At 40.4% G+C, this 1,088,620-nt stretch overlaps 3 protein-coding genes, 4 long non-coding RNA genes, 1 other non-coding gene and 6 pseudogenes across 15 annotated transcripts; 9 read left to right on the top strand and 5 right to left on the bottom strand.

Moving 5' to 3' along the window:
- Positions 1-169,777: 169,777 nt before the first annotated feature.
- Positions 169,778-781,517, bottom strand: FARS2 (phenylalanyl-tRNA synthetase 2, mitochondrial). Of its 6 annotated transcripts, none has more exons than XM_077143769.1 (8): positions 781,241-781,517; positions 631,780-632,412; positions 584,463-584,622; positions 554,134-554,265; positions 436,725-436,885; positions 379,381-379,532; positions 235,341-235,407; positions 203,586-203,875 (listed from the first exon to the last, which is right to left on the bottom strand). In XM_077143769.1, exons 2-8 carry the CDS (start codon positions 632,389-632,391, stop codon positions 203,687-203,689), a joined length of 1,473 nt encoding a protein of 490 aa, XP_076999884.1. In that variant the 5' UTR covers positions 632,392-632,412; positions 781,241-781,517; the 3' UTR covers positions 203,586-203,686. The 6 variants fall into 6 exon arrangements, with proteins under 6 accessions (XP_076999888.1, XP_076999884.1, XP_076999885.1 ...); XM_077143770.1 differs by lacking the exon at positions 781,241-781,517 and adding an exon at positions 780,798-781,067; XM_077143768.1 differs by lacking the exon at positions 781,241-781,517 and adding an exon at positions 780,704-781,066.
- Positions 322,313-335,928, bottom strand: LOC143669167 (elongation factor 1-alpha 1 pseudogene; annotated as a pseudogene).
- TRNAR-UCU (transfer RNA arginine (anticodon UCU)) lies at positions 362,649-362,720 on the top strand. The gene has a single exon. It is a non-coding gene; the product is annotated as a tRNA-Arg (tRNA).
- On the top strand, positions 430,300-441,713 carry LOC143669175 (uncharacterized). Its single transcript, XR_013168763.1, has 2 exons — positions 430,300-430,820; positions 441,114-441,713. It is a non-coding gene; the product is annotated as an uncharacterized LOC143669175 (long non-coding RNA).
- On the top strand, positions 538,811-554,288 carry LOC143669176 (uncharacterized). The gene is made up of 2 exons (XR_013168764.1): positions 538,811-539,092; positions 554,169-554,288. It is a non-coding gene; the product is annotated as an uncharacterized LOC143669176 (long non-coding RNA).
- On the top strand, positions 599,904-601,491 carry LOC143669171 (importin subunit alpha-1 pseudogene; annotated as a pseudogene).
- Positions 625,450-627,280, top strand: LOC143668691 (zinc finger protein 382-like; annotated as a pseudogene).
- On the top strand, positions 765,473-771,726 carry LOC143669177 (uncharacterized). The gene is made up of 3 exons (XR_013168765.1): positions 765,473-765,681; positions 770,682-770,856; positions 771,422-771,726. It is a non-coding gene; the product is annotated as an uncharacterized LOC143669177 (long non-coding RNA).
- Positions 781,173-964,740, top strand: LYRM4 (LYR motif containing 4). Of its 3 annotated transcripts, XM_077143775.1 has the most exons (4): positions 781,173-781,844; positions 836,432-836,552; positions 904,635-904,747; positions 961,353-964,740. In XM_077143775.1, exons 1-3 carry the CDS (start codon positions 781,759-781,761, stop codon positions 904,734-904,736), a joined length of 309 nt encoding a protein of 102 aa, XP_076999890.1. In that variant the 5' UTR covers positions 781,173-781,758; the 3' UTR covers positions 904,737-904,747; positions 961,353-964,740. The 3 variants fall into 3 exon arrangements, with proteins under 3 accessions (XP_076999890.1, XP_076999891.1, XP_076999892.1); XM_077143776.1 differs by lacking the exon at positions 904,635-904,747; XM_077143777.1 differs by lacking the exons at positions 904,635-904,747; positions 961,353-964,740 and adding an exon at positions 887,061-890,014.
- On the bottom strand, positions 914,181-925,108 carry LOC143669174 (ribosomal protein uL24-like; annotated as a pseudogene).
- A 484-nt stretch (positions 964,741-965,224) lies between the features above and the next one.
- LOC143668800 (guanine nucleotide-binding protein G(I)/G(S)/G(O) subunit gamma-10 pseudogene) lies at positions 965,225-965,946 on the top strand (annotated as a pseudogene).
- A 3,969-nt stretch (positions 965,947-969,915) lies between these two features.
- Positions 969,916-974,010, bottom strand: LOC143668760 (macrophage scavenger receptor types I and II pseudogene; annotated as a pseudogene).
- An 8,450-nt stretch (positions 974,011-982,460) lies between these two features.
- Positions 982,461-991,137, bottom strand: PPP1R3G (protein phosphatase 1 regulatory subunit 3G). The gene has a single exon (XM_077144095.1). The coding sequence runs from the start codon at positions 990,351-990,353 to the stop codon at positions 989,271-989,273; it is 1,083 nt and encodes a 360-aa protein (XP_077000210.1). The 5' UTR covers positions 990,354-991,137; the 3' UTR covers positions 982,461-989,270.
- A 41,557-nt stretch (positions 991,138-1,032,694) lies between these two features.
- On the top strand, positions 1,032,695-1,053,135 carry LOC143668859 (uncharacterized). Its single transcript, XR_013168592.1, has 4 exons — positions 1,032,695-1,032,853; positions 1,050,021-1,050,429; positions 1,051,463-1,051,566; positions 1,053,065-1,053,135. It is a non-coding gene; the product is annotated as an uncharacterized LOC143668859 (long non-coding RNA).
- The last annotated feature ends 35,485 nt before the right edge of the window (positions 1,053,136-1,088,620 follow it).

Raw genomic sequence — 1,088,620 nt, 5'->3', positions numbered from 1 at the left:
ATTGGTGGATGAGCCGAGTGGGGCTCAGCCGCGGGCCCTCCCCCTCCCCCCACCCCAACCGCTCCCGCCGGGATATGGGCAGCTCACAGCACTGCATGCGCCAGCTCGCCCTCATCTCTTCGGGTTTGCCCTAGGCTGCAATCGCCTGGTCTGTCTGCAGTGGTGGGCGAGTGAGGCAAGGAGGCAGCAAAGTAAAAGAAAACCACGGCCGCCTAGAAAGAGCCGCAAAGAGGACAATTCATTTGTCCCCTTCGCCTAGTGAGAGTCTCCTACATTCTCCAACCAAGAGCGGTCAGGGAGGACACTGTCCCTCTCTTCTCCAGCTCCTGCACCTGTACTCTGCCTAACCTCTTATTATTATTTTTAGTTTTAGTTTAACTTACTCCTATCGAGCACTTACTACACACTAGGCATTGTGCTAAAGCATCACAAACACCTGCCTCATTGCCTGTGCACATATCTGTTGGAGATTTTATTATCCCCATTTTTAGAGATGAGGCAATTGAGCTTAGAGAGAGGTTGGTCATTGCCCAGATCACCCTGTATTTGGACTTATTTGGACGGAGGTTAGATTTGAGTGCTGTGCTTGACTTCAAAATCTGAGCTTTTACTGTTTTAGTGCCTCCATCCAAATTTTTAGGATACTCGTTTTAAAACATCAGATCACTTTGCCTTTTGTTCTCTAACACTTTTGAGCCAAACAAGAGATGGCACAAATTAAACAAAACAAAGCCAAACATAACAAGAAAAACTTCAAATCCCATGGTAGGTAGAATTATGCCCCCCCCCCCCCACCTCCCAAGGAGAAAGATGTGCATCTCCTAATCCCTGGAACCAGCAAATATGTTCTGTTGCATGGCAAAGGGGTATTAAGATCACATGTAGAATTAAAGTTGCTAATCATCTGACTTTAAGATAAGGAGATTTATCCTGATAATTTAATGGCCCAGTGTAATCACAGTGGAAGAGCGAAGAAGACATCCAAATGAGAAGGACTTGATCTGCATTTGCTGGTTTTGAAGATGGAGGAAGGGGCCATCACCCAAGGAATGTGGACAGCCTTAAGAAACTGGAAAAGGCAAGGAATCGAATTTTCTCCTTGAGTCTCCAGAAAGGAACATAGCCCAGCCCTTTTACCCCGGTGAGACCTCTGTTAAACTCCTGACCTGCAGACCAGTAAGGTAATAAATATATATTAAGTCACCAAGTGTGTGGGAATTTGTTATAACTCAAACAGAAAACTAATATAGATCTCTTAATTTGTACTGTTCTGATTTATCTGAGGGAATACCTTACAGATCTCCATATAGCTGAGGGCATTCTCCTGTAGATAAGCTGGGGCCTGCCAGGTGCTTCTCAGTGTGTGTGTGTGTGTGTGTGTGTGTGTGTGTGTGTGTGTGTGTGTATTTTGTGTGTATTGTCAGCTTCATTGCAGTCTGGCATAGGAATATATGTGAGAGAAAGTGTACACTAGGGAATAAGTTTCAAAGGCTAATCAAACCGAAAAAATAGTGTTGATGCTTTGTTGTATCTTGGCATGTGTGCTGGTTTGAAAGGAAGTATGCCCCCTAGAAAAGTCATGTTTTGGTCAAAATCCCATTTCATAAGGGTAGAATGGTCTCTGTTCAATATGTATGTTTGAAACTGTGATCGGGTCATCTCCCTGGATGATGTGATTTGGTCAAGAATGGTTGTTAAACTGGATTAGGGGACGACACGTCTCCACCCATTTGGGGGGGGTCTTGATTGGTTCATTGGAGTCCTATAAGACAGGAAGTATTTTGGAGAATGAGAGATTCAGAGAGAGCAGCACCACGAAGCACAGTCCACCAGCCAGTGACCTTTGGAGGTGAGGAAGGAGATTGCCTCCCAGGGAGCTTCATGAGACAGGAAGCCAAGAGACAAAGCTGGCAGATGACGCCATGTTCACCATGTGCCCTTCCAGCCAAGAGAGAAGCCCTGACTGTGTTCACCATGTGCCTTCTCACTTGAGAGAAACCCAGAACTTCATGGGCCTTCTTGAACCAAGGTATCTTTCCCTGGATGGATGTCTTAGATTGGACATTTCTATAGACTTGTTTTAACTGGGACATTTTCTCGGCCTTAGAACTGTAAACTAGCAACTCATTAAATTCCCTTTTAAAAGCCATTCCATTTCTGGTATATTGCATTCCAGCAGCTAGCAAACTAGAACAGCATGGAATATTTTTCATTATCAACCTCCTCCCCTCCTTTTTTTTTCCTCCTTTATCTGGAAGAGACTGTTTGTTTCCTTACCCTCAAGTAATTTAACAAACATGCAGGTGAGTTCTTTCGAACAATTACGTGTCTGCTCAAGTATGAAAAGATCATTGCTACAGTGATAGATGGTTTGATGATACTTCCATGAAATGTATCATCAGGTAGTTATTCTCTTGATAAATCACAGCAACTAATATAGCTACATAACTTCTCACCTGGTCAAATCATATGTTTCATTGATTTTTAATAGTGGTGGCACTTTGGAATTTGTACATTATCCTGAGAACAGAAGGAAATGAGTCCCATCTCTTTAGAAAGCCTAGAAGGAGTCACTTGCTACCAAAAAGGGAGGTAAGAGAAAGGCAGGAAAAAAAGGCAAAGCAAGACAGACCACCGGTGGCCATTGCCTTCCATATTGAGAGAGACTCCTTGAAAGAGTCCAAACCTGGTCAAGAGGTGAAGGACATGCTTGTTCATCTTGGGTTAATCAAGTTGCAATTTGCTTTGCTTACATTAAGGCACCACCATAGCAATTTCTTCTTGATTAAGAAAGAAGCAAGACTAAGCAAGCAAGTTCCTGGGTGATGCCAGCCTGGGATAATGAACTTAAGCCCGGCTGAGAGTGCTGCTGCAGATTCCTCTACTGGGGCAGCCTCAATCTTCCCATTTCCTCAAAGGGGTCAGCTGAGCTTTAGCAATTGACTGTGAAAAATTGCTCTGGAACTCTCCCTCACGATTTTCTGGTTGCCTCCTGCAGCTTTTGCCTGATGCTGGCTGAAGTGTGCTATCCCTTAGGCAGGGAGAGAAATCCTGAGCAAAAGTGGTTCATTTAATGCTGGCCAAACACAAATTCTTCAAAATAGGCAACTTTGAAGGGAATGAAGAGCATCAGAGCAGAGGGGAGGCACATTCAGATCTGAAGAGACAACAATCTTGGTCACATAGGTGCTATCTGGCGATCCTTCAGCTTTATCTCCCCTACTTTCGGCACAATTTTCCACTCCTTTGAGCAAGCTGAGGGGCAATCTGTATTTCCTCAATTGCTTTGTTTATAGAGTTTGTTGCTTGCATATTTTTTCTATTTCTGAATAGCCCTTGCACACTTTTACAGATGTTATAGAAAAAACGACCCAGTCTCTGCCCAAACTTTGTTTTCAGTCATTGCTGTGAATTTAAGCCCAAAATGTATTTGTATTTACTCACTGACATAGATATTCATAGTTACTGATTCTCTAAATAGACACATGCATGTACACTCACACACACTCACACACACCCAGCCTTGCAGACCTGACCTTAACCTTCTGATTTGCTCCTGGATCTTGCCATTTACCTTCTTCACTGACTTTTCCATCTTCTGCTTCATTCTTCACGTGCTCCTTTCCCTCAGCTTACAAACAAACATACTCAAGTCTCTTATAGCCTATTAGAAAACCCTCTTCCTGTGTCTATCCTGCTTTCCTTTCATTTCTGGCCCATTTCTCCATCCACCTTTTAGAACACATCAAGGAAAGCACTTAGTAAACATTGGAAGGGTACATGAATGCTTTTTTTCTCCTTACTTTCTTTGCTAGTACCCCCCTCACTGTCCAGGCTCAACCTTTCATGAGTCCTCTGATAGCCTAGTCAGAATTAATGGCTTGCTCCTCTGTTACCCCTTGTTGTTCCTAGTTTTGCATCACAGTTAGCTGTCTGCTCATCTGTTTTGTCTTTAAACCAAAAGGTCCTTGAGACCATGGTACTTTAATCCTCCAATATCCCACAATGTTTAGCACTGTGCTTGGCACAAATGTTTGTAAATAAAGAACACTTCCAGACCCTCTTGTCTCACAAATATATCATTGTACTTTCTAATGTTGAAAGAGAAAGGAAAGGTATTGCTGGTTCCAACCCTTCTCTGGACTGCTTCTGTTTTGCATCTTATCTCTGAAACTCCTCCTTGACTTCCTGGGCATGTATCCCTGTGTGATGGTTTGAAACTGTTTTGTACCGCAGAAAGCTGTGTTCTTTAATTCTCATTCAATGTTGCAGGATAGGATCTTTTTTACTGTTTCCATGGAGATGTGACCCACCTAATTGTGGGTGGTACCTCTTGATTATGTTGTTTTCCATGAAAAGGTGTCTCCACCCATTCAAAATGGGGTTACTTACTGGAGCTCTTTAGGAGGGAAACATTTTGGAAAATGCTTGAGTGCCCACACAGCCAGAGAACTTTGGAGGTGCAGAAAGTAAATATCCCTGCAGAAACCATTTGAAGAAGCCAGTAGAGCAAGCTAGCAGATGTAGCCATGTGCCTTCCCAGCTGAGAGAAAAACCCCGAACATGATTGACCCTTTCTTTGGAGTTAAGGTATTTTTTTCTGGATGCCTTAGTTTGGACATTTCTATGGCCTTAAAACTGTAAACTTGCTACTTAATAAATTTGTTTTTTAAAAGCTGATATATTGCATTCTGGCAGCCCTAGGAAACTAAAACACCCTGGGAGAATGGATGCCTAAAATCACTGGATGAGTACTATGGAGTACCATTCAGTAGTTTGAAGCAAAAGAACAGCTATGCACTTAGCAAATGTGGATAAAAGATTGGTGAATGAATGTTAGCTAACATTAGAGGTGGGGGAAAAAGAAGCAACTTCTCAATGTGGCCTTTTCACTTCTCCCAATTTACTCAACATTTCATTAGCTTGTAATATTTTTGCTTTCTCAGTGACACAGGGAAGCCTGGAAGATTCCTTCTCCTTCCTTCATTTCTTCCCCTTCATTCAAGGAACTCTTGAAATCTATAAATTTCCTGCCCTCCTTTTTGAGGAAGAGAATTTTCATGCCTCACTTTCACTCAGACTATGGGCTTACCACTTCATGTATACACAAGGACTATGTATATGGTAGCTAACTTCCAAAGACGGCACCCAGTAATTCTCATTTCCTAGGGTATGTTCACCTCATACAGTGAGTCAGGGCTGGCCATGACTGAAGTAATGATGCGTGATTTCCAAGGCTAGTTCATAAAATACATTGCAGCTTCTTCCTCGGTTTCCTGGATTATTTACTTTGAGGGAAGCCAGCTGTCATGCCATGAAGACACTTAAGCAGCTGTTTTAGTTTGTTAAAGCTGCCAGAATGCAATATATCAGAAATGGAATGTCTTTTAAAAAAGGAATTTGCTAAGTTACAAGTTTATAGTTCTAAGGCTGTGAAAATGTCCAAGCTATGGCACCAACAAGAGGTTACCTTCCCTCAAGAAAGGCTGATGCCATCTGGAACACCTCTCTCAGCTGGGAAGGCACATGGTTGACATTTGCTAATGTCTTTGCCTTTTGGACACCTCTGTCAGCTGTGAAGGCACATGACAATGTCTGCTAGCTTTCTCTACCGGCTTCTTCAAATGGCTTCCCCAGGGGAGTTTTCTTTCTGCAACTCCAAAGATCTCTGGCTATGTGGGGTCTGTCTTTTCCAAAATGGTTCCCTCTTAAAGGGAAGCAGACTCACCTTGAACGGGTGGAGACACATCTCCATGGAAACTACCTAATCAAAAGTCACCACCCACAATTGGGCAAGTCACATCTCCTTGGAAGTAATCAAAAAGATCCCACCCAAATACACTGAATTAAGATTAAAGGACATGGCTTTTTCGGGGTACACAACAGTTTCAAACCAGCACAGCAGCCTACATAGAAAGGAATTTAGGCCTTCCACCAATAGCGGGAGGTTGCCAGCCATGTGAGTGAGCCACCTTGTAAAGCATATCCTCTAGCTCTAGGCAAAACCTGAAGTGACTGCAGCTCCAGCTGATATCTGACTACAACTGCAGGGAGAGCCCGAGACACACCCACCCAGTCAAGTTGCTCTCAAATTACTGACTTACAGAAACCATGAGAGATAATAAATGGTTATTGTTGTTTAAGTCACTGAATTTCAGGGTGATTTGTTCTGCAGCAATAGATAACTGATAAAATGCATCTGGTATATATATTTTTTCACTTTATTCGTCAGACTCTGTCATTTGTCCACATGCAGTTTTAAAGGTTTTGCTTGTAAGATTAAAGAGAAATACACTTTATCTATTTAACACACTTTGTAGAGTGAATAACAAAACACTTTGAGTATCTAAATGCATTAAACAATAATTCCTGTAAACCATGATTCCGGTACCAGGAAGTGGTTTGGGAGATATCAGTGTTTCCAAACAAAAAAAACAGAAGTCAGTCTAGGCGTTTCAATAATAAGAGATTGGTCAAAATGTGTGAGAAAGACTGAAAGAGTATAAAAGGAGAGCAATGTTGCCCAATGTTTAGTAAGAAATTATTGCAAGTCCTAGATCTGAAGGAGCAAAAGGGAAAATGCTAGTACCCAGAGTACACGTGGCACTGCATGTGAGCCTGCTGTTGCATAGCTGCAAAGGCCACCAGAAGCTGGAGGGCAAAATCTTGTTTCAACTTTCCTCCCACCTTCCAATCTCCTGCCAAAGCCTCCCATAGGCAGAAACACACAGGGAAACAGCAGGTAAAGCAGTCTGTGAAACGTAGTTTGCAGGCTTCCTGCCCTGGCAATTGAGAGAAGCTACAGATGGGACAGCTGGGAAACTGCTAGACACATTCATCACCAGAAACAATATAACAGGCAGAGTGGAAATAAAGATGGAGTTACTGAATGGCACTCTATTCAAAATGAAATATCCAACACATGGTAGTCTTGTTTGGGGTGGGGGGGGGGTAATGCATGGTGCAGGAATCAAACCCAGGTCTCCCGCATAGAAAGCAAGCATTCTACCACTGAACCGGTAGTCTTTTGTGATTAGAGGAAGTCAGGGAAATCCTGATGTTCCCACATTCTTCTTCCTGGTTGTATTCCAGTAGCCTACAAAAAGGAGTCCACAGTAAGTTCAGACTTCTCCATTCTTCAGAAGAGCTGCCAAACCAAAGCCCCTTTTATGACCTGGGAAGAGCATCCTTAAAAAGAAGAGCTAACACACTCTGCACTTAATATGGGCTCTCTTCTAGCTCCTGTTAGGTTAACTCATTTACCCTTCACAACATCTCCATGAGGCTGGCACTATTGTGATCCCTGGTCTGTAGGTGAACAAGCTCAGTCCCAGAGAAGTCAAGTCACACAGATGGTGAGTTGCACAGCCAGGGTCCCCAAATCATGTCTGGCTTCAGAAATACTGAGTTCTACTCTACTGCCTCTTGTGCTTTCATCAACTGCCCCAGAATGTGTGAGCAATTTATCCCTGGTTGCACTTTTGTCAAACATATTAAAAGAGTAAAGCAATTTTTTTTTTAATTTAAAGACTAGAAGAGCACAGCTTATAGAAACCTAGCTCCTGAACTATGGGGCCAATTTTGACTCAGTTTGTCTAAATGTTCACTCTGCTATATTGCAATTCATTAACTTTTAGGAAGGTCATAGGTTACTGAATTATCTGGAACTCTTTCTTTCTGAGACTCTGGAAGAGTCTTCTTAGTCGGAAAATCTAAGAAAGTTAATAACCAGTACCCAGAGAGAGAGAGGATCAGAGAATAGATGAGCTATGCCATTGGGCAGTGATGAAAGGCCACATGGAACACTAAAACTGGAGGTGCTGGGTTTTCCTAGCAGCCTGTGCCCAGGCTGAAACTTGAAGTTGGTAATTGGCTTTCAACAGGCTTGTCTCGGTTCTTTCTTTTTGATAGAGAGGCAGAGAGGGAGAAAAGATCAGTTCTTTAGAAATTTCATTCCAATGTCTACGTCAACTTTACTTTTTATGTTCTTGGGATTTATCTGATTTTTTAAACAGCTGGTGATTTTTGCCATTTTGAAATAGTAAGTGATTTGCCATCATACCTTGAGAAAGACTAGGCTAAAGGGAGACAGTAGATAGGAGGGGTAGAGCACATTATGAAATAGTGCCAGATCCTTCTATCCATTACCTTTGCTTGGTGAAGATGCTGTTTAACTCTTTCAGAAAACACTTTGGCACCAGCTTTCAGGTTTTTAAGGCAGCAGAAGGAACCTATTAAAATGTATAGCTGCTCAACTAATTTAACTGCTAGACTTGCAGTACTTGGTTTCTACTGAGCCTAATCCTAGAAGTACTTGTACTTCTTCTGCACTGATGCATGCAGATAACTTGAGGAGGCTGGAGCATCCCCCATTCAGTCCAATAGTTGGTCACCAGACATTTTAAGTGACCCCATGTCTTGAGTTGGACAAGTTTGTACAAGGTTAGCCAAAATGGATCCAATTCTTATCTTCAAAGAGATACATATGAAACAGACAACACTGACGTGGATATATATATATATATAAAGGACAGCATAGCTGTGACTACAATATAAGGAGATGAGTTTCTACATATTTACGGGAGTAATTTTCACTGAATGTGGTCATTGCATGTACAGACTTGCATAAAACAAAGAACCAGGTTTCCTTTTGCTACAGTTCACCTCATTCATGGTCCGAGGAGAAAAATGGGGGTACCCCAAGGAAAAACAAAAATGATTGTAATTTTGTTGTCTATTTGCCTATGTATGGTGGGGGTGGAGAGATGAAGAATAGAAAACATGATAGTCTTTCTCCAAATAGATGTTTGCGTCTTTCTTTGCAAGTACAGAGCTCCTGCCAAGCAGGTCTCACCATTCATGTCTTGCACATCCAGCAGAGATCAACCATCTTCTCTTGCTTGCTCAAAGGGTGTACATTCTGTGAACTCCTCCCTCCAAACAGCCAAACCAGGGAGATGGAAACACCAAAGCTCACATAAATATATATATCCCAGAGTGACCTTTTTTAGTTTTGTCTGTCTCCCATTAGGGTCTTCTGATGGCAGAGCTGTCAACATGAAAAGAAAGAAGCTGGCACTGAGCCAAGGAACTCCATGAGCTGACGGATCCAGCAGTGGTTTCTGAGCAGATGCATCATTATGAAATAGGGTGAAAATTATTAAATCATGATGTATGTCTGTTCCAGAGAGTGGAAACAAAGAGAAAGAAGAACCCAGCAGGGTATGGTTCTTCATCACTTTTTCTATAATGTTTGTGTCTCTACTTGATTCATTATCTGCCTTATTCTCTGACCTCATCTCCTACCAGCACTTCCTCTGTGTCAGATGCCCCAAACTTTAGAGTCTTTTGTAAAGAAGTTTCCTTCCTATCATTTCATTCCACCCTAAAGGTCACTGCCTCAGAGATACCATTTCTCACCTCCCATTGTAAAGTAATAACCATCACCATCCTACTCCAACACCTCTGACAAACACTATCATATTGCCTGGTTTTGTTTTATTTGCAGCACTTAATATTTGCACAATTTAAATAAATCACCATTTAATGTTGTTGCACACACACACACCTGCAAACAAAGCTGTGTCCTAGACCTTGTATGAACAGACACTTCCTCTGTAGTTCTCTCTCTCCTCAAGTTCCTAAGCTGTCACCTCTTGACCTTTCCTTGACTCCTTACACCTCTACAGTTCAACACTCACATTTTATCTCTACCACTCAGCTCGTATCTTGGTCTGTCTTGGATTTAACAGTGAACAGTTCAATTTAACAACAAGTAGAGCACTGGGGACCATCCTCCACCTGCTGGATAGTAACAGACGGGTGATAGGGAGACTGGCCATGCCACTCAGTTAGTAGAGCTTGGTGCTTGGGTCTCACCACCATGAGAGTCCACCAATTGCACCCAGCCACCATCACCATCCCCAGAAATTGATGGTCCAGATAGCGCTCAGCCCAAATCCACCAATGACCCAAAGCCCATGTCCAGGTGTCATATGCACTAATGCAGAGAATAGTCAAGGATAATGTGGTGTTTGTATATTAATATTCACTTTCTGGGAAACCATACTATCTTAATAAATAACTCTGTTATTTTCCACAAACTTTATTCCATTGAGGGATCTCTTTTTCTTTGTAATATGTGAGAAACTGCTACTTTCCCAGAGAAAATCAAGCCTTGGTTCTTCGGAGTTGCCAATGGACGGAGAATTTCCATCTGAGGGATATTTCATCACCAGTCTTCTATTCCAGCACTGGTTTGAAAGGAACAGTAATTTAAAAAGAAGCTCTGTTAAAATTAAAGCACAAAAGAAGTTTCCATAGGCAAATACAATTGAGACATTCTGCTTTCTTATTCCCAGTCTTCACAGTCATAATGAATATTTGCACTTTAAAGGCTTCTAAAGGTCCAACATTAAAGAAACCAATTGCAACTTGTTTAGTCCATTACTACCTAAATGCATTTCACTGAAGAAATCCTATGGCCAAAGACATCCTTAAATACTTCTAGATTCTTTCAAAACCCCAATCTGAGGCTCAAAGACCAGCTAGACTTCCTCCTTCCTATTCATCTGGCTTAGCTAGAAAGTCCCCGCAGCCTGAAGAGACTCTTCCTCTTTGGGACAATCATGCCTTTCTGAGAAAAACCCACCTCTAAACACAGAACCACTCCACAAGGCCACCACGTCAGCATTCCGTCCAGAATAAGAGTCTCTCTCTCTTCAAGAGAGACACATAGCACATTAGTCAAGAGGTCTTTGTTGTACAACATGAAATTGGTACATCTAATTGTCCAGCTGAGGATTAGAAAGTGAGCTGATACAAACCACCTTTTATCATGGCCTGTAATCAGCTCATCAACCCATGACCACAAAAGTAAATGCAGCTGTAGAGTTCCATTGTAATCTGACTAAGAGTATTCCAGATTCTTGGCAAAACAGAGTAAGAAACAAAGTTTGTCTCTTGGGCAAGATCATTCCGTTTCACTCTCTTTCTAACTAAGGAGTTGACTTGGCCCAGTGGAAAGCACCTCTTCCTCCTCTAGTTCTCTTCCTCCCTTCTTCACCCAGAAAACCGAAGAGAGGAGGAAAATGAAGCCCCTGATGCAGGGCAAAGATTAGAGTAAGAGGAAGTGAGAACAGGAGGGAAAAGAAGCTTCCTAGGACTATTGAACAAGGTGTGTGGGAAGGTATGGGCTATGTGTTTCTAGAGTTGAAATTAGGAATGCTTTTTCCCATAGACCAGTGTTACTCAACCAGGGACACTTTTTAATGTTCACAACTGGGGGGTGGGTACTACTGGCACCTAGTAGACAGAGGTCAGGGATATTGCCAGACATCCTACAATATTCAGAATAGCCACCTTCTTCCTTCCTACTCCCACAACAGATATTCTGTCCGAAGTGCCAAAAGGGCTGAGTCTGAGGAACCCTGCCATAGGCCAATGGTGTTCTTGTCAATTTCACTGGTGGTTCCTAAACGACTCAGCCATAGTGGCTTAAGTAAGTTTTGAAGGTTGACTTTAATATCTTGCTAAAAATCTCTCTATGAGAGATGACCTCTCACATAGAGAGGTAGTTGACTTCTCACATAGCAGGTACCCATTATCCTGTTTGTTTCTTTCACAGCACTAATCATGAAGTAGAACAATCTGTTATTTGTTTAATGACTGTTCCCACTAAACTAGGATATAAGCTCCTAGAGCATTGCCTGACCCTAGGGTAAGAGCTTAAAAATATCTATTGAATGATTGAACCCAGGCAGTGCAGACCACCTGGTCGTTCTTATAAGCACAGTCCACTTTTTGTCTGTTTCCATATCTATAGCATTCAGCCCAGAGCTTTCATATAGAAGACACTTAATAACGAATTACTGAAAGAATTAGTGAATGAGAATGAATGAATGAGCAAACAGCATTAATGTCTCTGTGGCCCATTGGGAAAAGTGAATAAATACACATGCTGCTTTAGAGGATATTTGATAAGACATGGTGAAGTCTGAGGGTCTTGCTGCTCTCTCTCCTGCTTCTACTTGTTGGAACTTTCTCCTAGAGAGTCAGGTGAAGAGTATAGACTGAGTACTAAAGACAATGGTTCTTAGCAGAACTCCAAGTCCAAACAGGAAATGATTTCTCTCCCTTCCTGGTCATATTCAAAGAATATGTTGGCATTCTGCCATCACAGGATGCATACCTCATGAAGTATAAGTTAGTAATATAGGAATCTGATGATTCAATTGCCTTAAGAAGGGAATAAAAGGCCTTGTTACAGTTCTCTCATGCTATCTCTCTTCTATGGATAAAATGTTGGCTTTTAAGAGCTGTTAGGATTTTATAAACTTCCTTTCCAGAATGATGTATCAGTGTCAAGCATTATTACCATCCTGTAGTTCCCAAATTCCTCTCCTGTGGGCAGTAATTATGCTTTCTTTTTCTCCATGATAAACCTTGCATAATTAGCGAGTCTCCAGTTAAGGATTATCATCAACTCAGAGGTCCCAGCAAAGAGAGACCAACAACTTCAGGTTAGGAGACTAAAAGCAGAGAAATGAGACAGAGCCAGACTGCAGGGGTCTGAAGGAAATCCCAGAGGGCATCTAATTCCTATCTCCAGCTCCAGCAAGGATTGCATGAAAACACTGAAAGAGCAGTCTGCGGATGGTGTGTGTTTGCAGTGGCGAGAGGAAGAGGGGTCCATGGGTGTGGTGTGTGGGTGGGCATATGGGCACAAGTGTGGAGGAATGTCTGTTCTACCCCTAAAGATTTTGAGAATGGAAATACTCATCTATTTTGTGTGGTCACTGATTTATTAACATGGGGTTTTAGTCTTACCTTTATGGATTTTGCAATATGAATCTATAGCCATGTATCTCTACACCTTGATCTATGAAGGATGGAAGGGATGGGAAGGAAGAGGGTCTGCAGAAGCATGACTTGAACCTAAACTGGAACTCAGAATGGACATCCCAACAAAGCCCTCATTTCATTAAGGATTGACCCCAACCTCATTCTGAGAGCTAATGTGGGTAGTCGGGGTGTGAGGGGGTGTTGATTCTGAGGTCTTCAAAGTATGTCAGATCTATCTCCCAGCTCAAAATTCATTGAGACAAATTCTCAGTCTTTTGAGAACAGGAGCCCAATAAGTGAAAAACAAAAGAACATATATCCTCAATATTTTTTCACACTCAGCATAACTTAAGAATCATTCTAACAGAGCTAACAGAGCCAACCCAATAAATGACGGCCTTTCTCCTTCCTCTGTTTTTTGCATGGGCAGGTGCCAGTAATCAAACCCAGGTCTCCTGACAAGGCAGGTGAGAATTCTGCCCCTGAGCCGTCATTGCGTTGCCCCTTTCTCCTCATTTTGAAGCGAGGAACTACTGTGCTTTTAGTCTCACATGCTCCCCGCATGGAGTTCAGCAGATGCCTTCAAAGCACAGGCTTTTTCCTGAAGCAATGTGAAACACCTCCTGAAGCTGGCTGGAGACACTTTAAAGAGAGTTAGGAATATACTTATGTGTGCGTGCAGGTACGTGTCTGCACATATGTACATGTATGTGTATATCTGTGCAAATATATATCTATATATTTAGGTATGCATATATGTATATTCGTGTATATACAAAATAAGAGCATCAGTATAAGTTTAACAGAATGCCAAAAAAAAAAATTGTTTAAGTTAATGCTTGACAAAAGCCAAGGCCAAACTCTAACATCACCACCATCACAAAATGAGCTTCTGGGATACAAGAATAAATCAGAAATTTTACATTTTTAAAAATGTCACGAAAATTTCAATAATCAACTTCTGGTTGAACATTATTGTGGAGAACCAAAACTTTTCCCAGCATTATCAACTATAGATCACTCACTGGACCCCCCAATTTCACCTTTTGAGATTCAGGAGACCCTCACTTTGACCTATCAACACAGGAGCAAGCTAAATTTATGGCTAGCTCTGCTGGTACAGATTATCAGAGGTGGTCTTGTGACCACTACATTATTAAGATTTCCTTCTTCTCTAATATTAACTGACTAAGTCAAAGCATGACTCCTCAACTCTGTGATTTGCAGATGTGGTCACTGGTGATGATGCAATTTAAAACAATCCTGCAAGTTATAACTTTGTGCAATTTTGAAGAAGATAATTTCAGAATTGCAATTGCCCTGAATTACACTTTTATTTCTAATATTTATTGTCTCCATTTGCTACTTCGTGAATCACTTGAGAAAAAAATGTCATTACGCCTGGATCCAGGAAGGAGACAATGGAGGAGGTCCATACGCTCACTACAAGGGACTTTCTAAAAAACATTTTAATTCGAAATGCTTTCAAACTCCTAAGAATTATAAGGACAATGCAAAGAATCACCACATGCCCATCACCCCTAATTGTTCATGTTTTACCATACCACATTTGCTTTATTATCCTTTCAACAACTGTTTTTACTTTTCTGAATGGTTTGAGAACGTTGTAAATATCATGTCCTTTTATCCCGTCTTGTTTGCTGGAGATGCTATGACAAGTACCACACAACACGTTGGTTGGCTTAACAACAGGAATTCATTAGCTTATAGTTTGGAAGGCTAGAAGTCTGAAATCAAGGCGTCAGCAAGACCATGCCTTCTCCCCAAAGTTTGTAGCATTCTGGTGCTGGCCACAGTCCTTGGGGTTCCTTGTCTTGCCCCATATCACATGGTGATTGTGCCGGATTGAGACTGTTGTATACCCCAGGAAAGCCATGTCCTTTAATCTTCATTCAATATTGCTGGGTGGAACACTCTGACTGTTTCTGTGGAGATGTGGCCCACCCAATTGTGGGTGGCAACTTTTGATTAGATGGTTTCCATGGAGATACGTCTCTACACATTCAAGGTGGGGTTGCTTACTTGAGTCCTTTAAGAGGGAACCATTTTGGAAAACACTTTTGAGCCAGGAGAACCGTGAGAGCCAACATAGCCAGAGACCTTTGGAGATGAAGAAGGAAAATGCCCCCCAGGGGAGCTTCATGAAGCAAGAAACATGGAGAGAGTTAGCAGAGGTCGCCATATGTCCGTCCAGCTCAGAGAAAAACCCTGAACTTCATCAGCCTTTCTTAAGTGAAGGTAACTTCTTGTTGGTGCCTTGATTTGGGCGTTTTCACAGCCTTAGAACTGTAAACTTGCAACTTAATAAATTCCCTTTTTTAAAAGCCGTTCCAGCTCTGGTATATCACACTCCAGCAGCTTCCAAACTAAAACAGTGATCTTTCTCTCCTTTCATCTACTGTTCCTGTTTCCTCTGACTTCCAGCTTCTCCCTGTGTGGGCTTCTCTGACTTCTGGCTTCTAGTTTCTTCTTTTCATAAGTCATCCAGTAATATGGATTACCATCCACCCTGATTCAACTGGCCACAACTTAGCTAAAACTAATGTCTTCTAAAAAGTCCTATTTACAAGCGAGCTCACACAGACAAGACCATGGATTAAAACAATTATCTGTCATTGGGGTACAGAATTTAACCTACTACAACCCTTCAATACCCCAGTGTGAATTCTGAAAAACAAGCAAAGGGACATTCTCTTACATTATTAGAGCATCAATAGAAAATTTAGAAAATTTAACTTTGATACAATATTATTCTCAGCTACAAGCCCCTATTCTAAATTTTCAAATTGGCCCAATAATGTCTTTTGCAGCCATTTTTTCCCCTAAGGCAGGATCTGGTAAAGGATCATGCATCCCTTTTAGTAGTCACATCTCTTTAGCCTCTTTCCTCTGAAATATTTGATGAAAAGGTCTTCGGAGAAGGTATCAGGTAAGAAATATCTGCACTCACAAGGACATCAACTTGCAATTTGAAAGGTTTTAACAATTGTTATTGTACATGAAAGTAAGTGTTTTCATAAGAATCATTTACCCTTGCAATAATAAATATTCATTTATACATCAACTAAGTGAAATTTCAATGGAGAAGGATGCTTTTCACTGTTACATCTAGAATGCTTACCGATATTGAAAGTGACTAGTCAGATATTAACATAACCAAATGTTGCCTTATTCTTATTGCTGACATTGTTATGCTGATTACATGTGATAACCTAGGCCCTCACAAGATTATTGGTCACACACAAGGACAGGGAGCCCATAAATGACACAGAAGTGGTGTTCGATCATTTGGACTTCCATTAAGACTAAGGTTGTGCATCCACAAGTACATACCAGAGGTGCATTTATTGTGATGCTGTGGAAGTTAAAGCTGCGACCCCAGCTGGTGCTAGCTAGGAGGGACCCTAGAAATGTGTACTGTGCACCTCTCATGCCCCTCGCACATTCTCTCAGCTCATCCTTTGTTCCAGCAATGCTGTGGCAATGAACTTCACACAGGTGTAACCAGGCAGCACTTGCCTTGGCTGTACCACCTGCTCTTTCTGTCCCAGGGCTCCTCTGACTCTGAAGTCAGCTTGCAAGACTCTGAAGTCTGCACCCAGAACTCATACATGTGGAGTCTGGAAGAACGAGAGAGTTAAACTGTCTATGGCGCAGCACCTGACCAATGGAAGATGGTAATCAGGTGAGCAAATGCTTCCTTCTTCCTTTCCTCATGTAGACATTTCTGAGATGCATTCTACAAAGTTTCTCAAAAAGTCCCAGAAGGACTGAGATACATTTTCCCTCAAAGGTTTTTGAATTAAGGAATAATCCTTGCAGGGAACCAAGAAGGGAGAGCAAAAATGCCCCACAAAAGGAAAATATGATAGAACAGTTAAAAGACTTCCTGGAGCCTTCAACAAGGAACTCACATAGTCTTCTAATGGGAAGTGCATAAGGAGAGAATGGGAAACACAGGAGGTAATAAAAGGAAAAAAGAAGAAATTTTCCCTAGCTAGAGAAAAGTGTGAATTGTCATTTTGAAAGAGCCTACCCAGTGACTTTTCTAAAAAGAAGAAATCCAGTTCCCTACAATGGAAAGAGAGCCAAATTTTACATGACAACTCTGGCTACAAGACAGTGTGGGGATATTTCTATTTTAACCTACTTCCTTCCTGTTTAGAGCTATCTTTCCAATTTTCACTCTGATTGTTGTAAATGTCTTGAGCTACCTTAACCTCTACTTTCTCTAAGCACGACTCCATGACCACTTTCGTCTCGTCCCACTTGTTCTCTCTGGGCTTGGAATTTCTTTGGATTGTTTCTTCTCTTATGGGTATTTTGGGCTAGGGTTTTCTGTTCATGCCTTTTCACAATCTGATTCCATCTATTTTCTATATTGTTTCTTAGACTATCTCAATATATCTGGTCTTTTGAAAATAGTTTCATGTCACGTTTTCCTCTGTTGTTGTAAACTTACTTTTTTAAACTATGGTTCTGTTATCCGACAAAGGCAGTGTATTGTTTTGCCCAATGTCAATTCAATGACCAATTCCTGAGACACCAGGGTTTCAAAGAGAGAAAAAGTTTATTCCTAAGTACGTATTAGGAAATCAGATGGCCTTATCGGCCCAAAATCTGTCTCCTGAACTGCAGCAACTCTGATAGTTTTATTACAGAAAAAGATGGACATAGTTTACGGTAATGAGCATAATAGCCCCAGATGATATCATTAGAGGTGATATAGTTATTGAGTATGCACAGATGGATTATATGCTTAGTCACAGAATGAACGTATGTAAGAAAATGGCAGCCCTAATGTGATGATAAGCCTGATTTTTAGTATATATATAATGAGGTATAGGTGACTTGTAGGTTAAAGTCTAGGCTACTGCACATGTCAGGTGAGCTTTTTTTGGTTAGATCCAGTCTCACTTATCAAGATAACTTTGGGCTTGGGGTGGCTTGGTTCTGAGCTGACCTAAGACCCTTTAGTAATAACCATTAAAGGCTGTCTCTAGTGACTACAAGGCTCTAAAGTTAAAAAAAAAAAAAAAAAAAGGTTAGTCACAAAGTTTTTGCAATCACAGGGGCAGAAGATAAAGGCTATACAATCATTATCAGAGATCAAGTCAGCTGGATTACAATTTAGAGATTTCATGCATTTCCCTCTGTCTACTCCGATATACCAGAAAGCAAAAAGGAATATCTTTATAACAAGTCAGTAATCAAAATAATCTCTTATACCCTAATTTTTTGGTTATAGTTCTTTAAAATACTTGAACAAGTTAAAGATTCGAGGGAAGGCATTAGCGTGTACTCAGTTTGTCATCTTGACCCAATATAATTCATACACACACACACACACACACACACACACATACCTTTTATATATTTTTAATTTGTTACATATTATGGAAAAATTATATTTTGAAATGTACATAATAAAAATCACATTGTATGTGTTATTCTGTAGGGTTTTTTTTCCACTTGGCGTTAAAGTTTAAACACTGCCTATAGAAATACTTCACTGTGTTTTTCTCAAGTATAAAAGAGAAATAATACCATGAGTAAATTTAGCACATGACTAGAAATGAGGTACTAAAATTTATGATCTATTACTTATATTAAAAAAAGGGGAAGACTACATAGAAGATTATTCATACATATATAGTCTGTTTCTTTCTTTAATGTCAGATCTTGAAACATCTGAATCCCACACAATCAAACATTTGATCAGATTATCAATTTGTTGTTAATTTGTTAATTCCACTACTTTGAGGTTGAGCTATTTCAGTTTTCTTAATGGCCAAATTATCAACTGTGCAAGAATCCAGTGATATAAAGGCAGACATTTGTTCAGTTTGGAGTTTAAAAACAAATGCCTATGTCTATATTCACAATATGAAGTGAAAATGAAAGGAAGTTGTGTGCAAATTTTTGTTAACAAATGTTCTTAGAGAAAAGTCAGGATACAAGGACTGTATAAAAATGTGAATATCTAGGGAAATGAAATGGAAGGCTAGTGAAAAAACTCTTCCCTGGTCTCCTGAAGGTCTTTCTCTCCTTTGAAAAAAAAAAGGGAGGGGGAAGATTTATGATCTGGGCCCTTTCCAAAAGATGTAGCAGAAAGAAAATAAATGTATACAACAAAGAAAAAGAACTTACCTATTATAGTTGAAGATTCAAAAAAGAGTTCAAGAAATAAAATAATGGTTTTGATGCCATATGTAAAACTTAGAAGGGAAGGATAATAATGTTCTTTGAGAGCTCACTAAAATATAAAGATGTTCTCCAAGATGTCATAATAGCTGAAGCTCTTAAATATCAGAAGTGTAAGTCTACATACTTTATGAGGATATTGTCTTGGATTCACTAAGGAGCTTGCTCAAAATTCTAAAAAAAAAAAAATCTCAGCAGTCACCGCACCTAAATCAAAAGAACATGTTTGTGGTAGGCAGAATTATAGCCTCCTAAGATGCCCACCCCTAACCAGAGTCCTTTCCCTGCTGCAGTCAGGAGATCAGAGGAACGACAGAGGAGCAATTTGAAGCATGAGACGGATTCAACCTACCATTGCTGCCTTTGAAGATGAATAAAGAGTGTCATGAGCCTCTAGAAGCTTGTGGTGGTCTCTAGAAGCTGGGACTGGCCCTCAGCTGACAGTCGACAAGAAAAAGGGAACCTCAGTGCTACAACCACAAGGGACTGAATTCTGCCAATGACTTGAATGAGCAGTTTTCCCTTAGAGCCCCCAGAAAGAAATGCAGCCTGCTGAAAACTTGATATTAACTTTGATGAAATTATATAGAGAAAGACCTGGGGAACCTGCAGAGCCGCAAAACCTGTGCCCTACTTCTTCACTGAGCTCTTTCTTGAGTTGTCTTTGATACTTTTAAAATTTGAAATCCCCACCAAGGTGGCTAATCCAGATAGCCAATCAAACCCCTATTTCATTACATTTGAGCTAATATAAATAAAACCCATCTGCCCTAATCCACCCCTACAAGATGGACAAACCCTGTTGAATCAGTAAGTGTCAAGCTAACTTCCTTTTGATGGCTGTAAAAATCATTTGCCATCCTAGAAGATGGAAGCTTCTTCTGTTTTCACACGGGATCAGGTTTCCTCACTGCAGTAAAACTTTTGGTGTCCTGAATAAAATGCTGTAATCTGCAAACTTGATTACAGATTGACTAGCGAGTCTTAAATTGACTTCTGATCTACAGATGCATGAGATAATAATTTTGCATTGCTGAAGCTGCCAACTTTGCAGTAATTTGTCATGGTAGCATGAGAAAATGAACGTAACTTTTATCAGAAATTCTCTACCAAGTAGGCTCAGATAAAACTAAATCTTTGATTCTTGTAATTTCCACACACAGATTTGGAAGCCTTGAAGTAAAATACTTCATTTAGAAAGTGGAGAGATTTGATTGTGGGTCAATTCATGCCATTGCTGCTTTTTAAGAGTCATGAGTCAAAGGTTGAAGTTGAGAGTGATGATGGACCTGGTTTTGCATCTTACTAGGTCACAAGTAAGGATGTCCCTTCTTATTTGTGGGATCTTGTAATCATCTTTTGCCTGGATGTTCCTTCCTCAGAAGTGTCTGCATCTTGCTTTTCAAGTGGTTATTTTCCACTTCTTTGGATGGTAAGACTAAAATTTTAAATGGAAGCTCTACTGAAAATAGAATCCCTCTCAGTCCGAAGCTTGAATACATAGCGCTCCCTGAGTATTAGTGAATATTCCCCTGGGCTAAAATGTGTAACCATTTCACTTCTCTGTTGGAGGAAATGAAGAACACTGATTCCAAAAGATAGAATTTTATGTGTTTTTCTCTGCTGTTGATCTTTTCTTGTGTTCTTCCATGTTCTGACTGACTCAAACTAGGAGATATTAAGTTACCTAAGTTCAGCAATTGATAGCCATTCTTGAAAGTATTTTGAATGGCAAATTTGTTAGACATCATTTTGATAACCCCTGTTAAATTTAATGTTCCTTTTTTAAAAAAATCTATTCTTGTGCTGTGTGTGCAAAGCATTTTCTGTAGACAATGGTCAGTTGTACACGGTGACAAAAAAGATCTAGGACCATAGTTAAGTACATTAAGAATGTTTTGGTGTAATAAAGTATTTCCATGTCTCACCATATGGACTGACCATAGTTAAGTGAGCTTAGTTGAGGTTATTATCCTCTTCCTTCCTTCCTTCCTTATTTCCTTCCTTCTTTCATTCCTCCCTCCCTTCCAGTGTCACTCCCTCCCTGCCTCCCTTTCTTCTTTCTTTCCTTCCTTCCTGAAATAGGTATTGAGTTCCCACTCAATGCATATTATATCAGTACTAGAAATTCAATGATTAGCAAAGGGGCTTAGAATCTAAGAGGTCAATCAAGACATTAAATAGTAGTACCAATATATAAATGCACTGAAATAAGAGAGTTTAAGGAGAGTATATTATGGGGGACCTACAACCATTCTGGAGAGTCAAAAAAAGCTCCTTGAGGAAATAGCCCTTCAACTGAGATATGACAACTGAGTAGGAGCCAGTTTGTCCAGCTTATTCAAATACTCAGATCAGGGAGGGTATATGGAACATTTGAAGAACTAAGAGGGTTCTGGTTGCCAGAGAGTAAAGAAGGAGTACCTAGAGTGAAGCCCTGGAGGTAAGCAGGCAGGGTGCAAATCTACACGCTTTGCAGGCCATGTCAAGGATTTAGTTTTTTTATCCAAAATGCAAAGAGAAGACATTGAAGGGTTTTACATGGGGGTTGGGGGGGAAGGGAAATGGAGTCAGGTTTTGAGTTTTTAAAATATTGTTGTAGCTATAGAAAATAAATTAGTGAGGAGGCAAGGGAGGCAAGAATGGGTCATATGATAAATGTTGCGATTGAATGGAATGGAGCATGAGGGAGTGGGGAGTGTCAAGATTAACTCCAACACCTCTGAACTGGGCAATGGATGGAAGTGGGCCATTCAGAATAAAGGCCCAGGAGTGGAAAAGAAAGTGCAAGGTCAAATTTGGACATAATGAATTTGAAACTTCCAGGTGGAAATATTGAGAGGTAGCTGGACAGGATTCCAAGAAAAAGGAAAATATAAATTTGAGAATCATAAAATGGCAATTAGATCAATGAGTACAGATTACATGAACTGAAAAATGAAGAGGGTTTCAGGTAGATCAGTAGCTATATCTGCAACAAGCAGAAGGACAAGAAAAGTTTCTAGAGGATGGCATGTGGGAAATTTTTCTGGCCAGGCCTGAAAGTGGCACAGATCAATTGCATTCCATTCACATTCCTTTGGCCAGAACTCAGTCAGATGGACAAACCTACCTGAAAGAGTGGCTGGGAATGTAGTCTAGATGTTTGCTCAGAAAGAAGAAAAACTGGTTCTATGTGCAGCCAGTCCATCTCTGCCATAAAGGGCTTGCAGTAATCTAGGCATGACCTGATAGCAGCAAGAAGCAGAGTGTTAATAATGGAAGGATTAAGAAAGGGTCAAGTTTTGGATGTATTTTAATGGTCAGTCCAAAGGGATTTTCTGAAAGACCAGATGTGGATTGTGAAAAAAGAAAGAAGCTTCTGAGCATGGAAAGTCATCGACAGAGATGGAGAAGGCTGCCGGTAGGTAATGTTTCGGAGGAGAGATCCAGAGTTCAGTTTTCCAAATATAGAGTTCAAAATATTCCTTAGATTTCCAAGGAAGACACTGTGTAGGCAGGACACAAGGCTCAGGTGAACAGGTCTGGGCTGGAGAGGCAAAGTTGGGAGAATCAGTCTATGGAAAGATGTAAAGTTATGAGAATGCTGAAACAGGGAAAAGCTGAACCCTACTGCAATTTAACATTAAGAAGTTGGAGAGAGAGGAGCAACCTCAAAGGAAACTGAGAAGGAGTATCAAGCAAAGTAAAAGGAAATCCAGGAGAGTTTGGAGAACTTGAAGCCAAAAGTAGGTGCTTCAAAGAGGAAGAAATGATGAAGTGCTTCATATGTTGTTGGTGCATCAAAGAAGATGAAGCCTGGGAATTATTCTTGATATAATTATATGAAAATCACTGGTGTACTCAATGGGAATAGAATGCATTTAAGAAAAATGGGAGGAGAAGAACCATATACAGCAAGTGTAGATAAGTCTTTCAAAGAGTTTTTCTATGAATGGAGGCTAAGAACATTGGTGATAAAACCGGCAGGGAAGTGAGTGCAAGAAAAAGTATTTTTAAGGAAAGAAATAATGATGATTCATGCTTGTGTTTATGATGCCATAGAGAAGGAAACATTAATGATATAGAAAAAGAATTTCTGCTGCAATGTTCTTGAATATGCCAGAGGAGATATAATTTAGCACAAAATGGTAGGACTGGCTTTTAATAAGAGCATGGATAGTTAATCCAAGGTCATAGTGAATGGGCATGGCTCCCAGCCCAGCGGCCTCATTCCCTCACACCACTAAGTGGAGAGGACTCACTGCCTTGTCTTTTTTTTTTTCTTTGCATGGGCAGACACTGGGAATCAAAGCCATGCCTTGTCATTTTATGACAAGCTCTATACTCCTCCAGCCCCTATACTTCTTGTAAATCATAGCTAGATCCAGTGTTCTGCTTAGATTTAGGTTCAATATTTTTTGGCAAGAATGCGTTATAGATCATGCTGTGCATTTTTTTTTTTTACATGGGCTGGCACTAGGAATTGAATCCAGGTCTCCGGCATGGCAGGTGGGAACTCTGCCTACTGAGCCACCATGACCCACTCATGCTATGCATTTTGTATCGCATCAAACCAGGAGGTAGGCCGTGTCTGCCTGCTCCACTTGTAGTGCTGCTAAGACTGGTCCTTGGGTCCAGTTATATATGGACCTTGGGCTCAGATTCACTATAAAAGTCCACATCAACCTTTCCCTTCATGGTTTTAATAGCCATGGATGATCATTACCTAGATCCATTATATCCGTAAGGTTGCCAAATGGTGATTTTTCTAATTCTAACAATTGTCTTTTCTTCAAAGAACTTTTGTTCAACTACTTGGTTGCTCTCAAATAATTCAGGAAAAGTAGGATAAATGCTTTATCTTTTCCTTTATTCATCAATTTTCACAATAATGAATTGGTGGGCCCTGGCAGCTTCCAAAGGTAGTTAAGCTATGAGTTTTTGTTAGTTTGATTGCTTTTCCAGCAGATAGGGATGGATGCAGGTGATTATCACGAATTTATAAATTTTTATATATTTGAGGGGTTTTAATCCATTCCAGTCATCATTCCTTTGGATTCAAACTGTCCCACCTTTGGTCAGTGGGAACCCCTTCAAAGTGATGCCTGTGTCCTTTTGCCATGATCCCAGAGGTCTCTGATTGTTCTCTTGCTTTCTGGCTCCATTTGTCCTGGATCTGGAATCAGCCAGTTTTGGTGGGGAAAAATATTGAGACCACTATATGGGCACTTGTTGAGATTCTCTCAACTTGTTTTCTAGTTTCTGCTTGCCCCCTCAAAGTTGCACCATGAATAGCATTGGCAAATGAATCTTCCTGAAGCCCCATGGGTGTGTGTTTTCCCTAAGTTAATTGTCTTTCAATGAACTTCCACTGCCAATAGCAACAGGATACAAGCCTGGCACTCAAGACCTTCTCCTTGACCCTGCTCACTCTATCATTACATGAACACAAGAATACAGCCAAGCCTGTGTGCTGCTTACTGGAGACATCCATGCCCACTCTCACTGCATTGAGTGTCATCTTGGGGGTATAAGCCAGGGGCCATGCTAGAACATGTGGGTCCAACAGGCAGTGTGAGGAAACAGCTATCAAATGTATACCAGTGTTTTCTTTGTGTCAGCACCAGCATGGCTCCCATATCTGCCCTTGGTTAGCTGCGTGAGTTGAGCAACTCACCTCTCTGATGCAGGGTCCTCATTTATAACATTGAGATATAATAGCAAACTTGCAGTGTTGCTGTGAGGGTGAATAAGAAAACCCACATAAAGCACCTAGCCCAAGACATGCAGAAGACAATAAATAATAGTTTCCTGCCCTTCTTCTGATCACATACCCTCAGTTATATAATCAGATGGTTCAGAATCTAAAAATTCTGAGTCTTCCTAAAGTACCACTGCTATTTTTACCTGTCCTTTTGCAAAAGGTTACAGTCCTGTCCTGTTGCCGGGGAGAGGGCAGCCCTGAGTCACTTCCTCCCTCCCTGTGATGGTCCTTATGTGCTGAGCTGGACAGAGGCCAGGCTACTCACCTGGAGGCCACCCATGCCACAGTGTCTTGTGCCCATTGACATTCAGGAGGTTTTCATAAAACCGCAGGCTGTGCAGGAAACTGGGCTGACCTCCCACTTCCTGCATTGATCCTACGTCTTCACTTCCCTGTCATCCTTTTCCTGAGGTTGTTAAATGTTTCTCCCAATGTTAGCAGGTAGGTGCTATTAGAATTTGAAGCAGACATATTTGGATGTACACAAATGAATTGATGCTTCCTTTCAAAGACAAAAGTGAGTGTACAGTCGTGACTCACAAGCCTGACTACATATTGCAATAGCCGGGGTGACTTAAAGATACAGAAGCCAGGACCCCACCTCAGAGACTGTGATAGAACTGATGTTTGGTGTGTGGCTTCCCCAGTGATTCTAACATTCAATGAAAGTTGACAATAACTGCTACAGATAAACACTTAGGTTAATGTAGTCTCTCTGGAGGTCTCATTTGAGACAAAGTTTGAGGCCAGACAGAGGAGTCTCATCAGCTGGGAAATTACAAAGTAAAGGGTGCCTCTCTTTGGCTTCCAGGCCTCTTCTCTGTGCATTGGTTGCAGGTGAGGTAAAGATGGAAGCACTTTCCAGGTCACAGAAGACTTGTGGACCACACAAGGGAAACTGGGCTATCTCTTGCCAAAAGTCTTGTTGAAGGGTCTTCAGCAGATGGTCAATCTGATCAGATTTGCATTGTAAGAAATATTTCTCTAAGCACTGGGGAGAATGGATTGGTGTGGGGGTCCCAGCAAGGGACCAGTTGCCATGATAAGAACTGGAAACACAGCCAGAGTTAAGGTGGATGGCCAGGGTGTGAACAGCAAGGGAGGGGGTCTTTGCCTGTCTGTGCTGGCCCAGGACTCTGGCCCTGGTCATTCTGTGCCAAGCCTACCTGCCTGCTGTTTACCATTTGTATGCAGGCCTCAATGTTCTCACTGAGTTATCTCTTGATCATAATGACCAACATTTATTATGCCTTTGCCATCAACCAGGAATGTGACTAAGAACTTCTCATTTTTCCATTAAAAAAACAGGCTTCAGGAGGCAGACTTGCCAAGGTCACACAGCCAGTAGGAAGTGGAGCTGAGCACAAATCCTGGTTTCCAACTTTACCTTAAACTACCCATGTCTCCCACCTCCTACCTTGTATGTTCACAGGTCCCTCCTCCAGGCTGATGTCATCCCCTTTGGAACTGAGTCTCAGAACTTGCCCTAACCATGGGTTTCATTTAATTTTCCATCCTAGCCTAGTTTACATTATTTCAACTTATAACTTTGTTGTAACTAAAAAAAGAAAAATCCCTCTAATCCCTTAAGTTTCCCACAAGCTAAAATACCCCATAATCAGTATTGATAATGAACTCCCCCTGTATGAATAGATAGAAGTTCTTAGGTAAAACATTTGATGCAGGTTCCCAGCATCCTGAAGGTGGGGAGGGAGCTTATACTATAAGAACTTCTGTGTCAACTCTGTTTGAAAAGCCCACAGTAATTGGTACTGAACTACCTTCCTCTCAGGAAGTCTCTGTCAGTTGTTAACAGTGACCCTTTACTCCGTGTTACATATTTTGTCACGGTGAATAGCATTTCGTGAGTACTTATTATATGGCACTGCTATGTGTCTTACTTCGCCAGGGTTGCATGACAAATACACACAATGGGTTCGCTTAAAGAACAGGAATTTATTGTTTCATGACTTTGGAGGCTAGAAGTCCAACATCAAGGTATTGATTGGCAGGGCTCACTTTCTCCCAGTGTCTTTAGACTTCTGGCAATCCTCCACCACGTGACAATCTGTCTTTGATTATACCTGCTTCTCAGATTTCCACTGACTTCTGGTTTCTTCTGATTGACCTTGCCAAATTTCCTCTGCCTTGGAAGGACTCCAGTCCTATGCATTAAAGTCCATCTTATTTCACCTTGGCCTCATCTAAATAGGTTCTTCGAAGATCTTATTCACAAATGAGTGTCCACACCTTTAATAATATCTTCAAAGGTCCTATCTACAAATGGGTTCATACCCACAGGAACATGGACAAGACTTGAACATGTCTTTATGGAGAACATGGCTCAACTCCAAATACTGTCCTAAATACTTTACATCTGTATTGGTCTGGATTCTCCAGAGAAACAGAACCAGTGAAATTTATTATTTGTTATAGGAATTGGCCCAGACAACTGTGGAGATTGGCAAGTCCAAATTCCACAGGGCAGGCTGCAGGTTGAACACTCCAGTGACAGTGTCAATGAGTTCCCCAGGAAAATGTGGCTGGCCAAGGTAAAGATGAAAATTCTTCCTTCTGATTGCTAAAATCCTCAGTTCTCCCTTTAAGGCCTTCAACTGATTGGGTGAGACTTCTGTCATGGCTGAAGGCAGTCTTCTTTGTTGACTGTAGATGAAATCAGCCATAGATGCAATCAACCAACTGATAATTTAAATCCAAAAAATACCCTTACAGTAACAATCAGGCCAGTGCACACTTGACCAAACAACCGGGCACCATGATCTGGCTAAGTTGAAACATGAACTTAATCATCACACAATGATTATTTTGTTATGCCCAATTCACAGATGAGAAAACTGAAGCTCAGAGTGGTTCAGTAACTTGCCCAAGTTTCCAGTTGGTGTGTAGAAACCATCCTTAAAAGTAGGTCTGTCAAAGCCAAACCCTATGCTCTTAACCATTATCTGTTAAGTCAGGACTGTCAATAGTAAAATATTATAGCCTGTTTTGTATATTAATTTCTACCACCTTATGTATTGCACCATTTTCTCTGACTTCTGCTTTAAAAACATATACTGGAGTACTTTATCCTAAAGATAATAATATTTCCATGTAGCCCATCATGTGTAAAATGACAGCACTGGTGTGTTTCAAATAGATTTGCAGGGTCAGTGATGGTTGATCAGCAAAGGAGTTATGACTGGGGAATATTTCTTCTCAAGATCTCTGAGTCAGAATATGTTTCCTCAAGCCAAGTGGCATTGTAAGGATGTCAGTCATTGGGCAACCTGTGGTAGAGTCACTCTGCCTTTACCTTAGTGTGGGACATGGGGGAGGTGTTCTCTCTGGGCTTCTGTCTGCTCAAAAGTAGATGTCTTATAGCTCCAACATGCTCTGGTTCCCTTTGGGCAGTGGCTGGCAGTGCATTAGTGACCCTCTGAAGAGTCTTCTGACTCTATGATTTTACAGCTTCATTGTTGGACATGATGTTATCCTCTTTTTAAAACAGGAACCCATCTGTATTTTTTTGGAACCTATATTTCCCAGCCCATAACATTTATTTGCACCAACCTCTTGTTAATAAAAATGAAAAAGGCCATAGTGAATTCAATGAGGTGGTTCTGGAAAAATAAAATCGCCAGAATGCAGACATTTACAACCATGACATTATTAACCATCGGAGAACAGGGAAGCTGACCAGGGGACTTCCTATTAATCTGAAAAGCCAAGCCTCTTGGAGGACCCTGAGAATTCGGTCATGACCTGAGCCTCCTTCCGATGCTTTGCCAGTATCACCTGCTGGCAGCACTATTATCTCCCTGCAGTTGAGTGTGACTTAAAATTGGGGAATTCAAATCTTAGCAGCAACCTGAAAGAGCTCTTTGGTGATTCTTTTAGGAAAGTTAAGAATTCTTTGGTGATACGGATAATTTCCTCCATTTAGCCAATTTGGAAAGGAAGGTATAAAATCAGATTTTTGCATGCTATGTATTTTGAGGTGTGGCAGTTTTAAAATTTTGGCAATACAACTATGAACTCCCCTACTCAACTCGGGGTGCCCTGAGGATAAGAGTCATACACAATTTCACCAGATACAGGGTGGGAATTCAAAGCGGATTTGTTGAATGAATGAATGGTTAAACTCCAAAATCCAAATTTTTTAGCTTTTACTTTAGAAGAATCGCTGAATTTACTTGGGGCTACCTATAATGATCTCATTTATATTACTAACATGTTTCATATATCCTATAGATTCTTATATTACTGAAGGGGGTGAGATGAGAATATTTGTTTATGGTCATTGATGCCTTCCAGTAGGATTTATGATTCACATCAAATAATATATGAACACTGCAGTAAACCATACAGGAGAAATTTCAATGCCAGAAGAATTTTCCTCCTCTATTTATGTGGAACTGAGAGAAGAGCTTTTTGGGCTTACTACTAAGAAGAGTCTTGTGAAAACTGCGGTTTGATATTCTATTGGGTTCAGTTGAGCTATTACACTCAAAACAGAGGCAAAATATTCAAGTAAAACAATCCCTTAACTATGAGGAATGTGATTCTTGGGTTTAGATGAATCACTATAAAAATGGGTTTGCAAGCCCTTAACAAAATTTCAATATTAATGTAATTCCCTGGCGATTTTGAAAAAAATCATTTTCTGTCTTGGTCAAGATACAGTAGCTTATGGGAGTTTTTGGACAGGGTGAGTACATTTCTGAGTAAGTCATGTTAGGCAGAAGCATGGAGCAGTTGCTGTTTGGAAGTTTAAGTATGAGTAGAGGATGTGATGGGCATTGAGTAGTGCTGGATTTTCAGTACTCCTGTACTGCCCTTGTCAATCCAGCATCATCTTTGCCCCAGTCTGCATCATTTCCTGCATTGCCAGAGAGAAGTCTACAATTTTTTTTCTTGGTATGGGTCAGAGTTAGGAGTTTCTAGTGAAACACTGAAGAAAAGAACAGCTGGAGGTAATTTGCTGTGGCTGGGGTGGGGATGAGGGGAAGGCAGCTGAAATAATTTGCAGCAGCTGCCCTTGGCTTTTGATACCTTCCTGGAATCATCTCTTTGGTGTTCCAGGCAGCTGGAGTCTTGGGTAGCAGCTTCCCCATGATTTCTTCTGTTCCTGGTTTCCTGAGAGTTGACATGAATACCCCAGCCTGTCTTCAACAGTCATATGATTCCTTGGTTTGAGTCTTTTCTACTTGAAATGATTAGAATATCTTCTTTTTTTCCAGAACAAACTCACGTTTACCTTAGTAGATATGTTAGGAAAAGTGGGGTTTTCAGAAGTACTTTGTCCAACCTTACTTCTAGGTGAAATTGAGTTCCAGTCTTCTGGCCATCATGGGGTGAGTGGGGCTGTCCAGCTGCTAAGGGATCAACTGAAGTCCCACCCTGGGCAGACCTAAAGCTTGGAACCCAATGGGGTGAATGATGGAGAGCAGGAATGGGATCAGAGGGTTGAATTGGCAACAAGGAGAAGGGGAAGTCTTTGTAAGTTTGTCAGAAATAATAGTTAGTGGGGAGAGGGATTGTTTAAGAATCTCTGGGTGGGGAGGTTGGCTGTTAGGGGTGCTGGGTCAGTCCGAAAACAGAGTAATGACATTGCCATCTTTATGGGGAAATAGGATCATGCAGAAATTTAACTTGTTCTGAATGGATTAGAACTTTGATATCTACATATGTGCCAGTTTGAATCTGTTATGAACCCTAGAAAAAGCTAAGTTCTTTAATCCTCATTCAGTAATGCTGGGTGGGAATTTTTTTATTCTTTCCATGGAGATGTGACCTACCCAATTGTGGGTGGTAACTTTTGATTGGATGGTTTCCATGGAGGTGTGTCTCCACCCATTCAAGGTGGGGTTGCTTACTGGAGCCCTTTAAGCCATGAGAGCCCATGCAGCCAGAGACCTTTGGAGATGAAGAAGGAAAGTGCCCCCCAGGGGAGCTTCATGAAACAAGAAGCCTGAAGAGAAAACTAGCAGACATCACCATGTTCACCATGTGCCTTTCCAGTTGAGAGAAGTCCTGAACTTCATTGGCCTTTCTTGAGTGACGGTAACCTCTTTTTGGTGCCTTGATTTGGCACCACAGCCTTAGAACTGTAAACTTGCAACTCAATAGATTCCCCCTTTTTAAAAGCCATTCCAGTTCTGGTATATCACATTCCAGCAGCTTTCAAACTAGAACAGCATAATTAGAAATACTTTATAATTTGGGTGTGTAGAAAATTCAATTATTTGTCCCACTTCTTGAATCTGGGGTAGTAGTGCCATAACACTATGTTTTCCCATCATCTCAAGGTGGGTGGAGTGGACCTTCCTGCCCCTTGACTTTGGACTTGGTTGTGTGACTTGCTTCATCAATCAGATGTTACTGCAAACGTTGACACAAGGATATGCTTAAAATGCACTTATGGATTCGGGCTTTTTCTGTTGTGTGTCTGCCATCACTATGAGAAGAATATTCCCTCTATCGCCAATGTCTCTCCAGCCTGGGCCTCAGAATGTGGTACATAGAACAGAGATGCTGCCTCGTAAGTGATGAATAAATGACTATTGTTATTCTCTACTGCAATGTTGAGGTCGTTATGCAGCAAATTTGTGGCAATAGCAAATGATACAGATTGTATACACCATATCATAGATATAGTACTTTATGGAGTTTTTAAAGAATTTTCAAGGATAATTTCTACTACATTCAATTTTCACAATCAGTACACTGACTACATTGTTTTAATTTTTGTTAAAAAAATTTTATTGTGGTAACATATATACAATATCAAATTTCCCATTTTAGGCACTTTTAAGTATACACCTCACTGGTATTAGTTACATTCACAATGTTGTGCCATCGTCACCACTATCCATTACCCAAGCCTTTTAATCACCCCAAAAAGAAACTCTGAAAACACTAAGCCTGAGCTCTCCATTCCCACCCCACTCCACCCCCAGTAACATGGAATTTACTTTCTGTCTCTGTGAATTTGCTTACTTTAGGTGTTTCATACACAGGAAATAATACAATATTTGTTGTTTTGTGTCTGGCTTATTTCCTATAACGTGATGTCTGCAAGTTTCATCCATGTTGTCGTATATATCAGAACTCCATTCCTTTCTGTGATTGAATGATATTCCACTGTGTATATAGAACACATTTTGTTTATCCATTCATCTATTGATGGTCACTTAGATTGATTCCAGTTCTTGGCTATTGTAGATAATGCTCCTATGAACTTCAGTGAAAAAATACTTGCTCGAGTCCCAGCTTCCTTTTGGGTCTAGACCTACAAGTAAGATTACTGGGTCATATAGTAGTTCTACATCTAACTTTCCAAGGAACCACCAAACTATTTTCCACTGCAGTGACACCATTTTACATCCCCACCAAGAGTGTATGAGGCTTCCTATTTCTCTGCAACCTTACCAGCAGTTGTTATTTCCTGTTTTTAAAATACAGCCAATGCATTGAATTTAGACTCAAATTCAAGTGTAAGCTGAGCTTCTACCTTTCCTTTCACAATAACTTTTCCTCAATCTTGTTTCGTAAGTAAAAGTTGCATCAGTTTGTTCCAGAGGATGACTCTTCAATTTATGTGATTAATACTAATTCATACTGGAATTTATGTGGACAAAAAAAAATCTGCATTTGCAGATGCATAGATGTCTCTTTTTCCTTCTCAGCATTTGAAATTTTTATTTTATATCTATGTGTATAATTATTTTCATCTTCCATTTGGCTTCTCTAGTGAAATTCACACAGAGAAGTCTCGAAAAATGAACAACCTTAAAAATAAAGAGACCCAAACCAGCTAAAAAATAGAGACCATCAGTCATTCGGCACCATCTTCAAAATGTCGCACATCAGGGATAGTTAGATTTAGTTTAATTTGCTTCTTGAGTTGTTTACCAACATTGTAAGTAAGCCAGTGCAACGAGAAGGAAATTGTAGTTTTCTGCACGATAGGATAGGGCAACCCGTCTGAGGACTTTAGAGAATGGCCTGATGTGGACAGATGCCAAATGACTACTCCAGCCTTGGCCCAACCCCAACTCCTCTGGGGAAGACGTTTGGAATCTCACTGACCCCTGTGTGCCTTCGCCCACAGCTTCTAGACTTCGGGCAAGGAGCAATATTTTAGTGGCCCAATTTCTTCCCTGGCTTTTTTGCTTCCCAAGTTGAATGTCAATGGTAGATTATCCTGGCCTTAGCCTTTTTGAGATAAAACTCTCTTCTTTCTATGGGGTGTAGAGATGAAGGAGTATCACGGTTGCTATAGTTACAACTCCTTCTGTGTTCAGAATAGCAACACCTGGTAAGGAGGACCCTGTCCTTGGGAGCCTAGTGCTCCAAAACGCAATCTGGAATGGGGATTGAGAAGTTCCCCATACGAGTTTCTCACCCTCTAGGCAAGGAAGGAACAAGAGGCACCTCTGATGTGGCTTCCACAGGTATTCTTGTATCCCTTGACCCTGCTTCCCATTTTCTCTTGAGGTCTCGCATGGACCCAGCACGGTGTGGCCAAAAGCATGGGTTTCAGGGTCTGAGTCTCTGCCTCCACATTTATTAGCTGAGTAAATATGGGCAGGTTACTTGACTAATTTAAGCATGTTCATCTTCTTTGTAAAATGGGTTGTTGTTGTGAGATCTAATTCAGGTAATCTCTGCAGTAGGCTCAGCCTAGAACTTAGTGTTTAATAATCCTTAATTAGTGTTATTAATTACTATTATTAAATGAAGATGTCATGGGGCAAGCACTCCTAGGCAAAATGGGTGCTTTGAACACAATTTCAGCAAAGTGAATAATTTCTCTTCTACAACCTCTCCCTTACACCAGCCCCCAGAAGTTCTGGATACAGTGGCCAGGGTATGGGAGTGCGGTGTTTGGCATCTGGACCCCCTCAACTGGCTAAAGGACCCTATTCACCCTTGCCCAGACTAGTGGGTCACAGCCCACAGGAGTCACAGTTTCTCAGCAGCCCCATGGTTAGTGGAGCTGGATGCAAGCACCATAATATTACAAGCTCCTAACTCACCCCTGCAGGGCAGAATGGTGAGGCTAGATGGCTCCCCTAGTCTAGCAGAGCTGATTTTGATATCATATTTCGGATCTGTTGAAGCTGCCCCAAGCTCCACCAGGCTGCTCTCTTTCGTGGTTCAACACACACGTCTGTCACTGACTACATGTCATTTGAGGCTGCAGTGTGACAGGCAGGGCCATTGTCACCCAGGAGCTATGTGGTGGCACCTCCTCTGCAATGTGCCTCATCTGAAAAGCTTGTGCATGATGTGCCCTTCATGCATTTGATTCATTCGGCACTGGCCTCCCCTTTTTTCAGTTCCTGACATTGGGGTTGGACACAGAAGCGTCTACTCTACCATTCTTCTCTGAAGCACACTGTTTTGATGCTTCTCTGTTTCTTATAATAAGCGTTGAATGAACATAGTCTCAGTGGACAAATACCTCAAAGCTTGGTCTATGGAATTTCAGCACATACACCTTGGTCAACTTGGGGAAGACTAGCTCTGGCCTCCCTCACCCTTATCTCTAGTTTTTCAATTGAAGTTCAAATTGTAGTCATTCATCCCTCAATTAGAAATGGTGTGGCTGGGTTTTGTGGTAAATGTGAGGGTACATTTATGATAAAGGCTGAAGGACTTGGCAATCTCCTGGAGGGGCCACCAGTAAGTGACTAGCTATAATATAATACGATAAATACTGTGACGTGACAGTGGAATGGAAAAGAGGGTGGGAGGAGAAGGAAGTGCCAGTTCCTCCTCGCAGGTGTGGGATCCAGAGTCAGAAAGGATTACTCAGGAACTGATGCTTGAGAAGGTTCTAGAGAGAATTCTCCAGGAGAAGAAAGAGAGAGAGAGAGAGAGAGAAAGAAATTAGAGGCATAAGAGGTTTGGAGTGTGAACTCCAGAAGATGCTACACTGGGGCTGGTATGTAGGAGGCTGAAGAAGGAATAACAATTTGGAACTGGTGGCTCCCAAATAGGGATGAACTTTAAATATTAGAATAAGGAGTTTAGGGAGCCTAGAAACATTACCACTTTGAGAACTATTGCTCTGCACAGTAGCCTAAGGCACACCTGTAAAACCAGCCATTCGTCCCAATTTCAGATGACAGTAGAGGGCTGGGGAGAGGGAACAGGAGAAAAACTTTGGGAGGATCCCTTACTTCTAGATTGGGCTTTGTGTTGCCTTAGGTGAAGATCAAAGGTAAATGAAACCGGGAATAGGTCTTTTTTTTTTTTTTTGGAATAGAAACTCAATTGCTTATTTTTAAGGTAGGAAAAACTGATGTCAGAAAAGTGAACTGTCTTGCTCAGAATTGAAACTAAATTACATAATTTCCAGTCCAACCCAGCATATTCATTTGTAAAATGTTGGAAATAGAAGATAAAATGCCTCAGGGAGTCTCACTGTATAGTGGAAGAAACAGACAGAGATCCGTCAAGAAGTTAAATGAGGGCATAAAGTCTCCAAGTAGCCAATGACAGAGGCAAAACTTGATCTAAGAACTCCAAATCTTTAATCCAATTTCATCTAATTAACTATGCAAACTCACTTCCTCAGTGGGAAAAACTACTCACCACACTCATGTGCTACATGTGAGTGGTTGGTGGCGCCATCTTTGCTTATGAAAGCATCATTACCTAGAAGCTTTAAGAAGGTAGCAATCCCTCGATAGGTGCTATCTCATGTTCAGAGGACCCATTCTAAAACATTTACTGGAGACCTGGGTTTGAGAATTAGGACACTATAGGACATTTCCTGGCATTTAATTATCTTACATTGAGCATCCATATACTACTCTCTATGATAGTCCAAAGTTGAGGACCCCTGCAAACAGATCACCCCTCCTAAGGAGGAAGACCCACTCAAAGAGTCACCTTCTGGATCCCAAGCTGTACCCCTGGGATGTGTGGGCAGCCGGGAGGAACTCAGATCTTCCCAACTCTGCTGAGATGGACAGATTGACATCTGCCCCAGATGACCGAGATTTTCTTTTTCCACTGCAACTGAATTTACACCTCTTTTTTATCTTGTCCCTGTGTGAGTTTGGCTCTAGGGCTCTCAGTTCCTTTATGATGTGGCTTTAGAAATTGGGGGAAACCTTTGCTTTCACAGTATATTTAAATGACATCCCAGGGCTACATAGCATGCTCACCCATGCTTCAGAGGTATTTCCCCTATATGGCTTCCACAAACAAGCCCCATGGAACCCACAGCAGGGATCACTGAGAACCAGGGCTAGCCAACTCTCAAAGACAAAAAAAGGATTGAGACTGTGAAGGCTAAGAGAGTTGAGAGAAGCACATACCAGGGACTCATAAATTGCATCATTGCATAAATCAAATGTCACACTAGGAAAGCAATCAATTCATGTACTCTTCTGTTGCTTTATTCAACAAACATTTATGGGTAGTCTACTGGGTGCCAACATTGTGTTCATTGACATAACCCATTGACATAGGATTACTGCCCCTCATTAGAATCAAGCAAACTAAAACCTTATAATTCAGGGTAGAGAAGATCTTAAAAAACCAACCTTCCCAAATGTCAAACCTGGGGATTTGGATTGGCTCAACATCACTCAACCTCTCCACTGAATGGGCGGATTTGCCACTTCCCTTTGCTTGGGGACAGGAGGGTTGCCGCATGATGCCTCACTCCCATCTCTATAAGGAACAAGCAGGTCATCTCATTGGATACTTTAAATAGGGAAGCACTTCTGGAATTATTATGTTTTTTTGTTTTCTGTTTTTTTTAAATTTTTTGCGTGGGCAGGCACCACGAATTGAACCTGGGTCTCTGGCATATTATGTTGTTTTTTTAAATAAAATTTTTATTTTGAAATAATTTTAGATTTTCTGAAACATTGCAAAGATAATTCACAGAACTCCTATATAGACCTCACCCACTTTTCCCTAACGTTAACATCTTATATTGTGCATTGCATGTACATTGGAACATTGCATTAACTAAACACCAAACTTCATTCAGATGTCACTAGTTCCCCTAAATATGTGTTTTCTTCTTCTCCAGGATCTTATGTACATTGCATTTATCAGAATTATGTTTTAAGGCCCATGCACCCTAGCGGAGAATTACTGAAGGTAAATGAGACTATTGCTAAGTGCGTAGAGTTAGGACTAACAACTCCGAAAGATGAGTTCACAGCCCTCCCCCTTTGTTTAGCATCTGTACACACAGCTTAAAGAATGAACTTAGCAAAACAGCTATTTCTAAAAGAGGGTTTGCATTTATGTATTTTTTAAATTTGGAAAACACATTTCCTACTCTTGACTTTCTCTTCATTTAAAAACAGCAGCTAACTTTATTTTATTTTATTTTATTTTAGTGAATACACAGAGATACTCCCCCAGGACCAGAATTCCTGCTCTTTGGAGTTCTCTGAGTTCATCTTCCTTGAGGGGAGTGGCAAAAGGTTCTGTACTCAAACAAGTGTGAGAAATGTGGCCTGGTAAAAACTCACAGCTGTAGGACTAAAAATAAGCAGCCGGGTTTCTAGGTAAGAGCTTAATTCACTTCCACAAAATGTTGCTTAACACTTAGGTTAAACTAGGTTCTGAAATGGGATTAACCAGAAATGAAGATCCGGGGTAAGCTTCAGTACATGTATGCTCAAGGTGAGTGGAAGGGGTCTGGGGTACCTGAGGTCACCTGTGGCATATTTTTCAGGGATTGGAGCCTAGGTATACTTAAAAATTTTTAATCCTTTTCTATATTCACTCTCTGCCCCCCATATCTGTAACCTAGCTCACTGTTCCCCCTTCCCCCTTTTGTCGTAGACCGCCCATTTCCGTAGCTCACCACAAAACCGCAAGCCTTCCTGTTATGTACAGCTCTGTTCCTATACGTAATTTTCCGCGGCCCCTCTCAAGGCCTGCAGCCCTTCCTGTTATGCTTCCCCATTCCTAACTTCTGCCCTAAGCCTAGCAACTGTCCCCATGCGTGTGTGATTGGCTACCCTCCCCTGGAGCCCACGCCCTAACTCCACCCCTTCCCAAACTGTACTTAACCTGAAGCCCACCAAGCTTCAGGGTCCCTCTTAGATCTTGAACTCCGGAGCACTTAAGCTCTTGCTATGTAACAATAAAGAAGCTTTGTGCCACCGATTGGTTTTCGGCTCAAGTTCTTTGGGTCCCTCAACAGCTTGCTGCTGAGCTTCGGCCTCTGCCTTAGATCCCATCCCCGAGCTCGGACAATCCCCCATAGCAGTTGGAGAGTCGCTCCCAAGCGGTAGTCAAACGGCAGTCAAACGGCAGGACTACTGCAGTCACCTGCCAGAGGACAGGCTATGGATGGACACATCCACAAGGCTTTCCTTTTTCTTTGAATGAACTCGACTAATTTTCATTAGTGTTCTAGCAGACACTTTTTTTTAGCAGACTCACTTTGTCACTAATTCTTTTTTCCCCTCATTAACATATTTGCTTATTAATAGATGAGAAGTTTTTAAGGGGGAGGGCATAATGGTAGCCACCCATATTGCCCAATTACTTAATATTTTGACACACAATTCTTGCTAAATAGCACTTGCTATGGAGTTGATACATGCCAAGAATGAATGAAGTTGCACCAAACTTAAGAGAGCTGCTTAAGGAAACAGCTTGTGTTTTGTTGGCTGAAACCAGCGCATGGAAGAGGCAGAAAGTAGGGAGACTGGGAGAAGAAGGTTATTTGCTTCCCACAGATGTTACTAGACATGCAAATGTTGGGTACATCTCTTTCTCTCCTCCAGGAAATAACTTCTCCCTGCACACTTTTGTTTCTGGTTCACAAAACCTCTCTGAGGAAAGTATGATCCCAAGAAAACTTTCTTTAGAAGTTTTAACATCATCTTGCTTTTTTTTTTTTGGTATTAGATACTGATTTTAAGCTAAAGAAAGTTATGTAAATCACTAAGGAGCACATACTGTGATTTTTAATTAAAATCTTTAAACTATCTTAACGTTCCCTGTTAATAAGTGACATTTTGTGTTTAATTCGTAAAATGAATTATGAAATCATTTTTTAACAAATAAACTGCAAAATTACCTGTATTATGTTTTGTTGTTGGATAAATGTATATTCACATACATAAAAATTAACGATGAGTTAGAACATCAAAAAAATAAAAAATGGGGTGGGCAATGGTGGCTCAGTGGCAGAGTTTTCACCTGCTGTACCAGAGACCCGGGTTCTATTCCCGGTGCCTGCCCATGTTAAAAAAAAATTGTAAAATAGACAAAAGCAGGTTATTTATATAATTTCATAGTTCTGTTTCTTAATGAAAGAAAAGAGAAAATGTTATGGGTTACTATTTACAAGTGCTATAAACACATTCCAAATGAATAGTAGAGACCTGAAAGAATAGAATTAAGTTTTTGTGTGTTGGTTTGTCTGTCATGGCATCGAATAAAAACAGCTGGACATATTCTCAGCCAGTGGGGAGCGCATGTTTGGGGCAAGATGACTTAAAATACATTCTATATGGCATAGAGAATGTTCGCCGGGGGCTCCTACAAAGCGTCTCACAGAGAGGCAAACAATCCCCCTAAACAGCAGAAATAGATCGAGTTAGAAGACTGCCACTAACAAGGGGCATCTTGTATGTATTAGGATGGACTGAACTGGAAAAATACAAAAGCAATGATTTCAGATATGAGCTGAAAATTAAAAATCAATAAAACAGACGCACCAACTTGCCAAAGTTAACGTGCCACTGAGCTACATCCCACCTAGGGCATTCGGTGCTGCTCTTGAGTGATCAGCAGCAGAATTTATCTATTTCATGATGCATGTGATTCTCCTTTCCAGGACAGGGGAACCCAGCCAGATTCCAATAAATGAAAAGCCAAACTGGATAAAGTCATACCAGCTTTTTTTTCTCTTTTTAATATTGGTATTTGAGGTTCTTAGAGGCATCTAGATACGTTGTGAAGAATTTTGACCAGAAGAATACAACTTTAACCCAGGTGAAGATTCTCTTGAGATAAATTTACAGAATTAATATTTTTAGGATCGGTATTCATCTGTTGCATTTCTCCATTAGTTTCTTATGTTTTCTCACTAACCAATAGTCCATTGTGTGAATAATTGTCCAATATTTGACTAAAATCACAAACAAGTTAAATAGTGCATTGGTCCAAAATCCCAGAGCAGATAGATGTTCTAGCTGAGCAACAGAGAGCTGGCTTCAGGGACTGACTTCTCTGCTCTTTTCTAGACATCATGTGCTTACTTGATATGGCACCAGCTCTCTCAGGATTCCATTAAAAACGTATTTATGGGGTGGGGGTGTGTGTGCAAGGTTAGTTCAGTGGGAGAATTCTCGCCTGCCATGTGGGAGACGCAGGTTCAGTTCTTTATGGTATTTCCCCCAAACAACAAACAAAAAAGCAAGCAAACAAAAATTCAACAAATGGTGCTGCAATAATGGTATAGTAAGATGAAAAAAGAATGAAATGTGACCCCTACCATGCAACATATAAAAAATATTTATTTATTCAATTTATTTTTTAATAAGTAACACATTTGCATGTTCAAACACTGAAAAGTAAAATTGATACTGTGAAAAGTTTTCTTCTCACCCAATATCCCAGTTCCTCTCCCCATGGACAGCAGTTATAATTGTTTGATATCCTGTGAAAGATAAATATTATGCATATATAAGCAAATACATATATTTCCCTTTCACCTGCCATTTATACAAAAGTAGTATTTTAATCACACTCTTTGGAACTTTAATTTCTTTTACTTAACACTACACCTTGGAGATCAGTTCATATAAGTACAAAAAGACATGCTTCAAAAAGAGATTCTCCTGAATCCCTGTAAGTTATTCAATTGTACAGAAGTGCCATAAATTATTTAAACTCTTTCCTCTTGGTGGACATGGAAATTATTTCCAATCTCTGGCCATTGTAAATAAATGCTCCAATAGCGAATCACTTTGTACACAGTTCATTTCTCATATCACCATGTATATATGTGGGATAAATTCCTCGTACTGGAAATTGCTGATTCAATGAGTTCATGCATTTGACTTTTGAGAAATATTGCTAAATTGCCCTCATTTAGAGACTGTACAAATTTAGGCTCCAACCAGCAATATATGGTTTCAATTTTAAAGGCCAGATGTACTTAGAATTTTTAATTTGTTTATTTTCTAAAAAAGAAAGAGAAGCAGATGCTGTGACTATTTTGGATATCATAAACCCACTGGGACTGCTCTGCTGAGTGTTCAGCTGCAGTTAACCCAAGCCAGTCCTAGCTCAGCCACTCCTCGTGGGATGACTTTGGCCATGGCTCTTAATCTTTCTATGCCTCGGCTTCTTCTGAGAAGGGACACATCAGTGTGTTCCTGTTCCCTCTGGCTTCAGGTGGGTTCAGCCAGTTCAGTGCTCTTCTGACACTCAAGTGTCAGACCTACCCTTGTATCAAAGAACCAGGCGAACACAGATCAGGGCCCAGCATGGGCGATGATTAAGTCCAGGGAGGTACAAAGAATAAAAACATCAGCTAACAGGTGTGTAGTGCATTCTGTGAGCCGAGGAGTTTCTATATGTTAATTTATTTAACCCTCACACAACTCTAAGAGGTAACTATTATTATTACTTCCCTTTTATAGAAGACGAAGTTGAAGTTTGTCCAAGATTACTCAAACAGTAAGTGGCAGACTGGATTTGGGCCTGGAAAGTCTGACTCCTGGGTTGGCCTCTTTAAGAGAAGCAAAAGAATCAAAAAACACTATAGGTCTAGGAAGCAACTGCTTTGGACCCTGCTTGGGCAGGAACCCATCTCAGCACATGGGCTACTAGGAGGGGGTGACCCTAGAACCCTGGCAGGATGAAGAAGGGAGAGGTGGGTTGACAAACAGGTAGATTTGGACACACCTTCCTTACAGGTTTTGCATGAACCTGAGCTTTGCCCCATGGGTAAGGAACCTGTCTTCATAGTCCATACTAATGTAATTCCAGTTGTACATAGAAGCAAACACCAAGAACTCTAGCTTGTTTCATCTGCCAAGCATCTGAGAGGTGAAGAGATAGGTACAATTTACCCAGCCATGTATCTTATTACTTAGGTGGTTGCTCATTGTAGGTCTGCTGGATCACCCTGTCCTACTCTTACAGGGTCAGAGATGAAAGGGACTGACACAATGAGGAGCCGCCATTTTGGGTTTGCTAAAGCTGTTGGAAATGCAATATAACAGAAATGAAAGGCTTTTAAAAAGGGAATTTATTAAGTCAAAAGTTTACACTTTGAAGGTCATAAAAAATGTCCAAACTAAGGCATCCAGAGAAAAATACATTGACTCAAGAAAGGGCGAATTATGTTTGGGGTTTCTCTATCAGCTGGGAAGGTGGATGACGACATCTGCTAGCTTTCTCTCTTGGTTTCTTCTTTCAAAAGGCTTCCCCGGGGGCATTTTCCTTCTGCATCTCTCAAGGTCTCTTATTTGTGTCAGCTCTGAAGCTTTTTTTCTAAAATAGTTCCCTCTTACACAGCTCCAGAAAGCAACCCACCTTGAATGAGTGGAGACATGTCTCCATGGAAGCCACCTAATCAAAGGGTCCCATCCACAACTGGGTGGGCCACATCTTCAGGGAAACAACTTAATTGAAAAGATTCCACCCAACAATACTGAATGAGGATTAAAGAACATGGCTTTTCTGGGGTACACAACAGCTTCAAACCAGTACACCATTCATCCAGGTCTTTCAAGGAGTGTTTGATAACAGATCAAACAATCCAAAATGCTCATTCCCATTAGCTGATATCAAGATGACTTTAAAAATATGGGCAGGGAAGAGATAACAAGGCAAAGGTCTCACTAATCATTTGATTATTGCCATTATAAGCCAGTATAGACAGGAAGCAAAATTTACCAGCAAACACTTTTTATAGAATTTACTCCTCAAAGTAAATTTTTAAAAAAAGACACTGTCCAATTTACTTTTATGCAGAACTTCAGAAGAGTTGCTTAAATATTTGGCTAAAATTTTTGGTGACTCATCCAGGAGGGCAGCCCACTCGTGAAAAGACCCTACCATAGAAGCAAAAGGGACAATCTGCTGGGGAACAGGAGTTAGAGAAGAGAGACCAGCGGTGGGCCATGTCAGGGAAATGCATTATGGATGTTTTCCCTACATGAGCCTTCAACAAATCCATACCATGAACACAAAGTGTCAGCATGAGGATGTCTGCTAAATTGAGGGCATTGCATTTAATGCTGTTTGAGGAAAGGACATGTGTGTCTTTCTTTATCTTCATCTGTGGTAGATTGAATATGTACCCCATAAAAGATGTGTTCTTAACCCACATCCCTCAGAGGGTAAACCCATTGTAAATATGACCCTTTGAAGATGGATTATTAGTGAAGGTGTGGTCCAACTGAATCTGAGTGGGCCTTAATCTGCATAGCTGAAGTCCTTTATAAGCAGAGGAAATTTGGATACAGAGTCAGAGCAGGCCACCCAAGAAGAAGTCAAACGTCAGAGGAAACCAGAGGAGCAGACACAAAGAGAAAGATTACTATGTGACAGGTGGCTGTGACCCCAAAGGATCACGAGATAGCACCAGAACACTACAGACTTTCAGGAGAAAGCATTGCCTTGCTGATACCTTGATTTTGGACTTTGAGCTGTCCAAACCATGAGCCTGTTGGAAGCCAACCCATGGTATGGTATTTGTCATAGCATCCTGACAGACTCGACCCCATTGTTCATAGCCCAATACTCTGGAAAACCCAGAGACCAGAGGAGTGGGATGGGAAAGGTGTCCTGGAGTCAGACAATGAGCTCTCCCCATTCCAAGGTGAGAACACATCCTTACCCACTGAGAAGATCTTTATGTCAAAGCGTTACTGTTGCTGGGTTGAAGGAAATTGGAATTAGATTTGAGATTGGAGTTTTAAATTGGATGAAGTTTTTGGTAACAGAATTTTATTATGAAATTACAGAATCTACCCAATACATACATATGGAGTAGGAAACAAAGGTTCAGCATAGCTTAATTGGGCAAAAGTATTGAGAGAAAAAGAAAATCCATTTGTGTTTTCACCTTTCTGAGTTCAGATTAGGCCCATAGACATTGTGACACTCTTTCTGCAGCTTCAGAAGGAAGGTCCATGTGACTGAATCATAAGAGTAAGGATGGAAGGGTTGGTGAGAGGGGATGAGAGATGTTGGTGAGGTAAGCAGGAGACAGATCATAAAGGATTTTGTAGGCCACAAGAAAGCTGGTCACTATTCTAAAGAAAATGGGACATCATGGAAGAGTTTTAAAGCTGTGGGAAGGGGAACCAAGATGTGACATGGTTTCTGGGGTAGTTACTCTAGTTGCAATAATCTTGAAGGAGTCAAGAGTGGAGGCTGTTGCGTAATCTAAGCAAAAGACGATAGTGAACTACTAGCCCAGGGTTACTGGCAATGTAAACAAAGAGCATTGTAAAGAATTGAGATATATTAAGAATCAAAAGGCTATAAAAAATGGTTGGATGGGTGCTAAGACATATGAAACAAAGGGTTAGGGAGAGGTTTATGCCCAGGTTCTGAATGTATCTGATCTTCATTTGATGATGGCAGTAACACACCTAACAGTGGAGTCATTCCTTAACTTAGACCTTTGGAATGTTGTCCAATTCTCCCAGTTCTTAAAATATCTGCTACTCATAGTCCTGAGTGGAATGCTTAAATTGGCAGATAAACAAACCATTTGTAGGGACCAATCAAAAGGTAAAAGTTGAATTTGCTATGAGAAGGATTGGATCGTTTAGCTTCTGCTATGTTGGGTAACAAATCCCTCCCCAAACTCAGTTTCTTAAAAAGAGCATTTAATTATTTTCTTGAAGCTGTGAGTTGGCTAGGGAAACTTCTCCAGGCTGGGCTCAGCTGGACAGATTGCTTCAAATGCAGATCTAGCTGGGTTTGGTGGAAGCAGCTCTTTGGCCACATGTGCTCATTCTCAGCTGAAGCATCAGGCTGGAGAAAGTGTACTCATGGAGATGGCAGAACGAGGAGAGCAAACCCAACCAACCACACAAGTGCTTTTCAAGCTTATGATCACATCATGTCTCTTATGATTATATTGGCTAAAGCCGATCCCATGGCCAAGCCCAAAGTCAAGAACAGAGAGAGACTCTGCCCAAGCAGACGAGGGCAGACATTCTGTCACAGACAGAAATTGTGTGTGGCAATTTATGGATGATAATATGACCCACCACAGAGATATAATAGAAGGCTTTTCTCCCTGTAAGTTTCAAAATACAGGGTGTACTATGGGCTATGAAAGTAGATAGGGGAATAAACATATTACTGCAAGAAAATCAGTATAAAATGAGGCAATATTCAAACTCAGTAGAATCTGGAAAGAAATTCCATTCCCATTGAAAATTCCCATCATTTTATAAATTAGAAGTTGCAAGGTTTGCCTTAAAAGGTTAACTGTTTCTTCCTAGATGTTATGTCCAGAGTTGCAACAACTAGCTATCAGGTGTGCAGTGAAACCTTATTTATGATAATGTGAACTAAATGGTTAATCATGCAAATCGCAGAGAGAGCACATAAAATGCACAATTCAGTCATTTATGAATTCCTACCTGAGTCTAACTTCTGACGAAAATAACAGCATAAATATTTAACCTATTGCTGGGTGGAAGTGATTTTACATTCAGCTCCAACGATTATTAATCACTCTTCTAATATCATTCGGTTTTGACTTCCAAACTTAAGGTCAGTTAAGTTTCCATTCTCTCTTCTGGTATGGAATGCATTACTTCCAGTGCTTGCAGTAATGAAGCACTGAAGGCTGTGCAGATGTTTTCACATAATAGCCCTTGCCAGTGGCTTACAGTTTGCAATGTCTTTCTGTCTTCTATGTTAACCCCACCAATCTCTCTTTGGACAGCCTTAATGAGAGTTTTTTTTTATTTGGGACTGTGAGGTGCCATTCTCAAAGAGGGCCTTAGGACAATGGGTTTAAATGTGTGGCTGACATTTCAAAACAGGTGAGATTTCAAATAGAAATCCAGATTTGGGGCTTTTCTCGAAAAATCACAAGCTCCAGTCACTTGGGGCTTGCCCTTGTGTTTGTGATGATACTCGACCGGGGCAGAGCCATGCTACCCCTACAGGCTGGGCCCACACTCCCGCTCAGCCAGTCTATTACCACGTGCACATCTGGTTTGGCCCCCGGAGGCACTGAAGTGGCCACCCTGCCTTCCTTCCCTGGACCATCTTGGCATGAATGATGGCCTCTCTCAAATCCATGTAATTTTTCTCTGTGAACAGCCTCCTCTCTGTCCAGAGAAGTGAAATTGATCTGTCTCTCTCCTCCATCTCACCCATATATCCTCAAAGGTGAGAAGGCTGCTTTCCCATGTCAGCACAAAAGCCTGTGGTGGCTGTTTTTCAACCAGAAAAAAAAAAACACTTTCCTGGCAATCATCCACCCATCTCCCTGCCCATCCTTCCTTTGGTCTCTAAATCTCAGTTTGTTTCAAATTATTTTACACACAACACCAAAGTTTTTAAAGACTGTTCTCTGCCCCAGTGCCTCCGATTTACTGTTTCTTAAAGCGGAATGTTTTCTCTAGAAGATGTTTGGAAAACCACATTTGTTTTTTAAACAAATTAACACAATGATTTCTTTCCCACCTACTTCACAAACCCCACCCCCACCCCACCCCTGAAAAGTTCGAAAGAGGTCCCTATGAATAAGGAGGGGGTTAGGCACCCCTCCTTGTGACTCTTGCTGTTTTTTTCAAGCTATAAAATCCTTTAAGTCATCTTTTAATTAATTTTCCTAAATGTGCCAACTCTACCCAAGAATTTCAAGGTGGATTCAAGAACAACGATAAATATGAGAGTAGCACATCTCAGCTTCTAACTAAATTCTCTCTTAATCACAAAGTGAAAGACCAGATCAATATAATTTTAAGGGAAAATAAAACAGCAAAAGATTAGTATGCTGCCTTGCTTAGAAATCGAGGCAATATTTTTTTTCCTCTGAGTTGCCTTGCAAGAGAAGAATGCATGTGTGTTTGTCCATTGCTGCACCCCTCAAGGGAACCCTATAAGCAAACCAAGGACAATCCCCCAAATCCACTGAATCACACTAACTTGGAGACCCCAAGACTCTTCCCAGGCATAGGTACAATTTAAGCAGAATAGAATTAATCTAGCTGTTTAGATACATCTTGCACTCCAAATCGTCTATTTCTGGCTCTAGGCTTCATTATAAATGTCAGGACACAACATAGCTATGGTTAAAAAGGCACATTCATTCTAAGTCCCTCTTCCCAGACACTTGCTGTTTCTTGAATAAATTACCCTTTGGGATGAAATCTCTCCTCAGCTTAAAGGTAAATTGGTATGGAAAGTTTGATAAAATTCAGATTCTCTTTTCCTTACAGTGGGGTGCAATGTCAGTGTAAAGGAAATGGATGATGCCTTACATTAGAATCTTGAAGACAATTGTTGCCAAAGTCAGGATGGGGTCATCTGTCTGGTTGGTCTCAGAATTTCCAGTCTTGTTGTTGATTTTATTAGTGTAGTAATTGAGTTAAAAGCGCGATCTAGAGAGAGGAGCAAAAGAAAGAGGGGGAGACTGCCTCTGTTATACAGGCACATATGTATTCACTGTCTTCTTCCCCCATGAGGGCTGGGGGTTGTGCTCCTCCCATGACTTTCTCTTAATATATCTGAATTTCTTCTGCTTATAAACAACTCCAGTAATCTAGATTAAGATCCACCTTCATTCAGCTGAATGACAAGTTAACTTAAAATAACAATTTCAAAAAGTTCTATCTATAATGGGTTCACATCCACAGGAATGCAGAACAAGACAAATTGCCTGTCTAAATTGGGGTGCATAACTCAATCCAGTACAATCTCTTCTGTCCCATGAGTCAAAAACGCAGAGTGGGTAATTGGAGAGAGGTGACCTTCTGTGTAATTGCCTAGCTACTCAGCTGCCTTAAATGTTTTATTTTGGATAGCAATTCCTGAATTCTCTAAAATATAAAATTCAAGCAATTAGGAACTGTGATTGTGCCATATCAACCATGGAGAGTGCTTTGAATTAAGAAAGGTTTCTGGTGAAAATGCGAATGTTTGAAATCCAGGGCATATCTTACTCCTCCCCACTGAGGGATGAGTTCCAATAGCCTTTCCTTGACATCACCCCAGCTGCTCTGTGTGAAGGGCCTCCTTACTGCCCAAAGAGAAAAACTCTTCCTCTCACCCTGGAGGGTCTAATATCTTCCTTATTCTGTTTCCTACTTTTCTTGCATGTGTAGCTGAACAGTAAGTGCCTCTGACACATTTGAATAGACCTGTGTTAGGAATAAATCTCCAGGGCTTTTCAAAACCATCCATTGTACAAGCAAAAAGTTCTCTCTCTCACCCTGATAGAGTTTTCTAACTTTTTAATGAGGTATCAAGGTAGAAAATGGGGTGTACTTTGAGGCACCACACAAGTAAGGAACATCCAAGGATTTTTTTCCCTGCCCTTATTTATAGCCCAAATCGATCCTTTGGATCCCCAAGCCTTCTGTAAAAGTTGACTTATTAGATCTTGGCTTGGCAATCCTTACAGGATTTGGAGAAGGGAGACCCTGCTAACATCTGCCTTTCCAGTATAAAAACTAGTTTAAAAAATTCCATGGTTGATTTGAACTTAAACAATAGAACTGATCGCCTTACCCAAGGAGCAAAGAAAGGGATTAGATGGGCAAATACGTCCATAATGACACTAGAAGTCCTTTTTAAAACAGGCGTCATTTGAGCCATATGCTTGTGAAAAAGAGGGCATGAGATTGATGGATGCATTTAGATTCAGCTTACTTTAAAAACCTACATAGAATGATTCAAGGTAGAAAATAATTTGTGATTCTTTTTTCAGTGTAAGATACATGCCATTTTCTGCTTTAACATCAAGTTGTTAATTTCTGCAGCAAAAATGGCCTCCTCTGTAGGGGATACTAGAATTCCTAGGCTGCATTAATAAGGATATATATATATTGTTATCTTTCCCCAGTGGTTAGCCAGTGTCTAAGCCAAGGATGAAGCTCATTCAAAGAGGAAGGTCTCATAGTACGCCATAGCAACTCCAATCCAATTAGCACCAAGCACCCATGCTTCCATGCCAAGGGGCTGTGTCTCCCAGCTGCTATTGTTTCTGACTCCTCCACCACAGAATAGCTGCCCTTCTGAATCTGGTTTCCTCACTGACCCATACATCAGGCTCATTGGACAGCAATCTTTGCTTATGCTCCCAGAATACTGCTTTCTGCCAATACAGAAATACCTCGGAGGTTTTGAGTGTTAAGTTCCACATCACTGCCATAAAGAAAATATGCCATAATGTGAGTCACAATTCTCTTCCGTTTCCCAGTGCATATAAAAATTACATTTACACTATACTCTAGTCTATTAAGTGTGCAATAGAATTATGTCTAAAAAAACAATGTTCTTACCATCATTAAAAATATTTTGTTGCTAAAAAATGCTAACTATCACTGAGCCTTCAGGGAGCCCTAATCTTTTTGCTGGTGGAGGGTCTTGCCTTGATGTTGATGGCTGCTGACTGATTAAGATGGTGGTTGCTGCAATTTCTTAAAATAAGACAACAATGAAGTTTTCTATATTGATTGACTTGCTTTCAAGAAAGATTTCCTTATAGCATGTGATGTTGTTTGATAGCATTATACCCACAATAGAACATCTTTCGAAGTTGGAGTCAATCCTCTCAAACACTGCTATGGCTTTATCAATTAAGTTGATGTCATATTCTAAATCCTTTGCTATTATTTCAACAATGTTTATAACATCTTCACTAGGAGTAGATTCCATCTTAAGAAACCAATTTCTTTGCTCATCCCTAAGAAGCAAGTCCTCATTCGCTCAAGTTTTCTCATGAGGTTGTAGCAATTCAGTCACATAATCAAACTCTACTTCTAATTCTAGTTCTTTTGCTATTTCCACCCCATCTGCAGTTATTTCCTCCAATGAGGTCTTGAACCCCTCAAAGTCATCCATGATGGTTGGAATCAACTTCCAAACCACTGCAAATGTTGTGGTTATGATTCCCCCCATGAATCATAAATGTTCTTAATGGTATCTAGAATGGTGAATCCTTTCCAGTAGGTTTTCAGTTTAGTTTGCCCAGATCCATCATAAGAATTGCAGCTATTGCCTTATGAAATGCATTTCTTAAATAATAAGACTCGAATCAAAATTACTTCTTGATCTCTGAACTGCAGAATGGAGATTGTGCTAGCAGTCATGAAAACATGAATCCTGTACATCTCCATCAGAGCTCTTGAGTGACCAAGTGCATTGTCAATGACAGTACTATTTTGAAAGGAATCTTCTTTTCTGAGCAGTAGGTCTCAAGGTCTTAAAATATTCAAGAAACCATGTTGTAAACAAATGTGTTGTCACCCAGGTTTTGTTGTTCTGTTTAAAGATTTAGCATCATTCATAAAGGCCTTAGGATTTTCCAAATGATAAATTGAGTATTGGCTTCAACTTAAAGTCACAAGATGCATAAGACCTTAACAAGAGAGTCAGCCCATCCTTTGAAGTTTTGAAGCCAGGCACTGACTTCTCCTCTATAGCTATTAAAGTCTCAGGTGGTATCTTTTTCCTATAGAGGACTCTTTCATTTGCACTACAAATCTGTTGTTTAGTGTAGCCGCTTTCAATTATCTTAGCTTGATCTTCTGGATAACTTGCTGAAGCTTCTACATCAGCAGTTGCTACTTCACCTTGCACTCATATGTTATGGAGACAGCTTTCCTTAAACTTCATGAACCAACCACTGTTAGCTGTAAATTCTTCTTCTGCAGCTTCCTAACCTCTCTAAGCCTTCAAAGAATAGTTAGGGCCTTGCTTTCTGGATTAGGCTTTGGCTTAAAGAAGTGTTGTGGCTGGTTTGATCCTCTATCCAGACCACTCAAACTTTTTCCATATCACTAATAAGGTTGTTTTGCTTTCTTATCATTTGTGTGTCCACTGAAGTAGCACTTTTAATTTCCATCAAGTAGTTTTCTTTTGCATTCAGAACTTGTCCAACTGGTACAAGAGACCTAGATTTGGTCTGTCTAGTCATTCAATATGTCTTCCTCACTATGCTTAATCATTTCTAGCTTTTGACTTAAAATGAGAGGTGTGTGACTCTTCCTTTCATTTGAACACTTAGAGGCCACTGTAGGGTTATCAATTGGCCTAATCTCAATATTGATGCGTCTCAGGGAATAGGGAGGCCCCAGGAGAGGGAGAGAGACAGGGACACAGTTGATTGGTGGAACAGTCAGTACACACACCACATTCATCAATTACATTCACCATCTTATATGTGCACAATTCATGGCACCCTGAGCCAATTACAATAGCAACATCAAAGATTGCTGATCACTAATCACCATAACAGATGTAGTAATAATGACAAAGTTTGAAACAGTACATGAATTACCAAAATGTGACACAGAGACACAACAGGTAAAATTGTACTGATAGACTTGCTGAATGCAGGGTTGCCACAGATCTTCAATTTGTAAAAACTGCAATATTTGCAAAGTGCAATAAAATGAAATGCAATAATATGAGGCATGCCTGTACTGACTTGTATTCATCCTTGAAGACTGAGCTCAATTCTCCATCTTTCAGTCTTTCACAGACCTGCTCTAGTCCTTACTGAGCTTCCTCTTTTCTGTTAACCCTTGTCTTCCTTTGCCCTTCATCACCTATGGAGTGACTATTTGCTGAAAAAGAGCCACCCCAACTGGACTTTTAACCAAGTAACTGAGTGTACGTGGTCCCAGGCACAGCACACAAAGAGTCCCATATCACTTTACTTGTAAGCATAGGAGTTGGTGAGTTGAAGGGAATGGCCAACTCACCAGCATTGATGAATTGAATTGATACAATTCAATTATGGATTGAATTGTATCCCCTGAAAAGACATGTTTAAGTCCTAACTCCTGGTCCTGTGAATGTGAACTTATTTGTAAATAGGATCTTTGAAGATATCATTAGTTAAGATGAGACCAAAAACGGAAAGGGGGCAAGATGGTGGTGTAATGAAGCGTGGAATTAAGTTCATCCTCCAGAGCAGCTAGTAAATGGCCAGGAACGGTACAGAACAACTGCTGGGGGAATATCAGTGACCGGACACACAATGTACACCAGCCTGGACCAGGTGGAATGGCTGAGACTCCACACAGAACTTTAAGTCCCCTAAGCCACAGAGGCCGGCACACCTTCCCAACAGGTATGGCATGGTGATTCCCTGAGGGGAAAGGAAATAGATTTTACTAGTAGTAAGGGTTTAGTGCAACCAAGCTCCAATTGTGGAATTGATGAACAAATTCTGACTACTGAAAAACAGGCCCCAAGCACAGATAAGCCTGGAGTAAGCACTAAAGGAACCAAGAGTTTTTGCCCCAGCAGAGAGGGGATGGGGCTGAGAAAAAAACAGAGCTAGAGGCTTTTTGAGTTGGACAGCACAAAATAAGGGGAAAGGACTAGACCCCAAGAAAAGGGGGCACATAGAGCTGAGGGATACATAAAGCCACATACCAACTCAAGTTCTTGATTGGTGGACTCAAGGAGCAGGGCTCTGGCTCTGAAAAGGCTTTTTGCTTTATTTGTTTTGTTTTGTTTTTTACCCCTTATAGAAGCATTCTCAGGCTCCAGCACTGCCCCAGGCAATGGTAGAACTAAGGCATGTCTGAGAGACAAAGTAACTAATCAAGTAAAAAAGGTTAATTCCTTAAAGGTGCATCTTCCCCAAGAAAAGGGGGATGGGGCCCAGTTCAAGCGAAAGCCCCAGGGACTCGAAAACAGAAGCAATCAAAGCCTGCATGCAACTGCAGTCTCTGTCTCAACCAAGCCACTGGCAGGAAGAATCTGTTGAAATTAAAGATACTGCATCACTTTTCAGTGGTGGGAAGCCATCGGTAGGCAAGCATCACATGCTGGGCAGGATAGGAAAAGCATAGAGTCCAGAATCTTAATAGGAAAGTCTGACAACCTGCTGGGTCTTACCCTCAGGGAAAACTGACACTAGCTTAGAGATCCTCCTAAGACATGGGCCTGTCTGATTTGGAAAAATCTGACTGGGGTCAATAATATCATAGGAAACCCTCCACATAAAAAGAGGCTCCATACTTAGGTTCAGTCTTGATTTCAAACTGACAGGAGAATGCAGACTGTTCCACTTCACTGAAGTCTCAGCTTTGCTAGTAGCAGGACTGACACCAGATGTCAGATGTGCAGAACAAGATGGCAACAAAGAGCAAGTTCTAGAGGCAGCTGATATTTCAAGATCCACAGCAGCAAGAAATACTTCCTTGTGGTCCTCTCCAATGGATTTCTTTGCTTTCTGAACTTGGAAGAGATCATGGATGGAGTGTGACCCACTGGGAAAGAACTGCCTGAAAATGTAGAGCTGTGTTCCAGTAGCCATGTTTCTTGAAGATGGTTGTATAATGATATAGCTTTCACAATGTGACTGTGTGATTGTGAAAACCTTGTGTCTGATTCTCCTTCTATCTACCTTATGACAGACAAGCAAAACATATGGATTAAAAATAAATAATAAGGGAAACAAATGTTAAAATAAATTTAGTAGATTGAAATGCTAGTGATCAATGAAAGGGATATGGTGTGTATGAATTTTTTTCCGTTTTTCTTTTTATTTCTTTTTCTGAATTGATGCAAATGTTTTAAGAAATGACCATGATGATGATACAACTATGTGATGATATTGTGAGCTATTGATTATATATCAAGAATGGAATGATCATATGGTAAGAATATTTGTATATTGTTATGTTTAATAAATAAATAAATAAATTTTAAAAAGATAAAAAAAAAAGAAGCTCCACATAGGCAGGGCAAGAAACAGAAAAACAAGACTTGTAAAACTCTGATCTGTTAGAAAGAACCTATGCTAGAGGTCTACAATAATTTGAACTGAATTGTCAAAGAACAGATAGAGAACAAAGCCATCCAGCATGAAAACCCTAAGCAAAAGAGTGAAAGTAACCTCCAGAATAAACTAATTAAAGAAATCAAGAGCCTAGATGGCAGCAGAAAATAAGTTATACTAGGAAAATGGAAGATATGGCCCAATCAAAGGAACAAACCAACACTCCAAATGAGGTACAGGAATTAAAAGAACTAATTCAGGATATTTGAATGCACATGCAAAATCTCATCAAAAATCATATCAATGAGTTGAGCAAAAATATAAAAACATGGGGCAAATGTAAAGAAGAACTCAAAAGTTTGCAAAAACAAATCACAAAACTTATGGGAATGAAACGCATGATAGAAGAGATGAAAAAAACAATGGAAACCTACACCAATAGATTTGAAGAGACAGAAGAAAGGATTAATGAACTCTGAAATCTAATACACAAAAGAAAATACAGGGAAAAGTCTGGAAAAATATGAGTAGGATCTCAGGGAATTGAATGACAACATGAAGCACATGAATATGCATGTTGTCAGTGTCCCAGAAGGAAAAGAGAATGGAAAAGGAGCACAAAGACTAATGGAGGAAATAATCATTGAAAATTTCCCATCTCTTATGAAAGATATGAAATTACAGGTCCAAGAAGTGCAACATATGCCAAACAGAATAGATCCAAATAGACAGATTCCAAGACACTTACTAATCAGATTGTCAAATGTCAAAGACAAAGAAAATTTGAAAGCAGCAAGAGAAAACAATCCATCACATACAGGGAAATTTGCTAAGACCATGTGTGAATTTCTCAGCAGAAACCATGGAGACAAGGAGGCAGTGGTATGATATACTTAAGGTTCTGAAATAGAAAAATCTTCCAACCAAGAATTCTATACCCAGCAAAACCATCCTTCAAAAATGAGGGGGAGGGTGGATCACAGTGGCTCAGCAGGCAGAGTTCTCACCTGCCATGCTGGAGACCAGGGTTCAATTCCTGGTGCCTGTCCATACAAAAAAAAAATGAAAGAGGACGATTAAAATATTTTCAGACAAATGGCCACTGAGAGAATTTGTGACTATGAGATTGACTCTACAAGAAATACTTCAGGAAACAGTACAGGCAAATAGAAAATGACAGGGGAGAGAGGTCTGGAGAAAAGTGTAGAAAGGAAGACTATCATTAAAGGTAAAAAGTGAAAAAAAATTAAGTTTGACACATAAAATCCAAAAGACAAAATGGTAGAAGGAAGTATTCCCTTTATAGTAACAACATTAAATGTTAATTAATTAAACTCCCCAATCAAAAGACATAGACTGGAGGAATGGATTTAAAAGTAGAATCCATCATTATGCTGTCTACAGGAGACTCACTTTAGATGCAAGGACAAAAATAGGTTGAAAGTGAAAGGTTGGGAAAAGATATTTCATGCAAACAACAACCAGAAAAAAGAAATGGTAGCTATACCAGTATCTGGTAAATTAGATTTCAAATGTAAAATAACTAAAAGAGATAGGTCTCCTAAAAGAAGGGCACTATGTATTTTAAAAATGGTACAATTCAACAAGAAGACATAAGAATCATAAATATTTATTGCACTCACCTGGAGTGCTCCAAAATACATGAGGTGGTAGAATACTCACCTTTCATGCAGGAGACCTGGATTTGATTCCTGGACCATGCACTGCCCCCCTCCCCCCCAAAAAGAATAAAGAGCAAAAATCAAGATATTAACTGTTCACCTGGAGGAATTGGAGAAAGAACAGCAAATTAACCCCAAAGCAAACAAGAAAAAATAATGAAGATTCAAGCAGAAATAAATGAAATTGAGAGTATGAAAACCATAGAGAAAGTCAACAAAACCAGAAGTTGGTTCTCTGAGAAAATCAGAAAATTGATAGACCCTTAGCTAGGTTGACAAAAAAAAAAAAAGGAGAGAGAGAGGATGAAAATAAATAAAATCAGAAATGGAAGAGGAGGCATAACTACTGACCCTGGGGAGATAATAAATAATGAGAGGATACTATGAGCAATTACATGCCAACAAACTAGAAAATGTAGATGAAATGGACAGCTTCCTAGAAAGCATGATCAACCAACATTGACTCAAGAAAAATACCAATCACAAGTAAAGAGATTGAATCAGGGTGGTAGTTAGATTCAGTTGTCAACTTGGCCAGGTGAAGGCACATAGTTCTGTTGCTGTGGACATGAGCCAATGGTACATGAACCTCATCTGTTGTTCATTACATCTGCAGTTGACTAAGAAGTGTGCCTGCTGTAATGAATGATGTTTGATTTAATTGGCTGGTGCTTAAATGAGAGAGCTCAATGTAGCACAGCCCAAGCAGCTCAGCACACCTCATCTCAGCACTCACAGCTCAGCCCAGGCCCTTAGAGATAAAGAAAGAAATCATCCCAGAGAAAGTTGCTGGAACCCAGAGGCCTGAAGAGAAGGCCAGCAGAGATCACCCTGTGACTCCTTAAAAAAGAACCTTAGTTGAAAGTTAGCTGCCTTTCCTCTGAAGAACTAATGAAATAAATCCCCTTTTATTAAAAGTCAATCATCTCCCGTGTGTTGCATTCCTGCAGCTAGCAAACTAGAACAATCAGTCATCAAGAAACTCACAAAAAAGAAAAATCCAGGACCAGAGGCCTTCACATGTGAATTCTACCAAAAGAATTACTACCAAACATGCTCAAACACTTCAAAAAAACTGAAGAGGAGAAAAAGCTACCTAACTCATTCTATGAAGCCAAAGTCACTCTAATACGAAAACCAGACAAAGATACTTCAAGAAAAGATAATTACAGACCAATCTCTTTAATGAATGTAAATGGAAAAATCCTCAACAAAATACTTGCAAATCAAATCCTGCAGCACATTAAAAGAATTATACACTAACGGAGATTTATTCCAATTACGCAAGTCTGATTCAAAATAAGAAAATCAATTAATGTAATACACTGTATCAGTAATTCAAAGTGGGAAAACCATATGATCATTTTGATTGATGCACAAAAGGCATTTGAAAATTCAACATCCTTTCTTGTTGAAAGCACTTCAAAGCATAGGAATAGGAGGGAACTTCCTCAACAGGATAATGGATCTATGAAAACCTCACAGCTAACACCTTCCTCAAAGGGGAAAGATGGAAAACTTACCCTCTAAGATCAAGAACAAGACAAGGATGCCACTGTCACCATTGTTTTTAAACACTGTGCTGGAGGTTCTAGCCAGAACAATTAGACAAGAAAAAGAAATAAAAGGCATCCAAATCGCAAAGGAAAAAATAAAACTCTCACTGTTTGCAGATGACATGATATTACCTGTCGAAAATCCTGAAAAATCTACAGCAAAGTTACTAGCGCTAATAAATGAGTACAGCAAAGTGGCGAGATACAAGATCAGCACAACAAAATCAGTAGTGTTTCTATATACTAATGATGAGCAATCTGAGGAGGAAATAAAGAAAAAAATTTCATTTACAATAGCAACCAAAATAGTCATACATTTAAGAATAAATTTAACTAAGGATACAAAAGACCTATACAAAGAAAACTACAGGAAATTGCAAAATAAATCATGGAAGACCTTAATAAATGGAAAGGCATGCCATCTTCATGGATTGGATGTTGACATCTTAACATTCATAGTTAAGACACCAGTTCTACCCAAATTGACTTACAGATTCAATGCAACACCAATTAATAGCCCAACAACTTACCTTACAGAAATAAAAAAACCAGTAACCAAATTTATTTGGAAGGGGATTACCCCAAATAGCTAAATATAAATTTGAAAGAAAAGTGAAGTTGGAGGTCTCACATGACCTGATTTTAAAGCATGTTATGAAACTACAGAGGTCAAAACAGCATGGTACTGGTATAAAGAATAGATACGCTGATCAATGGAATTGAATTGAGTGTTCAGATATGGTCCCTGTCATCTATGGAAAATTGATCTTTGATTAGACAGTATTTTGTTGAGGATTTTTCCATTTACATTCATTAAGAAGATTGGTCTGTAATTATCTTTTCTTGTAGTATCTTTGTCTGGTTTTCGTATCAGGGTGACTTTGGCTTCATAGAATGAGTTAGGTAGCTTTCCCTCCTCTTCAGTTTTTTTGAAGAGTTTGAACATGTTTGGTAGTAATTCTTTTTACTCTCCTGACAAAGTTCTTTGATGCACGAAAGTGTTTAATTTGGAGGAGATTCCATTTATCTGTTTCTTTTTTCATTGCTCATGCTTTGGGTGTAAGGTCTAGGAAACCATCTCCTATTACATGATTTATAAGATATTTATCCACATTTTCTTCTAAAAGTTTTATGGTCTTAGCTCTAATGTTTAATTTTTGATCCACTTTAAGTTAATTTTTGTATAGTGTGTGAGATATGGATCCTCTTTCATTCTTTTGCATATGGATATCTAGTTCTCCAAACACCATGTATTAAAAAGGCCACTCAGTCCCAGGTGGGTTGGCTTGACTGCCTAATCAAAGATCAATTTTCCATAGATGAAAGGGACCATATCTGAAATGGAGAAGGAAGACAGAGGATCAAGTCTGAGATGGGAAAACTTAGGAATGCCTAGAGAAGACAGTGATGGTGATTAAATTTGCAAATCTAAAAACATTTTTGCATGAGGGAGAACAAATAAATGTCAACATTTCAAAGTGTTGAAAATGGGATGGTATACAGGAAAAAATACGATCAATGCAAGCTGGTGTCTATAGTCAACAGCAGCATTGTAATATGATTCCATTGAATGTAACAAAGGCATAATGCCAAAATTAAATGTCAAAAGAGGGGGACATGGGTGAGCAGTAAGGATTCTTTGTGGAAGAAAACAAATGTCTTCCTATAGATATTTGTGGTGAGGACAGGTCTATTTACTTAGGTTGGATTGTACAATGTGCAAATGAAACTGTTTAAAAATGAACAGAGAGAAGCAAGTTCTAGATTGTACCTGTTCACTGTTGGTAAGAGAGCTGAGAGGTGCAGCCCCTCTGGAGGGCAGTGTGGTGGTTCCACAGGAGGCTAGAGGTGGGGTTGCCATATGATCCTGCAACCCGGTTGCTCAGTATATACCTGGAGGAACTGAATGTGGAGACACCAATAGACATTTGCACACAGTGTTTATGGTGGCAGAGTTTATGATTCCCAATGGATGCAAGTGGCCTAAAGGTACAACTATTGAAGAATGGAAGGAGGAACTGTGGTGTTTTCATGCAACAGACTACTGAGCAGCCAGAAGTCAGAATGAAGTTGTGAGACATGCAACTAGGTGAATGAAATCTAAGGACTATATGTTGAATGACATATCAGAAACAAAAGCACAAATATTATCATGCCTCATGCCTATGGACTAATTATAATGTACAAGCTTAGTGAATTGCAGTCAAAAGCATCGGTTATCATATTGGGGCCTATTGTAAAGGGTCTTAGATTGTAAGCTCTTAAAGCAGTCACATATATTCAGGAGGTGTAACTTCTATTTCTAAATTCCGAGATATTGAGCTGTTTGTATATAATCTGGTCATTCCCAGAAACCTTGGGTATTTATTGACTCCTGAAACTCAGAGTCAGAGTTCTGAAGCTATGCAAGTCAGCATTACCCTGTACAGGAACTATTTAAAAAGTTGGAAAAGTGATCAGACTTCAACTAGAGATATGAATGAAGCTGATCAGATAAGACAAAGGTAAATCAGACTACAGGTAAAGGAATATGTGGTCCACATTTTAAAACTTCAACATCTGTGGGAGACCAAAAGGAGAAATGCTCATTTGTTGCAAAATTTCTATTTTGGGTAATGGATTACCTAATTGAACTTGTCTGGTCAGTTTAGTTGAACATAAGTATATGGGATTTTGAACAGGGCATGAGATCTTATTGAATTTTGCAGGTCAGTGTGATGCCCTGACATATCCCAGAGTAATTTGGGCAGAGAATAAAAAATATTTGCTAAGTCACTTTGGGGACTGGGGAGAAAGGAGGAAATATTGGGCTTCCCATCTGGGGAATTCCTGATATTCTCGCAAGCAGTGTAGACAACAAAATCAATAGGCTAAGCCCTTAATCTTGGGGTTTGCCCCTATGAAACCTATTCCTGCAAAGGAGAAGCTAACCCTACTTATAATTATGTCTAAAAGTCACCCCAGAGAACCTCTTCTGTTGCTCAGATGTGGCATCTCTGTCTATGCTAACTTGACAGGTGAACTCACTGCCCTCCCCCGCCAACATGGGACATGACTCCAAGGGTGTAAATATCCTTGGCAATGTGGGAAAGAACTCCAGGGATGAGCTGGAAACTGGCATCAAGGGATTGAGGAAGACTTCTTGACCAAAAGGGGGAAGACAGAAATGAGACAAAATACAGTTTCAGTGGCTGAGAAATTTCAGAGTTGAGAGGTTATCCTGGAGGATATTTTTATGCATTATATAGATATCCCTTTTTAGTGTGTAGTGTACTGGAGTGGCAGGAGAGAAGTACCTGAAACTGTTGAGCTGTGTTCCAGTAGCCTTGATTCTTGAAGATAATTGTACAGCTATATAGTTTTTACAATGTGACTGTGTGATTGTGAAAATCTTGTATTGATGCTCCTTTTATCCAAGGTATGGACAGATGAGTAAAAAAATAAGGATAATAAATAAATAAATAATGAGATGGGATAAGGGGTAAAAAATTGGGTGGTCAATAAGAGGTAAAGGGTATGGTATGCATGGGTTTTTTTCTTTTTTCCTTTTTATCTGTTTCTGGAGTGATGCAAATATTCTAAATATGATCATGATGATGAATTCACAACCATGTGATGATACTGTGAGCCTTTGTTTGTACATCCTGTATGGACTGTATGTGTGTGATTTCTCAGTAAAAATATTAAAGAAAAAAAGGTGAAGGATCCAATGGACCCTAGTCCTTATAAGGAGATGACTGAGAACGAAGCAGAGAGAGAGCCATGACCATGGATGGCCAATTATCCACCACCAGAGCCCTACAGACTTCAGAGGACTCAAGGCCATATAGTCACCTTATTTTGGAATTCTAGCCTCTAAATCTATAAGACAATAAATTCCTATAGAATTTGCTAAGTAGCCCTGGCAAACTAAGGCACCCAACCACAGCCTTTCTTTATCTCTCACCCTGTGGGAAACACCCCCCTTGGTTCTTTTTATTTTATTATTATTTTTTTAATGGGCAGACCCCAGGAATCAAGCTCAGGTCTCTGACCTGGGAGGCAAGATGTCTGCCTGCTGAGCCACAGTTCCCTATCCCCCTTGGTTCTTGATTAGCTCTCGTCAAAAGCCATGACACCCAGTCCAGACCTAAAGGGCTCCTAGAGGGAAGACCCTGCTTAAGACAGAACTCAGAGATTAAAAACCCTACGCCTGCACTCAAAATCAATTTAATCCATTATCTTGCCTCCAAGGAAGCCACTGGTCCTCAGTCTTACTTTCATTCAATGAACTCTTGCTGAGTCCATATAGGTCAGAACCCATCAATTATTAGTACTAGGGCACAGGGAATGGTTGAGAAAAGAGGAAATGCAAAATTATTAAACCACCAAATGAAAATGAAAGCTGAATCATTAAATTGATATCTCTTTTAGCCTCCAGTGTCTTAGAACAGCTAGAAGCCAAAACCTAAAATTGTGGAATCGTATGTGAACCATGTTGATCTCTGAAATATGTCTTACAACTAATTATGGTGCTGTGCTTTGAAATGTATTTTTTTTGTATATCTGCTATTTTTCACACTCAAAAAAGGAAAAAAGTCAATTGTGATGATAAAAAATATTTAAGCCTTCTAGTCTCCTACATTCTGGAGCAGCTCAAAGTAAAAATCTGGGAGGATCGCATGGTAGCCCATGATAAACTCTGGGATCTGTCCTGTAACTACTTGTTGAAGAGTGTTTTGAAACTATTGTTTTTTTTATTTCTTTGCCTTGTATATATATGTCATATTATACAATAAATAAGTTTTAAAATGATTAAAGCACGGTGGCTGCCTTCATAAAGCTCATCATAGGCTTGAGATAATCACACAAACAAGTAAGTGCAACATAAGTCAGATTATCATAGATACCATAATGAAGTTGTCATGGGTCACAGGAGTGTGGAAATCCACCAATTGGAAGGACCACAAAAAGCTTCTTGGAGGAGGTAGTATTTTAATTAGGTGCTGAAAGATGGGCCAGGGATGGAAATGAAGGGAATGATATAAGCAACATGTAGGGCCAAAAAAATTACAAGGCATGTGGGCGCTGACAGGGTATCCTTATGTCTGAAATCTTGGGCTGGTAAAGGAAGAGATATGGTAAGAAACAAGGCTGAAAAGAAGGGCTGCAACAACTCTTGTTCCTATTCTCATGCCCTACGGCTTCAGCAGCTACCTCGGGGAGAGATATCCCAGTGATACCCTTCTAGCAGCATTTTCCATGTTAGTATGAAATGAACCACTGTTATACAGCACAAATGCTAGGAAGAGTGCTGAGAAATGTTCCATGATTGAAAATGATTGGAAAAGATGACCATAACTCTGAAATTTTTATCCTGGGTAATTAACTGGGTGGTGATGTCAAAGTTGAGATAAGAGCATGGGAAGAGTGGCAGGTTTGGAGGAAAAAAAAGTGAAAAATTCACCTTGGGGCATGAAAACAGATGGTGAAGAGGAGAATGGCTCTTTGATATTTCCTACAAGAGTGATTCATCTCTGGGTAGGAAATTTCCAACTTGCTTAATAAAATATAAACTTTACATCCTCTAAGGCCTTAAACTAGAGCAAAAATCTTTCCACAAAGTTGAAGCTGGATTCAAAAGACTTGAATTTTGTTTCCTAAAATTCTGTTCTCCCTGGGCCTTTCCATATAACTGCAGTCACCACCAAGTTGGCCTTGGCGAAGGACCTTACTCACTTTGTAAAAAAATTCCTGACCCGAATGCCCAAACATGACCTTACGCAATAGCACAGCTGAGATAGAGCTGATATTTTACTAAAAGCTCTGGCTTAATGAAATGAACACAGGTGAAGGTAGTCATGAGAAAATGATATACTGGCTTACAAAGTATTGCTTCCTTACCTTCCATTTGGGACTGATTCAATTTTCCCTCTTTTTTTCTCTCATGAAGACCACCTCTACCCAGCTCACTCAAGAGTAACACAAAAGACAGTCAACTTCCAAGGCTAAATTCAAGAATGTGGTGGTCAAATGTGCAACATGGTGCCTGACATGGAATAGGCACTCCATAAATATTTGTTGAATTAAACCAATTTTCATTTAAAGAGAAGCAGAGTTCTTTTTCCTGCTCCCAGAAGCCTGCAATCCCCATTCTGGCTTACTACATCAGAGTACAAAATATGGTCACCTTGGCCTTGACTAAATATACCCAGTGATGGTATATAGGGAGAAGGTAAGTCTGTTGCATGATACATCTAACTGCTACCAGGGAATGACTTCAACCTGAAGACCAGCTGTTGGTACCAAGCGAAGAACGGTGAGGCAGACGTGTTTGGGACAAGGTGTGATTTGGCCCAGGCCACAAAGTGGACTTGTGAGTTTCATTCTTCATGGGTATGTCCTATCAACTTGGGCATGCATCACAAAAGGTTTCAGGTTGCATGGTGCATCTGTGTTTGGAACGAGGCTTGGGAGACTGAGCATCTAATGACATCCTTATGTGACTATGTGAATTTAATATCTTGGATGAGTGAATCCATTGAAGCATAGGAACCTAAGTTTTCTGGGCTTCTCCTCTTTCTTTTTTTTTTAATTTTTAAATATTTTAATGTAGTAACATATTTATAATTCAAAATTTCCCACCTGAAAGCATACAATTCAGTGTTATTGATTACATTCACAATATTGTGCTATTATCACCAGCATCCATTACCCAAATTTTTTCATCAGCCCAAGCAGAAACTCAGTACCCATTAAGCATTAACTTCACATTCCTCTCACCTCCTGACCCCTGGTAACCTCTTTGTTTTTATGAATTTGGTTATTTCAATTATTTCATATCAGTGAGATCATACAGCATTTTGTCTTTTTGTGTCTGGCTTATTTCACTAAACATATATGATGTCTTCAGGATACATCCATATTACTTTTTATGACTGAATGATATTCTATTGTGTGTGTCTGTGTGTATATATATATATATACCACGTTTTGTTTATCCATTCATCTGTTCATGGACTCTTGAGTTGCTTCTACCATTTTGCTGTTGTGAATTATGCTGCTATGAACATAGGTGTACAAGAATCTGTTCTAGTCTTTGCTTTCAGTTCTTTGGGGTATAGGCCTAGAAGTTGGATTGCTGGGTCATATGATAATTCTATGCTTAACTTGCTTAGGAACTGTCAAACTTTCTTCCATAGCAGCTGCACCATTTTGCATTTCCACCAACAATGTCTGAATGTCCCTAGCTTTCCACATCCTTGCTAACACTTATTTTTCATTTTCTTTATAATTGTCATCTTAGTAGATATATCTATTTGCTAAAGCTGCTACAATGTATATCACCAGAAATGGGTTGTCTTTTACAATGGGGATTTATTAGCTTGCAAATTTGCATTTCTAAGGGTGTGAAAATGTCCCAATTAAGGAATCAACAGGATGATACCTTCTCTGAGGGCAGGTTGCTGGCATCCAGGGTTCCTCTGTTGGCTGGAAAGATACATGGCTGGTTCTTCTTTCTGGGTTCCATTGTTTTCAGCTTCCATTCTTCCTTACTTGCTTCTCCATGCTTTTCCCTTTAAGCTCCCTCTGGATGTTTCTCTCTCTAAACTTACTGAGTATTTCTCTGTCTTTTATCCTCATAAAGGACTCTGGTAAAGATTTAAGATCCACCTTGAAGGGGATGGATCACATCTCAATTGAAACAACCTAATCAAAAGGTCCGCTCCCACAACAGATCTGCCCCCTCAGGAATGGATTAAAAGAGCATAGCCTTTTCTGGGTCCATAACAGCTTCATATCAACACATGGCCCATACCAATAACTTGAACTTTGTCAAACTTTTTGTTCCTTCCACCATTATCCTACACCATTATTATCCATTCCTACAAATATTTCCCAGACATCTGTCATGGTTTACACTTTATACCTCACATTTGAAGTGCTGAGCATCTTTTCATGTGTTTATTGGTCGATTGTATATTTTCTTTGGAAAAATGGCTACTCAAGTCTTTCACCAATTTTTAAATTAGGTTGTTTGTCTTTTCATTGTATGATTTACAAATATGTTCCATTCTGTAGGCTGTCTTTATCACTTTCTTAATAAGGTCATTTGATGTAAAAAATGTTTAATTTTTAGGGAGATTTCTCTACAGCAAAAGTTGCAAACTGGCCACCCCCAGGCTGAATTTGACCTACAGATGTACCTTAGTTGCCCAGCACAGTGTTTGTTTTAAATTTCAGCTAATAAGGAGACTGTACAATTTTTTTAAATCCAGATTTCTAGTTTTTCTTGAAAAAAATAGGAAGATGTTGCCAACCTAAGCAGGTATTTCCCACATGGCAAAACACTGCTGGAACCAAGAGTGGCTACTCCCTTGTTAGGCATCTATCTCTGGTTTGACAGCCCCTGCTGTGTGCATGACATGTGGGCATGTCCTCATACCTGGCTTCCTTCTGTCATTTGCATCATTTTTGTCATTTGCTCAAGGTTGGCATTTGGGCTTGAGACCCCTCTGTTATAACCCAGAAAATTTTAAAACACCATGGTCTGTAAGTCACCAGACCTGATTCTAATCCTGCCTTAGCCATTTACCTGCCTGTGCCTTTGGGCAAGGTATACTAACAAATATGAGGAAATTGTGTAGAAAAACACTGAGGTCCTTTTCCAGGAGGAAAATAAAGCTAACTAAACCCCAAATATTTCAGGCTGAATTTGCTTTCTAAGGCAAGGGAAGGGTGCAGATATAATAGTATCAGAGGGTAATGTATCTCTATATTCCTCTATGGCTGTTCTAGTTTGCTAGCTGCCAGAATGCAATGGAAAAGTCCAATATCAATAGAGCAGGCTGTGAAGCTGGTGGCTCTGATGAAGGGTCTGGACAAATTTCACAAGAGAGGGTCACTGGCTGAAAAAGCAACTTGGATTATCTCATTGTGGGAGATGTGCCTTAGCTGATTGCAGATGTAATCAGCTACAGATGCGATCAACTGACTAATTATTTAACACACTGGCCTTCCTGTTTATCAACCAGCCATGAAATATTCTTGCAGCAATGGTAAGGCCAGTGCTTGCCTGACCAGACAACTGGGCATCATCACTTGGCCAAGTTAACACCAGAAGCTAACCACCACAGTCCACCCCTTGTCAACTTCGCAACTATGCACATCGCTTTGAAACACGCTTATTTTTCCAAATAGAACACGATAACAGACACATGTTTTATCTAACAATACTCAACTTTCTTGCATAAACTGATAATGCACTATAATTCTCCAGAATCGGGTACAAGTCCTTAGGTAAAATTCACTCTTAAACTTCATATCCTATGACTTATGTACTATAACATGGGACAATATAATAACATCAGATGTTAAGAGGAAAACAAGATATTTGCTTATATACAAAGGCAAACATACTTATAACGAACAAGGAGGAAATATTCATACAATCACAGTCCTCATTTCTGCTTTTGGTAAGGTGGCCATAGTTCATATTTATCACTACCTTCTACTACTCAATCCAAGTCCCCTTTACCCTCAGCAAGCACTTCAACTGGCCATGGTTCTTTGTCAGGTGGGGTGAACCAGATATTCATTACTGAAGTTTCCGGGCTGCTGGTAGTCCTGCATGGATTGAGTTGTTGCAGTTTTTCCATTGACTTTAATCACAGGGCATGGTGGTACCAAGAAATGCCTTAGGGGATCTCCTGTATTCCCAGAAAACTCTTCTTTACCTCCATTGTGTAGTTGTAGTCCTATTTGCCCTTGATAGTTAGGATCAATCACCCCAGAAACAACAGTAATCCTCTTTCATACCTGTTGATTCAGAACCATGAGAAGATCAAAATGGCCAGGTGGCAATTTCAACTTCCAGTTTAATGGAATCATTATTGTGTCTCCTGGTAGGAGCACTCATTCTTTTGGAACTGAGATCTGTAGATCAGCAGAGCTTAAGGTTTCAGGGACGAGGAAAAAAAATTGCCTTAGTGAATCACTAGCAGTGATAGTAAGTAGTGCCACTTCCATTCCTACCCCTTGATTCCTGAACCCATGATTCCTGGCTATGAGATAAAGAGCACCATACAGTGGATGCTGATGCAGAACATACACAGCTTCCTGGATAGCATTGCCCCAGGCCTGTAAGGTATTGCCTCCTATTTGGCACTGTAACTGAGTCCTCAAAAGGCCATTCCACCATTTCTATCAACCCAACTGCCTCTGGATGATGGGAAACATTGTAAGAACAGAGAATTCCATGAGCATGTGCCTATTCCTGCACTTCATTTGTTGTGAAGTGAGTTACTCAATCAGAAGCAAGGCTGTGTGGAATACCATGATGGTGGATAATACATTCTGTAACTCCATGTATGGTACTTTTTGCAGAAGCATTGCATGTAGGGAATGCAAATCCATATCTAGAGTATGTCTAGATCACCTCGGGGAATGATTCCATACTGGGGGCTGAGTGTGAGTCTCTACTGCTCACAGATTGGACACTCAGCAGTGGCTGCAGCCAAGTCAGCCTTGGTGATTGGAAGTCCAGATTGCTGAGCCCATGTATAACCTCCATCCCTACCACCATGCCCACTTGGTTTATGAGCTCATTGGGCAATGGCAGAAGGGTCTGAGGAAAGAGGGTGACTTGTATCCACAGAATGGGTCCTCTTATCCACTTGATTATTAAAACCTTCTTCTGCTGAAGTTACCCTCTGGTGAGCACTCACGTGGAACAGAAATATCTTCATGTTCTTTGCCCCCTCAGAAAGGTCTATCCACATACCTCTTCCCCAGACCTCTTTGTCACCAATTTCCCCATCATGCTCTTTCCAAGTCCCTGACCATCCAGCCAAACCATTAGCAACAGGCCTTGAGTCAGTATTCAAATGCACCTCTGGCCAGTTCTCCTTCCAAGCAAAATGAGCAACCAAGTGTACTGCTCAAAGTTCTCTCCACTGGAAGGATTTTTCCTCAACAGTATCCTTTAAGGACATCCCAGAATAAGTCTGTAGTGCTGCAGCTGTCCACTTCTAAGTGGTCTCTGCATATCCTGCAGAACCACCTGTAAACCAGGCTCAAGTTTTCTCTTCCTCAGTCAACTGACTGTAAGGAACTCCCCAAGAGGCCATACCTCTGGTCTTGGAAAGAGAAGGCAATGTTTCAGGAGTGGAAGCCATGGGCATTTGGGTCACTTCCTAATGTAACATACTTGTGCCTTAAGGAACTGCTCAAGCCCTATCTCTAATATACCATTTCCATTTTATGATGGGGTGCTGCTGTGCACGTCCAACTTTATGACTTGGTGGGTCACGCAATACCTAACTCATGATAGGCAACTTGGGTCTTATGGTAACTTGGTGGCCCATGGTTAAGCATTTAGTCTCTATAAGGCCCAATAGCAGGTTAAAAATTACTTCTCAAAAGAAGAGTAGTTATCTGCAGTGGGTAGTGAGGCTTTACTCCAAAATCCTAAGGGTCTGCATTGTTATTCTCTTATGGGAGCCTGCCAAAGGCTCCAGACAACCTCCCTATTTGTCACTGACACTTCCAGCACCATTAGATCTGCTGGATCATATGATTCAAATGACAAAGCAGCTTGCATAGCAGCCTGGACATGTTGCAGAGCCTCCTCTTGTTCCGGTCCTCACTAAAAACTAACATCTTTTCTGGTCACTGGCTAAATGGGCTGAAGTAGCACTCAAATGAAACATATGTTGTCTCCAAAATCCAAAGAGGCCAACTAGGCATTGTGTCTCTTTTTTGGTTGTAGGAGAGGCCTGATGCAACAGGTTATCCTTCACCTTACAAGAGATATCTCAACATACCCCACACCACTAGACACCCAGAAATTTCATTGAGGTGGAAGTCCTCTGCATTTTTGTTGGATTTATCTCCCATCACCAGCACACAATGACTTACCAATAAGACTAGACTAATTGCTACTTCTTGCTCACTATGTCCAATCAGCATGATTTCATCAATATAATGGACCAGTGTGATGTCTTGTGGGTGGGAGAAATGATCACAGTCTCTGCTGACAGGATTGTGACATAGGGCTGGAGAGTTGATATACCCCAGAGGCAGGACAGTAAAGGTATATTGCTGGCCTTGCCAGAAGAATGCAAACTGTTTCTCGTGGTCCTTTCTGAGAGCAACTGACAAAAAAGCATTTGCCAGATCAATAGTTGCAGACAAGGTACCAGGCAATGTGTTGATTCGCTCAAGCAATGATACCACATCTGGAACCTGCAGTTGAAGTCAACACCTGGTTAAGTTTATGATAATCCACTGTCATCCTGCAAGTCCCATCTAGTTTTTGCACAGGCTAAATAGGAGAATTGAATGGGGATGTGGTGGGAATTATAACCATTGCATCCTTCAAGTCCTTAAGAGTGGCACTAATCTGCAACCCTCCAAGAATATGTATTGCTTCTGATTCACTATTTTGTTAGGTAGAAGCAGCTCTAGTGGCTTTCACTTGGACATTCCTACTATAATAGCCCTCACGCCATGAGTCAGAGAACCAATGTGGGGATTCTGCTAGTTGATGAGTATGTTGATTCCAATAATCATTCTGGAACTGGGGAAATCACCACAGAATGGGTCTCATGACCCACTGGACCCACCGTGAGATGAACCTGAGCTAAAACTCCATTGATCACCTGACCTCCATAAACCTCTACTCTGACTGGTAGATAGCATAATGATTTGGGTCTCCTGGAGTTAGTGTCACTTCTGAGCCAGTGTCCAATAATGCCCAAAATATCTGATCATTTCCTTTTCCCTCGTGCACAGCCACCCTGGTAAAAGGCTGTAGATCTCCTTAGGGAAGGCTGGGAAGAAGGTTAACACTGTAAATTTTGGGCAGTGTAAAAGGGTCCTTCGCCAAGTGTACCCAGCCCTCCCCTCATTTGAGGAGCTCTGGGTCTGTAAACTGTCTCAAGTCTGGGTATTGATTAAGGGGCCATGACTCTCTGTTTTTGTAATTCAAGTTAGACTTCTGTTCACTTGACCTAGAAGCTCAAGCAAGAATTTAGTAGACTGTCCATCTATTATACTTCTAGGTACCCCATGATCTACTAGCCAATGCCACAAATCTCTGCAAGTAAGATTACTTTGACTGCTACCTTGAGTTTGCTGTCCATTATGGTGACCACACCCACCTTGTCTGTGGTGATTAACTGCCCCCACATGGCTTCTGTCCACTTGGGGTCTGATCATCCACATTGTGTTTAAGCAATCCAGCTCAGTGACCTCAGTTCCCACAGTAATATCTGACCTGCAGAGAAGGGCAACTACAGAGCTTTTCAAGGATGATGGAACTAGTCTCAAAAATTTATTTCTCAAGGTTCTGGTGTCCTCTGGACATTCTTGGGATATGTGAGCAGGTCTTCCATGATAAATCTACTCTAACATTTCAATCTTTCTAAGCCTCTGGATCCCCTCATCCACAGTCTACCAAGGAAGTTCTAGCATTTTGACCTCAGGTAATGTTGGTCACCTCTTGATCCATGTTTCAGCCAACTATCCAGACAAACAGTTAATGCCCTTTGTAACCCCTCAAGCTACAACACTGAATGCAGAGTCTCTGCTTATTGGGTCCATATCAATAAACTCAGCTTGATACAACTTTATATTCCTTCCGCCATTATCCCACACCCTTAATATCCATTCCCACATATATTCTCCTGATTTTCGTATATATATACATGTATATATGAAAACTCATGCAGTTCTTTTTGAGTATAGTGTACCTTCTCATGGGTTACACTTTGTACCCCATCTTTTGGAGTCTGTTGGGACTTCATCTAGTTACAGGTCTTGAAGAAAAGAGGATTGTTAGGGGTGGGCCATGAAAAGAAACTGAAGTGTCTTTCAAGCCAATTACCTCAGTGCATTCCATTGCAGCTTCATCTGGCGAAAAAGGATTAGTTGCTCCAGACAGAGGAATGAAGGCTGTCTGGAGCAACAGACAGGTTGCAGGTTTACTAGGCACTGAAGGGTTAACCTGTTTAACTGGAGGTTGGATGGCAGACTCTTCTGGGCAATCTGGAAGCTGGGAAGCTGTTTCCTCAAGGCAGGATGGAGATTGGGTGGCTGTTTCCATAGGGCAGGCTGAGGTAGGGAAGTTGTTTCCTTAGGACAGCCCATGACAGGTCTATCTAGCAAAGGCTTAGCAGATTCCAAGGATTCCACTTCTGCATTGCCATTGTTTTTCAAGCCATATGTCCCCATCCCAAGTTTCAGGATCACATGCTTTTCCAATCAAAGACCTTACTTTAACAGCAGACACCCTGCAACATTGTAAATCTGCTACTTACACAATGAGGTTCTGAGTCTGTTTTTCAGAGTTCTCAAGTCTGTGGCCACACGAAATAAGATTTCTTTCAGGGTACACACGGAAACTTTTACACCTTTCTTACAGTGCTTAAGTTGTAAATTTGAAGCCTTCAGCTCATCCCTTTCCCTCATAACTTTATCTAGCATATCTAACAATAACTGGCCAACATTATACTTCTTAATTCCACACAACTCTATTAAGGTGTCAAAAACACTCTCACCCAGAGCCTTGCCTCATATAAGAATACAATCAGCAGAATTAAGTGGTGGTATTTTGAATATCTCTCTTGCCAACTCACACCAGGGACTTTCAGTGCCATCTTGATTATTGGAAGCAGAGTCATTAGTTCCTTTGAGGCTAATCAAAGTAGAAAACTAATTGTAAAAACCTATTTTTAAGATTCTGTTTCTAACAAAGGCTAAAATATATTGGGTAGCTGGAAATACTAGCAGTCAATGAGAGGGAGGGGTAAGGGGTATGATATGCATGAATTTTTTTCTTTCTTCTTTTTATTTGTTTTTCTGAATTGATGCAAATGTTCTAAGAAATTATCATGATGACGAATATACAACTATGTGATGATATTGTGAGTTATTGATTATATACCAAGAATGGAATGATCATGTGGTAAGAACGTTCATGTTTGTATGTTGTTATGTTTTAAAATATTTTTTTGATTAAAAAAAAAATTCTGTTTCTCAAGAACCACTCCTGGTACCAAGCTGTATTAGTCAGGGTTCGCTCGAGAAACAGGACCAACAGGAGAGATCTGTAAACATGAGTTTTATGCGGTGTCACATGACTGTGTGAATGGAAGAGTCCAAAATCCACAGGGCAGGCTATGAAGCTGGCAGCTCCAATGAAGGGTCTGGATGAACTCCACAGGAGAGGCTTGCTGGCTGAAGAAGCAATGAAAAACGTCTTTCTTCTTCCTTAAAATTCTTCAACTGATTGGATTATTTTGTGTAGCAGGCATGGCTTAGTTCATCACAGATGTAATCAGCCACAGATGCAATCAACTGACTAATAATTTAATACACCAGCCTTCCAGTTTATCAACCAGCCACAAAATAGTCTTGCAGTATTGGTCAGGGCAATGCTTGCCTGACCAGGCAACTGGGCATAACAACTTGGCCAAGTTGACACCAGAACCTGATCATCACAGAGGAGATTCTCTCCAGAACCCCACACTTTATGAAAGGCTCTATGTGAGGTGGAAAATCAAGAAAACTATGATCCTTTGCAGAGTGGGTTCTCATAGTGAGAGACAGAAGCTGCTTGCACAGAGTAGGAGGTAAACCCATCAGCTGAACTAATTTAAGGAAACAGGAGCCAAAGGTAGTAAGGGCCATGAGAGACCCCCTCCTCCACCTTTATAATGTCCCTGGAAATTATGAGGAGAACATAGGTGGCTTCTACAGGTGGGATGGGATTTGAGCAGATTTCATTTGAATCTCAAAGGATGGGGATTCCTTGACTGAAATCTGGGCTCTTGTATGTGTGCATATATATAATTCTATTCCTTTCACATACTCAGATTTCAGATTAAGAACTGATAAAGCACAGTTGTGAGTTATGTCTCTTCTTCTCCATGCAATAATTGAAAGCAGACAGACTCACTCTATCATGGGTTGAGGGGAGCATCATGAGTGGAAGAATCCCAGCAGCCAGAGCTGGGTTAGTGGGTCTCCTTCCCTCTCAAGTATGCATCCTGGGAGAGTCCCCTAGGTCCTTCCTGGGCACTGGCACAGTGCAGCTGGGGAGCATGTCAGAGGCCCTGGCTCACGTGCCACAATGCAGGAAAGTCCTGTCCACTACCTTCCTCTTCAAAACTCCTCACCCACAGAAATGCTGACTTACAAGCCTTTTAAAATATTTCTTTAAAAAAAAAAGATTGCTACAATAACGGAAGAGGTTAGTTATGGTGTGTGTGTGTGTTGGTGTTTGTGTGTGTTTGTGTGTGTGTGTTTGGCTTACAACAGTCCCATTTCAATACATTATCTCCTACCATTCTCAGACCCTAATCCCTGATATCATTTCCAGATAAATTGTGAATGTGCCCAGAGATGCAACCAGACCAGAGGAGCTTCAGCACAGTAGAATGGTTATGTTACCTGCAGCGATGTGTGCTGTGCACTCTTGCTGTGGAAGCTTGTTGTTTGTACAAGAGTTATAATTGCCTCTCCGTGGGGCTAAATGCTTCTTGCTGCATAGCCTTATGCCCTACCCCCACATCTGTTTCTAAGCTCTGTGACCTATGCCAGGCCATAAAGCATTTTGGCACTGCTGTCTATTTTTACATCATCCACAGGAAGAGACAGCAATCCTTTCAAACTCACTCAAACAAATAACTCTCAAACAACCTTTATATTCCAGGCACTGTGTTAGCTTCTGCAGAAAAGCAGCGCATATGAGAGATACAGTTATTTTACATATTGAGCTTACTCTCTTGCAGGCATTAAATGACTAATTAGACAATGTATTATTTATTACAGTTGTTATTAGCGATATAAGGTTAGCCGAGAGGGAGCATACAAAAGGACAATCTGATCTAATGTGGAGTGTCAGTGAAGGCTAGGCCTAAGTACTGCTATATTTTATTAAATCTAAGATGTCATCAGTTATAAGGCATGCATTATCTTGTACAGCTCCTAAGAAAATGTTTCTGATTACATATGACCTAGTGCTTTTTTATGACTTAGAATATTTATTTAATTTTTAATTTGACATAGATTTTTCCCCCACTAGCCCTTTATTCATATATATATATATATGAAACATTTTTACTGAGGTAAATCTATGCACCACATTGTCCATCCAAAGTTTGCAATCAATGGCTCACAATATCATCATATAATAGTGCATTCATCAATGATCATTTTTAGAACATATAGATCACCCCAGAAGAAGAAACAAAAAGAAAAAAGAAAAACTTAAACATTCCATGTCCCTTACCCCTCTCTCTCATTAACCTCTAGCATTTCAATCTACCCATTTTTTTAATGTCTTATCCCCTCCCTATTGTTTATCTATTTTTTTCATTCTTTTTTCTTATTGATCTGTCCATACCCTGGAAAAAACGAGCATCAGACATAAGGTTTTCACAATCACAAGGTCACATTGTAAAAGCTGCATAGTTAAACTATCATCCTCAAGAATCAAGGTTACTACCATACAGTTCAACAGTTTCAGGTACTTTCCTCTAGACACTCCAATACAGCATACTAAAAAGGGATATCTGTATAATGCATAAGAATAAGCTCAAGGATAACCTCTTGACTGAACTTTATTTTGTCTCATTTCTCTCTTCCCCCTTTTGGTCAAGAAGACTTTCTCAATCCCATGATGCTGGGTCTTGGCTCATCTCAGGAGTCAGGTTCCATGTTGCCAGGGAGATTTACACCCTTGGGAGTCATGTTCCATGTAGGGGGGAAGGCAGTGCGTTCACCTGCCAAGTTGGCCCTAAGAGAGAGAAGCCACCCCTGAGCCATAAAATAGGTTCTCTGAGGGTGACTCTTAGGCACCATCACAAGCAGGCCTAACTTCTCCTTTGCAGGAATACGTTTCTTAGGGAAAGTACCAAGATTGAGGGCTCAGCCTATTGAATTTGTTATTCCCACTGCTTATAAGACTATCAAGAATTTCCCAGTTTATTAGTATATAGTTGCTCATAATATCCTCTTACTATTTCCTTTATTTCTGTGGTGTCAGTGCTTATGTCCCAACTTCTATTTCTGATTTTATTTATTTACATCCAATCTCTCTCTCCCTATCTTTTTTTTTTTTCGGTCAACCTTGCTAAGGGTCCATCAATTTTAATGATTTTTTTCAACGACATAGATTTTTATTACATATCTTTTTTTGTGCATTACCAAAGGAGAAAATAAATTATTAAGGACTTAAATTTTCTTTACAGAATCCAACCTTTAAAAATTATTTTCTGCTCAGTGTCATCTGTGCTTTTCCACACAATATCATTTTCTGTGACATTAAAAAAGATATGACTTTTCTTCAGGTATATAGAGCTACCCTATTTTTGACTCCTGCTTGGGGAACATTGCTAAACAGACCTGCTTCACCAACTTCCCAACTTCCACCCCACAAACATTCAATTCCTAGGGGTTTAAAGAGTTCTCTACTATTATCTCCAGAACTTGCTTCCAAGACACCAGCCCCATTCCACAAATTTTGATGCTGGCACTTTTGATATTTGCACATGCACAGGCAATGGAAAGTGTGTCCCAATTGTGGCCAGACCAACAGCTAATGCCAATGTATGCCACATGCATCCCAACTTCAGAGATATTAAAATATGGAAAATGTGTTTTACCAACAATGCAATGTAATCATTTCTAAGATAAGATTAATGCATAAGGAAGATCAAGCTAAGTAAAGAAGCAGTGATAGAAGAAGTCTTTTGAAGAGGAAGACAGCACATATGAAGGCTCTAAGGTGGAGAAAGAGTATGCTGCTTTTCAGGAAATGAAAAGTGCCAGCAAAGGTGCTTCTCAGGGACAGGAAAGTAGACAGGGTGAAGTCAACCAACAGGAAGAAGAAGGCTCTACATCATGCAAGTCCTTGTAAGTTATTTTAGGGACATGGAAGTTCTTCTTATGAGCAATGGAAAGCCTTTGAAAGGTTCTTTTAAATAGACTTTTTTAAAAAATTCAAACTTACAGGATAGTGTCAAAAATAATACAAAACTCATATGGAGAACTTCAGCACACACTCCCACATACCCAGATCCACCGACTTGTAACATTTTACCACATTGTCCATACCATTCTAACCATCTGTCCATCTGTCTGTCCATTCTTCCATACATCCATCTGCCTGTTGACCTGCTTGCCTGCTCCTGTCTATTTATTACTCTTCTGTCTGTCTGGTCTGCTGTCTACCTTTCATTCTATGTATCTATCTATCTATCATCTATCTATCTATCTATCTATCTATCTATCTATCTATCTATCTATCATTTATCTATCTATCATCTATCTATCTATTGATCTATCCATCATTTATCTGTCTATCCATCTAGCTTCTAAAGAGTTGAGAGTAGGTCATATACCATTATGCTCCTTAAACACTTGATACTTTCATGTCCATTTCCTAAGAACAATATTCATTTTTGTAATCACCTTAAACACAGTTATTAAGTTAAAAAAATGTAACATCATTTAAAGTTTAAAGTCTATATTTCAATTTTTCATATGTCCCAATAATGTCCTTTTGGGCTTTTCCTCCTCCATTTGAAAGATTTCAAACAAGGAGCACATATGGGAGGGTGAGAGATTAGATGAATTACATGAGACATTTAAAAGATCTGCTTAGAAATGGACAATAGATTGGGTTGCTAGAGTGATTAGTGAAAGGTCAACCCCAGGCCATGGCAGTAGCACCATGAGTGAGCATGGTGGCTTTGCAATTGGAATTTGTGGTTGAATTTGTGGTTGGTTGGATGGGTTTGGTGATAATTCCCAGATAACTTCCTGTCTGTGGGCATGGTAACTGAGTCAGCAAACACTATAACAAGACCTGGTATAGAAGTGGGTGTAGTATGAGTTAATTCAGCCTGGTTGCATTTGGGGTACCCTTGAGATGTCCAAGTAGAGATACGATGTAAACAGTAGGATATATGGGTTCATAGCTCAGAGCAGGCATCTAGGCCAAAGATACAAATTTTCAAGTTATAAGCACATTCTTGGTGCCTAAAGCAATGGGCATGGATGTAATTGATGGAGTGGGCTGAGTCTTGAGTAATTTCAACATTTGAGGTTGGCTGGTGGTAGAAAAGCCGGAAAGAAGCCACTGGGAGAAGAGCATACCACACAGGCCAAGGGCAGAGTCCTGGCTGGGATGTGTCCTTTGGGGACTCTTTAGAACATGGATCTCCTGCATTGTACTCCTCCAGATGTGGCTCCCTTCATACTTCTATAGTGTCTTGAGCATTTGCCTCCTTTATAAAGCATTTTCCTTCTAAATAGCACAATTTCATTTGCCTTCTTATACACATACTCATAACCTCTCCCTCTGGGCAACTTTAACCTAGCTCTCAGCAAGCTAATTAATTAAGGTTCTGTATATAAAAGTATTGAGTTCTCTGGAGAAAGGAGAACAGAGAAAGAGGGGAAAGGGGAGAATGTTTATTTTTATCTATTTATTCATTTTTCAGTGATAAACCTTGAGAAATTATTTATTCAGATAGCAACACTTGTGGGACATATGAGGAGTTACACTTAAAAAAACTGTTTTATTCACATACCATACAATCCATCCAAAGTATGCAATCAATGGCTCTCAGTATACTCACAGAGTTGTGCATTCATCACCAGAATCAATTTGAGAACATTTTCATTGCTCCAAAAAGAAAAACCCCTCACCTCATATTCCCTTATTACTGGCAGTTAGCATTAATAAAGTTCCTTTGTTACAATTGATGAATGAATATTATAATATTATTGTTAACTATAAACATGGTTGGCATTAGCTGTGTTTTTCCAATATACGACCCTATTATTAACTGCCTGTAATAGTGATGCATATTTGTTTTGGTTCATATAAGAACATTCTTATATTTGTACTATTAGTCACAGTCATCGTCCGCAACAAGGTTTACTGTGCTACGCAGCCCCATGTTTTTTCCTCTAGCTTTCCTTTTAGTGACATACATGACCCTAAACTTCAACCATAAGCACACCTGTAATTTAGTGCTGTTAATTATAATGGTAGTATGCTGTGGTGGTTTGAAAGGATTTAGGTACCCTAGAAAAGCCGTGTTTTAATCCTAATCCCATTTTATAAAGACAGTCGTTTCTTCTAATCCTTACTCAGTACTGTGTGTTGGAAACTTTGATTAGATTATCTTCATGGAGATGAGACTCAGTCAAGTGTGGGTATTAAACTTGATTAGGTACAGATGCATCTCGACCCATTCTAAGTGGGTCTTGATTAGTTTACTGGAATCCTATAAGAGAAAAAGTATTATGGAGAAAACTTCAGAACACCAGAGAACCACGAAGCAGAGAGTCCATCAGTCAGTGACTTTTGGAGAAGGAAACACCTCTCAGGGAGCTGGAAAGGAAGCAAGTAGATGATGCCGTGTTTGCCATGTGACTTTCCAGATGGGAGAGAAACCCTGAACGCGTTCCCCATGTGCTTTCCACTTAAGAGAGAAACCCTGAATGTCATTGGCCTTCTTGAATCAAGGTATTTTTCCCTGGATGTCTTAAATTAGACATTTTTATAGACTTGCTTTAATTGGGACATTTCCACAGCCTAAAAACTGTTAACTTGCAACTTATTAAATTCCCCTTTTAAAAAAAACACCACTCCATTTCTGGTGTATTGCATTCTGGCAGCTAGCAAACCAGAACATATGCTATCATCTTCTCTATCCGTTTCCAAATATTTACAATACTTCTTTTAAAATTCTGTACAAATTAAGCATCAGTCCCCATTCTCTACCCTCATTCTATCTCCTGATAACCTATGTTCAAGATTTTAGAGTTTGCTTATTATAATTACACTATTAGTGAGACCACACAATATTTGTTGTTTTGTGTCTGGTTTGTTTCACGCAATGTGATGTGCCCAAGTTTCATCCATATTGCTGCATGCATCAGGACTTCATTCCTTCTTGTAGCTACATGATATTCCATCGTAATATACCAGTTTGTTTATCCATTCATCAGTTAACGGACACTTGGGTTGTTTCCATATTTTGGCTACTGTGAATAATGCCACTATGAACATCAGTGTGCAAATGTCTGTTTGCATCCCTGCCTTCAGTTCTGGAGAAATGTATTGAGTCACTGCCATTGTTCTCGTCTGATCCTTGTAAAACACAGTAAATTGGTATCATTATCACTGCCATTGTTCTCGTCTGATCCTTGTAAAACACAGTAAATTGGTATCATTAACCCTGTTTCATAGGAGAGAAAACAGGCTCAGAAAGGTTAAGTAACTTGGTTAAAATCAAGCAGATAGGATGCAGTAAAGCCAGATTTCCAACTTATAGCTACACCCTTGAAAAATAGATTTCCAGGGGTATTCCTTTGTAGGAAATTCATACATGCTTGTGAAATGCAAGCACGTTTTATCTAAGGCAAAATGGCTGGAGTAAAGGGGAAAGAGTCCAGTGTAAACAGAAATGGTAATGGTGCACAGGTAGTTCAGTGGTTAGAATGTCTACCTTTCATGCGGGATTCCCGGGTTCGATTTCCAGAACATGCACCAAAAAAAAAAAGAAGAAAAAAAAGAAATGTTGATAACTGAGATCAGAAGTCTAAATATGCCCCTCATGAACACCCTCATGAATAAATTTGCTCCTTTTTCGCTAATTAATTTTATTGGTGAGTTAGACTTAGACATTAGTAGAAATATCTATGGCATGATAGATTTATTGGTGACAATTACAAGTGAGAAGTCTCCTCCAAATGGGCCTATTTTAATGGGAACACCATTCAGGGCTATTATTGGAGACAGGGCTATTTATTTTCCTGCCACACTTCTTAGTTTCTCTTGCCTCAGTAGGAAACTGAGGTCTAATGCAACCAAATCCTTCAGAATAGCTAGGGTCTTTGGAATTCTTGTTAGATAGAGCCTGGGAAAAGTGGCGGGGGTCGGGGGAGCTTTTTGATGGCACCCAATGAGCTGTAATTATCCATCTCTGAAACTAGGGGAAGCCACTGCTTTGTGTTGAACAGCCTAGAAATTAAAGAATAATCAATTTTTCTAAAATTAGCTTCAGAGTGCCGATTCCTGTTTCTAGTCCAGCAGAAGAGATAGTAACGGTGCAACCAAGAGGCTGCTTCCAAGGCAGGACAGGCAATAACTTTGGGAAGGAGTGCAGGGCAGAGGGAATGACAAAATTGTGATTGCTTTAGCTATGTTGCTTCTACAAACAGGTAAGCATTATTGGGTGTGTCTTCTTCACTCACAAAGATGGTGTGGTAGTTAGATTCAGTTATCAACTTGGCCAGGTGAAAGCACCTAGTTCTGTTGCTGTGGACATGAGCCAATGGTAGGTGCATCTCATCTGTTGCTAATTACATCCGCAGTCGGCTAGGAGGCGTGTCTGCTGCAATGAGTGACGTTTAACTTAATTGGCTTGTGCTTAAATGAGAGAACGCAATGTAGCACAGTCTAGCAGCTTGGCATTCCTCATCTCAGCACTTGCAGCTCAGCCCGGGCCCTTGGAGATGGAGAAAGAAATCACCCCGGGGAAAGTTGTTGGAACCCAGGGGCCTGGAGAGAAGACCAGCAGAGACCATCCTGTGCCTTCCACGTAAGAAAGAACCTCAGTGGAAAGTTAGCTGCCTTTCCTCTGAAGAACCAACAAAATAAATCCCCTTTTATTAAAAGCCAATCCGTCTCTGGTGTGTTGCATTCCGGCAGCTAGCAAACTAGAACAGATGGTATCTGTGATGTTAACCTTAGTTCTGTAGAGTCATAGCGGATGAAATCTCCATCAGTCTTCAAAATACAGATTTGTATTGTGACAGCTTGAAACTACATAATTAATTGGGCTGAAATGACAAACAGTGGTATATTCCAAGATATTGCATCTACATTAAATATTGGGCTCTTTGGAAAAATGTTCCAGGTGGGAATGAGGGGTGAGAATAACAGAGAGGTGGAATCACCTAAAATATGTTCAATATCTGCCTTGGATCCTCAAGGGAAACTTCTACTCTCTTTTTCTCAACCCTTATCTGTCCCCACAAATCTCAAGGCAAATACCAAGAAATCTAAGAGGAGAATTTGCTAACCCAGTTGATGGACTAGCAGCCAAAGGCTCACATTTGTGTTACCTTTTTGCCAAACAGTTTGGAAATCTGAGGAAGGTGTTGAGGCACAGATCAGATACATACTTATTAAATTGGTTTTTAATACCTAGATGCAAAAATGTAGTACACTGCCCAGCCCCGTTACAGGTAAACAAGACCACGTGATTTATTCTTGTCAATGGAAAGTGAGCAGAAATAATGGGTCATTCCCAGGTGTGCCTTCTCAGAGCTTCCTCCGCATTGATACCTGTCTATGGTTTTACAAAGATCAAGGTTGTTTTTCTTGTTTTGTTTTTAATAAATTTGCTAGTGCAAAGCATTTTGTCAAAATAATTATTAACGGGAAATCAATTAAAAAGCCCAAGTTAATATAGTAATTACTCACTCAAAATGAAAAAAAAATGGATATTCAGGATCTATTGCACCATCCAGATAAAATTATAGAGATTTGTTGCAAAAGACCTTCAGCATTTTAGAAAAGAAAGGAGTGCTCCTTGTTTTCTTAAGTCTTTCCGTTTGTAACTCTGAACTGCCAGACATTTTGCATCATCTCTTTCAAACGTGCATCTCCACCTGTTCTGTTCTGGCAGAATGTTGGGAGCTGCCCTTTGACATTCAGCATTTCCCAAAGTTGGCACCTGAAGTCTCTGCCTTTGTTCACTGTGATACAATTCTTGCCTATTTCTTAAAATCAGATTTCTGATTCTCTTCCTCTGAGTCCAGGAAATATATTTGCTTCATCACTTCTACCCAGATTGGAGTTTGCATGCCTTACAGCAAGGTCATAGGAACCAAAAAAGGTATTAGAAGAGGTGAAAATATAGAGGCCAGTCTCCAAATGCATTAGTACCCGGGGGCTTTACTCAGCTTTCCCACCAGAGCCTGAAAACAGGTTCTTCTTCCTTCTTAGCCCTTCGGTATACTACTAATGCTTCAAGGTCTGGTTTGCTAATTCTCTCAAAAGACTTAACAGGATTTCCCACATGCTACCCCAGTAGCATAACAGATCCATGCACACAAAGAGCATGTTTGTTTTTGTTCATGATCATTTTTCCAGCATCTAGCATAGTACCCAGCATTTGGCACATGCTCAAAAAATATCTTCAGGATGAACTGATGAATTTGAATGCATGGATGAGTATGGGGTCCTAAGCCTGCTTCAGTGGAAAGAGTGGCAAGGAAAAGAGAGTCATTCTTTCTTTCCAGAGCACATGTGGTCTATACCACATGATCTACCAATTAATTACATTTAATGTTCACTTGACAGTACAAGGAGGCAACAGCATTTGTTTCCACGCCACATTGACCATTTTCCAGACTCCTCTGACTTATTTGGGAGATGCTAATTACAACTGACAGGTCAATAACAGTCTCCACCCAAAAACATCCAATGGGTAATTGTGGTTTTGCATTAATGAGGATTCCTATAGAATAAACGTCTCATTTTCTTTCTCATGTTTTATTTGTTTGAGTAGTGAAATCCATTGGTCTATGTGGCATTCTATGAAACATGGATAGGCATATCTCATTTTATAGTGCTTCGCAAATTATGTATTTTTTAAAAATTTGGGTGGGCCATGGTGGCTCAGCAGGCAGGAATGCTTGCCTGCGATGTCAGAGGACCCAGGTTCAATTTCCAGTGCCTACCCATATAAAAAAAAAAAAAATTGAAGGTTTGCAATCCTGAGTCAATCAAGTCAATTGGTGCCATTTCTCCAACAGCATGTGCTCGCTTCATGTCTCTATGCCACATTTTAATGAAGGTTTGCACATTGTTTCTTCAGACATAATGCTGTTGCACATTTAATGGATGACTGTATAGTAAAAGCATAACTTTCATATGCACTGGGAAACAGAGAAATGTGTGTTACTTGCTTTATTGTGATATTTTTTTATCACAGTGGTTTGGAATCGAATCTGCATTATTTCCAACGTGTGCCTGTAGAAGTGTGTGGGTGTCGAAGATGGAATAATAGTCCCCCCAAAGATATCCGTGCCCTAATCCCCAGAATTTATGAATATGTTTTGTTAAAGGCAAGGAGAGATTAAAGTTGTAGATGAAATTATGATGGTTGATGAGTTGACCTTAAAGTGTGATTATCCTGGATTATTCAAATGGGCTCAATGTAATCAAAAGAGTCCTTTAAACATGGAAAAAGAAGGCAAAACAGTCAGTCAGAGTGATGTGATGTGAGAAAGATTGGCCATTAATGGCTTTGAGGATAGAAGGAGGCCACAAGTTGATGGTTGCAGGCAGCTTCCAGAATCTGGAAAAGGGAAGAAAATATATTTTCTCCGAAAGCCTGCAGAAGAAATGCACCTCTGCCGCCATCTTGATTTTAGCCACTTGAGACCCATTTTGAAATTCTGACCTTCAGACTGTAAGATGATAATAGATTTGTGTTCTTTTAGACCACTAAGTTTGTGGTAATTTGTTACAGTAGCCATAGGATACTAATATCCAGGAGATTCTAAATAAAATATAAAATAAAGGATGCAGATGCAAAGCAATTTATTCAAAACTGAAGATACAATAAAAGCCCTAATTTTTTTCTCTTTTGTCCATTGGTGTTTATTTTTTCTCTCCAACCATCACTCCATCATAACACGCAATACAAGTAAACCACAACAGGTGAAGAACGGAGTGTGGATAACAAAACATATTCAACTGCTCAGTGAAACTGCACTAAGTTGGTGTTTTTCCAGGAACATTTTGGTGATAAACTAAAAGAAAAGTTCACAATGCAAAATAAAATGATAATAAGCAATGCTGTCCTGTTGCCTACAGGCTTGGGATTGTCAGACTTGGAGGGAAGCCCCAAGTCCCCACGGCAGGAAGGAGCAAGGCTGGGTCAGAAAATGCCCTTGACAGGGCGTCCCATTAGCTCCCAGATTTTCACCTACCTGGTCGTTAGCAGAACTTGTAACAGATAACTGCATCTGACAGATTCTGGTTTCTGCTCATTGCTTCTTCCGTTTTCAAAAGGACATGTCTATGGACAGGGGAATAAGCAGAAGATGGACAGGGGAGGCAGATGGGGAAAAGAGGCAATGAGTGTGTGTTATTTTAAAACTCTGGTAATTGGTCCTGGAGTGACATGTATTTTATATAACACTTACACTTAAAACAAATTATTTTCCAAATGGAGGAAGGGTTATTAGCAATTGCAGGGTTTCATTGAGGACTTAAAAGAGCAATCACTTGTCTTTTCTAAGCATTTGTTCACAAGTCTAGGCCCATTTAAGGAAATGTAAGCTGTATGGAACTCAAACATACTTATAAGCATTTAACTATTAATGACTTTAATTTTCCCTCCCAAATAGGATTGCTGTAAAGATGAACTGAATTAGGTCTTGGGAAGAGTTTAGGTGAGGGCCAGACACATCGGAAGCCTTGTGTAGGTGTCACTTATTACTAAAGTTAAATCAAAGTAAGCCATCTTACTTAGAACTCTGATATAAATTTAGAGCACTGCCTCGTGCATTCACCAACTGCTCTTTCTGTCTTGCGATGACCTACCACAGCTTAGGGCACAATTTGATGGGTCTAAATTGAGTTTATGAGCTTCCAAGGCTGAGAGAAATAAAAGGAGTTAAGAATGTAGAGCCCTTTACAGCTGCGGGATAAAACCAGAGGAAGAGGCAGTGCGTAGCTGTCGTTCCAGAGAACCCACTAAGCAGCTTGATTCAGGCTGGAAGGATGTCACATCAAGAAACCTCTCCACTGTGGTTTGACTCTTCATGCATCTATATGTTTTTCTGCACTCCCTAGGATGTGCATGGGCTCCAGCACTGATAAATATCTGTTGACTCAATATATTAACTAGCAGTTCTTTCTGCCTCTCTCTCTCTCTTACATACACACACTCTTCCTTAACCTCAGTTTCTCATTCAGTAAAATAAAAGAAATGAACTGCAGTGATCTCTGCAGAGAGCATTCCATTACCTTCTTGCTAAAAAGTTTTAAAAGATCTCTAAAAAGACTATTGAAAAACAATAAAGGTATTGATGTTTAAAAAGTAAAATAAGGTTGTTGGCACGTATCTTCTCCATACAGAGGGACTCCTGTTTCTTCTCCATTGCCTTTTTCTTTAACCTTGGGACTTTGGGAACACCATATGACAGTAAATGTATTAAAGAAAACAAGTTATAATTATTTTAAGTCAGTTTCCCTGGGAACAGATGGGCGATAGAGCTTTGCATGCAGAAACTATAAAGTGGAGTGGTCTCAAGATCAATAACTGTCAGGGAGCAAAGAAAGCAGAATTAGAATGAGGGAGAAGTTGCAGCGCCTAACAATCACACAAAAAAGCCCTGAGCCAATCCCACAGAGAACTCTGGTATGGTCTTTCAAGGTTTTCCCACCTCGAGGCAAACAACCCATGCCTTCTTATTCTCTCAGCCTCCACTGACAGTTTTCATCCAGCGTTGGATGCTGCCTGCCCCTAATGTGGGATATGACCTGGTGGGGAAGAGGCTATCTTTAGTCGAGGGCAGTTCCCAGGGAAGCATTCAGCCATCAACACCATAACAGATGGAGGAATGAAAACCATATTCCTTGTATTGGTTAGCTACTGCTGTGTAACAAATTACCATAAACTCAACAACTTCCATGGGTCAGGAGTCTGGGCCAACCTTAGCTAGTACCCTCTGTTCAGAGTTTCATAAGGCTGAGGCCAAGGTATAAATCTTGCTGGATTCTCATCTGGAGGCTCAAATGGGGAAGAGTTCACTTCTAAGATTGCTCAGGTTGGTGACAGAATTCATTTTCTTGCAGCTGTTTGACTAAAGGCCCCAGCTTCTTGCTAGAGGTCACCCCAGCTCATTGCAAGGTGAGATTTCCAACCTGACTGCTTACTTCATCAAGTTCAAAAAGAGTCTCTCACCTCAAGGAGGTCCAGTGCCTCTTTTAAGAGATTTCACCTGATTAAGTCAGGTCTACCCAGGATACTCTCTTTTGATGTAACTCAGAATCAACTGGTTTGTGACCTGAATCACATCATGAAATCCCTGCACCATTGCTATATTCTATTAGCTAGAAGCAGGTCACAGAGCACCCCCACCACACGTACACGGAAGGGGAGGGATCACACAGGTGTGAATACCAGGGGACAGGGACCACGAGGACCATTCTAGAATCTGTCTGCCACAAGACCTGTGCACCGTGCACATCCACTATAACAATTCAAAAACTAAAATTTGCTGAACAAGCAGTTTTAGGTTGAACTGTTCTGCAAGCCCCTTTAACTCTTGGGGGTTCACTAAGCCAGCAGAGGCAGCCCTAACATTTCCAAGGTCAAGGATGAAACTTACTAAATCTGTGGCTATTGAAGGGAAAGTTGCAACTTGGGGGGTGAGGGGTGAGGGGTGCACCCCTCCCCTTTGCACCTAGTGGGATTCCAGGAATGCATGTGGAATTAAACGTGTTACGATTGAGAGTTGTGTTTTTTTGGTGTGCAAGAGTTGTTTTTCTCTTCAATCTGAACCCTCCACTGACTATCTAACCACCTGAAGGGGCCAAGCTCTCAGGGAAAGTAATGGCCCCGTTTGAATGCCTGTAAAAGCCATCAAGAAAGTGTTCCCTTTGTCAAATGAAAACGACAAGAAGACTCAGAAAAAAAATCTTCCCTAGACCATATAAATACACTTTTATAAAAATTTTTTAGGATGTAGCTTGCATTTACAAGTTTTACTTTATTATTATTTGCATGGGCAGGCACCGGGAAAAGAATACAAGCTTTCTTTTTAATAGAAACAGGGTAGAGGGAAATATAAAAATTGATCTTAAAACCTGAGATGGAAGCTGCAGGAACCCTGAACTAAGTGATTGAGAATGACTGGTCCTGGCATTTTAGTATGGGAGTCATCCCCAAGCATTGAACCAGCTTGTCTGGCTAAGAGACCAAAATGGAGAAAATCATTTCAAGGCAGGATGGAAACTATCTGCCTAACTCTTTCGGTCTTTCCTTTTTTAATGAAAAAGAAGGAAAGAGAGGATGGTAGCTGGTTTAGTTTGCTGAAGCTGCCAGAATGAGGTTTATCAGAAATGGAAAGGCTTTTAAAAAGGCGAATTTATTAACTTGCAAGTTTATAGTTCTAAGGCCATGAAAATGTCCAAATTAAAGCATCTAAAGAAGGTATCAACTTCAAAGAAAGGGCCAATGAAATTCCAGGTTTCTCTCTTATCTGGGAGAGCACATGGTGATGTCTGCCAGCTTTCTCTCCTCATTTCCTAAGCATTCCCCAGGGATGTTGGTTCTGGTGGCTCTAAAGCTTTTTCCAAAATGGTCCCCACTTAAAGGGCTCCAGTAAGCAACTCCACCTCGACAGGGTGGAGACACATCTTCATTGAAACCACCTCATCAAAAGTTACCATCCACAATTGGGTGGCTCACATCTTCATGGAAACAATCAGATCCCTCCCAACAGTATTGAATGAGGATTAGAAGACATGCCTTTTCTTGGGTACGTAATAGCTTCAAACTGGCACAATGGCTTAAAGACTATATACAGGTCATGGGAAAACTCGTGTATTAAAGCAAAGAGAAAAGAGTCTGTGAGAAGATAAAAAAAATTGAAGTTTTGTTCGATTATTATTATTATTATTATTTTGCCAACTGCTTGTTTATGTATCTCATTGTTAGTTAATGCTTTGAGGTAGCATTTCCTCTTTTACAGAAGCCTGAGCTCATGCCCAGTCTTAGCCTCGGGGGGCAATGGAGAATAGGATGCTGTATGTGATGGAAAAGGGGACAAATGAGGAAAGGAGATCCTTCAGCATCACAATTTTGCCAGTAGCCTGAGAGCCCACAAGAGGAGCTTGATTAGATTATCTCCAAAGAGATATGAAACACCTAACTGTGAATATTCACAGAGATGTGAAAATACCCTTTGATTAGAGGGAGATGTGACTCCACCCATTTAGGGTGGGTCTTGATTGGTTTACTGGAATCCTTTAAAAGAGGAAACATTTTGCAAAAAGCAGCACAGCTACAAGAACCACGAGATCCATGAGAGCTGAGAGTCCACATAGCCAGAGAGCTTTGCAAATGAAGAAGGAAAATGCCTCCGAGGTTGCTTCATGAAACAAGAAGCCTAGAGAGAAAGCTAGCAAATGTCGCCATGTTCATCATGTGCCTTTTCAGTTGAGCAGAAACCCTGAATGTCATTGGCTTTTTTTGAATGAAGGTAGCCTCTTGTTGGTGTGCCTTAATTTGGACATTTTTATAGACTTGCTTTAATTGGGACGTTTTCATGGCCTTACAACTGTAAACTTGTAACTTAATAAAGTCCCCCTTTTAAAAGCCATTCTGTTTCTGGCATATTGCATCCTGGCAGCTAACAAACCAGAACAAGTAATAAATACACCAGACGATGGGCATAAACTGGAACCACCTTGGGCAAACCAGAACTTAGGGCCACACTCTGTACAGTGAACTCAGCCCTGTTAATGCTAATTAACTGCAGAGTAGAAGCTGAACTTGCTTGGAACTCTAAGCTGCTCCTAAGACAACACAGAAGTACTTTCTCATTGCTTGAATTATCTCCTGTCCTACTCTAAGAAGGATTCAACTACCGAGCAGGCCTTTAGATGCCTTGAGTGCAAGGAACGTCTGTTCTTGAACAAAGGGGAAGAGCTAGAGAGAAGCACATACAAAACATCAAAACTGTTAAGTGATAATATTTTAAAGAATTTGGCCATACTTACTTTTAGAAAACTCATTTTCACTCCCTCAGAAAATTCCCCCAACCCACCCAGAACTGAGAAAACAGGATTTTACGAAGATTGACTCAGTGGTTGCTGAAATCCCTATACAAGGAATTAGTGAGGAGCCCCCAAGCCTTGGAGTAAAGCTAGTAAGAACTGAGATGGTTTGGCTGAAAGTCACCCATCTGTAAGGATGAAATGCAGGACCAAGGAGGCTTAGGAAACATTAAAAACTAACTCAAGGACCAGATACATTTTCTGTCTGGAATGGAACTGATTAAAAAAGGAAGCTGTAACCTAGTCAATTTAACAAGTGTATTTGAAGACTATGTCTCAGCCCAAGAAGGATGGTCTGTGTAGAGTCAAGAAAAGAAAAGCAAAACAGCGTGAATATGGTGGTTCTTATCCATCAAGGGCTAGGGGAGAGAAGGGCTGAATCGTTCCGATGATTCAGCCTGTTTTTACATTTGTTCTTTGACAGGGAAAGTCCATCAGACACTAGTACAGCCTGAATAAAAGGAATCACTCCTCCCCCAAAAGAAACCCCCCAAATCTCACCCAACCACCCGCTTTCATTTGTTTTAATTCTGTGCGCATCAAGACGATTCTGAAGGATCTCCTTAACAAGACAGGCAGACCCTGATTGTGGATACAGGGTTCCAGACACTGGGCAGCTTTATTATCCCCTAAGAATAAACAGGCATTCTGTCTTGTATGTCAGTCCTTTATGAGTTTAGCTAATGTGAGTCACGCCCCTTGAGCCAGTTCAACTCACATGTGGTCATCACATTGAGATTATGGACCTGGTGAGCTGGGGGTCACCATGGAGAGCTTGAGATTTCCTTGGCGCCCTAGGAAATCCTGTCTGGTAACAAAAATCAATCTCTGACAATTGTATTTCATTTGTCAAATATTATTGAGGCCTTGCAAAATGGTTGTTGCAGGACTAGAAAGTTTGGTTGCATCGGCATATGCGTTAAGTCCGATAACATCATATTATCAGTGTCTTTTTTCTATTGTCTATAAATTCTACTAATTTGAATTAATGCAAGAATTTTCCTGTGATCCTTTATAGGTAAATTGTTAGATTTTGGAATTATCATCTTTAATGTTCTTAATGTTCTAGGAGAATTCCTGATTCTGGATAAGATTATTGGTGATGAAGTCAACTAACAGGGTAATGCTGTTCAATAATCAGTAAATTTAGAGAATCAGAGGATATTTAGAAAACAATGGATGAAGAACATTTCAGCCAATTCCTGAACCTGACCTAAAACAGAATGGGCTTGAATCTAGGCTTTGTTATGTACAGCTCTGCAATCTTGGGCAAATAACTTAACCTCTCTGTGCTTCATCTATAGGGTAGGGATAACAGTATGAACCTTCTACCTGGAACAGACCTGATGTACATCATCAGTTTAACTAGGATTGCTGAAATTGACTAATGCCCGGAAGGTCACCTGGGGTGTTAAGTTGTCTGAAGGATTGAATAAGATAATGTGTGTAAAGCACTTAATATGATGTTAGCTGCTCATTTTGTTGTGGTAGTAGTTATTCTTTGAACCCTCTCAGGCACGGAGAACTCAGTCTTCTGCAAAGCCACCTTTCCTATTTAGGGACGGCTTCACTTATCAAAAATAAATGTCTTCCTGCCTGTTTTGTCCATACAAAATTGCTTCTACCCTCTGGAGAGAAACAAAGTCTCATCTCTCATCAGATGAGACTTTCAGACCTTTGCAACCAAGTCTTATGTACCTCCTAAATTATTTCTTCTTCAGGCTAAATATCCACAATTTCTTCAGCCCTTCTTCATTTAATCCAATTTTAAGGCACTTTCCCTGCTGGTAAATCTCTTATAGATTCACTCATTTTTCAAAGCCCGTCTGAACATGGGATTCCCAGAACTAATCCTAATAGTACTACTACTCCAACTGGTAAGGAGTAGAGAAGGACCCCATCTTCCCTTTACCTTCACTTCCTGTCAATCAGCTCAAATCTGCAGCAACAGTTTCAGTATTGAATCATGACCTTCAGGATGTTAGCTACTTGCATGTGTGTGTTTTAACTAAACTTTTAATTCTGAAACCATTGTAGATGCATATGCAATTGTAAGAAATAATACGCAGAGATCCGGTGCAGCCTTTACCTAGTTTCCCACAGTGGTAACATCTTGTGAAACAAAAGCACAATATCACAACCAGAATATTGACACTGATACAATAGCCGTACAGAAAATCACCATTACCACGAGGTTTCCTCTCATTGCACTTTCATAGCCACACCTACTTTCCTCACACCCTATCCCTTCCCTTAAACTCTGGCAGCCTCCAGAGTCTCCATTTTTATAAATTTTTTTTATTTCAAGGCAGTTATATAACCTTTTGGAATTGACTATTTTCACTCAGCATAAATATTCATAGATCATGCAGGTTGTTATGTATATTCATAGTCTGTTCCCTTTTTATTGCAGGGTATTGTTTCAATAGTTTGTTTAACTATTTGCCCATTACAAGACATCCAGGTTGTTTCTGTTTCTTTTACTAATACAAATAAACCTGCTGTAAACATTTGTGTTCAGATTTTTGTCCTTAGGATAAACGTCCAGGAGTATAGTTGATAGGTTGTGTTAGAGTTGTTTCCTTTTTTAAAGAAATTGCTAAACTGTTTTCCAGAGTGATTTCTACTTACCTTTAACGAAGTCAAACAATAAGGGATTTGCTGTGTTTGTGGGTGTTTATGCTTGGGTATTTTTGAGTCCACCCTTAAATATTATTTTCTTAAATTAATCCCAGTATTCTAAGAGTTAAAATCTTTTAATATTTTATTTCTTTTATCCACCTATTGACTAGCCTTCTTTACCTCATTTTGTCTGTTTATTTTATAAGCATGTGTATTAAGGTTTCCCTCATTCAAGACTCGAGAAAAATTCTCAACATGGCAAAACTCCAGAGTTTTTCATTTAGGGAATTTTCACTGAATGAAAATTCACTAACTGGAATATCAGCTGACTTATACTTTTCTTTTTGTCCTTAAGGAAAATATCAGCACAATAGTCAAAAGATTTGTGAACTTCAGATTCCCATTTATAGCATTTCCATTTCTATCAATCTAGGCTTTTCATTGAAGAAAGAAAAATTTAAGTCCCTAAGTCACACTATTCCACTGTGAACACACTTTCATTCTTATGATAGACATTTTTCTCTTCTAAATTAATAGAGAACACAACAAAATAATTTTAAACATGGTGGCTTTCTCTTTTAACCAAAAGTTCCAACCCTCATTTCGGGCATCTAGATTTTGGAAACAATGATGATGGTGACGATGGTGATGGCAGTGGTGGTGGAGATGGTGGTGGGGTTGATGCTGCTGCTGCTGAGAGTAATAGAGATGACGGTGGTGATGCTAACTGGGGGTGTTTGTGGTGGCAGTGATGAGGATGATGGTGGTGATGATGGTGAGGGTGATGGTGGTGATGATGATGGTGATGATGGTGGTGATGATGATGGTAGTGATGATGATGGTGGTGATAAGCATAATGGTAATGATGATGGTGGTGATGATAGTGTTGAAGATGATGGTGGTGATGATATTGTTGAAGATAATGGTGTTGATGATGATGGTGGTGATGCTACTGGGGGTGTTGGTAGTGACGGTGATGAGGATGATGGTGGTGATGATGGTGAGGGTGATGGCAGTGATGATGATGGTAGTGATGATGGTGATGATGGTGGTGATGATGGTGGTGATGATGATGGTGATGATGATGGTGATGATAAGCATAATGGTAATGATGATGGTGGTGATGATAGTGTTGAAGATGATGGTGGTGATGATATTGTTGAAGATAATGGTGTTGATGATGATGGTGGTGATGCTACTGGGGGTGTTGGTAGTGACGGTGATGAGGGTGATGGTGGTGATGATGATGGTAATGATGATGGTGTGATGATGGTGGTGGTGATGATGATGGTAAGGGTGATGGTGGTGATGATGATGGTGTTTCTTCTAATCCCTATTCAGTATTGTATGTTTGAATCTGTAATTAGATCATCTCCCTGGAGATGTGACTCAATCAAGAGTGGTTGTTAAGCTGGATTAGGTAGAGACGTGTCTCCACCTATTTGGGTAGGTCTTGATTAGTTTACTGGAATCCTATAGAAGAGGATAATTTTGGAGAAAGCTGGAAAGATATCTGAGAGAGCAGAGAATAGCATAGCCACAAAGAGCAGAGAATCCATCAGCCAGCAACCTTTGGAGATGAAAAAGGAACACCTCCCAGGGAGCTTCATGAAACTGGAAGAGAAACCCTGACCATGTTCTCCATGTGCCTTCTCACTTGAGAGAGAGAAACCCTGAATATCATCAGCCTTCTTGAACCAAGGTATCTTTCCCTGGATGGCTTGGATTGGATATTTCTATAGACTTATTTTAATTGGGCATTTTCTTGGCCTTAGAACTGTAAACTAGCAACTTATTAAATTCTCTTTTTTAAAAACCATTCGGTTTATGGTATATTGCATTCTGGCAGCTAGCAAACTAGACCAGATTTTGGTACCAGAGAGTGGGGTGCTGCTGCAGTTTGTAAATACCAAACATGTTGGAAAGCCTTTTTAAATGGATAAGGGGAAGAATCTGGAGGAGTTGTGAGAAGCCTGATAGAGAAGACCTGGAATGCTTTGAAGAGATGGTTGATAGAAATGTGGATTCTAAAGACACTTTTGATAAGCCCTTAGAAGAATGAGACATGTTATTGCAAACTGGAAGGAAGGTAATCCTTGTTTTAAAATAGCAGAGAATCTGGCAAAATTGACTAGCAGCTTTGACTGTGGGGCAGATTTAAAAGCCATGAACTTGGATATTTAGCAGAAGAAATTTCCAAATTAAATGTGGAAAGTGCAGCCTGGTTTCTCCTCTCAGCTTATAGTGAAATGTGACAGGAAAGAGATAAGCTGAGAGCTGAACTCTTGGATACAAAGAAAACAGAAATTAATGTTCTGGAAAATTCTGGGCTTCCAGGAGGGGAGACCCCAAAGAATGGTGCCCCATGTGAAGATTTGGTCAAATGTGAAACCAGTCAGCCATTTCAGAGAAAGCCAGGATCAGACATGGAATTATTCAGGAAGGATTTGTGGAAACTCTTTATATCTGATGGCCATGATCCAAGGCTACTGCATAGAAAGCCAATGAGAGTGCTATGGACCTGTATAAACAGAGCCACTGCCAGTCTGGACTGGGGGGCTCAGAGAAGGGACACACTGGAGAAAAAATAACTTCAGAGGCAAAATGATGGAAGCTGGGGTCTGAAGCTTTGGGCCAGGAGAGCGGACCCACACAAGCCCATGGAGAGGGTGAGTTTGCCCCAAAGGCAGAGGATAGGTTTTCCACCTCATTGCAGTGGAAGAGTCATGCCGCCTCAGGCCTTGGAGAGGGTGAAGCATATCCTTTGGAGTTTGGGGAGAGCCTGGCTGCCACCACATGGAGGGGTTGAGTGTGTGCCCCAGAGATGGCAGAGAGCCTCAGCGCAGCCCCGATCCTTGGAGAGGGTGGAGCCAAGAAAAAGGTGATCTGTCCAATATCCCCCAAGGTTGTGTTTGGAGAGAGGCAAGCCTCTGTGTAGGCCCTTGGAAAGGGTGGGACTGCTGCTTTCAGAAGCCCTGAAAATAAATGATTCTCAGACTTTGAAATCTTATGGACTTTGCCCTGTGGATTTTCGAAACTGTATGGGTCTGGTGACCCTGTGTTCCTTCCTCCCTATGGAAGTGGGTATATGTATCCTATGAATGTTCTTTCTTTGTATGTCGGCAGCAAATAATTTGTTTTGAGTTTTTATAGATCCAGAGCCAGAGAACTTTGCCTTAGAATAGACCATGCCTGTAATCAACTTTGATAGGAGTTTGTACTGTTTCTAACTGTGTATTTCATTTGTATTGCTACTGAAATGGTTTAAGGATTTCTGGTATTGTGATGGAATTGATGTATTTTGTACATGGGAAAAAGACGTCTTTTTTAGGGACCAGAGGGTGGAATGTGCTGGTTTGCAATGATGCATGTACCCTAGAAAAGCCATGTTTTAATCCTAATCCCATTTTGTAAAGGCAGCCATTTCTTCTAATCCCTAGTCAGTACTGTATGTTTGAATCTGTAATTAGATCCTCTCCCTAGAGATGTGATTCAATCAAGAGTGGTTGTTCAACTCGATTAGGTGACGATGTATGTCCACCCATTTGGGTGGGTCTTGATTAGTTTCCTGGAATCCTATAGAAGAGGAAACATTTTGGGAAAGCTGGAGAGATTTCTGAGAGAGCAGAGAATGACACAGCCACGAAGAGCAGAGTCCACTAGCCAGCAACCTTTGGAGATAAAGAAAGAAAATGCTTCCCGGGCTTCATGAAACAGGAAGCCAGGAGAAAAAGCTAACAGATGACACCATGTTCACCATGTGCCCTTCCAGCCAACAGAGAAGCCTTGAGTATGTTCGCCATGTGCCCTTCCAGATGAGAGAGAAGCCCTGACTGTGTTCTCCATGTGCCTTCTCACTTGAGAAAGAAACCCCGAACGTCACTGGCCTTCTTGAACCAAGGTATCTTTCCCTGGATGCCTTAGATTGGATATTTCTATAGACTTGTTTTAATTGGGACATTTTCTTGGCCTTAGAACTGTAAACTAGCAACTTATTAATCTCCCCTTTTTAAAAACCATTCTGTTTCTGGTATATTGCATTCTGGCAGCCAGCAAACTAGAACAGAGGTGATGATGATGAGCATGAAGGTAATGATGATGGTGGTGATGATGGTGGTTATGACGATGGTGGTGATGAAGATGGTGGTGATGATGATGGTGGTGATGACGACGGTGCTGATGATTACAGGTAATTATGTGCCAAACATTTCTGAGAACTGTGAGGTCCTGATTCATATTTATAACTGTGTCTGCTTTTCCATTAGTCATATCACTCACAGGGATTGGCAATACAGGTAGTTTTTTTAGATTCATTGTTCAGTTAACAGAAACTTTAATTTCAAGCTCTACTTGAGGTTGCATCTGAAGTATTAGTGAAAGGAAAATTTGGGGACTTTAAAGTCAAAGTCAAAGAAAACTTTTAATGATCTAACTCTTTTAGGCATAACAAAGCTTGACAAATCTGATTATATCAATTTCAATCACTTATGTCCTATAAGTTTTCTATCTATGGACTTTTCCTATTTTAGCTCACAAAGCAGTACAACTTGAAATAATTGTAAGTAATGCCAAACTGTAATAAATAGATAAAATAATTTTATTAGATGGACAGTTACTTTACTTTTTCATCTGATTAAAAAAAAATTAGGTTTACAATGTGTGCTGCAAGGAAGAAATATACAATTTAAAGAAATTATTACAGAATGCCAAGAGAGAATAGGATTTTGTTTGATTTAGAATATTAAGAAGATGGGGAAAGTAAGCTACATAATATTTTGAAGATTTATAATTATAGTTCTCCTAATTTAATTATTTTATTAGTACAAATTTAAAAAAAGAACAGAAACCTTAAAAATGTTGAATAGCAGCCTGATTTTGGTATCAATTTAAACAGCAAAGGAAGGTGAAAATCTGTTCTATATTAGAAAAGAGAAGCAATAAAAAGCAAGATATTCTGCTCATGCTGAGGCAAATAACCTTAGTTATAAACAGGAGCTTATTCTGCCTCATACTGTAATGATATTCTAGAGTCAGATCGAGGAATCAGTCCCAAAATGGGATTTCTTAAAAAGCAAATCAGATCATGAAGGAAGTCTTGGTTGAAACCTTCATTTACATCATTAAATCCAAAGAGTATTGGGTTGCAATTATTGTACGAAAAAACATTGTGCCATTTTTTTTATATCTAACTTCAAAGCATTAGAACCAATAAGTCTGTTTAAAGGGGAACTGCCAGTCTATTCTGGGAGTGCCGCTGGGGGCAGAACTTGCCCTAGGTTGAAGGATCCAGGAGGGCCTCCTCAAGGAGACACCAGTAGGGGTGGAGTGAGCAGAGACCGCCAGGCTGGCGGAGCAGCACAGGCTAGAGGGGATGGGCTGAGGGACAGAGATAAAGGCCATTGAGGCTGCAGTGCAGAGGCAAGTGAAAATCTAAATTCAAAGCTATGGTTGAAACTAAGAGTAAAGTGATAAAGCCCAAAGCTGGTGACACTGCAAGGAAATATGCCCAAGTGATGCTCACCTGGCAGCAACTTTTGGGACACATTCTGCTGGCCCTGCCTCTCAAGGATGCAAAGACGTTCAGGGGCTGGGACATGGTGGCTTTGGTCCCGGGAAAGTTCCCAAGGATGTCCCTCCAGAGAGCAAAGCTGTCTGCCAAAAGATGGTGAGAGCAGGGCTATCCTGCAGCCATCCTATCTGTCCTGTGACCCTCGGGCCTTGTCGGAAGCCTGAAGTGGAGTTGATTCAGATTTGATCAAAGGGAAAACTATGAAGCTGGGTGTTTTGGGAAACATAGGACCTCAGCTTAAGCGACTTGCTGTAAGCCTGCACTTCACACTGGGAAGGACATTTCAAGGTTATGGGGGTGCTCCATCCTTGCAAACACTTTTGAACTCCAAAACTGTATGAATGAGGATTTTTAAAGCATCATTAAGACCAGATAAAATCATTTAAAAAAACAACAGTAAGTCTGAGCAGAAAATAGTGAGCTATTTAAACAGAAGGGTGCTAGCGGTTGGGCAGTCTAAATACAATTAACATAACAATGCTTTCCAAGTTGATTTGTTGTCATGCAGAGCAGCAGTTACTAGCTGTGTGACTTCAGGCAAATTTTACTAAGCATCTCAGACTTAGTTACCCATAAAAGTGGCAACTAAGAGTTACCTCAGAGGATTTATGAGAGAAAACCTCTTATTGCAATGTCTTGTGTAGTAGGTAGAATACAGATTGTGGTTCCTTTTGGTTATTTATCATGTTTATTTATTGAGCATTTACTATGTGCCAAGCATATGTGTTATCTCATTATCCCATGAAAACCTCACAACCCTGTGAAGAAAAGACTCATTTTTCTCATTTTGCAAATGTGGAAACTGAGACATAGTAGGTAAGCGAATGAGCCAAGATCACCACTTAAAAGAGGGTTGAGCCCAGATTTGAAGTTGATCAGTAAGATGGCAAAAATCAAGTACCTGATCATCACACTCAATGGTACTAATTAAAGAATAATGTGCAGGAAGTGCTAGTAATGAGGATGAAATGGTGGGTGGCCACGGGGTCCCAGTAAGGACTTTGGAAAAGCTATTTTGGTTTTCTGCAGGCATCTTTGATCTGATTTACAGTTGAGAAAGAATACTCTAGTTGTTCTGCGGACTGTAGACTGTAGAAGTCAAGAGTAGAAACAAGGATACAAATTACGAGGTCCTGCGATTTTCCAAGCAAAAGAAAATGGTACCTAGGACTGTGGTCTCAGGACCAGAGGTCTTGAGAATTCATTGGTTTGGGGATATATTCCAAAGGGAGAGCTGCTGAGATAAATTTGGTGATACTGAATATATGATATTAGGTAAACAAAGATCTTGTGACCCCTTTGGTGGAATTATGTTCTAGAGTAGGAACCTGTATTCATTTCCTATCACTGCTGTAACAAATTTACACGGACTTAGTGGCTTAAAGCAATGCATAATTATTATCCTTTAGTTCTGGAGGTCGGAAGTCCAAAAATCAGTCTCTCTGGGCTAAAGTCAAAGTATAGGCTGGTTCTCTCCAGAGGCTGGGGAAAATGCATTTTCTTGCCTTTTCCAGCTTCTAGAGACCACAGGCAGTCCTTAGCTTATCACCTCTTTCTCTGTCTTCAAAGCACATCTTTCAAGCCCCTGCTTCTTCCGTTGCATCACTTTCTGTGGCTGCAACTGCCCCACCTTCTCTCTTACAAGGATCTTGTGATGACTTTGGGCCCACCCATATGTTCTAGAATGATCTCCCCATCTCAGGATCCTTAACATACTCGCATCTACAAAGTCTCTTTTGCCAAGTAAGATAACATATTCACAAGTTCTAGGGGATTAGGGTGTGGGCTTCTCTGGGGAAATCAATATTCAGTCCAATACAGAACCCAAAAGCATGGGAGAAAAATAAATAAATAATTTAATTTCCAGTAGTGATGATTTGAAGAAAATCAAGCAGGGTAATGGGATAGAAAGTGACTGGGGCAGGGGTGGGGGGAATGTACAAGGGGGCTGTTTATTTTCATAGCAGACAGAGAAAGCCTCTCATAGGAGGTGCTTTTCAGACAGACCCCATCGATAAGAAGGAGTGAACCATGCAAATATCTGGGGAAAGAGCATTCCAGGTGGAAGTACTAGCAAGTGTAAAAGGGTCCTGAGGTGGAGACAAACCTGGAGTGTTTGAAGAGTACAAAAGTTTGGTGGGGGTAGAGGACAGCAAGGGGACAAAGTTAACAGACAAGGTTGGAGAAGGTGGCAGGGGCCAGATCAGAGAAGGTAAGGAGATTGGATGTTAAGGATAATGTTGGGAGAAAGCAATGCTTGGTTTCTAGTAGTCACCAAATGGTAGTGGTTTCATTTGTTTGCAGCTTTTTAAGGTATTGGGGAGCCATCAGAGGAAGTGGCATGGTGGGGTTCACAGAGTCCCTGGAATGATGGGATGGATGTGAGAAGAGGGAAAATAAAGCTGCTGTATCAGGCAGGATTCAGTGAGGAGACAGAAAGTGCACCAGTTGTTTGAGAAAAGAAAGTTTAAAGAAACTTAAAAAAGGGAGGGGGGAAGTATTTTATAGTTACTGACATTTTTCATTTCTGACACTCTTCTTTCCTTTGTGTAGATCCAAGTTCCTGTCTGATATCATTTTTCTTCACTCTGAAAAAGTTCCATTCCTTGTAATGAAACTTTTTTTTTAACAGTTTTTGTAGTGTGGGTTTGTTGTGACAGTTTTTTTTTTTGTATGTCTGAAAAAAAATCTTTATTTTGTCTTCATTTTTGAAAAATATTTTCACTGTATATAGAACTCTAATTTGATGATTAGATCACAAAGGTTTTGTTCACTTTTTTCAGTCTTTTTTTTTTCTTTCTCTCATTCTTTCTCCTTCACTCAGGGTTAGACTTATGTTGAGATTCGATGACTTTCCCAGTCTTATCTGGCTCCTTTCCCATTTTCTTGCACATAGGTACTTCCCTTAATAAAATCCTTGCACATCATTTAATCTCATTCTGGTCTCTGCTTCTCAGGGAATCTAGACCAACATGGTTTCTTTTGACTAATTTTCTCCCAATATGTTGTCTTCTTTTCAACAGTGTTGAATTTTGTTTTAGCAGACAGTTAAGCTATTTGCATGTCAGCTTGATCCCTTCAAGACTTGTTTTCAAACTTTATCAGAATGAATCTAGAGTAGTTTACTCTAGGGATGGTTCAGACCTCCTATTATTGTGGGACTCTTCTGGAGTCACTAGTGCATGTCCCAGTTTTAAGATGTGGATAAAGGAAAATAAAGAGAAAGGGACATTCTAGGCAAAGTAAATGCCATAAACAAAGGCATAATTTCAAGGAAAACAATCCCATTTCTGTGTCCCATTTGCAAAGTCAGTAATGGACTTGGATTCTTCTCAACCATCTGTGAATCACTTAAATTCCTTTAAGTTGTGAAGCCAAGGGTGGAAGCAACCCTACTATAAAGGCGGGGCAGGAAATGTAGGCTTACCATGCCAGTTTCCAAATATTAAGCTTTATTAACATTATGCTTTTGTATATTGATAAATACAATTTGTCACCAACAGCAGGCCTAAACTAGTCTTTATTTCCTAGTAATATGATATTAAACTGGTTGAATGAGGTGTGTCTTCTCTTGTAGGCCCCAAGATCTTTGAGTTATATTCATCATGTTGTTCTCACAATATAGCACAGTATGAGCCTATCAAAGTGAACAATTTTTGGTATGATGAATGCATGAATGAAGATCCAACTTTAGACCCATTATGATCCTTGGATATTTTATAGTCATTTTGTGCAAAATACACAACCCATGCACACATATACACATGCATACACATGGCTTCAAGTGTTCCTCTAAAGCATGAATTGTAGCAAAGTGTAACAGGGCTGAAAATTTAGACTAGTCGTGTCAAGGACATGGAAGTTCAAAAACAATAACAACCGTAATGATAAAATACTGGTCAGGAATTATACTAAATGCTTTACATGTAATTTATCATTTTATTCTCACTAACGCTAAGGGGGTAATATTGTTAATCTCATTCTATACATAAGAAATGACTTAACAAAGGCCGCCCAGCTTGTGAGTGGTACAAGCAGAATTTTAACCTAGTCTGTGGTCTAGTGTTACCTTAGATGGTTTTAGATAGGATTAGGGTTTTTGACCAGGTACCAGTGAAAGGCTCGCTGTCTCAGGTTCCATCATGAGTCTCCTGGGAATCAGCTGGCATGTCTATTAAAATGCAAGTTGCCAGGTGCCTCTCCCAGAGACACCAAATCCATAGATCTGGCATGGAGCCCAGGAATCCATCCTGGAGAGTTCAAATGCACACTGTACTTTGAGGATCCCTGCACTGCCCAGGACCAAAGTGGAGATTTCTTCTTTTAATTCAACCGTACAGGTGGAAAAAGCATCTTTTTAATTCAGCTGTACAGGTGGATGGGCATGAATGAACCTGACTTGAAGAAACTTAAGATCAGAAAAAGCAATTGATGTCCCTATTACCAGTCTCAGCTGTGCAGCTGAGCAGACTTGCGGGAGGCCAGATTAATTAAACTGCATTGTTATGGGAAAAAACAAATAGTTAAGTAAAATTTACCATGATAGCCTTTATCTACCTAGTGTCTACCGTGAGGCACCAAAAGAAATCTTGTTTTTTTCCGTCACCCTCAAAGCAGGAATTGGGGCTAGGGATAATGCCAATACATTTATCAGTTGAGGTCCATATCAGGACAGAAATGATAAATAATTTACGTGGATGATCTGGCAACCAGCCTGGATTTAGGGGTGAAGAGCAAAGAGTGGGGTGTCAGGCCAACCTGAATTTTCAATTCCAATATCATGACCTACTAGCCGAATAACCTTGGGCAACTGATCCACCCTCTCAGCCTGTTTCCCCGTTCATAGGAGGAGAATACAAATCTAATACCATGAGTTATTTGTGAGGATTAAATTTGAGAATGTCTGCAAAGCATTTTTTTCTGGAGTGCAGGAGAGACTCAACAAATGCTCAGTATGATTATCACCGTTATCATCCTCATTTGCTTCCCTGCTTCAATCACCTACTCCACTTTGTTTGTATAAAAGGAATCGCTGTTTGGACTTACTTCCTCCATCTGGGTTTCCCGGAGCACACTCAGCATTTCTAACCCAATAATCCATTTGGAATCATTCATGAGATGTGACCCTCAGACCAGAGGCCCTGGCCCTACAGCTGCTATCTGCAGACAGCAAATGGATCAGCTGTTTATACTTCTGAGTACGTAATGCCTCTGCCCTGAGGTCCCAAGGTCTGCTGTTGGTAGCATTGGAGACCTCAGTTCAGCACTGTGTTTGCTCTCCACTTAAATATCCAGTGTACAGAGCACAGTACATGCTCAAGAAAAACGTGAATAACTGAGATGACATACTGCATGTCAGCTAGGGTTTTAACAGAGACTCTGTGACCCTCCTAATAGAAGCCACATAAGCAGGTGGATTTCACTGTGACTCATTGGCTATCGCTCTATGGATAATATTTAGCATGGAGCCGGGGTCAGTTTTGCCAGTGTAAAGTCTGAACAATACTAGGTCTTTGGATTCATAGGAGAGTTCCTGGAAATAGTATCTGGAATACCATCTTACCCATGGGCAGGAATAAGAATAGCTGGTCCAGCAGGAAAGCCTGTTTGAAAAGCCTGCTGAAGCATCAGGGGAATAGACTACCCTTCTGAAGTCCACACAGTACGTCTGCCCATGGTAGGAGGTCCCCAAGTCTGCTACATACAGGTCTTGATCTTCTCCTTGCCTGCAGCCTGCTTTTCTTTTCATCCTCTGTCCTAGTCCTCTTTGTTGTGCATACAAATAAATCTGTTTTGCAATATAAAAAATCTCTCATAAACAAAATTTTTCAAAAACTAGGAAGACCTTGCTCCTTAATGTCAGGGCCCTTTTTCTGGCATCCCTGTGGAAAGCAACAGGAGAACACGAAAGAGAGCGGATTCACTGGCCTCCACTCGCTGGTCTTAGCGCTCACTCCGGTGCTGCATTTTGCATTGAGCTTGAATTTCTTGACAGTGAATTAATGCATACCAGATGTTTCGTAATTTTTTTAATGACTGTACGAAGAAACCCAAGATCTTTTGGGCCCTTGTGGACATGCATCAAGTCCTTTCAGACACAGCCATCCTTATAAGATCTCTCACAAGACGTGCTCTCCTGAATTTGCTTAGTTCGACTTTTTATTAGCTGTGTGAATGTGGGCCTTTTATTTAACCTCTCCCCATCTCAGTTTCCATATATGTAAAATCTAACAAATGAATGTAAAGTGCTTAGAACAAACAGTGCCTGGCATCATAACATTTGCCATTGCTGCCTGGTAGGATAAGACCTGTTTGTACCAGTTATGGTCCCATTGCAGGAGAAGATGCTACTCCAGGTATTTTTAAGGAAGGGGAATGTAAATACATGAGAAGTGGTGAAGGAATGGCTCTTGGCTGGGTCTCCTGGAGACTACCATTGGAACTGCTGGATTCAAGAACACACTGCCTTAGCTGAGATGCAAAGATAAGGAAGCTACCACCAACAGGAGGCTAAGGATTGGACAGAGCTGAGTTGGGCCATCAAAGCCACCAGAATCCCTTTCGACATACATGAAGACAAGGTAGGGCATTCTACAGCAAATTCTTCCTCATTCCCATATTTGTCAGCAAAAGCTGTCCTAGGGGCAAGAAAAGGGCTCCCATCTCACTTTTGCCTTTTAAACCTCCTGATGGCATGTTGTTAGCCAGCCTCCAAGGTGGCTCCCAATGAATCCACCTTCTGGTACTCACAACCGTGGGTTGTCTCCTCCCACATTGAACCAGGGTTGGTCTGTGTGACCAATAGAACATGGCAGAAATGGTGAGTTATAGAAGACATAAGATTGGGTTGAAGAAGGCACAGTGGCTTCTGTCTTGGTCAGGCACTCTTGTTCTCTTTCTGTCTTGGATTTCTCATTTAGGAGAACATCAGTTTCTTGTCCATAGGACATCTAGGTAGCCCTGGGGAAAAGATTACATGGGGGAGAAACTGAGGCCTGTAAACAACCAGGTGAGTGAGCTTAGAAGCAGCATCCCTGGCTTTCAGAGACTGCAGCCCCTAATGACATCTGACTGCAATCTCATGAGATACCCTGAGCCAGAACCACCCAGAGAAGCCGCATGCCAATTCCTGACTGTAGAAACTGTGAGCTAAATATGTGCTGTGTTAAGCTGCTAAGTTTTGGAGCAATTTGTTACTCAGCAACAGATAGATAATACAGCATCTAACTGGGAGGACTTAACTTGGTTCCCAACTCCTAGCTGTGAGGGTATACAGAACATTGTTTTCAGCTTTGCAGCTCTGCAGTGCAGAAAAGCACACAAGGAGCTGGAAATGGCTGCAGAACAACCCAATCCACTGAATGTGCCACACTGTTTTATACCAGAGATGCTGATTCCATAGTGTTTTCAAGGAGCAAGGGATCTGATAACCAATGGCATTCACAAGGAACTCCCTCTTGCCAGAATCTTGTCTACCTTTATTCACCATTCACAAATCAAAACCTTCTTTTATTATTATCATTGCCATCCTCCAGAAGTTACCTCCCCTATTCTTTCTCTTCATTACACAGAAAGAACAAAATTATTTCTAAACCACACAGAGCTCTAAGAAGTTCTCATCATTCTCCACGAGAAAGCAGGAGACTCTCTGCTTAGACTCCATCCCTCCAGAAGCTTATAAAGTGCAAAGATTGCGACATCACAATGAACCTGCCTAAGACAATGAATCATAATATGAGCACAGTTGAGAGAAACAGAAGCATATGTTTGGAAGGATCCCCTTTGGCTACTGCTGATCAGCTGATGAGCAAACAGTTTGAACTGCTGATACTGCTTGACTCCTAACTGGGGTGAGAAAGAAGCTTGGAGAGATCTGTATCACCACATTTAAAGTCGAATTTGTTTCCTTTGGTGGTTTTCAAACATTGTTTTGAAAAAGCTAATCCATTGTATTTGAGGAGACCCATCTCAGGAGAAAGTAACAGAGGGTAGGAGCTAGTTGTGGCAAGAGAGATATTTGTGTCTGTTTTCAAGAAACCGCAAGGATTCTTTAACAGAGGAATGGCGTCCTGGGACCAGGACCTCTGCTTAGAAGGCCAAGGGTGGTCTCCATACAGAGAACGTAAGGCAGTCAATTCTCATGGGGTAACGAGACAGTGCAGATCATTGATACCTTTTCTCTGAGAATTTACAAAGAAAAGGCTTAAATAGAAGGAGTAAGAGACAGTCAGAATGTCCCGAATAGGGTGTGAATAGCCGATGATATATTAAGTGGCTTTTATGAGTAAAGCAGGGTCAAGAGAACATTTAATTTGTACTTAGAAGTCACATTTCTAGTAACATGGAATATTATGGAATATAAAGACTAATATATTTTGGAAAGGCAAAGGTAAATGAAGACTATGTTAAATTCCTTTTTCTCTTAGTTTTTTTTTTTTAAATACCCGTGGAAAGTCTCACCCTTAAGTACCCTGGACACAGATATCAGTTTATCAAGGGGCCATTGGTCTTTGTCTTTTACGAGTGTATATTCTGATTTCATACAATCACTGACACGTCCCACTCTACATTGGACTCAAGTTTTTTAATTTTTGCACAGCAGCTAGTGAACACACATTCCAAGACATTGATGCTATGGGTCTCTCTGCCAGTTAAATTTCTAGAATGTTGCAATCTTTTACTAGTGGTGACTTTTTGGAGGGCAATTTTATTGTACTTCGGCTTCATTATGTTCTAAATCTTGTAGGACTCGGAAAAAATATAATTGTTGACTTCCTACACTTATTATATGTAAGGCAAAGATCAAAATTGCATGGCACAAAGGAATGAATCCTAATCTTCAGTTGGACACACACTCTACTTAATCTGTTGAATTTTCTGCCCAATTTTGGAGTAAAAGATTAATATTAGAGAATGTTATTTAAAGATTTTGTATAAGGAGCAAGTATGGTTGAAGAGTTTATATAATTTTTTATCTCTGGGGAAGGAACATAATTTATAAATTATAATATTGTTAAATTCTCAGAAAATAATTCAGGAATACATTATCCAAACATTGAAGACCACCATGGAAACACCCTCTCCAGGAAAGGTTAATTCAGTGTCATGATACAAATCTAGCATCTCTGATCCTTTTCATAGATGCAAAACTTTACTGAGATTAATGATGATATTTTAAAGGGTCTTCCTAGGCAGCTCATCATTATCAAGTGCCAAGTAACCAACAGATTGGGCATCTTTGTCCTCCCTCTTTCCCCCTTTCCCTTCCTTCCTTTTTTCCTTCCCCCCAAAATGTGAAACATCTGCATCCTTAAACACACACACATGCTTTCAAAATATATATATTAAAATCTCGTGGGGCATATTTGGAAATTTTGGAAGCCATTTGATCATAGGAAAATGTAGCTTGTAGGCTGGGATAGGGGAATTCTAGTTTAAGCATGGTCCAGAAGGCTTGTGTCTGGGGCAGGTTTCCTTCCTTTCTTGTCTCACTAGGAGACTGAATTGGCATACTTGAGATCTGCAAGCATCTAGAAGAGAACAGACTTTCTAGAATTTCAAGAGGTCTTTGAGATGGACATGTCCAACTCTCTCCTTATTTCCTATTTGTTCTTGCTTTGATAATAAAAAGAAATTCAGTATTTTTGCCCTTTGATGCAGGAATTCTTGCTGTGGCAATCTTTTCTTTTTCTTTTTTTTTAAATACCAAAAACCCCAAACAAACGCAAACATTTGTAATTTTTGATCATTCCATTCTACATATATAATCAGTAATTCACAATATCATCACATAGTTGCATATTCATCATCATGATCATTTCTTGGAACATGTGCATCTATTCAGAAAAAAAAATAAAAAGAAAAAAAGAAAACAGGAAAAAATTCATATATACCATACCCCCCTCCCCTTCACCAGTCACCAGCATTTCACTCTAAATTTATTTTAACATTTGTTCCCCCTATTATTCTTCTTTGTTCCATATGTTTTACTCGTCTGTTGATAAGGTAGATAAAAGGAGCATCAGACACAAGGTTTTCACAATCATACAGTCACATTGTGAAAGCTATATCATTATACAATCATCTTCAAGAAACATGGCTACTGGAACACATTTGCTGTGGCAATCTTGTTATTAAAGGAAGAATGCTGCACAAACCCACATACATACACAATTTAATGCACCAAAGTATCCATCGTGACCTCATTTACAACGGCCAACAAACAAAAAAAGGAAGTAATCTAAGAGACTGCTGGTAAAATCACCTTTAGGACTGATGGCCCCTAGGACAGGGGATTTCTGAGCCTTTACACATCTGAAGCTTTTACCTTTTCTTTCTTTTTCCAAAACTAAGAAATTGGTTCCAAGGAGAATAAATTTTGATCAAAAGTATTTAACCTGAGGGTACGGCTCCTCTGTGAAATGACATGCAAAATTCTGGTATATGTTATCTGTGTGTATTTATCATGATAGGGTCCATGCATTACCATCTTCAGATATGCCAAGGCTCCGCTGAGAAGCACGGGCCATGTGGGGTGGTGCCTCACTGGGGCCCAAGACTGCTCGCCAGCGCGATGCAGAAACAACGTTGCCTGGCTTCTTTCATGAGCAGCCACAAAAGGCACGTGTGCCTGCCACCAGCTCTGGAGGGCTTCAGGTACCAGAGGGATGCAGTGGGAAAAGCTGCCTCAATCGATACCTTGAAAGGTTCAATAACTCATTTTGCTGCTGAGGCAGTAAAATAAATAAATAAGAACCCGGCTGGAAGTTGAACCCATCCACGTTCAGTACTTCTCAGAGGCAGAGTTGATGGGCTTTAATAGCTTCGGTCGGCACAGAACACGGGCAGACTGTCCCAGCAGTGTGCCCTCTGTTTCCTAGGTAACTGGATGTGAAATCAGGTGGATGGCTGGAACTGGGTACCAAATCAATTTGTTGGAGGTACAGATGTGGGGAAGGGAAACTTCGCATAAAACCACAGACTGCAAAGTCCTCATTTACTATCATATCTACTGCTTGCCTCCCCCCTGCCCACCCAAACCTGTCCTTCCTCCCAACCCCAGGGCCAAAAAATAAAATAAAATCACAAGTTTCAGTTGCCCTGTGATCCTCAAAAGGATGTTTCTTTCCATGTGGTCTGTTAGGGAAGGATCCAGTGAAGAGAGTCGAAGAGTCAGAGCTTTGACCATTGGCAAAGCTTTTTTTGTGCTTTAAGCTTCAGCAATCGGACTCTGCCTAAAACAAACATCTGGGTATGGCTGTGTGAATCTGGGGTGGGAAGAGATGGTTCTAGGGCTTTCTCCTGAAGGAAGAAGATTCCTAGGTACACCAATAGGGAAATCGCTGATTCTTAGCCATTAGCTAGCTTCAGTCTCAGGAAATTAGACCAGTTACCATTTTGTCTAGATCAAGGTGGGGCAGATAGAATAAGAACCTTCCCAGGTTCTCTTGCTTCACCCCATTATCAGCATTTTATCACACAAATCATAATTGCCTAATAATCTGTCTGTGTCATCTGTTAGGCTGTGTATCCAATAAATGCAAATAGCTCACTATGTGTTTGTTGAATGAATGAATGAATGAATTTTAATGGAGACAATGGTAACAAACCCCTCAAATCATACTGTGTCCTTGGGGTTTTTTTTTTACTTTCTTGTCACAGCCTCCTTCCCGCTTGACGTTCTTACAATCCCATACTTACCAACGAGGGAACACCAGAACTCACTGGGCTCCAAAGAAAAAGCATTCTCCCAAGTCTGACACAAAACTGGCACTCCATAAAAGCTTGCAAATTAAGCTGAATTGATTGTCATACAAAATGATCTGGCATTGTTTCAGAATTCACCTTTGGGCTTCCACCTCTTATGCCACCAATTTAATAATTCAAGAAGCTTTCATTGAGTATATCAGTCAGGACAGGCAGACATCATCAAATCTTTTCTGCAAAGGTCTGAATAGTAAAAATTTTTAGGTTTTGGGCCACGTAGTTTCCACTACAACTATTCCACATTATCACTGCAGTGTGAACAGTCATGCGCAATGACTGAGCATGGCTGTGTCCCCATAAGAATTAATTTACAAAAATGGGCAGAGGACCAGATTTGGCCCAGGGACCATTGTTTGCCCCTCATTGGGCTAGGCTGGGCTATGGCAACAAATGCCATCAAAACTCAGAGGCTAAACACACTGAGAGGTCATTTCTCACTCATGCTACATGTCCACCATGGGTTGGTAGCAGAGAGGGGAGTCATCACTCCCCAAGTTACTCTACACTAGCTCATGCCTCCACCAAGTCTACTTGAGAGCTCAGTGTCCCCCATGAAGGAGAGGGGGACTGCCAGAAAGTCAAGGTTGGCGGTTAAATGCCTTAACCCAGAAGAGACACACATCACTTCTAGTCTCTCATGCCATGGTCTCAAGTTCATGATCTGGCCATACCTAACTTTAAGGGTGTGGAGAATTGTAATCTGAAAGTCAAAGGGAACTGAATATGGGTGAGTCATGCCATGTCTACCACACTGAGCATTTGCCATATTGAGTGAAGCCCTATTCAAGAGAAAGAGTGAACCAAAGAAGGCCCCTGCTCTCTAGGGTTTCCCAACCTAGTGGATGAGACAAACACATCAGCATAAGCAGCTACTGCAACTGTGATAAGAGGTTGAGTCTACTGTCTCTTGAACTTCATGATGGACTCCAAGCTTTATGATAAAAATAAAACTACAGCACACAGCAAGGCTAACAGAGTAAGTGTGTCCTAATTCTTCACACATTCAATGGGCAGTGCAAATACAGATAACTGTGGTCTGAAAAGGAGTTTCAGACTGCCTTAACTTTCCTGCCATATTCATCAGTGCCTCTAACCTCTTCCTAGATTGAGGAACTTGGGTCTACAGGGGATGGGGCTGAGAAGGCACCGAAAAAAAGAAAGCAGCACAGCCTTCGGTGGGAAAAAGCAAGGATGGAAATTTTAAAAACAGAATAATTACTGGAAAATTGTAGAAAGCTACAAAGGACAGACTGTTCAACTTAAAACCATTTTATGCCACATCAGCAACAGACCAGTGGGTCCTCACTGTGAACCTTCAAATATAACTTTGATGGAAGGAGGAGACTCTAGTCAAATTCATTTCCTAGGAAAGGAAGACCCTGGAATTTGAGTCAAAAGGCTCAAGAGCCTGAAGCATGGCTGCCAATGAAAGGTAAAGAAAAGTAACAAATACAATAGCATTTGTTAGTCCGTCCTTACCTTTAAGCTTTGTCCTGACACAAGGCCACTGGACAGCCCAGTCCAAAGAGAGCTTGGGGGCAGAAGTAGTGCAAGGCTTAGGGGAATGGTTTACCTGCCTAATGAAACAATCCATTTTGTCAGTTCCCAGGAATACTTGCCTTCTCCCCAGAGGCTCCCAGGAATTAATTAATACTAAATGCTTGTCAGGCCTTTTGCCGATATTAAGGATTTGTTTAATCTGAAAGACCAGAGTAAGCACAAATAGAAGAGTTTGGCTTTGTTTTAAAAATACTCTACCAGATGACAGGCAGAAATGACCTTGCCATGTGGGAAATACACGGAGGGGTGGCTGTCCTTTAAAATGCGTCATTTTCATGCCACCCCAAATGCAGATTACATGCTTGCATGTACACATGCAGATACTTAAAACAAACATATATGTTGCAATATTGCATGAACTCTTAGGGATACAGGTAGAGACAAGAACCTTGGTGTTTTCTCCATGAAAACATCTTTGATATCTGCAACCAGCCACAACAGGGGCTATTTCTTGGGATTAGAGTGGAATGAACAAAACACAGAACAAGTCAAGTGGTCTGGGGCAGGCACAGAGGTAGAGTGGATGGAAAGACCTCAACAGCTTTGCTTGTGGAGTTTGGGGGGATCCAAGCAGTGGTGTCCAAAAGGCTTGAGGGGAAAATTATGTTTCCCTGGGGCAGATAACCAGCTCAACTGTTCTGTTTATTGCTTCCTATGCTGAAGTCCTAAATCCTTTCTGGGCTGCATTTTTTTCCCCACAGGACAATTCCAGACCTAGAATCAACTCTCCCTTCTCCTTTCCGTTTATGAATTTTATTTATCCATAGCTCAAGACCCTTCTAAAACTTCACATTCTTTCTGAAGTGGGACAGTTTGTCTTTTTTTTCCTTTATATTACCGGAGCATCCTTTTTTTTTTTCATTAATAATTTCTTTTGTTAGAGAATCTTGTAGATTTACAGGACTGTCATGCATAAAATATATAAAATATAAATATACTGAAGTGTGACAATTTTTAATAAAAATAGTGGCAAATTCTTTGACATTCTCCCCAGTGAGAGTGTCCCGTCCTGCTAAATCTGGGTAGTATTGTGACTGACTTCCAACCCTAGCTGAGAAAGGACAATGTGGCTTCTACTTTGCTGGGACACTCACCTTTAGAGCATGTGGTAGGTTGAATCATGTACTCCAGTTTAGACATGTTTTTAATCTTAATCTACGTACTAGTGAGTGCAAACCCATTGCAAATAGGACCACTTAAAGGTGTTATTTTAGCTGAGGTATGAACTCCTTATTCCAATTACTGGAGTTCTTTATAAGCAAAAGAAATTCAGACATAATAGGAGAGAAAACCATGAGGAGGAACTGGTAGCCAGAAGTCAATGGAACCTGGAAGCAAAAGGAGAGGACATCACTATGTGATGAGAAAGCTAAACAATCCAAGGATTTCTAGCTAGCCAGAATGCTTCCCATCTCAGGAGGAAGCAAGCCTTCTAGCCAATTTCAACTTCTGGCCTCTGAAACTGTGAGCCAATAAATTCCTATCATTCAAACCTATTTATTGTTTGGTGTTTTTCATAGCAGCCTGGAAAACTAAGCAGAGACTGAAACCACCAGGTATGAAGTTTGAGTGCCTGAGACTATTATACAGTGAAGAAGCCAAGGTCTGCTGGAGAAGCCAAGTATGGGTTCTAGCCCTAGCTGAGACCCTAGCTAACAGCAGTGTCACCCACTGGACATGTAAGTGTAGATGCATCCAGATGATTCCAACTATGCTGAGCTAACCCTAGCCAAGGCCACAGACATTGTAGAGCAGAGGTAATCTGTCCTCATTGTGTTCTGTCAAAATTCCTGGTACACAGAATGTGTAAATATAATGAAGTGCTTGTTTTAGGTCATTAAGATTGGGGTTGTTTGTTACATAGCAGCACTAACTGGAGCAAGATGGTATAGAGTGGTAATTAGAAGTTGGGTTCCAGCTGCCTGACTCCACCACTCACTACCAACATGATCTTACCCAAGCTATTTAGCCTCATTTTTTTGCCTCAATTTCCCCATTTGTAAAATGTAGATACTATTAGTACCTACCTCATTAGGATTTCTGTGAGCATCAAGCAAAGGGATCCATGTAAAGAAGTAGAACAGTACCAGGCTCCCAGTGATCTTCCATCAATGCCAGCTGTTTCAATTCTGAAGTCCTTCTTGACCACACCTGCTTACGGTGGCTCTCTCCTTCTTTGATCCCTCCTCTGGCCCTGCTCATCTCCCCCTCCCCCCACCCTCGCCACCCTCCACACACACACACACACACACACACACACACACACCCCTGGACAAGTCTTGGGTTATTTAATCATGTCTTCATCAGGTTGCTGGTGTCTTAAAGACAGTGGAGCAGCATACATCTGATATCCCAAAAGCTCTGGGCACAGAAATTTGCACAGGCAGATGCATGTTCTATGGGCACCTGTGGAATAAGAAAACAACAAAGCACGGATGAGTACATGGATGGCTCTCATTGTCTCGTTGCTGCCCAATAGGACAACCCATTCGTACGGTCCACCCAAGACTTTCTACCTTCCCCTTCTCTTACTCTTGGTGCTCCAGTCTCTGAAAGATTTTGGTTCAGTGAGTTCCTTTCACCCCAGTGTCAGAAGTACTTAAACCCCTATTGCATTTCCTGATAAAGTATTTTCTGAACCAAGAATCCATATGTACAGAAATTCCTGGTATTACTCAAAGCTGACATGGGTGTAGGAAAATGGTCATTAAACTTATACTGCTGGTGTGAGAGTACCTTGGTACAAGCACTTTGGAAAATAAATTAGCAATATGTATTGAAAGGCTTAAAAAAGATACACCTTTTTCTGAGAATTTGTTCTAAAGAAATAAGCCATATATGATCAAAAAGGTTTAGTTTTATGGAGGGGGGGAGCTCATCACAACATCATCTATAACAGTAAAGAAAAATTTGATACAACCAGATGCCCAAAAATAGGAGCTGGTTAAATATATCATGATACATCCAGATACAGTAGCATGTTATTCCCTCATTCAACAAGTATTTATCAAGTGCCTACTCAGTGCCAGGCCCTGCTCTAGAGTTGAGAAAATCAGTGAGCAACACAGACTGAAATCTCAGCCTTATGGAATCAATCTGGTTGGGGAGAAAAACAACAAGCAAAATGCCTTTTTAAATAAAACACAATATTTTGTATGTTGGATGGTGTATTAATTAGGGTTCCCAGAAAAATGGAACCAATAGGGAGATTAGATAGAGATAGAGAGAGAGAGAGAGAGAGAATATATATGTAAATAGATATGTAAACATCAACAGGTTTTATTCTAGGAATTGGCTCACTTGACTGTGGCGATTGGAAAGTCTGAATTCCATAGGGCAGGCTGCGAGTTGGGAATGCCAATAAAGGTGATGAATTCCTCAGGAGAACCTGGTTGGTTGAAGTAGAGATGGGAATTCTTTCTGACTGCTGAAATCTTCAGTCCTGGCTTTCGGATATCCAACTGATTGGATACGGAAATAGTTCCCCATCGCTAAAGACCGTCTCCTTTGTGGATTGTAGATGCAATCAGCTAACTAATGATTTATATCTACCTATGAAATACCTTCACAGTAACAATCAAGCAAGTGCTTGCTTGATCAAACAACTGGACACCATAACCCAGTCAGGATAACACAAGAAATGAACCATTATAGAGGGTGATATTGGGCAGTGGAGAAAAATAAAACAGGGAAGGAAGATAGAGAATATGTGAGGAGAAAAGAATGGAGAAGAGCTAGAAAATGTTAAATATGGTGGTCGGAGAAGGTCTCATGGAGATAGTAACATTTGAACTTGAAGAAAGCAAAGGAGCAAGCTGTGCAGATATCTAGGGGAAGAGTGCTCTAGGAAGGAGGTGTGGTAAGTGCAAAGGCTGGGGCACATTCGAGGAATAGCAGGGAAACCACAGGAGCTGAAGGGGCATAAGCATGGGGTAAAGAAAAGGAGCTATCAAGTCCCATGGGATCTTGTCCATGAGGCGAGAACTTCCTTATTTACTTTGAGTGAGAGGGAACCAGTGGCGGGCTTTGGGCAGAGGACTGATATGATGTGACTTAGATTTTGAAAAGAATGCTGTAGCTGTTCCTTTGAGGATAGACTTAGGAGAACAAGATGGCAAGGGAGGAGCCTTGTTAACAAGCTGTTGGAATACTCCAAGTATGAGAGGCTGCTGCACTGGACCAGAAGTGGGTGAGTGGAAAAATTCTGGATCTGTTGTGAAGGTGGAACCAACCGGATTTCCCTCTATATTGGATAAAGAATCAACAGTTCTAAATTTTGTACAGGATAAAATACGACATGGAAAAATATTAGGAATATATTTCCAAGTGAGAAGGCAGGTTATAAAATAGTGTGTTCAATATGATTCTATTTTTGGAAAGGAACATACATGTTTATGTACAGGAATACAAAAAATCTGAAGGATATCAACAGGACTGTGAAGAGTGGTTAGCTCTGCAGTAAGATATTCAGTAGTTTTTATTTTCTTCTTTTACCTGTATTTGATTTATATGTTTCCCAACTTGAATATGAATTGCGTTATCATTAAGAAAAGTAAAAAATAATTTAAATTTGACCTCCTCCCCTCAAACTTCTAATCCTGGATCTGTCGATACAGGGCCCTCTTCTAATATAGGTCAAGAGATAAGTATTCATCATGGGTTTTTTCTGTTTTCTGACTGTACTTATGGCTACTTAGGACATTATAGCTCCAAAGATAGGCAGCAGTAAAAATTTAGACATTCTCATTTTAGGTCCAAGAAGCAATCCCAGGTGGAAGGAGGTTTATACCTCGTGAACTCAGGGTAAGCAGATGTACGGGAAAGTTTTAGGGGAGCAACATTATGGTGATATTTGAATCAGATTATTGGACATAAACAAGGGGACCAACATGGCCTTAGGAATGATTGGGAGAACCAACTGAAAGCATGGCTCTACTTTGCGACTGAGGACCAGTCTTTTGCTCTGTTAGGAACGGCAGGAGGCTTCTGCATTAAAAATGAAGAAACATATTGTACAGACTAGACTCTCAGTACTCCAGGTGGGTAGAAGAAAGATGGAAGAGAATGTGCTAGCATATGTGAGAATGGTGGCTGGAGGTTATAGGAGTTGACTTCAACACTAAAGGAATAGAAAGATGAGGGTGGGCACAGAGAAGAGAGAACACTCCGGATTAAATAAAGGGGCTTGTACTTTCTCCAGCTATTAAATAGATTATGACAGTTCCTTTGGAGGGCTGTCTTTGGAATGTTCAACTCTCCTCTTCATACGAGGTCCCATTACTTCTGGCACATAAAGTCTCTTCACCCAACTCTCTTTGTTCATGGAAATGTTCCCATCTATATAAAATGAAAGTCTATTAGAGTTAGGATTATTTAACTAATCCTTCCCTTTTAAAGAACAGCTTAAAACAAAGCCTTTAAATTACGTGCATGATGATATTTATGTGTTTAAGAAATGGATTTCTTTAGCACATGAATTTTAACATTGCCAGACTCACAGTTAATGGCTAAATAAATGACTCCCACTTTTGATTTTTGGTAAATATTTCTCTCTCCATTATCATTCATTCTCTTGTGGGAGCCATAGACTGCCTCATAAACTCAGCGTGGAGAATTGTTTTAAGTTTATTTTATGTAATATTTAGTGGAAACTTCCTATAACATTATTAGGGGGATAATGGATTTCTTTCCTTTTCTAGAAAGTCTGTACTCCTATGACGTTCATAAAATGAGCAATTTATACACTCTGGACCTGGGTCTACCCAATTCTCAAATTGTGCACATTTAGAAAGAGGCATGCAGAAAATTCTCTGTCATGCTGTAACTGTCAAGCTTTATCACTGCCTGCACTCTAGGAGACAAACATCTGTCCGCGTAAGACTGGAAGGTCTGGCCTATCCCAAATTGGTGCTGGCCCCCGTGTTTGGGAGGCAACAGCGTAAACTGAGTCTAAAGGACCAGTGACCTAGCAGGTGGGACACGGGGTCACAGAGGGCATCCGGTCCAGATGTTTCTCCCTCAACGACAAGAGCATAATCCAATGCTAATAGGAGACCCAACCTGCTGACCACCGAGTTTTACCAGGTAAAATCCTGGATAAGTGTACCAAACTGCATGCTCCTTGAGGACAGACACTGCAACTCATGCACCAAGAGTCACATATGCATTCTCTCCTCTGGTTCCTTTCCCTCTCTTTTTTGGGCTCCAATGCACCTGTCATAATCCAGTTTACTTAAGATTCACCATTTTATCTTGCTTTATGTCTGTCTTCCTCCTCTAGCATGCTAGTTCCACAAGGCAAGGACTTTGGACTGTTTTGTACATTGTGGTGCCCCCAGTACTAGTATGGCGTCTGGCACTTAATTAATATGTCTTGAATGAAGAATGAGGGCATTTTCTCCCAGTGCCTGGGATAGCACCTAGAACACAGAAGGCAGCCAATAAGTAATTGCTGAATGAATGAAGGAATCCATGGGTTTACTCATTTTACCGCATTTAATCCTGCATGATAGGCATCATTATCCCCATTTCACAGGCAAGGAAACTGGGGCTCAAAGGGGATCAGTAGCTTGCTCAGGATCACGTGGTGATTAGTGGTAGAAAGAAGATGCAAACCCAGTTCTATTTAATGCCAAAGCTCTTGTAATTTTGCTAAGCTGACCAGGAATTTTTTCAATGTGGAATTTGGAAACAAATCCTTTGAGAATGCTTAGATTTATTGATACCTACATGTGCATTTAATTATAGCTTGTAAACATTTATGGCCTAGAGACAAAAATCTAAGATCTGGTCCAAGTTGTCTTTTACCTGTTTATCCTGAGATTGCCTCTGCATTATTGAAATGTATTAAGCAAGATAGATATAGATGGATGGATGGATAGATAGAATGATAAGGCAAGGGTGACAACATGCTAAAAGTTGGTGTATCTGGGTGGGGCAGTGCGGTAGTTAGGTTCAAGTGTCAACTTTGCCAAGTGACAGGGCCTACTTCTGTTGCTGTGGACATGAACCAATGGCATGTGAACCTCATCTGTTGCTGATTACATCTGCAGTTGGTTAGGAGGCGTGCCTGCTGCAATGAATGATGTTTGATTTAATTGGCTGGTGCTTAAATGAGAGCTCAACGTAGCACAGGCCAAGCAGCTCAGCATAACTCATCTCAGCACTCGCAGCTCAGCCCAGGCCTTTGGAGATGCAGAAAGAAATCACCCTGGGAAAGTTGTCAGAACCCAGGGACCTAGACAGAAGGCCAGCAGAGATGGCCCTGTGCCTTCCCGCGTAAGAAAGAACCTCTGTTGAAAGTTAGCTGCCTTTCCTCTGAAGAAGTATATGTTAAATCAATAAATCCCCTTTTATTAAAGCCATTCTGTCTCTGGTGTATTGCATTCTGGCAGCTAGCAAACTAGAACAGGCAGTATATTGGTGTTCTCTGTATGGGTTTTGATTGTTTTTGCAATTGTCCCATAAGTTTGAAATTATTTCAAAATAAAAAAGTTTATATAAAATTAATTAATGAAAATGTATTAAAAATATTTATTGAGTATCTACTGTGTGCCTAGCACCATTCTATATTCTTAGGACACGTAAGTGCACACACAAAAAATCCTGTCCTCCTAGAGCTTATAATAAACAATAAAAATAAGGAGTAAATGCTACCTTCTATACTATGTTAAATGGGAAAAATCAAGAGCGCCAGACGACTGTATAGAGAAGGAGACTGAAATCTTGTTGGATATGCAGGAGTGAGCCATGTGTGGAACAGCATTCCAGGCAGAGGGAACAGCTACAGCAAAGGCAGAAACACGCCTGATGGGTCTGAAGCCCCAGTGTGGCCATAAGGGAGTGACTGAGGGGAGAGCAGTAAGAGATGAGGTCAGGAAGTTCATGGGGCCAGATCATGCAGAGCCAAGTAACTGTATGTAAGAACTTTGGCTGTTGTCACACAACAAATGGGAAGCTATTGGAGAAACGGAGGAGCAATACAATTGACTTTAATCTCATAGGATCACACCAGTGCTGCGTTGAAAAGAGTCTGCAGGCAACAAAGGTGGCAGCAGGGAGACTAGAGAAGGGATCACACCGACAACGGAAGTTGCGACTCAAACTAGAAGGGCAGCAACGGAGGTGGTGAAAAGTCATACAAATTCTACTTTCTAACATAACAGCTATTTCTACTTTCAATACTGCTGCCACTACTGCTGCTCCTCTTTTTCTTTCTGTCAGCTTTTATTGAAAAGTACATAAATCCTAAGTATATGGTGTGAGGAATATTCATAAATAAGCACACTTATCCCCGAGATGAAAACCTTAAAAGCCTCATTTGTTCTCTTCCTGGTCACTGTCTCCTACCCCCTCCCCGCTCCTCCACCCCCAAATAACTGGCCTCTAATGCCATAGTGTAGTTTTGTTTTTTGTTTTTTTTAACATGGGCAAGCACTGGGAATCGAACCCAGGTCCTCTAGCATGGCAGGCAACCATTCTTGCCTGCTGAGCCACCATGGCCCACCCCATAGTGTAGTTTTTGACATTTAGATGAAATATACTCGTTTGTGTTTATTTTTTTTCAATGACCTGTAGTGTATGGCAATAGTTTGTTAGTTTCATCAGAATTTTAGCCATTTTACCCATCTCTCCTTTTCTTTATTATTAATCATATTGCCTCCAGACCAGTAACTGGAGTTAGTTCTCAGCATAGCTTGAGGAAGGAAAATATAGTCCATACTCCAGGAGGAATACTTTACCCACTGAAAGAGTTGGAGAGCCTAATATGTACCAGCAGAAACCAGAGAAATACATATGGGAAGGGCAAGTGGCACATAAAAGTGAATCAAAGTGTACTGACATTCTCTGATGGCTTCATGTCATTGAAAGGACAATTGTGCCAGTTCCAATGTGCCGTTGAAGTCTGGACACAATGATGGCCTTCAGTAAATGAGGTGACAATGCCATATTCATCTTGGTATCATATTAAGGAAGGGGTCAGAAGGGCTCAGAAGGTCCAATGAGCATTTAAGAGGCAAGACCAGGGATCCCCCAACTGTCCCCTGAGAGGCCCAGAAGATATGCCCTTTACCTAGGAATGCACTGGTGAGGGTAAAGGTGCATTGCTGCACCAGCATTGCTGAGAAATTCAATGGCGGTTGTTTCCCATGGTCTATGGTTCACAGTAGGAAATGCTGCCATGGAATTGAACTTCCTGGTATCAATGAAGATGGAAGTAGTTTGAAATAGCAAAGCCCAGGAAGCAGTATTTAATAATCAGAAGCAAGGCAGATATGATTACCATAATGGGTGGCAAAGGAGGGGCATCCAGAGATCTGTGGGTCAGTAATCTGTAAGAGATTACTGTAAGAGAGCGTAATAGACCATATTGTTTCTAGAGTTGACATAAATGGGAAGCCAATGAGGACAATTCTTGATTTGTGAGGGGAAATCTTCTCGGAGCAGAGCTGTAAGCAAGACACTTGGATATTCACTTTGTATGGAGGGAGCATTGGTATGAGATAAGGATATAAATAAATTCCTGGGTAGCGACAAATATCTTGGCTGGGTATTCAAGAGTTTAGAAGGAGCATATTTGGAGGATAAAAGATACAGAGGTCCGAGAAGGAACATGTGAATGGATCTCTGGAAGTGGCCATAAGATGTGCAGATCTTTATGTCTCACATCAACGCCACCAGGTTGCATTCAGCACAGAGAAGACACTCAAGAACCAGGTAGTGCAGAGAACTTGTCGATGGATGTCAGTCTTTCTCTGTCTTCAGCCACCCCAGTGCTTAAACAGTAGACCCTTAATGGCCTGGCCACAGTGGAAAGGACGATGACTATGCAATTGCTTGTCAGCATGGGTTCCCTTTCACCCAAGGCTGCTCTAGCTATTGCTGCTGCTGAATGTCCCACTTAGCAGCAGCAGACACTGATGCTGAAGCCTTTATATAGTACCTTCTCTCAAGGAGACCAACTAGCCCCCCTGGAGACAAGTTTATAACATCAGACCTCTTTTACCTAGAGGGGGCAGATATACAACTTTGATAGAATTGACATGTATTCAGAATATGAGTTTGCCTTCCCGTCTCTGTTAGATAGTCCCTGAGACAGCTTAGCTGAAACTTTAATGGACTATCCCAGCATTCCATCAGGGAGCCTCTTACAAGTGATGATGTACATAATAAGACAGTGGACCTCACGGTCATGCACACATTGTCATGCCACCTTCACTGTAAAGTGGGCTCCGTGGACTAAGGTGATGTCCTATAGGATCCCATCTAAGTAAGTCAGAAAGTCATTAAGTCCTTGAACAGTGGTGCTTACATTCAAGCCGGTCTCTCTTTCTGCCCCAGAGTCTTCTCTCACACACAACACAGCCCAGAAGTGCAGGAGTGTTACCACTCCAAGGGCATTCCTCAACTAAAGGTGGTACTAGGAGCCAGTGGATAAATACTCCCATCCTTCAGACGAAAACACTAAGAGACACCATCGACACATCTTGGATGTTCCGGCAGAATCAATCTCCCATCGCTTATAGCAACAATCTCAATAACTCACCATTATGTTAGCATCTTCCCTTCCCTTCTAACTCTCCTTGCCTGCTCCATCTCTCTGACCTTCTGGATTTACCTCCCATGTAAAGTATCTGCTCCCAATCCTTTGTTGTAGGCTCTTCTTTCAGGTGTTCCCAAATTGAAACAATGCCTGAATTTGAAAATAAAAAAAAAAGAGAGAGAGATACTGTATGCTAATACCTGATATGAGCCAGGAAAGGAAGATCCCATCCAAAGTCAAGGAAAGGTAAATCAGAAGAACCTATTTAATAACAGAGATGGGGGGCAGGGAGATGTGACTATTTATAATTTCATATTTTCCAATTTCTGTTCATTCAATCAGCTAATAAGTTTTTTTTTTATAGCTGATAATGTGAGGAAAGGAAGATACACGCTTAGAGAAGCATAAAGAGGTATAGATTTCTCTCCTTTCCTTTGAGAACAAATGCTTGTATCACCTGGTATACACACACACACACATGAACATTGGAGCATAAGAAGAAATAATTTTTTCTATACAGGGGAACCTGGCTATCTGGATCACAAAAACATGAACAAGGCATCACCAATAGGAGATAGCCTAATTGTGAGCCATAATTCAAAAAGAAAAAGCCTCTGAAGTAAATAAATGCCTTTAAGACTCAAAACATACATAGTAACTGCAGAAACAAAGGACGGCATAAGTTATTTTTCATTTATAAAGTGAGGAAATTGACCTCACTTTATATTAATCATGTCTACATCTGATGACACTTTCACCACTTACATACCTCGAAGAACCTGTAAGGGTTCCATAAGACATAGTTTGAAAACCTGAGCAACCCATTCTCTTCCTTCCAGGAATGTCTCCACTTGATCAATCTTTAGCAGACAGAAACATTTCATTTTGCCACAACGTTCCAGACACCAGTGAAGAATTTCCAGTTAAATTAGTGCAATGCTCATCAACCCTAATGAATTTTGCCTTAGTACTTTCCCATTGCAGCTAAATCCTCCTTCTTCTTGACCCATCCTCAGTGGAAACAGCAAGAAGTTGCCATCACCTCATGACATCCTTTTATACACCTCAAGATTGGACCAGATCCATAATTAATAAGAATTAGAGGATTAATGAGACTATATAAAGCAATTCTTATTTGCAGTGAGCTGTTCATTAAATTTGTTTTTGTCTCCCTGACTAGATACCCAGAACTGTGTTCTGATCATTTTTTCTTATATAAATGGTTTCCCTTTGATCAAGTAACTGATATGTATTGATCAGGACCAAAGACTATCTCCAAAGTTCATCAATTTTCTCCTTTCCTGAGGGACTTAGGAAGTTTCTGAATTAAGAGGCTATTTTCAGGTATAGTAATGCAAGTTTCAATTTTGGATGTATTTATATGTAATTAATAAATGAGTAGCATTTTTTCCAAGAGGCTCTATTCCAAATCCATCTGGAATTCAGAGAGGTACTGAACTGAAACAACTTGCTAACTCCGCAGTCCTTGATAGATATACAATTCTCTCTAAGAATAGCAGAGCATTATTCTAAAATTAAATAATCACTAAAGCTGGGTGGCAGGATGCCTTTATGTAAGGGCCTCCACAGGCATGCCTATGCCAGATTTAATTAAGGAGTTTTATTTGCATCAATAAATTATTATCCAAGGTAAGATAAAAGTTATTTGATTTGTTCACAGTTTCATTTAGGTGTACAATCAGTGGTTTAAGTCTATTGCAAAATAATTCAGCCAAGAAATCAATTTTAGCATCTACAAAAAGCCCAACCAGGCTATACTTACAATTTTCCAAATGCTAATTATATACAGTCTTGGATGGGAAATATACATATATATCATCTTAGTGTTTACCACCAAAAAATTATACTTGCATAAAACATAGGGAAATTATCTTCGGTTTATGTCCTTCAAAAAACTAAGACGCTCCTTTTAAAGTCCCTTTGGATTGGTCCACTTGAGCAATTTATTATCTTCCTTGGCCATATTTGTATCTGCTATACTTCTTGCACGGTCAGAAGCTAAAATGGGCTGAGGCAAAGAGAACCCCACAGTAAGAAGCAGCAGGGGCAGAAATCAAAGCAGGAAACGAGATTTCAGGAGTAGTGCCTGGATTTCCATGGCCTTTCTGCCGTCTATTGTGTCATCAGTCTTCTTGGTTGGACAGCTGCTTTTTCATTGTCCTCATCTATAAAAGGAAAGGCCACGAGTTGGAGTTTTCATCAATAATGGAATAACTGATGAAAATGATGTTCGTTTCCACATAGGAAATTAGATATCTGCTCTTGGCAGGCCATAAGGGGACCAGATTTGATGAAGAACAGTGCGAAGACAACATACGAGAGCTTGTTCAGTGAGTCTCATAGCCTCTTGAGTATTCTGTATTTAAAAATTCTGGGTAAATCCTTTGGAGAATTTAAGAATGCAAAGGCGAACACATTTGTGCTGGATTCTGTTATTTTGACAATTTTCTCTTGCTCTCTGCCAAATCCACACTCACTGTGACAATGATGCCCTACAATTGTACAACAGGTCATGGTTTATGAAGCTCCAACATATGTATCTCTCCTGGGAGGAAGATTTACGAGTGACTATTACTCGAATGCTCTTTCAGAGTTGAAGAGGAAATGGGGATTGCAGAAGTGGAGTGAATCAGCCAAGGTCCCACATTTTGACATTATTTTTTCACAAGCAATTAAAGATGCTGCAACAAAAAATCACTCATTCTATTTATTGCAAAGAGTTGTCTAGTGTATTCTTCACTGTACAACAGTGTCTCCCCTCCTGGGACCATGGAGAGAGACTTCCTTGTGTCTCAGCCTGTTTACCCAGCCCATTATTCCCCTGATAAAGTAGGTGTACCTTCTTCTGGTCCAACTTCCTCATGATGACACCAACAAGTTCCTTCAAGGTGCCCAGGGTTTGAAAGGGGAAGGTGAGGATGGATTCAAGAATGAAAATGGGAAGGATAGGGGATACACGTAGCAGTGAAGAGGTCAGGGAAGTGTCAGCTTTCTTGCTGCTGACCATTGATCAGCTTTCTTGTGGGGAATTTCATGTGACCCTGGCAGTGGGTTTGCAGAGAAACAGTGAAAATGCAGTGTGTACAGAAGAGGGAAAGGTGAGCAATAAGGAAAAAAATCCTCGTAAGGCACTGTGGAAAGAACTGGAGGTGATCAGCCTAGATTGCAGATGTGTCTGGGAGACAAGATACCTGCATTTTGTTATGTGTTGGGCCAGCATATAGAGAGGTAGGAGAAGTTCTGTGATGGATATTCAGGGTATAATTGAAACCACTGGGGAATGAGCACCAGCAAGTAAAGTTCATCTTAACTTAAGAAATAATGTTTTAACAAGTGGAGCTGATAAACAATGGGTCAGGTTGCTTCATGGAACATTTTATCCTTGTCTGGAAGTGTTCAAGGAATGACTTTCACAAATGCACCAAGGGAGAGGTTGAACCAGATGATCCCTGGAGTCTCTTTCAACTCTAAATGCTGATGATCCTAAGACTATAGCCACGTGGCTCTCTGGTTTCATGATTCCTTTCGTTGTTAGTGATCTCTCCACAGGGCAGTATCTTCCCACTCCCAGTGACCTCAGGGCCACTTTGTTCTATAGATTTCTGGTAGGTCTAGTTGGCTTAGAGTATCATTCAAGCCATCTAGTTCCTATCCATTCTTTAAAGTGATACATTAAATTCCCCTACTAATAATGTAGAAGTCTCTGTTTATTCCTTCAAATCCGTCAATATGTGCTTCTGTGTTTGGGGGCTATGCTGTTAGGTGCATATATATTGATAGTTTTATGTCTTCTTGTTGAATTGACTCCTTTATCAGTATATAATGACCTTCTTTGTCTCTCATAACAGTTTTTTATGTGAAGTCTACGTGATCTAATATTAGCATACTTACTACAGGTCTCTTTAGTTGCATAGTATAATTTTTTTCCATCTTTTTACTTTCAGCCTACTCACGCCATGCTTTTTCTTCCTTTCTGCCAATTTCTGCCTTTTGATTAGAGAGTTTAATCCTTTTATATTAAAAGTCACTAATGATAATGCAGGATTTTCTTCTGCCATTTTGTTATTTAATTTTTGATAGTCTTGTACATTTTTAGTCCCTCAATTCTTCTGTCAATATCTACTTTCATATTTATTTGGTTTTTTGTATTGTACCAAATTTATTCCTGTCTCATTTCTTCTTGAACATATTTTTCATACATGTTCTTTGTGGTTACCATGGGGTTAAAATTTAACATCCTAAATATGTAACAATCATATGTGATTTCATACCAACCTGACTTCAATAACATACATACACAGTGTTACTATATCCCTCTGTGCCCCTACATTTTCTGATACTTGTTACAAATATTACAAAACCATAGATTTATCATTACTTTTTATGCATTTGCGTTTTATCACCTGTAGGAAGCAAGAAGTGGACTTATATCCTAAACAATAAAATACAATAGTACTGGCATTTATAATTACCCATATGTTTTTTTACCAGAGGTCATTAATCTTTATGCTGCTTTGAACCACTGTCTAGTGTCCTTTCCTTTCATTCTAAGGAACTCCCTTTAACATTGCTTGTAAGGCAGGTCTAGTGGTGATAAACTCTTGCAGCTTTTGTTTATATGGGAATATCTTATTCTCTCCCTGATTTTTTTGGCATGGGCAGGCTCTAGGAATTGAACCCAGATTTCCGACATGGTAGGCAAGAATTCTGCCACTGAGCCACCATTGTACCACCCTCTCTCATTCTACAAAAAGCCTTACTACAGGCAGTACAATGGTGGCTCAGTGGTAGAATTCTCACCTGCCATACCAGAGACCCGGGTTTGATTCCCAGAGCCTGTCCATGCTAAAAAAAAAAAAAATCTCACTGAATATAAAATTCTTGGTTGGTAGCCCTTTTCTCTAGACCTTTAAGCATTTCAACCCACTGCCTTCTTGTGGTTTCTGATGAGAAATGTGCACTTAATCTAATTGGACCTGCCTTGTACATAACATCTTGCTTTGTTCCTGCAGCATTTGAAATTCTATTCTTGGTGTTTGCATTTGACAGTCTTAACAGTATGTGGCAGGGTGTGTTTCTCTTTACATTTTTCCTGATTGGTGTTATGTGGGTTTCTTGGATGAGCATATTCAAATCTTTTCTAAGTCTGGGAAGTTTTCTGTCATACTTTCTTTGAATATTCCTTCTTCCCTGTTCCCTTTTCTCATTCTGGGACTCGCATTATGCAAATATTGATATGCTTGATGGTGTCCCATAGGTCTCTTGGGCAATTTTTGCTTTTTATATTCTTTTCCCTTTCTGCTCCTCAGTCTGACTCATTTTAAGTGTCTTGTCTTTTGAGTTCATGGGTTCTTTCTCATGCCAGGTCCAATCTGCAATTGAAACTCTCCTGGGAATTTTTCATTTCAGTTATCGTGTCCTTCAACTCCAGAAGTTTTGTTTGTCTTCTTTTTAAAATCTCTATCTCCTTCCTACGGTTCTCATAGTATTTATTCATTGTCTTCCTGATATCCTTTAGTTCTTTCTCTGTATTTTCCTACATTTCCTTCAGCATATTTTTAAGTCTTTGACAATAATGTCCACAGTTTCATCTTCTCCATTCATGTTTTCTGGATTTTTATCCTCTTCCTTTGGATGGGCTATCATTTCCCACTTCTTTGTGTCTTGTAATTTTTTTTGTGCACTTAATATTTTAATTTGTTATGTCTGAGACTATTCCCTGAGATGTCTGTTTATTGAGTTTTTATTCAGCTAGTGATAAGACAGAGGTTTTTCTTGAGTGTAAGGAGCTAATAAAACCAAGAAAACCTAAGCAAAAAACACCTTTTACGTTTTTTGCAGATCGACTTTGCATTGGCTGGTATGCTGATTTAAAAGGATTTATGTACCCTAGAAAAGCCATGTTTAAGTCCTAGTCAATCTCGTGGGAGCAACAGTTTCTTCTAATTTCTATTCAGTACTATAGGTCGGAAATTTGATTAGGTTATCTCTAGAGAGATGTGACTAGATCAATTGTGGGTATTAAACTTGATTAGATGGAGATGTGTCTCCACCCATCCTACATGGGTCTTGATTAGTTTACTGGAATCCTATAAAAGAAGAAATATCTTGGAGAAAGCTTCAGAACGCCACAGAACCACAAAGCAGAGAGTCTACCAGTCAGCAACTTTTGGAGATGAAGAAGGAAAATGCCTCCTGGGGAGCTGCAGGAAGCTGGAAGAGAAAACTAGCAGACTGCCATCACGTTAGCCACATGCCTTCCCAGTTGAGAGAAATGTTGAACTCACCAGCCTTTTTTGAGTGGAGCTGACTTGGTTTGGACTTGCTTTAATTTGGAGATTTTCACGGCCATAGAACTGCAACCTTGTATCTTACTAAATTTCCCTTTTTAAAAGCCATTCGGTTTTTGGTATATTGCATTTCGGCAGCTAGCACACTAGAACAGCTGGTACTCTTCTTCAGGAAGGTCTGCCCAAAGCTAATGCAAAGTACAGGGTTGTCCCTGTTTGGGGGGGCTCTGCATCTTGTCCTGGGTTTGTGCTCCTAGTGGCCTTCTGAGTTTTCTGGCTTACAGGAGTTTGGATGCCCCCTCTGCTCCTGTGGAAACAGACCTTCTCCCTCCCCCAGTTGTGCCTCTGCAGGACTTAAATCAGGTAAGTCCTTGCCCCAGGCTTATAGACTCAATTGTTTCTCACTCTGCTTTCTTGTCTCAAAGATATTCTTGCTTAGAGGGCAAATTCAGGAAGAGGGAGACACGCTGGATGCGCGTTTCCCAATTCAGTCTTTCCCAGCAGGAACAAGGCCAGATACCGACAAAGGACACTGGTAGATACAAGTTGCCCTGTGACGGGGATAAAGGAAGGATAGGAAGGGCGCTAGAAGCTTCCCTCATGGCTCCCCCCCCCCCCCCGCCCCGTGTTGTGCTTTCTTTTATCAGCACCTGCCTAGCAAATGTTCACTGAGCTCTAGGGAAGCACATGTTTAGGTCTCTTCCGTCACCTTTGTCAAGGTCAGGTTGGAATGATGGCCACTCTTAGAGTCTAGCCCCCAGCGATCTCAAAAGCCGTGATCCATGCTTGCAGTGCATATTCCTGGTCCTGGGGCCCCGGGTCTTTACATCTCATCTTGGCGCCAGCACTTCACTGCTGCCTCCTGGTGGGCTGGGGGTAGGGAGTAGCTGCTGGCACGTGGAGAAAGCCATTCAGTGGTATTTACCACGATTTACCAGCCTCTTCGCCCTACTCTTCCTTGGATGCTGTACACTATTCTACTGGGCTCCAGAGTTTCAAAATAGTTGACTCAGATAGTTCCTGCCTGTTTCATCGTTGTTTTGGTGAAGGGATGGACTCTCAGTGCTTCCTCATCTGCCATCTTCTCACAATCCTTTCCAGTTCCACCCACGTTTAAGGGATAAAACGAAGCAGAGTATCTTGATAGATCAGTATCTCTCCCCTCCCACCCCTGCCCATACTCCTGGCCAGATTTCAGATCCCAATAAACAATACATAAATCCAGGTGTTCCAATCCGGCTCTTGGAGAGCTTGGATCAGGGCAGCCCGAAGACCAGAGAACGTGCCAGGCATTGAGTTAAACATGAATTTTAATGAAGACTTATGAACAGGAGTGGCAGCTGGCCGTGGAAAATGGAAGTTAATACTCTACAAAGGGAGCAGGGGGAGTACAAGGGCTTATAAGGGTTTAGGTCAAGGGCGTGTCCAGCAGGGTCTCGTGACACAGGCGTTTGGAGTTTTGTTACCAACAATTCTCAAGGGAGGAGAGTTTTAAAGCTTTGTTTAGGATCCCGTCTATACATTCTTCCACCATCACCTCCTGCCCCAGAAGATTCGATGCTTTAATTTCCATGCCAGGCATTGTAGGTGGTTACATGCAGTAACTTATCTCAGCATGGAGGAGAGGCTTGGGATCTGGATCTCCACAAACAGTAAGGGGATGCAGGCGGTCACAGCCAAACATGCTCTCCTTTTCCTCTTCTTATTTCTGCAGGAGACAGAAACAGTTGGCCACCTCACCCTAATAGTCTTTTGAAACATACCAGTCAGAATATTTTAATGGGATTAAAAATGAAAAAGGGAGGAGGAAGAAAAATAGAGGGGGGTGTGTGTGTGTGTGCATTCATGGATTTGTGTTTATAAGACAATCATGCTGTTATTTTTAAAATCTGCCAAAGCTGGTTCCACCTGCTGATTTATTTTAGTGACCCAAATACGTGTGTGAGTTCTCCATATGCGTCAGGGTCCATGTACATGAGCTGCGTTTTCCACACACCACGCCCACTGCCTCCAGTGCGATAGAACAGAATATACAACATGCAGCGCAGGGACCCCAAAATCCGGCGCCAGGCTGCACGTCGCTGCACGTCGTATATTCATGAGCTGAGGAAAGCAATAAGACCTAATGACCTCACCCGTTCTAATTGCTTTCTTCTCTCCGCAACAACCACACCAGCAGCTCTGGCGGGCCCCTTAGGGAAATCTTCTGCTTGTTATGAGGCCGGTGGGCAATCCTTTCATCATTGCGAAATATTGGCAGTTTGTGTCAACAAATCCAATTTCAGTCAATCAATATACAACCCGCCTCCTGGCTCAGCAGGGCTACGGAGCCGGCCTGCCCTTCCTTCCACACCCCTGCCACGGAAGCCTGGCAGGAAGAACAGCTGCTGCTAGCCCGATGCCAAGGATGCCCATGGCAGCATGGTCCAAGGCTGGAGATGACAGACGGAAACGGGACACGATGCTCCCCACCCCAAGGGGTCGAGGCTTGTAGGAGAGACCATGTGATATGCAGGTTAGAAGCTCCAGCTTTGTGCAGACTGACCTAGCTGTGGCTCTCCCACTCAAGTTAGAGGGCCTTTGGCAAGTTCTTGAATTCACACGTTCTTCATTTGTAAGGTGAGGATGATACAGTGCCTGCCTACAGGACTGTTGGGGAAAGTAAGTGGCATGAAGCATGCCAGAATCTGGCTAAGGGAAAGTGAAGAGGGAGAGAGGCATGGGTCATCTGTCAGATCCTGCAAGCCAGAGTGCAATGAATGGGAGCTGCTGGAGATTTTACCACCATCACTACCATCGCAGTCATCACTGACTTACTGAGGATGTGGAGGGAGCGGGTGCAGACCATACCCTGGGACTCCACTGTGAGAACTGAATCCGCCTTCAGTGGCTCTTCCAATATGGGACAAGCACCTCCCACCTTAGCTCATACTGGTTCACTAAGCAGAGATGTTCACTGGATGCTGTATAAGTCAGGGTTCTCCTGTTGGTTCTATTTTCCTGGAAAACCCTGACTTATATATATAAGTGTGTATGTGTGTGTATACATGCAATATTATGAGATTTATTATAAGAATTGGCACATGTGACTGTGGGGATAGACAAGTCCAAATTCCATAGAGCAGGCCACAAACTGGGAACTCTGATGATGGTTTTCTGAATTTCCCATGAGAAGCTGGTGGCGGAAATAAAGATAAAAATTCATTCCGACTGCTGAAATCATCAATTCTCCCTTTAAGGGCTTCTACTAATTGGATGAGACTCCTCTCATTGTTGAAGGCAATCTCCTTCGTTGATTGTAGATGCAATCAGCCAGGGAGGAGCAATCAACTCCCTGATGATTTAAATTCACAAACTAGCCTCACAGTAACAATCAAGCCAGTGCTTCCTTGTCCAGACAACTAGACACTACACCCTAGCCCAGTTGACACATGAACTTAACCATCATGGATGAAAATGTCCTCATCAGCAGCCTGGCACCCAAACTCAGGAGGACCGTTCCCAGGTCGAAGCTGCCTTCATGAAGTTTGTGCCATTGTAAGGCCATATACCAGTAGGAATGTCATTTGTCCTTAGAGACATCCAGTCCTGGGAGCAGGTAAACAGATCCCAACAGTGGTTCCCTGAGATTTCTGCCTTTCCCCTGGGAAGGCAGAAAAGGCAAACAGCTCCCCCACAGGAGTACTCTTGCTTGTAGGAACAGTCACAGTTCCATAGACATTTTGTTGGTGCCATTTGGGTGCCCCTGCTGGGCAAGAAAGATTTAAACACAACTCTCTATCTCTTGTCTGTGGCTGTCAGACCTAATCTGTTGGGGTTGAGACATCACTGCGTTAGTGTGGTGGATTTCCTGAGATTAAGGCAGCAGCAAAGCTCTTCAGAACGAGACAGAGGGACATGAGCAAATTATTCAAACTACACAGGGCTTCATAAAAGATACAGGAGCTTCTGACATGGAAAGAGCAGGGGATTTCAAACTAACCCAGGGCGCAAACGTTCTTCCAGCAGGAAATGGTTAAATGCACCTTGGAGTGCATTTTCTGGACCACTCTTGCTGCCACTGCTGGTTTTGTATAATAGAGAAAGGAGAGGGGGTAATTAGAAGCGAGATTTTCAGATGCAGAATGCCCTAATATTGCTGCTCTATGGCAGGCACTGGGAGGGACCCTTCCACATTCATCATTTCATTGGATTCATCACAAGAATCCTGCATGGTGGGTATATTCACCCCTTTTGTCAAATGAGGATGCTGAGCCCCAGATATCACAAGAAAGTTCTGAGACCTAGTAGAGTACTTGCTCAGTGATTGCTCCTTTATTTAAAGGGAGAAGGAAAGAGAGTCACAAGCCAAGAGGGGAGACCCAAGTGCAGATTTTGAAGGTCTAAACCACTCTTAAACCCAACTTGGTCTCCTCCTTTTTTGATCATTCAGGGCAGGAATGGGTACTGGCTAAAGCAAGAAAGTTCCATAACGGGGAAAATTTTTTCCCAGAATTTCTGTGCATAGAACAGCAGCCAGACAGGAGTCCTTGCAACCTGAAGGCACATCCCTCTGAACATTTAAAGTAGTTTCAGATATTTGAGGGAGGGATTCAAAGTTTCCAAATTAAAAAAGAAAGAAAGACTTCAGGCCAACAAGTGTGAGCAGTGTCTGCTATGCACTGACACCGGGCCTCCCTGTGTGTGTGTTTGGGGGGGGTCCTCAAGAGCCAGAGCTCATGTGCTTTCTGAATTTTACCTTATTATGATGGCAATAGGAAAAGAAACAGAGAGAGTGAAAGAGAAAGAGAGAACGGGTAGGTGTGCATGTTTGGGGAATTGGGGGCTGAGACAAGCAAATACAGTGGGAAGATTCATTAATTCCATAAATCAATTGCTGAGTGGCAAGGTCTAGAAATGTATATTTCCAACCCAGACTTCTTTTTGAGCTCCAGCCTGGCACATCAGACCGCTTCCTGGAATCTTGATGTGGCTGGCCCATGGGCATATCAAACTCAACATGCAAAAGCAAACAATTGTCGTCTGTTAGACCCCACTGCCACCACCACAAAGGATGAAATAGCCTAAATTCTGTTGGTGGCAATATCGTCCAGGCTGTCTCCCAGACTAGAAATTCTAAACCTTTCCTCAACCTTAACCCTTAGGCCAATCCATTATAATATGTGGTAGATTACAACTCAAGACATCTTCTCAGTCTGTTCCTTTCTCCTATCACCACCATCCCTGCCCCTTGGCATTTTGCTTCTGATCTCAGGTGCAAGCCTTTTCATCAGACTCCCTGATAGCAGCCTCTCATCTACCCATCATTGGTTCCAGAAACTTCTTTCTAAAATCCAAATTTGACCATGGCAGTCCCCTACTTACTCCTCCAATTGTTCACTAGTATCAATAATTGTAACGCCCTAAGCTCCTTAGCATGGTATGGAAACCTGTGTGTTCTCCAAAGATGAATGAAATGGCCCTGTCTCCAAAGGACTTGTCTTTTATTTAGAGAGACACACATGGATAAATAAAGGCCATATACCAGAAGAGCCATGTGATAACACATACAAATGTATAAATGTATGTCCAGTAGCCAGCAGTCCAGGGCTGGTATGGTATCTTCAAAATTATCCAGCTCTCAGTCTACTTCCATCCTGCAGCTGCACAATACTTGTGTGTGCTGCCTCCTGGTCCAAACTGGCTGCTTGGGCTCTAGATATCGTGTCTCTATTCCACCCAGCAGGAGATAGGAAGGAACATAAAAGAGTATACCCCTCCCTTTATAAGCACTTTCTAGACGTTTAATAGGATGTTCCAATTTACATCTCTTTGGCCAGAATTTAGTCACATGGCCATATCTAGTTAAAGAGCAGCTGGAAAGGTAGGCTTTATTTCAGAAGCCATGGGTACCCAGCTAAAAATCAGGAGGCTTATCATAATGGAGGATAGGCAGAATGGATATTGCAGTAAAACGAGCTATGCTTGCCACAAGTATCAAATGATGGCTACTGAATGAGTATTTTAGAAGTTCAGAGGAGATTCATGCCGGATGGGGCAGACAGAGAAGGCTCTTGGTTGCTGACTTTGACCTTCCTAGGAAGAAAGGGTTAATCTGCCCTAGCACATGAGAAAACCCCAGCTTCCTTGCTGCTGGGTGAGCCTACCCGCCCCTGTGATAACAGCGTGGTCATTAGAGAGGACTTCCACTTAAGATCCCGGGCAACACCAAGCAGAGGCTGCAGGCAGACCTGGCTGCACGACACGCTTGCCTGCAGCGGCTGCTGTGCACAAGCAAGGACAGGCAGGCAGGCTAATGGGGCAGCACAGCCGAGGGCATCCCGACCCGCTTCAGCACCAGCGCCTTTCCAAACGAAACCGGGAGAGCAACGCGGCCAAGGGGCAAGCTTCTGGGTCCTTCCGCGGGGGCCAGGGGGCCGAACTCTTGTTCAATCGCATCCGTCTCCTCAGGGTCAACCGGCCAATAAGCGTTCTCGCTGATGCTGTAATGCTCCGGGCTCTGCCCTTCATTGGCCAGCTCCCTTCCTGGGCCTCAAACTATGTCTTAGTTTTTTTTGTTTTTTGTTTTTTGTTTTTTTGTTTTTAGCAATTGCAAGTAAGCACACACAAAATATCCAGGCGAAGGAACGAAGGCTTAAAGCGCAGGCGGGTGGCAGCACGCATCACTGAAGTGCAGTGTCTGCGCAGGGGGTCTGAGCCGTGCAGACCGCGGCTGCAACTGCAGCCTGGGAGCCCTCAGCGGCGTCCGGGGAGGGCCCGGCTCACCAGCTCAGGCACCCGTTTAGCTTTGGGTTCAGCAGGAGGATGTTTTCCCTGTTTACTTCTTTGTTTCGTTTTGTTTGTACAGTTTGACAGGCATGTTTCTCACCGTGGGGTCGCTCGGAGCCTTTAAAGCAACCCAACGCGTTGGGAATCTTCCACGGGAAGATGTTCGTAGGAACAAACATTTCCCAAACCTCCCTGCTCTCAGGAAAATCTCAGGGGGGTCCGAGCTCCACAGAACACACTCTAGACAGTGCTCCTGCAAGGGGAAGGTCGCGCCGCCACTGCCCCGGGGGGGGGGAGCGATGCTCTGTGGACCCCCCACTCCCTGACACGCTACCCAGATGCCCACTCTCAGGTTCACCCTTCCCGGGGACCTGTTAGCTTGAGAAGCTGCCCCTTGTCATCCTCGGCCCGCACTGGGGGTGGGAGTTGGGGAGGAACAGGTTGGCTTGGGGGACTCTCAACTTTGCCTCCTAGCGTCCTTTTCCACCCAGTTGGGATCCCAGGAGGCCCGGTGGGGTGGGCTGAAGGCAGATGCCCCAGCCAACAAGTATCAACTTCCCTGGGGCTGCAGGAGATGCTGTGTGTGAGGAAGGAGAGCAGAGGAGCGAGTGAGTCCTTGCACTGCAGTGGGCAGGGTGCAAAGGCAGACAAAATACCTGGTGTGGAGATGGCTGCTAAGGAGGCAAGAATCCCGGCACTTTTGGGATGGAGGGAGAAGCCTGCGCTTGAGCTTGCCAGGTGAAACCCAGACACCTTGCTGGGGCCTCTTCCCAGTAAATGGGGTCTGAAACCTGGGAATCGAACCTCTTGCTCTGACAAGACAGGGGCCCATGGGGTCCATGCCCTGGGGCTAAATGGGTGCCCGGTGCATCTGGATGAGCTCGGCAGGCCTATGTAGCATGGTATGGGGCTATGACATACCCTGGCCAAAGCCCCTTCTGGTCTTCGTGCCACAACTCCAGGACTCTGTCCCGGGCTGCAGAGGGAGCTGGGGCCCTTGGGTCAGGTGGTGGCCACAGAAACTGTGGGGTGAGTCAGGCCAGTAAGCTCCTGAGTTCTGAGCGGGGGGGAAGCCAACTGGAGGGTGTTGGGGGCAGGGGTGGGGGCTTGGGGCTGTAGTGGGAGCCATTGCAGGCTGGTGGCTTAGGACTGAAGTGGTGGGAAGAGGCTGAGCAGAGGACAAGGGAAAAGGGAAAGAGAGCAGGCAGCTTGGTGCAGTCCCATTCCCCCCCGGGGTTTTGGAGCATTGCAGTCTTATGCCAGTTGTCCTTGTTACTTGAGGTTCTTGATGACCTTGAGCCAGTCATCTCTGCCCTGGGCCCTTGCCCTCATCTATAAAACAAGGTGGCAAGAACAACTGGTCTCTCTGAGACCCCTCGTCCTCAGGCATCCTCTTTTCTGGACGGTCCCTTAGCAACCGCAGCTGTTGCCACGTGAACAAGAAGGGACGGATGGGTGCAGAGGGCCCAGTGGCAGCTGGGGGGTGCTGGCACCCCTGGTCAACTCAATAGTGGCGCAGTATGCAGCCCTCCCCCCTCCTCCTTCCCACCTTCCTGTCCTGCTGAGCCTCCCAGGATCCAGCATCCTGTCATCAGCTCCTCTCCTCAAATGCCCCATAATGGTTCTGCAGCAGCTTCTGCAGGCTCCACCTCTCTCAGCCAGCAGCCTGCGGTACATTCAGAAAGAAAACCAGCCCCCTGCTCTTGGGAAGGTGAAGTCAGGCTGGAGAGTCAGCCCAGGACAGGGGCAGAGATGGAGTTTCCTCGCTCCTTTGCACTGCAGAATCTAAATGGCAGCACAAGGACTGCCCTGGGCTCTTCGTTTTATACAGTGCCTTCTCTCTCCGTTGTTTGCCGATAGTGTTTAGCGACAGAACCCTTTTGCAAATGAAATCTTCTGTGGAAGCACAAACGGAACATTAATTTATTCAATAATTCAATCGTTATTATTGAACCACGAACACTGTCAAGCCCGGTGTTCAGAACTGGGTACACACTGGTGACCAAAACAGACGTGCTCTCTGCCTTCCTAGAGCTTGGTTTAGAAGAAGAGGCAGACTATAAACAAATAAATATTTAACGAGCTGTTGTGATAAATGCAGTGAAGGGAAAGAATGAGGGGATCGCCTTTAGATTGCGTTCTCAGAGAAGGATTTCCTGGGATAATATGCTCCTGCCTCTAGCTGGGAACTGAGCATGGAAGTAAGAGTTCAGGGGACACCCCAGGAGGAACGGGGCAACTTCCCATGCAGATCAGACAAAGAGACACCCTGCCTGGTGCCATGAGCTGACCCCTCCCACAGAACAAGCCAAGGCAGCAGCTCCTACCCATGTCCCAAGTGGTTTGACAAAGCAGAGAAATACAAGAAACAGCAAACATAGAAAACTTCACACATTCTAAATACATCAAACATCTGAGAATCAGCAGCCCCATAAAAAAGCATGAACTCAATAAAAGAAAGAACTTCTCACTGAGGAAACAGAGCTAACAGTCTAATTAGAACAGAAATTGGAAATCATTATCTTTGCTAACCACAGAGAGATAAGGAAAGGTATCTGTATAGCCAATGAGAAAAGATGGTCATAAATCATGAGTGGGAAATCATGAAAAGAGCCGATTAGAGATCTTAGAAATTAAAAATATAATGATTTGGAGATCATCGTGGCTAGAGCATGGAGAGTGAATTGCAAGGAGGCAAGATGCATATTATCCAGGTAAGAGATGACCGTGGTTTTCGCTTGGGTGGAGGCAGAGGAAGGGAGAGGTGCAGATGGATTCAAGGTATATTTTGAAGGAAGAACCCGCAGGACTTACTGACTTGCTAAGAGTTTGGATGGGGAAAGAGGATGGAGGGGTCCTGTTTGGAAGGAAGGAGATCCTCTGGTTAAAAGGTGCTCAGAGATCATAGCCCCTGCTCTACATAGTCTACAAAGACCTTTTCCCCACCCACCCTACTGTGTGCATTATAAGGATGGTTGGGTTTCCTGGAAAGCGGTGTCTGAGATAGAATTCAGGAGCAGGCAGAGAAAGAAACTCAGCTGGAATGATAGCCCAGTGGTCAGCCCCAAGGTGAATTTGGGAGATAGAATGGCCCTTCAGTGTTGTTCCAAGATGGGCTGAGATGGTTGGACTTTTATGGGTAAGAATCAAACTATCATTAGGTTTAGGTCTTCCAGGGAAGGGCGTGAGCTTGATAAGGCTGTTCCCTGCAGCTGAGATGACCTCTGAAGGGGTGGACAGGTGGGGATGGTCTGCTGACAGCACTGCTCGCAGTGGGGACAGTGAGTCCTGTACTGAAGGGGACACTGGGGGGCACACACAGAGTCGTCCTTTCCATGGCTTTAAGAAACACTTTTATAACCTACTCTGAGATCATTACTGGACATAGGTCCCAACTCTGGGGAAAACAAACAAACAAACAAACAAAAAAAACAGAAGTTTTGGGACATGGATGGGCCTAATCAAAGCCAAAAAGACCCATTACTGGGCCAAAGACAAAGGAATGTCTATACATAGTCAAGGTATAGCTAAAAAGGCCTCACCTGTGGCAGATAGTATACCCTAAACAAGAATCTTTGGATAGTCTTCTTCTACAACCTGGATACTACAAGTTGGTAATATAAGTGTGTTTTTGAGGAAAGCAAGTCAGATTCAATTGATAGACATGACCCTTTCTGCTGATTTGAGTTTTCCAGTGACCTGGGTGGCAAGGATCTGAGCCAGCCTCTTGAAACATTTTCAAGCATTGAATATGGGCTGATGAGCTGCTACCAAGTATTTCTGAGTCCCCATGTGGCTCAGAGATTCCATATCATTACCAATCATATCTTCTTCTGGGATCTTTGGAACTACCAACATATGCACTGAGGTGGAGGCAAATTACAATGCATCCAAGACCCCTCTCAGCTATTTGGTTCAGCAGGGCCTGAGATCGTTGTCTCTGTTTGGTTCCCAGAAACAGACTCTGAGGTGAGGATTTGCATAAGAGTGATTTATTAGGAAGTGCTTCTACTTCAAAGTAAGGGTGCAACATCAAGCAAAGCCTCACTCTTGCAGGGTGACTTTGGCTCAACCCCAGAGGGAGCTCTGAAGACTGTAAACCCTTCTACCCATCTGTCAGTGGTTAAGGGTGTCTCAGGGGCACACACATTTCCAGGTACCTCCTGTACTCTTTGCACACAGGCAAAGAAGCTTCCAGAAGTGTGAGGATAGCCCTCTGACAGAGACACAGGTTTTGGCTGTTGGGAGGAAAAACAGAATGGAGGCTGGTTTGTGAAACTGGGAATGGACTGGCAGAGATAAGATGGATGGACACACAGCATCTGTCATGTCTGCATGTCCAAGGCCCTTTAGCTGTTGTGGAGGAGATAGAGGACTTCCACGTCAGCACACTCAGCAGTAATGGGCTATTGTCGTTTCCTCAATAACTCAAATTAGTAGTTAAAGTTAGAATCACCCAGAAATGGCCTCCTGTGATGGTGGCAGCTGACATTGTTGAATTATTAGGGGCTGTCATTACATCGGGGCAGTGACCATCCTTTCAACCCTTCATTGCTGAAAGCTAAGGTGCACCTCCTTCCAAGGGGACTGGACTATAAAACGCTGTGTGCCCAGGAGAGGAAAATAAATAGCAATAATCATAACCAGAACAGCAATAATCATGTAGTAGAGACTCATTTGCAGCTCACCAAATTCATTTTCTAGTTGTCAACAGTGAAGAGTTTCCACGTCAAGGCAGGTAAAGGCTCTCCTTCGGCAGTCTTAAAGAACACGTTTCCAATAATGATGCCATGAAATGGAAGGGTTTGGTCCTTGAGTTCTTGGGTCACCAGGATGGCTACCTGATCAGAGTTGTCTACATGGACTCATATGAGTGAGAGATAAATTTCTATTGTGTTAAGTCATGGAGATTTTAAAGTTGTGTGTTAGTGCTCACCTTGCTCTAATATGATAACTTCAGCAGCAACAATCTTTGGATAGTAACATTACTCTCATTTTGAGGAAATTGATGCCAGCAAATGGACGATCGGGGTGTAAAGTCTGTTTTGTAATCCTGTCCTGTGCTCATTAGACATGTTCTCTTTAGTGTAAGTTTGAGGCTTTCCAATAAGCAGGTCTGATGCGACACAGGGGGAATATGGGAATGCCAAGTGACCTGGGTGGGTTATAGTGTGGGAGGAAGGACACAGGAAGGAAAGGCTCTGACATCAGAAGTCAAGCTTTGAGTGTGCCCTGATTTTGCTGAGGGCCTCCCTCCCTGATCTTGTGTGATGTCCAACGTTCTCCCTGTAATAGGCGTTTATCATATTATGTTCATTTGTTTGAATGTGATCTTATTGACTTCTTGTTACTGAGAAGAAATGTGAAGGTCATTGGGGCAATCCCTGCATCTCCACGTGCCAGCAGGGAAAACAGAGGACCTCATGTTTAGAGTGGACACTGTTGGTTGCTTTCCTACCTGCCATTGTCAGTTTCCATTTCCTTGTTAATTCCCATTTCCTTGTTACCAGAACTCTGATTTTGTTTATCCTTATCCAAGTTTCCAAGTCCCTTAGGAGAAGCTAGACTATTCCCCTACTCCAGGTGGGAAAGTTCATGGTCAAAGCCAAACATGGTGGAATGATCTTCCCTGTCAAATAATTGGTTTAGGTATGGACATGTGATACCATTTTAGCCAAAGAATCTAAGAGGGAAATATGTAGATGGGGGCTTCTGGCAAGGTTTTCCTTGCTGGTTAATTTCTTGGTTGCTAAAAGACAATAGGAATTTAGTGGCTCACAGTTTTGAGACTAGAAGAAGTCCACAAGGGAGGTATCTGTAAGGTAATGCTCCCTTCCCAAGATGGTGATATTCGGGGACCAGCTGCTGGTGATCCTTGGTTCTTGGCTTTTCTGCCACATGGCAGAGCACATGGCTTCCTTCTCCATATGACTTTCACTCTGCTTACAAAGGACTCCGGTAATCCAGGTTAAAGCCCAACCTGAATTAGTTGGGCCACACCTTAAACAAAGTAACACCTTGAAGAGGTCTTATTTACAATCGGTCCACACCCACCAGAACGTGGACCAAGACCAAGAATAATCCAATCCACCCCCCTTGTGAAAAAATAAATAAATAAAAAGGAAAGGATATAAGATTTGGTCTCCTACCATTGGACTTTGAGGTCTGTGTGCTATTCCTGAAACCAAGGATGTCATCTTGGTTCCATTTTGGAGAGACAACTACAAGGATAATCCAAGACATTTAGAGTAGCATTTAGAAAGATGGAAATAACCTGAGTCTCTGATGACATTGGTGAGCTGGTGAATTAATCGACTCTGAAACTGGCATCCCTCTGGACTTCTTATTATGTGAGATTAAAAAAACACCTAAGTCTTCGAATCAGGGTGAATTAGGGTTTCTGTTACTTGCAGCCAAATGCATCCCACTTGATTCAACTGAATTTTGTCATATGCTATAACAAAAAGAGCACAGAAAGGACTTTCTAACTCCAACATTCCCTTATTTAGTGGTTCACTGGGTGATTAGGTAGACTCTTAGCTTAGCTTGCCCTCTCCCCACTCTGATTTATAATGAACTCTTTCCCATTCCCCTTAGTTTTACAATTCCACTCACCTCAGCCCTCCACCTGTTAGAGGGACTCTCTGCTGAATTCCAGCATCCTTGAGTTTACCCACTTGGCTGCCTTGCTGTCCATTCTTATGGTTGCAAAACAAGAGAAAGATACTGGAAACCATAGGTGAGTAACAGGAAGACAAAGGGGGAAAATCCATTTTTATTAGAACTGATTAAATCACACAAGGTCCCATTTTTACATCACTTTAGTCGACTTTCATTGAGTTCATATTAAAAATAGTGGAAGTGTTTTATTAAAATTAGTGGTGAGGACCCTAGGTACCGCAGCATGAGGTGTTTAAACAAGATGGAAATTGGAAGTCTTTTCTTTCTATTCTGATGAATGGTGGGGTTTTGTGAATTCCTAACTTCTAAAACATAGCCCTTTTGAAGATGACAGGAATTAGACTTGACGGCATTAACTCTTTCAGGAAACCTTTCCCATGACTTCTTAACCTTTACAGTTCCCTTCCTTGGCTGCTAGTTAGATTCTCTTCTCCATCAATACTCCTCTAACTTTTGTCTCACAAATACTATGTTATCTTGAAATTAACTCTTTACATTTTTCTATTCCCCCCATAATATTATAAGTTTCTTAATGTCAAATCCTTGTATGATTTATTTCTTTATCCTCTAACATGGTGTCTGACATATAGTAGATGCTCAGCTGAATTTATTGTACATAATTTCATCAAATGAATGAAAGTATCACCCAAAGAAAAAAAAGTCTGCATTTATTTCAATTAGTCTATACTGCTCTATTGTACTTCATAATATGAAAATTAAACGTAAGAAGTCCTTATGGTACCATTAAAGGACTGCAGGGTCTCTCTTAGAGCTGCGCTGACATATGGCAGTGTGGCTGGTGGCCTTCAGCTGGTGAGTTGAGCTAGTCTCTGAAATGTGGACTTAGGACAAGCACTGGTCTTTGTGCTTCATTCCTAAGGAATATGCTAACAGAGTCTTAACGCATTCCCTGGGGCACAGCAGCGCTGATCTTGGATGCTTTCAGAAGTAACTTTGTTCCATGCTTTGACTTTTCAGACTGTCTTCAAATTAAGCAAATGAATTTTTCTTGGCCAAGTTGACACTGATTCCCCAGACGCTTTCCCATCTAACTCATAAGTCCTCCACTGCTTGTTTTTCATTTCTCAGTGAGTACCTGTCAAGTGAAATTTCATTGCACCAGTCCTTATTGAACATGTTGATACGCTCAGGATGTAAGAAGTCCAACTATGGAACCACAAATCTTCTCCAGGTTGCCCCATTAATGTTCCCCCTCATTGTCCTGCAGCCACTTTATTCATTGTCCTTTTTGGTCCAGTACCCTGTGTGGAAGGACCTTTCCCATCCCTACTCATCAACCAGTATGGAATGAACTGGAGGAAAAATCAACAATTTTCTTGACTTTTCAGAGACTTGGTATCTGGGAAAGTTTGAGACTAATTTTCTCATGCTCAGATACATCTCACTGTTGAAATTTCTAAGTGCTACATGTCTTACTTCTAGGAAAATGCAATATTGAGGCTTGAACACATCCACCCAGACATTATTCATACCATGAAATTATTCTCCCATTTTCCAAAAATTGCCTTCCTAGAACACCTACAAATCAGCAAGAATAAGATAGATAACCAAGTAGAAAACTGGGCAAAAGGCTTCCTAATTGGCCAATGACACAGGAAAACATCTTCAGTTTTAGTAGTCATCAAGCAAATGCAAATTAAAACCATGACCAGTATACACCTACTAAAATGACTAAAATGAAAAAAGACAGAGAATACCAAGTGTTGGTGAAGATTTGAAGCAATTGGAATGCTCCGACCCTGCTGGTGAGGTGGTGAATTGGTACAACCACTATAGAAGTCTGTTTGGTACTATCTATAAATCTGAATATGCACATACCCTGTGACTCAAACGCTTCTACTTTTAGTTATGTAACCAACAGAAATGCACCCATATGTTCACCAACACACCTGTGTAGTATATACATGACAAAACTATTTGTTGTAATTTAAAACTGGGAATTATATAAATACCAATCAAAGTAAAATGGATATAATTGGAATGGAATATATTCACACAATGGTATGAGAATGAATTTTACTCTCCTTCACAATGACACAACCACACAGATGAAATTTACAAATCCAAAGTTAAGCAAAAGAAAGACATAGGAGAGCACATATCATATGAATATCTTTACTTGAATTTTAAAACTGGCAAAATTATCACCTCCCATGCTGGAGACCCAGGTTTGATTCCCCATGAAATAGCACCCCCCCACACAAAAACAAGAAAACCTGGTAAAATTAATCTATGTTCATAGAAGTCAAGAGAGTAGTTATCCTTGGGGGAAGAGTGACTGAAAGAGAACATGTGCACAGGGCTTCTAGAGTTCTGGTAATATTCTTTTTCTGAACCCTTGTGAACTTATTAAGCATTTTACTTATGATGTGTGCCCTTTTCAGTATGTGTAGTATATACTTCAAGAAAAAGTTTTTGCATTTTAAAGTATTGTGTGCCCCCCAAATATTAGTGTAGTGGTCCTGTGAGTGTGACTCCATTTGGAAATAAGATCTTTGATGATGTCATTAGTTAAGAAGAGGCCCTAACCCAATTGATATCTTCATAAGAAGAGGAAATTTTGGATGCAAATAGTAGAGGAAAGAGAGGATGAAGATGGCTGTGAGATTGAGTTGTCCCAGAAGCCCAAGAACACTTTGGAATACCTACAAACCACTGCCAGAACCCTGTTGATTTTAGAGGGAGTATGACCCTACTGGCACCTTGAGTTCTGACTTCTAGACTCCAGAACTTTGAGACAAATGTTGGTTGTTTCAAGCCACCCAACCTGTTATGGCAACCCTAGCAAACTAATGCAAATACCATTCAACGGGAAAAGACTTCTGTGCCTCATGGAACACTCCAGAAGGATATTTCCTATCTGGAGTGAAATGCACCACCTATGTTCAACTAAGGATTTAGGGAGCAACTTCTGCATGGTGGGCTTTGGATCACTCATTTATTTCTTGGGATAACTTTCTTGTGGTTGCATGCTCTGCCCTCAAGTTCATACCTAGAGGACAGGGAACATTTTACCTTTCCCTCACTCTCCAGGATCCTGCAGAGAAGCACAGGGCCCGGCGAAGAGAAGACTTCTTTATTCTTCAAACTCAGTCATAAAATAAGCTCTGCTGGAATGAACATTTATTATTAGGCATTCTTGCAGACACTTTATAGATCTTATTTCACCCACACAAATTCCCAAGCCTATCCCCATTTTACAGATGAAGAAACAGACAACCCATCCCCAGAAAGGTGAATGAGCTGGCACACCTACTTACCCAGCCTTCACTGCCACAGCTCCCTAATGGTCTAGTGTTTTCTAGGGAAGCTCCACCCTGCAGCTCCCATCTCACTGGGTGGCTGCTTTCCTTCTGGCCAACTACCTGTTCTCTGACCAGCCATCAGAGGGGAGCTCTGATTCTCTCTCCTTCCCCAGGGCCTGGGGAAAACCTATCAGTCCCTGTCTGCTAGAGACTCCAGCCTTCCTAGATTCTGGAAGGGACCCAGACAGTGCCACCAGACTCTGAACCTCCAGTCTTTTTGTGTCAGGAGGGAGAGGAGACCTGAGCTGCCGGGAGGGAGGGTCTGCTCCAGCCACACAGCCCCTGTGGACGATATTCTGAGCTTTGCCCCACTTCACAGACAATGGCCAGCCCCCAGATTTCCCCCAGATAGCCTGAGTACATTCTTCACATCTTAGCTTAGCTGTTCAGAACTTTCCCTCTAGATTGATCACACTGGCTTACCACTGCAGATGCAAAGCTGCTCCGTGATGTTCTGGGGAAGGCACAGCGCCCCACGGGTGATGTGATTACAGCTCAGCTTTGCGGAATGAGCTGCCGGCACTTAGCTCAGCTTTTTCTTCAGCCCGAGTGGGAATAGCTCCAGGCCGGCTCAGACCTGGAACTGCCTTCTCCTCAGCGCTCCCATGTCGTCATGGAAACCAATCAGGGCAGCCTCATGGGTCGTATCTAAACTGGTACATCTGGGTCCCCAGCCTCCAGCAACCACTTTTCATATCATATACCTCCCTGGCTGTAGTGGAAAGAAATGGCTGTGTGTTCCCTGGAAGAGTCTCAGAGTTTGGTCAGAAACTTAGAGGTCATTTGGTGCTCATTTAACTGATGAGGAAACAAGCCCAGAGAAGGTGAGTAGCTTGCTCAGGGTCATACAGCTATGTAGGAGGAAGAAATGTGACTAGACTCCAACCTTCAGATCCTACTACCCTACTTGTGACATTCTGCATCATTTTCTTTGCAATTAAGGGGCTCCTTTCAACCCTGGAAGGTTTAAGGTTGCATTTGCAGGAGTGTCTGGGTTTTTACTACTTTCCCTAGGGAAGGCCAGAGAAACCCAAGAATATTCACCAGGGTTAAGGATGCCAAAGGCCAGCATGATAAACATGGAGAAGTAGAGCAGAGCTCCTGAGAGGTGCAGAAACCCAATTTCGGTTTTGGCAGCAGCAGGGAAGAGAGAGGGCGGATACTTTTGTAGTGAAATCCCCAAAGAACTGAACGAAAATCAGAGGCTGGGAACTCTCAGACATCAAGATATCCAAGGAGAATCTCTTCCAAGATCCCTCAAGGAAGAAGCTGGCTTTCCCCAGAGCTCACCAGCCCTGACACTGGACAGTGTCACTTTGGTTATTTTTCGCACTTTGCTCAAAAGGCATCATCAGACATTGAAAGCCATCACCCCTCCTGGAAGCCGGGCGCTTAGGACAAGGAGGCAGGAAAGGTGAGCAGCCATGGCCCGGCCTCCGTGGCCACTTCTGATCTTCGCAGATGGCAAGAGTGGGATCAGGGCTGGCCAAGGTGCGCCCCCCACTTATCCGTTCTCTCCCATAGTCACTTGCGCTCTCTTCTCTAGAGTTTTCCTTCAAGAAAAGAAAAAAGTATCTTTTCTTCCGAAGATACCCTTCAGGTCAGGAAGCAGATCTATTTTTCAACCACAGCTTCCACTTGGGCGGGAGGCACCCACAGAGCCTTCGCATTTGACGGCCTCTCGGGTGACATCATACAGGCTGCCTGCTCTCAGGTTTAGCAACTCTCCATTGGCTCTTGGGTGCTGCCGGCCACCCTCTGCACCTCCCTTCGGGGCCAACATGCAGATCTGACCCCTGAGGCAGGGCCCCTGCTGTCAGCCTTAGCTTTCTCACTCTGCGCCCTGCCCCTTCCAAACCCTGTGGAGTGTGTCTCACTCTCTCATAAGCCTGTGAGATTCCCGGCTGGGGCACTGGGCCCATAACTAAAGATGATTATGGTGGGTTGTGATTTTTGAGCGTTCCTGCACAACCAGAAAACTTACAAAAGTATTTGTCCATGTTCCAAGCCCCAGCCAGGCTCCCGCCTCTCTGGACCACCCTGTGCCCAGTCTCCAGCATCAAGATCTTGCTAAACCAATGCAGCCATGTCTCCGTGAGGCCTCTGACCTTTTAAAGACGTGCGTATCTTCTACATCTGTGATAAAGAGCAGAAGCTGTGGATTCAGACTGCATAGATGGAATCTCAGCTCTGTCCCTCCCTTTCTGTGTGTCTCAGCTTCCTCGGTGGTGATGGTGGTGCTGCCAACCTCAGGGCCTGTTTGAGGGATGGAGGAGAACAGGTAGAATGACCTTGTATGACCTTGTCGCTCTTGGCCCTTCATGTGAGCAGACATTTGGACTTCGTCATCACCCAAGGACCACCGACATAGGGCACATTCTACTATCAAAATGGCTGATGCACAGGTGGAGCGCCAACAAGGGACTTGTCTAAAGCCAGAGAGCGTTCACGCCCTTCTGGAATGGGAACAGAGAGGCCTTCCTGCCCCACGGTCTGCAGAATCCCATTCCCAGTCTGGAATCCTGTGCTCTTCTTTGTATGATTTGGGAGACACAAAGAATGAGGAGTCCTCCTCATTGCTCAGACAATAAGCATTCAAGAATTCTAAAATAAACTCTTGTAGGCTGGCCATTCTTCAGAGTTTGGCCTCACGATTATTTCATAAGTGCAGAAGTTGCAGCCCAGAGAGGTTGAGTGCCATGCTGAGGGTCACACACCTATCTAGTCGCAAACTTCTCTCTGCCGGAGAGGTCACCAAATCCAGTGATTTGGGGCTGGAAACTTGTGTTCTAGGCTGTCCTTGGCTCCGTAGAGTCAGGGGAGCACAGGGGCCATGGAGTCCAAGACACTCTCGAGGCAGGAAGCCCCTCCAGCATCTGCACTCATCCACCCAACCCCCATCAGCCTCCACCTGCCTTTTGTGGAATCCATAGGCTTCACCCCAGTCAAACACTCCTCTTTTTCCAAACAGCTCTGTTGCTATCTTAGGGCCAAAATGGGCCTGTGTCCATTCTCCACTCTGTAGAAGGCAGATTAGGAAGAGCCTCAAGAGAGGGCCAGGGGCAAGGCGGATGGGCTCAGGGGACTTGGTTGTCCTGGGTACTGGGCAGCCTAGCCAGGGGCTCAGTTCATGCTGAGGGATGGACAGCCCAGTGGGGCACTTGGTGGGTGTTGGAAAGGGGGCAGCACAGCAGGGGTCTCAGGTTCACCCAGGACTGGACAGGCTGACAGAGGAGCCATCTTGGGCTGCACACAAAACCATGCTTTCTGCAGTGACAGCCAAGACCCAGGCTTTGCAGTGTCTCTGAAAGGGTCAGAATCACAGCCAACTCGCCTCCTTTGCCAGTTTTGCTAACTGCACTGACTTCATCCCCAAAAACCAGCTCTAGAGTTTCAAGGACAAGACAGAGCATTCTCAACCTCTGGGCGTTGGGATGGAGCTAGGCTAGGGTGTTGGATGTCCACCTTTACCAAGCTCTGTCTGGTGTACTCCTCATGGGTCCCCTTCCTTGGTGGAGGGGAAAGGGTGGTAGGCAGGTGGGTGGCAAATCAAAAATCTAGCCAGTGTGCCATCTTGCGGTTGCTCACGGAGGGACAACCTAGCTCTTGAGGATGGGGGTGGCGGTTGGTGTTGCATTTCCCAGTTTCTCAAGAACCCAGCTCCAATTTAAAAGAAACCAACAACCCTTTTCAGGTCTGCAGAGAAGCGAGGTCCTGCTTCTCAGCTCGGAGGAATGATCATGGAAAAACTCAGGGATAAACTGGGGTTCAGAATGCTCTCCCTGATATGAATCCTGCCTCCAACATGCCTAGTGATGGAAGCGGCACTCCCGGCCTCGTGGGACTGTGCCTGAGATGTAGGAAGCGCTCGGAAGTCATAGCTATCATCGTCACCATGGCGACCCCCTGTTATCCCAGTGGACTCGCCCTGGTGGGGAAACTGAGGACCTGGCGTGAGGCCACACACCCAGGGGGCTGCCTCCGCTCAGAGGCTTGGAAGGGCAGGCATGTGAGCAGAGCCTAGTTGAGCTCGGGTAGAGCAGGCAGCCTTAGGAAGGACACGCATGTCTTCACCCTGGCTCCCCAGGTCAGCAATGCCACCATGAACACTTCATGCTCGGGCCCTTCCCGCAACCCAGAGGCCACTTCACCAGTGGGGGCACTGCAGCCTGACACATCATCCCCAGCCATTTCAGCAGCTACAGTCTGCTCATCTCAGGGTTTTAATGTTTTTTTTAATCTCTTAGTCTTTTTTTTTTTTTTTCTTTTTTCTTCTGCTCCCTCTGAGAGGCAAATGTTCTAACAAAGATGTGAGGCTGGAACGAGGCATTAATTTCAATAGTCACTTAAAAGCAATTGCCTGGGAAATCTCATTTTCCCATTAAATGCCGCAGCCCTGAAATCTCGGGGGATCTCCTCTCTTCCCCGCCCTGGCCCTCCATCCTCCTGTCCCCCTTCCCTTCTTCATTAGGATCCGAAGATGGTTTCTCACTTCCTGTTCTAAAATTGCACCCCGGCTAGATAAATGACTCGGTTTGGCTAAGCTGGAGCCTCTGGGCAGCAATTTTCCAACAGGCAACTTTGTCTGAGCAGACGGCGCTGGAAGGGGGTTCTCGACCGGCAGGGCCTGGGTGCCTTCTTGGTGGCCAGAGCAGGTGGCTAATCTCATCAGCGGCTTCCCGAATGTTCTGTTCCTCCATGCCGGGGGCACTGGCAGGCAAGCGCACAGGTGGGGAAGGCTGCCTTTCTCTGCAGTCTGCGCTTGATGATATACCACCTAGCTGACGGCAGGGTTGTGTTTTGAGGTCCTCTCCATCCCTTCGCAAGACACCCCAACAGTGGTCCTTGGTGGCATAGGGGAATGCACCTTTCACAACCACTCTCGGGGGGATGTTGGGGTGCAACGGGTCAGAGCCCGGCAGATGCAGTGGTTGATTTTAAAAATTGATTGTGCATCTTTAGCTCCAAACTGGGAGAGCACTGCCAGCTTGCCTCCCTTCCCCCGCCCCCTGCTGAACGCCTGGGGCCCACCTAAGGCAGAACTCTGAAGCAAGCAGAGAGGAGCCTTGGTCTCCCCAACCTGCTCTCTCTGCTTCTCCCCAGCCTCCCCACCCGCCTGGACCCAGCCCCTCGCTTGTCTACCAGCCTCAGGCTGAGTTCTGTGTACCGCAGGGCTCTGCTCTTAGCTAGCTGTCATCTCATTTCCCTTTAACAGATATCCACGGTCAATTTCTCCCAGGGCTGTTAACACCTTAATAGAGTTTCCAATCATTATTATCAAAAATGAGGGCTGACTGCCATGGAGCTCTTAATATGTGACAGACGCTCACGCACTTTATTCCTCTAATCTTTTCAATGACCTTAAGAGTAGGGACTGCCATTACCTTCACCAGCTCCAGACTCCTGATGAGAAGCTGAGGCCCAGAGAGGTTTAGTAACCTTCTCCTAAGGTCACACAGCTGCGTCCTGAAGACCTGAACCTCGGCTCAGTTGGTCCTGGAGCCAGGACTCTTGATTTTGTGGTCCTACTGCTCATTTGGCCCTCTGGACTCAAAGAAATTAATCTCCAGCAATGGCACTTCAAGCCCTGGCAGAGGAGGTGTTAACTGGGATCCAGTGCCCCACCCCACCACCTCATTTCACAGCGACCTGCGGCCATGTCTAACCCTGAATAATAGATACCATGAACCAGCAGCTTTGCTTATATTAAGCATGTGTCTCAGAACAAACTTGCCAAACAAGTCTTCCTATTCCCATTTTATAGATGAAAAGCTGAGGCGCAGAAAGGTGAAATCCAGTGGCAAGGTCACACAGCTTTTAAGGTCTCTGTTCTTGCCCTTGGTCGTTGAGGTTTGGATGACATGCTTTTGAAGGCCCTGATTCAGTCAAGCTCTTATATCAGGTTTTATATATGTGGGAAACCCAAGATGGTGCATTTATAATTCCCTTTTTCACATACAGGCTATTGTAGGGTTGGGTGTGAAATGGCAAGAGTGAAAATCTTCCAGCCTTGTCCACCTGGACAAGCCTACAGAAGGTCACCAAGCAGAGCTGGGCCTGCAGCGTTAGTGCAGGAGAGTGGCTCTAAGCCAGCCAGCCTTGTCCTGAGCCCCAAGTGGAAAGGCATCTTCATCCTCCTGAGCTCTCTGCAGCCTGGAGCAGCCTAGGAAGCTGCAAACAGCCGTGCCGGTTTGTCTGGGGTCAGGCAGAACCTCCCAGGGTCCCCTGACCAGAGTTCAGTCCTTCCACCAGAGAAGAATCAAAGTACATTTAAGAAAACACCCCCTAAGAAGGCCCTCACTTTCCTCTCTTGAGCTCCTAGGATGGACTCTCAGCAGCGTGTTTGGAGGAGTGACTTTTACAGTACAACAATGTGCCCTGCAAGAAGTGATGGCTCCCTCCTTCCCTGCCACCTGGTCCATGTAATGCCACTTTGCTGCGGGTGGTGGTAGGAAAAGGTGGTTGTGTTCTGTGATTGAAGGGGACTGGAGCATTCCAAGGCAGCTGGAAAAAACATGCCCAATCTCATCCTTTGCACAACCAACTGTTACTGCATGAGCTTTTGTGGTTTTGAGGCAGAGAACACAGCAGTGGTGTCTTGCTGGGTGAGGTCAGCTGTACTAGAGTGTGGAGTCAACAGCAGGAGACAGGGGGTGTGGGAAACCCAGCCCCAGCACTTACACCCTCTGCAGCCTTGGAGAAGTTTGCTCAGCCTCTTGGTGCCTTGGTTTCTTTATCTGAGCAATACAGTCACTAATGACAACTTTGCAGAGCTAACATGACAATTATACGAGAATCTTCCTAAGACCCTGGACCTGAGAAGCCTAATTAGATTGGTTTGATGGCTGCTGGTGGTTGATATTTATTGAGCAGTGACTAAACATGGAGATCTATGCTAAGCATTTCATCTTCACTCCCCATTGAGTTCATAGAGCAATCTCATGGGTATTTTTACTATTCCCATTTTACAAATGAGGAAACTGAGACTGGAAAAAGCTGAAGAGGTCAGCCAGCATTGACTGCCCAGACTGCCCAGGGATACACAGAGAGTCAGCAAAGAGGGGCCAAAGCTGTTGAATAGCCACCATGCCCATCACCCTTGGTTAGCCAGCTGCTCCAGAGCTCGTGCCTATTGTCTTAACTGACCGAATACATGTGCTATTTCCAAGTGTTCAAGCTTCCTTCCCCCTCCCTATCTCATGACATGGTCTTTACCTATGAAATAGGACAGGCGTTGTTCCTTATTTTCAAAGTGAAGAAACTGAGGCCTCGGAAGGCTGAGTCACAGCTAGCTAACAAGAGGCAGTGAACAGAAGGCAACCTGCATTTTTGAGCACCTACTGGAGGCCAGTCATGTGATCAGCCAAGCACCTTTGGGGGCTGTCGGAATTTCATAGCTTCCCATGGCTACCTTGTCCAAAAGGTATTATCAGTATTAGCTTCACTTTACAGGCAGAGAAACTGAGACTCGGAGCATTTAGACTCCAAAGCCTGTTGACAGGGAAAGGAGATGGTCTCCCCTGCTTTTACGGAATGTGTAGACAGCTATGACTCACTTGAAGAGGGAATGAGGGGAGAATCCTGTGCTCACCCATGCCCTTCCCCCACCCTCCCACACCTGCAGAGTCCACAAACCCAGTCAGGGGACACAAAAGGCAGGCGTGGCCTCAGAAAGGGCCATCTGTCCCAGGACCTGTGTAGGTTGCTGGTGGAATCTAAAGACTGCACTTATCACTGGCCCTCCACAGCTCCCTCTTCTTCCTGGCACCCCCAGGGGGTGTCTCCAGCAGCAGCCTGCACCATTGCCTCCGATCTCCCAGGCCTAGTAAAAACAATTTTCCTGTTACAGAAATGCATAGAGCCATTCAGAGAAGATCAGTGTTGAGAGGCAACTAGAATAATCTTGGAGGACAAACAAAGCGCAAGTGAAGATTAAGGCAGCCTAGGGCAAGCTGCACTCTCTGGCCCCTGGGTGAGCCTGGGTCATTATTTAGAACATTAGACTCTAGTCCTTTTGCTTGCTCTCCACATCAGTAAAATAATTTTGAGCATGCACTCCAGACTCCAGTCCTTTTGCTTGTTCCCCATATCAGTAAAATAATTTTGAGCATGCACTCCAGTATGTGAATGCTTACCTATTTATAAGTTATATAAATGTGCTACTCAGCTAATAAAAGCATCATAAAGCACACACACCTAAATGAGATTTCAAGGAGAGGAGACGAAACTCTCCTTAGGAATTCCAGTGTCTTCTACCTGCCCACCCAACAGGTCATTGCATTGTATGTGGCTCCTAACGCCGGGGTCACCAACTTTGGACATTTTTGGAGAGCTTGGAGGAGCTGGCCCCAGCCCTGTACACTGCCCCTCCCCTGGGAGAGTTTACAGGGAGGCCACAGGGTCAGGCATTTGGTGGCACTAGCTTCAGAGTCAGGCCACACTGGGTTCTAATCCTGGTTCCGTCATCTTGGGAGCCATGCAACCTCTGCTGGGATTTCCCTTCCTGGAGCCCACGTTTTTTTTCATGGGTAAAATGAGGGTGACAGTCCCACCCTGCAGAGCTAATGAGATGATGGATTCAAAGAGCACAGCCTAGTGCTTCAATAAATATTCCCATGGATATGTGGGCTCTCCTTTCTGCCTGCCTCGGGGGAGATAAGTAAGTGGCTTGGGTATCTGAATGTCAGTCTTGAGATGGAGTCAAAATAGGGAGGGCTGATGATGCAGAAAGGAAATCCCCAGGACCCTCTGTGGCTCTTGGACACATATGCTCCTGTAAGTTCCAGGTCCAGGCAGGCTTATGGCAGGAAAGCAGCACTGGTTCCATTCCAGGTAGAATTCGACAAACAGAGACACGTGTAGACATGATTTTGGTTTAAGCCTTCTTTTGGCATCTTCCCAGCTCTACTCACAAATCCTTGTAAGTTCCTTTGGCAACTGAGAAAGCAGCATGGAGCTAGAAAAATAATTCTGGAGAAGGGGAAACATATTTTAAGCCATGGATACAAGACCCATCCCATGCCCCGTCAAGGTGGACTGCCCATCTCGCACCATTTGGCATGGCCCACAGGCCTCCCAGGAGGAAGCACAGAGTTGCCTGTGATGCCAGTTGAGTCACTAGTGGCAGCCCTGGAGATAGATGCATCGGCCCTTCCTCCCAGAGGCAGCCTGCCTGAATGAGGAGCAGGTGGTTTGGCCACTGAGCTATCTGGGCCATTCACTGGCAGAGCTGGATGGCAAAACCTTGCTGACCGCTGACTGTCAGTGGCTCCGAGCAACTTCTGTGGCCTGGGACACAGGGTTTTCAAGGCCAGGCAATTGCAAGGGCCCCTACGCTGCAAGAATTGATTCCAAATTGCCACCAAATCCAACCCCTGCTTCAGACAGAGGAGTGTGGAGAGAATTGGCCTGGGGCAAGAGAGAACTATACCTGCCTCCTGGGAGAGGGTGGCCCGTTCCCCTTGGGACTGTCACAGGGCTCCCTTCACTCTGCCTCCCTAACCCAGAGGGCTATATCTGAGCTTTGTGTGTGAGGATTCAGTTGCACCTTGGGGGCAGCAGGCGTAGGGATGGGGAGTTTTTCCTGGCACAGTCCCAGGTTGCAAAAGCCCATGGGTTCTTGAGCCTGCTATCCCCTCCCAGAAGGTGGGGTGGGAAGAGAAACCTCTTAATCACCCATCTCCCCATTAGTTACTTGCAGGGCCTCTTGCCCTTCTTTCCATCAAAGTCCTTGCAGAACATTGAGCTCAAAGTTACATAATCTTTAACTTTCCTGGTCTCCACTGCCAAGAGGACAGGATCAATTCATTTGCAAAGGACAAGTACAAAACCTCTGGTGGAAAACAAATGCAATGTACTGCAGTAAATGGGAGCAGCTTTAAAAAAAAAAAAAGGCACAAATCCACTGGGGACCCTGTTGCCATAGCAACTGGCATTCCAACTTGCCTCCGATAATTAATGGAGGGTTTTGCTATTACGGTCTTCTTGAAACTTCACTTTCCCCATGCTGCACTGCAGAATGCAGCGTTATTCCCCATTCATAAATATTTCATCACCCCTGGCTGCTGGGTTTCATCACCGCCCATAGCACTAGCCCACCCGGCCCAGTTTGCCCTGGTGGTCGCACACGGCCCCTTTCTACCTCTTCCTTCTGCCGCCTTCATTTAGCAGGGGTTGAAGTTCTTTACATTCCAGCGTGTGTGAGGATGGCTTTCCCTGGGGACTCCTCAACTCTGTGCCTTGTCTTATTTTCCTGAAGGTCAGGCTGGTCTCCCCTGAAAAGACCTGCCACCCTGTTTGAATTCTCCCCAGTGGAGTCCTCAGCAGACAGACACAGGGCTTTAAGATTCCAGTTCTGGAGTATGCTGGCTGAGCCTCAGTGTCCCCATCACCTGCCCTGAGGATTGGGAGAGGGTAAAATGAGACAAGACCCCGGCCTGTGCCTGACCCGCTCTTAGCATTGGTTTGTGCTCTGAGCTCTCTGGGTTTTGCCTAGATGCAAGAATGCCCATAACTCTTTGCTGAGAGCCTGGTGTCTGGAAAGTGTCTCTGAACTGTAAGGCGAAGGATGGTGCAAATGCAGGACACTTCCTAGGAAGAGGGGCGGGAGGTGGTACCTCCCCTGTGGCAGATTGAGCTGTGAAGACTGGTTGAAAGGAGGTGGCGGGGTCAGGTGAGCTTGAAGGGGCAGCGGGCTCAAGGCACATGTGCTGGGTCCCTCCTTCTCCATCAGGAATCCCAGCTGAACGCTGCTTACCTCCTGCTCTTCTTAAGAGTGTTTGAAGGCTCAGTAAGTATTTGTTCAGGGCTGTATGAGCCTTGCTCCTGGGGCAGAGGTGGACTGTTGTCATTGCTCTTTCTGTTTCTGTAGTGACATTGGGAGGGGACAGCTGGATGCTCAGAACTCCAGGTTGCCCTAAATGGTGGACCCTATTCCTTTTGTCTCTCACTGGAGAACATAAGCCACCCACCCTGGCACCACCACCAGGCTCATCCAGTTCAGCCTTTGCACTGTGATGGGAGGGCATGGGGGCTTCCCTGAGACCACCCCATGGAGCCTGCCTCATGGAGCCTGACTGCTGCACAGAGCTGCCATCAAATGCCTATGAGGCCACTTGCTGCAGGCAGGCCTAAAGGGCAACTCAACAGTGCTTTGTTTTCTCCCTGCCCTTTTCACAGAGAAAGCATTTGGAAAGTACCTTCTCTCTAGTCCACAGAAGCTGCCCCCCTCCCCTGCCCTGGCTGTTTCCTCTCCCTGAGATAAAATTCAAGACCAGGCCACACAAGACACCCAACAGCCATGATATGGTAGGACCACAGGAAGCCAGGTGAGAGGGGCTGTGATGGATTGAATAACAGACACCAATGAATACACGTTCTCAAGTCTTAATGTGTGTCCCTATAGGTGTGCACACACTGTAAATAAGATCTTTTGAAGTTATCATTTTTAGCTAAAGTGTGGCCTAATTGAAGTAGGATGGGCCTTAAAACAGACAACTTATAAGAAGTTCATCCCATTAAGAACCTGAAAGTCATAGTAGCCAGAAAAGAAAGGACATCACCATGGGATGGGCAAGAGAAATACAAGTCAAGGAACCCCAAGCATTGCTGACAATCAGCACCAGAAAGCAAATCTTTGGGGGTAAAAGCATTGCCTTGTAAATGCCTTGATTTTGGACTGCTAGATCATAAACCAGGAGCCAATAAATTCTCGTCTTTTGAGCCCAACCATTGTCTGGCATTTGTGACTGCAACTTGGCAAACTCACCCATGAGATAGGACGGGAAGACTGGAGGGACCAAAGCTGGGAAGTCAAACCCAGACATCAGGTCCCAGGAAAGAGTTCAGGGCAGAGAACAGAAAACAAGGATAAGAAGTTCAGAAATGGGGATTTCTGAATAAAATGGGGATGAAGAAGTTGAAGCAAGGAGGGATGGATGGCAGAAGGCTCCAGCAAGTGGGCAGGGACAGGTGGATGCTTCCATGCTACGTTAGTTTGCTAAAGCTGCTGGAATCCAATATACCAGAAATGGAACAGCTTTTACAAAGGGGATTTATTAAGTTGCAAGTTTACAGTTCTAAGACTGTGAAAGTGTCCAAATTAAGTCACCAACAAGAAGTTACTTTCACTCAAGAAAGGCTGATGCCCTCTGGAACACCTCTGTCAGTTGCAAAGGCACCTGGCTGGCATCTGCTAGTCCCTCGGTCCTGGGCTCTGTTGCTTTCAGCCTCTGTTTCCTGTGAGGGTTCCTCACTTTGCTTCTCCAGGACTGGCTTTCATCTCTTGGCTTTCCTTGGCTCTCTCCAGGTTCTGGCTTGCTGAACACCTCATGGGAAGGCACATGGTAATGTCTGCTGGATCCTGCATCTCCAAACCTCTGGGTCTCATGTTGGCTCTTTCAGCTAAGAATCTAAGCTTCCTCCAAAATATTTCCTCTTTCAAAGGATTCCAGTAGACTAATCAAGACCCACCTTGAATGGGTAAGGCCGCATCTCCATCTAATCAAAATGTCACACAAGCAATTGGGTGTGTGACATCGCCATGGAAGTAATCTAACCAAAATTTCTCACCCTAAATAATAGGTCTGGCCCCACAAGATTGGAACAGGATTAAAAAATGGCTTTTCTGGGGTATATAATAGTTTCAAACTGGTACCTTGCCATGGGGCCCAGAGGGTCAGGCTAGACTTAGGCACTGTATGTGCACGTGACAGCAGGTGCCAGGGTGGCAATTCTCTCTCTGCCTTGAGCTCCTTTTCCAGACCCTGCTCCAGGCCTAGATGCTGCCTTGCTGTGTGCTGCTAAGTCCCAGAGGTCACCCCTTAAGTGTCTTCTGTCATGGAGGTGTAGACGGGGCCAGGAGCTGCTGTTAAAGAACCTCTCCCTGCCCCTAAGTTCCCCAAGCTGACCCCCAAGAGTTCACAACCTGCTTTGACAGCAGTTTCAATTTCTTCTCAGACCAAGGGGGAAATTGATACAAGTCTTGGTGCTTGGTGAATGTAATCAACACTACTGAATTGTGTACTTGAAAGCGGTTAAAATGGGAGATTTTAGGTTGTATATATGTTACCAGAATAAATTTAAAAAGAAACACCTTGGAACAGTACAACACAAAGAGTGAAAACTAATAGAAGCTATGGACTGTTGTTAATGATATAATTATAATAATATTGGCTTATCAATTCTAACAAAGTTACCGCACTAACCCAGAAGGTTAATAATAGGGAAAACTGTGAGTGTGTTTGGGGGTGGAAGGTATCGGGCAACTTTGTACTTTTTCCATGCTCTTTCTGGAACCCTACAACTGCTCTGATAATAAACAAAGACATGAAAAAGAAAATAAAGTCCTAAGGATCCTCTTTTTATTAAAACAATACCACCACACAAGCAAACTGAGATTCTCTAGTGGACTATTTGAGAGCCTATGAGCTGCAGGTTGTTTTGTGTCTTGCTTCTGCCTGAGCTTTGCAAATGTGATGGATCTTTACATCTTTAAATGAATTATTTTCTTAAGTTTCACATTGCCTCAGTCGCTGATTAAAACAAAAGACAGTCAGCTAAATAAGTTTTATTTTGTCATGTTGACAGCAAAAAAAGGGGGGGGCTTTAATTGAAAAACAACCCAAAACAAAACCTCAGTACTCACTCTGAAAGTCCAGCCAGAAGTCCCACAACAATCTGCTGGCCCTCTCTGAATCCTTGACTGATGTGATCAGAGCCTTGGGGCGCAGGCTCACCCTCCTGCCCTGGGGACATTTGCCCAAACTCTCTCCAAAGCTCTGGTTCTCCTGGGCCTCTACCTGTAGGGTGAGCTTCTACCAGTGTTGAGATGCTGTGACATGACCCACCCTTCAGCCCTGGGGGGATGACCCTTTGTCACCCTTCTCAGAGGTCTCAGACCCATGGTCGGGGAAATCCTGCTTGGTCAGACTCTCTCTGTTCTCCCATTTTGCTCTGGTTTCTGGGACATGAATTCAAACCACCCAACCAGCACTGGTCACCACTTTCCCTTCCTATCTTCAAACTTTTTCGGGGCAGACCCTGGCTACAAATGAGGCTCAACTCTGGCCCCCCACCTTGAAGAGTGTAGCCTTCAAAACTATGTCTTCTTAATTGGGTTGCCCTTAACACCCCTGTACTGAACCAAACCATATTGGGGCCAGCCTTCTCTCTGTAAGCTGGAGTAAGAAGTTCATGCCTCATGTTCAGCCTTGGGTTCACCGTGGCTTGCCTCGAGCAGGCATGGTGAGGTGTTATTTTTGTTACCGTCCTTTTCTTGCAGGCCTTTGGATCCCTGCAAACAGTCCATAAAGTTCCCTTATAGCCTTTTCCTAGGTCAGAGCAGAAGGCTCAAGACAAACATTTCAAAACGCTTGCTTCCAAGGTTCAACACTTCATGCACTTCAGGAAAGTTTTAGAAGCAAAGAGAAAGGAAGTGTGTATTGGAAATATTCTTTCACTTGATTGTTACTACTATTATAAATATTCAAATGCTTACTCTCAAATCCCATTGTCTTTGGTGCTAGCACCATTTACAGAGGATCTACTATGAGTTGTACACTGAGCCCAATGGGAGTGTCCCAAGGTCCTTCTTTGAGGTATGTTGGTCATTAGTGGGGTCTGATTGGATGACACCACTTTCCAGCTTTAGGGAGACTCTCTGGAATGGTCAGTGGGACCAAAAAGAGAAGGGAGGAAAGAAAGAAGGGTTGAGTGATGGTTAAGTTCATGTATCAACTTGACTGGGTTACGGTCTGGTTGTTTGGTCAAGCAGGCAATGGCCAGATTGTTATTGTGAGGATATTTCATAGATTTGTATGTATGGTCAATTGATTGCATCTGCAGCTGATTATATATACAATCAACAGAGATGGCCCTCAGCAATGAGGGGAATCTCCTCCAATCAGTTGGAGGTCTTAAAGCAAGAACTGAGGATTTCAGCAGTCAGACAGAATTTCTATCTCTAGTCAACCAACCAGCTTCCCCTGGGAAATTCAACAAAACTTTCATTGGCATTTCCAGCTGGCAGCCTGCCTTATGGAATTTGGTCTTACCAATTCCCAATAGTCATGCGAGCTAATTCCTATAATAAACCCCTCAATATTTACATATCTATACATCTATATCTGTCTGTCTGTCTATCTATCTATCCATCCATCTATCTATGTGAAGAATCCTAATACTGATGGGAAAACGTAGGAAGAAATATAGAAGAAAGTGTCTCCTCTTTCATGCTCAGACTTTCTCTTTGTCCTCTGCTTCTACTCTGGGGAAGGGTCCCCAACCCTACATTTGTTTGCTCAGGAAATTTCCCTGGAAACTGTTTTCCAGTAGGGTTTGGATTTGGTGGATCCAACCTTCATTAAGGCAGAGGGAAGCCTGGGTGAACCTGAATGTTCCAGATCTTAATTTCAAAGAAGTTGCTGTTACCTAACATTAGTGAATTCTGATGCATTTGTAGGTGAGTTGCTTCCTGCCAGTGGAAAGCATCTATCTACTGGGGTGGGGGGTAGGGTGAGTGTGGACAGGTAGTGAAACAACAGTGGAGTGAAAAGCAATGGTGGGGCAGGGTGGGGAGCATGAACGGGGAGAAAACTTCATAAACACCTAAGCACATTTGAGGAGCAGTTAGTGCAGGGCTGATCATGTAAGAGAGTCAGTAATGGAGGCTGGCCATCAGGACCGGTGGAGGGGAAACGTTTATATTAGCCCTTCCCTGAAAAGATGCTGTTGTCACCATGTCAACCAACAACACATTTTAATTATTTCATGTCTATTGTGACTAGAATCTTTGGAGAATGTGTCACTCTTCTGTTTTACTATTTACACAGCTCTCATTAGGGGCCTTCAAGAAGAACAGGACTCCAAAGAAATCAAGAACCCCCCCAATCAAAAAAGGCCATCCCCAGAATACTACACCTCCACAGTCAACCCTTCCTTTCTCATTGTCATGGGTTGAAGTACATCTCCTAAAAAAGATGTATTCAGGTCCTAACCCCTGGTCCCAAGCACGTGACCTTGTTTGGAAATAGGGTCTTTGAAGATGTGAATAATGATGAGATCAAACTCGTCTTTTAGGCAGGCCCTAATTCAATCTGACTGGCACCCTTGTAACATAAGAAGAGGAGAATTGGCCACACAGACCAACATCAGGGAAAAAATAGACATGTGAAGATGGAGACTGCATTGAAGTGATGCATTTACAAGCCAAGGGATGTCAAGATTGTCAGTGTACTAATTTGAAATTAATATGTATCCCAGAAAAGCCATGTTTAATCCTGACCCAATCTTGTGGGGATGGGGGGGTACTGATTCAATATCTGGGGGGGGGGGGATTTTGATTAGATTATCTCCATGGAGAAGTGGTGTGAATAATTGTTAGTGTGGCCTTTTGATTAGATGGAGATGTAACTCTGCCCATTCAAAGTGGGTCTTAATTAGTTTACTGGAATCCTTTAAAAGGGAAAATATTTTGGAGAAAGTTCAGATGCAGATGCTTGGAGAACGCTGCTTCAGAGCTGACAGAGACATGGATATTTGGAGATGCTTGGCATGCTGGCAAAGAGAGCAGATACCTAGACATGGGCAGAGTCCAGTAAATGTCACCATGTGGTTTCCCATGAGATGTTAAGCCAGCCAGAACCCAGAGTTGTGTCCCAGAAGAGCTAAGTGAAGGCCCACAGATGCTTAGAGAGGAAACCACTGGCATCAGAAGCTGGAAGCAACAGAACCAGGAACAAGGACCAGCAACTAACAGCCACATACCTTCCCAGATCTGCCTTCCTTGAGCCAAGGTATCTTTTTCAGGATGCCTTTGTTAGGACCTATTTATAGCCTTAGAACTGCAAACTTGTAACTTATTAAATTTCCTTTTTAAAAGCGATTCCATTTCTGGTATTTTGTTTTCTGGCAGCATTAGCAAACTAAAACAATCAACAAACACCAGAAGCTGGAAGACACAAGGAAGAATTCTCCCCTACAGGTTTCAGAGGAAGCATGGCCTATCTGACATCTTTATTTTGGACTTCCACCTTCCAGAACTGTGGGTTGATAACATTTCTCTTGTTTTAAGCCGCCCAGTTTATAGGACTCTGTTACAGCAGCCCTAGAAAACTAAGAGGCTGCACTGAGCATCAGTAGTTATACACCCATCAGAAATTCATTATACCTTTTCCTAAGAGCAGGTTTTGATAAGGAAGGGGAGAGAAACACAGAATTGAGAAGAGGGTTGCTTCCTCCTCCTTACCTCTTGCAAACCTGTGTCCAGGACCAGCTCTGGAGGCGAAGCCCATTGTAGAGAGGGCAGCATGTGGGGGCCTTCTCCTCTGGTTCTCCAGCAGGTCCAACTATTGGCCATTGTCCCTGGGGGGGTGACAGGTCCCACTTTTGTAGTACTCCATCTGAAGAGAAGCTGAGTGTGTGGGGATTAAGTCACCCAGCTACACTGTCAACTCAAGGCAAATGCACACAGACCAAAAGAAAAGGAAAAGAATTCATGAAAAACTCCATGCTAAGACCTCAGCCTCTTTGTCTTTGTCTCCTAAAATTTTTCTTTAATGGCTTTTAGTTCTTGGAGAAACGATTTTCTTTTGGCCCAATTTCAGGACCTTTCCTGTGTTCCTTGTGAACAAAGTCAAGCATTTTTCCAAACTAAAATTTATATAAAAAAGCACCTGTGGGTCAGTCCAGGGACTAGGGCTCCTAGGAAGTGAAGGATGACTTGTTTCTTTCAGGGTATTAACTCCATACATCACACATTTAAATCAAAGCACTCTGCACTAACCCAAGTGTCCATCAGTAGATGAATGGATAAACGAAATGTGGTATATACATACAATGAAATATTATTCAGCCATAAAAAGTAATGAAGTTCTGATACTATGTGACAACATGAACAAACTTTGAACACTTATGCTGAGTGAAAGATGCTAGACACGGCAGGACAAATAATGTATGATCTCACTCATACGAAATAATTAGAATATCAAATTCATAGAATCAGAAATTCAAATACAGGTTACCAGGGTGGGGAATGAGCAGTTATTGCTTAATTGTTACAGAGTTTCTGTGTTGGGTGATGGAAAAGTTTGGCAATGGATGGTGGTGAGGGTAGCATATTGTGAATGTAATTAACACTGCTGAATTTTATATTTGAAAGTAGTTAAAATGAGAAATTTTAGGCTGTATATATATTCAGAAAAAAATTAAAGAAAATCCCCTAAGAATCAAACAAACACATAACCAAAAAATGCTCTGCACTCAGGACCAGAGAGAGACATGTGCTGGGTTGTTTCTCAGATGAGGGATGGTCACACCATGGCCCGCTCTCTCAACCACACCCTATTGAGAGTATCAGCAGGTCTGCCAAGCTAAAGGTGACATGAAGTCTTGAAATGGCACCTGGACTGCTTCACCTCACATCTGGGAGGGGACATGGTGGAAAGTAGTGTGAAGTGTGTCAGGTGCAGAGTCACTAACCCTTCCATTTCTAACTCCATGGTCTTCCTCTCCCTAAACATCCATTTCTCCATCTCTAGGCTGTTAGCCCTGTGGCACCTTCCAAGGATCTGATGGTGGTGGGGGTAGGGGCAGCAGGTACTCTTTCAAACTGTATAGAGATTTCCAGATATGAGGGATCATTGTCATCATCTGCCTGATCTCCCAGCAGCCCTGTGAGAGAAATGGAGTGTTTAACCAAATGCAACTGATAAAGAAGTCAAGACACAGAGAAGCTAATCTACTGAGCAAATGGGTTGTACTGGGAGGGTCCCATCTCTTAAATCACAGATGCAATAATCCTTCTGGGTTGCATGATGTGGGTCTTAGTGGTTTACCGAGCTACTAATTTTAAATTTTAAGTTCCATTTTAAATTCAAATATTAAAAAAAAAATTCTCATGAGAGTTTCCTGAGAAAGGAACTTTGTTTTTAGATGTCTCTTTTTGCAGAGGACATTTAATAATAATAATAAAATACCCTTGATTCTGTTGCTAGATCAGTTGTTCTGGGATCATAAGGCTTTGCAGACCCTAAAGAATTGCCTGAGGCTGCTGCCCCAGGAGGATGCCATGGGCATGGTCATGAGCCATGACTGGCACCTTAGAAGCTCACAACCTGCCAAGGAATTTGACCAAATATGCAGGAGGAAAGAAGAGAGCGGCACTTACAGCCCTCACCTTTTTAAAGGCCAACCGTGCCACACCCCCAAAGACAGCTCCCTTTGTTTCTTCTTCATATACCTCTTGGCTCCGCCAGAAGCTACATGACTACAATGTCCCTCTATAAGTAATTTGCTCCAGCTGGGGGAGTTGGCAGTTTCAAGAAATCCGTTAGAAGAAACTACCAGCATTGCAATCCTGGCAAAATTCTGTGGCTTGTACCCCCCACTTTAACAGTTAAAATTCAGCTCCGACATTGCACAAGCGAAAGAAATCAACAGCCTCTATCAGATCCCAAATCTGTCAGCCAGTGTCTACCAGCCACCTGGAGCCAAAAGCCTCTTTGCACATTTGTGACTTGAGCTGAAAAGGGACAGGGATAACAACACAGGCAGCTCTGTTCTGGCACCCTTGTTCTCAAACATTTGCTCATTTAGAGCACAGGGTGCAGTGACATCTCTACTTCCTTCAACCTGGGTTCTACGGCCATCCAAATGTGTGCCAAGCATCTCCCTGACATGCTTCAGTCTCTCTCCTCTGAAGTCAGGGACCAAACTCTTGGCTCTTCTCCAACCCTTCCAGGCAGGCCCAGGTCTCCAGGGGTGACCGTCTGTGGAGAAGCCATAGCCACTGAATGACGGGGGTTGGCCCAGGTAGAAGGAGAAACCCAGCATCCCTGGGGCAGGATTAATCCAAACACCGGCCCTGGGTTGAATGCTTTCTCACTGAGCAGTGGCTCTGATGGGCTGGCCCCTGAGAGTGCTGGATCCTGATTAATCTGCCAAGGCTTCTAGAACAAAATACCAAAGACTGGTATTTGTTCTCAAACAACTGGAATGAATTACCCTGCAGTTCTGAGGCTAAAGGTCCACCTACTAGGTATCGGCAGGATTGGGGTTGCTCCCGTTTGTAATTTCTGGTGGTGGCTTACTGGCAATCCATCACTCAGTATCTGCTTTCATCTCAGAGCTGTCTGCCTCCTGTTCCTCCTAGCAGGTCCAAATTTCCCGTGCTTAATAAGGCCTCCAGTCATATTGGGTTAAAGCCTGTCCTGATTCAGTTTGGCGTACACCTTAACTAATAGGATTTTCAAAGGTCTTGTTTACAAATGAGTTCACACCCATGGGACGGGCATTAGGACTTGAGCATGTCTTCGTGGAGAACACAGCACAATCCATGACAGATCCCATTATACAGCTTTCCAAAGCACATCTGTTCATAACAGCTAGTGGGAAGGGACATCAAGCTTAACAGTGTGTAAATTTCCTGGGACAGGTTTAGGGCCACATTCATCTTCACATTTCTGGGCCTGGCATATAAAACATACTAATATTAATAAGTGCCACAAACAGGTTAGCTGCCATATCCTGAGCACTTTATACATGTCTTCTTGTGGCTGTTGATAATTCTTTTAAGCAGATGAGAGGAAAAACTAGGAAGTTAAGGGCTCTTCCTGTGGTGTGGAAAGTGGCAAAGCCCCTTTACCGTTTCCCTTGACTCTGTTATAATGATTGGTGTGATGGTTTGAAGCTGTATGTACCCAGAAAGCCCCCATGCTCTTTTAATCCAATTGTGTGGGTGCAGACCTATTGTGGGTGGGACCTTTTGATTAAGTCATTTCAATTGAGGAGTTGCCCCAAGGTGGGTCTTCATTCTTTTACTGGGGTCCTTTATAAGAGATGAGACAAGCTGATGGAGAAAAGCCCTGGAGAAGCTAGGAGAGGACCCACAGAAGCTCAGAGAAGAAGCCACTGGAACCTCAGCTCAGAAGCTGAAAGCAATGAAACCTGGGAGAGGACCAGCAGATGCTGGCCATGTGCCTTCCCAGGCAACAGAGTTGTCCCAGGTGCCAGCAGCCTGTCTTCAGAGTCCAGGTATCATCCAGTCGATGCCTTGGATTGGACATTTTCATGGCCTAAGAACTGTAAATTGTAAGTTAATACATCCTCATTGTAAAAGCCAACCCATTTCTGATACATTGCATTCCAACAGCTTTGGCAAACGGAAACAATTGATGAATGAATACACTGAAAGGATGAATGAATGAATGAACGAATGAATCTGTTTTCCCATCCATTAATCAGTCAGTCTGTCTGCTGACAACAGAGAGAAGAAATAAAGAGAAGGAGGAGTCTGGATCTATGTGTCTGAGGTGGGGGTGCCCCACCAGCATTGCCCGGGGAATTCCAGGTAAATGGTGTTGGTGCAGGAGTGTCTCACCCTTCCCTGCTGCCTTCATGCCAGAACCCCAATAGTTTCAGGTTGTAAAGCCAGAACAGGGATGTTCTAGATGCTGCAGCACATAGAGAGAGACAAAGAAGGGGTCTCTCTCTTTGCTGTACAAAAAAGAAGCCTGGCGGATACATTGGGCCAGCCTATACCCATAAAATCAAAGAGATGGCACCCTTCTTTCTGGCAGCATCACGTCTTTCTGCAGCATCTTTGCCCTGACAAGATCACCCTCCGAGGCTGATGGGGCGGAGGGCTAGGGTGAGGAACAGAGGCCAGTGTGATTGAGCCACCCAGCCTCTCCCATGGGACCACCTGGCCCTGCATCCTAACTCTCTTTTTTTTTTTTTTTTTCATCCTAACTCTCTTGCCCAGCTAGAGCTCAGCAGTGTAGGAGCAGTTGGATGGCTGGGGCATCTATGCAACACCTTTGGAAATATTAGCAGAAGGACTGAGTGTGGCTCTTGCCCCTTGCTTGGAGTTCCCCTGCTGTCACCAGTTCCCTCCTCAGACAGCCCCTACCAACCCTTCCCTGGGTCATAGCCTCTGTCCTGACTCATCTGTCAACTGCCCTGCCTTTGCCCTAAGCAGGCAGAGCCCTGAGGCTGCTGCAGAGAGGCACATTTGTTACAGCCACTGCTGCCAGCGTCCCACATCACAGATGGTCACACAGACAGAGTGCCTGAAGGCACAGACCCAAGAGGAAGACCTGCCAGGACCCAACCAGCCACATACAGTTATCAAGCTCTGACTATATCCGTAGCCCTGTGCTGATCCCTGAGCAGATGTGAGAGCAGAGAGAGGTGGTTGGATCAGGCATACCCTCTGCTGGCACAGAAGATCTGCCCTGGGCATTGGATGTCCAAGAAAGTATAATCATGTTAAAAATACCAGACAGGAAGCATATCCAGGAAAACTTCCTCTCTGGATTGGAAAGCAGAAGATTATGTTTTTGTGGCCATTCATGGAGATAACCCATCACCACCATCACTGTTCATCAGCTCTGTGGTGGTCTGTGGAGGGCCACTGAGAAGTGGGCACAGAGATAGTCCCTGTCTGGCTGGGCCACCTCTCCAACCACATCTCCTAACACCTTCCTTGACTCCAGCTCCTGTCACCCTGGGATCCTCCCCACCCCTCAGCCTTTGCACATGCTGGCCCCCTTCCTCGCATACCCTCTGCTGGTTCACCAATTCTAACCCTGCCTAGGCAACACATCCTCTTGCTTCAAGTCTCAGCTTGAAAGCAGGTGTTGGGGTTGAATCCTGTCCCCTGGACCTATGGGTGTGAATCCATTTGTAATTAGAGCCTTTTTATAATTGGTTAAGGTGTAGACTTATTTGTGACAGGATCTTCAAGGACCCTCTTTAGATGACACCCAATTGAATCAGGATGTGCCTTCCTCCATAAGACTGGAGGCCTTATAAGCAAAGAAGATTGGACACAAAGGTAGCAACCAGAAACCAGAAGATGCCAGAAATCCAGTCAAAGAAGGTGGCAGGAGGAGGCCACAAAGACACAGAGGCAGGCAGAGATGCTAATCAAGGTACCCCAAGGATCGCACCAAGCCAGTCCCAGGACACTCCAGACACAGGAGAAAGCATGGCCTGTCGAGACCTCGATGCTGGATTTCTAGCCTACAAAACCAAGAAACAATACATTCCTGTTGTTTAAGTCAACTGGTGGGTGGTGTTAGTGACGGAAGCTGGGAAACACTGAGACAGCAGCCAGCCTCCCCTGACAACCACGGGGCTGCCAAGTCGCTAGGCTTCTCTCACACATATGCTATTTCATTGGTTCACATACCACCTAAATGTTGATCTACCTGAAATCTAGATACTTCTGCTCCAGTCCAGAAATCTGCTTACCGACTCTATCTAAATGCCTCAAAGACTCTTAGGGCTTGAAATGCCAAGACTTGAACTCAATACCTTCCCTGACCCCCTGCCCTCATCCCCTCATCCCCAGGCCAGCACCAGGGTGCCATGCCTCCCATTCCTTCTGCACATCCAATGGCCACATGGCCTGCAGACTCAGGTTCCATAATCCTGCTCGTATCCATGTCCACCTTCCACCCTCACAGCATCTGCCTTACTTCTGGACTCCATCACTTGCCTGAGCTTTGGCCACAGCCTGTGTAGTTTCAGGCTCCCAGGATTTCCACCTTCTGATCTTTTTTCCACATTGCTATCCTTTCAGTTTTCCTGGAACATCCTGCCCTTGCCTTATGGCACCCTGGGTGGCTTCTCTGGACTCATCTTTCATCCTTCACCCACCTTTGCTCCAGCCACATGGAGTGGTATCTCTGAGCACCTTAGTTTTTCACACCTCTGCATGGATACTTGCTTTCCCTACTTCTGCTCCTTCCCCTGTCGAATTCCAGTCATACTAAAACACTTACAGTCATCTGAACTAGCCACACACTCACCTGCCCGTGATCCTTCCCTCTTCATCCTTTATCCCCTTGCAAATGTTACCATCTCATTATATCAAATGCATCCCCTGATGTTCACTTACATATATGCATCACAATCATACATAACGTATGCATTATGCTGCATCCATGTATCATGTATACACACACATGCACTGCACACATAGATACAATACATGTATGCATGACACATGGATTACATGCAGACACACATTATATTACATTACATGTAGGCACTACATGCATGCACAATGTGTTAAATGCACTATAATACTTATGTGTACATTACATGCATACATACATACATATATGCATGACATGCATGCCTACATTACTTACATGTATTGCAAAACCATCACATCTATACATACTGTGCATATATGCATCACATAACATGTGCACACTGCACATGTGCCACACATATATGACACACAAAGCATTATATGGTATGCAAGTGTTACATATGTGTGAATATTACATTCATACAGGCATTGCATGCATATATACATACACAGAGCACAGCATGGGGCTATGTATGTTTAAGTATTAGCCTTCTCCCCATTGGATCTGACCTATGGTGGGGCTTACATTCCTGGGTGCTATACCCTTTGCAAAGGACACAGCCTCTAGCTTTTAACAGCCTGTAGCTCTCTATAGGCACAGAGTGCAAAGGGAGGCTAGCAGGTCCTCATTTCATTATGAACCAGCAGGGAGCTTGGGAAGCCTTATCATCTGAAGTGTTACTGATTGATTTGTTCATTCAACAAACATATTTTGAAAATTTATTTCATGACTAGAGCTGTGCCAGGCACTGGAGATACAAAGAACAATTACTTGATTTATAACTGGGGGGAAATATTAACTGGGGTGCTATGTGGAAGGTAAGTAACAATGCAAGCAACAAGAGGAGTCGCACAGAGATGCATAGTCCGTAACTGAAGAAGTCTACATTCTGGAAGTGCTAATAGATGGGAGGGAGGGGAGAGGGAAAGAAGGAGGAAGGGAGGTGGAGAGGGAGGAGGAAGAGAGGGAGAGAAGAGGGAGGGATGGAGTAAGGAGGAGGGAAAGAGGAAAAAAAAGGAGGAAGAGAGGGGAGGAGATTGGGAAGGAGGGAGGATTTCCTAGAGAATTGAAATCAAGTCTTTGAAATGCTTTTTCTTTTTTTTCCTTTTTGAAACAAAATGTCATTGAAAGCAGCCTCCAGCTTTCAACATATCTCCATACCCCAAGTTGTCCAGGATAACAGCAGTTCTGTGACCCTACTGGGGAGTCCCATCTGTGTCCTCTGACTCTGAATTATCTGAGAGCAAGAGCTGCTCGCTGAGTTGCTGTCCTGGCTGGCTGGCGGAGCCCTAGAGGGCTCTGTCCCCTTTCGGGAGGGAGCACTCCCCAGGACAAGCACGAGCAAGGGGCCGTTCTCTGCCTGTGGACCCTCCCCACTCTCCCCAGCAGGTGCCTGGTTCCCCCCCTGGGCTTCCTGCTCTGCACGCTGCCCAGCACCTGGGACAGTGGTTGTCCCCTGCATATTTGCAAGGAGTTCAGCCTTTTTGATTCCCTCTTCCTAGGCTCATGACACTCTTATTAATTTTTTCATGATGTCTCCTCCCCTGATGTATAAAGGTGGCCTCCCAAACTCTGGTCTCAACCCCAAGGACCTGGGCATCACAAGGCCTCTGTGACAGCCCTGCTCCCCACATTGGAGAAGGGGAAGAGGGCCAATGGGGTGGTTGGCTTTTACTTTCCTTGAACTTGTATATTCAGAATTTAAGTTGGAGGCTATCTCAACATAATTCTCTCTCTCTCTCTATCTATACATATATACTTACTTTTTTTAAAGCTTTTCCCCGAAAATCTAGGAAGTATGGGGATATGCCCAGCACTAAGGATTCTAGAATGACATTTTCCCATCTACCAAAATTCTTACCTGATTCTTCTTCATGGATGCAAAATAAATTTTCTCAGATGGCAGCTCCTCTTATTGCTTCCTCACTTTTCTTTCATTTCAGAGTTAATCCGATATTTCCTTGAAAATATTGAGAAATGTACAAAATGCACACAATGAAAGACAACAATTTAATGAACAAACATATACAACAATGATCCAATTTAACAGACAAAATATTACAATATACTGAATCTCTCTGGATACCAAGCATCCTTGGCTTCAGTGATAGTCCTGCCTTCATTCAATGAATTAGAGTTTATGATGACTGTGCTTTCCTTTATATTGTGGCTACATATATCTATGTGTCTGTAATAGTATTTAGTATGGTTTTCATGTTTAATACTTATTATAAAAGAACCATAAGGTATGTGATCTACTGCACTGTGCTTTTCTTACTCAACATAATGTTTTAAAAATTTTTTATTAGATAAGTTGTAGGTTTACAGTGTCATGCAGAGAACAGAGTTCCCATACACCTCTTCCTCAAACATACATATACAGTTTTCCCTATTATTAACACTTCACATTAGTGTGATAACTTTGTTACAATTGATGAAAATTATTATTCTAATACATTATTAAATATACTCCATAATTTACATTAGGATTCACTGTCTGTGCTTCACACTGCTGTGATTTAAAAAAAATTTTTTTTTGTAAAATATAACATATATATAAGGAAAGAAAGAAAAAAAAACCAGTAATTTTCAAAGCACACTTCAACAAGTAGTTACAGAACAGATCCCAGAGTTTGTCATGGGGTACCATTTCACCATCTCAGTTTTTTTCCCTTTTAGCTGATTCTAAACACTGGAGGCTAGAAAGAATTTTAATATAGTGGTTCAGTAGCCATATTTGTTTGTTAAACCCCATTTTCTTGGTTATACCTCCTCCTTCTCCTTTAATCTTTCTCCCAACCCATAAGGATCTTTGGGCAATACCCGTTCTGATTTTTTCATGTTGAGAAGGGGTGCCTACACTAAAGGATATGGGGATGAAATTAATTGAGATCCTTGGAGAGGCTGGTCCCTCTGAGTTTCAGGATTTATCTGACCCAGGAACCCTCTGGGAATTATATGTCCCATGAAGGCAAACCTAGTGCATGAAACCTTTACAGAGTCTCAGTTTGAGCCCTGGGTGTTCCTAAGAGTGAACAGAAGTGACATTGATTGGGGTTTAGCAAACCATGGCAATTAGCACTATCTAACAGAAGCTTGCAAAAGAGTAGCCTCCAGAATAGCCCCTTGACCCCATTTGCTCTCTCTTGGCCACTGATGCCTTGTTTTACTACACTTCTGTTCCCTCTTTTGGTCAGGAAGGCATTGCTGATCCCACGGTGCTAGGGCCACACTCATCCCTGAGAGTCATGCTCCACGTTGTCAACAAAGAGACTTCCTGGAAGCAAGTCTTATAGTCTTGTTATGGGTAGTCTTGACTTCTCCCCTACAGAAATAAGTTTCCTCAAAAGCAAGGTCTTGGCCCACTTTCTTGGGAGTCCCCAATGTCCAGTGGTTGAGAAGGTACCTGGAGTTTCCCAGTTAGGAAAGTTTCATTTATATATATATATATGTATTTATTTATATATATATATATATATACATATACATATATTATACGTACATATATATATATATATAATATACATATATTTTCCCCCTTCAGATCCATGAGGGACTCTACCAATACTTTTTAATGTTCAGCTTACCATAGTCTGAGATGTATTCTGGTATTATATTAAGCTATATAGAAACACAAACCCTTTTTCCTGTTCTGGACTCCAGGAGGTTGGGTTGTTTAAATAAGTTATCCAGACAGGTTGATTTAGACTATGTGTTACAGAAATTTTAGGTTCTAGACATAATAAACCTCTCTGCCTTTGGTATGATACAGTAGGTTAAGCTCTAGAGTACATACACTACTATCTTTTACCCTGTATTCTAATTTACCTTAATCCTAGCCAGACTGGATTTGTTTTTAACTCTAATTGAGGTCTGATCTCTTTTTTGGTCACTTTAACTATTATTGTACATAGCTATACTAGCACTCCATTTCTGGATCTTAGGATACACAGAGTTACTCAAAATTGCAGGAAAATACCAGCTGATACACAAATAGCTCAGTGTCTCAAAATCTAGAAATACATTTACAACTTCAGACTAACTGGGGCTGCCAAAAGGGCTTACAATCTAGGGTTCAATTTTCTTATAAGTATTTTCTGAGAGAGAACTTAGTATATTTGTTCTTTCATTTCTGACTTATTTATTTACTTACTTTTTTGCATGGGCAGGCACCGGGAATTAAACCCGGGTCTCCGGCATTGCAGGCGAGAACTCTGCCGCTGTGCCACCATTGCCTGCTCAGTTTCTGGTTTATTTTGCACAGCACACTGTCCCCAAGGTTTATTCAGTTCATTGTGTGCCACTTGATGTCCTTCCTTTTTGTAGCCATACAAAAAGGATTTATATTCCATCATATAAATGTATCACTGTGCGCCATTGTGCTTCTCAATCATTGCATCCTTTGGCTTTCTTCATCTATTGGGCATCATGGATAATGTTCAAAATAAACAAACCATGTCTTACAGTATCCTTGCTTCATTGTACAATGAGCACCACTCTCAATTTTAGACAACTTTCATTGGTCCGTAATGGCAAAGAACCAGCAAACACGCCACCAACTATCAAATCAAACCTACCCCTTATCATTGTCCCTCCTTCCCAGTTAGTTGCCCCTGGTAATGCTGTGTTACTATTGATGTTTTCCTGTTAACTACTGGCCATTGAATGCATTTTTAGTCCCCCCCACACACATCCCTCTACTATTGACTCTTTGTTCACTATCAAACTATTGAAATAGTTCATGTGAGAACTTATTTATAAGTGTAGATCTTTTGAGGGGGCGGTGGTGCATGGTCTGGGAATCAAACCCTGGTTTCCCTCAAGGAAGGTGAACATTCTACCACTGAACCACCCATGCATCTTATAATTGCATGTTTAATCAATGGAATGCATGGTACTATACATTCTCTTTCAATCGTATTCACCTTCAATATGGCAATGTTACTTAGAAACTCACTAATTTGTTACCATCACTTTCTATTTGTTCCCTTGCATTTAGATTCAACCTCTTTGTATAGCCCACTGTTATGGTTCTTAAAAATGTTGTTCTAGTAATATTTATACAATCTAAAATTCCTCCCTTTAAGCCATAATCTACTATCGGTATTATTATTATTATTATTATTTGGAATGGGCAGGCTCCAGGAATCGAACCCGGGTCTTCAGCATGGCAGGTGAGAATTCTGCCACTGAGTCACCATTGCACCACCTTAAGCCATAATCTAATAACTAATTCAGTGGGGTTAATTATATTCACAATATTGTGCTACCATCAACACTTTCCATTTCCAAAACTTTTCCATCACCCCAAATAGAAACTGTAGTTTCTGACTAGTTTCTGACTCTATGAATGGGTTTTATTCTAATTATTTCATATCAGTGAGATCATACAACATTTGTCCTTTTGTGTCTGGTTTATTTCACCCAATACATGTCTTCAAGATTAATCCATGTTATCACATGTATCAGAACTTCATTCCTTTCATGGCTGAATAATATTCCATTGTGTATATATACCACATTCTGTTTATCTTTCATCTGTTGATGGATGCCTGTTGATAGACACTTCCATCTTTTGGCAGTTGTGAATAACGCAGCTGTGAACATCATTGTGCAATTATCTGTTTGAGTTCCTGGTTCAATTCTTTTGGATACATACCTGTAAGTGACATTGCCAGCTAAAGTGGTAATTGTATACTTAATTTGCTGAGGAACCACCGAACTGTTTTCCACAGTGGCTGCACCATTTTACATTCCCACCAAAAATGAATGAGCGTTCCTATTTCTCTTCATCTCTCCAACAATTATTTTCCATTTTTTAAATAGTAGCCATCTGAATGGGTGTGAGATGGCAACTTATCATGGTTTTGATCTGATTTCCCTAAAAGCTAATGATGTTGAACATCTTTTCATGTGCTTTTTGGCCATTTGTATCTCTTCTTTGGAGAAATGCCTATTCAAGTCTTTTGTCCATATTTAAACTGGGTTGTTTGTATTTTATTGCTAAGTCGTAGGATTTCATTATGTATTCTGAATATAAATCCTTTTGCACATGTGGTTTCCAAATATTTTTTCTCATCTGTAAGTTGTCTTTTTACTTTCATTATAAAGGCCTCTGATACACACAATTTTTAAATTTTGATGAAGTCCCATTTATCTAGATTTTTCTTTTGTTGCTGGTGCTTTGGGTGTGAAGTCTAAGAAACCATGGCCTACCGCCGAGTCCTGAAGATGCTCCCCTCTGTTTTTTTCTAGGAGTTTTATAGTTTGAGTTCTCATATTTAGGTCTTTGATCTATTTTGAGTCAAGCTGTGTAAATGGTATGAGGTAGGGGTTCACCTTCATTCTTTTTTTTTTTTTTTTTTTTTTTAATTTTTTTTTTAAAGAGAGAGGGAGGAAAGGAAGGAAAGACAGAGAAGGAAGGAAGGATGGAAGGAAGGGAAACATTTTTAAACATTTTCTTGTTTTATTATATTTTGTTTGTTTGTTTGTTTTTTACATGGGCTGGGGCCGGGAATCGAACCGGGGTCCTCTGGCACGGCAGGCAAGCACTCTTGCCCGCTGAGCCACCGCGGCCCGCCCCATTCTTGCACATATGTATATCCAGTTTTCCCAGCACCATTTACTGAAGAGACTCTTCTTTCCTAAATGGGTGGACTTGGCATTCTTGTCAAAAATCAACTGGCCAGGGCAGGAATGGTGGCTCAGTGGCAAAATTCTCATCTGGGGTTCAATTCCCAGAGCCTGTCCATGCAAAAAAAAAAAAAAAAAAGATCAACTGCATATTCATAGATATGAAGGTTTATTTCTAAACTCTCAATTTGATTACACTGGTATATACATCTGTCTTTGCACCAGTACCATGTTGTTTTGATTACTATAACTTTATAATCTGTTTTAAAATTGGAAGTATGAGTTCTCCAACCTCACTGTTCTTTTTAAGATGATTTTGGCCATTCAGGGCTGCTTACTCTTATATATGTTTGAGAATAGGCTTTTCCATTTCTGCAAAGAAAGCTGTTGAAATTTTGATTGGTATTGCATTGAATTTGTAAATTGCTTTGGGTTGAATTTATATCTTAACAATATTTAGACTTCCAACCCATGAACACAGATTGTTTTCCTACTTACTTAGGTCTTCTTTGCTATGTTTCAGGAAGATTTTGTAGTTTTCTGTGTACAAGTCCTTTACAACCTTAGTTTAATTTATTGCTAGGTATCTGATTATTTTAACTGCTATTGTTAACGGATTTTTTCTTTATTTCTTCTTCAGATTGCTCATTACTGGTGTATAGAAACTACCGATCTTTGCATGTTGATTTTAGGCCTGTCACTACTGAATTTGTTTACCAGCTCAAGTAGCCTTGTTGAGGATTTGTCAGGATTTTCTATATACAGGATCATGTCATTTGCAAATAGGGCTAGTGCTACTTTATCCTTTCTAATTTGGATGGCTTTTATTTTTTTCCTGCCTGACTGCTCTGGTTAGAACTGCTAGTACAATGTTGAATAACTGTGGTGACAATTATTTAAGCATCTGTCTTGCTCCAGATCTCAGAGGGAATTCTTTCAGTCTTCCACCTTTGAGTACAATATTAGCTGTGGGTTTTTCATATATGCCTTTTATTATGTTGAGGATGTTTCCTTCTAATTGTAATTTTCTCAGTGTTTTGTTCAAGAAGCATCACCGGATCTTGTGAAATGTCTTTTCTGTATCAATTATGATGATCATGTGGGTTTTTTCCCTTCACCCTGTTGTCATGGTGTAGTACATTGATTGATATTTTAAATGTTGAGCCACCATTGCATACTTGGAACAAATCTCACTTGAGTTGTTTACTGTGCATAATTTTTTTTAACTTATTGTTGGATTTGGGTTTTGTAGAGGTATTTTGCATCTATGTTCAAAAGAGATATTAGTCTGTAATGTTTTTTGCTTGTGGTATCTTTATCTGGTTTGGTAAGAGGGTTATGCCAGCCTCATAGAATGAATTAGGGAATGTTCCCTCCTCTTCGCTTTTTTAGAAGAGTTTCAGCAGGATTGGTGTTAATTCTCCTTGGAATATTCAATAAAATTCACCAGTGAAGCAATCTGGTTCTGGTCTTTAGTTTGTTGGGAAGTTTTTGAAATCTTAATCAATCTCTTTACGTGTTATTGGTCTATTGAAATCTACTGTTTTTCCTTGAGTCAGTGGGGGTAGTTTGGGTTTCTAGGAATTTTTCCATTTCACGGAAATTATCTAATTTATTGTGTACAGGTGCTCACTGTATCCTCTTACAATCCTATTTATTTCTGTGGGGTGCCCCCTTCTCATTTCTGGTTTACTTATTTGCATCCTGTCTCTTTTTTTCTTTGTCAGATTAGCTAAACATTTGTCAGTTTTATTAATATTTTCAAACAACCAATTTTGGTTTCAGTAAGTCTATTGTTTTTTATTCTTTATCTCATTTATTTCTGCTCTAATCATTGTTATTTCCTTCCTTCTGCTCACCTTGAATTTAGTTTCCACTTTCTTTCCAGATCATCCAGTTGTGAGATTAAGTCTTTGATTTGAGATTTTCTTCTTTATTCATGTAGACATTTAGAGCTATAAATTTTCCTCTCAGCATTGTCTTTGCTGCAGCTCATCGGTTTTGATATGTTGTATTTTCATTTTCACTAGCCTCAAGATATTTCTTAATTTCTCTCTTGATTTCTTCTTGACCATCAGTTGAGAGTGTGTTTTTAATTTCCATATATTTGTCAAGTTTCCAGTTCACCTGCTGTATTGATTCCTAACTTTATTCCATTGTCCATACAGGACTTTCTTCTCCCCTTTTGTTATTTGGTCTTTGTAAGTCTTATACTTTTTTTGTTTTTCAATTTTTCCATTAGTACCTGTTTTCATATTTATTTGATTTTTTTTGTAGTGATCATTTTCAGTCCCTTCTTATTTCTTTTGGAATACATTTTTTCATGTATCTTCTTTTTTGTTATCTTGGGGCTAAAATTTAATATCCTAATTCTACAAAAATCATGCTTGATTTAATACCAACTTAACTTCAATAGCTTACACATACACTGTTCCTATATCCCTCCTTCCCCCTACTTTTTGTTCTAGTTATTTTATCTTTATACATTATATAAAATTTTATATAAAAATTATATCTTTATACACTACATGTCCCAAACCATAGATTTATCATAACTTTTGACATATTTGAATTTTAGAGCTTGTAAGAATTAAAAAGTGGAGTTGCACATTGGGAAACACATATCAGGATATACAGTATAATAGTCCCGGCCTTTATAAGATATGTCTACCTTATTGGAGGTCTTATTTCTTTATGCCACTTTGATCTACTGTATAGTGTCCTTTTGTTTCAGTCTGAAACAAATGCCCTTTAGCATTGCTTGTAGGGCAGATCTGGTGGTGAAGAACTCCGTTAGCTTTTATCTGAGACTGTCTTGATTTCCTCATCATTTTTTTAAATTTCTGATCATTTTTAATAGGCAGTCTCACCTGGTATAAAATTATTGGTTGGAAATTGATTTTTTTCTGGCACTTTAAAAACTTCATCTCATTGTCTTATTGCCTTCATGGTTTCTGATGAGAAATTGGCATTTAATTTTATTGGGACTCCTTTATACATAACACATTGCTTTTCTCTTGCAGCTTTCAGAGCTCTCTGCTTGTCCTTGGCATTCAAATGTTTAACTATTATGTGTCTAGTGTGGTTCTGTTCTAGTTTATCCAATTTGGGGTTTGTTAGAATTCTCAAATGTGCATATTCATATCTCATTAAATCTTCATAGTTTTCTGCCATCATTTCTTTGAATAATCCTCTGCCCCTTTCTTTCTCTTTCTTCTTCTTCTGGGACTCCTATAATGCATATTGGTTTGCTTGACGTTGTCCCATAGTTCTGTAATGTTCTCATCACTTTTGCCATTCTTTGTGTTTTCTGCTCATCAGCCTGAATAATTTCAATGGTCTTACCTCTGAGTTCACTGATTCTTTCTTCTGTCAGCTTCAATCTGCTGTTGAAACCTTCCAAAGAATTTTTCATTTCAGTGCATGTAGTCTTCAAGTTCAGCATTTCTGTTTGGCTCCTTTTTAATATTTCTATCTCTTTACTAATATTCTCATATTGTTCCTTCATCATTTTCCCAATATCTTTAGGGTTTTTTCTGTGTTTTCTTTTATCTCTTTGAGCATACTGAGGGTCATTTTAAAATTCTTTGTCTGGTATGTCCGAAGCCTTTTCTTCTTCATTAATTGTGTCTGAATTTTCAACTTGCTCCTTTGGATAGGTCATCATTTCCTGTTTGTTTGTCTTATAACTTTTTGGTGCACACAGTCATTTTTATATTTCAATGTGTTAACTGTATGATTTATTCTTCAAACTGACTGCTCCTTAATTGTATTCACCTAGTGATATGAGAGGGATTTCCTTGAGTGTCAGAAACTAACAAAACAAAGCAAGCCAAGAAACACCTTTCACAGTCTTTACAAATGGGCTCTGTGTTATCTAGCATTCTCTTTCAAAGTTTAGTCTTCGATGAGACTGAGGCAAAAGTGAAGCAAGATCCTCTCCATCTTTTTTGAGCCTGGACTTATTCTTGCTTGCTTGTGGCCTATGGAGTTCTCCTATATACAGGAATCAGAAGGCATCATTTACTCCTGATGAAATAAATACTCCCCCATCCCAGTGCTCAATTGTGTTTCTTAGAGCAGGTACTCCTTTGCCCCAGGCTCTTTGACATAATTGTTTCTTATACTGTTTTAATTCTCTACAAGCTATTTCTGGGAGGGCAAGCCAGAGATGAGTTTCCTAGCCCAGTGTTTCAGACTTCCACCTGATGGTTTGGCATACTGGCTCCACAGCATGCACATAGGGTTACTCTGCTCCTTCTGGAACAGGGCCAAACAGTCAAAATGAGGGTGCAGGCTGGCTCTGTACCATGCCAAGTTGGGTGTAGAGAAATGGCCAACGAGGGTGCAATGAGCTTCTCCTACCATCTTTAAGCTGCGTTTTCTTGATTCAACATTTGCCCATTTGCCCAATTACTACACTTTTTTAACTGTTTTCCAGAATTTTGAGGAAGATGGCTCTGCCAATTTTTGCTAGTTGTTCAAACATACTGTGGGGAGATGGCACCCTGAATGCTACACAGCAGTGAAAATGAATGAATGGGTGATATCATTCATTCATTCATTTTCACTGCTGTGTAGCATTCCCTTATATGAATATATCACAATTCATGTATCTATTCTTTTACTTATGAAAATTTAAAAGTCTTCCAATAATTTTTGGAATTCAGATAATGCTGCTATCAACATTCTAGGGCATGTCTTCTTCCATCTTTCAAGACGATACATTTCTTAACAGATTTTCCAGTGTTAAAACATTTTTGGATTCTGGGATAAACCCTCTTGGTTATGAAACCCTTTTATTGCTATAAATTACTAGATATTTTTTGAAATTTTAACAAAGGGGCCTGATTGCAAATTATAGGTAGGTCTTTCCATGAGTCAGTCTACTCTATGAAGAAGCTTGTATAATTTAGGCATTACCAGCATAATCTGCCCCATTCTGACTGTTGTAGACCCCAAAGCCAGACCTCTTATCATGCTCCTCCCTCCTCAGAGACATCCTCCATCTCTAGGTTCTGTATACCCAAGTGGGAGGAGTTCCCCTTCTTATGATTGCTTACATTATGGAACAGCCCTCACCATCCCCAGCTACTCCGTCACCAGCTGACAGTACCTGCCTCTTCTCCTGTTCTTGTCTTGAGTCCTAGACATCTCCTGCATGAGCCAAAACCCACCCAGTATCCACACTCACCTCTCCAATTGTGGTGGATTGGAGTTGCATGTACCCCAGAAACACATAGTCTTAAACCTAATCCATTCTTGTGAGTGTAAACCCATGGTAAATTGGACTTTTTGATGAGGTGACTTCAATTAAGGTGTGACCCAACTCATTCAGGATGGATCTTAACCCTTTTACTGGAGTCCTTTATAAGCAGAATGAAATTCAAGCAGAGAGAGAAAACCACAGTGAGAACAGACAAAAGCTGAAATCATGGAACTTGGAGAGGCCAGGAAAAGTCACCATGTGCATTGCCATGTGACAAGCAGCCTAGGTCCAAGGCTCACCAGCAGCCAACCCCAGAACTCCACCGTCTTTAGGAGAAAACAACACCTTGATGATGCCTTGATATGGATTAAATTTTCACTGTTCAAGCCACCCATTTGCATGGTATTTGCTGGATACCAACTCTAGAGTAGCCTGGAGAAAATGTCATCTACATGGCCAGGTGTCATTTTGCAGGAGGATATTGCCAATACTGGAGATCTCAATTTGGGAAAAAGACACAGGCCCCACCTTACTGAGTGGTGATGGAATACTTGGATGAGAAATACATTTTCTTTATGGGGACACAAGGATTTACAAAAGGGAAAGTTTGGCACAGTGTCATCTTGAGATATTAACTGGAGTGTGTGTGTGTGTGTGTGTATGTGTGTGTGTGTGGTGGTTCTTCCAGGATCTTCCCTTTCACCCGCTATCCCCCATTTTAGCAAGTTAACAGCTGTATACATAATGCCCCTAAGGTCTAAAACCAAAGTAATTTAAGGTAATTTACTTCTGGCTTTATTATTATTATTATTATTATTATTACTATTACTATTATTATTATTATTATTATTTAGGAAACCCTAAACACTTGGGGAAAGGGAATTCACAGAGCCACTTGAAGAAATGTAAAGGAACAAAGAATCATGCAGACTTAAAAGAAAGGTCCGTGTCATTTCTGTCATCCCCCAAACATGGCTTGCTTTTCAGAGAGGCAGATGAACTCCAGAAAGGAAATGCTATGTGATATGTCTGGATGGCAGGACCACAAGCAGAAGCACAGGATTCCTTTGCCTCTGGTGTGACATGGAAGGACAATGGGTAGATGCCAGAGGTTGTACCACCATGGTCACCTCAGCAGCATCCTGGGTACACTGTTGGCCAAAGACCAGATGGGTGCCCCCCTGGCCAATCAGTACTTTGTTAAGCCCCGTAAGTCTAGCCCAAAGGGGAAAACCCTGGGAAGAACTGCAGCTATGTTTTCATCTGCCTCATGAAGGCTCAGCATTTGAAAATACATTATAGAAAATGTAAAAAGATCTAAATTTTTGCACACCTAGTTGGTGGGCTACAAGTTATACCTGCTACACATCAAGAAGTCCTAAATTCTGCTTTTCTATCTCTTGTTAGTATTAGGTTGCAACTAAACCGAGGTTATTGGTTTATGGCTGCCACTGCAGACAATGCACTAGGTATGAACCCATGGCATCCTGGATTCTGTTCTTGCAAACTCATACACGGTATAAGGTAGCAAACCACCTAAAGATCCAGCTCTCAGTCTCTGTCAGCTGGTCTTTTTTTAAAAAAATTGTGGTAAAATTTATGAAACATAAAATTTGACATTTTAAATATTTTATGTTTATAATTCAATGGCGTTGATAACTTTTACAATTGTGCAGTAATGTCACCATCTTCCATTACCAAAATTTTCATCACCCAAAGCAGGAACTCTGCATCCAGTAGACAATAGCTCTCCCGTTACCCTCCCTCCAGCTCCTGGTAATCTCTTGTTGACTTGCTGTGTCTATAAATTTGCTTTTCCTATATTTCATATATGTGTAATCATACAACAGTTGTCCTTTTGTGTCTTCCTTCTTTCACTCAGCACAATGTTTCCAAGAATCACCCGTGTTGTCATATGTATCAGAATTATATTCTGTTTTAAGGTTTAATGATATTCTATTGTGTTATATACCATATTTTGTTTATTCATTCATCTGAATGGACGCTTGGGTTGCTTCCACCTTTTGGCTATAGTGAGTAATGCTGCCATGAACATTGGAGTGCAAATATCTGTCTTAGGGCAGGTGATGGTGGTGCCGTGGCAGAGCTGTTGCCTGCCATTACAGAGATCCAAATTCGATTCCTGGTGCCTGCCCACGCAAAAAAAAAAAAATCAGTCTGAATCCCTGCTTTCAATTCTTTGGGATACATATCTAGGAGTGGGATTTGGGTCATGTGGTAATTCTGTATCACTTCTTGAGGAACTGCCAAGCTGTGTTCCATAACAGCTGAGCCATTTACACTCACACCAGCAATACAGAAGTGTTCAGATCATTCTCCCTCCTTGCCAACACTTGTTATTTTCCTTTTCTTAAAATAACAACCATCTCAGTGGGTATGAAGGCCCATCTCCTTGTGGTTTTGAATTGCATTTCCCTAATGGCTAATAATGTTGAGCATCTTTTCATGTGCTTGTTGGCCATTTGTATATCTTTGGAGAAATGTCTATTCAAGTCCTCTGATAAGCTAGCTTTTTAGGTGAAGAAAAGCCAGTGGGGATGTGGAGAATCCAGAGAGGAGAATGGTGATGAAAGTTTTTGAGTTTCCTTTTGAGCTGCTGAGTGCAACATGTTCCTAGGTCCCGAAGGTTTGACAATAATACTAATGGCATATTAGTATTATTATACAATTGTTATAACATATTATATCACATGCAGGGATAGAGCATGTGAGTTTGAGCCCGCATGTTTCTGATTTCTACATACCCATATTAATCATTCTATTGTGCCTCAGTGCTTTTCCCACTGGGTGCCTGATGAGTCCGTGCAGCAGGGACATTTGACACACCACAGGCTGTAGGTAATTAGATGCCATCGAATGCGCTGATGGTTCCGTTTTATTAAAGAAAAATGGAAATGAATTTGCCCAAGACAAAAGGTCAAACGATGAAGTCATACAGAAAAAGAAATGGACCAGCAGGTTCTCTGTGGTGCTGGGCACTGATTCCTGAGGTTAACAGTTCAGTTGTCTTTTAAAACCATTTTCTTTGTTTTCCCCCTTTTTTGAACTAATTCTATCCAAACTTCCAGCACAGATACAGCGCTGTTAACCTGTTCAAGAAGGGAAATGTGAAGGTCTCCTTGGTAACTGGTGTCTGCATGCCGGTTCTGAATTGTTCTGAACTGTTCGCAGCATCTTTGCCTGGGGGCATCAAGAAAGGTTTCGAGATAAGCACTAAGCTCACCTGTGTTCACAGCACCACGTACGACTGGGTGACACAGGCCTTGCCTCCCCCTCAGCGTTTTGAAATGTGTTGGTTGGTGCCTGTTGCAGATCCACCTTTTACTATTTTATCCTTAAGTCTCTGTTCAGATCATCCACAAGGATTAAAAACAAAACAAAACACAATAGTTGCCTTTGACCCAGAAATTCCCACTTAGCAGTCTAGCCAAACAAAATAATCCATATGCAAGACAAAGTTTTTTGCATGACGATGTTCACTGCAGCATTTTTGTACTAGTGACTGATTGATAGAAACTTATATATAAAACAATAGGGATATGAATGTGCAATTTTCAGCGTATCCAGACAATATGGCATTTTGCTGTCAATAAAATTATAATTAGCACTATTTGGCAACAGAAAAACACATCTCAGTATCTTACGTTTATAAAGAATAAAAAATTATAAATATAGTAAGTAAAAAAATATATATGCACAAGATAAGACATTAGAAGGGAACTTGCAAAATGATATTTGTTACTGTGTGAGGTCAGTAGTTTGAAGCATAATTTTCCCTCAGTGTTTATAAGTAAACCTTCAAATATAAACTAGCATCATAATTATTCAGATTGATCTCTTACCATTTGTTTTTTTTTATTAAACTTGATAGGTATGGCGTCAATGAGTCAAGAAAAAAATTAAAAGCTGAGCTTTTTGGAGCTGAAACATCTCCAATTTGGAAAAAGATCTTTTTTCACCTTACTGGTCTTCTTTCTACCCCAATTTTGTTCTAGTTTTGTTAGGAAAATGCTGTTTGGTTCTTTATTTATCTATCTGTGTGTCTGCCTATCTCTATCTAACTATCTATCTACCCATCATCCATCTATTTGCCTATCTCTATCTATTTATCTATCTATTCTGTCAATTATCTATGTATATATTCATCCGTGGAAGGCACAGGATGGTCTCTGCTGGTCTTCTCTCCAGGCCCCTGGGTTCCAACAACTTTCCCGGGGGTGACTTCTCCAAAGGCCTGGGCTGAGCTGCAAGTGCTGTGATGAGGAATGCTGAGCTGCTAGACTGTGCTACATTGCGTTCTCTCATTTAAGCACAAGCCAATTAAGTTAAACGTCACTCATTGCAGCAGACACGCCTCCTAGCCGACTGCGGATGTAATTAGCAACAGATGAGATTCACCTACCATTGGCTCATGTCCACAGCAACAGAACTAGGTGCTTTCACCTGGCCAAGTTGACAACTGAATCTAACTACCACATCATCTATCATTTATTTATCTCTCTACCTATCACTCACCTACCTATCTACTTATTTACCTATCTAAAATCTAACATCTGTCTATTTTTATCCTGCCAACCATGACACCTTTGGATCTTCAGATGCCTATTTCCCAATTAATTCTCTTATTACTCTTTGGCCTCTATCTCCTCTCAACAGGCTCCGATAATCATCACATGTTAAAACTGGATGCAATCTTAGAATGTGTCTGTCCAGTGTCCCTCACATCAAGGTCAGTTGCAGCAGGGAGAAGATATCCAAGGTTTTGTCTTACTTCCTTCTTCATTTACTTTGGATTGGCAATTGTGTAGTAGCAATAATGCATAAAGTGTTACATTGGGCTTGACAATTATGCATATCTAAGTATTATCGCAACCAAAATGTTTTCAGTCAACACTATGAGGAATGGTTGACTTTATAAAGGACCAATTTGTATGAAGTCTCCACTGATTTTACATGATAGGGAAACTGAGTCTGGGGGAGAAGTGACTGGACTGTGCTCACTCAGTTGTGGGTACTAGAATGTGCTTTTTCTATTCCACTCAGGGTTCAGGAATCTCAGCTGGTTCTGGCCTGTTGGACTCTACAGCTTGAGAGCTCAGTGACAACACTGGCTTCCAGATGCCACCTCCACACTAATGATCAAACCTTTATACCCAGTCCAGACCTCTTCTCTGAGAGTTCACATATCCAGCTACAAACTGGATGTCTCCTCAGGATTGACTCACACCTATCACAACTCGTACAGAATCCTGGGTTTTTCCCCTCTCCCACCACAACCCTCAAACCTGTGCACCTCCAGCTTTCTACACCAGCTGACCAACTGCCTGAGCCTAAAAACCCAGGCAGTCCTTGTCCTGATTCTTCCCCTCCCCTTGTTCTTTGCACCCAGTCATTCCATCTCAGATCAGCCCATTCTCTATCCATCTCAGTCTTCATCACCATGACCTCCAGCCAAAAGACTGCCACCTCCCTTAACTGTCTCCCCACATCCACCCATGCCCTCTCTAATCTAGTCTACTTATGGTAGCAAGGGTGACCTTATAATATACATCAGGACATGGCACCCCCCGCCCCTCTGCTGAAAACCTTTCAAGGGCTGCTCCTCATTTCTTGGAAATTAAAATCCAGACTCCTCTCAGGGCCGTTATGGCCATGTTTGATGGTCCCAAGCTCTTCCCTTCAGCGTCATCTCAGTTTTGCTCCTCCTGCCACTCTCTCTGCTTTAGGCTGAAGAGCCTATTTCAGTTTCTCAAGACTCCACCTCTTCCTCATCTCAGTGCCTTTTCCAAGCTCTACCCCTGCCTGTCTTTCACTCAGCGGCAACTTCTCATTCTTTGAGCCTCAGGTTAAATAACAAATCTTCAGACTTTTCTGACCCATGCATCTAAAAGGAACCCTTTACTCTATTCCAGCTAGTGCTAATTTCCTGTACAGCACCCATCACAATTTGAAAATATTTTGTCTACTAATCTGTCATCACTTTTTTCTCCCATTTGAAGGTAAGCTCCACAAGAGCAGTCATATCTTCTTCATCCACCATCATCTCCCCACATCTAGGAGAGTTATAAATCCTTCATCAAAATGTGTTGGATGACTGTTGGGTAGCATCCCTTCAGCCTTCTCTCAGCATTTTACCTTGAATGCTGGTTGTTCTTGGGCCACTCACCCTCTGCTGACCTGATGTAAGCGCACAACATCTGACTGGGTGGAGAACTGAGTGTGCCACCTAGCAAAACAAGAAATGCCTCGGGGTTGGAACTTAGAGAGAAAGCTTCTACACATCACTGGCTTCTTCTGAATAGGATGCCAGCCACGTGATGTATAAGAAGCTTGGGCTAGAAGAGTGAAAGATGAGGCTGCATTTGAGGTTAAAGAGGCCAAGTGGAGAGTTCTGAAGCAGCAGACACATGACTGAAGTCTTCTTGTGCCCTCCAGACTAGCTCTGTCACCAGCCAAATGCAACCTCTATCATGTTGTCCAGAAATGCCCAGCTACACCGTGCCTGAATTCCTGACTCACAGAAGTATGAGAAATAATACATTACTGTTGTTTTAAGCAAAAATGTTTTAAAAAGTGTTGGGTGACTTCACTGACACTTGAGTCAACACTGACCCTTCATGTCAGCCCTGTATGTAGCTCAGCTGTTCCACATGCCTTCCATTTGCAGACCAAAGAACTTGGACTTCCTAACGGGTCCTGGGATCTCAAGCAGTTTCTGCTCCTCCATCTTGCCACTGCCAAATGCCAGCTGCATTTTAGAGGGAAGATCACCCCCTTTTAATGTTAGCACTGAGTGTCCTTACATTCTATGTTATGAAGTGGGGTGGGGGTCACATGACATGACATTTCAATTTCCTGGGGTCCATGGACAGGTGAGCTTGTTTCAAAGCCATTGAGACTGATTTTTTTTTTTGCCAAGTTGAAATGCATCCAAAGTAACATTTTAGGAAACAGGATACCCCTTCAACACCATAATACAGCACGTCCATAGGGGGAGATTGCTAGGAATAAAATTAAATATAAAAATGGTTTTTGTTTGTTTGTTTGTTTGTTTTCCTATTTCATTTCATCTTGCAACTAAGCTATCAGGTAATGGCTTTTTACTGAGAGTGGCCATTTTATGTACAACTGGTCTCTGAACGCCCTGCTCCCACCACCCCAGCCGACCCCACAGGGCTCAGGGCAGCAGGCTCTTCAGGAAACTCGTGGTTCCTCACCCTTTTACAATGAATACTTTCCAAATGTGGACACATCAGACTTCCAAAACAGATGATTGGTAAGAGAGAGGACACATGCAGAAGGAAGCTGTGCACAGGTGAGAAGGAGCCAGCTTAGGTAGCGCTTGGCCAACCTGACCACAAAAACAGAAGGTGGGGGGTAGGGGTTGGGGCAAAGTGCATGGGGGTGATTGGGTGGTGGGCTTGTGGAGGGCTCTGCTGATACTGCTATTCTCTGGAGGAAAAGGAATCAAGGGGACACCTGAATGTGAGGAGAAGGAAGGGCTGTCGGGGTTTAAGGAGGTTTATGGAGTTGTGTGGTAGTTGTCTAGGTGGGGGAGAAGTGTAAGATTGTGGCACTGAGGGACCACTGGAGGTTTTGCACTCACAATTTAGAGTCACCCTATCTGCCCTGGTTGGTCGGGGTGACCATGGGTAGTGCTGATTGAACTTTTTTTTTTTAAAGAGAGAGGGAGGAAGGGAAGGAAAGAAAGAAAGACAGAGAAGGAAGGAAGGGAGGAAGAAAGGGAAACATCTTTAAACATTTTCTTATTTTATTATATTTTGTTTGTTTGTTTGTTTTTTACATGGGCTGGGGCCGGGAATCGAACCGGGGTCCTCCGGCATGGCAGGCAAGCACTCTTGCCCGCTGAGCCACCGCGGCCCGCCCCTGATTGAACTTTTATAACCGAGAAATCAGGATTTAAAGGATGATTTTGTATCATTATATAGATATTCCTTTTTGCTTTCTGGTATATTGGAGTAGATAGAGGGACATTCCTGAAATCTCTAAATTGGAACCCAGCTGCCTTGATCTCTGATAATGATTGTAGAGCCCTTAACTTCTACCCTTGGGATTGTAAAAACCTTGTGACTAACCTTCATTTGTACCCAGTTATCCAGTTTTTCAACTTTAGACTCTTGTAATCACTAAAGACAGCCCTAATGTTTATTAATGAAGGGTCTTGGGTCAGCCTAGAACTAATCCACAGCACGTCCAAAATTATCTTGGTAACTGAAACTGGATCTAACTAAAATTGGCCTGGCTGGCATGCACAGGCTTAGACTTTAACCTACAAGTCACCTATACTTCATTCCACCATTTTCTTACATATATTCTGTGACTAAGCATGTAATCAATCTGTGCATGCTCAATAATTAGATCCCCTCTAATTACATCATCTGGGGCCACTGTGCTCATATTCCTAAAGCCTGCCCATCTTTTCTCTAATAAAACTATCAGAATTACTGCAGTTCAGGAGATAGATTTTGGGCCGATAGGCCATCTGCTCTCCTACTATGCACCTGGTAATAAACTCTTTCTCTCTTTGACACCCTGGTGTCTCAGGAACTGGTTATTGAGCATGTTGGGCAAAAGAATCCACGGCCTTTGTCCAGTAACACTTTTCCTCTGGGGACAGAGTCTGCTTGGAGGCATGTGCAGAGTAGATGGAGAGTTATCTGTAATGGGAAGGGGTTTGCCAGGGAGGATAATGAAGACAGCAAGGTCAGCTCATTTGCAAATGTTTGCTGGGGGGTGAGTAAAATGATGGCGCTTGCAGTCTTTTATTGTAAGTTCTTTTGGAAGTCCTGCCTGTCCATCACCAGGACATAGCAGCCCACCCTACAGCTTCCAGTGGCCTCTGAACATGGTCTCATCTTTTTTGTCTAGCTCTCCACGCCTGCCTTTAACCATTCCTCAGATCATGTCCTCTACTCTAGTTCCATTTTTTGTTAGGTTAACGATGCATTAATATATCAAAAGATAGGAAGACTGGAGACTATCCAGCCAAACCAGGGAGACCATTTTTCTAGAATATTACTCAACAAAGTCAAATATTTTAAAAACGATTCATAAAATACCAACTGAAATGTTCCAGCAGTGTTTCCTCATTTGTGCATTTTTGTGTAAGTAGAAAATTGGTTAACTCGTTCCTCAGGTTTAAGCTTATGGGAGCTGGTTTATTTCATGTGTGGTTTAGTTTCTTCCTGCCTCATTCTTTTGTTATTTATATTAAGCCCTGAATCAAAAGGACCTCTTTGGGTAATGCTAAGGAGAGATTATGAAATCAGATAACTTCAGCTGGAATTGAAAGTGAGCATGTTAGGGTCATATTTGTTCCAAATATGAAATTATGGAGTGGGGCACAAGCAAGAAACATTGTTGATTATGTGTGGATGTATTGATGTATAAATTCTGGATAAAATATTTTTTTAAAAAACAACTATTTGAAGACACTGGAGAAACTTACAGAGTCAACTCGTGAAAGAAGGATAGCGCTTGGTGTGAAGGGCTCCTTTTCCCCTGGGCACTCCCTACTCTACAAACCTTGGGACATCTGGGGAGCACGTGCCTCCAGGGTTCAGAAGATGGTGGGTGGGCTGCCCTAGGGACTGCAAAACAAGGGAGAAAATACCGGACAGCAGGGAACCAGAGAGGAGGGCCCTACAATCTGCATGTCAATTCCACCCCTGTTCTTATCCTACCTGTGAACTGCACATTCAGGGGGAGCCTCCAGGGCCCTGGGGGAAGTGGGGTGCTGGGAGGCAGATGGGAGGGACATAGAGTAAGACGTAATACATTTCAAAAGGGCATGTTCTCTGACCACAGTGAACCAGGAATCAATAAATAAAAGATTATTTGGAAACCCCCAAATAGCTCTAAAGGCCATTATTGGAACAATTGATGAATTTTGAATATGGACTGAAGATCAATGTTAAATTTTCCGATGTTGCTAATAGCCTCTGGGGTTAAGTAAAAGATTACCTTTGTCCTTAGGGAATATACACATAGTCAGAGAGAGGGAGGGTGGGAGAGAGAGAATGACAAAGTATGTGGAATAAAAATTGGTGAATTTGGCAAAAGGTTTGTGGAAGTTCCTTGTGCTATTTGCTGAAAGTCTGAAATTATACCAGAATAAAACTCTGAGTCTGCCTGTTTCTTTGGCTTCCATTTTTTTCTTGAGTCAAGACTTTGTATACTAGATGACCTTCTTTCCTTACTGAGGCAGAGTGAACAGGGACTCTGAGCACACAGTGGGCAGGGCTGAGTGCCCCAGGGAAGATGGCAAGCCTTGTCCTCCCAGCTCCAGGTCACACTCTTTGCACCCCTCACTGCTGATTGGCTTCTAAGTGGACATGACACATCACTGTGCTCAACTGGGAAGCTGATCTCCAAAAGTCAAAGGCAAGGATTAGCGTCCACTAGATGAATGACTAGCTGCTGCTCTCATCTTGTTCAAAGTACAGAAACTGCTCTACCTCTTAATAAACCTCTAAATCAGGAGGGTGAGAGAGCAGTTGTATTTGAATCATGAATTTATGTGTGGTGGCGGTGGGGGGTGGGTGGCGCTTAGAGAAAGGTGAAGAGGAAACAGAAAAGTTGCCTTATGTCAAGAACCTCTTAAGAGGTAGTATTTATTTTGTAAATCTGCTTCTATGTTAACTTTCGGGGGGGAAGGACATAAGCACCAGAGTTTCTGTACATCCGCTGTGTGCCGGGCACTTTATATATGTTCTCTCTAATCTCTACGGTAGGCTGTAGGGTGGTGCAGAATTGTCATTCCTTTGGCTGCCCTGTGCCAAACCACCTGTCTTTGTTTCCAGAACTTCCTACCTCTGGCACCTTGCTGGGAGACAGAGCCTGAGCCCCATGGTAAAAGATGCAAATGTCAGGGGCTTAGTTTCTTCCTCACAGCTAAGGGGAGAGGATATGACCCCGCCCCTTCCATGCACAGGCATAGTCCCCGAGTTCTGGGACCTCCCTTGGGCAGCTATTGTGGCTGCAGGAGATGGAGATCCTGGGCCAGAAGTGGAAGTGACATTACCTGACCTGTAGGGCCTGCAGTGGCCAGCACTGAGGTTACGGGTGTGCTGCCCTGCACTCCCAGCAGCTCTACTAGGCACCCAGTATCCTTTCAATGCATTCTTTACTACTTAACATGGGCAGGGTTTGTTTTTGTTGCTTGCAACTAAGAATCCTGACTAACAGCTTATTCCCAGCTTACTGATGGGACAACGGAGGCTCAGGAAGCTCGAGTGACTTTATCAAGGGCTCCTGGCTGGCAGGGGCTTCAAATTCTTCAACAATTTAGTGGTAAAAGCTCTGGGACAGCGAGTTTTCCTTTGCATTTCATTTGCTGCAGGATATGGTTCAGTGGTTCTTAATCGGGGTCCGTGGGGGCCCAGGGCTCCATGAATTAGTGACAGGGGACTGGGAGCTATTTTGAATATTTCACGAAGTGTAATGGCGAACCTACAGTTTTCCACAATGAGGTTGCTTAGGCTAACGAAAACGTCAAGTTTCTTTGCTTTTGGCAGGAATTAAATCAACCCAGCATGGTAGTAAGGGTTATTGCCTGCTGATCTGAGACTCTGGATGGCAGTTATGTATGTCTTTGATTAATTTAAAAAATGGGGAAAATGAATAAATTATTACTCGATAAATGCAGTTGTTTGGTAGATGAAAATCTTTCAAAATATGGGCTCCTTGGGGAAAAAAAATCACAAATGACTTTCATGGGGGTTAAAATCATGAAAGCTTTGGGAAAAAACGTGCTCGCCCAGGAATCTAGAGTTCTGGGTTCCGGTCTTAGCTCTGCCACTTACTGCCCAGATCTCGGGCCAGTGACTGTACAAGGCTGGGCCTCAGTCTCCTCCTTTCTACCACTGCAGGGTTGAATAGCTGATTTCCTGGGGTCATTCTGGATGTGGTATCCTGTGATTCTAACCGACCTTCCAGGAAAAGAGGCAAAGAAAAGAGAACGGGGAATTCATCTCTTCTAGATGACTATATCACAGTCTGGTTACCTGGCTGTGCTTCCCTCCAACCACCCCCACCTTGATCCCCAGAATACAGCAGTGTGGTTAGGGATGGGGGTTCTCTGTAGACAGAGAAAATGTGGGCACAGGTACTTCGGAGGTAAAGGTCGTCACCATCTCTCTCTGTCCTCTCCTCCTGCTATGTCCTCTTCTTCACTGAAGGACACCTCCATTCACTCCATCCACCGGCCATCATCTTAATCAGGCTTCAGGCCCTTTTTATGCCCTTAGGATTCGTCCTCCATGACCACTACTTTCCATCCCCTCTACTGTCTCCCACAGGACTATTGCCGGGCACCGAGTCTCAGCCTGGGTTCTTCCTGGCCACTCTCCAATGCTCTCCTGGAGATCTTTGCAAAACATGAAAATATCCTTCCCTTCCTGCCCTTTCTAGTCCCATCTCTTATCGTCGCTCTTCTTTAAGATTTGTTACTCCAGCCATGGAGAGTCAAGTTCAGTTACCGAAAGGACTACACTCTTCCATGCTTCCAAACCTTTGGGTCACCATAGTTGCTTTCCTGAGATTTAGTTTCAAAAAGTGACAAAGGTCCCTGACAACCCCAGAGAATCAGAATGTTGGGTTTCTGAGTGGTTTTGAGCCAGTTCCTCCACAATCTGTGCCTCAATACTCTCATTTTGGAAAGGGTATGTGCCATCTATGTAACCATGAGTTATGTATATAAATAAATTAACATTTTTAAAGAGCTTAGAAACACTCAAAGAAAAGGCATGCAGCAGTGAGTAGACATGCTTCATGAATCTGGAAGGCAAACTTTTGGGTCATGAACACTAATGTCTTTGACTGATGAATCCACAAATGGATGCTGACCACACTCTTTAATAAACAGAAGTCTTGAGGGTTGAGCACAGTGGTGAGCTGGCTGGAGCTCTCAGTTGAGTTGCTTCATCAGACCCCAGCTCACCTAGGCTGCCTCCCGCTCTCACACCTGGGGCTTCAACCTGTGGGCTCTAGAAGCAGGTGATGATAATAGGGAATCCTGGCCTGTCCTGGACTCTCAAATAACATATGCCGTTCCGTTTGGACTCCAAGACTAGTTTACTTCAGCTCCAGGGATATTTTCCTCTCCCCCTGTCCTACACAGGGCCCCATTTTTAAAGGCCCTGCTCAATGGAGAGGAAAGGCAGCACACAACTGAGAGAGAGAGACAGAAATGGGGGCTCTGAATTTGGAGTCAAGAGAAATGGGTTCTAGTCTGGTCCCCACTGCTTGTTGCCAAGTAGCAATATCTTTGGGCAATAACTTTGGGAAAGTGGGGGAGACAGAAATGGTGGTCTATAAAATATTATTCCTCATACCCCTTATTTTTTTCTAGTAGAGGCTTTTTCCTACAACAGAGGCTGGAAATGTTAGACACTCCTTTTCCCAGCTGTGGTTGTAGCTGGAGTGTGGCCACGTCACCTATTTTTTCTCTTCTGCTGGACTGAATTATGTACCCCGATTTAGACAGGTTCTTGGACTTAAACACATTCCTATAGGTGTGAACCTACTATAAATAGGATCTCTTGAAGATGTTATTTTTAGTTACGATATGACCCAATTGAATGTGGTTGGAGGTTCTTTATAAGCAGAAGAAATTCAGACATCATGAAAGAAAGCCAGTGGGAGGAGATGGAAGCAGGAAGTCAACAGAACCTAGAGGAGAAAGGAGAGGACATCGCCATGTGATAAGAAAGCCAAGGAATTCAAGGAGTGCTGGCCAGCCAGAATGCTATTGACCCTGGGAAGAAGCAAGCTTTCTAGGCTCTGAAATAATATTCCTGTTGTTCAGCCAGCCCATTATTTGGTACTAGTTTTAGCAGCCTGGAAAACTAATATACCTGTGATAATTAATGCAGAGATACCAAGAGCCTTGTACTCTCCCTTCCTGATTTTGTTGGTTGTGCGAGAATATGCTGGTTGATGTTTTTGCAGCCATATTGCAACCGCAGAGGGAAAGACATTGCCAACATTCTGTGGTTGGCAGAGCAAAGAATGAAAGAGCCTGGGTACGTGAGAACACATGGAACCACTGAGCAGCCCTGTCACCTTCAGACTTCTTGTTCTATGAGATAATTATGTATATGACAAGTCATTTTACTTCTCTGAACCTAAGCAAAATGGGGGCATTTGACAAGAGGATCTCTAAGGTTCCTTTAAGTTCAGAATTTCTGGGATACTGCCTAGTGCCCTATCTTTCCAGAAGCTTCCAGTCCTCTCCCTTCAATTATGATGGTGGCCCTCTCTGAACTCAGATAGATTCCCTTTATCCCTTTAATTGTCTGTTTACAGGGCCCAGTGCTTTTCACATATGCTGTCATCTAATCCTTACAAGAATGTGGTGTCCCATTCTACAGATGATGGCTGGTGAGGTTAAATGGTTTGCTCAAGGACACTGCATTTGAACTTGCAGCTTCAGACTCCCAAGCCCAAGTTCCTAACTTCTTGGTTGAACTACCTGTGCTAATCTTGAAAATGTGCTTTAGACCACTCCAACAATATTTCTCAAGCCCTGATGCCCGCACATGGAATAAGCCCTAAGAGTTAATATCCCTCTGTCCTGGCCTGGGTGGAGTCCCCAGCAAATTCCACGCAGAGCCTGTTGGACAGGTTGGCATAGAAATGGCTGATCACCTGGGCACCTGGGGCCTGGCTGGAATAGCACAGCTTAACTGCCTCAGAGCCAATCAGCCTGAGGCATGATATAGGGGTCCTGGCATTGCTTATAGTTCCCTCTTTTGGGATTCTGTGGGTAGGCCCAGCAGCAAGGGCCAGGGAGGCTGAGTGAGTGTGTTCTTCCCATGCTATTACAAGGCCTGGTTGCCTCTGTCTGTCCTAGGAGGGCAGGTGATTAATGCTCACTGACAGGAGAATTGGCCTGCTGCCCTCGCCCTGGGAGCCCTCATTTGCCAGGCAACGTTTCCATAATCAGAGGGGGTGAGTAGGTGAATGGGCCTGGTGTATTTCCCTCTGGTGGGAGCTGTGGCTCCATTCCCACTATCTAGGTCTGAATTAAATCCGGGCAGGAGCAGCCTTCTCTAGGTGTGCTGGGCAGGGGACAGGTAGAGAGAGAGGGAAGAGGGAGGAAGGGATGGATGGACAGAGGGATGGAGAGATGGAGGGACAGAAGGATGGAGGGAGTGCAGTCCAGCTGCCTGAGCTAGATTAGAGAAAATGAGTGAGAAAGGGATTGATAATATCAGATTATCCTCAGTTATCCTTGTGAGCATTCCAGACTCTTTGCCTGGGTCAACTTGGGGAAGCCATGACCCATGGCTGACTGGTGTGGCAGGGTGGGGGTGGGGACACAGTAAAACCCTCATCAATGAAGCAGATACCTACCAGCTGGGGTGGAATGGGGGTGTGTGCTATGGCAAATTTTCGTGACTCCTCTTCCCAACCACAATGACAAATTCCCTGGGGATCCAGAACACATTGCGAGGGAGGGCAGATATGCCTGGAAATGTGAGCATTGTCCGTTCCTTTCTCCCTGGTGTGCATGGGCAGCCTTAGGTCTCTCTCTGCCCTGCTAGTCCTAGAAGCCAATGTCATAGGTTGGCAGAATTCACAGTTTTGTCCTGCTCTGTGCAGGCAGGCCCTCTGCAGCTGGCTTTTGTCCCATGTAGGAGCTTGCGGGCCTGGTCAGCCTCTCTGAGTGTTGGCCACACATTCTGGGCTCTGTGGCTGGACTCCTGGCTCTCCCCAGGGCACCTTTCCAGGGGCTGCAGAAACCTCTGGGTGCCCTTTAGACCACATGAAAACTAAGCATCTCCTGAGAAAGTAGATTTGAAGGCCTCCCTCTGCCTAACCACTCTGTGGATACCAGGCCTACCAGCTATGGTCACTCTTGAGGTTGGAGCCAGGGTTCACTGGGAGAGGACCTCTTTTCAGAGTCCTAATGAGAAGGGGGTGGTCTCTCTGTGTCGGAGCTCTACAGGACCCGAGGGGTGAGCATTTCCTTCTTCATTTCCTCTGTAGTCTAATGGTCACCCCTCCATGGGAAGCAGTCCAAGCTCTTCCAAGGCTGAGCTCTGGACCAGGGCTTGCTAATTCTAAAGTGTGCACAATTCACTGGAAGACTTTATTAAAATGCAGATTCAGATTCAGCAAGTCTAGGGAAGGACCGAGGACTCCACATTTCCAACAAGCTCCCAGAGAATCCCAGTTGGGGAAACTTAATTTTGATAGCAAGAAGCCAGTCCATTAAGCTCCCCGAAGAGGTCAAGTGGGGAGAGGTGGAGAGGTGCAAGGTTAATGTGTTGTAACGGGAGAAATGAGACTGCTCCAGCTTAATATTTACCCAAAAATATTAGCTCCCGTATAAGTATATGGCCAAATCTGCCCCAAGACCTCCCTGCTGGTAACTGCTGCCCATTTTTTTTTTCAATGGTCAAATCCCCAGGAAGGTGGGAAGGAGTGTAGGACAAACTGAGCTGCTGGTTTCAGGGGAGGCTGTCACCTCAGTGTGTTTCCACGTAAGCCCTGGCTCAATAAAATCACCAAGCGGTTCCTGGGTACCCCTTTATGTATAGGCATCATCCTGGGCACTGATAATTTTGATGTGATCAAGGAAGCAAAGTATCTGCCCTTGTGGACCTTCTATTCAGGTTGGAGCAGACAGCAGGCACATGGCTACACGAACTCACAATTAGGTTCAGTGCTCCAAAGGAGAAATGCAAGTGATCTTAGCAGAAGGCCACGGAGCAGGGGAGCCTGATCTCTGCTAAGTGGATCAGGAAAGGCTTACCAGAATGTGACATTTGAACTGGGACCTCGCGGTTAGGTATGAATTGGCCAGGAAAAGACGTAGGGATAGTATTGCAGGCTGAAGGAATGGCATCCAAGGGCATACCATCCGGCTTTCAATGGGGTGCCTGGCAGGAATGGGAGCTCAACAGATACCTTATGGGAATTCAACAAATGATGGGTCACTCCTTCCTTTACACCCTCCCTTGTTTCCAGGCTAACAGCACAATGAGGATTATTGCCGCCAGTTTAGAGTTGAGGAAATTCAGCCTCAGGGATGTTATGGGACTCATCTATGGTGAGCTGGGTTTAGTATCCCGACTCTGACTTGACCTTGGGCATGGTCCAGGGCCCAGGGGGAGCCTCTGTTCAGCTTCCCTCCTGAAAGCAGCCCCTTAGCTCAGGATGAGCTTCAGGCCAATGAAGGCAAGAAAAAGGACCAGCCCAGTTTCCATTAACACTGTTGGAAACCTGCCTGCAGCCCTGCATTGGCTTTTGTTGACTGTGGTGGTTACTTTTGCTTTTATTTTTGGCCTTTATACCAACAAGGCATTGGCAAATACAGAAGCCATGTAGAAAGCTCAAAGCCAACACAATCTTGAGCAATTGCTGAAGTCAGGAATAACTGGGTTTCCTCTCCCTCTGTTCCCTACCCTGGGCACTAGGTTACATCCTCCTGGGAATGTGGACTGCTCTTGCTGGGTCCTTATTGCTCAGCTTTGGAGTTTCTTCTGTCACTCAGGAACTGACCTTTCCTTCCGTCTGATTTTCTGACCTGAAGGTGCTACCATTGCAACTGCAAACCCATTGATCACTTTGAGTGTTTGAAGATAAAGAGGGGTTTCCAACAGCCCATGGAAACTCCCCAGGGAATGATTACAGCCAACACCTCACTGATAGGTTGGGTGGCTGTTGTGCCTGATGCTATAATGCTGGAGGTGGCCACTGTATGCTGGGTATGTCACCCCCATGATGTGGCCCATCTGCCATTGTCAAGGTCCTGACAGCCTTGCTTATGGGAGCACCTGGGCAAGTGTGTGGGGAGGAGCAGGAAGCAAGAGAGAGTAGACAGGCTGGGACTTGGGAAGCCCTTCTTAAGTCCTGACCCTGCCTGTTCATCTCACATGGAGGAGGATGGAGATCATGGTGGTCTCAGCCTCATGTGCTTGTGTAGATTGAAGGAGACAAGCCACGAAAGGTCCACCAGGGCTGGCCCTTGTCCATCTTGTTCATAGCTCCATTTCCTACCCCAGATCAATGCCCATACTCTCCAAATGGCTGCAGGAAGGCAGAACACATTCCTGGGAACACATAAGTGGTGCCCCATCACTGTCGATAGGGAGGGCATCCCCTTCCCATATGATACAAACATGGGGTGACTACACGGGAGTTAGTGAGACCACTTCAGGAGAGGGCATATGGCCCCAGCTAGGAATTGCTATGGTGCTACCTGAGTGATGACAACTACTGGGAAACCTGGGAAACTCCCGGCTGGGAATAGAGAAAATGCTCAGGTCCATTCAGGTGTCTCAGTAGGTAAGTATTTGGAGGCTGCCGTATGTTCTTTGAGTTCAGTCACATGTTTCCTCTTATATATGAAAAAGAAAACAACTTCCCAAGCTGAAGCGTTTCCTTTTCAATTTCTTAAATACTTGACCATAGGGTAGACTATGAGCATCAGGTAGTATTGAACCATGCTGTTGGATCTGGCCTGGACAAGCCCCAGGGAATGATTCAACAGGGTCTGGCTCCATGGAAGAGGGGAAAGGAGAGGGTGGGACGGAGGCACAAATAATTGTTGAGTCCACCGTGCTCCCTATTGCAACTCCAACATTCAGTGGTTGCAGAATTTGTCTTCTGGGGATTTGGGGACACTTGCTATCTTCATCCTGTTGGTCTCCTTAGACAGGCCCTATGGACAGGTGAAACATGCACAGAAGAAGGCTGCTCGGTTCTCTACTCTAGGACGTGGGCTTCAGACTATTCTGAGAATAGAGAAACCCTACCCCTGAATGTGCTCTCTCAGGCCACTCTGACTCTTAGGACATCCTGCCCATGAGAGGGGTCTGAGAAGGACCAGACTGCAGCAGTGTAGAAATTTCCTCCAGGTCACTAAAGAGCCCAGGGTTCTTTCAGGAGCCACCAGCTTTCCTGAGAGGCCACAACCTTAACTGGAATCTCCATGACCTTTACAAGTGACAGGGCTCTTAAGGAGTCTTACACTTAAAGACATGCTTGGTTATGCAATTGGATGTGGTGTTAAGAAAAAACAACTCTGGAAATCCAGCTTCTAGGTCTAGCCCTCCAGTCATGAGCTGTGCCCTTGAGTGTGTCATTTTGTCCCTTTCTTAGTTTCCTAGGACTGCTATAACAGAGTGCCATGGACTTAAAACAACAGAAATTTTTCATCTCTCAGTTCTGGAGGCTGGAATTCCAAAAATCAAGGTGTCAGCGGGGCTATATTCCCTCTAAACCTGTAGGGGAAGAATCCTTCATTGTCTCTTCTAGCTTCTAATGTTTGCCAGCAATCCTTGGTGTTCCTTGGCTTGGAGCATTTCAATTCCTGCTGCTGTTGTCAATGGTGCTCTCTCTGTGTGTCTGTCTACCACTGTGTCCAAAACTCCTGTTCTTGCAAGGACAGCAATTCATATTGGTTCAGTTTAGCCTCATCTTACTGAGTCATGACTTCAAAGACCCTATTTCCAAATAGGATCATGTTTACAGGACCAGGAGTTAGGATTTGAACATATATATTTGGGGGATACAATTCAATCCATATCGGTTCCTGTGGACTCTGATGTCCCCAAGTAGAAAATAAGGACAAGGGGACAAAGTGGATATCTCCAGGGTCTGTTGCCATTGAAATATTTCATGCTTCCATCTTTTCTACCTGAATCATAATCACAGCAGGTAGCATTTACCATGATTATTAGATTTTGATTAGATCTCCACAGAAGAGGTTCTGTGCTAAGCACAGCACATCTTATTTCGGTTTGCTAAAGCTGCCAGAATTCAATGTACCAGAAGTGGGTTGGCTTTTATAAAGGGGATTATTGAGTTACAAGTCACACTTCTAAGGCCGTGAAAATGTCCAAATCAAGGCACCAGCAGAGTATAGCTTCACTCAAGAAAGGCCAATTGCATCCGAGGATATCTCTGTCACATAGGGAGGCACATGGCGATGTCTGCTGTCCTTCTCTCCAGGCTTCTGGTTTCAAATGACTCTTTCAGCATCTCCAAGCATCTGTATCTGGTTTTATCTCTCTGATCTTTGTGTCGGCTTGCCAAATATCTCTAAAGATATGTTTCTGAGTTTTCTCCAAAATCTTTCCCTCTTAAAGGACTCTAGTAAACTAATTAAGACCTACCTTGAATGGGAGGGGCCATAACTCCATGAAAATAGTCTAATCAAAAGGCTACCCCCACAACTCGGTGGGTGACATCTCCATGGAAACAACTTAATCAAAAGATCCCACCCTATAATGAGTCTGTGCCCACAAGACTGGATTAGGATTTAAAGAACATGGCTTTTCTGAGGCATATAGCAGTCTCAAACCAGTACACATGTGATAGCTCACCAACGCTCATAGCAAACCTATGAAACAGGTAATATTATAAAGCAGGTATAATTTTTATTCTCATTTCACAAAGGAAGAGTTGAGGCCTCTGAAAGGGTCACAGTGATGGTTAGGATCAGCCACAGCTGTACTTCTGCCATATGGGAATTTATATTTATAGAACTGCAAAGTGGCTGTTCATTTTATGGATTAAATTATCTCCTGTGGGTACCTGTTTTAGTTTCCTAGGGCTGGTGTGACAAGGTCCCACAAAATGAATGACTACAAACAATAGAAATGTATTGTCTCCAGTTCTAGAAGCTGGAAGTCCAAAATCAAGGTAGGGCCAAGCTTCCTCCAAAGACTCTTGGGTTGTATTAGTTTGCAAGCTGTTGGAATGTGATATGCCAGAACTGAAACAGCTTCTAAAAAGGGGAATTTAAGTTATAAGTTTACAGTTCTTAAGTCTATAAAAATGTCTAAACTAAGGCATCCAGAAAAAGATACCTTAATTCAAGGACAGCCAATGGGTCAGGAACACTTCTGTCAGCTGGATAGTCACATGGGTGGGATCTGCTGGTCCCTTGCTCCTGGGCTCCATTGCTTTCAGGCTCTGTTCCTGTGGGGGTTCCTCACTTTGCTTCTCCAGGGCTGGCCTTTATCTCTTGGCTTCCCTTGGGTCTCTCCAGGTTCTGACTTGCTTTATATCTCATGGTGACATCTGCTGTGCTCCAAGCATTTCCAAACATCTGTGTCTCTGCTCTCTAAGTGTCGGCATTTACATCACTTTGCTCTGAAGTTCCTGTCAGCTCTTTGCAAAATGTTTCTTCTTTTAAAGGATTCCAGGAAACTAATCAAGACCCACCTGGAATGGGTGGAGTCACATCTCCATCTAATACAAAGGTCACACCCACACTTGGGCACACCGCATTTCTGTGGAGATCTAATAAAAAGTTTCTGCCCTACAATATTGAATCAAGATTAAAAGAGATGGCTGTCCCCCACAAGATTGGATCAGGAATAAAATATGGCTTTTCTAAGTATATAATACTTTCAAAGAGGCACAAGGGGATAATCATTTTCTGATTCTTCCAGGTTCTGGTGTTTGCTGGCAATCCTTGACTTTCCTTGGCTGTAGTGTTTCAATCTCTGTGTCTGTGTCACAGGGCCGTGTCCTCTCTGTCTGTGTCCAAATTTCCTCTCCTTATAAGCATGCTAGTCATATTTGGCTAGACTACCCTAATCTAGTTTGGCTTCATCTTAACTAATTGCATCTTCAAAGACCCTACTGATGCCAGACAATCCTGGGAGTTCAACCTTAGGGCTGGTGCCATGAGGATTTTGACGCAGTCACAGGAAAGAATTCAAGGACTGGTCAGAGGGTATAGCCAAATAGTTTAATGCTGGAGAACTCTGGAAGCTCTAGGAGAAGTCAAGACCTTGACCAGTGGCTGATGCTGTGAAGGATCTCGACTCAGCTGCAGCAAAGAAGTCAAGGACTAGTCAGTGTGTAAAGCCAAAGAATCCAGAGTCTTGCCAGTGTGTACAGCTCAAAACTTGAATGCGTAGCTAAAGTACATGCTGAAGGGAGTAAGCAGGGGTGTTCTCCAAAGGAAGAGAAGCCCCTTAGGTTGGGATCCTTGCATTATAAGGCCTTGGAGGGGCCCTTCACCTTCTGGTTATGCTAATAAAGGATTGATGCACTGACCTGAGTGAGGGCTAGCTGTGTGAGGGGTAGGTGTGAGCATGCCAAAAGGAACTTCTTGTTTCGGGCCTTAAGGTCACTCTCCCCTCCCTCCTTCCCTGTCTCACCTGCCTCACTATTTCTAAATGAGGTCACTTTCACAAGTCCAGAGCTTAGGGATTTGAACATGTTGCTTTGGGACGACACTATTCAATCCACCACAGGAATACATGAAAGAGTCAAGAGCTGGCCTTTTTTTCTGGGTTCCCTGGCGGTAGGGCAGAACCACTGCCACATGGGTGCTAGCCAGCCAGAGCGGGACTCTGAGGGCAGCCCATACAAGCCCTTACAAGAGACAGAACAGAGCCCCAGAGAGCAGGAGAGAGTTGCAGACCCCATAATCAGCCAACTTTTGGGTAGAGATTCCTAATTTGGAGGCAGAAGGCTGGAGCATGGGTCTTATCACTTCCTGGTTATCTCCTGGTCAAGTCCCTGACTTCCTGAAGCTTCCTAGCCTCATTTGCAAAATTTAGATTTGAGAAGCAAGTGGAAGAAAGCCCCATAGAACCTCTGGAATGTTGGCCCCACCCCAGGCCCTAGTGCAGATCTGATAAACCTGATTTGCCCCTCTGAATGGAAAGCTCAAGCTATGGGCCATGAGGCAGCACCATTGTTTTTGCAACATTAGCTATGCAGCTTGTTTTGCCAGAGGGTGTAACTACTGTCCTGGGGAGGAAGGCCGCTCTGAAAATGCAGACCCAGGCTAGGTCAGAAAGAAAGCCAAAGGTTGAGCAAATGCTGCTGAAGGTGGTCTGTCCAATGGAGAAACTGCATGTGGGGACCCAGGACCCTGGGCAGAGAGTGATTGGGTTCCAGGCTTGGGTGCCGGATATGGGTTCTAACTTCTGATTCCCTTGAAAAACCAAATGAATCAAAAGTGAAAAGCCCAAAGGAATAACATGGTCAAATGACATTAAAGCTCATTCCTTCCCTTTGGGAAGCAGCTGCCGAAGTCTCCCACCTTTAGCTGGTAATGGCCACCCCTCATCAAATATTGATCCCAGCACTTGCACACCTCCACTGGCCTCCAGCATCAGGCCAGCGATGGAATCTGCTTATTAAAACTGGTCATGAATGAAGCAGGCAGACTACAAAGTCCCTGGGATGGGAAGGGGGAGACTCAAAGCCCCATATTCTTCCATAAAGGTCGTCTTTGCAAGCAGAGACCTCCTGTTAGGAAAAAAGCTCTAAGGGAGTTCAAGAAACTGGCCCCTCACTGAGCCTCCAAGACCCCAAGGCAGCTCTTTCTCCTTTTTTTCCCTCTCCAATGAGGCAAGAGGCAGATAAGCCCAAGCCCTGGGGCCAGTAGGGTTTATGAAAATCCTACAAAAGTCAAGCCTCAGCTCAGAGATGCAACTCCCTTCTCTTCTGAGGGGACCCCTGGCATTTCATTAGCGTTCTCTTTGAAGTCTGCCCTTTAAAAAACAGGAGGGGGCAGGTGGGGAGAAGAAGGGAGAAAGGATTGGAGGCTGATTCAAAAAAGCTTTGTGTATCTTGAGTTTCAGCTGTTCCGAAGTGTTTGGCTTCACTCATTACATGGATGGAAGAGCCTGTCAGGCAAGGAGTAATGCCTGGTGTTTACACTTAATGGAATCTAGGGACCAAGTAGCCATGCTGAGTGCCAACAGGCAACACATTTGTAAAAGGAAGCAGAGGGAGCTCTTACAATTATTGCTCCTTTTCTCCCCTTTCCCCAAATAAAAGACAAATGCTATGTCAACAGTTTCTTGAAAGTGATCCTTTATTCTCTGAAAGTTCTAAAACCAACGCATTTTTCAAAAGATGCCTGATGCCCTGGTTCAAGTACAATATCTTTTCCTACTTTCAGCAAATCTTTGAGGCACGAGGGGCCCCGGCCTGGGGGAGGTGAGACATTAAAACCTGCCCTCCACGCCCAGGTCCTGCACGGCAGCCTCTTGGATGGCCTGGTGGACGTGCTTGAGCTCCTTCTGGGACAAGGTGCGCTCCATGTGACGGTAGGTGATGCGGTAGCAGTGGCTGGTCTTGTGCGTCCTAGAAGGTGGAAGAGAAAGGTGGGTGAGCGAGGGATGTCCGCATGGCCCGTATCTCCACAACTTCAAGTGGAGAATCGAGGACACATCTGGGTACCAAGACATGATGCTGCAAAAACATCATTCGTCCCTGATGACCTGCCATCTTTTAGATTCTTTGAGGGAGAGGGTGGTGGTTAGGGAAACCTTAGCCTTGACTAACCGAGACTGCTGCTTCCCATAGGCTGGATGTAGCAGAGTTTCTGGGAAGCTTCTTAGGAACTTCTTAGAGATTCTGATTCAGCAGGTAGGAGGTGGGACCTGGACTTCCGGGCTTTTGCTGTGCTCTAGGTGATTCAGACAAGCAGACAGTGTTAGAAAACACTGCCAGGGCTCCTCTGCCTTTTTTCTTATCACAGAAAATCATCTTGTTTTGGTGAGGATGCCTCAGGGGCTCCAGCCGCCTAGGAGGCTGGAGGCCATACCCACTTGGCACCCCTGTAGACCACGGGAGGCATTCACAGCTACTTTAACATTCTGCTTTTACAATGGTGGTGATGACTTGGCTTTCAGGAATAAATGGATAGTTATCAAATATATGGAACAAATGACTAATTCTCACATAGGTGGAATAAGGGCATAATTCTCAAATATGTGGAAACTATGACAGGAAGGCCTTCTATTTGCATGACAGTTTCTAAACCTGTAAAGTAGTGAATTTGGCTTCCAAACCTCCAAATGAGGACTGGCTTTTGTCTCTGGTAGCTGGGGGATGCTCTCAGAATCTGGAATTTCCCATAATAGGAGTGTCTTTTGTTATTCCTAGTGGCCCCAGGACCACATCTGATAATTCATGCTACAGAGATGCCAGGCTGGGGCCAAACACACCTGCAGTCTTAGTGATACGGATCAAAACTAGTGGGCTTAAGCTAACTAAGATACCCATTTTTGGTGGTCCTAAGAGTATTGTTTGTTTCTTAAATTAAAAAGAAAAAGAAAAAAAACAAAAAAAAAGTGGTGGGCTCTCTGTCCAATGTGGTCAAATGACCAGTTCCTGAGACACCAGGATTTCAAAGAGAGAAAGCGTTTATTGCTAAGTGCAAAGCAGATCAGATGGCCTAGCAGCCCCCAAATCTGTCTCCCTGAACTGCAGTAACCCTGATAGTTTTATAGCATCAAAAGATGGGCAGGTTTTAGGATAATGAGCACAACATCTCGAGATGAAGTTAGAGATGAACTAATTATTGAGCATGCGCAGACTGATTACATGCTCAGTCACAGAACGTCTGTAAGAAAATGGTGGCCTTAATATGACACGGAGCATGATTTTTAGTATTATAATGAGGTTCTAAGTCCTTAGAGGTTAAAGTTTAAGCTACTCTGCTTGTCAGCCAGGGGTCAATTTTGGTTAGACAGAGCTTCATCTAGCAAGATAGTTTAGGAATTGGGATGGATTAATTCTCAGCTGACTCAGGTTCCTTCATTAATAAACATTAGGGCCTGTCTTTTTTTTCTTTTTTTTTTTTGCATGGGCAGGCACCGGGAATCAAACCCTGGTCTCTGGCATGTCAGGTGAGAACTCTGCCTCCTGGGCCACAGTGGCCCACCCAGGGCCTGTCTTTTGTGATCATAAGACTCTAATGTTGAAAAACAGCATAAGGGGACACAAACGGGATCAGCCATGAGGTTTTTACAATCACAGGATAAACATTATATCAATCATTATGAAAGATCAAGGCAGCTGGGCCATAGTTCAGCAGCCTCATTTCCCTTTGGTCATTTTACAATATACAAGAAAGTATGAAAGGCCATCTCTATATAATAATTCAGTATTCATGATTATCTGTTAATTCTTAACTCTTTGGGGGTGGCTATGCCAGAAAGCCAGAGTGTGTGATTAAGGGGGTTGGGGCTTTGAGACCCCCATATTAGCCCGACTTCCCGGAGTGGAGGGGCTGGAGAGAGTGAATTCAATCACATGGCACTGTTCTCATCAATCCTGCCTCGGTAATGAGACCCATATAAATTCTGGACATTGAAGCTCAGGAGAGTTTCCCCGGCTGGTAATAAATATCAATGTCTGAGAATGACACTCTGACTCCATGGGGAGAGGACATAGGAGCTTGCTTCACATTTGGGAACGCTCCCATATTTCACCTTATGCATCTCTTCTTAACATAATAAAACTATAATTATTAAGGATAGGACATCACTGAATTCTCAGAGTCATTCCAGCGAAGTATTGAACCTGAGACTATTGAATGTGTGGCCACTTGGTCAGAAGTGTGGGTGACCTGAGCTCATGGGTGGTCCTGAGAGGACTGTGTCTTTCCCCTGTGGAGTCCGGCCCAACTTCAAAGTATACGCAAGCATTTTGCACACCCTGATAGGCCTGAGTTTATTTTCTACAAAATGAGGGGCCCTGACACACATCAGACTCACAAGAATCCCTCTTCTCCAGCCTCAGCCCCAGTGGGGCTAAACTTCACCCTCCTACACTGCAAAGGAAGGAACTGCAGCAAAGAGAGGAAATCTCTGGAAGAGTTCCTTACTGTGATACCAACTGATCTTAGTCTAACCAGTGATAGGCTACACTTTTCTCCAGCAGGTGAAGGCAGTCCTGGGCCTTAATTAATGACAGAGCCCTGGGACATGTGGAGTTGACTCCTGCTATACCCTCACCCCTACTGGAAGGCCAGCAGTCCCCACAGTTGTCACCTGCATCCATGCATCCAATGAAGCACTGGACTCCCAATACTTCATGAATTTGCTCTCAGTAGGGCTCTCTCTCTTCTTCCCCCTCTTTCTCCCTCTCTTTAATGCCAGATCCCTTGGCCAGGTAGAATAGACCTGACAAATGAAGAGTCAGCATTAGGTCCAAGCCTCCTCATTGGCTTCTTCACCTCCTCTGCCTGTATTTCCTCCCTTCTCTTCCCCACCTGGAGTTGGTCATCTTTGTCCACCCCCCATTCTCCACCCCCACCCCCCATCTCATGCCCAATTTCAGGAAAGATGAGGTCATGAGGTTTAGCTGTGCTTCATGGGGTCATCTGCATCTCAGCTAGGTATGGAGCCCCTATTTTGGTTAAACCAAAGGAAAAAGGTACCACCAAGGCATGACAGTAACCAAGTCTGGGTGGGGAGGAAGCTTTTCCAGTAGGAGCTTCCTCAAGATCCCTGAAATCTCATCATCTGTTCATGTCTTCACTTGATATCAGCTGTCCGCTCTAAATAAGGGAGAAAACAAACCGAATCCCCAACCCTCTGTTTTTCTGTCTCAGTTCCACTCAGGCAGACATGAGCTGGGGAGGCACAGCTTCCAAATAGCACCAAGTGCCCCAGCAAGGTAGCACATCCTTTTCTCTTGACCTAATGTTCCTGGTTTGAGTGTCCCTAACCCAAGCCCCAGGTACCAAATGCTAGCTAAACAGAGATATTCAGTTCAGAGAAAGAACTGAGATGGCCCCTAGAGTGGTAACTGATAAAACAATGCACCCAAGAGCCCTGCTGCTGCCAAGTTCAGCAATTGCCCCAACTGTGGCCAACTGACCTTCTACAAGGACCATTCAATGGGGCTAACTTGCAGCCTGTCCTACTGAATTCTGACGTGCCAATTCCCATGGTCGTATGAACCAAATCCTATAATAAATTTCTTAATGTTTACATACTGACACACAGACACACATTCATATGTACGTATACAGTTCTGTGCCTCTAGAGAACCCTAATACAGACCCCTTTCTCACACCATAGAGAAAAATTAGCCCTAAATGGACTACTGATCTAAATGCAAGACTCAAAACTATAATACTCTTAGAATAAAATACAGGAGTAAATTTTCATGACCTGTGTTTAGGAAAATTCTTAGGTATGACACCAAAAAAAGAGGACACCATTGAGAAAGTGAAGACAATACACTGAGTGGGATAAAATCTTTGCAAATCATATATGCGATAAAAGACTTGTATCTAGAACTTGTATCTTACAACTCAACAACAAAAAAGACATCCCAACATATATAAAAAATAGGCAAAGGATGTGAATAGACATTTCCCCAAAGAAGAAATCCAAATGGCCAATGCACATGAAAAGATGCTCAATGTCATTAGGGAAATGCAAATCAAAAGCATGATGAGATGTCACTTTACACCTACTAGAATGGTCACAATAAAAAAGACAGACAGTAACAAGTGCTGACAAGGCTGTGAAGAACTAGGAACTCTCCTACACTGGTGATGGGAATGTAAAATGTTTCAGCTGCTTTGTAAAACAGTTCAGTTGTTCTGAATGTGTTAAAAACAGTTACTATATATTATGGTTTGAACTGTGGCCCTCCAAAAGACATGTTAAAGTCCTAATCCCTGGTCCCAGGAATGTGACCCTATTTGGAAATAGGGTACTTGAAGATATGATTTAAGATGACACCAAACCAGATTAGAGTGGACCCTACTAAGTGGCTTCCTTAGTAGAAGGGAAGAAGAGACACAGATACAGAGAGAAGAATGACAAGTGAAGATGGAGGCAGAGATTGAAATGCTGCAGCTGCAAGCCAACCAATACCAAGCTAGAAGGAGGCAAGGAGGGAGTCTCTCCTACAAGTTTCAGAGGGAGAATGGCCCTGTTGACACCCTGATTTCAGACTTCTAGCCTCCAGAATTGCAAGACAATTCTGTTGTTTTAAGCCACCCAGTTTGTGGCACTTTCTTTTGGCAGCCCTAGGAAACTAGGATCCTACAGTTCCATTCCTAGAATATACCTAAGATGAAAACATATGTTCACTCAAAAACTTCTACATCAGTGTTGACAGAAGCATTATTCACAATAGCCAAAAGATGGAAACACAACCCAAGTATCCATCAACTTATGAATGGATAAACAAAATATGATACAGCCATTAGGATGGACTAATATTTGGCCATAAAAAGGAGTGCTACGATGTGGGTGAAACTTGAAAACATCATGTTAAGTCAAAGAAGCCGGTCACAAAAGACCACATATTACATGATTCCACTTATGTGAAATATTTATAGTTGCCAGGGACTGTGGGGAGGGGAAAAATCGGGAGTGACTGCTAATGGGTATGAGGTTTCTTTTGGAGTAATTCCAGAACATTTTCATGATTGTTGTGACAGTTGCAGAACGTTGTGACTATTCTAAAACCCATGGAATTGGACACTTTAAGTAGGTGTACAGTATGCAAATTATGTCTCGGTAAGGCTGGTATATTAAAAAAAAATAAAAAAAGAAGAGCTGCCGGGTTCTGGATGGGTCTGTTCTTCTGCAACAGCCGAGTGCCTTGCACAGGGCTCTGGCTTATCTTATGCTATCTCCTCCACACTCTGCACTCCTGGAGGGCAGGAGCAGACTCTTTTTCCACTTTACACATCTGTGCCCAGAGCCATGCCTGGCACACAGTAGGTGATGATAAAACTTGTGAAATGAAACTCATGCAATACAGACATTTGGAGCATCTGGTTGGGGAATCTGCTTTAATGCCTGAGCACAACCTTGCAATGTATTAGGAAAAAGCATTCCTCTGTCTTGCCAAGTTTCCATGGCTCCTGTCTCTCCATCCCCCCTCCTGTTCTAATGGTGATGGAAGCTATGGTGGTTAAGTTCATGTGTCAAGTTGGCTAGGTTATGGTGTCCAGTTGTTTGGTCAAGCACGGCTTGCTAGTCAGTTAATGTGAGGGCATTTCATAGATGGCATTTGTATCTATAAGCAATTGACTGCATCTACAATCAACACAGGAGACTGCCCTTGGCGATTTGGGGACTCTTCTCATCCAATCAGTTGAAGGTCTTCAAAGACAGAACTGAGGGTATCAGAGGTGAAAAAATTATCTGTCCCAACTTCAGCATTGGCCTCTTGCTAGAATTTCCAGCCAGTCAGTTTCCCCAGGAGAATTCAGACTGAGGACTTCAGTGGGAGGTGGCAGAGTGTGGAGGTGTGGGGCATCTCTGCGATTTCCTACCTGTGCAACCTTATTGGCTTGTTACTTAATTGGACCTCAATTTCCTCATCTACAAAATGTGATTAATAATTATATACACCTCATTCATGGGATTCTCCCATGAAAAATCAAAAGAGAAAGCATGTAAAATACAACATAGTACCTAGCTGTTTGTAAGAGCTCAATAAATGTGAAACTATGTTTGCTATTTTTACAATAAGGTAGGTAGTGAGCACTACAATAAAGCTGGAGGCTGTCATCATGGACTGTCCAGGTCCCACACTTCCTTACAAGTTCCAGGTACCCAACGCCTTTTGCAGAACTCAGTTCTCCGGGTAACATTTTAAGCCACCACTGCTGGTACAGACACTCTGTGTACATGCTTCAAGAGGCCCACTTGGCAGGCCTGCCTTTGCTTTTCAGCCAGACTAGACAGACCTCACAGCATTGCTGGCGGGTGAAAGGCCTGCTCTGTGGCATCCTTTAGAAAACAGCATCCACAGGCAAAGGTGCAGCTACCCTGGTAGCGGGGGACCCGCCTGCCCACATACACCCTCCCAGGCCAAACACGTGGCCCTTTTCTCTTCATGACATCAAAAAGGCGGGAGCTTGCAGAATGCTGATTTTCTCAGATATGGAAGGTTCCAGGGGTGGAGAATTTAGTCAAAGAGCCAGAAAAGGGCAGAGGAATTGTGGGCAGCTTAATGATGGCTTAGTTCCTTCCACGCTGGGCATGCCGCGGGGGCCTCACCAGCCTGAGCGGAGCCGTTCATCCTAAATCCCTGTCCTAGGGCCTTTCCTAATTCACACCAGGACCCCTGGGGAGTGAGCAGTTCTATAGTCCTGGCTCCTGCGCTTCCTGACTGCGACTTAACTTCACTAACTCTTCATTTCTTCACCATTAGCAAAGGTGACAGCACTGAGCCCATCAATCTTTACAACCAGGTGCAGTGACTTTGTGCAAAGGGATGGGACTCTATAGATTAAAGTGCTGGATGGGTTGAGCTGAAAGCATCGCTGTGGCAGCTATTATAATTACTATATTTTAATTTTACTTTTGTATTTGGCTTACTCAGGTGCCTCTTAGCCTAAGAACTGGCAATGTAATGTGGCCAGCTCTTAAATTATGCCTTTTAAGGTTGGTTTTACTAAACCTTTAGTTATTATTTTATTTTCATATTTATAGCTGTTACTTTATTATTATACTTCTAGCTATTTAATACTTATAGCCATTATTACACTTTTTTAGTTGGTTTACTCATCTGCCTCAGTGTATGTGGTCAGTTCCGTAAGTTGAGATTTATTACCAGAGACGAATGGCATAAAAAAGGTATTTTCCTGTTTCTATGTGCTTAAATAGGGGATCCTGCAAGGATCTTTGGGATTCAAACAGCGTTCATAAAACACTTTGATGAGGTAGGTGTAAATGATTCACACACATATGGATTAATTTTATGAATTGAGAGAAATAGTGTATGACAATGTTTGGTAATAATTCAGCAGATTCAACTGAAAAGCAGCCAGGTTTGCCTTTTTTCCCCTAATGTTGTGGAGACAGTGAGGGCTTCCTTTGCTTAGTACTCCTGAAACTTCTGTTTGGGGCTTTCAGATGGCAAGACCCAATCCTGTCCTTCTGCATGTGGGAGAGCTACGGGAAGGGGAGCTGCAATGGGGCACACGTGAAACCTGGCTCAGGATTCAGGTATCCTCACTCTTGTGAGCAGGTCTATCCATGTAAACCCTGGACTAGGGAGCTGGGGGAACATGCAGCTTATTAGTGAGTAAGTAAGAAACATCCACCCTTTAATGTCCAACCAGCAGAAGTTAGCCCCGGGTGTCTGCAGTAGAGCAATTTTGATTCTTACTTGTCATCCAATGTTGCCTCCTTGAGCCTCAAGCTTCTCAGTCTTTCTTCTGCTCAGTCTGACTGCCTCTCGATAGCAGCCGCTAACAGTCACTGAACACTTGCTATGGACCAAGCACCGCTCCAAGCCCAAATGTTAACCCATCTAAGCATCACAACCCTATTCAGTTGACAGCATTATTGTCCCTGTGACATAGATGAGAAGTTGAGGCATGGAAGGGTCACACATTTAATAAGTGGCAGGGCCAGATTCAAAGTCAGGCAACCTGGGGCCAGAGTCCAGCGAATATCACCCTTGACTGCTCCATCTTACTCCTCCTCTCTTCCCTTCTGTGGTAGTTAGATTCAGGTGTCAACTTGGCCAGGTGAAAGTGCTTAGTTCTATTGCTGTGGACATGAGCCAATGTCATGTGAACCTCATCTGTTGTTGATTACATCTGCAGTCGGCTAGGAGGTGTGCCTGCTGCAATGAATGATGTTTGATTTAAGTGGCTGCTGCTTAAATGAGAGAGCTCAACGTAGCACAGCCCAAGCAGCTCAGCATACCTCATCTCAGCACTTGCAGCTCAGCCCAGGCCTTTGGAGATGCAGAAAGGAATCACCTTGGGGAGAGTTGTTGGAACCCAGAGGCCTGGAGAGAAGACCAGCAGAGATCGCCCTGTGCTTTACCACGTAAGAAAGAACCTCAGTTGAAAGTTAGCTGCCTTTCCTCTGAAGAACTAAAGAAATAAATTCCCTTTTATTAAAAGCCAGTCCATCTCTGGTGTGTGGTATTCCGGCAGCTAGCAAACTAGAACACCTTCCATATTTCCAACCTCTTCCTTCTATCCCAGCTTCCCCTAAAAAGTGATGGTTTGCAAACTGAGAAGAGTAAGTTCTCACCATTCTGTGTAAGAAAGAGCCAGAATGGGCTCCATGTTCTTTTCTATCTCTGATGTTCTACTAACAGAGAGGGTGTTTGGGATGTCATGTGGAAGTTCTTCAGGTGATGAGGTACAAACGCAGATAGGAGCCAGCAGAGAAGGCATGAAAGGTCAGCTTTGTTAGATCAAGGGCCCTGGGCCGGGGTGGGGGGTGGGGGGGGGGTAGTGGGGGTGGGGGTGGTGGAATGAGGGCAGTGGAGAGGCCCAGGGCTTACATCACCTGGGTTCCTGTGAGGGTCTGTGGAGGAGAACATAGGTGGGTCCTGGGATCTCGCCTTCATTGTCACCCAGAGAAGAGGTGAAGGGCTTTCCTGCAGATACTGGGATTTGGCAGTTTCAAATACTCGGTGTGAAAAGCAGAAGCAGCAAGGGCCTTTCAGAGAAGCTGAGGGCAGTGTTTTATTGGGTCTTGCTAGCTGCAGCTCTGCCCCAAGTGGGGCAAGCTGGGATGTCCACTACTTTATGACTAGGTGAGGCAGGATGACAAAGCATCAAATACAATTTCTTTTATGCCCCATTACAGAGGGCAAAGCTAGCGATGAGCTAGTAACTGAGACCTGGGAACAGGGATGGTTCAGGAATGGTCCTCTCTGCTTAGAAGGCCATTACAAGGTGGGTTGGGGAATTTTACTGCATTGAAATATTGGCTAAAATGAATTGGTCACTGGCTGAAGCTTGAATTTTTTTTTAACAGAAGTTTTGGTGTAAGGATCTTAGAATGTTGGGGCTGCAAGGGCTTCAACTATCACCAACTGGTGACAGCCCTTCCATTTCACAGATTTGTCTAATTGTTCAACAAATATGATGTTCTGGGTACTGAGCTAGACAGAGATGAGCACATGAACAGACCCAGTGTCTGCTCTCTCCAGCTCATATCTGCCCAAGTTCTGCAGCAACCAGGGAGGAGCCCAAGTGAAGGACCAGTCCCTCCTCCATCTATTGCAACCTGATGGTGCTTGTACCTCCACAGCTACTCAAGAGCAGCTTTCAGTAAAGTTAGTCCTGCTACATCCCATGTAGACTGTCATATACTTCAGAGATGTGCTCCTTCTGCAAATGATTTTTTTTTTGGCCCAGTACTTCCCAGTGAGCATTTACATGGTGCTTTTTCTCTAGTTCAGTGCTGGCTGCTACATGGCACACAGAAAGAATGTCATGTCAAGACAGAACATGAAGCAGCCCACATTCAGGGGTGATCAGCTGGGTAGGAGTAGTGTCATGGTACCTGCTGTCCCCCAAACTCTTTTTTATTTTCATAACTGGCCTCCCATTGGTTCCCATTCTGAGATAGCCAGAGTGCCTCTTGAACAAGTTGCAGGGTCTCAAATGTTTTTGAAGCCTTACTTTCACTTGGATCCTGTACCCTGGCTCCAGTGATGGCTAAGGCCTTCCCAGCTCTACCAGCCTGCATATGTGAGGGGTGGTGCTGGGTGGGGCCACCCTGAATGGATTAGGGGTCTGGGGGGGGGGGGCACACCAGCAGGGGTTGGGTATTTTGATACTTCCTTTTCCCAAAGCCTTAATCTTGTATCTAAGGAGAAGCTGTTTAGGTGCTGTGTATAAGTAGGATGAGTAAAGGATGGCCCAAAAGATCAATGTTTAGAAGGGGCCTTTCAGGGAGTAGACTAGAGGTTACCAGGGGTTAGGACCAGGGTGGGGGGGGGGGGGTGGAGGGGGTGGGGGGGTGGGGAATGGAAATTCTTGCTTAATAGATACATTTGGAATGATAGTAAAGTTTCGGTAATGGATGGTGGTGATGGGGGCACAGCATTGTGAAAGTAGTTAATACCACTGAATTGTACACTTGCAATTGGTTAAAATGGGAAATTCTGAATTATTATATGTTATCACACTAAAATTGAAGGAAAAAAGGATCCTTTCACAGTTCTGTCTTAATTTTCTTCCTAATGAATTAAATGATAAAACTAACAAGTACCAAAAATATTGTTGTGGCTCAGTGGCAGAATTCTTGCCTGCCATGCTGGACACCTGGTTTGATTCCCGGATCATGCCCATGCCAATCTATCTATATATATATAGCTAAAATAAAAGTATTGCTCTCCAATCTAAAGGGTGACCAATGACAGACTTTTTTTTTTGCATGGGCAGGCACCAGGAATTGAACCCGGGTCTCCAGCATGGCAGGCTTGAACATGAACTCTGCCTGCTGAGCCACTGTGGCCTGGCCCCAATGACAGACTTTCTAAAAGAATATAAGGCAATCAAGTTTCATTGGAACGAAGGAACAATGGGCCAGAGTGCTAGCAGGGGCTGGAACACTTCTATTATACGCGACTTGGCTCACTCTAGCAACTGAGCAGGATCCGAACTTGAAAGGCTTTTGCCTTTTGAGGGATGCAGCCAAAACCCAGCTCTTACCACATACACTGTGGTCTGCTTTCCCATCTGCGATGGGAGCAGCCATCTCACGTTCTTGGATTGGGAAGCTGACACCTTCTAGAATAGATCATCTCTTATCAGTAGTCATTCCAGACACCACCTATTTATGTCAGAGCTCCCTCAGCAGGAGAGGGCAGGTTCCATTTTCGACTTAACAAAAAATAGGTGTTCCTGGCTCACCCTTAATGTGTCTTCTGCTTGCATGATGCGGGAGCTAAGTGTGAACCCCCTGCAAGGTAGAAGCACTGTAACCCACGGGAAAGTTTAATATATAGGGCGCTTTAATGGGCAGCTCTTGACCCAGTGTTTGATTCAGGCGAGAGAATAGTGGGAGGGGAGGATGGAGGCAGAGATATTTGTTCCACGGCCACTCCTGGAAATACAAAATTAAATGGGGCATGGTGGAGTGGAGAAGAACTCAGACTTTGTAGCTAGAGAATCTGGGTTCAGATCCTCCTCTGTTCTTTGCTATCTGTATGATTTGGGATGTTTTTAACCCCTTGAGCCTCAGTGGCCTTATCTGTACAGCGAGTACAGTGTGTGAACTGCTCCCTAGGGCGTGCGATGATTGGCTGAAGAAGCATCTAGAATGCAAATGTGTGTGTTCCAGGGTGGGTGCTCAGTATCTACTAGTCTATCCTGTCCTCTTCCTTTATTCATGTAGCTTCTTTGAGAGGGGAATGAACTTTGGAGGGAGCTTGTATTTCCCGTGTGTTTCTTTTAGCCTGTCTCTTTGGCCTTGGAATCTGACCAAGGCGAGGACAGGTTTCCTTCCTATAGAACACTCAGCAAATCAGACAGCTTTGGCTGGATAAGTTAACAGAAAAATGAAAAGTCAGGTAGAGTAGTGAACCGTTATTACAGGAATTGAGCAGATTTAAGTGATTTGGTAACTAAGTGTATTATTTTTTACCTTTACCTTCCTTACATTAAAAAAAAAAAAAAACAAGCGAAAAGGGGAGAGGAGAAAGAAAAATTCTGATAATAAGACTTGGATCCAGTGATTCTACTGGCTTTTCTTAATGAACTGCTATTGGGTTTCTAAGAAAGACGGTGTCGTTGGTTCAACATAATGGAAAAGATACAGGCACGGGAGGAAGGAGACGTGGATTCTGGTTCACGTTGCCAGTGACTGGTGGCTACACCCAGAGAATAAGAGGGCTGGACTGGTTGGACTCCGAGTTCCTTCCAGTTCCCATGTCCCAAGACTGGCAGGTCAGATGATGGGATTCCAACGTAAATGGCCAGGAATTTGGTCTGTCGGTCAGCCTGTGCAGAACGATAAAGGAGGAGGCCCCGATCTTGGGGAAGTTCAAGACAGGCTAAAGCATAGTCAAAAGATGTATTAGTGCTAAAAGTGAGATGAGGCAAATTGGTTCACGAAGGAAGACAGCGAGGCAGGGCCCACGAGGAAAACCATCCTGTACCAAGCTGCACAAAGCTCCAGTAGTAATTTAGACAAGATGGGGACCTTTAAGAGCCTCTCCATCTACCATCAACCCCCTGCCTGGTCCGCCCCTAGCCCCTATGCACATGTAACCTCTAGAAATAAAAGGTTTGCCTTTTCCCACTCAGAGTGGTCTGTTTTAGTCATGGAACACCCAAGAGGGTCTTTCTCAGCAGGGTGCCTCCTACCAGTTCACAGCTAGGGAATATCAGAGTTGTCTCTCATGGTGGCCACTGCTGTCACTATTTCTTCCCAGGGGGAATTCTGTTCCTGGGTGCCCATCACAAGAAACCAAACCAGATGGCGCCTCTGACAGTCACCGCCTTGGGAAAGACAACTCAGATCCAGGCCCTGATCGTGGGAGAGCCAGAACCAGGGAAAGATATACTTGCTGGGACACAGCAGAGCTGCTTGGCTCCCAAACATCCCTGCTCCACTCAGCAACTAGTTGTCCCCATGAAGTCGGCAACATAACAGTTCCTTAGAGACACACATGGCTTTTAGCATCAAATACTTGCTAAGTCCTCGGGGGAGGTTTCAAAGTATCCCCTGGGTTTCTACTCCCTTCACTCCTTGTAACTTTTCCTGGTACTTTGGGTGAAGGAGTTCATGGTGTGGTCTCCTGGAGGGTGGGGAAGATGTTCTTGGTCTGTTTGCCCCTTGCATGCATACATGTGAAATACCTGCTTTGGGGAAATCTTTCAGTAGAATAGCACATGGGAGGGCATGGGAATGTGCAACCATTTTCTGGGTACAGGGTTTTGGGCCAGTGCTCCATCTCATTCTGGTCCGCCTCCTTATTTTTGAGATACAGATAATGGACTCACAGGGTTTGGGAAAGAGCCACGTGAAAAAATAGGCTTGCAGCTAACAACTGGCATTATTATTTCTGTAGTTAAAGATTTTAGAGTCTCCACTTTGGACCTCACAGACCGAAAGTCCTGAACGACCTTAGACAGATTAGTTGAACTTCAACTTCTTCATCTCTAAAGATGCCTAATTGGCATGCACCTGGCAGGGCTGTTCTAAGGATATGAGCTGGTTGGCTTCTATCCTCCCCAGATGGTTCATCTCTTTGATTTCATTAACTTAGCAACTAAGCAGTCCTGCATTAAATACAAATGATATTTATAGATCACCTCCCACCCCGCCAACTTCTAGTGTTATGGCAGGGTCTTATCACATTTAACAAGCAATTTCCAACTATTCCCTTGCCTTCCAAACCAACCTCTTCCATTTCTAACAAACTGAAATACTGTCTTGTTTTGCACAGATTTCCAAAGCTCTGTGCTTTTTGGTTGCATGGAAAATTTGGATGAGATTTTATTCTTCTCTCTGGCTTGGTCTGCTGAGCAATGACAAAGGAGCTTACTAACTCTATACTGTTACAAGGCAATGTCCCAACTGTGCTGACACTTGGGTGGATGAGGCAGGTTAAAAGGCAGAAGATTTGTGGAAGGTGCAGTGCTACAATTCCAATTCTGTCAAGTGATCAGCAATTATTTATTCTGTCCTAGCTAGACATTGCAAGAGACACAAAACACATTTACAAATGGCTTGATCAATACATAAATATTCATGGAGGAGCTGTGCTATGCATGCACAATGTTGGTGTAAGGGGCAGAAGGTATTACGAAGGTAATACAAACAAGGATTAGGCTAGATTACACTCTGCTTGGAGGGGTTAAGACGTTCACATGTGCAACGTTAGCTACTCCTGCTCAATGCTAAATAAATGGCACAGGAGGTCAAGAAAGATTTGCAGAGGATGATATCTAATCTAGATGTTGAAGTGTGAGTAGAATCTTGACAGATGAAGGGCAGGGAGGGCATTCTAGCTGGCAAAACAACACAAGTTATGTGTTGTTTAACTCTAACCATGTGGCTCTAACCATGTGGGCCCAGAGAGCTCCTCCTCACACTAAGCTGACTGTGTTCCCTGTGCTTCTCCTCACTGGCCCTGGATTCACTGCAGTCCTTCTCCCACATGATGTCCCATCAAACTCCCTGACTCACTACCAGCAGCCAAATGGCAGGATGGCTGTGGGCTGGGGACTCCTAGGACCATTGGTGGTAAGAGTGGGAAGGGACCTTGGAGGTAGCAATGCAGTGTCTAACAACACTGTCTCAGGGGCATGTATGCATGCATGCATCCATCCATCCATCCATCCATCCATCCATCCATCCATCACATGAATAGTGAACACCCACCTGGCTACTGAAGACCTAATGGTGAGACCAAAACAATCACCACAAAAAGGCATGGATTTGGCTCTCATGGAGCTTCCAGTACAGCCCAGGAGATAGACATTAATCCAAGGACTATAAATAAATGTAAACTACAACTGTGTTAATGGTTTTAAAGAAAAGGTTCACAGTGTTAGGCTATATATTGGGGCAATTAACCTGGACTGTGGGTCAGAGAAGGCTCCCTGTGGAAGCGACAATGAGCTGAGATCCAATAGGGGGTATGGATTAACCAGAGGAGGGCATACATTGAATTCTCCCCCCCCATTCATTTCAAACAAGAGATGCTGAGTGTATGTTCCAGGTATAAGTGGCCCAATGAGGAAGAGGAGCCTTCTGAGAAGTCTGCTCCAGAGGACGCATGATCTACTGGGAGAAGACAGGATGTGCACAATCACAGTGGGAAGTCTGCTCAGTGGTGGTGGGGACAGGAGGCAGTGAATCTGCCCAGGGAGGGATCAGAGCATTTCCACAGACTGGTGCCATTTGAACTGGGGCTGGAAAGACGGGGCATGTGTTTGACAAGTAGGTAAGAAAGGCCATCTCTGCCATGGGCAAAGACAGAATCATGAGTCTGCATGGAGAGATTCACAAGAAGGCCAGTAGAACAGAATGGATGGTTTGGGTGTGCAGAGGGAACAGCAGAGAAGGGGTTGGGCAGGAGATTGCAAGGTCAGTTGAGGTCACTGGCTAGGAAGTCTCAGCCAAAACTGCATCATTAGGCAGTATCTCCAAGCAACTGAGTCCAGGATCAGGTCCCTACAGAATCCTAAGAAAGGACTGGGGGAGCTTGTTTAGGCAGTTTCATTGTGTAAAGAGGCTGCTCCCTGGTTAATTTTACATCTAAGCCCATCTAACCAATAGGAGCCTACTGGGAAATTATGGGGTACTGTGTCACACATCTGTTATTAACAGTGATCCAAACAAGTATTATACTCTAGATCCATCTTCAACCCCCATGGTTCATGAACAGAATTATCCATGACTGCGTTATGCTGTATAGCTTTTATTTCTTTAGTGAGTAATGGTGAAGTGAGCTAACAAGAAGGACCCAGTATCTAGTTAATCAAGCAGGAACTAGGCATTAGTCAAGAAAAAATTTTATATACGTTTCCACATTTCCAGTGGCTGTTTTGCAAATACCTCTGGGCCTATTTAATAAGGCCATCTCTTGACAAATAATGTGTGATTGAAGTAGACAGGGACAAATCAGGACTTGGTTGGCAGAATGAGCTTCTTATATCCATAACACTATAGGCTGGAAAATAGCAGTCGTATCTTAAGTATTCATTGTACAAGTAACATTTTATGGAATCACAGAATCTAGGATAAGGGACCCTGAAGAGTGCTTCAAGTTCATGCTTGAATTTTTTTCTAAAAGTCCGGACAAAGTAGTCACACAACTTAAGTTGGATTGTTTCCAGAACAGCCCATTCCAGGCTCTAACCATGTGGGCCCAGAGAGCTCCTCCTCACACTAAGCTGACTGTGTTCCCCGTGCTTCTCCTCACTGGCCCTGGATTCACTGCAGTCCTTCTCTCCACATGATGTCCCATCAAACTCCCTGACTCACTACCAGCAGCCAAATGGCAAGATGGCTGTGGGCTGGGGACTCCTAGGACCATTGGTGGTAAGAGTGGGAAGGGACCTTGGAGGTAGCAATGCAGTGTCTAACAACACTGTCTCAGGGGCATGTATGCATCCATCCATCCATCCATCCATCCATCCATCCATCCATCCATCCATCACATGAATAGTGAACACCCACCTGGTTACTGAAGACCTAATGGTGAGACCAAAACAATCACCACAAAAAGGCATGGATTTGGCTCTCATGGAGCTTCCAGTACAGCCCAGGAGATAGACATTAATCCAAGGACTATAAATAAATGTAAACTACAACTGTGTTAATGGTTTTAAAGAAAAGGTTCACAGTGTTAGGCTATATATTGGGACAATTAACCTGGACTGTGGGTCAGAGAAGGCTCCCTGTGGAAGCGACAATGAGCTGAGATCCAATAGGGGGTACGGATTAACCAGGTGGAAAAAATGAGGATGGTGGTGGAGCACTATTCTTGGCAGAGGGAGCAGCATGTATCAAGGCTGGCCGATGGTCTGGTCCAAACCCTAATTCTCTCCTACGATCTCTATGATCTCTATGGCTACCTTTTCTACATCTCAGTTGTCTGGTTGGTAACACGGAGAAAAGAATTCTCCATGAATGAGGGTACATCATGAGGGTGAAGCCTTCAACGCTGGGCCTGGCACAGGAAAGCTCGATGCAAGTCAGCTATGATCAGTGCCATCATGGACGTTCTTGTGGTTTAGCTTTTTTTTTTGGTAAATAAAAATAAGCAACAGAATCCCAATCCCTCTCCCCTGTGACACCCTTCAATTTACAAACATGTATCTACCCCTAAGTGAAATAATATATATACCATTGTGATGGTTTGAGATTTATGGACCCCAGAAGATCACGTTCTTAAAGCTAATCCACTCCTGTGGGTGTGACCATGTTATGGGTGGTACCTTTTGATTAGCTGATGTCAGTGGATGCGTGCCCCAGGTGGGTCTTAATCCTCTTACTGGAGTTCTCTATAGGAGGATGAAATGAAAAACAGATGCTAAGAGAGAAGGACACAGGAGCTGAAAGAGGAAGCCACAAAACAGAAGTCACTAAAGTAAGGAGCTGAAAGAAAGTAAGCTAGGAAGAGAAAGGAGAGACCAGCAGAACCACCATGTGTCTTGCCATGAGGCAGAGGAGTCCAGTATCATTCTGATGATGCCTTGATTTGGACATTTTCACAGCCCCAGAACCGTCCGCTTATAAACTAACAAATTCCCATTGTTAAAAGCCAGCCCCTTTCTGGTTTATTGCATTTCAGCAGCTTTAGTATACTTAAAACAATCATAGATCAAAATTTGGGCTGGAGGATCCTACCTGCTCCATCCCTGCCTCCCCCAGCACTTCACCTGTATCCCTAAGTTTCAGAGGAGGGCAAGTGAAAACAGAAAAACATTCCATATTTCTCAAAAAAGTGAAGCTAACAGAGGCAATGGCTGGTGTGACTTCATCTCAGAATTTACAAATCCAAGTGAAACTGGCTTAAAATATTATTGGGGCTCATTTGGGGGAAGGCATTCTTCAGACTAAATAGCAATCCCTGCTCCCACAGCACATAAAGGCAGCAAATCACTGCAGAAAGCACACAGGCAGAGAAGATGAGAACTGTGAATTTGTATCCTAGAGATACTCTTTATAAGACAACTGACCTAGGGCAAGTAACTTAGTGACTGTGAGCCTCAGTTTCCCTATTTCACTGTTCTACCTGCCTCTCAGCATAATTGAGGTTAACAGATTTTAAAGCAATAAGATAGATGTTCTGATGTGGTACTATAAAAGTCCTTAAAATAAAAGAGTTCCAAACAGCTTTTGTGAACTGGCCGCCTCACAAGGCCTTCCAAGTAGAAGAGGGTGTTGGGTTTTTATCAATTTAGAAGTCCCTGGAATGTTTACTCTCATTACTTTATAGTCATACCCAGTTATGGACATTTGTAACGGATTCTGTTTTTACCTTCTGGAGAAGGACATGATTATTTCAGACCACTTACTCACTTGAAGAGCTATAACATGGGGAAATCGTATTGACAGAAAATTGTCTTAGGACACTGTACAACTTATAAATGAAAAACAACTTTTAAATTCCATATACTAATAAAATCAAAGAAGGCTTTGGGGTCTTGACACAGCAGGATCTTTTTTTAAAAAAATGGAGATATTTCATTAATAATGGCAGCCCAAGTAATAATGACAATTAACAAGTATAAAGTTCTGAAGCTTCCAAAACATCTGTACCCATGTTCTCGTTTGCTGTGTCTGAATAGCAATTTTCAGAGGAAGATGTTGTCACCTCCGATTTCAGGGCAGGAAACTGACCAAGAGGGATGGACTGACTTACTGAAGGCCACTAGCTAGAATATGTCCTGTCTGGGGCTTCCTCCCTTCCTTTTCATTAAATTCTACTGATTTGTTTGTCCCAGGCACATTCTATTCAGCTTGTTAATGTTCACTACAATTATCATTAGCTGCCTTTAACACAGATATCACAGGCACAATTATCATTTGCCAATGAGATTCCAGGAGGCTTCTAGAAATATGATTATAGGCTTATCACAAAAAAGGGAGAAAATTCATCAGTATATTTTACTTAACAGAGAAACAGTATTAATGTAAAGAGGAAGAAAAGGTGAAAGGAGAAAGAAAAAAATCTTTAAAGGGAAGAATAATCTATTATGTATAAAATAACTACTTTAATGTGTCTCATTTTATCTTCATAATTAATCAAAAATATGAATAAAATAAAAAGGCAGAATGAGGGAAAATATAAGGTCGATGAAGTCAGGACAGCAGACCTGAAAAAATGGAGCACAGATCCTCAGGGTGTGAGTTGTACAAGGGGAGATGGAAACTTGGTTTAGAGCTCACAGTTAACACAAAAGGAAAGCCTAATCAATTACGTGGTTCACATTGCCCAAGAAGAGAAAAGACTACAGTTCCTTGCAGAAGCAAAACTTACCCCTGCATAATATTCTAAAAGAAAGTTCAGGTGAGGCTTTGTGCAGGGAACATCATGATGATGATGGCTATGATATATGCATCATGTACTATGTCACTGAGACCCTGAGATAATCTACCTGCATTATCTCATTTAATTCTGAAAACAGTCCTATCACAGTGGGGATGACTCCTCCTATTCTGCAGGTGAGGAAACTACAGCTCAGAGAGGTTAAAAGGGATTTGCCCAAAGTCAGCCTGGTAGTAGGTGACAGAAGTGGGACCCAACTTAGGTACCCAACTGCCTCCAAAGCCAAGTTTTTATCCTTGGGTTGGGTCAACATCTACATTTCAGGTCAATATCCCCATTTCAAAGCAGGAGTAGGTTTCATAAGGTTGTTCCCTTGATGAAACTGGAGGGAAAAAACCTAAAATATACTTTAGTGAGAAAAAATTTTGCTTGGGTCAAGGACGGGTGAGAGTGGTGGTTCAAGGACACAGCTGTTTTGGGAGTCTGGCTCTCTTTGCTATTTGGATAGATCTATTGACCTCTGGAGGTCTCAATAAAACAGAAGTAATGCTGTTTGTTCCTAACTGTTGTCTCAGTTGGGAAAAACTGAAGTCATGTGAGCAAAGCATTGTCAGCAACTTGGAAGAAAGGTATAATAAAGCAAAAGTCAGAGTCAATAAGCCATTTCAAAATATTATTGAGTTGCAGTTGTCCATTTTTAGGCTCAGTGAAAAGGGTTCTCTTTTTGGTATTATCTTTCTTCAAAAAAAGTATCAGGTTATATTTCTGGTGTACTGAGGAGAAACATCAATTTTCTGAAACTGAATTATGTCCATTATAAATGTTTAGGTGAAATTCAACAAGACTGCCAATGGGTTAATTTTACTGGTAAAGTGCCAAGACATCATGAGCAAGGGTCAGACATTGTCATGCCTTGAAACCACTGGTGTGGTCCAGCATCTTTGGGTTCCCCAACTTCATGCTAAAGTTTTTACTGGGCAAAGGAATTAGTAACAAGTTGGGTGGAGTATGTGATTTGGACAGACTGATTGGAACAGGTAATCCAAGAGTATGTCTTTTTCTTTCTATACTATAATCTGACCTATGAATGACTATTACTTCAAATAAAGATAGTAATGATGTAGGAAGCTTACAGAAAGCTGGCAGAATACGATAAACTAAAGATCCTACTGCTACAAACCCTTAGATATGCTGAATAACATATTAGAACATTGCATTAAAAATTATTATATAATATAACATATATACAAAGCAAAGAAAGAAAAAAGCAATCGTTTTCAAAGCACTTTTCAACAAGTAGTAACAGGACAGATCCCAGTGACTGTCATGGGCTACAATACCATTCTCTCAGATTTTTCCTTCTAGCTGCTCCAGAATATAGGAGGCTAGAGGAATAAATAATTTTTTTTTATCATCACAATCAACTTTTTAAATTTTTTTGTGAAAAATACCATATATTCGAAAAAAGGAATACATTTCAAAGCACAGAACAACATTTAGTTGTAGAAAGAACACTGAATTTTTCTAAAGGTAGATTAGCTGAGTAGATAATAAGAAAGCAAGAGGGAAATCTCCAGGTACAAAAAAATTTAGAGAGAAAATGTGGGCAGTTAAGTGTCCAATACTTTGGCCACCTAGAGTAAGGAGCAATACCAGTTATTATAAATTAGGGCTTAGATTTCAATGTCCACTTAGGAATAGAAGATGAAGGCCTATATGAGGCGAGAAGTTAGAACTGAGTCTCCTGCACAAAGCTAGCACCCGAAAGGACTGCACCTTTGATGCGATGGTAGACTAGGAAAATAAAACACCCTTGGCATAAAGAGGAGAAAAGGAGTCTTGTTTTTGCTTAGATTCTAAGAATACAGAGTAGGAATCTACTCAGACAATCAAAACTTCAGGTCCATGCCTCAACTGGATTTGGGATCCAAAATATAGATTATTTTGTGGTCCAGGGACCCTCAAGCTGAGAAATGAACATAAAATTAGTCGTGGGATTGTGCTAACCCTAAGAAGGGTTACTTAGAAGAAGAAAACACACAATAGCCTGGGAGAAAGGACTGGTGACATGTGATCACCTGAGGAAATATCCCATTAAAGCTAAACTCATCGTCAAAAATTACAGAACATATGAGGAAACAACCCTTTATAAGGAAGTGTCATTAAACACACAAGACAGTGTTATAGTTTCCTGGCTTCTAAAATGGGTACTATGCAAAGGGTTCATTTAAACAATGAAAATTTATTGGCTCACAGTTTTGAGGCAAGGAGTTCAAAGTCAAGGTGTCAAAAAGGTGATGCTTTCTTGCAGAAGACTGTAGCATTCTGGGGCTGGTTGCTGGTAATCCATGGTCCTTGTTTTTCTGCCACATGGCAATGCACATGGAGACTTCTTCCAGTCTCTCCTTTCTTTTCTGGGTTCTGTTGACTTGTAGTTTCTGATAGCTCGCTATGTCTTTCTCCTCTGACACATTCTCTGTAAGTTCTCCAATGACAGGATTAATACCCATCTTGATTCAGGTGGGCCACACCTTTAGTGAAGGAGCCTCATCAATTTTATAAGGGCTTTATTTCCAAGGGCTCATGCCCACAGGAAAGGATTAAGTTTAAGAACATGTTTTTTTCTGGGGTAGGTACACTGCTCCAAGCCACCACAATTAGTATCCCAAGAATTTCAGATATAAGCCAAATCTAAAACATGTTTAAAAATGGTTAAAATTAATTTAAGCATTCAGAATGTTCTAAATGATTAAAGACATTTGCGAACCATAGGAAAGAGCACTATGAAGAAAGAACAGCAGGTTCTGAAAAAGACCTACATGAAAAATTTACAGAAATGAAATTGTAGTCATGATTTCAAAAAAGTGTGGAGGGGTTAAACAACAGATTAGTCTTAGATGACTGGAGAATTAATAAACTGGAAAATAGATTTGTGGAATTATTGAGAAAGCAGTAGAGGACAGTAAGGAAATGGAAAATATGAGTTTAAGAAACATGGGGGACAGAATGCAAGTAAAATCTTTACAATACTATCTATACAATACAAGTAGAATATACAGGGAACAAAAGGAGGTAACATCTGAAGAGAAAAATGAATAAAGTCCACACCGAGGCATATGGTAATGGAACTGCAGAACACCAAAGAGATGACTTGACATCAGCTAGAGAGGGAATATAGAAAATGTTTACAAAGGAACAACCAAGAAATAGAAGACTCTTTAACAGCTACAAAGAGGTCAGGAGATCATGGAATAACATCAACAGAATGTCAACCAATATCAGTTATACCCAGCTATGCTCTAACTCTAGAATGATGGCAAAATAAGAACACTTTTAGGCAAAGTTTGAGAAAATTTACTGCTCACACACCTTCACTGAAAGACTATGAAAGATCTATTTCAGGAAGAAGGAAACTGAACTCAGAATGAAGGAGTGGATGCAAGAACTCAGCAATGATATTATGATGGTTAAGATTGTGACAGTGAAAGCTAGGTTTACTCTCCATCAGAATTGTTCTAAAGCAGTTATATCTCAGTTTTTCAAGGATAGTCTCTGTGCTGGTTTGAAACTGTTATGTATCCCAGAAAAGCCATGTCCTTTTAATCCTAATCCAATCTTGTGGGGGCAGACCCGTCACCTGGGTGGAGCCTTTCGATTGGATTATTTCCATGGAGTTGTGGCCCTGTCCATTCAAGGTGGGTCTTAATTAGTTTACTGGACTCCTTAAAGGAGCTCAGGGAGAGAGAAGGAGCTCAGAGCCGATTCAGAGAGCAAACACCTAGATACAGACATTTGGAGATGCTTGGAGAGCCGACATAGAAAGCCACTGGAATCAGAAGCTGAAAGCAACACAACCTGGGAGCAAAGGACCAGGAGATGACAGCCATGTGCCTTCCTAGATGACAGAGAAACCCTGGACATGATCGACTTTTCCTGATGCCTTAATTTGGACATTTCTATGGCCTTAGACTGTAAACCTGCAATTTAACAGATCCCCTTTGTAAAAGTCAATTCATTTCTAGTATATTGTATTCTGGCAGCATTAGCAAACCAAAACAGTCTACAGCTGTTTCACACAAACTGGGTGGCTTAAAATAAAAGAAATTATTGTCTCACAGTTCTGGAGGCCAGACGTCCAAATTCAAGGTGCTGGCAGGACCATGCTCTCTTCAGTGGCCCTAGGGAAGAATGCTTCCTTTCTTCTTCCAGCTTCGTAAGGCTCCAGGCATTCCTTGGCTTTTGGCAGCAAAACTCCAATCTCTGCCTCTACCTTCATGTGGTCTTTTCCCTCTCTCTGTGTTCTCTTCTCTTCTAATAAAGTACACCAGTCATTGGATTTGGGGCTTACCCTAAATCCAGGATGATTTCATCTGGAGATTCTTAACTCATTACATCTGAAAAGACCTTATTTGAGGTTCTGGATAGACATGAATTTTGGGGGTACACTGTTCAACATAGTACAGAAGTACTCCCATACTTGTCCTAATTAGAGCAAATAGCTCAGGAAAGATATCTGCTCTGGTCAGAGAACTTGATGCTAGCTGAAGTACACGGTGAAGCCAGATGGCAGAAGGAAGGAGAGCTTTGGAGTCCCACAGACCTAAGCTCAGCACATTTCCTTGTGGGCAAATTAGCACACCTCTCTAAGCCTCAGTTTTGACACTTCTAAGTGGGGTTAATGAAACCAACTTTATGGACATCTGGGTATGAGATCCTAATACAGTGCCTGACACAATAAATACTCAATAAAAGAAAGCAACTACTATAATTATTATTAGCATTATAAGTTTTGCTAATGAGCAGTGCATCAATTATTACTAGCATTATAGCTTCGCTAATGAGCAGTACATTCTTCTGTTCAGCTTAATAAAAAGCTATGTGTCCCTAGATTACCTTTGAAAGCAAAAAATAAACAAGAATATTAATATCAACTGAAATTAATTGAGTGCCATGTGCTAAGCACTGTATACTCATCTTTACACCAACCCTGGCCTGTGTGCATGTCCAGCTAAGTGAAATCTAAGCAGGCCCTCTGTCAGTACCACTGAGGTGTCTATTCAACCTGCACAGCTGGATGACATGAAAACTTATATGGAAGTGGCTGGCAAGTCTCTCTCTGAACGACTATGTTGACCATACTTGATTGGGAAACTATCTTCTGATTGCATGTGTTTTTTGTTCGTTTTTATTCACTCTCAGAAATAACCTCTGTACTCAGGAAAAAAGAAAAATAAGGTAGAGAGAAAAGACAGGTCTACTGTTCCCTTTTCAACAGAGAGGATGAAGCTATGAAACTTATGTGCAGGTTAATATGTGGAGGTGATGCTGGCAAAAGTCAGGCTCTGCGGCTCGGCCGGTCATTTTTACAATTCATTAAGCGATACACGTTCCCTCTAGACTTTTGTGTCTTAGACAGATTGCTATCCAACTGCATATTCCAATGACAAAAACAGAAACTCAGAAGACAGACGAGTGTCCAAAGAGAAAAGCTGCAGAGGAATCTAATGTTTTGTTGGCAGACACTGAGCAGATCTCTGCAGCTGGAAGAGAGGTAGAAATAGACATTTTGGGCCCTCAAGCAAAGATGCCGGAGAGCACCCCCCTTTTCTCTGTTATCATCTTTAAACGGATGTCCAAAGCAGAGCCCCCTCTGGCCACCATTTCTTTCCAGGGATTGCAGAAGTGACTTTGATTCATAATGCTTTTACACCACACATGCATTCTCTCTCTCTCCTCTTATTCCTTCTCCTTCCCTCTGTCTCAATACCGCAACCCACCCCACAAAATCAGGCTTCGGCATATTTTGACATGCCATGTTTCTACTTTGCTTTGGGCTCTTCCATTCAACTATCTCACAGAGTCCTCAAAACTCTCCTTCATATTATTACTCCTGCGTTAACAACAAGGAAACCAAAAGCCAGGAAGGGGTGTGTGATTTGCCCATGCATGCTGCTAGTTGGGGACAGAGCCAAGGAGAGGAGTTCTGGCTGCAGGATCCTTTCAGCTACACCATCCCTCTGAAGTTCCGAGAGGCTGCTCAGTGGGTGCAAGGAAGGAGCCATGTACCAGGTGGGGTTCCTGTGAAGTTAGCTTTATTCCAGAGATTGAATCCTAAGAAAGAGCCCAACATCCCTGGGCCTCAGTTCCTTCCTCTGTAAATGAGGGGGCAGGATCAGATGACACTAGGATTTCTGCCTCTTCAGTTTCAAGTTGCCTAGAGCTGCTGTATCAGTCAATGGTGAGAACAGACCAAAAGCTGGGATGGCAGGGGGAGAGCACTGTGGACACAGATGTCTGTTCCATTCCACCCTGGCCATGATAATTGCTGATAACCAACAAACCGATCACAGCCTTGGAGGTCTGGCTGTTTGAGGCGCCTGAAACCAGACATTCTGAATAAGTAGCTACAAAGCTGCTAATTGGATTCGGCAAGTTGCTGAGTCACTGTCGTGTGAGAGCGGATTGCTCTGCACAGCCCAAGGGGCTCAGCCCATCAGCAGCTGAGAACCTTCGCTTTGTGATTAAAAGGAACAGGAGCGTGCAAAGCTGTACTGTGGGTTAGCATTCACAATTTACAATCAGTAATTAAAATTTAACAGACCACAATTAGAAAGCATCCAACACAACCTTATTTTGCCATTTGTCTTTTAATTAAACACGTCCCATGATTTAGTTTTAACTCTGCTCAGAGTTCTCACTGGGGTGGGGGAGAAGCACACAGAGAGCTTAGAAGGTGCCCTGATCATTTGTTATGACAGTTTGTGGAAGGAGGCTACAGAGAAGAATCTTAAATGTTTCATATAAATCACTGATCATTTGCTTCTCGAGAACTTTGTACATCATCACCGGGATTCTACACCACCCCGCATCCTGCAAAGAGGGGTTTGGAGCAGAGCTGGTTGGAGGACCTTTTTATTTTCACCATCGGCAGGGAGATAAGTAGGAGAAATGCACCATTAGACCATGAAAAAGAAATGTTTGCTGGCGTGGGGAAGATAAGTTTTAAATGGAAGATATTCAAATCTAATCTTTTTTTTGGGATTTCAGTGGCCTGTTGTAAATGTGCAATGTTTTAGGGTCTGACACATCTGGGGCAACGGTAGAATCAGAAATTGATGGAGAAGGGGGTCAGGGAGCCTATGTCCTTGGGTGGGAACCATCTTCCTGGATGCAGCCCTGGTGATGCTTGAGGGTCGCACAGGATCCCCCAGGCCCACCCCAAGCCAGGCGCTGACATTATTCCACTGCCTCATTATGTGGAGGTAGGCAGAGGGGAAGACGGTCCATTCTGGAAGCTTAGGAAGGATCCACGATTGGAATTCGATCTGCTGACTCTTCTTTAAAGAGTTTCTCACCAAATGGATGCTGGTGAGGGCAGAGTTGAAGGCAGTTCAAATAATGGATCATTTTTAAGCTTGCGTGGCTCTTTGAGAAGAAGATGCGTACTACCCGTGGGGCACTGCTGCATCTTTATTATTCATCAACCACCAAGTCCCCAGGATGGCAGCTGGAACCCCAGGCTGCAAGATGCCAAAAGCCAAGTATCTTGAGAGTAGAGATGGGAAGCCTGAGCCTAAAGCCCTGAGTCACTGCATTGGTACTCTTGGCTTCCCTTCCGTACCTTGACACATAAAGGAGGCTCAACTTCTTGCATCATTTCCCTAAATAGATAAAATCACTTACAAAGGATTCTTTATAGGGAGTCATCCTCCAATATGACATTTACAAGCCAGTGAGTTTGGACCTGCAATGCATGTTCCACCACAGAATAGAGTCATATGTGGTGGCACGATTCCTCCCTAGCCCTCAAAACCCACCTATGTTATCACACAGGTATCAAGTATTCAACAGTTCTGGCCTGGGTTCCAGGCTCTCCACTGGGTTATTCCAATTGTGCGACACAGCCTACCTGCCTTTTCTCTCTCCCCACCCACTCCCTCCCTCAAATGGTTATTGAATAGCCACTATGTATCAGGGGTCCTAGTCCAATATAACTGGTGTTCTTATATGTTTTGGTTTGCCTGAGCTGCAATGGCAAATACCACATAATGAGTTGACTTACGCAACATGAATTTATTGCCTCACGATTCTGAGGCTGAATGAAGTCTAAGGTCAAGGTGTTAACAAGGTGGAACTTTCCCTCAAGTTTGTCACACTCTGGTGCTAGCTGCCGTCAACGCTTGGGGTTCCTTGGCTTGTTTTTGCCTCCTGTTGAGTGGTGATATCCTCTCCTTTCTTGCTTTGGTGACTTCTGTTTTCTCTTTATAAGGCCTCCAGAAATCTGGATTAAGGTGCAGTTGGCTGCACCGTAACTGAGAAGAACCTCTTCCATAGGCCCTATTTACAATGGACTCACACACACAGGGACACGGATTGAGACCGAGAATAAGGGTTTGCTGGAGTATGTCATTCAACCTATCACATTCTAAGAGGACACTGGAGAAGGGGGGGTCTTGCCCCTCGTTCCTACATATTACTGGCTTCTAGAAACTATTCTCCTTTCCTCTACATACTCACTCACACCTAACCTTCCACTGATTAATTCCTACTCAGTCATTGGCTTTCACTTGAAGTTGCTTTCACCTGGAAGTTGCTTCCTCAAGTAGTGTCTCCTGATGTCTTCTCTGTGCTCCCTTAGAGTTCCCATTATTGATTCCCATCACTTTGGCACTCTGTGTTGTGATTATCTGTTCATTTTCCTGTACCCCTGGTCTCCCCCAAATCTGCAAGGGACTCTGTCTCCTCTTCACTACTGTATCCAGAGTGGCACAGTACTTGGCACACAGTAGAGGCTCACTAGATAACTGGTGAATGACAAACGTGCACATTATCTTACTCAGTGGGCTGCCTGTGAGGAGTGAGAAAGTAGTGCTGGGCCCACAGCCAATGTTCACCACAGATCCAATGTCCTCAGTCTTCCAAGAGCTGTTCTGTTGAGTTGGATGCATCATGTTTATGGCCACATTAAGAGAAGTCAGCACACAGATATGGTCCCTGAATGTTCCAAATTCAAACCATTGCATCTTCCCCCGGGGCAAGGGGCAAAGCAGCCAGGTAGCCTCCCAGCAGCCGCACCTATGCTATGGCTCTGAGATGTTCTGAGATGGAAAGGATGAATCTCCTTATGGCCTCTATAGCTTTATACACTGTATAAATGCTAAAAAGAAGTTTTCAGGCCAGGAATGAGACTTGAAGAGAAAACACCTTTTCCAGGAGCCATCAGCTCAGACTGTGTAAGCCATGGGTTCTGTCATATAGCAGTGTTCTCTTAAAGGGTCAGACATGGTCAATCCAAGCCCTCTCCTGGTTCCCACCTTCTGCTGCATTTGCCCCAGCCTGGACCATCACCAGCCCCGAGAAGCAAAGCAATAGTGGAGGGGCAAGGGCTGAGGCTGCCTCACTGACCTCCACCACCATCGTTCTCCTCCAGGACCGGCCAGCATCTGCTTTTGTCTGAATTACTCTGGTCTCCCTGTTTCTGGGCCTCCCCACCGACATCCATCCTCCTGCAACCCATTCTCCACATCACAGCTGGAGAGAGCTTTTAAAAATACGAATCTGTTTAGAATATGTAACTGGTTCATTACCTTTCTTGGGATAAAGACCATGATTCTTGACATCACTCATGAGTGGTGGCGGGACCTGGCTCCTGCCTACTCTGTCCCTCCAAAGGCTCCCTCCCCCTTGCTCTGATGTTGGAGTCTCACAGTCCACTTGTTCATCCCTCAAGATATCCTCACATGCTGTCTCTGTGCCTGGAATGCTTCCCTCCAAGGAGGGACTGATCTGAACGGTGAGGTAAGGAGGCTGGGGAATGCCTGGCTCAGCTCTTTCTCTCACCGCTCCATGTTGGTCCAGCCCGTCTTCTGAGGTGTGTGAGGCAATGGAAGAAACATCTAGGTGGAGGGGGTAGAGTCAATTTAAGGGAAGGCAAATGAAAAAAAAAAAAAAAAAAAAAGCTACCCTCCTTATAGCTCACCTGGGTAAAGAATGGATGTCTCAAACTTAACATGTCCAAATCAGAACCTCCCAAACGTACAGTTCCCATAGATTTCCCCATCTCACACTCCAAGTTATTCAAGCCAAACCCTTAGAGTCACCCTTGGCTCTTCCTACTTGCACACCCCACATCTAACCCATAAGCAAATCCTATCAGCTTGATCTTCAAAAGGTATCCAGGACCTGACCACCTCTCACCACCTCCATTGCCTTTACCCAAGTCACCACCATTGCTAGTCTGAATTACTGCAACAGTCTCCCAGCTGTTCTCCAGCTTCCGCCCTTGCCTCACCTAGTGCAGCCAAAGCCATGCTGTTAAAACATAAGTCGCATCTAATCACCTCTGCTCAAAATCTTAAAAAAGGCCTCCCACCTCACTCAGAGTAAAAGCCAATGTCCTTACAACAGCTCATAAGGCTCAAAGTGAAGTGGACCTCACCTGTCATTTCTGATTTTATCTCCTACCCCTCCCATCACTCACTCTGCTCTATCTCGACGTCTCTTGGTTGGCAGCCCCTGAACTACCTTCTGGTGGGATGAATAGCAGCTCGGAGAGACATGTCCAAGTCCTAACTCCCAGAATCTGTGAATGGGACCTTATGTGGAAAAGGGACTTTGTAGATGTAATTAAGTTATGGGGCTCGAGATGGAGTTATTCTAAATTTAGGGTGCACCCTAAATCCAATGACAGTATTTTACAAGAGGAAAGCAGAGGGGGATTTGGAGGTCAATGCTATGGAGGAAGGGCATATATTTTTACTGTCTGATTTCCTCTTCCATGGACCACCTAAGGACCACTGGGTGAGCCTGTCACAGACTCTTCACAATGAAGGGCAGGCTGTGACTGCTCCTGGAAGAAATCCGGCCTGGTTTTGTGCTGGTCTCTACAGTGTAAAGAGACAATTATGTGCTGATTGCTTGGGAAATCAAGGATCAACGAGACGACTTTAGTAATTAAAATAATGAAATGAGTCATTAGGGCTGGAAGATAATTTTTTTTTGTTTTCTTTAATTGAATACTCTAAGTAAGAGTTAAAATATGAATTGGCGAGAATGTTCTTATTAATCTGTTTCATAATTACATTGGGAGTCAGTTGGATACTGTTTCCCCGTCACAGGCTTTTGGGGTTCCTCTTAATGGAGAGCTTTTCCAAGTGTCCGCTCTGGATTCTATACCCTACAGGCTCACGTCAGGCTCACTTTGGCATAACAGGTGGATATAAAGTCCTGTGGATTTATTTATCCTCTTATTTGCAGCAAATGGACATTCTGTGCTTTCTTCAAACAGACTTTTTTATTCCATTGTCTCTGGAAACAACTAATAAAGAACCAATTACCAAAAATATACACAAACATAAACAGGTATATGTCTATGCTGGGTATCTGCTGAAAAATAAAAAGATCATTAAACCGCAGGCACACACAATGAAGTGTGTCTATTTAAGATCACTTACCACAAATGCCAGTGTCCCCTGGCTCTGAAACAGGAGGAAAGGGCAAAGGGGCGGTGGGCTGGGGGAAAGGGAGGCAGTTATCCACTCTATACATTAGGAAATTTCTTTCAAGCCATTTTCTCCTGTGAAAATGGCATCACAAGAGCCAGAAAGTAGAACAGGGCTAATAATAGTCTATAGCTGCTCTAGTTCTAATTCAGAAAGTCAGCTTCTTTCGTTTTTTTAAAAATGACTCTTTTTTTTTGTTGCTGTTTATTATGGTATACATGGTTTATTTGTGGTATAAACAATATAAACACCATTACTTTTCCTACAGAGTGGCAAATGTTATAGATGAAATTACTGATATTACCAGGCTGAGGAGACTGGCTAAGATGACAAGAATTATCCCCTGGCCACCCACATTCAATTGCCAAATAGAGCATGACTGGGATCTTCTCCCTACAATGTTTTACTAAACTGTCTATTTATATCCTATGTGCTTTTCTGCATGTGCATTATCTTGGGCAATAAAAAGGTTAAACGACTGAATGGGCTGCCTTTCGTGGGGTTTCCATGATAAAGAGTATTGCAAAAATCATGGGGACTAGCCCTAAGCTCTGACTTTTACTCACCTTGGTCTGAAAACTTCTTCTCCTCCCAGAAAAGTGAGTGCCTCCCTGATGGAAAGCTGGCCAGCGACAGGGAATGGACAGAAACACTGGGCATCAGAGGGCGGGCTAAGGAACCACCTAGAACTGGGTGTGCTTTCCAGCTCAGCTACTTAGGAACTGTGAGACCTGGGTGGTTATCCCACAAAGCTTCTGCTTCCTCCTCTATACATGGACACTATAATAGCACCTATTGCTGAGGATTGTTGTAATGGTTAATTTGCTAACATATGGATTCAGTGTTGGCTTTGGGTAATGGAAATCCCAACCTGAATGAGCTCAAAGAATGCAGGAATTTGTTGCATCATATTTGTTTTGTTGAGATGTATGGTAAGTGAGAGGGCTGTCCTCCAGCAGTAGCAGCTCGGGGATGGATTTCTCTGCCCCCTTCTCAGCTTTGCTTTCCTACATATGCTGGCTAGCCTCCCCAGGCTTCCATCAAGAGGGTTTCACAGGTCCAGGCCTCCCATTCACACAATGGCATTGGTCCTGTGGTGTCTATGAGTGAGGAAACACTTCCTAAAACCAATCCATGTCACTTAGGAAGTTCCATTCACCTACTGGCTTGGATCTGGGTGGAAGGAATGGAATGGCCATCATTAGTTTTGGATTAACTCAGGGTCGCCATGGAGTTGGAGTCAATGACCCAAATTGTAGGGCTGTTATATAATAAGCAAGGGGTGGGGGAAGGATGTTGCCTTGGTTTGTCAGGGCTGCTATGACAAGTAACAACAGTGGGTTGGTTTAAATAACACGCATCTGTTGTATCATGGTTTTGAAGGCTAGAAGACCAACATCAAGATGTTGGCAAGGTCATGCAGTCCTCCATCACATGGTGACCTCTTTTCCTTCTCTGTCTTCTGGATCCTCCTGGTTTCTGATTTCTACTGACGGACTACGCCTGAATCCCTCTCTTTATAAGGCCTCTAGTTATCAAGACTTACCCTGATTCCATTTGGCCACACCTTAACTAATGAGACCATTATCAAAAGGTCCTATTTACAAATGGGTTCATGCCCACAGGAAGGTGGATTAGGATTTGAACGTGTGGGGGACGTGATTTAACCACCAAAAGCTGCTGAGGAGAAAGGCACCATGAGCATTACACAAAATGTTCCCAGCATGCATTTAGCATTACCAGCTATTGTGGTGGAAGCAGTATAAGTAACAGACATGCATGAAATGCCTGTTTACAGAATACATTTGTTTTTCACTTCCTTAAAGGAGACTATGAAACAGCTAACTCTAACCTCAATGAATATTCTCAAACCTCCATTCACTTTCTCTTCCAACCCCTCCAGGCCATGCTTTTGACCAACAAAGATTTCGCATATGAAGCCACACTAACAGGAAAACAATTTCGGTCCAAATGTGAGCCTTCAACAGCAGTGTTAGACAGAACATGGCTTTCCTCTATGCCAGGCTTGTTACTGATCAAACGTTAGCATGAAAATTTCATAAGGTTATTACAAAGCATGGCCTTAACCTTCTAATATTCAAGCTGTTTTGTACAGGTGTGAACAGACAACAAAACTAGGAGCATTGATTAAGTGCTTTTATCAATCAATACAAACACAGTAGCCTTTCAGCCTCTGCAAGACAGGTAACATATGATCTTGGTCACATCTGTTGCCCCCTAGAGCTCATGGACAACATCCCATAATAGGTGGGATGTGAATTCCAGTCTTAGGAATGGGGTGAACAAAAGTAGGCCTCCCTGATATCCAACACAGCAGATCAGTTTTAGGGATGAAAGTGATAACTTAAGGCTGTCTCATCACGAGGATTTTAGAGATGAGAAAAGTGAAAATTTAAAAAAGTCGCTTAAGCAGCTATTTAATAACACATCAAAAGAACTGTACATCATTATCCCAGGTATGCAAGGGTGGTTCAAGATAAGAAAATTAATTAATGTATACACTACATTGACTAAACAAATAGGAAAAAAACACTTAATTATCTCAATTGACATAGAAAAGGCATTTGACAAAATTCATCATATTCCCTTGATAAAAACACTTGGACAAAAGGAATAGAAGGAAGGTTCCTCAACATGATAAAGGAATGAAAAACCCACAGCTAACATCCTAATCAATGGTGAAAGACTGAAAGCTGTTCCTTTAAGATCTAGAACAAGACAAGGGTGCCCACTGTCACCACTGTAATTTAACATTGTACTGGAAGCTCTAGCCAGAGCAAACAGGCAAGAAAAATAAATAAAAGGCATAGAAAGCGGAAAGGAAGAAGTAAAACTTTCAGTATTTGCAGATGACATGATCCTATGCATAGAAAGCCCTGAAAAATCTACAAAAAAAGCTACTACAGCCCATAAATGAATTCAGCAAAGTGGTGGGGCATAAAGGCAGTGTGCAAAAATTAGTAGTGTTTCTATACATAAGTAAGGAGCAATCTGAGGAGGAAATTTAAAAATTCCATTTACAATACCAACTTAAAGAATCAAATACCTAGGAATAAATTTAACCAAGGATATAAAGGACTTGTACACAGAAAACCAGAAAACATTGCTAAAAAAATTCAAAGACCTAAATAAGTGGAAGGACATTCTGTGTTCATGGATTGTAAGACAAAATATTGTTATGATGTCAATTCTACCCAAATTATCAATACAATCCCCATCAAAATTCCAATGACCTCTTTGCAGAAAAGGACAAACTGATTATTAAAGTTATTTGGAAGGGTAAGGTGCCTCAAGTAGCCAAAAACATCTTGAAAAAGGAAACTGAAGTTGGAAAACTCACACTTTCTGACTTTAAATTATATTAGAAAGCTACTGTGGTCAAAACAGCATAGTATTGGCAGGAAGACAGATATAATGACCAATAGAATCAAACAGAGTTCAGAAATAGACCTCACATCTAAGGCCAACTGATACTTAACAAGGCTGCCAAGTCCACTTAACTGGGAAAGAGTTGTCTCTTCAACAAATGGTACTGGGAGATCTGGATATCCATATGCAAAAAAAAAAAAAAAAAAAAAAAAAAAGTAAAAGGCTCAATGTCTTACACCATTTATAAAACTTAGCTCAAAAAAGGAGCAAAGACCTAAATAAAAGCCAGGACCATAAAACTCCTACAAGAAAATGTAGGGAAACATCATCAAGATCTTGTGGTAAGCAATAGTTTTAGACTTTACATTCAAAGTACAAACAACAAAAGAAAAAATAGATAATCAGGACATCTTCAAAATGAAAACCTTTGTGCATCAAAGGACTTTGTCATGAAAGTGAAAAGACAACCTACTCAACAGGAGAAAATATTTGGAAACCACATATCTGATAAGCATTTAATATCCTGAATATATAAAGAAATCCTACAATTCAACAATAAAAAGACGAACAACTCAATTTAAAAATGGTCAAAATACTTGAATACTAATTTTTCCCAAAGAAGAAATGCAAATGGCTAAAAATACATGAAGAGATGTTCAACATCACTAGCTATTAGGGAAATGCAAATCAAAACCACAATGAAATATCATTTCACACCTACTAGAATGGCCAACATTAAAAAACAAAAAACCAAAAAACTCAGGTGTTGGAGAGGATGTGGAGAAACAGGAACACTTTTTCATCGCTGGTGGGAATGTAAAATGTTGCAGCTGCTGTGGAAGACAGTTTGGTGGTTCCTCAGAAAGCTAAGTATAGAACTGCCACATGATCTAGAAATACTGCTACTAGGTATGTACCCAAAATAAGTAAAAGCAGGGATTCGAACAGATTTGCCAGAAGATGGTAGCAAGATCTTGTGGTAAGCAATAGTTTCAGACTTAACATCCAAAGTACAAACAACAAAAGAAAAATAGATAATCAAGACATCTTCAAAATGTGCATCAAAGGACTTTGTCATGAAAGTGAAAAGGCAATCTACTCAACAGGAGAAAATATTTGGAAACCACATATCTGATAAGCATTTAATATTCTGAATATATAAAGAAATCCTACAACATAATCTCAAGATTCATCCATGTTGTCACATGCACCAGGTGCCCATTAACTGATGAATGGATAAACTAAATATGGCATATACGTAAAATGGAATATTTTTCAGCTGTAAGAAGGAATGAAGTCCTGATGCATGTGACAACATGGATGAATCTTGAGATTATGTTGAGTTGAAAAAGAAGACACAAAAGGACAGTTATTGTGTGATCTCATTAATATGAACTAAGTTTAATAAGCAAAGTCATAGAGTTAGAATCTAGAATATCTATGACCAGAAGATGGATTAGGGTTAGAGAATGGAGAGTTGATGCTTAACTTGTACAGAACGTCTGTTTAGGCTGCTGGTATAGGTTTGGAAATGTATGGTAGTGATGGTGGCACATTATTGTCAGTGTAATCAACAGCATTGAACTGTGTATGTGGATGCGGTTAAAAGTGGAAACTTCAGGATGTATGTATTACTAGAACAGAAATTAAAAGGTAAAACATAGGATTGTACAGCACAGTGAACTGAACTGCAGATGATGGACGAGTGTTAATACTATAAGAATGCTCTTTTGTGAGTTATAACAAATGCATGGTACTAATACAAGGTGGCAATAATAGAGTGGTAGGCGGTAATAATAGAGTGGTATATGGGAAAAATACACCTAATGTAAATAATGGATGATGGATAGAACCTTTCATCATTTGTAACAAAGGTAAGTAGTGATAAAAAAAAGTACAATTATTGAAAAATGTACAAATGTTCATTTGTACCAAGGCAAGGTGTTGGTGGTGGGATGGTGTACAGGATTCCTGTATTTTATGCTCGATTATTTTGTAAATGCACAACTTCTTTAATTAAAGAAAAGGTTAATTTTCATGGGTGGAGGAAGGAGGGAATGGGGAGTTATTGCTAAATGAGTATGCATTTTGATTTGGGATGATGAAAATAGCCTGGAAAACGGGGGTCAAAGTTACAGCGTTGGCAGTGTATTTAATGCCAAAGAATGGTCCACTTAAAATGGTTAAAATGATTTTTATGTCATATGTATTTTACCACAATTAAAAATAAAAAATTTATTTTTAAAAAAGAAAGAAATTCTCAGTGATCCTCGAGAAAACGTCCCCCACAGTTAGGCTCTCGAACCCTCTGCTGGAGAGCCGGGAACAGAAGCAGCATGTGTAAAAGGGTGGAGAAAGACTCAACAGCATAATAGAAAGAGCTGCTCTCGATATCCTCCAGGAGCCCCGGAACTAAGCCAGCCAGTGCAGGTGCTGTGTGTGTACATCCCAAGCTTGCTGGAAGAATGAAAGTTGAAGATGAGAATATGGTCTCATGAGCATTTGGTTTAAACGCTCCCTCCTCCTACTTTAACTGTATTTTTTTCAGGCAGAGGAAGGAAATTCACTTACTAGTCCCTTTGGGTGAGCCGGAGGTTGTGCACAGAGGCTGGGAAGCTGCGTGGCTGGCGTGGGAAGGGAGGGAGATATTTCTCAAGAAGCCCTGGAGGGCCCTGCTGGGGTCCTCGGAGGTGATGGACCTGGTTGGAAAGTGGGCCAGAAGCCGGCCCATTTCATTTCCAGTTGCTCTGGTAGGCTGCTGCACGCATTCTGCCTCAGTCAGGCTCCCGGGAAGGAGAGCATACCACAAAGGGCAGAGTGCACCAACATTTATTTTCTCAGAGATTGTCTAAAAGAGATGAAGCTAGTGCATAAGATGCCACAATAATCCCAGGGGGCCAGGGCTTGGCAGTTCTACCCCCACAGGCTAGAGAGTAACAGCTTGCTTCCCTCATTTATTTCCCCAGATAAAGTGTCAATTTGCTTATTGTGGGTAAAAGGCAAGTCTCCTGAGAGGGTTTTTCTCTGGCCCACGTTGGAAACATGGACATCATAAGATGTGAGTTGTTCTTTTTTTTTTGGTTCCCTGTTAATACTGGTAGGGAGATTTTTCAACATCCTCAATGGGGTTGCTTAAACCAGGCTGAAGGATTTGTTTTTACAACAAAACAAACATAAATTAAAAAGCCACAGCCACATGGCAGTGGGGTGGAGAGCAGGAGAGAAAGGAAGGATTTTTTTTTTTAAATGCTTTGCTTCTCACTGTACTTACTAATTTTTAAATGCACACACAGGCACACTTGGCATTTTATTTTTATTAGAGCCAACTTGGACGTAGGCCACTTCTTCCATAGTCTTAAGAAATCTCCATTGCTTACTTAACCTCATTGGGAAAAAACTAAAATGACTTTAAAGACTCCAGGAGTTTCAAAGTCACCAAGGCAGGGTGGGACCCCCTCAACCAAGAACCTCCCCCAAAGTGTAATTCTAATGTTCTCCTTATTTTTAAGTAACAGCTTAAATTTTCACATGTGTATTATACAGCTCCTTAGATTGAAAGGTTCTGAAGGGCTATTAACAGATGAATTGATAAACAAAATGTGGTCTATCCATACAATGGCTGAATAATATTCAGTCATAAAAAGGGATGAAGCTCTGATACAGGCCACAACATGGATGAACCTTGCAAATATTATGCTACGTAAAATCAGGCCGGGCACAAAGAGACAAATACTGTGTGGTTCCACTTACATGAAATATCTAGAGTGGGCAGATTCATCGAGACAGAAAGGAGATGAGACCTTACCAGAGGTCAGGGGGAGGGATGAGTGGCGTTATTGTTTAATGGTGCAGAATTTCTGTTTGGGGCGATGAAAAGGTTTTGGTAATGGATGGTGGTGATGGTAGCAGAACATTTGGGAATGTAATTAATGCCACTGAATTGCCATTAAAAATGGGAAATTTAAAATGTAATTTGTAGAGTGGGCCACAGTGGCTCAACAGGCAGAGTTCTTGCCTGCCACGTCGGAGACCTGGGTTTGACTTCTGGTGCCTGCCCGTGCGGAAAAAAAAAAAGAAAGAAAAGAAAAGAAAAAATGTTATATGTATGTGAATACAATGAAATCTAAAAAGAAGAAAAGTTCTGAAGGGCCCTGACCCAAGGCTTGCGGGGATCTCAAGACTCCTGGTGCCATCCATCCAGGCGCATATTTCTGGGTTACAGGTGCCAGGTACCAGTGTACCGGAGGCTTTCGCCTGCTTTTCACTTTGGACTAAAAGAAGTGAAACATCTGACCTAAAATAATGGACTCTGGAGCCCTTTAAACCTCAATTCAAGCCCTGAAGTTTACTACATAACCTTGGGGAGGTTAATTTTTCTAAGCCTCCATTCCTTCCCCCTGCAAATGTGTAACTACCTATCTTACAGAGTTGTGGAGAGGACTAAGTACAATAGCGCCAGGCACGCATTACCATGGCGGCTGGTACATAACGGGCCCCAAGAAATGGAGAGGTGTAGCTTGAGACCTGGCTTGCCCCCTGCCAGGGCTCTAAAAGGCCTTGAGCACAGATTCTCCTGCCTTGATTCCCTCTTCTGGTTGGGGAACTCACCCACTGCCTTCCTGGATCCCAAGCAAAGATTCCAGAGGAAGGATTCGAGGGGGGCTTTTTGATGAATGCTCCAGAATTCCTCTGGAAGTGAGTTGTGCAGAAGCATTAACATGGGAAATGGGAGTCGTGGACAGACCCCAGGGTTCCGAGGGCCTATGGCCACCGTTCCTCCTCCTAGGAAGTTTCTAACTTATTTTAAATGTCAAAAATATAACCCATGACTTCAGATTTAATTACTGCTTCCCAGGGAGGTATTGTTCAAACATAAGCTCAGTGTCCTAACTTCCCCAAAGTTGGAAATAACTGAGTTAGAAACTACGATTTTTTATTTTGTTTTATTTTTTTAACACAGGCAGACACCGGGAATGGAACCCGGGTCTCTGGCATGGCAGGCGAGAACTCTGCCTGCTGAGCCACCGTGGCCACCTTTGATTCTTTTTTTGATATGTACAACTGGGATGGAATTCAAGGGCATTATGCTGAGTGAAAAAAGCCGTCCTCAAAAGTTGCATACTTAATACACGTAATATTTCCAAAATGACAGAACCACAGAGATGGAAACAGAGGCATAGCAAGGGGAAAGAGGGTGCATGCAGCTCTTCAAGGGGGAGCAGGGAGACCTCCAAATATTCTGTGTCGTGACCATGATGTGGTTTCACCAATCCACAAATCTGCTAAAATGACACAGAACTACACGCACACACACACACACACACAACTGAAACAAGTCTTTGGTTTTAATCACTGCCTCTCAGGGCGGTGTTATCTAACAGTCATTCAAACAACAGTCCAGTGTCTGAAGTTCTCTAAAGCGGGAAATTACTGAGCGAGATGTTACAATTCTTGTTTGGTCCTTGTCTGTTCTGTCCATTTTCATCGTGTCTAAAAACAAGGTACTAGAGAGGTGTGGATGCAAAACAGAACCAGCGCAGAGGTGGAAACCACAGTATTCCAGCCATGGCTTTGTCCATTAACATTCTGCCAATCCAAGAGCAACTACATTGCAAACGCTCACTGAACAGATGTAGGTTGGAAACGTAATGGCGTCGCACGTGCGATTTTCCTCCTGGGCCTTCCCAGTGGTGACGTCCGGATGTTTTGCCCTGGTGCAGACACTGGCTGCGACTGACATCCCTTCAGTGCTGAGGCCAGAATGTTGTCAGATGTTTTGAACATAACACGTAGGTCTCACAGGACTTTGCTCTGTATTCCACAAAGTGAAAAACAAAACAAAACAAATGCACAACTCTGATGAAAGTTTTTTTACTTTCAGCAGTCTTGAAACCTGCATTTTTTTCCCCTTCTAAATGTAGGGTCTGTGATAAGTATTTTGAGTTTAACTGTTGGGAGAGAAATCCGTGACTAGATTCGTGACTTGTAACCAACTTTTCTTGCTGTTACCATATGGTGTTTCCTTTAATAAAAACATTTTGCAGAAATAATGATAAAAAAAATCATTCTAAGCTTTTGTAAGAGTTAGATGTTTCTGGCAATAAAGACATTCCTTATAATTATTTAGGTAATTTTGCATCTGATAAACAGGAAAACTCAGCTCCCCTTGCCACTTTCCTTCTAAGAAACAATGATGCAATCTGCCAGGCCATTCATCCTTGGACATCTTCTGAGCACCTCATCCACTGATCTCTTTTTTAGATCTCAATTATGAACTTCACAGATCTTATTCTATTGATGTATCCTTTAGGATCCTGTCTCCATTTACTCTTTGCAATAGAACAACATATTCTGTCTCTGCAGAGTTCTGAGCCCCACTGTGTGTCAGTTTTGATGAGTTCAGCTGACTTGGCTTAAACACAGAGAAAACTCCCAGAGGTAAGCAGACCAGGGCTTAAAGCAGCTGCCAGTGATACCACAAGGGCTCTGGGCTCTTTCTTCCTTCTGTTCCACCAGCCTTAGGTAAGCTCCCGAATGGTGACAAGACAGCTGCTCCATCTTTGGGTCTCACATCAGCATTGCAGACAGAAGGACAGAAGAAATATGCAAGGTAAAAGGCCAAAGGGGCATGCCAGGCAGAAAAGCCTTTCAGAAACTCATGCAGGAACTCCTGTTTACATCTCAGTGGCCAGAACTGGGTTGCATGGCCACCTTTAGGCAGGAAGAAGGAAGTTAGGAATGAGGACTAGGTTTTCCCACCCATACTGGCTTCTACTCACGTGATTCCAGCAAGGAGTAGGGGGTGGGAGAGGGTGGGAAGGGCTTGCTTGCCTTCTGCTAGGATCTGATTTTGGAAGGTGATTCTCCTTCTTGTTTTCCCCACTACCTTTCAGAATCCCTGTGAGTGGTTCCGAGTGTGTATATGTGTGAGGCTGCTCAACTTAACCTCTGTGTGAAGCAACCACGTGGACCTCCTAAGGGCTAGCCCTTTTCTGTTGCTGGGGCATAGTACCAATGAAGTTTCATTTCGTTTCTTTACTCGTGGGGAAAGTGAAAGTAGTGTAAGTTCAAACCGCTGTTCAAAGGGAAGGAGGCAGCAGTCTCACAGTCCTTATGGGAAGTGCAGGGGACAGGGAAGAGCTGAGTGAGATGGATTACAGGTTATTCTGTACGACAGCAGCTGATGCAGTCAGCTGGTTTCATTAATATCTATTTAGCCATCATTCTTAGATAGCTCCCCAACTCTGGATTAAAGAAAGGGGTATTCCGGACCCTATGATGGTTTTAAATTAATAAAAGAGCTGAATTCACGCAGGTCTCTATTTACGGGATCTGCAGCTAGTTCTATAATAAATAACCAGAGGTGTGTATATGTGTGTGTGTTTGGTTTGTATGTTTTCTTTTTTAAAAAAGCAAAACCAAAAACCAAAAAAAAACCACTTGAGGTTTTCTACACATTTTTAGCTTTTGCTTTAAAACTGATATTATCGGTTGGGGTGTTTGCTCTTTAATATAACCCCCAAAATAACAAGGTGACTTGTGTTGGAATAAACGTGAACTTCAGCTTTTGCTAAAAGCTTGCTGTTGGGTTGGTGTTTTTTGAGGCAAGAAGGGAATTTTTTTTCCTTGCCTTGTTTTTGTGGCAAGGAAGGGAACTGCCTCAGTTCTCCAGACATGTGAATATGCTACTGGGTGGCGGGGGGGAACCAGCCTCTGTGACGGCCCCAGGGTTCCTACGTCTTGGTGCTCACATCTTCATGTGGTCCCCTCCTACAGCGTATCAGGGCTGGTCTGTGTCACCTTTAGAATATGGCAGTAGCGACTGCAGGACACCTCGGTTATCAAGATACTGTGGCATCTGCCTGGCTCTCTATCTTGGATCACTCACTCTATGGAGAAGCTGCGTGAGGAGGAACTGAGGCCTTTGGCCACCAGCCAAGCCCAAGCCCCAGTCAAGCCTTTTAGGTGCATGCAACCCCATCGGACATCTTGATTGTAACCTTAAGAGAAAAATCTTGGGACCAGAACCACCCAGCTATGGCACCCTTTAATTCCTGACCACAGGAATTGTGAGAAAAGAAACATCCGTTGCTTGAGATCACTGAGATTTGGGGTAATTCATTATGCAGCAACAGATAACAAATATACAACCCTTCTCCCTTCTAAAATGGCTCAAGCAAGCTTTCTAATGTTCTTGGAGAACAGTTTCCTAAAAGAAGAACATCAATGGTTGCCATGGTACCCAGCCTTTTTTTTTTTTTCACAATTTGCAGAAAGTCAAAATGATGCAACACAGAATACGACTGTTATAGACAACCCACAAGATGTGTTCAATAGGCAGAGAATGGAGGCGATTTGCCAAATAGTGAATTTGAACGTTTAGGATATTACTTCTACTGGCTTAGATTTATTGTTAGTAACAAGGCAGAGGTTGACAATGGCTTTTAAAACTTCACTCTGCCTTACAAGTATGCAAAAGAATAAGTCTTGGGAGATAGCGGGTTATTCATCAAAACCACAATTACCACTTATGCCCTGATGCTCTACATTCATTATCTCATCTTAAACTCACAACCCTAAAACAAACAGAGGCCCAGAGAGCTTGAGCAACTAGAGAATAGGAAGTGAAGACATTGGTGTAATCAGGAATTGGGCCCCAAGCTTTCTTACTACAAAGTCCACATTATATAGCTATAAATATGTATATAGGAGTTTGTTTTCTTCTTTTGTGGAGTATTTTCCAGGCTCTGATTACTTATCCTCATTCTGTATCAATTCCCTGAAGTATGAAATGGGCATCAAATAAATACCTACCTCATAGACTTAGCATGAAGATTAAACGGGTTCATTCATATAAAGCAATTTAAAAAAAAATCAGCTGGCCATGTTCAGCTCTATGCAAGTGTTTATGAACATCATCATCTGTTTGAGCTTCCTCTAAGGAGAGGGCTACTGATCTGATGAGCTGAGTATCAGGACACAGCAGGGAGTAAGACTCCTGTGAGCTAAAATGGCACCCACTGAGGTTGGGCTCCCTCTGGCTTTTTCTTACCATGCAAAGAAGTTAAAAGATCCAAGGGCTGTTTCTTTTGTCCATGTACGTGGAGTCCTAAAGAGGCCCAGCACTTCTGCTTAGGTAGACCTGGCATCTCTTCCCTTCTCAGGAGACCACATATCCAAGACTTCCAGTTCTTTCCCTACAGTGGTAAGATCCCAAGTGCTGGTTTGGGGGGGTGTAAGAGGTCTGCTGGGTCTCTGGGAAAGCCTCATATTCAAATCCAGTTTTCCAACATTCTCATAATCCTGATGTGGTTGGTACTATAATTCCTATTACTCCTTATGTGTAAATCTGCCACCAGGACTTCAGGAAGCAATGGTTTCCCAAGTCACTTGGCTATAAGGCCATCTTGATTATAATAGCTGGTATTTATCATGGACCTCCTGTGTACTAGACAGTCACATGCCACCGCATTAATTTTACCCTCACAACAACTCTAATCGGGAGTCACCCTAACTTTGGGAAACTGAAGTTCGGAGAGGTGGGTGATTTCACGGGGTTGCAGAGTATGCAGCCAGATCTCTCTGACTTTGAGGTCCACCATCTTAGGAGCCTGCCTTGATCAGGCACTTCATTATACAGAGGGATGTCAGATGGGGGCACAATGGGTGGATTCTTCGGTTTTGACAAGCCCAGCTCTGGGTGACTAGTCTTTCTAAGTTGTAGGGCAAAGGGTGGCTAAAAAGACTGGAGAATCAGGGTGACTATGGAAATCAGGGGAGGAGAGAAAATAAAATAGAAAGGATCCCACTTCAGTCCATGAAATGTTTTTGACTTTTGGAAAGTGTCAACAGTTAGGATGGAAAACAACAACATCTGTTTTTAGAATAAACATCCCCTTTCTTAGGCCATGGGATTGCAAAGGTTAAAGAAAATGTGTCACACGATTCCTCGCTAGAATCTGAAATGATTCAGGACACACTTGAACCTAGATTTGGAAATGAAAACCAGGCTGACATAACTTCAATTTCCTCTGTTGAAAACCAAATCCCATTTTCACTTGGGGGTATTTCATTCATCTTTGCTTTTTTGGTTTTTTAATTACATAGCAGAAAAGTGCTACTGTAATTTCCTCCCCACATAGCGACAGCATTATTCATCAGGAAGCTTTTAATTCCATATAGCAATTGCTTTGCTTCAAAAGTCTGATTTCAATCTCTGCAGAGGCAGGAGGGGTATGCTTTTTTTGACCCTAGGGTTAATTACCTGCAAATAAGTTAAAATCACACAAAACCTCATCCTGGGAAAAGGGAATCCAAGTGCAAGCCTTGGCTTTACCTGTCTCATTGTCTGGTGGTGCCGGGGGAACACAAGCATCTTCATTTTCAATACCTCTTGGCTAAGTTTATCACACTGGGCAGAAGGCTGGGCTGGGGACCCTGTACTCCCTTGTTTCATGTCTGTCTTCCCTGCCAGACTGACCTCTAGGAGAGAGGAGGCAGGCTTATCTTGTTCACCTTTGAAATTTCAGAGCCTAGCATGGTACCTGGCTCACAAGTTGGACTTGATAAATGTTGGAGAGCAAATTGAAGAACAGGCTTTGAAACATTCCTGGTTAAAAAAAAGAAGCAGCAGCAGCTAGGTGTATGAGAAGGCCCTATTTCTGCAAAAAAAGAAAGAGAAAGAAAGAAAGGAAGGAGACTCACTGAGGTCATCAAGGGACTCGTGACCAGGGACTTGAAGAGTGTAGATGATACAGACAGGACAAGAGCCCAGGGGTGGAAAGCTTGATTTGATCCAGTGTCTTCCTCCCAGTCCCTTGGATCTCCAACCACTTAATTCTCCTCTTCACCAGTCATCTCTTTTCTCTCCAACTTCTCAAATGCCTTCTTGATGGGCCCAACCTTCCCTTACTCACTGCTGCATTTCAATTAGCGAGCATTTCTGAGCACTGCATGTATGGCACAATGGTGGAACTCAGGGGAACGGGTTGGCAGGAAGAAGAGGTACACAGTTGGGAACAATGGCAGCTGACAATTATGGAGGACTTCGTATGTGCAGGGCACATTGCAAGCATCTCCCAAGGGCTGACTGATTGACTCCTCACTGCAGCTCTATGGGGCTGAATAAGATGTGGACTGCCTTCCTTCACGGAGGGATCCTGTATGTCATCACCAGACCACTCATGGGGTCATTACATGTGTGTCATTGTGATATCTCCAAAGACAGCTAGTTCCCTTTTGTATAACCTCAGCACCCAGTGGCTGGCATGTAAGGAGGCTGAATGATGCTTCTTGCATTATTTCAGTGGGTTCTAATGAGGAAGGACATACATGTGAAAAGCTATGGCAAAACCAAGCACAAAGTGTTATCAGATCGGGCGGGGTGGGGGTGGGATAGCAGGTAGAACCAGAGAAACTTGTTGGAACCCTGGGTTTGAGGGCAGCTTTGGGATCTTATCTCAGGGACAAGTTCAGAGGACACAAGGGTAGGACAGCAAGAGGTCACAGTACCTGCACAGGTACTGTACAGAGAACAGTATGGGTTCCCTGAAGTCCTGAGGTGGCTGGGCCGTAACGCAGACAGGACGTGATGTCTCACTTTAGGACACTGAGAAGGGAAAGGCCTCCCAGGCAGGGCTAACAAAGGCTGAGGCCCCGAGGGGGGAATTGATAGGCCCTATTTTTATGATCTTCCATTTTTAATGGGGAAAAAATGTCTGAGAAAACACAGAGATCAAACAATGTGCCCTAAACTGAAAGCTATATAGGCCCATGATGTAATTTCGCCACACAGGGGCTTTGAGCTCCAAGTATATAATATGCCCCAGCTTCTGCCCGTCTGCGACAGACATGATGCTACCTACAGGGTAAGGCACAGGAGATCAAAGGGCAACAGAAGGAAAGGCGGTAATCAAAACCACACTCCTGCTCAAAGCTCAATCTATGGGACCCACGCTTCAAACCCAGGGTGCAGGAGCCAGTGGCATGGTTGCAGAAGGTGAGGGCATCAGGGAGGAACATATCCAATGTTCAGCCACATTCTTGGTAGGGGCTGGGACCATAGCCCAGAAGAGAAGATGAGCTTTGAGGGTTGAATGGAGGGGGGGGGGGGGGTCTGAAGAGGAAAGAAAAAGATAGAAAGAGGAAAGAGGAGGAACGGGGAAAAGGAAGGAGAAGGAAAGAAGAAGGAAAAAAGAGTTGGATGAATGTTTTCTTTTCTCATTGCGAGTCTCTGGGGTCTGCCCAATGAATGCAGTCTCCTTTCCCCAGCTTCTTCATTGCTTTTTTTTAAACCAAATTCCTGTATTCTCTTAAATGGCCAAGATCTCAAATCTTCTTCCTTTAAGATCAGTTGAGTTTCCTGTGAGTCATGGGCCCCATGGCTGGCATGGGGATCATTAACATCTTCCAGGTCTCAAAATCTTTTCCAGACAGATGAGTAGCAGTTGGGGCCAGTTCTTTTAGAGTCAGAGTGTGTGAGTCTGTCTTCCAGCTCTACCGATTAGCAGCTGTATGATGCTGCACAAGTTACTTAATCTTGCTGTACCGGTGTTTACTCATTTTAAAACTAATCTCTTAGGGGTTTTTTAATCCATGTAAAGTTCTTAGAATGGCGTTTAATACGTATTAAGAATAAAGTGAGTCTTTATTATTACTAACTCAAAATAGCTAGAGGAGGTAAGGTCAGCACTCACAAAGGAACTACTAAGGAAGAGTGGAGATGTGAAGACTTAGCTCATGAGCTCTGAAAGACTGCCTGCTCTTGTACAATCTGTTCTTTGAGATGAGTATTTTCAACATCTTGGAATAGAAGCTCTTAGAAGGAGGCTTAGCTTCTCTCTTCTAGCCTTGGGCTCCTCCATAGCAACTGATGATAATGAATTACTATCTTATGATATATTTTGGGAAAATAAATCCAAGAAAACCAATTCCAGTTGGACAAAGATCTCTGTGATCCAGTAAATTCTCCTCCTGCATAAACAGCACTCGGACTGGAGTTAGTCATCACTTAAGCTTCATTTTCTTCCTCACCATGAAAATACTTTCTCTCTTTCCTATTCTTCCTTCCCCTGTTCTCAAAAAAGAAGCATCTGTCCTCTTCCCTTGTAGCAAATGGCAATCTGACCCTTTACTGCCTTGGACCCAATCCCAGTTTCCTCGTTAATTATATCTTCTATCTTCAATTGCTCCTTCCTTCCTGGAAAAGCATCCACATTTCCCTCATTATATAGTTAAAAAACAAAAACAAAAGGCTAGCATCCCATGTCTCTCATTTTTTGCTGACAGATTTCTTGAATGTTATATTATGTTTTTTGCCTTTTCCTACTCATTCTTATTCCCTAACAAATAGACTTTCATCAACACCATTCTTTTGAGGTCTTCAGTAGCCTTATAAAAAAGCCCATTACTCCAGCTTTTGTTCTTTCTTTATCAACACCTAGATTTTCTGAGTTTGTCATAGTTGACCCCAACTTCCTCTGTGAAGCTCCTCACTCCCAGATTCCTCGAAAAGCCTAATATGACTGCTTCTTGGGCTCTGAATCTGGTCCCCTTTTCCAACGTCCTCACCCTTCCCACTTCCCAACATGATCCAATGACCTTCGATGTGGTGTTCCCCACGGGATCTACCTTGACCCTTCTCTCGTCTCTGTTCATACTCTTCACTTTGTCCACCATGTGTTTCAAATTACTGCTTCCAAACAGAGAACTCCAGTGCTGAACTTTCCTGCAATAACACATTTCTAAATGCTAGCTGGGCAACTCCCCCAAAACTTCAGGTCCTATTGGGCTCAGACTCAACAGGGCCAAGCTAAGCCCATCTCTCCTCTGCTCTTTGCCTTGGGTTCTGTTACTTTGATCACAACATATCATGCTTCCAGTCATTTGGATACTCTCAAAGCCTTGGGTTCACCTCAGACTCTTTTTCTGGCCGCCAGAGCTAAATCCTATAATTTCTGCACTCTCAAATGGACTCTGCCTCCTGTCAATTCTCCCTAAATATATCCCAATTTAGTTTCTCTTGACTAGCTTTCTGCCTTAGCCTTCTATCTAAACTCTCTGTCATCAGTCCTTCCCTTATTCCAATCTATCTCCATCTTCACAAAGCCCGGAGTCTAAGCACAGCCCTGTCCTATTTCCTACTAGGTAGATGCTCCTTTTTCCTCTTTTACAGATGAGCAAAGTAAGGTTCGGAGAAGTTAAGAGTAAAGTCATATGGTTAGTAAGGAGTAGGGTCAGAATTTAAATTTGAGGATGTCTAGCTCCAAAGGTTAGACAGATGGACAGATGAGTGGATACACAGACTGGCAAGTAAATAAGCACCTGAGTGAGTACTGCAATGTCCAGATGGTTGCTTCGCGTGATTCCTTCAGCTGGTGGTTCTTACCTAGGGATGATTTTGTCTCCCAGGAGACACTTGGCAATGTCTGGAGAAATTCTGGTTGTCACTACTTGGGGAGGGATACTTCTGTCTCCCTGCACAGGTTCCCCCCCACCCAACACATGCACACATTAAAGGATTATCCCACCCATAACGTCAATAGTGCTGGGGTTGAGAAAAGCTGCTTGGGAGGAATTCAGAAGGTCAAACCATTGGAAAACAGGCAGGTTTTTTTGAGGGTTAGAGAAGAAATATAGCGGACAATTTTATAACTGCAAACCTCAAAGCCAAAAGCAAAAAAAAAAAAAAAAAAACACCACCAGAGAAAGCAGGGTGTGTCCTATGCAGCCTTGTGCTTAAAGAATGATGGCTAAGGTGCTTGTGAGTGATCATCTGGTCCATCCCCCAGGGGCAGAGAAAAAGAGAGGACAGAAACAGAACTCTGGCTACAGGGGAATGCAAAGCATTGTGTTACACTGAACATTTCCAGAGGGAAAAATAAAATTAGCACCGGCCTCACCTTTGAAAATTATACACAGCTGGATGTCTGTAGCCTTCTCTGAGCAACCTCCCCTGTGTCCTTTCCTTCCTTGTCTTTGCAATGGTGCTCAGGTCTCCTCCTTCCTGTCTTCTTTGGGAAGGCCCTCTGGCAGCCCCGAAACTAGGCCCCTGCCCCAGGAGCAGGCTCTGAGGCTCCTCGAGCCCAACCAGAGCTTCAATGTGACAGTGGTGCAGACAGCCTTGCCCTCTGCTCTGCCAGGAGAGCCTGAGAGAGTCCCCCTGCCCTACCACTGACAGGGCACTGCCAGGCCTCGGGGGCTCTGGGCACACCTCATTCACTGGAACAAGATACTAATTTCAGTTACCTTGGGAGGAAATTGAGTCAACGCACATGCAGAACCAACTCCAAAGATTAGCTACACAGGGCCTGGTTCGTCCTTGTAGCAGGAAGATGGATCCTGCCTGGGACTCAACGCCTGCTTGTTGAAGTGTCCTTTGCAGTTAAATTTTGAAAATGGAAACAACAGCCACCTGCAGGATGAGGGAGCACTGCAGATGCGGAAAGCCATCAGAACCCACTGCAGAGGGACAAAGGACATTTACCCCGTTCCCTCTCGAAAGCCAGTCAAAGAGGAGTTGGAGACCCAATAGGCTCGGCATATCCCCAGTGCACAAGGTCATTGAGGGAGGAGCAGGGGCTGAGGCAGAGAGTTGCTTGCTTCCTCCTGGTGGAAGATTTTCCCAAAAAGCACAGCCCACACTGGGCAAGGACCTGGTTCTGTTCTGGGGGAAAACCCAGCCGCAGGAAGCTTATGACTAGACCTGACATTTCTGGTACTCTAAACAGAGACTCCATTCCCTTTCTTCAGTGAGGTTTGCCCAAAGTACAGTGAGCTGTGTACGTCGAAGCTTTCTTCATGATTTAAACCAAATCGCTGCCAGCTATAGCTATCCGCAGCACGCAATGTGTTTCTCCTGTCACTGATGGCAGGGAGGGAATCACGTGACTATGTTCTCAGCTTTGCCAACAGCAAAAATCATTTTGGAGGAGGCATTCTTTCTAGATGAGTGGAATTATTCCCTATTCCTCCTCTCCCCCTCCCCATCATGAATAAACAGTCATTTCAGCTTTAGCAAACCTCGCTTCAAAAATAGGCAAAGCAAAATAAAACAATAAAGCTGTAATTCTCTAAAATCCATAATTCCCCTCCAAATGTCACCATTGAAAAACACATTAGCAAGCAATACCAGGCCATTCCCAGTTATTATGCTATTTTGAAATAAACCCAAATTATTGGGTGGAACTGCAGGCCAGGCATAATTCCTATATTTAAGTTCCTCATGAAAAACTGTATCCCCTTAATTGGAAACTCCAGCTACCATTCAAAATTAACAAAGGGATGCAGACACTGTTGATGAAACATTAATGACCAGTTTGCAAGTGTTCTCAGACCCCTCAGTTCATCTCGGGTTCATCAATGCATCAGTCTCCTCATCTCTCACTTCATTCTTTTAATTATTCAGCATCCATTAAGCACCCCCCCACAGTAAGCTAAGCTCCCACTGACCTCTCACCTACATTACTTCTCTTCTCACAGCCTCATTCACTTTCAGGCTCTTCCAGCTGCAGGAGCCACTGGCCTTTTGCCTTAAGACAGGAAGCTCATTTGGAAATCTGCTTTCTGTTGGCATCCCTTGCCTTGCATTTCCAAGTATTGAGAACACAGGGCAATAAGCCTGATATGATAGAAACTCCAGAAAGTTTTCTGGGCTTTTGCAACACGTTAGAGGATATTAACCCTGCAGGTGAAGTCCCTGTGGTACCCTGATCTTCGAACTCCCGAGTTCCAGTTTACTTACTTAATTAATTTACATATTTACTGGGTGCCTGCAATGTCCCAAGCACTGTGTCAGTGGGGAGGAGAGGAAGATAAGCAGATAACAGCAATGCAAAGCAGTCATGGCTGCAGTGGAGGGCCGGGCAGTGTTGCAGGGTGTGGCAGTCTGAATTACGTAGCCTGATTTGGACACGTTCTTAATCTTAATCCACATCCCTGTTTATGTGAAGCCCTTGTATCTAGGACCACCTGAAGATGTCATTTTTTTGTTAAATTGTGGTCCAACTGAATGAGAGTGGTCTTAATCTGGATTACTGGAGGCTTTATAAGGAACCAGAAGCTGGACGTCTCCTGGAACCTGGAAGAGAAGGGAAAGGCCACCTGCAAGTGAGAGGAAAGGATTGCCAAGGATTGCCAGCCAGCCTGAAGACTACCGACCCTAGGAGGAGGCAAGCCTTCTAGCCTCTGACACCGTGAGTCAATAAATTCCCATTGTCAAGCCAAGTCATTGTGTGGTCTTTGTCACAGTAGCGTGTCTTACTCGAGAGAGGTTCTGAATTCACAGATTTGGGGTTCACCCACGTATAAGTGGAGGAAGGGATCACCCAGCAATGTCGATTTGCAGGGAACAGGGTAGACCCTGCTGGTTTCATAATACAGCCCTCCCTGCCTGTTATAGCAATCACATGCATCTTCTGAGGCATCCTGAGACCGAATTTAGCAAGGCCCTCTTGTGCTTTCTTCACAGTTACCTAAAACCAAACAGGGTAGCATTTCTATGGGGTCTTTCCTATGTTCTTGTCACTGGGCATGAATTACCTCTGAAATGGAATAATGAATATAAATGACACTGCCACCAAGAAGGGAACAGCAGATGCTATAAAATAGGCATGAACACAATGCTCTGGAGACCAACGGAGAGAGAGAATTCTTGGCAGTGGAAAGGGTTCCAACCTCACAGAGGAGGTAAGCATTTGACCCAGCCACTGAATGACAGTTCTCTCCAATAAAAGTCACAAATGATAATAACCCCCTGCCATCACCCCAGTAGCAGCTGCAATAGCCACTACTGTTCACGGAGTAGTTTCCCAGGTGTCAAGCACTGTGTTCATGCTTTTCCGACTTTTGGTACTAGCAGAGGCCCAATGAAGAAGATTAACCCTGTTTTACAGATGGTAAAGGTGAGGCTCAATGAGATTAAGTATCTTGTCCAAGGTCACACCACGTGCACTTGATAGTGGTAAAGGTGGAATCTGAATAGTGCTTGATTTGGCCACCCATCCATGTGATGGCTTAAGACCCTACACTTTGTACGGAGCAGTGTTACCAGCTCAAGTTTTTCAGACACTCACGCAGTATGGTAGAAGCTCTTTTATTTTTTTCTCATGAGAAAGGGCACTCACGGGACAAGTGCCAAGTGAGTGCAAAATATGGGAGGGCACAGGACCTCTTCTAAGTCCCTAATGCAAAGGCGTCGCCCTCCGGTTCACCATTGGCTGGTTATTTAGGAGTTACAATCTAGTCTTGGAAACCAGCTAATTAAAAAGTGAGTTTTCTATATCTTATTATCATAATTATTCGTTTTAGTTTTTGACCAATCATAAATTAGGGTATGTTGAATCCTACCTATTTGCATATCCGATTGCCCTTTGAAAGGATCAACTGAGTAAGCTTTATGCCCTAAGTACCTATCATATTCTAGTAAACTTAACCCTTTGTTATCATATGCTGATGTGGTTTCGGAGAAATATGGTACAGGTTAGGAGGTTGAGTCTTAAACAAAGGGACCTCCATACTTCTTTATTTGATTGGGAAGAGTCCACCATCCCTTACAACTTTCCCCCAAATGTCCAGTAACCTAGAGGCTCACTCTGGAAGGGTCCAGGGTCCCAGGGAGCCTTGTCTACAGAGAAGGGAGGGGTCCTGTGCTGGTTTGAAAATATTATGCATCTCAGAAAAGCCATGTGTTAATCCTGATTCGATCTTGTGGAGGCAGCCATTTCTTTTAATTTTGATTCAACACTTTAAGTTGGAAATTTCTAATTAGATTATCTCCACAGAGATGTGCCAGGCTCCCAATTGTGGGTGTAATCTTTTGTTTCAATGGAGATGTGACTCTATCCATTCTAGGTGTGTCTTGATTAGATTACTAGAGTCTTTAAAAGGGGAAACATTTTGGAGAAAACTCAGAAATGAGAGAGCTGACAGGCGGAGAACACAGACATGGATGTTTGGGGATGCTGGGAGCCCAGCAGACATTGCCGTGAGATGTTAAGCAAGCCAGAACCTGTAGAGAGCCAAGGCAAGCCAAGAGATGAAAGCCAGCCCTGGAGAAGAAAAGTGAAGAATCCCCAAAGAAACAGAGGCTGAACGTAGCAGAACCTAGGAGCAAGGGACCAGCAGATGCCAGCCATGTGATTTCCCAGCTGACAGAGCTGTTTTGGACACTATCAGCCTTTACTTGAGTGAAGGGAACCTTTTGTTGGTGCCTTAATTTGGACACTTTCACTTCCTTAGGACTGTAAACTTGCAACTTATTAAATTCCCCTTTTGTAAAAGCCATTCCAGTTCTGGTATATCACATTTTGGCAGCTTTCAAACTAACACAGGCCTCCAGTCTTTGTGGGAAAGTGCAAGAAGCATTGGCTAGGCCCGTCCAACAGCAGAGAAGTGGGAGCAGTCTGGGGTTAGAGACAGTTTTGCAGAGCATAAGCTGGTCCTTTAATTAATGACATTCTCCAACCTTTTATAGCCCCTAAGCTCTCTTAAAGCAATGGATGTTTTGCAGTAGGAGGTTTCTAAGGCACATGGGGCCTCCTTGGCAAATGGTTCCTCCTTGATTTTTTTCTACTTTTTACACATTGCTAAAACAACTGCAGAAATACTGAAGGGATAACAGTTGATGTGTTCATATTCTCCACATTTTAATGCAACTGTTGTCACCTATCTGCATCTCTTTGCCATCCTTGATCAGACACATCCATATTTTTACATCACCATGATCATCATGGATATAGAATTTCAGGGTTTATCTCTTTCCATTTAATATTACAGCATTTCCCGATGTCGCTGTCTGGCTTTCATAATTACCAGTCTGATGGTGTGCTTCGGCCATCATCATACCCTTCCTTAGGTCTGGGGGCCTTAGGGGGGTGAGCTTGGAATTCCTTCCTCTAACCAGCACATGGGGAGCGCGACCCTAAATTTGCACATGTAAGTTTTACACCCAGATGAAGGTGCTCAGAGTGTGAATAAGTCCAAGTGGGGACTGAAAAAAGACTTTAAAAACAGCCATACTTCTATTTGTGTTTCAAAGATGGGGGTGGAGAAAGAGAAGAACACCTGGAGAAGGTGCCACTGGGGAATGATGGTGGCTGAGCCCACCCAGCCTGTGAGTCCGGTGTCATCAGCGTGGTGTGCTTGACTGGGATGGTCACTTAACTGCTCAAATTCATCCACCTTCCGTCCAATTAATGTTCTTAAATTAATGACAATGATAATCACAATAACAGCTAACACTTGGTGCTTTTCATGTGCCGGGCAAGGCTCCAAAAGCTTCACATGCATTGGGCCATCCAATCTTTACAACAGCCCCGTCGAGAACATACTGTTGATTATTCCCATTTTACAGATGTGAAAACTGAGGCATAGAGAGAACAGCAGCTTTAGTCACAACCACTGGACAGGATGCGAATCCGAGTAGCCAGGCTTTGCAGGCCATGCTCTGGAGAAACTGCCTCAAAAGCCATCCTCAAAACTCAGATGAATTTCCCTCCCTGCTCAAAGATCTTTTCTCACCTCCCACTGACAATCAAACTCAGTTTCAATTTGTTACACTGGTACTTAAAGTCTCACATAACTTGCCTCCAAAGTCGCTTTCCGGTTTTCCCCCAAGAACCCCCTTCAAACCTGCTTCAATCCAGCCAGGCCCAAAGCATTACTGTGTTCAATTTATAATGCGGATCTACCTTTGCTGTGCCTTTGTTTGGAATGTCTACTTTCTCTATTTCTCCATATCCAAATCTTACATATTTTTCTGCTCAAATACCACCTCCCCAGGAACTTTTCTCTTTTCCCATTTCTCATCTCCCCCTTCTCTGAATCCTAGACATAACTGTATATCTTTCTTATGACACCTTCCTCCGACCCTTGACATTGAAGTTCTCAGGCAGGAAAGAGGAGGATTATACTGTACAGCACACAGTTAAACTTAATTCCCTTTTCCATTTTCTTTCGGCACCCCCTTCCTAGTCTTGGATTTTTCCCTCATTGGGATTGAGGTTCATGTGTATTTGTGACTGACCATTAAAGCCTTGGAAGAAAAAATTATGGGAGGACATTTGGTCTGCTTTAGTTTTCTTCTAAGGCCTCTGATATATGAGGGGCAAAAAAAAAAAAAAATGTGTTGGCTGAGCATTTTTACTCTTAGGTACAATTTGCTACAAATTGCCCTCTTGCCAGTACCATAACAAACAAGGTGTACTTTTGCACCTTCCTTAGGTCTGGTAAGGGCTTTGTTTATTTCTAAATCTACCCTACCTCCTTTGGCTAGCATGTAACCCAACCTGCAACATTGGAAACACAATGGAGGCCATGTCTGACTGCACAGGACAGCTCTTAGAAGCTCCTTCAATAGGGACAGGAAAATTGCCTGCCTCCCTTCTTAACTCAGAGCATCACCCACTCAGGATTTGACCCCAAGAGACTCAGGGCATGATCCATACATTTACCTGGTGTTATTCTAACTTGAGGAGATATCTAACATTCTCAACAAGATCCTGAGCCTCTTAGAGGCTAGGCTTACTATCCTGTTTTTCTCTCTATCCCCCACAGTACCTCATGTAATACCTCATACTTGGTAGCTATTCAGTATACGTTTAATGAATGAATAAATGACTTCATTCAACAGGACCAAGATTATTAACCCAGGAAGGATTAACTAATAAAGAAATACTCAATACCAAGACCTTTTAGAGGTCTTGGCCAGTATAACAAGACAAGAAAATGAAATAAAAGACATGTGGATTGGAAGAAATAAAACACCCTCTATTCATAAATGACACAGCTTGTCTACACAGAAAATCCCAAGGAATCTACAAATAGAAGCTATGGAATTTAGCAAGGTCAACAAAATACAAGTCAAGACATAACAATGAATTGTTTTTCTATAAACTAGCAATAAATAATTGGAAATCATATTCATAAAAACAGCACCACTTACAGGAGCTCTAAAACCCATGAAATGCATAAGTATAAATTTTATAAAATAAATGTAAGATCTGTATGGTGAAAACTATGAACAGTGATGAAACAAATCCAAGACCTAAATGAATGCTGAGATACATCATGATCATGGATTGAAAGATTCAACAATATTTTGATGCCAATTCTTTCCGGATAATCTATAGATATAATGCAATTCCCATCAATAGCTGAGTAGAAGTTTTTGTAGAAATCAAAGGAACTTGAACATCCAAAACAATTTTGAAAATCAGGACAAAGTTTGAGGGTTCACACTACCTCGTTTCAAGATTTACTACAAAACAGCATAAAGAAGCCAGCGTAGTATTGAAGAAAGAGTGGGCACATAGGTAAAAAGAACAGAATAGAGAATGCAGAACTAGGCCCACTTGGATATGGTCAATTGATTTCTGACACATTTGAAGATGCAACTGAATGGAGAAAGGTGAGTCTTTTCAACATGGTGCTGGATAACTAGCTATCCATATGCAAAACAAAAAACAAAAAACAAAAAACAAAACAAAAACAAGCCTTCATTCACATCTCGCATTCTATGCAAAAAATGAACTCAAAGTAGATCAAGGACTTTAGTGTAAACCCTAACACTATAAAATTTCTAGAAGAAAATCTTTGCCATCTTGGATAAGGTAAAAATATTAAATAAAATACCAAATGCCTGATCTGTAAAAGAAAAATCACAAATTGGTCTTCATTAAAATTAACAACTTCTGCTCTTTGAAAGATTCTGTTAAGAGAATGAAAAGATAAGTCACTGACTAGGAATAAAAGATCTGTGAATCTCATATCTCATACTGAACATGTATTGAGAATACACATAAAATAATTCTCAGAATTCAACAATAAGAAAACAAACAACCCATTTAAGAAATGGACTAAAGATATGAACAGACAATTCACCAAAGAAGATAAACAGGTGGCAAATAGACAAGTGAAAAGATACTCAACATCATTTGATATTTGCTAAATGAAAATTAAAACAATAATTTAGCCCTACACCAATTAAATTAGTTAAAAACAGAACAAAAAAACTGACAGTAAATGCTCAACAACCAGAACTCTCATTCATTGCTGGTGGGAATTTAAAATGGTTCAGCCACTTTGGACAATAGTTTGGTAGCTTCTTGGGGAGTTAAAAATACACTTATTGTATGACCTAGCAATCCCACCCTTATGTGTTTACCCAAGTGAAATGAAACTTATGTTCACATAGACATTTGTGTGTGAACATTTACAGCAGCTTTTATTTGCCCCAAACTGGAAACACTTCAAATATCCCTCAAATGGAAAATGAACCAAAGCTGTATTTCATTCATAGAATGGAATGTCATTCAGCAATAAAAAGGAATAAACTACTGATGCACAAAACAACATGGATGGAACTCACACACATTACAAAATGAAAGAAACCAGTCTCAAAAAGTTACGTTGTGTGATTCCATTTATGTGACATATGGAAAAGGCAGACGTACAGGATCAGAAAACAGATCAGTGGCTGCTATGGGCTAAAAGGGGGAGGAAAGGGACACAGAAGATTTCTAGGGGGCTGGTAGAACTGTCCTCTATTAGAAGTGGTAATACAACCATATGTATTTGTCAAAATTTGCAGAACTGACCACTGTATGTAAATCTACCTTAATAAAAAATGGAAATGAATAGAAAAATTGAATTAAAAAATTAAGTTCATTGGAAATGCATGAAACAAACACAGTTTCTGTGTTGGCCTTGGTTCACCCTGTAATTTTAGAAAAATGTGCTCCTTTTTGGTCATGCACATCCTACTTTGGCAGCATTTACAGAAACTACCCATGGAAGTCTCCTGAGCTATTTGCTTTTCTGTTTTGCCCATTCCATTCCACACACTGTGAAACTCCCCACATGCCTCCTGCTCTTGAATCATTGTCTTCTTCCCAGTCTGTAAACTCTGTTCTTGACCGCCCCATTCCTGTCAAGGTATGCAACCTCCACTGAGTTAAGCTGTGGGAATTATGGGGAGGCAAATTTTGGCTTAATATGAAGACAAATGTCCTAACAGTTTAGAGTTATCCTTAAATAAAATGGGGCTGCCTTGGAGGGTTTAGGGACTGGTTGGAAAATGGCACAGAAGATGGGGTTGTAGGGGACTTGAGGACCTCTAGGATTCTTTGGTCCAGGAGACTCTGAGCCTCTAGCTGGTCACTTGGTAGCGCTCCATGCTCCTTGCTGGCTGCAGGATGGGCTGGGTTCCTGCAGACAGGGTCCTAGAGCATTCCCGGGCTTGCTCTGCACTGGGCTGAGTCCTCTTTCTCTTTCCCAAGGGACTCAGAGCCTGCCTCCTGGACCCCTTCTTGTGGGCAGGGCTATCTTGAGACTCACACCTCAAGGCCATCACCATGCTCCTGTTTCTCTTCTCCTGAATACAAAGGGAAGCCATGGCTATGGTGATGGATATAATGCAGCATTTCCCACATGTAAGGGTTTGTTTGTTCTTTGTCCCTGGGGACATGCCAGGTTTTGGGAGCTCCTCTTTATCATGAACCAGCATCACTCTGTTCCACCTGGCCTGGTGAGGACAGGAGGGCTTTTTATGTCTGACAGCCACATGCTACCCTACCCCTTCCTTAGCAAAATGGTTTCAGTGGTAGAAACTGTCTAATCTGGTAGATTCCAAAATCCCTATCAGAGGGAGTTGAGATCCTGGTGTGCGGGGGAAAGCATTCTATAAGTCTATGAAACACCAGCCTGGAGAGGTCTTTTCCGACACCCACCAGGTGTGCCCTTCCTCTCCTCTGGAGCCCATTCTTTCTGGAAGGCTCCTGTATGGCAGGCAGCAGTATGCACGCTGCAGGACCACTGTCCCCAGGGGACCGTGCCTGTCACCAGCAGGGCCCCTCACAACAGAGATGACCTGCTGCGGGAGCTTCAAAATCCATTTAAAGTCACATTTTGGCCCAAAGATCCAAAGCCTGTTTTCAGGAAGAAAGCTCAGAGCCTCCCCATTTCATTTTGTTTTCTTACTGCTTGTTCAAAGAACAATCGTATGAGATGAAAATATCATCCTCAGGCAAAGCGAATTTAATTCAAACATTCTTAAGCACAGATTCAACAACCTCTTCCTCGCAAACGAAACAGAAAACAAACCTGCTTCAATTCTTGGTTTTTCCCATTACACAAAGAAAGGGAAAAAAAATGAGAAGAAGAAGGGAATGTTTACAGCAAGAATTTTCACCAGCTCAGCACATAGTTAGAGACCTGGTAACAAGCATTTCAAGGCATTACCTTACTAACACTTCCGGATAGCCCTAAGAGAGGGAATCCACTATTATCCCATACTAGAGATAAAGTTGTGGGGGGCAGGAGGGGTTAAGTGATGCTTCCACAGTCACACAGCTTATGCTGCACAAAGCAAAACTGTAAATTCACAGTCTTACTCCAGGACCCAAGTCCCTAACCACGATGCTACACTCCATATTTACGTTAAGTATGGTCAGAAAGAGCTAGGGGGTTGACTTTGGGTCATGAAGAAATTGGTATATGTTAAATTTGTTTCTTCCCCATGTTCTCTTTTCATAGTAAGTCTCAGGTGCACAGTTTTTAAGTCTCAGGTGCACAATCTAATGACTGGTCCATGAATGGCTTGCTTGCGTCTTAGGGTTTTGAATATCCACGCAACCACTGTCCAACAGGAGAACAGGCACTCTGACAAGGTCTTATTCTATCTGTGTGGTCTCTCCCAACCCATCCTCCTAACTCCCCTTCCTGAAATCATCACTGCTCCGAATTTTCATTCTTCTCGATTTCCTTTTAATATAAATGTATCACAGCTGTCATATTTTTATAAGTTGTGTTTTATTTTATTAAAAGAGTATGGTGGTGTATGTGGTCTTTTGGGACTTTTTTTACACTTCACATGGAGGAGTTAAAATTTCAAACAGAGCTATTGCCACCTAGAGAAGAAGGAAGTAGAAGGGGAAAGAAGATGCAGTCTCTTGGGGAAGCAGTGCATGGTGGTCATTTCCTTTCCCATCTGCTTAAACTGGGGCCTAGCCTGGCGTGGCCCTTGACAACGCCACTGACCTTCTCCCTCACCACATCCTTCTCCTCACTCACCTCGACAACAGTTGGGGTCCCCTTTCTGTCCCTTGAATATCCCAAGTTTGCTCCTGCTGTGGAGCCTGAGCTGTCCCTTCTTTCTGCTCTGAAGTTCTAGCTCAATGTCACCTCCTTCGAGTGGCCTTCTATGACCATCCAACCTGAAACCGCCCTGCTATCACATCGTCCCACCTTATTTCCATGACAGCACCCCTGATGTTTTCTTGTTCATTATTTGTCTCCCCTCTCCCCACCACAAGAGAAAAGACTCATGTCTGTCAAACTGTATATCTAGTACAGAATTTTTTTTTTTTTTTTAAAGAATGGCCTTCACTTCTGGGGATCTCCAAGACCCTTTTGGGGGTTCCATGATGGCAAATATATTTTCACAATAATATCAAGACTTTATTTGCCCCTTTCACTGGGTTGACATTTATGCTGATGCTGTAAAAGCAAAAAAGCGGGTAAAACTGATGGTGCCTAGCATGCATCAAGGCAGTGGTACCAACTTGTACGAGTAAAGCATTCAACTTTTTACCATCTCACAATTGTAGGGGAAAGACAAGACAGTATCATTTAAAAATTTCCCTGACAAGGCAGTAGAAATAATTTACTTTAATTAAATCCTAACCCTCGAGAACACGCCTTTTGTATATTCTATGTAACTGGATGGAGAATACACATTGGACACTTCTGCTGTGTATCAGAGTGAGGCCTGACTGGCTTGAGGAGAAGCACTCTGCAATCATTTGAGTTGTCAGCTACACTAGTCACTTTTTTCACAGAACACCATTTTTATATGACAGACATAAATTCTCTCAAAAATGAACCATGTGTGCCCATCACTTTGATGAAAAAAACTGATAGTGTTTTTATAAAATACAAGCTTTCAAGCAAAGATCTGAATTTTGAAAAACTTGTATTTGCCAGTGTTTCCCAATAGCTACAACTTTTCTGATGGGATTGGTGGTGATTTTAATGGATGAGATTTTTTTTTTTTAATCACAGAGAAAGAAAGGCGTCAACATTTTAAAGAGCTGCACGACCCAGTAAGTCAAAGTTTTCCATTTAGATTGATGCATGATGTCACCAAATCATACATGGGTAAAAGATACACTCAAAGTGCAAGGCAGGCCGGTAGAGTTTAATGTAACAAATACAAAAAGTTTACTGATAGAGTTTCAGATTTCACTTTGCATCGAAACTTCAAAACTTCCACTCGAAAAGTTTTGGTGTAATAGCAAAGAAGAATATACATAATTTTCTCAATAGGCTTTCAAGGCAACAACATATCTGCTTTTTTTCTTTCTTTCTGATTCAACTACATATCTGTACAACGTCTGATTCTTCCTCCGATATTTCAGCCAAAACAACTGGAATATAGAGTAGACGTAAGAATCCAGCTATCTTCTATTAAACTAGATATTAAAGAAACTTGCAAAAATGTACATAACTGTCACTCTTTTCATTAAGATTTTCAGTTATTTTTCATAAAAGTGTGTCAATTATGTTATCATATAATGGGTTTATCACTATATGTACATGAATTAATAAATCTTTTTAAAAATCCCAGTTTAATTTTTAATATCTATAAATATAACCCTATATAAACAAAAGTACTCTGGGTCATCAATAGTTTTTAAGAGGATAAAAGGGATCTTGAGACCAAAACATTTGAGAACCACTGTTCTAGTGCCTAGCATATTCTAGGTACTCAATAAATGTTGTGGAATGATTATTTTAAAGAGACATCTTTTTTTTTTTTTTACATGGGCAGGCACCGGGAATCGAACCCAGGTCCTCTGGCATGGCAGGCAAGCATTCTTGCCCACTGAGCCACCGTGGCCCGCCCTAAAGAGACGTCTTTTTAATATTTGTCTGCCTTCCCTTTGTTCTTTCAACACTTGCCCAATTAAGTCCTAGAAAATCTTTCTATTTATTCATTTGTGAGCCATAAAGCTTTAGACTATGTTCCTAAGAGTTGGAATAATGCTAGAGAGGTAAAAATCCAAGGGCAAGATGCAAGCCCCAAGAAGAGCTCAGAAATTTCCCTCGAAATCACTGTTAAGTGCCTCCATTTCCTCATCCTTTCTTTTTTCTGAAGTGCCTGTATCAAGATGAAAAATTTTAAAACTAGTTCCAGACTTGTTTACTGTGATTCCTTTTATTTTAATTACTGGTGTTGAAGCAGTGTTATTTTGTACTCTGTTCACTGTGAACGCAGGGTGACCTAGCTACAATGAATGCCAAATAGGAGCCAATCTATCATTTTAACAGTACTTTTTATAGGAAACCTCATACCAAGTGTTGAAAGTGACCCTTTGACTTTGAGTAGGTAAGTTTACATCGTGGATAAAACAATTCCAATGGCACAACCCAGAGCATTCACAAAAGGTTTCCATCACTCTAAAAAGAAACCATTTAAAAGCTGCCTCATGTAAAAATAAACACATCGTGCTTTATATAATGTCAACTACATGTTTTTAGATGGGTTGAAGGATGTTGCAGAACCTCAACTTAGAATTACCTTGTCTTGGAAAGGTTTACTCTCTGCCTTGTTGTCACATCCACGGTGACTGGTAACAGCCACAAGCTCTTGGCTCACCATGTACCCCAGAGATGCTCACATCTGCAAAAAGCTCTTTCTGTGTTGCAGACTGAGAGGGAGTTCACACACAGGGCACCGATTGTGGCCTTGCAACTGCCTTCCCTGGACTTCCCAAAAAAGTCATCTACTTTCCAAATCCCACATCAGTGAAGAGGTTTCTTTCAGCCGTGGGCAGTCTTTTTCATCAGATAAATATAAGCAAGGGAGGGAGATAGGAGGAAAGCTCAGATCCTGACTCTGATGCCAATTATGATGTGCCGTGCGCAAAAGCTGTAAGCGGTAAGGCTCAGAGTGGGATTACAGACAGTCAGGAGGTTCCCCACAGGAAGACGGATGAGACCGGTCAGTGCTAACAGGAAAAATCTAGATAAAATGTCCTTGTCCTTGCAACATACCTAACGAATTTAATAAAACAGAGTTTAATAAAAACATTTTATTTCCAAATTCAAAGTAAGGGACCATCTCGCCTTGGGTTGAGAGTTGAATTGCATAGTCTCTAGCAAGAATAGGCTAAAAAGAGAGAAAAGGCAGCACGCATCTGAAATATGACTCTTGAATTTGATATTCCAAGTGTCCCAATATATACTCACAAATTTATAGCCTGGTTCACCTGGTTTACTGCTCAACAGTGATATCATTCGAAACCTGTATTTATTACTGTATTTACTTTAAACCCTATCGCTCCCTACCCTTTTTGAGGGTTCCTTTTAAAAATTCTACATGTTATAATCCATTATAGATATTGAAGCTAAAAAGACAAACAAAAAACTCTACCAGCAGTTACACTGTAAACCCTGGTATGCAGTAATTCTTAGATAAGCGTATATCACTAATTTACTCAACACATACTTAGTGATAAGTGCATACCATGGGCCAGGCTTGTGTGTATGTCTGGGGGTCCAGAGGGTCCAGTGGTAAAACAATACAGGCCTACTTCCTTACCTCAGGAAGTTTTCAGTCCAGCAAATGAGAGTTGAGTAAATTCTAACAGAATTAATTTAAAATAAAATATTCCCTCAATTATTGATCCCTCCTTGTGAGGTATAGCAAAATGAGCACAGTTGTACCATTGCATTCTTTTTTTTTTTCCAATGGAGAAATTGAATGTTTTATGGTTATTAAAGGGTCTCTTCTTTTGCTGCAAGTCTGTTGCTTCACTATATGAAAACAGCACTAGCAAATGTGGTATACTGCATAAGAAGGTACTGTTCCTTACCTACAGAATACAACTAACAAAAACTTATCTCCACTCCCAATTATTTCAAATGAAAATATCATGAAGTATTTTGACCCAAACCCAGGGACTGATATAAGCAAATTATAATTTTATGTAAAGTATAAGATACCAACGCTACTCATGAATTACATAATTTTTACAAGTAGTTTGACCTTAGATACTTTCATGAGTTCTGAATATAATAACTAGATACTAGTCTAAATCATTGGGTGGTGTGAAAAAGATGGAAACTGTGTTTATCTGCTACCATTAGAAAGTTAAGGGATATGTTCTTTCAATAGCATAGTTAGAATAGGCAGTTTGTTCTCCTGTTAGTATTGCTAAAAGTTGCTATTATGAATTTCTATCCACCAGTAATTTAAAATATTGCCAGATAAGTTGCTCCAGACTGGTTTATTTAGGGCTTCCATTTTCACTCTTCAATAGATTGCATGTATTTCTCATATGCTTCTTCACTCAAGTTCCGAAGGATTACTCCATGTCATCTTGGTCAGCTAACTACCTTCATAACTTCATTACTTGTCCTGGATTTTCTGCAAGAGCTTCATTAATTTCTCTTGCTTCTCCTTCTGATAGAGGAGAATAAAGTTGACTGGCAGCTTTCACACTTCCCAAAGCACCAAACTCCTCATTTGTTCAATTTTGTCCCAACCTCGGGAAGACTACGGTAAGCGACATCTCCCAAAGCCTCCTGTGCACAATTGCTCATTCCCACTGTTCCAGCATCGTTTTCTGTTGTTATCCATTCATGTTTGTCTGTGAATGTCCACAGGGAGAGCAGAGCGGGCCAGTACACAGTGTCTAGATGGTGGTGGCCCCCAGCACCCAGGTCCACCAAGGGCAGCATATGGTGGGTGCTGAGGTCACATGCAGGCTGCACACGGAGATGCACACATCCTGTGCCACAAAGCATCATGTTCACAGGAGTCACCATTGCATTCTCGGGACACATTTTAGAAAAGCAAATCGTCTCCCTCTATAATAATGGGTCAAGGCAATGCTCACCAATAACTGTGATAGTAAAGTTAGGTAAAAAGCTAATGGGGCAATTTACAACGGATATTTTAAGCTGTCAACGTTTGGCTCCATTGACCAATCTTAATGTCACATGGAGAGAGAGAGATGGAAGCACCCAACCCTACCCACAAAAGTCTTGAACACATACACACACACACACACACACACACACACACACACACACACACAAAAGAAGCTTAAATCTAATCAAGTGTGGGATTCAATGACCAGCTTGCAGGAAAGAACATGTCAAATGATACTGTGTGGATGCAATTTGCAAAATTCAGAACTCAGGAAACCGTACATGACAAACAACTTAGTTTCTTAAAAAACAATGCCAACAACATAACATACACACACAAAAAAAGGACAGGGAGGGGAAATTTATAAATTAAAAGAGACTTACGGGACATATCAACCAAAGGCAAATGTGGACCCTGGGTGGACCTATATTAAACTACTAAAAAAAAGTATCCAACAAACAGGGAAACCAGGATTAATGGAATAGTGACAGAAAATTTCACTACAAGGATTTTGTAAGTAGTTAGAATAACACTGTGCTTTTCATTTTTTGAAAATAATTTTTTCTTTTATAGGTACACACATGAAATTTTACAGATGAAATGACATGATAACAGGGATTAGGTTAAAAAAAATAGCACCTGTAAAGATGCTTAGCCCATTATTAACAATCAGGGAAATGAAAATCTAAACCAGAATGAGATGCTACTTCACACCCATTAGGATGGCCAGAATCAAAAGGGCTGGTAAGGACACGGAAAAATTGAAACCTTCACACACTGCTGGCAGGAATGCAAAATGGTGAACCACTTTGGAAAACAGTCTGGCAGTTCCTCAAACAGTTAAATGTATATACACCATATGTTCCAGCAATTCTACTCCTAGGTATATACCTAAGAGAAATAAAAACATGTCCACAAAAAAACTTGAGTGTTCATGGCAGTATTATTTATAATAACTAAAAAGTAGAAACAACCCAAATGTACATCAACTGATGAATGGATAAATAAATGGTGTGTCCACAGAGTACAATTTGGCAATGAAAAGGAACTCTGATACATGCTACCACCTTGAAAACACTACGCTAAGTGAAAGAAGCCAGTCACAAAGACCATACACTGTACGGTTCCATTGTATGAAATGTCCAGAAGAGGGAAATCAACAGAGATTAGAAAGTAAATTAGTGGTTGCCTAGCATTGAGAACCAATGGGAGATGGGTGAATTGGGGAGTAAAGGCTAAGGGGTACAGTGTTCCTTTTTGGGGTAATGAAAGTGTTTTAAATATTGGTCATGATGATAGATGTACAATTCTGTAAATATGTTAAAAATCATTGAAGTGTACACTTTAAAAGAAAAAGACATTGGAGAGGGAGTGGGTAAGGCTATAAATGAAATATAACAAATCATGAGTTGAAAAATTTTTTAAATGTATAGGCTCTGTTGTCAGACTGTGTGCATCGAATCCTGGCTCTGCCAATTACTAGCTGTGTGACCCCAGGCAAGAAATTTAACCTTCTTGAACCTCAGTTTCCCCAAAAGTAATGTGGGGATAATAATACAGGTTTGTACAGATTAAACGAGGCTGGTATATTTAAAGCACTTAAAAAACAGTGCCTGCTACATGGAAAACATGCAGTTTACAGTAGCTATTGTTGTTCTCAGTTTTCTCAGGCCAGCTCCATTGAAAACCTCTGTTTCTTCAATGTCTCTCTCAGAAACCACAATGGTATGGCCATTAAGCAGATGCCAGCAAAGTCTTCCTGACTTTTCCTGATTTTTTTTTGTGGTCTTTTCCCTCTTAATTTTTAGGATTTTCCTTCAAAAGGAATTACCTTTCAAAAAGTTTAGTTTTTTTAGTTTAGTTACCTAGTTTTCAGCTGGTTTTAGGCTACAGATGGGGAGCTAGAGAAGCGATGAGAGACATAAGGAGACCAACTATAGCCACATCAATGAACACTATTCCAGAACGTCTGACTCCCTCAGGCAAGGAGAGGATGCCGGGAGAGCAAAGCGCTCAATGCAGGATAAATCCCACAGACCCCTCACCTTGGTGGCGGTGGTGGTGGGGATGCCATCGGTATGAGGCTGGTTTAACCCAGACACAGCTGCAATTTATTATAACACTGACTGGCCTGCCAGTGTCCCCTCGGAAAGACTCTTCCTCTTGATTCCAACACTGTCATCTGCCATAGAGCTTACTGTGCACCCTGAGATGGCCTCCCAAATCAGCAAAGTGCTTTGGTTCCTTTACACTAACAAAGGCTCTACGGGAGCCTAAGTCAGTAAAAAGTGGATAAATATTTTATAAATGGCATTCTGAAAGCACAGCTCAGAAACACACACACACACACACACACACACACACAACAAAATTTATAGGCTCACATATGCTTTCCACTCCAAACTGCAGTGTTTCCTCCCATTCATGTTTGCTCCCAAACAGATTTTTTAATTTTTATTTTGTTGTACTGTATGTATCAACCGCCCAAGGCAATCAGCCAAGCAAAGATTTAGACATATGGACTAAATTTCACAGCTTTGGAAAACATGGTTTTGGAGCAAGACAGCAAAACGGTCTTCCTCTCTGCACTCTGCAGCAGCCACCCTCCTGGAAAGGGGCCTGCTGTGCTTGGGAGAAACTCACCACAGGGCCATGGGGTTGAAGCAGCACCCCATCCCAGCAACCCCACTGCATCTCTGCCTGGCAGAAAGTTATGTCTTAAGGCAGCGCTACTCAGTGAGTTTAAAAAAAAAAAAAAGCTCATTCGTATGCAAGATCCATTCTAGGGTACACGCTGAGTTAGTGAGCAATTAGTAATGCCGTATTTCTGTGTGTGCGTGCATTTGATATGCCACAAGTATGCAAGATTATATGTTCAGTAAATTAAATTAAATTTCTTTTCCTAAATGTCAATTTCCCCAGACCTCTATTTCATTGAGCAAGTATGTCCTACAAATGAATAAGCCAAAGTACAACTTAATTTTACTCATTGCTGCTATGTTATAATATCTAGAATTTAAAAGGTATAACATTAGCTAAAACAAATAATGTTCTTGCAATTTAGGTACATAATGTTTGGCCTCCTCTGGGTGGTAACTGAGAAGTGCTTATTGTATTGCTTTGCTCAGCTACAGTGTTGATAATGCACTATGCTTTGTAACCTAAATGTTGCCACCTCTGTGTACTCGGAGCATCCTCAAATACAGGTGTATACAGCCTTGCCTCCTTGTCAAAGGTATTCACTCCCAGGTAAAGAGAATAGAAGAAACTAAAAATAAAATAAAAATAAAATAAAATAAATTGCAACTCAGCAGCTCCACAACAATGACAAATTGTCATAACCACTGGAAGCATGTTGGTTCCCACCGGGAAAAGAGTTAAGGGCACACTTAGAGAGGTGGGCCACACGTTGTAACTCGGGTTCCTCTCTTCCTTATTGGGATGGAAGTATCACAGCTGTGACAGTGACTGTGAGTAGCAGGTGCTCAGTAAGCAGTAACAGGGGTGGCCCCTGACATGGCAGCCCCCTGCCCTGCCCCTGCGTGGCCTCCTGCCTGCTCACAAGAGACTAGAGGGTCCCTACGGGGTTGTGCTTTCTCTCAAGGTATAGCTCAGGCCTCAAGCATGGGTTGAACTGATTTATTTTTGCAATTCAATAGTTCAGGGTTTTGACCCAAATTTATTACACAGTTTGAACTGTGAGGAAGCACTGATGAGGGGAAGGACAGCTGACAAAGTGGGAATGGGAAGGAGTGGAAGGAAAAAGGAGAAAAAGAGCTGCTCCCACTGTGTTGGATGCTTGTGGATATTCTAAACAACCTTGTAAAGTGGACCTTTAAAAAAGTTTTTCATTAAGTTAATGTGTTCATTACCTTTGCATTTAATATGACTTATTTGATTGTAAGTTTATAATTATTTTTAATAAACAATTTTAGAACAGTTTTAGATTTGCAGGAAAGTACAAAGATAGTACTTTATATATACCCTGTATTAGTGAGGGTTCTCTGGAGAAACAGAATCGACAGGGAACATTCACAAATATAAAATTTATAAAAGTGTCTCATGTGACCCCAGGAACACAGAGTCCAAAATCTGCAGGGCAGGCTGTGAAGCTGATGATTCCGATGGATGGTCTGGATGAACTTCGCAGGAGAGGCTCACCAGCCGAAACAGGAAGAGCCTGTCTCTCCTGAATCCTCCTTAGAAAGCTTCCAGTGATCAGCTTAAGCATTACTTATTGCAGAATTGTAATCTCCCCTTTGGCAGATTACAAATGGAATCAGCTGTGGATGTAGCTGACATGATCATGATTTAATTCTATGAAATGTCCTCATCACAACAGACAGGCCAGCACCTGCCAACCAGACAAACAGGTACCACCACTTGGCCAAGCTGACACATGAACCTGACCATGACATACCCTATACCCAGTTTCCCCTATTATTAACAACTTACTTGTAGGATAAATGGTCACAATTGATGAACCGATATTGATGTGTTATTACTAAAGTACATAGTTTGTTCATATTTGCTTCGTTTCTCCCTAATGTTCTTTTTCTGTTCCAGTATGTCTCCCAGGATCCCACATGGCATTTAGTTGTTATGTCTTTTTAGGCTCCTCTTGGCTGGGACTGTTTATCTGACTTTCCTTATTTTTGAGGACTTTGACCGTTTTGAGGTGTACTGGGTCAAGTATTTGGTAGAATGTCCCTCATTTTGTGCTTTTCTCATGGGAAGACTGACACAATGGGTTTGGGGGAGGAAGATCCCAAAGTCAAAAGTTCCATTTTTATCACCTCAAATCAATGATACATAGCATTGACACGACTTCTTGTTGATGTTGACCTTGACCACCTGGCTCAAGCAGTGTCTGCCAGATTTTTCCACTGTAAAGCCATCTTTGATCTTCTTTCCAGAGGGCCCTCTTTGGAAAGAAGTCACTGGGCAGCCCTTGAGGACAGAGTATATTCATAAATTATTTAGAATTTTTCTGTACAAGAGACTTGTCCATTCTTTCCCATTCATCTATATATTCCATCATTTATTTCTATTGCTATGGAGTCATGGCTATTTATTGTATACTTTGGATTATAATTCAATACTACTTTACTTTTTTGCTCAGATTCACAACTCCAGCTTTGGCCATTAGGGGTTCTTTCACTTGGCTCCTGTGTCCCTGTGATATACTCCCACCAATGTGGTGTCTCGGGAGCACTTCCTTATTTCCAGGTTCTACAAGATGCTCCAGGCTCATCTGTATATTACTGCCCCCCAGTCCCTGAATCAGCCATTTCCCCAGGGAGCCTTGGAGACTTGCTTTTAATCTTTGTTAGAGCAACCTTTAGTCTAGGATTATTTCCCCCCACCTTGAAATCACACAATTCTGAGTATTAGACCCAAAGTTTCCTTACTTTGGCTGGTGGGAATATGAATGCTTCTCCATGCCCTATGTGCTGAGATTGCCCTGTCTGTTTACTCCTAGGGTTTCCTTCCTTGGCCTTTGAAAACTTCCTCCTATGCAAGTGCTGATTACCACTCAGCTGAAGTTGAAAAGAGCCTGCAGGTCTTCAGAGTTCTCTCTCTGAGGAGCTCTTGTCTCTCCAGCACTCTGCCCAATAGGTTTTAGCTGCCTTGGTCTCCCTGAATTCTTAACTCTGTTTCCCCAACTTAGAACATTCCTGGGTTCTGGGCTTTCTCTACCTCTACCCTCCCCAGGCTGGAAGCTGGGGCAATTGTAGGGCTCACCTCAATTGCTTCCCTTCTCTCTGAGATCACGAGCCTATGCAACCTTAAGTCCAGAGTCTGAAAACCATTGTTTCATTAAAGTTTACCTAGATTTTCAGTTGTTTAAGTCCCTGTTCACCATACAAAAGGTTCATTTAGAAATGTTATTGATCCCTTAGGATACTAAATAGTCTCATCAGAATCAATGATCTGCAAAGTCTTTTCCTAACCAAGTGAGGGAACACGGCTTTGACCAGACAGTATTTTATGGCTTAATGAATAGAGAAGGTTCATGTGTATAATCCTATAGAAGTGACTGATGGCTCAACATGTAAATATGATTAAACAGGGATGCTCCAAGTGCCTGCCTATGTTCTCAACAGAAAGATCAGAAAGCTGCTGGAGGTGGAGGGCTGCCTCATCACCTACATCTGCTCTTCTGAGGAGAAAAAGAACCTGGGCTGACCAGTAGTGAACAAAGATGCCAAGTGAAAAGAGTCCATGTGAGTGATGTGAACATCTGCACAAGTAGCCTTAAAAGCCCACAAGAGAATGATTGATTACACAGGATTTCCCCCTCATCCCAGGCAGGTAGAGAAAGGCTGGTTAACAGGAGTACTCATCAATGGCTTGAAAACCCACTCACTAACAAGGATGGATGATGGACAATTGTGAAAATGCCCCCACCCCTGGGGCTCTACTCAGAGTCTTCCCCGTACCTCAACTACACCAGAGTGGGTGACACATACACACACACACATGCCCTTTTGGAAAATAAACAGGGAACCATTATTTTCTTCTGAGTCTCTCAATTTCACTGTCTTTGGATCTTAGAAATCTTATTCCCAAAACAGTGATGCAGGCTTTAGAGACTTGCAAATCAATCTTTTCTAAAATGTAAGAATGGACAGTTTTTATCACATTTGGAAGTCAGAAACATGGCAAAGGAAATTTTCTTTCAGCAACTTTCTGTGTTTCTCAGAATTTCCTCTAATAGTAAATCTACTTATAGATTACAATAGGGAACCCAGCAGACATCTCCAAGCCAGTTAAGGCTACCACAATTCCCTCCCCTTTTAACCAGAGCTGGGGGCAATTGCACCCTGGGCAGAGAAGGGTGCTAAGGAACAGGAGGTTCCCCTCTCCTGCCCAGGAAGGACCTGTCGGGAAGCCTTCCTCCTGAACTTGGGTCCGTGATCAGCACCTTGAACATCATTTCCCATATTCTATTCCATTTCATGCCTCCCACCACCCTACTATTTCCGGTCCACCCAAAGTAAAGTAGCTCTTAGAGAAGTGGACATGTTTCTCATAAGAATGCAAGAGATGGCTAATTAATGAGCCAACTGTAAATAACTATTGGTTCAAATGTAGTTTCTTCAAGACTTATTTGATGTCATGCATGGCAAATTAGGAAGTGTTCCCATTAAGGTGATGGGTGCTAGGACCTGGTTTTAGAGTTATTAAGTGTGTTCATTGTAAAAGGGGTAGGGTATGGGGGGAGGGATGGGAACAGATGAGGGGTGGAGGCTGCCATAAGTTCACCTCCAGTAAGAGTCTGCTTTGAGTTGTTTGCCTAGAAGTTTTGCAATGAGTTGGTCCTCTACAAATCTGTGCCAGAGTAAAGTGAAGTGCTTCCAATTCACCCTTTCTCCTTCAGGATGACTGTCTAGAGTCATAGCTGTGAATTCCCACACCCTAGGAGAACACAGGACAGCTGAGGCTAAGTGACCATACAGGACCTACTGACAAATGCTCTGACCACAAACTAGCCAGCAACAGACCCCCTTGGATCTCATATCCTGACAGGGTAGAATTAGGGGGAAAAAAAAGAATCAGTACAAATGTAAATGCAGATTTAAATTCAAATTATGAGGAAATTCCTTATCCTGAGTGCATGTACGGGATAAGCATTTCCTGAAAAAATAAGATGCTATTTTCTGCAATGACCCCCTGTTACCTGTAGGATGATACATACACTCTCCAACCCGGGTGTTTTGTTGGCACTTTCAATTGCTCGCGGCTCTATAAGCATCTAAAGCAACTATGCCTGTATGTTTTCATTCTACCTACGCCATCTTTCCCACCTGCTTCACCTGGTGAATTCTTGATCATTCTTTAGGGTTCTAGTCAAATGCCAGCTTCTCCGTAAGGTACCCCTAATGTCCTGGCAATAACGAATTAATAGCAAATGTCTTCCTTCCTTGGCTCCTGCATCATTCACTGCATCCCTTCCTTAGAGCAGGAATCCCCTGTATGGTAACCATTTGTTAAATGGTCAGCTTCTGTTGAGCAATATGAGGCTCTTGAGGGTAGGGGCTATGTTTCTTTCATCTTTATAACTCCTGAACCCCCAAATACTGCCTGCAAATGATGGGGGCTCAATAGTTTGTGTACAAGATGGATGGATGCAAAAAAAAAGAAAGAAAACAAATGACTGCATTCATAAAGAGCATCAGGATGTTCAGAGCAGATGTCTACATGCTATTTTGTTTGTCCCTCCCTACCTCGGGGGACAGGTAAGTGTTATTAATGCTCTGCTCAAAATGACACTGATGCTTGGAAATAAATAAGAAGGGGTTCAATGCTGTGCAAAGTCCTTGACTACAAGTCAAGAGACCTAAGTTGTAGTCTTGGCTTGCCCACAAAGGGTGCTGGGCGACTTTGAGCAAGTTTGTGGAGCCTGGCTGTAAGAAATCGTCTAAGTGATCTCTAATCCAATTGGAAGAGTTTATGCAGGTCATCTGTCCTGCAAGGGGTAAAGCCCAAACTAGGATCAGGGTTTCCTGACTCTCGGATCCTGGTGATGCTTCAAACTTCACTTCTGCATTCACTTCATTCTCAGATGCTGTATCTGTTTTTCAGATCCATGTAATATTGGAATAATGGCTGTTCCCCAACTGGTAATGAAAAGCTGCTTTTATGAGTGAAAACCGTATCACCAGCGCTGCTTGAGCTGGGCCCATGCTGCTAACTCCAGACAAGGGATTGGCAAGAAACTGCGGGGAAAGATTTGTTTCTTTCAGCAAATATGGCAACAAGGTGATGATATCAAGCAGGCCCCTAATAAAAATAAGCGGGAAAAGGACATACACGAAAGAATGAAAGCAAGAACAAGCAAGCACTTACAGGTTCTGAACTGATTATGCCTTTGTTAAAACAGAAAAACAAAACATTTCGATTCATCAAGGCACTTTAGAGAAAGTGAAGCTCTATCTGCTCAGTCTTTATTACAGCTTTGTTGACTGCAAAATGGAAACAATGGGGGCCTGTAAAGGGATGGAAAGATTGCAATTTCTTGTTCTGCAGCAAAGTCTCACAAAAGCTCTATTTAAATGCTGTTTTGATCATTTCATCAAGCACCGCTACAAGCAAATCACAAGTAACAAGAGAATTAATAGAAGGAAGAGTAATGGCAGGGTACACTTAGCATATTTCTCTGTCATAAACAACAAGACACACCAAAGAAAGTTAAAAGATTGTCAGCTATTAGCAACTGGCTCTCTCAGGTGAGTAGCCAAGAGTCTTCATTCAAAGACAAGCTAAATATGGTTTCCCTTGTTAGAAACCCAAAAGAATATGCAGCCTGGTGTTTGAAAAGAACCTCTGCTCACTATTCCTTGTTTCACTGCAAGTGAATCACATGGGCTGTCAGGTTAAGTCTTGTGATCCTCAAGTTTGTGAAAAGTTGTTATCACCATGTGGAACGGAAGAATGGGGAAAGCACCGATCAACTCAGAATTATCTACTATTGGCCTAGTATGTAGGAAGGCATGGTGGTGATTCAGACATAGCCCTTCCCTCACAGAGTTTGTAATTTAATGGAGGGAATGAGCAGATAAGACAAAGGTAATGGATATAAGCAAGGAATATAAGGCAAAGTGTGATACAGATTCAGAGGAGGAAATAGCTTTGTATGAGCAGGTGCATTTGAGATGGACAATGGATGATGGGTAAGATTTCAAAAGCAGAGATGATGAGATACGGAGGGACAAGCATGAGCAAAGGTTTGGGGTGAGGTGTGTGGAGGGCATTTAAGAAATGGGAACATTCCAGAATGAGGTTAGGCATAGATCTGCATGAACAGGACAACAGATAGGAAATAAAGTTGAGAATATGAGGGTGTGTTAGTTTCCAGGCTGCTCAGACAAATATCATACAATGGCATGGCTTAAACAGTGGGAATTTCCTGACTCACGGTTTTGAGCTAGGAGAACTCCAAAGAGAGCCGTCGGCAAGGCCATGCTTTCTCTTCAAAGCCTGTAACATTTTGGGGCTGACTTAGCTGGCAGTTCTTGGGGTTCCTTGGCTTGCAGCTCTGCCTCACGTCACATGGTGATAATCTCTTTTTTCTCTTGCAGGTTTCGTGCACATTCATCTTGCATCTCCTCCCCATGATTTCATTCTACCCATACCATCTTTCCCATCTGCTCCACCTGGTAAATTCTTGATCATTCTTTAGGGTTCTAGTCAAATGCCAGCTTCTCCGTAAGGTACCCCTAATGTCCTGGCAATAACGAATTAATAGCAAATGTCTTCCTTCCTTGGCTCCTGCATCATTCACTGCATCCCTTCCTTAGAGCAGGAATCCCCTGTATGGTAACCATTTGTTAAATGGTCAGCTTCTGTTGAGCAATGTGAGGCTCTTGAGGGTAGGGGCTATGTTTCTTTCATCTTTATAACTCCTGAACCCCCAAATACTGCCTGCAAATGATGGGGGCTCAATAGTTTGTGTACAAGATGGATGGATGCAAAAAAAAGAAAGAAAACAAATGACTGCATTCATAAAGAGCATCAGGATGTTCAGAGCAGATGTCTACATGCTATTTTGTTTGCCCCTCCCTACCTCGAGAGACAGGTAAATGTCTTTCTCTGATTTATGTCTGAATTTCTTCTGCTTATAAGGGCTCAAGTAATCCAAATTAAGACCGATTCTCATTCAGTTGGCCACACTTTAACTAAAATTAATATCTTCAAATACTCTATTTCCAATGGGTTCAAACCCACAGGACTGTGAATTAAAGTTAAGAACATATCTAAGTTGGGATACATAATTCAATATAATACAGAGAGAATTAGATCAAAAGGGCTTTGAGTGCTAGACTTGGATTTTAATAGGGAAGGATATAGAACTGCCGCGGGTTTCATAGCAAAGGAGGTTTTAAGTCTATACTCTAGGAAGATCAGACAAACTGCAAAATTATAGGATGAACTCAGATATGGAGATGGGCAAAGGGGAAACTAATTGGAGATTTAGGAAGCAGTTTGAATAAAAGGCCATTAGAATTTGCCTTAGCCTGACGAGCCAGGAGGACGGGAAAAGGAAGTTGGGGATGAAAGTGAGCAAGGCTCCAGAGACTAGGAAAGTGGGGATCAGGAGAAGGAAGTGGGAAGGTAATGCTGAGATCCCATGCCCAGGAGACCTAGAGAAGGCTGCAACCATCTAGAGATGGGAAGTCAGAAGGACAGAGAGGGCCCTGTTCTGGCCACGTTTAAACCCCAGTGCACGGAGGTTATCCAGGAGGCAGCTGGAGATGTGGGCCTGAGGTTCAGGAGAGCATTCGGCTTTAGGAACACAGCACCAGGAGCCATCTGTGCCTGCTGGCTGCTGACAGTGGAGGAATGGGTAAGAGTGGGGGGAGGGGGCCTCAGCAGGCATCTCAGGAACCACACATTTAGAGGGGGGTGGGGTGGCAAAGAGAAATCAGCAACTGGAGAGGAAGAGGGTCAGCAGAGACTTAGAAGTGCCAGGCCACGCATACCAGCCTGAAGGAAAGGATCTTAGGAGAGAGGCCGTGCCATGCCTTGATCCACGTTCTCATACCAAGTGGTTCCCCTGGCATAGGTGCAGAGTGATTACGTAAAGCTGGGGGGTGTGGGCAAGGAGAGCAGGAGGGTCGTAATATTATTTCCCAGTATTTCAAGATAGAGGCCCTAGGCACTCCACTTTTAATAGAAGGAAAACACCTCTCACTATTACTGCTCTCTGAACCAGCCAAAGCAATTCAGAACTTCTTATGCCAGACCAGCTTTTCTCTGGCATCTGAGAATGACTTAAAGGGCCTTTGTCACACATATGGGCTGATACATGGTGATTTTTTTTTTTAAGTTGAATAAATGGTGAATAATAACAGTGAAGCCATTTTTAACATGAATATTACTCTTGGTCGCTTACAGGGGGTACTGATGGAACCTTCCAGCAAGTGATCCGTATGGCTTGGGGATGGTTAGCTGGCTCTGTGGCTCTGTAGAGTACAACCTCAGGTCCTGGAGTCACTGGCCTGGCTCACACTGGCTTGGTCACTCTGGGCAAGTCACTAAGCTGTGTGTCACCACTTATCCAAATGTAAACTGGGGGCAACAATTGAACCTGTTGCAGGGTCACTGGGAGGGTTAAGAAGACAATATACAGAAAGGGAAGCTCTGAGAAGACCACCTGGCACAGAGGAAGCCTATTTTCCATTTCTACTAGGATCAAAAATCCTAAATGGCAGCCACTGTCATTTGCACGCGGGCAAGAGTTCAGTGGCTTTGTTACATAGTTATAGGTTTGGGGATCAAGTACAGATCTCAAGATCACAGAGAGATGTCTCATTGGAAACTTCTTCGATAATCAGTCAGATCGTAAATTCATGAACACACAAAACGCTCTAGAGCTGCAAGGTTAAATATTTTGACTAGGGAGAGTGCAGTGGGAAATCCTTTGTTTGTCTTTGGTTTTGCAACGTATTTCTTCATGTGCTGTAGTAGCATCTGGATGTAGATAGCAACCCTGACCTTAAATGCTTCCTGATTTCCTTCTCTCATAAGTGAAGAGAAACGTAACAAAAGAGGCCAACTTTCAGACATGAAGTCCTCTGCACTACAAGTTTAGTTCATTTGATGAAATTCTGATATTGCACCCTCAGAGTTTAAAAAGTGTGATATTTCAGTGATAGGCTGAGGACACTCACAATACTGCACATCTATCTCCCTGATCTGCTAAGTCCTTGAAATCATGGAGAGGCTTTCTACTGGCATTGTCACTGTGACAAGGAAATAGTATCTTGTCCTCCATTTCAAGACCCATGTGAGCAAATAAATATACTTCCATGTATGTGAAATCCAAGAACAGGGAAAAGTAATTCATGGTGATAGGAGTCAGAGAGGGGCTGCCTCCGGGGGCTAGATGGGGAGTGGGACTGACTGGAAAGGGGCTTGAGGGAACTTTCTGGGGTGATGGAAATGTTTTATATCTTGTTTCGCATGGTGGTTGCATGGGTATGTACAGCTTCCAAAGCTCACAGAACTTCCAAAGCTCATAGATTGATGCATTTTTATAGTATGTAAACTACATCTCACTTCGAAAGAAAAGTAAAAAAAAAAAAAAATACTATGTGAGCACCTTTCCCTTCACTAGCCAAAAGCCTCAACGTAGGACACGAAAGTGTGGTACCCACTGTCTCTCCCTACCCGGGACACTGAAAAGATTTGCCCTGAGAGGCCCCTGCACCTAGCTGGGGCTCTCATCTTCAGCGCTGGCTGACCGAAGCATCTGGTCAACCTCCCCTGCAGCTTGCCAGCATGTGGAAGGACATTCAGGTGCCAGTCTCTTTCTTCTCCGAGAAACACCTTTCTCATAGAATCACATCAGTGTTGATCCCAGTGTACTTTTTCCGATCTACAGCATACCTCAGGAATAATAAGGATTCCCTAAATGAAAATCACTTCATAATGGGGTTAGAGTGGATAAATACAACAGAAAGCTGAGGGTTTCTTCAAGCACTTTCCCTACCTAGGTGAAGAGCTGTGTTCTGTGGATCAGGAGCTTGTGAAGAAGAGTGTCTGCTGACACACTCAGTGACTGTACCTGCTCTTCACCGTGTGTGCAGCCGAAATTCTGGACCTCCTGCACTGTCAATGAACGGACAAACGTTGTCAATGGCTTACTCAGCTTTTACTCTGAGCATAATGTTAAGTTGAAGCATATGGAATTTGTAACATTTAACCATTATGGACTTACAAAGAATGGCAATTTCATGTTTCAAGTTACACTTGCTATTTGTTCTTTGATTTATTTGTCCATGTTGTAACTTGCACCACTTTTTGCAACTACGAATGCTACTGCTACAATTTTGACCCCTTCAACAGCTTTGACGACAGAATGATCACTTCTGTACAGAAAACGCTAATTTTCCCAGTTATTCTGGAGAGATCACCATGCTTTATGCTAATAGTAAGAGTAGTAATAAGTAACATAATTACAACACAGCAACAGTACATATGCTGTGCACTCTAAGCATTCCACACATAATTAACTTATTCATCACAACAATTCTGGGGTAAGTTCAGTTATCGTCTCCATTTATAGATGAGAGAACCATTTAACAGAATTTCATAACAGACAATTACCAGGGGCAAAAAAGTTCAAATTTTCAAGTGATCATTATTATACTGCCCATTTTTATTTTTTTGGCTGCTTTTGAAAGATCATCATGCTTTCAAACTCACAATCCACAGACACACCAGAAGCCTGTTAACTATTACCAATTGCAGAACTGATTCGGGTTAAGGAATTTACATTCTATTTTCACTCTTTTTAGACTTCGATGGAGCATTTTGAACTGCTGATCTAACCACTGATGAAAAATGCAAATTTAGCATTTGTAAATATTAATGTGAAAATATATTTACAGAGAATTACACCCTTTTAACTGAATGTCAGTTGACAACTGAGACAGTCCTTGCAGCCTATTTAATATTTATCACCTCCACTTACTAGGAAAAATATCTGACCAGTGTTGCCCAATTGCCCCAGGCCAGCGACCGATGGTAAGAAGAATCCAGCATTGTGTTTTTAAAGGCCATCAAAGGAGGTGATGCAGAGTTGCCCAGACAGGAAGGGGATGGAGGAAAGGGCTTGGATGCAGAGAGAGAACCTGTGGGGTTAGAGACAGCTCAGGAACTACAAGCCAGGGAGGGTAACAGAGGGTGTGGAGGGTCCTGAGAGAAGAGCAAACCAGTACCCCTGCCTGCACAGGATCTCCTTGGGGGGAACTCTGGGATTCGAGTGGACTGAACATCAAGGGTTTAAACTTCTGGAATCCTGGAGAAAGGTCTTGTGCACAGCTTTGCACAGAAGCAGACCAGTTGTCTGTCTTTAAGTGGTTCTTGGGCTTGGGTATGGTGCATATTAGCAGCTATGACCAGGCTAGTCTGGTCTGGGGTTGAAGGTGCTCTTTCAGGTATTCTCAAGTCTTTCACCCAACCTGGTGTGTGTGTGTGTGTGTGTGTGTGTGTGAGGGGCATGGGAGGTGGGGGGAGTATGAAACAGACCAAATCAAAATGGAGACAAAGGAATGTGACATTTCTATACCCAGAGTTGTGGGATAAAATGCTTACCTGCTGTAAACCTAGCAGTTATTAAGAAAACAACAGGATATCTGCAAAAGTCGCAATTTATCTTACATACTTTACATTTTCTCTAAAACTGTCAAATTGCCAATAAACCCACTAAATAAAGATCATCAGTGGTCCATGTACTAGATATATATTTTTTATTTTTATTATGTTTTTATTGTATAGTATAACATATACATGTACTAGATTTTCAGCAACATGAGGGCAGGGACCTTTCAGCGCCTAGCAGATAGAAAGCATATAATAAAAATGTGTCAAAATGAACCAATAATGTTTGACTTCAGTAAAGTTTCATGACTTGCAAACTATACATACTGTTTCATACTGTTGTATGAAAATCTCATATCCCAGGAGAGAACAGAAGCTCATCATTCTTTGGAACCATGACATATTATTCACAGGAAGTTATAGCTATATATATATATTTTTTTGCATGGGCAGGCACTGGGAATCAAACCTGGGTCTCCCGCATGGCAGTTGAGAATTCTGCCATTGAGCCACAGTCACACCGCCCTATATTTGCTTTGGACAATCATCTGAATTCTACCAAATGAGAATTTATAAGGAAAATAATTTGTTTCTATGCAGATTTTTCTTTTTTTATCACTTTGACTGTGGAACTTTTCATGTTTGTGAAGACCTCCTTTAACTTGGAAACAAAAGGATCTCATGAACACTGAAAACTCTATATCCATAAACCAAAACTTTATGTGCCAAAGTTCTCCCAAAGTAACTTCATGTGAAATTTTCTGGTGTCCCTGAGGGGTAACTGCGAGGACAGTCACATCCCTGGGAGGAGAGGGCAGATACATCCAGCTGACCTTTCCTGAGCTGCCAGTCCCTCCTGCCACCTTGCTCATGAGCCCCTCCAGCCTGGCTTTTCCACCTCAAGACCTTATCCCAAATTAGGGTGTGGCAATGAATCGAAAGGAAGGGAAAAACAAGATAAACCCATCAAAAATATTAATTAACGGGAATCTGAAAACTAGAATCTTCAAGCAAGCTTTATTTGTTTTTCTTTATGCCACTTTTTAAGTTAGTCAGAGCTTTTTCCTTTAAAAGAAAATAAAACAAAAACTTTCCTACATATGGCTTAGGGACAGTCCAACATCAGCCTAGATTTCCTGTATCTTTGAAAGTTTTACAATAAGAATTGACCTTCACTAATTCATTGACTATTTATTTGCCTTTCCACCAAGTTCTAGGAACATTTGTGATGATAACCTATTAGGAAAAAATGTCAATTATAAAATGAAGTTTATAGCAATATTTTATCTGGACTACTTGCTAAAGCAGAAAGTATACACACACACACACACACACATATTATACAAAGATAAACAATAAAAATAAAACTTAGATGGTTTTCTGCATTAATTTCAATTAATAAAAATATGAATTAAAAACATACTTTATAGAAAATTCCCATTAATTGAGGTTGATCAAAAAGAAGTCACTGCCCTCTGTAAGCACTGCCAAAAAAAAAAAATCATTTCTTTTTTCAACATCAAAGAAAATTATTATTAGAAAATGAAAATACATTTGCTAAAGGAACATTTTGAAATATATCATTCCTGGTATCCCAGTTAAACGGCATATAATTTTATTTCCATCAGGGAAAAAAATATTTAAACGCTCTTTTTTTTCTGTGGTCACTGTTCATTTGCTTTTTAAAAATTATTATTTTGTCAAATTCAATTACCAGCAACATAAAGGTAGCAAGGACTGTTAAGGTACGTATGTTCATTTCACATCTCCACAGAAAGCCAAAAGTCAATCATTTTTAAAAAGCAGTTAGATAACAACTACTTATAAATGAACTCAACTGTATGCCTCACAGAGGTCATAATAGGTTTTTTTTTCATTTTAAAATAAAACATATATACAAAGCAAAGAGAGAAAAAAGCAATAATTTTCAAAGTACACTTCAACAAGTGCTACAGAACAGATCCCAGAGTTTGTCATGGGCTACCAGACTGCCATCTCAGATTTTTCCTTCTAGCTGCTCCGAAACACTGGAGGCTAGAAGGAATATTAATATAGTGATATTTAACAAATGTAACTCATTTGTTAAATCCCATTTTCTCTGTTATACCTCCTTCTTCTCCTTTAATCCCTCATTCTTAGGGATCTTTGGGGAATGCCTGTTCTCACCCTTTAATACTGAGAAGAGTGTTCACACTAAAGGATAGGGGGATGCAATCAACCGATAATCCTGGACAGGCTGGTCCCTCTGGGTTTCAGGATTTATCTGACCTAGGAACCCTCCGGGAATTTTATGTTTTGCAAAGGCAAACCTAGTGCATGAGACCTTTATAGATTCTCAGTTCCAGCCCTAGGTGTTCTTAAGAGTCAACAAAAGTGATGTTGATTGGGGTTTTATTTGTTTATTTGTAATAGAACATTTGAAAAGGATATATGCTATAGGTTTCCAAAGTCTCAGCTTTCTGGATATGTTTTGGAAGTTATACCAAACATCCAGTCTTGGAGGGATATCAAGTACAACAGTACATTAAATCCAAAGTCAGAAAAAGCTAGACCAGGATAAAAAATAGCCAGTAGGAATTTGAAATTCCTATGGATGCTACTATATTTCATGTCCTATAAGTCACCTATCTATTTCTACCCACAATACTATCCTCGAAATCTAGGTTAATATTTATTGTAAGTGTTAATAAAAATTAGTCATGACCAAACCCACAATTCAACCTTATGCCATGTATAATCCATATAGTACAAATAATTTACTAATAATCAGCACACTGAGAATTCCAAATAGCCATTTTATTTACTAACATGATCTTAAAGTTGATATGAAGTTAACCATGCCCTGCTTTTAATTTTTTCTATTTTAATGACTATTTCTTCTTTATTGCTATTGTTGTTTCAGGGATGAAGCCAGAAATTATGAAAAACAAAGGCATAGTCAGCACTATAATTGTCAGCTTTGATATCTGCCCTTAAAAAATAAAAAAAAAGGGCAGGCCACAGTGGCTCAATGGCAGAGTTCTTGCCTGCCATGCCAGAGACCCGGGTTCAATTCCCGGTGCCTGCCCATGCAAAAACACAAAAAACAGAGATGAGCAATAAAAGAAAAAATAGATTAAATGGTACCTAATCAAAATGTAAAACTTTTGCACATCAGAGGACCTTATCAAGAAAATCCAAAGATAACCTACTGATGGGAGAAAATATCTAACAACAATTTATCTAATAAGGGTATATTATCTAGAATATATAAAGAATTCCTACAATTCCACAACAGAAAAAGAGACAATCCACTTATAAAAGGATGGTGGTGATGGCCTCAAAACATTCTGAATGTAATCAACAGAAATGAATTACATATCTTAAGTGATAAAAGGGGAAATTTTAGGTTGCATATATGTTACTAAAATAAAATTTGAAAATAACAACATAGGACTGTACAACACAAAGAATGAATCCTAATGCAAATCATGAGCTATAGCTAATAGTACAATTATAATAAAATTCTTTAATCAGTTGTAACAAATGTACCACACTATTTCAAGGTTTTAATAATAGTGGGGTATATAGGAACTCTGTATTTTCTTCATGTTTTTTTGTGTGTAAACCAATAAAAAAATATTGAAAATAGGGAAGGGCTTGAATAGACATTTCTCCAAAGAAGATATACAAATGCCAATAAACACATGAAATGATGCTCAATACCATTAGCCATTAGGGAAATACAAATCAAAACCACAATTTCATACCCACCTGATTGGCTACTACTAAAAACACAGAAAATAACAAGTTTTGGAGAGGAGGCAGAGAAATTGGAACCCTCATTCATTCTTGGTGGGAATGTAAAATCGTGCAGTTGCTATGCAAGACAGTTTGGCAGTTCCTCAGAAAGTTAAGTATAGAATTACCATATGATCCAACAATCCAACTTCTAGGATTATACCTCAAAGAGTTGAACACAGGACTTCTGCAGATATTTTCACACTGATGTTCATAACGGCATTATTCACAATAGCCAAAAGATGAAAGCAACTCAAGTGTCCATCAGTGGAAGAAAGGATAAATAAAATGTGATATATACATACAACGGAATAGTATTCAGCAATAAAAAAGAATGAAGTTCTGATATATACCACAGCATGGATGAACCCTGACCATATCATTGAGTGAAATCAGCCAGATTCAAAAGAACAAATATTATATGACCTCAAATAAACGAAATAATTAGAAGATGCAAATTCATAGAGTCAGGAATTAGAATGCAAGTTACCAGGGACAGGGGAGAGGATATGTAATGGGGCATTACTGCTTAAAACATACAGAGTTTCTATTTGGAACGATGACAAAGTTTTGGTAATGGATGGTAGTAATGGCAGAACAACACTGAGGATGTAATTAACACCACTAAATTATATACTTGAAAGCAATTAAAATGATTACTTTTAGGTTGTATAAACATTGCCAGGATAAAAAAAAGTCATAGGATTGTACAACACAAAGAGTGATCCCTAATGTAAACTATGAACTATAGTTAACAGCATAATCATAATAACGTTTCATCAGCTGTAACACAGGCACACAACACTAATACAAAATGTTAATAGGGAAAACGGTCTGGGGTGGGGATGAGGCATATATGGGAATTCTGTACTTTCTGCATGGTGTTTCTGTAAACCTACAGCTGCTCTAATAATAATAATAATAATAATAATAAAACTGTCTGGCAGAACCTGTTATTCCGATGTTTACAATTTCACTTGCCCTCTCATTCTGCACCTGTTCAAAGCTGCAGTTGGGTGTGAAGTTTCTGGTCCCAACCGGTTCACTTTATAGTTGCTGGGGGCCCCAGCATCGGGAGGCTGCAGGGCATGCTTTCATAATTCCTATTCACAGGGAGAGAATATGAATCTCGAGTTGCATGCTTCCCAGAACGACACACACCCAGCTTCTGGGCTGTCCCAGGTGTGTAAAGACCATGATTCCCAGGGCCATCTGCTACTGCAGCCGTGAGGGCGAGAGGACTTATGGTGCTTAGACTGCTCACACCAGGTCTTTACACGCTTGTCCCATGGCCTTCCCCGAGTGATGCCATGTGAGCCTCCAAAAGTGACTGGGGACGCAGCACAGGTCATTTGAGGAGCTGGTCCAACCTGGACCTCCCAATGCTGGGGCCCCAGCACTGCAAACTGGTCCTAGTCAGGTAGTAAATACTCTGCCATCATCCTCCAAATCCCGCAGACCTTTTGGGCCTTGTGCGGTAGGCATTTCATGCCTTGAATCTTATTTAATGCTCACATGAAGAAGCAACAGCTGCTTGCTGTGCTCATAGGTCTTGTTGAAAATTTAAACCCTGCTCAAATAAAAACATAAAGAAACGTACAATTCTGAGGTTGTTTGGGAAGGAAAACACTGTACCCCTGAGAAACATTCCTATGGTAGGAGCTTCGGTGAAAGCAGGGCCAAAAGTTGTGAGGCAGAACACATGCAGCCTCATTTCATTGGCACAATGAATTAAAGAGGTCAGAGACCTTCATGTGATCTATCTCCAAAGCCAGGGGTCTCTCACATGTGTCACTATTCACAAGTTTAGTCTGAGAGTAATTAAAGGTGGATTAGCACGGCTACAAAAAAAAAAAAAAGGTTCATCCCTTGATTACAACTCTCAAAGTTTGTTCAATGAAATAAAGCATATTTTCCCCAACATCAACCATATTTTTGAGGCTTAACAGTAAAGAAAAAAATGAAACGTGGTAACATAGGAAAGTACCCTGAAGCCATCATCTAGAGGAATCATGTTTTAAATTTTACTAGCCAGGAAAATACCTTAAATGTTCAATTTAATGAATTGCTTATCTTTGTAATCTCTATGACTTATGCTTACAGCAGATTTTCAAAGCAAAATTTAGATGTGGTGGTCCCAAGCCATCTCCATTCGTTAGAAGAGGCATAAATAATACCTGCTGTCTTCTGGAAGCAAGCTAAAACTGTGCTTCCTACAAAAGCATAAAGTGTATTTGGGGACAAGAGGTTAGTCTGATATAGAGTGAAAAATGACACTGGGAAGGATTGGGGGAGGGGTACACTCATGGTGGTGTTGAATGTTACCTGGGTTCCTGTACAGCAATGGTTCTCAAATTCAGCTGCATGTTAGAGTCCCCTGGGAGCTTTAAAAAAACCCGATGCAAGGCCCCACTCCAGACCTGGAAACTGGGCGCATTAATCAGAGTTCTCGAGGAAAAAAGAACCAACAGGAGATATCTGTAAATGCTACGAGATTTTATAAAATTGTCTCTCGCAACTATGGAGATGCACGAGTCCAAATTCCATAGGGCAGGCTGCAAGCAGAAACTCTGATGAAGGCTCTCGATGAATTCCCCAGGAGAAGCTGGCTGGCTGAAGTGGAGATGAAAATTTTCCTTCTGACTGCTTAAGTCTTCATTTTTCCTTTTAAGGCCATTAACTGATTGGATGAAACGGCTCTCATTGCTGAAGGCAATCTCCTCAGTTGATTGTAAATGTCATCAGCAATAGATGCAATCAACCTAATGATGATTTAAGTCCACAAAATGTCTCTTGCTCCCCTATTTATTGTGGAAAGACTGCCTCTGCTTTCCGTATCACTTCTCTCCTTCCAGGCACACAGGAGGATTACACTTCCCTACCGAAGGGGGGGAGAACCAGGCGACTGGTCTGATCCATTGGCTGTGGGCAGAGGCCAGATTTGTCAGGTTGTGTGCTTGCCAGTGCTGGGCCTCACCCTCCCCTTTGCCCTCCACGGCCCAGCTCCCAGTGTTAAGAAGGATTTGGAGAGCCCCCACCCCCCACCCCAATAAGGTGAGAGACATAATTTTGTTGGGTCAAGTCATGGTTGTGACATTTGTTACTGCCACATAATCTGGCAAATCCTGACTGAGGCACTATCCAGGTGGTTCCACACCCTGTTGGTGCAGTCCTAGGACCCTGCAAGGTGAGACCTGAGGCTCCTAGTGGCCCACTGACCTGCTAAGAAGTGCCCAAATCCCATTAGTATGTAGGACATTACTTGAAGACCCTGATTTGAATGAGTCACTTAACCTGTAGGACCAATGCAGAAACTTCCCCAAGGCCACACATTTCAGAAGGACTTACTAAGCTCCTGAAGTGGTCCTTGTAAATAAGACATTTCTGAAATAAGTATACTTGGTCAAGGTGTTTTATATTTTCTTCAGGAGCTGAGCACTTGTCCTCCATTATCATGGCTAGAGAGAATCAGGCAGGATTATTCGACTTTCAACCTTTTTTTTTTTTTTTTTTTGGCTTGTGCAGGCCCTGGGAATCAAACCCAGGTCTTCTGCATTGTAGGCGAGAATTCTATCACTGAGCCACCCTTGCATAGCCCTTATTTGGCTTCTACCTTCAAGCCAGCATATTAGTTAGGGTTTTCCAGAAAAACGGAACCAAACAGAGGGTATATATGTGTGCATATACTTTATTATAGGAATTGGCTTATGTAACTATGAGAATTGGCAAGTTTGAATTCTGTAGGGTAAGCTGCAAGTTGGAAACTTGAGGATGGTGGGGTTGAATTCCCTAAGAGAAGCTGGCTGACTGAAAGTAAAGACAGAAATTCTTCCTTCTGACGGCTGAAATTCCCAGCCCTCACTTGAAGTCCTCCAATTGATTGGATGAGACTTCTCTCATTGCTTAGGATGTCTCTTTTGTTGGTTGTAGATGCAATCAGATGTAGATGCAACCATCCAACTAATAATGTAAATCCATCTACAAAACGCCTTCACAGTAACAATCAGGCCAATGCTCGCTTGGTCAAATCACCAGACACCATAATCCAGCTAGGCTGATGTATGAAATTAACCATCAAATTCAGATTCCCTCAAAGCCAATTTTCTACCTCCAAAGAATGTGACACAAATCTATTAAGAAGATTCAAATAACACTGGAAATTTTTTTAATTAAAAAATAAGTGTTTGAAAGTTGAGGATTTAGCTTGCTATCCTTTCAGAACTCACACTTCACACCAAACTAAGGACAGTTCAGAGGGCTCTAATGTCACTCAGCTAAACTTCACCCTGAAATTAGGTATTTGAAGTCTGCAAATGAATGTGGAATAGGTCCTGTGGGAAAACAGTATTACAATAATGACTTGAAACCACTTCAAGAGCGAACTGTCAATTTTAGTTTTATTTTCAATGGTTTTGTCTCTGTTTGTTAAAAGCCGTATCTATTTCTTGAATGAATAATGAGCAGTGTCCTATGGAAATTTTCTTTCTAAGACCAGGAAATATCATGAAGGGGGAAGAATACTGCTTTGGGTACTTGAAACATATTTTAAAATTAAATTAATGGCAAAACCAGACCCAACTGTCTCTTTTGTCAAACAAAGTTGTTAAAAGTCTTTTCCACCTCTAGAGTTTTCCTGCAATGCTGGGTTAGCATTATCTTCAGAGGAGGATGTGTACTTTTCAAAGAATTGCTATTCTTTTCTCAGATTCTCATATACCCACCAACTCTCCATCCATCACGATTTTCCGTTGATCCCTCAGACAACTCAATTAAAAAAAAAATCTCAAAATTCATTCTAATCAATCATCAATTAAGCCATCAATCTGATCTCTTTGCTTAGGCACAATTCTGTCATTGTTTCCTGTGTCTAATTTAAAGCCCATCAAAAATAAAGTCCATGTGAAATTTTTAACTCTGTTCTTTGAGCTTATTGGTGTATTACAAATTTTGATAATGAATGTGCCACTTTTGTAAATAGGAAAAAGGTATTAAAATATGTGAAATTGGATAATATCTTAGAATATGTCCTTCCAAAAGTTTATTTTCCCATTTCTGCTAGGCTGAAAAACTCATCTAGCCAGAGAGACTCATTCCCCAAAGAATCTAGTTGATTTTGCTGAAATTTTTATTACCTTTATTAAGTTGTTGATATCTATTCTCTATGGTTGGTTAAGTTCTGTCAACACAGATGATCCACCTAAAAATAGACTGCTTCCTACAAATAGGGCCCTCATAAATAAATGTTTTCCACACTGGATATTTTAAAATTATGTTTTATTATAAAAACAATATCTGCTCACAGCAAAAATTCTGAATTATACAGAGGGAGGTATGATCTGAAAAGTAGAAGATACTCCCAAATTCCAGTCCCCTGTTGCAGAAATAACAATTACTAACTTGTTAGACTGTTAATTAGAATCCTTTATATCTTTCTAGGTATTTTCTGTGCATGCACAAAAAAGCTCACGTGTTTATCTTTAAAAGTACATGCAGAGAGAAAATGGGATAATGGTCTATATAATGTTATAAAACTGGTTCTTTCACTATATCTTGGTCATCTTTTCTTTTTGCTAGATATCAATCTTTGTAATGGCTATGAGTATTCTATAGTATGGACATTGTGTAACTTATTTAATCAGTCTTCTATTGATGAATAGTTCTTGGTGCTATAGTCAACAATGCAATGGATATGGTAGTACACACATCTATGAATTATTACCAACATTAAAATATTTCTGGGATAAATAAATTTTGGATCGAAGAGTATATGCAGTTTTAATTTTGATATATAATATGAAATTGACTTCCCAAAGAGTTGTAGCGCTTTGCACTTCCACAAATAATATAGATGGATAGCACCTGCTCTCCTACAGTCGACAGCCTTGAGTACTGTCAACTTTGCCAATCTGACAGGTGAAAAATGGCAACTTGTGGTTATTAATTTGCATTTCTCTAATCATGAGCGAGGCTGATCACCTTTTCTCTGTCTATTAGCAGTCTGTATTTCACATTCTCACTGACTGATAAGAGCTGTGTGTTATAATAAGAAAATTAGCCTTTTATCATGGCATGACAATTATCCACCATTTCTCCCCCCCGACTTTGTTAGATGTCCTTGATTCTATTTTTTGGGTACATTTTTTTTTTTTTTTTGCATGCAGAAGCTTTAGATTTTTATGTGGACAGATTCATCACTCTTTTCCTTTATGGCTTCTGAGTTTCCTATTAGGTTTATTTTTCAAGAAAATAAGGAATGCGTCTAATTTAATCTCTATAAACTGCAGGAAGCAATTGGAGATCCTGGCTCTATTACTTATATACGGTGTGGCCTCCTACAGGTGACTTATTCTCCCAGCATTTCAATTTCCTCATCTGTAAAATTGGGATAATGAAAGCTACCTGGAAGGATTATTGTGAAGACCAAATAAAAGAATGTGATTACAGCTCAGTACCTGGCACGTAAGAAATGTTCAGTAAATGGTAGCTTGGCTGCTCCCATATTCTAAATATGATCATCATTTACCAATTCCAGAGAATGAGGAATGGACCTGTGCTGAGTTTATGATTCCCTGGAAAGGAGAGGAAGGACTGGGAGTCACAGCACAACTATCCAAGGGCCCACTGGCTTGCGGTGGTGTCGCCAAAAATAGTTAAGCTGGGCAATTTCCCACATAACAAAATTCATGCTTAGGATAATTTTTAGATGACTTTGGGATCCAAGACACTTTTAGATCATTTGGGGATCTGAGTGGTAAATGAGGCTCTTTGGAAAGACATCAGACAAATGGAATGGAAGCCACAGGCCCTGAAGTTACCTGGCCACACAGCTTTTGTATAAGCACAATGATTCAGCCTTAACATTATAGAATGAAGAGAAGAAATTGCTCGGGAACAAAAAAAATGAACTGAAACAAGAGTATTAAAGTGTAAAGGCCAAAATGGCGTTGCACATGGTACTCCTCTTTTAGAGGTGAAATCAGAGCACTCCCCATTGGCAAACTCCTTTACAATCTGAAGACATAGGTGAGTATTTAATTTAAGAGATAGGTTGCACACTCACACACAATCTTTCATCTGATTTTGTATACTATGGCTAAGGAGATCAAGAAAAATTTTAAAATATCTTCAAAGAACTCAATTATTGAAAATTTTCTTATTTTAACCAAATACAGATTAAAATTTTAGGCAATTTTTGCACGAAAGAATCTAGTTTCCCTATATGTTCTATCATTGTAACATTACTATTATTATTCTAAGAAAAAAAAAGGCTAGCTTAGATTTAAGGTGTCATGACATTGTTGAATCAAACTGGCAGTAGCTTTTTTGTTAAATTTTAATTTTCAGGAATCTGGAAATCATTCTATATTAGGTATCCATTTTAAATGAGGTACTCAGGTCTGCTGTTTCACAACCAGGTCTTGCATAAAATGACCTTAGATACCACACAAAAAAACTAAGTTAGTCATATCCCTACAAACACATTTACTGATGCGTCTTAGCAAGAGAAACCACCTTATTTATTTCCTATGGAAATCTCCACATGAAGTGTGATGCAATTTCAAAAATGACACAACATATTTTCTATCTGGCATGCTCTTCTCATAATGCAATCTAGACAATCCTCCCATTTTGAGATGTGGAGTCTCTGTCCTTGGTGGGCTTTTGGAAATGGAGGGTAGTGGAAACGATGCTACGTGATTTCCAAGGATAGATCATAGAAACAGTTTAGCTTCCACCTTGCTCACTGAACACTCGCTCTTGAAGTCATCAGCTACCACATAAGGAGTCTAACTATTCAGAGGCCACCATCGTGAGGAAGTCCAGGCCACGTGGAGAGGCCATGTGTTAGTAATCCAGCCAAATCCCAGCTGGAGTCCCAGATGCCAACCAGCATCAATGGCTAGACATACGTTTGAAGGTGCCTCCATTCCAGTGCCAGGCATCAAGTCACTCTCACAATTCAAGACTCACCAGATGAGGCCCAAGATATCGTGGGCCAGAGACAGGCCATTTCTGCTGCCCTGTCTGAACTTGTAACCCACAGTATGCATGAGCATAAAACTAAATGTTTTATGTTACAAAGTTTGAGGGTTGTTTGTTACATGGCAATAGAAAACTAGATTTTTACTCTAGGTTTATTTGAAAATAGGCTATCTTGCAACTGCTAAGGATAAATGATTCCCCAAAGCACTGCAAAACTCCTGCAGGAAAAATCTGAATAGATTAGCCATCTCACACATTAATTTCGTGCTAAACAGCCACACTTGGGAAGCAATCATTCTTCTCTTATTCCCTAAGAGAAGTCAAATGATGGATTCCCCATAAATCATCATGTTGCTCAAAGATAAGTGGTGAAGGGACAGGTCTGGTGAGGGTTTTCCAAAAAGAAAATAAAATGTTTAGATCATCATGCAAGTTGCTGTTCAATGCTACATTTTTCTCTTTCATCAGTTTCAGCTGACAACATTTGACAGCTATCTCTGTGGCTGTTTACACTTAAAACCATTTATCCTGAGAACATTAAAGATGAATGTTGGCCTGGATTTGTGATGTATAAAAGTGACAGGATGTTACTGTGTCAAAAGAGTATAAGAATAAATTATTATTAATATTTATTTTAAAAAACTGATAAAATACAAATTCCCTGACATAAAGTTTAACACAAATGATTGGGATGGGGAAGAGGAAGTACAGTACTGATTAACCTGAATCCTCATTCTTGGCAACGCAGAAAAAGTTGTGAATAAAGAGCTATGGGGGTTTTCCATGGTGCTTGAGATGTGGGCAGTAATCTTGTGTGGTTGGCGACTGTGGGGTTTGATGCTGTATGTGTCCCAGGAAACATGTTCTTAAACACAATCCATTCAATGAACCCACTGAAAGTAAGACCTTTGATGAGGCTACTTCAGTTAAGGTGTGACCCTCCTCAATCAGGATGGGTCTTAATCCTATTGCTGGAGCTTCCATGAATTCCACAGTTTTTTGGGTCAAGGATTTTGAATTTCTTCATTTCAAGAATAGAAACAATAGTGGGAGAATTGTGAGAAGATGGCAGAGTGGAAAGTTCCAGGAATCAGTCCCTCCACCAGAACAGCTATTAAACAGGCAGGAACTGTCTGAATCAACTACTGCGAAACTCTGAATTCCAGCAGAATGCTGTACAGCATCCAGGGAAGAGAGGAAGAAAAGCTAGGTAAACTACAGTCAATACGAGTAAATTGCTCTTTCCATGGGGCGGTTACTGTGCCATACTAGTAGCAGGCAGCAGGAGAGTCCAGCCTCTGTGTAGGTGACAAATGACACAAAATCCAGTTCCCCATGATCCTGGGATAGGGGGAGAGAAGGCCAATTGCTGATCATGGCTTTTGATTAGCTATTTTGGATCACTTGGGGTCTGGCTCTGAGGTTGGCTATTGTTTCAAGCACCCTGGACAAAAGCGGCAGAGGAGATTTAAGCATGATACACTTCTTTAGCGCTTCAGAGGATAGCTGAAGATTTGCACTGACTGGGAAGGGGTCAAGTCAGGAAAGTGCAGCTTTGGGGATCTGTGGGAGAAGCTCCTGGTACTCTTCCTGGCCCTTCCTTATCCTGTCTCCGGAGCAATTGGAGCTAGCCAGCACTCCTTTTGTGGGTCCCTGGCCTTCTTCCAAATGGGAAAAACAGACCTGGGGAGTTTTTCAGGGGCATGCACCCCTTCCCAGAATTTGATCTCCAGCCAAAAGCAGTTTGAAAGAAAAAGCAGTGTAAGAAACAATTGAGGTAGATGGCCTGGGCAAAGGCTTATCTGCTTTAAGTCTTACAGTGGAAGACCTGGTAGACGAAGAGTCTGCTTCCTGGGAAGCAGAGGGAACATTCAAACTTCCGTAACCAGGGGACCTCCTACGACCACTGGCAAGTAACAGGCCCAGGACAAGACACAGGCTTAGAAAGACAGGGAGGGTCTTGCACTTGGCATTCACCTTGGGATGACCTTCCTGATAGCAGGGCTGAACTTTGAAAGCAAAAGCCAATGCGCAAAAAAAAAAAAAAAAAAAAAAAGCCAATTTGCAAAGATGGTGAAAGGTCTTTCTTTGTTTTTTGTTTTTTTGCTCAGAATTGCTTGGTTTTGTTAGCTCCTGACACTTAAGAAAATCTCTGTCATATCACCAGCTGGTTACAGACTCAAGAAACAGATGTCTCTGGGAATAAACCCCAGAGTTAACATTTTACAACAATAAAATATACAGTGTGTAACAAATGATTACAAATGAACAAAGAAAAAGGAAATGATGGCCCATGCAAAGGAAGAGGATACAAATCCAGAAAACATCAACAGAGAAGACCAGACTGTGGATATATGGGAAAAGGGCTTTAAAAAAATAGATTTTCAGTATGTTTAAAGAGAGAAAGGAAAATATGGAAAAAGAAGAAAAGGATATCAGGAAAAGAATGAATGCACAATAAGAGAATCTCAATAAAGTGACAGAAATTATAAAAAGGAACCAAAGAGAACGACTGGAGTTAGAGACGACAGACGAAAAATTCCCAAGTGGGTTTCAAAAGAAGATTGGACGATGCAAACGTACTAAGAAATGATGAATATGCAACTATGTGATGATATTAAGAATTACTGATTGTATATGTAGAATGGAATGAGATCTAAATGTTTTGTTTGTTAATTTTTTTCTAATTAATAAAAAAAGTTTTTTAAAAAAAAGATTGGAGCTGGCAGAAGAAAGAATCAAGATAAATGAAATGAGTCAGGCTGAGGAGGAGAAAGAAAAAAGGTTTATAAAAAGCAGGAACGCCTAAGAGACCCCTGAGGACACCATCAAGCATACCAACATATGCAGTACGAGAGTCCCAGACAGAGAAGAAAGACAGAAAGGGGAAGGACGAAGAGTCACAGAAACAATAACAGAAAACTTACCAAACTTAGCAAAAGATGTGAATGCACAGTCAAGAAGCCCAGAGTAAATCAAACAGAAAAAAACCTGAAGAACATATGCCCCATTACAACATACCAAGATTTATGGGAAGCAGCAAAGGCAGTGCTTAGAGGGAAATTTATAGCTCTAAATAGTTACGCTAAAAAAAGAGAAAGATTTCAAATCAGAAAACTAACCTCAAAACTAGATCTACAAAAAGAAGAGCAAACTAGACCCAAAGTAAGCAGTAGAAAAGAAATAATAAAGAGTAGAGTGAGGATAAATGAAATAGAGAAAGAAAAACAATAAAGAGAATTAACAAAAACAAAAGTTGGCTCTGTGAAAAGAACAATAAAGTAGTCAAAATTTGGCTTGACTGGCAAGGCAAAAAAAGATATGAAACAACTAAATCTGAATTGAAAAGGGGGGACTTTGGTACCAAACTCACAGAAATAAAAAGCACTCTAAGAGGATACTGTGAACACTTATACGACAAAAAATTGGATAACCTAGAGGAAATGGATAAATTCCTAGAAACACAAACTACCCACACTGAGTCAAGAAGAAATAGAAGATCTCAACAAATTAATAGTAAAGAGATTAAATCAGTCATCAAAAACCTTTCAACAAAGAAAAGCCCAGGAAGAATTAACACCAATCAATCTCAATCTATTCCAAAAAATCAAGGAGGGAACATTCCCTAATTTATTCTATGAGGCCAAAATCATTCTCATACCAAAGATGGATAAATAAACCAAAGAAAAGAAAATTACAGTGCAATATCCCTTAGAAATACAGATTCAAAAATCCTTAAATAATACTAGCAAATTAAACCCAATAGCACATTAAAATAATTATACAGCATAATCAAGTAGGATTTATCCCAGGTATGTAAGAATATTTCAGCATAAGAAAATCAATTAATATAATGTACTGCATTAATAGAATGAAGGGGGAAAATATATGATCATCTTAGTTGGTAAGAAAAGGTCTTTGATAAAATCCAGCATTCCTTCATGATAAAAACACTTAGAAACCAGGAACATAAGGAAACTTCCTTAACACGATAAAGAGCATTACAGAAAAACCCACAGATAACATCATAATTAATGGGGAAAGGTTGAAAGCTTACCCTTTAATATCAGGAACAAGACAAGGCTACCTACTGTCACCACCATCATTCAATATTGTCCTGGAAGTTCTAGCCTGACCAATTAGGCAAGAAAAAGAAATGAAAGGCATCCAACTTAAGAAGGAAGAAAAACTTGAACTATTTGCAGATGACATAACCCTTTATACAGCATCCTATACACAGAAAATCCTGAAAAATCCATAACAAAGCTCTATCAGCAAAGTGGTGGGTACTAGAGCAAAACCCCCAAATCAGTAGTGCTTCCATACGCTAGCAATAAAAATTTGGAAACAAAAATCAAGAAAAATAATCCCATTTACAATAGCAACTAAGGAAACAAATATCTTGAGGATATTTATATACAAGAATATAAAGGACTTGTATTCAGAAAACGTTGGTAAAAGAAATCAAAGAAAAATCAAATAAATGGAAGGATATTCCACGTTTGTGGACTGAAAGACTAAATATTGTTAAGATGTTAATCTACTCAAAGCAATTTACAAACCAGTGCAATCCCAATCTAAATTCCAACAATCTTCTATGCAGAAATGAAAAGGTAAATCATCAAATCTATACAGAAGGGTAAGGAGCCCCAGATGTCCAAACTGATCTTGAAAAAGAAGAATAAGTTGGAGGACTCATATTTCCCAATCTTATAATTCATCACAAAGCCACAGTAACCAATATATGGTACTGGCACAAGGACAGTTATATAGACTAATGAAATCGAATTGAAAGTTCACAAATCAACCCTCACATTTATGGCCAACTGATATTTGACAAGTAGGCAAAGTGGGAAAGAATAGTGTCTTCAAGAAAATGGTGCTAGGAAAAATGGATTTCCATTTGCAAAAGTAATGAAGGTGGACCCCTGCCTTGCACTACATACAAAAATCAACTCAAAATGAACCAAAGACCCAAATATAAGCATCAGAACTATAAAACTCAAAGAAGAAAACATAATGAAGCTTCTTCAGGGTCTCTGTTAGGCAACGGTTCATTAGATTTTTCACCCAAAGCACAAACAACAAAAGAAAAAATAGGTAAAAGGGACCTCATCAGTATGACAAACTTTTACAGGTCAAAGGATTTTATTAAGTTCTACACAATGGAATAAAATATTTGGAAACTACATAGCCAATAAGGGCCTATTACCAGAAAAATATAAAGAAATCCTTCAACTCAACAACAAAAAGACAAACAGCTCAATTTAAAAAATGGGCAAAAGATGTGAATAGACATCTCTCCAGAGAAGATAGAAAAATGGCCAGAAAGCACATGAAAAGATGCTCAACATCATTAGGCATCAGGAAAATGCAAATTAAAGCTACAATGAAATATCATTTCACACTCATGGCTAATGTGAAATAAAACATGGAAAATTCCAAGCCTTGGAAGGAATGTGGAAAAACTGGAACACTCATTCCTTGCTGGTGGGAATGTAAAATAGTGCAGCTGCTACAGAAAACAGTTTGGCAGTTCCTCAGAAAGTTAAGTATAAAATTACCATATGACCTGGCAATTTCACTTCAAAAGAACTATTAGCAGGGACTGGGACAGATATTTGCACATTGATAATTCACGGTGGCATTATTCACAGTTGTCAAAAGATGGAAGCAACCTAAGTGTCCATCAACTGACAAATGGATAAACAAAATGTGATATACATATATAAACAACTGAATATTATTCAGTCATAAAAAAGGGATGACGTTATGATATGTAATAATGTGGATGAACCCTGAACACATCATGTGGAAAGAAAGGACAGATTGTATGGCTTTACTGATGTGAAATAGTTAGAATAAACAAACCCAGAGAGTCAGAATCTAGAATATAGGTTACAGGGGGGAAGGGGGTGGTTGGAGACTAGGGAGTTAAAGCCTAAAATGTACAGAGTTTTTATTTGGGACGATGGAAGAGTTTTGATAATGGATGTTGGTGTCGGTAGCACAACATTGTGAGTATAATTAACACTCAGTGAATTTTATATTTGAATGTGGTTAAAGGGGGAAATTTTAGGTTGTACATGTTACTAGAATAAAAATTAAAAAAAAAATCCATGGAACTTCACAACACAAAGAATGAACTGTAAGTTAAACCATGAGCTATAGTTAAGTTATAAGAATGTGCTTTCATCAGTTTTAATAAATACACCACACTAATACAAGGTATTAATAATAGGGTGGTATACAGGGACCCTGAATTTTATGTATGATCTTTTTGTAAACCCAACTTCTCTCTAAAAAAAAAAAAAAAAAAAAAAAGGATTAGAAATTATACAAGGAAATTGTTTTCTGATTTCACTTCATCATTATTTTTTTACATTCCTATAGGAAAGACTGACATCTTTTTCTCTAGCTGGTGGACTGGCAATTTGAATGTATTTAGAAGTTTAAACAGAGTACTAGGAGTCAAAGAATGCTTACTTAATAGAGTCCTGCCAGTGCTATAATAGAATCAGGGCTTCTAAGAGCAAGGAAAACATCTAATGGCTGAGATTAGCTCTCTAAATTGTCCTTTCAAAGCCATTCTACTTTTTCCTTTGATGTGCAAGATAGTTCCTGTAGGTGACAGGCACTTGGACTTTTCAAGATGGCATCTGAGAGGGAGAGAGAAGAGGAGTTCACTCGGGACTGTTAAGCAGTCCTTGGACGAGTGAAGTCAACTTTGTGATGTGGCTTCCCATTTATACAGCTGGGCTTACCTGGGGTAAGGGTGAAGGAAATGTTCCTTGGAAACAAGAGGTGGCATCTGCCAACACAGGCGGCAGTGATCACGAAAACAAACCATCTCAGTTGACAGCAATCTGAGGAGAATGGAATGCAAATTTAATTTTTTGGTTTCTTGGAGATTAACCAGAACATCCTTTTTGTTTCACTCTCGAAGGAAATCTTTCTTTTATGTGCTGGTGCCCTGAGCTGGCTACATGATGAGGAGCTGGCTACATGATGAGGAGCTGATGAACGGAATGATGCATTATGTTCATAGCCCCAGCACATCCGCAGGGACCCCGATGCCTGGCATGTCTGCAGTGTCTGGGTTGCGATTCTAAGAATGAATTTCTCACTGTAAAGTATTGCAGGTAGCAGTGATAGTGCCACTGCGTGTCTGTTTTCAACTCTGGATGGTTTTCACAGCTCTGAACGGTAGGCCTGGCAAGTATTCCCCCTATTTTACCAGAAACTGCAAGTCAGGCAGGTGAAGTGATTTATCCTAGACCAATTTGTGAGGCTGTAGCAGAGGTGGCCTAGAATCAAGTTTCCTGGCTCCAGTGGAGCTTGGCATGCTCTCTCCACTGCGCTGGGAAACCTGGTTCCTGCTGTGATGATGCAGCCACATTCAAGCTGACCCAATACACTGGAGTCAGATATAGGGAACTTTTGCCAAGAAATAGTATAAAACCCACGTCTCCTTCTCAGCACACGGTATCACCAGTCACCTGGTCATTCATTCCCCAAACCTAGGAATTGTCCTCTCTGCTCTCTTTCCTCACACCCCACTTTTGATCCATCGGCATGTCCTACATGCCCTGCCTTCAAATTATAACCTTATTCTCTTCCTACTTACCACCATCAACCCAGTCTAAGCCACCTGCCTCTCTCGTCTAGACTACTGGAATGTCTCCAGTTGGTTCTCCAGTTCCATCTTGTTCTTGACAGTTCATTCTCTACCAAGAAGTCTGATGTCTTTTCAAACAAGTAAATCTCCTAACAATCCTTAAAACTTGCCATCATGCTGAGAACAGCTCCCTTCGTGTTACACACAGAGTCGTCCATTTTCAGGCCTGGCCCACTTCCCTCTGAGCTCATTTTCTCTAAGGAACAGGCTGACCTCGCTCCTGCCATAGGGCCTTTGCACTTTCTATTCCCTCTGCCTTCCCCAGGATTTACATGGTTTGCTCCCTCACTTCCAAAAGAAAGTTACTTGCTTTCTCAGAGGGATCTTCCCCAACTATCTTTAAAATAAGCCACCCCTTCCCAATTCCACTCTTTTATTTTTCTTCACTTGCATGTATTCAGTACGTGGAATTATACTGTAAATGTAGGTGTTTACTTGTGTAGTAGTCCTTTCCAGTGGACTGGAAACACTATGAGGGCAGAGACTTGCTGGTCTCGGGTCCTGCTGTTTCATCTACAGCTGAAACAGAACCTGTATACAGCAGGGTTCAACATCTGTGAGTGGACAGATGAATGAATAACATGCAAAGAAGGGGGAGAAAAGCCGCATCTAGTAAGTTGTACATGGATCCAGTATGGGAGAGACTCATTATCAACTGTCCCCTTTAGCTAAAATTGCCCATGGTAATATATTTGGAAATGCATTTACCATCCTTACTTAAGTTATATTTTAAAAAATTTAACCTATTACATAAACTATATTATAAAAACAAACAAATCAACAAAATGGGTTTAGCAGTGGGTCTAGCAGTATCTGACAAATGGTGAGCTCTCAATAATTAACATTTATTGCTGAATTAAAAAAATTTATGCAATCAAATTCACGAATTATTTTAATTTTTCCACGCTTCCTCTATTTCTTTTCAATATATGTATCTATTGTTACATTTCTGTAACCATATAAAAGTATCAATTTGCTTCCCAATTTTTAAAATAACACTTTTGATGTTAGAATCTAGTTTTTATGATTGTTAATGGCTATGTAATATTCCATCTTTTCCTGCTGCCTACCAGAAATTCTCTGAAAGTAAAAACACCATGTAAATCGAGGTAGTATGGGAAGTGTCTTTTTATTAGACCCTAAACCACATTCTGAGTAGGGCAGAGTAAAAGTGCCTGATGGGCTGTTGCTAAGCAGTCGTAATTCAGGCTTTTTCTCTTTAGTTTATCAGAGCAAATGCAGGCTGTTGTCAGAAAGATCTAAATCACTTCACAAATTATTTATGAAAGAATTACTTCAACCACTGACCAAATGCAGCCAGCCTCAGGAAAAAGCACCAGAGGGAGGCAGGGAGGGAGCCACAGGAGGAAAAGGAGGAAAAATGGCTGTAAGAAAAGTTGAAAGCTGTAAAGGCCCTGGTCAGAGCCTACTTCATTTCTTGTTCCCTTGAGAAAAGTCAGCAGTTTGTTAGCAGATGGATTGACCAGAGTCAGAGATGGAAAGAAAGGGTTTCTATATCCTAGGGATTTCCCCATACTGCATTGTTGTTTTTTTTTTCATTTTTTAAGTTATATTTTCTCTCTGTATATAAATAAAATACTCACTGATTAAAAATAATTTGGGAAAATGTAAAGAAAATGAAAATCACCTGTAGTCCTAGTAGGCAATGAAAACCACTGTTAAAAAGTTGTATTTGCTTGTTGCACTCTCCCTTAAGGGGTACATTTGCATATACTTACAAATTTTGAATTAAAACAGAATTCTTTTCTTTAACTTTTGTGGTGTCTCAGAACTATAGAATCCAGAAAAACATGCTCTTACTCTTAATCCATTCCTGTGGGTGGGAACCTCTTGTAAATAAGACATTTTGATAAGGTTACTTCAGTTAAGGTGTAGCCCAACTGACTCAGTTTAATCTGGATTGCTGGAGTCTTCACAAGAAGAATGAAATTCAGACACACAGAGAAAAAGCCACAGGGAAAAGCCAAAGTCAACAGATCCCCCAAAGCTAGGAGAGGCCACCATGTGCCTCGTCATCTGACAGGAAAGCTAAGGACCAAGAATGACCGGCAGCCTGGCCCAGATGACACTGTCGTTCAGAAGAAAGCATTGCCTTGATGATACCTTGATTTTGGTCTTCTCCTAGATTCAAAACTGTAAGCCAGTGAAGTCCCATCACTTAATCAACCCATTATACAGTTTATGTTTCAGCAGCCAGAAAACTACAATACCCTTTAACCCCATTATTATATTGTAAATCTTTTTTGTTAATGTCAGTAACAATTCTTTAAAGGGTTGTAAATATCTGCAGAATGGGTCATTGTTCAGATGAATAAACCATAATTTGTTTCTCTATGGAGGAACATATAAGCTGTTTCCATATTTTTACTCTTACAAGTGATAATGCAGAAATATTTAAATCCTTTTCAGATAAACCCCTCAGCACAAATTTTGTGTGTGTGTGTGTGTGGGGTGCATGGTCCAGGAATTGAACCTGGGTCTCCCACATGGAAGGTGAGCATTCTACCACTGAACCACCTGTGCACCCATACAAACTTTTAAAAGAAGAATTATTATATTGGGTCAAGGGTATAGGTGCTTTAAAGCTGATTCACGTTGCCAAAATAGACTCCTGGAGTTCGACATTCAATTCAGCCTTGTATGAGAATAGTTTTTCTTTCAGAAGTAGATATTATTGTTCTTATATTTTTAACTGTCAATGAAAAATGGGATCATTATTTTAAATTGCATTTCTTTGATCACTGGTGAGGTAGAACTTTTAAAATTTGTTTTCTGGCTATAAATTTAGATACACTGTTTATTGAATTACTTTCTATTGAACTTCCCATCTTTCCATTAAAACAAGTCATTTTTTCCCTGATTGTTTGAGCTACCATAAAATACTTTAAAGCAAAATAATTTATATTCATTTTAAACACAACTTTGGAAAAGAAAAAAATTACCCATGGAAACAAGGTTAGAAGGAAATACACTAAAATGTTAAACCATGTGTTATAGATTAGTTAGTGACACTGTGGACTTGCTCAATATTCCAGAAGGAATATAGTAAAAAGGTAACAGTAAACCATCTTCTGTATAAACTAATGTGATGATGATGATGATGGTAGGAAAAACAGGGCAACTGGGTGGGAAAAACGGGTGTTATGATATTTTTTTTCTTCCAGTTTACCATAATTGTCATTTATTGTTTTCCCTCTGTCTGCTTCTATCATGGATAGAGATCCCGATATTTGACCCTGTAAATAAACAAATATGGGTGATATCTGGATAGTCTGATGATTTGAACAACTTTGTACAACCGGCAGCTACTTTTACCATCAAAATTACAGTCTTGCTTTCTTGGTTATGTGTCTGGGTATTGGAAGGGCTCCTTTGCCCTAGACCATAGATTGAAATACAACTTTATCTAAATTTACTCAATGTCTAGGCATATACAAATGTTCTGACCACAACATTTATTTCTAATGACCTTACCAAATCTCTCACAGTACCAGAGCTACGCTGTTAACAGCAGCTACTGGAGTGTTTTGAAATCCGATTTTCACCATATACCAGGAAGAAAAATAAACGCTATTAGAATATACCTGGCTACGGCTGTTTCCACATTGGGTGGCAGGCTAAAATTCAGTTTTACAGGAGACCAATTCTTTAGGTTAAGTAAACATCTCAATTATTAAAACAAAAACTAAAATTACTTTAAATTTTTAACTACTTGTAAAAAGTAAGGCCCTCTGGAAAAGGGAAGTTGAAAACAGAGGAAGCTAAATTGCTCTCCATTATTAAATAAAAGGATATCGACATAGATTATTAAGAAGGGAGCTGATTTGCGGGGAATTTCCTCTGGGTTAGGCCAAAGAAAGAGAGAGAGAGGAGTTTTGGGGATACCAGACACCCAGGGAAAGCAGGAAATGATATTTCTTTATTTCTAAAGAAATATCTGATCAGAAATCCCTTTCTATTTGACCCTGTGGGTAAACAAACAAGGGTGATATGATATTTGGACCATGTGATGGTTTGGATACCTTTGAGCAACCTGCAACTACTTTTGTCATCAGAATGACAGACTTCTTTTCTTGGTCAGGCGCCCGGTTCTGGAAGGGCACTTTTGCTCAAGATTGCAATGACCTAGGAACAGGCGAGATGACCAGAAAAAAATTCTCTGTAGTGGCAAATGACTGATACACTATAACTACCGTGAAGCAGAAAATTCCGTTTTGAGCATCTTCCTCTCCATTATTTCCAAACCCCTGCAAGCCACTGTACTGTTTAGGGTATCCTGGGGAAAGAACTGGGGTTCTGGTGATCAATATTGCAAAGTGTTGACAGGCTGGCTGGAGGAGTGTCTGGGAGGCAAGAATTTAGAACTAGAGGAGACAGGAAGATATAAATACCCCAAGGCAATCTGCCCCCCCCCCCCAAAAAAAGAAAAATGCTCAAGGGGCTCTGGCAGTCACTTAAGGAGGGCTTAATTCCTTTTATTTGGATTTTAAAGGAAAGGCTGAGAGGTAACTGGAGACCCGAGAGTGCATTTTGGTAACAATTTTTTTGCCAAGGTCAGCGATCACTCATTTTGAGGCTTAACGTCTTGCACAGTTAGGGTCTCTAAGGATATCTAGGGTTTGAGTTCTAAAAAGCATAGCCTGAAGGAAACATTAGAAAGTAAAAGGCTTGCTTTGTCACTTGCTTTCTGGCCTCCAACATGTCATCTCTTCACTGGGAAAACATTTGGGAGACTATTTCCCCAGGACGGGCCTCTGGCAGGATGTTCTTAGACCTTAGCCGACTACTCCGACCACAAATCAATGTATTTGAGACATTCCTTTCTGGTCCAAGAGGCGCCAGTTCTGCGTCAAAGACAATACTGCAACCTAACTCATTTGGCTATCAGACTGACAGTGGCATTATTTGGCAAAACTTTCAGAGAAGTCCTTGGAAAATCTGGATAGCTCGTTTCAAAACTTTGGAGAACAAGGGGCTGAATATATTCTCTTTGTAACTAACAGCCTTGAAAGGGTTTGTATCAAGTGCTTTTCTTCCTATGTATCAGTCATCAAAATAGGCCCTTCTTTAGTATTTCTAACAGAAGTTGAAAAGATATGGGAATTAGATGTTTGCAGCTCCAGAGGCCAGGCTGACTTAAACAGTGCCCAAGCATCTTGCGTGTTGCAAAGGAGGGCAGCGAGTGAAATGAGGGGACTCTCCTCCATTAGATATTATTTATTTAGAAATTAAGAGGTGCTGCAGTATGGTTTACAGCATTTATAACATAGATGGTAAAAGTATATCTTTTCTAGGGGACTAAGCCTAACTGGCAGTTGTCCTCTAGAAGATGGGAAATCGACTGGGCCAGGAAAGCTTTCTTTCACAGCATTTTCAAGGCACCAATCTCCCAAGTCTACAAAGGCTGATGACCTTCAGGAATTGACGGTTATGTTCTTTAAAACATATTCATCTGCTAAGTCTATAAGATAGTTCTTTTCTGCTGGTAAGTAATTTATCTGAAATCTGATCTCCAGAAATAGAGTGGCGCATGGTAAGAGGAGGAGACCCGAGATGGTAGAAACCAAGTGTATTAGTTTGCTAATGCTGCCGGAATGCAATATACCAGAAGTGAAACAGCTTTTATAAGGGGAATTTATTATGTTATACAAGTTTACAGTTCTAAGACCATAAATATATTCAAATCAGGGCATCCTGAAAAGGTTATCTTGGCTCAAGGAAGGTTAATCTGTGAAGGCATGTGCTGAGGTCTGCTGGTTCCTGTTCCCAGTTCACTGCTTCCAGCTTCTGAGGCCAGCAGTTTCCTCCCTAAGCATCTGTAGCCTTCACTGAGTTCCTCTGGGACACAACTCTGGGTTCTGGCTTGCTTAGCATCTCTTAGGAAGGCACATGGCGACGTCTGCTGGGCTCTGCTAGCGTGATGGCATCTGTTCTCTCTGTCAGGACTCCAAGCATCTCCAATCTCTCTGTCAGCTGTGAAGCAACTGTTCTCCAAGCACCTGCACCTGAGGTTTCTTCAAAATGTTTCTCCTTTTAAAGGACTCTAGTAAACCAATCAGGACCCAGCTTGAACGGGCGGAGTCACATCTCCATCAAACCAAAAGGCTACATCCCCAATTGGGCATACCACATCTTCATGGAGGTGAGCTAATTAAAAGGTCATATCCATAACCACAGCATCACAGCTCTGTGGAGATAATCTAATCAAAAGAGTTTCCACCCTCCAATACTGAATCAGGATTAAAGGACATGGCTTTTCTTGGGTACACGACACTTTCAAACTAGCACACCAGGGGATGTTTTAGATATTGCTTCTTTGAGGAGAGTATTTTTGACAGACCATTTGTAAACTTTCATTCAACTTGTCTAAAGATAAATTGGTCACCATCCCTCTTAACAGTTCTCTGGCTGAGTTCTCTATTTCTTCCACTGTCTCCAAGACTCTCCCTTTTGCTCAATACAAGATCTTGGAGTCATTGACTCTTGGTCTTTCCTCAAGTGCCTTCTCTTAATTTCACCTCCCTGCTTTTCACATTCATCCGTTTCCCACAATTTTCAATGTTATTATTTGAATCCATGCCCTCATGAATGCTCCTTCTATTAACTGATTATAGACTGCTTCAATCACCCATTCGTTCATTCATTCATTCATTCATTCACTCACTCCACAAGCGTTTATTGAGTGCCTCCTTTGTGCCAGGTGTAAGATATAATTCCTGATCTCAGGAATTTCACAATCAAATGGGTAAAACAGACATGTGAGCATTTCAAATAACTGCAGAACAAAATCAGAAGTGTTAGCGGTCTGGATGTACTCTATGATACCAGTACACAGGCACTGTGTACACAGTACACAGAAAGAACAATAACTTTGGACTTTGATAATAGCCCCTATTTATCTGCTGGGCTTTGGTGGGTGCCTGTCCTTACCTGGCCCACTCAAGCCTGGTATTAATTTCCAAGACCATTATCATAAACAGAGATTCATCCAGCACCTACAGGGCTGCCTTCCACACAGGCGGGCTGGTTCCTGAAGACAGCTGCCTGTTTCTTTGTACTGTGGCTATAATTGTTAGACTTTTTTTTGGAACAGAGCACCTAAACATTCTAGGTAAGTCTGGCTGGCAGAAATTCATTATACTGGTTCACGGTCAAGTTCCTGACAGCTATTTTGGTGTGAGGGGGCAAAGCAGTGGCAGGGACATTTGTATGTTGCAGCAAAAGAACATGGGGAGAAAGACCTTGCTGAAAGAGGGATAAGGAAAGGAGATGAAAGAAAGCTGAACACACACATTTTACCTACTTCACAGTTCTCTGCTGGCCTAATCCTTTTTAATTCTGCGGCTTTGATTCTCAGCATTTTTACACCATGCTCACATGAAAAGAAAGTGAGACACATGGTTTGATAAAGAATTTGCCCTGTTTCAATAAACGTATATCAAAGTTTTACAAAGGGATAAGCATGAATCATCTGAGGTTATGCATTTCAAATATTTTAAATTAAAAGAATAACATTTCATGAAACTAATTGAGAAAAATCTTAGCTGTATGAGCACTGGAAATATACATATGCTTCAATATCAGATAGATTTTTAAAGAACTATATTGGTCACTCTTCAAGTAAAGCAGGCAAAAGAATTCTTTCCAACTGTAATGACCATCTCTTAGTTGTTTCAGAAATAACTAGACTCTGTGGCCTTCTCAACTGGAATTTTCTTTGTACTAGGTAAAAACTGAGAAAACATTTGAGTTGGTTCATGTCTACCTATATTGGCTTCAGTAAGCAGCCAATATCATGGGACACACACCAGACTGACAGAGAAAATTTTGTAGTCATAATTACCAAAGCAAGATGGGGGGAACATTTAAGATTAACTAATAGGATTTTCCCTTAATATTACAGAACAGCAGTATATATTAAGCCCTATTAAGTTCAGAAAACTGAATATATAACTAAGCAAAATGAGACTTTCACATTCAGAAATACAGGTCCATGCAGAATTCTTTTAACTGCTTTGAGCCATTTTATATAAAATCTTATTTGCAATTATGTAATATTTTATTACAAGGCACATAACTTATAGTCTGTCTTAATGTGACATGGTAAATGTCCTTATGGTTAGCTCAGGATGATACTGAAAATTAAAGTAGCTTCCAAATTGGGACACCACAGGCATGTGCTGTAAAATATCTTGTGACACTTATGATTAAATGGGAAATGATATAAATCTAATTTTCTGAATATGTATCTAGGCCCATACATATGATATTGTTTAGACTGAACAATTCAAAATTCAATTGAATGCATAATGGATATTATGGGCTTCTCTTTGGGGTGATGGGAAAATTCTGATAATGGATGGTGATGAGGAAAGCACAACACTGTGAGTGTGATTAATTCCAATGGACAGAATGTTAGGGAGTGGTTGGCAAACTTTGTTTACATCTTTCCACAATTAAAAAGAAAGAGAAAGAGAGACAAAGGAGACAGTGACAACCGAACGCAATATATGACCATGGATTTTATCTGATAATGGAGGAGAAAATGCCCCAAAGGACATTATTGGGATATATGAAAAAAAACTGGACTATAGACCGTAAGTTTTCTATCATTGTTAAGTTTCCTGCACTTGATAACTGTACAAGTTCGGTTGACAGCTGTGTAGGTTACATAAGCAAATATTCTTGTTCTTAGAAAATGTACATGGACATATTAAGTGTTCCAAAAGCATGATGTATTTAACCTACTCCTAAAAGTTTAGAAAATAGATAAATAATGTCTTACTACCAGCTATATAAATATTGACTGATTGATTGATAGATCGAATGATATGGCAAATATGGTAAAACATTAACATTAAAAGTTGATAAATCTGGATATCTGGTGGGGGTGGTATGTTGGAGTTTTCTGTATGGGTTTTGTGTTATCTTTACAGCTGTCTGGCAAGTTTGAAGTTATTTCAAAATAAAAAGTTAAAAATCCAGTCGGAGCTATAAGAACCTAATAAGAGAATGAAGGAGAAAAAGAGATGAAGCAAATAAACAAAATCAGCAATAATGGGCAAACAGAAACTCCTCTTTCATCTAAGGCTCTATGCAAGTGAGTTTCTAAATAACTGAAGTTGACATCATCTGCTGTTAAGAAAACCTTGCTTCCTTAAACAGAGTATATTACATTGAACCTTTCTGTCACAAATGTGAGTCAGGTTGTTTCGCCTATTTTACCTTTTCTTTTAATGAATTTAACCAAATTTACTAGTAGTTATCTTTATTTTAATTTATATTCTAAATGCCTCCTTCATTCAATAAAGAAGTGAAATTTCTGTCGGGTCAGAAAAAAATAATGATTTTCATCACAGTTTCAATGTAGTACATGCCACAATTATGATCAAGATGTTGTTCAATATGTGAAAAAGTGATTAAGAAAACAAATTTTATGTTACACAAAAGAAAACGGAATGAACTTCCTGATGGATATGTTTATTCGGTGGAAAACGTGATGGTGACAATGTACCTTCTGTGGGGTATTTATGAATTTTCTTTCAACCTTTAATTAACTCTATTTTGGTAAAAATTAACTCCCTCGGGCACTTATACCATACGTCTCTGAATGTTTTCTAAGTCACTCTTTCAAAATGGAATTGGAAAGGGTATGTGAGTGGTTCAGGAGTAGAATTTGTGCCTACCATGCAGGAGACCCCGGGTTTGACTTCTGGCCCACGCAACAGCCACCAAACAAAAATAAAAACAAAAACAAAAACCAAAAAAATGTTGTGGACAAAATTCCCTATGCTATACATATCACATATCTGCCTCTGTATGTGTGTGTGTATAAAGAGATATAGAAATACACTTATGAAGGGAGACATAAAATAATGAAATTGGAGAAACTTGCAAATCCAAATCCAAAATGAAGACACTTTAACTGGTTAATGTTAATTATAACGTTATATAACTTGGGATGTATTCTAATTTAACGGAAGACTCTAACACTATATTTGCTACATGTGGAAAGATAGGTAACATAGCTCAGGAGTAAACAAAGAGTTACCCCAGACAGCACTGATTTTTACATCAGAACACATGCACACAGGTGTGCCTGGCTTTTTCACCCCAACAGCTCTGCTAGGGTTCACAGACAGGGGCTCTTTTTCCTGTGGCTCCTCGAGCTCTCTAACACTTCTCTCCAAAGCCTTCCTCTTTGAACACTGCCATATATGCTGGAGACGCATGAAAATTAAGTGCTTGCGCTGACTGAGAACATACCTCCTCTCCCAGCTATGCATTGTCCAGTGTATGTGTGTGTGTTTAAACTGACACAGTAGGGAAATACATGCAAGTTTCTCAAACACTGTTTTCACCAAGTATGTACTGACCACCTATCTTGCATCAGGTATTGTGTTTTAAAAATTTCTTTTCCTCTCAAAAACAAATGCAAAATATGCTTTGAAAAATAAGTAATATAGAATCTTAAAATTATGTTCTATATACTAAGAATAAATAATTTTATTAAGTTAAAAACAATGCAGATTTGAAAACGTTTTTTGTTGTTCCTGACAGTAACCGGGAAACTTAGGTAAAAAGTACAGAATATTAGAAGTAGTAAACAGAAAAGTGGGCTGAGCTGTGTTACTAGCCACTTCTGTGACTTCGAGCATTTCCCTTTGCCTGAGTTGGTCTCAACTTTTTCTTTGGATATTGAAGGAATTGGACCAGACAATCTCTCTAAAAAAAAAAGAAGAAGAAGAAGAAGAAGAAATCCTTCTGAGTCCTCAAATGCCACAGTTCCAAATACAGAAGAATTGGGTAATGCCGGAAGCTGGCAAAAATAGCACTTCTCCCAGAAGAATTTAAGGATATGGAGCTCATTTAGGTTACAGGCATTCCTACTTAAGAATGATGTCACAATATTGCCTGCCCTCCTCCTGTAAGAATCTGAGCTTAGATAAAAAAAAAAAAAAATTAGGCATTCACAGAACTTTTGTCAAGAAAACAAACTTGAATGACCATAAACATCTGGCAATCGTAGCATGTCATAGAATGCAGCTGTCAAATCACCGCTCCGTATCTATAGTCATGGGGTAAATAGAAGATGAGAATAGAAACCTCTAGCCTCCTGCTTCATCATGGATCCATAAGACCCAAAGGTCAGAGTAAGTACCATCCCACATCCAGTGGAACTTTGACAATTAGAACATCTGACCAGTAGGTTTTTTTTCATCTCTTAATATGTCTATCAATCACATTCCCAACTAGAAGTTAACTTTATGACAATATCTGCAAAAGGAGAAAAGTTGGCTGTTTAGACAGTAACCAATCTTAGGTTTGGATGCAAAGAAAATAAACGGTGTGAATCTATCAGTATGCAACTACTTCCCTGATTTGTGACATCTGCTTTTCCCTTTGCTTCCCCCCTTTTTTTTTAGTTTGGAAGAGAATGGACTGATAATAGTCATTTTTAAACTGACTAAGAAAGAGGACATTTCCTCATGGCAAATGGTTTTCAAGTCAGTACTTGAATACAATATATATTTAAGTGTTTGGCTGGACCACCAAATCTCAGGTAAGTCTTACTTTGGCTAGTAGTTAGTTGACTTGAAATATTACAAGATCAGTTCATATACTTTAATTAAAAATTAAAATATACTAAAAGCAAAAAAAAAAAAAAAAGGATGCTATCCAGAGATAACCACAGTTAAAAGCTGATGTTCATACTTTGTCTTCTGAAATGTATATATATTACTCTACATCTGTATCTATGTGTAAATTCAAATATAAAATCCATCCCAAACTTCAGGGATGCCCAGTTGTCCAGAGAGCTGCGGAGATCATTATCTAAGCACACCCACGGTCCATCCACTATACGTCTGTGTGCTAAGGTACTCTCTTCGGGGAGCCCTGCTCTAGATTTCCAATAAATTTGAGTTTGTCTGAAATAAGTATCAAAGGCATTGCAGCTCAACAGCTTCATCTCTTGGAAAGTCCCTATGCTTCTTATAACTGTCCCTTACTTCCATAGAGCTGGCAGAGGTCCAACTCTCTTAAGTGTAGCCAAATTCTACGGGAAAATCAGGTAGCATAGATTTTTTTTTGCCGCCCAAGTCCCATTTTTTAAATAAAAATACTGTAACTGCTCTCGCTGACATGGATCTCCTCTTCTTTCCCTAGTGATTGCATCAGGGTGGCCAGGTACCAATTTGTGGCCTTCTTACTTTCAGTCCCCTGGGGAGGGGTCCGAGGTATGGTGTACTGCTGGAGTCATTGTATTACATCAAGAAGGAAGCAGGTGCTGGAAGCAGTACCAGCTCACTGCAGTTCAACATCAAAGACGTGCCAGACATTGGGCATTGAGCCAACGGGTTGTGGCTCTTGTCCTCAAGGTGTGGACTAGTTAGAAGGAAAATGGACACATAGCAATATAGTCCAGAGGGGAAGCACAGGATGCTCCTTTCATTGGCTTATATTTTCCAAAGTGCTTTTAGAGCGGGACCCACATCTATTCAACCTTTTGCCTATTCTCAATGGGAAGCACGGTTCGGGGCATATTGGAGTTGCTCATACACTTGGTTGGCAGGTAGACATTGACATTAACCTGGAATGGTAGACGAAGTAAATTACCTTCTTAGATTTACGCTCTATGGGGCTTTGGTTATGCAAGTGACACACACCTTCCTCTTGGGCATTCTGTGTCACAGCGGGATAGCCCAGGGAGCTCACTAATTGCAGTGGCTCATCACATCCCATTACTTTCACTGTGCAAAAAAGTGCCTCTATACCAAAATATGGTACCGCCAAACTCCAGGGACAGAACAGAAAGAATGCATGCTGTCAATGGCAACCAAACTTAGTTTCTATCATGAATCACTGTGGCCTCATTCTGACGGGTCCAGTTACCACGTTGCCCTGGATCATTCCAAGCAGTGACTCAGACACAAGGATGCTTTAGATGTTTTTTCTTTTGGGGGGGGGGGGGCTTAGAGGGGAGTGGAGGAAGGAGAGAGGTATAGGATGCTATATTACTTTTTTCTGAGTTGTAATAGCCCCAACTATATCTTCACTTTGAGACCAGAATTCTGGAAAAGTGAACGAGACCTTGAAATTATGTAACCCATGCAGTTTACTTTTTATATGATAGCTCGCCCATTAAAAGTCACAAATCATTCCTCAGTCCAAGATGTAGCTGAGCAGAATGGAAAAGGGAAGTTTACAGAAGGGTCTGGGCCCAAGACAAACAACCTTGGTACAGTGGCAAAGCGCTGGACTGAGAGTCAGTTCTCTGTTTAGGAGCTGGAATGTGAGCAGGTGGTGATGAGGTTGGACCAGGGGCCCCAGATGGAGTGCCAGGTGGGCCACTGGGCACAGGTGGGTGGGTCTACCCTGTTGGCTTTGCCCTTTGGATTTGGTGAAGGAGCCCGTCCAACCCAGGTCAGCTCCCGTAGACTCCAATCCCCTCTTCTTTATATCCCTGTCTTTCCCATGAGGAGGCTTTGTTTTTTTCTGACTCTGCTTTCACATAGCAACCTCCTGATTTCTGTGTTCACTTACTCATCCTTCTCTGGACTTTCTCCAATTGCTTCCTTCTCTTGAGCAATTAGAACAACGCACATATTTCCTGAGTGGATACATGACATTTTTGTGGGAAAAGTAGGATGTTTTCTTCAAATACACTTCCTCATGATGATAAGAATTTAGTTTCCTCTCCTGGCAGCGGTCCTTGTCTTCAGAGGAACAGCCCACCTACGACTTTGCTTAGTTTTTTGTTCTTGGACAGGAGCTGGTGGCTCAGAGGTGATCCTCTTTTAGTTCTCTTATAGAGGTGCCCTCCTTCAATTTCGTTGGCTCAGAGGAGCTGCCATCAGGGAAAATCTGTTCTACAAAGGGTTCATCAGGTGCAAGCATCTTTAAGAGGTTAAACCACCCTCTGTAACACGTTTACCTCTTTGAAGAATTCCTCCTTTTATTTTTTCCAGAGCAAGCAGCCTTCCAAGAAGGCCTAGGAAGAAATTGGACCTACCATTTTCAGGGGAAGGAAGTATGAAAGGAGGGGGCAACCAATCTGCTAAGAAAATTAAGTGATGTTGCCATAACCCTACATGGAAGGGTTTTTTTCTGTAACTTTAGGAGATTCGAAATTGAAAGAGAGAAGAGAACTAACCAGAAGCCCAGTTTAATTCTGTGATTCTCTTGCCACACCACATTAATCCAGTGCCTGAATAACTCATAAGCCAACCACTTTCGGCAACAAATCTGTCCAACTGTGGGGAAAGGAAGGACAGAGACAGAGTGGGCGAAACTCTCATGTCATGTTCTAAAAGTTCTGCCGTGGCGCCTCATTTCTCTTTCTAAGCAGAATTCATGGATGCTAAACTTCCTCCTCCTCACCGTTGGCCAGCAACAGGCCCTAAATTAGGTAAATTTAACTATAATAAACGTGCTGAAAATGAATTATATTAAACTATAAGAGCCACCTCAGGGTTTTTCTCGAGATAGAATAATTTTAGCTTTTCTGCCAAAAGTCCCGTATCTAAGACAGAAAGTAATTACCTGAGGATTTCCCATGATGAGTTCACTGACATTCATTATTTATAGTGTGTGAACATTCAAAAATCTGTTATATATTCAGGCATGGACTGAAGACTTCTGAATATATAGTCTTAGGTGGATGGAAAAAGGATGCTAAAAATAAAAATGTTTCACATAAACACTAATTCAGTAAAGTGACCTGATTTCAGCCTCACTCCCTAAGAATTAGTAATGATGATAAAGAATTGCAGTTGAAATTTTAGACTGTCAGTAGAATAGGGCCTGCTAAGAGAATGAACAATGTAAACTAGAGAATAAGGTTTTTGAGACAGTAAGTTGTGGTGAAACACTAAGTGTGTTTATTAAACAACAAAAAACACTAAGTGTGTTTATTAAACAAACAAACAAACAAAAAATGTAATCGGGCTCCAGTGCTGTCTATGGTAATTAGAAATCATGTTTTTTCCATTAATGCAGGAACTCAGTCGATAGCATTTGGTTAGGGGACCAGTTTGTGTTACTGAAAGCACCTACAGGAAATAACAACTTGTCCCCAAAGCCATTCTTTATAAAGTATTCTGACATTCTACCTCTTGTTTATTTGGTAGCATCTCCTCATTATGGAATTTTTATTTATCCATTCTTTCTGCTTGCATTTATTTTTCATCAGTTATAGGCCAAGTCCTGTGAGTATAAAAACAATAAAAACATGGTTTCTGCTCTCTGGAAGCTATATAATAGGGGACACAGCCCTGTGAATAAATGCTTTATTGCAGTATGATATCTGCAATGATTAGTGAGGTTTACTGCCTGTTAAATATAAATATAAAATAATTGACAGTATTGATTTCAGTGGTTTTAGTGGAGTACCCTAAACAGGACTTGTCCAAAGACCAAACCACTGAGTACCCTTCTGTACACGTGTGCATCTGGGGCATAATCAGCCATGTCTGGGTACATATCATTTGTACATATGTATCTGTGAAACCAGATGTTTAAATCTTCCCTCACTGTATGAAGGATTTGAAGAGGCATTCAAAAGAAAAGATACTAGAAAATAATGTTTAGACATGAACAAAATAAAGAATTAAAATACGGGATGGGGTGTGACTGACACTTTATTCAAGCCAGACTTCTGCCTGTTCCTGTGTAGTTCCCCTTCCAAGTGAGTACAAGACCCTAATAGTTAGACTCAGAATGAGGTAGCAGGGGTGCGTGAACCAACTCAGCCTCTTCCAGGACTCTGGGTGGGGGTCCTAGGTGCCCAAGCACCCAGCGAGGGAGTACCCAGTGACCACCCTGTCCTATTTTGTTCCAGGCATGACTCATATGAACCCTATGAGGACCCCCGTCTTGGGAAGCAGGACTGGGGAATTCTTAAGTGGTGGCTGTAACATCAGCTAGCAGTATCAAAACCTCTTCCAACACCTGATAACATGACCAGGGAAAATGTTAATAAGAGTAGGACTCCCTGAGATCAGGGGAAAGAGTGATGCAAACAGCCAGCTCTGATGGCTTATGCACAAAACTAGCTGAGCTTCAGATTTGGCTCAGAGCCTCTCTGCTGTCAAAGCAGAGAGGGGAACAATTAGTAACCAGATTCCTAAGATTAGGTTTGCCTGCACTTTGCAACAAGCTTCATTTCTCTTAGAACAAAACCCTTAAGAAACATCTCCTCAAAGGTTTTATATAGGTGGGTGCTGAGTGATACAAAGGATGGGATCCTCCTCCACAGTCTCACCATTGGACATGCACTGATGTCCCATGGCTGCTGCTTATGTATGACATAAGGCCAAGTGCATGACATTCTGGATCTATCAATAAAGGCCATGACCCAGGAGGACAGAGTGGTCTCATCTGGTTGGCTTTATAGAGGTGCTCACATTTTTCCATCCCAAGGTTACTTACTCTTTTTGTGGTTGTTTGTTCCAGGTACTGTGTTAGCTACCTCCTACTGATCATTAAAATATAACCTTCTTGAAACTACTCTGAAGTAATACAGTCCTGGTAAAAATTAAAAAAAAAAAAAAACTTAGGCCCAGAGAAGTGATGGGACTTGCTTGAGGTTACAAAGCAACTCAGTTGTAAAAACCAAGATGCAAACCTAGATCTGTTTCCAGAGCCAAATACTGTTTTTTTATTAAACTTTTTCTTTTATCTATTTTTTTTTTTGCATGGGCAGGCACCGGGAATCGAACCCAGGTCTCCAGCATGGCAGGTGAGAATTCTGACTGCTGAGCTACTGTGGCCCACCCTTTTTAAAACTTTTAATTTTGAAATAAGTTCTAACATACAGGACAGTTGCAAAAATAATACCAAACCCATACACAGAACTCTGACCCCACCCAGATAATACCCAGATCCTCCAACTTTTAACATTTTGCTACATGTGCCATATCATTCTATGTTTCTACAAAGCCATGCATTTTGGCCTTTGCTGTGTCTACATAAATAATACTGGATTAACTGTTTTGCCTGAATCAAGCAGTGAAAACCATGTAAAAAAAAAACAAACCCATTTAGTCAAACACATTTTAGGGATCTCTTTTCCACTGGTTTCTCTGACTGCGAGAAATGACCAAATTGACCACTTATTCAATATCATAAGGACACGTGGAAAACCCTAACAGTGAGCTGAGTATTCACCAACCTTCCTCAAAATCAGCTCATCCCAAATTTGAATCCATATGACAGAATATATGCTGCCACTGTCAGATGGTACAAGAGTGAAAATAAATATTTGGTCTCTATGGCTGCAGATGAAATACATAGAAAACAGAAAGTAAACCTCACTTATAAGCAAGTTCTCGACATTTATCAGAAAAATTCAACATAACTGAAGCTACTAAACCTCACATCGTCCCTTGGGGAAAGAAACAAAACTTAAAAACCTCTCAGCTGTTTTTAGACATACTATTTATTGCCAGTGTATGGAGACTTGCAGGAGAGCACAGAAAGAAGAGTAAAGCAAACCTCTCTGAAGATGTGCTTTAAAGGAATCTGCACAACAAAACAACAAAGTAGGGGACTTTGAAAAAGCTGGGTGGCTCAGGAATCCTGCATGCTGGAGATACAATCCCACATGAGCACCACAAAGGGTGTTTCTTGCTCTGAGAGTCAGTCACCAGAAGCCCAAGTATTTTTATAGGAAACAGTGCCTGCCTCTTTCAACCTGCTAAATTCAAAGTGCATTTACCCACTATAAATGCAACCAGAAAGAAATGCAAATGAAAGGTGGCCAATAACTTTACCTCACTCGGTCTCAGTTTCCAGATCTGTAAAACAAGACTGGAACTGGTTGCTTTAACGGCTCATTGAACTCTGGCATTCTACAATTCCATGGGTTCAGCCAGCTAGTGCAATGTCTGGTATCGATAGTTTCTTTAATAAGGGGTTATTTTTAATGTCATATGATGCCTGTTTTTTCCCTGCCAAATTTTGATTTGTTGGATTTTTGTATCTTAATCACATTTTAATTATTTTGTCTCCTCAGTCTATCTTTTTCTCTCCAGAGTCTAGAACTGTGCATGCCTGGTATGTAACAAACCTCCAAGTATTAAATGCTTATTAAATTGCACTCTCTCCTTTCAACTGGCAAGCTTCAGGGACTGTATAAAGAGAGGACCAAATACTGCTTCAAATCAGTCTGGCTGGATGTTTTCCTGTTACTAAGAAGCACTATTCAGGTTGACTCAGTGGTGACCCCTTCCAACTCAAAGCCCAATCTGGGATCTACAGTGTTATTAACCAGCAGATGTTTACTGAGCACACTGATGTGCCTTGCTCTGTATAAAAAGCAAAAAAAAAAAAACCATTGGGTACTCTTAATTGTCTTCCTTTTAAGGGAGAAATAAATTTTCTAACTTAGTGGAGGGATGTGATGGCCAATTTTTTTTTTTTTTTTTTTTTTTTTTAAAGGAAAGACAGAGAGAAGGAAGGAAGGATAGAAGGAAGGAAGGAAGGAAGAAAGGGAAACATTTTTAAACATTTTCTTGTTTTTATTGTATTCTGTTTCTCCGTTTTTGTTACATGGGCTGGGGCCGGGAATCGAACCGAGGTCCTCCGGCATAGCAGGCAAGCACTTTGCCCGCTGAGCCACCGCGGCCCGCCCCGTGATGGCCAATTTTATAAGCCAATGTGGCTAGGTTATGGTGCTCCCTTGTTTGGCTAAACACTGGCCTAGTAGTTGTTTTTTCGAAGGAGTTACATGTACAATCAGTTGACTTTAAGTAAAAGAGATTACCCCCAAAAATGTGGGTGAGCTTCATCCAAATCAGCTGAAGGTCTTAAGAGCAAGAATTGTGGTTTCCAGAAGAAGAAGATATTCTGCCTCAAGATTGTACCATCCACTCCTCTCTGAGTTTCCAGCTTGCTGGTCTCCTCTCTGGACTTTGGACTCAAAACTTCAACATCTCTCTTAATGGAATTTCTAGTCTGCTGGACTGTCCTACAGATTTTGGATTTGCCCGCCCTTACAAGTATATGGGGCAATTACTTTAAAAAGAAAATATCCATCCATCCATCCATCCAATCATCTGTTGGTTTTATTTCTCTGAAGAACCCTTATGAACATAAGGGAGTCATGAGTTGTTATTTGTATAGTCTACCATTGCTAGTAGGGGAAACTACATATAGGAAGTACCCGGCACGTGGGGATTACTTGAGTTAAATAAGTCAATGAACACCATAGCCTTCTCAAGCACAGCCCCCTAGACCTTCAATTGCTATAAACCCTCTTTTCCTCCTCCTGGGGCTCTATCATGGGGCCATGATCCCCTCTCCTCTGAGGTTCTCTTCAATGCCAATGTCTGTACATTCACAGCCACCTCCTCTCCAAAACCCTCATACCATTTAGAAGCGTCACTAATTCCTTCTCCTCCATGAGAGCACAAGACACAGAAAGGAAACAGGAAATGCTCTTTTGCTGAGATTTAACACAGTAGCTGGCCAGTGACTAGCTGTTCATTTACCTATTTGAGTTCTGCCAGAATCTATTTTGTGAAAGAATTAGAAAGCCAGTACTATAGAGTTAAACATCAAAGGAAACAGTTAAATGAAAGAAGCACAATTTCCATTATATTTCCTAATGCTTAAATGCATTTCAGCCCCTATGTTTCCAGAAACTATTTATAATGTATTTTCCTCTATTTTGATTACAAAAGAAGCCTGCTCTGGTCTACTTTGTTTCTGGTTCAGACATTTCAGAGTGTGATGGAAAATGAAAACATCAGAAACATAAAACATGCCGTCTTTGCATCAGGCAGATAGAAACCTCCTCATTCATCTATACCAATGTCTCTGTGTCTCCCTGACATTCCCATCTCAAATCCCCAGGGAGCGTGAGACTACCAAATCTTCAAGCAATCCTTTCCATTTTCAACACAAGCTGCCTCACAGGCCCAACAAGCCTGACTAGAACCTAGAACCCAAAGATAACCAATTCCACTGGGCAGAGCAGTGGGGCAGGGTCAGCCTTCTCTGCAGCCTGCCTCTACAGAACAGCCAGGGCCCCATATACACCCATGGACCATGGTGCTACACCCTACCCCATGGGTCAGCTGAGGCTCTGGGGTCCTATGGGCGGAGAGGGGTCTGCAAGGGAACCTCTGAGTCCAGCATCCTCAGGACAACATCCCTAGGGGACTACTTAGTTTCTGCCAAACACATTGTTGATGGGGAACTTGTCCCTGCACAAATACAGCCCATCCTTAGAAATGTCTTTGCATGGAACTAAAATCAATCTTCTATCATTTTCTTCCAGTGGTCCCAGTTCTGCCCCGAAGCAAAAAGTATATGCCCTTTTCATCATGAACTGTTTCTTTAAAACAATACAGATAAAACAATCAATTGGCATCATTGTATATGGGAAAACAGGAAACTAGGTTAGCAGACTTGGCATCTCTAAATTGACAAAGATATGTAAATTTTTGTCTGTGAACTTGAAAGACAGTTAAAAAGAGATCCTTTTAACTCCTTCCTTGCTCAATTGCCCCTTGGGTGATAGACTCACAGGAATCTCCAGAGATTATGGTTATAAAATTCATAGGGCATATAAGAAATGCTACTCTGAAGTTTCTGGGTTAGAACCAATAGTACAAAGATGGCGAAGACAAAGTTCTCCTCTTTAACATCTCATAGTCTACTAAGAGAAACAGACAAGAAGTAAACATACCTAGAACTAAATGTTAATGTAACTTTGTTAAAGTATTGAAAGAATATACATTTTGATTTTTGTGCTTTTGAGACAATGCTTTTTCATCTTCCAGCACCTTTCATTTCTCCTATAATCTAGTTATAATACTCATTTACTTGATTATTGATATATACATAATTACACAAAAGTATTCTATATCCAATACATGGCCTTTATTACAGAAGTTGGCCTAAGGTAGCTTATAAACATTACAGATTACCCTCTGCTTTTCCATATTAACCGAGGTTGCAATCAACAAACCACTGCATTTTAGTAAATGCTTAAAACAGCTGAAGTCATGTCATGATCCCTCCCCCCTTAGAGGTGAAAAAAAAAAAAAAACCTTAATTTTTGTCCTAACAAAACTTTACCCTGAACTATCATATTTCAGCAGATGGTACACCAGAAATAGGTTAAGAGTCTTTTGCCTAAGCAATTCAAGGCTGAGCTTTCAAAAGAAGACACAGATTTCTCATTAAACTTTGTTTTAATGGGTCTCAAAATTCTGTGACAGACTTTTGGTCATTGTTTCCATTTAAAAAGTACTGATTTTAAACACTAATAACTGAAATCTGCCACAAGAAAACAAATGGTCCACAAAGCATTCCCTTCCTTCTGAAGGTTTTACGATGCACTGTTATCATTAACCAGTCTTTTACTATTAAACTTAAATGGCCAATTGAGACAAACAGTTCTGAGACCGTTCTTCTACCACTGAGTAACACTGGGGTGGCAGGTGTTATGGGTAATATTCATTTAGCTTTCTGAGCTTTCTAGGCAGGCCTGGTGACCTTGCCAGCTCCGGCAGCCTTCTTGTCCACCGCCTTGGTGATACCCACAGCAACTGTCTGTCTCTTATCATGAACAGCAAAATGATCCAGAGGAGGATAGTAGTCTGAGAAACTCTCAACACACATGGGCTTGCAGGAACCATATCAACGATGGCAGCATTACCAGATTTCAGAAATCTGGGGCTATCTTCCAACTTCTTGCCAGAACAGCGAACAGTCTTCTTCAGCTCAGCAAACTTGCAAGCGACATGAGCTGTGTGACAATCCAGCACAGGTGCATAGCCAGCACTGATTTGGCCTGGATGGTTCAGGATAATCACCTGAGCACTGAAGCCAGCTGTTTCCATTGGCGGGTCATTTTTGCTGTCACCAGCCACATTGCCATGACAAACACCTTTTACAGACATGTTCTTGACACTGAAGCCCACATCGTCCCCAGGAAGAGCTTCACTCAAAGCTTCATGGGGCATTTCAACAGACTCGACTTCAGCTGTAATGTTTACTGGAGCAAAGGTGACCACCATGCCCAGTCTGAGAACACCAGTCTCCACTTGACCCGCAGGCACAGTACCAATACCACCAATTTTGTAGCCATCCTGAAGTGGCAAATACAAGGGCTTCTCAGTTGGACAAGTAGGTGGCAGGATGCAATCCAGAGCTCCAAGCAGCATGGTTCCACTGGCATTGCCATCCTTACGAGTGACTTTCCATCCCTTGAACCAAGGCATGTTAGCACTTAGCTACAGCATGTTGTCACTATTCCAACCAGAAGTTGGCACAAATGCTACCGCGTAAGGGTTGTAGCCAATTTTCTTAATGTAGGTGCTGACTTCCTTGACTATTTCCTCATATCTCTTCCGACTGTGAGGTGGTTCGGTGGAATCCATTTTGTTAACACCAACTATTAGTTGTTTCACACACAGTGTGTAAGCCAGAAGGGCATGATCTTGGGTCTGCCCATTCTTAGATATATAGCTTCAAATTCACCAACAGCAGCAGCAACCATCAGGACAGCACAGTGAACCTAGATGTGCCTGTAACCATGTTTTTAATAAAGTCTCTGTGTCCTGGGGCATCAACGATGGTCACATAATACTTGCAGGTCTCAAATTACCACAGGGAGATATCAATGATGATACCATGCTCACGTTCCGCTTTTAGTTTATCCAAGACCCGGGCATACTTGAAGGACCCCTTTCCCATCTCAGCAGACTCCTTCTTAAATTTTTCAATGGTTCTTTTGTCGAGTCCACATTTTAAAATCAGATGGCCAGTTGTGGTGGACTTGCCTGAATCTACGTGTCCAATAACGACAACGTTGATATGAGTCTTTCCCTTTCCCATTTTGGCTTAAGATGGAGTGATAGTTTCCACGACACTGTGTTCTGGCAGCAAACCCATTGCAAAAAAGTGAGACGATGCTTTTTATGAATTAATTATTCATTTAAAACAAAAAAGGAGGAAATTAAAGGAGGACAGTATTGGGATCTGGATACATGAAGGACTCGTTGGTGTGAGATCAAGGAGACATATGCTCCTTGCTCATGAATCGATGCCCAAGGCTTGCAGCTGGTACCCTAAATGGGAGGTAAAGCCCATGATTCCCAGAATGTGACCCTCTGTGTAATGCCAGGTGTCTTGAGGGCCAGGAAAACCTCAAGGACATTTCTCAGTGGGACTGATTAGAGGAATTCCATTAGACTTTCAGGAAGGACTTTGATTTCCCGGCCCTTTCCTCTTCTAATGCAGTAGAATCCCATTTTCATTGTAAAATTAGCATGAATGAAATCATTTCAGGGAATGCATTGTAACCGAGAAGTTAGGATTTAGGGAATGATTATGATTACTGAATCATTATATAGATATTCCTTTTTTCACTTTCTGGTATGTTAGAGTGGACAGTGGGAAATAACTGAAATTTCTGACCTGTAATCCTGCTGCCTTGATCTCTGATGATTGCATAGCCTTTATCTAGTGCCCCTGTGATTGTAAACACCTTGAGACTGATTCTCACCTTATACCCATTTTATCTGTTTTTTCTCAACTTTAGTCTTATGATCCCTAAAGACAGCCCCTAATGTTTATTAATGAAGGGTCTTGGGACCGCCAAGAACTAACCCACCCCAATGCCAAAGGTATCTTGATAAACGAAGCTGGATCTAACCCAAATGGGCCCACTTGACATGCACAGTAGTTTAGACTTTAACCTATAAGTGACCCATACCTCATTATAATACTAAAAATCAGGCCCAGCGTCATATTAAGGTTGCCATTGTCTTACATAAATTCTGTGACGAAGCTTATAATCATCTGCACATGCTCAAAAATTAGATCACCTCTAATTACATCATCTGAAGCCACTGTGCTCATTATCTTAAAATCTGTCCATCTTTAGATACCATAACACTCATCAGAGTCAGTTCAGGAAGACATATTTTTAGGCCCATACCCATCTTGTCTGATCTCCTGTTTCATGCCTAGCAATAAACTTTCTCTCTTTGAAATCCTGGTGGCTCAGCAATTGTTTTTTTTTTTTTTTTTTTTAAGTGAATCGGGTGGAGAACCCACTGCTTTTGATAGGCATCAACCCAGTAAATTGACAAAGGAAATGCTTAGTTTTTTGCTTCTAAAATCAAACAAGTTGCCCCTTAATTTGTGTTGAGATTGTGCTTCCTCTACTGCGCAGCTGTCCCTGGGTGGGCCAGAGAAAGGAAGGAGGAGGAGCCAAGGAAGCAGATGACAAGAAGAGTCTATTTCGGATCCATCCATCATGGAACTTCAACACAGAACTCAGGGAGCATGCAGGCGATCCATCCTTTGTGCTTCCAGCAAATGCACACCCCACCCAGAACCTAACGCTAGCGTACAATAAATCCTTCCTTCAAGATCTACAGGGCAGGGCCTGCTCCACTCTCCCTCACATCATTTCAAAAACATCGTCATTGCTCTTTTCCAAAGGTCTGCGCTGGAAAAAAGATTCTGAGAAAAAGATCAATGACAAATTTGCCCTGAGCCTGCCCTAGCCCTTTTCCACACCAACACCTGTTTTTTTTTTTTTTTTTAGGGTTCCCCCCATCCCTCCTCTCTGTTCTTTTTTAGCTCTTCAAGTCTCTCCACTTTTTCTTTAGTGAATTACTTCTGGTCTCTGAGTCATTAGCAATACAAGACTAAAAATCCTCTCTGCTGGTGGCCCAAAAGGCAAACCCGCTGCACTGTCAATTAAGGGAGCACAGAGCTACTTTGAATAATGCTGGCTCTTTGCAACTGACCCAATCCAAACACTTGCGGAATAATGTTTTTTTTTCTTTTAAAGTTCAAGTAGATTCTTCTACTAAATGGCTTTAAATAGCTGAAAAGAAAGTGTTTTTATCTGTGCCACAACAGCTGAAGATAGCTTCTGCAATCAAAGGGCCGGACAGCACTGGTGTGTGTGTGTGTGTGTGTCAGAGCTGGTGTGTGTGTGTGTGTCATTGTTTTTATGCAAGGGAAAGAGATATTGACTATTACATTTGTGGGAGATGATAGACATTCACATACTATAAAATCTTATTATTATGGACAGTGTTAATTTAGACCTAGTGAAAAATTAGGCAAAGAATAGCCTTTTAGAGTTCTTTAGGACTAAGTATATCCTAAAGAAAACTGCCAACAAGTGGAGGCAGAAGCAGATATTAAGCTTATGAAGCATCATTATTATATCTAAAGTAATCAAATAATAATAATTATACTTTATTAAGTAATCAAATAATAATAATTACACTTTATTACATACTTATGTGGCAGGCATTGCTCTATGAGCTTTATGTGAATTAATTCATTTTATCCTTAGAATAACCTTATGAGGTAGGTTCTATTATGCCTATTTTTAAAAACTTTTTTACTGTGAAATAGAACACATATACAAAGAAAAGAAAGAAAAAGCAATAAATTTCAAATTATACTTCAATAAGTAGTTACAGAACAGATTTGAGAGTTAGTTATGGATTACCATTCTGCTATTTCAGATATTTCTTTCAAGCTGCTCCAAAACACTGGAGACTACAAGAAATATCAATATAGTGATTCAGCAGTCAAACTTATTTGTTAAATCCTATTTTTTCTGTTATAACTCTTCCTTCTCCTTTGATCTTTCTCCCAATCTATAGGGATCTTTAGGCAATGCCTGTTTTGACTTTTTGATGTTGAGAAGGAGTGTCAACACTTAAGGATAGGGGAATGTAATTAGTTGATAATCTTGGAGAGGCTGAAACCTCTGGGATTCAGTATTTATCTGCCCTAGAAACTCATTGGAAATTGTAGGTTCCAGGAAAGTGAACTTAGTGCATGAAGCTCTTATAGAGTCTCAGTTCAAGCCCTAGGTATTCTTAAGAGTTAACAGGAGTGATGTTGATTGGGCTTTAGCAAACCATGACAATAGCACTACCTAACTGAAGCTTGCATAAAGGTAGCCTCCAGAATAGCCTCTTGGACTCTATTTGATCTCTTCTAGCCACTGATGCCATATTTTATGACACTCTTTTCACCGTTTTTGGTCAGGAAGGCATTATCAGTCCTAAGGTGCCAGGGCCAGATTCAATCTCGGAAGATGACAACATGTCCCATGTTGTCAGGGAGACTTTCATCCCCAAATGTCATGTCTCACATAGGGAGGAGGGAATAATTTTCCTTGCAGAGTTGGGCTGAGAGAGAGAGACAGAGAGAGAGAGAGGCCACATCTGAGCAACAAAACAGGTTTCCTGGAAGCAGTTTTCAGGCCCGTGTTATAGGTAGTCTTATCTTCTCCACTACAGAAATAAGTTTCATAAGGGCAAGCCTCAAAATCAAAGATTGGCCTATTTTCTCGTGAGTCCCCAGTGGTTGAGAGATAGGTTTCCGAGATGGGAAAGTTAAATAGTTTCATGTATTTTTTTTTTTTTATTCAGACATTTAAGGGACTTCACCAATACTTTTTAAGTAGCAGCCCACCATAGTCTGAGACGTATCCGGGGATTACATAAAGCTATATAGAATTACAAGGCCTCATTCCTGTTCTGGACTCCAGGAGTTTGGGTTGTTTAAATGAACTATCCAGACAGGTTGATTTAGATTGTACGTTAAGAAAATTTAGGTTCTAGATATAATAAACCTCCCTGCCTTTGGTCCCACCAGGAGGTGGGAATCTAGAGTACAGATACTATCACCTTTTACCCTGTATTCTAATTTACCTTAGCCCCAGTCAGACAGATTCATTTTTATCTCTATTTGAGGCCTGATCTCTTTTTTGGTTATTTTAACTATTATTATATATAGCTAGGATAACTTTCAGGGCTGCAGCATTCCATTTCTGGGTCTTAGGTGTCTCAAGTTACTCAAAGTTCCCAGCAAGTAGCTGAAACACATATTGCTCAGTGTCTCAGAATCTAAAATACACTTAAAACTTCCCAGCTTAAGTCTCAGTCATTGTACCCTTTGGCTCCCTCCATCTATTGGGCATCATGGATCATGTCCAAAATAAACTGTGCCTTACAGTATCTTCCCTTGGTTGTACAATAAGTAGCAATCTCAATTTTAGAAATTTTCATTGTTCCACACAGACAAAAACCCAGCAAACACAGCCTCACCAAATATCAAATCAAAACTATCCCTTATCTCTTGTTCCTCCCCACAATTAGGTGTCCCTGGTAGCGCTGTGGTACTGCTGATATCTTCTGATTAACTATTGGTTATAGCATGTGTATTAGTTAGGGTTCTCTAGAGAAACAGAATCAACAGGGAACACTTGCAAATATAAAATTTATGAAAGTGTCTCACGTGACCGTAGGAATGCAGAGTCCAAAATCCACAGGGCAGGCTGCGAAGCCGACGACTCCAATGGATGGCCTGGATGAACTCCACAGGAGAGGCTCACCAGCCAAAGCAGGAATGCAACCTGTCTCCTCTGAGTCCTCCTTAAAAGGCTTGCCATGATTGGATTTAGCATCACTAATTGCAGAAGACACTCCCCTTTGGCTGATTACAAATGGAATCAGCTGTGGATGTAGCTGACGTGATCATGACCTAATCCTATGAAATGTCCTCATTGCAACAGACAGGCCAGCACTTGCCCAATCAGATGAACAGGTACCACAACTTGGCCAAGTTGACACCTGTCCCTAACCATGACAGCATGTAATTTTAATTTTCCATACTCCTCTACTATTGAGTTTCTGTTCAAAATCAAACCATTGAAATAGTTCATGTAAGAGCTTATTGTAGATTTAATCAGTGGGATAAACAGCACTTTCAATCATACTCACCTTCAATATGGCAATGTTACTTATAACCCCACTAATTCGTTATTACTTCTATCCATTCCCTTGCATTTAAATCCAACCTCATTGAGTACACTTTCCCCCATCTCTAGCTTCTGTGTACACTAGGTCTGCTATTTTCCACAGTGTAATTTCTGAGATTACCTTTCCCAGAGTCATAATAGGGAAATCTGTCCTTTTGTGTCTGGCTTAAGGTCATCCATGTTATCATATGCTTCAGGACCTCATTTTGTTTTACTGCTTCATAGTATTCCATAACATGTATATACCACATTTTGTTAATCCACTCGTCTGTTGACGGGCACATGGATTGTTTCCATTTTTTGGCGATTGTTGAACAGTGCTGTAATGAACATCTGTGTGCAAATGTCTGTCTGTGTCACTGCTTTCAGATCTTCTGGGTATATACCGAGTATTGGTATTGTCAGGTCATAGGGCAACTTGATATTTAATTTTCTGGGGAATTGCCAAAAACTGTTTTCCACAGAGGCCGTACCATTATACATTCCCAACAACAAGGAAGAAGTGTTTCAATTTCTCCATATCCTTTTCAACATTTGTACGTTTCTGTTTGTTTAATAGTAGCCATTCTTATAGGGTGAGGTGATAGTTCATTGTTGTCTTGATTTGCATTTTCCTTATAGCTAATGACAATGACCATATCTTCATGTACTTTTTAGTCATTTGTATTTGCTATTTGGAAAAGTGTCTGTTCATATCCTCTGTCCATTTTATAATTGGGTTGCTCTTTTGTTGTTGAGCTGCATAATTTACTTGTGTACACAGGATATCAAGTCTTTATACATATGTAGTTTCCAAATATTTTATCTCATTGAGTTGGCTGCCTCTTCACTTTTTGACAAAGTCCTTTGAAGGACAGAAGCTTTTGATTTTAAGGAGTTTCCATTTATCTATTTTTTCTTTTGCTGCTTGTGCTTTAGGTATAAAGTTTAAGAAGCCACCATCTATTACTGGATCTTGAAGATGTTTCCCAACATTTTCTTCTAGAAGTTTTATGGTACTGGCTTTTATATTTAGACCTTTAATCCATTTTGAATGAATTTTGGATAGAGGTCCTCTTTCATTCTTTTGTCTATTGCTATCTAATTCTCCCATGCCCATTTATTGAAAAGACTATTCTGTCCCAGTGAAGTGGATTTGGGGGCCTTATTGAAGAGAAACTGTCCATAGATTTGGTGGTCTATCTCCACACTCTCGATTTGATTCCATTGGTCAATACTTCTATCTTTGTGCCAGTACCATGCTGTTTTGACTACTATGATTTCACAGTAAGCTTTAAAGTTAGGAAGTATTAGTGCTCCCACTTTGCTTTTCTTTTTTAGGATATCTTTAGATATTTTGGGGTCTCTTCCCCTTCCAAACAAATTTTATAACTAGCTTTTCCAAGTCTTCAAAATAGGTGATGGGGATTTTCATTAGTATTCTATTTAATCTGTAGATCCATTTGGGTAGAATTGACAAGTTAACAACATTCAACCTTCCTATCCATGAGCATGGAGTATCTTTCATCTATTTATGTCATTTTAAATTTCTTTTAGCAATGTTTTATAGTTTTCTGTGTACAAGTCCTTGACATCCCTGGTTAGGCTTATTCCTAGATACATAAATCTTTTAGTCACTATTTTGAATGAATTTTTTTCCTTAATTTTCTCCTCAGATACATGATTACTTATGTATAGAAACATTACTGATTTTTTGTACAGTAAACTTATATCCCATTGCTTGGCTGAATTTATTAGCTCAAGTAGCTTTTCATAGACTTCTCAGAGTTTTCTAAGTATAGTATCATGTTATCTGAAATAATGAAAGTTTTACTTCTTCCTTTCCTATTTGTATACCTTTTATTTCTCCTGTCTAACCACTTCAGCTATGATTTCTAGTACAATGCTGAATAACAGTGTGACAATGGGCATCCTTGTCTAGTTCCTGATCTTAGGGAGAATGCTTTCAGTCTCTCACCATTAAACCTGATGCTGGCTACGGGTTTTTTTATATATTCCCTTTATGATACTTTTTGATTTCTACTGTTTGAAGTGTTTTTATCATGAAAGGATGCTGAATTTTGTCAAATGCTTTTTCAGCATTAATCTATATGATGACATGATTTTTTCCCTTTTGAATTGATAAAGTGCTGTATTATGTTGATTGACTTTCTTATGTTGAACCACTCTTGCATTTCTGGTATAAACCCTACTTGGTCGTGATGCATAATTCTTTTAATGTTTCGTTGGATTCAACTTGTTAGTATTTTGTTGAGAATTCTTCCATTTATGCTCATTAAGGAGATTGTTCTATACTTTTCCTTTCTCATATCAACTTTATCCAGTTTTGGTATTAGAGTTATGTTAGTTTCATAAAATGAGTTAGGTAACATTCCATTTTCCTCAAATTTTTGGAAGAGATTGAGTAGGATTCATGTTAGTTCTTTTGTAATGTTTGATAAAATTCCCCTGTGAAGCTGTCTGATCCTAAGCTTTTCTTTGTGGGAAGGTAATTTTTTTTTTTTTTTTTTTTTAGATGCATGGTCTGGGAATCTAACCCAGATCTTCCAAAGGCATTCTACCTTGGAAACACCCTATGTGGGAAGATTTTTGATGACTCATTGAATCTCTCTACTTGTAACTGGTTTGTTAAGATCTTCTATTTCTCCTCAAGTCAGTATAGGTAGCTCATGTGTTTTTAGGAATTTGTCCATTTCATCTAAGTTTTCTAGTTTTTCAGTGTATAGTTGTTCATAGTATTCTCTTATGATTTTTAAAATTTCTTCAGAATCTATGGTAATGATCTCCTCCCTTTTCTGATATTGTTTATTTGTGACCTCTTTTTTCCTTTGTTAGCTTAGCTAGGAATCTATCTATTTTATTGATTTTCTCAAAGAAACAACTTTTAGTTTTGTTGATTCTTTCTGTTTTTTTTTTTTTGTTGTTGTTGTTGTTCTCCAGTTGGTTTATTTCTGCTTTAATCTTTGTTATTTGTCTTCATATGTTTGCTTTGGGGTTAGCTTGCTGTTCATTCTCTAATTTCTCCAGGTGAGTAGTTAAGTCCTTGATTTTTGCTCTTTCCTGTTTTTTAATATTAGACATTTAGGGCAATAAATTTTCCTCTCAGCACTGCCTTTGCTGCATCCCATAAGTTCTGACAATTTGCCACAAAGGATGGATCACCTGTATGCTCCGTCTCCTGTCTTATTTTTTTTTCAGCTGCCAGGACTCCCTGTAGTATTTCTTGTATGGCAGGTCTCTTGTTGACTAGTTCTCTCAGTCTTTGCTTGTCTTTGAAGATTTTAACCTCTTCCTCGAGTTTGAAGGACAACTTGGCTGGATAAAGAATTCTTGGCTGGAAGCCTTACTCTTTCAGGATCTTAAATATATCATACTACTGCCTTGTTGACTCCATCGTGCCTGTTGAGTAGTCCAAACTCAGTCTTATGTGTTTTCCCTTGTATGTAGTAGAATATTTTTCTCATGCTGCTTTCAGGACTTTCTGCTTCTCTTCAACATTTGACAGTTTGGTTAGTATGTGTCTTGGAGTAGGCCTATTTGCATTTATTCTATTTAGGGTATGTTGGGATTTGTATCTTAATGTCTTTTATAAGGGTTGGGAAGTTTTACCAGATTATAGCTTCAACTAACCTTGCCAGCTATTTACTCTTCTCTTTCTGGGACACCAATGATTCTTATGTTTTTGTACCTTTCGTTGCCAATCAGTTCCATAAGATTTTTTCCATCTTTCTTGCCATTTGTTCTTTTGTACATTCTAGTTTGATTGTTCTGTCTTCGAGCTTAGTTATTCTTCCCCCTGCTTCTTTAAATCTGCTATCATATTTCTCTAGTATATTTCTAATTTGGTCTACTGTATCTTTCATCTCTGTGAGACCTGCCATTTTTCTATTTAATCTTTCAAATTCTTCTTTATGCTTTCCTAGCATAGTCTTGATATCCTCTATTCCTGTATAAATATCCTTGACTAGTTTTTCCCTATTCTGTGTCCCCTCCAGGTTCTGATTTGGTCATTGGGCTGGGCGATTTCTGCCTGGATATTCACATACTTTGTGATTTTCTGTTGTGTTTGGGGTGTTTGATTATCTTAACGAGGTTATTTTGCAAGTTGGTTTCCTTCACTCATCTCAAGTTTTGTATTTATTTGGTTTAGTGTTGAAGATTCCCTTTTCTACTTGGTTTGTCTATAAATCTCCACCAAACCAAGGCCCAGGGCTCATGTTGGTTGTACAATTCTACTTGAGGGTCTATTAAAAGCTAGGCAGGGGTGCATGGGTAGTTCAGTGGCAGAATGCTTGCCTACCATGTGAGAGACCTGGACTTGATTCCAGGTCCATGCACACCTCCCACCCTACCACACACAAAAAAAACACATCTCAGCAATAGTAGGCCTTGAAGTCATTAGGAGATACTCCAAAATATTCTGGGATTGAACTCAGACTGGGCCCACAAAAGAGAGAGAAAGAGAGAGAGAGAAAAAAAAAAAGAAATAATAATAAAAATATATTAAAATACACATTTAAAAAAAAAAAAAACCTAGGCCAGACTGCACTTACCATTTCTCAGATGGTGGTGCCCCCAAAGCACCTCATCCCCTTGGGAAGATGGCATGTGTGGTGGGTGGGCTGTTCCTGGTGTGTAGTGGCAGGATGGCTGGTCCTCGCATGTGACAGGGGAGCCAATCACAATACCTGACGGAGTAGCTGATTTAAGTGCCCTGCACCTGGAGGAGCCACCGTTCACTGCACTCAATGGGATAGCTAGTCATGGCGCCCGGCCGGGTGACTGATAGCAGCACCCAGGATGCAGCTTATTTTAGTGGACTCCTAGACCTGCCTCTGGGCTCCCCATGGGTGTTGCTGGCTACAGAGCCATGCAAGGAGGTTTCAGACTGGGCAGGCTGGAACAGAGGGATCATCCTCTCCCTTGGATCCACACTTCCCCATGTGCAGCCACCCACCCCCAGTGGGGCTCACAGCTGAACAGACCACCCTGATTTTTCCATCTCAATCTCCCCGCCTCTCTCCTCCCTATGAAATACTGAAGACTCTCTTCAATCACTCACACCCAGGATTTGCAGTTTCAGTCATTTTTTCTCATCCCCTACCTTGTCCTACAGAGCAGGAGTGAATCCAGCATACCCTACTCTGCCATCTTCCCACTAGTCCTCCTAAACTATGCCTATTTTATAAGGAAGTAAATTGAGGCACAAAAAGGTTACAACCTGCTCAATTCACCCATGGCCAGCAAGTGGTAGCATCCCCAGGCAGTCTGACCTCTGAACCTGAAAAATGACTACTTAGCATCACTTTCTTAGCCAATTGCAGTTTTGAGAAATAACTGGAAGTAAATGGTGCATCTTTATACACCTGTGAATTACTCTAGATACACCTTTCCCTGAGGTCATTCAAATAGTAAATGCTAGCAACATTTCCCCGTACGGCTCTGTCCTGAGAAGAATCAGGGGAAGCTGCTGCCAGCCTCTGTCACCAAATACAAGTGACAACATGAAGCCCTGGAAACTGGCAGTATGGGCTTCTCCTTTCACTGCTGTTTGAGTGCGTATGTGTCAGGACTGTATTAAGGTGTTATGAGAATGACTGTCAGATTTCATAAATTGGATTCCATTATTCACAGGGAAGTCCCTGCAAAACTTAAGTAAAAATATGCATATGGAACGGGCAATACAATAATAATACTGTACAAAACACACTGTAAGGATGGAAAAATATGACAAATGAAAGGTACTGTCTGTAATAAAAGAGCTGACAGAGGCAAAAAGAAGACCGTAAAAAACTTTGCGGATTTAAAAGTTATGTTCAGATGGAAAAACACATGGTCAGAAGCTTATAAAAATTACAGTGGCCTGGACCCATGTCAAAGATGAGCCCAAGAGGAAAATGTCAGCAAAACAATGAAATCTATTTTTCCTTTCCTTTTTGCTATAAAAGAGAGGAAGATAGGAGAGAAAGATTTTCAACCTATTTTAAAATGCAAATGCCCCTGAGAAGGCATGTTTTAAAGTTCACTCTTATTGGCTGTGAAAACCCTAGAAGGATTTGGCAGGGATGAAACTGCCTTTGCTGTGCCTTTGTCATAATTATGTCACAATTCCTTTAACACTTTCTTGTACTTTCTTCTTTATATGCCTGTTGCCTTCAACTAGACTCATGGTCTTTCCTCTAGTATACAGCACCGATGTGACTCGTGACCAGCAGAGCTCAGGCATTTATAAATGATTTTTGATGAATGACTCACAGATAGAAGAATAAACGAATAGATAAATGGAACAATAGACATAAAAATCAAGTTGTTCAGTGGATGGACAAGAAGTTGAATCAGCATCTGTCACCCAGACAGTGTAGGAGGACGAGTAGGGCTGAAAATTAGAAGTCAATTCTGTAAATATCTGTGACTCTGAATGTCACCACACTCAACCTTTAGTTCCTTACATGGTGGAAGGGACTTTTCATTTGCTCTTGTCCCCCTCCATCTAGTTGCCAAATGAATCAAAGTCCAGCCCTAACTCTGACACTAACTGGCTGGGTAGGGCTGGACAAATCTTGGCTCTCTAGGCTTAATATTCTTGAAAGTAAAAGGAGAAAGTAGGATTAGATGATCTCAAAGATCTCAGTGATAACATTTGATAAATACATAATGAACCATGTGAACAAGTGGAGAAAAGCTGGGGACAGCCAGGGCCTAAGCTACTGCACCAGTTGTGACAGGTCACGTGCAATTAAAAAAAATCTTCCATGTTGCTTATCATACCAGATAATGTCAAGAAGGATCATGGTAAAGAAACAACTGTGGTCCAGACATGGACAATCTGCATAGAAGTCTCCAAATATGTTGCAAAGTCTCAGAGGGGACAATGGTGAAATGCAATGAGGTGTGGCAGGGTCAAGCAATTCCACAGCTTGGGAGGTAATCATTCAAATAAAAAAATAATCGAAGTCTAAAACCGGATATGAGCATAAGCAAAATATTAAGTTATCAGAGTCCGTGGAAAGGATGATTAAGCAATTTCTCATCAATTAAGAATGACCCAATAACTTGTGTTTTTCCTGAGGGGGAAAAATGCTTAATTTCTTCTTTTAGGAAATTCATTTGCTTGAGAATTTCTATGACAGAAATTCCGGTCTTAAATTCTGCAAACAGTATATCCCATTCCAGAAACACTTAGTTCTTTAATGGGAAATTCTTGGTCAATTCCCTTGAGGTGAGAAAACGTCACTCCCCTATGGCCAGGACAATGAAACGCTGAGCAGCATCTGTTCCTTCAAGAAGCAAATGTATGAGTACGTAACTCCTGGGCACTGCTGGAACTCGTGACCACCAGGTATCCCAGAATGATATTTGAACAGCTCCATGCTCACACCCTTGAAGAAAATACATTTTAAAAATTTCCTTTTAACTATTTGGATGAAACTCTCTGTAAAATGGGTTAATGATTCCAAGCTATTCTCTGCAGAATAACAACAACAATAACTTATTACCAACAGGAACCACAAACATTTACTGAGCACTCACTCTGGCCAGGCACCCTTCTGAGTGCTTTTATGGGTTAGTTTATTTAATCTTCACAACAGCTCAATAGTGAGGCTGACACTATTATTATTATTACCCATTTCACAGACGTGCAAACTCAGGCACTCAGAAGCTAACTTGGCTAAGGTCACAAAGCTCATCAGTGGTGGAGCCAAGCTCTGCACCCAGGCAATCTGCCTCTGAGCCCACCCTCCTAACCACGACTCTACACTGCTCCTTTATGAACAATATAAACTTTTATTGGAAACCGAGAGTTATTCTTCTGAATATCAAGTTTTGAAAATGATTCTCTGCTTCCTTTCTCTGCTCTTAAAAACCATTACTGCAATTCAGGCTTCGTGTAGCTAAATGCATGTAACTCCCAGTAGACCACTAACAAGGTAAGGCCCCTTTGAAGGGGCAGAGAAGATGCTAAAGTAGAACAGCCAGCCAAGACCAGTTTCACAGTCACCACCTTCCCGTATCATAAAGGTAGAAAATTCAGATCCCACAGCATGTCGACATCAGCAAACCTATGATAGGAGGGCAAATATTTTCAGTGGCTCCCACATCTTATCTTCCATGCCATTTCCTGTTCCAAGTTTGATTGGGCAATCTCTTTGTGGCAGCCAAGTGTAAAAGATGCTTTCATTGTACCAAGTGGCCCTTAATCTGTATTCAGCCAGAGGGATTTAGGTTCCTGGGTCTTCCTTTAGGTGAAGGGACTATCTTAAAAAATACAGGGATCAGGTTTCCAAGCTGAGAGGAAGCTGGCATCTGAACAATGATAAAGGGTACTTCTTGGTCTGTATTTTTAAAAATATACATGAGATAACCATTGAATTCTCAGGTCTTTTACTTTAGATCATATTATTAAAGTCTCTGTCAAAAGCCAATCATGGGGCATTGGGTGGGCTATCAAGATGCTCCAACATGGATACCCAGGCACAGGGTTTACATTTCCATTGGCATACACAGCAAGGGGGCTTAAAACAGCTGTGTCAGAGAACAAGGTTTTCAAGAAAACATACTACTGGCCTAGTGTTTGTTCAAAACATCACTACCCTGGGCAAGAATTAGAACGTAAGCAGGAGTAGACTGAGCACTCAAGCTTCAGACATTATTCACTCAGCTTACTTCTATCTGTAGGAGGCAGAATCCACAACCACCACATAATAGGGACAACTATGGCGGGAGCTATGATAAAGGGACTACCCTCTTCCTTGCCTTTCACCTTGGTATTTGGAGGCACAGGGAGAGTTTCTAAGAAAAATTGAGATCTTAGTTTTACTAGAAGGCTAACAATGCCCTAGGATTATATACAGCCTAGGATTTTATACAGTGCCCCTGGATTTAAAGTCAGTTTTCAGAATGGTAATTCACGACCACTGCCAAGATAACTCAGTTGCTTCGTAATTATTTTAAGGAACTAATGGACATTGACCAGGAAGTAAGTAATGCATTTTGAAAACTTGGTACATAAATACTTTAGCAATGGAGAAAGAGGAAAGAAACAACCTGCAGATTTAAAAAAAATTTTAATTAGCTTCTGAGGTTGGCAAAATAATGCCCCCACCTTCTTCCTCAAAGTTGTCCACATTCTAATTCCTGAAACCTGTGAATATGGTGCTTTACATGACAAAAGAGACTGTGGAAATGTCATTCAGTTAAGGATCTTGAGATGGAATGTTCTGGATTTCTGGTAGGACCTAATGTAATCTTTATAAAATGGAGGCAGGGGTCAAAGAAGTAGCTGGGATGCTGGGATGCTGGGAGCAGAAGTCAGAGTGATGTGAGAAGGGGCCACATGCCAAGGAAGGCAGGCAGCCTCTTAAGCTGAAAAAGGCAAGGAAATGGGTTCTTCCTTAGAGCCTCTGGAATGTGGCCTGCTGACACCCTGATTTTATAGCCAAGTGAAACCGATTTTGGACTGCTGACCTCCAAAACTCTTAAGATAATACATGTATGTCATTTTAAGCCACAAAGTTTGTCGGAATTTGTATTAGCAGCCATAAGAAACTAAGACAGCTTAGTTTGGTGTGGTGACAAGTGGGCTCCTATATACAAACATCAATGAAAAACTATGTAGTCAGAAGGATTATTATGTTAAGGATCTAATGTTAAGGAAAGAGCTTTCTCAGATAACATGGTGGGTTCCTGGGTTCGGGTTTCCTGGGCTTAGGAAGCCAGTGTTACCTGGAGCAACACAGGGAGAGAAGAGCAGCATGTACTGAAAGGATGGAAGCTGCAATGTCCTCACAGACTGGCCTTATGAGCACAGCAGTAAGTGTTTCCAACATCAGGAGGTACAGCAAAGCTTTAATTTCTCATTTAATATCTTCTGCAATCTTTATAATGCCAGAAATGCCACCCTTGCAAAGTTTTGGGTCTTTTGGTCTCAAAAGCTCCTTAGCCTTACCAAATATCCTACTAATAGTATGGAGAAAGGCAGTACCCTAACCCTAGGAGCAACTAAAGCAGTCTGGGCTATTATTCACAAAGGATGTATCTGTCTGACAACATTGTTCTTTTAGGGATAAATATTTTAAAAATCATCTCTGGGAAAACATTTAAAGATTCTGATTTAATCTCTCTAAAACTGTGATTGGCTCACAGTGCAGTAGAGACTGGGACGGTGTCAGCTGGCACCATACTCTGCCTGAAGGAAACAGGATGGAGGGGATGGGTCGGGCGGGCCAGGGAAGGATGGGAGAGCCCAAGGCAGACCCTGCGGGGGTCCAAGCCTGGCTCTCATCCATGGCCTGCTGCTTGCCACCACTCCCCGAAGGCCTGAGGGCCTTAGTGCAGACTCAGAGGGCCAGAGTTTCTACCACCTGATGGGCTGGTACCTTTGGGAATGCACTGGAGAACTTGTGCTCCACTGATGCTGGAATGTACATACAGAACCCATTTCAGCCAAACCCCAAGACTGGCAAGAACTGTCCAGCCTTGCCAAAGGCTAATATCACACCAAAGACTAATGTCCCACAGGCATTAAGGAGCAGACTTCTGAATGGTCATGGAAAGCATAAGTGAGAGTCAGAACAAAGGAAAGGCAGCCCTACCTTCCTCGACTCTTCTAGGGGCTCTGGCTGATCTGTACACTCCATACAGGAGCCCTGTTTTGTTCACTATGAATCCCCAGCACCCAGAGGGGCACCTGGTACACAGCAGGCACTCAGATTTGTTGAATGGTGATATGAATGAATGAGTGAAGGAATGGAAAGAGGCCAGAGATGAGTTTATCTTATAATTAAAACAGAGCACATTCCTAAGATTCAGCTTATATTCCATCTCTTCTTGATCCCTGAAATGAAATACCATCTCCTCTGCATCCATGGAGGGAGACAGTATGTCCCTCTCATGTGCTGTTGTTGTCAGTCTTGTATTGCTGTTACTTAGTTCTCATTATTCTCCTCTCCCCCAAAATTGTGAATTACTAAGTAAGCTGGCCTTACTCACCTCTGTATCTACTACAGCCAGTCCAATGCTTTCCATATAGTAAATACTCAGTAAGTATCAGTGGATTTGAATTAGTAAAGGATCTTTTCTTCAATTTTTTGGAGGTGTGTGGATAGCATCTAAAAGGTCACTTAGATGCCTGAGCAGAAGAGTACAGTAAGCCAATATACTCTTTTTTTTTAAATAAAAATCATAATTACTCTATAATAAGAACTACTGTAAAATAATAAGATGAGAGATCCTCTCATAAGAGGGTTCAGGTTTATTAATACCTGAGGTGCTGCCAGAAGGAAAAAGCATTTTTTAACCGATACAGAAACATTTGATATATATACACACATATGATGATTTGCTAATAGGCTTTCTCTCTCTTTGAAGAGATAAAAATAAAATGGCATATTGCATTGAACAACAGGCATATGGTAAGCTTTATAAATATGCACATTCTGTCTCTCTTTTCCTCTCTCTCTCTCTCTCTTCCCTTTATACACCCCCAAACCCCAAACTCTCTGCCTTCCAAGATACTGGCCTCTTGCCCTAGTTTGAGATGCCTTAACTAAAACAGTCAGGATCTTTGACACGATCATTTCCTTATAGACTGTCTGGCGGGAAGCTTTTCCATTATCACCAGCCAGGAAATGCACTGGCTGCTTGTTCCCCAAGACGCAATCAGTTGCTTTCAGTGTCCTTCCCATCAAAGCTGGAGGCTTCTCTCCAACCATGTTAGTTCCACCCTAGGCTGGCCATCTGCTGAGCCTCAGTTCAGGCTCCCAAAAAGCCCACAGATGTGAACAAGTACTCATCAAAGGGCTCTGTCAACAGATTCTCTACTTTTCTTTCCTTGGCTGGGAGTTATTGATTATGAAGTGAAAGGCTAAGGGGTAACTGGGCAAATTCGAGAGAGGCAAATGGTGGGTCAATATGGCACAGTGTCAATCTTCGATTTCTTTACGTGATCGGAACGTGTCCCTAAAAGAAAAAGGAAGGAGGAAAACTAGCATTTACAGAGTTTCCAGGAAGATGAAACATTTATTTCATACCAGTACTGCAAGGTATTTAATCCTTTCTAAAAGGTATTTTCTATTTTTACCAAAGTTATATTTGTACGTACTTGAAGAGTCAGATAGTTCTGTAAGGTTTACTAAGGAAGAGGGCAACCCCCAACCCTGACTCTGCCACTGTCGATTCTCCAGAGGCAATCCATTTTCAACTCTTGTGTTGATATTTTGGGTATTTATTTCTATATCTTTAGATAAGATACTTGTCTTTCCCCCCCCTACATTCTTTTCTTCCTTTTTTTTTGGTTTTAGGCATTATATTTTAGCTTTCTGCTAATATATAAGCTCTTAGCTCTCTTTCTTCCTTGTCTCTCCCCTAACCCCGAAGTCCATGCACACTTATATCCTGCCATCTTCCCAACAGCTTCATGTTATGGCTTTGTTAGACCACGATTAGGTTATGTAAACACATTCCCTACTGAGCCTCTTAGTAACATGAGTCCTTCTCCTTTGCTTTCAAATTTGTGTTGTTTCTAGCTTTAATAAGTGTGCCAACTTTTCATGAGCTCCATTTTCTACGACCTTAGGCAGTACTTTTATGTACTTCTCCTGTTGTAAAGGAGGTGGAAATGGGGTGTGATTATCATGTGTATGCACTTGGCAGCCAAACTACCTGAGTTCAAATCTCAGTTTGTTCATTTATTAGATGTGTGTCTTTGGGCAGATTACTTAAGTGCCTCAATTTCTTCATTTGTAAAACAAAGATAATAGTGCTTATCTACCGAACAAAGCTACTTATTAGGATTTAATGAGTTCATACATGTGGGTTTAGAGTTGTGTCTGACCAAAGTGAACACTCAATAAATATAAGTGGTGATGATGATTATCAGGTATTCAATTAATTTCGTCTTCCTGAAGGTGTCTCTCTTGGAGCTTCTGACCTGCTCCAACCTGGACTGATTGCCCTCTGGCTGATCACTGCATATCTGCTGTCATGGGAGCATCCTTCACAACATCGTGCTGATATCATATTTCGTGGAGCTGGCCTTGGTTTACATCTCACTTTGGTGGGACACACCCTCCAGCGGTCTTAAATGTCTGGAAGTATCATTCTTCTACCTTCAGGTTTGACTGGTAATTTAGCTGAGCATCAGATTCTAGGTTGAAGATTGTTTTTATTCAAGCTTTGGATGGCATTGCTTGTCTGGTTTCTAGGGCTACTGCTAAGATGTCTGATAGTGTATTCCGATCTATACTTTCTTTCCCTCTCTCAGCTTCTGGGATCTTGTTTCCTTCATTTGGTACAGCATTGAGAGTCTCTTGGCATGGCTCTATTTTCAGTTATTACACTGGGTACTCGGTGAGTCCTTTTAATTTGGAAACTCATATCCTTCAGTTTGGAGAAACTTTATTTAATTGTTTCTTTGTAGAGTTCCTCTTCTACATTTTCTCTGATCTCTCTGGAACTCTTCTTATCTGGATTATCCTGTACTGGGCTTTACTTATGTTTTCTCTAAAATTTCTCTTTTTCATTTTATTCCTCTTTTTAGGCGATTTCCTCAACTTTTCATCCCTTCAATTGATTTTTACTTTTCTGCTGTCACATTTCTAATACTCAAGAGCTCTTTTTTTTTGTCCTTGGAATATTTCATTTTTCAACTGGATCTTGGTTTTGTTACCAAATGCAACCAATATCTTCACTTCCTTCTCTGAGGATGTTGATGACAAGATTTCTTTCCTTCTCCTTCCACAGTCTGATGCCTTCAAGCTGCTTTTATTGTTTGCTTTGGTTTGTTTTGCTATCTTTACAGATGCCTGATGTTTCCTGAATATGCGCTCACATTTAAGAGTGGGCTGCTTCTGCCCTACATGTTTTGCACACATATGCACATGAAGGCTAGGGATTGGTGACTGGTGTTTACGGAAGAGTAATCCAGATGCTGGTTTCTTGGGGAACCACTGGAGTCAGTATACTTAGTTCTTTTCTCATAAACTGCTTAGAGGGTAGGAGTCTTTTCTCATAAACTGCTTAGAGGGTGGGAGTGTATAAATCCAGCTACCTGGCTCCAGGGAGGCAAGTAGGGGAAGGATGGGATCCTGTGGTATGTTGAGTTACGTATCCCAATTCAGACATTGTCTGACTTTTAAAAATCATTCCTGTGGGTATGAATCCACTGTAAATAGGACCTCTTAAAGCTGTCAGTTTTAGCCAAGGTGTGGACCAACTGAATGAGTTTGGTTCTTTCTGCAGATTATCAGAGTCCTTTATAAGCAGAAGAAATTCAGACACAGCAGGGGAGAAAGCCTCAGGGAGGAGCCAAAAGCTGGAAGTCAGTAGAACCCGGAAGAGAAAGGAAAGGACGTCACCATGTGATACAAGGTAGGGACACTAGCCAAGTGTCAGACTTTGGGGAGAAAGTGTCACCTTGCTGATGCCTTGATTTTCGACTTCTAGCCTCAAAACCACGAGCCCATTGTTTAAGCCAACCCCCCGTGTGATATTTGTTATGGCAGCCTGGTAGAATAAGACAGATTTCAACCACCAGTTAACTTTCACTTCATCCCCCTTCACCTCAGGTGTCCCCAAAAGCCAGAGATCCTCTCATCCTCTCTAGATGATAAATCTCCAGACCTCTACCAAGATGAAGGTGTGCAGTGCATTGGGCTAGGTGGTCAACTTCCCGCACAGACTTGGAAAGGAAATCTGTGATTCTCCTTCTCAGACAGACTTTCAACAGACAGTCTTGGTCTTAGCCTCATCTTTAGCCCTATTTCCAGAGGAAACTGGCACTATTAATTCCTGAATCTTTTAGGGTTCTATAGTTTAGATTGAGTTGCTTTTCAACATCCCCCATTGCCAACTTGGATTTCACCTTTCTTGGGTCTCCTAAGATAGCTACCACATCTCCATTTACTTTTTAGCTTCCAATATTATGTTGCTGATGTCTCCTTTCCCATTTACTTAGTCCTTGATTAATTTATGCCTAAAAAAAAAAACTCTTTACTGCTAACACAACAGCATTTTGAGAGGGAACTGAGGTTAATGCCTGCATTCAATCTGTCAGCTTTAATCAAAAGCCTATTAACCTTACTTCTTACTGGTAAAGTAACTGAGGCACCTGCAGAGGATAAGTGATTTGTTCCAGCTCCCAAAACCAGTAAGAATGTTAATTCAGATCTGTTATGTCCTTTCCATGATGGCACATTCCCTCTCCAGGTGAACACGAGCCTCTACCATGGGAGCAGTCTACTTAGACATATGCCCTATTTTGAGATCAGTACCAAGATAAATATCATTTAACTCTGAAGATTCAGGTCCTGCCCCTCAGTCTACTGCTATTCCACATGCCACCCCCCACCCTTGCTCAGCGAATCCTATCAGGCTGGGCCTCTGACCCTGGATTGCAAGGATCTTAGCAGGGAAGGAAGAAGGAGTAGGTTCAACATGAGGACCATTCTCTTATTTAGTAGACAGTTAAATAGTTATGACACTACTTTTCTCAATGGTCCAAATACTTTTGGGAAATCAAAGAAGCCCCTTTTCAGTAAAAGGGGTGGGGGCGTCTTTTTACTAAAAGGCAACGAGACTGATGCTCCGCATCCTCACTCACCAACAGTTGTTGCTTTCATCTCATTAGCAACCCTAGTCCCTGTCACCTGAACTTGTTCTGTGGATCCCTGTCAGTCCAGGGGATAAAAGCACAGGTTCTACAATCAGACAGGGTTTAAATCTCATCTATGTCATTTATTACTTGTGTCACTTTGGGCAAGTGACTTCTATTCTCTAAGTCTCAGTTATCCCACTTAGAAAATGGTAATAATAATAATATTTAATTTATGGAGTTGCCATTAGGTTTAAATGAGACCATGTGTGTTAAAGCATTCAGTGCACAACACCTGGCAGTGCATTGTGAATGGGTCCTAGCTAATGCTCTGTTCTCTTTTTATTATCACCTTCAAGAGATGTTCACGTTGCAAAAGCATTAGAGATTCATTAAAATATCTATGTTCAGAGAATTGTGTTATGCCTTGTAGAGGACACAAGAATCGAAAAAAAAAGAGGGAAGTTGTCTGCAGTGTGGAACCAGGTAGCATGAGCTGTGCAGGTACACGGTATGACGTTGCTGGGACAGCCAGCCAGTCAGCAGGTGAACTCTGGGGCTGCCAGAAGCTGGCTGCAACATCTCTGGAGTTGCTCTCCCCTATCTCATATCTTCTAAACAATTCGAACTGGGGATAGAAACTTTGGTTCGGTAAAAGTTTAAAAGAATAAATGATTCAAGCTACTAGGAGGACTCTGGAGATGAACGATCTATTTTCATGCCGAAGACACAGAGAAAAACACGGTACCCAAAGAAATGTTCTTTAAATTATATGAATAGCGTGGCTGAGAGATATAGGCACTATATAGATACAGAACAAACAGATGTTAACTACACACTTTATCACATCAGCCATAACTTTGCAAGACTCATTAATTCAAGGAGACTTAGGAGCTGTTGTAATTACAGAAATTAACCCTCTGACAAATTGGGGCATGCTGTGTGTCGCGGATTTTGTCAAGACATTTTGTAATAAGACTGTCAAGATAGAACAATGAGGGGCTCCTAAGTCCCAGCCTTGACTGTTACCCCACAACACTGTAAATATGCAGGATGAGGTTGTTTATGTGTTCAGTTTGTTCAACCTCTATTTGCTAGGGGCCTGCTAACTGCCGGGTTTTGCCCTGGACAGTGGAAGTAGAGCCCTCACACTACAGAGCTCTTGCTCCCAGCCATTTTTATTCAGTGAAAGAGAAATAATATTTCCATATAATTAAAATACTTTAAGGAAAATAAGAAAGGATAGTTGACTTGAATGATATATCTCAAATGAAGAGAGCTGGGTAAAAAATAATAATCCAGCTTTTGGGATTTGTATTCTTTGAAGGGTAGAGAGAGAGGAGTAAAGGAGAGGGTGAAAGAGAAGAAAAGGAAACATCATGAAGGAAGTTAAGGAGCTCTGGGGCTCCTTAAAAAGAAACCAAAAAAGACACTCATCTGCAGACCTTCAGGTCCAAAGGACCCCAGTTTCCTCCTTTGCCAATTCCCTCCCACCTGGGTAAATCCCAGTCCATTGGAGGGGGACACAAAGTGGTGGAGGCAGGGAGTGGAATAAGCTGCCCCAGGGGAGCTTGATGTCATCAGACTAGAAGCTCAGGCTGCAGGGAGTTCTGGGGGAAACTCTTATTCTTGCCAGCAAGTGGGAGCAGTTAATGGAGAGTTGCACTTAGGAAGCCAGTGCTGCTTCTGAAGTTTGAGAGAGGCCTTGGTGTTAGTTGGCTGGAAGAAGAGACTGGCTGGCTGCTCAGAGATATCTCATGGTGGTATTCAACTTGGTGAATTTACCCTGGTTTGGGATATGTGACTTTATCAGCTCTCCTGAAGGGAACTTTTCTGAAATTATTCTGGGTCTCTCAGAATATGTAGAATCCAAACAAGAGTATAGTTGCTTACAGTAAGAAACAAAATTGCCATAGAGACCAGAATGTGGTTTGTCTGACACTTTACAGATATTAAATCATATAATTCTCACCTCCGATTACAGCAGAAGGTATTGTTAGCACCATTTTACAGATCAGGAAATTGAGGCACAGAGAGATATGATCTGAACCCAGGTTGTCTGCCTCTCAAGTTCATGCCCTTAACCATTGGGTTATACTCTAACGACAGGAGTTGAAGAAAAGAGGTGACTCTAGAAAGTTGTTTGAGTCTCTGGGTGTGTGTTGGTATCATTCAGTGGAGATTCTATGGAAATTAATGTACTTGCTAGAATTTTACTTGCACAGAAGTCCAGTCATCTTGCCCTTGACACTTTAATATGTGGCCGTCATGCTTTATTTAGATTCTTTGTGTTCTGCTGAATTTAAAGCCTGGTGCTGAACTTGTAAGGCACTCGCTTCTCTAACTTTCTGAATGAAGAAAGCAGTGATTTGGGTGAGTCTGCTAAAAATAAGTTATATATTTTCCATGATGGTATAGAATCATAGCTAATCAGTCAATTACCAGAAGTTTTTTGGTAGACACTGGTCCACTATTTATGCAGGGAACATACCTCTCAGGTCCAGGCCGGGACGTAACTTCGTGTTCTTTCTTTCCTGGTTTATAATGTTAACTTTCATTGTATTTTGAGAACATGATTGATTATTTTAAATTCTAGTTTTAATTCTGCGCATTCCTTCTCATATTCTTGGCCTTGTCTATAGATGAATGCAGTCAACAAATATATTCTGATGGCCTGCTATGGGCCAGACAATGCCGAAGATACAAAGGCAAAGAAGGCGCTGGCCCCTGGCAAGGAGGGAGGGAGGGTAGAAAGAGGCAGGAAGGCAGGTAGGCCTGGAGTCGACTTTGCTGCTTGGAATGGGTAGAAGTGAAGGCTTTCCTGGCAAGAGTGGCTAATTGTATTAACAGCTCCATCCTTACTAACTGTGCTTGAGGAATACAGCAAAATAACTCAAACAAAATTGCATTTGGGCCATTGTTTTCCTTTCCTTGCTTCCTCTCCTTGCTTCTTAATCTCAAACCTGTCAATGCTAGCAAGGAGATATGGTACCCCCACCCTAGCGAAAATATTCACACAAAGCTAGGGAAAACTAAAAAGTACTCATATATTCCAAAAGCAGAAACTGCTCCTAAGAAATGCAGTTGATAATGAAACTTGGAAATAATCATAATTGTTGTAATAAACAGATTCATAATCCAAACCCTTTCTGACATTCCTATTAAATCCCCTCCTCTTCTCTAGGACAGAGGGACTGCTGAGTGGACTTCAAGGCCTGCGACTGGGAACCAGACGCGTGACAAAGGAAGGGACTGCAAGAATCACATGGTTCAATCCTCTGACCTTACAGGTGGGAAGCAGGCTCAGGGAGGCTAAGTGACTTGCCAAGGCCACACAGCTAGTTAGTGACAGAGCCATGTTGCCTGGATATCTTTTCCTAATCTACCTCTCATTGCAGTATTGTAGCCTCAATATCAGGACATCAGACATACTTCGAAAAGAATGAGATGCCATGGGAATAAGAGTGTCGCTTAAAAAGTCACAATGAGGAATGAAAATGGGTATAGCCATCATGGAAGGCAATATGGCAGTTCCTCAAAGAATTAAATAAAGAATTACCATATGTCTTGGAAATTCTACTCCTAGGTATATATACAAAGAGAGTGAAAACAGGGTCTAATACAGATACTTGCATATCAATATCCACGGCAGCATTATTTATAATAGCCAAAAGGTGGAAGGAACCCAATATATAAACAAAATGTGGTATATATCCATATAATGGAATATTATTTGGCCATAAGAAAGAATTAAGTTATGAGACTTGCTGCAGCATGGAAGAACCTTGGAAACATCGCACTTAGTGAAATAAGCAAAGCGCACAGAACAAATGTTGTGTGATGTCATTTATAACAGATGATTAGAAATACCAAATTTGCAATAATATAAACTAGATTAGAGGTGACCAGGGGATGCAAAGAAAGTGAGAAGGGGGAGTGTTTGGAAAAATAGAAGGGAAGCAAGGAATGTAGGGAGGAAGGGAAGAAGTCATAATTGGGGTTACAAAGTAATCCCCAAGAAAACCTCAGCATTCTTCTCCAGGGTCTCCCTGACCCTTGCCGCTCTCCTCCCTGGTCTGGTTTCTTACCGTACTTAAAAATTAATCTTCCTCCCCATCTGCCAATTCAGGAGAAGCTTACACTGAAAAACACCAGCTAGATCCTGAGAACTGGATGGCCTCTTTGTACCACTCTGGTCCCCTACCTCTGATGGCCTGTGAGTGAAAAAAACCACATGAACAAGCCTTCCTCTTTTGAGAAAGTGTGAGACGGTCAATCTTCACCTGGCACTAAAAATGGCAGAGCTGAAAAGGTTCTTTGTTGAAAGGCACATGGCTTATCTACCCTCTAGCCTTTGGAAACATATGAGGACCATGCAATTAATTTTCATGTTCCCATGTGTTCATTTTTGAAGCCCCAGGTTGATTCAATGCAGCCAACTAGGCCAGATAAAAGATTCGCCAAAACAAAGGCAGGGCTCCACCAAATCACTGACTCTCCACTTCTCAGATTCCGTCCCTTTCATAAGGGACAGCCTCCACATGCCCATTTTATTTTTCTTGTGTTGCCATTAATGCTGCAGTTTGCGCTTGAAAGAAAATTTCAGAGGACAGTGGAGCAGGGGGACAGCTGTGTGTCCCAAACCAAGGCAGGTCTGCTCTTCAGCTTTCTCTCTCTCCATTCCTAAGTGAATCTGTGAAATGCAGCTGCCTAAGTGTGGGGCAGAGAGAGAGCCTGGCACTCTCCCTTCGTCCCTTTGGGTTTGTTCATCTGTTTACTCTCTCTGTCAAGGAAGTATTCAAATCCACCTCACAGCTTAATTTACTTTGCTCATGACTCTAACTGAACAAATCTAAAAATGAGAACAGATGCACTGTCCCTGAGCCTTGGCCAAATTTCTGCATAGGTACTCAAAGCTTGTTCTGGCTTTTTCAGTTCAGCCTGGAAAGGGTTTAAAGGCACTCTTGCCCAGTCCATAATTTCACACCAAAGGCACGATGATGGGCATTTGCTGTTTCAGAGGGAGCTAATATTTACTGATGGATGAAAGGATTGCAAGATATATAATCTAGGAAGGATTAATGCATCCTGGATGGTCTTATTCCAGTCGGTTGGTCAGCTTTTAAAGCAAAGATGTTTCAGAAGGTACTATTTTGTCCCTAAATATAACGTCTTCAGAATTACAAGATCTGAATTGCCTATGGGAGTTTATTTAGTCTATTTCCCAATTTACAACAAGGTGACCCCGAGTTTGCAGCTATTCCCATTTGTAAACATATTCAGAGGATGAACGCGATTCCAAGTCAGTCACTCATTCTTGCTTCTCTCAATCCCTTTGCAGGGGATAAGAATTTTTAAAAAACTCTCTCATCGATGGGAGTATGCAGACAGGATGAAGCCTAGAACACTGTCAGATAAGCAAGCATCCGATGAAATAAAAATGGGAAGATGGAATCCTGCAGCTTCCAAACTTTTCTTTGGGTGGGGAGTGGAGTGATGGGGAGTACTACCCAGCAAAGATGCTTTCACAGAAATCACATGGCTAAGGATGTGGCCCGTGCTCTCAGGATGGTCTGAGTAGCTATGCTGCACCAGGTGGAGACAAGGATTAAAAGGGCCTTTTACTCAGGCTGGTACCTCTTAAGGGAAGGCAGGGCAGGCCCAAGGATGGCTGTCCTGCAGCTCAGGGTGGGATCTCTGTGCTGTGGACAAATGTGGGTGACTTTCTCTCCATGGGCACTGCCTCACGGGCTGGGGGGAGTCACCGAATGGAACATTTCAGCTTCTCAGCACGAAGGTGTTTTCATATTCTGAAGAGTTTGGAAGCACATTCTCACAGGTACAGTAAATACCCCAGCAAGCACTGCAGGCCAAGGACCTCTTCCCTCCTTTACAGAGCACAAGCAGACTTCACTTTTTCCACAATCTGAGGTTCTCCTAGAGTTCTCCTTCACTAGTGGAGGTATCCGAAGCCTGTTATTTCTTCTCCCAGGTCCCTGGTGTCCACTGGGGATGAATGAGGCTCTGGTTCAACCACTGTCTGTGTTTGGAAATTGGTGCCTTAGCACCCGGGCAGCCCAAATCCATCTCTGCCACTGGACCACCTCTGAACTCAGGCTCGCACGCTGCCGAGAGTCAGCTAGCCACCCTGGCTATGTCTTAAAAAAAAAACAGAGTGTGCTAAGTGACCACAGCCCCACGGCTGCTATCATCAGGGCTGCCCCAAAGAGTGGGGGAAATGTTGACTGAACAAATGAGCAAAGGAGGACTTGGCTGCCTGGAGCTTCCGTGCTTATTAAGTAACACCCCCCTCCCTGCCCTTACGCATGCAATGCAGCTCTGATTCGAGATTTTCCTGTCTTATATTCCTTTTATGCCCCTCTAATCTCACATCTTGTTTTTAATCACAGCCCACAGTGAAACACATGTAAGGTAATTACTCCTCCGTGCACTGCGTTAGTGCTCATTGATTAGAAATCATTTTGAGGGAACACTAGAACAAGGAGTTCTGATCAAAGCAGGATTAGGATCACCCTCCTCCTGGAAGAAATTTATTGTGAGTACGTGAAGATGGACCAGAGGGAGTTAAGAGCATTTTCTTTCAGGGCGGAGCTAGTTATTTCCTTAATTTAAAGAAAATATTGCTAAAACCAAAAAAGCTAGTTAGCCATCAAGCTTTTGCTTGAAGCTCATGCTCTGAATCCATCGTGCCATTTCCCTGCAAACCCATCTCTCTGGGTTGAGGCCGTGTTCAGGTCCAGATGTCATACAGCACAGGGCCAGACCCAACCACACCAGAGCCAGCGTGCCTCGTAGAATCGGTCCAGCTCTGGGGACCAGGACCTGGTTGAAGCTTTTAAAGCATGAAATAAGGCTGCGGTGGGCTTACTACTCCAGGGAGTTTCACACTGGTCCCCATTTTCTGTGCCTGACCTACCAGAGGACTTGGCTCTTAAGTGGGGATGTGAATAGCACAAAACATTTCAAATTTGTCCTTCTCGGAAGCTTCTTCCAAAGGTGTGCAAATTATTCTCTTGTTTAGTTAATCTGGAGAGCCAGCATTCAAGGCCTGAGACAGAAGCTGGGGAGAGACGTACAGGAGAGGGGATCCCCTTTTTGGGGAGGGGGTACATTTAAAAATTCCCCTTTCATTTATCTTCTGGAGGTGCTGGGCTTAGATTCCACATAAAGGGGGAAAGCAGAACATGCTATAATGTCAACTCTCATTTACTGTTTTAGATAGGGTATTTAAAAACGGTTTGAGAACTGAGAATATTTTTTCAGAGTAATAGTTTTACCTTGAAATCAACTATCATTCGTCTTTAATCCAAACTAGTCAGAAAGCCCAAACAATGGACGAATGAATTAAAACCAAAAAACGTCCTATCAGGGATTTATAATATTCAGAAGAGCACTTCTCATGGATTATTTTGGATCAGTACAGCTCAGGCTTATATCTCCACTATACATTTTATAGTGCTGCTCTATAGTGTACACATTTCCCCCAAAAAATGATGAGCTACAGGTGTCTAAAATATGAATTATATATGTATGCCCATACATATGTACATATGCATTACAATATACATACACTCATACATACACATACAAACATATACATACACACATACATATGAATTATTAGCATAAGTCTTTGGCTAAGGGAATTTTATTCACTCAGTGAATATTAATATTTATGGTAAGCACCGAGGATAGAAGATGAAAAGCATTCCCACCCTCAAGCAGTTTATACTCTAGTGGGAGAGACATAAAATTAGCAAGTGAAGTAAAATACTGGTAGCCTTCTGATAGATGTCTGTCCACATAGGTATAGTGAAAACCAAGGATGGACAACTTCCTCTAGAAAACCAGGGCATCATGAAAGGTTTTCTAAAGGTGGTGGTTCTGGAGCTGCATCTTGATGGTGTTTTCCTGGTGGCCTCTGTATTTGAGCTCTTTGCCACCTGGTCACCCAGGCTTGCTATGAGTGGTGACTCCCAAATCACTGGTTTGGATGAACAAGCATCTTTGACATTGGCTCACTGGGCCAGTGTTGGTCCTGAGTTTCATTACCTGCGCACATATTGCTTTGGCATCAAGGGGAATGCAGCCTGGGAGTGTGGGGTTATGAGAACTGCTGACACGCAAAATATAATGGTCAGTTCAATGTTTGGAGTGGACATTCGACCGCAACCAAGATGCCTGTTGAATGGAATCGGTTAGTGCCCCTGCTGAGTCTGAAGATGCACCATTGTGGAAAAGAAGAGCACTGAGGCAATGGGGTTTTGAAATAAGGACCATCTTCTGGAACAGCTGTGTGCTAGTTTGAAAGGATGCATGTACCCTACAAAAGCCATGTTTTAATCCTAATCCCATTTTGTAAAGGCTACTGTTTCTTCTAATCCCTATTCAGTACTGTATGTTTGGAACTGTAATTAGATCATCTCCCTGGAGATGTGATTTAATCAAGAGTGTTTGTTAGACTGGATTAGCTGGAGGTGTGTCTTCACCCATTTGGGTGGGTCTTGATTAGTTTACTGGAATCCTACAAAAGAGGAAACATTTTGGAGAAGAAGAGATTCAGAGAGAGCAGAGCAGAATGACACAGCCATGAAAAGCAAAGGCTATCGGCTGGCGACCTTTGGAGATGAAGAAGGAAAATGCCTCTCGGGAAGCTTCATGAAACAGGAAGCCAGGAGAGGAAGCTAGCAGATGACGCCGTGTTCACCATGTGTCCTTCCACATGAGACTTCATTGGCCTTCTTGAACCAAGGTATCTTTCCCTGGATACCTTTGATTGGCTATTTCTATAGACTTGTTTTAATTGGGATATTTTTCTGGCCTTAGAACTGTAAACTAGCAACTTATTAAATTTCCCTTTTAAAAAGCCATTCTGTTTCTGGTATATTGCATTCCGGCAGCTAGCAAACTAGAACAAGCTGCTTACTATTCTCCCAGTGCTCCTCCTCTCTGTAAGAGGAAAGCTGGCCTTGTCTCAGCCTGCACTGAGAGCAGGGCAGTGGTGGCTTATTGGGGAGCCTCTGCTGCTGTCCTAGTAGCTACGTGAGTAAGCCAGGCCCAGAAGAAATAAAATACAGATGCTTCAATGGGGGTATGGCAACTCCCAGGCATAATTTGGTTGTTTTGTATGATATGAAGCAAAGTCAGGCCTGATACCTCTTCTTTAATTTCTGCCACCCTACTTAGTAGCTGTTCAGTCCTCTCATTTGACCACTTTATAATATAGTAATACCTTCTCCAGAACAAGTGTTCCCTGGTATATGTGCATGTATGTGTATATATATATATATATACACATACGCATACACACCCATATATGATGACAGGAAAGACAGGCGGAAAGATACATACTCATGAAAAAGTATCTTAGGGATACAGCCTGCAAAATCTTAGTCTAACAGTGAAGAAGTTATAGTAAAATGGAGGCCTGGCATAATAAAAAATAAATTATTCAGAAACCCGCCAGATAAGTTCAGAGCTTTATTAATGAAAGAGACAATTTACTTTAAGAAAATCACAGGAACCTATTTGGGAAGAAGTGGTCCAAAATGAGGGAAAGAAAACAAGTGGTCCTTCAAAGACCTTCAGTGTCCTTGCTCGATGCCCCAGAAACCTGGAGAAAAACACTGGCAGCTCTATTCACACAGGCCTAGGAGAAAACGACCCGTCCTTGCAGGTTAGTCTGGTTCTGAAAGAAGGAGACTGCCTGTTTGTCAATGAAATGTTCCAAGTACAATATATCATACAGCCTTTTCAAGACCCAACTTCAAGTGCCCTCCTTCTGCATTGTTCTTAGCTGAGCCATTTGCAAATAAAGAACAGAACTTTGACTAAAGAAGACAGGAAGGGAGGCCTGATTCCCTAATTCTCAATAGAATGCAGTCGTTCCCCAGGCACCCTGGAGTTCCCGTGTGGCATTTATGCAAATGGACTGACTGACCTCCCAAACCAACCCCGTTCTTCTGTGGGGCAAGTAGAATCCACTTCTCATTCCTGAAAATTCCCAAAGATATTCTGAAGATAATTGACATGATTGCCAGAAGGATGCAAATCTTTATGAGTTCTTTAAGTCTGAGCTATAAACATTATAACATTTCATATGCAAGTTTCAAATAATACCTGAAAGCACCATGGCTTCTGGTTAAGTGATAATTCCCAAGACAGGACGCAAAATATAAAGAAAGAGTAGCAGGCACTGGAAATACATTGGCAGCCAAACAGAAGGCTGAGGAAACATGTGTTCAAATTAAAAATTCAACTACCTTGGCTTTTCAAATATTTTGATGTAATTTAAGCATGTCAACTTATTTTAGACTTATTATACCAATATTTTAGATGATGAATCAGTGGCTCAAAAATACCAAGTGACTTGCTCAAATGAGAAAGAAGCTGGGAGCGGGGTTAGTTTTAGAATGCAGGTCTTTTTCTACAACACCAACTGATTTAATCGTATATGCCTTTTAGAGAAACCCTTTAAAAAGTAGATTTTATCTTGTAGTGGACAGGCTATGCAAGTTACCTGCCAGTGATGAATGTCCTCTGGGAAGCCTCAGAGTGTTGGCCACCCCAAGCGCCCCAGTATAAGGCACCACGCTTGGGGCCAGGACCCCTTCAACAGGCGTCAAGTGACTGAACCAGGGTGGTCTGAGCTCTAGATTGCCTGGTGACTCTCTGGGCCCATCAGGTTCTTCTCCTGGGAAGGCTGGACAGGCCACACCCAGGTACAGCGCCATCAGTGGCAGCAGGACCAGTCAAAGCAGTCAACATATGGCACCTGGGGCATGTGCGCCCCAGAGTATAGTGGAAGGGGGGGACAGGCTCAGAGGTGGCCAGTGAGGCACCCTATGTGGAAACAGAGGCTAGTTCTCAGGTGTTACATCTTCCCTACCATCCTACACAGCCTCCCCATAAACCTCGGCTCCCTAAAGTAGCTCTAAAACTTCATTAAAAGAGCAAAGTATTATATTTCTTTAAAGTCCTGTATTAGAACGCAAGATCAGAGAGTAACTCATATGCCATCTAGTTCCCTGCATAATGAACAGCACCCCCGGGCAGAAGGCCTGGCTAAGGCACCATTTGGAAATGTTTCTCCTTTCTTATGCTGTTCACCCTGGACATCACGAGTGCACTGGCAGGGAGAGCTATCCATAAAGCACTGGAGGACACCAAAGAGGACTGTGAGTGATTCCACCCAGATGGCAAAGCAATACGATGCTTTGTAAGGACAGTGTCCTGGACTCAGGCTGCTGAGGGTTGGGTTCTAGTTTTCTTGGGTAAGTGGCTCTGTCTCCACTTTTTTTTTTTTTTTGCCTTATACATCTAAGATGTGTAAAAGACTCGGCATCGTACCAGACAGGTAACACTGCACTCAGGAAGTGTGTACTTTTACTCTTATGAAGTTAATTGAGACATTACTACATGCAGCCAACCTCATCAGGGAAGAGGATGTTCGCATATATGTCTTCCTCTCAGGGAAGCCCGGAAACCGTCAGTGTGATAGGGTGGTAAGAAGAATCCTCATTCAGCCCTGGTCTCCCTTCGTCTCCAGTCTCCCATGCTTCTGTAGTAGTCGTGTGCCGCGCTGTGCTAGGACGGTTGTGTTGTACATCTGTCTCTGGATCCTAGATCCTATCTCTTCCTTTGCACATTCCTGAAGTTCCCTTTAGCCCTAAAGTATTTATGGACAGTTTTGGTGAAGAGATGTTCCTTCTTAGCAGAGGTTCTAGGGAATTCTACTCATTATTTGGTGCCGGGAGTGGCTCTCTTCCGTGAGGCTGGGAGGGGGCTCTGTTCCTAACACGAGCGCTGCCTTGCCTGAAGTCTGCTATGGCCAGGACAGTGGCCTCAAGAAGAGTAACCTTCTGACTAAGATACAGACCAAAGTGAAAAACAAAAGCTGCTAGTGAGCAGAAGTAGGGACACATACCTCCAGTGTGTGTCTGCTAGACCCTTGGGGACAAGTCACCGAATCTACCACACGGGTTTCACCGGGAAAGGGGACTTGTCTCAGGTAAGGGACAGGCGAGGGAGGTCCTCCCGCTCACAGGGATGAGGGACTTGACTATCCCCTGGAGGCTCTCTTGATCTCCCATCTCTGCTTCCCTCTACTGTCAACTTGGTTCTCTTGTCTGGAGAACACCATTCTTTCGCTCTCTGCTTCTCAGGGCAAAGAGAAGGGACCATCACCAAAGCTCCTGCGAAGCTACAGCTGTTGAAAGAAACACTAGCTCTCTCTCACCCTCATTCGGGAATTCCCATCGTGGGTCCAATGTCTGTCTGGTCCAACAGGCTGCGACTCTGGGTGAGAGAGGAAGCCTCCCCGGACGAAGTGGCTGCTGCAGGTTACTGCTGCAGATTGGGAGAGAAAAGCAGCTACCAGACAACAGGAAGTCACTGGGGGCTGGACAGACACCGCAAAGGGTGACCACTGTCCAGCCTCAGCTGGAAGAACTCAGGGCTCTGCAGTCAGATTATATCAGCCCCACTATCACACAGAGCCCACTTCCACATGGACATTTCTCCCGTCAGTCTCCCTTATAAGTGTAGCCATTTCCTTAGCTCCAGCCAGTTTCATACATGATTTTAAATTTCTGTAATATTCATTAAACATCTCTGAACAGAAATGCTGGTTTAAAATCCAAACAAAACTAACACACTTCTTTAAAACCCTACCCCAAGAGGAACACGATAGCTTTCTGTAAATTAGTATTATGCTGCTGTTTTAAAATAGATGTCTAGTAGTTGATGTGTTCTAGAAATCATTTGACCATGAAACAGATTTTAAAACACCAATAGTTTATGGCAAAACAGTGTCATGTTCTAAAAATGATTGATACCCCTCATTTCATGAACATGGCTGTGTTAGTTAGATTCAGTTGTCAACTTGGCCAGGTGAGTTGCTGCGGACACAAGCCAATGGTGCGTGAACCTCATCTGTTGCTAATTACATCTGCAGTCAGCTAGGAGGTGTGTCTGCTGCAATGAGTGACGTTTGACTTAAGTGGCTGGTGCTTAAATGAGAGAGCGCAATGTTGCACAGCCAAGCAGCTTGGCATTCCTCATCTCAGCACTAGCAGCTCAGCCCAGGCCTTTGGAGATGCAGAAAGAAGTCACCCAGGGGAAAGCTGTTGGAACCCAGGGGCCTGGAGAGAAGACCAGCAGAGACCATCTTGTGCCTTCCCCGTAAGAAAGAACCTCAGTGGAAAGTTAGCTGCCTTTCCTCTGAAGAACCAACAAAATAAATCCCCTTTTATTAAAAGCCAATCGTCTCTGGTGTGTTGCATTCTGGCAGCTAGCAAACTAGAACAATGGCCTAGCAAGTATTTGGTATTCACTTGCATATCAAACCCACTTCTTTTTGAATACCAAATCAGAGCTCAAAGCACCGTTTGCCTTAGGAAGGTTTCCTCAAAGGGGTAGACATAAAAGAGAAATAAAAGAGCAGGGGCTATGCAGGTTGGATGTTTTGTCAAATCCCGCCCTCCAAACAGGTGAGCTGGCTGCAAATTCCAGCTCTGCCATTTCTCTACCATGAGGCAACTTCTTGCTTCCCAATAGTGCACAGTACCGATATCTACAGTTCTTCCTCTGCATATAAAAAAAATGTATATTGCAACCTCTTTCTCAAGGTTCCTTTCTCAGATCTTAAACCCCAACAGACTTTCTTCCCTTGTCATATCCTCAAGCTGCTTTGTTCTTTTTTTTATTTTTATTTTTTTGAACTTTCCTATCAAAACAATCTGTCCTTCAGAAAGCTACTTTGGTGTTTGAAATAAATTAGCCATCAAGCAACTGACTGCCTATTTTGAGTGTGATTTTAACAACAGTAAACAATACACAGAGAACTTTTTAGGTGGAAGCTTTATGGTTCTTGGTGTGTATTTAAATGATTACACTTAATTACAATTAATTTCTCCCCAAAGAAACTCACCACTAGAATATTATCACCACCATCAACAACAATTTCTAATGTTTATTGTGTACTTATTATGTGCCAGACACTGTAAAATAGCCTTTGCTTTTTTGGGGGTGCATGGTCGGGAATCGAACCCGGGTCTCCCGCATGGAAGGCAAGCATTCTACCACTGAACCATCCATACACTCTATAAAATAGCTGTTGAAGGTAGGTTCTAATGGTAAACCGATTTTAAAGATAAACTGGGGCTCAAAGAGGTGAAGTAACTTTTTCAAACTCCCATAACCTAGTAAGTGAAAAAACAGCCAGGACTTGAACTCAGGGCTGCCTCCAAAGCTCACTACTGGAGAAGGCATCACAGCACCAACAAATGGCACGTTCCTTTCTTTATAGGATGCATCGAGAAATACATTTTCTGACTTAAAAATGATAAAAACAGCCATCCATTGCAGATCAACTGATCTCCAGAACCATGATCAGTCTGATCACATAAAGATTTGTTTGTGATGAGGTGGTGCTGAGGTTTAACTTTCCAGTTACCACTGATGACAAAACCAGGATGAAGGCACTTCCACATGGCAATTCTGGTCTGATATTAGCTTGCAGCTTTTCTTTTAGTAAAAACAGATATACATGCAAACCAAGGCACAGGTGATATGGTTCACATAGAAGCCAGCACTTAAAGTGTCCTTAAAAAAACTGAGCAAAATAATGGCTTTCTGTCTTGCAACGGCTTCATTTTTGGCAAATCATTAAACATATAAATAGTATTAATAAAATAAAATAAAATAAATAAATAGTATTAAGAAAGATGGTTAATTGTTTAGTTTATAAAGTTTGATCCTTTCACATCACAATAACATAATAAATTTCAGACAGAACCAGATGTAAATATTTTAATAATAAACAGCATAGGAGAAATGCAAATAAATAGTCACATGATCTTGTGATGGAAAACAACCTTTTAAATGTAAAAGCATGGGAGAAAGCAATGAAAAGATGTTAGATGTGATTATATATATAAAAAAAGTTTTCCATGTCACAAATACCACACAGAATAAAGGCAAATAATCTGAAAAATATTTGTAACAAAATGAGAGAAAATGGACTTGTATTCGGAGTATATATATAAGTAACTTATAATAATTGATATGGGAAAACAAACGCTCCTTCTCAAATTTTTTTTGAACAATTAGAGGAATGCAATGATGAACAAATACATGGAATGCTTCTATTTCATTAGTCATTAAAAAACCAAGATATTGTGATAGATTTATATGAGTAAAACATAATTTCTCCATGTCAAATAAGCATTAAAATGTTAAAATATATGACAAAAGCAGAATTTTCTGAGTGCACACATACACTCTAATTCTACACATTTTTAAAAAAAGGCTACCGGAGAAGCAAAGTGAGGAATCCCCACAAGAACAGAGGCTGAAAGCACGGAGCCCAGGAGCAAGGAACGAGCAAGGGACCAGCATGTCTTCCCAGCTGATAGAAATGTTTCAGATGCATCAGCCTTTTTTGAATTATGGTTTTCTTTCCCTGTCCTTAGTTTGGACATTTTTATAGGCTTAGAATTGTAAACTTGTAACTTATTAAATTCCTTTTATTAGAAAAGGTTAGGGTGCATGGGTAGCTCAGTGGTTAGAATGCCTGCCTTCTAAGTGGGAGACCCAGGTTTGATTCCTGGACCATGCACCCCCCCCCCCAAAAAAAAATAAAGGCTAGAGAAAAGATCTTAAAATATGAACAGCACCTAACTCGTGGTTACAGAATTATGAATAATTTAAATTTTCTTCCTTATACTTTTCTAAAATACAGATTTATTAGTTTTAATACTAAAATCCAACACTTTCAGGAAGGAAGGGAGGGAGGGAGGGAGGAGGAAGGAATGAGAAGGAGAGAGAGGGATGAAGGAAGAATTCTTAAACTTCAAGAGGTCAGAGGCAATCAAAAGGTTTGGCGTGTCCCTTCGATGGGACACCATCTGAATGTAGAACAATTTAAGATAGATTTGTCATACATTCCTGAATCTGGGAAATTTTGGATTCAGAGGTAAAATGCAGTAGAGTAAGTGATACGTGTGAAGATATTCTCCTCCTTACATCATCAATTTTTATTTGCTATGTTGGTTATTGGGCAAAGTTTATGTATGGACAGTTTACATTTATTTTTCCCCCCCAAAATCTGATAAACTATGTGATATTTTAACAGATATATTTTCTTTATTTTTATTTGGGGTGGGTGGGAAACTGGTTTAAAAACTTAATGCAAAGGCCAAAGTCATGAGTAAATACAAATTTTTGAAATTACTGATGCTGTTGAACTTTAGTTTTTACATTTACTGGTTAAAAAAATAAAAGAACTAAAACCATCTAACTAAATTATTAGCCACTTGAGGAAGCATACCAACAGATCATAATAGCTATTTTTCAGTTGCTTAAAAGTGTGTCAGAATGGTTGAATGGGATTTTAATTAAACAAATATGCAATTATGAGTACAATAACCGCCTCGCCATTTTTACATTACATCTTGAGCTAGGGGGAAAAATCCTTTTATAGCAGTAAGCATGAAAGCTAAGTAAAAGTATTATTTAAAACAGTAAAGTGATATATTTATAATAATTAAGTATATATACATCTGGCCATATGTTATAGGTTCCAATCTCACACCTCTATTTGGTACCACCAATGGCTTAGGAAGCCCGCCAATGGGGTAGGGCGGTCCCCAAGAACTTAGATCATTGTAAGGCTTTTCTTTCTTTTTTTTTTTTTTTTTGGATACATGGCCTGGGAAACGAACCCGGGTCTCCCACTTGGAAGGTGAGCATTCTACCACTGAACCACCCTAGCCATTGCAAGGCTTTAAGGAGCAGCTCTCCACCCCTCACCCTGCCAAAGGATAAGCAGAATTACGTAGTATGATCTACTTGGGCTTGGGGGTTCCAGGTTAAAATCTCTACGAGACACCTGTTTCCTGTAAAGCACCTGAAACAGCTTTGCTTTGAAGGTCATAGGGACCTTGAGATTTGGCTTTCTATTACTTGTTATGATTTTTCCACTGTGAATATCCATATTGATCTCCTTTACTTAAACTATGCTAAGAATAGCTTCTATTCAGACTAGTCTTCTCAAGAATTTGATCTGTTTAATATAGCCAGATATATTCCCATATCCCTTATCAGACATGATATATGGCATTGTTGGGGACTCATATTTAAATAGTCTCTTGCAGTAGGAATCCTTAAACTAAGAACTTCAATTCACAAGTATAGGTCTCCGCTGATTTAATCTATAGATCTCTGCTTATTTTAAAAAAAATAAGCTTCTAAATATATCATCTCTCTCTTTTTCCTCTGATATGTTCTTCACATCTTCCTCTCACTTTGGAAAGGCTGTTTTTGGCTTCAGAGGTGAGTGGAGGCAGGTATAATTTCAAGAACTATGTGCACTTTGTATTATACTGGAATTTGGCTCCCAAGGAGTGGACTTAACCTATGGAGGAGATTTCCCTGCTATACAAAATTGAAAATTATATGCAACTGTAAGGAGGGTTGTTCCCCATGTGCCTTTTGAGGAAATGAGGATCAAATACTGTTCAAATTACAACCAGATTTTCAGGTCTTAATTTGCATCCCATATTCATTCTGAAGTTAAGTGCATTGGATATATCCTACGAAATCAGTTTAATGAAGCTTGTTTTAAGTGGGCTACCCTGGCGCTCAGTTACTCTGATCTCTAATCACTACATCTATATAATTCCTCCTTCTCAGAGGGGACCTACAGGAGATCTTTTATTTCATTCCATTCTCCCAGCTCTAAATAAGCTAACCAGGGAGAGCAACAGAAAACAGGTAAATGTGCCACGGAAGTAAAACTTCCCTCCCACATTATTCCAATTGACAGCTATCAGACACATGAGGATAGAGGGGAAGGTCTCATTTCCAGATTTAGGAAATTTTGTTGGTTCCATAAGACATCAGTCCTTTTTACGACTACAAACAACAACAACAAGAACAAAGTATAAAATCAACTATTCTCTAGTTACTAACGTTTGCGCAGTAAATATAAGTTGAGGTACAACAGGGGGAAACACGAAGAAATATGGCTACCCAAATACCAACTATCTTCCCTCAATGAGTGTGCTGTCACTAAGACTTCCTGATAGCCAAATCCAAGCAGTCTCAGTATGTGTTCTGACTGCTCTGTATTATTTTGCTCCCTCAAGAGACACTGTCCTCCATACCTTTCATCCCCTCCGCCTCCGTTCCTCTACCTTCTTGGTCCCTTCTCGCACTATTTTTCTCCAAGATCCTTTAAATCTTGGTGCTTCTGGGGCTCTTTCCTCATCTTGACCATTCCTCTTGTTCCTGGTCATTTCTGGTTCCAACTACCAACCTTAGGCTGATGATGGTCAAACAGACATTCCAATTCTGACTTCCTTTTAGGAGCTCTTAGATTCCTATGTGACATACAAATAATCTTCTCCATCAAAGCATTCCTCCCCTAACTTGATCCCTATCTCAGTTAATTTCAATACAAATCAGGACCCCAGGAAAAATTTAGGAGCTAAATAATTCCATGCTCTCCCCTTCAAATCAGCCCACATTTTTTATGCACTTTAACTCCTAAATAGACTTTTTCCATTAGTCTGTGTCTTAGTTTGCCAGGCTGCTATGGCAAATACCACACGACGGGTTGGCTTAAACAACAGCAATTTATTGTCTAATGGTTTTGGAGGCTCTAAGAAGTCCAAAATCAAGGTCTTGGCTGGCTGTCCTTTCTCCTGGAGTCTTTAGTTATCTTGTCCTTGGTTTTCGTCTCTGCCTCTGTCACATGGCCTCCTCCAGTGGCTTTCTCTGATAGTCTGGTTTCACCAGACTGCTTGCGTCTGAACTTCCTCTTTATAAGGCCTCCAGTCATATGGATGAAGGCCCTTCCTGATTCAATTTGGCCTCATCTTAATAGGACTTTTGAAAACCCTATTCATAAATGAGTCCATGGGTTAATTAATATTATCTTCAAAGGCCCTGTTTAGAAATGGGTTCACACCCAGGAACGTGGATTAAAACTTGTACACATCTTTTGTGGGGGACATGATTCAATCCTTAGCCATCTGCTTTTTCCAACAAGTCTCCTGCCACTGTCTCAGTTCAGACTCATCGCCACTCACTTCTGTTTGTTTCTCTACCTCCTACCTTACTCTTTGCCAACACAGTCTCCACAGGGAAGACAGAACAATCATTTTTTAAAAGGCAAGTATTTGAATCAGTTCAATGACTCTCCACATTTTCTGCCAGATATGTCCGCATTGTTTATGAATCTAGTCCCTTCGTAATCTCTAGCTTCATTTCCTCCCATCTGGCATACTCCCTCTATCACAGTCGGACTCAATGACTCTTACACTTTCATCTTAATGTCTTTGTAAATGCTGCCATTCTGTCTGGAATATCTCGGCTTCGTCCCTGTATAATTCTTACTTATCTTTCAGATGCAGTGAACCATGATCTGTCAATATGTCTTGAGTATTTAAGGCAGAGGTAGGGGCCACACCTCTTTGAGATCATGACACCTGTCTTCACATTGGATTGCAAATATCTGTGTGCATTTACCTCCTGTTAGACAGCACTCCTTGAGGAGAGTTCTTTTTTTTTGAATCATTTTTATATTTCCTGGCCATAAATATTAGAGAGCATAGTATCTCACCTCTACTAAGTGTTCAATACAAGTACACTTGAATAAATGAGTCACAATTGAGTTAGTGTTGATTTTTGGCTACTGTAGCTGAGAAGAAAGAAAAACTTTATCAGTCCACAACATGAATGGAAATGTTTGATTCCCCAAGGCCAAACCCAGCCTCAGCACTTTGGTGCTTCAGACTTCTCTGACATAGAGCTGATCACTTCAGCCTTCTACTTCTTCCTTCTTGCCCTCTCCAATGCCAAAAGTTTTCACTTACCTACATTAAGACTCATTTGGTATCAAGTGACAGAAATTCATCTTAAGTCTTCAACTTTGTTTTGCCCCTGAGCCCAATTCAGCCTCCATGATGAAGGCAGTGAGGCTCCCTGGGCCAGCAGCTCACCACTAAGCATTCAAGCAGTCCTTGAATGGTTTGGCTGCAACATCAGGTCTCAAATCCCAGGAAGGTGGTCTCCCATATTTCTCTGTAACTAATGACTGGATTTCTACCGTGCTGGTTTGAAAGCATTATGTACCTAGAAAGCCATGCTTTAATTCTGATCTAATCTTGATTCACCACTGTAGTGTGGAAACTTTAGATTATCTTCAGGGAGATGTGGCATGCCCAAGTGTGGGTGTGACCTTTTGATTACGTGGAGATGTAACTCCACCCATTCCAGGTGGGTCTTGATTAGTGTACTGGAGTCCTTTAAAAGAGGAAACAGTTTGGAGAGTCAGAGATGGCAGAGCTGACAGAAACTTCAGCGCAGAGCCACAGTTGGGGAAACTTAGAGAATAGAGACACAGATGTTTGGAGATGCTTGGAGCCCAGCAGACATCACCATGAGATGTTAAGCAAGCCAAAACTTGGAGAGAGCCAGGGAAGCCAAGAGATGAAAGCCAGCCCTGGAGAAGCAAAGTGAAGAACAGAGGAACAGAGGCTGCAAGCAATGGAACCTAGGAGGAAGGGATCAGCAGATGCCAGCTAGGTGACTTCCCAGCTGACAGAGATGTTCTTGACACAATGACTTTCCTTGAATTAAAGTATTTTTCCCTGGATGCCTTAGTTTGGGCATTTTTATAGGCTTAGAACTGTAAACTTGTAACTTATTAAATTCCCTCTTTTAAAGGCCAATCCAGTTCTGATATATTGCGATCCAGCAGCTTACAAACCAATACATGCCCCAAGCCCAGCTTCTCTGTGGCTGCCTGTCTGTATCTATACAGATCTCCACTGTGCATGCTGACTCCTTGGTCCTTGAGCAAACACCTGTAATGAAAAAGATACCCCAGATCCTGGGTGCCCTATGGACCACTGGCAGATATTTGTGGGCACTATTTGTCCTTTCTTCTGCCTTCTTTGGCACCCCTTCCTGGCTGTTGCCTGGACCTGGTAATGACCAACTCAAGGAAAAGAATGAGATCATGAGAAATACAGGGGTGATGCTTTGGTGGCTCTAGCCTGCACCACCATGGGAAGGGAGTCACAGAGTGATGTGATGCTGGAGCCCAGGATGATCAGCTGTAGGAAAGGCAGTGCTTCCCGCTCAGGAGAAGACCAGCAAGGTGAGGCCCAAGTCAGCCAGGCTGTCTTTGCTTTTCAGAAATTTGAATTTTTGAGACATGACACTAATAGGTCTCACCTATATGTCTTTATGACTTCCTTGCTAATCACTGGCCCATCTTTAGAGACTTGACTCCCAAATGTATAATTAGGGCAACTACTCCCCTGAGGCTGTATAAGGTCAGGCTGTAATTGAATTCATAAATCTCTTGGACGTTAAGATAATATCATAAATTTGGGGTCTGTGGTCTGTTCAAGGCAGAGCTGTCTGAAGGGGCATGAAGAACTAGGGTAATGGACACTAGACAAAGGGTAAGGGTGGGCAGGGTTGGCAAGGTTGCCAACTGCAAGCTCTGGGCCTCAAACTTTGGTGGTTGTGATAGTTTCACATGTCAACCTGCCTGGGTTATGATGACCAGTATGGTCAAGTAATCACTAGTTTAATTGTTAATGTGAGGATATTTTGTAAATGGATTAGTATCTATAGTGAGTTGCTTGCATCTATGGCTCATTGTATCTATGGCTGAGGGTATCTACAATGAACAAGGAGCTTGCTGTCAGTAATGAGGGCAGCCTTCTAATCTAAATTAGCTGATGGTCTTAAAGGCTAGAACTGAAGATTTCAGAAGTCAGAAAGAAGAATTACTGCCTCATCTTCCCCTAGGGAATTCATATTCAACTTCAAAATCACCTCTATTGGAGTTTCCAGGTTACGGAATTCTGACTTTCCAGTCCCCACAGTTACATGAGCCAATTCCTTACAGTCCACCTCTCTCTCTCTCTCTTTCTCTCTCAATCCCTCTTCTCTATATATCCTGACAGTTCTGTTTCTCTAGAAAAATTTGACTACTACAGTGGTAATAGTAGAAAGAAGTGATTTTTGTGACCTGGGATAGCAAATGTTAAGACCCCAAACACTTTAGAGCCTTGGGTGGGGCTGCCCTCCCCATCCCATTTCTGTGATTCTGTGGCTTACATTCTCCTTTGCAGGTTGCTCTTGGTGTACATTTTAACTTGGTTAAATGTGACTATCAGGGGAAGAGAAAGGAAAGCTTCAGGGAACATGAGTAGCTCTCACTTGCACCTTGGAAAGAGTGTTCTGCTCTACACCACAAGATAGTACACCCAGAATACTGAATGAGGACCGCATGCAAAGACCCCCTTCCCCACAAAAGCCATTAATCAAACATTAAAGAGAAAAGGTTGACTGCCCTATTAATTTGGATCACCGAAGAGACAGCTTGCTCAGCTCCTTATTTTCTCCCTGCAGCCATGCAATCTCTCTGTTCCTTCCGTGACCTGTGAAGAGATGCTACTCTGGGCATGGTAGGGAGTGGGGAACACGAAAGGTGACCCCAAAGAATCCTTCAAGCAATGTGCAGGGGGCTGAGCAAAGAGTTCAAGGGCTGAACCAATTGTGTTTTAATTTGTCCAATGCTGGTGGCAAACAGGGCACTGGGTGACTGTAATGAAATGCCTCCCTCGTGCAATGCTTTGAAACTAGGCTCGGGGAAGGAGGGAAGGGAATGAAGAGAGGAGAAAAAATAGACAGGCTAAAAGTAGCTCGCTTAGAATTGCTTTCTTGGCTGTCTGAACCACAACAATAAAAGTTCTTATGCCCACACCATCACCATTGCAATAAAAATGGAAAATAAAAAAAAGGGAAAGAAGCCAGGTGTGTTCTAAAGCATGGCTGGCTGCCTCCTGCCACCCCCTTGGTACCACATGCTGACCATTTCAAGGAGACATGACTTCTGACAAACTTCCTGAACCCAGGGTCCTCCCAAGCTCCTGATGGGTTGGTTAAGCTGTAGCGGCTTCTGCATTGCTAGGTAATAATAACTGCACTTTCTTGGCTCTTTCCAGAGAATCAAGACCAAGGATTGATTTCCAAGCCAGAGATGCTATCTCCCCACCCTACTGCCCAAATATTTTCCCAATACATTACCCACAGAAGAACCTATCGACTACACAACTCTGGAGCCTGGCCAGCATTTCTGCCATTTTATGAAGTGTTTTTATATTTTCTGATTTAAATTTTTACTTCTTAAGTTACAGGAAAAACATGCATCATTGCAGCATGGCAGTTTTCTATGAAGTCTTGTTCTGCTTCTCTTCATTACTGGAACTTCCCGGTCATAGCTGGCTGCAAAATCCACATCACCTAGCTGGGGTTATACTTTATTTTAAAGAACAAGTTAGGTTGACTTTGGAAATCATTATTTACTTTAACAACTAATGATTGTTTTAGGACACTGTGCAATTTGCAAAGGATTTCACATACACAACCTCACATGATTTTTTTTTTTTTTGGACATGGGCACCACTGAGAATCAAACCTGGGTCTCTGGCATGACAGGCAAGAACTTTGCCACTGAGACACCAGTGCCTGCCCTCATGTGATTTTAACAGTTAACATTTAAGGCCACACTATTACTCCCACTTTGTAGATGAAGAAACTGAGGTTCAGAGAGTACCCTGTGGCACACATCCAGAAAACGAAGAGTCAGGACTCAAACCCATGTCTTCAGACTAAATTCTGAGCTCCTCCCTTTAAACTATGTTGTCTCTATTTCTTATGTCAGTTTATTTCCAGTAATTTAATGAAAGCAGATCTGAGGAGTGAATAAGGAGCAATTAACCATCAACCAATTATTACCCAGTGAGCCTCTTTCCACTAATATTAAACATTGTGGGAAGATGAAAATGCACTACTATGCCCTAGGCCCCCGAAGAGTTTCCATCAAGTGGATCAGCCTAGAAAAGTCTGATGCAAAAAAAGATATAAATGAGCCAACAATTAGGAGCAGTTACACTGAGTCCTACATATCTATACAGACTGGTTGGGTGGAGGGGGAAAGAGAAAAGTAGTACTTGGGTGTGTGATCTGAAAAAGCACCCTAGCAAACACTTACGGTTGAAATTGCCCTGCTCACAGATTCCTGTTCTAGAAACAGGCTGGACTGCCTTTTAACGGACATTGACTTAATCAACGATGAGCTCCTGACACAAGAGTGGTCCATCCTCAGACTGCACAGAGACCCAGGTGGCAGCCTGGTGCAAAGGGTTCTGCCCAAAGTGGGTGATGGTCATTATCTTGGCCAGTCAGTCAGATTCATTCCTTCCAGAATTTGTAGTGGTACAATGGAGAGGACTGGCCAGAAAAGAACCTAACAGGTGATGCAGAAAGAGGCAGAGATGTTCATGTGGTGGCTGGAGCTAGGAGGTGGAAGACCATAGACTGAGGGTCTTGGCCCTTCAACATCCTCAGTTCTGGCAGGCTTTCCAGTTTGGATTCAGGGAGTTCTTAAATAAATCCCCATTGTCTTAAAGTGAGTTTGTTTTGCCTATTAAGAGTCTAACAACTCCGAGCTTGTTTTCACAGAAACAAGATTCCTAATCCAGAGCAGCCTCCTCACAACTGTGCATATCTCATTCATAAGCTATCAGAAGATGGACAAACAGAAAGGGCTTGTTATCCTGTCTGCTTGGAAAGCCTTCCCAGATCAGTGAACTTTTTTCAACCTAGACAGGTACCTCTCATTTCATGTCAATGAAAGTTTATTGAGCATCAATTATGTGCAAGACAAGGTGCTGGCCTTTCATTCGGTTTAGCTAATGTCTTAGTTTACCAGGGTTGACATAACCTAGTAAGAAAATGAAGTGGCTTAAAATGAACAGAAATGTATAGTCTTACAGTCTAGATCTAGAAGTCCACATCAGGGTGTTGGCAGGGCCATGCTCCCTTTGAAGTCCACGGGGCTCTGGCAGCGGCTTGTCAATAATCCATAGCACTCTTGTATTACTCAGTCTTGCCTCTGTCACAGTGCTGTCCTCTCTCTGTCTCTTTACCACTGACTGTGTCCAAATTTCTTTGCCTTGTAAGGACACTTAATCATGTTGGATTAGGATCCACCCTAATCTAGTTTAGCCTCATCTTAACTAATAACATTTTCAAAGATCTCAATCGCAAATAGCATCACACTCATGGGACCCAGTGTTAAGCATTTAAACAGCTCTTTTTGGGGTACACAATTCAACCCCTAACAGTCAGCCTTATGTTTTTTTTTTATTACTTTGCTTTTTATTGTTACTTTGCTTTTTTGTGTGTTATTTAGCACCATAAAAGTTGGGGGCCTTGCCTCAACATCCTTGTAGCTCCCACGGCCATTACTCCAATATTTCCCACAACAAGGGAGCTCAAGAGTCAATTGGTAAATTTATTTATGGCACACCTCTCTGCATGAAGTTCAAGGAACTCTAAAAATGGTGGTGCCTGAGTCAGAAGTTACCTAGTTTAGAATAAAGAGAAAACAAAAGAAGGACCTGTTCAAACAGTAAGCCTACTGACTTGTAGAAGAAGCTCAGAGTTCTGTCCACCCGACCTCCAAGGCTAATCAGACCAAGGGCAGGCACCTGGCTCAAGAGAACCTTATATCATGTGGTCAGTGGCATGTGACCTGCCAAGGAAAGTTTGAGTTGGGCCACCTAGATTCCTGTGCCAAGAGAATTGGGCTAGGGCTTGCACTTGGTGATAGGTGCTAGAACCTGAGGGTCATTTAGACTAGGGGCTGGGCAGTGTTCTCTGAACCTTGTACAAGGTGAGCAGTGTTCACATGGAGTGTTAATAAGTGGGAAACAAACATTCATGTTCCCTTCACTCTTCTTTGGTCCTTTTCATACCCAAGGTGAAGAAATATACATATATATACACATATATATACATATATATATATATATTTATTTATTTATTTATTGCACAGCCAGGCTCCCAGAATTGAACCCAGGTCTCCAGCATGGCAGTTGAAAATTCTGCCACCGAGCCACCGTTGTACCACCCCAAGATGAAGAAATAATTTGAACAATTGAGTTCTAGAAGAAAACCAACACCTTATGCCATAATTCCTTAAATTACATGGCCTTCGAGCCTAAAGGTGATCTATGTATCACATACGTGTTGGATGGATGTCCAGTTAAATACTTTGAAAAATGTAATTTATTTTAAGTTTTCTCATCAGTCAATACACACATAGAGTGCGAGATCCTAAGCTACGAAGGGTATATAGGGAAGAGCATTTCCCTCACTGCTGACCCCAGACCCCCAGCTCCCCTTCCCCAGGGTTAATCACTGTTATATATTTTTTAAAGTGAAAAAATAAAAATAAAAATAAGTCCCATTATAAGCATTCTGAAGTGTACACGTCAGTGGTATTAATTACATACACAATGTTATATCACCACCACCAAGATGTTTCATGATCCTAGACAGAAACCCTGTACCCATTAAGCATTAACTCTCCAATTCCCCTTTCCTTATCCCACCTCTGGTAGCTTCTAGTCTACTTTCTGTCACTATGAACGTGCCTACTCTAGACATTTCATGTAAGTGAACTCATACAATATTTGTCGTTTTGTGTCTGCCTTATTTCAGTTAGCATATGCTTTCTGTTTATTCATGTTGTAGCAGGCATCAGAACTTCATTCCCTTTTACAGCTGAGTGATATTCTATTGTGAGTATTAAACACTGTATTAAACAACTTTATGTATTGATGAGCACTTAAGCTGTTTCCATATTTTGGCTACTGTGAAGAATGCTGCTATGAACACTGGTGTACAAGTTATCTTTTTGAGTTCCTGCTTCTAATTTTTTTGGGTTTATACCTACAAATGGAATTGCTGGCCCCTATGGTAATTCCGTTTAGCTCTCTGAGGAACAGCCAAACTGTTTTACATAGCGCATTTGTTGTTATTACATTAAATTTTCAAAGCTCAAGAACTCTTCTTACAATAAGTGGTGAAGATCCTCTGAGAGAAGGTTCCGAATGACTGGCTGGAACAAAATGTCATCTTCTTCCAAGATGAACATCTATCCTCCTTCAGGGCACAAACTGTTATTTGTAATCAAGAAAAAATTTCTCCATTTGTTTAAAATTATGAAATTTGGTTCACATCCAATAGTTTGTCACCCTGAAACATCCTGCGATTTGTCTTTGCTCAAAATATAACACCCAATTTGTTCAAGAAACAGTACTCAACTTTATTAAACTAATTTTTAGTCTTGAGAGCATCCTTTGTCTTTCATGCAGTCCTAGCATTTTTCACCCTTTTGATGTTTAGTCAGGAAAGGGCTGGACCTCTTTTGAACTCTCTAACATTATTTTCATTTATGTACTTTGAAAATAACATAAATCTTCAGGTCAAGGCATACATTGATGAGTACAAGGCCTGACATCACCTAAATCAGGAATTCTTAATTGGGAGAAAAAGAGGGACACAGGTTACCCAAGGAAGGATGATGTTCTAGTGGTGTCTGTGAGTGGAAGGCTTTAAAACATCATGCATGTCGCCCTACCCTAGACCAGGGGTTGGCAAACTAAGGCCCATGGACTAAATCCAGCCCACTGCCTGTCTTTGTGATTAAAGCTTTGTTGGAACACAGCCATGCTCATTTGTGTATCTTATGTCTATGGTTGCTTTTGCAATGGAGAGCTGAGTAGCTGCAACAGAAATCGCCTGGCCTGTAAAGTTAAAAGTATTTACCATCGATCCCTTAACAGAAAAAGCTTGCTGACACTTGGCCTAGATATTTCCTGAGAAGCATGACACAGTGAGCTAAAGGTAGTGAACTACTACCTTTTTATCCAGGTATGTCCTTTCTCTTAGGTATGTTCCTGGGGGCTATATTGGTTATGGATAGCTTTGGCTGTCAGGCCAAAGATATGAAAAATAATGGCTTAAAAAAGATATTTCTCTCTTACTTAGAAGCCCAGGGCTGAACTGGCACTCTACAGACTCCAGGACCTAGGCTACTTCTATGTTGTTGCTCCATAGAAGCAGCTTCCATTGCCAAGGTCACACCATGGTCCAGAACAGTTGCCAGAGGACCAGACATTTCATTCACATCCAGGTAGCAGGAAGGAGAAAGGAAAGCTTCAACTTCTTAGAAATACCATTGAACACTTCCACTTACAGATGATGGGCTCAACTGGATACACCATATGTAATAGAAGCGCAGCACAAGTGTAGCTTTTTGGTTGAATGTTGCTTGGTTAAAAATCAGGGCTATGTAATTAAAGGGGAGGGGAGGGAGCAGAGAAAATGGGATATTGAGAGAAGTCCCTTATTAAGATATATACATGCTCTGGGTAGGCCTATACTTTCCCATAGATCCAGTATGATGGTCTTTAAATAGTTGTACATTTATTTGAGAGATGGGAGACATCAGTGACAGTGAGATGTTTTTTTGGCTGGTTGTTTGTTTTTAAATTTTTAAATTTTCCAAGCACTGTCTCCTTCAGAGGGCACTGGACAAATTTATCTTTCGCCACTTAGTATGGAGCTGTGTATGTAGGTCTGCATTAATAACACATTTTTCTAACAGTCCAGTGATGCTGTATTTTTTGTTTGTTTGTTTGTTTTTGCATGGACAGGCACTGGGAATCGAATCTGGGTCTCTGGCATGGCAGACAAGAACTCTGCCACCGCAGCCCGCCCATGTATTGCTTTTTATAGACCTGTGCCCCAGGCATCTACCTGTCTGATCTGTCCCTGGGTCCACAGGAGTCCTATACTACCCACTCCCATTGAAGATCTTTTCAAGTAACACGCTTAATCACTACATATCATCTACAAGTCGACAGACTCATGCTTGCAATCATTTTAAGCTTCCCTTCAAAGTTACCCTTTACTCAAAACACACCCCCACCCATTCAGGGTAAGAGCAATTTGTCTCAGCTTCCTAGGTAGTACAGAAATTTTTTACTTCTCTCTCTAACCTAGTAGCCTCCAGTGATCTCCATTCAAAAAGGGCTATTCATCTGACTTTTGACACTGAAGGTGTGAGAGGCAGGGGTGAAGCTAAGTCAATACTAGGGAGCAAGAGACTGCTCCCATTTTAAAGTAAAAGTTTAAAATGAGTTTTGAATCCTTGATTTCAGAGGGTTTTCTGCATAATAAGAGTAGAAAAAATGAAAAATCACATGCCTGCAAATATATCAATTAGCAACCATTAGTCTTGTTCCCATATTTTCCTTCCTCTTCAAAAACCAGGCTTTCAGTATCCACATGGAAACTTCTCTTACATAAAAAGTCCAGGGCTGAATTGGCACTCTATACCTTCAGGAACCCAGGATACGAAAGCAAACCCTATAATTCTATTTTCTGTGAAGTTAGAAGGCAGATATTATCTTCAAGTTCTAAAATATATTTAAAAGCTTCCAAAAGCAGTTAAAATCAAATAGAAGCCAAATGGGAGGAAGCAAAGAAAAGAAACACATAGAGTGGCATAAACAGCAAAAACATATTTTTCAGAGCTGAGGGTTACAATCTGAAGTACAAAATCTTTATCACTAACAAGTGCTGAAATTGGGGTAAGAAAAGCTAAATCTTTTGTTTTTAACAACAAATGTGGAATTGGGGAAGGAGGAGAAAGACCTACACAAAGCATCAGAACCCTACATTTGTAAAAACTAGATAACTTTGTGCAAACAGCTGACACAGGAAGCTCAAAGCATTCATTTATAAGAGGGAAAAAGGCACTCATGTACACTGCTAATACATCAATTCAGAAATAGCTAAGAAAAAAATGAGTATAATGGCAGAAAAACTCACTAATGGACCAAGAGAATTCATAGAAAAATACTGTCATTGGAGCATATGAAAATTCTGACTAAATATTTTTCAGTGAATTGAAAAAAAAAAAAAGAAATGAAACCATTTCTTTATAAAGGAAGATCAGAAAACACAACTAACTCAGAGAAGAAATGGCAGGAAAACAAGAGGAAATGGAATGTAAACTTGCAGCTTTTAGAAGGAAAAACAATATACCTAATGGTGAAAGGCTCACAAGAGAAAATAGAAAACACAGTAAGGGACAGAGAAGATAACAAATCAGGAAAGTCAACCAAATGGATCGAAAAAAAGGAGTTTTAAAATATTAGAGAGAAAATAATAGGTGACAGTAGTCAGACAAAGGAGAGCCTACTCATGCATAACTGGAATCCGTGATGAACGAAACAGAACAAGGAAATGGACCAGAACAAATCTTTAAAGATATAAGTCAAGGAAACTTTCCTAAAACAAAAGCAGGGTCAAATCTACATAACGAGAGAGTACTAGGGAGAATAGATAAACTGAGAAGGATCCTGATAACATTTTTAAACACTTAAGATAAAGAAATAACCCTTTAGAATGAAGAGTAAAAAAGATCAAACCTGGCTACAGATTTCTTTATATCCAAGTAAATGAGAAAACAATTGTTGACACAAGATCTTCAATGAAAGAAAGGGTTGGCTAAGGAATTTATGTCCTGCTAAATTGCCATTCAGTTTTAGTATAAACAGATAAACAATTTTAAACACACAAGAGCTCGGGGAATATTGTTTCCACAAGTCCTTGAACAAACTTCTAGAGGAAGTGGCAGTGAGCACAGAGTATCTTTATCTAGAGAATTGAAACGTTCAATAATCACCAGAAAGGTAGGGATTCAATGTAAGGTCAGAATGTGTGTGCCATATGCCCTTGTAACACAGACATGATACAATTACAAATATTAGGAAGGGAGGAAAGAAGGGATTTGAGTTAGACAATATTTGGTGATTGCCCCTTTCCCAATAGCTGGGAGTTAAACGTAATCATTTAAAGATGACAAGTCAGAAATATCACTTATCTTCCCTGCTTTTATCCTTTTGTAGCTTCCAAATGGATTTAGAATAAAATCCCAAATCTCAGATCTTGCAAGTTCTGGCCCTGCTTGGCTCTGAACCACATTTCTACCTCTTAATCATTACTCTTCATCCATTTTCCCTCCTACTTAGTTCATTGAGCAGTCATGTGCTTTGCTGCCTCATATATTTCAGATAGGCCATTTCATCACAAAGGGATTCATATACACCATCTCTCCCCATACGGCTACACAGGTCAACCCCCCCCCCCCATTCATTACTCCATCCTCCCCTTTCCCCTGGGTCCACATAGGACATTCTCCCTCATAGGGATTCATATGCACCATTTCCTTCCATGGGTTCCTGCAGACCACCTCCACCTCCTCAGGGATTCATATACACCATCCCCTCCAAGGTACACAGGCTATCCACATCCCCACCTCCAGGGATTCATATATACCTGGGCTTGCATAGGCCATACTGGCCATAGGGATTCCTACATACCATTTCCCACACCATCACATGGGTACGCAGGCCACTTCTCCCCACAGGGATACATGTACACCATTCTCTCCCCTCTCCTGTGTTCACATAGGCCATTTTCCTCCAGAGGGGTCCATATACACCACTTCCCTCCATGGGATCACGTAGGTCACCCCCCACCCCACCCCCAGAGATATATACTCTCCCACCCCCACAAGCCCATGGGGACACAGAGGCCGTTTCCTCCCACAGGGATTCATATACACCATTTCTCTCTTCATGGATACACACAGGCTGTTTTCCCGACAGGAGTCTAGCTTGGTTATCTAGAAGATGATTTTGTACTTTTTCCACTGCCCCTCATACTCCTAACCCTTACTTAAATGCCACCTCCTCAACAAGGCCTTCTCTGTTAGTTCTTTGATTTTGCTCAGCAGATGTTCCCTTCAAAATACTTACGACAACTTAGTGTAACTATTTATTTAATACCTGCTTCTCCCACAAGACAATAGGACACCAGTAAGGCAGAGCTACGTCTGGGTTGAACACATTTAATTTCTAATATAGGGGCCAGTGTGTAGTAAATGCTCAACAAATGTTTACTGAGACCAACAAAACAGCTTTTGCTTCATGGAACGCTCGTTCTGCCTCTCTTATTTGTTTCTGGAATGTGGTACTGTAAGAAATCACTTCCCAAAAGACAATACCGAAAAACTACAAGATCTTTAAAACACTCTTTCCTAGTCCTTCTTTATTACATGGGAAAGACCAAAAAATGCATTTCAGAAAGATTTTTGGAAAGGACTGATGTAAAAGTATTTTCTGATAAGCTATTTGTTTACCATAAAATTCAGAAGACGTTTTGTCTCTTAAACTTTGGGTTTAAAGCAAAATGCTATACTAGGTTTCCACATGCCATTTGTCACAGAGACAGTAGAGAACGCAGTCAGAAAGCTGTTTACTTACTTTGGATGTTCAAATTTGTCTATAAGGTCCACTTTTTCCACCAGATCTCCTCCAATTGTTCGGACTAAGTCATAGAAATCATTTTCTGTGTAATTCTCAGAAGGCAACCAGAATGAAATGTCATTTATCACAGCAGGATATTTGCTAAGAGGCTAAGAAAACAAGAGAAGAAAATATAGATTAACTCGTTAGTTGGAGGAGAATGTTTAAATCTTTCATGGAATGTTTTGCTTGGTTAATTAGAAAAGGCTGGTAAAACATTATTTTGTTACTTGAATTTTCAGGAACAAAATGAACTTAATAGCTAAAATAAGCAAGTTCCACATGAAATGTTATAGATTCTTATCACATTTATAGATATGATTACTATATATTATATTTATATCCCTGTTATTATGCAATTTAGTATAAAGCAGTTTGAATATACCGTATTTCAGCTTTTCCCAATTGAATATTGCAGGAGGAAGGTTCACATTTAATTAACAAGCAATTCATTAACTTCTGGGATAGTTTCAGGAAGCCATATTAATAGAGAAATAAGTAGGGGCTTGTCAAAATTGATATTTCAATTAGTAATGTCATTACTTGTTAGTATTTCTAATTATTAAAATAAAGGACTGGGTTGATAAGTCATTTAGGGAGTTAAGCCATGAAAGATGTAATCACCACAAATGAAGCCATTTCCCCCTTTTATTCCATTTTTTCCAGTTTACCTGAGCTCAGTGGCTCACCATTATATTGAACAATCTTTTAATATTAGAATTAGACTTTTAGCTGTTATTGCATTTGTTTACATGGCTTACACATATGTACAAGAAAATTTTATATAAAGCTTTGTTCTGTAAATTGCTGTCACGACAAAAATTGTTTTGTTAAATGTTTCATCACACAACTGTGAAATCCTAAGGGAATATCTGCTAAAGCTACACATTTGTTAAAAGGGAAGATTTTAAAATTGATTTATATCAAACCTGGTATCACTATAAACTCTTCAGTGAATCCCTGATCAGATAGAGAACAAAACTCTTAAAATGGCAAAAATCTCTGAAGAACCAAATACACAATCTTAAATGATAATTCAACTTGATATATCAATAAAGTTGTCAAACAAATGCATCCATTTAGAACATACACTTCAAATGTGACTATGACAGTCATCATCCAGGTGCTCTTATGAAAACATCCTAGGTTTTCTCTCCTCGAGTAAAGCCATGCTGGTATGATAAATAACCTATGGATTTGTCATGGGTTGAGAGGGGTTTGGTGATAGAAGAAAATCCTTTTAGGAGTCACTTCTTCTTCCGCCCCTTGAGAAATACAGAAGCTCACTGCACTAAGGCACTGATTAGATAAATGGTTGGTAGGCTCAGAAATTGTATGCAATTTCCTCCTCAGGTAAATCCAAGCTAAGGTCAAACTTAGGATGTGACCCAAGTGACAGAGAACTGGGAGAAGAGGCCCACCCCAAGCCACTGAGTCAGTATTCCATGGACAACAGTCAACGTGGTAACACGGTCAGCTACGAGGCCGTTCCCCAATACACAGCACTCTAATACAGGAGGAAAACAGAGTGCTGACGTCTGCAGTTTTAAAAACTATTATAGTAAATAAAGCTTTAAAAACCCTGGAGTCAAAAAGAAAACCCACAAATGACTTACTGTATTGCAAACCTAGCTCAATGTAACAGACTGTCGACGAGTTTAAAGTACTGGTTTAACTAAAGGAAGAAGCATTCACTATGCTGGCCACTGGGAATGTGTCGGAAGTGGAAGGACTGTCAGTGACCCCTGTGTTTTTTGAGGATAACCATAAAGTTTTGCTTTGAAAACAGGCAGATAATTCTACAGATCCAAGGTTACTGACATGTAGGTTTTTCAGTTGCTTTCCCAAGATGGTACCAAAATCATTCATCTTTGTCCCTGGTTGCCAGGGAGACTTTCACCCCTGGAGTCATGTCCCATGTGGCAGGGAGGGCAGTGAGTTCACCTGCAAAAGGGATGTATTTTTGACAAGTATTGTGAAATTACTCTCTGGGAATATTCTGAAAGCTTACATCAGTGGAGAATAGGATCATCTAATCACAAATTTACTAACAAGAAATACTATTTTTATAGTCTTTCTTAATTGTAAAGAACAATTATTATAATTTTACATTTAATATCTTACATCATTAATAAAGTTGAATTATAATATATGTTAAAAAACCAACCATCTGTGAAGTTTAAAGTCTGTCATCTGTGACTAAAAACAAGTGAATTATTATGAACCATCTAATAAAAATGAATTTTAAAACTTAGATTAAATGGATGCTTTTCACTCAAAACAGAAAGCTTAACTACAATCACTATGTACCAAATTGAATTATCAGGCAAATCTCTCTATAATAAAAACATTAGACTCAGATGGTGCATAGTGTAATTTTATTAAATGTTTAAGGTGAAGGTTGTCCCCTTTAAATGCAAACTGTTTCAGGGATCAGAGAAAAGGAGAAAAAGCTCCCCAACTAATTTTATGAGGTTACCATAAACTCAAAGCCAAATCTTGACAAGCCCAACACAATTCATGAAAAATTTTGGCAAATTACACATAAAATCTTATATGCAAAATCCTAAATATAACTTGAGCAAACACAATTCAACATTAAAGTCAAGAGTAAGATTAGCAAAACATAAAGTGAAGAATAAGATAAGGAAAATATCACCTATTCATGGATGTGGAGATTCACTACTGTTTTGTTTAAAAAAATTTTTTTTAATATTTTATTGAGAAATCTTCATACAGTCCACAGCATGGTATACAATCACTGCTCACAATATCATCACGTAGTTGTGTATTCATCACCATGATCATTTTTAGAGCATTTGCATCACTCCCAAAATAGAAATAAAGAAAAAACTCCTACATCCCATATTCCTTACCCCTCCCTCTCATTGACCACTAGTATCTCAAGCAACCCAATTTTTACCCTTTATTCACCCCCCCCATTATTTATATATTTTTATCCTTATTTTTTTACTTATCTGTCCATACCCTGGAGAAAAGGAACATCAGACATGGTTTTCACAATCACACAGTCACATTGTAAAAGCTATAGCCTTAAACAATCATCTTCCAGAATCAAGGCTAATGGAACATGGCTCAACAGTTTCAGGTATTTCCCTCCAGCCACTCCAATACACCATTAACTAAAAAGGGATATCTATACAATGCATAAGAATAACCTTCAGGATAACCTCTTAACTCTGAAATCTCTCAGGCACTGAAACTTTATTTTGTCTCATTTCTCTCTTCCCCTGTTTGGTCAAGAGGGCTTTCTCAATTCCGTGATGCCGGGTCCTGGCTCATCCCAACAGTCCTGTCCTACATTGCTACGGAGATGTATACTCCTGGGAGTCATGCCCCACATAGTGGGGAGGGCAGTGAGTTCACCTGCCGAGTTGGCTGAGAGAGAGGCCACATCTGTGCGACAAAAGAGGTTCTCTAGGGATGACTCTTAAGCATAATTATAAGTAGGCTTAGCTTCTCCCTTTCAAGAATAACCCTCATAGGGGCGAACTCCAAGATTGAGGGTTCAGCCTATTGATTTGGTTGTCCCCAGTGCTTGCAAGAATATCAGGAATTCCCCAGATAGGGAAGTTGAATATTTCCCTTTCTTCCCAGTCCTCCAAGGGGACTTTGCAAATACTGTTTTAGTCTCTGCCCAAATTACTCTGGGATATACTGGGGCATCACACTAACCTATACAAACCAACAAGATCTTCAATAGTGTTCGGATGGCAATTCTATGCAAATTGATCTACAGATTCAACTCAATATCTATCAAAATCCCAGCCAGATTTTTTGGAGGGATCAAAAAGTTGATTCTAAATTTATATGGAATTGTAAGGGACCCAGAATAGCCTAGACCATCTTGAGAAAGAAGAAAAATGAGGGGAGCTCATATTTCCCAATTTAAAAACTTACTACAAAGCAACAGTAATTAAGACAGTGTGGTCTGGTTAAGGAAAGACGTACAGATCAAAGGCATAGGGTTGAGAATTCAGAAATAAACTTTCATATCTATGGTCAACTGATTTTCGACAAGAGTATTACACCCATTCAGTGGGTAAAGAATAGTCTGTTCAACCAGTGTTGCAGGGACATATGCATCGCCACTTGTAAAAGAATGAAATTGGAACTTCACCTTATACCAGACTCAAAAACATAACTTAAGCCCTAAAACTATTAAGCTCTTAGAACAAAGTTTAGGAGAAAATCTGCATGAGTTTGGATTTGGCAATGGGATTCTTAAGTATGACACCAAAAGTACAAGCAATAAAAGAAAAAATAGATAACTTATACTTCATCAAATTTAAAACTTTGTACTTCAAAGGATACTATCAAGAAAGTGAAAACACCAATTCATAGAATAGGAGAAAATACTTACAGACCATATAGATGATAAGGAACTTGTATCCAGAACATATACAGAATTATTAAAACAATATTAAAAACACAAATAACCCCATTTTAGGAATGAACAAAGGACTTGAATAAACATTTCTCCAAAGAAGATACACAAATGGCTAATAAGTACATGAAAAGACACTCAGTATCATTAGTCATCAGGAAAGTGTATATCAAAACCACTAACGATTCCCAACCCATGTATCCCCTAAACAAACAAATAAACACACAATGAGATACTATTTCACACTCTATAGAATGGCTATTATTAAAAAGGAAAGTAAAGATGTGGAGAAATCAGGACACTTATATGCTGCTGGTGGGAATGTAAAATGGTGCAGCTACTTTGGAAAACAGTCTGGTCGCTCCTCAAATGGTTAAATATAGAGCTGCCCTATGAACCAGGAATTCCACTTTCCTGGTAAGTACCAAGAGGAATGCAAACATAGGTCCATGCAAAAACTTGTATGCGAATAGCAGCACTATTACCAATAGCCAAAAGGTGGAAACAACCCAAATACCTAACAACTGAAGAATGGCTAAACAAAATTGTGGCACTTCCATACAATGGAATATCATTTCCTGATAAAAAGGCATGAATGATGACAAACGCTATAACATGGGTGAAGTTTGAAAATATTATGCTAAGTGAAAGAAGCCAGTCATAAAAGACCACATATTATATCACTCCATTTATATGACATGTCCAGAACGGGTAAATTTACAGAGGCAGAAAGTAGATTAGTGGTTATTTAGGGATTGGGTGGGGTATGGATAGGGGACAGGGGGTGACAGCTAAAGGGTACAGAGTTTCTTTTTAAGTGAAAACAATGTTCTAAAATTGATTGTGGTGATAGCTGCAAAATTCTGTGAATATATTAAAAGCCACTGAATTGTATATTTTAAATGGCTGAATTGTATGGTATATGAATCATAAATCAATAAAGCTGTTATTAAAAAAAAAAGTCAAGTAAGGATGTTCACTATCACCCTTGTTCTATAACACTCCACTGGCAGTCCTAGCAATACAATAAATAATATGCATTAAACGAACTGAAATAATAATTTATATTACATATATACAATAAATAAGAGCTAAGGTGAATGAATTGGAGAGTCACATATCACTATGTTTAAAACTCAAAAATATAATGTTGAATTTCTTTTAAAATAATAAAAGTTGTATTAAGATGTGTTCACTATGATGTTTTTATAAAGTTTGAAAACAGGTATAGCAAGAGTATATATGCACAAACTGTATTAAATCATACGTGGGAAGGCGATATGCCAACTTTGGAATAATCATCATCTCTCAGAAGTAGGGAAAGAGGATTCAGGAAGGGAACAAAAGGGATTTCAACCTTATTTTTAAGATGCAAAAACAACAGTTCAATTTCAACCCATATTTTTGCAGCACTTGTACTGCGTGATGACTGCAGGCTAAAAGTATTGGTCGGATTGGGGTGGGGTAGGGTGCCATAACCAGAGAGACAGAGCAGCCCTAGCTCATACTTCATTTCTGTAATGAGGACTGAATACTAGACACTCTTGTAATATTTTCTTCATGTTTTCTGCTAACAGTCTTTTTCTTTGCATTGCTGCTGCTCTAAATATCTTGAAAAATAATATCCTTATTTTATTAGGTTGGGCTAATCCTAAGGATCTATGAACTTTTGTTTCACAGTTGGCCACTTTTTAAACCTCCTATCAGCACTGATTATTGATACATCCAATTTTGAGAATTGTTTCCTTCCCCATTGTGGGGGTTAAAAAAACCCATGAAGTTCTGTGCTTCCCTGAGCCCAGCCCCGCCCAGACCCCAGGCTGTATTTGAGTTTCACTTCTGTTTATTTCTCTGTCATTCTCTTCTCTAAATTGACCCATGTCTGAGCCAACTTTGCAGTCTGCAGTAGCACGGGCTGGCTAATAAATCCTGCTGAACTCTTATACCATACCATGGGTTCAGCGCCCATACTTCCCAGATTTCCCAGGGCAGTGTGGACTAAATAAAATAGTAATTTCAATAGTTCCAAAAAGGATCAGTCTCCTTGTCACCTGGTTCACATGATTTTGGTGTTTGAAAATGTTGCCTTTCCCCATCTTTTTCTTTCTTTGAAATAGCAAAACATCTATAAAACTTACTTTGCTTGCTAAGTTCTGCTCTAATTTCCTTTTACCACCCTCTTCCTTTAAGAGGTTTATTCATTCACCCTGAGGATTGTCAGTTACCAGAGGTGCAGGTGGGAAAGCTGGGAAATAAACTGAGAGTTCAGCTATTGAAGAGAAGGCAGAGATAAAACTGAGGGGCATTTCTTGCCACCACCACCGCCATTAATTTCTGTTCCCATGTTATATTCTATCCTTTTTTGTTGACTAGTTGGCCTTATTTGTTCTTTTTCTAGCTTATTGAGTTGAATAATAAACTCATATATTTTGGGGCTTTCTTATTTTTAAATAAAAGCATTTAAGGCTATAAATGTCCCTCTAAATACATTTTTTAGATATATCCCATAAGCTTTTACCCACAGTATTTCATTGTCCAGGTTCTAAATATCTGTATTTTCTATTGCAATTTTTTCTTTATTTGAGAGTACATTGTTTAGTTTCCAAATAAGTGATTTTTTCCCTTTTTTTCTTATTATAGAAGGTGTAGGTTGACAGAAAAATCATGCAGCAGTTCCCATAACTCTCCCCCAGTATTAACCTTTTGCACTGGTGTGGTACCTTTGCTACAAGGATAAGAGAATATTATTATAATTATATTATTAATTATAGTTCATAGTTTACATTAGAGCTCACTGTTCGTTGTACAGTCTCAGGGTTTCTTTCTTGTTTAATGTTTATTCTAGTAACATATATACAACCTAGAATTTCCCCTCTTGACCACATTCTAATAAATAATTCAGTGGTGTTAGTTACAGTCATAGGGTGGCTACAATCACCACCATCCATTACCAAAACTTTTCCATCACCCCAACCAAAAAACTGGACCAATTTAGCGTTAACTCCCCATTCCCCACCCCTACCCCAGTCCCTGGTAACGTGCAATCTAGTTTATGATTCTGTGAATTTACTTATTCTAATTATTTCACATCAATGTGATCATCAAATAAAGTAAATTTTGTGGCCTATAAAACTGCCTTTGAGTTGTTAATTGCAAACTTAATTGCATTGCTGTCCGAGAACATAGTATGATATTCATTCTTGGAACTTGGCTAAAATTGCTTTGCAAACTAGGATGTGGTTAATTTGCGTCAATGTTCTGATTGTGTTTAAAAAGGCATAATTTCTATCATTTGGATGTGGAATTCCACATACATTATCAAGATCAAACTTCTTCATTATATTGTTCAATTTTTTTTACTTAAAATTTTTTTATTAGTTTAAATTTTCTTTATTCTTTCTGATCTTTTTATCTTGCTTCACCTCACCCTTCATGAGAATCAGTTTCTGCTAAAAAGATAGCAATCTTCCACTCTGATTGTGATTTTATAAAATCATGCATTTTGCTTCATAGATTCTAAAGCTATATTGTTAGGAATATTTTTCTGTAGGATTTTTTTTCTTTGATTTTTTTTTTCTTTAAGCATCATTAAGGTCCCTGATAATCTTTATTGAGAATTTTGTCTTGAATTAGAATTTGTTGTACCAGCTTATTTAAATTTAGCACCTGCTTGGTACATACATTTTTTTCAATCTCTCTGCTTTCAACTTTCCTATGTTGTTTTTTTTAAAAGATGTCTTTCTTAAACAAGTTAAATTTCAGTTAAAATCCAATAGTTTCTAAGTTTTAATAGGTTAGTTTAATTTATGTTCATTGTGATTATCGATGTTTTTAACTTCTATCATCTGCATTCATGTTTTCTGCTAACAGTTTTTTCTTTCCATAACTTTTCTCCTTTCCTCCCTTCTATTTGGTTGACCATTTCTAAATATTGTAATTTTTCCCTATTATGTTTTAGAAGCTATAAGTTGTATTTTGATCCTTTAAGTAATTATATGTGTGTATGTATATCTCCTTTAATAAACTGTTCTAAAGCCTAAAGCTATTTAGTGTTTCTATCCAGCTCCTAAATAAGACAGGAAACTTTTTATTTTTAAAGAGGACCTCTTTTTCTCATCATTACTTAGTTTTATTTTGTCTTTTTAGAAAAGGACACACAAAACAAAAAGTCATGTCAACAGCTAACTTTAATTTTTTTTCTTTAATTCTCTATTTGTTTCTTGCATTCCACCTATTTGCTGGGAGACAATTCTCCCTGGATTTCTATATATCTTGTGACTATGTGTATAATAACCTTGGAAGAAAGGTAGTTTTTCCCTCTGGACAGAGAGGAGACTTATTTCTCAGCAAGAATAATGAAGATAATGTCTTCCTAAGGGGCAAAGATTAGGTAAGCTTGCTAATATCCCTTTTAAAATATTGGGGTGGAAAAAACCCAAAAAGATTGGGGGGTTCCTAAACTTGACCTTTTCCAGCTATGATACTAACCCAGTGTGTATGTGGGATCTACCCGTTCTGCATTGGCCCTTTGGGACTTGAGATAAGGAGAATCAATGAAAACATGAAGCTCATGCTGCCCTCCATGCAATGAGCAATAGTCTTTTGTCTCTGACCTAGGAATTTTGTGTCATTCTGCCAGCATCGACCTCTACAACCAGCTACCTTGTTAACTTGCAAGAAGGGTAAAATCTCAGCGCAGCCCTTTCATAGTTCCTGACATATTTCTTTATTTTTTAGTTTTTTTTCCTTGCAGAAGAATATTATTTAATAGTTTTCAATGTTTTTACTTCTAACATCTTCATCTGTGTTTTCTGTTAACTAATCTTTTTTTTTTTCCCCTATAACTTTTATCCTTTCCTGCCTTCTGTTGGTCAATCAAGTTTTTAAATGAAAGTTTTGGGAGACAAACTAACTCAGTATTTATATATTTAAAAGCACTCACACTTAAATAATTTGGTGGGGCATAAAATTACAAATTGACAGTTGCCTGCCCTCAGCACTTTTTTTTTTTTTTTTTTTTTTTTATTAACGGAAAGAAAAAAAAGAAATTAACACAACATTTAGAAATCATACCATTCTACATATGTACTCAGTAATTCTTAACATCATCACATAGATGCATGATCATTGTTTCTTAGTACATTTGCATCAGTTTAGAGGAACTAGCAACACAACAGAAAAAGATATAAAATGTTAATATAAAGAAAAGAAATAAAAGTAGTAGTAATAGTAAAAAACAACAACAACAAACAAACCAACAAGCAAACAAAAAAAAAACCCTATAGCTCAGATGCAGCTTCATTCAGTATTTTAACATGATTACTTTACAATTAGGTATTATTGTGCTGTCCATTTTTGAGTTTTTGTATCTAGTCCTGTTGCACAATCTGTATCCCTTCAGCTTCAATTATCCATTGTCTTACCCTGTTTCTAACTCCTGCTGAACTCTGTTACCAATGACATATTTCAAGTTTATTCTCGAATGTCCGTTCACAACAGTGGGACCATACAGTATTTGTCCTTTAGTTTTTGGCTGGATTCACTCAGCATAATATTCTCTAGGTCCATCCATGTTATTACATGGTTCACAAGTTTATCTTGTCTTAAAGCTGCATAATATTCCATCGTATGTATATACCACAGTTTGTTTAGCCACTCTTCTGTTGATGGAGATTTTGGCTGTTTCCATCTCTTTGCAATTGTAAATAACGCTGCTATAAACATTGGTGTGCAAATGTCCGTTTGTGTCTTTGCCCTTAAGTCCTTTGAGTAGATACCTAGCAATGGTATTGCTGGGTCGTATGGCAATTCTATATTCAGCTTTTTGAGGAACCGCCAAACTGCCTTCCACAGTGGTTGCACCCTTTGACATTCCCACCAACAGTGAATAAGTGTGCCTCTTTCTCCGCATCCTCTCCAGCACTTGTCGTTTTCTGTTTTGTTGATAATGGCCATTCTGGTGGGTGTGAGATGATATCTCATTGTGGTTTTGATTTGCATTTCTCTATGCCCTCAGCACTTTGAAAATATTTTTCTGGCATCTGTTAGCAATGATGAAAAGTTTGCTGTTAGCCATTGCTATTTTTTCCTAGGTAATCTGTCTTTTCCTCTGCAGTTTGAAGCATTTTATCTTCATCCCTAGACTCTGCAGTTTGAGTCAGATTAGGCCAGGTGTGCATTTATCTTTATTCTGCTCAGGGCTCAGGGTGTGCTTTCTGCCAGGGATTCACGCAGAAATGTCCCAGTTCTGAAAAGTTCTAGCCATTCCTCTCATTCTCTTCTGCCACTGCAATAATACATATTTTGGAGCTTCTTAATCTATACTGTCTTTCTCTTTGCTCCTTTTAGGTTTTTATCTTTGTCTATTTTTGTTGCATTTGGGGTGAAGTCCTCCGTACTAACTTATTTACTAACTCCCCCTTTAAGTGGTCTAGTCACATCTGCTTATTTTCTTCATTCCAATGAATGTATTACTCATTTCCACAATTTAGAATTGTTGGTTTCCATATCCACTTACACTTCATTCGGTCTGTTCTGCAGAATTTTCCGTTCTTTGTGCGTTTTAATGGTTATTAATTCCTCCATATCTCTCTTTGAGGACATCAGACATTTTCTTTTAGATTGCTCCTCGAATTTTACTTTCAACTCCAGTGAACTCAGATTCGGATTGTTGATTTGGTTGACTGGTACTTGAAGGTCAGAGATCTTCCCGTAGTTTGGAATTTGAGGGTGCAGGCTCAGCATGTATGTGAGGTAACTGTTTATGTCCCTTCACTGGTTAGAGGTTTCTGTGATTCCTCTGTTTGTACCCCTAGCCTGGCACCAACGCCACTGTGGTGGTCTGAGTTCCTGCCCAGTGATGATACGGGGGACACTCGGTCATTGGGATAAGGTTGATTTATCTCAGTTCCTGATAAGGAAGCCATGGATGGCTCTGACCTCTTCTCTTCCTAGGATAAAGCTCCACATAAGGAGAGGTGAGAGCTGCCAGCCATCAGCAACAGTGATTGCTGGCCTCTCCTGATCAGGAGAGCACCAGCACATCCATCCTGACTGTTTTTCCAGCACGAGTAAGCTTGGACCCCACATGCTGGACAGAGCTCTTCACTCCCTGATCTCAACCACAGCTAACCCATGGGCTGCCCCCTCTTGCTTATGACCCTGGAGCCCAGCAAGGCCATCTGTCTCATAATCTGCTTAATGTTTTGGTTAGTTTCTCATCTATAGAGAGATATCTTTGGGAGGAAAGGGGAGGCATAATTATGATTTTCACATTTTCTCTTTTTAGATTTTTATCACTGCTGCTTCTTTGGAGCAGGTAAAGAGCAGCCTACAGAGCAACACCAACTTGCTTCTATATATATTTTTTTACATAATGGTTCTCAACTTTGGGTGGGAGACGGCCATTGCTCTCTCTGAGAATATGATGCAAGATTCAAAACTTTGTCCTGGAAGTAGCCGTTTTCATAAACACATTTTTGCCTACACAGTCCGGGTATTCACCAACCCAGTAAAATTCATGCAAGGAGTCTGATTAAGGACCCTAACTATGAACCAAACTCAAAATTGCATTATGGGCTTTAAGCACAGTTAATTGAGATTACTGTTTAAAATACCAAGAGCATACTTAACTAACATATGGTATTAGTATATGTGTGTATGTGTGTACACTTACGACATATCCACACTGTAAAGCACGTATACGTTAAGATAATAAAACTTTAAATGAAGGCATTGTCTGACAATAGTTACTTGAGGTGCAATCCTATTTATTTAAATGAAAATAATCTGCCTTTTTATGAGTCCTGCACTGCAATTAGGGACAGCTCTGAAGGGCCACTCTGGCTTCGTCACTGGCCATGGGCCAGCTGAGACCTCTGCTGTGAAGTATCACAGCCCAGCATCTCCCACCGCTCCATCCTGCTTTCTTCCCATCCACAGGTGTTGAACATGTACTAATAAACTTCCAGTACACTAATCTCCATCTTAGAGTCTGCTTTCTGGGGGAATCTGACCAACCCCTAGACACCAACAAAATGCCAGTAAACAGTTGTGTGTCCAGGGAGATATAAACTCCTAGGGAGGCAGATGACCAGGAGTGGAATTTGGCTCTGCGTTACCAGCGACAAGATGGAGAGGGATGGCTCTGCCCTGGTGTCCCCGCACACATCCATGTGGGCCACGCAGGCAAGGCTTGACTTGCAGCTGTAGCCCATCTGAGTCTCAGCAGGAAACCTCTGGTGGGATGCCTGTGAGGAGCTGCTCTGGGGCCATCTTCCACTCCCTTTCCTGTCTTCTGGAGGTGGGGGCTGTCAGGAGAGTTTCTCAGGGCCTCCAATCAGATCAGAGCTTGCCCATCAGATCAGAGCTGCAGAGTATATGATCTTAGCTGCAGCCAAGGATTATCTCCTAAGCAATGGGCATCTCATAGCATGTCATCCAGCCCTGTTGGTCTTGGTGTCATCTTTTTTGGTGTGTGGGACAAAACCCACAAAAGCTGACACCTTGGGCTAGTTTTTCCATCATTGTCAATGTAAGTAGAAGACACTGTCAAAATCTAGAGGCGCTTGTGTCTGTATCAGCCATATCAGTCAGTGTAGTCTTGCCTTACATGCCGTTTGCCCACCCCATGATGAGGCCAACTTACCCTACAGTTTCTTCTACAAAGCAGAGACAGCATCTGCTTTGGCAAACGGTGGTGAAGATTAAAGGAAATAACATTCCTTAACCGCATACGTTGATGTGGTCCACTCCAATGATGTGGCATAGCCAGGGCCTGGTGCTCAAAGTCAAAACACTTTCCTGGATGCTTCCAACAGAAACACAAGTGTAACGGTTGTCCATTACGCAGTTATGAATTATAAGCATCCCAAAATGACTGGGGCGGGTGGTCTAACATGCGGATACAGGTTACCGATACTATTCCATCCAAACGGTCCCCCTGCTTCCAGGCTTACCCCTATATTGAAATTGCAAATGTCTCTATGTAACTTCCCAGGTTAAAATCCTCAAAGGCTCCTGTCTTGTAAATTCATTATAAAATTAAAATTCCTCAGTCCCTTGGACCTGTTCATAAATATTCTCAAGGAAGATAATCTCATACTGTCGGTTGGTAACACAACCCAGTATAGCAATACCTTTATTCCAGTGAAGTTTGATTTTACATCAAAATCTTCCTTTTAACTTAAGCTCCCTCTTCTGTTTTTTTTTTTTTTTTTTTTATTGGCTACAAGGCAGGATAACAGATGACCATCCTCTGTTAATGTTTTTCTATACCAACCTATCTATATAGACAATCGCTGGTCTTCGTCCCTATAGGTTAAGTTATTATGAGTTCTTTCTTCCCTTCTTCCTTCTTTCTTTCTTTCCTTTCTTCCTTCTCTCCTTCCCTCTCCTCCCCTCACTTCCCCACCCCCTTCCCTCTCTCCCTCCCTCTCTCCCTTCCTTTCTTTCTTTCTTTCTTTCCTCCCTTCCCCTTCCTACTCCCCTGCCTTCTCCCCTCCTCCCTTCCTCTCTCTCTCTTTGGCTCAAAAATTATTTTGACTGAATGGAAATCAAAGAGAGAGGAGAGGGCCATTGTTTTCTCTACAAGATCTCTACAGAGTTCTGCAATCTGAGTCAACTTCTAACTATGGCCACATTTAGTCATAGGATAACTTTGCAGCTTTTACAGAATTTTTCTCTTTTTAGATCAGAATGCATATTCTCTTCATTTTTATTGTGATATTATTAACAATAGATCCCATTTGCGGGGTGCTTACTGTATGTATGCCAGGGACAGAGCTAAGCTCATTATGTGTGTCATCTCAGTAATGCACACCACAAGCCTGTAACTATTTCCAATCCTATTGGTAATTCTATTAATCCAATCACTGCTATTCCCATTGGATAGACAGGAAAACCGAGGTTTAGAGATTTTAAATAACTTGCTTAAAGTAGCACAGCCAGTAAGTGGCAGAGCCAAGATCCAAAGGTAGGTCTGTCCAGGTTTACGCTATTATTCCCCAAACCCTTTAAATCTAAGGACTTGTACAAAACATCTCAGGTTCCAGGTAGTGTTTCAAGAAGCAGTCCATTCAGCCTAATAAATAATTATGTAAATAACACCAAACCTAATATTTATCCCTATGGGGTCTTTGGTGACATTTCCTTTTCAAATGATTCATTTGTCTTTTAGATTAATTATCTTTAGTTATAAGCACTTGTGGTCTGTTTACCATCCGTGTGATTGTGTTCTTATCTAAATTAACTTAAAAAATCAGTTTGACCTGTAAAAACAAGATGTGCTACCAATGACTAGGCTTTCCATCCAAATGTTTGATAGTTCTCCCTTTGATTCCATCTCTTCATTTTGTAATAAAAAAAAAGTCTGCTTATTAAATTTGGCTGGCAGATTTGGTACTTTATAAATTCAGGTTGTTCTAACTTGGTTCCTACCACCTGGAATGCTGACAGATTTTCTTTGTTCCAATGTTTTAGTTTTTATTCTTAATTTCACCAAGTACCAGGACCATCCTGCCTTTGTTAGAGGAAGGCACAGTTCCTACTTGGGTAACTTTGCTTCTGCTACTTAATCAGGAAAGCACAGGAGACCCAAGTTCTAGATACTCTTCTAAACTTCAAGGAAGTTTCCCATCACATCAGCATTTATTCTTAACTTTTCATAAAATTTCAGTTCTGTTTGAAGACTCACAGAAAACAGAGTATTTCTGCGAAGCCCATGTACTTCCACAAACAAACAAACAAACAAACAAAAAAGAAACAAAAATTCAACAAATGGTGCTGCACTTATGGGATACTCACATGGAAAAATAATGAAATGTGGCCCCCACAATACAGCATACAAAAATAAACAAATAAGTGAATAAATAAAAAATAAAAAAAGATTAAACTCTGTGCTACTCCAGGTAAGTAGGGTGAGACCTGAGTAGCCCCCTCCCCCTCATTGCAGGGTGGCCCCCATTCTCTGTGGGGCATCTAGTGATTCAGAGCACGGTTTTAAGGTTCCTGCTCAAATGGAACGGTTTTCAATTTAAAAAGAAAAATAAAACAAGCTTTAGTAACCTTTGTTCAAATAAAATACTTCCCAAGTCTCTGGTTAAAGAAGGAATTACAGAGGAGGTAGAGGCCTGAGTCTTGGAGCATCTGGCAGAGTATTTCACATAGTATATAAATCCTAAAAATAAATGAATATCTTTGGGGTGATGAAAATGTTCTAAAATCGATTGTGGTGACAGTTGCACAAGTCTGTGAATATACTAAAATACTGAACTGTACACATTACATGGGTGAGTTGTATGGAACGTGACATATATCTCAATAAAATATGAAAAACAATAAATGAATAAAGTAATTTGATTGAAGGAATACCAGTGTCTAAAAATGGAGAATTTTTATTTTCCAATCTCTTTTTTTCACCTTCAGAACTTGTTGTAGACTTCATTTATTAAATTCATGTTTTTAGGTTAAATAATTTAGACTCTCTAGAGCCAGTATTACTTCTACACTCTGTCTTTTCCTTTTAGAGGAAAAATATTCGTAAAATGATCTGCCCAGTGTTTAAATCTCCCACTGGAGTTCCTGTCTATATCTTTATAGCATTATAAATAACATCAACTATGTTTTAAGTGAGGTTATACATAATTTTTATGTTTATAATTTTTTCCCGGTTAATCATGCTTACTAGGAGACAGATATTTCAACTTCTATTTGCCCCATTTTAAGTGAGTAGAGGTCCTCCATAAAGGAATTTATGTCTATGATCCACGAACACAAAATTTAGTCTCAAAATTATAGATTCTTAGTGCATGAACTCTAAGCTGTATGTCAAGCTCTACAAGTCCCTTCTCCTATTGGGGATTATAAGCATGGTGAGGGACCTTTGGATATAAAACTGAGACCAGCTGGACGTAGTAACTTGAACTTGCCTGAGTTCCCACCAGAGCTGGGAGTAAAACCTGGGCCTTTTGACTATCCCAACGTTCAGAGGAAAATAAAGAAAACAAAAGAAACCTGAAGAACTCAAGAAACATGGTTTCCAGGGCTTTTTCAACCTCAGAGTAAAAATCAAACTTCACAATTGACGGATGGGCTTTGATAAAGTAGACCCCCTTCGATTTGCTCTAATGCTTTTTTCCCTGGTCCCATCCTCTTCCTCATACTCCTACACACTGGTCCTTTAATGCCTGCTCCCTTGATATGACATGTCTCAATATTTCTTCCTAACACCTATAGTGCCAAAAATTAACAGTGTTTTAATTACTTGCAAAAAACAGATTTCAGGGGACACAGAGCCACTTGCGATCATATCTGATGCTTTGATCTCAATCCCTTTTGGAGAGAGAATTAGTAGGGGAGGTGGGGCAGACTGAGTAAATACTTACTGAAAACACTGTTTGGTTTGCTATTTCTAGGGACCAGACTAATATCAACTCTTGGCCATAAGACAGAAATGTAGAAGAATCAAAAACCTGAACATGACCCCTACATTTTTACAACAAAACATCACAGCTACTATGGGCAAGGAGAGGACAGGTGGAGGATGGGATGGGAGGAGTGGGGAAGAAAATTTATGTAGATGTAAGGACTGGTGATGCACACCATAGGACCAGTGATGGCTTCATGGGTATCCATTTTATTATTGTGCTTTATAATTTAAATGGTTATTTTCTGAGTATCAAATATCAGATAAAAAGAAAATTAAAAGAAGGAGGGTATCAATGCTTAATCATTACTTAGAGAAGAAATGTAGTGAACGGAAACATTGGCTATGGTTTACATATTTCTGTTTTAAAATTAAATTGGTTTTCCATATTTAAAATAAAATTCCGGTTCCTTATATTAGGTTCTACTTCAACAAATAAAATAATGAGTTCCACCTCCCCACATGAGGGAAAAATGTGAAGTGTTATCTCCTTTTGTACCATATTCAAACAAGTCCAACCAAGATCAAGACAAACCAATGTAAGGCCTGAGTTAAAAGAAGATGGAGTGGGGTGCGAGGGTAGTTCAGTGGTAGAATTCGTGCCTGCCATGCGGGAGACCCGGGTTCGAGTCCCGGCCCATGAACTTCCCCAAAACAAATAAACACGCAAAGAAAGAAAGAAAATACAAATGCAAAAATCAACAAATGATGCTGCAATAACGGAACACTCACATGGAGAAAGAATGAAATGTGACCCCGGGAGTACAGCATACAAAAAAAAAAAAAAAGAAGAAGAAGAAGAAGAAGAAGGAATGTGAATGCAGCTCTGATCAAAAGAAACGTCCATTCTCATGGGCTCAGGTGAGAACCTTTAGAAGAACCTGCACATCCTCAGAGCCCCTGAAACAATGTGGCAGGCATTTAGCAGGCGCCGCCTATTTGTACTGACTGTGCTGGCTGCTCAGGCTACTCAGTCGCTGTCCCAACCTCATAGGCTGGAGGGGAAAAGACCACAAAAGGGGGGCAGTACAGCTGAGGCTAGGTGTACTGGGGACAAGGGGATGATTCCCTGGAGGCCTGAAGGCCTGGAGGCATACACAACTGTCTTAGCCTGTGCTGGGCCATCAGGCTACCTGCCCTTTCCCCTTGGATCCATTAAGTAAAAGTCTTGGTAAGGTAAGTTCATTAAAATACTAAACCACAGGGTGCATGGTATAAAGTGCTTGCCATTTGTCTCATCAAAAATCAAACCTAACAGGAATGTCTGCAACCTGTGTCTTTTCTGGGGAAGGGCTGTGACTCTAGAAGAGGGCCTGCTTCTCACAGAGGCTTCACTTTGGACAAACAAACAACTCTCTGGGCCCCAAGTTTGGTCATCTGTAAAATAAGGTGCTTAGCATTTTACGAACAATAGTGAGAGCATTCCCGAGATGCTATGAGGGTATATTAGGGTTCTCCAGAGAAACAGAACCAATAGGATATATATCTAAATCCTTCGATATCTATGTAACTCTCTATATATCCACATATATCTATATTTATAGGTGGATCTAGAGAGATATTAATAAATTATAAGGAACTGGCTCATATGACCATGGGAGCTGGTGAGTCTGAACTCCAGAGGGCAGGCTGCAAGCTGGAAACTCTGATAAAAGTGGTGCTGAAATCTTTAGACCCAGTTCATCAGGGGAAACTGACTGGCTGAAAATTCCAGCAAGAGCCAATGCTACGTTTAGGCAGAAATTTTTCTGACCTCTGAAACTCTCGGTTCTGGCTTTTAAGACCTCCAACTGATTGGATGCCCACATTGCTGAGAGCAATCTCCTTGGTTGACAGTGGATGCAATCAAGTGATGGCAGATGCAAAACCCATTTCAACATACCTTCACATACAAGCAGACCAGTGCTTGTCCAAACTCCTGGACACCATGACCTAGCCAAGCTGATACCTGAAAGTAACCACTATATAAAGGGGCCGCTTGAAAACCCTGGGTCATTGTCAAGTACATCTGGGTTTAACCAACTCAGGCAGAGGAAAGACCTGAAAAAGTGGGGATTGTCCTTACTGAATTTTAAACTAAAAAACAACTAGGGTAAGCCAAAGTTTGGACCCCATGGGTGGCATGAGTTGCATCTAGGCTGCCTCCCAGGCACCAGAAGAGAGGTCAACAGGACATTTAATGTACACTACCCTATCCTAGTCCCCAGGATTGCTTGGACCTCACTTCCATCCAAATCAATTCCTACCTCTCAAAATGACTCCAGAGTGCTATTAAAAATTTTTAACTATTTGAAGTTGAAAACACTAGTCTTTTAGAGTTCCATAAAATACTCTGTATGGTGCACGATGGCTAGGATCAGGCAAATATATTACCCATGAGGTCATATTACACGCCCATCAATGAATAACTTCCCTTATACAAAGTGAAGGGTGATGTTGCTCTGTAGCCATGATGCTATATTTTGTGATTTCTTCTATTCTCCATCAACAATCACATATGCTGGTTATCTGAATAGGACACCAAGCATCTTCACCTTTCATTTAACCATCCTAACAATAGGCAAACCAGGTAGTACTGGGGATGGGGGCATGAAATGCAGAAAGGTAAACTACTCTGTTCAGGGGTGCACAGTATATGAGTGAAATGTGAACACAGGTATGTCTGACCCCCAGGTCTCCAATTCACCCATTAAATCACACCACACCCAGAAAAGTATTACTTCTACCCAAAGGCCTCCTGAAATATGCTGGACCCACAGTGGTCTTGCTGCTTTTACTATCTCTTAGCTATGAGTCATATCCTTTAGCTTCAGTAGACTCATCCATAAAAATAGAAAATGAATTCCTTACCTCTTTGAATTATTATGAAAATCCAATGGGATTATGTATATCAAAAATCTTTATAAATTATAAAACACCATGTAAGAGAAGGCATGACTAATTATCCCTGCCTCTTTTTTTGGTAAGCATTTGTTTTTAATACATAGCATTAAAAAAATAACAATAGTTTTCTTTTAGTCGGTGCTTTCCATGTGCCTGGGACTGTTGCCTCATTTCATCTTCAACTCAAATCTACAAAGAAGGTTAGTCAACAGGTACAACTTGACTAGATGAACTTACTAGTGTGTTATGGGCTACAATATCATCTCAGATTTTTCCTTCTAGCTGCTCCAGAACTTTGGAGGCTAGAAGGAATAAATATTTTTTTATCATCACGATAAACTTTTCTTTTTCTTTTTTGTAAAAAATAACATATACACAAAAAAGTAATCAATTTCAAAGCACAATGCAACAATTAGTTATAGAATAGATTTCAGAGTTTGGCATGGGTTACAATTCCACAATTTTAGGATTTTACTTCTAGCTGCTCTAGATACTACAGACTAAAAGAAGTATCAATTTAATGATTCAGCAATCACACAGAGAAGATTAAACCCAATCTTCTCTGTATAACTCCACCATCACCTGTGATCTTTCTTCCACTCTTTAGGGGTATTTGGGCTGTGCCCATTGTAATTTTTTCATGTTGTTATGGAACTAGCTGATGTTCTGGAAAGTTTGGGCCCTCTATGTTTCAGGACTTATCCTGTCCAGGGAATCATCTGGAGGTTGTAGGTTTCTTGAAAGTTACCCTAGTGCATGGAACCTTTGTAGAATCTTATATATTACCCTAGATATTCTTTAGGATTGGCTGGAATGGTTTTAGTTGGGGTTTGGGAAGTTATGATAGGTAGCAACATCTAACTGAAACTTGTGTACAAGCAACCTCCAGAGTAGCCTCTCAATTCTACTTGAACTCTCTCAGCACTGATATCTTATTTGTTACACTTCTTTTCCCCATTCTTGTCAGGATGGAATTGGTGATCCCATGGTACCAGGGCCATACTCATCCCTGGAAATCATCTCCCATGCCGCCAGGGAGACTTTTATTCCTGGATGTCATGTACCACATTGGGGGAGGGCAATGATTTCACTTGCAGAGTTGGGCTTAGAGAGAGTGAGGCCACATCTGAGATGCAAGAGTTCCTCCAGAAGTAGCTCTTCGGCACATCTATAGGTAGGCTAGGCATCTCTACTATATACGAAGCTTCACAACAGTAAGCCTCAAGATCAAGGTCTTGGCCTACTGATTTGGGTGTCCCTAATGTTTGACATGGTATCTGGAGTTTCTTCGGTGGTAAAGCTCATATTTTTTCTCCCGTCTCTCAAGGGACTTTGTCAATACTTTCTGATTATCTGCTTGATATATTCTGGGAGGTGTCCAGGCATTACATTAAGCTATACAGGATTATAGGCCCTCATTTTCATTCTGGGCTCCCTGTGTTTTGACTGCTTAAATGAGCCATACAGACAGGATGCTACAGAAAACTTAGGTTCCAAAGAAAATAAAACTTTCTTCCTTTGGTCTCAAAGAGTAGGTGAAGTTTGAAAGTATGGGTAACATCTTCCTTACCCCTGCATTCTGAATTAACTCACTCCTAACCTGATTGGCTTCATTCTTATCTCTAAATAATACCTATATAAAACAGCCTCTTAAAACCCAGAAATAATAATTACTACTCCAGACTAAATGTGGCTGCTGTAAGCGCTTACAATCCAGGTCTGGCTCTCTTTTGTGAGACCTGGTTTCACCAACCTTGATTTGGCTGTGGCATTAGGAAAGGTGGATCTCAGGGCAGGAAAGTCAGAAAAGAGGGATACGGGCCATCTGAGAGAGATGCTGAGAGATGAGAAAACCTACTGTACCAAGCAAAGGCTGAGACCTAATTTGTCTCTTAGGTACATACATAAAAGGATTAAGAGACATACTTTTTGGCAGAGGGGACAAAAGGAAACACCGAGCCTGGAGAGGAGAATACTAGAAAGGATGCTCAAATCTGAGCTGTAGGTTTGAGGAAGGACCTTCTTATCTCATCACAGGCTGACAATGCAGGTCCCTAAGATGCCAGTTCTTAAACTATTGCCTCTCGGCTCCAAAACCTTCTTCCTGCACTCTTGCTCTGTGATGCTTCCTGCTAGGCTTTGCCAACTGGCCCTACAGGAAGGCTGCCGGCTGGAGGAGGGAGAAGGGACTGCCCTGTTTCCTTCATCAGCATTGCTGGTACTCCCAGCTATGCAATTGGTACCAGGAATAACAGCAGCTCAAGCTCAACTTGTCCAGCAGCAGAACCAGCCTCATCGCACACCTTGTTCAGAGACCCCAGCACTATGGTCCCACCCACCACAGGTCCCCTCCTCTGAGCTCCTCCACTTCCCCCTCTTTAGGGCCCTAGGTCTTTGCTTTGAGGATACTCCACCAGCTTTTAGGTTTTATTAATTCGAGCCCTAGAAGGGGGAATGTTCTCCCTTTGTCTTTTTAGTTACCTAGCTAACATCTCTTTTATGTTCACTTCTCTGTGTTAAACACACACACACACACACACCTGCTGATCCCATGGATCCACCTCCATGTCTTATAACACTAAACAAAGAAACACTCTCCAAGTACCCTACCCTCTCCCCAGACCCGTGACCCATCACATTGCTTTTCTTTCCCTTCGCAAACAAAACTTAGTTGTCAGGACAGGCTCGGCAAGTGGGGTGTGGGGCTAATGGGTTTGGGCTGGATGGGACAAGGTGGCAGGGACATGTCAGGTGACAATGACACCCCTTCCAGACTGGGCAGCCAGGAGTTCAGCCACTGCCTATGCAGCCGCCTGCTCCTCTGAGGGACCACATTTAGTTGTATTTGATAAAGAGGCAGCAAGCACGTGGTGCCCTGGAATCTTCTCAGCCCAGGGTCCTTCCAGGATTTCCCTCCCACTGGGTCTACTCCTGCCCTACAAGTCCTAAGAAACTCAGCGTGAGCCTGAGCAAAATGGAATCAGACATATCCCTGTAGGCTGTTTTTTCAATAACTTCCTCCCAGGATAACCTGAGGACTCAAAATGGTCTGCAAAGCCTCAACTAGCCCCAACTGACATCTCTGTCTCCGTGGAAAGGGGGAGGAACCTGAATATGACAACCTTGCTATAGGGTCATTTTTTCTTTGGCAGAGTTCTCCAAGGTTCTGATTTGATTTATTTACTTACGGTGAGGAGGGTTTGTGTGCCAGGTTTGAAAGGATGTTATGTCCCCTATAAAAGCCATGTTTTAATCAAAATCCCATTTCGTAAAGGCAGAATAATCCCTATTCAATACTGTATGTTTGAAACTATAATTAGATCATCTCCCTGGGGATGCGATTTAATTAAGAGTGGTTGTTAAACTGGGTTGGGTGATGATATGTCTCCACCCATTTGGGTGGGTCTTGATAAGTTTCTGGAGTCCTATAAAAGAGGAAACACTTTGGAGAATGAGAGTGATTCAGAGAGAGCAGAGCAGAACGACACAGCCACGAGAAGCAGAGTCTACCAGTCAGTGACCTTTGGAGATGAAGAAGGAAAATGCCTCCCAGGGAGCTTCATGAAACAGGAAGCCAGGAGAAGAAGCTAGCAGACGACACTGTGTTCGCCATGTGCCCTTCCAGAGAGAGGAACCCTGACCATATTCACCATGTGCCTTTCCAGATAAGAGAGAAACTCTGTGTTCACCATGTGCCCTTCCACTTGAGAAAGAAACCGTGAACTTTATCAGCCTTCTTGAACAAAGATATCCTTTCCTGAATGCCTTTGATTGGATGTTTCTATAGACTTGTTTTAATTGGGACATTTTCTCAGCCTTAGAACTGTAAACTAGCAACTTATTAAATTCCCCTTTTTAAAAGCCATTCTGTTTCTAGTATATTGCATTCCAGCAGCTAGCAAACTAGAACAGGTTGAAAAAGGTGGGGATAAAGGGAACACAGGCTCCTCATGCCAAATATCTGCAATATTTTCTCTGGGGTTCTCTTTGCTGCATCTGTTCACTTCCTTTACCACCCCATCCCTGAGTTACTCATTTAATCACGCTGCTGGGTGCAGAGCTGGTCCCCCTGGGCTTGGAGGGGCGTTGGCAGAGGGTAGGGAGGCCCAGAGCTGCAGCTTCAGTATACTTCAGTTCCTGTGCAGAGGTGCTTCCAGGAGAAACCATGGAAAGAGGAGCTCCAGAGCCTCGAACTTCCTTGAGTTGATATTCTCGTTACTCCCTGCCTGTCGTGGGGAATTCTGTCTGCTCTGTCTGCCCCTCTACGCTTGTTCTGGAGGTTGCTAATGAATCAGAACCGCATCTGGGCTTTGGTTGGCTCACCCTGCCTCTGATTGTGATAAGGAAGTAAGGGTAAAGATAGAAGGAAGATCTGAGAGCTGGAGGGGGGTGGGTAAGGAAGAGCTGGCCGGCCCATCACCCAGTTGTCTAAACAGTCTGGGGGGAGGGGTGGCCCTGTCTGGGGTGAGTGTGATGGCTAAGCCCTTCAAACCCTCAGGGGCCTGTGTTCCTGCCACGTCCTCTTCCCTGGACTGCTCCATGGGGCAGGCAAGGAGTGCTGAATGTGTCGTGAATATGAAGTACTTCCTTGCTAAGAGGAACTGAAAGGAGTCCGACAGGCTACAACAATAACTGCTGTTTGCTCTCTTTTCCAGTTCTTAATACTTCTTGACTGTGGGTGGCTGAAACAGTGGATCCTATCAGAGGACTGGCAAAAGCCTTGCAGCTCTATGCCAAAGGCTCCAGATCAATCCAAAAAAACAGGGGAAGATTTGTCTGGACGCTGAGTCTATTGGAGGGTTGGCCTGTTGGTGAATTGCCTGCTGTTAGATCTCACCACCATTTTCCACTGTTCAAAAATATTCTAGGTGATAACAGGAGAGGTTGGACTCTCTTAAAGATTTGAGCCAATCAAAGCAAAAACAGCACATTCTGGAAAGGCTAGAGAGGCAATATAAAAATATGAACATGTACAAAATGCACTGTCTGCAAAACACACTTTGACATAACTCAGCCCATCTGTGCCAGACTTTCCCTTTCTTGCTTACTCTATTCATTCCTTCACTCATTCAATAGATAGGTATTAAACACTATGTGCAAAGAATCATGAATTGTACACAAGAGACACCATGATTAGTAAAATACTACAATCTGGTAGAGGAGATAAATATGGGTTAAACTAATCTAAGTATTTAATTTAAACACTGGTTAAATTAATTTAAAGAATGAGATCTAAACACAGTACTATGGAGATCCAAAGAGCCAGTATTACTGGTGGAAGCTTTCCATGAAGGGGAAGGGCTATTTGAATCTGTACCACGGCAAGGGAAGGAAGGAGGGAGAAGGCAGTTAGGGTCAGAAGAAATGGTGTGAGCAAAGACCTTATAGCAGCAAAACCCAAGAGGTATTATCTGAATTTCCTCCCAGCTCCAAATGTTAAGAAACAAACTATGTTGAGTGCAGTGGACTTGAAACCCAATCAGCACACCTAGTGGACACATCTAGCAGGCCACTGGATTGTCTATGATGAGAAAGGGTTGAGGCTGGAAGGAAGTGTCTACAAGAGCAGAAGATTCTGTGGTGTGGTCTTTCCCACAGCATCTAAGCAGAGTAGTTGCCCAAAGAAGTTGACATAATTCACAGAGATAACCGAAGACTTCTTGTTACATTTAATCAACTCTCAAACTCAAGAAGTTGAAACCTAGTCTGGAATCACTTAGTGCCTTGGTTTACCTTGCTTGCTACTGCTGCTTGGCCTTGGGTCTCTTGGCGTGACTTTTGACATCAAAATCTCATTTAAGTATGGTATTACTTTCCCTAAGTTCCAGGAAATTAATTTATAGTACTGTCAAAAAAGGGGAAAGTGAGGTTTTTATCTAAGGTTAAACAGCATTAACACCAAAGAGTTCCCTTGTCCATACCTGAAGTTTTAGTAAACAGATATCTGAGTTCATTATGAAAATTTAATGCTGCATTTGTTCACTGGATCTACCTTATTTTAATGTTGCTGATTTAGAAATTGTAATGACCTTAGAATAAATTTTCATAGCTGCTCCTGAAGATTGGTGAGTAATTGTCATGAGTAATCCAATTCACTAGGAATTTCACTCTATCCTTACAAGGTGCAAGACAATGAGTGAGCTATTAAGAAATTAAAAATGACTAAGAAGTAGTCCTCTTTAACAGGAGCTTGCAATTCAGTGAAAGGGAAATGTCTGGAAATACTCTTAACATGAGGCCTGATAGGCTATGTAGGGAAGGAAGCAAACCAATTTTTTTCTAAAAAAATCAAAGTCCTGACAAGCTTAATGTGATTTACAAAGTTATCCTTCCATTGACTAATGTAAAATCTAATGGGTCAGGTACTCATAAAGGGTATTTGGGGTAAGATGAGTGCACCCAAATTCATCTTCGCACCCAAATCCCTACCAGCAGACTACATACATCTGGGCATATTTTTCTCGGATGCAGAATGGATGTGAACGATACTTTATTCTTAGCCTGTGCCTCCTCAGTGATGGCACTTCTTTGTCCTCACTTTCAGTGGTGGTGGGGACGTAGTAAGGTGAACCACCCTATGCAGCGCCTGGCCATTTAGCCAGGGACTCTCACCTGATTATCTGGGAGAATATGCATCTTAGGGGACATGGCCTAGCATGTCTTCTAAAAATTCCATTGGTGATCCTGATGCCCATAGGTGCTGGGAACTGCTGCCCCAGCTGAATGCAACATACATATCTCTCTACACGAAAGGCCACAGGCATAATTTTTCCTCTTGCTTTCGCTCGCACCAAGGCCTAAATCAGTAGAACTGTCCATTTTAAATATATTAGCTAACGTTTATTGAGCACTTTCCAAGTGCTGGGCACTGAGCTGAGGACCTTATGAACATTTTGACATTTCATCTTCAGAACAAGGAAGCCAGTATTATTAATTCCCCAGTTTATAGATGGAGAAACTGTTCTTTATTGCTCAAAGTCACTATTATAGGCTATTCAGGGCTGTAGATGGGACTTGAACCCTGTCTGTTTGGCACTGAAGTTGGTGCCTCTAACTGCTAATACGTGCTAGCTCATTTACGTGTATGGAATATTCCTTTTAAAAATATATTCTGCATTTATTCTCAAAAGGCTATTTTTGATATATATTTATCCATAAAATGGCGAAAAATAAAATCTGTGCTTCCAGTTGGTGATTTGCCAAAGGGATATATATTCATAAAGTAAAAAAAAAAAAAAGAAAAAAAAAATTTAAATACTAGAAAAAAGACATCAATGCAGCATCTCTCCTCATAAAATATTTTGCTGGCTATGCACCTCCGATTTTAGCACCCCAAATCTCAACACTGACACCGCCGGGTGCCCAGATAGGGTACATCCCACCATGCTTCGACTAGCACTAGGGAGTCACAGAAGGAAGTTTACGGGGGTCAGTCCTGCAGAGCAGCTGCTTTCAGCCACAACTCGAGCACAGTCAGTGAAACCCAAGGCTGCCCCAGGCGAAGGCATGGGGCTTTTGCCATGTTGAGATAAAAGAGGTTTTTTATATTGTTCTGGAGAAGATTACTGCCAAAGACAAACTAGTTTTCTGAGTTCATTCCTCTAATAAGTCCTCGGTGCCCTCTGCCATGCTAATACCAACCTGACTACTACTAAACACTTTGGTCCAGTTACTGCCTCATAGTCACATTTAATCCTCACACCAACTCTGCGAGGTAAGGGATGTTTATTATCCTCATCCTATAGAAGAGGAAACTGAGGCCCAGGGAGGCTCAGGAACTTGCCCAGGATGACAATTAGTAGGCTGTAGAGCTGGGACTGGAACTCAGCTAGGGGTTCCAGACAGGTGGTCTTATGTGCCAGGCTCAGGGATGATAAATAAAGGCTAAAGGACACCATTCACAGCAGAGGTGGGGCAGGGAAGGCCAGTTCTGGGTGTGAATCTACAGACTAACCTAAAGCTGTCAAGAGGATCTGTCAAGAAAGGTTCAATCTGAAAGAGGCTTTATTCCCGGAAAGCGGTCTTCAGCGGAGCAGATAACCTGAACCAGTGGGTGTGAATATGGAAAAGGTGCAGAGCATGAGACAGGAGGGGGGGTCTGTGGATTCCCATAGAGCTGGGTGTGAGGTGTGACCTGGTTAGTTACCTGGGAGGACCCTGCCAGGTTGGCACAAGGATTACAGGAGTAGGTAGCAGGAGCCCCAAAAGGATGCAGACATGAGAGAACCTACAAAGAGCTTGGGGCCTAGAGGTCAATCAGTGAATAAATGGTGATTAATTGGGCAAGGAGGGCTCATAGGAAAAGGGGTCCTGGATGAGAAAAGAGAGAACAAGCAGGCAGAACCAAGAGAACCCATTCATTTAACATAAGAGGTAGGCTTCCTCTCCCTCTTAGCAAGAGGACAAGGGAGGAGTTGGAACAAAGCTAAAAGGTGGGTAACATGGCCGGACAGGGAGAAGGTAACTCCTGTGGTCTGGTCAGCAGAGATGCCTGGGAGTGTGCTTTTAATGCAGAGGTTGCTAAAAAGACAGTACATGGGCTAACCGTGTTATTCTATATTTTAATCTGAATAATTTGCCGACATCTAAAAATCAGAAATGGTTACACCACCTGGCTTTCTAACTTAACTTTTAAAAGTACATGTGGCAACACCGGACTTGCATTTCCACAAGCCAGCGGCAGTGGCCTCTTTGATAATGGGGCTGCAATACCCTATATCGAGAGATGTTCACTGACATTCCCTAGCCTTCACTTGGGTCCCCTAACTCCGTTATGGCCCACTGGTGACTCTAAGTTTAGATACTAAGAACAGGAAGTAAGAAGGCTCGATTTTCCCAAGAGCTGGAAGCAGAGATAAGGCCCATGGATGCCCTGTGATGGATTCAGGGTGGCTCACTTCACACTTGGCAGTAAATAATCATGAAGAAGGCAGGCTGCCATCTCCATCATGGTGTAGAGCCCAGGAGGCAGCCACTGGCCTACAAATGCTTCCAGCCCACCTTCCACCCCCATTCCCTACTAAATCAGGCTTCCACATGCATTTAACTGTGCTGGCCTCATGCTTTACGGACAGTATCTCCTTTAACAACACATGCGTTAAAGACATGTATTATCTCACGAAGCAACCCCACAAGACAAATATTACTGTTCCCTGTTGACAAATGAGAGTATGGAGGCTTAGAGAGGGAAGTGATTTGCACACACAGCCCAGATTTGAACATAGTTCATGGACTTCAGCTGAGAGGCCATTAGACCTGAAGAATGTCACTAGAGGTTAAATTTAAAAATGTTCCATGGTCAGTGAAGTTTGTAAAATGTTGGCTCCAGGTTTCTTTACTGTAAGACTTTGTAGAGCTGTTAAAATACGAATGAGCTTTGTGAATCTCCAAATAAGGGAGGCTGTGTTCCCAAATCAGCCATGAAATCTTTTGCAAGGAATGCAGCATGGGGGATGCTGTGCTGGAAAGGGTGGATTCTGGAGCCAAATGATTCAAAACTTGTAAACATAGGTTAAGCAGCACAGACTCTGCAAACAAAATCAAATGTGCGCAAGCTTTTCATTTTTGGAAACACTATTTCATTTATAGAAATCAATTAGCAGATGATCTCACCTTTGCCTCATTCGTCTGAAATCTCAACTAAAATAAACCTTGCTATAAATTCTATTCACCACTACTGTAGCACATCTATGATAGCAAAATTAAAACAATCTTACACATATAGGATATTTTGACATTTGTTGTTTTACGCATTCCTCAATACAACCTTTGTGAATTACGAATCATTGCAGTCCCATTTTATGTATGAAGAGAAAGAGGTCCAAAGAAGATAAATGAATTAACAGAGGTGAAAGAGCCCCCAAGAAAATGATGGAATGTTAACCCACTGAAACACACTCTGAAGGGCTACAAGATACTGATGTCCCAACTAAATATAAATTTAATTATATCCAACATAGTTTTGATATTAAGTGCATTTTGTGTTCCCATTTACCAGTCACTTGAAAATTAGTTACACGGTTAAGTCATGTAGCTCCCAATTAACCACCCATTTTGATGAAGCCCATTCCTCAGCTTTGGTGGTTTCTAAAGAATATAACAGGGATTCTAAATAATCCACATTATTCAGAATCTCTTAGCCACAATCTGATTACAAGGATTTTAATCCACCAAGGAGTCAACCCTAAGGACCAATAGTCTTTAAAATAGAAATATGAAAGGTATTTTTTAATTTAATTTAGCAATAGTGAATACTTATTTTCCCCACACAGTCCTGTTTTCTCTTTATATACGGTTGTTCTTAAAGATCTCTAGACCCATGCTTGGGTATGAAACAGGATATGGGAGGCAGGAAATTCCAATAATCACAATGCATCTCTCCTCCCTGAGCTGCCTCCTGTCATTTAGTTTCCACGTAACCTAATTCTTATTCTGATCAGAGCAGAAGGAACTGAAAGCCAGGGTTTTATTAACACCACCTATATCTAACCACACTCAGGCACACGAACAAACACAGCCGTCTTATTTTCTAATTATACATTTTACAGATGAGCTTTCTGGGCTGCTCTTGATGCAGATAATGAACAAAGTAGCTTTTGTTTCTCAAGATTGATTTCAAAGACCTCTTCATTAAATGCTCTTTGGGGACAGATACGTGACTATGGAAGATTAAAAACAACAACAACAACATGATGATAAAATAGCTATATATCAAGGATGTATGCTTCTGACAGAACCCAAGATGCTCCTTCTCCAAAGGACACATCCTAAGACATAAATACACTACACACACAAGCACACACACACACACACACACACACACACACACACACGAGGCAGGGAGAGAGAGAAACAGGAGTGCTTATAAAAAGGCTTTAAAAACCTCTTTTAAAATATATACAATTCCTTCCCAGAGAGTAATAAGCACTTGAAGATATGGCTGGAATACGGATGGCTGAGATTTGTTGGAAGTCAAACCAAGGAGTCTTGTTTGCTTACTGGTTTGTTATGGTGATGTGGTGGTGGTACTGCTGTTCTCAAATGGCCTGTTCTTGCAGAAAGTTTGGTAAATTCTGTTATGTCTGCTTTGCAGTGTGGATAAATGGGTTTATGGTCATAAAAGGAAGAGTGGAAAATTGAATACTGATAAGGGAGTGGTGTCCACAACCAGAGGTGGGTGACTGACCTTCAAGCTCTGGTTTCTTACCTTGCAGGCAGAAGCCAGGAGCTTACCTAAGTTCTCAGGGTGAATTCCCCCACAAACTGGGTGAAAAAGCCATTTAACCCTGAGGCAGCAGCCTCAGTTTCCAAAAGAGGTCCATATAATGCAGAATTCCCCACTGACAACAGACCCTTGTCTGAGCCAGGGGGCAGGAAAGACTGGGAGATTTATCATGTGGACAAACCAGACAGCCTGAGTTCAAAACTGACCCCACCACTTACTATTCGAGCTGTGTGGCTTTCGCCTGTGAGTTAACCTTTCTGGTCATCAGCTTCCTCATCTGTAAAATGGGGATATCAACTGTCTCCGTGTAACAGGGTTTTTATGGGGATGAAATAAGACAGTCTCTTTGTAAAAAACTTAGAACAGTTTCTAGAAACAAGTTTTAAGGATCTATTAAACAACCAAATCTAACTGTGAATATTGGAGAGAGGGGAGAGCTCGTTCTTGCCACTGAATAATCTGAATAAATGGCATTCATATTTCTCTAGAAGGTTTTAAACTGCCATACAGACGAAATCACTTGGAAGATGAGCCCTTTTCATTCATTTTACAAATGGGGAAATAGAGGCACCAAAAGAACGTCCTCGAGCACATATACTGCTTCTGTAAGCCCTACAGAGTGCCTCTCCTCAGGCTCAATAAATGCCTCTGGGCTGAAGCGAATTTCCTGAAGCCTGAGAACCAAACAGGAATGTATCTGAGACAAAAATATTCCTTATTCTCATTTCAGTCCTTTTATGGATTCTAATCATTAAGGAAAAAAAAATATATCGGAATTACTGAACCATTTCCATTTTTATAATTTTTTTTTTTTAAACATGAGAATTATGTATTGGGCATCAGGAACACTCATTCCTTGGTAAAATGTTTGTTTAAAGAGCATCAGTGGTCTAATGATGAAAGAATGAGGGCTGGAAATCACCCAATACTACAGCATGTTCATTTCTTAAAGACCCATAAAAGCCTTGGGTAAGCACTAATTTAACAAGCCTCAAACACCTCTTATATGAGATTCACAGGTTACCTTGCTCTGAAAAACATCAAGTCATCGCAATTAAACCAACATATGACATCATGGCACCTACAAGGTCGGGCAGTGTCGTGTCAGTAATGACAACACAAGCTCCAAGATTCTGGCTCTCATACTTTTAACATAGAGAACAACCATCTTAATTTGCTAAAACACAGTGCAAACATATATATTTTTAACTTCTGCAAAGGTCTTCTTCTCAAGTTGGCCCATGGGTCAGATAGTTCCATCTCTCTACCCCATATTAGTGACAGACCCTTCTAATATGAAAAAGTTAGAATTGCCATAGCCCAAATACCCCTAAAGAGAGGGATGGAAATACCAAAGGTGAGGGTGGAGTTATACAGAGATGATAGGATTTAGTGAATCAATATGAATGCTAAATCATTAAACTGATATCTCTTTTAGTCTCCAGTATTTTAGAGCAGCTAGCTAAAATTGTGAAATTGTAACCCATGTCAAACTCTGAAATATGTTCTACAACTAATTGTGGTACTGTGCTTTGAAATTTATAGCTGTTTTGTATATATGTTATTTTTCACAAAAAAGAATAAAAAAAAATCAGTTGTGATGATAAAAAATATTTAAGCCCTCTAACCTCCCATATTCTGGAGCAGCTAGAAGGAGAATATAAGAGGATTGTAAGGTAGCCCATGATAAACTTTGGGATCTGTCCTGAAACTACTTGTTGAAGAGTGTGCTTTGAAAATTATTGCTTTTTTATTTCTTTGTTTTCTACATATGTTATATACTATATAATAAAAAAGTTTAAAAGTAAAAAAAAATAAAAATTGAAGGAAAAAAAAAAGGAGAACTGATAATTATACCAGGTGAATTCACTTCTAATGGGGTGGCTAATTCCATCGTAGGCACACAGCGACAGGGCTACGGGTAAGGTCTAACCTTAGCCCCATTGCTTACTACCTGTGTGACCTTGGGCAAAATCCTCCACCTCTCCCAACCTCGATTTATTCATCTGTAAAATGGAGTGGTCATAAGACTACCTACCAAAAGGAGCTGTGAAGATAAAATGAGGAAATGCAGGCCAAAGCTGTTATCACAGTGTCTGGCACACGGTAAATACTCAAGAAATATATTAGAAATCTTTAATGACAGATGTTGATGATTCCCCAAAAAGAAAAAAAGAATATTGGAAATGGGGAGATTTGCACCTCCCAAAGTCATAGGATGCAGGGTAGGGGGAGAGTACAAAATTTACTCTGCCAACTTGTCATTGGGAATATCATTCTATTTATTCAAATATTGCATATCATTCGTTCACCTCTTAATTTATGTACCTAGTGCACGTATAATATTTTATAAGTATCATGCCTTTGCCTTTGTCTTCCCTCTTGCAAATTTGATTAATGCCAATTTACAATGAAATAAACTCATTCTGCTTGGAAAAAAAAAAAAAGTCAGCCCATGGATGCATGGGTGGTTCAGTGGTAGAATGCTTGCCTTCCATGTGGGAGACCTGGGTTCGATTCCTGGTCCATGCACCACCACCACCCCCAAAAAGAGTCAGCCCAGCCTGGGGTAGTCTGACATGGATAAACATGCACAATACTAGAGCCATGTAGTAATAAAGCCCAAAGCAGCAGATGGAACCAATGGAAGTTGCAAATAATCGGCCATTTTGATCTCAAAAAGGCAGTTTCACAGAGTTCAACACAATAGTTGGTTAATTTAGGACACATTTCTAAATCATCTAAATCTCCGTCTCATCGTCTAAGTGGGGATTCTCTTAGTACTCCCTTTACTGTCACAATTGTAGAACAGACAGGAAAAGTCCTCAGCATGGTAACTGTAGGTGCATTGTGCTTTCTGATAAATTTTAGTCCTGCTTGATGGTGCTGATATTGGCAATTGGTTTGACGCTGATTTCCTGAAATAAACCTGAACTGGAAGCACCTTCCAAGGATCATTCTAATAGGAGCCTAGTGTCTTTGGAAGAAGGCACCTTCACGTGGGCAAGACACTTAACACTGCCCCTACTTCTCCGCTATCCCTCCCTGGCACTGACGGCAGCAGCAGCAGTTTCCACAGAGCAGCTGTCAGCCGGAGGAAGGTTCTGGAGCTGCAGAGTAAACACGCAGGCCCCACAGCTACCCCCCACACACCTGGCTGGGAAATTCTGCCTCGGAGAGCTGGCCAGAGTCGGGGCATCCTGTGGGGTGGTGGTCAACAATAAGCCTGCTGGCTTCTTGGGCAGCTGCACTGGCAGACCAGGGCATACAATGGATTTTTTTTTTTTTTCAAAAAGCAAAGTAAAATGCATATAAAGGCATTCTGAAATTCTACTTTTTCTTGCCCACTATGGCCTGCCCTCCTATCTTTCTCTCTCTCTCTCTCTTTTTTTTTAACTTCTTTTTATATTCCTAGTCAAGGGAGTACTTAAATGTCCTGAAATTGCTTGTCCGTTTCTCCTGCATTAGTTTACTCTCCCCAGCTCCGGTGGGCGCCTTCCAAGGCAGGAGTGCACTTCCCCTGCCTCAGTGCTGGGCACACCCCAGGAGCCACCCCCCACCCCCACTCCTGCCTCCCCCAGGGCTGGGCTCTCAATAAAGAGATGGTGAATAATTGATGCTACAAATGCACTTGCAAAAACAGCTCCTGGTCCTCCATTGTTCTGCACACTTTTAGGTGCTGCAAACCTTCCAAACAGAAACCATGTTCTTTTTCGGCTTCCAGTAAACTCTGTTGTGCTGCAATCATTTCAAATACTCCTCCATTTTATGCACGCAGAGGGATAACTTTCCAGAACCAAGGGATATACAATTTTTCCCACCAGCAATCTTCCTCCTTTATGCTAAACGAATGTGAGACTTTGCAAGCTACGTTTCTTTTTTTTCACTAATTGCACATATAGAAAGACACTTACATCGCAGATGAAAAGCAGTATTTCATGTGGAAGTGAAGAGGGCACCACGGAAGGGGAAGACTGAGGCCCTTGTCCTACAGATGGTTTCCTCCATCTTCATATCACCAATAAAGGTCTCCTTAATTGGCAGGATAGTAATTGACATTTTGGAAGCATCTTCCTGCACTGTTTTGTACACAAAGTGACTTCAATGGCAGGGTCTTAGTCTTACATCCTGTGATGTAACTAGGGGAGGCATTACACTCACTCTAGAGAAAGTGCAACTGGGCTCAGAGAAGTTCACCATCTGGCTGCAGAGCCACATGGCATGCAGTGCGGCTGGCCAGTTGGGTATAGGGGTAAGACTGGGCCTTGGGGGCGAGGGTGAGGCTGCTAGGACAGGGGTAGTTGGTGTCTGTGTGGTGTTCCATCTGGCCAACCGGTGACAGTGTAGCAAAAAACACCTTGAGGTCTCAGTTTCTTCAAATAGAAAATGGGGGTGAGATAATCCAGAGAGCCAAATGCATCTTAGACATCACCCTCCACCCTTTCTTGCCAGAAACCCTATTTTCTGATAAAGGAAAAGCAGATGAAACTAAAGGAAAAAAAAAAAAGAGGGACAAAGCAAGATTGGATGGGTACTTGACCTAAATGGGAGGGTAATATTTAAAAAAAAAAAAAAAGGGCCATTTAATTTTTAAATCAATTGGCAGGTATGTGTGAGTCTTATTTGCATCCCAGGTGAGTGACAGTGTTGCCATGGTGATGACTAATCTGTACAGAAAGGAATAACCATAGGGATATCATCAATGGCTCAACAAGCTATCGGCTGTTGGTCACAGATGATGCACAAGCATCCCTTCCATGTGGGATGTAAAGCAGGTTCAGATGGACACAGGGATGATACTGGTTAGGGGTTAAAATAACTTGGACCCAAAGAACAGGCATTAAAATCTCATTATCTGTCCTATCTGTGGGGGAAGCCATGCAAGTAAGAAATAAGAATCATCCAAAACCATTGTGGTGTATCTCACCTTTGAATATATATATTAACTCTGGACACAGCAGGGGGGGAAGGTCTTCATACACCATCACTGGATATAATCATCTGAATACACATGAAGCCTCTATCTTATACACTAAGGCACACACTGACATCTACAGTAATTGTAAGTTACCGAGCATTTATTGTGTGTCAGCGTTTATTGTTCTAAGGAGTTCACACATATTTCACACAGTCCTCACAACCACCTTAACCTATAGGTGGGAATTAATATTATTCCTGTTTCAATGGAGAAGTCAGGCCTGGAAGTTTCATAGCCTAGTTAAGTGGTACCATTGGTATTTGAATTCAGGCAGTCTGACCCAGAGCTCATGTCCTACCACTATTTTACTATTTATATCTGTATCTCTATTTAAAATAACGTTGAACCAGCACGTTGCTGGTGCAATGGTGGCTCAGTGGCTAAATTCTCGCCTGCCATGCCTGAGACACAGGTTCGATTCCTGGAGCCTGCTCATGCCAAAAAATAAAAATAAAATTAAAAAAATACAATAACTATTGCTCTAATTGAAAAAGTAGTGAAGTCCACACCCCCTCCACCCCCATCCACACAGGCTCCTTTGTTTTGGACAGTCACACAGGGAGTGTAACGCAGGCTGGATGCCATGAAGGGGAGTTTGAGCACTGACCCCATCACAGCCCAGAGCTCCCTGCCCTAGGGGGTGCTGGAGCCAGAGAACGGGCAATGCCTGAGCTGCCAACGGTGGGCTAGGGGGTGGGGGTGCTGGGTCCTGACCCCGACAGGTGCCAAGGAAGGAGCCACTGAGCAGACACCAGGAGGCTTAAACTCTATTCATTCTAATCGTGTGGAAGGAAAATATTATCAAATTTCAGGGAACATCCACTTAAGTTTAACATCTGAAAGAGGACATTATGAAGGACACAGTGGCATTCAGATTATTTTTTGATCAGAAGCTCTTGTTAGTTGTTAGTATGTCCTGCTTTCTGGACCTGTGGTTATCAAGGACTCCCCGGGATTGCTTCTCTAAGTTTCGGTAAGCAGTTTAAAGGAAAAGAGAATACCATCAGAGCCTTCAGAAATTACTGTGAAGGAGGAAAATGTTGAGAAATCATAAAATCACATCCAGTTCTACAACATATTCCAGGCTCATCTTATACTTTCCCTTCCCAGCCACGGAATCAGTCCTTTCTACAAGGAGCACCTGTTTTCTTTTAGTGAAGAATGGTACTTAGAAATTAAGATCCAAACACTTCGTGTGTTCAGTGCTACTTTTGTACCATCATTTGAGGACAGACTCAAAGTTGCGAAAGCTGGGGGCGGGAGAGGAGGGATACACACACACAAACACACACACACTCTCATTTATACTTTCTATCTAAATAACTATGAGTTTATACCAATCCCTCTGATTCTATTTAACAACCAAGGTTTATCTTGCCCTTCCTCTTTCCCTATCTATAACTCCCTTCTTCAACAGTGAAAAACCTAACTCCCATTGCCCTCAATAAATTTACTTTTGCTCAAGCTAGAATACAGCCATACTACTGCAAAAAAAAAAAGACCTTCCTAACTAGAGTCAATTTTCTAATCTCTTAAATTTATATACAACGACATGTACAAATTATAAGAGTAAATTCCCATGGGTCATGATAGATGTGTACAGTTTTAGAACCCACTCACCTCATTTACCGTTTACATGGGAGCATTTACAGACACCCCAGGAAACACAAATGTGGGTCTAAGAATGATGGGGCTATGTCAAAGGACATAGGAGGTAGCTTGAAAGTGGTCGCATTGGGCAAATCTGGGAAAATCAGAGGTTTGAAATAAAAACTAATAGTACTTAACGGGTTGTAACCCAGTAAATAAAATAAAAATCAAAAGTCCTTCTACTATGAATGAATGAATGAATGAATGGTAAAGGAGGAAAAGCTCTTCCTTATGGTAGAATGTCAATTATAAATACTAATTTCCAAGTATCATTAATAGATGGTAAAGCCTGAGAATGAAAGTTTGATGAAATACAAGAGATTCAGAATGTGTCCCTATTATTTACCTAAAGGAAAAAGACTAATTTTGCGGTAAGATGCACAGTGGCACTACCTTAACCTACTGATCAAAGTTATCACCACCCAATGTGTCCAGGAAACTGACATCACCTCCTCCTGACAAGGACAAGACATCACTTCTGTGCTCTTCCTGCCAAGAGTGCACAATCTGAATCTAACTAGGAGGAAAATATGGACAAATCAACTGGAAACACGTTCTGCTAAATAACTGGTCTATCTCTTCAAAGAACATTAGGTCAAGAAGCACAAAGAAAAGCTGAGGAAACGATTCCAGAGGAAAGGACACCAAAAACTTATGACAACTAAATGCAAAGTATGAAATTTTACTGAATCCTGGGATGGGAAGAAAATAGTAACAAAGGACTTTGCAGGAAGCAATTGCATACATAAATACATGCATCTGGGAATAGGGCATTCTGAGTAAAATGCATTCGAGTATTCCTTGAACTATTTTTGCAAATTTTCTGTTTGAATTTGTATGAAAATGAGAAAAGGTACCAAAAAAACCACATCAAGTATAAAACAAAAGCCAAAAATATAATTCAGACAACTGTAAATAATCATAAAAGAGTATAAAATAAAAAGGATGTCTCTTCTAACCCAGACCACTAGACACCCTCCCCAGATTCAATCACTGCTAATAATTTCTTGTGTATCCTTCTAGGGAATACACAGAGGCCTGCATAGCTATTAATCCAGGTGTTCTGAAATTTTTACTTTTTCCTCTTTAGCAATATATTTTGGAGATTGTTTCACATCACTAAGTAGAGCTGCCTTATTCTTTTTCATTGCAATATATTACTTCTTGTACATGTTCCAAAATTTATTTAAACTAGTCTCTGCTTGATGGAGGTTTAGGTTGGCTTCCATAATTACAGATATCACTGCTCTATACATTAGACCTATTTTTTCTTAACTCTCCAAATGATTTTAATAAGATACCTGAGAAGTACATGCAGTTAGTATTTTTACCACTTAAATACAAATGCTGCTGTTGGTGTGTTCCTTGGGGTGAGTTTGTTACCCTTCACTGTGTAGTGGGCCAAACATTTTTCTAACTTTAACTATAATTTAAATGGTAAATCCATTTAGTCAGAGACTATAGAAAGTATATTTTAACTGAAAATGCTTTACTCACTTATTTCATTCACTAAACATCACTGTATGCTGCTATGACCCAGATGCTGAGCTGGTATTATAGAGAAAAGTAGTGCTGGGCAATGAGGATAAAGGAAGAAAATTTGACCTTCTGCATGTAAGGTCTCCCTCAGCCAGAGGCAGAGATAAAACAGGCAGGATCAAGCATGGTACAACCTGACCTAAAATTAAGCCCAGTGTAGAGTAGGTGCTTAAATTTTGTTGAATGTTTGTTGAATAAACAAAGGGCAATGAAAATACTAAAGTAAAAGTCATAGAAGATGGCAGAGTGGATGTAAGGTCTGTACACAGGCCTGCAGGAGGAGCAGTGGAACACAGAAAGGAGAAGCACAAGCCCAAGCTCAAGGTCAGGGCTCCAAATCCAGAAAATCAATACCAGCTCTAAGATTCTCTAAACTTCAATGGCCTTTACTGTAATATGGGGATAATACACACGCGTGCGCGCACACACACACACACACACACACACACACAGTATATGTACCTATAGTCTTTAGCTAGCTAGCTCTGAGAGAACATGCAGGCTTAATAAGAAGCACTGCTTTGGGTCATAGCAAGCACTCAACAAACGTCAGCCAATGGGCGATGCAACGGTGGCTCAGTGGCAGAATTTTTGCCTGCCATGCTGGAGACCCGGGTTCAATTCCCAGAGTCTGTCCATGCTGAAAGAAAGGAAAAGTTAGCCACTGTTGTTAGTGAGAGAAATGAAGGTGGAGATAGGCCTTTATTGAGGTGACTGAGCAGAAGTATGACCAATCTCAGTAAGGACAGGACTTCGCGCCTTGGTCACTAACTCCACGTCTAAGTGCAGAATCTTAGACAATGTAGACACTCAACAGAGAGTTGTTAAATCAATGGATCAATAACAATTTCAGACTCAAAAAGAGGGGCTCAAGCAGGGCAGGGGAGAGAGACTGTACATGAAGGTCCAAGTAGTGAAGGAATAGTGTGGATATTGCACTAAGAAATTCAAAATCCATTCTTTAAGCAATGGAGAACTCCTGAAAATGCTAAAATGGTGCAATGTCAGGGTGAGTTAATGGTTTGATATGGAAAGAACACTGAGTCAAGGAGATCAATTGGGTGGTTATTACCACAGTGTTGACTGAAGGTTTTCAAACTTTAAGGCACATAAGAACCACTGGGAGTGACTTAAAAAGCAGATCTCTGGATCCCACTCCAAAGACTGTCTCTGAGTAGATCTAAGAAGCGTAGAGGTATAAAAACGAAAAGTCATAAATTGAGAAGAGGAAAGATGAGTGCTCTCATGCTGGATGCCTTTAGTTCTTTTTCCAGTGAGAATATGATGTTATTTGTTGAGTGTAAGGAGCAGAGGACAAGGGTTGGGGGGCTATGGCACAAATGTACAACTCCCAATGAGAGATTATACATTTGTAGAGGGGTCTATCAACTCTATCTGACTTTTCTTTTTTTCTATGCATGTTCACCACGCCTAGAAGTTAAGCAGGAAAAGGATGGATATTTGGGTTGATAGAAGAGAGGGGCTAACAGTCTAGGCTGGCAGAAATAAAAGGTGAGTGAACCCAGAGTTAGGTTGAGAGACACAGGGAACAGCTGACATGGGCCTGGCCTGGGCTTGGTGGAAGAAGAAGGGAGGCCTGGGCAGGAGACAGAAGGGGGAAGAAGAAGACAGAATGGGTGAGGTGGGAATGCAAAAGTGGAAGGCAAGAGGGGAAAGGGCAGAAGGACAAAGGGTTGTGGTATGAGAGGGGATCTGCAGAGTCCAAGATAAAACAAGCCAAAGAAAAGTCAGCTGATCCAGGGTGTGGCTGTGAAGTGAATTGCTCAAGTATAGATACTGTTACCTGGTTCAGAGAAGGCCAAGTGCTGGGGCCAAGTGTGGGAGGATTCATGTTCTCTACAGAAGGCACGCTCAGGTACCAAGTCCTGGTCCTGTGGTGTGAACCCATTTCATAAATAGGACCTTTGAAGATGCTATTAGTTAAGGTGCTGAGAGAGGGTGGACATTAATCCAATATGATTGAAGTCCTTATAAGGAAAGGAAATTGGACACACACAGAGGGAGCTCCAGGAAGAAGATGGAAGTTGACAGAACCCAGAAGAGGAAGAAGACACCACTTTGTTCATTGCCATGTGACACAAAAGTCAAGGACCAAGGATGGCTGGCAGCCAGCCCCAGAATGCCATGGTCTTATGGGAGAAAGTATGGCCTTGCTGATGAAGTCAGGCTTCTCCCAGCCTCAAATGGAGAGCCCATACATTCCCTTTGTTTAAGTCGCCCATTGTATGGTATTTGTTTTAGCAGCCAAGAAACTAAGACCTCAAGTAACTGTGGCAGCTGGCAATGCACCTCAACTGATGGGGAGAAAAAACTACTGGGCCATGTAGGAGGGTGACTGGGGCAATGGGCAGTGGAGAAGCGTGAAAGTGGGTTAAAACCAGAGGGCTCGGGATTCCATGGAACTGTCTCCAAAAATGCCAAACTTGGAGAAGAATCTAATCATGGTCTTACTGTGCTTTCTTTTCTATTTTTGTGATTCACAGGGCTAGGAGTCCCTCCATGTTTCTGGGAGACCTTATTTTTTTATATGATTCAACAATCCTTTCCATTAAACTGTCTATTATTATTTAATAGTTACGTAAGCATCGAAATCATCTTGAAATAAAGGTATTTCACCCACATGTCAGAAAAGAGGCATAAATTAAGTCAGACCAAAATGAAATTGACAGGCCCACCTCATGGAATTTTATACATTCCTATAGACGCTCCTCTGATTACAATAAAGCTAATTAGTCGATAAATAATGTTTGAGGCTCTACCTCATTTGTTCAGAGCCCAAGTTCAATTTACATACTAATGGCTGCACATTTGCCTTTAATAGATGCACTATGTGAAAGCAAATGTAATTAATGGATAACCATTTAAGTGTAAAGTTACCATGTCTTGATGAAAAATTGGAAAATGAAACAGCCAGTGAATCTATTTATTTCTTCTATTCTAGGAAATAAAGCTAATCACAGAATGAGATGATAAATGAACATTCTTTCCCACTGGTCCAGGAATGGAAGTGTCTCAGGGTCTCTTCCATAAAGAAACTTACAGAAACTGATGGAACAGTTCTCTCGTCAGGCCTGACTTTGGTGATTCGGAACTGGAAATGTATGCCTAGCTGCCAGGATTAGGAAGAAATTCTCCCTGGGTTCCGGGGACCTGTCAATAAACTTTCTTGCTTTCTTTCTAGAATCTACTGAATAATTAGGGTGGGTTCTCGAATCAGCAATCACAAAGAGCCTCCACACCCAGAGACATCATTTCCTTTAAGATTAAATTAACTGATTAGCAGAGTGTAGTTTTCACTCTCTCTCTCTTTTTTTTTTTTTTAAAGTTAAACAACACAATACAATTTTCTGTGCTGCAGGTGTGTAGCTAACAAGGTGCTAATTGGGAAACTGGGTGAGGAGAGAAAAAATCCTATATAACTAGAAATCTGCATCATCTCAGAAAAAAGATGAATTACCTTCTGAAGATGCAATCATGGTAATACAATGTTAAATATGCATATTTAAGCCCATAAGAGTGGGGGAAAAAAAAAGAGAAATGATGTTATGGTTTCTATCATTCCACCAGAATGCTAAGTATGCCATAATAGTCAAGATTCTGAAGCTTTAAATAAAGAATGCAAACCAACTTCCAATATTGTCCCATGTTCCCACGTGTCCGCCAGAATAAACACATTAAGAAGCTCCTCTGAACAGTTAAATATGGATAGCTTTTACAAGAATATCTTATTCAAACTCTTTTTCTTTCACTTATTAGTCCTTGGACAAGGAAGAAACAATTTTCTGTTTAAAATACAGAAACACCCTGAGAGAAGCTCTTTCTGAATGCTTAAGACAACTGCGAATTTTTAATTTTTTGTCTTAACAACTTGAGGTTAGCCTTCAATAATGAGTAGAATTTGCACAGCTTTTCCAAAGCAAGGTTAGTGAGCCTTGAGCATCTTTAAGGAATCACAGCAGATGGTCCAGAGAGCAGAGGAGGCACCAGTGGAGAAGAATATACGCCTGACCCTGCAATGCCCTCTCTATCCGCCCCCTCCACCTCTGCTAATGTACCCTCATTTCTGTAGGAAGCCTCAATTTTATCTTATCTGTTGGCCTTTGTACTTTGTCCTCTTACAGTAATTCCCCAACCTCCAACACCAACCCATGCTAGTACTTGCTAACTGTGGGGAACCAGGACCTGGATTCCCCACTATATAAGAGCGAGTCATTGTATGGAGCTGCTACATGACAGGGACAGATGTTAAAGGTCATTAGACTTCCTCAGGGGGGAAAGAATCTACAAATGGTAACATAAACAAGGCATTAAAACTCCCTTCCTTTGATCATCACTGCTGGTAACAAACCTACAAACCCCTGTGTGAGGAGACCCTGTTGAAACTCTGCTCTCACACCCTTGTCCTAAATCCTTATAAGCCCCTGCACTCCCCGGCCCCCTTAGCAGAGAGCTAACCTTCATTTCCATGGCAGCCGCCACAATGGAAGATCTTCTCCTGTCCATAAGTCCTATTAAAATTCATGTCTAATTCCATGCCTGATGTGTCCTTTGGTCCTTAGGTTGCCCCAACCCAAGGCCTCCAAGACTAGGTTGGAACACTAATCAGCTACATCTTACTTGGTAATGATATGCACTCCCCCAGTCTTAACCTGCCCTGGACCACTCTCTCAAAAGGACTCAGCTTTGAATTATCCTCCACAATCATTTCTGACTTGGACTGAGTTATTGCTTGGGCACAGCTATAACTTCAGCCATCACTCAACTGAGGACCTGACTATTCTGTTTTAAAACAAACAAAACAACAAGAGCAGTGATGCCAGAACACCCTATGTTTAAATTTTTACACTCATGTACTCAACTTGACCAAAATTGGACACATGATCTTTTCCAAATCTGTTTTTCCTCCAGTTTCCCATCCACCCAGGTTCCAAATCAGAAGCCTGGGAATCATCTTTTCCTGCTTATCCTGACCTATGGTGACTGTGCACCCAGGACGCCCAGGTTGGTTTCAGTGTGCACCTGTTATTGCAGCACAGTTACCAACAGGGGCCCCTCAAAAGCTCAGATGGTGCCGGATTGCAAATTTGGATGTTAAATTGGATGGCACTGCATCTCTGCTATCCATTAGGCCCCAAGATCTTTTCATTTGTCTCCTAAACACTTTCAAACCCTAGCCCCACCATCTAGTCTCTTTACTGCTTTGCTATCATTTCTTCCCAAGTCACTACACTAGGCATTGAGTGGATGCCTAGCCTCACTGCTCCCAACCCATCCTCCATATTTCCAGCACTAGCACCTGTCTAAAAGAGAAATTTCATCATGTCACACAAAATTTGATGTCCTGCCAACTGCCTTCCAGAGAAAATTCAAACCCTTGATCTTCACATCCTGAAATTTGTTCTTGAATGTCTTTCCCACTCTATCTCAGGCCACTTCCCTGTAAACACTCTCAACTGAATCTCAGACTATGGCTTCTCTTCCCGTCACTAATCAGATTACCTCCTGTCTTCATTTCCTTGGGCTACCATGACAAGTACCACAAACTGGGTGGCCTTAAACAACAGAATCCTATTGTCTGGCAAATCTGGAGGCCGGAAGTCAGAAGCAAGTATCTGCAGGGCCATGCATCCTCTGAAGTCTGTAGGTTGCTGGCAGTGGCTTGCCAGCAATCCATGGTGTTCTCTAGCTTGTGGCATAATTCAGTTTCTGCCTCTCTCACACGGCTGTCTTCTTCCTCTTTGTTGGTGTCCAGTTTCCTCTCCTTTTAAGGATACCAGTCATCATGGGTTAGGGTGCACTTAATCCAGTTTGACCTCTTCTTAACTAACATCTTCAAAGATCCTTTTTCCAAATAAGGTCACATTCATTAAACCAGGGGTTAGGACTTGAACTGTCTTTTGGGGGAGCATACATAATTCAGCCAATTATACCCCCACTGAACCCAGACTTTCTAGGCCTACCTATAACACAGCACTTATACATCATATTAATGAAACTCCATTAGTCTATGAGCTATCTGAGGGCAGGAAACAGCTCTCTTTGTATCCCTAGTGTCTAGCACAAGGCCTGGCATGAAGCAGGTGCTCCAGAAAGTTTTCAGAATGAATAGCTGATAATGTTTTTGTGTTTGGAACAAATTCTATCAAATTCTACATACTTCTCAACCATGGGGTCAATAATCATCAGGGAAATAACTCCCTTTGTGAAGTTCATGCAGTCTGGACCCATTTCTTCCTTGCTATGTTGCTAACTAAGTCAGATCAGAACCACATATTCAGAGAATGACAGAGACAGAAAATGCCACATAGAAAAAGATAGCAAGAGAAACAGAGAGAGAGACACACACAGAACAGCAGAGACAGATACACAGACAGAAGCAGAGGTTGGGCCACGGTGGCTCAGCAGGCAGAGTTCTCGCCTGCCATGCTGGAGACCCAGGTTCCACTCCAGTGCCTGCCTATGCCAGAAAAAAAAAAAAAAAAAAGACAGAAGCAGAGAGAAAGGCATAGAGAGGGGCTTGTGTCCTACACCATTGGCTTAGATTACCATGAGTCAATTGAGGAAGGAATTCTTCAACAATATCTGCTGCCTTTACTACTGCTCTGGGAGAAATGAGAAATGATCTACATGTCTACACCTGCAGAGGGAAGTGTTAGGATATCCACACCCATGGGGGTGCAGCTTATGTCTACTGCTTTGGGAGAAATAAGAAATTAACTACATGTTTACCCCCACAGAGGGGGGTGATAAGGGTGCCCACACCCATGGTGGTATAGCTCTTGAAGCTCCTTAATAAACAGCAGTTTTAAAGGGATGGTTTTAAAAGCTAAAGGTTTGGTTCTCCTTCCCTGATGTCATGCTACCATCTCTTTTTTGTTCATTTTGATCTTAGAACCCAAAGTCAGTTTTCAGATATTTCCACCATCTGGCAGGAATTTCCTATGAACAGCCATAATTTATCTTCCTAAGAAACATTTTTTAAACTAGTAAAATTCATTCAAAATGAACATCAGGAGTAACAAGCTAATCTGAGGAATACAAAAGAAGAGATAAGGAAATTCCACTCACTTTCGTAGCACACAGAATATGGAATGGTCTTTGAGACTATCAGACTAAACCTATTTACCAGCTACGGAACTTAGTAACAGGGTGGTCAGGTGAATAACTCAGGGCAAAATAGTTAGTGTCTAGCTAGCTAAGAAGGACTAAAGCCTAAGGCTTCTAAATTCTAGATAATTTTTTCCCCCATACTTTCAAAGTTGATGTTGGGGTGAAGTTTTCTTGTGTGTCATAAGCTAATTACATGCATAATTTCCAAAGGGTCTTAGAATCAACTATTCTTCCTCCTTCTATTGTCTGAAGCTCAGGAACATAAATATATAAAACCTAAGATAACCACACTAGAATATACTCAAAGAATAGATCTGTATCTAGAAAAGTAGCATAGTGATAATAAAGGGTGACAAAATAATCACTTACAAATAATACCAATTATCCTGTAGCTAATAATGACCTAAATGCGTTACTTAAGGAATTTTATACCCTGCTAAAATATCATTCAAGAATGAGGGCAACATGAAGGTGTTTTCAGATTCAAAGACCAAAACAATCCACCATTCAAATTCCTCACAGAAAGAATATTTGAAACAGGTATACCACAATAAGAAGGAAATCAAACACTAAAAGAAAGCTTGAAATGCAAGCAAAAAATGGTGAGTACAAAAATTGATAAAATGTCAGTAAACATGCTTACCTATTGACAGCTTAAAAACAAAAATGCAGGTTTTCTAAAAATGTTGAGATGCTAAGAGGGTATTATAAGCAACTTTACCCCAGTAAATTGGAAAATTTAGATGGAGTGGATAAATTCCTAGAAAAAAATACTATGTATCAAAATGACACAAAATTAGAAATCAGAATAGTTTAACAACTATTAGGAGATTTAGTCCGTGAACATGACCGTCCCACAAAGAAAACTCCAGGTACAGATGACTTCATTGATAAATTTGATCAAACATTTAAGAAAGAAAAACAGTATCAATTAAAAAAAATTCTTCCATAGAACAGTAAAAGGAAAAGCATCCTAAATAGTTTTATGAGGTTAACATAGCCTTAATGTTGAAACTTGATAAGGGCATTTAAAAAGGGAAACTTTCGGGTCAATCTTACATCTGAACATATATATGGAAATCCTAAACAAATATGAGCAAATTAAATCCAGATGTATATTTAAAAATATATCACAACCAAGTTATGTTTGTTTCAGGAACAGAAACTTGTTTAATGCTTTAAACAATCACTGCAATCATTATGTTAACAGAATAAAGGCAAATAAATCTTGCAATAAATCACCTAAAAGATATAGAAGGGTTTAATAAATTTTAACATCCTTTCATTATAAAAACTCTTAGCAAACTAGAAATAGAAGGACTCATGACTAACTTGATAAAAGGCTTTAAGAAAAACCTACTGCAACCACTTAAAGTAAATACTTCCTTAAACTTCGAGACCAGATGTCTAATTAGGCTTTAATTTTATATTACCATAGTTCATTTAGTTCAGTATCCCAAATTCAATTTACGTCAATAAAAATTTAAAAATCAAAGGCAGTAAGATAATAAACTGCCTTCTGCATTAAGATCTACAACTTCTCTGGAATTTACTTTTGAATAATTGGGAATATGGGATCAAGATTAAAGACTTGATGTATTAAGCAAATCTGTCTACTTATTTATTTGTCTCTTCTTGGTCCTCTGCATTTCCATATAAATTTTAGAGTCTGCTCATCAAATTTCTCCCAAAATTTCTCGGGATTTTTATTTTGCTGTCTTTGGCCATTTAGTATCAATTTTGAAAAAATTCTATAAATTGTTTCCAGATATATGTAAATGCAGAAAGAGCATAAAAAGAAATATGGGAGCGTAAACACCAAACTGAAGTTGGTGGTTGCCTCTAGAAAGGAAAGCAGGAAGGGGAATGGATATCTTCCAGTAGCCAGAGACATTTCAACTGCATTGGTACTCTTTAGTCTCTTTAATAAAGAATCCATGGCAAAATCCCAGGATGTGATAGAGGGAGAGAGCTGGGTGGGGAGCACAAGGTTCTATGTTAGCTTCTTTACTTTCAAAATATTTCATCATTTTAAAAATGAATAAAATTAAGTATAAAATAGATATCTGGTCTTCAAACAGCAGTTAACCTGGAGTTCAAATTCTGCCAAGTGGACTCTTATAAAGGCCATCTATTTATAATTCACTATCCTTGTAGTGAATTATAACCTATCATTATAATTTATAAATCTTACAGGGAGGCTTTTTAGAAAATAAATTCTTCCCTCACATTGAAAGAAAACACTTGATTCATTACTTAGCCAAGTTAATAGAAAGAATAATTAAGCTATCCACTATATAAATTACCACTTGCTTTAACCACATTCTTCATTTTCAAGAACATATGATTACACACACAGAATGCCAATATAAATGAGCAAAGTTTGAAATGCTCTGTGATAATGTAAACACAAAGTAATTCCCATTTCTTTGTCTAAACACAAGTGGCCTCTAAGTTCTAACATTTCAGATGAACCCAAACGCTCCCCTCCCCTTATCCTTTGAGTAAAGGAGCAGAACATATCTCTAATTGAAAGAGTGGAGAGATTACTTTTTCTTTTGTACAGGATAAAGCAAATTAAAAACACAGAACAATCACACTTACCTATCTTGACTAATTAATCTCAGTAAGGGAAACTACACTGCTTTCATTTGATCCTCAGAATATTAATAAGAACCTTGAAATTTTCATCTGAAGCGGCCCTGATCAACATTTGATCTGATAAATTTGAGGCTCACTCCTAGGTTGAGTGACCTTGAAATTATTATTTCAGACTCTTTTTCCCCCCCTTTTTGGCTGCCATAACTAAACTTAGCTGATTTCTATATGCTCAATTCTAAAGATAGAAAAAAACTGTTCTACAGCCATATACATCCACTTACCCAATTCAGTCATCCTACAGAAGAAGGCACAGCCAGTTCTAGACAAAAGGAGTATTTTACATTTGACTATGGATGAAAGCATGCAACTAAACAAAGGGTACTCCAAGGGGATGTCAAGCACAAGCCAGCAAAGATAAAGATCTTAGGCTGGCAATAGTTTTTGGTACTTTCTATTATCCCATTTCATAAGTGATTATTCATAGAAATGGCTATAGTTGTAAGAGATACCTTTGTGTATTGAACCTAATTGTACATATTTGGTGGTGTTAGTTGTGAAATCATGCAACAGCATAAGCCTTATTGGCAAGGGTTTGGTTTAAATATCAGAAAACACCATGCTAACTTCACAGACCATTCCAACTATCATGAGAAGGAAATGTGAGGAAAGCCTGCTGGGGACTCCTGGAAAACTGTGCTCATTTGAAAAAGAAAACAAAAGTGTTCCATTTTCAGTCTCCAGACCCTGTTGTATGAGGTGAGGCTTGGTGCTCCTGCCGCCACCTTTCAGTCAAGAGGAGACAGGCCTGGGAGCAAAATGTAGGCTTCACTGAGGGCTACCTGATAGTGTGTCATATAATCCATCTTCCACATATGCCATTTTCAGTTGGACCTTTTCTTAGCTGGACAGGAAAGCATCCTTACTGCTACCAGATAATCATTACATCTCATATTCACAACTGGAAAACACCATTGATCTACCCATACTCACACATATTTATAATAGCTGTCTCTTCTTAAATCATTCCTTCAAACTTGTGTTTGTTTCTGGTCCCTATTTTGATGGTCTCTTTCTAAAACAGCAACTCAACTTTATGATCCATCCACTATTAGTATCCGGTTTAGATGGTTTGGTATAATATTAAAGTATCCTTCTGGTTTCAGAGACAGAAATACCACAGCCTCTTCTAGTGACATAGCAATTCCTGAAATATATTGCCCATAATTTGTCAAATTTTATGGATGCTGGCAAGATTTAAGGCTTAATATGTTGTTTATAAATAGGAAGCTCTTGTACATTTCCATAAGGTTAATAGCCAAGAAAATGTAATGAGGATATTGAGTGTGTGTACATATAATTTTCACAGAACACATCCTTCAAAACTACCCTAAAAGAAATTTGAAGAAGAGGCTGAGAATCCTGTAATTATTTTTAAAGTGTCTTAATAAACAAGAAAGAAGTTTGTGGTTGCAATTTTCTAAACATGTCAAACCTAACACAAGATGCCTTGTTTTCACAAAAATAAAAAGCTGGGATGAGAGGGTAATTCAGTGGTAGAATTCTCACCGGCCAGGTGGGAGACCAAGGTTCGATTTCTGGCCTATGCACTTCTCAAAAAAACAAACAAACAGACAAACAAAAGAAACCAACAAAAACGAACAAACAAAAAATTCAACAAATTGTGCTGCAATAACAGGATACTCACATGGAAAAAGAACGAAATGTGGCCTCAACATACAGCATACAAAAAAAAAAAAAAAGCCAACATAAGTGCATGGACCTCTGATGACAAAGTCTCTAAGACAAACATGGGGCTGCCATCCACGGAGCTCAGGAGGTCATGTGCCCTTGAAATGTCCTAGTGCGGGAAGGCTAGGCTATGAAACATCAAGGCTGACGAAGCAAGCTCATAATGGAAACTGCAGGCGTGAAGGACCAGGATTCCTGAGACGACTGGCTGCTGTCTTCAGAACACTCCATGTTCTTGTAGTAGTGTAGAGAATATATTAACATTTATTAATACTTACAATGTGATTGGTTCTATTATAAATGAATGGCATACATGCAAGCACTATTATGATTCCCAGTTTTCAAATGAGTCAACTGAGGCACAAAGAGGAGAGATGAGCACCTTATAGAGAGTCTCCCAGGCACAGCAAAGCCATGATTGGAACCCAGGCTCCTGGGCTCTTGAGGCCATGCTTGTAATCATGATGTCACAATTGCTTCTCTCAGTAGAGGGACCACTGTTAGGTGGAGCATAGCAGACCTAAGGAAAAACAGGTGATGACAATGATCTGAGGTGCTTCCTAGGTCTTTGAAATATTATACAAAAATGTAAGAAATTTGGTGTGGAAATCATCTGGCTAAGCCCCCTCTTTTACAACTGAGTAACCTGAGACCCAGAGAGGCACACTGACTCGCTAAAGCAAGACAGGCAGTCAGTGCTAAGACCAGAGCTAGAACTCAGGTCTCTTCATTTCCAGCTCAGAGAGTGACACTTCAAACTGACGAAGAGCGCCGCCAGCAAGATTATAAAGACCTCATCCAAACTGACCAGGTATACAAGCCTTCTGTATAACATACCAAATAGACACATGGACTGTGGAGTTTGTTTGGAGGCAAGAAAGATAGGAAAGCTAGTGAAATCCAGAAGTCTTCCTTGATCCTTTCACCAGTTTCAGTCATCTGCCAACACCAGGTTTCTCTCTATCATGCCTTAAGGATCTCAGCTTCTGGCTCACTGTATGATTCCTGAACTCATTCTTAATGATTTCAGTCTCTGCACAGATCCTCTTTCAAATACCCTGACCTCTCAAGTCCCTTGACCTCCTCCCCTTAGAATGTCTTATCCACCAACCTAACCTTTAACTCCCATAGTCATATTTGACCTTGTCATGATCAGCAACTGAACCCATCCTAAATCTCAATTTCAAGGAGTCTGAACTCTAACCACCAATTTTTAAGTTCATCCCTCCATTATCTGACTCCAACAATCTTTACACCTGCCTACCTAGGAGTGGTAATCTATAAATCCCACCACCTTTTCACATGGTCCCTCTCTTATCCACACTTATTTCTCTATCTAGCAAAATTCTCTTGAATATATATTTAACTCCCTTGCTTCTCTCTTGTATTCACTTAGCCAAACTTACACCCTGCTTAAAGCTAATGACCCCCTACTAGGTATCTGCCACCACAAAGGGAGCATTGCTTGAGAAATAAACACCAAGCTGCCTGGGCTCACTTAAAATTCATGACCCTTAGGCTAAAGTGGGTCTTAATGCTGCCTATTTTTAGACAGTAGTACTAAGGACTGTACTGGAGGTTTCAGGCCTGTGTTTGTCAAAGCAAAGTGGACTCCTCAAGATTCACAGAAATTAGATGTGGAGGTTCCAGAAGCTGCCTCACTGGACGTACAATGTCAAATGACACAAGTCATTCAGATATTCCATTGCATTCTCTCATTCTCTGGCTTCAACCCAGGCTGAACTTGCATTGGGGGCATGGATGACGTGCCAATATTTGTATTCCACATGGATTTGCATGCAACCACCTGGTAGAACATGCAGTCAACAGAAACATGTCTAGTTCCTTGATCACTACATCTCTCCTCCTTTGTCAGTTAATAATACTTCTCGGCACATATAAAAGGTTCTGTGGTTGGCCATCTTGCCCATTTCTTCCTCTTTCTCTTTTTTTCAGCTTCTTTTGGGATAAGCAAATACAAGATGTTTCCATGTTATCCCTTTTGCAGGAAAAGACAAATATTTGTGCTTTTTTTCTTGTGTGTGTGTATGAGATGGGAAAAATACGCATAGAAACGTGAAAAAAAATTGAGCTTGATAATTTCATCACAGCATCATGAAACTGGTGGGCTTTTCATGGCTAGATTTATCTGGCAGTAGAGTGAGGAAACACTGTAAAATCCTGCATTAAATCTCTTATCAGAAAACACTTATGATAACGACAGCAAAACTAGATTCAGGAACTATTCCAAGCCATGGAGATTAGCAAGTAAGCACAGGCTCAAGTCCTAATACAATTCTGGAGAGACATAGAGGATTTAAAAAATCAACTAGCAAAAAAGGATTAAAAGGAGATGAAAACGGAAATGTTGACTTTGACATTCATTGGTCAATATCTTAGTTAAATACTACATTCATCTACGAAGTGATGGCTTCATCACTGTACTTCCACATTATTCTATAAATATTTGTTGATAAATCCGTCTTCTCCTCTGGATTAGAAACAATATGAAGGCAGGAAAAGTTGATTTCACCTTACTGACTCGAGCATCTAGCCCAGTGCTTCAGTATAGGCCTCAGGATAGCTTACTAGCTCAATATCATGAGCTCCCTGGAGTTAGCTTGGGTTCAAATCTTGGCTTTGTCATTTACTAGTAGAGTTATTACAGTTGGGTTACATAATGGTGACAGGCCTCTATTTTATAATCTGTGATATTGGTCTATATATCCAACGAAAGGATTATGGTAAATAAAAGCTGTAATAAAAGCAAAGTGTTCAGTGTATAGCATTTAGCACTCAACAAATGGTAAGTATTATAAAGTACTTGATAAAATAACAACATATGGTGCGCTGAACTCTGGTTGCTAGAAGCCATAGATAAAGGAAAAGGGCCAGCCTTGGCCTTTAGACTCGCCCAGTCCTCATGTAATAATACATTCTCTACTGATGCCTGGTCCTGTAGGGTGGGCTAAGGATCAATGTGATTGGACTCTGCTACGATTCAGGTGACACAAGACCCTTTCATAGTCACCATCTGCTAATGCCTACCAAACTCTCTGCCCTTTAAGTTTCATCTTTCATCATCTCTAGTCGAATTTTTTTTATTTAAACACTAGCATTTTGCCTTCGCAAATTACTTAGAGTGCACAAGCAAATCTCTGATCAACGAATAATTTTCTTAAACATGCATTTAAAATGCATGAGTTTATTCACCTAGAGCCCTTGGCTTAACAGGGAGAAACAGAAAGAGAGAGAGGGAGTGGAGTTCATCCAAAAAAAGTGTAGTGGTATTACAGCTCTGTTGGTGATTCATGGTAACAAAATTTAGGGCAAGAAGAAGAAAGCAATGGGATACAAGATTACATGCTGAAGGTGCCACACATGAGTGTAGAAGAGGAGGAAGTGAGCACAATCACCATCAAAATCACCTCATTTTTAAGATGGGGGAACTGAGGCCTTGACAAGTTAAATGATTTTGCCCATCACTACTCAGAGCCTGGCAATTCATTATGTGGGCTGTGGACCAGCTGCTTCAGTATCACCTGGAGCTCGTTGGAGACAGAATTGCAGGCTCCACCCATACCCCCTGAATCAGACCTTGTATTTTAATAAGATCCTCCAGGTAATTCACGCACACTAGTTTGAGAAATACTGATTATAGCTAGCTTGCTACTAATAAGTTCTTAAGTTAAATAATTCAAACTTAGCCCCTTGTTGTTATGTAAATTAGATGACAATCTTTGAATTTTTCAGAAAAGTTTAAATCCTTTGGCTCCAAATAATCAATCAATTTATGAAATTTAGACTTCAGATAAAGCTTTATGAAATGGCTCCTTTAAACCCTTAATGAATGACATTTTGTAGTAACACTGATATTAAGATGACTACACATACTTTCCTCATCTATAAAATGGAGATAATAACCATAGCTAAACTCAGAGGATCCTGAGATGATTAAGTTAATTCACGTAATGTGACATTGAGCAAGACCTAAATGAGCAGTACTACTAACTATGATTATTATCTTGTATAGCGTGATATTATGGGGTGAATTGTATCCCCCCAAAAGGCAGGTTCAAGTCCTAATCCTTGGTCCCCTGGTATGTGACCTTATTTGGAAATAGGTCTTTGCAGATGTAATGAAGTTAAGAGGATGTCATATTGGATTAGGATGGGCCCTAAATCCAATATTACTGAGGTCCTTATAGGAGGGAAATTTGGATACAGAGACACACAGAGGAGAGAAGGTCAGACGAAGATGGACTGAGATCGGAGTGATGTTCCTGGCCCAGGAACCCCAAAACTGGTTGGTAAGCCTCAGAGGCTAGAAGAGGCAAGAAAAGATTCTTCCTACAGGTTTCAGAAGGATCATGGCCCTGCGACACCTTGATTTTGGACTTCCGGCCTCCAGAACTGTGAGACTTTAAATTTCTGCTGTTTTAAGCTGCCTACTTTGTGGTACTTTGTCACAGCAGACCTCTACAAACTAACACGGAAGTGGTATGGAAGATACCGCCTTTCTCATCTACCCCGCTATCTGTGAGCAATGTTTGCAGTTGTAGCCAGCACTGGGAAGAAAAAGAGTCTGGGCCATAGAAGAGAGCTGGAAAATATCTTGCCTGGGAGATAAGGCAACAGTTGACATTAAGGAATTATTTCACTGAAGGGGGACTAAAAGTGTAATGTCATGAGCCACTATGGACAGACATGGAAATAGTAATTTTTTTTTGAATTAGTAATTCTTAAGTAAAATTTGTGAATATAATTTACAGTACTGAGTAATGAATCCTTTTCAAATACAAATATTACTCTGTGTAAGACGACGTTTAATTCAGAATTTGAGGCTGCTACAAAAACATTTTTTGAAGAATCAATAAAGGCTGGATTATTGATTTGATGTACCAAAACAGCACGAGTTGGCAGGAGCACATGTGCTCAATGCCCAAGTGCCCATAATGAGCCCAGTGTGGGAGGAGCTGCCTTCAGGGAACAAAGATTCTTGTACAGACTAAGACAACAACTGCATAATGAACCAGCCAAATTGTCTATCCACTTATTTCAGGTGCGGGTCCAGGATGCTAGTGAGACACAACTGGCAAAGCACTCAACCCAAAAAGAAGGCAAACAAATGTCAAAAACTAAAAATCGCATTATAACTTGTGTTCCCTACTTACTAGTTTTCAACAATGATTTTCCAAGATGTCCAGGAAGGGAATCCCATAGAGGGAGCCTGGGGGTGACATAACTCAGAGACTGTTGCTATAAGCACAGCTAGGTGGATGGATTTAAAAGGCTGTGAAGACCACGGTTGAGGAGGCTACCACAGAAGCCAAAAGAGCGCAAATTATGATTTAGAGGGACCAGAGAGAGGAAGAGAAACCTTTGCTTCCTCTGGCCAAGAGCAAGAGGGTTCCCACATGCTTGCAGGCTTGCCAGGCCAGAGAAACCGGAGCTCAAAGCTGCCAGCACCTCTTTACCCCATCAGTCCTCACTTTGGGGAAAGTTTTGCATAGGTTTTTACTGATATGAAACATTCCCCTTAGGACAGGTCAATTAGATTAAGCAACAAAACAAGTTTCTTATTTCCTTATGGTATACATATATGTATGTATATATATATTACTACCTTGTACAAATAATGAAAAACTGCTAACACTTTAATGCTAGGTACAAAAAACTGTTATCTGGGCGGGCCGCGGTGGCTCAGCGGGCAAAGTGCTTGCCTGCTATGCCGGAGGACCTCGGTTCGATTCCCGGCCCCAGCCCATGTAACAAAAAACGGAAAAACAAAATACAATAAAACAAGAAAATGTTTAAAGATGTTTCCCTTTCTTCCTTCCTTCCTTCCTTCTCTCTGTCTTTAAAAAAAAAAAAAAAAAAAAAAAAAAAACTGTTATCTAGGAAGAAAAGCAATTTACCAGAATAAAACCTGAACATATAAAGGTATAGCTGCTGATTAAGTGCTGTTGGTTGGAGGAGCTGGGGTTAGGCTAGAAAGCAGAGAGATTTGTTGTCTGAGGTGTGCTGAGCCTAAGCTGATACAGGGCCCAATCTTACCCACTAGATGAAACCAGCAGTGAAAATGAAATCAAATAAAGCAGCAACCCAGCCCTAAGCCCAACTCCTGATTGAAACAAAAAGATTACCTCTAGTCACCTCAGTTATTGGAAGAGGTCTTTCTGGGGGTAAATACCATATATCTGTTTCTATGTTCTTTAAAACAAAACTTAAAAGTATAAGTGAAGAGGCAGAAAAACAATGGCCCATAACAAAGAGGGAAAAAAAAGGTCAGTAGAAGACCAGCAGATAATTATGTTGTTAGAAATAACAGACAAGGACTTCAAAAGACTATTAAGAATATGTCAAAGACTTTAAAGAAAAAAAAAGATAAAATGAGTAGAACATGAATAATTTCAGTAGAGAAATGAAAATTCTAAAGAGCGAGCCAAAAGAAATGCTATACTTGAAAACTACAATATCTAGAACGATGAATGCATCAAATAGTCTTAAGGGCACAACAGAAAAAAAATATTAGTAAGTTCCAGGATAAATGAATAAAAATGATTAAAAATAAACAGAGAGAAAAAACTGTCAACAATAAAAACTTTAAAGCCTCTTCACGTCCACATTATTTTTTACTTCAAAGCATGTGATCTTCTCAAGAATCCTTAAAAACCATTTTTCTTGTTTACTTCATTCTTGGAAGTCATTTTACCTGAAATTTCACATTCTGGTTGATATCAGCCACACGGAACTGCTTCAGGAAGCGCTCGTCCTCGCTCCAAAACAGCCTGATGTCAGGGATATCGTAGAGGATCATGGCCAGCCTCTCCAACCCCAGGCCAAAGGCCCAGCCGATCTTCTCTTGGGCGCCAGCTACAATTAGAAACATAACAATCGTTTCAAAAAGTGGAAAGGGTACCATGACAAAAAGACCTAAAAAATGGGCAAAAGAATTGAATAGACCTTTCTCAAAAAAAGATAAACAATAAGCACATGAAAAGACACTGAATATCATTAGCTACTAGGGAAATGCAAATCAAACCACAATGAGATATCACTTTCACACCCACCAGGATGGACATTAATTAAAAAACAACAGACAAACAAACATAGAAAATAAATGTTTTTGAGGGTGTGGAGAAATAGGAACCCTCCTGCACTGTTGGTGGGAACTGTAAAATGCTGCAGCCACTAGGGAAAACAATTTGGCACTTCCTCAGAAAGGTAAACAGAACTACCGTAACTTGGCACCTCCACTACTAGGTATATATCCAAAGGAGTTGAATTTAGGGACTCAAACAGATACTTTTACCAATGTTCATAGCAGCACTATTCACAATGTCACAAATGTCCATCAGCAGATAAGTGGATAAACAAAATGTTACCACATAAAATGGAATATTATTTAGCTATAAAAAAATTGATTCGATTCCCGGCCATGCACCTCCCAAAACAAACAAAGAAGAAAGCAAACAAAAAAGCCCCAAACATACAAAAATTCAACAAACAGTGCTGCAATAAGGGGATACTCACATGGAAAAAGAATGAAGTGTGACCCCCGCCATACAGCATACAAAACAAACAAAAAAATGAAGTTCTAATACATGCTATAACATACATAAACCTTGATGACATCATGTTGGGGAAATAAGCCAGACACAAATGGACAAATGTTGCCATATTCCACAGATGAGTTATCTTGAAAGGGCACATTCATAGAGACAGAAAGTAGAATAGTGGTACTAGGGTCTGGGTGCAGAGGAAAATGGAGAGTTATAGCTTAACAGGTATAACAGTTTAGGTGATGAAAACATTCTGGAAATAGTGGCTAAAAGTTATACAACATTGACAGTGTACTTAATGCCACTGAATTGTAAACTTAATAGTTATAATGGTAAATATTATATTATGTATATTTTACCACAGTAAGAAAATACTAAAAAAAAAAAAATTATAAAGATCAGACAAACAGATACTACTCCCTGATAACTATCAGCAGCATGGACTGGGTGCCTGCTGGAGGGAAGGCTCTGGGGAGGGCACAGAGACATCTCAGTGTGTGCTCAGTCTTCTGTTTTCCTTTTGCCCCACATTTCTTTGCCACTCTAGAGTCCCACTATCTCCAATATTACCTTTCATTCCTGATTACATTCCAGCCTCTATTAAGCCCTGGTGGTTGCCTCTGAGCTATAATTTTTACTATAATCCTAACATGCCCTGACTCAAGTATTTACTTATGTGCAGGTTACCGGGTGGGGAGAGAAGACCATTTGTCCCCAAGCGGTTTATTAGGTGGGCAGGTATGTTCAAAACAAACCACAGTCTACTCTCAACATTAACGGAAAAGTGTGCCAGGCCTTCAGGGCCCCTTCCCTTCCCTGAAACACCACAACCCTTGAGATGAGAGCAGCCACGCCTGGGTGAAAGGCAGACCCAGCACTGCTCACTCCACAGGGAATGCCTACTGTCCAGATGATGCCAATGCCACACATTCTAAGGTTTATTTCACATGTCAGGCAGACCACGAGAGGAGATACACATTACACATAAGGAAGGCAAGGGAGCAAGTCAGACTGCTGGAAAAGCTTCAGCAGAGAGCTCATGAAAGGAGCATAACGTCAACAGGACATGAAAGGTAAGGTGGGATGCAGCGGAGGGCTGAACTCTTGAGATGTGGCCCCAGAATCCACCCCTGGTACACAGGCCCTGCGGGATGCCCACCCCCACGTGTGGGCAGGACTGTGGATATGATGGGATGATGGCCTCTTTGACAGAAGACTCTGTCTTGGGTGACTGGAGAGAAAAGCAGCTGCCATGTTGTGACAGATTTGGGACCAGAGGGTGACCCCGAGGAGCCGAGAGGGCCTCTGAAAGCCAGCAAGCAAACCAGGGCCTCAGTCCTACAACAATAAGGAACTGAATCCTGCTGAGAACCTGGATGATCTGGAAGAGGTCCTGAGCCCTAAAGGAGAAGGAAGCCTGGCTGACACCCTGATTTCTGCCTAGAGGGACTCTGAGCAGAGGAATCTGCCTGATGTGGGGAAGCTGGGAGATGATAAATTTGTGTTGTTTTAAGTCACTAAATATGAGGTCAGAGGTAAGCTGTTATGAAGCAGTAGAAATCTAATACTGATGGAAAACATAGAGCAAGGTGAAAGGAAATTTCAGACCAAGGGAAGCCTTTTGATGGCAGGAGGACAGACACATGATACAGGGAGGTCCACAGGTGGAATTTGCAAGCACTGATCAGGCAGGGCTGTTGTGAGCAGGACACTGGGGAGTGGGTCAGCTTCCAACCAGGGGCCACTCTCACCATCTTACATGAAACAATGAGGATGCGTATAACACAACAGGAGCCACAAAGGGGTGGGAGCTCCTGGAGGGGTATATACATTTAAAAAATGTTCACAAAAGGAAAAGTGATACAAAAAGTAAGAGAATGGCCCAATAAGTGGGAAGGACAGTACACTTTAAAGTGTCTAGGTAAGTGCTGAGAGAATCTGGGCAGGTAAGAAGGAACACCCAGTGAGGAGGAGGAAGGGAAAGTATTTGTCACAGGAACCCAGGAGATGATAAACAAGGGTCAGCAACTTCTGACCACTTCTCGACTGCCTTAGAAATCATTGAAGAGGGAGGCAAAAAATTTTAGAGTAATTTATGCTGATGCATGAAAATCTTACTAAAGAGATGCTGGTGACTAAATACATGAAAATTAATACAACCCTAATACACCATATTATAAGATTTCTTTTTCTTTCTTTTTTTTCTTTATTTCATACCACCCAGTCATGACACCCGCATTGTTTTTCATTTCTGGTTGCAATAAAAATTTTTACAAGAGTTTGGAAAACAATATGGCAATACACAAGAAGACCCATGGAAATGTTCAGAAACTTTATGATTTTAGCTGGGAAATTATCCTAAGGAAATCATTTGACAGAAGCAAAAAGATAAATGAAGGAAGATATTATAGCAGTATTACTTAAAAGCAAAAGCATGGGAACAGCCCAAGCGTCTAAAATTAGGGAATGGCTTAAAAATCATACCACAATTTAATGTAGTCATTAAAAATCACAATTACAGAGATAAATGTTAAGTGACAGAGTACAATGAAATATGAAAAATATGACAGTGAATGTTCACTGTGATACTACTATTTATAGTACAAATGAGGGATGTAATGTAGATGATTATAATAGGTGATAGTTTTAAAACAGTTTTCTGTATTTGTCTTTGCAAATAAAAAAATAAAAACGCAAGGTGGGAGTATTACTGTTGCTTCTTGATTTAGGCTTTTTCTTTGATTGTGAAACCTTTTTGATTTTACATATCAAATTTTTAGAGAAAACCTACCCCCAGGAGCCCCATATCTGCAGCGCTGAATGAACAGCAGAGTTAGGGTATTCGATTCTTTTTTCATTCATTTAAACATTTTTTATTGTGAAATATAACATATATACAAAAAAAAAGAAAAATCAATAATTTTCAAAGTACACTCCAGCAACAAGCTACAGAACAGACTTCATAATTTGGTATGGGTTACCATTCCCCAGTTTCAGATTTTTCCTCCTAGCTGCTCCAAAACACTGGAGGCTAAAAAATATCAGTACTCAGCAGTTGTACTCATTTGTTAAATCCTTTTATAATTCTTTGTTATAACTCTTCCTTCTCCTTTGATCCTTTTCCTACTCTATAAGAATCTTTGGGGTATGCCCTTTCTAACTTTTCCATGTTGAAAGGGGTGTTGATAAAATAGGATAGGGGGATGGAATTAGTTGATAGTCTTGGAGTGGCTGGCTTCTCCGGTTTCAGATTGGAAACAATGTCCACCAATAGGGAACTGGTTAAATAAATGATGCTGTGCCCATATAATGGAATATTATTATAAAAGTTTCTGACAGGTTTCAAAAACTGAAAACTTTTTAAAGAAGCGCTTGTCTTCTTCATTTTGGATGTAGAAAGAGCTGGGCAAATGTGGGATAAAGGTGAGGGAGACTTTAGACTAAATACCTTTTTATATAACAAGAAATATTTCAGAAAATAAAATTGACTAGATAAAATACAGTAATTTATTTTCTGCCTCCCCCCAGCCCCACCCCAGGATGTTATAAGAAGTCAAAGAACTCCTTTTTTGCTAACAATGGTACAAAACTTTCAGAAGAATCATGATCAGTAGGACCGTTGCAGCTAGGATTGGTCTCTTTTTCCCTCCACGAGTCAACACATTTCTAAGCCTGGAAAACTGGCGTCATCATCTGTGGCCACAGTTCCTTACAAGCCCCACCCTTGAACCTCAGCGAGCAAGTGATTGCTTCAATCAATGCGGACCATGAAGTGAGACTATGTGACTTCTGAGGTCAGGTCAGAAAAGGCCACTTCAACTGCCTGCTCTTCTTGGAAGGCTTACTTTCTGGACACGCCTTCTCAGGGTGCCTGCTCCTTCTCAGAAGGGTCCCTCTTGACCTCAGCCACCATGCTGTGAGAAGTGCCCGAGTCTTCAAGCCCCCTAGCTCATCAGCAGTCATGGGATGAAGAAGACTCAAGAGCATTCCATCCCGCAGCTGTTCAAATCACCCCCGGAAAGTGTTTAAGTCTTCCCAGCAGAGGCCTGAGAAATTATAAATGAGACTCAGACCATCTCCGTTGCGTTCTGTCTGAATTTGTGCACACAGAGTAAAACAATGATGCTGTTTTAAGCTGCTAGGCTTGGAGTGGTGTGTTTCACAGGAAGAATTAACCAGAACATTATTGCTCTTTTAAAATCATCTGGGTTTTGCTTTGATAAGAAATACTTCCTGTTATAGTAAAAATGAGGCTAACTAAACTACTCCTACAGGTTCTTATTTTCCAGATATAAGAATGATGCAAATAAAGACCAGATAGGGATTCAGATATGAGAGATCAGAAATGAAGAGTTTAAAATAAAATGAATCCACTCTGTGATACTACCTCATAGTTGCATAATACCCATTGGCCACGTCACTCCATGTCATTTACTGCATGGTTCATCCTGGAAATAAACCAGGCTGGCCTAAGCCAAGGCTACCCAGTACCCCTTCTCCAAATCACCTACTGCTTTTCTTCTCATTTCTCCTTATTGATGGATGGGATCATCATTCATTTAGAGACTCAAGGCAGAAACCTGGGAGTGAAGTTTGACTGCAGTCATAACCTCATTACAGAGATGAGAAATTCTCTCACCACCACGATTTCATTCTAGTCCTATTATCACTGCACACCTGAGCCCTGAACAAAACATCTCTCAACATGACTAGTCCAAGAAACCCAAGTAGTCTCCCTCTGTCTCCCCATCTAATCTATCTGTGGTAGTGCTACCACCGTTCTTTCTAAAACACACATCTGAGTGCTGTGATACCAGGAGATGTGTGTGACAGGTGGGGTATGACTGGTGTCACAAGGCCACATTTAACATTTTGTTATTTTATATTGCATTTACTGTCTTCATAAAATATTTTAAAATTAATTTTTTTTCACAGATCCCCATTCACTCTAGCTGGACTCAAACATCTGTGGAACCACGAGACTAAATATACAAGGCTCAGTTGGAAAGCCACTATACTGATAGCATTTGTTACCATTTGTCACCAAGGCAATGAGAAAGACAAATGCAAACATGGACATTCAGCTGTAAGTTCTATATTGATTTCTAGGGAATAATTTAAAAAAAATCTCCAACACATCATCACTTGCTGATAATTTTATCATTAAAAAAAAATTATGAACATGAGACTCTAACATAGAATTTACATTTTTCTTAACACACATGGATCATTCACTACCTCTGACCATATTCTAGAATGTAAAAAAAATCTCAAAAAAAAGTATTGAGAATGTACAAAGCATATTCTGTGACCAAAGCTGAACTAAATCAGAAATCAGTAATAGAAAGATACCTGAAATAGCTCTCCAATATTGGAAGTTAAATAACATACCTTAAAAATAACACAAGTCAAAAAAGAAATCATAAGGGAAACTTGAAGGTATTTTGAAAAGATTAAAGATAGAAAACACCAAAATGTGTGGATTGCAATTAAAGGAGTGTTTCAAAAGAAACTTAAAGCACTAAATGTTTATATTAGAAAACAAAGGACCCAAATCAATTATCTCAGCTACCACCTAGGAAACTAGACAAAGAAAAAGTAAATTAAAACAAAGTAAATAGAATCAAGGAAACAAAAGAAAACAGCATAGGTAATGAAATAGAAAAGAGAAAAATAATAGAGAAAATCAATAAAACCAAAAATTATTCTTTGAAAGGATCAATAACAATTGATAAACTGACTGATAGACTAATAAGGAAAAAAAGAAGACAGAAAATAGAAAACACCAATGTCAGGGATGTTAAAGGACCTCACTAAAGATCTCAGAGACATCAAAAGGATAATAAGGGAATTTATGAAAAACATTATGCCAGTGACCTTAATAAACATTCAGCAACCCAGATGAAACAAATTCCTTACTAGGCACAAAATATCAAAGCTAATTAAGAAGAAATAATTAACCTATATCAGAGACATAAAATATGAAGTTAAACATCTTCCCATAAATAGAACTACAGATTCCAGTGGTTTCACTGGTGAATACCACCAAACAACAAAGGAAGAAATAATACTAATTTTGTAAAACTCCTTCAGAAAATAGAAATGGATGCTTCCCAAATCGTTTTATGAGATGAGGCTCATCCTTATACCCAAACTAGACAAAGACATTACAAGAAAAAAACAAACTGCAGCCAACATGCCTCATGACCATAAAAACAAAAACTTGAACAAAATATTTTTAAAAGAATCCAGCCACATCCAAAAGAAAAACTACACCACCACAATGTGAGGTTTATCCCAGGAATGCAAGGTTGGTTCAACAGCTGAAAATCAATCAATGTAATTCATTATATGAACAGATTAAAAAACACATATGAATATCTCAACAGACACACAAAAAAATGCAACTGACAAAATTCAATAGCCATTCATCATAAAAACTCTCACAAATGAGGAATAAAAAGAAATTTCCTCAATCTGATAAAAAAGGGCACCTATGAGAAACCAGCAACTAATATCTACTCAGAGGTCAAAAACTGATTGCTTTCCTTCTAAGGTCAGATTGGAGGCAAGGATGCCCACTTTCACAATTTCTATTCAACAATGTACTAGCAGAGCTAGCCAGTGAAACAAAGGAAGGAAAAGGAAACAAAAACAGATTAACAGATTCAAAAGGAAAAAGTAAAACTGTCTTTATTTGCAGAGGGTATGACTGCCCAAATAAAAAATCATGAGGTATATAAAGAGGTATTAGAACTAACTAGCGAATTTAGGAAGATCACTATACATAAAAATCAGTTGATTTTGAAACAAGAATTATTCAACTCAAAATGTCAACAGAGAAACCCTGCATTAAACATACTTTAGCATATATCACAGCAATTCTTTTCCTAACTATTTATGCAAAAATATGGAAACATACTTAAGGACCAATATACAAAGACTCATAACAGCTTTGTTTATGACAGCCCTCAAACGAGAAACAGTCCAAATGCCCACACCTAGTGCATGGATTAAACACATTGTTATATAGCCACAGCAGTTAGAAGAAATGAATTACTCATACATACTAACGTGTGAGTCTCAAAAGCATTACCCTTAGTGAAAGGAGAGAGCTGTCAAAGAAGATATATAGTGCATTTCTGTTTATATACATCCTAGAAAAGTGGAAACTATAAGGACAGAGAACAGATCAGTGGCTGGCTAGGGTGGGGCCTGAGGGAAATTTTGGGAGTGCCAGAAATGCTCTTTATCTTTGACTGTGGGAAGGTTAAATGACTATATATTTGCTTAACTCATCTTAATCTATGCCTCAAAAGTGTGAATTTCATCGTAAATAATAGAGCAATAAACTGATATTAAAGTATCATGCATGTAGATGTCAAGACAATGTCAAATTGCTTTAAGTACCCAAACACTTACTTTCAATTTCTCTGGTTATTTCATCAAGAGCTAGAAACAAACACTTTATGGACCAGAACCGTTACAAGGACGACACTCTGAGCAAGGATGATTTGGATGACATAGAACATGATTACAGCATTCTAAAGACAAAAGCACATAGGCAAACTGCTAAACACACTAAGAATTTATCTGTGGACACCTAGCCTAGGAATCTGTAGACCCCGAGGTTTACAGTAACCAGAAAGGAGAGACTAGGAAATTACATATAAAGTCATAAACATACCCCGAAGGCCTTTTATACTTTGGCTACATCTGACTTCCCTGGGTCCCAAGGAATGGCTCTGCCTGAGACCACCCAATGCTAAGATGAGGGGCCATTCTACCAGGCACCTTAAATCCCAAACCACCCTCTGCCTTTGGGTGTCACTGCATATGGAGCAGACCTTCATTAGCAACAGGGAGATGATGGACTCCATGTATTCCTAACCAAAACCCCGGTTGTGACAATCAATTAACATGGATGGGGGCAAAAAAGGAAATGGCGTCTATTCACTGGCTGAGCTGTGACAAACTTTACCTGTGCTCCTATATAGACTGACTGCTTCTGAATCCTACCCTTGCCTTGTGCCACTGTGCTATTCCATTATTCAGATAGCACCTTGAACTTCTGTCAAGGATGTCAATCATTTTATTATACAGTTTTCTCTGGGAGACCTTGTGAAACACTTCTATCTCAGATCTAAGAAAATCCCTTTGGGTCTTGGGACCAGAAACGGCCTACTGCTCTTAAGCAACTGGATTGTTTTTAATTTTAAGGATATCATAACTTACATAATTGATTATATTCCGCTCCTTACCTTGGTCCTATGGAAAATGAGAGCCAGATCTGCTTAAAAATGATACAAGTATATGTTATATGGGGAGGTATTTCTCTGTGCGATTCTTGCCCCAGTTTTGTTTCCTTATCCTTATTTTCTCTTTGTCCTGATTATCTCAGCTATTTTTTTAATCCTTTTGGATGTACTTTTATGAGCACTTCAAATTTTTTATGGAGGAAAATGAGCCATAAATAAGTAGACACTTAAAGATATTGTCAACCAAGGTCAGTATAATTTTCAGGTCTTTGGCACTCCTCAACTCCAATTTGTTGCTAGACGCTCAAAGGCTGACAGGACTTTAAGGCAGTATTTTATCTTTCCATTCCAAAACTAGAGGTTTTGGTAGATTAGACTCTCCAGAGCAGACAACTGACTGAAGGGAAACAGCCTCAGTTAACAGAATATTCAGAGTGGGAACCAATCGGGTGTTACGATTATCATAACCTTGTACCTCACTGTGCATCCCAGGTGGGAGAAATTCTGTTGCTGTTTTTGCTAAAAATCTTTCTAAAAAGACCCGACTATATATGGAAGCAAAAGAATGTGGAAGAAAGAGTCCAGGGATGGAAAAGGTGGGGGAGAAATAATAAGCAAAGAAGAAAGTGTGGCAATGTAAGCAAGGACGGTAGGAAGTCACTGATCTGGAAGTGGAGAGACTACATTGATAAATATCTTTGGATATTAATCTTTGGAGCTTTGGAGTTCTTGAAGACCAGCTAATCCCATGGTATTCCTTCTATAGCAGGCTCCGTGAGCAGCCCAGTGCAGAGGCTCTGAGCTCGGTGTGTGCGCACAGCCTCCAAAGTGAGAGGGTTCAGGCTGGGGATCAGAGAGCACCAGGGGAAGACTAAAAATGGATGCTATTGCTTCATCCCTACCTTGGAAGGCCCAAGGCCTCTGTGCTGTGTGGAAGTTCTAACAGGTGGCCCTGGGCCGGGTGGAAGATACACCAGAAAGTGCCTTGAGTGGCCAATCACTGCTTATGCAATTGAAGTGCATGCACATGCAAACCAGGATCTGTGTTGGACGGAGGCAAGTGAAGACTATGTCCTTCATGCTAAAGCTGATCAAGGTAAGAAGGTGAGGAACTGGTGGAGGAAAAACCTTTGATTTCAAATGTGTCTTATGTTTAAGTGATGATCCTTTAACTTCTGAGAAAATGAAATGTATCAGTTTAATCCTTTGTGAGGGTTTCGAGCAATTCCATTGGAAAGCTTATAGTATTTAAATGGAGTCAGATCTAATTGCTAGGGTTTTATTTAAAGACAGTGTTACAGTAAGAAGATCACTCCTGTTCTCTTCCTTGATCAATTCTTAATCAATGACCAATTTAGCCTTTTGGAGACTGTGAGCAAAATCCTTGAGTCAGCACATAACTTAAACCAGATTACATGTGAAACTCCAAACAACATCAATTTTTCAGAGATGAAATATGACAGTTTGATTTTTGTTGTGCTTTGTGCTATGCATGAGAAAGTAAAGGTGTCAGAGTATCAACAGATAAATGCTCTGTTTTCCTGGACTTCTCACAGCACCTACTTTCCTAACCCTTATCAAATGTCAGTGTGAGCGCTTAGCTTGCATACACAAAAGGAAGGGGATTCCAAGCATATACTTCCATTTGCTCAGAGGCTATAACACGAGAAGAAGAAAAATGAATTAAAACTAAGAAAGATTAATTTAAACTAAAGATAACAGAGTTTTAAAATAAAATTAAACTTCAGAGGCTATATACGTTTACAAAATTTGCAAGAAATTTCTGTGGGATCTTCATTTTCTGAACGGAAAATAATAGATTTCCTGAATGGAAAACAATATATTTTCTTTCATTACTGCATTTATCTCTAAAAACACTGACATCTTCTAAGTGAACCATTATGCCATCCATTATTTTGCTGCTTCTCTCCCACACAATGAAAGATCAGTAATAATGGAGCTTCTAAAGTTCCTTCCAGCTTTAACAGTCTATGGTTTTAGTCAATTTAGAAGTAGTTAACTGAGGTTTTCCCCCTAAATCAACTTTCAATGAAAGATCAAGTGGCTAAAAATAATTTTGGTTAATATTTAACAGCATAGAACAATTCAAGAGCAGAATTAAGAAAACAATTCCATTCACAATAGCATCATAAAGAAAAAAACAGGAATAAATTGAACATAGAAAATGCAAAGCTTATACTCTGAGAACCACAAAACATTGTTGAAAGAAATTATCAAGATCCAAATAAATGGAAAAATATCCATGTTCACAGATTGGAAGACATAACATTGTAAAGAAGGCAATACTCCCCAAACTGATCTACAGATTCAGCGCAATCCCTATCAGAATCCCAGCTGGCTTTGTAGAAACTGGAAAGCTGATTCTAAAATTCACATGGAATTGTAGGTAACCCACAATAGCCAATTCAATCTTGAAAAAGAAAAATAAAGTAGGAGGAGTCAAACTTCCTGATTTCAAAACTATCATGCAGCAAAAATAATAAAAACAGGCTGATACTAGCATGAGGACAGACATAGGGATTAGTGGAATAGAATTGAGGGGCCAGGAATAAACCCACACATCTATGGTCACCCCCTGACAATGATGTCAAGACCACTCAAAGGGGAAAGAATAGTTATTTCAACAAATGGTGCTGGCACAACTGGGGAGCTGAATGTAAAACCTCATATCTTACACAAAAATTAACTGAAAATGGATCAAATAGATCCATGCAGCTAAAAAAACTAAAACTGTACAACCCTTAGAAGAAAACATAGGTTTGGCAAGGATTTCTTAGATTTGACACCAAAATGTGACAAGAGAAAAAGGAACTAAATCAGATTTCATCAAAATTAAAAACATTTATGCTTCAATGGTCACTATCAAGAATGTGAAAAGACAATACATGGAATGTGAGAAAATATATGGAAATCATGTATCTGATAAGGGACTTGCAACTAGAATATACAAAGAACTCTTTCAACTCAATTAAAATGTAGACAAAATATGTGAATAGATATTTCCTTAAAAAAGATATGCAAATCACCAATAAGCACATGAAAAGCTGCTTGTCATCAGGATGATGCAAATCAAAACTGGAATGAGATACCACTTCCTACCCACTAGGATGGTTAGGAAAAAATATAAACAAAAACAGAAAATAAAGTGTTGGCAATGATGTGGAGAAAACGGAACCCTTAAACACTGCAGGTGGGAATAAAAACTGGTGTAGCCTCTTTTCTGGAAAACAGTCTGACAATTCCTCAGACAAGTAAACACAAGAGTTACCACGTGAACTGGCAACCCCATCCCCAGGTACAGACCCAACAGAAATGAAATCATATGTCCACGTAAAAACTTAAACGTAAATGTTCATAGTAGCGTTATTCGTGACTGCCAAAAGATGGAAATAACCCACATGCCCACCAATAGACAAACTGATAAAGAAATGCTGTATACAACGTATATGATGGAATATTATTCAGCCACAAAAAGAAATGAAATTTTGGTGCTACATGGGAACTCCATATTTAATGTATGATTAGTGTAAAACTACAACTTCTCTAATTAAAAATCAAAACAAAACAGAAACAAAGAAAAAAACATATCAAGGATTAAAGTTTCATTTAAAAAAGAGAGAGAAAAATAAAGCTCTGATATATGCTACAAAGTGGATGGTCCTTGAAAACGTGCTAACTGAAAGAAGTCAAACATGAATCAAATAACCACATACCATATGATTCCATTCATACATGAAAGTTTGGAATAGGGAAGTCTACAGAGACAGAAAGTAGATCAGTCGTTGCTTAGGGCTATGGGGTGGGGCTGGGGAACAGGGACTGGGGAGCAGTGATAGCTAATGGGTACAGGGTTTCTTTTTGAGGTGATGACATTCTAAAATTAGCTGTGCTGATGGTTGTATTTATCTGTGAATATACTTTAAATGGGTAGATTGTATGGTATGTGAATTACTGTCTTCATAAAGCTGTTAAAACATAATCAACAGCATAACAAATGAACTCTGTTAACTGCACCCTCTGTGCTGGCTGTCCTGGCCTTCTAACTACTCTTCAGACAAGAAGGTTAGATAACCTTTGCAAGAAGAGCGCCTTCTGCTGGGAATGGACTTTCCAAGATCTTTTCACTTTCTCAATGAAGGCTTCCCTGACCATCCAATGTAAAATTGGTAAACCTCTTTCTCACAACCTATACTCCCGATCCCCCTAACACTGTTCTGTTTCTCAGTGAATTTATCACCTTCTAACATACTGCAACATTTCAAATTTATTTCACTTGTTGCTTGTCTGACTCCCCAACTGGACTGTAATTCACGATGGCAGGAATCCGCCCCACCCCCCTTATTTTTTTGCTGTTGTTGTGGTTTTGTTTTCTCTCTCTTTTTTTTAACTTTAAAAGAATTTATTTTAGTGGCACTAATACTACTGAATTGTACCCGTGAAAGTGGTTAAAATCACCTTGATATGGATGGAATCATGTCTACCACAAAGACACGCTCGGGTCCTCCCGCCGGTCCTGCAGATGGGAACGCTTCCGTAAACAGGCTCTTCGAAGATTCTATCAGGATCCTAGTAGGATGGGGCCATATGGAATCTAGGTAGGCCTTAATCCATAGGACTCCTTATAAGGAGAGGGAATTTGGGCAGAGATACAGCTGTGTGAGTAGGGGACAGGAGGAGACTGACGGCCAGGGGACAGGGGCTGAGACCGAGCGCTGGACTGCCTGCAGGTCACCACCAGAACATTTTCTTTCCGAGAAAGCATAGGCTGTCCAACACCTTGCATTTGGCCTTTTGGCCTCCCAACCTGTGAGGCAATAAATTCCTGTGGTTCAAGCCGAGTCATGGTATATGTAAAAGCAGACATACCCCAGACAGAAACTCTGTACCCATTAAAGGAATATTTGCTTTTTAAATACTGGTACACCTCAAATGGTTAAAACAGTGCCTGGCACATGGCAAATATTCATTGAAAAAAATGAATGGATAGCACAGAACGAAAGGTTTGGAGAACTTTCCACTTTTTTTATTTACTTGCTTCACTTAAAGGGGTAATATTGTAAAGGACTTCAAGTGAGTTTTCAACAAAAGGAGTGACTTTCTTAATTTTGTATCTGTGAGAGCTTCTTTCCTCTCAGATCATGAGGTGAAATGTTAACAGTTGTGCTTTGAGAGATGTTATTTCTGAAAAGACTTCTCAGAAAGGAGAAGCACAGAACACAAAGAAGGGAACAGCAGGAAAAATGAGCATTTTACTCACTCACCCCTCCATGAAGTCATTATTCACTGAGCTCTACTCTGCATGAAGTGTGAAGGAAGGAAGCAAATGTAGGATCTTATCACTACTCATGCTTCAAGATTCCAAAGTCTTTATTGTCTTCAAGCCTTTATTTTATTTTCTTCCCCAGTAAAATGTTGACATGTAAACAGCCCATGCAGCCTGAGGTTTTACTCTCGGAAGCCTGAGGCTTTGGTTTTTTAACAAACCAAAGGTTAAAAGAAAACTTCATGCTACTACGTATTGAAAAGCATTTAAAAATCATATATGTATATTTAATTATACGAAGTTTAGGAAACATCACGTAGAGGCTGGGACTCAAATCTATACTTTCTGACTTCAAGTATCTGATTTCCCAGTGAATGTTCCCAACAGATTCATGTGCAAACATTAACTAGAGGGCCGAGGTTCAAAGTTAAAACATTTGAAAGCTGAACATATGTCAGCACATTTTCCATTTTTTTTAATTGCTAATTTCTTGATGGACCTCATCATACTTCCATGAAAGCCAGTGAAATGGTCTTCATAAGTGGATGTGCAAATGAATCAATAACATTCAATGCGAATATTCAGCTTTTCCTGTATGGACAAGTGGAATTGATGCTCCAAACGGACACATATACGGCACAAAAGTGAGAGGTTAGAGATACTTTACCCGGAAACTCATAAAACATCACTCTTTTGAATACTGGGTTCCATCAATCCCAACACACCCTTCACCCTGGATTTGCCTGTCGCAGGTATATGGACCCACAGAGCGCTGTGACAGGGCTAGTGTTTTGCAATGGTATTGGACAAAAACTCCCACTGCTCTTGATAATTAGTTACGATGACAGTCAAGTGGGAATAAAAGCCCCACGATATCCCATTAAGACACTGCGCATCCAGAAGCCAGCCTAGAAAGGTTGCAGCCCACTATGTCATGCGATTTCTTCTCTTCCCACCAAGGGCTTAGTCTTCCGTCCCCTGCTCTCCAGCAACAATTCTTGAACTGTTCCCTTGGAGACTTGCCACTGGATGACTGACTTTTAAGCTGTGCCCAAAGATTGATCTCCTGCCTGAAAAATTCCACCAGCTGTATATATCCTTGGTGCTGTGTACTTCTATCAATAAGTCCTTCATGCTATCCAAAGACAGAACTTTTTGTTAAAAGAAAGAATCTTTTCACGGTACGGAACAGACTGTGGATTAGATACTCTAAATCTTGGACACAGTTTTCCTTAACACACATCAGAGTTAGACTATGGGATAATCAACTTCCAGCAAGAACACTTACACAGCCACCTTATAAAACACACTTTGGACCATTTGCCTTTCCTTTCTGGATCCTAAATTTCAGTTTTTGAGTTTAATAAAGGAGACAGCAGTTTCTGGTGCATCTACTAACCAACAGTACATGAAGGAATTCCCAACTGTCTTACCCAATGAGATCTTCCTTATAGATGTCTTCTAAGAGGAAATGTTTTCTAGAAATGTTCCTCCTTCTGCTTCTTAAGCTTTTGGTTTAGGTGTGGTAGACATTGTTGGTTGTCTCCCCAGTGGCTATTATTCCTTCTTTGCATTTTGGGCAATGACATACCAACCCCCAGGGGATGGACCTTGCTGATCTCAGCCATGTATGGTGTTCTAGTTTGCTAGCTGCCAGAATGCAACACACCAGAGATGGACTGGCTTTCAATAAAAGGGGATTTATTTAGTTAACGCATAGTTCTTCAGAGGAAAGGCAGCTAACTTTCAAGTGAGGTTCTTTCCTATGTGGGAAGGCACAGGGTGATCTCTGCTGGCCTTCTCTCCAGGCCTCTGGGTTCCAACAACTTTCCCCAGGGTGATTCCTTTCTGTATCTACAAAGGCCTGGGCTGAGCTGCAAGTGCTGAGATGAGGTATGCTGAGCTGCTTGGGCTGCGCTTCTTTGAGTTTGTCATTTAAGCACCAGCCAATTAAATTAAACATCATTCACTGCAGCAGGCACGCCTCCTAGCTGACTGCAGATGTAATCAGGGATAGATGAAGTTCACATGCCATGGGGTCATGTCCACAGCAATAGAACCAGGCACCTTCACCTGGCCAAGTTAACACCTGAATCTAACTACCACATATGGCAACCCTGTTTTCCAATGGCTGATGTAGGCATAGGCATGACCAACAAGATGTAAGAGTAAATCTGCTAGGGATGCTTTTAGGTAAGTGTATCTGCCTGAAAAAATACCTCGGGAATAAAAGGCCCTTTGGAACATTTCCTTCCTTCTTTCCTCAGATGTAATCACATGAAAATGTGATGTCCAAGCCACAGAAGCCACCAGGTGACCAAGAGGCAACAAAACTGAGGTTGAAAGCCAATGTGCTGAGGGTAGGTGTGCAGGGAAATGCAAAGAACCCAGGCTCTTAGAAGCAATGCTACAACCTCTACTTTAGGACTTCTTATGAGATGAATGATAAAAAGTCTTTATGATTTAAACTACTGTTTCTGCTTCTTGCTGCCAGATGCATAAAACCTATTATACCAAGGAATAGAAAGAGAAACATATAGAGGTATTTGGATGACAGGCCCTTTTGTAGAGACAGGGTAATTTTAAGCCATGAAATCTGGACTTCTTGAAGCCTTCCCTCAGGAATACAAGTAACTATCAAATTTCAGCTTTTATCTGTATGTCTGATTGCCTTCTTTAAAGTCTAATCATCAAGCATGGTGGGGGTGGGAGTGAGGGGGGAGACATGCAGACACAGGACCTGAGCCTCTGTGACACTAGACATGGAATTTAGGATTTTAATTAATCAGGTTTTAGATATCCAATCTAAATAGCCAGTCAAAGGGGATCAGGACCACACAGGACGTTCTGGGAAAACAAATCCAAAGAAGGCCACAGTGATTCATCTGCAGGGTACAGAAAGACTGTGATATACTATTCTGTCACTGCTCCTAGAGAAGAATAACCTCAACTCCCATCAGAGCCAGGAAGATGACCCTGAAAAGACAGCACATGATTTACCACTTCTCCAATGTATGTGACAACTCAGAAGTGCAGCAGCCAGGCTTACAGGTAAAATGCAGACATCTCTGGATGCAGAATAAGTCAGTATCACCACTGGAGACAGAAAGGTTATTGACACTGCTGTACCTAGTAGGACACTTCCAAAAGGAAGCAAACTGGCAAGCAGATGTCTCCACTCCCTACGTGTGGATCAAAAATGAGAGCAGAGGAAACCTAAACTGATGGTAACTGCGCCAGTGTGAAACTGTTAGATACCCCAGGGAAGTTATGCTCTTTCAATCCAGTCTTGTGGGTGCAGACTTACTGTTGGTGGGATCTTTGGATGAGGTTGTTTCCATGGAAATCAGACCTACCCAACTGTGGGTGGGATCTTTTGCGTAGGTTGTTTCCATGCAGATGTGACCCTGCCCATTCAAGATGGGTCTTAAGGGAAATAGTCATGACTAGGTTACCATACAAGATTTAAAGACTAAATATATTTACTATAACATAATCAATCAAGGACTCATATCCAACTTCTTATATCGGCCTTTGACTATCCAAACCAAGCATTAGTTTCTGTATCTTTCACCCTCTTCCCTGAAATTTTTATGTAAGATCCTAGAACACATGAGAATTAAGTACTGTTGAGCAATATGTTCAGCAACAATTGTCTCCCTAACAGTTTACATGGTTTGAATATTTTCCATTTTTTGAGAAGTTGTTTTGGTTGGATTGTTTTTGCATGTGTATTTAATTAATTCCTTAAATGCATACAGAGCTTCAGGTAACAGTGTATTACCCGAAAGTTGTGGGTGAGGCCTTTTTTTTTTAAGTGCTTGAAGGTGGACGTTAATTAAAATACTCACTTTCAACTAAATGTGGATTCTTCATTCGCTAATTTCCATGAGATGGGTCATATCCATTATAGGTGGTAGAGGAAACACTGCCAAATGCCGCAGAGAGTTCTTAGTGCTGGGACACATTTTCACTAATTTCAAAGGTATCAATAGGTTTTCTTATTAACACTAGCTATCAAAACTGGGCCAAACCAGAAGGCTTACTTGAATTGGGTGAGGTCACTATGGTAAAAAGAAGTCAATCAGGAGGAAAGGACCAGAAATGGAAAGAGATTCAGCAAATCCCTGAGCCAAAATTATAGGAACACCGTGATTCTGGGAGATGAGCCTTTCAGATGCATGGCCAATGCAGTCATTCCGAGAGACAGACATCCTTAGACCTTTTATTGCTCCAATTCCTCTTACCACAAAGCAGATTTACAGGGTCAGCTCCACCTTGAGAAAGTCACTTGTTCCATTCACTTGCTGACTGATCAGAATACAGCCCAAGAGCTACCCTGTCTAAAAAGTGAAGGTACAGTCACTGCCGTACTTGTCAGGGAAGAATGCCTTATTCCTTTCTGAGTGTGAAGAAAATGAAAACCTGCTAATGGTCCTTTTAAATATTTTGCCCCATGCTAAAATTCCTGTGGTATTAAGTCAGATGCACTTATTTGCTTCTTCCTGTTATAGAATCAAGGAGGATCAGTCGTCTGCCTGATAGTCTGAAAAACTGCCTTCACATCTCTATTAGAAAAATTGCTTTCCAAAATAAGTTAATAGTGCTCTATTTCTCATCACACTGTTATAATTTTTTTAACTATGAAAGGAACTTAATTTAGAGTAAGTAATACCACTGTCACTTAAATAAATGAATGATAAAAGAAATGTCAGCCATTCTAATTCTATAATTCCCAAGTAATGACAATTAATGAAACACTCTTTACTAGTGGGAGTTGTTTTAAGCAGTAGATAAAGGAGCTGCTGAGCCTTTTAAGATTTATTCTCACAACAAAATTGCATCTCTCGTCATCATTATCCAAAATATAATTAAAAGATGACATTTAAAAACAAACAAAAAATTTAACCTACCCCTAAAGGAAAAGCAAATGACAGACAACTCTTTATTTTCACTCTGAGAACTAACAGGAGTTTTCTAACTTCTCACTTTTGTGCTTTATGTAGGTCAACTTGGAGCATTAATCTCATTAGTCAATATAAAAAGCTGAATAATATTAGCATTGAATGCTATTGGATAGATATTAATTGGATTGTTTCACAGCTGTGGAAATATTCTCTGACCTTTCTAAAAAGAAAAATCAATAGGAAGAACTTGTAAAAATTTCTGTTTTCTTCTTCAGTTTGCTCCAACAGTCTAAAATGCAACAGTCTAAAATGAGCTATATATATGTGGTCCTAATTATTTTAGAGCATTGGCTCCAGGAATTATCTACACCAAGAGAAAAGGCATCCTTTAACGTTATACCAAATACAAGATTCAGTGGTCTATATAACTCCTTGGGTGAAGCCAAGCTAATTATCAATACACAAAACAAAATAATTTCTATGCTAAGTCTGAATAGCTTGATCCAGTGTGCTCCTAAACAGATGGTCTCACATCTCTTCTCCCTGCTGACTTGCCTTATTCCTTACTCTCTGCCCCACCATCACCACACCTCAAGCACCCAAACATATGTCCCCGTCCTGAGTTGAGGGAGGGAAAAAAGCTTTGAGTCGGTTGGAAGACTGAATCACACTTGAAAATCACCAGAGAAGCTATAGGATCTTGCTTGAAATTCCATTCTGTATGAGGAAAAGTGATTTGATAGGACTTGTGGAAGACAGTGGTGTGAAAAATAGAGCTATTTTATAATCTTAGCTCTACTGATTCCAACACATTTAATACAATCGCTATGAATATGCTTTGCTTTAGCCTTGCACCTCCCTTCCCCCAATCCCAAATGGCTTTATTCAGTTCTCATTTGTGCTTCCCTCTACCCTCTACATGGGTCTTGCCTCCTTATGCCTCCAGGTAACAAATAAATACTTGAAATGTTTAAATGTTACCCCTGATCCAAATTAGAGTGGCACTTAATGTCAAAGTGAGTAGAAATGATGGAGAATGGAAAAGGGAAATAGAAGAATGTGGTTTAAATATGTCCAATTTCTCCATTCATATTCCTTTTATCCAATGTTCAATCTTACCCAAAATTCAACCAGTAAGTCAAGAAAACAGCACACTTCCAACACGTGTTTAAGCCATGGCTATGGAATATAAGAGATAAAACAGATGGAGGAAAACTTAAAAGGACATTGAATAGAGTTGGATAAAAATAAGATCTCGATTGCCAAAGCCAAAAACAAACTTCTAGAGGTCCAAGTCCCATGAAATCTCTCTAACAAAATGAGCTAGTCAGGGAGACCAAATTGGTAGAGTTTATCTGTGGAACAATGATACATACAGAAGGTCCTTTTTCATTAACAAACTTCATCAAGTTTCATCTGGGCCAGTAAGAACAGCTTATGTGAGAGAAAATGCTATGTGAAAACCAAACCCTGCTTCATTGTTCACCTCCTAGCCACAAAGGCAGGTATGTTTCCTCTTTGCAGACAGACTGCGGGTCACATAACTGAGCTCTTCCTAATGGAATCTGAGCCCCCTTTTTGAGATCCTGCCCTTTCAAAACTTGGCAGTAATACATTCCAAATGTTATAACTATGGATGGAAGACTCCACTCACTAGTCTCTGCTGAAGCTAATGAGATTTCAGGGCCTTATTTGTTAACACAGGCCACTTGGCCTATCTTAACTATAATCTGACCTAACATTCTGGCACACAAGAGGAATCTGGAGGCACTAAAGAGTTGCTTAACTCCCGAGTGGCACCAAACCCTTAAGTTTATACCTCTTTTCACTCGTCCTATCAAAATAAGTTTGCTAACTCAGTATATGACTTCCCTTTAAGCTGTGGCAATTAGTAGAGACTCAACCACTTAAAAATAGCAATTAAGAAGTGATATTCTGCCACTATGCCCAATAAGCAAGAATTTGGCTAAAACGCTATTTTAAAAAACCCTTCACTGTCCAAAGAACTAAACACTGGAACAGATTACCCAAGGAGTTTGTGCAATGTTGAGTTCTGGAAGTCTACATAATTAAGACTGACCATCACCCAGTCTTCCTGCATCAGAAATTTAGTTTGTTGCCTAGTTAGAGCCTTGGATTATGTTCAGAATACCTAGAAGAGTTTTTCCAGCAAGCAATGGCCTCCTACTACAGGAAGAAAACAAAAGAAACTCCAGTGTGCATTCATCCAACACTTACTTAGTGGACACTCCATGAGTATAAGAGATACAACAGTGAGTAAAAGAGGTTCTGCCTCTCCCTTCATGAGCTTGTAATCATGTGTCATTATAGGACATCCCTCAATTTTTTTTCACGAGTACAATATCAGCATCATGTGTTGAACAACACTTCTCAACTTCAGCATCAACTGACAAATGTCTACCAGTCAACCAGACACCACCAAATGCCAACAGAGACAATGTTTTCCACTGTCTGTTATCACTGAAAATCAAATCTTTGATTAAAACTTACAAGAAATCATCAGGATTTTCTTCAAGTGTACTAGAATTTGGTCATTCCAGAAATGATTACTTTAAAACTTAAAAAAGAGATAAACCAGACAGAAAACAAAAATAAAGAGGGAAAGGAAGGATGTCTGGGAACTCTGAGAGTAAATAAAAAAGCATATAAGAACCAGAGCTGTTTTTTGTGTGTGAGTTTTATCAGGAATGAAAAAATTACAGGGCTATCATTCTCGTGGTTAAATAATATCTGTCAAAAGAAAGCCTAGCCTGATTCCCTGGGGGTTGCGGCCAAATCCATCATTCAGAGACCAATCAAAATTCAACAGGATGTTCAAAATATCACGATTCATAAACATACATATATGTCAATATTTTTTCACATTCAACTTTAATAAATTTACCATGAATTTTTTATCAATATTTTATTTCCTTTTGGGGATGTGTTTTTCTGAGAACTTATCCCGCATATGGTATCAATTCTCAGGAACTCTATGGATAATTTGAAAAATATGACTTCATCATTTTTTCACTTTTCAGACTGGAAAACATTTAAGTTTAGCGATGAAAAATGGTGTCCAGGAGGTAGGCAAATAAGTCTTTTACCAATTGTTGCTCTGGAGACGGAGGGGTACATAATGGGCTTCAGTTGAATCTGTAATGTCTTATTTCTGGAGGTGGTAGTATGAAAATGGTGTCTATTAAATTACTCTCCATATTTTGTGGAATGCTCAAAAAGTTTCAGAATAATAGTTTTTAAATGTGTCTTTGAGAGGGCAGGGACAAAATGGATCACATCCTTTATACACAGTGAGATACAAAGAAATAACCATGCAAGTTCAGTCTAAGAAAGGAAGAGAGGCATAGCACTTTACTGACAAAGAAGCTCTGAGCTGCATGTGGCTATTTCCAGCAGAGAGCCTGAACACCATAAGCCTCTTCTTAAATGCCTGTGCCTAGGCTAGAACTAAAAAAATTCTTAAATTAAAAAAAAATGACTCAACATTCTGTTCCATCTTTGCATGACATTTATAATCCTCGGGTTCTGCTCACCCTAGAGTGCAACAGGGTATGGGCGTTAGGGCACCTTTCTGACTTTGGTCTACCTCCACACCCCTACCCCACCCCACCAAAACTCTGATAGCCTAGAATCATGGAAGAATTGACCAGGACTGTTCTGCAGGGGCACCCCAATCCCAGTCATTCCACCTGCCAGGAAGTAACGTTGAATAAGTAAGTCACCTAAGGTCATGGCTAAAAAGCAACACAATAAAATTATTAATAGAGAAAACATCTACTTTCTCCATGCAGTTTAACATTATGACCCCACCTGGATCCATGCAGGTGAGACACACATATCTACAACATGGCAACTAAATTCAATAATATAAAAGCCCCTTACTTTATTTTTGTAATAAAAGAGAGTTGTATTATCCTTACGGATATAGTGAAAAAAAATGGATGCTTGGAATATGGACCAGCTCTTTTATCAGCTCTACCTTCTTCCTTGGCCTTGTTAGGGTACAGGAATGCTAAAGAAACGAAGCATTATTTGTGTTCTAAGTCCAGAAACCTGGTAGACAGTGACTCCTTTTGTCAACCAATCAGTCAGTATGCTTAAAGCTCTTCTATCACAACAAACCTCTTTGACCTTCGTCCCTTCTAGCTACCTGTCTGCTTTTACTTCCATTATGGGCAAGTTTCTTGACGAAGCAGTCTAAACTCATTACATCCACCTCCTTAAGTCCCATGGACTCTGAGCAAAATTATGTTTAACTGCAATCTGGCTTCTACCTCAACCATTCCATTAAAACTGCTCTCACCAATGGCGGCAAGAGCCACTAATCGCCAAATCCAACTCTGTTCTGTAAAGCTGATCTTATAACAGTTCAGCTGCTTTGGACATTGCTGATAATACCTCCTGTTTGAAGGGTCCACATTCATCCCTTTCAATGGGTGCTTTCTGAGGTTTTGCTTAGATCAGTCAGAGTGCATACACTCAACATGAAAGCACTAGCAAAGTTCTTGCCTGGTCACTCTTGCTGAGTTGGTGCTAGAGCCTGGTCACTTTTGCTGAGTCAGTGCCAGAGCCTGGCCATTCATTGCTCTTGGATAAATGTTTTCAACATGCTTTTCATTCCATTAGAATTTCATATATCCAGGGTAATTGCATGAGAATTTTATAAGAAAGATTTTATCTAAAAAAATCATTCTAATTATGTGCACAAATGCTTCCTTAAAGCACTACAAGTATTATATCAGTTCACACTAATTTGGAAATGTTCTAAACAGCCATCAAAACTGCAAGTGTTGCTGTTGCAACTGCTATAGAGCTCCTGTCTGCTCCAGGAATTCTTAGATTTGATCAGGAATTAGTTTGGGTACTTATCAGGAAGTAGTTTAATTAGGAATTCTTAGTTATATATATTATATAGTTATCAAAACATATTTCCTACTTGATGTGAAAGTTCATACTGCCACCAATAGAAACACTACACTGCTAGCATTAATGATAATAAAAAATAGTGATCGCTTATGGATTCAATTATGGGCATATTTGTAATATATTTTGGTATCAATCACAGCCACATATTTTCATCTATTCTCCTCTGCCCTTCCTTAAATTTTGGCATTCCCCAGGGAACTATATCTGCCTCCTGTTGATCTCACTCTCTATTCTCTCCAGGTGACCTCACTGAATTTTCACTGTTTTATCTAGAACCTATATAGCATGATCACTACCAAATCCATTTCTCTAGTCCCAGTCCAGAGGTTCAGATACAACTACACAAATGTCCTTCGAATGTCACAGCCAAATCATATTAACACATCCAAATCTGAAATCATTATTGCCCTTCCCAGTGCATAACTCACTTCACCCCAAATTCAGTCTCAGTTTATGACACAAACACACAGTCAAACCACAGAGAGAAACCTGTGCTCCAAATCTGCAATTCTCTGGCTCCATAATTCTTAACAGCCCCATGAAAACCTTCGTTTTTCTTTCCTTGGCTCCTGCAACTGCCTTCTGACCTGTCCCTACCCTCCATGCTGCAGCCCCTCACTCCATCATCCCCACAGCCCGAAAACTAAGAAAGACACAAAACCAAACTTTCCAATTTTACATAGCTAAAGATATCCTTAGAGAAAAGCATCCAAGGCTCTTTCTGCACCTCAGTTGCTGCCACCCTCTCACTTGCATCAACTCCTGCCACCTCCTGCCCGACAAGCTCCGTTCTAGGAAGCTCTCTGTCCAAGAGCAACACAATGCGAGCCACATATATAATTTTAAATTTTCCAGTAGTCACCTTAAAAAGTGAAAACAAACAGATGAAATTAACGTTAGCCTTATTTTTTATTTAACTTAACTTAGCCTAAATATTCATTTGACCATGTGATCAATATGAAGAAATTCTTCATGAGTTATTCTGCATTCCTGTTTTTGAACACAGTCTTTGAAATTCAGTGTATATTTTATACTTAAAGCAAATCTCCACTCCAATTAATCATGTTCACAAACTCAGTATCCATTACATGGATAAAGGTTCCCACACTGGACAGTGCAGCTTGAGCACTAACAAAATGCCCAATGCATTTCCCTTACACCATACTCATTTTCACTTTTGTCTTTGGCTTTTGTTTCTTTCCAGATTAATTTACAGTCATTTCTTGAGATGCAACTCACACAGCCCTTCCTACCTTCCAAGCTGTGCTGGACACAGCACCTCAGAGCTCAACAGCTGGTTGTCAGTTCCATCGCAGTCTTCCAATCAACACTGAATTCATCTGCCTATATGTCTGTCTCCAACCCTAGAAAGTTCCCTCCTCTGGGGCAAAATCTGACCAGATCTATTCGTTTGCATTTTCTAAGCACTTGCAACATGCTTAGGGGACAAATAAATCTTTGGGGAACTGAAAAGATTCAGAGTAGCATGAGCACCGTATCATGAGCACTCTATGTCCCTGGTTAACCAAAATATGTGAAGATATACTGCAAACAAGGTTCTTTTATAAGTTATCTCTCAATGCAACATCTACCTATAAAAACATTGTACCTATGGCTATAGCTTGGATAGAGTATTTTGATTTTTGGTATTATAAGGGTTTTCAGACATAATCCAGTTATTTACAAATGAGGAAGAAATACTGGCAAAGGTTTTAGTGGCCAAGACAAATTTACAAAACCAGTTAACATAGAACTAGCACCATAACCAGGTGCTCAGTTCCATAAAATTTTTCATTATACCACTGCTTATGCCAGCTACACACTTCAGTGTATTTTAAAATTAAAATCCATTTAAAAATCAGAGAAAACTGTAACTGAAACTCTAATGTTTTGCCACTGTTGCTGTTAATTCCATTCAAGATGGCATGGCAGAGAATATGTTCTGCTCCGCATATATTCCTTGTGTCACACCTTCTGGTCCTCCCACATTCTAGACAGTGAAATAAGTGGAAATGACATGTGTCACTGCATGGGCAAGGCATGTAAGAGCTGGTGTGAGTACTCCAGCCTTCTCTTCCCTGACCCTGGGATGGCAGTGCCACAAGACAGAAGGAACTTGCTGTGCTGAGCTACAGAATAGAGGGTGTCAGTCCCCACTGATCATTTAGCGCTTCACAAGAGTAAAAAATAAGCTTTTGTTGTGCTAAATTACAGAAATGAGGTTTTTCTGTTGCTGCAGCTCATGGTTAATTACGTTGAGTAATGTAGACAGCCAACTAAGTTACATAGCAAAAGAAAGTCTATCTTAAAATTTTGGTATTCTGCCAAATGTAATTAACATTACTTTAAATGACTAGATATAAACCCACTTTAAAAATATTTTCCTGCTACTCTTTTTTTTTTTAAAATGAGATGTTAAACTATACCTTAAAGTTAAGACATATCAGGTGTAAAATCTGGCTGAAAACAATTAAATTTGTCAATATAGGGAATACAAAGGCAAAATAAAGTGCTGAATCGGGTTTTAATACCAGTTACTTTTTCTCATATAACAATATCCCCCTGAAATGGCTATACCAGTCCACTGTCTGGACCTGTGAGCCCAGAGTTTTCTCCCCACCCTGGGGAATTCACTGTATTGACAAGAGCATAATGGAAATCCAAGCAAGCTACCTGGTACCAGTCACAGCTAACACTGCTGCATCTCCTGATTTCTGCAATTCCTATATATATATATATATAAAACTTTTAGACATTTAGACATATATATAGTATGTATATATATTTACTTACTGTAAATATATATTATATATTTATATACTTATATATATTTACTATTACTGTCAGATGTAACTCTTTAAAGTTTACTAGTTTCAAATTATTTCCCTATCTACACATATAATATATCCTTTCAATTAAGCCACAAATGCCATTTTGGGGAAGATCTGTGATGGACAATTTCAAACCCATGACGGTACCTGTAGGGATATCAGAATAAGCTTGTTTTGGAACATTCGGAAAAGAGTTAGAGTTGGTGTCAATTTTAGAGGAAATACTATTCACCAGGCAGGGCTGTGCACAGCAATAATTATGTCGCAAACTGAAAGCATGATTACTTTGTGTTTCAGCCAGAATAGTCTCAGCCAATTGTAGGGTGAATTCCCTGAGCTCCAGAATGTCTGAATTTTAAATTAGTACTGAAAAAACTTTTAGACATTTAGAATAGATTTTCATAGATGTTTAGACTTTTAAATGCTGCCAAGACTTCCTAAATAATGGATTAAGCCAGGCAATTCCCAATTGCTATTGCAGAATGACTATGCAAGGCAAAGCTACCCACATCTCTGAGATGTTCAAGAATTTTGTCTTTTTAATGTTCCTCTGAAGTACATTTCCTTCCATTAAAAATCTGTACTTGCAAGTAATTTCATTAATAACTTACGGAACTTGTGTTAACTAGATGGTTGGCAGATTACTTGTGCTTCATTTAAGAGTTTGACTGAATATCTGTCAATTTGGAATATTTTTTAATTAAAAAAATTAAAAATCAAAATACACTCGGGACTTTCCTAGATTCACTTTATCTTGTAGTTTTCCCTGTCCCTGATTTTTATATTCATTTACTTATTTTTCCCCTATTTTACTGTACTGTGTTTTCCTATAAACAGCCTCAAATCCTCTGTTAACATCATAGATTACCAAATGGAAGAGATAAAACATCACAAGTGGTCAACAGAATGTTTAAACATTTTAACATGTGCTTTGTAAAGCAATTCCTTCTTGACCCCTTTAGGAGTTGCAAAGGTTCATAAGGTCTCCTCCAGCATGGGAACCTGACAGAACCAGATATAAATGTTTCTTGCCCAAATAACAACTTAGAAGGAACAACCCATAAGGACCCAGTTTCGTTTTCTTTGGCTGAGGGTTGCTAAAGCAGGCAAGTAAAACAAAACTGCCTAATAAACAGTGGTTACTATGATCATTTTCATCATTACAGTTATTCTGGACAATCCCCTGCCTCCCAAGACTGACAAAGACTCCTGGAACAGAATGGCCAAGAGGCAAAGCCAACAGTAGAGAGGCAGTGGAGGTAGCACCCAGAGCAGAAAGCAACTTGAACCCTAGATGGAAATTCAGTCGCATAAAACCTATCACAAATTCCTACTCCATCCTCCTCAACTCCAATTCACTTTTCTTCCAACTTGAGGCTACCTATCATTTCTTCAGGGAGGGCTTCCGGGAACTTCTGGGTTAGAATACATTTCCATGCTATGTACACCCTGAAAATCTTGTATTGTTCTTTTTGTAATATTCAAATCTTCACTCAAAATATCATTATTGAGTACCTACCTAATACATGCTGGCTCTGTTCTAGGTAATGCAAACACAACATCAACACAGTTTGGCTCCTTTTCCTGAAGTTCCAATCTCAGGTAACGATCTCACCATTCACCCTGATATCCTAAGTTGGAAGTCTCAGAATTAGTCCTGACTCCTTTCTTTCCTTCACTCCTCCCACTATATGAATCACTAAAAAGTCTTGCCTATTCTGGCCTCTGGATTTTCTCTTGACTCTAGCTTTTCTGGATCCTGCCCACCGCTTCCTAGTGCAGCTGTCATCCCCTCCCCCGGGAAACAGTCCCACAGCCTCCATCTGCTCTTCTAGTCATCTCATCCCAACCTACGTACCTACAGCTGCAGCTCCTAAAATGAAATCAGATCACATTGCTCTCTTGCTTCAAACTTGTCTAGGGTTTTCCCTACATTTTTGGTGATTTGACATTTGTTGACCTTTGACGCTCAACTCCCCTATCCTCCTGCAGGAACCCTGTGCTTCTATTCGGTTAAACGATTTGCGGGTTTCCACTTAGGTTCAACTCCTTCACGCCCACAGCGACTCCTACCGTGGCTCTTGGCACCTAGTATATGCTTTAAAAACAACTGTTGATTAGAAGAGTGAACAAATAAAGATAATCATGGTCATACATATATTGGACCTTCTGCTTCAAATGTTCTTTATCTCCAGCTGTCAATGTTTTCATCAGATTTATATCCCAAATGCCCAGCACAACATCTGTAACCTAGGCTATGCTCAATAATACCTGCTGAATAAATGGATGAACAAAATGACTGATGGGCAAATCCTCTATCTTAGTCTAGCAAAGAAGATAAAGAACTAAGGTTTTCTCTGACCCTGATATCCAAAATCTTGTGCTAGTTTCCTTTATGACGGTCTGGAGTGGTAAAATCAGAATAACCTATCAGAGTGACTCAAAAGTGGAAACATGCCCTTCTTGTTTCACTTTGCTTTTAATTTAGTCAATATTGCTTGAGGCAGCATAAAGGGAGGCCCATGTAATGGAAACAGAATTGCCCTGGGAGTAAAAGGGCCTGGAGTAAATTTCACTCCTGGCTTTGCTTCTGGGTGTCCTAGATTCAACCATGTTAGAAGCCAGCCTGCCCCTTGCTCCTCTGCTCAGCAGAAGCTGGAAATACCTTTTTTGCTTAAGTTGGGTTTCTGACCTTTGAAACTGAAAGAATGGTGATAGACCAGTCAGTCCCATTTCCGCAAGTGGTTGTGTTATGTGCGGGTGAGCCAAGGAATACTATTGATGACAGCAGAGCATTTGGCTAAAGTCTCTTATGATATACTCACGAAAGAGAACAGAAGACATGCTAGCGCACTTAGGTACACCTGAAACTTGTTGAACTAATATATGCTAAAAGTTTTTATTAATGGATGGTGTTCTAGTCTGCTAGCTGCTGGAATGCAACACACCAGAGATGGATTGGCATTTAATAAAAGGGGATTTATTTCGTTAGTTCTTCAGAGGAAAGGCAGCTAACTTTCAAATGAGGTTCTCTCTTACGTGGTAAGGCACAGGGTAATCTCTGCTGGCCTTCTCTCCACGCCTCTGGGTTCCAACAATTTTTTGGGGGGCCGGAGATTTCCTTTCTGTATCTCCAAAGACCTGGGCTAAGCTGCAAATGCTGAGATGAGGTATACTGAGCTATTTGGACTGTGCTACGTTGTACTCTCTCATTTAAGCACCAGCCAATTAACTTGAACATCATTCACTGCACCAGGCACGCCTAGCCGACTGCAGATGTAATCAACAACAGATGAGCTTAACATGCCATTGGCTCATGTCCACAGCAATAGAGCTAAGCACCTTCACCTGGCCAAGTTGACACCTGAATCTAACTACCACAGATGCCCACACATGGAGAGAGGCTTCTGGCCTACCCCTGTTCTAGTCAGTGTCCTTAAAAGTCACTTGGAGAGACAAAGAGTGTATTTATCAGATTTTGGAGTTTTCCCCAAGCTGAAAGGAAGAGTTAGTGTTATAGATGCTTGAATCAAAATTCAGTGGTGCAAAATTAAGAGGACGAGCTTAATAAGGGAGGCAAAGCAAAGGCCCATTTAGGACCAGGTCTCTGAAATGGCCCTTGGTCCTACATTTCTTCAACTTTACCTAGTCTAGGAAATGACTTTCCTATTCTTTTTGGCTTATACGACTTGTTATGAAGTTTCTTGCCACTTTGAGTATTTCTATTATACTTTATAGATGGGGCATTGTTTCCTAATTTTAACTGTTCTAGAGTTATATGGAAAAGTTGACTGTTTGTGATTAATTAGCTTTTTGATTGATTACTTCGTTTTTAAGAGCCTTGAGACCTAGAGGCAGGTACACCTGAAAATTAAAATGTATTAACAAAATGAAATGAACATGATTTTGTGTAGCTGCATGATTTATCTTTATTTGGAAGGTTACTTAAGTGTAATTTACAGGCACTTTCCAGTCAATTCAGCTGCTTCCTTCTCCTCATTTTCACCTGTGGGAAAATTTCGAGACTTCTTAAATCCCTTCTCCTCTGGAAAATGTTCTTCTTGGGTTCTATTACTCTTTCCTGTTATTGCTTCAGTCCCCCCTAAGCTTTCTTCCTGTTTGCTCATTTTGACTGAGAGCCTGCACCTCCTTGCTTTCATTTTCCCCACTGTCTACAGAGTGAAGGAACTCCAGTCCCCTCTCTGAGCTCAGGAGAGATGTGGAGATGGCAACTCTCGCTAGTCCTGATGGAGAGGGAAAAGGAGAGAGAGAGGAAGAGGGAGACAGAAAAGGGAGAGGGGAAAGTCAGATAGGATCCTGGACTGTAATGCAGGCTCCAACTCTGCTTCTCAGGAGAGCACGGCCCAGAGAGAAGGGTGGACTTCTGCTACCATTAACAAACTGTAGTTCATTTCTCAATAGGTTACTACTTTTGTGAGTTTAGCATCGCTGATGGTCAATCCCAGGAAGGAGGACAGGAGAGTGGTAGGATTTTGGAACCCTTCTACGACATACATAGGCAAGCTCATGATTTTGTATAATCATTCCCTTATCTGCTCATTCAGCAAACACTGATACATGTGCTACGCTCTCTACTGGGCTGAGGGATATGAAGATGAAGATGACGACAAGGTTCTGCCCTCACACAGCTCAAGTCCTTTCACTCATTCACCAGGGATTACATGCCGGTGATATGCAAGGACTGCACTCATCGCTCTGTGAATCCCAGTTAGCTTAAACAGTAGGAGGAAAGACAAGTGATACTGTAGTGAAAGAAAGTTCAAGAAAGCAGTCTTTGAGGTGTGAAGGGGGAAAAACTGCTTCAGGTACGCAGCTTCTGAAAGAAAGGTAGACAGGCTGCTGTCACTGCAGGCAGAAGGCACAGGGGCCAAGATTTCCACTCTTATATAAATTACCACAGAAGCACCAAATTTTTTTAAGTTGCTTTTTTTTCTCTCTTAAATGATGTAAAATCTCCATTTAAAGAAAACAGGGCAAAGTAAAAACAAACAAACAAAAAAACCCCTGAACCTCCCCTTTAAAACGAGTGTGGCTATTTTGCGTCCTTGCCTTCTATATAGATTGCAACCTTTTCATACCTAACCCAATATGACAAGCAGGCCTCACAAAATGTAAAGCTAAAATCATAGTTGACGCAACCATACAGAGCTCCAGAAGAATTCAAGAAACAAAACTGGGAGATAGCATGTATTTTGAAAAAGGAAATAAACTAAAGCTACATGTGTATATATGTGTATATATGTGTGTGTGTATGTATATATATATATATAAACACAAAGAAATATACATATGGTTTATGTTGGTGTGTGTATATATATATATATATATATAGATGTTGTATTGTGGAAAACGCTCTTTGCAGTAACCTGTTTTTAAAAAACAGTAAACTACAGCAGGTACTCACGTAAAAAAACCACCCACCGTCTGAGAAGACGGTCCCGAAAAATGAAAAGCATTTGCTCTGCCTACTCTCGCTCTGCTCCTTTCTCTCCAGTTCCAGTGTCAAGTTTTACGTCTTATCCACCTGACATCTTCTTCTCACTCATCACCTATGCCCTGGAAAAGTAAGTCACCTAGAAGTTACCAGCACCTCTTGCCTTCTCTTTAACAAGCTGCTATCCTGGCACCATGCCCTCCTCTCTGCTCCTCATTTGCAGAGCTGCATTGAAATATAAAAGCTCAAGCAATTGTCTTCTTTCACCACCAGCTCCTTTCCCTACTAGGCTCACTGAATTTCATCCTGACGCTTTCCTTAAGCCCATAATGTGAGCCAGGAAACACGTGTCAGACAGAGAAACAGCTGCTGAGGCACCAGGGGGTCGACCTGGGGTGCCATGCCAAGGACTGCCAGGGTCCGCGGATTTGGGTGGTATGTGATGTGGACAGTCACAGGGAGAAAGTGCCATTGCCATTTTGATTGGGTGCGATGAATCCTGATCATGCTGTGACCATTTTATACCTAATGATCATTTCTATTCCCTTGGAAGAAAAATGTTTCCTTTTATTCCTTCTATCAAGGATTGGCAAACTGGTCCCTGGGCCAAATCTGGCCTTGTGTGTCCATCTGTAGAGACTTTTCCACTAGACGAACTGCCCTGCAGGAGGAGGTATTAAGTGCCCTGATTGGAGGTGATCTCTTTTAGTCCATATTTCTGGATGGGAAAGCATAAATGAAAGTACTAAAAATGAACAGCTGAAAGAAGAGATGAGAGGTAAATGCTTCAAACTCAGCTTTAGCTGTTACAAGTCTATTACAAGAGGAGCTAAACTACTTCAGCGTTTTTAAAACAAAACTAAGCTGCTTTTTGGTGAACAGGTGTAACAATGGGTGGGAGAATGGGCTTTTGAATGTGAAAATGTGTGTTCCCAGATAAATGCTGGCCAGTGGGATCACTCTCGAGAATGGGAAACTAGTCAGCCTTAGTGGGCTTTAACTAGCCACTATTATCAGCCACAATGCTAACGTGTAAGGTGCCATTTGTTTTTCGCTGTCACATCTCAAAGCCTCTGACTTTGAACACAGTGAATTTGCGCTGCATTCACAGAGAAGGCAGGTGGCAGAAAGGGGTTGGAGAGGTGAGGTATCTGTGTGAATCGGCTTTTAAGAAAGATCTGAAACTCAAAGCAGCGGTGGGCATGCACTCAAAAGTGTAAAACTGGAAACAAGTAATCCTGTGTTGAACAATCAAAGCCATTTATAGTAGACACAGATCCAGGAAGGAGGGGGAGCATCTTTAAATATATAGTTAGCCTTTTAGCCTCTCTCTGTGGAAAACTCTAGATTGCCTGCAGCAACAGCAAAGATGTATTATTACAGTCAGATTTTCCCTGCTATGTTATTGTTTGTGAACTTTCAGAGTGATTTTTCCATCTAGCTGTTTTCACAAATGTCAAAATGATCAACTGCTGCAGCAGATGGTTTTTCTCATGAGTAGCCACGTCTATTTGCCAAATCTACTGTGTCTTCTCCCAAATAGGTCTTTCCCAGGTCCAAAGCATCGTTAGTATTGTCACGAACAAATTTTAATTGTTCTAGGCAGCCATTTGTAAATGGCAGTCTTCAGAGACTTGATAAATACTGGAAACCTTCAGGGAGGAGTAGGGGCTACTAGAGACAAGCCAGTGAACCTTACTCACTGAGCCCAACAAAACCATGGTGAGGTGGCTCAGAGTCCTAAACAGAGAGTGATGTGGTTGTTAAGATGCTGGCAGAGTAGCAATACACTGCCCCACCCCTACTCTCTCCCTGAGTAAAAAAAAAATAATAATAAATTAAAAAACCAACAAAAAAAACCTATACCCTGCATTTTTCTAACAGGGTATATTTTTCAATATGGTCTTAGTATTTTCATTTTTATCATGAGATTGCCTGCAATCTTTTCAGTAGCTGCATTTTGTGCAACCAGAAATTACTGACACTTTAATGGACTCTTCTCTGAAGTCTGGTACTCTCTTGAATTTTGAAAGCGTCTTTTCTCAGGTGCTGAGGTATCTGGTAATGTCAGAGCAAATTTTCCCAAACAGAGGATATTCTCCATATTTTTATTGGAATGCATAAATATTTCAGTCCCAATATTTTCAAAGGAACTGTTTTTTTCACTTCCATTCAACAAGACCAAGATCATTGTATAAATATCTCTATTTATTATTCCTTTAAACATTTTATGAAATTTGAAAGATAAAATATTGTAGGCTTTCTCAATTTCATTCCAATCTGCCACAGAATAAAAATTTATCCACTTAAATAAATGTTTGATCAAAAAATTCTTTCTACAAGTAGAGTTATTCTAAATCAACATTATAGAGTTTCAAAATTAAATTTTGTGTACCAGAGCCCTTATAAAATTATTTGTTGAATCTCCCCTTTGCTTTTGTGGGGCTATAGTACAATGTCTTCTAGTTTGCAGACTTTTCTTTTAATAATTAAAATTCTCTAGAAGCTTTAAATGTTGAAACTACTGGTGCTCCATTAATTGAGTACTTTAAGATTTCTGACTGATTTTGGATAAAGGTGCAGCAACAATTTAAAGGACTCATACATTCAATACCATTGTTGGACAGTTAGGGTGAGATATAAAGAAGTTTTTTAAAGGTTGACACATTTCTAAAATTCCTTTGATGATAGGTGACAAAGAGAGGAAATATGTTACCACATGAAGGCATATATTTTTGTATTTAATGTCAACCTTGTCACAAAAATTTTATGATTCAGTATCTTTATAAATATGCAAATATCTGAAATTCTAACTAGAAACTGTAGAATATTAGTACTATTAATAATATCATAATAAACAATATAATTATAATACAATACAAATATATAATACATTATTATTACTTATCATTGATATTAGCATTATTTATGTTTGTATTATTAATATTCTACCAATATTAATATTGGCTTGTGTGAATTATCAGTTTTCTATGTATATAAGCACAAACTATCCCAAGTATAATTCTGTTCCATTTTCCTGAATAGTAAGAATACCACTTCCACTAAAACACTGTGCTCCACAAAAATAGTCATTATATTATCACTGTAAATAAAATAATTTGATCACAAATGTTAAACTTCTGGATTTACAATTACAAATGCGATATTGTCAGACATATTAAACACAATGGAATGGACTTCCAAAAGCTTGCTTTAGAGTCCATGAACTTGATGAAAAAAACTTAATCATTACTGAAATGAATATAGCTGGTTTTCTATGTTAAATGCCTGATGAGATGCAGTGATAAAAAATTGGCATGTATGGTTTAACTCTTTGCAAAGTATAGCTATTGCTACACTTTTTACATGTGCACAAGAAAATATGAAATCTAAAATGAGTGAAATCAAGTTAGAAAAATATTACTTGATCTAAATGAAAAGTCATTCTTCACAAAATATTTCACAAAATATGTAAAAATATTTTCTGTAACTGCATGTTAAACTGCCACATCTGGAATTTTTAAGACAGCTGCCAATGCTACTTTAGCAGATGTATTTCTTTTGGCTTTCTCGTGGTCAGTGACATCACAATGACCTTCATGTGAGTGACAATATTGACAGGCTACACAATCAATATTTACTTTCTTGAGAAATGGAAATTTGGTATTTCATTTACAAACCCACAGGACTGGGGTTAAGACTTGAACATGCCTTTGTGGGGGGTGTGATTCAATCACACCAAGTCCCCAAAGTGTTTATTGTAAAGTAACAAGCATTACCCAAAAGCAAAACAAATAAAGAGTTTTGGATTTATACCCTACAAAATACAAAGAACCCCTGTGCATACAGACTCCTCTCTGGAGATATGGGCTCTGGTGCTGGCTTGCTGGGCCTCTTTCCTGCCACATACTTTAATCTAGAATTTTTCCAGTTCCCACTCACCCTGCTGAAAGCTATGGAATAGGTCATGTCACAGCTGGTTGATGGACGACACAGCAGGCAGGGTAGCAGTATCAAATTCTTCTCCATCATCACACTGGACTGGAGAAGTTAGCTTTCCCTTGCCTGGGGTATCTCAGTTCACTTTGCTTACCAGTGAATATCCTGCATCTTGTCTTAAAGGGAAGGTGCTAGTTAAGCTGCATCTTACAAGCCTTGGGAAAAGAGAGGAAGGTTACGGACTGTGAAATTTATATTCCACTAAGAACTGTATTCACTGCCCATACATCTCATGTATTCCTGGAGGAAACCAAGGTAGAAGTTGGAAATAGAAAACAAAGGTCTATCTAACGTATCCCAGTCTATCTTAATACAAACACTTAAAAGTGATATTTTATTTTTGAAAAAACAAGAAATCCAGGATGGGCCACGGTAGTTCAGTGGCAGAGTTCTCGCCTGCCATGCTGGAGACCCGGGTTTGATTTCCAGTGCCTGCCCATGCAAATAAATAAATAAATAAAAAATCCAAGACCGATGCTAATTTGGAAGGGGTAAAGGCATAAATCAGTATTATCCAGAGAAAATTGGAATGCGTAGTCACCACATCAGCTATTGGCTATGCTAAGAAAATATAATTAATATGGCTAGAAATCACTGAGTACTTACTAACCACTAGGCATATGCTAACAGCTTTACAGGTATTTATTTATTACTTAATGCCCTCAATGAACCTATATATGAAATAGACATTATTATTATTATTTTTTAGCAGATTTATATCATTTGGTTTTCTTGAGTAATAGCTCAAAGCTAAGGTATCAAGGTATTCCCCAAGTCTTTAAGATTATAATACTAAGATTTCATATACTAAGATGCCAAGTGGCAGAATTCATTTCTAGATCACATGTATCATGATATAGCATATATATTACCTATCAAGCCAAAGCTGTAGGTACTCCAAATTTCTTTCAGTGAGCTAGCCTTGTGTATATTAATCACTGTAACTTTCCCTACTCTAAGAAAATAGAGTACAAGGCCAGATCAACCCTCCCTCTCTCTTTTGGGGACTTCAATCTTGAATGAAACACCACAAGGACAGAAAAGTTTTGTTCCAATCACTTCATATGCTGTCCTGGATATAACAGCTTCCCTGGTTCCTATCCCTTCTGAGGCCTAAATGTTCGACTCTTGCATCAGTTCTATGAATGACTCAGCACCTCTCTTAATAAATTCTTTTTTTATCTTTCATTTAAGGTAGCTGGAATTGTTTCCAATGGTTTACAACCAAAGAACACTAACTCCCGCAGAAATTAAATCCAGGTCTGCCTGCCTCCAGCCTGTGCCCTTAACCTTGGCAGCCTGGTGTCTTCCGTGGCACCACCTGGTGCCAGGCGGGTCTGCACTTTGCAGTGTGATGAGGAGACGGTGATGGACAGAAAGAATAGGGGACCTCTCCTCTGGAAGACTCCATCTGAAGCATGTGGGAATCTATGGCCAGGAAGTGCCCGGCGTTGCCTCACCCTCTGCTGGCTCGGCTGGCCTTGATGTCCACAGGTTGTACGTCAGGGAGAGATACTTTGTAATATGCGATCTTCTTCCCCAGGCCTTCCTCAGTCTACATCCTGTTTCAGTAGAACCATAGGGAGCTGCGGGTGGCCATGCGGAAGGAACATTTTTGTGAATACTTTTGTAGCCCCATACCAGCCTTTTGCTCAAGATGCTGAAGAAAACTCACTATCCAAGGGACATTACCACACACACAGTTTCCCAAGCTGAAGAAAATAGTTTCCCAGGGGCAAACAAAAAAAAGCCACACAATTGAGAAAGAGAGAATGGGATCAGAAATCCAGTAGGCTTTCCAAAGGGCATCAAGTGGCAAAACAGCTGATGCAAAGGAACTTGTAAAAGTTATATCTTCATAAAATAACACATTCACAAAGGACGCTGCCCCTGTAACTGCTACCGCGGCTTGGTACAACTGGCATTCGCTCCTGCCAAAGTTTCGGGTACCCTTTATGGAAATTTTTGCAGAGAGAAGGCTCTGCCAAGAAAGCAATCACACAAGGAAAATGAAAAAGCAACACGAAATGAACAGGAAATGTAGACCATCACTGTAACCAAAATTTAAGTTGTTAGTGACTACTGTGAGTCAGATTTGGTTTTAAGGAGTAAAAGAGCAACATATGAGCTCATCAGATATTCTGGCACATAAGACCAGATAAATACTTTGTATCAGTTTTCTATTTCTACATGCAATGACATCACCAACCAAGGGGAACCAAAATGGGGGAAAAAATGATTCTTATGTTTAAACCACAGCAAACAGGGAGTGTTCTATGGAGAACTTAGGGATGCTCAGAAATTTTGAAATGCTGGGAAGTGAAGAGCAACAGCCATTAGCTATGAGTTAAGTCAACCCACTGATCTTATGGATGAAGATAGTGAGGTCCCGAGATATGAAATGAGTTGCTCTGGTCACAGATATAATCAGTGGTGGATCTGAAATTAGAATCAAGCTGCCAACTCCAGTCTCACCATTCCTTCCTGTTCAACATGTGTCCCAGACTGGTACTTTCCAAGACTGAAGAACACTGCACTGCCCAGCCTACATCTCATGAGGCAAGAACAGGACCTATTTCACTAAGAAAGCCACCAGGGGAGCACCACTGGCTGCCTTGCTTCCCTTCTTTCTACTCTGAAAGTCATTTGCTCCATCTCAGGTTCAGTGGGGTACACTTTGGTCAGAAAAAAGGATAGAGGACAAAGTCCAGGGAAAAATCGGCAAGTACCTCCCCCAAAACTTCTTCAATAAGACAAAGACATTGCTTGCTTCGAAATGCAAACTGACAAATTTAAATTGCGAGCATCCTAGCTCATTTATGTTCTAGGTTCTCCCTATTTAATTGAGGACCTTCTCTTCTTGACTCAGCAAATCTAACCTTCTGCCATGTGCCATCCTACAGAGAGAAAGCCAGGGGTTCAACTTCAAAGTGACTAAATGCTGGAGGGAGTTCTAGTGACAGCTGCTTTGAGGAGAGCTGGCAGAGTCTTTCACAGGCAAGCTAAAGCCAGCTCTGCTCTTTGTTGAAGTGGGAAAAAAAAAAAATACACGCATCCCAAATGGAATTCAACAACTCAACTCAGCCAACATAGGCTGAGGGCCTGTGTGTGTGGTCACTCTTGGCAGTGTTGGGGAAGCAGAGAGAAATGGATTCCTCCCTCAGGGAACCTAAAATCTAGAGGAGAAGCACACAAGTAAGAAGATCTAAACACCTTTAGTCTTACGAAAAGTAAAACAGACTACATCAGACTTCCTGTTGTCAGATCGTTAACTTAGCCCATCTGTTTTTCTTCTTGGTACTTCTTTTCCCCTGCTGACACTCCTGAGTGACACCCCTGCAAAATGAAACAGCTGAAAGCCTGATGACAAAGAGGACAAGGGGGAGAAAGCAAGGAGCTTGGAACCTCCATGTGCTTGTTTGAAGCTGTTAGGTACCCCAGAAAAGTTCATGCTCTTTTAATCCATTCTTCTGGGTGCAGACCTATTGTGAGTGGGACTTTTTGATTATGATGTTTCAATTGAGATGTGACCTACCCAATTAAAGTCAGGTCCTTCATCCTTTTTACTGGAGTCCTTTATGAGAGAAGAAAGAACAGAGAGGGCCCAGAGAGCTCAGAAAGAAACATCCAGAGAGAGCAGAGAGAGGAAAGCATCCAGAGAAGCAAGCAAGGACACAGAGATGCTGAAAGAGTCACTGATGCCAGAAACTGGAAGCAACAAAACCCAGGAGAGAGGGACCAGGAGTTACTGGCCATGTGCCTCCTCATGAAACAGAGGTACCCCAGATGCCAGGAGCCTTTTTCAGAAAAGGCATCCTCTTGTTGAAGCCTTAATTTGGACATTTTTCACAGCCTTAGAATTGTAACTTGTAATAGAATAAATCCCCACTGCTAAAAGTCAGTCCATTTCTGCTATATTGCATTTCAGCAGCTTTAGCAAACTGGGACATTCCACAATCCAAATAATCACATTTTCTAAGATAATCTAGAACTACCAAGTTTATCATCATATTACTTCATGTTTCCAATTAAAAACTCTGATATATGAACAAACTATATATTTTCTGTGCACAGATGTTGATAGCAGTTTTATTCTTAATAGAGAAAAACTGAACACAAATGCGAAAAAGTGAAAAAAAATATTTAAGTCATTGTTTATCCTTTAAGATTGTGTCCTTGTCTCCATTCAAACTACAAGTGGCATCTAATTGCCTAACTCAAATATGTAAGTCCTAACCACCCCCAGAGAGGTTCCCATACCCAGAAGTCCCCAGCACAGGCCACTGCAGCAGATGCATTTAGAGGAGATATTTATTTCTCTCAAAATTGGCTCTAGAGCGGTATAATTAGCTACACAATTCCTAAATTATAGCAGTCTGGGGGAAAATGGCTGGAAACTATTTGTTTATTCACAATGAACAATAATGTAAAACATTTAATTGGCTTCAGATGCTCCAGCTCATTTTATAATGAAAGGTTAATGGATTACTTATTTGGGGTAGAGGAAAATAAATTAGGGATTACATACTTAAAACAAATATTTTCTTCAAATTCTATTTTAAAGGGAACCTAAGAGTAATAAAATCACCCATATCCACAACTCTAGATCAGAATAACATTGAGGAAAACATTTAAAATATATTTAAGGAGCTGTATGAAATTTAAATACTACCACTGCATTGTTTTTCAATGTTAATATCTCATTTACCATGATAACAGTTAATAGAGGCTTTTAATTGGAGTTGTAAAATCATGTTGAGTGAAATATTTTTATTTCTATTAACAAAAGCAATGTAATATTCCTTTTACTCATATTTCTGGCATTTATTCCATGACAGCTATTCATTTCAGGCACTGTTCCGTTTCTCCTTCATTCCACAATAAAAGTTTTCTTCTGAATGGCCCTGCCAAAATACTCTTTTAGGACTGCTCAGAACTTAATTGTGTCTTGAGAATGCCAACTTTTTGACCCAATACACTAATTTCCTCCTCTGCGTGGACTAATCTCACTGATATTCTAAGAAAAAGTATCATAAATTCAAACTGTCTATATATTCATATGGATGGGGCCATTTCAGATAGCACTGTCATAACTTCACATTATACTAATCATTATATTTACTTTTATGTGCTATGGAATGAGGATGGTGCTGCCATTCTTATAGGAGGGATTTAGAATTTTCAAAATCTTCATATCCAAGATTTCATTTAACTTTCAGTATAGTCTGATAAGGGGCAATTCTTAGTCTTGTTTTTCCATTGAATACTCAAGGTAGCGGAGTTGGTGATTTGCTCACAAAGTTTCCAGGCAGAGCATAAGAAGTTATGTATTGCCCATCTCTTAGATGCTCTATATAGATCTCCAGGTTTTAGGTAAAAGAAATTCACTAATTTTCTAAAAACTCTTTCCTAGCTTCCTGAATCACTGAACACCTCATGAGGGCTTACATTCAATAAGCTTAGACTTACTCCAATAAAACCAACATGAGTTGTTGTCTAAAAATATGTAAGTATAAAAAAGTACAAGACAAATGACCCACTTGAGCGTGCTCTGCTACACAGCATAACTTTTGCCACTTATTTCTTGAACATGCAACATATTCAAAAGCTCATGATAAACAGAGAGAATATTAAATAGAGTAAAATTTACAAAACCACCAAAAATATAAGAAGGAAAGGAAATACATAGTTTTATATGACCAAAGGAATTGGGAAGAAAGTTAGCAGAGGAATTGGCTGGGGAAGAAAGGGTATTTATAGTGGAAAACCACTTAATAGCAATTTGGGGGTCACTGATTTTAACAAGATGGGTTTTTCCCCATATGCAGATAGGAGTGGAGGGAATAGAACATTAGGCCAAAAATATTTTGCCAACATTTAAAAACAAAACCTTTATTCTTATAGGAGAGACATGATCTTGAAAGAAACAGAGGTTTTCATGCTATACACCATGCTAAATTAAGCAAACAAAAACAAAACAGACATGCTGTCAATCAAAGCACTAACTATTCCGGTTAAACAAATAGTTAACTATTCCCCCAATAGATTAGGGAAAGTCCAATGGACTAATCAACTAACTCCCTTTCCACATCTATCTCATTACAGTTGACATTCAGTTATTCAAGACAACAACAATTTTACTTCCTTTTCTGTTTCACTACATTTTTTGGAAGCATTTTCCTGCTCTATAGTACCTACATATAAAAGTAGACAGAGGAAATAAAAAAGGTGAAGTTAGAGAAAAAAAGCTTAAAAGAGACTTTTAGTGGTCACCTGATCCAACTCTGTAAATGTTAAAATCTTTTAGCAATTCTTAAAATTTAAAAAGTTAACGAGAGAAGGAGGATAAAGCTGTTGGCTGTTACTTCACTGATTTACACTTGCTCTGATTCCTCCCGTCCAGGTAAGTGCCCAGTTTTTTCAGTATTGAATCACTCACCCAGCTTTTCTCAATACTGAAGTATACTTAGTACATAACTTTAAAACTCTCCATTTAAAATCAACATCATAACACCTGAATGTTTAAATGATTCTCATTTTGCTCAATACTCAACAAACGCCTCTAACAGTGTAGCAGGCACAGATGTTGGTGCTAAAGAGGCAATGGGGGAAAGAAACACATTTTCCTTGCCCTCACAGAACTTCAAGTCTAGTTAGTGTACAGTGCACTTTTTCTGAATTCACGGAAAAGAGGTAACAAAGCGAGGGGCTGGTAATCTACCTCGTACAAAGTTGCACTACTTTAACAGGGTGTCCCAGTTAGCCCTGGGAATCCTTCTCAGGCCAGTGTTTCATGCAACGGATCACTCAGAGCTGATAGAGGAGTTGTACCTCATTTACTATTCATGCTTAGAGTGTGAGGATTTAACCAAAAAATATCTCAGATTGCCAATAATTCTACTTAAGTTTCTGTTTCTTTTTTGTATGCTGAATGGCGGGGTCACATTTCATTCTTTTTCCATGTGAGTAGCCCATTATTGCAGCACCATTTTGTTTGTTTTGGTTGGTTTCTTTGTTTTGTTTCTTTGGGAAGTGCATGGACCGGGAACTGAACCCGGGTCTCCCGTATGGCAGGTGAGAATTCTACCACTGGACTACCCTTGCATCCCCCTAGGTTTCTGTTTCTGATGACTTCAGCAGGGAAGACAATTAGTGGGTCTCGAGCCAACGATGACCAGTATGAATCATTGCCTCAATCTTGCCTGATTCATTTTGGATAAAACTCAACTGGTGAACTTCTGACTGAGATACAAGAGAAAAGTTGGCATAGATAACCTAGAAGTTGAAGGATTTGTGTTCCATTATTAGCCCTTTACCCTGACAATAACTTCCATTTTCTCATCCTACCTCCAGATCCTTTTCTTACACGTCTTTGTATTTCTATTAGAACAGACTCCAGAAATACCAGCAGAACAGAGGCTGTGCCCCATTTCCAACTTTTAATTATAGAAAACATTTGGGAAAATCTCAAACTCCATGTACAATTTCTTCTTGGTAAACAGAGAAATTTACCAAGGAGAGAGAATAACATGGAAAAACAGTCAAGTTTGAGAATTATGACAATGCAGAAAAGGAACAAAGAGATGAAACAAAGGTAGAAAATGATGACAAATTTACCTCTTCCAGCTGACACATCACCTTGGATGGAAAGCTAAAAATGTGCAGTTTAATTTACGGTGGCTACAATATTCACTGGGCTTAACCTGAGTCCCATTTCTGCCCTCAACAGTTTCTACAGTTAGAGAACAATTTTATTATTTGAGAGGGTAGAAGATGAGGGTCATAAGAAGTGGGAAACAAAAACAACAGAGTTCTCCACACTGGCTGACCTCTGTCATCCCGAATGCGCCATCTGACCCAGCCAGTCATTTAGGACGCGTGTTCCAGAGAAAAAAGCAATTGTTCCCTTAAATGAGCCAACTTGTTCATTTGTTTAAAAGGGTCAAAAAGATTAATCTGAACTGGAAGGAAGTATGTAACAGTTATTTTCCACTGCTTTTTCCTCGCCTAGTTGTCATTTGGCATTTCAGATCATCAGGACGTCTTCAACACTTGAGCTCCAGGGTTGGAGCAGGGGTGGGGAGGGAGGTGGAAGAAGAAAATGAAGAATGTAGCTTCTCAGTATAGAAAATGTTTGAAATATCTTCATCAAACACGTGTACTCATGCAGGTATGATGGTAAGAGAGATTCAGGAAAGATAAAGGAAGATAAAATGTGAAAAGTACAACGGCAGAAGAGAACACCCACAGTAGAAATGCTGGTTACCAGGGAGAGAGAGAGAGAATAGGATTAGTGGGCGTGAAGCAAATAAATGGGCTTGCCTCGCCCACTGGAGGACCACTCTCCCCAAACATGTGCAATGAGTCTCCCCGGTACTCACACTACCTGCTCACATTAGTCACGGGAAGATGCAAAGACTAATTTCTGCCCAGATGGAGCAGAGTGGTCAGCTGGGTGATGTACTCAGAGAAGTGTAGCCGTGTGGAGAGCAGACAGGATGGGCCTGGGTCTCGGACCTGTGGCTCCATCAACTGGCCCTGCCACTTCAGACTTCTTGAACTCTCTGAGGCTCACCTGCAAAATTAAGAATGGCTGGACCGTATGATTTTCAAGGTTTCTGCTGACCTTGGGACTGGATTCAGTCCCAGAATCCAGGATTTTAATTTTCAAAACCAAATCTGACCCAAACAGTAGTCACCAGCTATCTGGACTTTGGATCTATGAACCATAACTTAACACTTCGCCACAAAGACTGCTTGATAGCACATGGGGTGGGTTGAATTATGTATTCCAATTTATGCGTATTCTTAATCTTATCCCATTTTCCTGTGGGAGTGAACAGGATTTCTTAAAGATGTTATTTTTAGTTACTGTGGTAATTTGGAAGCTGTATGTACCCCAAGAAGGATCATGTTCTTTTAATCCATTCCTGTGGGTGCAGACACATTATAGGTAGGACATTTTAATTAGGTTATTTCAACTGAAGATGTCACCTACCACCTCATTCAAGGTGGATCTTAATCTTCTTACTGGAGTCCTTTATAAGAGGATCAAAGCCACAGAGAAGTTAAGAGATGAAATTAAGAGAAGCACACAGAAAATAAGCCCCAGAGAAGCTGAGAGACAAACAGACATGCAGAGGCTCAGAGGGGAGGCCACTGAAGCCAGAAGCTGGAAGCAATGAAACTTGTGAGAGAAGGGGAGACCAGCAGACATTGCCACATGCCTTAATGCCACAGACAAAAAGCAAATCACAGTCATATATTTGATAACAGCAGTTTATAAAGTGATTTAATTGTCACTATATCTCTAGCACCTTGTAACAAAAATATTGTAAATAGATTTTAAAATGTTTTGAGCAATCATGATGTAAGAGATACTTTCTAAGTGCTTAATGCGCAACACTTCTCTTAATCTTCAAAACAACTCTATGGATAGCTAATATTATTGCCCTCATTTTAGAGATGAGAAAATTGAGGCTAATTATTGTGAAGGTCCCTGACCAAGACTGTAGAGCTCATTAGCAGAACAGCTAGAACTCAGATGCCATGGCCTAGCTTGGTAGCCTGGTAGCAGACTGAAGGTCCCACTTTGACCTCCCATTCTCCTCAAAGGTCAGTATAATACAATCTTGATCTAGCCAGGCAACAAAAGGTGCAGATCTACCTCAGACATGCTCCTAAAGTTGTCGGGAGACAATTCTAGTTAGATTCAGGCCCTTGGGTACTCTGGCCACATAATCATGTTACCAATTAGCTTCTTCTGGTATGTTTCCTATATAGTCAGATGCTGTGTTAAGCACTTTGCAAGTGTTAGCTCAATTTATCTTCACAACTCTCTCAGGAAGAAGGTCTGATGATAACATTTTATAGAAAAGAGACTGAGGTTGAGGAACATGCCCCCAAGTCACATGGGTAATGCGTGGCGGGGCCCTAACTCCCTACCTCTGAAGCCAGCATTCTCAACCGTGTGGCTAGCCCCCCTTGGACTTTCCCGGGTCCTCTGAACAGGGTCTGATCCAGGGTTGGCCTGCACCTGCAGGACTCAGCCTTGTCCAGGCCTGACTCATTCCCGAGTATGATCTGCAGTAGAGAGCTAGATTGGGTGGGGAACACAGGCAAAGGGCCACAGCTATTTACTCTGCCTGCATTTTGTCAGACTCTTCTCTCATTGTAAACAGTATTTCTTAAATATTCTTCTGTACCAGGTCCTCTACTGACAGATAGGATGATCCCTATTTGCAAGAATACTAAAATCTAACTGGAGAGAAGAGGTAGGAACAAATGGAAGGTAAAAGCAACTCTCCAAGAGTTCAATGATGAGCTGGCAGTAGAGTGCCATATGCCGTCGTTTCTAAATGAGAAGTACAGAGACTACATAGCAGAAAAGGCCAAAATAGGGATTTTTAGGTGCCTTTGTAAGCCATGAAGATTAGAGGCAAACATTGGACCTATTCCACAAAGGCAAGCTTTTAAAGCTGAAACCTTTTAAAGCGGTGGATGGCAGGACTAGACCGTGGCCTGCTGAGCCTAACACAGAGCAACTGGGCTACTGTCACTAAGAAAATTACATAAGTAAAAGGTTGCAGGGAAAAATAATAAATTGGTTTAGCAACACTCAATTTATTAAGTTAGAAAAAGGTATATTTTTAGACTACATTAATTTGGGCTCCAATTATATAATAAAGGCATTGAAATAATCAAATTGCAGAGCCCTAAATGCATTTAATGATCACTGAAAAAAAAAGAAATAGGAGGAGGAAGAGGTAGCGGCAGCAGCAAAGGAGGAGAAGCAGCAGTGAGTGCACTAATGAGCTTAATATGACCTGGGTCAATGGTGAGAAAAAGAAAAGAGTAATGAGTCACAAAAATAAAAAGAAAGACATCAGATATGATCTCCCTCTAAAATCTTCTGCCCATTGTTTGTTCCAGTAGCCACCTGCCTTGCCTAATAAAGAAGGAAGAACACAGAAACTTTCTACTTGAGTTCTCATCCTGCACTCTCTGGAAGGTTCTTTCCTAACTCTTCCAATCTGGTTCGGGAACTATGCTTTGCCTTTCAAAACTCTGCCCCAGTGTTAACCTCTTCCAGGAAGCCTTTTATGGCATATCTAGGCAGAACTAACCTTCTGTCCCTGGGATTTGCATGGACACTCCCTGCTTTATTCAATGTTCTGCTACACGGATTAACAGCCTCCCTAAAAGCGAGCTCCCTAACCATAAAATGCTTGGCCCATTCATTGTCATTTCTCCACAGCCTAACATTGTGTCCAGACCTCGGTAGGGGCTTGATAAATACTTGTGGATTAGAAAATAAATTGAAATTCATAGAAAATATGCTGACTGCCAACACTGGCATTTACAAGCCTAGAATAATGTTTAACACGTAACAGATACTCAATAAATATTTTCTGATATGATTATATTGCTGGGTAGAATCTCAAATCTGTGCTTAAAATAAAGCCATGAGAAAATGCCCATTTCAACAAAAGCAGCAATAAATAGTAATGTTGTTAACAATGTTTGCACAATACATTTTACTTGTTCAAAGCACATACCCCATTACATCTTTTGAGCTAGAAAAGTCTAGACATACATTATCTTATTAGATCTTTACAACAACTCTGTGAGGTAGAAGTTATGAAAATTCTCCTAATCTGATTGAATACCACTCCACTAGAATTCCCTGTGATTTATACTTAAATTCAAAGTGCCATAGGAATAGCATTAGGCCCGTGACATCTGGTAAGTACAAAAGCTGTGAGTGTTAAAGGAACCAGTGAGAAAGAGAGTGTGATTATGATGGAAATGAAAATTACAGATGATTGTGAAATGTGAACAAGGAATGAAAATGAATTTTGCATGTGTGTGGAATGAAGCAGATGCTAAGAGAAAGAATTCTAAGGACAGAGGAGAAAGAATCATGCAACAAGCGAAAGGTAATGTGCATATGCAATTCTCAGGACTTGGCAAGAGGCAAGGAAAAGTGATAAGTGATATAGAAGCCTTTGAGTGGTGGCTTTAGATAATTAATATGAGGGGTTGATGATTATGAACTCTGTCACTTCAGGAAAAAGCAGGGAGATTAAAAATATAAAACTAAGTCCAGTTGTAATGCTGCTAAAAAAAATGTTGCAAACTGTTTCAGTTTGCTAAAGCGGATGAAATGCAATATACCAGCAATGGGTTGGCTCTTACAATGGGGATTTATTAATTTACAAGTTTACAGTTCTGAGGCTGTGAAAATGTCCAAATCAAGGCATTGACAGGACGATACCTTTCTCCTGAAGGCAGCTGATAATTTGGGACTCCTCTGTCACAGGTGAAGGCACACAGTAGCGTCTGCTGTCCTTCTCTCCTGGGTTTCCTTCCTTTCAGCTTCTGGCTGCCATGCCTCCCATCTTCTCTGACTTTTCTCTTTCAGCTTCTCTCTTTTAGCTTCTTTAACTCTGTCAGCTTTTGGCTGCTTCTCTCTGTCTTTTATCCTTTTATAAAGGACTCCAGTTAGAGGATTAAGACCCATCCTGAATGAGCTGTGTTGCATCTAAGATCCTACTCACAAGGAGATCCTACTTACAGTGAGTCCACATCCACGGGAGTGGATTAGCTTTAAGAACATATACAGCTTCAAACCATGATACAAAGCCTGCTAGACCCTGCACAACAGCCAATACAGAAGCCATGACTGGTGTGAATTCATACAACCACTCTTATGGAGACGGTACATCTCATTTTCAGGGAAGATAAATGAAAACAAAACGAAGACAAAGAATCCAATTTGTAAAATGGGCAAAGGACTTGAACAGACACATCACAAAAGAAGATAGCACAAATGACCATCAAAAACATGAGCAGATGCTCACCATTACTAGTTATCAGAGAAATACAAATTAGAACCACAGTGAACCACCACTACTCACCTAAAAGAATGAAAAGTTGAAAAGACTGACAATATCAAAGGCTGACAAAGATGTGGAGGGACTGGAACTCTCATGCATCAGTTACATAATGCTGCATACCAAATTATCCCCAAAACTTAGCAGCTTAAAACAACAACCTTGAATCATCTCACACAGTTTCTGATGGTAAAGAACCCAAGAGCAATTTAGCTGAGCAGTTTTGCCTCAGGGTCTCTAGTAAGGGTTCAGTCAAGATGCCTCTCAAGGCTGTAAGTATTGGAGGTATAATTGGGCTGGAGAATCTGCATCCATACTCACTGACCTAGCTGCTACTTGGAGGTAGCAATCTCTCATGGGCTGTCCGCCAGAGGCTTCAGTTCCTCCTTCTGTGGGTCTCTGCCTAGGGTTGCTTGCCACAGAGTAACCAGTCCCCCAAAGTGAAGGATTCAAGTGGGAGAGACAGAGGCAGGGAGGGCAACCAATCAAGATGGAAGTTGCTGTGCATTTTATAGCCTAACCTCGAAAATGACATCCCATCACTTCTGCAGCATTACAGTGACCACACAAACCAATGCTGATACAATGTGGGAAGAGATTAATTGAGGATACACGGACCACTGGGGGCCATCCTGCAGGCTGGCTACCATACTCTCACATTCCTGGAACAATGCAGAATTGTATAATCACTTTGGAAAATACTACGACAATATCCTAAACATATAGCTTGCATATTTAACTGTTCCTTCAAGACAATATCTTAATTTTACAATTAAACCTACAGTTACCATATGTCCCTTCAATTCTAGTGGTGTTTACCCAAGAGAAATGAACACATTTGTCCACACAGAGATGTAAGCATAAATGTTCATCATAGCCTTATACATACTAGTGCCAAACTAGAAGCAACATAGTGTCCATCCACTGGTGAATGAATAAACAAATTGGGATACACTATGGAATACTACTCAGCAATAAAAAGGACAAAATGTCAATAAACAATATGGACGAATCTTAAAAACACTTTTTAAGTAAAAGAAACCAAATACAGAATTCAACATATTGTATGAGTCCATTTAAATGAAATTTCAGAAAAGGCAAACTATAATGATAGGAAGCAAATCAGCAATTGCCTGGGGCTAGGGAAGGGAGGCAGGGGATCAACTACAAAGGGCTATGAAGAAGGTTTTAAGGGTGAAGGAACTTTATCTTGGTGGTAGTGATGTGATCATATATGCTTAACAAAATTCATCAAACTGTACATTTGAAATGGATGGGTTTTATTTTAAGTAAATAACACCTAAATTTAAAAATATATATCATGCAGTACCTGACATTACTGTATACTCCTCAACTCCAAAGAAAATAATGGGAACCTATTAAAGTCTATAATATGTCCACAAAATATTCATTCAGATATGTTTACTATACATCAAATTAAAAAATATTTCTACAATCCAGAGATGGCTAATCAGAAAACTCAAATTGAAAAGAGATGAGTGACTGGTAGACCCATCTGGAGACTAATGCAACTGAACAGGACAGAATCAACTAGAAGAAATGGTAGCTGGAGCAGAAAGGAGGAACTAGATGGAAGCCATATTGCACAGACTGAACTGATTGAATGTGTCACCTGATTGAAGGTATACGAGAATCAAAGAAGACATTCAAATATGACTTTTGGGAGGGCCATGAAACTATTACCCATCAAATGTCACCTTCCCAGTGAGACATCTCCTGACTGCTCTTTTTCACACTGAAATAATCTCATGACCCACCCCAACCCTCGGAATTGCCTATCCTCCTTCCCTGCTTCTTTTTCACCATACCATTATGGTCTTATGGCACTATATAACTTACACATTTACTTTGCTGACTGTCTACCCCCACCAGACTGTAAGCTCCACAAAGGAATGGTTTGGGTCTGTTCTGTTCACTGTTATGAACAAAGTGTCTAGAAAAGTACCTGGTACATAGTAAGGGCTCAATATACATTGAGTGAACTGAATGAATACATTAAAATAAATATGGGAATCAGAAAAAGAAACAGGTGTGTGTGGATGTGTTTTTGAGGAAGGCAGGGAAAAAAGAAGGGATCAGATTTGGATATGCAGAGTTTGAAATGTCAAATAGCTGAATATGGGCCAGAGGCTGCAGGAGAGGCTGGCACTGTTGATTTACTCAGAGATGATGGCTGCAAAGACATGAAATTCCCCAAGATGCACTTCAAAGTCAACAAGTCCACAGCTAAACTCTCATTCTCTGTTAAACCTGCTCTCTTTCGACAGAGAGAGTCTAAGACAAACAAATGCCAATCTAAAACTGTTTTTTTTTTCAGCACTGTACTTCACTGTGCTGCATCTCTGAGCATAGACATAATTTTCATTTTGTAGCGATGACTTTGTGTATCATCAAATATCAGTTCAGAGCAAATAATTCTGCCCCTTATACGGTTTGCTCTGCTGTCAGGCCACCTGGGATTGAATCCAGACTCACCTACTAAATGTGTGTCTTTAGGCGTACGATTTTCTCTAAGCCTCTATTACAATATCAGAAAAATGGGAATAGCAACAGTAGTGCCAAATTTATATGAGGTTGTAATAAACAGTAAATGAGATAAGTGAGGTAAGTTGCTTAGCTGACTTTGGGACCTGGCACACAGTTGGAAGGCTCAATATATGTTAGCAATCATCAGGCTGCTTGGTAATGTCACTCCTCTGATTCTGTTTTTGGAGTAGTTATTAGGTTGGCACTTACTAACAGTAGATTCTGTTCCAATGTTCAGAGTCACTGGGTATGATGGGTGGGATGTGCTCCCCGAAAGGACATGTTCAAGTCATGTACATGATCTTACTTGGATATAAGATCTTTGAAAATATGATTAGTTAACGTGAGGCCAAATTGGATTAGGGTGGGCCCTAGTCCAATACAACTGGTGTCCTTATAGGAAGAGGGATATTTGGACATAGAGACAAACAAAGGGGAGAAGGTCATTAAAGACAGAGACAGAGACTGAAGTGCTGCAGCTGCAAGCCAAGGCATGCCAAGGATTTGTGGCAAACACCAGAAGCTGGGAAGAAACATGGAAGTTTGTTATGGCAGCCCTAGGAAACTAAGACCCTGAGTTATTTGGTTTGACTTGTCTTCACTGGTCTTTGGCCTAAGCAGTTTGTTCCTAAAATGTCCCCATTCCATGCATACATAAAATACCCATGGACCCTTTGCCCCAGTGGCCCTATCCTGTGTTTCTCACCTATCAGTATAGGTGGTTCTCCATCCCCCTCCTCAGAAGGTGGAGGAAAGCGCTGGCTGACCAGAGAGGCCGGGAGGATCTGCAGTGGGGCTACACCAAGCCCTCCAGCGGGCCTGAGTATGACAAAAGGGGACCTAACCCCGTGGGAAACTCAAAGGTCCAGGCAAGAAAAAGACTGCACAGCTCAGAAGGGAATCAACAAGACACCTGATACACAAATTAAAAATCAAACACCCCAGGAGAACCTCTTTTGTTGCTCAGATGTGGCTTCTCTCTCCAGTCAACACAGCAAGCAAACTCACCACCCTTCCCCTGTCTACGTGTGACATGACTGCTAGGGGTGTGGATCTTCCTGGCAACGTGGGACAGAAATCCTAGAATGAGCTGAGATTCAGCATCAAGGGATTGAGAAAAACTCTAGAATGAGCTGAGACCCAGCATCAAGGGACTGAGAAAACCTTCTCGACCAAAAGGGGAAAGAGTGAAATGAGACAAAGTGTCAATGGCTGAGAGATTCCAAACAGAGTCAAGAGGTTATCCTGGAGGTTATTATTACTCATTAAGCAGATATCACCTTGTTAACCAAGATGTAATGGAGAGGCTGGAGGGAACTGGCTGAAAATATAGAGCTGTGTTCCAGTAGCCATGTTTCTTGATGATGACTGAATAATGATATAGCTTTCACAATGTGACTGTGATTGTGAAAACCTTGTGTCTGATGCTCCTTTTATCTACCTTATCAACAGACAAGTAGAATATATGGAATAAAAATAAATAATAAGGGAAACAAATGTTAAAATAAATTTAGTTTGAAATTCTAGTGATAAATGAAAGTGAGGGGTAAGGGGTATGGTATGTATAATCTTTTTTTTTTCTCTATTCTTGTTTTATTTCTTTTTCTGTTGTCTTTTTATTTCTTTTTCTGAACTGATGCAAATGTTCTAAGAAATGATGAATATGCAACTTTGCGATGATATTGAGAATAACTGATTATATGTAGACGGAATGATATGTTAATGTTTTTGTTTATTTGTTCTTAATTTTTTAATTAATAAATAAATAAATTTAAAAAAACAAACAAACGGAAAGCCTTCTCCATGTACGCAGTGTTATTTCTGCTGAGGCCTATCTACATATACCCTTTGCTTTATAACTTCTCTGTGATAACTACCAAGACTCCTGGACCCAAGCAGCCAACATCCCACTACCTTTCCATTCCTGTCAATGAGGAGGGCCTTTTTAGGATGCCACATACATACAGGATACATACAGCCTGAAAAACAAATAACCCAGCATATATACCATATAATCAACTGACCAAAGGTTCATTTGGATTGCTAGTAATTTTATCATTGTAAGTCTATGATTTAACATGTAAAGACTGATCTCTCTTCGGAGAGGACAGAAGCTATGGTAGTTTGAAGCTGTATGAATCTCCAAAAAGCATGTTCTTAAATTTAATCCACTCTTGTGGGTGTAGACCTACTGTGGGTAGACCTTTCGATTAAGTTATTTCAGTTGAATTGTGGTTTTTTTTTTTGGATACTGTATGGCGGAAGTCACATTTCATTCTTTTTCCATGTGAGTATCCCCTTATTGAAGCACCATTTGCTGAACTGTTTGTTTCTTTGCTTGTTTGTTTGGGAAGTGCATGGACCGGCCTAGTCGTATCTTAAATCTCTTACAGAAGACCTGTATAAGAGGATAAAAGACAGAGAGAAGACACAGAAAAAAGGCCTCAAAGAAGCTAAGAGATGGAGTTAGGAGAAGCACAAAAGAAGTTAGAACAGAGAAACTGAGAGTCGGGGACACACACAGAGGCTCAGAAAGGAAGCCACTGAAGCCAGAAGCTGGAAGCTATGAAAACTCTGAGGAGAATGGAGAGACCAGCAGCCGTGGCTGTCACACGTCCCTGGCCACATGACATGGGAGCTAAGGACCACCAGCAGCTGCTCTTCAGAGAGAAAACATTGCCTGATGACGCCTACGGACATTTGGACATTTTCACAGCCTCAGAGCTACAATTGCAAGGTAATAAATCCCCACTGTAAAAACCAACCCATTTCTGGTATACTGCATTTCATCAGCTTTAGCAAACTAAAACAGAGGCAAATTGCTTTGCATTGTAAGGGAAAAGGGCTGACTCTCAGTAAACTGCTCCTACATTCACAGGGTGTAACTATGGCTGACAGCAGTCCACCAGGGTATAAAAAGAAGGCAATACCAGGCTCAAGAAGCCCATGACCCAACAATTGGTCTCCTGACATTACATTTGGCTCATTACAATATATAAAAGAAATCTTGTTGCCTAGCAACAGGTACTACACCCACACTGAAGGGGAAGATAATCAATACAGCATTGAATGTAACTCCTTTATAAGCAAAAGTAAAAGAGTAATTTACTCTCAAATTCTGATTGCCAAGCATTCTCCCTTGTGAGTTACCCTTTCTCTGTACCCCAGTGCTAAGCTGAACAAATATTTATCATGGATTTTTCACGAAATTACCATAGGGGTGAGGACTGAACTGCATAGAAGGATAAAAAGAAAATAAGACACAGCAATGACAGGCCACAAGAAGTGTGAGAACCTAGGACATCTTTACGTGTCAACTACAAAGACCCAAAACCAAAACCTTATGCCACAAATGTCCCGGAAAAGGGATGATGATCCCTTTGACCAAATATGCATTTTTAAATTTACCAAATTTAAAAATTGAGCTTTCTTAGAATCAGCGGTAACAGAAGTGCATCTGGTTCACTAACATTTATTGGGTGTTCTAGGCTCTGTTAAGTCTTGTACATTCACGAAATCCTTAGCAAATCCTTGAGAGAGGAAATGCTGCAACTTCCCATTGCACAGATGATGGGACAGACAAAGGCACAGAAAAGATCAATAACTAGTCTAAGCCTCCATGCCCAGTGAATGGCATAAAGAGTTCACCTAAATCTGTGCTCTTCAATTCAGTAGCCACCATCACATGTGGCTACTGGGTATTGGGAAATAAGGCTAGTGAGACCGAGGAACTGAATTTTTAAAAATTTGATTTTATTTATTTTAAATTTATATAGACACACACGGCTATTAGCTACCATATTGGATGCTGCAGCTCTAGAACCTATTTTCTTGTAGGGCCACAAACTAAGAATGTGTTTTATGGTTCTAAAAGGTTGTTTATTATAAAAAGAAGAAGAATATGCAACAGATAGAGCATACAGCCTACAAAGCCTAAAATGTTTACTATACAGGAACAGTTTGGCAACCCCTGCCATGGAACACCACCTAATACTGTCCCTGGGGAGATATATCAAAATTAGGCCCACTGATTAAACCTTAACTGCACGAGGATGAGATTAAAAAGCATATCACACGCGCATTTTCATATTTTCCACGATATTGAACAAAGCTTGAACAAAACCAAAAGCCCTGCCAAAGTTACACCCTAATTACGTTCTGTGCAGTCAGCCACCAAAATAGGACTTTACATCGTTCACTCACGTTTTATTTGAAAATAACCTCACAACAAGCATGCCCATTTTCTGAAAGGGAAAACTGAGACACAATGGGGTTCAACGCTATATTAAAGAAGTAGCAGTTCCAAGTCCCCTGAAACAGCATTTCTATAGATGCTAAAGAAATGGTACAAGGTCAGGGCTGCATGAGTGCCCAAAAAGTCCAGTTGATTTGAGCAAAGTAGCAAAGGCCACATATTTCTGCTCTCGGTGGGAGAAACAGCCTCTATTTTCTCTATCAAGTATATGGGTACAGAGAGAGAGGTAAAACAGGGCTCCCCCAGGCGCTCCCCCCATTTCCAGAACATAGGCAGTCTCCAAAGTATATGGAAGCTTAACTCCCAGGGGAGACCTGAAAACCAATAGGTATCTGCTCCCAGGAGTTAAGGCGCCCTGCAAAATGTGAGTAGAATTGGTGCACTCCACCTGGCCCTCAGGCAGGCCATTTCACAAAGAATACCATTTTCTCTGCAAGAACGGAGACCCTAGGAACTCACTGTGCCAGTTCAAAGAGCTCACACTAGTCTTCTCTCTGACCAACAAATATGGCATTCTCCATTTCACTCCTGTGTCCCCAGGACGTGAGGACCCTCTGGAACTTGCAGCCTGTGGCAAACTATATATATTTTTTTGCTCCGAGCCCACTACTGTCACCAGCCTTTTCTTAAGTTCCATATATGAGCCTTTTCTTATGCTCTAAAGCTGCACTGCCCAGGAGGTAGCTATTAGCTATACTTGTATCTTAGTTAGCCAGAGATGCTGTGACAAATACCACACAAAAGACTGGCTTAAACAACAAGCATTTTTTTGTCTTATGGTTTTGAAGGCTAAAAGTCCAAAATCAAGATGCCGGTGCAGCAAGGTCATGCTTTATTCCAGGGTCTGGGAACAATCTTTGTTACCTGGTGGTCTCTCTCTACTCCTGGCTTCTGGATTTTACTCTTTCTTCTGACTAACAAGGTCCACCTTAACTAATAATAATATCTTCAAAAGCCCTATATACAAATGGGTCCACACCCACAGGAATGTGGATTAAGATTTGAGCATATCTTTAGTGGGAGATGTGTTTCAACATTCTATCATGTGGCTATTTAAAATTTAAATTAGCTAAAACTAAGTAACACTAAAAATCCAGTTTCTTAGTTGCACTGGCCACATGTCAAGTACTCTCAAGTCACTAGTGGCTGCTGCGTTGGACAGCACAGATCTAGAAAATTCTCCTGGACTGCAGAGAACTGTATAAGCTAATATCCACTGAATCCTGATAAGATGCAAACTATGTGATGAGGGAAAGCAGGCCTCTCTTCTAACCTCTGATTGGCCACAGACAAATGCCACATAACCTTTACCAAATTATTTCTATTGATTACTAATAAAATGTCTTCATAGTGCCACAAATTTAACATCTTATAATTATTTTGTGAACACTGTCCTCCACAAGTTCCTCTCTGCCTATGACAAACCTATTCATTTATTTATGTTCTTGCCTAGAAGTTTCACCTAGAATTTTCCCTTCCAAATCTCCATTCTCACCTGTAATGCCCTGCACTTGATGTCTAGCAGCAAATCTATTCAAATTGAACATTACCATAAGAATCACTAAGGGCTTAGAAACGCAGGTGTACATTTAACTTCTATCTGGCTAGCTCTTGATTGCCTTTTTCTTAATGCCTTCCTTGACCTACTCATCTTCCTCTCCATCTCCATCTCTTGGGCCTACTTTGTCAAGCTAGTTTTACAGCATATACTCATCAAAACAAACCTTAAGTCACTATGAGGGAAGGAAATCTCAGTAGTGAGTTAGTTTGGTTTGCATTAAAAGCAGAGCCCTGAGACAAGGGTTTTGTTGTAATGGGATTGGACGGGGGTGGGGGCTGTGATCCCAGGAAGCTGTATTAAGGGAGTGCAAGAAAAATAAAGAGAAAGCTAAAATGAAGGTCTCATGAGGTCACTGCTGTGAGTAATAGGGTCTTAGAGACATGAAATATTTCTAGGAATTGGCAGCCTGAAACTATGGGAGTTTGGGGTGTTTGGGGGCTTTTATTGTCCAGTTCTGATCCCCGTTAGCGGATGGCTGCATTTGAAGGCTACCTTTGTACATGGGCCTGGTGAGCTCCTGTGGATCTGGAGAAGTCCCTGCGGGTGGGGAGATGTGCAAGGTGGGACCCCGCAGCAGAATGGGAGTCTGAGCTTGTGTGATTCTTTCCATTGCAGCCGTGGCTGAATCCGAGCTGGGCTGGGCTGGGGACAAGGGACTGCTTTATGCAGGTACCCAAGGTTTTCACTGCCAATGAGAACAAGCGTTCTTTTTCCTATTGTAATCTCTTACACAGGCTAACCATGAACGTTTCTTCATCACCTTTGAAGACTAAGCCTGAGTGGTTTCTACCCTTGACGCTTTTCAAGCCGGTCCTTCACTTTGGACTTTTTCTTTTCTCTGCGCTTGCCCAGCATCTTGCAAGGCTCACTGCACTGAATTCTAAGTGTGTGTTCGCTGGGCCTGTCTCCCTCTACTAGACTTTGAAGTCCCTGAGGACAAGGGCTGTCTTTCCTCTCCAGGTCACCTGAACCCCACACACTATCTGGTACACAGCTGCCCCACGCCTGTACATCGAATGAATGGAAGGAGGAAAAGGAGGAAATGAACATCCATAGATATCAAGTTAGAAATACAGATTCCAAGCTGCTATCCATTTTAACATTCTCCATTCATGAATCACAGGATAAAGGACCAGTTCACGACAAAATTAAGTAAGTATTTAGAGAGCTCGGCACTCTTCATGATACTTTAATAGCTGTGGTCAGTTAGATCAGATTTCATCAAATCTGAGATGCTGCTGCTTCTAAGATGCTGCTTTATTTTATTTACCATTAGCAAAAGAAAATAAGCCTGCCAAAATAACTGAAAAATGATGCTGATTGTATGACAGATACTGATTTCAAAGATAATAAAACTGGGGTTTGGAAGCCTATAGTTCCAATAATTAGTGAAACAGGATATTTATTAATTTCCCATCTAGTTAGATACAAAGATTTCAGGTGGCAATCTTAATATCTTAATCTCTCCTTTGAAGGAGATATTATTTGCATTTTATCAATGAAAAATTTGAGGCTTATAAGGAAGACAGTCCATGTTTTCTGTGCTTTCCTCCCACCCCATACAGGAAGCTCAGCCCTCACTCTGGCAAGACCTGCACTCAGAAAAGCCTTTGATGAACTCCTATATGCAAAGAACAACCTTACAGGGATAGTCTTCCCGGATATTCCAGGTATATTTACAATTTGAACAGAGAAGATGCTCTCCTCAAGGTCTGCGTCTCTAGCTATGAAAATGTACCATCAAAAAGCAGACTGGGGGGGGGGGGGAAGCAGGCTAGAAAAATATATTTGAAAGCAGAGGAATATTTTCAACAGAACCTGTCATTCCAACCTGGATAAGTACCCCTTGTCAGAATGTTTACTGACACAGACACCCCAATGCCATAGCACAGAAAAAAAAAAAAAAGTTTGAATAAGCTAAAATAATCAATGAAAAATTAGTTCTCCAAAAGCTGAGTAACTAAAACAAGCAGTAAACTGGACTGTGATTCTGAAAGATAACGGAACTGGTGATGGGAAATTCTATCAGATTTTTGTTTTCATCTGAAGAGTCAACTTAATGATTGCAGATCCTAAACTACAAATGGTTAGGGCCAGCTTCGCACTTCCCCAAGCCTAAGAATAATGAACTCAAGAGGGACCCAGAGAAGAGGAAGGAAGAAAAGAAACTGGTAGTAATTACAACTTGCCGCTGGAGTCTGATTGACAGCTTGCAATATGTCACACCTCTTTTATTCTTCCTTCATAACACCACAGGCAGCCCTAACCAGCTCATGAATAGGAGACTGCAGCTACAACCGTTGTGATGCCCTAGCACCCCCTCCTCGCCCAGTGTCGACCCCCCACTGCTGCCTATTAGCCGGCCAGCCTGGCATATGTCCACAGTCCATGTGGTGTGCCTAGAGGGCTCCCCTGGGCTCCAAGAGGCAGGTGGTACCCGCTTGGAATCGAGGCGCAATGATGCTTTTGCCAGAATATTTCTTTCCAGAGGGAAGAGACAGGGGATTGAAAGGGAGGTGTAAGACATGGCAACCTAGTTGCCTTTTCCTGCTGCCAAGTCAACACTCGCTGCAGGCTAAAGAAAAAAAAAAAGACTTAAAAGAGTGCTTTCATTCTTAATTTTGCAAAATTGATTCAACCAACAGACTGGCACACATGCCTGTATGTGCACACAAAGACACACAATGCTGTTTTCCTTTTTTAAAGCCCTCTTCGGAACCTTTGGGGAAGATTGTTTTACAAAGAGGGAACCATGAAGACATTTTAAATTCACAAGTAGCTCAATCTGCTTGGGGGAGGGTACAGAGTTCAGTCTACTCCTTGAGAAAAGAAGACACCTATTTGATAGCTTTTGTTTTCAGTGGTAGTGGTATCAGAGGTTTTCATTTTATGCTGGTGGATAGGGTAGCAGAGGGCAAAGGACAGGGCTTCCTCTGGATGTTTACAAGCTTCCAGGATGTGTTTTGAAATGCTCATTTCCCTGTTTCAAAGAGTTTATTCAAAAGTTATATATTTCAACATAACTCACCTTGTAATTAGAAATATTTTCATTTGACTCATTAAAATAGGCAGGCCACTTGGTAATCTTTGAATTTTAGTACACCTCTGATAAAGGAAAAGAAAAGAACCCAGTAAATGCAATAACCCAAATGTGGTTTGCTCGGTTTTATTACTTTTCTGGAATTGCACACTGCACGTCTATCATATCCTCTAAAGTTTCCAATTGCCTTAACATAAGCTAACTCATATTGAATTTATGACAAATTATGTCCTCTACCTCTCAGCGCCCTGGAATTGCACAATTAATTTTTTAAACCTAAATCAAAGATGTTATATTTATCTTTACTATTTTTTACCCTGCTATTTCTGGCACATCATTTAGACCATCGAGATCTCTTTGACTCCTGCTCAAGTCACTAATCATATTAGTTATCCCTCCCAGCCTTGTGTCAACTGCCAATCTGACAAACATGTCTTCATCAGAATCACAGATAATGATGGTGAGCAAGACACATCTGAGGACAAGGTTCTGCATCCCTCCACTATCAATATCCCTCCAGATTAACAATTCCAATCATCAACACTTTGGAAAGGTCTGACCAAGTAAATATAGATCCAACTAAATGCATTATCCGTCCACCCCAGTCTACATTTCTTCATGTAACTCACAAGGGTCCCTGGAGAGATCTTATCAAATGCCTTGCGGATATCATCTCTTGATATATTGTTAGATAAAGTAAGATACTGAGCTGGTGGGAAGGGAGTGAAGAGGGAAAGGGATGGGAGGGGAGGGAGGGGAGCGGTGGGATGGAGGTTTTTAGCTAAGTCTTGAATGCACTATGGCCAGGAAAACCCAGTCATAGCTGACACGATGTCCTCCATTCTCAGTAAAGTCGTGAATAACCATAAGTTCCTTTTTACACAGAATTCAATTTTCTCTGCACCAGGAAATGGTATGATGACTTATCTATGCCATTTATCAAAAGTGTGTATAATGGTGGGTTAAACATCTGAGGTTTCATCTTCACACACAAAAACAAATGAAATGCAAAACCTGAAGTTAACTTTAAAAAGCATCTGCCACTCACAATGAAAGCATAAAATACAAGCCCCTGGCAATCTCTTTTTCATCATGTGCTTGACAAGCTATACCAGAAGGGATGCTGAACTGGGTCTCAAAAGACATATACCTAGAGCTAATAAATGCTGTAGCCCTAGTCTTGTCATTCGTCTCCTGTGTATGTCAGTTTCCTTATTTGTACAAGGAGGAGGCTGACTTCAGAGTCCCCTAGGTGCAGGGGCTCGTCAACTCTACTCAAACCATTATTTGCCTTCATTCGGCCGAGCCTCTTTTTTAAGTTGGGAAGCTGAGGACTAACCTACTTAATTGAACCCTCTTGTTCATAAAGAGCAGAGGGTTGCAATAGAATAGCGTGCATCAAGATGGCAGGTAGATATCTCCTTAAGATTGGCACACTCATCAAGTAGAGACTATACAGGTTTCGTCTTAACTCATCAAGGCTGTTACTTAATCTTTAAAATGAAGTTGTAAAATATTCAATACTATAGTTCAAACCAGAGTGGGTATTTTCTAAAATCATTCTGAAATTTTATATATATAATGCCACCAGAATTGGGTCATTGCACATGGCTTTGGCAATTGTTTTAATAGGCAGAGAATTGAGCTGTATCAACACTTATAAGATACTATGATCTCTATAATTAAGTCATGCAAAAGTAGAAGATGGGAATCAGAAGATGGGTGAATGAAATTAAAAAAATAAACAACAACATAAGAAAAGGTTTTATCATGCTGGGAGAAAGGACTAGATGAATACATGGAGACTCTTTTCTTGGGTTTTGGAAAAGAGAGTGATGGATGGTGATAAGCCAGGGTACTAGAAGAAAGCAGAACTCCATTTGCAATAGATTGAACCAAGTACAACAACAAACACATTCTTAATCTTAACCCATGCCATTGCGAGTGTGAACCCATTGTAAATAGGACTGCCTGAAGTTGCTCATTTTAGCTAAGGTGTGGCCCAATTGAATGAGGGTAGATCTTAATCTGGATTACTGGAGGCTTTATAAAAAGAACAAGGAAGCAACAGAAGCAAGAAAGGAGAAGACATCACCATTTGACTGGAAGCACAAATATAAATCAAGAAATCATAGGGATTGACTCCAGTGAAATGAAGTCTTGCCATTATCTCTATTTTCAACTTCTAGCCTCAAAACCATTAATCCCAATGGTTCCGATTGGGAACCAATTAATTCCCATCGCTTAAGTGAGCCCATTGTGTGTTATCTGTCATAGCAGTTCTGGCAAAATAAGATACCATTCTTTGTCCAGAGTTCTACAACTTATTCTATCTCATGCTGCCTCTCTCACGGTGCTATTACTGGAACAGAATATAGTCAGATTTTTTTAGTAGAAAGAATGGAATATAACTATGCCAACAAGAAAGAGCAATCAAACTTAACACATTCCAAAGGTGGCATGTTAAATACTACGCAACCCCAGTGAGGATTTCTGAACAAACGTGTCCCAAGTGAAGAGATCAACATACAGAAACCCAGACATTTCCAGAAAGACCAGGCTTCTTTAACGTGGCTGGGAGAAACCCCAAGCACCTATAAGTAGGTATTGCAAATGCAGAGTCACAGGGTAAACACAGAGCCACAGCTGTGTTGCATGAAAAATAATTTAAAATGCTTTTATATATTAAAACAAATGCAAATGTACAACAGAGTTAGTAATTTGTGTATGGCACAGTGAGGAAAAGCCAGAGACTTCCAAAACTATCTACACTTGCAGCCAGCACTTGGGGCCCTGTTTCACATCCCCGTGGCAACCCCTTCTCTGCTGAGAGGGAAAAGTGGCAGGGGTGGAGGGTGAGGGGCAAGGGGGCTCCTGAGAAGGACTGATACCTGACGACAAGAAAGAAATGATTAAACTGTAAACCACCTGGCCATTCAGAGCTGCTCAGACTAGGTCATGAAACAGCCTAACTAGCATCAATTTAGGGGAGAAGTTGGTAAATCTACCCTTGGATAACCCAACACATTTACTAGACCACCAAATCTAACCATTTTAATGCTTTTGTGGTTGTCGCTATTGTGTTCCACTTGCAATTTGGGAGTGCTCAGCCAACTTAAGAAAATCATGGTGGTCTGGACACTTTTATCTACCCTAGGTTCCCGGGCATTCATTCTACTCTCCAAGGGTAGTATGGAATTAACAGATGGGCAACTCCAGCGAGGGGAAGGCTCAAATTCTACTCACAGTTTTGCCCCCAGTTATCAAGGATGTTTAACCTGTCTGTGCCTAAGCTTCCTGATTCATAAAATGAGAACAATATTATCTATCTGTTCCCAAAGTGACTGGCTGTCAGGCTGACATCAGACAGTGAATGAGAATACAATCTGCAAAAGCACTGTACAATTTAGTATATAATATTATCTAGACAACCATTTCTATCTCTATAACATTCTAGGATTTTATCTAGATTTGGGAAATGCCACCAGTGGACAGATGGGTTGCAGTTCAGGCTAATTCAATGATGATTATTCTTTCAAACAGATCCCACCATTACTGAATGCACCTGCAGGCCAGGTTAAACTGACACTGCACTTTATGGGTCCTGAGCACTCTTCTGAGGAGTGGTGCTCAGAGAGGTTGAGTAATTTGCCCAAAGTCACCAGCTACTAAGATAAGATTCAATTCAGCAGTTTGTTCTTAATCACTGGGTCATATGTCCTAGAGATACCACAGTGAGACAAGAAGATAGGTGACCTGCTCTCGTGAACCAAACAAACCAATAAAGGTCAGATTTCAGGAAAGCAGTAGGTGGTATGAAGAAAAGGAACTAGGGTAACAGAGCCAGGGATGCCAGAAATAGTCTTGCTCGTTGGCTGAGATTTTGCTCGAAAACACACCTGAGCATCTCTGACTAATCCAAACTACTCCCATTACTGATTCTGCTTGGCCCTTTTAGAACCAGGGGCGGTTCATAGCATTTCATTTGTTCCTATATGTTTTTAACGAGGGATTATGTACAAAGAATTGCGAGAAGCACACACAATAGGGACCTTAGACACGTCAAGCTGAATTGGGCACAGTTGTGGACGGAACAGGGTCTCCCACAAAGACATGGTTGAGTCCCAACCCTGGGTCTGTGCATATGACCCCATTTGTAAGTAGGATCGTTGAGGAGTTAAGGTAAAGTGAGGCCAAACTAGAATCATGGTGGGCCTTAATCCAACATGACTGGAGTCCTTATAAGCAGCAGCACCTTGGAGACAGTCAGCAGATGGGGAGACAGCCAGCCAAGTGATGGAGGCAGAGCTTGAGTCATGGATTAAGAGCAAACAAACTTAATATATTCCAAAGGTGACATGTTAAATACTACGCAACCCCAGTGAGGATTTCTGGACAAACGTATCCCAAGTGAAGAGATCAACATACAGAAACCTGAACATTCCCAGGAAGACCAGGCTTCTTTAACGTGGCTGGGAGAAACCCCAAGCACCTATAAGTAGGTACTATAAATGCAGAGTCACAGGGTAAACACAGAGCCACAGCTGTGCTGAATGAAAAATAATTTACAATGCTTTTATATATTAAAAAAAATGCAAATGTACAATAGAGTTAGTAATTTGTGCATGGCATAGTGAGGAAAAGCCAGGTGACTTCCCAAAATATCTATACTTGCAGCAAACATTTGGGGCCCTGTTTCACATCCCCGTGAGCCTGAGCACCCCCTTCTCTGCTGAGAGGGAAAAGTGGCAGGTGTGGAGGGTGGTTGTCAAGCCATCATCAGAATGCTTAATGACTTCCAAGAGAACATGAACCTGTCAATACCTTGATTTCAGATTTCTAGCCTTCCAAACTGAGAGATGATAAATTCCTGCGTTTAAGCCAACCAGACTATGGTATTTGTAACAGAGGCCCTGGCAAACTAAGACAGGCACAGATACAGGTTTGAGTAATGTATAGTAAGTAGGAAAGAGAAGATACCATTGCCAGGCCTGGTTATCTTTATGAAACAAGTGGGGGATATTTTCTTCAAATTATCAAAAGAGTGTATCTTCATCTCTGCATTTTCAACTACCAGCTAGATCTGGTCACCACAGAGCTTCACTGGCACTTAAAATTTTACGTTTCCAAAAATGCACTTCCTTGCCATCTCCCATCACACCTGTTCTTCCTCCCACATTCTCATTTCCTCCCGATAACCCTGCCTACAAGTCTCGGAGTAAATTTCACTCCTTTCACCCCCAGACCCAAGCTCAGCTTGTTGAGAAGTTCTATTTGGTCTATAGCATCTGGCCGCTCCACCATTCCCGCTGCCACCAACTGAGATTCAGGTTCTCACTGCAACTTTTATGAACTTTTCTGCCACAACAGCAGTTTTCCACTAGCTCTCTACCCCTTCCCCATGATATTGTATACAAAACCACATTGATCTCCCTCCCTCACTCCACTTACTTATTCGGCATTCAACAATTCATTCAATAAATGCATCTTGATTATCCACTAATGTGCCTCACACTGTGGGAGGAGCCACTGATTCAGCAGTCAAGAAGATAGGTAACTTCCTGCCTAAAGGAAGCTTAAATTCTAGTAGGGAAGACAGACAATGAACATACAAATAAACATGGAGACTCACGTCACATAGTGACAAAGGCCATGAAGAAAATAAAACAGGACAATATGAAATAAAGCACATCAGTGAGAATGCTTTCGACTCAGGTGATGAAAATCGGACTCAAAGGACTTGAAAAGGAAATAATGTCTCACAAGAAAAAAAGTCTAGGTGTGGAGGGGTTCCTGGGTATGCCCCATCAGGATGCAGGCTCTTTGTGATTCTCCTCCTGCTGCCTTCCCCTGGTACTGGTTTAGGCAGCATGCTGGGATGTCACCGCTCAACAGGACCTTCTAGAGGGAGGAGAGAGACCTCCTCCTCCTTGTTAGCTTCCTTAGATTTAAGAACACTTCTACTAGAGGCCTCTGGTTGGGTGACCCTCTTCTTCCTTAGCCAGGACTGCTCACATGCTCATGACTAAACCAATCGCTGGTAGGAAGAGGATTGCTCTGATCTAATCAAGCAATCACCCCTGAAGAAGAGATTAGGCACCTTCCTCTGAGTTACCAAGGATCCAGGTGGCTACCTGAATAAAATCAGAGGAGAGAACAAAATCAGGGCAGTGACCACTGGCATCCATGACAGTGAGTCCCTTGGAGGTGGGGCATGGAGAGGGGAAATGGAGGTTGGAAAGGGACTGGATGGCCAAAGAAGATGTATCTGAGCTGCACCCTAAATGATGAGAAAGAAGGAATCAGCCCAAGCCCTGGGGAAAGAACTTTTCAGCTGAAGAGCAGAAACTGTGAGGAGACGACAAGCTCAGCAGGTTTAGGAAACAGAAAGACAAACAGCATGACTACATGGGGCAAGGGAAGGACAGAGTGGTCAACACAGCCAGGAAAGTAGCAATGGCCTGGAGGGAGTATTCTACCTCAAGTTTCCAGGGAAGCCTGTAGAGGATGTAATCAGGAGAGTGACCAATCTAAAACATCCACAACTCAGGAAATACCCTCTTTTACTATGACTTTGCTAGCTCAGTTATTTACTGCCTCTAAAATGAAGACCAAAACCCTTGGCAGAGTATTTAATGTCCTCTATGATCTGGGTCCAAATGACTGTTCCAACCAACACCATGCATTCAAATCAAACTCTCTTCCCTCGTTCTGTGCTATTATTACTACTCCTACATTCTTGCCAGGCCTAGAATATACTACTCTTCAAGCCTACACATCCAACTTAAATACTTTTAAAGAACTATCCAATAAATCTAGTCTTTTGACCACTGGTTAGGACTGAATTGGGAATCTCTTCAAAGATCAAGTCAAATGCCATAAACCATCCCCAGCACCCAGGGAGAAGTCATTTCTCCAACGTAAAAACAATCATTACATCTAGTTTTCCTCTTGTGGTACCCACCAATGTCTAGCTTCTATTGGTTTTTTCTGTATATATCTTGTCCCCACAATACACCTTCAGCATAAAATACATATGTGTAACTTTCTCCATCTCCTACCTTCATCTGCACTTCAAGTACCTAGTACATGGCCTGGCACATGTACGTCACCTGTTCAGTAAATAATAAATGAATGAATTAGTGAATTAGCAAGTAAGTGAACAAACAGCCTTGGGTTGGCCCCTACTGTTAAAGTTCCAGCACAAACAAACATAAGTAGACAATGGCGTCTGCCATCAGAGAATAGTGACTTAAAAATGCAATGTTAAGATGCATGGGTGGTCCAGTAGTAGAACACTCACCTTTCATGCCAGAGATCCGGGTTCAATTCCTGGACAACGCACCCAAACAAACAAACAAACAGAACACACAATGGTAGTTCAAGAAGCATGCAGCTACTTTAGTTGGGTGGGTATGAAGAAGATTCCAGGATGGCATGTATATTCACTTCCTAACAAAGTAACACCAACTTGGTGGCAAAATATCAGAAATTTATTTTGTCAGCAGGTCTGGAGGCCAGAAATCCACAGTCAGGGAGTTGGTGGGGCCATCTAAGGGAAAACCCTCCCTTGTCTCTTCCAGCTTTTGGTGGCCCCAGCCATTCCCTGGATTACAGCTGCATCATTTCAATCTCTACCTCCATCTTCACGTGGTCTTCTCTTGCCTCCCTTCTCTTCTATCTTTGTCAAATCTCCGTCTGCCTTCCTTGTTTTAGGATACTTGTCATTGGATTTCAGTCCTATCCAGATAGTACATGATGATCTCATTTCAAGATCCCTTAACTTAATTGCATCTGCAAAGACCTCTTGTTTAAATAAGTGGACATTCTCAGGTTTCACCTGGACATACCTTTTTTTGATTCTACTATTTAACTTGCTACAAAGTATTTTCCGTCAGATTAATTCCAGGCAAAAATGAAGGTCAAGTTGAGAGGCTAACATCAAGAGCACAAATGTGGTAACACAAGAGTCCTGAGGTTCCCAAATCATCCCCAGTTGGATGGGGTTTATTGATCAGCACTTTAAAAAGTAGAGAAGTCAGTGATCAGTCATGAAGATTTCTAGAAGTATCCAACAGGGCTGTATCCATGATATACCACCAATTCAGTGAAATTTCCGCTTGAGCTGGTTACTTCGTTTTACTACCATGTTGAAGGATACATCTACTCACATCACAAACAAATTCTTTATCTTCATATTCCTGGGTAGATAAGGCTAAAATGCAAGTGACAATGATAATCCAATTTAGCCTGCAGATAAAAAAAAACCTCAGTCTTCCGCTGAATTCTCTTTAAACAAGAGCAATGGAATAATCCCAAAAAACCCTGAAAGAAGAAAAACCACGTATGTGTATATAATTCAATTCTTCTAAGACTTCAGAGAATGCTCTGCCATAAACTAGGAGAGGGTATACTTTACTCACACAAAGTATGTAAGTAACAATGCCTAATGCTTTGCTTTTGCATGGCTTCCTTGGTGTCACTTAAATGTGATGTTCTGTATGCAAAAATAAATTACACCAAAACGAAAACAAGACCAAAATAAGAATGATATATACCGGTTAAAAATAATTCTGCATATGAACATGTTTATGGACTACAAACATCACTCTTTTGAGCTATGAAAATATGTGTTTTCAGACAGTTCATCCAAATGTCAGCATGATTTTTGTTTCTCGTGTACAAAATTTCATATGTGACAGAGACTGTTTGTGCTCCTCTCCTTTAACAAAGTTGTATGTTTGTGTATCCTTATTCCTTCCGCCCAAATAAACGAGCAGATTGACATCGCAAGGCTTCTTTCTGCTTAGGAAGAATATTAAGCAAACAAATATTTATTCTGGGTTACTCAGCTGTGATACATAAGGGGATTCGTGACATGCTATGTCTGGTGTCTGCTTAGCTTTTACGAGATAATTGCACCTTGGACCACCTAGAACATCACTTTCCATGGAAAGACCTGATTTTAAAATTTAAAAAGCATGGAGTGGGCAGAATTTAATCAGTCATGCCTCCGTAAAATGAAGGGAGATGGAAATAAATGGGCAATAGGAAGGTGCAATAAAACCAGGATTAATCAAACTGTGATTAATTCAGGATCAGATTAAAGCCAACAGTGCCAGCTGTATCAGTTCCATTTGGTGGCATTGTTCTCGCCTGTTCCTTTTTGTTACCCCTCTTCCCTCTTTCCCTGTCCCCTTTGCTCCTCACCCCCAGGGCACCCTCCGTGGTGGATAAACCTGCAGGCGAGTTAATTGTCACATACATGGATTTAATCACATTGTCCATCACATTTGGGGGCCCTGCCTTCAGCGATCCATGACTAATTGTTGTGGTAATTTTTCTATCATTAACAGGGGCGCATATGCTGCAGACAAATCCCAAGGTGCCTACTAAGCCTCGGTGACAAGGGGCAAGCAGTCTCCAGAAGGGCCCCCCTCTGGCCTGCCTCGGCCCAGCCCCTAGCCCCAATCCTATTAGTCATGCCTCGTCATTAATACACATCTCTTCCTGGGATGTGTCAGCCTGCAGGGAGCTCAGAGGGGCTCGTGCCTGCTCCACCCCGGAGCCTAGTTTTCAACCTATTCTTTGGAAAAAGAAGAGAAAGAGGAAAGGAGAGGAAATTAAAACTCCATGCGGGACAGCTCGCTGAGGCCTATCCTCAATTCCCTCGCTTCTCCTTCATCAGAGGGCAGGCTCCTGAGCTGTGGCAAGAGCCCTTTCTCTGGGTTTCAGCGGCATTAGCGGTCTCCATGGCAACCACAGGCGCTCAGCTGCGGTGCCACACAGCCACAACCTGGACTCAATTCTCAAGTCGCCCTGGTGTCAGACGGGGCACGCTCAGGCGCTGGTGGGACAAGACCTTGCCTTGGGGAATCCTCCAGCTGATTGAAGCCCTCTTCTAATCACCACATAATATGAATGAGCAGGATCAGATGGAATATGATTTTCCCGGCTGGGTTCCAAGAATGCTGTTTATTTTTCATGCCACCCCACCCCCCACCCCCCACTCTTTAAGGGTCTTTGTTGCGAAAAAGCAAAGAGCCTACAAGGACTATCTTAGAAAAGGGATTAATTTTAAAATAGGCGGCAGAGTATCGTGGGTAGCTGGTTTATTTAAAGACATACATCTCAGATATTTTACATTAAAGGAACTGTTCAGTGGAAATGGAAACTCTTGGGTTTTCCCCCGGGGTCCTCCTAAATGAGGTACACTTGGGATAGTTAGAGGCTGGAAAGGCAAAAGGATTCCTGGGCTATTCCTGCCATTCTGACTCTTCCTATGAAGTTTCAAGAAATCCCCCTCAAATCCCGTTTCCCCAACATTTAAAATAAGATGTACTTCTTTTAGGTACTTAGCACCGGATCACTGAACAAGGCCTCTGCAAGACTTAATTAATATGTGCAATTTCTTTTTAGCTCCTCAAATGAAAGATACTGGGTGCCGGTCCCTTTATTACGAAATGAAGGGTCGAGCGCCCTCTGCTGTTGCTTCAAGGTCGGTCTCTGATCTGTCTGAAATCCCATCACCGGGGGTTACTTACTATTAGCACGCATTCTCATACTCGGCTTAGGAAGGCATTTACTGACAAGCAGCAACAGGAAGAAAAGTGTAAGGGGAGAGGAACAAAAAATTCAGCAACAGATTGGCTGTTATGAATAGAATATTCCTGTGCCAAGACTAGTTAAAGGTGTTTGAGGTTATTTACAGCAGAGCAGAGAGAAAGCGCTGCTGAAATTCAGGATGCTCGATTTTATATCATGAACATGCATTAAAAGGATCAAAATGGACTCTTTACTTTCTGTTCATATTCTATCAGGACAAGGGGCAAAATCAAAATACAGGAAAGCATAGGATCTTACATAGTGCTCTGTTTTCTAGAAGAGTCAGGTGAAAAACAAAGTCTCATCTTTCTCGTAATTTTTATATCAATAACACTAGTGAGTTCCCAACAGCACTCCTGAGTTTAGTCTGAACAAATCCGGAATCACACTCCAGAAAACTGTACGGAACAAACCCACTTATTGGTTATCATAATAAACAAAAATTATACCAATGAACAAATAAAACAATTTGAACATTTCTTCATTTTATTTTTCCTTCTCTCCACTATAAATGGGGACATTTAAACAACTGCAACTAAGTTTAGTTTCAAGCTGACATTGGGCAACACACTGAAAAAAATTCTGCTTCTTTCTTAAAAAAATAATTCCTTTTGGAAAGGCAGTGGTAAGAATAACTAACAAATGATATTATACTATCTAGTATTATACTAGACATTACACTAAAATCCAATTTGTATTCGCTGCGCTTACATTCTTCATTGCAAACATTACAGAATGGTGCTTCACACGTGCCATTCTTTAACGTTGACAACTCTGCAAGATCAATACCAATAGTAGCCCCATTTTTGAGTTAAGGAAAAAAATGAGACTCAGGGAGGGCATCCTGTGACAAAACCAGAATTCAAATCTAAACCCAAAGCCCACAAACGTATGGGTTTAAGCCATGCTGAAGCTCACTGAGTGGAATCAAATTCTGAGGTGCCTGTACTCGGGATTTAAAAGGTAATGTTCATGGATCTAGTTCCTTAAAACAAAATCTAAAAATTATGAAATCTCTGTTTATTTTACACTAACTCCTCCAAACCCAAACCTTATCTTTTTGGAAGCAAAGGTCACATAGTCTATGTGCTTTCCCGTCACCTCATGGGGCATCATCCGTTTTACCCTAGGACTGAGTCAGTGTCACTGAGAGAAACCCAGCTCCAAGTAGAGCTGGGCCAGTGTTTAGAAGAGTCTACACGACCGAGTTCCAGAATCTGGCAGATGGTCTGTCTGTGAATCACTGCAACAGCAATTAGCAGCTAGCTGCTGGATTCTGCCATGTGGAGTGTGGAGAAGGGGTTTTCTGGGCTCTGAGCCGTTGTCTAGAGAGGCGGACAAGAAAGTACTCAGTGAATGGATCAACAAGTCACCCTCCCTGAGTCTTTCAGTGGACACTGGAGGGATGCAGAGCAGGAGTCTAATGCATTCAGTGGGGCTCCCTGAGATGGGGAGACCAACAGAGCAGGCTTGGAAGCAACACAACGCTGTGCGGTACAGAACCTAAGAGGTCCAATTAAGTGGTGACAGCGACAGGGGGAAAACAACAGAGGACAAGGTTAAGCTGTGGACCTGGCCACTAAATGCTCCCAAGAAAAGGTCAGAGTGGAAGTGGCAATGGCAAAAGAAGGGTTGCTGTCAAGGCATTTTTGTTAGTTCTGGTCCTTTCCAGGACCCTTCTGAAGTGACTAGCCTCCAGCAAACTGAGATTGGAAGGAAGACATATTTGCAAATTTTGCCTGTCACAAAAGAGCTGGAAAAGGGGGTTATGGAATGCAAAGTCAAACAGATGTATCTACATTTTACAGATACAAATTCCAGATACAGAAATCCTTAGCTGTCATCATTCTAAAAGGCATACAGACTCCACAGGCACATCTTACACACCCTGTGAAGACAAATGAAATGATCCTTTCATTCTTATTTATTATTTTCCAATAAATTGATGTAAGAACAGGATGCAGCTTCCTAAGCATCCCATTTTTGCCTAAAGTATGAACAATTTGCTAATTGTTAGGGCACAAAATGGTTTACAAATTATGAAGGAAACCTGTGATCTATTCTGTACACGTAGGAAAAAGACCAAGGATCAAACGCTGGTATTCGGAATGACCTCATTACATTTTTCTTTTTTGTATGCTATATGGTGGGGATCACATTTCATTCTTTTCCCATGTGGGCATCCCATTATTGAGGCACCATTTGTTTGTTTTCTTGTTTGTTTGTTTGTTTTGTGGGGGAGTACATGGACCAGGAATCGAACCCAAGACTCCCACGTGGAATGAGAATTCTACCACTAAACTACCTGTGCACCCCCTACTTCATTACATGTTATGAATGAAAGAGCCCCTGTGAAATAGATTTTTAGATTTCTGGTCAGATTATATTTTAGAAAAGAAGTGATTTTTTCCTATAATAGAATGGATCTTCTCAAACAGCTCTCTCTTTGAATATGAATTGCTTGATGAGAATATGGAAGGAAAGTGCCTTCTTACTAAGATACAACATTACTTTACTATTACACAGATCTTCCTTTCATTTTATTATGTGGCTAAAAACTGTTCTTCTATCACCTACCAGACATGAAAAGATTTAATTGGTATGCTCTGAAATATTAAGCTAACCCAGGCACTACAGAGGCACAGTCCTTCCCAGCTTAGGAATATTAGGTTGCGGTGTACTACAGGGGAAGAAGTACCACAAAGGAAATGACGGGCTCTGATGTTGCTGTGGCTAGAAGGGTTTGCAAGACATCAAGCTCTTTGGAGAGTTTATCTCAGACTGTATATCATATCACCAGAATGCCCAGGTTGTGAATATCACAGACTTTCTGCAGGCACAAGATGATCCCTTGGGTCCCTTCAAACTCTGAAATTTGCTGAGTGTAGATTTTTTACCAGCGACCTCAGTTTCTACGAATTTATACTATACTAGTACATGTTCAATTTAATGGAATTCAGAAGTTAATCATATTATTAAGGAAATAAATGTTTTGAAACATGGCTCATCATTCCCTTTAAATAACTTTCTTAAAGCAATGAACACCTATAATTACCAAAGTGTGTATCTAAAATCAGGACCATAAAGCATTAAAGGTGCAAAAGGAATCTCAGAAATAATCTTTCAGTTCAATCCCACCTTTTTCATTGATGAGAAAACCGAGGCGCATAGGAATGTTATAATGTATTATTATTATTAATGACTAATATTTACTAAAAGGTAATTGTGTACCGAAAACCCTTCTAAATGTTTTACATACATAATCTTTAATTTTCTCAAGATCCCTGAGAAGTAAATATTAGTATGATCGTCCCCATTTTACCAGACGAGGAAACCGAGGCACAAGGAGGTTAAATAGCTTGTGTGAGTGTATCCAGATGGCAAATGACAAAGACTATCACCTAACAGTTGGACTCCACAGCCAATGCTCTTAACCGTGGGGAACCATCAGAGACCACACTTTTCTAGATAAAGTGACCAAATTCTAACAGTTCAAATGCATATGATTAACTAACCTAACACCAACTGCATATTTCAGATTCACTGGGCCCCAATTTTTAGTACCTTCTCTGTGCCAAGTGCACAAACAGACCACCATCCTCACACCAAGAAGTTAAGGCCTTGAGATAAGACTTCCAAGGACTTCAGAGTCCAAAGACAGATGCAGACAGTTAAGTGGTCCAGCAGGTACAACATGAACCATGTTGGGACACACATGCCAAGAAATTACGGAGGGTCTTTGGAAGTAGGACTGCCTGGGAACACCTGGGCCTCAAAAGCCACTCCAGCGGCAAAGCCAGCACCCCTACAGGGGTATCTGGTGGTCTGTACTTAAAAGTTAGAAAGGCAGAAAGGGGAAGCAAATGTTTATTTAGTGGCTACAACCTTCAACACAATGAAGACACCTTTTATCTTATTGTATTCTATCTCACTGTAGGAGCCCAGAATGCCATGTAAATATTTACAGTTTCCAAAATGGCCATTTTTAGTCTATCTTATGAAAAAACTTGGCCATGTAGTGATTAGGTGAATGGCCAGAAACCTCTGCAGGTAAGTGTGAAACCTACCAGAAGAAAAAGTTAGATTGCTCAATTAGAGCCTGTAGCAAGGAAGAAGAAAAAGAAAAGAAGACTGTTAATACTGAAAGTAGAGATATATAAGATAGAAATACCTATATTTTTGGAGTTGGCAGAAGAAGAGGAGGAGGTGGATACAGCAAAGGAGACAGAAAGTAGATCACTGAATGAAGAGTATTTTATTAATATTTCAGGCCTATTGCACCTTATTTCTACATCTATAAATTCTCCACGGGTAAATGCTATTAGCTCACAACTACATGGGCCTGGTTTCAAGGATACTCAGGTATTACAATGAGAAAGTACTTGGCAATCAGATGACAAAATTCTCAGAAATGCAATGGCCCCTGAATCAGGGCTTCTGAAGCTTCTAAAGCGATTTCTCACTTGCAGTAAAAGATTGTTACTTGAAGCTTAAAATGCCCACTCAAGGACTGGCTCATAATAATAGGTGATGACCTGGGAAAAAGAATCATTATCACATTCATATGGTCAAAAACCCGAAACCACACACAGAAACACCCAATTTGAACAAACCAATTATTAAAAATGTGTGCCTTAACAACCAATAGACTGGACAATTCAACGTATAAAGGAATTCACCACTGGTATCCTGTTTGCCAATTACAGAAATTTAAATTATACTCAACATTTCAGGAACACATTGGTTGCACGAACTGAGGAATATATGCCTCTTAGGAGTCCTGTAAAGAGGGCCACAGGCTGTCTCAGTAAAAAAAGAAGTTCTTGCAGCAGATGATCTGGATGGTCACGTCCCAGGCAACTGGAAGCCAGAGAGGGGCAAGCCCAGGGTCACTGCCTCAAAGCTGGCTCCCTTCCTGAATGACCTCAGAGCATCTGGGAATGACTAACCACTCTTTCATGGCCAGGTTCAGGTGTCAACTTGGCCAGGTGGTGGTGCCCAGTTGTCTGGTTGGGCAACTGTTGGCCTGTCTGTTGCTATGAGGACAATTCATGATCACTTGAATCATGATCACATTGGCTGCATCCATAGCTGATTGCATCTGTAATCAGCTACAAGGAGTGTCTTCTGCAATAAGTGACACTTAATCTAACCACCAAAAGGCTTTTAAGGAGGATTCAGAAGAGATAAATCAGTCTTCCTGCTTCAGTCGGTGAGCCTCTCCTGTGGAGTTCATCCAGACCCTTCATCAGAGCTGCCAGCTTCATAGTCTGCCCTGCAGATTTTGGACTCTTCTATCCCCAGGGCTGTCCAGCAGTCTCTCTCCTGAGAGTTTGTTGAGGACCTTCACCGGAGTTGACAACTTGTGGTCTGCCCTACAGACCTTAGACTCTACATTCCCATGGTTACGTGAGACACTTATAAATTTTATATCTAACAGATATCTCCTGCTGATTCTGTTTCTCTAGAGAACCCTAGCTAATATGCACTCCCCACACCAAAACTACCAGGGGCAGAAGGAATGGGGTGCTGGTGCAAACTGTACATCCTGGAGCACCCACTCAGTCAGAATCCAAATCTCACAAAATCTGAATTTTAACCAGCTCCCCAGGTTGAGAATCACCATGCTAAGGGAAAAATTATGGAGTCAAAAGAGAGAGGGAGCGTTATCCAACATTGATGCAAGGAAGAATAACATACATAGGAGTTGCGGAGGAGAAATGAGGTGTCAGAACTATGTGGAGCTCTGAAAACAGAGGCAGGTATGTCCAGCTAATGATTACTTACATAGGGCTAATAAGATATGTTAAAAATAAGGACAAGATTGATTCCTCTGCAATGGAAGCATTTTAGCAGTAGCCCTACACAATCAATAACACATTTTTAAAAGAATATGGTTGTGAAGAGGTGCTTATGACATTTAGGTTAAAATTTAAAAAACAAAAAACTAATGATGCATACCCTAGAAAACTCCCCAAAGAGGTACTTTTTATGCCAGTGAGAGGAAAAGGATACCTAGTCAAAGTGCCTGGCTTTCAAAGAAGCACTTATACTGAAACGGCTATAGTAGGCACCAACGGATTGAGAATTAGAAACGTGTCCATCTGAGCTGAGGTAATGGAAGAAAAACATGTACGTGGAGAGACTTACCAGGGATCTTTAAAAAGTCATAAGTAAGAACAGAAAATCAATTGGGGATGCAGGCAGTAGCTAGTATAATAGCTCTGCTCCAAATGAATGCTGCTGAGCTGGTCAGGTTTTGGCTAGATCACAATAATCAAAAGCAGAGTAAACTATAATCTGCAGATAAGACTGGCATGGAGACCAGACTAAGTTAAGTTTAAATGAATGTGAGTTAACTTGAAATGAAGAAACAAATAAACAAATAAAGCACATTCTACATCAACATTCAACTTGCTGACTTTTTTCTCTCAAAACTCTTCTTAGAGCTTCTACTTTTTCAGATGCAGAAGGATAGCTGAGATAGTCACTGAAGGTGCAGAATGCATGTTCAATTGGCATCGAAACTAAACACCACAATTAAGAAGCTAAAATCTTGATCTTTTTTCTTTTAAATAAATAAATGTGATAGACACTTGGGGTTGGAATGGACTTGCCAGAAGACAGTCTATAAACCCCACTACTTTCAAGTCAGAGTGAACTTAAAATATCACCCAGGAGAAGAAAAGCTAACCAAAGTTAGGCACACACTTAGTTCCATTTCCCCCAATTCCACATACTACATATTCCATATATCTAACCTAAAGCCCTGATGCTGCAGCTTGCATGATGCATTGAATTGTGACTTCAAAGACAATGAAAAGACATAGCTTCCTTACAGAAATTTTTCCATATATCTAACCTAAAGCCCTGATACTGCAGCTTGCATGATGCATTGAATTGTGACTTCAAAGACAATGAAAAGACATGGCTTCCTTACAGAAAATTTTCCATATATCTAACCTAAAGCCCTGATATTGCAGCTTGCATGATGCATTGAATTGTACCTTCAAAGACAATGAAAAGACATAGCTTCTTTACAGAAATTTTTCAGATTAGTAGACTAATGGCCATTTTGTTAGTTTCAGTTTGTATAGGCTAACTACTGTAAACATATGAATCAGTCATGGCCCTCTCTGAAATGCAGCTTTCTGATCTATAGAAGGCATTAGGGTTGCTCTATGTTTGAAAATGGTTAAAGTAAAAAGTAAGGAATGCTGATACTTGATGCTGATTTCACAACTGCATGAAGACATGACACATGGTCCCTACATTATAAGAGCTTATGTTCTCATCAAGGGGAAGAGGTGTTCAAATGGAGAAGGGACATAGTGACAAAACACTTGGATAGTTTCTGCAAAGTGTGTTCCTGCCACAGACTCTTTTTCCCCAACAGATCCCCAGTGGTGAGATGGTATAAGACCGTCCAGGAAACCAAATGGCCACACCCAGACTGCTCAGATGGACTTGCAGACATCTGCCTGAGAGCTGCTCAGGGTCATGGCCATCTCTCTGTGGGGGTGTGGGGCTGTCCATGTGGTGGACAACTTGGCTGCTGTGCTAAGTCTCAGCCCATCTCAAGTTCAAAGGATGGCAGCTCATGAAACGATCTCCATTTCATCCCAAATGCAGCTCTGGCTCCTTAAAAGGGCTTACTTTTCTTTGCATCTCTAGAAACAGCACCTAGCAGATACTCAATAAATGCTGCTGAATAAATGAATAAATCAGTTAATGAGTTAACGAATAAAGAAATGAACAATGACCACCAAAGATTAAACTCCAACAGACAATATGTCCTGGCTTACTCTCACAAATCTTTGCTGAAATAAGAAGACAACAAGCAGACATGCATGCTTGAGGTCAAGGGCTGAACTCTGGTCCACCCCCAGTGCCTGGCACATTCTGCTGGCATGAACTCTTTGCACTAGGTCAAGGCCTTACAAAACCTCCTTTGTTTTTAAGATATCAACATAAGCATGTTACCTTATTAAAGACTTTTCTATCTCTTCCCTTAAAGAAGGCCTTTCCAATTTGATATTATTGGGGGTGGGAGGGCAAGAATCAGTGACATTAACAAGAAGAAAAAGGAAAGCAATCTAAGGTTGAAACATACAGTTAAGGGACTCTGCTGTGCAGTATCAGTAAATCAGTTTTCATGCAGAGAAGCAAGGAGAAACTGGTACGCGAGACATACCTTGATGCAGCATGTTTTTGGAAAACAAATCGGTTCATAAATAGAACAGACCTAAGCAAGCTTATTTTACAAATGCTGTTTTTGTATTTGTGCTACAGGCACAGGAAATGAAATCTACAGAATATCCATATTATTAAAGTTGCATCACACCTATTATTGTTGTAAATTTTTCCTATAATATTTTCAGTAGAGACAAATTATTATGCCTATGTCTTTTGATTTTTTCCTTAAAGACAAGCTGAAAAACAAATCCTCTAAATTTAAGAAAGAAATTCCTGTTAATTTTCTTAGGAATGATAAAAAAAAAAATGAGCCACCAGCACAACGGATGAAAACAGACTCATGCTGCGGTATATAAGGTGAAGTTTCACAACAATGGGGACAAAATGAGGTTCCTAAAGCGTGCCACGAATCCTCCAAAACTCTGAGAATCAATAAGCAAGTTATTAGCAAAGTCATTGGACACAAGATCAAGATTTTTTAATCAATCACATTTCTATATACTAGCAATGACAAATCATAAGTGAAATTAAGAAACCAATCCCATTCACAACACCATTAAAAAGAATAAAATATTTAGAAATAAATTTCATAAAATAAGTATAAGATTTGTAGACCAAAAACTGTAAAATACTGCTGAGAGAAATTAAAGATGCTCTAAATCAGAGGTCTACAATCTACAGCCCACAGCCTGGCCATCTGTTTTTGTAAAGCAAGTGTCATTGGAACACAGCACACGTATTTGTTTATGCATTGTCCGAAGCTGCTTTCTTGCTACAACAACAGAGCTGAGTACTGTGACAAAGACTGTATGGCCCACAAGAATAAAATATTTACTTTTTGGCCCTTTAAGAAAAACTCTACCAACATCTGATCAAAATAAATGGAGAGGGAGTGCAAGGGTAGTTCAATGGTAGTATTCTCACCTGCCATACAGGAGACCTAGGTTCAATTCCCAGCCCATGTACTTCCCCAAACAAACAAAAATACAAGAAAAAAATTCAACAAATGTTGCTTCAATAATGGGATACTCACATGGAAAAAATATGAAATGTGACCCCAGCCATACAGCATACAGAAAACAATAAAAAAAAATAAGTAAATAAATAAAATAAGGGGAGAGACATTGCATGTTAACTCAATATTAAGATGGCAATTCTCCCCAAATGATCTACAGATTCGATGCAATCCCTATCAGAATCTAACAGGTTAGTTTCTTTTTTGGTGAAATTGACAAGCGATTCTAAAATGTATCTTGAAATACAAGGAGCCAGAAGAGTCGAAGGAAAGAAAAATGTTTTCTAGAAAAGAAAAATGTTCAAGGTCTTTCGTTACGCATTGGTTTTACAATGAAAAAGAAACAGCTAAATGTCATACTTTGTTTCGCCATCAAAAGAGAGTGCTTGAAATTGAAAAATATCAAGAAGTTGCACTCTGAGCACATTAGAGATATAGAGGGTAGTGTCAAAGAATCAGCTGGAAGACTGAAACTGGTTACCCTGAGTAAGGAGATGGGGGGTGGGGGAGGGAGAGAGGAAGGCAGGATATACGGGGTGTGGAGGATTGAACTGTGTACCCCTGTCTGGACATGTTCTTGCCTTAGTCCCATTGTGGGACCCACTGTAAACAAAATCTCTTCAAGATGTTACTTCAGTTAAGGCGTGGCCCCAACTGAATCAGGCTGGGTTTTAATCCAGATTACTGGAGCCCTTTATGAGAAGAGTGAATGTCAGAGGGAGAGCAACCAGAATCCGGAAGTCAAGGGAGCCTGGAAGAGAAAGGAGAAGATGCCTCCATGTGTGCGGCCATGTGAAGGAAAGGTCAACGAACCCCAAAGACTGCTAGCCAGTGAGAAGTCGCCGACCTCAAGAGGAAGCCAGTTTTCAAAGCTCTGAAACCGTGGGCCAATAAATTCCTCTCCGGAGTCAAAAAATTCTTGTTGTGGTATTAAACTGTTTCAGTTTCCCAGCTGCTAAAATAAGGAGGGTTGCTGTTTTTTGGTACTAAACCCTGTAGAATTGCTTGAGTCTTTAAAGTATGGTGGGAAGACATTTTAATTAAAAAAAAAAAAAAGTCTTTTAAAGTAAAGGAAGGAGAAAAGGAAGGTAGGTGGTTTCTCCCCTGTCATTCTGAGACCAAGCTCACTGGGTCTGGATGTCTCAGCTGCCCTCGGCCCCGCAGCTGGAGGCTGTGGACACACCAAGATGGAAGCACACACCTGGGCCTATCTCCTCTGTACAGGTGGTCAGGTCACTGTGAGCCAGGAAAACAAAAAAATAAGTTAGAATAAAATTGTAGCTAAAGTGACATGAGAAGACCAGCTAAAAAAGTGAGATCCTGGCATACTGAGGGTCAACTCTAAAGTCATAAATTGGTTTTCAGAAATGAATAAAGTCTTAGAAATAAGTCTGAGGCAGCTACGTGCTATCTAAAACAGTTGTGAAAATGTCAGCATTTGTAGCTAAAGGTTAATTAGATTGCCTAAATTCAAATTTGCTTTTGAAGCCTCCAAGAGTTACGATTCCCAGACATATATGAAACTAATTTGTTTTCCTTGGAAGTAAGAGTTGGTCTAAGAAACAGCTCTGTACTGCGTTCCGAGGGGTTGTGTTTCCTTCTGTGCCATCCACATGGCCCAGTTTTCACCAGTTCTGCTAAATTTTACAGATGATGGGTCAACGAAAACATTTTTACAAAGCAACACATATATAAAATATATTTTGTATGTTAGGTTTTAATCTCATGCTTCTGGAAGAAGAAAAAGACAATAAAAACTATTACCAGCCTCCTAGTTAGAATTTATCTTCAGGGTCAAATTGCACAATCGACACCAGTGTATATCTTCTCATCATAACCGATAAATTTGCACTTGGCTGAGCAAAATTTCATTCTTCTTGCCATCAAATTGCTACCAGCACGTTTGTGAACACTATAAATCTGCCCATGTTGATTCTTGAAATGAAAAATATCAGGGGAAATAAATAACCCTTTACGCCCTGCCATTCTTGGATACAGGAAACGAGAGACACTGAGACAAGGAATGAGAAACAATAAAAGTGTCCTCACTTAGCAGACTTCTATTTGGGAGCACCAGCCACAATATAATCCACATGTCTTGGGTGGGTTATATAACTGCTCAGGTCTGTGGATCCGCTCTCTATAAGGAAAACAAAGATCCTGATTTTATGATGTTAAATAATTCATTATAGCTGAAAGTATTGGGAGCAGAGAAGTGGGGGGTGGGGGGTGGGGAGCCCACATCACTTCCAGCTCTTTGCATCTGTGAAATCACATGTTAGACCACAAAGGCCTTTGGTCTGGCAGGCCAAGGGGCTGGTGGACGCCCTCCCCGGAGAAGAGCTCCTCCATGACACTGGGCATCCTGCAGCCCCGTGGAGGGTGGACCGCTGGTTTCTTACACATAGTACAGCCAGTTCTTGCCCAAGCACCTTTCCCACTCAGTACATTTCCCAACCATGGGCGGCCCTCAGTCAACATGAGTACAAAGTACTAAACTCAGACAGACCAGGAGAGCAGAAGGCAGAGTCAGGCCAAACTGGAGTTAAGGGAAGGAAACCAAGGGGACTTGGCAGTAGGAGCAGACTGCACAAGCTGTGCTGGAGCTGATCGCAGGCCCATGCAGTGCAGGCCAGGCTCAGAAGGGGGGCTCAAGGCAGCCACAAGAAGCTGCAGGGCTGAGCGGAGGGCGCATCTCTCGCCTTAAATCATGGGCTTGCCTGATGCCAAAGCAAAGCCACTCAGCTTCAGGAGGCTTTCCAGCAAACAAAGCATAATTTATATATCAGAGCTGAGTGTGAAAGGTAAGAAACACTTCTAAATTAAGGGAGGGATTTGGAAGCTCTTTAAAGTGATGATGCTCTTTTGCTGCTTCATTTCTCTCTGATCTCTCCGCCACCTCTCCCAATCTTTAGCCTGGGCTGTGACATGAAGCTCATGAGTTATTTACATTTCTTTAACTCAGTTTTCCCCCCTCCCCCACAAAGAAAAAGGAGTGAAACCATGTGCTTATTTCTCCCCTGTAAATCCAACTATCCAAGAATTAATTTGATTCTGTTTATTTCAGGTCGTTAAATATTTATTGAGTCCAGGAACCAGGTGCTTCAGGGGATTAAAAAATAAATAAATAAAACCCAGGCCCTGCTGTCAAGGAGCTCAGATCTAAGAGGCAAAATGAAATTCTCAAATAACCACACTGCAAGGTGAAATGTGGTACATATCACAGGAGATTATGGCAGTGGCCCACCCGGCAAACCATTTTTGTAGATTGGGTATTTGCCAGGCATTGTGTTAGGCACAGAAGGTAAAAAGATAAATAAAAGTCAGTCGTCACCCTGAAGATGTTAACGGTCCAAGGGGACTAAGGCGTATTGAGGGAGGGTGAGATGACAATGTGATCATGGTGGCTGAATGGCCAGTGAGAGGATCAAACAAGTTGATGGAGGCACCACCATTTGATGTGCACGCTGGTGGGTGGAGACAACTGTGGGAAATACCAGGCAGGCTTGGAGCTGCGGCAGTGGGCACCCAAGTTGCTGAGGGAGCATCGACTTGCCCACTGGCCACACCCAAGAGTACACACAGGGGAGAGGGGAGATGGGTGGTTTGGAGCCCCATTGGAAACGTTCGCAATTTATCCTCAGATGATGGAGGGTGGATGAACATTTTGGAGGGTCACAACTGGAAGATAAATCTAATAGCCCATTCTCACAGGCAGAATGGGGCAAACTCTTAGCCAGGTTCGATGGTTCAGGCCTACCGATGCCAAAGCCAGGCACTAACCTTTCCCTCCATTTCCTGCTTCTGTGCTGGGAGAGCTTTGCCAGGAAGTTGGGGGAACAGGAATAGGATAAATACCATCCTTTCTTCCCTGCTAACCATCAAGTGCTGCTGGAATGCCCAGGGAAACTGGGGTGTCCATTGCAACATCCAAAACAAGACAGAGCAGTGCTTTTCAAGTCCTGCCTGACCAAGAAACCTGCACACCCACTATATTCTCTAACCATACACCCCTTTGATCACATAGAATCTTTAAAACTTTGGTAACCCACTAAATATTAGGAAGCCCTTGAAATCCCCTGTGCTAGTTTGAAACTGTTGTGTACCCCATAAAAACCATGTCCTTTAATCTTGATGTAATATTATTTAGGGCAGAATCTGTGATTAGATTGTTTCCATTGAGACTTACCCACACAATTGTGGGTGTAACTTCTTGATTAGATGGACATGTGCCTCTGCCCATTCAAGGTGGGTCTTGATTAGTTTACTAGAGTCCTTGAAAAGGGGAAACATTTTGGAGAGAGCTCAGGGCTGACACGACAGACACCTTTGGAGATGTAGAAAGAAAACACTCCTGGGGAAGCTGTTTGAAACCAGAAGCCAAAGGACCAGCAGATGCCAGCCACGTGCCTTCCCAGCTGACAGGTGTTCCAGATAGATGGGACTTTCTTGAATCAAGGTATCTTTCCCTGGATGCCTTAGTTTGAATATTTCTATGGCCTTAAAAATGTAAACTTCTAACTTAATTCTCTTTATAAAAGCCAGCCCATTTCTGTTATGTTGCATTTCCAGCAGCATTAGCAAATTAAACAACCCCATAGAATGCAAACTCCAGGAAGACCAGCATCTTTACTGGCTTGCTCTCTTCTATACCCCAAGGACCTGGAAGAGAACCTGGTGCATCAGAAGCATGGAGTAAATATTTCCTTATTGGATAAATGAAGATTGATGCATGTAGGAGAGTGCATACTGAGACTATAAACAATCTAAAGTGTCAGCTCGAATCTTTTCCTTTTGTAGATAAGGAAATGGGGACTCAGAGGAGTTCAGGACTCCCCTAGGGTCATACAGTCAGACAGGGAGTTCTTCAGTTAGTTTTAAAACCATAACTATCATCTAGGTCTCCTGATGCTAAGTACAAAGTCCCTTCATCATAGGAATGTGTCACTTCAGTTTCATGCATTTTCAATACCCCATAATTAAGAGCAATGAAATTAGAAAGGAGTAGTTTATGGATCTCTGAAGAATTTTCTCCTAAAGATATTTTAGAACCTCTATGACACAGAATATTAAAGTAATAAAAACAAATTGGGAGTCAGATGGGGGAAATATCTTGATTTCAAGTCAACGAAATGAAAGCAACACACTCTCTTGCTTTCACAACGCTGCTGTTTGGAATTTCAGAGATTACCTCCATTACTTTGCTTTGAAATTGCTCAGTAAACTACATCAGACATTACTCAACTAACACTCTCACAATCTAGCCTTCCCTGCTGGGTCCCCAGAGACTAACACAGACCCAAGCTTCAAAAATCTTCCCCTGGCACTAAAAGTGTATATATTTTGAAAGGCAACAAATAGAGGCTTGTTTCACCTTTGGATGGTGTTTTGGGATCTTCTGCAAAGATTTAAAATCAAAATGCTGCTTGGTAGCTATCTGTAGGGGAGGAAACAAATAACAAATGAGCAATACCCAGAGTGCTTTTGAATGAAGACTGGAAAAGAGAACCTCACGATGATATGATTGTTCAAAGGCATGTTTTGTGGTTGCCAGGTCTGTGCCAGGCATTGTGGCCACTGTGCCATGGTCCTGTCCTCACAAACTGCCTCAGTTTCCCAGGGCTGCTGTATCAAAGTACCACAAATTGGGTGGCTTAAAACGAACAAAATTTATCATCTCACAGTTCTGGAGGGTGGAAGCCCAAAATCAAGGAGTCAGCAGGGCCATGATCCCTGTGAAGTCTAGTGGTGGTCGCCCATCCTTGGCGTTTCTTGGCTTGTGGTATAACTCAGTATCTGCCTCCATTGTCACATGACCTTCTCCCTGTGTTTGACTGTCTCCTCTCCCCTTTCTTATAAGGCCAGACTTATAAGGGTCTGCCCTTGTCCAGTACAACCTCATTTTAATTCAACTAAGTGCATCTGCAATGATCCCATATCCAAATAAAGGCACATTCTGAGGTCCAGGACGTGGAACTTCAGCACACCGTTTTGGCACCATAAGTACATGGAATCTTGAGTAGGGTGTGAGATCTTGTTGGTTTGTCCAGGTTAGTGTGATGCCCCCATATATCCCAGAGTACTTTGGGTAGTGAATAAAGAAGCATTTGCAAAGTTTCCTCTGGGGACTGGGGAGAAAGGAGGAAATAGTCACCTTCCCCATTTGGAGTATTTCTGATATTCTCGTAAGCAATGGGGACAACCAAATCAATAGGCTGAGCCCTCGGTCTTGGGGTTTGCCCCTATGAAACTTATTCCTACAAAGGATAGGCTAAGCCTACTTGAAATTATGCCTAAGAGTCACCCCCGGAGAACCTCTTTTGTTGCTTAAATGTGGCCTCTTTCTGTAAGTCAACTCAGCAGGTGAACTTATTGCCCTCCACTCTATATGGAACATGGCTCCCAGGGGTGTAAATCTCCCTGTCAACATGGGACAGAAAAGCCCTGGCAACAAGATTGAGAAAGTCTTCTTGACCAAAAGGGCGAGGAGAGAAATGAGACAAAATAAAGTTTCAGTGGCTGAGAAATTTCAAACAGAGTTGAGAGGTTATCCTGGAGGTTATTCTTATGCTCTTTTTAGTTTATGGTATATTGCAGTGTCTAGAGGGATGTACTTAAAACTGTTGTGCTGTGTTCCAGTAGCCTTGATTCTTGAAGAGGATTGTACAATGATATAACTTTTATAATGTGATTGTGTAATTGTGAAAACTTTGTTTCTGATGCTCCTTTTATCCAAGGTATGGACAGAGGAGTAAAAAAATTAGGATAAAAATAAATAAATAATAGGGGGGGATAAGGGTAAAATAAATTGGGTAGATCGAAATACTATAGATTAATGAGAGGGAGGGACAGGGAGTATGGGATGTATGAGTTTTTTCTTTTTTCTTTTAATTTCTTTTTCTGGAGTGACGCAAATGTTCTAAAAATGATCATGGTGAGGAAAACTATGTGATGATACTGTGAGCCACTGCTTGTACACCATGTATGGACTGTATGTGTATGAAGATTTGTCAATAAAAAAAATACATCGTTTTGGGGGACAGAGTTCAATCCATAACAAGATTGGGGGAGGGGGAATCAGAGACATTAACCAAACACATAATTACAATCAGTTGATTATGATGGTGCCGCCTGCTCGTCATGGAGGAGATGCGTAGGTGCTTTAGGAGTGTCCCCCAGGCCCACATAAGCTGGCCCATGCACTCCAGGCAGAAGAAGGGGTATGTACAATGCCCTGGAGAAGAAGGAAAGGCCAGTGTGCCGGGGACAACGCCACCTGTGCAGCTGGAAAGGGGGAAGGACAGAGCATGCACGACCTCGAAAGCCACATGAATTGAAGCCTTTGGACTTTGCCCTCAGAGTCATGAGCAGCCAAAGGATACAAAGAGATCCTGTGGACAAGATTTGGCTAAGATCATTCCTTCCTTCCCAAGGCTCTGAGGCCCCTCCAGCCCTCACTGACCTTGCCATCTTCCAAATTCATAGACAGGATCTAAGGTTCTACCCACCAGGATGGGAAGACCCTAAAGAAATTCCTGCACAGCTCTGTCCCACCCTGGGTACATGGTGAGGTGCTGTGTACACTGGGCCTCCAGGAATTGATGTGGCAAGTGAGTGACTGGGAAGAGACCAAAAACTGGGCTTGGAAAGGACTTGTGGATTTGGGTTATCCATGTTTGATCTCTCCCTCCAAGAAAAGAAATTCTTGACCGTCTGCCACAATTAACTTCATTATCTGTTAAAATGAACAAATGAAACCCTCATCACCGCTAAGAAGCGGCCAAGGAATATAAGAAAAAGGATAATGAAACATGTTGTTTCTGAAGCTATTCTGCCTTATAGAAGGGGGGAGGGAATTTTCTCTCAGGTTTCAGGGTCAAGAACATCGTGCTTTCCCTGAAAAAAAAAGGAGGGGAGGGTTTGTTTTTATCTTGTCTTTATTAATTAGGTTTCCTTCTTTCCTTTTACCAATAGTCAACTTAGACCCACATTTGTCCCCTTGTAGCAACAAGAGAAACAAATACTACTTTGTTGCCGCCTTATTCCCGTTTTATTTATTTTCCTATTATTATTTTCCCCTCCCCTAAACTCATCAATTTTGTTTCATCCACACATGTCTACATCTATAGGCATCGCAATGCCATAGCCATTGTAGAACTCTGCATAAATCTGCAAATAAATCCAATAATTAAGCAGAGAATGCTTTAGTGCTCCACAATTTACTATTCTGTGACTTTCAATACTAAGAGAGTTTTTCAGGCCAAGGCAGTTCATTCTCAGTGAAGCTGATTTTCAGCCAAACCTAAACAGAATCTAGGTACTGACAGGGTCAGGTTCTCCTGAGGCGTGAAACATCAGGGCTATCTTTAAAGCCTCCCTTTTTCCAGGTGCTTTCCTGCCCATTTTATTGCTTGATTGCTGGGCCCTGACAGTTCTACTTTCTCAGGCCTCCAGAATCTATGTCCTCCTTTGAATTTCAGCTGCCGCAGACATAATTCAAGCTCTCAGCATTTCTCTCCTAGGCTACTATAAGATGCTCCTAGCCAATCTCCCTGCCTCCAATCTCCGCTTGGGTCACTCTATCTTTCAGTCCAGAAGGAGCGTTTTTCTGCCACAGTGCATCTACCTATCTGTGCATTCAATACACATCTACTGAATACCAACCGAAGGTGAGGCTCTGGTAACAAAAAAATAAAGAAATCTGATCTCCTCCCTTAAATAGCTCACGAATTGTGCAGTGCCAGAGTAATAAACTACAGCACAAGTCCAATATGCTATTGCTATGGAATGTCTGCTGGAAAACACTGGACAGCATGCATGGCATGTTCAAGGCACAGCAAGAAGTTCTTTGTAGCATGGGTATCTATGGGAGGAAAATGGGGGTAAAAACGAGAGAAGCAGGCAAAGCCAGACCATGAAAGCCCTCATGTACCAGAATGACTTTTAACACGTGATTTATGATTCTCTTTAGAAACCTAAGGGGTTCCCCAGGTCAGACCCTGAAGTGTGGCATTTTGTGCCACCTGCTCTGCCCCCAAACTTTCCAAATAATTTCTGATCTTCGATTCTATGCTCCCAGCCCATTACGTGCCACTCCTCGAAGACTCCGCGTCCTCCATGCCCTCGCTCACACATCTCATCCACTTCCCGACTTACTGCTCATCAATACTATTTCTTTAATATTGGAATGAAGTGTGTCCTCACTCTTAAGAACATACTTCCTAAGTATGGAGTAAGCTGGAGTATTGTGGGGAAAACAAGGACAACTGGTGTAACTATCCTATAACTGTAAGAGAGATGGTAGTGATGTAGGATATACATTTCTATAAAATAATTACTTAATTGCAGTGATAACATAGGGCGTCGATCAGTTGTTGGAGTGTACAGAATTGCAGAATGCTTCAAAAAGCAAAAGCAGTGTTTCATTTAATCCCTGACAGTTGTAGAGGGTGGAACACATCAGAGCAGACAACGAATACCAGCTCGACATGTAACTCCTTCCATCTCTTGTGGTTCCTTGCCCACAGCAGAGTCTTTAAAAATACCTGCTGATTAAATCAATCAAATATAAGAAATTCCAAAAGCAAACAGTAATCATGGAGAGCATTCTCTTTAACATTTCTTCTCTTTACCCTACCAAAAAAAGAATCTAGAGGGCCTCGTAGCTTGTACTAGCTCTGTACCAATGACATGGGGGCCAGGGTTGCAATCACAAGAAGTTTCCACTGGCCATTTCTCCATTAATCATAAAAGTGAGTTCACAATCCCAAATTCTTAGAACAGCTTAAGAACCACAACACTAACTTGGGAGTTGAATACTGAGCAGACAGGAATAATTGAATTTTCATGAAACGTAATGCAATGTTTGTTCATTCTATGTAAACATACACAGATTGCAAGTAAGGCTAGATTAATTCCTTCAAGGCACACTAGATTTCCACAAACATAATGAAGCTGTCGGAGGTAATAAAGCCTTAGAAGTCAACATTTGAAGAGTTTTTCATTTATTTTCCTATACCTGAAGTGGCAGGATAAAAATGAGATGAAAATATAGGACTTTTATATGTAAATTAATACTAATGTAATTTTGCCAGGAAATATACAAAAAGCTCAGATTGCAAGCAAACTGTGCCAGCATACAAAGGAATGAAATAGATGAGCATGACCTAGAAAGGCTTGGGATGTTTACATACTTAAAATGTGAACAGGATGGCACTATCAGTGGAGCAAAAGCTTCCCCAATACCCCACAGTAAAGGAAGAAAATCCTTCCAGAAGGGAAGTTGAGGCAAACAAAGCAGACAATAACAGTGGAGGCCCCCGAATACCTTCATGGAGAATCACAGACAGTTTTTCAGAAAAGCACAGAAACAATGAAAGAGGTGGCCCAAGAAGATGCATGCAGCGCCTGTAGGTAGGGGAGACTGGAAGAGGGAGACACTGGAGGCACAGAGACCAGTTAAGAAAAGGACATTACAAAGGTCCCAGCATGCTCTCTCTTGCATCCCAACGTTTGAAATGCACCGTTTTACCTAGAATGTGGGTGAGCAAACTTTAGCGTGCAGGTCAAATCTGGGCCCCCACCTGTTTTTGCATAGCCAGCAAGTTAAGAATGAATTTTACATTTTTTAAGTGGTTGGAAAAAAATTAGAAGTAAGAATACTATTTCATGGCATGTGAGAATGATATGAAATTCAAATTTCAGTGTTCATAAATAAAATTTTATTGGCACAAAGCCACATTGTTTGCGTACACATGTTTAGGGCTGTGCTTTCACTGTAACAACAGAGCTGAGTGGTTTTGACAGAGCCCAGAAGGTTAGCACAACCTAAAATGTTTACCATCTGGCCCATACGAAGAAAAGTTTGCCAACTCCTGGCCTGGAACACACTTTTCCTTGCTTCCCCTTTCTGCAGGCTATCTCTACTCATCCGTCAGATCTCAGAATAGACATCACTTCCCGAGGGAGACCCGTCTAAAGACGCCCACCAGGTCCCACTGTTTGCCACCTCTTACAGTTTGCATGGCACAGTGTTCTTCCCTCGCCACAGTGGGCGTCACACCGTACTGTGATTGCATGCATACTTGTCAATATTCCCCATTAGACTGTAAGCTCTATGAGGGCAGGGACCATCTTTACTCTTTTACTTCAGTGAATATTGAATGAAGGAATGTATGAATGAAGAACGAATGAACCTGAACCATACTGGGGCGTCTCCTTTTAAGCCCATTCCAGTGAATTCAACAGATTAAGTGACCCCAGAGAATGTCTACTTTGCTGAAACTGTGATCTTCCTTTATTATCTTGATTTCATGACAGTTAACTAACTACATTGATGACTCCAAACTTTCTTACAAAACTCTCTAGCAACCTCCAATCTTGTATGTCCGACTATCTTCTGGATCTTTCTCGCCAGATGTCATTTCTTTGCACAAGCTGCTCTCTTTGCCTGGAAAAGATCTCTTCCCTCTCGCCTGTTGTTTAGCCCACTGAGCTTTACTGCTGAATACAAACATCACATACCCCACAAAGCCATGCCCACTCTCCTGAGGAACTGTTTCCTCCTTCCTCTGTTCCCACAGCACCTGAACACATGTCTGGCCAAGGTGTTTCCTCACTGAAGTAGCTTCCCTCAGTCTCTAGCCCAGGACTGGATGACTTCAAGGACAGAAACCACCTCTATATCTACAGCAATAGCATGGCACACAGTACTTAATAAATGTTTCTAGAAGGAATGGAAGTTGGGAGGGAAGGATGATTCTCATAAGTGGAAATGTCAAATACGCATGCTGGATTTTGTGAGCTTTTCTTTCTTAATGGCTTCAAAGCCCACAAGTCTTCCAATCCCAGAGCTCCATAAATAAGTACTCTGAACCCGTAAAAGAATCTTCTAAATGATTTATGTTTAATGTCAGCTATTTCCCTTCATATTGAAAGCATTCCTCAAGGTAAAATTAAAAAAAGATATCTTACTATAGTTTGTCACTTCCCCTCCAAAATACGCTTCTATTGGCCTCATAGTTTACTGTCAATCCCAGCAATCAACGGACAAGCTGTTTCCACAGTGCGCTTTGGGAATGTGTCGCACAAAAACTCTTTCAAAAGAAGATTTTGTGGACACATGAGTTTGGGAAATGCTGTGAACACTATTCCTTGCATGGAGATAGTCCTTCCTAGCTCTAAGACATTCTCCAGCTAAGAAAGCTGTAGAACTTTTTCCATCCATCATTTTCTACACTCAGTTGGCTAAGCAAATCTTTTTTCCATCAAACCCTAATAATATCCAGTGTTCTATACAGCACATTTTGAGAAATGCTCCACTTGATCAATTCCAATATTATACCAATTTTAAAGCACAATCTGAAAATCCAGTATAAATTCAGTATAATTACACTATTTCATAATAGCACGGGCATAATAACATGGTCATTCTATGAAGACATTGTTCCCAGCTTAAAGTATGGAAATGAACCTTGAAAAAAAAAAAACAACACAAGAAAAATAACTTAACAGACTGTGTTTATCCCCACAGTACTATAAATAATCCCCAAACTTCTAAATTGCCATTTTGCAAGATACAAAATAACATGATCCATTGAGGGGCACAACGCTACCTTCCTGCAAAGCTGTTATACACTCAAGAAGCAAGGGTTTCAAAAAGAGTTTAAATAAAATTCAATTATATCGGCATCTTTTTTTTAAGGCTCTGAGAATTTCTTCAAGCAGGAAAAACCTGATCAACTCACCATATACACCAATGTCCTGCTATGCAATTTTCACACAGTGCTAGAAAGCAAAACATAATCCCCTGTGAATTTGATTAATATCAAAAATCTCTGGCTTGTTTAGGAGGCAGAATTACAGAATTTGAAAATTAAAGGGAAATTCTGACGATAGTTAATAATGTGGACGTCTCATTTTACAGATAAAGAAACTGAGACCCATGAGACGTGCCCAGATGGTCAGCCCAAGAGAGGCACAGGCCTGCTGACCCAGCCGTCCCTAATTCCAAGCCATTGTGCTTCCTCCCAGTCCAGCCTTGTCCACTCAGGGATTGCACCGGGCAGTACAGGGCAGATACAGCCAAGGGCTGACCTGGAAAACAGGTCAGTTTTCCTCCACATTTCTCTGTTACCATGAGTCTGAAGAAAGAATCGTTTGCACAGGGGTTTCCACCCACTCAAGCACCCACCCGTCTGTATTATAAATATGGACTAAGTATTAGATGTGCTAGGCATTGCTCATGGGCATATAACAGTAATCCAAACAAAAACAAATTTCCTGTCCTCATGAAGCTTATATTCTGGTGATCCCAGAATTTTCTACCTGAGTTAGATTAAATTCAGACAGCTGGCACAATGACTTCTCCAATGAGGAAAGGAAGTAGAAAAAGTCAAACTCTTTTAAACCATCTTCTCTGCTGAGTTAGAAGGGGAGGTGATGAGGGAAAGATTGAAACAATAAGTGAATTCTCCTGAATTTTCTGTGAAATGGTATTGGAGGATAGAATCTCAAGATCAGCTGAGAAAGAATTTACGAAACAACCATAATGCACATTTTATCAGCAGGCTACGGTTGACAGCTGGTTATTGACAAACACCTACACAATCTCAGCAGCATGCATCACCGACCGTGCTTCTGGGGAGCTGGGTTTTGGCTGGTCTAGATGGGGCTGGGTTCAGACCATGGGCCAGGTACAGGTCAGTCCATGCGCTTATTATTCTGGAGCCAGCAGGTTACTTGGGGTCATTGTTCACCTTGAACAATGGCAAAGGTCAAAAAGAGCAAAACTGGATGCCCAAGTACATGTCAAGCCTCTCTTCTTGTCATCTCTGCTAATATCGCTTTAGTCAAAGGACACACATGGCCAAGTCCAAAATCAATGGCACAGAGAAATATACTCCTGCCACAATGGAAAGGGCTTCAAAGCCAGTGGCAAAGGCGTGGAAACCGAGAGGGGAGAAGAATTGGGGACAATAAAGGAATCCGGTCAAAGAGTGGCCACTTGCAGTGATCCAAACTTGATAAATGTCTATTTCTTTCCAACCCGGCCTCTTATTTTGAAAAACTCACAAACGACCCCATCAGCTTCAAAGTGTCAAAAGCTAACAGTCTGAATTGGTGTTATCAAGGTCCCTGTTTCAAGTGCTAGGGGAGACAATGGGAAAAAGAAAAACAGCTGACAATGAAAACTAACGTTCACACTGATGGGAGTATGTAACAAGGAATTAAAAGGCAGTTGATTTAAATTACTCGGAAATCTACGAGATCACACTGGAAAGAATACACAGGGAAGACTGTGCTTTCCAGGATTCTCTATGTAGAGAAATCGGGCTATAGTTGCTGTGCAGCCTGTCCTGCAGCAGCAGCAGATATAACAGAAATGTACACATGCAGCAACAAATTGAAGCAAATGACTGTTGTTACAGTAATAGCTGTTACAGTAATAGAAATGTTACGGTGGGCTGGGGTGGGGAGAGCATGAATTGGTAGCAAGATGAGAAGTTACTAAGAAATATACCAGAAAACAAATCACATTTTGTCAGAATGGCATAATTTGGGTCCTCAGGCAAGCTCCCAGCTACATCTCCTATTCAAACAAGCACATCCTAGAGCAGATACCTTCCCAATCGACAGAAACTGTCACAGAGGGTGGGGCCAAATCTGACAAACATTGGGACAGTAAAGCTAGATGCCTGACAGTCATTAAATATTTAGAATTCCGATGCCGAACATAGGACTGCTACAGCAATGACATCAGATACTTAAACTACCCGAATCAAGCATGACAACCAGGAGGGTTATCTTCACGGAACTTGTCAACTAACACCCACTCACATTCCCTGACAAAGTGACTTTTTGGAAAATAATATTACATAAAGAAACCTACAGCTACTCACTAAAGAAATATATATTCCACTTAATGAAAGAACAACTTAAAGAAAAAGCCACAAACTTGGAGAATACAATTATAACACACAAAACTGACAAATGATTAGTATCGAAAATAAACAAAGAACTCCAAATAATCCATTTTAAATGACACACAAATAGAACAAAGAGCCTCCTTAAAACAAACGAAGGAAGAAACATAAGTGTCAAGTAAATAAATAAATATGGGCTCAACCTTACTAGTCATTAGGAAAATGCAAACTGAAACCACCGTAAGAAACTATTTTAAACTTACCAGGTTGGCAAAATAAGTTGAACAAGGTAAAGTTTTGAAGAGAATAGGGAGAAACAAAATTTTCCCAATGCTGATGGCAGTGCAATAGCTTTGGGAAACAATTTGGCAATATCTGACAAAGCTAAAGATTCTCACAATTACTGATTAAGCAATGCCAGAGCTAGATAAAATGTAGTGTAAAGAAACTCCTACACTTATAAAACAAGGAAGTACAAGCATGTTCAGCTTGTGTCTATAATACCTTAAATAAAAAAAAAAAATAGGGAAATAACCCAAATGCCCATTGATTGGAATGGATGAACAAATTGTGACCCACTCATTCATGGAATTTGAACAGCGTAAACAACTGAGTTATACAACTCTACACATAACAACACAGATGGGCTGCACAATGTTGCATGAAAAGCTAAAGTCATACAAGGATATATAGTGGGGTTTCCTTTGTTAAAATATAAAAGCATGAGAAATTAACTAGTTTTAGAATACACAAAGTAAAACTCTAATGAAAACCAAGGTAATAAAACAAAATTCAGAGCAGGAAAGAAAGGAAAATAGGAACATACTGACAGGGAGCGATGTACAGGAGGTTTCACATTATAATGCCCTATAGCTTGAGCTGGGTAGTGGATACTGAGCTGAAAGATGAAATAAATATTGGAATAGATAAAAAAGGATTAGAAAACAGACATTTAATGATTAGAAGGATGATGATAAATAGATAAATGACGGATGGATGAATAGATGGACAGAAGGAAGAATGGACAGATAGATGGACAGAAATTCTTGCACATGAATAAACAATTTCAATTAAAGTTGGGACTTTTAAGGTGAAAATTTTTTTTTTCCAAGAAACTAGGAAGGTTTGTGCATGTTTGTGGCAAAGAATAGTGAAGAGAAAATATGAAACAAAAACGTGAGGATAAGTGATAAAGATTTCAGAGGGGAAAAGAAACATAGAATTGAGAACTGTCTCCACTCAGCTTTCAAAAAGAGGAGAAGCTGTCTGAAGATATAGAGGTGAGGGAATTGAGACAGTTCACTGCAGGGGATTTAGATGTCATCAGTAAAATTGGAAGTGCACATGTTAAGAGCACAGAGATGAAATAAGGTTTTAGATTTGAAGTGGGGATGGGGGGTAGGAACTCATGCATATATTTATCCTAGCTTCCTTTTCATAAAAATACTGACCAAGCTAATAACTTCTAGAAACATGTTCAATTACATTAATGACCACAGAAAAGCAACAGTGCAGTATTTTTTTCCCTCGCAAATGCAGAGTAAAGAAATTGACAGTTCAGTGTTGGCAAGGCCTTAGGAGAAAAGATCCTTTCAAGTAGTGCAGTTTTCTACGTGTATCTGGCCAGACAGATCATAAACCTTGAGGGATGGGGGGAAAACCAGCAGTTCCACTTCTATAAATTTGTCCCAGGGAAATACTATGACACGCGTGCAAGGACACATGTATAAAGATTGTTGACTGTCAACAACCCATCGATACTGGACTGACCAAACATGATCCATCAATAATGGATCTAACAATGACAATGTAGACGGACATCTGGTAATACAAAAAGGTGCTCATGTCCTATTTGTAGAGAAAGAAAAACAATACAAAAAACATCCAAAGAACGATTCTATTTTTATTTATAAATAAATAAGTATACACATAGGTATATCTGACAATTTTGTATTTGCATGAATATTTAAATATTTTTAAAGTTTCATTTAAGTGATGATACAGTTATTTTTATATTCTTTTTTATACTTAAATATCTTAATTTTTCAATGATTATAGATTGCTCTTCTATCAAAAAAAATCTTAAGACCACATTATCCATTTTGAAAAAGAAAAAAGGACAGAGGCTAAGTAAATATTTCAACAGATATCTCTATTCTGACAGCTTGAAAATAAGTCACTAGGACGTACTGAAAAGCAAAAACTATCTATGAGGTTGATGTGTATTTGTTTGCAAAAGGGTTCTAAAAAGGCCAGTACTAAATTAAAGGGAGGGAGAAAATTAGGACAGTGTGAAGAAAGGAAGCAAATAAGGGAGAGTGAAAAGGAAGTGAAGGAGAGAGAAAGGAAGGGATCAGGGTTTGACAATTCTTAGTCTCAACTTGTCGTTTTACCTCAAAAATCCACTGTACTTAATTCTGATTAGTCAAGCTCTGGATTCAGTATACAAGTGGAGCCAATACACCCATACTTTTCTGCCACCACATATTTGCATTATGCAGTCTCTTTACCCAGAGTACCTTTCCTATCTAATCTAAAGTTTGGGGTGCCCTAATGGGCAGTCCAGTCTACCTCTTGGACTACAGGGGTAGCCCACTACAGTCTACCCCTTGGACTAAGATCTCTGGACAAGTACCAAACAACAATGAAGAGAGGATTCTGAAATTCATCAAGCATAGGGAAAGTGTGATGGAGAGTCAAAATTTGGAGACATGACCCACACAATAATGTCCTATTTGTTTCATTTGTTTTTTTCCACATGATTTTGCCTCAAAGGTGAGCTCCAGGAACAGAGCTGCACAACATCACGGGCATCTAAACTTCTAAGAGAAACCTGTCTTTTCATAGGCAGGTTTCTCAGAGATGAAGCCCTTTGTGAGCTAGAAAGTTGAAGGGGATGTTCCTGGAGCAAAGGGAGCCAAAAAGGGATGTCCTCATTCTACGTGTGAATCCGTACGAGATTCATTCCAATCCCAGAGCTACACTGCATGCATGGATGCAAACCAGCATGTAAAAGCTTAGAGAACTGAACCGACATGCGAACCATGCACATAAGGTTCAGACAAACCCCTGAAGTACACTTGTGTGGGACAGATGCAAATGAGCATAGCAAAGACGTAGAAAGAGATGTGAATCACTGCCGCAGGAAGCAAGTCAGAACCCTTGACTTAAACTTAACCAGGTTTATCATCTAATAAAACAAAATAATAATATTTACTACAGGACATAACAAGGCCCACCATATACACAACTTCCAGGATACGATGCAAAAGTATTTGACATAGAACCAGGAAAATGTATCCAATTCTCAACAAATGTTAATCCTGACATCTCCAAGGTTTTGGAACTGTCAGACAGCTACTTAAATGCAACTATTAAAACAATACTCCATGAGGTAAAGAAAAGTGCACTGTATAGGAATGAAAATACAGGGATTCTCAGCAGAGAAATTTGAAAGAACCAAAAGGAAATTTTGAAGCTGAAGAAAAGAAAAAAGATATGAAATAAAAATTTTACTCGATGACCAGTAGAATGTAGATGACAGAGCAAAGAGGCACTGAACTTGAAGACAGAACAATCGAAATTATCCAATCTGAAAAACAGAAGAAAGAGACTGGGAAAAAATGAAGAGAAGCTTAGGGTCATCTGGGACTCAATAAAAAAAGTCTAACATTGGTGTAATTTGAGATCTAAAAGGAGAGGAAAAAGAGATTGAGGAAGACAAGTTACCTGGAAAAACTTCCCAAAATAGGTAAAAAAAATATATAGAGAGATTCAAACTCACTGAACCCAAAAAAACAGATAAACTCAAAGAAAACCCTGCTAAAATGCATCATAATCACATTTGCTGAAAATCAAAGATGAAGGAAAAATATCTTGTAAGTAGCTAGAAAAAGAGAACGTACTATATATAAGGGAACAATAGTTGAAATGATGATGGATCTCTCATCAGAATCCAAGGAGGCAAAAGATAGTGGCACAACATCTTCAAGTGCTGGGGGGAAAGAAAAAGCCATCAATCCAAAATTCTGTATTCAATAAAAATATAGTTGTGATAAGGGGGTAACAGACATTCTCAGATAAAAGAACACTAAGAAATTCATCACAAAGCAGACATGCTAAAGCAAGTTCTTCAGATTGAGTGAAAAAATACCAGAAGGAAACATGGATCTTCAGGAACAAAGGGAGAGTCAGATAAATGGTAAATATCTGGGTAAATATAAAATAATACTAATTTACTCAAGTTTTTAAAAATGGAACTGACTGTTTAAGACAAAAATTATAATAATGAATGGCAAGGGTTTCAATGTATGTAGATAGAGTACATGTATCTTTAACACAAAGAAAATTGGGGTGAGGAGTGGGGAAAGGCTGCAATTATAATTTCATATCAATAAAACAGACTTTAAGAAAAAAAGAATTACCAGAGAAAAAGATGGATATTTCATAATGATTCATCAGGAAGACATACTGCTACAAAAGTAGCTGTATGCATCTAATATATATAGCCTCCAAATACATGAAGAAAAATTGGCATAATTGAAGGGCAACACAATTTCATAAGCAAAACAGGAAATGTTAACACACTTTTCTGAGAAATTAAGAGAATTTCTATCAATTTTTTAAACAAGAAACAGCAACAGACATAAAATTCTGAACACTACCATTCAGCTACATTGATCTGACATTTATAGGACATTCCATTCCTAGGCTCTTTCTCAATAGAAACAGAAACGTATGTCCATATAAAGATTGCACAAAAATAGTCATAGCATCTTCATTCATAATAGCCCCAAACTGGAAACAACTCAAATGTCCACCAATAGGTAAATGAAGAAACAAATTGGGGTATATCCAAGCAATGAAGCACTGCTCAAAATAAAAAGTAATGAATTATTGATGCATATAGTAACATGAAAGACTCAAAATCACTAGGCTGATGGAAAGAAGTTAGGTATAAAGAATACGACCTGTATGATGCCATTTATACAAAATTCTAGAAGACTCAAAATAATTTAAAGTGACCAAAGATAGATCAGTGGTTGCTATGGGACAGAGTTGGAGGAAGATGTAGGTTACAAAGGGGCAGGAGAAAACATTGGCTGGTGATGGAAATGTTTATTATGTTGATAGTATTGATGGTTTCACAAGTTAAATACTGGTTTAACAGATCACACATATGTTAAAAAAAAAAACTGGTCAAACTGTCACTTTACATATGCACAGTTCATTATATTTTAATTGTACTTCAGTGAGGCTGAGGCAAAAAACTCAACCTGTCAAAGCATGGTCTGAGCACGGATCACTCATACAAGAATCATTTTGATGTCTGTTTAAAATGCACACCCCGTCCCCATCAAAGAATCTCTGTGATACTCTCTGAGCAACATTGCAAACAAACTCTCCAGGTGGTTACTAGGCATACGTTTGAGAAGTGTTTAAGTCCAGGGTCAAAGACCACCTCTTTCTTCTAGCCAGTCTCCAATGAGCCAACTGATGGACACACTTCTTTCTTACCCTCTCCAAAAGCTTCTTCTCTCAAATGGCACTTATACTACATGTTCTAATTATACGGTAGTATCTTCCCTGCTACACTGTAAATTTTTGCAGGGAAAAGTCACACCTAACCCACATTTGTGTGTTCCTCTGTGTCTAGCACACGGCCTTGTCTCAGAAGATGGCATGCCCACTTGTACATAAACTGAGCCTGCTAACTTTGTACATGCCAGCGAAAAGTTCTCCAGCTTAGCTCAATGACACTGAACAGTACAAGTTCAGTGTGTAATGGTTCCCACGATCAGTTATCAAAGAGGAACCAACTGAAAACAGACACACAAGTACAGGAGAAGAAGCATTTGGTGTGTCAACAGGGCAGCCGAGCAGAGACACAGCTTGCAAACAGGAGCCTACCTCATTCTGTGGTTAAACACCTTCCTCACCAATTTCCCATCCCCAGCATAACCAGAACAAGGCTTAGGCACAATCCTCTCCAATCTCTCGCCTTCAGAAGTCCACTGCCCTTCTCTTAGGAACGCTCATCGCATGGTAGTGTATCTTTCATCTGTATGCACTAGGATAATCTTAAAGACAGGAACAAAGGTTATTCACTCTTCTATAGCCTTAGAATGACTCTAGGAACTATTTAACAAACAAATTAGCAAACCAACCAATGGTCATCTAGAACCAGAAACTGTTCAAGTTTGTATTAACAAGGTTTTTCCAAAATAGCCCATTGTTAAATTTTAATGATGAGATAAGAAAAGAGAGCCAGTTTTTAAAAGGTTATTTTCCATCTTTGAGCTTTCCCTCCCCCTCCCCACCCCAGTCTATGAAAAATCTTTTAAACTTCACAGGGGCTCAATAAATGGTAAATTTCTTCCTGGTACATTCATAGCATATAGCTGCCCTGGTGATCGTTTTAGATGTTCCTGTTCCATAGACTATATGAAAAGGCATTAGCAGCCTGAGTCAGCTCAATGGGAAATCAGTGCATATTATTTGGGGGCATGACTCAGTACAGCCCTCAAAATACCTCCCTGGAGAAAAAACAATCAGCTCATCATCAAGACGTCATCACCCACATCACAATGACGACATGTAAGCAATGGTGAAGAAGCTACAACTTGAGGAAGAAGAAATAAAGGAAAATTCTGTGAGCTACCTGGAAGAGTCTCATTCCATGCACATAAGTGCATATGTGCTACAGTCACCGTCAAAGGGTAATGACAAGCTTTCACTGATGGCTCAGATGAGCGATCTCACTTCATGCTCTGAGCTGAATGCACTTGATCATAGGAGGTAATGTACATGGTGGTCTAGCCCATTTTTAGAGGCAAAGAGAAACTAGAGAACACATATTGTCATCTGTTGTCTTGTTTTGTTTTAGTTCTTCATGCCACGTAAGGCAGGGCAATGTATGTGAAATGAATTTGTAGCTGTTTCAAAATTATACCTGAACTAATGGGGCAATTTATTATTCAGGCAGCAGAGCAGAGCAGTTACCACTGGCATCGATAGATGTGGTCAAGTCTGCTACCACTATCTAGCTATTTGTTCCTGGTCGCCTTTCTAGGGCTGTGAAATGGGAATAACAGTACCTAATTTGGGGTCTTGCTATGAAATAAAGCACACTGAGCACTTAGTGAGGAGTGCGGCATACAGCTGGGATCCAGCTGATGCCTGCTACTGTCATTGTTCTGTCTAGTTTCTTTGGTTTCTGGTTATTTTAGCATTACCTGCAGCTCTGTAAGAACTCTATAAAAGAAGAAGAATCTATAATAGTAAATTTCATTACTTGTTGGAAGTGCTGCATAAGGGAAGGGAAAGGGGAGGAGATGAGGAAAGGGACGGGAGGAAGGAAGGAGAGAGGAGGAAACAGGAGGTGGGGCAAGGAAGGGAAAGGAGAGAAAGGGAGGGGAGGAGGAGGGAGGAAAGAAAATGATAGGAAAAAAGAAAGAACAGCAAAAATGAATTCGAAGGATGAAATATAACCAGTCTATGCCACAGAATTCAGAAAACATAAAATTGTCTGTACTTGCAAATAAAGTGGTGGTTAGTGACTGTCAGGCACACAGTTTAAAAACTTCAACTAGAGTGTCAAAACACACTTGAATCTAAAAATACAGAACAGAACATTGTCATAATAACTTCAAGTTAGAAGAGAGAAGCCTACACAGCATTTCCTTTATAAAAAGGTCTTCTCTTCATTGCTCCAGTCTCCCTCTCTTGCAAGATATCTACCGTAAAGTTTAAACGCACAATTTCCTAACAACTTGCAGCACGTCCTACCACCACAGTGACTCTCTCAGACATATTTGACCTTAGGTGTTCTTTCCTTTGCTTCTTTTTTTCCACATTGCCTTTTCTTCCACAATGCCTGAGTTGCTGATCTAATTGCAGAACAGTGGCCTCATTAACGTCTAGTAATGACTGGGAAGCCTGCTTCAGATAACTACATTCAGGCGATTACTGTGTGAATAAACCTCATAAAAACCCATCAAGGATGCTGGAAAACATATGGCAAAGCACAATTCCAAGTGACAACTAATATGAGAGCTGAAGAGTCCTGATTTGCTTTAGCTCTGGCCCCATGAAACCAGGCACTCCTGGGAAAGACGCATGGGATTTATTCAGATCTTTTGTCTAAAAAACAAAACCAAAATGCTTCATAACTCTTTGGCATTAGCTCTTACCCTGAAAGGAATTTTTTTTTAAATTTTTTAATGCCAAACCTTTACAAACAAAAATACAAACATTCTTGACATACAAACATTCTATATATGGTGTACAATCAATGGCTCACAATATCATCACATAGTTGTGTATTCATCAATATGGTCTTTTTTTTTTGTCTAAAAGGCATTTAACAACACATATTTCCTCCTAGTATTCCATGTTTTCTATTGTGATGCATATACTCTTAGGCTGATTTTTCTTTTCTTCCTGCTTCTTCCTTATCCATCCTCTTTTTTTTCTTTTTTTAAAATCAATCACTCAATCTAGAATCGTGGAAATAGAGATGACTCAATTTTAAAGAGGTAATCTAGTTCCTTTTCATTAGAAATCTTTCCTAGGACACCCAGGAGAACCTCTGTTTACCTATCTCCTACTACCTTAGAGTTCTCCAGAGAAACAGAACACAAACACACATATATGTAAAATAATTACTACATACGTAAATATTAAGACATTTATTATAGGAATTGGCTCATGGAACTGTGGGGATTGGCAAGGCTAAATTCCCCAGGGCAGGCTACAAGTTGGAAACTCGATGAAGGTGTATTTGAATTCCCCAGGAGAAGGTGGCTAGCTCAAGTAGAGACCAAAATTCTTCTCTGTGACAGCTAAAATCCTGAGTTCTTGTTTTAAGGCTTCCAATTGATTGGATAAGGAGACTTTCCTCATTGATAAAGGTAGTATCTTTTGTTGACTGTAGATGCAATCAGCCGTAGATTCAATCAACTGACTATAGATGTAAACCCATTTATAAAATACCTTCACGGTCATAATTCAGGCTAGTGCTTGCTTGACCAAACAACTGGACACAATAACCTAGTCAAATTGATGCAGGAAATTAACCATCACACCTACTAGTGAAAGCTTACTTTTCTGTAAATGGACATTCTATTGATAAACAGCTCTAACCATGAACTATAACATCTAAATATAATAGCAGCAATTAGTTTCACAAAAGTTTAAAATTTATTTCATATACATTATATAGCAGCTTAAAGTAATCTATTCTTTTTTTAGGCTTTGTTTTATTGGTTCCTTTTGATTATGAAATCAAGATTTATTATATGATAAATTTATAAATACAATATATGCCTTCATGATCTTCATTGACAATGTTAAAATACCCCAACCCAGATAAATCTAAAACAATGAGAAAGCTTGTGTTGAATTTTGTCCTTTTTAATGGGCCACACATAAGAAGGGTCAAACATCTAGGAATTATGTAATACTCTCAAAACCTTCTAAAATGACCAAGCATATAAGGACTGCTAAACTGACTGACTTTTCATTTGACCATATGAGTCATGGGTGCTCACAAAGCAGCATTTTCGGTTCTCCCAGCAGAAACACTCAGTCCATTAAAATGCTGCGGGATGGGTGCAGGTTCCCCAGGCCAGACCCCAGCACAACCTACTACCACCCTAGTAAGCAGCTCATCCCAATCTCACCATGTATTATTAATAAATTACATCTAGATGTACTTCTCAGCCACATCGGTAATAATCAAATGTTAATTGGGGATGTGTAAAAGTTTACTTGGAATATTTTTAAGACAAAAGAGCTCTGTATTAGCAAGGGTTCTCTAGAGAAACGGAATCAGCAGGATATATCCACAGATAAAATAATTTATAAAAGTGTCTCACGTAACCGTGAGAATATAGAGCCCAAGGTTTGTAGGGCAGACCACAAGCTGGTAACTCCAATGAAGGGCCTGGACAAACTCCATAGGAGAGGCTCGCTGACTGAAGTAGGAAGAGTGACTGCCTCTTCTGAATCCTCCTTAACAGCCTTCCGGTGATTAGATTAAGCATCACTAGTTGCAGAAGACAGTCCCCATAGGTGAGTACAAATGCAATCAGTTGTGGATGCAGCCAACATAATCATGATTTAAGTCCCTGAAATGTCCTCATAGAAAAAGACAGGCCAGGACTTGCCTGACCATGACAAGCACCACTACCTGGTCAAGTTGACACATGAACCTGACCATGACAAGCTCTTAGGCTATTTTCCAATTCATGTTCTTTTCGAAGAGAGATTAATCTTATATTTTACTCTAGAGCAAAAATATCTTTGAAGGAGATGTAATTTGGCTCAATTTTGCAGCAAGTATAAGAAATGGCTCATCCCTGGGCAAGTTTAATAATCTTTCTAAATATTCTGGCATACCCATGAGCCCAGCCCTGATGGAGTCAAAGTGCCTTCCCCATTGGAGGCACTTTCCCAGTCCAGGAGAGGTAAAACTCTCAGCCATGTCTCTACAACTTTAAGTGCTGAACATGCATTAGTTCAGGATCAAGGCGCTAACTAAGCACCTTATTTGTTTTGCTGGTTCCTTTTGATTATGGAATCAGGATTCATTATAAGATGATTTTATAAAATGATATACACCTTGATGATTTTCATTGACCATGTTAAAATATTCCAACCATATAAATGTAAAACAATGAAAAAGCTTGTGCTGAATTTTGTCCTATTTGATGGGCCAAACAGCGATAGCTATAATTGACCATGGCTGAGAGTGCACTCGCTCTTTAAAAAGATCAGGTGCTTTTCTGGTTTTTTTTTTTAACAGAATTTAAATATGATTGCTCCCTTTTAATGAGGGGTATGCATGTAAATCCTACACACACAGCCTCCAATACTGGAAATTGTAGATGATAGGACATGTATATTTATTTTAACCCAACCAGTAGTTGACATAGATAATGAACCTCAAAACTTTTTATCCAAAGCAACTTCTAAGAAGTAACAGATTACTTAAATAAATTATCTGCCAAATCTTTAAAATATAATTTTATGAAAAAATACATACCTTCCCAATGTACAAAGCACAGAAATATAAAAACAAAGATTTGAAACCACTAAAAATATCGAGGACAGGATGCAATCATGATGCCAAATTATTTATACTATTAGTAGCTAACGTAGAGACATAAAATAAAATTGCGCAAAGAATAGAACAAATACTTCACTTAAAATTATTATTATTTTTTAGTCTAATGAGATGGGGGACTTTGCTGAGAAACACACTAATACTTTTTTTTTTTAACTTTTATAATTTTATAGTTTAACATACAAACAAAGCAAAGAAATAAAAAAGCAATAGTTTTCAAAAAGTAGTAACAGGACAGATCCCAGAGTTTATTATGGGCTATCATATGATCCTCTCATATTTTTCCTTCTAGCTGCTCCAGAATATAGGAGGCTAGAGGGCTTAAATATGTTTTTATCATCACAATCAACTTTTTTTCCTTCTTTTTCTTATGAAAAATAACGTATATAAAAAACACTATAAATTTCAAAGCACAGCACCACAATTACTTATAGAATGTATTTCAGAATTTGACATGGGTTACAATTCCACAATTTTAGGTTTTTACTTCGAGCTGCTCTAAAATACTGGAGACTAAAAGACATATCAATTTAATGATTCAGCATTCATATTCATTTGCTAAATCCTATCTTTCTTCTCTGCATAACTTCGCCATCACCTTTGATTTTTCCATCTCTTTTTTTAGGGGTGTTTGGGCTATGGCATTCTAATTTTTCATATTGGAAGGGTCTGTCATTAATATGGAGTAGGGAGATGAGATGGAACTATCTGGTGTTCTGGAGAGGCTGGGCTATGTTTCAGGACTTACCTGGACCAGTAACCCATCTGGAGGTTGAAGGTTTCTGGAGAATTACTCTAGTGCATAGAGCCCTTGTGGAAACTTATATATTGCTCTAGGTGTTCTTTAAGGTTGGCTGGAATGGTTGTGGTTGGGGGTCGGCAGGTTATGATTGGTCTACCTGAAGCTTGCGTATGAGCCACCTCCAGAGTTGCCTGTTGAGTCTATTTGAACTCTCTGTGTCACTGATACTTTATTAATTATACTTCTTTTTCCCTTGTGGTCAGGATGAAATTGTTGATCCCATGGTGCCAGGTCTGGATTCATCCCTGGGAATTCTTTCCCATGTTGCCAGGGAGACTTTCACCCCTGGATGTCATATTCCATGTAGGGGAGAGGGCAATGACTTCACTTGCAGAGTTGGGCTTGGAGAAGCTGAGACCACATCTGAGCAACAACAGAGGCCTCCAGAAGTAACTCTCAGGATAGCCTATAGGTAGCCTAAGCTTCTTCACTACCTACATAAGCTTCACAAATGTAAGTCTCCTGATTGAGGGCATGGCCTATTGATTTGTGTATCCCTAAAGTTTGACAGAGTATCAGGGGATTCCCTGATGGTAAAATTTAATAGTTCCATATTTTTTCTCCCCTCTTTCAGTGGACTTTGTCAATACTTTTTGAATATCTCCTTAATATACTCTAGGATATATCCAGGCATTACAATAATCTATACAGGATAAAGGACCTCTTTTTTATTCTGTGCTCCCTGGAAACACACTAATTCTTAAACCCAGCATATTTTGTGAAAGGGCTGAGAAAGCAGTGGGAAAAACAAACCATACGGTGGGAGGGGGATGCCTCTGGAATGACATCAACAATGGATGTGTAAAAGAAGGAAAATAATTTCTCTGTTTCTCATTTTAGTATAATTTAAAATTAATTCTATTGAAAAAGGAAGGCTGAAGAATGAATGTGTTGTAGTGGTCTGCTGTTTTGAAAGGATTATGTACCCTAGAAAGGCCATGTTTTAATCCTGATCCAATCTTGTAGAAGCAACTGTTTCTTTTAAACCCTACTCAGTACTGTATGTTGGAAAACTTAATTAGATTATCTCCATGGAGATGTGACTCCACCTATTCCCGGTGGGTCTTGATTAGTTTACTGGAATCTTTGAAAAGAGGAAGCAATTTGGAGAAAGCTTGAGAACAATGAGAGATTCACAAGAACCATGAGACCTTTGGAGATGAAGAAGGAAAACTTCCCCGGGGGAGCTTCAAGAAAGAAGATTCCTGGAGAGAAAGCTAGCAGATGTCACCATATTCACCATGTGCCTTTCCAGTTGAGAGAAAAACCCTGAACTTCATCGGCCTTTCTTGAGTGAAGGTAACCTCTTGATGGTGTCTTAATTTGAAAATTTTTTTAGACTTGCTTTAATTTGGTGATCTTCAGGGCCTTAGAACTATAAACTTGAAACTTATTAAATTCCCCTTTTTAAAAGCTATTCCGTTTCTGGTACATTGCACTCCAGCAGCTATCAATATACCAGGATCTGATTCTGTCAGATCCTGTGCTAAGAACTTCAGTATCACCTTAATAAATTCTCATAATCATACTCTGAGCCAGATATTCTCATGTTCATTTGAACTATGAGAAACCAAGTCTCACAGGGGTTAAGCAACTTGCTCAATGCCACAAAGTTGTCAATCGACAGAGCATATGACCAAAGCCCAGGGTTTTCAGATGCCCAACCCAGACTTCAAAAGTTTTACTTGCCCTAATTTACCACCATTCTGCTCAATCTTTTCTATGGCCCTTAAAGGTCGTTCAAATATGTGATGAAAACCATCATTGAAGGATTTGGCAGTGTTGGGCCTTCCCCCAAGCCATCTTCAGCAGAACGGAGAGAACCCGTGCAGTTTCTGGAGCACAGCATTTCCAGATGCAGGTTACTGAAGAGTAAGAATGGAAGACCAAATTTAGGCCTAAGAGTCACCCCCAAGAGAGCCTCTTTTGTTGCTCAGATGTGGCCCCTCTTTCCAGCCAACACAACGAGCAGTCTCACCACCCTACCCCTCTCTATGTGGGACATGACTCCCAGGGGTGTGGACCTTCTTGGCAACGTGGGACAGAGATCTTGGAATGAGCTGAGACTCAGCATAAATGGATTGAGAAAAACCATAGAATGAGCTGAGACTTAGCATCAAGGGATTGAGAAAACCTTCTCGACCAAAAGGGGGAAGAGGGAAATGAGACACAGCATAAATGGCTAAGAGATTCCAGAGTGGAGAAGTTATCCTGGAGATTATTCTTTTTTTTGTTTTTATTAATTAAAGAAAAAAAAGAAATTAAAACAACATTTAGAAATCATTCCATTCTACATATGCAATCAGTAATACTTAACATCATCACATAGATGCATGATCATCATTTCTTAGTACATTTGCATCGACTTAGGAGAAGAACTAGCAAAACAACAGAAAAAGATATAGAATGTTAATATAGAGAAAAAAACAAAAAAAATAATAATAGTAAAAAAAAACAACAACACACAAACAAGCAAACAGACAAACAAAAAAAAAACCCTATACCTCAGATGCAGCTTCATTCAGTGTTTTAACATGATTACTTTACAATTAGGTATTATTGTGCTGTCCATTTTTGAGTTTTTGTATCTAGACCTGTTGCCCAGTCTGTATCCCTTCAGCTCCAATTACCCATTATCTTACCCTGTTTCTAAGTCCTGTTGTTCTCTGTTACCAATGACATATTCCAAGTTTATTCTCGAATGTCGGTTCACATCAGTGGGACCATACAGTATTTGTCCTTTAGTTTTTGGCTAGACTCACTCAGTATAATGTTCTCTAGGTCCATCCATGTTATTACATGCTTCATAAGTTTATTCTGTCTTAAAGCTGCATAATATTCCATCGTATGTATATACCACAGTTTGTTTAGCCACTCGTCTGTTGATGGACATTTTGGCTGTTTCCATCTCTTTGCAATTGTAAATAACGCTGCTATAAACATTGGTGTGCAAATGTCCGTTTGTGTCTTTGCCCTTAAGTCCTTTGAGAAGATATCTAGCAATGGTATTGCTGGGTCATATAGCAATTCTATATTCAGGCCAAACTGCCTTCCACAGTGGTTGCACCATTTGACATTCACACCAACAGTGGATAAGTGTGCCTCTTTCTCCGCATCCTCTCCAGCACTTGTCATTTTCTGTTTTGTTGATAATGGCCATTCTGGTGGGTGTGAGATGATATCTCATTGTGGTTTTGATTTGTATTTCTCTAATGGTCAGGGACATTGAGCATCTCTTCATGTGCCTCTTGGCCATTTGTATTTCCTCTTCTGAGAGGTCTCTGTTCAAGTCTTTTTCCCATTTTGTAAATGGGTTGGCTGTCTTTTTGTTGTTGAGTTGAACAATCTCTTTATAGATTCTGGATACTAGACCTTTATCTGATATGTCGTTTCCAAATATTGTCTCCCATTGTGTAGGCTGTCTTTCTACTTTCTTGATGAAGTTCTTTGATGCACAAAAGTATTTAATTTTGAGGAGCTCCCATTTATTTATTTATTTCTTCAGTGCTCTTGCTTTAGGTTTAAGGTCCATACAAAGGCCTCCAATTGAAAGTTTCATAAGATATCTCCCTACATTTTCCTCTAACTGTTTTATGGTCTTAGATCTAATGTTTAGATCTTTGATCCATTTTGAGTTAACTTTTGTATACGGTGTGAGATACAGGTCTTCTTTCATTCTTTTGCATATGGATATCCAGTTCTCTAGGCACCATTTATTGAAGAGACTGTTCTGTCCCAGGTGAGTTGGCTTGACTGCCTTATCAAAGATCAAATGTCCATAGATGAGAGGGACTATATCTGAGCACTCTATTCGATTCCATTGGTCGATATATCTATCTTTATGCCAATACCATGCTGTTTTGACCACTGTGGCTTCATAATATGCCTTAAAGTCCGGCAGCGTGAGACCTCGAGCTTCGTTTTTTTTCCTCAAGATACTTTTAGCAATTCGGGGCACCCTGCCTTTCCAGATAAATTTGCTTATTGGTTTTTCTATTTCCGAAAAATAAGTTGTTGGGATTTTGATTGGTATTGCATTGAATCTGTAAATCAATTTAGGTAGGATTGACATCTTAACTATATTTAGTCTTCCAATCCATGAACACGGTATGCCCTTCCATCTATTTAGGTCTTCTGTGATTTCTTGTAACAGTTTTTTGTAGTTTTCTTTGTATAGGTTTTTTGTCTCCTTAGTTAAATTTATTCCTAGGTATTTTATTCTTTTAGTTGCGATTGTAAATCGGATTCGTTTCTTGATTTCCCCCTCAGCTTGTTCATTACTAGTGTATAGAAATGCTACAGATTTTTGAATGTTGATCTTGTAACCTGCTACTTTGCTGTACTCATTTATTAGCTCTAGTAGTTTTGTTGTGGATTTTTCTGGGTTTTCGACGTATAGTATCATATCGTCTGCAAACAGTGATAGTTTTACTTCTTCCTTTCCAATTCTGATGCCTTGTATTTCTTTTTCTTGTCTAATTGCTCTGGCTAGAACCTCCAACACAATGTTGAATAATAGTGGTGATAATGGACATCCTTGTCTTGTTCCTGATCTTAGGGGGAAAGTTTTCAATTTTTCCCCATTGAGGATGATATTAGCTGTGGGTTTTTTCATATATTCCCTCTATCATTTTAAGGAAGTTCCCTTGTATTCCTATCTTTTGAAGTGTTTTCAACAGGAAAGGATGTTGAATCTTGTCAAATGCCTTCTCTGCATCAATTGAGATGATCATGTGATTTTTCTGCTTTGATTTGTTGACATGGTGTATTACATTAATTGATTTTCTTATGTTGAACCATCCTTGCATACCTGGGATGAATCCTACTTGGTCATGATGTATAATTCTTTTAATGTGTTGTTGGATTCGATTTCCTAGAATTTTGTTGAGGATTTTTGCATCTATATTCATTAGAGAGATTGGCCTGTAGTTTTCTTTTTTTATAATATCTTTGCCTGGTTTTGGTATGAGGGTGATGTTGGCTTCATAGAATGAATTAGGTAGCTTTCCCTCCGCTTCGATTTTTTTGAAGAGTTTGAGGAGAGTTGGTACTAATTCTTTCTGGAATGTTTGATAAAATTCACATGTGAAGCCGTCTGGTCCTGGACTTTTTTTTTTAGGAAGCTTTTGAATGACTGATTCAATTTCTTTACTTATGATTGGTTTGTTGAGGTCATCTATTTCTTCTTGAGTCAAAGTTGGTTGTTCATGTCTTTCCAGGAACCTGTCCATTTCATCTAAACTGTTGTATTTATTAGCGTAAAGTTGTTCATAGTATCCTGTTATTACCTCCTTTATTTCTGTGAGGTCAGTGGTTATGTCTCCTCTTCCATTTCTGATCTTATTTGTTTGCATCCTCTCTCTTCTTCTTTTTGTCAGTCTTGCTAAGGGCCCATCAATCTTATTGATTTTCTCATAGAACCAATCTGGTCTTATTGATTTTCTCTATTGTTTTCATGTTTTCAATTTCATTTATTTCTGCTCTAATCTTTGTTATTTCTTTCCTTTTGCTTGCTTTGGGGTTAGTTTGCTGTTCTTTCTCCAGTTCTTCCAAGTGGACAGTTAATTCCTGAATTTTTGCCTTTTCTTCTTTTCTGATATAGGCATTTAGGGCAATAAATTTCCCTCTTAGCACTGCCTTTGCTGCGTCCCATAGGTTTTGATATGTTGTGTTTTCATTTTCATTCGCCTCGAGGTATTTACTAATTTCTCTTGCAATTTCTTCTTTGACCCACTCGTTGTTTAAGAGTGTGTTGTTGAGCCTCCATGTATTTGTGAATTTTCTGGCACTCCGTCTATTATTGATTTCCAACTTCATTCCTTTATGATCCGAGAAAGTGTTGTGTATGATGTCAATCTTTTAAAATTTGTTAAGACTTGCTTTGTGACCCAGTATATGGTCTATCTTTGAGAATGATCAATGAGCACTTGAGAAAAAGGTGTATCCTGCTGTTGTGGGATGTAATGTCGTATAAATGTCTGTTAAGTCTAGCTCATTTATTGTAATATTCAGATTCTCTATTTCTTTATTGATCCTCTGTCTAGATGTTCTGTCCATTGATGAGAGTGGTGAATTGAAGTCTCCAACTATTATGGTATATGTGTCTATTTCCCTTTTCAGTGTTTGCAGTGTATTCCTCAAGTATTTTGGGGCATTCTGGTTCAGTGCATAAATATTTATGATTGTTATGTCTTCTTGTTTAATTGTTCCTTTTATTAGTAGATAGTGTCCTTCTTTGTCTCTTTTAACTGTTTTACATTTGAAGTCTAATTTGTTGGATATTAGTATAGCCACTCCTGCTCTTTTCTGGTTGTTATTTGCATGAAATATCTTTTCCCAGCCTTTCACTTTCAACCTATGTTTATCTTTGGGTCTAAGATGTGTTTCCTGTAGACAGCATATAGAAGGATCCTGTTTTTTAATCCATTCTGCCAGTCTATGTCTTTTGATTGGGGAATTCAGTCCATTAACATTTAGTGTTATTACTGTTTGAATAATACTTTCCTGTACCATTTTGCCTTTTGTATTATATATATCATATCTGATTTTCCTTCTTTCTACACTCTTCTCCATACCTCTCTCTTCTGTCTTTTTATATCTGACTCTAGTGCTCCCTTTAGTATTTCTTGCAGAGCTGGTCTCTTGGTCACAAATTCTCTCAGTGACTTTTTGTCTGAGAATGTTTTAATTTCTCCCTCATTTTTGAAGGACAATTTTGCTGGATATAGGAGTCTTGGTTGGCAGTTTTTCTCTTTTAGTAATTTAAATATATCATGCCACTATCTTTTAGCTTCCATGGTTTCTGCTGAGAAATCTACACATAGTCTTATTGGGTTTCCCTTATATGTGATGGATTGTTTTTCTCTTGATGCTTTCAAGATCCTCTCTTTCTCTTTGACCTCTGACATTCTAACTAGTAAGTGTCTTGGAGAACGCCTATTTGGGTCTATTCTCTTTGGGGTGCGCTGCACTTCTTGGATCTGTAATTTTAGGTCTTTCATAAGAGTTGGGAAATTTTCAGTGATAATTTCTTCCATTAGTTTTTCTCCTCCTTTTCCCTTCTCTTCTTCTTCTGGGACACCCACAACACATATATTTGTGCGCTTCATATTGTCATTCCGTTCCCTGATCCCCTGTTCAAATTTTTCCATTCTTTTCCCTATAGTTTCTGTTTCTTTTTGGAATTCAGATGTTCCATCCTCCAATTCACTATTTCTAGCTTCTGTCTCTTTAAATCTACCATTGTAGGTATCCATTGTTTTTTCCAGCTTTTCTACTTTGTCCTTCACTCCCATAAGTTCTGTGATTTGTTTTTTCAGTTTTTCTATTTCTTCTTTTTGTTCAGCCCATGTCTTCTTCATGTCCTCCCTCAATTTATCGATTTGGTTTTTGAAGAGGTTTTCCATTTCTGTTCGTATATTCAGCATTATTTGTGTCAGCTCCTGTATCTCATTTGAACTACTGGTTTGTTCCTTTGACTGGGCCATATCTTCAATTTTCTGAGCGTGATCCGTTATCTTCTGCTGGCGTCTGGGCATTTAATCAGATTTCCCTCGGTGTAAGACCCCGCAGGTTGAAAGATTTTTCTGTGAAATCTCTGGGCTCTGTTTTTCTTATCCTGCCCAGTAGGTGGCGCTCGTGGCGCTCATCTGTCTGCGGGTCCCACCAGTAAAAGATGCTGTGGCTCCTTTAACTTTGGAAAACTCTCGCTGTAGGGGGGGGGGTCGCCAGCCGAAGCGGCTTTGGGGAGGGCCAATCCGAATCTCCCAGCCGGCCCAGGGATCCACGCGTGGGGAGGGTCACTGGCCTCCGCGGCTTGGGGGAACGCCTGTCCAAATTTCCCAGCCGGCCCGGGGCGCCAAGCGTGGTGGGTGGGCGCCAGCCTCCACGGCTTGGGGAAGTGTCTATCCACCGTTCCCAGCCGGACCGGGAAGCCACGTGTTTGGAAGGGACCCCGGTTGCCGTTCTCCGCAGCTTGGGGATCTCCGATCCAATTCTCTCAGCTGGTCCGGGGGGCCGCGCGTGGGGGGGAGGTAGGCGCCAGCCGCCGCAGCTTGAGGGGACCGCCTGTCCAATTCTCCCAGCCGGCCCGGGAAGGAGGGAGGGAGGGACTCCGGCCGCCTGCCGCCCCGGCCCGGGGAACCCCGCGCCCCTCGGCAATCTCACCAGAGTGGGTTCTCCCAGCCAGTTAGCCGTTCCAGAATGGGGTACGCTGTCTTCTTGGTCTCTATTGTGGCTCCGGGAGCTGTTCTGAATCGTTTCTACTTCTCTAGTAGCTGTTCTGGAGGAGGAACTAAGACCCACGCATCTTACTAAGCCGCCATGTTCTCCGGATGTCCTGGAGGTTATTCTTATGCATCAAGTAGATATCATCTTGTTATTCAAGATGTAATGGAGAGGCTGGAGGGAACTGCCTGAAAATGTAGAGTTGTGTTCCAGTAGCCATGTTTCTTGAGGATGATTGAATAATGATATAGGTTTCACAATGTGACTGCGTGATTGTTAAAACCTTGTGTCTGATGCTCCTTTTATCTACCTTCTCAACAGATGAGTAGAACATATGGAATAAAAATAAATAAAAGGGGATCAAATGTTAAAATAAATTTAGTTTGAAATGCTAGTGATTAATGAAAGCAAGGGGCATGGGATATGGTATGTATAATCTTTTTTTTTTCTTTCCTGTGTTCATTTTCTTTCTTTTTCTATTGTCTTTTTGGTTCTTTTTCTGAATGGATGCAAATGTTCTAAGAAATGATGAATATGCAACTAGGTGATGATATTGTGAATTACTGATTATGTATATTGTCTTATTTTGTTTCTTATTTTTTAATTAATAAATAAATTAAAAAAAAAAAAGAATGGAAGACCACTTCAGTCTTCCTGGCTCAGGTAGCACTAACTCCCATACTTCATGGCCACTCCATCTCTGCATTGTCACAACTCTTACTCTCTATCCAACTCCTTGCCCAGACATCATCCAGACCCCATGGTCCCTCTATATTCCCAGTCACCAAAGGTGAGCTTTGCATCTGCTGCAGGAGGCCAGCAAACAACCCACAGTCAGAGTGAGCCACCAACCCACCAGCAAACATTCTTCTTCCACAGAAGGGTGGAGACCCCCAAATTACAAGCTGCACCCATTCCTCTCCACTAACTGCTTTATGCTATCCCAACCAACATCCCTCTGAGGATTTAAACTAAAAAAAAAAAACTTTTTCATTAAATTCAGAGGGTGATTATTTAAATCACAGCTCTGAAATTAAATTTAGAAATAATCATTTTTTATTAAGCAATGATCCTGCAAAAAGAAGCTGGAAAGACCTTCATCAAGTCCTTTCAGACACTGGAAGAATTTAATGCAAGACCATATCTTATACTCTTCCTCAGTCAGAGGGCATCAAGAACCTCAGAGTGGCTAAGACTACAAACTACAGGCCTAATTAGCTTTTAAGTGTGTTTTATTGCATTTATAAAATTTCTGCTGAATTTGGGGCACTGTATTAAACACCATAAGGATAAAAAAGATTATATTTTGGTTTTGTTCTTAGGTAGTTTGGAAGACAAAACACACTTTGCGTGACATGAAACAAGTGCCTTTGGGGCAATTATAAAGCAATGAACCAACAAATAAGAAATTAACATTTAGGCATTTGAGCTGTATGTTGTAACCACAAAGACTTCCAAGAATAAGAAGCTTCAACACAATCAGACATGAGAAATTAAGTCCTTCCATAGTTAAGTATCAGAGGACACTTAATCTAGGGAACAATGACAGCACAGAAAGATGGTGATGTGATCAGTCCCTGCATGAGCAGGCAAACACATGTACAGGAGCATGGAAATGACATTAAACGGGTAGAAAGTGTTTTTCAGGAGGGGCTGTGAATGAAGTTCTGTATTCTTTTTTACCTGAATTGACCAGTTGTTGTTCCATCACCCCACAGCCAAGAAGTTCCAGCCACTCTCCACGGAAGTTGACCTCCATCTCAAAGGAAGGATGCGTGAAGGGGAAGTAGCAGTCCACCCATCTTATCTCCAGCCCTGGAGATTAAAAAAAAAAACAATTTGAAAAGGCCTTCTACACTTTTTTGTGACCAAATTGGACCTTCAGCTAATGACACCAATTACTACAATACCACTTAAATAAATAGCAAACAAACTAATTTGTAACACTTTAGGGTGAGGCCATAAAACCTAAAACTTGTGGAAAACTGGGTATGTCTTTTCCAATATGAAAAACACTTTGTTCAGTTCCAGAAGCCTCTGAAACCAAACTGATCACCTGTCAAATCCTTGCAACCACCAGACAGAAGAAAACCTAGGCCGAGATGTGGGAGAGTAGGCAATTCTGTTAGTTTCTGTTAGAGAAAATGATATCTTTTCAGAGTTAAAGGAACTATGTTTTTATATATTGTTCTTCAAACTTACATATCAACAATATGATCAATTTAAGGTATACTGACCAACTTTCATTTCTATAAATACATGTAGGATATGCATTATCTTCAAGTATATGTTAAGATATACTTAAAATATATTGTTACACTTATAAGCACTAAAGAAAAATGTTAAATAAATCAAAGTTAAATATAATAAGAACTATCAGCCAAATTTAAGCAACCTATGACTTTTTCCCACATATGAATGATAAATATGCTCACACCTAAAGAAAAAGAAGAAAATGTTGAATGTCAGAGCCGATTTCTCAATAAGAAATCATAAATATGGGACATTGAGCAATAATATTACTATTCAGAATGGAAAAGACTAATGATTTCAAAGTGATTAAAATTCCCAAACAGTGGAGATCACTAAAAGCAGAGAAACCAGAAGAGGGTCACCTAGCAGCTGGATGTCCTCTGAGAGATACAAAGGAAACTTTATAAATCACCGTTCACATTCCCCTACCTCTGTTCCTTTCACGTTGTACAAGGACATGAAAGAACTTTCTCTTCTTTCAGGCAACACTGCCTCCTTGCTAAAGAATCTGATTCTCCATGTTACATTTCCCCTGCGGATTTAAAATACCATATTTTCTCTCCCAAGATCATCTGCATTGCAAGTTTTGCAGAAATCAGAATGTGACATGAATAAGAATATCAGCCATGATTGTCTCCATTGACTGAGTGCTTACTATGCCTCTATTATCCCATTTCACAGATGGAGTAGGGAAAAACCTCCTAGAGAGGTCAGGTGTCTAGCCCAACGTTGCCCAGCTAGCAGATGACTACTGCAGACCCAAGTCTGTCCAACTTCAAACTACTGCTCTTGACAATTATAACATAATCCCCTGCCTGTCAACAAAGACATTTCACGATGGGAAATGAATTATGAAACAAATTTTATATGCATGGGCTTTTCATACTTGGCTCAAACTTTACCAAAAGCAGAAAGAGACTCGGGTTTAACATTTCTATTTCATCAGGATCTAATTAAATATTATAATTGCATAAGTGCCAATTATGAAATTACACAAAACAATGTAGAGGTTGTTTCTTTGACGGTTCTGCTTTAATTTTATTTCTTTTCCTGGTTACCTGTGGCCTACAGCATGGGACAACTGAATTTTGTTAATAATAGTAATATAATATTTCCCTCATTTTTAAAGGTGTATTAAGTATAATAGACATACAGTAAATTAGACATATCTAAAGTATACAATTTGAGAAATGCTGACATGCACACACCCATCAAACCACGATAAAGGTGATGAATATATCCATCACCCCCAAAAGTCTCTTTGTGAATTTTAAAGCATCAACAGTCACTAGAATTAGTTTGCTTTCGCTACAGTATTCTAAGAATGAAATCATACAGTATGGATCTGTTTTTTTGGTCTGGTGTCTTTTGCTAAGCATAATTATTTGAAAGCTAAGCAATATACCAGTAGTTCGCTCCTATTTATTGCTGAGTGGGTTTTCCCAACACTTTTCCTAACAAGGCAAAAAAGCGGGCCCTGCTGCAGGCCTTTGGGGAAATGTCCACAAGTCCCTCAGGGTAGTCCACACTCTTCTGTATAGAAGTGCACATGTGCAGAGTAGCTGTTTATTTGTAATTCTGCAAAGAAGCTATCTGTGCTTCTGTACGTTTGTCCATCATTGGACAAATCAATATTTTTATTTAAAAGCACCAGAGATAATCCTGCTGGCAAACAGAAATGTATGAAGCATTGGAATATATAACCGGGAACAGAAGGACTGGCACACAGACCATCTTTTTTATACTCTTTTGGAACTCCTGGCAGGTAAGCACAAATGGCTTTCAGGAGAACAATTCAGAAAAACAAATTGTGTGTGCATGGCTTTTCATGCTCGGCTCGAATTTTACCAAAAGTGGAACCAGACTCAGGGTTTACATCGTGATTTCATCATGATCTAATTAAGTATTACCTAAGTGCCTGAAACATGGTTTTGGGTGAGATCTATACAAATTAATTCTCTTTGTTTGTCTTTACTGTATTCATTTGGACAGAGGTTAGCTCATATAGCTTTATATCTCAAATTATAATATTGCCCATTTCCCTCGCCCGAGGGCAATAATTTTAAAGCATTAACAGTACTTAAAACAATTAATTGTGGATTCATCATTCCATTGTCAATGTTTATTAAGCCCTAAATAAATACTTATTGCATAAGGTCTAATGGGAATCTGAGCTTTTATAGATACAGGAGACTTTACATGCAACCCATTTGAGCTATTCGTATTGAAGAGGCTTGTACAGCAACAGGATAAAATAAAAAGGAGCTTGATGACTGCTCCCCTTCTCGAGGAACATTCCTTTACTGAAAGGCTTTTTCTTTGCCACTTAAAAAACTAGAAAATCTAATTTTGCATTACAATCTTTTAATAATATTTAATAAGTTCATCAGAGGAAATGTTTACCTGTTGCATGTCCCCTTTTCTGTAATACAATTTAAGACCTTGTTTATAATGGCCTGCTGACTGTCCTTGCCCAATTTTCCAATGGATGTATTTTTCAAATTGCAAGGAAAGTAACTGGTCTCCAATGAAGCTACACACATTGAATCACACAAAAGGGAGAAATTCGCCCAACTTCTCAGAATTGATGAAGATGATGAAAATTAAAGAGTTGTGGAGAAAACATACTGATAATAGTATCACAGAAACTAAGACACAAAGCATAGATTGGGAAAAGTCATAACCAAAGTGTTGGAGAATCTTTCAATCCTTTTTACTCCCTCATCCTTCGTATAAACAGATTCCTTTTTAAATCTATGTGACTCTGCGAAGAATGCCAAATCCATAAACCATTCATTTCCTTTGTTCCACCACCTTAAGGGGCTCTTCACTTCCCAAGTTGTCCCTCCACAGAATTAGGAGAAAGGCAAAATCCCATTTTTGAGCAGCTTATGGCAACACTTCAGACATAAACTGTGAGTATTTGAAAATAAATTATATCAATGTGCAACTGAAACCAAAACATAGTATTCTTTTATATGTTCTAGAATTTTATATTTAAATTGCATATGACACATTAACAGCAATTTTTAAATTATTGGTAGTGGAATTATTTATTGAATACTTTTACTGAAGAAATATACTTTCTTCTTGATAATTCCTGATGAACTCAAAACGATAGTAAATTCCGTTATATTTGGTTGAAATGCATTTTCTCATGGGCTTTATATTAAAAGATTTGATAATATATAACTGGCTCAAAACTATAATAAGTGTGGCAAATTTTCAAAGTCAGAAAGTAGAGTAGAGGTTTCTAGGGGTTTGCAGTGGGGGGGTAGATTTATGGATGGTAAGTATTAGAGTGTTTGTAAATAAACTTTTTAAAAAATTATATTGAGTATGGCTTTTCCATTATGTCACTATCAGGAGACAATGAAAATATCTAATAAAACGATGTTCTTTTTGAGTTATATATTAATAAAGAGGAATCTTTAGTAAGTATATCCAAATCATATGGATTCATTAATACATTAAACTCATAATTTCTCATTGGGATTATAGAGGAAAATTGAATGTACATAATTTACATATCTAATGAAAGATAATGCCAAGTTGTTCTCTCTCTCTCTGTATATATGGTTTTGGAATTTAATAATTTATTAAACCACATTACAAATGAAGCTCAAAGCTTTCTTCAAAATAATCTTACAACTCTTGAGATTGTAGCAAATATCACAAGTAAACACCTTAATATTTGTCCTTGAACCAGGTAGAAGAAAGAGCACTTTAGAATAAACTGAATCATATAAATTCTTCATTTAACTTTCTGAAGCATGACCAAACTGTCCACAGCAGCTGCATCATTTTACATTAACAACGAAAATGAACAACTGTTCCTTGTTTCCACATCCTCTTTAACACTTATTTTCCATGTTTATAATAGTAGCCATTCTAGTGCGTATAAAATGGTATTTCAGTGTGGTTTTTATTCACATTTCTCAACAATACTGAATATCTTGCCATGTGCTTTTAGGTATTCATATATCTTCTTTGGAGAAATGTCTATACAAGTCTTTTATCCACTTTTATGCTGGATATGTCTTTTCACTGTTGAGTTGTCAGAAGTCTTTATATATTCTGGATAATACACCTTTATCAGACTTAGGTTTCCAAACATTTTGCCCGTTCTGTGGATTACTTCTCCTTTTCATGATGAAGTCCTTTGATGCACAAAAGTTTTAAATATTGATCAGATCCCATTTATCTATTTTTGTTCCTCATGCTTTGGGTGTAAAGTCTAAGGAACCATTGCCTAACATAAGGTCCTGAACATGCTTTCCTATGTTTTCCTCTGGAAGTTTTATATTTATGATTCTTATATTCATTTTATATCCCACAGAACTTTGATATATTTTGATTTGATTTGGTAGGGATCCACCTTCATTCTTTTCCATATAGACATTCAGTTTCCCAGCACCAATTGAGTGGAGTTGGCCACCTTGTCAAGAATCAGATGGCCATAGATGTGAGGGTTGATTTCTGAACTTTCAGTTTGGTTCCATTGGCCTATATGTCTGTCCTTGGGCCACTAACATGCTGATTTGATTACTATGGCTTTGTACAATGTTTTTAAGATTAGGAAATATGAGTCCTCCAACTTTGTTCTTTTTCAAAATAGCTTTGCTTATTTAGGGCTCCTTACCCTTCCATATAAATGTGAAGTTTGGCTTTTCTATTTCTTCAGGTAAAGCTCTTGGAATTTTGATTGGTATTGCAATGAACCTGTAAATTGCTTTGAGTAGAACTGACATCTTAACATTATTTAGTTTACCAATCCACAAACACAGAATACCCTTCCATTTATTTGGGTCTTCTTTGATTTCTTTTAACAATGTCTTACAATTTCTTTTGCATACAAGTGCTTTACATTCTTGGTTAGAATTATTCCTAGATACTAAATTCTTTTAGCTGTTTTCTAAATGGAATTTTTTTCTTTATTTTCTTTTCAGATTGTTCACTAAAAGTGTATAGAAACACTACTGATTTATGCATACAGATCTCACCACAGATATTTGTGCACCTACATTCATAGGGGGTGTTATTAACAATTGACCAAAGATGGAAGCAGCCCAATACCCAGCACCAATTAATGGATAAACAAAATGTGATACAAACATACAATGGAGTAGTATCTAGCCATGAAAAGGAATAAAGGACTGATACATGCAACAACATGGAGGAACTCTGAAGATTTCATGTCAAGTGAAAAAAGCTTGATTCAAAAGGATATATATTGCATGATCTCACTGATATGAAATAATTAGAATAAATAAACTTACAGAGTCAGAAACTAGAATATGTATTACTAGGGGCTGAGGTGGGAGTAGGGAAGGGGGAGTAATGTTTAAATTGCAGAGAGTTTCTATTTGGGGTGATGGAAATGTTGGTAATGTACAGTGGTGAGGGTCTCCTAACTTTGTGAACATAATTAATAACACTGAATGTTCAAATGTGGATAAAAAAAGGGAAATGCTAGGTTGTATATATGATAATAGAATGAAATTTTTAAAAAATCAACCTTGGCACTGTACAACACAAATAGCAAACCATAATGTAAACCATGGACTACAGCTAATAGTACAATTATAATAATATTGTTTTGTCAATTGTAACAAAGTTACCACATTAATGCAAAATGTTAATCATGGAGGGTAGGGTGCTGTGATGGTGAGGTTCATGTGTCAACTTGGCCAGGTGGTGGTGCCCAGTTCTCTGGTTGGGCCAGCGCTGGCTGTTCTTTGCTGTGAGGATATTTCATGGACTTAAATCATGACCATGTTGGCTGCATAAGGGGAGTGTCTTCTGCAATGAGTGACATTTAATCTAATCAACAGAAGGCTTTTAAGGAGGCTTCAGAAGAGACAGTCAGTCTTCCTGCTTCAGCCAGCCAGCCTCTCCTGAGAGTTCGCTGAGGACTTTCATTGGAGCTGCCAGCTCGCGGCCTGCCCTACAGACCTTGGACTCTTACATTCCCACGGTTATGTGAGACGCTTCTATAAATTTTATATTTATAGATATCTACTGCTGATTCTGTTCCTTTAGAGAACCCTAGTTGATACAGGTGGCACATGGGAACACTGTGTTTTCTACATTACTTTTCTGTAACTCTCAACTGCACTAACAAAAAGAAAAGAACAATACAGACCTGGGTTCAAATATCAGATCTATACCTTTTACTCCTGTGAAACTGTGGGCAGGTAGATGAACCTCTCTGAGCCCCAGCTGCCTCATCTCTACAGTGTGGATAATAAGTGTTATGTCAGATAGTTGTTTTAAGAAAAGCATATGCAGGAACCCAGGTCTTCTCAAGAGTCAGAATTCTCCTTTTAATGTCAGGACCCCGACCCTGCCTTCTCTCTTGAATAAGGATGCTGAGTTCATTCAAGGACGAGGAGAGTCCAGAATCTAGAAGAATTCCCTCAACGGGGACTTCATAAATTATGAGCATCAATTCCTTCAGGATGGTGATGTAAACCCACGTGAAAGAGGTGCAGCAAGAACTCTGGACCTTTCTCAACTCTGGCAGGATGCTGTCAGTGCCTTAACAGGGAGTCCAGGGGCATGGGCAACACAGCCTTGTACCTACCTTGCTCTGTGTGCCCTCTGCCCAGTGGGTACCCAAGGCCAGGCAAGTCAGGGACACATGCAGGTGTGTTCGTGTGTGTGGTCTCATCCCACCAATCCCTAACTTCCAGGCAGTGTGGGAATCCCTCAGCACCCTGACACACTGGAAATATTAAATGCGTGTCCTTCCATACCAGCCTTGATGCATCTTTCATGATCAAAGTAATACTGATTTAAGGCAGCATTTAATTTCCCTGACTTATTGACTCATTAAAGAGTTTCTTTCTCTCTTTCCCATACTCCTTATATTTAAAGATGGGACTTGGCTATCAGAATGGCCTCCCATAGGTGGTAGAAACTAACTTTTGAAAGGATGATGGCCCAAACTAGAGCAAAATAAACAGTGATTTTTCTCTATATCCTACCAAAGCTACCATCCACTGAAAAAGATAATTTTAAAAATTGACTATACAGATATACAAGTTAATCATGACTGTTGGGCATTAATTTTTCAATGGATTTCCCCTTGATTGGTGACAGAAAAATAGGAGAGTATAGCACCCTCGTCATGCTTCCTGAACAAGACACAATGTGAATGTATCCAAGGAAGGAAAAGAAGGTGGGAGAGAAAAAGGAAGGACAGTGCTCTCTGGCTGGAAATAAATTCTTCAAAAGTTGGGATTAAGTGGCATTAATTACTTTCACAACACTGTTCAACCATCACCACCATCCATTACGAAAATTTCTTCATCACCTTAAACAGAAACTCTGCACCCATTAAGCAATGAAAATTTTAATAAGTCCTCTTCCCAGCCCCTGGTAAACTCTAAAATACTTCCTGTCTCTGTGGATTTGCCTATTCTAGGTAATTCATATAAGTGGAATCATACAGTAGTTGCTCTTCTGCGTGTGATTTTATTCACTTAGCATAAGGTTTTCAAGGTTCGTCCAGGTTGTAGCATGCATCAGCACTTCCATTTTTTACAGCTGAGTAATAACCCATTGAATGGATATACCACATTTTGTTCGTTCATTCATTCATAGATGGACACTTGGGTTGCTTCACCATGTTCTATGAACACTGGTGTGCAAATAATTGTTTGAGTCCCTGTTTTCAATCCCTTTGAGTATGGAATCATAACTTTTTAAACTGAATAGATAGCAAGTAGCATATATACCATTATTTCCTGATTTCTCCATAATGTTCTAAATGAAATAGCTTTCCTTTAAAATATTTTTTTTGATTTGAATAGGCAGTGCATTCACAGGGTTCACAAATAAAAAAAAAAAAGGATGTATCTCACTGCATCACAAGGCATACAGTCTCACCTGAATCTCTGTTTCCATCTTGCCCCATTCCTCCCGGGCCCCTGTAAATAAATACACCTCCATGATTTCTGTTTCGTGGTTTTTTTTGGTTTTGTTTTTTTGCAAGATGTAAGCAACTATGAATATATATTTCTATTTTCCCCTATCTCTTAAAAGATAACATACTATGTACATTATTCTCTACTATGCTTTTTTCACATAATAATGGCTTCTGAGCCTTTTGACATGAATGCCCAGATCGTCTTCTCATTCCCTTTCTTCTAGTGCATAGCATCCCATTACAGCTACAGCACTGCTTCTATAAGCAGTAATTCAGATTATATTCAGTATGCTGCTATTAAAAACAGTGCTGCAACAAACAACAATGGTATGTTGAACAGTAAATGCTTTCTAACTTTAATAAATATTGCCAAACTGTCCTCTATCAGAGTTATGCCATTCTGTACTCCCATTAGCTGCTTCTTTTTGAGAGGATACCAGGACCACACAACAAATGAGTGAATGACTCAAAACTAGGACTCAGGTCCCTGGATGAAATCCAGAACTTTGCTGATAAAAGACTACCAGCTTGATCTCCGTAATTAACTACTCCTCACTTAGCTAACGTACCCCTGGGAGAATGTGCCGTACACTCACACCTAAGAGTTGCACATTCCAGTTCCTCCTTCCCTTGCTGCTATCAGTTTGCATCTTTGTCTCTCCCCTGCAAAAGGAACAGTATCTTCTAGACAGAATACCCACAAGGCTGGCAATATGAGGAAAGGAGGCACATGTAAGAGAGAACACATACATGTGGGAGTACAGAAATTGATCCCATTTCCAAAGCCCTCCTCATCAGTAGAATGACGTCATAATGCTTAATTACAATTCATTCCTATCAAAGACTGTACAAACCTGCTATGTGACAAACACTGTGACTCTTTAGTGTGTTCTACACATATCTTAAGTGTCTACCCAACCATAAACCCTTCACTCGAGTACTACAGACTCTCTCAGTGTAATAAAAATTCGTATGACAAAGTTAATGTTGAACATTACCTTTTTCCTCTTATAGATGGAAAGAAAATCCTCTGGTGTGGAATATCTACAGCACACAGAAGATCTTAGCGCTATTTAGTCCCAAAGACACCCTCTGCTGAGTCATGCACAAAGTAAAAAGGGAAAATCGAAACGCTGGCAATATCCCCCACTACTGACAAGGGTATAACTGATCCAATTATTAGTCTTCAATCTGTTGGAAAGACCATTCTACTAAAGTTCTCTCAGGATACCGTCCTGAGAATCCCATGCACAGGAAGCTTTTTAAAAGCATTTTGATCTTAAAATGATACCATCATTTCTCAACCCCCCCCCCCCCACCTCCAAAGAGGTTAGATATGGAGCATGGCGCCATTTAATGTGCCCCTTATTCTAAAATCTAGGCTTGGGGTCGGAGACACTAAAATACACAACCACTCCTCCGGTATTTATCAAGCATGTGGACATGAATTACAAAACCCAGTCAAAGGGTGAAGCATAACTACAGACCCTTGTGTTCTTAACCCTTGCTCCCAATACACTCACAAGGAAAATTATTTTCAGATCTCTACAGCTACAAAGACAAGCCTTGCAGACAGAAGCATCACACTCCATCCCCCAAAAGCCACCCTGTTGGTCAAAGCCATGTGAGGGTGGGGCCTAAGTGTAAATAGATCAAGGCTTAAATCTCAGCTTCACACTTATAGATAACAGACCTCAGGGAAGCTACTTGACCTCTCACTTTGTCAGTTCCATTGAAAACAAGAATACTTCCTCAAAGACTTTTTGTGACAAATCAATAAGGTAAATGAGCGTAAAAAAAAAAATGAGCAGAAGCTAGAGATGGGTGAACCATTAGCCAGTGAGGCTGAATTTAAATATAAGGGAATGGATGGAAGTGAAGGCAGTTTATTAGTGGGTTTATAAGTAACATTGCTTTATTGAAGGCGAACATGATTGAAAGGGATTGTAAAAAGTCATGTGTCCCACCTATTAATACTACAGATAAAAATAAGTTCTACGTGAACTATTCCAAAAGCATGAATCTTATACAAAGAATTTATAATGTTGGGGGATAGGAGGAAAAATACTACTGCATACTCTGAGCTATCTTTAACAGGAAGACAGCAACAGTACCACAGCAATACCAGGTACTGTACCCCAATACCCTAGTCAAAGGGTTTTGTAATTCATGTCCACATGCTTAATAAATACCAGAGGAGTGGTTGTGTATTTTAGTGTCTCCGACCCCAAGCCTAGATTTTAGAATAAGGGGCACATTAAATGGCGCCATGCTCCATATCTAACCTCTTCGGAGGTGGGGGGGGGGGTTTGAGAAATGATGATATCATTTTAAGATCAAAATGCTTTTAAAAAGCTTCCTGTGCATGGGATTCTCAGGACGGTATCCTGAGAGACCTTTAGCAGAATGGTCTTTCCAACAGATTGAAGACTAATAACAGGGGTATAGAATGGGCGGGGCGGGGGGAGGGTAAAAGTTAAGGGGAAGTTTGGAATTTTTATTTGGTGAGGATGTGTTGATTGGTTATTTTTCTCTTGAGGACATGAAAATTGTCTAAAATTGAGAGTGTTGATGATTATACCATTAAGTGAGGATAATATAAGACATAGACTGTTGACTTTGGACATTAAACATGATGTCCAATGGATGGAGGTGGCTGAAGAACACACTGACTGATAAGTAGTTAACAATAATCGAATAATGTACTGCTACAGAAAGGAATGAAGTCGTGAGGCACGCAATGCTGTAAATGAACCAATGGGACATTCTGTGATGCAAAATAAGCCAGAAACAAAAAAGCAAATATTATAGAGTCTCATTTTGAAAATACGTATAAGAAAATTTGGACCTAGACTGTAAGCTCTGATAAGCAATCACATTTAGCCCAGAGCTGTAAATGCTATTTCTAGATTTTGAGAGGCTGTGCTATATATGTATAATTTGGTATTTCCTTGGAACTTTGGGTACCTAGGTGACACCTAAGACTTAGAGTAGGAGTTCTGCAGTTCTGAAGGTAAGCAATATTACATATAGTAACTGTCAAAGAAACTGAAAAAGAGATCAGGCTTCAAAATGAGGTAAGGCCAAAGTCGATCAGGTCAGGGCTAAGGCAGATCAGCATACAAGGTAAGGAGGACATTGTCTATATTTTAGAACTTCATCTACCCTATGAGACCAAAGGAAGAGAAGTTTATTTTGTCCAGAAGCTAAATTTTCTATAGCACAAAATCTAACTCAAATCTGTTTGGGCAGATTATCTAAACAATCCAAACACAGGGAGCCCAGAATGGGAATGAGGGCTTGCAATTCTGTAGAGTTTAATGTCTATTGAGCAGATAATTAAAAAGTAGTGGCAAAGTCTCTTGATAGATAGGAGACAAAACAGGGAACTATCAAACTTTACCACCAGGGAAATCCCTGATATTGTTTCAAATATTCGGGAGTCCCAAGTCAAACGGACAAGCCCTTGACCTTCATGCTTGCTCTTGTGAAGCTTATTTATGTAGTGGAGAAACTAAGCCTATCTATATAGTTATACCTAGAGTTACTTTCAGAGGACCTCTTTTGTTGCTCAGATGTGGCTTCCCTCTCTCTAAACCCACCTCTGTAAGTGAAATTATTACCCACCCTCCCTCATGGGACATAATATCCAGGGGCAAAAATCTCCCTGGCAACGTGGGATATGACTCCCAGGGATGTCTGGCCTTGGCACTGTGGGATCGACAATGCCTTCCTGACCAAAATGGAGGAAAGAAGTATAACAAATAAGGTATCAGTGGCTGAGAGAGTTCAAATAGAGTCAAGAGGCTACTGTGGAGGCTACTCTTATGCAAGCTTCAGCTAGACATTGCTAGTTACCATGGTTTGCCAAACCCTAACCAAAACCATTCTAGCTAACCCTAAAGAACCTACCTAGAGCTTTATCTGAGATTCTATAAAGGTTCCATGTACTATGATTACTTTCCAGAAACCTACAACCTCCAGATGGGTTCCTAGGCCAGATAAGTTCTGAAACCCAGAGAGATTAGTCTCCCCAGAGCATCAACTAATTCCATTACCCCATCCCATATTACTGACAGCCCTTTCCAACATGAAAAAGTTAGATTGGTCATAGTTCAAATACCCCTAAAGATTGGGAGAAAGATCAAAGGAGAAGGTGGAGTTATAAAATAGAAAATAGGATTTAACAAAGGAATATTACTTCTGAATCATTATATTGATTTTTTTGTTTTTAAGTTTCCAGTGTCTTGGAGCAGCTAGAAGGAAAAACCTAAAATTGTAGAACTGTAACCCATATCAAACTCTGAAATCTGTTCTATAACTAATTGTTGTAGTATGCTTTGACATTTATTGCTTTTTTGTTTATATGTTTTTGTTTATTTATTAAGTTTTGCATGGGCAGGCACTGGGAATCGAACCCAGGTTTCCGCGGTGAGAACTCCGCCTGCTGAGCCACTGTGGCCCGCCCTATATGTTATTTTTCACAATCAAAACAAAAGAAATGAATTGTTTTTGCCAGTTGTAAAACAAACAAACAAAAAACACTTTGCAGAGTGCTTGGCAGCTAATAATTGCTCAATGGGTGATTTTTGACTTGGGTGTCATGGAAAATCAGACCATAATTTAAAATGCAATCACCACTTTATAATATTATAGCATAAATACTTAGGTTTGTATTCCTAAGGCAAATAGTATATGTTGTTCAATTACTAAATGCTAGGCACTGTGTTACATACTTTATACACCTTACCTCAATCCTTAAAATCTGATGGACAGCTGCCATAAACACTGCACAACAAGTAATACTATTCCTATTTTACAGATAAAGCAAATGTGGCTCAGACAGCTTACATAACCAATCTAAGTTTATATATTAGTAAGTGCTAAGATCAGAATTCAAAACCAGGTTAGTCTGAAAACAAAGCCCTATGCTGCCCTCCACTGGAGCAGATAATAAAAACTCCATCGACACAGCTCTCCATTCAAAGGAGGCTGACAGACCAGGATGGCGCCAGACTATGAGGCTCAGTGAGGTGAGTCTCTCTGTGCTTCCAACACAAAACAATGACAGATATCATAAAAAGAGAAAAGAAAAAAGTTACATTCTATGAAACACATAAATGAGAGAATCAAAACTTGAAAACTCCTAGAAGAAAACATAGGAAAATATCTTCAGGGCCTTATATTAAGCAATGGTTTCTTTTTTTTTTTTAACATGGGCAGGCACCGGGAATCAAACCCGGGTCTCTGGCATTGCAGGCAAGAATTCTGTGCCTACTGAGCCACCATGGCCTGCCCAATGGTTTCTTAAATGCTCTACGAAAAGCAAAGGCAACAAACAAAAATGTGGATAAATGGGACCACATCAAAATTAAAAGCTTTTGAGCATCAAAGGATTTCATCATGAAAGAAAAAAAGATAATGTATACAATGGGAAAAAGAATATTTGGAAACCATATATCTGATAAGGGCTTAATACCCAGAATATATAAGGAAATCCTACAACACAACAACAAAAAGAAAACCAACTCAACAAAAATGTTTTAATTAGAAGTAAAAGATTTGAATAGACATTCCTCCAAAGAAGATAAAGAAATGATCAATTGGCAGAAGATGCTCAATAACACTAGCCCTTAGGGAAATGCAAATCAAAGCCACAATGAGATACCATTTCTCAACCACTATAATGGCTGCAATTGTAAAAAAAAAAATGGAAAATAACAAATGTTGGAGAAGATGTGGAGAACTAAGAACTCTCACACTTTCTTGGTGGGAATGTGAGCAGGTAGAGCTGCTAAAGAAAGCAGTATGGCAGGCAGGTCCTCTGAAAGTTAACTATAGAATTATCATGTAAACTGGCAATCCCACTTCTAGGTATATACCCCCAAAACTCAAAAGCAAAAATTCAAACAGATATGCACACTCCGATGTGCACAACAATGCTCACACCAGCTTTAATCACAATTGCCAAAAGGTGGATGCAAACCAAGTGTCCATCAACAGATGAATGGCTAGATAAAATGTGGTATATACATACAAAGGAACATTATTCAGCTGTAAGAAAGAATGGAGTTCTGATACAAGTTACAAAATAGACACGCTGAGGACATCATGCTGAGCAAAATAAAGCTGACACAAAACGACAAATAATGTATGAGCTCACTAACATAAAATACATAGAGTATTTTATGAGTATTTATACTCACTAACATAGAGTAACTACAAATTTATTATAAATTAATCATTTATAAAGTCAGAAACTAGAATGTAGCCAGGTGCCAGGATGAGGTGGGAAATGGGAAGATAATACTTAATGAATCAGAGCTTCTGTTTGGAGTGATGGAAGAGTATTGGTAATGGATGTTGGTAGCACAACATTGTGACTATAATTCAAATATAAAATTCAGTGTAATACCACAATACACTGAATTATGTGTGTGAAAGTAGTTAAAATTATAAATTTTAGCTGTTACATTTAGAACCAGAAAAAAAATCTAAAAATAAAAGAAAACATAAGACTATACAACAAAAACAGTGAACTCTAATGCAATTAAACTTTCATTATTTGCAGATGACATGATCCCATACTTGAAAAATCCTGAGAAATCTATAACATGATTTGAGCTAATAAACAATTTCAGCAAAGTAGCAGGATACAAGATTAATGTTCAAAAATCTATACACAAGTAATGACCTAGTTGCAGAGACAATTAAGGAAAAAAACTCCAGCCCAAATAGCAACTAAAAGAAACAAGTATCTAGGAATAAGCTTAACCAGGAATGTTAAGGACCTGTACACAGAAATCTACAAAACACTACTAAAAGAAATCAAAGAAGATCTAAAAAGTGGAAAGACACAACCTACTCACAGATAGGAAGGTTGAATGTCGTTAAGACGTCAATCCTACCAAAATTGATCTACAGAATCAATGTAATTTCAACCAAAATTCCAACAACCAACTTTGAAGACTTGGAAAAGCTAGTTATCAAATTTATTGGGAAGGGAAAGAGACCTCAAATAGCTAAAAATATACTAAAAAAACAAGAGTGAAATGGGAGAACTAACACTTTCTGACCTTAAAGCTTATTATAAAGCCACAGTGATCAAAAGAGCTTGGTACTGGCACAAAGACAGATATACTATTATACCAGTGGATTGAATTGAGAGATAGATCCCAAAATCTATGGTCAATTGTTCTTCTACAAGGCCCCTAAATCCAATGACCTGGGACAGGACAGTCAATAAATGGGCATCGGAGAACTGCATATCAATAGCCAAAGGAATGAAAGAAAACCCCTTCTAACACCCTAAACAAAAAATAATTCAAATGGATCAAAGACCTAAACATAAGAGACAGTACCATAAAACTCCTAGAAGAAAATACGGGGAAACATCTTCAAGATTTAGTCATAGGAGGTAGTTTCTTAAACTTCACACATTTTATAAGCAGCAAAAGAAAAAATGGGAACTCCTCAAAATCAAAAGCTTCTGTCCCCCAAAGGACTTGGGAGACTGTCTCCCAGGAAATGGGAGAAAATATCTGGAAACCACATATTGGACAAACATTTGATATCCTGTGTATATAAAAAAATTATACAACTCAACAACAAAAGAACAAACAACCCAATTATAAAGTAGCCAAAGGATATGAATAGACATTTTTTCCAAAGAACAAATACAAATGGCTAAAAAGCACATGAAGAGAAGCTCATTTTCATTAGCTATAAGGGACATGCAAATCAAGACCACAATGAGATATCACCTCACACCTATAAAAATGGCTGCGAATAAACAAACAGAAAACTACAAACGTTGGAGAGGATGTGGAGAAACTGGAGCACTTACTTATTGCTGGAGGGAATGTATAATGTTACAGCTGCTGTGGAAGGCAGTTGGTGGTTCTTCAGAAACCTAAATATCAACTTGCCCTATGACCTGGCAATACCAATACTCGGTATATACCCAGAACTTAACTTAAGGCAGTGACATGAACAGACATTTTCACACTAATATTCATAGCATCACTATTCATAATTAACAAAAGTTGGAAACAATCCAAGTATCCATCAACAGAAGAGTGGATAAGCAAAATGTAGTGTGTGTGTGTATATATATATATATATATAAAGGAATACGATGCAGCAGTAAGACAAGATGAGGTCCTGAAGTATATGATAACATGAATGATCCTTGAGGAAATAATGCTGAGTGAAATAAGCCAGACACAAAAGGATAAATATGGCAAGATTTCATTATTATGACTCTGATAAAGGTAAACTCAAAGGCTTACAATGTAGAATATAGGGAACCTAGAGGTACAAAGAAGCTAGAGATGTGTTAATGGTTACCAGATGAGGTTGTACTTAAATGTAAGGGAATTGACAGAAGTGAAGGAAGTTCATTAGTGGAATTATAGGTAACACTGCCATATTGAAGGTGAATAGGTTTGAAAGGGATTGTATAGAGTCATATATCCCACCGATTACTCAATTATAAGTAAATTCTTGCACGAACAACTTAAAAGATTTGATCTTGTACAAAAACTCAACAATAACAGGGTATAGGAGAAAACTAATATTGCATGGTATGGCCTAAAGTTAACAGGAAGACATCAACAGTACTACAGCAATACCATGGGTAAATAATTGGGTGGAGGGATAAGTGATAAGGGGAAGTTCAGATTTGATATTTGGTGAGGATGTGCTTATTGCTTCTTTGTCTCTTAGAATGAATAAAAACTGTTTAAAATTGTGAGTGCTGACGTTGTACAACTAAGTGGGGACACGTAAAACATGGATTGCTTATTTTTGGACATTACTAATGATACCCAATAGACAGAGAGAGCCAAAGGGTACAATGACTGAGGGGCAGAATGGTGAACTGTGATGTATACATATGATGGAATATTGCACGGTTACAAAAAGGAATGAAGTTGTGAGACATGCAACAAAGTGAATGAACCTGGGGAACATTATGCTGTGCAAAATAAGCCAGAAACAAAAGAATAAATATGGTATGGTCTTTTTAGATAAACTTATAAGAAAATTTGAGCCTAGATGGTACGCTTTTATGACAGTTACACTTCATATGGAGTTGCAAGTGCATTTCTAGATTCTGAGATGCTGTGCCACATGTGCATAAGCTGGTATTTCCCTGGAACTCTAGGTACCTCTGTGACACCTGAGACTCAGAGCTGGAGTTCTGCAGTTCTGAAAGTCAGCTTTGCTAGATTCAACAACTTGATGAAGTAACTGAAAAAGAGGTCAGTTCAATTAGAGATAAAAATGAAGCTGATTTGGTTGGGACCAAGATAAATCATAGTGCAGAGCAAAGAGCAATAGTGTATATGCACTCTAGAGCTTCATCATATGAGATATGATGCGATATCTCATATGAGACTATGTGAGATAAAAGACAGAGAGGTTTATTATGTCTGGAACCCAAACCTTCTGTAACTCACAATTTAAATAAACCTGCCTGGATATCTCATTTAAACAACTCAAACACATGGAGCCCAGAATGGGAACAAGGCCTTTTAATTCTGTATAGCTTAATATCTCGATACATGCCAGACTATGGTGAGCTGATAAATAAAAAGTATTGGTAGAATCCTTTGAGGGACTAGAGAAAAAATAAGGCATTACTTAAACTTTCCCACCTGGGAAACCCCTGGTACTCTCTCAAACATTAGAGACTCCCGAGAAAATAGGCCAAGTCCTTGATTTTGAGGCTTGCCCTTACAAAATTTATTTTTGTAGCAGAGAAGCTAAGACTACCTATAATGAGGTCTAAGAGTTACTCTCAGGAAACTTTTTTGATGTTCAAATGTGGCCTCTCTGTAAGCCTAACTCTGCAAGGAAAACCATTAGCACCCCTGTAACATTCGGGGATGAAAGTCTCCCTGACAATGTGGGACATGACTCCTAGGGATGAGCCTGGCCATGGCACTGTGGGATCGACAGTGCCTTCTGGACCAAAAAGGGGAAAAGAAATGTAACAAAATAAGGTATCAGTGGCTAAGAGAGTTCAAACGGAGTAGAGAGGTTATTCTGGAGGCTACTCTTATACAAGCTTAAGCTAGATATTGTTAATTGCCATGCCATGGTTTGCCAACCCCCAAACAACATTATTGCTGTGAATCCAAAAAAACACCCAGGGCTTTACTGAGATTCTACAAAAGTTTCACACACTAAGTTTATGTTTCTGGAACCTAAAACCTTCAGGTGGTTCCTAGGCAGATAAATCCTGAAACCCACAAGTGTCAGTTTCTGCAAGAACATCAGCCGGTTCCATCTCCCTATCCCATATTGTCAAGACCCCTCTTCAACATGAAAAAATTAGAATGGGCATAGCTGAAATATCCCTAAAGATAGGGAGAAGGACCAAAGGAAAAGGAGGCATTCATACAGAGAAGTTAGGCTTAACAAATGAGTATGACTACTGAATCTTTATATTGATATTTTTTTTTAGTCTCCAGTGTCTTGGAGCAGCTAAAAGAGAAAAACATGAAATTTTGGAACTGCAACCCATACCAAACTTTGAAATTTATTCTATAATTACTTATTAAAATGTACTTTAAAATTTATTGCTTTTTTATAACATTTCACAATAAAAAATGTTAAAAAAAAATCTTAGTAATAGGGAAGAATCTGTGGGGGCCGGGGCACATGAGAACTCAGTACTTTCTGCGGGATTTTATCTAAAAACCTATAATTGTTCTAATAAAAAATTTTAATACGAAAGGCACAGTCTTATGTTCAAAGAGAAGAATACCTCTCACAGTGTGAGAGGATAAAGCATGGGTTTTTGGACTTAGAGACATACCCAGGTATAAGAAGCTTTATTTCTACAAGAAAAAAAGCACAACCTAAATGTCCATCAACAGGTAAAAAAATAGACATATTTTAGAATATCCATACAATACAATACTGCTCAGCTGTAAAAAGGACTGAATCATTGAGATATTCTGCAATACAGAAGACTCAAAATAATTATGCTGAGTCAAAGAAGCCAGACAAAATAAAAGTATATATTGCACGTTTCCACTTCAATAAACCTAGAGAAAATGCAAACTAATCTATAGTGACAGAAAGCAGATCTCTGGTTGCCTAGGCATGAAGTGATAGGGGGAACTGAATGGAAGAGATAGTAGGCAAGAGACAACAAAGCGGCATAAAGAACTTTTTGGGGTGCTGGATATAGTCATTATCTTGTTTGGTGATGGTTTCAGATGTGTACACATCTACCGAAATTTATCAGATTAAGCATGTTCAGCCTATTGGAAACCAATTAGAATTTAATAAAGCTGATTTTGAAAATTAAGCAAAGAGTTTCAGCATAACAAGTACCTTCCCCCATCTGTTGCACTTTATAATATAGAGGTCACTGTGACCTTGACAGAAACCATTAAAAGGAAGCCTAATCAACACAGGATGGGTTGAGGAGGAATTGGAAAGTGCCATTCATGAAGCATGGCTAAAAAGAAAAGAGTAGGCCAGAAGGTCAAACAATGGCATTTGTTTTATTTTGGAGATTATATAGACTAGAACATATTATCAGGGGATAATTGTAAAAACGAGGTCCTGGAGAAAATGATGGAATGGAAGTCAAGAGAAATAGGATGAGAAGCCCAAGTAAGTGCAAACTTCATGCCTAATCACTTACATTTTCCTCGTGAAGTAGATGAACGTCTCTTCTGACAGTGAATTGGAAATCTGAGACTGGTAGTGGTCTGGAATAACTGGGAAAGGGGTTTGTACAACAAGATGTCCAACGACAAGAACAAAAGCAGCCTTGAGTCAGACAGTTGGCAGACAGGAATCGCAGAAGCACCAATCTGAACAGCTATAGGAGGAAGAAGCCGGGAGAGTAGATTTGTGGGTCAATTCAAGGTAAAGTCTTTATCAAATGAGTAACAGTACAGAAGTTGAAGGGGTTGAGAAGAGAGGCGTTTCAGTAACAACTTTTGGGTTTATTATCTATCTCTTGCTAGAGATAGACGAGAGGCCAGAAAAGAAGTGACAGAAATGAACCAAGGATTTGGAGTTTCCCTCTCTCCAAAAATCGTAATGATTTCTAGGTTGTCCATACATCAACCACCTGAAAGATTTATTAACAGTAGTGGAAACAGTATGCAATAGGTGTGGTTCCAGGGACACTCATCCTTCTGATTGCAATATTCTTAAAATTTTAAGTGCTTTGTTCACTGCACCTCCACACACCAAATTTTATTTTAATTTACATAAAATCCCAAATAATTTCAATTTCTTATTTCCTTAGAGTTGGGAACCTATCTGCTGGCCCCTGTCAAATCATCATATGATTCTATGATCTTTTTAGGTTCTTTAGAAATATTTCAGTTGATACAATTATTGTTATCATAAGTTTTCTCCCTAGAGGCTTCCTTGGGCCAATTCTTTAGGCCAAAAATGTCAACTCTAATACACATATATATTTTTTCTTCACTCAGCAGGCAGCTAAGGAAAAGCTGGCTTTAGGTCCCACTCTAACCTCATGTCTGAGGTGATGTGCTATTTCCTCTTTAACTGAGCATGATGCTAGGCATTTTGCATCCCCATTTCATAGCTAATGACCCCAAGCCTCAGAGTGGTTCAACTCATTGGCCAGTGTTTATCAGAAAGTACAGCCCACTATGAACTGCATCCAAGCCTGAATGAACAAAGGAAACTCAAGACACAAAAGTTGGTGGTTTATTCAAAATTGTCTGAATGCAACTATTTCCTTGATGCCTTCCATCTCTAGGAGAAATCTGAGAAAGACAAGTCTTTCAACAGAATCACCAGAGCCTAACAGAATTGATTTAAAAATCTTTTTAAGCAAAGTGGCATGCACAAACATTAAAAATAAATAAATAAAAAACACTGACTCGATTTTAGGAACGAAGTAGAACTAAGAATTATAATCCTAGTTTTTGTTCTCAATCTCTTTCGCTTCATTTAGATTAAAAGGGATTCATGGCTAGAGAAAGACATGAAAAGATGTGGAAGACCTGGGGAAATTATAACCACTACCAGGTAATTTCCCTGCAGACAAAGTCATCACCTGCCAGAGAACAAGAGTTCTAGAAGGTTTCAGTTGGGTGGGATGATATACAGTTCCCAATGTCAGCTGGGTTCTCCTGAAGCAGACACTGAGATCGGCTTGGGAAGCAGATTATTTGGGGAATCAACACCTGTGGAAGGAAGAGGGTGGGAGCAGGTCAGAACAGAGGGAGAAATCAATGCAGGCCCAAGGAAGCCTTAGCCAACCTAATGAGACCTTGGGAGGTTTTACAACCCATCAGAGGGGCCCTATGGTGGGCCAAAATGTCAGGCTTTTATATTTCTTCCCCAATGAGTCTCTGGATGCAGACTGCTCTGGAAAGAGCATGTCCTTGGGCAAAGTGGAGACAATCCCTGAAGGCACCAACTGCTGGAGGCCATCTGCTTTGGCAGCCCCATCATCTGGGGATACTGGAAGGGGCCTCAGTGACCGACAATGCCCTTCCCGGCTCTTAAATAAAGGCCATGGAAAGACATGACTTGGCTAAGGTGAAGTGCCTAATCAACGGCAGATGATCACAATGCATCTGTACTTCCAACTGGTTAATCTTAACTATGTTATGAGGCCCACATGAGGCTTTTTTTAAAACTTTATTGTATAATATAACATATATTCAAAACAAAGAAAGAAACAAGCAATAGTTTTCAAAACTCTCTTCAACAAGCAGTTACAGAACAGATATCAGAGTTTGTCATGGTCTACCATACCATCAGTTAAGATTTTTCCTTCTATCTGCTCCAGAATATAGGAGGCTAGAAAGAATAAATATTTTTTTATCATCACAATTGACTTTCTTCTTTTTTTATGAAAAACAGCATATATACAAAAGAGCAATAAATTTCAAAGCACAGCAAAACAATTAGCTGTAGAAAAGATTTCAGAGTTTGATATGGCTTACGATTCCACAATTTTAGGTTTTTACTTCTAGCTGCTCTAAGATACTGTCGACTAAAAGAAATATCAATTTAATGATTTGACATTCATATTCGTTCTTAAACCCTACCTTCTTTGTATAACTGCACCATCACCTTTGATCTTTCTATCCCACTCTTTAGGGGTATTTGGGCTATGGCTACTCTAACTTTTCATGTTGAAAGGGGCTGTTAATAATACGGGGTAGTGTTCGTTCACTAGCTGCCAGAACGCAATATATCAGAAACAGAATGGCTTTTTAAAAGTGGAATTTAATAAGCTGTTAGTTTATAGTTCTAAGGCCAAGAAAATGTCCCAGTTAAAACAAGTCTATAGATATGCCCAATAAAAGGCATTCAGGGAAAGATACCTTGGTTCAAGAAGGCCAATGAAGTTCAGGGTTTCTTTCTCAAGTGAGAAGGCACATGACAAACACAGTAAGGGCTTCTCTCTCAGCTGGAAGGGCACATGATGAACTCAGTGTCACCTGCTAGTTTTATCTCCTGGCTTCCTGTTTCACAAAACTCCCTGGGAGGCGTTTTCCTTCTTCATTTCCAAAGGTCACTGGCTGGTAGACTCTCTGCTTCATGCTGTAGCATTCTCTGCTGTAGCATTCTCTGCTCTCTCTGAATCTCCTGGCTTTCCCTCTTGTCGTTCTCTTTTATAGAATTCCAGTAAACTAATCAAGACCCACCCAAATGGGTGGAGACATGTCTCCACCTAATTCAGCTTAACAACCACTCTTGATTGTCACATCGATCTAATTACAGTTTCAAATATACAGTGCTGAATAGGGATTAGAAGAAATGTCTGCCTTTACAAAATGGGATTGGGGTTAAAACATAGCTTTTCTAGGGTACATACATCCTTTCAAACCAGCACAGGTAGGGAGATGCAACTAGCCGATGTTCTGGGGAGGATGGGCCCCTAAGTTTTAGGATTTATGTGGTCCAGGGACCCATTTGGAGATTGTGAGTTTCTGGAAAGTTACCCTAGTGCATGGAACCTTTGTGGAATCCTATATATTGTCTTAGGTATTCTTTAGGATTGGCTGGAATGGTTTTGGTTGGGGGTTGGCAAGTTATGGTAAGTAGCAATGCCTAACTGCAGCTTACATAAGAGTGACCTCCAGAGTACCCTCTCAACTCTATTTCAATTCTCTCAACCTGATTCTTTATTAGTTATACTTCCTTTCCCCCTTTGGTCAGGATGGAATTGTTGATCCCACAGTGCCATGATAAGACTCATCCCTGGGAGTCATCTCCCACACCGTCAAAGAGACTTTCACCTTGGATGTCATGTCCCACGTATTGGGAAGGGCAACATTTCACTTACAGAGTTGGGCTTAGAGAGAGTAAAGACACATCTGAGCAACAAAAGAGGTCCTCCAGAAGTAACAGTTAGGCATCGCTTTAGGTAGGCTAAGCTTCTCTGATACCTACATAAGATTCACAAGAGTAAGCCTCAAGATCAAGGGCTTGGCCTATTGATTTGGGTGTCCCTAATGTTTGACACAGTATCAGGGGATTTCCTGATGGTAAAGTTTAATAGTTCCACATTTTTACTCCCATCCTTCGAGGGACTTTCCCAATATTTTTTGATTATCTGCTTAATATATTCTAGGATGTATCCAGGCATTACATTAAGCTATGCAGGATTAAAGGCTCTCATTCTTATTCTGGATTTTTTGTGTTTCAATTGTCCAAACAAGCTACACAAAATAGGTTGAGTTAGAATATGTGCTACAGAAAGTTTAGGCTCCAGACAAAATAAAACTTTCTTCCTTTGGTCTCAAAGAGTAGGTACAGTCCTAAACAATAGAAGTCTTCCATACCCCCACATGAGGTTTTAAAAAGGGAAATTCCAGTGTTTATCAAAGAGACTGTGCCAAAGAAGGGCTATAAAGCCTAAGGGATAAACAGAGAAATTAAATTTGAAATGTTAGGAATCCCTAAATCCTCATCTTAGTTGCTCTGCAAGAAATGACCAGCCAAACATGGTACAAAATATACAGAAAGCAATTTAGAAATGTTAAAAATGACAAGGAACTCCACAAACATAAAGGAAGTCTAAAAGGTTATTTTATTTCTTTTAATTCTTAAATGGTAACTTCTATTACAATAGCCTTAGGATGTTAGTACAATTGAAATGTGAACAGAAATAATAAACTACATTTGAGGTTGGAGGGGAGGACTAAAATCAAAGCAGCTACAATAATGAAAAGTTGCCACAAGGAAATCACATGTTCTAATTTCTGATCTTGTTTATCATGAACAAAGGAATCTAATAGTAAGGGGGAAAAATCCAAAGCTTAGACAATAAAATATCTATCTCTCTCTCTCTCTCTCTCTATATATATATATATATATAGAGAGAGAGAGAGAGAGAAAGTTAGAGTTGTTGAGTATCTCACGCCCGACAAAACAGTTTTCATTCATTAACTAATTTTTTAATATTTTTTATTATTTTTTTGGCATAGGTAGGCTCCAGGAATCGAACCCAGGTCTGCAGCATGGCAGGCTTGAGAACTCTGCCCCTGAGCCAGCATTGCCCACCTACATTAACTTAATTTTTAAAAGTATGAATTTGAAGTTTTAATTACAGTGATCTTCTGTATTCAAAATGTAATCGGATATGATGTACCAAATAAGGGCTTTCCCAAAGTTAGCTCTGGGGAGTGGGAGAAGGGGGAGCAAGTGAGGCAAGAAGGTAAAAGGAAAGAGTCAGAAGAGCATCTGAGGAAAACCCCGTTGTTGGTTGTTTTATAACACTATGGCTTTGTTAGGCTTCACAGTCTCAAAAATATTATTAAAACCATTTCGTCTATCCTTTCGAAAGAGCCAACCTCTAAGATGGGCTCTGAAGTCAGTGTGCTAGAGCTCAAGTGGTGCCCCAAATCCTTACCAGCTGTGCCATGTTCAACATGTTATTGTAGTTCTCTATGACTCAGTCCCCTGTCTGAGAAATGAAGACTATAATGAGTTCTACATCATAGATGCAGAACAAAAGAAATCATCTTTGCAAAAGTGCTTAGCATAGGCTCTGACACTGTTCACAATTATCTGTTATTTTCATTATCATTATTCTTATTGCTGCTATTAATCTACGTGATATCCAGGTTGTCTGCTGTTTGTACCTAGACGGGCTTACCAAGATATTTTTCAGAAGCTAAAAAAAAACAAAAAACAAAAATACAATAAAACTTTACTTAATAAAAACAACAAAACAACCAATAATGCCTCTGAAATGTGCCTGGAATAGGAACAAGGCTCTTCTGTTCAGAGCTCAGAAGAAATGGCCCAGAATCTTGAGGGAGTCATTAATATTCAGCGTGACTGCTAGGAAAGCACCCCGCACCTGTCTTTTCTATAATCCATAACCTCTCACCCTTGCAGTTCGTAAAACAGGCCTGGGTCTGGGTTGCTTTCCCACCCCACTTAGCATCTCCGCTGTAAAGCATCACAGCAGATGTTGCAAATATGGCAAACACAGCTGAGGACAAGCTCACACACCTCTGCCAGTGATGACTCCCTCAGCAATAAACACAACAAAGATGCACTGGGAGTGAGACAAAGATGTAAGGCTAATGCATCTTTAAGGATTTTCAGTTTAGCTACTGTGTGAACTGAGTTAAAAAATGCTCTGATGGCTCGAAGGAAAGAAAAAACAAAAGGCTTTTTTTTTTTCACGGCTATACTTTAGTGCATATGAACACCAAGTATTCTCCAAGCAGATGAGTTTTCGAATTTAATTCCATTCAACCATTCTGCCGACTCTGCCTCACAAAGAAAAGGTACATTTGAGGATTTATAAAAGCGTAACGCTGATCTATATCAGAATCTGAAGCTTCAAAGTCTCAGCCTGTAGCACTTTTAAAATAATAAAGCAAAGGTATTCCTGAAATAGGGAAGCTACAACTTCATTGTCATTTCAAAAGTTAAGATTCTTAATTCTTGGCTACAAGCATGTCAAGACAGATATTTCATTTAGAAAAGTCATATACTGCAGAAATACTTTTATTAGGATAGCTTCTGCATAGAAACTTTTAGCTCAATGCACAGCTAGCCACACATAGACAAATATTAAAAATGGTAACACATGAGGGCAGGCAACTGTGGCTCAGTGGCAGAATTCTCATCTCCCAAATGAGAGACCCGGGTTAGATTCCTGGAGCGGGCTCATGCCCCAGATACAGTAATAATAATAACACATGAGAAAATTTAGGATTGTGGTCAGAGAAATGTATATCCTCAAGGCCCCAGGGAAAGTTATTTTTTTGTTGTCGTTTTTTAACCATGGGCAGGCACCAGGAATCGAACCCAGGTCGCCAGCACGGCAAGTGAGAATTCCACCACTGAGCCACCGTCGCACCCCAGGGAAAGTTTTTATAATCACGATTTTTACTTTTTAAAATACTTGCTGGTGCACAATGAAGATTTTAAAGCCATCCTCTACCCCAAAATAACTACTGGATGATCATTTAATGGAAAACTACATCTCATTTCACTAGACACAATAGAGATAAATCAACCATGACTACTGCTCTTTGATGATATATTAGTATTTCCTCATCCCCACCCCCATTTCTATTCTGTGATTTAATTTTCCTTGCCTTCTTCATTTCATCATTTTTCTCATATTTATAATTTAATATTTCCTACTTACAAGGCACCCAACATGTATGTTACCTCATTCTCACAAGAAATAGGCATTATCACAACTTTCAAAAGTTAGAGAACTGATACCTAAAACACTTACTGACATGATAAAGATTTCAGAATATATGGATGAAAGAGAACTTAAATTTAGTTTTTCTGACTCTACCCGATCACCTTCCAGTGGTCATCAGATTCTTTAGTCAGTTATTTTCTTCCCCTTGTACTCTTCTTTTCTTCGTTCCTTAAAGCTGTACCCTTTTATGCTTGCTCTCAATGACAAGCATCTGTGTCTCTCCTTCTTCTTCTGTTGATTTTCGTTCCTTACTTTAGTCCCCACCAGGCCCTACTCCTGGCTACTTCTTTTTTTCTTTCCCGGTTATTTCTTGCTTATTCCTTGGGTGTCAGCTTGGCCGTCTACCTCCTCCTCACAGAGGAGCCTCTCCTATGAGCCCCCAGGACATGTGTTTCCTGTGAAAGCATTCACAACACATGGCAACCTGAAGACAGGGCACACATCTACCTTATTCCATGTTGTGATGCCTGCAAACTGGTGTAAATGCAGGGGTGCTTACAGTTCAGGAAATTAAAAATCTAAAGAGTTCAGATGAACCAATGAGAAAGGATCAGTCAGAACCCTAGTCAGAATCATTCAGTTATATAACTATGGTGTTTCTAAATCTCACAGACAGCAAATCGTTTGATACAGAAATACGGAGGAAGACAGAAATAAAGAGAGTGCTAACAAGTATTTTCTCCCTAGTTTGATGAGGGGAAAATTCAGACCATCCAGAATCTCCCTGTGGAGCTGCCCAAGGCAGAACGCTATCTCCTGCAGATGTTAGAATCTCTTTCTTTCTACCCTGCCTCGAAATGGGCCTGAATACGATCCAACTTCCTGCAACTCAGTGTGAAGCAGGTAAAAATACCACAAATCGTTTTCTTTTATCAGAAAAGTAGGGAAAAGCTGGCTCTAATAGAATTTTCACACCAGACATCTCCACTCTGAAACCTGTTTCACCATTACACTACACCATTTTAACATGAAACATTTCAAACTTAGGAATAGGAATGGGGAATAACAAACACCAGTGTACTCTCTATTCGGGTTTAGTGACTCATAACATTTTACATATTTGATTCAGTTTGCTAAGGCTGCCAGAATCCAATATACCAGAAATGGGTTGGCTTTTTCCATGGGGATTTATTAGGTTTCAAATTTACAGTTCTAAGACCATGAAAATGTCCAAATTAAGGCATCAAGAGGAAGATACCTTCTCTGAGGAAAGGCTGCTGGCATCTGGGATTCCCCTGTTATGTGGAAAGACAGCATGGCGACATCTACTGGATCGTCACTCCTGGGTTCTGGATTCAATGCTGTCTCCAAATGTCTCCAGGTGATTTCTCTCCCTTATTCTCATACAGGACCCCCCAAAAAGAGCAAGGCCCACTTGAATGGGCTGGGGCACATCTCAATTGAACCAGAAGGACCTACCCGAGACAGATCTGCCCCACAGAGGATGGATTAAAAGAACATGGCCTTTTGTGGGGTACACAACAGCTCCAAATGAGCACAATATTTAACTTGCATTTTTCTTCTATCAAACATTATAAACATATTTGAAGAATTATTTCTACCACCTCCTTGATAACATTCCCCAAATCCTAGGAAAAGGCACTATCCTGATGTCAACATGTATTCTTCACATACATGGTTTTATGCACCATTTAAAAATCTCTCTCTCTCTATATATATATATACATATATATTTATAAATTACAAGTAGATAAGGGAAATATTGAGGTGCTAAAAACTAGTGAAATAAATGAGTAAAAAAATCCCACTTGGGGAGTGTTAACTGAAACCCCTACAAAAAGGCCAGAATTCTTCTTTTTCTCCATATCTTTCTCAACACTTAAAAATGTTAGACTTTCATTATTCCCATATGAAGGATGGCAAATGATAGATGATGGGGGTTTCCATTTGCAATTCTCTGTTTACTAATTGGGGGAGGGGCATCTTTTCATATATTCATCAGTCATTCTAGATTTGTTATTAGTCAACTTTATGTTCACCAATTTCTCTCTGGCTGAAGAAGCAGTGGGTCTCTTCTCCCTTAAAAGCCTCCGGCTGATTGGATTATCTTGTTGTGGGAGACATGCCTTAGTTAATCACACATGCAATCAACTGACTGATGATTTAATCAACCAACCATGAAATAGACTTGCAGCAACAGTCAAGGCAGTGCTTGCTTGACCAGACAAGTGGACATAATCATTTGGCCAAGTGGACACCAGAACCTAACAATCACAGATATGTTCTTTATCTTGAGTCTTAGTGGTGTCATGAGTATAAATGGATGCAAAAACTTATAAAATTGTGCAAATATGCTCAGTAGTATACTGAATATGTACTTATCAAATTATATACTTTAAAATATGTATAGTTTATTGTATATCAACTATACTTTAATCAAGATTTTTTTTTTTTTAAAGACTAACAAGAATAAGAGAGAGCAAAGGAGCATCCCAACCATGCTAGGCTTCTATCTTGAAAGTATCTGTGGAATGCTAGGCAACAATTAAGGAAAGTCTCCAAGCTTTCTCATCACATCTCTCTCAAAAGAAATAAAATATTCTCTTAGGTAGGGTAGAAATAATTGCAGAGGGGAGATAGGGCATTACCAATAAAATTTTTTCCTACAGAAATAATAAAAGGGAAATAACTAAAGTGAAAGTCCAGGTCTTAGCAATATTGCTTTTCCTACAGGAAATTTACTGTTAATATTCTTGCTGTTGATAATACTAATCAGTGTGTCAATATGTAAAATTTTACACTGGGCCCACTCAGATGATTAACAATCTTGCCCCATTGGCCAAGCCCAATCTAATGATGATACAGCAATCCAATAATACTAATTAGCCTCAAACCTTCTCTCAATTAATGACAGGGATCTAACCTATTATCATTGTTAACAAGGGTTATACTACTGTTTTTCTTTCTATAGCTAATTCCATTTCATACTTAATGGATCAAATGCAATAAACCAGGAAATCCACAACTCTGCCCATACCAAGGACTTCTGAAGTATTAAGCTTAGACTAAAAAACCTAGACACAACCAGCCTCAATATTTTCAGCTACAAGGCAACTTGAACGTTTAAGCTCCCGAAGACAAAGGGATATGAATACCTACCATCTCCAAAAAGATGTGTCACAAGCCTGGTAAGTGTCTGTTTCAGGTCAAACTCTACTAGCTTGACAGCCTCCATTGTATGTGTCTCTTGTTTGTGGGCAGAACGGGAATTCTGTTCAAAAAGCTGCAGGCTTTCTCCATCCCTTATGCCAGCAAATAACTGTAAACCAAGAGGAATAATACAAATAAATAAAATAGCATCATGTCCCAAAACTGCTAGGAGTGGATAGTAATTTATAGTTATAGTTTCCTCAAATGGGTGGATTTGCATTTAGCGGAGGAGCAAAAAACAGTAGCACAACTTTTCTTATACAAAAATAAAAGCAATTTCTTACTTTTGAAAATTATACTATGGTTATGGTAATCTAAGATGTTAACATTAAGGAAAGGTGTGAAGGATATTCGGGAACTCTGTGTCATTTTTGTAACTTTTCTGAAAATGCAAAATGAATTCAAATTTCAAAAAAAGCATTAATTTGGGTAAACGTGAGGACTGAATGGGTTATAAGAGAAAACATGAGATGACAAATGTTGAAGCTAGGTGATCAGTATAGGAAGTCTATTATATGATTTTCTCTGATATTTTCAATAATCACCCTTTAATCTAATTAAGAAAGAAAGCCATCTGAGGAAGAATTATGCTCAGTGAAACTTCGATATAGTGTCAAAGTACTAGAAAAGTATCTTAATAGAGAAGAGCTAGAACTATACTAATATCAGATAAAACAGATTTTAACTCAAAAACTCTTATAAAAGACAAAGAAGGATACTATATGCTGCTGAGGGGGTCAATTTAACAAGAAACTATGACAACTATAAATATATATATATACATATACACACTTAACAGGAGAGCCCAAAAGCATATGAAGCAAATACTGGGAAATTTAAATAAAGAAAAGACATTCTCTATTAACAGAAGACTTCAATATGTCACTTTCAAAAATGGATAGGACATCCAGACAGAAGACCAATAAGGAAATAGAAGTCTTGAATGATATTATAAACTAACTAGACCCTCAACCAACAACCACAGAACATACATTCTTCCCCAGTGCACATGGGTCATTCTCCAGGATAGACTATACATTAGAGCACATTAGAGCACAAAACAAGCCTCAATAAATTTTAAAATATTCAAATCATACGATGTATCCTTTTCAACCACAATGGAATGAAGCTAGGACCAGATGGCTTACCAGGTTAGTGAGCACAGGTCACAAGGCACCAGGGTGGGTGGGAAATGGGGAGTCAGTGCTGAATTGGTACAGAGTTTCTGTTTGGGGTGATGGAAGAGTTTTGATAATGGTTGGTGGTAACTGTGGCATAATATTGTGAATGTAAGTAACACCACCAAATAGTATATACGAAAGTGGTTAAAAATGGCAAGTTTTAGGTTGCACATATGCTACCAGAATAAAAATTTCAAATACCCATAAAGACATACAAAGAGCGAACCCTAATATAAAACACAGACTACAGTTAATAGTATAATTACAAAAATATTGTTTCATCAATTATAACGAAGTACCACAATAGTGCAAAATATTAAAAATAGGGAAAACTGGGAGGAGGGAAGTATGTGGAAACTCTGTACTTACTACATTTCTCTATAAACCTGTAACCTCTCTTAAAGTGGCAGGGTACAAGATCCGGACACAAAAATCAGTGCTGTTTCTATATATCAACAAAGAAAAGTCTGAAAAAGAAATTTTTAAAAATTCCATTTATGAAAGTATCTAAAATAATAAAGTATCTTGGAATAAAATTAACCACAGATGTAAAGGATTTGTGTGCAGAAAATTACAAATCATTATTGAAAGAAATTAAGATAAAAATAAATGGGGCAGATAACAGTGGCTCAGTGGCAGAGTTCTGCTGTACTGGAGACCCAAGTCCGATTCCCAGAGCATACCCATGCAAAAAAGAAAAAGGAAAAACAAATGAAAAAGATATTCCACGCTCATGGATTAGAAGAATTAATATCGAGATGTCAATATTACCCAAAGCTATTTACAAATTTAACAAAATCCAAATGAAAATCCCAACAGTCTTCTTCACAGATATGGAAAAGCTAATCGTCAAATTCATGTGGGCAAGGGATCCAGAATAGCCAAAACAACCTTGAAACAAAGAAGAAAAAAGCTGGAGGACCCACGTTTCCCAATTTCAAAACTTATAAAGCTACATGAATCAAAACAGTGTTGAATGGCAGAAGGACAGACACACAGATAATGGAAAAGAATTGAGAGCACAGAAATAAACCTATACATCTATGGTTGACTGATTTTTTTTTAATTAGAGAAATTACAAGTTTATCATGTAGAAAATACACATTTCCCATATAACCCCCTCACCACTCACACAGTTATCCCTATTATTGAACTAGCATGATTCATTTGTTAAAATTGATGAAATAATGTTATATTAATTATACCACCAACTGTAGTCCATGGTTTATATTAGGGCTCATTCTTTGTGTTGTACAATCCTATGGTTGTTTGAAACTTTTATTCTGATAACATATGTAAAAGCTAAAATGTCTTATTTAACCATTTTCAAACAAACATGGGTGTTAATTACATTCACAATGCTACCATTACAATATCCATTACCGAAACTTTTCCATCACCCCAAAGAAAAACTCTGTACTACTTAAACATTAACTTCCCATTCTCCACGCTCCACCCCAGTACCTGGTAGCCGATATTCTAGTTTCTGACTGTAATCTGCATATTCAGATTATTTTATATAGGTGAGATTTTTGACAAGGATACCAAGTCCACTCAACAGGGAAAGAATAGACTCTTCAACAAATGGTGCTGGGAAAGCTACATATCCACATATATAAGAATGAAAGTGGACTATTACAGCAAAACAGTATACAAAAATTAACTAAAAATGGATTAACAGCCTAAAACAGGAGCTTAAACTATAAAAGAAAACATAGGGAAATATCTTCAGGACCTTGTATTAGGTATATGGATTCTTACATTTTATACCCAAAGCACAAGCAATAAAAGAATAAATAGATAAATTGAACTTCAGCAAGATGTAAAACTTGTGTGTGTCAAAAAAACATTAGCAAGAAGGTAAAAAGACCACCAACAGACTGAAAGAAACTATTTGAAAACCATACATCTGATAAGGGTTTAACATCTAGAATACATAAAGAACTTCTGCAACTCAACAACAAAAAAGACAAACAATCCAATTTGAAAATGAGCAAAGGACTTGTATAGACATTTCTCCAAAGAAGATAAACAAATGGTCAATGTGCGTATGAAAAGATGCTCAACATCATTAGCCATCAGGGAAATGCAAATCAAAACCCTAATGAGATACCACCTAACACCAAGGAGAATGGCTATTAAATTTTTAAAAGGGGGGAAATAATAAGGACTATTGAGGATGCAGAAAAATAGGAACCCTCAAACATTGATGGAAGGAATGTAAAATGGTAAAAGTGCTGAGGAAAACACTTCGGCAGTTCTTCAAAAAGTTAAACATCAAATTATCACATGACCCAGCAATCCCACTCCTAGGTATAGACCCAAAAGACTTGAAAGCAGAGACTCAGACAGGTGGTTGTATAATAGCCCAGTCTCCAGTTGGAAAGGCCTCACTTTTCATGTGTTCAGCTGCTCCCAGCTCTCATTTCAGTTCATTTTTCCCCTCTCTTTGGAGATTTCTTTCATTTTCTATGAACCTAAGAAATAAGGTAAAATTCTTTAATGCAGGATCTAATTGTTTTTGTTTTTTGCTCTTTTAGCTAGCATAGCTGGTCTTACATGTACTGGAAGAGGAAGTTCCTGGAATTTTTAAACCACTTTCAGAGTTAGATCATGACTCACCCAGGGTGAAAAAGTCCTTCATATGTTCCCCCTTGTTCTTAATAAAAAAATCGTTATTACCCAGCTCCACTGGCCTGCTAGCCTTGGCTCCAAATGAGTTTTGATTATATTACAAAACCCAAACCTCTCAAATGATGAAATTTTAGTATCAATGACAATTTACATAGTGAAATTTAAGACAATTCTAAAAGTATTTTGAGCAATTGCAGCATCTCTGGAATTAACGTATTCAGAGGAAATTAGATGAAAGGTAACAATAGACTTAATTACTAGAATCTGTTTCAAAGCTGCCTTGATACCTTTTAAACCTAATATACATGTAACACTGAGCTCTTGGGAAAAAACCTCTATGAATTCAAGGTTTCAGTAATATTCTTCTTTAATAACAATGAATTTATTAAATATAACAGGTTAAATTAACAAACAATATTTATTTTCCTTTGTAGAACAGATACATGAGAAATTAGTAAGCAACAATATTCCATTACCAAAGTGTTCTGGGCCCTGACATTAAAATTAAAACTCAAGATTTAAAGCAAAACCATAACACTGGAGAAATATGTCATCTCCAGGTGAAAGGATTACCCCTAACTTTTCTTCTTCTTGGTGCTTTTCTGCAGTTCATACATTTTCCCAATGAGAAAGGGAACATCTGATGCTATGGAGTAAATAATAAATGTTATTTGAAGGAGGAAAAGGGGAATAGGAAAGAATTCAAATGTCAGTATCTTTTAGTGCAAAAAAAAACACAGGGCTATCTCTAAAAATCGTAACCGATAAAAAAGATTTACATGCAAAAAAATCAGGACCTAGTATTTAATATTCCTACAGATAAAGATAAAGCTGTTACTTTTCTCTGCCAAGGATGAGAACTATTCCAAGAACACATGTATAGAATAGAGAAGGTAGGATGAGATGGAAAGGAACATTTTATTAGTACTGGTGAAAAGAAATGAGGTGTTCTCGCTCATAATGTGGAGCTAAGGTACCATGTGTCATCCTTAAAAAAAATTTTTTTTAATTAATTAAATGACTGATCAGAATAATAAGAGCCCTGTGTTCCAAGAGACATTTTTGCAATCCAGCAATAGCCCAAAATCCTGTTATCTGATCTTAAGCATTTACTAACAATTACACATTAAAAGGAAAAAAAAAAGTCAGTACAATGTTGAAGGTCATTCCACTAGAAGGTCATTCCACTAGAAAAGGGGACTAGAGCTGAGGCTTGTAGAATAAGTTTGGTTTAACTGGCAAAAGGCAGAAACAGGAGTCCCAAAGAGCAGGAGCCCTACTCTATTCAATTCTAGAATAAAGATCATCTGTTTTAGAAGATGGAATATGGTTCATGTACCACTTCAAAGGTCAGAATGAGTGTCATGTGAAAAGCTAATATGCACCAAGAAAAAACATCCTTTTATGTTGTTGTTATTTAAGAACACGGAACATTAAAAAAAAAAAAACCTGTTCTCCATAATAAAAACTTGGATATTTCAAAGTAACACCGGGAGGTGAAAAAGCAGTTTTGTCACTTACAAAAGGCACAGGAGAAGCAGCAGACATCTCTATCAGAGACCACCCAATTAGACACTTCCTAATTGGAAACTCAGATTTAAAAATCCTGTAAGAGCAACAAAGCCTTTACGGTTGCACCGTAACCTGTGCAATCACTTTTCTAAAATTTTACTAAAGGAGCCTTATGCTCCTCTGCGTTCTGATGTTTAAATGGGAGCCAAGGTCATTACATTATTCTGAGAAGAAAAAGGGACCCCTGCCTCAAATTTCCTCTCAAACCAAGGAGAAAGATATCCTCACATAGGAAGCCAGAGCCTAAAGATAGAATTTGAGTGCAATGCAGTTATTCTCCTGGTTTTCACAGGCAAAAACTGAGGGTGACTAGCCCTAGGATAAAAAAGAAAGCAAACACTCTTTTAGCCTAACTGAATTAAAACACGGCACTCAAGATATCCCACTAATCCCACTCGCTCTGTCAAGGACACGAAGCATATTGTTGAATAGATGGACACAGATGACAGCACCAAGAGCAGCGAGCATACAGGAACAGAGCGTTCCTTTCTCCAAATATAATGCGCTTGCTGATAGTATTAATTATACTTCATATCTTCAAAGTGTATGATTACTTAAAAAGCAGCACTGTAATCCATTATTCCTTTCCATCTGCTACACAATTCTCCCACCGTCACGTAGGACGCCCGCCGGCTCCGGCCACTACCACCACCACCATCACCACCACCACGTCTTACACAGACAGAATCCAAGTCCTGAAGACTGTAGATCTTGCCCAATGCTGAGCTTACAATAATCCCAGGAGTTTACCTGTCCAACCACAGGATTTAGTTATTAATTGTGACCCAACTACTTTCAATAAAGCAATCCAAAGCACTGGACACATACAGAAAACATATCAAAAATATTGGAGTAGGGAGAGTAGTTGAAGCAACAAATCTAAAGCCCAGCCAATCCAGAAAGATCTCAAGATGTCATTAGAGATTAGAGGAAAAATGTCTGTGAAGAGTCTGCAAAGAGAGAGTTAGATGACCACCTTCACAAGGCAAAGACTGGGAAATAAAAAGTCGGGTGAGAAGAGGACTTTGCTAAGAAACGGTCCATAGGAAGAAATGAAGCTGTGGTCCCTGCAGGTGCTCCCCCGTGGGGTGGAGACACCTGTGTGCAAGCACAGCTAGCTGTCTCTAAAAGAGCGTGCGTGCACAGGGAGGGGTGGCTGTTTCACTAGCACTACCTGTGCCAGCGTCATGCTCACCAGCCGGTCTCCTGATCACACAGCGATCTCCTCATGTTAAATACAGGTCCTTCTGACTCTTCTTCCCCCACAGTCTCTCTGTCCCTTCCCCTCTGCTCTGTCTCTCTTGTCAATCACCCACGGTGACCCCAGGCCCTGCATCTGACACGATCCTGTGACCACAGAAGCAGCTCTCAAGATATAAAGCTAACTCTGGGCTTGTCAGCATCATTAAGGACATACTTCCCAAAATAGGGAATTTCATTGAGAAGACTGAGGGAGTACAGAGATAAAAACTTTAATAGTCACATATGGATTTTGATGTGAACGGCAGAATGGCCAGAGTCCCTGCTGTCACAGAGACTACGGTTAGGACAACACTAAGTAAAAGGAGTCAGTCAATTTAAGACTTTCTTTTTTTAAGTATTAAGTTTAAAAGTATTAATATCTACTAGTACAGTGTGTGGATAGGACCAGAAAATGCATGTAATATATTCTAAAGGCTGAAGTTTAGAAAACTCTGAAATGAGGAAACATGGTAATTTGTAAGGCCATTAGCACAACACAGAAGACTAAGACCACGGAAATAAGTCTAATATTATATTTCTAGAGGAATGAAATATCTTCTAGAAATATGATATTAGAGGTGAAAGGAACTTTTAGAGATTCACTAAGCCAACCTCCAACTGAGAAATTAAATCCAGAGAAGTGAATACCCCGACAAGCTAAGACCACTTACACCAAAATGCACTGACCCAGAACCAAAACACCCATCTCATCCCAGATTCCAGGAGCCTTAAGTGGCAGTCTCTCACTTAGCTTTCTGTTGGAGAGACATCACGGTTTTATGAAATGAAATTATACTGCCATTAGCTGCACAAAATAGGCTGTGTCGTGTATTTTTTCCATTAGTACTTCTTCTATTTTCTGACGTTTTTCTTCAGTATCTCAGATGAACCAAAACACAAATTCCACTCCAGCTCATGGAAGTTAAGGCAAGTATTTCACCGAGGAGAGAAAAACAAGAGTGAAAAATTAATTCTAACCGAGCTTAAGACTAAAAGTGGATTGTAAAAGTCAATTAAATTGAAATTTAGAAAGCCAAGAGGAGTTTTAAAAATGGCCCCGATTTTAAATCCACATTTAAAAAGCAAATAAAAAAGCAAGTAATCAGAAGAATATCCATCTATGCAAAATCCCATGAATGGCCAGGGGAAAATATGGCTTGGATGACCATGGAATTTCAGCGAGTCATTTAGGATTGGTCTGTGGTTCCCAAAGCAGTTATTTTTCCATTCAATTGCCTAAAAATATCCATTGATCATTGGTTTAATCTGTATAAGCTGCCTTACAGATTGATGCTAAATACTTACCCGTCGTTCTCTCTCTCTGAATTCTTGTGACAGATATAATGACCCTGCAGGAAAGTTGGTTGCTGCTGCTCGCACCACTCATATAACTAAAAGATTGGTTAGAATCAATTGATCATTTATTATATTTGCTACCTTTTTGGGTGCTTACCTTAATATATGGTTTCATTTAATCCTCTGAATCCTCATTATTGCCCCATCTCTCAGATAAGAAAATTGAGGCTTAAAGAAGTTAAGTAACTTGTCACTTTCAACAGTATGTGAGGGAGTTTGAATTCCAACCCAAATCTCTGACTGGCTACCCCCTTCCAAGCAATATGATCACTTAAAAAAAAAAAAAAGCAATCACTTAATTTATCACTGTCTTCGACTTCAGTAGAAAAAGGATCCAGAGAATCTGAAAGATGGCGTTTTAAGAATTGGAGGTACAGCATGAACATTTTTTCAGTTGCAGTAGTTTCAAACACGCAGACTGCTTTGTGCAACCTGCAGAAAACTGGGACAGTTTACCTAATTAAATCATCTTGATTGCACAAAGTCCAATAAATCCCATGCAAAAAAAAAAGGTAACTAAGGTTTGTTTTTTAAATGCACTAACCATATGTGCAATTGCCAGTTTCCTGGGTTATTCCAGGATTGCTACGAAAACAAATGAAATGTACCCCGTTATCAACATGAAAGCATTGCATGTTTCGAGGCCACGTGAATTTCCAATCACAATACCAAGAATAAGAACCAATATTCCTGCCATACCTATTAAGACCCCAGTGCTTTACAGAGGTTATCACAGCCTATAGAGAACCAAAGGGAAAAGGCAGTAGAAATGTGGGAAAGAAATGCCTGAGGCTGAGAAATTAACTAATTCTTACAAGGAAGTAATACTGCTCAAACCCAAAAGTTGTTCAGAAGAAACCCTCCAGAAGGAAGAGACATAGTTTGTGACACCGTTTTATAAAATTCCAAAAGATGATGTTGGTGACTGACTCATGTTCGCCACAAAAGACACGCTTGAGTCTTAATTCACATCCCTGTGAGTGTGAGCCTATCTGTAAATAGGACCTTTGAGATGCTACATTAAGGTGAGGACTCATTTGTGAACGGCATCTTCAGAGATCCTATTTAGACATGGCCAAGTGAATCAGGGTGGGCCTTAATCCTGTGACTTGAGTTCTTATAAGCAGAGGAAATTTGGCTGTCAGAAGTAGCCAGAAGCGAGCAGATATTAGAGGAGCAGACACAAGGAAAAAGAGATCAGTACACAAGGCAGCAGTGCTGAATGCTATAGACTCTGGGAGAAAGCAAGCCCTGGCTAACTAAGACTCTGAGGTGGCACAGGATATAATCAAAATAGAACCTTAATTCAATTAGTCCCTGTGGTAGCTGGAAGCCCAAAAAGGTAGGGTCCCTCAAGGGTGGCCAATATGGATATTTTAAGATATGCACATATTGATTGCCTTTTAAATTAATCCCAATGCTGATGAAATAATCCCATCTGCTTTTCCTGCCTGAAGTATATGGGCCCAGACACCGGTTTGAGGACTAGCCCAGTTTCACAGAGAGAGAAATCATTAGTGCTCACTTTCTGAGTTCTGGAACAAGAAAGTGTGGTGGCCAGCTAGACAAACGTTTAAGAGATTGTAAATTAGAAAGAGATGTAACATTTTCAAATTACAGGGCCTTTCAGCATTGTAGCATTAGAATGAATATGATAAGGTCAATTCAACAGCATTTGAAATTTGAACGTGTCAGCAAGTCACGACTATATCACCAATACAAGTTAATTCGAGGTCCATGAGTAAATCTTTCCCTGAGGTACAAGAGCAATAGTCTAAAACTCTATGGGACAGACCCTGAAAGCATTCTTGCACTGTGCCCTGTCAAATGCAAAGACAAGCAACATGAGCAGTGGAGAGAGGATCCAAGATAATCTTAATGGAAAAATAGTGCTGGGTGAGGCAGCCAAGCAAAATAGTTTAAGCAGACAGGTTGAGTATGTGAAAGAAATGAGGTCATATCTATGAATTCAGGCTGTGCGAACCAGCACTCAAATGAGGAGGATGGGGAGAGAGAGGTGGAAGGAGCAGCAGCTTAAAAAAACTCGACAGTAGCACCCAAGTGGCATTTTAGTCTGCTGATGCACATCGTCCAAGAAAACATTATGCGGCTGCTGTGCTTAAAGTCATAAAACATTTTTGCAAGCTGATATTTTTAAAAATGCTTAATTCAGGTAGATGATTCCATTAGGAAGGATCTGACTCAAAAGATTATCAACTTGACTAGAAAGAAAACCAAAAAAAAGTCATGATTCTCTGAGTAACAGAGAGAATCCTTTGGCAGTTGGGGGGTATTGGTGGGGGACAATAATAAATTGATACGGCTGGGAGGTGAGAATCCAAAGGTAACTCAATGCACTCATAGAACACAGATAGCTCTTCACGACAAAGATAATCTTTTTTTTAAAGGATTTTGAAATTTCCTGGGGCTGGGAGATGGTTGCCAGAAAACGAGATTCTACCTGGAAAAATATATGCACTGACAACAGAAAAGGGAGTTGGAGAGAAAGGTCAGATCCATTAGAGATTTTTTGGAATGATTTCACTGCAGATTCCATGATACAAATCCTCTCCTCCATTTTATTTAAAAAACTATCAGCAAATTCCACCTCACTCATTAATGATTTTGCATGATTTAATATTTGCAGGAACGAAATAAAAGAAGTACCGACTTCTGGGTTCTGCTGAGACTGGAATGAAAACAGAGAGTGTATAAGTGAACACAGACATAATGATAACCAGAAAAGAAGATACTTTTTAATGTCAAATGGTGTTGCTTCAAATTTAAAGGCCTCTATACAATTGGTGCCATCTAGAGGCAAAGAGGAGGCAGGTGGCTGCTTTCACTGGCGATGGAACACAACTTTGTCACCATAAGGGACTAATTTCATCATTTCTTCCCATCATTTATCCTTACCCTTTCAATGGGCTTTTTCCTAACACACTGCATTTACTAGACAATAATACTTCTTTAATTAGAGACACATATCTGACACCAAGATCATAAAGACTTGATAAAATTCTAGTTGCTATTTATTTCCCCCTGCAGCCTTTTTTTTTTTCTTTTGGTATCATTTCTATAAGAGATAAGAAATAGGGTGTAAGACAGTACAAAAGACGTCACAAGAGTGAATGTCCAAATTAATGCTACAACTCAGGTCTTCGGATCACTAGATGAGTGCTCTTCCCTCTGCCAAAGATAAGGAACCAGATAAGCAGGACGGTTTGGACATAAAGAAATAAAAGAGAATACTAGTAAATTAAGAATGTTGGATCTTCAATTATGACAAATGTACCATACTAATGTAAGATGTTCACAATGGGGGAAACGATTGGGTATATGGGAACTCTCTGGTCTACTCTGCAATTTTTCTGAAAATAATGACTCTGAAATTAAAATAAAATTCATTAAAAATGTGAAGATAGGGGCTATGTATTCCTCTGACTGGGGTGAGCATTCAGTAGAAAGGAAAAAGCCCAAAGAGTCACAGACTGGGCTCCTATTGGTGGAGAACATATGCTAGCATGGTTTTAACCAACTTAGGGCAATAGAGATGGGCTCTGTGGACTACTGCTTGGCCACAGTGCCTTGAACATAGCAGGTGCTTCCCACACATCTTTTTAATTGCTCAATTAATTTAAAACTGCCTCTATAAGCACATGCTGAGTCAAGAACCAGATCTTAAAGAAGGAAGTATTTGCTGTTCTCTCCAGTTAACTGCAGAGACTACTCCAAACACTGCTTAGAACATCTCTAACACCCACACTACTTTCAACTGGAAAAAAAAAAAGTCTTTCCTTCTTCCTTGCTGAGAAAAAAATGAATCCATCAGATAGGAAACACCTAACATCCAGCCCTCCAGTCCTACTCATAAACGCATTTGTCTTTGCAGTCACACTGCACTCTTTCACGCCTACCTTAGTTTAAAAAAAAAATTAAAATTAAAATTAAAGGTGCACCTTCTTCCTGGCATACCCTAGTTCTGACTGCTCTCCCGAGTTCTTGGATCCGCCTTAATTCGTTTCCTTCCATCCCTTCACAGTCCTAACCTAAAAACCATGCCATCTCTCCTGTACCTTCAAACTCTCTTCTGGTTCTTTCTTATACTGTGAACGTACCCAACTATTCCCTTTAAAGAAGCACTCCAGGAAACGAAATTCCCGCTCATCCCAGATCACGCTACTAATTTACTCTTCACAGTTAAGCTGGCTGCTCTGTCTTGGTCACCTTCATGCCTTCCCCTTTCCCATCTGTCACTAAGTATTTGTATTCTGTAGGCCTCATTTTCAGACCTGTACACTACTTAAACTGCATACTCTGCCCTAGATGAATTCAGCCAAACTCCTAGCGTCGCCTACCTTCTATATGCAGGTGCCTCCTCAATTTCTATTTCCCAGACAGAAAAGATAACTGCCTCCCAGACACGGCCACTTGCTACCCATCCCCAAACTAAACTCTCTCCCCTGGCCTCCACCCCAAACATGTCTCTCCTCCCGTGTCCCCTAATCCAGACAGTTCATTTTGCTGCTGTTCCCTTCCCCTCACACTCCTCACATTCAGCCACCAAATCCAGCAAATGCTGCATCCTTAATGCCTCAGGTCCATCTGTGTATTTGCCATCTTTGCCATTTCTTTGGCTTGGCCAGCACTGCTGCTCCCCTGGTTGATTCCAATCATCTCCAAATGAGTCTCCCCATCTCCAAACCTACCCTACATTGCTTCAAGCCACAGGCTGCTCTGCAGAATTATTTGTCTAGAACACCAATCTGATTGCTTCATTCTATGTTTAAAAAATCATCAGTGATTCCTCATTCGTTTCCATCTAAAATTCAAATACCACAAAGCTGGAGAGAAGGCCCTGCGTGAAGCAGTTTGTGCCTCCCGCTCTGTATACCTTCCCTACATACCATCACCACCACCCACGCCACACACATACACACATACACACACACACTTCACAATACAATCCAGATGCTCAGCACACAACTTCACATCCTCAGGTCTTCAAATCTGCCACCCCCCACCAGCTGGAGTACAGTACTCTCTTCTCTATCTGGATCCTTTCAACTTTGGGTTTAAGCCTCCTGTGACCACCCCAACTCATCCTAGAGGTGGAGATTTCCCTCGTCTGTGCCTTAGCCATCTCTCTTCCACTGTGCCGTGTTCTATATAATTCAAGTTTATTTATTTGTCACCCTCACTAGGCTATAAACCAAAGGAGGGACACTTTGTCAGGATCTTATTTACCATGATCCTCAAGGACCCCAAGAACACACCGCATGCAAACACAGCGGCAATCTATACCCAACTGAGCCCCATCAAACCTGTCTAAGCAGGTCCTGTGAGCCCCTGAGACAGGCCAGCCATTGAATAGTGACAGATACAGCCTGATACTTTGATGAATTACAGCCTCATAGATTAGGCAGACCCACTGCTTATTAATTCCCAGTTCACTGACGGACAAATAAGTAAGAATCCCTTCTAAAAATAAGCACATTCACACATCTTACCACGGGCATTCCCAAGCCATCATTTCCCCTGAATGCAGCAAGCAAATTCAATTATGCTATTCAAATCCAACTAAAGCGCTTGAGCAAATATTAAGTATTCAAATCACTTTGGAGGGAGGATTGGTATGTCTTAGCAAGATGAAGAGACAAGACATATTAAAGGAATACCAGACTTATCCAAGTGGATTTCGGCTTCTAATTTCACAGATTTTAACTTCTTTAGACAACTGGGCCCTAAGTGTGATGTACTTGTTCTCATCATTTGGGAAGACTTGTGTTTTAAAGGCCAAGTTAGATGCAACTTTGTCCTAGAGTCTCTGCGGGAAGTCCATTTCTGTTTTAGCTAATTGATATCGAATCGGTTCTGTCATTCCCGGATTTTTCTGTAACTCACCACATGCCAATTAATCGAGTTACAGAGATTAGCACAGGAGAGGTAAGGCATTAAAGCTCTGTACTGCAAAAAAGCAGACTTTAGTTTCTCCCTGCTGCTTGCTTCATTTCCTCTCCTTGAGATGAGACTCTGTGCCAGAGAAGCAATAGAAAGAGATTTGAAACAGTCAATGTTCTATGATGAAAGATGCTATAAAAACACATTCAGTTAAAAAAGAAAAAAAAACACGTCAGTGACTACTTGTGCCAGGCTGAACCAAATACTAGCTGGCACGGGCAGGAGAAGATGAGAAACTCAGGTTTCACAAGCTTTCTCAGGGAACCTCCTCCACCCTAGTCCTTCATTTTCAAATTCAATCAAGACCTTGCTGAAGAGAACAGCCTTTCTAAAGCCCCCACTCCCTGAGCCTCTAAGAGAGTAAACTCAAGTTCAGTATATCACCAACGCATTTAGCATCTTGTTTAGTGGCAAAAACACATCTTCTCAAGAGGCCAGGGTCAAGGGCAATCCCAGGACAAGACGGAACATCTTGCACAGCTGCTGTCTTGACCTGAGTCAAGGGCTTCCCTCTTGGAGCTGTTAGCAGGCTATCTCTGGTCCTGACTCCAAGGTCCTGCCAAATGCTTCTGGATATTTCAGAAATCTGGCCAGTTGTTTTACCTGCTTTTATTAACCTTGACATATCATGACAACTGCATTTATCAGCACTTTTCTTCTCTTAGGGGTTCCCATATGGGTACCGATGGGAGAAGAAAGTAGATTAATAGTCTGCCAAGCTCTGACTATACAGGGAAAATGTCAGAAGCTTCAGTCAGTCCAGGCAGGAAAGATACATGAAGCTGTACACAAACTACATGAGAAATGAAACGTCTAGATGTGCTGGAGCAAAAAGCAACAACAAAACACACTCTGTCGCGCTGCAAATAGTGCTCCTAACAATCAACATTTAAAGGGGGAAAAGACGTCATTCATTCTGCCATTGTTTTGAAAATTATGATCTCCCACCATCCTCTTCCTAGGCCATGATGACAGATAAAACACAGAGAGGGAGACAGCATATTCTTCTTTCGGTGACCGAACAGCTCATTCATGATGCCAGTGGGTGAAATGTAATGGGACCAACGCCCCAGCTAAATTCTATCACCTACTCTAAAGGAAAAAGACTAAAGACATATTACTATCTAAAGGGAAAAGGCAAAAGACATCAATTATTAATCAGTCAGCTGCTGCTGGCAGAAGCTTAAAAAAAAATTAAAAGAAGATAAGACCTTCAGAGTAGGACCCAGTAGAAATCTGATTCACACGTTCATATTCAGGTAAATCTACACCTAATGAGCACCAAGGGAACAGACATATATTCTTTAAGATGACGACAAAGGGGTGGGACACACAGTGTTCAGGCCGGACCATTCTGGACATTTTGAGGGCAGCATGGGAGCCCCATATCACCTCTTGTGGAAGCCGGAGTCCACTCTGTAGCTTTTCCTTTTGTCTCACAACCATGTTCACCAAGGAGAATGCTAATTCACCAGCTGCCCACCTTCACAGATTCAAGAACACGGGGAAAGACAGTACAGAAATAACTTCATACAGAGGCTAAGGTGGAGCTGAAAAAAGCTAAGGAGGATGATCAGATGCTGAAAAGGAGAAATGTCAGCTCTTTTCCTGTTGACACTGCTTCTCCACTGCAAGAAAACCGTAACAACCAGGGCATTGCAAATTGATCTGTTGATGACACTGTCAAAGGCATAAATAGTAACACTTTGGAAAACTAGCTCCAAGCTATTCAATCTGCTAGGAAACTGCTTTCCAGGGAAAAACAACCCCCTGTAATCAGTATAATCCAGACCTGTTTGATTCCAAAATTTGTGTCCTTTCTGGGTACAACCGATCGCTCTCCCATTCAGTTAGAATCTGCATAGGCATTCACTAACATTGCTTCCAGGACATCAAGAAAGACCAAAGCTGTGGTAGATGGAGGTGCTATCCCAGCACTCATTTCTCCGTTGGCAACTCCCCATGCTCACATCAGGAACAAGCTATATGGGCTCTATGAAACACTGCAGGTGATGGCCCATCTTTCCAAGACTTAATTATCAAGTATGGTGCAGTCAATCCTCTGCTGGCTCTACTCAAAGTTCCTGATATGTCATCTTTAGCAGGTGGTTACTTACATAATCTTACCTGGACACTTTCAAACCCTTGTTGAAATAAGACTTTTCCTTGTTTACTGTACCTCCATTAGATGCTGTTGAGCAAATTCTTTATGATGAAGAGTGCGTCTCCTGTATCACGATGATCCAGAAGTATTAACAGATACCTGCTGGTCCATTTCTTATTTTACTGATGATCCAAATGAACAGATTGAAATGGTTGTAAAAACTGGAATTATGCCCCAGCTTGTGTAGCTTTTAGGGGCTACTGAATTGCCAAGTGTGACACCTGCACTAAGAGCCACAGGGAATACTGTCACTGGGACAGATGAACAGACTCAAGCTGTAATAGATGCAGGAGCCCTTGTCATTCTTCCTAGCCTGCTAACTAATCCCAAACTAATATTCAGAAGGAAGCTGCATGGACAGTGTCATGCATCACAGCTGGCCACCAGGACCAGATACAGCCAGCAATGAATCATAGATTAGTCCCATTCCTCATTATCATTCTTTCTAAGGCAGACTTAGGCACACAAAAGGAAGCTGTACGGGCTGTTGCCAGCTATACAAGTGGTAGAACAGCTGAACTGATTGTATACCTCATCCAAAGTGGCAAAACAGAACTGTTGATGAACCTTTTAACTGAAAAAGACACCAGAATTATTCTGGTTATTCTGGATGCCATTTAAATATCTTTCAGGCTGCTGAGAAACAAGGTGAAACTGAGAAAGTTAGTATTATAAATGAAAAATGTGGAGGCTTGGACAAAATTGAAGCTCTACAAAACCATGAAAATAAGTCTGTGTTCAAGGCTTCACTAAGCTTGATTGAGAGGTATTTCTCCATAGAGGAAGATCAGAAATTGTGCAGGAAACGACCTCTGAAGGACAGACCTTCTAAGTTCAGGACAGTACTCCTGGGACTTTTAACTTTTAGATTGTACAGCTAAGGTATAAAAGTTATTTGTGTACTATGTTTGGTATAAGTTTGCCTTGCTGTTTCTCTACTAAAGAACTCTTTTTAAATGTGATTTGTGATGTAGCATTTTTTATAAAAAAACTATACTTGAACAGTTCCAAACTGTATGCTGTATAAAGCCTCTTCTCTCAATGTATTTAGTTCTACATAGAATTTCATACCTTGCAGTAACTAAAGATTAAATTCCAAGAAAAAAAAAAGACAAAGGGATGGGAGAATTGCTAAGCATCTCCCATTCCACAAGCAGTATGCTAGGCTCTTTAACCACGACTTGAGCATTGTCCTTATCTTAGGTGAAGAAACAGAGGCTCACAATGGTTAAACAACTTAAGCATGGACTTTAGAGAGTGCAGAGCCAGAATTTGACTCTCCTCTCCACCAGCTCAAACGCTGGCAACATTTTCAGAACAGCACAGAACAACACCTGAAATAAATTTTTCCCTGCTAATGCTGCTGAGGGCCCATAGATGGACCCTAAGAACCAAGGTCCCAGAAGCTCACATCCTTTTCATTCAGTCCTGAAGAGTGAAGAGTGAAAAATTCCACATTCTCCCACTTTATGTACGAATAAAGGCTCTTTACTAGTAACTGACTAAGTAGTTTACTAAGGTGTGCTGGTTTGAAAGGATTAGGTGCCCTAAAACTGCCACGTTTTAATCCTGATCCAATACTGGATCTCTTAAACCCTATTCAGTACCATATGTTGGGGGCTTGATGAGATTATCTCCACAGAGCTGTGGCTCCGCCCATTCCAGGTGGGTCTTGATTAGTTTACTGGAATCCTTTAAAAAGAGGAAGCATTTTGGAGAGAGAGAGAGTAACAGAATGATGGGAGCGCCATAAAAACAAAGGGAGAGCTCTGAGAACCACACAGAGTCCACCAGTCAGCACTTCTGGAGATGAAGAACGAAAACACCTCCCAGGGAGCTTCATGAAGCAAGAGCCTGGAAAGAAAGCTAGCAGATTTTGCCATGTTCACCATGTGCCTGTCCAGTTAAGAGAGAAACCCTGAACTCATCAGCCAGTCTTGAGTGAAGGTAATCTTTTGATGGTGCCTTGGTTTGGTCATTTTTATAGACTTGCTTTAATTTGGAGATTTTCACAGCCTAGAACTGTAAACTTGTAACTTATCAAATTCTCCTTTTAAAAAGCCATTCCATTTCTGGTATACTGCATTCCAGTGGCTAGCAAACTAGAATATAAGGGTTACTAAAATGTGGCTTCCATAGAATAAATTTAAGTAGTTGTTACAGTTGACCAGGGATTCTGTCATTCCTCAAAGTCTGGCTACCTGAGAATGAATGACCCTGAACAGCTCCTATAGGCCTTGCACACATTTGAAAAGTTGGAATCAGCACAATTTCTAGGAAGGAAACTATCAGTAAATCTTCAGTGGTGGCCTGTACTGGTTGGAGATGTAATCCTGGTTAGTCAAAACATACCATTATGGATGAATTTATCACGGGTTCCTTGATAAACTCTAAAGCACGTATTGATGCACAATGGCATCGACATCTAATCAGACATTAAAATTGTATTTAAGACCCCATAGTTGAAATGAGAATCACTTATACCACTACTGCCAAAGCACAGGTATACAAAGTCTACATAATCCCACTGCCAAATTCCCTGTGAAATGGCATGTTGTTATTTCTACATTCTTTTCTGCTCTGAAAAAGGGGAAAGTATTGGGGCAACTCAATTGAGAGGTCTCTCATCTTATCTCAGAGCCCATGGCTTACAGAGATTGAGAACAGTCACCCTGGAGAAGAGAGCCCAAGTTCCCTTTGCATTATCCTACTCAGAATTCTTACGTGAAAAAGTTATTCTTTTCATTTGTCTCATGTAAGCCCTTCTGTGGTTCGAGTTAAGCTTAACTCGTAAATCTCAAGCAATTTAAATGCCAACCCTAAGAGGACTCCATGGGTTAACTTATTCTGGATGCAGGGTCATGTGGGCAATTACCCACATGGAGAATGAAACCATCTCCTTGATGCTGACTTTGAATTTCATAATCCAATCCAAGATCCTATGCAACCCTTTAAACTATATGCAAAAAATGTGCATATATGTGTATTTGGGGGTGTGTCCAAAGCTTTCATCAGATTCTGAAATGACAAAAGAAAAAGGAATCATTGTTATGATGAAATGCTATGCATCATATAAAATTATATAAGGTGTCTATACAGCTGAAAATAAGTATGTGGCGCTTAGAAAATGTATCTGGCTCATGAAAACTATTTTATCTTTCAAACTTATTTGTATTAATAAAAGTTCACAATATCATAGAGATCTACCCCAGAATGAATGGAGAGGATGACATTAGGAAGTAGATTTCAGGGCAAAGGCCCAAAAAGGGGACACTTCAAGTACCCATTATATGGCACATTATTTGTCAATGAGCATCAGTGTAATCTTTTACAACCACAAGTAGATTAAGGTAGTTGAACAGATAATTTAACTGGATGTTGCTAGTAGGTTCTAGAGGCCGGTTGGTAAACAAAGACTCCTTCTCATCTGCTGTCCCACCTTCACCTACCAAGCTAAAAATGTGAAATTATTCCACACCACCCCTATGAGCAGCATTCAGTATTTTGCACCAGGCAAAGAAGCGTAGTCCATATCAAGTTGTGAAGTCTACTGTGAAATAGCACAATTCTTCTGTGAAAATATTTTTGCTACTTTCACACATCATTTCAGCAAGTACAAAAAAGTATTGTTACTGTAATTATACGGATTCAGTAAAACCTAATGAGGTCTTCTTGGCCTCCACCAAGAGCAAATGCAGAATGTAAATGATAATAGTTTTGCTGGAACCATGGAGGAATGAAATACAATAGATATTCACCTGTTTTTCTCTGGATTCTATTAGTAGTTCAGAAATGTAGGCATTTAGCCTTCAGAAGACCCTCCATCCTTTATGCATTCCATGTACTAATAACCAGCAACTAGAGGACCTCTCCTCCTAAAACTATATTATATTCAGAAATTTTAAATTAAAATAACAAAGAAACATTTTTGCCTTCCTAAATGTGACTTTTTTACCTGACTATTTATTGGGTGAAAATGACCCATTTCCTTAAAGTCTTCCAGACATTCCAGGAAAGGGAGCAAGCTTACTATGCCAATTATGTCTACTGCCTCAGTCACAATCAATCCTTCACAGCCTGCCCTGAGAATAGAGTTGAGCCCTTTAATTTTCCTTTGCCAGCTTTGTTATTAGAGGAGGCTGGAGAGACATGACAGGAGGAAGGCATTCTTACTGGTTCCAGGGAGCTCCTGTTCCCCAGCCCTGAGGACAGGCAGCAGCACCCAGCTCCTCCAGCGGCTCCCACAGCGGCCAGCAGCTTCCCCCACAGCCATCTAGGGCAATTTCCTAGCTGAGTGCCTCCTGCAAGATGCCTCCCCAAGAACAGCTTTCCCCAGCACCCTAGAAATCAGAGCTCCAGCAAGTTCCAGAGTGTGGACCTCCAGCAAATTGCAGCAGTGCAGTGACACTGCCACTTCACTACCTTTCAGTGAGCCACAGCTGAGTGGGGCAGGGCTCCCTCAGTCCCAGGGGTAGAAGCTGCTCCTTATAGCTGCTGGTCTGGAGTTCTGAAGAACACTCCTTACCTCTTGGTAGCTAATTCCTCATTATCCCAATCCTCTGAGTTATAGCTGATAATTCCTTATGTTAAACTTGTCTCATTCAAATTAGTGTGTGGTTTCTGTCTCCTGGTTGGACCCTGACTAATGGGCCTCCTGTCCACTCCTCTGGCAGGACAGAGGATGAGAAATAGCTCAGGAATCCCCAACCACAAAAGCGGGCAGGTGAACTGCCACACGCTTAACCATGTTGGCTGTTGTCTTTTTGCCAAACCAGAAAGGACACATCTGAGTGCCACGTTTGCTGACTGCTAGTCTGGGCAGGTCCCTGGGCTACACAGGGGAGGCACAGAGAAGACAGAGTGCCACTCTAAGATGCCTGTCCAGATGAAGATGCCAGGCACACACAAGCTGACAGCTCAAGATGGTGAATGTTGAAAGCTACATGAGGGTCATGAGCAATAAGGGCTAAGGGGCAGTGACATGGTCTCAGGTTAAAAGGCTAATAGGGTCTGCCTTGCAATAAGCCCAAAACTCTGCGCTGCAGAAAAGGCATTCTCTCTTTAAACAGTCCTTCCAATGCCCTTTTCTCCTGCAATAATGGGTTATCACTCAAATATAATATGCCATGGACTACTCGCGGTGCACTATCAAGAGGCATAACTAAGTAAATATCGGGGCAGAGAAAAAGAAAGAAAAAAAAACAATTTCAATTTAACTGCATCTTTGGCTGGAGGAGGCCTTCCTAGATTTTAAAGAAGAGATTAGGGAAACATAGGAACTGTAATCTATCAAAGCCAAATAAAAGTGCCTTCGATAAAGCTCCTCAACATGAGGCTATTAAGGAAACCCAATAGCCACACAGTGGTGAATAAAACCCTGACATTCATTGAAAGACAGGAGAGTGATTTGGGACAGAAAGCAGGAATAAAGAGGCTACCCTTGGCTCATCGCAAGAAGAACAGTAGGGAGACTAGAGAAAAGAAGTCCAAGAGCAGGAGGGTTCTAATCAACCATCTGCAAAGTGGGGGAGTACATCAAAGAAAGCAAACAGAGATTTTCTAATGATAAAGAAGTGAGGTTTTCCAACAAGGATAAACTCTTTGGCCTTCAAAGGGATTGTTCAAAGCGAAGGGGACTCCCTCAACGAGGACTCAGTCACTGCAGGCCAGGATCACAAACTTTGGAAGGAACCCCTTAAGCATGCTACTAAGTGAACGAATGGTGAAATGACAGCAATTATTTTTAAAAGGAAGGGGGGATCTGAAATTGACAATTTGATGGAAGCATCATTCCAGTAATGAGTTGTGGTCAAGAATATATCAAAAGTTCATTTCTCCGAATATCTTCACTCATCTCTTCTATAAAATCATTTCCTTCTGTTTATACGTGAATATTCATGAATTATATATTAATTATGTATTATTTATGACTTCTTCATAACTGAACTATGTCTTTACTTATTAAAATCTAAATTTTTGGACTTCATGGACCAGTAGAAGTTTCAAAAAACTCTAAGCACTTAGATAAGGCTGGCACTACTTTATGTTTTGCCAAGGATAGGCATATTTAAAAAATACTATTACTTTCATTTCATAAAAGAAAGAATATTTTAAGACCAAAGACAGTAGCAAGGGAATCATCTCAGGATAGAGGAGAGCTCTTTAAAGGGAATAAACATACCTTTATAAAAATTGCTGCACTGTCCTTAAATTTTTAATTTTTCTGTAAGATCAATGAAAACTTTGTAAATGGACCCAGACCAGTTAATAGATTCAAGTTAGAGAACTATTAGCCAAGAGGACAAGGAACAAGACAAATACAAATATCCTTACATAAAATTAAAAGAAAAAATAAGAAGCATTTAGAAAAAAAAATTTCTTGGAATAATGAAGATAGACGCAGGAAGGAAAAGAGGCTCATCATAAATTATAGAGACAATTCTGGAGGAAATAGTGCTTGCATATGTTTGTGTGGTGAGAGCAAGAGCCTGGATGAATCTGATCTAGAGGATGAAGACAAACTAAAGAAACAAAGGCTCCGTAGCCAAGAAGAATAAGCTGTAGACTGTTAGTCTCCAACACAACTCTCGTGTACATCCACCGCAACCACGCACAGCCCAGCTAATGAAACATGACAAGGTGCCTCCAGGGACAAGAGGAAAATATAGCTTCTCTGGGCCCTGGTTCATATATATACTTTTTAATTAATATTTTAAAATCAGATTAAGTAGAAACAGAATGGGTTCCCTCTGATGGGTCTATCAAATCCATGAAAAATCCAATCATTCCAAAATAAATAGCTCAATCAATGCTTTGTAAAACTTTTGATTTGAAGCTGCCGAACAGTGGCTCTCAAACTCTGCAGTCTCAAATTCCTTCTATGCAGTCAGAAATTGGAACATTTTGCATCATTTGCAAACCTCCATCTCATAGGTAAACAACTACCCTGATTTTGGAGTTTATCATTCCCATGTATGTTTCCACAACTATTATATATGGATCTAAATGAAAAAATGATTCTGATGTGTATGTGTGCGTATGGAGAGAGGAGAAGAGAGAGGGAGAGAAAGACGAAAGTGAAGGACAGAGAGGAAGGGCGAAAAAGAGGACGGGAGGGAAATTGAGCAAGTACACAAGAATATCCCTTCTTTGAAGTATACTTCGAATACCTAAAAAAAAGATATCATAGTTTAGTATTACAATTTATTTCTCTCCCTCAACACTGTTTTTAAGCCCCAGCCAAACGGACAAAGTTATCTCTAGTTTATTTATTTTAATTGCTATAAAGTATTCAACATACAAACTAGAGACTGGTATACTTAGCTTTGTTCTTCTATTATTTTAATTTTAAACTTTTCATTGTAGTAACAAATATACATCTGAAAATTGCCCATTTTCACCACATTCAAGTGTGTAATTCAGTAGTATTGGTTACATGCACAATAGGGTGCCATCATCATCCATACACATAACTTCCAATAAAAACTCTTCACCATTTAAGCGATAAAGTTCTTCCTGCCCCACTCCACACCCCATGCTCCTGGTAACCTATCAACTACTATCTATCTCCATGAACTCTGCTTCTTCTAGATGTTTCATATAAGCAAGATCATATGATCTTTTTGTGTTTGGCTTATTTCACTCAACATGATGTCATCAAGGTTCATCCATATTAGAACACATATCAGAACTTCATTACTTTTGCTGGCTGAATAATATTCCATTGAGGATCCATTCATCTGGTAATGAACACTTGGGTTGCTTCTACATTGTCGGCTATTGAAAATAAAGTCACTAAACATTGGTGTATAAACAACTGTTTGAAACCCTGCTTTCAATTAATTTGGGTACATGCAAAGAAGTAGGATTTCTAGGTAATATGGTAATTCTATTTTGAATTTTCTGAGGCATTGCCAAACTGATTTCCACAAAGTCTGCACCATTCTACAGCACCACCAGCAATGTAGAAAGATTCCTATTTCTCTACATCCTGAGAAATTATGATTATTATTCTCTGTTTTTAAAATAGCTATCCCAGTGGGTGTAAAGTGGTCTCACTGTGGTTTTGTGCCTTTCCCTGATGACTAATGATGCTGAACATCCTTTCATGCACTTATTGACAATTTATATATCTTCCCTACAGAAATGTCTATCACATCTTTTGCCCACTTTTAAATTAAGTTGTCTTCTTGTTGTTGAGTTATAACAGTTCTTTATATATTCTGCATATTAAACATTTATCAGATATGTGGTTGTAGTTACTTTCTTTCATTTTTTTCACTTTTGTGATGGTGTCCCTTGATGTGCAAAAGTTTTGCATGTTTTCTTAAATTTTAATGAAGTCCAATTTATCAATTTTTTCTTTTGTTTCTCCTGCTTTTGGTATATCTAAAAAAATCATCAGCAAATACAGGGAAATGGAGGCCCCCTCATGTTTTCTTTTAGGAATTTTATAGCTTCAGCTTTTATGTTTACATCCCTGATCCATTTAGAATTAATTTTTATGTATATGGTGTAAAGTAGGCGTCCAACTTCATACTGTTGCAACTGGACATCCATTTATACCTGTACCATTTGTTGAAGAGAATGTTTCTTTACCTAATATGGTTCTTTACTTAAAACCCTTCTCAAAAATCATAAGTGTTCATTTCTGAACTCTCAATTCTATTCTACTGGTTCTATGAGTTTATCTTCACGTCAGTAACATGTTTTGATTACCAAGTTTGTATAGTAACTGTTAAAATTAGGAAGAGTGATAGCTCCAATTTTGTTCTTCATTGCAAAGTGATTTGGCTATTGGGGACCACTTGCGATTCCATATGAATTTGAGGAGAGGCTTTTCCATTTCTGTAAAAACAAATGTTGGGATTTGGATATTCATTAAGTTCATTCTCTATATACATTTGAATAACATTGACATCTTAATATTAAGTCTTTCTATGCATGAATACAGATGTCTTGTCATTTATTTTGGTCTTTTTTTACTTCTTTCAACAACATTTTGTAGCATGTAGTGCATAAGTCCTTGGATAAATTTATTCCACTTTATTCTTTAATGAGCTATTGTGGACAAGATTTTTTTTTTTTAATTTCGGTTTCAGAATATTCTTTGCTGGAGCACAGAACACAACTGATTTTGGCATGTTAATCTTCTAGCCTGAAACTTTGTTGAATTAGTTAATCAGTTCTAGTAGTTTTCCTCCACAGGAAATTCTTTGGGGTTTTCAATATTAGGGATCATGTCACCTGCAAATAAAAATAATTTTAATTCTTCCTTTCCAAGTTGGGTGACTTTTATTTCCTTTCCTTACCTAATTGCCCAGGTTAGAACTTGCATTCAGACTATAATTACTTACAATTACTCATAAGGCACAGCTTACTTCAGCCATTTTGTCCCTCATTTTTGTACATCTTTCATAATTTCTATCCCTGTTTTCCTTCTTTGAAGTCTTCTTTTGAGTATAACTGATCTTCTGTAATGAAACAAATTGACCCCCTTCTCAATTCTGTTTCCATATATACTTTAAATGCATTGTTTGTAGTTTCTATGAGGCTTGTTTTTAATAACCTAAATCTAAAATTGTGCTGGTTTGAAAATATTATGTACGCCAGAAAAAGCATATTCTAATCCTGATTCAATCTTCTAGGGCAGACCTTTCTTTTAATCATGATTCAATACTCTAGGCCGGAAACCTTTAATTAGACTATCTTCACAGGGGTGTGGCATGCCCAATTGTGAGTGTGACCTTGGATTAGATGGAGATGTGACTCTACTCATTCCAGGTGAATTTTGATTTGTTACTGGAGTCCTTTAGAAGAGGAAACATTTTGGAGAGAGCCAGAAAAAGATACAAACTTCAGAGCCCACAGAGAGAGAAGATACAGATGCATGGAGAACAGTTGCTTCAGAGAACAGAGACAAGGATGTTTGGAGATGTTGGAAGCCCAGCAGACATTGCTCTGTGCCTTCCCATAAGATGTCAAGCAATGCAGAACCTGGAGAAGGCCAAGGGAAGCCAAGAGATGAAAGCCAAGCCCAGAGAAGCGAGAAACCTCCACAGCAACAGAGACTGAACGTAAGGGAACCTACGAGCAAGAGACCAGCCAGGGACCAACATGCCTTCTCAGCTGACAGAGGTGCTCCAGACACATCGGTCTTTCTTCAATTAAGGTATCTTTACCTGGATGCCTTAGTTTGGACATTTTTATAGGCTTAGAACTGTAGGCTTGTAATTTATTAAATTCCCTTCTTAAAGCTATTCCATATCTGGTATATTGCATTCCTGCAGTCTACAAACTAATACAATAGACAGCTAGTTTGAAATGATACCAACTTAATTCCAATAGTATATGTGGTCTTTGCTCTTATACTCCTGCATTACCCCTCTTTATGTGGTTTTTGCACACATTACTTCTTCATATTTTGTGTGCCCATATCATAGAAATATGATTATGTTTTGTTCCATTCAAAATCTTATAAGAAATAAGTAGAGATACATAATGAAAACACAGTAATAGTGGCATTTGTATTCACCCATGTAATTACCATCACCAGAGATCTTTGTCTTTATAGGGCTCCAAGGTACTATCTATTGTCCTTTCCGTTCATCCTAAAGAATTCACTTTAGCCTTTCCTGTAGGGCCAGTCTCATGATGGTGAATTCACTCGGGTTTTGATTATCCAGGAATGTCTTAACTCTTTCTCATTTTATTCAAAGACAGTTGGCCAGATATAAAATCCTTGGCTGGTTGTTTTTCTCTTTCAGTACTTTAAATATACCATATACTGCCTTCTTGCCTCCATGGTTTCTGATGAGAAATTGACAATTATTCTTACTGAGGATCCCTTGTATGAGGTAAACATCCTTCTTTCTTGCTAATTTCAGAATTCTCTTTATCCTAGCCATTCAACATTTTGATTATATGTCTTGGAGTGAGTTTATCTGGGTTTATCCTGTTTGGACTTCCTTGAGCTTTTTGGATATATACACATATGATTTTCATCAGATTTGGAAAATTTTTATCCATTATTTCCTCAAATATTCATTCTACCCCTTTCCCATCTCCTCTCAATCTTGGACTCCTATAATGCATATATTGGTAAGCTTCATTTTGTTTTAAGGTCCCTTCAGTTGTATTCACCATTTTCATTCTTTGCTCTATCTGATCTTCAGATTGTATGATTTTGATTATTCTGTCTTCTAGTTCACTGATACTTTCTTCTGACTGTTTGAATCTGCTGTTGAATACCTCTAGTATATTATTTTACTGTGGTGGGCGGGGAGAGTGTGCACGCATGGGCTGGGAATCAAACCTGGGTCTCCTGCATGGCAGGCAAGCAATCTACCACTGAACTACTGTGTACTCCTCTAGTGTATTTTTAATGGCCATTAAAGTAACCAGCTTTCTGCTCAATAACATCCTGGGTCTGCTTTCTACAAGCAAAGAGGGGTTGATATATTAAGACACCCAAAGTTTTCATTTAGGTACACTAGTAATCACACTCCAAGGATCCAGTGGCTGCCAAAGTGGGACTGTGAATCAATACAGCTTCATGACGCTGTAACTGGAATGCAACCATGGGCCACCGCTGTAGGTTTATCAAGACTTCAGAGCAATAAATTTCAATGTGCCTGGGTTGCCCGACTGCTGCTACTACCAGTGAATTGGCTGTCAGGCACTGGAAGTAGAGTTCACCTTAACAGAGCCCCTGTCATGAGTCACACAAACTACCATGCAGATCCAATCATGAGGGAGGACCCCAGGCTGGTAAATTTGCCCATCAATCTACCGTTTTGTAGGTGTTTCTTTAATTTGTCAATTCAATATTCATTGAGTTGCTCTCTAATCTCCATCATCTTGAGTTGATTTTGCCCTTTTATTTTGTACATCCTAAGGGACAGCATTTACCTGGACATCCAACAACACCATTTTCATGACACTACCCCTATCTATACTCTTATTTAAATTGATTCCTGTTTTTTACACTTAAAAACTTCCAGGTCATGGAGCATTCAAACAAAAAGTAAATAATGGAAATTATCAAACTAATCCCCAAAATTGGGGTAACTATTTATAACACCAATGAGAGAGTTTAAGATTCCCTCTAGACATTTGATACTGTCAGAATTCTTAATTTTTGCTATGTGATAGGTTTTAACCAGATAGGTGTATCTGGTTGTTTTTGTTTGTTTTTAACTTGTTTATTTTATAATATAATATACAAATACAAAGTAAAGAAAGAAAAAAGCAATAGTTTTCAAAGTACTCTTCAACATGTAGTTACAGGACAGATCCCATGGGCTGTCATGGGCTACCACTTGATCCTCTCAGATTTTTCCTTCTACCTGCTCCAGAACATTGGAGGCTAGGGGCAATAAATATTATTTTTATCATCACAATCGACTTTTTCTTTTTTGTGAAAAATAACATATATACAAGAAAGCAATAAATTTCAAAGCACAGTACAACAATTAGTTGTAGGACAGATTTCAGAGTTCGGTATGGGTTACAATTCCACAATCATAGATTTTTACTTCTAGCTGCTCTAAGATACTGGAGATTAAAAGAAATACCAATATAATGATTCAGCAATCATATTTGTTTTAATTTGCACTTTTTAATTACTAATAAAGCTGATCTTTGCTTATGGGTTGGTCAAATGTCCTCTTTTGTCAATAGGCAATTTATATTCTTTGCCCACTTTTATTTATTTAAAAAAATTATGAAATAAAAAACATAAAAAGCATATAGTATACTATATTTAAAGAATGGTAAAATGTGTGTACAAGTGCTCCTACCCATATCCTACTTCAGAAAAGAGAGCAGTACCAGAAACTCTGAAAGCCCCTTCATCTCCCTACCTGATCATGTAGCCTGCCCCACCCCCCACTTCTCACAGACGTAACCTCTAAACTCAATTTCTGTTAATTATTCCCTTGACTTCCATAGGTGTGATCCCCTAACTTGTATGTTGGTTAATTTTGCTCCTATTTTTTTACTTTCTATAAATACAGTAATACAACTCCTGTGTCTGTAACTTTTTTTTTTTTCGCTCAACAGTATTTTCCACATTCATTCATATTGATGGATATACCTGATTGTGACTTATTCATTTTCATGACTACATGATACTCATTCATTGTATAAGTACACCACAATTTATTTACGGGTCTTACTCTTGGTAGAAATTTGGGATATTTCCAGTTTGGGGCTATTACTGATAGTGTTATGTGTATTCTCATCTCATCTGTCTCCTGATGCAAGCACACAAGAATCTCTCTGAAGATTTCAGGCATGAATTTTCACACACCTGCCAGTTTAATGAGCATTTCCCATTGCTACACAAATTGGCCAACATTTGATATTGTCAGACACTTTTCCTGTTGGATTCTTTTGATTGTACTGAGATCTTAATTTTGTATCATCGATTTTAATCTTCTGTAATTTATACACATAGCAAATATCTTCACCCAGTATGTCACTTCTCTTTTAACTTCATTTATGTAGTCTTTTATTAAGCAGAAGTTTTGCTTTAATGTAGTCAAAATGAACATTTTTTCTTTAAAGGATTTTTCCTTTTATTGTGCTTAAGATATCATCTACTCCAAGGAGAATATGGTAATCTCCAATATTTTCTTCTGAATGTTTCAAAGACTTTCTTTTCACAAATGAATTGTTAATCTATCCAGAATTGAATTTTGCATTCAGTGTTAAGTAGAGATAAATTTTTTTCCTATATAGATAATAGTCTCAGAAAAATTTATGAAAAATCTATCATGTCGCCACTTATCTGATGTCACTTTTGTTTTATAATAAGTTCCTAAATATGTGTAAAGCTATTTCTAAGTTCCCCATTTGACTAACCTTGTGCCAATATTAAACTCTCTTAATGACTACAGCATCACTGAGTCTTGATATCTGGTAAACTGTGTTACCTCATACTGTCGCTCCTAAAAATTATTCTGGCTATTATTAAATTCATTTTCTCTGTGAATATGGAGATTAGTCTTTCAACTCCCTCAAAAGACGCAGTGGACATTTTGATTAGATTAGAAGGGAGTTTACAGATTGATTTGGGGAAATTTATAATCTTCACATTACTGTTTTCCTATCTAGGAATCTGTGAACATGGTATATGCCTCCTTTTTCTTCCTTTTCTCGTCTGTCTTTTAATAATATTTGACAGTTTTATCCATAAATATTTTGAGCATCTCCTGCAACATTTATATCTAAGCACTTCAAAGTTTAGTTGATACTATGAATGAAATCCTTATTCTGTTACATTTTCAAATTGGTGATTAGTGTGGATAAGGTATTAATTTTTCTATCCGGCAAACTTGCTGAACTGAAAAGTCATGTTCTGGGGCACATAATAATTTCAAACCAGCATACCCATGAAAGCAGGGAACAATCACATGACTGTGTGATTCCTTCTGACACTTCTGAATCCCAGAAGATGCTCAGCAAATTTTTTTTCTTTTGACTGAGTGACAGGTCCCAATGTTGTCCTTCATTATTTCTCCTAATCTTTTACTATGAAAATTTCAAAGAGTAGAAAAATAGAAAGGATAATGATCCCTCATTTAATCCAATACCCAACTTCAATCATCGAGAATTCAAGACCAATCCTCTTTCATCCATCTGCCCCCATTTGCATCCTTCTCATGCTATTTTGAAGAAAATCCCAGACATTATATCCTTGCACCCACAGGTATTTCAGTATACACTGCTAAAAGAAAAGGACGTTCTAAAAATATAATGAATTACCATACCTTAAAAAAGAGAGAGAGAGAGAAAAAGTATTCCTTAATTTCAAATATCCAATGGCCTCAAATGCCATAGGTTTTGCTTTGTTTTTAATATGATTTACTTGGATGAGGACCTACACATTGTAACTTGTTGATCTGACTTTCTCTTAATCTCTTGGTTTGTTTCTTTTTTTGTTTGTTTTTCTTGCTGTTTATTTGAAGAAATTGGGTCATTTATCCTGGAGTGCAGTGCTTCTCAAACCATCTGTGTGTGGTTAAAGGACAGGTACAGACGCCCAGTTGGTTATGAATGATACATGGTACTATTACACATAACTACTATACAGATACCACCACATGCAACTTACCAAGAGCATTTAAGAATACCTGAACCAGTTTATACACCATCCAACAAAATAAGCCCACTGATAAACCTACCTAAACATTCCTAAGCACTTACACATTATGTTTCTCTGGACTACTGTATTTGATTAGGCAGACTGCGTCTTGAATAGCAGGGCTGTAGTTTCCCACAGTCTGGATTCTGAGTATTCCCTCTCCATGGTATATCTTAACATGTTCCTCTGTCCTTGCTACTTCCTATAAATTGGCAGTTGAATCTAAAGATTTGATCAGACTCAAGTTCAAATGTTTTGCAGGACTTCACAGATACTATAGTATTCTTCCATCAGGAGACACATCACATGTGGTTGTCCCTCTTTCTGTGACATTAGCAGCCATTAACGAACAATGCTACTAATTGTTGTACATTAAGTACTAATACTATTTAATGACCAAGTTTGTTCTCCGGGAGACTCCTCAGAAAGCTCTCCTTCTCTCAGGCCCCACTGCTTCCCTTGATTTCCTCAGTTTCTGTATGGATCTTTCAGCTGTCTGCTCTTATTTAGAGCCCACCCATGGGGGAGACCTTAGGGAGATCTTGATACCTGGCTGTATCTGTTTAATATGTTGCCTGTGTTTCCAGTTGTTCTGACTGTGTGTGGGGATTTACGGAAATTACCACACCATACATCCACCTTCCCTCTACATTTTTAGAGTAAACAATGTTTGCTTTAACATCTTAAACATTTAATTTACTGATTTTTCAGGTTTTATTTTAAAAATAAATGCACTTCAAAGCTAAATGTACCATGAGTGCCCTTTTAGCTGCATCCCATCAGATTTTTAAAAATATCAACTTTGATCATATGGTTTAAGTGGGGTCTACTTGTCTGATTAAGTTATTCTATAATAAAGTGGCTATTTTTCCCTATATCTCAGCAGTTTTAAAATAAAAGTATATTCATTTTCACTCGGTTTAAGTAATTTTTAATCTCTTTAAACCATTAATCTACAGTTACATAGTTTTAAAATTCTGAACATGCGGAAAACTTTTGCTATCCTTTTCTTTTGGTTTCCACCTAAACTGCACTATAGTCAGGCAGAATTCTATTTATGTTACTGATTCTTTAATATATGTTTAGACTTAAACTTGGGAACTAGTAAATGGATAATTTAAGTATTCTATGTGACTCAAAAAGAAAGTATACCTCTGACTCCTGGGTACAGAACCCATGTATATGGAAATATATATGTGTGCGTGTGTGTGTTTAGTGTATCTTAGAAATAAACGTAAATCAGCATTGTTGATAACGTGGTTTAGACTGTCTAAATCTCTACTCATAATTCAGTGTTTTTGACAGAGGCAATTTAAAACCTTTTGATGATTATGAATTTATAAACTTGCCTTTTATCTCTTCTGTTTTGATTTATCTATTAAGGCTATAAATGATGGGTGCCTATGAATTCATAATTTATAAAGCTTCTTGGTTGATGTACTGACCTTTTTTATGGCTGTTTATCATTTTTGCCATAAATTCTATTTTATCAAATATTAATATTGCTGCACTGGCTTCCTTTTGGTAAGTATTTGCTTGACATGTCTTTTCCCTGTCCTTTATTTTCAATTTCTGTTGCGGTTTTGCTTTAGGTTTCTCTAATTGAAAAATGTCCAGTTTGATAACCTGTGTCTTAACTGTGAGCTAAACCATTTAAATTTCTGAATACTGATATATTTTGACTTAGGTCTACACCCTTATTTGGGGTTTTCCATTTCTTTCTTTCTTTTTCCTTACTTCTGTTAAATTGAGAACACTTTCTATTTTCCTTCTTCTTCCCCAATAAAAGTTTGGAAAGTATAAATGGTATTGCAGTCTACTTTTATTCCAAAAAGGTCTAAAGTTACTCAGCATTTCTATCTTTGCCCAAATGTGATAAGCTTAGCAGGCTGTGACTACTTACTAATTGCTTCTCACTATTTCTTATTATTGGATAAAAACTTTGTTTTAATTTTGCCTTTTCTTTTCCTAAAACACAAGCATGGGTTCCCCACACACACAGTGAGCAGTTAAATATATTTGTTGTCATAGTTCATCCATTTCTATGCTTGTCATTGCTTCTCTTATCCCTTACTTCTCTATTCACTTTTCTTCTTGTTGGAATGTATTGTGCACTGATTAAAGTCAGGATTACAAAGGTTATTAAATAGCAGGACAACTTTAAACATACTATGATTTTTTAATATTACACTGCAGCATGATTACAACTATCAAAAAAGTCCTATTCATAAGAGGAAAAACTGCCAGAGGAAGAAGGATTTTCACGAAAGTAAGATTAAGTCAGGTTGGTACCAGCCCTTTAGTGAAGACCGGGAATTCAGACAGCACCACTCCCTTCACCCCTTACATCGTTCTGGGAACTAAAGTTTATTCTGTTCACAAGCAGGTCCCGCTCACGAAAGCAGTTTCAGCATAACAGTAAAAGGAGCAATGAACTCAGAAGACCCAAGTTCAAGTTTTAGCTCTGCCAAACTGGGGTAGCCTGGGGCAGGTCACTGGGCCTTTCGGAACCTCAGACTTTTCAGGGGTGAAGTGGAAATAATCTACCTGGCAAGGCTTCGTTCTTAAGAGGAGTCACTGAAGCCTTGAACACAAAAGCATGTTACAAAACTACAAGGGGGATTTTTTATATAGGCACACTCATATATGTTTATGTGCATGCACAATTTTTTAACTGTACGGCAGGATAGACAGTCACATCATCACACTGGAGTAGCCCAGGAAGACGAGAGTGAACCCAAAACCAACTATGACACAAGGCCAGGGCTAATGCTCTGCCCCACCTCCTATTGTCCATCTTCTCTGAGAACCTGGATTTTTCCTCCGTTAAAATTCAAGTTTTGTCATGCAGCATTCATTACCACTTTCAGGGCAAGCAGGCTTACACTTAGGGGACATTTTCCCATTTTATTTCTTTAATGAGCCAAGCTGAGCCGAGCATCTGCAGTTACTGGGACCAGGACTTGGTCCTGCTGGCGTCACAGCTCCTCTTGGCCAATAACCGCAAGTGGCATTCTATCACTCAGTCATGTTTTCCAGACTTTCACCTGTCTTTGCTCATTTCCTTTCAGTTGCTTAATAAATAAATCCATATCTTCATTAATGGTAACTATTCCTACCTTAGACAATAGTCAGCCACTCCAAGTAAGTTACAATCCTCACCCTGCTCGGTGGAGGTCAGGTGTGGATGGCGCTGTCGTGTAAGGCGAGCTCACTACTGTATCACAACATGCTCACAGGACAAGAGCAGGTCCTGAAGCACCAGGAAGGAAACAGAAAGCACGGGGCGCAGTCTGTTTCAGCTGTCTCTTTCTACACGACTTCCTTACTCGTTTAATAAAACCAAGCAATGGTTATTATTAGCCTAAGCATCCTCAACTAAATATTTTCAAATTAAGAACTCATTTAGCTTGTGTTTCCAGGAGTGAGCCGGTGATGATAATTATGCTTCCTATTCCAACGAACAAATCATGCCTGAATGCACAGGAAGGACAAATGCTAGGGGAGGAAAGTAAGAATCCCTGTGTACCTTAGTTTGCTAACGATGTATGACAAGCACACACGCTAGGTGAGCTTCAAGAACAGGAATTTATTGTCTCATGGTTTTGGAGGCGAGGAGTCCAAATTCAAGCTCTCAAATAGCCACACTTTCTCCCAGAGTTTATACTGTTCTAGTGTTAGCTTGCCACAATCCTTGGGATTCCTTGGCTTGCATCTCGGCCTCCACTCCATGCTTCTCCTTCTGGCTTCTACTTTGCCTGCAGAGTCTTCTGTGCCCCTTTATAAATTTTGCCCCTAATAAGGCTTCACCCATATGGGTTAAAGTCCTCTCTGGTTCAATCCTCATCTAAATAGAATCATCACGGATCCGATCCACACTGAGTCCACACCTTAATAACACCATCTTCAAAGATTCTATTTATAAATGGGACCACACCCACAGAAATGCACATTGAAACTTGAACCTGAAATAAAACTGATAAAGATAGAAAACCCAAAAAAAATTAAAAACTTGGCCCTTGTCTTTTGTCCCCAACAGGGTACTTAGCTTATTTCTGTGTTTTCCTTACCTAAAAATGGAGGTGGTTTAAAAGTATATGAATGGGGGGTGGGCCGCGGTGGCTCAGCGGGCAAAGTGCTTGCCTGCTATGCCGGAGGACCTCGGTTCGATTCCCGGCCCCAGCCCATGTAACAAAAACGGAGAAACAGAATACAATAAAACAAGAAAATGTTTAAAAATGTTTCCCTTTCTTCCTTCCTTCCTTCCTTCTATCCTTCCTTCCTTCTCTCTGTCTTTCCTTAAAAAAAAAAAAAAAAAAAAAAAAGTATATGAATGGAATTTCTGGGAAGAAGGCCAAGTAGAGTGCCTCGAGATTAGCCCTGGCTCCAAGTAAAGGTTGGAGAGGGGACAGGAGTATGACTGAGGCACTCATTCGGAAGTGTGGCTGACCTAGGAGAGCCTTTTGGACCACACGCAGCAGCCCTGGTTGCAGAGGCCAAGGAGCTGTGAGGCAGAACGCTGGAGCCTGGTGTGGAGGCACGGAGCCCACAGGAGTGCCCTGACTGAACGCAGGACTAGGAAGTAAGCCAGACCCTGTTCTTTGGGTGCACCACCCTCACCAGCACAGCCCTATGACCAGCGACTCACCCCACACCCCCCTTAACCCATCACCCTCTCCCATTCCCCGCGTTCCAGACACCCCCACCCCACCAGCTCCCAGTGCACATACCTGCCCCAAACCCCTACCCCAAGAGCAGCCCACCCCACCTCTTCTGCACCCATCCCAAGTACTACCATCCCCTCCCTGCTCCATGCAGGTTGTTGCCACCATATAAAGGTTGTGGGCACTAACCTCCATACCTAGGCTACCCCCACCCGCTGCCCATGGTGTCACACAGCCTAACCCCACCCTCCTTGACCTCAGTACATCCCTTTAAAGCACTCCCAGGCACACGCATGCTCACAGGTCCCCTATCACTCACATCATTCAACTCTGGGAACTGCAATTTACAACAGTCCTAGAACCGCACATGCACATAGCTCTCAGCCTCACTTCCCAGCTCTGAGAAAGTACCAACCCGCGCAACCGGTCATATCTGTCCCAATCCATGAAGGCATAAGGTCAACCTGCTGCCACAGCTCTACATATACACAGAAAGGGCCCTGTGCCTTAGACCAGCGCATACCAGGGCTACACTCCCAGACCGATGCACCCGCACAGGTGCATCCTTCCTGACCGCTGCACATCCACATTCACAAGCGTCAGCATAACATCCCCAGCCTGCACCCATACCTGTCCTGAAACAAACGCCATACAAAATGCTCCACCCCGTGCCCTGCTCCCTGCTGTACAACCATCCTGCCAAAACAAGGCCTTATGCTACCAAAAGAAATCAACTCCCAAAGTAAATGAATCAGGATATTTACATGCCATGAAGACAGCAGATCACTAAGCATATCACAATGCAGACAGATACAGCCTTGCCTAAAGATCAAATTAAAACACCAGAGAAGATATAGACAATGGAACAACTAATCAAAGATGTTCATACTACTCTACTTAATAAAATAAGTGGGACAGCAAATGACATAAAGGAGATCAAAGAGACAGTAGAAGAGCACAAAGAGGAATTTAAAAGAATAAATAGAAAAATAGTAGAAATCACAGAGATTAAAGACTCTGTTGACCAAATAAAAAACATACTAGAGGCACCCAACACCAGATTTGAAGAGGCAGAAGAAAGAATAGGTAATATAGAAGATAGGATAATTGACTTTGAAGACTCAAAACAGCAAGTGACTAAAGAAAGATGGAAAAAACTAAATGGGAATTCAGGGAAATGATAGACAAAACAAAGTGCACAAATATAAGAATCACTGGTGTCCCAGAAGAAGAGAAGAGTAAAGGGCTAGGAAGAGTAGTTGAGGATATAATGGGGGAAAACTTTCCAACCCTCAGAAAGGACATAAATATACAGGTCAAAGAAGCCCAAAAAACTCCACACAGAATAAATCCAAATAGGCCTTCCCCAAGAAACATACTAACGAGTCTGGCAAATGTTGAAGAGAAGCAGAAAACCATGAAAGCGGCAAGAGAAAAACAATCTACTACATACAAGGGAAATCAAATAAGACTGAGTTCAGACTACTCAACTAGCACCCTGAAGGCGAGAAGGCAGAGGTATGATATATTCAAGATCCTGAAAGAGTAAGACTTCCAGCCAAGAATTCTGTACCCAGCCAAATTGTCCTTCAAAATTGAGGGAGAGATTAAAGTTTTCACAGACAAAGAAGTCCTGAAAGAATCTGTCAACAAGAGACCAGCCCTACAAGAAATACTAAAAGAAGTTCTGCTGGCTGAAAAAAAACAGACAGGAGAGGGAGGTCTGGAGGATGGCACAGAAATGAAGGATGCCACTAAGGGTAATTTAAAGACTACAAAGAGAAAGAGGGAAAAAAATATATAGATCTGACAAATAAAATAAAAAAGATAGGATCATGGAATCAAGAAACACCTTTTCAGTAATAACTTTGAATGTTAACAGACTAAACTTACCAATTAAAAGATACTGTATGAGTTCACTTTTATGACCAGCACAAAGGTATAACCAGAGGCTTATAATAGAGAAGATACGGGATTTAGAGATATATATAGAAGCTAGAGATGGGTGAACCACTAGTTAATGAGTTTGAACTCCAATGTAAGGGAATAGATAGGAGTGAAGGTGATTCTCTAGTGGATCTAGAAGCAATATTACCATATTGAAGATGAACAAGATAGAAAGGGGTTGTATAGACCTATGTGTTCCACTGACTCACACTAGCAATATGAATGAGTTCTTATAAGAATTACTTCAAAGATATGATTCTTGTATAAAGAGTGTTTAAATCCAGAGTACAGGGGAAAACTGCTATTGCATGCTATGAGTAATGTTCAAAAGGAAACCATCAGCACTACGACAGCAGCAGCAGAGGTAAACAATGGGTGGGTGGGGGGCGGAACAAAAGGTAAGAGGAGATTAAGATTTCCTATTTAGAGAGGATGTATTTATTGGTTTTCTTTCTTGGGAACAATGAAATTATCCAAAACTGAGAATGTTGATGGACTGTGGACTTTGGGCCCTCTACATGATGTCTGATGAATGCAGGTGACTGAAGGATGCACTGACAGAGAAGCAGATTGGTGAACAATGGTGTATACTTATGAATGAAGATTGTGCTACTACAAAAAGGAACAATGTCATGAGGCATGCAATGATGTGAATGAACATGTGGAACACTTGGTGAGACAAAATAAGCCAGAAAAAAAAAACAGCAATGGTATGGTCACCTTTAGAAAATGCTTATAAGAAAACAGGGATCTAGATTGTATGCTTTTAGAGCAGACACATTAAGTCTGGAGTGGTGATTATTATTTCTGGATTTTGAGCAGCTGTTTTAAATATATAACCTGATATTAGATGTAAGAATGAAGCTAATAGGTTGGGGTTACAGTAATTCAGAACACAGGGGTAAGAAAGACAGTGTCTGTTTAGAACCACACATACTCTTTGAGACCAATGGAAGAAAGGTTTATTTGATCTGGAACTGAAATTTTCTGTAGTGCATAATCTAATTCAACCTATTTGTATAGCTCATTTGAACTGAAAACAGGAAGCACAGAATAGAAAAGAGGTTCTTTAATCCTGTATAGATTATTGTAATGCCTGGTAACATCTTAGAGTATATTAAGCAAATAATTAAAAAGTATTAGCAAAGTCCCCTGAGGGAGGGGAGAAAAAACATAAAACTATTAAACCTTACCATCACGGAATCCCCTCATACTGTGTCAAACTTTAGGGACACCCAAATCAATAGGCCATGCCCTCAACCATGAGGCTTACTCTTGTGAAGCTTATGTAGGTAGCAGAGAAGCTTAGACTAAACTATAGGCATACCTAAGAGTTACTTCTGGAGGACCTCTGTTGTTGTTCAGATGTGGCCTGAGTCTCTCTATGCCCAACTGTGCAAGTGAAATCATTGCCCTCCTCCCTACGTGGGACATGACATCCACAGGTGAAAGTCTCCCTGGCGACATGGGAGAGGATTCCCAGGGATGAATTCAGACCTGTATCGTGGGATCAACAATTCCATCCTGACCAAAAGGGGGGAAGAGAAGTGTAATTAATAAAGTATCAATGGCAGAGAGAGTTCAAATAGAGTCGAGAGGCTACTCTGCAGGTGGCTTTTATGCAAGCTTCAGGTTTGCAAGCTCCAGGTAGACCTTGCTACCTATCATCATAACCTGTCAACCCCCAACCAGGAACATTCCAGCCAATCCTCAAGAATGCCAAGGACAATATATAAGATTCCACAAGGGTTCCAGGCACTAAAGTAACTCTCCAGAAACCTATAACCTCCAGATGGGTCCCTGGTTCAGAGAACTCCTGAAACCTAACCCAGCCTCTCCAGATAGTTCCATCTTCCTACATCATATAGCGACACACCCTTCCAATATCAAAAATTTAGAATTGCCATAGTCCCAACAACCCCAAAGAGAGGTATGGAAAGATCAAAGATGATGGCGGAATTATAAATAGAAGATAGGACTTAACAAATGAATACGAATGCTGAATTTTTAGTCTCCAGTATTTCAGAGCAGCTAGAAGTAAAAACCTAAAATTGTGAAATTGTAACCCATGTCAAAGTTTGAAATATGTTCTACAATTAATTGTGGTGCTGTGCTTTGAAATTTATAGCTTTTCTCTATATATGTTATTGTTCACAAAAAAAGAAGGAAAAAAAAGTCGATTGTGATGATAAAAAAGTATTTAAGCCCTCTAGCCTCCTTTATTCTAGAGCAGTTAGAAGGAAAAATATGAGAGGATTGTAAAAAAAAAAAAAGTTATATGGTCATATTTGAAAAATACACAAAAGTAAGTAGAAAAACTGATTAATTATGCCCCACGTTGGTGTACATTTTCTTAAAGACTTCTACACACATTCAAACATAATTGTGACTATACTATACACGCAATTTTGCATGCAACTATTTATTTTACATAATACCATTTTAATCATGAGCAAACATCTTTTGATGGCAGTAATAACAATGAGAAATATAGATATATTGTTTACAAAAATAATGGCTCCAAAGTTAGAGATCATATCAAAGAGAACTTACTTTTATCTATTTTGTATTAAAATTTTATTTTTCCTTGTTCTATCTTAGAGGAATGTGCTTTTTTTAAAAAGTGAGTCAGAAACCATGAAAAAGTATTTTCTTCCAGACACAGTTCTCCATGGAGTCATAACTCACTGTAAACCTGATACAATATTTGTGAAAAACATCCTATATAACAGGGAATATATGAAAACTCTCCCCAAACCTCTATGTTCCTCTTCTGCTATCCCTGAGGTTTACAGAAAACTGATGACAAATGACATGTTGAGTCAATGCCATAGAGAGGAAAAAAAGACTGTAATCTGTAGCCAATATTTTTTAAAACAAATTCTTCTCAAATATTTTTTTGCTCCTTACGTTTTCTTCTTATCTCTTTAATCCTTCTTCAATGCATATTTCCTTTTAAAACTCCTGTTACCACTAAGAAAATTAACAGACTAGCTTGGCAACATTAAAAAAAAAAAGAAAAGATGGTATATGAATGGGCAGCACATCTTGACTCCCAGACGCTTCATTTTTTCAAAAGAAGAGCTGACAAAAGAAGATTTCCTCAGCTGCAAATCTCAAAGCCATGTCTCAGGGGTCAGGGTCCTTTGAAAATGTGACTGTGTCACCCAGGAGGACTACAAGCCACTGAACCCTGTTCGGAAGGCTCTCTGCAGGGATGTGATACTGGACAAGTATGGCCACCACTCTCTGCAGGGTTCCACATGACTAAGCCTGATATGATCCGCAGGTTGGAACACGGAGAAGAGCTTTGGACAGTCTTGAGAGGTTTTTTCTAAGTCAGAGCTACCTAGAAGAAGATGGGGAAGCTGAAGATGTTTTAGTGACATTTAAAGAATGCAAAGAATATAAAGCACTCTAAATCAGTTGTATTCATCAACCACAAAAAACTACCTAAGGAGAGAAGAAATATTTACGGGAAAATAATTATTCTAGGCAAGAATGGTATTATTTCAGAAAGAATACTAAGTGTACATAAATCCAAAGGAAAGCTTTTGAAAAATATTTCAGAGTTGGTCATTAGAAATGTAAGCCCTGTAAGAGAGAAGTTGAGTGAGAATGATGGATGGGAGAAATCAATTTATTCAATACGGCACATGAGAAAAGTCATCCTGCAGTGAATCTCCATAAACAAACAGATCAGGGTCTCAGGCGTATAAACAGGAGCTCATTCAACATCTGGAGCTCCTACGTCCGGAGCAACCATTTAAGCATAATGAATGCGAACAATCCTTTCTTATGAAAGGAATGTTATCTATATAGACCAGAGCTCACAGAGGATACAGAACCTTAGAATATAATAAAGATGGAACAGCCTTCATCTAAAAGAAATCTCGGTGTCCATCCACATACTCTAAAGAAGCCCTATGCATACAGTAAACATGGGGAATTCTTCTGCAAGAAGTCCATTTTTATTATGCATCAGAGATTTCAAACAGAAAAGAAACCTTTTCAATGTCTTCACTGTGGAAATGGCTTTAGAAGAAAATCATACTTCATTGCACGTCAGCAAATTCACACAGGTGAGAAACCTTGTTTGCAATCAATGCAGAAAGGCCTTCTGTCAGAAGACAGCCCTCACGCTTCATGAGAAAACACACAGAGGAGAAACCCTGCGTTTGTACTGACTGTGGGAAGTCCTTCCACCAGAAGGCAACTGTCATGGTCATATTCGATGCGTCAGCTTGGCCAAGCTGTGGTACCTGTTTGTCTGGTTCGGCAAGTGCTGGCCTGTCTGTTGCAATGAGGACATTTCATAGAATTAGATCATGATCACGTCAGCTGCATCCACAGCTGATTTCATTTGTAATCAGCCAAAGGAGAGTGTCTTCTGCAATGAGTGATGCTTAGTCTAATCATGGGAGGCCTTTTAAGGAGGATTCAGAAGAGACAGACTCTATTCCTGCTTCAGCTGGTGAGCCTGTCCTGTGGAGTTTGTCCAGACCCTCCATCGGAGTCGTCGGCTTCACAGCCTGCCCTGCGGATTTTGGACTCTGCATTCCCGCAGTCACGTGAGACACTTTTATAAATCTTATATTTACGAGTGTTCCCTGTTGATTCTGTTTCTCTAGAGAACCCTAACTAATATAGCAACCCTCACTAGACATCACAAAGTACATACAGGGGAGAAAGCATATGAATGTACCTAATGTGGGAGTACCTTTAGAAAGAAGTCATACCTCACTGATCATCAGAGAACTCACGCAGGAGAGAAACCACATCAATGTAACAAAAGTGGGAAGGCATTTATCCAGAAGACAAGTCTCAATGAACATCAGAGAACTCACAAGGAGAGAAACCACAGGAATGTAAAGAATTGGGAAGTTCTTCAGCTGTAAGTCAAATTTCATTGTCCATCAGGAAACTCACAAGGAGAAATCGTGTTAATTCAGTAAGTGACCATGACTTTGTCATAAAAACTTTTTGTCACAGTAAACCCTGTATATGACATGGTTTGCAAGTGTATTAATATTCAGGAGTTTATGGTACTATACCACATATTTACCTACCATTTTCTAGGTTATAATACATTTATATAACATGCAAAAAATGGCAAAAGCTATTGAAAACAAAGGCCCCAATTTTTTATTAGATTCAGGAGACATATACTTCCTCTGCCAAATCACTATGAAAGTTTAAAATTGTATATTTTCAACTTTATTCCATATATTGTGAAACAGTTGTTAACTGTTGGGCAATCGGTACAGGTCAATGAACCCACTGAACAGCCGTGTTTGAAAAGCAAGGAGGTCTGAACTGGACTTCTCATTGGAGTACTGTATAAAAATTACTGGTTACTTCTCAAAGTTAACCATAGATCTGACTTAAAAAATTATAAAATAGTTACTGCATATTATAAAACATTATATGAATTGGATTTTGTATCTTGTATTCTTTCATAAATGGCTTCTTTCATCAAGTCTCAAGACAACTTGATTGCATGAAACAGAACTTCATTTATTTCTTTTCTGTATAGAATTCCATTATATAATTAGATCACAATTTATCCATTCTGCTGTTGATGGACTTTTTCATTGTTTACAGCTTAGGGCCACAATAATTATGTTCCTGTGAACATATTTGTCTTTCGGTACTCATCTATATGCATTTCTCTTGTGGGTACACTTAGCAGTGGAATTGTGGCTGGAATGAGGGACACAGGTATGTTCAGTTGGCTTTGGAAGGTACCGCCAAATAACTCAGAACTTTCACAGCATGAGTAATTCATTCTGAAGGGAAACAACTGTGAATATTATCAATATGGTGATGATTCAAACTAGGTAAATCATGGTAGATGGAAACACCGTGAATGTTGCTGTGGGAAGGCCTTTAGCCTTAGCCCACAAATTACTGGGAATATGTATATAACGCTTGTAGAAAGCTTTTAGCCACAGCCCAAACCTTATATAAAATCAGACAGGGTGGGCCACGGTGTCTCAGCAAACAGAGTTCTCGCCTGCCATGCCAGAGACCTGGGTTTAATTCCGGGTGCCTGCCCATGCCAAAAAAAAAAAAAATCAGACAAATGTAATATATGTGGGATTGCCATTAGCCACAGTTAAACGCCTTATTTGAAATTTAAAAAATCATGCTAGAGAAAGGGAGGTAAACAGCATTTCCCTTGCTCAATATCAGAGAATTCTAATTGGTGAAGAACCCTATGAGTATAAAGAAGGGGAGAAAACCTTTTACTGTGGTCTACATCTTACTGGTCAGATGAAAATAATTACTATGGAAAGCAGTGACCATAGCTCAAATCTTATATAACACTAAGAAATACACATTGCATAGAAACTCTTCAAATGAAATGATTATAAGAATGACTTTAGCCTTAGCTCATTTCCCACACAACATCAAAGAATGCATACTAAAGAAAGATTAAAAAGGGAACAGATGAGACTTGGGACTCTGACTATGGGGAAAGACAGCTGCCCTGAAGTCCAACCACACTCCAGTCTTATTATTAGAGAGTCCACATGTGAGTAAACTTGTCAAGAGCCCCAGCCAAGCTCCCAATCATCTGTCAGCATCAGTTGCCAGCCAGCGAGTGAGCCCCTGTTGGCATGACAGACCCCAAGCAAGAACTGCCCAGTGAGGCCTTATCAAACTTCTAACCCACAAAATGATTTTTTTTAATTGAATTTGATTATTTGAAAGAAAAGGAAAAACAATCTATTAGCCTTTATTTATGAAACAACATTGGGCTATATTCCAGAATCCTATATAAATAAACCATGCCTTATATAATTCAACCTCTCAGCACTGACTTGCTTTCTGCTAATTACTTTATTATGATCTTCATCACCATCATTTTTCTCTTTTGAATTTGTGTGCATAAAAATTTGTTTTGAAGAGGTTGGGAACTTTATTTAAAAGCAAAAGATATTGTGCAGCAAGAGAAAAAGCGGGCAGACAAGCATTGGGGGATCTAAGAATCATTCAGATGCAATCTCTTTAATGTCCTTAATTGCACACAGACTGCACTCTGTTTCCCAATGGAACCACCAAGATCTGTGTGAGGGTTTTTATGGGCCCTTCTGGTCACTGGTTATTTAGCCAAGTGAGACAATCTAACTGGTTATTTGAGTTTAAAACCATCAGTAAACAAATTGGCCCTGGGATCACCAGGGGAGTTTTGTACTTTAAACAGCATATCATATATCCCACTGCCCTTAACTCAACCAAGAGTCAAACTAAGACATCTAGGCACTGCAAAGTTAATGCTAGAGCTTTTTCATCCCAACTGTACAACAACTCTGTCCTACAAAGTATGATTCCTACATCTCCAATGTATTTTCTAATACTGTGTGTACGTGAACAAGTATGTCTCCTCACTCCCTCTCTCCCCACTATCAGATTGTGCAATGTATCTTAAACCTGAAGCTTTCTTGCCAGGTAATGCTTGAGTCTCTATACTCAATTTCTGGTCTAGCAATACAGCCAGACTTGCCATATCCTGTCTCACAAGTAATATATAACAGCAAAAAACAAAGAACTCAAAACTGCTCTCCAGCATTCATCTGGCATGCTCTACCATTTGAGATATTCATCAGTGTCTAATTAGGCTTTTCAGAACCCTAGGAGTGTGACAATACCAAGGGCTGATGAGGATGTGGAGCAACTGGAACTCTCATACATTGCTAGCACAAGTGCAAAATGGTACAGCCACTCTGGAAAACAAATGGCAGTAAAACATACATTTAACATAAGACCCAGCAATCCCACTCATAGATAAAGAGAAAGAAAACATGTTTATTATTTGTAGTCACCCCAAACTGGAAACAATCCAACTGTTCTGCAGTGGGTAAATGGAAACATTGTGGTGCAGCCACACAATAGAATACTTTCCAGCAGTAAAATTAATGAACTCTTGATGTAATAACATGGATGAAACTCAAATGCATTATGCTAAAGGGATGAACCCAGTCTCAAAAAGTTGCGTACTGTATGATTCCATTCATATGACATTCTAGAAAAGGCAAAATAAGAACAGAATAGGCAGTGATTGCCAAGGGTAAGGGGTAGGAGCGGGGGATCTGAAAATAAAAGGGATGCTTGAGGATATTCTTTGAGGTGTAGAATTGTTCTGAATACTGTCATGGATACAAAAACCTATGCATGGGTGGTACAACAGTGGCTCAGTGGCAGAATTCTTGCCTGCCATGCCAGAGAACCAGGTTTGATTCCCAGCCTGCCCATGCAAAAAAAAAAACTATGCATGTCAGAACTATACTAAGTCCCCAGAATAGTGAATTTTATTGTTTGTAAATTTTTTAAAAATGAAAAACAAATAAAGGGCGGTACAACGGTGACTCAGCGGCAGAGTTCTCACCTGCCATGCTGGAGACCTGGATTCGATTTCCGGTGTCTGACCATGCAAAAATAATTACCTACTTACTTACTTACTTACTTAATTAAAACTCTATGCTGGTAACTTCCCATGCAAAAATAATAATAATAATAAAACTATGTATATTCTCCAGTCCCATCATCAGAAGGACTTTCTGGTTTATGTGATACATGAATGAATAAATGAATAAATAATAAGTAGTATATGAATGAAGGACAAACTGTATTACTACCTTTTAGGAAATGAACTTACACTCTTAGGGATCTTAATAATTTGGAAAAAAAAAAAAGCACACACTATATTAGGACAGCAGCTAACAGGTACAAGGAGTTGTATGCTTTTGAGAATGGCCTGAAGATTTCCTGGTCAAAAGGGCTCTATTTGCCCCAACATATACTCCAAGGCTAGCAGCAAGTAAGTCAGCCCCATACCATCATGCAAAGCAATGGAGGGTAAGGAAAGAACCTTACTTAACTTACTGGGTAAGGATACAGTTAACAATCTAAGCCGGTCGCCAGTCCCCTTCTGCCATATAAGAAATTCATTAACCTCTACCAGCACAGCAGCATAATAAACTTCTACTACCTAAGAACTGGAAATCACGTTAACCATAGGTATCGGTGTTGTACCTTCAGTTATCTTGCATTAACGGTGAACTAAGCCACTGACTATCAATGGACATAAAACAAAATCCAGGGAAAGGAGGTTGGAACTGAGAGAAAGGATAAGGGTAAAAAGTGACAGCAAAGGCCTACCAATTTCGTCAGACAGCAAAGGCCTACCAATTTCTGTGGTTATCACCCAACAAATTCATCTAAACTGATTGAGATGTGGCCTGTGCACAAGTCTTCATTACGTACAGATGATACCAAAGCAAAATAAGATCAAGGGTGACCATGCTGGCCTCACAAAGATAAATTTGAGCAACCTCAACAACAAATCCCATGACGTCTGCCCTTCAATAATAGGGAATGTCCCAGGACTCACCTCGTGCTTGGAGAAGAGCCGGACAGCCTCCAGCTGGTGGAAGACTGGGTAGTGCTGGGCGTCGATTTGGTCACGTCGGTAGACATCCCCCACCACCAGGAAGGCATCCAGCCCGGAGTGTATCAAGTCCCACTGGTGTGCTGATGTGTGTGCCCTCAGCATGTGGGTTTGGTTCAGGTAGTAATTGTCACCCTTTTTCCTGCTGGGGTGATCGGCGGGGATGAGCAAGCTGTCAAAGTTCTGCCAGGTCGTGACCACTGGAGGTAGATCGTCATAGACAGAGAACAGTGGAGTTCTGGAGCGGCCCACATACTGCCTGTAGAAGTGCTCCTTCACCCGCTCCTTGAGCAGCCACAGTGGGTGGTGCGGCTGGTTGTGCAGGTTCCTGCCCACCTTGGAGAGCACCTTTCTGGTGAGATTGGTGTGGGCATCCTGGGGGTAGGCTTTGCCAAGCAGCAACACCTCACTGCCTGGGGCTCCTTGGGCGAAGGACCCTGAAGCAGCAGGTCCTGAGCTCAAGACCCTGTGCTGGTGACCTCTGCAGACACTACTGATCTTTCTCACCAGGTAAACATTTGCACGGGCAACTCTCCGGAGACCAAGACAAACCATTGTAGAAACTTCTCGCAGATTCTGGAGAGAGGACACAGGCAAAGCACGAGTCAACTTGCACTTTGTGGAACGTGATAAGCGTGTCCTGCAAGCCTCCCACCATCTCTCCACTGTCCCTAACACCACCCTGGGCCGCAAGATCCAACTGAAGAAATCGGCAGAAGAAGGCTTAATATTTACTGCATTACATGGAAAGATTCTCAAAATCACTTGCAGATACATGTTCATCTCTAATAGTCCTTCCCTTGCCATTAAGATCTGTGGCTTTGTAGAAAGTCCACTTTAACAGGTTATCTGTCATGCTCTGAACCCCTCACATAGGATAAGACTTTAGATGTGGCATCTCCCTTTTGTTTTTCACTACATTCTAGAACCAAAAAAAAAAACATTCTACAGGGATCACTTAAGACCGAGTTTTGTAAGACCCTAGCAAGGGTCTCAATTAAAGAAGAACACATAGGCCTCTGAAACACAGCAGAAGAGATGATTTTTTAAATACCCTCCTGCAGGCTTCTGCCTTTCATCCTCATCTACCAAGTTCTACATGACGTCGGGATGATTTTATTGTATCACAAAATGATATTGCCAACATTTTGAATACAATATTTTAATATAGGTGGTTCTTATTTTTACTTAATATTTAAAAAAAATAAAACTGAAAGTATTATGAAAGTGATAGACTACCCCAATGGACCACTGAGACTATTTTTATAATGGAAATCTTTTCTATCCTCACATCTGGTCATGTCATTTAAACTTAATGTCATTATGACATCCCATCAATTATATTTTTATTTGGTAATAGAGCAAATTTCTACACCCAAAAATAAACCAGGTGCCAGACTAAACCTACCAGGGTAGGGGTACAGAGCAGCCAGATGACAGAGTACTGACCCGGATTTTTTTTAAAGATGCCCAAAATTTAACATGAAGACCACCAAGTTTTAGAGATGAAAGTTACTTCCAAAAGCCATCTAGCACAGGTCCTTCCTATCACTGATCATGTGACAAAGGCCCAGAGCATAGGTACAACTTATCAAACCATAAGGCCATAAGAGAGTTAAGAAAACAAAGAAGGACTCAGGACCACTAATATAGTGGACTTTCCCTATATTGAAAAGAAGCCATGTTTAATTACTCAGGAATCTCAGTAATGGAACTCGTTAGACAGCAAGTCACTATGTTCATAAATACTTTACTATGAACTCAAATTACTCAAATCCATCCTTAAAAATTTGGGATTTTTATCTACAGGACTCTTATGAAGACTACAAATATGTGGTTGCTGTATTTCCAGGGCATTGCACTTATGCAAAGAAAACCCATAACTGCATGGTATGGAACAAGCAGATTGAGCAGAATGAGGAACTGTCTTGTTTCATGTGACCACCAAAGACATACCTCGTATGTACTTGGGCAGCTCAGTTCACCCAATTTAGAAATGGAACTGAGAATGTCTATCTCCTTGCATGTGGGACTGCTTATTAAAAGTCAGTGCACTGCAACTTAGTCTGAGGCTGTCATCATCTGAGAAGTTTTCAAAAATACCTAGGAACTCTCTGAATTTATTTCTTTATGGGGCTGTTTCGTCAGAGTTATTCTGAAGTTTTTTTGGCTGAACTTCAACTGAAATATGTCCTCCCATCCATACTGTTCACTGGCTTGTCAGTGCAGTAGATAGGAATTTTAAATATGCATACGCAGCCTTATACATCTTAGCACAAAGTCAGACCATCAGGATACTGGTTACCCAGTTTGGCACCCTTGCTGAGACACAAGAAAGCATTTCTTCTTTTCAAAGGCATATACAAAGTACAGAACTGTGCTGGGAAAATTACTTTTTGATACAATTCTGTATGGTGTGCTGACTGCTCTATCCTTCTCAGTTTCCAGTCCCTCAGACCCGCAGCCCACTTCTGGGCTCTGTTCCCACTCCTCTAGTCCAGTCAGTCTTCTCACCCCAACCCCAGCTTGCTTAAGAAAGCTGAATTGTCTTGTCCTTATTTTTAAGTCTTTTATCTATCAGCTCAAACCCTGCTTATGTTCCCCTTCTCGTTTCTCCCCAATCCATACAATTCTTTGTTCTTTCTATCATCCGGCTTACAGAGATTAATAGCTAGGGCAGCTTTCCCATTACCATTTGAGAAATCAATTCCTTCTTTCTGCCTATGACAAGGTGCTCCTTAAGAAATATTTCGTTTGGAGAACACAGGTGATCCAGGAAGATAACACCAACAACAGGTCTATGTCTATTGCTATAGGGCCTTTCTCATCTCATCCTTTCAACAACCCCTACCATTTCATAGATCAGGAAACTAGTGCCCAAAAAGATCATCTAACTTGTGAAAACTCATGCAAATAGCAAATAGAGTTCCTTGAACCTAGAACTCTTTCCACAATTCAAGTACTGCTCAATCAAAACAGACCCAAGACTACTAAGTTCAAATTACAACTCTTCAATCACCTCCCTAAAGTTCTGTTTCATCTGAGTAACTTAGATTAGACATCTATGCATTTTTAAGTACATGAATGAATAAGTACATAAATCCAATAAAACACATTCGCACAGATGGTGGAAATGAACTACCTATTTAACTTAGGGCCCGAGGAAGAGTTTCTATCCATGGCTGGTTTCTGCTAAATAAAGTTTTAAAGATAGTAAAATCTTTTGAGGCAGAAGACAGGGAAATGTGGAGAATTTTTAACAGATGGCCCTGATTTCCTTAAGAAAGCTTTAAAATTTGTATACGTAAATAATTTTTAAACAATAAATTTTAAGAAGATCATTCTGTTTCATACAGTTTTTAAACAATAAATTTTAAAAAGGTCATTCTTTATCACTCACCAAGTAAATCGTTTTTTTTTTTCCAAAAAAGGACGCTATAGTTCAGAATGAAAATTTATGAATATTAGGTAGTAGGGTTGGGGAGGGCCCTACATATAAAATTAAGAGGAATCCATTTAAGAATTATTTGTGGAAAATAAAAAATTAGGAAAAAGTGTCAGAATTTAAAAGGAAAAAGGAAGCAGATTCAGAGGAATGTAAATTCAAAATGCATAAGAAAACACTAGAGGAACAGGGATGATTGAATGCAATCTCTGGAACTTTAAGGGTCAGCCACAAAAGGAGTCCAGGCACAACTCCCAGATACTGTGGGCTTGGTTTCCAAACCATCGCAATAATGCAAATCACATGAATTTTTTGATCTCCCAGTGCATGTAAATGTTATGTTTACACTATATTGTAGTTTATTATGTGTGCAGTAGCACTATGTCTAAAAAACCAATGGGCATACCTTCATTAAAATATGACACTGTATAACAAATAATGAAGTTTAATAATACAAATATAAGAATATGTTTCCATGAATTAAAACAAATGTATAACACTATTAAAGGTGTTAATAATAGGGCAGTAAATGGGAACAAACACACCTAGTGCAAACTACGGACTATAGTTAATAGTAATGTTTTAATATTCTTTCATCAATTGTAACAAAGGTCCTATATCGATGCTAAGTGTCAATAAAAGGGAGGTACAAGGGGTATGGGGTGCTTCTTTTTGGAGCACTGAAAATGTTCTAAAATTTATTTTTGTGATTAAAAACACAACTCTCATTAAGTATTGATTGTACATGTTTGGACAGATCATGCAGTGTGTGAATAAAACTGCCTTGAAAAAAAGTTTTAAAAAATATGACACAGAGATGCTAAGTGAGCACATGCTGCTGGAAAAATGGCCCCTGTGGACTTGCTCAACACAGGGTCGCCACAAACCTTCAATTTCTAAAAACAACCTAGTATCTGTGAACACAATAAAGTAAAAGGCAATAACATGAGGTATGCTTGTCTAGTAAGGTGGTGGCCTATCATACAGAAAAGCCTGATATCAGAGAGCAGTCACTAGAATTAAAAAAAAAAAAACTATTCAAAATACACATTCTGGGACAAGTCCAAGGAAAATGACCAACCAATGCTTCTGGCGTCTGTGAGCTAAGTACACTGATCTGAACGCTCCTTGGCACCAGAAGATGTGTCCATCATGGCCTACCCTTATTTCAGTCTATTCAAACCAGAACTACTACACTGAGGTCTCTTGGGCCCTTAGAGCCTTCTTAATTGGGTGTTAGGCCGTCTTTAAACTCACAAATCAGATTTCCTAGGGGAACAAATAGGACAGCTGGTGATTGTATTCCTGAGTAACAAGTATTCCTGAGTAAGCGTTATCTTTGACAAGGAATAATAATAACAAGAGTGCTTTAATTTTACAAAAACTTCACATCTATTTTATTGCTGATTTCTGTCTCTTCCGAAGAACATACAATTGTTATTCTCAACTCACAGATAAAGAAATACTGGTCCATAAATGATATAACAGTTCCCAGAGATAAAAATTAGCAAACTTGGGTCTCAAATCGTTGCCTCCTAACTTTAAAATCACAAGTTCTTTCCATTCTGACCTCAGGCCTCTAATAAAAAAAATAACACCTGGTCAAAAAGGGCACAAAAATAGAAGTGCAAAAAGAGTCTCTATAATTACTGGAAGTATGTCTTAGTCCTATAAAAGAAGTATGAAAATATAATGCATTAATTCTATAAGGAACTCTAGGCACTTCACATTATAACTTAATAAATATAACTCTACTACATCATGACTTAAAACTAAAAAGCAAATTATAATCAAAATTACTAAAACATAATCATAACATTTTTTCCTTAGAACGTACAATGGGCCAAGATTCTCTTTAAAAGGCTATTCACGTAAGCCTGTGTTGACTATTTTTCCTTGACAAGTCTTCCCACAAAAGTAAGAAAGCCAGTTAAAATTATTCTCCTGGGCTTATAGGGAATGCCTCAGAGTCCCACACAAAAAAGCTGTGCTGGTTTGAAACTGTTACGTACCACAGAAAAGCCATGTTCTAATCAAATCTTGTGGGGCAAATCTGTTGTTGGATGGGACCTTCTGATTAGGTTGTTTCCATGGAGATGTGACTCTGCCCATTCAAGGTGGGTCTTAATCCCCTTACCAGAGTCCTTTAAGAGAAAGACATTTTGAAGACAGCTAGGGAAATCAGATCGTAGTCGGTTAGAGACAGCAAAGGCCCGAAGAGATGCTAAGCTAAAACATGGAATCCAGAGTTTGCTCTGGAGGTACCAAGAAAATTACTGCAGGACAGAGAGAAACCCACTGGAATCAGAAGCTAAAGGCAACAAAGCAGGGGCAAGGACCAGCAGATGCCAGCCATGTGCCTTCCCAGCTGGCACAGGTGGTCCAGAAGCCACTTTGACCAATTAAATAAAGGTCACACCACATTAAAAACAAAAATACATATATACAGGGTGGGCCGCGGTGGCTCAGCGGGCAAAGTGCTTGCCTGCTATGCCGGAGGACCTCGGTTCGATTCCCGGCCCCAGCCCATGTAACAAAAACGGAGAAACAGAATACAATAAAACAAGAAAATGTTTAAAGATGTTTCCCTTTCTTCCTTCCTTCCTTCCTTCTCTCTGTCTTTCCTTAAAAAAAAAAAAAATAAAAATAAAAAAAAAAAAAATACATATATACATATATCTATACATATATATATATATACAACAGCATTCTAAATGACATTTTACTTATAGCCATTATATACCTTCACATTTATAAGAAATGATAAAGAGTTACAAATAATTAATCCAAACTGGACACATCCATCAATGCAGGAATACAATAAGGGCTACCCACCCCTCCACTAAGAACAATGCTGACTGGCTGAGACCTGTTGGGACTTCATCACAGCTCGGCTTCTCCCTCTGCCCAATCATACTTCTTCCCTTTCCCCACAGGTTTTCATGCCAAGATCAACACTCCCTAATAAACACCTTCCATGCTAATCTTCATCTGGGAGTGGGCTTCCCCACCTGAGGCTGGGGGGACAAAAGCGGACCCTCCGCTCTCCTTCCTGAAATAGTACATCACTCTCTTTATTTTGACATCACCCTGACACGACTTTTCCTATTAATCAGACTATGTAGTTCTAAAGCAAAATGACATATTGAACTTCGCCCTATAACACTGTGAATCTTTAAGTAAAGCTTAAGTCTATTTTCTTCAAGTCTCAAAAATAGTATACTTAGTTCTATATTCCAACTAGATTACAGAAAAGTCCTCCAGAAAAGCTGCCATTGGAATTAAATGTGGGGAAAAAAGAAATCCTAGAGTATCCAAAGCAGCACACTTCACTTTTTCCATGCCTTTCCTTATTTAATAAAGTACAGCTTATTCTGACCAAAAAATAATGGTCCACGCCATCGAAGTACTGTACTTTCTGCATTGATGGAAATGTTCTATAGCTGCACTGCCAAGTACGCTAACCACCAGCCACCACACTGAAACACATATCAGTATTTGAAAGGAGGCCAGTGTGACTGAGAAAACTAACTTTTAATTTTCTCTAATTTTACATAACTTTGATTAAATTACCACAGATGAGCTGTGGCTACTATACTGGACAGGGCAGATCTATACTCTCATAAGAAAAGTGGGAATTCTACAGCCAAAACAATCAAAATTGACCCTGGAGACTGTGTCTTAATATGCAAACTAGCTTTCCAAAGAGTATGTGCATTTCAGCTTTCATATATTAGATGGGCAACCCAGTCTTCGTGAGAATTAAAAAAAATTAGAGAACTAGAAAATTAAAGAATGTATAAAACATAAGCTTACATTTTATAGATAAGGGAACCAAGTCAGGGTTACGTGTTATTCCCAAGATTATGCAGCCAATTACAGTCAGAGGTGATTAAAAAAAACATAGCCTGATTCCCAGGTAAATGTTCTTCCCACCCGAAGTTAAGTTACTACCACTCAGTCCTACCTACTGCATCACTAACAGTATAGTCTGTTATCTTAATCTCCAAATCAATTCAGGAGCCCATCAGTTTGTTGTTAGGATTAATTGATTAAACTATAAAATTTTTACTTCTATCATTACTATTGTAACTCAGCTGCCTGAAACCTCCAGTATTTGCCTCCCCTTTCAGTTCCTAGTAACCAAAAGTGGACATGGTAGTCAAAACACTTCTCTACAAAGAATGCTTTAAGAATCTACATTTAAAAAGCCATCTGAGGCACCTTGTTATATGGTCACATATTACACTTGGATTCTTTTCATTGATTAAAAGTTTGAATTAAATTAAATTAAATTAAAACTTTTATGTATCAAAGGACTTCATCATGTCAGTAAAAAGAAAACCTACAGAATGGGAGAAAAAATTTGGAAATATTACACTATATATCCAGAACATATAAAGAAATCCTATAACTCAACAACAAAAAGACAAGAAATCCAATTTAAAAATGCACAAAAGACTTGTATAGGCATTTCCCCAAAGAAGATAAAGGGCCAATAAGTGCATGAAAAGAAGCTCAACATCATTAGCCAATAAGGAAATGCAAATCAAAACCACAAGATATTATTTCACAACCACTAAAAAGGCTAATATTTAAAATATGGAAAGTGCTGGAGAGAATATAGACAAATAGGAATACGCATTCATTATTGGTAGGAATGTGAAATGGTGTAGCCCCTGTGAAAAGCAGTTTAGCAGTTCCTCAGAAATTTAAGTATAGAATTACCATATGACCTAGGAAACCCACTTCTAGGAATATATCCAAAAGAATTTAAAGCAGGGACTCAAACAAACATTGTATACCAATGTTCATAATGGTGTCACAATTGCCAAAAGGTGGAAGCAACTCAAATGTCCATCAACAAATGAACGTATAAACAAAATGTGGCATATAAATAGAATGGAATAATTTGCAGCCATAAAAAGGAATGAAGTTTTGATACATGAGAAAACATGGATGAACTCTGAAGACATCATGTTGAATCAAATAAGACAAAGGCAGAAAGAAAAGTACTGTATGTTCTTACTGATATGAAATAACTAGAACAAGCAAAACTGTAGAGTAGAAACTAGAATACTGATTACCAGCAACAGGAATGGGAGTGGGGAATGAGGAGGTAAAGCTTAATTGGTACAGAGCTTCTCTTTGGGATGACAGAAAAATTTTGGTACTGAATGGTAGTAATGAGTAGAACAACACTGTAAATATAAACAACAGCACCAAATTACATATTTGAATATGGTTAAAAGGAGAAATTTTAGGTTGTATATACATTAAAAGAGTTTTACAAACCATGTACAACACAGTGAATCCTAATGTAAACTATGGACTATAATTAATAATTATAATAACATTGTTTTAATATAATTATATATTATTTAAATATGATTATATTATTATACATGGTAATATAAACAAAGTTACCACACTAATGCAAAGTATTAATCATAGGGAAAGCTGTGTGCACAAGGAGGGTTATGGGAACTGTATTTTCTGTATGATTTTTCTGAAAACCTACTTCTTTAATAAAAAATAAAGAAATAAAAAGGTCACACTGAGAGGACAGTAAACTTTGTTCTAGAACAATGACTAGGAGTCATTGTCTTTTATTTAAAATGAATGGATTTTATAATGGTTGTGACAGTTTTGCCTTTCAACCCTCCTCATTCTCGTGTGTACAGGAGGAGCTAAGCAGTGCAGGAACTCTACTTGATTGATAATTTCTCTAAAGCACAACTACTGGAAAGGCCACAGTAAGCAAATATGGACCACATATGGCCACAAGCATACAAAACAGATCAAGCCCCTTCCATTAACCTCCAGCTGCAGCACTTAAACAGTTTCTAATGGGAAAAAATGAAGCTTGGCTCAGTCAACATGCAGTTTACCGTAGGCATTTTAATCTACTAAATAATGGTGGGAAAGTGGTAAACTCCCATTAACTTTTACTCCTTAAAGGGCAAGATGGGAATATGTTTATGTTCCTGAAGACTAGCACGAATACAAAAAAACAACACAATTGTCCCCCACAAGGGAATGATTAAGCAAATTACAGTACAAATATACAATAAAATATTACTCAGTCATTAAATATAATGTATGCAGAGACTATTAATGATATGCTATATACTTATAAAATGATAAATAAGATTGACAAGTGTATGTATGATTTGATCTTAATGATGTAAATAATGCATATATCGACACATGCACACTGAATTTAGAAACCCTGGGAAGAACTATGCAAAAGACTTAATACTGATTATCCCTGGTGGTTATTTTCCATTTTATACTTTTATATATGTAAATTTTCTAAATTAATTTTATATACAATTTTAAATATACATCTATTACAGTATGATTCAAACCTTTTATCTTTAAAGAACTGAAAATAGTTATTGCTTTTACAAGATGAAAAAATTATTTAAAATTGTCAAGTTGAGCTCCAGCCATTTTAAAAGCCTATATTAAAGTTACTTTTATGTCAAGAATAAAAGTTACTATAACTACAGCATTGCCAAAGGTAGCTTACTTAATAAATTGTTCTTAATGGCCAGCAAACAATTTTTAAAACATTACAGGTGGAATAGCCTACAGAAGAGTTCTTTACTTTTCCAATTTTCTTTCCTTAGCTATAAACCAAATGTCAATAGCAAAACACCAAATGTTCAGTGCTATTTTCCCAAGACATTTAGATTTTCTAGGAAACTGACAATACCAGATTCTATATCAAATAGATGTTTCTAAATTACACTCCTTAAATAATTCTTGAATTTGTATTTTAAAGCTAAAATGTTACATTATGTTTTAGTCAGGAGAAAACATTTATTTCTAAGGAAAGTATATATCTATTAAAATGTAGTTCTGAAATTAGACAAGAAAAAGAATTAAAAGACATCCAAATATGAAGGAAAGAAGTAAAATCATCCCTATTTACAGATAAGATCCAATACGAGAAAATCCAAAAGAAACTACAAGAAAGTTACTAGAGCTAGTGAATTTAGCGAAGTGGTGGGGTACAGGATCAACAGGCAAAGTCAGTGGTGTGTCTATATGCTAGTAAGGAACTATTGGAAGAGAAAAATCAAGAAAAAATTCTGTTTAGAAAAGTGACTGAAAGAATCAATGATCTAGGAATAAATCTACAAAGACTATAAAGGACTTGTATACGGAAAACTTCAAAACATTGATGGAAAAAAGACCTAAAAAAATGGAAGGGCAATCCAGGCTCATGGATTAGAGACTTAATATTGTTAAGATGTGAATACTACCCTAAGCAATTTACAGATTTAACACAATCCCAATCAAAATTCCAATGGCCTTTTTCACTGTAATGGGAAAGCTAATCATCAAATATGTATGGAAAGGCGAGGAACCCCAGATAGCCAAAACAAGCTTTAAAAAGAGGAAGAAAGTTAGAGTACTCATACTTTCTGATTTTAAATTTTCTTACAAAGCTACAGTAGTAAAAACAGTATGGTACTGGTACAAGGACAGATATATAGACCAAATGAATAGAAATGAGAGCGCATAAATAAGCCCACACAGCTATAGCCAACTGTTTTTTAACAAAGGAGCCAAGTCCACTCAACAATGAAAGAACAGTCTCTTCAACAAATGCCGTTGGGGAAACTGGAAGTCCCCAAGCAAAAAAAATAAAGTGGATCCCTCTCTCAAGTACAAAAAGTGACTCATAATGGATCAGTTACCTAAATAAAAAACCTAATATTATAAAACACTTAGAAGAAGGCCTAGGGAATATCTTTGGGATCTTGTATTAGTCAATGGATTCTTAGATTTTATAAATCTAAGCATAAGCCACAAAAGAAAATATAGGTAAACTGGACTTCCTAAAAGTCAAAAACTTGTGTGCATCAGAAGACATTATCATGGAAGTGACATTATCAGGGGAGCCAAAAGAAGGGGAGTAAATATTTGGAAAAGATATATTTGATAAGGGTTTAATATCTAGAATACGTAAAGAACTTTGACAACTTAATAACAAAAACAATCAAACAAATTTAAAAATGGGCAAAGGACATGAAAAGATAATTGTCAAAAGAAGATATTCAAATGGCTAATAAGCTATGAATAGATGTTCAACATCATTAGCCATTAGGGAAATGCAAATCAAAACCAAACTGAGAAACCCTGACCTTACACTACCAGAATGGCTATTTAAAAAAAAGGAAATTAAGTGCTGGTGAGGATGCACAGAAACAGAAGCCCTCATGCACTGTTGGTGGGAATGTAAATGGTGAAGCTGCTGTAGAAAACAGTTTGGCAGTTCTTCAACAAGTTAAACACAGAATTACCATATGACCCAGCAATCCCACTTCTAGGTACATACTCAAGGAATTTGAAAACAGGGACTCTGTGGACCAATGTTCAGATCGGCATTATTCACAATAGCTAAAGAGTGGAAGCAACCCAAATATCCATTAATGGGCAGTATACATATAATGGAATATTACTCAGCCTTGAAAAATAATGAAGATCTGATATATGTCACAGCATGAACAAACCTTAAAGATATCACATTTGGTAAAAAAGGGACAGATGTTATATGAGTTCGCTTTTACGAAATAATTAGAATACGCAAGTACATAGAACCAGAAAGTTGATTATAGGTTACTAGGGGCAGGAAGTGAGGAGGAGGAATAGGAAGTTACTATATAATGGGTATAGTATTTCTGTTCGGGGTGATGGGGGAGCTCTGTTAATGGACTATGTTTACGAGATCACAATATTATGAATGTGACTAATCCTACTGAATAGTATGACTGGAAGTGGTTGAGATGTTAAAGTTATGTCATGTATATATATGTTTCCACAATTTTTCAAAAACACAGCAACTAAACAGCCAATGACAAGTAAATGCAAAATACAATCTTAGACTGGATCTAATAATAAAGGAAAAAAGACGCAAAAGGACATTATTGGGACATATGAAAAAATTGGAGAAAAGACTGAAGGCTTTACATTAATGTTAAGCTCTTGGACTTGATAACTCTATGTAAGGTCATTACATAAGTGAATATCCTTGTTCTTAGAAAATGTGCATGGAAGTAGTATGTGCTCAAGAAACACGATATACACCTTGTTAGTCAAGACGTAATGGAGAGACTGGAGGGAACTGCCAGAAAATGTAGAGCTGTGTTCCAGTAGCCACATTTCTTGATGATAATTGGATAACGATACAGCTTTCACAATGTGATTGTGTGATTGTGAAAACCTTGTGTCTGTTGCTCCTTTTATCTACCTTATCAACAGACGAGTAAAACATATGGAATAAAAGTAAATAATAGGGGGAACAAATGTTAAAATAAATTTAGATTGAAATGCTAGTGATCAATGAAAGGGAGGGATAAGGAGTATGGTATGTATGAATTTTTTTCTGTTGTCTTTTTGTTTCTTTTTCTGAATTGATGCAAATGTTCTAAGATATGATCATGATGATGAATATGCAACTATGTGATATTGTGAATTACTGATTATATATGCAGAACGGAATGATCATAAGTTAAGAATGTTTGCGTTTGTTGTTATATATTTTTTTTAATTAATTAAAAAATGTATCACGGAAACAAAACCAAAAAAAAAAGGAAACATGATATATACAACCTCCTTTAAAACTAGATAGAAAGATAGATGGATAAACAGACAGGGATGGATGGATGGATGGATGGATGGATGGACGGACGGACGGACGGACGGACATATAAATGGATAGATATAATAATATAGTAAATATGGCAAAATGTTAAAATTGGTGGATCTGAGCACAGGGATGTGAGAGTATATCAAAGTTCTTTCTCTATGTGGGTTTTGTATTATTTTTATAACTGTCCTGTAAGTTTGAAACTATTACAAAATAAATAGCTTAAGGGGGAAAAAAGCAGTTCAGATTAATACAGCAATACCTTTGATATACAGGCAGTTCACTCGATTTGGTTGCCTGAGGATCTCTGAGAAGTGGCCAGCATCAATGTAATCATCAGCTTCAATCTAGCCATCTATTACCGGGCCTGGAACATCATTCTCAAGTGACAGGCATGAGCAATGGCACATGTTCTTAAAAAGGTTTATTTCAGTGTCTCCCATCTCTCTAACAAAGGTTTCTGTCCAAGCCATCTTTTCTTAATTGAATAATCTCTTGGTCACTGTTATCACTGCACATTATTCAAAGCCAATAATTAACTGATTACACACTTTTCACCATACAGCTTATCAGGTTTTTTTTTTTACCTCTATTCATGTCATCATCATCATCATTACTCTCCTCATATTCCCGCAATTTCCTCATCACTTAAGGAGTGAGCAATAGGTACAACGTATGACATTCAGCATTTAGTCAACTTATTTACAGTTCTCCTGGCGTGAGAAGTGTGATACAATCTCACCACTAGTGACATGAAATCCTTCAATGTCTTCTTTGCAGGTTCACTGTCAAGCATCACTGTAGTCCAAAGTCAGTGACAAGTGTTTGTTAATGGCGATTTATCAGTCTCATTTCGAGCATTAGCAATGGCATAAATAGCATTTCTAAGACTGGATTGTTTCAGAAGCTCCTAAAACCCTAGGAATCAATAACTGAAGCAAGTATAAAGCTTTGCTTTCTTTTTAATGTGCATATACTTTTTCTTTAAAGAACACAGAATCTCTTTGTGGCAAGTCTCTGTTACAGATGTCACATTGTGGGAAAGCAAATGCCAAAAGCATTAATTTTCACAAAAAGGTGAAAAGGAAGCTGTGTGGAGAAGTCCTCTAGAAACCATGAAAGTTTGGTTTTTCTTCACGCCAGCTTTTCTCTGGTGAGCTTGCATTGTTGGTACAAAGCAGAATTGAACTGGTGAGAAAATATTTCCTCTAGCTACCCATTCTTTCATAAACACATATACATCTTTATATATCTGTTATAATGCATTAGCAAATTTCATACACCTTCCAATCATCTTGAAGTGGCTTTTTTTTTCCCAACCCCACCCACTTTATCTTGAGTTTGCAGCACTAACACACCCAAACAGAGTCACCTATGGTCAGCATCCCTACAACCAGCTGTTGCTTTTTCATCAGGCAGCCTTAATGCTTTTCTAAAAGCTTAACACAAGTACAATGATATTTCATCAACCCTGTAAATATGTTCAGGACTAAAGTTTTCATTAACTATTATCTTAACAAATTCATCAGTGGGATTTTCAGCTAGCTTCTGATTAGCAAAAGCTTTATCATCACGGGCTTCCAGATATTTTACACCGTAAAAGTTTCCTACATCTCTGCAGCTCATCACCGAATAGTTACACTCACCTTTCATGTTGAATGTGTTTATGGTCTATTTGAAGTTACTCCATAACCAATAAACCAGGTGCAATGTCAATTCTCCCTTATCACAATCCACTCTATTAACAGTCAACATCTGCACTGTCTGTTTTAGGTCTCTTGGCTGCTCAGGTAAATACCATGCAATGGGTCAGCTTACATAATGGGAAATTTATTAGTTCATGGTTTTGAGGCTAAGAGAAAGTTCAAGTCAAGGCATCATCAAGGCGATGCTTTCTTCCTGAAGACTGGCATTCTGGGGTTGCTTGCCTGCGACCCATGGTCCTGGGCTTCTCTGTCACATGGTATTGTACATGACCGCCTCTCCTAGCCTCACCATGCTCTTCTGGGTTCGGATCAATTTCAGCTTCCTGCTTCCCATGGCTTTCTCTCGCTCTCTGTCTGTCCGACTTTCATTACACTTATAAAGGACTCCAGTAATAGGATTATGAACCATCCTGACATGGGCCACAGCTAAACTGAAATAACCTCATAAAAAAGTTCTATTTACAATGGGCTTACACCTACAGAACAGATTATGGTTAAGGACATGTTTTTCTGGACTACATGCAGATCCAAACCACCACATCGTCCATTTCAGCCTTTCCTATTTTCATTCACTCTTGGTCATTGCTGTCACTGTAAAACTCCCACAACTCGTTTTTCTGTTTCTTCAGGTTTTACTGGGCAGGTTTCCACATAGATTATTTAGTAAGACACTTCACAGGCACATCACAGTCAGGTTTATAACAACTCGAATTTTCTGTGTTCCAGTTCAATTCACTATTACCTCCAGGGCCATCACTAACTTTTTTCATATTTTCACAGGTAAAATTTTCAACCTCTAGAGCTTTTTTCCAAATTTTGGACTTGCAAATAAGAGATCATGGGCCTGTAGTTACTGGCTTTCCCTGGGTTGCAATTCCACTATTTCATGGCTACCCACTGATCTGGTCCCTTTCCTCGGTTCTTCCTCCTTCAAATCCATCCCACGTTGTGTGTCCGGAGATAAAACCTTCTAAAATACAGATCTGATAATGTCACTTCTCTGCTGAAAAACCCTCAATGTGAATTCTATAATTCTTTATATCCCAATTCCAAACTACCTTTCCTGCCTCCTCTTGGGCTCCTTCCCACTACACATGCCAGGTTTCAGTTACCTAGGTGTTGGGAAACGATCCCAGGATTGTGGGTCCTTCCATAAACAGCATTTTCTTTAGTGTTAATATGGTAATTTAGGTATGCTAACAGCTGTATTCAAATTTTGATTAAGTGGCAAAATGGTCATTAGGCTCAATAAAGTGCTTTCACCTTACATAAATGATAGATGACATTGATCAGAAGAGAAATGTGCCTTCATACATTAGAGAAATAAAATACATCAGGTTATGTTAGTAGAAGGAGTATGTGTTAACTCAGTATTCTGAATTCAGGAAAATCCATACCAGTACGCAAGACATTTTAGAGAAACTAACAACATAAGACTATCCTATGCTTACATGACCCAAACCACAAGAGTAGAGTAGCCCACAGCACAGGTGAAAACTTCAACAAATAGGACCAAGATCTTGAAGATTAAACCTGCTCTTGGTCCTGGTTAACCTGGCCAGATGCCCTTCCTCTTGAGAGTGAAGTGTAATAAAATATGCCCCATGCAAATGAAGTCAGTAATCAGAGAGAAGGCCAGGCTTCATCTAGACAGTTTACTCTGGAGAATAATTTAAGAGGTATTCTGGGGTGGTCTGAAGCTGCATGTTTCCCAGAAAAGATCATGTTCTTAAAGTCAATCCATTCCTGAGGGTGTGGACTCATTGTAAGTAGGATCTTTTGATGAGTAGGCTCCTAAATTGAAATGTGACCCATCTCATTCATAGTGAGTCCCAGTCCTCTTACTGGAGTCCTTCATAACAGGATAAAAGAGAGAAGATGCAAAAAAGAGCCCCAGAAAGCTCAGAAAGAAAAGCCAGAGAAGTCGAGAGAGGACACAGAAAACAGAGGAAGCCACTGAAGCCAGAAGCTGGATACAACAAAACCCAAGAAAGAAGGGAGAGAGCTGCAGATGTCACCATGTGCCTTTCCACATGACTAAGAAGCCCCAGGTCACCAGCAGCCTGTCTTCAGGAAGAAGGTATCATCCTGGTGATGCCTTGATTTGGACATTTTCACAGCCTCAGAACTGTAAACTTGTATGCTAATAAAGTTCACTGTTAAAAAACAAAACAAAACAAAAAACAGTCCCTTTCTGGTATATTGCATTCCATCAATTTTGGCACACTAAAACACGTTTTGTGTCATATACAAAGAATAAACTCACCAAGTGGCCAGTTTGAATGTGCATAAAAAACAGAATAGAGTAAGTCTACAAATTCTGGAACTAATGGCACCAAGGAAACCTATCTCCCTCGAGCTTGGTTAGGATCAACATACATAATGTGGATGTTTAAAATAGAAATATTCACACTTTTCATGCCATATGATCTTAGTAGAAATTATCTTTGGACATGCATGTCTCTCCCACTGGAAAATAACCCTTGGAGGACAGGAGCCACTCATTTATTTGCATCGATAATCAGGCCATGCACATAAAGAACCCGTTCAAAGAAAGTGCTTGTTCAGAAAATGAAATGCATGAACAAATAAGTGAATGGCTTTCCATTGCATTGCACATGCAATTGTTTCCATTAATTCAAGATGATGACACAACCTGCATAGTATGTGTACAACCAATAGGGTCCAACGGACAGTGTGTTTTCAAATAATGAATCTGCAGTAACATTATATTTCTGGGAGAATCTTCCAACACAGTTGCCAAGAGCCTCGCCATCCTCTCCCTGAGTTGTGCCCACCCAGACTCAATTATTATATTCACAGAATCCGAGGTAGCTAATTCCTAGAAATGATTACAGGCACTGATAAACAATAACTTTGCTTCCACCATAGACACTTCAATTGCCTTGAAGAACACGAGATCAATTAACTCATTTATCTAAGGATGTAATCATGATGTGTTTCTCTGATTGATTCTGGAGAACATAAGGAACAAAAGGGGAAACCCTGAGGAAGGAAGCTCCTGTCCTAGCACTCAAGGAGGCCCAGAAACACATGCAGCTTCTCACCTTTCTCAAATGCTCTTGGCTTTCCTGGGTAAAGGCCAGTTATTTACTGCTGAGATGACTATCCTTTTATCCATCATTGGTCTCAACAAAGTACTTAAGGCATGGTTTACTACCACCTAGCAAGAAACTGGCACTATACTTTCCTGCCTGGGGCACATGGCTTCCACAGCTAACCAAAAGCATGCCAAAAGCATGCCAAAAGCATGCTGAAATATTAATGAGTATGCCATTTGTCAAGACAATTATGGAAGAACTTACAAGCATTCGCACAAAGAACGTAGCTCCTATAAGAGACAGAACCAGGGTATCCTCATTAAAGAGTGCCAGAAATAACCTGAATCTCTGTCTGCTTTTCTAAGTTACCTTTTGTGGAGATAATGTCTTTAAAGAAAAAAAAGTCTAAAGCAAAAAAGGGGTTAGGGGTGCAATTCTAAACACAGTCACTATCTAAATACACAATGCCATTCTCCTATTCAGAAGAGCTGTCCTTTTATCATCATAATTCAGCTGGAAAAGGATGACAAATATATATATATTTTTTTTTTTTTGCTAATAAAATACCATATTTTAAAAAATGAGGGATTTGAGTTCAGCAGAAGTTAGAAACAGGGTAAGACAATGGGTAATTGAAGCTGAAGGGATACAGACTGTGCAACAGGACTAGATACAAAAACTCAAAAATGGACAGCACAATAATACCTAATTGTAAGGTAATCATGTTAAAACACTGAATGAAGCTGCATCTGAGCTATAGGGTTTTTTTTTGTTTTTGTTTGCTTGTTTGTTTGTTTGTTGTTGTTGTTTTTTACTATTATTACTACTTTTATTTCTTTTCTTTATATTAACATTTTATATCTTTTTCTGTTGTGTTGCTAGTTCCTCTAAACCGATGTAAATGTACTAAGAAACGATGATCATGCATCTATGTGATGATGTTAAGAATTACTAAGTGCATATGTAGAACGGTATGATTTCTAAATGTTGTGTTAATTTCTTCTTTTTTTTTTCTTTCCGTTAATAAAAAAAATAAAAAACAAAATGAGGGATTTGAAGATATTCCAACACATAGGAAGTTGTTTCATTATTCAAGAATAGTAAAACACCCCATAGCTAAGTATCTTGATGGACACAAAAACAAATGGAAAAATACAATTTTTAAAGATTTTTACACAAATCACGGTACTTAGGTCCAAGAGAAATCAGTTTTGTTCTCATAAGTCAAAAGCTCAAATACTGTAATTAAATGAATGCACGAGGGAACTTCAGACCAACAATCCTACAAAAGTAATGTGTCTTTACATACCACCGTTTTTGGAATTGCAGGTACACTACCAATGACGTTTTTGCTATTTTTCATTTAAGGAAGGTATCATCAGTTAACTTAAGTTCATATTACAAATTCATACAATTATGAATACCTTCCTAGGTATGCCAGGGAAAAAAATTCCTTTCAGAACATGTAAAAAGCAAAGCAAGGGCAGGCCACAGTGGCTCAGCAGGCAGAGTTTTTGTCTGCCATCCAATGCCTACCCATGCAAATAAATAAATAAACAAATAAATAAATAAAAACAAAGCAAAACATGGAAGTACACACACACACAAGCCCATACTATAAAAGAAAAATACCACAATTATCCTTCATGCTCTTTATTATCTCTTCAAAGACAGATGAATAATACCAGAACTTCTAGTTAATCTCATTTTAGCTCAACTTACTATTTACCATTTATTTCAATTTTAACAAAAGATATTTAACAAACTCTAATCCTACATATCCCATATTCAGAAGATTATAGCATAATTATCCCCCTAAAATCAGTATTTTAAAGACTTTTATACTAATCTTACTAATATACACATATAGAATAATTTTAAGAGAAATGTTCACCTAATGAAAAAGAATTAAGCAAACAACTGAATAAAGTTTTCACCCAGAAATAATTAAGCAAGGAGCATGGCTCTGATGTATAAAATTGATGCTTGTTTGAAATCAGCTCACCAAAATGGAAACAAAAATTTATTTTAAGCAATTAGAAATATTATTGTGATACCGAAGAATAGCCTGCAGGTTAAAATTTTGTTTTTACCAAATATTCCAGCTAAAATGATTTTATCTGAGATTCTCCAACAAAATTCATTGCATATAAAATCCTGCGGCCTTGACTTCAGTGGAGGAACCAGTAAATTATAACACACAAAGGCTACAAGTGGTATTTAGGCCCACAATTATTATTAAATAAACACTAGTATCCTGAAATGTTTCTCCATCTACAAATGGTGACTTATAATCACTTTCTCTATAATGTCTTCTTTTTTTTCTTTTTAAATATTTGTTTCATTTAATCCTCACAACAACCCTGGAAGCCTGGTATTACTTTAAATAGCTTACAATCAAAGAAACTGACACACAGAGACACAGACACAGTTTGCCTGGTGTTATCCCCATAAATTTCAGTCTTACCCCCATTCTCCTCCTTAGGTAGCACAGGAAATCTTCCCAATGATTTCGTATGGACAGTTCATTTGTGGCATACAGAACATGCACTGAACTTAGCAGTTAGGGTGCTAGCTCATCTAATACATCTCACGCTACTTGAGTGCAGGGACAGTGTCATTGTCCTCGTAGTCTCTCACATTTGATGGGTGAAGAAAGAATAAAAGAGCAAAAAATGTTTATTTGGTACAAACTTTTATATTTTGACTAGGGCATTTGCTAATAACACTTATGTAGATAGTTTCATTGAACACCGTAAGTACTTGGAATCTCAGGTAGGACATGAGATTTTGTTGGTTTGCCCAGAGTGATGCCCCGATGAATCCCAGAGTGATTCGATCAGTGAGTGGAAAAGTATTTGCAAAGCCCCCTTTGGGGAATGGTGAGAATGGGGAGAAATTCAACTTCCCCAAGTTGAATTCTTGATATTCTCACAAGCAGTGTGGACAACCAAAGCTATAGGCTGAGCCCCCAGGCTTGGGGTTTGTTCAGATGAAACTTAACCCCACAAAGGATAGGTCAAGTCTACTTAAAATTTAGGCCTAAGAGTCACCCCCAAGAGAGCCTCTTTTGTTGCTCAGATGTGGCCTCTCTCTCCAGCCAACACAACAAGTAATCTCACCACCCTCCCCCTGTCTACGTGGGACATGACTCCCAGGGGTGTGAACCTTCCTGACAACATGGGAAAGAAATCCTAGAATGAGCTGAGACTCAGCATCAAGGGATTGAGAAAAACCCTACAATGAGCTGAAATTCAGCATCAAGGGATTGAGAAAACCTTCTCAACCAAAAGGGGGAAGAGTGAAATGAGACAAAGTATCAATGGCTGAGAAATTCCAAACAGAGTGGAGAGGTTATCCTGGAGGTTATTCTTACGCATTGAGTAGATATTACCTTGTTACTCAAGATGTAATGGAGAGGATGGAGGGAACTGCCTGAAAATGTAGAGCTGTGTTCCAGTAGCCATGTTTCTTGATGATGATTGAACAATGATATAGCTTTCACAATGCGACTCTGTGAATGTGAAAACCTTATGTCTGATGCTCCTTTTAGCTACTATATCAACAGAAGAGTAGAACATATGGAATAAAATAAATAATAGGGGGAACAAATGTAAAATAAATTTAGTCTGAAATACTAGTGATCAGTGAAAGCGAGGAGTAAGGGGTATGGTAGGTATAATCTTTTTTTTTCTGTTTTCATTTTATTTCTTTTTCTATTGTCTTTTTATTTCTTTTTCTGAATGGATGCAAATGTTCTAAGAAATGATGAATATGCAAGTAAGTGATGATATTGTGAATTACTGATTATTTATGTTAATGTTATATTTCATTTGTTAAATTTTTTAATTAATAAATAAATTTTAAAAAAGAAAAGAAAGAATAAAAGAAATGTTTTCCCAAGTCAAAAGGACTTAACACATTATGAGCACTGATGCTGTATATTTCCAAATCATTTGTTAAGAAAAGCTGCATTTGTTAACTAATAGTGACAGCTCCCCTGTTCCATCCTCTCCCCTTAGCAGATCTGCCTATAAGTTAGGTAAAAGCCCAAAGTATAGCACTGAAGTCCACTCAGCAAGACACTTACAAAGGTGGAAATCAAACTACACTTTTCAACTCCTAATTCAGAAAATGTTGTTTTTTTTGTGCATGTTAAATCATATCCTGAAAAGATGTTGGAAGAGAGGACTTAAGACCCATGTACCAGGATTCCCTCTTCAGCTCCAGTCATAAGTTATATTTTCTCTCCTAAAGTTCTCCTTTAAAAACAAATATATTCCTGCATTTCTTTAAGAAAATTTTTAAGTCTGTTCTAAGAATAAGTTAGCAATTGAAAGCATTTAATTGAAATTACTACGTATATAGGAAATACTGAAATTAATGCATATATACTAAAAAAAAAAAAAAAAAAAAAAAAAATTGGTAATAGTAAGTACTTCCAAGGGAAGGTAGCTGGGAGATAGCAGTGGAAGAAAAATTTGCTTTTTACCAAATAACTTTTTAAACTTCTGCACTGTGTGCTGGGAATTTGTAAAAGTATGTTTGTGTATTATCTATTCACAGTATTAATTGTTTTAAAATCACATATATAATATTATGAGATTCTACCAAAGCAGGACTCAGATAAAAAATCTTTAAACAAATTACTTATCTAAAACAGGTAAAATCAATTAAACATTGGGTTCAAGGAGTTAATAAAGGACAAAAAAATAAAAGAAAAGAAGGGAGAAAAATAGCAAGAGTAGTAAGAAATAAACTATAAATTTTTTAAAAATGCGAATATTTGGGGTTTGTGTTAAGGAAAATAAGAGCTTGTTTATTATATAAGGCAATGGCACCAAGAATTATTTAAAGGCAATGAACTCCATTAGCTCAACCCTCAACTCCCACCTAAGGGAGACAGTAAGGATGAAACAACATGAAGATATTTTAAAAATAACTCTGTAGTGAGGAAAATCACACATAAGTGATTTCTCTAGAGAAGTTTTAACCTTACTATTTTAAACACCATAAAATAATTTTGCATAGCACACTGGTTCCATAGGAAATGGTCCCTGGACCAGCAAAATCAGCATCCATATCATCTGAGAAGCTATTTAAGAAACAGGATCTAAGCCCCACCTTAGACCAAGAAATTAGAAACTCTGCAGGGAGGTCCAGCATTCGATGCTTTAACAAACCCTCAGGGTATAGTCATCCCTTAGGCCACAGTGAATGGCAGTTCTGCCAGGCACCAAGCACTGCAATCAGCTGCTCCAGCAGGTGCTGTGCAGCTTCCCTGTCCAGCCCCTATATGCCAGGAGCCACCCCATGCCACCATGCCACCTTCTCAGCCGGCCACTGCAGTCAGGGAGCGGAGGAACTGAGGGGAAGTGGCCCCTCAGGAGCACCAACTACTAGGAAGAAACAGTTAAATGCTGTCTGGCAAACTCCCTATCTGCCTAGGTTTCCTATGTTTTTTACTATTAGCATTATTATTATTTATTTTTAAATGCTTTTATTTTTATATATTTATATTATAACTTTATTTATTTTACTATTATTTTTTATCTTTTTTTTTTCTGTTATGTGGGCACCCAACTAAGTTCATTCCCAATAAATCATGGGGTGGCTTCTTGTGACTTCAGGGCTGACTATTGCTGAGGTGCCTTTTTATCTTTTTATTTTTTGAGGTGCACGGGTCAGGAATAGAGTAGGTCTTCTGCATGGTGGGTAGGGATTCTGCACCTTCATTACCCATGCACTCTTACCTAGCTTTTAACAGACCTTCAAGTAGAATTGCACACCCTCTATGAGATACAGGCTTTGGTTTGGCAGGGAATTACAAACCAAGTGCAAAAGTAAACCTTCAGCACAAAACCAAGTAAATACAAAACTTAAGACAAGTGAAGGCAGCAAACTTGCAATTATCTTAAAAAAGATAATCAAGAGCCTCAAACACATCAAAAAATCAAAAAGCACATGAAGATCCTGGCAGAAACAGGCCAGCTAAGTGACCAAATCAAAACATCAGAGAGGACACAGAATATGGAACAACTACTCAAAGATATGTATAAAGAAATAAAGGCTGTGAGAGAGACAATAGAATGGTATGGAATTTGAAGGATTAAATGGAAAAATACAAGATATCACAGAGATGAGAGATATAGTAGACCAAAACAAAAATATACTGCAGATACACAACACCAGATTTAAAGAAGCACAGCGAAAAATAAATGAGCAAGAAGACAGAACAATTGAAGTAGAGTGTGCAAAAGAGCAGCAAATGGCAAGAAAGATGGAAAAACTGTAACTATATCTTAGGGAAATGATGGACAACAAAAGGCACAAAAATACAGGAATCACTGAGGTCCCAAAAGGAGAAGAGAAGAGTAAATGGCTGGGAAGGTTCGTTGAAGATATAGTCAGGTAACTCTTAAGAGTTAACAGGATTGATGCTGGTTGGGATTTAGCAAACCATGAAATTAGCACTATCTAACTGAAGCTTGCATAAGAGTAGCCTCCAGAGTAGCCTCTTGACTCTATTTGATCTCTCTTAGCCACTGATGCCTTATCTTAATACTGTTCTTTTCCCCTTTTTTGGTCAGGAAGCCATTGTCAATCCCATGATGCCAGGGCCGGACTCATCCTTGGGAGTCATGTACCACATTGTCAGGGAGACTTTCACCCCTGACTGTCATGTCTTATGTAGGGGGAAGGGTAATGATTTTCCTTGCAGAGCTGGGCTGAGTCAGTCAACTGACTGCAAGGAACTCCCCCACCCGACCCCACAAGTGGCAGGACTGGAGGCTACAGGCATTTCTGCCACTTTGTCACGTAAATTATTTGTGCCCTCAGGATCTGTTTGAGTCCTATCTCTTATATACCATTTCCATTTTATGACAGAATGCTGCTATGACACCAACTTCTGGCTTGGTGGGTCAAACAACACTCAGCTCATGACAGGCAATTCAGGTCTCATGGTTACTTGGTGGCTCATGGTTAAGCATTTAGTCTCTACTAAGGCTCAGAAACAGGCAAAAAGCACTTTCTCAAAAGGAGAGTAGTTATTTACAGAAGATGGCAAGGCTTTACTCCAAAATTCAAATGGTCTGCATTGTAATTTCCCTACAGGGGCATGCCAGCTCCAAAGAACATCTCTATTTGCCACTGACAGTTCCAGAACCATTGGATCTATGGATCATAAGGCCCAAGTGGCTAAGCAGCTTGTACAGCAGCCTGGACATTTACAAAGCCTCCTCTTGTTCAGGTCCCCACTCAAAACTACCAGCTTTCCTGGTCACCCAGTAAATGGGCCAAAGTAGGACATCCAAATGAGGAATATGTTGCCTCTCAAATCCACAGATTTGGTCACAGGAAGGGCCAGATGTGACACCTTATCCTCATCTTAGAGGGGATATCTTGACATGCCCCGACCAATGGACATTTACAAATTTCACTGAGGTGGAAGGTCCCAGTATTTCTGTATTTTTGTTGTATTTATCTCCCATCCCTGACATACAAATGTCTTACCAATTAGTCTAGAGTAGTTGCTACATCTTGCTCACTAAGTCCAAGTAGCATAATATCATTAATATAGTGGACCAGTGTCATATTTTATGGGAAAGAGAAATGATCAAGGTCCTTGTGGAAAAGACAATGACATAGGACTGGAGAATTGATATACCCCTGAGGCAGGACAGTGAAGGTATACTGCAGCCCTTACCAGCAGAAAGTAAATCCTTCTGGTGGTCCCTACTAACAACGACTGACAAAAAGCATTTGCCAGATCAATAGCTGCATACCAGCTACCAGAGGATATGTTAAATTGTTCAAGCAATGATACCACATATCGAACAGTACCTACAATTGGTGTCACCACCTGGTTAAGTTTACGATAATCTACTGTCATCCTCCAAGACCCATTTGTTTTCTGCACAGGCCATATAGGAGAGTTGAATGGGGATGTGGTGGGAGTCACCACCCCTGCATCCTTCAAGTCCTTAAGAGTGGCACTACAATCCCTCCAGGAACCTGGTACTGCCTCTGATTTACTATTTTGCTAGGTAGGGGCAGTACTAGTTGCTTCCACTTGGTCTTTCCTACAATAATGGACCTCATTCCACAAATCAGGGAACCGATGTAGGGATTCTGACAGTTGCTGACTATGTCTTTTCCAATTATGCATTCCAGAAATAGGAAAATAACCACAGAGTGAGTCCGGGGCCCCCACTGGACCCACTGTAAGATGGAGCTAAGCCAAAACTTCATCCACTACCCAAACACCTGATCTCATAAGCACCTACTCACACTGGTGGATCAGAGTGATGTTTTGGGTCTCCTGGAATTAATGTAATTTCTGAGACAGTATCTAGTAAACCATGAAATACCAGATCATTCTCTTTTCCCCAAAGCACAACTACCCTGGTAAAGGCCATAGATCTTCTTGGGAAAACCTGGGAAGGTTAAAAGTGTAAATTTAGGGCAGTGTAACAGGGTTCTTTACTAAGGATACCCAGCCCACCCCTCATTTGAGGAGCTCTGGGTCCGTAAACTGTCTCGAGTCTGGGTATTGATTAAGGGGCTGTGACTCTCCATTTTCATAATTCGTTAGACTTCTGCTTACACAGCTCAAACAAGAATTTAGAAGACTGGCCATATATTCTGTTTCTAGGTACCCCATGATCTACCAACCAACACCATAAGTCTCTGTAAGTCAGATTATTTTGATTGCTGCTTTTAAATCTGCTGTTCATTATGGTGGCCACACCCACCTTGTCTATGGCGATTAACTGTTACTACATGGCTTCTGCCAACTCAGGATCCAATCATCCCCACTGTGTTTAAGGACTCCAGGCTCAGTGACAACAGTTCCCTCAGTAATATCTGACCTACAGAGAAGGGCAACTACAAAACGCTTCAGGGATGATGAAGCTAGTCTTACAAATTTATTCCTCAAAGTCTCAATAAGAGGTGTGTCCTCTGGACATTCCTGGGGTGTGTGAACAAGTCTTCCTTGATAGATACACTCTTAACTTTCCAATCTCTCTAAGCCTTTGGATCCCCTCATCTATGTTATAACACGGCAGTTCTGGCATTTCAAACTCAGGTAATGTTGGCCACCTTTTGACCCATGTTTCAGCCAACCACCCCAACAAACTGTTAACACCCTTTCTAATCCCTTGAGCTACAACACTGAAAGCAGAATCTCTGCTTAGTGGGACCATATCAATAAATTCAGCTTGATCCAACTTCATATTCCTTCCAACATTATCCCACACCCTTAATATTCATTTTCACACATACTCCCCTGATTTCTGTCTATTTAAATTGCAAAACTCATGCAGTTCTTTTGTAGTATAACATACCTCCTCATGACTCATACTTTGTACCTTACCTTTCAGGGTCTGCTGGGACTTTATTCTAATTACAGGTCTTGAAGGAAAGAGGAGTGGTAGCGGTGAGTCATGAAAAGAATGAGAAATATCTTTCAAGCTAATGACCTCATGGCATCCCACTGCAGTTTCATCTTGGAAATAGGATTAGTAGTCCAGACAGAGGAGTAAGGGCTGTTTCCCCAGGGAAGGTGTTTATAGGTGTAGCAGGCACTGAAGTGTTAATCTCTCTAGGTAGTGGGTAGATGGCAGACTCCTCAGGGAAGACTAGAATGGGGAACCTCTTTCTTCCTGTCAGGCTGGAGGTAGAGTGTAGTAGCTCTTTACTCACAAGAGCTGGAGGTCGGGTAGTTGTCTCCAGAGGGCAGGCTGGAGATTGGGTGGCTGTTTCCTCAGGGCAGGATGGAGGTGGGACAACTATTTCCTGGGATGGACCATTACAGGTCTATCTAGCAAAGACTCTGGGTTTCCATGTCCCCACTGCCATCATTATCAACACATATGTCCCCATCTCAAGTTTCAGGATCCCATTATTTTCCAATCAAAGCCCTTACTTTAATAGCAGACACGCTGAAAGGTTGAGATTTTACTTTTTGCTGTAAATCTGCTACTCACACAATGAGACTCTGGGTCTGGTTTTCAGAAATCTCAAGTCTGTAATCACAGGAAATAAGGTTTTCTTTCAGGGCACACACAGAAAATTTTACATCTTTCAAATGGTACTTAAAAGTTGCAAATTTGAAGCTTTCAGCTTATCCCTTTCTCTCATAACTGTATCCAGCATATCTAAGAATAACCAGTCAACACTATGATGCCTCTTAATTCCACAAAACTATGTTAAGGTGTCAAAAAACACTGTCACCCAGAGTCTTGCATAACATAAGCATATGATTAGGAGAATTGAATAGTGATATATTGCATATCTATACTGCCAACTCAAGCCACAGACTTATAATATCATCTTGATTACTGGAAATAGAGTCACCAGTGCCTTTGAATCTAATCAGAGTATAAATCCAATTGTAAAAACCCAATTGTAAGGTTCTGTTTATCAAAAACCACTCCTGGTACCAAGATGTAGTAGTCAAGACTCTCTAGAGAAACAGAACAAATGGCAAACATCTGTAAATATGAGTTATAAAAATGTCCAGCAATACTATGGGGATGCACACGCGCAAATTCCTTTGGGCAGGCCACCAGCTGGCAACACCAATGAAGGTCATCTACGAACTCTCCAGGAGAGCCAGGCTGGCTGAACAAAGTGAAAGTTCTTTTTTCTCCCTTCAAAATCGCCAACTGACTGTATTAAATCCAACTCACTGGATTCTCTCATTGCAGAAGACACTCCCTTAATTGATCACAGATGTAATCATTCACAGATGCAATCAACTGACTGAAGATTTAATAAACCAGACTTCTGGTTTATTAACCAGCCATGAAATATCCTGGCAATAATGGTTAGACCAGTGCTGGTTTGACAAGACAACTGGCACCATCATCTGGCCAAGGAGACACATGTATCTAACCATCACAGAGATCATAAAGAGCAATTTTGTCACCTGAAGAAAAAGAAACTAAAAGACCCAGAAAAGATGCAACTTAACAAATATCCCATCGCTAGTGATTGATGGACATTCCACAACATTACAGTATTCAAGATTTGTTTCAAACATTGAAACGAATGTCTTCAACATGTAGCAGCAGTTCCACTTTACCTGACAGTGTTTATCTTTGCAATTATTTGAATATTTTGTTGCACTTACTTAAATTAGTTTCTAAGAGTAAGTGGAAATGGAGAAATGTAAATGCTAATACTAACAATAATACAAATGAGACATGATGAGGTGTATGAAAGTGGTGATGCATGTCAACGGGACAGTTCTAGGACTTCAACTGAATTGGTGTGAAAAAAAATGAAGAAAAAAATTAAAGACGTTCTAAATACCAAAATTACAATGTCTAATAATTTTCTAAGTGATGAAGGAAAATGATAGAAAATTTAGAAAAGATCATTAAGATATGAAATGAAACTGGCATTGAAAGAACATTCCATTAATCCGAATACAGAGAGGGAGTTCACAAGTCTATTGACTAGGAATGTACCTTGCTACGGACTCATTTATCAAGAGATGATAGCTAGTTCCTTTCACAAAGCAATCTTTCCTCAAAATCTATTTCATTAGCTCCTGCTCAACCTCCTACAAAACCATCAATGAAAATTCCTTAGTCCTAAGATTATTAAGTATTTATTTTACTGATTGTAAACAGTACCATGACAGACAGAAGCACAATGGGTGCTACGAAATTAGAAAATTTAGTTACTGTGTATATTTCAGCACAATACATGTTCAATGTTTTTAAAAATACATGTACAGAGCAAAAGACATAAAAATATACCTTTTATAAAATAATAAGAAATTTTGCATGCTTTTTAGATCTCTGGGAATGTATAAACCAAGTAGTTAACTTCTGTACACCAAATAGTTAAATTCATTCTCAGGAATGTGTTGTGAGCAAAAGTAGAGGACAGCCTGTGGTGGCAGAGAAAGGACTAGAAACCAGGTCTCCTGGGCTGTACGTATTTCACATTTCCTTGACTTGCCTTCTCTCCTATGAGAAAATTGCATGGGCTTTGTGACACCTACTTCTGGCTTCTCAGAAGCTATTTTCAATTGGTCACTGGCACAAATTCTAGGACCTTTAATGATACAATCAATGAAACTCTGGTAGTCAGCTGTTCTTACACTTCATTCCTACTCAGTGAGAAAATGTGGTCAAAGGCAATTCACATTTTACTTTCAGGTGCTTTTTTTTTTAAATAAAGTATATCCAAGAAAATTAGTTTTGAATCATAAACAAAAATTCACGGGCTAGAGAAGAAAATCAATCAAACCACAAATAACCACCACAACTGTCAGCTTGCCTATAAGCTCATAACTGCAAGAAAGAAGGGAAAGGAGAAGAAATAAAATGTGATTGTTCCCCAAGAAAGGGAACACAGTATTACTAATATCTGCACAGTAACCAGTGAGTGACCACTTTGGAGATCCATTTACATATAATGCTTTAGTCAAATAACTAAAAATAATGTCACAAAGTCACAATGAGGATAAGGATTAAAAGATAAAGATAGACATTTCCAGTGTCCTTTTCTTCCTTTCTTGAAGGCCTGGCAAGCTGGACTCAGACTTTTCCTGTTATTTTTCCTAATGACCTACTTAAGCCTTATCGCTGGTCACTCACATAGTCATACAAATACATTTTCTTTCTTAAAAAAAAAAAAAAATCCCAAGGCAAGCCACAGTGGCTCAGCAGGCAGAGTTCTCACCTGCCATGCCGGAGACCCAGGTTCAATTGCTGGTGTCTGCCCATGCAAATAAATAAATAAATAAATAAATAAATAAATAAATAAATAAATAAATAAAGTTCCTTCTTGATCCACCTCCTCCAACTGCGAGCCCATTAATCTCCAAAGTGTTTATGGTCTCCTCAGTTTTCTCTAAAACTCATTCTACCAAGGCATTTATTACCATCACAACAACAGAACAGCCAAACGGTCGATTCTCGGGGTTCATTTTTCTTGAACAATCCACAGCATTTGACAAAGCAGATCCCTTCTTTTTCTTGAAATACTTTCTTCTCCTAGCTCTCAGCTCAACACCTGGTCTTCTCATACCTCACTAACTGTTCCTTATCAGTCCCCTTTGTTCCTGCTCATGACAGAGCTTCTAAATACTGAAGTGCCCCGGGGCTCAGTCTCAAACCACTACCTCCACTCATTCCCTAAATGACTTTATCCATCTCCCGATTTTAAATACCATCTACATGCTGAAATTTTTCCTCTAATTACATCTCTAGTTAAAATCCCTTCCATTTAAGTTCCAAACCTGTATAACTGTGATGGGGGCATAAAAACAGCCTGTGCTCAGGACCAGGTATGCCAACGTGGCAGAATAAAAAAAAGCCCACAGTAGATAAGTGAACTGCCAGTACATTCCTTCCCCTATTCTCCTGAGCACATGTAAATAGACACTGCAGACCGTATGACTCTCATGGGCATGTTTTACAACATCCTGCCTCTTGGTTTATCTGTCCCTGACAAAAAGGAGGTGAGGCTCCTTTCCTACAGCATCCACACACAAGAGAGGGGTACTGCGTGTAGAACATTTCCCTGCATCAGCCACGGATTGAGATCTGCTGGCTCTGGGGAACCAACGCCCACTAGGGAGGCTAACCTTGTTCTGTCTCTTCTTTATGAGAGGAAAATGTTCCTCCATCTAGTGCTGTGTGAATCATGCTTCTACGGGAGTTTCCAGCACTTGCAATGGAGTGGATTGACATTTCTTTAGGTGTCTCTCCTTCTGCCATACAATAGCCTACTGGGTACTCAGCATTTTAACATATGTCTTAGTTTGCCAGGGCTGCTGTGACAAAGACCACACACTGATTGGCTTAAAAAATAGGATTTTACTGTTTCACAGTTTTGGAGGCTAGGAAGCCCAACACTAAGGCCATGTCTTCTCTGAAGTTTAAAGGGCTTTGGTACTGGCTTGCCAATAACCCATTACTCGACCTCTGCCTCCATCACATCACAATCAGTCTCTGTCACCTCTTGTGGCTTCTAATTCCATGCCCAAATTTCCACCTGTATTCCTTTCATATAGGATTAGGGCCCACACTTATTCAATTTGGCCTCAACCAAATAGGTTCTTAGAAGATCCTATTCATAAACGTGTCCACACCTTAATAAATAATAACATTTACAAAGTACCCACTTACAAATGGGATCACACCCACAGGACCTAAGGTACGACTGGAATTTAGATGTCTAATAGTCATTTCAAACCTACCACATTCATCCCTAAGCTCTTGATCTCTCACGGCCCCCTCCAATTTCCTCTTCCTCATCTCATGCTTCTAGTGCAAACCAGAAACTGTTATACTTGGTCATACGTGGCTTCTCTTTTATCACACACTCCTTACTGAATTCATCCACATATTTTCTTAGATCTACCTTCAGCATGTATCTTGACTCCAACTTCTTCACCTTGCTCCATCACCACTACCCTGTGACTGAAGCCACCAATGTCTCTCACTTGAGTTTTTGCAACTGCCTCCTAACTGATTGTGCTGGTTTGAAAGGAAGTATGCCCCCTAAGAAAAGCCATGTTTTAATATAAATCCCATTTCTTAAAGGTAGAATAATCCCTATTCAATACTGTATATTTGAAACTGTAATGAGATCATCTCCCTGGCTGATGTGATTCAGTTAAGAATGGTTGTTAAACTGGATTAGGGGATGACATGTCTCCACCCATTTGAGTGGGTCTTGATTAGTTTCTGAAGTCCTATAAAAGAGGAAACATTTTGGAGAATGAGAGATTCAGAGAGATTCAGAGAGAGCAACACTACAAAGCAGAGAGTCCACCAGCCAGCGACCTTTGGAGATGAAGAAGGAAGACGCCTCCCGGGGAGCTTCATGAAACAGGAAGCCAGGAGAGAAAGCTAGCAGATGATGCCGTGTTCGCCATGTGCCCTTCCAGCTGAGAGAGAAGCCCTGACTATGTTCGCCATGTGCCTTCTCACTTGAGAGAGAAACCCTGAACTTCATCAGCCTTCTTGAACCAAGGTATCTCTCCCTGGATCTGTCTTCGATTGGACATTTCTATAGACTTGCTTTAATTGGGACATTTTCTCAGCCTTAGAACTGTAAACTAGCAACTCATTAAATTCCCCTTGTTAAAAGCCATCCCGTTTCTGGTATACTGCATTACAGCATCTAGCAAACTAGAACACTGATCTTCTTGCTTCCACACTGACTCCTCTACAGCCTACTTTCCATTCACCTTTAAAAATCTAAGTCAGATGCTACAATGATGTCCCACCTAAGAGGAATAAAAGACAAAGTCCTTACCATGGCCAACAACTGTCTAAATCGCAATCACTACCACTTTAGTGATCTCATCTCCTACCCTCCCCTCTATATAACTCATTCCCCCTCCAAACCAGTCTCCAGGTGTTCTTCTCACATGCCAGGTACATTCTTGTCCCAAGGAATCTACTTTCTCTCGGCATCCACTCATAGGTCACTCAATCATTGCGACCCTCCCGTATCACTCCCAACCCCATCACTCTGCTCTATTTTCCCCCTTAACACTTTCTACCATTTGACATGCTATATAGTTACGTGTTGTCTTTCTCCATCCACTAGGCAATAAGCTCCTTGGAAAGATGAGCTTTGTACTGGTCACTATTATATCCTCAGCTCCTAAACCTGTGCCCAACACACTATGATAAGCAGAGTCCTAAGATGACTCTAATGACTCATATTCTTGTATAGGCCCTTCTCCTGTGAGTGGGACTTGTGAATACGACGGATAGCCCTGTCATGACTACGTTACAGTATATGGCAAAGGTAAGAAGATGTGGCAGATGTAAGTAAGGCCCATAATCAGATGATTCTGAGTTCTTTAGAAAGGAGGCAGTCCTGGTTGAGCCTGAGTTAATCAGACATGCTTTCAAGGGCTTAGGTCTTCCCTAAACTCAGAGCTGGAGGTGTCAGAGAGTCTCCTACTGGTGTTCAAAAAGCAGAGCTCTAGGATAAACTGCCTAAGGAGAGGGGACTGCATGCAGGCAGCCTCTAGGAGCCAAGAACCTTTGTCCTACAGCTGCAAGGAACTGAATTTTGCCAATAACCACGTTTGGATGAGAACCCCAAGTTCTAGATGATTATGCAGAACATCTAGCACCTTGATCTCCATCTGGAGAGATCCTGAACTGTGCCCAAACTTCTCCCCTCCAAAAACCGGGAGATAATAAATGAGTATCATATTAAGTCAACTAAGATTGTGTTCACTGTTGAGGTGCAATAGAAAAGTATTACACTCAGGGTATGTATTTAATAAATACTATTGAGTGAATGGCTTCTCATTCATTTAGGTGCTTTGAATAATGAAAGCTACATAATCAACCTTCCTCAATTTATAAAATTGGGGCATGAAGTTTATATTAACATTTCAATCAAATAATACATAATAATGAAAATCAAATTCCAAAAGAAGAGAAAATGAAAGTTAGGGGACTCTTAAAATATTGTCTTTTTCTATTATATTCCCAGCACCTTCTAAATGGGGAAACAAATGCATAAAGAACGCTGCCAGCATCAACTTAAAAAAAAGGAAAAATATCAGCATAGAGAATTTTGATATTTTGATGATATGATGTGATTGAAGGTAAATAAAGGAAGTCTTCTTGGTGCATTTTTAGAATTTTTTTAAATATTTATTTTGCCTTTGTTCAAAGTAACTCACTTTGGAGCATGTTAGGGAAATCAACAGACAGTTGTTAAGCAGTCATTGGCCCAGACCTCATCTACTCCCACCTCCTTCTCTGAGGGAAGTCAGGAACACATGCAAAGCAGCTATCCTCCAGCCTTCCACTCCCCCCACCCCATACCTCCTTTTCTATTGTGTGCTATTTCGCAATCTGGGGGCGATGAGAAGTCTAATGAAAAAGCCCAGCCAAACCATGAAAATGGGCACAAGAAACCCCAGATGATTATCAGAACAGGAATTCTCAGGAGCAGGCAGCCCTCTGCCCCCGAGGTGAATAAAAATCACACTCAAACAGTCTAGAACTTTCTCTCTTCACTGGCAATAAGTAGGACATGTGGAGCTGCCATCTACGGACAGTTTCCGACCACTTTCAGGAGAAGAGCCATGTTGGGATGTCTTCCCCCTTTCTTTTGGACTCTCTGTGCTGTGTGAATGACGCAGAGACTATCTGTCCTTTTTAGACTCTTTATTCTGTGCGAGGAATAAAGGGATCATTTGCTGAAAGTTTCTGTTGTGCCCTGGACCTGGGTTCCCACGAGGCACCACTGTAGTGACTCACTCCATAGAGCACATAAAATGCTGGGTCAAGTTTACACATTTGAAGACAATGAAAGCAAGCTCTAAGACTGTACTAAAATTTGAATGCCTAATAATGAATTTCTGGATGGCAGCATGGGAGATAACAAAGGCAGGAATGTGAAAGTAAGAAGTGACCACACCGTGGTCCTTGGGGGCTATGAGAACACCATGCCAGCAAACAACCAAACTCTACTCACTGTCTCCCTGGAGAAGTTTCTCACGTTTTCCCTCAGAACGACTTCTCTCACAGGACATAAAATCTCTCCACAGAGCAGGCAAATGAAAATGAAACATGGGAAAATGTACAAAACACTTTATCCATTTTCTGTCCTCAATCCATATAGATAGTTCCTCTTTCCCAACTTCCAACCAATTAATGGTTATAGTGATACCCAAGCAGGAAGCCCAGAGGTTGACCATGGCTCAACTCCTGACTTGATTATCAGGCAGTTCCATAGGAATAACCCCAGTACCCATGACCACACCCAATAGCTGCTGCTACTGAAGGAAAGGAAATGCTTGATGCAGCTACTCCCCAAGACCACTTCCATCTCTCCTGTAGGGCTATGGGACGTTTAGATTCATCATCTCTAATGGAAAATGTTTGCTGAAAATGGCTAACAAAAGCAGAAAATTCCTGACTTTCATTTTTAAGGATAATAGTTTCAAACTAAAGGGTTTCATTTCTTTACATAGAAATCATGGGGATCAAAGGAAAAAGTGAGAACACTGGTAAAGTATTTTGAGCCATTAGGAATAAAAACACGAAATGGCAGGAAGATTACTCTCTTACCTGGGCAGACAGTAGTTAGGATTTTCTACTTGACCTAATAAAAAATAATAAATGGGTGGGGACTATGTCTCAGGCACACATAATCATCCTCCTGCAATATACACCACTGCCTGTACAGTCACCTAATAAAGCCTGCTTTCTGAACGTTTGAGGCATTTGACAGAGGCAAGGTCATGTAAAGAAACATCTCAGACAATACGATTAATGTAAACTAAAGGCTATAGTTAACAGTGACACTGTGTTATACTTTCATCAATTGTATAAAGGCACTATAACAAAGCTAAGTTCAATAATAATAAGTTCAATAATAGGGGGGTGTAAAGGGTATGGGATTATTTATTTCCCCAGAGAAATGAGAATGTTTTCATATTCACTATGGTGGTGAATGCATAACTATGTGATTATACCAAGAGCCATTGATTCTACACTTCGGATGGACTGTATGGTATGTGAATTAAACTACTTATCAAAAAAAGTGAAAGAATGAGGTGGAAAAGTCAAAAGGAGATCTGATGAAGGAAACTGAGGATGGAGTGAGGCAACTGCTGGTTTTGAAGACAGAAGAAGCAACTGCTCAGCTAAGGAATGCAGGCAGCCTCTACAGATCGGAGAAGTCCTCTAGAGGACACACAGCCCCATGGACACCTTGATTTTATCTCATTGAGATCCATTTCAGACTTGACCTCAGAACCTTAAGGGAATTATATGTGCTATTTTAAGACAAAAAATATGCAAAAAATGTATAAATGTTATACCAATGGTGACAGTAAAAGAATTTCTAAACATGAGTTTAGAGAGTAAAAATTTAATATTATCTATCAAAAACAAAGGAAGAGAGAAATACATCATAGGTGATGCTACCAGAGCAAATGACCTTATCAGAAAGCAAGGTACCACCATGAAACAGTAAAGCAGATTCAAACATCAACCCCACAGAACTGAAATTTTCTGTAGTGCATAATCTAACTCAACCTATCTGTATAACTCGTTTGAACAACTAAAACACAGGAAGCACAGAATAAAAAAGAGGTCCTTTAATCCCATATAGATTAATGTAATGCCTGGATACATCCTAGAGTATATTAAGCAGATAATCAAAAAGTATTGGCAAAGTCCCTTGAGGAATAGGAGAAAAAATATGGAACTATTAAACCTTACCATCAGGGAATCCTCTGATATTGTGTCAAACATTAGGGACACCCAAATCAATAGGCCATGACCTTGATCCTAAGGCTTAGTCTTGTAAAGCTTATGTAGGTAGTGGAGAAACTTAGGCTACCTATAGGTATGCCTAAGAGTTACTTCCCTCAGAGGACCTCTTTTGTTCAGATGTGGCCTCACTCTCTCTAAGCCCAACTCTGAAAGTAAAATCATTGCCCTCCATGCTTCGTGGGACATGACATCCAGGGGTGAAAGTTTCCCTGGCAACATGGGAGATGACTCCCAGGGAAGAATCTGGCCCTGACACAATGGGATCAACAATTCCATCCACATCAAAAGGGGGGAAAGAAGTGTAACTAATTAAGTATCATGGCAGAGAAAGTTCAAGTAATGTCAAGAAGCCACTCTGGAGGTTGCTCTTATGTAAACTTCAGTTAGACCTTGCTACCTATCATAACTTGCCAAACCCCAACCAGGACCATTCCAGCCAATCCTAAAGAACACCTACAGCAATATATAAGATTCCACAAGGGTGCACTAGAGCAATTTTCACCTACAACTTCCAGATAGGTCACTGGACTGGATAAGTACTGAAACCTAGAGGACCCAGCCTCTCCAGAACATCAGATAGTTCCATCTCCCTACCCCATATTAGTGACAGACCCTCCCAACATGAAAACGTTGGAATGGCCACAGCCCAAAAATCCCTAAAAAGAGGGATTGAAAGATCAAAGTTGATGATAGAGTGATACAGAGAAGATAGGATTAATAAATGAATATGAATGCTGAATCATTAAATTGATATCTCTTTTAGTCTCCAGTATCTTAGAGGAGCTAGAAGTAAAAACCTAAAATTGTGGAATTGTAACCCACGTCAAACTCTGAAATATGTTCTACAACTAACTGTGGTGCTGTGCTTTGAAATTTATTGCTTTTTTGTATATATGTTAATTTTCACAAACAAAAAAACATCAATTGTGATGATAAAAAAATTTAAGCCTTATAGCCTCCTATATTCTTGAACAGCTAGAAAAATGTGAGAGGATCATATGGTAGCCCAAGACAAACTCTGGGGTCTGTTCTGTAACTACTTGTTGAAGAATGCTTTGAAAACTATTGCTCTTTTATTTCTTTGCTTTGTATATATGTTATACTACCCAAAAAAGTTAAAAAAAAAAAAAAATCAACCCTGGGCTATTCATATGATTAAATGTCAATGGCACACAATAAGAGGTCATTAAATATTTAGTTGTTATAATTACTCATATTAATCAGAATAAAAATATTATAGCTCTCTTTGCTCGAGCTGGTTAAAATATTTGCTAAGCACAACTAAGTGATTTGTTACGAAGATGAAAATCTGCCAGTTAAGTTCCTAAGACGTTCCCAACCCACACAAGGGTAAAGCTTTTAGGATTTTAGCCAATATAAGACCATAAAACAGAAAGTAAAGGAACATGACTACTAGAAGCAAGAATTGGTCGCAAGATAACTGTGTAACTAGAAAGTTCAAATGAATCGACTGGTAAACTATTAGAACAGACAATAGTTTGGTAAAAGATGTGAAAAGATATTTATACCTTTTTTTATTAAACTGCTTTCTTAAATCCCAGCAACAGCCAACAGGAACTAAAGTTGTACTGAAAAAGAATCTCTTACAATGGCAGACATGCAAAGGGGCCAGTTTGAAGTAAATTACAAAAAAACACAAAAGAAAATCTGAATAAACAGAGAAATATCTTGCATGGCAAGACAGAATGCTGTAAAATGCCAGCTCTTTCCAAATTATTTTAATATAATTCTCAATGGCAATTTCTATGGGAGGCAGGCGAAGAGGGAAGGACTTATAAAAATCATCCACAGATTCATCTGAAAGCTTAAACAAGTGACAAGAGCTAATAATTTTTTGTAAAAGTCATGGGGTAATATAATAATAACAGTAAAAGAATGAAATAATGAAAACTGGCATAAGAACTAAAAGAGGAAACAAACTTTGGTTATATACTTTTTTTTTAACAAGTTTTACTACATGAGCTTATAAGCCAAAAGAGAAGAAAGAGATTATATAAGAAATAGTACGGAAAAATTGACTAAGTATATGGGTGAGAAATGAAGTGGTCTTTACTTCATGCCATGTGCCAAAATATGTAGAGAATTCTATTATACATTAACAGGGAAAGGAAAAAAACAAAAACTAGAATACATAGATAATTATATTTTACTGATTTAGGGTTAGAAATTATGGTAAAAGAAATACAAAAGAAGTAAATACAATCGAAACAAAGATATAGAAAGTTGACCAAGGGAAAATTTAAAACTTGCAAACATCAAAAAATCTGAAAGAGTGAAAAACAAATTGAGGAAAAAATATCTGCAGTGAAGGACAAAGGACTGACGACTTGTACTCTAGAATGGAATATCAGCTGTTTGAAACACCAATGGCCTTTTCAAAATCCTACCTATATAAATAGTTCTTTACATGATTTCCATTACAGATCTGGGAAATACACATATACATTTTATTTCATAAACAAATCTAGGTTTTGGAAAATAGTTCATTTGCCCGCAGATTTATGAGAATCCACATGTGTAAAAAAAAAAAAAATGCTCGGTTTTAGTAATACTTTGAAAAGACCCACAGCTTCCAGTTATAGGGATATGAAATAAAGTCCCTGAGACTTTTAAAAACCATCAAACCGTCATGTCTTTGTTCTTAGGGGGGAAAAAAAACAGACTGTTTTGTTTTATAACTCTAGAATGATATAAATAGAACTAAGTTTTTTGCCTCAACTCTGAGTTTCCTGACCAAAAAACACAATATTACTTTTTAGTTTGTTTTAATCCTAAAAGAGATAATATCTGATAAATTAAAAACACACACACACAAGAGGGAAAAACTGAGAATTAATGGTTTAACTTCATTTATGTGAAAAACTCTTCAGTTTTTCATTTCCTCAGCACAGAACTCTTTTAAGACTTAATGTGAAAAACTCTTCAGTTTTTCTGAAACTGAAAACTCTTCAGTTTTTCACATTAAGTCTTAAAAGAGTTCTGTGCTGAGGAAATGGTTCCCAATGGTTCGCAGAGCCACGAAGTGAAAGACAAGCAAGTGGGGCAGCCCCTCTGATGTTCACACATTCCAAACAAGCATATGGATTCCTGTTCTCCTCTCCTCCATAAAAGGCAAAACATTTGTCTGGAGGTGGAGAGATATCACTATCTACTGAACTCATTGTACCTATAAGCACCACCATTTAAGTAGTTCTTGGCATCGTTTTCATTACAGATCTGAGAAACCCGCACATACATTTTATTTGATGATAGTACTAAATAAAATAAATTTTTCACTACCTACCTTAATTGGTACACATTATATTCTTTAATTACTGGTCGTACAATTTTTCCAAAAACTTAAGTCTCCAGAAACAATAGTGAAAGAAACCATGGCACTTACATACTGCATCACTGAATATTATTTCATTAGGGGCAGCGTTAGGATAGTATAGAAAAATAATTTGCATCACTAGTTGCTAACTGCCCCATAACATGTTCTCACCCAAGAATATTTCATTCAGAAGAAACAGAGCTTGAAATGGTTTCCATCTAAATGACATCTGTGCATCTAATTAAATCAATTCTAGATTTGAATATTGGCCAAAAAATAATGTCAATATGTAAGTGAGAGACACCATGACCAAAAGCACATCTATTAATAGCTTTGGGGATACAGACCATCCAAAGAGAAAGTTCCAACACTGTGAAGAGGCGCCAGCAACATACAGCACCTGTGAGTGCTCCCCCTGCTGGCCAATCATGGATCTTTCATTTTATTCTCATTGCCCCTCTCTCTAGTTCTCCAGGAGGGCACTTGTTTCTCTTCGGCTGAGGCAGTCCAACGGTTCACAAAGGGTCAGAAATGGACAAGGTCTTTGCAAATCTGGTGTGAGGACACTGACTGTCAAGTGCGCCCTCCGGCCATCCACGTCAGGGACCGATGACTTCACAAGTCAAGTGTCAAGAAATGTTCACTGAGGATCCAAGTCTGGTGTTATCAACTTGACGGAAATCATCGAATCGTCACAGAAATCATTAAAAGGCAATATCAGACCCTAACCTTATTTACAATTACAAACCTTGTTTCTCAAAACACGCATTGCCTACTTCTGGAGCCAGGTGGACAAGGGTTCAGCAAAGCCACGAGATAAACATGGTTCATCTCCAAGGGTGCAGAGTTTGATCGAAGAATTTTTATTTCCTTTGTGGGGAGGTACTGTTTTTTTAATCGTTTCCCTGAGGTTAAATGCTTTACAATATTTTATGTTAAAAACTGTGGTTTGAAGCGGTCATGTACCCCAGAAAAGGCCATGCTCCTTTAATCCATGCTTGGGACCTTTAAAATAGGTTATTTCAATTGAGACATGAGCCACTCCATTCAAAGTAGGTCTTAATCCTCTTACTGGAGTCCCTTATGAGAAGATAAAAGATAGAAAAAGCCAAGAGAGCTTGGAGAAGCCCCAGAGAAGCTCAGAGACAAGGATACACCCACAGAAACAGAGAGGAAACCACTGAAGCCAGAAGCTCAAAGCTACACAACCCTGGAGAGAAAGACCAGCAGACGCCAATCATGTGCCTTCTCATGTATCATGTTGCCCGCGGCCTGTCTCCAGAGAAGGTATTGTCCTGTTGATGCCTTAATTTGGACATCTTCATGGCCTAAGAATTGTAAATTGTAAGTTAATAAGCCCTCATTGTGAAAGCCAACCCAGTTCTCATTTTTTATATTCCAGCAGCATTAGCATACCGAAACAAAAACAAATTTGGGGGCGGGCCGCGGTGGCTCAGCGGGCAAGAGTGCTTGCCTGCCATGCCGGAGGACCCCGGTTCGATTCCCGGCCCCAGCCCATGTAAAAAACAAACAAACAAACAAAATATAATAAAATAAGAAGATGTTTCCCTTTCTTCCTCCTTTCCTTCCTTCTATCCTTCCTTCCTTCTCTGTCTTTCTTTAAAAAAAAAAAAAAAAAAAAAAAAAAACAAATTTGGGAGACGAACACAAAAGAAAAAAAAAATCACAAATTTTAAACCAAAGCCTCAAAACTAAAAGACATTTTAGACTTGAGACCCTCTGTTTAAGTCTGCTCAGATCCCCAGGGTGGAGTGGGATGGGGGACAGGACATTCACTGCTCTTGCCATTAGGATTCCTCAAAGTCAAGTTCTGAGATGTGTGTCCTCAGGTGACCTGAATCATCAACTTCAGCTGACCTGAATCCATCACCATCACCACCATCACCATGAGGGGTATCATTTACTGTCCACCGTTATGGATGGAACCCTGTCCCTCACAAAGACACGCTCAAGCCCTAACCCCGGTCCTGTGGATGTGACCCCATTCGGAAAGAGGACATTTGAAGGTGCTATTAGCCAAAACGAGGCCAATCTGAAACAAGGTAAGCCTTAATATGATGTGATTGGAGTCATGTTTAGCAGAGGAAATCTGGACAGTCAGGAAGCAGATAGGGGAAGAGAGAGAGAGATGGCCATGGGGCAGGGGCAGAGACTGAGTCACAGCCTGCCCCCGGGCCACCAGCAAAACACTACAGACTCCGGAGAAAGCAGGGCCTGCCAATTGCCTGATTTCGGGACTTTCAGCCTCTGAAACTGTGAGGCAAAGTGCTACTGTTTAACCCAACTGGTCTGTAGTCCTTTGTTACAGCAGCACTGGCATACTAAAGCAAATGCTCGTTATAGAGCTGGCCCTATGCTAAGCTCTTTACACGCTTATCTCATCTACTAGCTGCTAAGTTTATACACTTGGGAATTCGAAGTCTGTGCTACCAGACTTTTAGAACATTAATATTTTTGTAGATAAATCATGAGTATGGCAATAAAATTCAAATGCTATGGAAGGGTAAGCTGTGAAAAGTAAATTTCCACTGTCTCCTGTACCTCTCTAAAGATAAATTGCTGTGCTATACAATTTATATATGTATTTACATACACACATGCATACACACGCGCAAGTAGCTCTATGGACCTCCCATAGATTTGCCTTTCACATAAATGTTAGCATTCTGTTCTGCACCCAGTTCTCCTCAGTTAATAATTTACACTGGTGATGCTCCGTAGTAGCACAGTAGTAAGTATAGGCTATCTCATTCTTGCTAACAGCCCAGAGTATTCCATCATACGAAAGCCCCATAATGCATTCAGCCATTTGTTTGATGAGCATTTAGTGTTCACTATAGTTCGCTAAAAAGAATAACTGCAAAAAAAAAAAATAAAAAAATAGGCTTGCACATATTCTGTGGGTATACATACAAGCATTTCCAGGAAAAACTCCTAAAAGTCCAACTGCCAGGTTGAATGGTTTATGCATTTTTAATTTTAACATATGTAGTCAAATGGATTTCCAGAGAAGTAGGGCACCATTTAGGACTCCCAACAACGCATGTGTGTCCCATTCCCCACACCCTTCTCACACCCTGCAGGATCAAAATATTCTACCTCTACACTGACAGCCAGTTTTACAAAAATTAAATTATACTAAATGGTCTGCCATGGATTTTTTTTTTTAAGTTTTAATTTGCGCATAATACTGCTGTTTAGATCACCGTCCCCGACATCAAAGAGTTTAAAATGTATGTATGAAGCTGGAGCACCAGGACATTCTAAGTGAAACATAAATGTATTTATAAAGGAGCATATGGTGGGCCACAGTAGCTCAGCAGGCAGAGTTCTTGCCTGCCATGCCTGACACCGGGTGCCTGCCCATGCAAAAAAAAAAAAAAACACACAGAGTAAAAGACTTTGAAGGTGGGCCACAGTGGCTCAGCAAGCAGAGTTCTCACCTGCCATGCCAGAGACCCGGGTTTGATTCCCAGTGCCTGCCCATGCAAAAAAGAAAAGAAAAAAGAAAAGAGCATATGATTAGCAAGAGGACAGCCACAAACTCACTGAAGGGCTCAGAAGGAGGAGCCACAAATATAGAGAACAGCTGGGGTGCACTCATGGAAGAGGGAAGCTTCAAACTGGATATTCAGTGAGGAACCAAGGCTGGAGAGCCAGAAAGGAGTAAGGCAGGTATGGAGATGGTATATAAACAATAGCAGCAAGGGCAGAGTTTGAAGTCAATACAGACAATTATGCAAGGTAATTGCCTAGTGAGGCAATACTTTTGTTACATAGTTTCTAGACTCTCTATAAGACTCACTTAAGGATTTCTACTTAATATCATCATGTTGCTCAAAATAAGGAAATTTAACACAAAACTATCACTTTACCACTTTCTGGTTTATAATCTTGCTGATAACTGCACTTCAGTCAATTCAAGCCAGACAGAGCACACCCCCCAGCAAACACAGGGATTTTGAAAGAAAATGCTCTAGGTTCAAACTCTGAACCCAGTCCTAACTAGCAAACATTTACCCTTTGGAAACGACTGTCTTCAGCTGCAAAATGGTTATAAATGCTATGCAGGTGGAAGGAGACACTACATTAAAAGCCTCTATACACAAGTCCCTTTCTCTCACATCCTACATATTTTGAGTAAAACCAACATATTTAATGACATTAAATGTTGACTGCTCAAGCATATCTAGTTTTCTCTCCGATTTCACTGACATGTTCATCAAATTGTTAAAAAAAAAAAAAAAAGTGCTCAATGATAAAAAAATCCCTAGGCAATTTAGAAAGCAAAATGGTACATATTGGAAATAACCAATGTCAAGAAACAAATAATTTAGATTAAGTTCAATATTAATAAAACATTTTGATTTATTTAGCCTATAAACCTAAGCTTAAACCTGAGTCAACTAGGAATTATTCATTTTGCTCAATAAAAACAAATTTCTAATATCTGCCCTTATCTATTCCTTAATATGAGCCATTAAATTTTTAATATATTTCATCCCTTTTCTTTATTCTAATCATCTTTCTATGTAAGGCTTCACTCTATTTGCCCTTCACACATTTATATCGGCTTCTCTAGCACAAATCATGTGCCAGACAAATGATATTGAAAGGTACTGACAAATAGTATTGAAACAGCTCGATAATGTCCTTGCTTTATTCATTTCCTCTCTGACTCTATAGCACCTTTTTATCTAACATCTCACAGGTGTATACTTTCAGGTACATAAGAGTAAGGTTCTCCGAGTGACTATGGCTTTAAATAAAGTAATTCATATTAATCTGAGTAACTCAGCTACTTTAGGAAATTTATCAATCATTAAAATCAGCCCGAAACTGCTAGAGGAGCATCTTCTAAACTTCACATAAATAAATCTGCTAGTTTCTTAACATTCCATGCTTTCCATTAGCCTTTCTATGGCTCTGCTCATTTCTTTTTTATAAACATATACTTCTTCCTATTGATTCTTAGCACTTCATATATTGGCAGGAAACCACTGCCAACCTAATATAATGTCATGCATTTATGCAGTGCTTTTAATTAAGTCATTTTGGGATCTCCTTAGCATTCCAATGAGGAAAATGTGCTATTCTCCTTGAGAGTGGGGGCGGTTTAATCCTTCTTTGCATTCCCAGCACCCAGCCCAGTGCTTGCCATAAAGCAGGCCCACCACGCCAGTCCCTGGAATAAGACAACAGCGTGGCCACCAAAGTCACATGGTCCTAGACTTAAATCCCAGCTCTGGGACGCCCAACTCTAACCTGGGACCTGAACAAATCATCTTACCTCCTGGAGCTTTAGTTTCTCGGCTGAAAAATGCAGATGCTAGGTATCTATTTCACAGGGTTCCTGTGAAAATCAACCAAGATACTGCACTTCAAGTACTTAGCATAGTGGCTGGCATATAAGGGCTAAAGAAATGAGAGCAAATTTTCACTAAGCCATGCACACATCCTCACACAAAGTTTTCACTGAGATTACAAATTACATAAGTAATGGCAGATGGTGGGTTTGGAGTAATGGCCTCTTTCAGACTAGTGACTATTGAGGGGTGGCCACAGACCCCAAGATGCAACAGATACCCTGGAATTCACCTTCCCACACCCTCTTTCTCTGTCTGATTCTGCCAGTGTTGACCCCTTGTCTTCCTTTTAGAATCGACCCTACTTTGATCCAGTAACAATTCCAGGTGATGTGAAGCCTAAGCCAGGAGTTCCGGGTTTGGCTCTTCCATCACATACATCCTTCCTCCTGTGACCTTTGCTCTTCCACTATCAGCACTAACACACCTAAGGGACCTAAAGAGGGATGTGAACAAGAAGTGTGTAAATGAATTGACACAGTCAAAAAAGAGGAATTCAATCCAAGCCACTTGGAGACAAGTGCTAAAGAAGTTCTTCCCCATTGCCAGGGGACTCTAAGAGGAGTATTTGTGGGGCCCGACACAGGGTGCAGGCTTCATCAGAATACTCCCCGGAGATGTCCACCAAGGCTCTCAAACTCGGTACTGATCAAAAGTGGTCTGTCTGATGCACTCAAATGACCAATTCCTGAGACACCAGGGTTTCCAAGAGAAAGTTTATTGCTAGAAGCGAAGCGCATCAGATGGCCTACTGGCCCAAAGGTCTGTCTCTCCAAACTCCAGAAACTCTGATAGTTTTATAGTGTCAAAAGACAGGAAGGCTGGGTGGTGCAAAGGTGGCTCAGTGGCAGAATTCTTGCCTACCATGCCAAAGACCCAAGTTCAATTCCTGATGCCTGCCCCATGTAAAAAAAAAAAGACGGGGAGGTTTAGGATAATGAGCACAATGGCTCTAGATGGTGTATGATCTAATTATTGGGCATGTGCAGATTGATTACATGTCTAGTCACAGAAGGTATATAAGAAGATGGTGGCCTTAATATGATGATGGGACTGATTTTTAGAATTATAAGGTGATTTTTAGAATTCTGAGGTATAGGTCACTTACAGTTAAAAGTTGAAGTTACTACTAATGTCAGGGAGGCTGATTTTCGTTAGATCCAGCTGAATCTAGCGAGACAATTTTGGCATTGGGGAGGGTTAATTCTGGGCTGACTCGAGGCCCTGCATTAATGTACATTAGGGGCTGTCTTTAATGATCATAAGACTCTCTGAAGTTGAAAAAACCAGAAAAAGGGGTACAAGTGATGGTCAGTCACAAAGTTTTTACAATCACAAGGTAAAGGCTAGATAGTTAAACAATCATTATCAGAGATCAGGGCAGCTGGATTACAGTTTGAAGATTTCAGGTATTTCCCTCTGTCTATTCTAATATACTAGAAAGTAAAAAGAAATATCTGTATGATGATTCAGTAATCATAATCACCCTCTAAATTCCAACTAGTTTACAAACCCTCAAAGCAAGTATGTTCACAGCACTTTAAAACCACAGCTCTTTAGTCTAGTAACCACACTTTGACAGCAGCCACATTAAAAGTGACATCAGCAATGTAAAATAAAAGAGAAAACTGCATCTAAGGAGAAAGCTGGAAATTTCAGAAGTCCATGCAAAATGACAGATATGAGGAATGAGATTATGTATCACAAGTATTGACTTAACGTCTACTCTAACAAGGCTAATATTTGTACAGTCCTTTCAAATTTACAAAGTACACTCAAATACTTACCACACTCTTACTCCTAAAACCTAAAACTCCCATCAGGGGAGAACAAACAAAGCCTGGAGGCATAATCCAAAGGGGCTTGTTAATGAACATGAAATTGTTTTGATGTTGTCTGTTCTATCTCAAAAAGTCCATGTGAACTTTGTTTTCTACTCCATAAATCCCTGTTTGTTTTAACCACCCCCAGCACTTTGGGTGAAAGTGACATTCCCTGAATACAGTTATCATACCATCCCGAATTGTCCCATAAGTGGGTATTCTAAGCTTTACACGCTATTCCAAATGCACCTGGAGGTACCTGTGATCCAGCCTGAGAAAATACAGCTCCTTATCTGGACACACAACACTGAAGCAAGTGCAACTGCTAATACAAAAGCAGTCTAAGATATATTTGCTGCCCTCATGGGATTCAGACCTATTTTGAGGATATAAAACTGAAGAAAAAAAATTAACAGGGTAAGGCAGTGCCACACAAGGAGGTCCTAGAGATGTTCAAAGAGGGAGGAAACCCAGGGACAGGAAAGTGAGATCTTAACGGATGCCCTTGGTAGGACAGAGGACAGAATGGCATTTCTACCATGCCCTAGAGCAGTCATGGAGACAAGAGCTGTCTGCCACAGAACTAGGTTCCTCTGTAGTCATTAAAGGGATGTCCCCATTAAAGGAGCCACGTTCATAGCTCAAGTTGCTAAACCCTGGGGATACACTGGAAAACAACATGCACACAGGATAATGTGTTTAGAAACAGTTCTCACTATAATGGTATTCCTAACTCAATATATGCCCTAATACCTCTGAAAGCCAAAAGGAATAAAATAGGAGGTATGGAGACATCAGAAATGCACTGCCATCGGAATTATGGTTTAAAACTACAAGTTAACACAAAGTATACTTCAGAGGTCTGCTTGGGAAACTGAGGCTCAGATCGTCCATTTTCATACAGGAGCTCTTGGGAACAGAGCTCAATCTGAACCTGAGTCCCCTGGATTTCCAACTGTTCATTTTTCATGGCTTAACACTGCCCGTGAGGGGGCAGATTCAAGGACCTTGATGTGTTTTCTTTTGTTTTGTTTTTTAAAAAAGTACCTCCTTCCTTTTTATGCCCATCAACTACTGGCGAGAGGACTGCTCCGCGAGATTAGACCCCCATTCTCAAATTCCTGTGCCTACATAGATAGGGGTAAGGGAAAGAAGGGAGAAGACAGCGGTTCCCTCCTAAAATGAAATACTTTCCATAGATCCTTTAAAAACAAATAAAGCTAATAGGAAGACTTCTCAATTTATTTTCTCATAATTCGTGGGGGTAAGGGGAGCCCATACTAAATATACTGGACTTCAGCATAAACGGCTATTTGATTTAACAGCAGCAGAAATAAAAGGTATACATCTAGTTGCTGTAAGATCTATTCGAGTCAATACGTTAAGGTGACCTGCAAAGGGTGGCATGAATTCCAAGGGCTCTTTCTACCTGTGGGAGAAGAGACACCCCTCCCATCCCTGTCCTGATCTCGAAACAGGGTAAAATTTCCCTCATGCTACTAAAAGCCAACTTGTACAACACATTACCAGGTATGCTATGTCAAAAATACCCAGGATAAAGCCAATGCCCAGCGGAGCCCAGAAAATGGGGCCAGGACAGGTGAGCTGGCCTAGCCTCGGTCTTCTCAAGTAAGGCAGGCAGGACAAACCCTAAGAAAGATGCTGCTGCAATCACACAGATCAGACCACGCAAACCTGAAGGGGCCACCTTTTCTGCTTTTCTTCTCTTCCTCAACCAACTACCTCGCACTACGTAGAATTCTTATTAAAGAACACAGAAAATGTGAAATGATTGCAGCATTAGCATGGGGCCTATTAAAGGAAAGAGTAAAAACTATAGTTCCTTCCTTGCCTTTTCCAGGGGTGGTGGTTAACTCACCCAACAGTAACAAAGGCACAAGGGTTCCTTAGAATTTGTTAATTGAGATATCACTCCTGCATAAGGAATCCGGGCTAAGGAGCAACTACTGCCAGCTGCCTTTGTGAGCCACCTAATCTGATTTACAATTATCATGATTATATTTTTATAAATCAATTCAGCATTTCATGTCTGTAATGCCCTTATTACTAGGTCTGGCTACAACTGCAGTTAGTTGTGCTAATTAGTTGAATTCATAGAAGGGTATTTGGAGTTAGTTATCAGATGTTGATATGTAAATTAATGCAAAGTGGATGTAAATAGATTTCTAATTCCAAATGCTGCCTCACAGGAAAAAAAGAAATCCACAACACAACACAGCTACTGTGTGATCCCCACACTTAAGATTCTGACCATCTGGTGATATTTCCATGTGGGGGCACAGCTAATTATTACAGGACAAAAATCTCGGGCCTGTGGCTGTGAGGTCAAATTTAGGGTCTCTGGTAAGGCCATTGGGGTCCAGACCCATAAGAGAGGGGATGTGGCCAGCGCATTCCACAGAATCCTTTACTTAAGTGAAGGTGGTAGAAGAGGGAGGAGTCTGGGTATGTGCTTAGCAGCCCCAGCCCTGCCAATCTCTGGTCCTTTCCGGCTCTGGTGAGGATGGGGGAAACCCAACCTGTCCTAGATAAGGACCTACAGGTAGATCCCAAAGCAGCCACTTCAAGCCCCCAGGAGAGGCGCCACTGTGGCCAGACTGCCAGGCTGCAAGAAATTACCGATTTGCTGGAGGGAAAGGAAGAGTGTGGTTCCTCCTTACAAAGCACTGGTGGCCTCACTCTACCTCCACATGATCATTCCATCCAGACTACAGAACATCCTTGCGGTCAGCAGTGCAGTGAGGGGCTTGTTGTGCAGCTATAGGAGCTTCCCTGAGTCCAGGGGGTTGCAAATCAGAGAGGATGTGAGGCAGAGAAAGCTCTCTACTGACGGTTACATACAAATAATGTGTACCCAGTGATGGCACACAAATAACTTCTGGAGTTATTTTAGGATGAGTTACGTGGTGTGAAATTGCCATGTCAAAAAATGTGCATGCACACTTTAAATTGCTTTGTCAGCCTTGGGTGCAAATGGGTTGAACTGCAGTGCTGCACACACACACACACACACACACACACACACACAAAGATACACTGACGTCCTAACCCTCAAAACCTCAGAATATGACCTTATTTGGAAATATTTTTTGCCAGACATAATCAATTAAAAGGACGTCATACTGGAGTAAGGTGAGCCCTCTACTCCCTCCAATCTGGCTGGTGTCCTTGTGAGAAGAGAAAAAGAGATACAGACAGAGGGAAGACGACCAGGTGAAAACAGAAACAGAACCTAGAGCTATATGGCTACAAGCCAAGGATTACCAGCCACCAGTAGAACCTAGAAAGAGGCAAAGGATTCTTTCCTAGAGCCACTGGAGAGTGTGGCCCTGATGAGGTCTTCAGTTTGGACTTCTGGCCTCCAGAACTGTGGGAGAATAAATTTCAGTGGTTGTAAGCCCACCCCCTACCCACTCCCAGCTTCTGGTACTCTGTGACAGCAGCCCTAGGAAACTAAGACACTTATAAAAATGTCTTACCTATGAATGCTCCAAGCCCAGTCTATTAGAAGGTGCATTTCCCAGTTCCTCAGTGACATTGGATCCTGCAAGCTTTCTCATCTTTAACATTCTGATTTTTTTTAAGTATACACTCTTATATTCATTTATTTTCTTATTGGCAATGTTTAAAACCTTTTACTATTTTTATTTGACTGCCACTTTTCTCAAACTATTTATTCTTGACATTTTACTAGTACCGTGTTGACTGTTTTCTTATTAATCTGTCCTCCACATATATTGCAAATATTTGGTAATTTGTCTTTCATCCTTGTTTAGGGTGCCTAATAATTAAGATAAATAATTGTTAGAAAAATCTCATGACAAACTACAAATCATGTCACCTTCCGAAACAAGTAGACAATGATTTTTCACACTAGCCTGAAAATACATGAAAAACAGTTTCGCCTGATACTTAGTTTTAGAAACCTGTTGCTTGAGTTGTAGGAAGATTATTGCACCCTGTAATCAACCTTCATTAGAAATGCTCATGGCTGCTTCCCTTGGGCAGTTGGGGGATATTTTTTATAACCCTGAAATTGCAAGGCTGGACGCAGCTCCCTGGCTCCTGCAAAAGTAGGCCAGCAGAAGCACTTGGGGTCAGGTTGACCCTGCCCGCCATTGGACAAATAGAACAGTCGCTGCAGTACTTGGCTTATCCATTAGGTGCACTTAGCATCAGGGCTGCAAAAAATTAATAATGCATCCCTCTGGTAATCTCCTTAGCTGCAACATTCAAGCTGGAAATAGACATGCTTCAAGTGCTCAGTCATCCAATATATCAGCAATTCCTTTCCCTTTTGACCAAGGAAAAGAAAACACATTTAAAAAGCATCCACCAGAGCTGCCAGGTTACAAAGGAATGAGGTATCCCAATAAACAAGATAGACTGCAGTAGCTAAGCAACATACAAACATTTTCCTTTAACCTAAAAAGACTAACCAGAATAAAAAAGGGACATGTTTAAACCGTGAAAGCCATTTTTGATATATGTTCAAATTTCCAGAGACCTGCAACTGTGAGGCACATGGAAAGGACAAGAAACCAGATGCTAGCCCATGCTTGCTAACACACTCCCTCCTGTGGCATGATGGCATACCTCTCTACACGACAACCCGAGGAGGCAGCGATGCGACAAAGGAACATGCGGGTGGTGAGCCAGCCTGACTCTCCTTCATATCCAGTCCCTGAGTGCACAGCTTCCCCGAGGAGGGGAGAAGGGAGAGCAGCATCTCCAGGACAGAAAGCTATGCCCAAAAGTCAAAGGGAAGGCCAGATTCGATATTCAATTCATCAAAGTGCTTGAGTAGACATCCTCAAACACAGTTTTTACACAGTTTGTCATATGGCTATTTTGGGGTCCCTGGATGTATACTCATTATTAATAAATTGGCACATGGAAATTCAATTCACCAAAATGGCTCAACTACTTCTTTTTGGAAATATTCAAAAGACTTGCAAGAAGCAGAACCAGAACTGAGAAAGGGAAGGGCTAATGGCTGAGAGGTGGGAGGCTCCACTTTTTGGTATACAGGAGCATGGAATCTTAACAAATTGGAAGAAAATCACATCTATCCAGGCTTCAAAATTTCTTCCCACGCCCTCAGTGGGCCACGGTGACTCAGCAGGCAGAGTTCTCACCTGCCATGCTAGAGACTCGGGTTCAATTCCTGTAACTGCCAATGCCAAAAAAAAAAAAAAAACTCTTCCCCACAATAATCCCTAAAAACAGTGATTGGCAGAAAAGGGAAGAGAAAGGTGGAATAGACTGTAAATCACTTGATAAAGAAAAAGTAAGTCAATCCCAGAAGTAAATTGTCAACCAATTTCAAGCAGGAAAAATGTATTATTCCTGATATTTTCTGAATAATTTTATGGCCCTGTATAACAGGAACTGCTATCATTGCAGAACCAGGGTCAGCTGTGGGATACCCTGGAGAAGTTGGCTTCCTTCCAGTTCTTCCCTTTGGCCCAACTGTAATGAGCTCTTTCCCTTGGGGTCAATCTAGTCCATCCTTGAGGATGGCCAGCAATATATCCTGGTGATTCTGGATAACAGCCACATTCTATCCTAGATATTTGTTATTTTATCAGAAATTCATAATGAAAAGTCTCAACACTTAAAAGTACATATATCTAATTGTGTCATTGGGGGTATAAGGAAAACAGTCTGAGGTCTTTCCAGCACTTCAAATCATACTGCAAAAACAGCTCCATCTTCATAAAGCCAATCCTTGGTGTATTTACAATCCTAGGGTAAATCCAAGATGGTTGTGTGCCATATTATTTTCTGCTCAACAAAACTAACTTTAAATGACCAAGCAGTTCTTTAAAATAAATAAGCTGTAGAACACAAAGACAGAAAAACTCACTCAAGAGGGAAATTTTTACAGCTCAGAGGAAAAGCGTTTAGAATTTTCACATCTTAAAACAAATAAATTATATGCCCTACTCTATTCTCATGGGTATATTGCCAGCACTCCCATAATAAATACTTTTAATTATCAGCTCCCAAACCACCAGCTGCTTAAAACAAAACAACCCAGAAACATGGAATTACTGTTTTTTAGCTTATACAAGTAATAACACCCCAGTGGATTCCAAGGGAAAAGCTTCCCAACAAAACAATCATTATTGGTAACAACAGCCCCATTTTCTTCAGCTCCCTGTTCCACCAGCTGTAATCAGGTTTTCAAGCTCCTCACTGTACAGAAACTTCTTCCAAAGCAGATGAAGACCTTCTACTTGGCAAACACAACTGCATTTCTCAGTCATCTCACTCTCCTCAATCTCACTGCAATCATTTGAGATTACTCAATTGTCTCAAATCCCTCTCCTAATTTAACTATTTTAGATCCTCACTACCTCACACTTGGACTACAGCAATACCTTCTAAGTGGCTCCTGGCCCCAGGAGCCACCACCACCTCCAACTACCCTCTAAACAATGCCACAGCGCCAGGCATCAAGTACCTAATGTCATTCTGATGATTAAAAGCCTTCATTCACTTGCTAATACCAAGAGAATCGAGTCTTAACGCCTGTTTTGATTTGCTAAAGCTGCCAGGATCCAAAATACCAGAAAGGGGTTGGCTTTTTCAATGTGGTTTTATTAGGTTACAAATTTACAGTTCTAAGGCCATGAAAATATACAAATTAAGGCATCAAGAAGAAGATACCATCTCTGAGGAAGGGCTGCTGGCATCAGGGATTCTACTGTCACATGGGAAGGCTCATAGCAATACCTGTTGGTCCCTTACTCCTGGTACTTATTTTGATGGCTGTCTCCAAATATCTTTAGGTGTTTCTCCCACTCTTAGCTTCTCTGGGACCTTAATATCTTTTATCCTCTTCACAAAGGACTCCAGTAAAGAATTAAGACCCATCTTGAATGAACTGGGCCACATCTCCATGGAAACAACCTAATCAAAAGTTTCCACCCAACAACAGGTCTGCCCCCAAGGGGATGGATTAAGAGAATGTAGCCTTTTATGGGGTACATAACAGCTTCAAACCAGCACAACTCCATGGTCAGGAATTCAAGGTTCTGAATAATCCAGTTCCAAAATATATTTCACAACATTCCTTTAACAAATCATAGGAATTCAATTCAACTGCTTTGACAGCACATCCCCTTGGATTCCCTATTTTTTTTGCTTATGTTGCCCTCATTTATTGAATTCCTTTTCCTTCCCAATGTCACAAGACCAAAATTTGCCCATCTAGTGGCCCTAAGTGAAACTTGCCTTCCTAGGAGTTGACAGTACTGGAAATTTGCATCTATTGTGTGCGAATTTATTTATTTGCATCTATCTGATGAATGTGTGTCTATGTCACCAGATTGTAAACTCTTGCTTGCTGACACTCACTATTATATTTTCAGAGTAGCAGAGTGCCTGAATTATAGATAGGCTCCAGCTTATGTTGAATGAATAAAGGAACCTGCCCTTCCTTTCTTGGCTCACATCAACCTCATCCACAAAGAATTTCCTGACCCTCATTCAGCTGTTCATAGCAGTCTCTTCCTCCCCTAAAAAATTTCTCGCTGCTTTTGCGTTGTTGTCTTTATAACTCTTTTGCAAAGAAAGGAGGAGAAATACTATTCATTGAACAGCGTTATGAGCCAGACACTGTGCTAGACACATTCTTGAAGAAAGTCTGTGCCAAAAGGATTGCACCCAGCCTAAAATGCACGCCAGAAAAGCCTGCACCAAAATTTTAACTCAAGGGCACTTCCAGAACTCAGCAGTAACCTCACCAAACATCCTGACTCCAGGAAAAGTCCAGGAGTCCTGCCCTAAATGAGACCTCTGTCCCTATGTGTAAGCACTGTCTGGAGGCCAGAAGCCTGGAGCACACTGCAGCTCAGGGGACCTGCTTTAGCAAACCTATTCTGGGCAGAGACATGTGCCCAGCACCTTAGAAACGGGTGCACTAAACCAAGTTCTAAACAGCTGTGATCATCAAAGAGGAAGTTACCGGAATTTTGTGACATCATCTGCAAAGAGGGGAGTGGGGAATGTAAATAAGAAACCCCTGAATCATAAATCAGCCCATTTTGGAGAAAGGGAGAAGTTCATAGTATTCTGCAATTTTCATGCCTTATTAACATATCGTACTGAGTCTCAGAGGTGCATGCCCAAACTATAGACATCATTCTTCCACCCCCTCAAATCGCAAGCCAGAAATTTGATGTGTGAATTATCACTCACTCAAGTGAACAGAGGTTGCTATTTTCTTCCCCCTTAAATGACACTTAAAAAATTTAATGACTGTCTCAGATTGTTTACCTCACATATGGGAGACACACAAACCACAATGCTTCAACACCAAGAGTTTAATTGAAAATAATGTAAGACATTTATTTTCCTTCACACCGTAAATTTTGAGGAGCTCTATTTTTTTAATGTCATAATGCACACGTTTAAGCAGCTGAGCAGGTATTTAATTCATCATTACTAATGATGCCAGGAAAATGCTTCTTCACTTCCTACAGATAAACCGTTGAAGGGGAGGGGTCTGGGGGGCGGAGGCGAGGGAGAAGATAATAGCTGGAGGTTCCAACATTCAACTGGTTTTCTTTTAGAGACAACATAACCTTTCATAAGTTAAACAATTTACATGATAGATTCCTACATGGATGAAAAATGATTCTAGAAGACATCTAACTGAACTGGGGTAAAGCTAATACAAGGAAACTGAGAACAAAATTCTATTCTCTATACATTTCCCTATCAAAACACCCTCATGACCATTACACTGCACTGCCTTAACCTCATCCCCTACAAGGCACAGAGGCCATGGTCAATTATTATAAAAGGGAAGATAAATAAACACAAGAACTATTCTTCTCAACACCCCCCCCCACATGCCAACTTCCATCCCCCTGCTCACCATTTCCTCCCTCTTCTCTGTACAAGCCCTAACCATCCTTCTAGACAGATCTTAAAGGCTACTTCTACAAGCAGCAGTAATATTAAAAACACAAGCAAGCCGCACTAGCCAACATGCTCTGCAAAGACATAAGAGTGTTTAAAAAGTCAAGAATTATCATGAAAAATATAAACCAAAGAACTTATTGAGATTAACACTTGGGAGATACATACTGCTATCAGGAGACTAACTAGACAGGGATCACTTTGTCCAGCCGACCCAAAAACAGAAGCTCTGTGGAATCAGGAGAAATCTATGCCTTTTTTTATTTTTAAGCTTTCGATGTCCAAAAGGTCAGATCCTTTTTGAAGGACAAAACCTCATCAATAACCCTGACATTTTCAACATGTGAGAGATTACTCTTATGGAGCTTTCAATGAGCAAATTTAGTTACTTCCTTTGACAAAAACCAGAATTCTTGGAAAGCACAATTTTCTCAAGTGTCAATGGACCAGAAAAGATTAAATTACTTCTCAAGTAACCTCTTCGATCCCTATCAAGAAATACTTTCTCCCAACCAATATTTCAGCTACAAAAATAAAAGAATAGCTGCTTACTTTAATATGCATGCAAAGCTGTTAATGTTACAAGAGAAGAAAGGTAAACAGAGAAGAAAGGAGTAAATGTGTTTCAGCCATAATGTAAAGCTGGTACTTTCAAGAGCCAAAGGGCTTCCAATACCCAAGCAAAGGACAGACCACCAGTGGTTGAACTGAAGACAACTTCTTTCACTCTACATTTCTGCAACTTCCCAATATCAATTCTCCTGCAGCTGCCTATCTCTAGGATGCTTTAGTTTGCATCCTTCTCTCTTCAGAGGAAGACAGCTTATCTTCAGGGAGAATCAGACCTGTGAGACAAGCCAGGTAGCACCCCTACCACACGAGTGCTCAGACTGCATTTTCCACAGGGTATCTGAGCACTAATTTCTCAAGATGGTCAGGTGAAAAGCTGCCCTAACTTAAGGAAAACAGCATACTTTACCCCATAAAATACACGATGCACATTTGCATTTTCCAAACCAATTTGCCCTTAAGACCTATTTATCAAGAGGTACTTACTAACAACCCAAGCATCCTCTGCTCTAAAGAACGTATTATGGAAAACATCGAGTGAGTGCATTTAAAATCTCCTTAATTGGGTTCCAAGCAACCCAGAAAACTAAGCACTAAAACTAAAGTAGCAAACTGTTTGCTTCTGCTCCTGCAGTCCAGAATTCATTTTCTCTGCCCATCCTTCCTGAAGAATTAAGTGGGCTTTCCCTGCACACACTACCCCATACTTACTATCATAATACTTCTAAACTACATATTCTGCTGTCTTTCTCAGGGCCAGCCTGAAGGTCCTACTCCCCCTCATTCCCTAACCAGCTAATTTCCCACATAAAGGCTCAGGAAGCCTCACCCCTCTCCATTCCCCAAATTGGAACTCACTCCTCCCCACATTGGATTATATATACCTCCTCAATAAATATTTCCAAAATTCAACAAATCAAAGTAATAAGACATACAGCACTAACTGTATAACCACATGCATCATGGGTGTCCCAGAAAGAGAAGAGAAAAGGGGCAGAAAGAACATTTGAGGAAATGATGGACAAAAACTTCCAAACACCTATGAAAGACATAAATATACATGTCTAAGAAGCACAACATACTCCAAACAGAATAAATCCTAATACACCTACTCCGAGACAAATACTAATCAGAACGTCAACTGTCAAAGATAAAGAGAGAGAAAAGTGATTGATCACATGAAAGGGAACTGCATTAAAACTAAGGGTTAATTTCTCAACAGAAACCAGGGAAGCAAGAAGGCAGTGACATGATGTAGTTAAGGTACTAAAAAACTATCCTTCAAAAACGAGGGAGCCCGATAAATCCCCGAGTGATCTGAACAGTGAATAAAAAAGTATTTGCAAAGTCCCCTTTAGAGAATGGTGAGAAAGAGGGAAAATTCAAATTCCCCAAGTTGAATTCTTGATATTCTCACAAGTAGTGGGGAAAACCAAAGCAATAGGCTGAACCCCCAGTCTTGGGGTTTGTTCATATGAAACTTAACCCGACAAAGGATAGGTCAAGTCTACTTAAAATTAGGCCTAAGAGTCACCCCCAAGAGAACCTCTTTTGTTGCTCAGATGTGGCCTCTCTCTCCAGCCAACACAACAAGCAAACTCACCACACTCCCCCTGTCTACGTGGGACATGACTCCCAGGGGTGTGGACCTTCCTGGCAATGTGGGACAGAAATCCTAGAATGAGCTGGAACTCAGCATCAAGGGATTGAGAAAAACCTTCTCAACCAAAAGGGGGAAGAGTGAAATGAGACGAAATAAAATGTCAATGGCTGAGAGATTCCAAACAGAGTCGAGAGGTTATCCTGGAGGTTATTCTTCTGCATTAAATAGATATCACCTTGTTAGTCAAGATGTAATGGAGAGGCTGGAGGGAACTGCCTGAATTGTAGAGCTGTGTTCCAGTAGCCATGTGTCTTGAAGATGATTGTATAATGATGTAGCTTTCACAGCGTGACTGTGTGATTGTGAAAACCTTGTGTCTGATGCTCTTTTTATCTACCTTATGGACAGATAAGTAAAACATATGGAATAAAAATAAATAATACAGGGAACAAATGTTAAAATAAATTTAGATTGACATATAAGGGGAATGGTATGTACGAATTTTTTTCTGTTGTCTTTTTATTTCTTTTTCTGAATTGATGCAAATGTTCTAAGAAATGATCATGATGATGAATATGCAACTGCATGATGATATTGTGAATTACTGATTATATATATAGAACGGAATGATTATAAGTTAAGAATATTTGTGTTTGTTGTTATATTTTTTAAAAAACTTAAAAATTATTTAAAAAAAGAAAAAAAAATGAAGGAGAGTTCACTTCCCAGACCACGCACTATAAAAAAAAAAAAGAAAAAAAAAGAGGGAGCGATCCCTACCCGCATCTGTTATTTGAAAACTGACTTGTTGAAAATGGGACTAATAGCCTGCATCGCAGTCTAGAGGTCATCTCTTCTCCAAGCTGACAGTCGAAGCAACCCCAGCCCCAATCCAAAGGCAGAGGAACAACAGTCCAGAAAACAGTATGTGGAATCTCCAGGGAGAGGACAGGAAATAAGAGGAAAGGTACAGCTCTGGTGATATGATTTCTCATCTTAACAAATCTACACTGGGGAAGATGGTGGAATAATATTGGTTGAATTCACCGCTGTACCATGGAAAAAACAGACATAAGACAGAAAATGACCCGGACAGCAGTTCCAGGGTATGAGCTACCAGAGGAGAACTTCTATATTATATAGGAAGGAGCTGGATGAAAAAGAGGAGAAATTATGATTGAGAAGATGGCGCGAGTTTATTCAATTATGACTATACCCGGGGCAGGCTGTCCATGCAGGCCGGAATGGGTGTTCCTGCACTCCTACCTCCACAGCCAGCATGCTCCTGCACTCCCACCTCCATAGCCAGCAGGCTCCTACACTTCCTCTGCAGTCAGCAGGCTCCTGTACTCCCACCTCCACAGCCAGCAGGCTCCTGCACTCCCACCTCCACAGCCAGCATGCTTCTGCACTCCCACCTCTGCAGTCAGCAGCCTCCTGCACTCCCACCTCCACAGCCAGCATGCTCCTACACTCCCACCTCCATAGCCAGCATGCTCCTGTACTCCCACCTCCACAGCCAGCATGCTTCTGCACTCCCACCTCTGCAGTCAGCAGCCTCCTGCACTCCCACCTCCACAGCCAGCATGCTCCTACACTCCAACCTCCACAGCCAGCATGCTCCTGCACTCCCACCTCCACAGCCAGCATGCTCCTGTACTCCCACCTCCACAGCCAGCATGCTCCTGCACTCCAACCTCCACAGCCAGTATGCTCCTGCACTCCCACCTCCACAGCCAGCATGCTCCTGCACTCCCACCTCCGCAGCCAGCATGCTCCTACACTCCCACCTCTGCAGTCAGCATGCTCTTGCACTCCCTCCTCCACAACCAGCATGCTCCTGTACTCCCACCTCCACAGCCAGCATGCTCCTGCACTCCCACCTCCGCAGCCAGCAGGCTCCTACACTCCCACCTCCGCAGTCAGCATGCTCCTGCACTCCCACCTCCACAGCCAGCATGCTCCTGCACTCCCACCTCCACAGCCAGCATGCTCCTGCACTCCCACCTCCGCAGTCAGCAGGCTCCTGTATTCCCACCTCCACAGCCAGCATGGTCCTGCACTCCCACCTCCACAGTCAGCATGCTCCTATACTCCCACCTCTGCAGTCAGCAGGCTCCTGCACTCCCACCTCCACAGCCAGTGCTGCAGATCTTCCCTCACAGCCCCTCAGCTGGTGCTTCCCTGTGGGAACTAGGAAGCAGGAACTCTTGGTTTAATTATGCACAGAGACCTTGCTGCCCTACACACTTCCTACCCCACAAATCACCAAAATTTACTTTGCAGAAATAGAAAAACCGATACCCAAATGTATCTGGAAGGGCTGGGTGCCCCAAATTGCTAAATGTATCTTGAGGAAAAAAAACGAAGCTGGAGGTCTCACGCTGCCTGACTTTAAGGCATATTATGAAGCCACAGTGGTCAAAACAGCATGGTATTGGCATAAAGATAGATATATCGACCAATGGAATCGAATAGAGTGCTCAGATATAGACCCTCTCATCTACGGACATTTGATCTTTGATAAGGCAGTCAAGCCAACTCACCTGGAACAGAACAGTCTCTTCAATAAATGGCGCCTACAGAACTAGATATCCACTTGCAAAAGAATGAAACAGGATTCATATCTCACACCCTATACAAAAAGTAACTCAAAATGGATCAAAGGCCTAAACATTAGATCTAAGACCATAAAAGTGTTAAAAGAAAATGTAGGGAAATATCTTATAAATCTTATAACAGGAGGCAGTTTCCCAGACCTTGAACCCAAAGGACGAGCAATTGAAGAAATAAATAAATAAATGGGAACTCTCAAAAAAAAAAAAAAAAGATATACACACACACACACTAGAGACACACAACAGCAGATATGAAGAGGCAGAAGAAAGAATAAGTGAACTAGAGGACAGGAAAACTGATTTTGAACACATGAGAGCAAATGGCAAAAATGATGGAAAAATTTGAATCAGATCTCAGGGAATGATGGACAAAACAAAGTGCACAAATGTAAGAATAACTGATGTCCCAGAAGGAGAAGAGAAGAAAAAAGGACTAGGAAGATTAGTAGAGGATATAATGGGGGAAAACTTCTCAACCCTTATAAGAGATATAAATATGCAAATCAAAGAAGCCCAACAGATTCCAAACAGAATAAATCAAAATAGGTCGACCGCAAGACACATACAAATAAGTCTGTCAAATGTTGAAGAGAAGCAAAAAATCCTGAAACTGGCAAGAGAAAAATAATCTACTACATACAATGGAAACAACACACTACTGAGTTCAGACTATTCAAATGGCACAATAGAGGCAAGAAGGCAGTCATATATTTAAGATTCTGAAAGAAAAAAGATTTCCAGCCAAAAATTCTGTATCCAGCCAAACTGTCCTTCGAAACTGAGGGAGAGATTAAAATTTTCACAGATGAACAAATGTTGAGAGAATATGTCAAAAAGAGACCAGCCCTACAAGAAATACTAAAGGAAGTTCTGCCAGCTGGAAAAGAAAAAAAAAAGGACAGGAGAGGGAGGTTTGGAGGAGGACAGAATTGAAGAGTACCAGTAAAGATAACTTAAAGGATAAAAATAGAAAGAGGGTAAAGAACATATAGATCTGACAAAATCCAAAGGATAAGATGGTGGATTCAAGAAACGCCTTTACAGTAATAGCTTTGAATGTTAACAGACTAAACTTGCAATTAAAAGATACTGATTGGCAGAATGGATTAAGAAATATAATCGAGCTATATGCTGCTAACAAGAGACTCATCTTAGACACAATGATACAAATAGACTGAAAGTGAAAGGATGGAAAAAGATGTTCCACAGAAGCTGTAACCAAAAGAAAGCAGGAGTAGCTATACTAATATCAGACAAAATAGACTTTAAATGTAAAGATCATAAGTGACAAAGGAGGATACTACATATTAATAAAAGGGACAATTCACCAAGAAGAAATACGAATCATAAATGTTTGTGCTCCCAATCAAAGAGCTCAAAAGCACGACACAAACACTGACAAAACTGAATAGAGCAACAGATGTTTCAACAATAATAGTAGAAGATTTCAATACACCATGCTCCTCTATAGGTAGAACATCCAGACAGAGGATCAACAAGGAAATAGAGAACTTAAACAATTTGATAAATGAATTAGACCTAAGAGACAAATATAGGTTGTTACACCCCAAAACACCAGGATATACATTCTTCTCTAGTGCTCATGGAACATTCTCCAGGATAGAGCATATGCTGAGGCACAAAACAGTCTCTATAAATTTAAAACCATTGAAATTATTCTTCTCTAGTGCTCCTGGAACGTTCTCCAGGATGGATCATATGCTGGGGCACAAAGCAGGTCTTTATAAATTTTAAAGGATTGAAATTATTCAAAGCACCTTCTCTGACCACAATGGAATGAAGATGGATTTCACTAATATGAACCCCCAATATAACATAAGTTTCCAGGTAAACTCAGAGTTATTAAAATATAATATATAGTGCCAAAGCCCGTGCGCGGACTCACCCCTCTCCATCTTGGGTTCGGTGAGCTCTACCCGGATGTGCAGAAATAAACTCGCCCACTTTAAATTTCTTGGTCTACCTTTCTTCTTTCTCACTCTTTCTTCTCCTAAACCTTTCATCTTGGTGCTGAAACCCAGGAGAGGAGTGCGGGTGCCACCCACCTGACCAGGGGCACCCCAGCTTCCTCTCTCCTCCTTCCTCCACATAGCCAGTGACAAGGGATGCTTTGGCCCACCACTACATCCACTACAGATTGGCTCTGAGGCCCACTTCAATGGAGAAGAAGTCGGCTATGACTAATCCACCACCAGGAAAGTGCTTCAAATGTGGCCTCAACAGACACTGGTCCTGCCAGTGCCCCAAGAGTCGATTGCCCAAGGGAACATGCCCTCTCTGTGGTACAAAAGGACACTGGAAAAGTGACTGCCCCTTGGCACCTGGCCGTGGAGGGGCCGTCCATCCAACCCTTAACCCACCGCTAGCAGTCCTGGTCCTGGCCACTGACAACTGATGATGCTCGGCCTCAGTGACTCCAATCACCCTCGTTGAGCCCAGGGTAACAATCAAGGTAACGGCTCCCTGCCTCCTCAACTTCCTTCAGGGATGCATGAAGGAACTATCCTGGGTAGCAGTCAACCAAATGCTCCTGCATCATTATCATCACCTGCCTTCCTCACCAGATTCCTACAGCCAGCCTCCCCACTCCCCTGGCCAAGACGGTTCCAGCCTATAACCCCACACCGCCCCATTACAGCAGGAAGTAGTCAGAAGAATCTCGACACCCTATTATCACAAAAAGTCTGGAATGTTAGGTCGGAGGAACAGGGAAGGGCACTGCAACTGGAGCTGTGGAGGCTGTGTCGCCCCTCCCAACCTGACTTCCGGAACCAATGAACTGCCCCTTCTGGACGTCACCTGACCTCCATCATTAAAAGCTGCCGCGCCAAAGCCCGCGTGCAGACTCACCTCTCTCCATCTTGGGTTCAGTGAGCTCTACCCAGGAGTATAGAAATAAACTCACCCACTTTAAATTTCCTGGTCTACCTTTCTTCTTTCTCACCCTTTCACCTCCTAAACCTTTCAATGATGATTGAACAACTATGTGATGATATTGTGAGATACTGATTCCATACTTTGGATGGAATATATAAGTGAACATATGTAATTAAAATCTTCAAAAAAATCAACTGATAAAAAATAAAATATATATATATATATAATATATAGGGGACCTAGAGACAGAAGGTAGAGAAGGGGGAATGGCTACCTAAAATGTAAAGACTAGTTAACAAGGTTGAACTTTGAAATATGGGAATACATAGAGGTGATGGTAGCTCATTCGCGGGTTTATAGGTAATAGTAGCATAGCATGATTGAAACGGGTTGTTTAGAGCCATGAATCTCACCGATTAGCACTACAAATACACATAACTTCTTGTATGAACTACTTCAAAGGTCTGACACTTGTATGAAGAGTGAATAATAGAAGGGTATATGGGAAACATTACTTATTCGAGTTCTACTTATTGAATTCTATGTTCTATATTTAACAAGAACACATCACTAGTACCACAACAATACTAGAAGTAAATGATGGCAGGGCAGCGGGAGTTAAGGGGAATCTTGGATTTTCTCTATGGTATGGATGTGTCCATCTGTTATTTTTCTCTCTGGAGAATGAAAATTGTCTAAACTCAAGAGTGATGATGATTGTACAACTAGGTGAGGATACTACGAAACTTTGTTTATTTTGGATAGAATATATGCTATATGAATATATCACAACAAAATCTGCAGTTTCAAAATAAATGAAAAAACAGAAATATTCAAGTGCTAAAGAAAGTATGGAGAGAGGTATACTTATTCAAGGTTGGCAGGGTGGCAGAATGGGGCAGCTTCTCCATAGGGCACTGTAGTAGATTCACAAGAGCATAAATACAGGGTTGCCATATGATTAGGCAATCCCATTACCAGGAACATACTTGAAAGAACTGAGAGCAGGGACTTGAATGGACATTTTGACACCGACATTTATGGTGACATTATTCATGATACCCAATGGATGGAGGTGGTATAGTAGAAGAGAAGCAGTAAGGCAAATTGGTGAATGTATAGATGGAATATGTGTGGCTACAGAAATGAAAGAAATCAGGAGGCATGTTAATAAGGTGCATGAACCACAAGGATATTCTGCTGAAGAAAATAAGCCCAAAGCAAAAGACGAATATTTTATGGTCTCTTTCAGAAAACACTTACAAGGAAATTGGGGCCTAGATTGCAAGATTTTACAGCAGTCACATTTATTCCTGAACTTTAAGTGTTCTCTCTAAATTCTGAGATGCTGTGCTATAGGTATTTAACCTGGCATTTTCCTGGAACTCTGACCAGTGTGACACCTAAGACTCAGAGCTGGAGTTCTGTAGCTCGGAAAGTCAGCTTTGCTACATACAACAACTTTTAAGGAAATTTAAAAAAGGATCAGGCTTCAATTAGAGATAAGAACAAAGCTGATCTGGTTCAAACTAAGGTAAATCAGAATACAGGGCAAAGGATGATATTGTCTGTATTTTAGAAATTCACCTACTATACAAGACCAAAGGAAGAAAGGTTTATTTTGTCTAAATTTTCTGTAGCACGTAATCTAACTTAACCTGTTTGGCCAATTCAGTTAAACAACCTACACACATGGAGCCTAGAATTAGGAATGAGGTCTTGCAAGTCTGTATATATGCATTAATGTAATATGTGGATACATTCCAGAGTATGTTAGGCAGATAATTAAAAAGTACTGGCAAAGTCTCTTGAGGGACTGGACAATACAGAACTATTAAACTTCCCCACCTGGGAAATCCCTGTTATTCTCTCAAACATTAGGGACTTCTAAGTTAACAGGCAAGCCCTTGATCTTGAGGGTTGCTCTTAGAAAATGTATTTCTGTAATGGAGTTAAGCCTACCTATAATTATACCAAAGAGTTACTTCCAGAGAACCACTGTTGTTGCTCAGGTACGGTCTCTCTCTCTCTAAGCCTAACTCTGTAAGTAAAATCATTACCCTCCCAACTATGTCCAAGGGTGAAAGTCTCCCTGGCAGCATGGGACATGACTCCCAGGGATGAGCCTGACCCTAGCACCGTGGGATTGACAACGCCTACCTGACTAAAAGTAGGAAAAGAAATGTAACAAAATAAGGTATCAGTGGCTAAGAGAGTTTAAATAGAGTCAGAGGCCATTGTGGAATTTACCTTATGCAAGCTTCAGCAAGATATTGCTAATTGCCATGGTATGCCAAGCCCCAACCAACAATATTCCTATAAAACCTAAAGAATACGCCAGGTTCTATCTGAGACTCTATAAGTTTCACTCACTAAGTTTATTCTTCAGAAACCTAAAACCTCCAGATGACTGCTAGGCCAGATAAGCCCTGAAACCCAGAGATACCAATCTCTCTACGAAAATCAACCAGAGGCATTCCGCTACCCCATAATGTCAACAGCAAGAAGAAACAACAGTCATAGATATTTAGGTTCTTAACCATGGTGCCCTAAAATAGACGAGGCCAACAGTGACAAAACTGAAGGGAAAAACAGACGACTCTACGATAATAGTTGAAGATGTCAATATACCTCTCTCAGCAACAGACAGAAGATCTAGACAGTAGACCAATAAAGAAACAGAGAACTTGAATATTATGATAAGTGACTAGACTTAAAAGACAATTATAGAACACTGTACCCCAAAATAGCAGGTATACAACCTTCTCAAGTAAAGATCATTCTCCAGGACAGACCATATGTTGGGTCACAAAACGACATCGGCAATCAATAAATTTAAGACAACTGAAATTACAGAAAGCTCTTTCTCTAATTATAATGGAATGAAGTTGAGAACCAGTAACAGGTGGACAACTGGAAAATTCACAAATATTTGGAAGTTAAACAACATACTCTTGAACAATCAATGGGTCAAAGAAGAAATTGTGAGAAAATTCAGTAAATATCTCAAGACAACTGAAAAAAAGAACACAACATATCAACCTAATGAAATGGAAAGAAGGCCATGCTGAGAGTGAAATTAAATACCTCTATTAAAAAAGAAGAAAAAGGTAAAATCAGACCTACCTGTGCACTAGAAGAACAACAAACTAATTCAAGAGCAAGCAAATGGAAAGAAATATCAAAGATTAGAACAGAAATTAATAATAAAGAGATAAAAAATAAGAAATAATCAAAAGTTGTTTATTTGAAAGTATCAATAAAATTAACAAACCACTGGTTAGGTTGCTTAAGAAAAAAGAGAGAAAATGCAAATAAATAAAATCAGAAATGGGAGGGGGGACATTACTGCTGACCCCACAAAAATAAAAAAAGACATAAACGGATTCTATGAACAACTATATACCAACAAATTATACAACTTAGACGTAATGGAAAAATCCCTAGAAACATGTGAATGACCTGCACTGACTCTAGAAGAAATAGACAAAATAAGAAATAAAGAGACTGAATCAGTCATCAAATACCTCCCAACAAAGAAAAGCCCTGGACCACATGGTGTCACAGGTGAATTCAACCAATCATTACAAGAAGAATTCATGCCAATCCTGCTCAAATGCTTTAAAAAATTGGAAGCTGAGGGAACACTACCTAACCCATTCTATGAGGCCAACATCACTCAAATACCAAAGCCAAGGAAAGACACTACAAGGAAAGAAAATTACAGACCAATTTCTCTAATGAATATAAAGGCAAAAATCCTCAACAAAGTACTGGCAAATTGAATCCAGCAGCACACTGGAAAAACCACCATGGCCAAGTTTCATCACAGGAACATGAAGATGGTTTAACACAGTAAAATCAATTGTTATATACTATAATAACAAATTCAAGGGGGGAAAACCACATGATCACCTCAATTAATAAAAAAAAAAAAAAGGCATTTGACAAAATCCCACAACCCTTCTTAATAAAAACACTCAGAAAGGAATAAAAGAAACTTCCTCAACATAATAAAGGGTGTACATAAAAAACTTCGCAGCTAAAACCATACTCAGTGGTGAAAGACTGAAAGCTTTCCCTCTAAGATCTAAAACAAGACAACGATGCCCACTGTTACCACTGCTATTCACCATTGTGCTAGAAGCTCTATCCAGAGTAGTTGGGCAAGAAAAAGAAATGTAAAGCATCCAAATTGATAAGAAAAATTAAAACATTCACTATTTGCAGACAATATGATCCCACATATAGAACGGCCAAAAATCAACAACAAAGCTACTAGAGCTAATAAATGAGTTCAACAAAGTGCCAGGATACAACTTCAACATACAAAAATCGATAGTATTTCCATACACTAGTAATGAGTAATCTGAGGACAAAATTTTTAAATAATTCCATCTACAATAGCAACTAAAAAAATCAAATATCTAGGAATACATTTAAAGAAAAATATAAATGATTGTCCATAGAAAATGACAAAACACTGCTAAAAGAAATCAAAGACAACCTAAATAAATGGAAAGACATTCATGTTCATGTACTGGAGGATTAAATAGTGTTAAGATATAAATTCTACCCAAATTGATTTACAGATTGTTCTAGTTTGCTAGCTGCTGGAATGCAACACACCAGAGTCGGATTGGCTTTTAATAAAAGGGGATTTATTTTGTTGGTTCTTCAGAGGAAAGGCAGCTAACTTTCCACTGAGGTTCTTTCTTACGTGGAAGGCACAAGATGGTCTCTGCTGGTCTTTTCTCTAGGCCCCTGGGTTCCAACAACTTTCCCCGGGGTGACTTCTTTCTGCATCTCCAAAGGCCTGGACTGAGCTGCTAGTGCTGAGATGAGGAATGCCGAGCTACTTAGGCTGTGCTACATTGTGCTCTCTCATTTAAGCACCAGCCAATTAAGTCAAATGTCGCTCATTGCAGCAGACAGGCCTCCTAGCTGACCACAGATGTAATTAGCAACAGATGAGGTTCACATACCATTGGCTTATATCTGCAGCAACAAAACTAGGTATGCTCACCTGGCCAAGTTGACAACTGAATCTAACTAACACACAGATTTAATGCAATCCCAATAAAAATACCAACAGCCCACTTTGCAGAAATGCAAAGGTCAATTATCAAATTTATTTGGAGAGGTAAGAAGCCTCAAATAGCCAAAAACATCTTGAAAAAGAAGAACGAAGGTGGAAGACTCACAGTTCCTAACTTTAAAGCATATTACAAAGCTACAGTGGTCAAAACAGCATGGTACTGGCTTAAAATAGATAAAATGACCAAAAGAGGGTGTGCAAGGGTAGTTCAGTGGGAGAATTCTTGCCTGCCGTGTGAGAGACCCAGGTTTGATTCCTGGTCCATGCCCTCCCCAAAGAACAAACACACCAGCAAAATAAAAACAAACAAAAATTCAACAAATGGTATTGCAATAACAGGATACTCACAAGGAAAAATAACTAAATGCAACCTCACCATACAACATACAAAAAAAAAAAAAAATCACCAATGGACTCAAATTGAGAGTTCAGAAACAGACCCTCCCATCTATGGCAAATTGATATTTGACAAGGCTGGCAGGCCCACTCAACTGGGACAGAACAGTCTCATCAACAAATGGTCCTGGGAGAACTGGATATACATATGTAAAAGAATGGAAGAGGACCCCTATCTCACACCTTATACAGATATTAACTCAAAAATGGATCAAAGGCCTAAATATAAGAACCACAGCCATAAAACTCCTAGAAGAAAATATATGGAAGCATCTTTAACAACTTGTGGTAGGAAGTGTTTTCTTAGACCTTATACCCAAAGCAGAAGCAATGAAAGAAAAAATACATGAATGGGACATCCTCAAAACCGAATGCTTTTGTGTTTCAAAGGACTTTGTCAAGAGGGTGTAAAGGCAATCTAATCAATGGGAGAAGATATTTGGAAACCATATATCCGATAAGGGTTTAACATCCAGAATATAAGAAGAAATCCTAGAATTCAACAATAAAAAGAAAAACAACCCAATTTTAAAAATGGCCAAAGACAAACTGACATTTTCCAAAGAAGCAATACAAATGACTAAAAAGCACATAAACAGATGCTAAATATCACTAGCCTTCAGGGAAATGCCACTCAAACCCATGAAAAATCATTTCACACCTACTAGAATGGCAAAAAAAAAAAAAAAGAGAAAAAACTACATTTGTCCGAGAGGATGTGGAGCAATAGAAACATTTATTCACTGCTAGTGGGAATGTAGAATGGTGCAGCCACTTTGGAAGGTAGTTTGACGGTTCCTCAGGAAGCTAAGTACAGAACTGTCAAATGATCCGGCAATTCCACCACAAGATATATATCCAAGAGAACTGAAAGCAGGGACTCAAACAGACATTTGCACACAATGTTCGCAGAGGCATTATTCATAATTGTCAAAAGATCTAAGCAACCCAAGTATTTATCAATTGATGAATGGATAAATAAAATGTGGTATATATATATACAACGGAATATTATTCAGCTGTAAGCAGGAAGGAAATCCTGATGCGTATGACAACATGGAATGAACCTTAAGGATGCTATAATGAGTTAAATGAGCCACAATAAGCCACACACAAAAGGACAAATATTGTATGATCTCACTAATATGAACTTATTATAGTAAGCAAACTCAAATAGTTAGAATCTAAAATATAGGTTACCAGGGGATAGAGTGGATAGAAAATGGGGAGGTGATGCTTCATTTGTGCAAGGTTTCTATTTATTGTAAAGGTCTGGAAATGGATAAAGGTGGTGGTAGCACATTATTGTAGGAGTAATTAACAGCACTGAATTGTTTGTGAATGTGGTGGAAAGGGAGAATTTCAGGTCACATATGTTACCAGAAGGAAAGTTAGAAGACAAAACATGGGACCGTACAACACAGTGAACCCTGTTGTAGCCAATGGAGTGTGGTTAACAGTATAAGTATAAAAAACATTTTTCATGAATTGTAACAAATGTATGACACTATTACAATGTGTGAGTAACAGGGTCATATATGGGAGACATATACCTAACATAAACTATGGACTAGTTAGTAATATTTTAATATTCTTTCATCATTTGCAACACCAATGCCAAACATCAATAATGGGAAGTATATGGGAGCACTGTCGTTTTTATATAACTTTTCTATAAATGTACAACTTCTCTAATTAAAAAAAAAGGAATGAAGTAAATACTTCTTTAGTACCTGTGTAATGCCTAGTAAATATCTGTGCATACATTTCCAACGAGTAGCTTTGCTCAAGTGAGGTCAAGGATTGCATCTTGCTCATCTCTCTAGCTCTATCATCATACAAACACATAGTAGCTACCCAATGAATACATTCGTTTGACAGACATATGTTACACATATTATATGCATATCCAGTATCTAACATCTCCTCAACTACCTACTTCGATAAATGAATTTGTACATTAATAGAAAAGTACCGTAATAGGGAGACAGACTCTTTTAGTTTAATAAGAAATTTTTAAATATACAAGAGATGTTCATTCGGAAGATTACTCCACATTTGTTGTCAAGCTTACAAGGATTTTGATATGATGTAGGAGAGGAAGCCAGGCAGGGGCCACTTTGCTAAACTGTGGTTTAGATCTGAACTCATTGCCTAGTAAAGCCAGAATTCCAGGAGACCTATGTTGCCTTCAGATGGACTTTGACTGCCAAAGGGCTGATAAGGCATGATCCCTCAGACTGACTCAAGTTGAACCCACTGGCAGCATTTCCAGCACTCTGGACAGCTTCCTTTTTTGTTGTTTTTTTTTTTTTTTTTGCACATTTCCAAGATAGAATTCTGGAATTCTGGACCACGTCCATCTTATACAGCGAAAGACTTAGGAGACTGCAGACAAATTAATTCAAAAGGAACACTGAAAAGTGCTGCACAACAAAGCTGGTTGTCTCATCTCTAGTGTGAAATCTGCATTATCCACTTTGGAGGCACAGTATTGTAGCGAGCAGGCCCCTTGCAGCAGGCAGGCTCCTCACCCCTCCTTGCACATTTAAACTACCTCCTCTTTAAAAAATTCCCCAAACTCCTCTGAGCAGTCAGAGCTACATATAAACAGGATGCCTGCCCTGAGAATGGGTAAAACTGAATGTAGGCAAGATAAGACAAATTCCTGCAAAAAACCCCTCCCCTAACCGCTCATTCGCTTCTGTAAACCCAGTTTGACGCCCTTCCTGATTTAAACCAGTCAATCGTTTCCTTCCAACACCACGAGTTACGATATTAAGCATACTTTGTCTTTCATATGTCATCCAGTCTACAAAAACTGATATTAACCCTTTGTTCGGGGCTCAGACTTTCAGAAGCTACTTGGCTGAGTCCTACGGTCATGGATGAATAAAAACATGGAGCCTGGGCCCCGGTTTGTTCTGTTTCCGCGTAATGTTCCTGGCGGCATGCAGCCTTGTCCCTGGTTTCGCCCAACATTTCCACCAGACTCAAACAGATCCCAAGACCTGAACCAAGGGAGGCAAAATAGCAACGGCTTCCAGTATAAACTCTGACATGCTGAGCTCTGCCATTTTCAACAAACTATTGAACCTCAGTAAGTATTCAGACCCAATCTGGTCAATGGGCATTTGTTGCTAAAATTAATTGGAATGGCAAAGAAAGTCTTTAGGCAACAGTAAATTTTACTATCATTTGTTGGTGCTATATTAGTATTGTTATAAAACTTGGTCAAGGAAGTGGCAACCCTGTGTTCTCTAAGACACTCATGCAAATCAATAATTACCTCTCATAATCCATCATCAAAAGCAATACAAAAGGGCGGGCCATGGTGGCTCAGCAGGCAAGAATGCTTCCCTGACACGCCAGAGGACCTGGGTTCGATTCCCGGTGCCTGCCCATGTGAAAAAAAAAAAGCAATACAAAAAAAGAAGACATCAAATGCTTCCTCAGGGTGGGCAATAGTGGCTCAGTGGCCTCGCCTGCCATACCAGAGACCCAGGTTTGGTTCCCGGTGCCTGTCCATGTTTAAAGAACAAAAAAAAGCTTCCTCATTCCTTCTTTAGGGTTTATTAATGTGTTGTTTTGGTACTTTTAGAGCCTTCCACCTGTACCATGTCCATGACTTCGAAAATGTGAGTTTATCTCAAGTGTTTCACTTATATGTTATTTGACAGTTCAATATTTACACCCAGGAAAGGTAAACTCAGCGTAGATGAGTGTTGTGTTTAGAGAGGGCGCTAATCCCTCCCACAGCGCTGCTCACCCTAGGCAAATCTTTCCCAGTGCATCTGACATTTAAAATCACACTGGTTGTTTTGATTACAACGACCCTCTCTGTATAAATAACTTCTAAAACCAGATGTCAGCCAACGTGGAAATGGCTCCATTCACCAGGCAAGGCTGCCAGTTGTGCATCTGGAGAGTCTCCAGCATCCTGCTCCGCAATGACGCCTTCGCAAGATGCCGCAGTGAGTAGTACATACTGCTCTACTCCCTATGTACGACTCATTTATGGATACCCTGTAAGGGAGCAGGAGGGAAGTTACTTCATTTAAATAAAGCATCTTCCTAAATGGTTGTTTATCACAGTCATTTACTGTTGGACATGTATTTATAACTGGCCATCACAAATGTCCTAGGGATTCGGGTGCCTTCTGTTCTCCAAAAAATCTATCCTCTGGAAATGAAACAAACAACCCAAAAAAGTTCTTTTCAGAATAGTATGTTGCAAACACTAGATCTTGTCACTTTGGAAAATATATATATATGTTTTATTTGAGTATGCCATCATTCTTTCTTTGAAAGGTAAGGGAGGGATATTTCCTCATTGCAAATATTTAAGGTTAAGGTCTTCCAGTTGTCCAGATTTCAGTGTTTTGTTTTGTTTAGCTTTTTTGCTTTTGCAGATTGTGTGTGGTAATTTCTCTTGGCTGCTTTTTCTTACCATCAAATGTACTTTCCATTTACCTTTAAGGTTTTAGGCTTCAAAAAGTCCTCATTTTTTTTTACCTAGATAAATTTATAGCAAATTTTATAACATAGAATTTATGACTATAGAATCATATTCATGGCAATAGGCCAAGATGTCACTATCAGGGTTTTGATTTCACTGTGGGGTTCTGTAGGCACTACATACAAAGAAAGAGATGGGAAAACATCACACAACATCTACAGTAATGGGGCAGATTTAGAAAGCACAGACATAAAAGCATCCTCTCTTTCTCTGATTTATCTTATCTAGCACTGGGCAGGGACAGGGGTGATGAGGGGAAGGTATACCTTGAAAGTCTTAATCCTTGCTAATACTCGTCAAAGATTCTCGTAACAATATTAGCAGGACATGTAATACCCAAGTAGACAGTTCTTATGCCAAAGACTATTCCTGAAATCCAAATCATTTAAACAAAAACAGTAATTTTCATTTATAAAAAGCTTCCTGTGGCAAGTCTATTCACAGAGCCAGGAATCCATTAGCAAATAAACCATAATCCACCAATTATCTCTACCCAGAATTTGCCTGCTTTGTAATTCCAGATTTTTTTGTATATTAGACTTTCATCAAAGAGAATGCAACTGAATTTTTGTTATATAGATGGTGTTTCTTTTGTTGCTATATAAAATCTGCCTCGCAAGTTTTCCAAACTTTCAAATAAAAGTGATGCAAATCTTACTGGAATTATATGAAAGAATAGCAAAATCTGTACTATCTCCATACCACCCAACCACTTCTCATTGTTGGCAAAAAGGAACCAAAGCTCTTTAGATACCGCTGAGCCACTGGTGACCTCTCCATTGATCACAGTGTAGGGAGGACCCCTTTAGACAGGGTCATAGATAACTCTTGCAAATGAGATATATAAGATAATAAATCAGCAGAGAGAAAAATACCTCCTCAAACTAAGGAGGAACAAGACACAAGTCCCTCTGCCTGAGTAGAAATCTGGGTGCTGGCATTGCATCTAATAAGTCTGTGCTTAGCAAGGACCTGATGGACACCCCCCCAACTATTTCTTGGAAGGAAAAACCCAGCAAGCAGGGCAGGTGACCATGAACTCAGAGAGGCTTCAGGTGAGCAGGGCTGGTAGAGTGGTCTCTGCTGAAACATGGAAACTACGTACATGGAAACTCTGTGAATGTGGCTCTGTGAATAGACTTGCCACAGGAAGCTTTTTATAAAGGAAAATTTCTGTTTTTGTTTAAATGATTTAGATTTCAGGAATAATCTTTGGCATAAGAACTGTCTATTTGGGTATTACATGTCCTTCCACCACACCATTCCGTCTCTCCAACCCACCTAGGCTCAAGTTCCTCTCCTTACCCTACACATCCATCCAATCCATCACAAGTTCTGCTGAACCCATTTTTCAATGGCCCAGGGATCCTGCTACCTCTTTCCATCTCTACTGCTGCTCCCTTGTTCAGACTGCCATGGTCTACAGAGGCCTCCTAATGGGTCTCTTGCTTCTAGTCTTAGCCTCTTTAACCTATTTTCCCCAAAGCAACTGAATGATCCTCTAAAATATTTCAGTGGCTCTCAATACCCTCAGGATAAAACCCAAATGCTTTACCATGGTCTCCAAGGTCCTTCATAAGCTAGCTTGGTGTTTCCCAAACTTTGCTACACACTGAAAGCTGGGAAGCTTTTACAATTCCCAGCGCCCCCTCACACCCCATACCCATTAAACCACAATGTCTGGGGATGGGAAATAAGTCTCAGTGCTTTTTTTCTAACCCCTAGGTGATTCCAAAGCATAGCAAATTCCAAAGCATTTTCCTACAAGCAAAATGTAGGAACTACTGAACTTTATCCACTGCTTGCCTCTCGCAACTCCTCTCTTATCATTCCCTAACTCCAAGCCATAACCTAGCTTGCCTGAACTCTCACCCATTTTTTCAGCACTTTCTCAGGCTTGCTTACATCCAAGACTCAGTCTAGGTCGTTCCCTCTGAAAATTCCTCCCTTATTAGGGTTTGTGCAAATCTATATCTTAGAAACACATCCTGGTACTTACGGGGGAGTGTTTAAAGTAATCTCTAACAGAAATCACCTCGTGGGAGACACCCACTTAAGTTACCAACAAGGAAACCACGTGTTAAATGGCTATTCATGCAGAGCTGTGTAGTAAAAGTTATAAGGTGTAAGTCATGAATATGAAATTCACTAAAATGATCAAAGTTGCCATTGCACTAATTGGCCATTGTCCAATACATTTGTTCATCGATGAGCTGAAGTGCAAAGTATAAAGGCAGAAATGCCTGGGTAAGCAGAAGTAGCTGATGGCAGTTCCTCTGCACAGCTCTCCACAGGTGAAGGACCACGGCACATTCCAGCCTAAGGAGCAGATTCAGATGCTGCTTGAAAAAACCATTATCTGTGTAAATAATATTGAGTTTGCTTTGGAGGGGATTTTGATTAGTTTGCTTTGCACCCCCACCACCTTGCGAATACACACCATGCAAACACTCCCCCATCGCAGAATCCTCAAATCTGGGTTACACGTTGCTGGCTTGAAAGTATTACATACCCCAGAAAAATCATGTTTTAATCCTGATCCAATTTTGTGGTGGGAGCAGCTGTTTCTCCTAATCCTAATTCAATACTGTAGGTTGGAAACTTTTGATTAGATTATCTACACAGGAGGTGATGAGGCAATTGTGGGTGTGACCTTTTGATTACATGGAGATGTGACTCCACCCATTCCAGGTGGATCTTGATTAGTTTACCGGAATCCTTTAAAAGAGGAAACATTTTAGAGAGAGTCAGACATGACAGAAGCCTCAGAGCCAACAGAAACTTCACAGCAGAGCTGACACAGTTGCAGACAAGTGGAGAACTGAGACAGGGATGTTTAGAGATGCCTGGAGTCCAGCAGAGGTTGTCATGAGATGTTACCTGGAGAGAACCAAGGGAAGCCAAGAGATGACAGCCAGCTCTGGAGAAGCAAAGTGAGGAACCTCCCACAGGAACAGAGGCTGAAAGCAACAGAGTCCAGGAGCAGAGGATCAGTAGAAGCCAGCCACATGACTCCCCAGCCAACAGAGCTGCTCCTGACCCATCGACCTTCCTTGAATTAAGGTATCTCTCCCTGGATGCCTTAGCTTGGACATTTTTATAGGTTTAGAATTATAAACTTATAACTTATTAAATTCCCCTTTTTCAAAGCTGTTTCAGTTCAGGAATATCACATTCCAGCACCTTGCAAACTAACACAGATGCCACGCCTATGAACTCACTGAAGCTTGTACTTCCCCTGCAATACCATTTAATAGAAGGAGCTGAGATTCTCTGTTTACCCAACAGTATCCCAATAGACACAAGGTTATCTCAGTTGGAGCAGAGACCATGTGCATCTTGGTGACCAAGCACCCGTAAAGGAAGTGTGCTGGTTTGAAATGATGTATGCATCCTAGAAAAGCCATGTTTCCCATTTTGTAAAGGCAGCTGTTTCTTTTAATCCCTACTCAGCATTGTATGTTTCAAACTGTAATTAGATCATCTCCCCGGAGATGTGATTTAATCAAGAGTGGTTGTTAAGCTGGATTAGATGACATGTCCCACCCATTTGGGTGGGTCTTGATTAGTTTCTGAAGTCCTATAAAAGAGGAAACATTTTGGAGAATGAGAGCGATTTTGAGAGAGCAGAGCAGAATGACATAGCCACAAGAAGCAGAGCCCCCCAGCCAGTGACCTTTGGAGATGAAGAAGGAAAACGCCTCCCAGGGAGCTTCATGAAACAGGAAGCCAGGAAAGAAAGCTAGCAGATGATGTTGTGCTCGCCATGTGCCCTTCAAAGCCAAGAGAGAAACCCTGACTGTGTTCGCCATGTGCCTTCTCTCTTGAGAGAGAAACTCTGAACTTTATGAGCCTTCTTGAATCAAGGTATCTTTCCCTGGATGCCTTTGATTGGAGATTTCTATAGACTTGTTGTAATTGGGACATTTTTCTCAGCCTTGGAGCTGTAAACTAGCAGCTTATTAAATTCCCCTTTTTAAAAGCCATTCTGTTTCTGGTGTATTGCATTCTGGCAGCTAGTAAACTAGAACAGGAAGCACTAGACAAACTCCTAAGGAAGGGAAAGGCACTGTGAATTGGTCGCTCAACACTGGGTCTTCTTCAGCCCTCCTACCCTACCTGCACACAGTAGGAAATCAAATCAACCCTCTAGGTTGGAACCCTTGAAACTGATAAATCAGTATCTTAGCCTGTGGTCATGAAAATCTGAGAGAGTCCCACATTATCAAACACCTCCTAGGAACAATCTTACTTTTCAAAACCCTCCTCAATGAGCATATTTGGGAAGGCAACAGAGATGAGCTAAATCTTTGAAGCTCTGATATTCCCTTGGTTTTCCCCACAGCCTGACTCTAATATTCTGTGTCACTGTCAACGTCTTTTCTAGGTTGGCAATACTGTTCTCATATATCAAACACTAAGTCCCCAGATAATAACCACAACTCCCAGTTTACTTCCCAGGGTTGTCATGAAGCATAAATGAGAATAATGAGAGGGAAAAAAAAAAAGCCATCTGAAATGCACCAAAAATACTACACAAATATAAATTATGAGACCTTTTTATAGATTAACAGTAAGCAAGGCCCAGAAGAGATTCTTATTGAAATTTTTAGACTTTAATTTCTGGAAATAAATGAATACCATGAATGAAACAGCCATACTTTTGAGTTAAAGGCACATTCAGAGGATTGCAGTTTCATTCATAATCTGAACTGCTTCCAGAAGATGGTCCCAAGTTATCTGCTGGTTTCTAAGTTATCCACAAGTTTCTGGTATTGCACACATCTAACAAGTTCATTAGAAGTCAAGGAGTGTTACATACCTAAATTTGGTCTCTGGATGATAGGTGTATATTACATAACACTCATAAACATTCAGAAGATTCTACAATAACATGGAAAGTTATTTAAACTAACTTTTACTCCCAAACGTATCCACAATGAGAAAAATTCACATGAGGCCACAGTGTATACATGATATCAATATGAATCAGACATACATTCCAGACGGAGAACAAAGCAGTCTGTGGGTTGTTTACTGTCTTTTTTATTTATTTTTATTCTAATAATGTATCTACAACCTAAAATGTCCCCTTTTAATCACCTACAAATATATAATTTAATATATAATTCAAAAATATATTCAGATATATAATGCAGTGCTGTTAAATTACATTTACAATGTTGGGCTACTATAACCACTACCCATTATCAAAAATTTTCATCACCCCAAACAGAAATTCTGTATCTATTAAGCGTTAACTCCCATTCCTTTACCCTACCCGACCCCCGGTAACCCGCATCCTAGTTTGACTCAATGAATTTGCTTTTTCTAACTGTCTATCATTTTGGACATGTAGATTCAAACATTGGCCTCCTGTTCACATCTCTTACATATATTTATCTCCTCACCCCACCCTCCATGCCTTAAGCTTAAAAGAGGTACCTGGTCCTATTCATAGCTAATAAACCACTAAGGTCAAAAACCAAAAAGGTCTCAGTGGTTAAATAGTTTTATGTATTTAAGAGGATAGGAAAAATAAAGTCGATCTGACTTGAATATCACAATCTGCAAATAAAACTTGAGAGAAAATTTTTCTATCAACATTTATTAGGGGAGTTTGGTATGTTTTAATACAGAGAAGTGAAAGGAAAGAAAAAGTCCTGTAAACTGATATGCAGGTAAATTCTGTTGAGTTAAAATATATATATATATATACACACACATGATTCAAATAGGACCCCTCCTCAGTCATCACCTCAGTCACATTATTGCTCTTCCTAAAATAGCGTTTCCTATGATTATTGCGTGTGTGTGTGTCTTGGGGGGAAAAGGGGGAAGTCCGGAAGCATTTAGATAACCTACCTATAAAAATATATTCTTTCTGATTATTACACAAACAGGGTCATATCCCACATGATGCTTTTCATTTAATCCTAGCATGCACTGGAATCTGTTCTGCCAGCACACGCAGATCCTCCTCACTCCTTTCAAGAGCTATAGATTACACCCTGATCTGGGGAGGACTTGATTTACTTCACTGGTCCCTCACTGATGGGCTCTGGCTGTTTTCCCTACTACAAATGATGCTGACATAAATATCCGGGCCCATTTATCTTCACTGGACGTACAGACAATTCATTGGAAGTACAGACAAAAGCTAACTCTAATGGTGGGATTTCTTCAATGAAGGGCAAGGGTACTCTACTTTGATATTGCCAAATTGCACTCAAGAAAGACTGCTCAGGGGGCACGGGTGGTTCGGCGACAGAATGCTCACTTTCGCTTTCTATGCGGGAGAGCTGGGTTTGATTCCCGGACCATGAACCACCACCACCACCCCCAAAAAAGAAAGAAAGAAAGAGTGCTCAGCTTGCTAATTGCAATCTTCCCACCTATTCATTCAACATGTTAATCACGCCATTTGCCAGTTCTATACTCTGGGATACAGCAGTGGATTAGATAAAAAAGGGCCCCTCTCTACGTGGAACTTATAGTTTACTGGTGAGAGTTTTTGTTTCCCAGAGGCTCAGGAGCATTTGCACGTTTTTGCCAAGCTGGCAAAAAAAATGGCATCTCCTTATTTTGACAACTTCCTATTTATTATACTACCATGTCACAAAAAAAGCTATTGGACTGATAGCTTTTTTATTACTTATTTCTATAGGGTTCTTTAACTGAAGACAGCTACTGGAAGATCTTTCTTGGTCTTCTGCAGATCTCTTTAAACAAACCTAAATTTTATACAATGAAACATTCATCATTCCTTTATGAATTTTGAAATTCATGTTCTAAGGCTCAAAAGGTCTTCCCCACTCCAAGATTATGGAAATTCACCCTGGTTTCCTTCTACAGGTTTTATTTTTTCATTTGTGTAAGCTTAAATCTGTGATCTCCCTAGAATTTATCTGGGTAAAAAGGGTGGGATAAGGATAACAAATTTTGTTTGTGTTTCCCTAAGTACTGAAATTATTGGATAATCTATTTTCCCCAGTGATTTGAAAACCATCATTATCATAACCTAATTTCAGGTCCATTTCAAGTTTATTTCTGGACATTATTTTATTCCATTGATCTGTCTGCCTATTTCTTCCTCTGGAACAAGAAGCTTAAATTATTCAGTTCCAATGTTTAAATAATTATAGCTTAATAATGTACTTTAAGTTCCAGAGAATCTAGTTGTCTCTCATTACTTACATTTGCAGAATTTTTCTGGTTATTCTCACATTTTTAATTTTTCAGATGAATTATGTATCATTTTGCAAAGACCCCCTCCCAAACAAGAAGATCATCTTGATATTAAATTTGAACTGCACTGATTTTATAGATTTTTTGAGAACTGACATCTTTTAATATCAAGCCTTCCTTTCTAACTCTTTATTGTTTTATTTCTTTTACTCTTCCATGATGTCCCTTAGAGTTTTTAAGTTTTCATTATACATGTCTTTCACATTTCTCAAGTTAATGCAGAGGTATTTTGACATTTGGGCAGCTGAAGAAAACCAAATTTTGACATATTTTATTGGATAGGTAATACATAGACCCAGTGCAAAATGTAAGATAACAAAAGGCTATAAAGTGAAAAACAAGGCATGCTCCCATCCCTGTCCTCCCGCCACCAGATCCGTTCTCCACAGGAAATATCTGCTAGCAGGGAAATCAATTTCAAATCTGCATCAGAAGGTTAGCTATTTTGCTTTCAAGAAATGAATATATCTGGCGGGCCGCGGTGGCTCAGCGGGCAAGAGTGCTTGCCTGCCGTGCCGGAGGACCCCGGTTCGATTCCCGGCCCCAGCCCATGTAAAAAACAAACAAACAAACAAAATATAATAAAAAACAAGAAAATGTTTAAAAATGTTTCCCTTTCTTCCTCCCTTTCTTCCTTCCATCCTTCCTTCCTTCTCTGTCTTTCCTTCCTTTCCTCCCTAAAAAAAAAAAAATAAAAAAAATAAAAATAAAAATAAAAAAAATAAAAAAAAAAAAAAAGAAATGAATATATCATCTCTCTAAACCCTCAAAGTTCAAAGCCAAAAAAAGTGTCCACCGCACTCTGCCCAAGTCTAAGGGACAAGACTCTCTCACTTGGCATGTCACCCCTACACCCCTGCTAAGCAGTCTGAGTCCTCCTCCTCCTCAAATCTTCCACATCTGACCCCTCTATACAGTCTATCTGCAAAATATATCTCAAATCCACCCACTTCTCTCCTAATGCAACCAGACTAAGATCTAAGAAGGCAGGAACTGCACTTACATCACATCCCACTGTTCAACTCACACATAGCACAGCACCTGCCACAGATTATTAACAAATGCTCCACTGCTTGGTCCACAGGACGCACCCAATACAGTGTCAGAGATGACAGCTGCACTCTCAGTCGGGGCTACTCAAAGTGTGGTCCACGGACCAGGGCCAGAGAGCATGGACTACCTGAGTCCAGTCCATGACAAGATGAGTCCAGCCTGTGATGAGATGGGTCCAGTCCATGACAAGATGCTTTCAAACATGGACACTAGGCACAGAGACACCTTTATAGCAATTTGATATTGTGGTAACATTCACAGGACAGTCATCTTTCTGGTAATTCCTGTTTCTTGTATTTTAGAAATTCATCAGTCAACAACAGATTAGAAATTAAAAAAAAAGAACAGTCTTAGACCAGGGGCAGTTTAGGAAGCGCTGGGCTGGAGGCCTCTATCCTCTCTTCCTGGATTACCCCATTAGACTCCAACTGGAGTCACTGCTTCCTCTCTGGCCCCTTCCAATCCATTTCCGCAGAGACTCCGACTGATTCTTCTCAAAAATGATATATAATACAATCCCTTGGGTTTTCAACCCTTCTGGGCTTTCCCACTGGATTTTCCATGACCCACACGTGTCTGCATCATCTGGCCCCTTTCTGCTTCTGAGACTTCATCCCGAGCCGTCCGTGTCACCCCAGCACGTGTTTCACTTCCCAGGAGATTCCCACAGTGCTCTGATATGGGTTGAATTCTGTCCCTGAAAAAGATTCGGTGACGTTCTAGCCTCAGGTACCTGTGAGTGTGACCTTAGCAGGCAATGGGGTGGTTGTAGATGTAATTAGCTAACTGCAGTAAAGCAGGCCCTTGATCCAGTATGGCTGATGTCCCTAAAGAAAGGGGAGAAGAAACACAGACACCATGTGCAGGGCAGAAGGTCATGTGACTAGAGTGATGCAGCCACAAGCTGTAGGAGACAAGAAAGATCCTCGCTCTGGAACCAGCAGAGAGGACTATGGACACCTTGATTTCAGACTTTCAGCCTGCAGAACTTGTGAGACCATATGCTGCTGCTGTTTTAAGCCACCCAGTTTGTGGGACTTTATTACAGCGGCCCCAGGGAACTAAGACACCCTCTTTTAGCCTGGAAGCCTTTGCATGGGGTACTCTCTCTGTCTGGAACAGCTGGCCCAGGGTAAATGCTCAATAAATGGCTGAAAGAACAAAAAAAAAGAACAATTTCTTCTATTTCTGTAGTAGCTTTTTTCAACAAATGTGAAAACATTCTCATATCCATTTCCCATGTTTTACATAAACACAAAACCTCACGCCACTCCCCTAAAGTCATTAGAAATTTCCACATAAACTGCAGTTACCAATCCATATTGAGGCAAGAGGAACTGCAGAAATAAACAATCAAAGAAACATTTGCTCCAGTCTTAAAAGATTCTAATCTCATGAAGGGTTGTGCCATTAAGATAAAGTGGGTTTATGTTAACACCCAATGCCCGATGTGGCTTTGTTTCCTAAATTCACAGGCCGCACACCCCACCAGAGTCCCCCTACATCCCACCCTTCCGGCCCACACCTTCAGTGCAAGAGACCAGGCCATCCATGAGACAGGAGACCAAGTACCTAACAAACCTATGACCAAATGCTCAAACTTCCCCAGGGCAGACAAGGCAGAGAAGCTGAAAAATGAGGTTTGTCCCTATCAAATTAACAAAACTTGAGCAACAATAATACCCAATGTTAGAGTAATGTCTGGTTAGTTGCATATATTTGACTTTGGTTGTGTCACCTTGTGGAAGACAATATATCAAAGTGTATACATATAAATATCAAAATGTTTACCCTTTTGGGCCAGCAATTCTACTCTGGGAAAATATCCTAAAGAACTAATCCTAAATACATACAAAGCTTCATGCACAAAAGGCTGCCTAGAGGATAATTTACAATAGGGAAACGAGAGGAGCAGAGCAGATCAATGGCCCTCAAAGGAAAGAGGGGGCACAGCCACTCCTGGCTGAAAGCTGCAACCCAAACCCCCCCTCACTCTGCCCCCTCACAATTACCACTTGTCAGCGCAAAATCCCAGAGATACTACACTGATGAAAAGAGGATTGAGACAGCTGTCGAAAGAACTATATATGTTAATAAATGGCTCTCAATGAAAAATCAAGCTCTGCAAGATAAATCACACAATAATGAGGAAAACCACGTTTGTGTTAAGTTAAAAAAAAATGTGGGTAAGATTGTAAATAGTCAGATTACAATCACATAAAAATTATGCACAGAAAAAGAACTGAAAGAAAATTAAAATGTTATTAAGTGGTTTGCATTCAGATAGAGGGGGCTGGGGTAAATCTCTCTTCTCTAATTTTCCAAATTCCCTTGAGAATTAGCTTCTCTTTCTTGTACCATGAAAATAAACAAATTAACTCCTTTTGGGATCTGAGCAAAGGAGATGTGTCTCCACCCATTTAAGGTGGGGTTCCTTATTGGAGCCCTTTAAGAGGGAACCATTTTGGGAGAGCTAACAGAGCCAGGAGAGCCTGCAGAGCCAGAGATCTTTGGAGAAGAAAGAAAATGCCCCACCCCCAGGGAAGCCACTGAAGGAGCTAGGAGAGAAAGCTAGATGTTGCCAAGTGCCTTTCCAGCTGACAGAGGTGTTCTGGACCCATCAGCCTTTCCTGAGTCAAGATAACTTTCCATGGATGCCTTAGTTTGGACATTATCATGGCCTCAGAACTACTTGCAACTTAATAAATTCCCCTTTTTACAAGCCATTCCATTTCTGGTATATTGCATTCTGGCAGCTTTTACAAACTAAACACAACAATTCCGAGGGACCTCAAGCCACAGCAACTGGGAGGTTCCAGTCACCTACAAATCATTCAAATCCCAGGGCAGACATCATACAGCTGTTAAAAGAACCAGTGGACTGCCCATTGCCGGTCCTCCTTTGTCCCCTCTGCAGTTTCATTTGACATTCACCATGAGTGCCTCCCTCACTCTTCACGCATTTAACTATAGCATTTCAACTGTGCAGCCAAATGGGCTTATCTTCCTGGAGCTGAAGGGTTACGGAGAGAAAGCAGGAAAACCCAGAGCTGCTGCTTTAGATGGAGGTTTAGATTTCAGTCACACAGGAGAAATCAAGAAACCCAAAGTTAAGGCTCCCTTGACAACCTTAAATCTCTACTCTGGCCATATGGATCATAATGAGAGTTTTATGAGGATGGCAGTTGTGGCAAATATGTACTCAAATCATGTACCACATCTAACACTGTGCCTTCATTCGCCCCTTAAAACTAAAAAATAAAAAGCTGATATTCAAGCACAGAGATCTCTGTGCTTGAATATACCTCCCAGTTGCTGTGGCTTGAGGTCCCTCGGAATTGTTGTGTTTAGTTTGTAAAAGCTGCCAGAATGCAATATACCAGAAATGGAATGGCTTGTAAAAAGGGGAATCTATTAAGTTGCAAGTAGTTCTGAGGCCATGATAATGTCCAAACTAAGGCATCCATGGCAAGTTGTTTGATATGGAATTGAATTGTGACTCCACACTGTCTCTGGGCCCTTAGTACAAATCTCCAGGCCTTTCTCTCTCTGCCCCCCCTACCCCATCCCAGCCCCCCCCCCATTTGACTATCTGTATCAAGGTCACAACAGTATAAAAACACGTTTCTATTCAGTGACAAGAGAAGAGAGACTTGGGCACATAGCAATGAAAACAATAAATATATATCTGTAGAGGATATGGCTTGTGGGGCAGTGGAACAAGCACCCCAAAGTTCTCCCAACATGGTACCACAGAAAGGACATTAGACCAGGAATCAAGATACCCAGCTTTGAGTTCCCAGTAGTGCACTGTCCATATGACCTTAGAGAAAACACTTCTCCTCAATGGGCTCAATTCCTCCGTCAGCTAGAGAAGACCTTTGTATCATCTGTGTCATCTATCCCAAATCATCTAATGGGACCTCTGTGCTCTGCTGATGAAGGAATGAATACCTTTCCTAAAGTTCTCAGCTGAGATTTCCTCTTCTTTATCTCCATGGCATCTGCTGGAGGTATTACCTATGGGACCCTCAGCAAGAACTGTGGGATCTATTACTTAACCTCAGGACTGTGGCGGTACACTTGGGACCATGAGGGTCTGGTTTCCCTCATTCAGTCAGTCAGTCAGTCGTCCCTTCAGAACAGATAAAACCACCATGGGGTCCAGTTGTTTGGTCCAGCAAGCACTGGCCTGATTGATACTGAGAGCGTATTTCATGCATTGAAACCATTAGTCATTTGATTCCATCTGTGGCTGATTGCATCTACAATCAACACAGAAGACTGCCTTCAGCAGTGAAAGAAGTCTTATTCCATCAGGTGAAGGGAGATCTGATGATTTCAACCCATAGAGGAGGAATTTCCATCTCTACTTCAGCCAGCCAACTTCTCCTGAGGAATTCACAGAAACCTTCACTGGTGTTTCCCACTTGCAGCCTGCCTTACAGAATTCAGGCCTCCCCATCCCTGTGGTCACATGAGGCAATCCCTGGAATAAATCTCACTGGATATATAAATATAGCCTGTCTGTTATATTTCCCTGGAGAACCCTAACTACACGGCTGCAACACGAGGTGAAGGTCATTTGTGCTTCCTGGGCCAGCCACTCTCCTGAGCACATGCCCAGCACAGCACCCTCCTCTTGCCTGTTCTACCAACCTCCTCCAACTACCACCTTCATCTCCAAGTCATTAGGTATTCCCTAAGAGTAGGGGGCCACGAAGATACTAGTCATGAAAGCTGAATGGTCTTGTCAATTCACCTTCACTAATTATTTTTAAGATTGCAAATTCCAGGCAAATAAGATATGCATATAACTTGCTTTATTCCATATTCAGGAAACTGCTATGCTAAACACTGAATTCGATGACTTCTACATTGACTGTAGACATCAAGTATATCCCTATGAACAAAGATTAGTCAGCTGGCATTGAGACTTAAATCAATGCACATATGAACCAACCAGTTTTGCACACGCTCGTGCCCCTCTCCTCTCCCACCTGGAGAGGGTACATCCCTAACCTTGCCCAGCCATCTGAGACATGAATGCCTTTGTGATGGCATTGTAAATCAGTCCCATTCTTCTAGAAAGCCATCTGACAATATGATTTAGAAGCCATAAAATTGTTCAGATTCTCTGATCCAGTAATGCCACGTCTGGGACCTAATGAATACAAAATATGGAAATAGCTACCTGCATAAAGATGTAGCTCACAGTGTTCTTAATAAGCATGAATATTCAGAAGCAACGTACATGTCAACAATAGAATTAAATATTTAATGGCATAGTATTCCAATAGTACATTACGCAGCCATTAAAACAGTAATTCTGGAGACTGTTTAACAATAAGGAAAAATGCAGGTATGAAACAACTGATACAACTAGGTAAAAATCATTGGACAAAAGATTAAGAATTGAGGATCATTGCTTTAGGGTGGCTTTTAATGCGGGTGTTTTTCCCCTTCCTATTTGCTAAGTGTTTTATAATACTGTTATGATACCACAATAGTTAAAGGATAATCAAAACAAGAAAACAGAATGCATGCCTTGGAACTCAAGGACAAAGAGGAAAGGGTCCCAACGAGTTCATGCAGCCTGCTAATTCCAATGACCCCACTCAAATGCAGGTCCTTGTCATGTGGACACAGCATCCTTCCCCTTGCATTACATGTGTGCAAGGGGTGGGAGCTGGCCTGCAATCCCACAGCTCCGTGGAGAGCTGCCTGGAGCTGGTGCAGACTTGGCAGTAATGGCCCCCAAATGAGCAGTGCCCATCTGCTAACCCCAGGAAATCCCCTTCATTATGAGCGTCTGGAGGCAGCGAGCTCCCCAGGTGCTTAGATGTCTGTTTAAGCAATGTATATGGGGTCACCCAGGGCCCTGCAATGATTTGTTGAAAGTAAATAAGCCCAGATTTTCATGTCTGGAGTAATGAACAATGCCTGTGGCGATAAATGCAATCACTGCCAAGGTCGGGGAAGAAAGCAGAAGCAGCCTTCCATTTCTGGTGAAGCAATGAGGTTGCCGCACAACCAGGTGTTGTGGGAAAGGGAGGTGTCCAAGAAATGAGAGTCTGAGTGTGGGCAGGACAGGCCCTGCTGGGCAGACACAGGGATGGAAGGCATGGAAACAGAAAAGAGTTCGATTCTTATAAATGTCAATCATCAGTGGGTGCTGACTCTTAAACCGGTGGGGTTGGAGGGGGCGGGGCGGGGGGTGGGCAGCACACTTTAACCCCACACAGTCCTAGCCTGAGCCTACTCTGGGGGTCCACCCTACCCAGGGGGATTTTAAGGAACTCCAGACCAGAAGCCAAGCAAATCATGCCTCTGCTGCTGCTCCTGGGTACTCACTTCAATCCTTATGATCAAACACCTTTTCCATGCCCAGTTTCAATAACCAAGTTTCCATCTGTCCCCTGTATCTCAACTTTTGCTCCAATTTCCTGCCCAGGGAGGTACCAGAGCAAACAAGATCCAGACATGGGCTTTGAAAATAGACAGAACTTAAAGTCAAATTACATTACCCTCCTCCTCCTGTATGGCCTTGGAAAAGTTACTTAATCTCCCTGAACTTCAGCTTCCTCATCTGTAAAATGGCAGGGGGGAGGAAGGGGGTGAACTTGTATGCATGCCATAGGATCATTATAAAGGTTTAAATGAAATACCATGTATAAGCTACAGTACCTGACAGTACCTGGCACCGAGAAACACTTAGTAGCAAGTTGATAACTGAACATCCTTGGTCTTATGCTACCCATGGCTGGGGCCCACCACGTCTCTTCTTCCACTAGTCTTACCTGTTGGGGACATGGACAACATGCCCACAAACTCTAGTGCTAAACTCTCCCTAATATTAACCATATGTTCAAAATTTGCCTTCCGGAGGATTCCAGTAGCCAAACCCAGACACTTCATTTTTAAACCAGGGTCTGGCAGCACTGCCCTACAAATGCAATATCACATGCACTGAAGGGGCACATGGTGATCATTTCAAAGCCAGTACTGAGACCATACAGCCTGAGCTCAAGTCCATGCTCCTACTTAACTTCTCTGTGCCTCAATTTCCCCATTTGTAAAACAGGGACAGTAATAGATTACCTCAGAAGGCTACTGGAGGACTAACTGTATCAATAAAGCTCCAGAGCCATGCCGAACAAATAGTAAGGAGTCACTTTTTCTTTTAAGTCCCCTAGGGAGTATTTAGGCCAGAGGCACTTGTTTGGATGCCTATGTTATCCCAAACCATCAGGTGACGCAAACACCTCTGCAGTTCACTGACACTAGGGGAGATGAAGCAGACTCCGTAGAGCAAAGCCATGCTGTTTCCACGAAGTCCTCAGGCCAGTGTGATCAACCAGGCCATCAGGAGATGGTCAAACAGGCAGACTCTTAGGTCCCACTCCTAAGATTCAAATCTGCTGAATCAGAAGTTGCATTTTAGCACACTTTGTTTACTATGAATCACCTGGGCTTCTTGCTAATCTGAATGTCAATTCTGGACAAGGACCTCCTGTGGATCTGCAGGGCTGAGGAGCAGGTGTCTGGAGGATGCTGAACTCCAGGAGGAAATAGATAAAACAGGAGAAAAGGGCTGCCTGGAAGTTGATGACCTGAGGACCTGGGTAGATGACTCAGGCATGAGTCATAAGCAGAAGGAACGTATGGTTAAGAAGATGAATGGCCGACAACCTAAGGAACTTCTTGGCAAATTCTTGGAGGCCAGGAGCCACATTCTTAGTCATCTTTGTTTTCTCAGCAGAAAAAACACTGTCTCTCACGTTTGTGCAGTCCATCAGTTTATTCCCATCTTCAATAAAGCAGAATCGTGTCTGCTGGTTTAAAACACACACAATTGTTCCATAGCTACACTAGTTGTACCCCCAACCCCCATGGTATAATACTTGATTCCGTGCTTCCTATATGAAGATGCTGCAAACTATCATTGACATGGGTGTGATTTCTGAATGGTTTCTCTTAAAATGATGCTGGCTTTGAAGGACGCAGGAAGTAGGGGTGGAGATTGGAAGAGGAGATGACAGTACATCACCTGCAAAAGTGCAGGCTTAGTTTTCAAAGAGGACATGCTGGACACTCTTTAAGAAAAAGCATCTGCTTTCTTGTTGCCTTTTTCACTTTAAACTCCCAGCATGTTAAGAACTAAGTTAAGGCAAAAGAAAATGAAGTATTCCATTTCTACATGCCTTTTCTTAGTGCCAGATAGAGCTAACCAACCCCTGGAGGTCAAAAACAAGGGAATAATTAAGGAGAGGGAGTAGGGAAAATAAATGAGAGTCAAGAAGAGAAAAACCATACCAAATGATCCAAGAGCCCCTTACAACCCTCCCTGGGGAACACAATATTCATTTTATAAGACAGACCCCCTCTCTTTTATCCAAGCAGTCTGCCTCATCTAAGAGCACCTCTCCACCACCACCACCACCCCCTTTCACCTCTGCAATTAACTCGGGGGTGACAAATGCTAGGAGACAGACAGCTTTGCTGGTCCCCACACTATTAGGAAATCTAAATGTGAATATAATAGCAAACTCAAGTGGGCTTCTTTATGAAAAACAAATGAGAATCAGTGGCAAACATCCTTTCTAGAAGTCAAAGGACAAAGAGAATTTCCTCTACGTCACTCTGAATTAGCAGGTATACAGAAATATAAATATACATAACATGTATACATGCCTATTCTATATATGCCTATACATATGTACACACACACAAACAAAAAATTTTTTGCCTCTTCTGCCTACATCAAAAAAGGTCTTGCTGTGTTTTAACAAGTGCTCCAGGTGATTCTGTTGCACACTAAGGTTTGAAAACCTCCTTATAATGAAAAGAGCTTGGGCTTTGGGGCTAGACAGACATGGGCTTGAATCTGGTCTCCACGGTAGCTATGCAGACTTGAATAATGATAAAATTTTCCAAGGTCACAAAACTGCTTCAAGTATTATCTGCTAAATAGTACAGTGATCAATAAATATTAGCTACTGTCATTATATGTGTGTATACGTAATACCTATGGAGTTAGATAAATTTTATTCTCACTTTAGAGATGAAGAACCTGATTCTATGTAAACTTGTGCATTACCTGAGATCTCATGGAATTGGAGCTCATTTCAGGCGGTCTAGCTAAAGAATCTGAGCTTTTCAACTTTTACTTGAGTCTTAGTTTCCTCATCTTTAACATGGAGCTAGACCAGAAACAAAAAAACAAATATTATAATGCCTCAATAATATGCATTAACTATAATGTGCAAGCTCTGAGAATTGAACTTGAGAACATAAGTTATCACGTTGGGGCCTACTGTAAAGGGCCCTAGATTGTAAGCTCTTACAGCAGTCACAACTATTCCAGAGTGGTAGCTGTTACTTCTAAATTCTGATTTGCTGAGCTCTTTATGTATAATAGAACTGTGGGCATTTGTGTGACACCTGAGACAATTCTGCAGCTATGAAAGTCAGCATAAGCCATACAGCAGCTGTTAAAAACCTGATCTGGGTAGGACTAAGGTAAATCAGACTAAGAAGTGAAGGATGATATTCACTGTATTTTAAAACTTCAACTTCTCTGTGAGACCAATGGAAGGGATGTTTATTTGGTGTAAATTCTAAATTTTCCATAGCATACCATCTAATTTAACTTGCATGGTCAGCTTAGTCGAACACCATAACTACATGGACATTTGAATAGGGAGTGAGATCTTGTTGGTTTGTACAGGTTAGTGTGATGCCTGGATACATAAAAAAAAAAAAAAAAAGGAAAAAGGGTTTTAGTGTGGAAGGAAGTCCCCATTCTCAATCTTTGGAGTAACCCCAATCATTTTCTGCCCTAACCTGAGGTTCCTAAGTGCTAACACAGCCGGTAAGTCACCTTCAATCAAGCCTCTTTCCTGCTCTGAGGAATGAGAGAGCAGAGATCAATAGAAAACAAAAATTATGGTGCATTTTTATTTTTTATTTTTGAACACTCTTTTTTTAAAAAATAAATCAAGGGAAAGAGAACAAACTTTTTTCTCCACACCCCAAACCTCATCTCCAAACTTTAATGAACTTTCCAGTTCAAAAATGGTAAAGCCGGGCGGGCCACGGTGGCTCAGCAGGCAAGAATGCTTGCCTGCCATGCCAGAGGACCCGGGTTTGATTCCTGGTGCCAGCCCATGTAAAAAAAAAAGTTAAAGCTGTAACCCAACAGTCTCTGTGCCTGGAGAAGAAAACCAGACATGTGTGTCCCTGCCTTTTTAAAAACTCTAGGCCTAGGAGGGACTTAGACAAAGCACTCCACTCAGAGTGACTTTAAGATTTACTTGAAGATACAGTTAAGATTTTCCAATTTAATGGCCTGGCTCGGTGTTTAAATGCGCAGGAGGCAATGCTGTAATTATTAGTTCGCCAGAAGGGGAGAGGGTCTAAATGAGGAGCCTTCAGGAATTACAGAAATGCGGGCACAAACATCAATATACAGCTTAATTTTCTACAACAAAACTGTTGCCAGAACCCAAAAAGCAGCCTGGAGCTTATGCAATAAATCCAGGCAAGCAAATATCTGGGTGCCCTTCCAGAAATTTCTAATCTCGAGGCTCTGCAGAGGAAACTGGGTCTGTTTTCTATGGCAACTAGCGCTAAACTGCATGACTATGAAGAAGTATTCCCGGGAATCGGAAAATCATGTTTCACCACAGAGAAACAAAATAGAAGAGAGAGCCTCCCATGTGAAGATACATTATAGCAATCCCTGCCAAGAAGGACACCCTGAGAAAATACATTTCTGTGTATTTTGTGAGGATGAAAGCTTTCAAGGGAGCCCAAAGAACAAGGTGGTAAAGAAAAGCTAGCGTAAGAAGTTAGTGCATCATCCCAATGGTCAGGGCACACCCCAGATCAGTCCCGAAGGGAACTATAGCATTAGGTTTTAAAGCTCCCAGGTGGGTTCGAGCATGCAGGTATGATTGGCAACCAATGAATTAGAGGTTGTACTGAAGGTATCTTCCAAACCAGGGGTCAGATAGTCAACATACTCGAACTGTGCTTAACCCACTGTTGCATCCATCACACTCCCCTGGAGGACCCCTTAAAGTACAGATGGCTGCAACCCACCCCCAGAGGTTCTGTTTCAACAGGTAGAGCGCCAGAATTAGCATTTCTAATAAATCCCCAGATGATGCTGATGTTGCTGGTCCAGAGACCACACTTTGAAAACCACTGAATTAAAACAGGAGGTCAGTGCTTAGGAAACACCCAGTCTAAGCCTCAGCACTATGTGGTAATTCTGAAATTCCTAGTCAATGCTCAGTAGCCCTATTTCCTCCCTACGTCCTCTTTCACTTTTCATTAGATCACTCCAGAGCCTACTTCACAGGGAAAACAGACGTCACCCTAGGAGGATGCCCTCAACTTTCTGCCATTATGTTTACCATGTCCCTCCACCAGCACCCATCCTTCCCTCCTGTGCAAGGTGACCCCCTCACCTGTGCTCTGGATTGCACATCCACCCCTCAACCTAAAGCCCATCACAGGAGAATCTCTGGGCAATTCCTTCAAGGGCCTCTGATACCCACAGGGAATGAGACTTTCTTCTCAGGGTAAGTGAGTATCGTCTAATGTCCTTGTTAGGCAAGGTCAAAGGGGTCTGTGTTTGCCTTCCCAGAAGACAGACGATACAGATGCCCAAGGAAGTGCTGCAAACATCTGCAAATTCCCAGCTGAAAGTACCAGCATACAATGGAATACTTAACTATTCAACAACAACAAAGGAACTACTGATATTATGTAACATGGATGAATCTCACAGATATTATGTTGAGGGCAAGAAGCCACACATTAAAGTGCTTACTGCATAAATTGCATTGAAATGAAGTTCTAGAACAAAAGTCAGAATCACAGTTACCTCTGGGAAGGGGTTTAGCATGGGAAGGTATGAGAGAAATGTTCTATAATTTGAGCCAGCGGTGATTATACCTATAGGTAAAAAATAATAATAATTCTTGTACCCTTAGGTTTAACACATTTTATGCACTTTATGTACATTACCCCTCAATCCAAAAAAAATATATATGACCATATTTTCTTTAAAAAAAACATATATGTTACCATAAAAGAAGAGAGAAATCCACCCTATGTGTTTCCCAAATTAGATGAAGAGAACTTGTGACTGGATATAAATTTAGGCCCAGAAATTTACCATCATGGAAGCTAATAAAGGGGTCAGGACACCACACTTCCCAAAAAAGAACAAGTCACATCAGTACCAGAATCTAGGATTATTTATGCTTTTCAAGAATCCTACCTTCCAAAGAAGGCTGAAAGGAGGATGGGATAAAGTGGATACTGACGAATATTGTATTTGATGAGAAAAAAGGGAGAGAGTCCAGAAATTGTCCCATAGTGATGAATAAGTGTTGTTTAAGTCCACAGACAGTTGTCACCCCAAAATTGGGCAAAACAAAACATAAGAACCCTTCTTGCTGATATGGAGGTGCCCTCTCTCCACTGGCTCCTTCCAGCAACCACAAAATATGATTAAGTCTCTTCCACCTCAAAAGCAAACAAAACCCTCTCTATGAATGTATAACCTCCAAGAATGACATCTCTCTCCTCTCCTTTACAGACATATTTCTTAGAAGAGCTGAATTTCAGGCAGCACCAGGGTATCCCAGCTATCTCTGAGTCACTAGATGTTACATCTGATGCAAAATTACACCCACCTCCAGGTCCCAAAGTGTCTACAGCCCTTCCACCGCCCAATGCTGGCCAGTGACAGAGCACCTAAGCAAACAAGCTAAGGAAAACCTGTCTACAACATGGGCAAACAGGGTTCAAGAGATACCAATGAAACCAGAGAAATTAGTATAAATGAGGATCTTGGGGCCCAGTTAACAAACCAGGTATAGGAAACATAGGGCTTTAGAATGTACCCCAACTGGAAAGCCTTTTTTCATTTGTGCATCTACTCAATGACTTGGAAATTGGTCAAAGATGCATATGACTCTGATATTTTATCAGTCTATAGAAACTTATAGACTTTTTTTTTATGTGAACTATCTGGAGCAAGCAGATCATTCAGTGTGTCAGACTGAGGACAGTGTTTCCGTAGATTGAGGCAGATGGAATCTCAGTATGATTATGTGTCCTTGATGTGCCCAAAGTAGGACCCAGCTTTGACGGCATCTAGTACTAGCTCGTTCTTTCCCACCACCCACCATCCAACCCCAAGAGAAGGGCCAAGGACCAGACACACCTGAGTTCCCTGCCTATCATGCATTACAAGACCCTAAGGAGGTAGGATCTTGGGAACCTCTCAGCCTTTATTTTCAGGGGTCTCTTCCTTGGAGGCAACATGAGAGGTGCTGGAGACAGGACCCGCCAGGCCCAATCAAGGGGCCACAGTGCTCTTTCCCAAACACCAGGCCCGAATGGCCTCATCTGGAGACAGATCCCAGCGGCCCTTACTCTGACCACTGTGAGGGAGAGCGTGTTTCATTACCTTCCTAATGAAACACAGGGATAGTAAACAAATGGATGCATCCTAACTGCTCCACTGTGACAAAGATGGAAAATTCACCTTTTCTGAGTTAAAAAAAAAAAAAAAATCCCTCAATGTTGACCATCAATAACTTCCAGGTTTTCAGTAATTTAAATCTGGCTCTAGAGGTAGTTTTCTTGGTTTTATTTGAAAGCAAACTGCCAGCAGGGGTGGGTAGAGCAGAAATGTTTTTAAAAACACATACACACACAAAAAAAAGTCCCACTGGAATTTTTATTTCTTCTTTTCTACTCAAAAAATTTAGAATCAAAGTTTCATCCAACAAACTTAAAAATGAAATCAAATCTACTGCAGACAATTTTTAATACAGTGTTTTAAATAACCGCAAATCTGCAAAGGCAGGAAAAAAGCCATATGGAGATATTTAAAGGTTAATATCGTCCTACAAAAAAAAATTGAGCTTTTTAAAAAAAGATCTTTAATTTAAAAAAAATTAAGCTAAAGCTAAGAGTGCTTAAGAGCATGAGGTCTGCAGGCAGGCAGCCTGGGTTTGAGCCCAGGCTCCAATGCTATGAGGCAGAGTGTCCTTCATTTTAGCCTTTCATGATCACCATCTTTTTACCTGTGTATCCTACAAGGGAAGATGCTGGAATTAGACTGTCAAGTTCAAATTCAGAAAGGCACTTGGTAGCTACACTAGTTTCCTTTCCCTCTCTATCACACTGAGATAAGAGTACCTTCCTCCTAGAGGATTAAATGTACGCAAAGCATTTAAGACACAGTCAGCCCAGTGTCCTGGATTCCAAGAAACTCAGTTACTATATTACTTCCCTGCCTTTGGAGCTCACTACAATTCCCGCTACAGTGTCCTAGACCCTGATCCTCCTCCTTGGAACTCCATCTCTACTGGCAAGAGACAGTTCCAGTCTGGGTTTATTTCTAGTATGCGTGCTTCTTCATTGCAATGAAACTTCTTCTGCAACTGGAAGACGAAGAAGCCACCTAATTTTGGAGTTGAGTCTTCACACTATATACAGCTGAGATGAACACACAGAGAAATAAAACTGATTTCACTGTCTTTACTTCCTAAATCATTTGTTAATAAATTTGACTGCAAGTTAGGTTTATAGCCTAAGGCTATCATACAGGCCACTGATAGCGGAGAAGAGTAGAAAAAGTCTCCCTACTGTGCACAAATATTCTTTCACTTACCACAACCAAGATGATCTGCTTTCTTTACTTGATTATTAAACATTAGTTTAAATGTTTTACAATGAAAATTTCCAATCTTTTGAAAGTAGAATTCAACGACCCCCATGAACCCAGCTTCACAACCAACTTAACACTATAAATCCTCAAAAAAATGTTAATTAAAACATTCACAACCTACATTGAAGAAATTTTCATCTCTAACAGTAATCATCATAACTATTTTTTACTTTACTTTTAGAAGCTTCTTTTCTGATATCTTCTTTCATTTTTTTTCTTTTAAACTACAAATAATTTCTAGATCCTTCTTGCCAAGGCTAATGTGATGATACAAGACACATGAAAGTTCATAGCCTACTGTCTGCCATATAGCAGGTTTCTGATAAATTTCAGCTCTCCAAAAACTACTGCCTCATTACTCTCCAAGAACGGCAGATACACACATACACATACACACACACACAAACACACACACCTATTTATTCCTCCGTTTTCTTCTAAACACTAGTCCTTACTTCTTCTTTTTCCCTGTTCCCCTTCAAAGACAGGTATCCTAAATTCAAATACCTATTCACAGATTTGTTCATCTAGAAGACCCCAAATATAAAGGCAAATATACTAAGCAGCTAAACTGAACTGATATGTACCATTTAAGGTACCAATTCCTAAATTTAAAATAACGAGCATACCCAGCTTTACTGCCTATACATTATTTATACCGATATCCAAAAGTCAAGCCTCACACTATAAAGTTGTAAAATGTCACCAACAATAATTCTTATCCAGGTCATTCCTTGATGTGTGCCTATGTGTGTGTGTGCGTGCGCATGTAATATACACTTTAAACTTTAAACTTCTTTTTTGATGATCTCACAAGTTTTATAAGCTGATGAGATTCATTTCCTTGCAGTACTTCTTGCCTCTGGCAAATGTGCCACCTCTAATTTGTTTTAAAAGGAATTCTAATCACCCAATCAATCACATTCTTGACCTTCAGCCTTCACAGTCACTTCACTGTGGTCAAAATTGGCTCTAAAAATTCATGTTGTAATAGTTCTGTTGTCCTCGAGCTCCAAAATGTCAATGACAGAAATATAATTCGAGCTAACCCTGATAGATGAAAAATGTACATAGAGTTTCTAATTCATCTTCTACCATGAGTCTTTAAGGAAAAGTACCTATGATATTATTAAGTAACACCTTTCCCCCCACTGGTGTTTAAAGACTTATAAATCACCCGAGTTTCTATGTAGTGAATCTACTTAGTGTACTCACCAGCAAATCAAATGGTCCGCTTTTGGTTTTAAACAACTTGTCTTCTTTATGCAGAGATACAGATTGATGAAGCAATAATCCCCCAATTCTCATCTCCTACTCCGAGAACATACCGAATCTTACGTTCCCAGGCATCCAGCTTACCTGGTTGCACCTTATTCAACGGAAGAGGAAGCTTTCTTCATGCCTAGAACAAAGCCTTACGGCTCCTCCACTCTGGCATACAACCATGGTCAAGTTCCTCCCACTTAAACAAAAAGCATCCCTCTTTTTTGACAACTTCATCTAATTACTGTACCCTCTGACATTGCCTTAGTGCTTTCTTTCCTAAGACATTGAGACTTAAACACTACATACTTCTTCCATATTTTCTTATGACCCCCCTCATGTCTCATATGAGTGGATTTCAACTTGTGCTCCACCTCTCCAATGAAGCTCCTTTTGATGGTATCACCAATGGTCTCTAGCTCCTCCATCCAAGGCCACTTTTCAGTGTTCAATTTACTGGAACCAGGCACAAGTGACTCTTTGAAACAATCTTCCCTCAGTGGGGGGAGCAATGTCACTTCTGTGCTTCCCCCCACCCCTCTGAACACTCCTATTCAGACTCCTTCAAGGATTTCCACCTTCAATTATCCCTCGCCAGTCTCTGGCCCCAGTGTTCCATCTTTAGCTCTGTTCTCTCCTCCCTCTCCTACATGCCCTTTCTCAGACTGGTCAACCTGTAAACATAACTGCCTTCCATTACCAATCATATGTCAAGGTCTCTTGATCTATAACTCCAACTCCAGTCTCCCTCAAGAGCCCCTGTCCACCCATGCAACTGTCCATGCAAGACTCCTCCACTTAAGCACCTTCACTCAATACACCCAAAATCAAATCTACTTCACTGATTTACTAACTTGATGAATGCAAACACCACCACTGGATTACCCTCTCCAGAAAACAGGGCACATCCACTACTCCACCTTCACCTTGATTCCTCATTTTCAGTCAGTTACCAGGTGCTGTTGCTTCTAAATCCCAAGCCTCTCTGGAATTTGTTCCTCCTCCATCGGCTCCACTGCTGCGAGAGCAGTACCTGTCATTTCTCTCCTAGATTACCAAACTACATTGTGAATATGGTTCCCTGTCCCTAATCAATGCAAGTCTTTAAAGGTCACTATTCTGCTTTAAAAATCCCTACAGAAAAAGCTAATATCTTTAATGGTCATAATTTATTTCCCATCTGCCTGATTACCTTTGCATCTTGTTATCAACTAATTTTAAAACATAAGTTATACTAAAGCACTTGCTGTATTCAAGTAGCATACTCTCCCTCTCTCTAGCACCCATACCCATGCATATACAGCTCCCAGCCAAGGGTAGTCCTCCCACTCTCATTATCTGGTTCACTTCTGCTCAGCCCGACAACCCTCCTGAGGATGTTCTCCTTCAGAACCATCTCTGGCCTGGCCTGCCTGGGTTAGGGAAGCCTCCCTTCTGTCCCCACAGCACCTGCATTTACCACTGCCGTTGCACCAGTTATCCTATATTCCAGGGGTATGTTGCTGTTTGCTTGTTAGTCTCTCCCATTAGACTCTAAACTCTTTGAGGAAGGAAGTAGGTCTCATCAGACTTTATATCACAATCACCACATCTTTGTAAAATTAACAAACGACTATTCATAAGGAAAGCTTATTTTTATCATATATATTCAATATTTAATATGACAGCTAAAAAAGACAAAGTTCACACTGAATAGCAGTTCAGAAACAAGAGATGGTTATTTTTCATCAGAGAGACCTCAGATTTCATTTTCTCACAGATTATAAATGGCAAAGGGGATTTTTTGTTTTTTTTCCAAATTTAATAGTCTAGGCAGGTGGAATCACCACAGGGCTCATCAGCCTCCTCACCCACCCCCTGCCCATCTCTCCAGCACCATGGCTTTAGAGAAGAGCTTCAAGCAGCGCAGGATTGTGTAACAAAGATTAGAAGACATTCAACTTATTCAAGAGCACCATCCCACTAAAATCCCAATGAAAAATGAAAACATCGAGGTTAGGAAGCAGCTTCCTATGCTGGATCAGATCATATCAATAAGAATGAACTAATCAAAATAACTGGATTCCTAGCAGGTAAATACTAATCCAGTCTTTTCCCTAATGGCGAACAGACCCTGCACCATGGGGTTTCTACATCCATTTCTGAAGTGCATGGAAATGAGAAGGATGAAGTTGGATTCCTATATATGGTATATATATATAGCATACATGGAATGAAATTTTCTATCAAAGTCAAGCACAATGCTTCCATTCTAGCATTTTTTTAAACCAATTCCGGGGGGGGGGGGGTGTGGGGGAAGGGGCTGCTATCATCTAAGTTTGCCCTAATAATCATCACAGGTCACCAAAACAGAAATACATCCACCTAGGCAGCAGAAAAACTGAGCTCTATAAAAGCACATTTTGCTTGAAAAACTCTTACATTTTCTAATGTAGGCTGTCTTGTTTTCAAAAATTTAGAAGTTTAGAAATAAACATACTTGGCATTGTAAGTTGCCAATAAAGTAGACATTCAAATGACTTTGATGATCTTTTTGCCCAAAGAACCTGAGAACCTGGAAGAAACTTAAAGGAAGTAAGTGAGATATCATGACTTGTCTTATGTCCAGAACCTTCCAGCAGCTTTGTACAGGAAATGGTCTACTTAATCAGAAAAAACCTCTGTAAAAGGAAACATAAATTGTCAACTATTACATCACCCCCACACCCATACACACACACACATACAAAGTCACCTGCCATTATATTTGCTACAAAGCAAATGGGGTTAAAAAATATCTCTGACCTTGAGCCTTTTGTTGAATGTCCCAGATTCCTAAGTATAATAAGCTATTATGATACACACCCTAAGTCAACTTTGCTGCAGTTTTAGGAAAGGTAATATACAAGTTATTTCTCTTTTTTTTGTTTTTTTTTTTTTGTTTTTTTTTCAAGACAGCATTATTTAAGAGCAAATCTGAAATTTTAATAACTTTTGACTAGCTTCTCAAAAGGCCCCAAGAACAAAGAAGTGGCATTCCTTCTGGAGTTTTTCTGATTTAAGAATTCAAACAGACTGATTTGGTAAATACATGAGAAGTTTTATCAGTTCCATTCTTTGGCATAGTGGAAGAAACTACAGAATGCTGCAACTTTAGGACATAAAACTTAAGACCTATTTCTTTCTATGTTCAGCTTAAATCTGGAGTTTATGCTAAATGTCAAGCCAAAATAGTCTATTAAATTTGTCTTGCATTTTTAAGAATACTTCCATTATCATTGTTAAAATAAACAAGCTTCAAATTACAATGGCCCATCAATTGTGACAAAAATGCAGCAAATGGGAGAAATATACTCTTTACAATATTAATATCAAGTGTTATTATTGTAGAAGCTTCACCTAGAATAAATGACTTGATGTTCTTGCTATTTCCAAAGAGTTTAAAATGACTATGTGTGTCAGCTGTTTGTCACTAATGGCCCTAAAACTGGCATCATTTTGATGGTGAAGGAAAAGCCTTGAAAACTATGCTGCTTAAAATCAAAGCCAGCGAAGTAATAGCAGAGAATGACCAGTAGCTCTTCTCTCCCTCCCTCCCTCCCTCCCTCCCTCCCTCCTTCCTTCTCCCTCCCTCCCTCCTTCTCCCTCCCTCCCTCCCTCCCTCCCTCCCTCTCTCTCTCTCTCTCTCTCTCTCTCTCTCTCCATGAAAGCAGATTTTTGTCTGTTCGCCATTCTGGTTATATTATCAGTATCTACAACAGTGCATGGCATGTATTTATTTGTTGAGTGAACAGTTGAATCAGGCTAAATATATTCAAAACCACAGGTCATGGCTGCTTCCTTGGATGGTTTTCATCAAACTCCGTAGTGTCGGAAAACATCATTAGTGAGAAGGGAACATAGTACATGAGGGGAGGTCAATTTTTGCCCTCAATGTCAGGCATCTCAGAAGTTCATAAGAAGTTGCTCCAAGCTATTGAATGCAAACACTAAAGAAGAGAAATAGCAAAAACTAAGGACAGATGGATAGACAAGGTACAACACAAAATCACTGAACACGGCAGAGGTAGAAAAGAAAGAACCAGAGGAGAAAGTCTTTGTCATCAGTTATAACTATGACTGCCATTGAGCAATGGCAAAGAATATCTTGGATTTGGTGAAACTGCCTCACAAACATAAGGAGGGGTACGGGAGCAAGGCAGAGTAGAGGGAGAAAGAAGGCAGGAAGAGAGAAAATGCAATTGAACCTGAAAGATACCTAAAATTGGTAGGCTGGATAGTCTAATAAGCAGAGGGCTCTGTGGGCTTCCTTTACACTCACCTTATCCCCCGACTTCGGGAATGAAAGCTTTCAGTGTTGCAGAAGCAAGGCCACAAAGATGGATCACCTATTGAAAAGGAAGCCTGAAGCCACAAGAGCAAATCTTAAAAGGAAAAAGGAAAAAAAATCTTCAACTAATGGTATCTTTCCTGGAAAAGGATGACATCCAATCATTCATATAAACAGACCCACTCGTGAGAGAATTTCTGGCATACTACAATGCCTTCTAAGGAAGGAAAAAGTAGGCAAACCTAAAAGATTCTTTGTCTGGAGGAGCACAGAAACTGAAAGAGATGTCTTAGTTCCCTAGAGTTGCCATGACTAGGTGGCTTAAATGTAGGAATTTTTTGTCTCATAGTTCTGGAAACCAGATGTACAAACTCAAGGTGTCAGCAGAGCCATGCTTTGTCTTAGGTCCGTAGGGGAGAGTCTGCTCCAGGCCTCTCTGAGTCATCACCTCATGTTCTCCCCTCTGTCATCTGTGTCCAATTCTCCTCTTACAAGGTCACCAGTCATGATGGATTAAGGGCCCACCCTCTTCCAGTATGGCATCCAATCATTCATTTTTAACCTGCCTAATTCCATCTGCAACGACCCTACTTCCAAACAAGACCACTCTCTGAGGCCCCGGGGACAAGGACTTCAATACATCTTTCCAGGAGACCCAATTCACTTTATAACCATGAGTGGGGGAGAGCATGCAGGGACAGAAAAGCTGCATCCCCTTCAACCCATCTGCACCAGGCCAATGCAGGGGGAGAGTTACAGGAAGTAGAAGAGAAGAAATGGCCACTCTTGGGTGCTGGAAAGGGAGTCAGGGAAGTAAGAGGAAATACTGCAGCTAAGAAGGAACAGGCTTGGGGCGGAATTTGGGAGACCTGGGTAAGTAATTCTGAGCACCAGAACAGGATGGCAGCTAGTAGGAGGCCCTGCTTTCTCTTCCTTGATCTTTCCACACCAGTTTCTTTTCTCCCTCCTTCCCCTTAGAAATTTATGCCATGGCTGCCTCAAACAAAAATTCCATAGCAAATGGTTACAGTCCAATGCTGCACAAACAAAGCTGTCTGAAAGGCAGATTAAGCCAAGGAAGTGCCTCGGGCTCAATACTAAAAATCAAATATGAACATACACCAAAAGGAATTTTCCAAACTCAGGAAATTTTCTTCTTTGCATTGTAAAGAACAGCATCAAAACCTAATTTTGCTAGAACTAAATGGGCAGCTCTCCACAGAGACAAGCTTCTGGGTGATGGTCAGATGTTCCGTTCTCTGCAGACAGGGTCTGATCAAGAGGCCACAGGCACAGCCTTTCTTCTGAGTTGAGTCTGACAAGAGCAGCCTTTCCATGTTCAGGGTTCAGAGGGAAAGAGACCTTAGGCAAGAGCCTCCAACTTGGGGAAAGATTCTCAAGTAATACCAAAGCTAATATGGAAATTATTGAAAGTGTGAATACTGAACACACACATATTTATGTTATATATCTTTTACAGGATATATATTTTATAGAATATATAATTATATATATATAATCATGCACACACAATACATATATTAATTCTATCAGAGATATAATCATGCACACACAATACATATATAATCATGCACACACAATACATATATTAATTCTATCAGAGAGGTTAAGGTTAAGGGTCCCTCTGGCAGGGACATGGGTAACAAAAGGGACTTTATATTCTGAATAGAAATATTAACTTAATGCCTTTAAGAGAAGCACTGACAGTAAATCAGGTTATAATCCTATAGGGAAAAGGCATGACATGCTCTCCTCGAAAATAATTAATCCAATTTTCCTCTTCAAATGTCCTAAGCAAGCCTACAGAATTTAGGTACATCCAGGAAAGAGTTAAGGGTCTGCACATCAATTATTTAGAGGAAGAAGAGCAAAAATGAGTCAGGTTTAGCCCAGAGAAAAAGAGAGAAAAGGGCACAGCTATCATAACATCTGAAATGCCATCATGCAAAAGGAGGGACAGATGTGTGGAAGGCAGCTGGATGAGACCAAGGGTGAGGAGAAAGAGAAAAACATAAGAACCATACTCCCCACATATGAATGTTCTCAACAATTAGGGCAGATACTGTAGTGAAGATCCCTGTGCCAAAGAGCAGCCTGAGACTGTGAGGATTTCAACAGACCTTCACTGGAGTGCATTCTCTGCTGCCAACACAATGAGGCCACTGCTACAGAAGATATTCGAACATGGCCTCAATAGTTTGATTGACATGTAGGGAGGTACCGACCCCATGTCCACCGGCTCGAGAGCTACCAATGCCAAACTGCCATGCCAGGAGAGAGAGAACAACAAAGCAGTCTTCCCTGCATAGAAAAATGCAGTTGCTTGTGGCAGCCTTCAACTCAAGGAGTACACATGAGCAGCTACCGTGCACCCAGATTAGCTCAATGAGCCTCCAGGCCCAGCCAGAGATTTTAACAGGTGTCTATCACTAGGAGTTGACAGCAGGATTGTGCTGACACAGACATAGTGCAGCTGGAGGTTTCTTCTGAGTCTCTCTAGATCTTCCCTCTCTTCTCTTCTCTCCTGCCTTTCCTCCGGGGGAGGCCACACACATCCTAGGCACGGCTACCCTTAACCTCTCTGATCCTGGCACAGGACATTTCTCACCCTGCCTCCCCCCTAAAACCATGCTTCTTTCAACCCTGACCTCCTTTCCTCATCAAAGGGTGGTTTTCCTTTACCATGCAGATGGCCATGTTCAGCAATGTAGGAGAGAGAGGTCCACCCTATTGCATCTCACATAAGAGATAATGTTAAGACCAGGAATAGGGAAATTACAAGGGAGGTCTGGTGGGTCAAACAGAGGCTCTTTCCATGAGGAGACAGAGAACAAACGGAGGAGCAGAAAGCTCGGCTGTAAGCGTCACAGATGCTGAAGAAGGAGAGCATTTCAAGGTGGGCAGCCTGTGAAACGCCACAGTTAAAATGAAGAGGGTGAAAGACTGTAAATGGGGAGGGGAATGGGGTATAATTTACTCACCAAGAGTTACTGATGATCTTTGCAAAAGCTGTTTCAGTGATGCATAAAATATAAATCATAGCATTTATGACCCAACATGCAATTTAAAAATTCAAAATAAAACATTAACAAACAAAACCCCAAAGCCACTAAGGAAACACGACACCATGGTCAGCAGGGTGGTGGATGGCAGTCATACATGAAACACAACATAATTCATGAGAGGAAAACTATTCCTCTAATTCGCCCTATGAACAAAAGACAAAAATAATATGACAAGCACCCCAGGTACTCAAAAGGCAGCTGACAAAATTAAACATTCACTCTTGAAAAGCAAACTAAACTCTTAATAAAACAGGAACAGACAACAGTTGCCTTAAAGTGATCCCAATATATCAGCCAAAAATCCAGAATCAAGGTTTATGAAAAATTACTGTAAGCATTCCATTGCGAGTCAAAAATCATACTGAATTTCCTTTATCACCAGTACTACTCAACTTTATTCTGAAAGTACTGACCAGTGCAGTTAGAGAAAGTTTTTTTTTAAAGACATCAATTTAGAAAGGGAAGAGAAACAGAATGATCATATTTGACAAGTAACATGACTGTACACAGAAACATCCTCCCCTCCTCCAAAAAAAAAAAACAACTTTAAGAAAGGATTACAAACCCAACAAGAAAATTCAGGATGATAGCTGGGTTCAAAATTAATATGCAAAAATTAATAACTTTCCTAAATGCAATTTAGAAAATAATAGGATTAGAAAATAATGGAATTAGAGATTCAATTCACAAACTTCTATTAAAGGAGGACTGGCTAAGGAAATTAAGAATGAAGTACCTCTACGTGTATTGCTATAGAATAACTCCAAGATATCGTTCTAAGATAAAAACAAGATATTATTTAGTATGCATGGGAGGTAACTTTTTTTCAAGAGGAACACAAACATAGTTTATATATATATATGTACATATGTAAGAAAGTATCTAAGAAACCCCTAAGAATAGTGTGGAGAGGGTAGCAGACTGCTGAGAAACAGATACAGGAGAGAGTCTTACTTTTCATCATTCGCACTTAAATTTCTATTCAACTTAACTGATTTTACTTTCTTGACCTTTCCTCATCCACTAAAATTCAATCAATGGGGAAGACCCATGAATGCCAATTTCACAACAGCTTTGCCATTTTCCCCTTCCTTTCCATTCTTAATACCGCCAACATAATTTAGAGACCTTCAGCATCTTCTTTCTAGATAATTACAACAGCCCTCATCTACTTTCCACATCTAAACACTGCTTTCCCTGATTGACTTTAGGCACGCTTCCAGGACTGAGCTTTCCTGCTAAAGCATAGCTTTATGACGTTTCAGAAGGCCTGGGTTTCACCTGGCCAACAAAGTGCAGGCCTGGCCCACCTTTCTCCCCAGGGGAGTACAACCCACACTGCAGCTGAATGAAACTGTTCACAAGCCACAGCTCTGGAGGTCACCTCCATCTGGGATGGCCCATTTCATTCACTTCTCCCTTCCCCATGTCCCCGGGCTAAAAGGCAGTGTGGCTTCAGCATGCCTTCAGGATGTGACCGCTCTTCCTCTGCAGCCCGTGGACTTGTGTTTCTTGTAAGGCCCTTCCAGTAGACTGCATTCCATGACCATCTGCAGCTTTCTCCCCAGCACCCATGTCGAAGGGTCAGCCTATTAAGGTGGGGCTGCACGTCCTTGTCCTCAGTCTGCAGGATCCAGTGATATAACCATAGCAACTGAGAGCAAGGCGTTAGTTAAAGATCACACTTTCTTCATATTGTAAGACTCCAAATTCCCCTTACTTCTTAAATGATAAAAAAGCCATTTGGAATCCACAAATTTAAATGTGCTTATTTTTCATGATTACCCAATGCTCACAATGATATTACACTGGTAGGAGGTATTTAAAAATACATGAAATAACTGTTACTGCCTCTTATCATCTGTCTCAATGGAGACTGGTAAAAAATTTGGACTGCCAAGCCAAAGTACATGACAACACATATGGGCGAGGAAAGCCCATTTTACCACCTGTCGGTTAAAAGCAATTTCCTAGAATTAGTGTTTTCTTAAATAAGAGAAATGATCTAACTCAGGGTGAGCTTGTAATGTTACTGATGGCTACGAGCAGTACCTAAACTGGAGAGTTTCAGGTCCCTTACAAAAAAACTTCTACTATTTCCCACTATAAGGCGAGTATGAATTTAGTTAAGTTGAGGTCATTTTAAGAGGAGCTCTCTAGGGGGTGACCTCTAGGGATTCACAGATCATGGCACTATGCACTGGGCTGGGTACAGGCAATGGACAAGAATTTAAAAATCCATCATCAAACATTCCTTTTAAACATGGTCTTTATTTTTAGTATAGTAAAATATGGAACCATAGGTTCTTTTTATTTCTAATTTCAAGACTTGAAAAGTTTTCAGAATTTCTGTTTTAAGAAAAAGCTCTAATAGCTTTAAATAGAATATTAGCAGTTTACTTGGCGTCTGATGGCTCTAATATAATACATTATTAAAATTTAATGTTAATTTTTTTAATCCTACCTTCATTGGAAAGTGGTAATACATTATTAAACTTCAATCTGCTTATTTATTTAATTTTTTTAACCCCAGTCCTCACTTGAAAAACTTCTAGCCCCCCAGGACGAATCCATGCTAAATACAAGGTAACTGGAGCATAAATACCTACTTGTTAGCCTTGTAAAGCAAGGTTCAGAAGGCAAGAATACAAAGCAAAGGCAACTTTATTCCCTGAAGAATCCTCGCTGATAGTAAAGCCCACGATGGCTCAGACGTTGATAAAATACAATTAAAATAACAAAAACTAAAATAAATAAAAAGATTCACTTACACTCAACTAAATAATTTGGTGTTGCTCAACTAAAATGTGCTACATCCCAATTCAGGTCAAATAATTTCTGACTGATTTCCTTATATAAGGAAGAGTTGTACAGCCATTACTTTTCACATGAATTTTACCATTCTGTTTCTGAAGCAGGCATCCCATTAAGCACTCATTAGGCAAAATGTCAAACTTTTAAAGTTAAATTAAGTAAAGTGCTGGAGGGACTATGGGAAGATGGCAGAGCAGGAGGCTCTAGGATTTAGTCCCTTCACCAAAACAATTCAACACAGCATATCAAAACATCAAGAAATAGCAAAGACAGTGTTCAGAGGGGAATTTATAGTCATAAACACTCGTATTAAAAAAGAGTAAAGTTTTCAAATCACAGACCTAACTCCAAAATTGGAGGATCTAGAAAAAAAGGCAAACTAAACCAAAGCAAGCAAAAGGAAAGAAATAACAAAGATTTCATCAGCAATAAATGAGATAGAGAATTTTTTAAAAAACAGAACTAGAGCTGGAAGATGGCGGCTTAGTAAGACGCGCGGATCTTAGTTTCTTCTCCAGGACACCTACTAGGGGAGTAGAAACGATACAGAAAGCGCCCAAAGCCACAACAGAGATAAAAAAGACAGCGTACCCCATCCTGGAACGGCTGGCTGGCTGAGAGAAGCAGCTCGGGTGAGATCGCCGAGGCGCGCGGGCCTCACCGGGCGGGGTGGCAAGCAGCCGGAGTTACTCCCTTCCCCCTTTCCGGGCCGGCTGGGAGAATTGGAGAGGCGGTCCCCTGAAACAAAGACGGCTGGCGCCCACACCACGCGCAGCCCCCGGACCAACTGAGAGAATTGGATCGGAAACCCCCAGGCCGCGGAGAACGGTGACGGGTGGGGGAGGCCCCTTCCAAACCCGTGACTCCCGGGGAACGTGCACTCTCTCGGGCGGGCCGCTGCCGCTGGCGCCCTCCCGCCACGCTTGTTGCCCAGGGCCGACTAGGAAATTCGGACGGGCTCTTTCCCTGGCTGCGGCGACCAGCAACCCTCCCTGCGTTCGGACCCCGGGCCGGCTCAAGCCGTTTCGGCTAGCGAACCCCCAGGACGGCGAGAGTTTTCCAAAGTTTAAGGTCCCACAGCACCTTTTACTGGTGGGACCCGCAGACAAACGGGTGCCACGAGTGCCACCTACTGGGCAGGATAAGAAAAACAGAACCCAGAGATTTCACAGAAAAATATTACAACCTTGCTGGGTCCAACACCAAGAGAAATCTGAATAAATGCCCAGACGCCAGCAGCAGAAGATAACTGTCCACGCTCAAAAGATTGAGAATATGGCTCAGTCAAAGGAGCAAACCAATAGCTCAAATGAGACACAAGAGCTGAGACAACTAATCCTGAATATACGAACAGAAATGGAAAACCTCTTCAAAAATGAAATCGATAAATTGAGGGAGGACATGAAGAGGACATGGGCTGAACATAAAGAAGAAATAGAAAAACTGAAAAAACAAATCGCAGAACTTATGGAAGTGAAGGATAAAGTAGCAAACATAGAAAAAATAATGGATAGCTACAATGATAGATTTAAAGAGAGAAGATAGAATTAGTGATTTGGAGGATGGAACATCTGAATTCCAAAAAGAAACAGAAACTATCGGGAAAAGAATGGAAAAATTTGAACAGGGTATCAGGGAACTCAAGGACAATATGAACCGCACAAATATACGTGTTGTGGGTGTCCCAGAAGGAGAAGAGAAGGGAAAAGGAGGAAAAAAACTAATGGAAGAAATTTTCACTGAAAATTTCCCAACTCTTATGAAAGACCTAAAATTACAGATCCAAGAAGTGCAGCGCACCCCAAAGAGATTAGACCCAAATAGGCGTTCTCCAAGACACTTACTAGTTAGAATGTCAGAGGTCAAAGAGAAAGAGAAGATCTTGAAAGCAGCAAGAGAAAAACAATCCATTACATACAAGGGAAACCCAATAAGACTTTGTGTAGATTTCTCAGCAGAAACCATGGAAGCTAGAAGACAGTGGGATGATATATTTAAATTACTAAAAGAGAAAAACTGCCAACCAAGACTCCTATATCCAGCAAAATTATCCTTCAAAAATGAGGGAGAAATTAAAACATTCTCAGACAAAAAGTCACTGAAAGAATTTGTGACCAAGAGACCAGCTCTGCAAGAAATACTAAAGGGAGCACTAGAGTCAGATACAAAAAGACAGAAGAGAGAGATATGGAAAAGAGTGTAGAAAGAAGGAAAATCAGATATGATATATATAATACAAAAGGCAAAATGTTAGAGGAAAATATTATCCAAACAGTAATAACACTAAATGTCAATGGACTGAATTCCCCAATCAAAAGACATAGATTGGCAGAATGGATTAAAAAACAGGATCCTTCTATATGCTGTCTACAGGAAACACATCTTAGACCCAAAGATAAACATAGGTTGAAAGTGAAAGGTTGGGAAAAGATATTTCATGCAAATAACAACCAGAAAAGAGCAGGAGTGGCTATACTAATATCCAACAAATTAGACTTCAAATGTAAAACAGTTAAAAGAGACAAAGAAGGACACTATATACTAATAAAAGGAACAATTAAACAAGAAGACATAACAATCATAAATATTTACGCACCGAATCAGAATGCCCCAAAATACGTGAGGAATATACTGCAAACACTGAAAAGGGAAATAGACTCATATACCATAATAGTTGGAGACTTCAACTCACCACTCTCATCAAGGGACAGAACATCTAGACAGAGGATCAACAAAGAAATAGAGAATCTGAATATTACTATAAATGAACTAGACTTAATAGACATTTATAGGACATTACATCCCACAACAGCAGGATACACCTTTTTCTCAAGTGCTCATGGATCATTCTCAAAGATAGAGCATATGCTGGGTCACAAAGCAAGTCTTAACAAATTTAAAAAGATTGAAATCTTACACAACACTTTCTCGGACCATAAAGGAATGATGTTGGAAATCAATAATAGGCAGAGTGCCAGAAAATTCACAAATACGTGGAGGCTCAACAACACACTCCTAAACAACGACTGGGTCAAAGAAGAAATTGCTAGAGAAATTAGCAAATACCTTGAGGCGAATGAAAATGAAAACACAACATATCTAAACTTATGGGACGCAGCAAAGGCAGTGCTAAGAGGGAAATTTATTGCTCTAAATGCCTATATCAGAAAAGAAGAAAAGGCAAAAATTCAGGAATTAACTATCCATTTGGAAGAACTGGAGAAAGAACAGCAAGCTAACCCCAAAGCAAGCAAAAGGAAAGAAATAACAAAGATTAGAGCACAAATAAATGAAATTGAAAACATGAAAACAATAGAGAAAATCAATAAGGCCAGAAGTTGGTTCTATGAGAAAATCAATAAGATTGATGGGCCCTTAGCAAGATTGACAAAAAGAAGAAGAGAGAGGATGCAAATAAATAAGATCAGAAATGGAAGAGGAGACATAACTACTGACCTCACAGAAATAAAGGAGGTAATAACAGGATACTATGAACAACTTTACGCTAATAAACACAACAATTTAGAGGAAATGGACGGGTTCCTGGAAAGACATGAACAACCAACTTTGACTCAAGAAGACATAGATGACCTCAACAAACCAATCACAAGTAAAGAAATTGAATTAGTCATTCAAAAGCTTCCTAAAAAGAAAAGTCCAGGACCAGATGGCTTCACATGTGAATTCTACCAAACGTTCCAGAAAGAATTAGTACCAATTCTCTTCAAACTCTTCAAAAAAAATCGAAGTGGAGGGAAAACTACCTAATTCATTCTATGAAGCCAACATCACCCTCATACCAAAACCAGGCAAAGATATTACAAAAAAAGAAAACTACAGACCAATCTCTCTAATGAATACACATGCAAAAATCCTCAATAAAATTCTAGCAAATCGTATCCAACAGCACATTAAAAGAATTATACATCATGACCAAGTAGGATTCATCCCAGGTATGCAAGGATGGTTCAACATAAGAAAATCAATTAATGTAATACACCATATCAACAAATCAAAGCAGAAAAATCACATGATCATCTCAATTGATGCAGAGAAGGCATTCGACAAGATTCAACATCCTTTCCTGTTGAAAACACTTCAAAAGATAGGAATACAAGGGAACTTCCTTAAAATGATAGAGGGAATATATGAAAAACCCACAGCTAATATCATCCTCAATGGGGAAAAATTGAAAACTTTCCCCCTAAGATCAGGAACAAGACAAGGATGTCCACTATCACCACTATTATTCAACATTGTATTGGAGGTTCTAGCCAGAGCAATTAGACGAGAAAAAGAAATACAAGGCATCAAAATTGGAAAGGAAGAAGTAAAACTATCACTGTTTGCAGACGATATGATACTATACGTCGAAAACCCGGAAAAATCCACAACAAAACTACTAGAGCTAATAAATGAGTACAGCAAAGTAGCAGGTTACAAGATCAACATTCAAAAATCTGTAGCGTTTCTATACACTAGTAATGAACAAGCTGAGGGGGAAATCAAGAAACGAATCCCATTTACAATTGCAACTAAAAGAATAAAATACCTAGGAATAAATTTAACTAAAGAGACAAAAAACCTATACAAAGAAAACTACAAAAAACTGCTAAAAGAAATCACAGAAGACCTAAATAGATGGAAGGGCATACCGTGTTCATGGATTGGAAGACTAAATATAGTTAAGATGTCAGTCCTACCTAAATTGATTTACAGATTCAACGCAATACCAATCAAAATCCCAAGAACTTATTTTTCAGAAATAGAAAAACCAATAAGCAAATTTATATGGAAAGGCAGGGTGCCCCGAATTGCTAAAAGTATCTTGAGGGAAAAAAATGAAGCTGGAGGTCTCACGCTGCCGGACTTTAAGGCATATTATGAAGGCACAGTGGTCAAAACAGCATGGTATTGGCATAAAGACAGATACATCGACCAACGGAATCGAATAGAGGGCTCAGATATAGACCCTCTCATCTATGGACATTTGATCTTTGATAAGGCAGTCAAGCCAACTCACCTGGGACAGAGCAGTCTCTTCAATAAATGGTGCCTAGAGAACTGGATATCCATATGCAAAAGAATGAAAGAAGACCCGTATCTCACACTCTATACAAAAGTTAACTCAAAATGGACCAAAGATCTAAACATTAGGTCTAAGACCATAAAACAGTTAGAGGAAAATGTAGGGAGATATCTTATGGATCTTACAACTGGAGGCGGTTTTATGGACCTTAAACCTAAAGCAAGAGTACTGAAGAAGGAAATAAATAAATGGGAACTCCTCAAAATTAAACACTTTTGTGCATCAAAGAACTTCATCAAGAAAGTAGAAAGACAGCCTTCACAATGGGAGACAATATTTGGAAATGATATATCAGATAAAGGTCTAGTATCCAGAATTTATAAAGAGATTGTTCATCTCAACAACAAAAAGACAGCCAACCCAATTACAAAATGGGAAAAAGACTTGAACAGACACCTCTCAGAAGAGGAAATACGGATGGCCAAGAGGCACATGAAGAGATGCTCAATGTCCCTGGCCATTAGAGAAATGCAAATCAAAACCACAATGAGATATCATCTCACACCCACCAGAATGGCCATTATCAACAAAACAGAAAATGACAAGTGCTGGAGAGGATGCGGAGAAAGAGGCACACTTATCCACTGTTGGTGGGAATGTCAAAGGGTGCAACCACTGTGGAAGGCAGTTTGGCGGTTCCTCAAAAAGCTGAATATAGAATTGCCATACGACCCAGCAATACCATTGCTAGGTATCTACTCAAAGGACTTAAGGGCAAAGACACAAACGGACATTTGCACACCAATGTTTATAGCAGCATTATTTACAATTGCAAAGAGATGGAAACAGCCAAAATCTCCATCAACAGAAGAGTGGCTAAACAAACTGTGGTATATACATACGATGGAATATTATGCAGCTTTAAGACAAGATAAACTTATGAACCATGTAATAACATGGATGGACCTAGAGAATATTATGCTGAGTGAGTCTAGCCAAAAACTAAAGGACAAATACTGTATGGTCCCACTGATGTGAACGGACATTCGAGAATAAACTTGAAATATGTCATTGGTAACAGAGTTCAGCAGGAGTTAGAAACAGGGTAAGACAATGGGTAATTGAAGCTGAAGGGATACAGACTGTGCAACAGGACTAGATACAAAAACTCAAAAATGGACAGCACAATAATACCTAATTGTAAAGTAATCATGTTAAAACACTGAATGAAGCTGCATCTGAGCTATAGGTTTTTGTTTTGTTTTGTGTTGTTTTGTTTTGATTTTACTATTATTACTTTTATTTTTTTCTCTATATTAACATTCTATATCTTTTTCGGTTATGTTGCTAGTTCTTCTAAACCAATGCAAATGTACTAAGAAATGATGATCATGCATCTATGTGATGATGTTAAGAATTAATGATTGCATGTGTAGAATGGTATGATCTCTAAATGTTGGGTTAATTTCTTTTTTTCCGTTATTAAAAAAAAAAAAAAAAAGAGAAGGGATAATTGGAGATGAAGGGATACAGACTGTACAACGGGACTGGATATAAAAACTCAGAAATGGACAGCACAATACTACCCAGTTGTAATGCAATTATGTTAAAACACTGAATGAAGCTGCATGTGAGGTATAGGTTTTTTGTTTTTGTTTTTTTTGTTTTTTTTTCTTTCTATTATTGTTTTAATTCTTATTCTGTTGTCTTTTTATTTCTTTTTCTAAATCGATGCAAATGTACTAAGAAATGATGAATATGCAACTATGTGATGTTATTAAGAATTACTGATTGTACATGTAGATTGAAATGATTTCTAATTGTTTTGGTAATTCTTTTTTTAATTAATAAAAAAAAAATTTTCATAATAAAAAGTGGGAAGCAATACACCACAAAAAAAATTTTTTTAAAGAAAAAAAAAAAAAAACAGAACTAGAAAAAAACCAAAAAGTTGGTTCTTTGAAAAGATCAATAAAATCAACAAACCTTTAGCTAGACTGACAAAGGGAAAAAGAGAGCACAACTGATATCAGAAATAAAAGGGGGTGCATTACTATTAACCCCACAGAAATAAAAAAGACTATAACAGAATGCTATGAACAATTGTTCCCCAACAAATTAGATAACCTAGATAAAATGGGCAAATTCAAAAAAAAACACACAAACTACCTACACTGACTCTAAAGGAAACAGAAGATCTCAAAAATCTTACCATTAGTAAAGAGTTTGAATCAGTAATCAAAAACCTCCCAACAAATAAAAACCCAGGAACAAATGGCTTCATAGGGAAATTTTACCAAATATTCCAAGAAAAATTAACAACTATCCTGCTAAAACTCTTCTAAAAACCGGAAGAGGAGGGAACATCCCCTAACTCATTCTATAAGGCCAGCATCACCCTCATACCAAATCCAGAAAAAATGACACAAGAAAATTACAGGCAAAAAATCTCCTATGAATATACATGTAAATACACTCAACAATTTACTAACAAACCAACTCCAACAGTACATCATAAGAATTATAAACCATGATCAAGTGGCATTTATCCCTGGTATGCATGAGTAGTTCAACATGAGAAAAAGTAGTAAGTGCAGCACATGCCATTAACTGACCAGATGATCATCTAAACCCATCCTGAAAAGACAGACAAAAATCAGAACCCCTTCTCACTAAACACCTGGTACACTAGGAATAGAAGGAAATGTCCTCAACATGATAAAGGACATATAAGAAAAACCTGGAGCTAACATCATACACAACAGTGAAACAACGTCATACTCAACATTGTACAGGAAGTTGTACTTAGAGTAATTAGTCAAGAATAAAAAATAAGACATCAAAATTGGAAATGAAGTGAAATTTTTCCTATTTGCAGATGTATTATCCTATAAACAGAATATACCAAAAAATCCACAAAAAGCTACTGGAACTAATGAACAAATTAAGCATTATGATGGAGTACAAGACCAGCAAGCAAAAATTAGCAGTATTTCTATTAGCTGGTAACAATCAGAATAAGAAACAAACAAAAAAATTCATTTACAATAGCAATTAAAAGTATAAAATGTCAAGGAATGAAACTAACCAAGGATGTAAAGGACCTGTACACAGAAAACTAGAACTCAAAAACAATCGTGTTTATGGATTCAAAGACAAAATGATTAGGATGTCTGTTCTAGTTTGCTAGCTGCTGGAATGCAACACACCAGAGACAGATTGGCTTTCAATAAAAGGGGATTTATTTAGTTGACGTATAGTTCTTCAGAGGAAAGGCAGCTAACTTTCAACTGAGGTTCTTTCTTATGTGGGGAGGCACAGGGCGATCTCTGCTGGCCTTCTCTCCAGGCCTCTCATTTCCAACAACTTTCCCCAAGGTAATTTCTTTCTGCATCTCCAAAGGCCTGGGCTGAGCTGCAAGTGCTGAGATGAGGTATGCTGAGCTGCCTGGGCTGTGCTATGTTGAGCTCTCTCATTTAAGCACCAGCCAATTAAATCAAATATCATTCATTGCAGCAGGCACACCTCCTAGCCGACAGCAATCAACAACAGATGAGGTTCACATGCCATTGGCTCATGTCCAAATCAAAAGAACTAAACACATTCACCTAGCCAAGTTGACACCTGTATCTAACTACCACAATGTCAGTTCTCCCCAAGAAGATTTACAGATTCAACACAATTCAACACAATTGTGTTGAATCTGCAAATAGGAAAAATTTCACTTCATTTCCAATTTTGATGTCTTATTTTTTATTCTTGAGCAAAACTCAATTAGCCTTCTCTGTAGAAATGGAAAAGCCAATCATCAAAATGTATACGGAAGAGTAAGAGACCCTGAATAGCTAAAGCCTTCTTGAAAATGAAAAATGAAATTGGAAGTCTCATATTTCTCAATCTTAAAACTTATTAGAAAACCACGTAATCAAAAAAGCTTGGAACTGGCAAGCCAACAAACATATAGACCAATAGAATTGAACTGAGAGGACAGAAAACAACCCTCACATTTATGGGCAACTGATTTTTGACAAGAGAGCCAAGTCCACTAAGTTGAGAAAGAATAGTCTCTTCAACAAATGGTGCCTGGAAAACTGGATGTTCATATGCAAAAGAATGAAAATGGATTCCTACTTTGTACCATATACAAACAACAACTCAAAATGGATCAAAGACCTAAATATAAAGACACAAAACTATAAAACTCTTTGAAGCATCCTCAGGACCTTGTGTTAGGCAATGGTTTTCACAGTTTTTATACCCAGGCACAAGCAACAAAAGAAAAAATAAATGGGGCCTCATAAAAATTAAAAACTTTTGTGCATCAAAGAACATTTCCATGAAAGTAAAAAGACAACCTGCTCAATGGGAAAAAATATCTGGAAACCACATATCCACTAAGGGTTTAATATCCAGAATATATACAGAAATCTTACAACTCAACAATAAAAAGACAAATAACCCAATTTAAAAAAATGGGCAAAAGACTTGAAAAGACATTTCTTCACAGAAGATAAATAAAGGCCAAAAAGCACATGAAAAAATGCTCAACCTCATTAGCTATTAGAGAAATGCAAATCAAAACCATAATGAGATAGCATTTCACACCCACTATTATTAAAAACAAAAAAGAAAATTATAAGTGCTGGAGAGGATATGGAGAAACAAGAATTTATTCATTGTTGGTGGGAATGAAAAATGGGGCAGCTCCTGTGGAAGACTGGTGATTCCTCAGTACATTAAACACAGAATTACTATATGTCTGGCAATCTTACTTCTAGGTACATGCCCAAAAGACAGAAAGCAGGGACTCAAACAGATATTTGCACACTGATGTTCACAGCAGCATTATTCACAACTGCCAAAAGATGAAAGCAACCTAAGTGTCTATCAACTGATGAATGGAAATAAAAGTGGTATTTGTATGTATACACAGATGTGTAAATATAGTGGAATATTATTCAGCCGTAAAAAGGAATGACGTTCTGATACAAGTAACAACGTGGATGAAACTTGAAGACATCATATAGATTGAAATAAGCCAGACAGAAAGGAGAAGTACAGTATGATCAATGTGAAATTATTACAATAAACAAATTCATAAAGTGATAAACTAGAAGATAGGTTACCAGCCAGGGAAGGGTATATGGGATGAGCAAAGTTAATGCTTAAATTGTACATAGCTTCTATTTGGGAGGATGGAAAAGTTTTGATAATGGATGGTGGTGCTGAAAGCACAACATTGTGAATGTAATTAACAGCACTTCTGAAATATATATTTGACTGTGGTCAAAAGCAGAAATTTTAGGTTGGTATGTATGATATTATAATAAAAATTTTTAAAAAGAACATAGGACTGTACAACACAAACAGTAACTCCTACTATAAACAATGGACTACAGTTACTAGTACAACCATAAACATGTTGTTTCATGAATTGCAACAAAGGTACCAGCCAGTGCAAGGTTTTAATACGGTGGGTATACAGGAGCTCTGTACTTTATGCGTGATTTTTCTGTAAACCTACAACTTCCTTAATAAAATAGAAGTAAATAAAAGTAAACAAAGAATGGAAGAAGATGCAACGATAAGATTATATCATAGATTGTCACTAAGGACATAAGATCTTCTTCCCCTACATCTCAAATAAACTATATAGCACACATAGTATGGACTGTAAAACAAGTTATACACATAGTAGTGCTTTTAGAAGGCCATTCAGCTTCAGAAACCACCTATGTCTAATGGGATAGTATTCAATGGTAACAATTTTAGACATCAGAAACTAATAAAACTACATTCTCTAGATCTGTGCTACCTAGCAGAGAAGCCATGAGCCACTTGTGCCTCTAAATTTAAATTCATTAAATAAAAATAAAAATGCAACTCCTCAGTTACATGGTCATATTTCCAGTGCTCCATAGCCACATGTGCCTAATGGCTGCCACACTGAATCACACAAACACAGAACATGCCCATCATCAAGGAAGGTCTAGTGGGCAGCGCTGCTCTAGAAGTGCATTTTCTGAAGCAATCAGCATTTTCATTCATTCATTCAACAAATGCTTACCGAGCTTCTACTATATGACAGATACAGTGCTAGTTGCTGGGCAAATGGAAGTGAGTGAGTTCATGTAGTAGATAAATACAAATGACCAGGAAAGGCCTGTTTGAGGATTCAACATTTAAGCCAAGATTGGAAAGATTAACTACTCAAAAAGACAGAAACAAGGTTTCCAGATAAAGGGACCTGAAGTACCAAGTACTCAGGTGGGAAGGTCTTAGCAAGTTCTAGAAACTGATTTTAAGTGCATTTTGCAGCTCTCTCATTAAACTTGAAACACCAAGCACAGCATTTAACTGACACCCAAATCCATTCTGATGGGGACGTTAGACAACAGTCTATATATTATCCGAGGCAGTTCTCCTTCTCCCTCTAAATCACCTGCTATTTTGTCATTTCATTTCTTGAAGCGCCAACTTCTGAGCAGGCAAGGAGGGAAAGAGCAATTAATTTTGTGACTTCTTAGCAGAGGGAAAATGGGCTTAGGCGAGGTTTCTGATTCACTGTGAATTTTAATGACTGTGCTCTTCCAGGCCACTATTAACCTGGGCCATCCAGGTGTTTTCATCGTAGGTTGAGGAGTTTCCACTGAGGGCTGGTCATCATCATTGAGGCCAACAGCAAACGACTCACACGGGCTTTATGCAGCCACGCACTGCTGACCCTGATAGCCAGCTGGGGGGATGATCCTGGAGAAGGTCTGAAAGGACCCCTCGCTTTCTAAGACTGGACTGAAGTGGAAAACCAAGCAGCAAGGGCATGTACAGAGGACTTGTGCCGAACCACACACACAGATACTTCCACTCTGCTCTCTTTCCATCGTCTCACTGCCTTTTCAAAGCGGCTAGCAGACTCTGTCTCTTTTCCTCCAGTTGCTTTCTAAGATTAGGTCTCTGGCCACACTAAGTACGGCACATCTTCCTCAGCCTGTTTCCTTCCAAAGGACCTACAAAGGTCTGTGGGGTGTACCCAAAGACCTCTGCATACAGCTGAGGCAGGACGCCTGGGTGTGGCCGCCATTTGCTCTCCTGGTCACACAACACACCTGAGGGTGGCTGGAGGCCATCGCCCTCTACCGAACTATCTAGGCCTTTCCCATCAAGGTACATTTCTTTCAGAAAGGAAAAAAAAAAAGAAAACCATTTGGCTAGGGAGGGCTAAAGTATTTGGTGTTAGGGGAGTTAGGGGAGTAAGGAGGATGGGGGTGGGAGGGTCCATACCAAATTAAGAGTCAAATGTGGAATTATGCTCCCCATGTCAAGTTTCAATTTTTTTACCCTCACTGAACAAAACACCAACGTTGGCTGTGCCAGTATAAAAGGATAATGTACCCTAGAAAAGCCATGTTTTAATTCTGATCCATTTTGTGGAGGCAGCCATTTCTTTTAATACCTATTCAGTACTATACGTTGGAAACGTGATTAGATTATCTCCACAGAGATGTGGCATGCTGATTCATGGGTATTAACCTTTGATTAAAGGGAGATGTGATTCCACCCATTTCAGATGGGTCTTGATTAGTTTACTGGAATCCTTTAAAAGAGGAAACATTTTGGAAAAAGTGATAAAGCCACAAGAACCACAAGAGCCCACGCAGCCAGACACCACTGGAAATGAAGAAGGAAAACGCCCTTGGGGAGCTTCATGAAACAAGAAACCTGGAGAGAAAGCTAGCAGATTTCACCATAGTCGCCATGTGCCTTTCCAGTTGAGAGAGAAACCCTGAACTTCATAGTCCTTTCTTTTGTAACCTCCTGTTGGTGCCTTAATTTGGACACTTTTTTATGGACTTGCTTTAATTTGGACATTTTCAGACTTAGAACTGTAAACTTGTACCTTATTAAATTCCCCCTTTTAAAAGCCATTCTGTTTCTAGCATATGGCATTCCAGCAGCTTACAAACTACAACTGTAATGTTAAGGAATGTATTTCAAATCCATGCATGTCATAACTTCCAGAGATGAGACATTTCCACCTAAACATCTTTTTGTAATTAAAATTAAGCTACTTTCAGATAAAATGTCATTTAAACAATCATTTTGAGTAAAGGACCTTGTAATTATACTTCATTTTACTATACTTTAAAGAAAACCTAAAACCTATCTTCCTATCAGACCCTGCCACACAAAGGAATACCAAACCCTCTGGACACATGCTGTCTGTTTGAAAAAAACCAAAGCAGACCAATGAGAATTTGTCCATAATCCTTATGCTGTCCTTAGGGATAAGGACCCAGCAGATTACTTCAGTTCCATTTTAGAAGAAGGAAACAGGAGAGGGTAATTGTTCCAGATCAAGCGAGCTAGGCCAGAGGCCAGGTTGAACCTAGATCTTCTGGTGCTATGATCAGCACTTTTAATAGTAAAATCTGCCAACAGGCGATGACTGTTTCATCTGAGGTTACAATTTAAATTAGAGATATAGCAGAACTTTAAAGAAGAAATATTTTAGTTGGAACAGAGTGGGACCCAAGATGTCAGCTCACAAGTACCAATTCTGTTCAACATCTCTGTTGTTTATTGAATGGGGATATGCAGAATGAACTGGGCAGGATAATAGTCCTTAAAAATGGAGGTTTGAGAGGCATTATACCAAAGCTAAATGTCAATAATAGGGGGATATAAAGGGTATGAGATTTTTTTTTTCCAAAAAATGGGAACGCTCACATACCGATAGTGGTGGTGAATGCATAGCTATGCAATTATACAAGGAACCACTGATTGTACTCTTAGAATGGATTGTATGGTATGTAAATAAAACTATATATAAAAAAAAGAAGAAGAACCAGAAAACTGTAAGAGCAGGAGAGGATGTGGGGAAACAGGAATATTTATTCATTGTTGGTGGGGATGTAAAATGGTACAGCCGTTCTGGAAGGCAGCTTGGCTGTTCCTCAGGAAGCTAAGTATAGAAGTGCCACGTGACCCAGCAATCCCACTACTAGGTATATACTGAGAAGACATTCAAGCAAGGACATAAGCAGACATTTGTGCACTGATGTTTGTGGGCAAAAGAGGGGAACTCTCTATCGTTGCAACTTTTCTGAAAATCTAAAATTATTCATGTTTGCCAATGGATGTGAGGAGACCCAAGTGCCCATCAACTGATGAGAGGATGGGTGAACTGTGGTGATTACATATGATGGAATATTGCATAGCTGCGGAAAGAATGAAGTCGTGATGCATGCAATGACATAGATGAACTCTGAGGACATTATGTTGAGCAAAATAAGCCAGATACAAAAGGACAAATATTGAATGGCCTCGCTAATATGAACTAACTATAATGAGCAAAGTCTGGGGGTTAAATTTGACAGCATAAGTTATCAGGAGATAGAGGACAGAGATTGAGCAATTGATGCTTAAAGAGTACAGAATGTTTAATAAGGTTGATTGCAAAGATTCAGAAATGAATAGCACAATACTGTATGATGGTAGCACAATACTGTGAGTTTAATGAACAAAGTTCAGTGTGAGTGTGCTTGAAAGGGGAAGGCTAGGGTCGTGTATGTCACTAGAAGGAAAGCAGGAGGATAAAAACTGGGGCTGCTCCAGAATAAGCAGCATATAGACAACTTTAGGTGTTTAAGTTCTCTTTTGTTTTGTTTTCATTTTATGAGCTTTAATCTCTGAGTACTTAAAATTGATTTAGAAATAAAGTTCTGTGAGTAAAAGCAAAAAAAGAAAAAAACTGGGACTGTAAAACTAAGCCAAACTTAGAGTGATGGCGGTTAATTGTACAAATATAAGAAAGTTCTTACATAAACTAGAACAAATGTATATCACTATTACAAGATGTTAATAATAGGGGAATACAAAGGAAAGAATATAATTAATACAAACTAAGGTTGACACCTATGAAAAGTGGCAGATTCTTTGTCCAAGGTGCTCAAATGACCAATTCCTGAGACACCAGGGTTTCAAAGAGGGAGTTTATTGCTGGGCATGAAGCAGGTGATCAGGTGGCCTAAGGGCCTAAAAATCTGTCTCCCCAAACTGCAGAATACTGGTAGTTTTATAATAGCAAAAGATGGGCAGGTTTTAGGATAATCAGCACAATGGCTCTAGATGATATAATGAGAAGTTATCTAATTATTGAGCATGTGCAGGTTAACTACATGCTTAGTCACAGAACAAACGTAAGAAAATGGTAGCCTTCAAATGATAAGTGTGATTTTTAGTATTATAATGAGGTATAGATCATTAGATTAAAAGTATAGGTCATTAGATATTTTAGATTAAAGACTAAGCTACTGCACACGTCAGGCAGGCCCACTTTGGTTATATCCAACTCTGTTTACAATCACAAGGGCACAAGATGAAGACTATACAATCGTTATCAGAGATCAAAGCAGCTGGATTACAGCCTAGAGATTTCAGGTATTTCCCTCTGTCTAACTCTAATATACCAAAAAGCAACAAAGGAATAGCTACATAATGATTCAGTAACAATAATCATCCCCTAAATCCTACCTTCTCAGTTACAAAGTCTACAGTCAATAGTAACATTGTAATATTCTTTCACTAATTATAACAAAGGCACCATACCAAAGCTAAATGTCATCAATAGGGGGATAGAAGGTATATGGGATCTTTTTTTTTTTTTTTCCAGAAGAAATGAGAGTGTTCTCACATTGACTGGTGATGAATGCATAACTATGTGATTATACCATAAGTCACAGATCGTACACTTAGGATGGATTGTGTGTATGAATAAAACCTAAACAAAAAAAAAGGTCACTCAAGGTGTTAACATCAGGGGAAATGGGGCAAAATATGGGAACTGTTTATCTTTGCAAATTTTCTGTAAATCTGAAAGTGTTCCAAAACTTTTTTTAAATGTAATGGAGTTTTGGGGCAAGAGATGGAAAATAATTTGGTGTTAGGATTTTACTGAACAAATATTTGAATAAGGCTGAGCAAGGGGGGAAAAAGTCAATATTCTTTCCTATTATGAATAAATTGAGATACACAAAGATTCAATAAAGAAACAAAAGTCTCACAAATACTGTGCAAACATTAAATACATTCATTTCTAAACCTGGTAATTCTGGTAATATTATTAGATAAAAATATATTATAGCTTCAATACTGCCATCATCTTTTTATCCCACATAGATTATCTGAGAAATAATCTAACTTTAAGAAAAGTGCATAAAGCAGTAGAAAGTAAGCATTCCTTAACTTGAACAAATTTTACTGTATTCCCTTCGCCTCTGAACCTGTACCTTCCCAGTAAATAAAGATTTATGTTATTGCAACTGAAAAAGAAAATATATACACAACCATCCATTTAGAATTCACAGCCATTTTCTTTTCCTCAAAAGAACAAAATAGAAAAATCCAGTTATTGCAAAACCTCATAGGCAAGTTTAGTTTACTTTAAAAGCAGATAATTTTGCGATTCTACCTGCCACTTTAATATTCTAACCTGCCACTTTAATATTCTGATTTCTTTTACATCTTCTGAACAGTCATATCTTCATGTGACAAATGAATATTAACAATTCATCAAAAGAAAATACCATGAGCCAGTGCCCACTTACAAATGAGAAAAGCTTTGAGTAGCTTTAAGTTTCATTCATTACTTGTGCAGGTATCCTTCTCTTCAATCACCATCTGATCAATGAATACCAGAAAGGTGAAGATAATTAGAGTAGTTCCTATTTAAATTAGGCTTAAACACTACAAGAGGATAAATTATTCCAACTTAGTCCACATTGTTCAGAGGTTGACTCAGGAATATAGTGAGCCAGCATTTGAGAAACACAGCTGCATTTTATTTCAAGGCATAATAATGGCATATATTTGTTTCTGTGCTGCCTGATTTACAGAGACAAGAATCCATCAACTGATTGACAGCAAGAGATCTTTCCAGCTTCTTCCAGTCCCATGGGAAGCATCTGGTCGGACTGGACAGCTCCCTCCTGATCTGGACTGTTTTCTACCCCACCAGCCAGTCACTCCCTCATTACAATGACCTTCGTACACTGTTAAAGTCTCCTCAAAACAGCCTGGCCAGGGATTTTGTCACTTTCTTTGTCTTAACATTTTTATACATAGGTCTATGCATATTTGGGGGGATAAAACCAATATGATCTACAGAGGCACTTGAATTCTAGAATATTTTAAAGGAAAGGAAACAAATTTATAAATACCGGGCACTTACTAGTGAACAAGAGGTGCTGGGCTGTCTTCTGGAGAAACAGAAGAGTTAAAAAAAAAAAAAATGCCTTTTGTTCTCGACCATGTAACAAATTCAGCCTTGCAAGATTCCAGATTGGTTATGGACAGTTCCTGTGATTTTATCAGGCATATGTCCTGGTAGCAGCTCTGGAAGCCACTGGGTCTCAAATTGTGGGAACATTAGAACTACCTGAGAAGTTGTTTCAAAATATCAAGGTAGTTTCTTGCCTGTCATACCAGAGACCCGGGTTCAATTCCCTGAGCCTGCCCATGCCAAAAAAAAAAAAAAGGAAAATAAGAAAAATATCAAGGTGGCACCTCTAGAGATTTCTATTTAATTGACTATGAGGAGTGGGGAGTGCCCTGGTCTCAGTAGTTTAACAAGCTCCAGATGATTCTCATGTGTAGCCAGGGTCAAGAAGCATTGCTAAAGACTGCCCACAAATTCCCACCACTGCTGAGACCCAAGGGCCACCCTGACTCTCATACTATCAAGATTTGTTCAGTTCCACTTTGGATTTCATGAAACACCTAGCTTTATGTTCCAAAGACAGTTTCTGTAATCAGAAGACAATTTTCTTAATAATGTACAACTGTAACTCAGGAGGCTCTAAGCACCTTTAAATAACTATTTTTTTTAATTTTCCAGATTTCCCAATAATACCACTTTAATTAGAAATAGCTCTTCATATGAATATTCCATTTTGAATAAATCACTGAGATCAGTCAAAATGTTATTTGTTTAAAAAATCCTATTTGGCAAAACAAAAGGAAGCAGCAAAAGAACGCTGGTCCTTTTCAGAGGATTCTTGAAATCATCTTCAAACCCTCTACACGAAGTTCTGCTAAGATTAGTTCAACAAAAGGATGCAAAGATAACACATTCAGGACTCTGTATATGCAAAAATCTTTGCTTTATAGATTTGCTGTTAAAGTTTGAAAGAATAAGGCAGCTATGTTTCAAGAAGACCGGTTAAAAGGGGTAGCAAGAAGTCTTAGTGGAATGTTAACTGTCGCATATGTCAAGATTCTGGACAGAATCAATTCTAAAAGCTGCCTAAGGGGGGGAATGTTCAAATAATGGACATATTTTGTTGTAAGCGTAGGTTCTCCCTCATGTGTGAGAAGCTTCCCCAGGGAAACTGCACAGACCTACTCCACAGACAACCAAGGTATCCCCACAGCACCTGACATGCCAACTGACACCAAAAGACAGTGACCTTCCTCACAGGTCTACATCTTCCTGCAGAATCTACATTTTTCTACAGAAGGGGCTTTACCGTGGCCCAACCATTAAGAAATGGCAACAACACCTCTGCACGGGGCAATAAGTAGGGTTGGGGATCGGCTCCGGTCATTTTGGCCAATTGCCTGACTTGACAGAGGTCTTATATCCTAGCAGCACATTTCAAGTCCTTAGAGTTGTTTTTTTTTGTTTTGTTTCATTTTGTTTTGTTTTTTACCATCGTAACATATATTCATGGCATTTCCCATTTTAACCACTTCCAACTGTGTTAACTCATTCACAATGTTGTGCTACTATCCCGCCATCCATTACCACAACTTTTCCATCACCGCTGTGGTGGTCTGAAGTTATATGTACCTCAGAAAAAAACACGCTCTGAAACATAATCCATTCCTCTGGGTGTTGTAAGTGGGATTTTTTGACGAGGCTACTTCAGTTAAGGTGTGACCCAATTCATTCAGAGTGGGTCTTAATTCTCTTACTGAAGTCCTTTTTAAATAGAATGACTACAGAGAGAAAGCCACGGAAGTCAGAAGCTGAAATCAAGAAAACCCCAAAGAGAAGGGAGAGACCAGCAGTGCCACCCTGTGCCTTGCCATAATGGAAGAGCCGGGACTGTCAGCAGCCAGTCATCAGGAAGAAAGCATCCCTTTGATGATGTCTTGATTTGGACATTTTCCCAGTCTCAAAATTATAAGCTATAAATTTTCATTGATTAAGCTGACCCATTTCAGGGTACTTGCTTTGAGCAGCCTAGGAAACTAAATTCAAAACAGAAATGCCCTGCTCATTAAGCAATTACTTCCCACTCCCCATCCCTGGTAACCTATAACCTTCAGTTTCTATGAATTTGTATATTCTAGGTATATCTTTGTGAAATCATAAAATATTTGTCCTTTGTACCTGGGTTATTTCCACTCAACATGATGACTTCAAGGTTCATCCATGTTCCAGCATATCTCAGAACTTCAATTCTTTCTATACCTGAATGATACTGAAAGAAAAACATTTTGTTTATCTGTTAATCTGCTGACAGACATCCATATCACTTCCACCTTTTAGCTATTGTGAATGATGCTGCTATGAGCATTAGTATACAGATATCTGTCCAAGTCATTGCTTTCAATTCTTTGGAATATATTCCTAGAAATGGAATGAATGGGTCATATGGGAATTTCATACTTAATTTTCTGAGGAACTACCAAACTAGTTTACTAGTTACTGCACCATTTTATATTCCCATCAACAATGCACAAGGATTCCCATTTCTCCACATCCTCATCAACAGTTGCTATTCTCTGCTGGTGGGTGTGAGACAGTGAGATCTCATTGTGGTTTTGATTTGCATTTCCCTAATGGCCAATGATGTTGAGCATCTTTTCATATGCTTATTGGCCATTTGTATAACTTCTCTGGGGGACTGTCTATTCAAGACCTTTGCCCAATTTTTAACTGGGTTGTTTGTCTTTTTGTTGTTGCATTGTAGGAGTTCATTATTTGTTCTGAATATTGAACCCATATCAGCTAAATGATTTGCAATTATTTTCTCCCATTCTGTAAGATGTGTTTTAATTTTCTTGATAATGTCCTTTGATACACAAAAGTTTTAATTTTGATGAGGTTGAATATAGTTATTTTGTTTTCTTCTGCTGCTTGTGCTTTCAGTGTAGTCTAAAATCCATGGCCTAATTCAAGATCCTATGAAATTCCCCTGTGTTTTTGTCTAGGGGTTTTACTGTTTTCCTGAAGTTTGTAAAGACATAGTTGCTGGGCCCCATCTCCAATTACTGATTCATATATCACTGGTTGAACATGATATCAGTATTTTTTCAAAGGTTCCCTGATACCTAACGTGAGGTCAGAGCAAGAAACCACTAGGCTACTGAATCCAGAAGTTTATTTATCTGTGAGCTATTTGTTCTGCAAACAGCTCAGAGACAGAAGTTCAGATGAAGACAACTCCAAAAGATCTGACCTCTGAGCTTGGTTAGTGCTAGGGAAGTAGAAAGGAAGGCAACTTGTAAGAGGTGGAAGAGCCTGAGTTTAGAAACAGGCAGATAAGAGTTTAAATTCTACCTCAATGACCAGCTATTTGTGTTTTCCTTGGCCCAGTCAAAAAAGTACTTTCTGTTTCATTTCTCCACATACAAAGCAGGGCTCATTATATCTCCCACACAGATGATTTACCAAGATTAACAGAATAAAACATGAACCAATTAGTACAGCAGGTCTTTAAAATCGTGACCTGAGCAATGCAAACTTACTGAAAAGAAAAGAAGCATCCCTTAGCATCTCTCTTCATATACGAGACACTCAAAAAATTATATCTCAAATCAAATTTTCACAGCTGCAGGGCAAGCTCCGTATTTTCCTGAAGCCAGGGGCAAAGATCTCTTATGGTCAATTTGTGGAGTAGATCATAGTCTACCTGTTAAACAAAATTGCCAATAACATGTAATTCTGAGAAAAATACATAAGTGATGAATCTAAATCTTGAATCTTCAGAGCAAAAGAGAAAAACTCGAGAGAATTTCTAGTTCCTGAATAGGAGAGAAAAGATCAAGAGAAAACTTTCAGTTCCTCAGCCCACTTCAAGAGGCAAAAAAGGAATCTGAATCCTAGAACAGACCATATCCTTGTGGGTTTCAACCTTATGGCCTTAAGTTCAAATTCCAAGCTTCAGCACGTCAGGAAATCAAGCACCCTTTAACCTGTAATTTATTCACCTGTTAAATGGGATCATGCCCGCTATCTCAAAATTCTCATGAAAAGCAAAAGTACACATGCAGGACAGTACATAGCACAGGGAATATGCTCAGTAAGCCCAGTTTCGTTTCTCTTCCCTTGCCTATATCTTAAACTCTGATAAAGTTTTTAACAAATCATGCATCTAAAATATTTCCTCTTCATAAATCAAGCAACTCACAAACGCAAAGAGCAAAACTTCACAGCCAATCTACTAAAAGAATACTAAAAAGGCATTTTTTTCAGGGGTGATTTCTCTTTGGGGAATGGGAGATAAAAAAGGAAGAAGAAAACAAGACACAAATTGAGATATACATGAATTATGCTGAATACTGACTTCAGGTCCTATATAGCATTCCCAATATCTAAACTTCAAAACCATTAACAAAAAATACGGAGGAAAAGAGTAAAAATTATAACATTATACGTTTATCTTTTGCTCTCGAATGTATAATCCTTCAAAATCTTGGGGTTGGCATCAGCTAGCAAAGTCTCAAAGGAGAACTCAACAGAGGTAACAGAACAATTACTAAGCAAGATACATATCATATTAAATTACAATGAGATCATACAGGGAATCTATATCAAACACTTTTGCAACTAAATGATGTAGAAAGTTGAGCTGTAGGATCAATTCACAAACAACTGTCATTGATCAACAGAAAAGTCTCAGACAGTTTCCTACCTGCATTATATACCTGTTTGGTCTAGCAATTTATACACAGTTTATACCAGTATATAGCTCCCATGATTAAAATGAGCAGTATGAGAAGCGAAGGCAGATAAGAAAATAACATTGGATTATGACGAATTTTTCTTTAGTAGGGATAAAAGGCTACAAAGATCCATATACATGCTCTCATCTAAAGTGTCACTGATACACTGATCCGGCCATGGCAGGACACAATGAGTACCTGGCACTGTAACTGAACACTGGTGGCACCCTTCAAGGCGCTCACAGTCAACCAAGAATGAGCTATAAAGGCCCCCAATTAAAATGCAGGACGACTGGCTACTGGAGGACAGTGGAGGAAGTGACTGTTCTACCTGGGGCAAGAGAATAAGCAACTATGAACAGAAACGAGAAACAACTTCACAAAGTGTCAATCTTCACTGGTATGCTGAGAGTGCACCCCATCTGAGATCGTGCACAACTCTTCCCAACTCTGCGTTCAGACTTCACAAGGATGGCCTGACATTTGGTATGAATACACCTTGTATTTATGATTGTTAACCATTCACCAGCACATCACTGATCTTGATGGCAAGGTTCAAAGCATAAGAAAGTGGGAAGATTCTGAAACAGCAAAACATTCAAGAAGATAGGAATTTAGAGAGCAAACAGAAGGGTGCTAAGAGACAGAGAAGGAACAGGAATTAGGGTTCACATTCTGAGGAGCTAAGGGCCCTGGCTTTTATACTATAAGAAAGGTAAATTCAATACAATTAGAGGAGCAATATAATGGCAAATATGTGTGTGTACAAGCATCAGCATGGAACTCAGGAGGGAGGTGCAGTTGAAAGAGCAGAAATGCAAAGACACTATTTTTAATGTCTAGAACTGACAGTGAGGAAGGATGAAGAGAAGAAAAAAGCAGTTACTACATTACAAAACACAGAGCTTGTGACTTCAGGGTTTTGAATCAGACACACTGGCTTGGACACTGTCAGGCCCCCCAAAGTGTGGGGAAAAAAGACAACAACCCCTAAGTGATACTCCACAGTGGGTCATTTTCAGCAAAGAAAAACTGCCTTGATCCATAGATGGATACCAGAAAGAACCAAATCCAAGACCATCCACAGAAACTGGCAGGGGATAACAATATTTTAAAAATACTATAAAAAAAGAAGAAAAATTTCATCCAAAGAGAGATTACCCTGGAAATAGGAAGTCTACAGACAAATTGTTCTCTACAATCTAAGGAATTAAAGATAAAGTGGTTTGGGGGAAAGGCAAGTCAAAGAAGACATATAAGAAATTAAAAAAAAGAGATTGTAAGACCTCAAAAATTGAAAACTGAGTTGGAGCTGCTTAAGAAATAAAAAAGAAAAATGAAACTAATGCAAAATGAGTGCCGTACCTGCAAGTAACAACGTTTTAAAGAAACATGAATGAAAATCTTGTCAAGTGTACAGAGGACAGGCCTGAGACATCTTATAAAAAGACAGAAGAGAAAACAAATACAAAAGTGATCAGAGAGAAGATGCTAGATACAGGACAAAAGAAATCTAATGTCATACTACTGGTACTCCTGGGAACCGAAATCAAATAAACAGAACAAGGAACATTTTCAAAGACATCACAGAAAAATGGTCTCTTCTAAAATTAAGACTTAATTGAATCTGCAAATCAAGAGTTGACCATGATCCAGGAAAAATTAAAATACGTAACGATCAATACTCATAGTCCAGTCGCTGAACTTCAGAGACAAAGAATTCATCTCATAGGCTCAGAAAAGCTGTAAAGCATTGTGATTAAAAGTATGGAATCTGGCAGTAGGCTGCCTAGGTTCAAACCCCAGCACGGGAGTTTACTAGTTAGGGTCTAAAGTGAGCTACTGCACTTCCCTGTGCCTCAGTTATGCCCTCTAAAAAATGTGGGGATAAGCCTTAAGATAGGGTAGCTGAGAGGGTAAAAATAACAAAAACTGTAAAGTGCTAACAACAGTGCCAGACGCTCAGTTAGCATTCAATAAACAGTTGCTGTTTTTGTTATAAGGCAGAAAAAGCAATTTATTTATGAGAGAGAAAAATTAGGCTGGCCTTAAAACTCAAGTGTATCTCAGTGAAAAGGTAACATTCTCAAACATGGAAGAACTCAAGGACTATAATACTGATAGTATTATATTTCAAGAACTTCTTTAAAAACCTTGATAACAAAATCTAGCCAAAAAGGGAAAAATTGATCAGATTAAATATCAATAAAAGCTGTTATAAAAGAACTGCTGGCAAGCACTGAAACCATTTAAGAGTCTGGCTAAAGAACCACCACAGTTATTGTTTTTGAGGCAGAATGTTCAAGTTAAACATCTTGAAACCAGAAAAATAAAATAAACCAAATCAAGGGGTAAAGCAGAGAGGAAAAGTAGGAGGAAATGCAAACGTGCTCATGTTTATTCACCTTTCAAAGGGATTAACACCAGCTAAACTGAAGCAATCTATTAAATCACGATGGCTCAAACATCAGTGTTCCAGGATTGTTTTGAAGTTCAAAAATCCCTTTTGAGTGTTAAAATGTTGCTTACTTCCATTAAATTTAAATAAAGTTAAATATTTTTTTAATTAAAAATACTTTGTGTATGGGCTGGTTTGAAACTGTTGTGTACTCCAGAAAAGGCATGATCTTTAAGTCTCATTCAATATTACTGGTGGGATGCTTTTGATTTCCATGGAGATGTGACCCACATAATTGTGGGTGGGACCTGCTGATTAGGTGGTTTCCATGGAGATGAGTCTCCACCCATTCAAGGTAGGGTTGCTTACTTGAATCTTTTAAGAGGGAATAATTTTGGAAAAAGTTTTAGAGCCCACACAGCCAGAGACCTTTGGAGATGAAAGAAAACACCCCCAGGGAAGCTGCTGAAGAAGCCAGACAGAAAGCTAGCAGTCGTCTTAGGTGCCTTCCCAGCTGACAGAGGTGTCCTGGAGGACATCAACTTTTCTTGAGTGAAGGTAACCTCTTGCTGGTGCCTTAATGTGGACACTTTTACAGCCTTAGAACTGTAAACTTGCAAGTTAATAAATTCCCCTTTTTAAAAGCTTTTCTGCTTCTGATATGTTGCATTCCAGCAGCTTTAACAAACTAAAACAGTATGGTATGACCCTGTCTTTGAAAAGGACTTTCAAGTCATCTATCTTCCATCCATTTATATAAATGTTCATAGAAAGATTAGAATGATGGTCACCAAATATTAAGCATGGTTACTTCCAGATTATAAGATTGGGGGGGCAGGTGTTAATTCTCTCTCCACTTTACACATTTGTTAAGATTTTTAAGTTGTGCATATGTGTCATTTTTAGAAGAAAAAAATGACAGGAGGTTAAACTGAAGTTTTGAACAAGGCAAAATTGAATAAACAAATGCCACAAACCAAAATGTACAATTTAAAAAGGAAATGAGTGAAGATCATTTCCACAATTATAGGACTACACTCAGTCCAAAAACATAAAAAGGGCCCAGAGTGGAGGAGAATGTTATGAGGATTGGTGACACTTTTGCCCACCTCCTCCAGAAGGAGGATGTCTGCTTCCTTTTGTGGTAACTCCAGCTGAGCCCTCTGGGAAAGGGGCTGATATGCGCCCATGCAGTTTAAGGACTCCATGAATACATACCCAACCAATTACACAGAAAAGCTAGAAACCAGAGGGAGGGAAGGGAGAAACAGAGAACACAGGGTTGCATTTGGAAAGTTACTGTCCCTACCAATGATGGGTGCTTCTCATGGACCAGATGAGGGCAATGTCAGTGAGTACCAGCCCAGAACCCAGAAAGAGCACCCGAACAGGTGTAAAACATTCAAAAATGAACATTTCTTCCACATAAAGGAACTCAGAAAAGTCAAGAGTGAAGTGGGATATAGCAAGCCAAAGAAGAATCGCCTAATTCAAGAAAGCTAGAGTTTAAGGGACCCAGTAAGGGTCCTAAAGAATCCAGAAAATGACCATTAGATAGTCAAACCTAGAGTACTATGTCATCCAGTTAATATAGACCCATTACTTTCCTCAGTTGCATCCTTTTCCTCTCCTCCTGCCCTAGTCTTCAACCCTACAAATGGAAGACAAAAAGCTTAGGGGGAAAGTATAAGTAGAAAAAGAGAAAAAAGTCAGCCGTACACCAGCACCCTGTTCCATCAAGAAGGTGATGAGGGAAAAAATAAGCTTTCATCCAGAAGCTGGGGAACATTACCCCACCAAACGCAATTTGGGGGAAGACAAAAAAAGTTATGTTTTTACTTACATTCCATTGATCATGCTAGCTCAATATACTGGTTATATGTGTAATATCCTTAAATCAGAAATGTTTGATAGACCCTGTGTAAAGACACTCACTTTTCTTCCTTTCACTGGAGGTCAAATCTATTAATAAAAGCACATTAATCAGGCAGAATTGGAAAATAATTAGAACTAAGAACTGTACTCATCTGAAGCAGCACAATTAGGATGATATTAAAAAGCCATGATCATGAATATAAGCTAGATAAGGAGGGAAGGAAGGATACGAGCCATCACACCTGGAACAATGAAAGGGTGGTAAAGTTATGGATTACAAGCCCTGGTAGGGTCAAAGAATTGATGGAGTCGTGGTACTAAATGGAGTAAACTGAAAATGCTGGAAAAACAGCGAGAAATGCTTAAAATTGAGATTATAGAAGAGGGTCAGTCAATAAAAGATGTTTTATTCCAAATCCCAGCTGGGCCAGTTACTATTTATGTTTCTTCATTCCATAGAATCTTCATGCATATTAAACAGGTAACACATAAAGCAGCCAGCCCAACACCTGGCACATAATAAAGCACTCAGAGAGTAGGCACATTAGTTCAGATGGGAGTTGATGAGCCCATGTGCCCAGGAACACCAGAAAAGTGAAGGAGAAAAACAATTTAGCAATCAGAACAAAAACATATATGGTTTAAAAGTCACATGACTTAGCTTAAAATACAAGACTCCTGCAGCATAAAAGAAATCCAATTTCAAAAGGAAAAGAAATAAAGAAACCAAGGGACTTCAGTAAATCATCAAAGTACAGCACTAGTAGGAAATCCCATTGAATTATTAACAAATTAGCAAATATTTTTTACTCCTATACAAATATTTATTGAATGTTATGCAAATAGCTTTTGATCCTATGCAAGGCACAATCAATCTAATAATTTATTTCACCATCTATCTGCTAATGATACACTGTTCAACACATAAAATTAGAGATAGATCAGAGGTAGAATAGATGACTGTATTAATGGCTAGTATTTACAAGGAGGGGAAGGAGCCAAGAATTGGCCTGACCCAAGGAGAATGCCCTAGACATGCTTCTGCAAAATGATGGGGAAAGGACATAAAGCAAAAGGGTTAAAATGGGAGACACATCCTGTCATTTAACCTAACCAGCGGTTCTCAACCTATTTTAGTGTGAGGACATACTATAACCCCAACAAAATCAGCCATATACTTTTAATATCCACCATATAATTGAAAATTACTTGGAAGCATTAATGAACCACAGTAGCTTTTAACCACTGCATATTTTTCCAAGCACTATATTACATGCAGATATATGAGCAATGGAAGGACATCCATATGTTGGAGACTGTTTAATCTGCAGATGATGTTTTCAGAGGGACTCACAGCCATGTCTTCCTCTGGCTCCCATGGTTCCCTAGTACCAGGCTGGAAACAACTGTTGTAACAGAGCCTGCTAACTGCCAGGTCCAGGAAAACTTCACAATTCATATCCCTTAGCCTAAAATTCCAGAACCTGCAGCAAAAGCGGAAAATCCAATAATGAATTCGAAAAAAAGGCCTGAAAGGATTCTAGCAAAATACGAAACTAAAGCACAAGTTTCATCAAATTATGGATCAAATATTTACATAGAAAATATTTATCCAGTACATAATCACAGGCAGAGTAAATGATCATTCACTCTAATCATATTTATTTATCATTCACTCTGATCATATTTATTTACACATCTACATGTTGGTTTTACTTTTTCAAGCACATAACCCAACCCTTAGACAAGTAAGGCTTGCAACAAATGCTTACCCAGAGGTAAAACAGGATGCACATGGGAGGATGCTAATTATAGAAATTTTAGTTTCTCTAGCTTTTAGGTTTCATACCACCAAATCAGAAATTGCATGGTACAGTCTTAAATGACTCTTTCAAATAGGGTGCCCATAGTTCTCAATTTGCTCAAGACATTTCAGGAGTCTACCTGTTTTCCAAGCATAATTATTTAATAGCACCCACGTTCCTTAACCACAGAAGTGTCCCAAATAAAGAAATAATTATGACTATTGCCACTTAGTTAAAATGACATGGGCACCCTACAGTGAAGTGCCACTACACTGACAAAGTCTTAGTCATCGTTTCCCACTTGTTATCACACAGACAAAGCAGTTAGAATCAATGGAAAAATGCGCAGTAAATCTCTCTAGAAAGAATAAAACAAGTGCCAACAGTCTAGGACTACAGCGTGCCAATTTTTTTTTTAAACTACTTAGAAGTATCTCAATTTTAAATCAATAATTTATGTTAATGATTCACATGAATCTCCTGAAACCAGTCTTTTGGAAAGAAAATACAGATTCTAAATGCAATTTTAAGTAACTTGCCTAGTAACTGGGTTCAATAGCCTGCTGATGTATCATTTCCATGCTTCCAACTTTCACTACCAGAGGTTCTCCATTTCAAATTACAAACATAGTGTCCATAAAGCTTCTTTTAAGATAATCCAAAATTCTGGGACAATAAATCATAACAAAAGAGTAAAGAGTGCCCAAAATATGTATCACTCTCATAAAGGAACTGACAAAACGCTTGCTCAGTTAGTTTGGTAAGTGACTACAGTACGCTCATTATACTTTCCACTAAGGCAGAGAAAATTAAAATTTAACAGTATAAAATCTAAACCCAAACCCTGACAAGCATAGAGCAATGCAATCTGAAGATATGAAACAGAAGTTGCTCTATGGCTCATCTTACATAAAATTGTTGATAGTAATGGGGCAGGTTGATGACGGATCATGCAGGAACCAGAGGTGTTCAGTCTTCTTTTCTTTCATTTATTCATTCATTCAACAAATGCTTACAGAGCACCTAAGGAGGCACAAGTTCAGATGCTAAGCCTATAGTGGCAAGCAAAACAGATGTGGTCCCTCACCCTGGAATTCACATGAGGGTGGGGGAAATCAACATTAAACCAGTAATCCACAAAAACGCAGATATAAAATTTTAAATGATAAAATTATAATTTGTATTTATAATTATAAATTATAAAAAGTTACACCATGCCAGACACCCGGGTTCAATTCCCAGTGCCTACCCATGGGGGGGGTTGGGTTATGGTAAAGAATGCAATGCTATAAGAAACAATGATAAGGAGTATGTGATTTTAATTGGGGCCAGGGGACTCTTTTCTAAAGAAGCAACATTTAAGCTGAGTCAACACTAGTCAAGTGAAGAATATTGGGAGAATTATTTCAGGGTCCAGGGAGGGATACTCGTGTACAAAAGTCCTGAAGTATAAAAAAAACTTGGTTTGTGTGTACAAATAATAATTTATGTTAAAAAAAAAAAAGGAAACTATATATATCCCAAAGCTTTACAAGCAGCAAAGAGAAAAGACACTAACAAGTGTAGTAATTTCCAAATAAGACTATTTGTCAAGGCTACAACAACAAAGTTCCATTTTATTTCTGGAGCAATATCAGGATATGTTGAGTTTCAATTAACAGAAAGCCCAATTAATCGTGGCTTAAGACAAGACATTTATTGTTTACAAGAAGTCTAAGGTATTCAGTTCCAAGGTTCACTCAGTAGCTCAGAAAAATCAGGACTGTAGGGTGGAATCTCTTGTATTTTCTTGGCCTTTCTATCATGCTTTTCTCCACATGATTGCAAAATGGTTGCTGAGCTTCAAGCATTAATCCCTCTTACTAATATTCCCAGCAGGAGAGAAGAGATGACATGACCAAGCCCTCCTTGACGAATATTCAACTTTCAACAGAAAGCAAAATCTTTCCCAGAAACTTTCCAGCAGACCTTCCTTTGTCTCACTGTGTAGAACTATGCCTCATGCTATCCCTGGCTTTAAGAAGGGCTGGAAAACCAAGTATCTGGCAAAAAGGTAATGATTCCTTTAGACCATAATGATTCATTCCAGGAACAAGGCACATGGCCACCCAAACAAAATGAGAATTCTGTTGGCCAAAAAGATGTGTGGTTGCTGGGTAACCAATTAACACTATCTGCGAGAACCATTCAATAATTTTACACAGGAATTATTTAGAACTTATGTGACTGGTTCGTTCGTTCATTTGACCATTGATATTTATTGAGCATCTATGTGCAAAACTAGGCATTATGTGTTGGGAACACAATGACAATAAAAAATAGACACAGTCTCTATTTTTAGAGTCTGGTTTCAGAAAAAGTAATCAAATAATTACATGAAGAAATATTAAATGTTTATATAAAAATGCTATGCTGAAACTTATTACCTTTTACAAAAAATTATTCCCCCTTCTCCTGGTAACCACCTCAATTTCATTTTGTGTGCCACCATGCCCAGACACCATCCCCAACTTTCACAGCCTATGTACTTGGGGGCAGCTGCTTCTACCCTTGCCTCCAGGAATTAGACAGGTGGCTCAAGATTCAACTATTGAGTACAGCCCTTCCCCTGGCCACAGTGTTTTTTTCAGAGATGGAGGAGCACATGATCCAACTAGGGCCAATGAGGTGGATGGAGAGCAGAGTTTGATAGTCCTCATCCGGAAGCCCTCTTGCTTTTCCAAGTTTCTGGAAACAAGTACCCCAGAATTGCTGGCAACCTCTGGAGAACATGCCTGCCTGAGGATGAAGGAGACAAAGTGGAAGTCAAAGTGGAGAGAAGGGAAATTCAAGTCCTTCATAACAGCACCAACTATAAAGATCTTCTGGCTTCTGAACTTTCAAGCTACATGAGACAATAAAAAGCCAGTATGTTGGCTTCAGCCAATGAGTTCAGTTTCCTGTTACTTACAACTGAGTCACTCTCAACCGAAAGGTAGTGATCCCTACTATGAGTGAGGGCTTATATAGAAAGACTGGATCAAGTACGAAAAGGTTCCTCTAGGGATGCATGGGTAGTTCAGTGACAGAATTCTTATCTGCCGTGTGGGAGACCTGGTTCAATACCGGTCCATGCACATACACACTCCCACACACCAAAAAAAAAAAAACATTGTGAACAAAATTCCCTATGATATACATATCACATATCTGCTTCTGTGTGTGTATATGTATAGATATAGAAATACACATATGCAGGAAGCACATTTGATAAAGAAAAAAGACAAGGAAACTTGTGCCGGTTTGAAGCTGTCATGTACCCCAGAAAAGCCATGTTTAATCCTGACCCAATCTTGTGGGAGCAGCATTTCTTTTAATCTTGATTCAATCCTTTTGATTAGATTATCTCCACAGAAATGTGGTGTGCCCAGTTGTTGTGGGTGAGACCTTTTGATTAGTTGGAAATGTGACTTCACCCATTCTAGGTGGGTTTGATTCATTCATTGGAGTCCCTTAAAAGGGGAAACAGTTTGAAGAAACCTCAGAGAAGATGCAAACTTTTGGAGAAAAGCTGCATCAGAACTGACAGAGCCAATACCAGTCCCAGACGTCTGGAGATGCAGGCCTAGCACATGTCACCATGTGCCTTGCCATGAGGTGCTAAGCAAGCCAGAACCCAGAGTTGTATTCTGGAGTAGCTAACTGAAGGCCCACGGTGAAGAATCCCCATAGGAAACAAAGGCTGAAAGCAATGGAGACCAGGAGCAAGGGACCAGCAGATGCCAACCATGTGAATAGCTAGCTGACGTAAGTGTTTTGGACAACATCAGCCTTTCCTGAGTGAAGGTAGCCTTTTTTGGTGCCTTAATTTGGACATTTTCTCAGCACTACAATTGTAAACTTCTAAATTCCCTTTTTAAAAGCCATTCCATCTGAGTATTTTGCATTCTGCAAGCTTAACAAGCTAATGCAAACCTCTAGCCATTTCTTAAACTGAGATACTAAGAGGAAATAGGAGGGGAGGGAAGAGCAACCCAGGCAGCTGGATCAGCATTTGCCAAGGCTTCCAGAACAGAAGGAAAAGAGGCAAGTACCAAAGAACTGAAACACTGTCAAGGAAGAAAGTAAGTGAAAAAGAATGAGGTGTGTTATGAGGCTGATGAATGGGCAGGGGTCAGACCCCAAAGGGTCTCGTGAGCTGTGTCAGGAAGTTTAGACCTTATCGTAAAAGCACTGTGAGTTTTGAGGATAGAGAGGAGCCAAGAAATTATAGTCTATAGTCTGGCAGTAAAATCAATTCACATAAAAATAAAAAATAGGGCGGGCCGCGGTGGCTCAGCGGGCAAGAGTGCTTGCCTGCCGTGCCGGAGGACCCCGGTTCGATTCCCGGCCCCAGCCCATGTAAAAAACAAACAAACAAACAAAATATAATAAAACAAGAAAATGTTTAAAAATGTTTCCCTTTCTTCCTCCCTTCCTTCCTTCCATCCTTCCTTCCTTCTCTGTCTTTCCTTCCTTTAAAAAAAAATAAAAAAATAAAAAAATAAAAAAATAAAAAATAAAAAACCATAACTGAGGACCAGATCTATATTCAACATTCTACTCTCATATAGCTTTTAGGACAATAGGAAAGGATTTTCAGAAACCCTGAAACTTGGCATCCACATCATCTCCTCCATGAGGTCCCTAACAAACAGTCACCCAGATCCACCTTGGACAGTTCTGGTGAAAATAAGCTCACATCCTGATATGTATTTATGTGAGACAATTTACTCAGAGGCTTTAAAAACAGGGACTACAAGTGATCATCTGAAGACTGGGCTGGGTTTTACAGATGAGAGTCAAAAGGTATTTCCCATCATACCAACCTCCCAGGGGGCTAGAGGTATTCTTACACCTGTAAGGCAAGGTGTACATGAGATTCTCATCAGGGTTTAAAGTCATAAATGTCCAGGTGTCCAGGCATATGCACCTATTTCAAAGTGTTCGAAGACTTGAAATAGGCAGCAATGTCCCTAGGGTGAAATGTCAAAGAGGAAAGGTGCCTGATAAGCGTTCTCCTCTTTCAGGACATCTCCATTTTCACCTTCCGTCTACACACTTCAGAATTCCAGAAATGGTTATAAAGATAACTCTACCCATAAACTGAAGCTAACTCTGCATTATTGTCTAATGATATTACTGTAATCCATTTTGCACAAACTGGGCTTTTATTTACTTAAAATACTATTGATTGACTCAAGATTACTGATTACACATACAGGTTACAGGTCTGCCCAGCTGAATTGCTTTGATTGTATTCAGCAAGTAAATGTTTTGACTAAAGACTATAAAATATTAAATTATATAAAAGTAAAGTATCTACTATGAATGGCAAAAATAACATGAATTCTCTGTACAGCTTCCAATGAGTCCTCAATATAATAACAAAGGTATATCATCATTCTGAGAAATCAATTAACTTCACAGAACTCAACATTGCATTGACCTAGCATTTCACCAGTGATTAGCAAAACACAGGCTATTTTTCTAAACAAAGAGTCAACAAGGCAAATTTGAAGTACTCTCTGTAAACCAAACAGATATGAACAAACGAGACAGTAGCGATTATTCCCCATTAAAAGAAGCCAATGAGAACTTCAAATTTCCATTTCTAAGAATTACAAAAAGTAGATGTTTATAAAGTGCCCAGCAGAGCTCCTGGAAGAGAAATAAACTTTAAATTTAAAATTTAGCTACCATTCACATTATCTAATTTAACTTGTATGGTCAGTTTATCTGAACACCATAATTACATGGAATCTTGAATAGGGCGTGAGATTCTGACGGTTTGTGTAGGTTAGTGTGATACCCCGATATATCCCAGAGTAATTTGGGCAGAAAATACAAAAGTATTTGCAAAGTTCTCTTGGGGGACTGGGGAGAAAGGAGGAAGCATTCGACTTTCCCATCTGGGGAATTTCTGATATTCTTGCAAGCAGTGGGGACAACTAATTCAATAGGCTGAACCCTCAATCTTGGGGCATGCCCCTATGAAACTTATTCCTGCAAAGGAGACGCTAAGCCTACTGCTAATTATGCCTAAGAGTCACCCCCAGAGAACTTCTTTTGTGGCTCAGGTGCGGCCTCTCTCTCTACAACTTGGCAGGTGAACTCACCGTCCTCCAGTCTACGTGGGACTTGAGTCCCAGGGGTATAAATCTCCCTGGCAATGTCGGACCTGAATCCCAGGGATGAGCTGGGACATGGCATTAAGGGAATGAAAATGTCTTCTTGGCCAAAACGGGGAAAAGAAAACTGAGGCGAAATAAAGTCTCCATGGCAGAGATTTCAAACAGAGTTAAGAGGTTATTCTGGAGGTTATTCTTTTGCATTATATAGATATTTCTTTTTAGTTTATGATGGAGTGGAATGGCTACAGGGAAGTATCTGAAACTGTTGAACTGTGTGGCAGTAGCCCTGATTCTTGAAGAAGACTGTATAACTATATAGCTTTTACAATGTGACTGTATGATTGTGAAAACCTTGTGTCTGATGCTCTTTTATCCAGGGTATGGACAGATAAGTAATAAAAAATAAGGATAAAAATAATAAATAATATGGGGGTATATAGGGTAAAATAAATTGGGTAGATTGAAATACTATGGGTCAATGAGAGGGAGGGGTAAAGGAGTACAGGATGTATGAGTTCTTTCCTTTTCTTTTCCTGAAGTGCTGCAGATATTCTAAAAATGATGATGGTGAAGAACTCACAGCTATGTGATGATATTGTGAGCACTGATTGTCTAATATGGCTGGACTCTATGTGTGTGGATGTTTCTTTAAAGAATGATGTCTATAAAAGAATGAAAAGAGAAAAGATTGATGGATTATCCTACACAAAATTTCAAAACTTCTGGGCAGACCACGGTGACTCAGTAGGCATAGTTCTCACCTGCCATGCCAGAGACCTGGGTTCGATTCCCAGTGCCTGCCCATGAAAAAAAAAAACTTCAAAACTTCTGTATATTAAAACTCACTCTATATATGTGTGTGTATGAAAAATGTCTATATACATATATAATGTGTGTGTGTATATATTTGCATGTTTGAAGATAAAAATACTAGAAGCTAAAAAAAAAAAAATTAGCTACCATTATCATTGCATATAGCTAGCTTGATTCATAAATACTTTTCTAAAACATCCAGACAATATGAAAACATTATTCTGAAAACAGTTGAAACCTCATAACTGGTAAAAAAAGAATGAAAATTATCTATAACAGAACATTGCCATAAATCACATTATAAAAGAATTCCCATGTTGTTGAGTTTGCAGCATGAAAAAATGCTTTCTTTCCTTTAAAAGGCCAAGAAATAATTTGTTAAAAAAAGAAACAACCTCCTAAGACTAAGTGACATTTGATACATTTTACACAAAATCAATTGTCAATTTTAGTGCTGCTGCTCACAAGAGAGGGAACCCTTTGCCTCTAATCAATGAATCTAGACCATTTAGTTGCAATATTCTCATGGCTTTCTAAATCTCTTAAAACAGAAAACAGATTTTCATAAACATTTTTAAAAAGAGCTTCAGCAGAACTATTGAGTCTCAGAAAATCCCCCAAGAGGAAATTTCTCTCTCTCTCTCTCTCTCTCTCTCTCTCTCTCTCTCTCACACACACACACACACACGAATAGACAACCATAAAAAAAAATGGCATGAGCCTTTTCAAAGAGACGTTAACAGAAAAAAAACATGTAAACTTATCTTAAAAGACTGCAAATTACTATAAAAATCAACATTTCTGAGTCTCTAATTATTATTCTATGCATTAATATTCCTATGCAAACCTGTCAGCTTATAAATAAGTGAGAACCCAACTAAATTAAAATTCAAACAGGATGAAAATTTTTTTGCCCATGTTATCCAAGAAAAATCAATAAACTTCAAATTCCTTAAACTGGCACTGGAGATCTTGTGTGAAACAGTGTAGCATCATAGTCAATTGGATTTCTGATCCAATGCCTATCCCTGTGCTTCCTAGCTTTAGAACCCTGCTAATCAACCAAGTGCTCAGCTTCCCTTTCCTTAAATAGAGACACAAGTTATCCCACCACATAGAAGAATTAACTGAGAACTAATAAGTATACAGCTCTTGTCTCACATGTATATGAAAGCTGGATCTCCCAATATTCCCCTTCACACACTCTTCTGCTCTGAACAAAGACCCCTGCTATGTTCTCTAGGTCATATTATTTTTCCATAGACCTCACTCAGCCATTGTCTTCAAGAGTAAGCCCACCTTACAACCACACCATGCATTCAAATACTATAATACCTATCAAGGCCCAGCTCAAGACTAAATCCCCCCAAACCCAATACCAGCACTTCCTTCTCCATGAACTTCCATAGATTAATGTTTCTCGGCCCTGGCTGCACAATTTCCTGGACCTCAGGGGATTTTACGCAGCTAATAAAGTGTGGCCCAGACATCAGTCACTGGAGGAACCCCTCCTTCCTCTAAGACTCCATAGCACTTCATCAGTACTTCCCTTACAGCACTTGTTCCTTCCAGCCCCATATTTTAATTACATACAAACTGTATTTAAACTGTAAACTCCTGAAGAACAATAATTGTGTTTGATTTTTAGCCCCCAAGTCACCACAAGAACAGTGGTGTGCACTAACAGGCTCATCAACTACCCGTTGAACAGAAAGATAAAATAAACAAAATTTCAGTGTTCCTGGAATATAGGACACAAAAATATGGCTTGAAACACAAGCCTATCAACATCTGGAAAACTAATCTCCATGTCAACAGCTCAGAGGTTGCCTTAGGTGAACTACCTAATGCCTTAAAGAAAAGGCATCACACCAAAAGAAGAAGCAGTCTTAAAATAAAGCAGGACACTGCTAAACTCTTCTATGGACTCACAGATGGTCCCTATCCTCACCCCACCTCCCCATTCCAAACCACTTAAAAGTTCCCCAAATAAATCTTGCACCCTCATGCCTCCATACTTTGAACATACACTGCAATCTCTAATTTATTACATTCTTCTTCTTTATTACTCATTTTTGGAAATACCTCTACTGAAAAGCCTTCCCTTATATCAAAGCCCTGGTTGAATGCCTCTTTTCTGTATTCCCCTACAATGTTCTATGGGTTGAATTATGTCCCCCAAAAAAGAAACTAACCCCTGGTTTGTGACTATGATATTATTTGGAAATAGGATCTTTGACTACATAGTTAATTAAAATGAGGCCAAAACGGATTAGGGTGAGTCCTAATCAAATAACACTGGTGTCCTCACAAGAGGAAAATATGGACACCAGTATACTGAAAGACAGAGGCAGAAACTGGAGTTCTGTTGCCAAGGATTGCCACTAACAGAAGCCGTAGAGGGGCATGAAACAGATGCTTCCCTATACACTTCAGAGGGAGCACAGCCCTTTCAAAACCTTGAATTGAGACTTTCAGCCTCCAAAACAGTGAGACAATAAATTTGTGCTATTTTAAGCCACCAAGTTTGGGGTAATTTTTTATGGCAGCCCAAGGAAATTAAGATATAACCGTATCAGAACACAGGTCAAAAATAAATTCTTGCTTTTCTTATCCAGTCCTCTACTGCTCTCAAGAAGGATGGACCCTCATAACTTCTTATATCTATCATCTTGTATAACTCTTGTAACTATCATCTTGTATAACACATTGCACTTGGGAAGTATTCAATAAAAGCTGAATGAATGAACGAGAAAAAGGGCTTCGGAATGTTCACCTGAAAGTATGAGAGTTGATGTGCAAGGTCCCTTTCAATTTCATCATTCTATAAGGATGAAATACAAATAAAAGTAATGAGGAAATAAAGATTTAAAGATCCATGCATGGAGTAAAATAACATCTAAATGATAATATCAGAAGTTGCTATTCTATACAAGATTTTCTTTACACATTTTGATATTTCAACTTAAGGACAGTAAACTGCCATTATGCTGTCTATTACATTTGAAGAAATTTCACAAAGCATTAAGTGCTCATTGACAATACTAATTTTAATGCAAGGTAATATATGATTTTACATAGGTGGTTAAAGTATTAACTATGGATAGTAAATATAAGGAAAGTTTTATATTCTGAGGCCTAAGTGACAGTAAAGTAGGGAGTACCCCCTAGTTTAGATTCACTTATCTGTGAAATTTCTTGGCCCAAAATAGAATGGACACATGAACAAGGTCCATTCACAGCTTCTGGCGCAATTCCACTTTCAACCTCAAATAGTGCTATTATTAAAAAGAGTCAGGGTGCATCAGTGGTTCAGTGGTAGAAGGCTCACCTTCCAAGTGGGAGACCCGGGTTCAATTTCTGGACTATGCACCCAAAAAAAAATTCATCTCTGCAATAGCAATGTGCAAAAAACAAGATTTAGCTTTCTTATGTGATTTTTTTTATTAGTCTTTCAAGAAAATGACATCCAACATTCCGGTAAATCATTTCAAACAAAATAATAAAATGTTTTTGGAAAACTTAGCTTAGAATTAGTTGGTAAACTATAGCTTTCTTCACTGATGACTGCTCAACCATTCACTGCACTAACAAATAATTAGACTACTCAAGCAAACTATTTAAATTTTACCCATTTATTTGGAAAGTTTTATTTGATTACAACAAAGCTAAAAGTCATCTAAATAAACTGATTAAACTGCTTGAAAACTACTAGGCATGAATAATTGTAGAAAGTTAACAATTAGGCCAAATTCATCTTCTAGATGAACGCAAAATAGAGTAAAATAATGCAATACTCAGTATTTGTAAAAAAGCAAAATTATTTTCAGTTTTTTTCCTTCTCACTTTGATAAGTTTTCTCTGTCAGTAACTTGCATTAACACTGTATTTTTCCAGGTATTTTTCTTAGCCTTGAATATAGCTTACGAAATATCAAAACGGAAAACACAAAATATTAAAAGCCTCTTCAATAAATCCCAGGCAAGATTTACCCAATAACCTGACCAACCCGCAAGAATGACAAAAGTCCTGCTATTCAGTTTTAAAAAAATCCATTTTAAGATACGTGGATGCATGAGAAAGAAATCAGACAGGAGGATTAAAAGCATTTTACTAAAAGCATTTTCTCTTCAATTCCTTTTTGTTAAGTGTCATTGCAATAAGACGAGTAAGTATACCTGGATGCACCGACAGCCTGTTGCAAGTAGACTAAGGTATTGGTAGAGTCAGAGAAATATTTTCTGCCCTTAAAATTCCTGGAAATAGGAGCTTGCTTTGATACGGAACAAATGTCCACAATTTGGGTGCTGAGTAATAGTTTCAAATCTAGAAGAGATAAGAACATAGCCATAGCTCGGTGGTTGAAAAAAGACGCGTGTCAATGCGCCCTTGTTTGTTTTTACGCATGAAGTTACTCCTCCCAGTGTTTTGGGACAGGAAGCTGTGATTGTTCCTAACGTTGATCATATGCAGGAAGACTCAGAATAAGTGAGGTGTTCTGCAACACCATTTCCAGAACTCGCTCAGGCTTCCCTGCACCCAGTCCCACGCTCAAGAATCAGGAAGAGCAACTTTATCCACCACTTCTAAAGACGTTATTCAGAAAAGCTGAAGTCTTATGACAAAGGCCACTGAAGAAAACTTTTCCACGAAAAGCTTCAGGTAAAACTTGCTCGGCTTCTGGCCTTGGGTCTGAAATGATTCCAGGAATCCCTAAAACCCTAAAGGTCCCCAATCAGTCGCCCAAATTTTGAGTTCAGGCCTCCCGCCGTTTTATGCATTTATTAAATTACAAAACTCTGAGGGATTCAAAAGCAAAAACTTGAGAGCCTAAAATATGAAGCTAAAACGGGAATATCCACGACCAGGTGCTAACTCCCTCCCAAACCAACCGCCAGCGTTGCGTCCCCAAGCTGCAGTGAGGCCGGCACTCACCCACCGCTCGCCCCGGAAAACCCGGATCTGGGGGAGGTCAGAGTCAGAAGCGCAGCAGGCCTATTCGCTCGTAGCGAGAAGGGACTTAACGCACCCAGTTCAGAGCCGCTCCTGCACGCAGGGCGCGGCCATTTTGACAAAATGTGGGCCCTACGCCGGAGGCACCTTAGCCTGTCGCCCTAAGCAGAGCCGGAGCGAAACGGAGCCCCCAGCCCGTGCCCTCCGAGCCCCCCGAGCCCTGTCCCTGCACGCGACGAGTGCCCCACGGCCCAGGCCCGCAGACAGGCCTCGGCGGAAACGCAGATCCCAGAAACAGCCCCGAGCACCGCCATTCAGGCAGCGCCGAGGGCGGCCGTGGCCAACGGGGCGGGGCATCGACGGCCGGGGGCGGCGCTTTCCCAAGAGCGGGCGTTTGGCTGGGGGTAAGACGTCGGAGGCAGGGGGCGGGGCTTCGGAGGCAGGGGGCGGGGCGCCGGGGCGTGCTTGGTAACCCAGGCAACGCACTCCGGGGTTGTCTTAGGTAGCTCCGGGACTCACCGAAGTTCCTCCGCGCGATGCGTCCCCAGAAAAAAACGTCTCCTCCGCGACTCGGGGCGGTCAGCTAAAAGGCATCCTGGTCGATGCTCGCCCTCACGGCCTAGCCTCCACCCGCGGTTATCAAGAAGGCGGCTGGGTGCGGGCGGCCCCCCCAAAGGCCGCCCGTCCCGCCTTCGCAGCCCTAGACCTTTTTCCAACCTGGTTGTCCTGGAGCTCCGTCCGCCGCCCCACCCGGCCGCGCCCCTTAGCTGCCCCGGCCCTGCCTGCGGCCTTCCTCGGGAGGGCACGGGCCTCCTGGGCGCCTTCAGAGATTGGCAAGGCCGTCGCGCTCTGCAGACGCAGCCTGAGGCCCGCCGCCCGCCAGCGAAAACAACGCGCTCTATTTCATTTCCTTCGTGGGTTTGTTTTTTGTTTTGTTTTGTTTTGTTTTGCAAAGGCGGAAATTTGGTGGTTTGCGGTAGACGCGGGACTTCTACGAAGAGGACCCGTTTACTTTTTTTTCCGCCCCCCTGTCCAAAATGGCAGCCTCCAGTCGTGCACAGGTTTTAGATCTTTACCGGGCGATGCTGCGAGAAAGCAAGCATTTCAGCGCCTACAATTACAGGTGACCCGACGGGCGGAGCTGCGGGGACCGGGATGGGGCTGGGAGGGGCCGGGAGGGGCCGGGGGTTCCCAGGAATGTCCGGGGTGCATGGAACCCATGTGCCGGCGTCCTCAGGACAATCGCGGGAAGGGTCCCTCAGCCGAGGAGTGTGCCCCTTAAGACCTCGGGGTGAGTAGCAGTGGGTTTGCCCTTCCTTATCAGCGGGATGATGTCCAAGTCTTGTGACATTGTGCTCTCGGGGCACAGTTAGTGTTCCTTTTCTGCCATGAAAACGATGAACGTGGAAGCTGTAAGCGACAGACTGAAGACCAGGTTTCTTAATGTATAGAACTTTTCATAGAAGTTGAACAGTTGACAGTGGAAGTTACCGGCCGGTGGGACAGATCCATAAAGATGAAGGCTCGCGTTGGCCATCCCTTTTCTTTCCTAGATGTCTTAATTAGCTCTTTCAGCTGCGTGAACGAAATTCGTTTTCGTTAGGATATTGGTGAGGGCAAGGAGTAAAGGTGAGGAAGCTAATATATCAGTATCTGTAAGGGAAACAGAGTTCTCACCAGCTTGTAGAAGCAGAAACATTAGTTTATCCTGACGACAGCAGACCTGAATACAGCTTAGAAAACCTAAGCAGCATGAGAATGTGATTCTTAATCTAGTAACCGATCCTTAATGTTGCACACTCACTCCTTCAAGGTTTACCCTATTCTGTTTGTATGCTCGCAAGTCCCTTTTTCTTACACTTTGTGTATATCTATCTTTTCTCTACCTTAGAGCCTCAGCTTCTCATGTTTTCTGGCTCCTCATAACTTCTAGCCAATCATTAATGCTATATAAATGTAGAGATTCTCTCAGAGTCTGAATCATATTCCCAAGAGGAAGAATCTGATAGGACCAGCTCATCTCTTTAAACCAGGCCTCCTTTTAGGTGACTGCCCAGCCTCTGGATTCCCTGTCATAGGAGCTGATGCTTGCCCCTACCTGTAATTGTTAGATCTAGTACAACATCACTTAGTAGGCAGAAACACTTAAGCCTCTCAAACAGTGACTCTCTCTAAATGTTAGAAACCTGCATAGAAAGGGTACTCCTCCTGTAAACTTGAGAACAACATCTTGGACATGAGGTCATAGTCACCCAGTCAAGTGGTTAAAAGAAACTTTCATATGGCAGGTGTTAGTTTCCTAGCTGCTAGCACTAATAGCATACAATGTGTTGGCTTAACAACAGGAATTTGTTGCCCCATGATGTGGAGGTTAAGAGAGAAATTCAGGAATCAACAGGGCACTTTCTACACAGAGACTGACATTCTAGGGCTGGCTGCCAGTAATCCTTGGTCCTTGCCTTTTCTATGGCAGTGCGTATGGGCAGCATCTTCTTTCTCTTCTGGGTTCCATTCACTTCTGGCTGCTCCCCATGGCTCCCTTTTCCATGTCCAATTTCCTTTACTTAAAAGGAATTCAGCCCTATTAGATTAAGGCTCACCCTCCCTCAATATGAGCACATGTTAACTGATGGTATCTTCAAAGGTCTTCTTTACAAATAGGTTCACACCCACAGGCCACAGACCCAAACATGCCTTTCTGGGGGAACATGAGTCAGTCCCCAACAGAGAACATGGTTTTATTCAACGACTTTGGCTTTGGAAGGTAAAGGCTATGAACACTAGACATACTGATGGAAATTTTAACAAAAATTAAACACAACACCATGACTATCAAGGAAATCACTAAGTATGCATGTGAAAAAGTAGAAACCAGTCATTCTGGCCACAGTCTGGAAGAAGATATTTTGTCATCTAAATAGATTCAGAATAAACAAGGACTGGAAATCAGTTCACGGTTCACACACTGTGATAGAAGCCCTGGAAGAGTGTATAACCTTGACCTTTCTCCCAGCCTCACTGTAGTTCAGGTTTCTTGTTCATAAAATTAGGCTGTTGAACTAAATAATCTCTAATGACCCTTCCATTTCTAAAATTCCATTTGGAAATGATTTATGAGCCCACTGGTGAAATCAACAGATAAGTCTAGGTTTGTCCAAGTGAATTAATGCCAAGTCCACAGTGGGAAGCTGCAAGGTCTTTGAAGGCTATATCTAGTAGGCAGAAAATTGAAAAAAGAATTTTAGTGGGAGCAACTATAAGCTAATAAACATTTAGGAAAAAGTTCAAATTATGCTTCAAGGATATGCCTTTGAGCTAGGTTTATTATTCAGATATAAATGTACTGTCCAAAAGAATCTATTAATCATTTTATACTTTTATACTTTTTATACAAATTTTATACTTTTTCCTGAAATCATGACCCTAAGACCTGAGATTCTTACTAGGATCATGTCCTAAAATAAACCTATTATAAAATACATCCTTCTTTTGTATTAAGGTCATATTTTGCAGATTTCAAGGATATCCCTTTCTCCCCTCTCTAGTATTAGCAGCTATTTGTTACTGATGGCAAATTAATAATAATAACATCCATTGACCACTCGTGTATGTGTTATTTTATATGCTTTATATTTGTATTAGTTTCCTAGATACTAAAACAGATCCCACACAATAGGTTAATTTGAAAACAGGAATTTGTTGGCTTTACTATCAGGGCCTTAGAAGGCTGCTTTCTTCCAGGGTCAGCAGTCCAAGGGCTCCTTGGCTTTTCTGTCACATAGCAATACACATTGGTGGCGTCTTCTTTCTCTCCTGGATTCTGTTTGCTTCCAACTTCTGGCTACTTCCAGTGCCTTTTCTTTCTATAGACTTCTCTATGAGGCGGCCATTAAAAGGACTAAACCTATCCAGATTCATTTGGGCCACACCGTAACTAAAGTAACCTCATCAGAAGGTCCTATTTACAATGTGTTCACACCCACTGGAGTGGATTAAGATTAAAAGCATGTTTTTCTGGGGTACCTAACTCCCCCACTACAGCATCTCTTAATGCAGTTATTTTTGACAGCAGTCCTGTGAGGTGGGTACTATTTTTATGGCCCATTGAGGAAACTGAGGCACAAAGAGGTCAAGTAACCTCTCAGAGGTCACACTACTGGAAAGTGGCAAAGCCTCTTAGAATTATAGTTCCTGGATAAGCAATCAAAAGCAAACTAGTGGGCAGGCAAAGGTGGCACAGAGTTCTCACCTGCCATGCCGGAGACCCAGATTTGATTCCCGGTGCCTGCCCAAGTGAAAAAAAAGCAAATTAGTGCAAATTTTGAAATCACCTTAAAACTGCAATGCTGAAAGTGTAATAACTGCAGTGATGAAATTAAAATTTTGGAATTCTCTTGTAGCGTATATACTACATAGATATATGCATTGAGTTTGAGTTTTAATAACAGAGGCCCTGTTTATCTCCCTAGTCTCCTTCCCAATCAGTCCCACACATGTATCCTGTGCACCTTCATAATTATTTGCAGTTTCTCAGATATTACATGCTCTCTTGGGCCTCCATTCCTCTACAAGTACTGTTCTTGTTATTTGGCATGCCCTTTATCACCCTTGTCTAGAGTTTCTTCTCCTCCATTAAGACTCAACCTAATCATGACGTTCCTCTGGACAAAGCTTTCCTGATTGTCCCTGTAACCAAATAGATTTTGTTCCTCCGTATTCTTTTACTTCACTATTTCCGTATGTTAAGGTTTCTTTGTTAAGTACTTTATCAGGCCCTGGGGTCAAATATAAGAGGTTTGGACTCAGCAGAGCCTCTCCCATCAATGACCTTACAGACCTGTACAGGACATAGGGTATAAAACCAAGGCAACTTCCTATGAGATAGTATCAGGTCAAAAGCGCAAAGCAGCATGGTGTGCTCAGATAACTATAAACAGTTTAATATTGCTGGAGAGTTCAGTGTGACCTGGAGAACGACAAAGGATGGGACTAAGAAGGTAGGAGAGAGCTAGATGTTTGAGAGCCTTCCAGGCCATGCTAAGGAAGTTAAAAAGCGTTAAGTGGCAGCTCTGAAGAGTTTTGAGCCATAAAAGAGCATCGCCAAAAATGTGTTTTAGATAGATCACTGCTGCAGCAATGTAGAAGATAATTTTGAGAGCCTAGAGGCTAGGATACCAAATAGGAGTTGATTACAACAGTGCAAAGAAGAGATTAAGGCCCTACTGAGGGCACAGTGACGGATAAAAAAAAACAAAACATATTTGATAAATAATTAGTAAAATTGCCAGAACTTTGTGAATGTCAACAAAGTGTACATTTCCCCTGAGACACCCAACAGAGGTAGCTAACTACAGGAGTCTAAAGTTCAGGGGCTTCATGCCTAAAAATCATCAGCAGTGGACTAGTCATCGCCACTCACTGACTGTGTGACCCTGGACAAGTATTGACCTCTCAGTTCTGCAGTTTCTGAATCTGTAAAAAAAATGGGGGTAATAAAGGTATCAGTCTCATAGAGTGGTGAGGTATAAATGAATTAATATATGTCAAGTGCTTAGAATAGTGCCTGGCACAGAGTAGGCACTCAATAAATGTTAGGTGTTCTAAGTGGAATTAAAACCTTGGAGATACTAGAAGAAATCTCCAAGAAGAGTACTTAGGTCAGTGGTTGTCACAGCTGGAATGGGGAATTCTGGCATCAAGTGGGTAGAGGATTTTGATGCTGGTAAACATCTACAATGCCCTGCCCCTGCCCAAACAAAAAATTACCTGACCCAAAATGTCAATAGTGCTAAGGTTGAGAAGTTCTGCTTTATCATTAGAAGGGTAGTGGGCTAAGAATGTGATTCTAGAGGGCACCAAAATTGAAAGAGTTGGCCAACGAAGGAGCTCCTAAAGGAGGCTGAGAATGAGAATGTGGTTCTTAAACTTTTTGGGCTCAGGAAGTAAGAAAAATGACAGAGTTTGCCATTTTTTGCAAATCTTTTTAATGTTTGACTTAATAGACAAAGGTGAGAGTCTTAAATTTGTTTCTTCCTACACTGTGTTGCTATATCACACAACATGTAACCTCTGGGAAACTCCACTGTATTCATGAGAGAATGAGAGTGTAAAAGACATGTCATCTTGGTATTATGAAAATATTTTTGCCTCATGACCCTTACTTTAATAACTACTGGTCTGAGAAGTGGGAAAAGAACAAGCAAAGGGACAAATGTCACAAAAGTCAGGAGCGTCCTATGCTTTAGAAAGGTGGATGTCGTCAGCACAGTAACTTGCCTTAGCAGATTTTAGTAAACAAAAAGGGCATGTGGTGCCTGAATTTGGCAATATAAAGATCTGATGACCTTTCTCAGAGCAGTTACAGTGAAATGTTGGAGATTGTAGAGGAATGAGAAGGGACTTGAAAGTGAGTGAGCTAACATCGTGAGTGTAGACCACTATCCTCACTTCAAAAATTCTGGTTAGGAAAATATGGGAGTGGGGATAGCTGTTGGAGCGAGATCCCACAAGAGGTGAAAAGTGGTTGTGTTCAAGAACACAGATGGTGGGATAGCCTTTGGACAGAAGGAGGGACATTGCGTTTTCCATCAGTGGAGTGAAGGAAGTAGAGATAAGTTGGAAAATAAGTAAAGGGGGTGGAAAGTTGAGGTGATTATGCCATGCCTGACAACCAGTTTCTGGATGGAGTGGATACTATGGAAGTACCTCATCGTGAAGGTTTTTCTGACCCTGACATAGGCAGTCGCAATTGATGGTTTACTTGTTTCTCTGCTATTTGCTCCCCGATGGCAGAAATTCTGCCTTATCTCTGTATTCCTAGTGCTTAACACAAAATCTATCTAGTACATACTTGTAAATATTTGTTGTTAAAGGGCAAGAGTGAATTGTATTCAGAGGTCATTTTTATCAATCTATAGATTAAAAAATACATTACTGTAAAACATGAGAAAAGGCAAAAAAAAAAAAATGCCAAATTGCTTACCAAATTGAGTGTCAGATCTCTTCAGTTCTTCATCAAATATTTTTATCTTTATTATACTTAATACACACTAAATGGTGTGCTAGGAACTGCACATGCAAACGAGCCTGCCCTTAAGGGGTAAGTACCATAAGAAATTTATCAGTGAAATATATAGGTGTAAAGGCTGTACAGAGGAGCTAGCTAGCCTCTAAGTGCCACCACTAGGAGTTCTTCTGACTGCAAGCCATAGGAAACTCTTAGGCAGTGACTTAATAGGGGGCTTATTCTTCTCACATAGTAAATGTCTCGAGTCTAGCTGCTAGAGTTGATGTAGATGATGTCAAGGTACCTTATTGAGACTTTATTTTCCTCTCATGCTTATGTCTGATGGTTGCAAATGGCTATTGAAGCTTCAGATTTCCTCTGCTTATTCAAGGCAGGAAGAAGAAAGGGCAACACCAACCAGGAAAGGGTCAAATTACTAGCAGACTTCTGCTTCTGTCTCACTGGCCAGAAGTTTGTTATAGTCTCACCACTAGTTGGAAGAGAGGCAGGAAAATTAGGATAGAGCTCTCTCTCCTAGCATCTCTTGTGGGCAAAGGCAAAGCGAAAAGAATCAGGAATGATTCCTGCGTTAGCCTACAGAGAGTGTCTGCCACAGATAAGAACCTGTGGACATGGGGTGGAGCACCCCAGGCAAAGACATTAAGTAAAGCATTAGGGAAGCGCAGTTCAAGGAGCAGGTCGAAGCAGATGTAGGTAATTGTGCCTGAAGCCTTGGATGCCACCTAGCTCATGGATGACTTTAAGGCTGGGGTAAAACAGATTGTGATAAATAGATCTGAAAGAAAGGTGAGGCGTGCATAGAGAGAATAAGTAGCTAGAAAGCCGCCCAGCTCCCATTGTGGTACTTTTCCCACAACTCTGATCTGCCTCTCTAGTAAAAGACCTCTCTTAAATATAAACTTCCGACAACCCATGCAACTTCTGAATCGGCCTTCAAAAGTGTTAGAAACAGCAACCCAAAGAGAATTATTTTCAGTTTCTCTTATTTCAGCTGAAGTAACTAACCAGGCTCTCTAGTCTCATGAATGGTGAAATTACTGACTATAAAAAAAATCAAGACTCTACTTACTCCCTACCACACAGTTGAAGGAAACATTCTCAAAATCTACAAGTGTTTCAAGTCCTAATGAAGGAAGTTCAGGTTTAGTCTAGTCTCTTTTTAAAGTCAGCTGGAACTCTTTAATAAATGACCAGCTGCCCTCCAGACTGAATGCAAGCCAAGGGCTTAGAACCGTGAGCTCCTTTTCTCTTACAGTTGCAAAGTTCTGCCATGTTTAGTGATAATGATTTTGAAAAATAAACATTGTACGTTAACTTAGAGAAGAAAACATTTAATATATTTGACCTGAGAAAAGTTCAGCAGTCTAAATTGAGGGGGGAAAGCAAGGACAGGGCAGCCCTCTCACGCAGAGGCCTTCCCGTTTCTGTATCCATCATTGCAAACCTTTTTACGTTGACTACATCATTTGCCCCATATGCCTCTGACCAAGAATGCTAACATGAATAGTCACAAACCTAATGTGAATGTCGTTAGCACACAGCATCTTTCACACTCTAAGGCAGGACAGCTACCCTGACGGCCTTCATGCCAAGTATTCTTCTATAGGACAATAAATTGACAAATCAGTTTGTCCATAGTATTTCTTGAAAACCCATGATATTACTGCTGTAAAGTCTGGGAGTAGATGGAATACAAATTCAAAATGGCACTGCTGTTCTTAAGATTGTGGTCTGGTTGAGCGTGTGAAATGTACAAACATGGACACCTCAAGAAACAAAAGAAACATGCAAATTGAAGTGGTACCGCAGCACTGGAGATTTTAGAATAGAGTGGGGTTGAAAAGACAAATTTTCATAATGATGTTTTGGTTGACACATAATAAATTATGTAACTAGCCTTGAGAAGATTATATCAGGACTTTGAGCCTGACCTCTGTTTTTCAGTCTTTCTTATATATGCCTTGTCTCACTTATGTATGCAACAGTGTTACCACCTCAGTGTTACCACCTCAGCATTGCTAGCTCAAGTTAGTTCTTCTGACACTCATGCAGTGTGGCAGAAGCTCTTTTATTTCTTTCTCATGAGAAAGGGCACTCACAGGAACAAGTGGTCAGCGAGTGCAAAGCATGAGTGCATGCAGGCTCCTTTTGTCTCAGTCTCTAACACAAAGGAGTCCCTCTCCTTGTTCGCCATTGACTGGCTACTTAGGAGTTACAATCTAGTCTCGGAAAGGAGTCAATTAAAAAGTGAGTTTTCTACACCTTATTATCATAATTATTCATTTGTGTTTGACCAACCACAGGTGAAGGTATATTGAGTCCTTCGTTTGTGTATTTAGCTGCCCTTAGACAGGACCAATCAAGTAAGCCTCATACCTGGCCAATCATTGTTGAAGGTATGTTGAGTCCTTTGTTATCATACGTTGTTGGGGGAGGTGGGGGGGATGTAGGCCAGGTTAGAACGTACAGGCTTAAATCACTTCTTTATTTGAGTGGAAGAAGTCTACCATCCCTTACACTTAGAAACTTAAAATCTTAAACAGAGCCTTCATTTTAATAAATGTAACTTCAGTCTCCCCACTGGGAAAATTTACTCTCAGAGTAGAGCCCATCTTTGACCAGAAGTAGCTGATATATGGGAAATTCCATCCTGTTGTTATTTTTCACTGTTTATCCTTTGAGTGAATTCGTAGCCACACAGGCATATCACCAGGGACGTTTACCATATTAGTGAGCATCAGATACTGCTTTTTGCCTGCTGGCTTTCTTTACAAAACTATTAATTTTTTCCCTGGTGTAAAAAAAAGATCAGATTTACCTCTTTTTAAAAGTCTTGAGAGAGTGCTTTTAATACTTATGTATCTTATGAAATATTGAAGAAACCATGGAATTCTCTTTTAGGCAGCCAGGTAAAATTTTGGCTCACTATGCAATGGTGAACAAATCAGACCCCTCTGAAAACTGTTTTAACATTTTCATCACAGAATATGCAAGAGCACAGCGAAAGTAGGGAAGAATAAAAGAGAAAAAGACTGCTTTGTTAAATGTTGTAAGTTCTTCTCAAGTTATTTTAACTTGTTCAGAATTTATACTGCTAGGCTCACAGATAGCCTGTGGCACTTTGTCAGAAAAAACTGTTGTCATCTGACCCATTCCACAATGGCCCGTGGGCGACCAGAGGCAGTCATGAATTCATGTGTGCCTAAAAACACTTTCCTAGACTTGTGAAAGATTGATCATTCATTATCACTGAATATGCTTGGTTTCCGAAAGGACTTTTTTTCGCTTTTCTCTTACCGTGGCAAAGTTCTGCCATGTTTAGTGATAATGATTTTGAAAAATAAATATTATAAATTAACTTAGAGAAGAAAACACTTAAGATATTTGACCTGAGAAAAGTTCAGCAGTCTAAATTGGGGGGTGGGGGGTGGGGGTGGGAATTAAGTATTTTTTATTCTAGAAAGTAGAGGGAAATATTTTTTTTTTAATTATTAGATCTAAGAGTCATTGCTGATTTATTTATTTATTTATTTTCACTGAGGTAGTCCTAAATTTTATTGGGACATAGGAACAAGAGAAGATTCCTTCCTGATGGTGGCCAGTTGGGCAATGGAAGTTCATAGTCCCCAAATTGGGCAGGGGGAGTGCAAGGGCTTATAAGGGTTTAGGACAAGGATGTGAAGAACAGAGTTTCAGCATGGTCTCCTGCTGATAACAAACAGGAATTGTTATCAACAGATCAAGGGAGGGGAGTTTCAACATATTCTTTACAATACCATTTGTATATTCTTTCCCCCCTCAGGAGGTTTGATTCCTGTCATGTTGACAGCTACATGCAATGACCTCTCGATAAGGAGGGAAATGCTCTTAATATAGAGGGGAATCCCAGGCCCTGTATCCTCATAGTCCACCCACACACAGCAGACTATGTTGACCATAGGACAGATGTTGCATCCATATTCCACAACAACAGTATAAAAGACAGCAAAACACTAAGAATAGGAGTCCCACACACAGAGATAACAACCCTACAAAGAGATTCCACCATGGCCAAGAAAGGGAATTATACTCCCAGTTACTAGGAGTATACAGTAAAGAGTTATATAAGGTAGCGGGAACATAGGGCTGTCCCCATGTACAATGTTCTGTAAATGAGAAGAATTCTTTATTATATTTTCTGATGCGCTGAATTCTGCCAGGCCAGCAGGGTATTCTGTGCAATCCAATTCTTGGGGGTCACAGTCCAAGGAAGGCTGGTAGTGCCTGAAGATGGCAAGACTCTGCAGACTCAACAATGAATTAGATCAATTGTGGGCATGGGTTATCAATGAAGCCCATTGTAGGGCAGTGTTTGCTAGAGCACTGTGGGTGAAAAGAAAGATTCTTATGGAGAGCAGTAAGGAGTAATGCCTGCTGATGTAACAATATACATGCTAGAGTTCCATTGGTTAATAGTAACCAGGCAGAGGAGCTTTTATGGGGAGGTTTCAATACCAGATATTCTCCCCCTGCAAATTTTTGAGAGGTATTCATCTCGACCTTAATTGTTGGTCTAGGCTTAAGAAACCACATAATTATACATAAGGTTCCCTTGGGAATAGGAGGCCCCAGATTGGTAATAAAACTTTTAACAGGCATTTTTTGTGTCATTTTACGATATTTGGGTGACTCCTATTTCCCATAAGATTAAGACTCCCAACCAGCATGGGCATACACCAGCACTAAAGCTAAAGGACTTCATTTCCGCCTGTTTGTATGGTCTGAGGTATAGGCAACAACACATTATTATCATTCCCCCTTTTAGCCAAAAAGCTGTTGGCCCTTTCATTTATATTCTCAAAGCCTGCATTGGTCCTACCCTTAGTGTTTCAATAGGAGCTGGGGCTGCACCTGCAGCATTGCATTCAAGTGAGTTAAGGTCTGATAGTTTTTTTTTTCAATGGGCAGGCACAGGTCTGATAGTTTTTTAGTCCACTGTTGCAAGGAACTTTTATCATCTTTTAGCCGTTCCTTTAACGAACTGTTCATCCTTTCAATAAGGCCTGCACCTGTGGGATTATGCAGCAGATGGAATGTCCACATGATGTCCTGATCCATGGCCCAGGATTGGGTATCTGCTTAGTGAAAGGGGTCCCGGCATCACTTTGTGGGCACTCTATACAGAGCTTTCACTGTCTCCAAACATCTGATGGTGGCTCATATGTTAGCCTTCACCACCAGGAAGCTAACAGCCATCCTCCAGCCATGTCCACAGCAGTAAAAACATACCTCGCCCCACCAGAATTTGTGACTAGCTGTGTGTTTCATCTGGTGTGTTTACGTGGTCGATGTAGGGGGCACAAAGGATACTCTCTAGTGATGTCCGCTGGCTACTGGCGTGTGATTGGCAGCTAGAGTTCTTGTTGGCAGACATCCCAGATGTCTTTCCACAATTTTTGTCCCCAGAGGGAGCAACTTATGACTGTCCATTGTTCCTGCTTCCATGTTGCCATCCAGCAGCCAGCTATCGGTACAGATAGCATGTCCCCTGACTCATGCACTATTACTATCCATGCTGCTCTTAACTCAGCCCATTGCTTTGCATACTGCCAGTCTCCCACCCTAGAGTGTTTGTGCTGGGTTGTAGTGCCACAGCTGTTCACTAGTGGACCCATCAGTATACCAAGCGGACTTGGAATGGTACCTGTTCCTTATATAGCAAGTATTCAGCAGCTATTTCAGGTGCAGCGACTTTAGCTATAGAATCTTCTAGATAGGACACTCATCCAAGAATCTTGTGCATTTCTGCACTCAAGGGCTGGTATTGAAACTGCTGTGCTGTAGCAGGTAGGCTTTCCATTTGGTCAGCATGCTCAGTTGGGCACTGCCAGAGCATGGCTTAGAATCCTTATCAGTTATCTATCCCTGAATAGGGGTGGCTGTTTTCTTTGCATCAGTCCCTCTACTTGCAATAAGACATTATATGTAGCACACAGTTGTTTTTCCAGAGTGCTTTATCTCAATTCTGCTTTTCATACTTGTGACCAAAAGCCAAGGGACACACTCCTTTAGAATGTTGCCTCTGCCACACACCCCACCCAAAGCCAGTGTCAGTGCTGGGTATGTCCAATTTACAGGATGAGTCTGGCTCTATAACCCACCCCTACCCCCCCAGTGCTTGTGCCTGGGCTGTCACCCTGTTTGTCTTTTCAGAAGCAAACTGCTAAAGGTCTTCCCATTTCCAAGTAAAACCTTTTCTAATTAGTATGTACAAAGGTTTTAACATTTGGTCAAAGTGAAGAACAAAAGGTTTCTAATACCCAACAACCCCAAGTAAGCCATCCGTTATATTGACTTGCGCTGCATGGGAAAGCATTGAATCTTATCAGTTACTGCAGAAGGAATAATTTGGGTCTTATCCAACCATAAAACACCTAAGAATTTGACAGGGCAGCCAAGACATTGCAGTTTGTCCGGATTAATTGCCCTGTGTGAACTCTCAAGGTGAGATAACAGAGCCTGAGGCTTCTAGTTAAACAGGAGAAGTTTCTTTGCAGATGGCAGCCTGTTGGGAAATGGAACTTAATGCTCAACCATTGCTGATTTATTAACTTTAATTTGTGAGAGTTTCCAAATTCCACTTACTATATTTATGCTTCACCTTTGCTCCTAAAGCATTTTAAAAACTTAAAAAAAAATGCATATCATACAAGAAGATAATTGTTATAATTTAAAAATAATAAGGAAATCAGTGCAAAGAAAAAATAAAAGTAGAGACTATAAGGAAATGAGGAGAAAAGTTAGACCTCAAAATGCAATTATAAGTAAGTAGGATTTCCTTAATCTAAAATATCTTTAAATTATTGTATGATGCAGTAGGGTAATACTAATTTTTTTCCCTCACCGGGAATCCAACCTGGGCTTCCAGCACGTCAAGCGAGAACTCTGCTACTGCACCACCATTGCCCACCCAGTGCTATTTTTTTTTAGCAGTTTGAAAACTGCTGTGAAGAGCATAGAAAATCAACTGCCTCTTAATGATTCGCATCAATAGCCACATGCATACTTTATTGTGGATAAAAGGTTTTTATGTCATATTACTTCTCCTCTGTGCCCCGTTCTTATGCTCTGAATCCCACTTCTTCAAGTAGTAGGTTTTTACATATGCTCTAGCAGTTATTTTTCCTAATTAACTGGTACCTAGCCAATTTGGAAGAATTCCTACCATCAGAAACAGAATTAAGCAAAAGTAGATAAATTTCATGAACAAAGCTGTGAGTTTCTGTTCTTAACAAAGTTCAGCTAAGTACTGTCAATCCTCTTGGCTGTTGTCTCCAGTGGTATGAGAAAGAGGTGAATAGCAGCATTCATCTGATCTCTACCTCCCCTATTTGTAGAAGGAAATTTAACATTCCAAGCTCAAGACATACTAATGGCGTTACTGTGACATCTTGATTATCTATGTGACTTCATAGCAACTCTTTATTAGAATTCTACTTGACAATGTAATAGTTCCCTTAACTCAAATACATTCAAGTAAAAAGAAACAACTCTCAGAAATGATCCTTCATGACAAATAAAAGAGAAACAGAAGTCACAGTGACATGATGCTAGAACTTCCCCATCATTTTCTGTCCTGAAATTGTGAACTAGTATGCCTTGTTTATTATTTTCTTTACTATGAATGTGTTTCATAAATGAGGCATTCTTGATTTAGAAGGATTTCTGGCCTTTGAATCAAGAAATCTTGGTTGAAATTTGAGCTGCACAAGCTATTTGCTGTGTGACTAGTGTCAATCACTGATTGTCTTGTACATTATCTATAAATCAAGAAAACTAGAATTTCCTTATAAGACTTTAAGCATTAAATAAAATCTTTTCAAAACTTAAGTGTTTAGCATATCATAGATGCTCCAAAATCATTTCTCTGTATCAACAGACATGATAAAATAACAGTCACAGTAACATCGATACTCTGTAGTTCTCATATACTGGTAGTTCAGCTGCCCAGTTAGCAGTCATTTAACCAACTCATGTAAAATTTTGAACAGTATTCCATGCCAGATATTGATTAGTGGTCCAAAGAACTCTATCACTAATATGTACTTTCAATATGATGAGGTCTGTACTTTCGTTCAGCAGATATCTCGGGCACATGCCATGTGCTAGTCTCATCATTCTTATTTTTTTTTTTTGTTAATTAAAGAAAAAAAAATTAACACAATATTTAGAAATCATTCCATTCTACATATGCAATCAGTAATTCTTATCATCACATAGATGCATGATCATCATTTCTTAATACATTTGCATCGATTTAGGAAAAGAACTAGCAAAACAACAGAAAAAGATATAGAATGTTAATATAGAGAAAAAAAGAAAAATAATAATAGTAAAAAAAAGACACAAACAAACAAACAAACACACAAACAAAAAAAAAACCTATAGCTCAGATGCAGCTTCATTCAGTGTTTTAACATGATTACTTTACAATTAGGTATTATTGTGCTGTCCATTTTTGAGTTTTTGTATCTAGTCCTGTTACACAGTCTGTATCCCTTCAGCTCCAATTACCCATTATCTTACCCTGTTTCTAACTCCTGCTGGTCTCTGTTACCAATGACATATTCCAAGTTTATTCTCGAATGTCAGTTAACATCAGTGGGACCACACAGTATTTGTCCTTTAGTTTTTGGCTAGACTCACTCAGCATAATGTTCTGTAGGTCCATCCATGTTATTACATGCTTCATAAGTTTATTCTGTCTTAAAGCTGCATAATATTCCATCGTATGTATATACCACAGTTTGTTTAGCCACTCTTCTGTTGATGGACATTTTGGCTGTTTCCATCTCTTTGCAATTGTAAATAACACTGCTATAAACATTGGTGTGCAAATGTCCGTTTGTGTCTTTGCCCTTAAGTCCTTTGAGTAGATACCTAGCAATGGTATTGCTGGGTCGTATGGAAATTCTATATTCAGTTTTTTGAGGAACCGCCAAACTGCCTTCCACAGTGGTTGCACCATTTGACATTCCCACTAACAGTGGATAAGTGTGCCTCTTTCTCCGCATCCTCTCCAGCACTTGTCATTTTCTGTTTTGTTGATAATGGCCATTCTGGTGGGTGTGAGATGATATCTCATTGTGGATTTGATTTGCATTTCTCTAATGGCCAGGGACATTGAGCATCTCTTCATGTGCCTTTTGGCCATTTGTATTTCCTCTTCTGAGAGGTGTCTGTTCAAGTCTTTTTCCCATTTTGTAATTGGGTTGGCTGTCTTTTTGTTGTTGAGTTGGACAATCTCTTTATAAATTCTGGATACTAGGCCTTTATCTGATATGTCATTTCCAAATATTGTCTCCCATTGTGTAGGCTGTCTTTCTACTTTCTTGATGAAGTTCTTTGATGTACAAAAGTGTTTAATTTGTACACTTAAAATTTAAGCTCCCATTTATTTATTTCCTTCTTCAGTGCTCTTGCTTTACATTTAAGGTCCATAAAACCGCCTCCAATTGTAAGTTTCATAAGATATCTCCCTACATTTTCCTCTAACTGTTTTATGGTCTTAGACCTAATGTTTAGATCTTTGGTCCATTTTGAGTTAACTTTTGTATAGAGTGTGAGATACGGGTCTTCTTTCATTCTTTTGCATATGGATATCCAGTTCTCTAGGCACCATTTATTGAAGAGACTGCTCTGTCCCAGGTGAGTTGGCTTGACTGCCTTATCAAAGATCAAATGTCCATAGATGAGAGGGTCTATATCTGAGCCCTCTATTCGATTCCGTTGGTCGATGTATCTGTCTTTATGCCAATACCATGCTGTTTTGACCACTGTGCCTTCATAATATGCCTTAAAGTCCGGCAGCGTGAGACCTCCAGCTTCATTTTTTTCCCTCAAGATACTTTTAGCAATTCGGGGCACCCTGCCTTTCCATATAAATTTGCTTATTGGTTTTTCTATTTCTGAAAAATAAGTTCTTGGGATTTTGATTGGTATTGCGTTGAATCTGTAAATCAATTTAGGTAGGACTGACATCTTAACTATATTTAGTCTTCCAATCCATGAACACGGTATGCCCTTCCATCTATTTAGGTCTTCTGTGATTTCTTTTAGCAGTTTTTTGTAGTTTTCTTTGTATAGGTTTTTTGTCTCTTTAGTTAAATTTATTCCTAGGTATTTTATTCTTTTAGTTGCAATTGTAAATGGGATTCGTTTCTTGATTTCCCCCTCAGCTTGTTCATTACTAGTGTATAGAAACGCTACAGATTTTTGAATGTTGATCTTGTAACCTGCTACTTTGCTGTACTCATTTATTAGCTCTAGTAGTTTTGTTGTGGATTTTTCCGGGTTTTCGACGTATAGTATCATATCGTCTGCAAACAGTGATTGTTTTACTTCTTCCTTTCCAATTTTGATGCCTTGTATTTCTTTTTCTTGTCTAATTGCTCTGGCTAGAACCTCCAACACGATGTTGAATAATAGTGGTGATAATGGACATCCTTGTCTTGTTCCTGATCTTAGGGGCAAAGTTTTCAATTTTTCCCCATTGAGGATGATATTAGCTGTGGGTTTCTCATATATTCCCTCTATCATTTTAAGGAAGTTCCCTTGTATTCCTATTTTTTGAAGTGTTTTCAACAGGAAAGGATGTTGAATCTTGTCAAATGCCTTCTCTGCATCAATTGAGATGATCATGTGATTTTTCTGCTTTGATTTGTTGACATAGTGTATTACATTAATTGATTTTCTTATGTTGAACCATCCTTGCATACCTGGGATGAATCCTACTTGGTCATGATGTATAATTCTTTTAATGTGTTGTTGGATACGATTTGCTAGAATTTTGTTGAGGATTTTTGCATCTATATTCATTAGAGAGATTGGTCTGTAGTTTTCTTTTTTTGTAATATCTTTGCCTGGTTTTGGTATGAGGGTGATATTGGCTTCATAGAATGAATTAGGTAGCTTTCCCTCACTTGATTTTTTTGAAGAGTTTGAGGAGAATTGGTACTAATTCTTTCTGGAATGTTTGATAGAATTCACATGTGAAGCCGTCTGGTCCTGGACTTTTCTTTTTAGGAAGCTTTTGAATGACTGATTCAATTACTTTACTTGTGATTGGTTTGTTGAGGTCATCTATTTCTTCTTGAGTCAAAGTTGGTTGTTCATGTCTTTCCAGGAACCCGTCCATTTCATCTAAATTGTTGTATTTATTAGTGTAAAATTGTTCAGAGTATCCTGTTATTACCTCCTTTATTTCTGTGAGGTCAATGGTTATGTCTCCTCTTCCATTTCTGATCTTATTTATTTGAATCCTCTCTCTTCTTCTTTTTGTCAATCTTGCTAAGGGCCCATCAGTCTTATTGATTTTCTCATAGAACCAACTTCTGGTCTTATTGATTTTCTCTATTGTTTTCATGTTTTCAATTTCATTTATTTCTGCTCTAATCTTTGTTATTTCTTTCCTTTTGCTTGCTTTGGGGTTAGTTTGCTGTTCTTTCTCCAGTTCTTCCAAGTGGACAGTTAATTCCTGCATTTTTGCCTTTTCTTCTTTTCTGATATAGGCATTTAGGGCAATAAATTTCCTTCTTAGCACTGCCTTTGCTGCGTCCCATAGGTTTTGATATGTTGTGTTTTCATTTTCATTCGCCTCGAGGTATTTACTAATTTCTCTTGCAATTTCTTCTTTGACCCACTCGTTGTTTAAGAGTGTGTTGTTGAGCCTCCACGTATTTGTGAATTTTCTGGCACTCTGCCTATTATTGATTTCCAACTTCATTCCTTTATGATCCGAGAAAGTGTTGTGTATGATTTCAATCTTTTTAAATTTGTTAAGACTTGCTTTGTGACCCAGGATATGGTCTATCTTTGAGAATGATCCATGAGCACTTGAGAAAAAGGTGTATCCTGCTGTTGTGGGATGTAATGTCCTATAAATGTCTGTTAAGTCTAGCTCATTTATAGTAATATTCAGATTCTCTATTTCTTTATTGATCCTCTGTCTAGATGTTCTGTGCATTGATGAGAGTGGTGAATTGAAGTCTCCAACTATTATGGTATATGTGTCTATTTCCCTTTTCAGTGTTTGCAGTGTATTCCTCACGTATTCTGGGGAATTCTGGTTTGGTGCATAAATATTTATGATTGTTATGTCTTCTTGTTTAATTGTTCCTTTTATTAGTAGATAGTGTCCTTCTTTGTCTCTTTTAACTGTTTTACATTTGAAGTCTAATTTGTTGGATATTAGTATAGCTACTCCTGCTCTTTTCTGGTTGTTATTTGCACGAAATATCTTTTCCCAACCTTTCACTTTCAACCTATGTTTATCTTTGGGTCTAAGATGTGTTTCCTGTAGACAGCATATAGAAGGATCCTGTTTTTTAATCCATTCTGCCAGTCTATGTCTTTTGATTGGGGAATTCAGTCCATTAACATTTAGTGTTATTACTGTTTGGATAATATTTTCCTCTACCATTTTGCCTTTTGTATTATATATATCATATCTGATTTTCCTTCTTTCTACACTCTTCTCCATACCTCTCTCTTCTGTCTTTTTGTATCTGACTCTAGTGCTCCCTTTAGTATTTCTTGCAGAGCTGGTCTCTTGGTCACAAATTCTCTCAGTGACTTTTTGTCTGAGAATGTTTTAATTTCTCCCTCATTTTTGAAGGACAATTTTGCTGGATATAGGAGTCTTGGTTGGCAGTTTTTCTCTTTTAGTAATTTAAATATATCATCCCACTGTCTTCTAGCTTCCATGGTTTCTGCTGAGAAATCTACACATAGTCTTATTGGGTTTCCCTTGTATGTGATGGATTGTTTTTCTCTTGCTGCTTTCAAGATCCTCTCTTTCTCTTTGACCTCTGACATTCTAACTAGTAAGTGTCTTGGAGAACGCCTATTTGGGTCTGTTCTCTTTGGGGTGCGCTGCACTTCTTGGATCTGTAATTTTAGGTCCTTCATAAGAGTTGGGAAATTTTCAGTGATAATTTCTTCCATTAGTTTTTCTCCTCCTTTTCCCTTCTCTTCTCCTTCTGGGACATCCATAACACGTATATTTGTGCGGTTCATATTGTCCTTCAGTTCCCTGATCCCCTGTTCAAATTTTTCCATTCTTTTCCCTATAGTTTCTGTTTCTTTTTGGAATTCAGATGTTCCATCCTCCAAATCACTAATTCTATCTTCTGTCTTCTTAAATCTATCAATGTAGGTATCCATTGTTTTTTCCACCTTTTCTACTTTGTCCTTCACTTCCATAAGTTCTGTGATCTGTTTTTTCAGTTTTTCTATTTCTTCTTTTTGTTCAGCCCATGTCTTCTTCATGTCGTCCCTCAATTTATCGATTTGGTTTTTGAAGAGGTTTTCCATTTCTGTTCGTATATTCAGCATTAGTTGTCTCAGCTCCTGTATCCCATTTGAACTATTGGTTTGTTCCTTTGACTGGGCCATATCTTCAATTTTCTGAGCGTGATCTGTTATCTTATGCTGGCGTCTGGGCATTTAATCAGATTTCCCTGGGTGTGAGACCCAGCAGGTTGAAAGATTTTTCTGTGAAATCTCTGGGCTCTGTTTTTCTTATCCTGTCCAGTAGGTGGTGCTCGTGGTGCTCATCTGTCTGCGGGTCCCACCAGTAAAAGGTGCTGTGGCTCCTTTAACTTTGGGAAACTCTCGCTGTAGTGGGGGGTTGCCAGCCGAAGCGGCTTGAGGGAGTGCCAATCCGAATCTCCCAGCCGGCCCCGGTATCCACGCGCTGGGAGGGTCACTGGCCTCCGTGGCTTGGGGGAGCGCCTGTCCAAATTTCCCAGCCGGCCCGGGGCGCCAAGCGTGGCGGGCTCATCATTCTTTGCTGGGAATACAGAGAAAGACAAAACATGACCTTGGCCCAAAAGGAGCTGTATTCGCTGGCATAGGCTAATATATTCACTGAAAATTTTACAATATGGTGGCAGTGTACAGATAAAGAAATGACCAAGGTGTTATGGGAACAGACAGGTGGGACAACGTAACTGTCCCTAATAAGGGGATTTGGGGGGTGGGGGCGGATAAAAAAGCGTGGCTGATCTAGATTGTAAAGGTTTAGTAGGGATTAGCTGGTGAAAGGAGGTAGGGGCAGAGGGCACAGAAGCAAAGAAACAGTGTAGTTGGTGTTGGATGTAAGGAGCTACCAGCAGTTTGGTGTTGCTGGTGGAGATGTAATGTAAGCAGATAATAATGGAGAGATGGGGGACCATGGACCACAGAGAGCCTTGTGTGTCACACACACTCAGGTCCTGGAACATGGTCCTGGGTCAAGTGTCTTAAGTAGATTTCAGATATACCTTTTAGCTGGGTCACTCCTAATGGATAAGAGACTAACAACTTGAAGGCCAGGTAGGAGGTAACTTCATTCGTTCAGTTTAGTGTTAATGTAATGGGGAAAATGATAGGAGTGATGGAGACATGGAGTGATGAAGAGAGGGAAACTGGTAAAAAGAACTAGCTAGTCTTGGTAATTGAATTGGAGAGAAGAATGAATTGAGGATAATTCTTAGTTTAGGAGAATAGAATTGGGATAAGAAAACTCATTGCCATGAGACATCAGATCTAGGTAGCAGCACCTCCTCGGCATGAGGAAAATGTTTTCTGGGAGTGTCTTTGTGTACCATGATAGAGCTTTACGAGAGGCATCTGATATTTCAGGTGCACATTTGTTTTTCTATTTTGTTTTTTGTTTGTTTTTTTTTTTTTGGCTTGGGCAGGCACCAGGAATTGAACCCGGGTCTTCCAACATGGCAGGTGAGAACTCTGCCACTGAGCCACCATTGCCCACCCATCAGGTGCACATATTTTAAGCATCTGTTTGGATAAGTATAAATTTAATTTGCTTATCTAACTGTTCTTTCTACAGTTATTATAGATATTTTATATACTAATGTTATTAAGCTTCCTATTAATGTTCATCCATGGTTGATTAGTTCATTGTATCTATTCTCAAAGTGATTATTTGTTATATTTAGTGGATGGTGGCTATCGTCATTAGTTTTCATTAATGCATCTTTATAGCCTTCTATTTATCCTCTTGTTCATGGGATAATTTTTTGAGTGGTATTAAATCCCTCTTTGATCTAGTTTATGCAAAGTTACTTATATAACCAATTCATTATAATTATGTTTATTATTCCATAGTATAACTACTCATTTAATTAATGTCTTCATACATTTCTTTCTGCCCATATACATTTTGAGAATAAGTACAAATTTGTTATGTAATTATCCCTCCCCCACATCTGAGCCCTAGGAGTATTGTTGTTTTAACCAGAAATCACTTCTACAGGCAGAAGCATCTCTTAACTAAAGTCCCCCTTGCCTTTGACTAACCAAAAAGCTAAAATTAATAAGAATATAGTTCCTTACAGCCAGATTGGAGGCAGAAAAAGCCTTTGGTCCTCTGTCCTGGTCCAGTTGTCTCTTATTCATGCATTCCACAAACCTTTACTGAGCACTTAACTATGTCCTAGAGTCCTCCTGTCTATCTCTTTTCTTCTTGGACTAAACATGCAGTCAGCACTGCGATAGACTTCTAAATCTTAGGAGATATTGAATTGTAAATGAATTTAGAGTAGCAACTTAGGGCATTAGCCCCAAACTTGAAAGTCTACAGGAAGGAAATCCCTAGCAAGTGTATAACCAAATTAGAGCAGGCCCTGGTCAGGCAGCCTTCTGGAAGTGGCATGGTTCACAGGGTTTGCCCATTCTGGGCCCAGAATCCTGACCTCAGCCAGTCAGTCTGCAGCACCAGTTTCGGCCTCTCTCTGTTTCAATATCTGAAGAATTTCTTTCACTCACAGTATAAGATTCTGAAAGGTATACCAATACTACCCAGGTGTTTCTTGTTGGCTCATTGCTTGATTTCTTACACCTTCCTGTAAACGCATCACAATCCGTGGATTCAGCCGTCTTCTTCTACCAGTCCTCTTCACTCCACCCTCCATGCTGTGAGACTCTGACATGCAGGTAGAACATTTACCGAGTTGTGTGCCAGGTGCTAGGCAGAGCGTGTTAGGTGGATTAGTTCTGGGTGGAGGAAGTACAGTGGTTTACCCATGTACAGAACTAGTAAGTCACAGATCTGTAATTTAAAGCCAGCCCTCCGAGTCCAAACTCTGTGCTCTCTCAACCAGCCCTTCCACTCTTGTTTAAAATGTGCCAGTGGCTCCAGGGTCTTTTGGAATGAAATCCATTCTTCTTAGCCACTCTGCCCTCTCTTCCCATCAGCCATATCAAGCTGCTAGGGTTTTCCTCATGGGATATTGTGGCTTCAGGCCTTCCAGTGCTCACCTACTCTCTCTCCTGTGTTTGGAACACAGTTTCCTCCTCTCATAGAACAAATTTCTACTCATCCTTCAAAATCTATCAAGTAGGCCAATGCTGGGCAAGCTCCCTGAAACTTCCCAATCTCCCAACCCCGCACTGCTCCCTTACTGAAAAAGGAAAGAAAAGTGAAAAAAAACTTCAGTGACTTCTCATTGCTCTTGGGATAAAGTCCAAAATCCTTACATGGCTGACAAGGACCTGCAGAGTGGGTTTCACCCTCTTCTCCAGACTTGGTAGGAAATGTTGTATGTATAGGTAACTGTTTACTAATAAGTAAGAACCAGAATATTTTGATAAACTACCAGGGGTGGCCGTATTCAGGATCCAGACATTCACATGGTCTTGTTTTCCTTTCCTTACTCTTACTCTTCACTTATTTGAATACAGAGAAATTCCATGGAGTTTTTAAGATAAAATCTTCATCCATCTTTTTTTTTTTTTTTTTAGAGGCTCACCTATTAAGATCTTCCTGCAAATGAAATCAGCATGATTTATTTCTCCTTGGGGTCAGTGTAATGTTATATATAGGCAAGAGCAAACACATAATCCCGCGGTAATAGAATGGTGATTTTCCAAGCTACTTCACTGCCCATGAGGAAGACCCCCAGCAGGGTTTTACAGCAGTGGCAGAACCAGGAGTCTGGCTCTCCTCACCTGTCCCACCTACCCCCTTACCCCACCCAGCTCTTCTCAGAATACTGGAGGAGAGAGAGAAGCTCCCATACTCCCTTGGCTGCTCCACCTAGAATTGTTAGAGCTCTGTGCTCAGCCAGAACTGGCTTTCTTCCAGCCCTCCTGCCCATGGTCCCTCCATTGCCATGGCCTGTGGAAGGGAGGGCATGGCCAGAGCAGGGCCCAAGCCACGATCCACGGCTGTGACACAGCTCCTTCACATCTTAGAGAGAAGGTCTTGGGTTTGGGACTATTTCTTCCAGCATTCTGGCTGAAGTTCTGGACGCTCCACGTCCAGGAGTCCCTCTTCTTCTTTCCCAACATTTCTGCTCTTCTAGTCCTCAACCAGATGCTCCCGTCTGCTGTGATCTTCAGATGTGGTCTCTCCCTAAAGGAGTGCAGGGTTGTGGGTAAGGGGAGCGTATCACAGTGATATCATATCAATAGCATTTTTAAGACAGACTAAATTGAGGAAGCAAGATGTATTGGAAATGTAATTTCTTGAAAATCATTCCTTTTTCCCTTTTAAAAATAAAAACACAAGGAAAAATCACCCCCAGATATTGAGACATTTCAGATGATGCGCAAATCTTGGGATGAGAGGACAAAGAAACATCCTTGAAAATGACAATTATAGACATGTTTTATTAAGATGCAGCCATCTGTTTCACTGAAATGAATTTTCAAAGGTCAGAAGAACTAGTGTGTAAGACAACATAGAAAGTTAAGCATCTTTGTTTTAGTTAAAAATAATCAAAATGCAAGAAACTTCTTGTTTCATAACCTCTACTGCAGTTATGTACAGTTCATCTGCTGGCACTAATATTTCCATGGTAATTAACTGTGATCCACAATCAGTTGAAAAACCTCATGTACATCAGGTATATAATTATTATCAAAGGAAATGGTTTCTCTGCATTCTTGTAAGCCTAAAGTAATTAGAGAGAATCCAGTGTTGATTTTTACTATATCCTCCTTTTTTACCTCTTCTCTAAGAAAAAGTTATTACCTTTCAGTGCAGCTTATGGTGCTGTTGTAGACCCCAGAAAGGCCATGTTCTTTTAAGCCAATCTTGTGACTGCAGACCTATTATGAGCGCGGCCTTTTGATTAGATTATTTCCATGGAGATGTGACTCCACCTATTCAAAGTGGGTCTCATTAGTTTACCAGAGTCATTAAAATAGAGCTAACAAAGACAGAGTTTAGAGCCGACAAGAGAGCAGAGAGATGAAACCAAGACACATGTTTGGAGATGCTAGGCTAAGAGATGAAAAGGCCCACAGATACTTTAAGAGAGAAAGCCACTGGAATCAGAAGGTGAAAGCAGCAGAACTGGATTGCAGGGATTAACAGATACTGGCCATGTGCCTTCCCATGTGACAAAGGTGTCCCAGATGCCGGCGGCCCTTCTTCAGAGTCGACGTATAGTTCTCTGGATGCCTTATTTGGATGCCTTAGTTTTCAAGGCCTTAGAACTGTAAATTTGTAGCCTAGTAAATCCCCCTTGTAAAAGCCAGTCTGTTTCTGGTATATTGCAATCTGGCAGCTTTAGCAAACAGAAACACCTGTTGTTGTTTTGCTGTTCCTTTATATTTTTGTTCACCAGCCTGAAGAAAATGTCTTCAGAATCTCAGACCCTAAGAAAACAGAATCTTGGTTGACTTATTTCCTATTCTCAGAGTCTTCAGCATCTGCAAGAGATGAGAAACTGAGGGCAACAGGATTTGAAACCAGTGTTCTTTATACCTGGGCCATGAATATCTCTGGAGTTTTGACTGTCTGACTCACTGATGGAGCAGTGGGATGAGAAGAAACCTGAGGATGGGGAAGGAGAGACCTGAGTCAGCTGTAGGTAGAGCAAACTCAGATCTTGAAGGATCTTTTGGCCTCTACTATATTTTGAGTTCTTAAAAGCGCAGGAATTATGTGATATTGATGTTTTGTGACTCTCCCATTGGCTTTGCCTATACTAGGCCCTGTAATAAAAAGTGTAAGCAAGTCAGCAAATTAATAATCAAGAAAATTTGCATGTGAAGCCTTTGTAATCTGTAAAGCACTTACAAATTAAAGTAATACTTCAGGTATCTGTGTATTTGTGCTTGAGGTTGTCTTATTTAGATTGAAGCAATCTTATTTTATGGCTGTTTTAAAGAAAATGAAAAAGGCATCTCTTAGACCCTCAGTATTTGTGAGTCAGATGAATGTCGTGTCATTGTTTTATAGTGCGTCTATTGTCTATCACCAACATAGGGGCTTCCACTTATACCCTATGTCTCTACCATTTTGCTCTGTCCAATCTTGTAGACAGTAACTTTTTGACAAAGACATTGATATTTAACATCTGCTTGAGAACAATATCCATTCAAATATCCATCAGATATTTGTCGAGCTGGCATTATGTACCAAGTACTTCTAGGCACTGGAAATCCAGCAGAGAACAAAGCTTATCACAAGTCCCTGCTTTTGTGGAACCCACAATCACAAAGGCTTTCTGATACTTTTGATTCTAAAATTCACTTGGATATAATCTAAAAGATACCTTTGTTGGACAAAATTCTGCACTCTACTGAGGCTACCTTTTACTTTTTTTTTTATTGTGAAATATAACATATATACAAAAAAGCGATAAATTTCCAAGTACATTTTAGCAAATAGTTATAGAACAAATTTTAATGTTTGGTATGGATTACAGTTCCACAATTTTTCATTTTTTCTTCTAGCTGCTTCAAGACACTGGAGACCAAAAGAAATATCAATATATTAATTCGGCAGTCATACTCATTTATTAAATCCTATCTTCTCTATTATACTCTTCCTTTTTTTTTCCTTTTTTTTATGAAAAAATATATGTACAGAAAAAGCAATACATTTCAGAGTAAATTGCAACAATTAGTTGTAGAACAGATTTCAGAGTTTGGTATGGATTACAACTCCACAATTTTAGGTTTTTATTTCTAGCTGCCATAAGGTATGGGAGACTAAAATATTATGATTCAGCAGTCATACTCATTTGTCAAACCTGAGTATTTGTATAACTCCACCATCACCTTTGATCTTTCTCCCACTCTTTAGGGGTATTTGGGCTACGCCCATTCTAACTTTTTCATGTTGGAAGGGGCTGTCAATAATATGGGATAGGGGAATGGAACTAGTTGAGGTTCTGGAAAGGCTGGTCCACATTTTAAGACTTATCTGGTCCACAACCCATCTGGAGGTTGTAGGTTTCTGGAAAGTTACCCTAGTGCATGGAACCTTTGTAGAATCTTACATAATGCCCTATGTGTTCTTTAGAATTGGCTGAAATGGTTTTGGTTGGAGTTTGGCAAGTAATGATAGATAGCAGTGTCTAACTGAAGCAAGCATAAGAGTGACCTCCAAAGTTGCCTCTCGACTCTATTTGAATTCTCTAAACCACTGAACCTTAATTGTTACACTTCTTTTCCCCCTTTTTGTCAGGATAGCATTGTTGATCCCACAGGGCCAGGGCTACCTTTTACTTCCAGGGATCAAAAGCATAGGAGAAACTGGTTTCATTCAAATTCTGATTAAATCTATATTGTTAATAAAATCTTCCTTACCCTAGTGATATCTGCTACTCATAGAAATTCCCTAGGGTTCAGGAAGGAAGAAGAAAGGAATGATCCAAAATGAATTAACATCAATTGAACACATCCTTTATGTCAGACACTGTATTTAGAGACTTTAGCATGCATTATCTGATTTAATATGGGATCACTGTGAAATAGGTAAGATTTGTCCATTTTACAATATAATAGTAATAGCTCTTTTTTAATTTAAATGTTTTTTCCTGTTCTAAACATGTGCCAGGCCCTTTCTTGCATTATCTCATTTAAAAACCGAAATAAAAACCCTAGGAAACAGGTACTTTTAATATCCCCTGTTTTGCTAATGAAGATGCTACAATTCTTAGAATCGAAGGAACAAACTTGAAATCCCTCAGCTGGTGTCCAGCCAGGTTTACACCTAAGTCTTCCTGGCTCCAAAGCTTTTTCTGGTGTTACATGTTGACTCAGGGATAGGTGGCCCTCTCCTGCTTCTACCCACCTCTGCAGCAAGATGCCCTTCTTGCTGTCTGGATGGGCTTCTTTGTATCAGAATAAGTTTGCTTATTCTAGTGGCCTGCCAGGTGGGTGCATGTTAGCTCTTTGTGAATTCCACATTTGAGCTGCTGGCATCATGGTGCATTTCTTTCTCTACTCACTGGTCCTTGACTTCAAAGTGGATGTGCAAGTTTGGACCCTTTTATTATAATTCCCTAAATAATTATTTTCATGATCTTGACAGACCTTCAAATCTCTGGCCTTGCTTTCAAAAGACTAAAACCCACACTCATACATCTGCTGAGGGTTTTACAGCCCTCTCTGGGGAGGTAGAAGCCCTCCAGGTACTCTCCCCAGGGATATCTTGTCTTCAAAACTCCTCTCCTTTCCCGTGCTGGTAAAGCTCTTAGTTTGCTCACCTTTTAAGGCAGAGGGTAAAATACTTAAACTAAAAATTGTCACTTCACAATTAACTTTTTTTTGGAGGGGGGCATGTGCATAGGCTGGGAATCTAACCTAGGTCTCCCACGTGACAGGCAAGTATTCTACCACTGAACCACCCATGCACCCCACAGTTGACATTTTAATAGATGTTGCCACCAGCTGCTTCTCTCTCCTGTATTTCTCTTAACTGGGCCTTCTTTGTGTACGCATGGTGATTGCCTGGGCTGGCCCCCATTAGATTTTGTCTGGATTTTGTAACAGCCTCCTCCTGATCGCTCTGCCTCCATTCCTTAGCTCTACCAAGTATCCTTCGTATTACCACCAACATGTTTTCTAAATCCCAAATCTGACTGCCACTCCCTGAAGTTATATGTGTATATGTGTACAGTTTCCAAAGGAAACTGTAAATGTGTCAAGAAAATTTGACATAGGTCAAATTCCAATGAAATGCTGAATGAGAGCCCAATAATATAAGATACAGGCTGGACTATGAATAACATTGCCCAAGGCATTATGATGTTTTTCCATATGAAATACGTTGAATTTGCTTGTAAACTCAGACATTCTAGTAGATTAGTTTTTGTGCTGCTGGAAATATTAAGGATTGACCTTGAGTCAAAATTTGCATTTGCTTTCTATCATGTGGATGCTTTAGCAAAATAAATAAGATGATAAAATTAACGTCTTATTCTTCTTCAGAGATCTGTAGTCACTTCATCACTCTAACTGAATTAAATTACCTTTGGTTACTTGTTTATATAAGAAAAAAAGAGCAAATCACCCTGCTGAATAAAATGTCAAATATTTGCAAGGCCCTTAAACCTTCTCTTATTTAAATGCTTGGAAATTTGTTAGCTGACTTAAACGAATATATCTTTTGCCTATATGAGCTTAGATAATCAGTGAGGTCTCTTTAAACACAAATCCTCTAATAGTGAAAATTTCTTTTTTTAGCATGAGGTATAATTACTCTGCGGAACTCTTGAATCGCAGTGGCGTCTCTTAACACCATCATTAATTTACTGGACTGCCCAGGGAACCTTACCATCTTGTACTATGGTTCCAGTCTTAATTAATACATTAGATTTTTGGAGCCCCATCCTTTCTCATCCAGACTGAAAACAAGCTGCATTTAATTTTATTCTTAATTTATTTTAATATGATTTTTTAAACTCATGTATCAGGATTGTGTATACGTGTGTGTTTTAATGAGAAAATCAGGAAATAACAATAGAAAATCAAAATGAAGCCTGGGGTGAGAATAGCAGGGGAAGTGGATGTCTAGAAGACCAGAACTGTTGGCAGCCAGAAGCAAGGGCCTCAGGTCTGGCTCTGAGCTCCCTAGTAGTAGTAGCTTGTGTAAAGAGAGAATCATGAACACTTTATGCATAGCACGGTGTCCATGATATAAAAATTGGCAAGTTGCTTAGAAGAAGTACAGCTCTTCTGGGTATTAAAACCTAAGAAGCTTCTCTTAAGGCTCTGTGTATAAAGGACAACATTCTCTATGTAATTACAGCCAATTTCAAATGACAGTTTTTTGTGTTTTTTTTGCCCTGTCAATATTGGCTAATGGTGCAAGCATAGTGAGCAAAAGCAGTTCTGCAAGGGGCCCAGATTACTGGTCCCTGCCATAACCCAAGGATACATTTTAAAGAATCTGGAGGAATAGATAGAAGGCTTGCCTTTTAGGCAACTGAGTAGACAGCAAGTGCTTTACTGTGAGGGACTTTGCATGAACAAAGCCAGAAACTTTGGTTCCACTCCAGTTCAAAGCCCTCCAGTTGTACGCTATAAAGATTTTCTTAAGGGATATTATGACAGACCATCTATTTTAAGCCAAATAACTTGTGGGTGAGACCATCAAAATAAATTAGCTGTAAATGGGGCCCCAATGTAACAAAACAAGCTGATTCATTTTGTGGGGTTGATTTGAGCGATGGGCTACCTAATGTGTACCAAAAATGAAGACCTTGTTTTCAGGAACCTTATCTAAAGCTATTTTTTTTTAAATAACATTTTGAGCTCAGAGCCAGTTATCTCTTAAGACCACTCCTTATTTTTAAAACTATGACATCTGCATACAGGAAACTGGCTTTTCCTCTGTGACCAGGGAGAGGAATTTGATATATTTTGTTCTCCTCGAATGGTCATAGTTGTGTTGTCATAGAGTTCCATCCAAGTTAGCCTCAGAAAGGTGGGGTTTAGTGATTACGAGTGTGATGCATTTGTTCTTATTCTAAGCCAGTATGTTATGTATTACTAATATGTGTAATATACTATAAACAAGAATGTGTGATATTTACTATCCCAAAACTAGTGAGGACATTTTTGTATTTTCAAATCTTTTTCCACAAACAGTCAGTAAACTGTTTTTTCTAATGAAGCCACTTTGTAATGTGGTTAAGCTTAGACACAGAAGTAAAGGAACAGGTTAGGACCTGTACTGTTAAGACTAAGAAATAGATTATTTTTCCATTCAAAGAATTACAGCATATCTTATATCCACATACTTAACATTGTTGCAGGAGTGGAATTATAATGTTATATTCAACTACCTTATGCCTGATATAGCTAATATTAAAATAAAATACACTAATAATTGGAGGTACATGTAAATTATTTCCAGAATAATTTAAGATTAACAATTTTCTGTAATGCTTTTTAGGTGAATAATGAAGAAAAGATACACACATATAGTCAGGAGGTGAAACATAAAAATATTGTCCAAAATTGCCTATTAGGTTAAAAAAAATCAATTACTTTCAGTTCAGGCAATTGATGTATATAATTCTCCTGGCTAAATGTAATTGAATTTTTTTATTCCTTTTTGAATAGACATCTTAGATTTAGCATCAGGTCACAGGTTTCCATGGGGATATAATTTGTGTTTTAATTAAATGAAAATTTCAGTTCGGTGCTTATAGAGAACCTGCTATGTACAAAACTTAGTATGTCCTGTGGGGGTTGTAAAAATGAGTGAGGTCAGGTTTCTGTCCTGAAGAAGTGAAGAACCTGGTGGAGAGGGCAAACCTGTATGGAAATACTAGAGTACGAGGCAGTCCAGTGGGAATTATTTTTCTCTTAACTCTTCCATACATTTCCCCAGACATATAAAAATACGGGATTCTGAACTCTGAATTGATCACTAGCCTCTCTTTCACTCTATTTGGTGAAATTCTATTCATACTTTAAAGATGTGAACCTCCCTGGAAATACTTCCTAATCCCTTCTCCCTGTTCTCAGGGCATCCTTCATATCCTCCTGTTATAATATAGAGGAGTCTATAATCAGTACCCAGTGCCAAGGGCTTTGTAAAGCCTTGTCCTGTTTCCATTTGAATCTTTAGTCCCTAACACCATATCTGGTATCAAAATGGATGAGTGTTTGAGTGAACAAGCCAGCGATCCAGTAACTTTGAATAATAAGCCCCCTGGTACCACTAACAAAAGTTTGCTTTTCTCTCCATCTCAAGGATATTAGATGCAAAGAGAATAAATACTTGTAAATAAGGTGAAATTTCCCCCCAAAAATATACTACTTCAAATGTAAAGCAGTGCTAAATTTAGTCTTTTTAAAATAACAGTGAAAATTTTAATTTGGTTTTCCACTCCAACACCACCACCACCACCCCGCCCCCATGACAGAAAATGTGTGGTACTGACTGTATTGAGAATGGTGGCTTGAAATTAGAGTCAGCAGTTTGGCTACCATTCTTAAGCAAAGTAGGATAGCCACAGTGGGAGGAGTAAGGGGTACCAGCAAGGGGAAAGAATTAGTAGCAGGACACCAATGAGATAAAGGATGAGACCAGGTCTCGCGTCTGTGGCTCAGCACCTCCTCCAGGCTGGAACTACCCCTGCGCAACCCTGCAGACTGCCATGACCAGGCACAGCCACTCCTCTATGGAATCAGTACCATAGGGCACCTTTGGGAGGAAGGTGTAGGATAAAATGAAGATCTGGGCTCTCACTAATGGAACTCAAACAGCATCAACCGATGTGCTTCTCACCCATTGTTGCTAGAGGGTTAAATGAGGGGATCCATGTAAAGAACGTCATGCACTGTCTGTGTGCTGGATCAGAGTTAGCTGTTGGTGTTGTGAGGTGGACAGTTTGAGGATAGTTATGATGCTCTGCAGATAGCCTTTCATGAATGAGCAGACCACCCTCCCAGCACCTGGGACTAGCTAACTAGCTTATTAATGCAGACTCAACCTCTAGTGTCTACACATTGAAGGAGTTTGGGGATAGTAGTTTTGTCCAGACCAGCATTTCACAAAATGTCATAAGTGGTGTTGGGCGTTGGGAAGAGGTTCTACAAACCCATACATGTACATTACTTTGTCTTATCATGTGTTTCCAGGCTTCTTTACTGCTTTAATCTGTGAAGGCTCTTTGTGTCTCTTCCTGAGGGATACTTAAGGATGTTTCTTTCTTTCTCAACTCCCAGGACTAGTATTTCAAGTAACACTCTTTGGGAACTTCTGGTCCATCCACATGCCTAATCTGATTTTCACCTGCCTGAGGCTCTTGGTGACAGCATAGCCGGACAATTAGCTGGCCCACCCCCATTTTGCCAAATCAACCAATTATTTTGCTTGCCAATGTTGATCATATAGATGATACTTCTTTACTTCTTGGAAACAGGAGGCAAGATGTATGATGAAGGAATGCAGTGAACAGTATACCAACTGAACTTCAGTTCACTGCACATTGAGCCGCAAGGATGGGACTTCTCTTTCTGTGATAGTACTTTTATGTTCTTTTATCTTCTCTGTGTTATTTTATATGTTTTAAAAATGTGGTTCTTTTAAGCCTTTGCTAACTATAATTGGTCATACCCATGTGGCTTTTAATGCAAAGTAGACAATCTTGAAATTTTAGTAGGCAACCAAGTAAAATGGATCTCATTTAAGTTGGCCTGCCCTGTATTAAAGCTAAATACCCTCTGAATGCATTGCTTTTTTTATTCTGGACAGGGAAATAATAATATGACAGGCCAAGTACCTTCTTGCTCTGAGCATTTATGTGTATTGAAAAGTTGGCCTTGTCTTTAGGCCAAGTAATAAAAATTTCATGCAACTCATTCTGAAAGTTTTACAGATATTTGATCCCCTAAGGCTCATAGAGTTCACAGGAGCAAACCCCTTCATATGCTGCAGTGACACCTGGTATCTGCATAGCTGTGGGTAGCATCCAAGCAGCAGACTTGGAGTCTGGACTTTAGTAGTTCAAAGAGCAAATTTAAAAAGAAAAAACTCCAGGTTTTTTTAGCCATGTAGTGAATTCCTGACTGCAGTTCCTTATACTTCTGTAAAGTGTACTGTCTCCTAAGTGTAATGCACTCAATTGCTTCTTTGCCATGTCTTCTAAACAGGTATGATATGGTCTTAAGTGTCCAGAAAGTCCTTTAAAAACCATCTACATGCTGAGAGAATTTCCAAAGCCAGGCTATCCAGCCGAACAGACGGTTTTGGCAAGAGAATTCTATGTAATTATGGTTCAGTGGAAGTGAAGCTGGACATCCCAGGGAGGTCTCAGAGAAATCAAGACCTCAACTGAAGTCTGGTGCCATGAGGGTTCTTGACTCAGTTGCAGGAAAGAATTCAAGGACTAGTCAGTGTGTACAGCCAAATAGTTTAATAAATTCGATGCCAGAGAACCCCAGTAGTTCTCAGCCGGAGAGCCCTGAAATTTCTCAGTTGGATACTGGAGTGCTCTGAGAGTTCTAAGCTAGATGCTGCAGAGCTCCAGGAATTCTCTGCTGGATGCCACAGAACTCTGGGAATTCTCGGCTAGATACCAGAGAGCCCTGGAAATTCTCAAAGAAGTGGAGACCTTGACCAGGGGCTGATGCTGTGAAGGTTCCTGACTCAGTTGCAGAAAAGAACTCAAGGACTAGTCATTGTGTACAGCCAAAGAATCCAAGGACTAACCAGTGTGTCTAGTGAAAATACACATTGGAGGAAAGATGAGGGCAGGTGTTCTCTGAAGGAGAAGCAGTCTAAAGTCGGGATCCTTGAATTATAAGGACTAGGAGGAGCACTTCCCCCTATGGCTGTGCTAATAAGGGATTGATGAGATGCATTTCTCATTGGCTCTTTTTAGATGCTGGCCTGAAGGAGGGTTGGGGGGGGGGGGGCCTAGGTGTGTGCATACCAAAAGGAAATTGTTGTTGTGGGTCTTAGGATCACTTCCCCCTCCTCCTCCCTGCCATCTCACCTGCCTCAGAAGGTTCCAGAGACGGAGTGTGCCTTAAAGGGAGAGGTGGGATATTCCCATCGGTGAAGACTCCTTTTCACAAATCCTGTGGCAGAATGAGGAGATTTAGGTTTTACTGATCACCAGAGTTTATTTTGAGATGGCATTTTCTGTTGGATCTCCCAAGTACAATTTTTTTTGACAGATACATGTCGTGTCATTCTAATATTATTTTGTCAGTATTAAAATGAAAAAGTGATGTGCTAATTAGTAGCAGAATTTGTATATGCAAATGTTTGCTCCATTTTTCTTCAGTCTTAAAATCTTCAAGTTCGTTAAAATGAAATTAAATCTTAATACAAAAATACCAGATGATTCACCAGAATGGTTTAGAAATAAGCTATATAATGCATGGAAATATTTTGACCTACTTGGAAGAAAGATGCGATAGCAAGCCATTTGTATTATAAATAGGCAGGCAAACAAACTTGGTTTCAAGACAACACAGCATCCAGTCGACATAACCATATTATATAGGGTTGGTATTGTATTTCATGTCACATAGTGCTTAAGGCATCCCAGGAGGTGTAGAGATTATTCTTAATCATATTTTTAAATTCATAGAATTGTAGACTAAAAGAGACTTCAAGAGATGACTCTTCTCTGTGCATGACAAAATTAAAGCTCTCCAAAGAAGCAAGGATCTGGCCACCAAATTTTGTCAGTAAATCCATGGATGTGAATTGGTGTGTTCATTTGCATAAATATGCATATAGAATTTAGAACCCTTAACTCTAAGTAGAAAAAGTAAAGTTAGTTAATGGGTTCTCTCACCCTGGATTCCATCTAGTATTCAGAATTGAGGGACTGGAGATTGGGTTTGCCCCTTGCCATCTCATTTCAAAGCCAGCACTGAAGGGGAGCACACCAAGATTTTTACCTTATTCTTTACAGTCTCCATGAATTCCAGATCCCTAGGCCTTTTTTATTCATTCTCTGGTCTCTAGCTTTCCTCTAGATGGGTGAGGTTGCTATATACCTGAATTTTGGTTAGGTGAGATATTATTGTGTAGATTTCTTGTTCTTCTCTTAATAGCTCAGAAAATATTCTATTTCACAAATTCTAAGCTGGGGAGGAGAATTGAGGTTCTGTTTGTTTTTTGTTTTTACTGTGTGAGTTGTCCTGGATGATAATGTTGAGCACAAGCTATGTGACTTATCTGTGTCCCCCATTCTCTTTCCTTACTTACTTATTGTTGCTAGTGACTGATAAATGGCAGTAAGAAAGGAAAAAGCTAAGGCATTTTATTTGCTTCCTTTTCTGCAGCACCAATAAGACATTTTAATGAAGAAGTTGGAGTTTTAAGAACCAAGGGGAATTTCCATTATTTGTGCTTTGTTTTCCCCCATAAAGTAAAAAATTCAGAATTAACTAAATATTCTACCCTGGATAAAATGTAAACCATTTAAAAGTCATGTCTTAACATTATTTTACACTGTAATTTTAAACTAAATTTCTGAGGAGGGTACAGGGGACCCCAAACTACTCCATCCCCTCTCCATGCAGTCTTTAAAGAGTCGCAGTGAGATTTTTCAAGAAATCCGGACAGTTCTATGAGAAGAGGATAATTAGATGTGAGAAGTTGGTACTTAAGTATTATCTGTGTTTTTCCATCACAAGGGTGCCTTGTAGGACACCACATGTGAAGGACACTCATTTTCTAGTGTTGGGGAGTGTGAGAAGGGAACTGGAATCCTAGCTGCAGCCTGATTTTTGGCTCTCAGGACATAATACTGTACAAAGAGCAATAAGAAATCAGAGACCTCACCACTACTTGCTCTGTGTGCCTCACTGCAAAATTGCTGAACACATTTTATAGGTAGCCTTCACTTTGATGAATTGGTTTACATTTTGAAACAAATTGTCTTGGCAACAAAATGTCAGTGGGCTATAAGGATAAATTCAAGTGATAATTGCAAGTTTAATGTTGATGGATTATACGGTAAAGATCTTAAATGTTTTTAAATACCAAAAAAAAGAAGCCAGGATAGAAATGTTTCTAAGTTGTTTCCATATTGTCTGGAGCATCTGGTATAGTATGGTGGTATTTTCATTCTTCCCTTTATTTTTTTTTTTTTAGGAACTCCAGGGTTTTGTTTTTTTTAAAAAAAGAGAATGTTACCTTATCTATATTTTAGAAACTTACATACTCTTTGAGACCAAGGGAAGAGAGGTTTATTTTCTCTAGAACCTAAATTTTCTGTAAATATAATCTAACTCAACCTGTCTGAATACCTTATTTAAACAATCAAAACACAGGGAGCCCAGAATAAGAATTGAGGGGCTTTAATCCTGAATAGCTTAATGTTATTCCTGGATACATCCTAGAATATATTAAGCAGATGATCAAAAAGTATTGGTAGGGCAGGCCACGGTGGCTTAGCAGGCAGAGTTCTTGCCTGCCATGCTGGAGACCTGGGTCCGATTCCCAGTGCCTGCCCATGCAAAAATAAAAAATAAAAACGTATTGGCAAAGTCCCTTGAGGGATGGAAGGAAAAATATGACACTATTAAACTTCACCACCAGGGAACCCCAGATATTGTGTCAAACATTAGGGATACCAAATCAATAAGCCAAGCCCTTGATCTTGAGGTTTGCTCTTGTGAATTGTGTGTGTTGCAGAGAAGCTTAGGCTTCCAGTAACTATGCTTAAGAGTTACTTCTGGAGGACCTCTTTTGTTGCTCAGTGTGGCCTCACTCTCTAAGCCAAACTCTGCAAGTGAAATCATTGCCTTACACCCTACATGGGACATGACATCCAGGGGTAAAAGTCTCCCTGGAGGCATGGGAGATGACTCCCTGGGTTGAGCCTGGCCCTGGCACTGTGGGATCAACAATGCCATCCTGACCAACAGGGGGGAAAGAAATGTAACAAATAAGGTATCAGTGGCTGAGAGAGTTCAGATAAAGTCAAGAGGCTACTTTGCAGGTAACTCTTACGCATGCTTCAGTTAGACATTGCCACCTATCGTAACTTGCCAAACTCCAACCAAAACCATTCCAGCCAATCTTAAAGAACACCTAGGGCATTATGTAAAATTCTACAAAGGTTCCATTCACTAGGGTAACTTTCCAGAAACCTACAACCTCCAGATGGGCAGGACCAGATAAGTCCTGAAACCTAGAAGGGCCAGGCCAGCCTCTCCAGAACATCAGTTAAATCCATCTCCCTTCCCCATATTATTGACAGCCCCTTTCAACATGAAAAAGTTAGAATGGGCAGAGCCAAAATACCCCTAAAGAGTGGGAGAGAGATCAAAGGTGATGGTGGATATACGGAGAAGGTAGGGTTTAACAAACGAGTATGATTGCTGAATCATTATATTGATATTTCTTTTCATCTCCAGTGTCTTAGAGCAGCTAGAAGTAAAACGCTAAAATTATGAAATTGTAACCCAAACCAAACTCTGAAATCTGTTCTACAACTAATTGTGGTGCTGTACTTTGACATTTATTACTTTTTTGTATGTATGTTATTTTTCACGAAAAACGAAAATGTCGATTGTGATGATAAAAAAATATTCCTTCTAGCTTCCAATATTCTGTAGTAGCTAGAAAGAAAAATCTGAGCTGATGGTATGGTAGCCCATGACAAACTCTGGGATCTGTCCTATAACTACTTGTTGAAGAGTGCTTTGAAAACTATTGCTTTTTTTTTTAATCTTTCTTTGCTTTGCATGTATGTTATATTATACAATTTTTTTAAAAGTTTAAAATAAATTAAAAGAAAATGTTACCTTAAAAAAATCCTTTTAAAACCATACCTCAAATCTGCAGTAATGTAAAAAAAATTTTTAGTCATATTGTTTTGAAAGTACTTGTTGTTTCTTGTACATAATTTCACATTTATTATTTTAATAGATATATTCCATTAATATACAATAATTTCTTTGACCATTTCTTTGACAATTAAATTAGAACTTAAATCCTACAAAGCGGGCTGGTTAGGGGGATAGTCTGAGTCCAAGAACCTGAGCTTCAGAAGTTGGTGACCCTGGGGGAAGAAATTCCTTTGAGGTCTAGAAAAAGTTCTATCCCACTTTGGCCTCCTTTTAAACCCAGCTGTCAAAACTGCAATTGTGGATTTACTCTGGCATTTGCCTTTTCATTGTTACGCCTGGGCAACTGAACACAGCTGGAGAAAAGTCACCCAGTGTGCCAAATTGGGTGCCACCATATGTGATGTACTCAGCCTTGGCTGGCCCTTTCTCATTACTAGGCAGCTCTATTTTCCTGGAGTCACCTCTCTCTCTCAGTTTCTGAAATGATTGTTTTAAACTTCTCTCTGAAACTTTCAATCCTATGCACTATTTTTTTTTCCTCATAAGTTTATTTTGGTTCTGATGTATAATCTAGAAGCCATAAGATGAACAAAAACAAATTATTTTATTAGGTAATTGTACTTTTTCTTTTCATTTTTAATGTGTTTAACAATTTTTTTTTTACTTTTTTTTAACTACTCTCTCATAGGATACTATTTTGCTTTTCTAAAATATAAGAATATTCTTAACGCATCAGACTTTATTAAGCTTTGCTTTTATTATATTTCTAATAAAGGTACTTATGCCATTAACGTTCATTTAAGTATGGCTTTGACGGCATTCCAAAGATTTTGTGCATTATCTTTTTCATTATTTTAATAAGACAGTTTCTTATCATGCAATGAATTACCCCATGGGTCCATTTGTTGCTTATGAACACGCTTCTATGCATTTTGGGCTTTTTCTCCCTGTACACGTGACACTCTGGTCAGACAGTGTGTATGCTCATAATGTTCTTGATGCAGTCATTCTCACTCTTTTCGGTCTTTACCTTAACGCTATATAGGCCATGTGACACTTTTATCCTCTCCCTGCTTGTAAAGTTTGAATAATTCTGGCCTGCCTTCCTTCCTTCACTCTGACCCTTCTTTCCTCCTGTTCTTTCATGGATCCTCTCTGTCTGCTCTTAAATGTTGGTACAGTTTCTCCAGGGCTCTGTCTGAGGCTTTTCGTTCTACTGCTTTCTTCTAAACAAGGTCATCTACCCCTGTGGTTTTACCTCACACTTACTTGTTGATGATTTTCAGATTTAAGCCCAGACCTTCTCACCTAAGTCCCAAAACCATATTTCTGGTAGCCAACTCGACATGTCTACCTTGTCCCGTTCTTGCCTCAAAATGGACATATCTAAAAATTAACTTGTAGGGCCTGTTGTTTTTATCTACTAAGTGTCTCTTCATCCATCCCTTCCTCTTTTTCTGTGGCACTGCCTACGTTTAATTCCTCATCATATATCTCACCTGAATATATGTATTCATCTAATGATACACCCTTCCTCAGGTACTTTGTCCTCAATATGTTTTCCTACAAATTGAACCTTATTTATTGCTGATTTATTGTACCTAGGAACTTAAAAATCATTAAGAAATTAATGGCTGTCACAATAATTTAGAAAGCATAAGCTCAAATAACCTGAAGTCATTTTTGTTAACATGTTGTAATACTTCTTCTATATTATCCATTATTATGTGCCTGTATTATCCATTATTCACGTCATCCTGGATATAAAATTGTATCCTTCATTTTTAAAACTTTAACATTAGGGCTGGCCACAGTGGCTCAGCAGGCAAGAATGCTCGCCTGCCATGCCAGAGGACCCGGGTTCGATTCCCAGTGCCTGCCCATGTTAAAAAAAAAAAAAAAAAAAAAAACTTTAACATTAGATGGGCGAGACCCTCAAGATGTTGGAGTGAGATGTTCCAGGGATCCATTCCCCCACAGAGGCTTTAAATACCAAGCACTGGCAGCACTATCTTGCTTCAAGACTCCAGAAAACAGTTATAGGATTGCAGTAAAAGGGAAAGCACCAAATCAAAAAAAAAGTAACTTAGAAAGAGTAGAATCTTGTGGTGCCCTTGCTGACCCCCACTCCTAGTACAGATTTCTCATCCTGGTTCTGGAGAGAGCAGGTCTCCTGTGCATATACTCAGGTGCTTTTATGTCTGTGAATGTCTGTCCAGTGGTAGCCTGAAGGACTTAACCAGGACACACATTGCAGACTCACAGCATTAGTCCCAGTAGCCAAAAGGGAGGCAACCATAGTGTCTGATGGATGGATAAACAGAATGTGGTATATACATACAATGGAATAGCCTTTTAAAAGAATGACGTTCTGATACATACTACTACAGGGATGTTGAGTGAAATCAATCAGATCAAAAGGGACATGTACTGTGATTTCTGTTTATATGAAACAGCCAAAATAAACAAACTCATAGAGTACTGGTTACCAGGGCAGGGAAAGGGGATTTGAGAGGTAATGCATAATGGGTACAGGGTTTCTGTTTGGGATGATGGGAAGGTCCTGGTAATGGATGGTGGTGAAGGTAACACACATTGTGAATATAAGTTATGCCACTGAATGGTATGCTTAGAAGTTTTGAGATGGAAACATTTGTGTTGTGTATTTGTTTCCACAGTTAAAAAAAAGAGAGAGAGAAAATAAAGAGACAATGATAAGTAAATAAGTAAAAGTAGATCTAACAATGGAAAAGAAAATGTCCAAAAGGTCATTATTGGGACATTTGAAAAATTGGAATATAGTCTATAATCTTTTTATCAATGTTAGATTTCTTGAACTTGATAACTGTACTTACATTCTTGTTTTAGGCCATGTACATGGGAGTATTAAGTGTTCAAGGAGCATGAGGTATACAATCAACTCTCAAATCTTTAGAAGATAGGGAGGAAGGGAGGAAAGAAGAGTAAGTATTGCAAAATGTTAAAATTGTTGGATATGGAAGATAGGGGTATGTTGGAGTTCTCTGTGTGGGTTCTGAGTTTATTATCCTATAAACTCAAAGTTATTTCATAATAAAAACTTAACATTAGAGGGTAAAGTTAGATTCTCATTTATGCAAGTACATATAAAGACACCAAAATAATTCCAGATTGATCAAAGAGTTAAACAGCTAAACCACAAAGGAATATATTGGTGAATTATTTTTATAATACACAACAGAAAAGGCTTTTATAAGTATGGCATATAATCCAGAAGCCATAGCATAAAAATTACACATTTGACTACATAAAAACTGAATATGACAAAAACAAACCTTATGAGCAAAGCAAAATGGCCAACCACGAGGGCTGGTTGTGGATTGCAAAATAACTCCTTTTACAAAGAACTAGCTTTTTATAGATGTGAATTGACCTTGAATAGTAAAAAAAAGAAGACCAGTAACTCAATCAAAGAGAAGGCAATGCATATAAGCTGAAAGAGAAATATAAATAACGTTAAAATTGTGAAAAGAGGGTCAACCATTCATAAGATAAATGTAATTCAAATAAAATATCATTTTTCACCCATTTGAGTGACAGAGATAAAAAAATTTGATGTCATACTATATTGCTAGAGATGGGAAACAAGCACACTTAACACATTTGGGTGGAAACATATATGGCACAATCTCTGTGGAGAGAATTTTGGTAGAATTTTATCAATACTAGTACTGTACATGTCCTTTGACCTACCAATTCCACTTCTAAGAATTGATACCATATGTAAACATGTATCTAGTGATCAGGTCTATTGATTACAGCATTGTTTGTAACAGCATAAGACTGGAAATAAAACTAATACCCTTTAATAAAGGACTGGCCAAATGAATTCTGATTCATCGATTTAAAAATGAGTCAGCTCTATTTGTATTAACATGAAATGACCACTAAGAAATACTGTTCATTGAAAAATTAAAGGTGTGCGGTACATGTTGAATACCATTTGTGAAGGAATCATATGTATACGTAGAGGTTTCAGTATACACCCAAGATCTCTGGAAAGCTACTAAAAAACTGCGAACTTTTGATTGCATATAATGAGAACTGGTTGGCTGAGGCACAGGAGTGGAAGGGAGATGGGTTTTTCACTTCACACATTTTCATACCTTTGACTTTTTTTGTACCAATAACTTTAAAATTTTTGAAACACCTACCTTAGAAGCGACATAATATTTTGCATAGCCACTTCTCTGTTGTTGGACATTTAGGTTGTTTCTATTTTTAATGCTTATGGATAATTCTGTGATGAATATATTTTTTATATACATCTGTACATATTTCAGATTATTTCTGTAGTATTTCTTATCTTTCTTTAGTCACCGTTTGTGCTGTTTTGTGAACTATGGTTTCATGCCCCTTGCTCATTTATTTACTGTGGTCCCAGTGTTTTGTCTCCTCAGCTTATATGTGCTATTTATATGCTGAAGATATTAATCTTTTCTCATATTTGTTTTTACCTGGGTTAAATCTTTGCACACAAATAGGAGTTAGCCAAGAAATCCAGCTGGAGAAGGACAGTCCATGTATGGGGAAATAGCAGACTTAAAGGAGAATAAGCAGCGTTTGCATGTGACTGGAGGTTGTGGTCCCTGCTGGAAGGGGTGCTAAGTGTGGGGCGAGGGGAACAGGAGCTGGGATAGCGAGAGTTCTTTAGCCCATCCGTGCTGATACATTTGACCCTTTTCTTGAAGATAAAGGAAAACCTTAGGGAATTTTTAACAGGAACTTATGTAGGAGGCTCTATTTACAGCTACCCCAAAATTTAGAAATAGGTCCAAAGTGAATTTTCTGACACTATCTTCATCTCTCACGCCACAATCTTTATCACTGGTCTCTGAAATATATATATGTATATACATATATATCTTTTTTTTTTTTTTTTTAAGCAATTTAACTCATTCCTTTTTTTCACTTTTTCTTCCTGCTTTTATCAGGAACCCTTTTATATATAGTGGCCTCAGCCACTTGTCTTTTTTTAGAACGTGTTTGGTGCTTGAACTATACAGTAACACCTGAAACAGTACCAAGAGATTAGATGGTCCCTTGAAACTTTTGGTGCCAGCAACAATTGTTGTAATGTTTTCTCAAATGAATAGCAAAGAACTTATCCAAGACTTAATAAAGTCCTCAGGTTTGATTTTCTAGACTGCTGGGGGAGGTATGATAAGTTAAGGTAGAAAATCACAGAATAGAGTCAGCTAAATTCAGATCCAGCCCTGCCACTTATTTTAGACATGTTATCTTGGCCTAAATTTTTTTAATCCCTCCAAATCATAACGTATGAGAATTAAATATATAATATATACTTAAGTCTTAATTATAGTTCCCTGTGCGTGGTACCTGTACCATAAACTCTAACAATTTATTATATTGTTAGTCAACAATTATATTTTTGAACCTTTAAAACAGCACTGCAAACGACTGTGGAAAGCAGCCTTTTTCTTTGAGAGTTTTTTAAATAGAAATCTGAAGATTTCCATTAAATAAATCAGTTCACCCTAGAAATCTGAGGACGTACTTAACCTATATTCCATTCAAAGTCATCTACTTAAAATTCCCTTTATTTGTCCTTCTTTAAATGTTGTTTGTTTTGTTTTTTCTTCTGTGACCTTTGAGTTTAGTGTCTTATAAATAAATACCCTGGTATTGTCCTCTGGCGTTAAATCTCAATGAGTCTTCTCAATTTTTTGTAATCACTGCTGAGACATTTCTTCAATTATAATTTTAATTACCATCTCAGTTCAGTTTGTTCACAGTTATTATTCATGGGTTACATATCTTTGTCCTGTTATGAAGGTTAATTTTTTTCTTACATATTTCTCATCAACTCATTTAATTTTTCATGACTTAAATTTGATTTCTAGTTTGCCCTCTGTTCTAGTTTGCTAGCTGCCAGAATGCAATATACCAAAAACGGAATGGCTTTTAACAAGGGGAATTTAATAAGTTGCAAGTTTACAGTTCTAAGACCGAGAAAATGTCCCAATAAAACAAGTCTATAGAAATGTCCAATCAAAGGCATCCAGGGAAAGATACCTTGGTTCAAGAAGGCCAATGAAGTTCAGGGTCTCTCTCTCAAGTGAGATGGCCCATGGCGAACACAGTCACGGCTTCTCTCTCAGCTGGAAGGGCACATGGCAAATACAGTGTCATCTGCTAGCTTTGTCTCCTGGCTTCCTGTTTCATGAAGCTCCCCAGGAGGCGTTTTCCTTCTTCATCTCGAAAGGTCACTGGCTGGTGAACTCTCTGCTTCGTGGTGCTGCAGCATTCTCTGCTCTCTCTGAATCTCTCATTCTCCAAAATGTTTCCTCTTTTATAGGACTTCAGAAACTAATCAAGACCCACTCAAATGGGTGGAGACATGTCATCCCCTAATCCAGTTTAACAACCATTCTTAACTAAATCTCATCAATCAGGGAGATGATCTCATTACAGTTTCAAACATACAGTATTGAATAGAGATTATTCTACCTTTATGAAATGGGATTTATATTAAAACATGGCTTTTCTTAGGGGACATGCTTCCTTTCAAACCAGCACACCCTCTATTCTGTTCTTTATGATACAGTATTAACTTTTACTTCTTTCAGCTATATACATCATTATTTTCTAGCATTACAGTCTTTGTTTTTTGATTTTTCTTTTGTTTTTTTTTCCTTTGCTTAAAAGTGATCGATGTAACAAATGTGTCACACTAATTCAAGGTGTTAGTAATAGAGTGGTATGTGGGAACTCTTATTTTATGCATGATTTTTCTGTAAACTTACAACTTCTCTAATAAAAAGCCAAAAAAGCAATTTAAGAGATAAATCAATATATGCAGTATGGTGGATCTTAAAAGAAAAGTGCTCAAATAGAGTTTCTATAGTGTTTACTTTTTTTTGTTTTTTTTTATCTGTTTTTTTTAATTTTTTTAAATTTTTTATTAATTAAAAAAAATTACAAGAAACACAAACATTCCCAACACATACACTCAGCAATTCACAGTATCATCACATAGTTGCATATTCATCATCATCATCATTTCCCAGAACATTAGCATCAATTCAGAAAAAGAAATGAAAAGACAACAGAAAAATATAACAAACAGAAAAAAAAAATTTTTACAGGCCATACCCCTTACTGATCCCTTTCATTGATCACTAGCATTTCAAACTAAATCTATTTTAACATTTGTTCCCCCTATTATTTATTTTTATTCCATATATTCCTCTCTGTTGACAAGGTAGATAAAAGGAGCATCAGACACAAGGTTTTCACAATCACACAGTCACATTGTGAAACCTGTATCATTACATAATCATCATCAAGAAACGTGGCTACTGGAACACAGCTCTACATTTTCAGGCAGTTCTCTCCAGCCTCTCCATTACATCTTGGATAACAAGGTGATATCTACTTAATGCATAAGAATAACCTCCAGGATAACCTCTCGACTCTGTTTGGAATCTCTCAGCCATTGACACTTTGTCTCATTTCACTCTTCCCCCTTTTGGTTGAGAAGGTTTTCTCAATCCCTTGATGCTGGGTCTCAGCTCATTCTAGAGTTTTTCTCAGTGCCTTGATGCTGAATCTCAGCTCATTCTGGGATTTCTGTCCCATGCTGCCAGGAAGATCCACACCCCTGGTAGTCATGTCCCACATAGACAGGGGGAGGGTGGTGAGTCTGCTTGCTGTGTTGGCTGGAGACAGAGGCCACATCTGAGCAACAAAAGAGGTTCTCTTGGGGGTGACTCTTAGGCTTAATTTTAAGTAGGCTTCACCTATCCCCTGTGGGGTTAAGTTTCATATGAACAAACCCCAAGACTGGGGGCTCAGCCTATAGCTTTGGTTGTCCACACTGCTTGTGAGAATATCAAGAATTCAACTTGGGGAAGTTGAGTTTTCCCCGTTCTCACTATTCCCTGAAGGGAACGTTGCAAATACTTTTCCATTCACCGATCAAATCACTCTGGGATTCATCAGGGCATCACCGGTACAAACCAACAAAATCTCATGTCCTATACAAAGTTCCATGTACTTAAGATGTTCAATCAACTATCTACATAAGTTATATTAGGAGATGCACTAGTCAAAGTATAGATTTGTACCAAATAAACATTTTTTGCTTTAGTCTCACACATTAGTTGAAATTTTAAAATATTAATTACCATCTATTTTCAGCACACTGCAGTAATGACATTCTTTTGTTCTTCCTCATGCAAAAACATTTTTAAATTTGTACATTTAGTCACTATCATTATACACTCTAGGCATTCCTAGATTACACCATCTCAATCTTTATCGTCTATCTTTCTTTGTGATTTCATTTATGCCCCAGCCCTCCTCCCTCTATTATTCTCATATGCAGTTTCATTCAGTGTTTTAGCATAATTGTATTGCAGTTAGGTAATATTGTGCTGTCTATTTCTGAGTTTTTATATTCAGTCCTGTTGCACAATCTGTATCCCTTCAACTCCAATTACCCAATATCTTACCCTATTTCTATCTCCTGATGGTCTCTGTTACCAAGGAATATTCCAAGTTTATTCACTAATGTCAGTTCATATCAGTGAGACCATACAGTATTTGTCCTTTTGTTTCTGACTAATCACACTCAGTACAATGTCCTTAAGGTCCATTCATGTTGTTACATACTTCATAACTTTATTCTGTCTTACAGCTGCATAATAGTCCATCTTATGTAAATGTCACAGGTTGTTTAGCCAACTCTCTGTTGATGGACATTTTGGCTGTTGCCATCTCTTGGTAATTGTTAATAATGCTGCTGTAAACACTGGTGTGTAAATGTCCATTTGTGTCCTTGGCTTCGTGTCCTTTGAGTAGAGACAGCATATAGATGGGTCCTGTTTTTTAATCCATTCTGCCATACTATGTCTTTTGATTGGAGAGTTTAATCCATTAACATTCAGTGTTATTACTGCATGGGTAGTACTTTCTTCTACTCTTTTGCCTTCTGGATTTTATATATCATATCTAATTTTCCTTCTTTTTACCTTTACTCATAGTCTTCCTTTCTACACTCTTCTCCACACCTCTCTCTTCTGTCTTCGTGTCTTTCTCTAGTGTTCCCTTTAGTATTTCTTGCAGAGCTGGTTTCTTGGTCACAAATTCTCTCAGTGATTTTTTTGTCTGAAAATGTTTTAATTTCTCCCTCATTTTTGAAGGACAATTTTGCTGGATATAGAATTCTTGGTTAGCAGTTTTTCTCTTTTAATAATTTAAATATATTATCCCACTGTCTTCTCGCCTCCATGGTTTCTGCTGAGAGATCTGCACATAGTCTTATTGGGCTTCCCTTGTATGTGATGGATTGCTTTTCTCTTGCTGCTTTCAAGATCCTCTCTTTCTCTTTGACCTCTGACATTCTAACTAGTAAGTGTCTTGAAGAACGCCTATTTGGATCTGTTCTCTTTGGGGTACACTGCACTTCTTGGATCTGTAATTTTAAGTCTTTCATAAGAGTTGGGAAATTTTCAGTGATAATTTCCTCCATTAGTTTTTCTCCTCCTTTTCCCTTCTCTTCTCCTTCTGGGACACCCACAACACGTATATTCGTGCACTTCATATTGTCTTTCAGTTCCCTGAGTCCCTGCTCATATTTTTCCATTTTTTTCCCTATACTTTCTGTTTCTTGTCAGATTTTAGATGTTCCATCCTCCAGTTTTTAAATCCTATGTTCTGTCTCTCGAAATCTACCATTGTAGGTTTCCATTGTTTTTTTTCATCTCTTCTACTGTGTCTTTCATTCCCATGAGTTCTGTGATTTGTTTTTTCAGACTTTCAGTTTCTTCTTTTTGTTCTTTCCTTGCCTTCTTTATATCCTCCCTCAATTCACTGATTTGGTTTTTGATGAGGTTTTCCATGTCTGTTCGTACATTCTGAATTAGTTGTTTCAGCTCCTGTATGTCATTTGAATTGTTGGTTTGTTCCTTTGACTGGGTCATATCTTCTATTTTCCTAGTGTGATTTGTTATTTTTTGCTGGCGTCTAGGCATTTAATTACCTTAATTAGTTTATTCTGGAGATTGCTTTCACTTCTTTTATCTAGGGTTTTCTTGCTGGATGAATTTGTTGTCTATCTGTTCTTTGACATTCCGTTCAGCTTTATCTGAACCTTTAGCTTAAGTTTTGTTTAACAAAGGAGAATTTTTCAGTTCTTGTTTTCTTGTTTCTTGCCCTGCTTGTGTGGTGCCTTTCTGCCCCCCCAAATTTAGGAGGGTCTACTTAGATATTATAAACCCCAGCCAGATTTTCCCAGACCAAACTGGCCTTCTATCAGGAGGAAAGAATCCCCTGCATCGGTTTTCCCTAAGGGTGAGACCCTACAGGTTGAAAGACTTTCCTGCTGGGGGCATGGTGGAGACAGAGGAGAGGTTGTAGGCTGGTTTTAATGGCTTCAAATTACCAAGCTCTGGGGTCTGAATTCCTTGAGGGAGGGATTCCACCTGAGTTGGGCTTCACCCCTCCCCTGGGGAAGGCACAGGCTCCAGACAAGCCCCCAAAAGAGTTCACTTCTGCCTATGCCTGGGGCATTTGCAGCCTGAAAAGTCCTGCCGCTGTATCCAGAGGCAGTCAAGCCTTTGTAGATATACAACCACAAAAACCTCTGTTTCCTTCTTTCCCCCCCCCCCCCCCTTTTCTGTCAGTCCTGCCCCCTTGGCGCCAGGGCAAAAATGAGCAACCTCTGCTTTGGTCAGGTTCACCTGAGCTGGGGGCCTATTTTTAGTAGTCAGAATTTGTTAATTAGTTCCACAATTGGCGTTTGATTGTGCCCAGTTCCTGCTGCTGGTAAAGTCCTTTCCTTTCTCTTCTGGGAAGTGTCCTGTTGGGGAGGGGCACTGGCCGCCGCAGCTTTGGGAACTCATGGTTCGGGGGGGTGCTCGCAGCCGGTCCAGCTGGTCCAGACTGGGGTACGCTGCGTGTCTGGTCACTGACGTGGCTCCGGGAGCTTTCTGTACTGTTTCTGGTTATTTAGTAGTTGTTCTGGAGGACGAACTAAAACTGGTTATTTAGTAGTTGTTCTGGAGGACGAACTAAAACACGCACGTTGTTAAGCCGCCATCTTGCCTCGAACTCTATAGTGTTTACATTTTAATTTAAAATTCAACTTATTGAGAATGATTTATATACAATAAAATGCATCTATTTTAAGTGTACTGTTTACTGTTTTGACAAATATATAGTCCCATGAAAACACCATCCTAGGCAAGATAAGAATCTTTCCATTACCTCCAGAAAGTTCCCTGCATTCCTTTGTTTTCACTTTTAATGGTTTCTATTTCATCTTTTTATATATAGATTTCAACCCCCAGCAGATCCTACTCTTCTTGAGACCAATAACTGTCATTTTCCACGGTATCTTCAGTACCTAGCATAGTGCTTACCTAAAGGGCATTTAACATGTTTCTTGAATGAAGTCTTATTGTGAATTTTGCAATTACTGCCATCTAGAGATTATTTCAGTTTGGAGGCTTCAAACCCCTTTTCCATTCCTTCTCTTTTGGAGTTTCTTATTCTTTGTTGTGTTTTCCTTTTTGATTATTGGTGTTTTTCTTGAAGGTCTCTTGATATTATCTGCAATAGTTCAGTAAGTTCATTTATATGCTAAATATTTATTGAGCATCTTCTCTGTGCCAGGAATTTAAGATATAAGAAAGTTTCTTGGTGACCAATGCAAACATCACTGTTTGTGTGGGGCTTACATCTAGTGGGAATTTACGTTCATGAATAAGGAGTAAGCTTTCTGCTGTTTCCACTATTATCCACCCAGAAGTTCTTACAACTTTCTAATGATCTTTGAACTTTCTCTGTTGTTATTATCCATTTCATTGTATCCCACACACATATACACATACTGTAATCCCAAGGCTGTTGCATGTGTATGACAGATGAGAGCCTGAACCAAGAGCAGGACCGAGGAGAATGGAGATGTAGACAGTGATTCAGAAGGAATGGAGCAGGTTGAAACAAAAAGATTTGGTAAAGGAAAAAACAAAAAGATTTGGAGATTGATTGAATATAGGGAGTTAAAAGAAAAAAAGTGTGCCAGTTTGAATCAGTTGTGTACCCCCAGAAAAGCCATATCCATTAATCCCCATTCAGTATTGCTGGGTGGAATCTTTTTTATTGTTTCCATGGAGATATGACCCATGCAATTGTGGATGGTAACTTTTGATTAGATGAAACTATCCATGGAAATGCATCTCCACCTATTCAAGGTGAGATTGCTTACTGGAGCCCTCTAAGGGGGAACCATTTTGGAAAAAGCTCTAGAACCTGCACAGTGAGAGACCTTTGGAGAGGAAGAAGCAAAGAGCCTTGAGGGAAGCTTCATGAAACAAGAAGCGGGGAGAGATAGCTAGCAGACTTCGCCACGGGCCCTTCCAGCTTAGAGAAACCCTGAACTTCATCGGCCTTTTTTGAGTGAAGGTAACCTTGTTGGTGCCTTAATTTGGTCATTTTCATAGCCTTGCCTTAATTTGGACATTTTCACGGCCTTAGGACTATGAACTTGCAACTTAATACGCTCCCCTTTTTAAAAGCCATACTGTTTCTTGTATATCTCATTCCGGCAGCTTGCAGACTAGAACAGAAAGGAATTTAGAATTACTTTCCAAGTGTCTTGACTTGGGCACTGGCTGTATGAAGATTTTATTACCAATGGAAGGAATACTGACTATTGGGGGCAAGAGGAAAGGAAGATGGTGACCTCAATTTTGAATGTGTTAAGTAACAGAATCTGTAGAGTATTCTTATTGATGCATCCAGAAGTCATTTGGCTTATATGAATTGAGAACTCAGAATGGAGGTCCATGCTAGGAGAGAATTGGTAATCAATGGCATATATATAATAGCATCTAGAAACATTGGACATGGATGCAAATGCCAGAGGAGGTTTATTAAAAAGAAAAAAGGTCCCCATATGGAATCCTAGAGAATATACTGTCTAAGTGACAGAAAAATAAGATGAACCCACAAAGGAGACTGGGAAGGGATAGCAGGTAGAACTTAATACCAAGAGGAGCAATCAACAGCTTTAACTGATGGAATACTCCATCAGTGAAGCAAATATACCTGGATAAAGGATTGCAGATGCTGTCATTCATCACATTATAAAACTTGTTGGTTTTGAAATGTCTTATTTTATTAAAAATTATGATTTTTTTAAATTGCCTAAAATCTGTGGTCTTTGTATATATGGGGTGTCCTTTAGATATCTATATTCCTTTGAGGAATCCTGAGTATTGACCTGGATGCGGGCAGATAACAGGGCTGTGGTGGTGTACCACATGGTATAGGCAAGATGGCATGGCTTCAAAAATGTATCTGGAAGGATCTGTTGGATCCCAGAACACACTGGCATTCTCCTCTCAGCTCTGTGGGATATGGGGGCATGCTAGAATTAAACAGCTTCCTCTTAATGGCTGCAAAGGAAGCACTGTCTTCAGGGACAAGGCATGTTTCAGTTAAGACAAGTAGGTAGAGGCCATGTTCTTCCAAGCAGTTGAAGGTATACAGGAGTTTGTCCCAAAGATGACCATAGAAAGGGTTTAGTTGTTTTATTATTAAGGTACTCAACTTGGGGTTAGGAACTGAGGAAAGCACAAACGTTTGTACAGGATAGACAAGCAGAGAATTCAGCATTTGGGATGGTGTTGAAGGTTGACAGAAATAAGAGGCATTACAATAATTGGCTTTTCCAAATTGCGCTTTGGAATTCTGCTTCTTGTTGGTAAAATAGATGTGCTATGGAGCCTCTGATTTTAGACTGTGTTTGGCTCTCAGTGATCCAGAACATGCAGAGAATGAAGCAGGACCTTGGCGCTGAGGAGCTTTGATTGCTACCACCTGCTATACTGCTTTGGGGCTGGGAAATGGAGGGATGGGCAGCTTTCCAAAGGAGTTTTATCCTAGCAGTGCTAGAAGGACAGCCAGTAGAAGAACCTGTGGACACTTGGAGATCTGATGGCAGGCAGGAGGGGAAAGGCTGGGTGGGGAAGAAAAGCCGAATGGGGGATCCAGTGATCTCTGCAGTGCTTCACTGGGATGGAAAAGCCGAATGGGGATCCAGTGATCTCTGCAATGCTTCACTGGGATGGAAAAGCCGAATGGGGATCCAGTGATCTCTGCAGTGCTTCACTGGGATGGAAAAGCCAAATGGGGATCCAGTGATCCTCTGCAGTGCTTCACTGGGATGGAAGAAGAGCAGTGATTGTGTAAGCAGCACACCGCCTTCCTGTTTCTGTGGATACAGTCTGCTTTTTCCCATTTTGTAGCTGTTGCTGTTCTGTTGCCCCTTATGTGTTAATTTTTCATGCCTTATTTCAAACAGCAGCTGACTCGTATTAAGTACATTCTAATGTGAGGCACTGTGCAGCAGCTGGCTGCTATTTCCATTGCAGCATCTGCACGTTTTTCTTTGAAATGTTCTTGCTCAGTGATATAATCAAGAGACCAGTAGCCAGAATGTATTCAAGAATAAATGGTTTACATTAGTAGCTGGCAAAAAAAGATGTAAATAATCAAAATCAGGGTAGGAGCAGATTTGAAATGATTGGCGGTTTAGCCCTCTCCTCCAGAATTTAAAGCTTCAGCCAGATTTCTCATTCTCTTCACAAAATTGTGATCATTTGAAATCAGAATTCCCACAGCTGAGAAACAAGCTGTTCATGGAATAGTAGTTTGTTTTCTGATTGTGAGCTAAATGAAATGTCTTCTCTTAGGGCAAAGGAAAACATCTTAACATTTTAAGTGGTACTCCTTCCTAGGAGGAGCAAGAAAAAGAGGGAACCACTATATCGTTCATTTCAAAGATACATCCAGAGTTGATGCATTGTGAGTCTTGATTATTTAAAACACACCTAATTCCAAGTTCTAGCTGGAGCTTCGTGTCTTTAGTATAAACTTTGGAGAATTGAGTTGTCAAACAAAAATAAGAGAACTGCGGTCTTTTTCTCAGTCGACATGAATTGTTGAGTGTCTTAAGTTCTTTTCTAATTCCCTTAAACTTTGGAAGACCTTAGGTCTTCACATCCCAAGCAGCACTCTTTTTTCCATAGCTGTTCTAGTTGCTTGCATTTAGGAAAATGAGTTAGTAATGACTATTGCCCATTTTGCTTTTCCAAAAAGCCCATACAGCATCCTGAACGAAGAATTAAAACAGTAGATGGTTCCCAGAGGATAAATTCATGTTATAAAACCAATTCTGCATATGGAATAAAATATTAGAATTGAGTAATGTGATCCTCTCCCTATTCCCATCACTGCCAAAAAAGAAACTGTTTTGGAAGAGCGTGTGGGTGTGAGGAAGAAGAGTGATATTGTGTTATATAAATAAACATTATGCTGTGCAAGAAAATGCACCAGAAACTGCTTCTCAGTCATCTCGCTATCTGAAATCCTGTTAGGTTAACAACTACACATGAGGAAAATCTATTTTTAATATTTTCTGTTAGTAAAGCCCTCTCATATCCCTTTATGACTGAATAAACCCCAGTTAAATTATACAGCATCTACCTGTACATGGATTCCATTTATATTCATTATAGCCCGGAAGTTTGATACTGAGTATCCAGATGTTTCCAGTTGTTCCATGAAAGGTTAAGATGAAAGTCTCTTGGCACTGTCATGTTCTAAAAATGCAAATTCTGAAGCTGTCTGCCTTTCTCCTTTATGGTTCTTATCACTATAAGATTTGGGTGTACTCTTGCTTTTAAATGCAAATCAATCTGATGTTTGAAATTTTAACTGTTTAAATATTTTACTTTAGGAAAATTTATCTAAAACAAAAGTATTCTGTTCCAAAATGAGATTTCCCAGTAAATTACATCCTTCTCCCAATCCATCCCTGAACCCCCAAGGAAGATGGTATTCTCCTTCTCATTTCTTTTCCTCTGTTTCCATTCTGCTGTTGCTGAACGTTACTAATCTTATCAAATGGGTTCTTTAGCTTGTGTTTAAAGTTCTTCACAGCCAAACAATCTGAGATCACTAAAGAGACCAAAGGAAACATGCCTGCCAGGTTGGACCAGACTGCCTCTCCTTAGTCCCTTGTCTTCTAGGCTGGAGTAGATAGCTGAACACAGGGGTTGGCGCATGGCCATCTGGTTAATGAACATCCAGTCACCTGTGGTTCTAATGACCCAGCGTACCTTGCACACTCTCAGGAGGGGGGCTCTGTGGTATGACCTGTGGGTGCAGGATGAGGACACGGTCAGAATCTGAGGAGGGGGACTCTCAATAGCTTGAAAGGATAACAAGAATAGTTTTCATTTATTGAGTTTGTGCACCAGGCTTTATGCCCAATTCCAGACACACATTATTATAAAGCTTAATCTTTACAACAGCACTGTATGGTAGGTGATACTATGCCTGCATGACAGATGAGGTTTACATCAAGAAAATTACCCGAGTGCCTTCAGATAGTGGGAGCTGCAACAAGGATTCAAAGCCAAACCTGTCTGATTGCAAAAATTTGCTCTTGAACTGAAATTCGGTTCTGCATATCTAGAGCTGTGTGTGTGTACGCACTTGTGTGTAGGCACGTGCGTATGCTTTCAAGGTTGGGAGGGTGGCGTGTTGGTATAACCCCACACTTCTCCTGTGGTGGACCCTGATGGGAATCGCCTTATGCTCTATGTTTCAGAAAAGAAAATGACAGCCAAAAGATAGGATGGGGGTTGGAAAGCCAATCCAGGTCCAGCAGAGATCACTGTTTTCATTCAGGCATAAGAATGCATCATTTAACCTCGTAATTCTTGATATGTCTCTTTACATTAAAGGCGCTGTCATCCGTGTTCATGGCAGACAGCCAGATGTGAATAACTCTAAAGAACCAGTAATCCAAGGCATATTTCAGAGGCAGATTGCCATTTGTATGGGGCTTAGTTTCTTAAATCTGTTTACCGAGTCATCACAGAGAAGTAATGGATAGACTGTCCCAAAAGCAAAGCTCTAAGTGGCTTATCCAGAGAGAAATATTAGGCAGATAATTCTAAAGGAAAAACTTGTTAAGTTTATTTAAAATCACAACCTCAGACACACTGATACCTTTTCTTTTTTTCCCTGAATTCATTTAGAACTTATGCTATCAGGAGGATAAGAGATGCCTTCAGAGAAAATAAAAATGTAAAAGATCCTGTAGAAATTCAAACCCTAGTGAATAAAGCCAAAAGAGACCTTGGAATAATTCGCCGGCAGGTAAGGTGTTTCAAGGATTTACTCTATTTTTCATTAGAATTTAAGTATTGACATATCTCCCTTGATTGGACAGCACTGCTTTTGGTGTTTATGATTTACCCTTTGGGATAATGAAAATGCTATACATTTTGCTCATATGGATGTAAAAAGATGACCCGTTATCTTGCTCCATTCAAGGAGAACACAAAGGAAAATAATCCGCTTTTCAGTATTACCAGGGAATGCATCCTTCTGGAAAGCTGAGTTCTCACAGTTTACCTAAGGTTGATGTTTTAGGTGTGGGAAACGTTGATATACATATTTTTCTATTGACTTAGTTTGGTTTGGCAATCTAAATCCTTGTGGAGATGTATTACACATTTGTACATGAACAAATGCCAAAGAATATATGAAATATATTCTCCTTTTCCTAACAACCTTAAATCATAATTCAAGGTAAATATGATGTTGACCTTTTCTTGAAAACTCTGTCATTGCTGATGAACCTGGATTATGTTGTAAAGGGGAAGATGTATCTTCAGGTGCAGATGGTGGAAGGCACAGCTGCTTAGGTATTGACCCCAGAAAGGACCCTGCAAGGTGTTTTTGCTTTATAAAAGTGTCAGAGATCACCTTGATTTGTGCTTGTTTTCTCGTTTTCATGGGTGGAATGGAGCATTTTCAGCAGCATGCTCTCCTGGGTGTGAGATGTCTGTCTGTCTGCAGAATTAATTAGGAAGTCGAAGGCTGAAGTAGCCTATCTATTGGGTTACGCACCCTCCAGAACATCACCCTTTTTACTGTTCTTCAGTTTAGCAGCAATCACCCTATAATCTCCACTTGTACTGCCATTTGTTTTTCTCTTTTAATTGCAGTAAATTTGTTTATAAAATGTGCAGGGGGAAATGCATTACCATTTTCCATAAAGTTCTGCTATAGTATTTTGGAGAGGGTTTCTTTATCATCATCATCAGATGACAGCCTGTCTGACATTATACCAGATGACGATTTTTCCCTCAACCCTTCTGCATGCTTGACTCTCAACAGAATTTAAAACAGAAACAATATTAAAAATTGTAGTTTTCTTTTCATGTTGGATTGAAAGTTCCGAGGATTAAAAGTTCTGCTACATTGCCTACACAAAACAATCCCTTCTAGAATAACCTTTCCGATTCTGATAACCTACCTTGAGTTCTGTGGTTATCTAACAATGGAATAACTTGGCCACATTCAGACAAGCCTAGGAAGTGATCTTTAAAGACATGAAAAGGTAATAAGACAGTGAGAAAAAGAAATCAATCTGCACATTTGCACATACTTTGACAGTGGCAGATGACCCTCCATTTTGAAAATTCTAGAAGGATGACATTTTCAGTCATGTGTGATATAATTGCATGGGATCCTTTAGCTCTGTAACTTGGAAACACAAGCAGCCTGAGTCATTATTTTGCTTCAACTCAAAAAGATTTGGCTCATTGGCACCTTCATGGGTAGAAGTTGGCAAGCATCTTCAAAATAGGCTGAGTTTATCTTTAGTTTAAAGCTGTTCAGAGTAGAAATGGCTTAGAAAGGGAGACTGTAAATAATCTGATATGTCTCTGTATGTCCTTTATTGGTGTGAAGTGTTAAAATTATTACCCTTTGGAAAAAAAGACTAGACTATGGTCTTAATAGGCATCTCCACTAAATTCACATCCTCATTAGACATCCCCAACAAATCCACACTCAAAACAGATTCTTAAACTTCCTGGGCATCTGTCCTTTGCAGCAGCCAGACCTGTGTGCCTTAGGTTGGAATGCCCTCCCCAGGACAGTCTCACACCAGCACCTTCCTTGCTGGCTGGTGAATGGTCTCTGCCTACATTCATGCCATGAAGATGCTACTCAGAGAAGCTTTGAGCCTTGAACACATTGTCATTCCATAGGAGACTTAGTGAATTGTCTGTCAGCAGCAGTGCTATTCACACTCTATTTGCTGTCCTTTCAGGTCAAGGTTGTTCCTGAATCCAAGCATCCCATTTACCATAGACTTAGAACATGCATTGTGGTGGCCTCCCCTTGCCGCCTCACTATTAGTTGGTATGAGTTTACCTTGGACTGAAGGCCTAAAATAAAGTGGGAAGTATGTATGTTTTCCCGCCATCCTCTGCACTGGCCACTATGATAACCTTCTAACTTGCCTCCACATTTGCCCACTGTTCTAGTTTGCTAGCTGCCAGAATGCAATACCAGAAACCAAATGACTTCTTAAAAGGGGAATTTAATAAGTTGCAAGTTTATAGTTCTAAGGCTGAGGAAATGTCCCAATTAAAGCAAGTCTATAGAAATGTCCAATCTAAGGCATCTAGGGAAAGATACCTTGATTCAGGAAGGCCAACGAAGTTCACCGTTTCTCTCTCAAGTTAGAAGGCACATGGCGAACACAACATCATCTGCTAGCTTTCTCTCCTGGTTCTTGTTTCATGAAGCTCCCTGGGAGGTGTTTTCCTTTGTCACCTCCAAAAGTCTCTGGCTGGTGGACTCTCTGCTTCTCATGGCTATGTCGCTCTTCTCTGCTCTCTCTGAATCTCTCACTTTCTCCAAAGTGTTAGGATTCCAATAAACTAATCAAGACCCACCCAAATGGGTGGAGACATGTCTCCCCCTAATCCAGTTTAACAACCACATCTCCAGGGAGATGATCTAATTACAGATTCAAACATACAGTACTGAATAGGGATTAGAAGAAATGGCTGCTTTTACAAAATAGGATTAGGATTAAAAACATGACTTTTCTAGGGTACATACATCCTTTCAAACCAGCACACCCACCAACAGTCTCTTCTTTACATACCACCAGAGAGATTTTGTTTGAAGAGGCAAATCAGATCAAGCTGAAAAAGAGATCAGACTTCGATTAGATATATGAATGAAATGCACCTGGTTTTGACTAAGGTAAATTAGAATACCAGTAGTGGATGGCATTGATGTTTGCTTGATTTAAAGTATATATTTTCTATAGCACACTATCTAATTTAACCTGTATGGTCAGTTTATTTAAACAACATAATTACATGGAACCTAGGATAGGAAATGAGATCTTGTTATTCTGTACAGGTTAATTTAATACCCTGGTTCATCCCTGTGCTGGTTTGAAAGGATTTGTGTAACTTAGAATATCCATGTTTTAATCCTAAACAGTCTTGTAAGAGCAATGGTTTCTTTTAATCCCTATTCAGTACTGTAGGTTGGAAACTTGATTGAGTTATCTCTACGGAGCTGTGACTCGATCAAGTGTGGGTATTAAGCTTGATTAGATGTGTCTCCACCCATTCTACGTGGATCTTGATTAGTTTACCAGATTACTATAAAAGAAGAAGTGTATTTTTGAGAAAGCTTCAGAACGCTGCAGAACCATGAAGCAGAAGGTCCACCAGCCAGCGGCTTTTAAAGATGAGGAAGGAAAATGCCTCCTGGAGAGCTTCATGAAACGAGAGGCCTGGAGAGAAAGCCAACAGATGCTGCCATGTTCACCATGTGCCCTTCCAACTGAGAGAGAAATGCTAAACATCACTGGCCTTCTTGAACCAAGGTGTCTTTACCTGGATGCCTTAGATTGGACAGTTCTATAGATTCGTTTTAATTGGGACATTTTCTCGGCCTTGGAACTGTAAACTAGTAACCTATTAGATTCCCCTTTTTAAAAGCCATTCCATTTCTGGTATATTGCATTCCAGCAGCTAGCAAATTCAAACAATCCCAGATAATTTGGGGCAGAAAATAAAACTGTTTGCAAAGGCCCCTTGAGGGATTGGGAAAAAATGTGGAAATAATTTCCCCACCTCAGGAATTCCTGATATTCTCGCAAGCATTTGGACCTCCTAATTTAATAAGTCAAGCCCTTGATCTCGGGGACTTCCCTTGTGAAATTTTTTCCTGCAGAGGAGAAGCTAAACTTATTTATAATTATGCCTAAGAGTCACCCCCAGAGAACCTCTTTTGTTGCTCAGATATGGTCTCTCTCAGCCAACTCTACAAGTTGTCTGGTGTGTGTTCATGTGTACACGTGTGCATTCATAAATGTGTTTTATATACTTTTTCATAGTGGGGTTAACCCAATGAAACCATGATCTTTAGGAAAGGAACAGCTATTCTGTATTAAGAAAGCGCCCCAGCCATATCGAGATGATAGATGTTTACCCTGCCAGAGATGGGCGGTCACTAAGATAGACATTTATAGAGATAAGGCCTGCATCCAACAAACCAGGGTTTTATGTATAAGCTAAGTGTTTAGATAAAGAACTAATATTGTTACTGTAGTATCTAATTGTATGTTAAAGAGGTAAGAATATTTTCTAATTCTAGATAAGGGCAGAATTTTGTAGTCATACCAATCTTAACATCTGCTTTTTTTGTTTGTTTTTTTACTCTTTATTTTGAAATAGTTCTAAACTTACAGGACAGTGGCGAAAATATCTCCACAGAGATGTGCACGCCCAATTGTGTGTATTGACTTTTGTTGAGAGGGAATGAGACTCCACCCTTCCAGGGATTAAAAGAAATGGCTGGGGCGGACCACCGTGGCTCAGTAGGCAGAATTCTCACCTGCCATGCCGGAGACACAGGTTCAGTTTTCTTGACTTTAGCATCATAGTTTTGCCTCTGAAGTTATTTTTCCTCCAGTGGGTCCCTTTTCTGTCCCTCTCAGTCCAGACTGGCAGTGATTCTGTTTATACAGATCCCACAACATTCTTGTTGGCTTTCTATGTAGTAACCTCAGATCATGCCCAATCGACAAAAGGAGTTTCCACAAATCCTTCCTGGTTAACTCCATCTCCGAACCTGGCTTTTTCTGAAATGACTGACTGGTTCCATATTTGTTTAAATCCAGATGTGCACACTCTGGGGTCTCACTTCCTGAAAGCCCAGAATTTTCCAGAATATCAATTTCTGGTTTCTTTATACCCAAGAATTCAATTCTCAGCTTATCTCCTTCCTTTTGCATTTCATTATTAGCTGCAAAGAGAAACCAGGCCACACTTGCCACATTTAATTTGGAAATTTCTTCTGCTAAATATCCAAGTTCATGACTGTTAAAATCTGCTTTCCAGCCAAAGCCACTAGGCAATATTTTCTGCCATTTTAAAACTAAGATCACCTTCCTTCCAGTTTGAGATAGCACATGCCTCATTTCTGTCAAGAGCCTCATCAGAGGTATCTTTCGAGTTCACATTTCTACCAGCAGTCTCTTCAAAGCATCGTAGGCCTTCTCTATCACCCTCCACAACTCTTCCAGACTCTTTCCCTTATCCATTAAAAAAGCCATTCCAGCGTGTTTGGTATTTGCAAACTACAGCAGCACTGCACTTCTCTGGTACCAAACTGTATTCGGGTTCTCTAGAGAAACAGAATCAGCCGGAGATATCTGTAAATATAAAATTTGTGAAAGTATCTCACACAACCGTGGGGATGTAAGAGTCCAAGGTCTGTAAGGCATGCCACAGGCTGGCAGCTCCAATGAAGGTCCTCAACGAACTCTCAGAAGAGATGGGCTGGCTGAAGCAAAAAGAGTGATTTCTAGACCTTTCCCTGAACCCCAGTCAGAAACCTTGCACTTATTTGCTGTAATTCCCCATTGCCCCTACCGTCCATCTCTGGAAACATGTACTTTATTTTCTGTCTCTATGAGTTTGTGTATTCTCATATATTTTCTTTGTGGTTACCATGGGGCTTAAATTTAACATCCTAAATCTATAACAGTCTCATTTGGTTTGATACAAACTTAGCTTTAGCTTCAGTATCTTCCTATACCCTTCTGTTCCCCAACTTTTATGTAATTCTTGCTATATATTACATATTTATACATTGTGAGTCCAGAAGCACTAATTGATCATTACATTTTGTGTTTTTGCCTTTTAGATCCTATTGGAAGTAAAAAATGGAGTTACAAGCCAAAAATGCAATAGTACTGATATTTATATTTACTCATGGCATTATCTTTACTGGAGATCTTGATTTCTTCTTGTGGGTTCAGTCAACTGGCTACTGCCCTTTCCTTTGAACCTTCAGAGCTCCGTTTAGCATTTCTTGTAGAGCAAATAGTGGTGGCAGACTCCTTCTTCTTTTGTTTATCTGCAAATGTCTTAATCCTTTCCTCGTTTCTGAAAGATTGTTTTACTGGACAAAGAATTCTTGGCTGACAATTTTTTGCTTTCAGCACTTTAAATATCTTCCTACTGCTTTCGTGCCTCCATGGTTTCTGATGAGAAATTGACAGTCTTATTGAGACTCCTTTGTGTAACATGTTGATTCTCTCTTGCAACTTTTAGAAATCTCTCTTTATCTTTGGCATTGAGCAGTTTATTTACATGGTACAGTCTGGGTCTATTTGGGTTTATCCTGTTTAGAGTTCATTGAGCATCTTGGATATTTATATTTATGTCTGCTGTTAAGTTTGGGATATTTTCAGCCATTATTTCTTTGAATATTCTCTTTGCTTCTTTCGCTCATTCTTTTCCATTTGGGACTCCCACAGTGAGTATATTGGTATGCCTGGTGGTGCGCCACAGTTCCTTGGGCTCTGTTCACTTTTCTTCCTTCTTCTTTCTGCTCCTCAGACTGGATGATTTCAATTGTCTTATCTTCAGGTTTACCGATTGTTTTTTCTGCCAGCTGCAATCTGCTTTTGGACCCCTCTAGGGAATTTTAAATTTCTGTTACTGTAGTCTTCAGCTTCCTTTTCATAACTTGTATCTCTCTGTTGATATTCTGTTTGTGTTGATCTTTTGTCTTCCTGATTTCCTTTAGTCCTTTGTCCATGTTTTTCTGTGGCTCTTTGAGCATGTTTAGGACCTTTTTTTTTTTTTTTTTATCACTGTCAGGTAGGTTCTAGGTCTGATCCTCCTCATTGATAGTTCCTAGTACTTTACTATTCTCCTTTCCCTGGGCCTTCATTTCCTGTTTCTTGGTATATTTTGTAATCTTTTGTTGAAACCCAGACGTTTTGATATTTTAATGTTTTGCTAGAATTTAGACTCTGGAACATCTATTCCTTAAACTTGTATCCATATAGTATTAAGATAGAGCTTTCCTTAAATGCCAGGAGCTCACCAAAATGCAAAAGAAAAAAGAAAGCCCCTTTCCCAGTCTTTGCAGATTGACCTTTGCAAGTGCTGTCCTTCAGAGCCTATGAATACAGATTTTAGAGAATAACTCCAGCCAAAGCATAAGGGCCACCCATGGTCCTTTCTGTATATGCATCTTGTCTTAGGCATGCACATGTCACCCCCCCATGTAGTGGAACAGAAATGTCCCCTCATCTTAAGAAACAGTTTCATCAGGGTTCCAGGCACTGTACTGTATATCCTACAGTATGCAGTCCCTTAACCAATACAGCCACTTGACTGCGCTCCCACAGCATTCTGTAGGAGAGTTTGGTGAACTGCCTTTTGCACACAGTGCAGTTCTGGGACGGCAAGTCCCCCAGGCTACCGCCAGACAGATTGGGCTAGGCACCATGCTTCCAGTTTGTGCACAAGGACTACTCTGCTTCCTCTGGAACCAGGACTAGGGATCTGCACTGAGAACTTGGCCTTCTCTGTGCCAAGCAGATGAGGGATGGAGAAAGGGCCAGCCAAGGTGCAAGGAGATCCTACCACTTTTAAATAGCCTTTTTCTTGATTTGAGCTCACCTTGTTACCATAGTCCTTTAACAGTTTTCTGGAGCTTTGAGAAAAATGTCTCTGCCAGTTCTTACTGGTTGTTCTTACTGCTTCTGTTAGTTGGGGAGGGGGCAGGGGGAGGGAGCCCGGAAGGACCTCTGTCTGCCATCTTTGTCAGGGTGGAGATCCCCCCCTCTTCCTGCCATCAGCTTTTCAGTCATCTCAGTTTTCTACCATAGTAGCTGTTCTTCAGCTAGTTTGTTTGCTTTTTTTCATTAAATAATTCAAACAGTTGATGTAGCAGACCCAAAATTATGGACCTGCAGTTATGATAAAGAGCAGAGCATGTGGTGAGCCAATAAAGCTAATAGCAAAGGGGTTGATACTACATGTAGCATGCATTTTTGTTAATGTGTTTGCCAGATGAAGCATGTTCAGTGTTTCCTAACTTACACTTAATTATGCTTTCTATAAATCACTAAAAACAAAGTAATTTGTCCATTTTATTGGCATTTTCAACACTGGTAGGTGAGAGTCTCTGAACCTATATCTATTTTTATTTTATTTGCTACTTTACGTTTTAGTCATTAACCACTCGAGAAAAATGTCCATCAGTAACTTTTTTGAATGAACCTGGTTTGGGAAACTAGTGAGCAATGACTGTGTTTTCTCACAGTCATTAGTTGTAACATACTCTCCTGTGCCCTAGCTGGTGGTTAAATTTTGAGTTAAAAGTGATATTTTACCCACACTTCACATCCTTTTTAGAACAGACTGCTAAAAGGGAGGATTATTTCAGATCCTTTGCAAAAAAAAAAGGTAGTAGTGTATCTCCTCAATACATACCTTGAAGTACGTTTTTGATAGTTTGGGGGAATTTCCAAAATTTACTTGGCTGTCATTTTGATGGAATAATGGGAAATCGGTCTCTAAGTTCAAGGCACGTAAAATACATAAAAACATTTGTTACTAATCATTGATTGCTTTAATTGGGAAAAATAAAGTTAAATGCTTCTGAGTCTGCGATTTGGAGGATTGGATGCTCAAGTCATTTTAAACTTGAGCAAATGAATTTATGTCTGTAGCTTTCTGTTTCGTTATCTGTAAAATGAAAGGACTTACCCTTTTTTCTAAGGCTACCACTTGCAGCTCTAAAATTCTACTACTCAGTGGTATACATAAATCTCTGCTCCCTTCTTTTGTATTTGCAGAAGCTACTGATAGATTTCAGAGTAAATTACTCTGCTTAGCTTTTCCTTGGCCATTTTTCACAAAGAGCTTAACTCCACAAAGCTCTAGGTATGGATGAGCAAAGCTAGATGCCATCATAAATTCCAGAAACCTCTCTTGGCTTAATCCTTCGGCTATGAGAAAAGCCAGAAAATTGAATTATTTTATTAATGTGGCTAGCACCTCTGCTATTAACCTTTCCTGGTAGAAAGAACGTTACCAGTACTAGAGAATACATGTGATAAGCCCATGTTTTTCCAAAGAAAATAAAATAGTACTGAAGACCAATGATGTGATAACACATAGGTAAAAGGAAGATTGAAACGGGTTTCCCAAGCCCCACCTTAATGTCAGAGTTAGTTCAGTAGTTTCTTCTTGGTCTCCCTTCTCCCGGCTCCCTGACTGGCTTCTCAACTACATTAAGCACAATCTTTTAGATAAATCAAGTAAACTGTAAGGTTTGTAATTCTACTCCCACATTTTCTTTCCATAGATATTTATTGCATGCCCATTCTATGCCATATAATTATGAATTGACTATATAAGCTCTTTCGAGGGAAAGTTGGGATGGACGTATGAGATCCATTAGAACCTTGTAGAAATTCTTTCTCATTTTGACTCTTTGGAGGCATACCCCTCCTCTCAGTTCCATGATCCATCTCTTCTCACATTTATTCCAGTAGTAATAGAGTTTAGGAATGTATTCCAGCAGCACTTTCACCTATTCCTACGTAGATCAGCTCAGATTAGCTCAAAGGATCAGTCTATATATTTTTAAATAATAAAGCAGTCAGAGGTGATGAAGATTTAAGTACTCTGTCTTGAATTTCAGTAAAAACCCTCAGGAAATCAACATGAGTTTATGTACAGTGACCAGAAGTGTCCCCAAAGTGAACCCTATATCTTTTGGCTATATGAAATCTTTCAATATGAATAAAACTTCCTCAGCCCCCTGTAGAAATTGAAGAAAGCAGGGGTGTTTACTTTTATAGCTTAGCTGTTCATTTTTTTCAGTCATTTCAATATCTAGTTTCTCTGCTGCTCTAGAAAAGACCTCATCACACAAGAATTTAATTTTCTCCTTCTTTCCTTTTTCTAGGAATTCAGTAAATCCCTGAGTCTGGGACAATAGTATTCCTACATTTGGCATTCCTGTAAAACGAATGCCTCTCAGTTGGCAGGAGATGGCCTATTCTCCTGGATTCCTCCAAGATTGACATGCACAAAACCAGATTAATTTCCTTTCTAGGAGACCCTATTTCATTGCTATTTCCCATATGCAGCAGAGCTCAGGAAGAAGGAAGCAATCATGCTTTGTATAGGAAGCTTTTGCAGGCCTTTCATTTGGGCATTTTTGTTGTTACCCATCCTCTCCCATTAATCCACCATGGCTGTGCACCCTTGAATTCCTTGAAGGATGCTCTTGTTTCTGAAGCACTTACAATTGAAGGAAATACTATCAGCTGTGAGGCAGGAAGGATGCCATTCTCATGGGCAAGAGGCAGATAGCAATTTGTCTCAATTCAGATAGCAAATTACTGATTTGCTTAGTTATCACATCTGTAAAAAGACAATTTTATTGGTAACGATGATGAGGATTTTGGTGAATATTATCCGTGATTCTTTGCACCAGACCCTGTACTACACACCCCAGGTTGTCGGTGTCTCCTGACAGCAGCCTTGTGAGAGAGGTACCGTTATCCTCACTTTTTAAGTGAGGAAATGCAGCCTTAGCATGTTAGAGCAATTCCCCCCAGGCCACACAATTATGAGAATGGTGGGCCCACAGCTGTCCTCACTTATTAGCTGGTTCTTGGGAGAGGAAATCACCCCATGGGTGGTCTCATCTTGATGGAAGGTAAACAAGACGGAGATGAGTGAAGAAGGCAAAGCATGTGTTTCTTTTCTCTAATCCTTAATTTAAAACTCTTATTGGAAAGTAACAGCTTTGGTAACAGCTTACCTTGTGCAGTTCATAAATAGTTTGATCTTTAGGGGACAGGTGCCTTTGTCATTTCTTTAAAAACTCTCTCACTCTCTCTGTGCCTTCAAAAGGAAAAAAAAAAAAAAACAAGTTCAGTCACCTTATTAAGAAGTGTTTGCTCAGAATTTCCCCACAGAGCTGAAGGTTGTGGTACCAATTGTGCTTTTTCTGACAAGCTATCACTGAAGCACCCTTCAGTGGAAACCTTTTGATGCCTTATTGCTTGGCTCGTCCTTTAAAGTAATCAAAGTTGATTCCAGTCATGCTTATGCAGAAGGCAGTCTTATGAGATGACAGGAACAATTTCACATCTTTCAGGAAGGACAGTCAAAGGGGCTCACCCTTGTTTGTGTTAGTTGGTGTTTCTGTGTATCCTCTGTGGTGCCTGGATGAGAGGGATCCTCCAGCCTAGATGTGTATAAGTGCTTGTACCCATTTCCTGAACACACCTTTTCTTACAATTTAGTGTCCTTTTTAGATTTGATGCATTTTACTAATGTGTGGATAAAGGATAGTTACATTGGTGCCATTAGAGGAATTTCTCCAAATTATACATCTATCAGTCTAAAAAACTGGACTTTTTTTCTTCCTGAGATGTACTAGGCATGCTGGGTAAAAGTAGAGGTTTTGAGCAAGAGACACCTAAATTTAAATCCTAACACTATTAATTCAGCAGCTTTCTGTCCTTTATTGTGATGCTTAATCTCTCTAAAAACACTGTCATCATTCAATTGTTCTACCAGAAACAAGGGAATGCCATTCTTAGTTTACTACTTGTTGTGTTTATGAAATACCAAAACCAAAATGTTATAGCTCCCCCAATCTGGTAACTTAGGCTCCATTTCATGGAGGTCAGAATCAAAAAGTCCTAAAAATACTCTGTGATGTGGTGCCATGTTATTATCAAATAATGCTAGTGCGAAATTAAGCCCGTATTTTAGATCTTTTCCTTTTCTCCAAATGTTTCCACTTCATACAGCCTCCGAGGTACCCCACCGCTCCCCACCTCCCTCACATCCTCAGTGTAGTGAAAAGATCACCAGCTTGGAAGTCAGAAGGGTTCCCCTTCAAGATCTGTATGGCATCGCCTGGAAGTCAGTGGCCCACTAGGCCTCCTCTGCAAACCAGTAAAGCGTTCGTTCGTTGGATTGTTTTCCAAAGTCCTGAATAGCACAAGCCTTGTTTTTATGACTGCCCTCTTTAACCTAAGGCTCACTGCCTTACTGAGGGTGGAAATTGGGGTTTCTTTCCACAGGTTATTGCATTTCACTAATAAGTAGATGCATTCTACCTATGTCTCCCGTGGCAGAGACATAGTCCTGTGTGACAGTCATCCATGATAAGTGCTCACTCACTGATTGCAGGCCTGGGAGCCAGGAGACCTGAGTTCCCACCTCGGTCATGTCCTCTGAATGCCACCTTCCCTCCCACGTGGTAATGGCAGGGGGCTCCACCCATCTCGAAGACCCCCTTCCTGCCCGACATCCTGTGATTCTGAAAATAATGATAATGATTGCTAGATTCCAGAAACAACTGTGAGTGTGAGATTTTGGCCAAGGGTGAGTTTTGTCACTGACCTCTTCTATTTACTGAATTGACTTGAAAAAGAAAACTTGCCTGCACAGATCTCACAGGCGATGTGTTTTGTTGAGCATGTGTGGGAGTAACTAGGTTACGTAATACCATAGTTATGTAAGACTGGGTCTTTGCAGTGGGCCACTGCCGCAGGGCCTTACTGGAGAAAAGCCTTTGGCTACATTTTGTAAAAAACTTTTCACACCCCAGATCATGGTGCCTTCAGGCGGCCTCTGAACTGTGAAACCAAAGCTGCCCTTTCCTACTGGTGATAGATTGTAGCTACATTTACTGATGAGGTTTTCTTCACTGGGACTTAGCAGAGCTTCTGAGAAGGAGTAGTGTGGGAAAAGGGGGACTGGTAGAAAGAGCAAAAATGAATTTCCCTCTTGCTATGAACCCCCTCTAGGATCTGTCTTGGCAGAGCCAAATTTAGTCTGAGTTTTTGTGTTGTTGTTGTTTTTAATAATTCTTAGCAATTATTTAACATTTTCAGCTATCTATAGCTCTCCGTTTATTTTTTTAAAGCAAGAAATAATTTTTAAAACCTAGCCCATTTCATTTCTGTTAAAACATTAATCAGTCTCTTTCCTCTCAGGTAGTTTAGGGATCAGCAGGAAGATGGCGTGATCCTGTTTCTGCAGCAGTGGTCAGATGAACTTTGTCCTTCTTTTGCAGTATTCCTGCTGCTTCATGACTGTATGTGTCCCTTCAGCAGACTGCAGGGTCCTCGGGGACTGGGCCCAGCATAGTGCAGTACACACTCGATCTTTCTGCATCTCACCACATCCCCCTGGGAAGACCTTCAGTGCCCTTTCTTCCCCTTCCCAAAAGCCACGTTGTCCTCTGGACCATCAAAACCCTTGCAGTGGCATGTTAATGAGTCATTTGCTGCCTTAGTCTATGAGCTTCTGGAGAGAAGAGGTCCTTTTCTTCATCTCCATTGTACTCCCTGTGCCTCAGATGTAGTAAGCACTCCGTGAATGCTTCATAAAGGCAAGACACCTTGGTAGGAAGCGACAGAAAGAAGAGTTCCAAACTGAAAATCAGAACTGGCTCTATTCTAGGCTCTGCCTTTGACTTCCTGTGTGAGCTAAGGGTTTAACGTTTTGGATCCAAAGTTTTCTAATATGTAAAAGAGGTATCAAATACCTACCCTGTTTACCGCTTAATATTTTTGTGAGTTCAAAGTGAGATGCTGTGTACTAATGCCTTCTGAAAACAGCAAGCACTCACCAGTGAGTAGCATTCTCCACTAACCAGCACTCAAAGTGAAAAACTTTCTTTGGCTGGGGAAGGAGGCGTCTCCCTTACTAGAAAGAATGCCAGGAACTCCTTCTGGTAATAAAAATATGGTTCCTACAGAGCAAGCTGTAAGTAAAGGGTGATCTGATAAAGTGAATTCCAGCAGGGTGAACTGTTCTTTTTCCATATTTTCTTTCATGGGGAGACATGAAAGGCACATGATATGTTTTCAAATCTTGGTTGTCACTCGCTAGCTCTATGAAATATGGAGCTCATTTTCCTTTTCTGTAAGACTGGCCTGATTGTTTGCATTTTGTAGATTTGACAATGTGTTTGTAAAGCACTCAGCATGTGCTTGCTATACATAGTAAATGTTCAATAAATGGAATGTAGCATCTCCCATGCCTCAGTATGTGGGGTTTTATTTCCATAATCCTTTATGAGTACTAAAATAAATCAAAGTGGAAATGTGTCAGAATTTGGTTTGAAACCCCAAAGTATGCAGGAAGAAGAGGGGCTGCTGGTTCCTCTCTTAGGAGTTTCTGCGCTCTGCTCCCATCCAAGCTGACCTCAGAGGCTTTGCCTACCTGCGCTCTCTCAGGGCACAGTACTTGTAGCATAAGCCTGACTTTCCCAAATGCTTTTCAGTGATTTAGGGAGAACCATGAAGACTAAATTCCAGAAGACCATTTCAACATGAAATATTTATCATGTGCCGATAAAAATATACCCACCAGGGTGGTACAACAGTGGCTGGTGATGCAACCATGGCTCAGTGGCAGATTTCTCACCTGCCATGCTGGAGACCTGGGTTCGATTCCTGGAGCCTGCCCATGCGAAAAAAACCGTATATATATATACCCACCAAATAGAATTGGGAGGGTTCAGAGGAAACCCTTCCTTATGTTGAATGTTTCCACCCCATTGCAGACTGCTAGGCAGTGAAGGGAAAGAAAACTACAGGAAAATAATAATAGCAAATAGTGCAAGTCGATATCTAAAAGTAAAAGCCAGAGTACCTTCATTTGAATAAAGATGTCCTCTAATTCAGAAGATGGTGGGTAAAACCAAGAGCACTTGATGGGCCTAGCAAGTGGGTCTTCCAGGCAACAGTCTGCCTGTGCAGAAAGACCTGATTCCACAGCTGTCTTCTGCACTCATATACATTATATACGTACACATGCACATATACATATACATTCATATACATGAACGGTTCCTGAGAAGCTGGGTATGACTTAGCAGAGCTAATATATTTTACATAATAATCATATTGGAGGCTCTGTATTCTTAAGCATTATTGAGTACCCACTGGAATGCCTTCCAAGGGGTGGGACATAGTGACATTGGTCTGTATTTGAGGAACTTGTTTTCTAGTGACAGATGGAGACTGCATATGTATGTGTTCAAGGAAGAGGTAGAATAGTAATGAAAGTTGCACATGTGGCTTCTTGGTTTATTTGGGATTTTTGTCCCTGTAGAAAATATTTGCTGGATGAATTATATGCTTTAATTTCAAAGGACTGGATATACTTAATATACTTAAATTTCTTAATGGTTGCTCCATGTCATTCGGTGTATTTATGAAATAACCTTTATCATCAAGGCAAAATGTCTTATTTAAATTAACAAAATTTTATTCATAGCATGCAACAATAATTAGAACCATAACTAATTATAATAGTTCTTTGTCTGGAGACAGTTCACAGCCCTAACATTCATATAAACTTGTGACAATCTATTTGTATTCTCTTGGGAAACTTGGAATAGAGTGGCCAAAGCCGCTTTGGAAAGGCCTGCTGAAGCAAGTATGCAGAAAGGTTTGAATGAAAAAGACACTTTGATGCTTCGATCGCAGGGTCCTTCCAGCACCCATGTCATCCTTCTGCAGCTTCTGGGAATGGCACATGAAGTTTATGTTCCTCCTGTTGCAGGGGAAGAGGTTGAAAATTTGGGAATGAGCCTGCCAGTGATAAGTGGGGAGGCCAAGGCAAGTCCAGGAGCCCAGCCCTGTGATCAATGAGCCAGGCTCCCCTTAACTCTCAGTTCAGTTCCCTACGGCTTCTTACCCATAGAAGTGTTCTCTCTTGTAGGAGAACACTACTGATGTGAATTCACACTTGCCTGAAAATATAGGAAGAGCATATTCAGTAAACATCTCGCCGGGATGCTCTTTTTAAGCAAGCATGTTATGAAAATTCAGATTTACCAAGAAAATGTAATTGGGCATTGATTGAATGCCTCTGAAGACTAACTCACTCGTAGGGAGAATGATGGGGTTAGCATTTCCTTGACCACTTGCTATTTGCCAGGTGCTCCGGGCCTCAATTTCCTCACTCCCAACCACCCTGCAGGGTCTTCTCATTTCACAGATGAGGAAACTGAGGCTCAGAGAAGTGAGGAAATGGGCTCAGAGAGGTTGAGGGACATGAGACTATCTGGGTAGTAAAGGTCAAAAGTCACCATAACCCTCTTGCCTCACAATAGGGTCCTTTCATTATATTTTAATAGCATGAATTTTATAGAAATCTGATTCAGATCTACTTTCGTAGTCTGTGACTAGCTCCAAGTCAAAAGTGAGTCTCTGGGGTCTCACAGCCCGGTAACTACCAATGCCCCCTCCCCGTGGCCTAGATCCACGACAAGACAGAGAAATTAGGTGGGGCATCACCCAGCCCTCTGAGGCCCCTGCCAGAGGGATCAGAAAGACAGAATTGTTCCCTTTGCAGGCAGCAAATAGATGAGCTAAAGAGGTAAGCCAGGAGGCCAGCCTGAGAGCTGGGGGGAAGGCTGAAAAAATATTGTTTGACAGTAGGTAGAATGGAATGGTTCACTCAAAGAAAAGACATGAACAGGTGCTGTGGCATAAACAAATAGAAAGTTGCACCCACCCATCTTCATCAGTGGCAGAGTGAGGTTTGGGTCTGTTTCCAGGCTGTTGTCAGGGATCTGAAGTGTCTGGCTGGAAGGGGAAGGGTGTGCTTGATGTGCATTTGTGGCAGTGCCAACGTTTGCCTGATTCCATGCACCCCTTTCTCAGTGGCAAAAGAAACCCAGTTTAGTGTATTCCATACCAAACACTTATGCAAAACTGATTTACTCACCTCAAATACTATAAATCCTACATTGTCTTCCATTGTCTAAGTATTTTGTAATATTTGGAAAGAAAAACCATAGCCAGTCTCCAGAACAGCCAGGATGTATGTCCCCCCACGAAAACGAAATTTTTCATCTTAATTTTAAAATGTTTTTCTCCCTGTATGTTACAGTACACTTGGAATTTAGTTCAACTTAACTTTGAACTTTCAACTCTATTATTGGATGGGGACCAAAGGTTCCCTGGCCTGTAGTGGACTGGTCAAAGACAGAATTTTTCATCTTACCCTAGGGGTTCTCAACAGTTTCTGTACTTTAGAACACTTGAGATGCTTTTAAAAATCCCAAAGACCAGGGCGCTCCAGAGCCATTGAATTAGAATTTCTGGAAGTTGGGATTTGGGGTTTTAAAGCTCCCCACGTGATTCCAGTATAAGACCAAGACTGAGAATCTTGGCTTACACTGAGCTGGGAAGGGACCCTGAGTGCATCCCCCTCCTCCGCCCCCAGCCTGTCACAACTGCACAGGTGCATGTCCCCAGAAGGAGAGTCTTAAGAATGAAGTTGGGTTTGTTTTTTGTAATTATTGCCCTTGATCTCTGGTTCTCTCTCAATTAAACTTTCATTCTTGTGATTATTTTTATCCTGTTGCACTTTTACAGACAATCAATCTCCATTTTATTCTCTTATCCATTAAGCAATGACACTTTCTCGTATTACCACTGGACATGTGATGTGCTCCCACCCAGCAGGAGGGAGTGTATCCTCTTGATGATGCTCTTTGGGATTCGTGCTGATATCACAAGACAACATTCTTAGCAGCCAAGTAAAGTAACCAAAGTTAGTGTTGAAAGAAGAGCAGAGACAGGTCCTCAGAAATGTACTCCTCCTAACAGAGAGAAGTTACTTAATATACTTTGGGGACACATTTTCATGCAACTAAGGATTGCTATTCTTGCAAATTGTAGCTCCTTCATCCTGCACATCTGGGAACAGAATTGTCATGTTAAACCCTACAATAAGAATATCTGCAGTTGTCCCGTACCTTTAGAGCAGACATTTTTCCCAGTGAGAATCCAAGTGCAAATTAAACTATTGAGTTCAAGCATCTTTTCTTTTTAAGGGGAATGTATGGGAAGAAAAGGAGAAGATTAATATATCTGTATACTAAGAAAGATAGTGTAAAATTTATTCAGCACATCAAGATTGTTGCTAGGAGTATAATCTGTACTTTGGACTGTCTTGTTCTAGTTTGTTAGCTGCCAAAATGCAATATACCAGAAACAGAATGGCTTTTAAAAAGGGGAATTTAATAAGTTACAAGTTTACAGTTCTAAGGCTGAGAAAATGTCCCAATTAAAACAAGTCTACAGAAATGTCCAATTTAAGGCATCCAGGAAAAGATACCTTGGTTCAAGAAGGCCACTGAAGTTCAGGGTTTCTCTCTCATCTGGAAGGGCACATGGTGAACATGGCAGTACTTGCTGGCTTTCTCGTGGCTCTGCAAAAGGGACTGTCTCCAAAATGTTTCCTTTTTTAAAGGATTCCAGTAAGCAACTCCACCATCAATGTGTGGAGACACACCTTGGAAATCATCTAATCTAAAGTTACCACCCACAATTGGGTGGGTCACATCTCAGTGGAAACAATCAAAATGCTCCCACCCAGCAATATTGAATGAGGATTAAAGGACATGGCTTTTTGGGGTCCACCACAGATTCAAACTGGCACAGGTCTGCCGACCACAGCTGAAATGTTATCTGTCAGCACATACTCTCAGATCACCTTGGGAAGCAGAAAAGAGCAGCAGCTTTTGGGAGCCAACCCAGTGGCAGCTTCTAATGCAGTGGGCCAAATTTTGTAACACCCAAAGAAATGAGATATCAAGGCTTAATTTGGGGTACATTGGAAAGGCCAATAAATTAAACTTTTTTCAGGGAATTGCCTGAGTGTCTCCTAGTGTGATTTTTTTTCTCAATACCAAGAACTACTGAAGATTCACCCCATTGGTGGAAATCTCTGCTGCAGTTTCAGTCTTAGAGGACCATTCTTCCCTAGGGAAGGCCAGTGCTCTGTAGTTTTCACAAGATTATGTGATTCTCAACTTGCTAGATTATTTAGTGTATACCTTTTTTTTTTAACTAACAGCTTTATTGAGATATAATTCATGTACCATAAGTTTACCCATTTAAATCATGTAGATATTCCCAGACGTTTAGTATATTCCCAGAACTGTGCAGCTGTCACCACAATCAAATTTGGAACATTTCACACCCATTAGCAATAATTTCCCATTTTCCCCCAAACTTCCCAGCCCTCGGTAACTGCCAGTCAACTCTCTCTGTAGATTTGCCTATTCTGAACATCTTATATAAAATGCAGTCATTCAAAGAACTAGCTTTGTGTCTGTATTATTTCACTTAGTATAATCTTTTCAAGGTTCGTCTATGTTGTAGCGTGCTTCAGAAATTCATTCCTTTATATAGCTAACTAATCTTCCATTCTATGAATATATCACATTTTATTAATCCATGTATCAGTTGATGGACAGTGGGTAGTTTACACTTTGAGGCTATTATGAATAATGCTGCTATGAACATTTACTTAAAAGTTTTTGTGTGTATATTTGTATTCATTTGTCTTGGCTATATACCTAGGAATGGAATTGATGGGACATATCGTCTATCTATGCTTAACCTTTTGAGGGACTACCAGGCTATTTTCCAAAGCAGTTGCAGCATTTTACATTCCCACCAGCGGTGTATGAGCATTCTAATTTCTCCACATCCTCTTCAACACTTGTTATTATCTGACATTTTGATTTTAACCACCCAAGTGGGTATGAAGTGATACACTGTATGCCTTTTGTATATAAAATCAACCAGATTTAAATTAAGAGCTTAACTTCGAACTGGTTGTTCTTGGGACATGTGAAGGAAGATTGGGATTTTTTTTCCCCACATGAACCCCAGGCTAGTCCTTCTTTGTATCTAAACTCCAGTTCTCTGTAGTTTGAGAACCAGTTTTACCCCTTGCTGCTTTTACAATGCTTAAGAGAATTGAATAGAATTTGGCAACACAAGTGACCAGAGTTGATTAAGATGTTCTGGAACTCTTGACCTCTTTTACTGCTCAGATGTGGCCTCTCTCTCTCTAAGCCAACTTGGCAGGCAAACTCACTGCCCTCCCCCCACCTGGGACATGACTCACAGGGGTGTAAATCTCCCTGGCAACATGGGACAGAAAGCCTGGGATACACCAGGACTTGGCATCAAGAGATGGAGAAAGCCTTCTTGACCAAAAGAGGAAAAAGAAAAATGAGACAAAATAAAGTTTCAGTGGCTAAGAGTTTTCAAACAAAGTTGAGAGATTATCCTGAAGGTTAGTCGTATGTATTATCCAGATATCCCTTTTTAGTTTATGGTATATTAGAACAGCTAGAGGGAAGTACCTGAAACTATAGCGCTATGTTCCAGCAGCCTTGATCCTTGTTTGTTTGGTTTTTATATTCTTGTTTTTTGGGTTTTTTGTTATAGTTGTTTGTTTGTTTTTGTGTTTGTTTTTTTGGTAGCCTTGATTCTTGAAGACGAATGTATAAAGTATAACTTTTACAGTGAGACTGTGTGATTGTGAAAACCTTCAGTCTGATGCTCCTTTTATCCAGGGTATGGATAGATGAGTAAAAATATAGATATGTCTATGGATAAAAAATAAACAAATAATAGGGGGGTAAAGGGTAAAATATATATTATGTAGATGGAAATACTAGTGGTCAGTGAGAGAGAGGAGTATGGTATGTATGAGTTTTATTTCTTTTTCTGGAGTGATGCATATGTTCTAAAAAAATGATCATGGTGATGAATATACAACTGTGTGATGATATTGTGGGCCATTGATTATACGCCATGTAAGGAATGTATGTGTGTGAAGATTTGTCAATAAAAATATTTTTAAAAAAATAAAGGAAAGATGTTTTGGAACTCTGGATGAGAATCCGTCTCTGTCGCTGCTCCATGATGCTTAGAAAAAAATGGCCTTCCCAGGGAGACAAGGATTATGATACTGTGTCATCTTTGACAGTGTCTCATGGAGTTCTTTCACACAGTAGACATCAATTGGTTTTTTTGAAGTTTAGCTTCTTCAAATGCAGCTCCTGTCCCCGAAGCATAGACCTCCTTCTTTCTAAGGCAGGCAGTCTTTTCTGTATCTGTATTTTTTCTTTGCGGATTTCATGTCACTTACCATACCTCCTCCTTGAACCTTCATCTTTGCTCCTCTGTTTTCATCCGAACTGCTGGCCTCTCAGTCTAGTAAATATTTGTACTTGGATGTTTTACGAACACTTGAAGCCCATCATGACCCAAACTAAATTAGTTGTCTCCCCTTCCTCTTAAATTATCCTCTTCAGATTCCCAGTTTCACCATTCTCTCAGCCACCAAGCCCAAATCCTCCCTATCCCCCATGCACACAGAATGAAATATTGATTCTTCATGTCCAATTAAATTAAGTCCAAGGCTCATATAGGTTATCTGGGTTATTGAGATATCATTCTAAGTTATGCCCCTTGAGACTGCCTTTTTCTGTAGGTTCTGCCTTAGCTTACACTCTTCATCTGATGCAACCACCTCAAGTGTCTGAGCCACTGTTTACCAAAATTGATGTGCCATATGCTTTACATCCTTTTGACTACTTTCCTACCTTACGAATCACCAGTAAGCATTCTGTGTTTTTTTTCTGTAGAACTTTACTTGAGGTTCTGTTAGATATTCCTGTTGACTGGGTGCTCATCTGCTAAAATAGTCATACTTTTAATATGAAAGTGCCCTTTGTTTCCTGGCAGCCTAATTTCCCTCAGCATTTAGCATGGTTAAATGTGTATTGATGGGCATTACTCTATTTGTTGTCAAAGCACTTTGGGAGGCTCATCAATCTCATGTTTTTTTAATTGACATCAATAACATGTTTGCATTTGTCGATACTTCCTAATTGCCAAGTTATAGCAGCTGGAACTTCTGTAATAAATCATGTACGCAGATAAGTTCAGACATTAGGGCTTAAATTTCCTATCAATATTTCGATGTAATATAAATTGTTTTTTATGAGGATTTTTTTTTTTCATATGAGAAAGAAAGAGCCGTATAGCAAGAAACAGAATTGAGTCAGTGTCACCATATAAAATTAAGTTAAAGAGCCAGGTCATAACAGTGGAAATAGAAAAAAGCTATTTCCCAAGCCAGTATATATAATTTGTTCCTGTAAAGTTCAGCATCACTGTCCAGATTGACACTCTTGTGTGTCCCCTGAGAGTGTTGTGCTATCCCTTATGCTCTTCCCAAGGAAAGAAACTCGGGCACAAAGACAGCAGGCGCTTCTGGGAGGAAGGTACTGTAACCACTCATGTTTTTCAGAAGAGGCAACTGAAGCTTAGTGACTTCACATTATTTGCCCTGAATCAAACAGTGGTTTTGCAGGGCTGGAACCCAGCCCCAGGGCTGCTTGAGTTCATAACTTGGCTCTGACATTTCAGGGACTGGGGTCAAACTGGAGCAAACCCAAAGGAAAGGGACGCCTAGGTGCCAGAAGGTCTGAACCCACATCATCTCTCAAGCCCATGAAGCATCTAGGGTGTGTGGCATGGGAGATGTGTCTTCCTGTATCTGAAAGGATGTAGGGTGTGTAGTGTAGGAGACATGTCTTCCTTTATCATGAGGAAGACATGGTCTGCACATCCATAGAGCAGAAACAGGTCCATCCGCTGGCAGGATGAGAGGACGTATTGGGTAGAAGTCAAGAGCGTGGCTCTGGAACCACACAGCTCAAATGGGACCAGCCTAGCTGTTCACCAGCCACAGATTTTTAGGTGAACCACTGACCATCCTGCACCGCGGCTTCCCCAGCTCTGAGACCACGGCAGTGACAGTGCCTAACTCAGTGGATCATCATGAGAATTTAGTGAGTTAATAAGCCAAAAAAGCCTTTGACAAGGTGTCATAGTGCTCTTATTACATTTACAAAGCTGGATTTCTACTAGGTGTGAAGAAGTGTTTAAAAAATCATTCAGCATTTATGCATCAATTCTACCACAAATATGTAAGTGATAGACACAGTTTTGGATACTGGGGGTACAACAGACGATAGGACAGATCTGATCCCTGCCCCTGCCCTCATGCAACTTCCATTCTCAGCTTGGGGAGAAGTAAGTGTTCAGTCCCTGAGCAAGCTGCTTCTGAGACTGTGACCTTCCCTTCCTCTCCCTGAGATCATTGAGCATGCACAGGGAGAGGCTGAATGAGATCCCTATGGGATTTCACGGCACCCCTAACATCACCCTGCAGTGAAAAATTAATTAAGTGTAGCCACCAGTGAAAGCATCAGTCTGAACACTGTTGTACTATAAACCTCTCTGTCATCCTCCACATCTCTGAAATGTGGGCTGGGGAGGTACCTCAGGGATGGTGCAGGGCAGTCTATGAGGGGCAAGTTAGGGTAGGATTTTTTATAATTTTTAACTCATTTTTTAAATGCATATTTTGGTTTCTGTTTTATAATGTGCATAATTTAGTAGCAGAGGATAATTTAAAAATAAATACACATACATTAAGGTTGTGTGCATAACAACTTTTTGCTAATGAGGTAAACAATTTTTAACAAGCTTAAAATCTGCCATGTAGGTTTTACCAAAATACTTGAACTTTGTCAAGCTAAAAACTATTGCAGTAGTGAGTCCTTTTTATATTTCCCAAAATTCTGATTTGGCCATTTAGGAATCATTTTCAAGTTAAAAGGTAATTTTTCTTTCACATGAATGGCAAAATAAGACCTACCCTCACCTCTACTGGGGAGCTTAAAGAAAACATCATGCTAATACTTTGTATTTTCATAGGGCTTGGAAGTTTTATTGCATTTAGTCCTTCTAGGAGCTTGTAAGGTAGGTCTTCCACCCATTTAGAGATGAGGCAGCTGAGCATGATAGGACAGATCTGATCCCTGCCCCTGCCCTCATGCAACTTCCATTCTCAGCTTGGGGAGAAGTAAGTGTTCAGTCCCTGAGCAAGCTGCTTCTGAGACTGTGACCTTCCCTTCCTCTCCTCTCCCTGAGATCATTGAGCATGCACAGGGAGAGGCTGAATGAGATCCCTATGGGATTTCATGGCACCCCTAACATCACCCTGCAGTGAAAAATTAATTAAGTGTAGCCACCAGTGAAAGCATCAGTCTGAACACTGTTGTACTATAAACCTCTCTGTCATCCTCCACATCTCTGAAGTGCGGGCTGGGGAGGTGATACCCAGGCCACACATCAAGAATGTGATGAAGCCTACATTTAAATTTAGGCTTCCTGATGCTAAATTGACTACCTGTTGTATGACCCCAGCTGTGCCTTATCCTTTCAGGTAAGGGATTAGCCAAATGCTGGTATAGCAGATGCACAGGAGTCATTATACTGAGAATATGTTGTGATTTATTGAGTGTCTTAAGATGTAATGACGTGATTAGTAACTGTCCAGCCCGGACAAAATGATAGATGTGGAGTCAGGAAGAAATGGCTGGGTAACTGTCACTGCCATACCGTGATGTCTAAATGAATGGATGCCCTACAAAAAGCAACTTTTATAGGACATCGGTTTTGCTTTATATAAACACATACACACATATGTATAATCACACGTATATGTAGGCATAAGTGTGCAGATTCGTAATGCATACCAAAAATAGTCAACAGATTTGACCTCTTTGCACTCACAGGACAAAAAGCTGTGGTTGCAGTTGCTTCCTTGCTCCTCATCAGTTTGCCAGAAAACAGAAACATTAAAATTAAGGACTGTAAAGTAAGAAAATGTTTCTCTTGTACGTGAGGGACTGATTTTTTACTTTTATGTAATTTTTAATTAATTTAAATTTAAATTGCCACTTGTGGCTAGTGGCTAATACATTGAACAGCACAGTTCTATGACATTCCATCATTTTCTGGATTCTGCAACTTTGCCTATTATATAGATTTAGAACAGATGGGAACTGGAACTTCTCATTAGTGAAAAATTGCGTTTAGATTCTAATACCTAAGTTATTTTTTCAGGAGAGAGGGTTGTACCCCCAAAAGTAGCATAGAATAATGCATAAAGTTTAGGTTTGGAGTTAGAATGAATGTGAAAACTATGAACTTGAAAGCACTTTGTATGTGATGGGTATGTTACTATTACCTTAAAGTTGCACGGTTATGCTACAGAATCACAAAGATCATAATAGCTTTTCCCCTAGGAGTGTTTTGGGGAGTTCGGGGGTTTCTTGTTTTCATTTGTTGTTTTGTTGTTGTTGTTTAATAAAGAGTAAGAAGAGTGAGTAAATAATGAGTAAAAACAGTACATGCAACATGTAACATGACATATGTTACTTCATAACTAGATTTAGATTTATTTTTTCAGCGCACAGCTAGTTTGTCTGTGACTTCCCTCCTAAGGGACATTCCTTGGGATGTTTACTGCCCTCTGTGGCAGTGTTACCTCTCTGCAGGCCCTGAAGATAAGACTATAAACCTGCTGAGGCAAGGCAGAGCCTATTTCACATACATAACTACCAGGCCATATTTTTATTAAAACAGCTGAAGTTGAGCATGAACACTTAATTTTCATCATTCTTTTTATTACAGTTTGAGAAATTGTAAGTACCTAGGTGCTCTGTGTCCGTTTTCTCTATTTATTTACCGTTATCCACGAACTCCTAACCAAATCACACTCACAGGCTTTGATTAGCAGGCTCCTTTCTAAGTCTCCTTAAATCCTCTCTGCAGTCACACTTGCCAAGGGCCTGTACTGATTGACTCTCAGAGTTTCACCTAGAGAGGTCATCAGTTTCTCTGGCCTTCCTCAGCTACTTCTGTCCATCCAGCCATACCTGTAGTCCCTTGATGCCTTAAATTGTGAGGTTATTAGAGGGCAACTTTAGTTTGCGTTTTTGCATTTCCAGTGACTTAGAAATGTCTACTCTACCCTCTCTTCTCTAAGATCCCCTGCTGCCTCTGACTAAAACAAGAGGAGCAGAAATGCAATGCACAGAATCTGTCTGCTACAAGTATAAAATCCCTGGTCTGGCCATTCTTAAACCAGATGATTAGATGCTTTGGGAAGAGCCAAAACTCCCTACCCTTCCATTATTTGTTTCTTCAGTTAGTGTGGCTTACATGCTACAACTTGAAATGTTCTTCAGAAATATGATATTAATGAAGCCATCTGGGCATTTTTAAAATGTGCACCTTATAGGAAAATTATCACGTATGATACAAAGAGATGCTGAAATAGAGCTTATTGCCCACTTATGGGAGAAGAAAGCATATTGTACCCCCAAGCTGTTTTTGTCATGTCACCCTTTCATTTTCTCTGTAAGGGAATCTTGCCTTTTAGTTGCCTTCTCCTGTGGGACTGCATGCTTGTCACATAGACCTACCTGGGGCAAGCCTCAGTTGGAATAACCTGATCGAGAGGTCCTGCCTGCAGTAGGTCTACACCAGAGGCATGGGTTAGCTTTAAGAACATGATATTTTCTGGGGTACGTAAAACCTCCAAACCATCACAGTCCCATCTGAATACCAGGCTGTTCAATATCTATTGCCTTTGAGGAAGGAGGAAAGACTCTGCTGTTACCGTTTTGAATGCCTTTGTTCTGAAATTCCCTGTTACTCACCATTTCTGTGCTACTTTGATTTTTTGGGGGGTGGGGGTTTGTTTGTTTTACTACACAGCATCTAAAATGTGGACATTTTGGGATATGAAGTATCATTACATTTAAGAATGTGTCTGAAAAAGCATTTGTCTTCTGTACAAGCAAATCTGAAGACAAGAAAATGCCCAAGTCCCTTCTAGGGAATCTTTGGCGACACAAGAGAAGATACTGTTCTTTGCCAACGGTCTTGTTATTCTCAACAACTCAAGCAGAGCTCTGAATTAAGAGCCAGGCTTTCTTGTTCAGTTGTCAGATTCCTTTCCCCATTATTCAGTTTATTTCTAGTCATACAGTCAAAAGCAGGTGAAAAATGACCCCTTCTGGACTCCAGGTTCAGTGGATCTGAAAGAGGGATAGTGGGGTTTTGGAATAGAGAGAAATGAGTGCGGATGTGAACCTCAAAATAGGACACTGTTGGCTTAACAACTACTCGGCAGTAGGCTTCTTATCCAGAAATGTGTTAAACAGTTGGCTTCTTTTAGGTTTATCATATTGGTGTACTGTTTGTCCCTTTTGGATGGGAATATAATAGTTGCGAATTTGGTAACAATAACAACAACGATAATAGTAATAACAGTAATAGTAATAAATGGCAACTACCGCTTATTGTGTTACTTATGTGCCAGGTACCATATAACCCACTTTCAACTGACTAAAATTTTTAAAAAGCCAGGCATGTCACTGACGACTGCAAAATCACACATTTACGAGTTTAAACTGCTCACCCCAACAGCAGATAGGGAAGGCTGGGCAGGGGTGGAAATCACGAAGCAGCATATTTTCTTTCCTTTTCTCTTTCCTACCACTGTTTGCTCAGCTTTCCGCTTTGGATTAGCCAGCTGGAGACTCAGTCACGGGATACCTTTCTAAATAAATGCACATTGGCTGCTGGCTGAACATTTCTCAACATGAAGACCATACCAGGGTAGCGGAAAGGTCAGCCAGTAATGAAGTAATAGACATGTGCCAGGTATTCTCCCTTAAAATCTAAGATTTATGCCTTCATTATAGTTTTTCCAAACTGTAGGTGGCCCTTGCTAGATGATAAGCACAAAATATGAAAGCACATTAAATCTTTTCCCACACACACATACAAAATCTCTCTAAGAGAAAATACTCCCCAGCCTCAGGTATGGCCTCTTTGAAAATTGGTGCATTCCAACTAAAGAATATAGAAGATCTGTTGAGGCTGAGCAAAATGTCATTCAACTAGTAGTGATTTAAGTATTAACATGGCCACACTGGTTACCTTGTTACTGAAAAGAAGAGTCAAAACATTGGATCTTAGACAGGGATGCACATCAGAATCACCTGTTTAAAATATTCATGCTGAAGCCCAAGACCCTAAAATCCCAATTCAGTAGTTCCTAAGCAGGGCCTGGCACCTGGACTCCTCAATTTAAACCCACTACTCTTGACTGCCATTAAGATGAAAAGAGGCAGGCACAAGGTGTGCCTCTCCATTGTCAATTGGGCTTTAATGTCCAGGGGCAGGTTTTTGACCATGGCTAAGTTTATTTTGATTTTGTGATCCATTTATGAACCTTAAGTGTCCAAGAAATGAGTCTTTGAAACTAACCTAAGTCAACATTTAAGCATTGATTAAAAGCTAAATTTTATCTCCTTAACCAATTTAAAAAGCAGTTACTTATCTAATATAGCTACTGCTTTTCAACTCCTCAAACACCTTCAAGAGTAGCTAAAACAACACAGAAATAGTCATTACAAAACCAGTTCCTACATTTATACTTGAACTATTCTAAAATATTAACACCATTGTTTTAATTCAGGTCTTCATTATTTCTATCCTTGGTTTTACTTATCATATCCTAGGGTTTCAGAAGTGTCACATTAATACCTTTCTCAGTTTTAATACTGAGAAAATGAAGGAAATTAATGGGTCACAGGACCTGAAGTAGACAACAGCCTACTCAGTTACCTTTATAATTGTGCATTTCTCTTATTACAACATAATTGCGTGTGTGTGTGTGTCACTTGGAACAGTAGAAGTGCCATTACCAGCAATAGGGAACAAAGACAGGATCTGCGTAAAGTAAGAAAAAGTTCACTTTGAGACATGCTGAATCCAAGGTGCCAGCAATATATCTCCTATCTTGTAAGTCCAGCAGGCAGTTGAAAATGCAGAGCTGGACTCAGGCAGGGCGGGAGACCTATGTTTAGGAGTCATCTGACAACAGGTCATACCTTGAGGCTGGGCAGCATTGCAGAGAGTGGGGGCCAAAAAGAACATTTCAAGGAGCGATGTTTGTCAGAGTTACTTAATTAGAGCTCAGCAGGAGAGCATCTGGAAAGAGGCAAGGGAGACTATTTGCTATTCCAAGACCAACTTTAATGGAAGAGAGCAGACTGAAGTAACCAGAGGGCACAGAGAAGCAAGAGATCAGGAAGCAGAGGCACCAAGTGTGGGCAAGAAGCTTGGTAGTGAAGAACTGGAGAGAGCAGAGCAGTTGTTTGAGAATCTAGAAAATGGGTGGGTTGGTTTCTCTGGGTTTTTTTTTTATTTATAGTTTTTTTTTAAGGGTGTAAATATTACGTTTGTTGACTAAGAGGAAGAAGCCAATACAAAGGAAATCATTGAAAACTGTAAAGTAAAAGAAGAAAACATTGGAACATCATCCTAGAGCAATCACGGGAAAGCATGGAACCTGAGTGAAACTTAAAGAGGGGGGAAAATATTTATCCATTAGGAGAAGAGAAGGAGAACAGAATAGAATAGATAAAAAGACTTGTAGAATGATTCTGAAGCAAAGAATTTGAAAAGCTCCCATTTTCTTTCTCTTACTCTGGCATTCATTTTTCAACTTGATTTTGTGGGTTTGAACTATAAAAATTGTAACTAGGTAATGAAATATATGAATAATTTATTTTACACTTTTTGCCTTTCTTGGCATGAAAATTCATCTGATATAGTCCCAATCCTTTCAAAAGATTAAGAGAGAAAAGCTCTCTGCAAGAAGTTAAGAAGGTATAAAAGAATTCAGTTAGACATTGCTACCTATCATAACTTGCCAAGCCCCAGCCAAAACCATTCCAGTTAATCCTAAAGAACACCTCGGGCAACATGAGAAGGAGTAAAAGCAAAGCTGTGCAGCAGAGATGTCCAAAAGCTGAAGAGCATAATTTAAAAGCAAGACAAGTCAGTTTTGTTTGCCACATCCCCAACAGCATGGGCCATGAGCAGACAGGGAGAGAGGTGGCTGCCATCTTCCCCAGGCTAGGATTGGAAAGGAGTTTGCAGCATTCGAGGTCCAGGGAAGCCAGGGCACCCACAAGAACATCTCTGAGGCTGGAAGGGGCTGAGGAGCCATGAGAATAGGAGGGACCCAGGGACCCAGGAACTGGAGATCACATGGAAGAGGAAGAGCCAGGGTAACAGACTGATAAAACTACCAGGGATGGACTTCAAGGTCTTCACGTTGAGTGAATTCTAAATAGCAGTGAGCAACAAGCTGCAGCCTACCTTATGGCAGGTGAAGTTAGGGAGGAGGCAATGAGAATCTTTAGAGCTAAAGATAATAGAATCTTATTTGGAAGGTCAATAGCATAGCTGCTGAAGTCCTTCAAAACACTGGCTGCAGAATGAATGGACAGGTAAATGTTGAGCTGGTTACTGAAGCCATCAAAGAAAGGAGCTCAGTAGAGCTCCGGAGTTTAGGAAGAGGGTCAGAACTGCCACCTTCTACACCTGTGCCGCCATATTTGGTAGCCCTGGGAAAGGTAAACAGATGGTATAAAAAATGCCAGCTCCACATACTTCCCATCAAGAACCAACCTCTAGAAGATGCTAGCATTCTCAGGTTCTCCCATGTTAGCCAGCCTGCTTATTCAGCTGAACTGTAATTGTGGTTCTGTGTCGAGGCTCAGCTGCATTTTTCCACCTAAGAAACCGTGAGCTGTAACTTGAAGTGAAGGAAACTGATTTGCCTGTGTGCCTGGCATAATGAGACTCCAGCTACCATAGTCACAGCTCCATGATTAAACACCGTAAGAAATTAATAGTAAGCAGAGATATAGTCTAAAATGGATTGAAGACATGATGGGACAAATATAAAATCCAACTGCTGAGCCCCTGCCTTCAAATTATTGTGGGTAGTTTGCTCCTATCTTTTTTTTTTTTTTTTTTTTTTTGCAATTGTGCATTTGATCCTCGGTGAAATCAGTGAAAGCATGACCCATATAATCATTTTCTAATCTTGCAAGGGCATGTACCTGCATACACATGTGTGTACACGCATGACATGTAAATACACACTTTTTTCTGCTTTGAAATGGCAAATTTGAACTACCAGTACACCTCCTTTCTCTAAAAGGAACCACTTTAATGCTTTGTGGCAAGGAGGAATAACCAGATAAGACCCCACCCAGTTTTATTCAGTTCCTCTCCTATATCTTTCTGGGTCAGAAAAGGTAATATATGTTAAAAAACAAAAAAAACTTTCAAGACCATTAAGCAGTCTATAGAAGTAAAGCACTACAATATTGCAAACACGTTTTCCAGCCTGCTTTTACTGGGCCCTGAAATGAAGACATGATGACACAGTGTTAGGGATGATGCAGCTGCTGGTTCTTTCTTCTATTTAAAAGAAAAATTTGATATGAAAATATTAATTTGAAAATGCCATGTTTTAAACGTTTTGTGTTTTTTTTCTTTTTTGCCTACTCTGTATCTTAGACACTGTGACTCCTTTCCCTTTGATTGCATTTTTCCAAAAAAAAAGAGTTGAGGGAAAGTTCATTTAAACCAGCACACAACAACTACTGCCTCAGGAATATGTGAAGCAGAGAAAGAACAAGGCTGGGTCTTTCTAAGTCTGCATAGACCAGGGCTTTCTTCACTGGAAGACAGAAAAGAACAGGATATTGGAGAAGAAGCCCGATGGAAAGACTAAATGTCCCAGAATCACTGATTGTGAGAATATGAAGTCCATCCATACTTAAAATGTCCATTTAAGAAACTTTCCAGTATAAATTATTTTTGTATTTTTTATACACATGCACATGCAGGCATCTGCAGAAAATGAAAAGTTTACTTCCAGAAGTTTTATTTCCCCTATGAAGTTATGCTTAGGAATCCCTAAGCAATGTTTTTCACAAACCATACAAGAATTTCTACATCTTAGTGTTATCCTTCAAATTATTTACCTTGAGGGCTATGCTTGTTTGGTATTGTCTGTATCCCAGAAAATCATGTTATTAAAGCTAATCTATTCTTGGGTGTATAAATCTGTTATGAATAAGACCTTCTGATCAGATTAGTTCAGTTGAGGTGTGACCCAGGCTTGGTCTTCATCCTTTTACTGGAGTCCTTTATCAACTGGATGAATACAGAGAAAGAGAGACAGGGAAGCAAAAAGCTGAAAGCAAGGAAATCCCAGAAGGAGGCAGGAGAGCCCAGCAGATACCACCACGTGCCTTGCCACGTGACAGAGTCCAGGACCACCAGCAAGCATTTTTCAGGAAGAAATTACTGCCCTGATGATGCCTTGATTGGGCATCTTTCTCAACTTCAAAACTGCAAGCTTGTAAGTGAATAAATTTACATTGTTAAAAGCCAGCCCAGCTTTTGGAGAGCCACGAGAAAGCCAGCAGATGCCACCATGTTCTCCATGTGCCCTTCCAGCTTAGGGAGAAACATTGAACTTCATCGGCCTTCTTGAACCAAGCTGCAAATACTGAAGATGCTGCTGCAGTTACAAAAAAGTTCCTCATCAAAAAGCTGTTGGAACACTACATTCAGGCAGTATGGTCCCTTTTCAGTGTAAGGTGTTGAGAAGAAAAGCTGGAGTACAGGATCCTAGGAGGGGGCAAGCACCAGAAATCGAACCTGGGTCTCAGGCACGGCAGGCGAGAACTCTTACCACTGTGATGGGTCTCACTTTTAAAAATGAGAGCTCAGGTGGCCTGCGCTGTGACGTAAATCACTGGTTCTTTTGAAGGCATCCAAATCCCAGGTGCCCGGATGCCTTTTGGACTTGGAAATGGGCAGTGCTACTGCCTGGACTCCCTCGCTCTTCTGGCCAGGATCTACAGAGCTCCCGACACCCACTCCCAGCCCTGCCTTCTCGGCACAGACCAGCCTGTCGCCCTTTCAATGTAAGGTGGAAACACAGGTTTCTGTAAAGGCAGTCTCTCCAGGCATTCGACTCAGAATCACCCAGAACCATAGTTCTGGGCTCCCCCAGTTTCCCACCATCTTTCTTTGGAATCACCAGGAATACAGAAACTGCTTTAGGCTCTTTTACATCTGAATAGAAATAAAATCTTCCTAAATTCTCCCCATGAATTCAATTCAGTAAGAAGGGAAAATATATACATGAGGGCAATCTATCGCTGGTATTTATAACCAACTATTTTGCTTAATATTTATAGTGCATTAGGATTAACCATAGGGTTACCGTTTGCAAAGGAAATTTAGAAAATTTAGTCATAAGCAATGAGTCAGTCTCATACCAGGAACAACTGAGGTGGCGTATGAGCAAAGATATGAGGACTTCTTCAAGGAAAAATGCCAAAAGTCAACGTATAAAATAAGAAACCAATCCAGACTATTTTATGTCTGAACATAAAGAATCAGAAGCGATATAATAAACCATGGGCAAGAAAGAAGTTGAGTGAGAGCACTACCAAATGTTATCCATCCCAGGAAGAACACCACCTCACCATGATTTGAGGAGAAACTGTGCCTAATGCCAACTGTTACTAATAAAGAGGAGGGAGCTGGGATTTTCACATAGGAAGAAAAAAAATTTTTTTTGTATGCTGTATGGCAGGGTCACATTTCATTATCTTCCCATGTGAGTATCCCGTTTTGCAGCACCATTTGTTGGATTTTTGTTTGGTTGGTTGGTTTTTGTTTATTTTACTTGCTTGTTTGTTTTTTGGGGGAGTGCATGGCCTGTGAATCGAACCTAGGTCTCCCACATGGCAGGCAAGAATTCTACCACTGAACCACCCTTGCACCCCCAACACAGAAAAAAATTTAATCCATGTATATGTAACATCAGCTACAAAGGGAAAAAGAGGGCATCATCCCTATAATAATCATTTTAGGACAATAACGTTCACAAACAGGCCCAGGGCTCCATGCTTCTTCCTAATATGGAGAATCAGTTTTCCATTTTGATCTGCAATCAGGGCACTAATTATCTCACTAGCAATATTGCCTTAGTCACAATGAAGCACAGAACACAAAGCACATAAGGTATGGCAAACAGAATCCATTCACAGGCTTCAAGATCAAACCAAAACAGCAAGAAGAATAATGCAAAGATTTCTGTCTATTTTGCTTACAATGTATTTGTTTGATGTGTTCCAAGCACTCATAGTGGTACCTGCACATAGTAGGTGATTAATAAATATTTAATGAATAAATGAAAAAGAAAAAAAAAAAGCCAGTTCATTTTATGTTATCTGCTTTGAGCAGTTTAGCAAACTAAAACAAGGGCCTACCTGTTAATTCCAATAAACTTCCTGCTCAGAATTGCCTTTGGTTTCAGTTTACAGTGTACATAAGAAAGTTGAATAGTATCATGACTTCTTTCTTCATACTTGGCTTTTAACTATTTCCAAAATGTAAATTGTTCTAGTTTGCTAGCTGCCAGAATGCAATATACCAGAAACGGAATGACTTTTAAAAGGGGGAATTTAATAAGTTGCTTGTTTACAGTTCTAAGGCTGAGAAAATGTCCCAATTAAAACAAGTCTATAGAAATGTCCAATCAAAGGTATCCATCCAGGGAAAGATACCTTGGTTCAAGAAGGCCGATGAAGTTCAGGGTTTCTCTCTCAAGTGAGAAGGCACATGGCGAACACAGTCAGGGCTTGTCTCGCAGCTGGAAAGGCACATGATGAACACGGCGTCATCTGCTAGCTTTCTCTCCTGGCTTCCGGTTTCATGAAGCTCCCTGGGAGGTGTTTTCCTTCTTCATCTCCAAAGGTCACTGGCTTGTGGACTCTCTGCTTCGTGGTGCTGCAGCATGCTCTGCTCTCTCCAAATCTCCTTCATTTTCCAAAATGTTTCCTCTTTTATAGGACTCCAGAAACTTATCAAGACACACCCAAATGGATGGAAACATGTCGTCACCTAATCCAGCTTAGCAACCACTCATGATTAAATCGCATCTCCAGGGAGATGATCTGATTACAGTTTCAAACATACTGTATTGAATAGGGATTATTCTGCCTTTATGAAATGGAATTTAGATTAAATCATAGCTTTTCTAGGGGACATATATCCTTTCAAACCAGCACATAAATGTACACTCAAAGAATAAAATTTTTCCAACACAGACATCATGCAAAAGAAAAGAATATCTAGGAATTATTCATTCAGTAAATATTGATTCCCTACTGTGGTACCACCATCTGGGATATGAGATGAAAAGACAGTTCTAGTCCTTAACTCTTAAACTGCTGACAATCTTGGGAGAAGACTTTCTCAGAAACAATTAAAATACACTGTGAGAAGCAGTGCATGTGCTGAGTAGAGTGGAAGCCCTGGGCAAGGAGTGGCTTCCCAGAAATGTGTTGAGCAAAGAAACCCTCCCTGGAATGCATCCTAATATCTCAAAGTGACAGAAAAATATTGTGGTCTGACATATTTCTTGAAATAAATCTATCTCCATATCCTACTCATCACTTCTCATCTCTACACAAACATACTTGAGCTGACTTGTTTGCAGTAGCATGAAATGGACACTACTACCATGTGGGCACTTGTTCTTTAGCTCCTCAAACTGTTCAAAGAAGATTTTTAAAAATTAGAACACTCTGCGACTCTCATTGGATTTTGTATTTCTGATAGTCATTGAAATAACCTGGAACCATAAAGACATATTTGACAGCTATGGCTATTAGGACTGAAGAAAAAACTTAAATAAAATATTCCTCGACTGGAGCAGCAGGTCACTTGTCATAGCAGCATGTCCTTGGAAAATGACGCTGGAGAACTCAGTCTAGGAGTAAATTAAACGAGCATCCTTCACTTGAATAATAATTGTGTTGGCACCAGAGAGCCTATGTATGATAGAATTATGCTTTTAAAGAAGCATTTGGTGCTTAAGAAGAGCTCATCATGCAGAACAGTGTTTTTTGGCCAGGTCCTTTAGTTCCAAGCAATTAAAAAGTGTAGATGAGTACACCTTCTCCAAAGATGGGATTATTCCTATCAGTACGTTTCTAGGAAAGCTCTCTGACATCCTGAGGAGAGCCTAAAGAAGCTGTGAACTAGCAGAGAAGAGTAAAGTTGAGAAATTTCTAAAATCACCTGTGGCTCACACTATCAAAAGCAATTATTTCAGCAGTGATTACAAAGGTCAAGAGCACAGCTGTCTTAGATCCGCATGCAAGAAACATTAGATCCTGGTAGCTCTCCTTCAGGTTTGGATGGTACAGTCATAACAGCTCCTTTCCGTGATTTTTCCTTCATATTGCCATTCCCAAGTTCTGCACATGGTAGGGGGTTTTCAGAGAGCCAACAACTCTAAACAAAATGGATGCTACTGAAATATGTTTTTTAGTTGTATTAAAAAGCATATTCCTGCTTATATATAATTATGTTGTGGGAAACTTGGAAAAATATCCTCTGCCTGCATGCCAACATAGATAAAATTATATTCTCCCACATTTTGAAATTTGAGATTCAACTTTGCCAAAAAACTTGAACAACTGTGAAAGAAATAGGTGATCAATTGATATTATCCTCATGCTCAAGCTGAAAATGAAAACTTTGTTTTCAAAGGCAAATCTGCCACAGATAGTAATATGAACAAACTTTCTTTGGTGCTCCAGCCCTCAGGCAGGGAACAACCAAAAATTATTTCTAAACCATCCCTGCTTATCGGGGTGAAGACTTTGAAAATGCCCAGGCAACCTCCTTTCCTGAGAAGGAAAAGGACAGACTGCAGATGGCTGAGATAAGGTTTGAAGACTTATCTCCCCAATGAGGGTTCAAATCTAGCAGAGGCTAACCAACAGTGGCACAAACCATTTCAGATACTTTCTTAGTATTTCACAGGTTCTGCTCCAATAATCTATTGCTGCCACCCCAAAACTCAATCATATAAAACAACCACCATTTTATTATGCTCATGGATTTTGTAGACTAGGAATTCCAACAGTACACTGTGGGAATGGCTTGTCTCTGATCATCACGTTGACTTCAGTTGCAAAGGCAAACCCAGTAAAGGTAATTCAGATGGCTGGTGGCTGGAATCATCTGGAAGCCTCTTCACTCAGTTCTGGAACCTAGGCTGGGACTGCAGAGCAGAACGTCTGCCCATGGCCTCTACACGAGGCAGCCTTCAGAGAAGCCCTTCTTTGTCAGACTCCAGAGCACAAGACAGAAACCATATGGCTTTTGTTAGGTGAGCCTTCACAGTCATATAGCGTCACTTCTGCCATTTTTGATTGGTCAAAGCAGTCATTAGTAAAGGGCTGGGATATAGGCCCCGAACTCTCAATGGGACAGAATTTGTGGCCATATTTTAAAACTTCCACAGGCCCCTCCTCCTTAGTATTCATTCCAAAGGCCTTGTGTCCTGGAATCCTTAGAATGATTTTTCCGAAGTATGCTCTTTTACTTTTCCCCCCACCCTCCTGTTAAAGGATAAGAGTGTAGGAACTCCACACACAATCCAATTACCCCTTAAATTCACTAGGTCACGCAGGAAATAGAGGGATGAAGTAGGCACCGTCAAAGTGGATATATGAAAAATGTGAGTGGAAGAAACTGGCCAACTGGGAAGCTTTTGTCCATTTTTAATAGACAGCTCTTAATTCCAACTGAAAGTAAGAAAGAAGTCTTCATATTTCCAGGTCTTCCCATTTTTACATGAAATTTGATTTTTAAATGTTGGCTCGCGTTATTTTACAAACAGGCTGTGAGCCACATCTGGCTACATCTAGCTCCAGGCCTTCCAGCTTTTGACCTCTGGAGTCCCTCTTTAAAAGGCCCAAAACTCACACAACAAGGCAGTATTCAAGATCACACATTTACAATTATATAAATGTCCACACTCGGGTCTGGAGTGCCCCCCTCCTTCTTTAAATACTTCTTAGTTTAAATAATACATGTAAAGCCTCTGAAGGGCCTAGGAACTGAGTAAGTGGAAGTCAAACGTCCTCCGTCTGTAATAAGCATGTGGATGGCATTTTCATTGGCTAATGAGCAGACTTTTAATGATTGCTTGTATAAGAAGAACTGGCTTGGACTGTCTTACATTTTTATATTCACAGCTCTTCTCAGTATTTGTTAGACTTTTAAACTTGTCCTAGGCGTGACATCCATTGGTTTTTACTATATGCATGTAGGAGCTCACAGTAACCAATTATCACTATAAAGGCAAACTAAAAATTATAATAGGAAAACAAAGTGAATAGTGACCCAGAAATGAAGTTTAAAATCTGAAGCTAAAGCTTTATTTCTCCCCTGCCCCTACACCCAACTTCCTTGAAATAATCATTAAGCTTATCAATAACTGCATTCCTCTGAGAAGAAATGTCTTTGTGAAACCAGCGAATGATCTTATTTTCATTTTTGTAACTTCAGTCTCTGTGAACACTTCACTATGTGTTGTACCTCTCTTGGGTTCTATTCATTATCACTTCTGGATGAGGCCAGGAGTGGGGAAAGATTGAATTACTCCTCATTGTAACAAGAGTAATTAATCTTAACGGTGGTACTATCCTTTGTAACATGGCCGATGCCCTGTAGGAGTGAAAGTAGTTGTTTTCACCGTGAAGGTGAAATTGTAATGATTTTTCAATATTCTGTAGGGCTGTCACTGTAAAAATTCATTATAAAATCTAAACACAGGTAGCTGCTTGTGGGAAACTAACTCCTTTACCTCCTTTACCCTAACTCAAAAAAAATTTTTTTTTGTTTTAAGCCAGGAAATGTTTCCAAAGAATCTCCCATAGAAAGCATCAAGTCAGATCTAACAACAATAGAGAAGGAAGAGGAGCCCTCTCTCTTCCCCCATGACAGTGTCATGGTCCTCTTCTCAGAGAACCCAGAAGGGGATGTCAGTGGTCACCACGACCTAGACCTTCCTGTTTACCCCAGGCTTTGGAACAGGGTCACCCAGTCTGTAGCTTCCAGTAGCACAGCACAAACCTCTTTATTCTGCACCAGCTTGTGCTGCCAAGAATCTGCCAGTACATTTAGGACAGCTTCCTACTTAAGGCTAGCTCTCTAGCAGAACAGTTTATAGCTATATTTTGAAAACTGGTTCATCATTTTAAGACATAGGTCTTTAGCAAATGGATTTTTTTTTTTGCATGGATATTTAAATATGAGTCCTAGTCTCAGAAAAATGTACCACAAAGGCACATAGTAGGCACTCAGTAAGTAGTAAATGTGTAAATGGAAAAGGCTTAAAATATGAACTGATGTTTTATTGATCGCATTTGTGCTAATTAACTGCGCTCTTCAACAGCATAACTTAGTTGAATTTCAAACATGTTAATACAGGTTCCTGTTAAATTAAAAAGAAAGGATTTCCAGTTTTAACATCATGCTTAAAGGCAGCTATGTATTTGCTCTTGTTCTCTGACTGATTCAAGCTTCATGATTCACTATCCCTGAACAACTTGAAAACCTACCTAAGGGTTGCTGCACAGGTTAGAATTTTGGGCCAGCTCAAGAATAGCCTATGAGCATCTTCCATACAGGAGGTTCTAGTTCCTTGAGCAAGACGCAGAGCAGCATGTGGCAGTGTGAATATGCTAATTGGTGTGTTAGCATTAACAAACGTGCAATGGCACAGAGCACAGAAAATTTCATTACATCTCTGACAAATTCATATTGAAAGAGGGAAGGACAGATGGCTGAAAAGACCCATCAAATATTCTATTACATGTCTGCAAAAATCATTAGCAGTTAAAGAGATGTTATTAATGGCTCAGATTCACTTGGGGAGTCATGTTTCCAAAATGCACATTAAAGCAATGATACTTCTGGTATTTTTAGTGTAATCAGGGCCAAAGGCAAACAAATCTTTCTGTGTAATTAGAAAATAGGTTTATCAACATAGTGAAGCAGCTATCAGCTTGGCTCTAGGTAATCTAGGAAGTTTATTGTATCTACCTTCTTTTTTTTTTTAATATTTTTATTGTAAAAACTTAACATACAAACATATATTCTTGACATAAAAGCATTCATTACATGGTGTGCAATCAGTGGCTCACAATATTATCACATAGTTGTATATTTATCACCATAATCATTTTTTGGACATTTACATCACTCCAGAAAAAAAAGAAAAAACTCATACATACCATACTCTTTACCCCTCACTCTCATTGACCACTAGTCTTTCCATCTACCCAATTTATTTTACCCTTTGTCCCCCCCGTTATTTATTTATTTGTTTGTTTATTTATTTACATCCATATTTTTTACTCATCTGTCCATACACTGGGTATCAGGAGCATCAGACACAAGGTTCTCACAATCACACAGTCACATTGTAATCGTTATATCTTTTTACAGTTGTCTTCACGAATCTAGGCTACTGGGACACAGCAGTTCCATGTACTTTCCTCCAGCCACTCCAATACACCATCAACTAAAAAGGGATATCTATATAGTGCATAAGAATAACCTCCAAGATAACCTCTCAACTCTGTTTGAAATCTCTCAGCCACTGAAAGTTTGTTTTATCTTATTTCTCTCTTCCCCCTTTTGGTCAAGAAGACTTTCTCAATGTCTTAATGCCAGGTCTTGGCTTATCCCAGGTTTTTTGTCCCACGTTGCCGGGGTCATTTATACCCCTGGGAGTCATGTCCCACAGTAGGGTGGGGGGGGGCAGTGAGTTCACATCCTAAATTGGCTTAGAGAAAGAGGCCACATATGAGCAACAAAAGAGGTTCTCTGCGGGTAGCTCTTAGGCCTAATTTTAATAGGCTTAGCCTGTCCTTTGTAGGAATAAGTTTCATAGGAGCAAACCCCGAGGGCTCAACCTGTTGATTTAGTTGGCCCCACTGCTTGCGAGACTATCAGGAATTCTCCAAATGGGGAAATTGAATTTTCCCCATCTCCCCATTTCCCCAAGGGGACTTTGCATATGCTTCTTTATTCATTGTTCAAATCACTCTGGGATTTATTGGGGCATCATACTAACCTGGGCCAAATCTGCAAAATCTCATGCCCTGTTCAAGGTTCCATGTACTTATGGTGGAAATGCACTAGTCAAAATATAAATTTTGTACCAAATAAACATTTCTTGCTTTAGTCTCACACAGAAGTTGAAGTTTTAAAATATGAATGACCATCTATTTTCAATGCCTTGCAATATTGACATTCCTTTGTTCTTACTCATGCAAACGCATTTTTTAATTTGTGCATTTAGTCACTATCAGTGTATTGTATCTATCGTCTTATGACAAGATATGCACCCTAACGGGGGACTAGCCCTGTATGTCACTGATATAATACCATATTGTTTGATTGTCATATCTGGGGGAGATGAGAAAGAGGTGAAATCATTATTTCTGAAAGCCATCAAAAATCACTATTTAAAAAGCCATGCATGAAAAAAAAAATAAACATACTAAAAAGCCATGCATTGGTAACAAACCAGTTTTTTAATAATTTTAATCTTCCATATCCTTTAACATGTACCTCTAGAATTACCCATTCTAAATGCCCATGTCAGCATTTTTACTTGGTGACTGTGAGGAGAATTTTCAGGTGCTCTGTGTCTGGGTCATGAGCAGCACAACGTCTAAGATGTTGGGAGGTCCTTTCATTCATGTGCAGCAACTCCATGTGGTCCCCACTCTGCAGAGCTGAATTCTGGTTGCCCAAGGGTTAGAATCAGGGCAGGTCAGTGAGTCTAGCATCCAAGCAGTAGAAAGAGAAGCTTTTTAATAGAACTGTGGTCATTGTCCTTGGGTGACACAGGGCTCCCTCTCCATTGAAAATGTTTAGAAATGCACTGACAAATCCTTTTTCGCTTTGCTCTTTCTTCTTTTGGACCTTCTGAAAATGGTTTCCCTTCAGGTGAAGCTTTTCTACCCAGTAGCATCTCATGTTTCAGCAAGCTTTCCCAGCATGTTAGAATGTGTAGGTTTGAGAGTATATAGGTTTGAAGCACAGGTTCTCATAGTTTAGATCAGCTGCCAGTTGATGGCTGCCAAGAGGACCAGTAATCTCATCTTTGTTGTCCTGGAACCCCCTCCAGGAATCAGGAAGGCTCCCTGCATATACCTGGACATTACTGTGTCTCCAGAACCCCTTTGGGGATGGGGGAGGGTCCCTGGACAACCTGGTCATAGGTGAGTCTCCTCTTTGGGGGTAGGGAAGGCTCCCTGATCACACTGGTCATTACCATGTTTCCAGAACCTTTTTGGGGATGGAAAAGGCTCTCAGTACACAGCCTGGGAGCTCATGGTACAGGGTCTTTTTTCACCCTGCAGCGAGATGTGTGTTCCTAAGACACTGGACCTAGGGCTACTGCCCCACATGGCCATGCGAATGTCAGTGTTGGGTTTGTGGACCCTATACCGATGAATAGGAATTTGCAATGTTCTGTACTAGAAACTGATTAACTCTGAGTAGATTTCTCCACTATTTATAATTCTTTCCTCGTACCTTTATTAAAAATAATAAAAAAAGTTTAAAGGTGCTCCATAAATCCATCATGTTTGATAAAAGCAGAAGGGAAATCTCAGCACCAAAATGACAGTCATTTAAAATCTCCGCATTTTGCTTTATGAGAAATTTCCCTGCAGGAAGATGCTTTCTCATCACTTTGGACTCTGAAAATGTTTATGCAGTTGGTTAACAAGCATCAGCAAAATAATAGCAACTGCTTATTGATTCTTATATTAAGGCTGTGCAAAGTTTAAGCATCTTGCATTATTCCTGATTATAACAGTATCTCCTGGTGCTCTTTTAGCTACCTTTTTTTTTATTGTTCATTTTTATTTGACATTCAAGTGTGTCTTTCACAAGTTGACGGTATAAACTGTGAACTGAAAAAAAAAGTCTTCCAAATGTTAGATGCTGAATGAGTTTAGTGATTCGTACTTGTAAATGTTGGAATTGATAGGATAGAGGGCTCTTATGAAGTAGTTTTAGTGTTTTGCCTCCAAGGAAAGGAGAGTTAGGGTAGAAGCTAAAGAGAGATATGATGTTAATAGATGATTAGGGATTTGATTGGCATTGGGAGGATTCGTTTAAGGAGAATATTGCTTGTTTTTAACTACACAGATAATCTAAGTTATAATAATATTTGGGGGGGATTATGCATAATCTTTCTATCATGAAATAATATTACTTTCACATGTATCCTTCTAGAATGCTGTGTCTGCAGATAGATATATATTTTTGAGTAGTGTAAATGAAATTTCACTAATTATTTATATCTTAACTTTATGATCTCCTAATTTAATATTAATTAATTTTGAAATTTTTATTTGAATTTAATGTCTTCCAAGTCAGCAAGAATATACTTGCATTATCATTTTTAAATGGAAGGTAATGTTGAATTCCCTAAACTTTATTTAGCCAGTCCCCTAGTGTTGGACCTTTAGGTCACTCCCAGTTTTTGTTTCTTTAAACAATGCTGTGATGATCATTCTTTATGAATAAAATATCTTTGTGTACTTACTTGGCTATTCATTTAGGATAGATTACTGGAAATAGAATTAGTAGGTCAAAATTTATATCCACTTTAAAGATATTTTTATACATACCTGATTTGAATGAGAGAGTATTTGGCTTGTTTGTTTAATTTTATTGTGGTTACATATGTATAACATAACATTTCCCATTTTGGGGTTCAATTTCCAGGTGAAGCTTTTCTACACATTGTTGGTCCTTGGCTGTCATGTTCTTGCATCGCCTTTAATCTGGGCCATCCCCCTCCTTTTTCTGACTCTTATGACATTTCATTTTTGAAGAGTCCAAGCCAATTGTCTTATTTATAATGTCCTGCAATTCAGATTTGTCTAATTATCCTCGTGCTTAGATTCAGGTTAAACATTTCCTAGATATTGATAAAGGTGATGTTTGTTGTATGCTTCCTATTTCCTTAAATCAGGAGGTATGTACCATGAGTTTGTCCCATCACTGGTGATGCTGTTTGGTCTCTTGCTTAAGATCTCTCTTTCTCCTTGTAATTAGTAAGTAGTATTTGATACCTAGTCCCGGTCTGCAGCTCCCTTTCACCCAGTTTTAACACCTATTAATGATGACCCTTATCTGAATTAATTATTATGTGGGTGGTTATGAAAGTGGTTTTCTAATACAAGCAGTATTCTATAAAAAATAGCTTCCTCTTTTCCTCCTTCTTCTCTCCTATCTTGACTCATTGATTCTTTTTTATTCAAAGTATTATAACCCATTCTTATTTCTTTTCATATTCAAATCGTCTTCAGTTTCTGTTGTGGGATCTTTTTGCCCAGTTCCTGAGTCCCTTTGTCACGATTCTATTAGTCTTTGAGCACCAGTGTTTTCTGACACAAGATACAGTTATCTATTATTTGCTGTCCATAATTTTTTTTTGTCAGAAGAGCCATGCATTTTAAATGAGCAAACAACAAAACAAAAGGTATACCCCATTCATAGCCAAAAATAAAATGCGATATATTTCTCCAGGAGTGGATTTCTGGAAAAAAAGCCCAGCTAGTAGTAACCCAAATAAACAGGCACTTCCTCTTAGTGAAGAATAGGCTATTAAAGAATATCTGACAGTGCACTGTGTATGTGGATTACCTCTTCTGTGACAGCAGAAAAAAAAGGAAATTGTAATTCAAATATGTAAAATATTCATCAGACAGATGTTTTTATAACTTATATTGCATGCCCAGCACCATGCATAGTGCTATGATAGATAGAAAAGGAAAGACTGTTGTCATAGTCAGGTTCATGTGTCAACTTGGCCAAGTGGTGGTACCTGTTTGTCTGGTTGGGCAAGTGCTGGCCTGTCTGTTGCAATGAGGACATTTCATAGAATTAAATCATGATCACATCAGCTGCCTCCACAGCTGAGTCCATTTGTAATTAGCCAAGGGGAATGTCTTCTGCAGTGAGTGATGCTTAATCTAATCACTGGAAGGCTTTTAAGGAGGATTCAGAAGAGATAGGCTCTCTTCCTGCTTCAGTCAGCAAGCCTCTCCTGTGGAGTTCATCTAGACCCTCTACTGGAGTCATCAGCTTCACAGCCTGCCCTGCAGATTTTGGACTCTGCGTTCCCACGGTTACATGAGACACTTTTATAAATTTTATATTTGCAAGTGTTCCCCGTTGATTCTGTTTCTCTAGAGAAGCCTAACTAATAGAACTGTTAAAAAAGACAGGAGATAGAACAATTGAAAAAAAGAAACAAGTTTTTTTAAAAAAAGTGAGTAGGTAACAGTGTATTTATCAGTCTTATGAGAATTAATAAGGGAAGAGATACAGTAGAACTTAATGTGGAGAAATTAGTCTGTGAAGGAGCTTAAAGCAAAAGTAAATCGATGACTTTTTCTGAATGTTTGTACAGTCATAGAACAAGACATTTGGGTAATTATAAATGCCAATACTATTGTATTGTACCTTTTGGTATATATACCTCCACTTTTACTTCTTACAGGCTTTTAAAATACAAATGCATAAAAAATAATGATTTTATACTTTTGGACTTACAGTCTGTAAAGGTATCATTTGTAACAAGTACAACAAATAGCTGGGGGCAGAGGAATATAAGAACAGTGTCTGTGTAGGCTACTGAAGTTGGTATCAAATCAAAGCAAACATGATTTGTTATACATTTAGAATTTTAAATTTAATCTCCATGGTAACCACAAAGAATATATCCAAAAAAAAGATGTAAGCCAAAGGAAATGAGAAGGGGCAAAGTAGTACACTACAAAAACATCAAATAAATATGAAATAGGCGTTATTTGAAAATTGAGGAACAAAAAGGTATAGCCTTACACTGATCAAATATCAGTTACTTTAAATGTAAATGGATTAAACTTTCCAGTCAAAAGGCAGAGACTGGCAACGTGGATTACTATATGCTGGTTATAGGAAACTTACCTTAACTCAACTTACACAGTAGGTTGAAATTAAAAGAATGGAGAAAAATGTTCCGTGCAAATAATAACCAAAAGAGACCTGGGGTGGCAATACTAATATCATATAAAGCAGATGTTAAGTCAAAAACTATTATATAAGGACAAAGGTACCAAATCCAAGTCCACTTTAATGGAAAAAGAATAGTCTCTTCAACCATTAGTGCTAGGAAAACTGGATAGCCATATTCCAAAAAATGAAGGTAGACCCCTACCTTCATGCAAAACAATCAGAAAATGGAGCAAAGTCCTAATTGTAAGAACCAAAACTATAAAATCCTAGAAGAAAACATAGAGAAGCATCTTAAGGATCTTGGTTTAGACAGTGGTTTCTCTCAAATGGGAGAACTATTTGAAATCCACTTATTTGATAAGGGTTAAATATTCAGAATATATAAAGAAATCCTGCAACTCAACAACAAAAAGACAACCCAATTTAAAAACAGGCAAAAATCTGAATGAACATTTCTCCAAAGAAGATATACACGTGGCCAATAAGTACATGAAAAGATTATCAACATCATTAGCAATTAAGGAAATGCAAATCAAAACCACCATGAGATACAATTTCATCCCATTAAAATAGTTACTATTAAGAATGGAAAATAGAAAGTGTTAGAGAGGATATGGAGAAATAGAAACGGTCATATGTGGTTGCTTGGGAATGTGAAATGGTACAGCTGCCATAGAAAACAGTTTGCTGATTCCTCAGGAAGTTAAGTGTAGAATGACCACATGATCTGACAGTCTCACTTCTAGTTATATATCCAAAAGAATTAAAAGCAGGAACCCAAACAGATACTGGCACATCGATGTTCATAGAAGCATTACTCACAGTTGCCAAAAGAAGAAATCTACCCAAGTGTCCATCAACAGATGAACAGATAACCTGAATGTGATTTATGCACACAATGTAATAGTAATTAGCTGTAAAAAAGGAATGAAGTTCTAATGCATGCAACAACATGAATGAACCTCGAAGACACCATGTTGAGTGAAATAAATGAGACACAAAAGGACAAATATTATATGATTTCAGTTGTGTGAAATAATTAGAATAAGCAAATTCATAGAGTGAGGAACTAAAATGCAGCTTAACAGGGGAAGGAGTGGGGGTAGGAAATTAATGTTTAACTGATGCAGAATTTCTGCTTGGAGTAATGGAAAAGTTTTGGTAATAGATGGTGGTGATGGGAGCACTGCCCTGTGAATGCAATTAACAATGCTGAATTGTATAATTGAATGGTTAAAAGGTTGTATTTTAGTTTATATATATATATATATATATATATATATATATAAAACCTAAAATATATATATGTGTAACTAGAATAATTTTTTTGATGCAAAACATAAGACTGTACAATACTGTGAACCCTAAAGTGAAACTGTGGACTACAGTTAATAGTTTAGTTATAATATTTTTCATCACTTATAACAAAGATACCACGCTAAGCATTGTGTTATTAATAGAGAAAATTGCGTGGTGGGGATATGTGGCAGCTCTGTATTTTCTGCATCATTTTTCTGTAAACCTGTAACTTCTCCAATAAAAAAACAACAACTATTAAAGACTTTGTATTCTACACTGTTCATATCATGATATGATATTATCATATTATTGATATTATTGAGTAACCTCTGTGCTGTTTTAAATGAAATCTCTAAATATTTAATGTAGTTAAAAAAAGGTTTTTCCACAGATGGCTTTCAAATGTCTATGTAATGATGGTTATTGTAACGTAGTCCTTGAAAATTCTATTTTTGGGGGCGGGCCACATTGGCTCAACAGGCAGAGTTCTCACCTGCCACGCTGGAGACCCGGGTTTGATTCACAGTGCCAGCCCATGGAAAAAAAATTCTATTTTTTTAACTGCATTGAAAAGCCAGGATAAATAAAAGCACAGAGCAGAATATTCTTCTGATAGCTCTTTTCCAAAAATTGATATTCTAATATATGAGAACTTAAATTCTTGTACTCTAACAGTTTGTTCTCTTTTATTGAAACTTGAATTATAATTGTATTATAATCTCACATAACCTTGTAATTTGCCCAAAAAAACCCACTAAAATTATTGATCTAGCCTTTTAGCTTAGTGGTTCTGTTAAAAAGCCTCATCTTTTTTCTGTAATTCTTAGTTTCATTTTTCATTCTCCTTTATTGATTATAGAAATGTGATCCTTTATCACAGTCACAGAAATAGACTGAAAGAAAGTAAACTAGCATTTGCTGCATGTATATTAAGAAACTGAGTTATGGTATTTCTAAAAAGGAAGTCTCCTGGAATTATGTAATGGCATCCACTAATGCTAGTGTTAGCACTGACACGGAACTAGAGAAGTCATTAGGACAACCAGACATCGCCATCACTGGTCTGCAGTTGAGGTCTGTGGGGACCCACGGTGGTGTGCATGTTTTGTGATGACATGTTTCTTTTCAAATACAATATACCCTCATGTCCATGCTAAAGGCATTGAAAAATCACTACAACAGGCAGAAATAATTAAGTGATGATTTGAATGGAAAATTAAGGCAAACTCATTGAAACTTTTACTATCGCATACCCTTTATTTCTCCCCTTTATCATAAGAAAAAAGGTAAAGAAAATATTTTAAATTAGGTGTTTAAAAGAGCTTTATGTGCTTAATTTAGTAAATAATATTCCAGAGTACTGTGTTTAAACTTGTAATCTAATTTCTAATTTTGAAAGCTTCTATGGGGCATAAAAGTTTCTTTATTGGTACTAATAATTTTTTCTTTTTAAGAATTTCTTTTAAATGTTTCACTATTTAGGGTAACCACTATTCTGACTTCTAACATGGTTTTGCCTTTCCTATTTTTATACTTTAAATAAGGAATCTCACATAGTCTGTACTCCTTTGAACATTACATTGTACTGGAATCGCTATTTTCACTCAATATTATTTAAAAGATTTGTCTATATTGTTGTATATAAGTGTAGATGACTCATTCTCTGTGCTATGTATTTTTTCATTGTGCAAGTAAACCACAATTTATCCTGTACATAACCAATGGGCATTGGGTAGTTTCCACTATTATGAATAGTGCTGACAGGAACCTTCAGTTACTTGTCATTTAGTAAGCACTAATTTTGGGGGATTGAATCATGTCTCCCATAGAAGTCATATTCAGGGCAGAACACCTGGTCCTGTGGGTGTGAACCCATTTGTAAATAGGATCTGTGAAGATGTTCCCAAACTGAAGGAGGGTGGGCCTTAATTCAGTATGGCTGAGGTGTCCTTATAAAGTAAAAGAAAGACAGGGAAGCCACAGGGAGTGTTAAGAAGGTGGAAGTCAGCTGAACCAGAAGAAAAAGGAGAAGATGATGTATGTGCATTGCCACATAATGGAAAAGCCAAGAAACCCCAAAGATTGGGGAACAGCCAAAAGGCACCCATCCTGGGAGGAAGCAAGCCTTCTAGCCTCTGAAACCCTGAGCCAATAAATTCCTGTTTTAAGCCAATCCATTGTATGGTATTTGTTTTGGCAGCTGGGAAACGAAAGCAGTAATTTTAGAGATGAAATTGCTAGATCCAGACATGCATATGTTCAGCTTTGGAGGATACTGCCAAGCAGTTTTCCAAAGTAGATGTCCTTTGGATGCATTCCATAAGCATTTGTTCCATATCCTTGCCAATACGTATATTTTCTTTTCTTTTTTTTTTTAAATTTTTTTTAACCCTTCTAGTGGTTATATAAACAGTATCACATAGTGGTTTTAATTGAAATCTCTTTAATGTCTCATGAAGATGAGCACTTTTTCATTTACTTATCAATGAAAATATATTCCATGCTTATAGATTGGAATATACAATATTGTAAAGATTTCAACATTCCCCAAATTAATAAATAGATTTCATGCAGTCGCAATCAAATTATTAGCAAATTATTTTTACAGAAACTAAGACCATTCTAAAAATCACTTTAACACAAGAGATCAAAACCAACCAAAGTAATCTTAAGTAAAAAGAAGCAAGCTGGGTTACTTGCACTATACTCTGGTAATTAAGATAGTATAGCATTGGTGCAAAGGGACCCACTCACCTGCAATCACCTGATTTATGACAGAGGCAATACCACAAGGCAGTGGGAAAGGGGTAGTCTTTTCAATAAATGATGTTCTGCCACTTGGATAGCTATTTGGAGGGGAAAATATCTTGACCTTTTCCTCACACTGTACATAAAAATCAATTCCAAATAGATTGTAAATTTAAATGTGAAAGGTAAAACAGTTTTAGAGGAAGACAAAGGAGAGCATCTTCGTTAAGATTTCTTAAACAAGGAATTATAAACAATTCCTAGAAATCAAACTTTTTCAAAGACTGAAGAACAAATTTCAAAAATGGGCATAAGACTAGAACAAAAGGTGAAATCCAGATGGCCAATTAACATAGAAAGATTCGCTTTCATTCCCCCCTTTACTTTTAATAAGGCAATATATACATCATTCAAATATTCACATACTTCTTTACTGCTGGTACTCTAAAATAGTATACTTAAGAAACATCAGTATTATGTGTGGTTACGTTAAGCACAGTGTCCTTTATATATTATTGTTTTTGGTGAATGATGTTTTGATGCTGAGACATAAATATGACTGATCTAAAGAATGCAACAGCAGGAAACACCAGATGGTTTCACATGTACTTATAACCCTTAAAAAAGAAGCATAACTTTTCCATTACCATAAAATGGGAAGCAAGCATATGTCCCTGCCCCACCTCACACACACGATCACTGAGACACATAGCTATATATCTGTCTCCTCCCTGACCTGGAGCCCCATCAGACTCACTGTTGCTGGTCTCTAGTGTCATCCCTAGGAAAATACGGAAGGGACAGGTGAGCAACAGTGATGGATGAAGTAAAGAGGCTTATTGTGTACTCTGCCTGGAAATGTTTATAAGCTGAAAATTTAATGGTTTGCTTTTTAGGTGTTGAAACGGATGTGAAATTTACAAAAAGACCTAATTCACATGTCCTGTAATACAGACAGCTTGATTGATTGGAATCAACTGGAGAGCTTCCAACACTTCTAATTCCTTGGTCCTACCTCCACAGATTCTACTTCGATGGGTCCAGAATGCAGCCTGAACTCTGGGAGGTTAGAAAGTTACCGCAGATGTACAGTCAAGGTTGACAACCACCTAGACTTGAGTCATGTTGCAGTTAAAACCTACTATGACCTCCTTAAAGAGCAGCCTCTTTAACCTAACCTCTTTAGGTTAGTCCTGGGAATGACTAATAGGAAGTGGTAAAAGTGTCTTTTCAAGAATATGCTCACAGGTTTTCTCAGAAGAAAGATTTCCCTCTTTCCTTATCATCCCATGACTAATCTCATTGATGATCATGACATCCAGAGCTATTCTGGAGGAGGAGGGATGGGGGTTGTTGTAAAGAAGAAGGACCTACACTGTTTATACACTGGGCCCCCTCCCTCCTCCTTCCCTTTCCAGGCCCCATCATGCTGTTAAAGAATTCATGGTTATAACCCCGTCACAGCACCAAGTGCTGGCAGCATCTTCTGATGAAAAAATATGGTGGCGGTGACTTCTTTCATTTTTATATTTTAAATGTCATCATGCATACAGATATACTGTAATTTTACATAATTCAAACAGCCTTTTTAACTGCTTTCTCCAGTGATTCAGATAGCCCTTTCTCAGTGATTATAATCTTACTTAACTTTCCTCTCCAATCACAACAAATGACTATACTATATTTTAATATTTTGTGTCATACTGCTTTAACTGATTGTATAAATAATTCCAAATACTAACCACTAAGGCAATTTTATACTCGTCTAATAACCTATGAAAGGTGGTAATACAAGTGAAAAACTATGACATAGAACAGTTTAAAGACGATGCAATAGAAAACTCTAAATAAAAGCAAATAAAGGTAAACTTTTAAAGGCAAATCCTATTTATTTATCATTTAGCTAAATTTATTTCTTCTATTGCTTTACCTGTCTTTCTGTCAATCAAATAGCAAAGAGGAAATAAAATGTATAATCTACCACCAACAACCTGACTCTTATTCTTAGTTTTCATTCACCAGAAAATCAAGTCTGAATATTATTGTATCTAAATTCATATACCATTAATCATAATTTGGAATATTTTGATTATTGCATATTTTAGCTGTTGTCCCCATGTAGAGTCTCAACATTTTCAGTAAGTTGGGACACCTTTCTTTGTCTATTGGGAAAAGGAAAGCTGAAGTTCAGAGAAGTTACACTATAATTTTCTATATTGTTAGTATAGAATACAACCATCACTGGAGTTCCATTTATCTGACCTAAATCATTTGCTCCCAACATCGTTTTTGGAGCATATTTATCTTCATCAGTGTCTGGGCTGATTAATTTGGAGGCAGAGAATGGAGAGAGAGAAAGAAGGTAAGTTCCTAATAGTCAGTGAGCCAGGCAGGTGCCTTTCCATACCTTGATTTAGATGGGAACTATGACCCAGGAAGTCAACACCCCAATCTCTGATATTCAGCTGATAAATACAAATTCAGAGACACTCATAACCAATCCAAGAGCGTGGAACCCAGGCCTGTCAGGCTCTGAACTTAGTACCTTTTGCTACATATCCAAGAGCTTAGAATCCAGTTGGGAAAGGAGAAAAAAATAGACTCACACCTGGAAGAAAAAAAAAGCAACAAGACAATTTACCATTAAGAGTTGCAAAAATGGTAAAAAATATATATATATATCAATCACTAAAGCTGAAGTTGATCAAAAATAACTCACTTCTAGATAGGGGGTCACAAGGACCACTTCTTGGAAAAGGTCATGCATGCCTAGCTGAAGTTGAAAAAACATTGAGGGTTTCAGAAAAGGGGGAAAAAGAAAAACTCCTTTCCAGGAGTCCAGGAAAGGATGATGGCTTAGCATTCTAAAGCATAGATGAGGGGCTATGAAGAGCTGGGAAATTGGGCACCCAGAAGGGTAGATTCCAAGCCACTGCATGTGTATGTGCCAAATGTCAGTTATTAATATAAATACATTTTGAGGTTAAAGTTTTCCAGAATATTGGACTGAGGAGGTCCCTCAAAGCTCCGTAATATAGGTGTGTTTTGAGGTGGGTCCTCAAGATAAATGTGAATTGTAAAGAAAATTCTTGAGCAGAATGTCAAGAAGGGAAGACCAAAGTGGTTGAAGGCTAGAGGACAGCTTTTCTTTGAGAACTTGAAATGGGCTTGGATGCGGCTTTGTAGTCAGTGAAGAACCATTAAAAATGTTTTAATTCCAGTGTTGCCCTCACCAAGGTCATCAGTGGCCTCTTTCTTGCTAACTACAAGGCATAATATCCATCCATATCTCACATGCTCCTTTTCACCATTTTCTCTTCAAAATCCTCTTGTCCTGGTGTTTCAGCTTGCTGAAGCTGATGAATGCAATATACCACAAATGGACTGGCTTTTAACAATGGGGATTTATTAGTTCACAAGTTTACAACCAAGGCCTGGAAAATGTTCAAATTAAGGCATCCAACAGGATAGTATTTCAACTTGAAGTCTGGCTACAGGCAGTCCTCAGCTCTTCTGTCACGTGGCCAGGAACTTGCTGACATTTGCTGGTCTCTCCCTTCTCTCCCCAGTTTTATTACTTCCAGCTTCTGGCTTCATTCTCTCAGTTTTCCATGTGTCCTCTCTTTTAGCTTCTGTCTGTCTTCACTTTCCTGGTACCTTTTTTCTGTATTTTGTCCTCTTATAAAAGATTCCATTAAGAGGATTATAAGACCCACCATAAATAAGGTGGCTCACATCTCAGTTGAATTAACCTAATCAAAAGATCCCACCCACAACAGGTCTGCATCTACAGGAATGGATTACATTTCAGAGCATGATCTTTTCTGGAATACATACGGCTTCAAAACACACACACACACACACACACACCCCGCTCTCCTGGCTTCCCTTTCACCATTGCCTTTGTGGGCTCCTTTCTTCCCTTGTTCCCCGAGTCTCTGCACTGTCACAGTCCAACCATCTTTTCCTCCCTGTCGCCTTCATCCTCTTCTGTGGCTTCAGTTATGATCTGAGTAGAGGTGACATGTCTGTGACCACACCTCTGTCCATCAGATGTTGCCCTTCCCTTCCCGTTAGCATCTTCCTCTGAATGTGTACACACCTGCTGTCAGTCTTGCCCTCTCCCTGCACCCAAAAGGCACTTGTCCAGTCATGTCCCTCCCCTGCTGAAAACCCTTCCATGACTCCCCCGTCTGGCAGCGTTAGAATTTCTCTGCCCTCATGCACGTTCCCGGTGTGGCCCAGCTGATAGCCACTTTCCAAACCTACCTTTGTGATGAGAGTGCCAGGGCCCATCTTTCAGCAAAATTGTGAAACTTTAAAATACTCCCACTCAAAAGTATGAACGTGTTGCCTCCAGAAATCTTTTCTTCCCGATTGGACCCCCTTCCCACCTAGCAGAGGTAGAAGTCACAAGTAGGCAGACCTCCATCTGCCCGGCATCATTTCCAGAGCTGTGGGGCAGAGGAAGAAACCTGCCCTATTATTGCCCGGCCATCTCACACTGTGGCAACTGCGTTGATAAAGAGTATCATTATTAATGCTGACTGATGACATTAGATTCAGGATAGATTTTCATTGCCATGAACCTGTCGAAAGTTTTCCCACCCATATTTGCTTATGGTTCTTGAAATACTTTGAAATGCCAATTTGTTATTCTTAAATCTGTATAAATACATGCCTATATAGTATATATATACATACGTGTACAAATACACACATCTGTGAAGTCGCATATACTTATGTGCATGTTTACATATAAATACAAAGATATTATGCATATGTATATGCACATATGTACAACAGATAGACATAACTGGCAGGCTGGGGGGCGCTTTTTTTCCTTCCTTGTTTATTTCTCTTTTCTGGCTCTGCACCAATAGTACGTAGATAGGGTTGTGTGTTGTGTTGTTGCTGCCTTGGAATTTAGTCCCAACCTTCCTTCCAAAGACCTTCATCATCTTTCTTATAGCCCCAGGGTGACCCCAGAGCCTGGGGGCCGTCCTGGAGCAGCCAGAGGGGGCCTCTGCAGTCCTTGCCTCTAGGCCGGATTGCAATTTGTCTCATGTTACTTTTTTCTGGCTCAGGCACCATTAAAATTGAAAGATACATTCAATTTTAAGCAAGAACAAACTACATCTGTTCTATGAAGAAAAGTAGGAACAGCCTCCTGTGGCGTTTCTTTAAGTGGACTAATACGTTGATCTTTGGGAGAAATTTGGAGTCATCCTTCGTATTTTCATTATTAAGCCAGATGAAATGAAAAACCTCACTCCTAAAGGCCACCTCTGGGAATGTTGCCGTGTTGTTTCTATTTAAAAATAACCTGCAGGATTTAGTCTTTAGCTAAGACATATTATCATAAATACAGAATTTCAGTATCTTTCCTCTTTCTTTTTTTTTTTTTTTTGTTGTTGTTGTTGTTGAACTTTATTCAAAGTTCATAGGCTTTGAATAGGCTCTATTCAGTTTCCAATTTGCAGGGCACTATTTAGTTGGCTTCCAATTTGCAGGGCTCATACCAGAACCATAGTTTTATAAGCTTAATTGGCTGTGACTCTCTAATCAGGTGAAAAATAATTGCTGTATATCTACCTTCACATATTTAAAAAATGGCAGTCTGAACCTGGTAATAAAGTACTAATTATCAGAGCAGTGCATCATAATCCTTAGTGGATACCTAAATCCTTATTCATTTAAATGTTGGTTTATCAGTTATAAATATTTAGGCATTAAATTTTAAGTATTGCCCTACTAGGTTCTTCTTGATGACTTAGGGGCAGTATTTTCCCACGAGGGGGGTTTTACTCATTATCTGCTTCTAAATGAGCAAATATCCCTGTAATCTTAAAAAGAACAAATCTTAAAAAGAATGCTTTTCTCTTTGTTTTGTAATGGTCACAAAGGAGCTGAATTTGCTGTTTATCTGAGTATCAGGGGAAATCCTGAAAGGTGGACTTAGCATCTTTTTACTCTCTTATTCATTAGGCAGAATTCAAAATGCTGGATACCTTGTTCTGTTTGCCTGTTTGTTTTCTTTCCAAAGGATGGAACTGTGCTAGGTGTGAGGTTAGGGGGAGGTCTGGTGGCACTACCAGTGATGTTGACTGCTATCTGAAGCCCTTGCTGGTGGCACTGGAAGGCTAGGTGCTGCCCCTGGGAAGAAGACCCTGCTGTCACAATTTCCCTCCAGGCCACCACTCCCTGAGGGGCTCCCAGGAAAGGTCTCATCAGATCGGGCCCTTTCTCAGTGCAAGAGACTGATAATAGATCGTTCAAGTTGCATGAAACAAGGTTTGTTATGGGATGGGGTTTTATACTAACAACCCGTAGAGAAAAGAGGCAGCTCAGGAACAGGTGTCAGCAGTTCACTGTCCCTGTCTCAGAGAAACGGGGTAGTCCTTCCAGATGTTACTTTTCCCCTGCTTATTCTTTCTGCTCCCAGTGGACTGGCCATCTCTTAGCCCCCTAAGATAATGGATCTCCAGAAGCGAGACCATTAGCAGGGACCTAGGGTCCAGCCCCTCTCCCAGGCGCATTGGGCTGTGGCAGGGGCTTCCCTCTAGAACATCCCACTAGCTTGTTGTGCAAGGGAACTGCCACTTCACCGCTCTTCGGGCATAGTCTTTCTCTTCAGAGCTAACACTATAGCTTCATAGTTTTAGATTTGATAAGGGCTTGTTCATTCTTTACCTTTGCCTCCTGTTTTGGCAAACATTGTAGAAGACAGATGATACGGTCCCACAGAAAAATTCACTATTGAATAGCCAAGGCAATAAATCTGTCAGGTTGCCTCTGGATAACTCTTGTGTGCCCAGCTGGCCTCCAAAGACATTCTGCTTTTTTCACTGTTCTTTTGTTCGTGGTCATAAAAATCAACTGATATTTATTTCATAGGGATCATGTATCATACTTTGGAGCACACACACAATTCTGAGAGGTATGAAATACTGAAGGCTTTGCTTTGCTCAATGCCTTCAACCTTTCCAGGTGCTCTCCTGACATTATCATTTTCACCTCCCAAGTAGGTACTGCCAAAAACTCTTGCCCCCACTTTGCTGGTGAGAAAACAGGTCCAAAGATATACAACAAGGTAATGGCTGAACCAATACTAGAATCCCAGTATTCTATTCTGGTAGATTCCATGACATCCCAATACAAAAGCATGAGCTCATTAAATGAGAAATGTTTGCATGGCTACCCACCCACAGTGTAAGTCTCACAGCATTAGTAATTTCCATTCTCTGAACGTGATCCTGGGATAGCTGAGAAATTCATTATTAACCTAACAAAAATGGCGTCTAGAAACCGTCCCGTGTCTCTATAGTAGTTGTGCTGGTTTGAAAGAATGTATGCCCCCTAGAAAAGCCATGTTTTAATCAAAATCCTATTTCATAAAGGTAGAAAAATCCCTATTCAATACTGTATGTTTGAAACTGTAATCAGATCATCTCCCCAGATGATATGATTTAGTCAAGAGTGGTTGTTAAACTGGATTAGGTGACGACATGTATCCACCCATTTGGGTGGGTCTTTTTTTTTAATTTTTTATTAATTAAAAAAAATTACAAGAAAGAAACACAAACATTTGGGTGGGTCTTGATTGGTATATTGGAGTCCTATAAAAGAGGAGATTCAGAGAGAGCAGAGAATGCTGCAGCATCATGAAGCAGAGAGTCTACCAGCCAGCAGCGTTTGAAGATGAAGAAGGAAAATGCCTCCCGGGGAGCTTCATGAAACCAGAAGCCAGGAGAGAAAGCTAGCAGATGATGCCGTGTTTGCCATGTGCCCTTTCAGCTGAAAGAGAAGCCCTGACTCTGTTCGCCATGTGCCTGCTCACTTGAGAGAGAAACCCTGAACTTCATCAGCCCTCTTGAACCAAGGTATCTTTCCCTGAATGGATGCCTCAGATTGGACATTTCTATAGACTTGTTTTAATTGGGACACTTTCTCGATCTTAAAACTGTAAACTAGCAACTCATTAAATCCCCCCTTTTAAGAGCCATTCCGTTTCTCGTGTATTGCATTCTGGCAGCTAGCAAACTAGAACAGTATTATTTTAGTAATCAGTCTAGTGGTAGGTGGTGTAGGGATTCAGTGATTCTGTACAGAAATGAAACCATGTTTCTGAGTGACTGTGCTTCCTTCTACCCGTTCATTCAGCCAGCCACCCTATTAGAATGTCCTTGTTTATAAACAATCCCAGACCTGAGCGTCAGGGGACCTGAATTCAAATGCACCCTCTGACACTAAATATGTAATTTGGGGTTAAGTTACTGCTCCTTTGTGAATCTAATTTTTTTAACCTGTAAAATAGAGGTGAGTTTTTATTTTTTCATGTTTCCTCAATTTCCTACATGATACTAGGCCCCACACCCTACTCTCTGTCCATCACATTATCTCCTCATTCAGCCTTTTCCACCTCACCCCAGGGCTTGAGAGCTGATATAATTCAACTCTACATAAAACCAATTTGCAGGTGCTATATGGAATCCCTGTGCCATTTAATTCCACTAAATTACATTTTTATGTTAACTTAATAGCGTAATATTTTATGAACTTGTTAGGTTGAATGCATGGAATGAAATCAATATTTCTGATAATTACTTGCTAGGGATGGGGAGGTTCAGTAGAAAATCATTTAAAACTTCCAGACTGTTATTGATTAAAATGAGTGCCTTGAAGATTTAGTATATTTAATGCACAGGGGGTTCTTTTGCTTGATGTATTCTATAGCTTAGGCAAAAGTTGAAGCCCCAGCATTTATAATAACACTTAGCAGGTAATTTTCTTGACTGGATTTAAAGAAGTGGCAATTTGGAAGTAGGACATTCCGTGTAACCCCATATAGAGTGTTCTCAGACTTTATTGCTGAAATTTAGCATTCTTATCTGGGATGTTCTGCCTCTAACACGCAGGTTCTTTGTTTTCTTTTTTGGAATTATTGGAAACTTCCTTTGTATCTCTCTCTGTATTCACAGAACGTATGGTCGTTTCATTCATGTGTTCTTGAATGGCTCTAGAACTACCAAATGTTGATAACAACATTTTTCCCCAATTCCTGCTACACATCAAATGTGCTTTTTAAGATAAAGAGATGATTTTGTTGTGCAGCCCTGTTGAAAACCACAGGTTTAAAGGGTGTCAGGTGACCTTCACTAATTGAGGGAAGAAAAGTGAGTGTTATTGAAAGGCACCCATAGGCTATTTAAAAGGCACTGGGAAGCCAGTGCAGGTTTGGAGTCAGATGTCAGATACATAGGGGTCAAATCTCATCTTGCCTTCTGGATACTGTGGAAGGCCGGGAGATAGCTGGCAGTGGATCGGTCCAGAGAATGGCAGGAATGCAGAATGCTTGATAGGGGCTTGAATTTACGATCGAATACTGGGCAGGGAGAGAAGAAGACAGAAGGAAGGAAACAGGAAAAATAGATAAACCCCTGGAATTCATAAGAAAGGGGCAGTAAATTGCAAGCATGAGTCCACGATTGGGGTTTAGGTAACGGTGGAAGGTTGGACCAGTAGGCAAATCAAGCACAAGAGAAGGAGCAGACTTGAAAGACACCATGAGGTCACCCATGTTACTGAATCTTAGATGCAAGAGATGTCTTCAGATAGAATTCTAGCACTTCAGAAGGTGATCATGGTCCTGAGACCTGGACTAGGGGCCATCTGCCTGCAGGTGAGGCTGGAGGCTGAGGCTTTAAGGTGCGTAGTGAATGTTTGGTACTGTACTGCTTAAAAAGCCCATTCACTTTTGGTGTCCCGTATGCTTTCCGAGAAATGGCCAAAAGAGACACCCCAAGAGCAAGAACAGTTATGCTCACAGCTAACCATTATCGAGTGCCTTGGAGGGGGGCATCATTAGTATCTCCATTTTACATAGGAAGGAACTGAAGAGAGGTTAGAAAACTTAATCATGGTCACACAGCTAATAAATGGCAGAGCTGGACTTGAGCCCCAGTCTGACAGCCTTCAGATCCCCAGACTTAATTAAACAGAGAGGGAGAAGAAGAACTGCAATTGAAATGGGAGTGTGCGTCTAAATCCAAAAGAAGAAACAGCAAGGAGAGCAAACATGATTGATTGTTTGCCATTAGAAACTTTGAAAATGAAGGCAGAGAGTGCAGTTATTTTACGTGTTGTATGTGTGCCTGGTTTACCACCATTAGTAATCACCTGCCTTCCACAATGCTTGCATTTGAGCTGTCCCTCGTGCATTAGGACTTTTCCTACCAATACTAGGACAGATGGACAGTGGTAAATGACTGCCTCTTAAAACCCCATTATACTGTAGCCTGGAATGAGGGTAAATGTCTGTGAATGTCGACAAGGACTCAAAGATCCCAGGGGCTTGCTGCTGTGCTCATCTGCTCCTGTGCATAAATATTTAACACTTGCCCTTTTTTTTATATTTATCCTAGGGTTTTTTAACCTTATCTTTCAGTAGTGTTTTACTTGTGGGAAATCATTTATAAGAGCCAAAAACTTAATACATGATGAGCTGGTAAAATGACAAGCCCTTGGAATGGCTCATACATGCCTATTTTGCACACATGCAAGCTATTTTAAATGGAATTGTGTAACAAATTTTTACATGTCTCAATGTTTATATATTTACATGTCATTTACATAGGACTTTAGGGGGACATTGGCTCCAGATTTTCCATTTCACATGTCAGATATTGCAGGTTCAGCTCCAGACCACAATAAGCGAGTATTGCAATACAGCTATTTGCAATTTTTTTGGATTTCCTGTGCATAAAAAGTTATGTTTATACTATACTGTAATCTGTTAAGTGTACAACTTAGCATCATGTCTTAAGAAAAAAAACACTGTACACATAACTTAATTAAAATGTGACACAGAGACACAAAGTGAGCACAAGCTGTTGAAAAAGTAGCACCGAAAGACTTGTTTGACAGAAGGTTGCCACAAACCTTTAATTTGTGAAAAAAAAAAAAACGAAAAACACAATATCTACAAAGCACAATAAAACAAGATGTGCCTGTATTCCTGTCCTAGCTCAGGGGGAGGCCTCATTTTAAGCTGGCCACCAATCCCAAATTATATTAAGATATAAGCAGCCCTGAGGTACCTTGATGTACATAGCAATCAAATACTGCAGAGCTGGGCTATGTTTTTTTACAGCTGTTTTTAGATTAATTCCTTGGTATATCTTATGATCCTGGGATAGTTACTAGCCAAGTAAATTAAGCAAATCAGGCTGCTGAGAGCTACTTTACAGTTTATTTCTCTCCCCACCCACCCCCGCCCCCAGTAAAAAACACTGGGTGAAGATCTCTCTGAAAAAGCAATAAGGCACGAGTGGTTTGAACTCTGACTTTGAAACCAAGCTTCTAAAAGGGTTTGAATCCCAGCTTGGCCATGTTCTGTCTGACCTGGGCTAAACCACTTCCCGTCTCCCTGGCCTCCATCTCAGTGCCTCCGAAATAATGAGGCACATGTCACCCTTGATCCCTGGGTCCTCAGGTCCCTGAGGGAACTGATGAGCTGATTGCCATGAGGTGGTCCCAGAGTCTTGAAATGGGATGAGCCTTTCATGGGAAGCCTTCCTGGAAGAGTACCTCTTTGTGACCATGCTTTTCCCCAAATGTGTTTTTTCCTCTCATTTTATTCTCAAAACCACATCTGTATCTATTTAACCTCTAGTTTTAAACTTTGAAAATTTCACACATATTAATGAAATTTCACCAGATTATTCATGGGCACTCAAGGACTGTTCTTCCGACAGAAAGCAAATTGGCTAAACACTACTCACCCCGTTTATCTAAAATATGGTAATGTGCCAGTTTAAAACTGTTGTGTAGCCCAGAAAAGCCATGTTCTTTAAGGCTGATTCAGTATTGCTAGGTGGGATCTTTTTGATTCAGTTGTTTCCATGGAGATGTGACTCATCCAGTTGTGGGTGTGACCTTTTGATTAGGTGGTTTCCATGGAGATGAGTCTCCTCCCATTCAAGGTGGGGTCACTCACTTGAGTCTTTTAAGAGGAACTTTTGGAAAAAGCTTCAGCACCCTTACAGAGAGAGAGACTTTTGGAGATACAAAAAGAAAACGCTCCCAGAGAAGCTGTTTGAAACTAAAAGCCAAAGGACCAACAGATGCTAACCATGTGCCTTCCCAGCTGACAGAGGTGTACTGGACCCATTACCCTTTCCGGAGCCAAGGTATCTTTCCCTAGATGCCTTAGTTTGGACATATTAATGGCGTTAGAACTGTAAATTTGCAGCTTAATAAATTCCCTTTTGAAAAGCCGTTCCATTTCTCGTATATTGCATTCCAGCAGCTTTAAAAAACTATGATAGGTGTCATCCTATAATCCTAAATATGTTAAAATTAATATGAGATTCCAAGTTCAAAGTACAGTTTTGAAATATCAAAGTATCTTGTCAATTATTGAAAATTTGTTAAAGGAACTATTCTAGGTGATTAAGAATCCTCAGTAGTAAAAAAAAAATCCAAAAGCCACATGTAATTTTATACTGAGAAATACATTATAGATGACAAGATAATTTTATATGTATATTGATAGGATTTATTAGCAATCATTTCATTGCCTATCTTTCATTTATAAATATAAATGGAAAATTATTCCAAGTAAGAGGCTGTCACTTTCAGTAATTATTGTTAGTATAGTTTTAGGAGAGTTGCTTTATGAATTGCTACAAAGAATGTGTATATGTATATATGTCTGTGTATCTGCTCAACAGATAAAGATATTGCCTTTCAACTAATCTGAATTTTTCCTTTCACTGAAAAAGAAAGTGTTTTTCATAACTAATTAGTTCCCATTTTTCGGTCTGCATTCTACCCTGCAGAACATTTTCAGGGTCACATTCCGAATGTGTGCATGGATCAGGATTAAAATTCAGACTTGTGACTCTGATGCCCCGTTCCTGTTCTACTCCTGTGAAACTGCAGTGTCCGATTACCTTGGGGCTTTTTAAAGGCCTTTTCTTCCCTTCCATTTATTCATTTATTTAGGAAACATTGAGTGCCTCCTCGGGCAGGGTGCAAGGCCTGGATAGTGCACAATGCAGATAAGGTTAGCAATGCTCCTGGGTAGGTAACAGGGACACCAGTCAGGAATGTCTCCTCTGAGAAGGAAACATTTAATCTGGGCCCTCACAAATGGGTAGAGGTGAGTTAAGGGAAGTGGGTATCCTGGGAGGGGAAATAAACTGAGTGGCAATCCTGAGTGCAAAAGAGCTGAGCATAGTCTGGGAGCCAGAAGATGATAATGGGCTGTTTCTGTTATTTAGTATAGGCATCCCTGTACAGTCCCTTTGACACAGAATGCAAGACGGTAATCTCTCATCAGTGCAACTCATGAGAACTGGAGCTTCCAGAGCTTCTCGGAGAATTAAGTTTAACAAGCAACTTCACTATTATTTCCTTTATTAATATCATTATTATTTTTTTGGAGGGGGAGGAAGGTGTTGCAGAGGGGTGTGAGGAGGAAGAGACTAAGGAAAAGGCGTGATTTAGCACCCAGTTTTTGGGCCTGACTTTGCTAACAAACTCCAGGACGTTGGGCACTGCCAATAGAAGGTGAGCAAGACATATTTCTCTGCCTTGAAATATTTTACCTCAATGGATTTTTCTATTTCTGTCTCCTGACTTCTTCCAAACAATGATTAAAAGGAATGTGTTCATAAACCAAGCAGTCATATAAGCATATATAAAATTTAGTCAAGTGAACCCAAGGCCCTTTTTTTGGTTGTTTTTTTTATTTTACTTAACCTGGGGCAGTAAATTCACTGGACACTGATATCCTACAATGTTGGCTATAACGCCACATTGATCCCCAGTTCTCAGGGACAGGCCGCACATCTGTTTTCTGCTCATTGGCACTTTAAGTGAAATCCCGATGTGATTGTTTATTGGTAGCCCAATTAGCTACTTTAATTATCTGTCCCAAAGTCCAGGTCAAGATGTTTATCATCTCAGCTAGACAGTGACCACACGTATAGCTTGCTAGAAGTAGTTTAACTGCTCAAAGAATAGAAAAATCTTAGTACATTCTTGTTTTGTTAAGAAAGCAAGATTTTTTAAAATGAGTGCACATAAAGCATATGTTTAAATTGCTTTAAATTTTTTTTCAGCTCAAACACACACATCACAGCAAAGCTCACCTCTCACCCAGCTAGGAGTATCTTTAAAGTACAAGCCTCAAACCTACTCTGCAACCCAAAGAATTAGGCTCTTGTAGACCATGGAGTTTGTCTTCACACTTAGAGAAGCCCCAGCCCCAGAAAGATAAATGATGACGAGTTCATTTCATCCATCTCAGCATTTTCTTCTCACATGTGGCACCATTTTTCCATAAAGCGATCCAAAATGGCCCCCTTGATGGTCTCATTCTTCATGTCCACGGTGTGAGAATGTGTTAGGATTATTCTATGTAGCAGCAAGTCCTGGAGTGGTTCACTGAGTGGCCAGAGGCCTCCTGGCTCCAGCTTAGTAGTGTCCAACTGTAGGAAAAGCAGAGTTCCTACCTTGGGCCTTCTTTCAAGAGTAAGGAGACCTTTTCTGGAAAGTCCAGCCATCCTCCCCTCTCGTCACATCTGCCAGGGCTGTATTAGTTGGCCACACCCAAGAGGGTCACTGGCTGGTTGGTGGAGACCAGTAGAACCACCACAACAGGCTAAATCAACCAGGACTGATGCTGGTCCTTAAGCTATTGAGATACTGTACTATTTTGAATGTCACTCTGGTTTGAGTACATTTCTAAAATTAAACCTTTCTGAGAAAATACCTGGTTCCTCTTAACTTCTCCATTCTTCCAGGTCTACTCATTTGTGTCCACCCTTTTACTCCTCCCATACTCTAAGGCACACTCTGGCCCTGGGAAAGGAGCACTCCAAGGAGCCCCACCTCAGAAATTGACTCATTTAAATGAGCTATGAATAAGAAAGGCATTTTTAAATGACCTATGCTCGGCTGGTATAAGGAGCTATTACTGAGTAACTGTCCAGCCCCACTCTTCCTACTGGAGTCCCAAGCATAGTGCCCCGACCCTTTGCCTAGAGGTTTCCAGAATCTGTGGCCAGAGACTAATCCTTTGACCCCCATTCTCCTGGCAGAGCACATGCTCCCTGAAACCAGTCCCCATACACTTTGTACCAGGCCTGCATGATCAGCATCTGCTGGCTTCCTCTCTCAGCCTCCTGACTCACACTGACACCCCAGTCCTTCCCCAAATCTGTCCTTCTCTATCATGAAGATGTTTGGGCAGCCATTCTAAAGGCATGTACCCCTTGCTCAAAGATTCTTTTTGCAAGATAATCTGAGCCTTCAGATGAAAATGCACCAGATTTCAGGGGCCCAGTGTTCTCCCTTCTTCAAGTTCCACCTCTGCCTGGTCCTTCTTGGCCAAACGAGCTGGAAATGGTGTCTTTGAACAGCATCCGATAGTACCTATTATCTCTGCACACACCTTTTGCCCAGTGGGAATGATTAAGCAAATGTCTGGGTTTGCATTCTGTGCCCTCCCTTTCCCAGCTCTGTGACCTAGGACAAGTTACTGTGTTTGATTGCCCTGAATTTCATTATTCCCAGTGATGAAAAGTGAAGATAGCAATACCTGCCTCAGAAGATTACATGAGATATTTGATGAATGAAAGTGCCTAACACAGGCCTGTTCTTCATTCTTAATAAGATATAATCCTCTTCAAGACAGGGCATCAGTAAAGGATCCCTTGGCACTTAGCACGGTTTATTTACTTAACAGGCATTTATTGACTACGACAGACTAGGGGAGAGGATGATGCTTAGCTGACGTCCTAGTGATATATGAACAAATGAGACATACCCTGTGCTCAAAGAGCTCACAATCTAATGAGGCAGAAAATATAAATACCACTTGTGACAAACACCATATGCAGAGAGAGGATATCAGAATATTTTGAGCAGTGACGGTATCAAATTTATGTTTTAGAGGAAATGCAACAATAAGAAAAAGGAATTATAGGGAGTTGGTAATGGAGGCCTGCTGTCCATGTAGAAGCCCTAATCCAAGTCAGAGAGATTTGTAGACAGGGAGGGGAGTGGCAATGCGAATAGAAAAGTGTGGTTCAATCTAGAGGTCTTTTAAAAGTTGAGCATACTGATTAGGGGACTCAAGAGAGAGGTCCAATTTAGCAATATAGATTTGGCATTAGCATTGGTAATGGAGCCATGTGTATAAATGTATAAATGAGATCACACTGTGTGGGTATTAATTAAAGGCATGTTGATGGCCTTCCTTGTGTTTTATACAGTTTCATTATCAACATGGGTGAGAAATGAAGAAACAAAATGTTCAATCTCTTCTCTGCCTTTGTGGCCATCTCGCCTGTGATTTTTTTCCCCCCTCGTACTGACTAAGATTAATTCTCTTTTGATGAAGCGTGTTTTACTCTGTGAACAGGAGGACCTTAGCTGTAGAAGAAAACAGTGAGCCACACCCACATCCCTCCCCATTATGATGATAAAAAGCACAGACTCTGGTGTCAGATGGACTCTGGGTTTTAGTTCTGGGTTCACTTCAGGCTTGGCTCCCCCACATATGAACTTGAACCAGTTTTCTAATTTTTTTTTTTTTTACATGGGCAAGTACCAGGAAACGAACTCAGGGCTCCGGCATGGCAGGCGAGAGCTCTGCCACCGCACCACCATTGCCCGAGCCAGTTTCCTAATCATTATAACCCTCAGTTTTCTCTTGTGAAATGGGAATGATAGCATTCCCTGCCTCACGTTGTTGGTACACAATTTCAATGAGCTATTGCACTCACACTGGTCAGCACCGCCTGGCCCATACCAAATGGTCAACAGATATTAGCGATTCGTATCTCCACTCCTCCTAGCCTTTTCTTTCCTTTATTCAAATTGAGAGGGAGGGAGGAAACTATGAGAAGGAACAGGAAGAGCTTTCCTCAGATTTCAGCTAGTATGAGGAATTAGTGACCAAAGCCAGAATGCCAACACTTTGTGTATTTAAATGACCGGTTGGCATTCGTCCCAGGGTTTTCCTATATTACTGTGCTCTCCGTAGAAATTGTGTTCCAGCTCCAGATCTGGTGATAGCCTTTCTGCTTCTCAGATGCCTTCCCAGGGAGGGGGATTTTCTTTTCTGGGGGAGCCACCCCGTCAAGCCACATCATTGTCTGGATTTATGCCAGAAATCCTGTAGCTTGGACCTGCTTGTGGTACCTCATCATAGCATCCCAGCACATGAGGCCTCAAAGAGAATCAGAACTCCCCCAGCTCAGCCTTGGCCCAGATGCCTGATGAGAAAGGATCGAGACGTTCAGCAGGGAAGACCCTCTGCTTCCCAAGCCAGCACTGCACTCCAGCTCACAAAACACACACCTGCTCCTGCTTCCAGACAGTTCCAGCTTTGCTTTAGAATGCTGAAGGTGTTTCCTAGCTGCTATGACCACAGGTAGCTGAGGTTCTCTGAAAAAGACCCGAAGAAAAACCCTGTGATTTCCTATCTCATATGACAATTTCACTTTTTTTCATACATGATATATTTGTTTTATTAAGCCATTCCGATCCTTATCCAAGCTGAGAGTAGTCTACCCTGTCACCAAAACTAAGCCTGCACATCAAAGCAAGAGTGACCAGCAAGGGCACAGGGAGATGGAGGGAACCCAGGGCCAGCTGTCAGGACCTGGGGAAGCCTTGGACAGCTTTGTCTTAGGGAAACCATCTCAGAGACATTAGCTTTTCCTGACACACCCTTGGTGTAAGTCATCCTGACCATGTGGTTACATTAGATCTCCTTTACCTCCTCTCTAAGCATTTCTTTTTCTATGATATAAAGTGGCTATTCTAGGAGGAAAGCAATTTGATGTCAGGAACGCCTGTAAGCCTGGGGAATTGGGACTCAGAGGCTTGGAATTGAAGCCCAGCTGCTGGTGGAAAATACACTGTGAATATTTTATCCAGTAATGCATATATAACATTAAACAGAATCCAAATACATAAATCACTTATACAATAGCCGTTAAAAGCCGCCTTCCAGCATTTCAGGACCTGGCTGCCAGAACTGCTTTCAAAGTCCTCTATTGCCATCTGCAGGCAGAATGTTTTTATTTTGCTGTTTAATATTTTCAGTTCCCCTTAGCCACTTCACAGTCCTTTAATACTCGGGTTTTTCTAGAGTAAGACTTCCTACCCCAAAGTTGAAATGCTGTGTGTTTTTGAAGACTGGAAAGTAGTACTCTTTGAAACTCTCTGTAAGGACAGAGAGAACAGGATGGATGGACAGCGGTCTTTTGCCCAGCTCCGTGTGCATATCTGGGCTGTCTGAGCTGAGGCTCCATCCAGCCTGACTCTCCAGGCCAAGGACTTATAATGGGTCCTGTCCTCACAGAATCCACATCATAGTCACCAATACATCACATCAAAGTAACGGGAAGTATTGGTGTCAACAGTAAAACCTGCCCATCCATCGGCAGGAGCTCACAGGACCATCTCCAGTGGAGAAGCTTCACCCTGCAGGTTGCCACTTCTCACAGAGCCAAAAGGAAAATTTGATTCTCAATATAAGACATAGCTGAAGGATTATCAGGTAACCTTTTTGGGTTTTTGTTTGTTTGGTTGGTTGGTTGGTGGTGGGGTTTTGTTTTGTTTTTGTTTTTGTTCTTGTTTTGGCATAGGCAGGCTCCAGGAATCGAATATCAGGTAACTTTTTGACATGAGCTACAAAAGAGCCTCCATCTGGATGACAACGGTGTGTAGACACAAGACATAAGACTCTAACAGGAGGCCCACGCTTATGTAGCACTTAGATTCCTCATTTAGCTGTAGTCGCTGAGCCCTAGGTATAGCACCTGAGCCTTCACAAGCAAGTCATGGGCATCACCAAGGAGCTAATCTGAGCATGAAGTAGCACCACTGGAGTCTTATTAGCTCTGAAACGATGCACATGGCCACCTGGCTCTTTGCCGTTTCGTGGAAGGCTGGATGGAGGAGATCCACATTGGAGCCCATGGTAAGCTGGGCACCGAGCAAGGAGATGGGCACTGGGCTGAGGGACAGCAGGTGGAAACCTGGACTGCTGCACTCATGACACAGCTGCTGTGAGATGTTGGTGGCTGGAAATACCTGGAATGACAGAGCTCATTTTAGTCAAAGGCCCTAAGAGATGCTGTCATTTACCATCAACTGGGAAAAATTCAAAAGCAGATGGCCTCTCATTTTACCCATCTACTTATAAAAAGAAGTATGAAATGGTAGAAATGAAAATTTGGGAAATCTGACAAAGACTAAAAACCCAAGGGCCTTATATATTAGTTATCCATTGCTGCATAACAAAGCACCCCCAAAACTTAGTGACTTAAAACAACAGATTTACCATCACTCACAGCCTCTGTGAATCAGGAATTCAGTGAGGATGGCTCATCTCTATCTTTTCCACAATGACGGAGACCTCAGGTAGAAGGTTTGTAGATGGAACACTGGAGTCATCTGAAGTCACATTGACTTACTTGTCTGGTGGTTGATGCTGGTTGTTTGTAGAGCCTGGCTGCAGTTCTCAGTGAGAATGCGCACATACAGCCTCTCCAATGGCCTGTACTTCCCCACAGTGTGGCAGTTGGGGTCCCAAGAGAGGGAGCAAAGAGGCTACAGTGCCGTTACGACCTGGTCTCAGAAGTCTTCCACTGTATCATAAAGGTCATGGCAATTAGAAAGGTCAGCTCTGGAAGATTGTCAAGTTATATTGTAAGACTAATATGTGGGCTGGCATATACATTAGTACGGCTGTCTTTGGAAAACACCATCTGCGATACCTTATTTCATGTATCTGAAACCCATAATGAATGGATGCAGCATGGCATAGGCCCTCAGAGATCACTGGATGGCTTGTAATAGATGAAGGGGTAGGTGTGTGGAGAGGCTCTAATTCTGGTTCTCTCTCCAACTTGATACCCACTTCTGGAAAACAAAAAGACTGAGCTCTGAATCAGTGACAGTCACCCTTTTCTTATACACCAATATACATGCCTCAGTGGTAGTAGGTCCACTACAGCAGTAATTTTGGTTAAGGAGTGATGGTGAAAGTTTGGAAAAGTCTCCCTTGAAAATTCTCATTGCCCCTCACCCTCCTCCAGTTGAGAATCTCTGAATTACACAGTCTCTAAGGTCCCTTCCAGCTCGCATCTTCATGTCATTGAGAACCTTTGGCTTCTGGAGGTTTGTTTCCTGTTTTCTAGAGCAAAAGACTCACAGAATTATCGGTTAAATTTTCTCCAGCCCACAGATTGTTTCCTTTTGTCATAACAAAGGTCCTCTCCCAGTCCTCACTATACTCTTGCTCCTGTGGAGCCACAGAAGAGAGCCTGTGTTTGCAGGTTCCTACCCAGGCTCTTTGAGATATCTTCCTCTTTGTAATGATAGAATCGGGTCGTGGGGCACTTGGCTAGAGTCAAACCATTTACAAGTGAAAAAACCTGAGGTCACAGGGCAAGTTTGTGGCAAATCAGGCTAAAATCCTATTACCTCCAATAGTGTGCTTCTGTTTGTGTGGCATCACCTTTTTAATAGGAAATATGCAAATGTGTGAGCTGTAGGTCACACTGCCACCCCATTTCTGCCATCTCCATCATTCCCAGGCGGGGCTATCTTCTTCTCTATAATTCCAGAAAGGTGGCCAAGGCTCAATTAATTTTTGTAAAAATATAGACTTTTTTTTCAGACATGAGAACATTATATTAAAATGGAAAATTGAAATATATTATAACTAAATATAATTACGATCATACATAAAAAGTCTTGGTGTGGTATGAAAGGAGACCAACAGTGTTTGTATACTTGTAGAGCTAGGTATTTTAAATATATTTAATCTACTGAGTTAGTTACTTAGCAGGTCAGTGGTGGAAGAAAGCTGTGCTGCTAAATTACAGTATAGGAGAAAGGAGAGGAGCTACATTTTGGTTTAAATTTGAGTTACTTTTCTTTTAAATTCAGTGACCTCAACTGTGAAAATAATAACAGTCTTTCATTTTTCATTTTAAAATGTGACATTTTTTAAAATTTATTTATTAATTAAAAAAATAAAGAAACAAAATAAAACATACATAATCAGTAATTCACAATATCATCACTTAGTTGCATATTCATCATTTTTAGAACATTTGCATTAATTCAGAAAAAGAAATAAAAAGACAATAGAAAAAGAAATAAAACAAACACAGGAAAGAAAAAACAAAAAAGATTATACCTACCATACCCCTTACTCCTTGCTTTCATTGATCACTAGCATTTAAACTAAATTTATTTTAGCATTTGTTCCCCCTATTATTCACCTCTATTCCATATGTTCTACTCCTTTGTTGACAAGATAGATAAAAGGAGCATCAGACACAAGGTTTTCACAATCACACAGTCACATTGTGACAGCTATATCATTATTCAATCATCCTCAAGAAACATGGCTACTGGAACACAGCTCTACATTTTCAGGCAGTTCCCTCCAGCCTCTCCATTACATCTTGAATAACAAGATGATATCTACTTGATGCATAAGAATAACCTCCAGGATAACCTCTCTGTTTGGAATCTCTCAGCCATTGCTACTTTGTCTCATTTCCCTCTTCCCCCTTTTGGTGAAGAAGGTTTTCTCAGTCCCTTGATGCTAAATCTCAGCTCACTGTAGGGTTTTTCTCAATCCCTTGATGCTGAGTCTCTGTTCATTCCAAGATCTCTGTCCCACGTTGCCAGGAAGGTCCACACCCCTGGGAGTCATGCCCCACGCAGAGAGGGGTAGGGTGGTGAGACTGCTTGTTGTAAAATGTGACATTTTTAACAGGCATTTAATTAAATGGGTAAAAGCAGAGGAAATGACCAGCAGGGAAATGCTAGGCATCCCATGTTCAACAGCTGCAAAGCAAGGTGAGGCCCAAGATAATTCTTTTCTAAGCCCAACTTCATGCTCCAGAGAAAGTATCTTTGGCCACAGGCTATAGATACCTGGAAAACACTATGAAGTACATCTTCATTTAAACAATACTTAGAATACAACATAGTTTGTTTCGACTTTTAAACCACCCTCCTTCAACATTCAGGGACTCGTTATATACTCAAAGTGCCTCCTCTTTAAAAAAAAAAAGATGCATTGTGTAATATTACACACAAGTGTGGCAGTGGTGTCAGATGCAAGTGAAATGCTATTGTTTTAAAACCAACTAAACATTGACTTTTATGTAACATCCTCAGTCACCTACTCGAGTTTGTAGTTTTTTACAAGTACACTGTGACCTACTGTTGTGAGATAGTCTATTGCCTAACCTCAAAGTGTATTCCATCGTTGATCACAGTTCTAGGTGCAATACATTTCGTCACCAGCCATGAAATGGTTTAATTTCTCTTATAAGTGGAACTGAAATGCAGTGAGGGCCATGGACAGATCTCAGCTTTGGGGCCAGCAGGCCTGGGAAGTTACTGCTCTGCAGCTTTCTGGCTGTTGTCATTTAGAGCAGGTTCCTTATCCTCTCCAGCCCTTCTCATCCCTAAATCAGAGATTGTGATACCAATTTCTTAGCAATATTTTTACCATGGATTACTCTTAATTACATATGTAAGTGCCTAGCATAAGAGCTTGGAATACGGTAGGAACTCAAATGAATATTAATGTTATTCTTCTTTGGGGATTAAATGCCCTCCAGCTTTATCTGTAGCAACCAATTTGAAGTTCTCTTCTGATTGCCCAAAAGACAGTTTCTGTAAGACTTTGAAGTATTAATGTGATTGTGAAGAGCAAGATGTCTACAGCTAAAATATCTATCTCATTTCTAACTCTTAACTTTTCATAAGCATCTCTGTCACTTGGTTCTGCTTAAAGTCTCAAAGAACTCTTCCCACCCTTGCTTTTGCTTTTTTATCCTTTTTGCCCCTAATCATAAAGTCCAGAGTCAAGGCTGCCACCAGGTTTGCTTGTTTTGGATCTAGGTGTTTTTGTGGGTTGCCTTTGGGGAACATATTAGGGTTCCTTGTGTAGCATACAAATGTCCTAATATACAAAGTTTTTTGTGACTCAGTCTGAAAAATCACTCATAAAAACCACTCACTAATTATTACTGATCCCAAAGACTTCAAGAGAGGAAAGCTGTTTAGTATTTGTGATGATTAAGTTCATGTATTAGAAGGGAGAATTTGCATCTCCACTTCAGCCAGCAACCCTTGGTTGGAGTTACCAGCTTGTGGCCTGCCCAATGGAATTTGGACTTGCCTTTCCCCACAGTTATGTGATCCAATTCCAATAATAAACCATATAACAATGCATTTTGGTTTATTTCAGTTCAGTTTCCCCAGGGAACCCTGACTAATATAGTAGTTTTACCCTCTGTAAAATCTTGACAGATTTTTCACTTGTCATCATGAAAATTACTTTCACGATACCCTCTCAGAAGTCTTACTTATCTTTACTCAATTGCGATCCTTTTTCAACTCCTGAAAGGTAGCACTATTGCATTTCTCTCTGTAACTTGCAGAGCCACTACCATGCCTGATAAATTTGACCAAAGGCAAAAGTAAGTCTGTGCCACCTCTAAGTGTATAAGTATGAGCGTAAAAGGTTAGATGTTGAACAGCGATAAGTCTGGTTTTCTGTAGCTAATGTGTCCATTAGATATTTGGCTCAAAGCCTCTCATGTAAGTTGTTGCTAGAAGGCAAAGCAGAATGGGGGTTGGGATTTGCAAAATTGCCAGAGGAATGTTCGATGTCCTTCCTGAGAAATATGTTTAGATGAGGATAATTTGGTTAGTAGTCCCCAGGCAATTTGCAAAGAGAAAGCCTATAAACTCTTACTGCCGTCTGTGACTAGATAGAGATATAGAAAAGAGCAGGAGTTCTTTTGTGAGAGTATGTCAACAAGCACATGGATAGCTTTGAGCATACAAATAAGGTGAAGGGACATTAGATGCAGAATACAAAAATGATTTTGAATACAGGCAGATAAGCAAAGGAATATCACCAGACGGGTAACCACACTGATATTTAAAGAACACTAGAGTTCTTATACAGTAGAGCTCAGAGATGTTCAGTATCAACACAGTGAGATTATAAAATACAAACTTAAACAGCTTTCTAAGGCTCTCCCTGAGTGGGACAGGAGTTCAGGCAGTTCCTGCTGGTGTGGACCTGGGAGTCCTGGGAGCAGTAATTCTATATTGGACTGAAAAAACAATAGGCAGTATGACCCAACATTCCACTCCTAGGCATACACCCAGGAGAAATGAAGACGTATGTCCACATAGAACCTTCTACATGGAAGTACTCTAATTAATAGGAGCCATTCCTTGAATGTCATGTGCCAGGCATTGTCCTCAGGCATTATAAACGGTATTTAATTTACTTAAGATTGGTATTACCCCATTTTGTAAGTGAAGAAACTGAAGCTGTAAGGTTAAATATTGTCCCCTCCCCAGGTTTCAGGGCTAGTAATTACCTGAGCCAGTATTGAAACCCAGGTTTGTCAAGACAGTGCCCAAGGCCTCAATCGCTAGCTTATCCTGCTTTATTTCCCCTTCTCCTCGCCATCCCAGCCCCATTCCAAAAGGCAACAGGAAACTGTACCCCATTCCAGAAGGCAGGTATCATTTAGAAGAATATTGGCTTGGTTTAAAAGTACTAGCTTTGTTTTAAATTCTGGAGTTGGAAAGCCTTTTTTGAGTGGATTCAGCAGGAAAACTTAAAAGAAAATTCTTGTCTTTGAAGCAAACAAGGCCTGAGGCATCCAGAGTCCACCCCACCTAGGGAGCTAATTTCATTACCATGAAATCACACCTGGGAGGACTCTGCTTTCAGTTTGTTCACAGTCCTGGGGAATGGAATTAGCTAGAGAGACAAGGAGAATGGGGACAGATGAGGCTCCTTACATAAATAGACGTTTGGTTACACTTTCCCCTATTTTTTAGTTTGCAATGGCTGGATTTTTTGTTTGCTTTAAAACTTTTTACTGTGGAAAAATTCAAATGCAAAAATAGACAGAATAGGGGGTGCAAAGGTAGTTCATTGGTAGAATTCTCACCTGCCATACAGGAGACCGAGGTTCAATTCCCTGCCCATGCAGGTCCCCCCACCAAAAAACAAAAAAAATCAGCAAATGGTGTTACAATAATGGGATACTCACATGGAAAAAGAATGGAATGTGACCCCCACCATACAGCATACAGCAGAAAAAAGTAGACAGAATAGTATGTTGACCCCCACATATCCATCACCCTCCTTTAGCAATTATACACTCATACTCATGGCCACTGTTCTTTCATCTATATAACCACCCATCCTGGACTTCTGTATTATTCTGAAAGCATTTATGTCACTTCATATAAAGCTATTTTGGTACATATCTAAAAACAGATTCTCTTTTTCAGTTTTACTGTGATAACATTTATATAACAAAATTAGCCATTTTAGCCAGTTTTAAGTTTGCAATTCGGTGGCACTAATTACATTTATACTCTTGTACTAACATCACCATCATATATTACCAAAAATTTTTCATCACCCCAGATACCCCTGTACCCATTAAGCAAAGTCCCTACAGCTGTGGTAATCTCTAATCTACTTCTGTCTCTATGAATTTGTTAATTCTAAATATTTCAGGTAAGTGAAATCAAAACATTGTGTCTGGCTTCTTTCATTCAGCATAACGTTCATCCTTGTCGTAGCATGTATCAGACCTTCTTTCCTCTTTATGGCTAATATTCCATTGTATGGCTATATCACATTTCATTTATCCATCTGTCACCAGACATTTGGACTGTTTCCATCTTTCATTATGATGTTAGCTGTGAGTTTTTCATAAATGTCCTTTATCATGTTGAGGAAGTTTCTTTTTATTCCTACCTTTCAAGTGTTTTTATCAAAAAAGGATACTGGATTTTGTCAGATGGCTTTTCCGCATCAATCAAAATGATCATGTGGTTTTTCCCCTTCTATTTGTTAATGTGGTGTACTACATTGATTTATTTTCTTGTGTTGAACCACACTTGCATACTGGGATAAATCCCACTTGATCATGGTGTATAATTCTTTTAATGTGCTGTTGGGTTCGATTTGCAAGTATTTTTGTTGAGGATCTCTGCATCTATATTCATTAGCGCAATTATCTGTAATTTTCTTTTCTTTTAGTATCTTTATCAGGTTTTGGTATCAGAGTGATGTTGGCTTCATAGAATAGATTAGGTAGAATTTCCTCCTCTTTACTTTTTTGGAATAGTTTGATCAGGTTTGGTATTAGAATGATTGGTGGCTTTTTACCTGTAAAGCCTGGTCCTGGGCTTTTCTTTGTTGGGAGATTTTTGATGCTTGAGTCCATCTCTTCTGATTGGTTTGTTAAAGTCTTTTATTTCTTTGAGAGTCAATGTAGGTTTTTCTTGTTTCTAGAAATTGTCTTATTCATCTAAATTGTCAAAATTGCTGGTAGACAGTTATTTATAGTGTCCTCTTATGAGCTTTTTTATTTCTGTGGGGTCAGTAGTTATGTCTCCCCTCTCATTTCTGATTCTATTTTTAGTATCTTCTCTCTTTTTTTTTTCTGTCAGTCTAGCTAAGGGTTTGTCAATTTTATTGATCATCTCAAAGAACCAACTGCTGGTTTTGTTGGTTCTCACTAATGATGTTTTTATTCTCAGTTTCATTGATTTTTGCTCTAATGTTTATTATTTCTTTCTTTCTGCTTACTTTGGTATGAATTTGTTGTTCTTTTTATAATCCTCCAGGTGTGCAGTTAAGTTTTGATTTTATCTCTTTCTTCCTTTTTAATGCAGGTGTTTAGGACTATAAATTTCTCTCTCAGCATGACCTTTACTGCATCCTGTAAGTTTTGCTATGTTGTATTCTCATTTTCATTTCTTTCAAGATATTTACTGATGTCTCTTGCCATTTCTTCTTTGACTCACTGATTGTGTGCTTTTAACCTCCATGTATTTGTGAATTTTCCAGTTCTCCGCCTGTTATTGATTCCCAGCTTCATTCCATTGTGATTAAAGAAAGTATTTCATATAATTTAGGTCTTTTTAAATTTATTGAGACCTATTTCATGACCCACCTTGTGGTCTTTATTAGTCAGGGTTCTCTAGAAACAGAACAAGAGATATCTGTAATATGAGATTTATAAAGATGTCTCACATGAACATGGAAATCTAAGAGTCTAAAATATATAGGGCAGGCTGTGAAGCTGGCAACTCCAGTGAAGGGTCTCTATGAACTCTATGGAAAGGGCTTGCTGGCTGAAGAAGCAGTGAAAAGTCTCTGAAAAAGCAGTGAAAAGTCTCCATTTGAAGACTGGATCAAATCCATGTAGTGGATTATCTCATTTGTGGGAGTGCACCTTTGGTTGATAGTAACAGTAATCAGCCACAGTTGCAATCAACTGACTGATGATTTAATAAACCAGCTTTCTGATTTATCAGCCAGCCACAAAATATTCTTGCAGCAATGGTTAGACCAATACTTGCCTGATCACACAGCTGGACACCAGTACCTGGCCAGGTTTACATCAGAAAGTAACCATCAAAGTCCACCTCTTGTCAACTCATCAGCTATACACATCACCTTGAAACATGCTTAATTTCTAAATAGAACACGATGACAGATGTATGTCTCACCTAACAGTACTCAACCGTCCTGCGCACAATTGGAAATGTACTAAATCGCTCCAGGATAGGGTGCAAGTCCTTAAAGAACTTTTTCACTTTTTTTTTTACAAAGCATTTCCAGTGTTTACTCATAAAATTATTAATCAAAGCTGCACAAGGGGCGGGCCACGGTGGTTCACCAGGCAGAGTTCTCACCTGCCATGCCAGAGACCCAGGTTTGATTCCCAGTGCCTGCCCATGCAAAAAAAAAAAAAAACTACACAAGTAGATTTACAGGCACATGTCAATAACAAAACAAGATGGAAATGAAATGTTCCAGAAACATCTTGAAAAATTCCAAAGGAACACAGTGCTAGGCAAAAATATACAGTTCAAACATGGTTGTACACAGGATGCATTCATTCCTGCATTTTATCAAGAATTTCTTCCTAGTATTTACCTTTCTCTTTTCTGACTTGTCAAGATTTGGCTTTGCGTTCAAGAATTTTTTCTGATCTTTATCCAGTTTTAGCCTGGCTGATAGCCACCTTGCTTAGGTGAATGCCCATGTGGACAGTGGTGCTGTTAGCCTTCTCGTGTTGCACCCTCTTGATGTAGATGACATACTTCTTTCTGTACCCATGGACTACCTTGCCAGTTTGCTGACCTCTGTAGTGTTCTCAAACCACCTGGACCGACTTCCAGGTCAAGATGGAAGCTTAACAACGTGCGTGTTTTAGTTCCTCCTCCAGAACAGCTACTAAATAACCAGAAACAGTACAGAACAGCTCCTGGGGCCACGTCAGTGACCAGACACAGAGCATACCCCAGTCTGGACCAGCCGGACCGGCTGCAAGCACCCCCCAAAACCGTGAGTTCCCAAAGCTGTGGCGGCCAGCACCCCTCCCCCACAGGCCGCTTCCCAGGGGGGAAAGGAAAGGACTTTACCAGCAGCAGGGACTGGGCACGATCAAACACCAATTGTGGAACTAATTAACAAATTCTGACTACTAAAAATAGGCCCCCAGCTTAGGTGAATCTGATCAAAGCAGATGTTGCTCATTTTTGCCCCGGCGCCAAGGTGGCAGGACTGACAGAAAAAGGGGGGTAAAAAAAAGAAGGAAACAGAGGTTTTTGTGGCTGTGTATCTACAAAGGCTTGACTGCCTCAAGGATACAGCGGCAGGATTTTTCAGGCTGCAAATGCCCCAGGCATAGGCAAAAGTGAACTCTTGGGGGCTTGTCTGGAGCCTGTACCTTCCCCAGGGGAGGGGTGAAGCCCAACTCAGGTGGAATCCCTCCCTCAAGGAATTCAAACCCCAGGGCTTGGTAATTTGAAGCCATTAAAACCAGCCTACAACCTCTCCTCTGTCTCCACCACACCCCCAGCAGGGAGAGTCTACCAAAGTTAAAGGTACCACATCATCTTATGCTGGTGGGACCTGCAGTCAGACAAGCGCCACACACAGGGCAGGACAAGAAAAACAGAGTCCAGAGACTTCACAGGAAAGTCTTTCAACCTGTAGGGTCTCACCCTCAGGGAAAACCAATGCAGGTGACTCTTTCCTCCTGATAGGAGACCAGTTTGATCTGGGAAAATCTGGCTGGGGTCTATAATATCTAAGTAGACCCTCCTAAATTTGAGGGGACGGAAAGGCACCACACAAGCAGGGCAAGAAACAAGAAAGCAAGAACTGAAAAATTCTCCTCTGTTAAACAAAACTTAAGCTAAAGGTCCAGATAAAGCTGAACGGAATGTCAAAGAACAGATAGACAACAAATTCATCCAGCAAGAAAACCCTAGATAAAAGAAGTGAAAGCAATCTCCAGAATAAACTAATTAAGGTAATTAAATGCCTAGACGCCAGCAAAAAATAACAAATCACACTAGGAAAACTGAAGATATGGCCCAGTCAAAGGAATAAACCAACAATTCAAATGACATATAAGAGCTGAAACAACTAATTCAGAATGTACGAACAGACATGGAAAACCTCATCAAAAACCAAATCAATGAATTGAGGGAGGATATAAAGAAGGCAAGGAAAGAACAAAAAGAAGAAACTGAAAGTCTGAAAAAACAAATCACAGAACCTATGGGAATGAAAGACACAGTAGAAGAGATGAAAAAAACAATGGAAACCTACAATGGTAGATTTCGAGAAACAGAACATAGGATTTCAAAGCTGGAGGACGGAACATCTGAAATCCGACAAGAGACACAAATTATAGGAAAAAAAATGGAAAAATATGAGCAGGGACTCAGGGAATTGAAAGACAATATGAAGCGACGAATATACATGTTGTAGGTGTCACAGAAGGAGAAGAGAAGGGAAAAGGAGGAGAAAAACTAATGGAGGAAATTATCACTGAAAATTTCCCAACTCTTATGAAAGACTTAAAATTACAGATCCAAGAAGTGCAGCGTACCCCAAAGAGAACAAATCCAAATAGACATACTCAAAGACATTTAATAATCAGAATGTCAGAGGTCAAAGAAAAAGAGGGGATCTTGAAAGCAGCAAGAGAAAAGCAATCCATCACATACAAGGGAAGCCCAATAAGACTATGTGCAGATCTCTCAGCAGAAACCATGGAGGCGAGAAGACAGTGGGATAATATATTTAAATAATTAAAAGAGAAAAACTGCCAACCAAGAATTCTATATCCAGCAAAATTGTCCTTCAAAAATGAGGGAGAAATTAAAACATTTTCAGACAAAAAATCACTGAGAGAATATGTGACCAAGAGACCAGCTCTGCCAGAAATACTAAAGGGAACACTGGAGACAGATACGAAGACAGAAGAGAGAGGTGTGGAGAAGAGTGTAGAAAGGAAGTAAAGGTAAAGTAAAGGAGTAAAGGTAAAAAGAAGGAAAATCAGATATGGTATATAAAATCCAGAAGGCAAAAGAGTAGAAGAAAGTACTACCCATGCAGTAATAACACTGAATGTTAATGGATTAAACTCTCCAATCAAAAGACATAGTCTGGCAGAATGGATTAAAAAACAGGACCCATCTTTATGCTGTCTGTACTCAAAGGAAACGAGGCCAAGGACACAAATGGACATTTACACACCAGTGTTTATAGCAGCATTATTAACAATTACCAAGAGATGGCAACAGCCAAAATGTCCATCAACAGAGAGTTGGCTAAACAACCTGTGACATTTACATAAGATGGAATATTATGCAGCTGTAAGACAGAATAAAGTTATGAAGTATGTAACAACATGAATGGACCTTAAGGACATTATGCTGAGTGTGATTAGTCAGAAACAAAAGGACAAATACTGTATGGTCTCACTGATATGAACTGACATTAGTGAATAAACTTGGAATATTTCCTTGGTAACAGAGACCATCAGGAGATAGAAATAGGGTGAGATATTGGGTAATTGGAGCTGAAGGGATACAGATAGTGCAACAGGACTGAATATAAAAACTCAGAAATGGACAGCACAATACCACCTAACTGTAATACAATTATGTTAAAACACTGAATGAAGCTGCATGTGAGAATGATAGAGGGAGGAGGGCTGGGGACATCAATGAAATCAGAAAGAAAGATAGATGGTAAAGATTGAAATCGTATAATCTAGGAATGCCTAGAGTGTATAATAATAGTGAAATGTAAAATGTACAAATTTTAAAAATGTTTTTGCATGAGGAAGAACAAAAGAATGTCATTATTGCAGGGTGCTGAAAATAGATGATGATTAATACTTTAAAATGTCACCTTATGTGTGAGACTAAAGCAAAAAATGTTTGTTACAAAATTTATATTTTGACTAGAGCATTTCCTAATATAACTCATGTAGATAGTTTGATTGAATGTCATAAGTACTTGGAATCTCAGGTACGATATAAGATTTTGTTGGTTTGTCCAGAGTGATGCCCCAGTGAATCCCAGAGTGATTTGATCAGTGACTGGAAAAGTATTTGCAAGCCCCCTTCGGGGAATGGTGAGAGTGGGGAGAAATTCAACTTCCCCAAGTTGAATTCTTGATATTCTCACAAGCAGTGTGGACAACCAAAGCTATAGGCTGAGTCCCCAGTCTTGGGGTTCGTTCATATGAAACTTAATCCCACAAAGGATAGGTCAAGTCTACTTAAAATTTAGGCCTAAGAGTCACCCCCCAAGATAACCTCTTTTGTTGCTCAGATGTGGCCTCTCTCTCCAGCCAACATGACGAGCAGTCTCACCACCCTCCCCCTGTCTACGTGGGACATGACTCCCAGGGGTGTGGACCTTCCTGGCAATGTGGGACAGAGATCCTGGAATGAGCTGAGACTCAGCATCAAAGGACTGAGAAAAACCCTAGAATGAGCTGAGAATTAACATCAAGAGATTGAGAGAACCTTCTCGACCAAAGGGGAAAGAGTGAAATGAGACTAAGTGTCAATGGCTGAGAGATTCCAAACAGAGTTGAGAGGTTATCCTGGAGGTTATTCTTATGCATTAAGTAGATATCACCTTGTTGTTCAAGATGTAGTGGAGAGGAGGTGGTGCCAAGATGGCGGCTTAGTAAGGTGCGTGCATCTTAGTTCCTCCTCCAAAGCAACTACTAGGTGAACTGAAACAGTGCAGAACAGCTCCCGGGGCCATGACAGGGAATGGACACACAGCGTACCCCAGTCTGGACTGGCTAGTCTGACTGCAAGACTCGGCTGCGGTGAAATCCCCGAGCGGCGCGTGATTTCCCGAGCAGCGGCAGCTGTGGCGGCTGGAGCTCCTCCCTCCCTCCTTCCCGGGCCGGCTGAGAGTCTCAGAGAGGCAAGTTTCCCAAGCCAAGGCAGCCGGCGCCCCTCTTTTGCGGGCGGCTTCCTGGTCCGGCTACGAGTCTCGGATCAGAGGGCTACCCAAGCCGCGGTGACCCTCCCCCGTGGGCGGCTTCCTGGTCCCATGGGGAATTCCACAGGCCGCGGCGCCCGGTGACCAACACCCCTCCCCCGCGGGCGACTTCCTGGTCCGGTGGCGAATTCCCTGGGCCCGCTGCGGCGGGCGACCAGCCACAGGGTCCCCTCAAGCCGCGGCAGATGACGCCCCCACCACGCGCGGCCCCCCGAACCAACGGAGAGAAATGGATCGGAAATCCCCAGGCCGCGGAGATCAGTGACCGGGGGGGGGGGATCCCTTCCAAACACGTGAGACAAACGTGTGCCACGAGCGCCACCTACTGGGCAGGATAAGAAAAACAGAACCCAGAGATTTCACAGAAAAATCTTTCAACCTTCTGGGTCCGACACCTAGGGAAATCTGAATAAATGCCCAGACGCCAGCAGCAGAAGATAACGGTCCACGCTCAGAAGATTGAGAATATGGCCCAGTCAAAGGAACAAACCAATACTTCAAATGAGATACAAGAGCTGAGACAACTAATGCTGAATATACGAACAGAAATGGATAACCTCTTCAAAAATGAAATCGATAAATTGAGGGAGGACATGAAGAAGACATGGGCTGAACATAAAGAAGAAATAGAAAAACTGAAAACAAATCACAGAACTTATGGAAGTGAAGGATAAAGTAGAAAAGATGGAAAAAACAATGGATACCTACAATGACAGATTTAAAGAGACAGAAGATAGAATTAGTGATTTGGAGGTTGGAACATCTGAATTCCAAAAAGAAACAGAAACTATCAGGGAAAGAATGGAAAAATTTGAACAGGGTATCAGGGAACTCAAGGACAATATGAACCGCACAAATATACGTGTTGTGGGTGTCCCAGAAGGAGAAGAGAAGGGAAAAGGAGGAGAAAAACTAATGGAAGAAATTATCACTGAAAATTTCCCAACTCTTATGAAAGACCTAAAATTACAGATCCAAGAAGTGCAGCGCACCCCAAAGAGATTAGACCCAAATAGGCGTTCTCCAAGACACTTACTAGTTAGAATGTCAGAGGTCAAAGAGAAAGAGAGGATCTTGAAAGCAGCAAGAGAAAAACAATCCATCACATACAAGGGAAACCCAATAAGACTATGTGTAGATTTCTCAGCAGAAACCATGGAAGCTAGAAGACAGTGGAATGATATATTTAAATTACTAAAAGAGAAAAACTGCCAACCAAGACTCCTATATCCAGCAAAATTATCCTTCAAAAACGAGGGAGAAATTGAAACATTCTCAGACAAAAAGTCACTGAGAGAATTTTTGACCAAGAGACCAGCTCTGCAAGAAATACTAAAGGGAGCACTAGAGTCAGATAGAAAAAGACAGAAGAGAGAGGTATGGAGAAGAGTGTAGAAAGAAGGAAAATCAGATATGATATATATAATACAAAAGGCAAAATGTTAGAGGAAAATATTATCCAAACAGTAATAACACTAAATGTCAATGGACTGAATTCCCCAATCAAAAGACATAGATTGGCAGAATGGATTAAAAAACAGGATCCTTCTATATGCTGTCTACAGGAAACACATCTTAGACCCAAAGATAAACATAGGTTGAAAGTGAAAGGCTGGGAAAAGATATTTCATGCAAATAACAACCAGAAAAGAGCAGGAGTGGCTATACTAATATCCAACAAATTAGACTTCAAATGTAAAACAGTTAAAAGAGACAAAGAAGGACACTATATACTAATAAAAGGAACAATTAAACAAGAAGACAGAACAATCATAAATATTTACGCACCGAACAAGAATGCCCCAAAATACGTGAGGAATACACTGCAAACACTGGAAAGGGAAATAGACTCATATACCATAATAGTTGGAGACTTCAATTCACCACTCTCATCAATGGACAGAACATCTAGATAGAGGATCAATAAAGAAATAGAGAATCTGAATATTACTATAAATGAGCTAGATTTAACAGACATTTATAGGACATTACATCCCACAACAGCAGGATACACCTTTTTCTCAAGTGCTCATGGATCATTCTCAAAGATAGACCATATGCTGGGTCACAAAGCAAGTATTAACAAATTTAAAAAGATTGAAATCATACACAACACTTTCTCGGATCATAAAGGAATGAAGTTGGAAATCAATAATAGACGGAGTGCCAGAAAATTCACAAATACGTGGAGGCTCAACAACACACTCCTAAACAACGAGTGGGTCAAAGAAGAAATTGCAAGAGAAATTAGCAAATACCTCGAGGCGAATGAAAATGAAAACACAACATATCAAAACTTATGGGACGCAGCAAAGGCAGTGCTAAGAGGGAAATTTATTGCCCTAAATGCCTACATCAGAAAAGAAGAAAAGGCAAAAATGCAGGAATTAACTGTCCACTTGGAAGAACTGGAGAAAGAACAGCAAACTAATCCCAAAGCAAGCAAAAGGAAAGAAATAACAAAGATTAGAGCAGAAGTAAATGAAGTTGAAAACATGGAAACAATAGAGAGAATCAGTAAGGCCAGAAGTTGGTTCTATGAGAAAATCAATAAGATTGATGGGCCGTTAGCAAGATTGACAAAAAGTAGAAGAGAGAGGATGCAAATAAATAAGATCAGAAATGGAAGAGGAGACATAACTACTGACCTCACAGAAATAAAGGAGGTAATAACAGGATACTATGAACAGCTTTACGCTAATAAATACAGCAATTTAGAGGAAATGGACGAGTTCCTGGAAAGACATGAACAACCAACTTTGACTCAAGAAGAAATAGATGACCTCAACAAACCAATCACAAGTAAAGAAATTGAATCAGTCATTCAAAAGCTTCCTAAAAAGAAAAGTCCAGGACCAGACGGCTTCACATCTGAATTCTATCAGACATTCCAGAAAGAATTAGTACCAACTCTCCTCAAACTCTTCAAAAAAATCGAAGCGGAGGGAAAACTACCTAATTCATTCTATGAAGCAAACATCACCCTCCTACCAAAACCAGGGAAAGATATTACAAAAAAAGAAAACTACAGGCCAATCTCTCTAATGAATACAGATGCAAAAATCCTCAATAAAATTCTAGCAAATCGTATCCAACAACACATTAAAAGAATTATACATCATGACCAAGTAGGATTCATCCCAGGTATACAAGGATGGTTCAACATAAGAAAATCAATTAATGTAATACACCATATCAACAAATCAAAGCAGAAAAATGACATGATCATCTCAATTGATGCAGAGAAGGCATTTGACAAGATTCAACATCCTTTCCTGTTGAAAACACTTCAAAGGATAGGAATACAAGGGAACTTCCTTAAAATGATAGAGGGAATATATGAAAAACCCACAGCTAATATCATCCTCAATGGGGAAAAATTGAAAACTTTCCCCCTAAGATCAGGAACAAGACAAGGATGTCCACTATCACCACTATTATTCAACATTGTGTTGGAAGTTCTAGCCAGAGCAATTAGACAAGAAAAAGAAATACAAGGCATCAAAATTGGAAAGGAAGAAGTAAAACTATCACTGTTTGCAGACGATATGATACTATACGTCGAAAACCCGGAAAAATCCACAACAAAACTATTAGAGCTAATAAATGAGTACAGCAAAGTAGCAGGCTACAAGATCAACATTAAAAAATCTGTAGCATTTCTATACACTAGCAATGAACAAGCGGAGGGGGAAATCAAGAAACAAATCCCATTTTCAATTGCAACTAAAAGAATAAAATACCTAGGAATAAATTTAACCAAAGAGACAAAAAACCTATATAGAGAAAACTACAAAAAACTGCTAAAAGAAATCACAGAAGACCTAAATAGATGGAAGGGCATACCGTGTTCATGGATTGGAAGACTAAATATAGTTAAGATGTCAATCCTCCCTAAATTGATTTACAGATTCAATGCAATACCAATCAAAATCCCAACAACTTATTTTTCAGAAATAGAAAAACCAATAAGCAAATTTATCTGGAAGGGCAGGGTGCCCCGAATTGCTAAAAACGTCTTGAGGAAAAAAAACGAAGCTGGAGGTCTCATGCTGTCTGACTTTAAGGCATATTATGAAGCTACAGTGGTCAAAACAGCATGGTATTGGCATAAAGATAGATATATCGACCAATGGAATCGAATATTGTGCTCAGATATAGACCCTCTCATCTATGGACATTTGATCTTTGATAAGGCAGTCAAGCCAACTCACCTGGGGCAGAACAGTCTCTTCAATAAATGGTGCCTAGAGAACTGGATATCCATATGCAAAAGAATGAAAGAAGACCCATATCTCACACCCTACACAAAAGTTAACTCAAAATGGATCAAAGATCTAAACATTAGGTCTAAGGCCATAAAACAGTTAGAGGAAAATGTAGGGAGATATCTTATGAATCTTACAATTGGAGGCAGTTTTATGGACCTTAAACCTAAAGCAAGAGCACTGAAGAAGGAAATAAATAAATGGGAACTCCTCAAAATTAAACACTTTTGTGCATCAAAGAACTTCATCAAGAAAGTAGAAAGACAGCCTACACAATGGGAATCAATATTTGGAAACGACATATCAGATAAAGGTCTAGTATCCAGAATTTATAATGAGATTGTTCAACTCAACAACAAAAAGACAACCAACCCAATTACAAAATGGGAAAAAGACTTGAATAGACACCTCTCAGAGGAGGAGATACAAATGGCCAAAAGGCACATGAAGAGATGCTCAATGTCCCTGGCCATTAGAGAAATGCAAATCAAAACCACAATGAGATATCATCTCACACCCACCAGAATGGCCATTATCAACAAAACAGAAAATGACAAGTGCTGGAGAGGATGCGGTGAAAGAGGCACACTTATCCACTGTTGGTGTGAATGTCAAATGGTGCAACCACTGTGGAAGGCAGTTTGGCGGTTCCTCAAAAAGCTGAATATAGAATTGCCATATGACCCAGCAATACCATTGCTGGGAATCTACTCAAAGGAATTAAGGGCAAAAACTCAAACGGACATTTGCACACCAATGTTTATAGCAGCGTTATTTACAATTGCAAAGAAATGGAAACAGCCAAAATGTCCATCAACAGACGAGTGGCTAAACAAACTGTGGTATATACATACGATGGAATATTATGCAGCTTTAAGACAGGATAAAATTATGAAGCATTTAATAACATGGATGGACCTAGAGAACATTATACTGAGTGAGTCTAGCCAAAAACTAAAAGACAAATACTGTATGGTCCCAATGATGTGAATCGACATTCGAGAATAAACTTGGAATATGTCATTGATAACAGCGTTCAGCAGGAGTTAGAAACTGGGTAAGATAATGGGTAATTGGAGCTGATGGGATACAGACTGTGCAACAGGACTAGATACAAAAACTCAAAAATGGACAGCACAATAATACCTAATTGTAAAGTAATCGTGTTAAAACACTGAATGAAGCTGCATCCGAGCTATAGGTTTTTGTTTTGTTTTGTTTTGTTTTGTTTTGTTCTTACTATTATTACTTTTATTTTTTTTCTCTATATGAACATTCTATATCTTTTTCGGTTGTGTTGCTAGTTCTTCTAAACCGATGCAAATGTACTAAGAAACGATGATCATGCATCTATGTGATGATGTTAAGAATTACTGATTGCATATGTAGAATGGTATGATTTCTAAATGTTGAGTTAATTTCTTTTTTTCCGTTAATTAATAAAAAAAAAAAAAAAAGATGTAGTGGAGAGGCTGGAGGGAACTGCCTGAAATTGTAGAGCTGTGTTCCAGTAGCCATGTTTCTTGATGATGACTGAACAATGATATAGCTTTCACAATGAGACTCTGTGAATGTGAAAACCTTGTGTCTGATGCTCCTTTTAGCTACTATATCAACAGAAGTGTAGAACATATGGCATAAAAATAAATAATAGGGGGAACAAATGTTAAAATAAATTTAGTTTGAAATGCTAGTGGTAAATGAAAGCGAGTGGTAAGGGGTATGGTATGTATACTCTTTTTTTTCTCTGTTATCGTTTTATTTCTTTTTCTGTTGTCTTTTATTTCTTTTTCTAAATCGATGCAAATGTTCTAAGAAATGATGAATATGCAACTATGTGATGATATTAAGAATTACTGATTGTATACGTAGAATGGAATGATATCTTAATGTTTTGTTTGTTAATTTTTTTAATTAATAAAAAAAGTTTTAAAAAATGAATGTCAAGTTTTGAGAACATTCAAAACTCAGTAAAAAGGTTAACAGAAACTCAGTAAAAAGGTTGAAGTGTGCAAAAGCTTTGAACAGAAACTTCACAAATAAAGACATTTAAATGGTAAAAAAAAAAAAAAAAACCACCTGTACCTCGTTGTCCTTGTGGATGTGCATGGAGCAGATGTTGTATTTCTGCTACAACTCCTTGGAGAGTGAGGATGACATGTTCATTGAAGTGGTGTTTGCAGTTCTTGCTGTGGTCCAAGGTCACAAAGGGGTTGAAGGTCATGGTAACAGTCTGGTATCAGGCAAGCTGGTAACATTCACTCCTAAAGTTGATATCCTACAACTTAAATACTATACTAAACAATACAACTTACGTCATATGATAAGAGGAAAACAAGATATTTGCTTCACGTATGTTTTAGTTCATAAGCTGCCAGAATCCCGTATACCAGAAGCAGAATGGCTTTTGAAAAGGGGAATGTATTAAGTTGTAAGTTTACAGTTCTAAGGCCATGAAATGTCCAAATTAAGGCAAGGCTATAAAAATGTCCAAATTAGGCATCTAGGGAAAGAGACCTTGGTTCAAGAAGGCCGATGACGTTCAGGATTTCTCTCTCAGCTGTAAGGGCACTGGCAATGTCTGCTAGCTTTCTCTCCTGGCTTCTTGTTTCATGAAGCTCCCTCAGGGGCATTTTCCTTCTTAATTTCCAAAGGTCTCTCCCTGGCTGTGTGGACTCTGTTGGTTCTGGTGACTCGGAAGCCTTTTCCAAAAAGATCCCTCGTAAAGGACTCCATTAAGCAACCCCACCTTGAATGGCTGGAGACACATCTCCATGGAAAATGTATGATCAGAAGTTATCACCCACAATTGAGTGGGCCGTATGTCCATGGAAACTATCAAAAAGAGTCCACCCAAACAAAGATCAAAATATATCGGGTAGATGGAAATATTAGTGGTCAGTGAAAGGGAGGGGTAAGGGGTATAGAATGTATGAGTTTTTTCTTTTTTCTTTTTTGTTTCTTTTTCTGAAGTGATGCAAAATTTCTAAAAAATGATTATGGTGATGAATATACTACTATGTGATGATATTGCGAGCCATTGATTGTACACCACATGTGGAATGTTTGTATGTTAAGAATGTTCATGCTTGTATGTTGTTTTGGTTTGTTGATTTAAAAAAAGTGTCAAAAAAAAAATACTCCACCCAGCAATATTGAACGAGAATTAAAGGACGTGGCTTTTCTGGGGTACATAACAGCTTCAAACTGGTACAATGTACAAATACAAACATAACAAAAAAGAAGGAACTATTCATACCATCACAGTTCTCATTTCTGTATCTAGTCACACGGTTGTAGCTAATATTTATCACTACCTTCTTCCACTACCTTTTCTATGTTCCCTTTACCCTCAGCAAGCACTTCAGCTGGCCATGATTCTTTGTCAGGTGGGGTGAACCACACATTCATTCCCGAAGTTTCTGAGCCATTGACATTCCTACCTGGATTGAGTTGTAGTTTTCCATTGGCTTTATGGTCATCCTAAGAGATATCCCTAGGGGATATCCTGTATTCCAGGAAAACTCTGTTTACCTCATTGTGTAGTTGCAGTCCTATTTCCCCTTTATAGCCAAGATCAATTACCCCAGACAGGTACAGTAATCCCCTTCATTGTCTGTTGATGCAGAGGCATAAGAAGCTCAAAGTGGCCAAGTGGCAGTCTTAATTTCCAGTTCAATGGGATCATTGTTGTGTTTCCTGGTAGGAGCACTACTCCTTTTGGAACTAAGACCTTAACTTGAGGTTTCAGGGTCAGGAAGCAAAAATTTTTTTATTAGCTCACTAGGGCTGATAATGAGTGTTGCCACTCCTATTTCTACCCCTTAATTCCTGGACCCGTGAGTACTGGCTATGAGAGAAACAGCACCATAGAGTGAATGCTGATTCAGAGTATTCACAGCCTCCTGGAGAACATTGCCCCAGCCCTGCAAGGTATTGCCACCTAATTGGCACTGTAATTGGGTCTTAAATGTCATTCCACCATTCCATCAACCCAGCTCCCTTGGGATGATGGAGAACCTGGTAAGACCAGAAATCTCCATGATCATGAGCCCATTCCCACAGTTCATTTGCTCTAAAGTGGGCTCCCTGGATCAGAAGCAATGCTGTGTGGAATACCATGACAGTGAATAATTCATTCCATAAGTCCATGGATGGTAATTTTGACAGAAGCATCACGTCAAAGAAAGGCAAAATCCATGTCTGGAGTATGTGTCTATGCCAGTTAGAAAAAATTGCTGCCCCTTCCGTGATGAAAGTGGTCTAATATAATCAACCTGCCACAGGTAGTAGGCTGATCACCATATGGCATGGTGCCATATTGGGGACCGAGTGTGGATCTCTGCTTCTGGCTATTGAGCACTCAGCAGTGGCCATAGCCAGGTCAGCCTCGATGAGTGCAAGTCCGTGTTTCTGAGCCCATGCATAACCTCCATCCCAACCACCATGCCCATTTTGTTCATGAGCCCATTGAATAATGGCAGGAGTAGCTGGGGGAAAAGAATAATTTGTATCCACAGAACGGGTCATCTTATCCACTTGATTATTAAAACTTTCCTCCGCTAGCATCACCCTCTGGTGAACATTCAGATGGGACACTAATATCTTCATGTTTTTGCCCACTTAGAAAGGTCTATCCACATACTTCTTCCCCAGACTTCTTTATTACCAATTTTCCAATTATGTTCCTTCCAAGGCCCTGACCATCCAGCCAAACCATTAGCAACTGCTCATGAGTCAGTATACCAATGCGCCCCTGGCCAATTCTCTTTCCAAGCAAAATGAACAACCAGGTGCACTGCATGAAGTTACGCCCACTGGGAGGATTTCTCCTTATCACTGTCCTTGAAGGATATCCCAGAAAGAGGCTGTAGTACTGCAGCTATCCACTTCTGGGTGGTACCTGCATATTATGCAGAACCAGGCCCAAGTTTTCTCTTCCCCAGTCAACTGACTGTAAGGAACTCCCCAAGAGGCCATAGCTCTGGTCTGGGAAAGAGAAGGTATTGTGGCAGGAATGGGGGCCATGGACATTTGGGCCACTTCCTCATGTAACTTAGTTGTACCTTCACGACCTGCTCAAACCCTATCTTCTATATACCATTTCCATTTTATGATGGAGTGCTGCTGTGCACACCCAACTTTATGGCTTGGTGGGTCAGACAACACCCAGCTCATGATAGGTAAACTCAGGTCTCATAGTAACTTGGTGGCTCATGTTTAAGCACTCAGTCTCTACTAAGGCCCAGGTCAAAAGTTGTTTCTCAAAAGGAGAATAATTATCTGTAGCAGATGGCAAGGCTTTACTCCAAAATCCTAAGGGTCTACATTGTGGTTCTCCTAATGGGGCCTGCTAAAGGCTCCAGAAAACATCTCTATTTGCCGCTGACACTTCCAGCACCATTGGATCTGCCGGATCATGTGGCTCAAATAGCAGAACAGTTTGCATAGCAGTCTGGACCTGTCACAGAGCCTCCTCTTCCCCTCATTGGTCCCCACTCAAAGCTAGTGGTTTTTCTGATCACTTGGTACATGGACTAGAGTGGCACACCCAAAAGAGGAATATGTTGTCTCCAAAATCCAAAGAGGCCAGTTAGGCATTATGCCTCTTGTGGCCACAGGAGATGCCAGATGCAACAGGCTATCCTTCACCTTAAAAGTGATATTTTGACATGCTGCACACCACTGGACACCTAGAAATTTCATGGAGGTGGAAGTCCTCTTTATTTTTGTTGGATTTGTCTCCCATCCCCTGACGCCCGAATGCCTTACCAGTAAGTCTAGAATAGTTGTTACTTCTTGCTCACTAGGTCCAATCAATATAATGGACCAGTGTTATGTCTTGTGGAACAGAGAAACTATCAGGGTCCCTGCGAACTAGATTACAACATAGGGCTGAAGAGTTGATATACCCTTGAGGTAGGAGAGTGAAAGTTATGCTGCTGACATTGTCAGCTGAATACAGTCTATTTCTGATGGTCCTTACTGACAAGCTGTTGAGTAAAAAAGCATTTGCCAGATCAATAGCTGCATACCAGGTGCCAAGCAATTTGTTGATTTGCTCAAGCAATGATACCACATCTGGGACAGCAGCTGCAATTGAAGTCACCACCTGGTTAAGTTTATGACAATCTACTGTCATCCTCCAAGAACCATCTATTTTTCAGCACGGACCAAATAGGAGAGTTGAATGCAGATGTGGTACTCATCACCCCTGCATCCTTCAAGTCCTTAAGAGCGGCACTAATCTCTGCAATCCCTCCAGAATCTGGTATTGCTTCTGATTCACTCTTTTGCTAGGTAGGGCAGTTCTAGTGGCTTCTACTTGGCCCTTCCTACCATAATAGCTCCCCAATGTAGGGATTCTATCAGTTGCTGAGTATGTTGATTCCAATTATACATTCTGAAACTGGGGAAATAAGCACAGAATGGGTTCAGGGACATACTGGCCCCACTGTGAGACGGACCTGAGCTAAAACTCCGTTGATCACCTGACCTCCATAGCCTGTGTCCTGACTGGTGGACCAGAGTGACATTTTGGGTCTCCTGGAATTGGTATCACTTCTGAGCCAGTGTCTAATAAGCCCTGAAATATCTGATCATTTCCTTTGCCCCAGTGCACAGTCACCCTAGTAAAAGACCATAGGTCTCCTTGGAGAAGGCTGGGAGGAAGGTTAACAATGTAAATTTTAGTCAGTGTAAAAAGGTCCTTCCCCAAGGATACTCGGCCTTCCTTTCAGTCAAGGGTCTGTAAACTGTCTCAAGTCTGGGTATTGATAAAGGGGCTGTGACTTTGTTTTTGTAATTCAAGTTAGACTTCTGTTCAGTTGACTTAGAATTCTTCTGCTTATACAGCTATCACAATAATTTAGTAGACTGTACATCTGTTATACTTCTAGGTCCCTCATGATTTCTTAGCCAACGCCACAAGTCTCTGTGAGTTAGGTTATTTTGACTGCTGCTTTGAGTCTGCTGCCCATGATGGTGGCCACCCCCACTTTATCTGTGATGATTAACTTGTCACCACATGGCTTCTACCAGTTTGGAAGGTCATCATCACCATTGTGTTTGAGGATTCCAGCAAAGTGAAAGCAGTTCACACAGTAATATTTGACCTATAGAGAAGGGTGACTACAGAGCTCTTCAGGGATGATGGAGCTAGTCTCACAAATTTATTTTTCAAAGTCCTGGTGAAAGATATGTCCACTGGACATTCCTGGGGTGTGTGAGCAGGTATCCATGATAAATCCACTCTAACATTCCATTCTCTCTAAGCTTTTGGATCCCCTCATCTACGTCTTTCCAGGGCAGTTCTGGCATTTTGACCTCAGATAATGTCAGCCACCTTTTGTTCCACATTTCAACCAACCCTCCAGACAAATTATTAATACCCTTTCTAACCCTTTGAGCTACAATATTGAATACAGAATCTCTGCTTCATGGGCCCATGTCAATAAATTCAGCTTGAGCCAATTTTTTATTCCTTCCACCATTATCCCACACCCTTAATATCCATTCCCACACATAGTCCCCTGATTTCTGTCTATATATATTGGAAAATTCAGTTGTTGTTGTTTTTTGTTTTTTGTTTTTTGTTTTTTGTTTTTTGTAGTATAGCGAACCTCCTCTTGGGTCATACTTTGTACCACACTTTTTAGGCCTGTTGGGTCTTTAGTTTAGTTGTAGGTCTTGAAGAAAAGGAATGGATGGTAGGGGTGGATCATGAAAAAACTTAAAAGTGTCTTTCAAGCCAATTACCCCAGGACATTCCATTGCAGTTTCATCTAAAGGAACAGGATTAATTGCTCCAGACAGAAGAGTGAGGGCTGTTTCTCCAGGGGAGGGTTTACAGGTTAGCAGGCAATTAAGGGTTAATCTCTTTAGGTGGAAGTTGGATGGCAGATTCCTCTGGGTGGACTAGAGAGACCAGGAAGCTGTTTTCTCAAGGCAGGCTGGAGATTAGGTGGCTATTTCCTCAGGACAGACCATTACAGGTCTATCTAGCTAAAGCTCAGCAGATTCCAGGGTTTCCATGTCCCCACTGTCATCATTATCAAGCCGTATGTCCCCATTCCAAGTTTCAGGATCCTGTTCTTTTCCAATCAAACCCCTAATTTGGACAGCAAACACCCTGCAAGGTTGAGGTTTTGGTTTACATTGTAAATCTACTCATACAGTGAGGCTCTGTGTTTGGTTTTCAGATATCTCAAGTCTGTGATCACAGAAAATAAGATTTTCTTTCAGGGCACACAGAAACTTTTACATCTCCCATCCAGTGCTTAAGTTGCAAATTTAAAGACTTCAATTCATCCCTTTTCCTCATTAACTGTGTCCAGCATATTTAACAACAACCACCCAACATCATTATACCTCAACTCCGTAAAATTTTGTTAAGGTGTAAAAAACACTCTTCCAAAGCCTTGCCTCATATAAGTGTACAATTAGCAGAATCAACTGGTGATGTTTTTTATCTCTATTACCAACTGACCCATGGACTGCAGGACCATCATGATTATTAGAAACAGAGTCATTAGTGCCTTTGAGTCTAATCAGAGTGGAAAACCAATTATAAAAGCCCATTTTCAGGATTCTGTTTCTCAAGAACCACTCCTGGTACCAAGCTGCATAAGGGAGGGTTCTCTAGAGAAACAGAAGGAATAGGAGATAACTGTAAATATGAGATTTATAAGGGTGTCTCACTCAACCATGGGAATTCAAGAGTCCAAAATCTGTAGGGCAGGCTGTGAATCTGACAGCTCCAATGAAGGGTCAGGAGAGGACCGCTGGCTAAAGAAGCAGTGAAAATTCTCTCTTCTCCCTTAAAGATCTTCAACTGATCGGATCAAATTCAACTGGTAGAAGCCATGGCTTTATTTGATCGTAGATGTAATCATTCACAGAGATGCAGTTAACTGACTGATGATTTAATAAACCAGCCTTCTGGTTTACTAACCAGTCATGAAATATTCTTGCAGCAATGGTTAGGCCAGTGCTTGCCTTATCAGACAGCTGGGCATCATCACCTGGCAAACTTGACATCAGAACCTAACCATCACATAATCCATCCTGGGGAGTGGTCCATGAGCACCCGAGAAGAATGTACATCCTGCTGTTTGGGGGTGCCATGTTCTATGTATGTATGTTAGGTCTAGTTCATTTAACACATTAAGTTCTCTGTTTTCTGATGGATCCTCTGTCTAGATGTTCTATCTGTCAATGAGAGTGGTGTATTTAAGTCTCTATTATTGTAGAGACATCCATTTCTCCCTTCAGTTTTGCCAGTATATTTAGAAGCAACCTGTTTAGCTGCATAAATATTTATGATTGTTGTTGGGCTCCTTTTTATTAATATATAGTTTCCTTGTTTTTCCTCTTATAACAGTTTAGTATTTAAAGACTATTTTGTCCAGCTTTTTTTGTTGTTGTTGTTGTTACTGTTTGTTTAGAATATTTTTTTCCAGCCTTTCACTTTCAACCTATGTGTGCCCTAGGGTCTAAGGTGATTCTCTTGTAGACAGCATATAGATGGATCATATTTTTTTTATCCATTCTGTCAATCTGCCTCTTTTATTGGGTAGTTTAATCCATTAATATTCAATGTTAATACTGTAAGGGCAGTACTTACTTCATTCATTTTATCCTTTGGCTTTTATCTGTCCTATCATATTTTTGCCTCTTTTTTCCCTTTTAGTTACCCTTACTGAAAATCTTCATTTTTATACTCTTCTCCAAGCCGCTCTCTCCTGTCTTTACCCTTCAGTCCACAGAACTCCCTTTAGCATTTCTTATAGACAGGTCTCTTGTTAACAAACTCTCTCTCACTTTCTGTTTATCTGTGAATATTTTAAACTCTCCCTCCTTTTTGAAGGGCATTTTTACCAGATGAACAATTCTTGGCTGAAAGTTTTTCTCTTTTAGTATCTTAAATATATCATACCATTGCCTTCTTTCCTCCATGGTTTCTTATGAAAAATCAAAACTTAGTCTTATTATGCATCTCTTGTACATGATGAATTGCTTTTCTCTTGCTGCTTTCAGAATTTTCTCTTTATGTTTGGCATTTGATATGCTGATTAATATATGTCTTAAAGTTGGTCTGTCAGGATTTTTTCTGTTTGTAGTATGTTGTACTTCTTGGATATTTATATTCACTTATTTCATAAGAGTTGGGGAATTTTCAGCCATTATTTCCTCATATATTCTTTCCGCCCTCTATTAGTTTGTTAGCTGCCAAAATGCAATATACTAGAAATGGAACCACTTTTAAAAAGGGAACTTAATAAGTTGCAAGTTTATAGTTCTAAGCATATCCAAACTAAGGTATCCAGGGAAAGATACCTTAATTCAAGAAAGGCTGATGGATCTGGAAAAGCTGTCAATTGGGAAGTCACATGGCTGGCATTTGCTGGTCCCTTACTCTTGGGCTTCATTACTTTCAGCCTTTTTCTGTGGGGGGTCCTCACTTTGCTTCTTTGTGGCTGGCTTTCATTTCTTGGCTTCCCTTGGCTCTCTTTAGGGTTTGACTTGCTTAACATCTCATGGTGACGTCTGCTCAGCTCCAAGCATCTCCAAACATCTGTGTCTCTGTTCTCTGAAGCAACTGCTCTCCAGGCATCTACATCTGCTCTCTCTCTCTCTCTGTCAGCTCTGCCAGTTCTTTCATTTCTGAGGTTTTTCCAAAATGTCTCCTCTTGTAAAGACTTCAGTAAAGACCCACCTAGAATGGGTGGAGCCGCATCTCCGTGGAGATAACCTAATCACAAGTTTCTGCCCTACGATATAGAATCAGGATTGAAAGAAACAGCTGCTGCATATGTAGAATGGTATGATTTCTAAATGTTGGGTTAATTTCTTTTTTTCTTTTTTTCCGTTAATTAATAAAAAAAAAAAAAGAAACAGCTGCTCCCACAAGATTCGATCAGGTTTAAAACATGGCTTTTCTGGGGTACATAATACTTTCAAACTGGCACATGCCCCTTTCCCCCTCTTTTCTTCTCAGATGCCCATGGCAAATATGTTTGCATGCTTCATGCTATCATTAATTTTTTCTCAGACCCTGCTCAATTTCTTTCCTTTCTTTTAGCTCTCTGTTCTTCTGTCTGTAAGATTTTGGATATCCTGATTCTGTTCAAATCTGCTTTTGTATGCCTCTAGTGTATTTTTAATTTCATATATTATGCCTTTCATTTCTAAGTTATTTCTCTTTTCATGCCTTCAAATTCTTCTTTATGCTCACCCAGTGTCTTCTTAATATCATTTATCTTTTTAGCCATATTTTCCCTCATCTCTTTGAATTGATTTAAGAGGTTTCTTTAAACATCCTTGTTCCAAATTCTGTGTCTTCTCCAACTTTTTAAATTTGTTCCTTTAACTGAACCATATCTTCCTGTTTCTTAGTATGGCTTGTAATTCTTGCTGGTATGTAGGTATCTGATTATCTTGATGTGTTTACTCTGATGGTCAGTTTCTCTCTAGCCTGGGGTTTTATTGTTGATTGGCTTTGTATTGAAGCTCTTCTTTGACACATGGTTCAACTTATTCTAGATCTTTAGAATTGCCATGTTTAACTGATCAGTACAGGACCAGGGACCCATGAAAGGGGTGCAGGGTTATTTTCAAAGGGCACTGAGAAGAGAGTCAGGAAAAATGCCAAAAAAACTTTTTTAATTCCCCTCCCCTGAGCTACAGTTTCCTGGCCTGGCCAGCAGATGACACTCTTCAGCAAACCTTTCCTGGCAGCCCTAAAGAGGGAGTATATTTTTCAATCCCCAGCAAGTGTTGAAACAATGGCCATGGGGATCCCTGTTCCAAACAGACTAGAACCGCAGTTCAGAACCGGAACCCGGCATTTCGAGCTGGGTTCTGATCAGAAGCCGAACTCAGCGCCCAACCATTTCCCACCCCTGTTCCTGGGAAGGAAGACCTTCGTGCCCATCTCCATCTGTGGCAACCAGATGCTGACCAGATCCGAGGGAAGCCTCAAGGGTGGGGATGGGTGCTGGCCAACACTGCAGGAGCAATTCACGCACAGTTTTTGCTGTAGCTTCTCAGTCTCCCCGTCCTGCTCTTTCCTGGCTGCTGTAACAGTGCTCCCCTTATCTCCGGAGCCCCAGAACCATTGATTCAGACAGCTTCTGTCTTTCCACTAGCTGTTTTTATTGGAGAAGGATGTCCTCATAAGCTCTCCTCACAAAAGTTTCTAAATTTGATAAAGTGCAATTTATTAATTTTTTCTTTTTTTCTTCATGTTTTTGGGGTCATATCTAAAAATCTTTTGCCAAATTTAGAGTCATAGAGATTTTCCTTTGTGTTTTCTTCAGAGTTGTATGGTTCCATTCTTATATTTAGGTCCTTAACCCATCTTGGGTTAATTTTTGTGTGTAGTTTGAGGTAGGTGTCGAACTACATTCTTTTGCATATCTATTTTAGTTTCCTAAGCTGCTCAAGCAAATACCATGTAATGGGTTGGGTTAAAGAGTGGGAAATTATTAGCTCCAGTTCAAATACCATGTAATGGGTTGGGTTAAAGAGTGGGAAATTATTAGCTCCAGTTTGGAGGCTAAAAGAAAGTCTAAATCAAGGCAAATCAAGGTGATGCTTTCTCCCTGAAAACTGGTGTTCTGGGGCTGGCTGCTTGGCAGTCTTTGGGCCTTAGCTTGACACATGGCAGTACCCCCGATCTCCTTTTCTTCCAGGTTACATTGAATTTGAGCTTTTTGTTTCCTGTGGCTTTCTCTCCCTCTGTGTCTGAATTTCACTCTGCTTATATAGGACTCCAGTAATAGGCTTAAGATCCATACTAATTCAGGTGGGTCACACCTTAACTGAAATAACTTCATCAAAATTTCCTACACCCAATGTATTCACATCCACAGGAATGAATTAAATTTAAAAACATGTTTTTCTTGGGTATATACAGCTTCAAACTACCACTAAATCTACTTTTCCAAGCACAATTTGTTGAAGAGACTGACTGTTCTTTTTCATTGAATGGACTTGGCACCCTGGTTGAAAATCAATTGGCCATAGATCTGTGGGTTTATTTCTGAACTCTCAGTTCTATTCCACTGGTATAAGTGTCTGTCCTTAGGCTAGTACTATACTGCATAGTATAGTGCTATACTATACTGTGATTGCTGTAGCTCTGTAGAATGTTTTTAAATTACGGAGTGTGAGTCCTCTAAGTTTGTTCTTCTTTTTAAGATTGTTTGCCTATTCAGGGCACCTTAGGAATTCCATTTGAATTTGAAGGTTGACGTTTCCATTTCTGCAAAAGCAAAAGCTATGGGAAAGGTTTGTCTTAAAAACATAACTATAAGACCATTACCATACCTTAAAAATTAATAATAAATCATTAATAGTATTAAATGTACAGTATTTAAATGTTTAATTGCGTCACAATATCATAAATTTTTCCCTTTACTCTGTGTATATGTGTGTGAGTGTGTGTGTTTGAATTAAGATCCAGATAAGGTCCTGGATGAAGTTTCTTTTAATTATACAGGCTTCACTATATCCTTTTTCCCCCCTTGCTGTCCTTTTTTTCCTTGCAACCCATTGGCTTAAGATGTTAGATCTCTTATCCTTTAGAGCTCCTGTAGTCTGGATTTGCTGATATTATCCTTGTGATCTCACCTAGCTCGTATGAAAATTGATAGTTGGATCTACAGCAGTAGTGCTTCATCTTGGCTGGACATTATGTTCACCTGGGGAGCTTTTAAAAGTCCTGAGGTATAGAGAATGGTTTGTCAGCTCCCCAGTAAGTTGAACATAGAAGAACCATATGCCCCAGAGTTCATAGGTGTTCAAACAAAAACACAAATGTTCATAGAAACACTATTTGTGATGGTTAAAAGGTGTAACAACCCAGATGTACATCAGCTGATGAGTGGATAAACCAAATGTGGCCTATCATATAATGGGAATACTACATAGCCATAGAAGGAGTGGAGTTCTGATACATTCCACAGTATGGATGATACTTGAAAACATTATGTTAAATGAAATGAGCCAAACACAAAGGCCACATATTGTATGATCCATTTAAATGAATTATCTAGAACAGGAAAATCCATAAAGTTAGAAAGTAGATTGGTGGTTGCCAGGTGCTGAGGGAAGACGGGAATGGGGGCGACTGTTTTATGGGTATTTAGTTTCCTTTTGGGGTGATAGAAATAGTCTGGACGGCGGCAGTGGTTACACAGTATTGTGAATGTACTTAAGGCCACTGAAATCAGTATATTTTAAAATGGTTACAATGGTAAATTTTATGTTCTCTCTCTTTTAGCACAATTTTTAAAAACTCCTACTATGATAGCCACAACCCAGAACATATAGATTATAATCTCTTAAGTGTGGCTCAAGCATCAGAATACTCTAAAACTGCCCAATCAAGGTCCAGATTTAGGATCTATTTTCCATAAAGCCTTCTTCATAGTTGGTGGTAGTGTGATACATTTAAACATGTGTCAGAGTATTCACTTATTCTAGGGAATAGCCATATCTTCTTGGGTCCTTTCAGACAGCAGACACTGTTCAGAAATCTGCTGCTCAGGAGTCACACTACATACTCTGGTTTTTTAGAAGCCTAAACTTTGGAAAACATAAGAAGAAAAAGAGCAGTCATCTTGCACTGATTAATTAATATTTGTATATGAAGGGAAACTGCCTTGTTTCCAGCTTCCATCCAGATGCGTAAGGCAGGGCCGCTGCCCAGCAGAGCCCAGGAAGTGGCAGCACCGAGACCGTGGCCCCAAGCTCCCCAGCACATACCCTGTGAGTGCACACTAAGCCTCATTCCTGGCCACTTCCCACAAAAAAAAACAAGGCATAACTGGCAAAGCAACTACCACTGACTGCTCAGGGAGGACAGTGACCTTGCTCTTGTCATCTTATAGGCCAGGCATGGCCCCTGATGTCATCCACCCCGTAGAATCTAAACACGCATGCATCCCAACCTAGGAAGAAAAATACTGTTTCCTCAGCAAGGTCTGGAGCGCAGGTCGGGCCGCAGCAGCTGCTGGGGCAGCCAGCCTTGGCAGAGTTGCAAGTAGGTTAAAAGTAAATGGAGATTCTCGTTCTCCCAGCTTCAGCCAACTTCCTTTTCTGGCAAAACCTGAATTAAACTGGGGGATAAGGAGACTGGATGAGTAGCTCGCTGCTCCCCACGGGTTCACAAGGATGAATTCTGTGCATGTGCTCCAAGAGGTGGATGCCTTGAGATTTTTTTTGCACAGCAATCCTCAGTTAATATCCTAAACTCCCATTTCTGAAAGCAAGTGTGGCTGCACACAAGTTAAATTTTGGAAATCAATTCTCCGCCTTTCATTTTCATGTAGCCCAGCCTCAGTGACCCAAGGACTCTTCTATTTGGATAACATGGGACTTCTGTTTACAGTGTTAATTAGATAAAACAAAAGACATGCTTCCAGAGGAAGTGTGTGGTAATAAAAACAGACTGTGGACGTTGGAACTCAGACAACCTGGAGTGGAATTGCAGTCCTGTGATTCCTTTACCAGTTGTGTAACTGTAAACAGGTTACTCAGTTACTCTGAAATCTATTTAATCATCCATTCTCTCCCATCCACCGTCAAGCCCCTAGCTACCACCAACTTACTTTCTGTCTCTACAGATTTGCCTGTTCTGGACATTCCTTATAAATGAAATCATACAATATGTGTCCTTTTGTATCTGACTTCTTTCATTTGGTATAATGTTTCAGGGTTTATTCACATTGTAGCATGTATCAGAACTTCATTCCTTTTTATGGCTGAATAATATTCCATTGCATGGATTAAACCCAGGTTGTTTATCTGTTCATCAGTTGTTGTATATTTAGGTTATTTCCACTTTTTGGCTATTGTGAATAATGCTTCTGGGAACATTTGTGTACAAGTTTTTGCATGGACATATGTTTTCATTTCTCTTAAGTATATACCTGGAGTCAAATTGCTGCACTATATCATTTTTGTACATTTTTTCCTGCATTTAAAAAATAAAAATTCTATTATGGTAATATATATAACAACATTTCCCATTTTAACCATTTTTAAGGATACATTTCAGTGGTAGTTCATTTTTTCTACATTTTTTTCTGGCCAACTCTGCCTGTTGTTTGCATTCTTTAAATAACTGAGAATTGAGAGCAACTGCACTGTGAATCTCCCCTCACATTCTTGGGGGGTTTGTTTCCATTCCCTTGAATATTATAATGGGTAATGCTGGCACTCTGGCTATATCCAGGTCACCACCATAAAGAGCTTTTATCACTTACTTCCAAGGGAGAGGAATGGAGGAAGCCATTTTATGTTAGAAACGTTTAGGCTATCTCCGCTGAAATATAAAGGAAATAAACCTAATATCCAGAGTTTAAGTTTTTGGTGAAGTCTCCAGCTTCCCACAAGAGGGTCCCAAAGCTAAGGGCAGAAACACATCATTCTAATTAAGAAAACCTGCCTAAAAGGAAACTATTCTAGAAACAGGGTTTGTGTCCCTTCTCGGCACTGTCCCCTACGGTCTATCCAGGACTGGCTTCTTCAGTGCTGCCTTCCCTTTGTCTCAAAGCCAAAGGCAAATGTAACCTCGACCTTGTCAAAACTCACAAGCAAACCAGAAATGAGTCCAACAGAAAGCTGCTTACAGCACACTGGGAGTGGGGTTCAGGTATCAGAATGAGAAACCAGAGCTGCTTCTATCACTGAGATCACCATCAGAGCCCTCAGCTTTCCCTTTTCCTAGAAAAGAGCTGAGGACCTCAGCTGTCAGGGTTTCTCTAGCCCCCGTGCCTATGACTGGGACATCCTGACCCCAAGCAGCATGAAGAAAGCCACAGAGAGGGCTGTCTCAGGAAGAAGCAAGAGCTCTTCGGACAGCTCTGCACTGCCAGTTTTGGGCAAGAACCTCCTTCAGAAATTCCTTTATTCCTTCAGCAGGGTCTGGCTGAGAGATCCTGCTGGGCGCTGAGTATGGGCCGCCATCCCTGACACCATGGAGCTCATAGGCTAATAGCAGTGTCTGGTCACATGCTGGCTCATAGGCTCCAACCAGGACTGCCCAGACCCCAGGTTCTACGTCGAGGTAACAAAAGCAAGCACTGGTGAGATTGAATTGTTTCAAACAGGAGGCTTGATGGAAGGCCTAGAGTGCAGCCAGGCAATGAGCATAAAATAGAAGTAGGTTTTTAGTGGATAAATATTTTCGGGTCTGTCAAGAGCTAGGTAGATGGGCGAACTCCTGGAGATTTCCGTGCCAAGGTCTGACAAGATGAGAGTGTCTCTGGGAGGGAGATTCTAGCAGCTGTACAGTGGACTGTGATGGGGCAAGGGCCTTTCTCCCCACCTGCTGCCCAGCCACCGCTGCAAGGCCAAGACAGCTATCCCACAGGCTTCGTGACAACTGGCTTCCAAGGCTACTATGAGAACATGATTTCAGTAGGAGAAGGAAAAGGAGCCTACCTGGAGCTGCTGGGTGCTAGGGAGGTAAAGCAGACACAGCCCTGAATTCAAGGAGCAACCAGCCTCGCATTGGAGACAACCCACATGGGATATGACTAGCATACAGAGAACGATCGGAATGCCACGAGCACCCCAAGCAGCTTTCCATATCCACTAACTCACCAGCTCCGTGTAGCAAAGCCCCTTCGGCAAACCTCAGACATACCCAGGTCTGAGAACCCCTGGAGGAAAGGTCCAAGAAGAGGTCCCAGAAGTGCCACCACCCTCAAGGCATCATTCTGGATGAATTCAGGTTCGCCAGGCTGCTTATTTATTAAATGGTTGCCTCGGTGAAGTTATAGTGAGCACTTAAAACATATCCCCAGGGCGGGCCACGGTGACTCAGCAGGCAGAGTTCTCACCTGCCATATTGGAGACCCGGGTTCAATTCCGGGTGCCTGCCCATGCCAAAAAAAAAAAAAGTATTCCCATTTTCTGGAATTGGGAAATTATCTCTTGGAGATTCCATCAATGAGGAGTGTAAATTTCTGAAGTCATACCTGTAGCCCAATCAGAAGCATAGGTAAAGGAGGAAAAAAAGGGGGAAAGAATGGAAAAGAAGGAGAAAAGGTAAAGTTCACATGAACTTGTAAAAGTCATACATTTTCTAGGAAATAAAAATTTTCTTCAACATTTATCCAAAGAGGAAATACAAATGGTTAAAAAAAACACGTGAAAAGATGCCCATCTTCACTAGCTGTTAGGGAAATGAAAATCAAAATAGCAGTGCGGTATCATCTCAAACCTACTAGATGGTCCCTATTAAATAGGAAACTCCAAGTGTTGTAGAGGGTGTGGAGAAATAGGAACACTTATTCACTGCTGGTGGGAAGGTAAAATGGTACAGCACCTGTGGAAGACAGTTTGGTGGTTCCTCAGAAAGCTAAGTATTGAGTTGCCTTATGATCTGGCAGTCCCGCTACTTAGTATATACCCAGATTTGAAAGCAGGCATTGGTACACTGATGTTCATAGCAGCATTATGCGCAGTTGCCAAAAGATGGAAGCTTCCTAAGTGTCCATCAGCAGATGAATGGAGAAACAAAATGTGACATACATTCGGTGGAGTATCATTCAGCAATAAGAAGGAATGAAGTCCTGAAACACACAACCACATGGATGAACCTTGAAGACACAAAAGGACAAATATTGTGTGATCTCATTGATGAGAACTAATTATAATATATAAACTCATAAGACATAAAATCTAGAATATAGGTTTTCAAGGGATAGAATGAGGCTAAAGGATATGAAGTGGTTGTTTAGTATGTGCAGAATTTTTAACTAGGTTGAACATAAATGCATGGATAAAGGTGGGTAGCATTGTATTGTGAGCATAATTAACAGTGTGGAATTGTGTGTGAGTGTGGTGGAAAGGGGAAGTTTAGAGTCATATATGTTACCAGAAGGAAAATTGGAGGGTAAAACTTAGGAACGTATAACACAATGAACTCTGGTGGACAATAACTGTGATTAGTACTACAAATATAAATAAATTCCTTCATGAACTAGAACAAATATACAACACAATTACAAGGAGTTGATAATAGATATATGGGGGAAAATGTACCTACTGCAAACTCTGGACTATAATTAAGAGTAATATCTTAATATTCTTTCATCAACAATAACAAATATGTCATACCAGTACTAGGATCTATAATGGGGGCAGGGAGTCTAAGGGATATGGGGTGTTTTGGGTTTTAGTTTTATTGTAGAAAATGTTCTAAAGTTGATTGTGGTGATGAATGCACAACTATATGATGATACAGTCAATATGAGCCATTGATTGTATGGTTTGGATGGATTGTATGATCTGTGAAGATATCTCAGTAAAATTGCACTAAAAAATATTTTCTCCAAAATTGAAAAAGCACATGGGGATGTAAATAAACATTATTCTACTATTAATCATGCTTTTAGCTAAACTACTGAAAATGAAACTGATACTTACACTACTCAAATATACTGTTGAAAGCTTAGAATTATGAACACTGTGTAGAAATGTGGGGAAATGTGTATGATATTAGAGTTCTGGATTAGAAATAGAAATTTTAAAATTTGCATTTTTATATTTATATTAAAATTTATATTAATTTATATTTTCATATTGTCTAATCATATATATATACATCATATCTGATTGTGTATGCACATGATCACATAAAAACAATGATTTTTAACTCTTCATACATAAGCATGACAAAATGAGTATGGAAAAATAAAAAAGTTGATTTGGGATGATGAGATTATGGTTGATTTTTAAATTTCTTTATATAACATAATTTTTTAATTAATTTTTTTTAATTTAACTGTATTCACAGTTCACTGGGCTTTTGTCTAAAGAACAAAGGATTTGAATTTAAAGACTTGCTCCAAGTCAGAGTAAAAATAAATATTAACCCTGTGATGTTACATAAACACCTTCATCTGTTAAACCCTTAATGCCTTCAGTTGTAAAATAGAGATGATAACACCTGCTCTACATACCATAGAAGGACCAGGTGAGCCAATAAAGTGTACAAATACTTTGTAGTCTATAAAGTGTGAGACAGATATTAGCCATCACTATAATTATTACAGGCAGAAGTGGGAGCATGTCACAGTTGCAATGAAATCACTTTGGTATGGTTTCATTGAAGTAAATAAAAATGAAAAAATGGCTCATCTGTTAGATTGCAGTTGCTTTAACAGAACAGAATGGCCAAAGGCTCTTTTTTCTTGTTTTTAAGCTTAATACAGCAACATTTATTATCTCACAGCTTCCTTGGGCCAGGAATCCAAGTATCTCACAAACCTGCAGTCATCTCAAGGCTCAGTCCATCACTCAGTGGTTGTTGGCAGATCGCAGGACCTTGAGGGTTGTGGGACGGGGCCTCCCCAACAGGGCCCTCTCCAAAGGGACTCTCACAACATGGCAGCACTCCCCCCACCCCTTTTTAAATTTCTATTGTGGTGACATATATACAACATGACATTTCCCATTTTTAACCACTTTCAGGTATGCAATTCTGTGGTGTTAGTTACTGTTCTAGTTTGCTAGCTGCCAGAATGCAATAGACCAGAAATGGAATGGCTTTTAAAAAGGGGAATTTAATAAGTTGCTAGTTTATAGTTCTAAGGCCAAGAAAATGTCCCAATTTTAAAAGTCTATAGAAATGTCCAATCTAAAGCATCCAGGGAAAGATACCTTGGTTCAAGAAGGCCAATGAAGTTCAGGGTTTCTCTCAAGTGGAAGGGCACATGGTGAACACGGTCAGAGTTTCTCTCTCATCTGGAAAGGCATATGGTGAACACGGTCAGGGTTTCTCTCTCATCTGGAAAGGCATGTGGCGAATATGGCATCATCTGCCAGCTTCTTCTCCTGCCTTCCTGTTTCATGAAGCTCCCCAGAAGCATTTTCCTCTTTCATCCTCAAAGGTTGCTGGCTGGTGAACTCTGCTTCTTGTGGCTATGTCATTCTGCTCTGCTGTCTCTGAATCTCGCTTTTTCTCCAAAATGTATCCTCTTTAATAGGACTCCAGAAACTAATCAAGACCCACCCAGGAGACATGCCCCCACCTAATCCAGTTTGACAACCACTCTTGATTAAATCACATATCCAGAGAGATGATTTGATTACAATTTCAAACATACAGTGCTGAATAGGGATTAGAAGAAATGGCTGCCTTTACAAAATGGAATTAGGGTTAAAACCTGGCTTTTCTAGGGTACATTCATCATTTCAAACTAGCACAGTTACATTCACAAAGTTGCATAACCATCACCTCCATTAACTACCAAAACTTTGCCATCACCCCAAACAAGAAACTGTGTACCATTAAGCCATAACTCCCTATTTCCCACTCTTTCCCCACCACAGTAGTGGCAGCAAATTGGGGCAGTACAATGAACTTCATGGCACTTTCCCCCTTAACATGTAAGGATCAGCATGTCTAAAGAGATAGTGCATGTCCTCCAAGGAAGAGCAATTATTTGCAAATGTCTTCTTCCGTGGAGCAGATTTCCATGGGCAGGTAAGAGGAAGCGGTTGCTGCAGGAAGCCCCTCTTGGCTGCCTCCTTCATTGGTACCAGGGGTCACAGAAAAAGGGCCAGATAGAGAGTGGTCTGCACCAGGCCTGTTCTTGGTACCAGCCTATGCTTCCATGCCACCCTCTCCTCCCCTGCAGCCTGTCCCCCTCTGAGGACAAGTGGGAGCAGGACTTGGGGGGAAGTTGTGGGCTGCCCACAGTGATCTCTGGGAAGGCTCCTACAGCTGCCAGTGGGCAGGGGCTTCCAAAACCTGTTCCTTACTCCGTCCCAAGCCAAACTTGGCATCAGATATTTGAAGACTTGCTATTTCATCCAGCATCACGCTCATGGCAGGTCTTCAGAAAGCATCATGGAGAACAGTAGCGGGCACAGCAGCAGAGGAAGTGGGCCAGTGCTGAGGTCAACCTTCTGTTTGGGGCTTCTAGAGCTTTCTTCTTGGTGTTATCCTTTTCTTCCTGACGTTTCACTGGAAGGTGTGTTCCATAGCTGGGCTCCAGAGATAGCACTAAGGCTGTATGGTCTTCTAAGAGAGTCCCAGGAACGGGGGGAGTGGGCTTGGTAAAGAGGAAGCATCCTTGTCTTCTCCCTTGAGAGCAGAGGAATGCCAGAGGTGCCACAGTTGGACTGACCTTTGGGAAAGCAGGACCCCCACTTCCTACTTTATCAAAACCATGAAGAAGGGAGGCGGTGTAGAAAGGGGGGAGTCTGGGGAGCAGGGACCTGGGGCAGCAGCTGTCAACCAACTGATGTGGAAATATTAGACATTTCAATAGTGAGTATGCCATAATATAACATGCTGCTGAATAGCAGCTTTGCCCTGTTCATAAACCAACAGGAGTCCTGAATTTTCCAGATTTCCCCTCCCCTGGACATTTCTGAGTACCCACAAGAGCACTTACATGCATCCTTAGGTGCATCTCAGCCCTGCCGAATTGAAGATTCTAGAGAAGATCGTGGGTCCTCTGAGAGTTCACTAGGTCGGTGCTGTGACCCTGGTTTTGGTTCTACTGACTTCGTTGCTCTGGAAATTTTCATTCTCTAACAATGAAAGTCATCTCACATCATGCTTTCCCACAAAATCTCAAAGCCCACCCAGAGCCATCCATCAGTCAAGAGCTTGCAGACTCAAATCAAACAATGTCAGTGACTATGCTCCATACTGTATAACAAAAATAATGCCCTTAGTAGGCCTCTAATGAGGGAGACAAAGCAAGCCCAAATAAAATACAGTCAGTTCTCAAGTATCCAAATGCTGTATCTCAAGTATCTGAAATAGTGGAACATCTAGCTCAGCCATCTGTCTTTTTCTCTGATGTTTTGCCCTGAGATTCCTTGATACATTTCTCAATTTTATTCACTTAAAACCAACCTTAACATCACCTTACCCTGAACAGAGGTGTCCCAGAAGGGATAAAATGACAAGAAGTTGCCTGATGGTTCCAGAAAGTTTGTGCAAAATATTCTACAGAGCAGGCAATAAACAGCCCTATAATCAAGAAGTTGCTTGTTCCTTAGGAAGTATCAGCCTCAGCAATCACGTCACAGTATAGCTAATTATAGCTGTGCCAAACTCTGGCCTCACTGGTCTGGTGACCTGGAGCGCCAAGGTCAGGGGCTGGAGTGTGACCTTTGATGGGACCTCATCTCCGGCAGGCTTCCTGGCTCTTGCTTTCACCATCCTGTGGGAGTGCCCAGTTTTGCTGTGGTATGACGTTTGGGTTCCACGTTCTGCCCTCTTCCAAGAAGGGCCCTTGTGACCAAGTAACAGTCATGCCACCCTGGCTGCAGTGATAATGTCATCTCAGTTACATAACGCCTTAGCCAACTCCCAGCATGGAAAGCAGACTGTTTGTGTCCAGTGTCCCTAATACTCCCCAACTTGGTCCATAGGGGGTGGGAGGAGGCAGGGGGTTGGGGAGTGTTAGGAAGATATGGTGCATGTCTTCAGTTCTGTAGTGGACTGCCCCACTGAGCAGGGTCTAGAGGGGCAGAGAAAACTAGCCACAGATACCCAGTACCGCTGTCTTAATTTTGTAGGGTTGCCATAGCAACATACTACAAACTGGGTTGTTCCAAACAACAGAAATTTATTCTCTCACTATTCTGAAGTCCAGAAGTCTAAAATCTAGGTGCTGGTGGAGGTGAAGCCTGTAGGAAAGAATCTCTTCCTTGCCTCTCTTACAGCTTCTGGCTGTGGCCGGCCATCCTCAGCATTCATTGGCTTGGGGCATAACTCAGTCCACTCAGTTCCTGCTTCCATCATAACATAGCATTTTCCATCTGTCTTGTCTCTTTCCCTCTTCTAAGGAAACCAGTCATTGGATTTGGGCCCACCCTACTCCAGTATGACCTCATCTTAATTAATTCCATCTGCACTTATGCTATTTCCAAATCAGATTATATTCTGAGGTACTTGGGGTTAGAATAGCAACATATCTTTTGAGGGTACAGAGTTCAATCCATAACAACCTCAGAAGATTAACTGTATGAAAGATACAAAGGCATCTGCTGCCCCCAACTAACATGCAAAGTATATATATCATCCTTTAGACACTACAAGGTACAAAGAAACTCCGCTCCCACTGTGATCTTACAGTCCTTCTGGAAGGACTGTACCCAAAGTACACTGGTGGATAAATATCTATTGATTTTTGGAAAATTATTCACCCAATGGAGAAAATACTAATAAATTTTTAAATAAATAAGTGCTCAGCCTGAATCCCCTTATATCAGGAGTCTTCTCAGTTGGGGTACCTGCAGAAATAAGTGGCAAATACATGCCTGGGTCCCCTCTGCTTCCCTAATCACAGTCCCCACCTGAGCCCCAGGTCATGTGTGCCCAGAAAAGCTGGCCCAGTGGTCCTGGTGCATGATCCTTGTTAGGAACCTCTGCCTAGATGCATATCCATTCAAAAAGGACCCATTCCTACAGGGGGAGCAAATAGCTGTGCTGATGTGGGAAACTCTAACATTTCCCCACAACTTCAGACTCTTCTGAGGCCATAGTTCTCTGAGATCCATTAAATTGGTTTAATTTCCTTTACCACAATGGTCTGGAATGCCAAAGAGTTTATTACCTGGTGGGCTCCTTTCTTTTAACTAAACCTCAGACATGCAGAGAAGCAAAGGCATGGCCCAGAAAACTGACATAAGGAGATAAGAGTTAGGGGAACCGTGTAATTTATCATCCAAACCAGGACACTTCAGAGCGTGAACACAGGCTCTGTTGATAATTATGCTGGGACACTAGGTGTAAACCATGGTGTACGGTCATGTTAATGAGAGTGCACAACTTTTGCAGCTGGGCTTTCTTTTGTTCCTACAAGTAAGGATGAAACACATTAGTTATTAGTTGTGACATGGATACAGAGAAGGCATGTGAATTCGTTCATCACTCTTCCAGCAGCATCACAAAGTAAAAAAGAGGTCAATGCCACCAGCACCACCACCACTACCCTCCTCATTAAGAATACCCAGTCTCTAAAATTCAGGGCTCACAGAGCGAAACACAGATGGGGAGAAGAGATACAAGACTCATGTTACAAAAAGATTCACCCCTTGATTCTGTTAAATGGCCTTCTTTCTCTGCTGGTACATAAATGGATGACTCCATTTTCACAGATTCAGCTTGAACATTTCAGACATTCTTCTTTATACAAAATCATGGCAAAATTAAAAGTAGTAATGTTATGCTATTATGTATAAACATTTTGAAAAACAACTTAGGTTGCTGGATTCTATGAAGAAAATGTTATATGGACACCGCCTGACCTATATTCATAAGTTTGGGTTTTATAATACTTCTTGTTGCTGAAGGAAATGACAAAAACAAGTACAGGTATCCCTCTTTGAAAGAAGTGTATTTCTTTCAAAAAGTATTAAGAAATGAAAATAAGAAAAGTACAGTGTGTTTGAAAAATGTTATAGCACGTGACTTGACTATGACTTCGGCACTGGACCTCACCAGAGAGAGTTACTGCATCAGTTGCAGCTGGCATGAAAAGCTATTCAGTGCTGTCCTAGGCCAAAGGAAGGACACGGACTTCATGGCCACTTTCCACAGTATAGGTTGACCAAATAGCAGGCTGCTTGGTCTTAACAGGAGGCCAAAAGCTCCCACTACTTCCTGAAATCCTGCCGCCAAAGAGTGATTATATTGGTGGCTCAAATAATCATATCAAGTTTAGTTATCCTAGGAAGCTGTCATATCTTTAAAATACACTTCTCAAACTGGATGTGTCAGGAGGTACTCAAAGCCACAGCATAAATAGAGTGCATCTTCTTGGAGAGCCAGTTATTCAACAACTTGAGGAAAGCAATGACAGAGTGAACCATTTACATGGCAATCAATAGGAGACTCCAAAGAAATGTTATACTTACGGAATCCCTTCAAGCTATTCCCCAAACCCCCAGGAATATCATTTCATGTATTAAATCCATCTCTGTGCACCAGGTCTGGTTTGGTGCTGCCTCTGCTCTTCTGTCATTTCTCTCTCTTTGCGCGAATGCCACATGGTTTTAATTGTGTACAATTAAGTAATACCTTCCTTTTCGAATGTTTCTGCTTGTTTTTTGCTTTTTATTCATTCCAATAAACTTTAAGCATCTTTTTCCAAGTATCTCAAAAAAATCCTGTTGAGATTTTTATCATCCTTGTGTTAAATATAAATTAATTTGGCAAAAATTGACATCTTTATATAATTCCATCTAACCATGAACATGGTATATCTCTCTTTTCACTAAAACGTGTTTTATATTTCGAAGTTTTATAGTTTTCTTCCTAAATATCACACACATCTCTTATTAAAGTTTTATCTAGGTGTGTGTTGTTTTCAATTTTTGTGACTTCTGCTACAGTGTTTTCCAATTATACTTTCAGTTTGATTCACTGAGAAGCTGACATCTTATATGTGAAATGGAAGAACATGTCCATTAGAACAAGTCCACTCCCTCCAAAAATGGAAATTAAATTAATGCAGGGTAGGTGGAGTTTGCCTGTAAACTGATGGTAATCATACCTCTCTCATAAAGTCGTTGTGTTGTTAAATAATTATCCTTAATGATTATTCTTAATGGACTTCTTAGAACAGAGCCTGCCACACAGTGAATGTTCCTTAAATGTTAACTATTACTTTCATCATCATTATTACTGTTATTATTTTTAGGAGGAAAGGTATAATCATCATTAACTTTGCAAGCCACAATGCCAGAGACAAGATGTGGCCCTGTCCCCCCTCGCCCCAGGGTAGCTAAAGGGTAAGTGGGGGAGCCTCAGAGGTCCTCAGAGGTCAAAACCTGGGACCCTAAGTTCTTCAATTAGACAATCCATAGTCCATGCACAGTGCACAGAATGAACATTCAGCGAGTCCTTACTATGTGCATGCCACTATTCTTGCTGAACCATCCCAGCAGTGTTAAAGACATTCAGTGTAGTTGGGCCTCAGGGTTTGTTGCAGCAATTGGTAGTTTTATTCACGTTTGATATCCCACTGGATTTTCGTAAAAACCATATCTGAAATAGGCAGGAAGTGGCCGTGGCAGGATAACAATCCCAACCTAGGGCTGGGTCCCTTCCCCCTTTCACCCCCTCCACACACCCCAGACTCCTCCATCAGCCCCCACCCTCCAACTGCTCTGACTCAAAGTCAGATTTAAAGTTGGCGCACAGGCAATACTTCAGAAGAATAAGCAAAGCAATGAAGGTCTGAAAAATTATACCAAATTATTGTTTTCTTGAATCCCATTCCTCCCTTTCTGTTCTAGTTTGCTAGCTGCTGGAATGCAATATGCCAGAAACAGAATGGCTTTTAAAAAGGGGAATTTGATAAGTTGCTAGTTTATGGTTCTAAGGCCAAGAAAATGTCCCAAATAAAGCAAGTCTATTAAAATGGCCAAATTAAGGCATCCAGGGACAGATAGCTTGGTTCAAGAAAGACCAGTGAAGTTCAGGGTTTCTCTCTCAACTGGAAAGGCTCATGGCAAATATGGTGATGTCTTCTAGCTTCCTCTCCAGGCCTCTTGCTTTATGAAACTCCCCCAGGGGCGTTCTTCATCTCCAAAGGTCGCTGGCTGGTGGACTCTGCAGTTCTCATGTCTGCTGCTCTCATCATTCTCAAGCGTTCTCCAAAATGCTTCTTCTTTTAAAGGATTCCAGTAAACTAATCAAGACCCACCTGGAATGGGTGGAGTCACATTATTCAAAAGTTAATACCCAAAAGCTTTATAGTTTTAGCTTTTACACTAAAGTCTATGATCCCTCTCAAATTAGTTTTTGTGTTGGGTGTGAGGTAGGAGCAAAATACCTTTTTCATATGGAATCCAGTTCTTTTGACACCCTTTCTTTTTTTTTTAATTAATTAAAGAAAAAAAGAAATTAACAAACATTTAGAAATCATTCCATTCTACGTATGCAATCAGTAATTCTTAACATCATCACATAGATGTATGATCATCATTTCTTAGTACATTTGCATCGATTTAGGAAAAGAACTAGCAAAACAACAGAAAAAGGTATAGAATGTTAATATAGAGAAAAAAAAATAATAATAATAATAAAATAAAACAAAAGAAAAGGAAAAAGAAAAAAAACATAAAACAAACAAACAAAAAACTATAGCTCAGATACAGCTTCATTCAGTGTTTTAACATAATTACATTACAATTAGGTATTATTGTGCTGTTCATTTTTGAGTTTTTGTATCTAGTCCTGTTGCACAGTCTGTATCCCTTCAGCTCCAATTACCCATTATCTTACCCTGTTTCTAACTCCTGCTGGTCTCTGTTACCAATGACATATTCCAAGTTTATTCTTGAATGTCGGTTCACATCAGTGGGACCATACAGTATTTATCCTTTAGTTTTTGGCTAGACTCACTCAGCATAATGTTCTCTAGGTCCATCCATGTTATTACATGCTTCATAAGTTTATTCTGTCTTAAAGCTGCATAATATTCCATCGTATGTATGTACCACAGTTTGTTTAGCCACTCGTCTGTTGATGGACATTTTGGCTGTTTCCATTTCTTTGCAATTGTAAATAACGCTGCTATAAACATTGGTGTGCAAATGTCCGTTTGAGTTTTTGCCCTTAATTCCTTTGAGTAGATTCCCAGCAATGGTATTGCTGGGTCATATGGCAATTCTATATTCAGCTTTTTGAGGAACCGCCAAACTGCCTTCCACAGTGATTGCACCATTTGACATTCCCACCAACAGTGGATAAGTGTGCCTCTTTCACCGCATCCTCTCCAGCACTTGTCATTTTCTGTTTTGTTGATAATGGCCATTCTGGTGGGTGTGAGATGATATCTCATTGTGGTTTTGATTTGCATTTCTCTAATGGCCAGGGACATTGAGCATCTCTTCATGTGCCTTTTGGCCATTTGTATCTCCTCCTCTGAGAGGTGTCTATTCAAGTCTTTTTCCCATTTTGTAATTGGGTTGGCTGTCTTTTTGTTGTTGAGTTGAACAATCTCTTTATAGATTCTGGATACTAGACCTTTATCTGATATGTCGTTTCCAAATATTGTCTCCCATTATGTAGGCTGTCTTTCTACTTTCTTGATGAAGTTCTTTGATGTACAAAAGTGTTTAATTTTGAGGAGCTCCCATTTATTTATTTCTTTCTTCAGTGCTCTTGCTTTAGGTTTAAGGTCCATAAAACTGCCTCCAATTGTAAGTTTCATAAGATATCTCCCTACATTTTCCTCTAACTGTTTTATGGTCTTAGACCTAATGTTTAGATCTTTGATCCATTTTGAGTTGACTTTTGTATAGAGTGTGAGATACGGGTCCTCTTTCATTCTTTTGCATATGGATATCCAGTTCTCTATGCACCATTTATTGAAGAGACTGTTCTGACACCCTTTCTTTAAAAGAATATTTTTCTCCATTGTATTGCTTTGGTGCCTTTGTTAAGAATAAAATGATTAAAAGTAAAAAAAAAAAAAAAGTTAATACCCACACCTTTAGAAAATGTTTATAAGAAAATATTTCTTATTGTAAGCTTTTAGAGCAGACATATCAAATCCAGAGTGGTGATTATTATTTCTGGATTTTGAAAGGCTGTTTAATATATATATAACCTGATATATATATTATATAATATATATTATATTATATAATGTACAGTATATATATATTATATATATATATAATATATATATCAGCTTTGTTCTTATTAGAGATAAGAACAAAGCTGAACAGGTTGGGATTAAAGTAATTCAGAGCATAGGGATAAGGAAGACAATGGCTGTATTTTAGGACCACACATCCTGTTTGAGACCAATGGAAGAAAGGTTTATTTGGTCTGGAACTGAAAATTTCTGTAGTGCATAATCTAATTCAACCTATCTGTATAGCTCATTTAAACAATTGAAACACAGGGAGCATAGAATAAAAAAGAGGTCCTTTAATCCTGTATAGATTATTGTAATGCCTGAATACATCCTAGAGTATATTAAGCAGATAATCAAAAAGTATTGGCAAAGTCCCTGAGGGATGGGAGAAAGAATATGGAACTATTAAAACTTACCATCAGGGAATCCCCTGATACTGTGTCAAACTTGAGGGACACCCAAATCAATAGGCCATGCCCTCGATCAGGAGGCTTACTCTTGTGAAGCTTATGTAGGTAGTGGAGAAACTTAGACTACCCATAGGCATGCCTAAGAGTTACTTCTGGAAGACCTCTGTTGTTGCTCAGATGTGGCCTTTTTCTCTCAAAGCCCAACTCTGCAAATGAAATCATTGCCCTCCCCTTTATGTGAGATATGACTTCCAGGGGTGAAAGGCTCCCTGGAGACATGGGAGAGGACTCCCAAGTAGGAATCCAGACCATGGGATCAACAATTCCATTCTGACCACAAGGGGGAAAAGAAGTGTAATTAATAAAGTATCAGTGACAGAGAGAGTTCAAATAGAGTCGAGAGGCTACTCTGGAGGTTGCTTTTATGCAAGCTTCAGTTAGACCTTGCTACCTGTCATAACCAGCCAACCCCCAACCAGGACCATTCTAGCCAATCCTAAAGAACACCTAGGGCAATATATAAGATTCCACAAGGGTTCCATGCACTAGAGTAACTTCCCAGAAACCTACAACCTCCAGATGGGTCCCGGGTCCAGATAAGCCCTGAAACCTAGCCATCCTCTCCTAAACATCAGTAGTTCCATCTCCCTACCCCATATTGGTGACAGACCCTTCGAATATGAAAACTTTAGAATTGCCATAGCCCAGACACCCTAAAGAGAGGGATGGAAAGATCAGAGGTGATGGTGGAGTTATACATAGAAGATAGGATATAACAAATGAATATGAATGACGAATCATTAAACTGATATCTCTTTTAGTCTCCAGTATTTTAGAGCAGCTAGAATTAAAAACCTAAAATTGTGAAATTGTACCCATGTCAAAGTCTGAAATGTGTTATACAACTAATTGTGGTGCTGTGCTTGGAAAATTATAGTTTTTCGTATATATGTTATTGTTCACAAAAAAGAAAAAAAAGCGAACTGTGATGATAAAAAAGTATTTAAGCCCTCTATCCTCATATATTCTGGAGCAGCTAGAAGGAAAAATCTGAGAGGATTGTATGGTAGCCCATGACAGACTCTGGTATCTGTCTTGTAACTAATTGTTGAAGAGTACTTTGAAAACTTGCTTTTTTATTTCTTTGCTTTGTAATATATGTTATACTATACAATAAAAAGGTTAAAATTTTTTTTAAAAGTTAATGCCCACAAATGGCTGAGTCACATCTCTGAGGAGATAACCTAATCAAGTTCCCAACCTATAGTGCTTGTTCTAGTTTGCTGGCTGCTGGAATGCAACATACCAGAAACAGAATGGCTTTTAAAAAGGGGGATTTAATATGTTGCTAGTTTATAGTTCTAAGGCCGAGAAAATGTCCCAATTAAAACAAGTCTATAGAAATGTCCAATCTAAGGCATCCAGGGAAAGATAGCTTGGTTCAAGAAGGCCAATGAAGTTCAGGGTTTCTCTCTCAAGTGAGAAGGCACATGGCAAACACGGTCAGGATTTCTCTCTTATCTGGAAAGGCACGTGGCAAACACGGCGTCATCTGCTAGTTTTCTCTCCTGGCTTCCTGTTTCATGAAGCTCCCTGGGAAGCGTTTCCTTCTTCATCTCCAAAGCACTGGCTGGTGGACTCTGCTTTGTGGTGTTGCAGCGTTCTCTGCTCTCTGTTAATTTCCTTCATTCTCCAAAATGTTTCCTCTTATAGGACTCCAGAAACTTATCAACACCCACTCAAATGGGTGGAGACATGTCATCCCCTAATCCAGTTTACCAACCACTCTTGATTAAATCACATCTCCAGGGAGATGATCTGATTACAGTATTGAATAGGAATTATTCTGCCTTTATGAAATGGGATTTAGATTAAATCATGGCTTTTCTAGGGAACATACATCCTTTCAACCAGCACAGTACTGTATAGGGATTAGAAAAGAAATGGTTGCTCCCACAAGATTGATTAGGATTAAAACATGGCTTTTCCAGGGCCCATGAATCCTTTCAAACTGTCACACCTCCCCACTCATTCCCACCTGGCAGTTTATTGGTCTAGTGAATCTCAGAGCTAAGAAGTGCTTCTGGGCCATCCAGTCATTCCAGGTACCTGCAGTTGAGTGGTATGCATATTTATCTAATGGACTCTAATCCCAACTCTTAAGCTTTGTAGGATAAAAGGGTGATCACCTCTAATGATCATTTTATGTACATTATTGCCTCGTGGGGCCGTGTAAGTCAATTTGAGATTCTGGAGAGAACGAATGGAAGCTGCGGACTGCAGTTGGTCAGTCGGCATCTCACCTGCAGTAGGGAAGAGGATGTTCTGTTGTTAGCACCGCAGAGTCCATCCCTGTCCAGCCGCCTGATGTACGCTGACACATTTTATAGCACAAATAAATGCACAAAACTGTTATGCGAATATTTATTACCTCAACTCAATAGCCATCATAAAGAGAACTGTTTAATATTCCCTCTCTATGTGTGCAGAGTATTTCCCTTAACTCCTCTGGAATTGCTCCAGGCTAATCCCTTATAACCCTGGGTTAGGGCCTTAAACCCCCTGCTGGACCACATTAAATTATTTGATTCCGCTCAGCAACCAGTGAACATTCTTGTTACGGTAAATGGTGCTCTCGCAATTTTTACTGATTTGCCTTTATCATTTCCATATTTCCATTAGTAGCTCAGCACCAAAGCACCCCATAATCACTTATGGAGCTGGATTTTAGAACTCATGGGCATAGAGCTTTCTACTGTGGAATAAAGACCCTGACATTTTTAGTTATCAGCTGCTTATGAGCACTTTCTAAATGCCTGACACTGCCCAAAACGGTGCTGTGAAGGAAGCAGAGTTCAAGCAGAACCTGGCTCCCCAGCTCCTACTCCACATCAGTAAGCCACTATCCACGTAAGAAAACTGAAGCACGTACACACGGGGTTGCAGCTCAGGCGACAGGTGGGAGCTCCACATGGGTGACACGGATCAGTGCAGCCGTGTTTCCAGGGGACCGGGGTAGGCAAGGAGTGAGCCTATCTTGATGGAGTAGCCTGAGCACAGACCCAGGATGTGGTGGCCGCCAGGGGGGGGCATCTCATTGGCCCAAGGAGAGCAGTGGATGCGAGTGGACTATCAGTATCAGACAAGGGGCCCTGGAGAGACAGAAGGACACGCAACTGTCCTTACACCGTTAGGATCTGATTTCATTCATTTTTCCCAGGGCCAGAAAATTGTTAGATCTGATGGGATTTTTCATCTAATTCATAGCTCTGTCAGAGCGAACTGTAAATTGAAAGGGTTTTTTATTTGTTTTGATTTCAAGTTTCCTAGAATTTAGGGTTTTTGGATTGCCGTCAAATTCTTCCACTCTTTGTTTGTTTATTCTGGCGGGGAGCCTTTTACATGTAGATGATTGGGATGAGGCCGCCCCATCCACATCACAGCTGTGTTTATTGCTATAAAGCACCTATCCCCCATAAGTCCTTCCTTTAGAATGGTGGATTGGGGGAAACAAACAGCTCTGTGTTAATTTAAATATTACATGTTTATGAAATACATATTTTAAATCTATATATGCATTAAAAGACTTAGAGAACTATCAATATATGAAAAGCATCATTCCCTAAAGCAGTTAAATATTTAGAGGGAAAATAACAGGATTTCCCCTGTGTAGTTTATTAAACGTTAGAAACTTAGACCCTCTCTGTTAATGGCTGTTTCTTGCTGAGTGATATGGATTGTTTCCACTGGGCACAGCTCACTTCTCTCTGCATTAAACTTCTTTTCCATTAGTCATATGATCAAAAAATTAAAATTAACGGTTGCATGGGTTAGGATTTGGTTTAGCTGGAAACAGAGTGATTCTTTCTCTCACGTGAAGGCAAGCTGGAGGTAAGCTGCCCAGGGTTGGTGTGGTGGCTCCATGGTCATCAAGAACCCAGGCACCTTATTTCTGTCCCTCCCCCATCCTTAGTATTTGGCTCCCATCATCAAAATTGTCTCACAGTGCTAAATGGGTGCTGGTATCCCAGCCATCAGGGTCATATTCCTGGCGGAAAAGAGGTAATATGGAGGAAGGCAATGGAGTGACCCCGGCTCTGGGCTCTTTAAAGAACTTTCTGCTGATACTTCATTAGCCTCCTCAAGATGCAAGGGAGGCTAAACAGTGCAGTCTTTTAGCTTATCACCCAGTAAAGAGAGAAGGGTAATTGGGTAAGCAACTCAGTGACTATGCCATAGTTATATTATGTGGTTATCTGAAATTTTAATATGCTTGTAAATCACTCAGAGTGTTTGCAATAATTACAACTGTTTTAAAGTGAAGAGTAACTAATATTATAAAGAAATCAGCATTGTTAGGGAAGTGGTAGAGGAGCAGCATTTTGGAAAAAAAGCCCTAGACAGATATCAGAAAACGTGGTCTCAACTCCCTGCGCCTTGAGGGGTTGACTTCTCTAGTGAAAATGAGGGTAGTGATCTTAGTGTCCACATTAGTCAGTGTTGGTCTTACTGTCCTAACTCCCCCTTTTCTACATTGCCCAAGAATTTCACCTCCCTGCTCTCTCCTCTCTCTACCCTCTGTCACCTGTTCAAGCCAGAACCATCTCACCTGTACTCCCTCACAATAGCCGTAACTGGGCTTCTTGGCTGGTCTCCCTGTCCTGCTGTTTGCCATCTCACTGCCATAATCTGACCCTTTTTAGGCAACAGTGTGAGGAGGAGAGGCAGCTCCCTATTCCCATCCATGATCCTGGCCCATGACTTCTCTTTTATTCTCTTTTCTGCCTCCTATCTCCTTCCACGCTCACAGCCCCTCCCCTCCATGCTCAGAGCCCCTCCCCTCCACACCCACAGCCCCTCCCCTCCATGCCCACAGCCCCTCCCCCTCCACACTGACAGCCCCTCCCCCTCCAAGTTTATACCCCCCTTAAGCTGCAGAGCTGAGAGTTGCAAGGAGCAAGAAAGTCATCTAGCCAGCCCTTCTCCAGTCTCACTTCCTGCTCTTGACAGTGACAGAGAATTATGATGTCCCCAGTCCAATTTTGAACTACTCTATTAAAGAGTTCTTTCTTTAGCCATCCCATAATTTCTACCTGTCACCAGAGCCTTGAAAAAATGATAAACTCAGTCAGGCACTCCTGAAACATGAGTTTAGATACTTTTAAGAAGGGTTACTGATGAACCCTCCAGGATCAATTAAATATGAAACTATATATTTGAAATATATATGTATATATAGAGAAATATATAGAGAGACATATAGAGAGAAAGAAAAAATAACTGTATATTTGAAATATATATATAGAGAGAGAAATATAGAGAGAAAAAATAAATAAATATATACTTGAGCTGTTATATAAAATTGTTTGACTAACCTAGTTAATTATGGGATACATCACCCAAAAGTAATGATTTGTTTTATTTTTTAAGTAGTTTATATTTTAACCTTTCTTCCTGAGTATCATTTTATGGTGGGGAGATTTATGTATGAAAATAAAAATATGTAATATTCAGTGTGGAGAAAAATGCTGATCTCCATCTTCTTTGTAGTAGGCAGCCCCCAGCTATTCCAGGTCTTTAAGGTACAAGTTGTGAAGAAGGGAGGCTGTATTATTTTCCTAGGGCTGCTGTATCACAAACTGGGGCGCTTTAAACAACAGAAACTTCTTCTCTCTCGGTTCTGGAGGCCAAGAATCCAAATTCAGGGTGTGGGCAAGTCCCCGCTCCTCTGAACACCTTGGAGGAGAATCCTACATGGCCTCTTCCATCTTCTGGTGGCCCCAGGCATTCCTTGGCTTGTGGCCGCATCACTCCAGGCTCTGTCTCATGTGCTCTTCCATATTGGGTTAGGGCCCACCTAACCCAGTTACAGACTACAGATGTGACCTACCCTGATCACAAATTCCAGGCACCTGTTTCCCAATGAGGTCCCATGCACAGGTACCAGGAGCTAGGACTTCAGTGTCTCCTTTTGGAGAACACAATTTAAACCAGAACAGGGGCCAAATCAAGTCCCCATACCCCACCCGTTGTAACTGTAACGAGATCCATTAGAAACCCAGTCTGGCTAACATCGACTCTCACGGTGATCTGAAACCTCACTGCTCAGAGTCTGGTTCATGGGCCCCTCAGCATCAGTCTCACCTGGGGGCTCATGAGAAATGCAGAACCCCAGGTCCACCCCAACATCAGTGAGACGAAGACACAACCAAAACTCATCGCTCTGACTTTTGTCAGGGTTATGCTGAAACACTCATCCCCCCATCACCAACACCACCTTTTAAAAAAATAAATAAGGCATTCGCTTAACAATTAAAAATACCCATATCATCCCCATTCCCCCCATCTCCGCTCTCTACTTTGACTTTCCTTTTCCATTGTGGGGCTGCTCTCTCTCGTCCTTCACTTTCTCCTAATACCACACAGTGTATAGGGGGTGTCAGCGCTCACAGGTCATCATAACACCTCTGTGCAAGTGCAGATGGTGGACTTGGTCAAGGGCATGGGGACACTGGAAACCAAGTGCCAAGGAGCCTCCACCTTGTCACATTGTTCCTCTCCGGTGATGTCACACACACTCCTTTCCTGAGCCCTCATTTTAAAACACGGTTTAACTAAGCAGAGAGGGGGAAACCACCAAAGGGATCTTGGTTCTGTTCCCTGGCCTTTGGGAGTTTCACCTCATTTGTCTTAAGAGTGCTTACTCACCCCCAAATTACCCATAGAGATAGTGACCAAGTTCCCCAAAACCCAGATAGATTTTCTAGTGCTCACCCCTTTCTCTCCTCACCAAGTCTTCCTTTTCCTTAAAAAAGTGGCATGGAGGAAATGCTTTTAGGGAACAATCCTAACGAAAATGCTTTGTCTCGAGGAAGGCCCAGTTAGCCATTCTAGCATCGTCTAATCATGGGGACAGGGAGCATCTGGGCACAGCAGAGACACTTAAAAGGAAGGAGGCTCTCTTAGAAAGCTAAGTGTAGGCTTGCCGTACAAGCCCCATTTGCATTCGTATATATCCACCCAAATGACGTGAAAACTTATGTCCACACAGAAACCTGCACGTGGATATCTGTAGCACGTTTATTCACAATTGCCCCAAATTGGAAGCAACCGAGATATCTTTCAGTTGGTGAATACATGAACTGTGGCACATCCCAAATTTGGAATAGTATTCATTGATAAAAAAGAAATGAGCTATCAAGCCACAAAAAGACATGGAGCTGTGCGGGCCACGGTGGCTCAGCAGGCAAGAACGCTTGCCTGCCATGCCCAAGGACCCGGGTTTGATTCCCGGTGCCTGCCCATGTAAAAAAAATACATGGAGTAACCTTGCATGTATATAAGCTAAGTGAAAGACGGCAGTCTGAGAAGGCTGTTTACTATGTGATTCCAATTATATAACGTTGTGGAAAAAGCAAAACTATAGAGACAGTGAAAAAATCAAAGGTGGCCAGGGGTTCAGAGGTGGAAAGAAGGGTAAATAGGTGAACCCAGGACATTTTTAGGGCAGTGAAACGATTCTGTCTGAGGCTGTCATGGTGGATACATGACAACATGCATTTGTCAAAACTCAGAGAATTTTAAACACAGAAAGTGAACCCTAATGTAAACTTGATGGGCTTTAGTTGCTAACAACGTATCTGTATTGGTTCATCAAAAAAAAACAAATGTACCAGTTGCTTAGAATAGGGGAAAGGGGTGAAGAGGAGAAACAAGAGTGATATATGAGAACTCTGTGTACTTTCTGTGCAATTTTTCTGTAAACCTAAAACTGCCCCAAAAAACAAAGTAAAAAAAAAAAAAAAAAAAAGGAGGGCGGCCAGAGTGGCTCAGCAGGTAGAGTTCTCATCTGCTGTGCCGGAGACCTGGGTTCAATTTCCGGTGTCTGCCCATTAAAAAAAAAAAAAAAAAAAAAAGGAACGGGGAGGCAGTGAATGAAGGACCACAGATGGCTGTCCTCAGCCCTTCCCTGTGCCACCAGAAGAAGCAACCCCATTTCTACCCCCACTCAGACAACATACACTTCCGCTTTATGCCAAAAGGCTCCCTAACAATCTTGGTGCGGAGCGGCTGTGTGTACATCTTGGTGGGCCCTCCAAGGTGAGGCCAGGGAGCCTGATGGACGGACAGGTAGGTCCACGAAGCCACTTCACCGAGCTTGGAGGACAGCCTGAGAAAGCCAGGTGGGGCGCCCAGGCTGGTTCAGGCCAGGAGCAAAGGGTGCGGATCTCACAGCAGGAGGGGACTGGAAGAGGCAAATCTGGTGAATACACTTTGCCCCAACTGCAATTTCTAAAAAGGAACAGACCCGCCATGCCAGATGTTGGTCTTTGAAACATTAGAAGTCCTTTTTCCGGCCTTTCCCAACCCATAAGAGTCATTCAGTTCTTGACCTGTCTCTTTTCTTTGCCTTCAGGTCCACATTAGCCAACTGTACTCAACTGACAAGCTCATCATTGAGAATCAAGAGAAGCCCAGGACCTAGGGGCCTGGGGACCTGCCACCACCGGCACCCATGGACCACCTTCGCCATCCATTCTCCGCCTGCGAGGGGGGCCTCAGCATACACTAACGACCTCTTACACCAGCTTAAAATAGCCTCTTGCTCTGGCTGCCCTGTAGGAGTTGACAAACTGAGCAACATTTCTTTTTTTTTTTTTCCCCAACCTCCATGAGAAAGGATTACTGTCTCTCCCTAGTTCAAGTGTTAAAGTGTGGAGCTGGAACTCACTCAAACTAACACTGTTATTGGGTCTCCTCTCCGCCCCCACCCCGATTGTGTTACCCATTGCCACTTGTGTACACCATATCCACACTCTGTTTCTTGGTCCTTGACAATAAACAGATTTGTCTCCCTAAGCCTTTTGCAATCAGATAAATTCTCGGTCTCTCAGAAACCCGAGCTTTTCTCCGAAAGTCTCTTAGGAACTCAACTACCCTTTCATTTCCTGCTGACGGTGATGGAGAGACCAACAGGGAGCCCCACCCCTGAGCCCAGTCCTCCCTCATGGAGAGCAAGTCCAAGCATCGGGTGGGCTGGGGGAGGCAGCGGGTAGGAAGCCAGGACTGAAGGGGGTGGAGGGTCCAGCCCGGAGACCCTACAGCAGCGGTTTATACCTGGGCCCACTGCTGCAGCATAGGTGACACGTGTGCAGATACACACCTAGAGGCAGTGTTAGAGGGCAGGGTCTCAAGATCCACCCCAACCCCTCTGAACCAGAGTCTGCCTTCTAATCCACCGCCCCGCTGGCTGCTGGGCGCTCTGAAGGCTGAGGAAGGCTGCTGTCAACCCTGGTCCCCAAATCTGTCTGATGGCCAGGATCACCCAGAGAGGCTGAGAGTTTTATCAAGGCAGATTGCTCAGTCCCTCCCTCCCACAGATTCTGACTCAGTAAATACTGGGGTAGGGTACCATCATTTTATATTTTTGAAGCTCTCCCAGTGTTTCCAGTGTTTAGCCAGTTTGGGCACCCTCTCATCTTTGAGTATGTTTACAGATAATAAAGATGCCATTTGTACCTGTTGCTCCTTGGAAATACATCCGCTCAAAACCTACAGAAAGAATTTAGGAAATAGCTTTCCTTGATTTCTGGGGAGTTTATGAGGGGCCCAGACACTGTGAGGGTACTTTCTTGCTTCCCTTTGTACACAGTACTAAGTGAATCCATTACATAGGTGTTAAGTTTTGGAACAGGCTCATCTAAATATCTTCATAGCTGTGACACTTTCAGCAGCGTGCCATTAAACCGTCCCTCCCGGGACATTTTCATTTTCATCATCTTGTGAGCTGAGCAGGAGGCAGTCTGAACCCACGTCCATTTTCACCTGTATGTTAAAAGGATTGCATTTGCCCATCTCCTCTACCAGTCATAGAAGTTGCTGTAACAGTTCAAAATAGATTACACGTGCAGTCATCCTGGTTTCAGGATGCTTTTGTGCAAGGATAAAGTCATGTGTTCCTGTAAGACTATAAAGTTCTTAATGGGTCCAGAGTAAATTACATCTCTAAACAGCCCACGCATAGTCCTTGGGCGTGCAATATTAGAATAACCGTTCAGAGTAAGGAAAGTGCAGGTACCATGGGAAACGTGGTCTCCCCTCCAGCCAACGGCCACATACAGATTCACCAGTGCTGGCATCAAGGGCCACAGGTGACCATGTCCACTCTGCAGCTGTAGGGTATGTGACCTCTCAGCAACAGCTGCATCCAACCAACTAGTGCATGTCTCCTCTGATTTGTGTTTCTCGTAATTAATCTAAGCAACTGCTACTTAATAAATCTAAATCCAGATTTGAAATGCTCCCCTAAAAGTATCAAATCGCCAGCAGGCTGAAAAAGCTCTGTAGGAAGCTTATCCACCCAGAGTTGCATCCCAGGGTCAGTGGACCGAGCAAATTTCACTTATCCTGCAGGCCTTAAACAGCAGGTCGCTTTTGTGTTCGTTAAGCTACAGGAAAGTGTTTGAACATGCCAAGGGCCTTGATATCATAGAGCTAATTTTTGGAACTCAGATGAAAGTAACTATGCAATTAGAATTATAGAAAATCTGCATGAGAATTCTGCAAGATAAAAAGCCACACACAATGTGTCTTCATCCTCCCTCAAATTCCAGGTGTGGGTACAGCAGGCAGAGCCTAGCATTAAGTATTTCCCAAGTCAGAAGTCCTAAGGTTGGCTTGAGAACCTTGAATAAAATGACATTCCCATGAGGACAGTCCCTTGTGTTTCCACTTGCTTGCCCAGGCCCTGGCTTTGGAAGGGAGGACGTTGACGGGGAGCCTGTACCAAACATCCCTGTCACCCTCACATTCTCAAATGTGCCGATCCTGAAGGTAGAGTTCAGGCTGTGGTCTAGAATACCCTCATAAGTTAAACTCTCCTGAGACCATAGCCTTTGGCCAGGCACAGCTATTTCCCAGACCTGCACAGATAACATTTGAATGATTTGACTATAATGCATTAATACCAGGGAAATCCCAGAGAGCCAAGCACATTTTCTGATTGTTCTTGTTCTCTGGATTGTAGAAATGAAAGCAGCTCATCATGGAATTGAAGTAGAACATTTACTTATACTCTCGGCCCTGCCACCAAATAGAAGTTGCCCATAACTCCTCTTACCCATAGCCTCACCCACCACCTCAACCCCCTCAATATGACCCAGCATCCAATCCAACACCAAGGGGCCAGGCCTTGGATGTGGCCTACAGTGATGACAGAGTTTGAGAACTGATAGACAGTAGAGCTGCCCTGGTCCCACTTCCAGGTCTGCAGACATGAAAGCCAAGGTGATGGGCTTCTCTTGGCCATTCATGGACCCAGGCCCTCTCCACCACGCCCTTTTGCTCATCTCTTAATTCATGCATTCAATATTGACTGAGAGCTAATGAGAGCCAGGTTCCAAGGAAAGACGGGGAACAAGGTGCAACCCCTGCCTCTACACAGCTTGCAGTCTAGCAGAGAAGGGAGCAAAGAAATAAGCAAATCGCAACCTTGATGGATGCTATGAAAGGGGAGGTATGGGGACTATAGCTGGTGATGGTGAGACCCAGGGAAGGCCGCCACCAGGAAGGGGTATTTAAGCTTAAGATTATATGATGACAGCTTAGAAGTAAAAACCTAAAATTGTGGAACTATAACCCATACCAAACTCTGAAATTTGTTCTACAACTAATTGTTGTGCTGTGCTTTGATATTTATTGCTCTTTTGTATATATGGTATTTTTCATAAAAAGGTCAATTGTGATGATAAAAAAATATTTACTCCTTCTAACCTCCTATATTCTGGAGCAGCCAGAAGGAAAAATCTGGGAGAATGGTATTGTACCCCATGACAAACTCTGGGGTCTGTCCTGTAAACACTTGTTGAAGAGTACTTTGAAAACTATTGCTTTTTTCTTTCTTTGCTTTGTATATGTTATATTATACAATTTTAAAAGTTTAAAAAAAAAAAAAAGACAACCTACAGAATGGGAGGAAGTATTTGGAAACCACGTATCCAATAAGGGTTTACTCTCCAGAATCTATAAAGAAATCCTACAACTCAACAACAAAAAGACAAACAACCAATTTTAAAAATAGGCAAAAGACATGAATTGACATTTCTCAAAAAAAAAAATAGATAAGTGTTCAAAAAGCACATGAAAAGATACTCAACATCACTAGCCTTTAGGGAAATGCAAATCAAAAATCCAGTGAGATAGATATGTAGAACAGAATGATCATATGTTAAGAATGTCTGTGTTTCTTTCTTGTCATATTTTTTTTTAATTTAAAAATTAAAAAAAAAACTCCAGTGAGAAGGGTTGGGTGCCCAGGTGGCAGGGCAGTCCATACCTGTGTAGTACCCAGCCCGGTCTCGCAGCCCAACCCCAGCCTGGCTTTCCCACCCGCAGAGCCAGCATGGCTGCCAGCCGCCATGTCTTCTGGGGCCAGTGTGCGTGCTCTGCAGCCCCAGGTGGAGCAGCTCAAGCTGGAGGCCAGCATGGAGAGGATCAAGGTGTCTTAGGCAGCTGTGGAGCTTCAGCAGCACTGCGTGCAGAATGCCTACCAGGATGGCCTGCTGGTTCCGGGTGCCAACTGGGGGCAACCCCTTCTGGGAGCCCAGATCCTGTGTTTTCCTCTGAAGCTTGAGACGTTCATTAAGGAATGCCTTCAAACACAAGGTGAATGACTGTCTTCAAGTTTCAAGAAAATTCTCTTTCTGTGGCCTGGTCCTTTAGCCAAAATTTTACAAAAATTGATATGTTTCTGCTCAAATAAGGAAACTGGGTAAAAGAGTAGATCTTGCAAATATAATGACCTAGTTCTTTTGGTAAAGTGCTTATTACCTAAACAAAAATTCTACCAGCAAACATACCAAAATACATCTCTTTCATAAGTGAATTGCCAGTATTTCTATATCTGGAATACTTTATGTATTTTACTTACTGGATGTTTACATTTTAGGAAGGAAAAAGTTTTGCCTTTTAAAAATTAAAAAAAATATTTGTAAATAGTTGTTCCTAAAATTTTTATGCCATAAGAAAATTTGTTCCTATCTTGTAAATTTAGTTTCTACATGAAGATAAGCAACTATAAATTTGAGGAGAACTATAAATTTGAGAGATTTACTAATCAAATGATGTCTTGACCTTTCTAAATGAGAAGATTATTTTATTTTTAAACACTTATCATGGAGCTGTTTCAGCAAACTTTTTTGGGAAAGATTAGCATTGTATTATATACAAGATTGCCCCATCCTATGTATGAAGCAAATTTGCTCTGTCTTCTTAAGCTCCTCCATTTTATGATTGTGCTTTAATAAATACTACATTATTTCATTTCTTTAATAAATGTTTAAAATGTAACCTATGTTCAAATGGTTAAAACAAAGTAATGTGAAAATATTATAGCTTCAAAGAATTCTTAATGTTGCAATGTTTTATTTTGATGATGTGCCTTTCAGTTTGATTGGGACACTTTTTAAAAGGATACTTTATTTGTGTTTGTAATAATCTCTGAAGAATTTGGAAATAAAATTTCTGCTTGCTTAATGAAAAAAAAAGATTAGATGATGAGGAGTTGGCTGGGTGAAGGGTAGGAGAGGAGCTCTCCAGGCAGAAGGAATGAGAAAGCTAAAGCCCTGAGTCAGGAAAACATCCCAGGAACTAAAGGCATTCCAGGATGGTTGGTGGTCAGCATGGAGAGACAGGTAGGAACTTGTCCTCGGGGCACTAAGAAACTACTGAAGTTTTTAAGCAGGATGATGTTTCTGTTTTTTATGTTCACATTGTCTGCTGTAGAGGAAATAGATTGGGAGGGATGCAGGGAGAACACCTTCAGAAGGAAAGATTTTGGCATTATAATCCAGACAAGAGATGATGGTGACCTCACCTAGGGATGGCGACAGGTGAAATAGGAAGTAGAGTCCACATCACTGTGAGAAGGACTTGCTTTGGCAGGCCTGCTGTTCCCAAGAGGAGGAGAGGTGTGGGGAGCTGAGCCCCATCCTGGCAGGCCCACAGACTTAACAAGGACGTCCAGCTGAACCTCCCAACCAAGTCTGGTTTACACCAGTCAAGACCAGTCAACCCTTGGCCACATATAAATAATAAATTGCTCTTGAAGTCACAGAGTTTGGGAATAGTTTGTTATGAAGAAATGGCAAACCACTACAGAGAGTATCTAACATGACTCCTTCTCCTTGTTCTAGTTTACTAGCTGCCAGAATGCAATATACCAGAAATGAAATGGCTTTTAAAAAGGGGAATTTAATAAATTGCTAGTTTATAGTTCTAAGGCCAAGAAAATACCCCCAATTAAAACAAGTCTATAGAAATGTCCAATCTAAGGCATCCAGGGAAAGATACCCTGGTTCAAGAAGGCCAGTGAAGTTCAGGGTTTCTCTCTCAAGTGAGAAGGCACATGGCAAACACGGTCAGGATTTCTCTCTCATCTGGAAAGGCACATGGTGAACACGGCATCATCTGCTAGCTTTCTCTCCTGGCTTCCTGTTTCATGAAGCTCCCTTCTGCATCTCCAAAGGTCACTGGCTGGTGGACTCTGCTTCTCATGGCTGCATTGTCCTGCTCTCTCAGAATTTCTTGGCTTTCTCTCTTTTCATTCTCTTTTATAGGATTCCAGTAAACTAATCAAGACCCACCTGAATGGGTGGAGACACGTCTCCACCTAATCCATTTTAACAACCACTCTTGATCACTCAAGACCACATCAAGACCACATCAAGATCACATCAAGATGTGACTCCCTAAATCACATCTCCCGGGAGATGATCTAATTACAGTTTCAAACATACAGTACTGAATAGGAATTAGAAGAAACGATTACCTTTACAAAATGGGATTAGGATTAAAACATGCCTTTTCTAGGATACATACATCCTTTCAAACTGGCACACTCCTTCAGTTATTTTTCAGGGCCACATAACCCACCAAAGAGTAGACAGATAAACTTGGCCAAAACTGTGCATCTCCTGTGCAGAGCTGTTTCCCAAAATATCTTAGCAGGTCAAGTCTGCTGGTTTGAAGCTGTTTTATATCCCCAGAAAAGACATGCTCTAATCCAATCTTGTGGGCACAGATTTATAGGTGGGATTTTTTTTTTTTTTTTGGCTTTTAGATAATGTATTAAAGATACAAATGCCTATACATAAAGGGTAAACCAGTATCCATATAACATTACAGCAATAGAACGTTTACAGCTCATAGGCACTGGTCTCAGACATCCTATGCAGGCTAACAATGCCAAAGCAAATGATGCTTTTTTTTTTTTAGCATGGGCAGGCACCGGGAATCGAACCCGGGTCTCTGACATGGCAGGCAAGAATTCTGCCACTGAGCCATCATGGACCACCCACAAATGATTCTTTTTAATGCAATCTTGTCTAGCTTATGAAGAAAATACCTAGGCAGTAAAATTGAGCACAGATAGTTAATAACTAGCTCATGATAGAGCCAGGGTTTGAGCCAGTTAGTCCAGTTTCAGAGTCCATTCACCTAACCACAAAATTGCACTGCTAGAGAAAAAAGCCTTTGTTCAACAAGTAGAAGAATGTGGTTTGATAAAAATGCATTTTCAATAGGCCTTTCCTAGACTTCCAATTCCAAAATAACATCTTTGCCTTTTCAAGTGAGAGGGCAGCAAGTCTACTAGTTGATCACTATTTGTGAAGTGAGACTTCAGGATACGGAAAAAATGCTAAGCCCATGCTGTTGCATATCTACACTAAAGAGCAGTAGAACAATTCCATAACAATACTATTTTGTAATGGCATATTCCTATGAATGGGGCCTAGGAAACTGAAAAATTATGTCCTTCCTAGGATTGAAATTAGATTTAGTTAGGGTTCAATAACAACCACTGTTTTATTTGCACATCTAGCCAGCCACTTCCAGGGTACAAAAACTGGGTTCCAGAGTGACTTTTCACCCTCTAAGATCTTCCCTTGGGATGGACTGAATATTGCTAAGGAACTACTTTGCCATGCTTTGGTTCACTGGCCCTTTAGGGCTGGAGATGCCTCTTTCTCTCTCGGGTTTTGATGGTGACTGACTTCACGAAAGACTTAGGGGAGGAATAGTTGAAACTTCTCCTTCTGCCTTCCAAGACATTTGCATATTCCTAGAATGGAGTAGACTTTTTTACATGTTATAAAAAATGTCCTAGAATTGTAACAAGTTGATTACTCAACTCAAATGTTGACAGATGAAATTTTTGATCCAGCAAATATTGGGGCACATATAGTTTGAGTATGTTGTTAAGTAGTGATGGTAGATCTGGGCCCCTTTCACATATCCTGCTTTCAACAAACTCGATTGTTCACTAAAAATAATTGTCAGTATATTACCATGTAAAATAAGTAAACTGCTCATCATGACCAAGATATATCATTAATAACATTGCTATCTATCAGCCAAGTTATTGCACATTTAGAATCTTAGAACCAGGATAAGACTGAAGAAGCTGAGTAAGATTCTTCCTTTAAAGATGTATGCAGATTGTAAATTTCACAAACTTCGTCCAATGGAAATGGCCTCAATCCTCCTATTATTGAAAAAGTAATTAAAATAAACTAAATAGGAATTTCAAAGAGGTAAAAAAAATATATGAAAAATTGCAGTCTTGTGGAAAAGATGTCATAAATTGGAGCAAAAACTTGGTATGTGTTTCCATTACCATTGGACTTTATGATCTAGAACCCCTAAACCATACACACCATATTAGAAAATTCTACTTTAAAAATCTGTTCATAGAGAAGTTTAAAATGTTAAAATATAAACATAAAATAATTAGGAAAGTGCTAAGTATATATATCTAACAATTTTTAAAATTATTTCCAACAATATTCTCAATCTCTTAAACATTCATTAAACAGATTTTAATGGACAAAGGTAATACAAATCATTTTGCTAAAATAATGAAACTCATAATTGTGAATGAAAATATGATTCACTATAAAATGCAAGTGATTCCAGCATCTTCATGTCTTAGATAGAGTTGTGTGCTTCCACCCCCTTTTTCTCACATCACATTCTTTGATTTTACACTCTTCAATAATGATTCTCTCCTAAAACAAACTATCCTTTCAGCCATATTGGGCCAGTATATTGTCCAAAATAAGCTTGCTTATGCACCCTTTGAACTCCTTGGTATCCCAAACAACAGATCACCTATCCACCATGCATTTCCCAGTAGCCGTCACAAGTTGTGCTCCACTGACCATCAGGGAAGACCTCCACTCTGCCCTCATGGAGTCCGCCACCACCAACCAGCTGAGCTGTCTTGGAGTTGTGGGTTCCAAACCCTTTTTCTTCCTTCTGGCTTTCTTGTCCAGGATTACCTGACCCCCTGTCTTCCCTGTTAGTCCTGGGAATCCTTGACTTCTAGCAAAGCCAGTCGTTCCTCAATCACCTTTAGGACCTGGGGAACCTATTGGGCCTGGAATGCCTTGTGTGCCACGTTCTCCACTGGCATCTCCGTCTCCTTTTTCACCTGAAGGACCAGGGAGTCCTTGAATTAAAGTGATATTTCTTAATGTCATCAAATATCTACAGTTTTTAAGTCTGAGATTAGTAGTGACATTATTCAACCGTTTCATTTCTTTTATATCCTGTTCCAAATGCACTTGTTCTTCTTTCATGTACATAATTTTTGCTGATACATTACACATAATTCCTCTTGTTTAACTGTATTCTCTTGGACTTTGCCTTTTAGAGTTTCTATATTGAAGTTGAGAACTTTTGATTAGGTTGGTTTCATGGAGATGTGACCCTGCTTATTCAAAGTGGTTCTTAATCCTTTTACTGGAGTCCTCTATGAAGAGAATAAAAAAGCAGAAAACAGAGAGAGAGCTCAGAGCTGACACAGAGGGCAGAGAGATGAAACCAAGAGACGAGATGTTTGGAGATGCTAAGCTAAAAGATGAAACCCAGAGTTTGCCCCAGAGAAGATAAGTGAGGACGCACAGATGCTTAGAGAGAAAGCCACTGGAATCAGAAGCTGGAAGCAACAAACCAGGAGCAAGGACCTGTAGATGCCAGCCATGCACCTTCCCAGCTGACAGAGGTGTTCCAGATACCTGCAGCCTTTCTTCAATGTCAAGATATATTTCTCTGGATGCCTTAATTTGGACATCTTAATGGCTTTAGAACTGTACCTTTGTAACCTAATAAATCCCCTTTATAAAAACCAATCCATTTCTAGTATATTGCATTCCAACAGCTTTAGCAAACCAAAATAAGAAGTTGTTCCCTTTTGAAATGAGCACTGGAAGAACAGGTGTCATGTTTTCAATGGACAGAAGGGCTCCTAACCACAAGAACCCATTGGATGGGAGAATTCAGGGGTGGGGATGTCTAGGATGAGTCCCGGGTTTCTGGCTTGGGTGATTGAGCAGATAGTGATCCATCAGCTAAGATAGAAAACAGGAGGATGAAAGTCTTTCTTCTGCTGTTGGTTTCAAACAACTTCAAATTTCAACAGAAAGACTGGAGTCTACGAATTTATCATTTAGCTCCAAGAGCTGAAAAGTATTATTATATCTGTTTATTCATTTTACCCAAAAAATCCATTGGAATAAAGCAAGTCAAAAGACTCTTATAAAGATATTATACCTGTAGGTTCCTGGAGAACAAATAGCCCATTTCTACTGGTAAAGCCTTCAGTACGTAGCATCATTGACTGGGAAGAAGGGTGGTAGGGAAAATTTGCTTTATATTTAGCAAAAGGAGGCAAGGGATTTAAAAAAAAAAGTTTGATGAAGACTGGCCTAAAAATTGACCTCCTGATTCTAAGACTGAAACTAAAATGCACAATAAAATTTCAAGAAGTAAACTGGAAGTAATGAAAGCACATTTTATGCTAAAGTGAGCTGCTTTTTTTTTTCCTCTTGAAAATATTTCAAGCAAACTTGTTTGCTTTCTAGATTAAAGGATATCTCAGGCATTAAAACCAGCAGCTGAAGAAGAGAAAGGCTCAAAGAACAGAAGGTAAGCATTTCCTACACCTAGGAAAATGTCCTCTTAGAAATGGAAACACTTCTGGACCTACCCACATTCACAGACAAAGAAGTTTCTCCATCAATATGGTCTGAACCCAGCTGGCTGAATCTCTGCCAAAGACAACCATGATGACCTGTTTGAAGAACACTTTTAAAAGTTTAATGCATTAAACTGTGCTGGTGGTTTCATGACAGTAACCCAGAGTGAAGCCCCAAGAAGCAACAACGTTCTTATGTCACTGGGATGACCACCCAAATGAAGTCAGCCAAGACAGTGCAGGGGTTGCCCAGATTATAAGCATCACCAGAGCCAACAGATGCCTCACCCCTGAACTAGCATTTGCCAGTTGTTTTTGTTTTGTTTTTTTTGTTTTAAAAAAAAAAGGGATCCAGAGAAAATTCGGATAGATAGAACTTGAAAGAGAGAGCAATGATTTGACATAGCAGCTTTTTTTCTTAGTTTTCGCAGAATCTATTTGGACAACAGCATACCACACCTCTGAAACCTTTTCAATCTTTCTGCGCCCTTGGTAATACTTCAGGAACAGTTAGTGAAAATTGCATCTTGTGTCGATATCCACTTGGGGAGAAAAAGGGATGCTGCTGCTTTTGCCCAAAGGGAAAGTCTTAAGTCCAAAAACCTTGAAGAGAGAATCCAGGAAAACTCTCAGACCATATGCTCTTTACCCACGGAGATCCTTAACACCACAATGGCTCCAGCAAACAAAGTCTTGATGTCTTACAATTAGGGCACAGGAAATGGTTGGCACTAACAGAGCTGGAATTGCACTTGTTGGAGGCTTTTCTGAGTCTACTGGTCTCAGACTGAGCATATCTGGGCTGGCCAGAATGTGGCCCATGTTAAAAGTTAAGCTGCCCCTCCCTCGAGAGGAGAGACTTGCAGGGATTAGCTGGCTCAGCAGAAAAATGAAAACCACCTCCTGTGAATTATCCACATCCTTTTCCTACTGAAGTGATAAGTTTTCTTAGAAAGTTTCCTGACACAAAGTAGAGACTTTTCTCCAATCAGCCAGAAGATGACAAACAACTGACACTGGTTGCAGAGTATCATTTGGGTATCTCAAACTTTGTGAAAACATTTCAGTAGAATTTCCTGTGAATTACATAATAGCGAGTCCAGGAGATACCATCTGTTTTAAATTAAGAGATGGTTTAATAATAATATAAAAGTTCTAGGTTTTTAAAGGGGTATTTCATTTTGGTGCACATAGGGGATACACGCAGCATATATAGGATATATGATCAAGACCTGCAATATTAAGGTTGTCAAGATTTGCCTAATGCACTCTTCTACTCATTCTGCAAATACATAACACATCTAGGAGTATTAACTTTCCAAAATTTAGCATGTATTTCAAAAGTCCTAGGTTTCCTTGGAGTTCTCTATAAGTTGATAAACTAAATAGAAGCTTGTCCGAGAGGGCAGTTCAGTAACTCAGACAGCTAAAAATAAAACATTTCTTAAAGAAAAAAATTGTAATCGGAGGAAGGAAATAAGGTGTGGTATAAGGTTAAGAAAGGTGGAAGCAAATTAACCAGCTGGTATGGAAAAGCCTGGGAGACCTGTTAAACATTAATTTCACTAATTGACTTCGTGATTTTGCTGAAGTCACCTCAAAAATCGGGTCTTTGCCTCCTCCATAAGAAAGTGGAGGAGCAAATCACGAGCCCCCTAGTGATCTAAATTTCGCTCTAAGAGCCTACAATTCCTGTTAAAACAAAAGGAAGGAAACCATCCTGGAGATCCTCTGAATGTTGGTCTTGGAATAATGAGCAAGAAATCTTCAGGACCGGTCTCTGGCCTCGGGAATCTTGTCTTCAGTGGTGTTTGCTGCTACTGTGGATGGGCCAGAGCTTTTAGTTCCAGCTCATGTTCCGCAAGAACCAACACCAAGGGGCTGCAGAGGGCCAGGGAACTTCTTGGAGGATTATCCTGGGCCCCTCAGAATCCTCATTGGCCTCTGCTCTAGCATCTGACCCAGCAAGCACGCTTCCATTTTTATTTTCTGAACTGAAAACTCGGTCTTTTGCACGCCTCTGAATTCCTAAAGCCATAATTGGACCCAGCTGGAAAAGAGACGGGATTTCTATTTCTTGCGCACCCAGCCCTAACTTTTCCCTTACCTGACTACCCAACAGGGAGCACAGTTTTAAAAGGAAGTTCTGAATGTGTCTGAGGAGGAGTGTACAGTTTGGGTGGACCAGCATGAACCAGGGACTCCTGCCCCTAAGAATCTTATTTTACCGTTGGAGAGATGAGCCAACATGTGTAGAACAACTAGCAAATGACAGAAAGTTGCCTGGCTACAAGAGACTAGTTGAGCATGGATTGGTAAGACCAGACAGCACTGGGAACGACGAAGCCTGGAGGGGGTTGAAGTGTTGGAGAAGGAAAGGAAAACGGAGAACATACTGTTAAAGGATCTTGCAAGGGCAGGCATCAGATGAGTACACCCAGAAACACGGAAGAAATCCTAGTTTAGGTTCATAGAGTTTTTTAATGGAGAAAATAAGGATAAGTCAATAAGAAAGCCTGAAGTTATGGAAGACCCAGAAAATTATTCATTCATCTTCTAGCAGTCTTCCTGGAGGTGAGCTCCTAGGCAAGTAACTTTTCCAAGTTTCTATTTCCTCCTCTACAATGGAGATAACCACATATTTATTTCACAGGGTTGTTGTAAGGTTCTTAAATGCATAACATTTATAAAGTTCTCCCACCATGTTTGATCTAGAGTCAGTAAGCAATAACTTAGCTCCTTTCTTGTCCAGTCTCAAGACTGTGTTGGACACCTCAGGAGATATCAAAATGTACCAGACGCGGATTCTTCCATTAGTTGTAGCACACTTGGCACTCTACTTAAGACAAGCATGCAGACAGCTTTACAAAGTCTTAAGTAATAAGTTGTCTCGGAGAGGTATAGATAAAGTAGGTATGGGAAAGAGGGTAAGATTCATAAGAAGAAGAAGATTTACGATCTTCTTGAAGATCGTAAATGCTAGACTAAGGAGTCTGAGTTTTATTGGGTGGAAATGTCAAGCAAGGGAATGGTTGCTTAACCACTAGAAACGAGAGGACTGAGTTCGGATAAGGATAGTGGCAGCATGATTGGATAGAGGAGAGAATGAATCCAAACGGCATTTCCAAGTGCCAGAACTTGATGAGAGATTGGATACACAGAATAAAAAATGGGAAGGAAACAAAGATAACTCCAACTTTCAGATCCTGAAAGATTGGCAGGTGGTGTTGCCCCTCAGTGAAATAAGAAGATATAGGGCAAAAACATATCCCCTTAATGCAAATGCATGCATGCACAGAAACCCTCTCTCCATTTCTGTATGCCTACATTGCACAGGATTCTGTGTATGTCTTTTATGTGCAGTAGAGACATTTTGGAGTGTCTGCCCATCTAATGAAAGCCCCTTTTTGCATCCCTCACGACAGGGGTCGGAAGGTCTTGATAACCACTTGGCATCATGATTCTACCCACAACCACCACTGCCCCTCTGCCAGCCTCAGCTAATAGGACAGGGATGGACTCATCACCTAAACTATGCCAATAGTTCTCTCTTAGAAACTTGGAACTAGGAGTGCCAGTTTCTATTCCTGTCTGGACTGTTTGCCTGAACTCAGATGATCAAGACGTGGGAGTACGGAATATCTAACTCTATCCATCTATCCCAGAGACAGAAAAGAAGAGAAATCTCAGCTGCAAGGAGAGAAGAATGCAACAGTGGGGAGCAGAGACAGAGCAGAGAAAGATTCCTTCCTGATCCTCGGTGGCTCCACACTTGTTGGCTTCCAGGCCCTGGAGAGGCCAGCTGCCCTTAGATTCCACATGATAGCCTGATATCCATCAAACCAACTCCCCTGTTTCCTTAAGCTGGCTGGAAAACTTCCACTTTGGACCATTGACTAATGCTGTATTTTAATGAAATGTGGAGTCATGTTGAGGCCTTTAAGAAGTTAAGTTAACTTTTTTTATTTCTTAACTGGTAAGGTCCACAACGAACAGGGAAGCTAGCTAGTCCTCTGAAGACCCCCAGAAGAAGGCTGGACATTGACGACAGGTCCTAGGTAGGAAGGAAAAGGTGTTTGACCTCTCTTGTCTAGATATTAAGATGTCCAGATGTCTAGGGTTGCACCCTCATGAGACCAAGGGGGGAAGAAGGACCCCGAGCAAAATCTCCTTTCCTTCCTAAGGATGAAACAACATACATGGTCCTCTGTGTAGTCATTATAGCAGTATACAATATATAACATGATGGTAAAGACCAAAATGGGTCAGATCAGACTGACCTGGGTTCAAATCCAAACTCAGTCTCTTACTCACTGGGAAAATTATTCAATCTCTCCAGGGCAAAACCCATATCATAGGATTGTGTTGTGGGTCTCTAAGAGGGCCCAGAAAACAGCACTCTTCTCCCCAACCCAAGTTTTGAATCACTGAAGAAATAAGAAAAGTGAGAATTCAGTGCAACCAAATGTCATCTTTATAATTGGTATGAACCTTTATAATTGGATGAGCAATGTCGCTAAGTGTGAGAATCAAAATTGGAGTTATTTAGTCTGAATCCCCAAGTGGACCCTTCCCACCCAAGGGAAAATGTGATTCTGCAAAGCATACACATGTAGTGGCCTCTTGCTGGTCCAAGAGGAAAGGGGGATAGAGTCGTGTCCCACCCTCAGAACCCCTGAAAGAAGAGCTCATCCTGTCAGGACATGTGGATCCCACGTGGCCCACCAAGTAGGTAATTCTGTGGGCAGGAGTGAGGAGTGGGACAGGAGGCCAGAAGAACGGGAGAAACCCCCTTTGGAGACCAGAAGTGGAGAACAGTTGTTGCCCACCTACCCTATCAACTGAGAATTGTTAGGATTGAGTGAATAATCCAGGTGAATGGCATCACATCCCTTGGCCTCTAGCCAAATCAAAATCAGCCATTCCCTCCCAAGCAAGAGAGAGATCTAATTGACAAGTCATAAAACAATGGTTTCTTCCCACCTTTGCATTGATCAGTGGGTATGAGGGTAGGTGTAAAATGAGACGAGCTGTAACTCCCTTGCTCCATCTCAGTCCACACCACCCTACCAGCAAGGTACAACCATCTCCATGGGTTTGGTGTGACCACAAAGTACACTGTTTCCAGTGTTGACAATTACAAATAACCCTGCCATAAACATTCTTGTACATGTCCCTTGGTCCACAGATCTCTGCACCTATGCGGAAGTTCTAATCATAGAGCATGCATATAATCCATCTTAGTAGATACTGCCAAACAGATTTCCAAAGTCACTGTCCCACTCAAACGGTGATTTTAGACATATTTGTACCCAAGAGCAGGGCTGGTGTTAAGGATGGAGCAGATGGAGCAGGTTCTAGACTGAGAAGCATCTTTGGGTGTTGGGAGGCAGCAGCCTTCATCCAGAGACCACTCCACCCTGCACTAGAAGGAAGGCTAAGGGAAACCGAGGCAGAGCCCCTTGGCCTTCCCCTAAAAGGAAGTCTCCTTGGGCCAAATCTGGGCATTCTGAGTGTCAGTTTCATTGGGGAAGATGGCACTTACATATGTGGAGCTGTTTGGAGTTTGGAGAAGGAAGGAAGATAGAAGTGGGAGTGCAGAGACTATATCTATAGGTGTAGATAGATCAGAGTTGTCCACAGAAAAGTTCATCAGTGCAAAATCCAAACTCCATGAGAACAATATATCTCTGTCTGTCTTAATCACCCCTTATCCAACGCTATGACCACGCCTGATACCTAGTAGTTGCTCCATTGTGATCTGCTGAAAGAAGGCATGAATTCCCCATGGGCTGACCAAGGAACACTGGCCACCATGGGGGATATAAAAAGAATCAGACAGTTTTCTCTCATGGTGTTCTAGTTTGCTAGCTGCTGGAATGCAATATACCAGAAACGGAATGGCTTTTAACAAGGGGAATTTAATAAGTTGCAAGCTTACAGTTCTAAGGCCGAGAAAATGTCCCCATTGCAACAAGTCTATAGTAATGTCCAATCAAAGGCATCCAGGGAAAGATACCTTGGTTCAAGAAGGCCGATGAAGTTCAGGGTTTCTCTCTCATCTGGAAAGGCACATGGTGAACACAGTCAGGGCTCCTCTCTCAGCTGGAAGGGCACATGGCAAATACAGCATCATCTGCTAGCTTACTCTCCTGGCTTCTGGTTTCATGAAGCTCCCCGGGAGGCACTTTTCTTCTTCATCTCCAAAGGTTGCTGGCTCGTGGACTCTGCATCGTGGTGCTGCAGCATTCTCTGCTCTCTCCGAATCTCTAAAATGTTTCCTCTTTTATAGGACTTCAGAAACTAATCAAGACCCACTCAGATGGGTGGAGACATGTCATCCCCTAATCCAGTTTAACAACCGTTCTTAACTAAATCTCATCAACCAGGGAGATGATCCCATCACAGTCCCAAATACACAGCATTGAATAGAGACTATTCTACCTTTAAGAAATGGGATCCATATTAAAACATGGCTTTTCTTAGGGGGCATACTTCCTTTCAAACCAGCACATTCCACCCTCTGGCCCCTAAAAAAGACATGTTTTTCCCATATACAAAATACATTAATTTCATAACAATATCAGATATCCTTAAACCTTTCAGTAGCAATACAAATGAAGTACAAAATTAAAGACAGTATAAAATCTCATCAAGTCAGTTACAGGCATGGTCCGTCCTAAGGCAAAATTCTCTCCATTTGCTCTGGACCTTTCAAAACTCACAACAAGTTATTTGCTGCCAACATACAAAGGAGGAACATTCATAGGGTACATAGACACATTTCCATAGGGAGGAAGGAACACAGGGGTCACCGGACCCATACAGTTTTGAAAACCCGCAGGGCAAAGTCCATTAGAGTTCACAGTCTGAGAGTCATTTATCCTCAGGGCTTTAGAAAGTGGCAGTCCCACCCTTTCCAAATGCCTACGCCTGCCTCTCTCTGAATGCAACCTTGGGGGATATTGGGGAGACCACCTTTCTCTCAGCTCCACCCTCTCCAAGCATTGGGGCCACACCCGGGCTCTCTGCCATCTCCGGGGCACACGCTCAACCCCTCCATGTGGTGGCAGCCAGGCTCTCCCCAAACCCCAAGGAACGTGCTTCACTCTCTCCAAGACCTGAGGCGGCATGACTCTCCCACTGCAACGAGGTGGAAGGCCCATTCTCTGCCTTTGGGGCAAACTCACCCTCTCCACGGGCTTGGGTGGGTCCACTCTCCTGGCCCGAGGCTTCTTGACTTCAGACCTCAGCCTCCACGGTTTTGCCTCTGAAGTTATTTTTCCTCCAATGTGTCCCTTCTCTGAACCCCTCAGTCCAGACTGGCAGCGGCTCTGTTTATACAGGTCCCACAGCACTCTCGTTGGCTTTCTATGCAGTAGCCTTGGATCATGCCCATCAGACATAAGGAGTTTCCACAAATCTTTCCTGGATAACTCCATGTCCGATCCTGACTTTCTCTGAAATGGCTGGCTGGTTCCACATTTGGTTAAATCCACACTCAGGGCACTATACTCTGGAGTCTCCCTTTCTGTAGGCCCAGAATTTTCCAGGACCTCAATTTCTAGTTTCTTTTTACTCAAGAGTTCAGTTCTCAGCTTATCTCTTTCCTTTCGCATTTCACTATAAGCTGTGAGGAGAAACCAGGTTGCACTTTCAACACTTAATTTGGAGATCTCTTCTGCTAAATATACAAGTTCATGGCTTTTACAATCTGCCTTCCAGCCAAAGCCACGAGTCAATTTTGCCAGATTATCTGCCATTTTAAAACAAGGCTCACTTTCCTTCCAGTCTACAATAACACGTGCTTCATTTCTGTCTAGGGCCTCATCAGAGGTATCTTTAGAGTCCACATTTCTCCCAACAGTCTCTCCAAAGCATTCTAGGCCTTCTCTATCAAGCTTCTCACAACTCCTCCAGAATCTTCCCCTTATCCAATTAAAAAGCCGTTCCAACATGTTTGGTATTTGCAAACTGCAGCAGCAGCACCCCACTCTCCGGTACCAAAATCTGTTCTAGTTTGCTAGCTGCTGGAATGCAATATACCAGAAACGGAATGGCTTTTAACAAGGGGAATTTAATAAGTTGCAAGTTTACAGTTCTAAGGCCGAGAAAATGTCCCCATTGCAACAAGTCTATAGTAATGTCCAATCAAAGGCATCCAGGGAAAGATACCTTGGTTCAAGAAGGCCGATGAAGTTCAGGGTTTCTCTCTCATCTGGAAAGGCACATGGTGAACACAGTCAGGGCTCCTCTCTCAGCTGGAAGGGCACATGGCAAATACAGCATCATCTGCTAGCTTACTCTCCTGGCTTCTGGTTTCATGAAGCTCCCCGGGAGGCACTTTTCTTCTTCATCTCCAAAGGTTGCTGGCTCGTGGACTCTGCATCGTGGTGCTGCAGCATTCTCTGCTCTCTCCGAATCTCTAAAATGTTTCCTCTTTTATAGGACTTCAGAAACTAATCAAGACCCACTCAGATGGGTGGAGACATGTCATCCCCTAATCCAGTTTAACAACCGTTCTTAACTAAATCTCATCAACCAGGGAGATGATCCCATCACAGTCCCAAATACACAGCATTGAATAGAGACTATTCTACCTTTAAGAAATGGGATCCATATTAAAACATGGCTTTTCTTAGGGGGCATACTTCCTTTCAAACCAGCACACATGGGATTTACAGTATCTTTACAAAAGAACAGAGAGGTGAAGGCAGATCCTTGGAGGATAGCATGGCAGAAAGGAGAATAGGCCCCCATGGGACTGAAAAGGAGCAGCTTGGGGAGAAAGAAGGTGAATCAGCAAGGAATGGCCCCAGAAACCAAAACAGTGGTTCCAAAGAATGGATGTTCAACATATCAAAGAAGAGTCAACAAAGAGGAGGCCCCCAAAAGCAGCTGCACAAAATAGGCCTGATAGCTCTTTGTAGGAGCTGTCTTAAGGAAATGCAAGGGCTCTAAGCTCAAAGCCATGAATATACATTGCATGGAGTATGTCAAAACAAGATGCATGCATAATACATATTCCATATCATGTGAATGTCAAGAAACAAATGACATATCTTTGGTCCAGGTAACAAGAACAGTTTGGCTGAGTAGCATATTTGGTGCAACTACCATTCATTTCCCAAACTGGAAAATTCATTTATTCTCCCCCCATGCAGATGAAGTCAGACCACAAGTATCCTCAATGAAATCAGCAAAAACCAACTGGCAGGAGCCAGAGGGAAAGAAGAACGATGCTGAGAACCAACTGGACTCTGGGTACTCCAAAAATCATTTACCTCTTGGCTCACAGCAATTAATCAAGCAAGAATTACTGCCCCTGTTTTGCAAGTGTGGCAACGCATGCTCACTAGGGTAAGGGGCTGGTCGGAAAGCAGGCTGCCAGCCAGGGGTGGAGCTCATTACCTGTGCATCTTCCAGTCATGTCACCTGCCCCTGGCAGCTAGGAGAGCTGCTTCACCCAGAGTGCTTGGTCAAGCTTTACATACTTCTCAATGATAGGCTTTTTACAAAAGTTTCCATTTAAGTTATTATTATTGTTGTTGTTATATCTTTTCATTTTGAATGAGGTTAAGACTCAAAAAATCACCAACACGAAGAGTTCTCATGTACCCTTCACCTACCTTTTCCCAATGATTACATCTCACACAACCACAACACATTGTCAAAACTAGGGTCAACATCGCTACAACACTATTAACTCAGGGTTTCTCAACCTTAGCATGACTGGTATTTTGGATCAGATAATTCTTTGTCATGGGGGCTGCTGTGCACTGCAGGATATTTAGCAGCATCCCTGGTCTCCCCCGATTAGATGCCAGTAGCACTGCCCCCACCCCCCTCCCCCAATTGGGACAACGCAAACTGTCTCAACATCAGTGATAGCTTTAAAGTATCAAACTATAAACTCACTTTCAATTCTTTATTCAAATCAGGGCTTTGTGTTCAGCAACTTTAGGCACCACACACACAGAAAAAAGAACCATACAGCAAAGTGGCAAACAGGACAAAAAAAACACAAATCACACCCCAAAATTGAAAACACATTTTCGAATCACAAAGACCTAACAAAGCTTATAAAAACTCCAAGAGAAGCATTAGGGCTGGGTTTTGACCACAGCAGCTCTCAGTTTAAACAAACACTGTCAAAAACCACATTCCCAGAAATCTGCTACTCGTCCTAAAGGTTCCACTGGGCACAGTTCTCAAGCAAGTCATAAAGCCGAGGTTAATAAGGCTATTTTCTCTCACATTATCAGAAGGAACTGTATAAAATTCCAACCAATCACATAAAAATACAGTCCAAAGCAGAGTCCCGCTTTCACTACGTAGCAGACCAGTTGATAAAGGCGTGTGCTTGATTTCAGTTAAGGAGGGCCAGCGCTGTGCCAACAAAGAGAGGTGGTCACCTTTGTCCAGCGCTAGAGCCCACTTCACCCCCCCCCCCCCCCCCCCCGGGGTCTGGCAACTCATCAACTCCTACTGGCAAGCCAAGTATCTAGTATACTAGAGCCAGTATCCCCAGAGAACTCGGGAAACCTTCAGATTCCAGGCATGCACTAGTGATGCTAAATCGCATTTGGCAATTATGTAAAATTATGGTAACGGCAGACAAAAACAATACAGGGTTCCGAGCTCCCAGCAGGTCAAACTCGGACATGTTCTTCACAGAGGGAGCCAGTGCCCACGAAATGGGTCTCTCTGCCCTACAGTCCCACACAAGGAATAAGGGCACACAGGCGTCCAGAAGATGTTTACTGAACGTTATAGAGACCCTTAGCCCTAACCCATTTATCCAGATTTGCAGGCTCCATTTATAAGAACCAGATTCCTCCTATGTTTCTGAGCCAGTGGCTGTAGCAGAGGCAAAAGCAAGGCTCACACAGCCTCCACCTCTCACTGCCCAGGCAGGAAGGCCCTAGTAGGTTTCATCTGCTCCATATTCTCACAGCTGAGCTCTAGATATGGGTGTTCCAGAAATGGGCACACATGTGGAGCCTGCCCGGGGCAACCCCTGTCTTCCAGAACTTAGCGTCTGTACTTGGACGGTGTTGTTTCCTGCTGCCGGAAAAACCAGTCTTTCACGGCTCGCTGCGCCAAAATGTAAATTCATTTTATTTATTTATTTTTTTAATTTTTAATTTTTTTTTAAAAAAATGATAAGAAACAAACATTCTTAACATACGATCATTCTGTTCTACATATATAATCCGTAATTCACAATATCATCACATAGTTGCATATTCATCATCATGATCATTTGTTAGAACATTTGCATCAATTCGGAAAAAGACGTATATTCATTTTTAAATGACTTTTTGGTAAACAGCAAAGTCCAAGATAACAACAGAAGCAAGATCTAGTTCCAATTTTTAAGGGGAAGGAATTCACAGACTTCTAAGTTTTTTTTTTCCAAAAGCACATAATTGTGTATGAAATCATTGTTTTAACATTTGTCTGCAATTTAATAGCCAAGTGTATTTATATTTATGCATATCCCCAGGACCTTCACTCTCAGTTGGATTTATAATTTTAAAAGCCAATATGGCAAATAGGACCTCACTGGGTCTTGGGGTAGACAATTAAATTGTGACATGGGCTAACCCACAAGCGTTTGTATTTTCTGTCTGAAAAAATATATAGTATCAAAAACAACATGTCTGAATTTTTTTTTAACCAGACTGAAGGAAACACACAAACGGAATGGTCTGGCCAGTTCATAGTGGCTCTGAATATGAATTGATCACATTTCTTTTTAAATAATGCAAAACTTAAGGAAAGGGAAACCGAACTGTGTCCAGGGAATAGTGATGTCTTTCACCTACTTAGGGTATAAAAAGATGCAGCTTCAACTGCAACAGAGCAGCCTCCTGAAAACAAAGACCCTTTACCCAAAGATGCCAAGGAAGTAGCTGAAACCTCCTATCTTCCCCAGAGCACCAAAAGGCAGCCCCTTCCAAAGACTGTTAGTTTCCCACGAACATGAAATTCTCATCCACTTTAGCAGATGCTTCCTCAACATCATGCACGTGTAGCTATTTGTAGAAAAGCCATCTGCAGGATGTTCTCATGATTTTTCAACCTGAAACTCCAACATTTCAAGCTTCATTCCAGAAATCCTCCAGTCTTAACTCTTTATTAATTCAAAGTTTCAAACAAATTTTTCCATTTCGTAACACATTAGGATGCTATTTGCTCTTCTTGGGAAATGACATGAGGTAACAAGTCCCAAAGGACAGGAGCTGAGCAATGCCAATAGAATTAATGGGATGAGTGGGTGGTCCAATTTCTTTATGCCTGTAAATCATTCTAAAACATCTTTTTTTTACAGAGATACTTGTATACAGGTAGATTTCCCAATTGAACTGGCTCCAAACTCACTATGTACACAGATTTCAATTAGTCTCACTAGGAAAATCTCACCAACACATCTTAAAATAAGTCCTTGATCTTGGCCGTCTCAAAATTCTACTTTCCGCTGAAATGTGGTTCTGCTCTTTCCTTGCAAAAATTTGCTTGCTCGTGGACTGCCACGGTCAAAGAATTAAACGCCACAAAATGCAAACACAGTTTACCTAAAAGGGGTCAAAGAAGTTGAAATCCGAATGAGCCCCACATTAACATCTGTATCTGCCCAAAGTGTAAGCACTCTATCAACCCTTGGAGGATTCAAGGATGATGGAGGAGCTCATTCTCTCAGCCTCCCCTGATCAGCTGAGGGAAGGGCAGCATGAAAACAGTGTCCACTGGTGGACTATGTCCATTGTACAGCCTGGAAGGGAAACCAGGGTCAACCTCTCTCTGGGGTGCTTCCAGGCACCTGCCCACTTGTCTACAAGATGGCCAGGACCATTCGGCAGGAAGGATGGGAAGGGTCACTGGGATGGCCCAGGATTCTCAGGGGCCTCCCCCACCTGTGCTCCCAGCCCCTTGCCCCAGTAACAACAAATACCACGCTCTTAATTCCCAAGAGACCCTCCAGGTTTAAATATCATGGGAACGAGCCAGACAAAGGCTGCAGACTGCAGACTGCTCGCGGGTTCATCTGTGTTGCTTGTCAAATCATTTCATGTCCCAGCACTGCTCTTTTAATCTACAAACCCATGTCCCGATGCATGCAATCAAATATGCACATTTGATTCTGCACTCTGATTCCACACACAAAAAGCAGAGCATCTGACTTCCACCATATGGCTGTCACTTGCACTGCTGACAAAGAACTCATGATGCTGATGACAGTTCCCCAAGTGGTTCTAAGCCACGATGCTCTTAAGGAAAGAAACGCGCAGCTGAGTCAGGGAATGAGCGCTGGAGAGCAAAACGATGGAAAATTCGTAAAAGGCTATATTAAGAGTAGGCAAACACTAAAGCTCAGAAACAAAATGAGTAAGAAGGCTCTGCTTCAGTATAGTCTGACATCTGGTGGAGAACTGTCTCAAGGACCACTGTATTTGCAAGGAAGTCCCACCACCTGGCCCAGGCAGGAGGAGGGGTGCAGAGAGGAGAGGGGATGGTTAGGATGGAAGACCCACATGGGGCAGAAAGGACAGAATTCCCCCTAGGCCTACACTCAAGATTCGTTAATAATGACAACTGCCCCATCCCCCTGGCTGCAGTGAGACGGTCTGAGCTGTGGCCCCTGCTATGGGTGGACAGAGCGTGTCTCCAAAACTCAGTGGGTGTCCCAGAGTCCAGCGTCCACTCCCGGAGCAGGATCCCTAGTGAGGTCTTTGAGCCAGCTGGCCACCTGGCCTCGCAAACCTGAGGGATTTGAAATTCTGCCCCATACAAATATCTGCCACATTTCCAGCCTCTGCTTCTGAAACTCTTAGCTAGAGACACACATCTTATTTGATATTCGCTGACCCAGAGACTGACAGACCTACGTGCTCATAAGGAAGAAACAACCATCTCTCACTGGGGGAGGGCAGGGTCATTAAATGAGCCAAGCACAAGTTCATTTTTCATCACTACTGTTAAGAAAGGTTTTAAGTTATTTTTAGGTAGAGGGACTCTCCCTTCAGTTGACGTAAATACTGTTGCAAAAAAAGCAATGATTGCATTGTTGGAATTTTGCTTTGGTGTATGTGTGTGTGTGTTTTAGTTCCTTTCATGAAATACTCTCAAATACTTCCTTATTATCTTTGAAAGGAACTTCCCTTGAATCAACTTTGCAAAAACAATTATAAATAAAATCTTTTTTAAACTCCTTACATACCATTATAAAATAGTTGCTATTAGTCTACAAAGAAAAATTGGCACTTTATAAAATAAAATTGACATTTAAAAGAGTCAATTCTAGTACTCTGAAAGGCTATTACCATTTGCAAAAAGACTAGGCTATTCAAAAAATTTTATAAAATATTGAATAATTGAAAAGTGATTCTGCAAGATGTGAGGGACAGCAAAGCTATATTTCCTTTCCAGTAGCCATGTCTGATGTTCATTTTATTATGAAATATATACTTCTTAAATTAATTTTTGAATTCCAAAATATATTCTATAAGAGTAGAAAATTTGCTGTACACATCTCTTAAAAATATACTTATCTATTTTATTCCAGATTTGGTGGGTTATTTGAAAGGATACTAGACAAGAAGATCTCTAATTTAATAATTATATAGAACCCCATTAGTTAAATTTCATCCTTAATTAGATTTTAAATAATCCAAAATAATTAATCATTTCATAAAAACCAGCATTTCCCAAACTGTGGTATAGGCTATCTATAATATTTTCAACTAAAAATATCTCTTTATATTTTTCAGCTAAAATGTATTTATAAATACAAGAAAAATATAAAACGCATTTATCTAGGTGTGGTTGTAATATACAATAATGCACTTTAAATAAAGGGTATACCAGTCCCAAGAGTACCTGGATACTAAACAAAGTGGTTCCTTTTGTATTGAAGAGCAGAAAAACGATTGAAAGATAGAACTGGTTAACTTTTATTGTCATAAAAGTTTTTAAGCACACATGAATTAAAAATTATTTCATTGAGATGGCTATTTTTTTAAAGTTTGCTTTACTCTGAGTATAAATTATAACTCACTAACTCCTGATGGTTTTCCTGAGGGAAATAATTAATAATTCTAGTTAATACAGTATTTTATTCTAAATTTTTTCACGGTCAAAAAATTGGGAAAACACTACTGCCATCAAAAGGGATGTCCCCAACCAAAGTTCAAACAATTTCTGTTACTTAGGATGCCACATAGTGAGTCACTGAAATATCTAGCAGTTTTTTCTTTCAGTTCAATGGAAATTCAGATGGGGACTCTCAGATAATTTGTTACTATATCTTTCATGAAATAAGGTAACAGGTAGAATCTCCTCACTGGTGTAGTAAAAAAGCCTGCACAAATGGAGATCTTACTACTTAGTCTAACCAAGATTAACTGAGTTACCTAAATAGTTTAAAAATATTATCCACAAGAGGTTTATTTCAAATGGCAAAATTCACTTCAAACTTTAACTTGTGCTGACAGTCCCCTGCTTTTGAGTATAACTCTCAGCATAAAGTGTTTTAGAATACTACTTCTCTAGACCAGGGGAAGGCAAACTTTGAGTGAACAACCAGATAGTAAATATTTTCGGCTTTGCAGGGCTGTACCGTCCGGGTCTGTTGCATCTACTCAACTCCACCTTGCAGCAGGAAAGCAGGCTTGCACACGACCAAAGTGAATCAGCTCCCTGTCCTCCAACTTGACTTACAGACCCAAGGTTAAATTTCCTATAACGTTCACATGTCACAAAACAATTTTCTTTTGACCTTTTAAAAAAACGTTCTGTAAAAAAAAAATCCTCAGCTCACAGGTGGTACAAAAACAGGCTATGGGCGCAATGGCCCAAGGACGGAAGTTTGCAGACCCCTGTTCTGGAAGCTCACAGTCAAACTGCCCCTCCTTAAAGATTACCATTCCAAATCGATTGTACTAGTCATGTGCTGGAAAATATGAAAACCAAAAGAAAAAAAAAATAGGTAAATTACCCAGGATGGCCAAGCTGTGAAGCAATCAGGGCTCTCCCGGGAGGCCTCCCCCACCCCCATCCACTCCATCCATAGCAACACGTTCCTGATTTCACAGCCGCCAGCCCTGTGTGATCCCTCCCTGGTGGTCCTCAAGTATACAGGGGGCCCAACCGGTACTGAGCACTGGCTGGGCATAGTTCTTCATCATCATCGTCCTCACAAGCTAGATCTCTGAGCTGGCCAGAAAGCCACCTTTTTAGTTAGGGGACAAATTGCCCAGCCTCTCTCCCTGTTGTTGTAGGGGCCCAGGGAGGTCGAGCAGCTTCAGCTATGCTGGGGCGAGCAGAGCATGTGACCAGCTGGAAACAGCTCTTGCTGCTGACAGCCAAGGCCGGCGCATGACAATGGCCCTTCAGTTCATCCAATTTGGGGACAGATGTCCTTCCACAAAACTTTAAAAAAAAAAAAAACATCCTTTTTGTTCAGTATGGGAAGTTCGGATCCTTCCTCTTCATAAAGGAAGAATCAGTGAAGGGACACTGAAATGCTGACGATTAAAGTGCACCTCCTGGCAGTTACCCCACTGTCAAGGCCCCCCCAAGGGTATGGGAGCCAAAATATAAAGGACAGCTTAAAAGATATTGCAAGTGGCCTCTATTTCGTTTTTTTAAAGTGCATTTGTACACAAAGACAAAAGTTGGGTAAATAACGTTAGGTTTGTGCAAACATGGAAAGAAATGGGCGGCCTGCTGTTCCCTGGCCGCATCCCAACGGGTTTTCAATGAGAAACAGGCCTGCGTGCAGGGGCCTGACGCGCTGCCCCATGGCCGGGCAGCCCTGCGCCTCCCTTGGCATGCTTTTTTGGGGTCGGGGGTGGGAAAGCCTCGTCCTTAAGGGGAACGCCCGGCAATCTGGGCTGAACCACGACCTGCACAGGCAATACAAAGGCCAAAGTCCTTGTAGCCGCGCGCAGGGGTCAGTCACCTTCTTCTGGAGAAAGCAACAGCTGGGGCCTTGGGGATTTCTCCCCATTCTGGCCGGGGCGGCGGGAATTCTAGAAACGCCCTACGCAGACCCAACGGAGAAGCAGACTGAGGCTGGAGAGACTGGGAGCTTTGCCAGGCTTTGCGCAGTGGGAGGTTCTGAATCCCTTTCCCTCCAAGCTCCCATCCATCAGCCACACGTCCCTAGCAAATCACCCGGCAGACACGAGCGGCCCGGGAGTCGCTGAGCTCCCGCACTGCTCGGCACCTTTTCCCTGCGCCGAAGCCCTCTCCAGGCCGGAGCCCGGCTGTGGAAGGCCCGGGCCCCCAGGCTCAGAGCGCGTCGGTGGAGCGCGAGGGGCGCAACGTGTAGTTGGCGCCCGCGTTGTTGTCCCAATACTCGCCCTGCGCGCAGTTGTAGCGCACGGCGAAGTGAACCGCGACGCCCTGTCCGCGGGTGTCCTCGTCCTCGGTGGGCTGCAGGCCCGGGGGCAGGGACAGTGAGAAGTGGAAGCGCTCGGCGCCCGGCTCCTCCGCGGCCCGCCGGGGTCCGGGTCCCTGGCTTTCCGATGGGTCCTCTGGCGGCGGCAGCTCGGCGGGTTCTGGCTGCAGCTCGGCGGGCACGTCCAGGAAGGAGCGCCACTCGGTGAAGGTGTAGCGTACGGTCACGGCCCTTGGCCCCGGGCAGCCGAGCACTCGGCCGGAGCCGGTCACTTCTGCGCCGGAGGGCGCCGCGCAGTCCACGCTCTCCAGGCACACGCGCTGCTCTCGCAGGCGCTCGGCCGCCGCGCCGGGGTCCGGGAGCTGGAAGAGAGGCCGCAGTCGGGGCGCCGCGGGGAGCGGCGCGGTGAGGGGCGCAGCCGCCGCCAGCAGCCCCCCGAGTTGCTCCAGGTCCGCGGCGCGCATGGGGAAGCTGCGCAGGCGGGAGAACACGGCGGGTGGCACCTGCGGCTCCTCCGCCTCGCTGAAGTGCCTCACGCTGGCCAGACGCAGTCCCAGCGCGTCCGCGAACTGCACCCGCTTCTTGCACTTGGGGCAGCAGCCGCCGGAGCCCAGCGGCTTGTCAGCAGGAGACACGCCCAGGCCCAGGGCCTGTTGCTGCTGCTGCTGCTGCTGCTGCAGGAATTTGGCCGCCTGCAGGATTGGGTCCGCGGGCAACGAGAAGGAGCGCGCACGGCGCCGGCACTCCAGCATCTCCTCTTGCTCGCAGAGGGAGGACTCGCCTTGCGAGGACAGGGGCCTGACCTGGAACTGGGCGTCGGGGCCCGGGGCCTCGGCGGCGCCCCCGCCGTCCTCGCCACCTTCCAGGCACAGGATCCCTGGAGCGTGCAGCTCCTCTGCCGCCAACGGGTCGTCTCTGAAAGGCGCAGATCCTAGCGTCTCCAAACTCAGTAGCTTCGCCTCCGGAGCCTCCATGACGCCGTCGGGTTGAGGCTGGTCCGCGACGCGGGCCCTGGCTCAGAATCCCGGGATGGGCGGGGGTGGGGTGGGGGCACTTAACGCGTCCTCCTGGCCGGATCCTGCTGTGCCCTGGGCCTTAGAGGAGACTGCGGCGCCACTGGGAGTCTCCGGGATTTAGCGGCGGCTGCTCCAGGGCAGAGTGGGAGGAGGGCACGGGCCGGGCCCAGGGAGGGGCTGGGCGGGAGGTGCTGCGGCCCTTCGCCACCTGGGGCTGCTGGCCCGGCGTCGGATCGCCCGGGCGCCAAGAAGCGAGCAAGCAGGTTTCTTTGAGGGCTCGGGCGCCTAGTGGGCGTGCCTTCTGCAAGCCGCGGGCTCCTCTCCGCGCCAGCCCCCGGCAAGAGCGCGCTCTTCCTCCCGCGGATAAAGCTGGTCTCCCCGGGCCCAGCGGGTTTGCCCCCCTGGAGCGTTGCAGAACGGTCTCCCTGCTGTTGTCGCGTCGGCCAAGGGAGTCCCCGGCGCGGGCGAGAAGTTGACAAACACAGGAAACTCTCGCGCCCCCAGCAGCTCGCAGAATCGAGAGGGGCATCCCTCTTATTCCTTCCTTCCCCAAACTTCAGGGACTTCGGAGCCAACCCCGCCCTGAAACCGGACACGCCCCGGGCCATTCCTAAAGCCCGGAGGCCGGAGTTGTCGACCCCACCCGCCAAATGGCGGCGCGGGTGGGTTTGACCAACTTTGGCCGAGGAAGGCGCGGGGGACGCGCTCGGGGAGGCGGGCACCGGGCCGCGAGCAGCCGGAGGACATTCGCCCTGAGCCCGCGCGCACGTAGTGCCTCCCTGCCCCGCCTCGCGGCGGAACAGACCTCCTCCTCCCCTGCTCTCGCCGACAGGGCGGCCCAGCCCCGCACGAACCTTACTGGTCCGCCGGGACCCCCAGGGTGGGGGGTGGGGTGGGTGGGGGTGGGGCGATAAGGCGCGGGCCGGGACTTCACTATCCCAGCCTGCTCTTTCAGATGGGCCAAGGCCCGAACGGCAGGCCGGGAAGGGCAGATGCGTCACGGTAACCTCGGAACTCGGGGTGGGCTTCCAAGATGTCTTTTTGTTTTGTTTTATGTAATTATTTGTTTTAATTACCTTGGTCTTTGTCAGTGCTTTCTCAAATGTGAGCCGGCATTAGCATCACCTGAATGGCTTATGAAAACAGATAGCTGGGCCGACCCCTAGAGTTTCCTCCCCTGCCCGCCTGGGTCTACCAGATGACGCAGATGGTCTGGCCCCGGGTGCACAGTTTGGATATTGTTGATAAACCTGCCTGGGCGTGTGGACAGTTGCCTGTATAAAAAGCTGAGATTCTAGAAAGAAAGATCTACCATTTCAGAAAAATAATAAAGGCAAAACCAGCCTGCTGTGGTTATTTAGCTGGGGCATAATAATTAAGTGGAAAAGCTTAGGGTTGGTGGAATTTAAAGGCGGGAGGTCTTCAGGAGCATTTGGGCTGTGGGAATAGCTAAAAGTGAGTGGAGAGTCAGGGTCGTTTAAATAACCAGTGGACAATCATCAGTACCCAGGGCTCCACCAGGGAGATCCTAGTCTCAGAAAAACCCTGGAAAGTGGGAAGCCTGGAATCAGCCCGACTGTACCTGTGGGACGTCGAGTTGTAGCAAAGTTGCTTACTCGTCCAAGGCCCCACAACCAGCTAGAGGCAGTCTAGAAGGAAGATTTTCCCCCCAGGACCCTTCCAGGGTCAGAAGTGGTGGACTTTTGCCCACTGTGGGATTACACGATTTCTTCTCCACTTGGGTAAGAGGCTTACAAAACTCAGAACATCCTGGGAAAACACCAAGATTTGAGAAAGAAGACTGCATTGTACATTTCAGTGAGCGTTGACATATTATGGAGTTAAATACAAAATTTGCAAGAGATTTTAAAGATAAAGTTAAGACTTCAAAGACGTTAAAATTTTTTCCTTGCCATCTTAACCATTTTTGAGTGTATAATTCAATGGCATTGATCGCATTCATCATGCGCTGCCATCATCACCATATGTTACCCTCACTTTGTCATCACTCAGAACAGAAACTCCGTACCCATTTTTCCCTACCTGTTCCCAACCCCTGGTAACTTCTAATTTATTTTTTCTTTCTACAAATGTGCTTATTCTAGATATTTCACATCAATGAAACCACAAACTGTAGCCTTTGCTTCTGCCTTCCATCACTTAGCATAACGTTTTCAAGGTTTTTCCATGCTGTCACATGTATCAGAACTTCATTTTTTTTTTTTTACAGCTGAGTAATATTCCGTGGTATAGACAGACCACGTTTCCTTTCTCCATTCCTCTGCTGATGGACACTTGGATTGTTTCCACCTTAAGGCTATTGTGAATAATTCCACTTCACAAGTATCTGTTCCATCCTTGCTTTCATTTCTTTGAGGTATATTCCTAGGCATGGAATTATGGGGTAATTCTGTGTTTAATTTTTGAGGAACCACCAAACTTTTCCACAGTGGCTGTACCCTTTTCCATCCCCACCAGCAATGTATGAAGCTTGCAGTTTTTCCCAATCCCCCCTCACACTTCTTATTTTCCATTTTGTTCATCATAGCCATCCTAGTGGGTGTGAAGTGGTACCTCATTGTGGTTTTGATTGGCGTTTCCTTCATGGCCAATGATGGTGAGCAACAAAGACATTTTGAGGTTGCGCTGACCCTCTCTCCACTCCAGAGCCATTCTGGAGTGAGACCAGGAGGCCCTCCCTCTCAGGATGATGCAAGTCCCTTATTCCCAGCCCTGGTTCTTTCTCCTCCCCTTGGGCAGGAACTTTGGAGGAAATGTTAGAGAAGCCCTCCCAGAAGACAGCCCTCCTCCCATGCCCTCCTGCCAGGGACAGTCAATGCTAGCACTCCCTTCCTCTTCCCAACACCCAGGAAAGCATGGGCTCTGTGGTGATTTGGACTCTTTGGTCCTTGATGCATGGGTTTAAAGCACCCAGAATGGGTCCTCTGGGCCCCCCTTGTCCTGTAAAAGGTTCCTTCCACTAACTTGACCCCAGTGGAAGGCAGGGTGTAAGCTGAAAGAGACACACTCATGGAAGACCAAGCAGTCCCTCTCCATAAAGAGTTTTATGCTGGAGCAATAAACAGGAGGGCAAGAACGTTGGAGAAAAAGTTAGAGAAGCTGATTCCCATGTTGCTTTTGAACAGGGGTCAACAATGGCAGTGAGATCAGTCAAGTCCACCTCATCCTCCTCGCCTTCTGCAAGAGGCTTCCCAAGGCTACTGAAAGGAAGGCCAACGTAACAAAGGAGCTGGGGCCGGGGGGAGCTCTGCCATCAGAAAAAAACAACTCCGTGTTCCCTGAGTCTCACCTCGCTCCAGACTGCTTCTCCTGGCAGCCTAGGGGTTGAGATCCTTCCCAGTTGTCCCAGGAACCCAACAGGCTGTGACTCATTGTGTCCTGCGAGGCTGCCATCTTATCTTGGATTGTTGCAGCATATAACTTCATATGGAGGGGGGCTGCTTGGTCCTAGCCTGTGCTACCTTCTCTCTAGTCCACCACCCCTAGCCTCCATGATTGTGTTTCTCCTGGCTCACTCCCTGCCTTCTCTTAGGTCAGGTCAGAAGAAGGAATGCTTTTACAGGACAAGGGGGGCTCAGAGGACCCCTTTTGGGTGCGTGAAACCCATCCATCGAGGAACATAGCAGCAAAGAATCCAAACACCACAGAGCCAGTGCTTTTCCAGGAGGTTCTGGAGAGGAAAGGAGTGCTAGCTTTGGAGGTCCTGGTAGGAGACCACAGGGGTCCATGGGAAGGGATACGTGGACTTCTCCAGGAGGAGGCAGAAGAAAGCTGTAAGTCAATGCTCCAGAAGATGCAGACCCATGAGTGAATACTTAATTATTGAAAGGGAACTGGAATTAGGCTCAACCATGTGAGGAGTGTCAAAGAACTTGCAGGCAAGTTGTAAAACAGCCTACTATGATACAACATGACACATTAGAAAGGACCCAAGAGAGCTCGGCTGGTTTAAAGCTTGAATTTTTCAGATGTGGAAGCTGAGGCTCAAAGAGGATAATTGATTTGATCAAACTTCACTTAAGACAAGTATTGAACTGGCACAAAAACATTCTTCCAAATCAGCCTTTGAGATTGCCTTTTCTAAAGACAGTATCATTCTGTTAACTGCTGGCTTTCTTTCTTGATGGTTAAACTGGTCGGTAGGGAATCTAATATTTTAACATAACATGAAATCATATATAACATATTAAAGTATTGAAAGAGCAGAAGCACTTTGGAAACATTTCCCCCAAACTCCTCGGCTTTTTGAAAGAGACTGGATTAAGTTAAAGCCATGGCAGCTAAATGCAGCAATGGAAACTTCCATGAAAGATGCCTTCTAGCGTGTGATGGAGGCAAATTTGACAGCACTTTTGCTCCGTTTATCAAGTGAAATATGGCAAAAAAAAAAAAATAGATTTGCATCAAATCTGAAAGAATATCACCTGCTTCCCTGGATCACTTTTCTTGCGTACTTGTGCCTGCTAATAGAATCAAGGAAATTTAAGAGCCCATCATACAAGTGACTTGTTTCAGGAGAAAAATAAAGCCTGGAGAGATTCAAACGATTTGCTTAACCAGAGCCATCTGGCCTCCCAAAAGAGGTAAGACTAGGATGATGTAGAATTCAGTGAGCGCTGACTGAGCGCCATGCTAAACACGGCTTACGTCATCCTTTTGTGACATCTTCACGCAACCCTGTGGGACCTATGTTACTATTATTATTTCTTTTATTACATGGGCAGGCACTGGGAAACGAACCCAGGACTCTGGCATGGCAGGCGAGAACTCTGCCACTGAGCCACCGTTGCTCGCTCCCTGTGTTTTGATCCCCAATTTGGAGGACTGACAGGCTTCAGGAGGTGAACTGAATGGCTCCAGGTAGTATATTATTGAGTCAGGATTTGAGCCAACTGTGTCAGCACCGTCCACTATGGGGCCACATTCCAGCACTTTCTGGAGTTCCAGTCTCCTCTAATTTAAGACAGGCCCTGTTGCTTTGGCTTAAAAAAAAAAAAAAAAAAAAAGCCCACCAGTCAAAGGTGACCTTCCTACCTGCCCATAGCCAAAGGCATGAAGGGTTAAGGTTTAAGGACATATTTATCTTGCTAAGACTCTTTGGCTTCTCCATTTTAATGGGCCTTATTTATGTTTTTGATTGTCAAGACTTTAAACTGGTTTGCATAATCTTTTCTCAGTGTCACTTATAAAATTGCCCAGGGCTGACTGGTGATCAAAAACAACATTTTTTTTTCTGAAATTAACAGATCCAGTTAAACTTTAAATTCTAAAGAGATTACTAGAATGTAGAAGATCTCCCATTTACTGACTTTCAGGTTTTAGTATGTGAAATTAAAGGGATGAGGGTTAAGGTTTAAGACATATTTATCTTGTTAATACTCTTTGGCTTCTCCATTTCAATGGCCTTATTTACATTTCTGATTGTCAAGACTTAAAGCTGGTTTGCATAATCTTTTCTCAGTGTCACTTATAAAATTGCCCAGGGCTGACTGGTGATCAAAAGCAACATTTTTTTTCCTGAAATTAACAGATCCAGTTAAACTTTAAATTCTACAGAGACTACTAGAATCTAGTAGGCCTCCTATCCATCGACTTTCAGGTTTTAGTATGTGAAATTTGTGTTCTCATGGTGCTATATATAAGTGTCATTTCACTTATACTGAGTGAATTTTTCCCGACCTGACTTTAAATGACTGTAAATACCTATCATGATAACAAGTGCAAACAAATGAGTTGCTGATGTAAATGACCTGATTCCAACCCATGCACAAAAGGTGCCAGCATCAAGGATTGATAACAGTCTCCACGGGGCCATAAACTGGCACAGCCTGGCCCTAACACCCTTCAGCCGCAGGGAAGGGGACCCTTCACTTACTTTGTGAACCTTCCTCCTCACTTCCCTTCTCTGCGAGTGGCATGAGCGGCCAGGTTTGACATCTTTTTTTTTTAAGGGAGGAAGGCAGGGAACAACTTCGCTTACATTCTCACTGTACCCAGAGACTCCTGGCCACAGGAACCTCGTGTCCCCACATTCTCCCTTCTTCCTTTCTAAAAGAACCTTCCTTTTATGCTGGCTTACTTTTCCCATTCTCAGGGTGAACTTTGCAACAGAAAAGCACCTATCTGATCTAGAGGTAGCCCCCTTGCCGATAGCTGGCTCAGGAATGAGCAAGTGAGGGTGAGGTCAGCTAAGAACCTTCTAAGACAACTTCCCTTTCTCTCCAACCCTGAGATGAGACAGACTATTGCTCACAATAAGTGGAAGTGTAGAAGATGTGGTGTCCTTGATGTGAGCACGGATGGAGCTGGCTAAATTGGTGTTTTTCAGTGAAAAGCACTATCGGTGTCTCAACCCGTACAATTCCTTGACATACCTGAGCCCTGCCCTCTCAATGCCACAAGAAGCCTTAGGCACTGTGACATCCAAAAAAATACAAGCAGCCTTCTTTGGAAGTAGGTACACCCTCTCCCCTGCTGGAAACCATGAGGGATTAAAAGTACATTCCTCTTATTATGTGGGATTAAAAATACAACCTTCTTATTTAAACCACTTTGAGTTGTGATTTCTGCTGCTTGCAGCCCAGAGCATCCTAACAGGGAGGAATTATTATTACAATAATATTTAAAGGAAGAAGAAATTGGATTTCAAAGATGCCAAGTGATTTGCTTGAGGCTATCAGCAAATCAGTGGCAAAGCCAGGATTTGGCTTGAGGGCTCACTCCAAAGCTTGGCTAATTTCTCCATCACTTCTCAACTCACCCTGTTTCACTGTTCTGACTCTTCTCCTTCCCATCTCTTTCCTCCCAAAGAACAAATCTGGTTGATTTGTTCAGTGGGAAAGAAACAAGCTATCAAAAAAAAACAAAAAAACAAAAACAAAGGACAGTATTTGTCAAAAACAAAAGGACAAATACTGTATGGTCTCACTGATATTAACTGACATTAGTGAATAAACTTGGAATATTTCGTTGGTTACAGAGACCATCAAGAGATAGAAATAGGGTAAGATATTGGGTAATTGGAGCTGAAGGGATACAGATTGTTCAACAGGACTGAGTATAAAAACTCAGAAATGGACAGCACAATATTACCTAACTGTAATACAATTATGTTAAAACATTGAATGAAGCTGCATGTGCGAATGATAGAGGGAGGAGGACTGGGGACATAAATGAAACCAGAAAGAAAGATAGACGATAAAGATTGAGATGTTATAATCTAGGAATGCCTAGAGTGTGTAATAATAATGACTAAATGTACAAATTTTTAAAATGTTTGTGCATGAGGAAGAACAAAGGGATGTCATTACTGCAGGGTGCTGGAAATAGATGGTAATTAATATTTTAAAATTCACCTTATGTGTGAGACTACAGCAAAAAAATGTTTATTTGGTACAAAATTTACATTTTGACTAGTGCATTTCCTAATATAACTTATGTAGATAGCCTGATTGAACACCATAAGTACTTGGAATCTTGGGTAGGGCATGAGATTTTGTTGGTTTATCCAGAGTGATGCCCCGATGAATCCCAGGGTAATTCAATCAGTGGGTGGAAAAGTATTTGCAAAGTCTCTGTGCTGGTTTGAAAGGAAGTATGCCCCCTAAGAAAAGCCATGTTTTAATATAAATCCCATTTCTTAAAGGTAGAATAATCCCTATTCAATACTGTATATTTGAAACTGTAATGAGATCATCTCCCTGGTTGATGTGATTTCGTTAAGAATGGTTGTTAAACTAGATTAGGGAATGACATGTCTCCACCCATTTGAGTGGGTCTTGATTAGTTTCTGAAGTCCTATAAAAAAGGAAACATTTTGGAGAATGAGAGATTCAGAGAGATTCAGAGAGAGCAACACTACAAAGCAGAGAGTCCACCAGCCAGCGACCTTTGGAGATGAAGAAGGAAGACACCTCCCGGGGAACTTCATGAAATAGGAAGCCAGGAGAGAAAGCTAGCAGATGATGCCGTGTTCACCATGTGCCCTTCCAGCAGAGAGAGAAACCCTGAATGTATTCGCCATGTCCCTTCTCACTTGAGAGAGAAACCCTGAACTTCATCGGCCTTCTTGAACCAAGGTATCTTTTCCTAGATGCCTTTGATTGGATATTTCTTTAGACTTGTTTTAATTGGGACATTTTCTCAGCCTTAGAACTGTAAACTAGCAACTCATTAAATTCCCCTTTTTAAAAGCCATTCCGTTTCTGGTATATTGCATTCCAGCAGCTAGCAAACTAGAACAGTCCCCTTCTGGGAATGGTGAGAATGGAGAAAAATTCAACTTCCCTAAGTTGAATTCTTGATATTCTCACAAGCAGTGTGGACAACCAAAGTTATAGGCTGAGCCCCCAGTCTTGGGTTTGTTCACAAGAAACTTAACCCCACAAAGAATAGATCAAGTCTACTTAAAATTTAGGCCTAAGAGTCACCCCCAAGAGAGCCTCTTTTGTTGCTCAGATGTGGCCTCTCTCTCCAGCCAACACAACAAGCAAACTCACCACCCTCCCCCTGTCTATATGGGACATGACTCCCAGGGGTGTGGACCTTCCTGGCAACGTGGGACAGAAATCCTGGAATGAGCTGAGACTCAGCATCAAGGGATTGAGAAAAACCCTAGAATGAGCTGAGAGTCAGCATTAAGGGATTGAGTAAACCTTCTTGACCAAAAGGGGAAAGAGTGAAATGAGACACTGTGTCAATGGGTGAGAGATTCCAGAGTCGAGAGGTTATCCTGGAGGTTATTCTTACGCACTAAGTAGATATCACCTTGTTATTCAAGATGTAGTGGAGAAGCTGGAGGGAACTGTCTGAAAATGTAGAGCTGTGTTCCAGTAGCCATGCTTCTTGATGATTGAATAATGATATAGCTTTCACAATGTGACTGTGTGATTGTGAAAACCTTGTGTCTGATGCTCCTTTTATCTACCTTGTCAACAGATGAGTAGAACATACGGAATAAAATAAATAATGGGAACAAATGTTAAATTTAGTTTGAAATGCTAATGATCAGTGAAAGCGAGGGGTAAGGGGTATAGTATGTATAATCTTTTTTTTCTGTTATTGTTTTATTTCTTTTTCTGTTGTCTTTTTATTTTTTTCTGAATTGATGCAAATGTTCTAAGAAATGATGAATATGCAACTATGTGATGATATTGAGAATTACTGATTATATATGTAGAACGGAATGAAAAAAAAAACAAAGGACAGAATACGTGTGTGGGGAGAAAAGGGAACTATGTACAGGACATGTGTCTGTTTGTTGACACGAAGTACCTCTGGGAGCCTGTTAAAGGGTCGCCTCTGGGGAGCCCCGCTAATGCCCTAGGGCCTGTGGTTGGAGGGAACTTACTTCTCGCCAGGGATCCTTTTGTACTGTTTGAATTCTTTATCTTGTGCTAGTGTCTTTCAGTTTTATGAAATAGGAAATTTTTAAAAGCTGTTGTAGCATTCAATATTTTTTTTTACAATTGGATTCATTATAATACTTAATTCTCCCCTCTTATCGGCCACCGTCATGCTATTTTTTTTCTTTTTTTTTTTAATTAAAAAAAGAATTAACAAAACAATTAGAAATCATTCCAATCTACATGTACAATCAGTAATTCTTAATAACATCACATAGTTGCATATTCATCATTTCTTAGTACACTTGCATCGATTTAGAAAAAGAAATAAAAAGACAACAGAATAAGAATTAAAACAATAATAGAAAGAAAAAACAAAAACAAACAAAAAAAAAACAAAAACAAAAAACCTATACCTCACATGCAGCTTCATTCAGTGTTTTAACATAATTGCATGACAATTGGGTAGTATTGTGCTGTCCATTTCTGAGTTTTTATATCCAGTCCTGTTGTACAGTCTGTATCCCTTCAGCTCCAATTATCCCTTCTCTCTTTTTTTTCTTTAATTAACAGAAAAAAAGAAATTAACCCAACATTTAGAGATCATACCATTCTACATATGCAATCATTAATTCTTAACATCATCACATAGATGCATGATCATCATTTCTTAGTACATATGCATTGGTTTAGAAGAACTAGCAACATAACCGAAAAAGATATAGAATGTTAATATAGAGAAAAAAATAAAAGTAATAATAGTAAAATCAAAACAAAACAAAACAAAACAAAACAAAAACCTATAGCTCAGATGCAGCTTCATTCAGTGTTTTAACATGATTATTTTACAATTAGGTATTATTGTGCTGTCCATTTTTGAGTTTTTGTATCTAGTCCTGTTACACCGTCTGTATCCCTTCAACTCCAATTGGCCATTATCTTACCCTGTTTCTACCTCCTGCTGGACTCTGTTATCAAGGACATATTCCAAATTTATTCTCGAATGTCGGTTCACATCAGTGGGACCATACAATATTTGTCCTTTAGTTTTTGGCTAGACTCACTCAGCATAATGTTCTCTAGGTCCATCCATGTTATTACATGCTTCATAAGTTTATCCTGTCTTAAAGCTGCATAGTATTCCATCGTATGTATATACCACAGTTTGTTTAGCCACTCTTCTGTTGATGGAGATTTCGGCTGTTTCCATCTCTTTGCAATTGTAAATAATGCTGCTATAAACATTGGTGTGCAAATGTCCGTTTGTGTCTTTGCCCTTAAGTCCTTTGAGTAGATACCCAGCAATGGTATTGCTGGGTCGTATGGCAATTCTATATTCAGCTTTTTGAGGAACCGCCAAACTGCCTTCCACAGTGGTTGCACCATTTGACATTCCCAGCAACAGTGGATAAGTGTGCCTCTTTCTCCGCATCCTCTCCAGCACTTGTCATTTTCTGTTTTGTTGATAATGGCCATTCTGGTGGGTGTGAGATGATATCTCATTGTGGTTTTGATTTGCATTTCTCTAATGGCCAGGGACATTGAGCATCTCTTCATGTGCCTTTTGGCCATTTGTATTTCCTCTTCTGATAGGTGTCTGTTCAAGTCTTTTTCCCATTTTGTAATTGGGTTGGCTGTCTTTTTGTTGTTGAGATGAACAATCTCTTTATAAATTCTGGATACTAGACCTTTATCTGATATATCATTTCCAAATATTGTCTCCCATGTGAAGGCTGTCTTTCTACTTTCTTGATGAAGTTCTTTGATGCACAAAAGTGTTTAATTTTGAGGAGCTCCCATTTATTTATTTCCTTCTTCAGTGCTCTTGCTTTAGGTTTAAGGTCCATAAAACCGCCTCCAGTTGTAAGATCCATAAGATATCTCCCAACATTTTCCTCTAACTGTTTTATGGTCTTAGACCTAATGTTTAGATCTTTGATCCATTTTTTTTTTTATTAATTAAAAAAAGAATTAACAAAACAATTAGAAATCATTCCAATCTACATGTACAATCAGTAATTCTTAATAACATCACCTAGTTGCATATTCATCATTTCTTAGTACATTTGCATCGATTTAGAAAAAGAAATAAAAAGACAACAGAATAAGAATTAAAACAATAATAGAAAGAAAAAAAAACAAAAAAAACAAAAACAACAAACCTATACCTCACATGCAGCTTCATTCAGTGTTTTAACATAATTGCATTACAATTGGGTAGTATTGTGCTGTCCATTTCTGAGTTTTTATATCCAGTCCCGTTGTACAGTCTGTATCCCTTCATCTCCAATTATCCCTTCTCTCTTTTTTTTTTTTTTAATTAACGGAAAAAAAGAAATTAACCCAACATTTAGAGATCATACCATTCTACACATGCAATCATTAATTCTTAACATCATCACATAGATGCATGATCATCATTTCTTAGTACATTTGCATTGGTTTAGAAGAACTAGCAACATAACCGAAAAAGATATAGAATGTTAATATAGAGAAAAAAATAAAAGTAATAATAGTAAAATCAAAACAAAACAAAACAAAACAAAACAAAAACCTATAGCTCAGATGCAGCTTCATTCAGTGTTTTAACATGATTACTTTACAATTAGGTATTATTGTGCTGTCCATTTTTGAGTTTTTGTATCTAGTCCTGTTACACAGTCTGTATCCCTTCAGCTTCAATTACCCATTGTCTTACCCTGTTTCTAACTCCTGCTGAACTCTGTTACCAATGCCATATTTCAAGTTTATTCTCGAATGTCCGTTCACATCAGTGGGACCATACAGTATTTGTCCTTTAGTTTTTGGCTGGATTCACTCAGCATAATATTCTCTAGGTCCATCCATGTTATTACATGGTTCATAAGTTTATCTTGTCTTAAAGCTGCATAATATTCCATCGTATGTATATACCACAGTTTGTTTAGCCACTCTTCTGTTGATGGAGATTTTGGCTGTTTCCATCTCTTTGCAATTGTAAATAATGCTGCTATAAACATTGGTGTGCAAATGTCCGTTTGTGTCTTTGCCCTTAAGTCCTTTGAGTAGATACCTAGCAATGGTATTGCTGGGTCGTATGGCAATTCTATATTCAGCTTTTTGAGGAACCGCCAAACTGCCTTCCACAGTGGTTGCACCCTTTGACATTCCCAGCAACAGTGGATAAGTGTGCCTCTTTCTCCGCATCCTCTCCAGCACTTGTCATTTTCTGTTTTGTTGATAATGGCCATTCTGGTGGGTGTGAGATGATATCTCATTGTGGTTTTGATTTGCATTTCTCTAATGGCCAGGGACATTGAGCATCTCTTCATGTGCCTCTTGGCCATCCGTATTTCCTCTTCTGAGAGGTGTCTGTTCAAGTCTTTTTCCCATTTTGTAATTGGGTTGGCTGTCTTTTTGTTGTTGAGATGAACAATCTCTTTATAAATTCTGGATACTAGACCTTTATCTGATATATCATTTCCAAATATTGTCTCCCATTGTGAAGGCTGTCTTTCTACTTTCTTGATGAAGTTCTTTGATGCACAAAAGTGTTTAATTTTGAGGAGCTCCCATTTATTTATTTCCTTCTTCAGTGCTCTTGCTTTAGGTTTAAGGTCCATAAAACCGCCTCCAGTTGTAAGATCCATAAGATATCTCCCAACATTTTCCTCTAACTGTTTTATGGTCTTAGACCTAATGTTTAGATCTTTGATCCATTTTGAGTTAACTTTTGTATAGGGTGTGAGAGATGGGTCTTCTTTCATTCTTTTGCATATGGATATCCAGTTCTCTAGGCACCATTTATTGAAGAGACTGCTCTGTCCCAGGTGAGTTGGCTTGACTGCCTTATCAAAGATCAAATGTCCATAGATGAGAGGGTCTATATCTGAGCACTCTATTCGATTCCATTGGTCGATATATCTGTCTTTATGCCAATACCATGCTGTTTTGACCACTGTGGCTTCATAATATGCCTTCAAGTCAGGCAGCGCGAGACCTCCAGCTTCGTTTTTTTTCCTCAAGATGTTTTTAGCAATTCGGGGCACCCTGCCCTTCCAGATAAATTTGCTTATTGGTTTTTCTATTTCTGAAAAATAAGTTGTTGGGATTTTGATTGGTATTGCATTGAATCTGTAAATCAATTTAGGTAGAATTGACATCTTAACTATATTTAGTCTTCCAATCCATGAACACGGTATGCCCTTCCATCTATTTAGGTCTTCTGTGATTTCTTTTAGCAGTTTTTTGTAGTTTTCTTTATATAGGTTTTTTGTCTCTTTGGTTAAATTTATTCCTAGGTATTTTATTCTTTTAGTTGCAATTGAAAATGGGATTCGTTTCTTGATTTCCCCCTCCGCTTGTTCATTACTAGTGTATAGAAATGCTACAGATTTTTGAATGTTGATCTTGTAACCTGCTACTTTGCTGTACTCATTTATTAGCTCTAGTAGTTTTGTTGTGGATTTTTCCGGGTTTTCGACGTATAGTATCATATCGTCTGCAAACAGTGATAGTTTTACTTCTTCCTTTCCAATTTTGATGCCTTGTATTTCTTTTTCTTGTCTAATTGCTCTGGCTAGAACCTCCAACACAATGTTGAATAATAGTGGTGATAGTGGACATCCTTGTCTTGTTCCTGATCTTAGGGGGAAAGTTTTCAATTTTTCCCCATTGAAGATGATATTAGCTGTGGGTTTTTCATATATTCCCTCTATCATTTTAAGGAAGTTCCCTTGTATTCCTATCTTTTGAAGTGTTTTCAACAGGAAAGGATGTTGAATCTTGTCAAATGCCTTCTCTGCATCAATTGAGATGATCATGTGATTTTTCTGCTTTGATTTGTTGATATGGTGTATTACATTAATTGATTTTCTTATGTTGAACCATCCTTGCATACCTGGGATGAATCCTACTTGGTCATGATGTATAATTCTTTTAATGTGTTGTTGGATACGATTTGCTAGAATTTTATTGAGGATTTTTGCATCTGTATTCATTAGAGAGATTGGTCTGTAGTTTTCTTTTTTTGTAATATCTTTGCCTGGTTTTGGTATGAGGTTGATGTTGGCTTCATAGAATGAATTAGGCAGTTTTCCCTCCACTTCGATTTTTTTGAAGAGTTTGAGGAGAATTGGTACTAATTCTTTCTGGAACGTTTGGTAGAATTCACATGTGAAGCCATCTGGTCTTGGACTTTTCTTTTTAGGAAGCTTTTGAATGACTAATTCAATTTCTTTACTTGTGATTGGTTTGTTGAGGTCATCTATGTCTTCTTGAGTCAAAGTTGGTTGTTCATGTCTTTCCAGGAACCCGTCCATTTCATCTAAATTGTTGTATTTATTAGCGTAAAGTTGTTCATAGTATCCTGTTATTACCTCCTTTATTTCTGTGAGGTCAGTAGTTATGTCTCCTCTTCCATTTCTGATCTTATTTATTTGCATCCTCTCTCTTCTTCTTTTTGTCAATCTTGCTAAGGGCCCATCAATCTTATTGATTTTCTCATAGAACCAACTTCTGGTCTTATTGATTTTCTCTATTGTTTTCATGTTTTCAATTTCATTTATTTCTGCTCTGATCTTTGTTATTTCTTTCCTTTTGCTTGCTTTGGGATTAGTTTGCTGTTCTTTCTCCAGTTCTTCCAAGTGAACAGTTAATTCCTGCATTTTTGCCTTTTCTTCTTTTCTGATATAGGCATTTAGGGCAATAAATTTCCCTCTTAGCACTGCCTTTGCTGCATCCCATAAGTTTTGATATGTTGTGTTTTCATTTTCATTTGCCTCGAGGTATTTACTAATTTCTCTTGCAATTTCTTCTTTGACCCACTTGTTGTTTAAGAGTGTGTTGTTGAGCCTCCAGGTATTTGTGAATTTTTTGGCATTCTGCCTATTATTGATTTCCAACTTCATTCCTTTATGATCCGAGAAAGTGTTGTGTATGATTTCAATCTTTTTAAATTTGTTAAGACTTGCTTTGTGACCCAGCATATGGTCTATCTTTGAGAATGACCCATGAGCACTTGAGAAAAAGGTGTATCCTGCTGTTGTGGGATGTAATGTCCTATAAATGTCTGTTAAGTCTAGCTCATTTATAGTAATATTCAGAGTCTCTATCTTTTTTGATCCTCTGTCTAGATGTTCTGTCCATTGATGAGAGTGGGGAATTGAAGTCTCCAACTATTATGGTATTTGTGTCTATTTCCCTTTTCAGTGTTTGCAGTGTATTCCTCACGTATTTTGGGGCATTCTGTTTCGGTGCATAAATATTTATGATTGTTATGTCTTCTTGTTTGATTGTTCCTTTTATTAGTATATAGTGTCCTTCTTTGTCTCTTTTAACTGTTTTACATTTGAAGTCTAACTTGTTGGATATTTTCTGGTTGTTATTTGCATGAAATATCTTTTCCCAACCTTTCACTTTCAACCTATGTTTATCTTTGGGTCTAAGATGTGTTTCCTGTAGACAGCATATAGAAGGATCCTGTTTTTTAATCCATTCTGCCAATCTATGTCTTTTGATTGGGGAATTCAGTCCATTAACATTTAGTGTTATTACTGTTTGGATAATATTTTCCTCTGCCATTTTGCCTTTTGTATTATATATATCATATCTGACTTTCCTTCTTTCTACACTCTTCTCCATACCTCTCTCTTCTGTCTTTTCGGTTCTGACTCTAGTGCTCCCTTTAGTATTTCTTGCAGAGCTGGTCTCTTGGTCACAAATTCTCTCAGTGACTTTTTGTCTATAAATGTTTTAATTTCTCCCTCATTTTTGAAGGACAATTTTGCTGGATATAGGAGTCTTGGTTGGCAGTTTTTCTCTTTTAGTAATTTAAATATATCATCCCACTGTCTTCTAGCCTCCATGGTTTCTGCTGAGAAATCTACACATAGTCTTATTGGGTTTCCCTTGTATGTGATGGATTGTTTTTCTCTTGCTGCTTTCAAGATCCTCTCTTTCTCTTTGACCTCTGACATTCTAACTAGTAAGTGTCTTGGAGAACGCCTGTTTGGGTCTAATCTCTTTGGGGTGCGCTGCACTTCTTGGATCTGTAATTTTAGGTCTTTCATAAGAGTTGGGAAATTTTCAGTGAAAATTTCTTCCATTAGTTTTTCTCCTCATTTTCCTTTCTCTTCTCCTTCTGGGACACCCACAACACGTATATTTGTGCGGTTCATATTGTCCTTGAGTTCCCTGATACCCTGTTCAAATTTTTCCATTCTTTTCCCGATAGTTTCTGTTTGTTTTTGGAATTCAGATGTTCCATCCTCCAAATCACTAATTCTATCTTCTGTCTCTTTGAATCTATCATTGTAGGTATCCATTGTTTTTTCTATCTTTTCTACTTTGTCCTTCACTTCCATAAGTTCTGTGATTTGTTTTTTCAGTTTTTCTATTTCTTCTTTTTGTTCAGCCCATGTCTTCTTCATGTCCTCCCTCAATTTATCGATTTCGTTTTTGAAGAGGTTTTCCATTTCTGTTCGTATATTTAGCATTAGTTGTCTCAGCTCCTGTATCTCATTTGAACTATTGGTTTGTTCCTTTGACTGGGCCATATTTTCAATTATTTGAGCGTGATCCGTTATCTTCTGTTGGCGTCTGCACATTTAGACAGATTTCCCTGGGTATTGGATCCAAAAGTTTGGAAGATTTTCCTGTGAAATCTCTGGGTTCTGTTTTTCTTATTCTTCCCAGTAGGTGGCGCTCGTGGCACACGTTTGTCTGCGGGTCCCACCAGTAAAAGGTGCTGTGGGACCTTAAACTTTGGAAAACTCTCGCCGTCCAGGGGGTTCGGCTTGAGCCGGCCCGGGGTCCGAACGCAGGGAGGGTTGCTGGTCGCCGCAGCCCAGGAAAGAGCCCGTCCGAAATTCCTAGTCGGCCCTGGGCGACAAGCGTGGCGGGAGGGCGCCGGCGGGAGGGCACCAGCGGCAGCGGCCCACCCGAGAGAGTGCACGTTCCCCGGGAGTCACGGGTTTGGAAGGGGCCTCCCCCACCCGTCACCGTTCTCCACGGCCTGGGGATTTCCGATCCAATTCTCTCAGTTGGTCCGGGGGGCTGCGCGTGGTGTGGGCGCCAGCCACCTTGGTTTCAGGGGACCGCCTCTCCAATTCTCCCAGCCGGCCCGGGAAGGGGGAAGGGAGTAACTCCGGCCGCTTGCAACCCCGCCCGGTGTGGCCCGCGCGCCTCGGCGATCTCACCCGAGCTGCTTCTCTCAGCCAGCCAGCTGTTCCAGGATGGGGTACCCTATCTTTTTTATCTCTGTTGTGGCTTTGGGCGCTTTCTGTATCGTTTCTACTCCCCTAGTAGCTGCCCTGGAGAAGAAACTAAGATCCGCGCGTCTTACTAAGCCGCCATCTTCCGCTACACACCGTCATGTTATTTTTGTCCCTCCATGTGTCCTTGCATTATAGCATCTTTTGCACCTGTCTTTTCCTTTTCTTTTCCAGGCTCCCTGTTCCTCGCCAGTCCTTTGGTTCAGCCCTGATGGGGGGATCGTATCCAACCCCTGCTTTGACGCCAGCGTAGCACATCTACCAAGAAAGATCCAAGTCCCTCACCCCAACACCACTTCTCCATCCCCCTTTCCATTGTCTGCCTTGAGAAGTCCTTTTGTGCAAAGCTGCCCTAGGAGCCCCCTGGGTGAATGGGAGTTGAGGCAGCAGGCCCCAGGGGGAGAATCTAGCTGAGAAGCAGCGCTTTCACCTGTTTTTCTTACAGGGCTTCCCCAAGATTTTGTTGGAGCAAAAAACTTCACCACCACCATCATCATGTTTGAAAACAGTGCCCAAGAAAACTTTTCTAAAGTCACTTCCCTCTAAAATACTTGTGTTCTTCTCACTGCCTGGACTGTCCTGTCCCCCACTTTTGGAATTACCTAGTCTTCAAGGCAGTTTCCAAATTTTACCTCCTTTGTGAAATTTTTCAGAACCAACCTCATCAGTAAGGGTCACTGATTCTCAGATTTACCGAGACACTGGTGAAGCTTAATCACTCTTCAACACCTTCCAGTGTGTTCCCAGAGTCATATTTTGTAAAATTTGCACAAGGAAAATTTGTTAATTGCAATTAATTAGGGCGACTGCCGCCCTTTTCTGCTTGTGTGAGGTGGTGTTGGGGTGGCCATAGGCATTTTGGGGATCCAGATGAGGGGCGGGTGCGTTGGAGATACATTACATGTTCTTTGAGTTTAATGCATATGTTATGTGGCTTTCAGTCACTTGCGTGTATAGCTACTTTCAAGTTAGCTATCCTGCTAACGAGACACCTCCCAGGATGCTGCCTGCCCGCCCGTGGTGCTTGCTCACCTAGCAAGTGACGACGGGGGTGGGGGTGGGTGTGGGGGTGGGGGTTGGAGGGGGCCTGGAGGGGGTGGGGCAGAGGTCACAGAGGCAGATACAGGTGTCCTGGGGTGCTGCGATGGGCAGCAACCAGGGTGGCTCCCTATGATCCTGCCTCCTGGTCTTCACCCCTGTACAATCTCCCTTCTTTGAAAGTGGGTGGGATGGAGGGATTGAATTCTAACTGAAGTGAGGTGGGAGGTCACTTCTCAAATGAGGTTACAAAAGAAACTATGGCTTCTATCTTGCTGGCACTCTCTTTTTCTATAATCTAGCAAATTGTGGGTTGACAGAAAAATCAGGCAGAAAATTGAGTTCCCACATACCGTCAAGAATAATTTAACTCATTCTTTTAATAGCTTCAGGGTATTCTTTTGAGTTTATATAGCAATTTATTTAGCCAGTTCCTATTGGTAGACTATCAAGTTATTTCCATGCTTCTTGATGCCATTACAAATAATGTTGTATCTTTTTTTTTTTTTTTCATGGGCAAGTACAGGGAAACGAATCTGGGTCTCCGGCATGGCAGGCCAGAATTCTGCCACTGAGCCACAATTGCACCGCCCATAAGTGTCTTTTTAAAAATAGAATCTTTATTATGAATAGTCAATGTTAAAAATGTAAAACATATGGAAACCATTGCTTGTCAAGTCATTTGCATCCTCTAGCTGCAGAGATGCAACATCTAGTTTACTGCTATACATGAGTACAGATTTTCTTCTTGAGCCGTATGATTTGGACTTTGCTCTCTTTACTACAGTCATAATAGTGAAATCACACTATATCTATCCTTTTGTGTCTGGTTTATTTTACTCAGCATTGTATCCTCAAGGGCCGCTCCCAATATTAACACCTTGCATAAGTGTGGTACATCTGTTACAACTGATGAAAGAATAGTACTATAATTGTACTATTAACTATAGTCCGTGGTTTAAAATAGGGTTTGCTGTTACTACTATATAGTCCTAGGCTGTTGTTGTTATTGTTTAAGGTTTTAATTGCTTTATTATATATCCAGAGTTGAAAACTAGTTACTATTTCCGTATTTATCTTGCTTTTATGTACAGGTTGCAATAATATCATGAAAAGAGAACAACACAAATTCAGTTATTAAATTTTGGGGGAGGCTATTTCTTTTCTTTATGCAATTTTATTGAGATATAGTCCACACCATATAGTCATCCAAACTATACAACCAGTTGTTCACAGCATCATCATATAGTTGTGCATTCATTACCACAGTCAATTTTAGAACATTTTCATTACTCCCAAAAAATAAAAAGAAAAAAGAACATCCAGAGAATGCTGTAGCACCACGAAGCAGAGAGTCCACGAGCCAGCGAACCTTGGAGATGAAGAAGGAAAATGCCTCCTGGGGAGCTTCATGAAACAGGAAGCCAGGAGAGAAAGTAGCAGATGATGCCTTGCTTGCCATGTGCCCTTCCAGCCAGGAGAGAAACTGTGACTGTGTTCACCATGTGCCGTTCCAGATGGGAGAGAAACCTTGAACTTCATCGGCCTTCTTGAACCAAGAGACCTTTCAGTTTATCTCCAAAAGGCACTATGGTTTCCCCTTCAGTCTCACCTTTTTCCTGAATGGGATACAGGTGAACAGGTTAAGCTCCTGCTGTGAATATAAACATCGGAAAGGTTCCAGGCTTGGAGGCAAACGTGGCTACTTTGGGTTTGTGTGTGTCGAGAAATCATCACCTTGCTACAAGTGCATTATTGCAATGGGGCTTGACAAAAAAGTATCCTTGCCGAAAACTAGGAGAGAAAAGAATACTGAGCAAAGAGAGGACCTAAAAAAAGGTGAGGAGAAACTAAGGAAGGATAAAGAGTACATGGCACCAAGAAGGAATGAGATTGAGGAGAATGAAGGCTTTGCCTCAGCCATGCTCTCCGTTCCAAGAGAAAAAAATGGGATCACAGAAGTGAGAACTGCTATAGAAGAAATGAAACATAAAGGAAAACCAGGAGAAGACATTTGGGAAGATGACCAGGAAATTACATTTAAATATGAATATGAAGAAGATTTTGAAGTAGATGAGGAGAAACACTATGAGAACACTAATGAAGAAGGACAGGCTGATGATCAAATGAATGGAATGTCAAAGTCACCCTCAGATGATGAAAGAGATAATTTAGACCCTGAAAAGGAGAGTGAAACTTCATCACAGAAGGCAACCGATGCTGAAGACAATGTGAAAGATGAAGGTGATGGATGCTCTGACAGTGAATTGGAAGATGATAAACAAGAAAAACTGCTTCATCAACCTCATCTAGAGGTCACCCATATTCTAGTTGCAGTGAAGATGAATTTCCAGTGGGGGATGGGAACGCCCAGGCAGAAAACCTTCCAGACAAAAGTGCCAGGAGCTCATTTTCTACGGAGCTAAGTGAAAATGATGAGCCAGGCAAATCCCACTTTCTGATTGCAGAATCCCTGAAAATCGAAACTAAAGACCAAAAAATAATAACGGCAGATGTGGAGCCCAAGCCCATGTTAACAGAGGAAAACTTGGAGAATGTTCTCGAAAAAGACATGAAGAGAGGAACCCAAGCGATTCAAGAGGGTATATCCAAGAATTCCAGTGAATCTGCTTCAGAGGAAGAAAAGGAAAAGGATAAGAGTAAGCTTTGGGAAGGACACACTGCTAAGGGAAAGGGCAGGAATACAGGTCTCTCTAGGGTGGAGAAAGAAGGTGGTAAGTATGGTCATTGAGTTGAACTGCCATTGTCCCTGTGCATGGAAGCTGATTTTGATCACTGCATTCTGCCAAAGCTTGGGAAATACTGTTGTGATAATGCCAGAGGGAGTCAATTTTTTCCCCTGTTTTTCTCTTTCTCACAAATCATACGTGTATTCTTAGCTTGCTGTTTTCCTTCTCTTGCATTTAAAAAAATTACTCAATGATTCTTATATAGCCTGTTTAATATTTTCTGTAAATTCTTTCCTATGGAAATCTTATCTCAAGAATCAAATAAAACATAATGCATGTCTGAAGGCAAAAAAAAAAAAAAAAAAGAACATCCAAAACATCCCATACCCCTTATCCACCCCCACCCCCATTATTTCTTTTTGTTTTCATTTTCTTGCTTATCTGTCCATACACTGGATAAAGGGGGTGTCTGTCATAAGGTTTTCACAATCACAGGGTCACATCATAAAAGCTCTATAGTTGTCATCAAGGAATCAAGGCTACTGATCAACAGTTTCAGATATTTCCTTCTAGCTATTTGAATACACTAGAAACCAAAAAAAGTTATCTCTATAATGCATAACAACAACCTCCAGAATGGCTTCCTATGTTGTTGTTTTTTAAAAATTTTATTCTAGTAACATACATACTAGATGTCCCCTTTTAGTCACATTTAAATATATAATTCAATGATGTCAACTGCATTCGCAATGTTGTGCTACCATCACCACCATCCATTAACAAAACTTTTCCATCATCCCACATGGGAACTCTGTACAATGTAAGCATTAATTCCCCTTTTCCAATCCCCACCCTGGCCCTTGGTATTTTTTATTCTCATTTCTCACTCTAGGAGTTTGCTTCTTCTAATGATTTTGTATCTGTGAGATCATATAATATTTGCCCTTTTGTATCTGGCTTATTTCACTCAATATCATGTCTTCATGGTTCATCCATTTTGTCACATGTATCAGGACTTTATTCCTTTCTATGACTGAATAATGTTCTATTGGGAACATATACCACATTTTGTTCATCCACTCATCTGTTGATAGACACTTGGGTTACTTCCATCTTTTGGCGATTGTGAATAATGCCACTACGAACACCGGTGTGCAAATGTCTGTTCAAGTCACTGCTTTCAATTATTTGGGGTATATACATAGAATTGGGTCATATGGTAATTCTTTTATACTTAACTTTCTGAGGAACTACCAAACTGTCTTCCACAGAAGCTGTGCCATTTTACATTCCCAATAGCAGTGAATGAGTGTTCCTATTTCTACAAATCCTTTCCAACACTTGTAATTTTCTGTTTTTTAAAGAGTCACCATTGTAGTGGATGTGAAATGGTATCTTACTGTGGTTTTGATTTGCATTTCCCTAAGGGCTGGTGATATTGAGCATCTTTTCACATTAGTATATCTTCTTTCAAGATACATCTATTTAAGTCTTTTGCCCATTTTTAAATTGGACTGTTTGTCTTATGGTTGTGCGGGCACTCTCTCTTGCTGACAGTCTCTTGTACCCTCTTGTGTTCTCTAGTGCAGCAAGCTGCCATCTTGTGAGATGCTTTATGGAGAGGTCCACACAGCAAGGAACATTTTTTTATGGTAACCATGTGAAATAGAATTGATCAGATTCCCATGTTTTGCAACCACAAACCTATTAAAAAACCTACCAACAGAAAATACATCCTTTATCTTTGATGAGTGAAAGAATCTTGAAGTGGAGTTTCCAAAACTTTCCTACAAAAATATAGGGGGAAATATGGAGGCAGTACAGGCAAATAGCCACAAAATTTATTTTGTTTTGTGACATTTGTGGTATACCTCAACTTTTCAAAGTTTACAATTTGTTATGTTATCATTCTATGTCAATATTCATTTTTTTTCTGATTTTGTATTCTTTTTCCTAAAGAGGACCCTCCTACTTAAGTTTCAGGCTTCGCATATTGGGATCAACCCTATTCTGACTCCTGCAAACTTCTAGTATTCTCTGCCTGTTTTTCTGTCATGCTTCTTACCATTTACTGCCTTGGCAGGGACTGACTTGTTTCTGAATCTTAGCATATCTCTAATTAGCATATCTCTGTTTGGATGCCAGGGGCCAAATCTAACTGGTTTTTGCAACATTCCCAGAGAGTGACATAGTAGATTGCATCTGAACTGAAGACTTGGGGGACAGATTACCTCCATTTCAAGCCCAGCCTCCCAACTGCTGCAAATTAAGGGAACTCCCTGAACCACAATTTCTCCATCTGCAAAATGAGATAATGTTAGCATCTATATCATGGAGTGGTTGTGAAAATTAGAAGAAGAAATATCATGCAAATTGCACATATTTGTGCACAATAGTTAGGTGCTGTTTTTACCTACTAGAATAATCCCTTCCTTTATACATTCAACACATATTTAATGAATTCCTACTATCCCTTCTAGCAGCTAGGGACATAGCAATCAGCAAAACAGACACAAATCCCTACTTTCAGAAAGGCTGTGTTCTAGTGACTTGGAAGACAAATTATATACAAACAAATATATAAAGTATACCACATACATGATAACAGTATGTGCTATGGGAAAAATACATATAAATCTTGCACATAGTGGGTACTGATTCGAATGTGCTAATTTAGTAGTTTACTTCTGCCTCCTCCCCCACCAGCCTCCTTTTTCCCCTACTTTCTCTCTGTTCCAAGGTCTCCTTTCCAGTATGATTAAATAATACACACCTAAACTCTTTTTTGTTGTTGTTAACATGGTAACATACAGAATATAAAGTTAATTGCATTCATAATATTGTACTACCATCGCCACCATCTATTACCAAAGCTTTTCCATCACCCTAAACAGAAATTCTGGATTCGACATACATAAACTCCCCATTTTCCAGCCTCTCTCCTGTCCCTGGTAATCTGTAACCTACTTTCTGTCTCTATAATAATTTTCATATTATAGGTTTTTCCTACGTGAGATCATACAGCATTTGATCTTTTGTGTCTGGCTTATTTCACTCAACATGAGGTCCTCAAGGTTCCTCTCTGTTGTAATATGTATGAGAACTTCATTCCTTCTTACAGCTGAATGACATCCCTCCATCTGTACATCTGTTGATGGGTACTCGAGTTGTTTCCACCTTTTGACTACTGTGAGTAAGGCTGCTATGGACATGGGTGTACAGGTATCCGTCTGAGGGGCCTCAAACTTTTGATGTAGACCATGTTAACACCACACCATGGGTCCTGGGTGTGGGATGGAAAGGGCTGCACCTCAGAAGCAGCCCAGAGGCTACACAGACTTTGTCCTGACATCTGAAAACATCAACAGGTGTTTTGACGTGAATTTTCTCCCAGATGATCACACAGTTGTACTCTTGAGTTTGCCCTCATGTGTGATCAATAGTTGTTGCCCTCTGTGTCCAGGACAGTAAATACCAGGCTCCCGGGTGCTGTGTGGGGAGTGAGGAGGCTGGGAGGTGCTAGGGTGAGTGTCTGATCTCAGCACTGTCTCCTGGAGTCTAGCCCAGTTGCTACTACAGGGACCTTTCACCCTGTTTACCTTTTCTTCTGCTTCTTGCAGCTGGACACTGTTTGACGCCACATTTTGATGACGGGAGCCACAACTTTGATTTCACGGGATGAGGGTGGGGGACATCTATTGTAAATAAGCAGAAACCCAAAGGCCCTGACTCAAAATATCTGACTCAATGCCTAAAATAAATTCAAGTGAGAGCAAACAGGACATTTTTTTAAGAGGGGGAGAAACAACAACTTACAGCCACTTTTCCATAAACATGCCGCACCATGATAAGTGTAGAGTATTCTTGTGAGATTTTAAGCACGTGCAAGTTAATATATTCCTGGAATATTCCCATATCCATATATTAACATTTGTTTGTACAAACTTTAAACCCTCATTCTGTATTTTAATGTTTAATCATTTTACTATCCCATTGTTAATAATGATTTAATTTCTCGGTACAAATTGTTTGCTACAAGTGGCATGGTGTTTGCTTTAAAATTGTTTACTTTGTGTGTGTCAATGAGCTTAAAATTGATTAAGATCTAGAATTTTTCCTTTTCCCAAATATAAAGATGCTCACAAAACCCACAAAATAAATCCATAAATTGCTGTATGTGGGATTAAATCTGCAAAGTGGTTCCTGGCAATGCTGGCCTGCCAGTACTCAGCCTCTCCTGTATGAAATAGACCTGACCTGTGTAAGCGAAAGGAGAATCTCAAAGTAAACAGTATAGGGCTTCCATGGCTAGGTCATAAAAGACACTGAGCTGAAAAATTATCTGAAGAAATAATGGCTGAAACTTCCGAAACTTATTGAACCATAATCTACACATCTGGGAAGCTCAACAAGCTCCAAGTAAGATAAACATAAAAAGACATCTAAGATTTTTACAATTTTTAGTCAACCAATATGACAACATCAGAATCTTTAGGGTGCCATTCCCCAAAGAATCTTTGAACAACTAGCAAACACTGGCAGAGCCATCTTCCTCAAAAAAACCGGAAAACAGTGAAAGGGTTGCAGAAACTGGGTGAGGGCTGAATAAAAAAAAAAAAAACACAACTTAGAAGTGGTAGAAGTTCATGGTGTCCTTGCTGGTCCCTTCCTCATTCCTTTCCAATGTGCTCCCATTGTGGGTCCCTGGCCCTGTTCTAGAGGGAGCGTGAACATACTGGGCTGCCTGAATGTCAGTGCCGATCTGTCTGGTGGCAGCCTGAAATACTGAAGCAGGACACTCTTCTCTGGCTCACCATCCCAGAATTGTCCTGCAGGCAGAAGCAGCGTGGTGACAGCTAAACCAAAGTAAGAAACAATACATCAGACATTTGAAGAAGATGGCAGAACAGGTTAGATCAAGTTCAGACCTGCTCCAAAGAAAAGTTAGAGAAGGGACAGGAGGGTGACCAAGACGGGATGCCAGAGTGTAACTGACCTGGGAGAGCCTTCTGTACCACATAGGGCAGCCCTGGTTGCAAAGCTGAGGAACTGAGAAGCAGAGAATCAGAGCCTAACGTGGAAGCCCAGAGCTCTCAGGAGTACATGATGGTGAGACGGGGACTAGGAAGTAAGCCAAGCTGTGTTCCTTGAATGCACTACTCTCACCTGAACCCTGTCACCGGTCCTTACTCCCTGTGCTTCAGGTGCCCTCACCCCACCAACTCTTCGCATGTGTACCCACCCCCCACCCCACCCCAGGTGCAGCCCAACCCACCTCTCCTGTGCCCCTTCTGAGCACTACCTCCCCTCCCTACTCCATGCAGGCTGTCGCCAGTGCATAAAAGCTGCAGGCACTGACCTCCACACCCAGGCTACACCCACCCCCAGCCCATATAGTCGGACAGCTCCCCCACCCCCCACCCCCATCACTCCCTCACCCCTGAGCTCTCTGCACAGGTATATCAGTTTACAGCACTCCTAGACCCACGCATGTGCACAGACCCCAGTCAAACCCTTTAGCTCTGGGAATATCAGTTTATGGCACTCATGGACCCAAACATGCGTACAGTCCCAGGTTACGTCCTTCAGCTCTGAGAACATCAGTGTACAGCACTCCTAGACCCGCACTTGTGCACAACTCCCAATCATGCCGCCCAGCTCTGGGAAAGCACTGACCTGCACAGCCAGGTCACATCAGTCCCCAGCCCATGCAGTCATAAGGGCAACCCATGGCCATAGCTCTGCACATGTGCACAAAGAGCCCATGCCCTAGACCAGCACACACCTGGGCCATGCCTCCCAGACCCATGCACCTGCACAGCTACTTCCTCCCCAGGTGCTGGGCATCCGCATTCACAGGCCCCAGCACAGCCTATCCGACCTGCGCTTATACCTGTGCTGCAATGCATCACCACACTGCTGTGCCCTGCCCTGTGCCCTGCATCCTGCTCCACATCCACTCCACAGACACAAGGCTTTAGACCACTGAAGGAAATCAACTTCCGAAGTAAATCAATCAAGATATTTACATGCGGCAAAAACAACAGGAGATCATTCGACATACCACAATGCAGACAGATATAGCCCAGCCTAGTGACCAAATTAAAACACAGGAGGAAACACAGACATTGGAACAACTAATCAGAGATGTTCATATAACTCTACTAAATAAAATAAGTGGAATGGCTAATGACATAAAGGAGATGAAGAAGACATTAGAAGAGCATAAAGAGGAATTTGAAAGAATAAATAGAAAAATAGCAGATAAGACAGAGATTAAAGATTCTGTAGACCAAATAAAATACATACTAGAGACACACAACAGCAGCTTCAAAGAGGCAGAAGAAAGAATAAGTGAACTGGAGGACAGGATAACTGATTTCAAACACTCAAGACAGCATATGGCAAAAAAGATGGAAAAATTTGAATTTCATCTCAAGAAAATGATGGACAAAACAAAGTGCACAAATATAAGAATCACTGGTGTCCCAGAAGAAGGAAAGAGGAGTAAAGGGCTATGAAGAGTAGTTGAGGATATAATGGGGGAAAACTTCCCAACCTTTATAAAGGACACACAAGTCAGAGACGCTCAACAAACTCCAAATAGAATAAATCCACAAGGCCTTCCCCAAGACACATACTAATCAGCTTGTCCAATGTTGAAAAGAAGCAGAAAATTCTGAAAGCAGCAAGAGAAAAACAATCTACTACATACAAGGGAAACCACATAAGACTGAGTTCAGACTACTCAACTGGCACCATGGAGGTGAGAAGGCAGTGGTATGATATATCTAAGATCCTAAAAGAGAAAGACTGCCAGCCAAGAATTCTGTACCCAGACAAATTGTCCTTCAAAACTGAGGGAGAGATTAAAATTTTCACAAACAAATCCTGAAAGAATTTGTCAACAGGAGACTGGCCCTACAAGAAATACTAAAGGTACTTCTACAAGTTGAAAAAAAAAAAAAAAAGACAGGACAGGGAGATCTGGAGGAAGGCAAAGAATTGAAGAGTACCAGTAAGGGTAACTTAAAGGATAAAAAGAGAGCTCTTTCTTTGTCCGCCGGCCCAGCACGCGGCACCTACGCCCCGCAGCAGCCAGTCCGCCCGCCCTCTTCTCCCCTCTTTGTCTGCCGGCCCGGCGTGCGGCACCCACGCCCCGCAGCAGCCAGCCCGCCCGCCCTCCTCTCCCCTCTTCCCCCTCCTGCTCCGGCGGCTCTCCAACCACCACCGTGCCCTCTTCCGCCTTCACCGGCTCCTCCGCCACCAGCCTCAACAGCCTTGCCACCCTCACCTTTCCTCCTCCAGAACAGCTACTGGAGGAGTGGAGACAATACAGAGCAGCTCCCGGAGCCACGACGGAGATCAAAGGGACGGCGTACCCCATCCTGGAATGGCTGACTGTCTGGGAGAACCAGCTCCGGTGAGATCACCGAGGGGCGCGGGCTTTCCCGGGCGGGACGGCAAGTGGCCGGAGTCCCTCCCTTCCTCCTTCCCAGGCCAGCTGGCAGAATTGGGCAGGCAGTCCCCTTGGGCCGCGGCGGCTGGCGCCCCCACCACGCGAGACCTCCCGAACCAACTGAGAGAGTTGGGTCGGAAATCCCCAGACTGCGGAGAACAGTGACCGGGGAGTCCCTTCCAAACACGTGACTCCCCAGTCCGGCTGGGAACAGTGCACTCTCCCGGGCTGCAACAGCTGGTGCCCTCCCGCCACGCTTGGCGCCCCGGGCCGACTAGGAAATTTGGTTGGGCGCTCTCCCGTGCTGCGGTGGCCGGCGACCCTCCCCGCGTTCGGGCCCTGGGCCGGCTGGCACTCTTCCAAGATGCTTCGGCTGCCGAACCTCCCCTACAACGAGAGTTTTCCACAGTTAAAGGACCCACAGCAACTTTCACAGTGGAATGCGTAGACAAACGTGTGCCACGAGCGCCACCTACTGGGCAGGATAAGAAAAACAGAACCCAGAGATTTCACAGAAAAATTCTTTCAACCTGTGGGGTCCAACACCCAGGGAAATCTGACTAAATGCCCAGATGCCAGCAGCAGAAGATAACGGTCCACGCTCAGAAGATTGAGAATATGGCCCAGTCAAAGGAACAAACCAACAGTTCAAATGAGATACAAGAGCTGAGACAACTAATGCTGAATATACGAACAGAAATGGAAAACCTCTTCAAAAATGAAATCGATAAATTGAGGGAGGACATGAAGAAGACATGGGCTGAACAAAACGAAGAAATAGAAAAACTGAAAAAACAAATCACAGAACTTATGGAAGTGAAGGATAAAGTAGAAAAGATGGAAAAAACAATGGATACCTACAATGATAGATTTAAAGAGACAGAAGATAGAATTAGTGATTTGGAGGATGGAACATCTGAATTCCAAAAAGAAACAGAAACTATCGGGAAAAGAATGGAAAAATTTGAACAGGGTATCAGGGAACTCAAGGACAATATGAACCGCACAAATATACGTGTTGTGGGTGTCCCAGAAGGAGAAGAGAAGGGAAAAGGAGGAGAAAAACTAATGGAAGAAATTTTCACTGAAAATTTCCCAACTCTTATGAAAGACCTAAAATTACAGATCCAAGAAGTGCAGCGCACCCCAAAGAGATTAGACCCAAATAGGCATTCTCCAAGACACTTACTAGTTAGAATGTCAGAGGTCAAAGAGAAAGAGAGGATCTTGAAAGCAGCAAGAGAAAAACAATCCATCACATACAAGGGAAACCCAATAAGACTATGTGTAGATTTCTCAGCAGAAACCATGGAAGTTAGAAGACAGTGGGATGATATATTTAAATTACTAAAAGAGAAAAACTGCCAACCAAGACTCCTATATCCAGCAAAATTATCCTTCAAAAATGAGGGAGAAATTAAAACATTCTCAGACAAAAAGTCACTGAGAGAATTTGTGACCAAGAGACCAGCTCTGCAAGAAATACTAAAGGGAGCACTAGAGTCAGATACAAAAAGACAGAAGAGAGAGGTATGGAGAAGAGTGTAGAAAGAAGGAAAGTCAGATATGATATATATAATACAAAAGCCAAAATGGTAGAGGAAAATATTATCCAAACAGTAATAACTCTAAATGTTAATGGACTGAGTTCCCCAATCAAAAGACATAGATTGGCAGAATGGATTAAAAAACAGGATCCTTCTATATGCTGTCTACAGGAAACACATCTTAGACCCAAAGATAAATATAGGTTGAAAGTGAAAGGTTGGGAAAAGATATTTCATGCAAATAACAACCAGAAAAGAGCAGGAGTGGCTATACTAATATCCAACAAATTAGACTTCAAATGTAAAACAGTTAAAAGAGACAAAGAAGGACACTATATACTAATAAAAGGAACAATTAAACAAGAAGACATAACAATCATAAATATTTACGCACCGAACCAGAATGCCCCAAAATACATGAGGAATACACTGCAAACACTGAAAAGGGAAATAGACACAATTACCATAATAGTTGGAGACTTCAATTCACCACTCTCATCAATGGACAGAACATCTAGACAGAGGATCAATAAAGAAATAGAGAATCTGAATATTACTATAAATGAGCTAGACTTAACAGACATTTATAGGACATTACATCCCACAACAGCAGGATACACCTTTTTCTCAAGTGCTCATGGATCATTCTCAAAGATAGACCATATGCTGGGTCACAAAGCAAGTCTTAACAAATTTAAAAAGATTGAAATCATACACAACACTTTCTCAGATCATAAAGGAATGAAGTTGGAAATCAATATTAGGCGGGGTGCCAGAAAATTCACAAATACATGGAGGCTCAACAACACACTCCTAAACAACGACTGGGTCAAAGAAGAAATTGCTAGAGAAATTAGCAAATACCTCGAGGTGAATGAAAATGAAAACACAACATATCAAAACTTATGGGACGCAGCAAAGGCAGTGCTGAGAGGGAAATTTATTGCCCTAAATGCCTTTATCAGAAAAGAAGAAAAGGCAAAAATGCAGGAATTAACTGTCCAGTTGGAAGAACTGGAGAAAGAACAGCAAACTAATCCCAAAGCAAGCAAAAGGAAAGAAATAACAAAGATTAGAGCAGAAATAAATGAAATTGAAAACATGAAAACAATAGAGAAAATCAATAAGACCAGAAGTTGGTTCTATGAGAAAATCAGTAAATTGATGGGCCCTTAGCAAGATTGACAAAAAGTAGAAGAGAGAGGATGCAAATAAATAAGATCAGAAATGGAAGAGGAGACATAACTACTGACCTCACAGAAATAAAGGAGGTAATAACAGGATACTATGAACAACTTTACGCTAATAAATAAAGTCTTTTTTAAAAAGGGAAAAATTAAACAATAATTGTGGTAGTTAGATTCAGGTGTCAACTTAGCCAGGTGAAGTTGCCTATTCTATTGCTGTGGACATGAGCCAATGGCTTGTGAACCTCATCTGTTGCTGATTACATCTGCAGTCGGCTAGGAGGCGTGCCTGCTGCAATGAATGATGTTCGATTTAATTGGCTGGTGCTTAAATGAGAGAGCACAACATAGCACAGCCCAAGCAGCTCAGCATACCCCATCTCAGCACTCGCAGCTCAGCCAAGGCCCATGGAGATGCAGAAAGAAATCATCCCAGGGAAAGTTGTTGGAACCCAGAGACCTGGAGAGAAGGCCGGCAGAGCTCACCCTGTGCCTTCCCATATAAGAAAGAACCTCAGTGGAAAGTTAGCTGCCTTTCCTCTGAAGAACTAATAAAATAAATCCCTTTTTATTAAAAGCCAATCCATCTCTGGTGTGTTGTATTCTGGCAGCTAGCAAACTAGAACAATAATGATTTTTATCTTAAATCTCAGCTTACTTGGACTGTCACATAGGTGAAAACAAGAGATGGATTTTCATTTTTGGAAGGACTTATTTGCATGTGAATCTGCACAAACTGAACAGGGAATTTTAATTGTGTCCTATAACTTTCTTTAAAATAAATTCTTCTCTTTAAAAGTTATCTGTATCCCAGAGGCTGGAGGGAAGTGCCTGAAAATGTAGAGCTGTGTTCCAGTAGCCATGTTTCTTCAGGATGATTGAATAATGATATAGCTTTTACAATGTGACTATGTGATTGTGAAAACCTTGTGTCTGATGCTTCTTTTATCTACCTTGTCAACAGACAAGTAGAACATATGGAATAAAAATAAATAATAGGGGAAACAAATGTTAAAATAAATTTAGTTTGAAATGCTAATGAAAGCGAGGGGTAAGGGGTATGGTATGTATAATCTTTTTTTTTCTGTTTTGGTTTTATTTCTTTCTCTGTTGTCTTTTTATTTCTTTTTCTGAATTGATGCAAATGTTCTAAGAAATGACAAATACGCAACTAAGTGATGATATTGTGGATTACTGATTATATATGTTAATGTTTTTGTTCGTTTGTTAAATTTTTTAAATTAATAAATAAATTTTTAAAAAATGCATAGAAAAAACGTAAAGGAAGCACAAATCAAGTTTGAGATTCTAAGTCAAGGTTTCTCAATTTACTAAGTGCTGACATTTGGGGCTGAATATCTCTTTGTGGTTGGGGCTGCCCTGTGCGTTGTAGGAAATAGAGCATCACCTCTGACTTCTACTCATTAGATGCCAATAGCTCCCTCATTACCGGTGTCAACCAAAAACAACTCCAGATATTGCCGAATGTTCTCCCACGGCAGTGGTGGTGGCGGCAAAATTGCCTTCAGTAGAAGATTACCGGGCTATGTGGAAGAATTACAGAAAATTATTTTTGTGCCTTGAGTTTTGACTATGTATATATGTATAAATTAGAACAATAACAGAAATACTATTAAAATATTATCTTTCAAAAAAAAGAAAAAAAAGTTATCTGTATCCCTATCAAAAGCTCATTGAGTCTATAAAATTCTCATTACATTTGAGTCACAAGAGTTTTCATCCACAAATGTTCAAGTTCAAGTTCTCTCCATTTCCTATACCCCTGTATTGGAGCCATGGATATAATCTTTGATTCTCTATTTCCAACATTTTAAGCCACTTCTTTCATTTGCTTTTACCATTGAACACACATTTTACCTGTGCAAACCTAGTAATCTAAAAGTTTCGGGTACAGCTCACGATTCCTATTTTTGTTTCATTAGTTTTATAAATAAAATCAACCCTTTTTATGTGTAGTAGAGTTTTTCACTGTTTTATATGAAATAAGAGCAAAGTGCTATAAAATATTAAATAATTATGGCAGCACTGCTCTATAGTGTTTTGGACGTTGTTTGCTGGCTGCTAGAATGCAATATACCAGAAACAGAATGGTTAACAGGGGAATTTAATAAGTTGCTAGTTTACAGTTCTAAGGCTGAGCAAATGTTCCAGTTGAAACAAGTCTATAGAAATGTCCAATCTAAGGCATCCAGGAAAAGATACCTTGGTTCAAGAAGGCCAATCAGTGACGTTCACGGTTTCTCTCTCAAGTGGAATGGCACGTGGTGAACACAGTCAGGGTTTCTCTCTCAGGTGGAAGGGCACATGGTGAGCACAGCATCATCTGCTATCTTCCTCTCCAGCTCCCCAGGAGGTGTTTTCCTTCTTCATATCCAAAGGTTGCTGGCTGGTGGACTGTCTGCTTTGCGGTCCTGTGGCACTCTCTGTTGTAGCTTTCCTGTAGCTCTGTCATTCTTCTCTGCTCTCTCTTTCTCCCAAATGTTTCCTGTTTTGTAGGATTCCAGTTAAGTCATCAAGACCCACCAGGAATGGGTGAAGATGCATTTCCACCTAATCCAGTTTAACAACCACTCTTGATTGAGTCACATCTCCAGGGAGATGATCTAATTACAGATTCAAACATACAATACTGAACAGGGATTAGAAGAAACGGCTGCCTTTACAAAATGGGATTAGGATTAAAGCATGGCTGTTTTAGGGTGCATACTTCCTTTCAAATTGGTACAGATGTTATCTGGCAGTTCTTTGGCAACTGACAGACAAACACAGATAGTCAGCCAAGAATGCATGAAAGGAAATCTTTATGGGATCAAAGGCTCTAGAAGGGGAGAATGAGGGTGGCAGAGGAGCCTGGGGCTCACTTACCCTAGGTTCCTGCGAGGGTCTGTAGAGAAGGAGGGTGGTGAGGTAGTTCCCAGGGGAAGCCAAGGGTAGGGACACTTCCCATGGACACTGGTGATTGACACATTTAAACTATATGATGTGAAATGCACAAGTGCAGGGCTATTTGGAGAAGCTGAAGGCAGCTGTTATCATCCAAGTCACTTGAAGATTCATGCCTCCCCAGAAAATCATATGGTGTGAAACGGCAGAAGCCAAGGGTGGCTCTTATTCCAAACCATACGGAGGTGCCAACCTTCCTGGTTGTGGTTATACCCAGGGCAGAGCTATCTGGGTGGTCACTGAAAAGGAGGACTTATGACTGGGAAAACAAAGGCAAGGCACCAAATTGAACGATTTATTGAAAGGCAAGTCTTCTTGGAGGGAGACTAAAATGCTTTTTCATAAGTTGCGATTCAGTGGCTCTTTTGTCACACACAGCTTATGGATGTTAATGGATAATGTAGAAAGCACACACTGTGATAGTTGCCTGAAAATTGAGGACTGCTTGGAAGTCATGTTTGGGATAAAGAGATAAAAAACTAAAGCCTGAGGAATAAGGTAAAATCAGGAAAATAGAAGGCTTGAAATACTAGGAATGAATAAAAAAACTAAGGATTTAAAGTAAAACATTAATACCAATTAAAAAACAATTTTCTCTTAAATATAAAGCTAAAAGTTTAAGGTAAGGGAGAGTATTTAGTGGAAGAAAAAATGCACTTAACAATAGCAACTGGTAAAGGTAGCAAGAAATATAAAGGCTTAAGCTGGTACATTGGAAAAAAAAAAACACTTTGTAGTTCTAATAGGAGATATAAAAGAAGATTTAAATAAATGGAAAGACATACCCTGTCCTTGGATAGGAAGAAACAATAGCAGAGAGATGTCAATTCTTCTTAACCTAATCTGCAAATTTATTGAGATCCCAATAAAACAAAAATATTTTGGGGAACTAGATAAACTTATTCTAAAATTCACAGAAAATATAAAAGTAGCCAGGAAAATTCTGAGGAGAAAAAAAAATGACATGAGGATGAGTCGCAAAACACATTAAACTATATTTTAAAGCTATTTACTTAATATGGATTACCCTTAATATGTGAGTGATCAAAATATTAATGGAACAAATGAGAGAATCTAGAAATAAATATAAATATCTATGGAAACGTAGTATGTGATAAAGGTGGCTTTTTCAATCAGTGGTGGAAAGACAAATAATTTAATAAATTCTAATTTAATAACTAGTTAACCATATGGAAACAAAATAAAACTCTCAATTCTAATTCTCAAAATAAATTCCAGATAGGTGAAAAATTTTATGAAGAATTGAAATCAAAGGGGCTAGAAAAATACATGGAAGAGTTTTTTTTTTAAATCTAGATTGAAGAAGACCTCTCAAGTAGAAAACAAAAATCAAAAGCCACACATAAATCTACCTGCAAAGCATAAAAATAAATTTATCTGTCTAAAATCCAAAACTTCTTCATGGCAAAAAATATATAATAAAGTCAAGTGACACTCAACACAGAGGAAACAATATTTCCAACATCTCTGACAAAAGACTAATTTATTTAATACACAGAAAGTTCTTACAAAATATTAAGAAAAACACCCCATCAGAGAAAACTGTTGAAGCAGAGCAGAAAAATGAGCAAAAAAACAGGTCACATTTAAACAAATGAAAAGCTGCTCAACTTCCGTCATAACTATAGTAACGCAAATTAAATGTGATACCATGTATGGTGGCTTATACACCAGAAGCAGATGGGAGAAAATTCTAAGCAAGTTTTTAAAGAGATTTGTAAAAAATGCAAAACATTTCTTACCTGCCTTAGTTCTCCAGAGCTGCTTGGACAAATACAATACAGTGGGTCGACATAAGTAACAAGCAGCTATTAGCTCAGAGTTTTGAAGACTAGAAATCCAAAGTCAAGGCGTAACAAGGCCATGCTTTCAGGAGTCTGTGTCACTTTGATGCTGGCTTGCTGCAATCCTTGGGATTCCTTGGTTTGCATCTCACCTTGTGTCTGCTTTTCCATTTTTCCTCACTTCCATATTCTGGCTCCTCTTTATAAAGCCTCCAGTAATCCAGATTACGTTAGGCCACACCTTAATTAATAACAACAATTTCCAAGGTCCTATTTACACAGTTTCACACCAATAGCAACCTGGATTAAAATTAAGAGCATGCCTAACACAACAAGCAAACTCACGACCCTCCCCCTGACTACGTGGGACATGACTCCCGGGGGTGTGGACCTTCCTGGCAACGTGGGACAGAAATCCTAGAATGAGCTGAGACTCAGCATCAAGGGATTGAGAAAACCTTCTTGACCAAAAGGGGGAAGAGTGAAATGAGACAAAGTGTCAATGGGTGAGAGATTCCAAACAGAGTGGAGAGGTTATCCTGGAGGTTATTTTTACGCATTAAGTAGATAGCACTTTGTTATCCAAGATGTAATGGAGAGGCTGGAGAGAACTGCCTGAAAATGTAGAGCTGTGTTCCAGTAGCCATGTTTCTTGAGGATGATTGAATAATGATATAGCTTTCACAATGTAACTGTGTGATTGTGAAAACCTTGTGTCTGATGCTCCTTTTATCTACCTTGTCAACAGACGAGTAGAACATACGGAATAAAAATAAATAATAGGGGAACAAATGTTAAAATAAATTTAGTTTGAAATGCTAATGATCAGTGAAAGGGAAGGGTAAGGACTATGGTATGTATAATTTTTTTTTCTGTTTTCGTTTTATTTTTCTGTTGTCTTTTTATTTCTTTTTCTGAATTGATGCAAATATTCTAAGAAATGATCAGGATGATTAATATGCAACTATGTGATGACATTGTGAATTACTGATTATATATGTAGAAGGAATGATCGTATGTTAAGAATGTTTATGTTTCTTTCTTGTAATATCATTTTTAATTTAAAAATTAATAATAAAAAAAGTCAAACGGCAAAGATATAGAGAGAATTCCGAAAACCGCAAGAGTGAATCAATGCATCACATATAAGGGAGCCTCAATAAGATTAGGTGCTGATTCCTCAGCAGAAACTTTGGAGGCAAAGAAGTAGGGGAAAGACATATTTGAAGTGCCGAAAGCAAAAAAATAAATAAATAAATGCCATCCAAGAATACCTTATTTGGCAAAGCTGCTACTCAAAAAGGAGGGAGGTATTAAGACAGTCCCAGATAACAAAAGCAGGAGGATTTCATCACCACTACACTAGCCTTGGCAAGAAATGCTAAAGGGAGTTCTGCAGAAGAAATAAAGATCTGTGGTAAAATCAATGGCATGGGTAAATATAAATACCAGTCCTACTGTATTTTTGATGTGTAACTCTACTTTTTACCTCCTACAAGATCTAAAAAAACAAATGCATAAAATGTAATGATGAACAATGGTTTTAGACTCCTAATGCATAAATATGCAATTTGTGACAAAAACAACGTAAGGGTAAGGAGCTGGAAGGCAATAGGAACATGGTGCATGTATGTATGCTTCTGAAATTAAGCTGGTATCAATGAAAAAAAGATTGTTACAGATCTAGGATGTGAAATTTAAGCCCCATGGTAACTATAAAGAAAATATCAGAGAATATGCAAATTCAGAGACAGAAATTAGAGCACAAGTTACCAGGGATGGGGGTGGAGGGGGCAGGGCAGTGAGACTTAATGCAAAACGAGTGTAGGGTTTTTGTTTGTGGTAAAGGGAAAGTTCTAATGATGGATGGTGGTGAGGGCACTGCAACACTGCGAATGAGATTAATCCTATTGAATGGTAGCCTTGGGAAGGGGTGGGATGGGAAGATTTATGTTGTATATATGTTTAACAATTAGAAAAGAAAGAGAAACTAAAGAAATAAAAACAATTACATTGAATACATAATATACAGAACAGGAGCTAGAAAATGGACCATAAAAGACTCAAAAGGACATTTTTGGGACATAAGAATGTACGCTGGAATATAGAATATTAGCTTTATATCATTAAATTTCTGAACCTGGTAACTGCACTTAAGGTGATTACATAAGTGAATGTATTCTTGTTTGTAAGAAATGTACATGGAAGTACTGTGTGAGGATTATAATGATCGCAAACTACTTTTAAATGTCCAATAAATGGACAGATAGATGATCAACAGATGGATAGATGGAAGGAAGGAAGGTAAGGAGGGAGGGAGGGAGGAAGGGAGGGAGGGAGGGAAAGAGAAAAAGAAAGATGGCAAAGGTAGAAATATGTTAAAACTGGTAGATATAGGTGTCTGGAACAGTGGGGGTAGGGTGGAGTTCTTTGTATGGTATTTGTATTATTTTTGCAACTGTCTTGTAAGTTTGAAATTACTTCAAAATAAAAAGTTTATTAAAAAAAAAATTAAGAGCATGCCTTTTGTTGGACACATAATCCAATCTACCTCACTACCTTCTTACTAATCGGTTTTGGAAAATATAAGGGTTGTTGCGTTAACATTAATGGGTTCATTATTTTTATACGAGTTAACAAATAAATATTTAAAATTGTTCTCAGTCTTAATTTCTAATACGGAAATTATCGATATATCACCCACGTAAGCAGAAGCTTTTGGAGATTTTAAATTATAATAATAAAGGAATTGCAGGACCAGAAAGCTTAAGGACCACTGGCCTGGGAGTAACCCTAATAATTCCGTCTGGCAGGATGCCCATAGCTGTCAGCTGTCCAGAGGTAACCATTGAGTGGGATCCCTTTGGCCCTGTCCTTCCAGCTGTCCTGGATTGGACTCATCCACTGAACCTCTGCATAGACTCTGACATTGTGGCCGAAGGCCCACTTGCCTCAGGATACTCTCTTCCCACTTTAGGTGAGTTTGGGGTTGAAGGAAGGGAATGTGGGAATATATTCAGTCCTGAGATGGTAGTCAGGTGCACAAAACTCCTTAAAATGCATCAAGAGAACCCAGGGGTAGCAGGGTGGAGGGGTGACTGCATAGAAGTTGGGTAGTATATGAGCCAAATCTTGAGGGACATGTCGTACTTGGCCAGGTAATGCAATGTATGTAGGTCAGTGATGATCCTAAGTGTGCTGACTTCCTCGCGGGAAAGCCATGTCTGTTCTTTTGCTACTCCTATTCCCACCTCCACATCCCTCTCCATAACCGAGTATCATTGCTAAGACTCCCTCGACATGCTATTATCAGAGGATGGTTTGGAAATACACTTTATTATGATTTGGAGCACAAAGTAAAGGCTTAGGTTTGGTGATGGTTGCACCAATGTCCTGTGGCAAGAACAGGACAACATTGGAGAGGGCAGAGCTCAGTTAGAATTTGGTGCCTCATATCCTGACTCTGGGATCTTGAGCAAATTACTCAACCCCTTTAAACCTCAGTGTCCTCATCAGAGTTGTTGAGACAATTAATTAAGAGCCTATGTGGAAACAGTGCCTGGGACAAGGCATTAATTCAACAAATACTGACTTCTTTCCTTCCTTTCCCACCTCCTACTTTGCTCTAGGCAGGGGGACTCTAGTTATGACCATCAACCTGCCATGAGCACAGACCCATCCCAACATTAGTCTCTCAGTGAAGGTAAGAGATTGATAAAGTTAGAAAACACAATATGCTCCACATATAAATAGCCTTTTTAATAATTATCTGTTAGTAGTGAGTCAGTGAGAGCACAGGCATTTAAACACATTTTTATTGTAGTGGCATATATACAGCACAAAATTTCCCATTTTAGCCACTGAATTTAGCAATTCAGTGATGCTAATTACATTCTGATATTGTGCTACCATCACCACCATCCATTACCAAAACCTTTCCTTCACCCAAATAGAAGTTCTGCACCCATGAAGCAATAATTCCCTATTCTTCCTACCCCTTCCCCTGGTATGCATGAATCTACTCTCAGTCAATATGAATCTGTTTATTTTAGGCATTTCATTTGGTAGAAGCATGAAATATTTCTCCTTTTGCATCTGTTTTATTACACTTAACATGTGTCTGCAATGTTCATCCATGTTGGTTGCATGTATCATAATTTCACTCCTTTTCACAGCTGAGTTCCATTGTGCATATCCATTCATTGGTTGATGGACACTTGGGTTGCTTCTACCTTTTGGCAATTGTGAATAATGCTTCTATGAGCATTGGTGTACAAGTATCTATGCAAATCTCTGTATTTAATCATTTTAGGTATATACCTAGGAGTAGAATTGCCCAATAATAAGGCAATTCTATATTTAATTTTCTGGGGAACTGTGAAATTGTTTTCCACAGTGGCTGTACCAGTCCAATAATGCAGAAGGATTCCTGTTTCTCTGTGTCCTGGCTAAAGGTTATTACTTTCTGTTTTTCTTTTGTTTGTTTGTTTGTTTAATAATAGTCATTCTTGTGGGTGTAAAGTGGTATGTCAGTGTGGTTTGATTTGCATTTCCCTACTGGCTAATGATATTGGACATCTTTTCAGGTGCTTATTGGCCATTTGAATATCTTCTTTGGAGAAATGTGTGTTCAAGTCCTTTGCCTGTTTTCAATTGGATTTTTGTCTATTCGTTGTTGAGTTGTAGGCTTTCTTTATATATTATGGATATCACTTATCAGATATGTGACTTGCAAGTATTTCTTCTCATCCTGTAAGTTGGTTTTCCAGTTTCTTGATAATATCCTTTGATATACAAAAGGAGCACAGGCATTTTAGTATAAGCTAACTCTGAATTTGAGGCGCATTCTGGGAGTGGACTACTTACCTGGTGTGCCAGTTTGAATCCGTTGTGAACCCCAGAAAAGCCAAGTTCTTTAATCCTCATTCATTATTGCTGGGTGGGAGCTTTTTGACTGTTTCCATGGAGATGTGACCCACCCAGTTGTGGGTGGTAACTTTTGATTAGATGGGTCCCATGGAGATGGGTCTCCACCCATTCAAGCTGGGGTTACTTACTGGAGCCCTTTAAGAGGGAACCATTTTGTAAAAAGCTACAGAGCCCAGGCAGCCAGAGACCTTTGCAGGTGAAGAAGGAAAATTCCCCTGGGGGAGCTTCATGAAACAAGAAGGCTGGAGAGAAAGCTAATAGATGTCACCATGTTTGCCATGTTCCATTCCAGTTGAGAGAGAAATCTTGGACATCACTGGCCTTCTTGAACCAAGGTATCTTTCCCTGGATGGTTTAGATTGTACATTTCTGTACTCTTGCTTTAATTTGGACATTTTCACATCCTTAATTATCTAAATGTGCAAATTAATAAGCCCTTTTAAAAGTTGTTCCATTTCTGGTATATCAAATTCTGGCAACTTGCAAAATAGAATACCTGGCTTTGTCCACACTAGGTTCTAGATTATTTTACTGTTATAGTCAGACAAAAAGCACTCATTTAATATATATATATATATATATATATATATATATATATATATATATATATATATATATATATATATATATATATATATATATATGATGCCTGGTAGGGTCCTGTGCCGATTTGAAATTATTATGTACCCCAGAAACGCCATGTTTTAATCCTGATCTAATCTTGTGGGAACAGCCATTTCTTTTAATCCTGATTTTGTACTGTAGGGTGGAAATTTTGATTAGATTATCTCCATGTAGATGTTATATGCCCAGTGTGAGTGTGACCTTTTGATTAGATGTAGATGTGACTCCAACCATTCCAGGTGGGGCTTGATTAGTTTACTGGAGTCCTTTAAAAGAGAGCTCAGAGCTGAGCAGATGCAGATGCTTGGAGAACAATTGCTTCAGAGCTGACAGAGCCAACAGGAGACCTAGACATTTGGAGATTCAGGGCCCAACAGATGTCACCATGTGCCTTCCCATGAGATGCTGAGCAAGCCAGAACCCAGAGTTGTGTCATAGAGGAGCTATGTGAAGGCCCACAGATGCCAAGTGAGGAACCCCTACAGGAAATAGAGGCTGAAAGCAATGGAGTCCAGGACAAGGGATCAACAGTTGCCAGCCACGTGCCTTCCCAACTGACAGAGGTGTTCCGGATGGCATCAGCCTTTCTTGAGTGAAGGTAACCTCTTGTTGTGTCTTAGTTTGGACATTTTCTTGGCACTAGAACTATAAATTTGTAACTTACTAAATTCCCTTTTTAAAAGCCATTCCATTTCTGGTATTTTGCTTTTGGAAGCATTAACAAACCAATACAGGGATCCATTGAAAATGGCTAAAATCCCTTCAAATGGAATAGGAACTGCATATAAATGGAAACAATCCTAAAAACACTATTCATACTTTCCCCCAGGGATTTTGGTTTTAATGACCAATTTCTTAATGATTCTGCTTTATTGTTTCAGGGTACCTATGATATTTGCAGTAAACTCTGCTTATGTGACTGCCTCAAAACTCAAGAACAAAGTTTTTACCCATAATATTCTAGAGAAAGCTGCTTCTGATATTTCTGTCAAATGTCTGTTGCTATTTATTCCCCAAGGAATGCCTTCTCTCTCTACCCTCCACCTCTTCTGCTCCCCTCCTTCGATCCCTCCCCCACACCCCTCCCCTCCCCTCTCTCTTTGTATTATTGCCTCTGAGGCTGAAGTCTGAGGCTTTGCACTTTGGCCAGCCATCCCTGTTTTCTGAATCTTGTTCTCTGTGGTGTATTGGAGTGGAGGGAAGGGTTTTTCCTGCTAACCTTTTGGAAAAATGACTTCCTCATTTGGGTATCAGTTGAAAATGGAAACCGTGTCCAACATAGGGTCATTGTTGACATTTCTTGTTTAATACCACTAAAAAATCCCCCAGCCCTCCATCCTCTGCATAGGTCCCAAAGGACTAACTGTTTGATCACCCAATAGCCAAAACAGTGAGTATTCTGTAAACACCTATCTTGCCTGTCTTTACATTATGTGGAATCATAACACAACTTTAAGTTTGCATAGCTCTGTCAGATCATGAGGTAGCACCTTGTAGAGTATGTCACTTCATTAGAAATTAACAAAAGAGGGGGGGAAATACTGGTAAAGAAGAGGCAGTAAGTCCCCAAATGAGTGTATACTTTCTGCCCCAGAAGCGAAGTGGGCAGGATCGAAGGAAAGAGAGAGTGGGTAGGAAACAAAGACTCCTTTGAGAGCACAGGGTGTCACTTAATAAAGGGTACATAGGGTTTGGATGCCCAAGACTGGAAGACTGGTAACTCCACATTCTAGTAGAGGGCCACCACCAACACCGGGAAAAGAAATACAAATTAAGTTCTCAATTGAAGAGACCAGGCCCTATTATAATGAACCATTATTGTCCTCATACTATAGAATGAGAAAATGCTTAATAACTTACCTACTGAATGTTCTATAGTTTCCAAGTGTCACCTTCTACTGATTCTTAAGCCTGTGACTTCAATGACTGTGCTCTGTGGCCAAATATGGTCTTGTGGGGTGGTAAACGGAAGACTCAGGGACAGCACATCATGTTTGTTAGCTGTAACAAAGGAAACTTTGTTCCTAGGGAGATAGCTTGTCATGTGACAATGCCTGCAGGTCTGAGAGGAGACTCCCCTTCTCAACAACTGTTTGGGTAGTGGTAGGGCATTCCATATAATACTGGATGATGCAGCTTGTCACTCCAGTAACTCAGCTATCCCCTGGGCCAGGAAAGGAGGTGAAAGTCCATAGTTCTGACAATGTCAAACCTGATTTGTAACTGTCTTTCTCTTAACTGCCATCCTCACAGGATCTTCACTGCCTCTTCTGGGCTTTCTCCAATGCCTTCTTTCTTTCCAACCTTCTCCAAAGCACCCTCTCAAAGCTCTCTTCCCCTGAATTTGAATCTCCCTTTGTCCTTGTCTTAGTTTGCTAGGGCTACTATAACAAATACCACACACTGGTAGACCTAAACGAGGAGAATTTACTGGATCACAGTTTGGAGGTTAGAAATCCAACATCAAGGTGTCGGCATGCTGTGTCTTCTCTGAAGTTTGTAACGTTGTGTTGGTGGTGCACTGGCCATCAATCTCTGCCTTCATCACATGATGATCTGTCTCTTTCTGTCTTCTCTGACTTCTACTTCTGTGTCCAAATCTTCCAATTACAAACAAGTTCACATCTACATTCCCAGGGATTAGGACTTGACCTGGTCTTGTAGGACACCATGATTTGATCTACCACAGTCTTAAATTTCCTTCCCATCTTTCTCCCCAAAGGCTGGCTTTACTTTCTACTCTCTGAGACTAATGCTTCGCGTGCAGTCTCAGTGGGATGAGATTGCTATATCCTTCCATATTTATTCCCATGTTCCACAAGCCCAGGTAGGCTAGTGGCTTTCCTTTCCTCCCTGCTGTCACTTTCAAGCCATTATTTATCTTTTTTTACGCAATAGTCCTTCTCATTTGAAGTTCATATGACTCAGACCACTTTCCTGTGTGCTGCCATCTGCCTCCTAAAGTTATTGACCACATGGGCCTCTGAAGCCAAAAAAGATATGGTAAAATAGGGGTGCTTGATGGACAGCACAGAAGGCACTGATAACAGAAATTCAGTGTCATGGTGGAGCCAGTCTTTAAATGGAATGTGTCCATTCTGCTGAAGTCAAGATAGTTGTAAAAAAGCTAAGCGTGTGGAAAATTTCCTACAGATTGTCTTGTCACTAAAATTTTTAACCTATTTTTCATACAAATCTTAGATGTTCATAACTTTAACAAAAATATGGAATCTGTTAGTAGGCATTGAGGGTAAGAGAATTACATTTGTCCAAGTCCATTTCAACCACTCAAAATTTATTAAGCATGTACTTTGTAGAAAACCATGGGAGGAAATTGATGCTGACTGACTTAAATAAAAACAACTTTTATTTTGAAAAAATTTCAAACTTACAGAACAGTTGCAAAAATACAAAACCAATAGCAAGATCTGCAATGTACCACCTATTCAGATATCTAGGTTTAGCAACTTTTAACACATGTTCTAGTTTGCTGGCTGCTGGAATGCAATACACCAGAAACAGAACGGCTTTTAAAAGGGGGAATTTAATAAGTTGCTAGTTTACAGTTCTAAGGCTGAGAAAATGTCCCAATTAAAACAAGTCTATAGACATGTCCAATTTAAGGCATCCAGGGATAGATACCTTGGTTCAAGAAGGCCAACGGCGTTCAACGTTTCTCTCTCAGCTGGAAGGGCACATGGCGAACATGGCGGCATCTGCTGGCTTTCACGTGGCCCTACCAAAAGGGGACTGTCTCCAAAATGTTTCCTCTTTTAAAGGATTCCAGTAAGCAACTCCACCTTCAGTGGGTGGAGACACACCTCCATGGAAATCATCTAGTCAGAAGTTACCACACACAATTGGGTGGGTCACATCTTCATGGAAACAATCAAAATGCTCCCACCCAGCAATATTGAATGAGGATCAAAGTGCATGGCTTTTCTGGGGTCCACCACAGATTCAGACCGGCACAACACATTTCCACATTTGTGAAATCATTGTGTCTATCTATCTATCTATCCATCAATCCATCTGTCCTCTCATCTATTTATCTATTTTCTAGATATTGAGAGTTAGTTGCACACACCATGTTCCTCAAACACAGTACTTCCATATACATTTCTTAAGAACAAGGATATTTGCTTATGTAACCTCATTAAGTACAGTCATTAAGTTTAAGAAATTGAACATTGATATAAAACACACAGTCCATATTCCAGTTTTCTCAAGTGTCCTAATAATATCATTTTGGACATTTTTTCCTCCATGACTAGATCCAGTCCAGGATCATGTATTACATGTAATTGTTTTGTCTCTTTAGTTTCTCTCACTTGGGCAAAAAGTGCTGACTGATTTTTAAGGAAACTTCCAGCTCTAATGGGGAACTCAGAGTGCAGGGAGTAGATCTGGGTGCCCTTACTCACTGACCTTACCCATGGTCCAGAGCCACTCAGCTGTGCTCGTCTATCCAGCACTCTTTCTGCCTCATGATGGTTGATGTATTATAACAAGGAAAAAATTTGCATTTGTATTAGTATTCACTAATCCAAATACAATTTGAACTGCTTTCTGTTATATTTTCCTGAAAAATCGCTGGTTCTTTGGCTATGACCCTCCTCACCAAGACTGTGTCTTGTGAAGTGCCAGGTTTGTATGAGTTACATTTTAAGACATTGTGATGGTTTGAAGCTGTTATGTTCCCAGAAATCGTGTTCTTAAAGCTAATTCATTCCTGTGGGTGTAAACCTATTGTAGGTATGTACCCATTGTAAGTAGGATCTTTTGGTGAGTAGACTCTTACATTGAGATGTGACCCAACTCATTCCAGGTAGGTCTTAATTCCCTAACTGGAGTCCTTTATAAGAAGTACAATTCTGAGAAGCACGCAGAGAAGCACAGAGAGACCAAGCCAGAGAAACTCAGAGAGGACACACAGAAAACAGAGAGAAACCACAGAAACAGAGAGGATGTCACTGAAGGCAGAAGCTGGAAGCAAAAGCTGCAAGCGCAAAAACCAGGAGAGAAAGAAGAGATCAGCAGACGTTGCCATGCACCTGGACACGTGACAGAGTTGCTGAGGATTGCCGGTAGCCAGTCTTCAGGGAGAAAGCGTCACCTGTTAATGCCTTGATTTGGACATTTTTCATGCCCTCAGAACAGTAAACTTGTGAGTTAATAAATCCCCATTGTAAAAGCCAACCCATTTCTGGTATATTGCATTTTATCAGCTTTAGCAAACTAAAACAGTCATACTATATGAGATTTTGGATCTAAAGTGTGGCACTCAGATGTATCTTAGATTAAAGCAATCAATCCAAGAATGCATCTTCACTGCCACCTTACTGGATTTGCAGAGTTTCAGAGTCAGGTGAACCAGATATAACCCATCATGGACTGGGACAATCACCAGATGGACAAAGAGACATTGTGGAGACCTCACAACACAAGAATTGACATCACAACTGTTTGGGGAAGATAGCTGTAAGCAGCATAACGTAAGTTAATGAAATCCCTAAAAGTAGGGAACCCCCCCCTCATTGCAATTTTCTCAGGACCGAGAGGTTTTGCAGCATACAGGATGTTCATTGCTAAATCAGGTGTGTTTCAGGAAAATGCATGGATAAAGGAAATATGAGGATACTTAGAAATAGGAGTTAGTTACAGTATTTAAAAGACATGTTCAAGAAAAAAGAAAGAAGGAAAAAAAGAAAGGGCAGTGCGACAGTGGCTCAGTGGCAGAATTCTCGCCTGCCATGCCAGAGACCTGGATTCGATCCCTGGTGCCTGCTCATACAAAAAAAAAAAAAAAAAAAAAAAAGACACTTTCATGTCATTGCCAGTCAGGTGACTTGTAACCTTGTTTCAAAGGACATACATTTTCATAAGAAATTAAGAATTCTTTCTAGAATGAAAAAGGAGGTTGGTAGTAGTTTTGTGAAGTCTAGCTCACAACTTTTCCTGTACTTTACAATTTGAGACAAACTCTCCTGGGAGCTTGGCTGTTGCTGTGGAATTCATAATCAAGCAGACTTTGAAGTCATTGCTACAGGCTTGAGGAAACTTGAGAAATTAGTATGACGGATTGCACTAGCTGGTTTAAGATAGCTCCCCAATATAATATATTATACCTTCTTATATTTATGCCCTGTGCAATCCTCTCCCCTTGAAACTAGGCTGACCTGTAACATTTTTTTTTTAACTTTATTTTTCAGAGCAGTTGTAGATTTATAGAAAAATCATGCAGAAAGCATGGGATTCACTTTTGGCCAATTGAATATGGCAGGAATGATGCTGGCCTAGGTCATTAGAAACCTTGAAGCTTCTACTTGCGTCTCTTGGAATTTTTACTGTGAGGAATGCCAGCTGCCATTTAAGAAATCCCACTACTCTGAAATTAACATGCTGTGAGGAAGCTCAAGCTAACCAGGTGGAGAGTCTACAGGAGAACAGAGAAATGCCTGAGCAGCCCCCAGAGGTCCTAGCTATTCCAGCCACAGCACCAAACACATGACTGAAAACGCCTTATTAGGTGTCCACCCTCCAAATGACTGCAGCCACTGGTGCTATCTGACTGCAATTGTGTGAAAGGCTCAAAAGCACAGACTACCCAACTGAACCCCACCCATCCACATAACTATGAGATATAGTGATAACATGTCATTTTAAGCCACTGAAGGTTTGTTATGTAGCAGTAGACACTGGAATGTTGAGTCACGATTGGAGCATGCATTGAAAGGCAGTGTGTGTGTGACTGTGCAGTCCAGCCTTAGGGGTTATTTGCTGACTTACTGTCACTGAGACGTGTGCTGTGTGTGTGGCATCTTTTACTTCCTGACTGCCCAGGAGAGAGTATAAAGCTAGCTTCAGAGTAACAGTGACTTGTATATTGAACTCTTAACTGGGTATCAAAAGAAAAGAAAGAAAGCTTCAGTGTTTGTGTTCAGATTGGACACACTGTTAAAGTGTTTCCTTTACCAGGAGGGTCATAGAGCCAAGCTTGGGCAATCAGAAGTAATTGGATCAGGTCGGTGCGGGAAAGTTTAGAACCAGGAATGATTAACCAATCCAACCTTTCTGAAACAAGTCGAATTAACAGAGGTCGGATTTGGGGCATCAGGGTGTGCTTAGGAATCCCAAAGTGAGGTAGGTGTCTTAGCTTCTGTGCTGGTTTGAAAGGAAGAATGCTCCCTAGAAAAGCCATGTTTTAATCAAAATCCCATTTCATAAAGGTAGAATAGTCCTTATTCAATACTGTATGTTTGAAATTGTAATCAGATCATCTCCCTGGATGATGTGATTTAGTCAAGAGTGGTTGTTAAGCTGGATTAGGTGACAGCATGTCTCCACCCATTTGAGTAGGTCTTGATTGGTTTATTGGAGTCCTATAAAAGAGGAGACATTTTGGAGAATGGGAGATTCAGAGAGAGCAGAGAATGCTGCAGCACCACGAAGCAGGGAGTCCACCAGCCAACGACCTTTGGAGATGAAGAAGGAAAATTCCTCCCAGGGAGCTTCATGAAACTAGAAGCCAGGAGAGAAAGTAGCAGATGATGCCATGTTCGCCATGTGTCCTTCCAGCTGAGAGAGAAGCCCTGACTGTGTTCACCATGTGCCTTCTCACTTGAGAGAGAAACCCTGAACTTTATCGGCCTTCCTGAACCAAGGTATCTTTACCTGAATGGATGCATTTGATTGGACATTTTTATAGACTTGTTTTAATTGGGACATTTTCTCGGCCTTAAAACTGTAAACTAGCAACTTATTAAATTCTCCTTTTTAAAAGCCATTCTGATTCTGGTATATTACATTCCAGCAGCTAGCAAACTAGAACAGCTTCCTAGGGCTGCTGTAACAAAATACCACTGACTGGGTGGCTGAAAACAAGAGAAATGTATTGTCCCACAGTTTTGAGGGCCAGAAGTCTGAAATCAAGGTTTCTATACAGCCATGCTCCCCCAAAGTCTGTAGGAGTCTGGTGGTCGATTGCTGGGAATCTGTGACATAACTGTATCTCTGACTCCATCACATGGCTGTCTCTTTTGTTCTCTCTGTACATGCCCAGTTCTCCTCTTCTTATAAGGACACCAGTTGTATTGGATCAGGGCCCACGCTGAAGCAGTTTGGCCTCATCTTAACTAATAACATCTTCAAAGACCCTCGTTCCAAATAGGGTCACATTTGTGAGACTGGGGCTTAGGACTTAAATGCATCTTTTAAGAAAATATTTTTTATTTTTATTTTTTTTTATTAATCAAAAAAAAGAAAAGAAATTAACACAACATTTAGAAATCATTCCATTCTACACATGCACTCAGTAATTCTTAGTTTCATCACATAGATGTATGATCATCATTTCTTAGTACATTTGCATTGATTTAGGAAAAGAACTAGCAAAACAGCAGAAAAAGATATAGAATGTTAATATAGAGAAGAGAATTAAAATAATAGTACTAATAAAAATATATATATATAAAAAGGAAAAAGAAAAAAAACAAAAACAAAAGATACAAACAAACAAACAAAAAACCATATTTCAGGTGCAGCTTCATTCAGTGTTCCAACCTAGTTACATTACACTTAGGTATTATTGTGCTGTCCATTTTTGAGTTTTTGTATCTAGTCCTGTTGCACAGTCTGTATCCCTTCAGCTGCAATTACCCATTATCTTACCCTGTTTCTAACTCCTGCTGGTCTCTGTTACCAATGATATATTCCAAGCTGATTCTCGAATGTCGGTTCACATCAGTGGGACCATACAGTATTTGTCCTTTAGTTCCCGGCTAGACTCACTCAGCATAATGTTCTCTAGGTCCATCCATGTTATTACATGCTTCATAAGTTTAGTCTGTCTTAAAGCTGCATAATATTCCATCGTAGGTATACGCCACAGTTTGTTTAGCCACTCGTCTGTTGATGGACATTTTGGCTGTTTCCATCTCTTTGCAATTGTAGATAATGCTGCTATAAACACTGGTGTGCAAATGTCCGTCTGTGTCTTTGCCCTTAAGTTCTTTGAGTAGATACCTAGTAGTGGTATTGCTGGGTCGTAATCCATTCTGCCATTCTATGTCTTTTGATTGGGAAATTCAGTCCATTAACTTTTAGTGTTACTACTGTTTGGATAATATTTTCCTCTACCATTTTAGCTTTTGTATTATATATATCATATCTGATTTTCCTTCTTTCTACACTTTACTCCATACCTCTCTCTTCTGTCTTTTCGTATCTGACTCTAGTGCTCCCTTTAGTATTTCTTGCAGAGCTGGTCTCTTGGTCACAAATTCTCTCAGTGACTTTTTGTCTATAAATGTTTTAATTTCTCCTTCATTTTTGAAGGACAATTTTGCTGGATATAGGAGTCTTGGTTGGCAGTTTTTCTCTTTTAGTAATTTAAATATATCATCCCACTGTCTTCTAGCTTCCATGGTTTCTGCTGAGAAATCTACACATAGTCTTATTGGGTTTCCCTTGTATGTGACAGATTGTTTTTCTCTTGCTGCTTTCAAGATCCTCTCTTTCTCTTTGACCTCTGACATTCTAACTAGTAAATGTCTTGGAGAACGCCTATTTGGGTCTATTCTCTTTGGGGTGCGCTGCACTTCTTGGATCTGTAAATTTAGGTCTTTCATAAGAGTTGGGAAGTTTTCAGTGATAATTTCTTCCATTAGTTTTTCTCCTCCTTTTCCCTTCTCTTCTCCTTCTGGGACACCCACAACACGTATATTTGTGCGCTTCATATTGTCATTCAGTTCCCTGATCCCCTGCTCAAGTTTTTCCATTCTTTTCCCTATAGTTTCTGTTTCTTTTTGGGATTCAGATGTTCCATCCTCCAGTTCACTAATTGTAGCTTCTGTCTCTTTAGATCTACCATTGTAGGTATCCATTGTTTTTTCCATTTTTTCTTCTTTGTCCTTCACTCCCATAAGTTCTGTCATTTGTTTTTTCAGATTTTCTATTTCTTCTTTTTGTTCAGCCCATGTCTTCTTCATGTCCTCCCTCAATTTATTGATTTGGTTTTTGAAGAGTTTTTCCATTTCTGTTCGTATATTCAGCATTAGTTGTCTCAGCTCCTGTATCTCATTTGAACTATTGGTTTGTTCCTTTGACTGGGCCATATGTTCAATTTTCCGAGCGTCATCCATTATTTTCTGCTAGTGTCTGGGCATTTGATCAGATTTCCCTGGGTGTGGGACCCAGCTGGTTGAAAGGTTTTTCTGTGAAATCTCTGGGCTCTGTTTTTCTTTTCCTGCCCAGTAGGTGGCGCTCGTGGTGCTCGTCTGTCTGCAGGGCCCACCAGTAAAAGATGCTGTGGCTCCTTTAACTCGCCAATCCGAATCTCGCAGTCGGCCCGGGAAACCGCGCGTGGAGGCGGGGTCGCTGGCCGCGCGGCTTGGGAGAGTGCCGGTCCAAATTGCCCAGCTGGCCCGAGACGCCAAGCGTGACGGGAGGGCCCCGCTATCCAACGTTCCCAGTCAGACCAGGGAGCCACGTGCGTGGAGGGGACCCCAGTCGCCAGCCGCCCCGGCCGGGAAAACGCGCACCCCTCGGGTATCTCACCGCAGCGCAGCGGATTCTCCCTGCCCGTTCAGCCGTTCCAGAACGGGGTACGCTGTCTTTTTGGTCTCTGTTGTGACTCCAGGAGCTGTTTCGTATTGTTTCTGTTTCCTTAGTTGCTTTTCTGGAGGAGGAACTAAGATCCGCGCGTCTTACTAAGCCGCCATCTTCTCCGGAAGTCTAAGAAAATATTTTTATTGATAAATCTTCAAACACACATACATTCAGTACATAGTGTACAATCAATGGCTCACAATATTATCACACAGCTGTGTATTTATCACCAAGATCATTTTTTTAGACCATTTGCATCACTCCAGAAAAAGAAATAAAAAGAAAAAAGTAAAAGCTTAAACATACCATACCCATTACCCCTCCCTCTCATTGACTACTAGTATTTCTATGTACCCAGTTTATTTTATCCCTTGTCCACCCTATTATTTATTTATTCTTTATCCATATATATTTTTTTACTCATCTGTCCATACCCTGGATAAAAGAAGCAACAGACATTGGTTTTCACAATCCTACAGTCACATTGTAAAAGTTATATTTTTATACAATCGTCTTCAAGAATCAAGGCTACCGGGACACAGGTCAACAGTTTTATGTACTTGCCTCCAGCCACTCCAATACACCATAAACTGAAAAGGGATATCTATATAATGCATAAGAATAACCTCCAGGATAACCTCTTGACTCTGTTTGAAATCTCTCAGCCACTGACACGTTATTTCGTCTCATTTCTCTCTTTCCCCATTTGGTCAAGAAGGCTTTTTCAATCCATTGATGTCAGATCCCAGCTCATCCTCGGGGTTTCTATCTCACGTTGCCAGGGAGATTTACACCTCGGGAATCATGTCCTACATAGAGGGGAGGGCAGTGAACCTCTCTTTTCGGTGGGGCACAATTCAATACATACCAGCAGTGAGATAGCTTGCCCTCTCAAGGTGGGACCTCTGCACTGGTGATGGGGATGAGCCTGAGGGTTTCTCAATCCTTGTAGGTACCCCTCCCCTCCTAGAGCCAGCCTGAGCTATACATTGGAGACAAAATATCCAATTTACTCCCAATATGTCTGGGTGGGTAACAAATGGGGTTGCTTTGCTCATCTTGCCACTTATTCCTTGACTTATCAGAGGCCCCCAGCATGGGCAGCAGTGACACCTCCTGCCTTCCCAGACTTCCAGGTATTGGAGCAGTCCCCGTTTGCTTTGGTTGTGGCAGTATATGGGTCATTTGGTGGCCCAGGTCTCTTAGGAAAGAAATAACACAATCAGAGCAACAGACACTCATGGCTCTAGACACAGAGACCATGGAGAAGGAAAGGATGAAGCCCCGAAGTTGGCATATTTGCTCAGAAGTCTGCAAAGAGAAATGTTACTGGGGAAAAACAGGCTAAGCCCGGTTGCATGTTCAGAGGTACTGGGGGAATTTCTGAGCAACCCAGAGGGAGAAAGGGCAGGGGGGAGGCTTTGCTGAGGCACAGCATCTCCTGGACTTACATATAAATGTGCTTCTCTTGACATGGCTCCACAAATATCTAATAGGAGGATGGAGCTGTGTGTGAAATCCCATATGTGTCTGAAATTTTTTCCCATCTCTTCTCCTCCTTCTGCCATCTCCCACTTTCTTGCTGGATCAATCCCTGGTCACTAGGCTCTACTTCGTGCAGAGTCCAGGTTCTAAGTGATGAATGCACAATTGTATGATGATATTGTGAACCACTGATTGAACGCTTTGGATGGCTTGTGCGATATGTGAATATATCTCAATTAAACTCCTTAAAATAAATTTTAAAAAAAGAAAAGAGAATTTAGAATACAGAAAGGCAAAATTGATCTATATAATTAAGAGATGGGCAGAAAAGGGAAGAGGAGAAGGAGACACAGGAGTCCTGAAGCCTGGGTATTGGGGACAGTTTATGAGAGACTCTTTGGGGAGCTATGATGGTGTGTGTGTGGGTGTGCATGTGTGTGTGTATTTAGAAGGAGGATAGAGACACAGAGAGAGAGAGATTAAGAAATAGAGCTTTAAAAAAATAGTAGTGCTGTATCTTTTTTTTAAATTAATTAAAAAAAAATTTTTAATACCAAAAAACACCAAACAAATGCAAACATTCTTAACTTTTGATTGTTCCGTTCTGCATATATAATCAGTAATTCACAATATCATCACATAGTTGCATATTCATCATCATGATCATTTCTTGGAACATTTGCATCTATTCAGAAAAAGGAATAAAAAGAAAACAGAAAGAAATTCATACATACCATACCCTTACCCCTCCCCTTCATTGATCACTAGCATTTCAGTCTAAATTTATTTTAACATTTTTTCCTCCTATTATTTATTTTTATTCCATATGTTTTATTCATCTGTTGATAAGGTAGGTAAAAGGAGCCTCAGACACAAGGTTTTCACAATCACACAGTCATATTGTGAAAGCTGTATCATTATAGAATCATTATCAAGAAACATGGCTACTGGAACACAGCTCCACATTTTCAGGCAGTTCCCTCCAGCCTCTCCATTACATCTTGGATAACAAGGTGATATCTACTTAATGCATAAAAATAAACTCCAGGATAACCTCTCGACTCTGTTTGGAATCTCTCAGCCATTGACACTTTGTCTCATTTCACTCTTCCCCCTTTTGGTTGAGAAGGTTTTCTCAATCCCTTGATGCTGGGTCTCAGCTCATTCTAGGGTTTTTCTCAATCCGTTGATGCTGAGTCTCAGCTCATTCTAGGATCTCTGTCCCACGTTGCCAGGAAGGTCCGCACCCCTGGGAGTCATATCCTACATAGATGGGGAGGGTGGTGAGTTTGCTTGTTGTGTTGGCTGGAGAGAGAGGCCACATCTGAGCAACGAAAGAGGTTCTCTTGGGGTGACCCTTAGGTCTAATTTTAAGTAGGCTTGATCTATTCTTTGTGGGGTTAAGTTTCATTTGAACAACCCCCAAGATTGGGAGCTCAGCCTATAGCTTTGGTTGTCCACACTGCTTGTGAGAATATCAAGAATTTAACTTGGGGAGGTTGAATTTTCCCCCTTTCTCACCATTCCTCAAAGGGGATGTTACAAATACTTTTTTTTCTTTATTAATTTAAAAATTTTTTTAAATGCCAAAAAACACCAAACAAATGCAAACATTTGTAACTTTTGATCATTCTGTTCTACATATATAATCAATAATTCACAATATCATCACATAGTTGCATATTCATCATCATGAATATACAATCATCTTCAAGAGACGTGGCTGCTGGAACACAGCTCTACATTTTCAGGCAGTTCCCTCCAGTCTTTCCATTATGTCTTGAATAACAAGGTGATATGTACTTAATGCATAAGAATAACCTCCAGGATAACCTCTCGACTCTGTTTGGAATCTCTCAGCCACTGAAACTTTTCTCATTTCACTCTTCCCCCTTTTGGTTGAGAAGGTTTTCTCAATCCCTTGATGCTGAGTCTCAGCTCATTCTAAGATTTCTGTCCCACGTTGCCAGGAAGGTCCACACCCCTGGGAGTCATGTCCTATAGACAGGGGGAGGGTGTTGAGTTTGCTTGTTGTGTTGGCTGGAGAGAGAGTCCACATCTGAGCAACAAAAGAGGTTCTCTTTGGGGTGACTCTTAGGCCTAATTTTAAGTAGGCTTGACCTATCCTTTGTGGGGTTAGGTTTTATCTGAACAAACCCCCCTCTTGCTGCTTTCAAGATCCTCTCTTTCTCTTTGACCTCTGACATTCTAACTAGTAAGTGTCTTGGAGAACGCCTATTTGGGTCTATTCTCTTTGGGGTGCGCTGCACTTCTTGGATCTGTAAATTTAGGTCTTTCATAAGAGTTGGGAAATTTTCAGTGATAATTTCTTCCATTAGTTTTTCTCCTCTTTTCCCCTTCTCTTCTCCTTCTGGGACACCCACAACACGTATATTTGTGTGCTTCATATTGTCATTCAGTTCCCTGATACCCTGTTCAAATTTTTCCATTCTTTTCCCGATAGTTTCTGTTTCTTTTTGAAATTCAGATGTTCCATCCTCCAAATCACTAATTCTATCTTCTGTCTCTTTAAATCACCCCCCTAAGTTCTGTGATTTGTTTTTTCAGATTTTCTATTTCTTCTTTTTGTTCAGCCCATGTCTTCTTCATGTCCTCCCTCAATTTATTGATTTGGTTTTTGAAGAGTTTTTCCATTTCTGTTCGTATATTCAGCATTAGTTGTCTCAGCTCCTGTATCTCATTTGAACTATTGGTTTGTTCCTTTGACTGGGCCATATATTCAATTTTCCGAGCTTAATCCATTATTTTCTGCTGGTGTCTGGGCATTTGATCAGATTTCCCTGGGTGTGGGACCCGGCTGGTTGAAAGGTTTTTCTGTGAAATCTCTGGGCTCTGTTTTTCTTTTCCTGCCCAGTAGGTGGCGCTCGTGGTGCTCGTCTGTCTGCGGGGCCCACCAGTAAAAGATGCTGTGGCTCCTTTAACTTGCCAACCGAATCTCGCAGTTGGCCCGGGAGACCGCCGCGGCTTGGGGGAGTGCTGGTCCAAATTGCCCAGCTGGCCCGAGACGCCAAGCGTGGCGGGAGGGCCCCACTATCCAACGTTCCCAGTCAGACCGGGGAGCCACGTGCGTGGAGGGGACCCCAGTCGCCAGCCGCCCCGGCCGGGAAAACGCGCACCCCTCGGGTATCTCACCTCAGCGGATTCTCCCTGCCCATTCAGCCGTTCCAGAATGGGGTATGCTGTCTTTTTTGTCTCTGTCATGGCTCCGGGAGCTGTTTCGTATTGTTTCTGTTTCTTTAGTTGCTGTTCTGGAGGAGGAACTAAGACCTGCGCTTCTTACTAAACCGCCATCTTCTCCGGAAGTCCCTGCAAATACTTTTTATTCAGTGTTCAAATCACTGTGGGATGTATTGGGGCATCACTCTGGACAAACTAACAAAATCTGATGTCCTACTCAAGGTTCCATGTACTTATGGTGTTCAATTAAGCTGTCTACATAAGTTACATTAGGAAATGCACTAGTCAAAATATAAATTTTGTACCAAATAAACATTTCTTGCTTTAGTCTCACACATATGTTGAAATTTTAAAATATTAATTGCCATCTATTTTCAGCACCCTGCAGTAATGACATTCCTTTGTTTTTCCTCATGCAAAAACATTTTTTAAACTTGTACATTTAGTCACTATCATTATACACTCTAGGCATTCCTAGATTATACCATCTCAGTCTTTACTGTCTATCTTTCTTTCTGATTTCATTTGTTGTGCTGCATCTTAAGGGAGAAAACGTTCACAACATAACATTGTGAATGCAATTAATATCACTGCATTATGTAATTGACAGTGATCAAAATTAGTAATATTATATTGTAGATATGTTGGAACAATAAAAAAAAATGTTTCTTGAATTTGTCTCTTTAGAGTCCCCTCAAAAGATGTGTCCATCACATTTTTCTATCAGGCCGTTATTTCTTGCACTGCAATAGCATGCATGTGACACTGGTCCATATTTGGTCCCACATTTAGATAGACCATTGTATTGAGCTGTGTATAGCACTTTTTTCCGTAAGTAATAATAATCTTTGATGATTTTGCTACTATTCCACTTTTAGAGAAAAGCAGAAAAAGAAGTTCTGGCCTCGATGTTTCTGGAAGAGAAGGAGTTCTGTGTCACTCCTGAGGGACAGTGGAACGCTCTGATTTCATCTCTCTTAGAAGCCCACTCCTTTCTGTTCTGAGCTAATGCTCTGAGGTCACTGTAACTTTTTTCGGAGGCCGCGTCTGCACAATACCAGACAAAGCAGAGGGAGAGGGAACAATTCCGCACACCAGCCAACCGTCTGGGCTACCGTGTGTTTTGTGACAAAAAAAGGTTGGATTCACTTTCTCTGCTTCATCCGACTGCTTTATTTTAACTGAATTTTCTTGATCCAATGATGGCTTCAGATTTAAGACTGAGCCCAGAGTCTTTGTGACTTTTCCCACCCAAAGAGATATAGGGGCTTCTCTGTTTGGAATAGCATCAATGTTACAGCAGACGCAACTCACTTCTGGCAAACGATGGTTAATTGATGAAGTCAGGGCAGGAGGCATACTTCAAGAGATGACCAAAAAAAAAAAAAGCAAGGAAAAATGTGCAGATCGTTTATAAATAGTTAAGCTAGTAGGGAAGCTGCTCTCTGGCACCTCTGATGGAAAACTTCTGTTGAAAAGGAGACAACCCCCTTCAGCAGTTTTAAGCCAAAAGAGTAGCTGCTTGCTTTTTATTTTTTTCCCCATCGAAGGGGATCAATTAGAGACCTTCAAATCTCATCCCCAAAAGTCCTGGCTGTGCCTGCTGACTCAGGAGAACCACACAGCACTCCCTCCTGAGACCTTCAACACTTCTCTTTAATTGCTTTGAAAAATTGTGCTGGATCTCAAAGCAGCTGCTGCTTTCTCGGCTGGGTCAGTGGCAGGGGAGCGAGAGAAAGGAGAAGGATGCGTTCATCTCTTGCATTGCCAAAGCTCCTTCCCATTACTTTCTTTGTCTTCACCCTTTAATTTGCTTCTGGGAGCCATCCCCAAACTTTCTTTAAAGCCTGGCCAACGTGGCTCAGCCTCTCAGATGTTTCTGCTTTTCCCCTCCGTTTCTGGGGGCAGTTTTTTCTGCCTGCACCAGTTGGGTCTTACAAGTCATAAGGGAGATGGGTTCTTTGTCTGGTACCTCTAATCCAGCCTGAGTGGGCTGCCCTCTGCTATATTCACTTTTTTTTTTTTTTTTTTTTTTAACATGGGCAGGCACCGGGAATCAAACCCGGGTCCTCTGGCATGGCAGGCAAGCATTCTTGCCTGCCGAGCCACTATGGCCTGCCCTGCTCTATTTACTTTTGATTTAAAGCCTGACTTCTTGTTTTCTCTGTAGCACTTATTCTTCTTTTCTTAACTACTCCCTTTCCTAAGTCTCCGCTGCTTCACTCCAGATCGAGGTTTCTTAATTATGCTATTTTTTGCAACTGCCCAAATAACAGACACCTGGGAAAAAGCAGGGTCTCTCTGAAGCATTGAAAACTCTGGTGTACACACATGAAGCTGAGAACAGGTCCTTGACTTTTAGCCTGAAGAAGGAAAAGATGTGTTCTCTTTTGCCTAAATTTTCTCATGGATGCATTGAGAGGGTTAGATTAAATCAATTTGTTCTCAAACCATGTTTTTATTATTTTTCTTAGCTGTGGAAAATTTTATTCAAATGAACTACTTGGAAACAGATCTCAACAGAGCCCTGCCTGCTTAGCTTCCCTTGCTCCGACACCTCTCCCAGCCACATGGGGTTCCTCCAAGCACAGTTTGACAGTCAATGGATTGGATGCTCCTTCTGGTCCTTTTAAGAAGCTAACTTTCTCGGAATTTGTGATCTGGAGTTTTCTCTTAGAAGAGAGAAAAGAGAATCTTCAGTGTGCAACTTTTGTGGCTCCAGGTTGTTCACAAGTTCTGGGCTGAGGGCTGGTGACAGGAAAGATGCAAACGGCCCCCAGTGGCCAAGGTATTCCTGCTGCAATGACCCCAGAGCTGGCATGTGTGCGGAAACAGGCGCTTCTCACTCCCCTCAGCCCGGCACCATGAGATGAGCTTGAAGAGGTAGGCAAGGTCTTGTAGGCCACACTAAGGCTTTTGTTTTTTTTTCCCCCTCAGTGTAATGGTCCTTGTAAGGTTTTAGTTAGAGGCACAGCCTCTAATTACATGTTTATAAGAAATACACATTTAAAAGACTCTGGGATTGGGATAGAGGTGAGTTGAGAGGTTTAGCCTGGAGACAGGGAAAATGGAGGTGTTTATTTGCCAGACATATCAAGAGATGATGGGACACTGAAGAGAATGGAAAACATAGGTTATGTCCATGCAAAAAGTTGTGTATGAATATTCACAACAGTACTACTCACAATAGCCAGAAAGTAGGAACAACCTAAATGTCCATTAATGGATGAATGGATAAAAAATATTTGGTATAGGCATGATGGAATATTACTTAGTCATAAAAAGGAATGAAGTTCTGATACATGCAACAACAATGGGTGAATCTTGATGACATCATGTTGAGAGACACCAGTCAGACACAAAAGGCCACGTCTTATATGATCTTACTGATATGAAATATCTAGAATAAGTATCTAGATATTCTAGATATGAAATATCTAGATAAGTAAATCTATAAAGACAGAAAATAGATTAGTGATTTCCAGGGACTTAGGGGAGGGAGAAATAGGAAGTGTTGTGTAATGGTTTTGGGGTCTCTTTTGGGGGCAATGAAAATATTCTGGAATTAGATAGTGGTGAATATTCCGGTATGTGAATTATATCTCAATTTAAAAATGTGTAAAGGAAGAGAGATATGACAGGAGGCTGAAAAAGATGGTTGTGGGGATGGAGCACTCTCAAAAACTTTAATGAAATAGAATAGAATTTGGTGGCTGGTTGGATATGGGAGTTAGAGAGAGAGAGAGGAGTCAAGGCTGGCTCTCAACTCAACTCAAAAATGTTATTTCTGTGTGAATGGTAGTGCTATTATTAGTCAAGACGGTGTCTTGACTGGGAAGCAGAATGAGTGGGAGAGGTGTGATAGAAGAGAAATATTTATGAAGACAATGTGTCTATGTCTATGCTTTGTTTCTAGTCTCCTGGTACACCTCGTGCTCAGGGGTGGGAATCCAAGTGGGACAGCCAGTGAGAAGAGACAGCTATCTTCCCTGGAGATACAGATTTAGGAGCTGTCAGCAGGTAAGAGGTAACTGAGGCCAAGAATCAAGGAAATAGTCCAGGCTGCCATCTTGCTTTGGTTCTCTGTGTCATAGGCAATGCAGGTCCCTCCATCCTGAATACCTGTCCTACCTTCTTTACTAAGTATACCCTGGCAAGTGTACCCTAAACCACTCTTTCCCATTCATCCTCACCCCCAGGCTTGACACTGTGCTCTCAAGCACTCGGCTTATCTTTATCTTTGCTATCACTATTTGCTGCTGAAAGGATCTCTTTTGTTTTTTCTTCAATTTTGTGCCCAGAACTAAGTTCCTGGTTCATGGCAGGCACTCAATATATGTTTCTTGAACTGAACTAAAATTTTATTTAGAGTTTGTTCATCCTTTTATTGATTTGGAATTGTTTTCCGTGCCTCCAACCCCCATTTTTAAAAAAATATATTTTTACTGTAAACAACAAGCAAACATGCAAACATTCTTCACATACAAACATTCTATACATGGTTACAATCAATGGCTCACGATATCATCATATAGTTGTGTATTCATCACCATGATAAATTTTTTGAACATTTGCATCTCTTCAGCAAAAGAAAGAAAAAAGAAAAAAACTCATGCATGCCATACCCCTTTACTCCTCCCTCTCATTGACCACTAGTATTTCAATCTACTCTATTTTAACATTTGTTCCCCCTATTATTTGTTTATAGTTTATCCATATTTTTTACTCATCTGTCCATACCCTCAATTAAAGGAGCATCAGACACAGGGTTTTCACAATCACACAGTCACATTGCAAAACCTATATCATTATATAATCATCTTCAAGAAACATGGTTACTGGAACACAGCGCTACAGTTTCAAGTACTTCTCTCCAGCCACTCTAATACACCATAAACTAAAGAGGGGATATCTATATAATATGTTAAGAATAACCTCCAGGATAATCTCTCCACTCTGTTCTAAATCTCTCAGCCACACACTTTATTTTTCTCATTTCTCTCTTCTCCCTTTTGGTCGAGAAGATTTTCTCAATCCCTTGATGCTGAGTCCCACCTCATCCTTGGATTTTTGTCCCTTGTTGCCAGGGAGTTTATACTTCTGGGAGTCATGTCCCACATAGAGAGGGGGAAGGCAGTAAGTTTGTTTGCCATGTCAGCTGAGAGACAGAGAGAGGCCACATTTGAGTAACAAAAGAGGTTCTCTGGGGATGACTCTTAGGCCTGATTTTAAGTAGGCTTAGCCCACCTTCTGCAGAGATAAGTTTCAAAGGGGCAAACCCCTTTCGTAGAGGCAAGATCAATAGACTTGGCCTATTGATTTGCCTCCAACCCCCATTTTTAAGTTACAGTGGCTAACACCCCATGTGGCATTACAAATTTGAAACTTCTCTGAGGCAGCTTTATATGGGGATGGAACACAGGAGTGAAATTTAACCAGACTTCGTTCTGCCATGAGCTGTCTATCTTTAAGTAAATTAATTTTTTATTTTTATTTTCTTATTTTTTTGCATGGTCAGGCACTGGGAATCGAACCCGGGTCTCCAGCATGGCAGGCAAGAACTCTGCCTGCTGAGTCACTGTGGCCCACCCTAGGTAAGCTAATTTATATATATTCTCTAGAACTTACTACTTGTCTATAATACAAAGCCTATGGCCTAGGTTTTCTCTAGGATAGCACGGTCCAATAGGGCTTCCTGTTATGATAGAAAGGTTCTGTGTCTAAGTTTTTCAATATGGCTGCCATAGCCAAATGAGGCAACCAAGCTCTTGACATGAGACTAGTTGCTGCTGAGTTGGCAGCCAGCTCTAAGAACAGTTCCAGCTTTATGATATCGCTTTCTTTATGTTTTCAAGTTTTTATGTATGAAAATAGAAAACCCAAAGATAAAGTATCTTTTGTTATGTTTTTGGCTTGGCAAAATGTCCACATGTTTGTAACATAATTAATTATGAAGGAAACTGCTTAGATAGTTACTTTGCAGAACCGAGAAGAAAAAAATCTGCCCTGGCTGCAGAAGATGGGAAGGAAGACCATGCCCTAAGAGAGCCTGGGCAAGTTCTGTTTGCAGACAAGAATTACCCGTAATCCCACCTCTTCCAAGACGCCATGCAAACAGCCCCTACTGCCACCTCTCCTTTCTGCCTGGGGTTCCAAACATCTGGAAGCTACCACACCTGCCCAACTACTGGAAAACGCCAATTTGAAACATAAGGGTTTGCAGCTACATCTCTGAGCCTGTGTCCCCAGTCTGTGTGAAAGTGTGCCCATTCCAGCACAGAATTTTTTATGTATAGCAATGGTTCTCAACTAGGATTTCCCTCCCACCCACCCGCCACCTCCAGGGGACTCTGTCTGGAGACAATTTTGGTTGACACTGTTGGGGGAGCGGTGTGTTTGCTACTGGCATCTAGTGGGTAGAGGCCAGAGATGCTGTTAAGCATCCGTCAATACACAGGACAGCCCCCCACCCCCCACAGCAAAGAATTATCCAGCGCCAAATGTCAACAGCGCTGAGGGAGAGAGACTCTGATTTATAGCAATGCTTCCTCCAGGAGAGAAAAGCCATATTGTTGAACACTCTCCGATCCCTGAAACAGAAGGAAATTTTGGATAAATTAAATGGCTTATCTTCAGAACAATTTTGCTTGGTTCTCTATTAACTAGGAAAAAAGTCAACAGCTCTTATAGTTTCCTACTATTTACATCCAACATACACAGTTTTATCTCTGTTAGGCGGAGTGCAAATGACATTCAACAATCAATTACATGAAGAAAAGAATCAGTCACACAATGTCTTGATTATATTGATCAATCAGCGCACTCAGTACTTTATGAAATAGTTATTTTCTCACTTTGTTCTTTCATAATTGTGGCTTTCTTCTATTAGTGTGTGTGTGTATTGTGTGCGTTCATATATATTTTTGTGTATATTTTCAAATGGGCTATAATTTGTAATTCCAACTTGAATGTAAAAATGCTACTTAATTCTTATAAATGTAGGTACATAATACCAGGTAATATTTATCAAGTAATATTTTTATTCAACAATTTCACATGTATTAATTTATCATAAGCAAGCAGTCTCGCAAGATATTTTGGTTTCATAGTGAAGCAGACTGAGGTAGATTAGGGATAAGTGGTTCCCCCTCAAGGCTAAAAGAAGGATCAGGCATCTAACATTCAAATATTTATATCCCTTGAGTTTTTGTATGCAAATGCTTTAGCAAATAATTACTTATTAATTTAGCTAGTTAAATTTTTATTTGCTCTGTTTTTTAAAGCTCAGTTTTATTGAAGTAATTTATATATATTAAAATTAATAGATCTTAAATTTGAAGTTTGTTGAGTTATGATTTGTTTTTACTTATTTCTATAGCAAAATTTATTAAATGTGTGATAAAAATAAGTATAAGAGGCATTGCAGCATTGTCATACATACATGGCAAGATTAACAGTTGTTCAGATACATCAGTAAAATCACTAATTTGGTCAAATAGTTGCTGAACAGGAACAATCTTGAATTTTAGGGTATTTGTTAAAGAGATGTAATCTTATCACCCTTTAGGAATTAGGGGACTCTGCTATGAAATCACAATGTAACCTCAAGTGGCTCATATTACCTCTTTGAATCTCAATTTCTTCATTAACGGTCATATTAAAAGATCTCTTGGGTCCCTTCCAGCTCAAAAGTTCTGTGACTTTCAGTTTATGCTCCTGATACTAACTCAGACCATTCCTTCCTGAAAACTTTCTTCCATATTCCATTACTCCCATATTCCCCTGGGTTTTTGCCTCTTTCTCCTGCTGATCTCTCTTTATCTCTTTCTCAACCTCCTCTTAAATGTTGGAATTCATCAGGGTTTACCCTTGGCTTCCTGGCCCTTGAACTAACCACTCTTTGTGGCTATAGCAGCCACCAGCCTGCTAAAATAACTTCCAAATGTCTATGCCTGTACCCCACATTCTTTGTTTCTAGTCTCCTGGTACGCATATCAAATGGCTACTGGATATTTCTACTTGGATATCCCACAGACGATTCAAACTTACCATGTCCAAAACTGGACATCTCTTCTCCTTCCCACCCCAAATACCACTTCTCTCCCTAATGTTCCTTATTTAGATGAAAAGGAACCAGCACTTACTTAAATCCTCAAATTAACTCTGAGGTGCTATTATTCTAACAATATAGAGCATGCGTATTATAGATGAAAAAAATGGAAGCTTAGAGTTAAGTAACACGTCTAAAGCAGCCCAGCAAGTATGGGTGGAGTTAGGATTAAAACTCAAATGTCTCTAACTCTAAGGCAAGAGCTCTTAACCACTACCCTATATCCACTCATTCACCCCAGACAGAAACCTGAGAGTTGTCCTAAATTTCTCCCTCTCACCACTCATGTCTAACACATCATCAGGACCTGAAGATTCAAATGCATCTCAGATCAGCTCCTTGTTTAGCCATGGTCCCTGCCTTAGTTCTTTCACCCTCATCCCTAGCCTGAATTCAGTGTTCTCCTAACCTCTCTCAAGCCTTGGTCTTCTTCATTCCACACATGTAGCTAGCAAAAGTGCTTTTCCAACAGCACAAGCCAAGTCACTTCCTTGTTTAAAGTCTTCAGTGGCAATCTACAGCTTTTGGGACATAAGAGCAAGAGCTTTCCACTTCACAATGGCGTTCATCCACACAGCAACAGCTTCTATCTGCTCCTGTGACATTACAACCAGTATTCTGTCCGCAGTGGCTCCAGCCCCATTCAATGATTTGTAGTTGCCTGAAAACTCTTTCCCTGGAAAGCCCTCTCCTCTTCGTCTAGCCTTCGTCAACTTGAAAGATGAAGTTTAAAGCTTCATCCTTTAAACCTAAGCTCTCGTTATCCCCAGGAAGTCTCTCTGCAGTCCAGCCTCCTTAAGGTTACTTAAATACTCATCATGGATGCTTATTACCACACTGAGATACATCTCTATATCAGCATTTACCACATTAACACAATTATTGATTCATTTATCTGTCTCCTCTACCAGTCTCTAAGCTGCTTGAAGATGGAGCCCATTTTCATATCTATGTCTACATTTACGTCTATGTCTAAGTCTAAGTCTATGACTATATCTGTCTCTCGATCTACAACTATGTCTAAGTCTCCATCTACGTCAATGACTGTGTCTATATCTAAATGCTTGTCTTGGTCTATTTCTATGTCTATGTTTATGTCTATTTCTACATCTATGTTGACATTTATGTCTATGACAATTGTCTATGTCTATGCTTAAACACTTGTCTTGGTTCATTCTGTCTACATCTATGTCTATGTCTACATCTGTGTCTACATGTTTACATCTATATCTATGACTGTGTCTAAGCCTATGTCTCTCTCTTTATCTGTGTGTATGTCCATGTCTAAATCTATGTCTGTGAAGGTTAGGTTCTAGTGTCACCTTGGCCAAATGATTATGCCCAGTTGTCTGGTCAGGCAAGCACTGGCCTGACCATTGCTACAAGGATATTTTGTGGCTGGTTGATAAACTGGAAGGCTGGTGTATTCGTCATCAGTCAGCTGATTTCATCCGTGGCTGATTACACCTGCAACTAACTAAGGAGTGTCTCCCAACAATGATATAATCCGATCAGTTGGCGGCATTTAAGGAAGAAGAGAGACTCTTTCACTGTTTCTTCAGCCAGCAAACGTCTCCTGGGGAGTTCACCCAGATCCTTCGCTGGAGTCGCCAGCTTAACAGCCTGCCCTATAGGTTTTGGACTCTTCCATTCCCATGGTTGCATGAGACCACGCATCTTTTATCAGAATTATTTATAGTAAAAATGTAAGGATGTCTACTATCACTGTAGCACCAAAAGAGTGGGCCCACAGCAGGTTGTTTATTTTCATTTTTTCCTTTAATCTAAATAATGAATTGTTCTTTTTAAAATAAATACATAACAAAATATCGTCTCAGTGGCTAAGAGAGTTCAAATAGAGCTGAGGGGCTATTCTGTTTGTTTGTTTTGATATTTTTATTCCAAACAACAACAAATATACAAATATTCTTGGCATGGTGTACCCTTCATTGGAGTCACCAGCTTAACAGCCTGCCCTATAGGTTTTGGACTCTTCCATTCCCATGGTTGCATGAGACACCTCTATACATCCCATATTTGCAGATCTCTCCTGCAGGTTCTGTTTCTCTAGAGAACCCTGACTAACATCAATGTCTGTGTCCATGTCTATGTCTATTCCATGTCTATGTCCCAATTTATGTCTAGTCTATGCCCAAGTCTATGTTTATGGCTATGTCTGTCTATGTCCGTGTCCAAGTCTACGTCTATATCTACATCTATATCATTTATGTATATAAGTGGGTGGCTGAAACCAACACTCCAAGATATTCCTTATATTGCCCTTTAATATTATTTTCTAAATTGCCATACAGTACCACACCATATTTGAATCTTTGTTCCGTTACTTAGCTCAGTGCCTGCTCTATAGAGAGAATCAGTAAATATTTGTTGAAAAAAAGCATAAAGGCTGACAATGTTTATTCACTTTACCTAGTTACATTTCCTTGGGCCATTATATGTTTAATAAATAGATAAAATAGTTTTAAATTAACATATTAGATTAACAGCTTGTTTCCTTAAATATTTTAAGCAACTTTCCCCCTTAATTTGAACTATCTATAATAAAATTTGCTGAAAAAAAAAAACAAAACTCCAGCATAGTCCATATGGGATAATTACAAATCTGGAACAGGCAGCCTGAATCAATGAGTTTTTACTGTGCTCAGTATAGTTCTAGAATATTAGAGTCAGAGGAGCCCTTAATTTACACATGCGTTAGTTAGGATCTTCCAGGTTAACTTATGAGATGGGAGAGAAAAATAAATGAAACAGAAACGGCCTTCACTGGTCTGTTTAGGGACTGAACTGAAGGTTGTTCATGCACAGCCAGGGTCCGGACTTCTGAAGGAGAGCAGGGATCCCACTACTCCTAGTTGTCACTTAGTGAGTAGGCGTTCACAACTATGTCCAAGTTGACATAGACAAAGAATCTGGGACCCTGCTGTTATGGAGTCTGTTAGTTAGATTCAGTTGTCAACTTGGCCAGGTGAAGGCACCTAGTTTTGTTGCTGCGGACATGAGCCAATGGTACGTGAACCTCGTCTGTTGCGATTTACATCTGAAGTTGGCTAGGAGGCGTGCCTGCTGCAATGAATGATGTTTGATTTAATTGGCTGTTGCTTAAATGAGAGAGCGCAACACAGCACAGCCCAAGAAGCTCAGCATACCTCATCTCAGCACTCGCAGCTCAGCCCAGGCCTTTGGAGATGCAAAAAGGAATCACCCCGGGGAAAGTTGTTGGAACCCAGAGGCCTGGAGAGAAGGCCAGCAGAGATCATCCTGTGCCTTCCCATGTAAGAAAGAACCTCAGTGGAAAGTTAGCTGCCTTTCCTCTGAAGAACTAACAAAATAAATCCCCTTTTATTAAAAGCCAATCCATCTCTGGTATGTTGCATTCCGGCAGCTAGCAATCTAGAACATGAAGGTACTGAAGCTTCAGCCTCTGCTTATTCATAGCTCAATTTTCCACCATTATACTCTCTGTCTATCCACCTTCTATTGTTCCCCAGATTAGCAACTGCTAGTGGTCTCTGGAGGTCCTAAGTTCAAATGCCCACAAAGAAATTATCTGATTGCTACAGATGGGTTCCTCTCCTTTCTGCTGGGCAGAGTTCTCATGCCAGTCCACCTCCTAGAATGGTGGCCAGCCTGTAAATTAGCTGCCCTTGGGGGCAACCACCTGCTCCTCGTCCAGGATGGTGAGAACGTGATCAGCTTTTTTAGAAGACCTGTGGGCCTGGGTTGCACTCAAGTCATCCCACTGGAAGTACCTCTCTGAGTCAAGAGAGGCAGAAACTGAAGCCTGAAGCGTTAGGTCATGCAAGATCATCCCAAGGATAATTCTTTTCAAAGGCTGCTACAGTCAAGGTCTCTAAAGCACATATAATAAGCAACAGATGAACTTCACATTCCATTGGCTCATGTCCATAGCAAAAGAACTAGTCACCTTCACCTGGCCAAGTTGACACCTGAACCTAACTACCCCAACCATGATCATTTTTTTGAACATTTGCATCTCTCCAGCAAAAGAAATAAAAGAGAAAAGAAAAAAATCATGCATGCCATACCCCTTACTCCTCCCTCTCATTGATCGCTAGTATTTCAATCTACCCAATTTATTTTAACCTTTGTTTCCCCTATTATTTATTTTTTATCCATATTTTTTACCCATCTGTCCATACTGTAGGTAAAAGGAGTATCAGACACAAGGTTTTCACAATCACACAGTAACATTGCAAAAGCTATGTCTTTATACAATCATTTTCAAGAAACATGGCTACTGGAATACAGCTCTACAGTTTCAGGTACTTCTCTCTAGTCACTCTAATCCACCATAAACTAAAAAAGGGATATCTATACAATGTGTAAGAATAACCTCCAGGATAACCTCTTAACTCTGAAATCTCTCAGCCACTGACGCTTTATTTTTTTCTCATTTCTCTCTTCCCTCTCTTGATCGAGAAGATTTTCTCAATCCCTTGATGCTGAGTCCCAGCTCATCCCAGGATTTCTGTCCCACGTTACCAGGGAAGTTTACACCCTTGGGAATCGTGTCCCACATAAAGTGGGGAGAGCAATGAGTTTGCTGGTCTTGTCGGCTGAGAGAGAGAGGCCACATCTGAGCAGCAAAAGTGGTTCTCTGGGGGTCTCTTAGACCTAATTTTAAGTAGGTTTAGCCTATCCTTTGCAGGGATAAGTCTCAGGGGCAAATCCCAAGATTGAGGGCTTGGCGAGGGCCTATTCTGGAGGCTGCTCTTATGCAAGCATAAGCTAATACTGCAAATAGCCACATTTTGCCAAACCCAACTGACATCACTCCTGTTAACCCTAAAGAATGCCGAGGGTGCTATCTGAGATTCTATGAAGGTTTCACACACCATTTGCTTCTCAGAAATCTAAAACCTTCAGTTGCTTTCCAGACCAGATAAATCCTGAAACTCAGAGGTGCCAGTTTCTCCAAGAGTATCAACAAGTTCCAACTCCCTATTCCATATGCCAACACCCCTTTCCAACATGGAAAAGTTAGGATGGGCATAGCCCAAATATCCCTAAAGATTGAGAAAAGGATCAAAGGAGAAAGAGATGTTATAACACAGAAGTTAGGATTTAACAAGTGAATATGACCACTGAATCATTATATTGATATTTCTATTTAATCTCCACTATCTTGGAGCAGCTAGAAGGAAAGACCTGAAATTGTGGAACTATAACCCACACCAGGGTTGGGTTATAGTTGAAACCAGTTGTATAACTATTTGTTAAAATGTACTTTGAAATTTATTGCTTTTTTGCATATATGTTATATTTCACAATAAAAAAGTTAAAATGCAAAAAAAAAAATAGATAAATATATGTACCTAGCAATTCCACTCTTAGATATATGCCTGAAAAAATTAAAAGCAGGGACTCAGATACATGTACTCCAATGGTATTACTGGCATTATTCACAGTAGTCAAAAGGTAAAAACAACCCGAGTGTCCATCAGCAGATGAATGGAGAAACAAAATGTGGTTCATATACAAAGTGGAATATTATTCAGCCATAAAATGGAGTGAAGTATTGATACATGCTACCACATGGGTGAACCTGGAAAAAAAATATGCTAAGTGAAAGAAACCAGATACCAAAGGGCAAATAATATCTGATTTCACTTATATGAGATACCTAGAATAAGCAAATTCATAGAAACAGAAAGTAAATTAGAGAGTTATCAAGGGCTGGGGTGGGGAGGAGGGGGAATGGAGAGTTAATACTTAATGGGTACAGAGCATCTGTGCGGGGTGATAGAAAAGTTTTGGTATGAATGCTGTTGGTGGTAGCACAACATTGTAAAGGCCACTGTAATGCTACTGAATTTAAAAATTGTTAAGACAGCAAATTTTATGGTCTGTTTATGTATAAATATATATGTTATCACAATAAAATTTTTTAAAAAGAGTAGAAGAAAGAGGAAAGAAGGCAGGGAAGGAGGAAGGGAGGTAGGAAAAAAAGGAAAAGCAAGTACCGCAAGGGAATCTGGTATGAAACTTAACAGAAATTGCTGTTACTTAAACATATTTAGGATTGCTTTGCTTCAGGAGTTTGAAGCCAGGCAATATGGAAAGCAGTATGTCTTAAATTGATATTTATTGAGAACTAACAACGTGCTGACACTTCTATAAGCAGTGGACATGACTGACATAGTCCCTGCTCTCATGCCCCCCCATAAAGGTAGTTTCAGGTCCTAACCCCCCGTCTTGTGGATGTGAACCCCTGTGTCAATAGGACCTCTGAAGATCCTATCAATTAAGGTGAGGCCAAGATAAATCAGGAGATTTGGACACTGTCGGGAGGAGACAGAATCGGCCATGTGAGAGAGGCAGAGACTGAACTATAGATTTCCAGCAACTCACCACCAGAATGCCAGACTTCAGAAAAATCATGAACCTGCCGACACCTTTATTTCGAATTTCCAGCCTCCAAAACTATGAGATGATAAATTCCTGTTGCTTCCACCAACCAGTCTGTGCTATTTGTTACAGCAGCCCTGGCAAACTAAGACACATAATATGTATTCAATCAATCTGCTATCCCATTATTTTAGAAAAATGAATGGTTGGGCGAGGGGTGACATGAGGGTTGAAACTAATTCCTAGAGTCCTGCATCAAAGCTTTCGATTTAAACTATAACTGGATGATCTTAAGGAACCAAATTAGCAATTCGAATGTTGGCAATTTAACAACAGCTTTAGGCAAGCTGTGGGTCAGGGTAATTCCATAATGATATTCTTAATAATTGATAAGCTTGCTGCTTCCTTGGGGTTTCTTCCTTTCCTTCCCGTCCCTTCCTTCCCATCCCCCCACCTCCGCTCATTTCCCCTAATTAAAAAAGAAAAACAGAAGAAACCTCCCTATAGATCGCTAGCAGTCAACATCTTAATTATCTGATTGATTCTGAGTCGTAACAGACTCAGTGATGTATGATGAACCTCAGTCACTAGAGCCCTGAGTAGTTAACCAGTTTTCACCACAAAAGCCCCTTTATTGCCTCAGCCAGTGTCCATCTGAGTTATTCAGCCCCAGGACAGCATGAAAGGATCTGCTCTACTTCCAGCTCTGATTTATTTTTCCTACAGCAGATTTCTCGCTGCTCTCAAAGCCTTTCCTTGCAGCCCTTTAAAACCCTCAAATACAGACGTATCCATGAATGGAGCACTCCTTCTTGTTCTTATCTTAGGCACTGGGGAGGGGCTCCTGCTTGCAGGGGCACATAAGAGGTGGACTTCTGGAAAGCATGTAAACTATAACTTGAAATATTTATTCCTTCTAGCCTTCTATATTCTGGAGCAGCTAGAAGGAAAAATCTGAGAGGATGGTATAGTAGCCCATGACAAACTCTGGGATCTGCCCTGTAACTACTTATTGAAGAATGCTCTGATAATCATTGCTTTATTCTTTCTTTGTTTTGTATATATGTTATATTATACAATAAAAAAGTTAAAAATATGTATATATATAACTTGGCATCTGTGGTCCGTCCCTTAGAACAGCCAGTGCCTCATTTCTGGAGGAAATTCCCATTGTCTAGAGCCCCAAACCTCAGATCTGGGCTAAGAGATGAAAATCACATCATTCTCCAAATCAAAAGGCTATTCAATCCAAAAGGCAAAACATAGCCTCTGCCTGAAAAATTCTCATATATATGTTTATTTAAGGAGATCAAGTTCACATACCACAAAATTAACCATTTTAAAGCATACAATGCGGTGGCATTTAGTACTTTCACAATGTGAAAACATCTCTGTCAAGTTCCGGAGTGTTTTATCATCCCAAAAGAAAATTCTGTGCCCATTCAGCATTACTCTCCATTTCCCCTCCCCCCAACTACTGAGCAAAAATCAATTTGCTTTCTATCTCTATGGATTTACCTATTCTGGATGTTTCATGTAAATGGAATCATACAATATGTGACCTTTTGTGTCTGTTTTCTTTCATTTAGGATGCTTTCAAAGCTCATCCAGGTTATGGTGCATATCACAGCTTCATTCCTTTTATGGTTAAATTATATACCATGGTGTGTATATATACCATATCTTGTTCATTCATTCATTAGTTGATGGACATTTGGATTGTTTCCATCTTTTAGCTATTGTGAATAATGCTGCTATGAACATACATAAGGATCTGATTGAGTCCCTGTTTTGAATTTTTTTGGATATATACCTAGAGGTGGAATCCCCTCATATTTAATATCACTTTATTTAAACTAGGGCATGAATTTATACCCTTGAGCTATCACCCCACTCTGCATCTGTCTTCTGCCATAGTGTGTATACTCCTCTTCCTCAACCAAAATCTCTTCCTATCATTGGCCCCCATTTTAGTTTCTTGGCTGTTAAAACAAATACCATACAGAGTGTACAAGGGTGGTTCAGTGGTAGAATGTTTGCCTTCCACACCAGAGACTGGGATTAGATTCCTGGACTATGCACCCCCACCCCCACCCCACCCTACCCCCCCCCAAAAAGTGCCGTACAATGGGTTGGTTTAACAACAGGGATTTATTGTCTCAGAGCTCATGGATTCAGGGGCTAGAAGCTCTGCTTCCACCATGTGTTGGTATCTTCTGACTGGCCAGCAATCTTTGGGGTTCCTTAGATTTTCAATCACATGGCGATGTACATGGCCACATCAGCTCCTTTCTCTCCTGGGTTCCATTGACTTCTAGCTTCTCGCTGCTCCCACAGCTTCTCGTTCCATAGCCAACTTCCTTTATTTATAAGAACTATATCCACATTGAATTAAGGTCCATGCTTATTCAGTTGATAACATTTAATAACATTTGCAGAGGTCCTATTTGCAAATGAGTTCACACCCACAGGACGAGTGGTTGGGACCTGAGCATATCTTTTGTGGGGGACATGATTCAATCCCCAATAGTCTATTACTCCATATAATTAGTACATACACATACAGCCCAACTCCTTCCCTAACTGCCCCCAATTCAGACAGCATTGTAATCCTAAACTGTGAATATGAGCACTTTGTGATATGGACCATGGGGCAATTTCACTGGGGTAAAGGTGCTTCTGACCCTGTTCCCCTGGAACATCAACCAGCCATCAGACTAGCCGAGAGGCCACACATACGCCTGATGGAGAGTTCACCTGTGGGCATCAATTGACTTACAGGTATAGTGACATATCTTCATCTTGTTTTAGTAGAATGGTTGTTGGATTCGATCTTAAGATGGCACACTCATTATGAAATGAAACTAAAATATTTGTTATAATAGCAAATTTGTAAGACAGCATAGATTTACGTAAAGGCATATTTACTTTACTTGTGGCAGTCTATCCTCATATTTTAAAAGCAACTTAAAGCCATCCAGTAGTTATTTTGAGTCAGCCAGGTGAAGTGAGACTTAAAGATTCCAGGTGAATCTGTGAGGAGACATCAAGAAATTTATATATTGCTTTCTTGGCTTTTCTTTCTGTTTTTTGTGTGTGAAAGTTTTAGCCACTGAAACTTTGTTTTATTCCATTTCTTTCTCCACTTTTAGTAACTCTCAACTCATGTAGACAAGGCAAGGATCATCCCTGGATATCATGTCACAGTGCTACAGAGGCTTATACCATTGGAAGTCATGTCTCATGGATGGGGGACAGTAGTGGGTTTATTTACAGAATTGTTGGCATTTAATTTAATTCCAATTCCATTGTATGTAATGAATTGCTTTTCTCTTACTGCTTTCAAAATCCTCTATCTTTGGAAGTTGACATTCTGATTAGTATGTGTCTCAGAGTGGGGTTAGTTGGGTTTATTCTGTTTGGATCCCAATGCATTTGTACCTTTATGTCTTTGATAAGACAGGAATAATTTTTGCCATTATTTCCTTGAAAATGCTTTCTGCCTCTTTTCCCTTCTCTTTTTCTTCTGGGAAACCCATTTCATGTATGTTTGTGAGTTCCATGTTATCATTCAATTCCCAGAGATGCTGCCCACATGTTTCCGTTCTTATTTCAATGTACTCTTTTCTCATTTTTATTTCAGATGTCCTGCCTTACAGACCTAATTCTTACTAATTCTTTCTTCTGCCTGTTCAAAACTGCTGCTGTTTCCCTCTAACATATGTTTAATCTCATCTATTGTGCCTTTCTGTTAGTTTTATTCCAGGCTTTAAACTTCTTCTTATATGCTCACCCAGTGTCTTCTTAATGTCCTTTAATACACATTTTCCTTCATCTCTGAATTGGTTTAGATTTGTTTGAATATCTGTGAGTGGTTGTTCCAGTTTTTACATCTCTCTTTTTAATTGCTTCCTTTGCCTGGTCATATTCTTATTTATTAGTATGGCTTGTACTTTTGTACTTGTTATTTGGGCCATTAAGTTGTTGGGATTCTGAAGACTGGTTTCCCTCTCTTGTTTAAGATTTTGTTGTTGATAGGTTCTGTTACAGCTCTTATATGGCACTGTGTTTGTATTTCCCAGTCAAAACAGGGCCAAGGTCACATGCAGGGGGTACAGAAGAATTCCAAAGGGACTTGGAGAGAGGACCAGGAAAACAACTCCCCAAGATGGCACATTCCAAGCCTTCACAGATGGCACAATTTGGCAACAACAAAGGCAAGATATTTTAGCACTCAGTGTGCTCTATTTCTATGGCAGTTGGAAATACTGGCATTTCAAGAACCTGCCTGGGTAGGATCAAAAGGAGAGAGACCTAGAAATCCAATTTTGCAGATCAGCTCCTGGGCCAGGCTTTGCTGCACCCACCTGTATTCTTGGCAGAGGGAGAACTTCCCCAATTCTTTCAGTTTACAGTAGCCCACTAAGCAGGAAGTAGGCTTATCAGAAGCTTTTGCTCTTGGGGTTTGGGGATGGGCACCATGAGACATGACCAATTGAGTCATTCATGGCAGTTTCTCTATTTGAGTAAACAATGGTATTCCAGGCACCATGGGTTCCTGTGCCATGTCACCCTGTTCCCAATGTGGCAAGGGACTTCACAAATTCCATTCCACAGCATTCTGACATAGAGGAACTGAGCTGACCAGAAACTACTAGACTCAAGGGTGGGGAGTAAGTGCAAATAGGCATAGCCAAGTGAGTTTCTCACTATAATTTCTCCATCACAATTTCTCTTTCTCTTCCTCCATCATGGTACTCCACTGATCTTTTGAGCCCAGAATGGCAGCTTTGGACAGTTTTTACCTACCTTCTAGGTGTTTTTACTAATGGAAACTCTGCACTTCTTATTCTACCATCTTCCACTTTAGAGATTTTTATTGCAAGCTCATAGGAGTACCATTATTCAATTTAATTTCAGCTTATAGGATTCTGTAGACTTGTCTCTGAAAACTGCTTGATATATCTGTACTTATATGAACTTCCCTATGTCAACAAGGTTGATCTGGTGAATCCCATGACAAGATTCAAGGTGAGACCTGACTCCTGGATACATGACTAAGTAAAGATTTGCCTGAAGAAACTCTTGATGTTTGAACAGTGGAGTCTAGGAAATGGTATAACACAGTTGTAGAAAAATTACCTCTGCCAAAGATCTGATTCTTGGCACTCCATTCTGAGCACTGTCTACCAATCTCTTTATTGCTGTGTTTGCACCTTTATCTTTTTACATGCCTCAAATTTTCCTTCTTCCTGCAAAAAGGCATAATTTTATGGCTTTTCATATGCTGTAAATTCAATCAAGGAATGTCTTAGGATTGATATGGGAGGAGAATGCAGCAAATGGAAAAGTAAGATCTAGAATATCCATTCAAGATCATTTGAAAAATATTTAGGATTTCTCAGCATCGTTAAAATACAAAAAAGAAACTTCTGGAGAAGATGGCGGCTTAGTAAGACGCGCGGATTTTAGTTTCTCCTTCAGAACAGCTACTAGGGAAGTAGAAACGATACAGAACAGCTCCCAAAGCCACGACAGAGATAAAAAAGACAGCGTACCCCATCCTGGAACAGCTGGCTGGCTGAGAGAACATGCTCTGGTGAGATCGCCGAGGGGCGCGGGCTTCACCGGGCGGGGCGGCAAACGGCCGGAGTCACTCCCTTCCCCCTTCCCGGGCCAGCTGGGAGAATTGGACAGGTGGTCCCCTCAAACCGCGGCGGCTGGCGCCCACACCACGCACGGCCCCCCGGACCAACTGAGAGAATTGGATCGGAAATCCCCAGGCCACGGAGAACGGTGACAGGGGGGAGCCCTTCCAAACCCGTGACTCCCTGGGAACGGTGCACTCGCCCAGGCGGGCTGCTGTGGCTGGCGCCCTCCCGCCACGCTTGGCACCCCGGGCCGACGAGGAAATTCAGACAGGCACTTTCCCGGGCTGCGGCGGCCAGCGACCCTCCCCACGTTTGGACCCCGGGCCGGCTGGCACTCTTCCAAGCCGCTTCGGCTAGCGAACCTCCCGGACGGTGAGAGTTTTCCAAAGTTAAAGGACCCACACCACCTTTTACTGGTGGGACCTGCAGACAAACGTGTGCCACGAGCGCCACCTACTGGGCAGGATAAGAAAAACAGAACCCAGAGAGTTCACAGAAAAATCTTCCAAACTTTTGGATCCAACACCCAGGGAAATCTGTCTAAATGCGCAGACGCCAGCAGAAAATAACAGATCACGCTCAAAAAATTGAAAATATGGCCCAGTCAAAGGAACAAACCAATAGTTCAAATGAGATACAGGAGCTGAGACAACTAATGCTGAATATACGAACAGAAATGGAAAACCTCTTCAAAAACGAAATCGATAAATTGAGGGAGGACATGAAGAAGACATGGGCTGAACAAAAAGAAGAAATAGAAAAACTGAAAAAACAAATCACAGAACTTATGGAAGTGAAGGACAAAGTAGAAAAGATGGAAAAAACAATGGATACCTACAATGATAGATTCAAAGAGACAGAAGATAGAATTAGTGATTTGGAGGATGGAACATCTGAATTCCAAAAACAAACAGAAACTATCGGGAAAAGAATGGAAAAATTTGAACAGGGTATCAGGGAACTCAAGGACAATATGAAGCGCACAAATATACATGTTGTGGGTGTCCCAGAAAGAGAAGAGAAGGGAAAAGGAGGAGAAAAACTAATGGAAGAAATTTTCACTGAAAATTTCCCAACTCTTATGAAAGACCTAAATTTACAGATCCAAGAAGTGCAGCGTACCCCAAAGAGATTAGACCCAAATAGGCATTCTCCAAGACACTTACTAGTTAGAATGTCAGAGGTCAAAGAGAAAGAGAGGATCTTGAAAGCAGCAAGAGAAAAACAATCCATCACATACAAGGGAAACCCAATAAGACTATGTGTAGAATTCTCAGCAGAAACCATGGAGGCTAGAAGACAGTGGGATGATATATTTAAATTACTAAAAGAGAAAAACTGCCAACCAAGACTCCTATATTCAGCAAAATTGTCCTTCAAAAATGAGGGCGAAATTAAAACATTTATAGACAAAAAGTCACTGAGAGAATTTGTGACCAAGAGACCAGCTCTGCAAGAAATACTAAAGGGAGCATTAGAGTCAGAAATGAAAAGACAGAAGAGAGAGGTATGGAGAAGAGTGTAGAAAGAAGGAAAGTAAGATATGATATATATAATACAAAAGGCAAAATGTTAGAGGAAAATATTATCCAAACAGTAATAACACTAAATGTTAATGGACTGAATTCCCCAATCAAAAGACATAGACTGGCAGAATGGATTAAAAAACAGGATCCTTCTATATGCTGTCTACAGGAAACACATCTTAGACCCAAAGATAAATATAGGTTGAAACTGAAAGGTTGGGAAAAGATATTTCATGCAAATAACAGCCAGAAAAGAGCAGGAGTGGCTATACTAATATCCAACAAATTAGACTTCAAATGTAAAACAGTTAAAAGAGACAAAGAAGGACACTATATACTAATAAAAGGAACAATTAAACAAGAAGACATAACAATCATAAATATTTACGCACCGAACCAGAATGCCCCAAAATACGTGAGGAATACACTGCAAACACTGAAAAGGGAAATAGACACAAATACCATAATAGTTGGAGACTTCAATTCACCACTCTCATCAATGGACAGAACATCTAGACAGAGGATCAATAAAGAAATAGTGAATCTGAATATTACTATAAATGAGCTAGACTTAACAGACATTTATAGGACATTACATCCCACAACAGCAGGATACACCTTTTTCTCAAGTGCTCATGGATCATTCTCAAAGATAGACCATATGCTGGGTCACAAAGCAAGTATTAACAAATTTAAAAAGATTGAAATCATACACAACACTTTCTCGGATCATAAAGGAATGAAGTTGGAAATCAACAATAGGCGGAATGCCAGAAAATTCACAAATACGTGGAGGCTCAACAACACACTCTTAAACAACGAGTGGGTCAAAGAAGAAATTGCAAGAGAAATTAGGAAATACCTCGAGGCGAATGAAAATGAAAACACAACATATCAAAACTTATGGGATGCAGCAAAGGTAGTGCTAAGAGGGAAATTTATTGCTCTAAATGCCTATATCAGAAAAGAAGAAAAGGCAAAAATGCAGGAATTAACTGTTCACTTGGAAGAATTGGAGAAAGAACAGCAAGCTAATCCCAATGCAAGCAAAAGGAAAGAAATAACAAAGATCAGAGCAGAAATAAATGAAATTGAAAATATGAAAACAATAGAGAAAATCAATAAGACCAGAAGTTGGTTCTATGAGAAAATCAATAAGATTGATGGGCCCTTATCAAGATTGACAAAAAGAAGAAGAGAGAGGATGCAAATAAATAAGATCAGAAATGGAAGAGGAGACATAACCACTGACCTCACAGAAATAAAGGAGGTAATAACAGGATACTATGAACAACTTTACGCTAATAAATACAACAATTTAGATGAAATGGATGGGTTCCTGGAAAGACATGAACAACCAACTTTGACTCAAGAAGAAATAGATGACCTCAACAAACCAATCACAAGTAAAGAGATTGAATTAGTCATTCAGAAGCTCCCTAAAAAGAAAAGTCCAGGACCAGACAGCTTCACATCTGAATTCTATCAAACATCCCAGAAAGAATTAGTACCAACTCTCCTCAAACTCTTCAACATAATCGAAGTGGAGGGAAAACTACCTAATTCATTCTATGAAGCCAACATCACCCTCATACCAAAACCAGGCAAAGATATTACAAAAAAAGAAAACTACAGACCAATCTCTCTAATGAATAAAGATGCAAAAATTCTCAATAAAATTCTAGTAAATCGTATCCAACAACACATTAAAAGAATTATACATCATGACCAAGTAGGATTCATCCCAGGTATGCAAGGGTGGTTCAACATAAGAAAATCAATTAATGTAATACACCATATCAACAAATCAAAGCAGAAAAATCACATGATCATCTCAATTGATGCAGAGAAGGCATTTGACAAGATTCAACATCCTTTCCTGTTGAAAACACTTCAAAAGATAGGAATACAAGGGAACTTCCTTAAAATGATAGAGGGAATATATGAAAAACCCACAGCTAATATCATCCTCAATGGGGAAAAATTGAAAACTATCCCCCTAAGATCAGGAACAAGACAAGGATGTCCACTATCACCACTATTATTCAACATTGTGTTGGAGGTTCTAGCTAGAGCAGTTAGACAAGAAAAAGAAATACAAGGCATTAAAATTGGAAAGGAAGAAGTAAAACTATCACTGTTTGCAGACGATATGATACTATATGTCGAAAACCCGGAAAAATCCACAACAAAACTACTAGAGCTAATAAATGAGTACAGCAAAGTAGCAGGCTACAAGATCAACATTAAAAAATCTGTAGCATTTCTATACACTAGTAATGAAGAAGCTGAGGGGGAAATCAAGAAACGAATCCCATTTACAATTGCAACTAAAAGAATAAAATACCTAGGAATAAATTTAACTAAAGAGACAAAAAACTTATACAAAGAAAACTACAAAAAACTGTTAAAAGAAATCACAGAAGACCTAAATAGATGGAAGGGCATACCGTGTTCATGGATTGGAACACTAAATATAGTTAAGATGTCAATCCTACCTAAATTGATTTACAGATTCAATGCAATACCAATCAAAATCCCAACAACTTATTTTTCAGAAATAGAAAAACCAATAAGCAAATTTATCTGGAAGGGCAGGGTGCCCCGAATTGCTAAAAACATCTTGAGGAAAAAAAACGAAGCTGGAGGTCTCGCGCTGCCTGACTTTAAGGCATATTATGAAGCCACAGTGGTCAAAACAGCATGGTATTGGCATAAAGATAGATATATCGACCAATGGAATCGAATAGAGTGCTCAGATATAGACCCTCTCATCTATGGACATTTGATCTTTGATAAGGCAGTCAAGCCAACTCACCTGGGACAGAACAGTCTCTTCAATAAATGGTGCCTAGAGAACTGGATATCCATATGCAAAAGAATGAAAGAAGACCCATGTCTCACACCCTATACAAAAGTTAACTCAAAATGGATCAAAGATCTAAACATTAGGTCTAAGACCATAAAACAGTTAGAGGAAAATGTTGGGAGATATCTTATGAATCTTACAATTGGAGGCAGTTTTATGGACCTTAAACCTAAAGCAAGAACACTGAAGAAGGAAATAAATAAATGGGAGCTCCTCAAAATTAAACACTTTTGTGCATCAAAGAACTTCATCAAGAAAGTAGAAAGACAGCTTACACAATGGGAGACAATATTTGGAAACGACATATCAGATAAAGGTCTAGTATCCAGAATCTAGAAAGAGATTGTTCAACTCAACAACAAAAGACAGCCAACCCAATTATAAAATGGGAAAAAGACTTGAACAGACACCTATCAGAAGAGGAAATACAAATGGCCAAAAGGCACATGAAGAGATGCTCAATGTCCCTGGCCATTAGAGAAATGCAAATCAAAACCACAATGAGATATCATCTCACACCCACCAGAATGGCCATTATCAACAAAACAGAAAATGACAAGTGCTGGAGAGGATGCGGAGAAAGGGGCACACTTATCCACTGTTGGTGGGAATGTCAAATGGTGCAACCACTGTGGAAGGCAGTTTGGCGGTTCCTCAAAAAGCTGAATATAGAATTGCCATACGACCCAGCAATACCATTGCTGGGAATCTACTCAAAGGACTTAAGGGCAAAGACACAAACGGACATTTGCACACCAATGTTTATAGCAGCGTTATTTACAATTGCAAAGAGATGGAAACAGCCAAAATGTCCATCAACAGAAGAGTGGCTAAAGAAACTGTGGTATATACATACGATGGAATATTATGCAGCTTTAAGACAGAATAAACTTATGAAGCATGTAATAACATGGATGGACCTAGAGAACATTATGCTGAGTGAGTCTAGCCAAAAACTAAAGGACAAATATTGTATGGTCCCAATGATGTGAATCGACATTCGAGAATAAATTTGGAATATGTCATTGGTAACAGAGTCCGGCAGGAGGTAGAAACAGGGTAAGATAATGGGCAATTGGAGCTGAAGGGATACAGACTGTGCAACAGGACTAGATACAAAAACTCAAAAATGGACAGCACAATAATACCTAATTGTAAAGTAATCATGTTAAAACACTGAATGAAGCTGCATCTGAGCTATAGGTTTTTTTTTTTGTTTGTTTGTGTCTTTTTTTTTTTACTATTATTATTATTTTTATTTTTTTCTCTATATTAACATTCTGTATCTTTTTCTGTTGTTTTGCTAGTTCTTTTCCTAAATCGATGCAAATGTACTAAGAAATGATGATCATGCATCTATGTGATGATGTTAAGAATTACTGATTGCATATGTAGAATGGTATGATTTCTAAAAAAAAAAAAAATGTAGACCTGTGTTCCAGTAGCCATGTTTCTTGGAGATGATTGTATAATGATATAGCTTTCACAATGTGACTGTGTGATGGTGAAAACCTTGTGTCTGATGCTCCTTTTATCTACCTTATCAACAGATGAGTAAAACAAATGGAATAAAAATTAAAAATAGGGGGAACAATTGTTAAAATAAATTTAGATTGAAATGTTAATGATCAGTGAAAGGGAGGGGTTAGGGGTATGGTATGTATGAATGTAAAAAAAAAAAAAAAAAAAAAGAAAGACAACAACCAACCCCAAAGCAAATAAAAGAAAAGTTACAAAGATTAAAGCAGACATAAATGAATGGGAGAACAAAAGAACAACAGAAAGAATCAATAAAACCAAAAGTTGGTTCTTTGAGAAAATTAATAAAATTGATGGGCCTTGTCAGCAAAACTGACAAGGAAAAAAAGAGAGAGGGTGCAAATAAACAAAATTGGAAATGAGAAGGGGTGTGTTACCACAGATCCTGAAGAAATAAAAGAAATCATAAGAGGATTCTATGAACAAATGTATGCCAACAAACTGGACAACTTAGATGAAATGGACAAATTCCTGACTCAGGAAGAAACAGGAGATCTCAACAGACCAACCACAAGTAAACAGATTCAATCAGTCATCATAAATCTTCCTACAAAGAAAAACCCAGGGCCAGATGGCTTCACAGGGGAATTTTATCAAACATTACAAAAAGAACTAACACCAATCCTGCTCAAAGTTTTCCAAAAATCTGAGGAAAAAGGCACTCTACCCAACTCATTTTATGAACCTAATATCAAATTCAGCAAGGTGGCAGGATATAAAATTAATATGCAACAATCAGTAACATTTATATACACAAGCAATGACCTAGCTGAGGAGTCAGTTAAGGAAAAAATTCCATTCAAAATAGCAACTAACAGAATGAGATACTTAGAAATGAACTTAACTAGGGACATATAGGATGTGTACAAAGAAAGCTATATAAAATTGCTAAAAGAAATCAGAGGAGATCTAAATAGGTGGAAAGACATCCCCTGCTCATGCATAAGAAGGCTAAATATAGTTAAGATGTCAATTTTTTCCAATTGACCTACAGATTCAACATAGTACTAATCAAAATTCCAACAACCTACTTTGAAGATTTGGAAAAGCTAACTACCAAATTCATTTGGAAGGAAAAGAGACCCCGAATAGCTAAAAGCATCCTAAAAAAAGAAGAACGAAGTGGGAGGATTAACACTCCCTGACTTTAAAACCTATTATAATGCCGCAGTGGTCAAAACAGCATGGTACTGGCACAAAGCTAGAAGCATTGATCAATGAAATCAAATTGAGAGTGCAGAAAGAGACCACCGAATCTATGGTCAACTGGTTTTTGACAAGGCCCCCAAATCCTCTGAACTGGGACAAAATAGTCTTTTCAATAATTGGGCACAGAAGAACTGTATATCAATAGCTAAGAGAATGAAAGAGGTTCCCTATCTTACACCTTACACAAAAATTAACTCAAAGTGGATCAAACACCCAAATATAAGAACTAGGACCATAAAACTTCCAGAAGAAAATGTAGGGAAACATCTTCAAGACCTAGTGATAGGAGGTAACTTCCTAAACTTCACACCCAAAGCACGAGCAACAAAAGACAAATAAATAAATAAGAACTCCTCAAAATCAAATGCTTCTTGCACCTCAAAAGACTTTGTCAAAAAGGTGAAGAGGCAGCCAATTTAATGGGAGAAAATATTTGGAAATCACATATTGGACAAAGGTTTGATAGCTGGTATATATAAAGAAATCACAGAACTCAACAACAAAAGAACAACCAACCCAATTATAAAATGGGCTAAAGATATGAATAGGCATTTTTCTGAAGAGCAAACACAGATGGCTCAAAAGTACATAAAGAGATGCTCTTTTAAATTGGCTATAAAGGAAATGCAGATCAAGACAGAATGAGATACCACCTCACACCTATTAGAATGGCTGCTATTAAACAAACAAGAAACTATAAATGTTGGAGAGGATGTGGAGAAGTTAGAACACTTATGCACTGCTGGTGGGAATGTATAATGGTGCAGCCACTATGGAAGAGTGTTTGGCAGTTCCTTATGAAACTAAATATCGAGCTGCCCTATGACCCTGCAATAGCACTACTTGGTATATACCCAGAAGAGCTGAAAGCAATGACACAAACAGACATTTGCACAGCGATGCTCATAACAGCATTATTCACAATTGCCAAAAGATAGAAACAAACCAAATGCTCATCAACAGACTAGTGGATCAACAAAATGTGGTGTATATATATATATACATATACATACAATGGAATATTATGCAGCAGTAAGACAAAATGATGTCCTGAAGCATATGACAAGATGGATGAACCTTGAGGATATAATGCTGAGTGAAATTAGTGGGACACAAAAGAACAGATGCTGTATAATTCCACTTTTATGACCAGCATAAAGGCATAATCAGAGGCTTATAATACAGAATATAGGGAACTTAGAGGTACAAGAAGCTAGTGATGGGTGAACAGTTAGCTAATGAAAGGTTTGAACTTACATTTGAACTCCAATGTAAGGGAACAGATAGGAGTGAAGGTGGTTCTCTAGTGGGTCTACAAGTAATATTACCATATTGAAGATGAGCAAGATTGAAAGGGGTTGTATAGACCTACATGTTCCACTAATTAACACTAGAAATATGAGTTAGTTCTCGCAAGGATTACTTCAAAGATATGATTCTTGTACAAAGAGTATTTAAGTTCAGGGTACAGGGGGGAAACTGCTATTGCACACTATAAGTTATGTTCAAAAGGGAACCACCAGCACTACCACAGCAGTAGCAGTGGTAAATAATGGGGGGAGGGACAAGAGTTAAGAGAGTTACTTAACTAAAGAGTTAAGGTTTAGATTTCCTATTTGGTGAGGGTGTGTTTATTGGTTTCCTTTCTGTTGGGAAGAATGAAATTATCTAAAACTGAGAACGTTGATGGGCAGTGGACTTTGGGCCCTACACATTATGTCCGATGACTGCAGGTGGCTGAAGGATGCACTGATGGAGAAGTAGATTGGTAAACGATGGTGCATATATATGAATGAAGGTTTTGCTGCTAAAAAAGGAACAACGTCGTGAGGCATGCAATGATGTGAATGAACATTTGGGAAATTTGGTGGGACAAAATAAGCCAGAAACAAAGAACAAGAATGGTATGGTCACCCTTAGAAAATGCTTATAAAAAACAGAACCCTAGATTGTAAATTTTTAGAGCAGACACATTAAGTCCAGAGTAATGATTATTATTTCTGGATTTTGAGAGACTATTTTATATATACAACCTGATATTTAGAGATAAGAATGAAGCTGAAGAGATTGGGGTTAAAGTAATTCAGAACATAGGGATAAGGAACAGTGTCCATATTTTAGAACCACACGTATTCTTTGAGACTAATGGATGAAGGGCTTATTTGGTCTGGAACTGAATTTTTCTGTAGTGCATAATCTAATTCAACCTATCTGTATAGCTCATTTGAACAACTGAAACACAGGGAGCACAGAATAAGAAAGAGGTCCTTTAATCTTGTATGGATTATTGTAATGCCTGGATACATCCTAGAGTATATTAAGCAGATAATAAAAAAGTAGTTTCAATGTCTCCTGAGGGTTGGGAGAAAGAATATGGAACTATTAAACCTTACCATCAGGAAATCCCCTGATATTGTGTCAAAATTTAGGGATACCCAATTCAATGGGCCATGTGCTCGCTCATGAGGCCTACTCCTGTAAAGCTTATGTAGGTATCGGAGAAGCTTAGACTACCTAAAGGCATGCCTAACAGTTACTTCTGGAGGACCTCTGCTGTTGCTCAGATGTGGCCTTAGCCTCTCTAAGCCCGACTCTGCAAGTGAAATCATTGCCCTCCCCACTATGTGGGACATGACATCCAGAGGGATACTCCCCCTAACAGTGTGGGAGATGACTCCCAGGGATGAATCCAGACTTGGCACCATGGGTTCAACAATTACATCCTGTCCAAAAGGGGGAAAAATGTGTAATTAATAAAGTACCAGTGGCAGAGAGAGTTCAAATAAAGTCGAGAGGCTACTCTGGAGTTTGCTGTTATGCAAGCTACAGGTAGACCTTGCTACTTATCATAGCCTGCCAACCCCCAACCAGGACCATTCTAGTCAATCCTAAAGAACACTTCAGGCAATATATAAGATCCCACAAGGGTTCCATGCACTAAAGTAACTTTCCAGAAACCTACAACCTGCAGATGTGTCCCTGGTCCAGATAAGTCCCGAAACCTAGCCCAGCCTCTCCAGAGCATCAGATAGTTCCATCTCCCTACCTCGTATTAGTGACAGACCCTTCCAATTTGAAAAATTTAGAATTGCCATAGCCCAAACACCACTAGGGAGAGGGATGGAAAGATCAAAGGTGATGGTGGAGGTATACAGAGAAGGCAGCGTTTAACAAATGAATATGAATGCTGAATCATTACATTGATATCTCTTTTGGTCTTCAGTATTTTAGAGCAGCTTGAAGTAAAAACCTAAAATTATGGAATTGTAACCCATGTCAAACTCTGAAATATGTTCTACAACTAATTGTGGTGTGTGCTTTGATATTTATAGCTTTTTTTGTATATGTTATTTTTCACAAAAAAAGAAGGAAAAAAAGTCGATTGTGATGATAAAAAAGTATTTAAGCCCTCTATCCTCTTATATTATGGAGCAGCTAGAGAGAAAAATATGAGAGGATCGTATGGTAGCCCATTACAAACTCTGGGATCTGTCCTGTAACTGCTTGTTGAAGAGTGCTTTGTAAACTATTGCTTTTTTATTTCTTTGTTTTGTATATATGTTATATTATACAATAAAAAAGTTAAAAAAATAGGAGATATTAGCTATAGATTTTTATATGTTAAAGATACGTATTGTAATCTCTAGAGTCATCATTTAAAATGCAAAGAAATGTCATTTAACTGCTAATGGAGTAATTAAAATAGAACACAAAAATGTATTTGTACAAGAATATTCAGAGACCTTTTAGTCATAATAGCCCCAAAGTGGAAATAGCTAAATGTCCATCAATACGAAACTGGATAAATAAATTGTTGTGTATTCATACAACAGGATACTACTCAGCGATAAAAAGGAACAAACTACCGATACACTCAGTGCAGTTTAATCTCCTTGGTGCTATGCTGAGTGAGACAAGCTGGACATAAAATAAGACTTATTGTGTGGTTTCAGGGAAAATGAGCATATGTTGAAAAAAATCAGAACAATCATTACCTGGGACAGAAGAGAGAATTGCCTGGGAAGCTTGAAATAAGCATGAGGGAACTTTCTGTAGGCCATGGAAATACTCTCTTCCTGGAAGGGTCAAAGTTTAAATGGGTGTATCTATTTGTCAATATTTTATGGTTAAGATTTGTGTCTTTCAGTATGTACATATTATCTAAGGAAAAAACATAACCAAAAATAATGAAGTGAGGGATGGGGAATGGACTGAGGTATGGGTAAAACAAAAATGGCAGATAATTAATTGTTGAAGCTGTGTGATAGGTATATTATACGATTTTGTTTATTTTTATATGTTTAAATTTTCTATGATAAAACATTGTTTTAAAAAAAGACAAAACCAACCTGCAATATGAGGTGATAAGATACCAGTTACCTTTGGAAGGGAAGGATTGTGAGGAGGGCAAGAGAAAAGCTAGCTTCATTTCTTGGATACACAAGTGTATTCACTTTGCAATAGTTCAAGCTTTGCATGTATGATTTGAGTATATATTTCTGAGTGCAGGTTATATGTTACATGGTTTGAATCTGTAGTGGACTCTAGAAAAGCCATGTCCTTTAATCCTCATTCAAAATTGCTGTGTGGGAGCTTTTTTATTGTTTCCATGGAGATATGACTCACCCAATTGTGGGTGGTAACTTTTGAATAGATGGCTTCCATGGAGTTGTGTCTCCACCCATTCAAGGTAGTGTTGCTCACTGGAGCCCTTTAAGAGGGAACCATTTTGGAAAGAGCAAAAGAGCCCACACAGCCAGAGACTTTTGGAGATGCAGAAAGAAAATGCCCCAGGGGGAGCTTCATGAGCCAAGAAGCCAGAAGAGAAAGCTAGCAGACATCACCATGTTTGCCATGAGCTTTCTTTCCAGTTGAGAAAGAAATCCTAAACATTATTGGCCTTCTTAAACCAAAGTATCTTTCCCTGGATGTCTTAGATTTGACATTTCTATAGCCTTGCTTTAGTTGTGACATTTTCACGGCCTAAAACTGTAAAATGGCAACTTATTAAATTTCCCCTTTTAAAAGCCATTCCATATCTGGTATATTGCATTCTGGCAGCTAGCAAACTAAAATATATGTCAATAAAAATTGAAATGCTAAATATTTGTACAAAAATCATAACTCAATATCCAGCCTAACAGCCACGTTTTAGGACTGAACATGTTCACTCCTGGATTTTAGTACTCCAAAGTGTCTATTAATGCCCCAACCCTTGAGTGATCCCCTTAGGTCTTTCAATTTTTGCTTCAGTTTGGTAAATGGCATGCTTTTGATTTTTTGTAATGCATTTTTCCCCCATAAATCCATCCCCACTACAGTGGTGTTCACAATAATTGCATAGAATACCCTCAATATTTGTTAAACTGGATTGAATCCAGAAAGAAACAGCAGTAGTGGTTGATCCATAAAAAGAATAGAAGTAGGTAAGGCAGGTAAGACTGAAAGGCTACAACTCAGCACAAAAGCTTTTACATTTATTTGAGAAACCATTTGAAGATGTTCACAAACTGTTTTCATCTCCCTACCCCATATTAGTGACAGACCCCTCCAATATGAACAATTTAGAATTACCATTGCCCAGACACCCCTAAAGAGAGGGATGGAAAGATCAAAGGTGACGGTGGAGGTATACAGAGAAGATAGGATTTAACAAATGAATATGAATGCTAAATCATTAAATTGATATCTCTTTTAGTCTTCAGTATTTCAGAGCAGTTTGAAGTAAAAACCTAAAATTATGGAATTGTAACCCATGTCAAACTCTGAAATATGTTCTACAACTAATTGTGGTGTGTGCTTTGATATTTATTGCTTTTTGTTATATATGTTATTTTTCACAACAAAAGGGGGAAAAGGTCGATTGTGATCATAAAAAAATATTTAAGCCCTCTAACCTTCCATATTCTGGAGCAGCTAGAAGGAAAAATATGAGAGGATCATATGGTAGCCCATGACAAACTCTGGGATCTGTCTTGTAACTGCTTGTTGAAGAGTGCTTTGAAAACTATTGCTTCTTTATTTCTTTGTTTTGTATATGTGTTATACTACACAATAAAAAAAGTTAAAAAAAAAAAAAAAGATACTGGTTTAAGGCAGTGGTTTTCAACCTGCAGAGCTTTAAAAATTTCTGGTGCCTGGGACTCACTCCAGAGATTCTTACGTAATTGCTCTGTTGCTGCTTGGGTTTGGGGAATTTAAAAAGCCCTCCAGGTGATTCTAATGTGCAACCAGGGGTGAGAACCACTGGTTTAGGGTTAGAGGTGCATTAACTGTAAGATTTCTGTGTGTGGTAGGGGATTTGCTCCATTGCAACTTCTCAGTTTGGGGTCTTAAAAAACAGCTTTGCCCTAGAAAAATCTAAGCCCATTTGAAGTCTTACTCAGCTGTTTGGTTAAATCGAAGCAGGAAGAACTGTCTTCTCAGCAGATTTATCTTTATGTCACTTGCTTTTGGAATAAGAGGTTGTTTCAGACCTAGTAGTTTGATTTAGTCTGTGTTAAAAATCATAAATAGCCTACAAAGGCAAAAAAGGAATAAAAAGAAGCTTCAAGCATGTGGAGTGTGTTACATATTTTTTCAAATTACTCCTATATTAGAAATGGGAAATATATTTCAGGATTCTTGATTTTCTAAACTTAGCCCTGAGCAATTTCCCTAAATTATTCTAGGTTCTTTCAAGATGTTTTGGCATTCTCTCCCCGGAAATGTTTCCTAATGGTGAAGAGTACTTAGGTGGAAGCCAGTCTCAAAGGAAACCTGCTTCTATTACAGAAGCCCATTCTCCAGAAACTCAAATGAATAAGAGCAACGAACCATGTGAGAAAGCACATGCTCTTTGGAATCAGGTAAATTTGGTGTAGTCTTTACCCAAACAATTTGTAGTTGTGGAGCTTTGAACAGTGATACAACCTCATCTGCAAGAAAGGCATAATGATATTGATTGCAAAAAAGGACCCAATTCTTCACCTTTCCCTATACTCATACCTTTTTCAATGTAATTTTACAGCTCCTCCCATCAAGAGGTAGAATCTATTTCCCCAAAGCTTGAATCTAGGCTAGCTTTATTTGCTTTTCCCAATTAGAAATAACTGTTCTAATTTCCAGCCTATGCTCAAAAGTTATTTAATGCTTCACATTTTTCTTTGAGAACCCTGCCATCTCCATGAGAATAAGCTCAGTATAGCCTTCTGGGGGATGAAATACCATGGGGAGGAGAACCAAGTTGCCCCAGTTGACAGCCAGCTGACCCAAAGAAGCAGAGTCTCTTGGTCAACCAGCTCTGACCACACACACATGAAGGACCCCAGCTGAGACCAGAATAGCCCAGCTGAGCCCAGCCTAGATTGTTGACCAGCATAATCAGGAACTAAAGAACTTCTGGGGTGGTTTGTTATGCAGTGATAGCTAAGAATAACATACATCCACTGCAGATGGAATGTGAGGATTTAACGACATATTGATCATAAGTTATCTTGCAAACAGTAGGCATCCTTAGGCACTGGTTTTCCTTTTTCCTTGTTTAAAATTGGTACTCTTATTAGATGATGTTGAATTATATATAGAAATTCATGTAGACATGTATGTATGTGGTTGGTATTTAAATTCATACCGTACCCAACGCACCACTGGGGAAAGCATATGAGCACAGTCTGGTAGGGTCCTTAATGGACCTACGTAAAATGGCAAAATAAGAAGTTTGCTTTTATTCCTTCCAACTTTGTAAGTCAAGGCAGTAGACAGATCTGGAGACATGGGGCTCCCTCCTCCTGAGTTCCCACCACATTTCATTGCTGTTTGATCACTGGTCAAAGGGAATGGGCCTACGCCGAGAAGCAGTTGGAAAAGCAGTTGTCAACCTCTGGAGACTTCCTGCTTGAATGCTCTGCTATCTAGTGGTGTCCTATTTTTCCCTTGGGCCTCAGTAGAGATGTTGGTGGGAAGTGGGGGGTGTTCACCAGCCTCTGGTAGGGAAGTGGCAGGGGAAGTTCTAGCAGTTCACTGAGGTCGGGAGGAATCAGAAACACTTAGAATTGTACTTCCAATATGGTAGCTACTAGCAACATTTGGCTATTGAGCACTTGAAATGTGGTAGTCTGAGTTGAGATGTACTAAAACTGTAAAATATGCAGTAAATTTTGAAAAGTATGGAAAATAAAGTAAAATACTGCATTTATAATTTTATATTGATTACATTATATTGAAGTGTTAATATTTTGGATGTACTGGGTTGGATAAATTATATTATTACAATCAATTTCACCTGTCTTATTATTTTCTTTTATATGGCTACTGGAAAGCTTAAAATAATGCAAGTGGCTTACATCCTATTTTAGTGTCTTTGAGAATGGCCTTCCTTTTCAAAGCTCATTTAAGAGCCCAGAAGTCTGAAAGATTATGAAATTTGAAACTTCAGGTTAATGAATTTGTCATTTTATTGTTCCCATTTGTGAGTAGAGGGTTTAATGTAGCTTCCCCCCACCACCCCAATATAACCTTTGCAATGCATGTTTTGCTCATTTTTAGACACTTATCTTTACTTAGTAACATTCTTGGCATGCTCATTTCACTTAGTGATCACCTATGGGACATCATTTCAGAAACTGTGGGAACACATGACATTATCTGCATCTCCCAGAAGCTGACAATCTTGTGAGCTTCCTCAAGGATCGGTTGCACGTCCCTGTATTTTTATTTTTTATAGATTCTCTTCCTCCAGTGTGATTAAGGAGCAACGCCAAAATTAAGCAGGAAGCTCTCAGAAACCACAGGACTTTTCTTCTGTAGCTCACTAGCATTTTTAGTCTAGCAGAAATAGCAGTTGCAAGCCCCAGCTGTGAAAAAGAAGATGATTAATTGAGTTCTGGATTCAGGCTGCACCGAATTTCCACATGCGCATGCATTGCTGAAAAAGGGACATAACTTCGAACAATTTCAGTAAGTTTCCAAGACTTAGTTCACGAGGAACATTAGAAGGTGAGGCTGCCACTGTCGTGTCACCAGGGTTGAAATGGGTCTGAATCTGATGAATTCAGGGCAGACAGGGTCTGTGATTCTCAATTGGAGCCAGAACGTTGCCGCAGAAACACCAAGTGTAGTTGATTCAGGCAACTGCCTTTTCTATTCCAATAAACATTTTCAGGGAGAGAAGCCCAGCTCAGTGGAAAAATGCTTTGATGGAAGCTTAAGACCATGTTTGAATTTGAGAGGAATAAAGAAGATGGAATTCAATTTTTAATTGCAAGCAAGTATGTCACCGAAAAAATTTTAGTCCCATAAATCTATGTACACATTAATCACTGTGGAAATCTGAGATGCAAGGAAATTATAAAGTGTGTGTCACTTATTATGAATTTCTTTCCACATTGCCCCTCCTCCTTTTCAAATTATTTATTTATTTATTTTTATTTTTGCTTTTGAAACATCAAAAGTTCCTATGCATGTAGTTACTTTGTAGGAGTGGAAGACCCTCCTGTCTGGCATCAATGTGAACATTTAAGCTTGGAAAATTAGGCTTTTTCCATTTTCTATTTTGTTGGTATTGATAACTTTTAAAAAACCACAACTCTACATTTCAGACATTCCATTTTTTGTAAAAAAAAAAAAAAAAAAAAAAACTGAATGTAAAAAGCTTCATTTCTTCCATTATTAATCAACAATCAGGGTGATTTGCCCACTCTTGGCAAGTTACATTTCCATGAACTATGGGGAGAGGAAAAGAAAGAACAAAATATATTTCCTATGAAATGGTGTCTTAGTTGGCTAGGCTGCTGAAATACAGAGAAAATGAAATAGATCAGCTTTTAACAATGGGAATTTATTAACCTACAAGCTTACATTTTGAGGCTGAGAAAAATGTCCAAATCAAGGCCTCATCAGGTGACACTTTCTTCCCAAAGACTGGCTGCCAGCCATCCCGAACTCCTCTTGCCATACTGCTGAGGCACATGGTAGCATCTGCTGGTCTTTCCCTTCTCTTCTGGGTTTCTTTGCTTTCAGCTTCTGGCTTCTGTGGCTTTCTCTAGGTCTGAATTTCATCCTCTTTTAAAGGACTCTAGTAAAAGGATTAAGACCCACCCTGAATGAGGTTGGTCGCATCTTAAGATCCTATTCACCAGAAGATGATTCCCATGGGTCACCCATGGGAATGGATTAACTTTAAGAACATACTTTTCTGGGGTACCAATAGTACATAAGCCCCTTGAAATCAGGGACAGGTGATATTTATGTCTCTGAGCATAGTACAGTGTATGGCACATAGTAGGCACTTAATAAAGAGGTTGTTGAGTGAATATATGAATATATTCATCAGGCACGAAGGCCAATTCAGGCTCCCTAAAATTCCACACCCTGCACGGAGCGCATTGAGGCTGCCTGTGCACAGACTTTCCTCCTTCATCCCACCTGCCAGCCGTTGCCCAGTGGTGATAATGGATCCGAGGGCCAATGATTCCAGTTGTTGGAGAACTGGGGGATTTATTGGACTCAATGTTTTTTCCTCATCACATTCTTTCTTTTCTTCGCAGCCTGTACTCATGCTGTGCTTTGCTTCCAAATTTTACTCTGCCTTTCATTGCTCATAGCTCTGTAAATTCTGCTTCGAGCAGCTCTCCCTCTCTCCCTATCTCTCTGACTCCCCCCTCCCCCTCCTTCCCTTCTTCCCTTCTTCCCTCTCCCTCCTTCTTCCTCTCCCTCTTCCTGTCCTCCTGTATCGCTTTTTTTTCATCTGATTTTGCCTCCCTCCATCAGAAAAATAACTTTTCCCACCCTCTACCTCATTCACATTCACTTGGGAGACGAAAATTCATCCCACTGCTTCATATTCAACAGTTCTGCTTTTTTTAATCAAGGAAAAAGTCACATTCTGAAATGAAGGCAAATGTAATAGAAAACCATGACATCTACCTCTTGAGATCTTAGCAGTATGTTAAGGCCTTTTAGGATCTCCAGACAAATCTTTGTTTTTCTCATTTTCTTCTAATTAAAACTAACATTCAAGTACCAGTATGCAAGACAAAAATTTTTAAAAATTGTTATGAACTATTTTACACATGCAAAATAATATCTAATGATATATCATTAGATTGTTATACATAATACACAAATAATACATAAAATATATAAATTATAACAATATATTATAACAAGATAATAATGTATAAGTTTTAAAGGAAAATACACACTGGAGCCTGTTACCTGCCTGAAAAGTAAAACTTCATCACCTTTGCAGTTATCTACATAGTCCCCAAATACACTCCTTTGTCACCCAAGCTAGGATGCTTGTTGTTCACCTGAAGTTTTTGTAAACAATTATTATTCTTTTGATTTTCATTACAGTTTTAGTATATATACATGGATCACTAGACAATATTTTGTTTCATTTTGTAAGTTTTTAAACATTCAATAAATGTATGTGCTATATATACTTATGTGACTTGACTTTTTCATGCAACATTGCATTCTTTTAGAGCCTTCCATGTTGTAAATAGTTTCTTATTCTATTCTAAATCGAAGATACTAAAACTTACCTCACAGAAAATTCTTGTGAGATAATGCATATAAAGTGTTTATAGCAGTTACACATAAATATATATAGTACCTATTATATAATAATTATGAATGACTATATAATATTAAAACAATGGTTTCTTTCTCTGCAAATGCATAATGTTTTATTAGCTGCACAATGGATTAATAGAGTTGAGTTCTTTGTGGAAAAATTTTAAAAATTGCAAGTTCTCACTATGAAATCAAACTCAGATTTTAATTAGTTATCACCACTTCTGTCATACCCTAAACACAGCTGATTATATGTTAAAAGGTCGTTTTATTAAGTTCTCAAAAACTAGTGTTTATTTTTTAAAGAATGTTTTTTAAATTATAGTAAAATCCAAGGTAACCAGAATCTCTTCGAAACACCTCGTTCTAGATATGTGAAGTTTCTGGATAGTTCTGATTTTAATTTTTTATGTACCACCTTATTTCTAAACTTACATTTTAAAACTTAAACTAAAAGAATGAGTTTTATTTTTAAAAATGTTCAATCTCTTCCAAATTCTTTTCCAAATTTGTTTATTCAACAGTTTTTTTTTTAAATCAAGGACATGTATGACAGATCTTTAATCAGATTGTGTTCTGCTTTTAAAATATTACCTCATTTGTTTGTTGAGCTGTGTTGCAGTAGCCTTGATTCTTGAAGATGATTGTGTAACGATATAACTTTTACAATGTGACTGTGTGATTTGTGGAAACCTTGTGTCTGTTGCTCCTTTGATCCAAGGTGTGGACAGATGAGTAAAAAATATGGATATAAATAAATAAATAATGGGGGGGAAAAAGGGTAAAATAAATTGGGTAGATGGAAATACTAGTGGTCAATGAGAGGGAGGAGCAAGGGATATGGGATGTATGAGTTTTTTTCTTTTTATTTCTTTTTCTGGAGTGATGCAAATATTCTAAAAAATGATCTTATTGATAAATACACAACTCTGTGATGACATTGTGAGCCACTGATTGTACACCACATATGGAATATGTGTGTGTGAAAATTTATCAGTGAAAATATAGTTAAAATATTACTTCATTTGTATATTTCTGTGTATTCATAAACTCCACAAAGTTGCCATTTTTAATACAATTGTGTGCTTCACTAATTTCCACACCAGTCTGAGTGTGAACAGTCAAGGAGAGAGGAAATGAAGTGTCTCTGGTGTTGAGCCCCTAGCAGTAGAATTTCTGTCATCTGGGGTCCTCCCTTCTCCCAACCAGGTCACAGGTAGACCGTACATTCTTCTTGGGGGAATATTACTTTTTTCCATTGCAGCTCCTGCTGCCACTTTCCACTCTGCTGTATGAGGGCAGTTTTGATCTTGTGAGCCAGAACTGATCAATTTGTGGCGGCTGCATGGAACCCTGAGGTGAAAGGGGCTGCCAAGTTAGGTTCAGGCTTAGCAGGAAAAAGTCTTCTGATTTATTACTCATGTCCTTAGCAGTGATAGATCTGGGAGTTGGCAGTGCGCCTTGCGTTTCCCAGCCCTGCTTTAACTGTCACTGCTAATTGGGATGAGGTGATGTTAAATGATTTCAGGTCAGTGTTACTGTCTCCATTAACAAAATCTGCTAAATCTTAGAGCTTCTGAGTCATAGAACTTTCTTCTATCACCTACACTGCACATAGGTGGATGTAATACATTTGCAAGCACATACGATAATAAGCACTGTTAGTGAATAAAGAAGTATTTACAAAGTTCCCTTGGGGAAATGGGGAGAAAGGGAGAAAATTCAACTTCCCCATTTGGAGAATTGCTGATATTCTCACAAGCAGTGGGGACAACAAAATCAATAGGCTGAGCCCTCAGTCTTGGGGTCTGCCCCTAAGAAACTTACATCTGCAAAGGACAGGCTAAGCATACTAAAAATGAGGCCTAAGACATGAGATTTTGTAGGTCTGTCCAGAGTGATGCGCTGATAAATCCCAGAGTGATCTGAATAGTGAATAAAAAAGTATTTGCAAAGTCCCCTTGGGGTAATGGTGAGAAGGGGAAAATTCAACTTCCCCAAGTGGAGAATTCTTGACATTGTCACAAGGAGTGAGGACAAACAAAGCAATAGGCTGAGCCCCCAATCTTGGGGTTTGTTCATATGAAACAACCCTGCAAAGGATAGGCTAAGCCTACTTAAAATTAGGCCTAAGAGTCACCTCCAAGAGAACCTCTTATGTTGCTCAGATGTGGCTTGACAAGAAAACTCACTGCCCTCCCCCTCTCTACATGGGACATGA

This window comes from Tamandua tetradactyla, chromosome 25, assembly GCF_023851605.1.
Source record: "Tamandua tetradactyla isolate mTamTet1 chromosome 25, mTamTet1.pri, whole genome shotgun sequence".
Lineage (NCBI taxonomy): Eukaryota > Metazoa > Chordata > Mammalia > Pilosa > Myrmecophagidae > Tamandua > Tamandua tetradactyla.
This window is presented reverse-complemented; position numbering and strand designations above follow the sequence as displayed.

Excerpts from the sequence above, each read along its gene's own strand:
- FARS2 (XM_077143769.1), bottom strand. The coding sequence starts at position 632,391 with ATGGTTTGTCTTGGTCTCCGGAGAGTTGCCCGTGCAAATGTTTACCTG. Across the intron at positions 554,266-584,462 it reads GACACATCTTTTTGGAGATG|GGCTGGAGATAAGATGGGTG; the intron begins GTAGGTATTCAT and ends TTTAATCTCCAG. Across the intron at positions 203,876-235,340 it reads GAAGAAGTTTTCAGACCAAG|GACGCACAAGACCAGCCACT; the intron begins GTGAGTAAAAGT and ends TCCACCTTCTAG.
- LYRM4 (XM_077143775.1), top strand. The coding sequence starts at position 781,759 with ATGGCAGCCTCCAGTCGTGCACAGGTTTTAGATCTTTACCGGGCGATG. Across the intron at positions 781,845-836,431 it reads TTCAGCGCCTACAATTACAG|AACTTATGCTATCAGGAGGA; the intron begins GTGACCCGACGG and ends GAATTCATTTAG. Across the intron at positions 836,553-904,634 it reads TTGGAATAATTCGCCGGCAG|GAGCTCACAGGACCATCTCC; the intron begins GTAAGGTGTTTC and ends ATCCATCGGCAG.
- PPP1R3G (XM_077144095.1), bottom strand. The coding sequence starts at position 990,353 with ATGGAGGCTCCGGAGGCGAAGCTACTGAGTTTGGAGACGCTAGGATCT.